This window comes from Lissotriton helveticus, chromosome 7, assembly GCF_964261635.1.
Source record: "Lissotriton helveticus chromosome 7, aLisHel1.1, whole genome shotgun sequence".
Taxonomy (NCBI): domain Eukaryota; kingdom Metazoa; phylum Chordata; class Amphibia; order Caudata; family Salamandridae; genus Lissotriton; species Lissotriton helveticus.
Window position 1 is genome coordinate 419,331,696 of NC_136068.1, and position 1,153,433 is coordinate 420,485,128.

The 1,153,433-nt window shown below is 46.4% G+C and overlaps 1 protein-coding gene and 4 pseudogenes across 7 annotated transcripts; all 5 read right to left on the bottom strand.

Moving 5' to 3' along the window:
• Nucleotides 1-16,222: 16,222 nt before the first annotated feature.
• Nucleotides 16,223-963,338, bottom strand: TCTN3 (tectonic family member 3). 7 transcript variants are annotated; one of them, XR_013598563.1, is made up of 15 exons: nucleotides 962,678-963,336; nucleotides 904,325-904,454; nucleotides 877,378-877,493; nucleotides 872,520-872,650; nucleotides 867,741-867,846; nucleotides 867,169-867,287; nucleotides 795,266-795,301; nucleotides 783,472-783,546; nucleotides 631,954-632,079; nucleotides 579,126-579,227; nucleotides 571,887-571,984; nucleotides 571,246-571,402; nucleotides 417,900-418,040; nucleotides 105,114-105,216; nucleotides 16,223-16,297 (listed from the first exon to the last, which is right to left on the bottom strand). XR_013598563.1 is itself a non-coding variant. In XM_078652315.1 (14 exons), exons 1-14 carry the CDS (start codon nucleotides 963,114-963,116, stop codon nucleotides 105,214-105,216), a joined length of 1,779 nt encoding a protein of 592 aa, XP_078508441.1. In that variant the 5' UTR covers nucleotides 963,117-963,336; the 3' UTR covers nucleotides 105,063-105,213. The 7 variants fall into 7 exon arrangements, 4 of the variants coding, with proteins under 4 accessions (XP_078508441.1, XP_078508444.1, XP_078508440.1 ...); XR_013598565.1 differs by lacking the exons at nucleotides 16,223-16,297; nucleotides 417,900-418,040 and adding an exon at nucleotides 523,538-523,628 and having other exon boundaries at nucleotides 105,063-105,216; XM_078652315.1 differs by lacking the exon at nucleotides 16,223-16,297 and having other exon boundaries at nucleotides 105,063-105,216.
• On the bottom strand, nucleotides 144,266-145,303 carry LOC144771074 (28S ribosomal RNA; annotated as a pseudogene).
• On the bottom strand, nucleotides 156,074-160,964 carry LOC144771075 (28S ribosomal RNA; annotated as a pseudogene).
• Nucleotides 161,413-161,543, bottom strand: LOC144771171 (5.8S ribosomal RNA; annotated as a pseudogene).
• LOC144771337 (18S ribosomal RNA) lies at nucleotides 162,358-164,137 on the bottom strand (annotated as a pseudogene).
• Nucleotides 963,339-1,153,433: the final 190,095 nt, after the last annotated feature.

Sequence of the window (1,153,433 nt, forward strand, 5' to 3'; positions counted from 1 at the left end):
AACCTTAAAAACCCTCCCGGCCCTGAAATTCCGGTCATCCATTAACCTCAAAATCACTCGACACCCATACATGAAACCTAAAAACACCTCCAACACCTTAACACCACTCACTCATAAGCCCTAAAACCCCTCACCACCCCTGCACTCTACCCATCTCTGACCCCTAAAAACTCCAATTTTATGCCCCAACGCCAATAATTCCTGACCTCTAAGATGCCCCTCATCACCCTAAACATGATCCATTCCTGAGCCCACAAACTCCACAGTAATCCTAGACTCCACTCAAGTTTAATGTAATTTGGGATTTTATTTTCCTTTAAAATGATTGCTTTCAATGTAAAAAAAATGTCAATCCTTAATATTGTCTCTCCTTAAAATTGGTTTCCAATGATTTGTTTTCCTCCAATGTGGTTATGTTTAAGTTTTTCTATAAATTCACCCACCAACGTGCACATCAGCACATTCTGCTCTTTCAGTCATGATGTAGAATTGTCTGCCCAGTCACAGATGAGTCAGTGAGGTGGCAATGTCAATAGCGTACAGCAAGGTTCTGGCTCTGACTTCTTCATGCATCTTCTTGGAGACACGCAAGACTGCTATCCATGGGAACTCTGCAAATGCACTAGGAGAGGCGACCTGCAGTCTCGAAGGTGATGTTGCATCCTTCATCTCCAAGGGGGGGACAAAGGTCCACCACACAAAGATACGGGGAACAACCTTTACAACGCAACTTTTACAACGCACTACCATTACCACAAAACTTTTACAACGCAACATCCATTACAAAGCATGCAATTACAACGCAACCATTACAACGCATGACACTACAACGCACACCACTACAACACATGTCATTACACCTCAGTCATTACAACGCATACCATTAAAACGCATAACATTACCATCCAACACTTACCCTACTGTTGCACCCCCTGGAGTTAGAATAGTAATTTTACCCCATCACCATCCAACACTTACCCTACTGTTGCACCCCCTGGAGTTAGAATAGTAATTTTTACCCCTACACTATCCAACACTTACCCTACTGTTGCACCCCCTGGAGTTAGAATAGTAATTTTACCCCTACACTATCCAATACTTACCAAAACATGCAATGTAATGTTATGCGTTGTAATGGTATGCGTTGTAAAGGTATTATGCGTTGTAATGGAATGCGTTGTAAATGTAGTTTTTTAAATTTCGTTGTAATGGCATGCGTTGTAATGGAATGCGTTGTAATGGATGGTGCGTTGTAAAAAATGCGTTGTAAAGGTATGCGTTGTAAACGTGTGCGTTGTAACGTCATACATCCCAAAGATACAGTTGGCGAGGAGTGCAATCTATTGGACCAAGATCCAGATAAGAAACAAACAAACTCATCATGGCAGAATGCACCACAGATGGGCCCACTTCAACTTGCTGCAAAAAGAGTATTGTTAGAACCGGGAGTCTCTGGTTGGCAAAGGTAAGTACCTTGGCCCAAGTAGGGACCCCTAGTTCCGGTCAGGGCGACGGAATAACCCTCTGAGATAACCCCTGCTCACCCTCTAGGTAGCATGGCGCGAGCAGTCTAGGCTAAACTCGGAGGCAATGTGGATAACATTTGCACTTAACACAGCAACAATCCCCAATCCACCACAAACTGAGACCACACAGGTAAGTATATATAAAATATAACTTTATCTAGTTTCAGCAGGTAAATGAAGCAGTTGAATGATAATCACTTCTTTAGAACACATAGCATTTTAGCTTAAAGGTTGCACTTAATTTCTAGGATGGTACTTGTAAATAGGCAGTTCTGGTCATTCAAAACAATAGTCTCAGGTTCCAAACCAAAAATAGTCTCTAGTCTCTTAAATCAGGCCTAAAAATATGCCCCTGATTTCTATTCCCACCGCTCTCAAGACGCGCAGTAAACACAAGGCCCCCGTGTACTTATAACTATGGGCTTCAAGCGCTGATTCCACTCCCTCGCGAGGCCCAGGGACTCTTTCTCGTCCCCGGGGCAGCCTCGCGTCTTCCTGGGACTCAGGCGCACCAAGGCGCACCAGCCGTGCAGATTGCACGCGTCCCCGCCCCGGCCGGTCCCCTTTCCTCTCCCGCCCGCTCTCGACAATCCAACGAGCGGCGGGGGAGGCGGTGAGGCTCACCTGATGGGGGGACGGCTGGCCAGGGGTGCGGGACGCTTCCAAGTCCCTCGGCGGGGTCAGAGCTCTTCCCCGGTCCCAGCGGTGATTACGGCAATTCTTCGGCACCTCCCGCAGCTTCAGCGGAGGCAGCCTATCCTGTCGCGGCCCTCTAGTCGAGCCCCTCTGAGCGCGAGGCCGCCAACCAATGGCAGCGCGGCCTCGCCGATGACGCTCCGCAGGCTCAGCCAATCACGGCACACCACAGCTGATGACGCTGCGCCGCGCGGGCCAATCCCGTCGCGGCGTTAGTGAGGGGCTCGGCTCCCTCAGCCAATGGGGTCGCGGCGGCTTCGTTCTTCGCCGCGGCAGCTCCTGGAGCTCGGAGCAGATTGCGGGGGGGTTTCCTGGCCCCGGGCCGCGGTGGTGATTTGCCGGCAAAGGGTTTCCAAGGGCGCTGGTCTCGACTAGACCCCCCTCTCGACCTTGCCACCACCTGGGAGCAGATTTCATGAGGGGAGGCTCCACAAGCCTCCGACCCTCACGGTTAATGTGCCGATGAGCACACCGATCCCTTCCTCAGGCTCCGCAGTCCAGCACCACGCGTCTCGGGTCCCAACAGCACGATTTTTCAGCCGTTTTCTGGGATAGCTTTAGGAACCTTTAGTCCTGGGTTCCCAACAGGAGGCCAGCTCTTCTCAGGCCCTTGGAGATTCAGTTGTAGACACAGCACACAGCAGAGTCTTGGCAGTTTCAAGTAGGCAGGGTCACAGCACACAGCAAAGCCCCTTTTCTTCTCCTCAGCTTCCAGGTAGACAGTAGAACAGGTCAGCCCTTAGAGCACACAGCAAGGCAGTCTTCCTTTAGTTCCCTAGCTGTCCTCCTTCCAGCAGAGGTTCCTTCTTGGTTGCAGAATTTCAGAATCTAATCTTCTGTAGTCAGGGGTCCTTCCCTTATACCCCTCAATGTCTTTGAAGTCTTTGTGCATGGAGGCCCTTGGTCCAGTCTAAACCAGTTCTGGGGGTTGCGGAGCACTGACTTGTCTCTGGTTTTCTTCTTCCTGTCAGCTTCAGGGCCAGGGGTGTCAGTTGACCACCAGGAGAGAGCTAACGTGGGGGAGGTAGGCAGGCGCAGCTCAGCACTTATCAGGCATTCCTTCCTCCCTCCTCCCAGGCAGGCAGATGTGCCCTTTCATCCCCGGGATGGCTCCGACCCTCTCCTCTGGGGCTCTGCAGCCCCTCCCTGTCACATCCAGACCAGGCAGGCATTCCACAAACCCAGGCACACAGAAAGGTTTAGACAAGAGAACAGCCACTTTCTAAAAGTGCTATTCTCCAACACAGGATTTAAAAACACCCTTCACTAAAAGATGTGTCATTAAATTCTGAGTCCAGGGATATCTTTCACTTATGTCCCATCTTGTTCCTAGGGGAAGATAGGCTGGTATCACATGGGCCCAGCCCCCTCCATGTTACTCTATGGAGCAAGATAGCCTTACAGCAGTGAGCACACAAAATGGCTGCAGCCCACTACCAGAGCATATTACCTGCACTAGCACATGCTCTACCTTATCCATACACTGCACCCTGCCCAGGGGGGTACCTTGAGCCTTCCATAGGGGTGACTGATGTGCACAGACAGGGAAGGGTTAGGCCTAGCCAGTGGGGACACTGGCTAGGCTGACATGGCAGTCACTGACTGCACACAGGCCCTGCGCTGGCAGGCCTGAGTCGCCCTTTTAAAGCTACTCATGTGGGTGGCGCAACCTGCGCTGCAGGCCCACTAGTAGCATTTGTCATCACCAGCCCTGGCACACACAGTGCCCTCTACTAGGGACTTCGTGGTGATACAAATATGCCAATTAGGTATACTCAATCAATATCACAATTTACAGAAGGAGCACTTACACTCTGACACTGATCAGCAGTGGCAGAGTGTCCAAAGCATCTAAATCAGCAAAAACGAAATCCAGCACAGCATCAAAACACATGAGTCAGAGGCAAAATATGGGGGAAGAATCACGCCAAAAGGTGTCAGGTCTAACACGTGTCCCCTCCAGCTGAAAGTGGGGAGAACTACCCAACCTCTTGGGAGTCCTCATCACTAAGGCGGAAGAATCTGGACAGACCGTCAGCATTGGCGTGTTCTGTACCAGGGCGGTGCTCCACCGTAAAATCCATCCCCTGTAGGGAAATGGACCACCTCAACAATTTTGGATTCTCACCCCTCATCTGCATTAACCATCTGAGGGGCCTGTGGTCGGTCTGAACACGGAAGTGAGTCCCAAACAGGTAGGGCCTCAGCTTCTTCAGAGCCCAGACCACAGCGAAAGCTTCTCTTTCAATGGCACTCCATTTTTGTTCCCTGGGGATTAGCCTCCGGCTAATGAAAGCCACAGGTTGGTCTCCTCCCTCATCATTGATCTGTGAGAGTACTGCTCCCACGCCTTGCTCTGAAGCGTCAGTTTGCACAATGAACTCACTGGAAAAGTCAGGTGCCTTAAGCACCGGTGCTGTGCACATGGCAGTTTTGAGGGTGTCAAAAGCAGTTTGACAGGCCTCAGTCCAATTCACTTTCCTGGGCTGATTCCTAGATGTCAGCTCTGTCAAAGGGGCCACAATGGTGCCATAGCCTTTGACAAACCGTCTGTAATACCCAGTGAGACCGAGAAAGGCTCTCACCTCAGTCTGAGTCTTGGGGGGTTCCCAAGCCAGAATGGTATCAATTTTTGCCTGTAGGGGCGCCACCTTGCCGCTCCCCACCTGGTGTCCCAAGTACACCACAGATCCCTGCCCTATCTGGCATTTACTGGCCTTGATAGTGAGGCCTGCCTTCTGCAGAGCCTTCAACACTTCAGTGAGGTGTTGCAGGTGTTCCTCCCAAGTGGAGCTGAACACCGCAATGTCATCCAGGTAGGCTGCGCTGAATTGCTCCAGCCCTGCCAGTACCTGGTTGACCAATCTCTGAAATGTGGCGGGAGCATTTTTCAACCCAAAGGGCATGACACGAAACTGGAAGTGTCCTTCTGGCGTTGAAAATGCTGACCTCTCCTTTGCCCCGTCAGTTAAGGCAATCTGCCAGTACCCTGAAGTCAAATCAAAAGTACTCAGGTACTGGGCAGCTCCCAACCGATCCACCAGCTCATCCGCTCTGGGGATGGGGTGCGCGTCAGTCTTCGTGACCGCATTGAGCCCACGGTAGTCCACGCAGAACCGAAGTTCTGGGGTGCCACCGGGGGTAGCAGCTTTCTTAGGCACTAAGACCACTGGGCTAGCCCAGGGGCTGCTGGAGGGCTCAATAACCCCAAGCGCCAACATCTTGGAAACTTCTTCCTTGATGCTAGCTCTGACCTTGTCAGCCACCCTGTAAAACTTCTGTTTCACAGGCATGCTGTCTCCAGTGTCCACGTCGTGGACGCACCACTTGGTGACACCTGGGGTCAGGGAGAACAGTGGGGCGAACTGACCCAAGACTTGGCGACAGTCCTCCTGCTGTTCTGGGGTCAGGGTGGGGGAGAGGACCACACCATCCACTGACCCATCTTGCTCCTTGACTGCCAGGAGGTCAGGGAGAGGATCACTATCCTCCTCCCCTCCAACATCTGTAGCCATGAGCATAGTTACTTCAGTCCTCTCAAAGTGGGGTTTGAGGCGGTTCACATGTAGCACTCTCAGGGGCTGCCTGGGAGTCTTCAGGTTAACCAAATAGGTAACCTCGCTCTTGCGCTCCACCACCTCATATGGGCCAGACCACTTGTCACGGAGCGCACAAGGCTCCACTGGCGCCATCACCCACACCTTCTGACCAGGTTGGAACTCAACCAGAGAAGTGTTCTGGTCATACCACCTCTTCATTTCCTCCTGGCTAGCCTCCAGTTTCTCTTGAGCGAGCTTCCTGAAGCGCTTGGTCTGGTTGCGGATGGCCAGCACATAGCTGAACACATCCTGAGGGGTTTTCCCACGGGATTTCTCCCACCCCTCTTTCACCAGCGCCAGAGGCCCTCTGACAGGGTGGCCATACAGCAACTCAAAGGGACTGAACCCTAAGGATTTCTGAGGCACCTCCCTGTAGGCAAACAACAGGCATGGCAACAAGACATCCCATTTCCGCCTCATGGGCTCCTCCAGGCCCATGATCATGCCCTTCAATGTGCGGTTGAATCTCTCAACCAAACCATTTCCTTGAGGGTGGTAAGGAGTGGTGAATTTGTATGTCACCCCACACTCACTCCACAGGGACTTCATATATTTAGAAATGAAGTTTGTCCCGCGGTCCGAAACGACCTCCTTCGGAAATCCCACCCGGGAAAAGATCCCCATCAGGGCACGGCCCACCACTGGGGCGGTGACTGTCCTGAGCGGAAGGGCTTCCGGGTACCGAGTGGCATGGTCCACCAAGACCAGGATAAACCTGTTGCCTAGGGCCGTCTTGGGATCCAGGGACCCCACGATGTCAATGCCCACCCGCTCAAAAGGGGTGCTCACCACGGGAAAGGGTTGGAGGGGGGCCACGCGCCTCCCTCCACTCTTGCCACTGGCCTGACAAGTCTGGCAAGACTTGCAAAAGGCAGAGACATGCGTCTTCATCTGGGGCCAGTAGAAATGGGTGACAAGCCTGTGATAGGTCTTGTCTTGCCCCGGATGTCCTGCGAGAGGCACGTCATGAGCCAGACCCAGTAGGAAGTTCCTGAAGCGCTCCGGTACCACCAGCACACGGGCTGCGCCGGGCTCAGCGAACTTAGGCTCACTATAAAGTAAGTCATCCTCCCAATAGATCAAATGCTCCTTGGACCCCAGGCCTGCGGCCTGGTCGGCAGCCTGCTGCCGCACACCAATGAGAGAAGGGCACTCCTTCTGAGCCTGGCAGAATTCCTCCCTGGAGGGACCACCCTCTTGCTGCCACTGGGACAGCTCAGGCAATTCCCCTAGTTCGGCCACCTGCTCCCCTGTAGGTTCCAGGGCATCCCCCTCTGGGTCTGCCTCCTCCTGGACCGTGGGAACAGTGGGGGCCGGTTTCCCGCGCCCTCTACCCCTTCCTCTCTTGGCAGGTCCCTGGGCCACTGTTCCAGGCTCCAGTTTTGCTAGACCGCCCTCTCTGGCTGTCATTGCACGGGTGGACACACAGATCCACGCAGGCAAACTCAACATCTCCAAGTGAGTCCTGTGCTCCACCTCCTTCCATGGGGAGCTCTCCAGGTCATTACCTAATAGACAATCTACAGGCAAGGCATCACTTACAACAATCTCCAAAATACCGGAGACTCCTCCCCATTCAAATGGAACTTTCGCCAGCTTTCAGTAGCACACTGAACTGTCAGCTGCCACCACAGGCCGGAGTACCTGGGGAACAATTTGCTCTTCAGACACCCACTGACACCTAACAGATGTCACGCTGGCCCCTGTGTCTCTCAGAGCCTCCACCACCTGTCCATTGATGGTCACCTTCTGCCCGTATTTCTTAGTATTTTGGGGCAGCAAGGTTTCCTGGACCATCTCTTGGTCTCCTAGAGAGACAAGGGTCATCAATGCTAACCCCTCCTCCCCACTAGAAATCAAATCCCCTCCCAAAGCTACACTGGCCAACGCCGGAGCTGGAGCACCCGTGGGTGCTGATTTCTTCTTTGGACAGCTTGGAGCAAGGTGCCCCACCTCCCTGCATGAATAGCAAGTAAGGGTCTTTTTGTCCTGCGGGCCCTTATGGGGCCAGGACTTCTTAGGCTTGGGGGGTTGAGACACCTTCTCTTGGGAACTACTTTGGGGCCCTTTAGAAGACTCCTTTTGATTACCCGTGTCCCCCCCACTCTTCTGCTGGGGACCCTGTCCACCTTTGGCTGGGGTACTTACCACCCCCTTGTGGACCCTGGTGCTAGTCCACCGGTCCGCCTCTTTAGCAAGCTCACTGGGATCAGTTAACTTACTATCCAAAAGATGCTGGCGCAGCTCTGGGACACACAAACTACTTAAGTGCTCCCTACTAATCAAGTGACACAACCCCACATAATCAGTAACTTTGCTGCCCTTCATCCAACCTTCCAGTGCACGCGTGTACATACTCACACACTCCACCCAAGTACTTGAATCAAGCTTCTTGAAGTTCCTAAACTTCTGGCGGTACTGTTCAGCAGTGAGCCCATACCTGAGGCACAAAGCCTCCTTCATGGCGGAGTAGGACAAAGCATCCTTTGCGTCTAAGGGTGCCAAAACATCCCTCCCAGAGGCCTCAAAATGCTTCCACAATCCTGCTCCCCAATTCTTCTTAGGCACCTCATTCATCTATAAGGCAAGTTCATACGCTCTGAACCACGCATAAATATCCTCACCCCTCTGATAATTCTGTACCAGATCCTTTGGTATGTATACCTTACCCGCCTGTACTGGTTGTGCGCTGCCACCATTAGAACTGGACCCCCTCTCTTTATATTTGAAGTCCAAATCCTTCATGCTCCTCTCATGAGCCAATTGGAGCTTCTTTTCCTCCAAAGCGAGAGCATGCCTTCTCTCCTGTGCCGCTCTCTCCTGCGCCTCTTTCTCAACTTCTAGGCGCAGTCTCTTCTCGTCGGCTTCCGCTTTGAGCTTCAAAAGCTCAATCTCATGGGCCCTAGCTCTCTGATTCTCCTCCACCTCCTCTGGAGAAATAATCCTACTGGAGTGGGTGCTGCCGGCCCTAGACGCTGGCTTCGCCACTGGCAAATCACTAGGCAGAAAAACAATCTCCTGTGCGCCACCCTCTCCAATAGTAGCTTCTAGTTCACCATGTTTGGCCTCCCACCAGGCCCTCAGAGCTGTCCGTAGCTCTTCCTTGTTTGCGCCGCCCCTTACTGGGCATTCAAGCTGTCTGCAGACTTTTCTCAGTTGCTCCTTGTTATAGGTGAGCAACTCGTGGATGTCGAATTCCACTTCCACTTCTACATTCATGCTTTGCGCGTTCTGAGACATGGTACCTCCTACCCTTTTTCAACTAAAAAGGTTTCACCAAAAAGAAAAAATCTTGCGCAACCTGTTCCGCTAAACTAGACTAGTGATGTACAAGAAATCACTGCAGGTCAAGTGCAATTATTAGTTCAAAATCCGCACCGCGAGCCACCAATGTTAGAACCGGGAGTCTCTGGTTGGCAAAGGTAAGTACCTTGGCCCAAGTAGGGACCCCTAGTTCCGGTCAGGGCGACGGAATAACCCTCTGAGATAACCCCTGCTCACCCTCTAGGTAGCATGGCGCGAGCAGTCTAGGCTAAACTCGGAGGCAATGTGGATAACATTTGCACTTAACACAGCAACAATCCCCAATCCACCACAAACTGAGACCACACAGGTAAGTATATATAAAATATAACTTTATCTAGTTTCAGCAGGTAAATGAAGCAGTTGAATGATAATCACTTCTTTAGAACACATAGCATTTTAGCTTAAAGGTTGCACTTAATTTCTAGGATGGTACTTGTAAATAGGCAGTTCTGGTCATTCAAAACAATAGTCTCAGGTTCCAAACCAAAAATAGTCTCTAGTCTCTTAAATCAGGCCTAAAAATATGGCCCTGATTTCTATTCCCACCGCTCTCAAGACGCGCAGTAAACACAAGGCCCCCGTGTACTTATAACTATGGGCTTCAAGCGCTGATTCCACTCCCTCGCGAGGCCCAGGGACTCTTTCTCGTCCCCGGGGCAGCCTCGCGTCTTCCTGGGACTCAGGCGCACCAAGGCGCACCAGCCGTGCAGATTGCACGCGTCCCCGCCCCGGCCGGTCCCCTTTCCTCTCCCGCCCGCTCTCGACAATCCAACGAGCGGCGGGGGAGGCGGTGAGGCTCACCTGATGGGGGGACGGCTGGCCAGGGGTGCGGGACGCTTCCAAGTCCCTCGGCGGGGTCAGAGCTCTTCCCCGGTCCCGGCGGTGATTACGGCAATTCTTCGGCACCTCCCGCAGCTTCAGCGGAGGCAGCCTATCCTGTCGCGGCCCTCTAGTCGAGCCCCTCTGAGCGCGAGGCCGCCAACCAATGGCAGCGCGGCCTCGCCGATGACGCTCCGCAGGCTCAGCCAATCACGGCACACCACAGCTGATGACGCTGCGCCGCGCGGGCCAATCCCGTCGCGGCGTTAGTGAGGGGGCTCGGCTCCCTCAGCCAATGGGGTCGCGGCGGCTTCGTTCTTCGCTGCGGCAGCTCCTGGACCTCGGAGCAGATTGCGGGGGGGTTTCCTGGCCCCGGGCCGCGGTGGTGATTTGGCGGCAAAGGGTTTCCAAGGGCGCTGGTCTCGACTAGACCCCCCTCTCGACCTTGCCACCACCTGGGAGCAGATTTCACGAGGGGAGGCTCCACAAGCCTCCGACCCTCACGGTTAATGTGCCGATGAGCACACCGATCCCTTCCTCAGGCTCCGCAGTCCAGCACCACGCGTCTCGGGTCCCAACAGCACGATTTTTCAGCCGTTTTCTGGGATAGCTTTAGGAACCTTTAGTCCTGGGTTCCCAACAGGAGGCCAGCTCTTCTCAGGCCCTTGGAGATTCAGTTGTAGACACAGCACACAGCAGAGTCTTGGCAGTTTCAAGTAGGCAGGGTCACAGCACACAGCAAAGCCCCTTTTCTTCTCCTCAGCTTCCAGGTAGACAGTAGAACAGGTCAGCCCTTAGAGCACACAGCAAGGCAGTCTTCCTTTAGTTCCCTAGCTGTCCTCCTTCCAGCAGAGGTTCCTTCTTGGTTGCAGAATTTCAGAATCTAATCTTCTGTAGTCAGGGGTCCTTCCCTTATACCCCTCAATGTCTTTGAAGTCTTTGTGCATGGAGGCCCTTGGTCCAGTCTAAACCAGTTCTGGGGGTTGCGGAGCACTGACTTGTCTCTGGTTTTCTTCTTCCTGTCAGCTTCAGGGCCAGGGGTGTCAGTTGATCACCAGGAGAGAGCTAATGTGGGGGGGGGGGTAGGCAGGCGCAGCTCAGCACTTATCAGGCATTCCTTCCTCCCTCCTCCCAGGCAGGCAGATGTGCCCTTTCATCCCCGGGATGGCTCCGACCCTCTCCTCTGGGGCTCTGCAGCCCCTCCATGTCACATCCAGACCAGGCAGGCATTCCACAAACCCAGGCACACAGACAGGTTTAGACAAGAGAACAGCCACTTTCTAAAAGTGCTATTCTCCAACACAGGATTTAAAAACACCCTTCACTAAAAGATGTGTCATTAAATTCTGAGTCCAGGGATATCTTTCACTTATGTCCCATCTTGTTCCTAGGGGAAGATAGGCTGGTATCACATGGGCCCAGCCCCCTCCATGTTACTCTATGGAGCAAGATAGCCTTACAGCAGTGAGCACACAAAATGGCTGCAGCCCACTACCAGAGCATATTACCTGCACTAGCACATGCTCTACCTTATCCATACACTGCACCCTGCCCAGGGGGGTACCTTGAGCCTTCCATAGGGGTGACTGATGTGCACAGACAGGGAAGGGTTAGGCCTAGCCAGTGGGGACACTGGCCAGGCTGACATGGCAGTCACTGACTGCACACAGGCCCTGCGCTGGCAGGCCTGAGTCCCCCTTTTAAAGCTACTCATGTGGGTGGCGCAATCTGCGCTGCAGGCCCACTAGTAGCATTTGTCATCACCAGCCCTGGCACACACAGTGCCCTCTACTAGGGACTTCGTGGTGATACAAATATGCCAATTAGGTATACTCAATCAATATCACAATTTACAGAAGGAGCACTTACACTCTGACACTGATCAGCAGTGGCAGAGTGTCCAAAGCATCTAAATCAGCAAAAACGAAATCCAGCACAGCATCAAAACACATGAGTCAGAGGCAAAATATGGGGGAAGAATCACGCCAAAAGGTGTCAGGTCTAACAACTATCTTTATAAATAAAACAAGCATTGGCATTGCCAATAGGTCTCGCTTTTGGGACCTTATAAGTATTTAGTTAGGCAGCACAATATCCTTGGTGCAACAACATCAACCGTTACGTGGCTAAACACTTATAAGGTCCCAAAGGCGAGTTAAAATTACAGGCCAGACTGTTAAAAAAACACAGTCAGGTGGAAACCCTACTTCTGCAGCAGTTTTTTAACAAGTAAAGCTGAAGGACCTGAGTACCCTTTTATCAATGTCACTTCTCGCAGGCACCAACACCCAAATTCTCTTACCATTAAAGGTGGTGGCCATTTTCTTTAGATGGCATATATTTACTGGACGTTAAAGAGAACAAGCAAAGGAAATGAAAGGATGGCAATGGACTGTGCAACAAAGGGCAAAAGACAGAAAACCAGCTACTCCATTTGAGTACTTGGTACAAGGAGTGATGATGAAAGAAGTTTTTTAACACTACCGGGACTACTAAAATTAAGAATTCTCTAGGCAGAACAGTGTTCTCAGTAGCAGGTCCCATTTTATGGAACTGCTTCTCTTACATCTCAGAGTTCTTCCCGCCCTCTCCAGCTTTAAGACAGTCCTAAAAACCTACATGTCTATACTCTTGTAACAGATCCTAAGAGATTTTTGTAGGTGGTAAGCACCTTATAAGTGACAATATTTATTTGCTTATGTATGATGGTATTGCTACAAAGGGATGTGTTCCATAAATGAACGCAGAAAGTAGCAGCCTTCATTTTTTTAAAGTATGAACACATCATTTTGTGCAAGGCCTACTTCATGAAAATGCAGGATAATGGAATGGAGTAGCAGTCGCCCCTAGCAAAAACAATGTAAAAACTTGATCTGGACATTCCAACAAGAAATTATAGAAAGCTAGACTGATACTTCTAACAGTCCTTAAAAGTACTTTTAACTCTTCCAGTTATCTCATGTTTTCTTTTCTTTTTGGAAACATGCACTGTGCAAGACTGCAGTAACACTGTACCATATACTGTTCCTAGGTGTCCCAAAAGTGATTGTAAGAATCCTGCAGTACAAAGGTTGGTATTGTGTGTCCTGAGGGTATGTATCAGAAGCCTGTAGTGTAGCTTAGTCATAACATATACAGTGTAATATACCACATAGCACCCTATCCCAAACTCTAAATGTTGAGAAAATTGAAATTTCTAATAAGAATTAATGCCTATCTCAAAATATAAGGGTACATTTGCAAAGGATTGGCCATGAGTAGGTTATTTGTATACCCACATTCCATTGCAATCTACTATATTCACACGAAATTGAGTAGCATGTGCACTTATGAGTAACTCTTAAGAAACACAGAGAAGATTGCCCCTTTTCAAATTGGTTTGCTTCACCATTGATAAACGGAGGCTAAAAGATTAAAGATTAGCATGTCGAAGCTAAGCAAGCAAATGAATATTCAGCCTGCTAACATGCCTCTATTAAGATCATGTCTATTGATGATCTGATCACATAAGGCACATAAGCTATCAAGAAAAACATACAACATAATAATAAACGCTTATTGAACTTCATAAGTTGGTAAATGCAATATATTTTATGGAGTTGTTTTACAAGGTATATTTTTTTTTATGTAGATTTTTTAGCACTCAAAACTTCAATAAAAATAACAACTGAAAAATGTTTCATTGCATTTATACACCCAGCTACACTGTATTTCAAGCAAGTTTTTAGTTATAATGTAGAATTTGTAGTTGTTCGTGGTGAAGACTTTTTTAGGTCGAGCATCAGCGCGCATGAGCGGTCTGCAAGACCTGCTGTCGTGAATAAAACCACGGTATTCCCACCTCCTGCTTACTGTTGGCTCATTCCACCATCATTCTTCTTTGCAGACTCCTGTTTCGTTCTGGCAGCCCATGCCTCACTTCCTTTCAGCTGAGGATCACCGATAAAGTAGGTCGTACATACGCATGCCTTCTTGATGCCGTTTGGGCGAATTTTTTGTTTGATTGAGTCTTTGTTGCTTCTTGTTTCATTTTAGTTTGTCTATCCCTACCCCTACCCCTACCACTCCCAGATCGCTGCTTTTTTTTTTATTTAAATTTGGATATTCTGTGCTTTGTGTATTTAAATTAGTAGACTAAGGGATTTGCTAAGAATCAGAAAGTTGTACTAACAACGAGCCTCGAACTCTGGTCTCCAACTCTTGAGTCTGCAACTCTGACCCATGAGCCATATCCTTTCACTCTAGGGGCGGCACAATGTTTTATATATTTGCTCGTTATGCCAAAAAGTTCTGTTAGGAACTACACGGGCAAATTACATTGAAGAAATGTTAATAACCAAAGCTAGAGAAGACCTAAAGGCATTCTTGCATTGGCTATTAACATTTCTCCATTGTAATTTGCCCATGTGTCGTTTCTAATGGAATATGTTTGTCTAGAAAAGAAATAATTTTCACCAAGGAAAGGGCGCAGTACCACAGGCTGTTACTAGGTGTCCCTGGGACACCTAGTAAAAAAATTCCTTTAATGAAGGAAAAGGTGCAGTACCACTGGCTGTTACTAGGTGTCCCTACAATTTCTTTTATAGGTGTCCCAGGGACACCTAGTAACAGCCTGTGGTACTGTACCTTTTCATTACTGAAAGAAATGTATTTGCTTATGCTGAACATCAGGGGAGAGGTGTGGCGCCGCGGCCAGGGCGACTGACGCTGGAATCTGGGGATCACGGTTCGATCCCCGGCTCCGGCGGCAGATTAGCCCAGCACCATGTGACTCTGGGCAATAGCTCGCTTAATCTTCCCGACGGCCCCCAGCGCCTAGAGACCCTTACGGGTGATTGTGCGCTTTACAAATGTGGACTTTACTTTACTGGCATAATTTGAAACAGAAAAAAAAAACTATTAGCTTCTGCAACACCAATAGCTCACACTTAGATTAATGTGAGACCTATTGCATTACAAATGCTTGTATAATTTGTCAGTCCGGAGGGTCTGGTCCACTTAGTGGTGGGAACAGATTGAAGGTTACATGTTCTCTCACTGACGAGTTTTCAATGGCTGAGGTTCCGACCTATTGAGGGTACGAATGTTGCGTTTTAGAATCTTACCAATTTCCAGATCAAGATTATATCATTGTGTTGTAACCTACAATTTCAGTTTCCTGCCTTTTAGAGTTGAGGGCACATAAAATAAAGAAAGGCAAGAACCCTCGACTGTGCTGCCACAGAGAATGTATTTCACCAGATTTTACTACCAGCTGGGGAGCCAGTAAGTCATTGATGTGTTCATACAGTAACGTAATTTACAGACCGCGAAGTCCGTTGTTTACAAGCTGTATTCCATTCATGCTGTCAATTTTTGTCTGCTGTATGTTGGAGTTTGCTTATGTGGCTGGCCTAGTTCTTTCAGGTCAAATCATATTTGGGGTGTGTTTGACATATTCTTCCTGCTAATTAGTTGTGAGGCAGTCACTATGCTCTGTCCAGACTCTGCAGCCGAGTTTGATGGAATAAGAGTTCTCCTTCTACCAACAGGCTTCCCGACAGCACAATTTTATATATAGTTGCTAGTTATGCAAACATGTTCCGTTATGAATTACACACAGGCAAATTACAATGAAGAAATGTTAATAACCAAAGCCATTAAAAAGCATGAAGGTATTCTTGCATTGGTTATTATCATTTCTCCATTGTTATTTGCCCCTGTGTAGTTTGTATTGGAACGTGGTTGCCTAGAAAAGAAATTCCTTTCACAAAGTAAAGGGCGCAGTACCACAGGGTGTTACTAGGTGTCCCTGGGAAACCTGGTAAAGTAATTCCTTTAATGAAGGAAAGGGTGCAGTACCACAGGCTGTTACTAGGTGTCCCTAGTAACAGCCTGTGGTTCTGCGCCCTTGCCTTTGTGAAATAAATTCCTTAGCTTATTCTGCAGCTGGCATAATTTGAAATGGAAAATACTATTAGCATCTGCTACATCAATAGCTCACATTTAGATTAATTTGAGACCTATTGCATTGCAAATGCTTGTTTCAAGATGGCTTCCGTGTTCACCAAAAGGTCCGTGCTATCCAATGAAAGAAAATGAACTGTGCATTGTATTTAAAGCACCCGCTAAAAGGTGGACAATTTACCAAACGCATGAGGCAAAATATAATTATGGTTCAGAGGCTGGCTCTTTCTGTACGCATATTTTTATAGTGACAAAAGCTATGGCAGACAGTTGCACTGTTCAGCAAAATGTACATATGTGAAACCTTTCATAGAGCATTTTCTTGGTCCGCATATCATAACCATTCATGAGTTTAGAAATCCTCTGGTTCATCAAGTCTTGAGGATATGAACACATTAGAAATAACTGTGAAATAAAATAAAGCAACTAGATTAAGTGAGTGAGCGGAGAAAAAAAATGAAAAGTAAAATAATAAAATTTAACAATACTGCTAAGAACGAAGAAAGAAAGGAAAATGAGGTGAAAGTATACAAAGAGGACAAATGAAGAAATGGAAAGATAATAGAGAGAAAGAAATTCAAAAGGAAGGAGTGAAAAGGAGAAGGGATAAAGGAATAGAACATTAGGAGGAACAATGGGTGGTAAAGAAAGAAAGAGAGAGTTTCTTGTAGGAAGAAAGGAATGAAAAAGAAAGAAGGAAGCAGAAAAAGAGAACGAGACAGAAAGAAATAAACAGAGAAAGATAGGTTGAAAAGAAGCTCCCACTGCCCCCTCATCCCTCCCTCGTTGCTTCAACATAGAAGTGTTTTAATCTTGTGTGCATTATGTTTTTTGACTGGGCCTCTTGGAATAATCATTTTTCTTTACCTGTCCTCGCTGTTAGACATTGCCTAAGGCTTATTTATATTTGAAAGCTGAAGGTTAGTGCTACCTGCTGGGTCAAATTAGCCTTTCTCTTTACGTTCCTCCCAATGCTGTCTTATTAAATGTACATATTTGTTTACCTCCTTTCATGCCAACCTGCTTCATATTAAAATTGTAAATCGCCTTTTCCGTGTTTTTTTCTCCTCAGCCTGTGTTTGACGGACGCCCTCTCGAACCCCCTCAGGTTTTCAAATTGCAGTGTTAACTGTCTAATCCCAGCAGGAAGGGTAACATTCCAGGGCCCATGCTCGCTGTTGAGGAATGAAAAACCAAAGGTGGGGATGGACGGAGCGTTGACAATACAAACACTCACCCCCAGTCGACTGATCTGGGTTTAATCCATCACCGTTCTTTAGCTCACTCCGCCACCCCAGTTCAGACATGGCCATATGCAAATCAGTCTGACCCTGTGCCTCATGGGAACAGTCCAGTCCGAACTGCCAAGCCATGTCTTCCCTGGACCGGAATCAAGCTTCCCAGAACTGGTTTCTGGCATTACAGCCGTCTTCAGCCGGGCTTGCTTGACTCCAGTGGCAAAGTGAGCAAGGGACTCACGTCTGAGCATACCCTGCCAACTTAGGGCGAACAAAGAAAAACCAAAGGTGGGGATGGACGGAGCGTTGACAATACAAACACTCACCCCCAGTCAACTGATCTGGGTTTAATCCATCACCGTTCTTTAGCTCACTCCGCCCCCCCAGTTCAGACATGGCCATATGCAAATCAGTCCCTTGCTCACTTTGCAACTGGATTCAAGCAAGCCGGGCTGAAGACGGCTGGAATGCCAGAAACCGGTCCTCGGAAGCTTGTTTCCGGTCCAGGGAAGACTTGGCTTGGCAGTTCGGGCTGGACTGTCCCCATGAGGCACAGGGTCAGACTTATTTGCATATAGCCATGTCTGAACTGGGGTGGCAGAGTGGGCTAAAGAACGGTGATGGATTAAACCCAGATCTTTTGACTGGGTGTGAGTGTTTGATTGATTCAGATGCTCCGTCCATCACCACCCCCTTTTGTACCGCTGTTGAGGAATGGCTGCTACAAAGGACTAGTGTAGCACTTACTGGTGTTCAACGGTTCACAAATGGGTGGGGTGTAGTAGTGAGGGATATTAGGGTTCAGGGATTTTGGATTTTTGGGGTAGAAAGGGCTTTTAGGCTTCAGGGATGGGTGTTGTTTAGGTGGGGTGCATTTACACATAATAAATAAGCATTCACATGCCAATTTCAGCCATAAAGACTGATAGTGAATTGGTTCTATGAAAAGGTAAATGGCATTCATTCTGAAAATTTCCATTAAACAGTTGAAATTAAATAGTTTCTCGGTAATTCCATGAAACAGTTTTCTATGAAGTCAGATACAACCAATGTGCACACCAGTAACTAAGGTAAGCACAGCTTTAAAGCTAACAGAACTTTGAGTTGCTCATGCGGACCAGGCACTACAAATATAGAACATCAATTTCTTACTGTCCTTGCTTGTTAGAGCTATACTTTGTCCCGCCGCAGACCCAGAGGAGACAAACAGGTAGCGAGAAACTTTCCATGTTCTACCCTTAAAGTTGGTATTCTTGACCACGATATTCTTGCTGTCAATATTTCTGTATCACAATATTTCCAACTCGATATTTGTGTATGTCGATATTTAAAACTCAATATTCTGTCTGTGCACCATTTAAATTCTTCTCTGGCTGTCTTCTCCAGAAGTTGTTTTTAGTCCAATTTGCACCCTGGAAATTTCACTTGCTTAGAGATGCACATTTCTGAAACTTTGTTGCCTACAGCCAAGTACGAAGCAGGAAAACATAGCTAAGATGTATCCGTGTGTATTTGCACGTTCTCTCTCTCTCTCTCTCTCTCTCTCTCTCTCTCTCTCTCACTCTCTCCCTCTTTCACAAAATAGCACTCATACACACAGACTACAACAAACAGATTGCATATTAAACTACAATGTGGTGCGATTACTGGAGCTGTAGAAGTTGAGTCAACTCCCCATTAGACAGGAAGAAAGATTGAAATGATCAGGAACAGGGTAGAAAAGAGAGTCTTTTCAAACAAACATAGACAAAACAATAGGATTGGCCTTTCAGGACAATTGCCTTTGCCACCGCTTGCTGGCAATATTGAACAGCTTCGGTAAAAGAACATGCTTTTTGACAATGCTGTTTAGCATCAGTAAAAAAGAACAAAAAAGCACCAGGCACAACCACTGTTTACAGTCACACCATTCTGTAGACGTGTGCATGTGTCACCATGCATACCCACTCCTACAGAATGACGCTAGTACCATTTTCTTCTTACCAATCTAACCAAACCAGTGCAGGAGACAAGGATCATTGATCCAGTCTCATGCTGGGAGTGCTCTGTGAACTCTGGACCCAGAGACTTCACTTTCCGGCACTCCCACTCTCTTTAAAACTCAAGACAGCGATCATGAGCTACTCACTTGAACCCTGGCAGGCGGTGAGGTGTAGAATCACCCGGTCATAGAAAGCCAACGTTTGCTACAGACTCTCTGAACTACTCTGCTGCTGTATTTCCATATAATCTGTTTGGAGGTGGAGGGAATGTTTTCCCCGTGTTCTTACGTTCTTTAGTTGTTTTATTGTGATAATCAGAAATTGTGGTCAGGTAGCTGGATCCTTCCATTGGGTAACTGGGTGTCTAGGATGAATCTTGAGACACCCCACCAGCTTCGTTTTGTTTGAATGTTATTCAACAGATGCTTCAGGGTTGGAATTATGGTGTGGGGGCTGTTGGGTGGGATGGGTTAATGTTCTGTTTTGCTTTATTGTTCTGACTTTCTTTTTGCAGGCACCTACAGGAAACCTCATCCACTGCGTGCACTCGCACATTATATGCTCTACGGCTCTACTGAGTCTATCCCCCTAGGGACTGGGAGGCTATTTGTAAGAATAGGGGCCAGTTCACCACTGTCCAGACCCTCCCCATATGTTTAAGGTAAGTTCCTGGAATGTAAATGGTCTCCTTGACCATAAAAAAAGATAGGTAATACTGTTCTATATAAGGCAATTTTGCCCCCCTGATGTGGTCGTGCTCCAAGAAACACACCTTTTAGGCTCTCACTGTCCCTTCCTGGGCCGGTTTGGCTATAACCGAGTTTTTCATGCCGGCTTCTGAAAAGGTTCACGAGGCATCACGTTCTGCTGCACAATGACTTCCAGATGGTAGTGTCCTCCTCATACAGGGACCCATAGGGAAGATACGTAGGGATTGAGGGCCATCTAGAGGCTAGATACTAAAACTTCATATGGTTCTACGTCCTTTGACCTATATGGCACTCCCCACTTCAGGACCTCGTGGTGACCCTTCTCAGAGGGACTACCCTGATAGGAGGGATTTTAACGCTGCCTCAGATCATGGAACCCCTCACAACGTCTGTAAACATCAGCAGCGCATAAAACTTGGTCCAGAATCGATCTGATTCATGAAGCTCCCAGCTAGTGTCCTCCATATATTACAAAACCGACTGATCCTGCCCGAAGCACCTCTGATCTCGCACCCCTCATCTTGGAAAGGGGACCCCTTCGGGGCTCCATACGACCTAGTAGGCCCATTAACACCTGGCATCTGGTAGACTAAGACTGCGCTGACTTTGTAGAGGAGGACTTCCACTTCTTCGTTAAGCCCAACTGTAATACTGTGCCCTTCACTGGAACCCCTATGGGTGTCCAGTAAAGCCACCCTGAGGGGTCTGATCTAGGGATATGTAAGGTAAAAGGAGACACGCCAACCGGCACCGGTGTCTATCTAGAAGCCCAGATCCTCTCACTAGAATGCCAGACTCAGTCACATTGAGCACCAGCTGGCACTAGCGAGGTCCACCCTGAAAAAGATATTCCTAGATTTAGCTAGGCAGTGCTAGAGAGGGTCGACCCAGCTGGTCTACGAACATGGAGATAAATTTAGCAAGCTTTTATATTGGCGGGCAAGCCGCCTCAAGTTGGACTGTACCGGCCATTCGCAATTCTTATGAAACCATTAGTTAAAGTACACCAGAGGCTGCTTATGTCTTCACCTCCAATGCCCTAGGTACCATTTGCTAGTGACTTACAGGGGGCCTGAAGGGCCAATTGGGAAACGGTTTTAGGGAAAAAACACTGGCTCAGGGGATTTGTTTGCCAGTGACCATGTGCACTACAATCAAAATCACATTATTTTCCAGTGGAGGGGCTAACCATGTTAAAAGAGGCACTTTCTCACATTGCCCATACAAGTTATAACCTGTAACTGAAAGTTGCCGGAATCCTTCCTCATAGTTGAGGTGGAGGAGGGGGGTGGACTGGTGTGCCCGTCATGAGAAACTGGTTTATAAGCCACGGGGGTGCCACGAAAGCATGATAAGATATGGAGCAGGTAGTGGACACATCATGGGTTGAATGAGTAAGGATATTGATAATAATGTATTTACTATGTCTATATCTCTAATGCATACTTATGTAGTCCTTTACAATTTTGTTCTGGAAAATGCAGAAATCTGAGAAAACAAATAAAATTTGGGTATCAAAAAAAGAATATGCTGCTTTAAAGTTCCACAACTACCTGTATAAAGACAAAATGTGTCCTGGTGCCTGCAGTGCTAAGGTTAAGGCAACTTCCACCCACGGGCTCTTCACCACAAGGTTTGATCTCTCCCACATCACTGAAGAATCTGCAGTGGCTGGTGCTAGCAAGGAATAGTAGCCAATTTGCAACCATCTCAGGACTTGATCTTCACGCTGCTCCTCAGAGTTTACAGTAAATTTGGTTCGGTTCTGAAGCAGATTTTGGGTGCATCAGTCTTTACAAAGTTGATGTAGTAGTTGCACTTACTCGACCCACTCCTTGCATATCTGAGTTTGCTTTCACACACTCGAGGAGATATTTGGATTCTGGTCACACCACTGCCCAGTGTAACAAACCGGTCTTCTTCAGCACCATTGTACCAAAATTATTGCCCCTGAATCCAAGCAGGCGCATCCTGGCGTACATGGGTGGTATTATTCATCTAAGGAGGCAGCCCGCTTGGGGTCACAGTAACAGCCCGTTTATTTCCACATCGTTGCACAAGGGCGACTGTCCTTAAGTTCCCGTTGCTCACTCTTGTCATGCAGTGGTTGTCTCACACTTAAAGGCAGCCCGACATGCTGTGAGGCATTGTTATAAGGCGAAGGCCCTTAAGTTCCAGTGCCCCCTTTCTCTAACACAGGGGTCATGTCTCTCAAATGTGGACAGGTAGTTAAATCCGTACAGTGCTGCAGATGCACCTTAATCTCACACTCTGCCTCTCACATTTTTGCATCAGGGCTTTTAGAACTTGCTTGCTCCTATCTCCTGTACCGCAGAGCCCACTGACCTTGAATTAGGCAGAATATTGTGTGCCAGGTGAGAATTCTTGATCCTCTTGGATAATGTTTACTCAGCAAGCATGGGAGACTGGGCAACCCTTGGGTCACCACCCTGGTTGCAACAGGCTGAACTCTTGTTTAATTCTTCCATGCTGATAATTAGCTTGATTTGACAGTGTTATCACAACCCCCTGTGTGTAGTCCATCAATGGTAGAAGTCAGAACAACCAGAGCTAGATATGGGTGCGTATTGTACTCTTGAAAGCGTCCCCACAAATGGCATGCGCAGGCTTAAATGGTCGCACGTCATGACCAATGAAAGGGTCATGGTCAATATCAGCAAGGCGGTTGATAAAGCTATACTGGACCTTGAGCAAATAAATAAATACAATGAAGAACTGGGTGATGTAACTAAATTGCACGATAGTCTCTTTGGGGGCATCAGGGACCACTTTCTTAAACCAGTCAAAAACAACAAGGCAACCATCCCCAAACCGCTTAAGTGGTATAACAGTGACTGTAGGCGTGCTAGAATTGTATTAGGCACTGCTATTAGGGGGCGGGATTGGGACGCTGTTCGTCTAGCCAGACAAAAGTACAAAAGGTGCATATGTAATGCCAAGAAGTTGTGGGATGAACTGCACTGGCAGGAATTAAAGGAGGCAAGCGATAGTAAGGATTGTAGACTATTTTGGAACATTGTCAAGTGGGGGAGGGGTGGCCAGTCTGCCCCACCGGTAAATCATGTTTCGCAGGAAGGTTGGGTAAATTACTTTAGACCACAATATGCACGTAACCATTTGGATAATATGATGGATGATTTTAGGCCTGTTTTTTACAAGCATGAATTTTTTTAATGGCAATGATGTTTTAGTGGCTCTTAACACAGTGGCCAGCGGTAGAGCATCAGGACCAGATGGGGTCCCAGAGGATGTCTTTATTTATGATAAAGAACGCTGGGGCAAGTACATCATGCTATTGGCTAATGCCATGGCCCAGGGTGCACCGGTCCTGGTATCATGGAAAGGAGCAATAATAATACCGGTATATAAGAAAGGTGACAAAGCCCAGCCAGCAAATTACAGGCCTATTAGCTTGATAGATACTGTCCAAAAGGTGATTGGGAGGATGATTTTGAACTAGGTACTCGATTGGGCTGAGGAAAATAGAATATTGTCTTCTTTTCAAGCGGGGTTCCGTAAACTCACAAGTACGGTTGACCAGGTATTCCACTTTACCCTATTACAATGGAAGACTGTGGTATTAGGCAAAGGCAGCCTTTATGCTGCCTTTGTTGACCTACGTGCAGCCTTTGATTTAGTCCCCCCGTTCACAATTATGGGCAGTTTAAAAAAAATTAGGCCTATCTGAGGAAATTCTAACATTATTGATGAGGCTGCATGAGGCAAACTCCTCAAAGATACAGTGGGGAGGACAGGGCAGAGTTACCTCTGAATTCCTGGTGGAGCGTGGTATGCGCCAAGGCTGCTCAATGGCCCCCACACTTTTTACATTGTACATTCATGGAGTAGTTGCCCGTATGTCATCAGTAAATATAGATGCTCCTACTCTAGCTGGCGTGAAGATACCGATTTTAATGTTTGCGGATGACACGCTGATTTTATCCAAAACTCCGAGTGGCTTACAGCGCGCCTTAGTAATTTTTGAGGAGTTTTGTTTGGACCATGGGTTGGAAGTTAATGTGGCAAAAACTATGCCAGGGTTTTTAATCTGCACCATAGTTTTAGAGGAAACTTTTTATGAATCGACAACCGCTGGAAATGGTCAAGCCTTTATTCATATTTAGGGATTCATTTGTCGAAAGATGTTAAATGGGACCAACATATAGATATAGCAGCACTCAGGCATCGGCAGCACGCAGGGGCTTTAAACTTGGAGAAAAAGAAATCATTAACAAAACCGATAAAGTCTGTACTCCAAGTTTATGAAGTCAAAGCCCTCAGTTCCGAGATTTATGGTGCGGAGCTATGGGGGTTTGAGAAACTGAGACCACTGACACTTTCAGAAAACCAGTTTTTCAGCAGTATCATCGAACTTCTCCAGAGTACCCCACTACAGCCACTTAGATATGATCTTGGAAGGAAGGCAATTGCGGACGTAGCAAGGTTCCGACCTATCTTATATTGGCGTAGGCTTTGGACTACACCGGAGCTTTCGCATTACGCTGAAGGATTCATGGATGTCATAAAATCTGACGTCTTCCACAAGATCAGTTGGTTAAAGGAACATAGAAATACTCTAGTGGGCCTGGGCATGCAGATGCTGTGGGAAAATCCGGCGACAGCTACTTTCCCATCTAAAAATAGTCTAAAGGAGATCTATTGGGAGCAGGTCGCGCACCGAATCTGGAGTGGCACTGGTTCCTCAACCATGACTGGGGGTTTTTTAGAGGCAAAGCTTATCCCCAGGTTAGAGCAATATTGGGATGTCATCACCAAGCCTGGGAATAGGAAGCTCTATTTCCAGCTCAGAGCAGGATCTCTGCCCCTCGGGTCTTTAACCGGTAGGTGGGCTAGTGCAAGCAGTAATATCTGTCCTGCTTGTGGGGACGATAAGGAATCCATTGCTCATTTCCTCTTTGTTTGTCCTGTATACGTAATCCCAAGGCGCGTTTGGTTAATTCCAATGTGCAAGTCTTTAGGTACGAGCAGCAGTGCCGAAGCACTAAGACTTATACGCACCAGCACTTTACCGTTCATTTCAATATCAACTGCTAAATATCTAGATGGGCGTGTGCGCTGAGGCAGAAATTTTAGGCTTTGGCTATTGACTGTGTGTCCATTGTGTTTCTTTTTAAGGTAAATTTGCCCAGCCAGACCGTGCAAGAAGTTTTTTATTGTAATTAGTCGTAATTGACTCTTTGTATATAGCAATCGAGATGAATTTTATTATATTATTGTCTTAGGATTGTTTTTATCCATATGTATGTGATTTGTAGATTCCTATTAATCAAATACTTGTATAAATTATGGAATGTTCTTTTATGCTTTTACGAGTACATCTCGAATAAAGCTAATTTGACAGTGTTTGTCACATGCCTCCTCTTTCATAATCATTTTCCATGTACGCTGTTTAATTTAGTGTATTTGCTATTAATATTCATGTAACGGGGGCCTACTTGGAAATGTCCACATCTTAGGACACTTACTGTAGGGCGTCATCTATCACTGAAGAACACTCTCTAAATTTGAGCCCCCCCCCCCAACACAGGCCACCTTTAAGTTCTCATTAGTATTATGTGGTTTAAGAGGTTACCCGTGACATTGGCTTCACTCTTTATGGTTCCTTTATCAGTCCCATCATCTGCTGACAGATGTTATCAGGCCTCCTTTGACCAGTGATTCCTTCGGAATTTAAGGGCTACCTTTTAAAATGCAGGGCAGACCCTTTCTCTCCCTTCCCCCACTCTTTTCCCTTCCAGTTTGAGAAAATGAAATCCACATAATTTTTTGAAGATTTATGATTGACTGCTAAATTAAACTTAGGCCCTGATTATGAAATCTGGTGGACTCCGTACTGGTCTGGAAACTGCCCAACCTTAGGTCAGTGGTTCCAAGCCTGGTATTAGGGTTGCAAGCATGCATTTTACAATTGAAGCTTGTGCAGCTTGTGGAATAGGCCTGCAGCACAAGCTTACATTGTAAAATGCATGTTTGGAAACATCCTTGCACCATGTGGCACGTACCTCGCGGAGCCTGCCACTCAGTACAGGGATGTTTAGAGGGGCACCCTAGGTGCCCCCAGCGCCCAATGTGGAGGGCCAGGTGGCAAGATGGCCCTCCTAGGCATTCTTGGTTTCGCTTTCAGATAGCCTTTCTATGTCGGAAAGGCCGGCATGGAATGGCTGTTGGAAACCGACATCAGTATGCCGATGGCAGAGCCGAGCCTGGCTTCGCCATCATAAGGGGGTTTATGGTGTGCTTGAGCGGGCTCCTCGAGGCTCCGTAAATTGCAGGGCAGTCCCTCTATATGCTGCCTCCGACTGCATGCCTTATATGGCATCGGTCAGACCGCAGCAGGAGATGGCGGTCAGACCGCAATCACGAGTCGTAAGTTGCGGTTTGACCACCATTGTAATAGACTAGAGCTTTGGTTTGTGGGTGATATGGGGTGGTAAACTTGTATGTCATGCAACACTCAACCCACATGGCTTTTAGGTAGCCAGATATGAAGTTATTGCCTGTTTGACACCAACTCCTTAGGAAAGCCCGCTCTAGTAAAGTACTGATGAGGGCCCTGGCAACTTCATGAGCAGTGACAGTCTAAAGAGGAATTGCTTCCGGATACCTGGTGGTATTATCCACTACCACCAGTATAAATCTGTTTCCTGATGTTGTTGTAGGGGCAAGGGCACCAACTGTAAATTCCTACCCTTTCAAAGAGAACCCCAACCATTGGAAGTAGAATTAAGGAGTACTTTGGGTGGTTACCTCTTTTGCCACTGGCTTGACGGTTAACACAGGAGTTGCAAAACTCCTTCACCTTCTGGAAAATGTTTGGCCAGTAGAAGTGGGCAACTAGCCTACTCCAAATATTTACCTTGCCAAGATGTCCAGTTAAGGGGATGTCATGAGCCAACAAGAGCAAGAACGTTCTATATTACAGAGGCATTTCCACTCCCAGTGGCACCAAGTTTGTGATCTCTGGCCTCAGAACACAGGAACCTCTCCTCCCAATAGGTTGTGTGGGGACCACTGATCTCTCACTTATCAGGTGCAGCAGCTTGCTGTCTCAGGCTCTCTAGTCCTTGGCACAGCTCTTCTCTAGAGGGTCCCCCTGGGCCTAGGAGCTCTGCTGTGTAAGGCCCAAGTTCCCGGGGCTCAGTTCTCTTTAGGGCTGACAGGTCTTCTCCCTGAAGAGAGGGGACCTGAGCTTGTGGCTGCTCAAAAGTTGGTTTCCCAGCCTTCTTACCTTTTTCTCTTGGAGGGTTGGGACATTATTCCAGGTCCAACTCCTCTTTTGTGCCCTGGGCTCTTGTTTTTACACACACCTACTCTGGTATTCCTAGCATGGCTGCATGGGATCTTAGCTCTACCTCAGCCTATGCTGCGGACTCCAGATCATTCCCTAGCAGACACTGTACTGGGATGGCAGAAGCCACAAACACCTTCTTGTGGCCAATAACCCCTCCCCACTCTACGGACACCATAGCCATTGGATTCACTTTAATATGGTTATCAGATATGGAGACTGGTTAAGTTTGTCCAGCCAAAATACTGCTCTGGGATGCCAGTTTTTTGAGTGGCCATGGTGACGTGCACCTATTTCCCTCAGTGCTTCCATTCTTACCACAGTTGTATGTGGCTGTTGTCTACATTTCTCCAGGTTACCGAATCAGACATCCAGGGCAGTTAAACCCACCCCACCCTCTGTGGTTAAGGTAGCTTCAGCGTTCTCTCTGACCTGGTCAGGGCACATCGAGGATCCAATCTGGAGCACTAGTGGAAGCCTTTTTGAGACAAGAAGCATCCCTAGTTAGGTCTCCACTGGCCTTACAATTGAAACATCAAGACTTTTTGGAATCCCAGTCCTTGTCCTTTTACCCACCCTTGGATTGTGAAGTGTCTCTGGGCCCACCCTCCTGCACAGATTTTTGAGGGCCTTTAGAAGGCTATTTACCTTTTTTCTATAGACTTTTCCACATCTTTTGGGTGGAGGGGCATGTGCAAACCCTTCGTTTTGCTCACCCCCAACATGAAACTTTTGGGACACCCTAAACTTGATTCAATGGCCAGCCTTCTTCCCCAACTCCTGAGGAGAGGCTACACCTATATCGAGCAACTATTGATGCAATTTTTCAAATGTACAGTCACCTACACACCACCCTAAACTTTCACTCCCTCACTTGCATTCATCAATATGGCTAAGATCAAAAGATCTCTGATAAAATGCACCCACTGAACTGCCTCTTCGGGCATTGCAGATGTGTTCAGTCCTTCTTTTACCAGTGATTCCTTCCAATTAAAGGGCTACCTTTTGAAATGCAGGGCCCGAAATGGAACAGCCCAATAATGAAGCATGACGCCCTTCTGGGTGTGTGGGGGCATTCGGATCTGATCACTCTTATCCCCACTGGGATCCCTCTGGTCTACTCGCCATTTCGTTTTGACATCCTTATAATCCCCCCATGAGAAACTGCATCCTCCTTTTTTGCTAGATTGTCCATTTAGAAGCTCAGGTGCTGGACCTATTGTATCTTCTCCTTGTCCCTCCTTTGCTTTATAATGAATCAAAAGCAAGTAGGAGGAGGGGAACAGGTGATCCCTGCTTTAGGCACCCGCTGTAAGGATGTCAGAGGAGAGATGTGAGGTAGTGGAAGGGCCTTCCAAAGAGGATTGGGATATCTGAAATAAGAAAGTAGGAGGTGAAGAGTGGTGGTTGGGGGTTACAGGAGCAAATGTACATGCTGCAGAGGCAGGATGGGTTGGGACTATGCCACAGACATCGCTGAACTTGCAGGAATGTCTGGAAAGGGTGCTGCAAGGTCTTCAGGTACAATGGCCAGTGTAGGTGACTTGGCGGCGGGGAGATGCTGCAGGGAAAGGGAGCAGAGGTAGATCAAGGGGCCTGAAGCAATACCCTGGCCTGTTGCCCAACCGCATGGGCAATGCTGGACCAAGTGGTGGCAAGGTTGAAGTGGAGCAAGGATGAAGGCCAAGAGGAAATAGAAAATTAAGCATGGGCAGCTACTAGTCTAGGGCAGCAGGAAGGAGAAAGAAATGGACCCAAAGGGGAATACTCTCACCGGGGGCATATGGGGGGGGCAGATAGGACAGCACATAGGCGTTGCGAGGGCATTAGAGAGTTTAGCATTTCAGCATCCACAGTCTGCTTCTAGCAAGCTGGTAGGCATCAGGGTGCTGGGTCTAGGGCTCTGGGGTAGGATAGCAGGAGTATGAAAGTCAAGGGAGAGACAGAATGGACAGGGAGGAACTTAGGGCAGCAAGGGTTATGCACACAGACCTATCCTCTTTCTTACATGTTTTGGGACATCTGCGGGCAGACATTGCAATGTTAACCTATCGAGGAAAACAATAATACTGTCACAGGTAAGTAACCAACTTACAAATCCAGTCTTTGGGTTGCTGAGTCAGCAGAGGGCAAGGTTCATGAAAGGACAAACACTGCTCCACCAGCGGCACAGGGGAGGCTGAGTGCGTGGGTCAAAGTTGAAGATCAGGCCCAATGTTACCCAATGGAGATTGGAGGTGCTTGAAGATACACTGCTTGCAGGTAAGTAAAGCTGCTTGAGGGCTCAAGCTTTGGAGTTTTTAGGCACACACGGGAGCTACAAAGCAGCACCAATCACACACCAGCGGGAAAGGGATGCCCAGATGCAGGGTGAAACCTCCGTGTCAGGTGCCCAAAGCAATTCAATATAGAAGCTCGGTTTGGAAAACAGGCTGCAGTTGACAAGCTGGATGCTGCATGAAGGAAACCAGTGACAGGAGATGTAAGTTGGGATGCTGTAGGTCATAGGGGCACTGTTGGTCTAGCTCTTCAAGGCCTAGGGGCTTTGGGTGCAGGGGTATCCTTTGACGTTTTGTTTCTCTTACCAGAGGGCTAGCATTTGAATTCACACTGCAGGTGATATTGTGGTGTCCAGGAGGGGGGTCAGCCATCACTGGACTTGGACTCAGGATCGCTGGGGTACCTTTTCTGGATCGATGGGCGCCCTGAACAGAGGCCAGAGGAATCGGATGCAGCGTGGTCAGGGATTCCAGATCCTGAGGGCACAAGAGTTCTATGTTGCTTTCTTGTGGACAGACTCGATCTCCTCTGGAGTTCTGACCTTCTTCAAAGGCAGGCAGTCCTCCCAGGGGCTGTGGAGGTTGCTGCCTGCAGGACAGGCATCATTTCTTCACAGGATCTTCGAGGGCTGCAGACAGGCCGGTAGGGCTGGGGCCAAGTCAGTGTGTGTCAACAGTTTTTTATGCACTCTGTCTTCTTCATTGTCCTACTTAGGTCAGTAGAAACTAGTTTCAGGGTCTGGGGGAGCCACCTAAATGCTAGATTTAGGGGCATTTTAAGGGAGTGATAGGTAGAGCCAATATGCACCTTACCTGGGCTGTCTACACCATTAATTATGCCACCCTCCTGTGGTAGGGGGCATAGACCTAGCCTTGATTGTAGGAGGCCCCCATCTTAAAGATGGTACAAAAGGGGGTGGTGATGGACGGAGCATCTGAACCAATCAAACACTCACACTCAGTCAACAGACATATGCAAATCAGTCTGACCCTGTGCCTCATGGGAACAGTCCAGCCCGAACTGCCAAGCCATGCCTTCCCTGGAACGGAAACAAACTTCCGAGGACCGGTTTCTGGCATTTCAGCCGTCTTCAGCCGGCTTGCTTGAATCTAGTGGCAAAGTGAGCAAGGGACTCACGTCTGAGCATACCCTGCCAACTTATGGCGAACAAAGTGGAACAAAAGGGGGTGGTGATGGACGGAGCATCTGAACCAATCAAACACTCACTCCCAGTCAACAGATCTGGGTATAATCCATCACCGTTCTTTAGCCCACTCTGCCACCCCAGTTCAGACATGTCCATATGCAAATTAGTCTGACCCTGTGCCTCATGAGAACAGTCCAGCCCGAACTGCCAAGCCATGCCTTCCCTGGACCGGAAACAAGCTTCCGAGGACCGGTTTCTGGCATTTCAGCCGTCTTCAACCCGGCTTGTTGAATCCAGTGGCAAAGTGAGCAAGGGACTCACGTCTGAGCATGCCCTGCCAACTTATGGCGAACAAAGTGGTACAAAAGGGGGTGGTGATGGACAGAGCATCTGATCCAATCAAACACTCACACCCAGTCAACAGATCTGGGCTTAATCCATCACCGTTCTTCAAGCAAGCCCGGCTGAAGACGGCTGTAATGCCAGAAACCGGTCCTGGGAAGCTTGATTCCGGTCCAGGGAAGACATGGCTTGGCAGTTCGGGCTGGACTGTTCCCATGAGGCACAGGGTCAGACTGATTTGCATATGGCCATGTCTGAACTGGGGTGGCGGAGTGAGCTAAAGAACGGTGATGGATTAAAACCAGATCAGTTGACTGGGGGTGAAGTGTTTGAATTGTCAACGCTCCGTCCATCATCCCCTTTGGTTTTTCTTTTTTCGCCCATCTTAAAAATGGCAGAGAATGAAAAATATGATTCATCTCACTTTTTTCACCTTAGGGGTGGAGTTGGCAGAGATGGGCACGCCTGCGATTCTTCTAGTTTTTCCCACCAGTTTTCTAGCCCAAAAAGGGGGTGTAAACCGGGAGCAGCTATCTGCTGCTAGAAGCAGAGGCTGGTGGTTTCATTACAATGGCAGCAGTGTTTTGAAGCTTCCCTCTAGAGCACTGTGCCTATCCTGGGGGAGGACGTGTGAACCTTCGCCCAGGATGTGCTTTGTTTCCGGTCCCAGAGAGAGGGGGCTCCAGACCTAGGGGTCCAGAACCATGTTTGGTGGTAGCAGGCTGCCTAAAACCAGCCTATGACCACACAGGGGTTGGTATGTTTTCAGTGAGAAACTCTGAGGTGCCCTATGAGTACATTTTTCTATAAATTTCACACTTTCATCCTTGTGTGTTTGTTAAGAGGAGTCGTTTCAGGACCGGTTCTAGGATGTTTGGGCCCCTGGGCAAAAGGGAATGCACAAGGCTCTAAAAATTTCACAAGTTACACCTTCTGGGCTTGGGAAACTGCTTTGTGCAGACTCTACCTGGGCTGCAGCTCCTCTCAGCCACCCTCAAGCACCTCTTTTACAGTCCATTTCAGACTGAAGGTGTGAAAATTGCATGGGGGCTGAGAGTTAAACCTGTGTGGGCTAAAGTGCTGACAATGGGCATCCTGTGGAGTCTCAGAATGGGCAACCGAGAGGTTTCCCACTCCCCTAGGCCTCCACATACCATCCCTTCGAGGCCCAGGGAGAGGGCCCCCCTCCCATGGGCCCAATTGTAAAGAGGATTTGATCGGCAGGGGTACATGAGGACTGATGGGGTGTTGATATTGTGCGGGCCCATGCAGGTAGCCAGAGTGCGAGGCCCTGGGCAGCTACCCATGCCTCGCGCCAGCCCTGAGTAGTTTGGTACAAACTTGGTTCAGAGAAGTCATCAGGGTGCTGGGGAACTTGAGTTGTCGAATTTCCAGCCCATGTACTCTCCAGGGCTTCCCTGGCACTTACAAAATCTATGAATAAACTGTAATATTATAGGGGCATATCGGCTCATGCAGATATGCCCACACCTGTGAAATAATGCACCCAGCCTTAGGGTTTAAGGCTTGCCAGAGAGGTGACTTACCTATACCTTAGGCAGTGCTAGATGGCATAGCACAAAGGCAGTGTGCCATGTCGACTATCTTATTTTTGTCTGCACCGGTCCATAAATGCTGCAGTGGCAGTCTGCATGGCCTAGGTGAGGGGTCCCTAGGGGACCCTCTTCAGTCCCAATACCCTAGGCACCAGTTACTAGCGACTTACAGGAGGCAAGAAGAGCCAATTGTGGAAAAGTTTTAGGGAAGGAGCACTGGCACAGGGGGACCTGGTTGGCAGGGACCCTGTGTATTATAATTGAAACCACATCCTTTCAAGGCAAAAAGTTGGGTGCTAACCGTGTGAAAAGAGGCACTTTCTCACAGATGTCCTACACAAGCAAAGCTCATATATGGGGGTTTGTGCCTGGACACAGTAGGACAAAGAATTCAGGCTGCCTATGATTTTGGATTTGGCGGCCAAACTGGGGAGAGATCCACACCAATATCTTGCAACACACGATGGATCTGGCAAAATCTGGAAAAGCAATTTTCACAGCAAGTGGTTTGCCCATAGTCCTTTGTCCCGGAGCTATTATTACACACACAACGAACCAGCGGATGGCCTACGTCGCCCTGGAGATCTGAAAGCAATAACCTGAAGGAACCCATGCATAACGTTACACAAAAAAGTGTGCATGCTTTTAATCAAAGAACTAGGTCACTTATAAAAGCCTCCATACCTGAAGAAAGCATGGTCCACTGTGCAAAGGTACTGGGATCTTCCTAACAGTTGCAAAAGGCAAAGGGATAACACCATTATGCTCTTGGTACAGTGAATAGTTTAACAATAGATAGGAGCTATTATCATAATGATAGAAATATTTGTGGCATTCACAGTTCTGGTTTCATTAGTAACATATTTGTCTAACAATTGCAGCACACTAAGGGGCTCATTCCGATATCGGGCGGAAACCCTTCGCCCAATACTGACTCTGAATTGGGAAAGACCGACTTACAATTGGCCGTTCCGATCGTTTGATTACAATGCAACCGAACACTGTTTGGTCAGAGTCCCATTGTTCCATATGGGAGCTCATGTTCCGGCCATAACACAGGCTCCTATGGGGAAAAAGGGTGTTTGCGGAAAACCCTGCAACCCTATCCCAGGCACCCCACAGTGCATTCCACACAGTGCAGGGTTATACAGGGGGTCCCTTAGGTACCCCCTCGGCAATCAACGGTGGGATATTGGGCCAAGGGGGCCCTGCCATGGGCCCTCAAAGTCACATTCCGATTCAGTGTCTGGCAGGCTGATGCGGAAAGGCTGTTGGAAATAAACATCATAATCCCAAGGGCTTAAAAAATGTCCATAGAGGTATACTGTGCAGTACGACCGACACGAATACTCTGCGAGTCACTTGGAACCATTTCGGAAGGGCAACGTGGTTTAAAATCGTACTTAGTTCCGCAAGGTGGGTTAGCCTTTACTTTGTGACACTATTGACGGTGTTGTTAATTCTCCTGCCACTTGTGTGTATTACGTCACAGGTTTCTTTATATTTTGAGACCATGTTGCCTTTCCCTTGTTGTTTGTTATTCTCCTTTCCTCCAGGTTTCTCCAGAAGGCAGAGATTTTCTGCACTCCCCTTTCCTCTTTCCTCTTTCTGGATTACTGTTGAATCCATGTCACAGGGACGGTACTCCTTAGGACACCCTTCTGTCTGTCCTTGACATTTAGAGTAGATTAGGTTTTTGTTTCCCCCATTCGTGATGAAACGTCGCTCATCCGATGGGAGACTTAAGGCGTGAAACATGTCGACCTTTTAAATCACCTTCACCTTGATGGAGCAAGGATTTGCACGTACAGCCACTTGCTTGAACTCATGAACCTCAAATAACCCTAATAGTATTAATCAACTTGTTTGTCTTATTAATTTTCCCTTTATTCTTGTAGTGTAGCTCCTATTTTCCCAATAGGCTCTGCGCATTGGAATAGTACCTACAGCAGTAAAGGCCTAGGCCAGACGTTAACTAGGTCTACTACTGTCGATACTAGACTTAATTTTTGGGTTTGCCAGCTAAGCTCAGAGTTCGCTAGAAACTTTCTCGAATGTTCAAGGAAGGAATTAACTCCCCTGATTAGACAAGAAGGGATTTAGTTTCTGGCAACCATAGAACATGACAACTTTGCTCTCCCCTAATCAAGAGTCAATCTCGAGAGTCGTGTGAGCACAAGGCAATTATTTTACTCAGTCAGTACGTGCATTCTTAGTCTCATCAGAATGTAGAGAAAAGGAAGAGACGGGCGTGTTCAATAAAAAGGTGTTATTTATTGATCAGTCTCTTTTCTCATACATGAGAAATGGATCGATATTATTGCAATACTTATAGTTAAGTAAAGTGCATACATTAAAAGCAATAGTATAAAATAATACTGTAAAAACATTGATATGGTTTCTGAGCCATATGATGTTTTAAATGATTAAAATATATTTACATACACATATACATTTGACTAAACGTACTCAACTGGTGTTTCTAAATACGCCTACCCCGTGTACCTGACCTAAGTCTAATGCGTGGGCGGGAATAGAAAGTTACAGTTTAAGTTAAGTTTGTTTTTGCCAAGTGAATAACTAAAGAATACTCTGTGAGGGGTTATTCAGTTCTGTACCTGGAAGTTAGGATGAATGAGGAATGGTATCTCTTTCTCTGCTCTCGATATTCCAGGCTGCCTGCGAGGGCTGCCCGAAAGCGCCGGTGCTGGGTCTCTCGGCTTGAGATAGCAGCGCGTCTCTCAGCGCGTCAGGAAGGCGGGGCTGCTGCCAGCGGGGTCTGCTTCTGCTCTCGGCTTCGGCAAGTGTGGCTGCTCCGTCTTGTCACCACGCGTGTGTTTGCATAGGGCAAGGTCGGCAATATTTATACCTTAAAGGTGCCGAGATTGACGTAAGGATGGACATAGGTACGTCAATAAAGATGTCATACGACTTGCTCGTTAGCACATTCTTTTGCAAAAGTTCTCTGTGAAATCAAAACAATGGCCGCACGGATTATCCAGGTTGTCATAGGTTTGATTTGTTATGAGAACGTCGTATGCCTTATCAGGGGCTGGAGGAATGTCGCTTGTCTAATTAGATCTCAAGCGTTATGACCTAATCAGATAACACGTTCCTGTGCCGTAGTGTGACTGCGTCAGATAACGGTATCTGCATCATGGGGGCTGTTCTTGCCTCATGGGCTGACTGTTAGTTAACTAGCTAGTTAGTTTAACCACAATAGGGTCAGGAATAGGGGGATCGATTCAGGACCTATAGAAATACACGACACCCACTCCACGCTAACTATGGTCATATTTACTAATCTATGCATAGTATAACATAGTACAACATACTATAGAGTATAGTGTATACCTTACCACCCCAAAATACATAAATGCATTTTGAAATTTTCAAATATACTGAAAAATTGCAGTCATATATATTGTATGCACTTAAGCTATGAATTAAATGCAAAAGTAAACACGCATTTTTATGCATTATTGCTTATTGGTATATGAGAAATACACATGAAATGGCTCTTAATATGGCTATACAGAAAGGAAGTCCGAGACCATTTCATCACATAATAAAATATTTGTGAACATACCAGCGGGCAGCTAAAGTCTATAAAGTATCTAAAAATAGAAATTTTAGTTCTCTAGGAATAGTTCCTTACTTTAAGCAGAAGATCAGTGTCCCGGAAAAAAAATATATAGAAAAATATTTTAGGGGCTTGCTGAAAAAATTGCTGTCCGTGAGCTGGAGTGAAATTGTTCATGCGACTTTATTTTTAAAGTTGAAGGCCGAATTCAGGGAACGCCGTGTGCGAGTTTACTCAAAAGTCTCTATTTCTGTTCTGGAGAGAACATCATATCATTCAGGCTTTCGAAAAAACTGTCAACAGCTTCATGGGAAAGTTCCACTAAGTCGGAAATAGGGGTAACCATGCATTCGTGCGCATGATTGTCTCCATTGACATTCTGATTTGCATTGCTGACAGAAGGTCGTACCTGTTCGATGCTGCTTTCATCTTGAACTTCACTACTCTTCAATCGCAGTGGTGAAGATTCCAGGAATGCCGTCATCAGGATTGGCAGCCTTTGAGGGCAGCACAAAGCGTGAACCTTGGTAGGAACCAACAGTGTATCTGCATCCACTGGCGCATCCGATTGTAGCGTCAGACAGGTGTCTAACACGCATTCTTCTCCGCATAGCAGACACCTTAGTACAGGTAAAACACACCTTTGCCACATTGGTCGAAATGATAGAAACCAAGTCATGTTTAGGTCTCTAAGCCGGGAGAGTCCCAGGATTTTTGATATCCGGTCCCGGTATCCAATGGCTAGGATCGTATCTTCCATTGTCGCGAGAATTTGATCTGTGACATGGGTTGCCATACGAAAAATAAGGACTAGGAATAGGATTCCTGCAATTAGTCCCAGGATCAGGGGAAGTCCGCCAAAAATCGAATGGACGAAATCTGGAAAAATACCCAGTATGGCTTTGAATGGTGTTAATGCCATCGAAAATACTGTCTTAAATACCTTTGAGACCCCAGTGGTATCAGAAATATTTAAGATTTCGCTTAGGATTTCCGCGAAATGTACGGGGGAATTAGTTGATAATAATGTATGTATCTCTGCAGTCGTCCTTGCGACTTGTAGATCATATGTTTCTTTAGATGACGTGAGCCTTGTAGGCGTCTGAAGAAGCACTGTTTTCATTCTGCTTAAAGTGTCTATTCGAATAGAAGTAATTTTCAAACTGGGCCATGCCCTTGCCTCCCTGTCTGGAAAGGAGCTGGGGAATAAAGAACGTCCACAGCACTTGACCTTCGCCGTTGTGGTTACTAGATAAGGAGTCCCGGGCATAAGACTGCAACATCTGCGGTCTACAATAAGAATGTAACTCCCATTATAGAGTCTTTGAAAGAATGGTTCTATTTCAGTTGCAGGTGCGCCTTGCTGGTGACATGAAAGGTTGTATGAATTCCCTTCACAGGCTCCGTGCAAACTAATACCGTTACACAGAAGCGTGCCGCTTAGTGACATAGCACAATTGTTGCCACTAAGAAACACTTTCTGTCCTTTATTACTGACACATGCATGTGAATAGGGCAGGTTCCAAGTTGTTTTAAGGTACCCCTTTCCCAATTTCTTGTACATGCCAGCCTGTATATATTTTTGGCAGTATTGAAACCTGAAGGTTGAGATTGGAATATTTATGATTCCGTGGATTATCCATTCACTGACAGGTCGTTCTGACATTGTCAACGGTAATCTTTCTAGTTTTTCAATGCTCAAGATTGTATAATCAGCACCCTTTTGGGCCATACCGATTTATCTATCAGTAAGGTTAAAGATTTGGAATAGTGACGTTGTGTTGATTAAAAGCCAAGGCACATAGCCTGAACGCAGATTTTGTAACGTCCAGCCAAGCTGTACAATAGAACGCAATTGTGACTGACCATGTTGTAATAACAGTAAGTCTTGTGATAATATATCGATTGCTGAAGACACAATGCTGTCCAATGAAAAAATTCTGGAGGACAGAGTCATTAACCCATTGTCCACTACAGAAAGTGATTTTTCCAAATTAATACGATCAATTTCACGTATTCTCTCTGCTGTTTCAATTTGAGTAACCTTCCAGGCCTCATTGTATGCTGCATATACAGAGGCTGCTATGAAACGCTTTTGACGCTGTTTGCGTGGTCCCATTATGAAATCACGCAAGTCAGCACCATCAGTAAGTAAAGTTAGGTGTTGCTTAATTTCAGGCAGTGTGGAAGTCTGTAGCCATTGAAGGCATAATTTGCCCACACTGTAGGTTGTAATTATCCCTGGGTGATGTCTTTGGGGATATCTAGGGTCTGGCCTGGTCATTTTGAAACCCTGTGTTTTATTCAGGAATCTATCTTGACAGTAATTTGTATCTGTGGGCCAGATCAACCATTGTTTCCAATCAGGATGTGTTCTGTTTTGGTTTAATATATGGTTTACGTCTATCTCTTCATCTGTATTAGAGCTATTGCTAAACATTGTTGGCTTTGGAATAGACGGATTATTTAAATCTTTGATTTTGGCTAAGCCAAGACAGGTGGTTTGTTGAACAGTGTCATTTAAAAATATCATTTGTTCTGGGATCATGCAGGCTCTAAACAAAGCTTCTATACCCTGTACTTGCCATTCTTTTGTACCCCAAACACTTTTTAAATCAACATTTTTGTCCCAATAATCAAATCCAAAAGTATTCATTTTTTCAAAGAATGAATCTGAATATATCAATTTTGTGTTGGTTATCATGGTTTTCATCCCTGTCTTGTTTGACAATTTAAAATAAAATGTTTCAGCATTACTTATGTTAAAACTTGAAAAATATGAATATTTGTCATACACGGTTCTAGAGCTTCCTTTTGGAGGTGTAGCACAATGTTCCCATTGATTATAACTTAAAACATTTCTAGGTTGTGCAGATTTATGTAAAAAATGGTTACCATAATGGTTATAGCAATACATACTATCATAATTTGTAGAACCTTGCAAATAATCATGTTTTGTAAACTTAGCAGACATTACTAAGTCAGACATCATGTTGTTAATACTTTCGAAGTCCCAATCATCAGCAAATGAGTTTGGTTTTGCAAAGTCACTCAAGGAGATCTTGATTTGGTGTGGATATTTCAGGATCTCGACCGGACCATAAATTTCATAGTCAGTGTTGTCCCAGGCTACCCCACCAGGTATCGGATTGGCTGTGAAGTTGGCTGAAGAAAGTTCTGGAGAGAGTTCTCTTTTCTCGACGTGTGAAGATGTGTGTGGTCTGAGGACCAAGTTGATGTTCTGACTTGCTGTGTCCATTTTAGCATATTTTCCCTCAATGAAGCGTCCCAAAGTAAATACCATGATGAGCCAAAGTATGAGGATAAATGCACCAAAACCCACCCAAAATTCAATCCATGGAGAAACCAGATATGTTTCTTTCAGTTGTTTCAAAAGTTCCTTCGCTTTGTCTTTAAAGGATTTTGATGATGGCTGTGTCTTTGATTCACTGAAGCCGTCAGAGGAATCATCGAAGTTGATGAAGTAACCGGATGCAGTTCTGTCAATTGTTCCAATTGGTTCAGGATTTTTGTTTTTTGCATTTTCACTTGGTACTTCAGTATAGATTGGTGTGTCTCTGCTAAATGTCTTTATTTGGGTTTTCAGAGGTCTGAGTTCTATTGCATTGTTGCATAGTCCTTCTTGTTCTTCTGCAGGCGTTTCGAATGTGATGAGCCTTTTTGATAGGACCTCTGTACTGGTAGCAAACCTTGGTGTTCTGCTACTTATTGGGAGTCCACTTGGCCTACTGTTTGTTATCGGCCACATGTTGTGGTTTTACCAGGTCGATGGATACAACTCGGTTCTCCTTTTTTCCAGCAAGTGGCGGTAGTACAACTGATCTTGTCCCGTTGACAGACAAGACAGGAACTGCTTTTCTGTAAGAAGGCCCAAATTCCTTCTTTACCGCGATCTTTTCCCTGACTAGATCCCCGACTTTTGGAATCCAGACAGGTCTTGCTGGGACAGGTGGTGATTCTTCAGTGGTTGTTGGCTGTTGTTTCAACTGTATGTTGCTCAGGTCTTTTCTTGTTTTGTTTAAGTCCTGCAAAATAGCCAAACGGTCTTTGACATCAAAGGTTTTTTCTATTACCACTGAAGTCTGACTATCAAGGTCAGAGATCAACATCCTAGTTCCGAATAATAATTCGTACGGACTGAATCCCTTCAGAGAATTTCTTGGCAAGTTATTTAGACTACGTTGGACACTTATTAGATGTTTGACCCACCCAGCTCCCGAACCTAATATCCTTTCTATTATAGATTGCTTTCTGCCTTGGTTTTTTCTTTACACCATCCCGTACCCTCAGGAAGGAAGTGAGAAGATTCCCGCTGGGCTGTGCTCATTTGGCCATGTTTCCCCCCCAGGCTGGATTGCCTGAGTGAAAACAATGGTCGAACGTAGCATGCTCTTAGCGTATATGCCATTTAGACTCGCAAATCTTGTATAATAGTCCGGACGTCAGCCGAGTGCTGGTGATCTACATTATAAGTGGAAACTAGCCTGTATATGTTAATCGCAAGCCATTCTTTGTGCTGGTAATATTATCTGCCTTGATACGACGAGGTATTAAACTGCTTCTCTCCCCACTGCGATCTCTGTTGCAGTTTGGGCAGTTTTTTACAAACATGGTGTAGTGCAGGCTCATGCCTGGCCACCAGTACCGTGATTGTAATTCTTCCAGAGAATCTTTTAATTTAAGGTGTCTGAGACCCTCGCCCATGTGTGCGTCTGCGATTAACAAGTTTCTCCTGTCCATGTTTGGAATCACTCTATCCCCCACTCCAGGGATTCGAGCAAAAGGGACGGAGTTTGCATCGATTATGTATGTATAATTGAGTGGATAGTTGATCGGTAACGCTGAACAGTCGCCTTTTGATGACGTTTTCACCGCCAGCATTGTTTCACCGTCAATGTATTTTAATGTACGCTTTTTTCGATCTACGGGAGCCGGTTTAGTGGCTGCCGCTGCGGCTGCTTCAGCCAATGAATTCCCCACAACGTGAACGCCATCACGCTGATGACTCAGTGAGTGTGTCACGTGAGTCTTTGGTAGTTCTTTTTTCAAAAGAGCTACTTGTTCCCAGAGCAGTTTCTGCTTTATTGGTGCATCTGTGTCATCTTTGTAACCGTTCTGAATCCATGTCTGCAAATCCTTGTTATATGCTTTGACGCAGTAATATGAATCTGACACTATAAGTGTCGGGAATTCGCGATCCGCATTATCCAGCGCCATTTTTAATGCTATTATTTCAGTTTGTAGTTCTGAATTAGTTTCTACTGAGTGTGATTTTGTTAATAGAGGTCTTAGTTTACCTCCGCGCCACACTTCTTTTGTAATCTCACATGTGGGATTGTATGCATGTTCTCCCCAAACGGAGGGTTGAGCATGTCCGTCTGTATAGATTACACAGGCGTAATGTCGTAGAGGAAGAATGTCGATTGGCAGAGGATACGTCTTTTCATATTTTAGATTTTTTAATTCTTCTAGTTCTGGATCAAAGTAGTAGTATACTTTGTCCGTTGTGATTGAATTCACCCATTGTATCCATTCCGGATTCAATGTTGTTGTTGGTAAATTACACGGTGTTGTTAGTGCCTCAAAGGCTGATTCTGCTGTTCTGACTGTGATATGTCTGCCGTCAGCTATCTCTTTTTCTCTAGCTATTGCGGTTTGAACTGCACGAATGATTTTTTCTGTATTACTGAATTTCTGTTCAGCTTCTGTGTACAAGTGTGATTTGAATGCAATTGGTACCATTTCTCCCTCATTAGAGGTCAGGTATGTGAATCCGCATCTCCCTGGGATGACTCGGATCACAAGGTTGCGTGTGTTATCACGTGTTTCTAATTTTGTTTTAATTAGCATGTCTGTTTGTAAGGATCTCAAAATTTCTGTGTGTGTTTGAGTCCAATTGGATCTTTTAAAGTCTGGTTTAATTAGATCATAAAGGGGTTTGACCCTTTCTGCGTAATTTGCAATGTATGTTCTTCCGAAATTTAGGAAGCCTAGAATTGACTGTAGGTTTTTTAGTGTTTTAGGAGCTTGGATTACGGCACATTTTTCTAGGAAATTGTCTGCCAGGCTTTTGCCTTCACTTGATAACTCATATCCTAAGAATAGGACCGTCAGATGGGCAATTCTGGACTTTTTGAAGTTGAATTTGTAACCCTCCGCAGCGAACCCAAGTATTATGGTGTTCATCCTTTTCAAGTGAGTCTCCAAGTCATCATCTGTTAAGTAAATGTCATCGACATAAGATAATGCTTCATCATCATGTAGTTGTAGTAATTCTGTTACTCTCGCTGAGAATACCCCCGGGCTGTTCTTGTACCCCTGGGCTAACCGACAGAATTGTTTTTGAGTGCCATTTACTGAGAATGCAGTTAAATATCTGCTCTCTGGTGCTATGTTTTGACAAAAGAATCCATTGGAGATGTCCAAGGTTGTTTTGTATTTTTTGCGCACTATGTTATTCATTAGTGCAGCACTGTGTGAGTTTTGCACTGCAAAGGTTTTGCAACATGTGTTAAGGTGTCGGTAATCCAAAACTAGACGATATGAATTGTCTGGTTTAGAGACCGGAAACAAAGGATTGTTCATTTGTGAGGTGCAAGTTTCAATCACCCCCTGGTATTCTAGCTGATCTAGTATTTCATTTACTTGTTTTTTAGCTTCTTGCTTAATTGGGTACTGCCTTTGTGCAGTAGGTTGTGATTTTAACTGGATTTTGTGAGGAGGGGAGTCCTCATCCCATCCTACATGATTTTTATATAAAGCAGGTGCTAAGGCCACTGCCCACTTTCTAGCAAGTGTATATTTTTTATGAATCGGGATTTGATTCGAGAAGGCAGGCATAATTACTTCTTCGCCATGAGGGCACTCCCTGACAAACTCTGGTGGCCAGTCTTTTTCAGCTAGAAGGATGTCATAGCCTTTGGAGAGGTTATCCCAAAATAGTCCCCTAATTTTCCTAGTCTTATCTCCCTCTATACGTAATGTTATCTCGTATATCTTGTGGGGCTTGCTAACTCTGGTGTCTGCAGTTTCCACTTGAAGGTATTCATTCGTGTCCACTGTCTCCAGATGATTCATAAGGACTTTGCGAGCTATGCTCACCTCTGCTGCGCTGTCTAGCATTGTCTGAGCCCATTCTCCGTTTTTCAGTTGTGTCCTCAGTATTCTCGGCATTTTTAACTACCTTGATACTGGCTACCTTCTTTTTTGGAAATTGTAATTTCTTTTTTAGCTGAGCAGGTTCCTTGTCTTTGGACTTGGCGTGCTCTTCTGATCGTCCTCTTCTTTCCGATTTCTGCGAGGAAGTCTGAAAAGATTGAGAGGGACGTGTATCAATGTCTTGATATCTATCAGGTTTTTTAATATTATCCCTATTTCTAAGGTTATATCTATTCCCAGAGGGGTCACTCTGCGGTGACCTTTGTCTTTGGTTTGGAGATTTCTCTCTTCGCCTAGGAGACCTCCCTCGGGACTGGAATTTCTTTTCTTTAGGATTGGATTGTTTGTTTCCATCCCAGTTCTTTTTTGGTGAATTATTATTATTAAAAAATATTTTTTCTGGACTTGTAGTCAGTTGCGGTTTTACTGGTATTCCACCTAGACTATCTCTGCCTAGTTCTTCATAGGATTTTTCTATGATTCTGGCAATTTCAGCTGGTTGGTCTGCTATATCTGTCTCTTTTAACCTCTGGCGGATCGCCACGTTTGCTGCTTCACCTTTTATGTTGGCTAGTAATATAGCCGAGACCTGCTTGAAGTCTTTTAGTAATTTCATACCAAGAGTTAAAGCAGGTTCTGGACCGTATTCATCTTGAATTTGTTTTAGCACATCTGGTATTACCGAAATGGATGGAACACCGTGCGTTTTTGTGTAGATGGAAGCAAAGACTGTACCCCAAGTGTCACAGTCCTCAATGTGTGGTGCGATTCCCATTGGGAGACATATAGTCAGAATCCTGTGTTTTTCTAATGGGGTGGTGTCAGGAAACACCGCCTCTATTTGGGTGATTTTCTGTGCCAACCAGAATGGTATCTGTTCCCGTTTAGCTGGAACTTTACCTAGGCAGGATTGGATGTTCTGTGGTGTAATTTTATTTGTGTTCCCCTGGTGAGGGGTCAGCTGTGGAAGTTTAATCGCTGGCTGAATTGTTGAAGTCCGCATTACATACTGAAGTAATTGTCTATGAATTTTTAGTAGTTGTTTTAGCTGTATTAACAGCTCTGCTGCAGGCATTCTATCGATGTCTGGATGTGGTGTGTATCCGGCTAAGACCGGCCACGTTGCTCCTGGTCTTCCTAAAGGACCGAGCCTTGTAATGTGATTGTTATGTATTAGGGCGCCATCAAATAAGAGCAAATGCTCTTGGAATTTGAGTGGTACTTCCACCTCCTCGAAAGGAGTGTATGTTTCAGGAGGTTCCTCTACTTTGTAATAGTGGAAGTACTTTGTTACAGCATTTGCTGCTGGAAAATGTATCCATGAATAGTATACCTCTGTCTGCCGATATTCGTGTGCCTCAATTACGAATATGACTGTGCCACCTCTAGGTGTCAGTCCATTTTCTATAAGTTTTAAAGTTATAGATCTCCTTTTAATGACCGGAATGAGTGTTATATTCGGGTCTGCTGCTTGCATGGTAGCATCAGCATCTGCGAGTTCAGTTGCTAATCTAACTGCCTCTCTTTCATCATCACTCTCTGCCATTTTACAGACAGGATGGTATTATGTTTGTTTGCAGATCAGGTTTCTTTATGGAACAAAGATTAGATGCACAATATTTTGGAACTGTTTATCCTTCAACGTTGACTTGACCAAGAACCATACATAGGAGTTCCCTCCTGCGAGGTTTTGGAGGATATAACCTTTCACCCACTCCAGACGTCTTTGGAGTATTTGGGAAAAGGGGTCTGAGTGAGAAAGCACGACTGAGTTACTCTAAATGTCTTACGTTAGTTTTATCGCCCTTTCCAAACGCGTTGGGCGCCATGTAGTGTAGCTCCTATTTTCCCAATAGGCTCTGCGCATTGGAATAGTACCTACAGCAGTAAAGGCCTAGGCCAGACGTTAACTAGGTCTACTACTGTCGATACTAGACTTAATTTTTGGGTTTGCCAGCTAAGCTCAGAGTTCGCTAGAAACTTTCTCGAATGTTCAAGGAAGGAATTAACTCCCCTGATTAGACAAGAAGGGATTTAGTTTCTGACAACCATAGAACATGACAACTTTGCTCTCCCCTAATCAAGAGTCAATCTCGAGAGTCGTGTGAGCACAAGGCAATTATTTTACTCAGTCAGTACGTGCATTCTTAGTCTCATCAGAATGTAGAGAAAAGGAAGAGACGGGCGTGTTCAATAAAAAGGTGTTATTTATTGATCAGTCTCTTTTCTCATACATGAGAAATGGATCGATATTATTGCAATACTTATAGTTAAGTAAAGTGCATACATTAAAAGCAATAGTATAAAATAATACTGTAAAAACATTGATATGGTTTCTGAGCCATATGATGTTTTAAATGATTAAAATATATTTACATACACATATACATTTGACTAAACGTACTCAACTGGTGTTTCTAAATACGCCTACCCCGTGTACCTGACCTAAGTCTAATGCGTGGGCGGGAATAGAAAGTTACAGTTTAAGTTAAGTTTGTTTTTGCCAAGTGAATAACTAAAGAATTCTCTGTGAGGGGTTATTCAGTTCTGTACCTGGAAGTTAGGATGAATGAGGAATGGTATCTCTTTCTCTGCTCTCGATATTCCAGGCTGCCTGCGAGGGCTGCCCGAAAGCGCCGGTGCTGGGTCTCTCGGCTTGAGATAGCAGCGCGTCTCTCAGCGCGTCAGGAAGGCGGGGCTGCTGCCAGCGGGGTCTGCTTCTGCTCTCGGCTTCGGCAAGTGTGGCTGCTCCGTCTTGTCACCACGCGTGTGTTTGCATAGGGCAAGGTCGGCAATATTTATACCTTAAAGGTGCCGAGATTGACGTAAGGATGGACATAGGTACGTCAATAAAGATGTCATACGACTTGCTCGTTAGCACATTCTTTTGCAAAAGTTCTCTGTGAAATCAAAACAATGGCCGCACGGATTATCCAGGTTGTCATAGGTTTGATTTGTTATGAGAACGTCGTATGCCTTATCAGGGGCTGGAGGAATGTCGCTTGTCTAATTAGATCTCAAGCGTTATGACCTAATCAGATAACACGTTCCTGTGCCGTAGTGTGACTGCGTCAGATAACGGTATCTGCATCATGGGGGCTGTTCTTGCCTCATGGGCTGACTGTTAGTTAACTAGCTAGTTAGTTTAACCACAATAGGGTCAGGAATAGGGGGATCGATTCAGGACCTATAGAAATACACGACACCCACTCCACGCTAACTATGGTCATATTTACTAATCTATGCATAGTATAACATAGTACAACATACTATAGAGTATAGTGTATACATTACCACCCCAAAATACATAAATGCATTTTGAAATTTTCAAATATACTGAAAAATTGCAGTCATATATATTGTATGCACTTAAGCTATGAATTAAATGCAAAAGTAAACACGCATTTTTATGCATTATTGCTTATTGGTATATGAGAAATACACATGAAATGGCTCTTAATATGGCTATACAGAAAGGAAGTCCGAGACCATTTCATCACATAATAAAATATTTGTGAACATACCAGCGGGCAGCTAAAGTCTATAAAGTATCTAAAAATAGAAATTTTAGTTCTCTAGGAATAGTTCCTTACTTTAAGCAGAAGATCAGTGTCCCGGAAAAAAAATATATCGAAAAATATTTTAGGGGCTTGCTGAAAAAATTGCTGTCCGTGAGCTGGAGTGAAATTGTTCATGCGACTTTATTTTTAAAGTTGAAGGCCGAATTCAGGGAACGCCGTGTGCGAGTTTACTCAAAAGTCTCTATTTCTGTTCTGGAGAGAACATCATATCATTCAGGCTTTCGAAAAAACTGTCAACAGCTTCATGGGAAAGTTCCACTAAGTCGGAAATAGGGGTAACCATGCATTCGTGCGCATGATTGTCTCCATTGACATTCTGATTTGCATTGCTGACAGAAGGTCGTACCTGTTCGATGCTGCTTTCATCTTGAACTTCACTACTCTTCAATCGCAGTGGTGAAGATTCCAGGAATGCCGTCATCAGGATTGGCAGCCTTTGAGGGCAGCACAAAGCGTGAACCTTGGTAGGAACCAACAGGGTATCTGCATCCACTGGCGCATCCGATTGTAGCGTCAGACAGGTGTCTAACACGCATTCTTCTCCGCATAGCAGACACCTTAGTACAGGTAAAACACACCTTTGCCACATTGGTCGAAATGATAGAAACCAAGTCATGTTTAGGTCTCTAAGCCGGGAGAGTCCCAGGATTTTTGATATCCGGTCCCGGTATCCAATGGCTAGGATCGTATCTTCCATTGTCGCGAGAATTTGATCTGTGACATGGGTTGCCATAACGAAAAATAAGGACTAGGAATAGGATTCCTGCAATTAGTCCCAGGATCAGGGGAAGTCCGCCAAAAATCGAATGGACGAAACGCCTTGCTGGTGACATGAAAGGTTGTATGAATTCCCTTCACAGGCTCCGTGCAAACTAATACCGTTACACAGAAGCGTGCCGCTTAGTGACATAGCACAATTGTTGCCACTAAGAAACACTTTCTGTCCTTTATTACTGACACATGCATGTGAATAGGGCAGGTTCCAAGTTGTTTTAAGGTACCCCTTTCCCAATTTCTTGTACATGCCAGCCTGTATATATTTTTGGCAGTATTGAAACCTGAAGGTTGAGATTGGAATATTTATGATTCCGTGGATTATCCATTCACTGACAGGTCGTTCTGACATTGTCAACGGTAATCTTTCTAGTTTTTCAATGCTCAAGATTGTATAATCAGCACCCTTTTGCGCCATACCGATTTGTCTATCAGTAAGGTTAAAGATTTGGAATAGTGACGTTGTGTTGATTAAACGCCAAGGCACATAGCCTGAACGCAGATTTTGTAACGTCCAGCCAAGCTGTACAATAGAACGCAATTGTGACTGACCATGTTGTAATAACAGTAAGTCTTGTGATAATATATTGATTGCTGAAGACACAATGCTGTCCAATGAAAAAATTCTGGAGGACAGAGTCATTAACCCATTGTCCACTACAGAAAGTGATTTTTCCAAATTAATACGATCAATTTCACGTATTCTCTCTGCTGTTTCAATTTGAGTAACCTTCCAGGCCTCATTGTATGCTGCATATACAGAGGCTGCTATGAAACGTTTTTGACGCTGTTTGCGTGGTCCCATTATGAAATCACGCAAGTCAGCACCATCAGTAAGTAAAGTTAGGTGTTGCTTAATTTCAGGCAGTGTGGAAGTCTGTAGCCATTGAAGGCATAATTTGCCCACACTGTAGGTTGTAATTATCCCTGGGTGATGTCTTTGGGGATATCTAGGGTCTGGCCTGGTCATTTTGAAACCCTGTGTTTTATTCAGGAATCTATCTTGACAGTAATTTGTATCTGTGGGCCAGATCAACCATTGTTTCCAATCAGGATGTGTTCTGTTTTGGTTTAATATATGGTTTACGTCTATCTCTTCATCTGTATTAGAGCTATTGCTAAACATTGTTGGCTTTGGAATAGACGGATTATTTAAATCTTTGATTTTGGCTAAGCCAAGACAGGTGGTTTGTTGAACAGTGTCATTTAAAAATATCATTTGTTCTGGGATCATGCAGGCTCTAAACAAAGCTTCTATACCCTGTACTTGCCATTCTTTTGTACCCCAAACACTTTTTAAATCAACATTTTTGTCCCAATAATCAAATCCAAAAGTATTCATTTTTTCAAAGAATGAATCTGAATATATCAATTTTGTGTTGGTTATCATGGTTTTCATCCCTGTCTTGTTTGACAATTTAAAATAAAATGTTTCAGCATTACTTATGTTAAAACTTGAAAAATATGAATATTTGTCATACACGGTTCTAGAGCTTCCTTTTGGAGGTGTAGCACAATGTTCCCATTGATTATAACTTAAAACATTTCTAGGTTGTGCAGATTTATGTAAAAAATGGTTACCATAATGGTTATAGCAATACATACTATCATAATTTGTAGAACCTTGCAAATAATCATGTTTTGTAAATTTAGCAGACATTACTAAGTCAGACATCATGTTGTTAATACTTTCGAAGTCCCAATCATCAGCAAATGAGTTTGGTTTTGCAAAGTCACTCAAGGAGATCTTGATTTGGTGTGGATATTTCAGGATCTCGACCGGACCATAAATTTCATAGTCAGTGTTGTCCCAGGCTACCCCACCAGGTATCGGATTGGCTGTGAAGTTGGCTGAAGAAAGTTCTGGAGAGAGTTCTCTTTTCTCGACGTGTGAAGATGTGTGTGGTCTGAGGACCAAGTTGATGTTCTGACTTGCTGTGTCCATTTTAGCATATTTTCCCTCAATGAAGCGTCCCAAAGTAAATACCATGATGAGCCAAAGTATGAGGATAAATGCACCAAAACCCACCCAAAATTCAATCCATGGAGAAACCAGATATGTTTCTTTCAGTTGTTTCAAAAGTTCCTTCGCTTTGTCTTTAAAGGATTTTGATGATGGCTGTGCCTTTGATTCACTGAAGCCGTCAGAGGAATCATCGAAGTTGATGAAGTAACCGGATGCAGTTCTGTCAATTGTTCCAATTGGTTCAGGATTTTTGTTTTTTGCATTTTCACTTGGTACTTCAGTATAGATTGGTGTGTCTCTGCTAAATGTCTTTATTTGGGTTTTCAGAGGTCTGAGTTCTATTGCATTGTTGCATAGTCCTTCTTGTTCTTCTGCAGGCGTTTCGAATGTGATGAGCCTTTTTGATAGGACCTCTGTACTGGTAGCAAACCTTGGTGTTCTGCTACTTATTGGGAGTCCACTTGGCCTACTGTTTGTTATCGGCCACATGTTGTGGTTTTACCAGGTCGATGGATACAACTCGGTTCTCCTTTTTTCCAGCAAGTGGCGGTAGTACAACTGATCTTGTCCCGTTGACAGACAAGACAGGAACTGCTTTTCTGTAAGAAGGCCCAAATTCCTTCTTTACCGCGATCTTTTCCCTGACTAGATCCCCGACTTTTGGAATCCAGACAGGTCTTGCTGGGACAGGTGGTGATTCTTCAGTGGTTGTTGGCTGTTGTTTCAACTGTATGTTGCTCAGGTCTTTTCTTGTTTTGTTTAAGTCCTGCAAAATAGCCAAACGGTCTTTGACATCAAAGGTTTTTTCTATTACCACTGAAGTCTGACTATCAAGGTCAGAGATCAACATCCTAGTTCCGAATAATAATTCGTACGGACTGAATCCCTTCAGAGAATTTCTTGGCAAGTTATTTAGACTACGTTGGACACTTATTAGATGTTTGACCCACCCAGCTCCCGAACCTAATATCCTTTCTATTATAGATTGCTTTCTGCCTTGGTTTTTTCTTTACACCATCCCGTACCCTCAGGAAGGAAGTGAGAAGATTCCCGCTGGGCTGTGCTCATTTGGCCATGTTTCCCCCCCAGGCTGGATTGCCTGAGTGAAAACAATGGTCGAACGTAGCATGCTCTTAGCGTATATGCCATTTAGACTCGCAAATCTTGTATAATAGTCCGGACGTCAGCCGAGTGCTGGTGATCTACATTATAAGTGGAAACTAGCCTGTATATGTTAATCGCAAGCCATTCTTTTTGCTGGTAATATTATCTGCCTTGATACGACGAGGTATTAAACTGCTTCTCTCCCCACTGCGATCTCTGTTGCAGTTTGGGCAGTTTTTTACAAACATGGTGTAGTGCAGGCTCATGCCTGGCCACCAGTACCGTGATTGTAATTCTTCCAGAGAATCTTTTAATTTAAGGTGTCTGAGACCCTCGCCCATGTGTGCGTCTGCGATTAACAAGTTTCTCCTGTCCATGTTTGGAATCACTCTATCCCCCACTCCAGGGATTCGAGCAAAAGGGACGGAGTTTGCATCGATTATGTATGTATAATTGAGTGGATAGTTGATCGGTAACGCTGAACAGTCGCCTTTTGATGACGTTTTCACCGCCAGCATTGTTTCACCGTCAATGTATTTTAATGTACGCTTTTTTCGATCTACGGGAGCCGGTTTAGTGGCTGCCGCTGCGGCTGCTTCAGCCAATGAATTCCCCACAACGTGAACGCCATCACGCTGATGACTCAGTGAGTGTGTCACGTGAGTCTTTGGTAGTTCTTTTTTCAAAAGAGCTACTTGTTCCCAGAGCAGTTTCTGCTTTATTGGTGCATCTGTGTCATCTTTGTAACCGTTCTGAATCCATGTCTGCAAATCCTTGTTATATGCTTTGACGCAGTAATATGAATCTGACACTATAAGTGTCGGGAATTCGCGATCCGCATTATCCAGCGCCATTTTTAATGCTATTATTTCAGTTTGTAGTTCTGAATTAGTTTCTACTGAGTGTGATTTTGTTAATAGAGGTCTTAGTTTACCTCCGCGCCACACTTCTTTTGTAATCTCACATGTGGGATTGTATGCATGTTCTCCCCAAACGGAGGGTTGAGCATGTCCGTCTGTATAGATTACACAGGCGTAATGTCGTAGAGGAAGAATGTCGATTGGCAGAGGATACGTCTTTTCATATTTTAGATTTTTTAATTCTTCTAGTTCTGGATCAAAGTAGTAGTATACTTTGTCCGTTGTGATTGAATTCACCCATTGTATCCATTCCGGATTCAATGTTGTTGTTGGTAAATTACACGGTGTTGTTAGTGCCTCAAAGGCTGATTCTGCTGTTCTGACTGTGATATGTCTGCCGTCAGCTATCTCTTTTTCTCTAGCTATTGCGGTTTGAACTGCACGAATGATTTTTTCTGTATTACTGAATTTCTGTTCAGCTTCTGTGTACAAGTGTGATTTGAATGCAATTGGTACCATTTCTCCCTCATTAGAGGTCAGGTATGTGAATCCGCATCTCCCTGGGATGACTCGGATCACAAGGTTGCGTGTGTTATCACGTGTTTCTAATTTTGTTTTAATTAGCATGTCTGTTTGTAAGGATCTCAAAATTTCTGTGTGTGTTTGAGTCCAATTGGATCTTTTAAAGTCTGGTTTAATTAGATCATAAAGGGGTTTGACCCTTTCTGCGTAATTTGCAATGTATGTTCTTCCGAAATTTAGGAAGCCTAGAATTGACTGTAGGTTTTTTAGTGTTTTAGGAGCTTGGATTACGGCACATTTCTCTAGGAAATTGTCTGCCAGGCTTTTGCCTTCACTTGATAACTCATATCCTAAGAATAGGACCGTCAGATGGGCAATTCTGGACTTTTTGAAGTTGAATTTGTAACCCTCCGCAGCGAACCCAAGTATTATGGTGTTCATCCTTTTCAAGTGAGTCTCCAAGTCATCATCTGTTAAGTAAATGTCATCGACATAAGATAATGCTTCATCATCATGTAGTTGTAGTAATTCTGTTACTCTCGCTGAGAATACCCCCGGGCTGTTCTTGTACCCCTGGGCTAACCGACAGAATTGTTTTTGAGTGCCATTTACTGAGAATGCAGTTAAATATCTGCTCTCTGGTGCTATGTTTTGACAAAAGAATCCATTGGAGATGTCCAAGGTTGTTTTGTATTTTTTGCGCACTATGTTATTCATTAGTGCAGCACTGTGTGAGTTTTGCACTGCAAAGGTTTTGCAACATGTGTTAAGGTGTCGGTAATCCAAAACTAGACGATATGAATTGTCTGGTTTAGAGACCGGAAACAAAGGATTGTTCATTTGTGAGGTGCAAGTTTCAATCACCCCCTGGTATTCTAGCTGATCTAGTATTTCATTTACTTGTTTTTTAGCTTCTTGCTTAATTGGGTACTGCCTTTGTGCAGTAGGTTGTGATTTTAACTGGATTTTGTGAGGAGGGGAGTCCTCATCCCATCCTACATGATTTTTATATAAAGCAGGTGCTAAGGCCACTGCCCACTTTCTAGCAAGTGTATATTTTTTATGAATCGGGATTTGATTCGAGAAGGCAGGCATAATTACTTCTTCGCCATGAGGGCACTCCCTGACAAACTCTGGTGGCCAGTCTTTTTCAGCTAGAAGGATGTCATAGCCTTTGGAGAGGTTATCCCAAAATAGTCCCCTAATTTTCCTAGTCTTATCTCCCTCTATACGTAATGTTATCGCGTATATCTTGTGGGGCTTGCTAACTCTGGTGTCTGCAGTTTCCACTTGAAGGTATTCATTCGTGTCCACTGTCTCCAGATGATTCATAAGGACTTTGCGAGCTATGCTCACCTCTGCTGCGCTGTCTAGCATTGTCTGAGCCCATTCTCCGTTTTTCAGTTGTGTCCTCAGTATTCTCGGCATTTTTAACTACCTTGATACTGGCTACCTTCTTTTTTGGAAATTGTAATTTCTTTTTTAGCTGAGCAGGTTCCTTGTCTTTGGACTTGGCGTGCTCTTCTGATCGTCCTCTTCTTTCCGATTTCTGCGAGGAAGTCTGAAAAGATTGAGAGGGACGTGTATCAATGTCTTGATATCTATCAGGTTTTTTAATATTATCCCTATTTCTAAGGTTATATCTATTCCCAGAGGGGTCACTCTGCGGTGACCTTTGTCTTTGGTTTGGAGATTTCTCTCTTCGCCTAGGAGACCTCCCTCGGGACTGGAATTTCTTTTCTTTAGGATTGGATTGTTTGTTTCCATCCCAGTTCTTTTTTGGTGAATTATTATTATTAAAAAATATTTTTTCTGGACTTGTAGTCAGTTGCGGTTTTACTGGTATTCCACCTAGACTATCTCTGCCTAGTTCTTCATAGGATTTTTCTATGATTCTGGCAATTTCAGCTGGTTGGTCTGCTATATCTGTCTCTTTTAACCTCTGGCGGATCGCCACGTTTGCTGCTTCACCTTTTATGTTGGCTAGTAATATAGCCGAGACCTGCTTGAAGTCTTTTAGTAATTTCATACCAAGAGTTAAAGCAGGTTCTGGACCGTATTCATCTTGAATTTGTTTTAGCACATCTGGTATTACCGAAATGGATGGAACACCGTGCGTTTTTGTGTAGATGGAAGCAAAGACTGTACCCCAAGTGTCACAGTCCTCAATGTGTGGTGCGATTCCCATTGGGAGACATATAGTCAGAATCCTGTGTTTTTCTAATGGGGTGGTGTCAGGAAACACCGCCTCTATTTGGGTGATTTTCTGTGCCAACCAGAATGGTATCTGTTCCCGTTTAGCTGGAACTTTACCTAGGCAGGATTGGATGTTCTGTGGTGTAATTTTATTTGTGTTCCCCTGGTGAGGGGTCAGCTGTGGAAGTTTAATCGCTGGCTGAATTGTTGAAGTCCGCATTACATACTGAAGTAATTGTCTATGAATTTTTAGTAGTTGTTTTAGCTGTATTAACAGCTCTGCTGCAGGCATTCTATCGATGTCTGGATGTGGTGTGTATCCGGCTAAGACCGGCCACGTTGCTCCTGGTCTTCCTAAAGGACCGAGCCTTGTAATGTGATTGTTATGTATTAGGGCGCCATCAAATAAGAGCAAATGCTCTTGGAATTTGAGTGGTACTTCCACCTCCTCGAAAGGAGTGTATGTTTCAGGAGGTTTCTCTACTTTGTAATAGTGGAAGTACTTTGTTACAGCATTTGCTGCTGGAAAATGTATCCATGAATAGTATACCTCTGTCTGCCGATATTCGTGTGCCTCAATTACGAATATGACTGTGCCACCTCTAGGTGTCAGTCCATTTTCTATAAGTTTTAAAGTTATAGATCTCCTTTTAATGACCGGAATGAGTGTTATATTCGGGTCTGCTGCTTGCATGGTAGCATCAGCATCTGCGAGTTCAGTTGCTAATCTAACTGCCTCTCTTTCATCATCACTCTCTGCCATTTTACAGACAGGATGGTATTATGTTTGTTTGCAGATCAGGTTTCTTTATGGAACAAAGATTAGATGCACAATATTTTGGAACTGTTTATCCTTCAACGTTGACTTGACCAAGAACCATACATAGGAGTTCCCTCCTGCGAGGTTTTGGAGGATATAACCTTTCACCCACTCCAGACGTCTTTGGAGTATTTGGGAAAAGGGGTCTGAGTGAGAAAGCACGACTGAGTTACTCTAAATGTCTTACGTTAGTTTTATCGCCCTTTCCAAACGCGTTGGGCGCCATGTAGTGTAGCTCCTATTTTCCCAATAGGCTCTGCGCATTGGAATAGTACCTACAGCAGTAAAGGCCTAGGCCAGACGTTAACTAGGTCTACTACTGTCGATACTAGACTTAATTTTTGGGTTTGCCAGCTAAGCTCAGAGTTCGCTAGAAACTTTCTCGAATGTTCAAGGAAGGAATTAACTCCCCTGATTAGACAAGAAGGGATTTAGTTTCTGACAACCATAGAACATGACAACTTTGCTCTCCCCTAATCAAGAGTCAATCTCGAGAGTCGTGTGAGCACAAGGCAATTATTTTACTCAGTCAGTACGTGCATTCTTAGTCTCATCAGAATGTAGAGAAAAGGAAGAGACGGGCGTGTTCAATAAAAAGGTGTTATTTATTGATCAGTCTCTTTTCTCATACATGAGAAATGGATCGATATTATTGCAATACTTATAGTTAAGTAAAGTGCATACATTAAAAGCAATAGTATAAAATAATACTGTAAAAACATTGATATGGTTTCTGAGCCATATGATGTTTTAAATGATTAAAATATATTTACATACACATATACATTTGACTAAACGTACTCAACTGGTGTTTCTAAATACGCCTACCCCGTGTACCTGACCTAAGTCTAATGCGTGGGCGGAAATAGAAAGTTACAGTTTAAGTTAAGTTTGTTTTTGCCAAGTGAATAACTAAAGAATTCTCTGTGAGGGGTTATTCAGTTCTGTACCTGGAAGTTAGGATGAATGAGGAATGGTATCTCTTTCTCTGCTCTCGATATTCCAGGCTGCCTGCGAGGGCTGCCCGAAAGCGCCGGTGCTGGGTCTCTCGGCTTGAGATAGCAGCGCGTCTCTCAGCGCGTCAGGAAGGCGGGGCTGCTGCCAGCGGGGTCTGCTTCTGCTCTCGGCTTCGGCAAGTGTGGCTGCTCCGTCTTGTCACCACGCGTGTGTTTGCATAGGGCAAGGTCGGCAATATTTATACCTTAAAGGTGCCGAGATTGACGTAAGGATGGACATAGGTACGTCAATAAAGATGTCATACGACTTGCTCGTTAGCACATTCTTTTGCAAAAGTTCTCTGTGAAATCAAAACAATGGCCGCACGGATTATCCAGGTTGTCATAGGTTTGATTTGTTATGAGAACGTCGTATGCCTTATCAGGGGCTGGAGGAATGTCGCTTGTCTAATTAGATCTCAAGCGTTATGACCTAATCAGATAACACGTTCCTGTGCCGTAGTGTGACTGCGTCAGATAACGGTATCTGCATCATGGGGGCTGTTCTTGCCTCATGGGCTGACTGTTAGTTAACTAGCTAGTTAGTTTAACCACAATAGGGTCAGGAATAGGGGGATCGATTCAGGACCTATAGAAATACACGACATTCTGACACCGGGGTGTCCCAGTGAAGCTTGCCTATGTGTTTACTAATAGTAATACGCTTGCAGATTAAAATGGCTGCTGCTAGGCGGGAATTTCTACTGCGCATGCGTCGGTCATACCCATGTGACGACACGTACTCGCAGTTCTGGTGGGAAACCTTTTGCACTTGCGCATTAGAGCTAAAATGACTGCTTTGTGTTCTCACATGTCTGAAGCTTGCAGCGATACTTTTGCTATGCTGTTCGTTCTGCATTAATTCTAACGCTATAGTTATTATAAAGTAATGGGAGTAGTATGGTGACTCATGGTATACAGTGCATTTATTTTTTCCATGTTCTAAAACTGTTCTTTTCCATTTCATGGTACATTACGATATATGGCCTGATGTCCCCTGCTGTACTCCATTTTGCTTGAAACTGAGTCTGCGAGAGATCTGCGAGTCTCCACAGCAATGACCTTTGGAACTCTACCAAGTGGCAGTCCCAGCCAAGATGCGCCTGGGAAGAGGCACCTTCACCTAGTAGAAGACGCTGATTTGTACTAAATGTATTACAATGTATAAATTGTTAAATTCACCATTGTTATGTGTAAGGAACATGTCATGGGAACCCGAAATTCAAGGGACGGTGTTGAAAAATGCAAATTATGGGCTAGAGAAAGTCAAATCCTAGGTGATGTGATGACCTGTCCTCTCTTTTGCCCAATCGTAATTGGAGATCCTTACACTTGCAACATTTGGGGCGTGGAACACTGACCCGAAAACAGTATAACTAGCCTAGTTTAGCTAGAGAAATTGTCCGAATGGCTGACCTGTCACTGACCCAACGCACTCAATAGCTGATCGAGAAACAGAGGTGCTGCGGAGCACTCTGTCAGACAGACTCACCGACCCATTTGGGGTTTTGGGAACCTTAAGTGCTGGCGAAGCACTTTGCTGGGGAATTCGAGAACCCGATCGGGGTTTTGACTGATAGCTGCAGAGAGGGTGTAGCGCAGGCGTTGCAACTGAACTGCGGGTGCTGGTCTCAACTTTGGTGGTCCTGTCCTGATCCTAATCTGGTTTTTCTGTCCTGGGTTTCCATTCTGCACCTGCTGGCCTACTGGCGACTGCATTCCTTGGGGTTTCTCCTGTCCTTAACTAACCCGTGGCCAGGGTTGGTCTCCACACCGTTCTAGGTAAATATAAATCTGTGAGGGAACCCATTTGCGTCCTTTATTTTCCTTGTTTTAATAGTTAAGATCGTACTTGTACATTGTTCCTTTTCTTACCCTCCCTGTGCTGACCAATAATAAAGTTTTACACTTTTGCTGTTTTATTAGCATGTTCCATTTTCTTCCCATCCTTTAAGGCAATTGTGAAATACTGCTCATGAACTATAGATGTTCACTTTCTTTACCCTCCTTTTAGACGAATTAAAGTGATTGGTCTGAATCATTAGCGTGTTCCATTTTTCCTTCCCTATAGCTACATGGTATCTTCGAATTCCTTTAGTACAAATTAAAGTTCTTTTGCCTTACCCACCTTCGAGGGGTACTCAAACTGTGACATTCTAGCAGGTTCCTTGTCTTTCCCGTCCTTTAGACACACCACTCCAAGTCTAAATTTCTGAAAATTTCATACTAGCATGTTCCCTGTTCTTACCTTCCCTTTACATCTCTAAATGGTTGGCCTAATCTATTTTCTGTATGGTTACACAATTTTCATGATTTTGGTCATTGATAGTTTACTCACTGTGAATTTCATGCTTTCTACTTTTGATGAAGACTAGATAAAGGTTTTCAAAACTTCCTGAGTCTGTGGTTATTATAAAGAGTGCAAATATTATAAATGTTATTGTATTTTGGTGACTGCTTATCTTTTTCAGCTAGCTCCCTGATCCATTGTGATCATAGGTACCCGTGACAAGGATTGGTAAGTCGGGTACAATTGGAAATAAATAGGAAGAACTGGGTTACTGGTAGTAGTGTGTAGGTTACCCAATTATATTTAGTATGGTGTATTAAAAATGTATGGGCCCAAATGTGCATATGGTGACCTGCGCGCTCTATCAGTAATTTTCTGGTAGCAGAGCTATGGTTAGGGACTAGTTAAAGGTAGGTAGGACTAGTTAAGATAGGTAGATAGGTAATAAACTGCTGCTAAACTGTGAACATTTTATTGCTGCTAAAAGTATTGATCGATCAAATGTTAAATTGTTTTGCCTTGAAACGTTATGAAATGTTTTTTTAAAAAAATTCTTTGAAATGCTGCTATACTGATTTAATGTTCTAACCAAACTCGTTAGTGATTGTTATATGTTTGTCTGGAATCCCCGGGGGCAGAATAGCGAGTGGTAGAATAGAAGCCACATCGCAGTGAGGTCAGTTGCTCGAGGAAAATTGGTGCGGGTTGGGCAAAACTGGAAGCACTAATTAGGGTTTTTCTGTATAAATATATGAATAAATGATAGCAAAGAGTTCGCTGGCAAAACTTCTATTGTAAAATAACCTAGTAAGGGTCCCACGGAAGGAGTAGCAGGTTCGTCTGCGCTTGATTGTTAGCAAAGGGGTTCGCTGGTGAAACTTTTGGCTTAGTATGTATCCCAAAGTGGATGAGTCGAAGGAGTAGCAGGCTCTCTAATGCTTGTGTGAAGAGTAGGCAGAAGGGATCTACTCGCAGTGTATGAAAAGTAAATGGAAGAGATTTACTTGCAGTGAAACAAATCTTTTCTTTCTAGACACTCGAGTACAGTGGCGAATGTTTTTGCGTTGTAAAATAAATAGAGAACTTGCACTTTAAAGGGTAGAAATCGAAGTTTTCCTTACCTTGTGAAGAAGGGAGTCAGTTGCGGAGCTGCGCTGACGTCACTCAGTGCCGTGCTGGTACTGGTCGAGACAGCGGGTGTGTAGCTGAGATAGAATTGTAAAGGAGGGGTGAGCACAGGAGCGTGAGAACTCGTTTCACGAGAAACGCAGCGCACCCATTGGTTGAAATTGTTTGAAATCGCGCATTTGATTGGTTGCATAAAAATAAAAGACGCATTTGTATTGGAAGTGATTTTGTAAACAAAAGTAATTTGCGAAAAGTATATGTGGTATTCAACTAACCCAGAGACTAGACCTGATCCAAGATATCTAGGGTTTGCGAGAGAGCAGTGGAAAGGCCCTAGATATAACATTATGTACGGAAACAGGAGAAAAATGACATTTGTAGACAAAGTAAAGAATTATTTCAAGAAAGGCAAGCCTATCAAAACTAGAGAAGGAATTATCATTCCACCACCTAATACTCCCGCATCATTTATGTTATTCGACAGAGGCTACCATGCTTGCGTGTGGTTGGAGAATTGGGTGGAATATACTAAAGATGACGGAATTTGGGCATTTCCGTTAGAAGGTACATTTAATGGCAGGATTCTGTTCAATTTGAGAACCTGAATGAATGATTTGCATCTCAGACCTAGACTAACGCAATATGAGGCCTTAGAGGAGTTGGAAATAGAGGCTTTTGAGCGAGACAGACCCAGAATTGACAAAGGGTTAGCAAAATTTTATCCAAAGGTACAGAAAGAAACACAAGAAAAAAGAATGAAAGAATGGAGACAGAATATGATGGTAGGAGGACTATACCCTGTAATAACAGTAGAGGAGCCCATGGGAGGGAAAAGGACAGAGAAAACAAAACATTTAATGACCAGTGGTGATTCAGATGATGATTATCTGGAGGATTTATTAATGAAAAATCCACCACCTTATAATGATGAACCTAGATCCCTAAGTACGAGAAACCCATTCCTGAAACCTAATTATGGCGAGGGACCGAGTATGACAAATCCAAGTGCCCCGAATTATAATCCTACCTTAATTCCGCAGATAGTATATGAAGCCTTCATGGAAAAGGTACTGCAGGATAGAGAACGAGAGGCTTTAATTAAACAAAGAACAGAATTAATTCAGAAAATCTCCCAACTGAATACCAGTCCTGAAGCTTTGACAATCCCAGTAACTATTGGACCAGTTGTTCCTTTGTACGGGGATAAGCAAGGTAGTCCAAAAACTCCAATAATAACCCCATCTGTAGTACAGCCGAGAAAGGAGCCTTTGATAGTAGATGATCAGGCAAGTGAATGTGAATCTGTGATTTCCTTGATGGATTTACCGATAAGGGAACCAGAAGGGAGTTCACAAAGAAAGAACACTCCTTTTACTTCGAGAGAAGTTCAGATTGAGTCATCTTCTGGTACTAGAGGTGCTACGGTAGTGACTCCTGAAGAAATAGACAGATGGACCCGGGAATTAGAGAAACCAAATCCTCAGTCAAAACCATTAGATATATACAAACTGAGAATAGAATTGGAGGAACTGATGGCTGGGAATGTGGGGTTGGGCAGACTAAACACCCTTAGTGAAGAAGAATTGTTATTCATTTGTAAAAGTCTTACCCGAAATACCAGAGTGTATCATGAGAAATTAATGGACACTGCAGCTAGTATGGGAATAGACATTAGCCAATCTAAAGTTTTGCAAAAACCTTACAGAGCAGAATTCTCAGACAAAGATTTGGAGAACATGAATGTGTCCGGAAAAAAGGTACAAATCAGAGAATTGTTAAACCTGTTACAAAAATGGGGAGATTTAGAAAAATGGAAAGCCCGGTGGGCCAAGAAAAAGGAAGATAGTAGATCAAAGAAAATGACATCTGAATATGTTTTAAAAGAAGCAGAAAAGGTAGAAAAATTATATCCAATCAAAGTCAAATGGTCTTTATTCGGATATAAAATCATCCATAAAAGTACAAGTTATCACAGCAATAGGACATAAGTATATAATCACATAAAAACACCAAATAAAAAGTAGGTTGGAAAGTGGCAGTAAAATCAGTGTGCAAGGAGAATAAGATGCTAATGATTTGTCTAGCATGCAAAAGCAATAATCTGACACTCGCACTGTTCAATAAAAAGCATGAGACTTTACAATGTAATCAAGCAATGAGCATATTCAGCATATAACTTACATTCCAGGAAACGTTAGACGGAATAGCAAGCTCCTGTTCCATCTCCCAAGGTTTTTTCTGAGGTATGCCTGTGGCATGTTGTAAATCATACCAGGACGCGCCATAAGAGGGGTATATCTAATGAATGCCGATTTATGGAGCTCCAACTTTTCTCTTTATTTCCGGTAAAGGCTATACAGTGCCCCTCTAACGGACTTGTGTTTTATTTCTTCGCTAGTTAGAGGGGAGAAGAATGTATGCTCCAGTTCCACACTTGCTAGGCTTTTCTTTACTGCCCCAAGCCAAGGTATATAGTTAGCCCTATCACACTTTAAACAGTCTGTAATTATTTCTTGTGTTAGGGAGGCTGCGGGGTTCCGCCATATCTTTAACCAAAACAGTGCCGGTCGTGACCTAATAAAATCCTCCACATAAGGAAGGTTCAATTCCTTATGACATATATAGGTAGCTGCCGAAATAAATGCCCCTAGTACCTTTCTGCAGAATCTATTTTCTTCAATTTGTATACTACTGCAGTTAGTGTACCCCCACACCTCTGCACCATATGCTGCCGTTGGTAGGCATTGGGTTCTATAGATCTGTAGTAACAGTATTACGACCTCAGCACGTTTGGGCTGTCGGAGGCTAATTATAGAATTTATCGCCTTACAGAGTTTATTTTTCCCATGGGCTACGTGAGGCTGCCACGATCCTGTGTCTGAGTAAATCAGGCCCAGGTAAGGAAAAGTGCTAGTGCGTTTTAAGAGCACAATTTGATGAATACAATGCTTTTTAGGCCCACAGGACATTATATATGATTTATTAAAATTGGTGCACAAATCAAGGTCAGCTTTAAAAGAAACAAAACCCGTTATTAAAGTGCGGAGTGCTTTTGGCGTGCGGCCCATAAGGACCGCGTCATCCCCATATAAAAGTGCGGGGAGTAATTTGCCGTTAATGCTAGGGACGTCACTGGTTAATTTAGACAGGGAATTGCTCAAATCATTTATGTATAAGATAAAAAGTAGGGGAGCTAAGACACAACCTTGTCTAACCCCCCTACCGATTAAAATATCCCCGGAGACCTCACCTTCATTATTTATCCTGACCCGTGCTTTTAAATCTCTGTGCAAGTGGGCCAAAAAATGTACAAGTGCCTTGTCCAACCCATATTTTAAAAGAATTTCCCATAATCGTGAGTGTGAGAAGTTGGCCTGGTATATGATGCTCACTAGTTCTAGTGATCACCTTGTACCATGCCAAGCAACCCTTCTGGTGCAGGTTGTAAAGTCAACCTTATAGACAAGCTATCCTAGGGGTAGCATGGACTAAGCAGTCTTAGGCTAAACTCTGTAAAGGCATGTGAAGCAAGCTGTTTTACCATACACAATCCCTTGAATACCAAATGAAAGGACACCACACAGATATATATTGAAAATATATATAGATTTATTTCTACAAATAACTCTGATACTCTTTATGAGCACAGAAGCAAATGCGTTAAAACAAAACACAGTTTAAATACACAAAAGTTGCACAATATGGATGAGCCCTAGGGGCCACCTAAACCATATACTAAAATAGTGGTATAAGAACCACTATGGGGAAAGTGAAGAGGCCTAGGGCCTGGGGAATCGCTGGAGCTGTTCGGGACTAGCAGTGAAGAAGTCGGGAAAGGCCCGCGGGACTCGGGTGCAGTGCGGAAAGTGCACGCTTTACCAATGCAATGTCAATGGTGCGTAAAAGTTACAAAGTTAGTTAAAAAGGAACCTTCCGAGTGACCTAGAAGGATGAAACTTTAGACACAGACACTAGAGGTGTGTACCAGTGTGGGAACACCGGCGGAGCTGAGTTACCTCACCCACAGGAAGCGGGTGCATAGGGTCGAAGTAGTGTCGGGTTTCGTCACGCAGGTCGATGGTGCTTGGAGCTGAAGATGCTGCAGGCGACTCGATGTGAAGAGTTCCGGTGGATCCAAGGATGGATCTGAAGAGGTGAAGACCTGAAAGCAGAGGGGACAATGTTCAAAGTCACTAGCCAGTGACTACCGTGGAACCAGATTGGAACCAGGCGATGTCGGGTGCAAACAGGTGATGTCGTGTAGTTTCTCTCTGCAGCCACGTGGACACGAGGGATCGAAGGCATCCAGGAGTCGGTCACGAGCTGTCCCACGCAGGCTTCTCGCTGTTGGCGGTGTCGGCAACTTGATTGGAGCAAACAGGCCTTGGCTAATGCAAGCCACGCAGGAATCGAAAAAGGCTTGTTACTCGGACCAGCAAGGTCAGAGCAGGTGCTCCTTTTTACAGGAGCGAGGGCAAGTCTGGAGCAACCAGACCCGCAGTGTAAGTTGAAGGTTTCGTCACCAAGATGGCCGCTAGCCACGTGGCAAGTGGACGGGATGGCGCGTCGAGTGGCACAATGCAAAAGGGCCCCACGCAGATCGTGGAGATGCTGGGGGGCTGATCTTTGGTGCAAGGGCTGCTCGAGGTTGGGGCTTCTCAGACCCCAAAGCACAGCGTCGAGGGTGCCTCTGATCCTGCGCAGTCAGCGTTTCGGGGGTCTTCCAAGAGGTCCGGTCCCACGTCTCTCGGTGCCTCCACGGGTCCCTTCTTTGCAGGGACTGTGGATCGGGCGGTGAGAAGTCTGGGAGTCTGGGTCTTGTCAGGCTCTGGGCTCAGGCTCCGGCGGGAGGCGGCGGCAAAGCAGACGTCGAGTTGCTGGTTGGTGCCTGTGTTCACAGGGTGGTCACTCCTTGGCCACAAGGGAGATTCTCTTCCGTCTTCTGTGCAGCAGAATGTCGAAGTCCAGTCTTCTTCTGTATTTCAAGTTGATTCAGGATGATCTGAAGTCTCAGGACACAGCTCCCACTCTTATTCGAATCTGGGGGGCCAGATCACCTACTAGGTCCCTCCTCTGGGTGGAACCAGGAAGGGGGGTGGTTACACCCCCTTTCCTTTGTCCAGTTTCGCGCCAGGACTGGGGCTGGAAAGCCCCAGCACCGGTTTGAACTGGCCTATGCACAGGGACACCTTGTGTGCCCCAGGCATGTCTGATTCTATTCAGCCCTGTCCTACCCAATACACAAAATCCTGTCTGGAGTGGTGCTAGCACCTCCCCAGGCAGGAAACCCTTTGTCCAAGCTGCCCTCGCTGGAAGGACTCCCAGCAGCAGGAGGTCAGACTTGTGTCTGTGGTGGCAGCATCCATTTTGGGATGCTAAGGCTCTGTTTAACTGTAACCGGGGTTCAGGCTAGGTACATGTCGTGTCCCTCTAGAAGGGTGGAATGCTACCCCCGTCGCCAGAACTGGCGAGGGGGTAGTATTCCAATTCGTATGACACCTTACTCGACATGTTTTGATAAAGCCAAACCCAAGATAGCATTTAACCGCGAGGTTCATAATGCACTTAAGAGTATATGGTATGGCAATATCATGAAACAGCTAAAGGACATGGTTCCGAAAGCTGCAGACAGGCTCAGCTCATGCCAGAGCACCATCTCACATATTTCCAAGCACTCTGCCTCCAGGATTGATGAGGCCTTCCATAGGAGTGACTGATAGGAACATATGTGTCCATTTTAGGTTAGGTATAGGCATACTACACCTAAGTAAGGGGTGGTTCCACCGACTTACCCCAGCTGAGTGATCAGCCAGTTGTGTCAAATATGGAGGCTAGGCCAGGGGTGGCACAATACATGCTGCAGCCCCTGGTAGGCCTTGGAAGCACCTATGCCCTGGGTACCTGGGTACACTGTTACAGGGGCCAATAAGGTGAACCAGTTCCAATTTCGTTATGCACCTAAAGTACATGGGTAACAATTTAGAGAGAGAACAGCAGGCTGTGGGTCTGATTAGCAGGCCCACAGCCACATTAAGTCAGAAACCAGTGAAGCAAAAAGCAAACATTTGGGGTGACCATAGGATAGCAGACCCTACTCTCCTACACAAACCCCCCCCCCCCAAACGCAGGGACATTAGACTAACCTTGACCAGTTGTGTCTCCATGTTCTAAGTGGAAGTACCTGGAGAGACCATCTGCATTACCATGGTCAGTCCCTGGGCGGTGCTCCACTGTAAAGTCCATCCCCTGTAGGGAAATGGACCACCTGAGCAGTTTGGGGTTTTCACCCTTCATCTGATTAAGCCATAAGAGGGGCTTATGGTCGGTCTGAATCTTGAAGTGAGTGCCAAACAAGTATGGTCTCAACTTCTTCAGGGCCCACACCACAGCAAAGGCCTCCCTCTCAATGGCTGACCAACGTTTCTCTCTGGGGGTCAGCCTTCTGCTAATGAAAGCAATGGGCTGGTCTTGACCATCTACATTAAGTTGTGAAAGCACAGCTCCCACTCCCAACTCAGAAGCATCTGTTTGGACAATAAACTCTCTTGAGTAGTCAGGACTCTTCAGGACAGGTGCAGAGCACATGGCCTTCTTCAGGTCATCAAATGCCTTTTGACAGTATTCTGTCCACTGAACCTTTTTGGGCATCTTCTTGGATGTCAGATCATTAAGAGGAGTCACAATGGACCCATAGTTCTTAACAAACTTCCTGTAGTACCCAGTCAGGCCCAAGAAAGCTCTGACCTGAGTCTGGGTAGTTGGAGGAGTCCAGTCCTTTATAGTCTGAATCTTACTCTCCAGTGGTTGAACTTGGCCTCCACCCACAAGGTGGCCCAAGTACACAACCTTACTCTGCCCTATCTGGCACTTGGTTGCCTTGATAGTGAGGCCTGCCTTTTGCAGGGCCTCTAGCACTTCCTTCAGGTGGACCAGGTGATCCTCCCAGGTGGAGCTAAAGACAGCAATATCATCCAGATATGCTGCACAAAAGTCATCCAACCCAGTAAGGACTTGATTCACCAACCTTTGGAAGGTGGCAGGTGCATTTTTCAAACCAAAGGGCATCACCACAAACTGGTAATGCCCACTGGGGGTAGAAAATGCTGTCTTGGCTTTAGACTCCTCAGCTAACCTGATTTGCCAGTAGCCAGCTGTCAAGTCAAATGTGCTCAAATACTTGGCAGAAGCCAATTTGTCTATGAGCTCATCTGCTCTTGGAATTGGGTGTGCATCTGTCCTGGTGACAGCATTGAGTCCTCTGTAGTCCACACAGAACCTCATCTCTCTCTTTCCATCTTTGGTGTGAGGTTTGGGGACCAGAACCACTGGGCTAGCCCAGGGGCTCTCTGAAGGCTCAATGACACCTAACTCCAGCATCTTTTGCACCTCAGCCTTGATACAGTCTCTGACATGGTCAGGCTGCCTGTAAATTTTGTTCTTTACAGGAAGACTATCACCAGTGTCCACCACATAGGTACACCAGTTAGTCTGACTGGGTGTCAGGGAGAACATATGTCGATATGACTGTAGAACCTGTCTACAGTCATGTTGCTGATGTTCAGTGAGGCTGCCATCTAAGGCCACACCATCAACTGAGCCATCCTCAGGATTCTGAGTCAGCAGGTCTGGGAGAGGGTCACTCTCTTCCTCCTGCCCCTCATCTGTAGCCATGAGCAAGCCCATGTCTCTCCTGTCAACATATGCTTTCAGCCTGTTAACATGGAGCACCCTGTGGGGGCTCCTGGGAGTTCCAAGGTCCACCAAGTAGGTAACCTCTCCCTTTTTCTCAATGATTGTATGGGGTCCAGACCATCTGTCTTGGAGTGCTGCTGGGGCCACTGGCTCCAACACCCATACCTTCTGTCCAGGCTGGTACTCAGTCAGGACAGCCTTTTGGTCATGCCAGGCTTTCTGTAAGGCCTGACTAGCCTCAAGGTTTTTGGATGCCTTCTCCATATACTCAGCCATCCTGGAGCGGAGACCAAGTACATAGTCCACTATGTCTTGCTTGGGCTTTTTGAGAGGTAACTCCCATCCTTCCCTCACCAGACATAGGGGTCCTCTTACAGGATGTCCAAACAACAATTCAAAGGGGCTGAAGCCAACTCCTTTTTGTGGGACCTCTCTGTAAGCAAACAGAAGGCAGGGCAGAAGGATATCCCATCTTCGCCTGAGCTTCTCAGGTAATCCTTTGATCATGCCCTTTAGGGTCTTGTTGAATCTCTCAACAAGCCCATTGCATTGTGGATGATAGGGAGTGGTGAACTTATAGTTAACACCACATTCCTTCCACATAGCTGTCAAGTATCCTGACATGAAGTTTGCACCTCTATCAGATACTACCTCCTTAGGAAACCCCACTCTGGAGAAAACTCCAAGTAAGGCCCTGGCCACAACAGGAGCTGTTGTGGTCCTAAGTGGGATTGCCTCTGGGTACCTGGTGGCATGGTCCACCACCACCAGTATGAATCTGTGCCCAGATGCTGTAGGGGGATCCATTGGTCCAACAATGTCAACCCCACCCTTTCAAAGGGCACCCCCACCACAGGTAATGGTATTAGGGGGGCCTTTGTGGTACCACCTGCTTTGCCACTTGCTTGGCAGGTTACACAGGAGCGACAAAACTCCTTTGTATCTTCTGACATGTGAGGCCAGTGAAAGTGACAGACAAGTCTGTCCCATGTTTTGTTCTGGCCTAGGTGTCCTGCTAAGGGAATATCGTGTGCCAAGGTAAGAAGGAAGCCCCTAAATTGCAGAGGTATGACCAACCTCCTGGTTGTACCAGGCTTGGGGTCTCTACCCTCTGAATAAAGGAGCCCATCATCCCAATAAACCTTATGGGTACCTTGAGCATTCCCAGCAGCCTCAGCAGCAGCCTGCTGTCTGAGGGGTTCAAGAGAAGGACAGGATAACTGAGCCTGCCCCAAGTCTGCCCTAGAAGGTCCCCCTGTCCCCAGAAACTCAACCTGATCAGGTTCAAGCTCTGTAGGGACAGTTCCTTCAGGGGTCTCAGAATCATCTTCCTGTGAAGGCTGATCCTCACTTGTAGGCATTTGGGAAGGCACAGCCTTTGCCCTCCTGTTCCTTGTCTTGGGAGGTACTTGGTCCATTGTTCCAGGATCCAAGACCTGAGGTTCAGAGAGGCACCTTTTGGCCTGTGACCTGGTCACAGCAAGGACATGTGATGATATCCCTAACATCTCTGCATGAGTCCTGTACTCAACTTCTGACCATAGAGAGCTCTCCAGGTCATTGCCCAACAAACATTCTACTGGGAGATCAGCACTAACCACAACTCTTTTTAGGCCAGTTACCCCTCCCCAGGAAAAGTTAACAATTGCCACACTATGTGTAGTAGTGACATTGCTGGCATTGGTCACCAGGTAATTATCACCTGGTATGTACTGTCCAGGGTCCACAAAGCTAGGCGTCACCATAGTGACACTGGCACATGTGTCCCTGTATGCTTGAGCCACTTTTTCATTAATTAAAGGTGTCTGTCTGTACTTGCCCAAATTATTGGGACTGACAGTAGGGGAAAAATCAATCTCCCCATCACAAATCAGAACAGCCTGTGTGGGGACTCTGACTAGGTCAGAATCTCCATCAGTTCCCAAGGTGATACCCACTACCCCCTTAGTCTGTGGTCCAACACTGCCAACTGTACTAGTGGGTGCAGGTGCCTTAGGGGCTGCAGTGTTGGTGGCTCCACCCTTTTTACAATCACTTGTCCAGTGAGTGGTGTTTTTACAAAAGCTACACCAGGGTTTTCTTTGACCTTCTTTCTTCTTCTTCTTGGAAGTTTGGGACCCACCCTCAGTATTCATTTGGGGCCCTGTTGAAGACTTCTGGTCTTTAGCTTTCTGCTCCCCACCCTTCTGGTCTGTTTTCTTTTGGTCACCACCCTGGTTCTGGTTCTGGTTCTTTTGCTTAACTCTGGTTCTAACCCATTTGTCTGCCCTCTTTCCCAATTCTTGGGGAGAGGTTAGATCTGAGTCAACCAAATGTTGATGCAACTGCTGGTTCTGACAGTTATTTAAAATCTGTTCTCTCATAAGCAAATTGTACAATCCTTCATAGTCTGTAACCTTACTTCCCAGCAACCAGCCCTCCAGAGCCTTAGTGGCACATTCAACAAATTCAGACCAGTCCTGAGTCTGTGTCTTCTGGGTGTCTCTGAACATTAACCTGTACTGTTCAGTGGTTAAGCCTAACCCATCAATCAGAGCACTCTTCAGGACCAGGTAGTTTCTAGACTCCCCATCACTAACTGTGAGGAGTCTGTCTCTGCCTCTACCTTCAAAGGAGAGCCACAAGATTGCTGCCCTCTGCTCCTGCGGGACCTGGTGTACTTTGCAAGCTCTCTCAAGTGCAGTCATCCACTTGTGGATATCATCCCCAACTTTGTAGGGGGGCACAATCTTACTCAGGTTTCTATTGTCATAGGACCTGTCTTTATCCTTAGGGATAGTGCTGCCACCAGTGGAATCTAATCCACTCTCTCTAGGCTGCCTTGCTCTAGCAAGTTTCTCTTTGGCCAGGGCAACTTCTAATTCTTGTCTCTGGATCCTAAGTTCAGCCTCTCTTATTTTGGCCTCATGTTCCCTTCTCTGAGGGCTAGTGAACTCCCTTCTGGAGTTACCATGAGAACCTTTAGAAACATGGGAAGTATTGGACTCACCTGAGTGATTCCTCCTCCTCCTATGCTCCTGGTTAAGTCCATTTGGGGGCCTGAATGGGTTGGACCCACCTTCAGTCCCAAATAAGCTTAGGTTAGCCTGGTTAAGCCTGCTGACTAACACCTGGCTATCTCTATCATCATCAGAATCACTTTCTTCTACCTCCTCCCCTTCTTCCTCAGGCTGAGAATTCCCAGGGGTCTGGTCTTCCTCATCTATCTGGATGACAGGGGCAGGGGCATCAGGGTTATCATCTTCAGAAGGAGAGACTTCCTCACCAGTCCCTGAGGTGCCTGGCTTTGAGTTCTTTAGAGCTTCAGACTGGTCTAACAGCTCTCTGAGGTGTCCTGCTGTAGGAGTAGGACCTGTTTTGATTCCTCTCATGGAACACAGTTGCCTCAGTTCCTTAAATGGAAAGATAGCAAATTTGGATGGTGCCCTTGGAGGGTCACTCTCAACAGAGGTGGTTCCAGTGGATCCCTCTGCTCCAGACATTGCTCTAGTGTGGTGGATGTGTTGCAATCTACCTACACTTGTGTTTTCCTACAAAACCTATCTAGTAGTTGTAGTCAGGGTGTGCTACTCCCTATCCTCTACAACAACTAAGTACAGTAGAACTTAAGTATATCTAGTCTTGTTTTAGTGTACCTTTCAGGTACCTGTATGATCTTTCAAATGATATTTTCAAAGATTGTAATGGTAAAACAACAGCAAGCTCAAATCCCAATCCGCTGCTCACCAATGTGAGAAGTTGGCCTGGTATATGATGCTCACTAGTTCTAGTGATCACCTTGTACCATGCCAAGCAACCCTTCTGGTGCAGGTTGTAAAGTCAACCTTATAGACAAGCTATCCTAGGGGTAGCATGGACTAAGCAGTCTTAAGCTAAACTCTGTAAAGGCATGTGAAGCAAGCTGTTTTACCATACACAATCCCTTAAATACCAAATGAAAGGACACCACACAGATATATATTGAAAATATATATAGATTTATTTCTACAAATAACCCTGATACTCTTTATGAGCACAGAAGCAAATGCGTTAAAAAAAAACACAGTTTAAATACACAAAAGTTGCACAATATGGATGAGCCCTAGGGGCCACCTAAACCATATACTAAAATAGTGGTATAAGAACCACTATGGGGAAAGTGAAGAGGCCTAGGGCCTGGGGATTCGCTGGAGCTGTTCGGGACTAGCAGTGAAGAAGTCGGGAAAGGCCCGCGGGACTCGGGTGCAGTGCGGAAAGTGCACGCTTTACCAATGCAATGTCAATGGTGCGTAAAAGTTACACAGTTAGTTAAAAAGGAACCTTCCGAGTGACCTAGAAGGATGAAACTTTAGACACAGACACTAGAGGTGTGTACCAGTGTGGGAACACCGGCGGAGCTGAGTTACCTCACCCACAGGAAGCGGGTGCATAGGGTCGAAGTAGTGTCGGGTTTCGTCACGCAGGTCGATGGTGCTTGGAGCTGAAGATGCTGCAGGCGACTCGATGTGAAGTGTTCCGGTGGATCCAAGGATGGATCTGAAGAGGTGAAGACCTGAAAGCAGAGGGGACAATGTTCAAAGTCACTAGCCAGTGACTACCGTGGAACCAGATTGGAACCAAGCGATGTCGGGTGCAAACAGGTGATGTCGTGTAGCTTCTCTCTGCAGCCACGTGGACACGAGGGGTCAAAGACGTCCAGGAGTCGGTCACGAGCTGTCCCACGCAGGCTTCTCGCTGTTGGCGGTGTCGGCAACTTGATTGGAGTAAACAGGCCTTGGCTAATGCAAGCCACGCAGGAATCGAAAAAGGCTTGTTACTCGGACCAGCAAGGTCAGAGCAGGTGCTCCTTTTTACAGGAGCGAGGGCAAGTCTGGAGCAACCAGACCCGCAGTGTAAGTTGAAGGTTTCGTCGCCAAGATGGCCGCTAGCCACGTGGCAAGTGAACGGGATGGCGCGTCGAGTGGCACAATGCAAAAGGGCCCCACGCAGATCGTGGAGATGCTGCGGGGCTGATCTTCGGTGCAAGGGCTGCTCGAGGTTGGGGCTTCTCAGACCCCAAAGCACAGCGTCGAGGGTGCCTCTGATGCTGCGCAGTCAGCGTTTCGGGGGTCTTCCAAGAGGTCCGGTCCCACGTCTCTCGGTGCCTCCACGGGTCCCTTCTTTGCAGGGACTGTGGATCGGGCGGTGAGAAGTCTGGGAGTCTGGGTCTTGTCAGGCTCTGGGCTCGGGCTCCGGCGGGAGGCGGCGGCAAAGCAGACGTCGAGTTGCTGGTTGGTGCCTGTGTTCACAGGGTGGTCACTCCTTGGCCACAAGGGAGATTCTCTTCCGTCTTCTGTGCAGCAGAATGTCGAAGTCCAGTCTTCTTCTGTATTTCAAGTTAATTCAGGATGATCTGAAGTCTCAGGACACAGCTCCCACTCTTATTCGAATCTGGGGGGCCGGATCACCTACTAGGTCCCTCCTCTGGGTGGAACCAGGAAGGGGGGTGGTTACACCCCCTTTCCTTTGTCCAGTTTCGCGCCAGGACTGGGGCTGGAAAGCCCCAGCACCGGTTTGAACTGGCCTATGCACAGGGACACCTTGTGTGCCCCAGGCATGTCTGATTCTATTCAGCCCTGTCCTACCCAATACACAAAATCCTGTCTGGAGTGGTGCTAGCACCTCCCCGGGCAGGAAACCCTTTGTCCAAGCTGCCCTCGCTGGAAGGACTCCCAGCAGCAGGAGGTCAGACTTGTGTCTGTGGTGGCAGCATCCATTTTGGGATGCTAAGGCTCTGTTTAACTTTAACCGGGGTTCAGGCTAGGTACATGTCGTGTCCCTCTAGAAGGGTGGAATGCTACCCCCATCGCCAGAACTGGCGAGGGGGTAGTATTCCAATTCGTATGACACCTTACTCTACATGTTTTGATAAAGCCAAACCCAAGATAGCATTTAACCGCGAGGTTCATAATGCACTTAAGAGTATATGGTATGGCAATATCATGAAACAGCTAAAGGACATGGTTCCGAAAGCTGCAGACAGGCTCAGCTCATGCCAGAGCACCATCTCACATATTTCCAAGCACTCTGCCTCCAGGATTGATGAGGCCTTCCATAGGAGTGACTGATAGGAACATATGTGTCCATTTTAGGTTAGGTATAGGCATACTACACCTAAGTAAGGGGTGGTTACACCGACTTACCCCAGCTGAGTGATCAGCCAGTTGTGTCAAATATGGAGGCTAGACCAGGGGTGGCACAAAACATGCTGCAGCCCCTGGTAGGCCTTGGAAGCACCTATGCCCTGGGTACCTGGGTACACTGTTACAGGGGCCAATAAGGTGAACCAGTTCCAATTTCGTTATGCACCTAAAGTACATGGGTAACAATTTAGAGAGAGAACAGCAGGCTGTGGGTCTGATTAGCAGGCCCACAGCCACATTAAGTCATAAACCAGTGAAGCAAAAAGCAAAAATTTGGGGTGACCATAGGATAGCAGACCCTACTCTCCTACAGTGAGCGGTTAACAAAATCAAAAGCCGAGCTCAAGTCCATAAAGCCCACGAGGCTTTTTTGGCGATGGTATATTTGCCCAATATGAGATTGAGGTTCAGACACTGTTCCACAGTTCCCACATTGCTCCTGAATCCCAGCTGACCAGGGTGCACGATCTGGTTATCCTCTGCCCAAACCTTGATCTTATTAAAAATCACTCTTACTAAAATCTTCAGAGTATTATCGATTAAAGATATAGGGCGATAGCAACTAGGATTAAGCCTATCGCCCTTCTTAAAAATAGGAACAATGATGCTATTTGACCAGGTTTTTGGGATGGTGGTAACGGACAAATTGTTAAAAACATTACATAATAATGAAGACCAGAAATCAGGCTCTGATTTAATTTGATCAATAGATAATCCATCAGGGCCTGGTGCTTTGTTGCCTACAAATGTGGACTTTACAAATGTGGACTTTACACTCTGATTTATAGCATCTTCCACTTCATTTATGGAGATATTAACCACCATAGCTGAACAAGTGATGTCAGCGGTCATTTCTGGTGCTGCATATATGTTTGAAAAGTGATCTTCCCACATTTTAGCAATTCCCACATTTTAGCAACTATGTTACAATTAATTGGGGTGATATTTGAGCCCAACGACCTCATGGATTTAACCTCGCCCCAAAACCCGGTAACATCTTTGAGTGCGGCAGAGCAGGCAAGAGAATCCCACCGCTCCTTTAGTAACTCCTCTACACGTGTTTTTGTGGCATGCTTGTAACGTGTTCTCAAGATTCTGACCAGGGACGAGTCCCGTGGTTCTGCTACAAGGGCTTCCCGTAGTTCACAATTTGCTCGTGAACATATGCCATTAAACCACTTGGGGGTTTTATTTGAGTGACTGACGGGTTTGGAGATCTCTTTTTTAATGCCCTCACATAACCCTGAAAAGGCCTGAATGATTTCTGGGCCTGGGCAATCGCTAGACAAGCACGTTTCCACAAGTGAGGGGTACATATTCGTGATACGTGCTAAGAGAGCCTTATTATAAATGCCCTTCCAAATTACTCTGAGTTTGTCTGTTGATACGATCAGGTTTCTTGCCCCTATTTCCTTCCGCTTTTTCAGTATTTTAGCAGATTTAATAATAGTCAGGATTGGGTTGTGGTCACTGTGGACAGTGCTTAGGACATCAGCCTTTACTAAACAGTTAACAAGGGGGGAAGATATTAAAACATAATCAATTGTGGAGGAACAACCGCGCCCTCTGTAAGTAGGAAGTGGACCTTTGGCCGACAAACAGCCAGCTTTCTCCATAACATTAACTAAATCCCGAGTGGCTAAATGGTTGAGTAGTTCTTCCCCTCTTTTACAGGGTAATACCCGACCAGATACTGCCACTGGGTTTACACTTCCCTTGCGCAAGTGCGCATTGAAATCGCCTCCCAGGCAGATTCCATCCAGTTTGCCATATGTATATCTGTCCACAATTTTACCAATAAAATCAAACAGTTTTATAAAATTCATATTGGGTTGAGAAATAAAATCGTTATTATAAAAATATTATTAAGCATAACTTTATCCTATTGGAATAGATTATAGCCTGGAAGTTGATATTGTTAGTCTCCAGGTGTTTAATTTTACAGCCTGCTGTGATCTTTACCCATATAGATAGACCACCGCTAGGTCGGCCTGCTGCAGGGCTTGGTACCGTGCTGTTATGGCAAACGAAGCCCTCAAAAAGCAGGCCACTAGTGCACCATGTTTCCTGAAACATTAGGATGTCAAAATTGCTAATCCAATCGGTCCAATCTGCCGATTCCAGTTTTGCCTTTAAACCAGCAATGTTCCAACTGAGTATGTTCAAACTATGGTCAGAGGAAACAAGATCATTTGTGTTGGAACCGAATTTGGAAAGGGTATTTCTGGGTCTGGATTTAATCATGCCCTGGAGATCCTTTTTAATATTCTGGTGACTTTCTACAATATCCGGGAGACCTTTTAATGGTCAACCCTGACTCTCCAGATCAGATAAGGCGCTGAATCGGTTACATAATGGGTACGTTGGTGTGGCTAGGTTAAATGATCTCTGGGGCGGTCTATAGAAAAATCCTAGAGGTAACAAGGCTATGGCCGTTGAAGGGCTGAAATGAGTGTTGTTGCTTCTTAATACATGTTTCACAAGGGATGGGTGCCTAAAATTCATAACTATGCAGTCTCCATAGATGTTTTTAACCGAGGGGCCAACCCATCCCACCCGTCGTACCATTAGAATTTCTAGAGATCTCCAACCCCATCCTTGTGTGCCTAAATAGCCAATCAATACACTTATTTCTCAACTGGACCCAGGACTCGCTTTGCTCCTCTTTCAAGGAGGGTACTCCTGCTAAGATTAAAACATATGGGCAGGCTTCGGGGGGCAAATGAAGGATGGCTTCAGACTGTTTATTTGACTGTGTAACAACAGTTGGCCTACTATCTGTGTCCGCATTAACAGGTTTTACAGTAGCCGGTGGGGGTTTCCCAGATGGGTCACCCACCGACAGACTGGAGAGACCAGAAGGCCTGTCTCCCACAAGCAACATGGTCCGGGGTGATGTGCCCACAGCAGAACCTGATGTAACGCCAGGCATAGGCTGATTTTTTCCTATACCACTATTTGCACTTGCGTTCTTGGAGCCCAGTGTGCTACAGTTGTCCCTTCCCCCAACAGTGACCTTGTTAGCAGCCTCCAAATCTTTCAGAAACCGATCTCCTCTTATCTGATCAATAGTGATAGCACCTTTCCTTTTGGCATCTTCTTTTTTTACCAGGCTTTCTAACCTATCAAGACGTTTAAAAATAAGATTAAACTGTTTATCCATTAGACTTTTCAAATGTTTAAAAGTTGAATCCACTATAGTATCAATTAGATTCCCATTTGTCTTATCTTGCATACTGTTTTCAACAGTTGACTCAGTCTGTGTACAGATGGCGTGTGACCCTGCTCCTATCGTGATTGGGTCTGAAATGCTGTCGTCTAGTTGTACAGTCTCACTGTCCAGTGTCCCACTTGAAGCAGTTTTTCCTCGGGACCACATACTCTGAGGAGTTGGTTGGCCTTTGTTACGAGGGGGTTGTTTCCTCTTATTGATGGACGATTTTAGAGGGCCTCTCTTCCTTTTCTCAACGACAGTCTTGGTATTGTGGTCTGGGGTGGAAATATCAGTAATAACTTTTGGGTCTTGCTGAGAGTCAGTAATTATGATTGTATTACTATCCGCGATCAAGGCAGTAGGTGATTTAACTGGCTGGGCAGTTTTTAAGATTGTAACAACAGGTGAAAGCGGCACAATGTTTGTGTGATTGCTGTTTTCACAGATGGACTGGGAGTCTAAATACGATCTAGAGAGACCCGTTGACATCCTTCTCTCTGTGTTAGCTATTTCGGTTGTAACTATATTAAAAGCATTCTCCAGCATGCTTTCAAGTGAGGGAGGGATGGTAAAAGGAGTCCTGGGGGCCTGTGTAGTGGTGTTAACAATACGTTTCCCCATTATAGATTGTTCGCTCACCTTGTTAACAGCTTAGAGGGGTGGCCCGCCCGACCACTGTCGACCACGGACGGCCACAGACGGCCCGCCCTTTGCCCGGGCTTCGCCCGGCGCGTCCCGCGCACGTCCTCGCGGGACGAGGGACCTGACGCGGCTTTATGCGCCTCCTGGCGTGCTTGGTGATGGCGTGGGCGTTTGCCCCAAGGGATCCTGGGGGTTGTGGTCATTTGTTGTACCGGCGGAGCAAAGCCCGGCCGGTCGTTCCGGTAGCAAGGGGGCGGAGCCAAGCCCGGCCACGAGGGAACAAGGAGCGGGCACAGCAGCATCAGCAAATCTCCCCCAAAGTAAGCAGCAGCGTCTGAGGGCACCAGAGGACTCGGCCCCTGACGCGGCTTTATGCGCCTCCTGGCGCGCTTGGTGATGGCGTGGGCGTTTGCCCCAAGGGATCCTGGGGGTTGTGGTCACTCGTTGGACCGGCGGAGCAAAGCCCGGTTGGTCGTTCCGGTAGCAAGGGGGCGGAGCCAAGCCCGGCCGCGAGGGAACAAGGAGCGGGCACAGCAGCATCAGCAAATCTCCCCCAAAGTAAGCAGCAGCGTCTGAGGGCAATTATATCCAATGCGAGAAGTACCAGGTGGAGGATATGTACATGTTCCATGGTCCCGACAGGATATTGTGTCTTTTACAAATGACTTCCCAAAATTGCGAGAAAAACCTGTAGACTGGTACAGACAGGTCGAGAGATTTGTGAAAGTTCAGAAATGTCTCCTGAAAGATCTAGATGGTTTCTTTGACATTGTAGTTCCTGTAGATTTATGGACAGACTGTAAAATTGCTGTTGATTGGCCTAGTGAGGAAATCCAGAGGGACCCGAAGACAGGGCGCCCCTTCAGGGGACGTGGTGCGGAAGTACAATCAGGTAATGTTGTATCTCAAAGAAAAGGTGCCTGCAAAAGAAACTGATTGGACCCGAATAGAAAGAACTACCCAGAATCGAGATGAAACTGTGCATTCTTACTCTGAACGACTGTTACAGGTGTTCAAGACATACAGTGGTCTGGACAACATTGAGATGAAGGACATGACTCACTTCATTTATCGATTTGTGCTAGGGTTAAGGCCTGAGATCTCACAGGGGATCAAAGACAATAAAATCTGCTGGCAGGCAAAACCAATTGATGAAGTCCTGAAGTATGCTAAATACTGCGAATATGAGCTGGCAGATAAACGGAAAGAGTTAAAGGAAAAGGTCATGTGGGTAAAGGTAAAGTTAGCAGAACACCAGGAACAGCAGTTAATTAAAATGACTAATAATCAGAGTCAAGGCCCCGGGGGTGGGGGAAAGCCCAGAGTAATAATGAGCAGAGAAGAGGCAAGGAAGAAATTCCCTTGTCACGGGTGCGGAAAAATAGGTCACTGGAGAGACGAGTGTATGGCTGTGCAGAATGGTAATGTGCAAATTAATGATTTAAATCCACAGACGCAGAATTAAACTCCACGGAAGACCCAGCAGCAGGTAAAACAAAATCAGTTGCCTCGTGCACCTAGGCCAAATTACAGGAGCAAAGCACAACAGAGTGAAGACACTGAAGGTTGGGAAGGAAGGGAGGATAGAAATGCAGCAACTTCACAATTTCTGTTAAATGACACATTTCTCTGTGATGACGCCTTCTGATGGTGCCTGAGGGGGGAGGACGAGGAGTGCACGCTTGGCGCCTCCTTGCCGGTGTGAGGTTCTGTGAAAATCGTTACGACGTTTTGGGCATCGCCGAATATGGACGAGTGTGGTATCTATGAACCGTAAATGACGAGTTTAGTAAGTGTACGCGGTATCGCCATGCTACTCAGAAGAGTTCGTCTCATTTACAGGTTTTTCCAATGAACCCTCGGGTTCCATTTTAGATACGGCATCCATTTTGTTTCTTGCCCTCACGTAGTCAGCGAACAGGCAACTGTCCGCATCGTGACCTTTTGTTCCCAAGCTTCACGGAAGAAGCATATGCCTTTTCATGCGTCTTTTATGAGTAGGGGGAGGACACTGCTAAAGCAGTTGCCTCCGCTCGAAGGTGATTCTGCCGTGCCGGTCTATTGTTTCAGCCTCGCACGTGCTGGGATCAAGCCCTTTTAAGCTACGATTACGCATCCAATATGATCCTCACACCCTCTCCTCCCTGTTGTCTGACTTCCCTGCAGCTGTTCTTGTCTCTTTCTCTTGCTTATTTACAACTCAAGTGGAATGTACCTAATGGTGGGAAGATGTGCTTTTACAGTTGGAACTGGTGATGTTAATGTAATTATGTTCCGGGGTTCTGAATACATGAAAGCGATCCTTTTGAATTTTACTGTGGGAACTGAGCTGTAACCTTTTGCTTACATATTGTGCAATGACAAGATCTTGTATAAAAGAGAGCGATCCACAAATGCAATTTGAAGCAGACTCTTGGAACCTACACTCTGTTGTACTTCTCATGACTTTTGCATCCCTGCAGTAATAAACGCTGATCTTTGACGCCGAAGGAAGTCTCCCGTGTCTCTGTCTTTAGTGCGCCAGAACAGGTATCCCACGAAGGTTTAGGTGTTGTTCCCTGGCACCGCTGGGCCTTAAATAGTCCAGTCCTTCAGGTGGACCAGTCAGGGCCATACATTGAAGGAAAGATAGAAGGAAATGACGTCACCTTTCTGTTGGACACTGGTGCTACCCGTTCTACTGTGAGAACAGCAGATGTTCCAAACCTACCCCTCTCGGGAGAAGCCATCCAAGTAGTGGGCGTTTCTAGTCAGCTAATTACTACCCCAGTTACAGAACCTATGGAGATTAAAATTGCGAATTTTAAAGAAATACATAGATTTGTTGTTTGTGATTCCAGTCCTGTAAACCTGCTAGGACGAGATTTGCTGTGCAAAATGAACTGCACTATCTTTTGCACTCCAAATGGCGTTGAAATTCAGACCCCAGATGAAAATGGAATTTACAAATTAATGTTAGCAAGACCCGACTCAGAAATTAAAAGACTGACAGTACAGAATTTACCTGAAGAACTTCAAGAGACAGTGAAACCAGAGGTATGGGATTTTACTGGAAAAGATGTAGGATTAATGGCAAATGTTGACCCAATTAAAATAGCCATAAAAGAAGATGCAGTCTACCCAAATACCAAACAGTACAAAATGAGTGCAGAAGTCAAAGCAGGAGTTGCTATTGAAATAAACCGATTGCTAGAAGCAGGAATATTGCAAGAAGTGTTGAGCAGTCCTTGCTTGTAACTCACCGATAATTGGCATAAAGAAACCTAGTTTTAAGTACAGGGTCGTACAGGACCTGCGCAAGGTTAACAAAATTGTGGTTCCTTGCTGTCCTGTTGTGCCAAACCCTGCAGGGATTCTATACCAAATACCGTGGAATGCTGGATGGTTTACCGTCATTGACTTATGTCATGCATTCTTTTCAATTCCATTGCATCCTGACAGCAAATTTATTTTCTCATTTGAATTCGACAGTCATGTGTACGTCTGGAATCGTGTTCCTCAAGGGTACACAGAAAGCCCTTCGATCTTTAATCAAATTCTGAAAAAGTGTCTTGAAACCCTAGTATTGCCCGGAAAATCAGTCCTGGTGCAATATATAGACGACCTCTTGGTGGCGTCTAAGAGCAGAAAAGACTGTGTGACTGACACCATTGCCTTACTGAACCATTTAGGTGAAGGAGGACATAAAGTGTCGCCAGAAAAACTGCAGTTTTGTACCTCATCAGTAAAATATCTGGGGCACCAGATAGAGAGAGGTATCAGGAAAGTTACCACAGAAAGAATTAGAATAATTCGAAACATGGAATTGCCCAATACCCAGAAAGAAATCAGAATGTTTCTAGAAGTTGTAGGATACCTTAGGCAGTGGATTGTGGGATTTGCAGTCCTAGCAAGACCATTGATAAAAATGACAAAGAAAGGAGCGAAAGATCCTGTGGAATGGTATGACGAAAGCATGACTGCTTTTGTAAAATTAAGAGAATGTCTGCGTACAGCTCCTGCTTTAGGAATGGCTGACTATTCAAAAGATTTTGCACTTTTCTGTGATACACGAGATAATTGTGCACTTTCAGTCCTGACCAAAATTCATGGTTTGACTCGACGTCCAGTGGCATATTTTTCTTCCACATTGGACCCAGTCGCAGCTGGATTACCTGGATGCTTGAAAGCTGTAGCTGCAACATGCACGAGTCTTGAACAGAGTGAGTCCATTGTGATGGGACATCCCGTAACTGTGTATGTTCCACATTCTGTTGTGATTTTGCTGACAAGAACTAAAACTCAGTATCTCACACCTAGTCGGCTGACTAAGTATGAGAGAATCCTTGTCGGTGCAGGAAATGTAACCATTGCTAGATGTAATATTCTGAACCCAGCTACCTTACTGCCTAGTTCATTCGCAGCAGAAGTGAGGGAGGAAACTGAACATGATTGCATTGATTTGACCGAGTTTAGTACAAAACCACGCCCAGATATAAAAGAAAATCCTTTAATTAATGAAGATTATGAGCTGTTTGTAGACGGCTCATGCATGAGACATGAGGAAGGTGGCCTAAGTGCTGCCTACTCAGTGTGCACTCTAGGAGGTCCAGTGGAAGCATCCTATTTACATGGAGTCAAGTCTGCACAAGTAGCTTAATTGGTTGCATTAACAAAAGCTTGCAAATTTGGGAGGAACTCGAAGATAACCATATATACTGATAGCCAATATCGTTATGGGGTTGTGCATGACTTTGGCCAGTTATGGATGCAAAGGGAGATCCTGACTTCTTCAGGCACCCCTATCAGAAATGGAAATTATGTGCAGAATTTACTGGAAGCAATCCAGTTACCAAAAGAATTGGCTGTGGTCAAGTGTGCTGCTCACAAATCTGGTGATGACAAAGTGACAGCAGGTAATCGATATGCTGACCAGTTAGCCCAACATTGTGCAAGATACCGAATAGCAATCAATATAAAGGTTGAGGGAAACGGAAACAGCTGTCAACTTTTGATGCTGGAGGGAGTGAGTACATGGGAGGAAGTGAGAGACTTACAGGACACGGCAGAGCCACAGGAAAAACAAAGGTGGAGAAATTTTGGTTGTCAGAGAAGGGTGGAAGACGGTGTCATTGTTTACTTGGATGGTATGCCTGTGTTGCCAGACTGTCTGCTTGCTTCTATGGCTAGGTTGGTACATGGAGACACCCATTTCGGAAGAGATGCGATAATTCGCATGTTCCGCCAGACATGGTTCAATTCGAAATTTAGAAACATAGCAGAGGCACTCTGCCAGAGGTGTCTGGTTTGTCAGCAATTTAACCCCGGAAAGAAAACTGTGGTGTTACCAGGAAAAATTGGAAAGGCAGAAGGCCCCTTTATTCGACTACAACTAGACTTTATTCCGTTACCCTCTTGTCGAGGAATGAAATACTTACTTGTCATTGTCTGCCTATTTTCAAAGTGGGTGGAAGCTTACCCTGCACGTAGAAATGACAGCATTACAGTAGCCAAATTATTACTTAGGGAACTCATACCTAGGTATGGTTTTCCAGTCACAGTTGAATCAGACAGAGGAAGTCATTTCCAAAATGAAATAATAAAGCAGATTTGTGAAGCATTCAAAATCACGCAAAAACTGCACTGTGCATATCGCCCAGAGGCTTCTGGAGTAGTAGAACAACTGAATGGCACAATTAAAGCAAGATTGGGAAAAATGTGTGAATACACTCAATTGGAATGGCCTGATGCTTTGCCACTTGTGTTGATGGGACTCAGAAGTATTCCAGACCGGAACACTGGCTTGAGCCCCCATGAGATACTAATGGGAAGAGCAATGTGGCAAGCATGGCTGCCAGGATACAAACTGATAAGCATATCTGATGATTTGGTACTAGAATACTGTAAAGAGCTGGCTGACCAAGTGGGTTCTATCTCTCACCAGGTTGGGGGAGACGCTGTCGCCAGGCCAAGACTCCAGCACATGACCTGAATCCAGGTGACTGGGTTGTAATAAAGAAACATACTCGGAAAAGTTGCCTTGCACCAAGGTTGGAAAAGCCACGACAGGTGATCCTAGTAACCACCACAGCTGTGAAGTGTGCAGGAGTACCTCGCTGGATCCATGCCAGCCATACGAAGAAAGTGACTGAACCTGAAGAAACTGAGGCTGAAGGTTATGCAGCTGAGGGGTCCCAAGATATCGGTCCTGAAGTAGCTGAAGAGGAACAACCGAGCTCCAGTCAAGATGATTGGGTCCCCATAATCGACCTGACTATCGACCCTATACGAACCAGAAGACAAATCTATTTAGATAGACAGTGGGATAGTGAGGACGAGACAGGTATAGAATAAGGTACTCAGATCATCGAAATCCAAATCAAATCTGATTCTGAGGAGGACCAGATAGGGAAAGAACAGGTAATTGACACTCCACCAAGAACTCCTGAGCTAGGAGAGGGACAGATAGAAATTAGGGCGGAAGTTCAAGCGGAAGAAAATCAAGAGTTCGAAGAGCTTGAACAGGATCAGATAGGATTAGACAATTGTGTTCAGGAAGAAGAAATCGAAACAGATCAAAGCCACAATCAGCATATACCTGAACAAGGCCAGTTTAGGGACCAGGCAGAAGAAACTGATGAAAGACCTGGACCTAGCCAGTTACGGGAAAATACAGAAGACGAACTTGAACCAAATGTGCCACAACTGAACGACAACAAAAGAACGTTTGAAGAAGGCCAAGACACAGTGCCAGTTAAAAGACTCAGAAAAGGTGACTCAGTACCTAGATTTGTGAAAAGACTGAGATTGCGACTAAAAACAATAAACGAAGAGCCTGAACAGATAAATGAAGTCTCGACTCAAACTGATCCAGCTGTCATAAAACCGAAGCGGAGAAGTGCTCGTATAAAGAAACTGAATAACAAGTACCAGAGTCCTGAGTGGACTTACTTTGAATTGGAAGAATTTGAAAATTTGGAAATAAGTGACGAAAGTGATGAAGAATTGATTACTGACCAGGCCAAAGAAGAAGCGAAACCAACCTGAAAAGTTGCTCGAGTAAGCAAGCTGTGTAGAGTTACAAAGAAGGATTGAAGCTTCTTTGAAGCCAAAATGTCTGATTCTTCTGTGAATGGGAGACCGAGACGAGGTTGTTTAAAAACATGCTGCCAAGTATGTTTATATAGTGTAGCAATAGTACTGATACTTTGGATAGGACTAACAATAGCTATTCCTTCTATGATGAGTAAAGACCCGAGTCTGTACCCAAATAATCACTTACCAGAGGATACTGTAGAATCACACACTAGAAATACACCACAAAAAGTAGATGCACCAGAGAAGCCTCTTAGCCTAAAGCAAACAAAATTAGATTTAGAAGCACCAGACGAGGAAGGATTACATTATACTAAAATCATCAACAAAACTCATTTAAATGTTTTCGCAAACCTGTTAGTACATTATGTAGAAGCTATGGAAATAGACGACTGTTATGTCTGCATGAAGCTACCCACTTCAGTAGCTGAAGGTGTGACATATCGCCACTTGCCCTTAACCTATGGAATTTCCTGTAGTATACTAACTAGTTTATTTTATAGACGAGGACCTTTACAGTATTATTACTCAAACTCTGATGTGACATTTTCTGAACTTCCTGTACGAAGAAACCTAAACCCTGTACATACAACTAGAGATGTAGCTAAATACATGAGTGACTATTTTCTAACTGTGGGTAAAATAAATATAGATGACGCACACAAGGATAACTTGACCTGTTCATTACACGAAAAAGAGAAAATGTTTCTGAATATGGTAGAGAAAAGAAGCGAAAGTTTCCAAAAGAAAGCCAAAGACAAGAATCAGAAAATTCCTAAATGGGCTGAAAGCATAGGGAGCACCTCAAATGGTGGGGCTAATTCTGCTATGTTATTGGATTTCGAAAAGAGAGGGAAACGTTGTCTTCAAATAGAAAGAACCAGTTATTATAACATTATATTCATTGGTTCCAGTGAATGCGAACACAATTACAAGGTAATTGGGGGTTGGGGGTTTCAAAGATGGGTCAGAGCCTGTGTTTCCTGGAATTTATTATATATGTGGGAACAAGGCTTATTTCAAATTGCCCGACGATTGGTACGGAAGCTGTTATTTTGGTATTGTCTCCCAAAGATATACCATGTGGGGAAAATCACTGGAAGCACTGAAAGGACTAATGAATTAGTACGTACTAAAAGAGAAAGTGTTGGTGAAATAGTAGATGATATTTTTAGTGCAATGATACCTACAGTGGGAGTGGCTCTGAACACACGCAGAATTTGCAAACTGTCAACAGTAGTGGATCGGTTATCAACTGACACTGCTGGAGGTTTCCTGATGGTCAATACCGAAATGGTTGCGATCAGATCAATGGTTTTACAAAACAGACTTGCTCTTGATACGTTATTGGCAAAAGAGGGCGGAGTCTGCAGAATTCTGAAAGCGCAACATTGTTGCACTTACGAACCTGACAAAAGTGTGGAAATCAAAGGGTATGTAAGGAACATTACAAATTTGGAAAACGAGCTCAAACCACTTGAGGTTGACAGTGCCAGGAAGAGACTTACTGATGGTCTCTCTGCTGTAGGTCATTGGTTTTCTAACCTAGGTAAAAGTCTTTTAAGTAAAATACTGATGCCAATTGCGGGAATAGGTCTAGTAGTGTTCATTATAACAATCTGCTGCAAATTTCGAAAACACCAAAAGAAATACACTGTGAACAAGAGAGGGGTGAAACGAAATGTTGATGAGCTTGAATTAGAAGAATTAAAGAATCAGATTTATAAAAGGGTGAACAATTCTCACCCTAATAAAGAGACTGAGAAAAAGCTGAACAGAATGTTTGAGGGGATTGAACTGGATGAAATGTGAAAAGTTGGCATCTGGTTCTATTAATTAGTGATGATGTAAACTATCATCAAAGAGGGGATTGATGGAGCAAGGATTCGCACGTACAGCGACTTGCTTGACCTCATGAACCTCAAATAACCCTAATAGTATTAATCAACTTGTTTGTCTTATTAATTTTCCCTTTATTCTGACACCGGGGTGTCCCAGTGAAGCTTGCCTATGTGTTCACTAATAGTAATACGCTTGCAGATTAAAATGGCTGCTGCTACGCGGGAATTTCTACTGCGCATGCGTTGGTCATACCCATGTGACGTGACGTACTCGCAGTTCTGGTGGGAAACCTTTTGCACTTGCGCATTAGAGCTAAAATAGCTGCTTTGTGTTCTCACATGTCTGAAGCTTGCAGCGATGCTTTTGCTATGCTGTTCATTCTGCATTAATTCTAACGCTATTGTTATTATAAATTAATGGGAGTAGTATAGTGACTCATGGTATACAGTGCATTTATTTTTTCCATGTTCTAAAACTGTTCTTTTCCATTTCATGGTACATTACGAAATATGGCCTGATGTCCCCTGCTGTACTCCATTTTGCTTGAAACTGAGTCTGCGCGAGATCTGCGAGTCTCCACAGCAATGACCTTTGGAACTCTCCCAAGTGGCAGTCCCAGCCAAGATGCGCCTGTGAAGAGGCACCTTCACCTAGTAGAAGACGCTGATTTGTACTAAATGTATTACAATGTATAAATGGTTAAATTCACCATTGTTATGTGTAAGGAACATGTCATGGGAACCCGAAATTCAAGGGGCGGTCTTCAAAAATGCAAATTATGGGCTAGAGAAAGTCAAATCCTAGGTGATGTGATGACCTGTCCTCTCTTTTGCCCAATCGAAATTGGGGATCCTTACACTTGCAACATTTGGGGGGTGGAACATTGACACGAAATCAGAATAACTAGCCTAGTTTAGCTAGAGAATTTGTCCGACTAGTCCGAATAGCTGACCTGTCACTGACCCAACGCACTCAATAGCTGATCGAGAATAAGGTGCTGCGGAGCACTCTGTCAGACAGACTCACAGACTCATTTGGGGTTTTGGGAACCTTAAGTGCTGGCGAAGCACTTTGCTGGGGAATTCGAGAACCCGATCGGGGTTTTGACTGATAGCTGCAGAGAGGGTGTAGCGCAGGCGTTGCAACTGAACTGCGGGTGCTGGTCTCAACTTTGGTGGTCCTGTCCTGATCCTAATCTGGTATTCCTGTCCTGGGTTTCCATTCTGCACCTGCTGGCCTACTGGCGACTGCATTCCTTGGGGTTTCTCCTGTCCTTAACTAACCCGTGGCCAGGGTTGGTCTCCACACCGTTCTAGGTAAATCTAAATCTGTGAGGGAACCCATTTGCGTCCTTTATTTTCTTTGCTTTAATAGTTAAGATCGTACTTGTACATTGTTCCTTTTCTTACCCTCCCTGTGCTGACCAATAATAAAGTTTTACACTTTTGCTGTTTTATTAGCATGTTCCATTTTATTCCCATTCTTTAAGGCAATTGTGAAATACTGCTCATGAACTATAGATGTTCCCTTTCTTTACCCTCCTTTTAGACGAATTAAAGTGATTGCTCTGAATCATTAGCGTGTTCCATTTTTCCTTCCCTATAGCTACATGGTATCTTAGAATTCCTTTAGTACAAATTAAAGTTCTTTTGCCTTACCCACCTTCGAGGGGTATTCAAACTGTGACATTCTAGCATGTTCCTTGTCTTTCCCGTCCTTTAGACACACCACTCCAAGTCTAAATTTCTGAAAATGTCATACTAGCATGTTCCCTGTTCTTACCTTCCCTTTACATCTCTAAATGGTTGGCCTAATCTATTTTCTGTGTGGTTACACGGTTTTCATGATTTTCGTCATTGATAGTTTATTCACTGTGAATTTCATGCTTTCTACTTTTGATGAAGACTAGATAAAGGTTTTCAAAACTGCCTGAGCCTGTGGTTATTATAAAGAGTGCAAATATTATAAATGTTATTGTATTTTGGTGACTGCTTATCTTTTTCAGCTAGCTCCCTGATCCATTGTGATCATAGGTACCCGTGACGAGGATTGGTAAGTCAGGTACAATTGGAAATAAATAGGATGAACTGGGTTACTGGTAGTAGTGTGTAGGTTACCCGATTATATTTAGTATGGTGTAATAAAAATGTATGGGCCCAAATGTGCATATGGTAAAATTATTAGTCGGGTGACCTGCGCGCTCTATCAACCTCACACATTGGGTTGCAACAGGTTTAATTTTCCTTGCCATGCCTCTTGTAGTCTGTTTTTAGCCATAGCATCATTGCCCAGCGATTAACGGTTCTTAGAACACTCATAGCTATTTTTTACGCACTCACAGTGCCCACTCTACTCCCTACACGCTTGCCCCACCACCTCATCACATAGGGCCACCTGGCTTACAACATAGAAGATCTCTGCAAAGAGCCCCCCTGCAAGGCCCATTGAGCATTGCAGCACCGGCCCAACGAGGAGCTGCCCTATGATGACTCGTGACACCTCTGGGGTGTGTGAGGCCCTTGCTCATTATTGGCGCTCTCCCTTCCCTTTCTTCCTTCTCTTACCTGATTTTTTGTTCACTTTTGACCGTCCCAATCACCTCCTTAGGAACTGCATACCTTTTGATTTACTTCTACATATATGGGCATATTTACTGGACTTACACCTTAAAATCTCGTGTCCCTCTTTTTGTGTATATTTCTAGCACGGTCCGTCAATCGTGGGTCCAGTTGATAGGAGTAGCCAAGAGAGCACCCACCTGTCTACAGAACAACCCTCTGAGATCAACCTGATCTATAGGAAATCGTTCTGAGATCAATCCTCCCCTCTCCCAGCCCCCTTCTTATCAATCCCTGTACCCCCCACATACTACCGAGCTCCAGGTGGTCCTCTTCCTCCCGCCCCCTCCCTTTCTCCTCCCTGATGCCCCTACCATGGACTGCTCTCAGGGACTCTCCTTTGAGGACAATATGGTATCCGAAATACTGAGAGCACCACCATTACTGGGGGCAGAAGAATCTACAACAGGCAACACCCAGACTGAGGACTGGAGGACACTAACCTCCATGAAAGACTCTATGTCAAAATCACACTTTACGGCCTACTTATGACTGAATACCTGCTTGCCAATATTGCCCCAGGCGGGCTCATCCTGAGGAACATGCCATGCATCTTTATTGAGGACATGGTCTTCAGAAGAGAATGGTCCCTGGTGGCATGGAAATGCACCAGGGATTGGCTCATCCTAATTATTAACACGGCCTAATGTTTGGCGACCTCCTCATCAAGATTACTATGGCAGAGAACACCCTAAAACCCACAAATCAAATTACCGCATACAAAAACAAACTGGTGGAAATCAACGCTGAAATTAATGAGAATTGAGACCACGTGCTTAAACAGAAAATTAACAAACTACAAAAGGATATCAAAAAATTTGAGAGGAAACAGGTGTACCCCTTCTTAAAAGAGGATTATACAGGCACTAATGACACATCCTCTGACGAGAACAACACATCGAGGTCACGTTATTCTTCGTCCAGCAGCAATTCCAGCTCTGGGAGCAGGGGATATGATGACACACGTAGGTATCCATGACCACCACCACCACACCAGTTAATGGACTACGGTGGAACACCTTATCAAGGACCTCCTTATGGACGGCACACCTACCAGATGTACCCCCAGGATCACCACGCGACTTTCCTCAACCCTACTTCACCCCTCCTTTTTTTAGGCAGAGGCTGGGGCAGAGCGAGAGGAAGAAGATGTAGAGGCGCACAACAGAAGCAGGTGCAGAGGCAGATGCAAGAAGCGGTGACCTCCAGACAAACCAGGAGCCAGACGTTAGGCAAGAAAAAGTAATTGTCAACTTATCCACAAGGATTCTCACGGACAGCAAAACTGCAGTCCTTAGCAAGGGTCTGGAATACGTCCCCACCCCTAAGGAAGACAACTTCAGGACGACGCAGTAACCACACTGGTTCTTTAGAAAAATCTGCCTCCATGCCTCCTTCCAGGACAAACCCCCACAGGAACAGACCGACTCAGGCCTGCACGCTCCTTCTATCTTCACTCCTACTTCAGGGATGGTACTGCCTGAAGTCTCTACTTCTGAATTACAGGTGGTAAAAACAACAGATACACCTATCATCAACCTGTCTTCACATGAACTCAACGAGGATGAACTCAGGGTGCTGAGTAAGGGCCTGTCCTTTGTCCCTACAACTCCACCAAATTGTTTCAATACATTAATGGAACTTTCCAAATTCTTTCGGAAAATAAGACTGGGATTCTTCTTCAAAAACAGACCACCACCAAGGAACACTTCGGTAACTGGATTCAGGGTACCATCCACATTTGTACCCCAGTCCAACGCAATGAGCCACCGAATACTGGCGTATGAGAGTATCATCACTGACGAGGTCAAGGAAATTCTGAGAAAGAAAACTTACGTGAAATATAACTTCAGGAAGACCGAAAGAGCAGCATTGGACACTCTTAAATCTAATCCCGATGTTGTTGTGAAGCCAGCCGACAAGGGCGGGGCTATCATCATTCAAGATGTATCGAAGTACAAAGAAGAGATCCTGCACCAATTAAATGATGGTGTAAGTTACAGAAGATTAACATCTGATCCTACGCGAGGCCTGGCTACCGAAATCCAACGGGTAACCCAGGAAGGTGTCCAACAAGGTTTCCTTACGGATCAGGAAACCATTATCTTAATCAGAGCCATCCACGCATACCAACGATATACACCTTGCCCAAGGTGCACAAAGATCTACACAATCCCCCGGGGCGACCCATCGTCTCCGGGTGCGGATCCATTCTCGAGCCTCCCTGCCGTTATGTAGACTTCTTTTTAAAACCACTAGCTGAAGCTACCTCCACCTATTTGAGAGACACCACACAGACCATCACTCTGGTAGATGGGAAAGCTTTTAATCCTGATGAAGAACTACTGGTAACGTGCGACATAGTGTCGCTGTACACAAGCATCCCACAGGAGGAAGCCCTAATGGTGGCCACTGAAGCCCTTGACAGTCGTGAAGCCCCGGTACAAGTACCAACCTCATTCATAATCCTCCTACTGAAGATTGCAATGATGAGAAATTTTTTCATATTTCAAAATGTGTTTTACCTACAAACGAAGGGCGTGGCAATGGGGGCAGCCTTTGCCCCGGACCTGGCCATTTTGTTCATGGCCTTCTATGAAAAGACTTTTGTCATTTGTGACCAAAATCCCTTTCAACACCATATACAACTTTGGGTGCGGTACATTGATGATGTGCTGTTAATCTGGAAGGGCAATAACAATGAACTTGAACTTTTTCATTCATGGCTAAATCTACGGTCTCCAGACATTCAATTTACGATACAAGCCAGTAATAAGAAGATTGATTTTCTAGACATTACGCTAGTGGCAGAGGGAGGCACACTACACACCACTTTGTTTAGAAAACCTGCAGAAAGGAATTCATTGTTGCAGTATTCTAGCCACCATCCTAGGAGCCTTCGAGACAATTTGCCCTATGGACAGTTCTTGCGTGTCCGAAGGAACTGCAGCAAAAAAGAAGACTATATGCTACAATCGGAGATTTTGATGGAACGTTTAATAGAGAGAGGCTACCCTAAACGGCTCATCAAACGCTCTAGAAAAAGAGCTTGGTTTTGCCACCGTGAAACACTCCTTGAACCATCAGCACGCAACAGTCAATCAGAAGAACGCATGATTTGCGTCACTACCTTCTCGACGAAGAGCCATTCAATTAAGAAGGTCATAAATAAACACTGGAGCCTTATTGCCAAGGATCTGGATATTACAAACGTACCGATGCATGCGTTCAAAAAGGCCAGGAATGTTAAAGACTATGTAGTTTCATCGTTTTTAGAGTGCCCACCTGAACCTACCATAGCCTCATGCTGGCAACAACCACGGATAGTTGGACACTATAGATGTGGTAAATGTAAGGCTTGCCCCTCGACTATTCAATCTAAAGACTTTGTTTTCAAAAACCATCGACACACGCACAAACATCACACGAACTGTAACACCAAAAATGTGATCTATGGAATAATCTGTCCATGTGATCTCATATATGTAGGTCAGACTCAGCAGCGCGTAAAAGCACGGTTCCTTTCACATTGCAGTAGAATCAGATGCAAGGTACCTGGGGCACCTCTAGTTGAACATTGTACAAAACACAACCATTTGCCTGAATCACTGAAATGGGTAATTTTGGAACACGTCACACTAGGCCCAAGGGGTGGAGATCTATCCAATATTCTGAATATCAGAGAGCTTAAGTGGATCCATATTTTTAACTCTGTAGCCGAGGGTCTCAATGAATCCGAAAATAGCTTTGCACAATTAGCGAATCTTTAGGGTAACATGTTGAGCCTTTTTCAAGTCATACAATTGAGAGTTGAAATTTTCTCTTTCTTTTTCAGTAATACCATGCGTAAACTGTTTGAGTTTTCACTATCCTATGAGATAAGTGCACTCTGTTTTCCACACTAGCAGCTACTTAAATGTACAATAACACGAGAATACGTAACATAACGTTGGTAAAATCTTTTTTCATATGTATGTGAACCTGTAAATAATTTATCTTCATGAATTACTGTATCCATGAGTATACACTATCCTGTGAGATAAGTGCACTCAATATATGTATAAATGGATTGAATGACAAATCCCAATGTTAAGATGCATTACAATGAACGCCGTGATTGGCTAAGAATGTAGGAAATAAGTTTGACTTTTTGACAAGTCTGGGAATTTATTTTATTCAAACAACATTAGAGATAAGATTTAATAGCGCCACGATAAATTTATAGAAGGATAATCCAATTGGAATTCAAAATTGTAGTTCTACAACTCGAGGGTAATCTGGACCATGAGTTTTCAAACGGGTAGAGTCTTTTTTCTACCCTTATGACACGAGGCCCCGCCCTCTCCAAACCAACCAGGTAGTGTTGGTTTTGAGGCGGCAGCTTTGAGAGAGAGCAACCGGAGTCTTAGACGGGACGGGAATGACAGTCTGGCGGTTGGGAAACTGAACATTGAGCATCCCCTGATTGAATATCGGGCGGTCTCGCGGACGTCCTAAGGTAATTACTGTCAGCCCCTCGCTCATTAGAAATCGCGGTGAAATCACGAAAAATTTTCTGAACCCTTGGGTGTTTGTTTTATTCTCCGATAGGAGGCTGTGAACACTACGTAGGATCCAGTCTTCCCTCAATAATAGCCATCATTTATTGGAGGTAAATGAAAAAATTTAAAAGGTTCCCCTTATTTTATGGTTACAAACTTTAGCGTAACAATTATTGAAATGGACTGTTTCTTTTCCTTTAACTTCCAGGCATAATCCACTACTTTTCAACCTGATAGATGCTTCCATTTTTCAACAAGAAGCGGTAACTTTCACAATTAGGATCATTCATAGCCAGGCTTTTTTCAGTGATTACGCATGCAATGAACAGAAATGAATAATCCGTTTTTCCATTTATAATTAGGGTTTCGCCTACTCATTTCAAGACAACCTTTTTGGAACATGACATACTGGAATAATTAACTCTATGCAGAATCCATTTCGACTGCCAAACTTAACTGTATACTAGTGGTAAGCCGTATAGGATGTCTTCTTGGAGCCCTTTTTTGTTAATGACACTTTTAACAGAGTGAATCTATACCCTCTTCCCAAATAACACCATGTCTATATTTCATATTTGTTTCCTTTTCCACATTCAGGCTTCTTTCTAAAAATTTGTAGTTTATCTACATGAAATAGTGTGAAATATTAAAGCATCGACTTAGGGTACCAGTTACGCAGGATCTTTTCTATCCACCACAAACTAGATGATAGTGGTAAGCCCTCTGAGGGTGAACTTTTTAGAAAATGTGTGGTTATAGTAATGATGCCTATACAATTTTTTGATAATAAATAACTTCTCTCGTTTTGTAGGCTGAAAACCAAACCTACCGATAGTAAACTTTGTCAGAACCTGCTAAGACTCGAACCTTTAGAGGCCAATAGGTAAACTACAATGTGGCATTTTTCCAATTGTGCCCATATGTTTCTATTAGCCTAGATGTTTTCACAAACTAAGAAAAGGGATGACCCAACAATCTCATTTTACTGTTTATTTCTCGTTTGTATTAGCTGACATCAAATAGAGCTGTAGAAACATCCTGGTTATCTACAGTTACAAATCTCTACTCCGGACCAAGAGAATCCATCCTTTAGTTGGTCAAACCCCTCTCGCCCCCGGCGATAGGTGAGAACTAGTCTCTTGTTTAATGTTTAACTTAACAATGTGGGATTCAGACACAGATAGACAACACGGTTTTTAACTGTTTATTATGCTCCACCCTCCTTTGAATTCATAACTGGATGGGTGTGTTTCTAATTAGTTTTTTAATTGTCCCCTAGGAGGTTGCCCACCCACAACTTCTTTGTCCTGATGAAGACCCTTTCATAAGGAAAAGATTCCTACTGTTCATTTGGGTCGAAACGTAGACGACTACACAACCATCGACCAACTCCGGTCCCAATCTAGACACTCACCGCTCTAACGGAGTTAGGCCTGTTTTGCCAGTTATATTTTGGACTCTTTATGAGCCTCATGATGTGGCCTTTACTCTAAGGGACCACTTGTACATATTTTTCAGATTAAGAATAAGACTTGTCACTGAATGATTCAGATCACGTCTATCCTATCCCCGACACTTCCCTCACTTCACCCCTCCCCGTTGTGAATGTGGGCACATACATGCACAAAAACTTGTTGAATGTAATATGAGTTCTAATCCATTGAATAGGATGTATATGCGATTTTGAATTAAACTCTTTTTGCATTCAATAGCTTTGCTTTTTTGAATTAATTTAATACAATGGAATGAATTTGTAAATTTCTTTGTTCTAAGTCTGAGGACCCCTTCCTTTCATTTCTACTTCTGAATAGGCAGTTCTAAAAGACGTGGCTTGCTGCCCGCCAAGGCATACCTTCTCCAACATGTCAATGGCTGAAACAGAAGCAATGCTCTCCCTTGGAAAAGATACAGCGATAACTATAAAACCAGCAGACAAGGGGCGCCATTGTCATCCGCAATACCACGCATTACAACCAGGAATGTGAGCGATAGCTATCCAATTGGGTATACCATACGCCCATCAAAGAAGATCCCACCGGCCGTCTGACAAAAAACATCACCTTCATTGTTTTCGTGCCAGAGACCCAGGGTTGGATTAGCAAAAAAGAAGCTGTGTTTCTAGCCAACAAGAATCCAAAGACACCCTACTTCTACACACTCCCTAAGATCCACAAAGTCACCAGACCACCACCAGGGAGACCGATAGTGTCGGGTACTGGGTCAACCATAGAACTCCTGTCACAGTTTTGTGACTTCTTCCTCCAACTTCTGGTTACCAAAACCCTGTCCTTCCTTAAGGACACAACCGCACTGCTGAACCTCCTTAAGAATGTTGGTGAAGACACCCATGTGGACATTGTTGGAATCATTTTTTTTTAGCTGTGCTGTTTATGTATTGTACGACTTAAGTTAGCATTCGCTGCACCATTTTATGTTTAACCGCCGTTTTGAGCTATGATCGAAACTAATTCTCTCTGCCTCTGCTAAAAGCAGCTGTGGTAACTTTTCTGTTTCTTCAAGGTTGGGCCTTGCTGTACTAATGAATACACTGTTCTTATTAGCGCATACCATTCCCATTAGATAGAGGCCTGCCCCACCATTAGAGCGGCGGGCACAGGCAAAACGACCTTGACAGTAAGATAACGTGTGCCCATTCTCAGGATCAAAACTCATTATTCTGTACCTTCTTTGTCTAGCTGCCTCCCACTGGAAATTTCGAGTCTGGGCTTGTCTTTATTGGTTTTGGATTGTACATAATGTATCACCATGCTTGCTGAAGTCAGTCCCTCTGCAGCAATCCCAGGAGGCTGGTCAGACTGGACTCCGCTCGAGTGTACCTGAATTAATATACGTGGTTTGTATTCTGTAGTGTCTGACCAACTCTTCATTTGTGTGGAGGGCTGAGAGGTGGTCGCAAGTGACATGGGTGGCCCTAATCAGGTGACCTCCTTCAGTTGGCGCAAGAACAACTTCCTGAAGAGTTTAAGGATGTACTACCAACACTGTGGGCAACGGGTGACACAGATGTGGGTTTGTTGCAGATATCGCCTGTTTCGATACTTGTCATGGAAGGTGCTATTTTACCCCGTATTCCCCAATATAAAATACCGCAGGCAGGTGAGCAAGGTTTGATGCAAATTGTGCAGGATTTGATTGAGAAAGGAGTGGTTGAGGAGACGACTGCTAATGTTTGTAATAGCCCTATTCTTCCCATTCTCAAAAGGACACCTTCGGGTTCCTCTGATGAACATATGTGTTGGTGGTTGTTTATGTATTTAGTAAATGGGTTGAAGCTTACCCTACTGAAGAGAATACAGCCATTTCAACTGTAAGGGTACTCCTGAAGGAGTTCTTTCCTTGATTTGGCTTGACCCTTTTGATCTGGAGTGATAACGGAAGTCATTTCAATGCCAAGATTATCGACTTAGTTTGCGATGGTTTGCATATAAAACATAAGTTTCATGCTGCAAATCACCCCCAGTCGGCAGGTCTTGTTGAGAAGTACAATGGTACTCTCAAACTGAAATTGGCGAAGGTTCAGGAAACTATAGGGTTACAGGGGCCAGATGCTTCACCATTAGCTCTTTTGTCAATGAGAACAGCAGCACATTCTAGAACAGGATTGTCACCCTACGAGGTCGTGTTTGGATGCCCAGCAAATGTCTGGGGAGTCCCACGTAGGTGCTCAGAAATTGAGTACCCCTCATTGACTGACTACCTGTGCAAGTTAACTAAAAGTATGCATTCTATTAACCACCAGATTCAAGAGTCTCTTTCACCAGTACCAGAGGGGCCTGGCCACAACATCCAGCCTGGGGAATGGGTGCTGCTGCGTAATTTCCAGCAGAAAAAGAGCTTGGAGCCCCGGTGGAAGGGGCCCGAGCAAGTCCTCCTCACTACCCGGACCGCTGTGAAGGTCACCGGTTGAAAGAACTGGATTCATTCTAGCCACTGTTGCAGGATACCCCTACCCTTACCCTACGACCAGTGGGTTAGTGACGGCCTCTGGGACACTGAGACTGGGAAGGTGCCTCCGTTTGTCCCTTTTAGTGACGCAAAACTTACATGGACCCAAACGGATGCAAAAAATGATGAGGTTCTAAATGGAGCGACACCCCCAGAAATTCAAGCCCTTGAAGAGCCACTGTTTACCGACCCTCTGTGCCTGGAGTTACCAGGTATAATTTATGCCTTCGACTGAGGAATAGTGCACCAAAGGAGAAGTCAGATTAGTTAGGGGTAGGCTGTGTAAGTCAGGGTGTGCTTTGCTATAGTACCAACGGTGTTAGTTTTGGGTGAGGTGAGATTTTTGTACGGTTCTGACATTGGACAGGATAGATTGAATGTGCTCCCTGGGGAGGGTACATTATCCTGAACGACGTGGGATTTATTGAGAGCTAGGACTGAGCAAGCTCCACACCCGGTGCTCAAGAGCACCAACGTTGATGAACAATAGGAGTCTACTAGGTAGGCTCTGGCGGACACTGGGAACACTTGCCCTTGCTATCAGTTTCATTGCATTCCCTTTTCTTGTTTCAAAAGGCAACCGTTTGGTCACCCTACTGAGGAGGAGGAACAGCAATTTACATCACCGTGACTAGTGCAGGACTGGTCCACAAAGAGTAAACTAGTTTTCGTATTGATAGTTGTGATTGCATTCATAACTGTATTTGGATTAGCTTGGATCCTGGAGGAAAAGTACCCTCTACATTCCTTTGTTGGTACAACGCCCACTTCCCCTGAGTATATGTTTGTTACTTTGACCCCTCAAAAAGGGGAGCATAGAAAGATTTACACAGATAATGTATTCATACAAATGTTGCATCAAGCCCATGATGTGCCCAAAATAACAAATTGTTGGGTTTGTGGATTGCTTCCCTCAGTTACTCACACAAGCTGTAATTTGTTGTCCATGCTACTGTCATATATTGGCAGCTGAGAAGGTTGGTTTGAATTGCTTGTTATGGTACACTACCATTTCTGAACAAAGGGTATGTTACGCGTACTACATCAAAGTTCAGAAAAGTCTTGCTCTAATTATTCTCCTTACGATGTGCTCACTGGGTAACGTTCTCCGGTCAACTAAAAACTCGTAGTGAATTACACACTCACAAAACTAAACCCACACAGAACCGCATGGTGATAGTGTCTAAATTCTCCGCTATGAGTGGTCCATTCAAAAGAATTATCAACCGACACTGACCGATCCTAGGATTGGAACCTGACTTCAAGACATTGTTCTTTGAAAATCCTATTTTCGCATACAAGAGAGGCAAAAACCTAGGTACATTTTTGACAAGCTCCTCTGAGCATCCTCAACAAACCAAACCCAAAGGAATTCTTCCATGCCATAATACAATAATTGTCACAATACAATACAAGCGTCTACGATTTCTCGCCCCAGAAATGGGACAAAAATTGGTTTGAAGGTCACAGCCACATGCAACACCATGAATGTTATTTACTTATTAAAATGCCCATGTGGCAAAATATATGTGGGCAAAACCGAAAGAAAAATCAAGGTTAGAGTCAACAAATATAAAAGTAATATTAGAACAAGGAACATGAAATCAGTTGTAACTTGTTATTTCTTAGAACAGAACCACAACATCAGCCAACTGAAATGTCTGATTCTTGAAGTCCTTGATAAACAGGAGAGTAGAGACAACCATAATTATTTGTTGAAATGAGAGAATTTTTGGATTAGGCATCTAGTTGCACTGAAACCACATGGAATGACCGAAAGGATGGAATTCCAGTGTTATCTATAAACTGTACTTCCGTTAACTGATTGATTGATCTGTACCATTAGATTTCTGTTAACTAACTAATTGACTTAATAATTATAATCATTATGTTTCATTATTTATATATTGTGAGGTACTCCTTTCTCCCCTTAATCACAAGCTGCAACCGGTGGTGGTGTATAAATGATGGTTTTATTTATTTAACAATGTTCTCAGAGCTAAAGGCGCCGAGCGTCTAACAATGACCGCTCCGGTCGCCAACTGCCGCTTTTCCCCGTTCGCGCCTTTCCCCTCGCTGTCTGTGCGCATGCGTGCGCTTCCTCTCTAGTCTATGGCGTGACGCGTCATCGCGCACACGCTCATAGACTAGAGCGCATACCACATATCTCCCCCCTTTTATATAAACAACAAAACAATTATACTCATTAAGTTAAGAGTCCCAAAGCATGCGTAAGAGTCTATGGTGGGACACCTGGGAAGGTGGCTCCACACGCTAATGTCCATCCATCACAAAGTCTCTATAGCGAGAGGGCACAGTGACTGCCCTTCCGCTGCGGGTGTGTCTTACCGGCATGTTCTCTCTCTCTTCTGTCTCTCCTTGGGACCTCTCATGTCCTCTCTCATCAGCCCGCTGCTCTGCATTCACCTGTGCGCCATCTCCATCGGTAGGCCTTGCTCCCAGGCCATCCATCTCAATGTCCTCGCCTACACCTTCCCCACCGTCTCCGGTGCTGTGCCCCCCTAGGGGTCTTTCTTCCTGTGAGTCCATCCGTCTCTCGTCTTCTTCAGACTTGGGCCAAACTACTATTTTATTGACTCTGGCCATGCGGTCTTGTGACCAGACCTTGCCGTCACTGAGAAGAGCCGCTCTTCCTCGTACCTCCTGAACTCGTAGGGGCCGGCTGAACTTGCTTTCTCCTTTCTTTTGTAGGGTAGGGAGTTTAACCCTGACCCATTCCCCTTCTTCCAGCACTGTTTCCTTTGTGTTGCGTCGCTTGTCATAGTGTGCTGCGTAGATCTTCTGGGCCTTCTCCAAATTGTGCTGCACCACCGCTGGGGACCACTTGCTGGTGATGGTCTTCTCCCTCCATGCCACGTTGTCCCGGGTGAAGGGATGCCGTCCCCTCAGCACTTGGAACGGACTGTACCCCACCACAGAGGGCGTGATCCTGTAGGCCCATAGCATGCTCATTACTTCCGCTTCCCAGTCCTTTCCTTGGGATATTGCTGCCTGAATGGAGCCCATGATCACCCTATTGAACCTTTCTACCTGGCCGTTGCTTGCTGGGTGATAAACGGCCGTGTGTTTCACCTCAATTCCATTCCTTTTCATATATCGTCCCCACTTGTCTGACACAAATTGAGGGCCATTGTCACTGAGAATGGACTTGGGTATGCCCTCACGAAGGAACACTGATGTCAGGAATCGCAAAATAGTGTCCGTGTCCATTGACTCCTGTATATCCACTTCAGGCCATTTGGAATACTTGTCCATTATCACACAAATGTATTTGTTCACCCCTCTGCTGTCTAGGACAGGTCCCAGGATGTCTATAGCCACATCCTCTCAGGGGCCTTGCGGGGTGTCAAACTTCCCCAACGCAGGTCTGAGCGGGCGGAGCACTTTGTCCGCTCCTTGACACTGTCCACACTCCCACACTTGTCTCTCTATGTGGGCATCCATTCCTGGCCACCAATACATCTGCTTGACCAACGCCTTGGTTTTCACTATGCCCAAATGTCCCTCATGCATCAGCTTCAACAGCCTGGGTATCAGTGTCACTGGAGGCACAACACGTTCTCCTCTGTACAAGAAAATTCCCGAATCACTCAGCGACAATTCCTCTCTCATCTCATAGAATCGTCGCACACCCTCCTTGAGCTTCTTTTTGTCCGGCCAGCCCGACGTGAGGTGTCTCCTAACTTCCACCTTCTCCTCATCAAGCTCGTAGGCCGCCTCCCATTCCTGCGCGCTAATCGACATCTCATGATCCTCCATGCTGGCCACCATCTCTTCCCTGTCCGGGGCCTCCTCCGGCGCCTCTTCCATCGCGGCAGCCCGGCTGAGAAAATCAGCCACCTTGTTCTGCGTGCCTGGGAGATATTCTACGTCGTAGGTGTAGTCCAGAAGTTTCAACGTCATTTTGGCGATTCTTGGGGTCGCGGTGTCATGGCCCGAGGATGTTAACACCTTGATGAGTGGCTTGTGATCCGTTTGCAGTTTGAATCTCGTGCCCCATATGAACTGCCGAAACCTGTGGAGGGCCCACGTGACCGCCAGCATCTCTTTCTCGATTACGCTGTACCGTTGTTCCGTCGGGGAAAGTGCACGGGACGCGAAGCTGATCGTTTCCTTGGATCCATCTTCTCTTTCCTGCGCCAACACCGCCCCTAATCCCTTGTCGCTCGCATCTGTCGTCACTATGGTCTTTCCGGTGGGGACATACCCCTGCAGAGGGATTGCTTGGCTGATGCAGTCCTTCACTGTCTCAAATTCGGATTGAGCCTCCGTGTCCCATTCGAATTTCGCATTGTTTCTGATCAGTTGTCTCATCCTGTAGGTCCGAGTAGCAAAGTGTCTGACAAACTTGCTGTAATACTCGGCCATTCCGAGGAATGACCGCACTTCCTCCTTGGTTGCTGGGGCCTTCGCGTCCCTTATCGCCTTCACATTCTGTTCTTTCGGTGAGATGCCGTGTGTACCAATTTCATGTCCTAAGTAGGTCACTGAGTGAGTCCCAATTCTACATTTGCTCCATTCTGCTGTTAAGCCTTTTCCTTGCAACACTCCCAGGACTCGGTGCAGTTTCTTGTCGTGCTCTCCCTTGTCGGAGCCCATCACCAAAATGTCATCTTGGAAATACTGCACCCCTGAGATGTCCTTAAACAGTCTGTGCATTAGTTTCTGAAAAACGGCCGCGGCGGACGCCAAGCCAAAGGGCATTCTCCTGAATTGGTAGCAGCCAAAAGGTGTTATAAAAGACGTGTACTTCCTACTTGAAGGATGCAGTTCTATTTGGTAATATGCTGACGTGAGGTCTATTGTGGAGAAGTGTGTTATGCCTTTTGTCTTCGCCAGCATCTCCTCGATCCTCGGGAGCGGGAATCTCTCCACAATAAGGTTTTTGTTGAGCTCTCTGAGGTCCACACAGAGCCGGACCTTACCATTTGGCTTCTTGACCACCACCAAAGGCGATAGCCATTCTGCGCTGTCCACTGGCTCGATGATGCCTTGCTCTTCCAATCTCAGCAATTCCTGTTGCACCGCTTCACTCGTGGATATGGGTATGTTTCGGACCTTATGGACAACTGGTACTGCCCCCTCCTTAAGGACTATTTTATGTACAAATTTGTCCAATTTGCCGACCGTGCCCTCAAAGACTTTGGGGTATGCTGCTTTCCAGTCCTCCTCCTTCGAGAGGGGCCATTCATCTGTCAACAGTATCTGCTCCTTCCCTCCTGGATTGAGTATGATGCCCAGGTCTCCTGCATCTCTCCATCCCAACACCGATGGACCCTTCTCCGCCACATATAGGGTGCAGGTGGCCGACCTCCCTCTGAACTCAAACACGAAGTCCCGGCACCCCACCAGGGGGATGGAGTTTTCTGTGTACGATATGGGTCTGATGTCCGGCGGCATTAAGTCGGGCCCCACCACCGGTGCGAAGTCCTCTTCCCATATCGATCTTTGCACGATAGTCCAGGGGGACCCTGAATCGACGGCCACGTGTACCTTCACACCCCCAATGAGCATGTCCGTGCGAGGTTTATCTCTTCGCTTCCCTGCTACATCCAGTACCTGATCCTCTATGCACAGAACCAGATCATCATCTTCTGGGTCTTCTTCCTCACTCACGTTTACTGTGGCGGAGTCGATGCACTTGACGGTGGATTTCGACCCCTTCTTCCGGCACACCTTTTCAAAATGGCCGGTCAGTCCGCAGAATGAGCACCGGGCGCGGAACGCGGGGCAACGTCTGTCCTGCGCCGTGTGCGCTGCACTGCCGCATCTGTAGCAAGCAAATTTGTTACCAGGACTGGAGCGGGCCGCCTGTTTTCCCATTCCTCTCGTGTCTTTCCTTTGGTCTCCGTAATTGCCTTTAGGCTTGCTGGACTGTGGCGCCTCATCAATCTTGTTGATCATCTGCCTCGGTCCACCTTCCCTTTTTGCCGCGTCGGCACCTCTTTTAGACATTTCTGCCTTCTTGACCATCGCCACCACTTCCTTAAGGGACGTCTCGTCCATCGCCCATAACTTGTCCTGGACCGCTCTGCTGGTGGTATGCATCACGATTTGATCTTTGATGTATTCGTCCTGCAGGGCCCCATACCGGCATGTGATAGCTAGGCGTCGGAGTGCCGCCACATAGTCATCGATAGATTCTCCCGCCTCCTGTTTTCTTTGTTGAAAATTATAGCGGTCTATGGAGACACAAACCGCCGGGCGGTAGTGGCTGTCCAAGTCGTCCAGTGCATTCTTAAAGACATCTGTCTCCGCTGCACCTCTCTCTTTGGGTACTAGATTCTTGAACACCCTTACCCCTTCTGGGCCTAAGTTGAGGAGCAACAGTCTCTTTTTCCTTTCTGGTGTATATTCCCCTTCATTCTCATCTCCGAGGGCCTCTATGTAGTTGAGAAAATATTCTTTCCAGTCCTCCCATTTTAGTTGGGGTTCTCCTGGTCTGGGTAGGAAAGGGACGGGTGCCATCAGAGCAGAAGCTTGATTCGCCATTCTGACGTCCTCTCTAGGGTCTCCCTCCTGGGCCCTTCGTTGGGTATGCTCACCGGATGCCCCTTCACTCTCTGCCGTGTCGCCTCGGCCCCTTGGGCTACCTGGGGTATTGTCCCTCGCACTTTTCGCGGTTTGCTCGGTCTCCCCCCCGTCCTCTAGCTTGGGGGTGTCTCCCTTAGTTGCCAGGGTGCTAGCTGGGGGCCCCTGGTATGTTGGGCAGAACTGACCTGACTTTTGAGTTGGAATTTGGGTCTGTATCCTGTTGTTGCGCTGCTGCCACGCCTTTAGCTCTTCCTGAAGGTATCCTGCCTTGCTGGCTCGTGTGGGGGTTTGCAGGGGGGTCTGGTTATCTTCTCCTGCACCTGGTGGTGTTCAGATGCCAGCCTCGTCGCCACTGTGAGGTACTCCTTTCTCCCCTTAATCACAAGCTGCAACCGGTGGTGGTGTATAAATGATGGTTTTATTTATTTAACAATGTTCTCAGAGCTAAAGGCGCCGAGCGTCTAACAATGACCGCTCCGGTCGCCAACTGCCGCTTTTCCCCGTTCGCGCCTTTCCCCTCGCTGTCTGTGCGCATGCGTGCGCTTCCTCTCTAGTCTATGGCGTGACGCGTCATCGCGCACACGCTCATAGACTAGAGCGCATACCACATATATCATACTGTGGCAGTCTTTAGAGCACTTGCATTCATTTTTACAATATGTTTGACTATAACTCTGTTATATGTTTGTTACCATGCAACTAGGTGGCTGGATCTTACACTTTTCCATGTATGCACTGTTTTTTTTTTACCACACTCCAAGATGGCCGCCACTGGTGATTCTAATTCCCACATGTTTCACTGTTAGTCCTTCATCTATGTTTTTACTTTATTAACTGTCGAGCACACGAACACCGCGTTGTGCTGCAATCGACATAAGCTGCATTTTATCACGCAATACCGAATGTGTTCAATTCGCAAATGCACAGTGAGTACAGACTTTGAAACTCCAGGTGTTCATCCTTGGAACCTGCTGATGTTTATTTAATCTTATTTGTGGACTTGTTTATTTTGGCGTTTTCATCATCTGGTAAGCACAGTGATTCTCTTTTTCAGTTATTCATACAGACGTGCATACTATTTTTTACGGCACTTGACACTACTTGTTTTCAATAAAGGGCACACGATTTTCTTCACCTTCATAACCTAGTGGATAGAAGATTTTTTTTAATCATGTTATAGGCTATTTTTTATTTTCGTCACACCCACAATGAAGCATACATTATTTACACTCTGCTCTTTATTTCCATGGTAAATCACAGACTTCTATACATGACCTTTCCTTCTTGCATGGTTAGTGGACACGCCACTTAACAGATTATTTTCTGCTGTTACCTTATTGTTTTAGACACCATCCTGGATTATTTTGAATTGCACAATTCAGTTAGTCCGTCAGTCAGAAGCCTTTATTCGATTCCAGATGAATCATAAAAGTTCACTAGGAAGACATACAATCATAAAATAAGACAATATTTACAAAAAAAACATAAATAATATCTTTCGCAGACAATAAAACACCCAATTACGTACTTTTACAAGGCATATCGTTTCCTTATTGTAAAAACAATTTTTTATAAAACTAAGCACAGAGCCACAAATGAAAGCATTTGCTGAGGAATGTAAATAATTAAAACCCTCTCTATGGGATCGAAAAACAATTTTTGTTTAAAATTGGTTTAAGAAAACGCACCCTAGGGTCTTTATATAATGTGCAAAATAACATAAGGTGCATAGTATTTTGTTGGGCTGTGTTGTCACAAGGACGGGGGTAGCCTCTCACACCACCCCACCTGTTTTGGAAAAGCAACAAGAAAGTGCAGTGTGCCTAAACGAAATCTAGTCATTAAAAAACGTGCATTTCCCTGTAAGCTAAAATACAAATAAAATGTTTGCTGTTTTACAAAAGGGGGGTCAGATCTATCTGTGGACCTAGAAGATATACTCAGCTCAGATCCAAAAACTTCTTTTATGGACATTTTCATGTTTGGCGGTATACACTCAGGTTTATCATCTTCTAACCCTATTTTATAAAAAGTTTGTTTAACATAGCGTAACCAGGGTACCGCCATTGAATTGTCTAGATTCATGCAATCTTTTAAGACAGGTCGGGAGAAATTAAGTTCCTCTGAAGACCAGATTGTCCCCCATAAAAACAGGGGTGCCATGTGTATTCTATCTATAATATACCCCATGCCCACCTCCGACTGACAAAATGAGGTAGGCGATCTAGACGGGATAAATAAGAGTCTCTTCAAAAATTTGTTCTCAATTATTTGGATCTGTGTACTCTTTTGATATCCCCACACTCCTGCACCATAAGTTGCTCCTGACAGACATTTTGATTTGTATAGGGTTATCAGCTCTGCAACAGGCTTATGACCAAGTTTGGCCGCAAATCGAAACAGCCCCTCAATAACTCTTGAAGCTTGTTGCACCCGAGATACTAAAAGTTGGTCCCAATTTAGGTTAGAATTAAACACATTCCCCAGATAACTAAAGTTTTTTACCTTCTCAATAGCTATCCCATTCACTGTGTGTTTTTGTGTTTTCATTGATTTGGGCCCGCATACCATGACAAAGGATTTCTTATAATTCACCTTCAAATCTAGTGACGTCATATATTCGGTGAAAGCATCCAAACATCCCTGGAGGCTGTTGGCAGTCAAGGGCATCAGGACCGTATCGTCAGCATACGACAATAAAGGTATTTGGGCACCTGCTATTCTCGGGAAGTCCAAATGTTTGTTTAACAGAAACTGCTCCAGCCCAAAAAAAAAAACGGGGCTAGGATGCAGCCTTGCCGGACCCCTCTGTCGACACAATGGGCTTTGTCTTCTCTCCCACTGGGCCATACCGGATGACTACAGAAGTGGAAGCATGTAGTCTGCGGAGGAGGGTGACAAGTGGTTCGTCAAAGCCCATATCTTCCATCAGTGCCCACAACTTGCTCCTGCACACCGTGTCGAAGGCACTGGACAAGTCCATGAAAGCCAGGTGGATCGACGCTCCCCTAGCCTTCCTGTACTTGCCCATGATCATCGACTAGTTGAGGCACTGTTCAACAGTTCCCATTCCTTTCCTAAACCCATATTGAGTATGTGTTATTAGTTCAGCATTATGAGCCCATAACTCCAAGCGTGCCAGAATCACCCTCCCCATCACCTTACATGTGGCATCTATAAGGGAAATTGGCCTGTAACAGGTTGGATCGTTTCTATTTCCCTTTTTAGGTCGAGTTATACTCGAACCTATTACTACTGAACCAGTCTCTTAAACCGGCCGGATTTCGAACAGTGCATGTTAATTGTTCATCCGTGACTTCTCGAGCGCGTGCTTGGCCCGTTCCCTCCCACTCACTGGCATCCCATCCCCCCACCAGGCTCACGCTTCTCCAGCACGCCGAGAGTTTCACTTCAAAGGGATCCGCTCTCCCGCCCCCTGCTTCACACTTCAAAGGAATGCGCACCCCGCTCCCGCAATGCCAAGAGCATTTCCCGCCCGCTTTTCACCTTTAGTTTCAGAGCTTTTAAATGCATCGCCAAGAAAACGCCACCGGCCGCATTACAGAAACGTTATACTGCGGCAGAAATTAAGGAAAACTCTACTTGTACCATTTTTGCTGCTTGCGTAATTAGAATTGAGCAAAATATATTTGCACCATAAACTTATCAAACCAATTCACACGATTTTTGCCCTGTTTTCATACAACCACGTGGCGAAAATGCCATTCCCAACTTTTCAAATGTGCTAGACAGGTTTTTGTTTGAGACAAAATCATTTAGAAGACGTCACTTGCAGCACCTGCTAGAGCTGGCTTTGTGTTTATTGTACCTGCTCTCCAATCCTTCAGTGCTTGTTTCTGTGTGAATCATAGAGCCAGCTGCGCAATGCTTATGGGATACACAATACTCCAGGATAGCTATAATCATTTTTTCATGCGGGAGGGAGCTTGTCCATCAGACGTTTTGGACACATCTATAATTACTTTGTCATAATTAACACCAAATAAGTAGGTATGAGCATGCACAGAGCTATTCTGACACTGTTCCACACTACCTTCTGCTTAAGTACTGTGATGCCAGCACTCCATGTTTAGAGCACCACTCAGCACCACCACAGCACCACTCAGCACCACCACAGCACCAGTTAGCATCACTACAACATCACTCAGCACCACCACAGCATCACTCAGCACCACTCAGCACCACCACAGCACCACTCAACACCACCACAGCACCACAGCACCACTCAACACCACCACAGCACCACTCAGCACCACCACAGCACCACCACATTATCACTCAGTACCACTCAGCACCACAACAGCACCACTCAGCATCACCACAGCACCACTCAGCACCACCACAGCACCACTCAGCACCACAACAGCACCACTCAGCACCACTCAGCACCACCACAGCATCACTCAGCACCACCACAGCACCACTCAGCACCACCACAGCATCACTCAGCACCACCACAGCACCACTCAAAACCACCACAGCACCACTCAGCACCACCGCAGCACCACTCTGCACCACCGCAGCAGCACTCAGCACCACCACAGCACCACCACAGCATCACTCAGCACCACCACAGCACCACTCAGCACCACCACAGCATCACTCAGCACCACCATGTTATCACTCAGCACCACTCATCACCACCACAGCATCACTCAGCACCACTCAGCACCACCACAGCACCACTCAGAAGCACCACTCAGCACCACCACAGCACCACTCAGCACCACCACAGCATCACTCAGCATCACCACAGCACCACTCAGCACCACCACAGCATCACTCAGCACCACCACAGCATCACTCAGCACCACCACAGCACCACCCAGCACCACCACAGCACCACTCAGCACCACTCAGCACCACCGCAGCACCACTCAGCACCACCGCAGCACCACTCAGCACCACCACAGCAGCACTCAGCACCACCACAGCACCACTCAGCACCACCACAGCATCACTCAGCACCACTCAGCACCACCACAGCATCATTCAGCACCACCACAGCACCACTCAGCACCGCCACTCAGCACCACCACAGCACCACTCAGCACCACCACAGCACCACTCAGCACCACTCAGCACCACCACAGCACCACTCAACACCACCACAGCACCACTCAGCACCACCACAGCACCACTCAGCACCACCACGTTATCACTCAGCACCACCACAGCATCACTCAGCACCACCACAGCATCACTCAGCACCACCACAGCATCACTCAGCACCACCACAGCACCACTCAGCACCACCACAGCATCATTCAGCACCACCACAGCACCACTCAGCACCACCACACCGCCACTCAGCACCACCACAGCACCACTCAGCACCACCACACCGCCACTCAGCACCACCACAGCACCACTCAGCACCACCACAGCACCACTCAGCACCACTCAGCACCACCACAGCACCACTCAACACCACCACAGCACCACTCAACACCACCACAGCACCACTCAGCACCACCACAGCACCACTCAGCACCACCACGTTATCACTCAGCACCACCACAGCATCACTCAGCACCACCACAGCATCACTCAGCACCACCACAGCATCACTCAGCACCACCACAGCACTGTGGGATGCCTGGCTTTCACCTTGCGGATACCCTGCCGGGGTTATCTCACAGGGGAATACCAGGACGGGTTCCCTAAGCAAGCGCTTAGAAACCGCTCGGTGATTTGCGCTATATAAATTCCTGTACATTTACATTTACTGACCAGCACCACCACAGCACCACTCAGCACCACTCAGCACCACCACAGCATCACTCAGCACCACCACAGCATCACTCAGCACCACCACAGCACCACTCAGCACCACCTCAGCATTACCACAGCATCACCACAGCATCACTCAGCACCACCACAGCACCACTCAGCACCACCACAGCATCACTCAGCATCACCACAGCATCACTCAGCACCACTACAGCACCACTCAGCCCCACTCAGCACCACCACAGCATCACTCAGCATCACCACATCATCACTCAGCACCACCACAGCACCACTCAGCACCACTCAGCACCACCACAGCATCACTCAGCACCACCTCAGCACCACCTCAGCACCACCACAGCATCACTCAGCACCACCACAGCACCACTCAGCACCACCACAGCACCACTCAGCACCACCACAGCACCACTCAGCACCACCACAGCACCACTCAGCACCACCACAGCACCACCCCAGCATCACTCAGCACCACCCCAGCATCACTCAGCACCACCCCAGCATCACTCAGCACCACCCCAGCATCACTCAGCACCACCCCAGCATCACTCAGCACCACCACAGCAGCACTCAGCACCACCACAGCAGCACTCAGCACCACCACAGCAGCACTCAGCACCACCACAGCAGCACTCAGCACCACCACAGCATCACTCAGCACCACCACAGCATCACTCAGCACCACCACTCACCACCACTTAGCACCAACACAGCACCACTCAGCATCACTCAGCACCACCACATTATCACTCAGCACCACCACAGCACCACTCAACACCACCACAGCACCACTCAACACCACCACAGCACCACTCAGCACCACCACAGCACCACTCAGCACCACCACAGCACCACTCAGCACCACCACAGCACCACTCAGCACCCCCACAGCATCTCTCAGCACCACCACAGCATCTCTCAGCACCACCACAGCATCACTCAGCACCACCACTCAGCACCACCACAGCACCACTCAGCACCACCACAGCACCACTCAGCACCACCACAGCATCACTCAGCACCACCCACTCAGCACCACCACAGCACCACTCAGCACCACCACAGCACCACTCAGCACCACCACAGCAGCACTCGGCACCACCACAGCAGCACTCAGCACTACCACAGCAGCACTCAGCACCACCACAGCAGCACTCAGCACCACCACAGCACCACTCAGCACCACCACAGCATCACTCAGCACCACCACAGCATCACTCAGCACCACCACAGCATCACTCATCACCACCACTCAGCACCAACACAGCACCACTCAGCACCACCACAGCACCACTCAGCATCACTCAGCACCACCACATTATCACTCAGCACCACCACAGCACCACTCAGCACCACCACAGCACCACTCAACAGCACCACTCAGCACCACCACAGCACCACTCAGCACCACTCAGCACCACTCAGCACCACCACAGCATCACTCAGCACCACCTCAGCACCACCACAGCATCACTCAGCACCACCACAGCACCACTCAGCACCACCACAGCACCACTCAGCACCACCACAGCACCACCACAGCACCACCCCAGCATCACTCAGCACCACCCCAGCATCACTCAGCACCACCCCAGCAGCACTCAGCACCACCACAGCAGCACTCAGCACCACCACAGCAGCACTCAGCACCACCACAGCAGCACTCAGCACCACCACAGCATCACTCAGCACCACCACAGCATCACTCAGCACCACCACTCACCACCACTTAGCACCAACACAGCACCACTCAGCATCACTCAGCACCACCACATTATCACTCAGCACCACCACAGCACCACTCAACACCACCACAGCACCACTCAACACCACCACAGCACCACTCAGCACCACCACAGCACCACTCAGCACCACCACAGCACCACTCAGCACCACCACAGCATCACTCAGCACCACCACTCACCACCACTTAGCACCAACACAGCACCACTCAGCATCACTCAGCACCACCACATTATCACTCAGCACCACCACAGCACCACTCAACACCACCACAGCACCACTCAACACCACCACAGCACCACTCAGCACCACCACAGCACCACTCAGCACCACCACAGCACCACCACAGCACCACTCAGCACCCCCACAGCATCTCTCAGCACCACCACAGCATCCCTCAGCACCACCACAGCATCCCTCAGCACCACCACAGCATCACTCAGCACCACCACAGCATCACTCAGCACCACCACTCAGCACCAACACAGCACCACTCAGCACCACCACAGCACCACTTAGCATCACTCAGCACCACCACATTATCACTCAGCACCACCACAGCACCACTCACCGCCACAGCACCACTCACTGCCACAGCACCACTCACCGCCACAGCACCACTCACCACCACAGCACCACCACAGCACCACTCAGCACCACCTCAGCACCACCACAGCACCACCCAGCACCACCACAGCATCACTCAGCACCACCCACTCAGCACCACCACAGCACCACTCAGCACCACCACAGCACCACTCAGCACCACCACAGCAGCACTCGGCACCACCACAGCAGCACTCGGCACCACCACAGCAGCACTCAGCACCACCACAGCAGCACTCAGCACCACCACAGCAGCACTCAGCACCACCACAGCACCACTCAGCACCACCACAGCATCACTCAGCACCACCACAGCATCACTCAGCACCACCACAGCATCACTCATCACCACCACTCAGCACCAACACAGCACCACTCAGCAGCACCACTCAGCATCACTCAGCACCACCACATTATCACTCAGCACCACCACAGCACCACTCAGCACCACCACAGCACCACTCAACAGCACCACTCAGCACCACCACAGCACCACTCAGCACCACCACAGCACCACTCAGCACCCCCACAGCACCTCTCAGCACCCCCACAGCACCTCTCAGCACCCCCACAGCATCACTCAGCACCACCACAGCATCACTCAGCATCACCACAGCATCACTCAGCACCACCACAGCATCACTCAGCACCACCACAGCATCACTCAGCAACACCACAGCATCACTCAGCACCACCACTCAGCACCACCACAGCACCACTCAGCACCACCACAGCACCACTCAGCACCACCACAGCACCACTCAGCACCACCACAGCACCACCACAGCACCACTCAACACCAGCACAGCACCACTCAACACCACCACAGCACCACTCAGCACCACCACGTTATCACTCAGCACCACAACAGCACCACTCATCACCACCACAGCACCACTCAGCACCACCACAGCATCACTCAGCACCACCACAGCACCACTCAGAACATCACTCAGCACCACCACAGCACCACTCAGAACCACCACAGCACCACTCAGCACCACCACAGCATCACTCAGCATCACCACAGCATCACTCAGCACCACCACAGCACCACCACAGCACCACTCAGCACCACTCAGCACCACCACAGCATCACTCAGCATCACCACAGCATCACTCAGCACCACCACAGCACCACTCAGCACCACTCAGCACCACCACAGCATCACTCAGCACCACCACAGCATCACCACAGCATCACTCAGCATCACCACAGCATCACTCAGCACCACCACAGCACCACTCAGCACCACCACAGCATCACTCAGCACCACTCAGCACCACCTCAGCACCACTCAGCACCACCTCAGCACCACCACAGCATCACTCAGCACCACCACAGCTCCACTCAGCACCACCACAGCACCACTCAGCACCACTCAGCACCACCACAGCACCACTCAGCACCACCACAGCACCACCCCAGCATCACTCAGCACCACCACAGCAGCACTCAGCACCACCACAGCAGCACTCAGCACCACCACAGCAGCACTCAGCACCACCACAGCAGCACTCAGCACCACCACAGCAGCACTCAGCATCACCACAGCAGCACTCAGCACCACCACAGCAGCACTCAGCACCACCACAGCATCACTCAGCATCACTCAGCACCACCACATTATCACTCAGCACCACCACAGCACCACTCAACACCACCACAGCACCACTCAACACCACCACAGCACCACTCAGCACCACCACAGCACCACTCAGCACCACCACAGCACCACTCAGCACCCCCACAGCATCTCTCAGCACCACCACAGCATCACTCAGCACCACCACAGCATCACTCAGCACCACCACAGCATCACTCAGCACCACCACAGCATCACTCAGCACCACCACTCAGCACCAACACAGCACCACTCAGCACCACCACAGCACCACTTAGCATCACTCAGCACCACAACATTATCACTCAGCACCACCACAGCACCACTCACCGCCACAGCACCACTCACCGCCACAGCACCACTCACCGCCACAGCACCACCACATTATCACTCAGCACCACCACAGCACCACTCAGCACCACCACAGCACCACTCAACAGCACCACCACAGCACCACTCAACAGCACCACTCAGCACCACCACAGCACCACTCAGCACCACCACAGCACCACTCAGCACCCCCAGCAACTCTCAGCACCCCCACAGCACCTCTCAGCACCCCCACAGCATCACTCAGCACCACCACAGCATCACTCAGCACCACCACAGCATCACTCAGCACCACCACAGCATCACTCAGCACCACCACTCAGCACCACCACAGCACCACTCAGCACCACCACAGCACCACTCAGCATCACTCAGCACCACCACATTATCACTCAGCACCACCACAGCACCACTCACCACCACAGCACCACTCACCACCACAGCACCACTCACCACCACAGCACCATTCAACAGCACCACTCAGCACCACCACAGCACCACTCAGCACCACCACATTATCACTCAGCACCACCACAGCATCACTCAGCACCACCACAGCATCACTCAGCACCACCACAGCATCACTCAGCACCACCACACCACCACTCAGCACCACCACAGCACCACTCAGCACCACCACAGCACCACTCAGCACCACCACAGCACCACTCAGCACCACCACAGCACCACTCAGCACCACCACAGCACCACTCAACACCACCACAGCACCACTCAACACCACCACAGCACCACCACAGCACCACCACGTTATCACTCAGCACCACAACAGCACCACTCATCACCACCACAGCACCACTCAGCACCACCACAGCATCACTCAGCACCACCACAGCACCACTCAGAACATCACTCAGCACCACCACAGCACCACTCAGAACCACCACAGCACCACTCAGCACCACCACAGCACCACTCAGCATCACTCAGCATCACCACAGCACCACTCAGCACCACCACAGCATCACTCAGCACCACCACAGCATCACTCAGCACCACCACAGCATCACTCAGCACCACCACAGCATCACTCAGCACCACCACAGCACCACTCAGCACCACCGCAGCACCACTCAGCTGCAGTGTAGGAGTATGTACTTGCCCCAAGTCAGAAGGGTTGTGGGCGGTGAGGATGTAGATCAGACAGATACCAACCTGGCAACAGTTTGACGATCCTGCAAGGGATCTTTTACCCTTCTGGAGCCCCATGGCTAATAGTCTTCAGGTTTGTCGGTTAACAAGGAGGGGTATTTAATACAACAGCTGGGATATTGACAAAATCACTGCTGAGCTCTAGGCTACGAGATTAGTTAACTTACAGAACAGGATGGTCTTAGACGTCCTCCTTGCTGATCAGGGAGAGGCCTGTCACATCATTGGCTGCAGCTGTTGCATTTACATACCTGACCACACCCTCAGTGTGTATACAGCTTTACAAAAATCGCATAGACTTTCGTCAGACATACACCAAGAGAAATGTACTTTGACACTATCGAGATGGTCCTGGAGTAAGCTAACAAAATGGGGTTGGAAGATCCTTATCTTTTTGGTTGTGGTTGCCAGTATCATTTTTACATGTTGCCTTTGCATATACTGCCTTCCGGCTTGTTGCACCTATTGTGCAAGTGCTCTCAAACCTAAACAAAAATATGCATTCATGATACTAATGCCACAATCATGTTGCAGAAACACATTGATGAAATCATGCAGATCGACGAGAGTATCTTTGAATACGGATTATGTGTGCATCCGCTTATAGTGATGGTTCTTATTCTTGCCATATGGTATTAGTGTCTAGATAGTATCATAAAATAGTTAGCAAAGGCTAAAAGGAGGGTATGTTGAAATTAAAATGTTTTAGCTGTATTGTACAACTTAGGTTAGCATTTGCTCCACCATTTTATGCTTAACCGCCATTTTGAGTCATGATCTTAACCTTGATCCTTGATCACTTTTACTGTTGATCTTTTTCATCTTGTTAAGAGCTTTTCTGTATACCAGACATAGTTGTAACTCTTGCCCAGGCCCTGAGGAAAGTGACCAAAGGTGCTCAAGTGAAAATTGTGAGTGTGGACATCTCACAAAAAGTGTAGGACTGGCATCACACACCACCTGGTGTCATGCGTCATCATCTGCAGTCCTCGCCCTCTAAAAACTCGGCTTGATAGAGTGCTGGCATTCACCTGACAACAGGGATGCACTTCTAAACTAAGTGGGGGCCCGTGAAAAGTGAATTAATTTTAAAAACCATTACAGTTGCTAGATTCAATTTTGAATAGGGTAGCTGTATGATACTAAAACCGTGCATGGTGCTGAAGCATGACACCAGGTGGTGTGTGAGGCCAGTCCTACAGTTTTTGTGAGATGTCCACACTCACAATTTCCCCTTGAGCACCTTTGGTCACTTTCCTCTGGGAGCGGCCCCATTTGTGTTTGACAATTTGTGTTGGAGGTTGGCCTGCTCCTAGCACCCTGTGCCTCTAGTTCCCTCCTCCAGTTAATCCCTGGGGTTAGTGTGGTTACACACTCTTGCCCAGGCACCATTTCCTGTTGGAGTTCTTATTGTCTTTGCCAAGGAATATTATGTTTATCTTTCTCAGGTTGGCCTATAATAATTTATTGTTCTAGATTTCAAGTGAATTTAAAGCCCTTTGCAGGCCTATCGGATCCAGGATCGATGATCTACAGAATGTGGTATTTAAATATGTTGATTGTCAAATTTTGGGGTGAATACTCCTACCTTAATTAATACCAATGTCAACTTTATGGAGGCAGAATAGACAGCAGCCTTGCTTTCAACATCTGTTAGTAGGCCCATGGTTAGAAAACTGCTTTATCTATTTCTCAATATTTCAATACCCCTCACTTTGCAATTTTTTAAAGGGTTACACTCCAACATGATTACATTACTATGGGCCGGTCGGCAACCGCCCATCGCCTATGAAACCTTGATGCTGCCTTTGGTGTGTGGCGGAATGGGGGTCCAAATCTTACACTGTATGCGCACTGCGCTCAGGCTACTTTCCTCCACTTTTGGCTGTACCCAACGACCTTCCAACCACATGCTGCGGTCAAAGCAGACCTCGCCTCCCCCTGGCCACTTCAGAAGGCACTGTTTCTGTCACACACGGCTCCTAGATGTGAAATTAACACTGTTGACTGTGTGCGCTGGGTGTGGGAGGGCATTTGTAGGCATGATCCCTCTTTCCCTCCACTGCAGACTAGCGGGATGGTGCACTGGGCTGCTTCACTTGATATACGCACTAATGCCGACCTGTACCCTAATCAGCAGTTCATGTCTCTTCCCCAGGCACCACCACGCCATTTACACCGTTCAATAGCCTGCTATATTATCAAATCCAAGCGACCTGCAGAAGCATCAACGATACATTTCCAGATTCCCCATTGCCAAAAGCAGCACTCTAATATATCCACACCACTCCCTCTCCTCGCAAGTTTGTCACCAGGCTGCATGCACTTACACTTGTGGCCTCCCCGACGGACACTAAGCGCTTCTCATTTGGCGGTGGACCTAGCGTTAGGACCATCACCAGAACATTGGCAATACTGCTGCAAACAGACCGAAAGGCTCTCCCCCAATTATCGACTTTGCCTGATACATTTTAAATTTCTCCATTAACTGTATCGCACCAGAATAGCACTTCACAAAATCGGCCTGGTTGCGGATGCGAGATGATCGTGGTGCATGGCCCCGGATGCAACATTCACACATTTGGCATGGACATGCTTGCAGATTGCCAATTACTGGCTTGAAGTGTGTGAAATTATTAGTACTAACACATCTGAAACCATCATACCAGACCCCCCATGTGCCTACTGGGATATGTTAGGAAGTCCTGGATGCCAGTCGCAGACTGGTCCCAATGCTACTGGTGCTGGCCAGACACAGGGTGGCGATCCATTCTGGCCGCAGGCCGGCGCCACTGGCAAAAACCTGGCTAGCGGACACAGCACACTGCCAGACAACCCTGAGCGAATACTGGAATCTGATGCCCCTCACTAGTAGGCCGCATGACATCTGGGCCCCCCGGTAACATACCTCCACCACTCAGATGACACCAACGAGCACCCAAACACCCATGGGACAGAACCCCAGTCCCTGTGACCCTGTTCTCCTGCACAACCCTCCAAAGCACCAGACTAGTGAGTCTAGGACTGCAGGATTCTATGAATCTTGTTTATGTATGCCTTGTGATTGTCCACATGCCTGGTAAATTGATAAGTTGCCACATATTTCTCTTCCCCCAATGCCATATATGTGCTGTATCATGTCAAATGTCAAAACTTTTCATTGAATATCTACACTGTAACGTGCTTTATTTTCAATAAAGTTTTTTAAAAAATGATGACCCAAATGGTGTTGAGTAAGGAAATTATTTCTCTGAGAAACTGTGTGTGAATTCCTCAATCTTTCAAATTATCCATAAAATCCTTCTATCTACAACCCAAAAACGCTGCAATATAGTAAATAAAACCTGCATATAACAGTGTGCATTGCTTGTCAATACAGTGATGGGAAAAAAGGATACGTACTATGGTATTATCTTCATTGCAGCAATTTTGTAAAAACCAGTTTAGATGGAAAGAGATATTCTGTTTCTCCTCATCACAGTTTTTCAAGATCAGTGAGCAGCTTGAATTCAATCCATCAACACTACTGAATAAATGTGGATAAACATATCTTTGCTATCTGGGTAGTTCAGGGTGGATTCCTACCACTGATGACATTAATCAGGGACTAAAAACCTTTTGATCATATTTAATATGAAAAACGTTGGTATTTTTAATATTTGCCTAATAAGCAACATATGGGATTTCACATTACATTTTGCAAGAATATGGAAGTGGTCAATCTTGTTAATCTGAACCACAATAAATTGAGAACAGAAATAATATAGTGAACATGAACTCAATATATAATCTTGTATGGTCCATTTACAAGGGTGAACAATTAAATGAGGGGCTGCATTTAAAGGAAAGAGATGTGAAAGGTATGAAAGAGACCTACACTTTCAGGGCCCTCCTTTTGTCTTTGAATTTTCAATGGGGAATCCCCCATTTAATCATAAGTAGTAGCCCGATTGTCAGCATTATAAATGATCCCTTATTTTCAAATGCATCTAAACTAAAACCCTGCTCTAATCACTGTCTTCAATCTGTCAATATTACTAAAAACAAAAATTGAAATAAAATGTTGTGGCCGCTTCCATGCATAGTTAGCTTGACAATTCTTGTAACAAATGTGAGACCTTTTTCATAATTTTCAACATTTACACAAAACTGCTCTGAAGTCAATTCAAAATTGTGTTATTGTGTAATAGTAGTATAAATAGCTGTAGATATGAAAATTGAAAAACTGCTTGGTGAGGGACCACATTTACATGTCTTTGTAGATGGGTAGTTAATTTTATGATAGCTCTTTACGGCCTGAGATTTTTGCCACAAGTCTAATGCAAGCATAAAATATACCAGTTTGATAAGAAGGAAACTGCAGTTGGTTGTGGAGAAAATCTCCTTAGGGCTGATGCGTTGCAGGAGATTAAGGAATATGATAGTTGACTAGGTACATCTAATAACTGATACACGTTAGTAGGGGTGTTGTTTGAGCTGATCCCCAAAAATGTTCAGGAGCTACAGTCGACTGTTATCAAAGCCTATGGAAATTAGTATTGAATATCTGTGGTATGGGAAAAGGTTTGAGTCTCCTATTGTTGTAATCGATGCTGCAGGGGGCAAAATTAAAGAACTTGGTCTGTGTACAATATTCATAAGACATTATGGATACTTTTCCACATTCTTTATATAGCACATCTCTGCCATAATTATGACCATTTGTCTTTAATGATAACTGTTTCTTATTATGTTTGCACTGGCATAATAATGTTACATACTGCTTATGTCAGGCATCCTTAAACTAATTGTTGTATAATGGCAGCTTTAATTGCCACATTGTTAGTAATCATGGTATACTTGTGGCCATATGTCACATCATTCTGGCTGTTCTTGAAATAATAACGGCTATGATTGACATGTTGTGGAGGTCCTTAGTATTATGGTAGGCATCTATTGATCAGTTGTGTCCCTGACAAAATGGTGGGCTTCCTTACATAAAGTAGGCATCTTTAGCAATATGGTAGGCAAATCAGGCATGTGATAATGAAACCTAGTCAGGCGGAGCATAATATTTCAATGAGATGCATTTCAATTAGGGGAATCACAGGCTGGCATATAGGGGTAATGCTTGAAAAAGGTTTTTGAAGCAAAAATGGAGTTTCCTTTTGAGACAAAACAAGATTCACTTTGAGTGTGTTTACTCAGTATAAATAGTTCATATTTAATAAAACGGCATGTATTTTGATGAAAATGGCTAAAACTATGGGTTGACATGTAGCCTTCTCCTGTGATTAAGTGACCAGATTGAAAGTGTGGATATGTGGTGCAAGAAAATGTGGTTGTATGCTTGCAGAGGGTATCGGGAAGATTTGCATAAAAATCAATTGCCATGAATTAGTAAGCCCTGCTCTTTACAACACCTACCTCATTATCTGGCATTATTCTGAAAACTGTCAATTATGCATTACATATTACCAAAATAAATGTTAAACTAAAGCGTATATCTATCATTGCATTAAAAAATGTAAATTAAGGTGGGCTAGTTAAAAGTGCACTCACATAAACTACAAAATGTAGTGTTTTATTCATCAGTGAAAAACTGTAAAACATTGAAAGTTGAATTAACCAGGCATTTTCCAAGCACAACACAATAGGCAAATAGCCTATTCTGCTGGTAAAGTGTCCCTCATCGAACGCAAGAATGCATGGGCAGTAATCAACTCTTATCAGTTGGCCTCTCTTCCATCATACCTGCCCTGCACATACTCTCTGTCTCTAAAACTGCGGTTTATGGCTGTCAGATTGGGGGAATGGCACTTCCTGAAACATTTACCACTTAGTGTATATTTAAATTGGGAAAATCTGACAACAGTTAATATGTTCACAAATGTATGTAGCGATAAATATTAAAATGAGGAAAGACAACAAATAATAAGCACAGATCCAACTAGAACTGGGCCTCCCAAACTATGACATGCTAAGTAGGCCTGGGCGGTGAACTTCGCTCCGTTCACGGAGTTTGCAGAGTTTTCTGCACTCAGCACTGTATGGAGCTTGCGGAGTGCAGAAAACTCCGCTTCGCGATGTGCAGCAGAGTTTTTTCTCTGCTCACGATCGCGACCAGTAAGTTCACGATAGTGAATGGTAAGTTCGGGAGCACAAGCTGCCGCTCGGGTAGAATTTCTACCCGAGCAGCAGGAATAACAGCACAAACTGCAGTTCGCACAGCATTCTGCCATCGTGGAACTTAGCATATTTTTTTTGTAACTGCACGGAGTTCCGCGTAGCGAAACTCTATGAACTATGCCCAGGCCTATGCTAAGTGCAGGTGCTTATTTAAAAATGTGCCACAAGCTGAGGCAGGCTGGCGCTGGTTCCCTCGAGTCATTGTTATGGACAGACATTAGCAATAGCAATCCTGGTTGGTCATATAGTAATTTTTTTCACGATTGTGTACAGCAATTATCAGCAAGCGATCTCTGGAACCTCAATCCAAGCAATACAGTTTTTAAAACAAGTATCAAGAAGCGCATTTGTATGCACTCCTATTCTGCTGATAAAGTGTCCCTCGTCGAACGCAAGTATGCATGGGCAGTAATCAACTCTTATCAGTTGGCCTCTCTTCCATCATACCTACCCTGCACATACCCTCTGTATCTAAAACTGTGGTTTATGGCACTCAGATTGGGGGAATGGCACTTCCTGAAATATTTACCACTTAGGCATCACCCATCTTATGAGCTCCTGATTGGGGTCTGGTCTTGTAGGCAAGCTATCATTGCGGCTTTGAATCCGGAGAACACTGCTCTAAATATAAGCTTGCACGTATCAAGAGAGAGATAGAGGACTAGAAAGCTAGTCCGAGTCCCCGTAGTTTATATGTGTTATCAAAAGAGACTAGCTTAAATATGACCAATATTGTTAGGACTCCGATTAGATTTGTCATGGGCACCTCATTGGTGAGTTCATGAAGCCCTCACCCACCAACCTGGTTGGTGGTATGCTTCATCATCGGGCCCACCCAGTGACACCTAATGTGTCCCGGGTGTGCTGCGACGCCCGATTGCAGCGGAGCTGGTATTTTACTGAGAGTGCAGTGTGAGGTGTAAATGAAGTGTGAGTTAAAACGGCTTAGCGAGGGTCCCAGTACCCGAGGGTAAATTAAATTTTAATAACTGGGCACCCGTCAGCGGTTAAAATAAGGTTTGGGGATGTTTAAGGGAGGCGAGTTACTACCTCCTACATCCATGAGTTGGTCGACATGTTTCAGCCAGTGCCTTAAACTAAATCTGGCTTTCCTCAGGACCTTTTTAAAATAGAGTGTAGTGCAGGTTAAAAAGGAGTGTAATCCAGGCTATGTGTTACACTCACTAAGGTGTTTCTCTAAGTGTGAGGGGGGGATTCCCTTTTCATATATGCCTGTACCGACAACATTGAAGACATAGACAAAACATGTAAGAAGAGGAGAGTCAAATAGGCGTCTTTGCCACATAGTCATATACATAGAATGCCGAATCTACAGTGTTCAGTGGGTAGACTACAGTCGGCAAAAGTGTAATGGCACTGGTGGTACCATTATTGTGATTATCGCAAATAATTGGAGGTGGTGTCACTAAAACACGGGTATCACACATATGCATGAGATACAAAGTGTGATGGGGCGTAAGTAAACACTCTTACGCTTAGATTTTGCAGCCAATGCTTCCAGGAGTGAAGCGGTAAGGGGTTGACCCTGTAGGGAAATAATGTTGGCCACTGGGAGTTAGAGACCTGTAAGGAGGGAAAAGCGCTTACCCAGAGATTGTTGCTTGGAGGTTGTCATACTCACAGCTTTTCTGGTCAGAGCCTGCCTTGTACCTGTTGCACCGTCCTCGTACTCCGGTAGAAAGAGCTGGAGTTTCTTGTTCGTTTTTATATGCTTGCTAATTAGATTAACTATCTGCACCTGTAGCTGGGAGTAAGAGTAGAAAGACTACCCCGGGTGTGTTCCTAGCTGTCTGCTCATGGGCGGTGGAAAGACACTAGTCTCTAGCACATGTGCGGTGCTGCTTATGTCTATTGCGCATGAGCGGGAGTGAGACACTAGTTGGTGGAAATAAATATATAAATATAAGCTTTACACTTTTTGTCCACCTTGCATTCCACAAGCGTAACCAGTAAATTACAGGCCCTGTCTCAAAATCAAGGAACGAGCATAGGTGGCTAAAACAACGGTACATCCTTGAAGCAGCTCACTAGTAAAACCAGTGTATTCTGCCCCAGCCACAATACGGAACTCAAACTTAAAGACCTGTTATTGACTACTGACTGCTGTCACTCTGTATATTAACTTTGGGAATGCTCTTTTATAAGTTGGTGTTTTATCTGCAGCTTTTAAAAGTAACTTCTATTAATCGTTTTTAATTGATACTTTGCTGTTACGTGGTTTTACTTAAGTGATTGTCACCTTGTACTAGAAGAATTTTTATATTAACAATTTTATCGCTTTATTTTTTATTGGGAATGACGGGTGGGCCTAGTGAAAAAGTCCTTTTAATGTTTTTCTAAGTTTAGATTTTTTCTTCTTTTTTATATATGTGGATTGTAATGATTTAATTAATCAAACAATAAAATATAATAATAATTACATATTACCAAAATAAATTTTAAACTAAAGCGTATATCTATCATTGCATTAAAAAATAGAAATTAAAATGGACTAGTTGAAAGTGCACTCACATAAACCTCAAACTATGTCGTGCTTTACTCATCAGTGAAAGACTAAAACATTGAAAGTTGAATTATACAGGCCTTTTCCAAGCACAACCAAATTAGGCAAACTGCTATTAGCGTATATTTAAATTGGGAAAATCTGACAACCGTTAATATGTTCACAAATGTAGGTAGTAAGGGTAATGATAAATATTAAAATGAGGAAAGACAACAAATGATAAGCAATATTCACAATCTTAAATTGTTGTACATTGATCTGGGTGTTGTCGTATAATATGAAATAAAAATGTTTGCATGGAAAGAATAGAAAGGAAGCAGCTTATCATTTTGGAAAATGTTAATGTGAAAACTTCATTTGTGAATCAAACTTTTTAAAATATCAAATGAGTGTACACACTTTACACCTTACAGTATAGCCAACTTATAAATGTACAATACTGAAATATAAATATTTCAAAATCAAATGACAGAGGACTGTAATTCTTGTAAGAAATGTTTAATGGCATGTATACTTCCCATGTTAGCTTAAAAGCTAAAAGTAAAAGTATGGAGATTTGAACATTCTTAATTTTCTTTAAGCAAATAAGAATCAACATTCTCCAAAAACGGGAAGAGTTAAATATGTATGGAGCAGAACTTGTACTGATAAGAGGATACTTCCTAGACTCTGATGAGGATGAACAAGATGAAATGCAAGCATTTAAAAAGGTGAAAATAGAGGCTCTGAAATAAGATTTATGAAAGATTGTCTTCTTTAGTACATTGACAAATTACTTGATATGTTTATGTCAACTATTGTATAGTATTACATGTGATTTTAGTAAAAGAATTGTTCAGATAAATATTTATTGGCTAAAATATAATATGTATAAATGTTTGCTGTTGTTTAAAAATAAAAGCAAAAAAAATGGAGGTATTTATTGAGAAAACATACAATGAAGATATTCTTTTCCATGCTTTTTTGATTATGCTTCACTTCAATATAGCATATTATAAACAATTTAAAAAAATCTTCTTATTAAAAATCAGAATAATATTGTTCATCATTTATTGGTTTGAGGAACATAAAAATCAGAATGACTACCATATAGTGCAATTTAAAAAGTAGGATTTCACATCAACTATCAATTTATGGAGTTACTAGTTGAAACTGGTATTAAAATAGAATGCACTTCATTTCTGTGCAGATGTTTGCAAAAAGGTAGAAACAATTAATCACGTCGGTCACAATTCAAAAGGCCCACAATGTTAGTGGACATTCTGGGATGAAACAGTTCAGGAAAAAGAAAATGAATAGAATATTTTCTACAAGTAAAATTGAGTATGTTGGTAAAAAATTAAATCTGTGATTTTTTTCTGCTGGCTGTAGAACTCTGTATATGTTACACCTGCTACCCAATGGTGAAGTGCCTGTGCTCCTCCTTTCAAACTGATGAAATTGGTATACTCTAAATTGACACATTTAATCTTACTTCTAAGCCCCTAGTATGTGGTACAAAGTATACCCAAGACCTGCAAGTTAAATGTCGCTATTGGACTGTAGTACTGAGTGTACCATCCATTAAACTGATGGTGTAAAACATGGCTTCAGGCCTACCTGTAAGAAAGTGGAATTTTATATATAGTGGCTGGGGAGCCTTACCATGTAATATCCTATTCATTCATACCCCGCAGATGGTCCCAGGATTCACAGTAATACATCATTAGCTTAGTTTTGGTAAGAAGAGTGGCAAAAAGCAATCAGGCTTTACTAGAGGAACATGTGTTAATCATTTCTGGGTACCAACATGGACAATAAGTAATTGACACAACTTGAGAGAGATCCAACCCCAATATATACAAATTGATTCCAATTTTATCTCAATTCAGAAACCAAAAGGAATGGAACAGCACACATATAACTGGAGTTATAGATTTTTGAAGCAATATTAAATCAGGGCAGAAAAATACATAGACAAAATGACATTGCAGTCAATGACAAAATCCACTAGTGACAATCGGTCACTTACAGGTTGAGTCAGCTGTGCCTCCTCCACTAAGGCGGAAGAGTGCCACACCACTGCTGTTTGAGCAGGGCAAAAAAGAAAAAGAAAATGATAGTAACACAATGTTATTATCATTTTATTTTTCATCTGGGCTCGGAGTCAGGTTAGGGTGGGGTAGGGCCGGGCTGTCTGTCAGAGCAGGGGGAGGAGAAAATATGTGTACCATAAGTACACATGTCAGTTTGTTCGGCCAGCCAGGTGAAGAACTGTCCTATGCTCACAGCCAAACAGGAAGCTCAGACTAATCACAATGCTGCTGTCATGCTGGTGACAGCAGAGTTGTGATTGGCTTAGGGGAGTCTGGGAGCCTGTGTGCTTCTGTTCCGTGCTGCCAGGAAGAGAAGAGGATGGAGGAGAGGCAGTGGCCATTCACACGTAAGTGTTTATTTTTTTTATCCCCCACCCTACCACCCCTGTTTCACAGCAGCCACCACTGTGTTTATGGTCATGTGGGCCCCAGGACCAGGCTACAGCAGTCAGATCAATTTTACGTAGCCTCTGAAGTACGGGTGCAGAGTTGTCGTGGCTCTTCCTTGGTGTTGAACGGGATTCTTGGTTTTACTACTGATTTTACCACTTACACGGAGTGGCAAGAAACAAAATGCAAAAGGACAACAGGGACACATCTGCCGATGTTGGATGGTGGTTGTACAGTGTTCTCTGTAGATAGTGTCAATTGTGGGTATTGGTTTCCGGATTGGTGACTAACAATTCTTGGCAGCAGTAAGCACAACAAAAGGTTTCAGGAAATTCACTAGGTCAGGGCAGTAACATAGTGGCCTGAAACTTTGGGGCAGGTGAGACTACAACTCCTACAATGCACTAGACCACTTGGATTTGGTCGATCCCTCAGAGGGCTAATTGGCAAATCATTTTTGGGAGCCAGTGTTTTTATCTATAGTTTGCAGGGGACTAATACTACTATTCAATGGTCCCCATTTTCACGAGTGTTGAGTTTTAGCCGAGGGTGGGGGTCATTCCATTAATTTTCAATACTGTTGCCTTTTGCTTGTGGGCAAAGTCCTGTTATCGGTGACGCAAGTCCTTTTCTTTTTTTAAAAGAAAGTTGTTCATATCCAAGACTCTGGTGTCAGGGGGGGTCCCTGAAATCCTAGATATAGGAAAGTTAGGGATGTGGGAGCTAGTAGGGAATGGGCAACTAGTCCATGCAGCCAGTCTGCTGTGGTTCTGAAAATCTGGATTCATATAATTATACTGGACTCGAGAAATAAAACTTTGTCGAAATATGACGAATTTGGTATCAAAAGACCGAGAATGACGAGTACATCATGTACATGTATTTTCGGCGTGTTCGAGTGACGATTTCACCTCGAAATCGTCATTTACATTCTGAACCCTTGGCTCCCATTTATATGTTGTCCTTTACATAGGCCTTAATCCAGTTGAATTTGATTCCACAAGGACACATACTCCTTAATCGACTTTTCCCTGACCTCAGTACAAGTTAGAATCATTGCCCCAGGCCGAACTCGTTAGGTCAGTTCCCTCCCAGTGGCCGAGCAAGATAGCATCTAGGCTCAACCAGCCATAAAACCATTTCAGCGCACACACCTGCCATATCTCGCTCACATCTTTTTCCACTCCTTTGCTTCACTTACTTTATGGTGGGGAGGTGCCCGTTTTTATTAGGGGTCCAGTGATATCTGATGAAATGTTGGGCCTTGCCAAATGATTTGTCGTCGGCAGCACGAAGTGAAATATGGACATGTCATCATGACTCTGCCTTTTCTTTGAACCAGAATATGTTAACTATTTACTTTACAACCAAGAATGTTTTGCCCAAGGCCCAAAACTGTGTATAAGAAGAGAAGCCTGACTTCATGAAAGTGTGCAGTCTCCTGAGAACATACCCGTATTGTACTTCTAGGACACCTGTTACCTTGGTTGCAGCCAATAAACTAATCTTTGACTTCACCTAGAAGACTCTGAAGTTTCTGTAGGTCTGGATCAGGAGAACCCGAGGTCTCTGGGTGTTGATTCCCTGGCACCGCTGGGTTACCGGTTCTGTGCCGGTTCTTAAAAACCCAGTACCTCAGTTGGCGCCCAACGTTTGGGGCGATTCCAGTGGTACCAGTCAGCCTGAAGATCGTGAGGAGCTTCATGTGAAAATTCCGGAGGACGGCCAACCACCTCATCGACCCATGCATGTCGACGTGGTCCGAAGGTCTTTGCTGCGAGGTTCCCCGCTTCCCGACGGCTACAAGGACTGCTGCCCTGGCTATCGCCCTGATTTGGACCCTTGAAGTTTTTGGTAGAGCGAAACACTGAGACGAGTCTTCTGGTGACGTCATCGAGATATTTTCAGTTAAGTATAAGTGGAGCGTCTCCCAGTCCTTAGTTGGACTTACTTTGTGGTATCTTTGGGATACAAAAGGTTTTGTATTGGTACTTGCAAGCACCATAACCGAAGGACTCGTGTATTCACGAGAAATATCGTAATCGATAATCCTTTGAAGTTTGGAACTAGACTAGAGAGCGAGGATGCCTAGTCTTAGACTTGGGAATTTAATTTGTCTTGGTAATAATAGGGACTCCCGATTGGAGGACTCATGTCCGGTTCCTCCAGTTGGAACTCCGACTTACGAACTGTATGTAAAACATGGGGTAGGCCCCATCACCTACAACGAAGTATGGATTAAATACACCAGGAAAGATGGTGTTTTAAAATGGCCCCAATATGGTAGTTTTGATTCTGAAATCTTAGACAACCTTGAAGTTAAACTCTTCAAAAAGAAAGCCCGGCCGGCAATGTTTGACTCTTTCCGCTTATGGCGTAAAGAAGCCAAACAAAAAGAAATTAAATTAGCTAAGAAAAATAAGAGAGAAGGGGGACTTTAAGTAATGCAAGCTGCTGTGCAGTTTAAAGATAATGAGGAAGAGCAGATGAATGAGCAGTTGCACAGGCAATGTAAACTGGCAATAGATAAGTGTTATCCAGTTTTGCCGTCTCTTCAGCAAGAGGCAGCAAAAGAGCGTGAAAAAGACCCATTAATGTCACATTTGCTAAATTCACCACCCCCCTATGCGCAGAATGCCACAGCACCCCCGCAACCTTTAGTTGCACAAGCTGCGCCTCCTGCTCCTCAACAGCACCCACCAGCTGTTCTTCAGCTGGCTCCTACTTCTTCGGTGCAGCCTCCTCCAGGCCCACCGACCACTTCTGTTTCACCTGTGTTTTCTACGATTTTGCCTACTGTACTTTTTACATCTCCTAATGCTCCCTCTACGATTCAGCCTAGTACCACATCTATTTTTCCTGATACCTCTTCTGCTATCTCTACCCCCGCCTTATCTCACCCCGTTTTTCCATCTGTTTGTCCTTCAGTTTCACCTTCCATTCGGCAGAAAGTGGCCAGCACTGTTACTATTCTTCTTTTACCTCTTTTCGGGTCGACTGCTACGACCCCTAACATAGGAAGAAGGCAGTTGCGAAGTCAACTGCCTGATTATCAAGAGAGAGATTCCCTGAATAGTTTAGCTCGGAAATGGGTTATGGACACTGCAAAATATGATGTACAGTCTGTCATGGAAGTCTTCCATCAATGGGAAGCAGCGACACAGAGATATGTTTTCGAACAAATGTGTGTCTTTCTTGGCGAGGATTTAGAAGATAATGATCAAGACTGCATCCCACAAGAGATGTGTCGTGTAAGGTTTAAGTTTGGAGAGGGTATGATTGTAGGTCCAGATGTGGAAAAAACAGTTGAAATGTTATTATCATATCGGAGTAAGGGAAACAGTTCAGGGTCACCATCTGAATCTAATACAATCAGTAGGAATAAGGCACGACAATACCCTATGAGAGAAGTTCCCCCACAGTGGAGAGAGGGTAACGCGACTGCTGTCCCACCTATTCTGCCACACTTCCAGCGCGTATGGGTACATGTCCCATGGAAGCGAGCTGAAGTTTTAGCACTCAAACAAACATTACCAGATCCGCGTAAAAATCCTGCAGGGTACTATAAAGAATTGTCACAAACTGCTGGGTCATGTATAATGAATTTAGCCGATATCGATATGCTATTTGGGAATGTTGTTCCACAGCCTTTATGGGGTAAAATTCGTCATGTAGATCATGACCAGGAATTAGGTGACACATGGGCTAATATTACTGCTGCAGATGCCCGCCAAGTTGGTGGTGCCAAGCCTGAGCCTTTGATAGCAGAACTCCCTGGTAGAATAGTAGATTACATGAAAACGATGATGCCTGCAATACGCGTAAATTGGGATAAGTTGTCTGCATGCAAGCAAAAGAAAGAAGAAACCGTTTCAGATTTCTTCACCAGATTTGAAGAAACATTCGTTGACCACAGCGGTCAAGATATGACCACAGAAGGTGGTCAGAGATTGTTTGTCGATAAATTCGTGCACAATCTGCTTCCAGAATTGTGTAAAAAATTAAAAGATTCAGAAAGTTCTTGGGCAGTCTCATCTTCAGCGCAGATATTAGCTACTGCACAATATTACGAAAATAGAGACAAAGATGAGAAAGATAAAGTAGAAAAGAAAACTAGAGAACTCAAAACGAAGGTTTTGCTACAGCAAGCCTATCCGCCACGTGGTGGTGGTAATCAACATAATAATGGCCAGAATCACTACCAAAATACTTTTCAGCAGCCTCAACAGTATCAGAGAAACTCGCAAAGATTTGATTACACTCAACCCTGTGTAGGTCCCAACCAGTGTTTATATTGCAAACAAGAGGGTCACTACAAGTATAATTGTCCTGCCCTATCACAGCGTGCAAATGGAGTTTCTGGTGTTAGAGGTCGTGGCAGTCAGCAAGCGCCTAGAGGTAGAGGGCGTGGAAACGCCCCTCAGGACACACGTCCCCTTCCACCACAAAACTCTATGAACAGGTTTGATCAGCAAAATAACGTATCTGACAGGACCGCTCAATACTATGTTGAAGATTATTACACAGAAAATGAGCAGTGGGAGAATGATGATTGCTTGGACAGCCATAGACAAAGAGAGGGAGTTGTTTCAGTTCCAGTAGATCAGAGTGGACCTTACGTTGAGGTGATTACATCAGGTGTGTCAGAACCTTTTCTGTTGGATACTGGTGCTACAAAGAGTTCTATTATGCACTCCAAACTCCCTGGCGCACCTTTGTCTGGCGAAATTAACGTTTCTGTAGGTTTTTCTGGCGCCCCAGTTAGAAATCCGATTTCTGACCCTTTGTCTCTTTCTGTTGGTCCCTGCGAATTCGAAGCACCCCTCATACTGACAACAGGTTGTGGTGAAAATTTGCTAGGATTGGATTTGTTAAAAAGATTGTATGCGACTTTGTACTGTTCTCCTTCAGGAGTACAACTCACTTTAGGTAAGAAAGTGGTTTCTCCCATGTATTTGTCGAGAGATGCACTTCCAGCAGAATTGGCACTTCTCCCAGATATTGTTTGGGCTACTGGTCCTAATGATGTAGGTCTTTTAGAAATTCCACCATATGTTGTAACATTGAAGTCGAATGTCAAAATGCCACGAATTCCCCAATACAGAATATCTAATGAGGGTGAAAAAGCTTTGCTAGCGATTGTTTACGAATTGATTGAAAAGGATGTGATTGAGGAAACACGAGGCAATGATTGCAATAGTCCTGTTCTGCCTGTTTTAAAACGAACTGACCCTTCTCAACCACCTGTGTACAGATTTGTGATTGATCTTCGAGAAGTAAACAAAATAGTCGTGCCACAATTCCCAGTTGTGCCCGACATTACCACATTATTGACTATGATTCCAGCTTCTGCTTCATGGTTTTCAGTGATTGACCTAAAGAATGCTTTCTTCAGCATCCCGATTGCTGAGGAGAGCAGGGATATTTTTTCCTTCAGTTTAGGAGGTCGAAGCTTCCGCTTTAAACACGCTCCTCAAGGCTACTGTGAAAGCCCCTCAATATACAGTCAAGCTCTGAAAACACAGCTTGACACGATTGTTTTGCCAAAAGGTGCCACTCTTGTACAGTATGTGGACGATTTGCTCATTGCTGCAGATAATGAGAAAATTTGTAAACAGGCCACATTGACATTATTGTGTCATCTGTGTGATCTGCATCACAAGGTGTCACTTTCCAAGCTTCAATATTGCAGACAAGAAGTGACCTACTTAGGTCACCTCTTATCGAAGGAGGGAAGGAAACTGACCCCAGAAAGAATTCAGGCAATAGCGAAATTGAATGTGCCAAGAACACAGAGAGAAGTGCGTGCTTTCTTGGGCATTACATCGTACTGTAGACAGTGGATTCCAAATTTTTCGTTATTGGCCAAACCCTTGGTGGCATTAACGTGTAAAAATACACCCAATCCCATTCCTTGGTCTGAAGAGTGTCAGAAAAGTTTTCTCGAATTACGCACAGCATTATGTTCGGCTCCTGTGTTAGGTACCCCCAACTACAGTAAGCCTTTCACATTGTATGTCCACGAGAAGGAAGGCCGTGCATTGTCTGTGCTGACTCAGTTATTCGGAGATAGACAGCGGCCATGCGCCTATTTTTCATCCACTTTGGATCCGGTAGCACGAGCATTGCCGAGTTGTTTAAGGGCCACAGCAGCAGCAGCTGTTTCTATTCGACAGTCTGCAGGTCTAGTAATGAATAACACACTAATCGTGATGGTCCCGCATGCAGTAGACACTTTGTTAAATAGGACCAAGACACAGCACTTAACTAGTGCTCGACTGTCCAGTTACGAATTAACGCTGCTAGCGAGCCATGTGCATATAAAAAGGTGCAGTACCCTGAATCTAGCCACGTTGTTACCAATTGCAGAGGAATCAGATGCTTTAGAAGCGCACAATTGTTTCCTCACAACAGAGGAAGAGACAAAAGGGAGAGTGGATTTATTTGACACTCCTCTCGCTAAATGTGATGGTACGTTATGGGTAGATGGTTCATGCTTTAAGCTCCCAAATGGGAATGTGACTACAGCATATGCTGTCACAACTTTGCACACAGTCGTTGAAACTGCGCGAATACCACATGGTTCAGCTCAAGCCGCAGAACTAGTCACACTTACGAGAGCATGTGTGTTGTCTAGAGGAATGAGAGTGACTGTCTACACTGATAGTCAGTATGCGTTTGGAGTGGCTCACAGTTTTGGACGATTGTGGAGAGAACGTGGATTCCTGACTTCGCATGGAACTAAGATTCAGCATGGTCAGTTGGTGAATGAGCTTCTTGAATCACTGACCTTGCCCCTGCAAATAGCGATTGTGAAATGTAGTGCTCACAAGAAGGTGACTGATGATGTTGGTCGTGGAAATGCATTCGCTGATGAGACCGCTAAAGAAACGGCAAAGAATGTGATGAGCCGAATGTATGTTGCAGGCCCTGAAAGATGGACTGGTAAGGTTGGAATATGTGAGGACACGATAGAAAGTGTGAAGTCCATCCAAGCTGAGGCCACAGAGAAAGAGTTAAGCACGTGGAGAGAGAGTACAGGAAGAATGGATGCAAATGGTTGTTGGGTTGAATTGACAGAGCATCAGAGATGGTTGTTACCCGATGCATATGTGCTTGTAGTGGTTACAATGGCTCATGGAATGGCTCATATCAGCGCGAAAGGGATTTGCGAGTTGTTGGCCCCAGTGTGGAAGAATTCAGGGATTCCCAAGTGTGCAGAGAATGTTGTCAAGAATTGCATGGTACGTCTGAAGCACAAGCCTGGTAGGGGAACCCCAACTCCAGCTGGTCATTTTGCACCTCCTACGTATCCGTTCGAGGTTTTGCAGCTAGATTTCATACATATGGAGAGGTGCAACAACTTAAAATACGTGCTCGTTGTTGTTTGTGCCTTCTCAAGATGGGTAGAAGCCTATCCCCTAAAAGACAATACTGCCTTGTCCACAGCCAAAGCCCTTGTAAAAGAGTACTTCCCCAGGTTCGGAATGCCTAGAATCGTCTGGTCTGACAACGGAAGTGAATTTGTGGGTCGTGTGATGAAAAGAGTGTGTGAAGGGCTAGGCATTAGGCAGAAGTTCCACGCTGCAAATCACCCCCAATCAGCTGGATTAGTAGAATGTTACAATGGCACGCTTAAACTTAAATTGGCAAAAATCCAATCGAGCACAGGTCTTAAATGGCCTGACGCTCTACCCTTAGCACTCCTATCCACCAGAATGACTGTGCATTCGCGAGTGAAACTCAGCCCCTACGAAATCGTCTTTGGCCGGCCAGCCAACATATGGGGAGTGCCTAGGCCCACGAAGTTCAGCGAGCTGCAACACCCTATTTTGCTTGATTACTTGTATGACGGCTAAATTGCGTGTTTTACATCAACAGGTCCACAACACCTTGCCTCCGGTCTCTGAAACTCCGGGTCACTCCATTGACCCCGGTTCCTGGGTTCTCGTCCGCAACTTTCAAAGAACAAGAAACGACCAGCCCAGGTGGACCGGGCCTCACCTCGTCCTTCTGTCTACAAGGTCAGCCGTTCGGGTGGAGGGGAAGGCCAACTGGGTCCACGGGATCCATTGTAAAAAAGTACCCTTCCCTCTGCCCTATGACCAATGGGTCCAGAAAGGTGGCACTGACTCAGAGCTCTCAACTGATGACCGTGTAAAAGAAACTAACCCTGAAAGTGAAAGCGAAAACATTTTTCAAGAAACTGTGCCAGCACCAGAACAATTGAACTCTTTGGAACCTGAACTCCTGTTTCAAGACCAGACAGTACCGGGAAAAAGACGCTACAATTTGCGACCGAGAAAAACGAACAAACAAAAGTGATTCCTTTTTATGATTTTGAGACCAAGACCTATGGACTAATAAATTCTTTTTTCCCCCCAAATACTTTTGTGCAGCTCTCCCATTTAGGAAACTTGCTTATTTTTGTTTTTCGAACCGCCATCCGGGTTCCGCTGCTAGGGCCGCGATTGGTTAAAGTCTTCGGAAGTGCAGCCAACGACGTTAGGTCGGTGGTTCTGGTCGGTCCAAGGGAGTTGCCCTAGACTGACAGAAGCACTCCTTAGCAGAAACAACCTGCTCGTCGCGGGCAGCACCTTAGAGAGGATGGAGTTTCCTGATGTGGAGAGACCTGCCAAACAAATGAACTTTAAGCAGAGACTATGTAAAACGATGACAAAGAAAAGTTTTATAATATTGTGTATTTTCATGCTATCAAGCGTAATGATCTTTTTGATAAATTATGTTTTATTTTATTTCCATGTAACATTTGCGCCCACTGCATCACCCATACCTCCTCCTACTGTTTCCTCTCATTCTTTCCACCCTCTGCCTGACCACGAATCCAATAGAAGGTTAGAATTCATTAATAACTCCTTCGTTCAGTTATTACACCAACACCAACTTGTAATGAACACAACTAACTGTTGGGTGTGTGGTCTCATGCCTCACACAACGGATAAAGGTATCCCCTATTTGGTCCTGCCATTTAGTCACAATGGTTCAGTATGGGCATATAGGACAATGTTCATATATGCACGAGAAATCCAACCCCTACGTTCTGTAAAAGACAACCTCAAGACTAGCGCCCTAGTCAAAGGTATAGTTGACATGATCAAGGAAGTAACTTCTTATGAAGATACTCCGGATGATGAGATACTTGCATATGTAGGTTGGAACGTGACCGGATATGGCACTACATTACGTGAGAAACAGCAAGCCAAAAGATCGTCCCCTATCTGGATCGTACCCCATCAAGGTCACCTGTGTCTGCAAGGTATTGGCAAGAATCCCAGAGCTCAGCTAGGGAAGAGTATCTGTACAGAAACGTATGTTTTTGGATCTCAGACTTCCCCTGCGTTTTTAGCCGCTAAGGGTACTTATTTCATCTGCCATGATAGAGCCTATACATGGTTGCCCCCTGACTTCTCGGGCTCATGTTTTGTTTCATTCCTGTTACCTCCCACCTACACAGCAGCGGCGGATTACCATCGGACAAGGGTGTTAGAGGTGTTTTGAGTAAAGAAGACACTGCAGGTCAAGAATTTGGGGACTTTGCAAAGGGTTTTCTGCCGTTCTGGGGATCCATGGCTAACAGCAGAAACATAAGGCAATTAACAAAGGTAGTTGAATCCACCGTGATTGAAACTGCTTGTGCCCTTAGTAACCTGACTGCTGAGCTCCAGTCGGATCGACTTATGACCAATGTTCCCTCTAATTTTTTTCCTCTGTGTGCGGCAGTGTAGAGTCTCTGTGCACTGCAGCCATGGCTATGTGCGCCAGGAACCAGACCGAACGTGTGTGAAGCGCCAAATATCCCTCCAAACTATTGTTTAAAAAACTGAAAAGACAGTGCATTTCCACACAAACAGCGCCACATTAAGGGTCTTATGGCAGATTTGCAATTTGGATACATAGAAGCTTATGTTTGTTTAAATCTGCTGAGTGAAGGTAACCATGGTTATGGAATGAGGCTGTGCCATCTAGAATGCCTAGGGGTTTGGATACTGGCATCTGGCCAGCAGCTGATGGGAACAGCCCCTGTACTTCAGATGCAACGGTCTACCTTGTTTCACCCTTCTAACTTTATAGGTGGGTTGATCAATGCAAGATTGCTGATAAAACACTCCCTGGAAAGCATTATGATGTTAGAAACTAATGATTGGGATGCACTATTTTCAGCAGAAACATGGGCCTCGCGAGACTCGGCTATAGATTTTGGTTGGGATTTTCCTCCGGGCTATAAAGTTCTACATAGATGACAGGAGGCCAGCAAAGGGGGGTGAGTGGCAGTAATTTTCAAAGAAAGTTGAAATATTGCCATGTTATACCTAGATGGACTGGTATGGCCACAATTAATTGCCTTTATGTTAAAAGAAGGATCAAGTTGTATATTCTCTTGAATCTTATGTTACCAACCACCAGGTTTGGTGGGCTCTTAGCTACAATCATAGAGCTTGTTTCACACATGGCCCTTCAAACTTCCTTCATTCTGGGGGACTTTAATATGTATGTGGAAGTGACTTGTCACAATCTTTTAGAGAATTGCAAGGATCTTGTGAGATATTCGGGCTGTAACAACGAGTTCAAGGGCTAACACATCAGGGAGGACATACATTAGATCTTATTTTCGCACCAGGAGATCTAATTTTGGTTGAGGCTATTACTCTCTTGTGTTTCACTGACCATGCATTGGTGGCTTTTCATATAAAGGGGAAATAACTCCAAACCCAGAATGGGGACATTGCCAAGGCGAGGAGAAGCAGAGCTTGGCAGAAAGTATACCAAAACAAGGGAATGTTTTCAACCTGGTAATATGTTTTGACACCTTGAAGACAGTAGATGAGAACTATGACTCCATATACAGTAAGATCTTAGAGACACTAGATAAGGAAATACCCATAAAAATAGCAAAACCCATCAAAGGCCTCCAGCACCTTTGAACTGTTGAAGGTTTTTTTTTTTTTTAAAACATGCAAATGTTAGAAAGGAAATGGTGAAATTCTACCTAGAAGACGATAAACAATTATTAAAGAACGCCATAAATGAATACAAAAAAGCTGTACACAAGGCAAAAGCGAAGTACTATAGTACAGCAATTCTAGAAGCAACAAATGTTAAAAAAAGACATTTGAATTCCTGCATGGACTGACAAATACAGAGTGTATTAGGCAAATGTTTAAACCTTCTCAAGAACTTTGTAAGATCCAGCTGTGTTCTATGAGGACAAGATTACAAAGATACTAGGGGACATTAATAATTCTCTCCCAATAATAGATCACGGTTTTAAAGAAGGCCTACTGAAAGCTATAAATGGTATTCCAACTTTGGATTAGTCAGTGCTGAATGGTCTCAGTGCGGCTGATATTTCATTTAGTCACCCCAACAAGCTAGAATCTTTTGACAGAATGACAGAAGAAACTTTAGAGCAATTACAATGTCTACCTCATTAGGCTCTCAGGTAGATCCATTACCACCTAGAATATGGAAGAACGTGGCTTAGGAGCTAATGTATGTATAAGAATGTCAGGTGGGAAGAAAATGCAAGAAAAATGGTCAGAAAATGGTTCAAACCTTGATTACTGTTGTGTAGCCTGTCTTCAGTGTGCATGCGTGAATGACCTCAACTCGCTGCCTGATCTGAACAGCACAACAAGGTCTTAAAAATACATAAAGGAAATAGAGAAAAATGGACCGCAGACCACAAATTGCTTTACACACACCAAAAACTCCAACGGAAACAAGCATATTAGGGGCTCCGGGAATTATTAGCAGTGTATATGTAATTTACTAGCTCTGTGCCCCAAATGAATGGGGAATCTCATTTGCTGACATGTTGCAGAATCGTCAGAAAAGTGCGTTGAGTGCTTTATGGAGAAGTAAAAAGGAAATAAGCATTGGCAAATCTAATAGGTCTGGCTTTAATGCTCTAATGCACGTAAACTGCATTGCCTCATTCATCATGTGTTTGAGTAGTTTAATATATTAAAGCCAGGTAGATTGGCTTTGCCAGTGCTTGTTGGTTCTGCACATCATTAGAGTAACCGATAATGTGAACTTTGTTGCTATTCCCTCCTTTTAATGTACATTGGATTCTTGGCTTCTGACAATTAAGTATGCACATTTGACAAATTACTTATAGTTTGTATGGTTTTGTTGCTGTGTTAAAACAAGAAAAACTGCTCCATTGTGTCTTTTGCTCGTCTGCTAAACAAGTACTGGTGTTTGCAACTAGTTCTTTAAAATGTAGATAGAGAGGATTTGGCTTTGTGAGAAGAGCATTCTGTCTCACCTCACGCCATTGGCTGTTTCGTGCACCATTCGCCCTCCTAGGAAGCACTACCATTGGAATCCGTGAGGGATGTCACATTAAATTTGTTATCGCCTATATCCATTCTATACAGAAAGCAATGCTCCCTTGTTACTCCCCCCACACACACACTGCCAATAGGCCTGGCTCTAATGTAATAAACACCATTTTTGCATGCAACACGTGAATATTTGTTCTTACATGTGTTGGCACATTAAAGCCTGTCCCTTTGACTTTACCAATGCTTGCTTTCTCTGAGGCTTTGTGTTTCTAAATGCAGTACTTCATCGTACTGACACTTGGAAAACGCATTGGCATAGCCAATAGGTCTCGCCTTTGGGGCCTTATACTTATTAGCCATTGCAGCACATCAACCCCCACTGGCCACATTTCTGTAATGGAATTTGCGCTCATGTAAAGCGCTTTGATATCTTCATTCGCGCTATATAAAAATGCAACAAATAAACAAAAAGGAATGAAAGGAGACGTTCTTTCAGGTTCTGGAGGTGGGAGGAGTGAAACGATGCACTCTGTAGAGTGATTGAATAAAGCATGTTTGGATGCGAGGGAGATCTGGCTGGGGTTGATTGGGAGGGGGGGGGGGGGGGCGACGCAGTTGCGTGTGAGGGAAAGCCTGGAGAGTTTGCAAACACTGAACATTGAAAATCGAGATCTTCGAAAAACGGGCTCTGGGGGTGGGGGTGTTTAAAACCTCGCCCCTTCCGAAGTAGCAGGTTCATAAACGTGAAGCGGGAGTTCAGTGGCGCGTGCCCGCTTGTTATATAACTCATACAGTTTATCTCAAGACCAAGTAACTTTTGGGTGGGGGAACAAAAACCCAGTGTTGTGAAAAGCCTGCAAATAAATGGTATATCAGTATGTAAATATCTTGTTCGTTCCTCCCCAGCAGAATTATAAAGTTTATAAATAAAACTGATTTCTACTATCTTATGTGGTAGCTTATTTATTACACATCATCTTTCTCTCACCCAAAAGGCAAAAGAAATTCCTCATTAGTAGTGACATCTCCCTGCTCAATGACATTAAATAGCCACGCCCACCCACATGACCCAGCCTACCCCTCAAGCATCATGATCCAACCTTGTGCTGACCTGAGTCGAGTAAGCAGACACTAATAGGTTTAGTGGCTGCACCCTGGTGATGTGTGTTCTAATTCCAGTTGGCTAAGGTTGTTTGAGGAAATGTGGGGTTTCTTTTCAGTCGTTAGCTGGGGATATTTGCTGATGATGTGCCTTCTATTTGGAGTTTCTGGTTGGGGTTGTTGGAGGTGCAAAGTGCTCTTTGGTATTTGATGGATTTGTTGATGTTCTGTGTGTTCGTGTCAATAGCCAGTTTGGAGTATTTAATGTGGTGTGTGCTCCTGGGTCTTTGGGGGATGTTTTAACTGCTGTTTACCACTGGTTGGTTTTAGTTCTTTGTCGTGGTGTGCTCTTTTACATTTGTTGGTTATGGTTGTCCAAGGTACTCTGCGGACTTTGTCGGCTAGAGATGCGTACACACTGCCAGTGCTCTTTGTCGGTAGTAGTTTGTGGCTATAAGAGGTGCTGCTTCTTGTTTTCCATTTTTTCTTTTTTTTTGCGGTCTTAGGGTACTTTGCGCGCTCTGTCAGTTATTGGTTGGGGATGCTTAAAGCGCAGTGTGCTCTTTGCCTCTGGGCTAGCATCTGTAACAGGTGCTCCGAGCTCTGCGGCTCTGAAAGGCTCTCCTCAGAGTGGGGGATTAGCCTCCGAGGGCGCAGAGCTTTGATGATATTTGGCACTTTTTTGTGCTTTGAGAATCTGTTAGAAAAGGGCCTCTCTAGGTAGTTTCCTTCAGTGGGTATTTGAGCAGCAGCGCGTGGAACACACGTCCCATCACCCCCCGACTTCCCTGATGCCGGATTGGAGAGCAAGGAGCACAGGTGATGATCGCCTGGCTCAGTTTCACACACTTGGTCTGCATGCTTTGTCCATCAGAAGCAGCCCTGACTGTACTTTTATGTTCTCGTAATCACGTATGCCTTAATTGCTTCTGACTGTGCCGCCCATCCGTGTGTTTGTCGTGCTTCAGCAGAGCTACAGCCATGCCACCTTACTGTCTACGTCAGCTGGGATCTTATCTTCCTGTCTGCCCTTACATCTAAACACATGTATCCATCTATGTATCCTTCTGCATTTACCTTTTGCTATCTGCCTTCCTCTATACTTTTGTCTAGACATATGTCAGTCAGCGCCTTTGTCTGTTTCAGTTTGCCTGTAGCACTCCTTTTCAGGGCTTCCATGCTGTCTCCACAGGCTAATAGAGCAATCGAGGTGAGACTGCTGCATGGCAGTGCCCATGTGGCCAGCGGCACACTCGATGTGCCCTCTCTGGAGGGGTGGGTGTAATCTCCTCCATGAAGCCTTCTACAACTACACGCTACAAAGCACTATATTTTCAGTTGTTAATTAAACAACGCTTTGAAGCAGCACTTCCCGCTCACTTGCACCTGAAGCCGGGGTGTAACTAGTCTCTGGCGATATAAACTGGAAGCAGACAGTAATATGCCTTCTGTTGCGGGTCACTCGGCACCTGATCGAAGCATGGGAGAGCTCTGGTAACACTCACTCACACTAGGATTGATTCACCCTCAGGGGAGCGGGCACGTGTACCCAGAAGAAGATAGGGGACGTTCTTGCATCATTACTCACATGGACATGAGGTCCGTTCACTCCGACCAGTTAAGTCTCAGCCTGTGGCCCCTGTCACACACTTGCAGGTGGATGTAATAACAGTAATATCACTCCAGCCGACTCTATGCTCCCTTGGGACAGATCTAAGGATATCCATAGCACGGAGGCACCATCAGACCACCACACCTGCATCAATTGTCTCCCATCTGACCCCTCCCTCTACCCGTGGCTTAATGACTAGAGCGGCCCACTTTTAAGCTGCTCAAACATCCTATGTCAAACACGGCGTGTGCTAATGCACACGTCGTGTTTGAGACTCTGTTTTACTTTTTTTAACAGTGCACAGCTGGGGACTGATTATGGGCCATTCAGTTAGTATTCGAGTTAATTGCAGCGCACACGGGCTGCAATTAACATGAATTCAAACATAATGGCCCACAATAGCCCCGCAACGGCGCACTGTAAGGAAAGGAATTTGCTCGTGAACGCAAGCCCCCAAAAGCCAGAGACATATGGGAGACACTTAACTGCCACTCCCTAGTGTTCTTGTCGTCTCCCGGAACCAGGAAAGGACTGTTTTTCGCGCCGCTCGCGTTTTAAAAGCGGCGGTGCAAACAGTCTCAGGATGTGCGCGCTTAATAATGCACACTGCGCGCTTGGGGTGACTTTGCTGCGCGCGCGCACATGCGCGCTGGTTCTTGGGAACAGTGCTTATGACCCTTCAGAACCGGGTCGCTTTGGATGTAATACTTGCGGACCGAGGTGGAGTATGCAAATTGATCCAGTCTAGTTGTTGCATTTTCATCCCAGATAATGCTCCAACAGTGTACAGGGCCATCTCCAAACTGCATAAGATTTCCGAATCTATTCATGTGGATAAAGGAGATTGGTCGTTAATGGGATGGTTCTGGGAACTGATATCTGCCTGGGGATGGAAAATTCTGATAGTCATTGGGATGGTCTTAGCCATTCTTTTTCTGTTCTGTCTATGCATACAGTGTGCTCCTGCAATATGTGGCCTCTGTGTTACATCATGTGTAAGGAAGCCTGTGTCAAGAGATGGACTAAGTACTAGAATGATGTTACAGCAACATCTCAATGACTTTAGGAATATAGATCTGGACTCAGACTAACATGAGGATAGATTAATTGCCTATGTAAGGGCAAAAGGAGGGTTTGTGGTTCTGAAAATCTGGATTCATATAATTATACTGGACTCGAGAAATAAAACTTCGTCGAAATATGACGAATTTGGTATCAAAAGACCGAGAATGACGAGTACATCATGTACATGTATTTTCGGCGTGTTCGAGTGACGATTTCACCTCGAAATCGTCATTTACATTCTGAACCCTTGGCTCCCATTTATATGTTGCCCTTTACATAGGCCTTAATCCAGTTGAATTTGATTCCACAAGGACACATACTCCTTAATCGACTTTTCCCTGACCTCAGTACAAGTTAGAATCATTGCCCCAGGCCGAACTCGTTAGGTCAGTTCCCTCCCAGTGGCCGAGCAAGATAGCATCTAGGCTCAACCAGCCATAAAACCATTTCAGCGCACACACCTGCCATATCTCGCTCACATCTTTTTCCACTCCTTTGCTTCACTTACTTTATGGTGGGGAGGTGCCCGTTTTTATTAGGGGTCCAGTGATATCTGATGAAATGTTGGGCCTTGCCAAATGATTTGTTGTCGGCAGCACGAAGTGAAATATGGACATGTCATCATGACTCTGCCTTTTCTTTGAACCAGAATATGTTAACTATTTACTTTACAACCAAGAATGTTTTGCCCAAGGCCCAAAACTGTGTATAAGAAGAGAAGCCTGACTTCATGAAAGTGTGCAGTCTCCTGAGAACATACCCGTATTGTACTTCTAGGACACCTGTTACCTTGGTTGCAGCCAATAAACTAATCTTTGACTTCACCTAGAAGACTCTGAAGTTTCTGTAGGTCTGGATCAGGAGAACCCGAGGTCTCTGGGTGTTGATTCCCTGGCACCGCTGGGTTACCGGTTCTGTGCCGGTTCTTAAAAACCCAGTACCTCACTGCCCTTGAAGTGACCACATCTGGCGGTGGTCACCTTTTCTACCCAGAAACCACTATTTCTGTCCTCCAAAGATGAAAAATGTAATTGTCGGTGTACAGACCAGCCTGCTCACACTAGAAGTGTGGCCAGCGTTCTTGGAGGTGATCACTTCCTGAATAGCTAATTTACCACCTTGCCTGGTTGTAAGTGCACCTGGGGCAAGCAGAGGGCTTGTTCCTCCTCAGGGGGACAGCCCAGATGCATTTCAGAGGAGGTGCAGCCTTTGAAGCTCACAGCTTTGATGTGCCAATTCACTAGCCTGCTGGGGAGGATGGAGGTGTCACCTCCTTCCCGCCTACTCTTTGTTTCTCCTGAGAGTGAACTAGGGGTGGGCAGAAAACTCTGCTCTGCTCCGCGGCCAGCCACCCCCGCTCCCTGGTCCGGTACCTGCTTCTGAAAGCAGCCAGGCAGGGGAGAGCCTCCCCAGGCCCCGGTGGACCACCGTCCCCAGCGACCTGACCCTCGGCTGGCTTGCAAGACGGGGGATCCCGCACCCTGGGACACTGGGATGGAGCACAAGCCCCGGGCCCAAGCCCAGCTTCTGAACCCTAGCCAGGCTGGGGAGAGCCTTCCCGGGAACCAGTGGACCCCCGTCACCAGCGCCCAGACCCTCGGCTGGCTTGCAGGATGAGGGGCTCCCACACCCTAGCACACTGGGACGGAGCACAAGTCCCGGGCCCAGCTTCCGAACCCTAGCCAGGCTGGGGAGAGCCTCCCTGGGACCCGGTGGACCCCCGTCCCCAGCGCCTGGACCCTCCGCTGGAACCAAGGAGAGTTAAGCCCAGGACACATCCTCAATCCGACGGCCTGCCCAGGGAGCCCATTTTTTTCAGCAATTAAGCCCCCACGTAGGGGGAGGCCCCCATGCTGGAGGGCACGTGTTGGAGGCAGCATCCCGCAAACCCGCGTTACCCCCTCTGCGTGCCTCCCGCTGGCCTGGCGGCAGAGGGACCCACCCCTGGGTGTGATGGAGGAGGGCGTCTGCGGGCACCCACGCACGGAGAGACAAAAGCTTGGCTCAGAGGATGACTTTTATTAGATCGCAGCGAGGTAGCTGCTCCGCTACTTACGAAACCCTGACCCAGAATCAAGTCATCTACGAATGATTTAGCACCGGGTGCCCCACGAACTTGCGGTGCACTAAGGGCGATGGAGGCGGCGCCCTTCCGTCCGCGCTCCGATCCCCAAGCGAGTGCACTATGCACCGCCCCCCTGAGAGAGGCTGGCTATGCCAGGTCAACCGAGGCTCCACGGCACTGCAGTATCATTACGGTTTAGGGGGTTTATGACTTAGAGGCATTCAGTCATAATCCCACAGATGGTAGCTTTGCCTCATTGGCTCCTCAGCCAAGCACATAAACCAAATGTCTGAACCTGCGGTTCCTCCCGTACTGAGCAGGATTACTATTGCAACAACACATCAACAGTAGGGTAAAACTAACCTGTCTCACGACGGTCTAAACAGAGCTCATGTTCCCTATTAGTGGGTGAACAATCCAATGTTTGGTGAATTCTGCTTCACAATGATAGGAAGAGCCGACATTGAAGGATCAAAAAGAGACGTCGCTCTGAACGCTTGGCTGCCACAAGCTAGTTGTCCCTGTGGTAACTTTTCTGACACCTCCTGATTGAAGCCCAAAAAGTCAGAAGGATCGCGAGGAACCGCTTTCACGGTCTGCATTCATACTGAAAATTGAGATCAAGAGAGCTTTTGCCCTTCTGCTCCGTGGGAGTTTCTGTCCTCCCTGAGCTCACCTTAGGACACCTGCGTTATCGTTTGACAGGTGTACCTCCCCAGTCAAACTCCCCACCTGCCGCTGTACCCGGAGTGAGTCACGCCTGGCGGGCGCCGGTCGCTTGGAGCGGGCGCCGGGCACTTGGAGCCAGAAGTGAGAGCCCCACCTCACCGGGTAGTGTAAAAATGATGAGTAGTGGTATTTCACTGGCGGCCCGAGGGCCTCCCACTTATCCTACACCTCTCATGTCTCTTCACAGTGCCAGACTAGAGTCAAGATCAACTAGGGATTCTTTCCCCACTGATTCTGCCAAGCCTGTTCCCTTGGCTGTGGTTTCGCTAGATAGTAGGTAGGGACAGTGCGAATCTCGTTCATCCATTCAAGCGAATCACTAATTAGATGACAAGGCATTTGGCTATCTATACCACCTCGCGGTGGCTCATTCTGGGTTATTATGCTGCCCATCAGCGTCAATTCGGTTTTGCTTCCAACAATACAACATTCTTTCACTCTGGAGTACAGCCACACTGAGCGCTGTCCTCACTGGAACTGGGATCAAGTATAGGCCAGAGATAGTAAACCCTGCAGTACTATTCCAACAATTTTAAGATTGTCTACGAACAGTCCTGAGAAGTTAAAATATGATTAGCAGGACATCAATAATGAATGTGTGATAATTATGTGAATGCGAATATTTGAGACCTATTTATCATTCAAGACAGTTCAATAAGTATGATGTACACAACTATATCTAAATTGTTATAAGCACACATACATAAAAAAGAATACACATCTACAAATTGCACATCTAATTAGAAAAAAGCACATCTAAAAAAATGCACATCTATAAAATTCACATCTATACTAAATCTTGTGTCAACTATAAACCTATATGTTAAAACATTATGCTTTATAAGGGTGACATGTGTGCTGCAAGAAAGTGTACATCTCAGTGTAAGCTTGATACTCAATTGTCCATGAATACTTGGAACATTTTAAGAGTGCCCATTAAGGTAGTCAGGCAAACATTTTTCTTAAATGGAAATGACATTTGCAGACCTAAATCAGCCAGAACAACATCATTACATTGAGGCCAAATACCACGACATCCAACGATAAAGCTATGACATTTTTCAGTGTTGCATTTTGTGAGATTTTTGATTTGCTGTGACAGATCCTGATAGTATTTCACTTTACTCTCAAACGCGAATTCAAGGGAATTCTGAGAATTTTCATAACAAATTGAAACATCAATCACTACAGCTGTACCATTTTTGGTAAACACTACATCTGGTTTTCTTAGTTCTCCTTGATCATTCTTAATATGAGGTTCCCTATATACCTTCCAACCACACCTTTTTGCTCTATCAATGAGCAATTCCAGATTTTTGTTATGTCTTTTTATCCTAATGTCCTTAGTTTTAGGACATGTGCCTGAAATATGAGAAATTGTTTCACAAACATCATTCATTACAATACATACATGTAGCAAATGCACTATTTCGTCCCCCAGTGATGGTTTCTCTGGTATATAAAACATTTGCTCTTAACATCAGCGCAGCTATGTACTGGTTTTCCTTCATTTTGTTATGCTTGCTGATCCAGAAGTTTGAGGTTGGATTACTTGCTAAGAATGTTACACCATCACCTTGGACAGGAAGATTTGCCCCTTTCTCAAACTCTTCTTTTCTCCAATCATATGTTGCTAACAAATTCAAATCATAGCTCAGAAACCAAATGTTGAGTTTGTGTGTTTTGATGATGTTATAAATTTTTTCATTCATATCTTCTCCTGCATACATGAATGAATGAGCTATGTACAGGTCTGGAGCTGCCCTGAGATACAATGAACTATTGACCTTATTGAGATCAATTTGTGTACATAGTTTTGATATACTGAGGCCCTCAAATGATCTTTTTGAATATAGGAGACCATCACATGTGCATGCAGGAAGGTGTAGAAAGTGTTTGACATACTTTTTTATTGTTTGATCCAGAACATTTAAAGTTTTTACTTCTGTTCCTGTCATTTCCAATTTGAATGATAGTTTAGGTACCAATTACTGACACAAAATTTCTATTTTCTGCGTGGGCTTAAGTGGTAGATTATCAAGTTTTTGAGGCCAATTGGCAAGAACCTCATTAATTTTGTTGTTGCTTGTATGACCAGTGTGTGGATCAAAGTTCAATCCAAGGTATCTCTCACTTTCTCCTGGATGAATATTTTCAATATTTTCTTTTTCAAATTGCCATGGTTTACAGTTGTTAATCAGGATTTTATCTTTATGGTGACTGATATATAATCCGTGTGTCTTTTTCTAAGTTTTAATCCTGTAGTTTTACTGAACTTTTCAATGATTTTCAGATTTGTACTCATTCCTCATTCCTGCTGAGTACTGCGATGTCATTGGCAAAGGCGAGAGCAGTGATTTGCTCAATAAGACCATCTGATCCAAATGTGAAGACCTTACCATTTTTCTGAAGATCACAGATCAGAGGATCCATGGCAATATTAAATAGTAGTGGGGATAAAAAGTCACCTTGTTTGACCCCAGATTTCATTGTTATTTCAGGAGTTGCTTCGTTGTTCTTTCCCTTGAAAGATGTTGTTGAGTCAGTGTATAAGTCTTTTATTATGGCTCTGATGTATGATGGAACTCTTTGCCTTGCGAGACTCTGTATAATGTGACCATGGCTGACAGAGTCGAAGGCTTTTGATATATTAATGAACACAACTGCTAATGAGTGACTGTTTTTTCGTGCCCCTTTTATGATGTTTTGCAGGAGAGTCAGATTCTCGAGACAACCTCTCACCTTCATGAAACCTTTTTGTCCCCTATTCAATTCAACAAAAAATGAGTCTTTTAGTTAGTATTTTTGTGAATAACTTCATGAATGCAGTACCGATGGTAATTGGACACCAGTTACTGATTTTTTTAAGTTCACTAATCGGTACATTCTTGGGTATCAAAATAAATCGGTTCTTTTTGATAATTTTTGGTACTCTTCTCATCAACAACCAAGACGATCGAATTCTGGGCAGCAGTCTTGGTTGCCTGCTGTGCACTTTATACAAGTCATTCAGACCAATTTTATCGGGCCCTACTGCTTTCTTTAGATTGGAGTTCTCTAAGTTATTCTGAGCAGTGTTATTTCTTTACAAAGATTTCTAATTTCGTAATCCTCTGGTATCCGACCAATCGGCATGAAATTAGGATTTTTCTTATTTTCTTTCTCAATTATGCTTTTGTAGTGTTGAAAGATTTCATCAGCACTGATTTGGCAAGTGGCATCTTCTGCCCCCTCAGTGACAATCCTGGCAATTTTCTTTTTGTCTTTTTTAAACATTGCCTGGTATTCTTTATAGCTTCCCTTTGCTTTGGCATAATTTTTCTTGTGCGTCCGATTAAGCCTTCCATTTTTCTTGTCATTTTTTGTTATCCTGATCCCTACTGAGGCATTCTGGTGCTCATTTTGAGCAGAGTTCATAGGCTCATTATTGAGTTCACTTGTTGGTTCATTTGTTGGCACACTTGCTGGTGTAGGACTTATATCAGTGGTGTTTTCTGCGATATAAGTCACTACCTCATCCATCAGATCCATAGCAGCATCGTGTTGCTCTACGTTTTGGTTGTATGTAACCGGGTGGGTCAGCCCTCTGTCCAGGACGTGGACACAAGGAACTCTTGTTATCACCCACCTCTTTGTTCCCCGTTTCAGAACGACCTCACCTCCGCCGACATCGGATCCAGGACGGCGAGGAACCAGAGGATCACTGGCCCTTTAACTGGACCTTGCAGGAGGAGTGGGCGGAGCTACAGCCGGACGTAGCAGAGACAAAAGCGGAAGCCGGAAGTGCTAGGGTGTGCTTGTTCACCCGGAGAGTGGAGTCGGAGGAGAGAGTAGGAGAGCGGAGAGCGGAGGAGAAGGAGGAACGAAGAGACAAACTGAAGGAAAGACCGGAGGCGGAAGAGAGAAGAGGAGAACCCGTACCTGCAATGGAGAGAAAGCCAGGAGGCCACCGTCCCCACGCGTCGCCCAGCAACACGCCCGGGGGAGGTGTGTGGCTATCTCAGGTACGGAGAAAAGTGGCAGCGTGGATTGGGAGAAAGGGTAGCACAACCGAGTGAATTGGGAGTCCCCCCCCATCCCGGTGTACCCTTACCCATTGCACTTAACCCCTCACAGAAAGGCTGTTCTGTGTGTGTTGCACTTTGGAGATATCCTCACTCCCTTTCCCTTCACTAGCTTATATTCCTGACACCGTCCTGACCCTTTTTTCTTTTTCTGGGTTACATCGGAGAGGCACCACGGACGTGGATCCAACCCCGCGGAGGAGAAGCATGGAGGGGCTAAGGAGGACCGAAGCGCCTAGACCTAGAAGGAGGAGCCACAGCAGATCCCCAAGGTGGGTCGTACCCCCTCGCAAGACCTGTACAGACTTCCTATATGCTGCAATAAAACCCTCTTTAACCCGAACACGTCTCCTGCCCATCTCTCCTCCCCCCAGCGAAGCGGTCCCCGTAACAGTGGTGGAGAATGCGGGCACTGCACCCATCTGTATAGAAGAGATGGAGACCTTGGTGCAGCAACTGATTAAAGGACAGGAAAGGTTGGAGTGGGTCGCCGAGCAGCAGCTCAACTCGGCACAGGCAGACCGAGAAATATTAAAGCAAGCACTGACAGCCCGGGATACCGACCCCCCAAAAACATGGACAGAAGCCCCGGGGCGTGGCAGCAGTGAGGAGAGAATCATCCCTCATGGATCAGGGGGGGTCTCTTTGCAAAAATATCAACCAGGGGAAGATCCGGATTCTTTTATCCTCAATTTCGAGAGGTGGCCCGGGCCTGCGGCTGGCCTGTCAGCAAATGGCCGTTCTTTCTAGCCCCACTCCTGGTCGGCGAAGCCCAGGCAGCCTACCAGGTTGCCAACCCGACTGTTGATACGCCATATTCTGAAGTGAAGCGGGTGATTTTGGACCATCTAGGACTGGATGCAGAGGCATACCACTTGAAATTCCGCAAAGAAAGAGGCGCCCCTGGATAAAATCCTAAAACCCTATTTGTAAGGTTAAAAATGACAGATGATAAATGGCTTACCCCTAGTACTAGCTCCAATGAACAAATAATGGACCATATCTACCTGGAGCAGTACTTAGAAGCACTTCCCTACGCCACACAGCGGTGGCTCCGACAACACCACAACTTAACTACGACCCAGGCTATTGAGATGGCCTCATCTTTCTCCCGGGCTCAACCCAAAGCATCAGCCGGGGACACTGATAGGTTTTCTAGGCCAGTCCCTAAATCCGAGAAACAGCCTCTGAGAGTACCAGAACCTCCTCTGCCTGGTAACTGGAAACCAGAACCCCCAGGCCCCTCAGAATCCCAATGTTTTGACTGTGGCCAGTGGGGCCATATAGCTAGACTCTGCCCCCGCCGAAAACCACAAGAAGAACCCATGGAGGTGGGGTATCTACCCCAGGCAGTACTCTATTCAGCTGAAATGGGGAATACATTTCGTGTGAATGTGAAGGTAAACGGGTCCACTATCCGGGCCCTCCTCTATTCCGGTTGTCGGCAGTCGGTAATACAATCCCAGCATGTAGTCCCCTCACAGTTTGTGTCTCATGAGATTGTGAATATACGCTGCGTAAACGGAGACGTTAGACCATATCCCGTAGCGAGGGTTCCAATACATCCAGCCCAGGGCGAGCCCCATGTAGTCAGAGTAGGAGTCCTGTCCTCTCTCCCCGAGGACTTGATAAAAGGCACAGATAACCCTGACTTTTTGCACCTGTTCCAAAAAAGCCTAGACCAAGAACCCGTTTCCCCTTCCCGTTCAACCCCTCCCTGCGACTCTCTCCCTGCATTGGTCTCCCCAGAACCGTGGGTGTTAGATAGGAGCTTTTGGTTTTCCCAGACTAATGACCCCATCCTCTTCAATGCCTGGGAGCAAGCCCATCAGAATCATGGAAACCCCCCCAGCTGCCTATCCCCGGTTCTTCATACAGAATGATCTGTTGTATAGACAAGGCCAGAAAGATGACCCCTCACAACTCCTGGTGCCAATGTCGTTCCAGAAACAAGTGCTATTTTTCTCACATAGCCACCTGATGGCTGGTTATAGGGGTACAGAGAAGACCATACAGAACATTTTACGACAATTCTATTGGCCCGGGATTTATAAAGATGCTTCAGTATATTGTCGGGAGTGCGAAATTTGTCAACGTAAGAACATGATGAAATCCCCAGCGGTCCCCCTGCAACCCTTACCGATCATAGGGAAACCTTTCGAAAGGGTCGGAATGGACCTTATTGGGCCCTTACCTAAGACGAAAAAGGGGTACCAGAACGTCCTGGTCTTGGTGGACTACGCTACCAGGTTTCCGGAGGCTTTCCCTCTAAGAACGACCACGTCAAAGCAAGTCGCTGGCAAAATGATTGAGCTGTTCAGCCGGGTTGGATTCCCAAAAGAGATCCTGACGGATCAAGGCACTCCATTCGTGTCGCGTCTTATGAAGGAAGTTTGTAACTACCTGGGGATCCAACAGATCCGTACATCGGTGTATCACCCGCAAACGGATGGCCTGGTGGAACGGTACAATAGAACGTTGAAAACCACCCTTAGAAAGATGTTGGAGGTCAGTGGATCAGACTGGGATCAATTGTTGCCCCTAGCTCTTTATGTAATAAGGGGACAGACGCAGAACAGCTTGGGCCTCTCTTCTTTTGAGCTACTGTACGGACGACAGCCCCGTTCCCTCTTGGAGATGACACGAGACGCCTGGGAGAGAGAGATACCAGAAGAGACAGCGAAAACACTGGAATACGCCCAAAACCTAAAGACGAAACTGGGAAAGCTGCGGGACCTAGCATTTACCAACCTGGAAAAAAGCCAAGCCCGACAGAAAAACGGCTACGACAGAGGAAAAAAATGGAGACAACTGAAAGAAGGCGACTGGGCCCTAGTACTACTCCCGTCATCTACCCAGAAATTTAGAGCAGAATGGGTAGGACCCTACCAGGTACTCACCTTTATCGGCCGGACCAGTTACAGGCTACGAATCAGCTCGAGTACGACACAGATATATCATATCAATCTGTTAAAGAAGTGGCTGGGTCCCCCTCCCTCGGGAGTGAATCTGGCATCGCAGCCCCAAACTACGAACATCCATTCCACCCTAGACCAACTGGTGATCAACGACGACCTCGAAGACATAAAGAAGCAAGAGTTACAGACAACGCTAGAACAGTACGAGTCTTTGTTTTCAAATATACCTGGCAGAACCTCCATGGCCGAACATTGTATCGAAACACCGCCCGGCCAGATCATCAAAATAAGACCCTACCGCGTGCCAGAGGCACGAAGAAAAGACATACGAACTGAAGTACAGGACATGTTAGACCTCGGAGTCATACGCCCCTCCCGGAGCAACTGGTCTAGTCCCATAGTGATGATCCCTAAACCAGATGGGACTAGACGATTCTGTATGGACTTTCGGGCATTAAATGTGATATCCTCATTTGATGCATATCCCATACCACGCGTGGATGAGCTCATTGAGAAACTGAGGGAAGCCAAATATATAACCACCCTGGATTTGACGAAAGGCTATTGGCAGGTGCCCCTAAGGGAGGAAGACAGGAAGAAGACCGCCTTTTCCACCGACGATGGTTATTACGAATTTACCATCCTCCCTTTTAGCCTTCACGGGGCACCTGCCACATTTCAGCGGTTGATGAACACCGTGCTTAAAGACCTGACCGCATTTGCCTCCGCCTACCTAGACGACATCGTCATATACAGCCCTGACTGGAGTTCACACCTAACCCACCTAAAAGCAGTATTTTCGGCTCTGGAAAAAGCCGGCCTAAGGATCAATTCCAAGAAATCTCGTATGGCCTACCAAAAGGTGAAATACCTCGGTTACGTGTTGGGGCATGGTCTTATAGAGCCACAAATCGAGAAAATCCGGGCTACCGCAGACAACCCCTTCCCTAGTACTAGATGAGAAATTAGAGCATTTCTCGGCCTTGTGGGGTACTACAGGTGATTTATACCACAATTCTCTCATCTGGCTGCCCCCCTCACGGACTCTCTTCGTAGCTCAGGGAAATCTTCGACACCCATCAACCCCACAGAAACAATGCAGAATGCTTTCCACACCCTAAAACACATAATCACAGCCACCCCTGTTTAGTCCTCGCCCGACTTCACCAGACCATTCTCGCTACATACCGATGCTTCGGACTATGGGATAGGGGTGGTCCTATCACAGGTTATGAAAGACGGGTTGGACCACCCAATCCTATACATCAGCCGCAAACTGTTCCCTAGGGAATTAAAATATCCAACCATAGAGAAGGAGTGTTTGGCAATCAAATGGGCGGTGGAGAAACTGGCTTATTATCTGGAGGGGCACCCGTTTACACTTTACACAGATCACGCCCCCTTGTTGTGGATGGCCCGGGCTAAATCCAACAATGCCCGGGTAATGCGATGGTTCCTGGCACTTCAGCCATACAAGTTTACGGTGCTGCATAAAAAGGGGTCTGAGAACGTGGGGGCTGATTACCTCTCACGCCATCCTCTCCCCGATTGGGAGTGTCCAGGGGGGGAGGTGTGTAACCGGGTGGGTCAGCCCTCTGTCCAGGACGTGGACACAAGGAACTCTTGTTATCACCCACCTCTTTGTTCCCCGTTTCAGAACGACCTCCCCTCTGCCGACATCGGATGCAGGACGTCCGAGGAACCAGAGGATCACTGGCCCTTTAACTGGACCTTGCAGGAGGAGTGGGCGGAGCTACCGCCGGACGTAGCAGAGACAAAAGCGGAAGCTGGAAGTGCTAGGGTGTGCTTGTTCACCCGGAGAGTGGAGTCGGAGGAGAGAGTAGGATAGCGGAGAGCGGAGGAGAAGGAGGAACGAAGAGACTAACTGAAGGAAAGACCGGAGGAGAGGAGAACCCATACCTGCAACGGAGAGAAAGCCAGGAGGCCACCGTCTCCACGCGTCGCCCAGCCACACGCCCGGGGGAGGTGTGTGTCTATCTCAGGTACGGAGAAAAGTGGCAGCGTGGATTGGGAGAAAGGGTAGCACAACCGAGTGAATTGGGAGTCGTCCCCCCGTCCCGGTGTACCCTTACCCATTGCACTTAACCCCTCACAGAAAGGCTGTTCTGTCTGTGTTGCACTTTGTTGATATCCTCACTCCCTTTCCCTTCACTAGCTTATATTCCGGACACCGCCCTGACCCTTTCTTTCTTTTTCTGGGTTACATCGGAGAGGCACCACGGACGTGGATCCAACCCCGCGGAGGAGAGCACGGAGGGGCTAAGGAGGACCGAAGCGCCTAGACCTAGAAGGAGGAGCCGCAGCAGATCCCCAAGGCGGGTCGTACCCCCTCGCAAGACCTGTACAGACTTCCTATATGCTGCAATAAAACCCTCTTTAACCCGAACACGTCTCCTGCCCATCTCTCCTCCCCCCAGCGAAGCGGTCCCCTTAACAGTGTACTTCTCAATTTCTGTGATTTTGTCTTCCAGCTCATCAAAGTTCTTGATTTTTTGCGCACGTTTTCGATTGATAACGTCTCTGCGCTTTTCTGTTGTTACTTCCACTGTACATCTTTTGCAGATTTTTTGCTTTTATCTCTTCTATCTATTCTTTTTTCTGCAATTTGTTTTCTATTTTTATTGTCAAAATGTGGAACCATCAGCGCATTAATATTCCTCTTATTTTCATATACCTTTTCCAATTCTGCTAGTAGCAGTATTTCTTCCTCTGACCATAATTTTGACGGTTTGCTGCTTGCTAGAGCTGCTAGTCTAGCCTCATTTTGCGCTTCTGGATGCGCATTGCCAAGCATGTTGAGAAACACCAATTTATGTTCCAAATCTGAGGTCACAGAAGCTGCACAGGATGGCAGTTCTCCTTTCTGAGGTTTTCCTCTACATTTGGCATAATGGCATGCGATATTGTGGTATTCGGCTTCTTTGTCACATTTTGAGCAGTCCGTTTTGAGATAGAAGCCTTTGTGCTTGTTGGAGACCTGTTTCTTCAGTACTTAAAAAGTTCCCAATATGTCTCCCGACAAGAAACATTTATATTTTTTGTTTGGGTACTTCCAATAAGTGACTTTTTTGTGTAATCACTTTTCTTTGTTATTACGTCTTTACTGATCTCGTACACATCGGGAAGATTTTCAAAGTTTGCTGTACCAATGTTATTCTTGGCTGAGATGGCCACAAACTCGATGGATTTGCTGAGGTCTACTGTTGTGTCTTCTTCTGCTATAGAGGGTGAACTAAAGCCTATATCATGATCTGAATCGTTGTTGCTTGTTGCATTGTTTGAAGCGAGTGCTGGTTTGTCAAATACGGTGAAGAGGTTAATGATTTCTGGGAAAGACAGCACCTCCTTACGCCATCTTAACAGGGTTTTTATTCTCCAGGAACTACCCCATCTGGAATTGTGTTCGTTTGCTTCGCCACTTCTCACTATCACGCTCGCTGCCATGATAGAACCTTGTTTGGCCTGTCTCTATATGCTTCTCTACGCAGAGTCTAGCACTACAGAGGCAGTTACCGGTGGGACCTCTGGGAGGTAAAGGCCACTATAACCGAGAATAGGTTAAGTGAATCATAGTTACTCCCGCTGTTTACCCAGGCTTCATTGAATTTCTTTACTTTGACATTCAGAGCACTGGGCAGAAATCACAGCGCGTCAACACCCACCTTGGGCCTTCACAATGCTTTGTTTTAATTAAACAGTCAGATTCTACTGGTCCGCACCAGTGCTAAGTCAGCTGCTAGGCCCCGGCAGAGACAGAATGCAGGCCAGTGCCCCCGGGGAGGGGCAGGGGGAGAGGCGACCACCGCAGCTGTGGCGATCCACAGGAAGAACCCGGCTCGCGTCCAGAGTCGCTGCCGCCCTGGAGGGAGGTGCCTCATCCAGCCGTGGCGCACACCCAGCCCTGCTTCTTGCCCCAGCCCGACCGTCCCAGCCCATAGAGCCAATCCTTATCCGGAAGTTACGGATCTGACCTGCAGACTTTCCTTATCTACATTGTTCTAACATGCCAGAGGCTGTTCACCTTGGAGATCTGCTGCGGATATGGGTACGGCTCGACGCGAGATTTACGCCATCTCCCCAAGATTTTCAAGGACCAGCGAGAGCTCACCGGCCACCGCCGGAACCGCAACGCTTACCAAGGCTCGGGCCCCTCTCGGGACAAACCCGTTCCAGGGCACCCTGCCCTTCACAAAGAAAAGAGAACCCGCCAGCTTCTCCGGGATCATTTGCGTTACAGCACTGGACACCGCGAGGGTGCCAGTCTCCGCCACTCCGGGTTCAGGGATCTGAACCCGACTCCCTTTCAATCGGCTAAGGGCAACGGAGGCCATCGCCCGCCCCCTCCGAACGGCACTCACCCATCTCTTAGGACCGACCCACACATGTTCAACTGCTGTTCACATGGAACCCTTCTCCATTTCGGCCTTCAAAGTTCTCATTTGAATATTTGCTCCTACCACCAAGATCTGCACCTGCGGCGGCTCCATCCGGGCCCTCACCCCGGGCTTCCGTGCGCACCGCAGCGGCCCTCCTACTCATCGCGGCTTAGCCCCCGCGGCTCTCAGCACCGGTAACGACTGGGTATGGGCTAGTTGATTCGGCAGGTGAGTTGTTACATACTCCTTAACAGATTCCAACTTCCATGGCCACCGCCCTGCTGTCTATATCAACCAACACCTTTTCTGGGATCTGATGAGCGTCGGCATCGAGCGCCATAACCCGGCATTCGGTTCATCCCGCAGCACCAGTTCTGCTTACCGAAGTGGCCCACTAGGCACTCACATTCCATGCCGAGCGTCGGCATCGAGCGCCATATCCCGGCATTCGGTTCATCCCGCAGCACCAGTTCTGCTTACCGAAGTGGCCCACTAGGCACTCACATTCCATGCCGGACTCCACGCCAGTGAGCTGGGCTTCTTACCCATTTAAAGTTTGAGAATAGGTTGAGATCGTTTCGGCACCAAGACCACTAATCATTCCCTTTACCAGATAAAACTGGGGGCACCGAGCGCCAGCTATCCTGAGGGACACTTCAGAGCGAACTAGCTACTAGATGGTGTAGGAGAGTAGGGTCTGCTATCCTATGGTCACCCCAATTTTTGCTTTTTGCTTCACTGGTTTTCGACTTAATGTGGCTGTGGGCCTGCTAATCAGACCCACAGTCTGCTGTTCTCTCTCTAAATTCACAGACATGTACTATAGGTACATAACCAATTTGGTACTGGACACCTTATCAGCCCCTGTACAGTGCAATATAGGTGCCCAGGGAATAGATGCATCCAAGGCCTACCAGGGGCTGCAGCATATATTTTGCCACCCCTGGCTGGTACTTAAATCGACACAACTGGCTGTTCACACAGCTGGGGCAAGGTTGTGTAATCACCCCTTGCTTAGATATAGTATACCTATGTCTAACCCTATATCTGGACACATATGCACCTATAAGTCACTCCTATGGAAGGCCTTTACAATCCTGGAGGCAGAGTGCTTGGTTTTATGTGAGATGGTGCTCTAGCATGAGCTGAGCCTGTCTGCAGTGTTCGGAACCATTTCCTTACTGCTGTTCCAGTGATACTGCCATACCATATACTCTTAAGTGCATTATAATCCTTGCGGTTAATGCTAACTTTGGTTTGGCTTTATCAAAACATGTCGTGTTTGGTGTCATACACTTTGGAATACTACCCCCTCGCCAGTTCTGGCGACGGGGGTAGCATTCCACCCTTCTAGAGGGAGAAGACATGTTACTTTACTTAAAACGCGGTTAATCCTAACCAGAGCCTCAGCATCACAAAATGGATGCTGCTGCCCCGACACAAGTCTGACCTCCTGCTGCTGACCGAAACTTGGCAGGGGAGGCCTGGACAAAGGGTTTCCTGTCACAGGGAGGTGCTACACCTACCCAGACAGGAGATAGTGGATTGGAGCAGGGTGGGTTGAAAGAAACTAGACACTGCCTAGGGCACACAAGGTGTCCCATGCAAAATTCAGTCAAACCGGTTCTGGGGCACTCCAGCCCCAGTCCTGGCGCGAAACTGGATAAAGGGAAAGGGGTGTAACCACCCCCTTCCTGGGTCCCAACCATAGGAGGGACCTAGCAGGTAATCCAGCCCCTTGATTTGGAATAAAAGTAGGAGCTGTGCAGATGCACATCAGATTATCCTGACTGAAACTTATGAAATGAAACTCTGGACCCTTCGACATCCCACTCGACGTGGAAGACTGAAGAATCTCCCTTGTGGTCAAGGAGTGACCACCCTGTGCAAACAGGCACCATCCAGCACCTCGACGTTTGCTTTGTTGCAGTTCCCGGCGGAACTCGAGCGACAGAGATCGACAAGACCCAGCGTGCCTGCCTTCTAACAGCCCGATCCACAGTCCCTGCAAAGCTGAGACCCGTGGAGGCGACCTGAAGCGTGGGGCCGGCCATCTTGGAAAAACTACGAAGCACTGACCGTGCAGTATCCGAGGTTCCCTTGAAGCTGTGCATTGGAGTTTGAGAAGCTCCAGCCCTGAGCAGCTTTTGCACCGAAGCTCACCCCTCCACACTCATCGAGTGCTGCGCGGGGCCCTTTTGCATTTTTCTGCTTGACACGTTGGTCCGGTTGCTTTCCCGTTGGCTAGTGGCCCCAGTACCAACGAACCTTTGAATTTGCTCTGCTAGTCTGGTTGCTCCAGACTGGCCCTCGCTCCCCTGAAAAGGAGCAACCGCTCAGACCTTGCTGGTCCGAGTAAGAAGCAATCTTCGAATCCTGCATGGGTTGCATTTGCCAAGGCCTGTTGACTCCGATCTTGAAGCCGACAGTGAGAGCCTTCGTGGGTCAGCTCGTGATTCACTCCAGGACATCCTCGGTGCCCCAGAGACCACGTGGCAGTGGAGACAAGCTTCACGAAAACCACCTGATTGCGCCCAACATTGCCTGGTTCCTTCGTGGTTTCTCCCTGGTCACTGGCTAGTGACCCAGACTCTGTCCCCTCTGCTTTCAGGTACTCTACATCGTCGATCCATCCTTGGATCACACCGGATACTTCTCTTCTGGACGCCTGCAGCATCTTCATCTCCAGGCACCATAGATCTTCGTGACGAAACCCGACACATCTTTGCACCTGTGCACCCGCTTCCTGTGGGTGAGGTAACTCCTCTAGTGTCTAAGTCTAAAGTTTTGTCCTTCTAGTCCAGTCGGAAGACCCTTAAAACTGTAACTCGATAACTTTTACGCACGATTGACTTTGCATTGGTGCATGCGTGTGCTTTTAGCGCTGCACCCGAATCCCGCGGGCTACTCCCGTCCTAACTGCTGTTAGTCCAGTGTAGTCCCAGCGATTCCCAAGGCCCTAGGCCTTACCACTGATCGAATAGTGATACTTATACCACTTTTTTGATATATTGTTTTAGTGGCCACCGGCCTCATCCATAATTGTGCAACTTTCATTTGTTATACTGTGCTTTTGTTTAAACGCTTGTGCTTCTATACTCATAAAGAGTACAGGGGATTATTCTGAGAATAAATACATATATTTTTATAATATATAACTTGTGTGGTGTCATTTCATTTGATATTACAGGATTGCATATGGTAAAACAGCTGGCTTCACATGTCCTCTTGAGTTAAGCCTTTAGGCTGCTTAGTCCATGCTACCTCTAGGATAGCTTGTCTTTAAGGTTGACTTACAACCACCACCATAAGGGATTGTTTGGACTGATATAAGGTGCCCCCAGAATTGGAGACGACATACATCAGGCCAACTTCTCACAGATGGTTTGATTAGTCTTTCGCCCCTATACCCAGGTCGGACGACCGATTTGCACGTAAGGACCGCTATGGACCTCCACCAGAGTTTCCTCTGGCTTCGCCCTACCCAAGCACAGTTCAACATCTTTCGGGTCCTATCATGCACACTCATGGTCCACCTCCCCGATGGAGCGGGCGAGACGGGCCGGTGGTGCACCTGCCACTGGAAGCGCGGCGGGATCCTACCTCAGCCGGCGCTCGCCGGCCCTCACCTTCATTGTACCACAGGGTTTTGCTCAGCCCTCCGACTCACGCACATGTTAGACTCCTTGGTCTGTGTTTCAAGATGGGTCGGGTGGGTAACTGACATCGCCGCAGACCCCTGGCACCCAGCGTGGCCCTCCCCGCCTGGCGGCACAACGCGGTCGGGGCGCACTGACAACAGTCCGCCCCAGTTGACAGTTGCTCCGGGAGCAGGGAGCCCGTCCCCCCTTCAACCGCCCCAGCATGCCCCGAAGGGCGGCCAGGAACGGGTGCCCGGGGGAGTGCACGGAGGCGGTCGAATCTCCCTCGGTCCCGCGGACACGGCAAAGCTGCTGCGGCTGTAACACCCTCCGGAGCGGAGGGCCACCTGCCACCCTGAAGCTTTCCGAGCCAACCCGAACCCGGTCGCGGCGCTCTGCCATGGAGGAAATGCACCTTGAGGGTGCCGGATAGGGCCTGGGGGCTGTTCCCGGGGAGCGGATCCAGAACTTCCGGGCCACCGACCTTCCCGCTGTGTTAAATCCTACGGGCGGACTGCATGAACCCCACCCAACTTTCCCTTACGGTACTTGTTGGCTATCGGTCTCCCGCCCGTATTTAGCATTAGATGGAGTTTACCACCGGATTTGGGCTGCATTCCAAAGCAACCCGACTCCGAGAAGACCCGATCCTGGCGTGCCGGGGGCCACTACCGGTCTAACACCGCAGGGTGAGCCGAATCAGAAGCACTTGGACCCTCTGAGCGACGCCGGGGAGTCGGCTTCTGTACGCCACATTTCCTGCGCCCACCGCCAGGTGGGGATTCGGCGCTGGGCTGCTCCCTCTTCACTCACTGTTACTGGGGGCATCCTGGTTAGTTTTTTTTCCTCCGCTTAGTAATATGCTTAAATTCAGCAGGTCGCCACGTCTGATCTGAGGTCAGAGTTGAGAGAAAACGCCGGAGCATTAAGGGAGAGCCGGGGAAGGATACCCCCCTGCCGGAGCAGGGGCCTGGTGTCCAGGCAGTGCTCTTTCCCCGGATCGCATCTGGGAGGGTTTTGCACTCACTGGGAAGCCGGCCACGGAGTTGGGTGCACAAGACGTGTGGGCAACCGGTGGAACACCACAGATAGCCAAGCATGGCATGCAGCCAGCTGCCTAGGGACGGGCCGAGAGCGGACCGGTCGCCAGACCCCTTTTCGGGGCCAGGCGTGCTGGTGGCATACCTCGCGCCAGGACGCAGTGAGGGACCCTGCCACGGGCGATTAGGGGGTCTGAACTTGTGGGGGGATGAAGGGGAAGCTCAGATAACCCTGCGATGGCCTAAGCCGCGTCCCGGGGAAGCCCCGGGGCGCTTGATGATCGAGCGACCCTCAGACAGGCGTAGCAAGGTGGGTTCAAAGTGTCGATGATCAATGTGTACGCAATTCACACTAATTCTCGCAGCTAGCTACATTCTTCATCGACACGTGAGCCAAGTGATCTACCGCCAAGAGTCACAGGCAACTTTTCAAAAGCATTCGCCCACCCAGGCAAGACGGCAGGGGCGTCCAGTTCAAGGTTTTCCCTCTGGGAGTCAGACTGCACCGTTGGGAGAACATTTTTTTTACCAGGTGCTCTGCTCGGGAGTCCATATGGGGGTGAGGGAGGGGGCTCCAGAGCGGCGGGAGCAGATAGCTCCACAGCCGCTGGTCACTCTCGGGGTAACCAGGGAGGGACCACACAAGTCTTCAAACCCCTTAGCCTGGCTGCACAAGACCAGGTAGAACGGGGTACCTGGCAATGAGAGAGGGTCACCCCACCTGCACCTCAGTTGTCCGTTGCCGGGTGGTACCGAGCGTGCTGGCGGGCTGGCGATCAGCCCACCACCACTCTCACCCGGGTCAGAGGTGCCAGAAGGGAAGAGCCAGGCAGCTCCCCATCTTGCACGCCTCCCACCAAGAGGAGCCAGGGTCCCCTCGCAGGCCCCCGGCTTTTCAAGGGAAGGGTGGTACCAGCCCAGGGTGCACTGCCATTCGATTCTCCCCCACCACTGGGGGGTTGTGCTGGGTGAGCTTGGGTTCCGTCTTACAGAGGGACAGGGGATGGCGGCCGCCCCCCATCCCCGGTCCCTCAAGTGTCGGTCAGGCCCTCCCCGGGGGAAGAGGCTGGCTCATGTCCCGGTCCTTACCTGGGCACCCATGCGGCCACAGACTGCTCTGCTGGCCAGGGCACTCCAAGGCAGGGTGGGGCCCTTTGCCTACGGTATGTGCTTGCAGGGGACGGCCGAGGGCTTCGTGATGGTGCCGTCGGTCGCTCAGGCCGCTCGCCGTTAATCATCCTTCCGCAGGGTCACCTACGGAAACCTTATTACGACTTTTACTTCCTCTAGATAGTCAAGTTTGATCGTCTTCACGGCGCTCCGCCAGGGCCACTGCCGATCCGAGGACCTCACTAAACCATCCAATCGGTAGTAGCAACGGGCGGTGTGTACAAGGGGCAAGGACTTAATCAACACAAGCTTATGACCCGCACTTACTGGGAATTCCTTGTTCATGGGAAATAATTGCAATCCCCAACCCCTATCACGAATGGGGTTCAGCGGGTCACCCGCACCTGTCGGCGAAGGGTAGACACACGCTGATCCGTTAAGTGTAGCACGCATGCAGCCCAGGACATCTAAGAGCATCACAGACCTGTTATTGCTCTATCTCGTGTGGCTGAATGCCACTTGTTCCTCTAAGAAGTTGGACGCCGACCGCTGGGGGTCGCATAACTAGTTAGCATGGAGGAGTCTCGTTCATTATCGGAACCAGTCAAACTGCTCCACCATCTAAGAACGGCCATGCACCACCACCCACAGAATCGAGAAAGAGCTATCAATCTGTCAATCCTTTAGGTTTCCTGTGTTTAGTCAAATTAAGCCACAAGCTCTACTCCTGGTGGTGCCCGTCTGTCAATTCCTTTAAGTTTCAGCTTTGCAACCATACTCCCCCCGGAACCCAAAGACTTTGGTTTCCCGGAAGCTGCTCGGTGGGTCATGGGAATTATGCCACCGGATCGCTAGTCGGCATAGGTTATGGTTGGAACTACGACGGTATCTGATTGTCTTTGAACCTCCGACTTTCGTTCTTGATTAATGAAAACATTCTTGGCAAATGCTTTCACTTTGATTTGTCTTTCGCCGGTCCAAGAATTTCACCTCTAGCGGCACAATACAAATGCCCCCGGCCATCCCTCTTATCATGGCCCCAGTTCGGAAAACCAACAAAATAGAACCATAGTCCTATTCCATTATTCCTAGCTGAAGTGTTCAGGCGACCAGCCTGCTTGGAACACTCATTTTTTTCAAGGTAAACACTTCGGACCCCCAGGACACTCAGTCAAGACCATCAAGGGGGTGCCGAGAGGCAGTGGCTGGGACAGGCGGTAGCTCGCCTCACGGCGGACCGCCACCTCGATCCCAAGATCCAACTACGAGCTTTTTAACTGCAGCAACTTTAATATACGCTATTGGAGCTGGAATTACCGCGACTGCTGGCACCAGACTTTCCCTCCAATGGATCCTCGTTAAAGGATTTAACGTGTACTCATTCCAATTACAGGGCCTCGAAAGAGTTCTGTATTGTTATTTTTCATCACTACCTCCCCGAGTCGGGAGTGGGTAATTTGCGCGCCTGCTGCCTTCCTTGGATGTGGTAGCCGTTTCTCATGCTCCCTCTACGGAATCGAACCCTGATTCCCCGTTACCCGTGGTCACCATGGTAGGCACAGAAAGTACCATCGACAGTTGATAGGGCAGACATCCGAATGTATCATCGCCGTCACGGAGACATGCGATCGGCCCGAGGTTATCTAGAGTCAACAAAACGGCCAGGCGAGCCCGGATTGGTCTTGGTCTGATAAATGCATGCATCCCGGAAGGTCAGCGCTCGTCAGCATGTATTAGCTCTAGAATTACCACAGTTATCCAAGTAACAGATGGAGCGATCAAAGGAACCATAACTGATTTAATGAGCCATTCTTAGTTTCAGTGTACCGGCCGTGTGTACTTACACGTGCATGGCTTACTCTTTGAAACAAGCATATGCTACTGACAGGATCAACCAGGTAGCCGCACCTGCTGATGGTGTGGGGCCGCATGCACATCTCCCCAACCTGCAACCTTCACGCAACCCTCCCTCTCAGGAGCCTGTCAGGGGAAGGAACCTACCCCCCTTGGCGGGAGGGCTCACTGGAGGGGTGTGGAGAGGTGCGGTTGCAAGGGCACCGGCAGGCCCAGCCGTCTCCCCCGGCAGGCCTAGGTGCCGCCAGAGTGAGGCAGAGGTGCCGGAGCCTGGTGGCGGCGGTACCCCTCGGAACGGTCGTTCCGAGCTGCTGTGGAAATGTGCTGGGTAGAGAGGGGTGACAGCGTGGCGCAGGGCCTTCGGACCTGCTGGGCAGCAGCATCCAAGGGCCTGGCACCACCGACCCCTTCCGCTCGGGTCAGACCACTGGGGGGTACAAGCTTCTGGGGCCGCTCGGACTTCGCTCTGCTGGGTAGGGTGAAGTGCCTCCCACCAGGCGGCAGGCCCTTGAGTGTGAAGGTCCATGCGGGGTGGAAGCGCTTTGCTTGAAACAACAGCCGAGGCAGGCCAAGCAGTCCATCCCTAAACGGACAGAGTACAGCTGGGGCATCCCCTGGCTGGCCACCCTGCGCAGGGGGGGTATGCTGGCTTAGCATCCCTGTCTGCTACCGGGGCAAGCAGACACGGAGAAAAAGGACTATTGGGAAGGGGCTGAGAGGCAGGGGCATACCCGGGCCCCTGGGGGCCACAGCTGGTGGGCCCGGAGGCTGCCTTCCCCTGTCTCAGCATTGCTGGACTGTGGACACCTTCACAAGCAGGGGAGGCCTGCATGGGACCGACGGACCCCTGTCCTGGGCCCTTGGTGGAGCAGCAGGCCAGGGAACAGGGCCCAGGGCCGGAGCACCGGACCCAGGGCCCGGCGGGGTCCCTGGTCCCAGCCGGGGCTCTCAGGCTCAGAGGCGCAGGGGACCTTTCCCCGGGCCCTTCGGACCCTGTCCGGGGCACCCTGCCATGCGGCAGGACCGAGGACAGAGCCCAGGGTGGGGATGCTGTCCACACCGGGGCCCTCTGGGGTCCTGGCCGGAGATCCTGAACCCAGCCAAGCAAGGGGAGGCTCCTTGGGCACAACTGGGCCTTTGGCACTGCGCCAGGCTGGGGGACAGGGCCCAGGGCCAGAGCAACAGGCCCAGAAGTGCAGGAGAAGCCTACCCAGGCCCACCAAACACCATCACAGGTATCCTGCCATGCAGCAGGACCAAGGACAGAGCCTGGGATGGGGAAGCCACCCACCCCGGGCCCTCAGGGGCTCGCCCTGAGATCCTGAACCCAGCCAAGCAAGGGGAGGCTCCCCAGGCACAACAAAACCCCGTCCCAGGCCTTTGACAGAGCGGCAGGCTGGGGGACGGGACCCAGGGCCGGAGCACCCGACCCGGCGGGTGGCTGGCCCCTGGACCCAGACAGGGCTCCCAGTCCCAGAGGTGCAGGAGAAGCCTCCCTGGGTCTGCCAGACCCCGTCCTGGGTACCCTGCCACATGGGAGGACCGAGGACAGAGCCCAGGGTGGGGAGGCCGCCATCCCCGGGGTCCCTGGGAGCCACTGAACCCAGCCTAGCAGGGAGAGGCTACCAGGACACAACAGAACCCAGTTCCAGGCCTTTGGTGCCGGCAGGCTGGGGGATGGGGTTCAGGGCCAGAGCACCCAACCCGGGGCCCGGCGTGCCCCTGGACCCAGCCGGAGCTCTCAGGCTCAGAGGCACAGGGGAAGCCTCCCCAGGCCTGCCGGACACCATCCCAGGCACCCTGCCACGTGGCAGGACTGAGGACAGAGCCCAGGGTAGGGAGGCCACCTTACCTGGGGCCGCAGAGAGCACCTGAACCCAGCTGAGCAAGAGGAGGCTCCCTGGGCACAATGGAACCCCGTCCCAGGCTTGTGGTGGGGCAGCGGGCCAGGGGATGGGGCCCAAGCCTGGAGTACCCGAGCCAGGGCCCCTGGTCTAGCCCGGGTTCCCGGGCCCAGAGGCGAAGGGGGACCTCGTTTGGGCACACAGCAGGACTGAGGACGGAGCCTGGGGTGGGGCGGCCACCCTCCCCGGGCCTGGACCCAGCCAATCAGGGGGAGGCTCCCCAGGCCCACCGGACCCAATCCAGGGCAGCCTGCCACGCGGCAGGCCCAGGGACAGACCCGGGGCTGGTGCACCACCCTGGCCCATCCAGCTACCGGCTGAGGACCGCTAGGCTGAAAGGGGTCCCAGAGACCTTTTCCATAGTAATCCGGAGGAAGGCTACCCCTCTTTCTGTGAACCTGTGTGCACCAAGAGACTCTGGGGACCCTAGACTCGGATGCGCCCGACCTTCTGGAGCCCTGGCTGAGATCCGGGAGGCAAATGAGCCCTCATCGGGACTTCCAGGGCAGCCCGGCCATCTCGACACCCAATTGGAAAGCATTGCATGCGACCAGATGGTCAGGACAGAAAGGACTCCCATCTGCCCACCCCGAGCCTTCGCGGTAGGGCTCCCGCCTGCCCACTCAGGGCTTGGGGGCTCTGCTTCCCAGGGGCTCGGGGACCCCGACTGGGCCTCAGGCACGGGAAGGACCACTGGTGCTCTCGGACCTGGATGCCCGGGGAAGGACTGCCTGGGACCCATGGAGCCTATCCCGGGCTCTTTGCCACGCCGTGGGCCGGAGGAGGGAACCCCCGGACGGAGGGGAGGTATTGTCTGGGCATAGCCCATCTGGTCCCCGGCAAAGAACCGCCAGCCCAGGGGGTAGTGTTCTGACATACCCTGCCACTACTAATCCGGAGGAAAGCTACCCCTCTTTCTGGAAACCTGTGCGCACCGAAAGACTCAGGGGACCCTAGGCCCGGATGCACCCAACCTCCTGGAGCCCTGGCTGGGATCAGACTGAAAGGACTTTCATCTGCCACCCAAATCTTTGTGGTAGGGCTTCCACCTGCCCACACAGGGCTCGTGGGCTCCGCGTCCAGGAGGGCTCGGGCACCCTGGCTGGGCCTCAGGCACGGGGAGGACCACTGGAGCTCTCGGGCCAGGACGCCAAGGGGAGGACTGCCCGGGACCCATGGAGCCTGTCCAGGGCACTTTGCCACGTCGTGGGCCGGAGGAGGGAGCCCCCCGATGGAGGGGATGTGTTGTCTGGGCATAGCCCATCTGGTACCCGGCAAAGACCCGCCAGCCCAGGGGGTGGTGTTCTGACATACCCTGCCCCTACTAATCCAGAGGAAAGTTACCCCTCTTTCTGGAAACCCGTGCGTACAGAGAGACTCAAGGTACACTAGGCCCAGATGCACCCAACTTCCTGGAGCCCTGGTTGGGATCGGACCGAAAGGACTTTGATATGCCCACCCGAGACTTCGTGGTAGGGCTCCCACCTGCCCGCACAGGGCTCATGGGCTCCGCGTCCAGGACGCCCAGTGGAGGACTGCCCGGGACCCATGGAGCCTGTCCAGGGTAGTTTGCCACGCCGTGGGCCGGAGGAGGGAGCCCCCCGGATGGAGGAGACGTGTTGTCTGGGTATATGGGACCGGAAGAACTCCCATCTGCCCGCCCCAAACCTTCGCAGTAGGACTCGTGCCTGCCCATGCAGGGCTCGGGGGCTCCGCGTCCAGGGGGGCTCGGGGACCCCGGCTGGGCCTCAGGCACGGGGAGGACCACCGGAGCTCTCGGGCCCGGACGAGGACAGCCCAGGACCCTTGGAGCCCGTCCTGGGCACTTTGCCAAGCCGGGGGCCGGAGGAGGGAGCCCCCGGATGGAGGGGATGTGCTGTCCAGGCATAAACCATCTGGTCCCTGGCAAAGAACCTCCAGCCAGGGGGTTGGTGTTCTGGCATACCCTGCCCCTACTAATCCAGAGGAGAGAAACCCCTCTTTTTTTGGGAACCCGTGCACACTGAGAGACTCGGGGGACCCTAGGCCCGGATGCACCCGACCTCCTGCCGCCCTGGCTGGGATCGGGGAGGCAAATGAGCTCTCATCAGGACTTCCAGGCCAGCCCGGGCATCTGGTCGCCCCATTGGAAAGCATTGCGTGCAACCAGATGGCTGGGACCGAAAGGTCTTTCATCAGCCCGCCCGAACCTTCGCGGTAGGGCTCCCGCCTGCCCACGCAGGGCTCAGGGGTTCCGCATCCAGGAGGGCTGGGGGACCCCGGCTGGGCCTCAGGCATGGGGAGGGCCACCGGAGCTCTCGGGCCTGGACGCCCAGGGGAGGACTGCCTGGGGCCCATGGAGCCCGTCTCGGGCACTTTGCCTGTGCCGTGGGCCAGAGGAGGGAGCCCCCGGACAGAGGGGAGTTGTTGTCCGTGCATAGACCATCTGGTCCCCAGCAAAGAACCGCCAACCCGGGTGTTGGTGTTCCAGCATACCCTGCCCCTACTAATCCGGAGGAAAGCCACCCCTCTTTCTGGGAACCCATGCGCACTGAGAGACTCAGGGGACCCTAGGCCTGAACGCGCTCGACCTCCTGGAGCCCTGGCTGGGATCGGGGAGGCAAATTAACCCTCATCGGGACTTCAAGGGCAGCCCGGCCATCTGGTCCCCCTTTAGAAAGCATTGCAGGCGACCAGATGGCCATGGGGAAAGGTGAGACCAGATGGTCGGTACTGAAAGGACTCCCATCTGCTTGCCCCGAGCCATAGCGGTAGGGTCCCGCCAGCCTTGCAGGGCTCCGGGGCTCTGCACCAGGGACCCTTGTCCCGGGCAGATGGACACTTGGCAGTCCGCAGGTCGGGCGCTCCCACACCCCAGGCCCTGATTGAAACACAGGCCCCGGGGCCGGTCCCTGCTTCTCAACCCAGCCCGGCCGGGGAGATCGGGGAGCCTGCCCGGGCACGAGTGACCCCTGTCCCAGGCACACGGACACTCAGGTCGTGCGCTCGTTTTCCACACATTTTTTCCATAACTCCGCGTAGTGGTGTAATGAAATTTCCACCCAGCCCTAGAGTGAACACACTACCTGGCAGGAGGTCAGAATCCTGTTTTGGCTGCTGCAGGTACTCAAAAGCGTGGGATGGTCAGCTAGAGCACAGTAAAGATGTGGGTAATCTCTAAGGTGCCACCTGGATGCATACCACATCACCCAGGGCACAAGAATCTTGGCACGGTGAGATGCCATGTTATTCGATGCCAAACTGGACTTATTCTAGTGGTACCAAAACGGAGCGGCCAATCTCGAGAGTGTCCGGGTGGCAGCCCATGTTATCCTATTGACCGAAATCACATATATACTATTTTCCAATGGGGAATGCTACTATAGGAACAGATAGGCTTGCACATATTTGTCCACACCTTAAATATAATGCATACCTGGGCTGAGGTGTCCTACCTTAAGGAGTGTCTTAGATACAGTAAAGGCAGTGTAACTGTACCACACATGGTGAGGGAACAGTAGAGCTAGTGCAGTTTGCACTGCTTCTGCAATGGCAAGTTTGCCTAGGCCAACCAGGGTGGCAAAAAAATGTGCCGAAGGCCTGTGCACTCCTTTACCACCAATGCTCTGGGTACCCCTGGCGCCATGTCCTAGAAACTTATATGGTTGTAAAATGTTTGCCAATTTGGGAGTACCAAGTGGAAAATAGCAGTTTTAGGAGAGAAGAAATGCACTGGGGTGTGGGCAGCAGACTCTGTGCATAATCGGAGTCATAACCATCAACAATTGGAGCAATGAGGTGGGGTGACCATACAGAAAGGGGCACTACCATTATAGCCTGAGTGTGGCAGTTTAAATATTACAATCTTTTCACCGGTCAGAACTTTCTTTTTTAAATATTAACATGTTACAACGATGTAGGCCTTTCTGCACATAAAGCAGGATGCATTGTTTTTAAAAGTAGGTCATTTCAAAATGTATTGGCAGATTTTCTAAAAGTGCACACAATATACAGCAGCAAGACAAGTTGCTGTGCTACAAGAATGGAAAAAAGCAGAACAGTGCCACATTACACACATGTGCCGCGTTTCAGCTCTCTATCAACGCTGGTGTACTTGCGTCAACACAGGCAGCCTTGCACCAGGATGCAAGAGTGCATATATTATGGGCAGTAATCGTTTTTCTGCAGAAAGGCATGCCTTCCAGCAAAACAAAACAATACTTAGAGGCCTATTCCTATTCATAAATGTGCTGCAGAATAAGGCACAACTGGAAAGAGGAAGTAACAAAGCCAAATTAAGCTATTTCTCCCTGGTACTCCTCTCTCAGGTAGGTGAACAGTTTTTGCCTAAAATCAGGTTTTTCTACCTTCAGTAAATCATTAATGCGTTAAAATACAAGGGTGGATGTATGGGAATGTTCATGGTCCATAACCTACCTACCTCGAGCCCACAGGGCTAGACCGCTACGCTCCGTAGCTATATATTGTAGCTAATTGTCTGTTCCTGGCTCAATGCATTTCGGGCCAAAAATGCATTGAGCCAGCAACAGACAACTGAAGAAGACAACTGCAATGTTACATTGTTTGTTTAAACGTATTTGAGTTTATTGGAATATTATGTTTTGATGTGCATATGTATTTTACTTTCTCTAAGAATTATCGCAAAGTAAAAATGAATATCGATGTTAAGATATTTGTGTGTGTCAAACTTTAAATCAGTCCAGCAAGGACGGAGAATTAATTTGAGTATAAAGTATAGAGTTCCAACAAATAATTTGAGTTGGGTATTTACCATAGCTACAGAGCATAGTGGTCGAGCCCTGTGGGCTCGAGGTAGGTAGGTTTCAGTGAAGGCACGGTTCAGACAAACGTGCTACCACAACAGCTCGCTAGTATTAAATAGAAGTTCAGTTTGGTTGAAAAAAGAGTTTAAACTATAAAACAAACTAAAAAAACAGGTTCAAATAGGTGAGCTTCTCTACCAATCATAATTCAGTTAATTTGTCTCTTAAGAGAAAGCACCCGACTATGGCGTTCGATGCAATCACAGGTCTTACAGAAAATAGGGCTAATATATTAGCCTACACAGCAGAACAAGCCACAGACATTTATGCACTTATTCATGAAGTGAGGACATCAAATGTACAAGGAAACACAGTGATTCAGCAAGTCAAGCAACTTGAATTCTTGGTTGAGCGAGAATAAAGCTAAAAATTGCACGCCTCCACGCTGATACAGTATCGCAGAGCAAAACGAATTCCGCGTGCTCTAAGAATGTCAATAAAGCCCATGTTATACAGGTTAATGGCCTGAAATGCATTTAGCCAGCAACAGACAACTGAAGAAGACCATTGCAATGATACATTGTTTGTTTAAACTTATTTGAGTTTATTGGAATATTATGTTTTGATGTGCATATGTATTTTACTTTCTCTAAGAATTATTGCAAAGTAAAAATGAATATCGATGTAAAGATATTTGTGTGTGTCGAACTTTAAATCAGTCCAGCAAGGAAGGAGAATTAATTTGAGTATAAAGTATAGAGTTCCAACAAATAATTTGAGTTGGGTATTTACCATAGCTACAGAGCTTAGTGGTCGAGCCCTGTGGGCTCGAGGTAGGTAGGTTTAAGTGAAGGCACGGTTCAGACAAACGTGCTACCACGACAGCTCACTAGGATTGAATAGAAGTTCAGTTTGGTTGAAAAAAGAGTTTAAACTATAAAACAAACTCAAAAAACAGGTTCAAATAAGTGTGCTTCTCTACCAATCATAATGCTCATGGTCCACCCATCGGGAGAGGTGTGGCGCCGCGGCCAGGGCGACTGACGCTGGACGCTGGGGATCACGGTTCGATCCCAGGCTCCGGTGGGAGAGGTCTACCCAGCACCATGCGACTCAGGGCAATAGCTTGCTTAATCTTCCCAACAGCCCCCAACGTTGAGATACCCCTTTGGGGGTGATTTGTGCACTATACAAGTACTGGATTTACGTTTACATATACCATCCAACCAACACAGCGTAACACAACGTGATTCCCTATTTGTTTTTTTACAGAGCCACGCAAGGTGACACAAATTGGTCCTTGAGTGGCTTTCTAAATCTCAAATAGCATTTTGAATTGTGGCTGCTCCAAAAAGTGGCACAACCACAATGCAAAATGTTATTAAGTCTCTGCCTTAACTCCTAAGTGCTGTCCTTGAGGTTGTGGATCACTTGGTAGTGTCTAACTGGACTTCTGCTGCAATCTCTGAAAAGTTGGAACATAAAGTGATTTTGATCTTCCAGTCATAGGAGAACCAAGACCAACCATCTGAGCCAATCCCACAAGACTGCGGCTTAACTGGGCTGAAGAAAAAGGTTTCTCGTGCAAGGAGCTTCTCTGCAACAGCAAATCTGTTTCAGTTTGTCCTCTATGAGAAGGTATCCAGGCATGTTGAACTCATCATCAGATAAAACCTTTGGCCTTGTCAGAAGGAGGATTCTGCCTCTGAGAAAAGAAACTTAGGGTTTTATTATGAGTTTGGCCGTGTGATAGACTGTCAAACACACAGTGGTGGTGCGGTAACTGCCACACCAGTGGTCCGACAGTCAGACAGCCATAGGACCGCCACAACCACCAGAGATCCGCGATTCCTGGAAGTGGTGCGGTGGTCTCAGGGCCACAATCAGCTGGCAGTGCCCTGCAACACCACCAAGCATATTGATAGTTTCCTCACATCTAACCATTTCATGACGGTGAGACCCCCATAAAAAGGATGGCAGTGAGGAAACATAGGGGGCTTTACAGGGCACCCTGTTCCTTCAGGGCCATGGGATGCATGCAGGGGGGCACATAGTGTTCCCCATGTCTGCATGCACCTCTTTACAGTCCATGCCATGCAGGAATGGGCTTTGGACACCTTTTTTTTTTCTTTTCATTGTTTTATATAGCACGAAGAAGACCTGAAGGTATCAGAGCTCTTTACATGAGCACCAGTTGCGTTACGGACACACACATTCATTTTTGTTGTGCACGGGGAGATTAAGTGATTTGCCCAGAATCACAGGATGTTGAGCGTACCTGCCGAGACTCAACCCTGGTTCCCCAGCTCGTAGGTCGACAGCCCTAGCTGTTAGGCAGTTTCTCGTGAATAAATAATATCTCAGGTTCCCCTTATTCGTTTTTCGTTGTTTTGAAGTCAATCTGTTTATTACATTTTAATCTATTTTTACAGATTGAAGTTGGATTATTATTGTGTTGTGTTTTAAACGTTTAAGTGTTTTTTTGGATTTTTAAAATCTTTACACATTTTCTTTAATTTAACACTGTTTGCTCTGTGCTATATCTACCAGGAAAACACACAAGATGATGAACGGAATGTTGCAAATTGGCAAAACATTCACCCCCAGTCACAGATCTGGGTTAAATCCATCGTTATTTTGCTCACCACGCCACCCCAGTTTAGACATGGCCATATGCAAATCAGTCTTGACCCTGTGCCTCATGAGAACAGTCCAGCTTGAACTGCCAAGCCATGTCTTCCCTGGACCGGATTCAAGCATCCTAGGACTGGTTTCTGGCTATCAGCCGTCATCAGCCAGGATAGCTTGACTCCAGTGGCATAGTGAGCACGGGGCCCACGTCTGGGTATACCCTTCCCACATAGGGCAAACAGCAAAACACACAAGATGATGAATGGAATGTTGCACATTGGCAAAACATTTACCCCCAGTCACAGATCTGGGTTCAAACCATCGTTATATTGCTCACCGGGGGCTCAGTTTAGGTTTAAATGACTGAAACCTTAGCTTAGACCAAAAATGTTTTTGATTGTATTACTTTGCTGATCGCTACCCACTCAAAAGTAATAATTCATTTTCTTACAGGTACTCTATGTGGTTCTTCACTACACTACATTCTCTCACCCTGATATGCAGCTGCTGGATTGTGAGAGATGACAACAATCTGAATTGTGTCAGTTTAACCCCTACTGCGCTGCGTGTATTTTCACGCTGTGGGGAGTTTTATTAAGTGGGTGGGATTCGGACTGCCACTGGTCGTCCGAAGCACACAAGGGGTGAATATAGGCTATTTTAAATACAGCCTACACACACCAGTGCATAACAACTTTAAACACGAAAGCAAAACAACGAAGAAGAAAGAAGCTCTAATGCCTAAAGCCAAAGCACATTACAAGCTCAGAGTTCAGGTTTCACACCTAGAATAAAGTATTAGTCTGTGAGCAGAGAGATTATTGGTTGTGTCCAGTCTAAAAAGGTTATGTTGTATCCATTTGATGGCTGTGTCTTTCAGTACAGAACAAATGTACCTAAAATGCGACATGATGTCAGAACAGGACAAGTGTAAGATCTCTGACCTTTAAGTGCCCAATAGTTGATAGGGGGTAGTCTGTCAGTCAGCATGGTTGAATAAATTACATATGCCACTATGATGGACTACAGCACACCAGTTTTAGAGACAGCCTCCAGCCCAGCAAAGATCTCTGCACCGTCTGTGGAACAGCTGTCACAATGGGTCCTATGAAGGTACAAAAAGCTTTGTGAACAGTGGACATCGTGTTTGACGGCCACCCACCAAACGTCGAAAAGATTTAGTGTCATGGCTATGAAGTTGTTGACCCTCAGCCCATATGCTAGTAAATACAGTGAAACAAACAAACAGGTTACATCATGGAACTTGCTCCAGGCTTATGTACCCAGACCCTGTTATTAGCAGTGTCACCTAACTGCTGATGCTTGTGATGGACATGGGTGGTATGAAGGTAGCTAAGTTCTGTGTTCAGCATAACACTATAATGGCAAAGATCTAATACGTGATACATTATGGCCAAGGTTAACCCATCAATTCAGAGCCTTTGCTTATTTTTCTAATTCTTGTATTACCCATGTGAAAGGGATGCCCTTGGAAATCACCAACTGGCTCAATGTGAGAGGTTTATTACATGATTAGATACAAGAAAGCATGTAGGTAAATATTACATGTACTTGATTAGTGGGAACGAGAATGCTTTATTACTGGTTAGTTCTCTCCTCTTTGAAGACTAAAAACCTTGAGAATTTGTGGCATGTAGGAAAAAATCAGCATAGTAGTAGAAGTAGAAATCATGAAATATGGTCTGTGTAGGATCTTCCCGGCCCAGTTACTCACCAATGACTATGCCACATAGGGAGACTTTGGAGCATATTATCAAGATGTGCGTTAAAAAACGCACATCGCACATTTCCCTATCGCCGGATTTTATCGCCGTGATAGCGCGTTATCAACGCGCAACACGTAGGCGATATTAAATCCGGCGATAGTCGGCAATAGGGAACATTAGCGCGTGAAAACAAGCGTTGTTGTCACGTGCTAATGTGTGCCTTGATAATATGGGGGGGTGGATTCAGCTTTATGATCCACACCCCCATGTTATCAATGCCTAACACCTGATCAAAGCAGGCATTGGAAGACCTGCGATAAATGAGTTTATCGCAGGTCTCCTTCTCCCAATGCCTGCCTTGATAATAGGGTGCTACCACCTCCAACCACATTCTACATGTGGTTGGACGTGGGAACGCCCACCCTGCATCCCATTAGCGTTATCTATCGCCCCCAGCGCGAGGGCGATAGATGAAGTCAAGAATACATCTCTAAATCCGGTTACAGACGTATTGAGAATAGTGCGATAAGAAAATATGCGTTAGCGACTTTAAAAAGTCGCAAACGCCTTTTTCGCAGGCTTAATAATATGCCCCTCTATTTGTGTACCTGCAACTGCAACTCCCCATACAGAAACAACGCTCAATGCATTATGCTCTAATACTTCATCGGAGACTGGCAGCAGCCAATAGGGTTCCGTCATTATTAACTCACAAGATAATAGTCTGTTCAGGTACATTTTGCCTGAATGTATGCATTATAAAAATGCTAGATTCATGTAAAATCCAATTTATAATGAAGCTTTTTGACCATCCGAGGGAGTTCTGAGTTTTGTTTTGTCCTTCTTGTGTAATTTTCCCATGTTTCTCTCTCCCTATTTTATCAAAGGGGCCCTCTGTTTGCCGTTATGCTTTTTGACTAGGGTCCTAGCCTCTCATCTATTTTTTAAATTCTTAATTACTTTCCCTATGTGAAAGTGAATGTCTTTGTAAATACTCCCAAGCATTGTCAAAGAAAGTTGTGGCCTATTAAGTCATTCCAATCCATTTTAAAAAAGTGTGACATGCTGTGTGGGATGTGGAAGGGGGCAAGGTTTGCTATGAAACAAAAATCCCTTAATTTGTGGAATCAGACTTTGTGAATGATTGTGGCAGAAAATGAAATACATGGGGCAAGTGCCAGAGTGACAGAAAGGAATGACTATTGTTTATAAAGCATGAAATCCAGTGTGGATTTGTGGCATGTACAAGCAAAATGGCATGAAAGTGGAAGAGGGACCAGCACACTCTTTCCATGACAAAAAGGCTTTGGGCCACAAACCCCTCCCAGTAAAACAGATGGTATAGTGGTACCTAACACAGGCTATATTGTTTCTTGACAAGGGTTCAAACCCCAGCTGGGGAAATTCTATTTTTATATTCTTTTCCATTTTTTCTTTTTTACCCAAATGAAAGGTGCCCTTTTGTAAATCATCCAGTATTTATTTATTTATTTACACGTTTTTATATAGCGCAGACTTTACCCGAAGGTGTCAGAGCGCTTCACAATAAGAACGTTAAGGATACATGAGGAGAAAATTACAAGTGAACAAATTACAAAGGGAAACTTTAGGTTACATGAGGTAAAAGTGACAATTGTGAGCACACAACATATAAGAGGTAGCAAACGGTATATTACAGGAGGAGAAAAAAGTGACGTGTGCAAGTTACATAGGCGTACAAAGTATAAGTAGAGGTATAGTACTGCAATAAATGGCAGACACTCCAGCACAAGAACAAACATTACGTAGGCAATAGTGGCACTTGTGCAAGTATCTAAAGCTAACAAAATGTAGGAGGTAGCAAACAGTGTGTTACAAGAGAAAAGTGGCGTGTGCATGTTACAAAAGAGTACCAAACACAGGTAGAAGGATAATACTTCAATAAATGGCAGATCACTCAACACCACTCAAACCACAAGAACACACTGGGAAGGCACTTCTATAGTCATGGAGAATAGAATTTCCTATAATGGAAGGTCCTCCTTCAGAACCGGGGGAGGAGAAAGTGAGGAGGAGAGGAGGAGGAATTCAGTTTTGGAGGGATTCAGAATCAGTTGATGAGTTGACATCCAGTTTTGAATGGAGTCGAGAGTAGAGCTTAGGATAGAGAGATCGTGAGTGGAGGCAACCTTGAGGTAGATTTGAGTGTCGTCTGCATAGAGATGATAGTGGATCCCGGATTTACTTAGGAGATTTCCCAGTGGTTCTAAGAAGAGGTTGAACAATGTGGGTGCCAGTATGGAGCCTTGAGGAACACCTTGACCTATTGCCAAAGGAGATGAAAGACTGTTCGCTATATTGATCATTTGGAATCTATCAGAGAGGAAGGAAGCAAACCAATTAAGCACAGTGCCCTCCATGCCCATTGTCTGTTGAAGAGTGTTGAGGAGAGTGTTGTGATTGACAGTGTCAAAGTCTGCAGAAAGGTCGAGGAGGATTAGAAGACAAGACCCCCCCCCGAGTCGAGTATCCACAGCGCGTCATCAATCACTTGCAGCAAGGCTATTTCAGTGCTGCAGTTTTGGATGAAGCCAGACTGAAAATTGTCAAGAAGATTATTATCCTTGATATGACGAGAGAGTTGTTTCGCTACACATCTTTCTGTGATCTTCGCAAGAAAGGGTAGGTCAGTGATTGGGCGGAAATTGTTGACGTCATTCGCATCAGCAGTGGGTTTTTTAAGCAGAGGGGTGACCTGCCCAGTTTTGAAGGAGGTAGGAAGGGAGCCTTGACAGAGGAGAGGTTGACCAGAGTGGTCCAATAGGAAAGGGAATGGGTATAGAAGTCAATGGCAATGGCACTAGGGATGGGGTCAAGGGAATGGTTGGAGGGCTTTGTTTCGCGGATGCACTTGAGGAGGGCATCTTCAGAGATGGGGTCAAAGTTCTGCCAAATGGCTAAGGATTTGCGCTCCTCTGGAGGGGTAGGATGAGCGACCTGATCCACAAGTGATTTCACTTTTCGTCAAAGAATATAGCGAAATCTGCTGCTTTCTTCGTAGAATCCTCCAACTTGGAGGTTGGGGGAGAGCAGTTGGGAATCTTGATGAGATCAAATGGTTTTTTGGGTCTATTTTTGGCTGAGTCAAGGAGGGTTCTGAAGTGTGATGCTTTCCCAAGGAAGATGTGCTTGTGGTACTTGGATCTTGCTGAACGAAGCGTGGCCAAATAATCGGTGGAGGGCGCTTGCCTCCTTTGTTCCTCCAGAAATCTTAGGTGCTTCCTTTCTTCATAGAGGGATTTGTTGAACCAAGGGGATGAGAGAGTGGGCCTTTTCTTTTTGCTTTGTAGAGGAGCAAAGTAATTGATTTCGACCGCAAGGACTGTGAGGCATTGGGAGGTGAGCTTGTCAACATCTAGGATCGGGTCTATCCTCGGTAATGATAGCAAAGCTGATTCACAGAGGGAACCGACGCCAATATTTTTAGTGTCACGGAACCAGGATGTAGCCCTCTTAGGTTGGCCAAGAGTTATAGAGTGTGATAGGTGAAGAACAAAAGGGATGAGGAGGTGGTCCGACCAGTCTACATGAATAGGGGTAGCGATGGAAAGCATGTCTGCTTTAGAGATAACAAGGTCCAGGATTGAGCCCTTGGAGTGTGTTGATTCTGTGCAATGTTGGATAAGATTGTTTGCAGAGAGGAAGCTGGCCAGCAGATTCGCAGAAGCATCTTGCGTTACGCCCCAGTGGTGATTGAAGTCACCCACAAAGGTCTGATTGTCACTTTGGGAGTATTGGTCGCTGATGAAGTCAGTGAGTTCCTCCATAAACAAAGGTCCACTGCACGGCGGGTGGTGAATGGCATGGAATCTGAGCGGTGAGCGGTGGTGTAATTGAAGCTCAAGAGATAGGCATTCAAAAGTGCGGAATGAGCTGATAGGAAAAGCCTTAACTTAAGAAGGGAGTTTCTAAAGATGACTGCAATGCCTCCCCCGACTTTTTCAATTCTATCATTCCTAAGTAAAGAATAGCCTGTGGGTAGTTGGAGATCAAACATAGAATGAGAGGTATCGTTGAACCAGGTCTCTGTAAGGAAGAGCATGTCTATGTTGTGATGGGTGATGGTGTTGGAGATTTCAAGTTTGTGTTTGATTGCAGATCTGCAGTTGTGGAGCAGACAGCGCAGCTCTGTCAAGACTGTTTTGGTGACGGGGGAACTTCGGCTATGAAGGGTGATGGGGATATTGTTCTTATACGGGGATGCTCGGGGGGTTTAGGTGGATGCTTGGTTCTGACAGAGGAGATGGTCGGAATAGTGTAGATAGTAGGGTTACTAGGAGATGCAGGTTGGAGAGGGGTGGCATTCAGGGGCTTCTGTGAGTTGACGATGTTTGCAGATGATAGGTTATGCTTGGCTATTATGGGGTGTGAGGTGCATCTCGTGGGAAGGTGAGAGTTTTCCAAAGGAGTTGAGGTGCATGGAAAAGTGGAAATCTTGAAGCTTAACAGTGAAATGGAAGCTACAAGCTAGGAGATGGAGGTGATAAGAGAGCCTAGCTTATTTTCCAGCGAGAGTAGGGCAGAGCACGGACGGTTGGGTGGCTCGATGGAAACAGGAGGAGGTGGAATTGGTGTTGGAAGGCAGGGAGAGGTGGGGGGACAGGAGGAGAGTTGGGGGTATATGGTTCATAGGTAGGGAAAGGTGGAGGTTGAGAGCGGGAGTTGGTGTATCAGAGGTGAGGGGGGAGTTATCTTTGTTGGCGTTGGGAGAAGGAAAGGAATTCAGGACAAAATTAGGGGGAGATGGGTGTGGATCGAGGCGGTGATGCAGAAGGAGAGGGGAGGACTGAGTGGAGTCATAGGAATGAAGGAGGTTTGTGAGGAAAAAAGGGGAGGTGATTAGAGAGGTCCTGTCAGCTTGGAGAAGTGGCTGTGAGGGAACGGGCATCCAACAGAGTGAGGGGGGTTGGGAGAAAGGGAAGTTGAAGAAAGGAAATGGTTCTGCTGGGCCCGAGGGAGGGAAATGGAAAGGGTTACCAAGGGGGGAAAGGGGGTAGCACAGCAATGCTGAAGGAGTAGGGGGAAGGAGAGAGATGGAATGGGGTTGTGGAGAAGTCGGGGTAAATAGCGAGGGGCAAAGGGGGTAGAGAAGAGGGGGAGAGGGAGGAATGAGGGGAGCATAGGGAAAGTTAACTGGGGGTGAGGGTTGGAGGAGAGGTGGACTAAAAAGGGGGGTGGCAGGTAGGAAAATGAGGAAGGAGATGAGATTGGAGTACTGGAACGGTGCAGATTGGACGAGGAGCGTATCAGCTAGAGGTAAGGCTGACGTGAAGAAGGGGGGGCATACTGTGAGGGGGAGGAATGGGAGAGGAGGGCATGGGGGAGGGAGGGAAGAGGGGCGACCTGTGCTTCTCGAGAGTTCAGTCTATTGGAGTGTAGGGGGGTCAGGGGAGGAGAAAGGGAGTAGTGGGTGGAGCTAGGTGAAGAGTCAGGGGAGAACCTGGACGCAGAGGAAGGGAGTAGGGAGGGGAAGAGGTGGTCAAAGAGAAAGAGACAGATGTCTTTGCCTTAGATCATGACCGTACCATTACTATAGAGTGAGATAGTGAGGTAGCCGTTGAAATACGCGGAGGGGGAACATTTTTGTTGTTTCACATGTGGGATAGAGGAGGAGGAGGTGACGTTAAGGGAATTATATAAGCTGGTGGACCAAGAGGGAGTGTCGTGATTGAAGAAAATGAAATCGTATTTGAGCCTCCCAAAACGACAATTGTAAAATTGATCAACAAATAGGGAATCAGGGAAACATTCAATAGTGTTATGCTTCAATCGTTTTACTGAGGCTTTAGTCTGGCCGGGAGGATAGACGATTTTGTAGCAGTTAATTCCAGCCTTAACACGAGTGGTGGCCATGTTGGGAGAAAGAGGAGGAGGAGGAGGGTAGAGGGGATATGAGAAGGGTGTCACAAAAATGGGGCACATATTCCAGACGTCGGGTGAAGATAGCTGAACTAATGTGATTAGGAACAGGTTGTTACGTCAGAGCAGAAGAAGATGGGGGGCTTGGAAGGCCCTGTGATTCCCCTGGCACTAGATAGTATTTACAAGGGATTTGTTTACATGTGACAGGGCAAGCTGGACCACTGTCAGAGCCATCACAAAGCAAATTTAGTAAAAGTAAAACAGATCATAGACGAACACACAGTGATCATTGGTGATCACTGTGCTTGGCATCAGCCTGTAACAAAAACCATGTTTGGCCCCAACCGCATTGTACACCCATAATCTCAACAGACTAATAAAGGACCCTAGCCTCCTGAGAATACTAACATTAGGGGCATAAGGCATAGGGTGGGGACAAAATCTCACTAGCATAACCAGAAAATGCAAGACAACCTCATCATCATAGACCACCTTAAGAGGTACTCAGAGCCGGGTGCCTAAATCACACTACATGAAAAATATTACCTAGCAGCACATAATCGTAATCGTAATAGGGCCTGGCCCCACCAAACCTCCCAGTCTCCCTGGCCAAATGGCCATCGCAGAGGGGGGATCAAATGCCCTGTCTCCAGAATGGCTGGTCTGCTGCCAATGCAGCAAAAGTCAAAGGATGCGCACTTGTGTAAACCTAAGCGTTGCAGCTGGCACTAAGTGATGTGCAGCTGTGAGGGAATGGGGCGAAGGAGTGCATTTCACTCTTAACTCAATCAGACCTGACCCCACGGATTAAGTGGCCTAAACGGTGCAGCTGGCACTACTTGCTGCACAGCTGTAAAAGGCCTAAACGGTGCAACTGGCACTACTTGCTGCGCAGCTGTAAAAGGCCTAAACAGTGCAGCTGGCACTACTTGCTATACAGTTGTAAAAGGCCTAAACGGTGCAGCTGGCACTACTTGCTGCGCATCTGTAGAAGGCCTAAACGGTGCAGCTGGCACTACTTGCTGCGCAGCTGTAGAAGGCCTAAAAGGTGCAGCTGGCACTACTTGCTGCGCAGCTGTAGAAGGCCTAAACGGTGCAGCTGGCACTAGTTGCTGCGCAGCTGTAAGTGTGCCCTTTAAATAGAAAGGTAGAAATGTTGCAGCTGCCCGCATTTGCAACATGCTGTGCGGCATGTGCAAGGCGGGCAAGGTTTGCTATAAAAGAAATCACTTAATTTTGTAAAGGAGACTTTGAGGAGGATTCTGTGAGGAAAAGAAATGGATAGGACAAGTGCCAGAGTGAAAGAAAAGAAGGTCTATTTGTTTACAAAGCATGAATATCAAGTGTGGGTTTGTGGTATATAACAGCAAAACAGCATGGAAATAGAAGAAGGACCAGCCCACTGTTTCTATGACAAAAAAACTCTGGGCAAAACGTTTTTCTAGCAAACCTGATGGTGCAGTGGTATCTAACAGGGACTGCAAGTGCATTTTGAAAAGAGTTCAAACCTCAGCTGGGGAAATTCGATTTTTATATTCTTTTCCATATTTTGTCTATTTTATCCAATTTAAAGATGCCCTTTTGTAAATCACCCCCTAGCAGTGTCTGGGAGATTTGTGGCCTCTTTTCCAAGCCGGTTCATGGCAGACATTTGTAACATGCTCTGTGGCATGTGGAAGGGGCAATGTTTGCTATGAAAGAAATCCCTTAATTTGTGGAATGAGAATTTGAGGATGATTGTGTAAGAGAAACAAATGCATGGAGCAAGTGCCAGAGTGAAAGAAAAGAAGGGGTATTTGTTTATAAACCATAAAAATCAAGTGTGGATTTGTGACCGGTAAAAGCAAAATAGCATGGAAATAAATTAAGGACAGCATACTGGCTCCCTGACACAAAAGCTTCGGGCCCAAAATCATTTCAGAAAAACAGATGGTACAGTGGAAGCTAACATGGCTCTGCATGTTTTTCTACAAGGGCCAAACCTCACATTTGGAAAGTTTTGTTTTATATTGTTTTGCTTTTTTTAAATTTTATTATTTTAGCCAAGTGAAAAATAGTCCTTTGGAAATCACAAACTGGCATTATCTGCAGTTAATCATTAAAGAGCATGTCAGAAATCTATGACATGCTGTGGCACATGTCACATGAGCTGTGGCATATGCCAAATGACAGAGTGACACGTGTCACATGCCAGGAATGGGCTCCAACCCTTACTGTACCTTGACCTTAGTACTGGAGTAGTGCTCACAGCGAGGCATTAGGGGAGTGCCCTCTTCTGACACAGTGGCTTCCCTCTTCTCCTGTTGCGATGGATAGCATCTAGCTCGGGCAGCTTCAGAGCTCCTTAGCATGTTGAACATTTCCTGGCACGATCCTGTTGGTACCTGGAAGGGTCTGGGCACTTGCTTGATGGAGCTATACACCGGATGATAGCTATTCTGGTGAGGAGACTGGGGCGAAGCTGTCTCTTTCCTCTCCCCTTTTCACAACACAGAGAGGGTTTCCCACATCTTGGGGCGACTTGACCTCTTCTTCAAGGTGGGGAGCAGCCGCTGTATGTATGGTGCTATATCCCTACCTCCTTCATGGCAGATGGCTACTGGCAGCATGGCGTGGGTTTTCTGCATCACTCGTCGCCAAGGTAAAGTAGTGGGGCTCTAGGCCCACATACCTTGTAAACGAGTATCACACAGACACTTAGGTATAATGCTTAGGAATGGGCCTGAGCACATGCACTCTTGCTCTTTTATTGGCAGGATCACCTGACTGGTGATGCCTGTGTTGGATGGGTGTGAGGCTGGTGTATAGGCCAGCCCCGTGGAAGAGGCTGGTGAAACACTAGACTGTTTCCAGCAGGACACAACAACCCCAAGTTAAAACACTTTAAACAATTGTGGTTGCTGTTAAAAGGGCTGGCTGTATCGCCGGTGGGCCTAGTCGACAACATTTGTTGGTGCCCCCCCCCAAATGACCACCTCTGCCATGGATTCTCTTGCTACCACCCTTTAACAGTGCCTTTGATTAGTTTTATTTTGCCACTAATATCAGTGTAGGATGTCAAAGCACTTTACATAACACACACGACACAGAGACAGCCAATCATAGGTATGCAAATCAGTGTATAGGATATATTACATAAGACAGAGGACTACAGGGTGTAGGAGTCACATGTCATCCATACTGGTAGACGGTATAGTTTAATTGTGTTAGGTCTGGAGAAGTACAAACTCATAATTTAAAACATAGAACCATGGTGGGGATTCTCCTTAATAATCATATTTGATTTCTATCCAAATGAACCCTTTGTCCAACATTATGATAATAAAAAATTGGGGGGAAAATCCTAATGCTCTAATCTATACCTTGCAGTTTGCATGTAGGTTTTTGATGAGAGTTAATAGCTCACAGTTCTATGTTATGATTTTAACTTATACATGTGGAGTAGTATACTCTTGATCCCATCTCAGATATTGTAGGAGTGCATAACATTCATGCTTAGTCAACACTCAGATATATTCTGTGTAATTAACGATACTGAAGTGAGTGGAGGATCACATATATAAAAGTATTCCACAAAAGTTACTTTTGCATAGACATTGATTAGTAAAGGTTTATGTGACATTACATGATAATGTAATTGGATAAGTTAACATAAAGGTGTGATATTGTGAGGTTAATTCATTTGGGACATGTATAAGCTATTGTTTAAACATCTATATGAGTAACAAGAATTAATTTCATGCAGGTGCATTTAAAATTACATCCTCATAATTCTTTAAAATGTATACATGTATTAAGAAGTGGCACTTATTGTGTGTGAAGAAATGGGCACATATTATGTTACCCTGTGCACCACTAGTTTGACCAAAGTAGGCCGGCCTCGTGAAACCAGTCCAATCCAGACTCGCGTTTAGAGTTTAACATTTAATTTGTACTTAACCTTCAACGTAGAATGTTGTTTACTTGTATTCCGCTGCAGGTATGAAAAGAGAAAGCCTCATTAGTTAGAATAGGGGGGTTTTGATTTCCTTAGATAGCAAGGTATGCAAGGAGGGGAGTTCTCATGGGAGAGGAGGGCAATGATCAAAGATGATAATTTGCAGCTCAACGATGTGGGAAGGGTGATAAAAGTATCCAGTTCTGCCAGAGCTATGGAAATTCACCAACAAACATCACATGGATTGTCTACTCTGCAATTGATATTTTATGCTGAACGAACTGAGGGACAGGGAAGTCATCTTAGGTTTTCATCAAGAGCAGACCTATGCTTTTGCTTGTGTGGCTTTATGCTACTTGACCAATTGTTGGAGTGCTCTCTACTGAAGACTCATACAGCTGACACCTTTCTGAATTCAACTTTACAAAATGCTTTAGCTTAGGTTTGCCCTTTTTAAGGTAGTGTGGGGAAAAATAGCTTGCTAGTGCTCATTAAAGAGAATTATCTGGTGCAATTTAATACTCGATTCTTTTCTTGATCGTCTGCAGCATCATCATAGTTAGTCATCTGTTTTGTATTATATACGGTAAATCGCTTTAGGAGATTTGAACTTATCTTGGTCTTTCTATACTTATACATGGTCATGTTGAGATTGATTCACATTGATTTATTTCTGAACTGATAATTACACCCTACTAAACTCCGATTAAGTTGCTGAGTGGACTATTGTGTAGCCACATTGGTTTCATGGTATTGAGATGTTAACCAGTGATACTTGTTTTCTTCCTTTACCTCTCATGCTTCTAGAAAGGTCAATTCTTTGAAGATAAATGTTAGAATGGGCCCAAGCTCCAACAAACACAAGTAACAAAAGGATCCCTCAGACAAAAGCAGTAACTCACTGATCTATTTACATTATATGCACTTTGTGATCTGCATTGTACATGTTCCTTGCAGCAGGCATATTAATCCTCTGTGCTACCTTACCATGAGTCAAAATTTCCACTAGACAAACCTCTGATCTCTCTCTAGGAATAACATTAATTACTGGAGTTGTGGTGACATTTTTTGCTGTTCATACAAATGCTGACAATGAAACCCTATACTGGCTCGCACCTAACCATCTCTCCCCTATATATCACTTTAGAGCAAAGGGGAATGTACCCGAAAATGTGTGCACTCAAATCAAGCACCCACTGTCAAGGTGCGGTCCTACTGGACCCAAAATGTTCCACATAAAGAGCAATTGGTGCACCAACACATTAATACATTGACGATTATACAATTTGTATCCAGAATTTGTTCTTCAAGTCATCTTTTATTGACCAGGAGTATCAAACAACATATAGGGTAGACCAGCCAATATGTTTTCCAAAGAGATGGACTTCTTCAGGGCAGAGGCGATATCACTCAAAGCGATGGGCCAATATATATGTGGCCGGAGTGGATGACTGGAAATCGAACAACTCAATCACTTCAATAGTAATTTAAATAGTTGAAACAACTATATCCAAAGATCAGTTGCTGGGTGGATACAATGCATCCAGAGGGGTTACAACAGCCTTAATCAAAGTGTAGTTGGCACAATTTAAAAGTTGATATATCAATCTATTCCTATGGTCAACACTGTTCAGCACCATATGAAGCACCGGCACCAAGTATACAGTATTGTCTATAACCTTCCGGAGTATAAAGCCCAAAATTATGGGTAGACCAGCAACAAGTAGAGCACCATATATGAAATCAGCAAAAAGTGTTCAGAAATATCAATTAGTTGTGCACCATGTTAAGCGCCTACATCAAGGGTAGTCTGATCACCGTTCTACCGTTGTATATCTCCATGGGGCTCCCTCATGCTTTCGCTAGAAACCATTTTATTTGCTAAAGAAACAAATTAGTCTCCTGCAGGAACAAGAAGATTGGGCATTATAAGTATGCTTGCTTGCTTTTGACTGTATGATTGAGTGTATCCTAGGAAAGTAGGGATTCTGATTCTGCGGAATGCCACGGACCCCGTTACGGGGCCACCGGCAGAACAATGCTCACACACCAGATGCAAGATTAATACCACGCCCCTTCATCCCCTATGTTTTTAATCGTATCTCTGTGTTTCTATGAATAAAGGAATTTCCCTGAAAAGGCATCTGTCATTTATAGCTATACATTTTGGATTCCATTCCCCACCCTTCATCCATAATTACTCCCTTCCGATACGGATGTTTCTTTTGCGAGCGAGGATGGTCAGTGGCAAAGCATGACACTCAGGGTGGTGTGTAAGGCCATTCCTTACAAATGTTTGTAATTCCATGATCCTTTTTATGTTTCAAGACGTTTAGGGACTCTGGGATCCCCATCACATGGGTAATTCTTAAGGCTTGAACAATGTCTCAACTCCTGTCTCCCGTTCAATCTATCCTGTCTCAAAAAGGAGATCACAGGTTATAGGTGTGACAGTGATACCAAGCCTCCAAGAAATTTCCAGAAAAGTCTCTGACAGCATTTCAGTACTGTAGAACACTTGTGGCAACGCCCAGCCGAAAACACAATTATGAGTGGTTTATTCCCCAATATCTATTAAATGCTAAACATGTTACAGATATTACTGTAATAATATTACTTGTTTTTCCATGCTAGTTTGGGGCATCTTCTATTTTGAGGAATTAATCACACTGTTATCTGCAGTTTCTCAAAATAAATATACTTTATCAGAAGGACAAGCTCACATAAACATTGATATCGACCCTTCTTTCTTATAACTTCCATAAAATATTTTTCCCCCAAACAGGATTTAGTAAAAAAGATGCATCACAGCAGACCTGCATCCGGTTGTAAAAATATCCGCTTACTGATAGTCAACTCAACCAGTCTTCAAGGATCACTTTAATGCATTCTTATTAGTAGTAGTATTTGCTTCTTTAAAGTCTACAAGGTGGACCTTGTATTGTGATACATGAAAGGATGAAAATTAGTGTAATTAAATGAAAACGAGGAACTGATAACCAATGAACTAGAAATTGTATATGGTCTGAAAATAAATGTGATAGCCTATGGGCTGATGAGTGCATGATCACATATTCATGGCCTAGTTTTACATCTCTTTTTAACTAAACTGTTTTTCTTTCTCCGTAGACGAATCTTTCCTACAACATTGTTGCACATGTCACAACTGTAGTTCAGTATTCACACGGGTAAACTTAGACCAAAAGTCGAATTTTACAACTTCTGATATTCACTAAGGGCATTTACGAGTAGTATCTTTACGTCTGCACTTGGAGTAAAATCTTCACACTCGGGCGGAATCTCTGCTCTCTGGGAGAAGTGTTTTCGCATCCTGACACACCTGTGTCAGTGCCTACCATCCGCCCAACCAGCTCCAGGTGAAACTCCTTAACCCAACAGCCAATCCCAGTCCCGCTGCAAACATAAAAGCAAAGCTCCCACGAACAAAACCATTCAGACCTTTCATCAGGTCACTGAATGTGTTGACTGGTTTGCACTTTGCCATGGGATGATTTGAGGAGAAGGATAAGGAGGAGGAGAGTACAGAGGATTTTCAGACAAAGGATAATTTGGGATGTCCAGCAAAAATGGCAGCGCCAGATATAGTTTTCCCTCTGATGTAATCATGGAGATGGTTTGTGAGTGGGAGCAGAATCTAAACCACGTGACCACCTGCTCCAAAGCCATCCCAGCCTATGCCAAGATTCTACCAGCTCTCCATTTTATTGCTATGTGGGTTATTCCAGAGGGTCTCTGTTGACTTGGGGGGCATCTCTTAGACAAGCCAGTCCTGATACTTGCATCAGGTACTGAGCTACATCAATAGTGCAGCCGATCTCAACATACAAATTTCCCATACACTGGACACATCTTCTGCAACAGACACTGCTGGCACTCTATTTAAGTGCAGGGTGTCTGTGATGCCAGTGGTAGCTTTACTGATGTGCATTCAGTGTTCCCAGGCAGTACCTATGACCGCTTCATATTCCGGAGGTCAGCTCCTGCCTGGCGGATGGCAGCGGGAGAGTTAGGCAACATGTTGCTTTTGGGTAAGTAACAAGCACCATGCATTTCTGATATGTATGTTTGTTTTGTGATATATACAACCATCATACATCACTATTCCTCATGCCACATACATGCCCCCAGCAGACACAGCATGTACCATTCCATGCATCATATACTGTACAGCTGCAAGAGTGACATGTAAAAATGTTCCCTCATTTTCCTCCTAAGGTGATGCTGCATTTGTACTTTCCCCTCATCTCATCACACCATACAGAAGTCCAACCACTGTACCTCAGCCGAGGTACAATAGGTCACACATATATACACAAACCATCATAGAGCGCACTTTTGGTCTCCTGAAGACGCGATTCAGATGTCTTGGCCAGACGGGTGGTGCTGTTGTACTCCCCTGAAATTGTGTGCAAAATTATAGCAGCCTGTTGCGTCTTGCACAACATAGCATTAAGTCATGACTTACACATACCTCTGGACCCTCAGCTAGTCTGAATCCAGGCAACTGGGCTGTTGTACTAAACAGAGGGCAGTGTACGCAGGTGCATGACCAGCTGGTTGACACTTTTTTCTCCTATGTGACCTTTTGTGTTACTGCCTTCATGTGCTCTATAGTCTGTTGTCAATGATGTTAGTTGGCCATTCATCACTTTGTCCATAAATTCCTTCCTGAGACTACTTTGTAAACCATACTTTATGTCTGTAAACAACGGCCATTGACAAGAGTCAAAAGATAGGCCATGCAAGTACGTTATGTGCAAATGTCAGTGAGTAGTGTGGACAACGTCTCTAAGGACTCCATTGCCTCAGGGGATTAAATGTCAGTGCATTTGTGAGACCTCCCTGGACAGTTTGACAGTAGGGGCCTGACTCACAACGGGCGCCTGTCCTCGGTGGAAGTGACACAGTTGTTGGCAAGTATCCATACTTAGGGCAGAATAGCTGCCATGAGATTTCTCAGTACCGAGATCCCGACCCAAGTGCAACGACTCCCCCTCAACTGGGTGGCCTCTACCACGTGGGCAGAGGCCCTTTGTGAATCAGGCCCCTTGTATGTGTGTGTGCTGCAACTGATGTGGCAGTGTGCCCATATGTCTGTCATATGTACACCATGGTTTGAGCGGGCCTGTGTAATGACATGTATATTCCTTGCTCATAGCTGCCATATTTGGCAGCTCCATGTGTGATGTGCCACTCCAGGTGTGTTGGTCATTTTTGTTGAAACTAGGACTTGTTTTCTTGGTTCACTATGAAATGGAAGAGACTACAAGTAGCAGAATTCAATGTGATCATCTGGTCTGAATCAACCCATAACAAATGGTCCTGGGGAACTTGGCAGAGCACTGTGATTATAAACTGTCTCCCTCATGAATCCAACTAACACCTACTTGCCCCATTAAATAATGCTAGCCAATTTTGTATTGTGTGCAATGTAGAATACATGACGCACACAGGTCTAATGTACCCCAATGATGATATATCACTGTCTCATGTTAACATAACAGGCACTTTGGGAGATATATCACATGGAGTGGCTGCCACCTTCTGAGCTGGTAATTTTGTACTAGCACACACACCCTGCTCTAATGGCACACCTAGGCCTATCGCAGGTACAAAGACACACTACTTGGCTGGACGCATGGAATTGACTCTAGATCTTACTGTGCGCTGCAACGCTCATCAGTTCTTAGGGCCTCACATAATGTAGAAGGTACCTATTAAGCACCCCCTCAGTTAGCATGATCATATCAGTATCACAGAATGTTTCGATGTATTGTCCTCAGCCATGTTGGGGAGGTTAGTTAAATAGTGCAGCAAGATGGCATAGGATCTTGCTTGGAGGTGAGGATAAGTCAGAATGACCATAACATCGCTGCCTTATTGAAGTGGGTGGGAAGTGCTGCTCTCTACTGATGCACATTTATGGGCATGATTCACAAGGGCCTCGAAATTCTCATTGTGGAGAATCTGCCCATGAAGCAAAGACTCCCCTATCTCTGAGGGGCCTCCACCACAAGTACAGAGGTCCTTTGTGAATCGGTCCCTATGTGTCTAGGGGTAAACAGCACTACCTACCTCAACTTTGGTGAAATACTACAGTCAACTTTGATATAAGTACAAAATGTGGACTGCATGTACCGTCATGCAAAGGGTCAGATTGTGCTTGGATATGATGTAGATTGTACACAAATTCTTTTCCCTTCCTGGATTAAAGTTGCTGCCATTCTTACTGTTTTCTCTCATTCTGGGGAGGGGGGACATTGTCTTTCGGCCCCTTTTCGGAGTCTACCAGCCCCAGGGCAGAAAGTCCGCTCCAGGTGCGGAAACTGCAGAAGCTCCACAATCGGGACGGAGACTCCGAAAATGGGCCAGGAAACAATGTTTCAATAAAGGAAATAACAAACAGGAAATCCAAGACAGGAAGTTCATCATAGGTAGTTTCAGGCAGCCATTTTATGATCATTCTGAGTTGTACTCACCTTCAAATTGGAACCTCTGCCATCCTGTTGCTCTGTTCACCCAAACTGTCTCCAACATGACTGAGGGACTTGATGAGAAGTCACCCCCTTTCAGTGAGAGAGAATTGGGCATATTAGCTGAGGGGGTGCTTGATAAGTACTCTAAGATTTATGGGTGTCCAGAGGGCCAGCTGAGCCATTCAGCGTGCACAAGACTCTTTTCCGACATTGCTATGCGCTACAGTACAGCGGGCCCGATTATGCCACAAGCGCTGGCAGGACCTGAAACGCTGGTCCAGCTTAAAAGTCCAGGAAATAGTAGGCCAGTTCTCCCAGCCCCACATGCACAGGCCCCACCTTTCACCACTGTACAGGAGGGTCCTGAGGGCTGACCGGCCGACCCTCCATGCTCAGCTGTAGGAGTATTAGCAGCGGAGACGTAGTGGGTACATGAACTGCTTTATGTGTGTGGTAGTATGATCTGAATAGTGACAGAGCTATACCAACTTGTGTTTTATGTCAACATTCATGAAATCAGAGTGATAGCTGCAGTAGTTATAAGGCCAATGCCTCACTGGAACACAATGAATGCACTGGCCATTGTGCGTTCTGCGACTTGTAGTGTTCTGAACACAAATAGGAAAATTACCCTCATATGTTACACTTGAATGAATAAATGCACTGTTAACACATTGATGGGTAAACCAAGGGCCCTATGACCGCTGTATGGAATGTGGTAGCAATGGGCCAGGTAATGTCCACTGTGAGTACGTGAGGCCTTTGGGTACTGGATGCTAAATCATGCATGTTTTTTCTGTGTCTTATGCCTCCTTTCACGTAATCTGAGCGATCGCTACAGTGGTTGTATGTCCAATGCCTTATTGGAGAACAATGTTTGCACTGACCGTAGTGCATTCTGAGACTTGCTGTGTTCTGAACACAACTGGGGAAATGACTCTCACGTGTTGTATTTTAATTAATAAATGCACTGACAACACCTTGACTGGTGAATCAAGGGCCTTATGACTGCTGTGCGTAATGGGGTAGGAATGGGACAGACGATGTCTAGCTTGGGGACGAGAGGCCTTTGGGTGTCGGATGCTGTATCATGCATGTCTTTTGAGTGTGTTTTTTCAGATAAAAACATATTATTATGTGCCATGAAGTAAAGGCAGGCTTTGTGATACTTGTCTCACTCAAAATGATGCCAACATTTCCAAGGGGGCCAAAATACACACATCTTCTCCACAGCAGCTTGTTTTTCATGTGTAATGTCTAGGTAGCTGTACTGACTATGCACATGTGCTAACCAGTGTTCGGCAACAACAAAGCTGTAATGACATGCTACAAGTGGCACTTGCCATATAGCGTGACTGATGTTGTCAAGGGATAATCAAATACATAGATTCACATCTTCGGAAAAGGTTATAGCCAAGACCTTCTTTGTATATGTACACACAAACAAGCCTTTGTGTTAGACAATGCTGCACAACGGATGACATTTAATAGTAGGTGTAAGACTGTTGAAACTGCACATTAAGGGATAATCATTGATCCTTGCTTAGGTGTTGATATAGCCATCTAGACTGTGTCCCATCTCCGCTTGTAGACTGACATTTGAAGATGACTATTTTGCAATGTCAGGAAACACTGATTGCAATAATGCTGAAGGTGAGTGTTGGTCGGCACAGAAGTGTATACATCCCAAAAATAGGAAAGATGTCAATGTCTGACTGGATTCAGGACATCTCAACGATGGAACACATAAATTTGGCTGAAGAAGGAGATCAACGTCTGTATTTGCTTCATGGAGTTATGTGCTTTGAAATGACTTGCACACCAACTACATAATGCTTTGCCTTCAGCGGCCATGACTTCTTTCCTCCAGTGAAGAGGATGAGAAGGAGGGACCTGATTCATCTGTAGGCATGGGTAGTGTGCCCACTTGGAAAGAGCATCCAACAACTGCAACAGACCGGGTGGAGGCTGAATACACTGTAGGGGAGACCCTGATCTGGACACCTCCAGTGAAGGGTGAGGAATGTGACTCTCTCCCTGCTATACAAGAACTTGGCATAGCTGAGGTGTTCCCAGAGCAGGCCCTATCACCACCTGGGCCTTCTACGACCCCTACTTAGCTCTTGAGGCCCCCATTCCATCAGGGGCCTCCAGCTGCAACCCCTGTCACTAGTCTCCCTCCAAGTGGCTGCCCAGGTGAACCGAAGAAATGCTATGCCCCCTGCACCCCACACTCCTCATGTGCAACCAAACCCCTCCATGTATTGTCACTCCTGTGGCTGCATACGAAGAAGAGATGGTGGCATCTGATGGGGAGCCAGGTAAGTCCTCTCAAATCCTACTGTGGTTCTGTGATGAACTATGTAGGTTCCAGAGGAACAGGCAAGAGCAATGGCCACCCTCAATTCCACCATTGCTTCCTGGGGTGCAGCCATGCTGGCTGCCTTAGTCAAGCGTCCCCCTGAAACCACCCCTCCATGTGTCTCACTGTTTCCCCTTGTGTACCTTGTACCCCCATGTTTCCCAATCCTGTAGGGTGGTAGGTCCTGCACCACCCAGCCAGGAGGAGGCCACAGAGGCCGAGGATCACTACATCATGAAAAATGTGGATGACCAGTAACTGGACCACGTTTTGACTGTGAACATTTTGTTTTCCCCCTGTACTTAGACTTGTTCCCCTGATGCTTCCTGATGTGTTTTATTTATTTTGTCCATTATTTGATTTCCTTTCTCCCTCTCCAATGGACTGTTATTTAATTGCATTTATTTGACCTAAATAATTAACTTAAGTATTTATTTTAACATCATCTCTTTGTTGTGTAGTTTATGATATATATGCTGGATTCAAGGTATACAAGTGTACTTTGGGAGTAGCTTAGCTTCCACACAATACCTTGTCACACAGAGAGTCCTGCAAATCTACATGTCTCACTCACACACAATTATCGTCACATCTATAGCTTACCACCAGGATTACCGATTGACCATCAACACATAATACGCAACACAGTATTGATTGTGAGGAACATATTTTTATTAACATATATTGTGGGTAACATTTTATGATGATTCATGGGGGATCTTGCTTGTGACTTCGCAATTGTGGTGGTGAAGATTGCTGTAAGTGCATTTACTGTGTTGGAGTGGTGCTGGTGTGTGTTGTACATCTGTACAGGTGGGAAAAGTACCTGGATAGGGGATGAGGGTGCCCGCACAGGTGGGAGAGGTGCCTGGACAGGGTGGGTGGCTGCTTACACGGCGTGATGCCTGAATAGGGGGTGATGGTGGCCATACAGGTGGGGTGGTACCTGGACTGGGGATGATGGTGGCTGTACATGTGAGGGATGTGGCTGGGTAGGAGGGGGACATGAATGTGCAGTGGGGGCATGTGAAAGGGGGGTACCTGTAAAGTTTGGGGGAGTACCTGTGCAGGTGTGGTACAGGTGACTGGGTGTGATGTGGGCAGGTAGATATGTTGGCTCCCTTCCATGCGTTGACCGTGAAGGAAGACTTTGGAACAGTTTCGGGATGCCCTTCATTATCTTCATGGCCAAGGCATGGTATCTTGCACTCTCTTCCCTATGGATGGATATGATATCATTTATCTTCTTTTACATGTCTTGCCAAAATGTATACATCCTGTCTAAAACCTGGGTCATTCTGTCCACCATATGTGGGATCTGGCACATGTCCTGTAGTGATTCTAACATGCCAGACAGAGTAGCCCCTATGGCACAAATGTCCTACCTCATATCTGCCTGCTGTTGGAAAAGCTCATCCTCCCACTGGCCACCACAACTATCTGCCAATCCCCTCCGCATGGGATGGCCTTGGATACAACTGTCAGGTCCACTAGTGGTAGATTTAGGTGGGAATCCGTGGGCTGGAGATTGGTGCTTAGGGGATATCTGATCCTCACAAGGGCTGGTAGGTCTCTCAGCTAGTGGAAAGAAGGCATGGCACACACTATCATGGGATGAGTGTGTAGAGTAACCAACACATCTAACCTAGATGTGAGGGGTTGATGGTTTTGTTGGGATAGGTGAATGCTGTGGCTGGTTGGCTGACTACTTGGAACAGGCAATCCTGGTGGGTGGAGTGGGAGGCCCTAAGTTGCCCTGCGCAGGTATGGGCTGCCAACAATGGCAGCACAGGAAATCAGTCTCCTCATCTTTTGCAAGCAGTGCCAGATCATCTTCATCCTTCTCTGCTTTTTCTTTTGCAGTTTTATATAGCGAGCTTGACCCTAAGGTATTGTAGCACTTTACATGAGCACCAGTTGTAAAGACAGAACAGGGTGGGTGCAAGCACACAACTCTGCTTAACTCCTCTGTTTATTGGAATAGGTGGGGTGAGTGCCACATGCTTCCCATAATTAATTTGGGCATAGTTGCCTTCATGCAATCTTCTAAACATGTTCAAGAGATAGCGGGGGATTCCAAGGTCGCGCAATACCACCAGAGGGCATCTCTTGGGACCAGATGGAAGGCACTTTTGAGATCCAGAAAAGACCAAATAAAGACTACCACCTTCCAAACACACTGTTTTCCACTAAAGGAGTTGGAGCCTAAAAATGTGGTCGATGGTAGATGTTTTTTCACTGAAGCCAGCTTGTAAGGGGCTCATAAACTTGCGTTCCTCCACCCAGGTCTGTAGACAATCCAGTAGGATCCTGGCAAAAACGGTTTGCGATACATGGATTAAACTGATCGATCTTTAATTGATGTGTAATAAGGGGGACCCTTCTTTGCATACTGGAAGAATCTCGGCTCCAGCCCAGGCTGCGGGAAGTGCCATCCCTTGTAGAATAGCAATAAAAAGCACCCACAAATAGGGAGTGCAGATACTAGGCTCGGTACAGAAAAGGTCCCCTGCCCAAAACTGGGGCTTTGCCAAGCGCTATTCTTGTTACAGCTCTAGTAACTTCTACCAAGGTTAACTCAGGCGTCGCTACGTAAGAGTTTGGTATTGGCTGAGTTGCTACGGTCCGGGTGCTGGCCTCAGCCTCCAGTGGAGCATAAAGGGCCTGAAAGTGCTCTTTACAGCTATCAGCCGCTATGTTAGGCTCCAAAGCCGCCTTGCCATTGCTGCTACCAGTGGTTACGATGTTCCTGAAGACTTTCATGTCCTTGACGGCTAAGGCCTGTTTTAGGATTGTCTATTTGTCTGTTTCTGTGGATTATTTTTACAAGGTTAATGGCATCTTTATAGAAGGCCCTCACCTTTTTTTCTTGGATTCTACTCTTGGATTTTATAGCCACTATCAGGGCCCTCTTTGCCTCCGGGCAGCTACAGTTGAACCAGGACAGCTTTTCCTTGGTCTCCCCCCCCTTGGTGCCTTGGTGCCCACTGGCCATCGGGAAGGCATTCTTGGTCTCCACAAATTTCTCATAGCGCCTCAGTGGGACACCATATTACTGAAGCTCCGAGAATTGGTCACTAACACAGGCTGCCCACACATACTAGCTGAGGCTGATATCCGTGGCTCATCCTCCACCCATACGGGCACTGAGTAGTACCGACTTCCAAGACACCCTGACCTTTTGGTTATAAAACATCATTATTGTTGGGTCATGATGGATCTAGCCGCCCTTCGTGTGCACTAGATGTGGCGGCAGGTCTCCAGCATGTTGTCCTCCTTTTGTTGCACCCTATGTTCACAGCTGATGCAATTTGTACCATGTCTGACTTATCTACACATCAAGCCCTGTTGAGAACTTGATTCTGTGCTCCTGCCAAACATGTATTGACAATAAACGGGCATTGCTCGGATTGTATACCTAAAAATGTGCAAAATGCTAACAAAAAAAGATTTAAACAGAGGGGTACAGAAAGAGATAAGAGGGGTGCAGAAAGAGGCAAGAAAGGTACAGAAATATACAAGAGATTTGCAGAAAGACGCAAGAGCAGCGCATAAAGAACCAACAGAGGTGCAGAATGAGGTAAAATGGGTGCAGAAAGAGGCAAGAGAAGTGCAGAAAGAAGCTACAGAGTTGCAGAAACAGGCTAGAGAACTGCACAAAGAGAAAAAGAGGTGCAGAAATAGGCAATAGAAGTGCAGCAAGAAGCAACAGAAATGCAGAAAGAGGCAAGAGAAGTATAGAAAGAGGCAAGAGAGGTGCAGAAAGAGGCAACAGAGGTGTGGAAAGAGGGAAGAGCGGTGCAGAAACAGGCAATAGAAGTGCAGCAAGAAGCAACAGAAATGCAGAAAGAGGCAAGAGAAGTGCAGAAAGAGGCAAAAGAAGTGCATAAAGAGGCAAGAGAGGACCAGAAACGGGCAACAGAGGTGCAGAAAGAAGGAAGAGGGGTGAAGAAGGAAGAGAGGAGCAGAAAGAAGCAAGAAAGGTGCAGAAAGAAGCAGGAGAAGTGCAGAAATAAGTAACAGAGGGCATAAAGAGGCAAAAGGTGTGCAGAAAAAAAGAAAGAGAAGTTCAAAAAGAAGCAAAGGAGGTGCAGAGAGAGGCAAGAGACTTGCAGAACCAGGCACAAGAGCTGCAGAAAAGGGGAAGAAGGCTGCAGAAATAGTCGACAGGTGCAGAAAGAGAGAAGATGGTTACAGAAATAAGCAAGAGGGGGCCGAAATTTACAAGAGAGGTGCAGAAAGAAGCAAGAGCAGTGCAGAAAGAAACAACAGCGATGCAAAAAGAGGCAAGAGGGATGTAGAAAGTGGCTAGAGAACTGCAGAAAGAGGCAGGAGAGTGCAGAAAAAGAGAAGAAGGATTCAGAAACAGGCAAGAAAGATACAGAAAGAGGTAAGAAGGGTACAGAAAGAGGCAAGAGGGTGCAGAAATGTTAAGAGTTTTGCAGAAAGAAGCAGGAGCAGTGCAGAAAGAAACAACAGAGGTGCAGAAAGAGGCAAGAGAGGTACAGACAGAGGCAAGAGAAGTGCAGAAAGAAGCTAAGGAATTGCACAAACAGGCTAGAGAACTGCAGAAAGAGGCAAAAGAGGTGCAGAAAGACAGGAGAGGTGCAGAAAGAGGGAAGAGGAGTGCAGAAAGAGGCAAAAGAAGTACAGAAAGAGATGAGAGAGGAGCAGAAACAGACAACAGAGGTACATAAAGAGGGAAGAGGGGTGAAGAAAGAAGGAAGATAGGGACAGAACGAACCAAGAGAGGTGAAGAAAGAGGCGAAAGGGGTGCAGAAAGACGCAAGAGAGGTGCAGAAAGAAGCAATGGAAGTACAGAAAGAAGCAGGTGAGGTGGGGAAAGAGGAAGGGAACTGCAGAAATAGGGAAGAGTTGCAGAAACAGGCAAAAGAGGTGCAGAAAAAGGTAAGAGGGGTGCAGAAAGAGCCAAGTGAGGAGCAGAAAGAGGCATGAGAACTGCATAAAGAGGCAAGAGACTTGCAGAACCAGGCACAAGAGGTACAGAAAAGGGGAAGAGGGGTGCAGAAATTGGCGAAAGGTGCAGAAAGAGAGGAGGGATACAGAAAGAAGCAAAAGGGGTGCTGAAATTTACAAGAGAGGTGCAAAAAGAAGCAAGATCAGTGCAGAAAGAAACAACAGCAGTACAGAAAGAGGCAAGACGGATGCAGAAAGTGGCTAGAGAACTGTAGAAAGAGGCAAGAGAGTACAGAAAAAGAGAAGGATTCAGAAACAGGCAAGAGAGATACAGAAGAAGGAAAGAGGGGTACAGAAAGAGGCAAGAGGGTGCAGAAATGTTTAAGAGGTTTGCAGAAAGAAGCAGGAGTAGTGCAGAAAGAAACAACAGAAGTGCAGAAAGGCAAGAGAGGTGCAGACAGAGACAAGAGAAGTGCAGAATGAAGCTAAGGAATTGCACAAACAGGCTAGACAACTGCAGAAAGATGCAACAGGGGTACAGTAAGAGGGACGAGAATTACAGAAAGAGGGAAGAAGAGTGCAGAAAGAGGGAAGAGAAGTGCATAAAGAGGGAAGAGGAGCGCAGAGAGAGGCCAGAGGGGTGCAAAAAGAATAGCATAAATGCAGAAAGAGGCAAGAGAAGTTCAGAAAGAGGCAAAAGAAGTGCAGAAAGAGATAAGAGAGGTGCAGAAACAGACAACAGAGATGCAGAAAGAGGGAAGGAGGGTAAAGAAAGAAGGAAGATGGGTACAAAAAGGACCAAGAGAGGCAAAGAAAGAAGCAAGAGAAGTGCAGATAGAAGCAAGAGAGGTGCAGAAAGAGGTGAAAGGGATGCAGAAAGAAGTAAGAGGTGCAGAAAGAAGCTAGGGAAATGCAGAAAGAAGCAGGTGAGGTGCAGAAAGAAACAAGGGAACTGCAGTAATAGGGAAGAGAGTTGCAGAAACAGGTAAAAGAAGTGCAGAAAAAGGTAAGAGGGGTACTGAAAGAGGCAAGGGAGGTGTAGAAAGAGGCAAGAAAACTGCAGGAAGAGAGTTGCAGAAATAGGCGTGAGGTACAGAAACAGGCAAGCCGGGTGCAGAAAGAGGCAGAAGACGTGCAATGAGAAGGAACTGAGCTGCAGAAGGAGGCAGGAGAACTGCAACAAGAGGCAAGAGAGTTGCAAAAACAGGCAATAGAGGTCCAGAAAAAGGAAAGAGGGGTACAGAAAGAGGCAAGAGAAGTGCAGAACGAGGCAAGAGAACTGCAGAAAGAGGCAAGAGAGGTGCTGAAAGAGGCAAGAGAGGTAGACATGGAGGAATGCAGAAAGGGGCAAGATGGATGCAAAAAGAAGCAACAGAGTTGCAGATAGAAGCAATAGAGGTGCAGAAGAAGTAAGTAAAGTGCAGAAAGAAGCAACAGATGCAGAAAGAGGCAAGAGAAGTACAGAAATATGCAAACGAGGTGCACAAATGTGGAAGAGAAGGGCAAACAGAGGCCACAGAGGTGCAGAAAGAGGCAGAGGAGGTGCAGAAAGAAGGAACAGCAGTGCAGAAAGAGGCAACAGAGTTACAGTAAGAGGGGTGCAGAAAGAGGCCAGAGGGGTGCGGAAAGAAGCAAGTGACGTACAGAAAGGCAAGAGAGCTGCAGAAAGGGACAAGAGAAGTACAGAAAGAAGCAAGTGAGGTATAGAAAGAGGCAAGAGAAATGCAGAAAGAGGCAAGAGAGTTGCAGAAATAGGCAAGTGAATTACAGAAACAGGCAAGAGGGGTGCAGAAAGAGGCAAGCGAAGTGCAGAAAGAAGCAACAGAGATGCAGAAGGAGGCACAGTAACTGCAAAAAGAATCAGAGTTGCAAAAACAGGCAAGAGAGGTCCGGAAAGAGGGGTGCAGAAAGAGGCAAAATGGATACAGAAAGAAGCCAGAAAGATGCATAAAGAGGCAAGAGAACTGCAGAAACGGGCAAGAGAGCTTAAGAAACAGGCAAGAGAGGTTCAGAAAGAGGAAAGAAGGGTACAGAAAGAAGCAAGAAGGGTACAAAAAGAAGAAATAGAGATGCAGAAAAATGCATGAGAAGTGCAGAGAGAACCAATGGAGCTGCAGAAGGATGGATGACAGCTAACTGTCTTCAGATCAATGCCAAGAAAACGGAGGTCCTGATCGTGGGCAAGCAAAGCAACCTCTGGGGCGATAATTGGTGGCCCCCAGCGTTAGGTTTCACTCCTACCCCGGTCTCGGAGGTTAAAAACCTACGTGTCTGGCTAGACCCGGCCCTTACTTTCTGTGGCCATACAAAAAAAGTAGCAGCGACCTGCTTTGGTATTCTACGAGGTTTGAGGCCCGTATTAAAAAATTTTGATGCCCCTACTAGGCAGTTGATTATTCAGGCAACCATCTTATCCCGACTTGACTACGCCAGCTCACTCCTGTTAGGGGCCAATCAAGCGGAAATTGCCCGTTTACAGCGTGCACAGAATGCTGCGGCTAGGGCAGTGGTAGGTCCACCGAGGTTCTGCTCTGTAAAAGGAACTATTTGTTCACTCCATTGGCTACCGATGGCGCAAAGGATTGACTTTAAGACCTTATGTCTCTCCTTTAAGATTCCCAAATTATCTTCCCCTCGGATACTTGAGAATCTTCTTACTCCCTACGTCCCCTCTCGATCTCTGAGGTCTTTTGGCCAAAATCTGGTTGTTGTCCCACGGTTTAAGCTCTGCAGAGCAGGTGGACGATCCTTTCGTGTTTTAGCTGCTAAACTTTGGAATGCACTTCCATTTCATATTCGTGCTCTTGATGACTTGCTTGAGTTCAGGAGGGCTATTAAAACTTTTTTGTTCCCTCCCGCACCTTAGTATTCTGTCCTTTCTGGTTTTTCTGTTGTTCTCTGTAGTGTTGTGTTTCTTCTGCCTATCCTAGCGCCGGGACGCCCCTTTGCTGGGGCAGCTGTGCGCTATAGAAGTCTTTTTAACATAACATAAAATAACAAGGAGGCACAAGGGGTATAGAAAGAGGCAAGAGAAATACAGAAAGAAGCAACAGAAGTGTAGAAAGAGGCAAGAGAAGTACAGAGGTGAGAGAAGTGCTGAAAGAAGCAACAGAGGTATAGAAATAAGGAGAGGTGATGAAAGAGACAAGAGAGGTGCAGAGAGAAACAAGAGAGGTGCAGAGAGAAACAAGAGAGGTGCAGAAAAAGCAAGAGAAGTGCAGAAAGAGGCAAGTGAAGGGCATAAAAAGACAAGAGAAGTGCATAAAGAGACGAGAAATACAGGAAGTGGCAAGTGAGGTACAGAAATAGGCAGGAGGGGTGCAGAACGAGGCAAGAGAAATGCAGAAAGAAACAGAAGGACAGAAAGAGACAAGAGAACTGCAGAAAAGGCAAGAGAGTAGCAGAGACAGGCAAGAGAGATGCAAAAAGAAGAAGGTAGTGTGCAAAAAGAGGCAAGAGGAATAACAAAAAAAAACAAGAGAGGTGCCAAGAAAAGCAAGAGAAGTGCAAGAAGAACCAACTGAGGTGCAGAACGAGGCAAGAAGCATGCAGAACGAGGCAAGAGAATTTCAGAAAGAGGCGAGAGAGTTGCAGGAACAGGCAGAAGAGTTGTAGAAAGAGGGAACAGAGGTGCACATTGAGGGAAGAGGGGTACAGAAGGAGGAAAGAGGTGTGCAGAAAGAGGGACAAGAAGTGTATAAAGAAGCAAAAGATATACAGAAAGAGGCAATCGAACTGCAGAAAGAGGCAAGAGAGGTGCACAAAGGCAAGAGAGGTGCACAAAGAGGGAGAAGGGTACAGGAAGAGACAATAGGCGTGTGGAAAGAAGCAAGAGAGGTACATAAAGAAGTAACAAAGGTTCAGAAAGAGCCAAAAGGGCTACAGAAAGAGGCAAGAGAAGTAGAAAAATAAGCAACAGAGGTGCAGAAAGAAGCAAGAGAAGGGCAGAAAAATGCAAGTGAGGTTCAGAAAGAGGCAAGAGAGTTGCAGAAATAAGCAAAAGAGATCCAGAAACAGGCAAGAGGGGTTCAGAAAGAGGCAAGAAAAGTGCAGAAAGAAGCAACAAGGGTGCAGAAAGAGGCAACAGAGGTACAGTAAGAGGGGTGCAGAAAGAGGCAAGAGGGGTGCGGAAAGAAGCAAGTGACGTACAGAAAGGCAAGAGAGCTGCAGAAAGGGACAAGAGAAGTACAGAAAGAAGCAAGTGAGGTATAGAAAGAGGCAAGAGAAATGCAGAAAGAGGCAAGAGAGTTGCAGGAATAGGCAAGTGAATGACAGAAACAGGCAAGAGGGGTGCAGAAAGAGGCAAGCGAAGTGCAGAAAGAAGCAACAGAGATGCAGAAGGAGGCACAGTAACTGCAAAAAGAATCAGGAGAGTTGCAAAAACAGGCAAGAGAGGTCCGGAAAGAGGGGTGCAGAAAGAGGCAAAATGGATACAGAAAGAAGCCAGAAAGATGCAGAAAGAGGCAAGAGAACTGCAGAAACGGGCAAGAGAGCTTAAGAAACAGGCAAGAGAGGTTCAGAAAGAGGAAAGAAGGGTACAGAAAGAAGCAAGAAGGGTACAAAAAGAAGAAATAGAGATGCAGAAAAATGCATGAGAAGTGCAGAGAGAACCAATGAAGCTGCAGAAGGATGGATGACAGCTAACTGTCTTCAGCTCAATGCCAAGAAAACGGAGGTCCTGATCGTGGGCAAGTAAAGCAACCTCTGGGGCAATAATTGGTGGCCCCCAGAGTTAGGTGTCACTCCTACCCCGGTCTCGGAGGTTAAAAACCTAGGTGTCTGGCTAGACCCGGCCCTTACTTTCTGTGGCCATACAAAAAAAGTAGCAGTGACCTGCTTTGGGATTCTACGTGGTTTGAGGCCCGTATTAAATTTTTTTGATGCCCCTACTAGGCAGTTGATTATTCAGGCAACCATCTTATCCCGACTTGACTACGCCAGCTCACTCCTGTTAGGGGCCAATCAAGCGGAAATTGCCCGGTTACAGCGTGCACAGAATGCTGCGGCTAGGGCCGTGGTAGGTCTACCGAGGTTCTGCTCTGTAAAAGGAACTATTCGTTCACTCCATTGGCTATTGATGGCGCAAAGGATTGACTTTAAGACCTTATGTCTCTCCTTTAAGATTCTCAAATTGTCTTTCCCTCGGATTCTTGAGAATCTTCTTACTCCCTACGTCCCCTCTCGATCTCTAAGGTCTTTTGGCCAAAATCTGGTTGTTGTCCCACGGTTTAAGCTCTGCAGAGCAGGTGGACGATCCTTTCGTGTTTTAGCTGCTAAACTTTGGAATGCACTTCCATTTCATATTCGTGCTCTTGATGAGTTCAGGAGGGCTATTAAAACTTTTTTGTTCCCTCCCGCACCTTAGTATTCTGTCCTTTCTGGTTTTTCTGTTGTTCTCTGTAGTGTTGTGTTTCTTCTGCCTATCCTAGCGCCTGGACGCCCCTTTGCTGGGGCAGCTGTGCGCTATAGAAGTCTTTTTAACATAACATAACAAGGAGGCACAAGGGGTATAGAAAGAGGCAAGAGCAATACAGAAAGAAGCAACAGAAGTGTAGAAAGAGGCAAGAGAAGTACAGAGGCGAGAGAAGTGCTGAAAGAAGCAACAGAGGTATAGAAATAAGAAGGAGAGGTGATGAAAGAGACAAGAGAGTTGCAGAGAGAAACAAGAGAGGTGCAGAAAAAGCAAGAGAAGGGCAGAAAAATACAAAAGACGTGCATAAAGAGACAAGAGAAATACAGGAAGAGGCAAGTGAGGTACAGGAAGAGGCAAGTGAGGTACAGAAATAGGCAGGAGGGGTACAGAAAGAGGCAAGAGAAATGCAGAAAGAAACAACAGAAGTACAGAAAGAGGCAAGAGAACTGCAGAAAAGGCAAGAGAGTAGCAGAGACAGGCAAGAGAGATGAAAAAGAAGAAGGTAGTGTGCAAAAAGAGGCAAGAGGGATAACAAAAAAAATAAGAGAGGTGCCAAGAAAAGCAAGAGAAGTGCAAGAAGAACCAACTGAGGTGCAGAACGAGGCAAGAAGCATGCAGAACGAGGCAAGAGAATTTCAGAAAGAGGCGAGAGAGTTGCAGGAACAGGCAGAAGAGTTGTAGAAAGAGGGAACAGGGGTGCACATTGAGGGAAGAGGGGTACAGAAGGAGGAAAGAGGTGTGCAGAAAGAGGGACAAGAAGTGTATAAAGAAGCAAAAGATATACAGGAAAAGGCAATCAAACTGCAGAAAGAGGCAAGAGAGGTGCACAAAGGCAAGAGAAGTGCACAAAGAGGGAGAAGGGTACAGGAAGAGACAATAGGTGTGTGGAAAGAAGCAAGAGAGGTACATAAAGAAGTAACAAAGGTTCAGAAAGAGCCAAAAGGGCTACAGAAAGAGGCAAGAGAAGTAGAGAAATAAGCAACAGAGGTGCAGAAAGAAGCAAGAGAAGGGCAGAAAGATGCAAGTGAGGTTCAGAAAGAGGCAAGAGAACTGCAGAAAGAGGCAAGAGAGTTGCAGAAACAGGCAAGAGAGGTCCAGAAAGAGGAAAGAAGGATACAGAAAGAGGGGTGCAGAAGGAAGCAAGAGAGATGCAGACAAAAAGCAAGAGAAGTGCAGAAAGAAGCGGCAGAAGTGCAGAAAGAGGCAAGAGAACTGCAGAAAGAGGTAAGGGAGGTGGAGAAAGAAAGAAGAGGGAGCAGAAAGAGGAGTGCAAAAAGAAGCAATAGAGATGCAGAAAGAAGCAAGAGAGGTGTAGAAAGAAGTAAGAGAAGTGCAGAAACAAGCAACAGAGGTGCAGAGAGAGGTAAGAGGGGTGCAGAAAGAAGCAATAGAATTGCAGAATGAGGGAAGAGGGGTGACAGAAGAAGGAAGAGAGGTACAGAAAGAAGCAAGAGAGGCGTAGAAAGAAGCAAGAGAAGTACAAAAAGTAGCAATAGAGGTACAGAAAGAGGCAATAGAATTGCAGAAAGGCAAGAGATTTGCAGGAACAGGCAAAAGAGGTGCAGAAAGAGGGAACAGGGGTGCAGATTGAGGAAAGAGGTACAGAAAGAGGGGTACAGAAAGAGGCAAGATGTGTGCAGAAAGAGGCACAAGAAGGGTAGAAAGAAGAAAAAGATGTACAGAAAGAGGCAATAGAACAGCAGAAAGAGGCAAGAGAGGTGCTGCAGAAAGAGACAAGAGAGGTGAACAAAGAGGGAGAAGGGTGCAGAAAGATGCAAAAGGGTGCAGAAAAAAGCAAGAGATGAAGAACATAGAAACCTTCTCAGGGACATCACTGATACACCTTGGCCTTTTTAAACCAACAAAGAAGAAATTGGCACAGAAGCTGAAATATAAAATACATGTTTATTAACCTCAGATGAGGGAGACTACGTCACACAGAACCCTTAGCAACTGTATGAGGCAGCCTAAGGAGTACAGAAAACAGGGGCCTTATATATGCTTAGGGTTACATAGTCAGCATAAGACCAATGGGAGGTCCTGGCACATGTAAGCATGCAAAATGCTTACTATGGGCATGCAAGATCTGCTTGCTCAACAAAGTGGGAGGAGAGTTACTTCTCCATACAGCAGCAAAATAGCCTGACAGTTATACAAGAGGAGCAGGTGCATTCTACTGGCTAGGCCCTTCTGAGCATGTGCAAGGCTCTGAAGAGGGAAACAGCACATGGCGAGCACATGGCTTCCTAAAATGGCTGCCAAATACAAAATGGCTTTCAGCTCATGCTAACAAATCCCTGCAATCTTTAACAGATAGTCCTTTTAGCATGAGCTAAAGACATTCCTATGATCCAGGAGGAACATAGAAGCTTTTTGCACATTCATTTTCATAAATTTATCAATATCCTAATTCATTGCTAGGTGGGCACTTTCCATTCTAAACATTTCATTAAGCGGGTATATATAAGGTATAAGCAGGAACACAAAGGGAACAAAGCATCAGGTCATAATTAACATACAGATAGCAGGAGAGAGTAATGACTATTATCACAAACAGAATTATCAGTTCTCCTAGTCCTAAGCAAATCCTAGAACCATCTAGTAAAAACATTTTCAGGGCTCCTATGCATTTCAGTGACCATCCATTTCAATTTCAGAATAGCCAACAGCACATATCTAATAAAAACATGTTCACTAGACTTTTACAGTGTTCCCTTTATGAGGGCTAAAACATCAATTTAATACATTCAAGGAAAGGGCAAAGTCACATTTTCAATTGCTCAGAAAAATGTTTTTCATGCAGAATAAATATAACTAATGCAAATATTAAAGCAACTAAACAGATTATTACAAAAACAATCCTGGCTCCAAGGGACCAGGAGGACCGCACAGGGCCATAGGAATTAGGACGAAGAGCTGCAAAGGGCTGTTCCTCCTCGAAAACGGGATGACTAAAGGGGTACATTATTAACAAGAAAAAGAAGAAGTCTTTGGGGGAATTGAAGCCGCTGTACAACCAAGCAGAGGGAAGTCTTCTCCCTGTGTCCGTTTGAGCCTCACAGACAGGCTCTTGTTGTTTCCACGGTGGAGCTGCACAACTCGCAACTCAAGAATCACAGCCCAGTTTCAAGGAAAAATTCTCTTCTTTCAGGATAGGGCAGTCACCCACAGGGCAAATGCTCTCAACGATCCTGTCCAATCTCTCAGGCAGTGCACCCGTTTTCTTTACTTCAATCTAACAGGCACCAGAGACATAGCACCTGTACCATAAACTCAAGTCCTTCCCTAACTCCGGTATTGCTCTGCTGGCGCACTGCTCATTCGTTGGAGCCACACATTTGCATCCAGTGTGCTCAGGTATCTCTTGACCAACAAACAAATGAGCAAACTTGCATTCACTTTGGGACCAGGATTCAGAGGCCTGATGCTGGGATCTCTGAAGCAACCCTTGTTTCAAAAGGGGTCACCTCAAGAAAAGCCTCCTCACCAATCTGGTTGGTCTGTGACTCTCAGCTTGGCATCAACAACTTGATCCATGATTTCCCCTTTCAGGTTTGTGACCCCGTCTTTCGCCCAAGACAGTGGCAGGGGTAAACACTTTATCCCAGGGCTTCCGCCTTCACTGAGGTCCTAGTTGCCAGCAATGCCTGTGCTGGTTACCTTCACTTTGGCTTCAAGCTGGACTGGTGCTGACACTGACTCCCCAGGCTGAATCTGATGTCCGGGACCCTCTGGCAATGGTTGTAAGGCAGCAAATATCTATTGGTGGACAGAACAAAAGGTCTTTAGACAAGGCACAGAAACAGTCTATCAACAGAGAGGAAAGTCTCAGAATACTTCCTAGTCTTGGGACGCCTCATATATTAGCAAGGCACCCAAAAACCACTTCATTTATCTATGTGAGAGTAAAAAAAAAAAACCAGCCTAGACCTATTGGTAAGTATAACAGGAACTCTTTAGTGAACTGACAAGAGTAATACATCACCCAATCCCAAGCAGCCAAGGAAGTCTGTGTTCATTTACTAAATTCTTAGGAAAGGAGAAAAACAACACAGACATACCCTAAATCCTTACATTGGTGTATTCCGGTGTACTAATCTGAAAACCCTAAAAAAAAGAAATGTTCTACCCTTTTACCTATAGATTTTAAACTACTTGTACAGGACTGCAGACACTTCTAAAATGATTCTTCTTAATAAAAGCACATACATTGTACACTTAGGACCATGCTCTCATGTCATAGGAGCAACAGGAAAATCTAAAACTGCTAATTTAACAGGGTTTCTTATCTATAAAACAACATTTCCTTCAAAACATTTGTTTGCTAAGGATCACATGGGAATCTTCCCTGCATTCTACTTTTCATGATCCAAACTATGCAACATCATCTCTAATAAGGACTGTCAGTTTATTTACACAGACTAGATAATAAAAACTAGCAATGCCCCTGCAAAACTATGTAGCATGAGAATAGCATACAATAATGGTATTAACAACTTAAGACTTGTAGAACAAAAACTACCCACATCTAGTTCCCCTTAAGGATCAAATAAGGGAACAACAATCTAGACTACTGATCCTGGCATAATTTCATCAAACAGGATGGGCAGTAACATAACATATATACTTATTCATTGTATTAATGCTAACAATGTTTAAAACAGTATTACTGAATAGCCAATTAAATGTCTCATTGCTACTTCGCAGACAGATTAGACAGGCTAAAAGAAAAATTGAAAAAAACATACATTTTGCCTTCCCTTAATTTGTAGAGGAGCCAGCCTCCTTCCCCCATTTTGACAGTAGGAAACCTGAAACAGGTTTCACTTCTGTCAACACTATCAACCCCTATTTGTAGAACGGGGCATACACAAAGTTATAGGAGATACATAGTACATTTGAGAGAACTAAAAAACACAAATACCCAACCGCCAAACCTTTTAACAAATGTACAAGTGTAACATGAGGGCACATGAAGTCAAACTAAATTTCATTGCCTCAGCTTTTGTACAGTAATCCTCAGACTAAAAGCATTAGTACTGTTATATATATGGCAAAACTTTCTGTTAATCAAAGTTCACATATACCATTATATACTTTTCTATCATATGAGTGCATAAAGTGTTTGCTGTTGCCAAAAAAAGTAAAACTTCTCCTTTTCTCCCCTGTCGTCTTTCAAAAAGTTTCTGAGGTCAAAATGTCAACGCAAACCTTCTCTGGGAGCCCTACTAGGCTTCTAAATATAGAACTGACTGTTAACTCTTCCCAGCTGTCCTATTCTGTGTGTTTCGATACATATTTTCACTTGTAAGCAGTGTGCAGTAGACCTTTCTAGCAATATAGGTCATCTGTTTGTGTTATACCTAAATGTATGCATTTACTGAAGCCTAAGGCAGTTTAAAAGCTGCTCTAAGTGATAGAATTGTTTTCAAATTAGTGAATTTTACCCAATTTCGACTTTGATATTTGGAGCACTTAAAAATGAATATCCTATACTTGTTTTGCATAATAGTCATGCTCAGAATGTTCTCTACACATTCCAAAAATGGGACATTAGAAATATCTCATGTATACCCTTATAAAAATGAGTTTATTATGCCTGCGCAGAGTGATATTTCATATGCAAGTTTCCTCATTATGCGGTACAACACAACTTAAATTTAATTTTGATGCTAGGAGGTCACAGTATGAGTACTAAGCTTTATAAATATTAAAAAACGAATTTAAAAGCACTTATTTTTTAATATTTTTTTTCATATTTTTTTTTTTAAATAAACACAATCATTTTGATAATTCCATATAGGAAAAGCAAGCTTCATTCCTTGCCTAAAATATTTAGACACATTCATTCATAAGCCTAAGCACAGAAGCCTAACTTGAAAAATGAAACATTTTGCGCCTCTTTTAAAAGGACAATCATTATTTAACATCCAAACCACGGATATGCTTATGTAAAAAGGCTTTAAGAAAGGAAATCCTCACTTTAAATGTGTTCCTGTTATCCAAAATAATGAACCTGATGTTTGTAACTTTTTAAAACAGCAGTCTGAAATGCAGGGTTTTACACCATGTTTGCACTGACAAAATTCTAGCTGAGTCAGCATTCCTTTCTCTCCGTGGCCTACAATCAAAACAACAGCTGCTGCTTAATGACAGTTGACACAGCTGTTGGGAAGCCTTTTTTTAGTGTTGAAATGTAAGCACGGTGCCAGTCTATTTAAAACTGAATCATTTCAAGTTCTATAATGTGTGTTTAGTTCAGCGACATCCAATATACTCAGATGATGTGTTTGCCTATTAATATCTAATACAATGTAGCTAAGGAAAATGTTGTAACATTTTATAATTGCTTATTTATTGCAAAACACACAATTTCGTTTTTGAGGCCTATTTTATTCCTATTCAATATGAATTCTAATTTCATCTTTTTAGTATTGTGGCCGTTTGTACATGTGCATAACTACTTACTCTATCAATTTAATAGTAACATGTATTTATTTAGCATATCATATGGTTCATTTCTGGATTTTTATTTAATATTAATTAAATGACATTTTGCATAACAGACTGATGACAGCAAAAAAACACAAACAAACACATTGAGCTCATTCCAGACATATACAGAAGGGGTCATACACTCAGAACACGCAATACAGCACGCTTAAGGCTAGCCATTCTTTCACAAGGAGCGCAATCACTATTTACTCACAGAAGTACCACTAATGTGAAACCATGAACCACATAGACATTTAAACACACATTTAACCCACAGATCAACACTTAGGACAGAAACAAAGGACAGCCCACAGACTGTACTTAAACCAAACCATTTGTAAATACTAGTTGTAAGTCATATTTACAAGAAGAGCTTCTCAATAGTATTCCAAAAGACTGCAAAAAACAGCCCAACAGACTGTTTTATTTTCAAGAAGCCAAAATACACTCAATTCACTAGCTTTGGCTGGCAGAACACCAAAAAATCGCTCTGCATATCTCCATTTATAAAAGTGCACAGAAAAGGATCCTTGTTTGTTTTATGTTCATATTTTATTTTCATGGGGCTAAGTCACCAAGGAAGAAATATGTTTTTATACCTAAACCTATTTAGGTGTTCCCTCTAGGGGATCCGGCTAATTTACTTCACATCTCACTATGGTACCTCCAAAAAGCAACACATTGTTTGATGTGTGCTTGAAACAGGCATGCCAAAAATATTGCAACATATGCAAATATTATACGCAAAGTAGCACTTAAAGTACGCTTGTATGTTGTGCCGTTCAAAACTTATATAAAGTAGAGAAAAGTCTCCTCATTACCTGCCTACACAAATTGCAATTCATATATTAATCACTTACAAATCCCAAATTGGCCAACACAAATTCCAAAGCCACAGCAAGTGTCGCAAAATGACCTTACCAATCCCAGGCATCAAACCAACAGCAAGTGTTGCATCAAAACAACCCTTACCAATCACTTGGTGTCCAAATTCTAACTGCCAAGTTATAAATGACCTAATAGTCATTTTTAGAATACTCACGCCAAAAAGGTTCTCAGTCAGGAGTGTTAAACATCAGGTGGAGGATCAAAATCAGGAAGACCAGAAATATACTGGGCTGCAGAGACAGAGAATCCCCAGACTCTCTGTGCACAGAATACCTCCTTAGTAGAGTCCTGTCCTGTCCTCCTCAGTAGATTCCGGTCTCCTGTCAAGATCACTCCCTTAGATAGCCACTTCTCTGATGAGGTCCACATTGGAGCGCCATTTGAACAACATAGAAACCTTCTCAGGGGTCTCACTGATACACCTTGGTCCTTTTAAACCAACAAAGAAGAAATTGGCACAGAAGCTGAAATATAAAATACATATTTATTTACCTCAGATGAGGGAGACTACGTCACACAGAACCCTTAGCAACTGTATGAGGCAGTCTAAGGAGTACAGAAAACAGGGGCCTTATATATGCTTAGGGTTACATAGTCAGTAATGTATGTGGGGAACGCGTAGCTACGCGCTCCACTTCCAGGTGCACTGCACGTAGGGATTCCAGATCCCGCTTCATTTTAAACCATTCAAACTCTTCTCCATTTTTTACTGCGTTTTTCACACTTATTTTTCATGCTTTTGTCGTTTCACACGTCAAATCCACAAGTTCATCGTCCTGTATTTCAGAAACTTCTCATATTTCCTTGTGCCCTTCCGGGCTTCTTTGAAAATAAGATCTTCATACACATAATAGTTCAGAGCAGCACTCTTTTATTTCATTTTCTTTCCGACCCAATGCATTTCGGGCTACATTTTAGCCCTTCGTCAGGGGTAGCTGTAAATGGATAGTTTTAAACAATACATTATTCATACATAAAATCAAGATCTTATTTAAAGTCATTTTAAAAGGACACTTTTATATACTAGCAATAACATTCCAAATCAATCAATGCTATTAGATATACAACCAAGAAAGCATTGCTGCTCTACGCTATACTATACTTGCTAAAACCATGAATCTTGACTTGACCCCTAACCTAATCGTGCACCTCTTGGGAGGTCCTTTTACTGGGCATTAAAAAAGCTTATTCGACACTCCATTTCTTGTATCATTATAGCAGTTGCGGTTACATTCAGGGAGTTGTCTTTCTAATCGTATGCATTTCACCTATTTTAACATCGAGTGCAACGCTCTTAAATAATCCTTTATGATGTTTCTCTATGACCGTGCCACACATACCTACTTATTTTTCGTCATCTCTCTCAGCCTGCTGTGCACGCTGCAAATAATTTCTACTTCCACCTGTGTCAGTCTAACGTTTAAATAAGCACAACCCACTACGCCCAACTCCTCCCCACTTGAACTAATTGCCCAATTAAAAACCTAAACTACATATCCCACAATGCATCCTTATATACATGCCAAGCTACGATTCTAACACAAAATAATATAACAACACAACTCATGCTTGTAAACAGTGTCCATTTTTTTCAATGTATTTGTAATGCTTCCATATACGTCTATAGTGAACATCAATAAAGATTGCGGCTCCCAACTTGTTGTTCTGCTTCTTGTGGAGTTGCGGCTCATCATCAAACATCTTATGAATTTTGCTTTACTGCAGTAAATGGACACTGTTTACAAGCATGAGTTGTGTTGTTATATTATTTTGTGTTAGAATCGTAGCTTGGCATGTATATAAGGATGCATTGTGGGATATGTAGTTTAGGTTTTTAATTGGGCAATTAGTTCAAGTGGGGAGGAGTTGGGCGTAGTGGGTTGTGCTTATTTAAACGTTAGACTGACACAGGTGGAAGTAGAAATTATTTGCAGCGTGCACAGCGGGCTGAGAGAGATGACGAAAAATAAGTAGGTATGTGTGGCACGGTCATAGAGAAACATCATAAAGGATTATTTAAGAGCGTTGCACTCGATGTTAAAATAGGTGAAATGCATACGATTAGAAAGACAACTCCCTGAATGTAACCGCAACTGCTATAATGATACAAGAAATGGAGTGTCGAATAAGCTTTTTTAATGCCCAGTAAAAGGACCTCCCAAGAGGTGCACGATTAGGTTAGGGGTCAAGTCAAGATTCATGGTTTTAGCAAGTATAGTATAGCGTAGAGCAGCAATGCTTTCTTGGTTGTATATCTAATAGCATTGATTGATTTGGAATGTTATTGCTAGTATATAAAAGTGTCCTTTTAAAATGACTTTAAATAAGATCTTGATTTTATGTATGAATAATGTATTGTTTAAAACTATCCATTTACAGCTACCCCTGACGAAGGGCTAAAATGTAGCCCGAAATGCATTGGGTCGGAAAGAAAATGAAATAAAAGAGTGCTGCTCTGAACTATTATGTGTATGAAGATCTTATTTTCAAAGAAGCCCGGAAGGGCACAAGGAAATATGAGAAGTTTCTGAAATACAGGACGATGAACTTGTGGATTTGATGTGTGAAACGACAAAAGCATGAAAAATAAGTGTGAAAAACGCAGTAAAAAACGGAGAAGAGTTTGAATGGTTTAAAATGAAGCGGGATCTGGAATCCCTACGTGCAGTGCACCTGGAAGTGGAGCGCGTAGCTACGCGTTCCCCACATACATTACTGAACTTGAGTGTATTTGGGCTTGCACAATCCTGGGTAGCACGCAATTGGTCAAAAGTTTTCGGTTGAAGTAAAAATTGGATATAATGGAAGAAAATGGTGTGCAGACCACCTACATGCATTGTAGGGGGATGTATGACGTTCCATCGCGCACAATTACATCGCGCGCTGTTTCCCCGCATCTATTTGATCGCCGAGTCCATTACATCGTCTGTTTTCACCTCGCAATCTATTGCAGCGCTATTCCATAGCTTTCTATTGGGCCGTACATTACCCCGCAGTACAGCATGTCGCATGGCAAAACAACGCGGTCTTTGGAATTGCCTGCGAGAACCCGCCTCCAAGCCCTGGCCCCCATCTTCCCGCCCCCCCCCCCCACCTCAACGCCAAATCTTCGCTTTCTATCGGATGTTTGCACAAGTTGCATTATTTTGTGGGGTTGTGTTAATTGAAATATACACTTAAAAAGTATTACGGGTATATAGTAGAATCTTCCCCGCAGTGTATAAAAAGTAAGTTATTTTTGGAAGGTTGGCCACCAAAAAAAACATGTACATTGTTTTTGTTTTATTGTCGACGTGACAAGAGTTTCGAACATTAGTCCCTGGGACCAAAGTTGGGCGCGTTGCCCTCAGACCACATCGTTATCCGTTATGTGGCCGTAAATCATTTTTGGTATTTGGGCCCCTCGGCCAGATATTAAATATACCGAATTAACGTAAGTTCAAGTAGCAGAAATCTTTTTATATAAGCAGATCTTAACTGCTGTTCTTCAAAGAGAATTCTGCTTGTGGAGTGTAAGTATAAATTAGATCAGGTGAAGATTAGCAACATTGCAAGGACCGCTACCTAGCATGCACCACTTCCCAGTCCAAACGAAGATACAGATACCATCGAACATTCACAGAATGTTTTGTATGAATAAAAAGGGTTGTATATTTATGCGCATTTGCTGCTTGAGGCCTGAATGTCCATTTTTGCAGCAAAAAAAGGCAGCTTGAAAGTATGAACTGACATAGAAGGGTTCAAATCTGTAGTTCATCCAGTAACTGCCACTATAAAACATAGTATGACTCTTGTCCTTTTATCATGGCAAAGATCATGTTTTAATAAGGAATCCAGGGCCAAAATGCGAAAATGTGCGAAAATCGTAATTGTATATCAGATAATATCCTAAGTTTATATGTGTTGGAAACGCGACTGGAGGTTCGAACATTAGTCCCCTGCACCAAAGTTGGCCGCGTTGCCCTTGCCCTCAGACCATCGTTGTGCTCGTAAACTTTTTCCATTTTTTGGCTTGTAATCATTTGTGCTCGAAGTCACAATTGTATCATATACTAAGTGGTCGTAAATCCTTTCTATTATTTGCTTTCGTTTAACTTAGGTGGGTCATATTCCGTTATATTTATGCTTTCCTGGGTATATTTCTTATTTGGTGTACATTTCCCGTACTAACTTTGGTGTACATATTCCGTAATAACTTAGGTGGGTCATATTCCGTAATAACTTAGGTGGGTATATTTCTTAATTTCCGTAATAACTTTGGTGTACATTTTGCCACGTTGCCCTTGCCCTCAGACCATCGCTGTGCTCGTAAATCTTTGCCACGTTGCCCTTGCCCTCAGACCATGTGGTCGTTTATGCTTTTCTGCTCGCTTATGCTTTACTGCGTATATTTCTTATTTGGTGTACATTTCCCGTAATAACTTTATTGTACATATTCCGTAATAACTTAGGTGGGTCATATTCCGTAATAACTTAGGTGGGTCATATTCCGTAATAACTTAGGTGTGTATTTTGCCACGTTGCCGTATTGTTGTACATATTCCGTAATAACTTAGGTGGGTCATATTCCGTAATAACTTAGGTGGGTATAACTTGGGTGGGTCATATTCCGTAATAACTTAGGTGGGTATTTTGCCACGTTGCCGTATTGTTGTACATATTCCGTAATAACTTAGGTGGGTCATATTCCGTAATAATTTAGGTGGGTCATATTCCGTAATAAATTAGGTGGGTCGTATTCCGTAATAACTTAGGTGGGTATTTTGCCACGTTGCCCGCCCTCAGACCATCGCTGACCACCTTTATGCTTTCCTGGGTATATTTCTTTTTTTTTTCGTAATAACTGGTGTACATTTCATTTTTCGTAATACCTTCGGTGTTTTCCTATTATTAGCTTTCGTTTATGCTTTTCGGGTCGTTTATGCTTTCCTAGGTATATTTCTTATTTGGTGTACGTTTTCCGTTTTGTGGCGATGTCATGGCTTTTGCCCTGTAATGCGATGTAATGCCTAGCGCTCTAAAAGTCATTGCGGCGTCTTAGCATGCGGCGCGGTAGCATGCGGTGTAATGCCATCTGCGATGTAATAGTCGCGATGCGATAGCAACGCGATGCAGTGCTTCCGCTGTAATGGGTGTTTCCCATTGTAGGGTTACATAGTCAGCATAAGACCAAGGGGAGGTCCTGGCACATGTAAGCATGCAAAATGCTTAATGTGGGCATGCAAGATCTGCTTTCTCAACAAAGTGGGAGGCGAATTACTTCTCCACACAGCAGCAAAAATAGCCTGACAGTTATACAAGGGGAGCAGGTGCATTCTACTGGCTAGGCCCTTCTGAGCATGTGCAAGGCTCTGAAGAGGGAAACAGAACATGGCGAGCACATGGCTACCTAAAATGGCTGCCAAATACTAAATGGCTTTCAGCTCATGCTAACAAATCCCTGCAATCTTTAACAGAGAGGTGCAGAAAGAAGCAAGAGAAGGGCAGAAAGGAGCAACCGAGGTTCAGAAAGAGGCAAGAGGGGTACAGAAAGAGGCAAGAGAAGTGAAGAAAGAAGAAGCTAAGGGCCTGAGGAAATCAAGAGAAGTGCAGGAAGACTCAAGTGAGATGCAGAAAGAGGCAAGAGAACTGCAGAAAGAGTAAAGAGAAGTGAAGAAAGAGGCAAATGAAGTGCAGAAAGAGGCAATAGAGGTTGTAGAAACAGGCAAGAGAGGTACAGAAAGAGGGAAGAGGAGTGACGAAAGATGGAAGAGAGGCGCAGAAAGAAACAGGAGAGGTGAAGAAAGAAGGAAGATAAGTGCCAAAAGAAGCAACAGAGGGCATAAATAGGCAAAAGGGGTGCAGAAAGAAGAAAAAGAGGTACAAAAAAAGCAAAGGAAGTGTAGAAAGAAGCAAGTGAGGTACAGAAAGAGGCAAGAGAACTGCAAAATGAGGCAGGAGACTTGCAGAAAGAGGCAGAAGAGGTGCAGAAAAGATGAAGAGGGGTTGCAGAAATAGGCGAGAGGTATAGAAAGTGGGAAAAGGGGTGCAGAAATAGGCTAGAGGGGTGCCAGAATTTACAAGGGATGTGCAGAAAAAAGCAAGAGAAGTGCAGAAATAAGCAACAGAGGGCATAAAGAGGCAAAAGGGGTGCAGAAAAAAGAAAGAGAAGTTAAAAAAGAAGCAAAGGAAGTGTAGAAAGAAGTGGGGTGCAGAAAGAGGCATGAGAACTGAAAAATGAGGCAAGAGACTTGCAGAAACAGGCAGAAGAGGTGCAGAAAAAAGGAAGAGGGGTATAAAAATAGGCGAGAGGTGCAGAAAGAGGGAAAAGGGGTGCAGAAATATGCTGGAAGCATGCTAGAATTTACAAGAGAAGTACAGAAAAAAGTAAGAGCAGTACAGAAAGAACCAACAGAGGTGCAGAAAGAGCCAAAAGGGTTGCAGAAACGGCCAGAGAGAGTAGAAAGAGGGAAGAGGGGTGCAGAAATAGGCAAGAGAGGTACAGAAAGAGCTAAGAGGTTTATAGAAAGAGGCAGGAGGGGTGCAGAAATTTACAAGAGATGTGAAGAAAGAAGCAAGAGCAGTGCAGATAAAACCAACTGAGGGGTGCAGAAAGAGGCAAGAGAAGTGCAAAAAGAAGCTGCAGAGTTGCAGAAACAAGCTAGAGAACTGCAGAAAGAGGCAAAAGAGGTTTAGAAAGAAGAAGGAGAGGTGTACAAAGAGGAAAGAGCGTAGAAAGAGGCAAGGAAGTGTAGAAAGAAGCAAGTGAGGTATAGAAAGAGGCACGAGAACTGCAAAATGAGGCAAGAGGCTTGCAGAAAGAGGCAGAAGAGGTGCAGAAAAGGTAAAGAGGGGTGCAGAAATAGGCGAGAGGTATAGAAAGAAGGAAAAGGGGTGCAGAAATAGGCTAGATGGGTGCCAGATTTTACAAGGAATGTGCAGAAAAAAGCAAAAGCAGTGCAGAAAGAGAACCAACAGAGGTGCAGAAAGAGGCAAGAAGGGTGCAGAAAGAGGCCAGAGAACTGCAGAAAGAGCCAAAGGGGTTGCAGAAACAGGCCAGAGAGTGCAGCAAAAAGGGAAGAGGGATGCGGAAATAGGCACGTGAGGTACAGAATGAGGTAGGAGGGGTGTAGAAATGTACAGGAGATGTGCAGAAAGAAGCAAGAGCAGTGCAGAAAGAACCAACAGATATGCAGAAAGAGGGAAGAGAGGTGCAGAAAGAGGCAAGAGAACTACAGATAGAGAAATAGGGAAGAGGGATGCGGAAAGGGGCAAGAGGAGCGCAAAAAGAAGCAATAGAGATGCAGAAAGAAGCAATAGAGGTACTGAAAGAAGTAAGAGAAGTGCAGAAAGAAGCAACAGAGGTGCAGGGAGAGGCAAGAGGGATGCAGAAATAGGCAATAGAAGTGCAGCAAGAAGCAACAGAAATGTAGAAAGAGGCAAGAGAGATGCAGATGTGGGACAATAAAATGCACTTGATCAGGTCAGGGGAAGAAGCGGACGTCCTTATTGCTAAGATAAGGGTCAGTAAAGGGGGGTCAGGAGGGGAAATAAAATAAAGACAGCGGGTCTTCTACTAAATATGATGTGGGATCAGCAGGAAAAAGTGTACGGTAAAATTTCAAATTGTTACGGTTGCTCCATGGGGGGGGGAAGGAAGGCTAAATAGGCTTTTGCCTATTAGTAGGGAGGGTTCCTCGGGGGCAGAGGGGCACAGGGTAGAGGGGAGGGACAGGGTAGGTAGGGCGGCAAGTGGTGGGGGAGCAGTGGGAAAAAAGAAAAAAAAATCATCCTCATCTAAACCTTCGTATAGCCATAGTAATTTTTTGTGTCAAACCCAGACAATATCATTTAGTAGGAATAGAGGAATATGGCTGGTATGACATTAAGGAATAAAGGGATTACATTTGTCTCTTGGAATGTCAATGGGTTGAGGTGCCCTCGGAGACAGAGGTTAATTCTTAAGCATCTAGAATTGTCAACCGCACAAGTATGTTTGCTACAAGAGACGCATCTGAGTTGGGAAGAGAGCACCGCAGTCTTCTCCAAGGTTAAATGGGTAAAGTCTTTCAGTGCCTCAAGACAGACAGCACAAAACAGAGGGGTTGCAATACTAATTAAACAAGGAACTCCCTGTACTATAGGAAAAGAACAATCAGACACCTCTGGTAGATGGTTGACTGTTTGTTTGGCATTTGAAAACTCTGAGATGGTCTGTGCCTCTTTTTATGGCCCAAACACGGATGATCCGTCATATATTCACAAACTACAATCTGTGTTGATGTTGGAACCTCCACCATACGTGATAGGAGGAGATTTTAATGTGTTGATGGATCCTCTTAAGGACAGATCCAATTTAAGTCACTATAAAGGAGCTGTGAAGGTGCGTCGGGCATTAGTCAATATGATGCACGATATGGATTTAGTTGGTTTGTGGAGGGAGATAAAGGGAGACCAGAAGGGCTTTACGTTTCATAGCAAGAAGTACTGTCATTCTTCCAGGATCGACTATATCTTTATGGGTAGAGGATCTATAGGCAATCTAGGGGCGATCCTAGTCCTCCCGAGTCACTTGTCCGATCATGCGCCTTTACAAGTGGTATATCAGATTAAGGAGGCACAACGGCAAGCATCTAGGTGGACGCTTAACAGGGCGAAGTTGTCAGACCCCGACTTGATTGCCGCGGTGCAGGCCCCTTCTTTGGAGTTCTTTGCATTGAACTCAGGCTCCACAACACCTGATGTAGTATGGGACGCCTATAAGGCCTGGCTCAGGGGGAAACTCCACGGAATTATTTGGTATAAGAACAAGTCTGAAGCAGAGGAATTAAAGAACATCGAGGGGAAGATAAGTGGCTTGGAGAGAGAAAGGGATGAAGTTAGTAATGGGGACCAAGAGCAACTCATTCGGATCTCGGGCAAGCTTGAAGAGGCAAGATCAGAATATAGAAGGAAATTGGAGGCTAAGTGCAGGGCACAGTGGGTCGCGAGAGGGATGCAGAACTTTGAGTATGGGGAGAAGGCGGGTGCTCTACTGGCCTGGAAAGCCAGGTCTGACCGAGTCAGAAATTATATTAAGGAACTTAACATCAATGATAGCGGGGAAGTCTCTAATAAGATCGAGGACATACAGACCTGCCTTCTATCCATGTTCTCAGAGCTGTATAGAGAGGATCTGGCCCCCCAGTTGAGTTCGATACTGACATTCCTTAGAAGTAAACAACTACCAGTACTCTCAGAAGAAAGTAAAAACATCTTAGATGCCCCTTTTACGTTGGAGGAGATAGCTGCTCAGATCACGAAATCAAAGAACAAAAAAGCTGCGGGTTCAGATGCACTCCAGAGTGAAATATATAAACATCTTAAGAGTTGTTAGAAGCGGCGGGGGACACTTTTAATTCAATTTACAGTTTAACAGGGAAGGTCCCTAATACATGGAAGGAGGCTATAATAGTCCTGATTTTAAAACCTGGTAAGGACCCAAAAAAGGCTGACTCCTACCGCCCAATCTCCCTGCTAAATGCAGATTATAAGATCTTTATGGGTATTTTAGCTGGGAGATTGGCTAAATTAACACCAAAGTTAATACACCCGGACCAGAAAGGGTTCGTTGTAGGGAGATATATCCAGGAACAAACGCAGCTCCTGATCGACAACATAGACCTGGCCATTCAGAGGACAGAGCCCTTGGCCGTGGTCGCTGTCGACGCAGCCAAGGCTTTTGACAGAGTCTGCTGGGCATATTTATGGGAGGTCCTGAGAGCCATGGGGTTTGGTCCAGTCTTTATACAAACTCTGCAGAATTGCTACCAAGGTGCCACTGCTCGAATACTTCTAAATGGGGCCATGACGGAGAGTTTTAATATTCAGAGGGGAACTAGGCAGGGGTGTCCGATATCGCCCCTCCTGTCCAATTTATATGTGGAACCATTAGCCCAGATGCTCAGATTGGATGACTCAATAGTTCCATTTAGATCAGAACAATACAGCTCAAAAATAGCCCTATACGCTGATGATCTGATATTGTATACAGGGGACCCCGAGACAGCTATCCCGAGGGCGGAAGAGTGTATGTGTGAGTTCGGATTGCTCTCAGGGTTTCTTGTCAACAAAACAAAGACAGAGGTGATGTGTTGGAATGCGTAGTGGTCAGGAAGAGTGAGTGTTGAGATGAGATACTTGGGGATCTATATCGTAAAAGATCTCGAAAAGATACCCGAGCTTAATCTTAAGACGGTGGTGAGAGAAATGGATAGTCTCTTTAACAGATGGAGTAATCTTCCCCTGACTATTTATGGAAAAACCAACCTGGTAAAGATGACAATATTACCCAAGTTGTCTTATCTTTTTTCTTCAATTCCATTAACATTCGCGAGTAATAGCTTAATGAAAATACAGAGCAAAATCGGGAGTTTTATTTGGGGCAATAAAGGGGTCCGTTTGGCATGGAAAAAACTAAGACGCAGAGTAAAAAAAGGTGGGTTAGCCCTTCCGGATGTAAGGCTATATGCGGCAGCTTTCCACTTTAAAAGCATTCGGATGCTGCTGGTGAAACCGGGGGAATCAGCCTGGGGGAGGCTATTGGGTGAAATGGTGCGGGTGGAAGGAGGTGGAGAAGGTGTGGCGTTTTTGTACAAGTTTGGGTCACCGAGGTTTTTCAAGAGGGTGCGGTTGAAGGTTTTGAGGGCAGCCCTGGAGTTATGGTATAGGCTCAGGTGCAGTTGGGGCATTGGGTACCATTCTGAAAATGCCCCAGTATGGGATGCACCAGGTACACCGGACTGTTTGAAGGACAGTTTGGTGTTGCCAATTAGAAGGGCAGGTATTACAAATTGGTCTGAACTGCTGGATTCCAGGGGGATTCATTCATGGGAGTACCTAAGGGTAAAGATCGGGCCAGGACTCTTAAGATTCAAATATATGCAGTTAACATCATGGTATGAGGCAGAAAAGGGGGAGACCGGCGGGAACAGAGATATTGAAGACCTGCTGAGTTCTAACCGTCCACTTAATAAAGAAATATCTATATGGTACAACAGCTTGTTGGATGTTGAAGACCAAGCGGTACCCCCTTCTCTGCAGTTTGGATAGATACCCCACTTGGGCCGCACACAGACTCCTTATATGAACCATCTCTAAAGACCATGTACAGATATGTCAAGCCTGCTTGTTTAAAAAAAATATTTTTTTTGTTATTAGTAGACTTTACTATACCCCCGCAAAAATTGAAAAGTTCGCCCCACACCCCGCCCCCAAATGCCCAAGGTGTGCGACACCTCTTGCAGATGATATACACATTTTCTATGAATGTCCAGCACTTGTAAAATTTTGGGCTGAGGTGGGAGATAACATACGAGACATTTTCAAAACCATTATAGAAATTAACATGTCTTTGGTGTTTTTCGGAGATGATGGACGCCTCAGCCAGACCCTTTCTCAGAAAGATAGGGGTTTATTATTGTATTTGATATTGCTGGCTAGAAGGGAGGTGTGCAAGAGGTGGAAGGACCCCATACCACCCCAAAGCTGCATTCACCATGTCACGGTTAGAGTATGAGGGCGTGAAGGACAAGGTAACGAATATATGGCACCCGCTCGTGGGCTGGGGTAAGACTTTAAGATTACTGTAAACATCATTGGTCTTATGATTCGACCAGGGCCTCTTACAAAAAGAAGAGGCAGGTCGGATGACCCAAGCGCGTGCGGTAAGCCGTGGGGGCGACAGATTGAGAAGGCGGCTTCATAAGCAGAGGCTTGAAAGGTGAGATGAGGATCAAAGAAAAATAAATAAATAAATAAGGGAGATGCAGAAAGAGGCAAAATAAGTGCAGAAAGGGGCAAGAGAGGTATAGAAAGAGGGAACAGGGGTGAATAAAGAAGGAAGAGAGGTACAGAAAGAAACATTAAAGGTGCAGAAAGAAGTAAGGAAGTGCAGAAAGAAGCAATAGAGGGCATCAAGAAGCAAAAGGGGTACAGAAAAAAGAAAGAGAGGGTCAAAAAGAAGCAAAGAAGTGTAGAAAGAAGCAAGTGAGTGCAGGACTGGCAAAGAGGTACAGAAAGATGGAAAAGGGGTGCAGATTGAGGAAAGAGTGGTACAGAAAAAGGGAAGAGGGGTACAGAAACTGGCAAGAGGTATGCAGAATGAGGCACGGGAAGTGTAGAAAGAAGCAAAAGATGTGCAGAAAGAGTCAAGACAACTGCAGAAAGAAGCTGCAGTGTTTCAGAAACAGGATAGAGAACTGCATAAAGAAAGAGGCAAAAGAGGTACAGAAAGAGGAAAGAGAGGTATAAAAATAGGGAAGAAGAGTGCAGAAAGAGGCAAGAGATCTGCAGAAAGAGGTAAGAGAGGTGTAGAAAGAGGCAATAAAAGTGCAGTAAGAGGAAAAAGGAGTGCAGAAAGTGGGAAGAGGAGTGTAGAAAGAGGCAAGAAGGGGTGCAAACAGAAGCCACATAAATGCAGAAAGAGGCAAGAGAAGTGAAGAAAGGGGCAAATAAAGTACAAGAAAAGATACGAGAGGTACAGATACAGGCAACAGAGGTACAGAAAGAAGAAAGAGAGGGTCGAAAAGAAGCAAAGGAAGTGTAGAAAGAAGCAAGTGAGGTGGAGAAAGAGGCAAGACACCTGCAGAAAGAAAAGTCTTGCAAAAAACATCATACGAGGTACAGAAAGGGGAAGAGGGATGCAGAAATAGGCGAGAGGTACAGAAAGAGGGTAGAGGGGTACAGAAATAGGCAAGAGGGGTATAAAAATTTGCAAGAGTGATGCAGAAAGAAACAAGAGCAGTACAGAAAGAACCAACAGAGGTGCAGCAAAAGGCAAGAAAACCGCAGAAAGAAGCAAGAGGGTTTCAGAAACAGGCAAAAGAGTGCAGAAAAGGGGAAGAGGGGTCAGGAAGAGGCAAGTGTGGTATAAAATGAGGCAAGAAGACTGAAAAAGGAACAAGAGAGTTGCAGAAATAGGGAAGTGAGGTACAAAAACAGGCAAGAGGACTGCAGAAAGAGGCAAGATATGCAGAAAGAACCAGCAGAGCTGCAGAAAGAGTGAGGAGAACTGCAACAAGAGGCAAGAGAGCTACAGAAACAGACAAGAGAGATCCAGAAAAAGGAAAGATGGGTGCAGAAAGAGGCAATAGTGGTGGAGAAAGAAGTAAGAGGGGTGCAGAAAGAGGCAAGAGAAGTACAGAAAGCAGCAAAAGAAGTGCAACAAGAGGCAAGGGAACTGCAGAAAGAGGCAAAAGAGGTGCAGAAAGTGGCAAGAAAGGTTGAGAAAGATAGAAGAGGGGTGCAGAAAGGGACAAGAGGTATGCAAAAACAAGCAACAGAGATGCAGAAAGAAGCAATAGAAGTACAGAAAAAAGGAAGAGAGGTGCAGAAAAAAGCCACAGTGATGCAGAAAGAAGTTAGATAAGTACAGAAAGACGCAACAGAGGTGCAGAAAGAGGGTAGAGATGTGAAGGAAGACAAAAGAGAGGTGCAGAAAGAAGCTAGAGAGGTGCAGAAAGAAGAAAGAGAGGTACAGAAAGAGGCCTCTTTGTGAGAGGGAGCGCTGCAGAAACCCTGGTCCTGCTGCAAGGAGATTAACGCTGGTGCATCTCACTGGGAAAAACGTTGGTGCTATTAAACCCACTTCTCACGGCCCCCGCTCCGCAGGAGCCGCTCGCCGCCATCATCACTGTGGGGGAGAGCTGAGAACTGCGGATCCTACTGTCCAGCGGAGCACTTTGATCTTTTAACACCGATGCCCAGGCACACAGTGGGACTGCGAGGACCAGCAGGCAGTGCGGCTTGATCTGCTGCAGCTGGTCCTCTTCCCGCCTCCACCTTCACTGTTTTGTATTTAGCCCTGCTCTTGCACGCACGCGGGACGCACGCGGGACGGACACGGGGCGAAGCCCGGGCAAAGGGCGGGCCGTTTGAGGCCGTTCGAGAACGGTCGAGACAGGGACTGGGCCATCCCCCCTGATCTGCTTTCTCCTCATATCCTTCTCCTGTAAACATTGGATTTAACTGTGTGCGATGATGACCACGAGGGAAACAAGGAGCAAAAGCACGCTGGCAGCAGCAGGAGCTGCCAAAGGTACATTGGATAATTACTTTGTTAAAGCAGGGTCACTATTGATCGATGAAATTACGGTCTTGGAGAGGCGCATTTCACAAGAAATAGACTGGGTGAGGAGATCTTCAATGGGTCCCTTGGCACAGGCTAAGACCCCTGACAACAGACCCGAGTATATTGAGCATATTGAGTCTAACAATGGGGTAACTGGTGCTAGCGAGTCTTCTGTGAACTTAGATATAATAAACTCCACCTCACACAGCAGTGCGAAGGACCTTAGCGAATATGTCGACCTGAGCATGCTAAATTTGCCACCGGTTCAACCCCACCCTATCCCATTCCCCACTCCTGACCACGCTCCCAATGCTGATAACCCCAATGATAGAGATAGTAATCCACTGCAGGGGGTAAGGGAAGGAGCTATCACCAAAAGGAAAAGAGGGGTTCAAAACAAAGGGGGAAGGAAGGCAAAAACTCTAAAGCTCAACCCTACTAAGGAGGTCAATAGCCCAGATCTAAGCACAACGGGGAACTTGCCTACCGATAGAACTGAGGTTATATCTACCAAGATCCCGCATACAGAGACAACAGAACACACTAATACGAACCCCTTTGAGACCTCCGGCGAGGAAATTACGCTTGCCGATATAGGCGTTCTTTTGAGGTCCTTATTAAGTCCCCTAGAAGCTCGGCTAATTAAGATGGAAGCCAGGCTAGTGACCATAGAGAAATCGACGGTGCAACTAGCCGACAGCTTAAAAGCAGATAGCAAGGGCGGTAGAGGGGGTGTAGAGATAAAGAATAAGAGGGGTGTCCCAGCTACCACCAAGATGGACAACAGTGCAGCACCCTTAGTCCGACAGGCTAAACCAACCCCCTCCCAAAGTACGACCACGCAATCCAAGGTTAATGCTGCTATTCCCAATCCACCCACAGTTTGACATGCACAACCACCCCCTTCTCAAACCATGTCTAAGCAGCCCAAGGATAATGCTTTCGTTCCTAACCAGCCTCAGAAATTAGCAGTACCAACAGATGAGGCATTAGGCAATACTAACAAGTTCAGAGCAGTGAACTTGCCGTCGGAGGCGAGTCCGTACACAGTAATTCTAGTAGGGGTTCCAGAGCTAAAAACCACTTTTAAAGAATCTACCGCTTCTTTAAAGAATGAGGTGGTCAGTTGGCTATCTATGTACAGACCTCTCCCGCAAGGCATAACGAGCGATGTCCTTATGGTAAGAAGGGTCCCATGGGTGGGCAGTTCAAGAAAATCCATTAATGGAGATTGTGTCCTGATCAGTTTTAGAGATCCTAGGACCGTCTCCCATATTTGTGGATGGTTCCCCGATGATCAGGGGAGCAATATTAAGTCCCTACCCCTCTCTTTCTTTTACCCCCCGCTGACTTATGCATGTGAGGAGGAGAGATGGGGCAGCCTCCCGGAGAGGGTGGGTGGGTGGGATGCCAGTGGGAGAGGTGATTTCCATCATCCCAGAAGTCAATGCCAAGCGTACTTTACAACAAATACTGAGGAGGAGGGCTTGGAAATTTGTCACGGAAGGGGAGGCGTTTGGGGGGGAAGAGAGAGAGGAGACTACCGGAGCCCCAGAGTCCACCAGCCTATATATTTTCCAACATTTAATAGGTATAACCACTTAGACATGGTGGATTGACAGTTTACGCGCAATGGTAAGGAGCATTACTGTTGTTCTAGAGAGGGCATGGAGGCAAACATCACATCCCCTAGATTTATAACTGATCCAATGGTAGAGATTGGGCAGCCTGATGTTCCATCGTATAGCAGGGAGGTCAACCAAACCATTGTTGAGCCGCCTCGTAGTATCAGGGAACTAGGGGAAGCACTAGGAGATTTGGCCACAAGAATGACGCCCCTGGGTAGCCCAAATGATAACGTTCCCTCCCTTACCCCAGCCTCGAACCTAAGGCCACCATCTTTGAAGATAATATCATGGAACGTGGCTGGCCTGGGTAACAAGCTGGATCAACAGGAATGGACTTCTTTCATTGACTCCAAAGATATATGCCTGTTTCAAGAAACCTGGGCGAGGGATGAGTATTCTCCCTAATGTTTTGCGGCATTTTCCACTCCTGCGAAATGGGGGGGCAGGGGCCGCCCGTCGGGAGGCCTCTCAACATGGGTGGCAACCCACCTGGGATGTCAGGCCACACGTCTCCCCTGGGTTTCAGAGGACATATTAGTTGTGTTGCTGGAAAGGTCAAACTCCCGCATACTTGCCGTGATAAATGTATACTCAAGACCAGTAAACATATCACGGGAATCGCCTACCATTGAGGAACTGTCAGCTTTCCTCAGCGAAATTCCCAAGGGGATCCCATTTGTGGTGGGTGGGGACCTTAACTCACACTTCGAGCCCCTTGCAGGCCTCTTGGATGGGTCCTCCCTAGAGGAGGACGCAAGGTGGTCAGTACCCCCCACGGTGGCTCCTCCGCCCAGAGCTTGGACCCCACTCGCACTACAGATTACTGCCCTAACCCTCAAACATGGTGTCAGGGCGTGTAACGGGCATACCAAATCCGACATTCCCAGTAAACACACCTTTAATAGAGTGGGCAGGGAGTCAAGACTGGATTATGTCCTAGTCCTATTGTCCTCGTGGTCGCATATCATCGATTTTATGGTGTTAGATAGAGCAGATAGCGACCATAACGCCCTAGAATTGGACTACGCTCTCCCAGGCCAGGAGGGTAGGGACCATGTTACGGTGGTGGCAAATTCAGGGCTTCTCCTTGAAAACAACAGAAGGAGAGTAAGGTGGGAAAAATTAGTCACTAGTAGAGAGAAGCTCCCCAGGCTTTATACCAGACTCATTCCAATATTAGAAAAAGTGGGTATCCTAAGTGAGGAACCCAGCACACAGGAAACTCACAAATTACTGTGGCTGGCACATGAGGAACTCATTAGGACCTTGGCGGCAGACCTCTTCTCTAAGGGACACAGCAGAGGTGGCGGCTCTCACCGCAACACATGGTATAATGCCGCATGTCGCAAGGCGAAGGGAGATCTCTTGTCCTGCATCAAGGAGGGCAAAAGCAGACTGGAGATACAGGCCAGAAGATGGGAATACAAGAAATTGGTCACCTACGCCAAGATGGAATGGGATCAAGACAAATGGGAGGAACTCTCTAGTTCTCTAGCCACCAGGGATTCCCGTATGTTCTGGCGAATTGTTAACACGGGATCCGAGGATTTAGCATCGGCAATAGAACCAAATATCGCACCAAGGGTATGGCAAGAGCACTTTCAGTCCCTCTATACAGTGGAAGTTGGGGCCACATGCTACTTACCCCCAACCACAACTAGTCATGTAGAGGGGGACCCCTTTACAGAAAAGGAGGTGCGAGCTGCCATTGCGGGCCTGTCATCAGGCAAAGCGCCTGGGCTGGATGGCCTCCCAGGCGACCTCTTTAAACAAGAGCCTGATGTATGGGCCCCCTATTTATTGGCAATATTTAATGCTGTCTTGAAGGGCATGGAGGTGCCCTGTACTTGGCTGGGCGCAGAGGTTGTTCCTATATTTAAGAAGGGTTCGCCTCTGCTCCCAGCCAATTAGAGGCCCATCAACCTTATAGATGTGTCCCAGAAGCTTTTTGGGAGGCTTATATTAGATCGGCTCCAGAACTGGCTCGAGGAAACTGCTATTCTGAGCCCATACCAGGCGGGATTTAGAAGGGGGGTGTCTACAACTGACCAGATATTCCGCCTAAACCTCATTTATTGGAGGACCGCACTAATCGAGGGGGGCAGCTTGTACACGGTGTTCGTGGACTTGCGAGCCGCCTTCGATTTGGTGCCAAGATCCAAATTATGGAGTGTGCTTGCTGACTTAGGTGTCCCGGTAGACATTTTTTCCATTCTGATGAAATTACATCAGAATAATTGTGCGCGTGTCAGGTGTGGCAGGAATGGGAACCTAACGGAAAGATTCCCCGTTGACAGAGGGGTGAGACAGGGCTGTGTGCTGGCACCGACCCTGTTCTGCCTCTTTATGAACGGGGTAATCGCCCACCTGACCGGGATCGGTGACATTGATGCTCCCAAATTGTATGGCAGCAGGGGGCCCGCTATCATGTTTGCGGATGACACCCTGCTGCTGTCGAAATCCCCCATGGGAATACAACGGGTACTGGATGGGTTTTTAAAATTTTGCACGGAGAGGGGCCTTGAGATCAACGCCTCCAAAACAAAATACATGATCCTAAACCCCACTTCCTCAACACGCCCTAATCCCTTGCTTGGCACAGTGCGATTAGAGAGGGTCTCTACATTTGAGTACCTAGGGGTAACCCTAAATGAGAAAATGACATGGGGGACACACCAGACTAAGGCTAATATGAAACTGGTGCAGATAGTGGGTGGTATCTCCAGGATGGTGAACAATTCAACATATCGTCCACTTGGCCCTGTCATTCAAATCTACAAATCTCAGCCACGGGGGGCAGTTACCTATGGGGCGAATTGTGGGGCCACACTTCTGCCCAAAACCTGATGATTACGGAAAACAAATTCATCAGGCAGCTGGTAGTTCTCCCATCAAGCACGCCGTTACTCCCTCTGAGATTGGACTTGGGTATTAGGCCAATTGCAGAAGAATTGGGTCTCAAACCATTAACTTTCTGACGACGATTATGGAGCAGTAAAGAACTCATCAACTATAGGACTGAGCTCCAGGAGTTTCTAACCGTACCAAATGCCACCCACATTCCATGGCTAAGCTACATAAAAAGGTCATGCGAGAGCCTAGGTCTATCAGAACTTTGGACTGACCCGGCAAACGCAAGTAGCAGGATTACACGCAAAGCATTGTCAAAAGCTTACTATGACCTAAAGCTCACTATTGCCTTGGATAGTACGCATGTGGGTTCCCTAACGAACCTATTTATTCAATGCAAAGACTTTTACTCCCTGGAATGTGTTTTGGATGGCATGACCCCTGTGCTAACCAGGAAGTTATTTCTGCAGTGGAGATATGGCACACTACCCCTCAGGTCATTCACCAGCTCTTGGTCTTTGCCTCCGACCACAGAGCACTGCCTGGCATGCGCGCATTTCCAAGAAAATGACTTACATGTGGTACTCTTCTGTAAAGCCTACCAAAAAATCAGGAAACACTGGCTTGTCCCCCGTCTCAAAAATCTGGGCTTCAGACAGTTCCTCCCTGCGTACAGAATCCTAAAGACTGATGTGTCACCCCAATAGTGTTCGCAGTGGCAAAGTATTTAACAGCAATGTGGCACGCACGCACCCGCCTTTTGAAGGCGGAGGTGGACTTTTAATAATTTCAGTTTATTAATGGTTTTAAGCACTTTTGGGGATGAATTGACTCAAATGTTGTATTCCAACTTTTTAACTAGTGTTTTATTGATTTGTTTAAATTATAATGACTTTGATTGTCTATACATCTTTTATGATCTAATTGGTCAAAATAAAGATTGGATTGGAGAAAGAGGCAATAGGGGTGCAGAAAGAGGCAAGAGAAGTGCAGCAAGAAGCAACAGAAATGAAGAAAGAGGCAATAGAGGTACAGAAAGAGGAAAGAAGGTAGAACAAAGATGAAAGAGGGGTGCAGAAAGAAGCAAAAGAAGTGCAGAAAGAAGCAACACCAATGCAGAAAGAGGCAAGAGAAGTGCAGAAAGAGGCAAATGACGTGCAGAAAGAGGGATAAAGGAATAAGGAAGAGAGGTGCGGAAAGAAGCAAGAGAGGTGCAGAAAGAAGCAAGAGAAGTGCAAAAAGAAGAAACAGAGGTGCAGAAAGAGGCAAGAGAATTGTAGAAAGTGGCAAGAGTTGCAGGACTGGCAAAGAGGTATAGAAAGATGGAGCAGGGGTGCAAACTGAGGAAAGAGTGGTACAGAAAGAGGGAAGAGGGGTACAGAAAGTGGCAAGAGGTATGCAGAAAGAGGCACGAGAAGTGTAGAAAGAAGCAAAAGATGTGCAGAAAGAGTCAAGACAACTGCAGAAAGAAGCTGCAGTGTTTCAGAAACAGGCTAGAGAACTGCATAACGAAAGAGGCAAAAGAGGTACAGAAAGAAGAAAGAGAGGTGTAAAAAGAGGGAAGAAGAGTGCAGAAAGAGGCAAGAGATCTGCAGAAAGAGGTAAGAGAGGTGTAGAAAGAGGCAATAAAAATGCAGTAAGAGGAAAAAGGAGTGCAGAAAGAGGGAAGAGGAGTGTAGAAAGAGGCAAGAAGGGGTTCAAAAAGAAGCAACATAAATGCAGAAAGAGGCAAGAGAAGTGTAGAAAGAGGCAAACAAAGTACAAGAAAAGATAAGAGAGGTACAGAAACAGGCAACAGAGGTACAGAAAGAAGAAAGAGAGGGTCAAAAAGAAGCAAGGGAAGTGTAGAAAGAAGCAAGTGAGGTGGAGAAAGAGGCAAGACACCTGCAGAAAGAAAAGTCTTGCAAAAAACATCATACGAGGTACAGAAAGGGGAAGAGGGATGCAGAAATAGGCGAGAGGTACAGAAAGAGGGTAGAGGGGTACAAAAATAGGCAAGAGGGGTATAACAATTTGCAAGAGTGATGCAGAAAGAAACAAGAGCAGTACAGAAAGAACCAACAGAGGTGCAGCAAAAGGCAAGAAAACCGCAGAAAGAAGCAAGAGGGTTTCAGAAACAGGCAAAAGAGTACAGAAAAGGGGAAGAGGGGTCAGGAAGAGGCAAGTGTGGTATAAAATGAGGCAAGAAGACTGAAAAAGGAACAAGAGAGTTGCAGAAATAGGGAAGTGAGGTACAAAAACAGGCAAGAGGACTGCAGAAAGAGGCAAGATATGCAGAAAGAACCAGCAGAGCTGCAGAAAGAGTGAGGAGAACTGCAACAAGAGGCAAGAGAGTTGCAGAAACAGACAAGAGAGATCCAGAAAAAGGAAAGATGGGTGCAGAAAGAGGCAATAGTGGTGGAGAAAGAAGTAAGAGGGGTGCAGAAAGAGGCAAGAGAAGTACAGAAAGCAGCAAAAGAAGTGCAACAAGAGGCAAGGGAACTGCAGAAAGAGGCAAAAGAGGTGCAGAAAGTGGCAAGAAAGGTTGAGAAAGATAGAAGAGGGGTGCAGAAAGGGACAAGAGGTATGCAAAAACAAGCAACAGAGATGCAGAAAGAAGCAATAGAAGTACAGAAAAAAGGAAGAGAGGTGCAGAAAAAAGCCACAGTGATGCAGAAAGAAGTTAGATAAGTACAGAAAGACGCAACAGAGGTGCAGAAAGAGGGTAGAGATGTGAAGGAAGACAAAAGAGAGGTGCAGAAAGACGCTAGAGAGGTGCAGAAAGAAGAAAGAGAGGTACAGAAAGAGGCCTCTTTGTGAGAGGGAGCGCTGCAGAAACCCTGGTCCTGCTGCAAGGAGATTAATGCTGGTGCATCTCACTGGGAAAAACGTTGGTGCTATTAAACCCACTTCTCACGGCCCCCACTCCGCAGGAGCCGCTCGCCGCCATCATCACTGTGGGGGAGAACTGAGAACTGCGGATCCTACTGTCCAGCGGAGCACTTTGCTCTTTTAACACCGATGCCCAGGCACACAGCGGGACTGCGAGGACCAGCAGGCAGTACGGCTTGATCTGCTGCAGCTGGTCCTCTTCCCGCCTCCACCTTCACTGTTTTGTATTTAGCCCTGCTCTTGCACGCACGCGGGACGCACGCGGGACGGACACGGGGCGAAGCCCGGGCAAAGGGCGGGCCGTTTGAGGCCGTTCGAGAACGGTCGAGACAGGGACTGGGCCATCCCCCCTGATCTGCTTTCTCCTCATATCCTTCTCCTGTAAACATTGGATTTAACTGTGTGCGATGATGACCACGAGGGAAACAAGGAGCAAAAGCCCGCTGGCAGCAGCAGGAGCTGCCAAAGGTACATTGGATAATTACTTTGTTAAAGCAGGGTCACTATTGATCGATGAAATTACGGTCTTGGAGAGGCGCATTTCACAAGAAATAGACTGGGTGAGGAGATCTTCAATGGGTCCCTTGGCACAGGCTAAGACCCCTGACAACAGACCCGAGTATATTGAGTCTAACAATGGGGTAACTGGTGCTAGCGAGTCTTCTGTGAACTTAGATATAATAAACTCCACCTCACACAGCAGTGCGAAGGACCATAGCGAATATGTCGACCTGAGCATGCTAAATTTGCCACCGGTTCAACCCCACCCTATCCCATTCCCCACTCCTGACCACGCTCCCGATGCTGATAACCCCAATGATAGAGATAGTAATCCACTGCAGGGGGTAAGGGAAGGAGCTATCCCCAAAAGGAAAAGAGGGGTTCAAAACAAAGGGGGAAGGAAGGCAAAAACTCTAAAGCTCAACCCTACTAAGGAGGTCAATAGCCCAGATCTAAGCACAACGGGGAACTTGCCTACCGATAGAACTGAGGTTATATCTACCAAGATCCCGCATACAGAGACAACAGAACACACTAATACGAACCCCTTTGAGTCCTCCGGCGAGGATATTACGCTTGCCGATATAGGCGTTATTTTGAGGTCCTTATTAAGTACCCTAGAAGCTCGGCTAATTTTTTTTTTTTTTTTTTTAAACCTTTATTGTACAGAAGGCGCGCACAGATACGGGCCTACAACCCACCGGGCCGGCCACCACAATAAAGAAACATACGAGGCAATACAGGAGAGACAACAGGATTTCTAAATAGCTCATATGAAATGCAAAGGCAACAAGTCTTTGAGTGCCAACACGGACAGGATAAAAGTAGGTTAATTTTATAATAGAAAAAAGGGTGTCACAGGATAATGTCAATCTGTAAAGTCCAGAGGGCCGTGGTGGGCCGTGAGCAAGCCGAAGTCTCGAATACAGGAAAAGACCAACAGAACAACACATTTTGGCAAAGGCAGAACGTGAGTCCCACATCAAGAACAATCACAATCGCTGCTCAGCACCCATCCACCACTATCAGGGCACATAATAATAAAACAGCGAAAAATACGTTTACAAAACTAAAAGCCCTCCGTTACAACAACCCAAGGGAAGAAAAGAAAATGGGGTGGGGAAAAGGAAAAAAGGGGAGGAAGAGGACATCAGAAAAAGGGGAGGGGGAAAGTGAGGGCGCAGCGTCAGTGCACGCCCCCCACGGCTAACAAAGCACCCAATACTAATTCGGTACATGGAACTAGTGGCAACAGGAGAAATGAATCCGTAGTAAACCGTGACAGCAGACATACCAAAAGGGCCATGCCAGCACAAACACCCCGGGGGGCTACGTGCCGACACCGCGCCACGAAATTAGGGGATACATAAGAGCCATAGAACCAAAAAGAGGAACAGGGAAAGATACAATAAACAGACCCCCCCACCACCCCGCACAGCCCACCCTGCACCCCTGCAGAAGGCTATGGCCTACCCCCCAGCAGCGTGCCTGTCGCCCTAATTAGAACCCGAAATATAGAGAAATATAAGAAAGAAAGAATCACTTAGATTAAAAAAGGGGGGGAAGGGGAAACAGGGAAAAAACAGCGGGAGAGGAGCCTCATAATCAAAACCCCTTCAGCTCCCACCCCCCCGCCCGAAAATACTCAGAGCCCACGGGAAGATAATGAACACACGGATAAGCTCCAGGAACGTAAAGACGTATAAAACATAATCATACAATTATGAACGGATCACCCAACCATACCACAAAATAACAGTCCACAGAGGCAAGATCAGCTCAACCCTGTCCTCGTTTTTCGCAAGCTGTAATCGTCCAGCGCACCGGGAACCAGACCACATAAAACAGGAGGTGAATAACAGGGAGTCGAATCAAAAATACACTCAAGTTGTAGCGATCGTGACCCGGATGATCCAGAAAGTACAATAACCACTTCAGGCAAAGCAGGCAAAGTTCCGATGAGAATACGGAGAAAGCCGGTCCAGCGGCATCGTCACAGGATCTTCGTACGGCCATGTGAGGCAAAAGAGGAAAAGGAGACCCATCGAGGTCGGTCCAGACGGGATCCAGCCGGAGAACCTCCGGAGCAGAAGGAGGCACAGGACAAAGAAGGGCAGCGGACCCCCGCACAGCCACACCATCAGCAGCCTCCAGGTCCACGACCCCAAGGAAAGTTCCAGCAGCACACAACAGAGATGAAGCCGCACAAACCGAGGGGGGTCCGGCAGGCCCAGCAAAGGGACCCCCCTCCAGGATAGCGGTCGGTGCGGTCATGGGTGCCCCCCAGGAGCGCAGGGCGGCGAGGATGTCGCAGAGCGTAGGCTCACCTTTACAGTATTCAGCAAACGTGCCACGCGGCGGATTCGCATCGCCGGTCCCCGCAAGGCCGAGAATCATGGGGCCGGCCGCCATCTTAGAAGCCCGGCGGGGCACTGCAAACACCGACCCCCGCCCGGATATCAGCGGGGCAAAACAGGACACCGGCAACCACCAGCGGAAGTGCCACCAGGGTAGGAAGGGGAGCCACCAGAAGAAGGCGATGCGCCGGCACCCCACACGCCGCCGGCACCGTTCTCCGAGTCCGGGCGGAGGAACTCAAAATGGCCGGGCCGGAGAACAAAGGGGAGACGAACCAGATGTACGGTTAACCCCGTCCATGGAAGTCAGCTCCCCAACACCAGGCCGCAGGATCGCCGGACCAGGCCCGGGAGGCCGCAATCGGTCTATTAGCACATCGGCCCTTCCGACCGACTCCACACCACCACCAAGGGTCGGCCACCGCGCCTCGTCCAGCCCGGGCGCCGCCAAGGAGCGCCAGGCCCGGCCGCTCCGGAGGCCCCGAAGCAGACAGGGGCGTAACTCAGGATCCGTGACACCCAGGAATCACCGGAGCAAACGGTAAGTGCCTGTGAGTTATCGTCGTTCCACTGCACATCGTGGAATACTTCCCGGGGCAGGATAAAGTACAGGATATTTGTTGCAGACAGGAGAGTGATCGGAGCCGAGCTAAAACGCGGCCATCTCGGACGCGAGCTTGGCTCCTCCCCTAGAAGCTCGGCTAATTAAGATGGAAGCCAGGCTAGTGACCATAGAGAAATCGACGGTGCAACTAGCCGACAGCTTAAAAGCAGATAGCAAGAGCGGTAGAGGGGGTGTAGAGATAAAGAATAAGAGGGGTGTCCCAGCTACCACCAAGATGGACAACAGTGCAGCACCCTTAGTCTGACAGGCTAAACCAACCCCCTCCCAAAGTACGACCACGCAATCCAAGGTTAATGCTGCTATTCCCAATCCACCCACAGTTCGACATGCACAACCACCCCCTTCTCAAACCATGTCTAAGCAGCCCAAGGATAATGCTTTCGTTCCTAACCAGCCTCAGAAATTAGCAGTACCAACAGATGAGGCATTAGGCAATACTAACAAGTTCAGAGCAGTGAACTTGCCGTCGGAGGCGAGTCCGTACACAGTAATTCTAGTAGGGGTTCCAGAGCTAAAAACCACTTTTAAAGAATCTACCGCTTCTTTAAAGAATAAGGTGGTCAGTTGGCTATCTATGTACAGACCTCTCCCGCAAGGCATAACGAGCGATGTCCTTATGGTAAGAAGGGTCCCATGGGTGGGCAGTTCAAGAAAATCCATTAATGGAGATTGTGTCCTGATCAGTTTTAGAGATCCTAGGACCGTCTCCCATATTTGTGGATGGTTCCCCGATGATCAGGGGAGCAATATTAAGTCCCTACCCCTCTCTTTCTTTTACCCCCCGCTGACTTATGCATGTGAGGAGGAGAGATGGGGCAGCCTCCCGGAGAGGGTGGGTGAGTGGGATGCCAGTGGGAGAGGTGATTTCCATCATCCCAGAAGTCAATGCCAAGCGTACTTTACAACAAATACTGAGGAGGAGGGCTTGGAAATTTGTCACGGAAGGGGAGGCATTTGGGGGGGAAGAGAGAGAGGAGACTACCGGAGCCCCAGAGTCCACCAGCCTATATATTTTCCAACATTTAATAGGTATAACCACTTAGACATGGTGGATTGACAGTTTACGCGCAATGGTAAGGAGCATTACTGTTGTTCTAGAGAGGGCATGGAGGCAAACATCACATCCCCTAGATTTATAACTGATCCAATGGTAGAGATTGGGCAGCCTGATGTTCCATCGTATAGCAGGGAGGTCAACCAAACCATTGTTGAGCCGCCTCGTAGTATCAGGGAACTAGGGGAAGCACTAGGAGATTTGGCCACAAGAATGATGCCCCTGGGTAGCCCAAATGATAACGTTCCCTCCCTTACCCCAGCCTCGAACCTAAGGACACCATCTTTGAAGATAATATCATGGAACGTGGCTGGCCTGGGTAACAAGCTGGATCAACAGGAATGGACTTCTTTCATTGACTCCAAAGATATATGCCTGTTTCAAGAAACCTGGGCGAGGGATGAGTATTCTCCCCAATGTTTTGCGGCATTTTCCACTCCTGCGAAATGGGGGGGCAGGGGCCGCCCGTCGGGAGGCCTCTCAACATGGGTGGCAACCCACCTGGGATGTCAGGCTACACGTCTCCCCTGGGTTTCAGAGGACATATTAGTTGTGTTGCTGGAAAGGTCAAACTCCCGCAGACTTGCCGTGATAAATGTATACTCAAGACCAGTAAACATATCACGGGAATCGCCTACCATTGAGGAACTGTCAGCTTTCCTCAGCGAAATTCCCAAGGGATCCCATTTGTGGTGGGTGGGGACCTGAACTCACACTTTGAGCCCCTTGCAGGCCTCTTGGATGGGTCCTCCCTAGAGGAGGACGCAAGGTGGTCAGTACCCCCCACGGTGGCTCCTCCGCCCAGAGCTTGGACCCCACTCGCACTACAGATTACTGCCCTAACCCTCAAACATGGTGTTAGGGCGTGTAACGGGCATACCAAATCCGACATTCCCAGTAAACACACCTTTAATAGAGTTGGCAGGGAGTCAAGACTGGATTATGTCCTAGTCCTATTGTCCTCGTGGTCGCATATCATCGATTTTAGGGTGTTAGATAGAGCAGATAGCGACCATAACGCCCTAGAATTGGACTAAGCTCTCCCAGGCCAGGAGGGTAGGGACCATGTTACGGTGGTGGCAAATTCAGGGCTTCTCCTTGAAAACAACAGAAGGAGAGTAAGGTGGAAAAAATTAGTCACTAGTAGAGAGAAGCTCCCCAGGCTTTATACCAGACTCATTCCAATATTAGAAAAAGTGGGTATCCTAAGTGAGGAACCCAGCACACAGGAAACTCACAAATTACTGTGGCTGGCACATGAGGAACTCATTAGGACCTTGGCGGCAGACCTCTTCTCTAAGGGACACAGCAGAGGTGGCGGCTCTCACCGCAACACAAGGTATAATGTCGCATGTCGCAAGGCGAAGGGAGATCTCTTGTCCTGCATCAAGGAGGGCAAAAGCAGACTGGAGATACAGGCCAGAAGATGGGAATACAAGAAATTGGTCACCTACGCCAAGATGGAATGGGATCAAGACAAATGGGAGGAACTCTCTAGTTCTCTAGCCACCAGGGATTCCCGTAAGTTCTGGCGAATTGTTAACACAGGATCCGAGGATTTAGCATCGGCAATAGAACCAAATATCGCACCAAGGGTATGGCAAGAGCACTTTCAATCCCTCTATACAGTGGAAGTTGGGGCCACATGCTACTTACCCCCAACCACAACTAGTCATGTAGAGGGGGACCCCTTTACAGAAAAGGAGGTGCGAGCTGCCATTGCGGGCCTGTCATGAGGCAAAGCGCCTGGGCTGGATGGCCTCCCAGGCGACCTCTTTAAACAAGAGCCTGATGTATGGGCCCCCTATTTATTGGCAATATTTAATGCTGTCTTGAAGGGCATGGAGGTGCCCTGTACTTGGCTGGGCGCAGAGGTTGTTCCTATATTTAAGAAGGCTTCGCCTCTACTCCCAGCCAATTAGAGGCCCATCAACCTTATAGATGTGTCCCAGAAGCTTTTTGGGAGGCTTATATTAGATCGGCTCCAGAACTGGCTTGAGGAAACTGCTATTCTGAGCCCATACCAGGCGGGATTTAGAAGGGGGGTGTCTACAACTGACCAGATATTCCGCCTAAACCTCATTTATTGGAGGACCGCACTAATCGAGGGGGGCAGCTTGTACACGGTGTTCGTGGACTTGCGAGCCGCCTTCGATTTGGTGCCAAGATCCAAATTATGGAGTGTGCTTGCTGACTTAGGTGTCCCGGTAGACATTTTTTCCATTCTGATGAAATTACATCAGAATAATTGTGCGCGTGTCAGGTGTGGCAGGAATGGGAACCTAACGGAAAGATTCCCCGTTGACAGAGGGGTGAGACAGGGCTGTGTGCTGGCACCGACCCTGTTCTGCCTCTTTATGAACGGGGTAATCGCCCACCTGACCGGTATCGGTGACATTGATGCTCCCAAATTGTATGGCAGCAGGGTGCCCGCTATCATGTTTGCGGATGACACCCTGCTGCTGTCGAAATCCCCCATGGGAATACAACGGGTACTGGATGGGTTTTTTAAATTTTGCACGGAGAGGGGCCTTGAGATCAACGCCTCCAAAACAAAATACATGATCCTAAACCCCACTTCCTCAACACGCCCTAATCCCTTGCTTGGCACAGTGCGATTAGAGAGGGTCTCTACATTTGAGTACCTAGGGGTAACCCTAAATGAGAAAATGACATGGGGGACACACCAGACTAAGGCTAATATGAAACTGGTGCAGATAGTGGGTGGTATCTCCAGGATGGTGAACAATTCAACATATCGTCCACTTGGCCCTGTCATTCAAATCTACAAATCTCAGCCACGGGGGGCAGTTACCTATGGGGCAAATTGTGGGGCCACACTTCTGCCCAAAACCTGATGATTACGGAAAACAAATTCATCAGGCAGCTGGTAGTTCTCCCATCAAGCACGCCGTTACTCCCTCTGAGATTGGACTTGGGTATTAGGCCAATTGCAGAAGAATTGGGTCTCAAACCATTAACTTTCTGACGACGATTATGGAGCAGTAAAGAACTCATCAACTATAGGACTGAGCTCCAGGAGTTTCTAACCGTACCAAATGCCACCCACATTCCATGGCTAAGCTACATAAAAAGGTCATGCGAGAGCCTAGGTCTATCAGAACTTTGGACTGACCCGGCAAACGCAAGTAGCAGGATTACACGCAAAGCATTGTCAAAAGCTTACTATGACCTAAAGCTCACTATTGCCTTGGATAGTACGCATGTGGGTTCCCTAACGAACCTATTTATTCAATGCAAAGACTTTTACTCCCTGGAATGTGTTTTGGATGGCATGACCCCTGTGCTAACCAGGAAGTTATTTCTGCAGTGGAGATATGGCACACTACCCCTCAGGTCATTCACCAGCTCTTGGTCTTTGCCTCCGACCACAGAGCACTGCCTGGCATGCGCGCATTTCCAAGAAAATGACTTACATGTGGTACTCTTCTGTAAAGCCTACCAAAAAATCAGTAAAACACTGGCTTGTCCCCGTCTCAAAAATCTGGGCTTCAGACAGTTCCTCCCTGCGTACAGAATCCTAAAGACTGATGTGTCACCCCAATAGTGTTCGCAGTGGCAAAGTATTTAACAGCAATGTGGCACGCACGCACCCGCCTTTTGAAGGCGGAGGTGGACTTTTAATAATTTCAGTTTATTAATGGTTTTAAGCACTTTTGGGGATGAATTGACTCAAATTTTGTAGTCCAACTTTTTAACTAGTGTTTTATTGATTTGTTTAAATTATAATGACTTTGATTGTCTATACATCTTTTATGATCTAATTGGTCAAAATAAAGATTGGATTGGAGAAAGAGGCAATAGGGGTGCAGAAAGAGGCAAGAGAAGTGCAGCAAGAAGCAACAGAAATGAAGAAAGAGGCAATAGAGGTACAGAAAGAGGAAAGAAGGTGGAACAAAGATGAAAGAGGGGTGCAGAAAGAAGCAAAAGAAGTGCAGAAAGAAGCAACACCAATGCAGAAAGAGGCAAGAGAAGTGCAGAAAGAGGCAAATGACGTGCAGAAAGAGGGATAAAGGAATAAGAAAGAGAGGTGCGGAAAGAAGCAAGAGAGGTGCAGAAAGAAGCAAGAGAAGTGCAAAAAGAAGAAACAGAGGTGCAGAAAGAAGCAAGAGAATTGTAGAAAGTGGCAAGAGTTGCAGGACTGCCAAAGAGGTATAGAAAGATGGAGCAGGGGTGCAAACTGAGGAAAGAGTGGTACAGAAAGAGGGAAGAGGGGTACAGAAAGTGGCAAGAGGTATGCAGAAAGAGGCATGAGAAGTGTAGAAAGAAGCAAAAGATGTGCAGAAAGAGTCAAGACAACTGCAGAAAGAAGCTGCAGTGTTTCAGAAACAGGCTAGAGAACTGCATAAAGAAAGAGGCAAAAGAGGTACAGAAAAAGGAAAGAGAGGTGTAAAAAGAGGGAAGAAGAGTGCAGAAAGAGGCAAGAGATCTGCAGAAAGAGGTAAGAGGTGTAGAAAGAGGCAATAGAAGTGCAGTAAGAGGAAAAAAGAGTGCAGAAAGAGGGAAGAGGAATGTAGAAAGAGGCAAGAAGGGGTGCAAAAAGAAGCAACATGAATGCAGAAAGAGGCAAGAGAAGTGTAGAAAGAGGCAAACAAAGTACAGGAAAAGATAAGAGAGGTACAGAAACAGGCCACAGAGGTACATTAAGAGGGCAAAGGGGTGAAGAAAGGAACAAGAGAGATGCAGAGAAAAAGCGAGAGTAGTACAGAAAGAAGCAGCAGGCGTGCGGAAAGAGTCAAGAGAGTCGCAGAAAGAGGCAAGGGAGGTGGAGAAAAAGGGAAGAGGGTGCAGAAAGGGGCAAAAGGAGTGCAAAAAGAAGCAATAGAGGTGCAGAGAGAGGCAAAGGGGTGCAGAAAGAAGTAAGAGCAGTGCAGAAAGAAGCAACAGAGGTGCAGAGAGAGGAAAGAGAAGTGAAGAAATAGGCAAAAGTGGTGCAGAAAGAGGCAATAGAAGTGTAGAAACAGGCAAGAGAGGTACAGAAAGAGGGAAGAGGGGTGAAGAAAGAAGGAAGAGATGTGCAGAAAGAAACAAGAGAGGTGCAGAAAGAAGCAAGACAAGTGCAGAAAGAAGCAACAGAGGGCATAAAGAGGCAAAGGGGTGTAGAAAGAGAGGTGCAAAAAAGGAGCAAAGGAAGTGTAGAAAGAAGCAAGTGAGGTGCAGAAAGAGGCAAAAGAACTGCAAAATGAGGCAAGAGGCTTGCAGAAACAGGCAGAAGAATTGCAGAAAAAGGATGGAGGGGTGCAGAAAGAGGCAATAGAGGTGCAGAAAAAGCAAGAGGGGTGAAGAAAGAAACAAGAGAGGTGCAGACAAAAAGCGAGAGAAGTACAGAAAGAAGCAACAGACGTGCAGAAAGAGAGCAAGAGAATTGCAGAAAGAGGTAAGGGAGGTGGAGAAAAAGGGAAGAGGGTGAAGAAAGGGGCAAGAGGAGTGTAAAAAGAAGCAAAAGAAATGCAGAAAGAAGCAATAGAGGTGCAGAAAGAAGTAAGAGCAGTGCAGAAAGAAGCAACAGAAATGCAGAAAGAGGAAAGAGAAGTGAAGAAAGAGGCAAAAGAAGTGCAGAAAGAGGCAATAGCGGTGTAGAAACAGGCAAGAGAGGTACAGACAGAGGGAAGAGGGATGAAGAAAGAAGAAAGAGAGGTGCAGAAAGAAACAAGAGGGGTGCAAAAAGAAGCAAGACAAGTGCAGAAAGAAGCAACAGAGGGCATAAAGAGGCAAAAGGGGTGCAGAAAGAGGAAAGTGAGGTGCAAAAAGAAGCAAAGGAAGTGTAGAAAGAAAGAAGCAAGTGAGGTGGAGAAAGAGGCAAGAGAACTGCAAAATGAGGCAAGGGACTTGTAGAAACAGGCAGAAGAGGCAGAGAAAAGGTAAAGAGGGGTGCAGAAATAGGTGAGAGGTACAGAAAGAGGGAAAGGGGTGCATAAATAGGCTAGAGGGGTGCCAGAATTTACAAGGGATGTGCAGAAAAAAGCAAGAGCAGTGCAGAAAGAACCAACAGAGGTGCAGAAATAGCCAAGAAGGGTGCAGAAAGAGACTAGAGAACTGCAGAAAGAGCCAAAAGGGTAGTAGAAACAGGCCGGAGAGTACCGAAAAAGGGAAGAGGGGTGCAGAAATAGGCAAGAGAGGTACAGAAAGAGGTAAGAGGGGTGTAGAAGTGGGGATGAGGGGTGCAGAAATGTACAGGAGATGTGCAGAAAGACGGAAGAGTAGTGCAGAACTAACAGATATGCAGAAAGAATGAAGAGGGGTACAGAAAGAGGCAAGAGAACTGCAGAAAGCGGCAAAAGAGGAGGAGAAATAGGGAAGAGGGGCAAGAAGAGTGCAAAAAGAAGCAACAGAGATGCAGAAAGAAGCAATAGAGGTACAGAAAGGAGTAAGAGAAGTGCAGAAATAGGCAAGAAGGGTACAGAAAGAGGGAAGATGGGTGAAGAAAGAAGGAAGAGAGGTGCAGAAAGAAGCAAGAAAGGTGCAGAAAGAAGCAACAGAGGGCATCGAGAGGCAAAAGGGGTATAGTAAGAAGAAAGAGATGTTCAAAAAGAAGCAAAGGAAGTGTAGAAAGAAGCAAGAGAGATGCAGAAGAAGGCAAGAGAACTACAGAAACAGGCAAAAGAGTTGCAGAAACAGGCAAGAGAGGTCCAGAAAGAGGAAAGGAGGGTGCAGAAAGAGGCAAGAGGAGTGCATAAAGAAGCAAGAGAGATGCAGAAGGCAAGAGAACTACAGAAACAGGCAAGAGAGTTGCAGAAACAGGCAAGAGAGGTCCAGAAAAAGGAAAGAAGGATGCCGAAAGAGAGGTGCAAAAAAAGCAAGAGAGGTGCAGAAAAAAGCATAATTAGTGCAGAAAGAACCAATTGAACTGCAGAAAGAGGCACTGAGGGTACAGAAAGAGGCAAGAGAAGTGCAAAAAGAAGCAAAACAAGTGCAGGAAGAGGCAAGAGGGGCGAAGAAAGAGGGAAGAGGGGTGCAGAAAGGGGCAGGAGGGGTGAAAAAAAAAGCAAGTGAGGTGCAGGGAGAGGCAAGAGAGGTGCAGAAAGAGGCAAGAGAAATGCAGAAAAAGGCAAGAGGGGTGCTGAAAGAAGCAACAGAGGTATACAAAGAAGCTAGAGAAATGAAGAAAGAGACAAGAGAGTTACAGAAATAGGCATGTGAGATACAGAAACAGGAAAGAGCGGTGCAGAAAGAGGCAAGAGAAGTGCAGAAAGAAGCAACTGAGATGCAGAGGGAGGCATGGGAACTGCAAAAAGACTCAAGAGAGTTGCAGAAACAGGCAAGAGAGGTCCAGAAAGATGAAAGAAGGGTGCAGAAAGAGGCACGAAGGTGCAGAAAGAGGCAAGAGGGGTGCAGAAAGATGCAAGAGAGATGCAGAAGGGGGCAAGAGAACTGCAGAAAAAGGCAAGAGAGTTGCATAAACAGGCAATAGAAGTCCAGAAAAAGGAAAGAGAACTACAGAAAGAAGCAAGAGAGATATAGAAAGAGGCAAGAGAAGTGGAGAGAGAGAGAAGAGTGGTGCAGATAGAGGCCAATTAGATGCAACAAGAAGCACCAGAGATGCAGAAAGAAGCAATAGAGGTGCAGAAAGAAGTAAGAGAAATGCAGAAATAAGCAGCAGAGATGCAGGAAGAGGCAAGAGAAGTATAGAAAGAAGCAAAGAGGTGCACAAAGAGGGAAGAGAAGGGTAGAAAGAGGCCAGAGAGGTGCAGAAAGAGGCAAGAGAAATGCAGAAAAAGGCAAGAGGAGTGCTGAAAGAAGCAACAGAGGTGTAAAAAGAAGCAAGCGAAATGAAGGGAGGCACATGAAATGCAAAAAGACTCAAGAGAGTTGCAGAAACAGGCAAGAGAGGTGCAGAAAGAGGCAAGAGTAGTGTAGAAAGAAGCAAGAGAGATGCAGAAGAAGGCAAGAGAACTGCAGAAACAGGCAAGAGAGGTCCAGAAAGAGGAATGAAGGGTGCAGAAAGAGGAATGAAGGGTGCAGAAAGAGGCAAGAGGAGTGCAGAAAGAAGCAAGAGCGATGCAGAAGGCAAGAGAACTGCAGATACAGGTAAGAGAGTTGCAGAAACAGGCAAGAGAGGTCCAGAAAGAGGAAAGAAGGATGCTGAAAGAGGGGTGCAAAAAAAGCCTGATTAGTGCAGAAAGAACCAATGGAACTGCAGAGAGAGTCACTGGGGGTACAGAAAGAGGCAGAAGAAGTGCAAAAAGAAGCTAAACAAGTGCAGAAAGAGGCAAGAGAAGTGCAGAAAAAGGCAAGAGGGGTGCTGAAAGAAGCAACAGAGGTATACAAAGAATCTAGAGAAATGAAGAGACAAGAGAGTTGCAGAAATAGGCAAGTGAGATACAGAAACAGGAAAGAGCGCTGCAGAAAGAGCCAAGAGAAGTGCAGAAAGAAGCAACAGAGATGCAGAGGGAGGCATGGGAACTGCAAAAAGACTCAAGAGAGTTGCAGAAACAGGCAAGAGAGGTCCAAAAAGAGGAAAGAAGGGTGCAGAAAGAGGCAAGAAGGTGCAGAAAGAGGCAATAGAGGTCCAGAAAGATGCAAGAGAGATGCAGAAGGAGGCAAGAGAACTGCAGAAACAGGCAAGAGAGTTGCATAAACAGGCAATAGAGGTCCAGAAAAAGGAAAGAGACCTACAGAAAGAAGCAAGAGAGGTATAGAAAGAGGCAAGAGAAGTGGAGAGAAGAGTGGTGCAGATAGAGGCAAATTGGATGCAAAAAGAAGCAACAGAGATGCAGAAATAAGCAATAGAGGTGCTGAAAAAAGTAAGAGAAATGCAGAAAGAGGCAGCAGAGATGCAGGAAGAGGCAAGAGAAGTACAGAAAGAAGCAACAGAGGTGCACAAAGAGGGAAGAGAAGAGCAGAAAGAGACCAGAGAGGTGAAGAAAGAGGCAAGAGGGATGCAGAAAGACCAACAGAGGTGCAGAAAGAGGCAAGAGAACTGCAGAAAGAGGCAAGAAGGTTGCAGAAACAGCCAAGAGAGTGCAGTAAAAGGAAAGATGGGTGCGAAATAGGCAATAGAGGTGCAGAGAGAAGCAAGAGGGATGCAGAAAGAGGCAAGAGAAGTGCCGAAAGAAGCAATGAAGTGCAGAAATAGGTAAGTGAACTGCAGAAAGAGGCAAGAGAGGTGCAGAAAGAGGCAAGAAAGGTGCAGAAAGATGGAAGAGGGGTACAGAAAGGGGCAAGAGGGAAGCAAAAATTAGCAACATAGATGCAGAAAGAAGCAACAGAGATACAGAAAGAGGCAAGAGAAAAACAGAAAGGTTTGTTTTCCCAAACACGGTTAGGGGGAGGAAGGACCAAGCTTTCAATAGTGCCATAGACTCACGAAAAACCCGGTCTAAATTGGTCTGAGGTAGGGTACCGATGTCATGGGTAATTTTAACTCCCAGGTAACAAATTGAGGGGATCACTGGAAGATGTATGTTGTCAATATTCCAAGTCATGAGCTCCATTTTCCCCGCATTAATTTCGTACCCGGAGACCCACCCAAATTCCTCCGCCCTCTCTACAACCAAAGGGCAAGCCTGAGCCGGGTCTGTGGTATAGATGAGAATGTCATCGGCGTAGAGTCCAACTGTGTTTGGGAAAACAAACCTGGTGAAAATGTCTATCCTCCCCAAATGTACGTTTATTTTCAATTCCATCCCACTAGCGTTTGACCCCAAACAGCTCCATAAATGTCAGCAAGAAATACATTCTTTTATCTGGAGCTACAAAACAGTAAGGCTGGCATGGAAAAAATTAAGGAGGAGGAGGGAAAAGGGAGGGCTTTCATTGCCAGACCTAGAGTACTACGCCTGTGCATTTCAGCTGTCCCACTCCAGGATGTTGCTGAAGACCCCAGCAGACACCGCAAACGGGAAAATGTATAAGGCTATGTTAATCGGGGCTAACCTTCCACTTGACAGATTTTTATTTAAGTTTGGACATCAGAGGTTCTTTAAAAAGGTAAGGCTAAATATTTTACAATCATTGGCGAAAGATTGGGTTCAAATAAAAGCTGTGGTTCTGAAGATTCTGGGTTCATGTAATCGTTCTGGACTCGAGAATTAAAACTTCGTCGAAACATGACGATTTTGGTATCAAAAGACCGAGAATGATGAGCACACCATGTACATATATTTTCAGCGTATTCGAGTAACGATTTCTCCTCGAAATCGTCATTATCGTCCAGAACCCTTGGCTTCCATTTTATATACTACAGCCATCTTGTGTGTTGCCCTTTACATAGGCCTTAATCCAGCCAAATTCATTACAGCAAGGACACATACTCCTTAATCGACTTTCCTATGGCCTGTGCAAGTTGGAACCATTGCCCCAGGCCGAACTTGTTAGGTCAGTTCCCCTCCCAGTGGCCGAGCAAGATAGCATCTAGGCTCAACAAGCCATAAAACCATTTCAGCGCGCACACCTGCCGTATCTTGCTCACATCTGTCTCTACTCTTTTGCTTCACTTACTTTATGATGGGGAGGTGCCTGTTTTATTGGGGGTCCACCGATATCTGATGAAATGTTGGGCCTTGCCAGGTGATTTGTTATGGGCAGCACAACGTGAAATATGTACATGTCATCATGACTCTGCTTTTCTTTTGTAAACCAATAACTGTAAATGACAAACTACAAATTTGAAGAATGTTTGCCTGAAGCTGAATATTCTGTATAAAGAGAGAAGCCTGACTTTGTAAATGCGAGCAGTCTCCTGAGAATATACTTCCCCGTGTTGTACTTCTAGGACACTTGTTACATTGGTTGCAGCCAATAAACAAATCTTTGACTTCACCCAGAAGACTCTGAGTTTCTGTGGTCTGGATCAGGAAGAACCCGAGGTCTCTGGGTGTACCCTGACACCGCTGGGTTACCGGTGTCTGTGCCGGTTCTGAAAAACCCAGTACCTCAAAGCTAGAGTTGGGTTGGCATATTTTTCCAATCTCGCCCCAATCTGGGACTCTCCGGGGCTCCCCCCTGTCTAAAAGATAGCCTCGCAGTCCCCCTACTAGAGGCAGGGATCCTAAGATGGGGAGAGCTGATGGCAGGAGGTTCTCTGGTAGATTGGGAGGTGCTCTTTGAGAGGGTCGGCCCAGCCCTATCAAGATTCAAATATTTACAATTGGTCAGTTGGTCCCGGGAGCAGTTAAGCAAAAACTATCAGGTTGGGAGGTGCAGCTTTCTGGAAAAACATCTGGTAGAATGGCAAACGGGGGTAAGGAAGTAGCCTTCTGGTATTGGTCCATTATGGAGGAGGCAGACGGTAAATTTAATCTCCCAATGGAGTTGTGGGGAAGTGACATGGGGGCACAGGGTGAGGACCTATGGTCTAGATCTTGTAGTCTCCTCTACAAAACTGTTAAGCCAGCATGGCTAAGGCGTAACCACCTGTTTACTGTGTATCGAGCATATCTTTCCCCCAAAGGCTATCTAAATTCCAGCCAGGAACAAGTGCAACCTCCCAGCAGCCTCTGATATTCATATGCTTTGGGACTGCCCCAGTATCATCGCATTTTGGGAAGAAGTTAAGGTTACCTTGGAGTCAATTCTCAAAATATCGATATCTCTCAGCTTGCCATTAATTATATTTGGTCTGGATGACAACATAACTGGGCTGGCAAGGACCTTTCTGTTCTACGCAATCCTCCTGGCGATACGGCAGATATGTAAACATTGGGTTGACTCCAAAGCACCAACCCACGCAGGCTGGCTGTCATCTCTCTATAAAACATCAAGGGTGGGCACAGCTAGATCTGGCAGTTTTCGGAACCTTGCCTTTTGGAATCTGTTAGTTAAGTAGAGATGAATAACTACTCGGGCTTCCGGGGTTTCCCCCCCCCCCCGGGTCCGATGATTATGCCCCAACACTCCATGGTCCAGATGGGGGTCCCGCCTGAATAAGACAACAAACCTGGTCCAACAGGCTGATATATGCCTAGATGGAGTAAGATCTTCCTTAAAGTACCTCCCGCCAATTCGGTACGTCTGTCCAGGTGCAGGATGGGATCATTTTCTGGTCTCTTTCCTAAGGACAAGTAAGGTGGTTGGCTATTTCTTGGAACGAGGGTCGGGCAAATGGGGACAAAAAAAAAGAGAAGTACAGAAAGAAGCAACAGAAGTGCACAAAGAGGGTACAGAGGGGCAGAAAGAGGCAAAAGAAGTGCAGAAAGAGGGAAGATGGGTTACAGAAGAAAAAAGAGGTGCAGAAAGAAGCAACAGAGGTGCAGAAAGAATTAGGAGTAGTGTAGAAAGAAGCAAGAGAGATGCAGAAAGAAGCAAGAGATGCAGACAAAAAGTAACAGAAATACAGAAAAAGAAGTGCAGAAAGAGGCAAAAGAAGTACAGAAAGATGGAAGAGAGGTGAAGAAAGAAGGAAGAGAGGTGTAGAAAGAAGTAAGAGAGGTACAGAAAGAGGCAAGAGGGTTGCAGAAAGAGGCAATAGACGTGCAGCAAGAACCAACAGAAATGCAGAAAGAGGCAAGAGGCAAGAGAGGTCTAGAAAGAAACAAAAGAAGTGCTGGACGAAGCAACAGAAATGCAGATAGAGGCAAAAAAAGTGCAGAAAGAAGGGTGAAGGATTAAGGAAGAGAGATTCAGAAAGAAGCAATAGAGGTGCAGAAAGAAATCAGAGAAATACAGAAAAAAGCAACAGAGATGCAGAAAGAGGAGAGAGAAGTATAGAAAGAAGCAACAGAGGTGCACAAAGAGGGAGGAGAAGTGCAGAAAGAGGGAAAAGGGATGCAGAAAGGAGCAAGTGAGGTACAGAAAGAGGGAAGAGAGGTACAGAAAGAGGCAAGAGGTGTGCAGAAAGATACAAGAGAAATGCATAAAAAGGCAAGAGGAGTGCTGAAAGAAGCAACAGAGCTGTAAAAAGAAGCAAGAGAAATGAAGAAAGAGACTACAGAGTTGACATGAGAGTTGCGTAAACAGGCAAGAGAGGTACAGAAACAGGAAAGAGTGGTACAGAAAGAGGCAAGAGAAGTGGAGAAAGAAGCAACAGAGACACAGAGGAAGGCACAGAAACTGCGAAAAGACTCAAGAGAGTTGCAGAAACAGGCAAGGGAGGTCCAGAAAGAGGAAAGAAGGGTACAGAAAGAGGCAAGAGGAGTGCAGAAAGAAGCAAGAGAGATGGAGAAGGAGGTGAGAGAATTACAGAAAGAGGCAAGGAAAGAGGGGTGCGGAGAGAGGCAATAGGGGTGCAGAAAGAAGCAAGAGAGATGCAGAAAAAGAAAAGGAAGTGCAAAAAGAGGCAAGAGGGGTGCAAAAAGAGGTGAGAGGTGCAGAAAGAAGCAACAGAAGTGCAGAAAGAGGCAAGAGGCAAGAGAACTGCAGAAAGAGGGAAAAGAGGTGCAAAAAAGAGGCAAGAGGGGTGGAGAGAGAGGGAAGATGGGTGCAGATAGGGGCAATTTAGATGCAAAAAAAGCAACAGATATGCAGAAAGAAGCAATAGAGGTGCAGAAAGAAGTAAGGAAAATACAGAAAGGTGCAACATAGATGCAGAAAGAGGCAAGAGAAGTAGAGAAGGAAGCAACAGAGGTGCACAAAGAGGGAAGAGAAGTGCAGACAGAGGCCAGAAAGGTGCAGAAAGAGGCAAGAGAAATGCAGAAAAAGGCAAGAGGAGTGCTGAAAGAAGCAACAGAGGTGTAAAAGAAGCAATAGGAATGAAGGAGGCACGGGAAATGAAAAAAGACTCAAGAGAGTTGCAGAAACAGGCAAGAGAGGTACAGAAAGAGGCAAGAGGAGTGCAGAAAGAAGCAAGAGAGATGCAGAAGAAGGCAAGAGAACTGCAGAAACAGGCAAAAGAGTTGCAGAAACAGGCAAGAGAAGTCCATAAAGAGGGAAGAAGGGTGCAGAAAGAGGCAAGAGGAGTGCAGAAGAAGCAAGAGAGATGCAGAAAAAGACAAGAGAACTGCGGAAACAGGCAAGAGAGGTGCAGAAACAGGCAAGAGAGGTCCTTAAAGAGAGAAGAAGGGTGCAGAAAGAGGCAAGAGGAGTGCAAAATGAAGCAAGATAGGTCCAGAAAGAGGAAAGAAGGATGCCGAAAGAGGGGTACAAAAAAAAGCAAGAGAGATGCAGAAAAAAGCATGATTAGTGCAGAAAGAACCAATGGAACTGAAGAAAGAGGCACTGGGGGTACAGAAAGAGGCAAGAGAAGTGCAAAAAGATGCTAAACAAGTGCAGAAAGAGGCTTTTGGCTAAACGAAGGGTGGCCTGTAGATGGGGGAGGGGGCGAGCACCTACGTTTAAGACATGGATGGAAGATCCTATTACCTGTCAGGAAAGACTCGCTACGTATGCAGAGCTACTACCAGTGGCTTCTAGACCAAATGATATTTGGGCCCCACTAACGTTTTATTTGCTTAATAATGCGAAAGTTGTTTGCTGTAACTGAAACTCTGCCACATTTCATACGTAAACGGGGACGTTAGATATTATGTAGGAGGATGTAAAGGGTGGTGCGCTCTCCATGTCAGGATATAAGGGAATACTGTGGTAATGCAGAGGGAATATGTTTTGGATCTGCCTGTGCACACTGTTAGATTTGGGTAGGCCCCAATCGGAGTCGAACAAGACGGTTGGGATGTATCGGCCATGTAGAACGATTGCGGGGGGACTGACCTCCTCAGATGCACTACCACTGATGCTTGATGTGATATTGAAATGCGTATGTACCACACTGTTCTTATGATGTAGGAAAATGTATTGCATAATTGGACCCACAAGATACTGTATTATGCTGATAGAATGTAGTATGACTGTTTGTTACTTGAAAACAGTAAACAGATTAAAAAAACACAAAAAAAGTGCAAGAAAGAGGCAAGAGGGGTGGAGAAACAGGGAAGAGGGGTGCACAAAGGGGCAGGAGGGGTGACAAATAAAGCAAGTGAGGTACAGAAAGAGGCAAGAGAGGTACAGAAAGAGGCAAGAGAAATGCATAAAAAGGCAAGAGGAGTGCTGAAAGAAGCAACAGAGGCGTAATAAGAAGCAAGAGAAATGAAGAAAGAGACAAGAGAGTTGCACAAATAGGCAAGTGAGATTCAGAAACAGGAAAGAGCGGTGCAGAAAGAGCCAAGAGAAGTGCAGAAAGAAGCAACAGAGATGCAGAGGGAGGCATGGGAACTGCAAAAAGACTCAAGAGAGTTGCAGAAACAGGCAAGAGAGGTCCAGAAAGAGGAAAGAAGGGTGCAGAAAGAGGCAAGAAGGTGCAGAAAGACGCAAAATGGGTGCAGAAAGATGCAAGAGAGATGCAGAAGGAGGCAAGAGAACTGCAGAAACAGGCAAGAGAGTTGCATAAACAGGCAATAGAGGTCCAGAAAAAGGAAAGAGACCTACAGAAAGAAGCAAGAGAAGTATAGAAAGAGGCAAGAGAAGTGGAGAGAGAGAGAAGAGTGGTGCAGATAGAGGCAAATTAGATGCAAAAAGAAGCAACAGAGATACAGAAAGAAACAATAGAGGTGCAGAAAGAAGTAAGAGAAATGCAGAAAGAGGCAGGAGAGATGCAGGAAGAGGCAAGAGAAGTACAGAAAGAAGCAACAGAGGTGCACACAGAGGGAAGAAAAGTGCAGAAAGAGACCAGAGAGGTGAAGAAAGAGGCAAGAGGGATGCAGAAAGACCAACAGAGGTGCAGAAAGAGGCAAGAGAACTGCAGAAAGAGGCAAGAGGGTTGTAGAAACAGCCAAGAGAGTGCAGTAAAAGGAAAGATGGGTGCGAAATAGGCAATAGAGGTGCAGAGAGAAGCAAGAGGGATGCAGAAAGAGGCAAGAGAAGTGCCGAAAGAAGCAATGAAGTGCAGAAATAGGTAAGTGAACTGCAGAAAGAGGCAAGAGAGGTGCAGAAAGAGGCAAGAAAGGTGCAGAAAGATGGAAGAGGGGTGCAGAAAGGGGCAAGAGGGAAGCAAAAATAAGCAACATAGATGCAGAAAGAAGCAACAGAGATGCAGAAAGAGGCAAGAGAAGCACAGAAAGGTTTGTTTTCCCCAAACACGGTTAGGGGGAGGAAGGACCAAGCTTTCAATAGTGCCTTAGATTCACGAAAGACCCGGTCTAAATTGGTCTGAGCTAGGGTACCGATGTCATGGGTAATTTTAACTCCCAGGTAACAAATTGAGGGGATCACTGGAAGATGTATGTTGTCAATATTCCAAGTCATGAGCTCCGTTTTCCCCGCATTAATTTCGTACCCGGAGACCCACCCAAATTCCTCCGCCCTCTCTACAACCAAAGGGAAAGCCTGAGCCGGGTCTGTGGTATAGATGAGAATGTCATTGGCGTAGAGTCCAACTGTGTTTGGGAAAACAAACCTGGTGAAAATGCCTATCCTCCCCAAATTTACGTTTATTTTCAATTCCATCCCACTAGTGTTTGACCCCAAACAGCTCCATAAATGTCAGCAAGAAATAAATTCTTTTATCAGGAGCTACAAAACAGTAAGGCTGGCATGGAAAAAATTAAGGAGGAGGAGGGAAAAGGGAGGGCTTGCATTGCCAGACCTAGAGTACTACGCCTGTGAATTTCAGATGTCCCACTCCAGGATGTTGCTGAAGACCCCAGCAGACACCGCAAACAGGAAAATGTATAAGGCCATGTTAATCGGGGCTAACCTTCCACTTGATGGATTTTTATTTAAGTTTGGACATCAGAGGTTCTTTAAAAAGGTAAGGCTAAATATTTTACAATCATTGGCGAAAGTTTGGGTTCAAATAAAAGCTAGAGTTGGGTTGGGATATTTTTCCAATCTCGCCCCAATCTGGGACTCTCGGGGGCTTCCCCCCTGTCTAAAAGATAGCCTCGCAGTCCCCCTACTAGAGGCAGGGATCCTAAGATGAGGAGAGCTGATGGCAGGAGGTTCTCTGGTAGATTGGGAGGTGCTCTTTGAGAGGGTCGGCCCAGCCCTATCAAGATTCAAATATTTACAATTGGTCAGTTGGTCCCGTGAGCAGTTAAGCAAAAACGATAAGGTTGGGAGGTGCAGCTTTCTGGAAAAACATCTGGTAGAATGGCAAACGGGGGTAAGGAAGTAGCCTTCTGGTATTGGTCCATTATGGAGGAGGCAGACGGTAAATTTAATCTCCCAATGGAGTTGTGGGGAAGTGACATGGGGCACAGGGTGAGGACCTATGGTCTAGATCTTGTAGTCTCCTCTACAAAACTGTTAAGCCAGCATGGCTAAGGCGTAACCACCTGTTTACTGTGCATCGAGCATATCTTTCCCCCCAAAGGCTATCTAAATTCCAGCCAGGAAAGTGCTGTAACAAGTGCAACCTCCCAGCAGCCTCCGATATTCATATGTTTTGGGACTGCCCCAGTATCATCGCATTTTGGGAAGAAGTTAAGGTTACCTTGGAGTCAATTCTCAAAATATCGATATCTCTCAGCTTGCCATTAATTATATTTGGTCTGGATGACAACATAACTGGGCTGGCAAGGACCTTTCTGTTCTACGCAATCCTCCTGGCGAGACGGCAGATATGTAAACATTGGGTTGACTCCAAAGCACCAACCCACGCACGCTGGCTGTCATCTCTCTATAAAACATCAAGGGTGGACACAGCTAGATCTGGCAGTTTTCGGAACCTTGCCTTTTGGAATCTGTTAGTTAAGTGGAGATGAATAACTACTCGGGCTTCCGGGTTTTTTTTTTTCCCCCCCGGGTCCGATGATTATGCCCCAACACTCCATGGTCCAGATGGGGGTCCCGCCTGAATAAGACAACGAACCTGGTCCAACAGGCTGAATTAGGCCTAGATGGAGTAAGATCTTCCTGAAAGTACCTCCCGCCAATTCGGTACGTCTGTCCGGGTGCAGGATGGGATCATTTTCTCATCTCTTTCCTAAGGACAAGTAAGGTGGTTGGCTATTTCTTGGAACGAGGGTCGGGCAAATGGGGACAAAAAAAAAGAGAAGTACAGAAAGAAGCAACAGAAGTGCACAAAGAGGGTACAGAGGGGCAGAAAGAGGCAAAAGAAGTGCAGAAAGAGGGAAGATGGGTTACAGAAGAAAAAAGAGGTGCAGAAAGAAGCAACAGAGGTGCAGAAAGAATTAGGAGTAGTGTAGAAAGAAGCAAGAGAGATGCAGAAAGAAGCAAGAGATGCAGACAAAAAGTAACAGAAATACAGAAAAAGAAGTGCAGAAAGAGGGAAAAGAAGTACAGAAAGATGGAAGAGAGGTGTAGAAAGAAGTAAGAGAGGTACAGAAAGAGGCAAGAGGGTTGCAGAAAGAGGCAATAGACGTGCAGCAAGAACCAACAGAAATGCAGAAAGAGGCAAGAGGCAAGAGAGGTCTAGAAAGAAACAAAGAAAGTGCAGGACGAAGCAACAGAAATGCAGATAGAGGCAAAAAAAGTGCAGAAAGAAGGGTGAAGGGTTAAGGAAGAGAGATTCAGAAAGAAGCAATAGAGGTGCAGAAAGAAGTCAGAGAAATACAGAAAAAAGCAACAGAGATGCAGAAAGAGGAGAGAGAAGTATAGAAAGAAGCAACAGAGGTGCACAAAGAGGGAGGAGAAGTGCAGAAAGAGGGAAAAGGGATGCAGAAAGAAGCAAGTGAGGTACAGAAAGAGGGAAGAGAGGTACAGAAAGAGGCAAGAGGTGTGCAGAAAGATACAAGTGAAATGCATAAAAAGGCAAGAGGAGTGCTGAAAGAAGCAACATAGCTGTAAAAAGAAGCAAGAGAAATGAAGAAAGAGACAAGAGAGTTGACATGAGAGTTGCGTAAACAGGCAAGAGAGGTACAGAAACAGGAAAGAGTGGTGCAGAAAGAGGCAAGAGGAGTGGAGAAAGAAGCAACAGGGACACAGAGGGAGGCACAGAAACTGCCAAAAGACTCAAGAGAGTTGCAGAAACAGGCAAGAGAGGTCCAGAAAGAGGAAAGAAGGGTGCAGAAAGAGGCAAGAGGAGTGCGGAAAGAATCAAGAGAGATGGAGAAGGAGGTGAGAGAATTTCAGAAAGAGGCAAGTAAAGAGGGGTGCGGAGAGAGGCAATAGGGGTGCAGAAAGAAGCAAGAGAGATGCAGAAAAAGAAAAAGAAGTGCAAAAAGAGGCAAGAGGGGTGCAAAAAGAGGTGAGAGGTGCAGAAAGAAGCAACAGAAGTGCAGAAAGAGGCATGAGGCAAGAAAACTGCAGAAAGAGGGAAAAGAGGTGCAAAAAGAGGCAAGAGGGGTGGAGAGAGAGGGAAGATGGGTGCAGATAGGGGCAATTTAGATGCAAAAAAAGCAACAGAGATGCAGAAAGAAGCAATAGAGGTGCAGAAAGAAGTAAGGGAAATACAGAAAGAAGCAACAGAGATGCAGGAAGAGGCAAGAGAAGTATAGAAAGAAGCAAAGAGGTGCACAAAGAGGGAAGAGAAGGGTAGAAAGAGGCCAGAGAGGTGCAGAAAGAGGCAAGAGAAATGCAGAAAAAGGCAAGAGGAGTGCTGAAAGAAGCAACAGAGGTGTAAAAAGAAGCAAGCGAAATGAAGGGAGGCACATGAAATGCAAATAGACTCAAGAGAGTTGCAGAAACAGGCAAGAGAGGTGCAGAAAGAGGCAAGAGGAGTGTAGAAAGAAGCAAGAGAGATGCAGAAGAAGGCAAGAGAACTGCAGAAACAGGCAAGAGAGGTCCAGAAAGAGGAATGAAGGATGCAGAAAGAGGCAAGAGGAGTGCAGAAAGAAGCAAGAGCGATGCAGAAGGCAAGAGAACTGCAGATACAGGTAAGAGAGTTGCAGAAACAGGCAAGAGAGGTCCAGAAAGAGGAAAGAAGGATGCTGAAAGAGGGGTGCAAAAAAAGCCTGATTAGTGCAGAAAGAACCAATGGAACTGCAGAGAGAGTCACTGGGGGTACAGAAAGAGGCAGAAGAAGTGCAAAAAGAAGCTAAACAAGTGCAGAAAGAGGCAAGAGAAGTGCAGAAAAAGGCAAGAGGGGTGCTGAAAGAAGCAACAGAGGTATACAAAGAATCTAGAGAAATGAAGAGACAAGAGAGTTGCAGAAATAGGCAAGTGAGATACAGAAACAGGAAAGAGCGCTGCAGAAAGAGCCAAGAGAAGTGCAGAAAGAAGCAACAGAGATGCAGAGGGAGGCATGGGAACTGCAAAAAGACTCAAGAGAGTTGCAGAAACAGGCAAGAGAGGTCCAAAAAGAGGAAAGAAGGGTGCAGAAAGAGGCAAGAAGGTGCAGAAAGAGGCAAGAGAGGTGCAGAAAGATGCAAGAGAGATGCAGAAGGAGGCAAGAGAACTGCATAAACAGGCAAGAGAGTTGCATAAACAGGCAATAGAGGTCCAGAAAAAGGAAAGAGGCCTACAGAAAGAAGCAAGAGAGGTATAGAAAGAGGCAAGAGAAGTGGAGAGAAGAGTGGTGCAGATAGAGGCAAATTGGATGCAAAAAGAAGCAACAGAGATGCAGAAATAAGCAATAGAGGTGCTGAAAAAAGTAAGAGAAATGCAGAAAGAGGCAGCAGAGATGCAGGAAGAGGCAAGAGAAGTACAGAAAGAAGCAACAGAGGTGCACAAAGAGGGAAGAGAAGAGCAGAAAGAGACCAGAGAGGTGAAGAAAGAGGCAAGAGGGATGCAGAAAGACCAACAGAGGTGCAGAAAGAGGCAAGAGAACTGCAGAAAGAGGCAAGAAGGTTGCAGAAACAGCCAAGAGAGTGCAGTAAAAGGAAAGATGGGTGCGAAATAGGCAATAGAGGTGCAGAGAGAAGCAAGAGGGATGCAGAAAGAGGCAAGAGAAGTGCCGAAAGAAGCAATGAAGTGCAGAAATAGGTAAGTGAACTGCAGAAAGAGGCAAGAGAGGTGCAGAAAGAGGCAAGAAAGGTGCAGAAAGATGGAAGAGGGGTACAGAAAGGGGCAAGAGGGAAGCAAAAATTAGCAACATAGATGCAGAAAGAAGCAACAGAGATGCAGAAAGAGGCAAGAGAAAAACAGAAAGGTTTGTTTTCCCAAACACGGTTAGGGGGAGGAAGGACCAAGCTTTCAATAGTGCCATAGACTCACGAAAGACCCGGTCTAAATTGGTCTGAGCTAGGGTACCGATGTCATGGGTAATTTTAACTCCCAGGTAACAAATTGAGGGGATCACTGGAAGATGTATGTTGTCAATATTCCAAGTCATGAGCTCCATTTTCCCCGCATTAATTTCGTACTCGGAGACCCACCCAAATTCCTCCGCCCTCTCTACAACCAAAGGGCAAGCCTGAGCCGGGTCTGTGGTATAGATGAGAATGTCATCGGCGTAGAGTCCAACTGTGTTTGGGAAAACAAACCTGGTGAAAATGTCTATCCTCCCCAAATGTACGTTTATTTTCAATTCCATCCCACTAGCGTTTGACCCCAAACAGCTCCATAAATGTCAGCAAGAAATACATTCTTTTATCTGGAGCTACAAAACAGTAAGGCTGGCATGGAAAAAATTAAGGAGGAGGAGGGAAAAGGGAGGGCTTTCATTGCCAGACCTAGAGTACTACGCCTGTGCATTTCAGCTGTCCCACTCCAGGATGTTGCTGAAGACCCCAGCAGACACCGCAAACGGGAAAATGTATAAGGCTATGTTAATCGGGGCTAACCTTCCACTTGACAGATTTTTATTTAAGTTTGGACATCAGAGGTTCTTTAAAAAGGTAAGGCTAAATATTTTACAATCATTGGCGAAAGATTGGGTTCAAATAAAAGCTGTGGTTCTGAAGATTCTGGGTTCATGTAATCGTTCTGGACTCGAGAATTAAAACTTCGTCGAAACATGACGATTTTGGTATCAAAAGACCGAGAATGATGAGCACACCATGTACATATATTTTCAGCGTATTCGAGTAACGATTTCTCCTCGAAATCGTCATTATCGTCCAGAACCCTTGGCTTCCATTTTATATACTACAGCCATCTTGTGTGTTGCCCTTTACATAGGCCTTAATCCAGCCAAATTCATTACAGCAAGGACACGTACTCCTTAATCGACTTTCCTATGGCCTGTGCAAGTTGGAACCATTGCCCCAGGCCGAACTTGTTAGGTCAGTTCCCCTCCCAGTGGCCGAGCAAGATAGCATCTAGGCTCAACAAGCCATAAAACCATTTCAGCGCGCACACCTGCCGTATCTTGCTCACATCTGTCTCTACTCTTTTGCTTCACTTACTTTATGATGGGGAGGTGCCTGTTTTATTGGGGGTCCACCGATATCTGATGAAATGTTGGGCCTTGCCAGGTGATTTGTTATGGGCAGCACAACGTGAAATATGTACATGTCATCATGACTCTGCTTTTCTTTTGTAAACCAATAACTGTAAATGACAAACTACAAATTTGAAGAATGTTTGCCTGAAGCTGAATATTCTGTATAAAGAGAGAAGCCTGACTTTGTAAATGCGAGCAGTCTCCTGAGAATATACTTCCCCGTGTTGTACTTCTAGGACACTTGTTACATTGGTTGCAGCCAATAAACAAATCTTTGACTTCACCCAGAAGACTCTGAGTTTCTGTGGTCTGGATCAGGAAGAACCCGAGGTCTCTGGGTGTACCCTGACACCGCTGGGTTACCGGTGTCTGTGCCGGTTCTGAAAAACCCAGTACCTCAAAGCTAGAGTTGGGTTGGCATATTTTTCCAATCTCGCCCCAATCTGGGACTCTCCGGGGCTCCCCCTGTCTAAAAGATAGCCTCGCAGTCCCCCTACTAGAGGCAGGGATCCTAAGATGGGGAGAGCTGATGGCAGGAGGTTCTCTGGTAGATTGGGAGGTGCTCTTTGAGAGGGTCGGCCCAGCCCTATCAAGATTCAAATATTTACAATTGGTCAGTTGGTCCCGGGAGCAGTTAAGCAAAAACTATCAGGTTGGGAGGTGCAGCTTTCTGGAAAAACATCTGGTAGAATGGCAAACGGGGGTAAGGAAGTAGCCTTCTGGTATTGGTCCATTATGGAGGAGGCAGACGGTAAATTTAATCTCCCAATGGAGTTGTGGTGAAGTGACATGGGGGCACAGGGTGAGGACCTATGGTCTAGATCTTGTAGTCTCCTCTACAAAACTGTTAAGCCAGCATGGCTAAGGCGTAACCACCTGTTTACTGTGTATCGAGCATATCTTTCCCCCAAAGGCTATCTAAATTCCAGCCAGGAACAAGTGCAACCTCCCAGCAGCCTCTGATATTCATATGCTTTGGGACTGCCCCAGTATCATCGCATTTTGGGAAGAAGTTAAGGTTACCTTGGAGTCAATTCTCAAAATATCGATATCTCTCAGCTTGCCATTAATTATATTTGGTCTGGATGACAACATAACTGGGCTGGCAAGGATCTTTCTGTTCTACGCAATCCTCCTGGCGATACGGCAGATATGTAAACATTGGGTTGACTCCAAAGCACCAACCCACGCAGGCTGGCTGTCATCTCTCTATAAAACATCAAGGGTGGGCACAGCTAGATCTGGCAGTTTTCGGAACCTTGCCTTTTGGAATCTGTTAGTTAAGTGGAGATGAATAACTACTCGGGCTTCCGGGGTTTCCCCCCCCCCGGGTCCGATGATTATGCCCCAACACTCCATGGTCCAGATGGGGGTCCCGCCTGAATAAGACAACAAACCTGGTCCAACAGGCTGATATATGCCTAGATGGAGTAAGATCTTCCTTAAAGTACCTCCCGCCAATTCGGTACGTCTGTCCAGGTGCAGGATGGGATCATTTTCTGGTCTCTTTCCTAAGGACAAGTAAGGTGGTTGGCTATTTCTTGGAACGAGGGTCGAGCAAATGGGGAAAAAAAAAAGAGAAGTACAGAAAGAAGCAACAGAAGTGCACAAAGAGGGTACAGAGGGGCAGAAAGAGGCAAAAGAAGTGCAGAAAGAGGGAAGATGGGTTACAGAAGAAAAAAGAGGTGCAGAAAGAAGCAACAGAGGTGCAGAAAGAATTAGGAGTAGTGTAGAAAGAAGCAAGAGAGATGCAGAAAGAAGCAAGAGATGCAGACAAAAAGTAACAGAAATACAGAAAAAGAAGTGCAGAAAGAGGCAAAAGAAGTACAGAAAGATGGAAGAGAGGTGAAGAAAGAAGGAAGAGAGGTGTAGAAAGAAGTAAGAGAGGTACAGAAAGAGGCAAGAGGGTTGCAGAAAGAGGCAATAGACGTGCAGCAAGAACCAACAGAAATGCAGAAAGAGGCAAGAGGCAAGAGAGGTCTAGAAAGAAACAAAAGAAGTGCAGGACGAAGCAACAGAAATGCAGATAGAGGCAAAAAAAGTGCAGAAAGAAGGGTGAAGGATTAAGGAAGAGAGATTCAGAAAGAAGCAATAGAGGTGCAGAAAGAAATCAGAGAAATACAGAAAAAAGCAACAGAGATGCAGAAAGAGGAGAGAGAAGTATAGAAAGAAGCAACAGAGGTGCACAAAGAGGGAGGAGAAGTGCAGAAAGAGGGAAAAGGGATGCAGAAAGGAGCAAGTGAGGTACAGAAAGAGGGAAGAGAGGTACAGAAAGAGGCAAGAGGTGTGCAGAAAGATACAAGAGAAATGCATAAAAAGGCAAGAGGAGTGCTGAAAGAAGCAACAGAGCTGTAAAAAGAAGCAAGAGAAATGAAGAAAGAGACTACAGAGTTGACATGAGAGTTGCGTAAACAGGCAAGAGAGGTACAGAAACAGGAAAGAGTGGTACAGAAAGAGGCAAGAGAAGTGGAGAAAGAAGCAACAGAGACACAGAGGAAGGCACAGAAACTGCGAAAAGACTCAAGAGAGTTGCAGAAACAGGCAAGAGAGGTCCAGAAAGAGGAAAGAAGGGTACAGAAAGAGGCAAGAGGAGTGCAGAAAGAAGCAAGAGAGATGGAGAAGGAGGTGAGAGAATTACAGAAAGAGGCAAGGAAAGAGGGGTGCGGAGAGAGGCAATAGGGGTGCAGAAAGAAGCAAGAGAGATGCAGAAAAAGAAAAGGAAGTGCAAAAAGAGGCAAGAGGGGTGCAAAAAGAGGTGAGAGGTGCAGAAAGAAGCAACAGAAGTGCAGAAAGAGGCAAGAGGCAAGAGAACTGCAGAAAGAGGGAAAAGAGGTGCAAAAAAGAGGCAAGAGGGGTGGAGAGAGAGGGAAGATGGGTGCAGATAGGGGCAATTTAGATGCAAAAAAAGCAACAGATATGCAGAAAGAAGCAATAGAGGTGCAGAAAGAAGTAAGGGAAATACAGAAAGGTGCAACATAGATGCAGGAAGAGGCAAGAGAAGTAGAGAAGGAAGCAACAGAGGTGCACAAAGAGGGAAGAGAAGTGCAGACAGAGGCCAGAAAGGTGCAGAAAGAGGCAAGAGAAATGCAGAAAAAGGCAAGAGGAGTGCTGAAAGAAGCAACAGAGGTGTAAAAGAAGCAATAGGAATGAAGGAGGCACGGGAAATGAAAAAAGACTCAAGAGAGTTGCAGACACAGGCAAGAGAGGTACAGAAAGAGGCAAGAGGAGTGCAGAAAGAAGCAAGAGAGATGCAGAAGAAGGCAAGAGAACTGCAAAAACAGGCAAAAGAGTTGCAGAAACAGGCAAGAGAAGTCCATAAAGAGGGAATAAGGGTGCAGAAAGAGGCAAGAGGAGTGCACAAGAAGCAAGAGAGATGCAGAAAAAGACAAGAGAACTGCGGAAACAGGCAAGAGAGGTGCAGAAACAGGCAAGAGAGGTCCTTAAAGAGAGAAGAAGGGTGCAGAAAGAGGCAAGAGGAGTGTAAAATGAAGCAAGATAGGTCCAGAAAGAGGAAAGAAGGATGCAGAAAGAGGGGTACAAAAAAAGCAAGAGAGATGCAGAAAAAAGCATGATTAGTGCAGAAAGAACCAATGGAACTGAAGAAAGAGGCACTGGGGGTACAGAAAGAGGCAAGAGAAGTGCAAAAAGATGCTAAACAAGTGCAGAAAGAGGCTTTTGGCTAAACGAAGGGTGGCCTGTAGATGGGGGAGGGGGCGAGCACCTAAGTTTAAGACATGGATGGAAGATCCTATTACCTGTCAGGAAAGACTCGCTACGTATGCAGAGCTACTACCAGTGGCTTCTAGACCAAATGATATTTGGGCCCCACTAACGTTTTATTTGCTTAATAATGCGAAAGTTGTTTGCTGTAACCGAAACTCTGCCACATTTCATACGTAAACGGGGACGTTAGATATTATGTAGGAGGATGTAAAGGGTGGTGCGCTCTCCATGTCAGGATATAAGGGAATACTGTGGTAATGCAGAGGGAATATGTTTTTGGATCTGCCTGTGCACACTGTTAGATTTGGGTAGGCCCCAATCGGAGTCGAACAAGACGGTTGGGATGTATCGGCCATGTAGAACGATTGCGGGGGGACTGACCTCCTCAGATGCACTACCACTGATGCTTGATGTGATATTGAAATGCGAATGTACCACACTGTTCTTATGATGTAGGAAAATGTATTGCATAATTGGACCCACAAGATACTGTATTATGCTGATAGAATGTAGTATGACTGTTTGTTACTTGAAAACAGTAAACAGATTAAAAAAACACAAAAAAAGTGCAAGAAAGAGGCAAGAGGGGTGGAGAAACAGGGAAGAGGGGTGCACAAAGGGGCAGGAGGGGTGACAAATAAAGCAAGTGAGGTACAGAAAGAGGCAAGAGAGGTACAGAAAGAGGCAAGAGAAATGCATAAAAAGGCAAGAGGAGTGCTGAAAGAAGCAACAGAGGCGTAATAAGAAGCAAGAGAAATGAAGAAAGAGACAAGAGAGTTGCACAAATAGGCAAGTGAGATACAGAAACAGGAAAGAGCGGTGCAGAAAGAGCCAAGAGAAGTGCAGAAAGAAGCAACAGAGATGCAGAGGGAGGCATGGGAACTGCAAAAAGACTCAAGAGAGTTGCAGAAACAGGCAAGAGAGGTCCAGAAAGAGGAAAGAAGGGTGCAGAAAGAGGCAAGAAGGTGCAGAAAGACGCAAAATGGGTGCAGAAAGATGCAAGAGAGATGCAGAAGGAGGCAAGAGAACTGCAGAAACAGGCAAGAGAGTTGCATAAACAGGCAATAGAGGTCCAGAAAAAGGAAAGAGACCTACAGAAAGAAGCAAGAGAGGTATAGAAAGAGGCAAGAGAAGTGGAGAGAGAGAGAAGAGTGGTGCAGATAGAGGCAAATTAGATGCAAAAAGAAGCAACAGAGATACAGAAAGAAGCAATAGAGGTGCAGAAAGAAGTAAGAGAAATGCAGAAAGAGGCAGGAGAGATGCAGGAAGAGGCAAGAGAAGTACAGAAAGAAGCAACAGAGGTGCACACAGAGGGAAGAAAAGTGCAAAAAGAGACCAGAGAGGTGAAGAAAGAGGCAAGAGGGATGCAGAAAGACCAACAGAGGTGCAGAAAGAGGCAAGAGAACTGCAGAAAGAGGCAAGAGGGTTGTAGAAACAGCCAAGAGAGTGCAGTAAAAGGAAAGATGGGTGCGAAATAGGCAATAGAGGTGCAGAGAGAAGCAAGAGGGATGCAGAAAGAGGCAAGAGAAGTGCCGAAAGAAGCAATGAAGTGCAGAAATAGGTAAGTGAACTGCAGAAAGAGGCAAGAGAGGTGCAGAAAGAGGCAAGAAAGGTGCAGAAAGATGGAAGAGGGGTGCAGAAAGGGGCAAGAGGGAAGCAAAAATAAGCAACATAGATGCAGAAAGAAGCAACAGAGATGCAGAAAGAGGCAAGAGAAGCACAGAAAGGTTTGTTTTCCCCAAACACGGTTAGGGGGAGGAGGACCAAGCTTTCAATAGTGCCTTAGATTCACGAAAGACCCGGTCTAAATTGGTCTGAGCTAGGGTACCGATGTCATGGGTAATTTTAACTCCCAGGTAACAAATTGAGGGGATCACTGGAAGATGTATGTTGTCAATATTCCAAGTCATGAGCTCCGTTTTCCCCGCATTAATTTCGTACCCGGAGACCCACCCAAATTCCTCCGCCCTCTCTACAACCAAAGGGAAAGCCTGAGCCGGGTCTGTGGTTTAGATGAGAATGTCATCGGCGTAGAGTCCAACTGTGTTTGGGAAAACAAACCTGGTGAAAATGCCTATCCTCCCCAAATTTACGTTTATTTTCAATTCCATCCCACTAGTGTTTGACCCCAAACAGCTCCATAAATGTCAGCAAGAAATAAATTCTTTTATCAGGAGCTACAAAACAGTAAGGCTGGCATGGAAAAAATTAAGGAGGAGGAGGGAAAAGGGAGGGCTTGCATTGCCAGACCTAGAGTACTACGCCTGTGAATTTCAGATGTCCCACTCCAGGATGTTGCTGAAGACCCCAGCAGACACCGCAAACAGGAAAATGTATAAGGCCATGTTAATCGGGGCTAACCTTCCACTTGATGGATTTTTATTTAAGTTTGGACATCAGAGGTTCTTTAAAAAGGTAAGGCTAAATATTTTACAATCATTGGCGAAAGTTTGGGTTCAAATAAAAGCTAGAGTTGGGTTGGGATATTTTTCCAATCTCGCCCCAATCTGGGACTCTCCGGGGCTTCCCCACAGTCTATAAGATAGCCTCGCAGTCCCCCTACTAGAGGCAGGGATCCTAAGATGGGGAGAGCTGATGGCAGGAGGTTCTCTGGTAGATTGGGAGGTGCTCTTTGAGAGGGTCGGCCCAGCCCTATCAAGATTCAAATATTTACAATTGGTCAGTTGGTCCCGTGAGCAGTTAAGCAAAAACTATAAGGTTGGGAGGTGCAGCTTTCTGGAAAAACATCTGGTAGAATGGCAAACGGGGGTAAGGAAGTAGCCTTCTGGTATTGGTCCATTATGGAGGAGGCAGACGGTAAATTTAATCTCCCAATGGAGTTGTGGGGAAGTGACATGGGGCACAGGGTGAGGATCTATGGTCTAGATCTTGTAGTCTCCTCTACAAAACTGTTAAGCCAGCATGGCTAAGGCGTAACCACCTGTTTACTGTGCATCGAGCATATCTTTCCCCCCAAAGGCTATCTAAATTCCAGCCAGGAAAGTGCTGTAACAAGTGCAACCTCCCAGCAGCCTCCGATATTCATATGTTTTGGGACTGCCCCAGTATCATCGCATTTTGGGAAGAAGTTAAGGTTACCTTGGAGTCAATTCTCAAAATATCGATATCTCTCAGCTTGCCATTAATTATATTTGGTCTGGATGACAACATAACTGGGCTGGCAAGGACCTTTCTGTTCTACGCAATCCTCCTGGCGAGACGGCAGATATGTAAACATTGGGTTGACTCCAAAGCACCAACCCACGCACGCTGGCTGTCATCTCTCTATAAAACATCAAGGGTGGACACAGCTAGATCTGGCAGTTTTCGGAACCTTGCCTTTTGGAATCTGTTAGTTAAGTGGAGATGAATAACTACTCGGGCTTCCGGGTTTTTTTTTTTCCCCCCCGGGTCCGATGATTATGCCCCAACACTCCATGGTCCAGATGGGGGTCCCGCCTGAATAAGACAACGAACCTGGTCCAACAGGCTGAATTAGGCCTAGATGGAGTAAGATCTTCCTGAAAGTACCTCCCGCCAATTCGGTACGTCTGTCCGGGTGCAGGATGGGATCATTTTCTCATCTCTTTCCTAAGGACAAGTAAGGTGGTTGGCTATTTCTTGGAACGAGGGTCGGGCAAATGGGGACAAAAAAAAAAGAGAAGTACAGAAAGAAGCAACAGAAGTGCACAAAGAGGGTACAGAGGGGCAGAAAGAGGCAAAAGAAGTGCAGAAAGAGGGAAGATGGGTTACAGAAGAAAAAAGAGGTGCAGAAAGAAGCAACAGAGGTGCAGAAAGAATTAGGAGTAGTGTAGAAAGAAGCAAGAGAGATGCAGAAAGAAGCAAGAGATGCAGACAAAAAGTAACAGAAATACAGAAAAAGAAGTGCAGAAAGAGGGAAATGAAGTACAGAAAGATGGAAGAGAGGTGTAGAAAGAAGTAAGAGAGGTACAGAAAGAGGCAAGAGGGTTGCAGAAAGAGGCAATAGACGTGCAGCAAGAACCAACAGAAATGCAGAAAGAGGCAAGAGGCAAGAGAGGTCTAGAAAGAAACAAAGAAAGTGCAGGACGAAGCAACAGAAATGCAGATAGAGGCAAAAAAAGTGCAGAAAGAAGGGTGAAGGGTTAAGGAAGAGAGATTCAGAAAGAAGCAATAGAGGTGCAGAAAGAAGTCAGAGAAATACAGAAAAAAGCAACAGAGATGCAGAAAGAGGAGAGAGAAGTATAGAAAGAAGCAACAGAGGTGCACAAAGAGGGAGGAGAAGTGCAGAAAGAGGGAAAAGGGATGCAGAAAGAAGCAAGTGAGGTACAGAAAGAGGGAAGAGAGGTACAGAAAGAGGCAAGAGGTGTGCAGAAAGATACAAGTGAAATGCATAAAAAGGCAAGAGGAGTGCTGAAAGAAGCAACAGAGCTGTAAAAAGAAACAAGAGAAATGAAGAAAGAGACAAGAGAGTTGACATGAGAGTTGCGTAAACAGGCAAGAGAGGTACAGAAACAGGAAAGAGTGGTGCAGAAAGAGGCAAGAGGAGTCGAGAAAGAAGCAACAGGGACACAGAGGGAGGCACAGAAACTGCCAAAAGACTCAAGAGAGTTGCAGAAACAGGCAAGAGAGGTCCAGAAAGAGGAAAGAAGGGTGCAGAAAGAGGCAAGAGGAGTGCGGAAAGAATCAAGAGAGATGGAGAAGGAGGTGAGAGAATTTCAGAAAGAGGCAAGTAAAGAGGGGTGCGGAGAGAGGCAATAGGGGTGCAGAAAGAAGCAAGAGAGATGCAGAAAAAGAAAAAGAAGTGCAAAAAGAGGCAAGAGGGGTGCAAAAAGAGGTGAGAGGTGCAGAAAGAAGCAACAGAAGTGCAGAAAGAGGCATGAGGCAAGAAAACTGCAGAAAGAGGGAAAAGAGGTGCAAAAAGAGGCAAGAGGGGTGGAGAGAGAGGGAAGATGGGTGCAGATAGGGGCAATTTAGATGCAAAAAAAGCAACAGAGATGCAGAAAGAAGCAATAGAGGTGCAGAAAGAAGTAAGGGAAATACAGAAAGAAGCAACAGAGAAGCAGAAAGAGGCAAGAGAAGTACAGAAAGAAGCAACAGAGGTGCACAAAGAGGGAAGAGAAGTGCAGACAGAGGCCAGAAAGGTGCAGAAAGAGGCAAGAGAAATGCAGAAAAAGGCAAGAGGAGTGCTGAAAGAAGCAACAGAGGTGTAAAAAGAAGCAATAGGAATGAAGGGAGGCACGGGAAATGCAAAAAGACTCAAGAGAGTTGCAGAAACAGGCAAGAGAGGTACAGAAAGAGGCAAGAGGAGTGCAGAAAGAAGCAAGAGAGATGCAGAAGAAGGCAAGAGAACTGCAGAAACAGGCAAAAGAGTTGCAGAAACAGGCAAGATAAATCCATAAAGAGGGAAGAAGGGTGCAGAAAGAGGCAAGAGGAGTGCAGAAGAAGCAAGAGAGATGCAGAAAAAGACAAGAGAACTGCGGAAACATGCAAGAGAGGTCCTGAAACATGCAAGAGAGGTCCTTAAAGAGAGAAGAAGGGTGCAGAAAGAGGCAAGAGGAGTGCAAAATGAAGCAAGATAGGTCCAGAAAGAGGAAAGAAGGATGCCGAAAGAGGGGTACAAAAAAAAGCAAGAGAGATGCAGAAAAAAGCATGATTAGTGCAGAAAGAACCAATGGAACTGCAGAAAGAGGCACTGGGGGTACAGAAAGAGGCAAGAGAAGTGCAAAAAGATGCTAAACAAGTGCAGAAAGAGGCTTTTGGCTAAACGAAGGGTGGCCTGTAGATGGGGAGGGGGCGAGCACCTAAGTTTAAGACATGGATGGAAGATCCTATTACCTGTCAGGAAAGACTCGCTACGTATGCAGAGCTACTGCCAGTGGCTTCTAGACCAAATGATATTTGGGCCCCACTAACGTTTTATTTGTTTAATAATGCGAAAGTTGTTTGCTGTAACCAAAACTCTGCCACATTTCATATGTAAACGGGGACGTTAGATATTATGTAGGAGGATGTAAAGGGTGGTGCGCTCTCCATGTCAGGACATAAGGGAATACTGTGGTAATGCAGAGGGAATATGTTTTGGATCTGCCTGTGCACACTGTTAGATTTGGGTAGGACCCAATCGGAGTCGAACAAGACGGTTGGGATGTATCGGCCATGTAGAACGATTGCGGGGGGACTGACCTCCTCAGATGCACTACCACTGATGCTTGATGTGATATTGAAATGCGTATGTACCATACTGTTCTTATGATATAGGAAAATGTATTGCATAATTGGACCCACAAGATACTGTATTATGCTGATAGAATGTAGTATGACTGTTTGTTACTTGAAAACAGTAAACCGATTAAAAAAACAAAAAAAAGTGCAGAAAGAGGCAAGAGGGGTGGAGAAACAGGGAAGAGGGGTGCACAAAGGGGCAGGAGGGGTGACAAATAAAGCAAGTGAGGTACAGAAAGAGGCAAGAGAGGTGCAGAAAGAGGCAAGAGAAATGCATAAAAAGGCAAGAGGAGTGCTGAAAGAAGCAACAGAGGTGTAATAAGAAGCACGAGAAATGAAGAAAGAGACAAGAGAGTTGCAGAAATAGGCAAGTGAGATACAGAAACAGGAAAGACCAGTGCAGAATGAGGCAAGAGAAGTGCAGAAAGAAGCAACAGAGATGTAGAGGGAGGCACGGGTACTGCAGAAAGACTCAAGAGAGTTGCAGAAACAGGCAAGAGAGGTCCAGAAAGAGGAAAGAAGGGTGAAGAAAGGGGCAAGAGGGGTGCAGAAAGAAGCAAGAGAGATGCAGAAGGAGGCAAGAGAACTGCATAAACAGGCAAGAGAGTTGCAGAAACAAGCAACAGAGGTCCAGAAAAAGGAAAGAGAACTGCAGAAAGAAGCAAGAGAGGTGCAGAAACAGGCAGGAGAATTGGAGAGAGAGGGAAGAGGGGTGCAGATAGGGGCAAATTGGATGCAAAATGAAGCAACAGAGATGCAGAAAGAAGCAATAGAGGTACAGAAAGAAGTAAGAGAAATGCGGAAAGAAGCAGCAGAGATGCAGAAAGAGGCAAAAGAAGTACAGAAAGAAGCAACAGAGGTGCACAAAGAGGGAAGAGTAGTGCACAAAGAGGCCAGAGAGGTGCAGAAAGTGATAAGAGGGGTGCGGAAAGAAGCAAGTGAGGTGCATAATGAGGCAAGAGAAATGCAGAAAAAGGCAAGAGAAGTGCTGAAAGAAGCAACAGAGGTGTAAAGAAAGAGGGAGGAGAGGTGCTGAAAGAAGCAAGGGGGTGCAGAAAGAAGCAAGTGGGGTGCAGAAAGAAGCAACAGAGGCCTTCTTCCAGAAAGAGGCCTTCTTCGAATGTACCTTTCCGCAGATTCATACAAAGTAGTCCAATCACTAATCCTTCTCCTAAGATGTCTTATACATCACTTTTCTCTTGAAGGTTCACTATTTATCGACGGCTCAGAATGTTAGGCCTACCAAATGCAAACCAGTAATCTTAACAATATTACTATTGTAAGTCTGATTAAGTTTGTGAAGGGATGCATGTGTGTCTCTGCTTTTACCTAGTGACATGTTACATACAAATAAACATACAAATACTTGAATACCTGTGTTTCAAACAGCATACTCTGTAAATGTGTGTATAAAAAGGTATGTGTATTTCTTCCTGATGATAATACAGGGCACATGGGTATTCAAAAGTATATTTGAGGGGCTCTGTAACACCTATATGTAGAATTGGGGCAAGAGAGGCGCAGAAAGAAGCAAGAGAGATGCACAAAGAGGGAAAAAGGGTGCAGAAAGAGGCAAGAGGGGTGCAAAAAGAGGTGCAGAAAGAGGTAAGAGACCTGCACAAAGAGGCAAGAGAGGTGCAGAAAGAGGCAAGCGAGGTGGAGATAGAGGGAAGATTGGTGCAGATATGGGCAATTTGGATGCAAGAAAAAGCAACAGAGATACAGAAAGAAGCAATAGAGGTGCAGAAAGAAGTAAGAGAAATACAGAAATAAGCAACAGAGGTGCAGAAAGAGGCATGAGAAGTACAGAAAGAAGCAACAGAGGTGCACAAAGAGGGAAGAGAAGTGCAGAAAGAGGCCATAGAGGTGCAGAAGGAGGCAAGAGAAATGCAGAACAAGGCAAGAGGAGTGCTGAAAGAAGCAACAGAGGTGTAAAAAGAGGCAAGAAGAATGAAGGGAGGCACTGGAACTGCAAAAAGACTCAAGAGAGTTGCAGAAACAGGCAAGAGAGGTCCAGAAATAGGAAAGAAGGGTTCAGAAATAGGCAAGAGGGGTGCAGAAACAAGCAGGAGAGATGCAGATGGAGGCAAGCGAACTGCTTAAACATTCAAGAGAGTTACAGAAACAGGCAATAGAGGTCCAGAAAAAGGAAAGAGAACTACAGAAAGAAGCAAGAGAGGTGCAGAAAGAGGCAAGAGAAATGGAGAGAGAGGGAAGAGGGGTGCAGATAGAGGCAACTTGGATGCAAAAATAAGCAGCAGAGATGCAGAAAGAAGCAATAGAGGTGCAGAAAGAAGTAAGAGAAATGCAAAAAAAGCAGCAGAGATGCAGAAAGAGGCAAGAGAAGCACAGAAACAAGCAACAGAGGTACAGAAAGAGGGAAGAGAAGTGCAGAAAGAGGCAAGAGAGGTGCAGAAAGAGGCAAGAGGTGTAGGAGGATGGATATCTGACTATGGTTAACCCCAACATTTTGCCTAGTGTTTAGCTGGTTTTCGACTTAGTTGGCCTGGGATCCTGCTAATCAGAGCCCCAGGCTATCTGCTCTCACTATAAAATGGACTCCATGTACTTTAGGTACATCTTGAATTGGATATTGGGTCACCTTGTAAGCCCCTGTATAGTGTACCATAGGTACCCAGGGCATAGGTGCATCCAAGGCCTACCAGGGGCTGCAGCATGAATTATGCCACCCCTGGCTGGCCATCCAAATTGAAACAACTGGCTGATCACTCAGCTGGGGCAAGGTCCTGTAATCACCCCTTGCTTAGGTATAGTATTTCTATATCTAACCTTATATATAGACACATATGCACCTATAAGTCACTCCTATGGCAGGCCTTAACAATCCTGAAGGCAGAGTGCTTGGTTTTATGTGAGATGAGGCTCTAGCATGAGCTGAGTCTGTCTGCAGCTTTCGGAACCATCTCCTTATTGCTGTTCTATGATATAGCCATACCATATACTCCGAAGTGCATTATAACCCTCGCGGTTATTGCTAACTTTGGTTTGGCTTTATCAAAACATGTTGTGTAAGGTGTCATACGCTTTGGAATACTACCCCCTCGCCAGTTCTGGCGACGGGGGTAGCATTCCACCCTTCTAGAGGGAGAAGACATGTTGTTCCTGTTAATCCCGGTTACAGTTAACCAGAGCCTCAGCATCACAAAATGGATGCTGCTGCCACAGACACAAGTCTGACCTCCTGCTGCTGGGAGTCCTTCCAGTGAGGGAGGCTTGGACAATAGATTTCCAGCCTTGGGATGTGCTAGAACCACCCCATACAGGCCTTAGTGTATTGGGGCAGGGAGGGCTGAATGAAATGAGACACTGCCTAGGGCACACAAGGTGCTCCATGCATAGTCCGGTTGAAACCAGTTGCTGGGGCACTGCAACCCCAGCTCTGGCGTGAAACTGGACAAAGGGAAAGGGGTGTAACCACCCCCTTCCCTGGTCCCACCCATAGGAGGGAGCTAGCAGGTAATCCAGCCCCTTTGATTAGTATAAAGGTAGGAGCTGAGTCAAGAGACTTTAGATTTATCCTGAACTGAAACGTGAAACAACATACTACTGCAACTAGAAGACTGAAGAATCTCCCTTGTGGTCAAGGAGTGACCACCCTGTGCAAATAGGCACCATCAAGCAATCTATGGTTTGCTTTGTCGATACTCCCGCTGGAGCCCGAGCACAGAGCCTGACAAGAGCCAGACTTCCAGACTTCTTTGACCCCGATCCACAGCCACAGCAGAGCTGAGACCCGTGGAGGCGACGAGAGGCATGGAACCAGACATCTTGAAAAACCTGCTCATTACTATTTGTGCAGCTTCCGAGGCACCCTCGAAGTTGTGCTTTGGAGATTGGGAAGCTCCAGCCCAAAGCACTTTTTGCACCGATGCACAGCCTCCCACACTCAACGAGTGCCGCATGGGGTCTACTAGTACTTTTGTGCTTGACACATCTGTCTGGTCACTTGCCCTTTGGCTAGTAGCCTCTGTGACGACGAACCTTTGAATTTGCACTGCTTGCCTGGTTGCTCCAGGCTTGCTCCTGCTTCACTGAAAAGGAGAAGCCCCCCAGGCCTTTCTGGCGTGAACAGAAGCCCATCTTTGATTCCTGCATGGGTTGCATTTGCCAAAGCCTGTTGACTCCAATCTGGAAGCCGACACTGCCGACAGTGAGATCCTTTGTTGGACAGTCCATATCTAGCACCTGGTTGTTGTTGACACCTCCTGGTCTACGTGGCTGCAGAGACAAGCTTCAAAACATCACCTGATTGCTTCGCAACATCGCCTGGTTCCTTCCTGGTCACTGGCTAGTGACCCAGACTCTGTCCCCTCTGCTTTCAGGTACTCTTCATCCTCGATCCACCCTTGGATCCAACTGGACGCTTCTCTCCTGGTCGCCTGCAGCATCTTTTAGCAGGTCTCTATAGGATTCAGCGACGAAACCCGACACAACTTGATACCTATGCACCCGGCTCCTGTGGGTGAGGTAACACGAGTACTCCGGTGCTCCTGGGGTATTGACTATCCAAGTGTCCTAGTTTTAAGTAGCTTTCTCCTAGTCCATCCGGAAGTGTCCTAAATCAACTAGTTTCTAACTCTTATGTTCCCATTGTATCCCTATATTAACTCGCATGTGTGTCTAGACACTACACACGCATCCCGTGGGCCTCCTGCTTCCTAACCTTTGGTAGTACAGCATAGCCCCAGCGATTCCCTAGGCCATAGGCCTACTCCCTGTTTGTGATGTGGTCCTTATACCACTATTTTAGTATATGGTTTGCAATGCCCCTAGGGCTCGACTGTATTTTGTGCAACTTATTGTATGATAATTGAGTAACTTGTTATGTGCTTTGGCCTCTGACCTCATAAAGAGTTCAGAGGGGTTGTCTTATTAATAAATACATATATAGTTTATATATAACCTGTTTAGTGTTCTTTCATTTGGTATTCAAGGGGTTACATATGGTAAAACAGCTGGCTTCATATGCTCTCTGAAGTTTTAGGCTAAGACTGCTTTGTCCATGCTGCCACTAGGATAGCTGGTCTATGAGGTTGACTTTACAACCATCACCATGCGGGTTGTTTGGACTGATACAGGGTGCCCACTAGAATAGTGGATATCACATATCAGGCCAACTTCTCACAAGAGGGGTACAAACAGAAGCAAGTGAGGTACAGAAAGAGGCAAGAGAGATGCAGAATGAGGCAGGAGAAATCAGAAAAAGGCAAGAGAAGTGCTGAAAGAAGCAACAGAGGTGTAGAGAAAGAGGGGAGAGAGGTGCTGAAAGAAGCAACAGGGGGCAGAAAGAAGAAACAGAGGTGTAGAAAGAGGCCTTTTTCTACTCTACCTTTCCACAGATTCATACAAAGTAGTCCAATTACTAATCCGTCTCCCAAGATGTCTTAAACCTCACATTTTCTCTTGAAGGTTCACTATTCATCGACGGCTCAGAATGTTAGGCCTACCAAATGCAAAGCAGTAATCCTAACAATATTACTGTTGTAAGTCTGATCAAGTTTGTGATGGGATGCATGTGTGTCTCTGCTTTTACCTAGTGACATTTTATTTTTTTATTTTTTTTAACTTATAGGGCGCAAACAGCTACCCAGAAAGGGTTTCCCGGCGCCTAAGAGCACAGGACAAAGGATGCCTTACGTTCAGCAGAGGTCGTTCAAGATTACTGATCGAACAACCAGGTCTTTATTTCTTTTCTGAACCTGGAATGACTCCCCTCCTTTCGTATATGAGGTGGTAGTGAGTTCCAGATAAAAGGACCCAGGTGGGAAAAAGATCTCCCTCCCATCCTGGAGAGCTTGAATCTAGGCACACAGAATTTTGCAGCTGATTGAGACCGTAGGTTTCTTTTTGGGATGTAGGGATGAACTAAAGCCTGAAGGTATTTGGGTGCGGTACCTGCTTTGATTTTAAACATATAGTTTAGGGTCTTAAATCTGATGCGGTTTTCCACTCTCAACCAGTGAAGTTCACGCAAGTAGGGGGACACGCAGGTGTTTTTAGGTATATAACAAAGGAGTCGGGCAGCCGCATTTTGTACAAGCTGCAGTCTTTTTATAACTGCTTTGTTTGCTCCTAAGTACAGGATGTTCCCGTAGTCAAGCCGAGATGTGCCTAAGGCATTGACTACTGTTTTCTGCGTGGAGATAGGCAGCATCCAAAGGATCTTTTTGAGCCATTTTATGATGGTAAAGCAGAGGCCCACTACTTTGCTAACCTGTTGCTTCATGGACAAAGAATTGTCCAGGATTACCCCCAAGTTCCTTGCATGGGTCACTGGTTTGGGAAGATTACCCATCTGGGCAGGCCAGTGTGACGTACTCCAAAGATCTGGCTGCTTACCCAGAAGGTTTGATAATGGTTGATTGCTTTATTTCGATATGCATATATCATAAAAGCATTACAAAAGATAAAACAGCATGTCGAGAAAGGGAGACTGTACATTTAGATTTAAAAAGAATAAGATCACAGTTAAGTAGAATAAATTATCTAAAACAGAATTAAATTGATACGGCCAGTCTTTTAAGTCGAATCAACCAAGCCCATTTTAAAAATTTAGAGACAGCACAAACAATGTTGGGGGCTGTATTAGTTAAAAGTATCCGAAGGGCGACTGTGTACTGGCGGGTGCCCAATTCTCTGCAAATTGGTTTGAGCCATCGTGATCTAGGGCGCCCATAATCCGGACATTCAAATAGAAGATGTGGCACAGTCTCTGGTTTGTCAGGGCATAGGGCACAGTAACGTGATGCAGGCTCTGACTTGTTCCACCTGGAGCAGAGGTCGGCGAGGGGTAGAGTTCCTAATCGGAATTTAATGTACAAGGACCGGTCCATGGCGATGGTGATTAGGTCCATGTAAGGCTCAAGCGCAGCAACATCTTTTATGAGCAGAAAGGCTGCAGTGGCTTTGAAGTGCTGCTGGTTACTGGTGCGCTTCGCGGAGACCCATTCCCAATACAGTTTTTTTAGAGAGTCCTTTGGGGGGGCTGAGCGGGTAAGCCAGCAGGATTCCAAGCCTAGGTCCCTTAAAAGTTGGTTGGTAGCCCTGAGCCATTTGATCTTCCGCCAACCAGTGGAGCGCATCACCTCTGCTAACCCGTCAGCGTAGGGTTTTAGATCCGGAACCCTCCACAGGCGGGCCCAAAGCAGGAGAGGACGAAGTCGTGCCTGATCCCCAATTGCTTTGCAGCCTACATCCATTAGCACCGGAACTGTTGGAGTGCTCGACGGGATAGCAAGGAGGTCTTTGATAAATTTGTTCTCGGCCTTGCTCAGGGAGTCCAGTTTGCCTTGACCCCACAGTTCAGCTCCGTAGAGTGACGCGGAGACAACTCGTGCTTTATAGATGTCGATCAGTGGGGCAACGCAGTGTTTGGTAGAACTGCTGTACTCCTTGAGTAGGGCCCCTCCAACCCTTTTGTGGCCAATTATCATTTTGTTGATGTGTGCGGTCCAGTTCATTGAATCACTTAGACGGATTCCCAGGTAGTCAAATTCAGCCACTCTTTCAAGGGGGGTTGAGTTCAGGACAGGGGGACGGCCCAGTTTGCGGGGGGGGGGTGCATGACTAAATACTTAGTCTTGTCCACGTTAATGACAAGGCCTCTGGTGGTGCAAAAGTGCTGGAAGCGATCCAAGAGTTTCTGAAGGCCTTGGGGCGTCTTTTAGATGAGGAGGGTGTCGTCCGCGAACAGTAGTGTTGGAATTTTTACGCCTCCCAGAGTGGGAGCGTCTGCTGGTTCGCCTAGCAGGTGCTCTACCACCCCATTAATATAAAGGGAAAATAGGGTGGGAGCCAACACACAGCCCTGCCGCACTCCCCTCTCGACCCTGATCTTATCGGTCATTTCCCCGTGTAGGCCCCATCTAACCTGGGCAAAGGTGGCATTATGCAATTTGATAAGCAGGTTAAGTATGTACGGGGACATCCCTAAGCCGTGCAACACCCTCCAGAGTTCCTCCCTCGGAACCAGGTCAAAGGCAGTCTTTAGGTCTATAAAGGCCAGGTAAAGACTGCCTTTGCCTAGCTCCACCACCTTCCAATACAATACCATAAGCCTAAACACTTGTTCTATAGTTCCGGTACCTGACCGAAAACCGGCTTGCATATCGGACAAGATGTGGTTGTCATCCACCCATTCTAAAATTCTCCCCAAGATAGCTTTCCCCGCCAGTTTCTGACTCGAGTCTATTAGGCTTATGGGCCTATAGTTCCCAGGAAGGTCCCTGCACCCCTTTTTAAAAATTGGTACTACCACGGCCCCTTTCCAGGAGTCTGGGACAGCACCTCCCTTAATAATTGCATTGAGAAGGTCCGAAATCAGTACCCCCCATTCATCTGCATAGGCTCGAAGGATATCTCCTGGGAGGCCATCCGGGCCAGCAGCTTTTAGTGGCACCAGGGTTTTAATCTGGTTAGTAACATCCCGTACAGAGAACAAGGCCAGGTCTCTGTCTAGGGTGTATGGCGGGAGAATGAAGGGATCATTGAGCTGGCCTTCGATGGCTGAATAGAGTGCTTGAAAATGGGTGAGCCAGGTCTGGGGATTAATGCTACAGGTCCTGAGTGTATCATCAGGACGACTCCTATTTCCCACCAAGTCCCAGAAGCCTTTGGCGTCTCTCCTTTTACTGGCTGCCAAAAGGTCCTGCCAGTAATTGTCCTCCCACTCCTTCTTTGCATTTTTTTGGCAAAGGGAATAGTGTCTTCTGGCCACCCTGGTCCTGATGGGCTTTTTGGATTTAACTGCTTCGATAAGAAGCGACTTCGCCTCCCTACACTTATCGTTAAACCAGCCCTGTCTAGCCCTTAAACGGGGATTCCTCCTTTTTTTTTTTTTGTTGAAATTTATTTTATTGTTGCATCAAGGTATATAGGTACAGTGTAATTGATCTGCTGACGTGGCCTCAACATTCAGCCACGAACAGTCAGGCGTGCAACGTTTTTTAGTATCTACATAACTGGCGCCGACATACATTTCCTTGAATGATCAATGTAGATCGTGCAAACATGTCCGCAGGTCGGGAAACAGTGAATCTATATCGCCAATGGGGCGGTGGATAATAGCGGGTATATAGGATCCCACCTTGAGAGCGTTGGATCAAGGTCTGCACTGTCCATACAGTGGTGGCACCTGATAACGAGGGGGACAAAAACCGTGGGTGGGAAGCTTATAGGCGCTAGCAGGGTCTAGGCAAGGGGATACTGGCGACGGGCGTCAGGGGGGGGGCCTCGGAGCTAGTTGGTCTACGCACCATGAGAGGGGGAGGGAGGGGAACAAGAGGGGTGAGCAGGGGGTGAGTACCCTCGGGGATGTGGGCAACAAGGTGGGTGGCGAGGCATACGAGAGTTTGATCAGGATGTAGAGGGTGCCGGGAGACGGTCCTGGGACGGTTGGTACCATGTAGAGGCTATTGATTCTCTTGGGTAGGGGGGGGGGGAGGAGTAGGCTGGCCTTCTGCATATGTGGACTGTCGGAAGCTGTGGAGGAGCATGGCCCAGTCCATGGACAAGGGAACCTTACGCGCACCCCTGGCTTCTTCCTCTCTAAGGGCATCCTCTTCCGCCGCCGCCCATTTACCGACCGCGCCCCTCCATGCCGCTACAGGGGGACCTTCCGGGGAGCGCCAGCGCATGGTTATACATCTGTTTGCCAACAGGAGTGCTAGTGATACGAAACGTCTGCGCACTGGGTCTCTCTTGGGAACATGAAAGATGCCTAGTGCACTGGACTCCCAGGTAGCTAGTGTAGTGAGACCCGTGAGGTCCGCCAGAGTGTCATGTACCGCCCGCCAAAAGGGGTGAAGGTTGGGGCAACTCCAGAACATGTGTCGAAAGTCCGCCGTAGGAGAGCAGCATCTGGGGCATAGGAATGTAGTGGAGGGATAGAACTTCTGCAGGCGCGCTGGGGTGAGGTATGCCCTGTGTAGGATGTAGTATTGGATGTTCTTGAAGCGGGCGTTTCTAGAGACTCGTTTAGGGGCCTCCAGTGCTTTAGTCCATTCAGAATCGTGTAGTGCGCGACCTATGTCCTCCTCCCATGTGGCTCTCAAAGTGGTAAGGGGAGTATGTGAGAGTTCCCGGATGGACTTATATAACCAGGTGATTAAGTGGCGTCCCACCCCCATTTGTAGGATTGTGTGTATTACTGGATGCGTGTCTGGCTCGCCGGTGCAGAGATTGAAATGGGGCCGGTATCCGTCGAGCAGCTGTCTATATCTGAGGAATTGGCCTGAGGGGAGTCCGTATTCAGCGGTCAGGCGGTCCAGCGATTTTAGCTGGCCTTCCTCGTAGAGTGATTCCAAATCCGTGATGCCACAGAGAGACCACTCGGTGAGCAGTGGAGCGGTGAAGTAAGAGTCCTGTCTGGGGCCGCCTATCAGTGGCAGTAGCGGGGAGTACGGAGGTCTATTAGGGGACAGCCGGTGGATTCGCATCATGCACCGACGCGCCATCGCCACTTGAAGGGGATATGTGCGCCGGGGCCTGGTGCCCGGAAGGAGGAGGCGGGTGAGTTCTGGGGTTGTGATTCTGCCGGCCGAAGTGACAGTCTCCTGAGGGTAACGGTCCGCCGTCCAGTAAGACAGCCATTGGAGTTGTGCCGCGAGGAAATACGCCTCGAAGGATGGAGCTCCGAGTCCACCCTGCGTCGTGGGAAGTTGGAGGGTTTTCAGGGCAACTCGGTGACGGCCCCCGCCCCAAATGAGGGTTCCCAAGAGGGAATCGACAGCGCGGAAGAAGGACCTGGGTGGTATAACCGGTAGGTTCGTGAAGTGGTAGAGGAGTCGGGGAAGCATCACCATTTTAGCTAGGGCTATCCGTCCTATCGGGGCCAGGGGGAGTCTATTCCAAAAGGCGACAGTCGGGCGCAGACTAGCTAGCACTGCGTGGTGATTACCCGTCAGCATGGCCGCCGGAGAATGGTATAAGCGGACACCGAGGTAACGGGGGGCCTCCGCGGACCATGAGAGTGTATGTGAACCGAGTTCGACCTCCCGGGGGGGGTAGGCTCGGGTGTAGGGGGTAGACTGTGGACTTGTCCCAGTTCACCTGTAGGCCTGAGGCGTCTGCAAAATCCACCAGTGTCGCTCCTATGGGGGCCAGGTCCGTTTCGATGTCCCGGACATATATGAGGAGATCGTCCGCGTACATGGACACGCAATGCATGTCGTCCGCGAGGGGAATGCCCCAGTTTACACCCTCCAGGCGCAGCCGAACCGCCAGCGGCTCGACCGCTAACGCAAATAAGAGCGGCGACAGGGGGCACCCCTGTCTTGTGCCCCGCCGAACTCCGAATGCTGGTGATATATGTTTCCCGATCCGTACTCGGGCGGTGAGATCGGTATACAGGAGGCGTGTGTACGCCATGAGTGTCGGACCGATATTAAGGCGCCGCAGGACAGAGAAGAGATAGGGCCAAGTGAGGGTGTCAAATGCCTTTTCTAGGTCCATAATGAGACAGGCGGCGCGAGGAAATCGGTCACGCACCTGATCCTGGACATGGAAGACACGACGGAGATTCTGGGAGGTGTTTCTTCCCGGCACGAAGCCGCATTGGTCGGGGTGGACCAGTGGGCGAATGACCTGCGCATATCGGTCCGCCAGAATTTTCCCCAGGACTTTACAGTCGGCAGACAGGAGCGTGATGGGGCGATACGACCCCAAGTGGAGAGGGTCTCTGTGGGGCTTGGGAAAGGTGACGATCACGGACTCTCGCAGTGACTGCGGCAGCCTGCCTAGACGAAGAGACTCCCCAAACATCCGCGACAGACGAGGGACCACCAGGGGGGAAAACGTCGAGTAGTATTCCAGTGGGAAGCCGTCCAACCCCGGCGCTTTGTTACGAGACATGGCCCGTATCGCCTGGGTGATGTCAGATGGGGCAATCTTGGCGTCGAGGGAGCGTTTGTCGGCGTCCGATATTGTGGATAGAGTCAGAGGGTCTAGAAAATTGTCTACAGAAGATAGGGAGTACTGGGTCGGGGTCCCGTACACTCGTGTATAATGACGCTGGAACGCCAGGAGAATCTCGGCCTGTGAGCGCACCAACGCACCGTCCGGGTTGATAATATCTGTGATTGGCTTAAGTTCGGTGTCCTGCTTCGCCATCCAAGCCAACAGCGCCCCCGTTTTGTCCCTATCCTTATGCATCCTAGTGGCGTAAGCCCTGAAATTATACTTCCGAAGATCGGCGCAGGCGGTCTGATATTCCGTCTTAGCCTCGGCCGTGAGCACAGCGTGCTCTTCCGAGTCGTCGAGTCGTTTAGTGAGGGTGGCTAATGTCTGCTCCGAGGTCAGGAGCGTCCGTTCTAGGGTGCGGCGAACCCCCACCACCTGTTTGATGCATTCTCCCCTAGCCACCACCTTAAACGCGTCCCATTCCACTAGTACCGACGACGCCGTGTTCGCGTTATGTGCGAAGTAGTCCCGTATGCAAGTTTTATGCGTGTCTCTGAATACTGGGTCGGTCAGGCAATCCCGAGGAAGGCGCCAGGTGGGGACCGGTGGGTGGGGGGGGCGCCAAGTTAGTCGCACAATGTGAGCGTCGTGATCCAAGAGGATCCGGCCCAGATAGTCCGTGGACGTGATCTTAGGGAGAATTGGTGCAGAACAGAGGAAGCGGTCTAGGCGGACCCGGAGGTTGTGTGGGATCGAGTGGAAGGAGTAAATGCGAGCCAGTGGGTGGAGGTGTCGCCATGCGTCAGTGAGCGCCCAGTGTGTGACCCAGGTCCTAAAGAGTTCCGCCTGTCGGGGGGCCGGGGAATGTGCGGGAGGAGGATGTGAGCGGTCCAGGGTGGTGTCCAGTGTACAGTTAAAGTCGCCCCCTAGTATCCATGGGACTGTGGTGAACTGGGCCAAAATGCCCGTGAGGTGATCCCAGAATTTATCCTGGTCCGTATTAGGGGCGTAAATGCTGCCAAGGAGTATTCCCTGCCCGTCAAGTATTCCCTCCAGAAGCGCATACCTCCCCTCTTTGTCCACCACCCGTCGGAGCACCCGGAAGGGAGTACCCGGTCTGACCCAGATCAATGCTCCGCGTGCAAACGCTGAGTATTGCGTGGCACAGAGGGTCCCACGCCATTTAGATTGCAGGCGAGTGAGTTCGGTAGCATTTATGTGTGTCTCCTGAAGGAGTGCGATATTGGCTGACATGCGTCTAATGTAAGCGTACACAGAGTATCGTTTGCTAGGTGTGTGCAGGCCTCGTACATTCAAAGTAAGGATGTTAATGTCTGATCGTGGGACTGCCATACCTGGGGTGTCGTGGTAGGGATGAGGGTCCCCCTATAATACCCAGAAAGCGCCTGTGTATATGGGTCACGTGTGTTCCTGCGCGCCAAGCTTCCACAATCGTAGGGGAGGGACTAAGGGGAGTAACAACTAGTATAACCTTGGGTGGGTAACAGTCCCAATACTGGGGATATAGCACCGAGGGTGGCATATCCAAACTAGTATCCCACTAGGGGAGAAATACAACAGTTAACTGCGGGGGTTGCGGCATGTGTCGCTGCTGGGCCTGTGCGCGGGTCGGGCTCCTGTAGGAGAAGAGTCCATCGCTCGGATGCACATGCTATAATCAGGTGAGACAGTCTAGGCACCTAGACATCGCGCAATATAACAGGTGATCATTAGAAGGATACAGGAATCAACAGTTCACTGTTCATGAGGAGGCGTTAGGTTGGTCGGCCAGGGTAGCGTTCAATGTAGGTGCCGCCATGAGTGGGGAAGAGATCGGGCCAAATCCCGACATCGTTCCGTCGCTGTCGCGGTCCTTCTCTGGGGTGAACAGGTGTGGGTGACTCTCTGGGTCCGATGCCTGGGGCGACGTGTGAAGCTCGACCACCGCTCGTAGGACATCTCGTCGCTCTTGCATGATTTGCGCAAGGTCGGGCGACCCCGTGGGGGAGGACGCCTGGCTCCTGGGGCGGCCAGACTGGGTACGGTTCGTGCCCCGCCGTCGAGATCGTCTGGGGTCGTTGTTGCGGGTCCTCTGGGGTCCGGGCTTAGGGATCAGCGGGCAGTGAAGGTCAGCCCAATCCTGTGCTTCCGTCGCCGTGGTGAAGAAGAGGGCTTTCCCATTGTACAGTACTTTGAGGCGGGCTGGGAACAGCAAGGAGTACTGTAGGTCGTTAGCGCGGAGGCGTCTCTTGACTTCCAGAAAGGTGGATCGCCGCTGTTGGACCTCCCGGGCGTAGTCCGGAAACACCATAACATGTTGATCCTCCACCTGCAGGGGGCCCACTGTCCGGGCCGCTCGGAGCACCGCGTCTCGGTCTCGAAAATGTAGGAATTTAGCTAGCATGGGTCGTGGAGGGAGGCCAGGTTTGGGTGCCCGGGCCGGGACTCTGTGGGCCCGTTCGATGGAGAAGTACGGTGATCTCTCACTCTCCGGAGTGAACGATCTGGTCCAGGATTCCATATAGGTCAGAGGATCCGAATTTTCAATCCCCTCCGGCAGGCCCAGGACGCGGATGTTACATCTTCTCGAGCGTCCTTCCAAGTCCACTGTGCGCTCTTCTAAGGCCTCCACACGACGAAGTACCTCTCTCATGTCTTCCTCCTGCATCCTCACCACGGGTCGTAACTCGGTCACGGTTCGTTCGCCCTCCTTTACCCTGTCCGCCAGTTTACGGTGTTCGTCTCGGATCAAGCTAATGTCCGTCGTCAGGGCACCTAACCTCTCCTCCATTGACAGGCGAGACATTTCAATCGCCGCCAACACCTGGTCCAATTTCGCCGACAGTGCAGGGTCTGTTTGTGGTGTATTGGCTTGCGTCCACGTCCTGGTGTGTGGCATCTTTTCAACGGCCGTTTCAGGGACAGCCGTCACCTGCGGGGCCCTTGGCTTCCCCATAGGTGCTGTCGGATGGGCCACCGGGTCACAGCCACAGGTAACGTCTCGAGGTCCTCCACTCCTCTCGGTGGCAGATCGGAGGGTGATCAGGCTCTCAGTGTGTGATCAGGGTCGGTACCTCGGAGCCCCGGCGTAGTGGCCGTCACTTAGTGCGCTCGGGCACTGGAGTGAGAGAGGGGGCGGTGAGGGAGAAGGCCGGTATGTGGGCCACCTGGCCGCCGTGCACTCTGGGTACAGCAGGCCGACGTAGCTGGGCCACGGGCAAGTTCAATGGCAGCCGGTCACTCCTGTCTCCCCAGGCTCCGGGACGGCCCCTCCTCGCCTCAGGGAGCGCCTTCCGGTTCAGGGCGTCAGAGGCGGTCCGAGGCCATCGGAGCCGGTGGTTCCGGTGTCAAAAAGACCCCGTGGGTCCCCCCTGGTGTGTGGCGCAGTGTCCGTGGCGGCCGGGGGGGCCAGAGGTCAGGTGGTGGGAGTTCAGAGGGGCTCCGGTGCAATGGGCGGCCGCCGGTGGAGTCTCGAGTCTGGGAGGGGCCACCCCTGCTCCCGTGGTGAGGCTCGCGCTGCTCCTGGAGTCTAGGACGCTGTGGGCGCCATCTTAGGGTCAGGCACTTAGATCCGGCGATCGGTGCGGGGTAGTGGAGGCGCTCTGGATCCTCTGGTCAGCCAGCGGCGTGTGCCTCGTCGCCTCACGGAGCCCCCGAGGCTGTAGGGGGGGGGGGGGCCACAGGCGCCGAGAACTCCGAGGGAGGGGGGGAGGGACGGGCACTCACCGCCCTCGCTCGTGCGTTGTTGGTCACTGGATGGCACACCACCACGTCCACAACGCGTCCGTCGTCCCTCCGCGCCTGGCGGGTCGGCCGATGCCAGGGGGATGATCAGGCTCTCGGTGAGGCCACAGTGCCGATGTAGTGGAGCCCCGGTCCGGCGGCCGCCATCTTGCGCGCCGGGACCTCGGATCGCGGGAAGGCGCCGTCCGGCGCGTACTCCGGGGGGGCCGGTCTCGTTGTTGCTCCGGGGCCCCTCGTAGGTGTCCGTCAGCTCTGTCTCTTGGGGCCTCTGATCACTGGGTCAGCTCCCGGCGGCGTGAGTGCCCGCCGGACAGGGTCGCGCCCGCCATCTTGGACCGAGGCGCTCGGCTCCGGATTTGTGAAAATCGGTCCGTGTTGTTCGTCCGCCGTCGCCGGAGGTCGTCCAAGCGGCGCCCCAGCGCACGGGGGGTCCCAGGTGCCTTATCAGTGGGCTGAGGCTCCCGGCGATCTCGGGTACTGGGCTGGATGCTAGCCCGATCGCGGAGCCTCAGCAGGACACAGCCGCCATCGTGGCTTGCTAAGCCACGCCCCAAACGGGGATTCCTCCTATTGGTATTAGCCGGGACTATAAAGAGGTCACTGATAGCCTGCGTTAGGGCACAGAACCTAGTAGTCACATTCGACAAACATCCGGCCTCGCAAGGCACAGGGTTGTCTAAAGCTGTGGTGAGAAGTTGCCTTATGGCATTAGTCTTCTCCTCTGAGAGGGACAGTTTTGCCCATTTGAGTCGTCGACCGCAATTGGAAACTGCTGTCGAGTCCGGGATGGAATTACAGAGAGTTCTACTCTCAGTGCCAGGTAGCCATCTATCAGACAAAGTGAGTGAGAGGAGATTGTGATCACTCTCTACGGAGGGTGAAATCACCATGTCTTTAACCATGCTCCACAGGTTAAGGTCAAGAAGAAAGTAATCAATTCTAGACGAGTGTCCAGGCCTGTTGTATGTATGGGCTCCTGCTTTATCTGATCCTGTCCTGCCATTAGCGGCCCTTAGTCCAAACTCCATGGTTATGGAGTTTAACTGGAGGGCCACCTCTGTCCACTTTTTAATGGGGCTGAGTTCTAAGGGCGGTATCCCCCACCTATTGTCATATGCCTCTTGGTCTTCCGAAATTTCGAGGCCTAGGGGCTCAAACGTACAGTTAAAATCGCCTGCCACCAGAGTGCAATGCTTATAAGGGGACGAACGCAGCAGGGCTTCCAGGCAAGCTATAACTGGGGATTCTCTGCCCCCCTTTGTACCTCGGGCATAGATATTGAAAATATTTAAAATGACTCGACCCTGAGGGTTTTTCAGGGAAATATTAAGCAAGTCCGGGCATTTGGTGTCCCGCACCACCACCCTGCAATTAAGTTCAGAGGCCACCCAGATGAGGAGCCCGCCAGAGGGGCGCCCCCTACCAGATGCCGAGAGGACAGCTGGTGAGTAGTGGGTAGAATATCCTGCCTTGTGTAGAGGCTCCTTGCTCCATGTTTCCTGGAACAGGCATATGGAGTGTTGCTCCACAAGCGAGTCCCAGTTGGGCAGTGCCAACTTTCTCTCAAGGCCTGCTACGTTCCAACTGAGGACCCTAATAAGTGGGTCCGTCACAGCCGCAATGCCGCAGGTCTCGACAGGAGCTGGTGATCCTATGGCACCCTCGAGTGATAACCCGACTAAGAGGTCGGATGGCACCCTCACCTCCCCAGATTCCCCTAAAGTTTCGTCATCAACCTGGTCTCCTAATACTGACAAGGGGCTATGAATTTTAGTAGAAACAGGGGGAGCGACTCCGGCCCTCCTATTCGCAAAAAACTCGTGGGCAGCGTCACGAAGTCAACAACCCCCGCGCCCCAAAACGGTGGGAGGGGGCGTGTGCACGCCTGCGTTACAGTATTACCAAAGAAGAATTGGCCCTGAATAGTGCTATTATGGGGGAGTTGTCCAGAATGGGTGGAAAGAGTGGTCGGGACAGTCCGTGGGTAGAAGAATGTTAAGTCGACTGCGTCAACACCCGTTCCAGCCACGGATGCGGAGGATGCGGTCCAGCGTCCAGACGAGGCGGTGGAGGAACGCGGCGAGTCCCGACCAGAGCCCAAGCCGAGAGTCCAAGGTCCGAGGTATCCGGAGGCCCACCTGTAACTGAAGTCCGAAGTTCGTCCGTCCGTCGTCGTAGCAGTCCAGTCCAGTCCGAGGCCTTCCGTTCTTGCTGCCCGGTGAGTACCGTTGCTGGGGTAGTATCTAGACAGGGTCAATTAATTTGTCTCTGGTCCGTGGGTTTGGGTACACAGATCCATCACTTAGGTGGATGCGGGTCCTGACGTGTCTCTTTATGAGACCGGTAAGTTTCGTACTGTTTTAGCAGTGCATCTAGTCTGTTCTAGTAAGTTCTGTTCTCGAGAAATTCATGTGTTCTGTTCTCAGTATTTCAGGTAGTATTCTGTCCGAACGGTTATTTTAAATGTTATTTCATGTGTTTTCAATGTCGTGGTATGAGTGATTTGTTTTCTTAAAGTTATTATTGTGTTTATCGTGTATTGTACTGTGTCCAGACTCTAGCCTAGTTATGCCTCTGTTCTCAAAGTTACGTCAGTTAAAAACTAGAAAAGGTCTGCTCGAGGAAGCAGTTCCTGTCCCGCCTAGGGACAGTCCAGGTCATTTTATGTATCATAAGCATGGCATAAGTGCCATATTATATCTAGATTTATGGGTAGAGTACACCAAGGAATTAGAAGAAAAGTATAGATGGCCCGTATCAGGTACATGGGATGCCGAGTGCATCATGCGAGTAGAAGAAGCATTATGGAAAAAGAAATCTAGACAGTCCCAGAAAGATGCCATCGAGTTATGGCGCAAAGAATCTCACAAAAGAACCGAAAAAGAAATCAGAAAGTCTGAGTTAAGTAGAGAATCCTCAGAAAGAGCCCAAGAAAGGGAATTAATCGAAATAGGTGAACGAGTTAAAACCGAACAGTCAGACAGACAGAGAAATGCCCTTATTAAGGGTATGTATCCTCTTCTTGCCAAGGGCTTGCCGAAAGCAACCCCGGAAGCACCATGTAATTTTCCGCCGCCATTAGTTCCGATTAAGCTACGTCACAAACCGACCGCAGCTGATATTTTTCTCTCGTCCTATTTGGACGACACAGTCCCAGAATATGCAAATCCTGCTCCGCCAGCTCCTGTAAATAATGTAATTCCTGTTCTTCCAGCCACCGGGGCACCTGTTACAGCACCTGTTACGGTACCCCCGGTCCAGCCCATAGTACAAGTACCCGCTACATCAGTCACTCTGCCAGCACGAAGAGTATCAGTCGACGATTCCAGTTTAGGGGCCGCGGGGGGAGGTCCTCCTGGTACCCCGCCGCCACACAAACGTGTAACGTTAGTCGAGTTACATGAACGTGCGTTACAGCGTACGCCCTAATATCAGTCCGTTGCAGATATCAGACGAGCTCTTACCGAATGCCGTTATGACCCAGTCCCAGGCGATGATAATATGGTTATATATTCATTGCGCGTAAGACGGGTGACCGAGTATTTGGACACCCTACCGAATATGAAAGAAGATCTAGACAGAATATATCGTTTCATCCGTACAGGAGACGATCCAGAAAGTATTGGCGAAATCATGTCTCTAAGGAAAGCTGAGACCCAGCTCATGCTATTAAAATTTCTAATTAATTGTTTAGTAAGGGAACAAGATTATCCGACTAAAGATCCGACCGAAATGAAAGTCCTGACAAGGTGGAGTGATAATATAGCCGAGGGTAGACACAAGACACTCAGTAGTATAGAAAGTATGTACAAGAAAATTCGTAAGGAAATAATAAGGTTACACGACAATCGTAAAGCAGCACAAGTAAGCGAGAAAGAAGACAACACTGATACTGAAGAGGTAGACGACGAGAATCCTACCAGAATAGCGTATGTAGGTAGATCTAGACTTCCCTACCGACATTCACGCCTAGAACATAAGAAAGTTTTCCCTCCTCCAGCACCAGAACAAGGTTCTCTTGAGCAAGTATTTCAAGCTACCGATCACATTCTGAAATCACGTATCGGTTATAGTGAACTTAGTACCATGCATGAACAAGAATTAGCCCGATCAGCAGTTCGATGGACTACTGATTCTACCACTTTTCCAGACGAAATAGTGGCACAAATGTTTCTGAAACTGCCCCCAGCCGAGCAGCGACTGGGGGGTATGTATATGATCCAGCACCTCATTACACTGTATGAGGGTCAGCATTCTGATCCAGGTCCGTTACATGATGTCCTGAACGAGTTACTCCAGTATAAATGGAAAGGTTTAGGTACTGATTTAATTAGCGTCATTCTAGAACAGCGCCATAAATATAGAACGTTTCTGAATCCGCATTTTGTTCATGTCACACCTCCAGAAAGTAAACCATTTTACATAGATAGACAGCATCCGTTACGAGAAGTACATCCAGTCAGGACACCGGGTGGTGAAATGCAACGAGTATTTGTTTACACTCCTATCACAAAGATGGAACTCATAGAGATGAAGAAATTAATTCCCTGTCACGACAAAGATCCAGCAGGGTTCCATCGAGAATTAAAAGACATGCTCCGTATGGGAGAGTACACGTATCCAGATATCATTAAAATGCTAAAGGTCCTGTTGCCCGCAGGGGTATATGAAAAAACTCAAGGAAAAAGAATGGGAGGTGGGAGAGAAAAAGATTGATTGGACAGCTCTAGAAGCTGAAGATAAAATACGAGTACCAGGTACCGGTCTTGGGGACAAAGGTAAAGAATTGCCAGAGTTATTGATTCAGGTTTTGCCAAGATTATTAGACACGAAAATGAAAGTACTAGTTGCACAATCTGTTCCACAAGACAGTCAGAAGAGGGGTCCGAATCAAGCCAGTCATCCTACAGCTCCCGTTAAAAGGACATGCAATTATTGTAAACAGCCAGGTCATTTTATAAACGAGTGTGCAGTTCTGAAACACAACATAGCCACTGGTAAGACTAAAGAAAGACCACGTCCGCCTAGACAAGAACAAGTTTCGCAGACTTCTCAGCCACCACAGAATGCACAACAGACAGCTCCAGCACCGCAGCCTATCGCTGCAACACAGCATGTTACACAGCAGATGTACCAGTATGCCCAGACAGAGTATCCAGAGTATCAACCGTATTCATGAAACAGCCTAGAGAGGGAGGTAGGCTTGCCTCTCATCGAGATTCCTGTAGATCAAGAGGGTCCCTATGTACATAGTCAAGTATTAGGGAAAGACAGAAAGTTTCTGATTGATACAGGGGCAAGTAGGACTACTATCAGTCATGACGAGGTTCCAGGGGCTCCGCTCTCAGGCTCTAGAAATGTTTCCCTTGGATTTTCAGGAAAGCCTATTGTAAACGAGATTTCAAAGCCAGTTACTCTAGAAGTTGGTCCATTGTCCCGAACTACTGATTTGTTACTTACGAAATCATGTCCAGAAAATTTGTTAGGCATCAAGACGTTAAAAGAATTAGGTGCAGTAATTTGCTGTTCCCCAGAAGGAATACGCTTGTTTTTAAGGGATTTTAAAGGTCACTATGTATTACGTGATTTTGATCCAAGATTGTCAAATGTACCGCAGCATTTATGGGCGCAAGGTCCAACTGATGTAGGTTTTATGCAAATCACACCCCATCGTGTGACTCTCAAGCAAGGTATAGTCTTGCCACGAATCAGACAGTACAGATTGCCACCTGAGGCTGTAGCAGCCTTATCCAAAATTATTGACGAGCTCATTGCTCAAGGAGTGGTTGTAGAAACTGACTCCAATGTATGTAATTCTCCTATCATTCCAGTCATGAAACGTACTGATCCAAATGCACCTCCAGTATATCGATTAGTGATTGACCTTCGAGAACTTAATAAATGTATCATACCCCAGTATCCAGTAGTCCCAGATATTTCTTCCTTATTGACAGCTATTGATTCTGAAGCTACATTTTTTACTGTAATCGACCTCAAGAATGCATTTTTCAGTGTTCCCATTCATCCAGACAGCCAGTACCTTTTCGTTTTTTGTTTAAATGGAAGGAGCTATAAATTCACACGAGCTCCTCAAGGTTTCACAGAAAGTCTTAGTATTTACAGTCAAGCACTTAAGAGACAACTAGACAATATTCACATGCCAGCTGACACTGCCCTGCTCCAGTATGTCGATGATCTACTGATCACAGCCCGTTCTGAACGTGACTGCGAGCGTGCGTCACTTACAGTCCTGTATTTCCTAGCCGAGATGGGGCACAAGGTGTCCCCTTCGAAGCTTCAATTCTGTGTCCAGCAAGTGATCTACTTAGGCCACTTATTGTCCAAGTGGGGTAGGCAGTTGACACCAGACCGTATCCAGTTGATAGCGAGTCTTCCACAGCCCAAGACACAGAAGGAGGTACGTGCTTTTATTGGCCTCACTTCTTACTGCAGACAAGGGATTCCTCAGTATGCATTTCTAGCAAAGCCACTGATACAGTTAACGACACAGGAGGCAGCCGTATCGACTGTTCTCCCTTGGACATCTGAACATACACTTAGTTTTAATGAATTAAAGAAAGCCTTATGCCAAGCACCTGTTCTATCTACACCGAACTACAGTAAGCCTTTTACACTTTTTGTCACAGAACGTAATGGTACTGCATTATCTGTTCTCACACAAGATCAAGCCGGACAATACAAGCCTTGTGCTTATTTTTCGAGCACATTAGATCCAGTAGCCCAGGCTCTGCCTGCGTGCCTCAAGTCAGTCGCAGCTACAGCTCTAGCTATCAGACAAAGTGATTCCATAGTATTAGGACACTCCCTGACAGTACAAGTTCCACATTTCGTGGAAGTTCTTTTAAACCGAACACAGACTCAGCACTTGACCATTGCACGTTTAACAGGTTATGAACTGACACTGTTCCAGCCACACATAGAAATCAGACGCTGCAACGTTTTAAATCCTGCTACACTGTTACCGTCAGTTACTTCAAATCCTGCCACACATGACTGTGTGGAAGTCATTAACACTATGACTAAGCCAAGACAAGACCTGACAGACATTGCATTACCTGATCCCGACCTGACACTTTATGTGGATGGTTCATGTATGAGAACAATTACAGGAGAACTAGTAGCCGCGTATGCAGTGACTACTGAAACTGAAGTTATTGAAACACACCGTATTGACACCCTGTCTGCTCAAGCAGCAGAGCTAGTTGCTCTGACCCAAGCCTGCATACGTGCCAAGAACCTGAAAGTAAACATATATACAGATTCACGTTACGCATTCGGAGTTGTACACGACTTTGGAGTGCTCTGGCAGGAGAGAGGTTTCATGACTTCTCATGGAACCAAGATTCAGCATGGTCTCCTCATTCAAGCTCTGTTAGATGCAATACATTTACCGACAGCTATCGCTATCATGAAGTGCAAGGCACATACGAAAGTTACTGACATCATTTCCCAAGGTAACGATCTAGCAGATCGAACAGCCAAGCTTACAGCTCAGACTCCAGACATTCCAGTTAACACGACACAGACACTCACTCCAGATCCGACTACTTGTATGACAGTTAAGGACCCTACACAAGATGTCATAGACATACAGTTACATGCTACTCCTGAAGAAATCAAGAAATGGTCCGAACAAGGAGGGGTCCAGACAGATCAGGGATGGGTGACGAAGGGAAAAGCCACATGGTTTCTCCCCGACTCTATGGTTCAAGTCATTATTAATACCGCACATAGTCCAGCACATCTAGGAGAAAAAGCCATGTTAGACAGTATACAGAACCTTTGGTTCAACAAGCATTTACGAGCTGCAGCCAAGCAGAAAGTCCGTACCTGTATGATATGTTGCCAGTTCAATCCAGGTAAAAGTGTCCCGGTGGAACAAGGTGGATTCCAACCTCCTGACCACCCTTTTGAAGTCCTCCAGATGGATTATATTCAGATGGAACGATGTCGAGGTTTCAAGTATGTCCTCGTAGTTGTATGCGCTTTGTCCAGGTGGACAGAAGCATATCCAGTTCCAGATTACACAGCAGCGACCACTGCCAAGCAGTTGGTTCGTGAATTCTTCCCCCGTTATGGACTCCCTAGGGTCATGTATTCTGATAACGGCCAGCCATTCTCATCTGAGCTAATGAAGCATGTTTCCCTTTTGTTAGGGTACCAGTGGAAGTTCCATTGTGTGCGCCATCCAGAAGCAGCCGGTCTCGTAGAGAGACATAATCAGACCCTGAAAATACGTATTGCCAAGATATGTCAAGAGAAAGGTGTAGACTGGCTAGTTGCCCTGCCAGTTGCTCTATTCTTTATGCGCATGGTCGCACACTCCAGATCAGGTCTGTCCCCTTATGAGGTCGTATTCGGCCGCCCCCCAAATATGTGGGGTACACCTAGACCCCGCAGTATTACAGATGTTTCCAGTAATATGTTGACAGATTACCTAGCTTCCTTGATGTCTGCCCTACACTCTTGTCGTTCACAGGTTGCCGCCGCATTTCCAGACAATACCGAAGTGAAACCGCATGAGGTCATTCCAGGAGACCTCGTGCTAGTAAGGAACTTTGATCGTTCAAGTCCACTGGAGCCTCGCTGGAAGGAGCCGAGACTAGTCCTTCTGACCACCCGTACGGCCGTGAAGTTGGAGGGCCGCAAGGGTTGGGTCCATCTGTCGCATGTCAAGAAATTTCATGAACTCCGTGATAAAACTTTTGCCAAGAACATTTCCAAGGACTGTTCCATCATTAAAGACTGCCTGAATCCAGACTCTAAATCAGACATTAACACAAATCCAGAACTGAAAGTTCCTCTGTTTGAGAAAACTCCGCAGCAGGAGTATAAGTTAAAGCTCCGGTCTAGTAAAATAAGTCAGCCAGTTTAATTGTCTAAGTCCCCCTCGGGTGAAACGGTTAGACAGGTATCTGACATGTATGAGATAGACCCCCATAGCGAGAGAGTTAGTCAAAACTCTATCAGATGTATCGTTTTTCTAAGTTTTCTATTGTTTCTAAGTTTGATGGTTACCTGCACAAGTTATGCATTGCATTTATGTTTTCCAATCTCTCATGTAAATAAGTTTGCTAATGCTACAGTAGAGCACACATTTAGTGATCTGCCTCCTCACGAGCTATCCTATCGTCTTGCTATGAGAAATAACACATTCATCAGAATGTTACACTATTCACACCAGACCAGCAATGCTACTAATTGTTGGGTGTGTGGTCGACTCCCCCCTTTCCAGACACCGAAGGGAGTTCTGCCACTCTTTCCTTATCCGTTCTCACATAATGGTTCGTGTGGAGCATGGTCCACGTTAACGTCATCTTCTAATGATATGTCCCTTCTGAATAGAACATGTTTTCCAGACAAGCAAGGTCTCTCCCATAGAACAGGGTTAGATCTAGAAAATGAAGTATATGATTTAGGTAATTATTCTTCGAATTTTATGGTCCTGAATGTTCAGTCTGATACTACTCCAGACTTACCTGCTATTTCAGTACTACCAGTCAAAGGCGAATTATGTGTCAGAAACAATGGTTCCGCACATGTAGGACATAGTGATTGTACTACTACTGTCGAGTATAGTGACAGTGGGAAATCTATTTTCAAAGCTTCACGTCATTCTTATTTTGTTTGTGGTCAGACCGCATATGTTCGTCTGCCCCTCGATTGGGATGGAACATGTTACATTGCCTTCCTACTGCCACCAGTTTTTCTAGCCCCATCTGATTATCATAGAAACACGCATCTAGTACACGTCAGACCTAGAAGGGAGATCGAGTCCCCAATTGTCGATCAAACTGAAACTACTCTAGAACAATATCAAGACTTCAATAAAGGTTTCTTCTTTTTTATAGGCCCTGTCCAGAATAGTAAGTTAATACGTAGACTAACCAGAACCCTTGAAGCAGTAGTGAATGAGACTACTTCTGCTCTAGGTAACTTAACCGAAGAGCAATCTGCTATGAGATTTGTCGTGCTCCAAAATCGTCTCGTTCTTGACGTCATACTGGCCGATAGAGGAGCATGTAGAGTCATCGGATCTAGTTGCTGCATTTTCATTCCTAATAACGCGCCGTCTGTTTATTCAGCTATAACCAGACTTCATAAAATTGCCCATCAGTTACACCAGAATCCAGGCACCTGTACATGGTCCGGTTGGCTCTGGAGTATCATATCTGCTTGGGGATGGAAAGTATTGTCATTCCTAGGTATTGCAGTAATGATCATTTTCAGTTGCTGCCTCTGTATACAATGTGGCCCTGCGATTTGCGGCATTTGTGCTACCTCTTGTATTCCTAGTCCTAAATCCCGTCCCAAGACAATTCGAGACGAGCAAATGATGCTATATGAAATGATAGATGGTATCATGAATATAGATGTTTCCTGATGGAAACGTAGGGCACAAGGAGGGAATGTGGAAAAGTAAATTTTGCCATGTTATATGTGCCTACGTGTTCCCCATGTTATGTTATATGTGCATGATCGATATGCATGTATTCCCCTCTGATCGATTAAAGATGCAATTACAGTTGTGTCCATCTCTAGTATGTCAGTTTCCAGTCCTCGTGAAAGCTACGAATATTAGGCCTATGTAAAGCTACGTTGCCACGTTTCACAGTGTGCACGTTAATTCATTGAATTGTCCCCGTTTCTAGGCCTCAAAAGGGCCCGGACTCAGATTCAGCTCCTGTTTCCTGAACCCTCTCCGAGGAGCGATACAGCCCCCACCAGTATCCCTGACCCTTCACTTACTTCATGCCACGCAGCGCCCGGCTCGGCCTGGCTCTGCCTCCAGTCTGCCAAGAGTATGTTATGATTCTAGTTATCAGTCCAGCCCTCCTTCTCTGCATTCCTAAGCTACTGAATCGCATCAATAGTTCCGTCATGGTCTAGCCTTTATGTCTCCATGTAAGAGAAATACTGTATTAATATTCATAGAATATTCCTCACACACGCACTATATGTAGAATTATGCATGCATCAGTCTTAGTGTCTGTTAGCCTTTGCCCTGATAACTTTTGGATTCTATCAACATGTTCTCTAAACACCAGATACTAGATAGGCTTAGGTACATGTCGCTCTGACACTCCAGACTTTCGTCTCCTCTTCTAGCACAGAAGTCATAGCCCCCCAGTTCTCCCTAGTAACACGTCATTGTCAGTTTGCGCGCACCACTAGGTTAGAGGTCCCAGCTGCTCAGGTAGCCCCCTCCATGTTTCCGCCCCGTTTATGACATATTCTGTTACGTTTGTATCACATGTCTATGTATACGCCCTGTACACACCTCTTGTTACACCCACTTTATGCCTTATCTTTCGCGACTGCTACAAACTCCGCCTACTGCTACGCCTACTGTATTGAATACAATGTATTTGTTTAACTATAAATATTGTGCACTGTTATTAAAGTTTGCTAGCCATTCCCAGATCCTGCCCCGGCAGCTGCCGGGCCTTGCCATCCCATTCTCGTACAGGCTGTCCTGTTCCAGTCCTTTTATGCCTGATTAAAGCCTGTACACTCTAGCTACCTCGTATCTTGACTCTTATTTATTGAGCTAACCGTTTATTGTATCCAGTCAAAAATAGAACCGGTAATTAATTATTTATTTACCACACTACAACCACAATACAAGGACTGGCTGGGTGAGGAGCTAATAACAGACTTTCTACCCCGTCTGTTCCAACCTCTAATGAAGCAATATGCGACTCCCCGGGTAGGTCCCCAAGCAAGGGTGCAGGGGAGATGGAGATCAATGTGGACGTCGCATGTGCTGAAGAGGAACATTTGGAAGGGGGGAAGTCTAGTGAGAGGCGCCGTTCCGATATGGCGATCTCCTTGTCGATAACAGCCGCCACCCTGGTGAGGAATTTGTCCATGGAGCCAAACATTGCACCCCCTGGGGCACTTTCTCCGCCGCCCCTCAAGGCCTTACCAGAGCGAGTTGACATACTGGAATCAGGGCCCACAGAGAAGCTCCAAGAATTTGGACCCGTTGCAGTGGGTGTAAGGGGGGAGGCCCAGCCCTGCCTCCTCCTGCCCCGGACGGCCACAGACGGCCCGCCCTTTGCCCGGGCTTCGCTCGGCGTCCCGCGAGACGGTAGGCGGCCTGTTGAAATAAGGGGCGTTGCAGGCTGGGGGCGTGGCTATCAGGGGGCGCGTCCACGATCTTCCTGGGTGTGCAGGGACTCCTGGGAGACGGAGTCTCTGCCGCGCACCACCGCTGAGCCAACTGCCACACTCCGAGTCTCCCACACAATCCGCAGCACAGTCCTGCCGCCTGAGCCCACAGCCCTGAGCGCGAAGCGGCACCCGCGAAGCGGCACCCGCGAAGCGGGTGCGGCAAGCTGCAGCGCTGTTAGCAGGAATCCACAGGAGGGTCCAAGAACTGCTGCCCAGCCCAACACAACACACAGCAAGATGGTAGGTGTCTCTCTATTTGTTTATCCTTATCCTTATTTTCAAAAAGATTTTTTTTTTTTTAGTTAATGTAAGCTCCTGTTCACAATTCCACTTTCCTAACGTTCAGAGTACTTTCAGGAGCCATGTGAAAGTTAAGCACATTGGATGTTGCAGTCCGAACCCCAGAGGGGAGGGGGGGGTGCCTTTGCTTGGGATCTGGTTCACAGCTCGCAGTTCGAAGTGCCTGACAATCTTACAACAGATGAGCGTCAATGTTTTTTAAAAAACATGCAGGTTTTCTCTGCCGCTTTTCTTTACCGCGCAAGCCTTGTTTTGATTACGTTTACAGTGCTAAATACACAGACCGGACAAGGACTCAGGCGCAGGAAACTCAGAGAGGTAAAGATTATTACCGGAGTTCATCCAACCGGGAACTGGGCAAGGAGCAGGTGCAAAGGGTGCGAAGGGCCAGAGGTCCGCGAATCCCAGGGAGCCCCAGGGGCTCGGGTTGGAGGGGATAGCTTGGCTATACTTCGCCAACTCGAATCTTATCCCACAGCACTTCAACCATTGCACTTCGAGCTCGAGACAGTTCCACTGCCAATCCCCCGAGCTCACCACCAGTAGAAGGGACTCACCCACCGCTGCTGTCACTGCTGCGAAGAAATACAACTGAAGCAGAAAAGCAGAGAAATGGTCTGTCTGTCGGAAGAGAACAGGTCTGCGAGTCCGCCAGTCCGCGGGGTTCGGAGCCCAAGCCAGGAGGGGGGTCAGCTCAGCCTTGGAAAAACCACGCTGTACTTCACTTTTCAGTCTCCGCCAGAAAACATCGCCGCCATTCGGAAAGGCTCAAAAAAGCGCCGAGAACACACCGAATTTAGCGTAGGAGCTGGGAGCTGCAAGAACGCCAGCTACATGCCGCCATCAACCTCGTGGGGGGGAGGAGCAAGGCGTCTGGGAATCTCCGTCTTGTCTCCATTTAGTTTCAACTGGTTTGTTGTCATCCAGTTGAAGATGTTCAGGAGACCTTGTTTGAGAAGGGACGAAGATGATGATTGGGATTCAGACAGCGAAAAGACAATTTGTGAATCGTCTGCGTACGTCATAAGGGTAAGTCCAGATTTTTCCACTAGGTCCGCCAGGGGTCTAAGATAGAGGTTGAAAAAAAGCGGGCTGAGGATAGAGCCCTGCGGTACTCCATGAGGGGAGCTGAAATGTCCAGAGCACGCAGCGGATGATGCTATTTGGAATGTACGTTGTTCCAAAAAGGATCTAATCCATTGCAAGGCGGCTCCACAGATTTAGTTTTTCCAGCGTGGTGAGTAGCCTTTTATGCGACACAGTGTCAAAGGCTGCGCTTAAGTCGAGTAGAATAAGCACAACCGTATGACCGTCGTCAAGGAGTTTCCTAATAGTTTCGGAGACTCCCAATAAAGCAGTTTCCGTAGAGAAACGTGCTCGGAATCCTGACTGAGTTCGGTGGAGAAGGGCGTTTTCTTCCGAAAATAAAGTTAGGGCAGAATGCACATGTCTTTCCACACATTTGGAAAAAGCTGGGAGGAGCGAGATGGGCCGATAATTGGCTAATTTTTCCGGATCTGCTGTAGGTTTTTTTAAAAGTGGGGTCACTATGGCATGTTTCCATAGGGTGGGTACTGTGGCAAGCTCCAGAGACAAGTTTAGTGTGTCGGCAATGATTTCAAGGAAGGGGGTATCCAATAATTTTATTATATTGATAGGAATGGGATCCTGCGGGGAGCCAGATTTGATTGTCTTCATGATGGAGTTAAGAATATCAATTGTAATGGGCGGCCATTGTTGTATGGTCTGATTTACAGTAGGGATATACTCCCACTCTTCCTTAGAAGCAGTATCCGTACTATTGCTGTCTATTTCAGTAATTAATTTGTCGATTTTATCGGAGAAGAATTGAGCTAAATCCTGACATTGCCTCTCATTTAACGGGTGCCATGGGGCTGTAGTTTGAGCCCCAGCTAGATCTTTAACCGTGTTAAACAATGTTTTAGCTTTGTTTGCAGCTCCCGTGATAGTATTGGCTACATGCACGGCACGTGCTTTCTTGCATGCGGTATGGTAGAGGTTTCTTGCTGTTTGGTACCTTATTTTTTTGTCAGGAGCGAAATCTTTCCGCCACAATCTTTCGAGTGCCTTACATTTAGTTTTTTCATCTTTAAGTGCGTCATTAAACCAAGGGGCAGGGGGACGATGTCTATTACCCTTGGTGTTAATAGTGGGTAGGCAGGACTCAGCCGCATTGCTGAGCCATTGTTGAGTGGCAGTTGCAGTACTTTCCATACCTTGATTCTTATTTGGTGGGTTTTTGCTGAGTGCTATGTTAAGTTTAGAACTATCTAGGGACTTCCAGTTTTTCCTAAATGAGGCCGGTAATATAGGTTTGTCAGAGGAAATAACAGGTGGTTTAAAATTTAATTTAATTAAATAATGGTCTGACCAGCATACAGGGATGGAGTCCTGCCAGGTAAGGTGCGGAAGGTTAGAAAATAAAGGCAGCAAATGTCCTGCCCTATGGGTGGGTCCTGAATTAAGGAGATTGATATTTAATGCCGTAAGATCTTCTAGCAAATTTGCACAAGTCGTGTTTGAATTGTCCTCTAAATGTAGGTTTAAGTCTCCAATAAGAGAGAAGTTTTTTGAGGCCAAGAAAAAAGGGGTGATACGATTGGCTAATTCAGAAGCCCATTTAGTACCGTTCCCGGGGGGCCGGTACATTAGGATGCCAGACAATGTAAAGTTGGGATTCAAGCAGATTTTAAAAAATGCGGCTTCACACTCAGGGATATCTAGTGGCTCAAACGTGCAGTTAAGTTTTTTGTTATAAATAATAGCAATTCCACCCCCAGTTTTAAGGATTCTATCCTTCCTGGCAATCGCATAATTAGGGGGAAGGGCCGTAGCCACATCCGGACCAGAGCCTTCATGTAACCAGGTTTCTGTGAGGAATATTGCGCTAGGTTTATCATCTAATAACAAATTAAAAATGTCCAGCTTGTGTTTGGGTAAGGAGCGGCAGTTGATGTTATAGAACAAAAAGTTCTCGCCAATAGGACGGGGCTGATTGAGACGCTTTCTATGTCTGGATCTACGAGGGGGATAGGGTTGGAAGGACAAAATTGTAAAACTGCAATAAGGGCAGGTAGCTTTCCCCGTGAGTGGGATTTCAAGTAAAGTGCAGTTGTCATGTGCAATGGGTCGCAGTGCTTTAAGCTGGTCGGGTGATAATACCTGTATAAGCCGTGCCTGGGAGACAGAGTCCTCGGCCCCGTGCCCCGTCCTGGCCCGGACGAGCACAGACGGGCTAGTCTTAGGCGTGTCTTTGGCGGGGGGACGGCGTGGATGCTGCGCCGCGCGGACGCTGCGCGGCTGCGACATGTTACATAAAAATAAACATACAAATACTTGAATACCTGTGTTTCAAACAGCATGCTCTGTAAATGTGTGTATAAAAAGGTATGTGTATTTCTTTCTGATGATAATATAGGGCACATGGGTATTCAAAAGTATATTTGAGGGGCTCTGTAACACCTATATGCAAAATTGGGCCAAGAGAGGCGCAGAAAGAAGCAAGAGAGATGCACAAAGAGGGAAGAAGGGTGCAGAAAGAGGCAAGAAGGGTGCAAAAAAAGGTGAGAGGTGCAGAATGAAGCAAGGGAAGTGCAGAAAGAGGCAAGAGAACTGCAGAAAGAGGCCAGAGAGGTGCAGAAAGAGGCAAGAAAGGTGGGGATAGAGGGAAGATGGGTGCAGATATGGGCAATTTAGATGCAAGAAAAAGCAACAGAGATGTAGAAAGAAGCAATAGAGGTGCAGAAAGAAGTAAGAGGAATACAGAAAGAAGCAACAGAGTTGCAGAAAGAGGCATGAGAAGTACATAAAGAAGCAACAGAGGTGCACAAAGAGGGACGAGAAGTGCAGAAAGAGGCCAGAGAGGTGCAGAAGGAGGCAAGAGAAATGCAGAACAAGGCAAGAGGAGTGCTGAAAGAAGCAACAGAGGTGTAAAAAGAAGCAAGAGCATGAAGGGAGGCACAGGAACTGCAAAAATACTCAAGAGAATTGCAGAAACAGGCGGGAGAGGTCCAGAAAGAGGAAAGATGGGTACAGAAAGAAGCAAGAGAGATGCAGAAACAGGCAAGAGAGTTGCAGAAACAGGCAAGAGAGGTCCAGAAAGAGGAAAGAAGGATACAGAAAGAGGCAAGAGGAGTGCAGAAAGAAGTAACAGAGGTGTAAAGAAAGAGGGAAGAGGGGTGTTGAAAGAAGCAACGGGGTGCAGAAAGAAGCAAGTGGGGTGCATAAAAAAGCAACAGAGGTACAGAAAGAGGCCTTCTTCGACTGTACCTTTCCACAGATTCATACAAAGTAGACTAATCACTAATCCTTCTCCCAAGATGTCTGAAACCTCACTTTTCTCTTGAAGGTTCGCTATTCATCGACGGCTCAGAATGTTAAGCCTACCAAATGCAAAGCAGTAATCCTAACAATATTACTGTTGTAAGTCTGATCAAGTTTGTGAAGGGATGCATGTGCGTCTCTGCTTTTACCTAGTGACATGTTACATAAAATAAACATACAAATACTTGAATACCTGTGTTTCAAACAGCATACTCTGTAAATGTGTGTATAAAAAGGTATGTGTATTTCTTTCTGATGATAATACAGGGCCCATGGGCATTCAAAAGTATATTTGAGGGGCTCTGTAACACCTATATGCAGAATGGGGCCAAGAGAGGCGCAGAAAGAAGCAAGAGAGATGCACAAAGAGGGAAGAAGGGTACAGAAAGAGGCAAGAGGGGTGCAAAAAGAGGTGAGAGGTGCAGAAAGAAGCAACAGAAGTGCAGAAAGCGGCAAGAGAACTGCAGAAAGAGGCAAGAAAGGTGCAGAAAGATACAAGAGAGGTAGAGATAGAGGGAAGATGGGTGCAGATATGGGCAATTTGGATGCAAAAAAAGCAACAGAGATGCAGAAAGAAGCAATAGAGATGCAGAAAGAAGTAAGAGAAATACAGAAAGAAGCAACAGAGATTCAGAAACAGGCAAGATAATTACAGAAAGAAGCAACAGAGGTGCACAAAGAGGGAAGAGAAGTATAGAAAGAGGCCAGAGAGGTGCAGAAAGAGGCAAGAGAAATGCAGAGAAAGGCAAGAGGAGTGCTGAAAGAAGCAACAGAGGTGTAAAAAGAAGCAAGCGGAATGAAGGGAGGCACAGGAAATGCAAAAATACTCAAGAGAGTTGCAGAAACAGGCAGGAGAGGTGCAGAAAGAGGCAAGAGGAGTATAGAAAGAAGCAAGAGAGATGCAGAAGAAGGCAAGAGAACTGCAGAAACAGGCAAGAGAGTTACAGAAACAGGCAAGAGAGGTCCAGAAAGAGGAAAGAAGGATGCCGAAAGAGGGGTGCAAAAAAAGCAAGAGAGATGCAGAAAAAAGCCTGATTAGTGCAGAAAGAACCAATGGAACTACAGATAGAGGCACTGGGGGTACAGAAAGAGACAGAAGAAGTGCAAAAAGAAGCTAAACAAGTGCAGAAAGACACAAGAGGGGTGGAGAAAGAGGGAAGAAGGTGCAGAAAGGGGTGAAAAAAGAAGCAAGTGAGGCGCAGAAAGAGGTAAGAGAGGTGCAGAAAGAGGTAAAAGAAATGCACAAAAAGGCAAAAGGAGTACTGAAAAAAGCAACAAAGGTGTAAAAAGAAGCAAGAGAAATGAAGAAAGAGGCAAGAGAGTTGCAGAAAAAGGCAAGTGAGATACAGAAACAGGAAAGAGCAATACAGAAAGAGGCAAGAGAAGTGCAGAAAGAAGCAACAGAGATACAGAGGGAGGCACGGGAACTGCAAAAAGACTCAAGAGAGTTGTAAAAACAGGCAAGAGAGGTCCAGAAAGAGGGAATAAGGGTGCAGAAAGAGGCAAGAAGGGTGCAGAAAGAGGCAAGAAGGGTGCAGAAAGAGGCAAGAGTGGTGCAGAAAGAAGCAAGAGAGATGCAGAAGGAGGCAGGAGAACTGCAGAATGAGTCAAGAGATTTGCAGAAATTGGCAAGAGAAGTCCAGAAAGAGGAAAGAAGGGTGCAGAAAGAGGCAAGAGGGGTGCATAAAAAGCATCAGAAGTGGAGAAAGCACCAATAAAGCTACAGAAATAGGCACGAGGGGTACTGAAAGAGACAAAAGAATTACAGAAAAAAGCAACAGAAGTGCAGATGATGCAGGAGAACTGTAGAAAGAGGCAAGAGAGGTGCAGAAAGAGGCAAAAGAGGTGGAGAAAGAGGGAAGAGGGGTGCAGAAAGGGGCAAGGGGTTGAAAAAAGAAGCAATAGAGATGCAGAAAGAAGCAATATAGGTGCAGAAAGAAGTAAGAAAGGTTCAGAAAGAAGCAACAGAGGTGCAGAAGAGGCAAGTGTGGTACAGAAAGAGGCAAGAGAAGTGCAGAAAGAAGCAACAGAAATGCCAAAAGAGGCAAGAGAAGTGCAGAAAGAGGCAAAAGAAGTGTAGAAAGAGGCATGAGGTGCAGAAACAGGCAAAAGAGGAGTAGAAAGAGATAAGAGCGATGAAGAAAGAGGGAAGAGATGAGCAGTAAAAGCATGAGAATAGCAGAAAGAAGCAAGAGAAGTGCTGAAAGAAGCAACAAAGGCGCAGAAACGGGAAAAGGGTGCATAAAGAAGCAGGAGAGGAAAAGAAAAAAGTAAGAGAAGTGCAGAAAGAATCAAGTGAGGTGCAGAAAGATGCAAGAGAACTGCAGAAAAGGCAAGAGAGTTGCAGAAACAGGCAATAGAGATGCAGAAAAGTGAAGAGAGGTGCAGAAATAGATAAGAGAGGTACAGAAAGAGATAAGAGTGGTGCCCAAAGAGGCAAGAGGAGTGCATACATTTGCAAGAGAGGTGCTGAAAGAAGCAAGAGCAGTGCAGACAGAATCAACAGAAGTGCAGAAAGTGGCAAGAAAGATGCATAAATTTGCAAGAGACGTATAGAAAGAAGCAACAGAAGTGTAGAATGATGCAAGAGAACTGTAGAAAGAGGCAAGGGAGGAGCAGAAAGAGGCAAGAAAAGTGGAGAAAGAGGGAAGAGGGGTGTAGGAAGGGGCAAGGAGTGAAAAAAAAAGCAATTGAGATGCAAAAAGAAGCAACAGAGGTGCTGAAAGAGGCAAGAGAGGTGCTGAAAGAGGCAAGAGAGGTGCTAAAAGAGGCAAGAGAAGTGCAGAAAGAGTCCAGAGAGGTGCAGAAAGAGGCAGGAGAGGTGCAGAAAGAGGTCAGAGGGGTGCAGAGAGGAGCAAGAGGGATGTAAAAATTTGCAAGAGAGGGGCAGAAAGAACAAGAGCAGTGCAGACAGAATCAACAGAGGTGCAAAAAGCAGCAAGATGGATGCAGAAATTTACAAGAGAGTTACAGAAAGAAGCAACAGAAGTGTAGAATGATGCAAGAGAACTGTAGAAAGAGGCAAGGGAGGAGCAGAAAGAGGCAAGAGAGGTGGAGAAAGAGGGAAGAGGGGTGTAAAAAGGGGTAAGGGTTGAAAAAAGAAGCAATAGAGATGCATAAAGAAGCAATAGAGGTAAAGAAAGAAGTAAGAAAAGTACAGAAAGAAGCAACAGAGGTACAGAAAGAGGTAAGAGTGGTGCAGAAAGAGGCAAGAGAAGTGCAGAAAGAAGCAACAGAAATGCTGAAAGAGACACGAGAAGTACAGAAAAAAGGCAAACGAGGTGCAGAAAGAGGAGTAGAAGGAGATAAAATAGGGGAAGAGAGATGCAGTTAAAGCAAAAGAGGAGCAGAAAGAAGCAACAGAGGAGCAGAAATGGGCAAAAGGGTGCAGAAAGAAGCAGGAGAGGAGGAGAAAGAAGTAAGAGAAGTGCTGAAAGAATCAAGTGAGGTGCAGAAAAGATGCAAGAGACCTGCAGAAAAGGAAAGAGAGTTGCAGAAACAGGCAAAAAAAAGATGCAGAAAAGGGAAGAGGGATGCAGAAATAGATAAGATAGGTGCAGAAAGAGATAAGAGGGGTACACAAAGAGGCAAGAGGGCTGCATACATTTGCAAGAGAGGTGCTGAAAGAAGAAAGAGTAGTATAGAAAGAAGCAAGAGAGGTGCAGAAAGAGGTAAGATTGGTACAGAAAGAGGTAAGAGTGGTGCAGAAAGAGGCAAGAGAAGTGAGGAAAGAAGCAACAGAAATGCTGAAAGAGGCAAGAGATGTGCAGAAAGAGGTGTGATATTTGCAGAAACAGGCGAAAGAGGAGAAGAAAGTAATAAAAGAGTCGAAGAAAGAGGGAAGAAAGGTGCAGTTAAAGCAAGAGAGAAGCAGAAAGAAGCAAGAGAAGTGCAGAAAGAAGCACTAAAGGAGCAGAAACAGGCACAAATGGTGCAGAAAGAAGTAGGAGAGGAGAAAGAAAGAAGCAAGAGCAATGCAGACAGAATCAACAGAGGCGCAGAAAGCGGCAAGACGGATGCAGACATTTGCAAGAGAGGTACAGAAAAAGCAACAAAAGTGCAGAATGATGCAAGAGAACTTTAGAAAGAGGCAAGAAAAGTGCAGAAAGAGGCAAGAGAGGTGGAGAAAGAGGGGTATAGAAAGGGGCTAGGGGTAAAAAAGAAGCAATAGAGGTGCAGAAAGAAGCAATAGAGGTGCAGAAAGAAGTAATAAAAGTGCAGAAAGAAGCAACAGAGGTGCAGAAATTGGCAAGAGAACTGCTGAAAGAAGCAAGAGAGTTGAAGAAACAGGCAAAAGAGGTGTAGAAAATGGGGAGAGGGATGCAGAAATAGGAAAGAGAGATGCAGAAAGAGGTAGGAGGTGTGCAGAAAGAGGCAAGAGAGATGTAGAAATTTGCAAGAGAGGGACAGAAAGAAGCAATAGCTGTGCAGACAGAATTAACAGAGGTGCAGAAAGGGGCAAAACGGATGCAGAAATGTGCAAGAGAGGTACAGAAAGAAGCAACAGAAGTACAAAATGATGCAAGAGAACTGTAGAAAGAGGCAAGAGAGGTGGAGAAAGAGGGAAGAGGGTGTAGAAAGGGGCAAGCGGTGAAAAAAGATGTAATAGAGATGCATAAAGAAGCAATAGAGGTGAAGAAAGAAACAACAGAAATTCTGAATGAGGGAAGAGAAGTGCAGAAAGAGGCAAAAATTTGCTGAAAGAGGCATGAAATGTGCAGAAACAGGCGAAAGAGGAGTAAAGCGAGATAAATGAGGCGAAGAAAGAAGGAAGAGAGGTGCAGTTAAAGCAAGAGAGGCGCAGAAAGAAGTAAGAGAAGTGCAGAAAAAAGCAACAGAGGAGCAGAAATGGGCAAACAGGGTGCAGAAACAAGCAGGAGAGGAGGAGAAAGAAGCAAGGGAAGTGCAGAAAGAATCGGGTGAGGTGCAGAAAGATGCAAGAGAACTGCAGAAAAGGAAATAGAGTTGCAGAAACAGGCAAAAAAGATGCAGAAAAGGGCAGAGGGGTGCAGAAATAGGTAGGAGAGGTGCAGAAAGAGATAAGAGGGGTGCACAAAGAGGCAAGAGGGGAGCATACATTTTGCAAGAGAGGTACAGAAACAAGAAAGAATAGTGTTTAAAGAATAAACAGAGGTGCAGAAAGAGGCCAGAGGGTACAGAAAGAGGAACAAGCAGTGCAGAGAAAAGCAACAGCAGTGCAGAAAGAGGCAGGAGGGTTGCAGAAAGAGTCCAGAGAGGTGCAGAAAGAGGCAGGAGAGGTGCAGAAAGAGGTCAGAGGGGTGCAGAGAGGAGCAAGAGGGATGTAAAAATTTGCAAGAGAGGGGCAGAAAGAACAAGAGCAGTGCAGACAGAATCAACAGAGGTGCAAAAAGCAGCAAGATGGATGCAGAAATTTACAAGAGAGTTACAGAAAGAAGCAACAGAAGTGTAGAATGATGCAAGAGAACTGTAGAAAGAGGCAAGGGAGGAGCAGAAAGAGGCAAGAGAGGTGGAGAAAGAGGGAAGAGGGGTGTAGAAAGGGGTAAGGGTTGAAAAAAGAAGCAATAGAGATGCATAAAGAAGCAATAGAGGTAAAGAAAGAAGTAAGAAAAGTACAGAAAGAAGCAACAGAGGTACAGAAAGAGGTAAGAGTGGTGCAGAAAGAGGCAAGAGAAGTGCAGAAAGAAGCAACAGAAATGCTGAAAGAGACACGAGAAGTACAGAAAAAAGGCAAACGAGGTGCAGAAAGAGGAGTAGAAGGAGATAAAATAGGGGAAGAGAGATGCAGTTAAAGCAAAAGAGGAGCAGAAAGAAGCAACAGAGGAGCAGAAATGGGCAAAAGGGTGCAGAAAGAAGCAGGAGAGGAGGAGAAAGAAGTAAGAGAAGTGCTGAAAGAATCAAGTGAGGTGCAGAAAAGATGCAAGAGACCTGCAGAAAAGGAAAGAGAGTTGCAGAAACAGGCAAATAAAAGATGCAGAAAAGGGAAGAGGGATGCAGAAATAGATAAGATAGGTGCAGAAAGAGATAAGAGGGGTACACAAAGAGGCAAGCGGGCTGCATACATTTGCAAGAGAGGTGCTGAAAGAAGAAAGAGTAGTATAGAAAGAAGCAAGAGAGGTGCAGAAAGAGGTAAGATTGGTACAGAAAGAGGTAAGAGTGGTGCAGAAAGAGGCAAGAGAAGTGAGGAAAGAAGCAACAGAAATGCTGAAAGAGGCAAGAGATGTGCAGAACTAGGTGTGATATTTGCAGAAACAGGCGAAAGAGGAGAAGAAAGTAATAAAAGAGTCGAAGAAAGAGGGAAGAAAGGTGCAGTAAAAGCAAGAGAGAAGCAGAAAGAAGCAAGAGAAGTGCAGAAAGAAGCACTAAAGGAGCAGAAACAGGCACACATGGTGCAGAAAGAAGTAGGAGAGGAGAAAGAAAGAAGCAAGAGCAATGCTGACAGAATCAACAGAGGCGCAGAAAGCGGCAAGACGGATGCAGACATTTGCAAGAGAGGTACAGAAAAAGCAACAAAAGTGCAGAATGATGCAAGAGAACTTTAGAAAGAGGCAAGAAAAGTGCAGAAAGAGGCAAGAGAGGTGGAGAAAGAGGGGTATAGAAAGGGGCTAGGGGTAAAAAAAAGAAGCAATAGAAGTGCAGAAAGAAGCAATAGAGGTGCAGAAAGAAGTAATAAAAGTGCAGAAAGAAGCAACAGAGGTGCAGAAATTGGCAAGAGAACTGCTGAAAGAAGCAAGAGAGTTGAAGAAACAGGCAAAAGAGGTGTAGAAAATGGGGAGAGGGATGCAGAAATAGGAAAGAGAGATGCAGAAAGAGGTAGGAGGTGTGCAGAAAGAGGCAAGAGAGATGTAGAAATTTGCAAGAGAGGGACAGAAAGAAGCAATAGCTGTGCAGACAGAATTAACAGAGATGCAGAAAGGGGCAAAACGGATGCAGAAATGTGCAAGAGAGGTACAGAAAGAAGCAACAGAAGTACAAAATGATGCAAGAGAACTGTAGAAAGAGGCAAGAGAGGTGGAGAAAGAGGGAAGAGGGTGTAGAAAGGGGCAAGCGGTGAAAAAAGATGTAATAGAGATGCATAAAGAAGCAATAGAGGTGAAGAAAGAAACAACAGAAATTCTGAATGAGGGAAGAGAAGTGCAGAAAGAGGCAAAAATTTGCTGAAAGAGGCATGAAATGTGCAGAAACAGGCGAAAGAGGAGTAAAGCGAGATAAATGAGGCGAAGAAAGAAGGAAGAGAAGTGCAGTTAAAGCAAGAGAGGCGCAGAAAGAAGTAAGAGAAGTGCAGAAAAAAGCAACAGAGGAGCAGAAATAGGCAAACAGGGTGCAGAAACAAGCAGGAGAGGAGGAGAAAGAAGCAAGGGAAGTGCAGAAAGAATCGGGTGAGGTGCAGAAAGATGCAAGAGAACTGCAGAAAAGGAAATAGAGTTGCAGAAACAGGCAAAAAAGATGCAGAAAAGGGCAGAGGGGTGCAGAAATAGGTAGGAGAGGTGCAGAAAGAGATAAGAGGGGTGCACAAAGAGGCAAGAGGGGAGCATACATTTTGCAAGAGAGGTACAGAAACAAGAAAGAATAGTGTTTAAAGAATAAACAGAGGTGCAGAAAGAGGCCAGAGGGTACAGAAAGAGGAACAAGCAGTGCAGAGAAAAGCAACAGTGGTGCAGAAAGAGGCAGGAGGGTTGCAGAAAGAGGAACGTGAAGTGCAGAAAGAAGCAAAAGATGTGCAGAAAATGAGCAAAAGAACTACAGAAAAAGGAAAGAGATGCAGAAATGGGCAAGAGAGATGTAGGAAGAGGTAAGAGGGATGCAGAAAGAGGCTAGAAGGATGCAGACATTTCTAAGAGAGAGAGCGAAAGAGGCAAGAGAAGTGAAAAAAGAAGCAAAAGAGGTGCAGAAAGAAGCAAGAGAAGTGCAGAAAGAAGCAACAGCGGTGCAGAAAGAGGCATGAGGCATATAGAATGAGGCAAGAGAAGTGCAGAAAAACCAACAGAGGTACAGATAGAGGCAAGAGAAGGGCAGAAAGAAGCCAGAGAGGTGCACAAAGGGGCAGGAGAGGTGCAGAAAGAAGAAACAGCAAGCAAAAAGAGGCAACAGAGGTTCAGAAAGAGGGAAGAGGGGTGCAGAAAGAGGCAAGAGGGATGCAGAAAGAACCACATGAGATTCAGAAAGAGGCAAGAGATGATGCAGAAAGAGGCAAGAGTGGTGTAGAAACATGCAAGAGAAGTGCAGGAAATGGCAAAAGATGTGCTGAAAGAAGCAACTGAGGTTTAAAAAGCAGCAAGAGAAGTTATGAAAGAGTCAAGGGAGTTGCAGAAAGAAACTGGAGAGGTGCAGAAAAAAGCAAGAGAAGTGCAGAAAGGGCATGTGAAGTGCAGAGAGAGGCAAGAAAAACGCAGAAAGATGCAAGAGAGTTGTACAAATACCCATGTGAGATACTGTAAGAGGCAAGAAGGGTGCAGAAAGAGGCAAGAGGGGTGCAGAAAAAAGCAACATAGATGCAGAAGGAGACAAGAGAACTGCAGAAAGATGCAAGAGAGTTGCAGAAACAGGTAAAAGAGGTCCAGAAAGATGAAAGAAGGGTGAAGAAACAGGCAAGAGGGGTGCAGAAAGAGGCAACAGAAGTGCAGAAAGAAGCAAGAGGGAAGGAGAAAGAAGCAGGGGAAGTGGGGAAAGAAGCAAGTGAGGTGCAGAAAGAGGCAAGGGTACTGCAGAAAAAGGCAAGAGAGTTGCAGAAATAGGCAAAGGAGGTGCAGAAATAGGGAAGAGGGGTGCAGAAATAGGTTAGAGGGGTGAACAAAGAGGCAAGAGGGGTTCAGAAAGTTGCAAGAGATGTGCAGAAAGAAGCAAAGGCAGTGTAGAAAGAATCAACAGAGGTGCAGAAAGAAGTAAGAGGGGTGCAGAAAGAGGGAAGAGCAGTGCAGAAATGTTAGACGTGGCACCTTGGCGTGAGTCTCCCTTCCACTTTTTGTTGCTGTGCCTCAGGTGTTTTGCTGGTGTTAGCTGCTCAGAGCACTGTGCCACTGCCAATCAGTACCACAGTGCAAGTGCTCCCTGTAGAAAATGTATATATGATTGGATTCCACAATTGGCTTATTTGGGTTACTGTCAGTCCCTAGTGCAGTGCACCAGGAGTGCCCAGCGCTTGTAAACTCCAAATCCTGCTAGTGGGCTTGCATCACTGGTGATGCCACCCACAGAAGCAGCCTTGTAAAATGTGTCTAAGGTCTGCCATTGCAGAACCTGTGTGCAGTCTGGTACTGTCCTGCTGACTAGGCAAGTGCACCCACTTGCCAGTCCCTAAACCTTCCCTTTTCTTCATATCAGTCACACCTATGGTAGGCCCAAGGGCAGGGTGCATTGTAAGTATAAGGTAGGACAAGCCCTGATGTGTGTGGCATGTCCTAATAGTGAATTACAGCCATTTTCGTTTTTCACTACTGCAAGGCTACCTGTTCTCATAGGCCAGAATGGGCTGGTGGAATTATTAAATTCTATAATCCTGACAGACTCCGGGAACATAGTAGAAATTCGAATTTAGTATGCCTGAACTCAGAATAAGAAAATACATCTTTTAGTAAAGTTGATTTTAATATTCTGTGTTTGCAAATACCACTTCTATTTGCTTGCCTAACCCTTGCAGCGTGCCTCTGCTAGGATGTGTATCTACTGTCTGGTTTCTGTGAGTGACAGGGCTGGTGAATTCCAGGAGTCACCAGGTGGTGAATAGAGAGATTTACATCCAGATGGGTGGGAGGAGTGCACCTGGACTCTGAATAGGGCTGTGCCTTTCCACCACAATGCTGGCTCCACCTCCTGTGGAACGTCTGATGTCTCTGCCCTACACCCTGAAAAGAAAAGCCAGAGTCATGTAAACAAAGTACTCCAGAACTGGGCTACACTAGGCAAGGGTCCCCTGGCCTGAAAGAACAAAAGAATTGTGGTATAAGTATTGGGACACTGAGCCCAAGAAATCAAATCCTGCTTAACAAGAAGAAACCTCTTCCCGATGAGAAGGAACTGGAGAAGCTGTAAGGAGGAGTACTGTCCCTGACCTGGGGGATTGGCCTGCAGTGGTTGCCCTGCTGCTGAAGGAGAGGAGAAAATGACTACAAAAAGACTTTGCTTCAACTTGTGCTGAAAGATCTCCAAGGGCTTGTGTGTGAGCTTGCCCCTTGAACGAAGTCCCAGGACCAGTGGACTTCAACAACCTTGAGAAGGGCTGCTGAGAATGCCGTTTCCCCGTAGCGCTAAAGCAGGGAGCCGTGTGCGCCTCGTGAAGATCACCGCGTACATTGGGGAGCCCCGTGCTAGGCTGTCCGCCCCGAACAACGCGACTTTGTGGCCCCCACGAGCCGTAGCTCGCAACGTGAAGGAAGGACCCGTCCGGCCCAAACAACGCGACTTTGTGGCCCCCACGAGCCGTAGCTCGCAACATAAAGGAAGGACCCCGTACCGTACCTCGCTTTTCCCCCCTACGAACCGCATTGTTCAGCGCGCACCCTGCCGCTGATGTTGAAAGGTTACAGCACGTAGAGAGGCTGGGTACGTCTCGCACAACCGCAGCGTACTGTCCGCCTCGCACGGCGCTTAAAGTATTACAAAGGCGCCCGGTCTCAAGGTACGGAGTGTACGCAACAATGAACAGCAACCGAGGCACCCTCCCCTCAAGTAACGTGACTCTGGGCCCCTCAACGAGCCGTAGCTTGCACCACGAAAGGAGGACATCTCCGCGTGTAACACTTTGGCTTTCACCGCATCGTCCGTGACAAACTTTCCCATTTAAGGCACTGTGTACGACTCGCACTCTGTGTTTGAGCGCATCGGACAGAAGCGTCCGCTGCACTTGTTAGACTCTGTTGGTTCATTTCATCACCGTAGGGTCGAGCTGAGGGATACGAATCGCACAGACTGTTTAAAATACGCATTTTAACAAGAACTCTTTTTGCTAATAAGTATTGTGGACTGTTTCTGACGTTATTTGGTCTTGTGCTAAGCCTTTATATAAAAGATAATAATTTTTTATACAAACCTAGTGTGGTGCCCATTTGTGGTGTTGTCACTGAGTTACTGTATGTGGTCACAAATGCTTAATCTATAACGCCTCTGAAAATAAGTCTTGTCTGCTCGCTCCACACATTTCCCTAGAGGATGAGCAGGGGTTATTTTGAGAGGGTAATCTCCTTATCCTGACAGGAGGAGAGGGTCCCTGCTTGTCACAAGTACCTACCTGTGCCAACCAGAGACCCCCAAATCTAACATTAGTGGCAGCGGTGGGATTCCGAATTTGCATTTGTGATTCATGTACAGTGATTGGTGAACACTACTTAGTGAGTTCAGACCATAACGCAGCCACATACTTTCTTTAATTCTTGTTTTGCTAAGAGATCTCCATTTTTAAAAGTCATGCCTGGTTCAGTCATTGTGGAGAAACCAGCATCTATAGTCTCTGATGGAGGTGAAATTGACTGGGAAGAAGAGAGACTAGAGAGCTACACTGTAAACCAGCTGAAGGGCTTCTGCAGGAAGTTCAAAGTTTCCCATGCTGGATTCAAAGTCAAGTCAGACTACCAAAAGGCGCTGAGGGCCTTGATTGAGTCAAGGAGAACTCCTGAGGATGTGGTGGAAATTGAGCAGGCAGAAGGTATCAATGGTTTTGGCAGAGTCCTGTCGCCAGAGGAGTTGGCAGACAGGAAGGAAACCCGAGCACATGAAATGGAGATGGCAAAACTTAAATTGAATGGGCAACTGGAGCTGGAAAGCAAAAAGCTGGCTCTGGAAGAGAGAAGAATTCAAATGGAGCATGAAATGAAATTGAGGGAGATGGAACTGAAGGCTAAAAGTTTGGAGCTTACCCCCTCAGGTGGCAGCACACCACCAGTGCAGGTAGAATCAAGGGTGTACATACCAAAAGAGGTGGTGAAATAATTTTTTTTAAATGATGACATAGGGCAGTGATTCAAGGCCTACAAGGTAGCCATGTCTTCCCACCGGGTCCCTGAGAGAGATTGGGGAGCGGGGTTGTGGGGACAGTTCCTGAGTGAGGGGTGGGACACACTGCTAAATTTGCCCTCAGAGGTTCATAATTCTTACCCACACATGAAGGATGCTTTGATGACCAGGTATTGGTTAACTCCTGAGTTGTTGTAGTGGCAGGATAATTTGTACCATTTGGACTGGTGGTGACCATTGTCCACCGCCATCTCAGTATATGATGATTGGTCCTTCATTTCTGACTTTATTTTACCTATTTGCACGGTTTGCCTATTGGCTTTGACATGATTCTATGTCACTTTTGCCTGTTTTCAGGCCTGGAGGCCTATACAAGAGAGACTCCATTTTGTTTCCGCCCATACTCTCTGAGGCGCTTGTAGGTCAGGGGTGTTGTTTTAGTTATAACTTGTTGTTCGCTCTTTGCAAGCTGGAAGGAACCGGCTCTTATCGCAGGAATGTACTTATTTTCTGTGTTTTAGACGCAACACCAGCTGGCCACTGGGGGTGCGTAGGGAGCACGGAGCTTGGTGCAGGAATCTGCTGGGAGGCGGGCTGATGGCTGGAAATTTCCACGAGGAGAGAGAAGAGGTGTCAGTTGGTCTTCGGAGTTGGTGAAGTCAGTAGGTCTTCGGAGTTGGTGAAGTCAGTTGGTCTTAATGATGGCAGAGAGTCCTGATTCAATCAGAGCGGGACAGAGACTTGGACCCTTCTTAATAGGGTGAGGTGGCTTAAGAATGTTTTCATTATATCTGTTCATAATTAATTAATCACTTTTCTTTCAGCTATCTATTTGTATGCCATAATTAATCACTTTTCTTTCAGCTCCTCATATGTGTGCATGTGTTGGTGATTGCTATTCTAGTAATAAAGATTCCTTCTTGTCATTCTATCATTGTGTAATAAAGAGACCCCAGTGTGCATTAGTTCCATGTGTATGTTGTTTCTAAGAAGGAGCCCCACTGTCTTTTTAGCAAGGTGCTGTCGTATAGAAGGATGGGCGATTCCCTTCTTACAGGTAACTGATGATAGAAAGGTGCATGACTCATGATTAGAGATATTTGCAGATGGGAGTGATTTGGCTTAATAGTTCTTGCTTGAAAAGGTCAGGACCCTTTTCAATGTGGAAGGGAAATCAACTCTCATCAGGAAAACCCAAATTGTAGGGACAGTCGGGAGACTATAAAGAAACAGTCGGGAGACTATAAAGAGACAGTCGGGAGAAAATAAAGAAGTCGTAAGACTATAAATGTGACAGTCGGAAGACTATAAATGTGACAGTCGGGAGACTATAAATCAGTGCAGTGAGGTCACTATAAGATATAATGTGGATTTCCCCAGATTCTAGTAGTATTTCTAACTTTATAAGCTTGTCTATTGTCATTTTCCCCATTCTCAGGTAGGTATTTTAGGTGTTGTGTTCTATAGGGCCTGAGAAGGGTGGTGGTACGTGGCGGCTGGGTGTGCTCTAATTGGTAAGCTGATAACTTGGTCCAAAAATCCGGTCATTACATTTGGCGTCACGAACAGTTTCGGGTGGAGAAGTTGCGGAGGGTGGAGTGTAAGGAGATTGCATTACATCTTGGCACCTGACTTATGGAGTGTAAGGAGATTGTATTACTTCTTGGCACCTGACTCACAGGATTGAAGGGTGGAAGTGTGTAAGGAAACCAATTACATCTTGGTGTTGTGACAGTTGTAAAGTTGAAAAAGTGGACTGTATTTTAGTTACTGGTGTTGTAAAAAGTGTTATGTATAAAGAGGCTTGTACATAGCTTGCTGCACTGTTGACAGACAGAGAGATAACATCTTGGACAGAGAGAGCAGTGTTCATTTAAATATGCTGCTTAATATGCATCCACAATTGTGTGAGGATATACCTTTGAAAACAGGATTAAATGTGTATAATTCAGAGGTCGGATATGTTACAAATAACCCAGTTAGGCTGCAAGGTACACGTGTGGTTTTGTGTGGTTTTAAATAAGCATTCAGTGGAGGAGTTTCAAGTGGCACGGAATGTGCAGAGAAATAAATCAAACCCAACATTGCATGAAGAACTGTGATTTAAAAGAAAAACGCAATTATATGATTTTGAAAGTGTACAGCAGTGGGTTGTGTATGACTGGTTCCAAGATTCAAAAATATTCTGTGATTTTACCCAGAAGCAAGCTGCCCCTTTTTGCTTAAATTTGAATGCTAGACAAGTGCCCATGACTCTGTATTTTTGCGCTCATATAAGGCAGAACAGCATGAGAGAAAATGTGACCTGCTTATGGGAAATTGCATTAGTCATACAGTGGCCTACTTAGACAGGGAAAGTTGTCTGCGCAGAACAGGGTAGAACTGAACAGAAATAGATTTGGTAAATTCAATCACAAGAATAAAATGTTTGCGCAAATGTGAAAATTCCTGGTTCATGACAATTGAAGGCTGTGAAAGTAAAAATATATCTTTTTCCCTTTTTAAATTGATGCTGTCCTAAATATTGTTACAAGAAGTATCATGTGATTTTATATGTGATTTTTAATGTTGCTAAATGCTTTGCCTTTTTGGCTGTTAATAATGCTAGAGTATTTAGCCTGTTTTAAATTAGTTTTTCATAAGGCTGTAGACAAATGATAGCTTAGAATTTGCTTAAATTAGTTAGACATAACTGTGGAGTGTTTAAACATGAAATGCAGGGATTGGCTGGAGGTCAAAAGAGGTTAGGTCTGTTTCTTGTCTAAGACGACAAAATACAAAAGCTGCATGGGGTTCCATTTAAGAACGGAAAACTTCACAGCAGTGAACAGTTAGAAGCGAACTTGTTTTTTAACCATGAAGAGATAACTCAGACTGGCTCAGAGCATTTTGTGAAGGGAGGGCCCCAGAGCGAGTACAGAAGCAGAGACATCTCTGCTTGTTACGTTTGGCGACCATCCAATTTTCGTCCGTGGAAGATTTGTGTAAGGGAGGGGTGGTTTTACTCCTCAGGCTAGAGAGCTTTCTCAGTTAGAAGTTTGGGAGGCTTGCAGATGAGCAGGCTACCTCTTCCCCTCAGATAGGAGCAGACGAAAATTGGCAGGCACTTCGCCCTTGGAGTGAGATAAGCACAGTAGGTCCAGCCAGCTTCCTTGATTAGAAGTATGGGAGGCTTGCACATGAGCGGGCTCCCTCTCCATTCCCCCTCCCTTCATCTGAGGAGGCTAGAGCAGTGTAAACAAAAAATTGGCAGGCTCCTTGCCCCTGGAATGAGATCAGCATTGGAAGCGGAACAATTTCAGACCGCGGAAAGCTGCCGTGAGGGAGGTGTCAGCTGGCTAGGAGTGAGAAGAGAATGCAGTAGGTTGTCCCAGCCCCTCTGGCTGTGAAAGAAAAAATCTGATTTTGTCCAAATAAACTTATAGAATATAATGCAGGTAGTTTTCTTGAACTATTCCCCAGACTTAGAGTAGGACTTTATAAACCACAAGGTTTTAAGACGGGGATAAAAAAAAATTGTGTTTTTTTAATGAAAACTTTTTTTTGTAAAATGAATGATACTTGTTTATCGTTTCAGGTCGATGCGGTGTTGGGTTATGGGTGTCGCCCTTCCTGAGTGCATGGGCCCCCACCCCTCCTCCTTTTTTATTTTATTTTATTATTTTAGTTTGTTATTTTTTGGAGTGTGGACCCCCCCCAAGCCTGGAGCCAGACCGGACGGGAGAAGGCGGTGTCTTATGGCTGATGGCAGACGGGAGCTGATGATCTATGGATGACCGGATCGGATGGAGTCCTTCCTTGTCGAGGGAATACAGAAGAAGATGGATGTTTGGAGGGTCGTGACCTACACAGATGAACTGCTTCTTTCTAAGTGAAGAGGGAATCAACAGACTGTACTACGATTGGAACTGTCTCTTTCACGTGAGGCTAACTGAGCGGTGTGTTTCTCACACAGGAGAACTGCTTGTGTAGAAGTGAAGATGAAAGGGACTGTGTACTGTTCACCTTGAGAAGGCTTGGTTTTGTTTTATTTTTTCTCCTTTTTTCACAGAAGAGGACTTTCTTTTTAATAGAGACACTTTGTTGCAATTAGAGTAAAATCTTTTTAGGCTAGAGACTGAATTTTACAATCCATATTAGAGACTACAGTTGGCTGCCTTGGCAGTTGAATTTATAGTTTCATCATTAGAGCTTCAATGCTGCAAATATCCGGATTCTTAATACAGTCTTTATTATTATTATTATTAATTAATTCTTATTGAGCGCATGGCTACCCTCAGGCATCCCAGCGCTATCCTACGGTAGACAAGACCGGACATAGGGGATCTAGACACTGTTCTGGAATAGCCATGTTTTTAGTTGTTTCCTGAACATAAGGTGGCTGTGGTTGGATCTGAGATTGGTCGGGAGGGAGTTCCAGAGTATAGCTGCATTATAGGAGAACATACATCTTCCGGCTCTAGCTCTCTTTGTTTTTGGTATCTTAGATTGGAAGAGGCTGGCAGATATAAGATGACGTGAGGGACGGTGGAAGGTGAGGAGGGTATTGTTTATTTTTGGACTTGTATTCCATAGCGTTTTGTGAGCAATGCATAGTGCTTTGAATTTGATACGATCTGCAATAGGCAACCAGTGCAAAGCAATTAATGCTGGTTTCGCTGATTGTCTGCTTGGTATATTGTGAAGTAGTCTGGCTGCTGCGTTTTGAACTATCTGTAATTTCCTGATCATGGTTTTTATCGTTCCAAGATAGAGTGAATTGCAGTAGTCTAGCCGAGGTAGAATCAGAGATTGTACCAAGGTTCTACGTACAATGTCAGGAAGAAGAGGGAGAATCTTTCTGACTTGTTTTAGGATGCCAAAGCAGGTGGCCGCTGCTGTGACTGCCTGATGGCTGAGTTTGAGTTCCCTGTCTAGCCAGATTCCCAAGCTTTTGATCTTATCTTTAGGTTGGAGGTTGGGGCTGAGACGACTGGGCCAGTTTATTTTTGTGTGCGTTTTGGCTTTGTTTCCCAGGATCATTAGCTCCGTGTTATCTCCATTGAGTTTGAGGAACGATTGTTCCATCCAAGTGGCTACTTGTTCCAAGCATGATTTAAAGTCAATGGGGTTTGCCTTAGCGTGTTCCAGAGCTACCACTAGTTGGGTATCATCTGCGTATGTGACTATTGTTACACCATACGGCTGTACTATCTCTGCTAGTGGTTTTAGGTATACGTTAAAAAGAGTGGGGCTGAGAGAGGAGCCTTGCGGGACTCCGCATGTGAGAGGAATCTCTCTTGATTTGTGTCTGTCTTCAAATACCTGGAAGGTCCTGTCAGATAAGAAGGACTTCACCCATTCTAAGGCCTTTCCTCCGATTCCTATCTCTCCTAGCCTATCTAGTAAGATACTGTGGTTAACCGTATCAAATGCGGTCGTAAGATCCAGTAGGATCACTGCCACTGTTCCTCCCTTGTCCAGTACTTTTCTCGCTTCCTCCATTACCATTAGGAGAGCTGTTTTAGTCCCATGGTTGGGGCGAAAACCTGTCTGTGATCTGTGGAGGATGTCTCTTGCTTCTATATAGTTGGAGAGTGTCGTATTCACATGTTTTTCTATGATTTTACTGACGAATGGTAAGAGTGAAACTGGTCTATAGTTCCCCCATTTATCTGGATTAAGGGTTGGCTTTCTTATGAGAGCCCTCACCATCGCCTTTTTCCATGTTACTGGTACTGTTGCTGTGGTCAGGGATAGATTGAGCATTTCTTGGAGAACCGGGAGAATACTATCTTTAACTTTTTTTAAACATGTGTAAAGGGGCTGGGTCGCTAGGTGACCCAGATTTGATTTTCCCAAAAATGTTATCTAGGGTGGTAAGATCCATGATCGGTATGTCTTCCATACCCCCTAGATTATCTGTTCCGTTAGGAGTGTTTGGTCCATTACTTGCAATGGGGCACACTGAGTCCTCCTTATCCTGGGGGGGTTGAAACAGATTGTATATGTTGAGTATTTTGTCGTTAAATAATTCCGCAATTTCCTTGCATCTCTGGGGGATTCCTTCTTTGAACCCTTCCGGCTGTGGGTCTGAGGATAGTGTTTTCACTATTCTTGCTATTTCTCGAGGGGCGTTAGTTGCTCCCTTGATCCTTTCCTCATAATAAAGGGCTTGTGCCTTTCTTATTTCTGCTTGATACATTTTTATCGCCTCTTTGTTTTTTTGTTTTTTTTCTAGGCAAAAGTTCCTTCTCCATGCCCTCTCTAGTTTTTTACATTTTTGTTTGAGTTCCCGGATATTTGGGGTGTACCATGGTGATTTTTTGTAAGTGGGTCTTTTTGCCCTCCATTTATGTGGGATGGTTGCATCAAGGGAAGCAGTGATCCACTCATTGTACTTCTCATCTGCGCTAGTGGGTTCTGTGGCACTACTCGGGTATGTAGATGTTAGTTGTTCTGTCCATGTTTCTGGGGTGATTTTTGCCCATGCTCGGTCCCATTCTTTCAACGGTTGGTCATCTCGTGGGGGGTGCGGTATTTTCCATCTTATGGGGACTAAAAAATGGTCCGACCACGGAATGGGGACGGGTTCATACGCCTCTAGATGGTTCATGTTCGAGAATACTGGGCCTAGTAAGTGTCCTTTATTGTGGGTAGGGCTGGTTACTTGTTGTCGTATTTGAAGTGCTAGAAGGTCTTGGGTCAGGTTGCATGCTTCTGCATTCTTGGGGTCTTCAAAATGCAGATTAAGATCTCCCATGATGATGAAATTTGTGGTTTGGTTTGTCCTGACTGCTGTTAGCTCGATGAGTGATTCAATGAACCCTGCGCAGGGGCCAGGGGGTGTATATATAATTATCCCGGATATCAAACAGGTGTGTGTGAAGGATAGTGTGAAACCCATGCTCTCGCAGTCTAATGCGATGTCTGGTTCTATGCGGCCTTTTATGTGGTTTTTCATAATTATGGCCGTTCCTCCTCCCTTCCCTGTTTTCCTGTCGTTCCTTAGTATATGGTATCCTGGGGGGAGTGTTTGCGCCACATCTGGGCCTGAGTGATTGTGTAGCCATGTTTCAGTAAGAAAAAGGGCCTCCGGCTCCTCTTCTCTTATTAAAATATTTATTTCTGTTTGGTGTTTTGGCATTGATCTGCAGTTAACTAGGAGTAGTTTAAAATCTATGTTTTTAACTTCATTTAAAGGCGCGGGTTTTGTTTTAGTGATTAGGCCTTTACAATTGGGACATAGGTGGGTGCTAAATGCGGGGTTGATGCAGTGACCACATCGGTCTATTTCTGGTGTCCTTATTGCCAAAAGCTGATGTCTTGAGTATTTGATGTTGGTCCCTTTTGGTCCAGGGGGACGGGGCCCTGGGCACTGTCGTGCGCGGATGGGCGCAGACGGGCGCAGACGGGCTTGCCTTGGGCGCGCCTTAGGCACCACATCGGCGCGTCCGCTGCGCGGGACGCTCGTCATCCGTTATTTACCCTGTCTGTTAGTCAGCTGCTCACAGCTGATTGGGTGTGACTACTCGGAAGTAGTAATCACTTCCGGTGGCACGCTTCGTTCCCTCCACAACAAACCGAAGAATCGGCGGTGGACCGGGGACCTGGTGTTATTGTGTGTGGCAAAAGCGGTAAGACGCTGACAGTATTTTTAAACCCTAAAAATACAGTATCGTTAAAAACACATTAAGTCACAAGTTAAAAACGAACAATTGTGCAAAATGGTGCAGAACTAGTACCTGGGTAAAAAATATTAGTGGTTATATTAATCACAGCAAGAAGAGCGGAGCCCTTTCCCGGCGCTCCTGGGTCTATACCTCTGCCTCTGTCTTGTTACTCGTAGTCTTGACTTACTTTATAGTGTTCATCATATTTTGTGCTATATTCCCTAATCATGCAGTGAAGATCTAAAAGGAACCATCAATAAGTTATGATAATGTTTGCTATGTAGCCATTTCATCACACAGGTAGTCTGCAATATGAATTTCCCCTTATTGATATGATTCTCATTATGGCCTGCAACCTTGTGCCCAATATTCCCATGATTTTGCCTTCAAACAAATGCTTCATTGACATTTGGACTCTATTCAGATGCTAATTATTTTATTTTGATACCACTCTTGCAGTCAACAGATACAGGGCTCCAATGATAGTTTTCTTTCCTTTTTCAGCCCTGTTGTTTGATTATGATTCCAATGTCACAAGTTAAAAGATGCAGTGCCTCATTAATAGTTGAGCCTTTAGTTCAATGATTTTCTCTTTTTTGATATATGTGAATGATAATGTTGGAGGGTCATGGGGTACAATGTCGTTAGTGAGCTGCTTTAGTGATCTGGTGCCCTGTGATAACCCTCAATTACCATAATGATGTCCTGATGCTATGCTATCTTAGCATTAATGTAGATTAGCTTTGCATTTATCTTTTCCTCATCTGTTCTATGCTTTTGTTGTTTCTTCAGTAGAACAAGTTTTGCCAACGACTTGAAGTCATGGGATGTTGAGGCGCAGTATTGTGAGTGATGGTGCACACATGTGCTCCATAGTGGATACTAAGGGATTAGGTGCATACTGTTCTTTGGGTAAGGTGAATTATGACTGCTGCCTATTACCTTTGGTGTGGTCTACTATCACTCTGTTTTCTAAGTCTGAGTCTATTAGTTTAGCTGTTTCAGTTGTAGGGATTTCTGGACTGACAATTTATAATGTTAGACTATTACTACACTGGTTTATCTTCTGGATAGATATGTTAACCACACCTAGATAGTTTTCTCTGATTTCCTGCTTGATATGCATAGTGCTACACCAGCTATTTTGTAGACATGGGGTTGTTCTTATTTTCCTACTATTAAACTGTTGCTTTGGTCAATGGACCCTTGATAAGGACAGTGGGATTAGCTCCTCGGGTGGTTACCTGATGCTTTGATTTATCTTGGGTGGTGTATTTCTTAGTTATGGTGTTGTTCTATCTTTATGTATGTCTGGTCTTTTGGATATGTTGTGTCCCTGTCAGATCATTTTGAGTCCATTCAGTCCCATATTGATCAGTTGCATGAGTTGACCCGGGAAGTCAAGCAAAATTTTGATCAAGGGTGGTTTAATTGGCTTTTTGGGTGGTTGCCTGATTTATATTTCCCCCCCCGAATTCTGGGTGGTGTCCTATTGATGTTTTGTTTTTTGATTGTTATTTGTTGTTGTACTCAGTGTGTTCCATCCTTTTTGCATATGTTTCGCCCATTAGTTGTGTTGAGGCCCATTAGTTTTGTTTGTGTGACTTTTTCCTACTTTCAATGTTAGTGGACAAAGGTCGAGGGTGGAATGTAGTGACAGGATAATTTGTACCATTTGGACTGGTGGTGACCATTGTCCACCGCCATCTCAGTATATGATGATTGGTCCTACATTTCTGACTTTATTTTACCTATTTGCAAGGTTTGCCTATTGACTTTGACATGATTCTATGTCTCTTTTGCCTCTTTTCAGGCCTAGAGGCCTATACAAGAGAGACTCCATTTTGTTTCTGCCCTGACTCTCTGAGGCGCTTGTAGGTCGGGGGTGTTGTTTGAGTTATAACTTGTTGTACGCTCTTTGCAAGCTGGAAGGAACTGGCTCTTATCGGAGGAATGTACTTATTTTCTGTGTTCTAGACGCAACACCAGCTGGCCACTGGGGGTGCGTAGGGAGCATGGAGCTTGGTGCAGGAATCTGCTGGGAGGCGGGCTGATGGCTGGAAATTTCCATGAGGAGAGAGCCTCCCATATTATCAAAGAGCAGTGGAGCAGAGGTGTCAGTTGGTCTTCGGAGTTGGTGAAGTCAGTTGGTCTTCGGAGTTGATGAAATCTGTTGGTCTTGATGATGGAAGAGAGTCCTGATTAAACCCGAGAGGGACAGAGAGTTGGACCCTTCTTAATAGGGTGAGGTGGCTTAAGAATGTTTTCATTATATCTGTTCATAATTAATCACTTTTCTTTCAGCTATCTATTTGTATGCCATAATTAATCACTTTTCTTTCAGCTCCTCATATGTGTGCATGTGTTGGTGATTGCTATTCTAGTAATAAAGATTCCTTCTTGTCATTCTATCATTGTGTAATAAAGAGAACTCAGTATGCATTGGTTCCATGTGTATGTTGTTTCTAAGAAGGAGCCCCAGTGTCTTTTTAGCCAGGTGCTGACGTATAGAAGGATGGGCGATTCCCTTCTTACAGGTAACTGATGATAGAAAGGTGCATGACTCATGATTAGAGATATTTGCAGATGGGAGTGATTCGGCTTAATAGTTCTTGCTTGAGAAGGTCAGGACCCTTTTCAATGCGGAAGGGAAATCGGCTCTCATCAGGAAAACCCAAATTGTAGGGACAGTCGGGAGACTATAAAGAGACAGTCGGGAGACTATAAAGAGACAGTCGGGAGACTATAAAGAGACAGACGGGAGACTATAAAGAAGTCGTAAGACTATAAATGTGACAGTCAGAAGACTATTAATGTGACAGTCGGGAGACTATAAATCAGTGCAGTGAGGTCACTATAAGATATAATGTGGATTTCCCCAGATCCTAGTAGTATTTCTAACTATATAAGCTTGTCTATTGTCATTTTCCCCATTCTCAGGTAGGTATTTTAGGTGTTGTGTTCTATAGGGCCTGAGAAGGGTGGTGGACGTGGCGGCTGGGTGTGCTCTAATTGGTAAGCTAATAACTTGGTCCAAAAATCCGGTCGTTACAGTTGTATAGACAAGGTTCAGGGCTTGCACAAAGATTCCTGGTAGTACGTATGTTGAGTATGTAACTTTATTTGCAGAGCACTGGATGGTTGGGTAAAGGGTAGCAAAGTTGATGATTTTCAAGGGCTTCTTGATTTAATGGCACTGGAGCACTTGTCCAGTAATTGTTTTCCTGAGCTACGCCAGCACCAGATTGATAGCAAGCTGTCTAACCCTAGGAAGCTTGCTGAGGAGGTGGACCGCTGGATCAGTACCAGGGTCCACAAGGGTCAAGTGGGAGACTCCGCCAAGGGTGGGCAGGGTCCCCAGCAGAAGAGTGGGGGGGACAAGGGAAAACAGAGGGTGTTTCAAAGAAGGCCCCTTTGAGTGGGGGGGGGTCTCTGGTACTCTTCAAGTAGCTGTGAGAGCTGCCATGCCTGTAGACTGTTTTTGGGGAACGATTTGGAGAGCTCACCTTGGGAGAAGGTGGAGAAGAGTACTCACCTGCAGATGGTGGGTCTGCCTGACTGGGCATGCGTGACCACCCGGTCAATGGCAGCCAGTAGGGGTGCTCAAGAGGTGCTGGAGCCTGAGGGAGAGGCCCAGGGACCGGCCTTAAAGAGAAGACACAGGAGGCACAGAAAAGCGGCCCCTGTAGTTCCCACGGTCCAGGAGGTAGCCGACCTTGAGGGGGATGCCCTGGAACCTACAGGGGAACAGATAGCTGAACTGGGGGACCTGCCTGAGCTGACCCATTGGCAGGATGAAGGAGGCCCCTCCAGGGAGGAATTCTGCAGGGTGCAGAAAGAATGTCCTTCTCTCGAGGGTCTGCGGCAGCAGGCTGCAGCCCAGGACAACGGTGATCAGTCTGGAACACATTTCATTGATTGGGAGAATGACCTCCTGTATTCAGAGCCTAAAGTTGCTGAGCCTGGGTCAGCCCATGTGCTGGTGGTACCCCAGAGCTTCAGAGCCTTCCTACTAGGGCTGGCTCACGATGTGCCATTGGCAGAACATTTGGGGCAGGACAAGACCTTTGAAAGGCTTGTCACCCACTTTTATTTGCCCCTTATGCGCAAGGCAAGTGGAAAGAGTGGGAGGAAGCAGAAGGCTCCTCTCCAGCCGTTCCCTGTGATCAGTACCCCATTCCAGTGAGTGGGGATTGACATTGTGGGGCCACTGGACCCCAGGACAGCCATGGGCAACAGGTTTATCCTGGTACTGGTGGACCATGCCACCCGGTACCCGGAAGCCATCCCTCTGAGGACAGTGACGGCCCCCGTGGTGGGACGAGCCCTGATGGGAATTCTCTCTAGAATGGGATTCCCTCTAGAGGTGGGGTCTGACCAGGGTACCAATTTCATATCCAAGTATATGAAATCCCTCTGGCAAGAGTGTGGTGTAACCTACAAGTTTATCAAAAAATCCACTGCAAAAATGAAACCCATAAAACTAGAAGCAGACAACTTGGTCCTAAATAGTTCTCAAAGACCTCTTAATAAAATTCAAGTTGAAACACTGCAGAGAGGCACATCATATGTCCCCACAACACATACCGATATATTGGAACTCAATATCAGCCTGTTTAGATTAACCAGGAAATTAAGACTCAGTAATTTCTTTGATAATATAGTTACCGATAGGAGACAAAAAGAAGAGGACCAGTTAAAAGGATTGAAAACACGCAGTACCTACATAGCTCCGGTGAGCCACAAAGCGAGATAGATCTGTTTGAAGTATTGTGCAAGGAGGAAGGGGTCCCAGTGTGAACGTAAAATAATGTATACAAATCACTAAATTATTCTCCAAAACACTGAATGGATCCACACTGTTTAATTCACAATGGGATAAAGTATATTGAATATAAAAAACAATTTATCAAACGATGTTGGCGGTTGTACAGTGCCCCAAGGAAGGCGAAGGGAGGGAAGTGGTGATAAAGTGAGGATGTGATGATGAAAGGTATTAGTGACAGTAAAATCAGTCAATTAGAAAAACTATATAGACAATTTTATACAAAACAAAATGACCAAAAATTCGGCGTTTAAATCAAGACGGCATACTTCACAAAATACAATCAATCAATGTTATAATGTTGGCGTGAAGTTGACACAAGAAAGGTGGTTGTCGACGTTTCGACCCTCTAATCAACGCAGGGATTAGTCGTTCCCTTGCTGTGGGGTCTTCTTCAGGACCAGAGAGGAAGGGGCAGGCAACCTAATTAAAATGTGTAAATGGAAATATTATTGTTCAAAGGGGTATTATTCTTCCCTAGATAGGACCAATATAGTTACACAATGGTTAATTAGAGGATGTCTATATATCAATTAATCCACAGGCGTGGACGTGTGGTGCCATAATAAAACATGGTTAGTGTGGCACATTAGTACAAATTAAGTGAAAAAAATCGATATACATCCAAGTGGCGAGCTTGAAATAGTGACCGGAGCGTTATGATCAGAAAACTGGCACGTGGGGAGGTGGGGGTCACCTTCAAGACCAAGACATAGAGTAGTGAGTTATTCAAGGATACCTGAATTTTAGACTGGTAAAGGGACAGGCGATGTCATCACGCAGAGTTTTAGTGCGTGTCTGTAACGAAACATGAAAAATAAAAATACGAATTACATGGGCCGTGTGCGATGTGGAAGTCACATCGGCAATTGGTGAAACAGGCTTACCTGCTATGTGAATTTTCAAAGACGCTAGTTGACAAGGATGTAAAGGGGCCGGTCGAACAATCGCGCCTAAAAATAAACCAGGCGTACTAATTACTGTGGGTTATAACGGATATTGTGCAAGCAAGACATTCATCAATTGAATTTCACAAAAAAGAAAAAACAAGAAAACATGACTATCAAGGAACTTAGCATTATCAAATCCATTAGCCAAGATGAGAAAATAGTATGCCAGAAGGCAGACAAAGAGGGAGTTCTAGTAATACTAGATCGCACTTACTATGAAGCACAAGTCAAGAAACATCTGGAGGATGGAGATCTATACATGAAACTTCAGTTTAACCCCACCCAAGAAATACAAAACACACTACAACAAATTTTAAAAAATGTCACTGAAAGGGGAGTGATACAAGAGAAGGTCAGAAAGTATCTGACCCAAGAACACCCCGTAAGCCCAACTTTGTACATGGTGCCCAAAGTGCATAAAGATCCGAAACGACCCCCATGTAGACCGATCGCCTCGACCAGAAACAGCATTCATGAGACAGTAGGCAAATTTCTGGATAAATACTTGCAACCACACGCTACGCTAGCGAAATCGTACATCAAAGACACCACAGACTTTCTCAATAAATTATCAATAAATAAATTATCCACCATTGAATTCACTAAAGAGCAACAGGTTATCATGGCTACCATCGATGTAAAAGCACTGTACACTTCAATGCCTCACCATTTAGGCATAGAAGCAACAGAAAAAGCATTATTGGAGAGCGAGTACAACCAAGACATGCAAGTATTCCTGATGGAACTCCTGGAGTTCACCCTAATGCACAGCTATTTTACATACCAAGACGAATGGTACTTGCAAAAAAGTGGTACATCGATGGGTAATTGCGCGGCTCCAACCTACGCAAACATATTTATGAGAGAATTCGAAGAAACGAACATTCTACAGAAAGCAGAATGGTCCAAACACATTCGCTTATATGTTAGATTTATCGACGACATCTTTAGAGCATGGGAAGGATCGAAAGAATCACTAACAACAGAACTCACTAAATTGAACTCCATCAACGAAAGGATTCAATTCCCATGGGACATCAAAGATGACATGATACATTTTTTGGATGTGGAAATAACTAAACAGAGCACAAGATTCACCACAAACCTATTTAGGAAAGCTACAGACCGAAATAATCTACTACGGTATGACAGCTACCATCCTCCATCTTTAAAGAGATATTTACCTTACTCACAACTTATGAGGGTGAAAAGAGTAGTCTCGGAACCACAACAAGCGGAAACACAAATAAATTCAATGATCACAAGATTTACCAAAAGAGGGTATCCTCAAACAGTTATACAACAAGCTGTACAGAGAATCAAAAATGTAACCAGGGAAGATCTCCTAAAAACTAAAACCAAGAGCTCAGAATCAAGGATCACTTGCGTCAGTAAGTATTCAACAGCTAGTTATCAATTCAAGAAAATTATAAAGAAACATGGGTCAATATTGAAAGCAGAGCCAGATTTCAAAGGAGCATTCGCCAAAGAACCGATATTTGCTCACACAAGGTCAAAAAACGTACGACAACTTCTTAAACCAATCAAAACTACCAAATTACAAGTGAGATACAAAGGAACGCAACCATGCCAAAATTGTCATAACTGTGCCAGCATCACAAAAGGGAACAGCATCCCTCACCCAATCACAGGCAAACAGATTAACCTCAAAGTCAATGGAACATGCGATACGACCAATATTATATATCTATTGAGTTGTCCATGCGGAAAAGGATATGTCGGTCAAACAGAAAGGAAATTGAAAATAAGACTCAATGAGCATAAGAGCAATATACGCACCAAAATGATGAAATCGACTATAGCCACACATTTCGTGGAAGCTCAACATCGCATCGACCAGCTGAAGGCATGCATTGTAGAGGTCATGGATAAAAGAGATGGATCTGGCCTTCACTTAACCAAGTCAGATTAAAATTATGGGAGGTCCTTTTATCTTTAGGTCTGGACCATGATCTGGTGTCTTTTTTAACGAGCCCTGCATTTTGATCTTAGTGCCGCCGAAATATGTGGGCCAAATAGCGAGTACACCAAGAGGATTTCCCTGGTTCAGGCAGGGCTGCGTTCTTGCCCCTATACTTTTTCTTTTGTACATCAATGGCTTGGACGAGGCTCTGGTGGATGGGGATAGAGACATGCTGACCATGAGAGGACGGCATGCCCCAATTCTTTTATAAGCAGATGATGCAATCTTGATATCGCTTACACAAAATGGTCTTCAGTCACTGTTAGACTCTTTCGTTAATTTCATGGTTGGTCTAGGTCTTCAAACGAATCTTGCCAAGACTTTCATCATGTACTGTGGCCCTAGGAATCCAAAACTGTGCTGTTTTGCTCTTCAAGGATTGCCCTTTGGTAGAATTTGTTTCCCCTACTTGGGGGTTACTTTTGATTCCTGAGGTACTTGGGGCCAATGTCTAGAGAAGATATGTTCTAGGTTCTGTATTCCAAAGAGTTTTTTGTTCAGCCTGGCCTCACAACTTGGCTTCAAGCCTGTAGTGGCTCTTGCTGAGATTTAGAAAAGGAAGTGTGTAGCAGTTCTCACCTATAGCTCTAGTCTATGGGTTTACAAGGCTGTAGAGCAACTGCAGGATGAGGTAAATACAGTGTGCAGATGTAATCTTGGGGTGTCGCCAGGGTTGTCTACTTATTCCGTTCATGAGGAACTAGGTTTATCATATGTTGCTGATACCATCAACCCAGCCCCTGTGATGTTATGGTGTTCCATCTGGCATAACTCAGAGGCTTCCCTGAACAAAGAAATAATAAAGGACTGTCTTGCTTGTGACAGCAGCCTTCATAATCCCCAGCTCATTAAAATTAAAGTTACGTCTAACTCCTTTAAACTTTCAGAGATATTTTAACGCCCATTGACATCACTCCAAGGGATAACAGCTGTCTTAAACTCCAGTTTGTTGACCTTAGGGGTAGGAAAGAGAGCTCTGAGACCTGAGGAAACCCGCTGTTAGAGATTACCTACTGGTACAAACATCACCTGGGCCTGAACCCTACCTGGCCATGGCCCAAAAAGATAGAGACAGGGTCATTTTAACAAGATTCAGTATGGGACAGATAAGATGCCAGCTTTCTTTTCCACTGGTTCCATTTGATCGGAAAGGAATTTTAGCTTGTCCCTGCGATGAAGGTTCATTGCAGACTCTGGCACACTTTGTGGTTTCTTTTGGGATTTTATGTTAACTATACCAGGGGGTTCTTAATTCCATTTTTAAGGGAAACCATTCTCGTTATATTTCTGCTTTTTATTTTTGCCATCGCTTCCCTCACCCGAGGTTTGTACAGGTGTGGTCACTTTCTTCAAGCATGCATTATGGTTTAGGCACATTGTTTTAAATGCTGTATGTTTTGTCCCTTATTACCACTGGATGTGTTCTGGAATGCATATGAACTTTACTAACTGACGAGGGTTTTGTGTGCTTTGTATAGTATATGTAGTCCTGGTTTTATTCTTTGTAACGTTTACTGTCTGATGACTTTTAATGTTATTGCATTGTTTAAATGACATGACTTATTCTGTTTATGTTGTTTTTAACTTACTATATGTTTGTGCTTTTATGGTTTTCATAAACCGAAAAAAGCTCATAATTGATCATTGAAGAAAGGGTACAGATAAGACCTGAAATGTTCTTACTAGATATCACTTTTAGACCCCATGGTGAAGGTTGTAGTGTTTATCTTACTTAGCTATATTGGAAACGTGCGCAGTGGAGATTGTCTTGTCAGAATTACAATATGGTTTTAGGAAAGGGCTAGGCACAGTTGAAGAATCCTTCATCTTGTCACCTTTAACTAGCAATTATACTCTGGTCGAACATGGATCACTGCACCTAGACTTTAAGGATTAGACTAGCACTTTTGATTGCATCTTGCATACTAAGCTCTGGGCAACCATCATAAATTGAGGGGTGGAAGAGGGTATAGTCATTTTAATGAGCCCATTGTATTGTAATGCCTTGGTGAATGTGAGATTCGGCCGTAATGGTGAATGTTCCATGTTATTCAGGATAGAAAGGAGTGTCAGACAGTGGTGTGTATCAGCACCTTTCCTATTCAATTTGCATATCAATGGTTAAGAAAGCTATTTAGTCCAAAAAGGTCAAGACATGTCCCAAGTGGGTAATTGTCCACCCCAATCCTACTTTATACAGATGATACAATGCTTATCTCTAAGATTGCCAATAGTCTGCAAATTTCATTAGATGATTTGACAAGCTTCACTTAAAGATCAATTTGGGTAAAACCTTTTTCATGATATTTGTTCCCAGGAATAAAAACATTCTGCTCCATGCAGTACTCAGTACTACAATCAGGAAACGTTGTTCCTTCTCTTACTTGGTATTCAGTTTCACTCAGATGGGAATTAGGTTCAGCAGAGAGCCATTAGGTAAGAATGGTTATGGAGCAGGGACTAGGCCGGCCAACCAAGGGAACCATCAAAAGTCAGTAAATCTTTTTTTTGAAGAGCACTCTGGATGTACCACCAAGTTGCCTCAAATGATATGTACCCCAGGGAAATGGCTTTGGGTTATTTGGAAGACTTTATTAGCTTCTATCCCCTCTTGCTGTGGTATGCTGTTTGGACAAAGCTAAAAGAACAAATTACTTACCTTCAGTAATGCTTTATCTGGTAGAGACATGATCTAGCCGCAGATTCCTTACCTGTGAACTTTCGCGCCGATCTTTTCATGATGTTGTAAGCGTCGGGTTTATCGTCATCGTGATATCTGCATCGTCTATATAGAGGCCACCCGGCAAGCTCATGTTGGTACTTTTCACAAATTGCACGTCAGAAGCGCGGAGCCATGAAGTGACTGACTACGGTGTGTTAAAAACAACTAAGGTCCTCAAGGGAAACAGCCCTGACACTAAAAACTGATCCACAGTGCGGGGAGAATAGATGGGTCGGTAAGGAATCTGCGACTAGATCAAGTCTCTCTCTACCAGATACGGAGTTACCGAAGGTAAGTAACTTGTCCATCTGATAAAGACATCTAGCAGTAGATTTGTTACCTGTAAAAAGATACCCAAGCAATACTATCCACGGAGGGGGGACTGCAGGAAAGTTTCAAACCAAAAAGTTCTGCAGGACAGAATGGCCAAAAAGGCCCTCCCTGCAAACCCGATTGTCCAGGCAGTAATGCTTGACGAACGTGTGCAGGGATGTGCATGTGGCTTCCGGGGAGATGTCAAGAACCAAAACACCATGCAGAAGAGCCGTGGTGGCTGCCTTAGCCCTGTTTGATTAAGCTCTAAGGCCTTCAGGAGGCTATTTCTTTGCCAAAGCATAATAGATCCTAATGCAGACGATGACCCAATGTAAAATGGTTCTCTTCTGCACAGCATGTCTCTTCCTTGTTCCAAGTACCCTACAAAGAGTTGGTCATCCACCCGGAACTCTTTAGTGCTATCGAGGTAGAATGAAAATGCTCTTTTTGGGTCCAGACGGTGGAGACGCTCTTCATCCTCAGAAGGATGCGGAGGGGCATATAAGGAGGGCAGGGTGACCGATTGCCCTAGGCAAAAAGGTGTCACCACATTAGGCAAAAAAGAAACCCTAGTACAGACCACTACTTTGTCCGGAAAGATGGTCAGGTAAGGAGGCTGAGATGATAGAGCCTGCAAACAGATCTAACCAAGGCTCTCACTACTGTTGAAAGAGACCTTGCGCCACCTCCGGATAGAGACATAATTCGTGATCCGCTAGGCACCAATGGCTGAGATCGTCCACTCAGGCATTTAGGGAACCAGCCAGGTGTTGCACCAACAGGGACATGCGCCCTTGTTCCAGCCAAGTCCAGAGACACAGGGCCTCTTGACAGAGTGTCCATGACACCACCCAGCCCTGTTTGTTGCAGTACCACTTGGCGGAGTGCTGTCTGTGAACACTTGAACCAGCCTCTCCTCAGGGACAGTAAGAAGGCTTTCAGTTCCGAGTTGAAGTGGAGTCCTGCTTCCACTGGAGAACAGACTCCTCTAATCTCCACCTCTCCCAAATGGCCTCCCATCCCCAGAAGGGGCACATAATTCACCACTGTGAGATCTGGGTGGTGAAGAGAGAGGGGTTTGCCTCTGACCCAATCACGGTTTGTCAGCCACCACTGCAGCTTGTTCTTAGTGCCCTCCGATATCTGAAAGAGGCAGGTGAGATTTCCCTGATGCTGCACCCACTGGAACTTAAGGTCCTACTGCAGAGCACGCTATTGCCAACTGGCATGATCCACTAGCCGGATGCAGGAGGCAATGAGGCCCAGAAGTCTCAGAGTCATTCTCACCGAAATCCAGGATAGAGACTGAAACATCGGTATCATAGCCTGAATATCCTGGACTCACCCCTTGGGAGTATAAGCTCGAAAATACACTGTGTCCAGAACTGCTCTGATGAAAGGTAACGTCAGGTGTGACTTTGGCACATTGTTAGTGAACCCCAGCGAATGCAGGAGGTTCACTGTAGTCTGGAGGTAGGAGATGACTAATTGGGATGAGCCTGCAGTCAACAACCAGTCATAGAGATAGGGGAAGACTGGAACCCCTGATCTCTGTAGATGCGCTGCGAACACAGCCGTCACCTTGCTGAACACCCTAGGGGCACTGGTGAGATGAAGAGGAGCACGGTAAACTGAAAGTGCTTGCGGCCCACTGTAAACCGCAGGTAGCGGTGATGTGTAGGCTGTGGTAGGGCTGGTACGGTTGGAAGCCCCTTCCGAAGCCACGAAAGGAGCGAAAGGCGGATGCAGGGTTGGATGACATTGAGAGGCCCAAGGACTCATTAAAGAGCTCTAGCACTGCGTTCCCCCTATCTCCGAAGAGATGAGAGCCATCAAGGGGAATGTCCTTATCGTTGGCTTGGACATCACCTGAAAAGCCAGACATTCTCAGCTAGGCGTGGTGCCTAACGGTCACCGCCGAGGAAATCACTCAGCCCATTGAGTCTGTTGTGTCTAGGCCACAGCTTATGCCAAACTTTGCTTCATCTCTTCCATCAGCCACAGCCTGGGAAAGGACAGCCCAGGTCTCCACTGGGACTTGTGGCAGCACTTGTGCAACCGTTTCCCATAGCAAATAGGAATAATGGCCCAAGAGGCATGCAGTGTTTACCAACCGCAATGCTAGGCTGGTGGAAGAGATCTTCTTACCAAAGCTGTCCAACCTTTTAGATTCCCTATCCGCAGGTGCGGATGAAAATGTGCCACAGGAAGTACAGACTTGGACATCAAGCTCTCCGGGGTGGGGTGTTTGGAGAAGAAAGCTGTGTCGCCCGGTGCAAGGTGATGGCAGTGGGTAATAGTTCTGTTCACAGGAGCCCCTGTGCTGGGCTTGGACCAGGTGCCCAGTAGAACATCTGTCAAGGCCTCGTTAAATGGCAGCAGGGGTTTTGGGGTAGAGACAACAGGCTGCAGGACCTTCGTCAAGACATTGGTCTTCACCGCCACTGTAGGAAGCTTCAGGTCAGAGACCTCCACAACCCTATGCACCAACATTGGAGAGGAAGCTCCCTCCTCCGTACCCATGGTAAAGAAGAGATCGCATGCCGTGTTCTGGGGGAGGTGTCCAACCCACTGGCATCACCCAGGTCCTTGTACCAGTCCATTTCTTTGTTGTAAAGCAGGATTGCTAAGGGATCCTGCTGCCCCTCCCAATTTTTGTCCAGTCTTAGCCTTTCAGAATAAGGAACAGGCCACGTCATGAGGCCCAACAGGCCCATTAAGCCGGTGGAGGCCCAGCCGGCTCAGTGTCATCCAGAATGATGATGGGGGAAACGCCGCTGGTGGGGGGCAGTGACCTAGTGACCTTGAGGGTTTTGGTGTTGGATGCGGCACCAGGGAAGGTTGAAGTGGACCTTCCTCTAGGCCGCGACCATGAGCGAGATATCCGGGGAGATATTTGTGGTGCTGAACGCCGGGCTGCAAGCAGCTCTAGAGGCCGCTATAGGATTTGCTCCCTCAATGCTTTCGGCGCCATGGCCCAGCAGTCGGAGCATGACTTTGGGTCATGGTCGCGCTCTAGGCACCAAAGACATACAAGTTGGGGGTCCGTGACCGACATGGCGCCACACGGTTTGAACCCCGCTATACAGCAATAAATGCAACAAAAAGTTTTTTTTAAAAGCCTGTCAAAACATGAGAGTGGGTAGCTCTCTTTGACGGATCTGAGCTGGCTGGCATGGAAAGAAAGGAACTGACATCAGCGCACCGGGGTGGCACCTATATAGACGATGAGGAAGTCACGATGACGACGAACTTGACACCTAAGACCACGCAGAGCTTACCGATGCCACCTATTGGCACGCAGGGCTACTGCTATCAAAATTCTTCAGGATCCAGCCTGACACCTGGAAGTTCAAAGGAAGGTATCTGCGGCTAGATGTCTCTATCAGATACTTCTTTCAGTAGGCTAGTACTCTGGGAATTTCTATCTCTAGACCAAGCCCACCATATCACCTTTTTTGACTATTTAGCAAACGTGTAAACGGGTAGGCAATTTTGAAATTGTTAACAATACTGGCTCACTCTGTTCTATGTACAAAAATTATATTAAGCTTTCTTCTTGGATTCATGCCGAGCTAAGCGTACTCAGTGGGAAGCAAGTAAAGCTATCAACATTTCCCATTCTTTACTTCTAACCTCCAAGGTTCTGCAATTTTATTTGTCTGCTCTTGCCAACTTCAAACACAGGTATATGCTGAATCACTTCCAGCTAAACAAAGTACATGTCATGGTTGGTTTTCCAGGAATGGGGGCATGGTTGAGAGATCACCATATCGGTCTGTTGATGAAACCTCACTGCAAAGCACTCAACATTGTGTGTTATTTTCTAGATTTTATAAAGAGGCTAGATCCTGCTTTCTCAGACATTTTTTATCACATTTAGTTTAATATAACATAGACCTGTCTTTATGTTTCTGCAGCAATTACAATCTATTGAAATATGTTCCAAAGAGATAACAGGTTGCAGCCATGTTTTAATTTGCTGAATTTAATTACCTGAACTTTTTATATTATTGATAGATTATCTTTTATGGTGGATTCCCCAAATAAACATTGAATGATTACGTCCTGGTACCAATTAATAAAACAACCACAAGACAAGGATTCAAGACAAATCCATAAAAGTTTATTCAAAAGTAGAATCCTTACAGGAAACAAAAAGTAATTAGTTAGTCAATATTAATTAGCTCAAATAAAAATAGTCAAAGTCACAATGAGCTTGTGAACATAACCTAGTAAATGATTGCTTATGTTCCATTGGAAGGAAACTAGCAACACTTTATTTTAAACAAATACACACACAGATAATGATGTGCCTCTGAAGTAAAATGATTTTCTGAAAGAAAACAAACACTTACACATGCTCAGCCTGTGTACAGGAAACAAGGAAAAATCCCGCTGGTGTATGAGTAGTGTGCGACCCCACCCCCAATTGTAAAGGAAAAATACTATTACATCTGTATAATGAAATATAATGAAGGTCAGTTAATTCTAGTCACTGACTACTCTCAAAGGTTTATGCAGGGGCCTCGAATGATAAAATGACAAAAACATCCTGGAAATGGCTCCCTCTAGAAGGCAAATTAGTGCAATTGTATTTTATTATCAAACAGACATAGTGGAAAGAGCTTCTATTTTTCTAAAATGGAAAAGCACATGGAACACTGAGTGGAGATGCTCAGCTTGACTACCTAATACCTTTTGTAAGAAGGTGGTTCGGACCATCTGAGCGGCCCGGATGTTTCACTGTTTTAACACCTAATTTTCGCACTTTTACTGTGGGAGAGCCTCATAAGCTTAGAGTCACCCACAGTGAACTCATGATGAAACAGACTGCATGTGGATTGCATCGTTGAACACCTTGTGAGAGAAGGCCGCTGCGCTGCAGCCGGGGTAACATGTAGAAATGTGTGAACACACATGTGCACCCGTGGAAGGGCTGCTGGGGGAGATTCCTGTTGTGCGCAGCCCAGGAGCAGGTACAGATAGAATGGTGTGGCAGGAATTATGCAGAGTTGGGTGGTGAAATGGAATAGGCTTTATAGTATAAGAAGACACATGTAAGGTAAAGTCAGTGTGCTTTATTGTTTACACTATAGGAACACTCCATTACTCTCCTATGAAGATGGTGACCACATGGGGTAGTTTCACTTTCCTATGGCCTACAAATTCCAGACATGCACCAAAGTACACTGTAAGCTGTGTACCCACATGGGGTAGTTTCACTTCCCTAGGGCATACAAATTCCAAGCATGCACCGAAGTACACTGTAAGTTGTGTAAAAAGAAGTATCCTGCTGAGTCTAAAGCCATATCTGTACTGCTTATGGGTCATCCAGGACTGTCATATTCCTCTGACTCAGCTCATAACCAGAGCCTGGCTAGGTGCGACCCTGCTAGGATGGATTAACAACCTTGCTTTGCTGCCGAATCCCTACCTGCTGCAAGCTTCCATTAGGGGCTCTTCAGGGCTGCCATCAGGACAGGAGGAGCACCGACTCGCCGCCACCGTGACATCTTTGCCGCTTAGGGGCCTGGGAACTTCATTCCCCAGCATGCCCTTGGGTCGCACACAGAAACGCGTCACAGAAAGCGCCCGGAGGCGCTTAAAACATCGCGGCACCTCCCGCGGCTCGGGACAACCTTGCTTTGCTGCCGAATCCCTACCTGCTGCAAGCTGCCATTGGGGGCTCTTCAGGGCTGCCATCAGGACCGGAGGAGCACCGACTCGCCGCCACCGCGACATCTTTGCTGCTTAGGGGCCTGGGAACTTCATTCCCCAGTGTGCCCCTGGGTCGCACACAGAAACGCGTCACAGAAAGCGCCCGGAAGCGCTTAAAACATCGCAGCACCTCCCGCGGCGCGTGACAACCTTGCTTTGCTGCCGAATCCCTACCTGCTGCAAGCTGCCATTGGGGGCTCTTCAGGGCTGCCATCAGGACCGGAGGAGCACCGACTCGCCACCACCACGACATCTTTGCCGCTTAGGGGTCTGGGAACTTCATTCCCCAGCGTGCCCCTGGGTCGCACACAGAAATGCGTCACAGAGGGCGCCCGGAGGCGCTTAAAACATCGCGGCACCTCCCGCGGCGCCCGTCAGAGACCAAGGAGGCCGGGCTGGGCCACCCCCTTTATACCTACGAAGAGGACATTAGAGTAAGACTTTTTTCCTTCTTACTAATAGTAAGCCCACCCTCTTGACTCTTATAAGCTTGGATTTTATACTGTTATTAGTATATGCCACAGGATTTTGTAATTGGATAAACATCTTGGAATATATAGATAGGGGAAATGAATTCACGTTCAGGGAAAGGTAGGAAAGCAACAGTGGGCGGGAGAATCACGGGGATGCTAGATCAGTTTATAATCAGGGCTGCCTCATTCTTAGAACGTGAGATAGAGATAACTGAATGCCGCCTGTCATTAGACCCCCTCTATAACAAACGTTCCTCTTTGGGACTTATACAGTCAGCCCTTACTCCAATGAAATATGGTATAGATGAATGTTAGCAAGGCAACTAGTAATCACCCACAGTCGCAAACATTGGTAGCACCTCCAGAACTAATTAGGGAGACGACTCGAGGTGACTCAAGCACTGAATCGGTCCTAGAGGTTACTTCCGAAGAGTCCATTCCATGTGTCCCACAGAAGCCCACTAGCAAAAGTAATATGCAAAATCAAGGCCAAGGGAAAAGCTCCGTACTAAAAAGAAAATGTTGGGGGGGTGGGGTAGTAGTCATAAGGGCAGGTGTGCAAAAACAGCAACAACAACTAAAACACTTAGAACAGCAAAAGATCCTTTGATACAATCTCAGCCAGATCTAGCAAATAATTCTGCATTGAACCATACCAGCCCCTTAAAAGAACCCCTAGGAGATATAGAAGAAAGACTGCTAGAGCCCCAATACTCCCCGCCCCAATTTACTCAAGAGCTAATGGAGAATATCGAACACCTAGTTTAGTCCCTGTTAGTGCCACTTGTGGAAAGAGTAAAACTAATTGGGGAGAAACTGGGAACTATAGAGCAAGTAATAACAGCAAATACCGAACTATTAAAGAAATTGTCAGACAACACACAAACACAGAATATAAGTACTAGGAGAGTTCTATCGAATGAATCCAATAATGTGATTATCCCACTACCTGTGAATACAACGGCCCTCCTGAAAATTGGAAATGGCACTCGAGCAGCTGGCGAGCCAGGAGTTGTAGGACGGGCCAATAAATTGGGACATACAGCTGGGGAACGAGCAGATGACTTAAAACCAACGAGAATTTTACAACGCATCGACTTGCCACCAGAGGCAGCTCCTTACGTTGTTGTCCAATCTGGTGTCCCTGAGCTGAATGATGAGAAAGTAGAAGGGTACCAGGAATTGAAGAACAAAGTAACATACTGGTTAAATAAGAACAGACCACTTCCCGCCAAATATAGATGGTGAAATCCTGCATGTACGGAGAGTAAGTTGGGTGGGGCACAGAGTAAAAGACTCACGGGGGGACTTAATCATTGTAAATTTTAGGGACAGTAGAGTAATTAGCTATATTCAAGATTGGAAGTATCAAAGAGGAGATGGTGGTATATATACATGTGATTTAAGCCTTTTCTACCCCCATCTACTTTTATACCAGCAAATAGGCATCAACCTAGAAGCTCAAATGGGAATAGCGTAGCTGGCCTCAGATTCAGTATACCTACTTCTAACCGATTTAACACATTCTCAGGTTTAGAGGGGGTGGACTGACTCATCACAGAGGCACCTACGGATCAACATATACCAAACCTGCCTGAAAGAGTACATGATCGGGCAACTAGTCTAGCGAAGGTTTCCAGAGAGGGTCTAGTTGAATATAATCTTGATGAACAAGACACCCCCATGAGAAATGTTATAGGAGGGAAGAGATCCAGTGAAACTATGGAGTATACTATATCTGTCTACCCCACGGAGGGGACAGTCAAATGTAATCTTGTAGAATTGGACGTCCCTAAGAGACATCCTATAGTAAAGAACCCACAAAGGGAATTGTTAATGATGAAAGGTCTGGCTAACTCCAATGATCCACCAGTTAATGAGGGAGGATGGCGAATAATGTTTTGGAATGTTGCGGGCCTAAAAACAAAACTGACAGACAGCTTATGGATTCATACCATAAATAACTACAATATTTTAAGTCTCCAAGAAACATGGGTAACAGAGGCCTGCCATCTATGTGGATTTAAAACATTACTTACACCAGCAATAAATTCAACACATGGTAGGGCAAAGGGGGGCCTGTGCACATTTATATCAAATCAGCTCAAATGTGAGAGAATTGATCTAGTGTTGAACAATAGATATTATCACATGGTTAAGATTCAAATTAATAAATCACTGTGTCTGATAATTGTCAACTTCTATAATAATATCCCTGTGGGTAGGATTGAAGGAATAGTGAAAACGCTGGGTGCTGACATAAAATATGTGATGGAAATAAGTACCAAAGAAGCAATTGTCATATGGGGAGGGGATTTTAATTGTTCCATCTGTAAAAGAGGACAACAGGGTGCCTGTGGAACTATGCTAGATCAGGATACCAGCCTAACCCATTTTGAGCACACTACTTGCGGGGAACTTTTAAATGAAATTGTCCTCTCATGCGACTTGGGTTTCGCCAATGAAATTTGTCAAATGGAGTCCTCCTTTGTCCCGACATTTAATGGCAGGGGTGCCGCCACAATAATTGATTTTATTTTATTTCCTGTTAGATATGGATGGCAGATTAAAACCTGTAATACCCTTAACATAGCACTCAGTGATCATCACCCGCTAACCATGGCGATATTCAATCAATCAATCAATCAATCAATCAATAAAACAATTTATATAGCGCGCTACTCACCCGGAAGGGTCTCAAGGCGCTGGGAGGGAGGGGTCCGTTACTGCTCGAAAAGCCAGGTCTTGAGTTGCTTCCTGAAGGAGAGATGGTCGTGGGTCAGCCGTAGGTGGATGGGGAGGGAGTTCCATGTCTTGGCCGCCAGGTATGTGGTATATAAATAAATAATACCGGATCTAGGTTTGACTGGACATAGCAATAACAGATAGCTCAATAAATAAGAGTCAAGATTCGAGGTAGTAGGAGTTTGCAGGTTTAATACAGCATAAAGGACAGGAACAGGACAACCTGCATAGGAATAGGATGGCAGCTGCCTGGGGGTAGGATCTGGAATGAGCGCGCTAACTTTAATAACAATACACAAGCATATATACTAAAACAGTTGCAATTACAATACATACAATAGGCGGAGCAGTGGGTGTGGTCAATAGCAGTCGCGAAAGATAAGGGTGAAAGTGGGTGTAACAGGAGGCGTATACATAGACATGTGATGTAAACGTAACAGAATATGTCATAAATGGGGCGGAAACATGGAGGGGGCTACCCAAGGAGCCGGGACCTCTAACCTAATGGTGCGCACAAACTGACAATGACGTGTTACTAGGAGAAGCTGGGGGCTATGACTTCTGTACTAGGAGCAGAGACTGAAGTCTGGAGAGTCAGGGCGACATGTGCCTAAACACTATCTAGTATCTGATGTTTAGAGAACATGTTGATAGAATCCAAAAGTTATCGGGGTAAAGGCTAACAGACTCTAGGACTGGTGCATACATTATTCTACATGTAGTGCGTGTTGAAGAATATTAAATGACCATTAATACAGTATTTCTCTTACATGGAGACGTAAAGGCTAGACGATGAAGGAAACTATTGATGCGATTCAGTAGCTTAGGAATGCAGAGAAGGAGGGCTGGACTGATAACTAGAATCATAACATACTCTTGGCAGACTAGTAGGCAGAGCCAGGCCGAGCCGGGCACTGTGAGGCAGGAAGTAAGTGAAGGGTCAGGAACACAGGTGGGGGCTGTATCGCTCCTCAGCGAGGGTTCAGGAGACAGGAGCTGAATCTGGTGTCCGGGCCCTTTTGAGGCCTAGAAACGGGGACTTTTCAATGAAATAACGTGCACACTGGGAAACGTGGCAACGTAACTTTACATAGGCCTGGTATTCATAGTATTCACGAGAACTGGAAACTGACATACTAGAGATGGACACAACTGTAATTGCGTCTTTAATTGATCATGGGGAAATACATATGCATATTAATCATGCACACATAACATAGGATGGGGAACACGTAGGGACACAGAACATGGCAAAATTTACTTTTCCACATTCCCTCCTTGTCACTACGTTTCCATCAGGAAACATCAATATTCATGATACCATCTATCATTTCATACAGTATCATTTGCTCGTCTCGAATTTTCTTGGAACTGGATTTAGAACGGGACTTGGGACTAGGAATACAAGAGGTAGCACAAATGCACAAATCGCAGGGCCACATTGTATACAGAGGCAGCAACTGAATATGATCGCTACTGCAATACCTAGAAAGGACAAGACTTTCCATCCCCAAGCGGAAATTATATTCCAGAACCAAACGGACCATGTCCAGGTGCCCGGATCTTGGTGTAACATATGGGCAATTTTATGGAGTCTGGTTATAGCTGAATAAACAGACGGCGCGTTATTTGGAATGAAAATGCAGCAACTAGATCCGATGACTCTACAAGCCCCGCCCCTATCGGCCAGTATGACGTCAAGGACGAGACGATTCTGGAGCACGACAATTCTCATAAAGGATTGCTCTTCGGTTAAGTTACCTAGAGCAGAAGTAGTCTCAATCACTACTGCTTCAAGGGTTCTGGTTAATCTACGTATCAGTTTACTATTCACGACAGTACCTAAATAGGGGAAGACACCTTTATTGATATCTATGTATTGTTCTAGAGCAGTTTCAGTATAATCGACAATCGGGAGGTCTCTCTTGTGTCTAGTATGTACTAGGTGGGGATTCCTATGATAGTCAGGTCGGGCTAGAAAAACTGGTGGCAGTAGGAAGGCAATGTAACAGGTTCCCTCCCAATCGAGGGGCAGACGAACATATGCGGTCTGACCACAAACAAAATAAGAATGACGTGAAGCTTTAAAAATAGATTTCCTACTGTCACTATACTTGACAATAGTAGTACAATCACTATGGCCTACATGTACGGAACCATTCTTTCGGACACATAATTCGCCTTTAACTGGTAGTACTGACATAGCAGGTAAGTCTGGAGTAGTATCAGACTGAACATTCAGGACCATGAAATTCGAAGAATAATTACCTAAATTATAAACTTCATTTTCTAGATCTAACCCTGTTCTGTGGGGAAGACCTTGCTTGTCTGGAAAACAGGTACTGTTAAGAAAAGACATATCTGTTGAGGATGACGTTAACGTGGACCATGCTCCACACGAACCATTATGTGAAAATGGATAAGGAAAGAGTGGCAGAACTCCCTTCGGTGTCTGGAAAGGGGGGAGTCGACCACACACCCAACAATTAGTGGCATTGCTGGTCTGGTGTGAATAATGTAACATGCGGATAAAGGAATTATTACGCATAGCAAGACGATAAGATAGTTCATGAGGAGGTAGATCACTAAACGTGTGCTCTATTGTAACATTGAAAGACTTATTTACATGAGAAACTGGAAAACACAAATAAAAAGCATAACTTGTGCAGGTAAACATAAGGCTGAAAAACAATATGAAACTTAGAAAAACGATACATCGGATTGAGTTTTGACTAACTCTCTCACTATGGGGGTCTATTTTATATATGTCAGAAACCGGTCTAACCGTTTCACCTAGGGGAGGACTTAGACAATCAAACTGGCTGACTTATTTTACTAGACCTTAATTTTAGCTTATACTCCTGTTGCGGAGTTTTCTCTAACAGGGAGGGTTTAGTATCATTGTCTTTTGCGGGACAGTCCTTAAGAACAGTACTTTCGCAGTCTTTCAAATCCTCGGAAATGTTCTTAGAAACAGTCTTTAATCCGTAAAACTTTTTCACATGAGACAAATGGACCCAGCCCTTCCTGCCTTCCAGCTTGACGGCAGTACGGGTGGCCAGGAGGACCTGTTTTGGCTCCTTCCAGCGAGGCTCCAGTGGACTAGAACGATCAAAGTTCCTCACAAGGACCAAACATCCAGGAACGATGTCATGCGGTGCCACCTCGGTATTGTCTGGAAATGCGGCGGCAACCTGTGAACGACAAGAGTGTAGGGCAGACATCAAGGAAGCTAGGTAATCTGTCAGCATATTACTTGAAACATCGGTAATACTTCGGGGTCTAGGTGTACCCCACATGTTAGGGGGGCGGCCGAAAACGACCTTATAGGGGGACAGACCTGATCTGGAATGTGCGACCATGCGCATATAAAACAGAGCGACTGGCAGAGCTACTAGCCAGTCTACACCTTTCTCTTTGCATATTTTAGCAATGCGGATTTTCAGGGTCTGGTTATGTCTCTCTACGAGACCGGCTGCTTCAGGATGGCGTACACAATGGAACTTCCACTGGTACCCTAACAAAAGGGAAACATGTTTCATAAGCTCAGATGAGAATGGCTGGCCGTTATCAGAATATACGACTCTAGGGAGTCCATAACGGGGGAAGAATTCACGAACCAACTGCTTGGCAGTGGTCGCGGCTGTGTAATCCGGGACTGGATATGCTTCTGTCCACCTGGACAAAGCGCATACAACTACAAGGACATACTTGAAACCTCGACATCGCTCCATCTGAATATAATCCATCTGGAGGACTTCAAAAGGGTGGTCAGGGGGCTGGAATCCACCTTGTTCCACCGGGACACTTTTACCTGGATTAAACTGGCAACATATCATACAGGTACGGACTTTCTGCTTGGCTGCAGCTCGTAAATGCTTGTTGAACCAAATGTTCTGGATACTGTCTAACATAGCTTTTTCTCCTAAATGTGCTGGACTATGTGCGGTATTGATAATGACTTGAACCATTGAGTCGGGGAGAAACCATGTGGCTTTTCCCTTCGTTACCCATCCCTGATCTGTCTGGACCCCTCCTTGTTCGGACCATTTCTTAATTTCATCGGGAGTAGCATGTAACTGGATATCTATGACATCTTGAGTAGGGTCCTTAACTGTCATGCATGTAGTCGGATCTGGAGTATGGGTCTGTATTGGATTAACTGAAATGTCTGGAGTCTGTGCTGTAAGCTTGGCTGTGCGATCTGCTAGATCATTACCTTGAGAAATAATATCAGTAACTTTCGTATGTGCTTTGCACTTCATGATAGCAATAGATGTCGGTAAATGTATGGCATCTAACAGAGCTTGAATAAGGAGACCATGCTGAATCTTGGTTCCATGAGAAGTCATGAAACCTCTCTCCTGCCAGAGCACTCCGAAGTCGTGTACAACTCCAAATGCGTAACGTGAATCTGTGTAAACATTAACTTTCAGGTTCTTAGCGTGTATGCAGGCTTGTGTCAGAGCAACCAGCTCTGCTGCTTGAGCAGACAGGGTGTCAATACGGTGTGTTTCTATAACTTCGGTGTCAGTAGTCACTGCATACGCGGCTACTAGTTCTCCTGTACTTGTTCTCATACATGAACCATCCACATAAAGTGTCAGGTCGGGATCTGATAATGGAATATCTGTCAGATCTTGTCTTGGCTTAGTCATAGTGTTAACTACTTCCACACAGTCGTGTGTGGCAGGATTCGAATTAACTGACGGTAACAGTGTAGCAGGATTTAGAACGTTGCAGCGTCTGATTTCTATGTGTGGCTGGAACAATGTCAATTCATAACCTGTTAAACGTGCAATTGTCAAGTGCTGAGTTTGTGTTCGGTTTAAAAGAACTTCCACGGAGTGTGGAACTTGTACTGTCAGGGAATGTCCTAATACTATGGAATCACTTTGTCTGATAGCTAGTGCTGTGGCTGCAACTGACTTGAGGCACGCAGGCAGAGCCTGGGCTACTGGATCTAATGTGCTCGAGAAATAAGCACAAGGCTTGTATTGTCCTGCTTGATCTTGTGTGAGAACAGATAATGCTGTACCATCACGTTCTGTGACAAAAAGTGTAAAAGGCTTACTGTAGTTCGGTGTAGCTAGAACTGGAGCTTGGCATAAAGCTTTCTTTAGCTCATTGAAACTAAGTGTATGTTCAGATGTCCAAGGGAGGACAGTCGATACGGCTGCCTCCTGTGTCGTTAACTGTATCAGTGGCTTAGCTAGAAATGCATACTGAGGAATCCATTGTCTACAATAAGAAGTAAGGCCGATAAAAGCACGTACCTCCTTCTGTGTCTTGGGCTGAGGAAGACTCGCTATTAACTGGATACGGTCTGGTGTCAACTGCCTACCCCACTTGGACAGTAAGTGGCCTAAGTAGATCACTTGCTGTACACAAAATTGAAGCTTCGAAGGGGACACCTTGTGCCCCATCTCGGCAAGGAAATACAAGACTGTGAGTGATGCTCGCTCGCAAGCACGTTCAGAACGGGCTGTGATCAGTAGATCATCGACATACTGGAGCAGGGCGGTGTCAGTTGGCATGTGAATGTTGTCTAGTTGTCTCTTAAGTGCTTGACTGTAAATACTAGGACTTTCTGTGAAACCTTGAGGAGCTCGTGTGAACATATAGCTCCTTCCATTTAAACAAAATCCGAAAAGAAACTGGCTGTCTGGATGAATGGGGACACTGAAAAACGCGTTCTTGAGGTCTATGACTGTGAAAAATGTTGCCTCAGAATCAATGGCTGTCAATAGAGAAGAGATGTCTGGAACGACTGGATACTGGGGAATAATACATTTATTGAGTTCTCGAAGGTCAATCACTAATCGATATACTGGGGGTGCATTTGGATCAGTACGTTTCATGACTGGAATGATCGGAGAATTACATACATTGGAGTCAGTTTCTACAACTACTCCTTGAGCCATGAGCTCGTCAATAATTTTGGATAAGGCTGCTACAGCCTCAGGTGGCAATCTGTACTGTCTGATTCGTGGCAGGACTACACCTGGTTTGAGAGTCACACGATGGGGTGTGATTTGCATGAAACCTACATCAGTTGGACTTTGCGCCCATAGATGCGGCGGGACTTTAGACAATCTCGGATCAAAATCTCGTAATACATAGTGACCCTTGAAGTCACGTAAAAACAATCGTATTCCCTCTGGGGAACAGCAAATAACTGCACCTAATTCTTTCAGTGTCTTAATGCCTAACAAATTTTCTGGACATGACTTCGTAAGTAACAGATCAGTAGTGCGGGACAATGGACCTACTTCTAGAGTAACTGGCTTTGAAATCTCATTTACAATGGGCTTTCCTGAAAATCCAAGGGAAACATTTCTAGAGCCTGAGAGCGGAGCCCCTGGAACTTCGGCGTGACTGATGGTCGTCCTACTTGCCCCTGTATCAATCAGAAACTTTCTGTCTTTCCCTAGTACCTGACTATGAACATAGGGACCTTCTTGATCTACAGGAATCTCGATGAGAGGCAAGCCTACCTCCCTCTCTAGGCTGTTTCATGAGTACTGTTGGTACTCTGGATACTCAGACTGTGCATACTGGTACATCTGCTGTGTAACATGCTGTGTTGCAGCAATAGGCTGTGGTGCTGGAACTATCTGTTGTGCATTCTGTGGCTGAGAAGTCTGTGAAACTTGTTCTTGTCTAGGCGGACGTGGTCTTTCTTTAGTCTTACCAGTAGCTATATTGTGTTTCAGAACTGCACACTCGTTTATAAAATGACCTGGCTGTTTACAATAATTGCATGTCCCTTTAACGGGAGCTGCAGGATGACTGGCTTGAATCGGACCCCTCTTCTGACTGTCTTGTGGAACAGATTGTGCAACTAGTACTTTCATTTTCGTGTCTTTCATACGTTTTCTCTCGTGTTCTTGCTCTTCTCTGATTCTATTCTGGTGGTACTGGACCATCTGTAACATCTGGGACGGGGTACTTGCTTGCCATGTACTTTCAACTTTCAGAACTCGATTCTTAACTTGTGGACTTGAATTCTCGACTAATTTAGTAACAAAAAGATGAGGGTATGACTCGCTACTCGTCTTCAAGCCACTGTTTATAATAAAGCATTTCTCGAATCTAGAATAAAAATCACTAGTGTCTTCATCTTGTTTCTGTTTACAGGCTGAGATTGCATCCCAGTCTTCCTTTTTAGTGGCTAATAATCTGGGCAAAACTTGTATTAACAGTTCTGGTAATTCTTTACATTTATCTCCAAGACCGGTACCTGGTACTCGTATCTTATCTTCAGCTTCTAGAACTGCCCAATCGATCTTTTTCTCTCCCACCTCCCAATCTTTTTCCTTGAGTTTCTCGTATACCCCTGCGGGCAACAGGACCTTTAACATTTTAATAATATCTGGATACGTGTATTCTCCCATACGGAGCATGTCTTTTAATTCTCGGTGGAACCCTGCTGGATCTTTGTCATGACAGGGAATTAATTTCTTCATCTCTAAGAGTTCCATCTTTGTAATCGGGGTGTAAACAAATACTCTTTGCATTTCACCACCTGCTGTCCTGACTGGGTGTACTTCTCGTAACGGGTTCTGTCTATCTATGTAAAATGGTTTACTTTCTGGAGGTGAGACATGAACAAAATGCGGGTTCAAAAACGTTCTATATTTGTGACGCTGTTCTAGAATGACACTAATTAAATCGGTCCCTAAACCTTTCCATCTATACTGGAGTAACTCGTTCAGGACATCGTGTAACGGACCTGGATCAGAATGTTGACCCTCATACAATGTGATGAGGTGCTGGATCATATACATACCCACCAGTCGCTGCTCGGCTGGGGGTAATTTCAGAAACATTTGTGCCACTATTTCGTCTGGAAAAGTGGTAGAATCAGTAATCCATCGGACTGCTGATCGGACTAGTTCTTGTTCATGCATAGTACTTAACTCACTATAACCGATTCGTGATTTCAGAATGTGATCGGTAGCTTGAAATACTTGTTCTAGAGAACCTTGTTCTGGTGCTGGATTATGAAAAACTGACTTGCGTTCTAGGCGTAAATGGCGGTCTGGAAATCTAGATTTACCTACATACGCTATTCTGGCGGGATTCTCGTCGTCTACCTCTTCCGTAGGAGAGTCATTCTCTTTCTCGCTTACTTGTGCTGCTTTACGTTGTTCGTGTAACCTTATTATTTCCTTACGAATTTTCTTGTACATACTCTCTATACTACTGATAGTTCTGTGTTTGCCCTCGGCTATATTATCACTCCACCTTGTCAGGATTCTCATTTCGCTCGGATCTTTGGTCGGATAATCTTGTTCTCTTATTAAACAATTAATCAGAAACTTTAATATCATGAGCTGGATCTCAGCTTTCCTTTGAGACATGGCTTCACCAATGCTTTCTGGATCATCCCCTGTACGGATGAAACGATATATTCTGTCTAGATCTTTTTTCATATCTGGTAGGGTGTCCAAATATCCGGTCACCCGTCTTACACGTATGGAATATATAACCGTACTATCATCACCTGCGACTGGATCATAGCGGCATTCAGTAAGAGCTCGTCGGATATCTGCAACGGACTTATATTTGGGCGTACGCTGTAACGCACATTCATGTAACTCGACTAACGTTAAACGTTGGTGTGGTGGCGGGGTACCAGGAGGACCTCCTCCTGCGGCCCCTATACTGGAATCGTCGACTGATACTCTTCGTACTGGCGCGGCGGGAAGTTGTAATGTAGGCTGGACCGTGGGTACCGTAGCAGGTACTCCGGTGTCTGGAGGAGCAGGAATGGCATGATTTACAGGGACTGGCGGAACAGGATTTGCATATTCTGGGACTGTGTCGTCCAAATAGGACGAAATAAAAATATCAGCTGCGGTCGGTTTGTGACGTAGCTTGATCGGAACTAATGGTGGCGGAAAATTACTGGATGCCTCCGGGGTCGCTTTTGGCAAGCCCTCGGCAAGAAGAGGATACATACCCTTAATAAGGGCATGCCTCTGTCTGTCTGACTGTTCGGTTTTGACTCGTTCACCTATCTCGATTAATTCCCTTTCTTGGGCTCGTTCTATGGATTCTCTACTTAATTCTGACCTTCTGATTTCTTTTTCGGTTCTTTTATGAGATTCTTTGCGCCATAACTCGATGGCATCTTTCTGTGACTGTCTGGCTTTCTTTTTCCATAATGCTTCTTCTACTCGCATAATGCACTCGGCATCCCATGTACCCGATACGGGCCATCTATACTTTTCTTCTAACTGTTTGGTGTACTCCACCCATAAATCTAGATATAATATGGCACTTATGCCATGCTTCTGATACATAAAATGACCTGGACTGTCCCTAGGCGGGACAGGAACTGCTTCTTCTAACAGACCTTTTCTAGTTCTTAACTGACGTAGTCTGGAAAATAACGGCATGACTGAACTGTAATCTGGACACAATTACAGTACACAATGAACACGATAATACAATAACGATAATTACACCACTTTCATACCACGAGATTAAAATACATGAAGAACATTAAAAATAACAGTTCGAACAGAATACTACCTGAAATACGGAAAACAGAATACATGAATCTCTCGAGAACAGAACTGACTAGAACAGAGACTAGATGCACTGCTGAAACAGTACGAAACTTACCGGTCTCATAATGAGACACGTCAGGACCCGCATCCACCGAAGTGGGCACTTCGTTTTGGGATCTGTGTACCACCAAACCCCACGGACCAGAGACAATTAGATTGACCCTGTCTAGATACTCCCCAGCAACGGTACTCACCGGGCAGCAAGAACGGAAGGCCTTGGACTGGACTGGACTGCTTCGACGCCGGACGGACGAACTTCGGACTTCTGTTACGGGTGGGCCTCCGGATACCTCGGACCTTGGACTCTCGGCTTGGGCTCTGGTCGGGACTTGCCGCGTTCCTCCACCGCCTCGTCTGGATGCTGGACCGCAACCTCCGTCTCCTCCGTGGGCCTGAGGGATACTTGAAGCAGAAATATCTGCCGGTGCGCAGAAGAGTTCCGTCACGGCTGCAGAGGGTCAGGGGGCATACGTGGCTTCACCGGCGCGTGGGGAAAGGGCAAGTCCCTATTCGGGCGCCATTATGTGGTATATAAATAAATAATACCGGATCTAGCTTTGACTGGACATAGCAATAACAGATAGCTCAATAAATAAGAGTCAAGATTCGAGGTAGTAGGAGTTTGCAGGTTTAATACAGCATAAAGGACAGGAACAGGACAACCTGCATAGGAATAGGATGGCAGCTGCCTGGGGGTAGGATCTGGAATGAGCGCGCTAACTTTAATAACAATACACAAGCATATATACTAAAACAGTTGCAATTACAATACATACAATAGGCGGAGCAGTGGGTGTGGTCAATAGCAGTCGCGAAAGATAAGGGTGAAAGTGGGTGTAACAGGAGGCGTATACATAGACATGTGATGTAAACGTAACAGAATATGTCATAAATGGGGCGGAAACATGGAGGGGGCTACCCAAGGAGCCGGGACCTCTAACCTAATGGTGCGCACAAACTGACAATGACGTGTTACTAGGAGAAGCTGGGGGCTATGACTTCTGTACTAGGAGCAGAGACTGAAGTCTGGAGAGTCAGGGCGACATGTGCCTAAACACTATCTAGTATCTGATGTTTAGAGAACATGTTGATAGAATCCAAAAGTTATCGGGGTAAAGGCTAACAGACTCTAGGACTGGTGCATACATTATTCTACATGTAGTGCGTGTTGAAGAATATTAAATGACCATTAATACAGTATTTCTCTTACATGGAGACGTAAAGGCTAGACGATGACGGAAACTATTGATGCGATTCAGTAGCTTAGGAATGCAGAGAAGGAGGGCTGGACTGATAACTAGAATCATAACATACTCTTGGCAGACTAGTAGGCAGAGCCAGGCCGAGCCGGGCACTGTGAGGCAGGAAGTAAGTGAAGGGTCAGGAACACAGGTGGGGGCTGTATCGCTCCTCAGCGAGGGTTCAGGAGACAGGAGCTGAATCTGGTGTCCGGGCCCTTTTGAGGCCTAGAAACGGGGACTTTTCAATGAAATAACGTGCACACTGGGAAACGTGGCAACGTAACTTTACATAGGCCTGGTATTCATAGTATTCACGAGAACTGGAAACTGACATACTAGAGATGGACACAACTGTAATTGCGTCTTTAATTGATCATGGGGAAATACATATGCATATTAATCATGCACACATAACATAGGATGGGGAACACGTAGGGACACAGAACATGGCAAAATTTACTTTTCCACAGGTAGGAGAAGGATCTTCCTCCGGCGGTGGCTCTGCGGATGCGTGGTACTGTGGCGAGGGCGAGGCTGGTCGATCACAGCTGGCGGGTGGGCATGTAGAAAGTGAGGCGGTTGTTGAGGTACTTGGGTCCCAGGTCGTGGAGAGCCTTGTGTGCGTGGGTGAGGAGTCTGAACGTGATCCTCTTGCTGACGGGGAGCCAGTGCAGGTCTCTCAGGTGGCGGAGATGTGGTTGTGGCGGGGGATGTCCAGGATGAGTCGTGCGGAGTATTCTGTATGCGCTGGAGTCTTTTCTGTAGTTTGGCAGCGGTTCCCACGTAGAGGGTGTTCCCGTAGTCCAGACGGCTGGTGACGAGTGCCTGGGTGACCGCCTTCCTGGTTTCGGTGGGGATCCATCGGAAGATCTTACGGAGCATGCGCAAGGCGTTGAAGCAGGATGACGAGACGGCGTTGACTTGTCTGGTCATCGAGAGGGAGGAGACCAGGATGAAGCCCAGGTTTCGTGCGTTGTCTGTTGGCTTGGGGGTGGTGCCCAGGGCAGGGGGCCACCAGGAGTCATCCCAGGCGGAGGGGGATGATCTCAGGATAAGGACTTCCGTCTTGTCTGAGTTCAGTTTCAGGTGGCTGTTCTTCATCCACTCGGCGACGTCTTTCATTCCTTCGTGTAGGCTGGCTCTGGCGGTGGCGGGGTCGTTGGTGAGGGGGAGAATCAGCTGGGTGTCGTCGGCGTAGGAGATGATGTTAAGGTTGTGTTGGCGTGCGATGGCTGCGAGGGGGCTCATGTAGACGTTGAAGAGGGTGGGGCTGAGTGAGGATCCTTCTGGTACGCCGCAGATGACTTTGGTGGCCTCGGATCTGAACGGGGGGAGGCGGACTCTCTGGGTTCTTCCGGCAAAGTATGAGATGATCCACTCCAGTGCCTTCTCTTGGATTCTGATGTTGCTGAGGCGCTGTGATAGGGTGCGGTGGCAGACAGTGTCGATCGCTGCAGAGAGATCCAGGAGGATGAGGGCAGCTGTTTCCCCGTTGTCGAGCAGGGATCTGATGTCGTCGGTGGCTGCAATGAGGGCGGTCTCTGTGCTGTGGTTGGCTTGGAAACCGGACTGTGAGGGGTCGAGGGATTCGTTCGTCTCGAGGAAGGCGGCGAGCTGTTTGTTGACGGTCTTCTCGATGACTTTGGCAGGAAAAGGGAGGAGCGAGATGGGGCGGAACTTCTTGAGGTTGGTGGGGTCCGCTGTCGGTTTCTTCAGGAGGGCGCTGAGCTCGGCATGCTTCCAGCTCTCCGGGAAGGTGGCGGTGTTGAAGGAGATGTTGATGATGTCCCGTAGTTGGGGTGCGATGATGGAGTCGGCCTTGTTGAAGATGTGGTGGGGGCAGGGGTCGGTTGGGGATCCGGAGTGGATGGTGTTCATCGTGCGGGTGGTGTCTTTGGTGCTGACCGGGGTCCAGGAGCACAGGGTGGTGGTGGGGGGCGTTGGTATGGTGGTGGGGTGCGTGGTTGGTGCACCGAAGCTGTTGTGTATGTCGGCAATCTTGCGGTGGAAGAAGGAGGCGAGTGAGTCGCAGAGGTCTTGCGAGGGGGTGATGTTGTTGTTTCCGGCGCTGGGGTTGGAGAGCTCTTTGACGATGCTGAAGAGCTCCTTGCTGTTGTGGGTGTTGTTGTCCAGTTGTTCTTTGAATGTTGTCCTTTTGGTGGTGCGGATCAGCTGGTGGTGTGTGCGGGTGGCGTTCCTGAGGGCAGTCATGTTTTCTGTTGTCTTGTCGAGGCGCCAGGCTTTTTCAAGGGTGCGGCAGTTTTTCTTGGATGTTTTGAGTTCGTCGGTGAACCACGGGGCTTTCTTGCTGCCGGGTCTGCTGGGGGGGTTCTTCAGTGGTGCGAGGTCGTCGGCGCAGTTGGTGAGCCACTGAGTGAAGATGTGGGCTGCGTCGTTGGGGTCCGTTGTGCTGGCGGGAGGGTTCTGGCTGAGGGAGGTGGTGAGCTGGTCGGCGGTGATCTTGCTCCAGCTCCTGCGGGGAACTTGTTGCGGGTGGTGGTGGGTCGTGGTTCTCCTGAAGCTGAATTGGACGCAGCTGTGATCAGTCCAGTGTAGTCCGGTGGAGTGGCTGAAGGAGATGTGCTTGCTGGAGGAGAAGATGGGGTCGAGTGTGGCCGGCGTAGTGGGTGGGGGTGTTCACCAGTTGCTTGAGTCCGAGGTTGGTGAGGTTGTCCAGCAAGGTGGTGTTGTTGTTGTCCTTGTTGTTCTCCAGGTGGAAGTTGAGGTCCTCTAGAAGGATGTAGTCAGAGGAGGTGAGGGCGTACGGGCTGATGAAGTCTACGATGGCTTCGCTGAATTGTGTGCGTGGTCCCGGGGGTCTGTAGATGAGAGTGCCTCTGAGGGTGGTCTTGGGGTCGGTGTGTATCTGGAAGTGGTGGTGTTCGGCGGCGGTGAAGGTGTCGTTTGAGCTGGTTGTGATGCGGATGGTGTTCCTGTGGACGATGGCGATGCCTCCTCCGGTCTGGTTGACGCGATCCCTCCGGGTGATCTTGTATCCGTCCGGGATGGCTATGGCGATGTCGGGCGCTGAGGAGGCGTTCATCCAGGTTTCCGTGAGGAAGGCGACGACCGGTGATGTTGTGTCGAGGAGGTTCCAGAGTTCGACGGCGTGTTTGTGGACGGAGCGGGTGTTGAGCAGGATGCACTTGAGGTGGTTGTTGTTGGTGCCTGGCCTTTCGGGTGCGGTGCAGGTCCGGAGGCAGGTGAACTTGCAGGCTTGGCAGGTGAAGGGTCCGTGGGACCGTTTCGGGGTGGCTCGGTAGCAGGCGGGATTCCGGTCGGGTTTGAGTGCATGGAGGGTGGCGGCATCGTAGGTCCATCGTGTGGGTTGGCATCGACGGGGGCCAGGGGTCCTGGCACTGGGCGCGGTCCAGGCACAGACGGGTGCAGACGGGCTTGCCTTAGACGTGCCTTCGGTGCGCAATCGGCGCGCCCATTGCGCGTGGTCCCTGCGCGTACGCGCGTGGTCGCTGCGCGTATGCGCGGGTCCCGCCATAAATGGCGAAGTGGGAGGGAGGAGCAGCTGGGAGGCGGGAGCGGGCGGCGAATGGGAAGGCGGGAGCGGGTACAGAAAGGATAAGGGGCGGGGCCGCAGGGGAGCAGCGGCAGGGAGCGTGAGAAATGGAGGCGAGGGGGCGAGAAAAAAAACACAGCAACAAGTGGCAGAATACAGTAGAGTCACGGGCAGAAATACAATCACACAATGACAAAGGGCAGAACAGGCAAGTCACGGGCAGAAACGAAGGGCAGATGCAGGCAAGTCACGGGCAGAAATGCAAGCACAACAAGCAATATAATCACACAATGACAAAGGGCAGATACAGGCAAGTCACGGACAGAAATACAAGCACAAAGAGCAGCAAAGACCGGCGATACTTAGCAGCAGGAGCTCGCGGTGGTGGCGGTGGGGACCTGGATACACTCACGGGCCGCAGGGGAGCAGTGGCGGGGGTATTAGATACACACTTTGATTCTGGGGGAGATAATACGATCAGGCAGACCGTCCCGGACGTAATTATGAGCAGACAAAGCGGATATTCTTTAAAATAGAGTAAGGTAATCCCGGAATATTTTATATGCAAGTTGGTCACAAAATGCCTAACCAGCATTATGGCTTGCCTAGATGAAAATTCAGATAGCCAGTGTATTATTACATTTTTTTTTATTGATTGCCAAATACATCAAGGATAGCTTATGGGTTGAACTGAGAAACCGGAAGGAAAAAACTGTGAGTTGGTTCGATACAGCATGTACGAAGGCCCACTCTAAACTTAAGCGTGCCTTGAATGCTGTCCCGCGTGATCCTATACTTATCAGGGAGTTGCGGAAATTATATAATATAACGCTGAAAAAAAGGAAAGCAGATATTAAAATGGATGCCTGGGATGCACTTTGTGAGGCTTCACAGAGTAAGGATATAACCGCCTTTTGGAAAGCGGTGAATGCCCCATTTTTTAACTATAACACCAAGGCACGAATTGAAATAGCAATTCCTGAGGATGATTGGGTAAATCATTATGCCAAATTGTATAGTGTATTACCTGGGTCGCACCAAATACACTCTATAATGATTGCGGTAGAGAGGGCGGAGGGTTTGACCAGGAAATCCAATTTGGATATAACTGTGGAAGAGGTGATTTCAAGCATAAAAGCAAGCCAGGGAGGGAAAGCGGCTGGCCCAGATGGAGTACCAGCTGATCTGTTTAAAAATAATACAGATCTGTGGGGCCCTATCTTAACACAACTATTTAATGCTACCTCTGAGAGGAGCTTAAGTCCATCATGGTTTAAATCCATTATCATTCCCATTTTTAAGAAGGGAGATAGGCAAGCCTGTGCATGCTATCACCCGATCTCACTATTGGATTCATCCATAAAAATCTTTGGGAGAGTAATTTTAAGCAGATTACAAAGCTAAGCGGACGAAAATTCAACCATTAGTGATCTTCAGTATGGGTTTCGAAAAGGTTTAAGTACTGTAGATCAGGGGCTTAACCTATTCATCCTACAAGAAAAATATACCAAGGCCGAGAGTGAACGCATCTTTTTTACTTTTGTTGATCTAACGTCAGCGTTTGAATGTGTCACACACATCAAATTGTGGTTGATATTAGAAAATTTGGGGGTGGATGGAAAAATAATTTATTTTCTCAGGGACCTCTATTCTGGGGCCACGGCAACAGTCCGTTATGGGAAAAATGGGGAGTGCACTAGATCATTTGGCATAGGGAGGGGGGTGCGGCGAGGGTGCGTCCTTGCTCCCTTCTTATTTTTAATTTACATTAATGACCTGGAAAATACCTTACTTCAGAAGTGCAGAGACATGCCTATGGTAGCAAAAAGATCAATCCCTGCACTCCTGTACGCGGATGACGCGGTCATAATGCCCAGGACCCCCCTCGCTCTGCAAAAAATTATAACATCCGTTAACACTTATATGACAAACCTGGATCTAAAAATTAACTGCATCAAGACGTTCTGTATGAATTGTGGCCCTGGAGCAAATAAACAGAAAAAAACTATGTATATTAATTGAAGTCCCTTGGACTTCATCCCACCTTCCAATACTTAGGCATATTGTTTGAAGAATCTGGACTGTGGTCAAATGCAATAAAATCAAGAAGATTGATGTTCTGTAAAGCCATAATGGCTTTAAAAAATCTTTCTAAAAAGATGGGCACAAAGCCAACTAGGGAGCTCTAAAAATTTATAGCGCAACGTGTGTATCAAGCTGTCTATGGTGCAGGCATATGGGGATATGCCAACGTGAAGTATATCCCATTGGCAGAAAATATGTTTCTGAGATATCTCCTAGGTGTACCAGAGAGTGTTTCAACATATATCTGCCATATGGAGCTTGGTCTATCATATATTGAAGATATCATCAAGGTCCAGCTGATATTTTTGTGGCACAGGGTTTGGACCACCGAGGAGTGTGCCCTGAATCGCACTATCCTAAAGGATGCGATAAGTTTAGAATATGCGAGCAGGATAGGATGGCTTTCAAATGTAATTTTTTTTTTTTTAAATTGGGCTGTCTAGAGTACTATGACGATCCGCTCTCAATATGTCACATCCCTAGAAAAGAGCTTAAACACCACATCCCTAGAAAAGAGCTTAAACACCAAGGTAGAAGTATTTGGAAGAGATCAGATCCAATGATGAATTGAAAAAAAAGACAGTAATTGCTCATCAACTAATAATGACCCCTAGCAATCCTCAACCATACACAACTTTATATATGAGTGATCGCGAAAGGTTCTTATTAACAGGCTTAAGGTTAAACATCATTTTAGAATCTTCAGCTTCCCTGATATGAACAATTGGACACGACACCTGGGTAAATGCCCCTGTGACGACCTTTCAGAACAATCAGATATACATATTTTATTCTTTTGTAAGTTTTATACACTGCCACGGAAGAGATTGATTGTGCCCATACTGAAGTCTATGGAAGTAAATCGGTGCCGCCCCGCATTTTTAGAAATGCAGAAATTAGATACTATTTTAACAATTGCATCTGTTTCTGACTTTTTTAAACATGTTTTTAGACTGCGGAAATCAATTTGTATATGAAAATCTTCGCTTATTTTCTTTTTAGCAATGACTAATATTTTTTAATGCTGCAATTTTGAATTTACTTTTATGGTTGCTTTTATTAACAATAACCAAATAAAGTTTATAATGAATGAATGAACTACCTTCCTCCCCAAGCTGTGGCATCAGACGCCTAGCCCTTCACTGTAAGCATTCCAAGGGCAAAGGTCTTGTCTCCAAGAGGGAGACATGGGGGTGGAGTTGCAGGTTATCCATCAGCAGCTGTCGGGGGCGTGGCTACCCACCTAAGATGGCGGACGTGTCCTGGTGAGGCTCCGGACCCTTGGGTGGGGGGCGGGGAGGAATCCTGTTAATCGCCCAAAAATAGACCTGTACTCACCATAGACACCAGCGTGTACCTGAAAGATGACCTGGCGCAGACTACAGCCAAGTCCAGTCCGCAGATATACCACGACAAGGAAGATCGGCAGACTGCTGGCGATTGCGGCCTACCTCTGGCGCGCTACGGAGGCTGGGAGGTTGATTTTCCTGCAGGCCGTCCGTGGCACGGTGCCCTGAACACTACAGGACAGATCGGAAGCTCTGCAGATTGGCTGCCATGTGAAGCCTCCAGGGCACTGCAGAGGCGGGAATAACCCTTGCTGTGCCCGCGAAGAATCCGAGGTGGAACCACGCTGTACCGTGATACAGGCAGGCGGTGAGTGCGGTGGACTGGGCAGGGGCCAGAATCTGTCGTAGGCCTGTCTCCTCACCCCTGCGCTGTAGTGGTGAAGCACGCACGACAAACACCAGCCCCACACCTTGTGGGGAGTGGGGGCTGATACTCCGAGACTTTATCGCTGAAGCGGTCTGTGGGACCTTGTTTGGCTGCTCCCCTGATGACCCCCCACTTGTGGAGACCACGTTACTGCATCTACGGGCAAGGTTGGGACACAGATTGCTGGGACCTGCCCGGTATAGGCCCCTATGCTTGTCATCTCTAATAATGGCCCGCTGCTGCCGCAGTAAGCCACACATCACAGCCTAGCCTGACCGGGATCGAGGGCCTGTCAGGCGACATGTTGGATCGTCGATCCGGGGCCCTGAGAGTTAAAACATGGTGCCCACCTCCCCAGCACAACTCAAACATTGGTAAGGCCTACAAGTCTACCGTGGTTCATACTGGGCCCTAAAGTTGAGTGCTGCGGTACCGGCCGTGATCAGTAGCTCATGTAGAGTGTCAGCTGTACCCCCCCCAGCAACACAAGCACACAGTCCAGGAAAATAGAGCGTGCTCCTGCTGGCAGCACATTATCACTCCTACGTCAGCCAAGGATAGCCCCGCACACTGGACTGTAAGCGGGAGGACCAGGAGCTTACACACCTCTCAGGGCTCAACCCGGGCCTGAGGCCCCACGAAGGTGACGCATCGGGGTGCGGATCAAGGAGAGCACGACGTGCGAGCGGGGGTGGCCCCCCTTTTTTTCTATGCTTAGTTGCGAGTAAGCACCATCCTTCCTCATAAATGGTGTTCAACATGGGCAGAATTATGGGGAAAGTACTGGACAGAAACCCAAGCATGGGTGGCCACACTAATGCGCCCAAGACCTCAAGTAGGCCCCCATCACCTGGGGCCTTATCTTCTGAGACTGCAGAGAGTAAGCCTAACAAACTAGAGTTGATTCTGAAAGAAGTCCGTGAATCTATGTCAGTAATTAAGGACATATCAGAACTCTCACATCTAGCCTTACACTGCTCAGAGTGGACCATGGAAAGCTGGCTGGGACGGTCCAGGAGCACAATCGAACCCTAAAAGATTTTTAACCCAAATCAATGCAAACACTACACAAATAAAACACCTCCAACAACAGGTCACCAGCCTTCAAGACAGGGTGGAGGACGTCAAAATTTTAAATTACAGGGACCGTGACATCCTCTTACAAAAAGCCAGGGAAAAAACACAGATCCAATACGAAAATCACAGTATCTCGTTGTACCCGGACTACACAATTTTAGTACAACAACAAAGATCCTCTTATCAAGCCGTCAAGAAAAAACTGCGGGCTGCCCAACTCAAATATGCACTACTATTCCCAGCCAGATTAAAGATCATCCATGACAGAAAAACCTACTTCTTCGACAGCCCAAATGACGCAGAGGAATGGCTGGAAGTGATGAACCTTGACTCAAGCCAGAGTCGGATTGGATAATTCAGGGCCCCAGCAAGCCGCAGAGACACGGGCTCTGCCATACGCAGAAGAGCACTCATGATAAAGATAGCACCGGCCCGACCCGGGAACAGCAAAGTATGGATAGGGCGGCGGCCCTGGCCATAGCTGGATCGTTCAGGGATGGCAGCACCAGGATCCCCACGGACTCGGAGGACAGCACCCTGCACTCGGACTCCGATCATAGCATCACCCTGTTCCCCTCTGTCACACCTCAGACCGTAGACGAATTAGTAGATAACTGAAGCTATGCACCTGTATACAATGGTCACACTGACATGAAGGATCCGGAGTGTAAAGAAAACCCACGATGTGTGACATATAACTGAAATATCAAACACAACTGTATCCTTTTTACCACACTAGGGGCCAGATGTAGGTAATTTTATTTTACCACCTCTTAAATACCGAATCATACCGAATCGGTATTTAAGAAGTGGTAAAATAGAGGGGGGAGATGTAGGTATTTCCAGATGTGGAAATACCGAATCGTTAAGATTCGGTATTTACCGAATCTGGAAATACCGAATCGGTATTTCCTATTGATTCCTATGGGCTGTGAAGCCCATAGGAATCAATGGGCAATACCGATTCTGTAATTACAGAATCGGTAAATACCGATTTTAGCAAGGGTGCAGGGGGTGTCACTTTGACACCCTCTGGCACCCCAAAAATTGGCATGTGCGCCATGTGGCACACAGACATGCCCTAAGGGCATGTATGTCTGTTTTTCACATGGCTAGGTGTGCATGCACACATGTGCATGCACACCTGAATTCGGTACTTTAACACCCAATTGGATTGGGTGTTAAAATACCGAATTTGTAGGGCCTTTGGGACTCTGAAGAGTCCCACCTACATATGGATTTACAGAATCGGTATATTTACCGATTCGGTAAAATACCGAAGTGGTAAATTTACCGAATTGGTAAATATACCGATTCTGTAAATTCACAACCACCTACATCTCAAAAGCCAAATACCGGTCGGTAACGGCCGAATTCGGCCGTTACCGACCGGTATTTGGCTACCTACTTCGGGCCCTGAGTTCGCAGTTGTCAAGGTAGTCGGAACTGTAAAGATGTGTTCTTAGCTTATTATACCCACATAGGGCATACATCCTGTTTGATTATATGATTTTGTATACATACCAGATGTTAAACATGACTTATTTTGTGCAAGCCAAATATGCATACATGTGGTGATAGTACAGTAGTAGCTATGAAATGTTCATACCCCCCCGGGCTCTGTCGAGCCGCCAGGACTCCGCGTTCGCACCAGTCGCAGTATGGACGGTGGCAGCAACCCCCCACTAAGCGTATGCACCGTTATGTGTAATTTGTATGTTGAAATTTGTTGTTGAGCCCAGTGTAGTTTGTGGTCTGAGCCGAGTATTGTTCGTTTTAAGGGAAAGGGATACTCCTGGCCTGTGATAGTTAACGGGCTCCACAATATAGGGAGCTCCATCTACTGTAATGTCTTATGCCTAGAGATGGCACCACTGTAGGTTCCTACAACCGGCTGATCTGGAATGTTCGGGGGCTGGGGGCAGTACAGAAAAGGCAACGGGTCCATGCCTACTTCATTAGGTGCAAAGCCCACATAGTCTTCCTCCAAGTGTCACACCTTACTGACTCAGAGGCCCAGAAAACCTGTAAGAAATGGAGAGGCCATATTTACTCCACTAACTACTCAGCATTCGCTAGACGGGGGGCCATCTGGATCCAGCATGGGGTCCCATTCACGGAACTAGATTGTTGCATAGATGACTAAGTGAGATACATCCTGTTGAAGGGCACCTTTGATGGCGCAGCTGTGGCCCTGGGGAGTATAGATGCCCCAAACATTGACCAGGACAAATTCTTCCACCGATTGGGTACAGCATTAGCCAGGTTGGGATACAATTCCCTGGATCTTGCGGGGGGGTCTGTAATGCAGTGCTGGATATGGATTTAGACAGGGCACTAGTGTCTGCAAGCTAGCTGATCTCCTGAACACCTGGGTGGAGGGATGGGCTCTATTACATGTGTGGAGCCGGATGCACCCTACCCATGAGGAATATTAATTTTATACACCGGTCCATCACCTCCACACCAGGATAGACAGATTCATATGCTCCAACACCATCGTCACACATGTCCATCAATCCACCTACCTAGCCAAAACTATCAAATCACAACCCCTTAGAGCTCACACTTACCTGGGATAAAGTACCGACCCCAGTGCTTACCTGGAAACTGGGGCCCCAATTGCTGGAGGATGCCCCATTCCGTGCCGCTCTTTCCACTACCATCAATCTCTATCTGTCTGAAAACTGGAATACAGCTTCCTCCAACCTAATAGAGTGGGATGCACTCAAGGTGGTTGTGAGGGGTCCGCAATCGGACAGGTGGTGGGGGCCAGACAGGAAGCAAATCCGTGTTTAATGACCACCTTAGAACAAGAGGCAGTGGCAGATCCAGACAAAAGGGACACCTTACGGAGTGCCCGCATTAGCCACGCTGAAACACTTGAGACGCTACGGGTAATAGATTATAGAGCCTTCATGGAACGGAAACATACAGAGGCAGATAAGGCTGGGACACTACTAGCCCGCATAGTACGGGACAGACCTGAACCACCAATTATCACTCACATTACTATACCAAACGGGGGATCAGTCCACACACAACACAAGATAAACAAAGCCTTCTGCACATACCTCAGTGATCTCCATGCAGCCCCAGCACACAACACTGATAAGTCAATAGATGACTTTCTACAGGGTCTAACAATCCCCTCCTTATCGGCGGATATACAGGAAGAACTAGCAGGCTCCATAACCAAACAAGAAATCCGAGCCGCGATTAAAGGCCTAAATCGTAATAAAGCACCTGGCCTGAACGGTCTGCCCATAGAATTCTACCAAACCTATTCGGACGCCTCGACCCCCAAATTAGAGGAAGTATATAAGGCAGCCCTGGATTCTGGCCACTTACCAAAGTCCACCATGCAAGCATTGGTTACTTCATTACTCAAGCCGGGTCGTGATAGCATGGATATTTCCAATTATAGGCCTCTATCCCTACGCAAATCGCATACAGCCATATCTAAACACCTTCATACATAGTGATCAATGCGGGTTTCTACCAAATCGTAGTACGTCCCTAAACACTAGACGGTTACCTTATATTATGAAGGCTACCCCGGCAGACTACCAGGCTTCGGGATGTCTGGTGCTGGACTTACGTCAGGCCTTTGACTCGTTAACCTGGGACTACATGTTTGCTACTCTACAACGCTTTGGCTTCCCATACGCCATCTTAAATGGGTGCATCTACTCTACACCTCCCCCACGGCTAGAGCTCGCACTGGCCAACATATCTCCCACGAGTACACAATACACAGGGGTACACGGCATGGATGCCCTGTGCCCCCCTTGCTGTATGTGCTCGCACTAGAACTCTTAGAAATAGCCCTGAGACAGTCCGCTGAGCAACTAGGCATACCCGTTGATGGCACTGTCCACCTCATCTCCATATATGCAGATGATATCCTCCTTTATCTTCGTGATTTGTCTGCCGAAGCCGCACCTCTGCATACAATTTTTTCCACTTTTGGAAAGATCTCAGGCCTTGTTATCAATCCGAGGAAATCGCATGCTTTTTACTTTCAATATGGACCCCACACAGATGAGTTACAATTTGGCACCTATACTCTACCTGTAGCCCACACCACATTTAAATACCTAGGAATACAGGTATGTAGGTCAGAGGTGGACCAACTGGAAGGCAACTTACTGAAGGCCATCACTGCCTTACGCTCGAGTTTGGCCTTTTGGATATCCCTACCCCTATCAGTGATGGGGTGGATTGCCATCTCTAAGATGGTGGTGCTCCCTCGGCTATTACATTTTTTCGTGAACCTGTCCATAGTGGTCACGCATTCAATATTCTGCACCCTGAACACTATCCTAGTGAAACTCATTTGGGGTACGGGCCACAGGAGAGTGAGCCTCCAGAAACTACAATTAGAATCCCACAAGGGACTCCTGGGGGTCCCCGACTTCAGGGCATACTACTATGCTTGTCAACTCCAGTGGCTGTCCTGCTGGACAGCGGGGAGGAATCTACAAGAAATTGGATATAAACCAAGGGATAATGACCGGGGCACACTACATTCCCTGCTCCTGCCTAAAGCCAAAATCCCCCCCGGAGGGACCCCCACTGCTGAAGACCATTTTACAATGTTGGAGGAAAGCTCTGCTGTATACCTCAGGAGCAACCCCTTATTTGACCAATATCCCATTACTAGGTACTTCCACCCCTGGGGGCAGGCTTACTAAGGTTAGAATACACGCTGGACAGAGGCAGGTGTGGAGGATGTTGGAGCTTTCTTTGGCGATGGTAACCTCCTTGACCACGACACCTTCGTGCAGATCACTGGAGCACCTGAACGTTTATAACTAGACCATGCAGTAGTATCACATTATATCAGGAAAACATGGGCGCCACAATGCACGGAACCTCCACAACATGTCTTGGTCCATCTACTATACTACATGGGGAAAGGAGGCCATCTAGTCAAATGGTTATACACTGGCATCAGGGCACATGCTGCAATTACACTCACAACTCTTAGAACAAAGTGGGCGGAAGACGCAGACACAGAACTCACCGACAAAGCTTGGGCGAGCATGCTTGAACATCCCAAGAGGGTATCCCGTAATGTTAAACTGAAATGTATTCAAACAATGATCCTACATAGATCCTACTTTAACCCCAAAGAGAGTACACTGTATGCTCCCGGAGGCCCAACACTGCTGCCCCCGATGCAAGGGAGAGGAGGCAGATTTTATTCATATGCTGTGGACCTGCCCATGTATACAAGATTACTGGTATGGTATTCGACATTCCCTGGGAGAGGCTACACACATAACAGTTCAGGACAGTATCTTAGAGTGCCTCATGGGTCTCCGTAGACACACTAAAGCCCAGAACGTACAACAGCGATTCCTGGACCTTGCTCTTATACTAGCAGTTAGGGCCATCACTATGAGATGGAAATCCCTTAGAAGTCCGTGATTGTCTATTTGGCAGGAAAACATGGTACAATGGGGCAGTGCTGAAAGTGCGGTACTTAGAAGGGAAGAGGCAAGAGGGTCTATGGAGTGAGACATCATGTTAGAAGACTTTAAACAGCTAGATCTAGCGTGGCAATCCCACGCAATAATCAAATGTCACACCTTACGAATTTATGGCTAGACCCTTAGACGTCAGACTACATACCAACGAATAAAAGCAGAGTAAGACCAGTATTGATATATTAATAACCCTAAAAGGCAACTGTATGTATCTGAAACGGCAGACCAGGAGGGTGGGGGTGGACAGGGAGAAGTTATCAATGTTAAAGTTAGGCTAAATATAAACTTGCTTAGTATTGCCGAACTCGGTGCCATATTGTTTCACATGTATACAAACTATCCCTTCCTGTCCGCAAAAGCTGACATCAGACAAACTACATCTGTAACTGAAATTTATAACATGACAGAAAATGTATTATGCATGAGTTGGAAAATCAACAAAAGATAAAATGCCAGATGCATCAATAATGTCACTATATTATGCAGCCATTGTTCTCAATAAAATATGTTTTTTTTTTTTAAATCCATCATCAGCTGTCACCTGCTGCCAGGCACCACGTCTGCTCCCAGGCACCACGTCTGCTCCAGGCCAGGAAGGCAGCAAGGGGGAAAGGGAGTTTTTCAGAGACCATGTGGCACAAGACCCCTGGATGATGCCATTTTGAACTATCCCCAAGGCCTATGCTGGAAGGAAGGAGCAGGGGCAGAGAGGTGATAGAGGATAGGGCAGAAGAGCCTCTGCCAGCCCCCTCCAAATTCTTTTAAAAGGTCTTGCACAGGAAGAGGAGCTCTCTCTGGGGTGTGGTCTTGCTGAGGTAGACTTGTGCTGGAGCCTGGTACCATGGGCAGTTGGGAGGAGGAACCCCCTGACTGTCCCAGGATCCTGGACTGTGCTGTGTTTAGGGGGGAGTCTAGGACCAGTGAGGATAAGCCTGGGCTTCTGAAAAAGGAGAAGAGAGGCCCAGGAGGAGAGCCAGATGAAAGGCTGGTGCAGGGAGCCAGTGAAGACAGCTCCCTGCTGAGCTCACCCTCTTGGAGGCGAGGAGGGTGGCGAAAAATTATTCGGATGGCTAGGGCTGCCCATCAGAAGTGAGAAGTCAAAATGGTGCAGATTGGTCCCCCGTGGGGCTGAGATATGCCCCCAGAAGGTAGGTGACCTTTGACCTCTAATGGGACCAATGATGAAGTGCGTGTGGTGGCTCCACCGCTGGTCTTACATGTGCCCCCGGGTTGGGTCAGGTCCCGGGGGCTGCTCCCCAAAAATAAAGTTGAGGAGCGCAGTCGTGCTCCCTGTGAAATTGCCCAAGAGGGGTGCCAGGAGTCCACCTTGGCCCCGATGACACTGGAGGATGGGAAGTGCCATTGCGCCCCTGCGAAGAGGTCTCTGGGGCCCAGGATTCCCAACTCCGGGCCCGGGTGTCTGCAGCAGGGGAGGGTACCATCACACTTGCGGGAGAAGACAAGCCAGGGAACTCCATTGCGCGCCACGCCAAACATTTAACAGGGGCCCGGGACCCCAACTCCAGGCCTCAAAGCCAAGGCAGAAGCCGGGGAGTGCCATTGCGCTCCCCGTGAAGGTTTGCCAGGAGGTGCCCGGGATCCCCAACTCCGGGCCCCAGTGTGCTGATGGAGGAGTGGGAAGTGCCACTGCACTCCCTCCACAGCAGCAGGAAGGCACCCGAGGACCCGCCAGTCCACCAGCAGCCTCCGTGTCTGCCCGCAGAAGCGGGCAGAGCAGGGGAGACCAGAATGGAAGGCCGGCTCCCTCGGCAGCACGCGAGGGTGCTGGGCCATCAGGCAGCCGGCGCGGGCAGCCAGGGATGGGCTCAACGTACCCTAAAGGAAGGGGTCCGGGTAGGACCGGACCACCAACGAAGGTCAGAAGCGGCGTAAGGCCGCCAATGAGGGCATCGCGGCTCGCCCTGAGCAGCGGGGGAGCCGCTGCTATGTTATGCACCAAAAGAGGAAAAGCGCCCTATAATGCCTAGCGGGGGAGGTGGAAACCTGCAGGAAAACCTACGTTTTCGGCGCGTGATGGCCCCAGGATGATGGGGCCACCGCTGTTGGTGTATAAAGGTGCAGGGGGAGCTGCAGTAGCAAAGCAGACTCCCCCAGCACAAAAGATGAAAGTTTCTCCTTAAGTCTCAGGGGGACTTGTAGGAAACAAACCCTCCAGGATTCAGCCATCCTTCAAAGACAACCTTTGGCTGGAACTTTCGTTCTACAGGAGAGTGTAAGTGTGTGAGACTGCACGAAGGTGTGAAGGGCTGAACTGGGGATGTCTTGAGAAAAGAATCCCCTAGAGGTGAAGAGGTGCAATAGCACAAGAGGTGCATTTTCATGAAGTTGTTTCTTGTGAGGGACTGCATGTCACGTGTATTGTGAAACCATAAGCAAAGTAGGGTTATGTTGCTTGACATTCCTGCTAGGGTGTCTGGCTCTACATGCTTAATCCTGTGATTATAATAGTGATGCCTTTTGGGGGCTTTAATTGCAATGCATTATACCGGTTATCAGAAATTATATGTACCTGCCATTCTAAAGGGACGCTTAGACAGGTATTCTTTCTACCGCATTAAGCGATAAACAACCCAGATTGTTAGCAACTGTGATTCAGTGGTGTATACTTTATGGTCAGTATGAGATGCTCAGTCAGGGTTATGTGTCACTAGGGCCGGTGTTCCCTTTATAAATGCTTGTTGAGATAATGGGGTGGGTCGCCACTGGAATGGTGCTAGTGGACAGGGCCCTCACTCCAGGTTATGGTCAACCTACTGCATTAGGGGGCAAGATGATGTGCGGACACAGGAGTGGTGGTACTTGATCCCACCACCCCGGGGGAGGGTTGGGAATGTTATGCAATGTCATGAAGTAATTCCAGCAGCTTATGTATATTTGTAAATTGTTGCATGGTATTGAGTAGTGTGTGTGTTTAATAAATGTACTTTTCCTGTTATGAAGCAAAGTACAGACTGAACAATCAGTTATTGAGTGTTATTTCTGCGTACCTGCAAATGGCGATTACTAGCCCACACCACCTCCCTTGAGTAAGCCTTAGACTGTTCTGCAACACTACCCTCTGAGAGTCAAGCCCTACAATGGGGTGTTTGGTTCCCAGTGAAGGACAAATGTAGACATGTTATTTGCGCAGGCCTCACATATACTGCCACGTTTTCCAACACCTTACCATCTAGATAATGTAATGTATCCATGGGTAATTAGGGCTTTTACACTTTCCTTCATTCTAACTTAACACTGTACTGTATTATTTTTAACGTGCTTCTTTCACTTTGTTATTTTTGTGTGTAGCACTGTGATATCGGTTTCCAAATGGTCAGCACAATTAATAGGAGATGGAATCAAACTCAGACTAGTTGACTTTCCATGCTTGAACTGTGGATAAACATAGATCAGACGTACAAGAATTCATCTTGTACTAGGGTTGAAGGCAATGCAGATGCGCTGAGACTCATCTCCATCCTGTGGTCCAGAATTTAAGGAATATGTTAACTTAAAAAACATAGAGATTCCATGTTGGTGAAATGCAGTTTCTTTACATCTTACGAACCTTAACGAAAAAGTTACTTACCTTCAGTATCAATGTATCTGTAAGAGACATATATAGTTATAGATTCCTTACCTTATAATTACCCCCAGGCGTCAGACTGGATCCAGAGAAGGTTTTTGTAGCAGTACCCCTGGGCTTCTGTAGGTGGCATCGGTCGACTCTGCATTCGTCGGCGTAGTGTTCACCCGGAAGATGTTGCGGTGTCTCCTTAGATGCCGCCCCTGTGAGCCGATGTCAGTTCTGACACGAGTTTCCACGCCAGAAGCGCAGAGCCATGCAAGACACTGACCACTGGTGCACACAACTAGGGCCCTGGAAGGGAGTCCCTATCTCTAGGAGTCAGTTCGCAGAACGGGAAGGATGGGTGGGGCGGTAAGGAATCTATAACTACATATGTCTTTTTTTTCCTCATTTACCGCTAATCTTGCCCTGAATGCACACTTAAGCAGTCCATACCCACACTCAGCACGCTGAGAGGCATAGGCGGCTAAGGGGTGAACTCGCCCACCTACCGGCATTTAGACTTGCTAGTGTGTACACCAAGGCACCCACTGAGATAATTCCATTTTTGCGAGCCTCTAGAGCTGGGTGGCCTTTGTCTTAGAACCTCCCACCCCATGCTAGGGGTTCCCGACCTGGCCCGTGGTGAGTTCAGGCAGTATAATCATAGGACCCGAGAGAGGAAAGAAACAAAAAAAAAACAAAAAAAAACTACACACTCAACTCCGGGTCCCATCTTGTTTTCAGTATATTCCAGAATGTCCTCTTCTTCTTGCTGCCTGATCTCGATAAATCCAACTTGGAAATCGCCAGAACAGAAGATTGCCAGTCAAAAAAGGAGGGAGGGGTAGGATCTGTCCATTTTATGCATATTTGTCTCCTAGCCAGAGATCTTGCAGGGCCTCTAACATTATCTTGTAAGCCAAAAAAGACCAAGGATAAGCCGATAATGACAGGGGTCCAACACTGTCCCAGAAGGGGATCAGAGCTGGAAACTCTTTAAACATATGGGTATCAGAAGCCGAGGCCAGTCCACATTTCTTACAGCATCCAGGCAGCTCTTTATTGATTTTAGAAAGCTTCAGTGGAGTAAAATAAGCCCAGTGGATGATGAACAGGTGGTTCCTTTTTAAGCACGCCGGCTTTACTATATCATATAGAAGTTTACAAGAGGATTGCCACAAAGTGTCACATTCTTGAGCTGGTAGGACACTTCCCCATAGTTCCTCAGCGAGATTAAACTCTCCATCCAATGCCTCCAGAACTGCCTGATACCAGAAAGAAACTTCTTTCTTCCCTCGGGGTCCTGTCACAAGATTGTACTCTAAGTCGTTGCCCCTCCCTAATAAGCTCCCCTGGGTTGTTTGTAACTGAGCCTGAACCCAACTAGCCAACTGGAGATATTTAAATCTAAAGAGACCAGGCCCAACCCTCTCACTAAGTTGTTCCCATGTTATCAGAGTGCCATCTGGGATCAGGTCCCCCCAAACCACCAGGCCGGATTCCCTTAAAGGGGCTGCAAAACTGTCCCTCAGACACCCTGGACCTCCGGGTGAATCCCATAAGGGAGCCATACTAGAGAAGTAACCGAGAGTGACCGACCGCCTCAAATCTGCCCATGTTTTGCCCAGACCCTGCAAAACCTTAAGCCTAACTTTTTCGAAAAACGTAACATCCCCAAATTTAAACAAAAAACCCTCCACCGGTAAATGTGTGCCCTGCAGCATTGCTAAAAACATCCCTCCTGCTCCAATACTGACCGGCATTTTGAATAGCATACGAGCGTGGGAGAGTTAGAAGGCCCAAGCATAAAGCTGAATATCAGGCAGGGCAAGGCCCCTCTTCTCCCTTCGCCGTCTCAGCTTTTTCCAAGCTAACCTCGAGAATTTATAACCCCAGACGAAAGAATTAATATCCCTCTGATTTTGTCGATTTGTGGTTTTTCAAAATGGAGAGGGATACAGTTAAAAAGGAAGGTAATTTTTGGGAGTATCGACATTTTAGCCAAGTTTACTCTACCGATGATAGAGAGGGGGAGCGAGGCCCAGGTCTTCATTAGCTTCACGTACTCTCTCGGCACCGCAGTCAGATTGAACTCAGCAATCTTGGCTATATCTTGCACTATATTAACCCCCAGGTATCTCATTCTGGGGCTTATTTGGTGCTCATACTGGTTTACCGGCTGGTTCCAGGTCATTACCTCCGTTTTAGCAGCATTAATTTCGTACCCCAAAACTAGTCCAAACTCCTGGGCTTGATTGATGACAGCTGGAAATGCTTTATCGAGTTCGGCAGTAAAGATCAAAATATCATCAGAGTACAGGGCTACCTTCCTCTCCCACTCCCCATATCTGAAAGGCTGAATGTTAGAGTCCTCTCTAAGCCATTGAGAAAATGGCTCAATGTGTAAATCGAAGAGGAGAGGGGAGAGTGGGCAGCCCTGTCTAGTACCCCTAGATATATTAAAGGGTACCGTTGTACTGCCATTTACCAGAAGTCTAGCCGATGGGCTCCTATAGATAGATTGTACTGCATGACAAAACTTCTCAACAAGATTGATTTTTTCCAAGACCTCCAACAGGTATATCTAATTCACCCTGTCGAAGGCCTTGGTGGTATCCAAAGTCATAGCTGCCAAAGGGATGGAGTATGTAGAAGCAAGATCTATTGCCCCGATTAGATCACACGTTAGGTGCGATATCTGGTGACCTTTCACAAAGCCCATCTGGTCTGAATGTAAGATATCCCCAGCCACTGTACCCAGTCCTGCTGCTAATATAGAGGTAAAGAATTTATAATCGGCATTTCTATAACGAAATGGGTCTATGAGACCCACAATTGAATGCCGCTTTCCCTGGTTTCAGGATCAGTACTATAGTGGCATCGTTCCATGAGTCTGGCGGAAGCAGGCCTTCTTGCAGGATCTGATTAAAAAGTTTGGTCATAAAAGGAATAACCATATCCCCTATTACTCTGTAGATCTCAGAAGGTAAGCCATCTGGCCCTGCGGCCTTGCCGTTCTTACTATTGAAGATAACCTCCCTTACTTCCTCACAAGAGAAATCCCTGTCCAAATATAGCTGTTGTTCTAAGCTAAGTGAGGGAAGCAAGATATCTTCCAGCCACCTCTGGGCACTTTGGCTATCCACATTGCCATCCTCCTGATAAATGGATTGAAAAAAGGCCTGAAAGGCGTCCTGGATTTCCTCATCGGTAACTAGAGTACTCCTCTCATTTCTGATCTTCTTAATATAGCTCCTTGCGCTGTCTGATTTACTCTTCCACGCAAGGAGTTTGCCCGCTCCTTCTCCATATTTGAAATGGGAGGTCTTACTGGCTTTCCACCTTCGAATGAGCCTAGTATTCAGAATATTTCCGAGCTGGGCTTTTAGTCCAGTAACCTTATCCTGCTTTTCCTGCAAGATTTCAGGGGATACTGGAACTGAGAGGTCTACCTCTGCGTCCTTCAACCTGGCTTCAATATCTGTGATCTCTTCCTTCTAGTTTTTGTTCTCATAACAGGACCTGTTAGTAATTTGACCACGTAAGAAAGCTTTCAAAGAGTCCCAAACTGAGTTTATTGTGGCTGTCCCTACATTCACCTCCAGAAACCATTCCGCTTCTTGTGAGAGAAAGAGGGCTTCTTCCTCCTCCAAAAGTATGGCTCGGTTAAAGGACCAAGTCCTACTTGGACTGGGTACTTGGCACTTCAGAATCAGAAGGACCCCAGAATGATCCGAGAGATGGGGTGCCAAATATGCTATGTTCTTAACCAGCCTCCTTAATGAATAGCTGACTAAAACAACACCCATAGCTGCGCCCTGCTCTGACCCTCCAAATGTCCGATAGAGTAAACTGTCTCATGGCCCGAGCAGATACTACAGAGATCTGGAAAAGACCACAGCCCTACTAGTTGGAGTTTTATCCAATGCAGGGTTCAAAACAATATTGAAATCCCCTGCCAGGACCATTGGCTCTGGGAAGTCCAGTAAGTGTGAAAAAAGAGACTTCAAGCTGGTAGGGTCATCGTGGTTGGGACCATAATATCCAATTAAAGTTAACGGGGTATCCATTATTGAAGCTTTAACAATGACCCATCTACCATTTGGATCTTTTATATTACAACAAATATGGGCCCTAGCTGATTTCTTAAAGATAATTGATACCCCTCTGATATTTGCTGACTGGTTTATGATGACATGAGAGCCCACCCAACTTTGAGACCTTAACAAAGAGATCATTTCATCTTCCAATAGGTGTTTCCTGGAGGACAATGACCTGCGCAGAAGAGTCCCCAAGTACTGCAAGATTTTGTCTCTCCTTGGTCTAGTGCGCAGGCCATTGACATTCCAGGAAAGAATCTGAAAAGAACTCATGGCGGCTCCCAATTCCCAACTCTATCGGAATATAGGATATCAGCTTTCAACACCATCAATGCCTGTGCACAGGTCTTCCCTTTGCTTACGCCCTTGAGCTTAGTTCTAAAAACGGACATATCAAACGTGGCGAAAATGAGGATTTAAAAAATATTTTTCTCCCCCTCTCCCCCCTCCCCTCATACTCATCCTCCCCCCATCCATGGAGAACCCTGACCCCAATCATTCGGACAAATGAAGTCCAGATATTTGCATCCTGAAGTTTCCCACCCGCATCCTCCCCAAAGAAAACACACCCAGAAGTCCTGAAGAAGAAAATAAAACAATAAAAAACAACCTGACTATATCTGAGCCAGCCTATTACAAAGCGATAGATATGAGTCTAAAATGTTGAGAGCAAGGGGAGGAAAAAGAACAAGTAAGAGAAACCTTATCTGAACCCTTCATAATCTCTTTTGTCCTTCTCCTTGTCCCTCTCCTTTTTCCCTCTTCCCGATCGTAAAAACCTTATCTATTCCCCCCCAGGCTTTCTGCATAGAAGAGTACTTATATTACATTTTTCGGCACTATATTTAGAAAAATAAGCTATCCGTGTGGCAGGCGGAACCAAAGGAGAAACTAGGAACGAAGGCTAGAAGATAAGATATACCTAACCCGACTGTAGATTTACAAGCAAATCTTCAGCCTCCTGTACCGATCTCACGTTGTACATTTTATTTTTAAACATGATCTTCAAAGAGGCAGGAAATTTGAGTTGGGCCACTGCCCTCAACTTTATTAAATCCTTCAACTTCCTGCCCAATTCCCACTGCCTATCTAACGTGACTCTGGCCAAATCTGATTTGATCTGGAAGGGGAATCCTTACCCTTCAGTGATTTATAATTGAGGGATAGATTAAGGATCTTCTCTTTCACTTAGTAGGTGTGAAAATTAATAAGGATTTTCCTCGGCTTAGCATGATTCGGATTTCTTCCGAAGGGGTCCCGATGGATTCTCTGAATGTCCCGGTCCAGTTCCTCATCTGAGATCTCTAGATCGAGTGATTCTTTTAAAAGCTTGACCATGAGGGCCTAAGAATGACGCCCTCGCTCCCCTCTGGAACATTCAATATTCGCAAATTATTCCTACGGGAATTATTTTCTAATGTTTTCAACCTGTCCCGTAGGGCTCCCTCTTCTTTTTTCAGGGCTACAAGATTGACTTTCATAATGTCAAGCTGCTCTGTTAATGCCCCTACGTTCGATTCTAGTGTTTCCGTCCTCCTATTTAGGAGGTTTTCTTTTTTAACCAATGATTTGCAAAAGCTCCCAATCTCTCCTTAATTTGCGGCAGAAACCTCAAAATCCTTTTTTATATGTACCGATAGTGAGGCCATAAGAAGCTCCAGGGAAGAAATCGAATGTGCCTCTGGAGCTAGAGTCGCTAAATTTGGATCTATTGCTCCTCCATCCCAGCATCCTTCCACAGAGAAGACCGGACTTTTGCCCTTAAATGGACACTTAAGGTTTTCTGGAGAGACAACATGGGGTGTCTGGTCCACAACCTCTTTCCCTTCTTTCACTACCTCCATCCTGTTGTCTCTCTCCGCCAACACAGAGCTTACCATATCAGTTGGGACAGAATCCTTGACAAGCATGTGACCTCCCGGCTCAGACTTCACTAATTTTAGGGCAGGATTAGCAGATCCGTCCAATCCGGGTTCTAGCTCTATTATGGCCTTTCTCCCCAACCTTCCAGCCTTTCCCTCTCTCGCAAGACACAAAACTTCCGGCAGGACCTTGAGGTACGGCCTTAGGGAAGGAGTAATCTTGGCCTTAGTGTCTGGGAAAAGACCCTTAACCTTGGTTACTTTGGAATTCTTTTTTTTGACTTCCCCAGATAAGAAGGTAGACGTACTTTTCTTATCAGTCTTCCTGTCCTTTCCAGACTTTAACTTCCTCTTAGTGCTACTATTACTGCTATTGCCGTGATCTTCACCGGTACTGCTATTTAAGATGTCGCCAGTAATTACTGCGCTAGTGACCAAACTGCCCTCGAAGCCGCTCAGCTGCAACTGCTCAATAACTTTCCTGGCAAACTTAGCCCTTCCGAACCCTCCTCCTCCCCTATACCTTTTGTCCTTCCTGGAACCCTTGCTATTACCCAGGGGGGAGGCAGGAGTGAAAGCAGAAGCAGGAACCAAGACGGGGGGAGTCCATATCAACTGAAATACATCCTACCTGGATATGGGACACCCCATCGACCCCCAGACCTCCACAGACCTGAGGTAGAGCCTCCGAGTGCATCTGAAAAAATGCGCCAGCCGACTCTGCTTCACAAGCTCTACCTTCGTAGCCTTCCTATCTGCTCCAGGTTGAACGCTACTCCCCTGGTGCTACCTCGCAGGAGTCTGCGGGCCGCGACTCTCCGGGTCCTCCTTAGCTCCAGCGCCGCCGCCCCCCAACGCGTCAGGCCGGGAGAGGCAGAAGGAGCGAAGGGAGCAGAAGCCTGCACCGCCGCCGACACATATCCGTCAAGGGCTGGCTGCCGGCACGGTCTGAAATGGAGCCCGTTCCAGAGTCTGAACAAAAAACCCTGACAGCCACTCAAAAAGCAACACAAATGCCTCCACACAAAGACACCCCAACAATGCGGAGGCCCGGGGGAAAAGGAGAAAAACACCACGCGCCGAAAACTGTCCGCCGGTGCAATCAGGAGCCAAACCTTGGACGAGTCAATCACCGCCACAGCCGCTGTCCATGCACGCAGAGCCGCCTTGATGAAACAAAACCCATAGAAAGGTCCAGGAAAAGGTAGGAAGCCCTCGCTTCACTTTAACCCCGTTGAGTCCTCAGCACTTCATGCACGACTTCACATGGCATGGGGGAGCGGGTGGAGCCTTCAGGTGCAGCGGCAGCTGCTCAGCATGCTGCCACCACGTTCTCCCGAGCTCCCTGGGGGCTTTAATTGCAATGCATTATACCGGTTATCAGAAATTACATGTACCTGCCATTCTAAAGGGATGCTTAGACATGTATTCTTTCTACTGCATTAAGCGATGAACAACCCAGATTGTTAGCCACTGTGATTCAGGGGTGTATACTTTATGGTCAGTATGAGATGCTCAGTCAGGTTTATGTGTCATTAGGGCCGGTATTCCCTTTATAAATGCTTTTGAGATAACGGGGTGGGTCGTCACTGGTATGGTGCTAGTGGCAGGGCCCTCACTCCAAGTTATGGTCAACCTACTGCATTAGGGGGCAAGATGTGCGGACATGGGAGTGGTGGTACTAGACCCCCCCCCCGGTGGAGGGGTGGGAATGTTATGCAATGTCATGAAGTAATTCCAACAGCTTATGTATATCTGTAATTTGTTGTATGGGATTGAGTAGTGTGTGTGTTTAATAAATGTACTCTTCCTTTTATAAAGCAAAGTACAGACTGGACAATCAGTTATTGAGTGTTATTTCTGCGTGCCTGCAAATGGCGATTACTAGCCCACACCACTTCCCTTGAGTAAGCCTTATTCTGCTCTTCAACATTACCCTCTGAGAGTCAAGCCCTACAATGGGGTGTTTGGTTCCCAGTGAAGGACAAATGTAGACATGTTATTTGCGCAGGCCTCACATATACTGCCTCGTTTTCAAACACCTTACCATCTAGATAATGTACTGTATCCATGGGTAATTAGGGCTTTTACACTTTCTTTGATTCTAACTTAATACTGCACTGTATTGTTTTTAGCTTGCTTCTTTCACATTGTTCTTTTTGTGTGTAGCACTGTGACATCGGTTTCCAAATGGTCAGCACAATTGTTCTTTTTGTGTGTAGCACTGTGACATCGGTTTCCAAATGGTCAGCACAATTAATAGGTGATGGAATCAAACTCAGACCAGTTGACTTTTCATGCTTGAACTGTGGATAAACATAGATCGGACGTCCAAGACTTCATCTTGTACTACGGTTGAAGGCAAGGCAGTTGCGCTGAGACTCATCTCCATCCTGTGGTCCAGAATTTAAGGAATATGTTAACTTAAAAAACATAGAGATTCCATGTTGGTGAAATGCAGTTTCTCTACATCTTACGAACCTTAACGAAAAAGTTACTTACCTTCAGTATCAATGTATCTGTAAGAGACATATATAGTTATAGATTCCTTACCTTAGAATTACCTCCGGGCGTCAGACTGGATCCAGAGAAGGTTTTTGTAGCAGTACCCCTGCGCTTCTGTAGGTGGCATCGGTCCACTCTGCGTTCGTCGGCATCGTGGTCACCCAGAAGATGTTGCGGTGTCTACTTAGATGCCGCCCCTGCGCCGCTGTCAGTTCTGACACGAGTTTCCACGCCAGAAGCGCAGAGCCATGCAAGACACTGATCACTGGTGCACACAACTAGGGCCCTGGAAGGGAGTCCCTATCCTTTGAAGTCAGTTCGCAGAACGGAAAGGATGGGTGGGGTGGTAAGGAATCTATAACTACATATGTATCTTACAGATATATTGTTAATGAAGGTAACTTGTTCATCTGAAAGAAACTGTAGTTTTAGATTCCTTACTTTTTTTAAAATTGTTTTTATTAAGGTTTATACAAATTTCAAATACAAACAATAGGAACAGCATGTCGCTACATTAATATACAAGGATTCATAATACAAGACATTAGAGTTACACATATGGAAAGATACATTAAGCAAGCAGCACGCGCAGGTCAGGTAGCAATATGTCCATACACAATCACAATTTTTAGTGTTATCCATTTTATATTTGAAAAACGCATAAAAAATCGGGGTGAACAGATAGGATAATACAGCCACACGTATCAGTCCAAAGTCATGCATGGTGGGGATTTTACAAACACAGTGCAAACTAATCTAGTGTATAGAGGCAACACAGCACTAGGTAGCCGCACCAGGACTGGGTGCAGGGGGCTCAGTTCTAGCGCGTGCCCAACTCGGGAATTGCTCCCATATGTCACGCGGTCTCGAAGTCGGAAGCATCAGTTCCCAGAATGTGCCAAGCTGTGTGTAGCCATACGTCACATCGGACAGCCAGTTCTTGAGCCTAGGTACCCTCTTTCTCCCCCTACGAATAGCAACCTGTCGTCTTGCATACAATAAAAGAATTGCCTGTAATTTGCGCTGTTTTGATGGCGTGTCGTTCACATAACCCAGGAGGCCCAACGTTGGGGAGGGGGCATCCGCTCTGCTAACAATCTGGTTTACCGAAGTAAAGACCTCCTGCCAAAACTCATTGATTTGCGGGCAGTCCCAGGCAATATGCAAAAAGGATGCCGAGGCATACCCACAGCGCCAACATCTGTCATCCTCCCTGAGCTTCATGGGGTATAGGCTTATTGGTGACCTGTAATATCTATGCAAAATTTTTAAATGTATTAGGCGAAGTCTATAATTTGTGGAAAGCTCAGTGAGCTGCCTGCAGCCGAATTACCACTGTTCTTCTGTCAATTGAGGGTCAAGTTCACTGTTCCACTGATGTAGGGACTTTGGCCGGACTACCGGAGCAGTATTTTGCATGCTGGTATATAAGCGTGTGACCAGTTTGCGTGGGGAAGGTAATTTCAGGATGAGCTCCAAAGCTGGCAGTATTGGGGGAGCTTCGGGAAAAACTGCCCAAAGTGCACAGCATGCGGTTTTCAATTTGTGATATAAAAACAGCTCTGCAAATGACACAGCGCAATGTTCAGTCCTGGCAGGGGGAGGGGGCTAAACTCACCATTCGGATATAGGTCAGCAAAAGTGTACAGGGGCATGTCTTTAACCACTTACTTACCCCACCTTCAATGTAGGGTAACATGGGGTTTTGCGCTAGTGGTATAGATGGCGCATACAGAACAGGGATGCTAGCTCTCTTCCGGAGTGCACTCCACACCCAGCGCAGGGTGCCTGCTGTGTCCACATCTCCCCTAGGACGCTGTGACTTCTAGTACAGCGCCACCCCAAGTGGCACTGGGGTCACCACGTCAACTTCCACCGCTACATGAGGCTGATATGGTGTCTGGTGCACCCAAAAATGGAGGAATTGAGCATGGGCGCATAGAGCATAGAGCTGCATGTCAGGGGCGCCCAAGCCACCCTGTCTCAATGGAAGCGTCAATAGGTCCCATGAGACCCTGGCCTGCCCTCCCGCCCAAACCAGGAATAGCAACTGCGATCTTAAGCATGAGAAAAAGTGTTGCGTGAGGGGGACACGTTGACAAACAAGTATAGAAACTTCAGTAAAATAATAATTCTTGTCAGCGCTACCTTCCCAGCAATGGATAAGGGCAATTTAGACCAGAGCGCAACTTTACCCTCCAACCACGTGTATGTCCTGCCGAAGTTCAAGTTCCAGATCTCCTCTAGGTTACGGCTCAGCCATACCCCTAAATATTTGACTGCCTCAGCCTCCCATCTCAGTGGGAATTCTGATGTCACCATTGGAGTACCATCTGTCAGTGGAAAAATTACTGATTTTGCCCAGTTAATAGAGACACCTGCTGGCCCCCCAAATCTGATGAATTCCCTGAGGACCAGATCAAGATTTTCTTCGGGGTTGAGAATGTACAGGGTCACATCATCCACATATAGCGAAATCAGGAGGCTACATGTACTGAAACCGATTCCCGGTGCGGTATGATGTTGCCGGATTCTGGCAGCCAGGAGCTCAATGGCAATGGCAAATAGTAGGGGCGAATGGGGGAAACCCTGTCTCATGCCCCGCGATATATGGAATGGGTGAGATATTAAACCATTGACCCTGATCCGGGCAGGCGGCTTTGTATAGAACAACCTGATCTGATTTATAAACTGAGGGCTCAATCCCATGCATGTTAATATTGTAAACATATATGGCCACTCAAGCGTGTCAAACACTTTTGTTGTGTGTAAAAAAATGGCAGGGGCGTGGACACTCGGGTGAAGATAATGCAACACCGAAAACAATGTATGCAAGTTGTGTGACGCCGACCGTCCAGGGATAAACCCCGATTGGTCCAGGAGTGCAATTATCGGAAGGAGAGGTTGCAATCTATTTGCTAGCAGATTAGCATAGATCTTACATCTACTTTAATCAAGGATAGTGACCTGTAGGAGTCAACCTCCGTTTCTGCCTTCTCAGGCTTTAACAGCGTTATGATTATTGCTTCCCTCATTGACGGTGGAAGAGGGCCCACCTTCAATGCCTCCTCATACACTGCGAGCAATCTAGGGGCCAGTTCCTCTGCATATGTTTTGTAGAAAGCAGTAGTCAGGCCATCTGGCCCGGGGGCTTTATTAAGCGGCAAACTTTTTATGACCTGTGCTACGTCCTCCACCGTAATGGGGAGGTTCATATAAACTCTGTGTGTATTGTTAAACCATATCAGGGCAATAGAGTCTAAAAAAAACCTGCAGGTCTTCTGGGCTGGATACCTGGGTGGCAGTATACAGGGAAGAGTAAAAGTTGAAGAACTTGTTAAGAATCTCTTATTGGCCCGGGAAAAATTGTTTACAACGCGGTATTTATACCGCAAGACCTTTACCACGCAGTCATTAAAACGCAAGTCATTACTACGACTTGCACTGGATGGCGCTCTTGGTTAAGGAATAGTTTGATTTTCTATTCCAACACCTTCCCTACTGTTAGGTGGGCTGGAGTTGGAATAGAAAATTAAATTAACCCTCAATCCAGCGCCCCTCAACGCAAGTCGTTGTAATGACTTGCGTTTTGAAAACCGCGTTGTAAAGTACTGCGATCAAAATGATCGCGTTGTACTGACGTACATCCAATTGGCCCCTAATAGTGTCTCCACTAGCAGTGTTTATCTCATGTACGAAGGTAGTGGACATGGAAGAACGAATCATACCCGCCAGCGTGCTGCCCGGTCTGTCGCCTTCACCATATCCTCTTGCCTCGGCATATTTACCCAAAAATTTGACCTCTTGCTGCGATTCCTCAGCAAACTCCAATAATTTTGCCTTTAGAAGTGCAGCAGTAGCGGAGTCATTCATAGAATACAATTGTCTCTCAAGTTCCCTTATCTGTCCCTCTATGGCAGCTATTGTGCCCCTGATGGCTTTAAGCACTCCAGCCTGCCTTGCAATACATTGTCCCCTTATCACTATCTTAAAGGCCTCCCATAGCTCCAGTGTCCACCGACCCAGTATGAAGAGTAAAATATTCAGAAATGTCAGATCGGTGTTCCTATTTGAAGGCCTCGTCTAAGAGTACATGGGGGGGGGTAATCGCCAAGTGATAGCACGTGGGGGCACATCTGGCAAGCACAGTTTAAGCATACATGGGGCATGGTCTGATAGCGAGCACGCCAGGTGGACCACTTCAAGTGTCCAGGTGGCAACATCCCACGATACCAACTAATAGTCCAAACGGGACCAGGCGTTATGGCGACTAGAAATACATGTCCCCTCCCTAAGCCCCGGATGACAGACCCACCAATTATCTAGCAAATCACCGTCAGACATAATATCCCGTAGTGCCGCACTAGCCTGAGGATGTAAGGTACGAGCCAAGCCCTTTCTATCTATATAATCATTCAGTATGGTATTAAAGTCTCCACCCCAAATTATCGTATGGCAGCCCATTGCTCTAATCCGTGACCAAAGGTCGCGGAAAAATTCCGAGGAGTCAACATTTGGACCATACACATTCGCTAGTATTATGGACACACCGCCCAGCCTCCCATTTAGAATCACACACCTCCCTTTGGGGTCAATATATGCAGCCTCTTCACGCCAGTTCACCCCTTTCCGAATCAGTACCGCCACTCCCCGTGCATAGTTGGAATAAATAGCGGAGTGTGTTTCTCCCCATCTGCTATGACGCAACCGATTGCAAGGATCCACGAGTTGTTTCTGCAGGAGTGTCACAAACCGCTGACAAGCCCAACCCTTCCCCCTACACCTCTTATGTCTATCAAACACTAGAACGCAACGGTAATCTGGAGGGAAAGGAGGGAACAAAACAAGGAAAGCAAAAGGGAAGAAAGTACTCCATGGACAGTTCTCCCAAATGGTTGGAAACAGGAACTAAAAGAAAGAAAAGGGTCAATATACAGCATTAACCACATACATTAATATCTTGGCCTATCTATATGTATGGTTACCGATTGAAGCTTCTGGAATCCCCGAACCATATCAATGACAATAAGGTATGTACAGGAATTGAGTAGCCTCTTCCTCAGAATGTTTCTATTGATGTGCCTATGTAAGGAAGATATATGTAAGTCACCCTTTATCTACATGACAAGCAAGGTGCATATGGAAATGAGAAGTCAGGTCTTACCCTATCAGGTTCTAGGGAACTTCAATGAAGTACGTAGGTCTATGAGCTGGATTCTCCAGATAATAGCATCTGTATACATAAGAACACCTACATTACTCTAAATCTTTATCTGATTAACTGTAAGAGACAGGAAGTAAAGGAGCGCAAAAAGCGCGTTAAAGTAATCTTCTTTTCCCAGACCGTGACAGATGCCACTTTCCAATATCAGCAGATGTCCGCAAATATATATATAAGGGGAAAACAAATAGGGATGGCTTAAAAGAGGGGCCACTGGGCGGACCACAACTACCACAATGCTTCAGGAAAGAACAAACACTTGCCCTACCCTGGTCCGGCAGACCGACGGAACAACAAGTCCGGCCGGCGGGTGGAACCGGGAGTAGCAGGTTGGCCTCCCAAGAAGCAAAGGGCAGAGGATAGCCGGCACCAGGAGAGTAAGCAGTAAACTCCGAGTCCGTTTAAACCCTTGAACAGGAGACGGAGCGGGAGGGGCAAAGCCTCTCCAACACGAGCTATGAAACTCGCTCAGGGAACAGAAGTACCTCGGAGAAGTAGAACGAGGTTCCCGCACCTCGTTACTCCTAAGGCACCAGATCAGGCAGCAGGAAAAGTAACAAACAGGTCCCCGCACAAACACCGGGGATATCGGCCAAACAGAAGTGACGCGACGCAAGGATCACGGTGCACTAGAACGCGAAGCACTAGTGTGAGGGGGAAGTCAGGCTTTCAGCTCCTGCCTGACCCCCTCGCACATGCGCGTTGTCAGGCGTCCATCTTTGTTTACTTGTGCGAAACGATCTGAAAACTGGCAGCCGTGACACCGATGTGATGGCTTTACATTAAGGTGCATTTCCTGCATAAGCATATGTCAATGTTGTTATTGACACAAACTTGGCGATAAGGGGGTCACCCAGTTGGCCGCACTTCACGAGCAATTTTAAACAATTTAAGTATTGTTACGCTCAACCCCCCCACGGAGGCACCGCCCAACCTCCCTATAAATAAACAATTGATCCAATCAGGAAGGAGCGTACTAGTAATACAATGTACATAAAATAACTTCAATTCACAATAACTCTTTTCCACAGAGACGTCTTCTGTCAGGCTTTTAGCTCCTGCCTGACCCCCTCGCACATGCGCGTTGTCAGGCGTCCATCTTTTTTTACTTGTGCGAAACGATCCGAAAACTGGCAGGCGTGACACCGATGTGATGGCTTTACATTAAGGTGCATTTCCTACATAAGCATATGTCAATGTTGTGCCTTGCTAGATAAGCATGTGCCATCGTTCAACCCCCTAATGTTCCACGTAAGGACATTCAATGTGTTAGTGTGCAGTCCCTCAAGAAGCGCTTGCATCCAACCCTCGTACCTGAACCCCGCAGCTGACTACTGCTCCAGTGCAGCACTCCAAAGTATCCTGCATCGGCATGCTGGCATAAAACCAAATAACCAAACCCCTTCCTCCACCCTCCACCCACTCCAACCCCCAATCAGGTTGTAGTATACCCTTCCCAATTCCAACGTTGGAAAACTGCAAACATAATATAGGGAGACTCCCCATGAGGGCGAGGTAAAGCCGGCGAACTTCCCTGTCAGCACAGGGTGGCCTGGAGTAATGCGGACAGGCATTCAGTGGTAATTAATAAACATGAAGGATCAGTTATATATGCGCCCCGGGGCCGCCAGGGTCTAACGCCCCGCAGTACGGAGCTAAGCAACCGCAGATCACCACAAAGAATCAACCGAGCTCGGCGAACTAAAATATCTGCACAGCATATTAAAACTTCAACAACTAAGCTAAGCAGAGATCAAGTAATAAATCAATCATCGTCACTAAGCCGGCCTCCTGAATGTCCTTCCATAGCTCCGGTATCCTTAGATTTCTTACTGCCAACATGTTTGGCAAATTTCAGAGCAGAAGTGCCATCGTGCGAGACCTTTAGTTTAGCTGGGTAAAGCAGGGAGTAAGGGATCTGCGCCTGCATGAGGATGTGCTTGGCTGGGAGAAATTCTCTGCGTGCCGCCTGGACCGCCGGGGTAAGGAGGTTTCGGGCCCAGGGATCTGTGAGCCCTTTCAATCACGAATACTGGGGACAAGTGAGGGTCAAACAGCTCGTGCAGGGGATCTGAAACGAAGACCACCATTTTGGAAATAACGGTGGTCTCCGGAATTCCAGTAATTCGGAGGTTATTCCTTCTAGACCGCGCCTCCAAATCATCATTCTTGGCCCTAATAACACACAAAAATGTATCCATATGTAGCAATTGTTCCATGGTTTCGTCCTGAAACTCATGGAATTCAGTGTGTCTGTTCTCCAGACTGTCCAATGTGTGGTCACCTGGTTCTTCACAGAGTCTAACTGCGTGGTCAAGTTATCCAGCTTTTTGTGTTGATGTTTCGCAAGCTGAAGCGCATTTCCAGCATTAATGTCTGCAAATCTTCCCTCTGATCCTCCGCCTGTGAGCCCTGGTTTAAGTCAAGCTGTGTGTCAGTGTCAGGGTCGGTGTGCCTAGTAGAGCGTTTATTCTCGAAGGTCAGCTTGGGCTGCTTTGCATCGGTCTTGCCCATGTCGCCGGTAACCAGCAGTCCGCACAGTGCTCGCACCACCACCTCTGCAACACCACCCACCACACAGGTGGCCGCAAGTCCGCAGGACAAACTCAGCCTCCAAGGACAGGGCACCTCCACTGCAGCTTCGCACTCCGCAGCGCCTGGCCACACCCCACTGATGAACAGGTCGCAGCAGATCAGCTGGCGAGAGCACCCCAGGATGGGCCTCACCTCAAGCAGCACCAGTGTCCGATGCGCTATATATCCTCGTTAGCGTGGGCAAAGGGGTGAGCCATGTGCGGACTAATTCGTGGCTCCTATCCAATGCTTACTCTGAGTCGCCTGGGCACCACGTCCTTAACAATCAGGGGCGCCCAATAACGTCTCAGACTCCCTCTCCTCCACACCTCTGGTCATTACCAAGCACAGCAACTGAGTCTCCCGCACTTAGTCCCGGACTAGTGCACCCCTCCTCCTATGTAGTATGAGGAAGCACCCTGTCATACAGGATTGATGCCGGCAGTGTGGCCCTAGTCATCATGGTACCTCTATGAATGGCACACATCCCCCAGTCCATTCTCATCTGACCTGTGCTGTGTGGTCCTTGCACGATAGCCGCCGCCTCAGGATTCCTTTCCACCGGGCTCAAGCTCCAGTCCACAAAGATGGCAGCCGCTGCCCCCCAATGAACGCCCCTCCATGACTCCTCAATTAGCCGCTGCCTCCCAATGTCGCCACCGGGCTCTCCGTACCTGCAGGGAATGGTGTGTAGACTGCCGCTGCTCACGGTCACCAGCTCTGCTTTCCGCCGTCCCTCAGAGTGCTTCAGACACAGCGGGTCCCCGCGGCCGCCGGTCCAAGCCGCCGAATACCCCGGTCTCAGGTCAGGCCGCAATGAGTCGGCCGCCGCACAGCACGACCCCCGCATCTGTCACAGACAATGCGCTTCGTTCATAAAAGTGGCCGCACCACAGGATTTAATTACTCCACTTCTCTGGGAGGGCATTTAGTTTTATTTACTGTGCGGCCCTTTGATTGCAGCTGCCGCCTCGGTGTACCGCCTCGCCGGGCACTAGATCCGATCCCTAAAATGGCACCAGCAGCCTTCCGCCTCGCACTCCTCAGTGGCACCCCTGTGAGCTGCCAACTCTTGATGGCGCCTCTAATCCTCTCGCACCTGCAAGGATCTTCATGCAGGCGGCTGCCACCCATGGCACCCAGCTCCGCCCCAGGCAAGGTAGGCACCTGCAGCCGCGGGCTCAATTTTCAGGACTGCCGGGCTCTCGCTCAGATCCAGCCACGATGCATCAGCCGCCGCACAGCTCAATCGCCCGTAGCTTTGGCACTCCAAGTGCTACGCTTACGGAAACAGCCCCACCGCAGAAACCGGTGTCCTCTCAGCCCGAGGGGATATTTTTGTACCGCTACAGCCCCTCCATGTGCAGGATTATATTAGGATTGTTTCCCGGCCGGCGAAGCTCGCTTACAAAGCGGCCATTTCGCGGCTCGGCTAGCCACGCCCCCATATATTCCTTACTTTAGAATAGATACCTCAGCAATACAAACCATGGAGGTGGGTCTGTGAACTAAGTTCACACCAGAAAGTCCAGGATAACAGATCTGCCATAAAAGCTGTCTCTCTGGGCTTGGCTTTCGAGGCAGTAATGCTTTGTGAATGTGTGCAGGGATGCCCAAGTGGCCGCCTGGCAAATGTCAACCAACAGAACTCCACGTCCCAAGGCAGTAGTGGCTGCCGTTGCCCTGGTAGAGTGGGCGCGTAGTGCTACTGTAGGTTCCTTTTTTGCCCAAGAATAGCAGATCTTAATGCATAAGACAACTGCTCGTGAGATGGTACGTGTGTTGCCTGCCCAACATTTCTTGATGCCCTCATAACCCACGAAGAGTTGATCGTCTAACCAAAAGTCTTTAGTGAGGATAAGGTAGAAGGACAGAACACGTTTTGGGTCCAGACGGTGGAGTCTCTCCTCCTCTTTGGAAGGGTGCGGAGGCAGGAAGAAGGTGGGCAATGTGATGGTCTGACATATATGGAAAAAGATAAACACTTTGGGCAGAAAAGAAGGCTTAGTACGGAGGACCACTATGTCTGGATGGACAGCAAGAAAGGGATATTTGGAAGAAAGAGCCTGAAGCTCACTCATCCTGCAAGCACATGGAAAGCAGTCTTTTGAGTTAGGAGACGAGAGGACAATTATGTAGTGGCTCGAAGGGAACATATATAATATAATTGAGGATATGATTCAAGTCCCACTGAGGCATTACGAAAGGAGAAGGAAGAAAGAGATGAGTAATGTCCCTCAGAAATCTATTAACAACAGGGGACTTGAAAAGAGACGGCTGATCAGGAAGGCAAAGAAAGGCCGAAATGGCCGAAAGATAGCATTTATGAGTGCCCAGAGCAGAGCCCTGCTGGGCCAAGGAGAGAATGAAAAGGAAAACCTCTGAAAGAGGGACAGAAAGGGGATCCACAGCCTTTGTTGTGTACCATGCCACAAATTTGTTCCATCTACAGGAGTATACTGTTTTAATAGAGGGACGCCTGGCTGCCAAGATGACGTTACAGACTTTGGGAGGAAGATCGAAAGCTGTGAACTGTCGCCACTCAATCTCCAAGCAAGGAGGTAGAAACTAACCAGGTTCAGGTGGAGGACCCTCCCCTGCTGCTGCGACAGAAGATCTTCCTGAAGAGGCAGTCTGATTGGAGATGGCCATGCTCAAGAGCTCCTGGTACCAGCCACAAGAATTACTTGGGTCCGGTCACGCATGATCTTCTTCTGTACTCTGGGTAGAAGTGGTACAAGCAGAAAGGTGCACAGGAGGCCTCAATTCCACTTGCGATTAAAGGCATCTATAAGCGAGTGCTGCCTTGGAAACTCTAACGTGCAGAACTACTGATGTTGCACGTTCTCTTCAGTGGCAAATAGATCTAACCAAGGCTCTCCCCACTGCTGAAAGAGACCTTGCACCACCTCAGAGTGAAGATGCCATTCATGATACATCATACACCAGCGACTGAGTTCGTCCACCCTCGCGTTCAGGGAACCAGCCAGGTGTTGAACCACCAGGGATTTGCCCTTATGTTCCAGCCATGTCCAAAGGCAAAGAGCCTCTTGACATAGGGTCCATGACCCCACCCGCCCTGTTTGTTGCAGTACCACATGGCGGTGGGGATGTCCGTGAACACATGCACTACTCTTCCTCTGACAGAAGGAAGGAAAGCCTTCAGTGCAAGACGGATTGCCCAAAGCTCCAGAAAGTTGATGTGTGGCCCGGACTCCACTGGAGACCAGAGACCCTGATCTCTGCCTCTTCCAGGAGTGACCCATCTGTCACCACTGTGAACTCTGGTTGGGAAAGGAAGAGGGATCTGCCACTGACCTAATCTTGGTTCGGAAGCCACCCCTGCAACTGACTCGCAGTACCCTCTGAGATCTGGACAACATCGGAAAAATTGACCTGATGCTGCGCTCACTGGAACTTCAGGTCCCACCGCAGTGCCCGCATAAGCCATCCGGTATGATCTACCAGCAGGATGCAGAAGACCACAAGGTCCAGCAGCCTCAGAGTCATTCTCACCAAAATCAGGGATAGAGGCTGAAACATCTGTATCATAGTCCGAATATCCCGGACTAGCTGCTCGGGAGGATAAGCCCGAAAACTGCGCTGTATCCAGAACTGCTCCGTTGAAAAGGTGCTTCTGAGAGGGAATCAGGTGCGACTTCCGCATGTTGATTGTAAACCCCAGAAAATGCAGGAGGTCAGACATAGCATGGAGGTGGGCAAGGACAGCTTGGGAAGAGCCTGCCTTCAACAGCTAGTCATCGAGATAGGGGGAAGACTGGAACCCATGATTTAAGCAAATGAGCTGTAAGGCCTGCCATCACTTTCGTGAACACCCAAGGGGCGCTGGTAAGGCCAAAGGGAGCACAGTAAATTGAAAATGGTTGTGGCCTACCTTGAACCGTAGGTAATGCCGGTGGGCAGGAAAGACGGGGATGTGAAAATAAGCGTCCTGCAAGTCCGACGCTACCATCCAGTCTTAAGGGTCGAGGACAGACAGGACCTGAGCCAAGGTCAACATTTTGAACTTCTCCTTTCGGAGGAAATGGTTGACGTCCCTGAGATCTAAGATAGGACGCGACGCCTTTGTCCTTCTTTGGTACCAGGAAGTAGTAGGAGTAACAACCACAACCTACTTCTGGCACAGGGACTCGTTAGATAGCTCCCTTGGCCAAAAGAGTTGTACCTTCCTGACAGAGAAGGGCAAAGTGATCCTCCGACATGCGATGGAGTGTAGGGAGGGGTAGTCTCAAAGGGGAGGGAGTAGCACCTTCGGATTATCTGCAAAACCCACCTGTCTGATGTGATGCTGTGCCAGTGGTCGGAGGCGATGGCGGATCCTGATGCCCACTGGCAACTGGTGGCCCTGAAAAGTCGGGCTAGGAAGGTTTGCTGCAGGGGAGGCATTGGTGGACTGGCCCACCAGCTGGCCCCCAGACCCGCGACACTGGGTCCCAGGTCTCCAGCCACACATAGGCTGGGTAGCTTGTGCAGCTCTGAGGTTCTGGGTGGAACGTGGTAGGGCGCCCCTTCCGTAGCCATGAAAGGGGCGAAAGGCAGTCTGCATGGGGCGAGAAGTTGCTGCAAGGCCCAAGGATATGGCAGTGGCCCCAGAGTCCTTGAAGTGCCTGAAAGCGTTGCCAGACTTGTCCCCAAACAGGCGATGGCCATCAAAAAGCATGTCCAAAAGTGTAGATTGGACATCCCGAGAGAAGCCAGATGTTCTCAGCCAGGCATAGCGCTTCAGGGCTACCGACATGGAAACATTTCTACCCAGCGAGTCCGCAGTATCCAGCCCATGCAGGATGGTGAACTTAGCTGCATCTCGACCCTTAGCAACAGTGTGGTCTCCTCTAAGCACTGTGGCAACATTTGCGCGACTGCATCCTACATCTGTGTATAACGGCCCAAGAGACATGCAGTGTTCACCGACTGCAATACTAAGCTGGGGGAAGACAATATCTTCTTCCCAAGATGGTCCAGCTTCTTGGATTCCCAATATGGGTGAGCAGTAGGGAATGTGCCTTTCGAGGATGAGGCTTGTACCACCAAGCTCTCAGGGGTAGGGTGTTGGGAGAGGAAAAGTGGGTCACCCGGGGCTGGGAGGTGGAGTCCGGCAATCATATTGCCCACAGGATCCCCTGTGCTGGGCTTAGACCAAGTGCCCAGAACGATGTCAGTTAGAGCCTCATTAAAAGGCAGCAAGGGCTAAGAAGAGGCTGCCGCTGGCTGAAGGACCTCTGTCAGAAGGTTAGTCCTGACAGCCACTGTAGGAAGCTCGAGCCCAAGGCCTCAGCTGCCCTATGCAACACCACAGCGTAGGAGGCTCCCTCCTCTGTAGCTACAGTAGGGGGAGAAAGCATTCAAAGGTCTGGGGAGGTATCCAGATGACTGGCATCCCCCAACTCCTCTCACCAGTCCGGCTCCTCAAGTTGGTCTGATAGAGGGTCAACAGCCCCTCCCAGCCCTCCTCACCCTCCTCTGGCTACCACTCAGTGTGGTAGGGAACGCCAGGTATGAACAGCGGGATAAAAGTATCCTTCGGCGCCCGTACCGACTTTGGTCCGGTGCCGTGACCAAATCGGGGGTGAGGCTGGTGTCGATGCCGGTTGGGGCACAAGTGACGTAGTGGGCGTCGTCACTGGAATCGGCACCAGGGAAGGTACTGTGAGGTCGACCGGTGCAGATTCAGATCCTGGCCTGAATCCTTGGGGACCCTGTGGCGCCAAGGCCGGAGCTGTCGGCATCGAAGGCCTAGGGCCCCCAGCCAAGTCTGTGAGGCCCGAAGGCATGCCTGCGGAGTCGGGCTGCCCAAAGATGCTGTGCAGCGCTTCGTAAAATGCACGGGTCTGGGCAGGGGAGGCTCCAGGGAAAGGAGGGAAGCACGGAGCAGTCCCAGCAGGCTCAGAGTAAGGAGCCAGAGAGTGACAACACTACAGGTCCCATGTCACGTCAGCCGACAGACGGGGAGAAGGCAAAGAGCGACAATGCTTCTTGACTAACACAAGGAGTGCAGACTTTGAAGACAAATGGTGGTGACTCCGCGACCAGTCCCATGACCTTACCCTCGACCGGGACCTTGAAAGGCATGGAGCGGAGGGCCAGACCTTCAGCTCTAGGGACCACTCCAGCAAAGACTTTGGGTCCAGGGCCCGGTAGTTGGAGCACAAATTCGGGTCGTGGTCGCGCTCCAGGCACCAGAGACACACAAGGTGCAGATCGGTGACCAACATCAACTTGAGCCAGGAGTCACAGGGCTTGAAACCGTACTGACGGCTGGACATTCCTCGTGCACCAGGAGTCGAAGACTCAAAAAGATGTGGACAAAAGTAAAAAAAGTTAGTCAAAAAGTGACTAAGGGGCAAGCTCTCTCTGGATCTGAGTTGGCTGGTGCGGAAAAAGAAAGAACTGGTGTCAGCACGCAGGGGCAGAATATAAGTAGACACCGTGACATCATCATGGTGAACGCAGTCGACCAACGCCACCTACCGACTCGCAGGAGTACTGCTACAAAATAAATTCTCTGGATCCAGTCTGACACCTGGGCTTAATTCCAAGGTAAGGAATCTATAACTACAGTCTCTTTCATATTATGCTTTATGTGTGTATAAAAATACCCAATTTTTATAGGTCAAAGCAGTGGGCACTGACAATTCAAAAGTCTGTACCTGTGTTATTGACAATTTTCTCAAATGTGCATTTTCCTTAGGTGTGGACTCATGTAGCCCTCTAATCCCTCTAATGAAATAGGTATTATAAAATTGTCTCTGGATCCAAAATATTTACAATGTTTAAGAACACGTCTGTCCTTTTAATTGATATCTTGTGTACAGGCTGAATAAAAAACAGAGTAGCAGCAACGCCTTTTCAAACTTTTCTGACCAAAATGTAAACCATTATATTGAAAAAAGGAGAATACTCCATTAGAAAGCACAATCATTTTTATTGGAAACATATTATTAAATATAAAAAATACAAAAATATATTCTCTTTCTTTCACCATTTTTTAGGCTACATTCGTAGAACATCTGATTAGGAAAAAACAATATTTCATGAGTTTAAGGGTTTTTTCAATGGTACTACATTACGTTTTAATAGAACCATAGTACATTTCAAATAACAAAGGGCCAGATGTACTAAACGTTTCTCTGGTTACAAACAGTTTTCTTCACCGTTTGCAACCGCCAACACGTTTTTTAGAAAGTACTTAAGCCATTTTATAAGTCTGTAAACTTTTACCAACTCCTAAAACGGTTTAGCAAATGGGTAAAAATGTACAATTTGGAAGGGGAATGTTGTAGCAATGTTTGCCGAACACAAAATATTGAAAAATAAAAGGTTACTTAGGGCTTATTTACAAGCCCCTTGCACCTCCTACACGTCCCTTTTCCCCATGTTAAAAGTGACAGCGGCAAAAAGGGCTTGAAAATAAACTCCCTTTCTTGTAGCCCTAATTATCCATCAAGGGTGACTTCATTGAAGGCCTAAGCGCTAGAATAATTCCTTGATGCATATGTGGACCCAAGAAGACATAAATTTAACGTAATTGCCCAAAGATTTCTCTTATGGGGTGTGTAGGTCCATTTGATGGACAGCCCTCCTTGGAAACCTACTTGAGGCCTTATGTTTCTAAAATTTAGACTTTTAGAACCCAGTGTGCCTATTTCAAGATTCTATTGCAGAATCCCAAATCATTAATGGCTTAAAAACATTTAACATTAAAAGGGAAAATGCAGCCTAATAGGTTTGAAGTGAAAAACGCAAGAAAAGTGGCATGTTTCTAAGATCTCAGGAATCGTCGATCCATGGTGCCTTGTACTGAAAGTTGCTTCCCACAGTCATATATTGTTTTTATGGTGGAATAAATATTAGATGTTGTTTATACAACTCTAACTTATCCAGCCAGGTCATTTGTCTCATCAATGAATATTTCTACACTCCAAAACTAGGACTGCAAGTAACCTTTTCTTCAGCATAGAAAGATCTTAACTAAGTCAAATATGTTTCAATAGAGTAGCAATCTGAACGTTTTCATCTGTAGCAGCAACAGGACTGCAGAAACTAACTATGGTAATACATTAAAACTTTAATAGCAGAGCATGTTTGGTTAATTGAAGAGATTTCAGTGTCTCTTGGCGGACAGCAGCCTCAGTTTGAGAGTTTGAATCTAGATAATAATGTTGGGAATTAAATGTTGTCCATGCAGCTGCATCACAGATTTCCTTTACAAGATTTCTATTTGCTGTGGTTGCCTCACCCTTTGTTGAGTGCATTCCTGGTTTTCCTGGGAGAGGTTGATTTGCTAATTGGTAATAACATGAAATGCAAGCCACAATTTTTCTTGAAATAACCTGTTTAGTTGAGACTAGGCCTTGCTGAAGAGGACCATAACTAGCAAAAAGTTGCTTTGATTTTCTTGGGTCTTTTGTCTTGCATAGATAGAAGTCCAGAACTCGTCTGACATCTAAGGAATGAAGTGAATGCTCTACTGAAGAGGGTGGATTGGAAGCAAACATAAGATAACAAGTTTGATCGTTCGATTTATATGAAAATCTGAAACTACTTTGGGTAAAAAGTATAAAATATTGAGCACCCATTTGTCTTTCTTGCTAGGACTCCATTCTTCCTAAAGACATACTGCTCCCTCTACTGGTGTGGTCGACAAAAGGGAGAAGGATGAGGGGATCAAAGACTGTCAATGTCTATTGCCTGATGAATGTCTACCTCTGGAGGTGGATGTCTGCAGTTGTGTGGGCTTTGTCTTGGTGTTCTCCCGTTGATATGGTTATTTCTGTCCTCCTACTATTGGTTCTGCAGCTCGTAAGGCTGGAAGTATCTCTTGCCTTTATGCTGGTGCTGCAGTCTGTATATGGTTCTGTGCTACTCTAGGCCCAAGCCTTAAAGGTCTTATCCTCACTGATTTTCAGCATTTCTTCTACAGTATGCTGACTGAATAAGGCGGATCTCGTGAAGGGAAAGTTCAAGATCTTTGGCTGGGCCTATGGCTGGAGGATGGTTGAGCAAAGCCATGATGACCACCTCAAAGATACTCCATGGTAGTATACAGTTGCCGATAGCTCTGCTGAGATACAGCAGCACTTACCTGGTTGGACATCAGGGAGCCCTCGTTTACCATCTCCAAGAAACCCTGCAGCTGATATTTGATTGGATGATTGGTGAAAGATGTCATACCTTCCCATATTTCCATCTGATATCTGCCTTGGAGGGTTGTTGTGTTGGCCTTTTTAAGGTGAGTGGCAGCAGATTTTTCTACCAGCTGCCTCCAATGTTTCGCTCTTTTGCTCTGGAGAAGCTATTTACAGGTGCTGATGCATGTCTGCGCTGTACAGATGTAAAATTAACAAGATCAGCTTTTGGGTTTGTTTCCTGGAATTTAGCATCCTGCTGACAGGGCCCCCTTCTTTTTTAAGAGGAGTGGTGGTGCCATCTTCACTTTCTCTTCAGCTCTATATAACATTCAAAGCACTAATGGCAAAAGTGACTTTGGAGATTATCTAAGTTGCAAAGTTTCAAAGAGGACGGACACCACAGGTTGAGGAGTATACTTGAATATTTAGTTTTGACGCTGTCCTTGCAAGGACTCCTGAAACATAATATCGCCAACAAGTGATACCTGGGATGGTGAGGCAACTGGAGAGGTAGGTGTCTATGAGGGAATTTCATCAGAGTCTGTATAGGAGATCTTTATCTTGAATGTGATCTTTGCCTTTTCCTTTTTTCAGGCATGGTCTAGGCCTCCTTAAATTTAATATAGAAGTAGGCCTGGGTACCACCCTTTTAGGGGATAAGCAGAGGTCTTAACAACATCTGCATTGTATTTACAAGAGAAATGGTTGGTCTTGTGGGTCGAAGAGGAAGTGGTGCTGGATCTGGAGAGAAAACTGGCCTTGGTGTACTTTCCTCTTGTGCAGCTCTCTGTCTCTTACAAGGCTAAGGCAGTACTGAAGACGAAAATAACCTCAGTATGACTTTAGATGAGGCCAGACAGCGTGGGGATACCATTCTGAGTAAGTGAACTGTAGATGTTAAGGGCACAGAATGGACTGGAGCATAAAGATAAGACCATTAACTTCAATGGGGAGTGCTTCGATGTCATACATGAAGTTTGTCTTGACATCGATGAGGACTGTGAGTATGCTAACATTGGGTAAAGTCTTTTCTTTAACGGCAATGGATCATGCTGGATAAAATGCCGGGCGTAATCGCTGCATTCAAGTGCAGCTTCTTACATTAGGGGCGGTTCCGAAGAAGAGACGCTGGTTCTAATGCACCAGTATCTCCATTATATATTTGTGGGTATTATATCACATTAATCTGCTGATTTTGGCATGATCTTCGGTGCTTGGGATTTCATTTGATCCCCATTATGGCTCTACTCCTTGAAATACAAATTGAGATTACTGTCTTTGTCTGTTACGAGATTGGCTGATTAGCCTAATTCCATTTGGACTGTTTCATCTGGTGGACTCATATTGAAGAATGCCCTGAAGAAGTCCTGCGTTACAGGACGAAAAGTGTTGGCAGTTTTGCATTATAAAGAAAGAAATAATAAAGAAGAAATTATTTCAAGTTGCACATGATTGAACTATAACTTTTTGTATGGACTTGTGTTTTCTGAAGTGGTGCAACTCTGATCTAGTTCTTTTGGGCAATGGGATGTATGCTGATGCTGTGAGACCCTTCTTTGTCTTCGACAACGAAGGTGGATTTTGAGTGTGCATGCATCGAACACCTGGAGTGTCCCCTATGACATTGATGTATCGCCATTTTGGTACCAGTGGCAACTTCATAGCTTTTGATTTTAAACTCTAATTATGTCAAGAGTAGTTTTGTCTGTGGTGTTACTTTCCACTAGTTATTCTTTCCCTGGATCTCTCTCTCTGGAATTTTTTGTTAGCGGAGGCTGCTTTTCACAGGCCATTTTAGAAGCCGATCTTCCGGGTTCTTTCTTTTTTTGTCTTTCTTTTATTGCCCTCATGTCTTGCAGGATTAAACTCAGTCTTATTCTTTTCCAGTCCTCCAAAGTTCTCTTAGACATTTTATTGACAAATGTCACAGTCTTTTACAGAGTGGAAGATGGTTTCTTTCTGCCACCGGATGGACATTTAGAGAATAGAGAAGGCATTACTTACAGAAAAAGTGTACTAAGAAACAGTAAAACTGGTGCATTAGAACCAGTGTCATTGGTAGATCCTGTGCAAAGGCAGTCACTGGTTTTCCTGTGCTGGAGAACCCTCACATCCCTATGCACAGAGCCTTTCAGGGACAGCTGGGTAGAACTGGACACCATTCACAATGAAGGTGTTGGATCTGCAGGGAGTCCTAGGTAAGGCTGTATCTCACCATTACCGAGAGAGCTACACCTTCAAGCAACTCCTTGACCAGGTACATGTGCTTTATTGTTCCCCAACACTGGTCGGTAAAAGTCACTAGATCGAAGGAAGTACAGTGCGAGAGACGTCAATGTACCAGACGTCCCTGCAGCCCCTTTGGTGCGGGGGGGCACACCCTTCAGGGGGCTCTCATTGAACCTAAAGATTCTAAATATCTGTAATTTATGGAGACTCAGGAGCCCATCACCACTCTTTTCAAGGAGGCCCTATCATCTTGTGGTATGCCACTGGACCACCATATTACACGCCAGTTCCTGAAACAATTACTGATGTGTAGCTTGGACTCTTCTTCATTGATTTCTTGCATAGCTTTTCAAGCTGTGTCCTGGGACTAATTATGAGCAACAGTTCAAAAATCTGTAGTATTCATTTATAGGTCTTATACCTTTCTTTGTTCTGCACTGATAGCATGCCTCCTTCATGCTAAATAAAATGAGTGGAGTGCAGGTCAGGAGACATTCGTCTCTGAGATGTTACCTATACAACATGCCCACTCAATCAATTAATTCAGCTACAAAAGTATCCATAAAAGTACATTTAAAAAATACAGTGAACAATGTAAAAACATTTAAAACAGGCATTTCATAAAAATCAATATAAAATTCAGAGAGTGACATCCACAGCCTGTTATCAGTCAGGAACAAAATTATAAAACAGTTCTAGTAGGAGTTCCTTGTAAAACGAGCGTGGACAGCAATTTTCAGAAACGTGCCTACATAAAAGATATACTCATCATTAAGTTTTAGCAGTTTGCTATATGCTTTTCTAAAATCGATAAGGCTGAGCCTCTTAATTAGGGGGTAACAAAATGCTCTGTGTGTATATGGCGTAAAAACCGCAGAAAAGTAGAAATTTAACATGGATTGGCCTGAGCTCCCATCACACGTGCAGGGAGACGTATCTAGATTTGCCTGAAAGCCTAAAGAAAAACATAAATATCTAACAGTGCCCGCCCTATAACGTAACAATAGACTACGCTCCCAGTACCCAAAGGTTTTGTGAAATATCTTGCGATTGATCTATTTGCTCCAATGTTCATACTCGACTTTGAGTTCTCGATCACCAATCTTTCAGACTGAGGGATTTTAACAAAACTGCCTGCAGCTGTTTTTTGCTAATAGTATGTTCCTACTCATAGAGCCCTCACACATCAATTATCAAAATAAATATGACCGTAGCAAAGCTGAAGAGGGAGGTGCATGACACATCTCTTCCATGCATTGATACCCCATTCACAGCCACTTTGAATGGGAAAAAGAAGTCAAACGGCAATTTCCAAAACGTTGCAGGCTGGCCACGTGGATACTGGGGATACACTGTAGTGTCAATAAAAGAGATTATAGTCTCCAACATAACTGGACTCTGGCACTGTAGAAATAGATACAAAAAAATGATAAGTCAACCACTTAACCATCCGTAAACATAATGCAATGATAATTACAGACTCAGTAAACCTCTCACTGCTTTGTTTACAGGTAGTTCTGATTCGATTAATTCTGCATGCATCTTCCCAATGTGCTTCTTCTGGCATAACACACCTAATGGAGGCCTCCTATCTCCCGCCTGTCCAAACTCATGGTGAACTGAGTGTGTAGAACCATTCCCTCTCCTTCACAACTGAATAAAAGCTTTGCAGAAGGCACATTTGGACATATTAATTCAGTTCAGCAAGAAGCACTGCCAAATCTCCAATAATTCCTGGACTGCTGCAACTGAGTAAAGACACTTACATCCAGAGCCCCCTCTCTCTAGAGCTCAGCCTAGAAGACGAACTAAGGGCCAGATGTAGGTAGAATAGATTTACCGATTCTTAATTACCGAATTTTACCGATTCGGTAATTAAGAATCGGTAAATCTGAGGGGTGGATATGTAGGTATTCCAGAGGTGCTGGAATACCGAATTGGAACAATTCGGTATTTACCGATTCGGTAAATACCGAATCGGTAATGCCCATTCATTCCTATGGGCTTTGAAGCCCATAGGAATGAATGGGCATTACCGATTCGGTATTTACCAAATCGGTAAATACCGATTTTCACAAGGGTGCAGGGGGTGTCACTTTGACACCCTCTGGCCCCCCCAAAACAGGCTCGGGTGCCATGTGGCAGGCATACATGCCCTAAGGGCAGGTCTGCCTGTCATATGGCATAGGTGTGCATGCACACATGTGCATGCACACCGGAATCGGTATTTTACCATCAAATTGGATTTGATGGTAAAATACCGATTCGGTAAGGCTTTTGGGACTCAGAAGAGTCCCACCTACATCTCAGATTTACCGAATCGGTAAAAATACCGATTCGGTATTTTACAGATTCGGTAAATTTACCGAATCGGTAAATTTACCGATTCTGTAAAAAATTGCCCCTACATACCGAAAACCCATTTACCGGTCGGTAACGGCCGATTTAGTCGGTGAATGGCCTGAAACGGCCACCTACATCTGGCCCTAAGTGTTTAATGAGCTCCTATCACCAAACTGTCTGATTTACAAGTACAGGGGTCAGAATTACCCCCTGGCAAAACTGGGGAAAGTGGCCGGAAAATACTGCACATGTGGAATTCGACACGGTAAGCAGTGGAGTTTACACGTTATTCCCCATTTTCTAACTGAAAAATCTCAACAAGAGGTTTTTACCGCAACTGGTATATACCTCACCCTGCAATATCGAAATTTGTCAATATGGTAAATACCTCGTCCCCCATCGATCCTATTCGGTATCAGGGCCAGAGTCATGTTAAATGTGAGAGGGCCCTCTTTAGTATAAAAAAATATCTTTACGATGTGATTCTATGTTCCAGTTCCCAACTATCAACAAACCTGTTACACTGTGTTAATATAGGACACATTTACTAGTCCACAGCCTGAAGGCTTAGGTGGCTACTTAGGTTAATAGTGCATCCACTGCTAGTGGTCACTTCACCTACAGTAGTGTAGGTATTTCCTAGGCGAAGATGGGGTATGCAATTGAATAGTCTAAGCCTCTTCCTTTTCGTAAGATGAAGGTAAATCTGTATTTCGATAGTTTGAAACTGGCTTTGTCCTACTGGACAGTGATTCTCCTGGAATACTGAATGCATTTCCATTGCTTTCATGAATTTTAAAATAACGAATCAGGGAAAACATTTCCCCAAATTGCAGAGAACCCAGAAAAAAACAGACTTACGTCTATGGAAGCAGGTGCAAGAGGTTGCAGACTGAATCCATCATATCTTCTCAACACTCAATACTTTCTGAGACCTGGCTGTCCTGTTGCAATACTTTCTGGTGCTTCTCTTCCAACCAGAGACTTCATGGAACATGCAAAACTTTATAATGCATGCCTCTCCACATCATCAGAACTCCGAAATAAGCCTCTCCCACTGTGAAACGTGCCAATGCACACCTCAGATGCAGCTCTCTACTAATGCAAAACTTCATGGCCCATGACCCTCACTACAAGCTTTCATGATAAACTCCTTCCCACTGAAGGCCTTCCTGAAGCTTGCCTCTCCCACTGCATGACAACTGCCCCAGCTATTGTGAGATTTCATGATGTGCTTCTTCCCAACGAAGGACTTTGTGAACCTTACCTCTATCATTGCAAGACTTTCCATTGCAAGTCTCTCACACTATAAGACTGTACAAAGCATGCACCTTTCCCACCCCTCTCCCGCCTTGTTACTTACTAATACATGCATCACACTGTGGAGTGCGGCACACCTTTCTGAGAACCAGACAATCTAACACTGCAAGACTTCGTGACTCCCGACCTTGCCACATTGAAACTTTGAGATGCACTCCTTCCCCTTAGAAGGTCTTCCTGAAAGTCATCTATCCCACTGCTACAGTCCAGTGCGTTTCCCCTTCCCATCGAAGGACTTCCTGAAAGTAATATCTGAAAGAGACACGTTAGTATTAGATTCCTTACCTTAGAATATCCCCAGGCGTCAGACTGGATCCGGAAATTTTTGCGTAGCAGTACCCTTGCGCGTCGGTAGGCGTCGTCTGCGGCTTTGCGTCCGTCGTCGGCGTCGTGGGCGCCGTGATGACGTCGTCGGAGTACTTAGACGCCGCCTCCGTGTGCCTACGTCAGTTCTTCTTTTTTCCGCGCCAGCAAGCGCAGATCTGGAAAAAGCAGTAACCCTAGTCTTTTTTGACTAACCCTTTTTGATCATTTTTGATCCTTTTTCGAGTCTTCGTCTCCAACGGTGCCGTAGGGATGCCCGGGTTTAAGCACTGCGAGGATTGCGACCTGCCTGATGTCGGTCACGGATCCTCACCGCGTGTGTTTATCTTGTCTCGGCGTCGACCACGACGACAAGGCCTGCTCCGACTGCCGGACCCTCTCTTCGAAAGCCAGACGGGAGCGGTCCCGCAGGCGGCTCGAACTACGGCAGTCGGTCCCGCGCCGCGAGAGGTCCCGATCCCATGGGAGGTCGAGGGACAGGTCGCGGGCTCGGAGCCACCACAGTTCCGAGAGTAGGCCGCACTCCTCCGGGTCGAAGTCGTCGTCAGGTAAGCGGCACAAGAAGTCCAAGCGGCGTCATCGCTCTTCGGACTCCCCCCGGCGCTCGCGCGCTGCGGCCGGGGGTTCGGGTGACACCACCCACGCGGCTCCGTTGGAGCCGCGGGCGCCGCGTTCAGCCCCATACCCTACGGTCCCTCGGCTCAACGCGACGCCGGAGGAGGTCGAGCGCTTCCTCATGGCCATGAGGAAACTCTCTCCTCCGACGGGCTCCGCGGCGCCTTCGGGCCCAGCGGACCCGTCTGGGACCCCTAGCGGGTCGGAGGGATCTGCCCCGACGCCGTCGGGTGCTTCGGCCCCGGCGCCGCCGACGCCTTTGGGCCCGGCGCCGCAGGTTCCCGTTATCCCGACGCCGCCGGCGCCTCCGGGCCCGGTGCCGCGGGGTTCAGTTGTTCCGGAGCCGCCGGCGCCTTCGGGCCCGGCGCCGCAGGACGCCGCTGGACCTCCTTCGGGATCGGGTTCGTCGCCGGTGGACCTTACGACCTCCCCGGCGTCGGACCCTCAGGTGTCGCCTCCGGCGCCGTCCTCGGGCGGCGCCGTCCTCGGGCGGCGCCGTCCCCGGTTCCACCTCCGTTACTGTTCCGGCGCCGGGACGGCCCCGTTGGGCGCCGCTCCAGACGTCGTTTGGAGAGTTTCACTTCTATGAACAGGCCCCATTAGTTGAGAACCCTGAGTTTCAGGAGATGGGTGATGAAGAGGACTGGGAGGGGTCTGAGGACCCTCTGACTAGGGAGTGTCAGTCTCATGAGGACTGGACAGGAGACCTTGGGGAGGCCAGTGGTCTGGACACCTCGCCAGACACTGGTTTTGTCTCCCCTCCTACCGTGGCTTCGGAGGAGGGGGCAACATATAGTGTGGTGCTGATGAGGGCTGCCAAGGCCTTGGGTCTTGAGCTCCCCGTCGCGGCCGTGAGGACTAACCTCCTCACTGAGGTCCTTAAACCGCAGTCAAGCTCCGCCGAGCCTCTGCTGCCCTTTAATGAGGCCTTGACCGACGTTCTTCTGGGCACTTGGTCCAAGCCCGCTACGGGTTCGCCCGTAGATAGGAACGTGGCCAGACGCCACCGCCCAGCCCCGGGCGACCCTTGTTTCCTGTCCTCCCACCCTACCCCCGGGAGCCTGGTCATCCAGGCCTCCAATTCCCAGACCGCATTCCCGTCGGCCCCGACGGACAGGGAATCCAAGAGGTATGACCAGTATGGGAAGAAGATCTTCTCCTCCCTTAGTCTGGGCCTGCGGTCTTCCAACACCGCCTGCCTCTTGGGACGTTACATCCACTCTGTGTGGGATAAGGTCGCGGAGGTGCTGCCAGAGTGTCCGTTGGAGGTACGGGCCAAACTCGGCCAAGCCCTTGTGGAGGGCCGGGATGCAGCCAAGTATTCCATCAGGTGCGGGCTGGATACCACCGACTCGCTAGGTAGAGCGATGGCAACGACGGTGGCGGTCAGACGCCACGCCTGGCTGAGGTCCGCCAATTTCTCGGCAGATGTCCAGAACACACTCATGGACATGCCGTTCGATGGCAGTCGCCTCTTTGGCGACAAGGCAGACCATGCGCTTGAGCGCTTTAAGGACTCCAGGGCTACGGCCAAGTCATTGGGCCTCTCGGGCCAGCGCCAGCAATCGGCTGCCTTTCACTCCTTTCGTGGCCACGGAAGGGGTGCGCCCACACGCGCCGCCAGCCACGCTCCGCAGGGCAATACCCAACGCGGTGGCGGCCGTGGGAACCGCCGTCCAGGCGGTCGGGGGCAGCGGCGAGGTCAGTCCACACCTTCCCCCGCAGCATCCACCTCAAAACCCTCCTAGTCCGTGCTTTCAGGCCCATGTGACGCCGGTGGGGGGCAGGGTTCGCCATCACCACCTCCACTGGCGCACTGTCACATCGGACAGGTGGGTGCTGCAAATCGTCCGAAGGGGCTACTCCCTGCCCTACGAGGCGACTCCTCCAGCCATGCCACTGCAGAACCACCGTGTATCGGGGGATCATTTGCGACTTCTGCAGGAGGAAGTTACGGCCCTCTTGGCCAAGGGGGCCATCGAGCGCGTTCCTGGGCAGAAGTAGGGTGTGGTTGCTACTCCCACTACTTTCTGGTACCCAAGAAGGGCAAAGGGGGCCTACGCCCTATCTTGGACCTACGGAACGTCAACGGCTTCCTCCGGAAGGAGAAGTTCAAGATGCTGACACTGGCTCAGGTCTTGGCTGCCCTGGACCCAGGAGACTGGATGGTAGCGTTGGACTTGCAGGACGCTTACTTTCATATCCCCGTCCTGCCTGCCCACCAGCGCTACCTGCGGTTCATGGTGGGCCACGAGCACTTTCAATTTACCGTGCTCCCCTTCGGCCTTACCAGCGCCCCACGGGTGTTCACAAAGGTGTTGGCGGTGGTCGCAGCTCATCTGCGCAGGTTAGGGGTTTCAGTCTTCCCCTACCTCGACGACTGGTTGTTGAAGGCAGGCTCGCCCCAGACAGTCGTCAGCCACCTCCAGAAGACGGCGGACCTCCTGCACCAGCTGGGGTTCTCCATCAATGTGCCGAAGTCACACCTGTGCCCCTCTCAGAAGCTCCTCTTCATCGGAGCGGTTCTGGACTCGGCGCGGTTCCGGGTTTACCCGCCCGAACAGCGGGTCCGGAATATTCAGGCTCTGATTCCCATCTTTCAGCCGTTATCCCGGGGTTCGGTCAGGTTGACGCTGCGGCTTCTGGGGCTGATGGCCTCCTGCATCCTACTGGTGCATCACGCCAGGTGGCGGATGCGGGCTCTGCAGTGGGACCTGAAGTTTCAGTGGGCCCAGCATCAGGGCAACCTATCCGACCACGTCCTGATCTCGGAGGGCACTGCGAGACAGCTGCAGTGGTGGCTTACGGACCGCGATTGGGTCAGCGGCAGATCCTTCTCCCTTCCCCAACCGGAGCACGTAGTTGTGATGGACGCGTCCCTCCAGGGCTGGGGAGGCCACTTGGGAGAGGCGGAGATCAGAGGCCTCTGGTCTCCCGCGGAGACCCGGCTCCACATCAACCTGTTGGAGCTCCGGGCGATTAGTCTGGCACTGAAGGCATTCCTCCCCTCTGTCTGGGGGAGTGTAGTGCAGGTATTCACGGACAACACCACCGCCATGTGGGTACTGCAACAAACAAGGCGGGGTGGGGTCGTGGATCCTTTGTCAAGAGGCTCTTCGCCTTTGGCAATGGCTGGAACGCCAGGGCGTGACCATGGTGGCTCAACACCTGGCAGGTTCTCTGAACGCCAGGGCGGACGAGCTCAGTCGTCGGTGCATGATGGATCACGAATGGCGTCTGAACTCGGACGTGGCGCAAGGCCTCTTTCAGCGATGGGGAGAGCCTTGGTTAGATCTATTCGCCACCGAAGAGAATGCGCAATGTCATCAGTTCTGCGTGTTGGAATTTCCAAGGCGGCACTCGATCGGAGACGCTTTTCATCGCGAGTGGAGTTGCGGTCTGTTGTACGCCTTTCCGCCTATACCACTTCTGCCCAGAGTGCTGAAGAAGATCAAGCGCGACCGGGCCCAAGTCATCCTTGTGGCTCCGGACTGGGCGAGAAGGTACTGGTATCCAGAGCTACTCAGTCTGTCAGTCGATCCGCCGGTTCGTCTGCCTCTTCAGGAGGACCTTCTGTCGCAGCAGCAGGGGACGGTCCTCCACCCAAACCTGTCCAGTCTCCACCTCCATGCTTGGAGATTGAGCGGCGACAGTTGAGGCCATTTGACGTGCCTTCTGAAGTTTGTAACATCATTCTGGCAGCCAGGCGTCCCTCCACAAAGTCGGTATACGCCTGCAGGTGGAACATATTTGTGGCATGGTGCACAGCAAAGGCTGTGGATCCCCTCAATGCCCCTCTTTCTGAAGTCCTTCGCTTCCTTCTTTCTCTTGCCCAGCAGGGCTCTGCTCTGGGCACTATCAAGGGCTACCTTTCTGCCCTTTCAGCCTTTCTCAGGTGCCTGTAGGAGAGTAGGGTCTGCAATCCTATGATCACCCAGATTTTTGCTTTTTGCTGCACTGGTTTACGACTTTCCCTGGCTGTGGGCCTGCTAATCAGACCCACAGCCTAGCTGTTCTCTCTATCCAAATTGTACTCAGGTACTGAATTGGCACTGGGCCCTCTCTAAGACCCTGTACCCAGGGCTGAGGTACCCAGAAGTCTCCCAGGGGCTGAAGCATGTATTGTGCCACCCCTGGGCTGACTAACTAAACTGACACAACTGGCTGCACGACAGCTGGGGCAAGGTGGTGTAATCACCCTTTGCTGTAGATATAGTATACCTATATCTAACCCTAAAATGGACACACAGATCTCCTATCAGTCACTCCTATGGCAGGCCTTAACAATCCTGAAGGCAGAGTGCTTGGAATCGTGTGAGATGGTGCTCTGGCATGAGCTGAGCCTGTCTGCGGCTTTCGGGATCCATCCCTTAGCCGTTTCCATGATATCGCATACCATATACTCTTAAGTGCATTATAATCCTCGCGGTTATATGCCAACTCTGGTATCGCTTTATCAAAACATGTCGAGTAAGGTGTCATACGAATTGGAATACTAACCCCTCGCCAATTCTGGCGACGGGGTTAGCATTCCACCCTTCTAGAGGGACACGACATGTATGTAACCCCTAACCCCGGTTAAAGTCAGACAGAGCCTTAGCATCCACAAAATGGATGCTGCCACCGAGACACAAGTCTGCCCTCCTGCTGCTGGGAGTCCTCCCAGAGCAGGAGATAAGGACAAAGGGTTTCCTGCCAGGGGCGGTGCCAGCACCGTCCCAGACAGGGTTGTGTGTATTGTAGGTAGGCAGGGCTTCAGAGGAAGGTGACTGCACGTGGCACCCCGGTGCTCACTGTGCATAGGCTGGCTTGAACCAGTTCCAGGGTCACTCCAGACCCTGTGCTGGGGAAAAGCCCGCCAAGGAAGTGGGTGTAACCACCCCCCTCCTAGTCCCACCCCTAGGGCAGGACTTAGTCGCGTGCCAGCCCCTTTTTACAGGATAAAGGTAGGAACTGGCCCCCTTCCAAATCAGATCATCTTTGAATCCTGAAACTACTTTCTACGAAAGGAACTCAAGACTTCTTCCTAAGATTTCTCCCTTGTGACTAAGGAGTAGTCACCCTGCATCCGCAGGCACCATCTTAAGAACACTGCGGTCTGCTGCAAGTCCTTCCTCCGGAATCCGACTGCCCAGCTCGACGAGAACCGGCTTCCCTGGCACCTCTGACCTCTACCCACCTCTACAGCCCAGCTGAGAACCGTGGGTGCGACGAGACCTCGAGGGACCGGCCATCTGCAAGACTGCACGACTTCTGCACAGCAAGCCCGCCGAGTAATTTCCTGGTGAGTGCTTTGGGGTCCGAGAAGCCCCGACCCTGAGCAGCTCCAGCACCGAAGTGCAGCCTCCCAGCATCTCCACGATCTGCGCGGGGCCCTTCTGCTTTTTGCTGCTCACCGCGTTGTTTGGCTACTAGCCCGCTGGCTGGTGGCCTTCTGAACGACGCCCGACGACATCACTGCTGCTGGTCTGGTTGCTCCAGGCTGGCCCTGGCTCCCTTCCCGAAGAGGAGCACCCCGGACCCTCCTGGTCCACTCAAGACGCCATTTTAGGTCCACCGCGTGGGCCTTGCATTTGCCAAGACTTGTTGCCCAATCCTGGGTCCAGCGACGTCGAGAGCATCATCCATCGTGGGACAGCTCGCACCTCCATCCTGGTCGCCGACAACGCCTCCTGGTCCGAGAGACTGCAGAGCCCAGCAGCGCCCACTCACCTGACTGCGGTGACTTCGCCCGGTGCCATCCTGGTGCCCACTTAATCACTGGCTAGTGATTCAGAACTTGGTCCCCTCTGCTTTCAGGTCTTCTTCTTCCCTGATCCAGGCTTGGATCACTCCGAACTTTCTTCACTGGCCGCCTGCCAGCAACTCTTTCTTCAGGCTCCTGGTTCATCAACGAAGACATCCGACGACACTTGAACCCTATGCAGCCGCAGCCCCTGGGCTAGGTAAACCGAGTACTCCGGTGCTCCAGCGTAGGCCCACTCTCTAAGTGTCTACATCCACTTTCGTTTTTGTCCTACCTAGTCGGGTTCGCCCGAAAACACTAACTTTGCATTTACTAGGATCCATAGACTTTGTTCCGCATTACGCGTGAGAGTTCCCACTCTGCACACGACGTCCCTAGGTCTCCTGCTAGTAATCTAAAGGTTCAGTAGTCCAGTCCTAGCGATCCCAAAGCCTATGAGAGTAGTACTTACCTGCTAGTAATTTCGCATTCCACTTTTGTAGTATATGGTTTTTCGTGCCCCTCGGGCATTTGTGTAAATTGTGCGACTTAAAGTATTTTCGTAAGAGTTTTGTTGTGTGCTTAGCTCCCTGTCTCATAAAGAGCCAGGGTAGTCTTGTTATAAATAAATACACTGTTTATTTTCATAACAACTTGTGTGGTGTCCTTTCACTGGGTGTTCAAGGGGTAATGTGATGGTAAAACAGCTGGCTTAACACGCCCTCTAGAGTCTTAGCCTTAGACTGCTCGTATCCATGCTACTAGGATAGCTGGTCTATAAGGTTGACTTACAACCAATCATCAATAAGGGTTGTTTGGACTGATATATAGTGATCACTAGAATAGTGAGCACTGCACATCAGGCCAACTTCTCACATTGGTGAGCAGCGGTTGGGATTTGAGCTTGCTGTTGTTTTACCACACATGCCCTAATAATATCGTGTGAAAGATCACATAAGTACTAAAGGTACATATAACGTAGCTTAGAATACTCTGAGTTCTACTGAACCAGCTGTTGTAGCTCCTAGGGCCTAGCACACCCTAAACTACAACTCTAGCAAGGGATCAGTAGGCAAACATATAGTGTAGGTAAGTGCACCACTTACACCTCACTAGAAAAGCATGTCTACCCATGGAGAGTCTACAGAGACTCCCCTTGTGGTTATTGACCCTCCACAGGTCACTTCAAGATATGCAGCTCTCAGTTTTCAGGAGATGAGACAAGTGTGTACCTCCAGGAAACTGAAACAGGGGTCTAACCCCACCATTCCCTTTCTAATAGGCCTCTTAGAGACCTATGATGCGAGAAAGCTTTCTCAGCTAGATGGGAATATGCCAGCCTTAGAGGGTACCACTGGGGATCCAGACCTCCACAACACTGTAAATACAGTTGGGGAGGAGGATCAAGAGGAACTCTCTGGGGATGAGGTAGACAAAGGTCTTGAGGTAGTCAGAAGGCTAACCAAGGCCAACTTAGACTTACTTGGGCTAGGATCTGGGGGCCCCCCAGTACTAACCCGAAGTGGGCCTAACCTTGGAGGTAGAAGAGATAGATCTCTTTCTAGGGACTCCAATAGATCTCTGCACTCTAATGCCTCTTCCCAGAGGAGGAGAAACTCTCCACAGAGGAGAGTGACTTCCCCTCAGAGAATAGAGCATGAAGCTAGGATGAAACAGGCTGCTCTGAGGATTGAAAGGGAAGAACTTGCCCTGGCCAAAGAAAAGCTTGCCTTTGCTAGAGAGCAGCAGATGAGTGGGCTAGCTCCCACTGGTGGCAGCAATCTCCCAAGAGATAGAGAGAAGGGTTTAGATACTAAACACCTGACTAAAATAGTGCCCCCCTTTAAGCAAGGGGATGATATCCAGAAATGGATGGCTGCTCTGGAGAGGGCCTGCACTGTGCAGTGCATTCCCCAGAGTCAGTGGGCAGCTATACTGTGGCTCTCCTTTGATGGTAAAGGTAGAGATAAGCTCCTCACTACAAGAGTGGAGGATGCTAACAATTACCAGGTCCTGAAGAATACACTGGTTGATGGGTTTGGTTTAACCACTGAGCAGTACAGGTTGCTGTTCAGAGACACCCAGAAAACACAGTCTCAGGACTGGTCTGACTTTGTGGATTGTGCCACTAAGGCTTTGGAGGGCTGGTTGCTGGGTAGCAAGGTTACAGATTACACAGGATTGTATAATCTAATGATGAGAGAACAAATTTTAAACAATTGTCAGAACCAGTTGTTGCACCAGCACCTTGTTGATTCAGATCTGACCTCTCCCCAAGAATTGGGAAAGAAGGCAGACAAATGGGTCAGGACAAGGATCAAGCAGAACCAGAACCAGAACCAGGGTGGTCAGAGGAAAGCAGACCAGAAGGGTAATGCAAAGAGTGAACAAAATGACCAGAAGTCTTCACCAGGTCCCCAACAAACCAAAGAGGGTGGGGGTCAGGCTTCCCAGAAGAAGAAGACTCAAGAAGGCCAGTCAAAAAGGTGGTGCCAGTACTGCAAAAGTAAATCTCACTGGTTTAGTGAGTGCACCAAAAGAGGAGGACAAACTCCTGCCACTACAGCCCCTAAGGCAACCGCACCCCCTAGTACAGTCAGTAGTGGTAGTGTACCTCCCAAGGCATTAGTTGGGTTAACCTTGGGTACTGAGGGGTCTGACAACTTAGTTGGCACACTCACTCAGGCTGTCCTTGTCTGTACAGGGGATATAGATATGTCCCCTGAAATAAGTCCCAATACTTTGGGCAAATACAGGCAGACACCTTTGATAAATGGCAAAATGGCTCAGGCCTATAGGGACACTTGTGCCAGTGTCACCATGGTGACACCTAACTTTGTGGACCCTGGACAGATCATGCCAGGTACTGATTTCCTGGTGACCAATGCCAGCAATGTCACTACTAATCATAGTGTGGCAATTGTGGCTTTCTCCTGGGGTGGAGTGAAGGGACAAAAGAAAGTTGTAGTCAGTTCAGACCTCCCAGTTGATTGTTTGTTGGGCAATGATTTGGAGTCATCACAATGGTCAGAAGTGGAGCAGAGGACTCACATGGAAATGTTAGGCTTGCCAGCACATGTGCTTGCTGTGACTAGGTCACAGGCCAGAAAATGCCCCACTGAACAGGTGCTGGATCCTGAAACTATGGACCAGACACCTTCCAAGAAGAAGAGCAGTAAGGGTAAGGCTTTGCCTTCCCCCTTGCCCCAGGTTGAGGATCAAGTCTCTGAGGAGGCTGATCTGAGAGAGCTGAGGGAAACTGAGCCTAAAGAGCTTGAACTTGATCAAGTTGAGTTTCTGGGCTCAGGGGGACCCTCCAGAGCAGACCTGGGGAAGGCACAGTTAGACTGCCCTTCCCTTGAACCCCTCAGACAGCAGGCTGCTGCTGAGGCTGCAGGGAATGCCACAGGTGCCCACAGGGTATACTGGGAAGATGGACTCCTGTACTCTGAGGCAAGAGACCCCAAGCCTGGTGCAACCAGGAGGCTGGTCATCCCCTTGTCTCTGAGAGGTTTCCTTCTCACCTTGGCCCATGAGATTCCCCTTGCAGGTCATTTAGGTCAGACAAAGACTTGGGACAGGCTTGTCTCACACTTTCACTGGCCCCATATGAATGAGAATACCAAGGAGTTTTGTCGCTCCTGTGTCACTTGCCAAGCCAGTGGTAAGTCAGGTGGCACAACAAAGGCCCCCCTCATACCACTACCTGTGGTGGGGGTTCCCTTTGAAAGAGTGGGGATTGACATTGTTGGTCCAATGGAACCCCAGACAGCATCAGGGCACAAGTTTATACTGGTGGTGGTGGATCATGCCACCAGGTATCCTGAAGCTATTCCACTTAGGACCACTACAGCACCTGTAGTGGCAAGAGCCCTAGTTGGAGTGTTCTCCAGAGTGGGTTTCCCTAAGGAGGTCGTTTCTGACAGAGGTACAAACTTCATGTCGGGATATCTGACTGCCATGTGGAAAGAGTGTGGTGTGAACTACAAGTTCACCATACCCTATCATCCACAATGCAATGGGCTTGTTGAGAGATTCAACAGGACCCTCAAAGGGATGATTCATGGACTACCTGAAACTCTTAGGAGAAGATGGGATGTCCTGATCCCCTGCCTCTTGTTTGCTTACAGAGAGGTCCCACAGAAGGGGGTTGGCTACAGCCCTTTTGAGCTTCTGTATGGGCATCCTGTAAGAGGACCCCTGTGTTTGGTGAAGGAAGGATGGGAGAGACCTCTCAAAAAGCCTGCAACCAACATAGTGGACTATGTACTTGGTCTCCGCTCCAGGATGGCTGAGTGTATGGAAAAGGCATCCAAAAACCTTGAGGCCAGCCAAGAACTTCAAAAAGCTTGGCATGACCAAAAGGCTGTTCTGACTGTGTACCAGCCAGGACAGAAGGTGTGGGTGCTGGAGCCAGTGGCCCCAGCAGCTCTGAAAGACAAATGGTCTGGGCCCCACACCATCATTGAGCAAAAGGGAGAGGTTACCTACTTGGTGGACCTTGGAACTCCCAGGAGCCCTCTCAGAGTGCTCCATGTTAACAGGCTCAAAGCATATGTTGACAGGAAGGACATGAGCTTGCTCATGGCCACAGATGAGGGACAGGAGGAAGAGAGTGACCCTCTCCCAGACCTGCTCACTCAGAATCCTGATGATGGATCAGTTGATGGTGTTGTCTTTTGTGGCAGCCTCACTGAACATCAGCAACAGGATTGCAGGCAAGTTCTGCAATCCTACAGACATATGTTCTCTCTGACACCCAGCCAAACTGATTGGTGTACCCATGATGTTGACACTGGGGACAGTCTGCCTGTCAAGAGTAAAATCTACAGACAGCCTGATCATGTTAGGGACTGCATCAAAACTGAAGTGCAGAAAATGTTGGAGCTGGGAGTCATTGAGCCCTCAGATAGCCCTTGGGCTAGCCCAGTAGTTCTAGTGCCAAAGCCTCACACCCAGGGTGGTAAGAGAGAGATGAGGTTTTGCGTAGACTACAGAGGCCTCAATGCAGTCACTAAGACTGATGCCCACCCAATTCCAAGAGCAGATGAACTTATAGATAAATTGGCTTCTGCCAAATTCTTAAGTACATTTGATCTGACAGCTGGGTATTGGCAAATCAGGTTAGCTGAGGAGGCCAAACCCAAGACAGCATTTTCTACCCCTGGTGGGCATTATCAATTTGTGGTAATGCCCTTTGGTTTGAAAAATGCACCTGCCACCTTCCAAAGGTTGGTGAATCAAGTCCTCACTGGGCTGGATGACTTCTGTGCAGCATATCTTGATGATATTGCTGTCTTTAGCTCCACCTGGGAGGATCACCTGGTCCACCTGAGGAAAGTGTTAGAGGCTCTGCAAAAGGCAGGCCTCACTATCAAGGCCACAAAGTGCCAGATAGGGCAGAGACAGGTTGTATACCTGGGCCACCTTGTAGGTGGAGGCCAGGTTCAGCCACTGGAGAGTAAGATACAGGCCATCAAGGACTGGACTCCTCCAATCACCCAGACCCAGGTTCGAGCTTTCTTGGGCCTGACTGGGTACTATAGGAAGTTTGTCAGAAATTATGGGTCCATAGTGACCCCTCTTAATGACCTGACAAGCAAAAAGATGCCAAAGAAAGTTCAGTGGACAGCAAGCTGTCAGAAAGCATTCAATGACCTAAAGCAGGCCATGTGCACAGCACCTATCCTAAAGAGTCCAGATTACTCCAAGCCATTCATTGTCCAAACAGATGCTTCTGAGTCGGGTGTGGGGGCTGTTCTGTCTCAACTGAATTTTGATGGTAATGATCAGCCTATTGCTTTCATTAGTAGGAGGTTGACACCCAGAGAGAAAAATTGGTCAGCTATTGAGAGGGAGGCCTTTGCTGTGGTCTGGGCCCTGAAGAAGCTGAGGGCCTACTTGTTTGGCACTCACTTCACCATTCAGACAGACCATAAGCCCCTCTTGTGGCTAAATCAGATGAAGGGTGAAAACCCCAAACTGCTTAGGTGGTCCATTTCCCTACAGGGGATGGATTTTACAGTGGAGCATAGACCTGGTACTGATCACAGCAATGCTGATGGGCTCTCCAGGTATTTCCACTTAGAGCAAGAAGACTCACCTGGTCAAGGTCAGTTTATTGTCCCAAAGTTTGGGGGGGGGGGGGGGTCATGTAGGAGAGTAGGGTCTGCAATCCTATGATCACCCAGATTTTTGCTTTTTGCTGCACTGGTTTACGACTTTCCCTGGCTGTGGGCCTGCTAATCAGACCCACAGCCTAGCTGTTCTCTCTATCCAAATTGTACTCAGGTACTGAATTGGCACTGGGCCCTCTCTAAGACCCTGTACCCAGGGCTGAGGTACCCAGAAGTCTCCCAGGGGCTGAAGCATGTATTGTGCCACCCCTGGGCTGACTAACTAAACTGACACAACTGGCTGCACGACAGCTGGGGCAAGGTGGTGTAATCACCCTTTGCTGTAGATATAGTATACCTATATCTAACCCTAAAATGGACACACAGATCTCCTATCAGTCACTCCTATGGCAGGCCTTAACAATCCTGAAGGCAGAGTGCTTGGAATCGTGTGAGATGGTGCTCTGGCATGAGCTGAGCCTGTCTGCGGCTTTCGGGATCCATCCCTTAGCCGTTTCCATGATATCGCATACCATATACTCTTAAGTGCATTATAATCCTCGCGGTTATATGCCAACTCTGGTATCGCTTTATCAAAACATGTCGAGTAAGGTGTCATACGAATTGGAATACTAACCCCTCGCCAATTCTGGCGACTGGGTTAGCATTCCACCCTTCTAGAGGGACACAACATGTATGTAACCCCTAACCCCGGTTAAAGTCAGACAGAGCCTTAGCATCCACAAAATGGATGCTGCCACCGAGACACAAGTCTGCCCTCCTGCTGCTGGGAGTCCTCCCAGAGCAGGAGATAAGGACAAAGGGTTTCCTGCCAGGGGCGGTGCCAGCACCGTCCCAGACAGGGTTTTGTGTATTGTAGGTAGGCAGGGCTTCAGAGGAAGGTGACTGCACGTGGCACCCCGGTGCTCACTGTGCATAGGCTGGCTTGAACCAGTTCCAGGGTCACTCCAGACCCTGTGCTGGGGAAAAGCCCGCCAAGGAAGTGGGTGTAACCACCCCCCTCCTAGTCCCACCCCTAGGGCAGGACTTAGTCGCGTGCCAGCCACTTTTTACAGGATAAAGGTAGGAACTGGCCCCCTTCCAAATCAGATCATCTTTGAATCCTGAAACTACTTTCTACGAAAGGAACTCAAGACTTCTTCCTAAGATTTCTCCCTTGTGACTAAGGAGTAGTCACCCTGCATCCGCAGGCACCATCTTAAGAACACTGCGGTCTGCTGCAAGTCCTTCCTCCGGAATCCGACTGCCCAGCTCGACGAGAACCGGCTTCCCTGGCACCTCTGACCTCTACCCACCTCTACAGCCCAGCTGAGAACCGTGGGTGCGACGAGACCTCGAGGGACCGGCCATCTGCAAGACTGCACGACTTCTGCACAGCAAGCCCGCCGAGTAATTTCCTGGTGAGTGCTTTGGGGTCCGAGAAGCCCCGACCCTGAGCAGCTCCAGCACCGAAGTGCAGCCTCCCAGCATCTCCACGATCTGCGCGGGGCCCTTCTGCTTTTTGCTGCTCACCGCGTTGTTTGGCTACTAGCCCGCTGGCTGGTGGCCTTCTGAACGACGCCCGACGACATCACTGCTGCTGGTCTGGTTGCTCCAGGCTGGCCCTGGCTCCCTTCCCGAAGAGGAGCACCCCGGACCCTCCTGGTCCACTCAAGACACCATTTTAGGTCCACCGCGTGGGCCTTGCATTTGCCAAGACTTGTTGCCCAATCCTGGGTCCAGCGACGTCGAGAGCATCATCCATCGTGGGACAGCTCGCACCTCCATCCTGGTCGCCGACAACGCCTCCTGGTCCGAGAGACTGCAGAGCCCAGCAGCGCCCACTCACCTGACTGCGGTGACTTCGCCCGGTGCCATCCTGGTGCCCACTTAATCACTGGCTAGTGATTCAGAACTTGGTCCCCTCTGCTTTCAGGTCTTCTTCTTCCCTGATCCAGGCTTGGATCACTCCGAACTTTCTTCACTGGCCGCCTGCCAGCAACTCTTTCTTCAGGCTCCTGGTTCATCAACGAAGACATCCGACGACACTTGAACCCTATGCAGCCGCAGCCCCTGGGCTAGGTAAACCGAGTACCCCGGTGCTCCAGCGTAGGCCCACTCTCTAAGTGTCTAGATCCACTTTCGTTTTTGTCCTACCTAGTCGGGTTCGCCCGAAAACACTAACTTTGCATTTACTAGGATCCATAGACTTTGTTCCGCATTACGCGTGAGAGTTCCCACTCTGCGCACGACGTCCCTAGGTCTCCTGCTAGTAATCTAAAGGTTCAGTAGTCCAGTCCTAGCGATCCCAAAGCCTATGAGAGTAGTACTTACCTGCTAGTAATTTCGCATTCCACTTTTGTAGTATATGGTTTTTCGTGCCCCTCGGGCATTTGTGTAAATTGTGCGACTTAAAGTATTTTCGTAAGAGTTTTGTTGTGTGCTTAGCTCCCTGTCTCATAAAGAGCCAGGGTAGTCTTGTTATAAATAAATACACTGTTTATTTTCATAACAACTTGTGTGGTGTCCTTTCACTGGGTGTTCAAGGGGTAATGTGATGGTAAAACAGCTGGCTTAACACGCCCTCTAGAGTCTTAGCCTTAGACTGCTCGTATCCATGCTACTAGGATAGCTGGTCTATAAGGTTGACTTACAACCAATCATCAATAAGGGTTGTTTGGACTGATATATAGTGATCACTAGAATAGTGAGCACTGCACATCAGGCCAACTTCTCACACTGCCTGATCAACCTTCTTTGTTCAAGTCCCCTGTTGTTAATAGATTTCTTAAGGGCCTCACACACATGTTTCCTCCTGTTCCGTTTGTGATGCCTCAGTGGGACTTGAACCTGGTTCTTACATTTCTGATGTGCGCTCCCTTTGAGCCACTTCACAACTGTCCTCTTCGCCTTCTGACTTTGAAGACTGCTTTCCTGGTTGCCATCACCTCTGCCAGGAGAGTGAGTGAGCTCCAGGCCCTTTCTTGTACTCCGCCTTTCCTTTCTGTCCATACGGACAAAGTGGTGCTGCGTACCAAACCTTCTTTCCTGCCCAAGGTTGTCACGGCCTTCCACATCGGGCAGTCTATCACCTTGCCAACCTTCTTCCCGCCACCGCATCCCTCTAAAGAGGAAGAGCGGCTCCACCGTCTGGACCCAAAACGTGCGCTCTCATTCTACTTGAATCGCACACGCCAGTTCCGGGTGGATGACCAACTCTTTGTTGGTTAAGTGGGCGCGAAGAAGGGGAAAGCGGTGCACAAGAGGACCATCTCCCGGTGGATCATCCTGTGTATCCAGGCATGCTACTCCTTGGCTAGGAAGGAGCCTCCTGCTGGATTGCGGGCTCATTCTACCCGAGCCACGGCGACTACCACTGCCCTGGGCGAGGGAGTGCCCTTACAAGACATCTGTCAGGCAGCTACGTGGGCTTCGCTGCACACGTTTGCAAGACACTACTGCCTGGACAGCCAAGTCCGGAGGGATGGCTTCTTTGGCCGTTCTGTCCTCCGGGACTTTCTGGTGTGATTTGGTTCGCAGACCTACCACCGGGGTTGGTATTGCTGGGGTATCTATTCTAAGGTAAGGAATCTAATACTAACGTGTCTCTTTCAGATGCACAAGTTACTACTTGTGTAACGATATATCTGTAAGAGACTTTAGTTAGTATTAGATTCCTTACCGACCCACCCATCCTCCCTGTTCTGCGAACCAATATCTAGGGTTAGGGTTGTCCCCTTTCAGGGCCCTAGTTTCAATGGCACCAGTGTTGGTTTTTAACATGGCTCTGCGTTTCTGGCGCGGAAAAGCTGTGTCTAAGAACTGACGTCAGCACGTGGAGGCGGCGTCTAAGTACTCCGACGATGTCATCACGGCGCCCACGACGCCGACGACGGACGCGGAGCCGCAGACGACGCCTACCGACGCGCAAGGGTACTGCTACACAAAAATTTCCGGATCCAGTCTGACGCCTGGGGATATTCTAAGGTAAGGAATCTAATACTAACTAAAGTCTCTTACAGATATATCGTTACACAAGTAGTAAATTGTGCATCTCCCACTGCAACAGTCCAGTGCATTTCCCCATCTACCCCTCTCCCTCAGCATTATTTTATGGAGAATGTCTTTCACAGGGCGTGTTCAAATGCATGTCTCCTCCGTCCTTTGCTTACCGTCAGCAGTGAGCAGTGACTTTTGACCCGAGCCCCAAGCACCTGGGCCTGTGGGTTGGACCTCAGCCCCACTTCTGCCCATAGCACCTGTATTTCCAATGACACAGGAACGATGCAACCAGTGGAGCAGTCACCATGAGTCTAGAGAAAAAGAGAGCATAAAAGTAATTTCAATTAGAGAGCGGGAGACAGCACCACTTTCAATTCCCCCTTCCCAACAGAAAGTTCCTCTCACTGTTTTTTTTCTCCAAATGTAACATTATTAGACAGGACATGCCAAAAAAGCTATAGATTAGTTCACCGATGAAGATCAATTTAGCAAACGCCACCTAAAGTGTCCTTTGTAAGTCAGCCACGAGCCTACCTTCAAGTTTGCACGGTATTGGTCGCAGGTGGCTAGCTTATATTTGACTGCATTGTCAGCTTGCGGTATCTCATAACAACACCAAAATGCAGAATACGAAAAATGATTCCCTCACACCTTAGAAACAAGAGACCATTGTCTGCATCTTTGGGAGCCAATTACTTCTAAGCCTTCCTCTCTCAGGTGTGGCTCAGTAAAAACATAGTTTGTAGATGTGCTGGTGGAAAGGCCAGAGACACGGGGGACATATATTGGCCAAGTACTGAGATGAAAGCAGCTAGAATTCCCAGATATCTTCTGGTAGGGGGCTATTTATCTCAATTTTTTCTGGGATGGGATTATAAATTACATTTATATCTGGCGGAAACTTCTACAATATTCAGTTGTTCTCTGTTGGGTAAAAGTGTGATGTGCATTTTCTACTTATATATCAAAAAGAGAGGGAGGAAGAGGATAAAGAACCAGGCTCGCCCTCCTCAAATTATAATTAAACAAAAAACCCACCGTGCACCACACATTGTCCACAAATAAAAATGCTCCTACGTATTTCGCAAGTCGCAGCACGCCCCAGTCCGTAGAGGGCTGGGATGGCCCTAATGATGAAGCATGTCACCGTGGGGAAACCCTGGTGAGTGAGGGAATACTAGAAAGAAAAAGCATTTTCTTTCTCCACCTTATCTAAGCTACTCCAACCCCATTGAGTGTTGTGAGTACTATTCACTGACAAACCAGGCTCTTGGTCCCAAGGGTTTTTTGTTTAGTGCATTTTCTACTGTCATTTTCATTTTGATAATGCGTTTGTGATAGTGTTGTACCTTCCATGGTATAATTCTACTGATGGATTAAGTAAAGGGGCATAATCTCTGGCACAATAATTCTATTATCATATTTCAAGTGGCATCTTAATTCTAATGGTATGGTTTCTTGAACACTATAATTCTGATAACCTACTCATGCTCATGGCAACTCTGCATTATCTGCTGTATAATAACTTATTGAAATATGTATACTTGCACACTGCCCTTTATGGCATCATTTCTCATGCCACTTAACTCTTTTCAGAATTTCGCATGCAGAAGTTGCAAAATGACTTATTGCAAAATATATGAAATATTGTTTTTCCACTCGGCACTGAAATGCTTATCGAACAAGAATAGAGATACCTTTATGGTGACTCTAAGGATATAGACTCTTTTCCCATTATGACCTGCGGGTGCCTTTCTACCTACAGGCAGGATCACAACCACTGCTTCTATGGCTACTTTATTAGAGAACCTTCTGTTGTCATAGGCGGACACCCCACTCTTGTGGAATGCCCTCCGCAGTGTGCTTCAATTTGAAAAAGTTACTGTTTTCTGTTGGGGGGACTTTTGAAATATAGACATCAGGGAGCTAGGACTTGGATGGATCCCCCACATTTGCTGCTCAGAATGCCTTCTAAACCTAAAACTATGGCTAGAGAAACACAGTCTCCTTACCTTTACTTGATGTTAGAGATTATAGTTCCTAGAGAACATCATGTGTCCTGCGTTGCCAACATTTCCACAATAGAAACTTTACCCATACCTTATAAGTGGATGCGCATATTGAATAGGAGGGGAATGGGCCAAAACCGGAACTATGTCACTGCCCTTGCAATATGTACTATACAGGGGAATAGCTTGATATTCTCTCACGCAATGTGTGCATCCACATATGTACCTATGTTTTCTTTTTGGTTTTCCCCCTATTCTTTTCTCATAGTATTATTTTTTTAGATCTCTCCTAGCGTTGCAGCGCGCATGTGCTTCTCGCTCTGCGAGACATATTGTGGATGAGGAGGTTTGAGAGGGGGACTTGAAGCCCCGCCCCTCTTTTTCATTAGCTGGCATCACCGTTTATGTAAAACGGTGGCCACCAAGTGAAACGGAAGCTTTTTAGTTGCCGCCCTTTCCCCTTTTCGTCTGGCCTATCCGGACCGGATCGTCTGCTTCACGGCTGTCGTGAAGCAATTTGTTATCTTAATAGGGGCCATGTGTTTCTAATTAGTTAATCGCTTGCTTCATTCCGCAGAGCGAGCTTTAGGGGGGTCATCTGTTTTTAATTACACCTCATAATGCGACCTTCCAAACGCGCCGCATTTACATAAATGCGACTCATGGTATCGCCTCGGCTGCCACTTTGCCCAGGTCAGTTGTAAACACCGCAAATTAGTATGTTTTTTTTTGCCTCCTGTTTTATCCTGCCTCTGGAAGGTGAAGCGTGTCTAGCAGGGTGCCCTGTCCCGGGGCCTCAAAAAAAAAGGGAACGGAGGCGTTTGAAGTTACATCTAGCTGGACAGCTGCCTCGCTCTCCACAGAACCAAACCAGCGCCGGCTGTGTCACTGCCATTAAACCGCTTCCCACAGACCGAGAGGAAGCCGAGCAGCCCCGCTGCACTTCTCGAGGGAGAAGGGCGAGCCCCGCGCAGCACAGGAGTAGCACGTCTCCGGAGGCACCCACCGCCACGGCCTCTCTTCATGGAACTGTTGTGCTGCAAGGCGCTGGCGGTGAGGTGAGCCCTAGCGGACCCGGCAAGTGCTGCTCAACCTCCTGCGGGTCGAGAACTACCTGCCGTGGTGCTCCTACTTCAAGTGTGTACAGAAGGACATGCAGCCCTACATGCGCAGGATGCTCGCCACATGGATGCTGGAGTTTTGTTTCCTAAAGACCACACGCAGTTCATGCTGAGGGACCCCCCATACCTCACCGTGTGCCCCCAACCACACAAGGAACATCTCCCCACTGCTTGCATTTATTTTTGCACTTTTTGCCCTTCTCTACCCTCCATTCCGGGCTGGTGGCTGCTGCTCTTCTAATACTTAAGAAATGTTTCAGAAAGTCCCCTCAGGGAGGGCTGCATTAACTTTTACCTCTAAGGGGGATAATAGCATAAAATGTTAACATTATTGACACACAATCTGCTGTTTCTTCCTGTTAAAGTTGGTGTCTATGTATACAAGAGGTGCCATGTTTTGCGCCGTTGATTTGAGCTGTAGGGTGGAGGTGTTGATTCCAGAAGGTTTTTGTAGGGTGCCATGAGTGTCTCACGAGTGGGAAGGATTGCAACCCCTGGCTCACACCCGGTAAGATACCTCGGGGTGCCCATCCTCGTGGAGTTCGGCTGTACCCTGAGATGACAAAAACACCCCACCCCTCCTTTAGAGGCTCTGTATGACCCCTCTTCACCTCTCAACCGCCCAGAAAAGACGTCCCTTGGTAGCCCATATCCCCAGCTTTATTTTCATGTATCGGGCTTCTCTGTCCAACTTTCCTTTGATTTTTAATGGTTTTTTAAACTAAGCGCCGGCTTGAGCATGCATGTTTTTTGCTTCTCTGTTGGTGTTTCTCTGCCCCCCACACGTGCCCGGTCTCTCTCCCCATCTCTCCCTTCTATCTCACTCTGTACCTTTCTGTCTTTCTGCCCCGTCCCTCTCTTTCGTTTCCGTTCTCCTTCATCTTTAGCTCCTTTCATGTGGTTCTCTTATGTCACACACTTTCTCGCTTTCCTTTTTCATTCTTTCTTCTTTCCCATCGCCCGCTCTAATCTCTCACAAGTTTGCTGTCTCCCGCTCTTTCCCACTGATTCGTTAGGTAGTTTCTCTCTCCTTTCTCGTTCATTCTCTCCCTCCAGCTCACCTGCTATTGATTCTTTCTTCTCCACTCTAACTCTACATTCCTCTATCTATTTTTCTCTTCTCTTTCATTCTCTCTCACTCTTCGCTACTTAGTAAGCGTTATATAAATGCAAATACTTACTTCTTCACCCTTTCTCTGGCTTTCTTCGCCCTCGTTTCGCCTTCCATTATACCATTTGCCAGCACTCTACTGACACCTAGAACTCTTGCAGACTTTCGCTCGTTCCTTCTCACCACCCCTCTACCATCTCTACCTTTCAGTTCCTCGTCCCCTTCTCGCTTTCATTTATGTTTTACACTATTTCTCGCGACCCTTTTTCCTTCACTTTTTTCTTCCAGTCGCCCTTTTCGGGCGCTGCGGCACTGCGGCCTTCAGCAGCCCTCCATGGCGGCGCCCAATCCTGATGGGCACGGCACAGGTCTCCCGGGGACCCCGCGCAGCACCTGGCTGTGAGCAGTAGGCAGGGTAAGCTCGGTCAGTGAGATTTATTCCTTTCTATGTCTGTGGACGAGCGGCGGCACAGCTCATCTCGATGTTTGTATATAGACATGGCTGGTGTTATTCTTACATAGTATAAACTAATGCCGATCTGTGGCAATCTTTTTAGGTCTTCTTCCCTTTCTGCCCCCCAACACACACTTTTTTCTAATGTAACTTTAATAAGCGCGGCACCGTCTTCATGGACACCGCGCTATGCAATGCAATAGGTGTTGCTTTTGATATTGTAAATAATAATGCCTTTTAATTTTTTTTAAGTCATCCCGATTTACAATGTCAATAGCTCAAAATAATGTCATTGCGAGACCTATTGCTATGTAAATGCTTTTCATTGTTTATTGGGAAGCATGATGTTCACTTTGGTAATTAAGACACTGAAATCAACATTTAGGGGACTAATGTGGCTATCTTTGAGACAAATGTCTTGGTCCTCATTAACAATGGTGAGAGAGGGAAGAATGCTCGGACGACTGGATAGATGTCAGCTGAAGTGTAGGGTTTGAAGAGAGAAATGTTAAAACCTAGAGACACGGGTAAGTAAACAATGTGAAATACGTCCGTAGGATGGAGACTTCTGTTAATAGGATGAAGACATAAAAAGACAGATATCTTATTACAAAAACAATAAATAATAATCAGTGTTAGTATGTTGATTGGTGGAAAACTGTCATTTAAAGGAGAGCTTGCTTGATGTCAAGTGGAAAAGGTGAGGTGGTGCAGTTGATTTAACAGGCATAATAGAAAAATATGGTTACTCTGATGTCTAGCACTTGGAAGTCTTAAAAATGCTAGGAAAAAGCTTCAAATGACCCTACATTTGCGGCGTTTAGGATCTGGAGATTGGCGGCCATACACACGTTTCTTTGTTGTATTTACAATATTGTCCGCAAAAAATTTGGCTTACTTTCTGTGACATACAGATGACTCTCACTCAGACTGAAAACACACTACCTCACGGTTCTTTCCTATGTAATCCTGTACGAGAATGTCTGCCAAATTATACAGATTTGCAAATCATGGCAGTGCAATTTTCGAAAGGCTTAACCTTTCAGATGATTTTTTTGGCTGGAGGATCGCAAGAGGTTTTTCTTTGCTATTTCGTTTGTGTGTAAAAAGAAGAAATGGCACATCCTTTAATACGACTTTCCAGAAACTAACCCTGGAGGACAGTTTAAGGATTTCTTATTTTTTTGCCCTGTCTTCAAAAAAGTTCTGTTGAAATTCTCACTTGAGGTGAGCAATCCTAAAATGATACCCACTGGCAGGGCTATACAGCTACATTCATGAAAGGGCCGTTTTGCGAGTCTTTAATAGCGATTCATAAGGAATCGCTATTAAGGACTTGCAAAACGGGATTCATGTAGGAATTGCTAAATAAATTGCGATTCCTACACATTCCTTATTTGCGATTAGCAAATTGCTAATCGATTAGCAATTTGCTAATCGCAAATAGGGATGCGATTTCAAGGGTGCCAGGGGTGTCCAAAGGACACCCTGTAGCACCCCTGAAATGCAACATTACACAGGTGTTGCGCACACACATGTCCAAAGGACATGTGTGTGTGTAACATGCAAAAGAAAAAAATGCACTAAAGTGCTTTAATCTATTTTTTCGCTATTTACCACGAAGTCAGACTTCGTGGTAAATAGCGGCCAAATATAGCGAATTCGCAATTTAAAATTGGTTGATGAATTGCATTTAAGGAATCTCTAATAGAGATTCCTTAAATGCAATTCCTCGAACAATAGCGAATTCTATAATAGCGATTATTGCATTTGGGATGATGAATCCCAAATGCAATAATTGCGCTCGCAAAGGGCCAGATTCTCAGAATCTGGCCCTTTGCGAGCCGATTTTCGGTTCATGAATCTGGCCGATAGTCCCTTCTGGGGAAGAGAGACATGAGCGAAAACATGATCTACTGAACAAAGAATATAGCACTATGATAGGGGACAGAAAATAAAGCATACATTTGCTTGGATTTCTGTTAGGAATCCAGTGTGACGAGGAGACCATTTAAATAACCCTGGGGATATATGCTGAGGAACTTTTACTTTTTTTCACAAAACAACCATCAGTCTAAGGGAGGGGAACATTCCCAGGCATGGTTGAGAATGTGACAGACATAAAATGTTCACCAGACGACCTAGGCAAAGATATTCTTCAAATGGCCTTATCAGCCTGTGCATTAGCCTGGGAGCAAATGTCCAAAGTCCAGTATTTGCACAATGCCCCCTAGTAATATGATTGCGGTTACACACATCGAGCATCGTTTCAGCATTTTTATAGAGCTGTATCCCGACATTCGGCTGTACCTCGGGATCAACTGCACTAGGTTTTCTAACTTTGAACGCAGTAGGGGCAAGATGCGAATGTACCAAGTGGTAGTCTAAGAAATTATAGATTTGGCATCATAAGAGAAGAAAGGCGGAAGACAGATGAAATAAAGAAGAAGAGACTAGCACAGGGACTGTGTATTGTCACAGTTGCAGCATGATGGCCTTTGAGAGCAAATTTTAGGTATAGTTCATAAGAGGAGTGTAGTATGCCAATATCCCGTTTACCGTGGAGCTGTTTAAGGGATGGTTTGCACACCTCTGATGTACCTTCGATATTCCCACCAGTGTAGGTGGAAACCTTGCTTAGTACTTTCCAGATGGTAGGAATCGTTCTGAGGGTCAAGGTGAATATTAGGTCTAACATTCATGCACTTGGTTTGTTTATTTTAGGTGATGAATTCCATGTTGAGCGAACTAATATCGTGTAAAGGAGGCTTTCTGGAGGTTGAAAATCAAAAATGGCGTACATGCATGCAAGTATTTTGTCCCAAACTTCTTTTAATTGCGAGCACCCAAACATGAGATGTAGTTTTCGACTGAAAACTACAGCATTTGTTATCATAGTTGATACCCGGTTTATGTAGTAGCATGCTTGGTGTCCAATAGGCTCTATGGAGGGTGAAGAATTTCGAATGTGATAGTTATGGGGTAATTGTTTTGGTGAACGAAAGACGCCAATTTTTTCTGTGAACTGACTTGTGTTGGACTATGCGGGGTGGGTAGAGGACCATTCAATTAGCTATTTCTGATGAGTCACATGTATTATTTGGAACTCGAAGGCTTAAGTAGAGAGAAGATTTTTGACATTATACGTTCATTTAAAAAAAAATAAAAAAATTAGCAATTGAAGACAGGAGAGATGGACCTTCTTGATTGGTAGAATTACAAGTTCTTGTGATCGAAGCTCCGAGTTTAAAAAAAAAAGTTGTAAAATTCTGTATTATTCTGTTCATAAATGCTTTGTATTGCAGCAAAGGAATGAGTTTTTGTTTTTAGCTCACATCTTCGATAAAGGATTGCTTTCTGACACAATTCCTCCCACACGATGGGCATTCCATTTATCTTGAATTTGTAATTGAGCCATAGAGAACCTCTATCAGAGTCCTTGACTTTGATAGTTGGATTTTTTAAAATCACTTCTTAGAATCACTTCTTTAGTATTTTTTAATATAATCTTGGAGCGAGTAAGATTAATTTGGGGGATAGAAAGAAACAAGACTAAGGATAGGTGTCCAATAGGGCTTCCTCTAGAGATATTCAATGGGGTGATGATTACTCTTAGTAATCAACCTATGTACTCATTGTCTTAATAGAAAGGCTGAGTGATAATTCTTAACCCCATCGATGCTAAGCCTCCCCTCCATGCTAAGTCTTTTTTGGCTATTTGGGGCAGTTCGTGCTTAGGCCTCTGTAACTTTTTGACCACATAAGGAATCCACACCAAATTTGCGTCCTTTTCTTCCAACATCATGGGGTTTTAAAGGTATGCAGCGTTTGTTGATTCCGCTGGAGGGGACCCAGAAATTAGCCAAAATACAGCTACATTTTTTTGGGGGGGTGGAATGGGGAAAAAAGTGCTGCAGTAGAATGTGTCTGTTTTTCCCTGCACATGGTATCAGGAATTGACAGACTTGTGTCACAAAACCAACATTTTTTACACATTTTTGGCATTTTACTGGGACATAACATATCTTTGCTATGTTTTGTACTTCCAACCTCCTTCCAGTTAATGGTAGAAATGGGTATGAAAGCAATATTGGATCCTGGAAAGCTATTCATTTCAGAAAAGTAGACACATTTCTGAATTCAGCAAGGGGTCATTTGTGTAGATCCTTCAATGTTCTTTTTAATCAAAACTAACAGCTGAAAAAAAGAAAAAATTGAAAATGAGTTGAAAAAAGAGCCATGTATGCCAACGTTTTCACCTGTAACTTCTTCCCAAGTAAGACAGATATTTAAAAGCAATATACCGCTACATCATCTGGACTCCTCTGGTTGTGGGAATATATAGGACTTGTAGGTTCACCAAGAACCAGAGGAATCCAGAGCCAATAACTGAACAGTGTCTTGCTATGTTTTTTTTTATTGTGTACCGGGTATATAGCAATTCATTCGAAAAAATAAAAACAGTGAAAAAAGCGGTATGAAAGATACCTATGTATTTCCCAAATGGGATCAAAATATAGAGTTTAGAAACAGTAGCTATTTGCACATCTACAAAATTGTGGCTACCCATACTAGCATGTGAATTATAGGAAATGTTTTCTTTTTTCAAACTGACTTCTTTTTTACATATTGTCTTACATTTGGAAGTCAGAAATGCATAGAAAGTCAATAGGTAATAACAGTTGCTCTATTTATTTATTTTAGAAACTTATAAAGTGCACAGCTACCCCCAACAGGGGTGTCCCGGTGCTAAGATAGGCGGCAGATGCAAGTATCAGTAGGGGGCTAAGGGCTGGAAAACAGCCAGGTCTTCAGCACACGTTGGAAAATTGTTTCAGACCCGGGCAAACACAGGGAGAGTTGAAGGCTGTTCCAGGTTTTGGCAGTAAGCACTGCAAAAGCTCTGCCACCCATTCTGGACCAGAGGAAACGGGGAGTCGCCAAAAGGCGAAGATGATTCGCTCTAAGGGCGCAGTTAGACTGAGAGTGATTGAGTCGAGCTCTAAGATAAGCTGGACCACGACCCTGAATCGCTCTAAAATCCAGGACAAGAAACTTGAACTGGATACGTTTGATCACTGGAAGCCAGTGAAGCTTCTTCAAGTGGTGTGAAATCGAATGGTGATATGGGATGTTGCAAATCAGCCCCGCGGCCACGTTTTGACCTATCTGCAGGCGTATGATCAAATAATCAATCAATCAATCAATCAGAGCATTTGTATCGCGCACTACTCACCCGGAGGGTCTCAAGGCGCTGGGGGGGGGGGGGGGGGGTCCGCTACTGCTTGAACAGCCAGGTCTTGAGCTGCTTCCTGAAGGCGAGGTGGTCCTGGGTCAGGCGGAGGTGGGTCGGAAGGGAGTTCCAAGTCTTGGCGGCCAGGTAGGAGAAGGACCTTCCTCTTGTGGTGGCTCTTCGGATGCGGGGGACGGCGGCGAGGGCGTGGCTGGTTGATCGAAGCTGGCGCGTGGGAGCGTAGAAGTTGAGGCGGCTGTTGAGGTATCCTGGACCTTGGTTGTGTAGGGCTTTGTGTGCGTGGGTGAGGAGCCGGAAGGTGATTCTCTTGTTGACCGGGAGCCAGTGCAGGTCTCTCAGGTGTCCGGAGATGTGACTGCGGCGGGGGATGTCCAGGATGAGTCGTGCTGAGGTGTTCTGGATCCGCTGGAGTCTCTTCTGGAGTTTGGCGGTGGGTCCGGCGTAGAGGGAGTTGCCGTAGTCCAGACGGCTGGTGACGAGGGCCTGGGTGACCGTCTTCCTGGTCTCGGTGGGGATCCATCGGAAGATTTTGCGTAGCATTCTCAGGATGTGGAAGCACGACGAGGAGACGGCGTTGACTTGTCTGGTCATGGAGAGGGAGGAGTCCAGGATGAAGCCCAGGTTGCGTGCGTGGTCAGTTGGTTTGGGTGCGCTGCCCAGGGCGGGGGGCCACCAGGAGTCGTCCCAGGCGGAGGGTGAGGATCCCAGGATGAGGACTTCCGTCTTGTCTGAGTTCACACTGGTGCCCCTACATAAAAATTATTTGCATAGTCGAGATGTGAGGTGATCAGGGCATAAATAATGGTCCGACGAGAATCCAGAGGGAGAAAGTGAATGATTTTGTGGCGCATGTACAGTTTACCAAAACAGGCAGAGGAGACCTGGTAGATTTGGGATTTGTAAGATAGCTCATTTTCAAACCGGAACACAAGATTCCTAGCTAAGTCCACAGGTTTCGGGGGGGGGGGGGATTCTGTGTTGCCCTAAGTCTCCTGATAAAAATGCTACCTCACTTGTGTGGGTAGGCCCAGTGCCCGGGACAGGAAATGGCCCAAAACGCAATGTGTACACTCCACACTTTTACTGTGAAAACAGACCCTTTTTTTGCAAAGTGCCTAGCTGTGGATTTTGAATCCTAGCTCAGCCGGCACCTAGAGAAACCTAGCAAACCTATACATTTTTGAAAACTAGACATCCAGATGAATCTTGTATGGGGTGACTTGAGTGGCTCTCACCAGTTTCTGTTTCTCAGGATCCTTTGCAAACCTCAAATTTTGTACATAACCCCCCCACATTTTCTTCACATTTCTGTGATGGAAAGTTCTGGAATCTGCGGGAATCCACAAAATTCCACCGACGCCTCATTCCTCAAAGTCTTCAGATACAAATGGTACCTCACTTGTGTGGGTAGGCCAAGTGCACGCATCAGGACATGGCACAAAACGCAAAGTGGCCACACCACACTTTAACAGTGAAAACTGACCCTCTTTTTGCAAACTGCCTAGCTGTAGATTTTGAACCCTAGCTCTGCCGGCACCTAGGGAAACCTAGCAAACTTGTATATTTTTTTAAAACTAGACACTCAGGAGAATCCAGGTTCTGTTACTCAAAATCCCTTGTAAACCTCAAACTTTGTGTAAAAAAAACAAATTTTCCTCACAATTCTGTGATGGAAAGTTCTGGAATGTGCTCAGATCCACAAATTTCCACCCACCCTGCATTCTCCAAAGTCTCCCGATAAAAATGGTACCTCACTTGTGTGGATGGATCAAGTCCCACGACAGGCAAGGGCCCAAAACATATTGTGGAGGCATCAACATTATCACAAAACAACCTGGTTTTGCAAGGGGGGCACCTGGGTTTTTGGCCCTGGGCTCAGCAGCCATTAAAGGAAACCTACCAAACCCACACATTTCTGAAAACTAGACATCCTGGGGAGTCCAGTGAGGTATGGCTTGTGTGGATCCCCCAAGGTTTCCCTACCCAGAATCCCCTGCAAACCTCAAATTTAGCTGAAAAATAAATCAAAATTTCCTCACTTTTCTGTATGGGAAAGTTGTGGGATCACAGGACTGACACAAATGTCCTATCACCTAGCGTTCCCCCCAGATCTCCTGATAAAAATGGTACCTCACTTGTGTGCGAAGGCATACTGGCTGCAAAAGGAAATGGCCCAAATCGTACTGTGGAGACTTCAAAATTACCTATCACAAAACTATCTGGTTTTGCAGGGGGCACCTGCTTTTCTGGCCCTGGGCTCGTGGGCATCTAGGGAAACTCACCAAACCCACACATTTCTGAAAATGACACCCTGGAGAGTCCAGTGAGGTATGGCTTGCATGGAACCCCCATTGTTTTCCTACCCAGAATCCCCTGCAAACCTCAAAATTAGCTGAAAAAAACACTTTTCCCACACATTTTTGTGTGGATCACTGTGCCAGCACAAATGTCCTACCACCTAGCGTTCCCCTTGGTCTCCTGAGTAAAATGATACCTCAATTGTGTGGGTGGGCCAAAGGCCTGTGACTGGGAAGCGCCAAAAACATGATGGCTACTGCCCCCAATCTACACCCCTGAAGTAAAAAAAAATATCCCTGATGCCGTGTGGACTTTCTGCCCCCCTCTGGGGGCAGATTTGGGGGTGGGGGAATTGGCATGCCCATTCTGAGCAGCCCCCACCTCTACATATAAAAAAATCCCTGGTGCCAAGTGGGCTTTCTTCGCCTCCCCCACCGGGGGGCAGATCAGGGGCTACTGCCCCATCTGCCTCCTTGGGGGAAAAAACTGTCAATTTTTTGGGGGGGGGATGCCCTTTCTGGACATCCGCCTATGTATATACAAAAAAATCCCTGGTGCATAGTGGGCTTCCTGCCCCCCCTAGGCAGATCAGGGGCTACAGCCCCTTCTGCCTTCTGGGCAGCCCCCACCATTAACTTTGGAAAACGAAAAATCCCCGGTACCTAGTGGGCTTTTAGCCCCCCGGGGGGGCTGCATCTGCCACCCGGGCGGGTAGGGGGGGGTAGAAAGACTGCAGCATTTTTTTGGGGGTGGTGCATTGGCATGCCCATTCTGGGCAGCCCCCAACCCTACCTATATATATAAGAAAAATTCCTGGTGCTTAGGGGGCTTTCTGCCCCTTGGTGGGGCAGATATGGGGCTATTGCCCCCATTGGCCTCCTGGGGGGGGGGGAGCAAAAAGTCTTTTGCCTTCTTTGGGGATAGGGTGGGGACATTGGCATGCCCATTCTGGGCAGCCCCTACCCCTGGCCTATAAAAAAGAATCCCTGGCATCTTGGGTTTTTTCTGACCCCCGGGGGTGGCAGAAAGACTGTCTGTGTCAAACGTCTATGGGGGAGCCGAGGCCCTTGCCCATGGGGCCACTCCCCCTCCCTTGTGGCTAGTGGGTGGATTCCTGCTTGGGGATCGCCCTCTTGGGGCGATCATCAAGCAGGGATACATTAGGGAAGGGTACTATTGGAAAGGGGACATTCTTCACTTTCCAACAATACCTCCCCCAAGTGTCTCAGTGCTCAGGGGGCAGAGAGAGCCCCATGAGCACCGAAACATTGAAACTGTTTTCAAGGCAATAATGTCAGCGCACCATGCGCGCGGTTGTCATTGCACTGAAAATTTTAAAAACGGCCTTGGGAGGTTGGGGAAGCTCTTCCCCACCTCCCGAGGCCAACACAAAAAAAAAAAGGAAATCCTTCTGCTGTCTGCAGCAGAGGGATTTAGTGCCCCTGTACTCATGACGGAATTGTTCCGTCATGAGCACAGGAGCACTGGTGCTCATGACGGAACCATTCTGTCTTGAGCACCAAAAGGGTTAAAAGAACAAGCTACTTACCTTCGGTAACGCTGTTTCTGGTGGATACAGTATCTGCCTGTGTATTCCTCACCTTTTGAATACTCCCTGCGCCAGCAATCCACAGAAATTCTTTTCTAGCTCTCCCACGTCGATGAGGACGTCATAATGGAAAGGCTCCGCTCGCGACTCCGTAGGACGTCATCGGAGCCATAAGAAGACCTTGTCGGTGTGCTGATGTCAGTTACATTTTTTCCTTACCACTGAGGCAAACGGGCAGACCGACACATTTTCCCATATATACACAGTATACTAAATATATATATACACATGCATAACCAATAAAAGCATGGAAAAAGGTAAACAGACCAAGCTTTTCCCACTATTAAAACAAGCATGATTAAGACATATTAAAATAATTCATGTCAAACACTTAGAGCATTTTTGGTAGAAACAGGTGGACAACGGGGAGGCGAGTGGGACAGTGAGGAATCCACAGGCAGATAATGTATCCACCAGAAAAAGCGTTACCGAAGGTAAGTAACTTGTTCTTCTGATGGATACTTTTGCCTGTGGATTCCTCACCTTTTGAATAGAATCCCAAAGCCGTACCTCTCCTGGAGAAGGGTGTCCAACCTGACTAGACCATCAAATCTTGCAAAAGAGAACGAGCAAAATGTCCATCCCCCCTAATCTCCGAATCCAAGAAGTAATGCTTTGCAAAAGTATGGAGGGAGACCCAAATTGCTCCCTTACAAATATCAATAACAGGAACAGCTCTAGCCAAATCAGAAGAAGATGACTTAGCTCTGGTGGAATGAGCTCTGATACCTTCAGGAGGGTCCTTCTTTGCCAAGGCATAGCAAATCTTGATGCACAAGATGATCCACCTGGAGAGAGACCGCTTGTGCACAGCCTTACCTTTCGTTCTCCCAACGTATCCCACAAAGAACTGATTATCTCTTGTTCTGTCCAAATAAAACCTGACTGCTCTCTTAGGGTCCAAACGAAGTCCCTACTCCTCCTTGGAAGGGTGAGGGGGGAGGATAGAAGGAAGGTAAGGTAAAGGACTGTCCCAAATGGAAAGGAGTAACCACCTTAGGAAGGAAAGCAGCCCTGGTCCTTAGAACTAACTTATCTGCATGATTGGTCAAGAATGGAGGTTTAGAGCTAAGAGCCTGAAGCTCACTTACCCTCCTAGCCGAGGTAATGGCAATCAAGAAAACCATTTTAAAAGAGAGAAGCCTCAACGGGCAACTATAAAGAGGCTCCAATGGAGAACCCATTAAAAAGGTAAGAATAAGATTGAAATCCCACTGAGGCATAATGAAAGGAGTGGGAGGAAACCTATTAGTAAGTCCCTGAATGAACCTCATAACAATGGGGAACTTAAATAAAATTGACTGGTCCGGCAAACATAGAAAAGCCGACAAATAGCCCTTAACAGTGGCCACAGCACAACCCTGCTGGGCCAAGAAAAGTGAAAACTGAAGAACATCTGACAAGTGGGCCTTCAAAGGATCAATGGACCTCTCTCTACACCATTTGACAAATCTAGACCATCTGGAGGAATAAATAGACTTAGTGGAGTGTCGCCTGGACGATAAAATAACATCCACCACATCCGGCAGGAGAGAGAAGGAACTCAGGTTGCCCCGTTCAATCTCCAAGCATGAAGGTGCAGGCTCTGGAGGTGGAGGTGTAGAACCTGCCCCTGTGACTGTGAGAGGAGGTCTGCCCTGAGAGGGAGATGGAGGGTACGATGAGAGGTGAAGAAAATCTGTGTACCACACCCTTCTTGGCCAATCCTGGGTGATCAATATGACTTGGGCCGGGTCTTGGCGAATCTTCCTCAGAACCTGAGGATTCAAGGGTATCATTGCATTGCATTGCATTGCATCGGGTATGGGAGGAAACGCGTAAAGGAGTTGCGAGCTCCAATTCAATTGAAACGCGTCCCCCAGCGCTCCCTGAATCAGATACTGGAGACTGCAGAACAACGGGCAGTGCGTGTTCTCGTGAGTGGCAAATAGGTCCAACCGAGGAAAACCCCACATCTCGAAGATGCAATGGACCACCTCCGGATTAAGCCGCCACTCGTGATCGGCCGAGAAATGCCGACTGAGACTGTCCGCACGAACATTCAGCACACCGGCTAGATGATTTGCAAACACACAAATCTGATGGCCCTGAGCCAAGGACCAGAGTCGCAGAGCATATCGACAGAGGCAATACAACACTACACCTCCCTGTTTGTTTATGTACCACATTGTGGTAGTGTTGTCCGACAGGACCTGAACTGACTGACCACGAAAGGGAGGAAGGAAGGAAAGCTTTCAGTGCTAAACGTATCACCGCAATCCAGAAGGTTGATGCGAAGCATCCTTTCCTCTGAAGACCACAGACCTTTGACCTCCAGATCCCCCAGATGAGCGCCCTACCCTAGAGTGGAGGCATCTGTGATCACTGTGGCCACCGGCTGAGGAGGCTGAAAAGGCTTTCCCTGAGAAAGGTTGCCCTGCACACCCCACAAAGTCAGCTCCGCTGCAGCGTCTCTGGAGATTCTGATCTTCTCCCCGAGATCTCCATAGTGTTGATACCACTGCCTGCGAATGCACCACTGGAGTGTCCTCATGTGCCAGCGTGCATGACTGACCAACAGAATGCAGAAAGCGAACAGACCAAGCAGACGAAGAACCTTCAGGACTGGAACAACCGCTCTATCGTGAATAAAATGAATCATCTCCTGTATGTCGAGAATCCTCTGCGGAGGCGGGAATGCCCGACACACAGTAGAGTCCATTATTGCTCCTATGAACAGGCTGCACTGAGAAGGCACCAGGTGAGATTTGGGTACATTTATCGAGAAACCCAAGATGAACAACAGTTGCATTGTCGCTTGCAAGTGTCGTAACACCAACTCCGGAGACTTCGCTTTAAACAGCCAGTTGTCCAGATAGGGGAAAACAGGAACCCCTGACCTTTTGAGATGTGCCGCTACCACCGCCATCACCTTTGTAAAGACCCGAGGTGCGGAAGTCAGACCAAACGGAAGGACCACAAACTGGGATTCCACCGTGAACCGGAGATATTTCCGATGCAAATTCAGGATGGGAAGATGAAAATACGCACCTTGCAGATCGATGGACACCATCCAGTCTTCCTGTTGCAGCGCAAGAAGAACCTGAGCCAAGGTCAACATTTTGAACTATTCCTGCCTGAGGTAAAGATTCAAAATCCTGAGGTCCAAGATCAGCCTCAATCGACCCTTTTTTTTGGGATCAGGAAATACCGGGAGTAGTACCCCTGACCCCTTTCCTGCTCTGGAACCACTTCTAGTGTACCTTTATGTAACAAGGTAAGAACCTCCTGCTGGAAAAGCAACAAGTGGTCCTCTGAACACCAACCCTTGCGAGGAGGGTAAGAGGAGGAAACTCAAAAATAGGGAGGGTGTATCCATTCTCTACAAGATTTAAAACCCAATGGTCTAAAGTAATTGATTTCCAATCTTGTAGAAAGTGGGACACCCGACCCCCTACAGGACCAACATGTTCTAAGATGGGGGATCTAGAACTGCTTTCATGAGGCGCCAAGGGTAGGCGGAGGAGAAGAGGAGGAGGAGGACCGTTGTCGAGCAGCTCCTCTAAGACGGCCCCAATTTTTTCCCCTGTACGATTTGTACAAAGGATTCTGCTGCTGGCTCTGTTGAGGTTGCTGGCAGCCATGAAAGGAAGCAGCCCTTAGAAATCCATGATACTGCTTGTAGCCATATCCTCTAGACTGTGTTTGAAGGCGCAGAGATCTTGCAGGCACTCTGCTATCCTTAAAGTGTTGTAAGGCAGAGTCAGCTTTAGTGCCAAACAGTCTCGAACCATCAAAGGGCAAATCCAACAGGGTTGCCTGAACATCAGGAGAAAATCCAGATGACCTCAGCCAAGCTTGTCTTCTTGTTGCTACAGAAGACCCCTGTTAGCTTTGGGGGCCTCTAGTTGGCACAGGTAGGTACTGGTGACAAATAGGGACCCTTGCCTCTAGTCAGGATAAGGGGGTACACTACTAAAATAACCCCTGCTCACTCCCTTGGTAGCTTGGCACGAGCAGACAGGCTTATCTCAGAGGTAGTGTGTAAAGCATTTGTGACCACATACAGTAATCCAGTGACAACACTACAGATGGACATCACACAGGTTTTGTATCAAAAATAAGTATTCTTTATATAGGTTTAACACGAGACCACAAATGACACAAATCCACAATACTGTACTTAAAATGGTAGTTTTAGCTTAGTTCTCTTTAGTTCTTAAAATGCGACACTTTGAGTCAATGTACCTTTAGATGGGACACGCAGGGCAACAAAAGTGTTGCAACGATGGAAATGCGGCATAGATCCAGTGCAAAGAAATAAAGATGGTGCTTTTTCCTTGATGCGACATGCTTCCCGTTGATGCGGAGGCGTCTGCTGTGACGTCGATCCTCTCCCCCGGCGATGTGAGATGATTGACACGATGTGAGCCGCGACAGGCCCTGCAACACACTTCCCAGTGATGCGGCGACATCTGCTGCGATGTTGATCCTCTCTCCTGGTGATGTGACTTGCTTCAACAACGATGCGAGCCGTGACAGGCCCTGCGACACTCTTCCCGGTGATGCGGCAGCGTCTGCTACGACGTCGATCCTCTGCTCCGGTGATGAGCTGCGACAGGCCCTGAGACACGCTTCTCGGAGATGCGGCGGTGTCTGATGCAACGTTGATCCTCTACTCCTGCGACACGCTTCCCGGTGATGCGGCGGTGTCTGCTGCGGCGTCGATCCTCTCCTCCGGCGATGTGAGGTGCTTCATGTTGTGAAGCGGCAGCAGCAGTTCTGCAACACGCTTCTTGATCTTGAGTCACGCTTCCAGCTCCTTGCGACACGCAAGTCCCTCAAAAAGTCCAACACAACTGCAGCCACTTCAGGAGAACTCTTGAGGAGCTGGTGGGTGAAGCCTGTTGTCCCTGAGACTTCAGGAGGAGGCAAGCTCTTTTCCAAGCCCTCGGAGATCCTTACACAAGTTGATGAAAGTATACACAAAGTTCCTCTCTCCTTTCTTTGGCAATCAGGCAACCACTGCAGGCCAATACCCCAAGCAGCACTTCAGCTTAGGGATAGTCTTTCCTCAGTTTCTTCAGGTTGCTCTCCGCAGCAAAGGTTTCTTCTTGTTTGTACAAAAGTGATCTAAATTCTTGGGATCAGGGTCCCAATACTTATACCCCAAAGTCCTTGAGCACTCTGTTTACATGACTCCTTATTTCCTTTCACAGTGCAGAGCAGAAACATCGGAAGCCCCACAGGAGGTGGAGTCAGCATTGTGGAGGGAAGGCACAGCCCTATTCAGGTCCTAGGTGCAACTCCTCCCTCTCATCTAGATGCAGATCTCTCTATTCACCACTGGGCTGACTCATCCTGTCTCCTGGAATCCTCCAGCCCTGTCACTCAAACTCCAGACAAGGAATACACAACCTAACAGAGACAGGCTTGGATAGTTAGACAAGAAAATCCCTACTTTCTAAAAGTGATATTTTCAAACACAGAATGTTAAAATCAACTTCACTTAAAGATGTATCTTATCATTCTGAGTTCAGGCATACTAAACTTGAATTTCTACCATGTTCCCTGAGTCAGTTAGGATTATAAGATGCAATAATCTAACTGCCCATTCTGGCCTATGGAGAACAGGTAGCCTTGCAATAGTGAAAAATGAAAATGGCTGTAATTCACTATTAGGACATGCCACACACATCAGGGCTTGTCCTACCTTATACTTACAATGCACCCTGCCCTTGGGCCTACCCTAGGAGTGTCTGATATGCAGAAAAGGGAAGGTTTAGGGGCTGGCAAGTGGGTGCACGTGCTCAATCAACATGGCAGTACCAGACTGCACACAGGCTCTACAATGGCAAGCCTTAGACATACTTTTACAGGCTGCTTCTGTGGGTGGCACGACCAGTGCTGCAAGCCCACCAGCAGCATTTGATTTACAAGCCCTGGGCACTCCTGGTGCACTGTACTAGGGTCTGACAGGTAAACCAAACCAGCCAATTATGGAATCACTAATCCATACATCAAATTAAAATAGGGGGAGCATATGCACTTTAGCACTGATCAGCAGTGATAAACTGTCCAGAATCATAAAACCAACAAAAACAGGTCAGACAAAGTAAAGGAGGAAGGCAAAAAAGCTCAGGGATGACCCCTCAAAAAGGGCCCCGTCCAACACATGTCTTCTTGTTGCTACAGAAGACCCCATTACACGGGCCACCGAATCAGCTTTGTATTATTCTTTCACATACTGTATGACTTGAAGGGCCGCAGCCTGAGAGTCAGAAAGAGCCTCCAGGAAATTATTCCGATCGTCCTCAGGCAGCTTTGCAGCTAGCTGTTTGACAGAGCCCATAAGAGCATGGATAAATCTCCCAAGTAAACGGGTAGCATTAGTTAATTTTAATGCCATACTCGCAGAAGAAAATACTTTCTTTACCGCCTGCTCCATTTTTTTAGAATCCCTATCCCCTGGAATTATAAGGAAGGAACTAGAAGATTGTTTTCAGCAAGAAGCCTGGACCACCAAGCTTTCAGGTGACAGATGTGATGAAAGAAACGCAGGATCCCCAGGACCTTCTCGCAATAGACCTGGAAACTGCTGGAACAATCAAAGGTTTTTGCCAGACTTCTAAAATTGGTTCTGTCAAGGCCTCATTAAATGGGAGAAGAGGCTCAGAAACTGCAGAAGATGTATTTAAAACCTCAGTTAGAATATTAGATTTTATCTCAGCCGAAGGTAACTGCAAATCAAGTAACTCAGCTGCTTTCCTTATTACAACATGATAAGAAGCAGCATCCTGCAATACCCTAGCCTTTGGAGAGGAGGGTTCATACTCAGGGGAAGTATTCAATCCACTGGCCTCCTGTAAACCTCCAAACCCGTCCATTAACTCAACAATTTCTCCTTCCTCCTGTTCCTGTCTATATTCCTCCTCTTCAAGCAGCCTCTGCGCATCCCTTCTAGAGTGCTGCTTCAGAATCGGCGTCGCCTGATGCGGCGCCGGTGACGACGGCATCTACGTTAATGGAGGACCTTCAGTTTCAAACCTCGGCGTCCATCGAATCCGAGGCGGCGCTGACTCGACAGCCAAAGGAGTCCAAGGAACCAGAATGGAAAACCTCGTCACCGGAAAATGCCAAGCCGGAGTCGTCGACAAGAATGGCACGAAGGGCGCCTGGGTATACTGGATGAGGTACACCTAAATTAAAGGCCAATGGGCCCACGGGGCACGAAGGCGCACCAGTTTGATTGGAGGCCCTGGCAAACATACCAAACATCGCATTTAAAAAATGCATAGGGTCCGTTCAGGACCAGGAAATGGAGGGTATGGATTCGTGCCTTCCTGAACAGGTATCACCTGAGGTTGATCTGGAACTTGCGGAGCTGGTGAAGACGGCGCCTGTAGAGGTGATGCCACACAAACTGAAGATGACTCACTGGGCGTCGGAGACTTACTGGGAGCCGGAGAACCTTTAGGCGTCGAAGAGCCCCTGGACGCCGGTGACATTGAAGCTGGAGATTGAATCGCCGTCGCCCGTGGAGAAGGAGTAGGAGATGAAGACACAAAGTCTTTCCTTCAAAGCCGCTTAGCTGGAGAAGGCGACCTCACAGTCTTTTTCTTTGTCGAACGGGACCGAGAACCATGCCTCTTCTTCGACTTCTTGTGTTTTCTTGACCTTGGAGTGTGAGAAGACGACAATTTCACATGCTTTCGACCCCACTTCTCCTTTTTGCCTTTGGCCATAAAGAGTTTAGCCTCACGTTCTTTTAGGGCTTTCAGATTCATCTTCCTGCAGCTTTGACACCCTTCCACATCGTGATCGGAAGATAAGCACCAAAGGTAATCATCATGGGGATCAGTGATCAACATGTTACCGCCACACTCCCTGCAGGGCTTGAATCCGGACTGCTTAGAAGTAGCCATCTGAAATCTTCAAGGTAACAAAGTAATCACCAAGAAAATGGAGAGTCCCTAGATAAACCGTTACACGTCGACGGCGCGGAAAAAGGAACTGACGTCAGCATGCCGATGAGGTCTTCTTATGGCTACGATGACGACATATGGGGTCGCGAGTGGAGACGAGCTACTATGACGTCCGCGTCAACTTGGGAGAGCTAGGAAAGAATTTCCGCTGAATGCTGGTGCAGGGGGTATTGAAAAGGTGAGGAATCCACAGGCAGAAGTATTCACCAGAATTGGCTATGTTTACACCACCTACCTCTTTTGGCAACATCAGTTTTTTTAAAGAAATAAGTGGGTTTTTACCACGTCAAAGAAACTTTTTCTAAAACATGTCCACCTTTTATTTATTTTTTAATGTTTTTTATTTTAAGAGTTTTATATAGCGCTGGCTAGACCCGGAGGTATCAGAGCGCTTTACATGAGGTTCCACAAAAATTACATTACAAGATTACATCAGTTCCAATTTACATCAGTTGCTAGACAAACAATTACAAGAGCATAGAAGACGAGATGACCGAAGTGTAGAGGGGAGGGGGATAAGGGTAATGGGGTAGGAGGGAGATACGGCAGAAAGACGAAAGGAAAGTCTGCCCAAAGTCCGGCTGGGTAGGTGACGGTCGAGGGAAGTCCCAAAACCCATCTCCTCTATAGCTATCAGGTAGCTCCAACGGGCTTTGGCCAAATAGCTAGGTCTCAATGGGAAAACATTTAAAGAAACATGGAGGGCAAAATAAGTGTAGCGTAGAGGGGAGGGAGCAGGGAAGGTGAGAAAGGGAGGATAGGGGAAGAGACAACAAGGAGAGACGAAATGAAGTCTGTCTAAAGGCCGACTGGGTAGGTGACGACCAAGGAGGGAGTCCACCGCCCAACTCCCCTATAGCTAAACCAGGTAGCTCCATCGGGCATTCGACAAAATAGTTCAGTCTCAATACATTGAGAGAGGAGAGAAGGAGAGACATAAATAGAGGGAGGATGTGGGAAGAGACGACAGGGGAGACGAAAGGAAGTCTGGCTAAAGACCGACTGGGTAGGTGACGTCCAAGGAGGGAATCCCTGACCTGTCTCCCCTATAGCTAAACCAGGTAGCTCCATCGGACATCAGACAAAATAGCTAGATCTCAAATGACAAGGGAAAATTCACAGATAAACAGGGTGGGGACTAAGGGCCAGGACAGGTGAGTGCAGAGGTCAGTAGCAGGAAAGTGGAGAGGAGTAGAGCGGGGAGGGGTAGGGGGTAGGTAGTTCGGTAAAAAGTTCCTATGGATCAGGTGGGCTATAGTTGCCAGCTTCTGGTCGGGTGTCTGAATTAGGTGGCCATTTCGGGGTCAGGCAGTTAGGGTTCCATGTCTGCAGCACCCCGGGGCCTTAACTCAGATTCAGGGCACCCACTTTGGTGTTGTAGGTCATAGCTGATGCAGCGATTGCAGGTTCATGGGGGGTTCACTGTAATTCGTTGAGGGTGAATTTTCTGGTCAGCTTAGGTCGGGCGTCTGAAATTGGCGGCCATTCCAGAGTCAGGCAGCCGGGGCTCCATGCGTGTTGCACCCCAGGGCCCCCTCTCCGATTCAGGGCACCCACTTTGGCGTAGTATGTCAAAGCTGACCTGTTGCAGCGGTTGCAGGTTCATGGGGGGTTCACTGTAGTTCATTGGGGGTGAATTTTCTTGTCAGCTTAGGTTGGGCGTCTGAGGTTGGTGGCCATTCCAGGGTCAGGCAGCCAGGGCTCCATGCGTGTTGCACCCCAGGGCCCCCATTCTGAGTCAAGGCCCCAGCTCAATGAGGTAGGTCACAGACGACCCACCGTCGAGGCTGCAGGGTCTTGGGGGGGCCAAATCTAGTCGGTCGGAGTGCTTCAAGTGGAGCGTCCTCGGGCGGCGGCCATTACAGGATCAGGCAGCCTGGGCTCCAGGAGCGGCGCGGCTCTGCTTCTTCTACGAGACGCCTCTGTGGCTCGTGCTCTCCCCGCGGGTTTTGGGTTTCCCCCATCTTCTAACCCGGTGCCGGGTCCTGCGGGTCACTGTGGCTCCATTCCGTACATCGCGACTCTCTCTTGGTCAGTTTCGGTTTCCATGGTCGCCATCTAGTTCCGGTCCCTTCTTGGCGAGCCTCGCTCCTTAAAGCACTTTTTCCTTATTAGTGAGTGCATCTGGCATCTCGGGATGACAGCGTTGCACAGCGCTGGTGTTCCGATACCCGATTCTTCCTTTCATCTGGTTAAGTCTTTGATTTTTGACAGAGTATTTCGTCTTCGCCTTCTCCGTTACGGCGCCACTATTAATGTAATGAGCACCATACTGATCAGGTATTGGACCATAGGGGTAATAATAATTTTTATGTATTATAATTTCCCCTATCATGTTACAAACGTGGAAGACCGACCATTTAAAATTTCAGAGATTTTAGTGATAGTTATCTTTTCGTTAAGTTTTATAGATTCTATTAATTCATGATTAAATCCTAATCCTAAGTATTTTAGGAGTTTGGTTGCCAGCTTAGTCCTGAGACACTTAATTTGCTCTTATTACATTAGGCATTTAGCGGACAAACTTCTAATTTTTCTCTATTAAGAGAGTAACCTACGACACAATCATATTTAACAACGACCACTATCAGGGCTTGTGTACACGATTTAGCATTTTCTGTGAATAGAAGTATATTTTATATATATGCTGCTGATTTAAATGTTAGGTCCTGGAAATAAGCACCTGTAATGATTTTGTTTGTGTTAATAGGTGTGGTTTAATTAAGAGAAGGTACAGGGATGGGAGAGCGCGCAGCTCTGCCTCATTCCTCATTTGAGTGGGAAAGGATTAGAGATAATTCTAGCAGCCGTGGCCCTGGCAGATGGGTTAAGAGTATAATTCAGACCAAGGGCTTGATTTTGACTTTGGGAGATGGGATATTCCATCACAAAAGACCAAGTTACTTTCCGTAGGTTACGTCTTATCTGATAGAGGCTTTATCTACCCGCAGATTCCTTACTTTTGAATATCCCGAGATGTCAGACTGGATCTGTAAGATTTTTGAGCAGTACCCCTGCATGTCAGTAGGTGGCATCGTTCGTTCCATGTCCTCCACGCCAGAAGTGATGTGCCCTCTATTTATATAGGCCTCACCTCGGCATGCTGATGTCAGTTACTTTCGCGACTTTCCACGCCCGGAGAGGAGAGGCGCGATGAGAACTGCCCACTGGTGTAGAAAATACTAAGGCTCTGAAAGGGGTGCCCCTTATACTGACTCACAGAGCAGGGTGGATAGGAGGGCTGGTAAGGTATCGGCATCTAGTTAGAGTCTCTACTAGATAAGGCGTTACCAAAGGTAAGTAACTTGCTCATCTGATAGAGACTTCTAGCCACATATTCTTTACCTTTGAATAGATACCATTGCAATGCTTCCCTGGAGGTGGGGCTGAGAATCTGATTAAATCAAAAAATCCTGCAGGACCGAAAGGGCAAGGTGACCATTAAGATGGACATGACTGTCTAGACAGTAATGTTTTGTGAACTTGTGCAAGTTGCTGCCTGACAGATATCCAGGAGAGGAACGCTACATGCTAAAGCAGTGGTCGCAGATTTGGTTCTAGTAAAATGAGTCTGCAAGCCCTTAGGGTGCTGTTCTTGGCAATTGCCTAGCAAATCTTAATGCACAGGACAATCCATCGTGAGATGGCTCTTTTCTGTACAGCTTTCCCTTGCTTTGCTCCCACATAGAAAGAGCTGATTGCCCAACTGGAACTCTCTTGTGTAGTCAAGGTAGAAAGACAACGCTCTTTTGGCGTCCAGGTGGCAGTGTCTCTCCTCTTCTTTGAAGGAATGAGGCAGAGCAAAGAAGATAGGCAGGGTGATGTTCTGGCCTACATGGAAAGGAGTGACAACCTTTGGAAGGAAGTAGGCATGTGTCCGGAGTACCAGTTTGTCTGGATAAAAGGCGGTATAAGGAGGGTGCGCCAAGAGCACTTGCAGTTCGCTGACCCTCCTGGCCAATGGTATGGACACTAAAAAAGCAGTTTTGATGGTCAACAGTCCAAGAGGACAATTGTATAGAGGCTCAAATGGTGCTCATATGAGAAATGTAAAGACCAGGTTGAGGTCCCACTGAGGCATGATAAAAAGCTTAGGTAGAAATATATGTTACAGTCTGTCAGAAACTGGGTTGTAGGTTGACTGGGGTACGAGCCCTAGCCAAGCAGCAACTACAACCTTAGTCAGGATTAGAAGCAGGCAAACCCTAAACCTGCGCTCACTCTCTGGTAGCTTGGCACAGAGCAGTCAGGCTTAACTTAGAAGGCAATGTGAAAAGTGTTTGCACACTTCAAACAGTAAAACGGTGAAAATACCACACAAAAAGATTCCACATCAGGTTAGCAAAATAGAACTTAGTTTAATAAATAAAACAGGACTAAAAAACAACAAAAATCCAATAAGAAGAACTTGAGATGTTAATTTTGAAAGAATAAACTGTAAAAAAAGTGCTTAGAAGCAAATAGCTCTTAATTGCGATATCTGGTTGCGCTGGATGGGACAAGGTCAAGAGTTCAGGCTGCCGCGATGGAGCGTGGGCCGGATGCAGGAATCTAGTGAGGCCCGCTGAACAACAATACCTTAATCCTGGTTGCGTCAACGAAAATGCAGGGTGTAGCTGAGCTATGCATCTGTGTTCCCTACGCAGTAGGGGTGATGCATGGATTTTCTCCATGCAACAGAGAAGGCAATTTGCCGGTTCCCAGATGCAGTGGTTCCAAAGGTAATACACTGGGTTTCTCAATGCAGCAGAAGTGATCCATCGATCTTCTCCACGCAGTGGCGGTGATGCATTGGTTCTAAAGCGTTGGTTCTGGAGGAAATGCGCTGGTTCTGATGGTGATGAGCCAGTCCTGTTCCCGCCAAAGCTCAATGTGTCGATTCTGCTGTCGCAGCAGAGGATGCATTGGTTCAGCTGGAGCATACAACTTACGCCTACTTCCAAGGGCCTAGGAATGGGGTGGCACCACTTGGCAGGGTAGACTTACAGATTGCAGAGTCCTGGTGTAGGAGCAGGATAGCTGGAAGTCTTTTATGTCCCTGAGATCAGGAGGCAACTCAGCTAGTCCTTGGAGTCACTCAAGGTTTAAGTGATGTAGGTTCAGTCCTTCTCACCCAGGCAGAGAGAGCAGCAGGTAGCAGTTCAACACAAAAAGGCAGGAGTCCAGCAAACAACAGTCCAGTAGAGTGGCAGTCCTTTAGCAAGACAACAGTTCTTCAAGGTCACAGGTCCAGAAGTGTAATGAAGTCATGGTGTCAAAGGTCCAATACTTATAAACAGCTGTACTTTTGATATGGAGGAGACTTCAAAGACAGGTCTTTGAAGTACACAGAGGTCCTCCTTTCCTGCCCTGGCTCCAGACTCACAGGGGGAGGCAGCCCTTTGTGTGGGGACAGGGCATGGTCTATTGAAGTTTTAAGTGGGGCTGGGTCCAGCTCTTCCCTCCCATCCTCCTAACATGGCCCATCAAGTCACACCTAAGCTCCTATTGGGTGCGGCTGTCTAGGGGAATACACAAAGCCCAGCTGTCACCCACCCCAGACTGATCAGAGACAGGCAGCAGGCATCAAATGGCTAAAGTAAGAAAATGCCAACTTTCTAAAAGTGGTATTCCCTGATCTGTAATTTAAAATCAGACTTCACCATAAGTTAGTATTTAAACTTAGGATTCCAGAGACACCAGACTTGGGGTCCTTATCTCTTCCCAATTGGAAAAGGCAGGTATAAAATGTAATAAGGTAGCTCCAATTGTATCCTATGGGAGAGAAAGGCCTTGCAGTAGTGAAAAACAACTTTGGGAGTTTTTCACTACCATGACATGTAAAACGTAAAAGTACATGTCCTATCTTTTAAATACGTTGCACCCTGCCCTCTGGCTGTCCACGGCCTACCTTAGGGGTGACATATGTATAATAAGGGAAGGGTTGGGCATGACAAAAGGTTTACTTTGCCAGGTCGACATGGCAGTGTAAGATTGCCCATGAAGGCTCTGCAGTGGAAGGCCTGAGACATGGTTAAAGGTCTGCTTCATTAGGGGGCACAATCAGTGCGACTAGTACCATTTAATTTACAGTCCCTGGGTAGAGGGGGGTATCACTTTACTAGGGACCTATAAGTAAATTAAATATGCCAGGTGGAGATAACCCATTGTTACCATGTTTAGGGGATAGATCACAAGCATGTTAGCACTAATTTGCAGTGGTAAAGTGCAGAGTCCTAAAACCAGCAAGTAGGAGGCCAGAGAAGTAGAGGAGGTAGGCAAAACGTTAGGCGGAAGACCACCCTAGGCTGTCAGGTCTGACACAGACCTTTAGGGAGCCTAGTCACAACAGGTGACTTAAAAAGAGATGGTTGGCCGACAACAACAAAAATGCTGAGATGGCAGACAGGTAACCGTTAATTGTGCCCTTAAAGCAGAATCCTGTTGGGCCAAAGAGCGTGAAAACAAAATAACTCCTGAGGAGGTGCAGATGGGTAGGGAGGGGAGGCGGGGGTAACATTGTGCAAGACACACCATGGGACAATTATTTCCCAACTGCAGGCTCATACCGTCTTAGGGGAGAGACGCCTGCCTGGCAGAACAACAAAACAGATTCTGGGAGGAAGGTTAAAAGCTGTCAACTCTCATGGCTCAATCTCCATGCATGAAGGTGGAGGGTGAGTAAGTTCAGGTGCTGAACACTGCCCTGTTGCTGTGACAGAAGATCCTCTCGAAGAGGCAGCCTGACTGAAAGACTCGTGGTCATGCTAAACAGCTTGGGATACTAGACTCTCCTAGCCCTACCCGGAGCCACAAGAATGTCTTTAGCCAGGTTGTTTCTGATCTTCTTGAGAACTCCGGGTAGGAGTGGTATTGGTGGAAAGCAGTACGGGAGGCCAGAGCTCCACTCGCTTAGAAAAGAATCTTCAAGCGAGAGCCACCATGGAAACTTCAGGGTGCAGAACTGATGACATTGCACGTTCTAGGCAGTGGCGAACAGATCTATCCAAGGCTCCCCCACTGGTGAAAGAGACCTTGGACCACCTCCGGGTGGAGACACCATTCGGGATCTGCTGAGCAAACACAAGGAGATGATGGACGGAGTGCTGAAACTTTTCACACACTCATCCCCAGTCACAGATCTGGGTTGAATCCATCCTCATTCTTTAGCTAACTTCGTCAACTCATTTCAGACCTAGCTATATGCAAATCACTCTTGACCCTGCTAGGCATCTTTGACTGAGTTTATCTTCCTAAGCGTTCAGAGACCCTATCAGGTGTTGAAACACAAGGGAACTACCCTGATGTTCCAGCCATGTCCAGAGACGCAGAATCTCTTCGCATAGGGTCTACAACCACACCCTGCTCTGTTCGAGGCAGTACCACATGGCGATGGTGTTGTCCGTGAACATGTGCACCATCCTTCCGTTGATCGAAGGAAGAAAGGCTTTTAATGTCAGGATTTCCTGAAGCTCCAACATGTTTATGTGAAGCTTCGACTCTGATCTCCACCTCCCCCTGATGGCCTCCCCAGAACTGACGGATTACCACAGTTAACTATGGCTGGGGAGGGGAGAGGGGTCTACCACTGACCCAATTGCGGTTTGTTAGCCACCACTGCAGGTCCTTTGCAGTTCCCTCCAAGATCTGGACCATGTTGGAGAGATTCCCCTGATGCTGTGCACACTGAGCCTTCAGGTCCCACTGCAGGGCCTGCATATCTTTATGCCTGCCTCTGTGGACGGGCTTGAGACGCTCTTTTTCAACAGTTAACTTGTCAAAACTCAATCTTTTAATGGCCTTCTGGTCTATTTCCCCCGAGACCTAGCGAGGCCTTCTCATGCAAAATTAGCTTGCTTCTGGAATCATCTAGTTCTAAATCAGAATTCATAGTGATATGCGATTTTAATTTCCATCTGGAAAATAAATTGGACTCAGAGCTCCTAATTGATCATTTGTCCTGCTTTGGACTTCCTCATATTGCTGGCAAACCCACTCATCGAGCTGGGCACACACTTGATGGAATATTGACAAATAACTCCTGTATTTCTCGTCCCCACCTCCTTCCACTGACCTGGTCTGACCACTGTGTGGTGTTATGTGAGATAAGGCTTAAAAAAAAACAACTAGGAATTTTCTGACAAGAAAGCATTGGTTGTTCAGGTTTGGCATAAGGTACAAGCTTCTGAACTTAATTCTTTGTTAGTTGATTTCCTGCCTGAAATATCACAATGTAGCCCAGATGTCCATGGATTATTCAGCCTGGTTAGATGCTGTGAATAATTCTATTGCTCCTGTTGTAATTATGTCCTACAAGAGCAGGACAACCTTGTTTATGGCCAAAATGGTGGAGAAAGCTATGAATGCACAATTAGTTGCCTTTATAGACAACAATCATCTGTTGGATGACACTCATTTTGGTTTTAGACAAGGTCAAAGCACAGAATCAGCGCTAATAGCAGCCACTGAAGAAATCAGATTGGTTTTAGATAAGGGTGAAAATGCAGCGCTTATCTTATTAGATGTGTCAACAACATTTGTGTTGGTCAGCCATGATCTTCTGGTTGACCGTATACAAAGTCTTGGTATGAAGGGCCAGCATTGGCTTTGTTGTGTTAATTTCTGTCAGGACGGGTTCAATCGATATCCTTTGATGGGATTACTTCTGAGCCCTATTCCCTGCTTTGCGGGGTACCTCCGGGCTCATCGTTAAGCCCTACGCTCTTCCACCTTTCAGTTACACCATTGGCCACTTTGATAAAATCGCTTGGTCTATAATTAGTGTCTTATGCCGATGACATGTGGATCGTGCTATCACTCTCGAAGATTAGTGACAATTTGAGTTATTTATTCAGGAACTGCATGAGTGCACGCAGCAAGTGGTTAGACCGCAATTGTCTAAAATTGAGCTCATCCAAGACAGTCTATTCTCTTTTGTAACACCTCTTTCAAGTCTCCTGTATGGTGGCCTGTTGAGTTGGGCACTCTTTCAACACCTGCAAGGAAGGTCAGAAATCTTGGTATGTTGATGGATGAAAAACTTAACTTTAAGAAGCAAGTTCGTGAGGTCACTTCATCCTCCTTCCATGCCCTAATGGTTATTAAGAAATTGCTAACTTCATACCCTTGATCTTTTAAAGACTGTGGTCATTGCACAGATGCCGGCCAGATTAGATTACTGCAGTGGCCTTTTCCAAAACCTACTGAAGGGTTCCTTGAATAGACTTCAAACTCTACACAACACTGTGTGTCTTCTTTTGAAAGTTCCAAAATTCTAATCTGCTTAATCTGCGGTTAGCAGGCTACATTGGTTGCCTGTGAAGCAGCGTATTAATTTCAAAGCCTTATGCGTTGCTTATATGACTCTTCACGGGCAGGGCCTTCTTATCTGAAGAAGAATTTGAGATGGTATGTGGCGGGCAAGAGCCTCTGTTTCAACTCATCCATGCATCTAGTGGTGCCACCCTTTAAATGGTTCACCTGGGGTGGCAGGAGTTTCATTAGGTGCATGGCTCTTAACTGGAATCATCTTTAGCGGAGACTGATGGCTGCTACTCGTTGTTAGCTTTTAGGAAGTCATTGGAAACATGGCATTTTCCCCAGTATATGTTAGGTGGGGTTTCACTGTTCCTGGTCACTCACAGTGCCAATATGCTTCCGGATGATCACTATGCTTAAGAAGTTTTCACCCTTTATTCATATGCCAGAGGGCATATGTCACTGGCAGGATGCAGGAGGTCATGTGACCCAACAGACTCAGTCTCAGGGAAATCCAGGATAGAAGCTGAAACATCAGTATCATAGCCTGAATATCCTGGGCTTGCCGCTTTGGAGGATAGAGCCAAAACTGCACTGTGTCCAGAACACCTCTGAGGAAAGGGAGTGTCTGAAAGGGAGCCAGGAGTGACTTTGGCATGTTGATAGTGATCCCCAGTGAGTGCTGGAGGGCTCCCGTAGTCTGAATGTGGGAGATAACTGCCTGGGACGAGCCCGCCTTCAACAACCAGTCATCAAGGTTGGGGAAGACTGAAATCCCTGACCTCTGCAGATGAGCTGTGAGCACCACCATCACCTTGGTGAACACCCAAGGGGCACTAGTAAGACCGAAGGAGAGCACAGCAAACTGACATTGCTCGTGGCCCACTGTGAACTGCAGAAAGCTTCTGTGGGCCAGCAGGACGGGGATGTGGAAATAATCATTTTTTAAGTCCTACACTACCATCCAGTAGCAGGGCAGACAAAACTTGAACAAGCATGAGCATTTTTATTTTCTCCTTTAAGCATAGATTGAGAAGGTATGATCAAAGATAGGACGAAGTCCACCGTCCGTCTTTTGCACCAGAAAGTAGTGGGAATAGCAATCATGATCTAGTTCTGATGCTGTTACCGAAAAGGGTATACCCAATTAGTGTCGCTGGGACCTGGGTGTACCACTAGTTCTGATGCTGGCACCCTCTCTATGACTCTCTTAGCCAAGAGAGCCTGCACTAATGGAAGGAGCAAGGAGAGATTCTCTTCTATCAGCTGATCGTATGTGGGTGGAGAGGTTGTCACATAGAGAAGGGAGTAGCCCCTTTAGACTATCTGTAGTACCAAATGGTCTGATGTTACTGACCACTGATGGGGAAGGTGATGCTGTATCCTGCCTCCCACTGAGTGCCCAGTGATGGTCTGAGGATGGATTAAAGAGGCTGGGAGGCAGAGGCTGCCGGTAGGGGTGATAGACTGACCTAACTGGTGTCCCATCTGTCCAACATGGCCTGAGGGACCTGCGTCATCAGCCACAAGAAGCTGGAAAACCTGTTGCCTGTGGTGGCTGAGAGGGTACAGGTGTGACTGGAAACTCCTTCTGTAGCCACAACAGGACAACAATTTCTGACTCTATGATGTCAGTGCTCGTTTCTGCGCAGGAGCAGTGAGTTGCGGAAGCCGCTGAGAGCCGCAGGAAAGCGTGAAGCTGCTGGAGACCGTAGGAGCCGTGGGAGATTGGGGAACCCAGGAAGCCGCGCCGAGAAGGAGAGAAGGAAGAACCGTGCAGCCGGGGGCACGAGAAGCCGCCAGAGCGAAGAGCGAGTGAAGCGCGAGTAGCGGGAGCGGGAGAGGAGCAAGAGCAGGAGAGGAGCCGTGCATCAGTAGTAGGAAGCGAAGGTGAGTCACTGCTAACCCGGTCACTGTTAACCTACTAAGCAAGGCAATCTGCCAGCTGTCCAGCTGCCAGCTGTCTGCTCACTGTCACCGCTCGCCCTGCTACTCTTACCAGTCAGCTCCCTCTTCTTCTGTTAAGCCCTCCATAAGGACTATAGCCTCTTCATCAGGACCTCCTCGCACGCCTCGTCTGTGGCATCCATAAGGGGGTGTAGCAGCCTGCACAGAAACCTAGAGAAAACCCTAAGCAACCCCCTGACCCCTAGATTGAGCCCCTTGTGTTCTTAACAACAACAACAGCATCACCGATTGGGTGGCCCAGTGGGGGGGCAAGCTAGAAAACTGGCGGTGACTAGTGGAGACTGGAGGAGGAGTAGGAGAAGGAGAAGGAGGGGACAGAAAGTTCTGGGGGGCAGGATCACAGCCGGGAGCCAGGAGAAGGATAACAACAGGAAAACCGCTAGAAGACTTAGATAAAAGACAAAGATACCCTGTGTAGAATTCGAGTAACCACTGGGGTAACACAGGGGAAACACAACTCACAGAAATAGAGATAAAACAGCAATGCTGTCAATCATCCCACCCACAGCGGAGAAGGAAAGAACATTCGGAACTAGTCTGGAATTGGATAGGATGGGAGCTTGACATTTCCACAGGAGGAAAAAGACAAGGACAAGGATTCCACACGAAAAACCAACTGAAATGTGCAAGGAAAGCACACATTAAAGATCCCCACTTTTACACAGAACACTTGTGAAAAGAGAGACAGCAGAAAAGAAGTTTGAGACCCATGTTCTCAAACAAGCTCATCGAACAAGCTTACCAACGAAACAAATCAATAAAGCAATAGTAGAAGGGACGGACAACAGCTATCACACAAATACTCACTAAAAACTAAAACGAAAATACGCAAGGAAAAAAACGTAATCAATTAAAAGCTAGAACAAAAAAAACTCAAAGGGGATAAAATCTGCCCGTAACTGGTCAACTTGTAAAAAAATGTTTACCTTGACACCGATACCAGCTACCAGCTACCTGTCCACCTGGTTAGTCATGAGGTCGGGTAGAGTAAGAAGGTCCATTATAAAGCCAATACCAAAACATAAAAGGGAGGCTGTATTAAAAGATGGTGGTACCAGGGCAGCCTCAAACAAAGACTTCAGTAAAACAACCAACATCAAGGAAGATGAGGATATTAAAGATACTAACATCAACAAAAATATTTGTAAAGACATGAGCTCCTGTCAGACCGTTGGCATGGAGGCCAGCAAAGACAATAGCCTAGCAATCACAAAAGGACTAAAAAACGCAAACCGATCAAACAACACACTTAAGAGGGAGAAAAGAGACAGAACGGAAGAGCTCATAACCATAGAAAAATCTCAAACTCCTACCAGCCAAAAATGTACACCAAATTTGCATTTCTAAAAGACCCTGGAACAGCAATTTACACAGAAAACTTACCAACCCCATTGGAGCCCGGGAAGACAGAATATCAATCACTCCAAACACAAAGAACATCAAAAACTGGAAAGGTCACAGTTGCAGACATACACGTGGATAACAGTCACACGGTACACACCAAAAGTTGGCAAGAAAGCCAAGTGGGGGAAGAAGGCACAGGAGGAAAATCGACAGAACGGGCTGTGGAGGCCAGTAGCCCAACAGACAACCAACCAAAAAGCCCACAAGGCAAGGAAACATCACCCAGCATGATTTCAAAAAGAGAAAGTGCAATAGAACCTGCAAGCACAGAATACCAGGGATCTAATGACTGGGGTGACCAGTCAACACCTCCCCCAGAACAAAAAACACAGAATGAACTAAACGGAAGGACTATAACACCTCAGTCAAAAAGCAGTCCCTCACGATGCTAAAGAATGCACAATCTGGCATCCTAACAGCCGCAAAAGAGCAGAGGGAAATCAGCCAACCCAATTTAACCCTGAATCAGCAACAGGAGGATTCGCACACCACTGATAGCTATATGACCTTTCTCCCATCACAAGAGTGGGAAGATTTAGTGACCTCATACAATTTAAAACCCACCAAAAATCTTAAGATAGATGAATTCACCAGCATGCACGGAGAAGAGAGCAAAAGTCCGTCAGATACATTTTGGGCAACCTTATTAAACACGATTCAATAATCAGCAACAGCACTGCAATACCAATCTGATAAATTAGATATGCAGTTAACAGTACTTCAAACACTAGCAGAATTCACCTCTGGGATAGAGAGGAAACTAGGAGATATAAATGGCCTCATTTAAAGGGGACAAGAAGCAGCACAACTCTCTGAAATAGTAAGAACAGAAAGCATCTGTGCTCCAATAATAGACAAGTTATCAACGTTACCGACAATGTTAGGGAACTTCCTGGCAAACTTGAAACCAAATACAACACCATATTTAACAACTAAAGTCAATGTGGGAAATACAGCCCAGAACGAACAAGCAAAAGAAATTGAAGACAAGCAGATTGGACTGCAAAAAGAGGAGAACTACCCTCTCAACCCGAGACAAACCCCAGAAAACTCCATCTTAATTAACTCAAACTATGAACGAGACAGTGCAGAGGCACTTATGAACGCACAAATTCGCCGGAAACAAAAAAGGAAGGGCAGGAACAGGAAAATGACAACCGCAATCAACAAAGAGGAGAACTAGCCAGCGGAAACCCAAGGAAAAGAAGAACAAGAAAAGAAAATGTCAACTTCCACCCAGGTTTAGCAGACTCCGCCCTTGGATAAGAAACTGAAAACCACAAGGATTTCAAATAAATTGGAAATCCCAACGCCAAAAGAATTATTAGAGACGACAAGAGAACGGCCCGGGCAAAAGGAGAGCAGAATGGCAACATGCACGCAACAATGGGAAAGAGCTGAGTCAGAAAGTGACTTACGCAGCAGAGAAAGGAGACAGATAGTCTGTCAAGGGAAAGAATACAAAGCGGGAAGAAGCTGGCTCTAGAGCAGGCACCGGAAGAATCCAACGGAGCCGGAATTGCCACATCAAACAGCAAAAATAACAACCAACTCTCTGACAGGGCCAAACATTATGAGGCATCCTCAAACCAAGAAATCAGGGCCATCATATCAAAGGAGACAGAAATTATACTATTTGTCCCAGAATACAAATCCAGAGGAAGAGTGGACACCTTAAACAGAGGAAACATATTAAAAATCATCCACTCAATTGAGGGACTGGAAGACATCAACTTAACAGATTTGCTTACAATCGAATTCCAATCTACATGTGGCCCACATAATCCAAAAACAACAAAGACAACATGGAAATCAAATGAGGTGGTTGATCGAATCCTAGGAGAAATCAACAAATTCTCTCAGGGGGGAATTAAACTGGAACTAGGAAATGACTAACCTATCCAACACCCTTTTTAGAGGAAAGCAAAAAAGAACATTTTCATACAGTAACATCAATTCTAAAAGGAGCTCTTAGCCAGTCACCAGGGCCTCACGGAAAGCTCTTATACACTAAAACCATAATAACACAATCACCTGTCCCCACCCTGTCCTACATACAGCGAACAATAACAAACGGGGCGGGCAATGACAAGGGTTACCCGCCCAGACTTCACCACACACTGTTCTGACTAACCTTAGAATATGTATCTGGAATACCAACGGTCTGATGAACAAGCTGGAGGATCCAGAAACATTAAATTACTTAAGGTCATTCGACCTGCTATTAATTCAAGAAACCTGGGAAGAGCAAGAGATAGCCATAGAAAGATACACATCACAAACAGTCCCAGCCACTAGGACCCCAACCTTTGGTCATTGCTCAGGCGGTCTGATGATATTTGCCTCAATTCTTACTATAGGAACAACACAGAAGAGATAAAGATTAAAATCACAGCTCCAAGCGCTATACAGGCAATAGCCATGACAATCAAAATTAAAAAGGTGGATCAGCCACTTATTATAATCAACTCATATATACACCTGAAGCACAGACTCAAAGGGGGAAAAGAACTGGTCAAGGAAACAGCAAGAATCATAGAAGAGAGGGATGTGGAGAATTTGATCCTGGCAGGTGATTTCAATCTTTTCCTCTTCGGAACTGCACTGGAAGACGAACTAGGACAGGAACTCAACATAGCCTGGGGAATTCCAAACCAAGCCCAAGCACTTCCAAATAAACAAACAAGGTGCTCAATTCAATTACTAAAGGATTTAGAACAACTAAACCTAAGGGTGTTGAACGGCCGGTTCAAAGAGGACACCCCACCAGCATCAACTTATCACTCCACAACCATCTCTTCTTACCTAGATTACACCCTTGCAACTCTCCCTTTGTTTGACATCATCAAATCATTTAGATTGGGTGATAATGACCAAAGTGACCAGCTACCGCAAGAAATTATGCTAAGCGTAACCAGAGGGAGCCACATGGAAACAAGGATAAGCACTGTGACTGAATACACCTCGAATTTTACACGAATAAGGTACAAACCAGACAAGATCGAAGAACTATCCACAAGTGCGAAGGAACTAATTCATCAAGACAACTTGGCTACAAACCCAATTGAAGCCTGGGAGGAGTATACGAAGGCCCTTGGGACTAAACACGCCACAAAACCAAAGACCTTTAAAGGTAACTCTCAGGACCCCACATCAGGAAAGATAAGCTCGCCCCCCAGACAAAAAGGCTCAAACGAAAAATTTAACTTTAAGACGACTTCGAGCACAACCACAAAATGAAGCTCTGCAAGGGGAGTTAGGCAATTTAAAAGCCACGTAAAATAGGTGATTTGGGATAAGAAAAGATAGATGAATGTTGAATTCTGGGCAAAAATAATGTACGATTCGAAATTGAAAAACAGCGCCAGGTTCTGGAGGACAATTCATAGTCTCCAACGGCCAGGTCACCATGGAATAAGCTCATATATAGCAGAGGCAGATTGGGCAAACTACCTGTACAATCACTTTAACGACAAAAACCAAGAGGGAAACTCAACTGAAGAGAAACCATGGAAAACGGAGTTGAAACAAGGTAGGAAAGACCAAACAAGGGACTAGCAAAGACATCAAACGAGATGAGAAATGGCATAAACAAAAGGACGAAGATGGGGTAGGAAATAGAAGCCCAAAATGAATAGCAAATATCAAAGAAAATAATACTAATATATCAGCGGCTCGGATATAATCACAAATACTGAAGGGCAAGTCGGAAGGAGCACCAGGTCCAAATGGAATACCTCCAATAATGTACAAGCATGACATTAAATTTTGGAGCAACATACTGGTACCAGTTTTCAAGGGCATTCAAGAGCTAGAAATCAGCCCGGCATCCTGGAAAGGCTCGATCATAAATCCAATCTACAAGCAGGGCGACAGGAGTAACCCTTGCAATTACCGGCTTATCGCCCTAATTGACATAGAGGCAAAGTACTACGCAGGCCTATTACTGGAGGAATTGACATCTTGGGCATCGTTAAAACATATAATCCCGGCAAATCAAACAGGATTCTGTAGAGGACAGGGCACCACCATTAACATCATGGCGTTCACCCTGTTGGCAGACGCGGCAAAAGCAGCAAAGAACTCGCTATTTTAATGTTTTATAGATTACAGTGCAGCGTTTGACCACGTGGATCGGGCCAAACTATGGCAAAAGTTGGAAAAATGGGGGATACCAAGACCTCTCATGAAACATCCGATCTTACTGCATACCAACACCTGGGTCAAGATCAAGCTGGGAGATAGGACTCATCTCTCAAGGCGGATTAACACCTCCAAAGGCTTAAAACAAGGGAGCGTCCCAGCCCCCATGCTGTTTAATCTCTTCTTAGCAGACCTTCCAGGGGAATTGGACAACACTAAATCACATGCCCCACGACTGGGAGAAATCTTGCTGGCCAATCTCCTATACACGGATGACCTAGTCCTAATAAACCAGACTCCAATTGGCCTCCAACACCTCCTGGACACTACCAGTAAATTCTCGCAACGCAACGGATTAAGCATCAACTTAACAAAAAGAAAAACCATGACCGTGAACTACGATAAGACCAGGAAAAACACTTGGTATTTGGAAGGGCGAAACTGGAACAGGTAACAAGCTATAAGTACCTTGGGGTACTACTGGACAGCAGAGGCTCGTTTAAACCTCAATTAGAGACCCTGCATCGAAAGGGCACCATGAGCTATCTCGCGATGAAGCCCCTGAAGAAAGTCCTACCAGACTGTACACTTAACCCATCCTACAAGTAATCAGAGCAAGATTACAGCCCATGCTCACATATGGGAGCAAACCAACACATGGAAAAGACGCATTTGTTCTAGACAAAGTGATTAGCAGTACATATATAGCAATTTTTCAGCTACCCAACTATGTATCACCTGCCCAAATACACCTGAAATTTGGCCTTCAGAAGCAGACAGTGGAAAGAAGGGGCACCCACATAAAATGTTGGCATAAGATTCGAGACGCAGAGCAAGGAACTCTAAATGCCCACCTTTGGACCGAGTTGTTACAATGAGAGCAATCACCAGTCAGAGAGTACCTGTTGGAATCATTAGAGAGACTTGAACTGACCGATCGCAGCCGTGGACTTTAGTTGGGGACAGATACGAGGACTCGGAGGACCAGGAGCCCTTGGAAACACTCACCTGTGCCTGATTGCCCCTCCTACAAGCGCCGTAAGACGGCTCGCGGCCCCCGCGGACTTTCGTTGGGGACAGATACGAGGACTCTGAGGACCAGGAGTCCTTGGGAAACACTCACCTGTGCCTGCTTACCCCGCCTACAAGTGCCATAAGACGGCTCGCGGATCCCGCATCGCGGGATGCGCCCGGGCGCACACCGGACGAAGCCCGGGCCAAGGGTGGGCCCGTTTAAGCCCGTTGTAGCCCAGAGGAGACCGGACCGGGCCCACCCTCTAACGCCTTTTTAACTGAGACGTAAGTACCTTATAAAAACTTACTTGATTTGGACAATGGCTAGGCGCGAAGGTAGGGGAAAGAAAGTGACGACGGGAGGGTATGTAGCAGGAACATTAGACCAATTTATTACGAGGGCAGCGTCCGTTTTGGAAAAGGAAATAGCAATAACAGAGTGCCGTCTCTCGCAGGACCTGGTATTTACTAAAAGATCTACGTTGGGGCCCCTGGCAAATGCCCACACACCGGAGCATCTACAGGAAAGGGTTGTTGAAGTTGGGCTCTCCAGTGGGCTTAATACCCAGACTAGTGAACCGCTAAACCTGGCAATATCGACTGATAATGTATCGAAAAATCATGATACAAACATAGTAGTATCTAGCTCAGTAGAGCCTTCCACTGTCTCCCAGGCACACGGGCATATTGAGGGGGCTATTCCCAAAAGGAAGCGGACGGAAGCACCTATTCGGGGCAGCAAGTCCAAGCAGCTAAATCTCAATAGTAATAATAATTCTAAGGAAACTGTTACTGTTGAGCCAACAGCGATAGAGCCTCCACCTGTGATAACTATCCCTGATGTGGTGAACAGTACTCTCATATCTTCCCCAACTGAAGAATCACTGTTGATGAAACTGAGTGCTGTTATATTGTCTTCACTACAGCCCTTAGAGGGAAGATTGCTACAAATTGAACAAAGCTAACTAAAATTGAGGAATTAGCTAGGACGAATTTGGACTATATGAAGGACAATTTGGTGAATTCTGCCCAAACCAGAGCAAAGATTGTTTCAGATGGGCCTCCACTCACCAATCCTAAGCACCCTAGTAACTGCCTTTTTAATCCCCGACTATTGCCATTCAACAAACTACTATCGATCTCCTAGATGACAACTTGAATATGGCTGGCAACAACAAAACTAAAGCGCCACTACACTCTGGAGAGGCAAAGTTGAAAATTCCAAGCAGAAACCTACCCAACCAACTTAATGTTGATCAACCTAAGCCTGATTTACCATATATTGACTTACCACCTGAAAGCGCATCTTGCGTAGTTGTCCTAGTTGGGGTCCCTAAACTGGACATTAATAGAACTGAATCATCTATTGAATTAAAAAACAAATCAATTCACTGGCTGAATAACAATAGACCTCTACCAAGGAATGTGCTATGTCAAATTCTGTTTGCCAGAAGAGTGGGATGGGTGGGAGGTAGTCCCAAAGATGTGAAGGGGGATTGTATTGTTATCAACTTTAAGGACAGTAGGGTGGTTGAACATGTTTGTATGGGCTCTTCTAAAAACTTTCAATCGACAATCCAACCTCTGGACTTAGGTTATTTTTATCCGCCCCCTATCTAAAGTCCAAAACAAGCTCACTTTGGACATAATAGGGGATGGCAAATCCAACATGCGGTACCTGTGTCCAACCGATTCCAAGCACTTAGCACCCTCGATGTAAACGATTGACAGGTCTTGGACCGCCCTATAACTGATATGGCAGTTAATTCTAGGTCTGTTGTCACAGAAGGGGAAAATTTAGAAGGTCAAGGAACCATGCCTGCGGATACACTACGGCATGGCATAGATCTAGGAGGTGGAAGTAATATTAATTTAGGTGAGGGGGTCCCCCATGAAGGAAACATCACCCCAGAGCCAGAAGTTATATGTAATATTAAAGGGATATCTATAGCTAGCTGGAATATAGCCGGGCTGACCTCAAAAGTGGTATAGCTGGGTTGGAAGGACTTCCTTAGTTCTCATGATATTATTTGTCTTCAACAGACTTGGTGTACGGAACTGGTTAGTTATGATGGGTTTGTTTCGTATAATTTACAAGCACAGGGTTAGGTGGCTGGTAGAGCAAAGGGGGGCTTTTTAACTCTTGTTTTAACGAGTCTGCCACTAAAAGTGAAAAGGCACTTGAATATCGGGAAACATGCGCAGATCCTCTGGCTTTATCAAAAACATGCCCGGGATGTCCTCTTAATTAATTTTTATAATAATATTTTCGATAATACATGGTCTAAAGTCATCAAGGATTTAGAGACTGCCATTGAGAAGCTGAGTACAGAGGAAAATGTTATTTTTGATTTCATTTGGGTGGGTGATTTTAATATTCCAATATGTCCTATGTCCACATCAAGGGCCTGTGGGGTGCGGAGTGATACAGGAGACGATGACCTCCACTTCCCCCACAATACATATGGCGAGTCATTAAACAAAATTATGGCAGATCATGACATGGAACTCCTGCAATATGCAAGAGATGGTTGTGGTAAAGTGATCCCTACTTTTACCGGTAGGAATTCAAACTCAATTATTGACCATGTCGTGGTATCCTCAAATATCACCCCTTTATGTATGGTCCCCAGGATTGAAGAGACCTTACTCAGTGACCACAATTGTATTATTTTACCAACTGTAATCTGGGAATCTAGGGCTGTTATCACTACATGTAATGCGGTTAATATTGAACTGCATAGACCAAACGGCACTAGAATAAAGTGGAAAGGGGTGTATACGGATAAAGTGTTAAAAACCATTGTAACGGACTGTATTGTGGAGATAAATGACATCCTGAATATTAATAGTGAGTCAGAACTGATTTGAATTTTATTAAAATCAATAATTCTGGGGGCGTGGCCAAGATGGCGTCGGAGTAGGACGCTCTTTCTGTGCCTCTCCGGCGCCGATCCTTCTTAGCGGCTTATAGCTGCTGTCATCAGCCCGGTTCGGCCACCGGACGGCTGGTCGAGGTCAGCGGAGTGGTGCGCCGTCTTCCGGTACCACCGGCGGAGCGCTGTGTCACTCGCGGAGGCGAAGAGGGCGGAGAGAGTGTGCGGCCTTGCAGTCCCCGGCCTCGCGTATACTGGTGGCCGGCCGGAAGTTCAGGACTGTTGCGCCGGTGGAGGAGGCCCGCGACCACCACCCGAGCTCTCCACGGGTGCCAGCGGCTGAGCGCGAGCCACGCGGGTGGCGGAGGGTGAGGTTCCCTGCCGGAGACCACTGGAGGCTCCCGGTCTTGCGAGTGGAGGGGCCGGCCTTGTGAGCAGCGTGGGGCCCGGAGGCGCCGATTTGGAGGTGTAGTGGAGGCCCCGGGTACTTCCCGCCGGCAGCGCCCCTCTGGGACGCACAGCAGGGGACAGCATCGATTTGTGGAGCTGTGCGCCGGCCGGGTGAGGAGGAGCACTTTCGCCCGGCGATCCAGGCGGACGACGCAGGGGGGCAGCTCGGCCTCCTGTGGTGCAGAGGAGTCCTGGGAATTGCGCCTTGCGCCGGTCTGCTTGGCATACGGGCCCCCGGAATTGCCGCCGCCTTGCTGTGCCCGATCATCGGGTGGACCAAGGGACTTTACCTGTGCAGGCCCCCCTCATGGGCTGTGGGATTGGGAGTGCGGCTCGGAATGACGCCTGGTGTCCTGGAGGGGGTCAGGTTTGAAGACGTGCTGCCGCCATTTTGCTTGCCGCATCGGGCCATCTAGGTGCATCACCCCCGCGCCTACCTTCCTGGTGCTTGGGTAGCCCGCCGCACCCTTCCTCGGGGGCTTTTTCAGCTGTCCCCTGGGACTGCGGCACACAAGGACCCTCAGGGTACCGCCGGCCGGGAGCAGAGTGGTTGGTATCGAGTCGTGTGGCCCGGCTGGGCCTGAGAGGTGTCTGAGGCCTCGTCCGCCCTGGTGTGGGGTACCTAGCAGTATGGCTAACCAGGCCCGCAAGGGACGCGTGTTGAAGGACGGAGCATCTAAATCTTCGCAACAGCCGGCTTCCCCGGGGGCGAGTGGGTCACCAAGAATGTCCGATGACAAGGCCCCGGCCACCAAGGCGTTCATGACCGAACTTTTTGCTTCTATTAAGGAGGACATCTCCGAGCTGCGGGCACAGCTGGCCTCTGATCTCCGTGAAGTGCGGAGAGATGTTGATGGGATTGGGGAACGAGTGGCGACCCTGGAAGACCATGATTTGAACACGGCCAATGATGTCCACTTACTACAACAGGATGTCCTTCGTCTTACAGAACAGAACTTGGACCTACAGGCGCACACGGAGGACCTTGAGAACCGTTCCCGTCGGAATAACATTCGCATTAAAGCGGTGCCTTGGGACGGCGAGGCAGGGGACCTACGTGGCTATGTGACGGAACTGTTTCTACAGATCTTGGCCAAAGACGATACGAAGGAAATCCAGATGGATAGGGTTCATCGCGTTGGCTTGCCCAGGCGAGGGGGGGGGGCGACCCCCCGACATCCTGGTCTGTGTTCATGACTTTCAGGTGAAAGAGCGCATCCTCCGTAAAGCCAGAGCCATCACTTCGCTGCAGTTTCGGGATCACCGCCCTCAGCTCTTTCAAGACTTGGCGGCCTCTACACTCCAAAAACGGAGGGATTTCAGGCCGGTGACCGCTTTTCTGCGGGAGCGCAACATCGCGTATTCTTGGGGGCATTCCCTTCAGGATCATCTTCAGGTGGCAGAACAGATTAGTGCAGATACGCTCCCTCCAGGAAGCAAAGGACCTCTTGGGCTTGGAGGATACTACGCCGTCCCAGAGATCGAATGCGTCCCCATCCCGGCGGCGTCGACGGTCCTCCTCATGGCACAGAGTGGGGTCTTCTCCGGTTCGGGGGCGCCCGGACCGCAGTTCCAGCCAACAGGAGAGGTGGAGCGCGGTAGCTTCCGTGGCCTCTGCAACGATGCCGGCGTCTCAGGCCAGCTCTGGAGCAGCGTGAGATGACCTACTTCGCGTGGATCGGCGCTGGAGGGGGCACGGACCCCCCCGGTCTGGGTGAATGGATGTACTTTTGGAGAAGACTCCCCAGACCGTGACCTTGGGAGGAACCGGAGAGGTCTCCCTGTCCTGTCCCAGGAGTGGCCGGAGCTCCGCGAACTATGGACCAATGGGACTGATGAGTATTGTTTTCAGTTTGTTAATGTTTTGGGTGGTTGGGGATTTGAGGGGTGGAAGAGGGGTGGGGGTTGGGGGGGGGGTGCTGGGAAGGGGGTGGCGACCGGGTGCTGTGTATGCGAGATATGGTCTGCGTTTAGTGTGTCCTCCTCTAAGGCTCATTGCACGGGGCTGCTTTCTGGAGTGTTCTTTGCCTCATATGGGCCTATTGGCCCCCTAATTGATTTTGGATACGTGCGGATGGGAATGCTGCGCCTCTTAGACGGGTGGGTCCTGGTACCTCTGGGTAGGGCACTAGCCTGGCTATTGGTGGCGAGGTGCCTCGATGTTTGGCACCTGGATTGTTTGTTCGGAGGGCCGCCTGGTGTGCTTCGTTCTGGGGGACCTGCTTGTGCTGCTCTGCTGGGGGGGACGTGGGGATGACTGGAGGGGGATGCTTGGAGTTTGGCCTGGTTCGGATGAGTGTGGAATGGCGATGTCCCTGGTGGGGGTAGGGGCGGGGTCCTTGCTGCCACACTCCCAGAGCGATACCTCCCGACTTTGTCATGCCTATTGCTGTAGGGACCTGGAATGTTAAAGGTCTCAACTCCCCGCAAAAGCGTCAAAAGCTCTGGAAGTACCTGTTGGATCATCATCTGGATGTGGTGGCCCTCCAGGAAACCCACCTTGCTAGGAGGGACGAACTTCGGCTTCGTCACCGACAATTTCCCCTCATTTACAGGGCATCTGCGTCCACTAAGCATAGAGGTGTGGCCCTAATGTTCAAGGCATCCCTCCATTTTCAGCCTCTGGGTGTGAGTAGCGATAAGGAGGGCCGTTGGCTCACGGTGAAGGGGTCCCTGTATGGTCGACAATGTACCTTTGTAGTTGTGTATGTCCCTAATGCTGGCCAAAACGGGTTCTTGCAGGAGCTGTTGGAGAGGGTGGGGAATTTTGTGGAAGGGCACCTATTCCTCCTGGGAGATTTTAATATGGTCTGGGACAAGAGCATGGACAGTTCAGGTGCGCGGCGGGCGGAGTCAGGGGTTTTTTCAGTAGAGACGCAGCGACAAATAGGGGCTTTGGGTCTCGTGGACAGCTGGCGCTTCCTACATCCACAGACTAAGGACTATACGTTCTTTTCCTCAGTACATCAGTCTTACTCCCGTATTGATCACATTTTTATTAGCCAGGCGCTTAGGGGAGATGCCCAATTCTCTGATAACTTTTTGATCTCCCTCTCTGATCATGGCTTGGTGACTCTTGGCTTGCAATGGCGTATGGGTGGGGACGGCTGGCGGAAATGGTACTTTCCGACGGCACTCACTCGAGATGAGGAATCTTGTAAAGCACTTCGGAAGGCACTTGGAGATTTCATGGCGCTTAACCCGCCCTCAGATACCTCGGTTTATGTGACCTGGGATGCGTGCAAGGCTTCCTTGCGGGGCACCTGCCTCGCTCTCAACGCACACCTCAACAAACTTAGGAGGACGGAGAGGGAGGCCCTGGAAGTGGAGCTTGCCCTTTTATAACAGGCGCACAAGTCCAATCCCTCCAGGGTGACTCTCCGGCCACTGATGGCGGTGAGAGGGAAATTGAAGGCCCACTATAATAATAGGGCTGAATTCACTCTCCTCCGCCTCCGCCGCATCTCCTACTCCCAGGGGAATAAGGTTGGGCGGCACTTGGCGCGGCAGCTCCACGATAAGCGCGAAAAGGACTACATTGGGGGAATCCGCGACCAGGCAGGCTCTGTACACCATGGTGATGCAGACAAAGCTGGCATCTTTGGCCGTTTCTACGCCACTCTTTATGCAGGTGACGCCCCCGACTCGGAGGCTCAATCTGCATTCCTGAGGGGTCTCCCTTTGCCACAGGTCTCCGCGGAGTGGAACGACATGTTGAGTTCCCCGATTACCAGAGAGGAGGTTCTGACCGCCATTAAGGCGTTGAAACTCCACAAGGCCCCGGGCCCGGACGGCTACACCGCTCTGTTCTATAAGACATTTGCGTCTGAGCTCTGCGACTTCCTGGTCTCCCTCTTTAATTCCATGGCATCGGAGGGCAGGACTTCTGACACGATGGCCGAAGCGTTGATCACGGTTCTCCCCAAACCCGGGAAGGACCGTGCTGAGTGCGCCTCCTACCGGCCGATAGCGCTCCTCAACCTAGACGCTAAACTGTACTCTTCTATTCTTGCGGGGAGGTTGCGGGACTTGATGCCGGCTTTGGTGCAGCCGGACCAGTCCGGCTTCATCAAAGGGCGACAAACCCACGACAACTTGCGGCGTGTGGTCCACCTGATCGAAAAGGCTACTAGATTCCGTATTCCGGCGGCCTTAATAGGTCTTGACGCGGAGAAAGCCTTCGATCGCGTCGACTGGGGCTTCCTGCGTCATACTCTCGCGGCCTTTGGGTTTGACCCTCGCTTCCTTCGGATGCTTGAGGCCAATTTTAGCAACCCTATGTCGAGGGTGTTGGTGAATGGCCACAGGTCTGGCAGTTTCCGTCACTCACGGGGTACGCGTCAGGGATGTTCTCTCTCACCACTCCTCTTCGCTTTAAGTATTGAGCCCTTGGCGCTCGCGATCCGGGAACACGAAGGCATCTTGGGCATCCCCTTCGCCGGGGAACAGCATAAGATCTCGCTGTTTGCTGACGACGTGCTGCTCTCCCTTAAAGATCCGGAACTGTCATTGCCCCATGTTCATACTGTGCTTTCTGTCTTTGAGAAGGTCGCAGGCTTTAAAGTTAATCTTACCAAATCATATATATTGAACTTGACTCTCTCACCCGCAGGGGTGCAACGTTTGCGGGCACTTACACCCTTGTCCTGGTCGACTTCCTCGCTGATGTATCTAGGAGTGCATTTGACGTCTACTATAGGTGCCTTATTTTCGGCCAATTTTACACCCATGTTGAATGTGCTTCGCACTGAACTCGAGAGGTGGAAGCCCAAGTTCATTTCATGGCTGGGTAGGGTTCATGCCCTCAAGATGGTCCTCCTACCTAAACTTCTTTACCTCTTCCAGGCTTTACCTATTCCGGTGGATTCAGACTATTTTCGTCGACTAAAATCTATAATGCTGAAATATGTGTGGCAGGGTGGCAGGGCGCGACTCTCCTATGCTGTGCTCCGCCGTCCATGTTCGGAGGGGGGGGTGGGGTTCCCGGATATGGTCCTGTATTATAAGGCGGCGCAGTTGAGGGTCCTTGTTGAATGGTCGCAGCGGCTCTTGGAAAAGCATTGGCTCCATATGGACCGGTGTGTGGCTGGCAGATCCATCTGGGACCTGGCATGGAAACCCAAGACTGACCGCCCCAGGAATGCGTACATTAGCACACCTACCAGCACGGTGTTGAAGGTCTGGGATACACTTAGCGGAGACGACCGGTGGACCACCTTCCCTTCTCCCTTTACTCCTATTCATTTTAATCCGGCCTTCCCCCCGGCATTGTCGGGCGGACCGTTTGAGGTTTGGAGGGAGGGCGGCTGCCGAGCTCTTACTCACCTGTTTCACGGGACAGCGCCACTCACTTTTCATAACTGTATGCGAGATTACGGGGTGCCGCCCACGGAACGCTTTCGTCATCTTCAACTTTTGCACTGGGCGACTTCGACTACAGTTGGGGACGCCGCTGTAAGACCACTGACGAAATTTGAAGCTTTCATCCTCCGCACGTCTGAGATGAAGGGGACGATTTCCTTCTTATATAGGATGTTACTTGATACTGCAGATTCCCCCCGTCCTCGCTACATGGACCACTGGGAGGCTACCCTGGGTAGGGATATTTCTGACACCGAGTGGAGGAATCTCTGGCGGGATGTGACGAAGCATAACCACTCCACGAACCTCCGCGAGGCTCATTTTAAACTAATGTTTGACTGGTATCTATATCCAGCTAGGCTGCATCGGATCTTTCCGACTACTTCAGATAGGTGTTGGCGGGGCTGTGGTGGCTTAGGGGACTTTCGCCACATTTGGTGGGATTGCCCCAGCATTCGTCCCTTCTGGTCCGAGATCCTGTCCCATATTAAAGACATATTAGGCTATCCAATTCCGAATTCCATGGATTATGTCCTGCTGGGGCTAAGAGATCCCTTACTGGAACACCAAACGAGGGCTGATAAACGCATGGTATGGCTGTGTTTGGGGGCGGCCAAATTGACACTAGCGACCGCCTGGAAGAGCCCATCTGCTCCGGCTATTTCATTGTGGCATGCGCGACTGTGGCGTCTTTTGAGTATGGAGAGATTGTCTGATATATTTATGGGGAACTTCAAGAACTTCGTATTTACCTGGGGTCCCTTGGTGAGGTTCCTCTCTCGGGGTCTCCCTTCTGCAGTTTGTCCCCCGGCACTTCGTGCACTACACCTATTTCAAGTTTAACCGTTCAGTGTGGGTGGTTGTGATGTATGGATGTTGGTCGCCACCTCCAGGGGAAGGGGGTGGGTGGGGTGGGGGGACTGGGGGGACGTTGGGGGGTTGCAGTTACTCTTGTTGCGACATGCCTCCATGTGGGAGTGTCCAAGCGGCGCTCCTACTTGACACCAGCTTGCCTTGGGACGCCTCCTCGAGCCCGATGAACAATCGTTATGGACTTGCCGCGCTCGTTGATTTAGTGACCACGAACATTGATATGTGAGGCAACATATCTTATTTGTATGGGGGGCGCTATGGCGGGGTTCCTGGCATCCCCTGTGCGGGAAATGTGGCGTTATGTCGCCTGTTATATGGTTCATCTCTTTCTTTCTCCCCTTTACTTTTCTACCTTTTCTTTCACTCTTGAGCAAATACCAAAATAAAAATTTTACAACAAAAAAAATCAATAATTCTATAGATACCATTTTTACAAGGTCTGGTAACGGTTCCCGTTGATGTTTATAAAGCCGTGCCATCGTTATGGGGCCCCTTACTAACAACTGTTTTTAATGCCACTGTAAGTAGCACATTGGGAGAATCTATTATTATTCCTATTTATAAGAAGGAAGATAAATCGGATGCTAAAAACTACAGTCCAATTTCCTTACTAGATTCCTCCGTTAAAATTATGAGTAGGATTCTGTTAGAAGAGGGCTAGAAGAGTGGGCGGAGGCAAATGGGATTTTAGCCAATACTCAGTATGGTTTTAGGAAAGAGCGAGGAACGCTTGAACAGCGCATAAACTTAGATTTATTAATTGGGAAATATACTCATGCCAAACAAGGTTCTCTTTATCTCTGCTTTGCGGACTTAAGTAGTGCGTTTGACCTATTGGATCATTCAATCCTATGGCGAACGCTACTAGAGCTTGGGGCCCCAGAGGGAATAATTTGTTTTTTAGCCCGGCTGTACGAAAGACTACAAACCTCTGTCCGGTACGGGGCGAGAGGGGAGTTTACGCCTACATTTATTGTTAGACGTGGCATCAGACAAGGCTGCTTCCTCGCTCCTCTGCTGTTTACCCTTTTTAGGTCGAGCAGACGTACTCTCAATGCGTGAGCATTGAGAGAGTCTGCTTCAGACCTAATGTTGCCCGTTATTGGGAGAGTGGACAGCTACCAGACGCGCGCTTTGACGAGGTCGGATTTCACCTCGGGAGCGAGCGTCTGGTAGCTGCGCATGCGCAGTGCAAATCCCTTGCTCACACACAGACACAGGCAGCCCCCACCCCTCTGCATGCACGCACGCACGCACACAGGCGCGCGCATGCACACGCAGGCATACGGCACACATACAGGCACACATACAGGCACACTATCCCCTACCTCGCATTCTCTCTCAATCACACACAGTCACGCATGCGCACACACATTCCCTTGCGCGCACACACGCACGCACATACACTCCCCCCCCCACCCCCAGGCATACACACAGGCACGCACGCACTTCACATCAGCCCTGGGCCCCACTCACCGACTGCGCTCTTCCGGCGGGGCTCCTCTCGTGCTCCGCGTCTCGTCTCCTCTCCTCTCCTCTTCTGAATCGGGGCTCCCTCAGGTCAGAGGAGCCCCACAACAGGCGCCACACTCCTCCTTCTCCCTGGCCCCCTCCTGGGGACCCGGGCTACCCCGGACCGGCAGGGCGCTCCATGCGCCGGCATGCCTGTTCACGGACCTCGGGAGGCGGGACTTCCGGTCGGCCGCGAGCGGATTGGCCGGGCCTGCCCTCAGAAGTGATTGCCGTGTACTGGCTGTGACTGCGCAGGAAGAGGGGGGATCCCGGATATCGTGACCTCATGTCCTGGAACAGCCAGGAAGGAAGTGAGGTCGGTCAGAAACGGCGGGGTATTTGACTGGAGTTGTGGTGTCCGCATCTATCTTATCATCCGCGCCATAAACTCTGAGCGTGCCCCTGGCCTCCAACCTACGCATATTACCCGGGGTTGCATGCCAGACTGCAGCTCTCTTTGTCAGTCATGGCCGCGCATGAGAGAGGCCTCGGGGAGAGCTACCTGCAGTGCTGTAGGGTCGCAGCGAGTGTTCAACTCTTGTTTACAGAAAGTATGAGACACTACTAGTGCCAGCTGCCTGTTAGACTACACAGAGCAAGTAAGTACATTGGCCAGGCTGCCTACTGCCACTGACTTCAGTAGTGTTGTTGTTCATGTAATTTACTATTTAAAATCTGCCCTGAGAAGGATGCGCGAAGAGGAGCAAAGAGAAGGGAATTAGGACTTGAGCTGATGTGTGATTGTCTAATTCAAAGCTCGTAGGAGTCTATAGTCACTGGAGCAGATTCCTGCACTTCCTCTTCAGTCCCTCTGATTTGAACTCATGGTACACTTAATTGCCGCAGTCTGCTTCTTTTTTGTGATATCGTCGTGCTGATGCCGCTCGTACTTAGCTGGCCGCGGTGCAGTGCACAGTGACTACAATAAAAATATTGACTCAGACTGACAGACATAACTACCATTGTTGAGTTAACCACGATTATAACACACCACTTAATAATTTTAGCAGCCCGGGCGTCTACCTGGTAGAAGGCTGCTTACAGTGTCTCGAGCCTTCATCGGGCTCTTGCCACGGTTTTGGTGCTGGGCTCAGCTGGCTGCATTAGCAGCTGAGACCCCACGATTGTCTCAACTCTCTGTCACGTGGCTGATGCCTGCAGAACTAACTTCTGTGCCCGGTCCCTGTGCAGGTCATTTACATCCGTCGCACAAACTGCCTGAACCCGTGCCTTGCTCGTCAACACTGTTATCTTTAAATAGACAGTCAGTGCCTCGTGTGTATCCAGGGGGACTGCGCTTTGCCTTTTCACATCTTCTGCCAAGTTGCGCCTCTCACTGTACTCATGCAGTGGTTGACTTCCGAGGCAAACACAACAGTGGGCGCCTGCTTAAAGTTTTGTTTTTCCACGCGCCCAACACTCCTGCTAGTGCTAGCGTCAAGTGTTGCCTGGCCTCCGTCGGAGTTAGGGGATCGAGTGTGTCATTCTGGGACCGTTCGATGCACCATGATTCTTTACTACTGGTTCCGGTACACAATCTACAGTGTAGGGCTGCAAGTCCTTCATATAACATGTAGACAAAACATGCAGCAAAGAATTACGTTTCATTTTATGACATCATGCTACTTATGATGTCTCCTAAAACCCCAGCACACACACCCTGTTTCCGTATGGTACAACACCACTATAAACTAACCTGTGTCTGGTACTTGTAGTGCTTTTGCTTCAGCTACGGTTGTTTCCTTTCCACCAACAAAATACTGGCCAGTTGTTGTTTTAAAAGTCTGAAAGTCCCGTGTATCATATGAAATATGATTTTAAACAAAATCATATACATTTATTTATAACATCACTTTTTTGCCTTTGTTGCCTACAATTATTAACCAGGTCTCGTTAAAGTAGCCCAAGCACACATTTAAAAGTGCTTTATATTTATTGTTTGAAGTATGTACAGATAATGTATACAAATACTGCTTTCGTGATTTTGCTTATTGTTGTGCCAGCCTGTACAGCAAAATAAATACCAGTGGTGCTGGTAGAACACTGGCCAGGTCCCAACACAAGCCTCAGCAGTCCCTCCTCCCGGAGCATTTCACCCTCAACTGGCACCGGGCCTGCAGGCACTGAACCCGTCCCTTGCCCTCCCAGGTGTGTTGTGAGAGCAGGGTTGGGGCTGCAGGGCCTCGTGTCCCTCCGAGAGAAGTGAAGCAGCCTGTCAAGGTAATGACATGACCCAGCCTGCTGTGAAAATGAGTGACAGTATATCTCCTTGTTGCACTCGCTATGCTGTAAGATTTGTTTTTTAGGCTAGCGTGCGGTTATGAAGGATCCAATCAATGAGACAATCTCAGCAGCTGCAGCGCCTGCCTTCCCTCTGTCACTGAGAACTGCAGTCCCTCAGTCCGTCTTCAGTCATTGTCCTTCCATTTCTGGTGCTTTGCAGGAGTTTTAAGAATTTCTTAGTTTTTTGTTGCTCAAATGGGTGTAATTTGCGATATTTGTATTTTTCCCTCGTCTTCATTGCTTGGTTTTGCTTGTGAGAAAGTGTCACTCATAGTCCTTGAAATGTCACTCATAATTACACTGAAATTATGAAAATGTCACACATAGCAATCTGAAACCTTGGCAGCTATGCAGACTGTGTATTTATTATTCCTGGCCTCCCGTGAGGACTCAAACCCCCTTCAGTGCATTGGACCCTCCAGACCATCAAACATAGAATGTCAACAGCTCCGTGCGTCAGCCCTGGGACCCGGAGATAAACAAATTCACATTCCAGACCCTGGCTCACCTGAGAGGGTTCTGGAAGGGGGAGGGGCTTCTTGTTCCCCAGATAGCAGCGGTAGGCCAGCTCAGCGGAGGAAGATGTGCCCCTCTGCACGCGCTGACTCCGAGAGCAGTCTCGAGCGCAGCTGCGGGTGCTTCCTACCGTGTCCTAATTCCCCAATTATCAGCTTATTGTTTTACAGTAGCTGAGAAAAACCTTTTAATATTGCCAAAGGACACGGTGCAGCAGAGAGTCCGCAACAGAGGTTTATACATTTCATTCGAAAACAGTGCTGGGCCGACAGGATAAGCGCCAGGGTGGACAAACTCTTGGTTTATTAAGGATTTCGCTCCTCCTAACCTCTCGCTGCTCTCCAGAGGCGACGGGACCTCGGGACGTCCCCTCGGATTAGCAAACTCCCACTGCGCGCCAAAACTTTGAAAGTAGCAAAAATAACCAGGTTTCGTGTTCCTTGTTAGCTGGCTGACAGGCAGCTGAGGGTGCTAATTCTGAAGGGGCTAACAACCGCGCTAGGGTCCTATCTGGCACGTGCCCTACAGGGCAGTTATATGTGGCACTGCTGAGAGCCGAGCCACAGAGATGCTTATCTGCGGATGACACTGATGAGGAGTACCTCGGAGGAAATGAAGAACTGACTCTCCCACCCACTCACTGACTCTCCCACCCACTCACTGACTCTCCCACCCACTCACTGACTCTCCCACCGGCTCACTGACTCTCCCACCGGCTCACTGACTCTCTCACCAGCTCACTGACTCTCCCACCCACGCACTGACACTCCCACCCACGCACTGACTCTCCCACCCACGCACTGACTCTCCCACCCACTCACTGACTCTCCCTCCCATTCACTGACTCTCCCTCCCACTCACTCTACCTCACACTCACTCTCCCTCCCACTCACTATCCCTCCCACCCACCCACTCACTCTCCCACCCACCGACTCTCCCACCCACTCACTGACTCTCCCACCCACTCACTGACTCTCCCACCCACTCACTGACTCTCCCACCCACTCAATAACTCTCCCACCCACTCACTAACTCTCCCACCCACTCACTGACTCTTCCACCCACCCACTCACTGACTCTCCCACCCACCCACTCCACCCACCCACTCACTCACTGACTCTCCCACCCACCCACTCACTGACTCTCCCACTGTCACGCTCTCCCACTCTCAACAATACATATATTGCATTACAAATGCAATAGGTGTCACATTTGCGAAAGTATAAGCTATTGGCATTGTAAATAACAATGCTATTAATTTATCCATTTTCAAAACCAACACATAAAAAAATATTGTCATTTACAATGTCAATAGCTCAAACTTTCCTAATGCGAGACCTATTGCATTGCAAATGCTTGTTATTAATGAGGTGGATACAGCACTAAAATTAGTAAAATCAGACACCCCCAGGCAAGAGGGATAGATATACCGGTACTGCTTTATGCAGACGATGCCGTGTTATTTTCCAGGACCCCAATAGGCCTCCAGCGGCTAATAGATAGGTTCGCCGATTTTATAACTAATAGGAAATTGCAGATTAACAAGAATAAAACCTACACTATGGTTTGTGGCGGCAGTCGTAACAAATCATATTCCTTTTTTATAGATAGACAGAAAGTCCAACAAGTGGATACATTTTGTTATCTAGGGATCACCTTTGCCAGAGATAGAACGTGGTCGCACGAAATAATAAACGTTCGGGCAAAAATGGCTAAAAGTGCCCATGGAGTATTCAGATTTGCAGCTAAGTTAGGCGATAGATGCATTAGGGACAAGACGCAGATCTATCAGTCTAGATGCGTTTCGATCGCACTATATGGGGCTGGGGTATGGGGATATTACTCCGATAGCAGTTTACAAATTGAGGAAAATAATTTCCTCAAAAAACTGCTCTGTCTACCAACTTCAGCCCCAACAGAACTAATCCATAGAGAAGTTGGTATTAACTATCTGTCAGATCTGATATCCTTAAGGCCTCTAATGATCTGGCGATCCATTTGGCAAAAAGAGGAGACTGCTTTTAATAGACTAATAATTAAGGACTGCCTTGATCTGGACAACTATCTCAGGATACCATGGCTAAAATATATTGTACATAGTTTTCAAGAAATTTACGATTTAAATATTCTGGTTGATCCTTACGCTGTAGCAGAGATGCCCAAAACAGTGATGAAAAAAATGTTCATGTCGTATAGAGCAAAGAGGCGGTCGAACTACAGCGGGCAATTAACCACGGGTATGTTTTATAATAGATATCTAGACTGTGAAGGCTTTACCGCATTGTTTACCTAAAACCTATGTTTTTAAAATATGGTATTTTTACTGTGGATGCAGCGATGAAGCTGCTTTTTAAAATGTAAGATCCTGATATCTGCTTTTTTACTGCTACTTTTTTATTTAAATCTATTAATGCCAGAAAAAGTATGACATTCTAACTGTGGTTATAATAGTTGATTATCTCTGTACTATGCTGTTCGACATTGTATAATGATGTATTATGTCTTATGTGCTTTTATGGTCGTTTTTATATGAACCGAATAAAGCTTTATGAAACTAAATGAAACGAAACTGACCGATCTTTGGGAATTACCAGCAGATCATAAGAGCTTTAAAAAGATTGTAACCAAAGTAACTAAAATGATATCCTTAACAGAAGACAAGGAAACTCTGGCAAGCAAAGAGGGCACACGGCTGGACAGTGTTGAAGGACTACAAAGCACTTAAGCCACAAGCTTACTTGAAAAGGGGAATTAAACAGAAGATAAAAGAAAAGTTTTTAAAGCTGCGGTTTGGTATCTTACCAATTCTCCCTCACCTGGCACCTTGGAAAAGGAGACAAGAAGAGCAGACCTGCCATCTCTGTAGAATAGGATCCGAGGATCTATTACACATAATCTGTATTTGCCCAAGCTTAATGGACAAAAGGCGATCTTTATAATGAGGTAAATGGAACCAAAAGGGCATCAGGGCTTGCAGGCAGGCAGTCAAACTGTGTTTTAACCCGCAGGAGACCCAGCTAAAACTACCGTCCCTCAACATACTTTGATTCAGTGGCTGGAAGACTAAAGCATCAGCAAAACGCGGAAGCAGACTAGCAGGCAGCTAGCACACCTTATCGAGTAAGCCAACAGCCAAACCAAAGCATGATTGTTTGCCTATGGTTTTTTGCACCTTGAAGCACACGCACTTTATTATGTCTTGAATTGCCTGAATGCCTGAACAGGCATCCCAAAAACAAATAAAAATAGGGATTGAGACTCTGGCACTCAGAATAACACCAATAAACTAAACTGAAAGCATGAATTTTAATTACTAATGCATAACGTGAGACAACCCTGATTTATGTATTTTAAAGTTTGAACGTTTTTTTCTTTTTAAATTGTGAGTTTTAAATTGTGAGTTTTAATTAATTGTACAATAAAGATTACTTACTTAATTCTGTAGCAACAAAAGGGGCCAAAGGAGGATTTGGGTTGGTGAGGAGCCACAGACAAGCCTGAGGACCTGGACGTAGCTCTGCTGTCCTTGAAGCACTCAAGTGTTGAATTCACCTTGTCTCCACATAGGTGACAGCCATCAAAGGAAAGTCTGGACATCCCCTGAGAAACCAGATGTTCTTCACCAGGCTTGGTGCCACAAGGCCACCAACAATGAAATTGCTTTACCTAGCGAGTCAGTCGTGTCAAGCCCACATCTGATGGAAAACTCTGCTGCATCTCTACTGTCCGCAACTGCCCGAGTCTCCTCTGGGACTGTAGGCAGCACTTGTGCAACCAAATCTCATAGTATATAGGAATAAAGACTGAATAGGCTCATGGTGTTCACAGACTGCAGTGCCGCACTGGAGGACATTCTCTTACCAAAGGTGTCCAGCCTCTTGGATTCCCTATCGGGCACACAAAATGATGAATGCTGGTTGAGGAGATTTGGGGCACCAAGCTCTCCTGGATGGGGTGCTGGGTAACAAAACTGGGATTCATCAGGAGTGGGTGATGATGGCGGGCAATTACCCTTTTCACAGGAGCTCCTGTTCATGGCTTAGTCCAGGCTTCAAATAGGACATCCAGAAGGGCTTCATTAAAAGGGAGTAAGGGTTATGAGTGGTTAACTCCCAGCTAAAGCATCTCTGTCAATGAAAGTATTGAGTTTATGAGAAGGAAAGAATTGAGGTTAAGGAGAAAAACAAGACTGAAAAAAGATAAACTAAGTAAGAAGTGAGCCGAGCACTCCCCAACCACATAATACACTCAAGAATCCTCCTGCTGCCTACCGCCTCTGTCATGGAACTGCATGAAAGTGAAGTGAAAGATGAAAACATAACCCTTCACAGCAGAGAATTCCATTAAGATGATAAAGTGTACCGCTCGCCTTGAGGTTTTCATCACAAACCCTTGCCTGACGCTACAGGAGTAGCTTGTGATCCCTCCAGTGTTCCAGCCCTTGTGCCCTTTGAGCAGCGGAGGAAAACCACCGGCGAGGCCGCAGAGGAGACGAGAGGCGCGGCCCCGAGACTGCGAGGCTCAGCGTTCAATTCCATCAGCTGTTGCCTCTTCCCGCGTGAGCCGCGCCCCCTCCCAGTGCCACGCCCCCTCTCACTCTACAGGAATTTAACCAAGGGCAATAACGCGCATCGCGGGATGCGTGCGGGTCGCAGCCCGGGGCGAAGCCCGGGCAAAGGGCGGGCCCGTTGTTGCCCGTTAGTGCCCGATAGAGACCGGACCGGGCCACCCCCTTTGGTTTTCAACTTTCAACTGTTATTACTGGTATCACTCAGAGCATAGGCCTTCACAAATGTCTACCATGCACGGTAGAACTAGAAGTAACACTAAAAAAGCAATGGCTGTAGCACAGGTCATTGGGCCTATAGACCAATTTATCTCCCGGGTTAATGAGACAATTGACCATAGCATTATTTTATTGGAAAAAAGGGTATCTCTCGACCTTATGAATGCCAAACGCTCGTCCCTGGGCCATCTAGCAATTGCAAGTTCACCTGCCCAGCAACCCCTAACTAATTGTTCCCTCCCCTTACCTTCGCCTGCTGCTGGCACACATACAGTCCCTAACGCAGTCGATCTATCGGTAACTCATTCAGACTCTGACCCGTCATACGTTGATCTTGAGGCCACTCCAGACCTAGAAGCCTGCCAATCATTCGAAAAGTCAGAGCTAATTGCAGATAAACATCCCCAAGTATCAAGGGTAGGAGCTATTCCTGCATCATCAGAATTAGGGAACTCAGGTTCTGTTAAAAACGTGTTTAAGATTAAGGAAAAGCCTAAAACTAAAATTAGGAATCACAACCTTGTTTCACCTACCCCTAACTCTGCATCAGGCATACCTTGCTGGGTCGAAAATATGGTAATAGATCTGAAATCGGACCTTGAAGCTACGATAGCGGCTCAAATTACGCCCTTAATATCCAAAATTGATAGACTGACGTCGTTAATCAATTCAAAATGGGCTAATATGGTAAGTGGGAATGTGCCTACACAGACGCACGGGAACACAAAAGATGTGCCTCTGGCAAATACATCTGGTAGCAAGCCTTCGAGAGATTCTTCCACTAAGGCCAAAATCTCATCAGATTACCTAGGAACAGTAACACAGCATTCGATTCAAACAGGGGGCAAATCTGATGTATCTCCCCCAACCCTTAGTGTGACTGGTCCCACCCCGGAGATGCAGACATCCTCTGGCTCAAAAAAAGTGAGCAATCAGCCAGCAAAGGGACCTAATGGTTTGGATGCTAACCCAACATCAACTTCTCCCTCAAATAAGACTCAGGAACCAAGGACAAGGCCGGCTCGTTTTAAAACAATCAACTTACCACCGGAAGTTTCCCCCTTTGTGGTTGTTTTGACGGGTGTACCTCCACTGAAGGAGGGTAGAAGAGAAACCTTCATTGAATTGAGAAACAAATGTGCCCAGTGGCTTCAGTTGCACAAACCTCTACCCATCCATATGAGTGGTGAAATTCTTACGGTGCGTAGAGGCGAGTGGGTGGGTAGGAATACTAAGACTATAGCAGGGGATGTTATTACTGTCAAATTCAGGGACATAGGGGCAGCGAATTATATATGTAATACACCCTCTAGTGGACCTGCTACTCAAATTAATCCACTTCCCCTGTCTTATTTTTTACCTATGCCTCCAAGACAAAATCCCCCTAGATTCAGCTTCCCAATTAATAGAGGGTACACGCATGCTCCACATCATATTACTCATCAGTGGCAGCAACCATGGCATGGTCTACCTCCTCCATTTGACCCCTTCGTTTCCCAGTTTGCCCACTGGAATAGATTCTGCGCACTGGATGAGGTTGATTGACTCAATTCTGACGAAGCTTCCTCCACACATCTTGATATCAATAGGGGTGAGGAGGAGGCTTCTTCGGTCACATCTCACCCCTTATGCCCTAATCCCCCAATTGTGGTAGTTACCAGCCTGACCAAGCCAACGCCTTTTGCTTTAGATAGAGTCAGTATAGATCCCCATAACCCTAGAGATACTAATGGTATTAGAGGAGAAACCATCAAGGACAAAATAAAAATTCTCAGTTGGAATCTCGCGGGGATTCACAGGAAATTAGGTCTGCCTGAGTGGAGCGACTTGGTTGAAGCACACAAGATATGTGTGTTTCAGGAGACCTGGAGCACTGAGCCACTCCACCGAGTTGGGTTTGTTACCTATTTTGTTCCAGCAGAAAAACCCAGGCAAGGGAAGGGGCGTCCCTCGGAGGGGCTCATTATTTGGGTAAGCATCTCCCTTAACTGCCGGATAACCTCTAAGCAGACAAATAACCCAGACATTTTGGGTATTTCTCTGTCCAACCACCGTAGAGGTTTGACTTTAGATCTTTACAACGTCTATGCTAGAGGCACTAAAAATGGGTGCACCTCGTCTGTAATATCTGATCTTGAGGTGCAACTTAGGGACTATAAAGAAGCTGACCACACCCTAGTAGCAGGCGATTTTAACTGCACATATGAGCCACTTCCCCTGGATGGAATCCCTGACCTAGGTGAGGAAGATAGCAGATGGGGTATTCCCACACTCTCCATCCCTCCGATTAAACGTTGGACCCGTAGTGCAGTGCAGTTAAATGCACTGACCTTGGAGTTTGGGTTAAGAGCCACTAATGGCCGTACATCTTCTGACCGGATGGGCGCCCCAACATTCAACAGGGTTGGTCATACTTCGAGGATTGACTATATTCTGCTGGACTTGGGGCTCTGGAGTTCGGTTGAAGATATGGTAATTACACCGACTGTGGAGAGCGACCATAATTCGCTCTCCTTAACCATCACGAATCCCTGGTTCAATGGAGCATTGTTAGCACCACCCAAATGCAAACATAGGGTCACTGTCTCCTCCTGTGGAAGACGCCTAAAGTGGAACAAAGTTGCCAGCAATGCTGACAAACTTTCTACCATAGAAGAGGTTCTCATAGCCTCACAAGCAGAGATCAATACCATTGATTTAGCCACGGCAGCAGATAGGGCAACACCCATTTTTGAGGCAGCTGTTAAGGCTATAGGAGAAGTTTTTTGGGTAAAGGGTACTACGGGGAAGAATATGTCCCAGAACAAATCTAAAGGGACACATGATTGGTACACTGTAGCATGCAGGAAAGCTAAGACTAGACTAATTGAGGCCGTCAAGGGCAAGTCCCAACCCCTAATACAGATAGCCAGGAAAGAACATAAGAGAACACTGGGGCTAGCAAAAAAGGAGTGGGAAGAGGCCTATTGGTCTACCCTCAAAGAAGCTAGCTCTAAGAAAGATTCTAAATGGTTTTGGGATACTATAAGAGCTCGTAATAGGCCAGATAGTGACCTGATAACTTGCAACATCCCAAGTCAGGCGTGGGTCCAACACTTCTCAAAGCTATATACCCGTCAAGATGATCATATTATTCCTACTGTTTCTTGTGATCCTGATGGAGGGCTGGAGGCTCCACTATTGTCCACCCCAATTTGGGTCATTCAGCCTAATGACTTTGATTTTACAACTAAGGAAGTGGACTATGCAATAAGCACTATCATTCCCCAAAAAGCGGCTGGTCCGGACGGTATCCCCGGCGACCTCTTGAAATCCGATATCATGAAATGGGGGAAACTGATCCACTCCCTACTTGTTGCCATCTGTAGGGGCGCCCCTATCCCCTCCTCATGGAAAGGGGCTAAGGTGGTCCCTATTTATAAAAAAGGCCCAGAGACGACCCATCTAATTATAGGCCCATTAGCCTGTTAGATATTAGTCAAAAAGTAGTCGGCAAGGTTTTGTTGGTCAGAATTTTAAACTGGATAGAGGAAAACAAAATCCTTTCTGACTATCAGGCGGGCTTTAGAGTGGGCACCGGGACAGTTGAACAAGCTTTCAGACTTATGATGGTGTATTGGAAAGTTGTGGTCATAGGCAAGGGCAGTCTTTATCTCGCGTTCATCGATTTAAAGACTGCCTTTGACCTTGTACCCAGGGAGACCCTTTGGACCGTACTGGCTGATATGGGGTTGCCCCACTACTTGTTATCCCTACTCGTTAGGTTGCATCAAGATAACTTTGCTCAGGTTAGGTGGGGCCCTGGGGGGGAAAAAACAAATAGTATCCCGGTTGAGAGAGGTGTCCGCCAGGGATGTGTGTTAGCTCCCACCCTTTTCTCCCTTTACATCAATGGGGTGGTTGAGCATCTTCGGCAACATCCCTCAGATGAACCATCCCTGGCTGGCGAACGCATACCAACCCTCCTCTTCGCGGACGATACGCTTTTAATTTCTAAAACCCCCATAGGACTCCAAAGGCTCCTAGACAACTTCCAATCCTTTTGCACCAAACGAGGCCTGGTAATCAACACAAGCAAAACTAAATACCTTGTGCTGAACCCTCCCAAAAAACAAGCCCGCCCTCCTACCCTGAACGCTGAACTCTTGGAGAGGGTAGAAGTCTTTGATTATCTTGGGATACGCCTTTCTCACAAAATGGAATGGACCCCTCACCTGGACAAAATGCTGCTATCTCATAAAAGGATCACAGGAGCTCTTCTGAAAGAACAACGCTCCTGTATAATAAGACCAATAGCTACTGTCCTTGAGATCTATTCGGCCAAAGGGGTTAGTTCTGCCCTCTATGGGGCCGAACTTTGGGGGTCATCCATTACTGACGCTTTGCCAGGATCAGAGAGGAAATTTTGTAGAGCGATTATGTCTCTCCCGCAAGGCACTCCCACAGTTCCGCTAATGTTGGATCTAGGTTGCCGCCCAATTGATGACCTCGCAAAATTTCGTCCACTACTGCTATGGGCACGCCTGTGGCGTGTGGAGGAACTCAGCAGATATGCGCAAGGCCTAGCAGAAATTATGTCACTACCAGGGTGGCACAAAATTAAATGGTTAAGGGACATGAAGATGCTGCTAGTAAATTTGGGCCTGAATGAAGCATGGGCAAATAGAACCTCACCCCCGAAGCTAGCTCTTAAGAAACTCTATTGGGACTGGATCCTTTCTCAGAGGAACACTAGTACCACCACGGGCAGACTCACGGAGGACTTCCTGAAGTTTAAAGATCAACCTAAACGGGAAGTGTACCTTGACATCATTGAAAAACCTTTTGATAGGGCTTTGTATTTCAGATTCAGAATAGGAACTCTTCCCCTCTATTCTTTTACTTCACGCTGGAAATCTCGTGCACAAATTACAGAGCTTTGCCCTGCATGCCTAGACAAACCAGAGTCATTGGCACATCTTATGTTTGAGTGCAGAGAGTATACAATACCCAGGAGGGTTTGTCTCAAAAACTTATGTCGGCAGCTGGGTACTAGGAGCCACGCGGCTGCAATCAGGATATTAATGTCCGACAGCCGTGCAACCTACGTTTGTGCTATAGCCAAATTTTTATCATGGGCTTGGTCCATTCGAGCTAAAAGGCTAAAATTGACTGTTTAATCTTATTTTTAATCCACCGTTTGAATGAACTCTCTTATGAACTGCTTTGCAAATTGGAAAAACTAAAAACCAAATGAACTAAAAGGTTAATATTGATTGTTTAAATTTTCCTTCATATTGATTACCTATTGTACTGTTTTGACAACTTTTTAAATAGGTTACATTTTTAATCGAATGTTCATGTTTGCTTTTAATTGCTGCACTGTGATTTTTGTGTTGCTTTTATGATAACCTTTTATCGAAATAAAGCCTTTTTGATTTTAACTTTGACTTTGATAAAGTGTACAATACTGGGAAAAAAGTAAAAATCCATACATATCTTAAAGAAAATGAACACAAAACACATCCATAGTGAACAAACAGGTATACAATTATGGCCTAAAGCATCACTGTCCTATAGGAAACTCTGCAAGAAGTGATTTGACAACATTTTGTACTTATAAACTATTCAAGAGTTTACCAATATACGTTTTATAACCAACCCTCATCTGGTACTTGGAAATGTTGGGTAAGGTTCCAGCTCATAAACTAGCTAGTCAAATTATGAACAAACTGTTTGAGATAGTAGTAGTAGTAGGGATAGGTTAATATTAGTTGAATAACTGGAGTGGAATCAGGGACTACTGGAAAAGCCAAGGAAGGCACTCAATGGCATACTACCCAGAGACACAAATGTTTATAAATACATTTAAGGTAATTCAGTCGTAAGATCAAGAATTAAGCTCATTAATTGGTTAATAGGATTAGTGCTGACAGATGTTAGGTTGTGATAAAGTTAGAGCCAAGTGTGGGGTGTTCGATTTTGAAATTAGCTTGTGTGAGTTGTTGAATAAGATGACGAGTTTGTTGTTAGTCTGAAGCAATGCACAAACTAGTATTCATTCTGCGCTCTGTGTCCGCCATTTGTTTGTGATGAGTGATCGTCTATTTCGCACAATGTGTTATGTTGTGGGCCAGCAAATGGTAGGTTGATATGATATGTGTCAATTGCAGATGTTAACAACTATTGCTTTATTGGTGGTGGATGACTTATGTTTCTGCATTATTCATTCATCAAACTGACTTTATAGCTCAATCAATCAAACAGCATTTGTAAAGCACAGCACTGTCACCCCATGGGTTATCTGGGTGCTGTGTTTCCGTCGAAGAGCCGGGTCTTGAGTCTCTTTCTGAAGTCTACCAGCGAGGAGGGTGTGTGGAGCTGGAGGGGCAGGTTGTTACAGGTCTTGGCAGCAAAGAAGGAGCGGCCACTGCTATGATGGATACAGGGTGTGCAAGGGTGAGTAAAGAAGAGAGCAGGTGTCTGGAAGGCTGCCGAAAGTTCATTTGATTGATGTAGGCAGGTCCAAGGTTTTGGAGGGATTTGTAGGCATGAGAATCGATTGCTGAGAGAGGCGATGAGGTTGAGGATGGCATCAGACAGGGAGTGGGAGCTGGGCATTTTATCCACCCAGGCTGTAATGCAGCCTGGGTGGAGAACATGCTAAGTACGCATGACTGTTTGGCTGGCCCGAGAGGGCTGGTCAAAGCATCAGGCCCACTTCAGTGTGCCCACCACTCCTCTCCTGCCCTGTCAGCAGAACAGACCCGTCTTCCCAGCCAAGATGCCAAACCAGGACAAAATAAAATCATAACAGCAAACTATCATTTTACTTTTCCTTTCTTTCACTGCTTCAAAGCAGTGGGGCAATGCTCCTCCACCTTAGCGAAGGAGCTGCCACTGCTTACAAATAATGTTTCCACTATTGCTAGTCTCATTCTTAAAGGTGAGGTCAGCTGATTTTAGTATCTGGATATTACAGAAATAAGTTCTATCCCCCTCATATTTACAAATTACTAGCTGCCTATTCTTTTCAGTCAGTGTTACTCGGAGTGTGTGGTTGTAACTCCACGTTTGCTTACCTTACTGCACTGTGTTAAATCCTGGAGGGACCTCTCCATAATATTACAGAATAAATAATAAATCTCCATAGAATCTCCCTGATAAGTATAAACAAGCGTAGACGTAGCAAGAGAGTGAGAGAGAGGACTAGAAAGCTAGTCCGTGTCCCCGTGGGTTTATATGTGTTATCAAAGAAGACTAGCTCAATATGACTTTTATTTTAGGACTCTGATTCGTTTTGTCAGTAGACACCTTGTTGGTGTGTTCATGAAGCCCTCACCCACCAACCTAGTTGGGGGCATGCTTCATCATCGGGCCCACCCAGTAACACCTAATGTGTTCCGGGTGTGCTTCAACGCCTGATTACAGCGGAGCTGGTATTTTACTGAGAGTGCAGTGTGGGGTGTTAGTGAAGTGACAGTTAAAACGGCTTGGCGAGGGTCCCAGTACCCGAGGGTAAATTAAATTTTAATAACTGGGCCGCCGTCAGCGGTTAAAATAAGGCTAGGGGATGTTATGGTGGTGAGTTACAACCTCCTACATCCAAGTGTTGGTCGACATGTTTCAGCCAGTGCGTTAAGATTAATCTGGCTTTCCTCAGGACCTATTTAAAATATTGCTGGTGCAGGCTAAAAAAGGTGGGTTTGTGTAATACAGACTATGTGTTACACTCGCTGGGGTGTTTTTCTAGGTGTGAGAGGGGGATTCCCTTCTCAAGCATATGCTGGGTATTAGCAGTCAATGCTTCCAGGAGTGAAGCGGCAAGGGGATGACCAGCCTTTCTGGACAAAGCCTGCCGGGTACCTGTAACGCCGTCTTCCAAGTATAAACAAGCGTCTTTCCCACCTACTCTAAAAACAAAATGGTGGTTTCACATGTAGAGTCAATAGTAAAAATATTGGAAGAAATTCATGCCATTCATTATAATAGAGACTCAGAGGAACATGGCAGGGCTCACTATGAAGATATCGGATAATGCCATCAAAATTACAGATAATAAGGCTGTAATTGACCAATTAACACCTCAAGTCAACCTTAAAAACACATATGAAGAATCAGCTTTTAGACCTCGAAAATAGAAATTGTCAATATAATTTGTGCATTTTCAATCTTCAAGAGAATACCGAAGGACGGAACTGCAGATCATTTCTGGAAAACCTTATACCTTCACTACTAAGAATAAGATTTCCTGAAAAATTTGAAGTCCACAAGGCTCAGCGTGCCCCTTTTTTTATTGCAAACCACATCAATGTAAGCCGAGACAAGTGATTTTCAAAGTATTACGCCACCATCTTCTTCTACTTATCTATAAGGCTATTCAAGAAATTCCAACACTAATGCAGGAAGGCAAAAAAGTCTATATTCATCAAGACTTTGCAAAAGACAGTCAGCATGTGCAAACAATTCTCAGAACTGCGCCCCAGATTTAAAGAAGCTGGATACAAATATTGACCCAGCAGTTATGCGCATCTGCAAAAAACAATGGCACCATATCTTTCACTTCACTAGCAGATCTACTTGCATATCTTGACCTTTATGCTTCAATGGCAATGGACTCACAATCCTCTATAAATAAAACTTGATGAGTGATGCTGCACAACTTAGATTGTTTCTATCTTCCTTTAGCAGGTAACCTGGTGTTCAATCAAATTCCTGGTTTGTACCTTCACAGCTTCACTGTTTCCTTTAATGTGTTCCGCTTCTAGAAGTTATATATGTTTTCTTTGTACTGTTTGTTTGCTTAGTTTTATATACAAGCTACTGTCTGGTTCTATTTTCTCTAGTTTTTCATGTCCTCTCTTTTTTCCTTATTCTATTGTAGTTTATCTGTCCACTATAATTTATTATGGCAAATAGTTATAAGTTAAACATAGCTCCACTAAATGTTAAACGGTTATTTCATCCAGTAAAAAAGGTGGAAATTCCTAGATTACTTGCATAAATGTAATACTGACATTTGGTTTTTACAAAAAACTCATATCGATGACAAACATTTGGCTTCAATGACCAAATCATGGGTGGGAAACTGTAATGCAGACTCGGATGGTCTTTATATTTAAATTCACTTCCAAATTGATAAATATTCTCTTCACTTAGTTAATATGTATGCTCCTACACAAGTTGATACCCAATTTTGCAAATCAGTCATCCAAAATCCTTCCTATATGCACTGCCCCTTTTATCATGTGACTTTAATATGATTTCAATTTGATTCCTGGCTCACTTTTCGATAGAACTTCCACAGTTAAATTTTGCCCTACAAAATCGTATGTTCTATTAAAAGCATTTATATCCAATACTAAATTAGTGGACTATTTGAGACTTAACCACCCTAATGGTAAAGATTTGACCTTTTTCTCCAATGTGCACTCTACATACTCACGTATAAACTATCGATTCCTGAATTTAATTTGAGTTCTAAATCTAGAATAGAATCTATCACTATATCAGACCATTCTTTAATTTCCTTTTCTTTAACTTTAGCTGACATTTTTCAACCTACATACAGATGGAAAATGAGCATTAATATTGCACTATCTGACTTAAATCAACAAAAGTTATCGGCTGTCAACGGCCATTTCCGTAACAATAAACAGAGGATACCTCCAAATTTTTTCACAGGGATGCTTTTAAAGCATATACAACATGCACCGCTATTTCTATATTGGCACATAGAATACCACATTCCAACACCAAATCACTAACATTAGAACAACACATTGCCATTGCAATTTGTAACATACTAACATTTTATAACTTCATTAGATATACAATTTAAAACAAAATTTCAAAACCTTAGTTATTAATACAACACCCTGCTTAGTAGGTGAGCGGGTCTTTCTATCTGTAAACAAAGAGTTAATTTTCAAAGTAATGCTAATAAAGCTGGTTGTATATATGCTAACTATTTACGAATTTTAAAAAAAACAAGCCAAATTCATGCCACCTGTAACTCCACTGGACAACTACTATTATCTACCACAGTGATAACTAAATAATTTCGAAGGTTCTATTCAAATCTCTATAGCAAACCACATGATGCTCAAGACACAATAATTGATCAGTTCCTTCATCATCGCAATTTACCACCGCTATCCCAAACTGATAGAACTACTCTAATTTACTGGGACCTGATGGGTCCTTTAAATTTGCAACCAAAATTGTTCTCCGCAATCCAGATAAAGACCACAAATTACTTCCAAACTACCGTTCCATTTAACTTATTAACCAAGATTGTAACATATATGCCAAGATGCTTGCAACTAGATTATCTCCTATATTAAATCATATTATACAATCTAACAAACTGGTTTTATGAAGGGAAGGGTGTCAGAGCACAAAACCAGACTTTTCTGTCATACTATTGTTTCCTTACACAACATTAAATATCCTACTGGTCTGCAAGTATTAGATGCTGAGAAAGCATTTGGCAAAGTAAACTGGAAATTTTTAATCAAAACTTTGTAGATGTTTTGTTACTACATTTATATCAATTGTTACAGCATTATATTCCTCTCTTAGGGCAACTACATATTTTAATTGTATTATCTCTACATATTTTACCTACTTAGAGGCACAAGAAAAGGTTGCCCTTTCTCTCCCATATTGTTGTTAATGAGCATTTGCTGTGTCCACCTTGTAACTCAGCAGAAAATAAAGCTGTTACTATTTATAACACAACTATTAACATTTCTGCTTAGGCAAACTATATCCTACTATATAGTAGTGATCGATTCAAAACTATACCTGTTATACTTACACTTATTGAAGATTATGCTTTAGTATCCAGTTATACATTGAACATTAATAAGAATTAATTCTTCTCAATAAATGTTTATTATGCAGCGAACATGTTAAGTGACACTTATGTCATCTGGAGCTCATCTGGGCTCAAGTATTTAGGCATTTATTTTCAAAATTCGATAAAGGGCACTGCTGTTATGAATTGTAAAAAACAATTATCTCCACCATTTCGGAGAAATTAAACAAAAGGTAATCTTTACAATTGCTTGCTAACTACAAATATGTTTACTATGTAATATGGTTACCCAATATTACATTAGTAGCCCTACACATGGTCTTACAAGTTTTGTTTTGTTTTACGTTTTTTACTGTTTCAGTTTATCTTTTGCCATATAGTTATATATGATCCATAAGATATTGTTGGTCAACACATTTTACTGATGTTTTTTTGTCAACTTCAATGCTCATGTACTTTATAATACTCAATAAAATCTTCAGTGCTAAATGCTGAGGCCCCAAGTGCTTGTGCCACAAATCGAGGAATTACACTGAGAGAACAGGTCTTTATTAGTGGAAAATATCTCAAAGTTCCCAAGGTAGGAACTTTAACTCTGACTGGGATACTACGAACATTCTGTTTGAGTGCCTCTTGCCGAATTTGAGAGCTACTTTGTAAAGAAGAGAAAAGGAAGAAAAAGAGAAACAAAAAATGTGATGGGTGGAACTTTTGACTCAACCTAAGTCGATGGAAATTACTGAGGCCACGTTTCAGTCCGTTGTTTTTTATCTCCTTGGTCCTGCTACTATATGAACAGTGCAGACTGAACTCTTTGGGGGGTAATCTGACCTTTGTGCTTCTATTCCTTATAATAAAGAAAGAAGTGAGTAACATTTACCGTTCTGTTTGTAAGGATGTCTCCCTAAAGATAAGGGACCATCTACATTGGAAAACATCCTGTTTACTTGTCTGTTATAGTCTAGAGGGAGCTTCCAACGAGTATGTTGGTTTTATATCCTTTGTGCCTGAGACGTGGCTAATATGAATCTCTGCTTTTCTCAAATGCTGTAGATACTAAAAGAACTATGTTGGAAGGCGACAGAAAACAGAAATCCTCATCTGCAGCTGCTTATTAATGTCAAATTCATATTATCTGTGACTTTGAGAGAGAATTAAAAATGTCCTAGTAATCATGACGGAAAGTTTCAATTCTGTTAAGGATGTGGAGGCGAGCATTATGCTGTAACTTTCATTTATTACTACAGCCAGCAGTATTCAACTTTAATACTTCAACAAAAAAACTAGCACTCCCGTGGTGCTTTGGGCAGTTTAGACAGTCCATCACAGCCACCAATCGGCAACCTCCGTCAACCTAGAGGGCGTGTATATCGTGTGGCAACTCCTCTTTTGAGACTGCAGCCAGAACCAACCCGCATTCCATCAGTCATTTTTGGCACCTGCAGAACCTGAAAGAAATGAACCAGAAGGCCCATGACTCTATTCTTCACAACAGAGACAGTCAAGCTCATAACACAATCACTGAGATATGATCAGAGGATGGCCAGAGAAAACATACATTTCCATAACAAAATCAATTGATGTAAGATAAAATATATATACTTATACCAAATGGGGCCTCGCCAACCAGACGAAAAACCAACTCTGTCACAAAGGGTGGGAACAGGAGTTCGACAGAGCCCTGGGAGGGAATAATCCTTGCCTCCACGTCCTTAATAGAATTGAAACTTTCCTTTATGATTACGAGGACATTTTTCATTCTATGTCAGGACTGGAGGCGAGGATTATGCTCGTTCAAAGCTTATTCACCACCAGCGAAGCCATGTCAATGACTGGTTTGAAACAGAACCTTTTGAACATTGAGTCCGATGACCAGTCTGCCGCGTTCAGAATGTCTTCCAGCCTGGCTCCCAGGGAGAAAGCTTTTGACGCCATGTCACCTCGCACAGAATGGGCGCCGAAATGAGACGTTTATGTCTGCTTTTTGCATCACCCATCTGACCCAGTGTGCAATAGTAGGTGGTGAAACTGCCTTGAAGGGCTTCCGTGAGGAATCAACAATTGACGCTCGCACGGAGGATGAGCCTCTTCCGTCATGTTCTCATATTCCTTGAGGCATCTGACCACACACAGCTTTGGAAAGCGGTCAATAGCCAGGTATGAGATTACCCTAGAGTCTGACTTAGTCCTGCGTGCAATATGGAAGGTGACTCCATGTTGGGTGTAGACTCGACCCGAGGTATCCAAGGCCCGGACGTCAGACACCCTGCGGCAGGAAACAAGGCACAAGAGCATTGCCAGCTTCGCCGAAAGTTCCTTAAGGGACAAATACCTGCTGGCTTGCCAAGATTTGAACAGATGGAGAACCCTGTTAACATCCCAAAGAGAAGAATATCTAGGTTCCGGGGGAAGCGTTAAGCGGATGCCCCGCAAAAGTTTGCAAACTATTGGGTGCTCCCCAACAGGATGGCCCTGTATCAGCAGATGATCCGCTGAGATTGCTGAGCGATAAGTATTGATCATCTGATAGGCTAAACCCTGAGAAGCTAGAGACGCCCAAAAATTCCGGACCGCAACCACTTCTCACTCTATGGGATCGGGATCATTCCGAACAGACCAACCAACCCATCGAGACCAAGTCGACTTATATCTCTTGTTGTTGTTGTCCGCCCACACCACACCAGGCAATCGCTGAGCCTCTTGCGATAGTCCTTCGACTCTCCTGCGATGCCGGATATCCGCCATGCCAATAGAAGCAGGTAGGAGGAGAGGGTGAGGGAGGCCTTGGAGATCTCTAAGGAGAAAGGGATCTTGGGGTAGAAGGATTGGAGACTCCTAAGAAAGTTCCAGAAGAACTGAAAACCATACTTGTGACCTCCAATAAGAAATAATGAGGACCACCCCCACCTGCTGTCTGGGCAAATGAGTCGTAAGCCTCATGATCATCTCGAAGGGGGAAAGGCATAACCGGTGTCCCCGGCCCAGTCCTGAAGGAAAGCGTCCGTTGCTGTTGCTAACGGATCTGGCTTCCAACTGTAACATTTCGGAAGCGGATGATCCAACCTGGATGCGATAAGGTCCACTGAGAACCAACCCCACATGTCGTTCAGCCTCTGGAAGATCCGCGGTTGAAGCTGCCACAAGCTCATGTCCGTCCAGCTCCTTGAGCACCTGTCCGCCACTACATTGGACACTCCCGGGAGGTATTCCGCTGTCAGCGAGATGTTGTGGGAAAGACAAAAGGGCCACAAGTCCTTGGCTAGATCCGCCAAGGCTTTGGACTTTTTACCCACAAGATGGTAGATATAACGCACTGCCAAGATGTTGTGCATCTTCAGAAGGACGTTGCAAGGAACGCCATCCTTGGTCCAGCACCAAATTGCGAAGGAACCTGCCATCAAATCCAGACAATTGATGTGCAGTTGACCCTCTGCGGCAGACCACTTTCCTCCGGTAGAGAAGAGCCCGCAGCGGGTCCCCCAGCCCGATTTGCTGGCGTCCGACTTGATCACCCGATCCGGATCCAAAAATGGCTCTGCCGTTCCATATGGTCGAGCCACCACCTCATCTCCATGCAAACTTCCTCCATGAGAGGAACCTGATCTGCGTATTGCAGGTCCCTGCGGAGATGGGAGGCCTTGAGACGCTTAAGCGCCCTGTAATGGAGCGGATCAGGAAAGATCGCCTGTATCGACGAGGACAGGAGACCCACCAGGCGTGCTATCTTCCTGAGCGAAGAAGAGGTCCGGGCTAGAGTGCGTCTCAGCTCGCTGCGAATCCTGACAATCTTTCTAGGAGGAAGACTTCGGGTGAGGGCCACTGAGTCAATGGTGAACCCCAGGATGGTCACCTTTCTGGAAGGAGTCAGAAGAGATTTCTTCTCGTTCATGACAAACCCCCGGTTCTGCAAAAGATCCGTTGTCTCCTTGAGCCAGAGACCAAATGCAAGGGACATTGTTCCAAAAGCAGAATATTGTCCAGATAGACGAGCCACAGCCCTTTCCCTCAAAGAGTCTCTACGGCTGGCTTCAGAATCTTCGTAAAACACCACAGGCCAATGAAAGGGCGAACGGGAGGGTCGTGAACTTGTAGACCACTCCTTTCCAAAGAAACTATAGGAATCTCCTGTGAGGAGTGTAGACTGGTACCATGAGGTACGCATCCTTTAAATCCAGACACACCGTCCAATCGTTGGGTTGGAGGAGATTGCGCAGCAGATGAATGCCCTTCATCTTGAAGTGGCGGTAAACCAACCACTGATTGAATTCTTTGAGGTTTATGACTGGATGTTGACCGCCGTCCGTCTAATCTACGTCGAAGATGTTTCTGAGAAAACCTCTCGATGTAGGGAGGAAGGGACAATGGCTCCTTTCCGCAAAAGATCGGCCACCTCTTTGTCTATGAGTGTGGCCTTGTCCTGTGCAAAAAACAGTGGCCTGGGGCGAGTATCCTGGACGGGAGTTCCGTAGAACTCTATTTGGAAACCTTTGACTGTTTGTAACACCCAGGAGTACGATGTAATATCTCTCCAATTGTTTTCGAAAAGAGACAACCTGCCCCCCACCTTGAGATGACTTAAAGGTAAAAGGCTCACCTGCTGTGGACAGAGGTTGGCCCTGACCTCTGCCTCCTCAGACTCTGTATCCACGGCGGGACTGGAAGAATTCCTGTCTGCCAGGGTTCGTGGTTTTCTTGACTCCTCGCTGGGAGCCTTGGGTGTAGAGCTTGCTGGCTGATCGCCCTCTGCCAAGACCGGCACAGACAAAAAACACGAGGGTGGAATACTCGTTTAATGGAAGTTTGCGCCTTGTCCAATGAAGTAAAAGTCTAAGCAAATTTGGTGAGCTCCTTTATGAAGGGGTCCCCGAAGACACCACCCTGGGCCACTGCGCCTCCCTCCGAAGAGGCCAGTTCGCCTAGCTTGGGATCAACCTTCAATAGGAAGGAGCACCGCCTTTCCGTAGAAAGGGCGCAATTAGCATTTCCCAGGAAAACTATGGCCCTCTGTGCCCAGTTGGAAGTGCACTCAGGGGATAAGGAAGAACATGACGCCTTCGCCTCCTCTGCCAGCTCCAGAATCTTAGTGAGCGGCCCGGTCAGGTCCAGGAGCTTCTCCTGATAGTTCTTCCATGACCGATCAATGCCCTTTTTAGGGTCCCTTACATACTTCTGCAAGAAGGTTGCCATCTTAGGGTCAACCTCGGGTGTGGTCGCAACCTTACCCGGAAGGGCTGGACGAGGACACTCTGCCCTAAGGCAGGCTCTAACCTCCTTCTCCAGGCAGGCGTCCAGCTACGAATACTGAGACCTTCGGGTAAGGCGCCCAGGCTGAAGATTGTGGAAGTACGAGGTCCTTGGGGACCAGCATATCAGTGGGTTCTTCGTCGTGTTTGGATGGCTCTGAAGGAGGTGCGCTAGAGCCCCAGGAAGTGGATGGGCCTGCATCGTCATGAGAGTCTCCTCTAGAGTCGTTGTCTTCCTCATGACCAAACTTGGGGATTTCCAGGGTATCCCGTGCTATGTCTTTGGCAGGAGGGGGGGGTCTGGCCAGGAAAGCTCTTTTAAGGCGTTCGAACACCCCCAGATCTGGTGCTGAGGTGCTCTTACGCTTTCTGCGCGTTGGGGGTTCTCTGCCTGTATGGCATATGCATACAGCATTATTCAGCGCTCAAATGGACCCATTGCTGCCTCCACTGCCTGGTGGATAGACGCATCCACAGCGTCACAAAACTCGCCATCCAAAGGGAGGAATTGGAGGGATTCCTCCTCGGAATACTCTATGTCCATTGCAAGGTGATGACCAAGGACTGCAACTACATGGATGGCAGACTGCATGCTCAAGCATGGACAGGCGAGCCTGTGTTGTAATGGCAGAAGAAAAAATATATATAGTGCGAAGCACTTTTCTTTTGTGTCGCAAGCGGCAGGCAGGCAGGCAAAAGAACTGCCCAGGGGCGACTCACCCTAATAATCTGTGGGTATCAATAAGGCCTGGGCCCAACCCCCACCACAGCCAGAAGCGATTAAGCCGCTTAATTCCACTGTCTCATGACATAATCTGACCTTTACAAAGTGAAGGTGTCACGCTGTGGCTACAAATGCAGAAAAACAAAGCTCAACTCGCCTTAGCAGGTGTCAGGGTTCCCAGACCTGAAAGGCGAGAGTTAATCTTGCCGGAGACCAGAATTGTATTGCGCGTTTTGGCTCACTTTGAACTCCCCACTCCTAACGTCAGGAGCGTCTCTGTACCAGTAAGTTCAAGGCGCACCCCCTGCCTGTCTGGAATGCACTGCGACTAAGCATGTCACTGAGGGGCTGTGAGCGGAGCTTTTCCGAACGCTCCCGCGGCACTAACAAAGGATCACTGATGCGTGAAGGAAAGTAAACAGAACGTGAATGGCAACTAACCCCTTTGATGCAGCGGCAATTCCGCCGCAGCGCTAGGGGGAGGGGGCCGCGCGGCGCTCCCATGCTCGTGACGGAACCGCTCCGTCACGAGCCTCGGGCGCGCTGTGCTGATGACGCAGTGGTTCTGTCACGGCCCGCCGGCTCAACAGAACGTCCAGCGCAGGCGCGGAATCAGCGCCGCGCAGGCGCGACGAGCGGGCCGTGACGGAACCGCTCCGTCATCAGCACAGCGCGTCCGAGGCTGGTGACGGAGCAGTTCCGTCACCAGCATGGGAGGGGTTAAAATCAATTACCGGGGCGTGGCCAAGATGGCGTCGGAGTAGGACGCTTTCTCGAGCCTCTCCGACGCCGATCCTGCATAGCGACTTACTGCGGGGTCCCAAGGCGTCTTGCCTGTGCTGCTCGATCGGCGGAGGCTACCGAATACTAGCGGTGTGCCCCGGTGTCGTCGCCTCGGCGGAGAGTGGCCGGCAGGAGCCGTTTGTGGGGAACCGAGCTGCGGCCTGTGAGGCGGCGGCCTCGCGTGACTTGGAGGCCAGAGGAGGCGGAGCGGACCCAAGCTCTGGCACAGCACCGGCGCTGGCTGTATCGCGCTGAGCGGGTGAGGCAAGGAACTGCACTCACCGGCGGAGGAGCGCTTGCTGACCGGCGCTGAGAGGGGAGCTCGGCGGGCCGCGCCGGTGGCTGGACGCCGCCAGGGGCTGCCAGAAGAGCCGGACACCAAGTCGGGAGGCGGCCCCTAGACCACGGAGCAGACCTGGGCGCTGCAGAACGGGCCCGGCGGGGGAAGAGCAGGTAGATCCCCCTTCTCGGAGGGCAGCAGACTGGTGTATCTACCGACGGGGGAGGAAAGGAAGGGCTGCGAGGTAGCGGGGCCAAATATCTGCCCAGGACCACGCGCCACGCCGGGGCCTTCCGGACTCGGACCTGGAGGGTGACAGTGCCTGGAGAGCCGACGCGTGGTCTTGCCCACGCCTGCATAACGCAAGGAGGGTCGTACCACTCTGGCGGCCGGCTCGCGGTAGTGGCGGGACTTTGGATACCATCGGGGACAATTAGCTCTGCTGGTGGACACTGTGGAGTGGCCTGACATTGTGCTTGTGGTGTACTTTTCCAAAAGAGGCTCCGCCGGCGTGGCTGCGCCCTACAGCTGTGCATTGGCACCAGGGAGGAGCGGTGGACTTGCAACTTGCTGGCACTGATCTTGGTAAGCGGAGCACCAGGGCTGCCGCCCATCTGGGTGGTGGGTCCCTCTAGCGACTGAGCGCTTGGCACCACTTTGGAGGGGCTCTGACGGTGGCGGACCGGACCGGCTTCTCCCGGGTCTTGACCGTTGGCGGGGACACGTGCTGTACTGGGATCCCACGGGCCCCGTGTCTGGTCGCCAGCTTTGGGGTGTGAGCCTTCTCGCCCGCTTTCTGCCCCTGGGGCTGGAAAGACCCTTGCACGCTAGGAGCATCGATGAGTAGTGGTGGCATGGTGGGGGAGAGACCACACTATCGACGGAGTATCCCTGCATGACCTCTGGAGAGAGCGAATAGCGCCGTCAACGGGCCGTCCTGATACGGTGGGTCATCGACCCGAGTCTCGCCTCCCAGCGGCGGCTATCCAGAGCCTGAGTGGAAGTGCGTGGACGCGCCTCACAGCCATGTCCAACTCGCAACGCAGAGGGGGGAAGGCGGGGAAGGACGTAATCCCCAAATCATCGCAGCAACCGGCGTCGCCGGGAACCAGCGGCTCCTCCAGACAATCGGATGATGAGGCGCCAGCAACTAAAGCCTTCATGAAGGAGCTCTTCGCGACTATCAAGGACGACATTTCCGAACTCCGTACACAGTTGGCCTCGGACCTCCGGGAGGTACGGAGGGACGTAGATGGGATTGGCGAAAGGGTAGCGACACTGGAGGACCATGACCTCAGCATGGCGACTGATGTGCACCATCTCCAACAGGACATCATACGCCTTACGGAGCAAAATCTGGATTTGCAAACCCACGCAGAGGATTTGGAGAACCGCTCCAGAAGAAATAACATTCGTATTAAAGCAGTGCCCTGGGACGGGGAGGCGGGGGACCTGCGTGGATACGTCCCGGCCTTGTTTCTCCAGATCTTGGAGGATGAAGAGGTGCGTGACATCCAGATGGATAGAGTGCATAGAGTGGGGCTGCCCAGGAGGGGCGGGGGGCCGCCTCCAGATATCCTCGTTTGCGTGAATGACTTTCAGATGAAGGAAAGGATCTTGAGGAAAGCGAGAACCACTGCCTCACTGCAATTCAGGGGCCATCACCCCCAGCTTTACCAGGACCTGGCGGCAACGACCTTGCAGAAACGAAGGGACTTCCGGCCTGTGACCGCCTTTCTCCGGGGGCGCGGGATATCCTACTCCTGGGGCCATCCCTTTCGGATCATCTTTCGATGGGAGAACCGGCTGCGACAGATCAATTCCCTACGGGAAGCGATGGATCTTCTGGGTATTGAAGCAACGGAACCATCACAGGAGGCGCGTGGCTCTTCATTCCGGAGGCGGCGTCGCTCTTCCTCATGGCACAGGGTGGGCCCGTCCCCGGAGCGGCGGCGGCCGGACTCGGCGACTAGTGTGCAGGAGAGAGGGGCCGCAGTGGCTTCGGTGGCCTCCGCCACCATGACGGATACCCAGGCGAGCTCTGGAGCAGCGTGACCCCGAACTTATGGAGTGGCGTCGGAGGGGCTCTTGGCCTGAGGTCCTCGGGGTACAAAGGTACTTTTGGAGAAGACACCCCGAACTGTGGCCCTGGGGGTCCCCAGGTGGACACCCCTGCCCCGACCCCAGTCCAGTGGGGGACTTTTGAACCGTGACCTGCTGGAACTGAAGACTGCGGGGTTCAGGTTCAGTGCCTTGAATTACACTTTGTTATTCTTTGTTCTTGGGGGGGTGGCGGGTGGGTTGGTTGGCGCTCTGACTCTAGATGTCATGACAGAGCGATTTGGGTGGGGGATGGGAGTTCCGGGGGTGGCGGCGGCATTGTGTGTTGAGTATGTGTTGCGAGGGCCTTTATTGACATTGTCTTCTATATTTTGTATATTGTTTCGAGTTATGCCTTCTTTGACCCCTACGTGCCTTAGGAACATGGATATTGTGCGGGACTTGCGGAGTGATCGGGTGGGCCTCCTGGGGTGGTGGTGGCTGGGATCCTTTCCCAGAGTCCCTGTGTCTGTTTCTTTTGCCTGGGCTTGGTTCGTGGTGCATGTGCGGGACCGGTGCGGGCACCGGGGCAGTCTGGCTGTGAACATGGCGTGGAATCTGTGTTGCCTCTTATGCCTGTCAGCATAGGAACTTGGAATGTTAAGGGACTTAACTCCCCGCAGAAGCGGCAGAAACTATGGAAGTACATCATAGATCACCATTTGGATGTGGTGGCCCTCCAGGAGACCCACCTGGCTAGGAAGGATGAATTGAGGCTTCGTCATAGGCAGTTCCCCCTTATCTACAGGGCCTCTGCGGCCACGAAGCATAGAGGGGTGGCCCTACTCTTCCGAGCTTCCCTGCATTTTCAACCCATGGGTGTGAGGGTGGATAGGGAAGACCGTTGGCTACTGGTGAAGGGACTGTTGCGTGGTCGCCTATGTACTTTTGCTGTATTGTATGCCCCTAATGCAGGACAGAATGGCTTTTTGCAGGATCTGCTGGACAAGATGGGGGACTTTGTGGAGGGTCACTTACTCTTACTAGGCGACTTCAATATGATATGGGACAGGGGTCTGGATAGCTCTGGGGGCCGCAGGGCAGACACTGGCGTTTTCTCGGACGGAACTAAACGGCAGTTAGGGGACATGGGGCTGTTTGACAGTTGGCGCTTCCTCCACACGCAGGCCAGGGATTACACCTTTTTTTCCAACGTACATCAATCGTACTCCCGCATTGATTATATCTTGATTAGTCAGGCCCTGCGGGGGGACGTACAGTTAGCTAGTATTTTTCCGCTCTCATTATCGGATCATAGCCTTGTGGTTCTGGGACTGCACTGGGCCACCGGGGGGGATGGCTGGCGCAAGTGGTATTTCCCGGCAGCTCTGGTGCGAGATGAGGAGTCGTGTAAGGCCCTACGCAAGGCGATTGGTGATTTTTTCCTCCTCAACCCGCCCACGGACACGTCGGTGTATACCACGTGGGACGCGTGCAAAGCCTCTCTACGGGGCACATGCCTCGCCCTCAACGCGAACCTGAATAAGCTAAGGCGCGAGGAGAGGGAGGCTTTGGAAGTGGAACTGGCTGCCTTGGAACAGGCCCACAAGGCGAACCCCTCCAGGGTGACCCTACGCCCCCTAACGGTGGTGCGAGGGAAACTGAAGGCCCATTATAATAACAGGGCGGAATTTACTCTTCTGCGACTTAGGCGTACCTCCTATTCCCAGGGCAACAAGATCGGGCGCCATCTTGCCCGGCAACTCCGGGACAAACGCGAGAAGGATTATATTGGGGGAATTCGCGATCAGGCGGGCTCTGTTCAGCATAGAGATGCGGACAAGGCGACCATATTCGGGCGCTTTTATGCAGCACTCTACTCGAGCGACGCCCTTGATCCCGGCGCACAATCCAAATTCCTGGAGGGCCTGTCTCTCCCAAAAGTCTCTAAGGAATGGAACGAATCACTATCCTCCCCCATCACCCGGGAGGAGGTCTTGGATGCCATTAAAGGCCTGAAGCTGCACAAGGCCCCCGGGCCTGACGGCTACACGGCCCTCTTCTACAAAACGTTTGCTTCTGAAGTATGCGACTACTTAGTCTCCCTCTTCAACGCAATGGCGATTGATGGCAGAACCACGGACTCTATGGCTGAGGCACTGATCAGTATTATTCCCAAGCCGGGGAAGGATCCTACCCTTTGTACGTCCTACCGCCCGATCGCACTTCTCAACCTGGACGCCAAATTGTATTCCTCTATTCTGGCGGGTAGACTGCAGGACCTGATGCCTGCCCTGATCCATCCTGATCAATCGGGGTTTATCAAAGGCAGACAGACCCATGATAACCTGCGCCGCGTCATACACCTCATAGAAAAGGCGGAGCGATTTCGCATACCCGCGGTACTAGTTGGGCTCGACGCTGAGAAGGCTTTCGACCGCGTCGACTGGGGGTTTTTACACCAGACACTAGTAGCCTTCGGTTTCTCGCCTTCTTTCGTGAGGATGATCGAGGCTAACTACAGTGGCCCTACATCTCGAGTGTTGGTCAACGGCCATAGATCCACGAGCTTTCGTCACTCCCGAGGGACGCGCCAGGGATGTCCCCTCTCACCCCTTCTCTTTGCTCTTAGTATTGAGCCATTGGCGTTGGCGGTGCGAGACAATGAGAGGATTTTAGGGCTTCCCTTTACAGGCGAGCAGCACAAAATCTCGCTCTTTGCGGACGATGTCCTGTTGTCTATCAGGGAGCCGGCGACGTCGCTACCGCATGTCCACTCGGTACTCTCTGCCTACGAGGAGGTGGCGGGTTTCAAGGTTAATTTCGATAAATCCTACGTACTAAACCTGACCCTCTCGGCGGGGGAGGTGCAACTGACCAGGCTGCTCACCCCGCTCGCTTGGGCGTCGGAGTCCTTGCTCTACCTGGGCGTGCGGTTGACTTCCACCGTGAACGCCCTGTTCCACGCTAACTTCCCTCCGATGTTATCTTCCGTTCAAATTGAGCTGGAACGATGGAAGCCTAAATTCATCTCGTGGTTGGGCAGGATACACGCCCTTAAAATGGTGCTCCTTCCCAAACTGCTGTATTTATTTCAGGCTTTGCCTATTCCGATAGGGCTAGACTACTTCCGCCGATTGAAGACCGTGATGCTGAGATATGTCTGGCAGGGTGGCCGGGCAGGGCTTCCATTTTCAGTTCTGCGGCGCCCACGCTTGGAGGGGGGGGTTGGCTTTCCGGACATGCATTTGTACTACAAAGCCGCCCAACTGAGGGTCATTGTGGAGTGGTCCCAACAGAAGTCGGAAAAGCACTGGCTCCACATGGATCGGAGCATTGCGGGCCGCTCCATCTGGGATCTGGCCTGGAAGCCTAAGGCGGATCGTCCCAAGAATTCTTACGTTAGCACCCCCACGAGCACGGTGCTGAAGGTATGGGACACGGTAAGCGGTGATGACCGTTGGACCACATTCCCGTCCCCATTCACCCCGATTCACTTCAACCCGGCCTTTCTCCCGGCCCTGACGGAAGGTCCCTTTGACGCTTGGAGGGAGGGTGGCTGTAGGGCCCTCACCCACTTGTTCCATGGCATCGAACCCCTCACTTTCCACAACTGTATGAGGGACTATGGTGTCCTCCCAACGGAACGCTTTCGACATCTCCAGCTCCTGCATTGGGCGACGTCGCCTACCGTGGTGGACGCGGCTACCAGACCCTTGTCGAAATTTGAATCCTTCCTTCTTCACACTTCTACCATGAGGGGTACGATCTCTTTCCTGTACAAACTGTTATTAGACTCTGCCGTTTCACCGCGACCGCGATACCAGGACCATTGGGAATCCACACTGGGGAGGGATATTTCTGCTACCGAATGGCAGGCCTTGTGGAGAGATGTGACTGCGCACAATCACTCTACTGACCTCAGAGAGGCGCATATGAAACTCATCTTTGATTGGTACCTATATCCCTCCAAATTACACCGCATATTTCCAGCTACTTCTGACAGGTGTTGGCGGGGCTGTGGGATGTTGGGAGACTTTACTCATATATGGTGGGACTGCCCCACCATCAAGCCGTTCTGGGCTGAGATTCTATCTCACATAAAGGACATTTTGGGTTACCCGATTCCGAACTCCATGGCCTTTGTACTATTAGGGCTTAGGGACTCGCTGCTTGAACACCAGACTAGGGCGGATAAGCGTGTTATGTGGTTGTGTTTGGGTGCGGCCAAGATGACTCTAGCGGCAGCATGGAAGTCCCCATCTACCCCGGCTATTTCCTTGTGGCATGCCCGACTGTGGCGTCTGTTGAGCATGGAACGCCTCTCTGACATCTTCCAGGGGAATTTTAAGAACTTTATGTACAATTGGGGTTCGCTTGTGAGGTTTCTGTCCCGAGGTTTACCTTCGGCTGTATGCCCCTCAACGCTGCGATCTCTCCATCTCTTCCAAATTTGATCTCGAGACTGTCTGTACTGCTTTGTGTGCTTGCTGGTCGCCGCCACTGGGGGGAGGGTGGTGTTGGGGAGGGACGAGGGTGGGGGATAGTTGGGGTAATTGTCTTGTGTTCTTCTTCCTTTTCTCTCTCTCGTTGCGACTAGCTATGCCTAGGGAGGGCTACTGGGCTATGAGCGGAGTTTGGGCGGTTCTTTCGAACTAAAGGTGCCTGTTCTGGACTAGAATCTGCAGTGGGTGGAAGTTCCCCCGTTGCCTGTCGAACTATTGTCGACTGCCTGTGGACTATGGAGCACTATCGCCCTTCTTCTGTGGATGAGCCCCTACCTATGTTTTGCGCCCCCTGTGTGGGGTTTTGTGGCGGTATGTCGCCTGTCTTTTTTTTTTTTTTTTTTCCTTTCTGATTCCCCTCTTGCTGTTTCCCACCCCTTTTCTATTTTCAACTGGTATACTGCAAAATAAAACTTTAAAAAAAAAAAAAATCAATTACCGGGAGTCAGGGAACTGCCGAGCGCTTCGATAAAAGGATCAGTGGAGAGTGAAGAGAAAAACCCACTGAAGCGTGAAGAGAGCAATTAACTCAAGTACCAGTGCAAACACTCACCTGACACACAGCGCTGCTACTTAACAAAGAGCACATCAACAGTAAATCGACAATAAGGATCAAAATTCACATTAATACCACAAGCAATGTCAAACTCAATGAAGAGAGAAAAAATGCAACTTATCTGCTGGCTAGCAGGAAAGAAAGAGGAGTTGCCACAGGATGTACACGTCCTCGAGGTTGACGGAGGATGCCGATTGGTGGCTGTGATGGACTGTCTAAACTGCCCAAAGCACCATGGGAGTGCTAGTTTTTTTGTTGTAGTATTAAAGTTGAACACTACTGGCTGTAGGAATAAATGAAAGTTACAGCATAATCCTCACCTCCGGTCCAGACGTCGAATCTCTGTTTTTCCATGCGACATGTCAAAAAAACTAGGCCTTTATATAGGGAGCATAGAAGAAATAACATTTTGCTATTAGGTCTGTTCTTGTACAAATGTATGGACTTTTTCATTCGTCACAAATCCATTTTCAAACTATGGATTGGAAAACTCTTATTGTAGAGAAGGCTCAATTCTGACTTTTTTCACCAGTACGTGTTTTCTCTGGTTCTTTATTTGATTTAGGTGGATTATTAGGAGTTACTGGAGGCGCAGTCAATGGAACTAGTAGTGGAGCCTCTGACTTTGTATAAGTATCAATTTAGGGCTTTCCAGAGGTCTGTTGGGGAAAATGATTTAGCAAAATGTAATTTATTAAAATTAGAAGTCAGTTATGGCTCTTGTAGGAGTATACCATTTTCCAAATCCCCCTGCTTGTACATGTTGATCACAAAGTGACAAAGAAGGAATAGTTCAGGCATAGGGGAATTTCCATTATAGGTACGAGCACTGAATAGTCCCACCCATGTGTAGGGACCCTGGAGCACTTTTTCAAAATATATCTTCTTAAGTGTAGATGTTTGGCTTTCTTCAGGAAGGCCTGCAGAGTCACTTAAGGAAGATAAATATTATGCAGCATATTGGACGAGGCTACAATGGACCAATTCTTCATCTTGTACTTAAAAAAGGGGCCAGGAGAATTATATATGTGCATAATTTCATGAAGTTTTTATATAACACAATACATCTCTTTCACCAACCCTTATTTGATAGAGCATAAAGATGAAGGAAAGCAGGAAAGAGTAGCCCCTTATGCTGTCATTATATGAGTTAGAAATATAAGCTGTGCCTTTAAGAACCCAGGGACCACGAGTATCCCATCATGCTGAGCAGGTGGCGGTTGCTCCAGTTCTTTTTGAGGCGATGCATGATGATATTTAGGTTCCATGGTTACCTCTGTACACTCCACCGGGGAGGAGGGAGGGTTGCTTATGACTATAATAGAAATAAAACTGGATTTACAGGTAAGAAACTATTCCTTCTCTCGTAGGGGGATTTCCATCTATAGTCATGAGAACTGAATAGAGCAGGAAGCCTATCCCTACTAAGAGGGGAAAAGAAGACGGAGAATGAACTAAGGTAGCCATTTAAGCAACTAGAGTCCTGAGGGAGGCCTGCTCTAGCATCAGAGTCTAGGAAATAATGTTTGGTAAATGTATAGACAGATCTCCACGTGGCTGCTTAGCAAATATCCAGAATAGGGATATTCCTCTATAAAGCAGCAGTAGCCGCTTTATCTCTAGTGGAGTGTTCTTTTGGTTTAGCTGATAGTGTCTTGTTAGCTTTTTGGTAGCATAAAAGGATGCAGGAAACTATCCATTGGGAGATAAATTGCTTGAAAGTGGCTATACCGTTTGGACTGGACCATAGTCAAAAAAACAATTGGTCTAATCTGCGGATGTCCCTTGTCTTATCGAGATAGAATTTCAAAACTCTTCACATCCATAGAATGAAGATATCTTTCAGCTGGAGAAGAGGGATTCCTGCAAGAATGTTGGTAAGGAGATGTTTGATTACATGAATGTCTGAAATAACTTTGGGGCGGAATTTCGTATAAGTTCTCAAACCACTTCGCTAGAGTGGAAGACTATATATGATTCTTAAGAACAAAGCGCTTGGATCTCGCGAACCCTGCGATCCAATGTTATTGCCACAAGGAAAGCTGTCTTCCAAAAAAAGGTGCTGCAGGAAGGCTTTGTGGATAGGCTTAAAGGGGTCCTGCATAAAACATGAAGGTACAATGTTAATCTCCCAGGGAGCAGAAGGACGCCTACTAGAAGGGAAAACCTTTGTTAACCCTTATAGAAAATTCTTCATTACGGGGATTTTGAAAACCGAGGTTTATGAAGGACATTTTCTGTAGGCAGTAAGAGCTGCCATGCAGAAGAGAACTGAAAGCCAGATTTTGCCAAATGGAGTAAGTATGGAACAATGACAGCTTCCTGGCAAGACGTAAGGTCCACAATCTTAGAGGAACATTGTAGGAAGCTGGCTCTGTATACATTATACCAAAGTAAGGTATAGTGTGCACAGAGTCCAGTGGATTCCCAAAGGCTTAGAGCTAAAAGTAGATAATACCTTACTCTCTATTTGTTGTAGTTTGGGCGAGCAGTAAGGCTGTATCAGAGGGTAGAGTCAAGCATTTCTTGAACTCCCTCAGGCAAGGAATGATGTCACACACTCAAAGACTAAACTCAGGGGGCATGTCCAAGATGGTGCCCGGGCAGTAGCCTTTCTGCAAAAGCTCTGCTGCGCCGATCCTGTAACTAGCGGACCCAGGCGATCAGGTCGCTCTGAGACACCGGACATTGCTGCAGCATGCATCCTGTAGCTAGGTGGTCTCGTTGGAGGGAGCAATAACAGCTTAATGGCGGTTTAAATGCTGATTGTGAGCTTGCCATCTGACACTAGGATGGCGGCGAGCGGCACCTCCAGCAAAAGGAGGCCGAAGCAGCAACACCCAGAATGCAGCGCACTTCAACTGCGGCAGTGAGTAGGTGCTGCTGGGAGACCCAGATTCTTGCCCTTCGTGCCTCCCGCACAACCAGGCAAGCAAGTGCCTAGAGGCGGTGTGGAATCGAGGACGTATCCCTAGAAGTCGGGCACTGTGCAGAGCTCTGCGGCTGGGGGTGGAGCGGTCGCATGAGGAGCAAACCACCGCGATGCAGCGTATGGCCTAGCTGCAGCCTGGACATAAAGAGAAGTGAGCGGGGGCATGAGACGCTTCACGTCCGCTAGCAGCCCGGGAGACCTGTGGGGCCATTCCTATACCACAGCCACCAGCTGACTTGTTGCACCCCGATCCCCCAGATGAACCAGTGAGTGTGGGACACCAATTGCAGCAACAGGATGGGCGTTGAATATTTCTTACACTGTTACTGGCTCTGAGTTTCCCCCCTCCTTTACATTCTCGCTAAGGGTCTAATATCTCTGCTCTGGGGTGACCTGGGGAGAACATAGGGGCAAGCGGATGGGCCTTTCCCCACCCACTTCCTCACACTTGTTAAGTGCCACATAAGTCCAGCAGACTGTGGATAGAGACCGTCTGAACAGACAGGGGAACCCACATGACGACATAGCCCTCACAGAGTAAACACCCCTACATTAGAGCAGCAGTAGAGCCCAGACCTAAACAGAACTCCCAGGGAAGCAAGCTGTACTGCAGCCAGGCACGTACTAAGTCAAGTGGTGTGACGGCTGGGAAGAGTGCGCTGAGGATAGTTGGCACTATACAAACTGCGGACTTGTTGCCTTGAACTGCCTTTCCCCCCCCACAAAATAACTGCGTGTAACCTGACTTAGTCCAGTGCTGGTTCGTAGGTGGGGTACACAATGACGTCCCCTAGGCCCAAAAAGGAGACCACAATTAAAGACATCTTTACTAAACCCACGACTAAGAAAACAGAGGTGAACTCTGGTGCTTTGTCCCCTGGCCCGGTCAACCAAATGGCGAGACCTGATGAACACGATTAGGCTCCCATTACCCGTGGATTCATGGAGACCCTCTTTGGCTCCCTACGGGACGATATAGCTGCCCTGCGCACAGAAGTCTTGAAAGAAGCAAAAGACCTGCACCACGACATGAACAAACTGGAGCAAAAAGTGGACTTAGTCGAACGGTCAGGAGATGCCTGAGAAGAACTCAAAGAATACCGCAAGAAAATTTTGGAACTCAAAGACTGCAATGCACACCTCAATTACCATCTAGAGGATTTGGAAAACAGATGCCGCAGATCTAATATACGCATCAAGAGTGTTCCATTGCAGTCCTATGCTGGCCACTTGGCAGACTACGTGCTGCACCTATTTCGCCATGTCGCCCCAGAACTAAATGATAAAGAGATACCACTGGACCGCACTCACAGAGCTGGTAAATCTACCCAACACCTGACACTCCTCAGGATACCCTTACATGTCTTCATAACTACAAACAAAAGGAGCTCATAATGTCTGCACCATGTGACCAACCCCCATGTATCCTTTGAAAGAAATAAAATTCAGCTTTTTCAAGATCTCTTCCTTATCACTTTACAGCGCAGACGTGCCATGAGGCCCATAACAAACTTCCTGAGGAATAAGGGTGTGTGATACAAATGGGGATACCCCTTTAGATTAGTCTTTCCCTGGAAAGGGCAGACATACACGGTACGCACACAACTGGAAACGGCAGAGATCCTGGGACTTGAATGGAAGCAGGGGGCTTTGTCACAGTGGGCTGATTCCCGGGCAGCATCGGTGGGTTCGCGCAGGCAGCGTGGCCCAGGAAGCAAGTCACCACAACAAATAAGTATACCTACCAAGACTGAAAGTGTCAAGTAACACTCTTGCAGCACCCTACAGTGAAGAAGCAGTCACCAGATCACACAAACAAATGAAGATCATGGGCATTAGATTGTGGTGAAGGAACACCAGCTACAACCAGAGGACCTATGTGGACCTGGAATCTTTGCAAATTGAAAGGATGCCAACTGATGGTGCCACTGGGTTGATGCGGTAATGGATATCTCCCTGGGTCACCATTTACATGGCTGAGAAGCTGGTGGCGCCGGAAGCTTCCGGGTCCTCGGTACTAGTTAGACATTGGCACAGATGGCCGACGACATGGACCCCATCACAAAATCACTAACCCTGGGTGTAGTCCACATAGTAGCGCTACGCGTAGCTACGCGAAGTGCACTTCGCACTACGTGAACTGCGTAGTGTGGTAGGGAAAATGCTGTTCGCACTGATTACACAGTGCCGGATGCTTGTCCGCACTTTGCAGTCATTGCAAAGGGCATCTTGCACAGTGCAAGCGGTCGTTTTCTGCCTCTCAAGTAGATTTGTGCTCAAGCGGCAGCTTTCTCAACGTGGACTGGTAGTTTCTCATCGCAAACGGTCGTGAGCATACGCGACCACTCGCAATGAAGAACCTGATCTCCCCGCGTTGAGAATCTCGCCGGGAGGTTTATTTTCCACGCTCGTGATCCGCAACTTGATGTTGCTGATCGCGAACGAGGAAAAAGTCTCGCCGGGATGGTGTTTTGCTCGCTCGCGGTCACCAACTTGACGTTGAGACCGCGAGCGAGCAAAAAATGCTCGCTACGCTACGTGTTTTTGCACTGTGCTACGTGCAATTCGCGTAGCGCATAGTTGCGCAAACTACGCACACTCTGAAAGCGTAGCGTAGTTTTCCGCCCAGGCCTAAAAATCACAAGTTGTGCACCATTTGGTGCTTGTTGTTTATTCTGTTTCACTGTTAATACAATTTTTTCATGTCTCTTGCACTGTACTTTGTCAACTGTCATGTTTTGCCACATCACTCTGGTATACAATCACAAGCCACCATTTTGGAGACTCAAATGGTGACTTTCACCATTGATTGGGTATGGTGCAAACATTTAGTTCAAATGTGAGGGGTTTAAACTCTCCTACTAATAGAATAGCACTATTGTCCCAGTTAAGATCTGTGCACTGCGATATATGCCTCCTGCAAGAAACACACCTTATTAAGAGATATTGGGGCAGGGTGCCATCTAAATGGTTTGATCGACAATATTGTTCGGCAGGTCCAGGAAAAAAGTGGGAATCATTATACAGCTTGTTACGTACTTCCAAGGCCAGGTCCTGCACGCTCATCAGGGCCGAACTGGCCTGTGGCGGGCACCAAGCGTTTCCCGGTGCCCGCTAAGGTGGGGGCAGGGGTCAGGATGGAGGCTGGTTTTAAGCCCCTGGGAGTCCGTTTTTGTTACTGGGGCCGGCAATATCAGCCCCCTGAAACAAATTCAACCAAAACCGGCCCTGGAAAACAGCTCGGCCGCACCCCCACCCTCTGCACGGGGGGCCGGCCGGGCAGTTTGACAGGGCCGGTTTCGGTTCCCAGTCCGGCCCTGATGCTCATTCCGAAATTGCGGGTCATATGCTCTCACTACGCCTTTCCCTTCAATCACACACGTTCACACTAACATGTCTCTATGTCCCCACTGATCCTCAGAAACATTTCTTGAAACAAGCACTCGTCACCATACTGACGATACCTGACCCTAAGATAGTGATAGGGGGCGACTTCAAGCTCGTCTCTGACTCCTCATTAGATAGATCAACACAAAGGAAGGGATCTACTGGAGCTTTTTCCCCGCAGAGTATTAGATGGAAAGCAAATACCAGGCTGGTAGATGCTTGGAGGAAAGTGCACCCCATCACACAGCCATATTCCTTCTTCTCAGCTGCCCACCAATCCTATGCTTAAATTGACTACTTTTTAGTGTCCGCTGCATTGCTTTTAATGGTGACACAGTCCGAGATTGATGTAGCCTTGATTTCAGATCATGCGGCCATTCATCGTACACTTAGTTTTCCCTTGCACGACCCATGAGGCAAAAACTGGCGTCTCAATTCCAAATTAATATCTTATGAGCCGACAATCAAAGAGGTAGAGAAAACCATTACATGATATTTAATGACAAACAACGACACACACATAAAATGAGAGACACAATGGGATGCACTTAAGGCACTGGTGCAGAGGACATATTTTGCTTAGCTGCGTGGCTTAATGAAGGAACGCATGATGAAAAGAGCGAAATTGGAGGATAGCCTGCAAACAACTTAAGGCCCTGCATATGCATGCTACAAATGGGGGTGGGGTCGCACACTACTCGCACACCGGCGGTGTCGCCCCTAAGGACTCTGGTCAATGTAGTAAAGTGTTTGCGATGCATCATCTTTCGATCTTCTGCTATCTTCGCTGTCTTTGCCATCCCTGGACACGTGTTTCGGGGGATCACCCCTCGTCAGCAGGGATAGGCCGTGTACTGGGGTTGCCGATGGCTGCCAATATCTGCCAGGTATAGTACCACTCAGGCGCGTAGGTGCGGGATCCCAGGCTTGTCAGCCCACTGCTCACGGGAGCTTTAAAGTTACAAATGGGGGTGGGGTCGCCCACTACTCACACCCCGGCGTTGTCACCCCTAAGGACTCTGGTCAATGTAGTAAAGTGTTCGCGATGCATCATCTTTCGATCTTCTGCTATCTTTGCTGTCTTCGCCATCCCTGGACACGTGTTTCGGGGTATCACCCCTCGTCAGCAGGGATAGGCCGTGTACTGGGGTTGCCGATGGCTGCCAATATCTGCCAGGTATAGTACCACTCAGGCGCGTAGGTGCGGGATCCCAGGCTCGTCAGCCCACTGCTCATGGGAGCTTTAAAGTTACAAATGGGGGTGGGGTCGCACACTACTCACACACCGGCGGTGTCGCCCCTAAGGACTCTGGTCAATGTAGTAAAGTGTTCGAGATGCATCATCTTTCGATCTTCTGCTATCTTCGCTGTCTTCGCCATCCCTGGACACGTGTTTCGGGGTATCACCCCTCGTCAGCAGGGATAGGCCGTGTACTGGGGTTGCCGATGGCTGCCAATATCTGCCAGGTATAGTACCACTCAGGCGCGTAGGTGCGGGATCCCAGGCTCGTCAGCCCACTGCTCACGGGAGCTTTAAAGTTACAAATGGGGGTGGGGTCGCACACTACTCACACACCGGCGGTGTCGCCCCTAAGGACTCTGGTCAATGTAGTAAAGTGTTCGCGATGCATCATCTTTCGATCTTCTGCTATCTTCGCTGTCTTCGCCATCCCTGGACACGTGTTTCGGGGTATCACCCCTCGTCAGCAGGGATAGGCCGTGTACTGGGTTTGCTGATGGCTGCCAATATCTGCCAGGTATAGTACCACTCCAGGGATGGCGAAGACAGCGAAGATAGCAGAAGATCGAAAGATGATGCATCGCGAACACTTTACTACATTGACCAGAGTCCTTAGGGGCGACACCGCCGGTGTGTGAGTAGTGTGCGACCCCACCCCCATTTGTAACTTTAAAGCTCCCGTGAGCAGTGGGCTGACGAGCCTGGGATCCCGCACCTACGCGCCTGAGTGGTACTATACCTGGCAGATATTGGCAGCCATCGGCAACCCCAGTGCACGGCCTATCCCTGCTGACGAGGGGTGATACCCCGAAACACGTGTCCAGGGATGGCGAAGACAGCGAAGATAGCAGAAGATCGAAAGATGATGCATCGCGAACACTTTACTACATTGACCAGAGTCCTTAGGGGCGACACCGCCGGTGTGTGAGTAGTGTGCGACCCCACCCCCATTTGTAACTTTAAAGCTCCAGTGAGCAGTGGGCTGACGAGCCTGGGATCCCGCACGTACGCGCCTGAGTGGTACTATACCTGGCAGATATTGGCAGCCATCGGCAACCCCAGTACACGGCCTATCCCTGCTGACGAGGGGTGATACCCCGAAACACGTGTCCAGGGATGGCGAAGACAGCGAAGATAGCAGAAGATCGAAAGATGATGCATCGCGAGCACTTTACTACATTGACCAGAGTCCTTAGGGGCGACACCGCCGGTGTGTGAGTAGTGTGCAACCCCACCCCCATTTGTAACTTTAAAGCTCCCGTGAGCAGTGGGCTGACGAGCCTGGGATCCCGCACCTACGCGCCTGAGTGGTACTATACCTGGCAGATATTGGCAGCCATCGGCAACCCCAGTACACGGCCTATCCCTGCTGACGAGAGGTGATACCCCGAAACACGTGTCCAGGGATGGCGAAGACAGCAAAGATAGCAGAAGATCGAAAGATGATGCATCGCGAACTCTTTACTACATTGACCAGAGTCCTTAGGGGCGACACCGCCGGTGTGTGAGTAGTGTGCAACCCCACCCCCATTTGTAACTTTAAAGCTCCCGTGAGCAGTGGGCTGACGAGCCTGGGATCCTGCACCTACGCGCCTGAGTGGTACTAGACCTGGCAGATATTGGCAGCCATCGGCAACCCCAGTACACGGCCTATCCCTGCTGACGAGTGGTGATACCCCGAAACACGTGTCCAGGGATGGCGAAGACAGCGAAGATAGCAGAAGATCGAAAGATGATGCATCGCGAACACTTTACTATATTGACCAGAGTCCTTAGGGGCGACACCGCCGGTGTGTGAGTAGTGTGCGACCCCACCCCCATTTGCATATGCATGCTGCCAAGCACGCTTTGTTCCGTACGCAGAAGTACTGCGCACGGGGAAACAAAGCGGGGGAATTGTTAGTTCACAGGCTGCGTGCCCAAACTCAAACCCGTCACATCCACAATTTAATGGGATGAGACCAGGCGCTGATAACTCGGGACGAGGACATAGCTGCGGAATTTGGCCATTTCTATTCTCATTTATATGGGAGGGATGAATCACTCACCAAAGATGGCGCCACATACGTGGTGCATTGCCCATTGACCACCCTTGCAGACAATATAGCAGCCTCGCTGGAAACAGACATATCGGAAAGTGAAGTCCTTGATGCCATTGGGAGGTTGAAGTTGGACACGGCTCCAGGACAAGATGGATACATAGCGGCATTTTATAAGCAATATGCGTCCATATTGCCTCCCATATTGACCTGTTTATATCATTCTCTTAGCACCTCTGGAGCACTCCCAGAGTCTATGCGTACCGCAATTATTACAGTTATACTAAAGCTGGGGAAGGATACTCAGTCCTGTGCGTTGTATCATCCTTTTTCGCTGCTTAATGTAAATGCAGAAATCTTTACTGGGATTTTGGTGCACAGACTAGGACAGTATCTTCCAGGTCTTTTGGACCTGGCACAATCGGGATTTGTGCCAGGCCATACATGTGGGGACAACAGGAAACGCCTCTTCCATCTCGTAGATAAAATGCATAGAGTCCAGAGTCAAACGCTCCTCCTGTCAACAGAGACCGAAAAGGCTTCAATTGAGTACACTGGCCATTCCTTAAGACGATACTGGAGGCATACGGCCTGGGGCCTCGCATCCAGAGCTGGATATGGGCCACCTCTGAGAGGCCAACAGCATTGGCGCGTGTTAACAATTCACTATTCCCCCTTTCCGGTTTCCAGGGGCATGCGTTATATATGGAGCCATTTGCAGAGCATATCCGTAGACACCCCCCTTATAGAGGGAGTGCGGATGGGAGGTCAGTCACATTAAATAGCGTTGTATGCCTAAGACGTTTTATTAACCGTTACCAAACCCAGACAGTCACTACCCCCGCTCTTAGAGGAGCTTGCCTCTTTTGGAGCAGTATCCGGATTTAAAGTTATTAATACTAAATTAAATGTTACTTTCCCCCTTAAAGAACAGGCACAACTTGCTTTGGAGTTTACTTTTATGTGGGCCAGTAGAGGAATTCTTTACTTGGGTAGAACTATAATGTCAACAGTAGATAAATCAATATCACACAATTATTCCGAGCTCCTGGGAAAGTGCGCTCGCTCATTCAGTCTTGGCATGGAGGACCTGTATCCTGGCTGGGGCGTATAGATGCTCTAAAAATGTCTCTTTTGCCCAAAATTTTATATCTCACACAGGTACTGCCATTATAACCACCCATATGTGTGATTAACAAGCTATAATCAATCACTGAAACCTTCATTTGGGGGGGCAAGCGGGATAGAATGGCCAGAGAAAGAACCTATCTCTGCTTACCAAAGGAGGGCTGGGCATACCCCATCAATGATGTTATTATCAAGCAGTACAGTTACGTTTTATGGTGGAGTGGCAACGTCCACTCACAGAGAAGCGTGGGGCTTATTGAATCAAGCAGTGGCAGGGATACACATAGGGTAATTCCCATGGCTCCCACGCCAATCGCGTACCATGGGGGTGTAGATCTCCCCAGTTGTTCGTGCTATGGTGGCAACCTGGGACAAGACCTGCGCTTCTAAACAACTCTACTACGATCTCTCCACTGACCCCGATCCTCGGAAATCCAGACTTCCCGCAGGCTTTAAATGAATGAGCATACGCCCAATGGCAGGAAGCCAATTGCAAACGAATTGGTAACCTGTTCGGTGTACATGGCCTATTAGATTTTGAAGAAATGCAAAGGAGTTTAGGGCTCCCAAATTCGGAGAGCGCTGGCGTTATATTGCAATGTCACACAGGGTCACATCGCAATCTGTCCAACAACATGCGTGCAGGAAACCTACCTTATTTGAGTGCTGGTTACTGTCTAGGAGGGATGACCACCGATTACTATTGGACATATATGCATTCCTCAACAATACCACCAATCCATCACACACACCGACTGGAAGGTGAGAGACAGAATGTGAACGTACTTTCACTGAAAAGGAGTTGGTGGACATCTTACACCGAGTACGCACGTCAGCCACCAGCGCTTCTGGCAAGGAAACATTATTAAAACTAGTCCACTACTGGTATTATACCCCAGGCCTGCCTGACTCAATGGCAGAAGGGGAAAGACGGCCAATGTTGGCGTCATTGCAACCAATCTAGCACGCTTTTCCACCTGCTATAGCACTGCCCCAAACTCTACCGCTATTGGACAGATGTCTTAACGGATATCAATCAAATGTTTTGCACTGAGATACTACGCTTCCCTAGTTATGTTTTGCTAGGCCTCCCCAACATCTAGACATATCCACTACACTCTAACAGGAGGAAAGCCATTACTTTAGCACTTTATCCAGCAAAACAAATGTTACTGTCCTGGGGCATATGTATGAAACAATTTCGCGTTCGCTGCGAATCGAAAAAAACCCAGCGTTTGTGAATGCGAAATAGAGAAACGAGATGTATCACACATTTTTGCATTGCAAATTAAGAAAACGCAATCCCGATGCTTCTCATCTGTGTACAATTGATCTACTTAATGAAGTAGTCCTACTTTCACCTACTGTGGTCGACAATTTTTTTGCCAGCTTAGAAGTTTTAATGTTTTCTCCCGGCAATGAGAATAACTTTTGAAATTAGCACACAGTGTTCTATGTACTCTGAATTCGACCTTCGCTTTTTCAAAACAATACTTCTAACTTTGGAACTCTATTTTTCTACGATTTGATTTAACTTTTTCCAAAATTTTACATTTTTGGCAATAGGTAATCTGCTTAAAGTAGAACTATTCTTAGAGAACAAGAATTCTTTGAATACTTCCAAGAGATAATAGTTGGCCTTGTCCACAACCAAAACAGTTTATATACTCTGTTATGAAATGGTCTCTACCTTTTCTTCTGTATTTAAGAGCCATTTTCATAAAATGTCATTTAATGATTTATTCAGTTAGCATAGCCAATTTCAAACTATATGCTTTGAATGTAACCATTGCCTTTACAAATGCGTGCAGCACAAATGGTAATTTTCCGTGTACAACCATTTCAAGTGCATTTTATGTATTTTGGGTGGGATTGTAAACACATGTTTTTGATATGTTTTAAATGCTTATAATTTAGTAATGTCGAACATGATAAAGTGGAGTGGGTGTTATATAGCATTTTAGGACCCTAGTGTAATTTTCCCGATTCATGCCCATATATAGGTATAAATCACCTCGTCCTTACAAAGGCATAGATATCATAACCATATTTAGACTTAGCCCATGCAGTCCAAATACGACATGGCTACTTCCACTAGTTCCGAAAATCCACAACGATTTCTTGGAAAAACTCGCCTTCAGCAGTCAGGGACTTCCCCTTGCTTGAATATTGATTTATCCAAGAACTCATGGAGTTTTCAAAGAACTGCGAGTCTTTGATGACTTTATTATGTCCAACCTTACGTCAAACTCGACACCTTCAAGGTATAAATATGCCCACACTTGCCCTAGCAAACACACAGTGGTTTGGAGCAGTTCGACTATCTACCTACTCAACACAGCTGTCGCAGCAAGTGCCGAAGGAAGCCGACCCTCCAGCAGACGCACTGAGAGAGACGCTGTCTTTTCTCTTGCCGAGAAATCCAGCTCCAGTGTTTCCAAACTCCCCTTGCGGGGTGTTGGGAAATAGAGTCCTGAAGACAGAGAGATACCAGACCTCCTTCATTATAAACCAAGGTAAGGAGATGATTAGACCCTAAGAGAAATCTTGGATAGATTCTTGGCAAAGAATAACTAAACCTATGCTACACCTCACTTACTTCTTCCCTCGTACTAGACCTAGGTTAGGTACATCTGGGTAGGAGTATTTTAGAAGCACCAGTTGAGTATTTTTAGTCACTGTTATTTATGTATGTATTCTATGGCTTAGAAACCATACCATGCTTTTACAGTATTATTTCATAATACTCTTCTTGCTGTACGCATTATACTTTACAGCCAGTATTACGATTGTAGCAGTTCATTTGTTCTGCATGAGAAAGAAGACTGTTGAATAAATACCTTTTATTGAAAACGCCCGTCTCTCTTTTTCTCTGCACCTCTGGTGAAACGAATCCTGCACGATTGACTGAGTGAAATATCGATCTATTGTTTCCACGACTCTAAAGATACGTTTTATCTTGGGGAAACAACGTTGTCATGTTTATGCGGTTGTCAGAAACTAATCCCTTCTTGTTTATTCGAGAAAGTTTCTAGTGACCTCTGAGCTAGCTGGCACTCACAATTAAGTCTAATATATTCGATAGAGACCTAGTTGACCTAAGTCCTACGTCAATTCTATAGTATATATTATTCCAATGCGCAGAGCCTATTGGTAATATAGGAACTACACTACAAACAGATGGGGGCTAGTTGATGGGAGCAGCAAATGGTTGGGTCAGCTCACAATGCCGCCAGCCTTTAAAGCTTCTCCTTCATGGACCCTGCTCTTCTTCTGGGAGGAGGATTGTCACCTCTACCCAGGATGTACTTTGTTTCAAGACCCCGAGAGCGGCAGGCTTTCGACCTAGGGGTCCAGAAACATGTCTTGGGTGGCAGCTGGCGAGCAGCCAGTAAACCAGGACACAAGAGTTAGGTCAATTTTCAGGGAGCATCTCTAAGATGCCCTCGGAGTGCATTTGGCATTAAATCCTACACTGGCATCAGTTCGGGTTTAATGTACGAAGAAGTTTAATACCAAACTTCTCAGAATTCAGTAAAGCCAATATGGTGCTGTGGAGTTCGTAACAACAAACTCCCAGACCATATACTCTTTATGGCTTTACTGCACTTACATTGTCTAAGAATGGACTTAGACACTGTACAGGGCTCATCACCTGTACCCTCACCAGTGGTATAGTGCACCCAGCTAGAGGGGTGTCTTACCTATACCATAGGCAGTGGATTGTAAGCACAGCACACAGGCATGTGTTCCATGTCAACTGTTCACTTTCTCTGCACCAAAACACGCAGCCTGTAATAACAGTGTGTGTGTGTAAGGTATAGGGTCTCTAAGGATGTCACAATTGGTGCTGCCGTCCTTAGAGGCCTTCCCTGGTCACAGTGCCCTTGGTACCCATGGTACTTTTTACAAGGGACTTACATGTGGGCAGAGAGGTGCCAATCGGGGTTGCAAAGGTACAGTTTTGTAGTGGGGGGCAACCATGCAAAAAGGGGCACTTTCCTACAAACATCATATGCAAAATCTATTCCAGTTGAAGGCATATGCGGAACATGTTGAACCCCGCTTAGCCTCTTTCAGGATATCCATACAGTCTTGGGGCAGAATCAAGGCTCTGTACTGCACTAGCTCAAGAGCCATGCCGCCAAATTCATAGAAGAGATATTAGGCTGTACCATATGGCCTCTGAACTTCGTTAGCAGGTGTGGTCTGCGTGGCGGATTGCGATGTGGATGGCCGGACCGGTGAAAGAGGGCAGTGAACGGCCATTTATGTGGCCACTCCGGAGCTAAGAGGATCATCTTGGTTCTCAATAGGGACAACTTGATGAGGACTGTTGGGATCAGGAGTACTGGCAGAAAAGCGTAGAGAAATCTGCCAGATGATTTGATCCATAGGGCATTCCCCAGCGACCTTGGCTTAAAGTACCTCGAAGCGAAGCTTTGCCATTTTTTGTTTTCTGCGGTGGCAAACAAGTCAATGGCCGGAGTTCCCCTGTTGAAGATATTTTGAACAGCATGGTCATTTAAGATCCACTCATGGTTTTCTTGCAGGAGTCTGCTGAGGGATCAGCTTGAGCATTCTGGACCTGGAAGGTGAGTTGATATGATTATACTACCCATGGCTAGAAACCATTTCCGGATCGTCTGGGGCTCGTGTGACAAGGGACTGGACCTCGTCCCTCCCTGCTTGTTGAGGTAGTACATGGTTGTTGTACTGTCTGTCTGAACAAGCAGGGAGTGGCATCTGCACGATGGATTAAACGGCTTCAGTGCTAGATGGACTGCATGCTGCTCGATGGGAATGATATAGTGTGTATATTCTCTCTGTGACAACTTTCCCTGGATTTGGAGGTGATCCATGTGGGCTGCCCATCCCATGAGGCATCCATGACTGTGGTTTGAGGACGAATTTTCTGATTAAATGGCGTACCTCAAAAATTGGTTAGAAAGCACTACCATTTCAGCACAGCTTCGCATGAAGGGATAGTTGTATCCTGTCGTCCCAATTGCCTGCCAGTTGGTCCCACTGGTCCTTAAGACATTCCTGTAGAGGGCGGATTTGGAGATGGACATTTGGTATGAGAAAGACGCAGGAGGCCAAGGAGGGAAAATACTGTTCTCACCATTGGATGAGAGGCTTTCATAAAAGCATGACACTTCATTAAGTGTCTGTGGGGATTCAATCATTGAGACTCTAAAAAGTGCGTTCAGAAGACTTTTATTCAATCTTCTCGGTAATATTTTAAAATCAAAATGAATCAGTCCAAACAAAATAAGTTCGGTTTAGCTATGATATGTCCTAAATCCTAGGCATCTGTGCTTTGGCAATCTCCGTCGTTCCTTTCCGGTAGGTCACGGTTGGAACTCCGAACACACAAAAAAAAACCAAAGAAGAAAAAAAACAAGGTTACTCAGGACTCTTTTTTGTCTTTGCTTGTGCGAGGGGCTAGGGAGTGAGGGAAGAACACCACAAACCGTCACCAGCGCCGTACGTAAGGTGGTGCATGAAAGCAAAAGTCAAACCAACTAAAATGATACGGGTCCCCGGTGTTTAAGACTGAGGGTTTCCTTCCTCCCCTAGGTTACGGGTATTTGCTGATGTCCCCCTTTTGAACCAGCCTTTCACCCGGGAACGTACCTCTGGGAGCCACGCTCCTCCGTGGGCGTGGCTGGCTGCTTCGTTGTACCGGATCGGGTCCAGCTCCCGCTCTTGGCTCCTTGAAGATGGACGACTCTGCACTTCCGACGTGTCCGGTCCTTCAGAATGCGGTGAGGCTTGACTGGCTTCTACGTTGGAATCCGCAACTCCTCTTCGGTTTCCTCAGAGTTCCTAACTTCCGTGGTCCCAGTGAGTGACGGCCTCCTCTCTTTCTTCAATGGTTAAAAGGACAACCTCCTCCTCCTCCAGGTTCCTGATAGGTGCATGTGATCCAGTCGTCAGCGAAGACCACACCTCCCGGAAGGGAAAGGCCGAGGAGTTAAAGGTAGCGCTATAACTCGTGCTGGAGGTGTCCCACGGTGACTGCAAGAAAAGTACAGGAGATACATAAGGAGGCAGGGGGTCATCCTCCCCCTCTTGTGAGACCCCCCGAGGTAGTGTTGTCTGACAGTGTCTCTAATCCGAAAGACAAACTTTTGCCCGTATTGTGTCGATGGAAGCTCCCAGATAATGTAAGGTTTGAACTGAGTCAGAGGTCGACTTGTGGTTGACCTGAAGGCCTAACCTTTGTAGGAGATTGCACGCCCAATTGTAATAAAGCTGAGCTTCCTGAGACGTGGACGTCCTAATTAACCAACCTTCTAAGTATGGGTAGAAGAATATTTTGTGTCTCCTGAGGTGGGCATCCACTACTGCCATGCATTTGGAGAATGTCCTAGGTGCTGACTTCAGGCCAAATGTAAGTACTTGTTACTGATAAAGGTCATGCCCCACTACAAGCCTCAAGAGCTTACTATGCTTTCTGGAAAATGGTGTATGAAAGTATGCCTCTTGAAGATGGATGGAACAGAGCCAATCCCCCTGGTGTAATTGGGTATACATTTGGTATAATAATGAGCAAATAGAAAGGTGGCAGTGGTTTCTGGAAGGACAGCCAGCACCTCTGTTGTGTTTGCAAAGTTATCAGCAATTTATGTTTTTATGGCGTGCTCAATGCAGATATCATGCCACACAAGATCATTCAATGCGCGACAATAAAATTCCACGCATATAACATATACAAAATTTCAATAGCAGAGCACTGCACGTCTAAAAGTTCAGACTGACTGTTATACAGTCAGTTAAGAAATTTGTATTTTCCAAAGAAACTTCCAACTCTCAACCTGTAAGTAAATCTTAAGATTTACTTGCAGGCTGAGAGTTGGACATTTCTCTGATTTTGAAGGAAGATTATCATTCTTCCAGAGGGCTTGACACTTTGGGCCCTACTCAGTAAACGGGTCTGAGTTTCTCTCGGCTTATCGTTATTTTTAAGTGACTAGCCATGCAATCTCTATCGCCATGATCACAGAAAGGATGGAGTAGTTTGTAGTCATTTGTTATTGTTCAAATTCAACCGTGGGGATCAAGTGGAGTTATAAATCCCATTGACGTCTGTTTAAGAGCCTTGAGAAAGTTGCATCAAGCGACGAAACACGTGTCGGCTGTTCGGCTGTATCATCTACGTGTCAACAATTTGTTAAAACGATCTACTTATGATAAAGACTATGTTATATGGACTATTCAACGTTTGGAAAATAAAAATTTCTTAACTGACAGTATAACAGTCAGTCTGAACTTTTAGATGTGCAGTGCTCTGCTATTGGAATTTTGTACATTTGGTATAATGCCAGCATCTGGAACTTTTCCCACCGAACCCACTTGCATGCTGTTTTGAGGTCAAGAATGGATCTGAATTAGTTCTGGTCTTTCGTCTTGATGAGAAAGTACCTGGATTAAATGTCTGTATCTCGTTGTTGGTGAGGAACAGGCTCCACCGCCTGCTTTAGTAAGAGGATGTTGACCTCCGGTCGTAACAGACGGAATTGGAAACTGAATGGTTTCAGAGGTATGGACTGTGGAGGACGGGTGAATCTCAGACAATATCCATTATGAACAATATTCAGAACCCAGGCCTCTTGTGTTATGTTTTGCCACTGTGCCAAACATTGGAGGCTTCCCCCCTACCGGAGTGGGTAACAGAAAAAGGGGAAGTAATGATGATAGGGACGTTGGTGCTGTTGTTGTGCAATGCTTTGCTGGCGCCCATGATACCAGTGAGGGGTTTGAGCCCTCCGGGAATAGAAGAGGCGTTTGTAGGGTTGGAATGATATTCTGTGTTCCCTGGGTCTCTCTAAGGTGACTGCCTTTAGATTTTCCATTTCTGCCTTCAACCTTGCCATCTCATTGTCAGTATGGCTTCCAAATAGAGTGCTACCAGAGAATTGCAGATTTATTATTCTCTGCTGCGATTCTGGCTGGAGAGATGTAAGGCGGAGCCAAGAGTGCCTTCTAAGATCGACACTGTGGCAGCACTTATGAACTGCTAATAGAGACAAGTCTGCAGCATCACTAATAACTTGATTGCAAACCAGTAATCCATCTTTTAGGATTTGCATGAATTCTTGTCTCTAGAGAGATGTTCCGCAAACTGGTTCATGGATTCCCACAGTGCCCTGATGTCTTGACCGAGATCTTCGTGGTGAATGATGATGATGGCGGGAGCACCTGGAAGAGGTAGAAGTGTGCCTTGGGCTCAGTTAATGGAGCCTAGAATGATGGTGCGACCTAGACCAAGATCTGTTTCTTGGACTTGTGATGGTGAAGTTGGAGGCAGTGGTGGAGGAGATGGAGTTGGAAGCCATGGTGGAGAAGGCAGAGAAGATGGTGCTGTTGGCGGATAACATGACTGGACACCTGAAGAAGGCGAATATGTTCTAGAGTACTCTGAATCTGGGGAAAAGTAGATACATATTGTCTTCTTTTTTGCCTCCTGTAGCCTTGACAACTTCAAGAGTTCTCGATGTCGACCAACTTTGATGCCTCGCCGTTGACTTGCTTGTCGGCAGTGATCGCCGACGGCATCCTCACATCGGAGTGTGCCTCGACATCGAACTTAGAGGTCACCTCAACAGTGATCTTCTTCATGGCTGCGTAGTTGATGGGCTCCTCGATGTTGAACGAGACCTATAGGTCGACAGTGTAGTTATCAAGGTCTATACTCCCGGCCTCAATGCTGATCTGTGGCTCTTCCTCGACGTTGAACCATGGATAGACATGATCAGGTCGGCGCCATACCTCTCCTTGATGTCGATTAGACACAAGGCGGTTTTCTGCCATTTTCTTCCTCGCACTCACTCCAGGGACAGATGACAGAGCCCTGGTAGAGGTCTAACCCTTTCCTTGCCCTGAGGTAACACCGTCGGACAGCGCCTGTTGTCTTTTTATTTTATTTATTTATACCACTAGTAAAGAGTATTTGCCACCAACTGGTGTCCTGGCACTAAAGTGAGTGAATAGCTACCGCTGCTGGTGTGAAATCATCCAGGGGAAGATACATATGCAGGAAGGCTGTTGCAGATCTAAGAGATGGTGACAATTTATTCCAAAGTTGGGCCACTTCAACTGCGAAAGCCCGGCCCCCTGTTTTGTCTTCGGAAACTTATTGACACAGACCAGGTGTGCGGTGCTGGAGAGGAGGTATTGCCCTGGGGTATACCCCTTCAATATCCTTTGTAGGGATACCGCACCAACACACTTTAGAACCTTGAACACAATGCACATAGCCTTGAAAAAAATCCTCTGCTTTAAAGGTAGCCAGGCAGTTCCTTCAAGACATCAGTGGCTGATGATCAGTGAAATCTGTTTAAGGCAAGATTTGCTGCAGCCATTTGGACTCTACAGAGTCTGTTCAGCAGATAATCAAGCGTCCCGAGTAACATGGTATTAAAGTAGTCCAGCCTACTGAGTATAACGCTACATACTACAAGTGCATTGGCTTGATGGGATAACAATGGTAGCACTTTTCTGAGGCTTTTTAATAGTGCAATGCATGTGCCTGCTACTTTTGTACCATAGTTCTCTATAGATAGCTTATTATTGAAAGTGATCCCCAAGTTACAGAACATGTCGGCTTGTACTAACTCATCAACAGGTGGGATGGGCCAAAGGTTGGGGGGGGGGGGAAGTCATGGGGTTCTTGTTAGCCGAACAACACAGAAATTCTGTTTTGTTCCCATAATTTTAATGAGTTCGCATTCAACTAGCTCACTATTTACAATTCTTGGAAAGCTGTTAGCATCTCCTCTTGGTTAGTATAGAAGGATAAGATCAGCTGAGTGTCATTCACGTAATTAACCACATTAATGCTCTGTTTCTTTATCAAATGGACAAGTGACCTCAAATAGATATCAAACAATATCGGGATGAGTCTTGCAGTACTCCATGTCATAGCATTTTAAATGCAGAGAAGTAGGGGGCAGAGAGACCACCTGACACCTGTCTGGTAGGTAGGAATCTAGCCACTTTAGTGCTGATCCTCCTACTCCAATTAAAATTTACCTGGACAGCAAGACTTTGTGATCTACAGTGTCAAAGGCAGCTGACAAGTGAAGCATGATCAAAACTGTTGACTGTCTAAGTGCATTCATAGATCATCTAAAGGAATAAGTAAGGCTGATTCTGTACCATGTTGTACCATGTTCTGGTCGAAAGCCAAATTGCCCATCCTCATGGAGGAACTGCGGTTTTGCGGTACCATGAAGGGAAATCTTCTCTTGGTCTCTCGGGTGCCTCTTGAAAAGTTCCTGCAGTGATGACAAGACTCAAGAACATGATCTTCTGGGATGCAGAGTATGAGGGTCTGTCTTGGCCTTTTTTCTCCCACAGGATAGGCTTTTTGTAAAAAAATACATGGCATTTTTCTGTTAAACAGCCTCTAATTTCTGTCAGAAAAAGCCAATAAAAGCCAGGGAGAGACCAAAGACGCTGAATGAAAAGATTGTCACCAAAATTCAGTTGCGAATTTTGAAGAGAAAAGCCAAAATTTGGCTGAGCTCAATGCTCCAGGGTTCTGTCAGCAGGAGCAGGAAAAAGAAACTGAAGCAACTGTCACCAGCTCAGCATGATGGAATACTGGCAGTCCCTCGGTTCTTAAAGGTGCAGCCTCTATTTTTTACTTGTAGAACGACGCCTAGAGGGCTACTCTGTCCTGCTTTCCTTTATCTTTATGTTCTATCAAAAATGGGTTGGCGAAAGAGATTTATGTTGTTATATTAAAACATCATTGAATTATGCACATAGATAATTCTCCTAGCCCCTTTTTTAAGTACACTATGAAGAATTGGGCCTTTGTAGCCTAGTCCTATAGGCCGCATAATATTCTTCTTTCTTAAGTGACTCTGCAACCCTTCCTGAAGAAAGGTGAACATCCACACTTAAGAAGATATACAGTGAAAAAGTGCTCTGTGGTCCCCCATGTGGGTGGGACTGTTCAGTGCTTATGACTCTAAATGGCAATCCCTCTCGAGAGAAGTAATGCTTGCGTCTGTTGTGAGCGCTCTGCTACATCTGAGATGCAATACTGCATCCTAGTGTCAGGACAGTATGGCTGCTGAATAATTTATTGAAGAATCGCTGGCACAATTCAAAGTTTACAGTAATACTCATGACCACATAATACACACCAGCTTTTCTCACAGCCTCTTAGCCAGCAAAGCATAAATGCTTCAATGATACAGGGTCTCTGAAAATTCACAAGACAGTCGTAGAGGCCAAACTGAATTTACTTCGAATGAGTACAGAGGTTGATGCCTACAATGGCTCCAAGTAGCCTCTGGCAGACAGGGCTGCTACCTACAGTTTGAAGTGCAGAGCCTTTTGTAGACAGTAAAGGTACCTAGCAAGGGTCTGGCTTTTTTCTAATCTCAGAATTATTTTGGGCCACATTTTAGTTTATTGACCTCTTACCAGCCACACACTGTAAGCTATTAGTAATTTGTGCCTTTCTTTAAGCTAGAGCTTTGAGAACACACATTGTGAAAAGAAATCTTTGAGACCAGAGGCAAAAAGGCTTGGTCACTCATATTCCTTTTATCTTTTGTTTCCAAACATTAGAAACATTTCGTTCTTAAAGATCTCTGACATTGATAAAATTGAACACAATTAATTTGTCTCGAATGACACTGTAAGGTGATCTTTGACTACCAGATTGAGTTCCTTAACCACAAGAGGCATAAAGAAAGAGTTGAGGAGATGAGACAATTGGAGTATTTCAAATTGTTCAAGACAACTTGCAAGTCCTAAAAAAAGGAAGGCAAGAAAGGGGTAGAAATAGAAGTAGAAGCAACGTCTAGCAAATAATAAAGCATTCCAGCTAAATATATTAATCTAAAAGTAAAGCAACCCTTAAAAAAGGTATTAACTTACATTTGTATACTGGTCAGCAAAACCAAAAATGTTAGCACATTTTCCAGGGAACCAAACAGGGGCAAGAATAGCGCTGTTACAACGAATCATCCTATAAAAGGGAGGCCAAACACTTTAACGATGAGGTAACCACAAATATTCAATTTGAACACTCAAATCATATACAATTGTAATAAGTCGAGATAACTGATAAAACAAAGGGAACACTTGGGAGAGTGACTTCATTGTGCAGAGTTAAAAGCATGAAGAGAACAAGCATTGTCATAGCCAATAGGTCTCGCCTTTGGGACCTTATAAGTATTTAGTTATGCAGCAGGTCCCAAAGGCGAGACCTATTGGCTATGTTAATGATTGTTTGTTTTGAGAATCTGGTCACCCTATGCAGAGGGCTGACACAAACCTTTTCAATGTATGTGCAGACATCTGAGCTGATTGGTTGACAGTGTTGCTGGTGTTGAAGATTCACTCTATATAAAGTATATAGGAACAACTCTCAACCTAAGGTCTGGGAACTACCTGGGCTAACCTGCGCGCACATATGCTGGAGCCTATCTGTGTGTGTTTGTGTTTAATTTCAAGTGGTCCTTCTGAAATACATATACTTAAAGAGCCAGTCAATTAACACCACCTATATCGATTGGTCAACAGAGTTTGATAGGGTTCATGGACCCAGAATGTCCACTTTATAGATGTTTGAGGGGCTACTGACACCCCTGATTGCACTCCATACTGAAGCAAGGATACTTTTGAACACCCTTGCTAATTCCAAATTATATGATTTCCCCAAAAATTGCGTCATTTCCATCTACTGTATTTGTTGACCTACTCAGAAAATCGTAAGCAATCTTAAAATAAACTTGCCCAAGCAAATGGTGGGAGTGTCCTGATCAATAAACTGGGATTGGATGAAGCTGTGGTTGCTGTGCACTTCTTCAGTAAAGGGGATTGGCTGAATAAGTGGTGACCTTACACTGGCGTGACTTGCTCCTCCATTATATGGCATGGCAAATGCGTGAGATGTCGGCGCTCCATACAGGCCCATGCTGGGTGCTGAAGAGCAGAAGCGGGAAGGGAGCAGCACACGCCGTGACGCAGGTCTGCATGATGTGAGTCACTCAGTCACCCACCCTCAGCCAGATGAGCAGAGTCACTGACCAGCAATGCAGGACTCACTATGACTATGCTGGGCCCACTAGGAGCAGATGAATGCGGGCTCGGACCCCTGGCCTCGGCGAGACCACAGGCCTCGGCATCCTCGATCAGAGCCCAGGGAACCCTCCGGCTCCAGCCCTCCAAACTCGGGCTGGGCACCATAAGAGCGAGTGTGGAAATACTGCAGGCGGTGGTGGTGGGAGAGAGTGACAGGAAGGAAGAGATAGGGCAGGGACTGAGGCAACATCAGACGGTGCACTGGAGAGGGAGAGGATAATAAAAGACGAGTGAGGAAGGAAAGGGTTGTCTGTGTGTAACAGATGAAAGACAGGAGAGAAGTTGAAACAATATGTAAGGTAATGAATATGAAAGTTAAACATGGATCAAAGTGGATATGAGAGAGGGAGAGAGTGGCATGAGCTTGAAACAAGACCGGGAGCGAGCAGCAGACGCGACAGAAGTGTCATGTGACACAGCATGGCATGATGGAGTGGGAGGGGAGGAGTGCAGTCCTAGGGAGCTCGGGAGCGAGCAGCAGCCAGATAGCAGCCTGTGCGCCCCTGCTTGCTCCTGAGAACCATAGGCTATGGAAGGGAACATTTAAAAAGAAGGCGGGACATACCCGAGCCTTTGGCCAGTTGCGTGCTTTCTTTCGTGGAAGCCTTACGCAAATGGCAATCAAATGCGTGGCCGGAAAAAAACCCACAAGGAAAAGCTGTGCCAGATGGAAGTCCTTACTAGAAGCCTCGCAGAGCAGCGCATGCGCGCTGCCTCAGGTGAGACCTAAAAAGAGTCTTCGCCAGTGAAGGAGTTTATAAAGTACTCCAAGTCAAGAGTAAAGGAACCCGGGTAATAAAGGTATGAAACCTGAATAGTATGGAAGATACAAGAACAGGAAACAATAGTTACTGAGAGAAGCCTACAACAGTGTACTGGCAGATTGAAGAATAGGAGACAAAATGTAGGGGAAAGCATTAGGATTTTGTAACATTCTTTGTTATGCATCCTTAACTATTAAGTTGCACCAGAGAAAGAGGATGCAATATAGAGAACATCATTGTAGACAAGTTAATACACTAGCACTCAGAGACAAAGATTGTAAGCAGAAGATGGTTAGAGTTTTGGGAATGAATAAGAGGGGTGAACTCCTTGTTCAGGTAAAGTATAAAAATGTGTGTTTTTATTTTTTTTACATATGGAACGTAGATCTTCATTGCAATTGATGTCTTCAGGCAACCATTTCCAGATTAAGAGAAAGATGATTAGCAGTCTAGTGAAGTGAGAACTTCTTCATTCCTAGTCAAAATATGAATTTGCTTCTCTATTATCTCTTAATCCACCAGACATATATAAAGGGTTATGTAGGTAATATACCTGCTTTTCTGAGTGGTTTGTGAATTATACAAGCCGCTTTAAATGTAATTCTCACCTTCAAGGGTACTCCGTGAGTTTAGTTTAATAAAGGGGCTGTATGTTCAAATGTCTTTATGCCTTAGGTCATTTCGGCTACAGAGTGAAAAAATATCTTACCATTATGGTAAATCCTTTCTGGCGGGTACAGAAAGCTAACTGAAGTGAAGGAGAAACGCTTAGAATTACCTTATCAGTGTGTTACTCTCCCAACGCAAAGCCCCACCTGAGGACTATTGCCTCTTGCGCTTTCAGGTCTCGTGTGTTCAAAGCCCTCCTCCAACCGCAGGCACCTCCATGCGCTTCGTCCCTGGTGGTCCAGTGGTGAGTCTCTCTGCTTTCCTGTTTCTCTCGTGTTTCTGCTGTTGTTGCCTTTTGCTTTAATGCTCTTTTCCTACTTTTTGCTATTTTCACTTTTCTAATTCCTCTATTTCTCCTCTCTGTGCCTTTTCTGTCCTTCTCGCCCTTGGAGCAGCTCGTCTCCCGTGGCCCATCCCCACTCCAGAACCACTTCTCGCCTTCAGATGTCTGGCTCTCCCACTCCCCAACACTATTTAATGGCGGCTGTTGTTGGCCATGCCAAAGGCAAGCCCGTCTGCCCCGGTCGGCGCCTGGACCATGCCTGGCGCCACAGACCCTCGTTCCTGGTCTGCCACCAATATGTCGCCAGCACCCTCTACCACCTGCCACATTGCGCAGCCGAATGACACCAGGGCCCATTCACCAGCCGCAATTGCAACCTCACCTTTGCCTGCCTCTGCACCAGACCCACTAACTGCACGACCTACAAGAACCTACCCCGACCACCTCAGCTACCTCTGCCTCAACACCCGCTCCCTCAATAGACACGCTGTGGAGCTCTGGGACCTGCTCAACTCCATCTCTCCCGAAGTCGCCTTCTTCACAGAAACATGGATGAACCCCACCTCAGACCTGGACATCGGAACCGCCATCTCAGAAGGTTACAAAATCATCCACAAGGACCGCACCAACTGACCAGGAGGAGGCATCGCCTTCATAAACAAAAACACCCTCCGCCTCACAACCAGCTCCGATGACCACTCACCCAACATGGAACAACTCCACTTCCAGATCCAGACCAACCCAAAGACAACCCTCCCAGGCACCCTTGTCTACAGACTTTCTGGACCCCACCCCTTCAGAGAAGCCATAGCCGACTTCATCGCACACCACGCTCTTGCCTCAACAGACTACATGTTCCTCGGCAACCTCAATTTCTACCTGGATAACCATGACGACCACAATGCTGCATCCCTACTGGAGAACCTCACCATCATCGGATTCAAACAACTGGTCACCTCTCCAACCCACTCAGCAGTGTAGGAAAGTAGGATCTGATTCTTATGGTTACCCACACTTTTTTCTGGAGGTTACACTGTTTTTGACTAGTCTGACTGGGATTCTGCGGATGTATGACGTTACATCGCGAACATTTACAACGCACACCGTTACAACGCAATTTTTACAACGCAGATACATTTACAACGAATACTTTTACAACGCATGCCATTACATAGCAGATGCTATTACAACGCATGCCATTACAACGTAAGTATATGTAAGTATATTATTTTTAAAAAAAATGTAATTTATTAAAATTTATTTAATTTAATAAATTAAATTATTTTTTAATAATTAATTTGTAAATATATATACTTTAAAAAATAGTTTATTTAAAAAAAAAACTATTATTATTAAAGAACTAATATTAAAAAATAATAAAAATATTAAAATTAATTATTTAAATTATTTAAAATTATTTATTTAAAAAATGAACCCTAAAAATACCCGTTACCCTGAACCCTTAAAATACCCATGTACCCCATAACCCATACCTATCCTTGAAACCTAAAAATATCCCTGTACCCCAAAACCCATACTTAGCCCTGAAACCTAAAAATACCCCTGTACCCCAAAACCCAAACCTAACCCTGAAACCTAAAAATACCCCTGTACCCCAAAACCCAAACCTAGTCCTGAAATCTAAAAATACCCCTGTACCCCAAAACTCAAACCTAGCCCTGAAACCTAAAAATACCCTTGTACCCCAAAACCCAAACCTAGCCCTGAAACCTAAAAATACCCCTGTACCCCAAAACCCAAACCTAACCCTGAAACCTAAAAATACCCCTGTATCCCAAAACCCAAACCTAGCCCTGAAACCTAAAAATACCCCTGTACCCCAAAATCCAAACCTAACCCTGAAACCTAAAAATACCCCTGTACCCCAAAACCCAAACCTAGCCCTGAAACCTAAAAATACCCCTGTACCCCAAAACCCAAACCTAGCCCTGAAACCTAAAAATACCCCTGTACCCCAAAACCCAAACCTAACCCTGAAACCTAAAAATACCCCTGTACCCCAAAACCCAAACCTAGCCCTGAAACCTAAAAATACCCCTGTACCCCAAAACCCAAACCTAGCCCTGAAACCTAAAAATACCCCTGTACCCCAAAACCCAAACCTAACCCTGAAACCTAAAAATACCCCTGTACCCCAAAACCCAAACCTAGCCCTGAAACCTAAAAATACCCCAGTACCCCAAAACCCAAACCTAACCCTGAAACCTAAAAATACCCCTGTACCCCAACACCCAAACCTAGCCCTGAAACCTAAAAATACCCCTGTACCCCAAAACCCAAACCTAACCCTGAAACCTAAAAATACCCCTGTACCCCAAAACCCATACCTAGCCCTGAAACCTAAAAATACCCCTGTACCCCATAACCCAAAACTAAATTTACATTTAAAAAAAAAATGATTTTAAAAAATAACATACTTACCAATACTTACGTTGTAATGGCATGCGTTGTAATAGCATCTGCTATGTAATGTCATGCGTTGTAAAGGCATGCGTTGTAACGGATCCTGCGTTGTAATGGTGTGCGTTGTAACGGTGTGCGTTGTGATAGTTGCGTTGTAAGTGTTGTTTCCCGGATTCTGCTAATCACGACCCCAGTCTATCTGCTTTCTCCTTTAAAACTGTTAGACGTGTACTTTGGTACACTCCAGATTGGATACTGAGGTACCCTTATGAGCCCCTAGTATATGGTACCATGTACCCAGGGCATAGGTACCCCAGAGGCATTCCATGGGCTGAAACATGTATTATGTCACCCCTGAGAGGCCATGCAAAATGAAACTACTGGTCTGATATTGCACCCTGGGTAAGTTGGTGCTTGCACCACTTACTTTAGATATAGGTACAATATATCTATAGGTCACTACACTTAAAACTTATATGTCACCCCTACACCAAGATTATTTCGCCTGGACCAAATGGCGGCCAAAGAACGACCTTTGCAGATATGATCCCGACAGGTGTCCTCAGAACATCTTTCCACCAAAAACATCTCCTTGCCTTGTACATACGGGACAAATCTAACTACTCTACGTTGATAACCGTACTTCAGTGTTCCTAACATGCATCCAATGCACAGTCATTCAGTCCATACTGTTGCCTCTACAAGAGTGGTTCAATTTTGGTCTCCTTCCCCACTTTGGTCACTGATTATAGAGGTGATCCCAAATAGTCGTCATGAATCAACACCTTGTGTGACCCTGTCCCCCGATCACAGTACTGAGGGTCAAATATTGCATCCTGATGCTGCAGTAATTGTTTGGATGGACCAGTTACTTTTGCCTGCTAACCCTGATGCCTCTTTACTTCACAGTAATTGTAAAATTCACTTCATCCCCAGAATATGTGCCTTCTCCTTCTAGCACTTCTATTCACTACCCTAATGTCACTCATTCTCCAACTATGGCAACCAAGCTAGCTAAGTCTGGAGTTAACTGCTTCAAGATCATTTATTCCCCCTAATTTGTCCAAAACTTCAGCTAAACGGTTCAAACATAACGCCCTTGAAAAATTTCCAGATTCCCTCTTTGTTGACCAATTTCTTAGTGGTTGTTATGGGAGGCTCAAAGCTCATTTCATTTTCTTAACTCAAGACATCCCTTCCTGATCCACCAGCTTCTATAACTCCTTCAACGTCACCTCCTCCTCCTCTATCCAACATGGGCAACAGCTAAAAATCTTCCCCTCTTCTTGTTTTAATGGCTCACTCATTATCTCTATAACAATGTTACTGTCTTGATTCAAGCAAAAGACACCTGTCTCTCTCTTTTTGACCACCTCTTCCCTTCCCCCCACCCCTGCGACCTCGATCTCCCTTGATTCTTCATCTAACTCATCCCTTCACTTTCAATCTCTTCCCCTGACCCACTTGAACTCCAATAGGCCGCCCTAACGGGAGGCCTCCCCCTTAGCTGACCCTTTGCCCCCTTCTCTACTGCCCCCTCTTCTCTCAATCTTCCCCCTTCCAAATTGGACGTTACCCTCAACACATCAGCCCTACCTATGGCTAACACTCTCCCTTTCCCCTCTGCACCATCCTGGAATGCCATAGTAGCCTCCTCCCACTTATCCCAACCCACCACCCCCTTTTAAATCTATCTTTCCAACAGCTTGATTTCCCAGTCTACTCTGCATACCTTCCCCCTTTTCCCCTGCACAAACCTCTTTCTTCTCTCTTCAGCCTCCCTTCTCTCCATTATTGCTGCTCAACCATGTATCCCCCCTGGCAATCTCTTCCTTTTCTCTCCCCATGGCCTAGTAGAACCATACTCTCCCTTCAGCTACCCTCTACGTCAATCCCACTGTTCTATCTGGTGCCAGCCCCCTTCCATTCACCTCTTCTAGCACACGGGACCTCTCCAGCCCCTTCCCATTTCTTTCCCCCTAACCTCCTGCCATGCCATGACTCCCCACCTTCCCCTCCCGCATTCTGCCCTCCTTCTATTTTCCACACCCATTTCCTCCTAAATTTGAACTAAATTATTCTCCTCTGTTGAACAGCTGCAATGATAATTCTCTTTCCACCTCAGATGCACCGACAACTTTCTTCAACCACAATCTATCTCCACCTTTCTCTCATGTCTCCCCTCTTTCCCCTCCCCACATTCTGCCCTTCCTCCATTTCCCACACCCATCTCCTCCTAACTTTGAACTCAACTCTTCTCCTCTGTTCAACAGCTGAAAAGAAAACTCTCTTTCCACCTCAGTTGCACCAACAACTTCCTTCAGCCACCATCTACCTCCACCTTTCACTCCGGCACCCCATTACTCCTTCCTCACCCCCACCTCTCACCACCCACCCTCGCCAATTACACTTCCCCTGGAACCCATCGATCCTCACAACGTTCTGTGCTCAGACCTACCCTCTTTAGAAAAAAAATACACTAGCGGCCAATACTCTCAAAGTGACAGACAGATTTTCTAGGAGACTTTAATCCCCACTGGGGCTCCTTGGAAGACTCAGCTGCCAATAGGCTTGCCACTATTCTCTTAGCTAATGATCTCAACCAACACTGCACGGAACCACACACTCGAAGGGCTTAATTCTTGACTTTGTTATATCCATTTTTTTTTTTTACAAAAACACAAGGGGACCCAATGGGTAAACTAAGACCATGGGTAATCACATACTATAAAGAACAAGGGTCCTAGTAGTAAGGGAGCACAATATCATACTAGAGTCAGTGCTATAAATTAAATCTGTATGCCCAGTCGGGCAACGGATATTTATTTTGTGATGTAGTAATAAGAACCACAGTTGACATACAAACATGTGATAGGGCACAGTCCTGTACCTATCATTCAAAGCAACCAATTAAAAATAGAAAAAGAATGGAGTGAAAGTAAAGGAAAGAAATAACAGGCAAAAAGCGAGGGAGCCAATTTTTGTGGCTTGCAAACGATTACATGACATAGCAAGCTCGCAATTACAGTTACTACAATTGATTTAACGCAATGGTCACATATGTAGCACTGTATTTAAAAAGTCGACGTTTCGATCCCCTGGCTCCTAATAAACCGGGATCATCATCAGGACTATTGTAATTAATTGACTGGTTTGGTTCCAACCTGTTGAATAAAGGGGAAGAAATAAGGAGAAGTGCAAAGAGACAGTCAGGATGGTATCCTTGAACAAAAATAATAATAATAAAGTTGGGCAGCATGTCAATACGCCTACTCCACACACCCATGTCAAACTTTAAATAAAAAGAGCTCTATGAGAGCGTGTTCAGCCAGACTCATGCGAAAAAAGTGGTTGATCCAGGTGTCATGAAAATTACGGCGCAGTGGGAATTTGTAATACGGCGCAGTGAGAAGACTCTTGTGGTGATATACAACGGTTTTGAGACTCAGCGTTGGAATTGTGAATCAGGATTATGGCGCAGTGACCTGTATAGTTTGGTGACATTATTCTTGAGAGAAAGTCTGAGGTACGAGTGCGGAATGGGAGCATTAACTGCGTTTGTGCTATATTAACGATTGGAAGGATGTGACAGAACGGGCTGATTAAACAGGCAAGCATGCATAGTCATGCTTAGAAATACTAACCACGTTGGATTGGAATGAGGCTGCTGGCGTTGGGAGCCACACAGCTTGGAAAGGGTTTCGAGGTTTGGCGGTTGCGAGGTACAGGAGAATTCCTAATGAAAAGGGGTGTATACAGTGATTAGTGCGGTGAGTGGTATTGGCTGAGGCGGCGAGTACGCTCAGAGTTCAACGTACCTGAGTGATGTTGGATACAAGTACGGCCGTACTTGTTCCTGGCTGGCTCTGGGAGAGCCCAATGTTCTTAAGGAGCCGCGGTCCGGTTCTAGAGTTATTACGAGCGCGAGGGGACTCCGATGTGCGTGCTCTGTGTTCAACGGGCGTCCCTCAGTGGGGAGATGCCCTAAGGAAGAAGGGGGATTTGGTGAGGGAAATGGCCCCTGAAAGGGTGGAATCTCGTGCTGGAGCCCTTGACTGCGTCAGGGGTAGCGCTTACCTGCAGTGATTCAGGATATGCGGCAAGGTGATGGCGCGATGGTCTCACCTTCTTGCAGCTATGCTGGATAACGACTGTGTGGACTGGGGCGAGTGCCTGTAATAGGGTGCCCTAGTAACAGAGGGGGACTCCACGAGTTCATGGCAATGGCGGCCATTTTGGGCATTGGGACGAGGTCCCGCCATCTTGGAGTGGTGGTGAGAAAGTGCAGTGAGTGATTATTACCGCAGTGAATGTGCTGTTAAGTGACATATATTGGACTACTCAGTGACATGGTAACAAATTTACATTTCTGCATTTTGGTTACTCCATTTCGGTCATTGTTTTTCCATACTTGTATGTATTATTAAAAAAGTAAATAAAGCATTTGTGTCTGGTACTCATGAAGATGGGTTTGGTTACTACATTTCTGTCATTGTTTTTCCATACTTATATGCATTAATAAAACAGTTAATAAAGCATTTGTGTCTGGTACTTATGAAGATGTTATTAAACTTCCGAGTTGCTGCGACAACACAGGTGAGGGGGGAGTATCTAGTCAAGATACATCCATCTGCCATAGTTTGAACAGTCAAAGCAGAGTAGTCCAGTCTTCAGCTCTGTTAAGGCCGTTCTGCATTGAGTCAAACAAAATGATATATTTGAGTTCCTCCTTGTTCAACAAGGTAGTCATGTTGCCACCTCTTTGTGGTAGAGTCAATGCTTTCAAAACTGTCCATCTGATGTCATCTTCATTGTGGTTAGCATTAGTGAAGTGGTCCACCAATGGGACATTGGGAGTCCTGCATCTGATTCGGCTTCTGTGTTGGCTGATGCGTGTTTTGATTTTCTGCGTTGTTTGGCCGATATAAACTTTATTGCACGGACAATGAATTAAATAAATGACATTGTATGTATTGCAATTGGAAAAATAATTACAATCAGATGTGATGTTATTGAATGTCACAGATTTGCCCTCAATTGTGAATTCACATACAATGCAACCCCCACACTTAAAGTGCCCAATGATGGGGGACAGCCCCCATGCAGATTCAAGAGTACTAGATTGTTTTATGGTGGGCAAGGCTGCTCTAACTAGGTGGTCTTTTAGATTTTTACTTTTTTTGAAAGCAAACAAGGGTTTGTCTATGCTCAAGACCCCGGCATTGATGATGGGCCAATGGTGCAATATCATTTTGCGCAATTTGTTGGACAAGGGGGAGAATGTGGTTACACATGGTATCCGTTCAAGTTCCTTTTTTGCTTTGGGGACTATCAGTGTTTCCCTCGGACAGTACCAAGCCCTTTTTAATGCATTCTTCACAATTCTGCGAGGGTAGCCCCGATATTTTAGCTTGGATGATAAAACAGCACCTTCCCTGAAATAGTCTTCCTTACAGGAACAATTCCTCCTAATTCTAAGGAATTGGGAGTATGGAAGGGAGTCACGAAGGGCCCTGGGATGGTTGCCAGTGTATGCCAGGAGTGTGTTTCTCTCGGTTGGTTTCCTAAAAAGGTGTGTGAGTAGCTCCCCGTCCTGGTGGAATATGGTCAAATCCAAAAAGTCAATGGAGGCTTTATCAAAAGTAATTGTAAATCTCAAACCAGAACAATTGTTATTCATCCAGTGGAGAAAGTAGCGCAGTACATTGACGTCGAGTCTCCATAAAATGAAGACGTCATCAATGTATCTGCGCCAAAATCCAATCCCCTGGAAGAATGGATTAGAAGGTGTAAGAATCACTCTCATTTCGATTTCATCCATGAAGAGTATGGCCAAATTTGGGGCAAAAATAGCGCCCATGGACGTACCCTTTATTTGTTGATAGAAGATGTTGTTGAATAGGAAGAAATTCCTAGTCAAACAGATCTCAAGCAACTGTAAGATGAAAGTGCTGGGTATAGCATGGGGACGTGGTCGGGTGTCGAGGACTCTTTTAATCACAAGTAGTGCAGCCGTCTGGGGAATGTTTGTGTATAAGGACTCAACGTCCATTGTACACAGGGTGTCAGTGGCAGGATCAAAAGGGTGATTAGGTTGATCATCGCCATCAAGTCACTAACAAAACATTTGGTAGGGGGAACAAATTCCTTGATGAAATAGTCTACAAAAGCTCCCAGAGGTTCCAGAATCGATCCACAAGCTGAAACAATGGGACGGCCAGGAGGGTTAGTTGCATTTTTGTGGATCTTAGGTAACGTGTCAATTACTGGTGTTCGTGTACATTTTACGTTTAGAAAATTGAATTCTTTCTTTGTGAGGAAGCCTTCATTGAGGGCATCAGAGGTGATCTTTAGAATAAGGCTCTGAATTTCCTTTGTGGGATTATCTGCTAATCTAGTGTAGTGGTCCCTATTATCCAGTTGTCTTTGGATTTCAGTGGTTTATGCATCCTTTTCCTGTAAAACTATTCCTCCACCTTTGTCTGCTCTTTTTATTACTAGACTCTCGTTGCATTTTAGTGTACTGATAGCTAACTTTTCTTTGAGTGAGATGTTGTATGGTATGAATCTTTTTTGGTTTTGTAGAGCCGATAGGTCTTTAAGGACCATTTTTTCGAAAGTTAGTACTTCAGGGGGTATCATTCCTGCAGATGGCAAGAACGTCGATGGTGGGTGGAAGGGAGTGTGGGCTGTGGGCTCTGGTGTCGGATGTATTTGGAAAAAGGCTTTCAGGCGGATGCGTCTGAAAAACCTGAGCAATTCAGTCTGCAACTCCATAAAATTGGGGCGGATGGTAGGGACAAAGGATAGTCCCTTTTTCAAAAGAGAAAGTTCGTCATGTTCTAGTAAGTAGTTGGATAAGTTAAAAATAGGGATAGGTTCGACCAGTGGAGCAGTTAGTTCTACCACTGGTAGAAGTTGTTCCTGGTCCTGCGCTCTCCCGGGGGGTTGTGCTATCGTTGGGGTTTCTTGACCCTGCCTCGTTGTGGGGTGCCTCGATGGCCCCTCTGTAAAAAAGCACTAGTGTTTTGGTGTGCCCCCCTCCTCTATTTGCGCTGATACCTTCCCCTGCGTCCGAACTGTCTGAAGATTCGGCAGATGTATCGGAGAGCCCGACCAAGTTCTGGCGTCTGTTAAATCTCCCCCAAGTTCTGTTATATTGGGTATTAGAGTAAGCCCTATTGGTGTAATAGTCTTTTTGTAAGTAGGGGTAGGTGGTTTCTATGTTATATGACTTTATATCTTTCTTAATTTTGTTTGCCTTTTTGTTTTGTTCAATACGATGGAAATCAGCGATCGTCTTTTCTACTTGATCTAAGAGTTTTTTATTGTCTGCGGGGGATTTGAATCCTGAATGTGTTTCAAGATATCGGCAATTTCTATCTCAAGTTCTTTTAAGGTCTCAGTAGCTATGTCGATCCCTAACACTAGCCAGTGTCTAGAACATGTTGTCCCTATATAACTGAAATTTGAAGTATATTTGGGGTTATCTGTAAAGATGCCTGGGATGTTGCGGACCTGTAAGCCTAAAGGAATGACTTCTGCCTTAAGGTAGTCCGTTAACAAAAGGACCATTAATTGCAGACAGACTTGTTTTTTACGTAATTTTTCAAGTTGGTCTGGGATTGACGTGTTAGCTTGGTTAGGGACTTCAGGAGTGTCAGACAGAAGTGAAGGGCCAGAACAGAGGTGTTTAATGTAATCGTCAGTGTACAAAGAAGCAAATTTTGACATGCTGCGCTGCTGAGGTTAGGTTAGGAAGGGTTTTTGAAAAAGTGGAGTCGTAGGAGGGTGCGAGGGATTTAGAAGGAGGTACTAGGAGGGCCCAAACCCAGTGGTTGGGAGAGGGTAAAAACCCTTGCAATCCGGCGATTGCGCTAAAGTCTTTTTACAAAACACAAGGGGGCCCAATGGGTAAACTAGGACCATGGGTAATCACGTTCTATAAAGAACAAGGGTCCTAGTAGTAAGGGAGCACAATATCATACAATACATTTATAGACTAGAGTCAGTGCTATAAATTAAATCTGTATGCCCAGCCTGGCAACGGATATTTATTTTGTAATGGATGCAGTAATAAGAACCACAGTTGACATACAAACAAGTGATAGGGCACAGTCCTGTACCTATCATTCAAAGCAACAAATTAAAAATAGAAAAAGAATGGAGTGAAAGTAAAGGAAAGAAATAACAGGCAAAAAGCGAGGGAGCCAATTGTTGTGGCTTGCAAACGATTACATGACATAGCAAGCTCGCAATTACAGTTACTACAATTGATTTAACGCAATGGTCACATATGTAGCACTGTATTTAAAAAGTCGACGTTTCGATCCCCTGGCTCCTAATAAACCGGGATCATCATCAGGACTATTGTAATTAATTGACTGGTTTGGTTCCAACCTGTTGAATAAAGGGGGAAGAAATAAGGAGAAGTGCAAAGAGACAGTCAGGATGGTATCCTTGAACAAAAATAATAATAATAAAGTTGGGCAACATGTCAATACGCCTAGTCCACACATCCATGTCAAACTTTAAATAAAAAGAGCTCTATGAGAGCGTGTTCAGCCAGACTCATGAGAAAAAAGTGGTTGATCCAGGTGTCATGAAAATTACGGCGCAGTGCGAATTTGTAATACGGCACAGTGAGAAGACTCTTGTGGTGATATACAACGGTTTTGAGACTCAGCGTTGGAATTGTGAATCAGGATTATGGCGCCGTGACCTGTATATTTGGTGACATTATTCTTTTTTTTAAAAAATGTATTTCTATTGTTGCATCTGTAAGGATAAACAGCAAGTTATTTCAGCAGTCGGCAGGGCGTCAACATTCCGCCACTGTCCGCTGTGTGCACAACTTTTGATTCGGTCAGTCACAGTAGTCTACATATATCCCCAGGCTGGTGACATTATTCTTGAGAGAAAGTCTGAGGTACGAGTGCGGAATGGGAGCATTAACGGCGTTTGTGCTATATTAACGATTGGAAGGATGTGACAGAACAGGTTGATTAAACAGGCAAGCATGCATAGTCATGCTTAGAAATAGTAACCACGTTGGATTGGAATGAGGCTGCTGGCGTTGGGAGCCACAAAGCTTGGAAAGGGTTTCGAGGTTTGGCGGTTGCGAGGTACAGGAGAATTCCTAATGAAAAGGGGTGTATACAGTGATTAGTGCAGTGAGTGGTATTGGCTGGGGCGGCGAGTACACTCAGAGTTCAACGTACTTGAGTGATGTTGGATACAAGTACGGCCGTACTTGTTCCTGGCTGGCTCTGGGAGAGCCCAATGTTCTTAAGGAGCCGCGGGCCAGTTCCAGAGTTATTACGAGCCGCGAGGGGACTCCGATGTGCGTGCTCTGTGTTCAACGGGCGTCCCTCAGTGGGGAGATGCCCTAAGGAAGAAGGGGGATTTGGTGAGGGAAATGGGCCCTGAAAGGGTGGTATCTCGTGCTGGAGCCCTTGACTGCGTCAGGGGTAGCGCTTACCTGCAGTGATTCAGGATATGCAGCAAGGTGATGGCGCGATGGTCTCACCTTCTTGCAGCTATGCTGGATAACGACTGTGTGGACTGGGGCAAGTGCCTGTAATAGGGTGCCCTGAAAACAGAGGGCGGACTCCACGAGTTCATGGCAATGGCGGCCATTTTGGGCATTGGGACGGGGTCCCGCCATCTTGGAGTGGTGGTGAGAAAGTGCAGTGAGTGATTATTACCGCAGTGAATGTGCTGTTAAGTGACATATATTGGACTACTCAGTGACATGGTAACAAATTTACATTTCTGCATTTTGGTTACTCCATTTCTGTCATTGTTTTTCCATACTTGTATGCATTAATAAAAAAGTAAATAAAGCATTTGTGTCTGGTACTCATGAAGATGGGTTTGATTACTACATTTCTGTCATTGTTTTTCCATACTTATATGCATTAATAAAACAGTTAATAAAGCATTTGTGTCTGGAACTTATGAAGATGTTATTAAACTTCCGAGTTGCTGCGACAACACAGGGGAGGGGGGGTATCTAGTCAAGATACATCCATCTGCCATAGTTTGAACAGTCAAAGCAAAGTAGTCCAGTCTTCAGCTCTGTTCTCTGTACTTGTATCCAACATCACTCAGGTATGTTGAACTCTGAGTGTACTCGCCGCCCCAGCCAACACCACTCACCGCACTAATCACTGTATACACCCCTTTTCATTAGGAATTCTCCTGTACCTCGCAACCGCCAAACCTCGAAATCCTTTCCAAGCTGTGTGGCTCCCAACGCCAGCAGCCTCATTCCAATCCAACGTGGTTAGTATTTCTAAGCATGACTATGCATGCTTGCCTGTTTAATCAGCCCGTTCTGTCACATCCTTCCAATCGTTAATATAGCACAAACGCCGTTAATGCTCCCATTCCGCACTCGTACCTCAGACTTTCTCTCAAGAATAATGTCACCAAACTATACAGGTCACTGTGCCATAATCCTGATTCACAATTCCAACGCTGAGTCTCAAAACCGTTGTATATCACCACAAGAGTCTTCTCACTGCGCCGTATTACAAATTCGCACTGCGCCGTCATTTTCATGACACCTGGATCAAGCACTTTTTTCGCATGAGTCTGGCTGAACACGCTCTCATAGAGCTCTTTTTATTTAAAGTTTGACATGGATGTGTGGACTAGGCGTATTGACATGCTGCCCAACTTTATTATTATTATTTTTGTTCAAGAAAACCATCCTGACTGCCTCTTTGCACTTCTCCTTATTTCTTCCCCCTTTATTCAACAGGTTGGAACCAAACCAGGCAATTAATTACAATAGTCCTGATGATGATCCCGGTTTATTAGCAGCCAGGGGATCGAAACGTCGACTTTTTAAATACAGTGCTACATATGTGACCATTGCGTTAAATCAATTGTAGTAACTGTAATTGCGAGCTTGCCATGTCATGTAATCGTTTGCAAGCCACAAAAATTGCCTCCCTCGCTTTTTGCCTGTTATTTCTTTCCTTTACTTTCACTCCATTCTTTTTCTATTTTTAATTTGTTGCTTTGAATGATAGGTACAGGACTGTGCCCTATCACTTGTTTGTATGTCAACTGTGGTTTTTATTACTACATCCATTACAAAATAAATATCCGTTGCCCGGCTGGGCACACAGATTTAATTTATAGCACTGACTCTAGTCTATAAATTTATTGTATGATATTTTGCTCTCTTACTACTAGGACCCTTGTTCTCTGTTATATCCAAAGCAGATATGCTAACTATTGTTGTCCCTATTCCAGTACACTGGTCCGACCACTTCCTCATCCCCTTCTCTCTTCACCTTTTTCACTCTGTAACTCTTGGCCAACTTAAAAGGACTACTACTTGGTTTCGTAACACCAAAAAAATTGATCTGGACATTCTTTGCGATTCTGCTATGTTATCACTTCCAACATTAGGCCCTAATTCGGATGTCAACCATCTTACCTCCCAATGCCTCTCCAGCCTTGCAGTAAAAATTGATAATGTTGCTCTACTTCAAAGCAAAAAGAAAAGGCCTATTTCTTCTGCTCAATGGTTCAATAAATCTCTTTATGCAGAAAGGAAGAACCTGATACTCCTGGAGAAACAATGGAGACAATCACCATCCACCACTAATGTCTCTATTCTGCGCTCAGCAAGATGAAAATACCACAAACACATCTGCCAGAAAAAAGTGCCACACTTCAAAAACCTACTCGACTCAACCAAAAACAGACCCAAAAAACTATTTGACCTCATCAAAAATACAAACGTCTCTTCCTCAACCTTCAAGCCTGACGATCCTCCACAGAAAGCAGCAGAATTCACTATCAGGCAGATGCATCAAAGAAAATACCGGGAGCAAACGGGCAGATTCTCAGAACCTGGCCGTTTGCTCCCGGTATTTTTGCATTTGGGATGCATCATCCCAAATGCAGAAATCGCAATTTAAGGAATCTCTAAATAGCGATTCCTTAAATTGCTCTTGCATTTAAGGAATCCCAAAATGAGATTCCTTAAATGCAATGCATGAAACCCAAAAAAATAGCGAATTCGCTAATAGGGGGAGCAAATTACCATGAAGTTGAACTTCGTGGTAATTTGCTAAAACTTTGAAAAATGCACTTTTGTGCATTTTTCAAAGTAACATGTTGCGCACACACATGCCCTTAGGGCATGTGTGTGTGTAACATTTGTGCACAGGTCCATTTCAGGGGTGCAACAGGGTGTCCTTTGGACACCCTGGAACCCTTGAAATAGCGGAACATTAGCGATTCGGTAATAGCTAATCGCTAATAAGGAATGGCTTTCCCATTCATTCCTATGGGCCTTTAGGCCCATAGGAATGAATGGGAATGCCATTCCTTATTAGCGATTAGCTATTACCGAATCGCTAATAAGGAATTTTTAGGAATCGCTAATAACATTGCGATTCCTACATGCATCCCGTTTTGCGAGTCTTTAATAGCAATTCCTTAAAATTCGCTATTAAGGACTCGCAAAACATAACTTTGATGCATCTGCCAGTATATTATTTGATGAAAAAGGGAAATCACTGGTGGATCAGGTCAATTACCCTACCCCCTAAAGGAGCGCAAATCCTTAGTCACTTGGCAGCACTTTGACGTCATCTCTAAAAATGATGCCCTCCTCAAATGCATTCTTGAAACGAAACCCTCTAACCATTCTTCCGACCCCATCCCGAGTAATATCGCCATTGACTTCAACACCCACACTCTTTCCTATTGGACCACTCCGATTAACCTCTTCCTCAGCCAAGGCTCCCTTCCTGTTGCCCTTAAAACAGGACAGGTTACCCTACTTCTAAAAAAGAAAAAACCTCCGCTGATGCAAACGACCTCAAAAACTTCCGCCCAATCACCAACCTCCCTTTTCTTGCGAAAATAACAGAAAGATGTGTAGGGAAACAACTTTCCCTACATATTAAGGACAACAACCTTCTCAACAAATTCCAATCTGGTTTCATGCAATACTGCAGCACTGAAACAGCACTGCTGCAAGTGATCGACAATGCCCTGCATGTACTGGACTCAGGGGAGTTCTGTCTTATGATTCTTCTTGACCTTTCTGCAGCCTTTGACATTGTTAATCACAACTATCTCCTAAACTATAGGCTGATATCTCTCCGTCCCGTGCTGCTCAAATATAATGGAAATACTAATAAATCTGCATCTTTCCTGCTATTTGGAACAAAATAATTGATTGGACTCATCCCAGTCCGGCTTCCGTGCTTCTTATAGCACTAAGGCTGCATTGCTGGAGATTAGTGATACCATAAGGCTGTCACTGGACAGGTGGACCCTAGTGATGCTAGTCCTCCTTGATTTGTTGGCAGCCTTTGACAACATCTCTCATAAGATCCTGTTGGATAGGCTGCAAGGGATCAGTGTCAGAGGCATGTCCTTCAAATGGATACAAAGCTATCTATCCGACAGAACACAATGCGTTCAGTTGGATTCCTTCGTGTCACAGACCACACTGGTGTATAGGGAAGTCCCACAGGGATCCATTCTAAGTCCCACCTTGTTTAATGTATATGTGGCTCCTTTTGCCAAAACCATCAGAGGCTGTGGGTTTGAGACCCTATCGTATGCTAACGACACGCAGGTGATTGTCCCCATAGAGGAGGACATTGCAGCAACTAAATCAAAGTTTAAAACTGCATGTAAAATATTGCAATATGGATAAGGAAGAATTTCCTACAGCTTAAATCCATTAAAACGGAGATACTGCTGTTTGGGAAGGCTGAGGAATTATGGACCCCTGACTGGTGGCCTTCAGAGCTAGGAGAAGCACCTTCCACAAAATACTGGGCGAAGAATCTAGGCATCAGGATGGATAATACGCTATCAATGGAGGAACAGGTGAAAATGCTGTCTGGCACCTGTTTCGGAACAATGTGGATGCCTAAAAAAATCTTCCCTTCGATCCCACTTTTGGCAAGAAAAACCCTCATTCAGTCGCTCCTGGTCAGTCGACTGGATTATGGCAACTCTTTGCTGGTTGGAATAAGGGAAGACCTATTATCAAAATTACAGGTGGTGCAAAATACAGAAGTGCGCCTCGCTCTCAACAAACCAGCGCGCACCCCTTCTTTACCTCTCCTACGCCAACTACATTGGCTTCCTATTCGGAAACGAGCCAGTTTCAAAATGCTATGTATGATCTTCAAGTCTCTACAGGGGAATGGGCCAGCCTATTTTAAAAAGAAACTGGTCCTGTATCAACACGTGCGTCAGCTAAGATCCAGTAATCGCAATCTGCTCTGCACGTGGAGAATAAACAAGGCTAAAATGGGTGGTCAAGCTTTTTCCCATCTAGCCCCCAGCCACTGGAACAGTCTTCCAGAGGAGATGCGGGCCTGTGCAGATCTGTCTCGATTTAAGAAAATGCTCAAGACCTGGCTGTTTTAGGATTATTCTGCTCATTGGTATTCTCTTCTCTGGTGCCGAGAGATCCCCTGGGGATGATTTTCTGCCCCTAACAAATGAGTATAATAATAATAATAAACACTTTAAAACAGAGAATGGGCTTGGAAGGCGCAGTGCTTAAATGGTTTGCTTCATTCCTCTCAGACAGATCGCAAGTGATTAAAATAGCGAACCGCCGTTCGTTTTCAATGACGGTAGGTCAAGGCATCCCTCAAGGATCTATACTCGCACCCACTCTTTTCAATCTTTACTTGGAACCATTGGGTAATCTCTTAAGGAATTCTGGGATACTTTATCATCTATATGCTGATGACACTGAAATGTACCTTAAGGTGTCTTCGTCACACGACATCTCAATCCTCAAATCTACTCTCAACTGTTAATGTTAATGTTATATGCGCTCGGCTGCCCCAGTGAAGGGGCGTCCCGGCGCTCTCTGCATGTAGTAGTGGAATGATGGACGGAGGATAAGGTAAGGGAAGAAAGAAGGGAGAGTACTGTTTAACAGAAGAGGTGTGTTTTGATTGCTTTTCTGAAAGATAACAGATCTTGGATCCCTCGGATCTGGACTGGGAGGCCATTCCAAAGTTTGGCGGCTAGATATCTAAATGAACGGCCGCCCATTCTGGCTAGTTTGATGCGAGGTACGGATGCTAGATTCTGTCCTTCTGATCGTAGAGTACGTCGAGGGATGTAGGTTGACAGGAGTGGGCAGAGCATGGGGGAGAAGCCGTTTTTAGGATTTTGAATGCTAGGCATAGCGTTTTAAAGTGAATCCTTTTCTCCATAGGAAGCCAGTGGAGTTTGGTAAGGGCGCAAGCCACTGACATATGGCGGGGGAGTCCTACCCGAGCCCTGGCGGCGGCGTTCTGGACTCGCTGGAGTCTAGTTTTTTCTGCCACGTTAGTTCCTAGCAGGAGGGAGCTGGCGTAGTCCAGCCTTGAGAGAATTGCCGCTTGGACTACCATCTGACGGGTTTGGTGGTCAAAAAATCCTAGGATAGGCCTAAGATTCCGTAAAATGCCGAAGCAGGTGGCAGCCACTTTTTTTGTATGGTGGGTAAAACTTAGGGCAGAGTCTACCCAGACTCCTAGGTTTTTAACGCAGTCCTTAGGTTCAGGCGGCTGGCCGAGGGTTTCTGGCCACCAGTTGGTCCCCCAAGTGTCTGTCTTTTTTCCCACCAGCAACACCTCCGTTTTTCCGGCGTTGAGCTGAAGGTAGTTCGCCGTCATCCATTCTGTGATGTCAACGAGAGTTTGCTGGAATTTTTGGGCGCCGTGGCCGCTTTCATCATTTAGTGCCACCACCAGCTGTGTGTCGTCAGAGTAGGACACAAGAGACATTCCGTGCCTCCTGGCTACCTCAGCCAGGGGTTGGACATACACATTAAACAGGGTGGGGCTAAGAGCCCACCCCTGGGGCACACCCTGCTCAATGGGGCATTCTTTGGAGAGGTAAGGGGGGGTGGAAACTCGAAATGATCTGCCTGATAGAAAGTCTCTGAACCAGCCGAGGGCATGTCCTGATATCCTGACCTCCTTTAGCCTGGACAGCAGAACCTCGTGTGACACCGTATCGAAGGCAGCACTGAGGTCAAGTAAAATCAGTGCTGCCGTTCCGCCAGAGTCTAGAATGGTACGGAGATGTTCTGTCACACTTAGTAGGGCTGTCTCGGTGCTGTGTTCAGCCCGGGATCCATGTTGTGAATTAACTGACAGGTATTTGGTCAGGATGGTGTTTACATGGGTTTCTGCTATCTTGGCAGGCCATGGGAGGAGTGATATCGGTCTAAAGTTTACAGGTATGTTAGGGTCCAGCGTGGGTTTTTTGATAATAGGTGATATCCAGGCTTGTTTCCATTTAGAGGGGATTCTGGCTGTGGAGAAGGACTTGTTAATAATGTCTCTCATGGGGCCTAGAACTGTGTTGTCGGCTTCTCTGAAAGTTTCGGGTTTGAAAGGGTCTGCCGGTGAGCCAGATTTTATTTTATTACAGATCTTAGTAAAATCTTCCTGGCTAAGTGCCGGGATGTCGGAAAGGGTGGGTCTGTTGGGACTATGCGAGGAAATGAGGTGGGGAGTGGTGGGAAAGGTGCTGTAGATTTTCCGGATTTTCTCTAAAAAGAATGCGGCCATTTTATCGCATAGTGCGGGTGAGGTGTTAGGATTAGCCACTGCTTTTTTTAACACTAAGCTCTTTGAGAATTTTAAAGATGGTTTTAGAGGCATTGTGGCTGCTCTTAATCTCGGTGGTGTAGTAGGCTGCCCTGGTCCTATAGATACTACGGTGGTAGGTTTTTGCGATTGGATATACAAGATTTTGAGGGCAGGGTCGTAGTTTCTTCTCCAGCATCTTTCGGCTTTTTTGCACTCTTTTTTCAGAGCCGAGAGTTCATTGTTATACCAGGGGCTGGATTCGTGAGTGCGTGCTTTGATCCATTTGGTTGGGATCAGGGTGTCTAGGGCTCGATTGATCCATTCGCAAAATTGGTCGTATTCTTGGTTCGGATCTTCGCTAGGTGGAGGGGGGCTAGTAGTAAGGAGTGCATGGAAGTCCTCTATACGGAGCTTCCTCCAGGGTCTTTTCCGAACCTGCTGAGTAGGTTTATCAAACAGGATGTTGTTGCAGGGTATAGACATGACCACTAGACAGTGATCAGTCCAGGTCATGGGGATGGGCGTTTCGACCTGTGCGTTCGTTATGTTGGAGAAGATGGGGTCCAGAAGATGTCCACCACTGTGAGTGGGGCCCTTCACAAGTTGGTCTAGTTGAAGGGCAGCCAGATCGGCTAATAATGTGTTAATCTTCGCGTCTCCAGTACAGTCAAAGTGGATGTTCAAGTCCCCAATAATAGTGAAGTTGGCAGTGTCAGTGATCTGTGAACATAGGTTCTCAAGGAGTGAGTTAGTAAATTTAACGTCCGCTCCCGGGGGCCTGTAGATCAGGAGTCCGACCATGCTGAACTGGGGGTTGATTTTGATGCTATAGCGCGCACATTCGCTATCTTTAGTGTCTGCTTTAGTTAGCTGACACGTAAGGTGCGATTTAGTCATTATAGCAATCCCGCCACCTCTGGAGTTTCTGTTTAGGGTGTGGGTGGTGTATCCTGTAGGGGTGGCCATGTTTATGACAGTGTCCATGTCATCCTGGAGCCACGTCTCAGTTAAAAAAAGAATATCAAGGGAATGATTTAAAATTAGATCGTGGATTTTGGAATAGTGTTTCGGCATAGATCGTACGTTCAGCTGGCCAATTTTGATTGTTAAGGGTTTGGCAATTGGAGGGGAAGTTGGCTGAGCTGGAGTTAGAAGGGAGAAACCGCAAGGACATGAAAGGGGAGTAGTAGTGAGTGCAGGGTTAAGACTAGTGCATCCGCACTCAGGGCGGTGTAGCTCTAATAGCTCTAGTCTTGAATACACTATCTTACCGCACCGGATTTTGACAGTGTGTCTGGCGTCTGGCGCTTCCTTCGCGCTGACGGGCGCAGACGGGCGCAGACGGCCAGGACTCTGGCTCGACTCCGGCGCGATCCCGGCGCGCCCGCTGTACGCGTCCGCTGCGCGGAGCCACGTCCTTCCCTTTTATAGTGTCCACTGGGGTGCCCTGAGGCTATTCCCAAGCTAAGATGGCCGCCGCGTTTTAGGCGTGACGAGGTGCCTTGAGCTCCTAGTCAGCTGGCGCAACCTCGGTGAGTGCGGGGTGCGGGGGGGGCTTATTAGCTCAAGCCGATCGTTATCGTGCTGAGGGAAGCTTAAGGGTCGCAGTGTTTAGTTATCAAACACGCGCGCTACAGAGTAAAGCAGATTTACTTTGAAGTAGGCAGAGAGGCTGGGGGTGAATGCGAGTGCTGCTGCGCTTAGGGAGATGCTTTGGAGGACAGTGAATAGAATTCAATCACGCTCTCCAGAGTTTTAAAGTAGTTTTCAAAAACAAGTTATACACACAAAGAAAACAGTTAAAACCGCAACTACCTCCCGGCTATCCGCCTCAGGAGGGGTCCAACATACAATCTATTCAAAACTGGATGTTAGCTCATCAACTCTTTCTGAATCCTTACAAAACTGAATTCCTCCTCCTCTCTACCTCACTCTCTCCTTCTCCTGTTCAATCTTGGATGAATAAACTGAACTTACTGAACAACAAACCTATGGTTGTCGACAGCGCTAAATCCCTTGGTGTCATTCTTGACAAAAGGCTCAATCTACACTCCCACTTCAATTCCATTGCAAAGAATGCATGTTACCAACTGAGCCTTCTCTGGGGGATTCGACATTTCTTTCTGGAGCTAGACCTAAAAACCTTTGTCCAATCTCTGGTTCTCTCTAGATTGAACTATTGCAATTCTCTGCTTGCTGGCATCCCCAAATCTCACCTTTCCCCTCTCAAATCCATACTCCATTCAGCAGCTCATTTTGTCATTGGGGCCAAAAGAAGCGACCACATCACTCCCATACTTTGTTTTCTTCGATGGCTTCCACTTGAAGCATGATCAATCTACAAGCTTGCCTGTATTACTCACAAAGCCTTGCACAATTCTTCTCCTCGATACCTGGCAAATAAACTTAAAATCTCTGGAGGCTCTAGACCTTCACGTAATGCAGAAAAATAACTGCTTGAGGCCCCCACCTTCAAAAGGGAATGATCGAAGGCTAAATCCTTCTCAGGCAATGCGGTCAGAATCTGGAACTCGCATCCTCCACTACTCTGTACCACCACCTCTACCCGGACTTTCAAAGCTGACCTCAAATCTCTTCTCTTCCAAAGAAACTTCCAGAATTAATACATCCCTTTTCATACCCCTCAAGGAACTTCTTACAAAATTGTAAATATGTAATCTATGCCTGTACGATCCGAATCCTATTATGTTTTTGATGTTTGTGTGACTGCCATCTATTGTTTTAATTTACTTTTTCATCTATCTGGTTTGTATCTATAACGTCTAAGTATGTACATTTCCTCATGTAATGTTCTTGGTTCTATTGCGAAGCCCTCTGACACCTTTGGGTAAAGTAAATTGCATTAAATGAAATAAATCAAATTAATTAAATAGCCGGCCTTAACAATCCTGAAGGCAGGGTGCTGGGTTTTACGTGAGAGGGTGCCCCTGCATGAGCATGGCCCCTCTGCAGCCTTCAGAGACCATTCTCCCGGGTTGTCTGTGACTCAGCCAGACATATAGGTAGATGTGCATTATAACCTCGCTATTAACGCTACCTCGAAAGCGGGTGAAATAAAACATGTTGTGTTTGGTATAAAACACCTTGGATTCATACCTCCACACCAGTAACGGTGTGGGAGGTATGATTCCACCCTTCTGAGGTGAGCTTCGTGGGGTCACTGGTCTGTCCAGTTCCAGCCTTCTTGTCCTGGTAAGCAGAAAATGGATGCTGCCGACCAGAGACACATTTCTGCCCTCCTGCTGCTGAGCTAAGCTCGAGCAGAGTAAGGCAGCACAATAGGTATCCTGTCACAGGGAGGTGTGACCACCTTCCAGACAGGATTTAGTGTATTGAGACTGGGTGGGGCACTCTGAGAGAGCCTGAAAGTCTGCACCTGGGGCACATTTGGTGTCCCTGTGAATAGTCCAGCTCAAACGTGTTCTGGGAGCCGTTGGTTCCTGCTCTAGCGCAAAACTGGACATAGGACATAGGAGTAACCTCCACTCTGTCCTGACCCTCCCCTAGGAGGGTTCCCCGAATCTGTCCAACCCTCTCCCCTGGGTACAAAAGGGCTTACCTTATTGTAGCTATTTAGATTTTTTTGTGGACAAGATTCTACAAGAAGAAACCACTAACCTTCGACCGTCTGGACACTCATGACTTCGACTGGCCAGACTTCGTCTCCCTCTCCAACCAAATCTTTGTCTGTGGCTTTGCTCCATGCAGGCTCTATGCAGGACCTGTGGTGCATTAAGGACAACTGAAGAATCTCCCTTGGGGTGAAGGACTCCTACCCTGCATTTCCAGGCACCTCAATGTAACTGACCGCTCTGCTGCTTCCCAGCTCCTGAGGACTCTGAAGACTCCAGCAACACAGGAGGTGGGTTTCAAAGGTCCTGGAGGTTGATCTGCCCTCTCAGCAAGTTTAAACCTAGTATCTCTCTTGGGGACTGCATAGCCCGAACCCCTGTGCACCACGTCTATTTGCAAGTGCATTTGCTTGTAGGCTATTCCCAAGCTTGTGCATGGGAATCCGTGTAGTCCTGACCGTGAGCAGTATTTCCACCAAAGAACTCCGGCCTCCTCACATCGAGTGCTCCGTGGGCTGGTACTTTGTGATCTTGCTCGAGGTCTCCTCGCGACTCCTGGTCATTTGGCCGGTGAGTCTTCCTGAGGTTCATCTTGAATTTTGTTGGGCTTTCCTGGTTGCTCCAGACATGCCCTGACTCCCCATTGCTTGGTGAATCCACAGTGTGACCTGCTTGACCTTCCAGCGTGGGTTGCTTTTGCCAAGGCTTGTTGGTGCTCCAGCCAGACACTGGCCTCTCAGCACTCGACATCCTTTGTGGGACAGCTCACATCTGGCTCCGGGTCTTCTCCTGGTCTAAAGGCTGCAGAGTCAAGCATCCCTTTTTTGCACTTGAAGCACCCGACATCGGTGGGCATTCGTATCCCGAGCGCCTGGTCACTGAAGTGACCCAGACGCTGCCCCCTCTGCTTTCAGGTTCCTTTCTTCAAGAATCGATCCTTGAATTCCACTGGACCCTTTTCACCTTCACGCCAGCAGCACTTCATCAAAGCCTTCCATAGAGAGTCCGACAACTGTTTCTGACGCAAACTTAAACCCTATGCACCCCGCTCCTCTAGGATAGGTAACTCTGGTACTTCGGTATCCACGGGTGGGGTGGCTCTCCAAACTCTTAAGTTCAGAAGGGTTTCCTTGAAGTCCTCCTAGAAGGGCCCTTAAACTGTAAAATTATAACCGCGACTTCCCCATGGAATTGTACGGAGCCTGCGGTTGTGTTAGCACACTGAACCTGTCCTTCGTCGGGTCCCTATCTACTCACTTTAGATGGTTCCTTGGGGTTCTAACGATTCTACGTGCTCCAGACCTTGCCTTTACCCGAGTCATGGTTGTTATACCACTATTTTAGCATATGGTTTGGAGCCCACTGTGTACTGTGCTACTTACAACTGTTCGATTGATATCATAATGGCTGCTTTGTGTTCCATCCTCAGGTAGAGGATACTACAGAGTGTTATATTATTAAATGCATATTTTTATATAACTACTGGGCGGTTCTCCTTTCCTTTAATTAATTCAGGAAGTCATATTCTGGTAAAAGAAAGCTGCTTTACATTCCTTCAAGATTAAGCCTGAAGGCTGCTCTCCACAGCTACCAGTAGGATAGCTTTTAGAAGGTTATCTTTGACCTCATACATCATAAGGGTCGTTTGGACTAGTGCAAGGTGCCCACTTTAATTACTGGATAGGATATACAAGGCCAACTTCTCACATTGGTGTGCAGCTTTTGGAATTCAAGCCTGCATTGTTTTACCAGATAAATCTCTTTGTATTGATGAACTGAAAGTCACTAAAGTATTAAGCATATATAATACTTACGTTTAGAATATGTAAGTTCTACTGAACTTAGGGTTGGGTAAGTTAAGGGTCTAGCACACTCTTTCTCCAACCTAAAAGAGTTTAGTTGCCACTAGGTTAGGTAGGTGCATACAGCACACCACCTTAGTTATGTCTTCCAAATGAGAAGCAGGTGGCTCTCTGCCTTCTAGGTACAATTAATTTTCATTCCAGGAATTGAAAGCCATGTGTGTTTCTAGAAATCTGAAGACAGAGAGAAATGCCACAACCCAACGTCTCATTGATGTGTGACTTCTAGATGACCTTAGAAAGACCCCTGGGTTAGATAAGGGAGAAAGAGTGGATTGGGCAGGGAATGATAGGTCAGGAGGTGAAACTTTTTATGACCTAAACTCAAAGCCTGGCCAGGAGGATCAAGATGATTCTCATCTGGACAACTCAGATCTTCAGGACGAAGGTGGAGAAGGCCCCAATGGCCCTCTCTTCACTCCTGGAAGAGAGCAGAGTTTACCTAGGAGATCTAGATCTCCCTCTGCAGAATCTAACCAGTCAGGACAGTCTGCAGGGAACTCCATATCTCATAAGAGGGATAACGCTTATGATAGATAGTGCCAATTTCTGGAGCTTGAGAAAGCTAAGCTTGGGCTTAGGTAAGAGCAGTTGGCCTTAGATAAAGAGACCCTAGAAGTCCAGAAGGTTAGGAAAAGATTGGGACTAGAGTTCCATGGTGGCAGCAACAGTGTACCTAGAGTTAAGGAACATTCCTTTGACAATAGGAACCTGAGCAAGATAGTCCCTCCCTATCATGGTGGGGAGGACATCCACAAATGGATAACTATTTTGGAGGGGGCCTGTAAAGCCCAGAGGACCTCTCAAGTGCAGTGGGCAGCTATCTTGTGGCTCTCCTTTGCTGACAAAGGTAGAAGTAAACGCCTCACTGTAAAAGAAGAGGATGCTGACAACTATTCAGTCCTGAAGAGTGCTCTTAATAATGGGTTTGGCTTAACCACTGAACAGTACAGGATTAAGTTCAGAGACATCCAGAAGACACAGACTCAGGACTGGGTAGACTTTGTAGATTGTGCCACTAAGGCTCTGGAAGGCTGGGTTACTTGGCAGCAAAATGAATTACTTCAAGGGATTGTACAATTGGATTATGAGGGAGCAGGTCCTTAATATTTGCCAAAATCAGTTGTTGCATCAATACCTGGTTGCCTCTGATCTGACTTCTCCCCAAGAATTGGGAAATAAGGCAGATAGGTGGGTCAGAACCAGGATGAAGCAGAAAAAACAGAACCCTAATGGTGACTAAAAGAAGCAAGATGCTAAATCTTGAGATAAGGGTGTGGAGAAGACCAGAAGTCTTCCTCAGGGCCCCAAAAACCTGCATCTGGGGGGAACTCACAGTCTAACAAAGGTAAAGGCAAAAAGAAACCTTGGTACTTCCTGGGTAAGGAGAAAACCCATTGGACAAGAGATGTCAATTGTCCAAAGGCCAAGGATTAACTTCCTACCAGAACTGGCCCTAAGGCAATTGTTCCCCCTAGTTCATGTTCAAGTGGTGGTACAGGGAACAATGGAATAGTAGGGTTAACCTTGGGCTCTGAGATGGGTTCTGGCCTAACCAGAACTCCAGCTCGGCTGTACTTGTATGTGATGGAGGCATGGATATTGCCTCCTTATTTGTGAGCTCCAGAAACCTGGGCAAATACAGACAGCACCCTTTGATCAATGGTAAGGATTCCATGGCATATAGGGTCACTATGGTGACAAATGATTTTTTGGGCCCTGACCAGATCATGCTTAGTGACATGTACCAAGTGACCAATTTTTCCAGAATGGGTTTCCCTAAGGAGGTCTTGACTGACAGAGGTGCAAACTTCATGTCTAGTTACATTACTGCAATGTGGAAGGAGTGTGGAGTAAATTATAAATGTATCACACCCTATCACCCACAATGCAATGGGTTAGTTCAAAGGTTCAAACAAAACCCTAAAGGGCATGGTCATTGGCCTCCCAGAAAAGCTTAGGCGAAAATGTGATGTTTTGTTGCCCTGCCTTCTCTTTGCCTGCAGAGAGGTCCCACAGAAGGGGGTTGGCTACAGCCCTTTTGAACTTCTGTTTGGGCATCCAGTTAGTTGTCCCTTGTGTTTAGTGAAGAAAGGATGGCAGTCACCTCTCAAACCACCTAAACAAGACATAGTGGACTATGTAATTGGTCTCTGCTCCAGGATGGCTGAGCATATGAAGAAGGCAAGTACAAACCTTGAGGCTAGCCAAGAATTACAGAAAGCTTGGCATGACCAAAAGGCTGTACTGTGTATCAGCCAGGACAGAAAGTATGGGTGTAGGAGCCTGTGGCCCCAGCAGCTCTCCAGGACAAGTGGAGTGGACCCCATGCAATCCTTGAGCAGAAGAGAGAGGTCACCTAACTGGTGGACCTTGGAACTACCAGGAGCCCCCACAGGATGCTCCATTTGAACAGACTCAAGCCATATTTGGACAGGGCTGACATGGGCTTGCTCATGGCTACTGATGAGGGACCGGAGGAAGAGAGTGACCCACTCCCTCACCTCCTCTTACAGAACCCTGATGATGGTTCAGTAGATGGTGTAGCCTTGACAGGCAGCCTCACTGATTTGGGAGGTATGATGTGGGAAGTATGATTCTAAGGTGTTTGATACCAAACTCAATATGTTTCTATGCATCCTTTTTCCAGATAGCATTTACCGCGAGGTTATAATGCATCTCAACCAAAATGACCGGCTGAGGAACAGACAACCCGAGAGACTGGTCTTCGAAGGCTGCAGAGAGGCTCTGCTCATGGAGGGCCACCCTCTCACATAAAACCCAGCACCCTCCCTTCAGGATTGTCAAGTTCTGCAATAGGGGTCTTATAGGTTTTAAGTGTAGTGACAATTAGATATAGTGAACCTAGATCTAATGTAAGTGGTGCAAGCACCATCTTACACAGGCTGCAGTAGCAGACCTCGAGTTCCATTTTGCATGGCCTCTCATGGGTGGCATAATACATGCTTCAGCCATTCGACGCCTCTGGGGTACCTATTCCCTGGGGACATGTGTACCATAAACTAGGGACTGGTACGGGTACCCCAGTATCCAATCTGCAGTGTGCCAAATTACATACATGACAATTTAAGGGGGAAAGCAGATACACTGGGGGTCCTGATTAGCAGGGTCCCAGTCAGACGAGTCAAAAACAGTGAGACATCAAGCAAAAAGTGGGGGTAACCATAAGAAGCAGATACTACTTTCCTACACAACCCCCCCCCAACAAAAGGACACAAGACTAACCTAGACCAGTTGAGTCTTCATTTTCTAAGTGGAAATATTTGGAGAGTCCATCAGCATTGGCATGGTTACTCCCAGGTCTATGTTGCACTGTAGAGTCCATCCCCTGTAGGGAAATGGATCACCTCAAAAGTTATGGGTTTTTCACCCTTTATCCGTTTAAGCCATAAGAGGGGCTTATGGTCTGTCTGAACAATGAAGTGAGTACCAAACAAGTAGGACCTCAACTTTTTCAGAGCCCAAACCATACCAAATGCTTCACTCTCAATAGCTGACCAACGTTTCTCTCTGGGGATCAGCCTTCTGCTTATAAAAGCTACTGGCTGATCCTGACCCTCTTCATTCATTTGTGATAACACAGCCCATACCCCCAACTCAGATGCATCAGTTTGAACAATGAATTGTTTGGAATAGTCAGGACTTTGCAGAATGGGAGCAGTGCAAATGGCCTGCTTCAGGTCATCAAATGCCTTTTGACAGCTAAATGTCCAATGAACTTCCTTAGGCATTTTTTTTAGAGGCCAGGTCATTCTAGGGAGTCGCTATGGATCCATATCCCTTGCCAAACCTCCTGTAGTACCCAGTCAGGCCCAAGAAAGCTCTGACCTGAGTCTGGGTAGTTGAAGCAACCCATTCCATGATGGTCTGGATTTTGCTCTGCAATGGTTGAACCTGGCCTCCACCCACAAGGTGGCCGTGGTACACAACCTTATTCTGCCCTATCTGGCCCTTAGTAGCCTTGATAGTGGGGCCCGCCTTTTGTAGGGCCTCCAGAACATTTCTCAGGTGATCCTCCCAGGTGGAACTAAAGACAGCAATATCATCAAGATAAGCTGCACTATAGTCTTCCAGGCCTGTGAGAACTTTATTCACCAACCTTTGAATTGTGGCAGGTGCATTCTTCAACCAAAAGGCATTACAATAAATTGCTAATGCTCACTAGGAGTTGAAAATGCTGTTTTGGGCTTGGCATCCTCAACTAGTCTGATTTGCCAGTGGCCAGCAGTGAGATCAAATGTACTCAGAAATTTGGCTGAGGTGAAAGTATCTAAAGCTCATCTGCCCTGGGAATAGGATAAGCATCAGTGCTAGTGTCTACATTGAGCCCCCTGTAGTCTACACAGAACATAATTTCTTTCTTACCACCCTTGGTATGAGGTTTGGGTACCAGGACCACTGGACTAGCCCAAGAGCTATCTGAGGGTTCAATGAATCGCAATTCCAGCATCATCTTTTGGACCTCAGTCCTGATGCAGTCCCTGACATGGTCAGTGTTAGAACTGGGGGCCTCTAATTGGCAATGGTATACACCTTTGACCAAATAGGGACCCTTGCTTCTGAAAAGGGGATTACACTACCGGATAACCACTGCTCACCCCCTTGGTAGCTTGGCACGAGCAGACAGGCTTTTTTCACAGGCAGTGTGTTAAGCATTTGTGAACACACACAGTAATACATTGAAAACACTACAGATGGACACAACACAGGTTTTATAAAAATAAGTATTCTTTATATAGACTTAACACAAGACCACAAACGACAAAAATCCACAATACTTTACTTAAAATAGACTTAGATGGTAGAAGTCACTTAGTTCAAATTGATGATAAATGCGACACAGCTCTCACAAAAGTACCTGGATGCGTAAGGCAAAACAACAAAAGGTTTGCAGAGTTGGAGATGTGTTGGTTCCTTGCTTCGGAGGAGACGATGCGTCGCGCCTCAATGCTTCCGCAGAGTAGGGGATGCGTCTTGGTCCTTACCAGAGAGGAGGTGATGCGTAGATGCTCGTACTGCGGCCTGGTTACTATGCGGCAAAATGGCGCCTCAATGCGATGCGACAATCTGGTGCGATGCGATAAGATGGTGCCCTTGATGTGACGAGGTGAAGATGATGCGTGCACGCCCGGCGGTCGTGCGGTGAACTCTGTAACTTTGGAGCTGCGACAGGCCCTTCGACGCGCTTCTTCGGTGATGCGACGGCGACCTTTGTGATGGCGACACTCTTCTCCGGTGATGCGTCAGGTAATAGATTTCAAGAAGGCACACTTCTCTGGGGATGCGGCGGCGACCTCTGCGGTGGCGACAAGCTTTTCCGGCGATGCGATGGCAACTGCTGCGACTGCGACACGCTTCTTCTCGTTGAATCACGCTTTCAGCTCCCAGCGAAACGCAGGCTTCTGCAGATAGAATTCCCAGCAAGGAAATTCAGAGGGGAGCTGGGGGTGAAGTCTTTTGTCCCTGAGACTTCAGCAGGAGGCAAGTACAAGTTCAAGCCCTTGAAGTAATATTCTGCAAGATGATGGAAGTTCTTTGAAAGTTCCTTCTCCTCTCCTTGGAATTGAAGACACCACTGTAGGCCAACCCAGCAACACAGCACACTGGCAGGGGGGTAGTCCAACTCCTACAGCTTCCTTGGCGCTTCTCCTTGGCAGATTTTCGTCTTGTTGTTCCAGAAGTGATCTAAAGTCTTGGGGTCTGGGCCCCAATATTTATACTGCAAAATCCTTTGTCCTCTGAATATAGAGGGGTCTGTACCTAGTCCAAACCAGTTCTGTGCAGTCCTAGAGCACTTAGTTTACATGACTCCTTCTTTCCTTTGGCAGGGTGGGCCAGGGTCATCAGACACACCGCAGGAGGTGGAGCCAGCATTGTGGAAGGCAGGCACAGCCCTATTGAGACCCAGGTGCTACTCCTCCCACACATCTACATACAGATAGGTCTATTCAGCCCTGTGCTGACTCACCCTGTCTCCTGGAGACACTCCAGCCCCTGTCACTCAAAAACCAGACATTCAATACACAAGCTATCAGAGGCAAGCTGGATGGTTAGGCAAGAAAATACCTACTTTCTAGAAGTGGTATTTTCAAACACAGAATGTTAAAACCAACTTCACTAAAAAATGTATTTTATCATTCTGAGGTCAGGCATACTAAATTCGAATTTCTACCATGTTCCCTGGGTCAGTTAGGATTATCAGATGTTATAATCAAACTGCCCATCCTGGCCGATGGGGACAGGTAGCCTTGCAATAGTGAAAAACGAAAATTGCTGTAATTCACTATTAGGACATGCCACACACACCAGGGCATGTTCTAACTTATACCTACAATGCACCCTGGCCTTGGGCCTACCTTAGGGGTATCTGATATGAAGAAAAGGGAAGGTTTAGGGACTGGCAAAGGGGGTGCACTTACCAAGTCAACATGGCAGTACTGACTGCACACAGGCTCTGCAATGGTAGGCCTGAGATACACTTTACAAGCCGATTCTGTGGGTGGCACAACCAGTGCTGCAAGCCCACCAGCAGTATTTGATTTGTAAGCCCTGGGCACACATGGTGCACTGTACTAGGGTCTGACAAGTAAATCAAATAACCCAATCATGGAGACACTAATCAATACATCAATTTAACATAGGGAGCACTTGCACTGTGGCACTGAATAGCAGTGGCACAGTGCCCAAAGCATCTAAACCAGCAAAACAGATCAACAACAGAGGAGGCAATCGGTAAAAAATGGAAGTAAGACACTCCAATGACACCAGATCTTACAGTCAGGCTGACTGTAAATCTTATTTTTAACAGGCAGACTCACCTGTGTCCACTTCACGGGTACACCAAGTGGTCTGACATGGAGTCAGGGAAAACATATGTCTATGCTGATTGAGGGCTTTCCTGCAATCAGTGTGTTGCTGGTAAGTGAGTTTGCCTGCCAAGGCTACACCATCTACTGAACCATCATCCGGGTTCTGTGAGAGGAGGTCAGGAAGTGGGTCACTCTCTTCCTCCTGTCCCTCATCAGTAGCCATGAGCAAGCCCATGTCGGCCCTGTCAACATATGGCATGAGCCTGTTCACATAGAGCACCCTGTGGGGGGTCCTAGGAGTTAAAAGGTCCACCAATCAATCAATCAATCAATCAAAACATTTGTAAAGCGCACTATTTACCCGTGAGGGTCTCAAGGCGCTGGGAGGGGGGGGGGGGGGGAATTCTGCTACTGCTTGAAAAGCTAGGTCTTGAGGAGTCTTCTGAAGGTCAGCAGGTCTTGGGTCTGCCGTAGGGGGATGGGGAGAGTGTTCCAGGTCTTGGCGGCGAGGTGGGAGAACTATCTGCTGCTGGAGGTCGCTCTTCGGATGCGGGGGACTGTGGTGAGGGCGAGGTCAGCAGAGCGAAGCTGGTGGGAGTTGGTGTAGAAGCTGAGTCGTCTGTTGAGGTACGCTGGTCCGGTGTTGTGGAGTGCCTTGTGCACATGGGTGAGGAGCTTGAAGGTTATCCTCTTGTTGAGGGGGAGCCAGTGCAGGTCTCTCAGGTAGGGTGTGATGTGGCTGCGGTGAGGGATGTCGAGGATCAGATGTGCAGAGGCGTTCTGAATGCGTTGAAGTCCTTTCAGGAGTTTGGCCGAGGCTCCTGCATAGAGGGTGTTTCCGTAGTCCAGCCTTCTGCTGACGAGGGACTGGGTAACCATTCTTCTTATTTCTGTGGGGATCCACTTGTAGATCTTGCGGAGCATGTGGACGGTGTTGAAGCAGGAGGATGAGACGGCGTTGACCTGCTTTGTCATGGAGAGAGTGGAGTTGAGGATGAACCCTAGGTTGCGTACGTGGTCGGTGGGTGTTGGAGCTGTTCCCAGTGCGGTCGGCCACCAGGAGTCGTCCCAGGCCAAGGGGGTGGATCGGAGGATGAGGACTTCCATCTTGTCTGAGTTTAGCATTCCTTCATGGAGGTTGGTTTTGGCGGTGTGGGGTCCTTGGTGAGGGAGAGGATCAGCTGGGTGTCGTCGGCGTAGGCGAGCGGTGCCATGTAGATGTTAAACAGTGTTGGGTTGAGGATGAGCCCTGGGGTACACAGCAGATGATCTCGGTGGCTTTGAAGCGGAAAAGGGGAGGTGGACGCTCTGGGTTCTGGCAGAGAGGAAGGAGATGGTCTAGTCCAGGGCCTTCTCTAGGATCCCAGCATCGTGGAGGCGTGTGAGTAGGGTGCAGTGGCAAACCGTGTCAAAGGCGGCTGACAGGTCCAGGAGGATGAGGGCTGCGGTTTCTCCGTTGTCTAGCAGGGCCCTGGTGTCATCGATGGCGGCGATGAGGGCAGTTTCGGTGCTGTGGTTGCTGCGAAACCCGGACTAGGACGGGCCCAAGATGCTGTTCTCCTCGAGCTAGCGGGTTAGTTGTTTGTTGACTGTCTTCTCGATGACCTTCGCCGGGAACGGGAGCACGGAGATGGGCCGGAAGTTCTTGAGGTCCTTGGGGTCAGCCTTGGGTTTTTTGAGTAAGGCGCTGATCTCGGCGTGCTTCCAGCTCTCTGGGAAGGTTGCTGTCTCGAAGGAGATGTTGATGGCTTTCCGGAGATGGGGTGCAATGGTGGTGCTGGCTTTGTTGAAGATGTGGTGTTTGCATGGGTCTGACGGAGATCCGGAGTAGATGGTGTTCATGATTTTGATGGTGTCGTAGTCATTTAAGTTGGTTCAGGAGAGCAGGCGGTTGGTGCGGATGGTGGTCGTGGGGTCGGAGGTCTCAGTGGTCGTCAGGCGGTCGGAGCGTTGAAGCTGTCGTGGATGTCTGCAATCTTGCGATGGAAGAAGGTGGCCAGGGAGTCGTACAGGTCTTGCAAGGTGGGATGTTGTTGGTGTTGGAGCTGGGGTTGGAGAGTTCCTTCACAATATTGGAGAGCTCTTTGCTGTTGTGTGCGTTGTTGTCTAAGCGGTCTTTGAAGGAGGCCCTTTTGGCGGATCTGATGAGGTGATGGTGTCTGCTGGTGGAGTTCTTGTGGGCTGCGTAGCTATCTGGTGTTCGTTCACGGTGCCATTTCTTCTCTAGGTTTTCTTCACCAGGTAGGTAACCTCTCCCCTCTGCTCAAGAATGGTATAGGGTCCACTCCTTGTCCTGGAGAGCTGCTGGGGCCACAGGCTCCAACACCTATACCTCTGTCCTGGCTGGTATGCAGTCAAAACAGCCTTTTGGTAATGCCAAGCTTTCTGTAATTCTTGGCTAGCCTCAAGATTTTTGGATGCCATCTTCATGTACTCAGCCATCCTGGAGCGGAGACCAAGTACAAAGTCCACTATGTCTTGTTTAGGTGGTTTGAGAGGTAACTCCCATCCCTCCATCACTAGACACAAGGGACCCCTAAGTGGATGTCCAAACAGAAGTTCAAAAGGGCTAAAAACCAACCCCTTTCTGAGGAACCTCTCTGTATGCAAAGAGAAGGCAGGGCAACAGCAGTAGTAAAATTACTTTATTTGATTTGATTTAAATCATAAAAGAGCGGCTTAACCGCTAAAACACACAAACACATAGCACGAAAAATTAATGGGCTAAGTACAAATTGATTAATAAGTTTTTTTCCCTGTCTTGTTAAAAGAAAAAACACGCTGTCTTGTAATAGTGAGTCTAGCTGTGAGATATCCAAATCTTGTCCTGACGTCGGGCTAATTATCTGAACTTTTTACATTACTTGCTTTGCCAGTTCAAGATCTCTCTTTTCTAGTTCATTTGCAGCTAAACCTAAAAACTTTAATGCTTTACACGCCATGTGCACTGTTGACCATCCTAAACAATTTATTACAGCGGATCTACAAGTACTTATCTGTTCTTTTTCCATTAACGGCCGCAAAAGTTCTTTCTGTTTAGATGATAATGCGGGGCAAATACAGAGTAAGTGGAGCACTGATTCATCTCCTTGTCCGCAGAGGCGGCAGTCCGCTGCGGGCCAGGTGTGTTTCCATTTTAGAGTTAGATCTTTAGTTGGGTACACTCCCAGTCTCAGTAAGATCAGTTGTTGCTTCATTCGATTTGCAAAATGTTTCGAAAGGTATGGTTGAGGCTTTAACAGTTTGTATGTTGGCAACACAATCCATGCATTGATTTTCATCGTTAATGAAGCTTTGCCCTGTTCATGAGACATTTGATTGATTGTTTTGGTAACTATTTGTTTAAACTCCAAGTAGGATGGTGTTGTATAACAAGCTTCCTCTAACTGCAAGGCCTCAATCGATTGCTTTAAGAATGAATAAACTGAGTTACTCGGTTTGGATTGCTTTTCGACCTCCAGCCAACAATAATGTGCCAGGGAGTCTTCCTCAGCTGTCCGCATTCTCCAATAATATTTAACCAGCGCTCCTTGTCTTGACGTGATCTGGTTTTTTAACCCAAATTCTAGTCTGATCCGGGCTTGAGAAGTATGGCACGGGATTTTAAAGAGGTTTTTAAAGAGACTGGTTTGGGCGATGTTCAATGATGTTCCGTCCTTTGTGTTTAGGAGTTCTGAACCGTAAGTAATTAAAGGTAAAAATTTGGCTGCCACAACCTTTAGTAAGTGGGTCATTGAACAGACACTAAGTTTTTTTTGCAAGGTTTTAAATGCAAATATTAGCTGTTTGGCTTTTGTTTTCCGCTGTTCTTGGTGTTGCTTGTAGTTAAGGTGGTGATCCAAAATTAATCCCAGATATTTATATGTTCCCTCCTGGTCCGCACGATTGCTGTTGATCGTCCAAATGAATTTTTTTATTTTTTATACGGACCCGAAAAAACATATAACCTTTGTTTTTTAAAGTGTATTCTACTAGTTTGTTTATCAGACGTTGGAGGCCACGAGGTGTTTGGGATAGCAGCACAATATCATCGGCGTATGGCAAACTTGCTATTCTCACATTCCCCAGTTTTGGGGGGTCACCTAATGTCGAAAGTAAGTTGGTATCTAGATCGGCTGTATATATATTAAATAAACGGGGGGTTAGAACACACCCCTGTTTTAGGCCATTGGTGGTGGTGATTTTGTTTGTTAAGGTTCGACCACTTCCCAGTTTTATTTGCACCCATGTTTTTGAGTAGAGGTTAATTATTGCATTCAGTACGTTTGTGGGTACTCCCCAGGATTCCATTTTTGCCCACAAAGCTCATCTGGGGACCTTGTCGAAGGCTGCCTTGAGATCCACGAAGCACGCATATAGAACTTTTGAATTGGCAATGGATTGATTGGCCAAGAGTGTTACGGCGGATATCTTTGTTAGAGAGCCCATTCTGGCTCGGAAGTCTGTCTGTGTGTTGGGGATCAATTTGTTGTTGTCTACCCAATCCTCTAGGTCTTTCAGCAAGTTTGCAGCGTATGTTTTTGCTTCAACATCAATGAGGGCTATTAGCCTATAATTTGAGGGATTTGCACAAGCCCCTGATTTGAAAATTGGATGTAATATGCTTCCTTGCCAAGAGTCAGGGATCGTGTGAGACTCCAAAATATACGCGAACAGTGTTGCTAGATGGTTAGACCAAAATGTTACGTCTTTTTTAAATAGGGCATTGGGCAAACCATTTGGTCCTGGCGCCCCGTGGGATCTCCGTTTTTTATAGCGGTCTGTACTTGTTTTTGTGTGATCTGAATGTTGGCCATTGATTGATCTGACCCTGGTGTTTCAGGAGGGTGTTGCTGAGATTTGCCTTCTGTTTGTTTGAGTTTTGGATTACTGTTTTGTTTCAGATTCAGTTTACGTGTTGTGAGATCTAGGGCCTGTGAGGTTGATTTTGGTGTCTCAGCCGTCCTCTGCTCTCTGATTGATGTTTCACTAGAGGTACTGCCATTGAATCGTGTCGCCTTCCATGTTTAGTTTTCGGAGTTGACTCTGGAGGCTTTCTGAGGATTATATGTGGCTTCTATATGAGCTCTCCATGCGTGCTCAGTTATATCGGAGTTGTAGTGCTGTTTCTTTCCGTTTAATAAGACATTAATTTGGGCCCAGTACTCCTTGGAGTTTTGTCGTCGGCCTCCCGGGAGGGTTGTTGTCCGTAAGTTCGCATTTGTCTCAGAGCTTTGTTTAGTTGTTTTTTTTTATCCTTAAAGCGTAAGTGTACCATTCTGACCCGCTGATCCTGGCGGGTTTTTGGTTTTTAGAACTGTGTGAAAACCTTCTGTTCACAGTGTTGATTAGAGTCTCCCAGGCCTCTATCCCTAATGGTTTTGTGTCTGTGATGGCCAAGAAAGCTGTTTAAAAATACAATGGTCCCTAAACAGTATAGAATAGTGCGAGCCAATAAATATATAGCAAGAATCGGTTCTATATTGTCTGTCCAGCCGGACAGTGTTTAATAACAAGTACATTTGTATAGTCAAGAATCCATGTAGTATCAAGTGGAACACGGCCTGTGCCCAACTACCACATAAAGACAAGTGTGACATACAGAGGAGGTGTCGATTTAGACAAGAGGAAAAAGTCTGCATACAGGTCACATTTGGCAGACTGATATTTCATGAGTACACTATTGTGACTTTTTATATATTATAGTCTAGCAGCAGGACCGAAGACAGAGCCGGGGCGGGGAGCCTCCCTTGTCTGGGGCCGCAGCTCCTCAACCTAGCCAAGCAAGGGGAGGCTCCCCGGGCACAACGGAACCGCGTTCCGGGCCTTTGACAGTGTGGCAGGCTTTGGACGGGGCCCATGAGCCAGAGGACCCGACCTGGTCCAGGCGGGGCCCCTGGACCAAGCCGGGGCTCCAACGCCCATTGGCGCAGGGAAGGCTCCCCGGGCCCGCTGGACACCATCCCGGGCACCCTGCCACGCAGCAGGACCAAAGACAGAGCCCAGGGTGGGGAGGCAGCCCTCCCCGGGGCCCTCAGGGGCCCCGGTTGAAGCTCCTGAACCCAGCCAAGCATAGGGAGGCTCCCCGGGCACAACAGAACGCGGTCCCGGGCCTTTGTCAGAGCGACAGCCAGGGGCCCAGGGCTGGAGCACCCGACCCAGGGCCTGGCGGGGCCTCTGGACCCACCCAGGGTTCCCAGGCCCCGAGGCGCAGGGAAAGCCTCCCCGGGCCCACATGCAGCAGGACCGAGGACAGAGCCCGGGGTGGGGAGGCCACCCTCCCCGGTGCCTCTGAACCCTACAAAGCAGGGGGAGGTTCCCCGTGCCCACAGGACCCAATCCGCAGCAGCCTGCCACGCGGTAGGCTCGGGGACGGATCCCGGGTTGGGGCAGCGTCCTGGCCCATCCAGCTGCCGGCTGGGAACCACTTGGACGAAAGGAGTTCCGGAGTACCTTGTCCCTAAAAATCCGGAGGAAGGCTACCCCCCTTTCTAATAACCCGTGTGCACCACAAGACTCAGGGGACCCTAGGTGCAGACGCGCCCGACCTCCTGGAACCCTGGCTGGTATCGGGGAGCCAAATGAGCCCTCATAGGGACTTCCAGGGCTGCCCGGCCGTCTGGTCGCCCCATTAGAAAGCATTGCATGCGGTCAGATGGTCGAGGGGAAAGGTGCGCCCAGATGGCCGGGACTGAAAGGCTTCCCATCAGCCCGCCCGAACCTTCACGGTGGGGCTCCCGCCTGTCCTTGCAGGGCTCTGGGACACCGCTTCCCAGGGGGCTCGGAGACCCCGGCTGGGCCTCAGGCATGTGTGGACCGCCAGAGCTCTCGGGCCCGCTGCCCGGGGGAGAACTGCCTGGGACTGCTGGAGCACGTTCCGGGCACTTTGCCACGCTGCGGGCCGGAGGAGGGAGCCCCAGACGGAGGCGAGATGTTGTCCGGCCATAGCCCATCTGGTACCCAGCAGAGAACCGCCAGCCCGGGAGGTGTGTTCCGGCATACCCAGCCCCTAGTAATCCGGAGGAAGGCTACCCCTCTTTCTGGGAACCCGTGTGCACAGAGAGACTCAGGGGACCCTAGGCGAGGACCCGCCTGGCCTCCTGGAGCCCTTGCTGGGATTGGGGAGGCAAATGAGCCCCATCGGGACTTCCAGGCCAGCCCAGCCATCTGGTCGCCCCATTGGAAAGCATTGCGTGCGACCAGATGGCCTAAGGGATTGGTGCGACCAGATGGCTGGGGCAGAAAGGATGCCCATCTGCCCGCCCGAGCCATCGCAGTTGGGCTCCCGCCTGCCCTTGCAGGGCTTGGGGGCTCCACTTCCTGGGTGACTTGTGGACCCCGGCTGGGCTTCCGGCACGGGGAGGACCGCAAGAGCTCTCGGGCCCGGACGCCTGGGGGAGGATTGCCTAGGACCCATGGAGCCCGTCCCGGACACTTTGCCACGCCGTGGGCCGGAGGAGGGAGCCCCGGGACAGAGGAGAGATGTTGTCCGAACATAGCCCATCTGGTCACCGGCAAAGTACTGCCAGCCGGGAGGGGTGTTCCGGCATACCCTGCCCCTAGTAATCCGGAGGAAAGCTACCCCCTTGTCTGGTAACCCGTGCGCACCGAGTGACGGAAGGGACCATAGGCCCTGACGCGGCTAGCCTCCTGGAGCCCTGGCTGGGATCAGGGAGGCAAATGAGCCCCCATCGAAACTTCCAGGGCAGCCAGCCATCTGGTGGCCCCATTGAAAAGCATTGTGTGCGACCAGATGGCTGAGGGGAAAGTTGCGACCAGATGGCTGGGACCGAAAGGACGCCCATCTGTCAGAGCCGTGCCATAGCGGTAGAGCTACCGCCTGCCCTTGCAGGGCTCCGGGGCTCTGCACCAGGGACTCTTGTCCCGGGCAGATGGACCCTTGGCAGGTCGCAGGAACCCAGGCCCCGGAGCCGGTCCCTACTTCTCAACCCAGCCAGGCTGGGTAGATCGGGGAGCCTGCCCGGGCACAAGGGACCCCTGTCCCGGGAACACGCATCCTCAGGACGTACGCTTGTTTTCCACACATTTTTTCCATACCTCCGCGTAGTGGCGTTACGCCAATTCCGCCCAGTCCTACTGATGACGTGAGCAGAGGAAATGCTTGTGCAGATCGGACAGCTAAGGAAACAGCCCTAACAAAGATGAAAGGTATGTTTGTTGAAGGTCCAGCTACGTGGGTTACTGAAGTTGTCATGTTCGAGAATACCCTTGAAAGTGTAAAGGAGATACAAAGTGAAGCCACTGTGGAAGAATTAGTGAAATGGCAGGAGAGTACAGCACAGTTTAATGAGGAAGGATGTTGGATCCATAAATCAGGGAAACAGTGATGGTGGATTTTGCCAGATGCATATGTTCTTCCTGTGGTTACTATGGCACATGGTTCAGCTCATATTAGTGCCAAGGGCATTTGTAAGCTGTTAGCCCCTGTATGGCAGAATGACAATATCTCTAAGACAGCTGCGCATTTAGTGAAATATTGCACGGTCTGCTTGATGCATAATCCAGGGAAGGGTACCCTGACACCACCTGGTAATTTTGCAACACCCACTTTTCCTTTTGAAGTCCTTCAGATAGACTATTTAGAATTAGAGAGATGCAATAATCTTAAGTATGTTTTGGTGGTTGTATGTGCATTTACTAAATGGGTTTAAGCTTACCCCACTAAAGACAACACAGCCAATACGGCTGCAAAGGTACTCCTGAAGGAGCTTTTTCCTCGTTCCGGCTTGCCACAAGTTATCTGGAGTAACAACATAAGTCATTTTAATGCGAAAGTGATTCAATTGATTTGTGAGGGTATCCATGCAAAGCAAAAATTCCATGCTGCCAATCATCCACAGTCAGTGATTTGGTTAAGAAGTACAATGGTACTCTCAAACTGAAGTTGGCAAAAATTCAAAAGACCACAATGTTAAAGTGGCCAGATGCCTTACCATTAGCTCTTTTGTCAACAAGAACAACAGCACATTCTAGGACAGGAATGTCTCCTTACGAGGTCGTGTTTGTGCGCCCGGTATTGTCTGGGGCATCCCGGGTCCTCATAGGTTTTCTGGTATTGAGTACCCTGTATTGCTCGATTACCTTGGCCAGTGAACAGAAAGTTTACGTTCTATTTGCCAACAGGTGCAAGAGTCTCTACCTTCCACACCAGAAGGACCCGGCCAGGATATCCAGCCTGGTAACTTCATTGTGTTGCGCAACTTCCAATGGAAGAAAAGTTTGGAGCCAAGTGGGAAGGGTGCTGAGCAGGTTTTACTAGCGAAGCGGCCTGCTGTGAAGGTTGCTCGCCGTAAGAATTGGGTCCATGCGACCCACTGTCTGAGGATTTCCTTACCATTACCCTATGACTAGTGGGTCAAAGACGGAATTGGGGAAACGGAGTGCGAACAGATGTCCAGGTTTGTCCCTTTCAGCGATGCCCAGCTAACGTAGACACACACCGATAAAGAGAATGAGGATGTGTTGAAGAGGCTGCTCCTCCGGAAATTCGAGCTATCCAAGAGCCTTTGTTCACTGATCACATGGTGCCTAGGGCTACCCGGTACAATTTGAACCCTCTGTTGAGGGAAACTGCATCTAAGGAGAAAAGAGATAAGGGATTGACTGCGTAAAACAGGTTGTGCTGAGTTATAGTACCAACGGAATTAGTTGAGGTTAGTGAAGGATTTCCGCCTACTTTATTCTAGTTGTTTGAACATTAGATTGGGAAGACCGAAGTATACCCTGAAGGTATACCATCTTTATTGACGTGGGATAAGAGCTTAGGACAGAGCAAGTTTCACCGCCGGTGCTTAAGAGCGCCAACGTATCGATGGACCATAGGAGCCTGTACCAGTGAGGCTCTGACGGACACTGGGAACTTATATATTTTTCCTCGCATTTTGATCCCCTCTTTATCATCCGTTATGCATCCCTCTGGTAGACAGGCTGTGAAGTAAGAGTAGCTAGTGATTCTTGTGGAGTGGTGTGGCTCACTGGTTAGAGGCGGCAGACCCAGGAGCAGAAGTCGGCCGGGACCAGGGTTCAATTCCCGATGCGGCAGGGTCGTGGACTTGGGTCAGCGGACTAGATAATTCTCGCTTCGGTGCCTACTCTAATCAGGGGTCCCACTCGGCAACTCTGGGCATTAGCTTGCCTAATCTCCACAACGGCCCCACCAACGCCGGGGATGCCTGGCTTCACCTTGGGGACTCCCAGCAGGGACCATCCCACAGGGAAAGCCAGGACGGGTTCCCCAGCCTTACACAGCGCCAGGAAACCTACGGGTTGCAGTGCGCTTTACAAGCTCAAACATTAATTAATTAATTGTTGCTCAACATAATATGGTGTGGACATGCGAACAGAAAGTAACGTGTGTTGCTCTTGTGGTTTTGTTGCTAATAATATTGTGTGGGGTGTCATGGGTTTTGGAAAATGATCAGAATGTACCTTTACGTAGCAAGGGAAAGGTTATTCCTCCGACAAGAAAGAAGAGGACAGCCTGATTAATATATTTCTAGATACACACAAGAGATTCTTTGGAGAAGGGACAGATTGCTACCCCACTGAAACTGTCTCTAGTTTATGGACTGCATATCCATTGTCATGTGTAAATTATACATATACTCGTCCACCGCAATTTACAGAAGTGAAGGGAGTTTTTGGTTTTGGCTGTCCAGGACTTTGCTTATATTTTATAAAAACCATTGGGATTGGGCTATCCAGGTTGTGATAATAATACATATTGCAACAATTTTTATAGGAAAGCATAGAACGTCACTTTGGTGGGCTGGCATTACAAGGAATTGATAGTCACCCAGGAAGCTGGTTATTATTCTGCTTGTTGCCTTATCCTGAATACCACAGACACTTCGTTGTATATAACGGAAATAAAGGGAAATACGATCCCTTTAGTGAATGATCCGAGTACTTTCGGAATGACCACTAGATATGCTGCAGTAGATTATGAAGGACCGATTTATGCACACCTGAGGTTTTACTTTTTGTCTAATGGTATATATTCCAACATGGGTAATGGTCAAAGTCAAATGATCTTTATTCGGAGTTTGGTACATCCATAAAAGTACATACAGTTTAAAACACATTAAAAGCACATAAAAAACATGTATTTACAAATATAGATAAAAACGGGACTTTCCCGGTATGGTTTAAAGCAGCATATATATCATAAAGTGCATAATACATACTAAGAAGTATTTTTAATGTGCAGGTCATTTTAGTCATAGGGTTTCGATTTATCCTTTCCTAAAAAATAGTCAATTACATCCAAGCGAGCATACAGTAAAAACTGTGACCAGAATATATCATAAAAGTGCAATGTGCATTCAGTAACATGAATACCGTAGCCCATCAGGCATGTTCCATGCTTGCCCTTGATCTCACACAGGCCTTTAAAAAACAGCTTACAATACATATTACCTCGTCTGTTGACAAAGTTTGTAAGTTTCTCAATGCCACAATGAAATCCCTTTGGTTTTGTTTACGGAGAAGCGGCATTAAATATTGACAAGTGTACAATTTATAATGTCCACAGAAGAAAAAATAGTGTGACAAACTTTGTTTCCCACCTTCAGAGCAGGGACAGTCCAACTGTTCTAAATTTTTATTATAACCGAGGGGGAAACTTAGTAAGTTAACGATGCTTCCATCCCTGAATCGGAACAGTAGACTACATGGGTAATGGTACAGAAGATGTGGCTCTCGGGATGGTGTTGCCCTTAGGTGTGCCTTGTAAATATGCTAAGCCTAATGCCCACTGGGTTAAAAGGACTTTGACCAAGGAATTCTGTGAGGGAGTGACTGATATAGAGGTCAATAATTATTGTAATGGGATCACTTTTGGATACATCCTTTGTTCCATTTTCACTTTGGCTGGTACTTCAATGGCCAGGTGTGAAAAAGGTAGAGAATATTTTGGGTGCAAGTTGCAAATTTTATATTATACTACCGTAGCAGCTTTACACGACATCACCACTCAGTTAGAAAATATGGGAATACATTCAGAGCAGACTAAATACGCAGTTGATTTTATCTTAGCCAAGAATGGTGGTGTATGCACAGTCAGTAGTGGGAGAGCAGTGTGTGGTCAGGATCAATAATATGGAAAAGAATATTACCATGCATATTCTAGACATCCTCGAGAATGTCAAGGGAATGGGAAGTGGAAATTGGAGTTGGTCTCTTTTTGGTGGCTGGGGCTGGATTCTTGAAAAGGTAATGTACCTGGTTGTGATATTGCTGCTTTGCTGTGTTATTATTCAGTGCCTCTCCTTCTATTGCTCCTATTGTTCTCACCACTTAACGGAAAATATCGATTCATGATACCAATGTTGCAATTATGGTAAAGAAAAAAATAGTGAACCTCATGAATATAGAAAAGGGCATTTTCAAGACTTCTTCCCTCCTTACAGTCTCCTTTCCCGATACTGAAAACATGGAATGCTCATAAGGATCTATTGTTATTTTTGTTTGTGGTTTCCTGTTTTCCTTGTTGTTGTTAGAAAGTGTTCTAGCTCATGCTAAAAGGAGGGTCTGTTAAAATAGGATGTTCATGTTTGCGCATTGCCCAATGTAAGTTAGCATTCGCTGAGCCATTTTCTTAGTAGGCACCATGTTAGGCCGTTGGAAACTGATCTAGTTTAATTCAGAGAAATGCTCCACTATAAGTTTTGTTTTCTGCCATGTAGCCCTCTTCCAGTAATGAGTACATTGTTACAGTTGTTGCATACCTTTCTCACTAGCTAAAGGCCCTCTCCCACCAGTCTGATGGTGGGCCCGAATGGAACAACCTTGGACTTTGTGACTTTGTGTGAGATATGAGCGCTCAAACTGTTTTTTTCTGTATTCCACTGCTTAGCTGCACCTGCATGGAAAATCCCACTGTGGGCGTGTTTTAGCTCAGTTACGAAATGTACATAATGTATCTCTATGCTTGTTGATTTCAGTCCCTCTGCAGCACTCCTAGTGACCGGGCAAACTGGGCTCCGCTCAGAGTATATGAATAAACAGTTATTGGTTTGTATTCTCTACTGTCTGACCGACTCTTCATTTGGTATGGAAGGCTGAGAGGTGGTCATTAGTGACCCGGGTGACCCTAATCGGGCCACTTCCTTCATATTTCAGGGTTGAGGTCAGAGAGACTGAAATAACATACCTCCAAGTGAAACTGCATAATTTGTGCATATTACCTACCACAGAATTCTAGAACCCATGATCACTCATTCATATACACACACACACACAAGGTTTCAGTTGCAGGATACCCTCCCGGGTGATAATGCACTCTGCAATTTGTGTAACATAACACACACACATGCGTTTGTTGCTGTATAAATAGTGAAGCAAAAGCTTAGTTGTCCACAACTTTCAATAGTTCGCTAGAATGGCTTTTCAAGAGGGTATGGCCAGTATTCTAGTTCCATTTATCTACACCCTTGCTCTCCCCTTTCTCCTTCATCCATCGCATTTTAATATTACCTGGCTGCAGTTCTGATAAATGACCTGGGTGGTCCAATCAGTGGAATTGCTTGGATTTGCATCGCCAAACATGGCCAGATTTTGTGGCGGTTGTGTCCCCAGAAGGGTCTTCATTAGGTCCTCAGCAAAGCCTGTGCAGGAGTTTGATGCCACCTCGCTGAAAATAGATTGAAATAGGAAATGGATGAAGTCCCAGGAGTATGAGGAAAAGGCGAGGTTCCAAGAGGGTAGGTGTGATGATCTAAAAGGATAGGGGTCTGTTTCCAGTCTGGCAGGGGGAGATCCGGAAGGACCCACAAGAACAGAAATGGCCCCTGGGTGATAGAAACACAAAAGTAATTTGTTGACAGTGGTGATGTTTCAGGAGTGCAGAAATCTGGTTACAATGGGGAGGGGTTAAAGAATGGAAGATGGCAGTGGTGGGGGCCACGGGATAATGAGTATGGAACCTATGGGCAGAGCATAAATCTTAGGAGGACATAATACAAATGCCTGACAACATAGAATTGAGTCCATCTCCACCCCTAGGAAAAGCCCCAATCCTCCTCAGTTTTTCTGATTGTCCCTCATCTTATGCCACGATTTACACTTATTTTAGAGAGGCTTCATGCCCCTCAGCCCCAGAGGACTTATTGACTTACCTAAACCTGCAGCCTGTCCTCATGTTCACACCAAACAGAGCGGTGGACCGACTGTGAGCAGAGCAGGTCCCATCATTCTGGCTTTGCATGATTGTCACCTGGGTGTCTGATGTTAAGAAGACATCATGAATGTAGAGAGCCAGGAAGCAATGCATGGGGGTATAGCCTTTTAGAGGTGTGCCACCTTAGGATTTGCAGACTCCGAAATGCAGCTTAAGGGGAGCAAATCTAAGAACAAGGTACTAGGTTAAGTCTGTGGAGTGAATGGCCGGCCTGGTGGGAGCATCTTTAGTTGGCAAGGACTTGGAGGTACATGCCTGGAGGGTTTGTAGCTATAAGTATGGATAGGAGTTGAACGGGCAGTGGGATAAATGAATTCTGCACAACTGTGGTGGAAGAGGGTCACAGGCTACTTTGTAAAATTATTTATCTGAGAATGCATCTACATGGACATAAGTTATAACTCTCATTGGAGATCCAGAACTTAGCCAATTTGGGGTATTTTGCAGAAGTAAAAAACTAGTTACTTACCTGTACACTATGGTTCTCCAGTATTATCTTTCATAGATTCACATGCTTGTATCTTCCCCGTCGTCATGGTGGGAGTCTCACGGTAACAGAATGACTATAGCAGTATCATAGAGTAAAACACTGCATAGAAAGTCCCATAGAGGACCATAATATTTGGTTGCCAAACCTCCTCATTATTTGGACCAAAACTCAGCCAATCAGCTGCCAGCCCTGACATCACACTCCCCAGCAGAGCCATCATACCTCAGATTTCCAGCCCCGAGTAAGAGCCAAGGATGTATCCAGAGATAAGAAGTATACCTGAATAACGGGGAGGTGGGAGGGTCGCATGTGAATCTATGAAAGATAATACTGGAGAACCATAATGTACAGGTAAGTAACTAGTTTTTTCTCCTGTATTGAATCTTTCATAGATTCACATGCTTGTATCAGACTAGTGAGTAGTACTTATAGAAGATGCGTTGCTCAGGATAGAACCTCACTGACTGTGGGCTCAGCTCCTATTTTTGCATATAAATAAACAGAATCTTAGAGTAGTGCTTAAAATTGTACACAAAGTATGATGTCTGCTGAACAAACAGAATATCAAAAAATCAAAAGCATAACCTTGAAAGAAAGCAAATGCATACACATAGATATATAAATATATATATATAAATATATATATACATATAAATATAAAATCTTGAACAATACCTCAATGAAACAGATGGCGAAGAACTGCTTGTCCCACTGCTGCATCATGTCCCCGTGATGTATCTAGACAATAGTGTCTAGTAAAAGTGTGCACATTTTTCCACGTTGCTGCTCGGCAAATGTCTGGCAGTGACAGTCCTGCAAATAGGGTTGTAGAAGCTGCCATTTTTCTGGTGGAATGTGCATGTACTCTGGATTGGAGAGGATTACCGGCTTTGTCATGGCACAGAGAGAAAGCTGAAGAAATCCATTTAGAAATACTGGCTCTTGAGAGTGCCAACCCTTTTCTTGGACCAGAAAAAGCTACAAAAAGCTGGTTTATTTTTCTGAACGACTTCGTACTGTCAATGTAGAACTTTAGACATCTTTTGACGTCTAGAGAGTGTAGAGACTGCTCCGCAGGCGACGAAGGATCCTTAAAAAATGTAGGCAGTACCACAGGTTCGTTGAGATGAAATATGGATGGAACCTTAGGAATGAATTTAGGATTTGTCCTCAAGACAACCTTGTCAGGACGAAATTGGAGAAAAGGTTCAGAAATCGAGAAAGCCTAAATTTCACTTACTCTCCTCGCAGATGTGGGAGCTAAAAGCAAGGCCGTTTTCCATGTGAGAAATTGCAAATCCATTTTATGTATCGGTTCAAAAGGAGACTTCATGAGTTGTGCTAGAACCGTGTTCAGCTGCCATGAGACTGTTGGACGTTGGACTGGAGGAAATGTCCTGAAAAGTCCCTTGAGAAATTCCTTTACTACTCTCTGAGACCAGAGAGATGGACGGTCAGAATGTCTTCGATATCTTGAGATAGCTACCAAATGCACCTTTATAGAAGTATGAGAACATTTCTCTCTAGCCAGATGCAAAAGATATGGCAGGATTTGTTCTGAAGAAATATTAAAAGGATGAAGATTTCGAGAAGCGCACCATTGACAAAACCTCTTCCATTTTGCCGTATAGGTTTTGTTCGTAGAGATCGCCCGTGATTTGGAAAGTATCTCTCTGCATTCTTGAGAAATATTCAAAGATTGAAACTCATGTTCATGAGGTTCCATGCCGATAAATTGAGCGATTTCAAATTTGGATGAAGAATTTGGCCTCTGTTCATGGAAATCAGATTCTGAGAGAGTGGGAACCGAATCCTGGGTGCCACTGACAGCTTGAGGAGATCGGAGAACTACGCTTGTCTCGGCCTAGCTGGTGCTATGAGAATCAAGTGTCACGGCTCTGATTTCATTTTCCGGATCTCTTTTGAAATTAGAGGGAATGGGGGCAAGGCATAAGCGAACATTCCTGTCCAGCACATTTGGAGAGCATTGCCCCACGATCCTTTCTGATGGAATCAGCTTGCAAAGTGCTTGCATTTTGAGTTGTGAACCGTCGCGAAAAGGTCCAGTGATTGGGTTCCCCATAGGCAGAAGACTTGGAGACGGTAATCCTGATGTAATTCCCATTCGTGAGAGACACTTGGAGATCTACTGAGAGCATCTGCCCTCGAGTTGTTCACTCCCGGAATGTGCTGCACTTGCAGCGAGATGTTGTGGAGAAGTAACCATCTCCAAATCTCCTGCGCTTGTCTTGAGAGAAGTTCCGACCTTGTATCTCCTTATTTTAGCAGGTAAAACATGGTAGTCGTACTGTCGGTCCTGACTAGAACCATGGAACCTCTGATCCTGGGTAGAAAAGCTTGTAATCCCAAGAACACTGTCGTTAACTCTAGTAGGTTGATGTGAAGATGCGATTCTCTTTCTGACCAATGACCTTGAATTTCAAAGTCTTGTAGATAAGACACCCAACCTTGCAGAGATGCGTCTGTCATCATTACATAACTGTGATGCTGAGGCTCGAATATCAGACCTTTTGTTAAGTGTTTTCTGATTGTCCACCATGACAGGGTTCTTTTTATCTGAGAAGAGATGTACACTTGATCTTCGAAAGATCCTAGAGATTGGATCTACTGTTTGTCCAGAAGTTCTTGAAGAGGCCTCATATGTAGCCTGCAATCGGGAAGCAACGGGATACAAGAAGACATCATTCCCTACAATGACTTGTAGATTCTCACCGAAGTGAACTGCTTTTTTCGCAGAAGAGATGCCAGATTTAGTATCTTTTGAACCCATTCTTCTGAAGGGTAAGCTTTCGCTTCTTTTGTACGAAGCATAGCTCCTAGAAACTGAAGAGACTGAGACGGGAGAAGACATGACTTTTCCATGTTGACTTTCCAACCGAGATGACTGAAGAGATCCATGCAAAGCTGCAGAGATAGCTGAGTTTCCTGAAATGAAGCACCTTTTATGAGCCAGTCGTCCAGGTACGGGAAGACCTGAAGACCTTGAAGTCTTAAGTTAGCTGCTACTGGCGCCATACGCTTCGTGAAAACCCTTTGGGCTGACTTCAGATCGAATGGCAAGACTTTGAATTGATAGTGGCGCCCCGCCACCATAAAGCGAAGACATTTTCTGTGTTTTATGTGGATTGGAATATGACAATAAGAATCTAAGAGGTACAGAGATGCTAGATAGTCTCCTCGGCAAAGAAGTAGTAATATTTCTTGAAGGGATAACATGCTAAATGAAATCTTTTTGATGAATTTGTTCAAACTTCTTAGGTCCATTACATGTCTCCATTTCCCTGTAGCTTTTTCTTTATTAGAAAGAAATGCGAATAAAAGCCTTTCCCTTGTTAATGACGTGGCACTTCCTCTATTGCCTCCTTTTGTAGGAGAGATAAAATTTCCATTTTGAGAGCGGACAGGTGCCGCTGTTTTCGAAGGATAGGAGGTTGATGTGGAGGCTTTTGTATACATTCCAGGGTATGGCCCTGATGGATTATGTCCAAAACCCATTTGTCTGTTGTAATGGACTTCCATGTTTGGTAGAATACAGCTAGATAATGGTCGTTGAAGTTTGGACAGGTGGTGGGCGCACTGCTGAAATCACTGTCTTCTATTAGACTGTTGAGCCTTGCCTCTTGCCGATGGTTTTCCTCTTGTCTGTTGCTGATATGAGGAACCTGAGGAGCGACACTGCTGACCACTTGAGAACTGGCGATATCCCTGTTGATTGTAAGGCTGATATCTGCCAGATTGATATGCCGGTCTCAGGGTATATTGTCCTCTTGACCCTCTCCTACGAAAGGATTGAAACTTTCCTTGTTGCAGAGATCCTAGAGCCCATGCCGTATCAGTATCGGTCATGATGCCTTGAAGGGCTTCATCAATATGCTTACCAAACAAATTTTCTCTGTCAAACGGCATGTAAATTATTTTAGTTTGCACTTCAGGTCTGAACTAAGTAGCCTTAAGCCAACCCTGTTTTCGCAGCGCTAAAGCTGCTGCCATATGACGAAAGGAAAGCAACTACATATCCATGGCTATATCGATGGACTCAGAAGCTGCTTTGGAGCCATCCTGGATTATGGTGGCTGCCTCTTCTTTTTTATCTTCTGGCAAGTGAGACAATAAAGGAGCTATGTCTGACCACATCTGGCGATTGTATCTACTAAGAAGAGCTAAGGCATTTGCAGCCCTAATTGCTGTTGCCGCCAGCACAGCAAAGCGCTTCCCCCCTCCATCCATGCGTCTTCCTTCCTTGTCCGGAGGCGCTGCAGTCGTTGATACCGGATTTTTTGAGTTGCGTTGCACTGCCTGCATCACCACAGATTCTGGCCGTGGATGCCCAATTATACACGCCGGAGAAGATTCAGGTGCCCGATACTTTTTTTCTATCCTCGGCACCGAGGCTGCAACAGAGGCAGGGTTTTTCATCAATTTTAACCCTTCTTCCCAAATGAAGTCTATAAATGGGATTGATCAGACAGATTTACGTGATTCTTCCTTAAAGTCGTAAAGGAAACATTCTCCTTCCTTGACTGGAAGCGGGAGCTCAAATCACTTTGAGGCCTTCTCCATTATATCATGGAATCCTCCAATATCTTGAGGAGGAGAAGTGGCTGGCGAAGGCGATGGAGATGGCGTAGTAGGGATAACATAGTCATCCCATTCAGTTCCAACTGGGCTATCTTGAAGGAGTTCACCTTCCTCTGGTTGATCTCCGTCACTTTCTATCAGATCATCTCTGATTGTAACAAGGAAGGGAGCGTATTTTTTGAATGGAAGGCGTAGGTAGAGGTGGAGGCTGAGCCTTCTGAACCTGATCAGGACTTGTAACAGACTTTGAGGTGGAAGTGTTCACCTCTGGGAAACGGCGATAGTAGTCATTTATCATAGGGTGAAGGTCTGTTACTAGGGAAATTGGCATAGAGACAGTTTCCTCTCTCACTTCTTGTTGAACCTCCTCTTCTACTTCATAATCGTAAGACTGCTGAAAAGACTCATATCTCTTTTCTGTCACTGGACGATCTTGGAAAGAAAAGACCTCCTGTACCTCCTGGTACTCCTCATCATCAGTGTCTTGACTTTTTATCTGTAGCTGAGATGGACTATAAGCTACTCCAGATTCCTCTTCCTCTGACTGCATTTCCAACAGAGTTGAAGGTGTCAACGGTGAAACCTTGGTCCAACTGGCAAAGTCAGTAGATTTTTTCATCGTCGACGGGTGGAAGGACTTTAAAGTAATGGAGGATTTTGACTTTGGAGATTTGAAATGTGTTGTCGATGATTCTCCCATCGACGAAGTTCCCCCCGTCGTCGAAATTTGGATTATCGTCGACGAAGTCATCGACGTCAATGGTGTCGTCGTCGCAGATGGCGTCGACGAGGTTGTCATCGACGGCACGATTGTCGACGGTGTCAAAGCTGATCTTCCCATTGACGAGATCGACGTCAAACCTTTCGTCGACGGAGTTGTCTTCGTCGTCGACGAAGCTATCGTCGTCGACGGGGTCATCGTCGACGGTGTTGACGTCATTTTGACAGGAAGTACAGCTGGAGATACTCCTACCTTGGATGAGGGAGCAGATGAAACCTCCCTTGAAACAGAGGATCGGTTCAACGGTGTTTGAGGCAAAGAAGAAGAAGAAGACTCTTTTTCTTTGTTTTTTTGCTTTTTAGCAATCAATTTCTCCTCAGGAGCAGAAGACTTTCTTTTCTTGGGAGTCTGAGGATTAACGTCTTCTTCAGAGTCCGAATCTGTAGTGAACGACTTCTTTTGAAGCCACAATAATAAACGTGCCTCCCTGTCCCTCAAGGTTTTAGCCGAGAAGGTCCTACAATGCTTGCAGTCTTTAGGGACATGTTTAGGGTGGAGACAGTATAAGCAATCCTTATGTGGATCCTCAGAGTAAAGTCTTGGTTTTCCATAGGAGCTGCAGGGCCTGAAAAGCCTCTTTTTTGAGCTTTCAGCCATTTTAGTTAAAGGAAAAAACAGTACCTTAATCCAGAAGCAAGAAACACTTTGTTGAGCAAGGTGAAAAGTTCACAGGAAGAAAACTGAGCAGACCTCAGGGAGACTCCTCTTCACACGAAGGCGGTTGGAAATCTGAGGTATGATGGCTCTGCTGGGGAGTGTGATGTCAGGGCTGGCAGCTGATTGGCTGAGTTTGGGTCCAAATAATGAGGAGGTTTGGCAACCAAATATTATGGTCCCCTATGGGACTTTCTATGCAGTGCTTTACTCTATGATACTGCTATAGTCATTATGTTACCGTGAGACTCCCACCATGACGACGGGGAAGATACAAGCATGTGAATCTATGAAAGATTCAATACTGGAGAAATATACAATTCAATATAAAATCCAGTCAGTTTTGAGCTTGTGAAGACAGAGAATGTCTTCGCATCTCCTTTGATCTACGAAAGCCTAAGTGAATTCTCCTATGAAATCCCCATTCCTTTCCTCAAAACAAGGCTTAGTTCCCGCAACCACCTCTGCCCAGCAACTGGTTGTTCTTATAACATACCGTTCCTAGATGTACTAACATTTTTATTTCTTCTGCTCTGGAGCACCAATAGGAGTTTTTAAAGAGTAGAAATATGAGTGTTTAAAGAAGAGTATGCTATTCTTTGTGTCACAAAAGGATGTCTTCAAATGATTAATTTGCAGTGCCAGAAGGATACAGGCATTCTTGTGTAACCAACCGATGTCAAGAGAGCAGCCCCTACGATGTACCCCGGGTTTCCACTCCTCTGCACAGCTCCCTGGACAATCTGAAGTGAAGACTGGAAGGGAGAAAGAGGTAAAGCATAAGACCTACAGATATTAACAACCTTGAACTGGTTTACCCTGAGCTTAATAGGCGGAAATTACAGGAAACATCTCAGGATGAAGAACAGTGAATGCTTAACAGTTAAAGGCAACAGAGAATAAATAACCATTCAGTCACAGCACAGGTAAGGGGTGGCATCACCCAAGAAATTAGTCCCTCCATGTTTAGCACAGCAAAGGTACAACAACACTGGCTGAGTAAACGAAAGTTGCAGGTAAAATACGAAAATTTAATCACCGCTCAGTATGGAGCTCTTGCAGTTAAAAAACCTGAATTGCTGATTCATCTTACAAAGGACTAAAAAACAAAACACTAGATCAACCCCGTACAGAAGAATGAATGTTTATTATAGGGAAGAAACATACAAACGTGCAAGCACTGCATGAGTCAGTGCTTACAATAGGAATGTTGATGGGAATGCTACATGTTGGTCAAGTGGTGTTTGGTATGTGGAAGCTGCACCTATCAACACCCAAATAATGGATTCAACTGTTAAGTAAGGGGCGGGTATTGATTAGCAACACAAAGTAGATCACACCAAATTCTTCAAGGCTGCAATGGGTTTAAAACTTCCAAAAGAATTATAGCTTGTTCAGAATGGTAAGAGGGAGACTGATATCAGCTCCTAATAGTAAATTATTCCATTCACTACAACAGTGGTGGCTGGTGACATTTGTAAATGGTGAGGCATAAACATTGGCCATGGCTTTTATATAGCAAGCAATGTGAACAGGTTTAATGGACAAACCTGGGATCCAGGATGGGTCCCTCTCCCGAGAAAGAAATGGAAAAAAGATTGCCCAATGGTACATTTCAAAGCAAATGAATGTAGCAATAAAGCAAGGCTTATAAAGCAGTGTGAAAGTATAGTCTTGAAATATTAAAGACATTAAAGTCCCATAGCTTAGACATGCTGTTTATGACAGAGACCTGGACCACGGAAGGGCTGGAGATGGAGAGCTTGATCTGGCATGTCCAATAGGATACAGAGCCTTTCATAAACCCAGATCCAGGAGACGTGGAGGTGGTACTGGTATCATCTTTAAAGACAACCTTGACATCTCCCCATTAGATATTGATGATATCTCTGGCGCAGAACTCTTAGGTTTCTCCGTCAAAATGTTGCCAGGACCGCCCCTTACGGGTATGGTCTGTTATAGACCACCGGGGGCAATGAATGCGCAACAACAGCTTGAGCTGGTCAATCTAATCAATAACATGGCCCTTACACATGCCAGACTCTTGGTCCTGGGAGACTTTAATCTATGGGCCAATGGAAGCCTGGACACAGCTTTTAACAACTTGATCCAGTCCTGCGATAATCTGAGCCTGATACAATGGGTGTCCGAACCAACACACACAGAAGGGCACATCCTGGGCATGATTTTTGCAGAGGAAGGCCTGATTACCATGGGGAATACTCTGGTAGCGGGTTGGACTGACCACCATCCGGTCAATTTTGAGCTGCTTAGTCAGATGGGTCCTGCCAAGGGGCTTATAAGGACTTCCGAGGGAAAGATTGGAAAAATCTGCTGAAAAAGGCGAAAACTGGCCCCTTGTTCGATCTAGGATCCCTGGTTAACGCTGAAAAACAAGCCACAGAGAACTATAATGCTCTCTGCGAACAGCTTTCCAGGAGGATCGACCAACTCGCCCCTTTAGAAGATATTAAAAAGAGAGGGAATCCCTCAGCCCCCTGGTACTCGGAAAACCTTCGAAAACTGAAGCTGGCCTGTAAAATGGCCGAAAGACAGTGGAGGAAGATTTATGGAGCGAGAGAGAAAGCCAGCTGGAGGCTCGCTCTAATAAAATACAAAAATGAAATAGCTACGGCTAAGGCAGAGTATTTCGCCTCCATCATCCTCAAAAGTACAAATAAACCTAAAGATATCTTCAGGATTGTGAGAGATATGACTCACCCCGCCTCTATTAATAGTAAAATCAAACCCTCGCAGGAGCTATGTGATGGCTTGAATACCTTCTTCCAAGATAAAATCAGCATGATCTTGGAAGGGCTGAAAGTTTCGACCCCTCCTAGGCAGTCAGACCAGCTGAAGGGGGAAAGGTGTGACACGGGGATAAGGAAATCTGTGCAACAACTCCTAAGGTCACCTTAAATTGCTTCCTGATACCGTCGGAAGAGGAGTTCATCCGCACAGCTTTGGGAATTTCATCTGGATCTCCTCTGGATCCCAGCCCCCATAAAATACCGAAGGAGCTTGGAGCCGAGCTGTTTCCTGTTCTGCATCAAATATCTTGCCAATCGCTCAGTAATGGACTGGTTCCAACTGCTTGGAAGCAGGCTATCATTACACCAATGCTGAAGAAGCCCACTCTAGATCCAGGAGGCTATAAGAACTACAGGCCCATCTCCCTCCTGCCTTACCCGACCAAGATAGTAGAGTGTCTGGTCAGTAGGGCGTTGTCTCGTTTTCTAGAGGAAAACAACAAACTGGCGGAGGAGCAATTTGGCTTTAGACCAGGCCACGGAACAGAGACAGCTTTGGTGACCATCTTGGACAATATCCGAATGCGGGCGGACAGGGGACGATCGGCAACTTTGGTTTTGCTGGACCTGTCCGCCGCATTCGATACGGTCAGTCATGACATTCTTCTGACAAGACTGGAATCCCTAGGAGTGACAGAGGTGGCATTTGGGTGGATGCGCTCCTACCTATCGAACAGGTGGCAAGCAGTGGCCCCCTTCCCTTATCAATCTCAATTTATAAAAAACGAATATAGAGTCCCACAGGGGTCGTCCATCAGCCCAATACTATTTAACATGTATTTGCGACCGCTGCTGGGAATCATCAACATGTATAAAATCAGCGTGGTCAACTACGCCGACGATAACCAGCTTATTGTGTCCCTGGACGGCGATCAAGCAGACTCGCTGGAAAGCTTTCATGCCTGTCTGTCTGAAATGGCCAATTGGCTAAAAGACAACTCGCTCCAATTCAACGGGGAAAAGACAGAGATTCTTCATTGTAAAGATGGTAAGATCTCTCGAGGACTGCCAAATGATTTTTGGCCAGAAAATGGAAATGGCCCACTGGCACCAGTCACCACTGTACGCAACCTGGGGGTCAGCCTAAATGAAAAAGTGAGCTTGGAGACCCACGTTAATAAAGTAGTGGGAACTTGTTTCACCCTTATCCGAGGACTGCGTAAAATACTACCCTTGCTGCCGGTTCAGGCAAGAACGACAGTGGTCAGGAGCATTATTTTAAGCCGTCTTGACTACTGTAATGCTCTACTTCTGGAATCCCCGGGATACCTGATTGCCAGACTGCAGAGTGTTCAGACAACTGGAGCCAAGCTTGCACTGAGCCGCTCACGCAGCTTCTCGACAACACTGGCCTTGGCGGAGCTTCATTGGCTTCCGGTAGCGCAGAGGATTTTGTTTAAATCCTTGTGCGTTACTTTTAAGGCACTTCGTGGGCAAGGACCAAAGTCAGTCCAAGACAGATTTCACTGGTACGCACCTAATCGCAATCTGCGATCTACATCTGCCCATCTGGTCAGAATACCAAGGACGAAGAGGGCAACCATGGGAGGTAGAGCCTTTAGTGTGGCAGCTTGGACATTAGGAGCATGCGGAATTTGCTGCCGTTTCGCAAGAAAGTAAAAACCTGGCTCTTCCCCAAAGACCGTTCCCCGAGGCCTTAAATTGTGTACCAGCGATGCCCTGTCAGCTATCTGTCTAGCGTTCCGGTCCGGATGTTCTCTCAGCACCAGGATCCCCGTAGGGTTACAGCGCACTCTATAAATGGCAAAAATAAAATAAATAAATAGTCGTGCCGGAGTATAGTAAAGGCAGTGAAGGTATTTGAAATGTATTATCCGCAATCTACTGCTTGCCGAGTTTGCTGGCAGCAGAATTCCCATTGGTCTCGTGATAGGGGATTCCAGATCAGCCTACCATCTTGATCACAGTCCATGAGAAGCATGAGGGCTGTCTGCTTGTGAGGCTCAGTAGAGCATAGATACCCCATGTGTGTTGGGGGAGAGAGCTGTAGTAGCGCGTGTAGTGGGGCCAGTGTGGGTGGTTCGGCGGGAATATCAGGGGTAGCGGACTTAACATCATGCCAAAGCCGTAGGTACATAAATAGTTCCATGGTAGTGGGTTGGCAGTTTTTAAAGAAGTGTTCCCGTGACCAGAATGTTCCATTTTCATATATGCATCCCAGGTGTGAATGTCAAATTTGCGAAGCATTTGTCAGCACCCTCCCTCGCTCGTGACTGGAATGTCTAGCCTGCCTGGTAGCGGCAGTAACGGGGGGTATAATGTGTCTACGTTCAGGCGTTTGGCTATCGCCCTCCAAGCTGTTTGTGCATTCCACAGTGGTTGTGTCAGCATCTTTGGGATTGATAGGAGCGCTTATGTAAGCCGAATATGGGTTCGGCACCATGGGCCAATGTTCTACTGCAAGATGTGGCATGTATGGTGGTGGATGTATCCAAAAAGCAGCAAAGTGTGCCTGAGCGCACCAATAATATAGCTCCATGTCGGGTACTTCAAAACCTCCCTAATCGAAGGGTAGGGTATGGACCTACCACTTTAGCCGGGGTTGTTTGGCTGGCCACGTCAACCGAATGAGTTGCATTTTGAGGGCTTTGAAGAAGGCTTTACTGGGCGCATAGGGGATGTTAGTGAAGTAATAGAGCATCTTAGGAAGGGTAATCATTTTTATCGAAGCTATCCGGCCAGCCATTGAGAGAGGCATTGCTATCCATCTTGTGATGGACTCTGTTAATGTGTCCAGCGCGGTGCCATAGTTTGCCCTCATGAGGTGTTCCCTGTCCCTAGTGATTACTAATCCTAGGTATTTTATCTCAACATCACACTAGGTTAAGGGGAAGTTTGGGTTGTATTTTTTTACCGCGTCTGTGAGGGGGAAGATTTGTGACTTACTCCAATTAATGTTGATCCCAGAGAGCCTGCCGAACTACAGAAACGCCCTTGGTAAAGGGTTTAGACACCCCTCAGGATCACGTACGTATAAGGTAAGGTCGTCGGCATACAAGGATATGAGGATTTGTCTTTCGGGGTATATGAAGGCATGTTCCGGGAGCTTAGCTGCCAATGGCTCCTTGGCCAGGGCGAATAAACGGGGGTAGAGCGGGTACCCCGGCCTTGTCCCCTTCGTGATATGAAACCTGGATGAGCACACGCCATTGATGAGTATTTTGTTTTTAAAACAAATTTTTTATTGCGTCAAGTTGCACATGTATTGCAGTGCTCTGTACCCCAGAGGCAACTGCACAATCCAACAGTTTAATCATGTTGGCTTTGACTTTTTATACAGAATATCAAAACATATATCAACAACACCCCCCCCCCCCACCTCCCCTGATCGCACCACAACCATCTAGTCCTGTGCACCACATAGAGATACAGCAGAAAGAGTAGACCCCTCTGGGCCCTCCCATACCATGTCCCCATAGTCCGAAGATATGAATATGTATCAGTCCACTGGCTGATCCTCCGCCACTGGGGGTGGACTAACAACAGGCCTTGATAATCAGTCCACCGTTTCCATATCTTGTAATGTTTGCGTGGGCAACCTCTAGCTACAAAAATAGGCTGTTCTAACCCAATGCAAAAATCAAGGTCATTCTTCCATGAAGCTACCGATGGGGCCCTTAGCGCCTTCCATACCTTGGCAATATCTCCTTTCGCCAATGTAAAGCCCAGGTAAATAAGGTGTCTCTTGTAAATACTCCCACCTATTCCCTCCATGACATGAAGTAAGGCCAGTTGCGGTGTGCGGAGGAGCTCCCACACCCAGAACCTCTGAAAGTCAGGAATATACCCCCCTTCAAAAGCGCCAAAGGGACGGGCAGCACCAAACAGTGTGGATAAATGTACCCTCTTCACGACCACGATGAAGGCACACTCGGGAGACGATCAACCCTGCCCTCCACAGACGCCTCCGGGTAAAACAGAACCTGTGTAAGTATTTAAACTGGACCAGGCGAAGCCACATCGCTATGGCCACCCCTCGCGGGGCTGCCAAAGCCTCGGTCCAGTCTTCCTCCTCTAGCTTGCCCACATCCTTCTCCCAAGCCCTCCAAAGCTTCTGAAGCATAGGGGAGCAATGGGTGACCAGGGATTGATATATACCAGAGATTTTCAGGTCAGGGAGATCACCCATGAAGACCTTCGCTTCTAGCGGGCCGAATTCAGGAGTGCCTCCAAGCCTACCAGGTAGGGGGACAGGGCATGTTGAAATTGAAGATAGCGGTAGAATTGGGATCGTGGCATAAGGAATTCTGTCTGCAAGTCTTGAAATGATTTAAGTGTCCGACCCCTCATACATCCCCAAGCACCGAAATGCCTATCGCGTCCCATCCTCGGAAGCCCTGTAAAGCCGCCAGCTGAGGCAAACGCCCGTTGCCCCAGAGGGGGGTCTCCTGCGTCAAGGTGTTCCACCATCCCATTCGGCGCAAAGCCTGCCTCCAATTTAGAAACACCACCCGTGTGGCCGATGGCAACGACCTACGCAGCGGCGCCGAATATAATATAGTGTGGAGGGAATGACGTCCTATGAGCTGTCTCTCAACTACATAAGCCGGGTCTCCCCTGTCACCGTACCACCATTCGTTAAGCACCAGCAAATGTGAGGCTTGGTAGTATGAAAGAACATCCGAGGACGCCAGTCCCCCACAGTAGTTGGACAGGAAGCACGTGCGCAAAGCCACCTGCACCTTACCCCCCTCCCACAGGAACTGCCCCAGAGCTGCATTCACCTGTCTAAACCACTGGGGCGGGATCTGATACAGATGATTCTGTAGTTGGTAGAGGAGCCTGGGACACGCCACCATCTTAAAAATCGCTGATCTGCCGTACAAAGACAGAGGCCTACGGGACCAGGACTTCAGATCCTCACGGGTCCGTTCCCACACTGAAACCAGGTTGCGCTCCCAGGAGACTGCAGGGACATCCGCTAGGAATACCCCTAAATATTTCAGTCCCCCCGCCGCCAACTGAACCGAGGAAGCCCATGCTCCAACTCCCTCCCGATCGTAAAGAACCCATAATGTGGACTTACGGGGATTCATATCGAGTACTGATGTTTCCCCGAAAATTTGCATAATGCGCAACAGCCGCTGCCCCGTCCTGTCAATAGCTGTAAGAAGAAAAGAACATCATCCGCATATAATGCGATCCTATCAGACAGGCCCGGCGCCCACTCAAATCCCTGGATCTGTGCGTCTATGCACACCCAGCCAGGGTCTCCATGGCCAGAGCCAATAGATAGGGGGACAAAGGGCACTCCTGCCGCGTGCCCCGCCCGATGGAGAAGGACGGCGAAAGCGCCCCCCGCCACTCGCACCAACACCGTTAAATCCGTATATAGTAGCGTCGGGTAGGAGAGAAAACGCGGGCCGAGGTTGAGCCTTCGCAACAGGAAGAAGAGATACACCCAGATCAGGGAATCAAACACCCGATCCATATCGGCCAACAACAGTGCAGCTGGGTCCCCCAAGTGCCTGATGGCCGCCACTGCCACATGCGTTCGTCTAATATTATGTCTGGTCGCCCTCCGGGGCATGAACCCAGCCTGATCGGGGTGCACCAGGGTGGAGATGTGGGGCAGGAGGCGATTAGGCAATGTCTTGGCCACAACCTTCGCCTCAACATTCAAAAAAGAAATAGGCTGATATGAGGCATGTTGCTCCGGGGGCCTGCCCGGTTTGTGGAATACCACCACCACTGCATGCCGCCAGTCGGGAGGGAGCGAGCCTCGTTCCCGAGCCTCCTCCACCACCACTCGAAAGTGAGGGGCCAATTGTGTGAAGACTCGGCTAAAAAATTCACTGGGGAACCCATTGGGTCCCGCGCCTTTCCGGGATTAAGTTCTCCCAGAGCCGTGCCCAACTCCTCATCCGTCAGCGGTCGCTCTAACTGGTTCCGCACCTCATCTGACACCGCTTTGGGTGGCAGGTCTGCAATGAAGTGGTTCATGACGGCAGCTGCGAGGCATTCTTTCGGAGCATACAGATCCGCGTAGTTGGTGGGGAAGCGTTTCGCAATAGCCAGGGGGTCGAGAATCGGTTCCCCCGCCTGACCCAGAACTCCCGTTAGGGCCTCCGAGTAAAAGGTTCCCTGGCAAAGCCGGTGTAGCATCTTGCTGGACTTATCACCCCCTTGACACACCCTGCTACGTGTCACCAGCCAGACTTGGCGGGCCTCATCCATTAAGAGGGCCGCATAACTCTGCTGTGCCAACAACAATTGTCAATGTGGGTTTGAATGCCTCCCATAATATCTCGGCCCGAGAAACGGACCCCACGTTAGCTGTCAGGTAATGATCTATGGCTACACTCATGTGTTCCCTGTAATCGTGTTTCTGTAGGTGCCAAACAGACAGCCGCCACCTGAACAGTTGTCGCCCATGACCTATCTGGAGCCTAAGTGCCACTGGGGAGTGATCGGACAGGCATCGGGGCAGGATGTCGGCTGAAACTACTCTGCTCATTGCCGCTCTGGGCACAAAAAGATAATCGAGTCTGGAATAGGAATGATGAACTGCTGAGAGATTAGTGAATTCCCGTCCATCCCCGTGGAGGCGCCTCCATACATCCACCCAATCCAGCCCTGTCACTAGGGAATGCAATGTCGTGGAATGCCCACCCTCCAAATCACCCCCACCCGGCCATATATCCCGGCTCAACTCCATGACATCTTTCCAGTCCCCGCCAACCACTGTGGGTGCATCTGGCATGTCTGCCCAGAGGGTCATAATCCGCTCCACCAGATTCCATTGCAGGGGAGGCGGCGCATAAACACTACCCAGTATCAGAATGACCTCTTCAATTTTGCCCCGAAGGATTATATATCTCCCTGCATATCCGACCACAAATTATCATGTACATATGGGATCCTGCGGTGTATCAAAATCGCCACCTGCCGGGAACTCCTCGTGAAACCTGAGTGGAAGACCTCCTGATAGCAGCAAGCAAAAGAGGGTTGTACAGAGTTCCCCAGTGTGAGCTAGTGATGTCGCTCAGTCAATTTTCTCTCTCAGTTATGGTGGCGGGACAAGTGCAGGGTGTAGACCCTTTTCAGAATTTTAGGATACCTCACACAAGTCACCGACAGGCCAACAACTGTTGTCCCAATCGGTGTCCGTCCAGCGTCATCATTGGTATCCTGCTCCTACGGCAGGCTGGCGGTGCAATGCCCGTCGGGCAGCCCGATGGGCCGCACTTTGATGGAGATCTTTTATTCCGAGCCAGCGGGTGTATGTGTGTGAGGGGCCTAGGGAGTGCAATAGTGAGCAAGGGGGTGTGTGTGTAGAATTAAAAGAAGTCAGTCGAGTCCATTAAGAATAACTTTAATGATCAGGCTCGCTGCTTTGTTAAAATTAAGGGGTATTAAGGAGTGATAGATAATGAGACCAATCCTTATTCAACCCTTCATGTGGAAATGGTCGACATGTTTCTTGCCATAAGGGCAATTCGTCAGGACCTTAGTGCTCATATAATTGCTGGGTGTCTACTAGATTGAAAAGACCCCCATATACGACCTGAATAGTGTCGTACTGGAGTGGTTCCAGGCGGAAAACCTACTGGGAACCGCTAGTGTAAATCCGGGAGCCTCACGGGCTGTCCATGTGGGGCCAACAGCGAGTGAGGGGTTCCTCAAGCGTCGCTGAAGGCAGGCATCTCAGCACCTACCCGTCCCACGGTCGCAAGTAGCAGGGACAGCCTCCTGATACCCATATCTCTGAAACCACAGGGCCTTCGTGCCCAATCAATGAGTTTCTTGTAGTAGGAGTACATCGGCCCGGCCCGTTTGGCCTGTTGAAGTATGGCCCCACGTTTGACCTTGTCTAAGGCCCCGCGAACATTCCAGCTACCTATGCGGAGAGTACCAGGGGTCACCGGTACCCTATTCGATGCGTTGGCCATCGGGTTATGTTATGTTATGTTATATTAATTTATTATGCGCGCAGATACTCCAGCCAAGGAGCGGTCAAGCTACTGGTGCCATAACCTACATGAGGACGTACCAGTGTGTGTGTGGGACGGTGTGGACCTACAGCAAGTGCGCGATCAGAAAACATGAACAATCCCCCCCAACAAACCCTCCACCCTATACCTCAAAAACACTGAAGTATCTGTCGCGGCTGGGTGAGGTCCCAATCCCCAACAGGGGGACGGGAGCTGCTCTGACCCATGGATCCCCAACTCGCAGTCCATACCCCTCGGGCACGTACCCAGCCAGCAAGGGCCTGGTGGAGAGACCAGCCCATAACCTCGTCTCTCTGATAATCAAACAGCAGTCTGGAGCCTCCGCAGCACCCCGCCGACCCAAGGATCAATCCGCTGATGCCTGCTGCCCAGAGGCGGAGGCCCCCGAGAAGAGGTGCTGCGGGACAGGGAGGGGGGTCTAGATCGTGACAGTCTGGTGCCCTGCTATTGGCCCCGCGGGCCTCGCCGGGCCATCTCGTTCGACAATGAGTAAGAGTCTCTACCAAGCGAAGTATGGGCTCTCACTCGCACCCTCTCATCAGTCCATTTGAAGACTTCTTCCGGGGTGTCAAAGAAGTGTGTACGGGAGCGGTACACCACTCACAGGCGGGCGGGAAACAAGAGAGCACAGGAGAGTTTGAGGTCTCTCAGGTGGGCTTTCGCCGCCATGAACGACTGTTGCTGCTGCTGCACTATCCTTATATAGTCAGGGAAAATGAGAATACGTGCAGTCATAAATAAGGGGTTCCTTGGCTCGGGCCTGCTTCAAGATGGCGTCGCGATCAAGGTAGTTCAGGAGTTTCGCTATAACTGGCCGCGGGTGAGCCCCCGGCTGCGGCTTCTGCATAAGCGCCCTGTGGGTTCGTTCCACAACCCTGAGGAAAGAAAGTTCCTATAGCATACATGGCACAGTCATTGTTAGACTTGGCATCCTTTGGTGTGTTTCCCCTGAGTTTTTGCTTTCTGAACTCCCGGTTTTGACTCTTTAGGTGCTGGCTTAGTGTTTCTGCACACTTTTCTCACTGCTGATCAAGTGCAAGTGCTCCTGTGGTAAAATGTGTTATGGGTTGGTGTTTCCATGATTGACCTATTTAATTTATGTGTCAGTCCCTAGTAAAGTGCACTGAGTGTGCCAGGGGCCTGAAAATCAACTGCAGTTAGTGAGCCAGTCCTCTAGCCACTGCGTCAGAAAGCGCTCCATGTTGTCTCCCTCGAAATCCTCCAGAAATTCTCCAGAAACCCAACAAAGCTGAGGTTGTTTCGCTAGGCCTGCCCTTCTGCATCTTCCACTCGCATCGCCAGCCCCTTCTGGACCGACTCCATGGCAGCTACTTTTTTCTTCAATGAGGTGGCGTTGTCTTCCACCCCCGATATATGAGTTTCAGCCTCCGCAATGCACAACACTGCGTTGCTCAGGTCTTGTCTCAGCAGCATGACAGCTGAGCCGACCGCTCCAATTTTTGCATCGAGCATGTCCCTAGATTGGGCGATGGCTGCCATAAGTGCCGCATTGTCTGGCACCCCTCCCTGTTGTCCTCCTGGTGTCCCACCAGCCGCCCGATACCTGTATATTTATCGATGTGGCCTTGCTTGGTCTGGCCGCCACCACCCTTGTCTCGCATCTTGGCCGCTGTCGAGGATACACTCCGTGGACACCCGCGGTCCGGTCCGACCGCCGAACGAAGGCCCTCCGGAAACAGCTACTGGGTTCGCTCCCAAGAAATATCTCCCCCCCTTGCGGCCCGACACGGCCGCCGGATCTCCAACTGGCACTGGTTCCAATGTGGGGGGGGAGAGAGCTGGTGGGCAGATAGTCCCCCACCGACACTGCGGCAATCCCGGACCCCCAGGCGGCTCACAGACCAAGCAAACAGGCCCCTGGTGTCCAAAAGTCTAGCAACAGGTGGCGTGCTACAGTGGGGGGGGTCGTACCACTGTGTTGCAGCGCATGCTGGGGGGAAGTTGCGGAGAGCACGGTCTATCGGCTCTCGGTTCCCGTCTCGGTCCTTGCGCAAATAACAAACTACAATCCCCAAGATTCCTTGCGCGCTGACGTTCATGACTTCAGCGCGCTCCTGCCGGAAGCGTACATGAAGGCTTCCTGTTCGCCAGTCGGGTGCCGCTTATTCCGTGATTTGGATTCAGAAGACGCTGCGGACCTCTGTGTTTCGATTCCAGGAGAGGAGCAGCGTTACCGAATACACAGAGACTTCCAATCAGCCCGGCCCCGTTTCCAGGAAAGCGGTTCCTACTCGCCACTCGAGCGGATCCGCCTGTGTGTGCATATTTTCCTCGTGTCCTCGTTCTTAGCCACGTTGGACGCTCTGCATAGGGCATTGCGGGGCGAGATCCAGAGCCACATTTCGTAGATCTTTTGCTGCTGTTTTCGGCTCAGGTTAATACCTGCGCCGCTGTGGGAGTGCTCATTGCGAGTTGGAGGCTCAGATTGTGGGCATTGCGGGGGTGTAATATTAATAGAGGCACTGTGGATCCAACAGTGTTATTGGATTGTTTTGGCGTGAGGCCACGCCTCGAACAGCGAGGAGCTGTTTCATGACTCAGTCTGAGGTTTAAGGCTGAGTTGTTTGGATATTGAAAGACGTTAACCCAAGAAGTATTGGGGACCGTATTTATATGCATACTAGTACACCTCAGTGCAACTAATTCAGAGACTGCACTAATCTTTTCTATGCTGCACGTGATATGTTTATTTATGCCTATCTAACAGGGGCGGAAAGTGGAATGCTGGACTAGCCCCTTCCCCCCCCTTCCAAGAGCTTCTTCTGGGCGCAGTGGTACGTATAGTCTTGCTTCTAGTCACTAGGTGGGGGTGCTAAGAAAGGTAACAGAATTGGATGCTAAATCCTGTGTTTATTACTTAGAGAAACTGCCGCCGCATCTAAAGACTCCCAACAGGTTTCAAGTGAAGCATGTTCTTTTCTTTTACAGGTAAATCAGTATATCTTGTTTGTTGCATGGTGTACAAAGTAACAGGCCAGTGTATGATACCCGTCTATCCTGCTGTCATTCCAGATCTCCCTGCCTGCAGTTCCCTTCCTTTCCTCCCTCACCTTATCGCCCTTCTGTATCTGTTGCTTGAACCAGACCAGGGGGCTATCTGGAGGTGGAACCCCATATAGCATCGTACGACCCCGAGGACATCTGGACCACGACACCACTGCAGGTCCCAATCTCGGCAGTATCCCCCACTGTCCTCGGGATCCACCGTGGGGCCCTCGCGTGGTGGTCACACCGGGTCCCCTCCGTCTCTCCCCGCAGTCCGACACGACCGCCGAAGCCCCAGCACCTGCAGTCACTGCCAGACAGAAGGGGGGAGACAATAGTGCATTGCAGTAATGGAAATGGCCCCCAAAGTCCAATGTGGCAGCCTCAGAGGGAGGCTCAACGCCCTAAAATGTCTTCCGGCCAGCTGCACCACTCACTCCCGCTGCCGCCTAACTCCGTAGCCTGAAAAGGCCACCGAGCCGTGCAGGGCCTCCGCCGGTCCCGGCCGAATCTGGGGACACTAGCCATCCACGGGCCCTCGTCCAGGTCCGCGAGAGACCAATGGCCGGTCCGCCGCTCGCACTACTGCTGCGACGGCTCCTCAGCCCAGTCGGAAACCAGGCAACTCCCCGGCTTTCCTTTGGGCACGCCCCCCACAGGCCGCAGCTTCCCTCAGCGGCCGCAGCTCCGTCTGCGAGCCTCCCGCAGCGGGAAAACCAGTCTGAGTGCAAGCCGCCGTGTTCTGATTGCCGCTGAGCCACTTGGGACCCGAAGTAGGGTCAGGGAGACAGGATAATTGTGCAGGATAACTTAGGGCTGGACGGAGTGCGCTCAGAACGCGACCACCATCACAGCTTGCTAAGCCACGGCCCCATTGATGAGTATGTTAGCCTCTGGTTTGGTGTACAATGACTGGATCCACGCTAAGAAGGGGGTGGGGAGCCCATTTTTATCAGTACAAAAGCCAGATAGTCCCATTCAAGGAGTCAAAGGCTTTGGTGGTGTCCATAAAGATGCCACCGCAGCCTGGTCTGGGTCGATGTCCTGCATGAGGGTAAAGAGGGTGAGTAAGTTGTGCGACGTTGCCCTGCTAGGTATAAACCTAGATTGATCTGGGAGGACCAGCGCTGTCATCAGAGGGCTTATTTTGTTAGTGAGCAGTTTCGCCAAAATGTTGGCATCGCAGTTTATCAATGAAAGTGGCCTATAGGAGTCGCATTCATCCCCTGGTTTCCCTGGCTTCAGTAGAGAGATAATGAGTGCTTCGCGCATTGTCAGCGGGAGCATGCCCGTTTCCCTTGCCTCTTCATATACATGTCTTAAAATAGAAATGAGGGCCTTACTATATGTTTTGTAAAATTCCGCAGGCAGGCTTTCTGGGCCAGGGGCCCAGCCAAACTGCAGCTGCATGATTGCTGTGAGTATCTCCTCGTCTTCAAAGTCTGCAAGTAGAAATTCCCTGAGTGTACCCTAACCACCCCAGCGCTACATCAGCAAAGTATGGCTCAAAGTCAATCGGTTGCACCTGGTGAGTTTTGTAAAAAGTGTTGTAGAAATCAAGGAATGTGTCCAAGATATCTGTAGTATCCCTGTGCACTCTGTCCCTTTGGTCCGTGATTTCCAAATTAGTGCCTGAAAAATGAGGTTTCCGGGCTAACTCTGCCAGAGCCTTTCCGGGGCGCTCCCCTTCCCCCTATTGGTGGACGCTGTGGTACTTCCCTCTAAATTTGCCTTCCCGTTCTGCAGTTCCTTGGTAATCTGTCAGCTTATAGCTAATCTGTTCCTATAAGGCAGTACTGGGAGTAGAGCTCAGTTGATCCTCCAGTTCTTTTAGGCCTGTTTCTAATGTACGAAGCGTGTCCTGGATGTCTTTGAATATGCCTCCCCCTTTTGCGATACAGATCCCTCTAATAGTCACTTTAAACGCTTCCCAGACAGTGGAGATCTGAGGCACAGTGTCTATGTTGCGTGGAAAGAAGTCTGTGATCTCTTGCTCTGATTCTGAGCGAAATAGGGGATCGAGCAGAGCATGCACAGGTAATCTCCAAGATTGGTATGGTGACACTAGACAGGGTGGGGTAAGGGTTATCAGCACGGCAGAATGGTCGAAGTAGGTGCGCGGGAGGGGTCTCGCTATTGTGATCCATGATTTTAAACCTCTGGTTAATACCCAGCCATCTATGAGCGACCATGTGGAGTGTGTTGAAGAGTGACATGTGCCCTCTCTAACCGTGGGGGGTAGAAACCTCAATGCGTCTATCAGCCCGTGAGTGGTAACTATCTCTGAAAGCTGGCGTTGGGCCCCTGTGTAGTGATATTGTGTTAGACTTGGCATCATTGGCATGGGTCTCCCTTCCATTTTTTTGCTGTTGCCTCTTACGTTTTTGCTGGTTTTAGATGCTTTTGGGCACTGTGCCACTGCTGTTCAGTGCCACAGTGCAGGTGCTCCTTATGGTAAATTGATGTATGGATTAGTGACTCCATTATTGGCTTGTTTGGTTTACTTGTCAGACCCTAGTTCAGTGCACTGCGTGTGCCCAGCGCTTGTAAATCAAATGCTGCTGGTGGGCTTGCAGCACTGATTGTGCCACCCACCAGAGCAGCTTGTAAAGTGTGTCTCAGGTCTGCCATTGCAGAGCCTGTGTGCAGTCTGGTACTGCCATGTTGACTGGGCAAGTGCACCCGCCTACCAGTGCCTAAAACCTTCCCTTTTACACATATTAGTCACCCCTAAGGTAGGCCCAAGGGCAGGGTGCGTTGTAGGTAAAAGGTAGGACATGCCCTGATGTGTGTGGCATGTCCTGATAGTGAATTACAGCCATTTTCGTTTTCCACTATTGCAAGGCTACCTGTTCCACATAGGCCAGTATGGGCAGTTTGATAATAACATCTTATAATCCTAACTGACTCAGGGAACTAGGTAGAAATTCGAATTTAGTATGCCTGAACTCAGAATGATTTTGTTTATTTGTTTGTTTTATTATTTTATAGAGCGCGAACTAGACCCGTAGGGTATCAGAGCGCTTTACAGGGGAACATAGCAGTGTACAATAGGCAAGGAATCACAATAGTTTAGCGGACACGTATGAAACAGTTTACCTATAATTAACTCCAGATAAGGCCCCCGATTTCTTGAAGAGGTAGGTCGGTATTCCGAAGGGAGGCGCTAGTCCATATTTGGTCAAGGTCTGTATATTGGTCAAGGACTATGAATTGGCAGGAGGCAGCATTTAGGAGAGGAATTTCCCCAAAAAGAAGGTTTTGGCCTCCTTTTTTAAGTGTGCCAGAGAAGGGATTCTTCTGATGGCGGCGGGAGAGATTTCCATATTCTTTGAGCTGATCCAGAGAAAGCCCGGTTATGTGTTTTTTTTTCTGGAACCGCGCAGGTTGGAGTAAAAGGTCTCTGGCGATACGGCAGTTTCTGCTTCGGCCGGATACCACAAGTTTCTGTACAAGGTAGGCAGGGGAGTTAGAATATAAAGCTTTGTGTATGATGCAAGCCAGTTTGAGTTGGATTCTGGCCTTGAGCAGGAGCCAGTTCAAAGCTTTCAGGTTTGGAGAGATATGGTCAAATTCTTTTTGAGCTTGTAAGAAGTCTGGCGGCGGCATTAAGGCAGGCTTTTAGGGGTACCAGGGAGATCTTGGGTAAGCCTGAGAGAGTGGAACAGCTGTATTCCAGTCTCGAGATTACTAGCGCTTGGACTGCACTTTTTAGGTCGGTAGTGTCAAGGAAGGGTTTCAGTTTCCAGAGGTAGCTCAGGTGGAATCTGGCTGATTTGGCCAACGAGTTGATGTGGTCTTGCGTGTTCAAATTGCAGTCCAGGGTTATTCCCAAAGATTTTGCTGAGTCCACAATGGTCGGTGGGCAATCTAAGGCTGTGATAGCCTTGACCCATAACTGCATCTCGGGATTCGTTTTTGGAGGGGAAATTAGGGGAAATTCTGTCTTCTTGGCGTTAAGTTTAAGTTGATTGGAGGTGAGCCACTGGACGGTTGATTTCACGGCCTCGTTCAGGGAGAGAATATCCTCAAGACAGGAGGCTTTGATATAGAGCTGAGTGTCGTCAGCATACATATGGTAGGAGATATCTGCGGTGCGTAGTACTTCGGTAAGTGGTTCAAGATAAAGGTTGAAGAGGGTAGGGGACAGGGTTGATCCTTGAGGGACTCCGACCTTGACCGGAGAGAGAGCAGATAGTTTGCCGTTAAATAGGAATCGCTGCGATCGGTTTTGGAGGAAGGATTTAAACCATTCTAGAACAGAGCCGTCCAAACCCATCCTCAGTTTGAGGCGTTCGATTAGTTTTTTGTGGTTGACTGTGTCGAAGGCCGAGGATAGATCTAGAAGGATTAAAAGGCATGTTTTCCCTTGGTCCAGGGCTTGGAGGGCATCGTCAACGATGTGGAGCATGGTCGTTTCAGTGCTGTGCCCATGTCGGAAACCGGATTGAAAATCATCGAGAAGGTGGAAGTTGTTGATGTGCTGACTTAGTTGCTGTTGTACACTCTTCTCCAACACTTTGTCTATGAGGGGGATGTTGGAGATAGGTCTGAAATTTTCAGGGATGGCTGGATCCAGCGATGGTTTTTTCAAAGTGGGGAGGACTTGGCCGGCTTTCAGGGAGTCAGGAATGGAACGCTGCTGGAGCGAGGCGTTAATTATTGCGGTCCAGCTAGGAATAATGGATTGGGCGACAGCCGTTAGGCAGTTGGAGGGGAGCGGGTCGTTGAAATGGTTATTCGGGTTTAGGGACGATAAGATTTTAGAAACAGAGTCTTCCTCATAGAGGTTGAAGTCAGTCCAGAGTGCTTGATTTTTTGGTAAAGATTGTGGGGGCATCGTAGGAAGAGGGGGCGGCAGGCCAGGAAAGAATAGAGAGTATTTGGCGGCACTAAGTTCATCTTCTAAGGCTGCGACTTTATCCGCGAAGGAGGAGAATTCCTCAGATGAAATTAAAGCATTGGGTCTTCTTTCGTGGTTTTGACCCGTCTATTGAATTGGTTTTTGACCAGATCAAAGAGCTTACGAGGTCTGTTCTTGGAGTTCTCACGTTCGGATCTGAAAAATTCTTTCTTTGATTTCAGGACGTTCTTGTTGTAGGCATTTCTGGAATGGCGGAGAAGTTTTAGATGAGCGGCGGAGGGGTCCTGTCTCCAGATTCTTTCGGATTGCCAGAGGCATCTCCTCTCATTGTTGAGAGGTCCAGTGAACCAAGGGTTCCTATCTTTAGTTTGGGTTCTTTTTAGCTTTAGTGGGGCTAGGTCATCCATAATGTTCGAGATAGTTGCGGAGTAGTGGTTATTAAGGTCATGACCGTTGAGCAATGTGAAGGGGGGGGGGTCAGATTTGCAGCGAGCCTCCAGTTCATTGTTTTCCAGGTTTCTAGTATCTCTAATCCAGCGTTTGGGAATCACTGGTTGAGGGGCCCTTATCTTGTGGGTGCCAGGTAGCAGGAATGCGATGGCGTGGTGGTCAGAGCAGTCGCACGGGTCTATGAAGAAAAGCTTGACTGTTGATTCCTTGGAAATGATCCAGTCAAGGATGGCTCCTTTTGAGTGTGTTGGGAGAGAGCAGGCTTGGGTCAGGGCTTGATCGGACAGGAGGTCTTTGATGGAGTTGACATGAGGGTCCTTGGGGTCATTCCAATGCAGGTTGAAATCGCCCAGGAAGATATCTTTGGAATTGGAGGAGAACTTAGCAGTAATAAGTTCCATGAGGTGGTCAGTGAAGGAGTCGTTCGTGACAGAGGGGTGATAGATGATGTGTAGGTTGCACAATAGGGTGGAGTTTTTACAAATGGAGAGTGAGAGGTATTCTCAAGAATCAGAGGAATCAACCAGACGTTCAGAGACGCTGAGGTTAGAGCGGTAGATGCAGGCAATGCCTCCTCCTTCCTTGCTAGATTGTCTGTCCAGCCTGGCGATGTTATAGCCAGGAGGGACTAAGAGGTCCAGGCAAGGAGATGAGGAATCATTGAACCATGATTCTGTTAGAATAGCTAGGTTGAAGTTTTTGTTTAGGATGAGTGAGGCAATGTCAACGGAATGCTTAAACGCCGATCAGCAGTTAATTAAAAGGCCAGACAGAGAGGAATCTGCAGGAGTGTCGGGAGTCAAGGTGGATAAGTTTACAAGCGCAAGGTTACTCTTGACCACACTTCTGTTGCGGAAAGTAGCCTATCTGTTGGTGTTGATAGAGACTGTGCGGATGGCATGTTCGGCTCTCATGCCTAGCGGGCAGAGGGTGGTTGGGTCAGGGTTGTAGTTGCTAAGCATGGCAAGGATTTCCTCTTCAGTAAGGTCAAGCGAACTAGGGGTGTGCTTGCGAGGTCGAAGGTGTCTCAAGGGTAGTGGTGGAGGGTGCTTGGGTAACCCTGTGGTGTGAGGGGGTGGAGTTCCACTGGGTTTTGATGTTGGTGAGGGAGAGTTCAGCGAGGTGAAGGAGGTTCATAAGATCTGGTATGGAGGTATGGATACTCTGAGTTAGTTTGGCCGCTCTGGAGTGCAGGGTTTCGAAATCCCTATAGGAAGGAGACGTTAGCAGGCATGGTGGCAGTGGCTCTGGGATGGGACTATTGGACTCACTGTAAAGGGGGGGCATTAGGGGGCGGGAAGGTGGTAGATCTAGAGTCTTAGTATTGGGTGTGACATGGGTTTCCGGCGACTGACCTGCCTCATGGTCAGCGTGTTTAGCTGGCGGGGAGTAAACCAAAGGTCTGGAGAGAAGTCTATTGGCGAGGCTAGGAGATGAGTTAGCGTAGTTGGGAGGAGATGTGGTAGAGACTCTTTGAGAGGTGGTTTGTGGGCGGGGTGGGCAGGTTCGATCTATGTCGCAGGTGGATGGAGGTGTATTAGGCTCACAGTTAGAGTGGAGAGCTGAAGGTGAGGAGATCAGAGGTGCAGGGATGATGGTTCTCCTGGTACGGTCAGGAGCAGTGCTAGGGGGGATGGGATGGTCTGTGTTGGGAGCCCAAGGGTGACTGGATGGCGGGTATCTAAGGGCGCTAGTCGGGCTGGTCAGAGGGTCGTCAGGTGCAGGGATGATGATTCTCCTGGTACGGTCAGGAGCCGTTCGAGGGGGGATGGGATGATCTGTGTTGGGAGCCCAAGGGTGACTGGTTGGAGGGTGTCTAGGGGCGCTAGTCGGGCTGGTCAGAGGGTCGTCGGGGTAAGTGGTAGATACTCTTTTAGACTTGCTCACATGGTTGCTGAAGTTTGAGAAAAAGCTTGCAAATTTGTTAAGGTTCCTGGTGGACGCTTGGATCAGGACAATGCGAGTGATTGTGAGGTCATCACGCAGGTTTGAGGAGGGTGCTATTGTAAGCTTAGTACCATGTGGGATGTTCCTTGTTGCACGTACGTTGAGGAGGTGCACAAAGGTATTGCGCCAGTAGGGGGTTCTTCTGGAGTAGAAGATTAGGTCATTGATGACTGTGCAATTGTCTGTGCTGTAACGTAGGTCCGAGACTAATGTCTCGGGTGACTCTTCAGGGTGGAGTGCTTGAAGGTCTTTGCGGCAGCTTTGAAGAGTTTGGGAGGGTAGACCAGAGTAAGAGGGAAATACCCAGCATCATTTAGGCTGGGCGCAGCCATGTTGGCTGGTGTGGGTACTATAGGAGCGACACCGGTCAGTTAGGCAGTTGCGCCGCTGCCTGATTGTAAGGGTAAATGTCCACACGTGCTAACGGTGATCAGAAGAGGCCATGTGTGGGGTAGGGCTGCAGTGGAGAGCTGAGTGGTTAGTCCAGTCACGGGCCTTGGTCCCGAGTGATGATAATGCGGATGGGGGGGGTAGTAGGCGTCGGAGCTCACCGGACCACAGGGGGTGATGGGATCCTGTTCCAGAGCAGTGCAGCATAGGCAATGGGGAGGCATGTTTATGGGGCTTGGGGATCAGGTTATGGTTTCAGAAATTGGCGGGGCTTGGTAAGCTGTTGGTGCTTTGGCAGTGTGTGGATTTACTACGCCTCCATTTTAAGGTGCAGATGAAGACATGGCTTGGCAGTTCGGGCTGGACTGTTCCCATGAGGCACAGGGTCAAGGCTGATTTGCATATGGCCATGTCTTAACTGGGGTGGTGTGGAGTGCAAAAAATCGATGGATTTAGGCCCAGATCTCTGTACTGGGGTGAATGTATGACATTGTTCTGCATTCTGTCCATCAACTGTTGTTTTGCATTTGTCACCCCGAGTGGGATGGGTATGCTCAGACATGAGTCCCATGCTCTCCACACCACTGGAGTCAAGCTATCCTGGCTGAAGACGGCTGATAGCCAGAAACCAATCCTAGAATGCTTGATTCCGGTCCAGGAAAGACATGGCTTGGCAGTTCCGGCTGGACTGTTCCCATGAGGCACAGGGTCAAGGCTGATTTGCATATGGCCATGTCTTAACTGGGGTGGTGTGGAGTGCAAAGAAACGATGGATTTAGGCCCAGATCTCTGTACTGGAGTGAATGTATGACATTGTTCTGTGTTCTGTCCATCAACTGTTGTTTTGCATTTTAAGGTCAGGCATAGGGAGGCCATTGCAATAAAATACATCTTTTAATGAAGTTGGTTTTAACATTCTGTGTTTGAAAATACCACTTTTAGAAAGTAGGTATTTTCTTGCCTAACTATCCAAGCCTGCCTCTGCTAGGTTGTGTATTCCTTGTCTGGAGTTTGAGTGACAGGGGCTGGGGGATTCCAGGTGACAGGGTGAGTCAGCACAGGGCTGAATAGACCCATCTGCATGTAGAGTAGTGGGAGGGGAACACCTGGGACCTGAATAGGGCTGTGCCTACCTTCCACAATGCTGGCTTCACCGCCTGTGGTGCGTCTGATGTCCCTGGCCCACACTGTCAAAGGAAAGAAGGAGTCTTGTCAACAAAGTGCTCCAGGACTGCACAGAACTGGTTTGGACTAGGTACAGACACTCTCGGCCTTCAGAGACAAAGGATTTTGGTGTATAAAAGAAAAGACCCCAGAATTTTAGATCACTTCTGGGAATCGAAACAAACCTTTGCTGAGGATAAGAACCGGGAAACTGAAGGAGGAGACTACCCCCATGCTGCGTGTTGTTGGGGTTGGCCTGCAGTGGTTGCTTCATTGCCAAAAAAAGGAGAAAAAGGGACTGAGTGTGCTTTCATCATCTTAAGAAAGATCTCCAAGGCCTTGAACTTGAGCTTGCCTCCTGCCTGAAGTCTCAGGGATACAATACTTCAACCCTTCTGCTTACCTGTAACTAGAACTGGAGTTTTAGCTGCTGTAGAAGGAACTTGCAACACCGACGCCGGTAAGCACCGCCGTTTCCTGCACCGAAGCCATGACCGCTGCTCCGACTTGCACCGTTGACCTGACGCCGGCCACCGTGCCACATCGACGCCAGCGAGCAACGCCGTAACCTTCCCTAAGCCGTGAGCGCTGCTCCGACTTGTGCCATGAGCGCTGCTCCGACTTGTGCCTTGGTCCAAACGCCTGCTGCTGGGCCGCATCGACTCCGAAGCTGACATCAACATCGCGGAGCCGATCCTCGACGTGGGTGACCGAGAATCCATCGACAGCACCACATCGTAAGGAACCGTTGGTTCGGTGCCATCGTGACGTCACCTCCCCGACGCAGTAAGGAACCGTCGTCTCACCTCCCCTGAGCTGCAGTAAGGAACTGAGTCTACACCTCCCCTGGGGTCGTAAGGAACCAACGCCGCGCAGCGCCAACAAAGCCGCACCTCCCCGACGCCGTGAGCTGTCTTTGTTTTTCATCGCTTTTCCAAGGTACTGTTCTTTGGGGGTTTGTTTGACTCTGGGGCTGACGCAGCGCACCTCGTGGTCGGCGCCGTACTTTTTGATTTCTACTGTTACGACGTCGTGATAACTCACGTTGGAGTTATCTGTTGGTAGAGATTGATTTTAAGTGAACAACCTATTTTGAAGCATATCTTGAGTACAGTATTGTGGATTTTTGTTGTTTGGTATTGTGTTAAGTCTATATAAAAATACTTATTTTTATAATACAACCTGTGTGGTGTCCATCAAGAGGGTGATTAGGGGAATTTTAGGAGTGTAGCCCCTTACCCTGACTAGACGCACGGGTCCCTAATTGGTCAAAGGTACCTACATCTGCCAACTAGAGACCCCCAAATCTAACATATGGTAATGGACGTTGTCTATCAATTGCCGGATCTAGAGGGACATTAAAGTCTCTGCCCCAAGTCACATGAGTGAAGCCTGTATCTAGGAGTTTACCGCAGAGGACGTTGAAAAACTCTGGATCGTCATGATTGGGTCCATAGCAGCACCCAATAGTTATGGACAGATGCCAACAGATGTATTACGGTACAACGCGTAGTATTACCACGTGTACCGTTACAACCCAGGTTTTTCAACACAAGTCGTTACAACGACTTGCGTTGGTGGGTGCTGGATAGTGAATAGTTTAATTTACTATTCCAACTCCAGTCCCCATGGATAGTAGGGAAGGTGTTGGATAGTAAATTAAACTATTCCCTATGCTAGAGCGCCCTCCAGCGAAAGTCGTTGGAACGTCTTTCTTTCTAAAACCTGCGTTGTAATGGTACCGCGTTGTTAGAGTGTCGTTGAAAAGGATGTTCCCCATGCCAACCGTCCCCATGTAAGGTAATAACGACCCAGGGGGTCAGCGAATGGTCCAATAGGTACGTATGGAATGTTTTTTTTTCATTAGGATTACCGTACCACGGACATAGGTGGAGTACATCGAGAAGCATCTACATGAGGCCTACCGGGCAGCGAAAGTGGTCGGGTGTGTTGGGGCCGATATGAGTCCCGTAGAGCATGGTGCAGTGTATGTTGTGTCTATACAGGTAAGCTAAGACGTGTCGCAGTTTCCTGGGGTTCCCCAGGCCCCTCAAGTTCCAAGTGAGGAAGTTGTAGCTAGGCGGGCTTGGTAGAGTAATTTACAGAATAAGGGAATTGCATTGCATAATGAGTCAACTGAAAAAGCTCTACCTGAGCAGAACGGTAGTCTGTGATTGTGTCTGTGCATAAAGTGTTGTTGAACATTTTCAACAGTCCCTCCCCACTCCCACCTCCCTGATCGGCTGCCCAATCCTGCCTCCCTCCCACATCAGCAGCCCAATCCTGCTGTGCTGTATAGTCCCTCCCTTCCCAACCCAATCAATATAACAGGAAAAATCAACCCTTACAAAATAGGGCAAAATGAAAAAGAAAGGGGGAAAACCGTAAAATGTTAACTTTCTGGGGGTGACCCTTTAGGAATAAGCAGCTGAGGGCACAGCAGTCTCTCCTCGCCGCCACAAGGGTGCCCAGGCTCTAGCTCAGTGCCACTTACGCCTGTCATGTGTGGGGAATACAGTTTTAATGTCCGATGGTATCTATGGCAGACTAGGTCGTCTACCAGGCGATGTCTTGATGCCAGCTTTCCGTGCACAGTTGAGCCCCATGTGACTCTGCCGCCTGCTTCGTACATCAGTTCACCATGTCAGGGGACGAGTCAAAAGAGCGAGCTCTTGGGGAAAGCATCTCAATCCTGACAGTGTCACTCTATGTCAGACAGGACTGTGCTTGAGTGGGTCGGGCTCAGCGACTAATCGTTTCGGGGTGATCTCCGGAAAGTGGTTTTCAGGAAATCGGTGACATGTTGCAGGTTGGTGAAGTAGTGCTGCTTGCCCTGGTGTGTTACCCTGCGTTTCGCTGGGAATAGCTTGGCGTAGGTTATGTTGGCCTGCTGTAGTTTCTTTATAACTGGCAGGATCTTTTTCCAGGCTTCCAGGACTGCCAATGTTAAATCCGGGAAGATAGCTATTTCGGAACCCTCAAAGGAAATTGTTTTGCGTTCTTGTGCTAGTCTCAGGGCTGTGTCCCAATCCCGATAATTGAGCATTCAAATGATGATCAGTCTTGAAGGAGCCCCAAGCGGTAGACGAGCAGCCAGGGAGCGGTGGGCTCTTTCCACTACGAACATCGTGGAGAATGCACTTGTTTCATAGATCGTCGCAAGTAGGTGTTCCATGAATTCCTCCATCCACCCTGTGTTGGTAGATTCCAGAATGCCAAGAATTCTGATGTTGTTGCAGAGCAATCTCGACTCCAAATCGCCGATATAACTTTCAGCAAGCGCTCCATGCTGTGTAGTTGGTCCGTCCAGCCTACAGATGTGTCCGCCAACTGGGAAATGCATTTTTCAGTCTCTTTGATGAGCCTGTCATGTTGGTTAAGCTTATGGGTGATGTTGTCTGTGCGTGTAGTCATTGCGTCACCCTTGGCTTCAATTGATGGGAGACTATGTCACATTGTGAGGAGTAGTTCCTTAAGATCATCTGTAGAAGTTTGGGAGCCGGAACCAGGGCCCTCCACCATTACGTGCTGCGGATGGCTCGAAGCTCTGGTAGATTTGCATGCCTCAAATGGTAACTTAGACTGTGTACCGTCCATTTTACCCATAGCTTACTCTCTGTCCGGGCGTCCTCTGCGTCCCTATTAATTGTTGTCTATGCCCAGTAGTGGCAATCAGCAGCCCTGCCTTCTCTCACCGGAGCATGGACCAGGATTAAGTCAAGATACCCCACAAAACGTTTAGAAAGGCACCGGTTCCTTCGTGTGTGGCACAGTACCTCCTCCCATTGAGCCTCAGCTGAGCTGGGTCCGCCAGACAGAGCCAGCCTGTGGATCGTGTTACGCCATTTCCATTCCTCCCTGCCGCTCACACAGTCTCCACGGACTGTTGTCTCTTTATTATTTATCGGCAGCAGTGTGATCAGCGCAGGTCCCTGTCACAGCAGCCCCTTATTGCCGTCGCGTAGCAGAACACTCAGGAGAGCCAGGCCAATTCTGTGTACGTGCAGCCTTTCCACTCTCTTTTGCTTTGCTCTCGCAGTTTACTCACGGTCATTGGCAGGTACAGGGCCTCGCAGTCCTACCCTTGTTTCCTGTCACTGTTAGTGGCGTCCCACTCAGCAGTGGCGTGTATTGTTATGCATTGTTTACTGCATCAGCAGCTGGGGGTCCCCCAAAGCAGTCCCGTTGCAGGGAGTGTCCGGGAGGTCGGATAGCAAACAGTCCCTGTCTGGAGTCACCAGCAGCCCCGCCGCTGGGAGGCTCTCTGTTATGGCAGTAAATAGGTCGCCATTTTCTGCGCCGTGGCTGGAGCCAGCAGTTCACTCAGTGTGCACAGCAGTTTTAGTGTCTCTCAAAGCTTTTTAATGAACAGCAAAGCTGCAGCAGGGATTCAATGGGCTGTTCTCACACTATAGCATTCCTGGAACAGATGTTAGGGCAGGATGAAAATGGATTTTGTGCCTAGGCAGCAAGGAGCCTGACGCAAGTACGGCCATCTTGCATATGCGCCCTCTAGCGCTTCCATTCCTTGGCAGTTGTTAATTCCAACTGGGGAGGGGTAACTGGCCCTAAGAAGGTTGTGGTTAGCTCAGACCTCCCTGAGGAATGCTTGTTGGGGTATGATTTTGATACTTCAGTCTGGGCTGAAGTAGAACGCATGACACAAACAGCAATGTTGGGCATCTCTGCAGATGTGTTTGCTGTGACTAGGTCACAGGCCAAACTGTCTTCAACTGAACAGGCCGTGGATGCTGAAAAGATGGACTAGGAGCCTTCCAAGAGAAGGAGCAGGAGGAATAAGGCGGTGTCTTTTCCCCAGACCCAGAGTGAAGATCAGTCCCCTGAGGGGGATGATCCCAGTGTGAGTGAAAGAGCTGTCTCAGAGGGACTTGAACCTGATCAGGTTGAGTTCGTGGGGACAGGGGGCCTTCTTCCAGGGCAGAACTGAGTTACGAGCAGCTAACCTGCCCCTCCCTGAACCCCTCAGACAGCAAGCTGCTGCTGAGGCTGCTGGGAGTGCCAGTGTGTGCACAGGATCTACTGGGATGAGGGACTCCTTTACCCAGAGGGTAGAGATCCCAAGCCTGGTGCCACCAGGAGGTTGGTCATACCTCTGAAGTTTAGGGGCTTCCTACTGACACTGGCACATGATATCCCTTTAGCAGGACATCTGTCGGGGTTTCTTGTCCCAGGCCAGATTAACTAATATCCACGGGAGCGAAGAAAATGCCTTTTCACTCTTGTAGGGTATAGTCACCTCTAGCCACCTAGGCACACCGAAAGTAGTCTGATACCCCCAGGGAGTGAAGAGACCAGAAAGGACCACCAGGACTTCTTTCAATAAGGAGGAAGGAGGAGCAGTAGGTCAGGATTTCCTGCATGAGACAGATAAACAGAAGAGGCAAAAGGTTATAGAAAGGACAAATAACCTGGATGTGTAACTATTCAAATTATATGCTTCCCCATACTCACTTGCCCAGTGCCAGCATGAAGAGTTAAACAGGTCTTTCCAAAATAAAAAGGTCAAAAGCAGATATGAAAGCAAGTCCTTCTTTACACACACTCTTTCAAAGATGGTATGCAAATTACTTCTTTAGATGTTAAGCCAAAAGCAATCAGTCCATAAGTCCACGAGGAAGTAATGAATCCAACCAACATCCAGTGGATTGAAATAGGAAAGTCCCCAACAGTCTGAGTGGTTAGCTGGATGACTATAGCTGACAGAATTCTGAGAAGTTGAAAATAAAATACAAAAAATTTCGTTAGGAACAGCAATGCGTCTCGCGCTGTACTCAGAATGAAATTGACTTCAGGTAATAAGGCTGGCAGTGAATTCGTAGCTAACGCGCTCGATAGCGCGTATTAAAAAAACAAAGGGAAAACAAGATGTAACACGATCTCGCGCTCTAGTAGGTATCGAAGAGTGAAAAGCCACGAGTCCGGGCGGAGGCTGAAAGCAAAAAGGGGAGGCAGATTCCAGCGCGTCCTGGCGCTAAATTAAAGGATGAAAGTCAGCATGTCCTGGCTTAAAGTAAATAGCAGGAAATTTCCTATGGCGTGAAAAATGCACAACACACAGCAGCTCAGAGCCGGAGGGAAAGTATACCAACACACGAGCAGGTAGGAAAAGAGTGTGGTCCTAGCAAGGAAGAAAGGCAAGCACCTGATAACAAGAGCTGGCTGCCTATATGCTGTGAAAGGCCACCTGACCTATACTAGTGCAGCATGGGAAAGCATACGATATGATAGCCATTGCAGTGCATCCTGGGAATAGCAGTTCCTTGATAATTATTAAGCAGGGAAAGGGTACAAGAAGCCTGACGGGTACCAACACCTAGGCAAAAGCAAGACTTGGGACAGGCTTGTCCCTCACTTTCACTGGCTTCATATGTCATAGGACTGTAATCCGGCGTCCTCACCTACCTCTCTGAATCGGCGCCCTGACGAGCGGTGCCCTTCCTCGAACAGGGACCAGGAAGCGTCCCTAACACCCAGAACTCCACCCCTCTGTCCTTTCTTCCAAAACCAATCCCTGCCAAAGACCCACCGGAAGAACATCCGGTTGACCCCGGAAGTCCCTTCCTAATCCCGGATCCCGAAGCCGGAAAAGACGGACGCGGAGAGAGGAGCGTCGTCGGAGAAGCGAACTTGTGGCAGGAGGCTCGGACCGAAGCGGAACCAGAGACAGTGACCAGAGAAGAGGAAGACGTGTGGAGTGAGCACTGGTGGAGTCCACAGGAGTTGTCTGGGGAGCGGCCACAACTCACTGGAGAGTTGCGGCGGAGCCTGTGAGTATTCAAAACCCCGAGAATAGCCATTCAAAGCACATTAAGTGCGTTGTACATAACTTCGTGTCACCGGGGGTTCTAGTTAAGCACTATAAAGTACTGTATAGCACTTTTTGGGTTTCCACTACCCGTGTTCTGTACTGTTGTGTATATCCTCCCCCCCTTCCTATCACGAAAACCCTCACAAACACCCTCCTGACGCTTACTCTCTCTTCATCCCATACCGGTCTCCCATACCCTACCTTCCTCATGCTTGCTTTCAAGTCCCTCACCTCCGGGGTTGCGGTAACGGTAATCCGTGCTCATAATCCGGTCGGACTAACGGCTCCTTTCTTGTTTCCCTTTTCCCTACGACCTCCGACGACAACGCCAGGATAACCCCACGGAGATACGAGGTCCCCGACATTGCACACTTCATACAGCCTCCACGCTTGTTATTCCGGCCCGCTATACCCACAAGATCACAATGACACAAAGGAGTTTTGTCACCCCTGTACCACCTATCAAGCCAGTGGTAAGTCAGGTAGTACCACAAAGGCCCCCCTAATACCATCACCTGTGGTGGAGTTTCCATTTGAGAGGGTTGACATTGACATAATTGGACCCATGGATCCTCCAACTGCTTCTGGGCACAGATATATTCTATTGGTGGAGGACCGTGCCACTAGGTACCAGAAGAAATACCCCATAGAACCACCACAGCTCCTACGGTGGCCAGGGCCCTCCTGGGATTTTTTTTCCAGAGTGAGATTCCCTAAGGAGGTCTTAACTGACAGAGGTGCAAACTTCATATCTAATTACATCACTGGATTGTGGAAGGAGTGTGGAGTAAATTACAAATTTACTATATCCCATCACCCACGATGCAATGGGTTAGTTGAAAGGTTCAACAAAAACCTTAAGGTCATGATCATGGGCCTCCCAGAAAAGCTGAGGCGAAATGGGATGTCCTTTTGCCCTGCCTTCTCTTTGCCTACAGCAAGTTCCCTCAGAAGGGGGTTGCTTACAGCCCTTTTGAACTTCTGTTTGGGCATCCAGTTAGGTATCCCTTGTGTTTAGTGAAGGAGAGATGGGAGTTACCTTTCAAACCACCTAAACAAGACATAGTGGACTTGGTCTCCGCTCCAGGATGGAAGAGTATATGAAGAAGGCAAGTAAAAACCTTGAGGCTAGCCAAGAATTACAGAAAGCTTGACATGAGCAAAAGGCTGCACTGACTGTCTACCAGCCAGGACAGTAGGTATGGGTGTTGGAGCCTGTGGCCCAGCAGCTCTTCAGGACAAATGAAGTGGACCCCATATCATTCTTGAGCAAAGGGAGAGGTCACCTACCTAGTGGACCTTGGAACTCCCAGGAGCCCCCACAGGGTGCTCCGTATGAACAGGCTCAAGCCATATGTTGACAGGGCAGACATGGGCTTGCTCATGGGTCAGGACAGGAGGAAGAGAGTGACCTACTCCCTGAACTCCTTTCACAGAACCCTGATGATGGCTCAGTTGATTGTGTAGCCATGGCAGGCAGCCTCACTGAGCAGCAACAAACAGATTGCAGGAAGGTCGTCAATCAGTACAGACACATGTTTTCCCTGTCCACTAGTCAGACGACTTAGGGTACACATGAGATGGACACAGGTTAGAGTCTGCCTGTTAAAACTAAGATTTACAGGCAACCTGATCATGACAGGGACTGCATCAGGACTGAGGTCCAAAAGATGCTGGAATTGAGAGTGATTGAACCCTCAGATAGCCCTTGGGGCTGCCCCGTGATCCTGGAACCCAAACCTCATACCCAGAGGGGTATGAGGTTTTGTGTAGACTACAGGGGGCTCAATGCCGTCACTAGGACTGATGCTCACCCTATTCCTAGCAAAGTACACAAGATGATGGACGGAATGTTGCACAATGGCAAAACATTCACCCCCAGTCACAGATCTGGGTTTAATCCATCGTTATTTTGCTCACCAAGCCACCCCAGTTCAGACATGGCCATATGCAAATCAGTCATGACCCTGTGCCTCATGGGAACAGTCCAGCCCGAACTGCCAAGCCATGTCTTCCCTGGACCGGAATCAAGCATCCTAGGAACGGTTTCTGGCTATCAGCCGTCTTCCGCCAGGATAGCTTGAATCCAGTGGTGTAGTGAGCATGGGACCCACGTCTGGTATACCCTTTCCACATAGGGTGAACAGCAAAACACACAAGATGATGGACGGAATGTTGCACAATGGCAAAATATTCAACCCCAGTCACTGATCTGGGTTTAATCCATTGTTATTTTGCTCACCAAGCCACCCCAGTTCAGACATGGCCATATGCAAATCAGTCTTGACCCTGTGCCTCATGGGAACAGTCCAGCCCGAACTGCCAAGCCATGTCTTCCCTGGACCGGAATCAAGCATCCTAAGACCGGTTTCTGGCTATCAGCCGTCTTCAGCCAGGATAGCTTGACTCCAGTGGGGTAGTGAGCACGGGACCCACGTCAGGGTGTACCCTTCCAACATAGGGTGAACAGCAAAACACACAAGATGATGGAGGGAATATTGCACAATGGCAAAACATTCACCCCCAGTCACAGATCTGGGTCTAATCCATCGTTATTTTGCTCACCAAGCCACCCCAGTTCAGAAATGGCCATATGCAAATCAGTCTTGACCCTGTGCCTCATGGGAACAGTCCAGCCCGAACTGCCAAGCCATGTCATCCCTGGACCGGAATCAAGCATCTTAGGACCGGTTTCTGCCTATCAGCCGTCTTCAGCCAAGATAGCTTGACTCCAGTGGCGTAGTGAGCACATGACCCACGTCTGGGTATACCCTTCCCACATAGGGTGAAGAGCAAGACGTGGCCGTTCGGGAGATTGCAACATTCCTGCAGCAGTGACGTGGCCCAGAGATGAGCGAGGCCTGGAGGCGGTGAACGCTTGCAGAGTACGGGTGGTCCTGGGGAGTCATTCCATATGGTGAGCTGATACAGTGAGGCTGGGAAAGACAGGCCTTGATAGAACAGTAAATTGGACCTGACGCCTGACCTTACGTTGGCGCCCAATCAGGGGAGGCTCTCTGAGGTGGCTATACGGACCTTGGCAGTCATATGAACACTGCCTGATGGGGCAATTCTGGCAGAGCCACACTTTCGCTGCGTGCACCCTGGCAATAGAAGCTAAGACCCTGACATCCCGGGCTGGCTGACATAGCAACACTCCAGATGCCTGATCCTAAGATGGCTCCCACAGAGTGATCCTTATAACAGGCCAGGCTTCATTTCGGCACATAACACGCGTGCAACGACAGCACCCAAGAAGTTACTATCCTGAGGGGCGACCCGCGGCCTGGCTGAAGTAGGCCCATCTCACTGCCCTTATGCCACCAAAAAAAGCGGCATACAAGGTCTCCTGCTACTTTGCACCAACAGGGAAGGGCCAATCTCACGTTGAAGGGGAGCAGACACACAAGATGGCACTCACCAGAGAAGACCTAGTGGCTTCCCTTCGGGACTTTAAAGCAAAACTTTGCCTGGAAATTAAGTAGGACCTATGGTCTTCCATAGACCACCTGAAGGCCGATATTACTGAGCGTATGACAACACTACAGCAAGAAGTTGATGCCGTAGGGTCCAGGGTATTGGAAGTGGAAGAACAGGCAAAGGAATTGGACACTCGTTCCTCTAAGTTACAGGATACGCAGCAGGCTCTCCAGGCGCAACTCCATCAAGTACTCCTGAAGGCAGAGAACTTGGAAAATAGGTCCCGAAGGGAGAACTTTCAGTTACGAGACCTGGCGGAAGGAGCGGAGGGGCCTGCTCTGGAGGCCTTGGTGGCGGGCCTCTTTGCCAAGATCCTGAGCCCCTGTCAGATGAAGCTCAAGATAGCAAGAGTCCATCATGTAGAGACCCCACAGGCAGGTAAGCACAGACGTACCCGAGATGTGCTCGTCAAGATGCATTTCTTCAAAACAAAAGAAGCAACCTTGAGCGCGCAAGAAAAAAAGAAGAGACCTCTTTCCAAGGTTACAAGGGTTCCCTCGTTAGTACCTGGCACCTTCTACACTGACACACAGGCAGATGCTGCGTCCAATTACCACTAAACTGCGAGAGGAAAATGTGCGCTACCAATGGACTTTCCCCTTTGGACTCGTTTTCGAACATTATAATAAATCCCATCATATCTCTGATTTGACAGAGGGCCTTCGCATACTGGGTCTCCCGATACCCGAGGACGTAAGTGGCCCAGACCCTCAGCAAGGAACAGGTGCGACACAGGGACCTGTCCGGCCCTGGCGCATATTTTTGAAAGGCAAGGCAAGCACTACTCTGGGACACTCGCTACAAGGGACACATAGTAGCCGAGAGGGCTTGTTCCCACTCCTGGGTAACGACTTGATACACCAGACTATTACTACTCTTGATGATTTCCAAGGGTTCTCTATACACACAGCATGTGGCAGTCAGGGGTCCGGACCCTGTCCGTACCGCCCGGTATCCTACAACTCTTCTTTAAGACGAGCGGCGCTGGGAGCCCGTTGGCTCTACAGCGAAGAGTTTCAAATGGGTTTTGGGGTTATTATTTTAAGAGGGAGCGAAGGGAGCTGCAGGCATTCTTTTTGGACCCGCTCAGGACACAGGAGTACCCAGAGGGGGAGGCTCAAGAGGATGGGCGAAGATCAGGGTGGGGGGCAAGAACAGATGGGGAGGTTAGTCATTTTTCCCAATGGTTTCCATAGCATCATGGAATGTTAAAGGTCTAAACTCGCCCCTCAAGTGGCAAAAAATCTGAAAATACCTTAATGATCACCAATTTGAGGTAGTAGCATTGCAGGAAACGCACCTCAAAAAGACCAAAAAGCTATGACTCCGTCACAAAAGTTATCCCTTAATTTACAGATCATCTGTCAACACCAAGCAAAAGGGAGTTGCTCTCCTCTTCCGCAGTTCGGCAGAGTTCCAACCCGAAGCCAATTGAGGGGCAGACTCTGCACTCTTATCTCTATCTACGCCCCCAACTCTGGGCTAGCGTTGTTCATGAACTCCCTGGTGGACTTGATTAGCGAGTTCGCAGAAGGTCCCGTAGTACTTCCCGGAGATTTTAACCTGAGCTGGCAGGCCGAACTAGACAGTTCCCACTTTCATAGGGCGGCTATCAATAATTTCACTAAAGGGATTAAACAGAAAATACAGACCCTGGGCCTACGTGATGCATGGAGCACGTTACATCCCACCACCAAAGATTACACCTTCTTTTAACATGTACATCAGTCGTATTCCAGGATAATTACATTTTCATAAGTCAATCTCGGCTAGGTCCACTACAGGCGGCTCGGATACTCCCAATTTCTATTTCAGATAATAGCCTAGAGACCATTAATCTAGCATGGGGTAGCACAAAGTCTGATACGCCCAGATGGTACTTTCCGATCTCGAACACCAGGGACAAAACCCTTCAAGATGAACTAAGGGACTCCATTTCTGAATACTTTGAACAAAATCACCCACAGGCCACTTCCCTCCAGAATACCTGACGTGTTTAAATCAGTCCTACGTGGTAATGCATCCAACTTAATGCTGCTCTGAACAAACAGAGGACTAAAGAAAGAGTAGAGCTCGAGGGGGAACTAGAGAAAGTGGAGAAAGCCCACAAGGCAGCGCCATCTCGAGTACTGCAGCGACAGCTTAGCGCATTGAAGGGTAAACTTAAATCTATTTACAATAATAGGGCCAAATATACCCTATTGAAACTTCTGCAGATATCATATGCCCATTGAGACAAAGTGGAGTCCCAATTAGCGAGACGGCTGCAGGAAAAAAAGGAGCGTGAATACATAGGAGGTATTCAAGATGGGGATGGCCACATAACCCATTCAGATGAGACAAAAGCCAGTATCTTTCGTGGATTTTATGGAGATCTTCACACAGGCACACCTCCAGATACAGCCCTGCAGCAACACTATTTAGACTCTCTGGATCTTCCCTGTATCCCATTGGAAAATGACCGATTAAATGCGCCAATCACTGCCAAAGAAGTCGGGCAGGCTATCGCCAAACTCAAACTTCACAAAGCTCCAGGGCCCGATGGCCTGACAGCGCACTTTTATAAGATTTACGCGTCAGAGCTTATCCCCCACCTCACCGGGCTGTTCAACACGATAGCTGAGAAGTCCACTGTTTCGACCTCTATGGCTGAGGCATTGATCACCGTTATCCCTAAACCAGGTAAAAATCCCCAAAGTTGTGCCTCTTATAGGCATATTGCGCTGCTGAATTTAGATGCAAAAATCTATTCTGCAATCTTGACCGCTGGGATAGAAGACCTAATGCCCACACTAATCCACCATGATCAATCAGGCTTCATAAAGGGAAGGCAAATGCATGATAATATTAGAAGAACTATACACCTGATTGAGAAAGTTTCTAAATGTAAACTTCTGGCAATCCTGGTGGCACATGACGCAGAGAAAGCCTTCGACAGGGTGGATTGGTTGTTTCTCTTCCTTACCATGCAGAAGTTCGGCTTTGGGGATAGATTCCTTAACATGGTCAAGGCCAATTATAAACACCCACACTCCCGAGTACAGGTTAACGGACACCCGTCACTTTCATTTGCCCTTAGCAGCGGCACGCGACCGGGATGGCCGCTCTCCCCTCTACTATTTGACCTTAGTATCTTACCCCTGGCTGTTCAATTTAGAGCCAACGCAGAGATTAAGGGAATACACTTTGGGGGTACAGAGCATAAGGCATCATTCTTAACTGATGAAATATTGCGAACGTTCTTGAATCCAGGCTCCCCGCTACAGGCACTACAGGTAGAACTAGGGAAAATTGAAGCAGTGGCAGGATTTAAAGTTAACCTATCAAAATCCTCCATACTAAATCTCACATTCCCTGAGGGCGAAGCGACGAGACTGCGAGGCCAGACCTCTCTACAATGGGCTAAACGTTCTCTTCTATACCTAGGCATCCAACTCACCCCGAGAATCGAAGAACTGTACAAGGCCAATTACCCCTCATTGGTGTTGCAACTCCAACAAGACCTTGAGCGGTGGAGGCCCCTATACATCTCCTGGCTTGGATGGATAAACGTCGTCAAAATGACGGTATTACCAAAATTCCTCTACCTATTTCAAGCACTCCCATGAGTCCTAGACTGTGATCTATTACCTAGATGACGCTCTCTCATTACTAAATTTATTTGGCAGGGTGGAAGAGCATGACTTCTGTTAGACCTGGCACCATTGGCATGGGTCTCAATTCCATTTTTTACGCATACATGGATCTACATTGGGAGGAGATGAACTGGGGTGCATTTTGAGTGCCGCAGAGCCGCAGTAGAGATCATTGGGTCCCGTAGCCTACTGGGTTTCATTGTACTGAATTTCGGTTGGACATAATTGTTCTGATTACACCGCAGCATACTGTGCAGGACTGGCGTGCCGGATCTTCCTGTGGAGGCCTTGCCTGCAGTCGCTGTCCACCCCCGCAGGCTTGCAACAAGGGGCGCACCGAAGCCAAACAAACCAAGATTCCATTCGAAACATGAAAAACACCCAGGTCGCAATCTGCGGAACAAGCGGAATCTGACACCGCGGACACACCGGAAGAGGATTGGAAGGCGATACACCTTGGAATGAAGCAAAGTCTTACCTCTATAGACGCCAAAATGGACACGATGAACCTGAGAATGGAGGCGGTATTCAATAAACTAGATCAACACAAATCGCGGACTAAAGAAGTGGAGACCAGGGTGTCTGATCTGGAAGATGGTGCAACTACTAACAAGGGTCACTTCACACAAATGGATAGGCTGCTCAGGATTATCGCTGAGAAAAACGAGGATATGGAGGCACGCTCCCGAAGAACAACGTGCACATACTAGGCCTTGCGGATCCATCAACGTGGGCCGGATGGAGGATTTTATTGAAAAGCTGGTGATAGATCTGTTTGGCAGGGACTCCTTCTCCATGCATCTCACGGTGGAAAGAGCGCATAGGTCCCTGGCGGCACGCCCTCCTCCGGGGGTGCGGCCGCAGCCGGTGATAGCCCGCTTTTTAAACTATCGAGACAGGGTTGCAGTGCTGCGCAGAGCCCGTGAAATGAAGCAGGTTACCTATGAGAACAAGACGCTGGCGTTCTTCCCAGATTTTACCCAGTCGGTTCAGGAGGCCAGATGAAAATTCTCAGCAGTCAAGAAAAAGCTCCAAACGCAGGAAATACCCTACGCCATGTTATACCCGGCGAAGTTGAAGATTACTCATTATGGGAAACAACACTACTTCCAGAACCCGCAACAGGTTGATGACTATCTTAAAAAACACCGCAAGGCTGGGAGCAAGGGGTCAGAAGCACGAGAACGCTCCAGATCTCACTCCCCATTATTGGACCCAGACTGAAACATTTCACTCCGACAGGAACCTGCTTCGGATTTCATTGGCCTTCTGTTTTTCACAGGCTGATCTATAATGGTGATGTATAACTTTACGCTCTGTATTGCCATATGATATGCTCGGCAACTTACCTCCATCCCGCCGAAACTGCCCACTCTGTGGCGCAGTAATGGGTGGGTGCAAGTAAGGAGGTTAAGGGGCGGGTCCTGTACCCCTGGTATATTCCCTACAAGGGCATATCCCCAATAGTTTTGTTGAGGAGAGGCGGAGTAATGGTTGACGTATGATGGTTTTTTGGGTGGGAAGGTATTACGTACCTGGCAAGTTGGGGATGCCGGTGTGGGAGGGGGGAGACCATACCTCGAGTGTTAGCTTGCTGACTATTCAACAGCTATTGACTGATGATGTAAGGCTGAGCATAATGTATCGATAGTATAAAGATGACAGAAAACACTTGTGCTGCAAATAATGTCAAGGTGATGTCGTGGACTAAATAATCAGAGGAAAAAAAGGCAGTTGCTGGGTTACCTAGATAGACACCACATCACGGTTGCGCTATTGCAGGAAACACACTTGGACCCTGGGTCCGCACCACGGTTTGCCTCCAGATGGGCTTCACACCGCTGCTTAGCATCATACTCAACCTATTCCCGCGGAGTCGCTATTTTGGTTAAGAAGGGGTTGGCATTTGTGCCCGGCGCAATGGAGACAGATGCGAGGGGGAGGTTCTGCCTACTCTGGGGGAGACTCCACTCTTATGATGTAACATTTGCAAACTATTATGATCCAAACACTGATGACCCTCAGGCTCTCCACCGATTATGGAACAAGATTCAAGAGATAGGTACTACCTATGTGGTGTGGGGGGGGGGGGTTTAATACAGCATTGCAGCCCCGAATGGACAGGTCCTGTGCGTTACCAGCACACTACACCACTTGACGTCAGGCACTTCAGGATCTCATTGCTGACAATTACCTGTTCGACTCTTGGTGACACAAGCACCCTACATCGATGGAGGGCACACACTACTCGGCAGTCCACACATCCTGGGCTAGACTCGACTACTTGTTCTTGTCAGTGGGAATGGTGGGCTGGCTGGGGACTGTGACACATCTCGCCCGCACATATTCAGACCATTCCCCTGTTGTGGCAGAGCTTCGTATTCCGCTTAAACCGTCCCCGTATAACTGGCGCCTTAACCCTCTTCACTTGCAGGACGCAGTATTTAAGGCGGAAATGGAGCAGGATATACAGGAATTTTTTTAACGCAACGTGGAATCTGTCCCTAGCATTACAGTGGTATGGGAGGCGTTCAAAGTTACAGTGCGAGGATCGTGCATTTCCAAAGGGGGGGCATCCTTAAAACGCTGCACACGGACCTTGCTGCATTAGAAAAGAAAGTTAAAACACTAGAATGCGAACTCAGCGCTAACCCTGACGATCACGCACTTCGAGCATGTAAGCATACTACACTGACGGAATACGAGGAACTGGCTGATAGGGAGTGTAAACTACGGGGTAAACCACATATGGCGAGAATATATGGGGAAGGAGACTGGCCGGGTAAAGCTCTTGCAATCGCGACACGACCTCTTAGATTTTTTAATTATGTGACAGAAATACAAGATTTGCAGGGTTCCATGCACAGAAACCTCCCTGAACAACTAGCAGCGTTTAGAGATTTATATAGCGACCTGTACTCTTCCAAGAGGGGCTCCCCACTTGACCTTATAGTCTATTTGGGGGACACTGCATTGGTTTTGTTAGGAGATCCCCAACGGAAATTCCTTAGTCTTGATTTAGAATTAGACGAGATCACCGATGCTATCATGCAGATGAAATCCGGACGGGCTCCTGGGTCTGATGGACTGCCGACAGAGTTTTACAAAACATACGCCTCAATTCTAGCCCCTATTCTGAAGGAAGTATTTTATTCGGCGCTAGAAGAGGGATGCTTACCCGTTACCATGCGGGAAGCTTTAATCACCTCCTTACTAAAAACAGGAAAACCCCCAATGTATTGTGGCTCGTATCGGCCCCTGTCACTACTAAATTGTGATACTAAGATACTTGCTAAGGTTCTAGCGACCAGATTAAACTTGTTGATGCAACAACTCGTACTGCCTGATCAGGCGGGATTTATCCAGAAGCGGGCCACGGCACACAATCTTAGAACCTTGGCAGCGGTCCTGCAGGATATTGACCCCAATTGTTCTGCAGTAGCAGTGTTCCTAGACGCTACTCCCCAGAATAGGACTACCTGCTGGGAGTTTTGAATCGCATGGGAGTGCCCATTGCCTACCTCCGATGGATACAATTATTATACACCCGACCGGTAGCATCGGTGCTCCTAAATGGTACAAGATCCCCCCCATTTCCTGTGTCCAGGGGCAAAAGTGCACTCCACACCAGAATACCTTAACAAAAGCTTTATGATTGCAGGAGCAACGATTGGACATTCATGTCAAGAATCATTTTCTGCGCCTTACGCGTTTCAAGCCTCCTGGCTCTTGATCACAGGCATCCTTGGCAAACAGGAATACACAAAATCTCGGCATTTTATTCCCTCCAGTGGGATCTCGTTAGTGAGCTTAATTTGTGCCGAGCACTCTGGGATTTGTAGTGCTTCTAATTCATTTATCCTCAGTGGGTTTATTCCGTGAGTCCAATTTAAAGATTAATATTTCAGCCCTCCAGTGGGCATTCATTATATGCAGACGACATGACACTTTATGTCAAAAAAACGCAGGACAATCTCAACCCGGTACTGCGGGAAATCACTAAATTTGGTGCCAGATCAGGAATACAAATAAACTGGTCCAAGTCTGCAGTTTTCCCACTCACAGATAAAACCCAGCCACATCAGTTAGATTTCCCGCTAGTTTGGAAATTGGAAGAGATCAAGTACCTAGGCATACATATTACCAGAGATAGGACGCGTTAATGAGACTTAATTATGGTACCACTATAGACAAGATTACGGACTCCATTACGAAAGTAGTTGCTTTTACTTACTGATATTGGACAATTGTTGTGTTCTTCTAATTGTTGTTCTCTGACCACTAGCACTATATAGTATGTTGTGACATATTAACCACTGAGCTTTAGGGATTTCTTTGTTTTTCATGTAGGTACTTTCCCTGTCCCTGATCAGGATTTTAAGGGTACCTCCCTTGTTTTTCCTTTAATTTGGCGACCCCATACAGAGCCACATGGAACAGTAGTGTACCATTGGAGAACAATTTATAAGCTAGCACTACCTTTCCTCTAGGACACATCTGACGGCTCGACAGTTGATTTCAGAGGTACCACCACCACCGGGGAAGGGGAGGGCTAGGGGGGGTTTGTTTACTGTTATAGTTTGGAGGGATGCCCCTACAGTTTGATTAAAAAAAACAGGCATGCTTTGTAACATGGAGGGGGGACGATGGGGCATCTCAACGTTAAAAACTGGACTCATACTAGCAGCATGTATATGTACGAGGTCCTGAGCACTCTCCTGTGTAATCTGTGCTATTCGATTGACATGCTGAATAAAAAGAACTTTGACAAAAAAAAGTATAAGTCACCCCTCTAGCAGGTCTTATCAATCCTGAAGGCAGGGTGCGGGGTTTTTAGCGAGAGGGTGCCCCTGCATGAGCAGAGCCTCTGTGCAGCCTTCGGAGACCATTTTCCCGGGTTGTCTGTGACTCAGCCGGACATATAGGTAGAGGTGCATTATAACCTTGCGGTAAATGCAATCTAGAAAATGGCTGTATAGAAACATATTGTGTTTGGTATCAAACACCTTAGAATCATACCTCCACACTGGTAACCTGTGTGAGTATGATTCCACCCTTCTGAAGTGAGCTTCGTGGGGTCACTGGTATACCTGGTGCCAGCCTTCTAGACCCGGTCTGCACAAAATGGATGCTGCAGGCCAGAGACACATTTCTCTCCTCCTGCTGCTGAGCCAAGCTTGAGAAGAGGAAGGCAGCACAATAGGCATCCTGTCACAAGGAGGTGTGACTACCTACAAGACAGGATTTAGTGTATTGGGGCTGGGTGGGTGCACTCTGAGAGCCCCTGAAAGTCTGCACTTGGGGCACATTTGGTGTCCCTGTGCATAGTCCAGCTCAAACCAGTTCTGGGAGCTGTTGGCTCCTGCTCTGGCGTGACATGGGTGTAACCACCCCTCTGTCCTGATCCTCCCCTAGGAGGGTCTCCCGAATCTGGACAACCCTCTCTAGTGGGTACAAAAAGGCTAACCTGGCTGTAAGACTTTAGATTTTACGTGGACTAGATTATACAAGAAGAAACCACTGACCTTTGACTGTCTGGACGCTCTGGACTTTGCTGGACTTTGACTGGGCCCAACGTCGTCTCCCTCTCTGTCCAAGACTTTGTCTGTGTCTTTGCTCCATACAGACTCCGTGGAGGACCTGTGGTGCACTAAGGACAACTTAAGAATCTCCCATGGAGTAAAGGAGTCACTCCCCCTGCACTTGCAGGCACCTCAACGCAACTGACTGGTCCGCTGCTTCCAAGCTCCTGCGGACTCCAAAGATCTCAGCAACACAGGAGGTAGGTTTTCGAAGGTCCCTGAGGTCGATCTGACCTCAACAAGTTTAAGGCCAGTATCCATCGTGGGGACTGCATAACCCGAACCATGTGCACCGTGTCCACTTGCCGTTGCATATGCTTGTTGACAATTCCGAGCTTGTGCATTGGACTCTGTGTAGTCCTGACTCGAAGCAGTATTTGCACCAAAGAGATCCAGCCTCCTCACACCGAGTGCTCCGTGGGCTGGTAATTTGTAATCTTGCTCGAGGTCCCCTAACGACTCCTGGTCATTCAGCCTATGGGTCCTCCTGAGGGTCATCTTGATTTCTGTTGGGCTTCCCTGGTTGCTCCAGACGTGCCCTGACTCCCCATTGCTTGGTGAGTCCCCTGTCCCTTGCTGGTCCACACCGTTCCTGCTTGACCTTCCTGCGTGGGTTGCTTTTGCCAGGGCTTGTTGGTGCTCCAGCCGGACACCGACCTCTCGGCACTCGACATCCTTCGTGGGACAGCTCTCATCTGGTCCTCGTGGCTGCAGAGTCAAGCCTCCATTCTTCGCACCTGAAGCACCCGACATCGGTGGGCATTCGTCTCCGGAGCACCTGATCACTCTGAAGTGACCCTGACACTGTCCCCTCTGCTTTCAGGTTCCTTCCTTCCCAAATCCATCCTTGGATTCCACCGGACCCTTTTCACCTTCACGGCAGCAGTACTTCTTCGCAGCCCTCCATTGAGAACGACAGCGGTTTCCGACACCACTCCAGACCTATGCACCCGGCTCCTCTGGGTTAGGTAACTTGAGTACTACGGTATCCACAGGTGGGGTAGCTCTCCCACCTCTTAGGTTTCAAAGGGTTTCCTCAAAGTCCTCCTAGAAGGGTCCTTAAACTGTGAAATTGCAACAGCGACTTCCCCATAGAAATGTGCGGAGCCCGCAGTCGTGTTAGCACAGTGCAACCATCCTCCGTGGGATCCCCATCTACTCCCTGGGGTCCCAGCGATTCTAAGTGCTCTAGACCTTGTGTTGACCTGAACCATGGTTGTTAATACACTATTTTAGTATATGGTTTGGTCTCCCCCTGGAGCCCACTGTGTATTGTGCTACTTACAACTGTTCTATTGATCTCGTATTGTGTGCTTTGTGTTCTATTCTTGTGTAGAGGATACTAGAGAGTGTTATAATAATAAATACATATTTTTATATAACTACTGTGTGGTTCTCCTTTCAAATCAAATCAAATTTAGCTTTATTTGTTTTTCGTTTTTAGGTCACAAAACCATAAAAGCACAATTTCACAGTGTACATTTCAATTAATCCAAAACAACCACCTAAAATCTTTTAAAAATCAGAATAAATTTATCGTGTTCAGGCTATACGTTAGCCATTATAAACATCATTTCACCACATGTATCACAATTATTTAAAACATCCATGGTTCTCCTTTCATTTAGTCAATATAGGAGGTGATGCTCTGGTAAAACAAGCTGCTTTACATTCCTTCAAGATTAAGCCTGAAGGCTGCTCTCCACAACTACAACTAGGATAGCTTTCTAAAGGTTATCTTTGACCTCATACATCGTAAGAGTCATTTGGACTGGTGCAAGGTGCCCACTTTAATTAGTGGACAGCATATATGAGGACAATTTCTCACACACGCATAAACCACACTACCCCAAATTTAAGCACTTTCTTTTCTCTTACTTTTGCCTTGAAAATATTTTGACATCTGTGTACCCTTTTGCACACAAACATCCACAGAATTTCAGTTGCTAATTGAATATATAAACATTGTTCTATGAGCTCTGCAGAGAGGCCAACTGTTAGAAGGGGCAATCTCCGAGGGCCAGGTTGTGCTCACCCAGACACCCCAAGATCCACCTCTCCCACAGAACTTGCCGAGTCTTGATTGTGAGGTCCTCACCGGGGAGGACTTTGGGTCTGGGATCGTACACACTGAGCTCACACCACACTACGAACAGACACTACACCGTTGGATTTTAGGAACAAGTTCTTTATATGAGCAAATAACGAAGGAAGCACTCTTATCTACACAGTGGCCAAAGGACCACAAAGTCTTGGAGGATTCGGGAAGGGGGAAGCGGGACAGTCTTTTAGTCCCTGGGTCAGTACGAGGCGTACCCCACGCACAGCTCTCAATCCTAGAGCCGGGGGGTACGGGATGGTGGTCGTACTGGCTGCCTCACCTTCGTCGAGTCGGCTCGGTCGTGATGGTGGTCTCGATGGTCCAGCCGGACCAGAGTACTCCTCGAGCCGCGACGAGGTCAGCAGGGCTCGATCGGGAGAGGTTCGTGAGAGCCGCGACAGCGTCAGCAGGGCTCAGATGGTTGCAAGTTCAGCTCGAGCCGCGACAGCGTCAGCAGGGCTCCGATGGTCTTAGAGGTCGAGCCGCGACAGCGTCAGCAGGGCTCCGATGGTCTTAGAGATCGAGCCGCGACAGCGTCAGCAGGGCTCAGGTGGTTCAGTTCCTTAAGGCGAAGAAGGAGCCGCGACAGCGTCAGCAGGGCTCAGAGGTTCCAGATGAGTCTTCTTAGGGTCAGCCGCGATCAGATCAGCAGGCTTCCGGTCCAAGATACAACTGCCCGCTAGTTGTCAGGTGGGCCCAGTTATAGTCCTTCTCCTCTTTGATCTCCGGACCCTCGCAGGCAGAGGTCTCCGGCCCTGGGGGCTGGTCGTTGGCGAGCTCCGGCGGTTGGCTCTTTGATCCCTTTGAAAGATGGGTCCGGGAATTCCCAGACGCCCAGCGGGTCTGGAGCCAGCCCTCGGGGAGGCCAGAGGGGTGATCGAAACTGGGCCACAGGGGAGGCCCAAAGGTGTGACAGATACCAGTCTCTCAGGGGAGGCCGGAGGTGCCATCGAAACTCCCTGGCTTATCTCACTCGGGGAGCCCTTTACCCCCTGGCTGGGACTGGCGCGCCTTTGGAGTCTGGGTTTCGCTGGGGCCAGGGTCACGCTTGGCCCAAGGAGACAGGGAGGTCGGGAAGGGAAGATGGCGTCCGGGCCTTGTGGGGCATGTCAGGTCTAGGCGCTCGGAGCCGTGAGCGGGACGGGGACATGGGGCCTGGTCGTGGGTTTACGGGGGTTCGGGCTCATCGGGGGTGAGACGACCAGGCTGCTGGGTGCAGGCTATTCTTACGGGGACGCTGCGCAGGGGCTCAGGGAGCAGGCCTACGCTCGCAGAGTTCTGAGGGACAGAGACGGGCCACGCCACGAGGCCGGGTCCAACACGCGTCCCCACCAGCTGAAGGTGGGGAGAACTACCCATCCTCTTGGGGGTTCTCTTCGCTGAGGCGGAAGAATCGGGACAGGCCGTCTGCGTTGGCGTGGTCAACACCAGGCCGGTGCTCAACAGTGAAGTCCATCCCCTGGAGTGAGATGGACCAGCGCAGCAATTTGGGATTCTCCCCTCTCATCTGCATTAGCCACCGGAGGGGTCGGTGGTCGGTCTGGACCCGGACGTGAGTACCGAACAGGTAGGGCCTCAGCTTCTTCAGGGCCCAAACCACCGCGAAGGCCTCCCGCTCGATGGTGCTCCACCTTTGTTCGCGAGGGAGTAGCCTCCGGCTAATAAATGCCACTGGTTGGTCTAGGCCGTTCTCGTTCACCTGGGACAGGACCGCTCCGATGCCATGCTCGGATGCGTCCGTCTGGACTACAAACTCTCGTGAGTAGTCGGGGGCCTGCAGGATGGGGGCGGTGCACATCGCGTCTTTCAACGTCTCGAACGCCTCTTGGCAGGCGGAGGTCCAGCTGACTTTCCTCGGCTGGTTTTTGGAGGTTAACTCCGTGAGGGGGGCTACGATGCTGCCGTAATTTGTGATGAACCGGCGATAGTACCCCGTGAGTCCTAGAAACGCCCGCACTTCCGTCTGGGTCGTGGGGGCCTCCCAGGCCACGATGGCATCGATCTTGGGCTGGAGGGGGGCTACGAGGCCGCTGCCGACCTGGTGCCCGAGGTAGATTACGGACCCTTGTCCGATATGGCACTTGCTTGTCTTAATGGTGAGACCAGCCCTTCTCAGGGCGGTCAGCACCGCCCAGAGGTGCTGGAGGTGCTCGGGCCAGTGGGAACTGTACACTGCGATATCGTCCAGATACGCAGCGCTGAACTCTTCCAACCCAGCCAGTACCTGGTTAACCAGCCTCTGGAAGGTGGCGGGGGCGTTCTTCATCCCGAAGGGCATCACCCGGAAATGGTAGTGACCATCCGGGGTGGAAAAAGCAGATCTTTCCTTAGCTCCCTCGGTGAGGGCGATCTGCTAATATACACTGGTCAGGTCGAACGTGCTTAGGAAGCGAGCAGCCCCGAGGCGATCGATAAGCTCGTCGGCTCGGGGGATGGGGTGAGCATCGGTTCTGGTGACTGCGTTGAGCCCGCGGTAGTCAACGCAGAACCTCAGCTCGGAAACAGCACCGGGGGCGGCTGCCTTCGGAACCAGGACCACGGGGCTAGCCCATGGGCTGTCAGAGGCTTCGACCACCCCGAGGGCTAACATCTTCGATACCTCGGCCTTGATACAGGCCCGGACTCGGTCAGGGACGCGGTAGGCTCTGTGCCGTACCGGAGGGCTGTCCCCGGTGTCCACGTCGTGGACGCACCAGCTGGTGACGCCGGGGGTGAGGGAGAAGAGGTCCGAGAACTGTCCCAACAACTGGCGACAGTCCTCGCGCTGCTCGGAAGAGAGGGAGGAGGGGAGACTCACCCCCTCTACGGAGCCATCTTTTTCTTTCGTGGACAGGAGATCGGGGAGGGGCTCCGTTTCTTCTTCTTCCCCATCGTCCGTGGCGAGGAGCAAACTCAACTCGGACCGGGCGAAGTGGGGCTTGAGGCGGTTCACGTGAAGGACCCGCAAGGGGTTCCTGGGGGACTCTACGTCGATGAGGTAGGTCACCTGACTTTTGCGTTCGACCACCTTGAAGGGCCCTGTCCACTTGTCTTGCAGGGCACAGGGCTCCACAGGGGCCATCACCCAGACCCGCTGACCGGGCTGGAACTCGACCAGAGTGGCATTCTGGTCATACCACCGTTTCATTTCTTCTTGACTGGCCTCGAGGTTCGCCTCGGCCAGTTCTCTGAACTTCCTCGTCTGGTTCCGGAGGGCCAGAATGTAACGAAACACATCTGGAGGGGGTTCAGGGGCCGCCGTCTCCCACCCTTCCTTGACCAGACTGAGGGGTCCTCGGACGGGGTGCCCGTAGAGCAGCTCGAAGGGGCTGAACCCCAGGGACTTCTGGGGGACTTCGCGGTACGCGAAGAGGAGACAGGGAAGGAGGACGTCCCACTTACGCCTCAGGGGCTCTTCGAGACCCATGATCATCCCTTTGAGGGTCCGGTTGAAGCGTTCCACCAGACCGTTCCCCTGGGGGTGATATGGGGTGGTGAACTTGTAGGTCACCCCACATTGCTGCCAGAGGGACTTCATGTATTTCGAAATGAAGTTCGTCCCTCGGTCGCTGACGACTTCTCGGGGGAATCCCACCCGGGAGAAGATGGCCATGAGGGCCCGCCCCACTACAGGGGCGGTCACCGTCCGGAGGGGAATGGCTTCGGGGTAGCGGGTGGCATGGTCCACCAGTACTAGGATAAAGCGGTGCCCCAAGGAGGTCTGGGGGTCGAGGGGGCCCACGATGTCGATTCCCACCCTCTCAAAGGGGGTACTGACCACGGGGAAGGGCTGGAGGGGGGCCTTGCGCCTCCCGCCGCTCTTCCCGCTGGACTGACACGTGGGGCAGGACTTACAGTGAGCCTCCACATCGGAGCGCATGCCCGGCCAGTAGAAGTGGGTGACCAGGCGATGGTACATTTTGTCTTGTCCCAAGTGTCCCGCCAGGGGCACGTCATGGGCCAGGTTCAGGAGAAAGCCGCGGAAGCGTAGGGGGACCACCAGCACTCGGCCGGACCCTAGCTCGGCGGACTTTTGCTCGCTGTATAGGAGGCCGTTTTCCCAATATACCAAGTGGGGGCCGGACTGGTCCCCGGCGGCCTGGGCGGCGGCCTGCTGCCGCGGCCCAACCAAGGATGGACAGGAGGTCTGCTCTAGGCAGAATTCTTCACGGGACGGTCCTCCTTCCTGGCGCCACTGAGCCAGCTCAGGAAGGTCGTCCAGGCTCGGGGTCGAATCGACGCTAGGGCCGAGGGGACCTGCGTTGGGGGGGAAGCTCTCCCCGGGGAACAGTTCAGGGGCTTCGGAGGGTTCAGGGACCTCGGGGTCCTCAGGGGTCATTGGTGCCGCCTCTAAGGTCGCTCCTTCGGGGGTGACCCTTCGGGCGGTCATCGACCGGGTACTCACACAGGCCCATTCGGGCAGGCCCACCATCTCCAGGTGGGTCCTTTTCTCAACCCGCTGCCATGGGGAGCTCTCTAGATCGTTGCCGAGCAGGCAGTCCACGGGCATGTCGGAGCGGACTGCCACTCGTAACTCCCCAGAGACGCCCCCCCACTCGAACGGGACTTGAGCTATCCGGCAGGTGCGGACGGAGTTATCGGCTGCGATCACCCTGCAGGAGATGTGGGGAACAATCTGGGCTTCGGTTACTAGATGCCGTTTGACGGCGGTGATACTGGCCCCCGTGTCTCGGAGCGCCCCTATGTGATGGCCATTGACAGTCACCTGCTGTCGGTACTTCTCGGTATTGTCGGGTAGGGGGGCTCCTGGGACCATCTCTCTATCACCCAGGGAGACTAACATCATGGCTGCGGGGTCAGCTCCCTCGAACTCCTCTTCTCCCTCCTCTTCTTCTAGGGCTACTGAGGTGATGTGGCGCGCTGGGGGCCCTGCAGCGGCAGGCTTCTTGAACAACGGGCAGCGGGGGTCATTGGCATAGTGCCCTGGTTGCTGGCAATGGTAGCAGGCTTGGCTGACTCGGGGCCCTGGTTTGGCTGGGGGAAACCCTGCGCGCGCTGTGGGAGGCGAGGTGCTGGGCTGGTTTCTGGGGGGACTGTGCGGGGACCCTCCCTGGGATCCCCTCTGTCTATTCTGGTTCCCCCCTCCTCTCTGGCGGGAAGACCCCTGTTCATTTCGGCCGGAATCTCCCCCGGGCCCCCGGGGGACTCGGGTGCTCACCCAGCGATCGGCCTCGACGGCCAGTTTCCGGGGGTCAGCCAACTTGCTGTCCAGGAGGTGCTGTCGGAGTTCCACAAAGCAATTCAGGGACAAATGTTCATACGCAATCAGGTCAATGAGCCCCTCGAAGGTGGACACCTTGCTGCCCTTGATCCATCCCTCGAGGGCCCGGCTATAGAAATTGACATATTCCACCCAGGTGGTGCCGGGGATCTTCTTGCATTCTCGGAAGCGTTGGCGGTACATTTCTGGGGTGAGCCCGTACCTTGTGAGGAGGGCCTCTTTCATGTGGCTGTAGGAGGTCTGTTCGGCAGATGGTAGGTCGAGTAGTGTGTCTCTCCCCTCACTCAGGAATCGACCCCACAGCCCGGCTCCCCAATCTTTCTGCGGAACTCTGTGAGAGGTCATGGCGACCTCGTAGGCCTTGAACCATTGCTGTATGTCGTCATTTTTATAATATTCTTTGACCACATCCTTGGGGATGTGGACCTTGGGTTCCACCGGGGGAACGGGCTCTCGGGTCGCTGCTGTTTTATTACCTTCGTTCCGGGCCTTTAGTTCGATTTCCAATAGGCTGCGCTCGTGCTCCAGCTGGAGCTTCTTTCCGTCATGTTCTCGCTGGAGCTTCTTCTCCTCCAGTTCTCCTTGCAGCCGCAGCTGCTCGATGGCTAGCTTCTTCTCGGCCAGCTTGAGTTCTCCTTCCATTTTCAAATGGGCTAGTTCTAGCTCGTGGTTTCGGTTGCGTTCTCGGTCGGTCATCTCTTCTCGAGACAGACCTCTCTCGGGGCTGTAGGTCCGCGTCGGGGACTCTGCTCTTTCTTGCTCTGGGGCGTGGGTTTCGATCAGGGGTGCTCCCCCTCCATCGGCTTCCGTCGGTGCTGGAGGTTGGGCTCCGGTCTCCACCCAGGCTGTTAGAGCTTGTTGGAAGTCCTCTTTGGTGTTTAATCCCGTTGACGGGATATGGAGATCTTTGCAGAATTGCTTGAGCTCACGGTGTGAATAGTCTCCCAGAAGCTCCATCTGGAAGGTGGTCTTGTCGGTCGTGACGCTCATGGCTGCTCTTTGTTCGGGTAGTGTGTCAGTACTGTACGATCCCTAGACGTAGGTTCTTATCGCGACGCTGCCACCAATGTTAGAAGGGGCAATCTCCGAGGGCCAGGTTGTGCTCACCCAGACACCCCAAGATCCACCTCTCCCACAGAACTTGCCGAGTCTTGATTGTGAGGTCCTCACCGGGGAGGACTTTGGGTCTGGGATCGTACACACTGAGCTCACACCACACTACGAACAGACACTACACCGTTGGATTTTAGGAACAAGTTCTTTATATAAGCAAATAACGAAGGAAGCACTCTTATCTACACAGTGGCCAAAGGACCACAAAGTCTTGGAGGATTCGGGAAGGGGGAAGCGGGACAGTCTTTTAGTCCCTGGGTCAGTACGAGGCGTACCCCACGCACAGCTCTCAATCCTAGAGCCGGGGGGTACGGGATGGTGGTCGTACTGGCTGCCTCACCTTCGTCGAGTCGGCTCGGTCATGATGGTGGTCTCGATGGTCGAGCCGGACCAGAGTACTCCTCGAGCCGCGACGAGGTCAGCAGGGCTCGATCGGGAGAGGTTCGTGAGAGCCGCGACAGCGTCAGCAGGGCTCGGATGGTTGCAAGTTCAGCTCGCACCGCGACAGCGTCAGCAGGGCTCCGATGGTCTTAGAGGTCGAGCCGCGACAGCGTCAGCAGGGCTCCGATGGTCTTAGAGATCGAGCCGCGACAGCGTCAGCAGGGATCAGGTGGTTCAGTTCCTTAAGGCGAAGAAGGAGCCGCGACAGCGTCAGCAGGGCTCAGAGGTTCCAGATGAGTCTTCTTAGGGTCAGCCGCGATCAGATCAGCAGGCTTCCGGTCCAAGATACAACTGCCCGCTAGTTGTCAGGCGGGCCCAGTTATAGTCCTTCTCCTCTTTGATCTCCGGACCCTCGCAGGCAGAGGTCTCCGGCCCTGGGGGCTGGTCGTTGGCGAGCTCCGGCGGTTGGCTCTTTGATCCCTTTGAAAGATGGGTCCGGGAATTCCCAGACGCCCAGCGGGTCTGGAGCCAGCCCTCGGGGAGGCCAGAGGGGTGATCGAAACTGGGCCACAGGGGAGGCCCAAAGGTGTGACAGATACCAGTCTCTCAGGGGAGGCCGGAGGTGCCATCGAAACTCCCTGGCTTATCTCACTCGGGGAGCCCTTTACCCCCCGGCTGGGACTGGCGCGCCTTTGGAGTCTGGGTTTCGCTGGGGCCAGGGTCACGCTAGGCCCAAGGAGACAGGGAGGTCGGGAAGGGAAGATGGCGTCCGGGCCTTGTGGGGCATGTCAGGTCTAGGCGCTCGGAGCCGTGAGCGGGACGGGGACATGGGGCCTGGTCGTGGGTCTACGGGGGTTCGGGCTCATCGGGGGTGAGACGAACAGGCTGCTGGGTGCAGGCTATTCTTACGGGGACGCTGCGCAGGGGCTCAGGGTGCAGGCCTACGCTCGCAGAGTTCTGAGGGACAGAGACGGGCCACGCCACGAGGCCGGGTCCAACACCAACCCACTGGAAAGCACTTTGTTTGGCTTTAGGCTTAGCACCTGCACGCTCAATCAAAGCCCCTCATAAACAACTGGCATGGCTCAAGCCTCAAAGTATGCACAGAAAGAAATATAGATAAACAACAACATTATAAAATAGCTAACTCTTGGGGACTGCAAGATTAAGTAAAGTATGAGAAATAAAAGAGGAACTAAATCACTGAAATGTATTGCATCAACGTTTTTAACATTCATTGTTTAAAAGTCAACCCATGTTTTTGGCATCAGTATTAACTTAGGGGCATGAAGCCACTGGCAGTTTTAATGTGACAGATCAGAGAACTGTCCACTGTAAGCACATGTTCATCAGTGAGCACAATTTGTTCACCTTGTTTGACTCAGATATTTGGATCAACTTCGAGAGGGAACAAGAACGAACTCTGCTTGTTATTTGCATCTATTTTGCACTGGAACAAGTGCTGCAGCTCAACTTATAATGGGGCCAGCACCGTGAAGCCAGAGCCTGGGGTGTCACAGTGGGGGCGTTAGCTTGATGAGGGGTCTCAAAACAATATATATAAACCAAATTTAGCTTGCAAACACTTACCATTACCCAGAACAAGGCACCGGATCTGACGTGCTTGCATCTACTCTCAAGTATGACGAAAGGGTGGGATCTATGCCTTTGAATGACAGACGCCTGAAGTCACAAATGGATGAAGTCTCCCACGCCTGATACCATGACGCTAATTGCATCACTGGCCTACAGAGTGCATGCAATCATAGACTCCATGGTAATGGAGGGCTTTAAAACAGAAAGCCCTGCGCCCTGCATCACAGTTCCGAAAGTTGATTTACTGCCTGGCTTACATCTCCTGCTTCAGAGCGAGGCAGGACAGGCAGCCTGAAACACAGAGCCCAGACTTAAATACATTGATTAACTCGAGATGCATTCGTATCTCTAAATAAATCGATCTCTTTATTAAGTTGTTATGTAAATGTGCAGGAATTTCAGAGGGGCGCAACCCCACAGTCCTTATGGAGCAACCACCCGTGCCCCACAAAAAAGATACAATACATCAACCTCAAAATGTGATTCGGGAAAGGTGTGGCGCTGAGGCCAGGGAGACCGACGCTGGAATCTGGGGATCACTGTTCGATCCCCGGTACTGGCGACAGATTAGCCCAGCACCATGTGACTCTGGGCAATAGCTTGCTTAATCTTCCTGACGGCCCCCAGCGCCTGGAGACCATTACGGGTGATTGTTCGCGCTTTACAAATGTGGATTATTATTATCATTATTATTATTCAGAGCATGCTTTCTTTATTTTAACAAAACATCCAAAACATGAATCAATCCATATCCACGAAAGGTGGAAATACCAAATTTGGAAATAACTAAATTAATCATCTAGTGCTTAACTACGGTGGGATGTCTTCTATCATCAATCATGCAGTCCTTTAACTAAGCCAAAAACAGATTTTAAGACACAAAACATATGTGAAAAGCCATTAACTCAACTTTTTGAAATAAATTAGTTTTCTCACCCGGAAGAACAAACTGAACCTTTGAAGAAATGTAGCCCCCGGGTCAGCTGACAGGTTGGTCAAAGCGAAGAAAACAGACACATTCTGGATTCCTTGGGTTCCATTGTAATCTATCACATAGCTCACCTGTAAAGTCAAGTATAGGAGTCTTAAGAGCCATGAGCAAACGTGAGATCTAAGCATAAACAGGTATTCAAGGAATGAGGTACATCCAACACAGCAAATCTTTGCATGATGCACCTTCCAAGCACATTGCAACGCAAAATTCATGTGAGAATTTTTTATTACAACAAAAACAAATATTAAAAGCAAAATGGCCATGACACACTCCAACTCCAACTAATCATTTAAATTATTTCAATCTACTTCTAAGAGACAATTGAAAAAAAAATCTCAATTTCCCCATGACATCAGAAAGAGACTTTAACATTATTAGGTCATTCATAAAGCTGCTGAAATGTGGGAACAAAGGTTTCACCAACTTTTTTTCGTCTGAGATATAGACATGCCAGACAAATTATGTCACACATTCATTTAAAAGATGCACTTTTCTTGCTCAGTTTTCGTTTGTTGCATTGGATCCTTTATCACCCAAGCAGGCCTTAGCCAACAACTTAATAAGCACTTTCTAAAAGATGGTTACGTCAAATATTACCCAACATAAGCTCAAACATGAGGGTTAATTTTCAAGAGGAATCAATATCCAACGTCTGCAAATCTTCACTCAATAGTCAGAGAATGGGGCGTGGCCTGGTAAGATGACAGGGTAGACATTTCTACAGACGCACCCGTCGACACAGGCTGAATCTGGTCATTATCCTGCAGTACTCAGGCAACAATTCCCCATCGATGGCCTAGGGTGATGACGCTTTTGCCCTGGGGCCCACTCTACTCGCCCAGAGCGAATGGTGTGCTTTGGCAGGAAGGCGGCCTTTTGAACAACCAGCGCCATTTCCCCTGCTCCGTGTAAGACTGGGTGGAGCGATGTCTAAAAGCTGGAGACGGGACAAGAGCTTGAAAAACAGAAGGGCAGATGCACTAATGGACCCCGCCGAAACAGATGATCCAGTGAGGAGTGACATCCCGGCTGCCTAGTTGTGATTCCCGCTTGCATGGAGGGGAGCCGGCTCCCGCGTGGAATCACAACTCCGGGGCAGCTAGCCTGGGACAGTGAGGTCTACATCGGGGGTGGAGGTGAGCTGAATGCCCTGCGTTCACAGCAGAGACTGGCCCTAGAAGGTGCGGGAATCCTGCTGAGAGCTTAACCGGATGTCCATCGGAGTGATGAACCCTTCATCCGGCAAGCTTCTGAAGTGAGGGGGTGGTCTCAGGCACGTGAGACCGCAGTCGGAGGACCCCTGCGGTTGCCCGTGGTGACACTGCCTTTGAACTGGGTCACCTTGGGGGGCAGCAACCTGCTGTCTGGAATGGAGGATCCTAGCTGGGGTGACTGTAGATTGCGAGGCGGCCGGGGCCACACACACTGCGGGGCTGGTAAGGGCAGCATCTTGTGGTGAAGATGTGGTGCACAGCAGGGGAAGGGAGAGGGGCAATCAGCGGGCCTGAGGTAGAGACGACCCAATGAAGGCTGCCTGGCGGCCGGCTGGCTACCACCAAGAGACTCCTGCTGACCTGGAGAGCGACAATCTCACGCGGGGGGCCACTGTTCTTGGTGACTGGCCATGATGACCAGGGCTTGCAGTGACAGCAGAAGGTGTGCCTGGGTCCATATGCGTGGGATTAATGCGAAAACCGAAGTGTATTGAGACGTCAGTTGGTGGCTGTCCGGGCGCCCGGTGGAGTGAGAGCACCTCTACTTACTGTACTCAGAGCTGAGAAAGGAAGGCATGGGTTGCACCAAGTCAGATCCCTGCAGATGTAGAGACTCTATGCAAGGTAGTGGTGTGGCTGAGGTGGGTGGTTGGCTTTCTCACCGGCATGAAGAAACACATGCAGTGACAGATGCGGGCTACCTAGTGGACCCGGTGAGGTGGACCCGGCGAGAGTCGGGACACATGGTGTTGAGGAAATCCCGAGTCCCATATACAGCCAGGATGGTGGGGCTGTGGCGTTGCCCCTGCATGTGGTGGCTCGCTGGGCAATTGGGAGTCCCGGCCCTGGCCGTTGCTGATTCCCTAAAGTAGGGTTGAGGCCCCCCGTTACCTGCGCTGTCTTGACCCTGCTCCAGGGAGACCTCGTAAGGACTAAGAGAAGGGGTTGTTGCCCACTAACGTGATCTCCCTGAGATTTGGGGCCCAGCCTGTGAGGTGCGACATCCCGGGAGTGACGATTAGGACGTGTATGCTCCAAAATTATACAGAGGTGCATCTGGTGTGTTTCCTCAGATAACCTGCTCCTCGGTGAGTGGCAACAATGGTGAAGGAGAAGGGAAACCGGACGGCCCAGACCAACAGAATCCTGTACTATGTACAGCCCATAACGCTGGGTCCCGGGGCACAGGAGATGACTCTGACTGACCAGGTTGATGGGATGCAGCAGACTGTGGAGACGACCCCCCTCCCACGCAGATGGGCTTGCTGCAATCCAAACTACACGTGACAAGATGGTCTATAAGATAGACTCTGTTGCCATTGATGTCAAATTGCTGCAGTGTGATGTACGCAAAGTATCGGTCTCGGTGAATACTACCGAACATAATGTAGACACCCTACAACCAGAGGTCCGTACACTCCGTGACACTGTCCTTGACCTCCAGAAGCTAGTTATGCACTAAGATGACCGGGCGGAGGACTCTGAAGGGAGGTCACATAGAAACAATCTGTGTTTTGTAGGATTCCTCAAGAAAGCGGAGGGGCACTCTGCCAAAATATTAATGGAAGATTACAACTGTCCTGGTCCCCAAGAAGCTTTCAAAAATGTTCACCACTGAGTGAGCACACAGAGCACTTGTTCCTCCGCCTAAGCCTGGTGCGCTGCCAAGAGCTATTATAGCCCGGCTATTCATTTTCAGGGACTGGGACACCATCTTACAGACTATCTACACCAGAGGGCCGTTGCTGTTCGAGGGGCACCCTAGTTCAATCAACCTAGAAAACACGCAGCAAATACAGGACTAGCGGAAAACTCTTCTTGATCTAAAAAGACATCTTCAGGATCTTAAACTCAATTACAGTCTCCTCTTTTCTGCCAAACTGTGAGTCGAAAGCCATGTGAAAGCCTTGTTTTTTTTCTCGCCCCGGAGGCAAGTGACTGGCTTGACTCCCGGGAACATCCATGTGCCTGTCTGGTACCCTCGACAGAGTCGTCATGATCGTCAGCATCAGGCAGATCTGCCTGAGATTGAAAGTGACTGAATCAGTGGAGGTCCCGTGATAAGACTGGGAGCCCTGGATGGATCTGAGTTTGCCCTGATGGGATGTAACGTGCCATCAGAGCACATTCAGAAGGGCACCCACAGAGACTGTTCCTGATTCAGATGAGACATCTCAAGACTAACTGGTAGACCAGAGCCCGAATGAGGACACTGCCATTTAAGGCTTGGGGTGAACCAAGCAAAGAATTGAAAAAAATATTTGAGCCAGCTAAGTGGAATGATATGTATCTGCGGTGATGTGGGGGAGCTCTGGAACTGATATGTGGGGGATGTTTGCATGGAGTAGTGCGTAAGGGGCACTCCAGAGAATATCTGAGCGGTGTTGGCGAGGGTCCTAACCCCTCAGAGGTTGGCACCTGGTTGGTGGGCTGGAGGGTCTTGCCTTGCACCCCACCAGATGACCAACCACTAGCGCAGCCCAAATGTTTGTGAAAAGCAAAGAAACAAAAAAAGGAAAACAGAATGAGGAATAAGAGCTTGCTGTTACTTGTTCTTTTTTGTTCTTATTGTTCTATAGTTGGGCTGTGGGGTGACACTCGCAAATTCTTATCCTGTCTGATCTTAGACCAGGTTTGATGGTGGTACTGCCATAGGGGAGGGGGGAATTTGGGTTGGAATATGATTTACCTGTTGCAGTATAGTTGGGGTTCTTGACCCTGCTTCCATTTCCGAGAAATATGTTTGCAATGCAAGGAGAAGTAGGGTCCCTGTGGCTGAACCGGTTATGCAGGGCTGCCCCGCTGGTGATGGGCAATGTGAGAGTAATATGTGACCCATGCTGCCTCCCTAATAAAAGTAGATTACCTGGAATGTCCGTGGTATCACTGCCTTTGAGAAACACAGTTGCGTGTTTGCTTATTTGAAATGGTACGGGGTGGCAATGACATGCATGCAAGAGATGCATATTTGGGCGGACTCCCTACCATGCCTGAGGAAAGGATGCAGAGGGCAGCTTTATACTACCTCATATTCAGGCTTTGCACGGGGGTCCTTATTCAGGTGGCTCCAGGGGTTCCCTTTCAATATTTGCACCATGTGGCGGATCCCAAGGGGAGTTATGTTATTTCACATGGGAAGTTGGAGGAGAGGGAGATATGTATCATTAACATGTATGCCCCTAATTTTGACTTCAATGATTTCTTCCCTGCTTTGATGGCAGCAGCGACTCCCTATTTGGGTGCTGCGATAATATTGGCAGGAGACGTTAATTGTGTTCTTGGTGGATCGCACGCCCCTTCGTGCCCACACTAAACGCTGCTTGACTGGGACACTTAGGAACATTCTGGATGGCATGCAGTTATGTGACATCTGGACAGACTGTCACCCTGCAATGAGATTGTTCTTTTGTCATTCCCCGGCGTCTGGGACTTTTAGCCGCTTGGACTACTGTTTCTTCTCAGCTGAACTCACACTCAAAGTTGACATTACCTACCTACCCAGAAACCTCTTGGATCACTCACCATTTACCATTTGATAACTTTATTTCGGTCACCAGACCATAAAAGTGCAGATAAAATACATACAAAAGGCACAAATAATTAAAACAATAAATAAATGGTCAGTCAAATATTAGACTTAAAAGTTGATTAAACTGAATAGTTATCAAAAGACATAGCAATGTAGAGTTCATAATTTAACAGAGATGTTATAAAAAGCTTTTCCTTCTGCGCCACATACCATCTAAGAACCGCGATACAGCAAACACAATAGGGGGGAGGGTATCATATCTCAAGACCCTACTGGCTTCGATTTAGTGTCTAAATCCTAGGTTCCTGCATAGTGGGATCAGCCAACATTTTCTTATTGCTTGATAGGCAGGGCAAAAAAATAAAACGTGGCATACATCTTCTTGCTTGTAGTTACATGCTGGGCAAGCGTTATTTTCTGATTGGGCCCATTTGCAGGTAAGTACCCTAAGTGGTCAACTGCCATGTCTTAGCTGTGTATATAGTTTCCTCGCAAGAGGTGGGTGGATAACGTCTAAGAATTCCTCCATTCGTGATGAAAATTTTATTTGGAGGAACTCTACAGTCAGTCTTCCCAAAGTTGTTAGTCTCTGGAAAGCTAACAAGTTTTGGTGCCTCAGCTGACAGAGGAGTTCTGATTTAGTTATCCCAGGGCAACCCACCTCGGGATTTTCCCAGAGCTCGGGTAAGCCAATCCGAGAAGTGAGAGCCCTGATTTGATGTAGCCACGGGATATTTTTACTTTTTAAGAGAGCCCAAACCTCTATAAATTCCTCTCTATAGGAAGCCAGTTTAGGCAATGACCAGAGTCTCTTCCAGTAGAGCATAGGTCGTAATGCTGCTAGATCCTCTATTGATTCCAGCCCCATATCCAATCGCAGGGGGATGAGCGGTGTACTTGCTGGTAAGCCCAAAAGGCTCCTCATGAAGCCATGCTCCACCCTCAAGAGATTAGAAGTACTTTGGTGGCCCCATAGTTCGGCACCATACATTGATGCCGTTCTAGCCTGTAGTCTAAAAATGTCAAGGACCGGGGCTGCTGGTTTGAAATCCGAGATTCTATGGATTTTATTAATAACCCCCACTACTTGGGATAACCTAAGAGCTGATTTAGAAACTTGGAAGCCCCAATCAAAATATTCCGTGAGGGTGATACAGAGATAATCAAATGTCTTGACTCTTTCCAAAAGGTTGCTGTTCAGAAGGGGGTTAGGGCGGGTATGCCTCGGGGGATTAAAAATCATATATCATCAATTGGTGGAGAGAGAGAGAGTAGAGATCCTTTCAATCTCCTTTCAGTAAATATAAATCAATGTGGAAAGGATCACTGGTCCTGCATAACCAAGGTCTGCAGGTGGATCGGTAGGTGTCTCCCAAATAAAAGACCCTCATACACGTGTTTTTTCAAAGTCGTGTAGAGGTATATGATGTGTCCCCGCTTCTTGTAACACGTGTCCGTGCGTAATCCTTGGGTCAGTTTTTGTTTGCACCCTCCGCCAGGAGGTTGTACCATTGGTTAAAACAGTAGTGATGGTGAATAAGTGAAATAGTGCTATAAAGGTGTTCTAAAATACCCGGACAGCCAGAGGTTCAACTTTAATATTTCTGGATTCGGGTAGAAGGTTAAGGCGTGTCGCTATGGAATTATTTAGGAATTCTAGCGTACTAAACTTGTGAGGTTAAAAGTGGTCGACATGTTTCAGCCTTATCTGCCTGTTGGTCAGTCGGCTTTCCTCAGGACCATAAAGTGATTAAGTGAAAAAAGGAAAAGGTAAATTTGTAACCTGATTCGTTTTGTGGTAGTAGGTCATATTGTACCTCTACATTATGTAAGACTTGTCTCCTCGGGAACCATGGCAGTTAGGGGGAGGCTTCACTCTAGCCTTCAAACACCCATCTAGCAGCTTGTGCTGTCTCTGCCCTTGGTAACCCGGATTACCAAGGGCAGAGACAGCACAAGCTGCTAGATGGGTGTTTGAAGGCTAGAGTGAAGCCTCCCCCTAACTGCCATGGTTCCCGAGGAGACAAGTCTTACATAATGTAGAGGTACAATGTGACCTACTACCACAAAACGAATCAGGTTACAAATTTACCTTTTCCTTTTTTTCCACTTAATCACTTTATGGTCCTGAGGAAAGCCGACTGACCAACAGGCAGATAAGGTTGAAACATGTCGACCACTTTTAACCTCACAAGTTTAGTACGCTAGAATTCCTAAATAATTCCATAGCGACACGCCTTAACCTTCTACCCGAATCCAGAAATATTAAAGTTGAACCTCTGGCTGTCCAGGTATTTTAGAACACCTTTATAGCACTATTTCACTTATTCACCATCACTACTGTTTTAACCAATGGTACAACCTCCTGGCGGAGGGTGCAAACAAAAACTGACCCAAGGATTACGCACGGACACGTGTTACAAGAAGCGGGGACACATCATATCATATACCGCTACACGACTTTGAAAAAACACGTGTATGAGGGTCTTTTATTTGGGAGACACCTACCGATCCACCTGCAGACCTTGGTTATGCAGGACCAGTGATCCTTTCCACATTGATTTATGATTAAAAATCATAAACTTGGTCTGGTCCAAGTTTATCCCAAGTCCACGTGAGGCACAGAATGCTGCAAATCCATCCAGGGTACGCTGGATGCCCGTTGATGTTTTAGACAACAACAAAGTGTCGTCAGCAAACATCAGAGCGGGCACCCGCCCGGTAGCCAGTCTTGGGGCGTCATTGTCTTTTACATCAATTAAATTATCTACCAAACCATTGATGGAAAGACAAAATAACGTTGGAGCCAGGACGCACCCCTGGCGTACCCCCTTAGATACAGGAATGCGGGCCGACAGATCACCATGCCTCCCGCACCTGACTTGGGCATAGTTGTTGGTGTGGAGTCTGATTAAGATGTTCAATAAGTAAATTGGTAGACCCAGCTCTGCTAAAACTCTCCACAACTTCTCCCTGGGTACTAGGTCAAAAGCGGCCCGCAGGTCGAAAAAAATGAGGTAGAGGCTGCCACCCTCTACCCTCACAGTTTTCCAAAATAATACCTGCAACCGAAATATTTGGTCTAGGGTTGAAATACCCGTCCTAAATCCAGCCTGAAATATAGTCAAGATCTCGTTTCCCTCAGCCCACCCCTGAATTCTATCTAGAATGATCCTGCCCATTAGTTTTTGAGTAGTGTCTATAAGACTGATGGGCCTGTAATTTGATGGGATTAACGGACAACCTTTCTTGTAAATGGGGACGATCTCAGCTCCAAGCCAAGTGCCTGGCGGGTCAGACCCCTTAAGTATTGCATTGAATAAATCAACCAGGTACGATTTTGGGTTGGGACCGAAATAGATCCCCAGGCAACTAGTCTAATCCAGAGGCCTTGTTAGGTAACAGTTTAGCTATTGCGGACTCAACCTCAGTGAGGGTGATGGCCTCAAGCCCGTCTTGGTGATACTCATACTCATGAGCCGCAGGTTCTGAATCTGTTCAGCATCCGAGGGCCCAGCCAGTCGATACTCATGGCGGGGTCCTGGGATAGCCGGCAGAAGAATCTCCACGGCTTCCCCCAAATCCAAATCCCTCATCCCCACCAATCTATACTCATGGAGTGGTTCGGGACCTAAGAGGGATATGAGCTCTTCACCAGAGCTTGCATAGAGTGCTCCAAAATGGGTTTCCCAGGCTATAGACGCTATATTCGGGAGAGGGGCTGGACCACCCCCACTCGCACCAGAGCTGACAATAGCCCAAAACGCCTTGGAGTCCTTGCGTAAGAGTGCAACTCTAAGTTCTTTCCATCTGCTCTCCTCCTAGTCCTTTTTTCCCCTAGTAATGGCCCTTTTGTACTCAAGGCGACAATTCTTTATACTAACTCTGTCTTTTGCTTTTATTGCAGTCAGCAGATCTTTTTTTGCTTTCCTGCAAGATACATCATACCAGGGGTGCGTTTTTTTTCCAGGGGATCTTTTCTACTGCCCACAGGGCAGAACACCTCAGCAAGCCTGATAACCAACTGCTTATGGATCTCCTGGGCTCTAACCTGGGAATCTGGATCTAGATTCGTATTGCCTATTTCTCCCATATCCGTGAGCTGCGGTAAAACCAGCTGATATATTTCAGCGAGTTTGGTAGGAGAGCCCTGAACATAAGACCATTTAATCCTCCGCCTATTATTGGATATCAAAAGGGGCGGCAGCACAGTATTGGGCTCAGAGGCCGGACTTGACAGCCCAAAACTCCCAGGTTTAAGTGTTAGGACAAGGGTGTTGTGGTCACTGTCATGCCTTGGGTAGACCCTAAAATCCAGCACCCTGTCCCAATGTCTGGCTTCCATCATTATATAATCGATAATAGAAGTTTGCCTTGTTCTGTTAAAAGTAACTAACCCTGGTCTATCCGATCCCACCCTCCCATTACACGCCTGCAGAGACGTTGTAAGGCAGAGTGATTTAATCTGAAGGACCAGCGGAGTCCATGCTCTGAAAGGGGGGATCAAGGCGTCGGGATGTGCCAAAACTAGATAATAGAAGTTTGCCTTGTTCTGTTAAAAGTAACTAACCCTGGTCTATCCGATCCCACCCTCCCATTACACGCCTGCAGAGACGTTGTAAGGCAGAGTGATTTAATCTGAAGGACCAGCGGAGTCCATGCTCTGAAAGGGGGGATCAAGGCGTCGGGATGTGCCAAAACTGGTCCTCATCGTCTAGTTCTCCCATATCTGAGCTCACAAGTGGCTCGAACTGGCAGTTAAATTCGCCTCTGACTATTAGGGCAACTGAGGAGTCAAGTGACAGTATAAACTGCCTTAGTGCTTCAATAGTGCCAGATTCTTGTCCACTTTGTAGTGTCCTTGAATAGATATTTAATATGGCCACCTGGGTCATGTCTTGGAGCGTTAAAAGTACACATTGGACATCAGAAGAGTTGGTTGGCATCTGGACTGCCTGGACACCCAAATGCGTGCCCACCCAAATTGACAAAGCACCCGAGGGTCTCCCTCTACCTCTAAATATTGCGAGGGTATCAAACGTGGCAAAGCCGAGCCATACACTCTCCTCCAACGCCCATGTTTCCTACATCAGACAGATGTTGTGCTTTCCCATAAAGAGGCCCCACTCAGGTAAAGATAACTTGTTTTTCATCCCAGCCAAGTTCCAGTACAGGATTTTTATGCTACCATCAGTTGGCCCAGTACTAGATGAGTGTTTACCTTTACTTAGTTTAAGCGCACTATAAGACATTGGGGTCTCCTTCTCTGACGTCTTGTCTTTTGCCTCGTCACTAGACGTCTCCACCATGGAGACATAGGCCCCCACCTGGCCCCTAATTTCCCCCACTTCCACCCTAGCCCCTATACTCTCTTGTTGGGATGTATTTTGGTTTTCAGCGGTATTAAAGGCACCATCACCCTTAACTATTGCTATTTGTAGGCCTGGACTGCTAGCTATTTGAGGTGTCGATCTCTGTCTCTCAGGGCGTCAATCCACCTGTTCCAAAGCACCAAACCTATTACTTTGAGGAAAAAATGAGAGTAAGGGGGTGTATGGGAAAAAGCCCTCCCGAGTTAAAGTCCCCTGTTGGATTCTATGGAGGTAGCATGTTCTGTCCCCCTTGGGGCTGAACACCTCTATTTCGGCTGGGTCCTAGCTGAGGGGTGGGGTAAAAGTACGATAGATGTAAGGGAAAAATTTGTGTTTTAGACCAGGTGGACGCCCTGCTGCAGATGTATTCTACAGCACGGGTGTGCCTAAAGTTAATTACGACACAGTTTCCTACAATGGTTTTTGGTCCCCACCGAGCCAGTCGACTCGTCTAACACACAGAATTTCCCCAGAAACATTTGGGGCAGAGGCCTGTTAGAACTGAGCCAATGTATGCATTTTTTTTTTAGTTCCGTATGATCCTCCTTTTTCCCCTGGCTTAGCGCTGGCACCCCAGCAAGCACCACCACTTATGGTAGAGACTCAGGTGGAAGATCAATGCAGGGCAGAGCTATTGGAGGTCCGCCTTCAACGATTTTTCTGCCAACTTTAAATTGTTGGTCCAAGTCCACTATACCCCCTTCCAATGTCCCCCTCGTGGTTAAAGTGTTACTGCTTTCTGCATTTCTATCCCCTAGTAGTGGTAGAATAGCATCAGGCATAGAATTATGAGCTACCCGGAGAGGAGCAACTGGGCTATTATTGCTGGTTGCCAAGGTTTTGTGATTACATGAAGTCTCAATTGGACTAGGAATTGGTCTAGCGGCCAAGTTCCCCGTTGGACTAGCTGGCTGCACTCTTCCTGGGCCTTTATTGCTTATCATTGACACTAATCTGTCAATCCTAGAAGACAGGGATTTGAAATGAGAGCCAATGAGCTGTTCCATGTGGGCCTGCAACCCAGATATTAAGTGAGTAGCCCAGAGTGGAGGTCCTGGGGGGAACACAGGAGGACCAGGGACACAGTGTGGAGAGCCGGGTATAGGCGCTATTTTTTTTATTAGTTTCTTTGAAGGTTTCGGTTTCCTACTTCTAGTACGGGGTTTAGGGGCCTTTCTACCTACTGGATGTGGTGGGGACGGGGCAGCCTCAGGAGTGATATTCACGTAGGACGCCACCTGAGCGCAGGGCAGCTCAGCTAAAGAGGACATGAGAAATTAGGCTAACTCGGGAGGATTGACTGTAACTGCTGAGGAATCCACTACAGCCTGGGGAGGGGGAATAGCAGGGGTAAGTGAGAGCCGCCTCTCTGTATTTTCGATAGCTGTTGCTACTACCCTTATCGTTTTCTGGAGCATCTTATCGATGGCGGTGAGGCTCGGGAGTGGTTGTGTCGTGGCTACTTGATGCCTAGTCATAGGACGTGAGGTAGTGGGCTTGCTATATTTCCCCATATTACTCATCATAAGAGGTGGGGTGAGCAAATCTCCACTGTGCACAGAATGTTTTCCCTAAAGAAGTTAAAGTATGGCTATACAGTATAGACTTTTAGATGGTGAATCAGACGTCCAAGCTCTTCTAATGTAGAGGTTGTGCTAGAAGCAAAAATACCCACATTTTAGATGTTTGAACAGTACCTTTAGTTCCTTTTGTCCAGAGCAGGTGGTGGAAATGTCAGGGGGGATGCCCAGCCCAGCCTCTTTCAGGCTATGATGGGCGTGGGACGCCGGGGCAGCACACGGGACACGCAGCCTCCTTTGTCCGGCGAGAATGGGAGCGGGAGCCGGGTCACACAGCCACACAGATTCCTCCAGCACAACAGCAATAAGTTCCGAGGCACCAGGTAGGGCGAAAGCACGTCCAGAGAAACCCGCACCACAGGAGGCGCAGAGTTGTTTTAAGCGCCTCCAGGCGCTTCACGATGACGACGGTGGAGTGCGCCCCTCAGGGGACTCTGGGAGATGTAGTCCCGGAGCAGCACACGGGAAACGCTGCCTCCTTTATCTGGCGAGAATGGGAGCGGGAGCCGGGTCACACAGCCACACAGATTCCCCCAGCACAACAGCAATAAGTTCCGAGGCACCAGGCAGGGCGAAATCACGTCCAGAGAAACCCCGTCACTCACCTGTTCTGTTGCATCTTGGGGGAGTCCACAACCGCCCAGCATTAACCCTGTGTCACCTTAGAGCGGAAGCACCAACAGATCCTCCTTTTGTATCTATGGTCTTGGATGCCCATACAAATTACTTGGAGGAAAATTGGTGTTTGCTTCGAGTTGGGCATTTGATTGGTGGGTCATGAAGGTCGTCTTTAGAGGGGTGTGTATCAAGACATCATATGGGGTTTGGCGTCAGTTGGAACGGGACATAAAAACTCAGGAAGCAAAACTGCTTAGATTAGAGGTGGCACTTCCCACGGCCCCTAACTCTATGTTGGAAAGGTGTGCCACACGGGAAACCTTGCTGGAGGATTGGCGCAGGTTAGAGAAATACACACATACAGCATACTGCCAATGGCTACACATGGTGGGAGATAAAACAGGAGCTTTGCTAGCCTGGCTGGTTAAATGGGAGTCATCTATGGCACCTATATTACAGCTCTGCAGTAGGAACAGAGAGTTAGTGTAGACACAAAGCGCAATCAATGAAGTCCTGGCTGTACATCTTGGTAACATCTATGTGAAACAAATATCCCCCTCATGGGAGGATGTTCTGGACTTTTTGGTACCTGTTGTGTGCCCCAGGTAAGATGCGAAGGTAGCTGAAATGCTGAATAATCCGATTACTAGACAAGAGATACTCATGGTAATTAGGCATCTCAAGCCAGCCAAAAGCCCTGGGAGCGATGGACTACAGGCAGAGTTTTACCATAGGTTTGCTCCTCTGTTGGCTGACCGCCTTTTGGAGGTCTACAATGAGGCACTCGAGGTTTATTGTTTGCCGGCCTCCATGCGTGTGGCCTTGGTGGCTATGATTCCAAAATCTGTCAGGGTTCCTTTGTTAACTAGCTCCTACAGGCCAATCTCGCTCTTGAATCTGGATGTGAAGTTCCTTAGTGGGATTCTAGCGGCCTGTTACATACAGATCAAGTAGGGTGTATCACGAAGCATAGTACCACCATTAATTGGCGGTGCCTAGTGTATGTGTGGCATGCCCCGTGCACCATGGTTGTAAAGCACTCTGATGTCCGATATCTTCGGGTCGAGTTCGCGCTATATAAGACTCTAAAAATAAAAAGTACTTTTTTTAGCGCTGTCTGGGCACCCGTCGGGGCTGCCCTTTATCGCCACGCTTATTTGCAGTTGCTAAGGAGCCTCTTGCTACTGCCCTGCATGATAGGATGGGTTTATGAGGGATAGCTCTGAGGGAAAAAGAGCATGTGTTCTCCTTTTATGTTGATAACATGTTGGTGTATCTTCGACAGCCGGCATATTTAGTGCATATCCTCCTTAAGGTGTTGCAGAGGTTTGGGGATATCTCTGGTCTACGTATTAATTGGGGAAAATCTAAATTGATCCCCATGGGAAGGCTGGCAGGAAGACCTGAAGGTGAGCTACCTCAGGTGGGGTTTCCATGGGTGACTGAGTGAGCTAGATACTTGGGGATCTCTATACGGAATTTCAATACATGGCTTCCCAACTACTGCATGCGGTTCATTGGTTGGATAGTGACGATAACTGGGAGAAGCAACACCTAGCAAGCACATGTGGTGGTCACCCTCTACGGATCTCCAGATGCTCAGTTCCAGGGTTCCTGCATCATTTCCCTATATTGCACAACATATGGCTATCACCTGAGATACAGTTGTTAGGAGGATGGTGCGACACGCCCCTTATGCCGATATGCCTCTGTGGGCAGTACAACCTTTCTCATGTATTGCTGAATCCATGTCTGTGCGGTGCTGGAAAGAGGGAGGATGCCAGCTGTTGGGGTATCTCTATGTTAATGGGCAATTTAAAACCTGAGAGGAGGCAGTGACATCCTCCAATCAGGGAGCTGGACAGTTTCTGCAGTACGAAAAGATAGTGAGTGTTGATGGTGCCAGATTGGAAGCCTCAACCTCAACACACAGATGCACATTTTCGGACATAGTTAACAATGGCCATTCTATGCCTAATGCACACAATCAAATTCCTGGAGTTGAGAACATCCAACATGCATCAATCTAAAGGACAATGTATGCGATGCACAGGTACACTTTTCAAGGGGTGACAGCTAATATATGCCTGTCTATACCCAGAGCAGACAAAGTGACTGACACTCAACGTAAGGCAATCCTTGTCAATGCACAGGCAGACACACAAGAAGCAGTGACCTGCAATATCAAAACATCAAAGTCCATTCATGAGTGTACGACATGCTTCATGGCTCAATCTTTAATGCACTTGTTGCTGAATGTGCACAGTTGAGAAGTGGAAGTTTTTTTGGGGGGCAGGCAATGTTTAAAGGCCATTACTCTGAGCGGGCAAATACATTTACTCATGGTGTACCAGGGCCAAACTACTAATGCACTCCAAACCAGATGGGCAAGGGGCTCCCTTAAGGGACAAGAGCGTCAGGATAGGGAGGGAGAGCAGTCTCTGCCTACCTGAGAAGGTGCATGGACTAACAGGCTGGAAGTCATAAAGACACAGTAGATAACACTGAAAGACTTAAATGTTCAGTCAGTAATTTACAATTATATTTATTTATTTATGGTTGTTTTATTTATTTATGGTTTTTGTAGAGCGCTACATTCATCCCGAGGGATATCACGGCGCTTATACCAAGTGAACACTACTGAAGACTGAGGCAATAGGACCTAACAGTGAATAGGAAAGAGGTGGGTCTTCAGCTTTTTCCGAAACAAGAGATAATTTGTGGTGTGTCTGAGGTCATCCGGGAGCTCATTCCACCTCCTAGCTGCCAGATAAGAGAAGCAGCGGCCACCTGTTCTAGATTTATAAATGCGTTTCATCCTGGCTAATGCTGATTGAGCTGATCGTAGGTTCCTAGTGGGGACGTAAAATTCAATCTTCCCTGAGAGAATGGTAGGGCCCGTCCTATGCAGGACCCTCTGGGCATGGCAAAGTAGTTTGAAAGCAGCCCTCTGACGCACTGGAAGCCAATGAAGTGTATTCAGACATTCCGATGCCGAGTCTAGCCTGCCCTTGTCGCAAATAAGTCTCGCAGCCGAGTTCTGCCGTACCTGTAGTCGAGAGAATAGATGTTCATTCATCCCCACAAATAGCGCATTGCCGTAGTCCAGGCGGCTAACCAATAGGGCCTGTGTTACTGAACGTCTACAGTCCGGTGGTATCCAGGGAAAAAGCCTGGCTAACAGTTTGAAAGTGGCGAAGCCCTTGCGACAAAGGGATCGCACATGATCTTTCATGGATAACTCATCATCCATGATAATCCCCAAGTTCCTAGCATGTTGTTTAGGAATAGGGGCTGAACCCAACGAGGGCGGCCACCATGAGATGTCCCACACTCGCTTGGCACCACCGAATAAAAGGATATCGGACTTTCCCGCATTCAGTTTTAAACAGTGGGCATGCATCCATTGGGCCATTTCTGAAAGACAGCCATGAAGTTTGGTTTTGATAATATCCGGCTTCTCATTCAGGGCCACCGTCAACTGCGTGTCATCCGCATATGAGCAAATGCCGATGCCCCACTTCCTTCCAATGTCGGCTAAAGATGACATATATACATTGAAAAGAGTGGGGCTCAGCGAGGCGCCCTGGGGTACTCCGTAGTCGATGGGAGTAGGCCTAGATTGGAACTGACCCATATGGACCTCCTGGGTGTGATTACTCAAAAAAAGAGTAAAGCCATTTCAAGGCGTTGGATTGGACTCCTTTCTGCCGAAGTATATTCAGCAGACAGTGGTGGGACACCGTGTCAAATGCCGCTGACAGGTCAAGCAGTATCAGTGCCACCGCTCCTCCTTGATCAGTGGAGGATCTGATACTGTCCGACACTGCCAGCAACGTTGCCTCAGTGCTATTGTTGGCTCTAAAGCCCGTCTGGGAGGGATCCAAGAGAAGATTATCTTCCAGGTATTTTGTCAGCTGGACATTGACCAATTTCTCCAGGACCTTAGAGAGATAAGGGAGCTGAGAAATGGGTCTGTAGTTCTCTGGATTGAGGATATCGGATCCCGCTTTCTTCAGGAGGGGGATTACAGCAGCATGCTTCCAAGCGTCGGGGAAGGTGGCAGTACTGAGCGATTTGTTAAAAAGTTGTGTAATTAAAGGGCAGATTGTAGATGCAATCTTAGATAACACGAAATGAGGGCAAGGGTCCAAAGGGGAACCAGATTTAACTGATAACATGGCTGTTCGAACATCTTCAGCTGAGAGTAGTTCAAAGTCAGCTAGACGGGGTACAATACCCTCGGCAGACATAACTGCTGAGGTTTCCGTGTCTAGCAGACTATCAGAGGGTTTGTCAGGATAACTATTAACAGGCTGAGGAGAAAAGGTTGAATAGATTTTCTTAATTTTCTCCGAAAAGAAGGTGCTGATGCGATTGCAAGCCTCAGTCGTGGGGGTAAGTGTTTGTGAAATACTGGTGGGTTTGCTCAGTTCCTTCACTATCTTAAACAGTTCTTTCGCAGAATTACTATTCTCTTGGATACGTTGGGTAAAATGATCTTTCTTAGCATGTTTGATGGCCAGGGTGTATTGTTTTCGGTTCTGGACATAGTTTAATTTAGCAACATGGTCCTTAGACTGTCTCCAAAGGTGTTCAAGCCTTTGGCATTCTCTTTTAAGATTTTTTAAATGAGGAGTGTTGGACTTGGGCCTTCTGGCAGGGTCACCCCTGAACTTTTTGCCTTGAAATTATAGTGATTTCTGGTCTTTGCGCACTTTGACACTGTGGCGCAGTGTAAAGTGCGTGCTCTCCCTGAGTGCGTGTGTGAGATTGGCCTGCCCTCCCATAGGAATGCATGGGGAATGTCTGTGTCCCTGGTAGTTCCTGGTGCGTGAGGTGTGCATGGTCAAGTTTGGTATGTGTGAACTCGGGGGAGTGAATGCTGCGAGATGGTGTATGCCGCATTTATGTGTCTAGTAGGGAAGCGCCATTTCTAGACATGGCTGTACGTGTGCTGTGAGGGTGCTGGCGTGTGATTGGCTGGAGCTGGCTGGGATGCCAGGCTCCAGGAAGTCTGTGTGGGTCTGCCCCGGTGGTGAGTGTGAGATTAGCATGAGTGATGTGTGGGAGGAGTGTACCTGTGTCCTGGATGGGCTGGGTTTTCCCCACACAATGCTGGCTCCGCCCCCCTGTGGTGTGTCTGATGACCCAAGCCCTGCCAGTGAATAGAATGGGTGGTTGGGCCATCAAGAGTGCTCCAGAACCAGCTGCGACTGGTTCTGCCCCCACCCTGCACCTAAAGACAAAGGGAAAAGGTGTATAAAAGAGGGGCTGTGACCCCATGAAAATGTTCTTGTTTGCTGCTTGAATCTGCCAGGGGCGTGCTGCTGCTTGGGCTCAGGGATGGCTTGCCTCCCTGAGCCCTGCCCAGCCCCTGGCTTGCTGATGGACCCCTGATGGACTTTTGTTGCTCTTTGTGCCTTCCTAGCGCCTGGGAGCGCTGTAGTTCTTTCCTAGCGCCTGGGAGCGCTGTATTCCTTTTAAAGCGCCTGGGAGCGCTGTTCTTTGCCTCTGCCATAGCGCTTGGAAAGCGCTTTTATTTCCCCTCTAGCGCTAGGAGCGCTGTAATTGCTTTTCATAGCGCTGTGGTCACCCTTCTAGCGCTGGGAGCGCTTTATTTGCGGCTAGCGCCTGGGGGCGCTTTCTGTTCGTGGCCGGTGCCCACCCGGCATTTGCCCCGTGGATTTGCCAACTTGGGCGCGGCTGCCCACGCCGCCTACGTGCCTTTTTGTTATTTAAAAAGGAAAGCCGGTGCCCACCCGGCATTTGCTGCTGTTCTACGGCCGGGCCGCCGCTCTGCCTTTGACGACCCGGAAGCGGTTGGGCAGCCGGCCAATCCCGGCGCGGCCCCAACCGGAAGTCCCGCCTGCCGCCACCGGCAGGAGAAAGAAGTCGAGTGATGGCCGCCCGGGACTCCCGTGAGCTCGGGAGAGCCCCGGGCCCGCCAGGAAGCAGCCGCCGGATGTTGAGGGGCTCCCAGGACCAGGAGGGAGCCCCGGTGGAGGAGGAGAGCCGCCACCGAGCATCAGAGACCCGGTGAGTGTGTGCGGAAGGGAGGGGGCGTCGGGGCATGTTGCCGGTGCCCGCCCCTCCCCTCCATAGCGAGACCCTGTGTGTCCAGAGGCCCGTGAGGCCTCCAGCAATGCCGAGTCCCCCGAGAGGGACTCCGCCTACCCCCCCACCTTGCTAGTGAGCCCCGAGAGGCTCTGAGATGCTGAGCCCTGCGAGGCTCCCCCGCTGTTGCCCGGAGCCCCGAGAGGCTCCCAGATGCTGAGCCCCAAGAGGCTCCTTTGTTCTCTTGAGCCCGAGAGGCTCCCCAGTTGTCCTCGAGTCCCCAGAGAGGGACTCCAACGTGGAAGGGGCTGCATTGCTTCATTGTGAGCCCGGAAAGGCTCAAAGGGGCATTCCTTTGTTCTCTGAGTCCCCAGGAGGGGGACCCCAACGATGCCCGCAATTGTGCCTACAGCCTAGAGAGGCTCAGGGCACCCCCAGTGTTCCCGGGTCCCCTGGGAGGGACCCCACCGCCCAGTGAGGCTACATCTTTTTGTTGAGAGACCGGAGAGGCTCCAAAAAGGGGACAGTCACTTCCTCAGAGCCTGTGAGGCTCCCACATCATGTTTTCCCCATCATCCCCAGCTGCCCAGCACTTTGTGGGCAGCTGCTACGTTTAGGTCTTGGCGCAGTGGCGCAACCTGGACTTTGTGAGTTCTACGCTAAAGGTTTAGATGCTGTTATGATCTATGTCCTATTGCTTTTGGGTGTTAGGAAATGTACAATGTGTGGTATGTTTTGCGCACCCTGTGTTCTGCACCTCTGAATGTGTTGTTGATACATTATGTGCCCTGTTCCTTACACCGCTGAACGTGTGTTGATGCGTCATGTGTTCCTTACACCGCTGAATGTAGGTTCTGCATCATGTGTTTTGTCCCCAGGTCTATGCCCCTACTTGTATTGTGATACTGAGGTGGTTGTTCTTGCTAGTGCAGGTGGTGCTAGTAAGGTCCTGGTTCCCTGCGTGACCTGTTCCTAGGGTGGTTAGGATTGCGTAGGGGGGACTTACCAGTTACCAGTGGGTACTGGTTTTGTGCTTTATGTCCTATTTTGTGTTACAGTGATCCTCTGTTATAAGTGATCCCAAGGGCTTGATACTAAGCTTGCCCCCTGACCAGAGTCCCAGGACCAGTGGACTCTATGGTGCCTTCCCTGCCAAATTGATGGGACTTGTCTGATCTCCCTGGGCCCCTGGGGCCTCGCTGAAGTGTGCCTCGCTCGTTCCCCTCGGCAGCTCGTGCCGGCAGCCCGTCCAAGCCTCGAGCAGCGCCGCTCTCCCCTGAGCCGCGCCGCTTCGCTGGGTCGCCCGCATCCTGCCTCCCCCTCCTCTTCTGAGCCGCACACATTGGTCGCCCCAGAGAAACGCTTGTACCATGCCGGCAGCCCGTCCAAGCCTCGAGCAGCGCCGCTCTCCCCTGAGCCGCGCCGCTTCGCTGGGTCGCCCGCTCAAGCTTACTAAGGAGGTCACTCGCATTATCCCGTGCAACCAGGACGGAAGGTACTGTCTGATAGGCTATGTTCTAAGTTCTAGGCCTACAAGTATTGTATTGTTACTTCTAAAAGTGCTGATTCCTGACAGTGGTCCAGGTGGCCCTGTCTTGTACATAATCCCTTGTAAATTCTGCCCGTGCCTCTGGCACATTGTAAAGTGTGTTTTATCTAATGTGTTTTGGTGTAATACAAAGGCTATTTTTATATAAACCTTGTGTGGAGTTTCCTTTGTGGTGGGCCTTTGGGTGTTGTTGCTGGGGTGCGTGCGCAAATACTTAACTTACATCGCCTCCAAGTTTAGCCTTGCTGCTCGCGCCACGTTACCTAGAGGGTGAGTAGGGGTTATCTTGGCGTGTAACTCCCTTGCCCTGACTTGGGTGTGGTGGTCTCTGACTGACTTTGGCGAAAGCCTTGGCCAGCCAGAGATCCCATTTCCAACAAGGAGTATACCATTTCTCCGTTGGAGCCTTTTTCCTGGATACCCACATTGGGGCTAACTTATCTAGGGTTTTCAGAATGCCTGCATTTAAAGATGCGACATCTGTACAGACGGAAGAGTCCGGCAAGAATTCAGGTTTGGCCTCCTGGAAGTGTATGGCAAAGTTAGATTCCTCAATTAGTCTCCATACTCGTTTAGATGTTCTATGAGTGATACTTAGTTTCTTAATTTTATGAGGGAGGTCAAATGAGAAAGAGATAAGAAAATGATCCGACCACGACAAGGGCTGGACCTCAGATATACGAGTTGACTCTATGTTGATAAAAAGTAGGTCCAGTGTGTGACCCGCTATATGAGTAGGGCCTAGTACCCACTGTCTGAGATTTAATGTCTCCATGTCGTCTTTTAATTGGGAGGTAGCCAGAGTGTTTATTTTCTCAAAATGGATATTAAAATCGCCAAGAATGAGGTAGTTCTTAAATTTTAGGCAGAGAGGTAGCAGCTGATTGAGTAGTTTAGCACCAAAATTGGTTTGTAGTCCAGGGGGGTTGTAAACTACGTCTCCTGCTAGTATGGTAGAGCCCTCATGGCATACTCTGAAGGCTAGGGTCTGATGTTCACTGTAAGAGACTATTGGTTCCACGTGACATGTCAAGTGCTCCCTGAATATCACAGCTACACCCCCTCCATTTTTAACAAATCTGTCTTGTGTAATGATCTTGTAGTTACAGGGGAGGGCGTTTGCTAGGTCGGGGGTGTTATCAGATAGCCAGGTTTCGGTAATGAAAACCAGGTCTGGGGATTTAGAGGTAAGTAAATCCCAAACGTCCAGAGCATGTCTGGGTAGGGATCTAGCATTAAGGTATAGGCAGCTGAGATTCGCATTATTAGAAATATATGTTGAGTGAAGGCCGGATGGGAGAGAACCCATACTACACCAATGACACGCGCGGCAGGAAAAGGGGCCATAGGATAGCCCAGGTTCTGCGTGAAAGCAAGCCCTGCCAACATTATCTGCATTGCTTGCATAGGCCAGTAACTCGCCTCGGGTATAGTGAATAGAGGGGGAAGCACACTGGTTGAAACCGGCAGGGGGTGTGGGTCCGGGGCCGGACGCGGACGGGCGCAGAGGGGCTTACCTTAGGCGCAACTTCGGCGCGCCCGCTGCGCCCGTCCGCTGCGCCTCGGCCAACACATCTGATTAAATAGGGGGAGGGAAGCGCGGGCTCCTGCCTCCGCCCTCCGGTTCTCAGGGGCTGACCCCTGATTGGTCTGCCTAACTGCAGATTGTCAGCCGGTGTTTGTTTGGGGAAAGAGGAGCAGCCTAGCTCGCTGTCGTCCTCGAAGGAGAAAGTAAGTGTCTAAAAACAAAGAACAGCGTACAATGCTGTTATAATACAATTCTGGTCACGGTTTTAAAAATGGCTAAAAACGAGAAGCAGCCTACATCGCTGTCGTCCTCTCCAAGCAGGCAAAACACTAATTAAAATGCAGCCAGTGCAATACACGGGGATCGGGGCGGGGATAATTTTAAAAAATGCGGTCACAACAGTGCAAAGTACAAATTTGAGAACAACACACGCAGCGCGGCAGCACCAGTAGCGGAATCGTAATGGTATGCTGCGTGACTGCTGAGGCTGGTGTTTAAGTAGAGGGAAGCGCGGGCTCCTGCCTCCCCCCTCCGGCTCTCAGGGGCTGACCCCTGATTGGTCTGCCGGTCTGCCAAACTCCAGATTGGCAGCCGGTGTTTGTTTGGGGAAAGAGGAGCAGCCTAGCTCGCGGTCGTCCTCGAAGGAGAAAGTAAGTGTCTAAAAACAAATAACTGTCTACAATGCTGTTATAATACAATTCTGGTCACAGTTTTAAAAATGGCTAAAAACGAGAAGCAGCCTACATCGCTGTCGTCCTCTCCAATCAGGCAAAACACTAATTAAAATGCGGCCAGTGCAATACACGGGGATCGGGGCGGGGATAATTTAAAAAAATGCGGTTACAACAGTGCAAAGGACAAATTTGAGAACAACACACGCAGCGCTGCAGCACCAGTAGCGGAATCGTAATGGTATTTAAAATAAGCAAATAAAACCATAGAGTACCTGCTAGGCCAAAGGTTACAACCACAAACATTCATATAGCTATAAAGATGTTAAAGATTGTCCCATTGAGCGTTATGACCAAATATATCCAATGGGTGATCGATCCTTTGCTTAGGCTCAGATCTTTTTGAAAGTGTCAGGTCTCACTAAAAAAAGTGAGAGATAGAAGGGATACAGGTAATAATACCAATATTCAGCCCACACTTTCATGTAGCCGCTCTCCTGACCAACAATGACTTTGAATAAAAGTTAGCCCTCATAAAAAATAGCTAAAGACCTGGATTAAAATAAAGGACACCTACAAATAAAAGTTGCCAACCCAAAGCCGTATCCAAAAATCAACGAGTAAGGAAAATTCTTGGGTGCAGTCAGTGATGTTGTTGGTGACCCAGTGTATCGCTGAAGGATAAAGCCCAGTTACTGGAGCATATCCCTCTGGCTAGTGAAAGGGATCATTAGAAAATAGTCGGCCACCTCCCACTGTATGGTACAAGATGGCCTTATTCTCTGAGTGCTTGTATATCAGTTGCATTAGACATTTTCTGTTGGCCTTGCACATAAAAGACAAAGTGGCAGCACTAGTCACTAACTAGCAATGAAGAAAAGAAGTTGTGGCTTTGAATAGCAATGTTTCCAGAAACATATGGTTCAGAACAATGCTGCAAACTGTTAGAGATTCTGTATTATCTCCTCCAGTCCGCAATATTTTACCTCACACAGAACATGTCTACTTCTAGCTAACTGTTAGGCTGAGAAAAGGTTGGATAGGCAACCTACAGACATAGGGCATTGTGGGGGGATTATGCATAGGGACCCTTCTTGATGATGGAGGCAATGTAACAGGTCCTCGACCCATGATACGCTTTCTTCTTCTTGAGCAGCTGAGTTGGGTGACCCCATGGCCCGTGGGCAGACTCAGTTTCTCAAGCTGTCCTTACAAGGGCCCTTTCAATCAGCAGAGTCTTGTGTTAACTTTCTGGAGATCTGTTCACTCTTCCTGTAAGGCCAGGTTGAACAGCTCTAGCAGACAAAAAGGTCTTCCTTATTTACTTAAGTCCTGCAGCAAGGACACTATGCAGGCTTTCCCAGACTTCGGCTAGCCTGGAGGGAAAGTAGCAACTATTAGTCCATTGCCTTTTCATCCTGCACTTTTGCATAGACCTCCTCAATGACAGGACAGAATGAACAAACCAATTAATGGCTTTGGGTGTGGGGATTTATTTGTACTCCTCTAGTGGTGCAGTTAGGCCGCTAGAACCAGAGGATCTGCTACATATAAGAGCCTATGGGATCCTCCAATCCTGGTAGAACATACCACAGCCATGTTTGGTGCAGTCCTTACCAAGTGTCTACACAAAGAATAGTTTGAACAGCCTCAGGTGCTATGTGTATTGGCTTCCGCTGAATGCACCACTGTCAGGGAAGAAGACCACAACATAGGGAATGGGTAAAAGACAGAATACCCACTCCTAGGACAAAATAAGTGGACTGAGATCTCTTACCCAAAAATAAATATAGCATTTCATCTGGCAATCCTTGTTTATGTTAATGGAATTAAACAATACCGGGGTGATTGAGGGTGTGGAAGAAGGCTCCGAAGCACATGTTTGAAATCATTTTTGCTGGTCACGGCCCACAGCTGCTGGTGGAACAATAAAGAACCACTGTGAATTGACATTCTGATTTTGTTTGTTACGGGTCACTAGATAATAGGGCTAAAATGACTGACAGTTGTCTTGAAGGGTAGGTTAGTCACTGGGAGGTGGCAGCTGGATGGGGAAATTGTGAAGGTTAGGTTTCAGTGGCGGCATGGTGGCATTTGAAAGTGATGCGTAAACATTGGGCATGACTTTGATATAGCGAGCGATTGGGACAAGGTTAATGGACAAACCGGGGATCCAGGGTGGGTCCCTCTCAAGAGAAAGAAATGAAAAAAGATTGCCAAATGGTACATCTCAAAGTAAATGAATATAGAGATAAAGCAAGGCTTATAAAACAGTGTGAAAGTATAGTCTTTAAAATGTATGCTTGCCTACTGTCTTGCACTGCATGCAGCATTAACGTTGGAAACAAATGCTCTAACCACCTGGCTTCGGGAAGCACCCACAGCTGCTGGCTGCAACCTGTCATATAGAAATATGTGCTGACTGTGTAGGAGAGGAAGATCTGCTTCTTATAGTTACCCCCACTTTTTGCTGATGTTTCACTGTTTTCGACGTAGTCTGGCTGGGATTCTGCTATCCAGGACCCCAGCCTAGCTGCTTTCTCCTATAAATTGATTGTACTTTAGGTACACACCAGATTGGATTCTGGGGTACCCTTATAAGTCCCTAGTATATGGTATACTATATACCCAAGGCATAGGTACCGCAGAGGTCCCTCAGGGGCTGCAGCATGTATTGTGCCACCCCTGGGAGACAATTCAAAATGACACAACAGGTCTGCTACAGCGGCCTTTGTAAGGTGGTGTTGCACCCCTTACTTAGATATAGGTTCCCTATATCTACCTTATATCACTGCACATATAAACCTATCAGTCACTCCTATGACAGGCCTTATCAATCCTGAAGGCAGGGTGCTGAGTTTTGTGTGAGAGGGTGCCCATGCATGAGCAGGGCCCCTCTGCAGCCTTCGGAATATATTCTCCGGGGTTGTTCTGTGATGCAGCCAACCATATACTCTTAAATGCATTATAACCTCGCAGTAAATGCTAACTCGGAAATGACTGCAAGGGAACATGTTGTGTTTAGTGACAAACACCTTGCAATCATACCGCCCACAAGTACTAGCGAGGGAGGTATGAATCCACCATCCTAAAGGGAGAAATAGGATAGCACCGGTACACCGGGTACCAGTTTTCTCGACCCTGGTATAACAAGATGGATGCTCATACATATTAGGAGGCGTTTCTTCCCTCAATCCATCATGTAGATCATTACTGAACGCTATGTTTTTCAGGTTCCAAACCTTACCATCACTAAGTCTGACCGCATTTCTCAGCACTTCAATCACCTGTTTCTGTGGTTCAAAACGACTTTCACCCTTAGGTACCTTATAAGGTTTTTTCACACGCACCCATTCACCAACTTTAATCTCCACCTCCTTCGTACCATGGTGACTGTCATAAAACTTTTTACTTTTGGAATGCAGTAATTCCAGATCTTTCCTCACCTCCTTAGGTGACCATTGTGTGACTTTCCCATCAATCAACCAACCAGGATTGATCTTACTTCTCGGTAGTCTCCCCCTCATCATAATGAAAGGGGACAACCCAGTACCAGTTTGTACCGTAGTTCTGTAAAACCATATTGCTTTTTGCACTTGGACCTTCCAATCTAAATTCTTACTAACAGCTGCCTGGATGACACCTTTGATCACTCTGTTGAACCTTTCAACGGTGCCATTCCCACTAGGGTTGTATAAAGCGGTTGTCTTATGTTTCACTCCACATTTCTCAAAATAAGTGCTAGCCATGTGTGATAAAAACTGTACACCATTATCCGTGAGCACACACACCGGCAAACCTTCCAATATAAAGATTTTATCCAAAAATGTTAAAACATTAGATGTGTCTGCTTTGTCCACAAATCTTACAATAGGCCACTTAGTGAATAAGTCAATAGCCACTAAACCAAATTCTCTGGACTCCCCAATGGGCCCAATGATGTCAACCGCAATAGTTTCCCACGGAAGTCCCGGAATTAATCCCTCACTCATACAAGGTTTTAAAGTCCTGAGAGTTTTATCCGCAGAACTACACACACTACAATTCCTTACAAAAATCTCAGTGTCCTTATCCACACCAGGCCACCAGAACATACCCTTCACCAAGACTTTGTTCCTCCCAATACCAAAATGTCCCTCATGACATAGTTCTAGAACTTTTTTCCTTAAAGAAACAGGTGGAACAACCCTGTCTCCTCTGAACAGTATATCTTTTTCCAAAGACAACTCCATTCTAACTTCCCAAAATGCCCTAAAATCTCCTTCCAAAGAACACTGTCTAGGCCAACCATTACAGATGTATTCCTTAATCTTCTTGAGCACCACATCTTTGTCTTGTTCTTCCATCCACTCTTTATTGCTAATTGCAGAGGCTCTCGAGTCATGAATCAAGGCAATGCTAACATTCCCCCATGGGTCATGCGCACACTCCTCTAACGGAGACGGCAGTCTAGACAAGCAATCAGCAATTACATTGTCTCTTCCAGGTAAATAAATCATTTTGTAAATAAACTCACACATGCGCATAGATAACCTTGCCATTCTAGCTGAAGCCCCCGAAATGCCCTCAGATGACAGGATCTTCACCAAAGGACGATGATCTGTTCTGATAGTTACAGGTTTCCCCCACACAAAAGCCCTAAAGTGTTCAAGAGCCCATGCGCAAGCTAATGCCTCTCTTTCAATGATGGGGTACCTGACCTCTGCCGGGGAAAGTGCTCTAGACGCAAACAGAATTATTACCTCTTTCCCTTTCTCGTTTACTTGAGATAATACAGCACCAATACCCTTATCACTCGCATCAGTAGTTAGTAGACATTCAGCATTAGGATCAAAACTTGCCAAAGCACTGACACCCTGTAATTCAACTTTAATCCTATCAAATTCCTCTTGGCACTCTTTAGTCCAAATAAATTTCACGTTTTTCTTGAGCAAACTACGAATGTTAAATACTTTAGACGCAAAGTCTTTTACAAACTTAGCGCAATACTCCGCCATTCCAAGAAAAGCTCTTATCTCCTCTTTGGTACTAGGTGCACTTGAATTCACAATGTTTTCAATCAATTCTGGCTTGGGTTTTACACCTTCCTCACTAATGATGTGCCCCAAGTATGATACACTCCTTTTACCAAATTTACATTTTGACAACTCCACTGTAAGTCCTGCCTCTTCCAAAACTTTCAAAACCTGTCTTAACTTATCATCATGTTCCACTTTGTCCTTTGCAGCCACTAAAATATCATCCTGAAAGAATGCAATCATGTCCAAATTTACTAGTAGCTTATACATCAACTTCTGAAATACAGCCGCGGCTGACGCCAATCCAAAAGGCATTCGTCTAAATTGGTAACACCCAAAAGGTGTGATAAAAGCAGTCAGGTGTTTTGACTTACTCTCCAATTCAACCTGGTGATACGCAGCAGACAAATCTATAGTTGAGAACCAAGTAGCATCCTTAAATGAGGCTACCATTTCGTTGATTTTAGGTAAGGGGAATTTCTCTACAATGATGTTGTTATTGAGATGGCGTAGGTCGATGCACAAACGGATTTTACCGTTGGATTTTCGTGCCACAACAATAGGACTGATCCACTCTGAGGCCTCCACTTCCTCAATTATCCCTTTAGCCAGTAGTCCCTGTAATTCCCTCTTTACCTCATCTCTAATCAACATTGGGACGGGTCTAACTTTGTGCACTTTTGGTTCCGCTTTTGCCTTAAGTAAAATTCTATGTTCAAACCCCTTTAATTTCCCCAAAACTGTACCAAACACTCCTGGAAATTCCTTACTCAAAACATCACTCAACTTGCTTTCCTCATCCACAACCAACACTTTTTCTTCACTATTAGGATCCAAAATTATACTTAAGCTTTTCTGATCCCACCATCCCAAAACCGATGGTCCTATTTTAGACACGTACAATTTTCCCCTCGTACTCCTTCCTTTAAACCAAAATGTGAGCCATCTGTAACCCAACATCTCGATTCTTTTCCCTGTAAATCCTACTGGACAAATATCTGAACTTCTCAACTGTTCGCCAATTTTTCCCACGAAATGTTTCTTCCACACTTCCTCATTTACAATCGTGTAAGGTGATCCAGAATCCGCATAAACTTCCACCATTACACCCCCCAAGGACACTTTACATAAAGGTTTCCCCTCTAATGCCTCATCAGATATATTGATGACGTAATTACCCCTCACATTCTTTACCCATTCCAAACTCTCCTCCTCTTCTTCAACAACCACTCCTTCCTCGTCCCAAACATATTTTACATTGCTCCGTTTGCGACACATTTTTGAAAAATGCCCTAACATTCCACAAATTCCACATTTCTTATTTATAGCAGGGCATGTCCTACTAAACGCTAAGTGTTCTTTGCTATCGCACCGATAGCATCTTCTCTCTTCTCCTTTAGTGTCTTTTTTTAAAAATCTTTTGGGTTGAGCGTTCCACCTTCCCTGTGTATTTGGTTGAAATCTTGTAGGAATTTTGTTATATGGCATTACTTTACAAACAGCACCTGATGTCTTCTCGAGTTCAGTCTCTTTTACTACCGTGGAACACCTTCCTGACATTTCAGCTTTCCTCATAATGGCTAACACCTCCTCCAATGGCGCATCGCCATTCACCCATAGTCTATCCTGAAGAGTGGTGTTATTGTTATGCATCACAAGCTGATCCCGTATTAATTCATCGTTTACAGCTCCAAATTTACAGTCAATTGCTAGCTTCTTTAGTTCATCCACCCATTCATCCACTGTTTCTGTTTTGTTTTGTTTCCTTTGAAAGAATTTGTGCCTAGTTACACCCATACACACTTTTGGTGCAAAATATTTATCCATGTTTTTTACGCAATTTTCAAAAGCATCAACACTTGTATCTTCAACCTTATTCATTCTGGAGTATGTTTTAAGACCAATAGCTCCTAAGCAATGTAAAAGAATCCTCTTTTTCTGTTCTGGTTTCATTTTCTTTTCCTCATCAATTGCCTCAATGTAGTTGATAAAATACTCCTTCACTCAATCCATTTAATTTCTGGCTGAGTTCCTGTAGCCCAAAATGGTTGTGGAGTATTTATGGTAAAATTCTGTTGTGCCATACTGTATTCAATAACTACAGTATCTTCACCAATTACGTTCTCCACCGAATCTCCACTCTCCATAAACTATTTAATATAACGTAATTTAAAATATATTTTTCCTCCTTAATGTGCTCCCCGACCGTCTCACCTGTATTCTTCTTTATGCCCAGTAACTTTTTAATTGTCCTCACACATTGCAGTTCATCGCGTACTGACAAACGCGATATCAGCGTTAACTTCAAAGTCTAAATTGCGCTTTACTAAAATGGCCGTCGCGCAAGGTTTCGCTGCGTGACCCAGCGCCTGTACGTCACTTCCCCACACGCCGGCTGCTGCTTCACGCGCTAGATGCTCGCGCCCTCAAGCAGATCGTTGCTCCTCTCGCGCTGCTGCTTGGAACCTTGCCGTATTTTGTAAGATGCACTCCAGGAATCTAGCAGGTAAGGCGTTGCGTGGTAATTATAAAAATACACTAGGTATGCCGCCGCCACTCTCACACGCTTACCGCTTTAAAGCTCCAGAAGTCATTTTTTTTTTTTTTTTTTCACCGAGTAAGGTCACAACCACCATGAATCTTCTCCGGAGTGGTATTAGGATGTGAGTCAGTCTCCAAAAAGGGTTCTTCTGTCGGTCCAATCGTCGCCAATTGTAAAGATGGGCCAGACGTAGATTGATATAAATGCTTTATTACAAGCAATTGGATAAATATAGGTGAGCGCCAGGGAGCGTCCGCTGCCTTACACCAAAGCTCCTTAACTGCCCCCACAATCACGAACACATATACATTCTAGATGTCATCACGACATTCTAGTCTTACCCACACGAGCCTTAAAGGAAAAGTACAACACAACAATCGATTTACTTAGAGATACAATTGTATCTCTAAATAAATTGATCTATTTATTATGTTGTTATGTAAATGTGTAGGAATTTCAGAGGGGTGCAGCCCCACAGCCCTTTTGGAGAAACCGCCCCTGTTCGGTTTATTTGGTAAATATTGGAGTTGTGACTGGAACTTTGTGTGGTCGTATAAGAGATGTCTGGAACAGGAAGGTAAATGCTGGATCCTCCTGCATCTTTCTCTTCAGGCTGCTCTGTGAAGCTTACTCTCCCACTTCTCTGTACCCAAAACGGGTGATGGCTACAACACTGTCCCCTAATTCCGCTCCACTGGCCAAGGTAGGCCTCCTGAAGGGTCCAATGTTTGCCTGGGTCAGTGGCCAGTCACTGACTTACGCTGTGCCTGTTTATTTTGCATCATTCTTGAATGTAACTCACTGAAACTCCTTTCAGCAGCACTGTGACCAGGTCCCCAGTTGGAAGGACATAGCTGCCCGGTGGTCCCTTCTCATTTTAGAAGAGGGATAGGTTAGAGAACTGGCATATGCACTGCGGTAGTGGTGCTCTTCTTTTATTGTGTGCTCATAATCTGCTTGTTATGTTTGGGTAGAATACACAAACATCAATCATATAATACACTATGCAAGGCTCACATGGACCTCAGTATGGTAGTAAAGGCACAGACATTGAGCATGGCAATAATCAAGAGGCCATCATAGAGGGAAACAGGGTAAACAAACAATAAGGATACAGAACAACCAGTTAGCAGCATTAGATCAGGAGCCGCATAGGGTGTCATCTAAGAGCCTTCAATAACCTTGCAAAACTATATAGCTTTTTGGGCAAAGCAATTTCAATTCCTCCCAACAATATCAAGGCAACCCGAGGAGTTCTGAGAGTGTCTTGGGATTCCTACTGGGATGTCCACAAGACAGGCCCTGAATATCAGCTGAGTGAGTGCTGTGCAGGAAGGAACCCCTGGCTGGTATTCTCCTGAAGTAGTGAAAAAGGACAAGGGGCCCAACGGTGGAAAAAAAGGAATAAGGAAATGGTCCATCCACACAAAGTAAAGGAAAAGGAGGGCGTGGGACAGCAAGGCGAGAGGGAAAAAGGAGGGACAAAGTTGGGGACCACTAGATGCAACCAGGGGCATCCCATGTAATTAAGAGAGCTAGACAAAGCAAGAGCCAGAACCACTGTACAGGAATGTCAGTCAAACAGGTGGAGGGCACGCAGTTTAGGCAGCTGAAAGCAGAGTTGTTTCACTCCTGAACATATAGTCAAGAAGGGGCTGCCATAAGAGTGTGAATCTCTTGTCTGTGAGGGAAAGCTTATGTGATAAATGTTCCATAGCTAGGATTTGCCATAGCTGAGTGAATAAGGATGAGATGGGAGGGGGAGCTGGAGCCTTTCAAGCCAAAGCTATGAGCCGTTTGGCCATGCCCGTTATGTGGCGGATTAAATACCAATCCACGTGCCTCAAGGCTTTGAGCGTGGTAAGACGAATGCCTAAAAAAATCGTGCAGTAGTCCACTAGAATCAGAAACCCCATAGTGTTCCTAATGTGTCCCAGCACATCCTCCTAGAAGAGGGTGAGATGAGGGTATGGCCACCAAAAATGCTGAAAATCCCCCTCTTGTGCCCATTATCTCCAACAAGCTGTTGAAGCTGTGGGGAACATGGTGTGCAACGAAACAGGTGTATAGTATCATTGAAACATCAGCCTGTAAGCTGATTCCTGCTGTAAGATGCTCCTATATGTTTCAGGAATCTCACGTCACAGGAGTTCCCACTGTTTCTATGTGATGCTTGCCTCACTATCTGATGATTCCCATTTCATCTAGTACAGGGAGTGTAGGAGGAGGTGGACTGTTGGAGGACATTGTAAGTCTTAGAAAACAGACTTCTCGAACCTTCAAAGCTACGAACTGATGTCTCAAAGGGCATAAGTGGCTGAGTCGCTCTAAATGTGTTGGGGGGTGGGGTGGGGGGATTAAGAGCACCCAATGGCACAGCTGGAAATACTGGTGTCTGAGTTTGTCTGGGACACTAAAAATCAGACTTGCATTGCTCAAATGATTTGATCTGCAGTCCTTGAAAGAGGTGCTACATTCGTCCCTTTCCCACTCAAAAGGAAAGACCCCAAGAAAAAAGCGTGAACTCAAGATTGCAAGCTATGGGGGTATTCGGGGAAGGGAATGAGGTCAAGCCAAACTTGATTGCTACCCTATCACATATCTCAAACACTGTCTAAGTACTGGTTGCCAGGTAGGCACTACGTGGGCGATGGGACTTTGAAAGCTAAGCCAAGTCCCAGAGTTGTCTGCAGAACAGAGTGTGGTCCATATGGAACCCCAATTTTTTTCTCTCCAGAACCACCTATTCATTAAAAAAGCAGAGGTGAGCTGCTCAAAAGTAGTCGAGAAGATTGGGTCAGGCCAGACTGTCATGAATTCTGGGAAGCACGAGCAGTGTTGGTATGTTTTGTAATGTAAAAAGAACAATTGATGGACAGAATGCATAACAATGTCATACATTCACCCCAGTACAGAGATCTGAGCCTAAATCCATTGTTTTTTTTGCTTACCATGCCATAACAGGTTGGACCCAGCCATATGCAAATCAGTCTTGAGACTGTGCCCAATAGGAACAGTCCAGCCGGAACTGCCAGGCCAGGTCCTCCCTGGACTGGAAACAAGCATCCTAGGACCGGTTTCGGGCTTTCAGCCCTCATCAGCCAGGATAGCTTGACTCTGGTGGCATGGAGAGCACGGGACTCACGTCTGAGCATACTGTCCCACTCGGGGTGACAAATGCAAAAAGAACAATTGATGGACAGAATGCAAAACAATGCCATACATTCACCCCAGTACAGAGATCTGGGCCTAAATCCATTGTTCTTTTTGCTAACCATGCCATTCCAGTTTGGACACAGCCATATGCAAATCAGTCTTGACCCTGCGCCCAATGGTAACAGTCCAGCCCAAACTGCCAGGCCAGGTCATCCCTGGACTGGAAACAAGCATCCTAGGACCAGTTTCGGGCTTTCAGCTCTCATCAGCAAGGATAGCTTGACTCAAGTGGCATGGAGAGCACAGGACTCACGTCTGAGCATACCCGTCCCACTCGGGGTGGCAAATGCTCACTTTGCCACTGGATTCAAGCTAGTCTAGCTGATGAAGGGCGTTACCCAGAAACCGGTCCTAGGATGCTTGTTTCTGTTCAGGGAAGATCTGGCTTGGCAGTTCGGGATGGGCTGTTCCCATGAGGCACAGGGTCAAGGCTGATTTGCATATAGCTGGGTCTGAACTGAGGTGGCGAAGTGAGTTAAAGAATGATGATGGATTCAACCCAGGTCTGTGACTGGGGGCGAGTGTCTGAAAAGTTTCAGCGCTCCGTCCATCATCTCCTTGTGTTTGCTTTGCTCACCTTAAGTTGGCAGGGTATGCCCAGACATGGTTCCCTTGTTCACTCTGCCACTGGATTCAACCTAGCCTGGCTGATGAAGGGTGTTGCCCAGAAACCAGCCCCAGGATGCTTGGTTCAGGGAAGGCCTGGCTAGGCAGTTTGGGCTGGACTGTTCCCATGAGGCACAGGGTCAAGACTGATTTGCATATAGCTAAGTCTGAACTGAGGTGGCGAAGTGAGCTACAGAATGATGATGGATTCAATCCAGACTTGTGACTGGGGGTGAGTGTCTGAAAAGTTTCAGCGCTCCGTCCATCATCTCCTTGTGTTTGCTATGTTTTGTAATGTACCCACATATAGGCTAGGGCAGTCACCTAATCTTCCACCTACATTTTTCCTGCAATTGTACTATATAACTTTTTTTGGTATTGACCTTTTACCTAGTTAGGTGTTGCATACATGTGGGGAACATCCTTTTCAACGAAACTCTAACAACGCGGTACCATTACAACGCAGGTTTTAGAACGAAAGTCGTTACAACGACTTTCGCTGGAGGGCGCTCTAGGATAGGGAATAGTTTAATTTACTATCCAACACCTTCCCTACTATCCACGGGGACTGGAGTTGGAATAGTAAATTAAACTATTCACTATACAGCGCCCTCCAACGCAAGTCGTTGTAACGACTTGCGTTGAAATACCTGCGTTGTAACGGTACGCGTGGTAATACCACGCGTTGTACTGTCATACATCCATACATGTTGTGTGGTTTCCCAGAAAACTAGCTTCATTTATTATGCACGAGGATTCTCAGAATCACAGCAGGATTACCATCTTCTGCATAATAACTATGTATAAGGTTTATCTCCTTCGTCATCCTCAGATTACTCCGGGCTCCGGAGCAATCCAATCCCTTGGATCAAAAACTAAGTGCCGAAGCGTTTGCCAGTATGCTCCGAGCCACTTGAAAGGTGGGGCCACTGTTGTTGCGTCTCTGGCCAACGCAAATTATATGTTACCAAACTACTCCACAGAAAGAAGAGCAGCGGCCACACGGGGGAATCCTTTGGAAGCAACTTTATTGAGATTTTGATGGCGAATGCATTTCGACGATTTATGCCTTCCTGAGCGCCCAAGATGTGTTGCACGCACTTCCAATTATCGCTGAATGTTCAATCGATATATACATACATATATATATATATATATATATATATATATATATCCAAAGCAAATATCCACTCCTCTCTGATGTACCCCCGGCCGGCGGCACTCCAAAGGATGGAAACGGACTCCAAATTGTGTGGTAAAAAGCAGGTCTTTATTTCTTTTCAGATGTCAGATAACGTCAGACGCGTTTCGAATAACTCCGTATTCTTTCTCAATTGACTGCACACAGTCCGCTTTTTGTTTTTATACATGTTTTTTTCAAAGTGATGCTTTCACCCCCTCAATGTGATACATAAACATGAAAGAAATACTTTCAGGCATGAATGCTGGGAGTTGTAGTGACTTACAATTTGGTGTCATAAATATTGGTTACACGATCTATTTTGAACCAATAAAGACTCCTTGTTGTCTGTTTTGAGGCACGCACCTCTAATAATGCAATTAATTATACAGCTTAAATGCTTTAGCAATTTGTGGTTTGGAAGCTTCACAATGGACCGTTTGTAATATACAGTCTATCCTAGACTGTTATGTTGTTGTATACATATGCATAATTCCATAAATATAAATAAATAAATATGAATAAATATATGTATGGATTATATGGCAAATCCAAAAATATATATATGTATATATATACATCTCTGAATAAATAGATATATACAAAACTATTTTCTTAAAATCTATACACATTATTTTACATTACATACCATTGTTCGATATGCAAGTTTTAGTGCACATTTTTGTTTCCATTCTAACGGAATAAATTCCTAAAACAAGTTAATAATCCAGCTAGATGGCAATCAATATAAACAACAATCTTATGGTCTGTGCAAAACCTCAATGTGCAAATATGTGCGTGTACTCATTTTAAGCTCGATAGTAGCTGCCTATTTCTATTTGTAAATAAAGTGCATACGGTGATATATTAACAAATCCTCAGTGCATGGTGGGAATCCTAAAGACTTCTAAATAATATGTTAAAAAATACATACAAAAATACTATGGATGTATTGTGAAAAGCTAAAAACAGGTATTTTCGTTGTTTCTGGGGAAACGTGAATAGATTGCATATTTTGTAAAAGGGTTTTCATGGTGGCAACCTTAAAAAAGATTTGTGGAATACAGCGCAGGAATATAGCACTTTTACAAAGCTATAGGGATTATAAAAAGCTTTAGGGATTATAAAAAGTTATGTAAATCCTCTGTGTTGTTAAGTCCATTTGGGTGTCTGCTGTCTAACTCAAGAATGTATTTGCATTCGAACTGTCGTAGACTTTTTTGGCGATTGCCGCCCGAGGTGTTTCGGGGATGGCCGCGATTACAAAATATGCCAAGTTTTTTAATTCATTTTTATGAATGGCTTTAAAGTGTCTAGCGACAGGTTATGCGCTGTCATTGTTGACAATGGCCCGTAGGTGTTGCAGTATCCTGACATGAACCTGTAGCTTGGTGCTGCCCACATATCTGAGGCCACAGGTGCATGTCAGGACATATACGGCATACTCGGTCTTACAGCTAAAACATCCTTTAATTTTGGACTCTATCGGGTTAAATGGCGTGTTATATTTGGTGGTTGTAACACCAAACTTGCACGCCCTGCACGATGAATATTTATAAAAACCTTCTTTTTGTTTTAGCCAAATAGTCTTGTTACTGTTTGTAATTTCAGGGATGCTACCGGCTATTTGTGCTTTCATGGAGATACCCCTACGATATGTTATAGTTGGTTTATTGGGTACCTCGGGTGCCATGACTGCATCTGTCTGAATGATTGGCCAATTCTGATTGATAATAGACCGTATCTGACGATATTGACTATTGAAGGTTAGGATCAGTCTGGGGGTATTGTTGGTTCCCTCACCTTCGTTATTATTATTATTATTATTATTATATTTAAATTTATAAAGCGCACAGCTACCCGGAGGTTTCCCGGCGCTAGGGACCTAATGAGGAAGTGTACCAGCAAAGAGACTCAAGAAGAGAGCAGATTATAGGTTAAATAACCAAGTTTTAACCTCCCTGCGAAACTTAAGATAGCAGCGTTCAGTTCGCAGGGCAAGAGGGAGGGAGTTCCATAGGGAGGGGGCCAAGCAGGAGAAGGAGCGGCCACCCATTCTGACTCTTTTGATCCTATGGACCTGGAATCTTTGCTGGTTGGATGAACGAAGGGTGCGGGGCGGGCGGTACTGGTGAACTAATGATCTAAGATAGAGTGGAGCCCTGCCAGCATTGATTCTGTGCATAAAGCAGAGGGCCTTAAATTTGGAGCAGCTTTCTATACGGAGCCACTGCAGGCTTCGTAGAGAAGTGGAAGTGGGAGATTTGTTGGGAAGTTTGCAGAGCAGCCGGACCGCCATATTCTGGACTGTCTGTAATTTACGGGTCACTTCCTTGCATGCCCCCAGGAAGAGAACGTTGCCGTAGTCCAGTCTGGAAGTAATTAAGGCCTGGACCACGGTTTTCTGAGTCTCCTGAGGAAGCATCCAGATTATCTTTCTAAGCCACTTGATGATAGTGATGCATGTAGAGGAAGTTTTGACCACGTGTTTCTTCATGGACAGCTGATCGTCAAAAATGATGTCAAGATTTCGTGCTGTTCTAGAGGGGACGGGGAGTGAGCCCATTTGCGCCGGCCAGTGGTGGGGACCCCATAAGGTAGTATTGTGGCCAAACAAAAGAAGCTCTGTTTTCCCCCCCCTGTTCAATTTTAATTTGTTTTCATGCATCCATGTGGCGATGTTGCTGAAGGATGTATGACGTTACAACGCATACTTTTACAACGACTACCTTTACCACGCATTTTTTACAACGCAGGATCCATTACAACGAAGTACCATTACAACGCATGTATTTACAACGCAGATACCTTTACAACGCATACCATTACAACGTAAGTATTAGTAAGTATATAATATTTTTTGAAATATAAATTAATTAAAATTAATTTAATTTAATTTAATTTAATTAATTTATTTTAATTAATTTAATGTAATTTAATGTAATTTAATGTAATTTATTTAATTTAAATAATTTAATTTAATTAATTTAATTTAATTTAATGTAATTTAATATAATTATTTAATTTAATTTAATTAATTTAATGTAATTTAATTAATTTAATGTAATTTAATGTAATTTAATTAAATTAATTAATTTAATTTAATTTATTTTATTTTATTTTATTTAATTAATTTAATTTATTCTAATTTAATTTAATTATTTAATATAATTAATTTTAATTTAATTTAATTATTTTATTTAATTTAATTAATTTTTTTATTTAATTTAATTTAATTATTTTATTTAATTTATCCTGTACCCCTTTACCCAAAAAACCCAAAACTGACCCTGAACCCTAAAAATACCCCTTTACCCAAAAACCCAAAACTGACCCTGAACCCTAAAAATACCCCTTTACCCAAAAACCCAAAACTGACCCTGAACCCTAAAAATACCCCTTTACCCAAAAACCTAAAACTAACCCTGAACCCTAAAAATACCCCTTTACCCAAAAACCCAAAACTGATCCTGAACCCTAAAAATACCCTTTTACCCCAAAACTGAAAACTGACCCTGAACCCTAAAAATACCCCTTTACCCAAAAACTGAAAACTGACCCTGAATTCTAAAAATACCCCTTTACCCAAAAACTGAAAACTGACCCTGAACCCTAAAAATACCTTTACTCAAAAACTAAAAACTGACCCTGAACCCTAAAAATACCCCTTTACCCAAAAACTGAAAACTGACCCTCAACCCTAAAAATACCCCTTTACCCAAAAACCCAAAACTGACCCTGAACCCTAAAAATACCCCTTTACCCAAAAACCCAAAACTAACCCTAAACCCTAAAAATACCCCTTTACCCAAAAACCCAACCTTATAATATTTTTGATAAAATTATATACTTACTAATACTTACGTTGTAGTGGTATGCGTGGTAAAAGTATCTACGTTGTAAATACATGCGTTGTAATGGTACTTCGTTGTAATGGATCCTGCGTTGTAAAAATTGCGTGGTAAAGGTAGGTCGTTGTAAAAGTTGCGTGGTAAAGGTTGTATACCGTTGCTGAATCCTACGCAAAGGGATGATGGAGAGGAGTGATGCCCCGTAGAAAGAGAGTAGATGATCTGAGTGTCATCGGCATATGAGTAAATGGAGAGCCCAGCTTGCTCTGCAATGGTGGCCAGTGGTCTAACATATAAGTTAAAAAGTAGGGGGCTCAGTATGGAGCCCTGAGGGACGCCATAAGCAGATTCATGAATTTGAGAAGCTGATGAAGAAGAAAATACTTGGAAGGTACGGTCTGAGAGAAAGCTAGCAAGCCAGTTGAGGGCTGAGCCATTGATGCCAGATGACTTAAGAGCTTTCAAAAGGATGGGATGGGAAACCGTGTCAAACGCGGCACTTAAGTCTAGCAGTATAAGTGCCACGGTTTCCCCTTTGTCCACTCGGCATCGAATGGTCTCAGAGACCCCAACAGAGTTGATTCAGTCGAGAAGCCAGACCGGAAGCCAGACTGGGAATGGTGAAGAAAGTTGCTAGATTCCACATGATGAATAAGCTGTATGCTAATGTGTTTCTCCCAAATTTTTTAGAAGACCGGAAGGAGTAAAATGGGGCGGAAGTTGGATGGGTTATTGGGGTCAGCATTCGCCTTTTTTAACAGGGGCACTATCATCGCATGTTTCCATGCAGAGGGCACTTTGGCTTCACTGAGAGAGGTATTGAGTAACTCCAGGATGAGGTTGAAAGAGGAAGTGTCCAAAGATTGTAGAATTTGTGGGGGGAAAGGATCCAGTGGGGAGCCAGATTTGATAGTACCAATAATGTCAAGAAGTCTAATGCTGGTAAGGGGGTCCCAGGTACAGATCTGCTGTGAGGGGTGTATGTCCTCTGGTGCCTCAGATGCAGAGGAGATTGCAGGATCAGGCGACTCGAAGGAAGGGTGGAGAGGGATCGGGCCTCCAAACTCAGTGTAAATAGTGTCAATTTTGGAAATGAAAAATTCTGCCAAGGAGTTGCATTGTGTTTTGTCAAGGCATGGAGCTTTGGGCTGACATGATGCACCCGAAAGTTCCTGTACAACCTTAAAAAGCGCTTTTGGGCGATTTTGTGCCTTGAGTATAGTTAGGTTGACATATTCGGCTTTGGCTGTATAGCAGAGTGAGTGATATTTGGCTACGGCAGTTTTATAAATCTGCTTGGAATCTGCGTCGTAATGTATACGCCACTTGCGCTCAAGGTTTTTGCAGGTGGTTTTCTCCTTTTTCAACAAGTCTGTGAACCATGGAGCAGGTGGGTGGTGCAGATTGTACTTGTGCTTGCGCTGGGGTAGACACGCGTTAGCAGCAGAAGTAAGCCAATCATGAATGACAGCCTCCCCCTTGATACTGGTGACATTTGTGAGGGGCCTGGTGTCCTCGAGACAGGAGTTAAATTTATTAAAGTCCAGATGTTTCCAGTTTCTGGATGTTTTTAGTTCAGTGGGGATTACTGGGTTTTTAGAAAATCGATCAATAGTAACGGAAAAATCTACCATGTAGTGGTCTGACCATGAGATGGGTAAGGGCGGCCTGCATGTTATCGTGTCTAAGTTGGAGAATATAGGGTCCAGTAGGTTCCCGGCCTTATGAGTAGGGCCAGAGTTGTGTAGAGTGATGTTCAATGCCGCTAAGTCCTGCATAAGATTGGTACTTATGGGGCAGGATGTATCGTTCAAATGTATGTTCAAATCCCCAACGATCAGGAAGTTGGTGGCATTCAGGAGTATAGGTGCTACGTGCTCAGGGAAGGCGGTGGCCCAGGAGCAGGCTGGGACAGGTGGGCGGTAGATGAGAACTCCAGAGAGGGTGAAGTTAGGAGATATCAAGAGTTTGAACAAGCCAGCTTCACTGTTTTGAATGTCCAGATCCTCCCATTTGCAAGAGTATATTCTGTTAAAGACTATAGCTATCCCACCACCCTCTTTTCCCACTCGATTTTTACCTATATAGGTATAGTTATCGGGGAGGGCAGATGCTATGTCGGGGCCGGAGCTGTCATTTAGCCAAGTCTCTGTAAGAAATAGAGCAGCTGGTTGGGAGGAAGTGAGTAGGTCAAAGATGTCTCTCTTGTGTTTGGGTAATGACCTACAGTTTAAACTGATAAAAGTAAGTTCTTGGGGGGGGTCTAAATGTTTAGACATTAACTGATGCTGCGGAAAGTTACATGTGGCTGTGTTGATTTGAGAGGGAAGAGATGAGAGGGAAAGATTGCAGTCTGGGCAAGTTGTTGGAGCCTGATGACAACACAGGCGGCGGTCTGGAAACTAGACCGCTCCCCCCTTCCGCCAGAAGTGAGCAAAGAGAGCAAAGTGATAGGAAGAACTCCCTCCACACAACGAGCTCGGCTCGGGGTGGAACGGGGAGTGGGAGGTACACAAGCAAATCCGGTGACTTATAGGTGAACTGAAGTTCGGGCAAGTGAGGTTTTTTTAAAATAAGCGCAGTGCAGGCACCTGAGATCGTGCCTACTGCTCTCTCACAGCAGCAGCGCCAGAGACAGGAACATGTATTGCACAAGGGAACAGTTAAAAGTTTAGCCGCAGTGCGAGCACCTAACTCATGCCCCCTGCAAATGACAAACTAACTAATTTTAAAATACAATACAATTTCACCGCAGAGCGAGTACCTAAAACGTGCCCCCTGCAAAGATGAGCTGGCGCAGTGATGGCTATGGTCTCAATAGTGCAAGCACAAGTACCCTCACTCAGTAGGATTAGATTCTTTTTCATCGTTGTTAAAAGGAGAATTGAGCAATGATTCCCTTGATCTACTTTTAGCTTTGTTAAGTGCTTTATTTAAAGTGCGTGTTGTGTATCCTCTTCTACAGAACCTCTCAATGGCTTCCCGCATACAGATTTCTTGTTGCTCTGTGCTGCTACATATTCGTTTGATTCTTAGCAGCTCTCCATAGGGAATACTTTCTACTAGATGCTTAGGGCGGGCGCTAGTTGAATGCAATATCGAGTTGCCTGCTGTTGACTTTCTATGTAGAGTGGTTTTAATCATTTTGTCTTCTACATATACTTTAACATCTAGGAATTCCATTTCGGTAGCACTAATGTGAGACGTAAATTTAAGGTTGATCTGGTTGTTGTTGAGTTCAGAGATGAAGTCCTTGGCACTTTCATCACTAACTTGCCTTAAAATAAAGACGTCATCTATGAATCTCAACCACAACTTCACATGCGTGGTGTATTGCACTAGATGCTCCTTCTTTAGGGTCTGCTCCTCCCACCAGCCTACCATATATATATATATAATTTGAATGCATCATGGTATATATGGCTGTAACACAGTTAAATCACAGAATATTAGACACATGACTATATAACGTGGAGTGTGACAATATTCTGTACATATTCACAGAAACTAACAAATACACAGACATATCAAGACAAAGCATAATTTTGGGAGAATCCATCCTATTACAATGTATATAGTTCAACTTCCACCCTGCCTTAACCTTGACAATGATTTATAAGGTGAATTGACAGCAGTACGTGGATAGATTAAGCGTTGACGTTTCGACATAGGATATGTGTGTTAATGTGTGAACATCACGGGGGGTCTTTCACAGGACTGGTATGCAACCTGCAGACAGCCATGGTGAATGAATTCACAAAGAAGTACTCCGTCCTGGTCCGGATGGAGTAAGGGAAAAGCAAGAGTAAATCACATTCACAATCAGAGGCGTATGTACAGATTCTTGAATATTGTATCCTCTGTGTCCAATTCAAAGCTAGTAAAATTGTAAAGCAGTACGCCTCCTGGTCCGTAATAAGTGCACAAACAAGATTAAGATAGGTCCTTGGTTCGAATTGGGGGAATTAAATGATTGTGAAATTTTCTGTATCCATATCCATGGATGAAGGTATACAATTACGCTGACGACATGCAGCTGATCTTTCCAATTGACGAAACGGAGGAATCTAAGGATTTCTTCCAACGTACTATGCTTTTCATTAAAGACTGGATGAGTCATAACTATCTCAAATTAAACTTGGATACAACTGAGATAGTTATTTCTAACAATAGACTCGATCTGTAGATGCCAGCACACTGGCCAGCTGCACTGTGCCTTCCACCTACCCCTAAAAATTCAGTTAAAAGTTTAGGAATTAAAATTGATGCTAAACTATCTATGCATGAACAGATCAACCTGGTTACCTCCTCTTGCATTTACTATCTGAGGACTTTTAAGAAATTAGGAAAGTCTTTACCAGGGAAGCAAGTACGGCAGTCATGCTTGCCTTGATCATGTCCAGGCTAGATTATGTTAACGCCTTCTACTTAGGGCTCCCTGCAAATCAGACCCATAGGCTGCAGGTAATACAAAACCAAGCAGCCAGGCTGGTCCTTCAGCAACCAGAGACACTGCCACATTAAACCACTTCTGAAGCAATTACATTGGCTTCCGGTGACTCAGCGGTCCATGTTTAAGACAGGCTGCATGATCTTTAATGCCCCCTGTGAGAAGGGCCCTAAATTAGTTTCTGCTAAGATACCTAGGTATCGACCCAAACGGAATCTCAGATCGGCCTCGATGTCTAAGCTGATGATTCCTAGATTCAAGAGAATGAGTGGCTCCCGTTTCTCTGTCCTTGGCCCCACGCTATGGAATTCTCTGCCAATAGACATCAGACTTACTACTGAGTACACCAACTCCAGGAAAAAACTGAAAACATGACTGTTCACTCTAGCTTATTGCTTGTAGCTCTCAGGAAGTTTCTCCCTCCCCTTCAGCGCCAAGAGACCTTTCGGCATACGTGGGCTTACCAAATCTCCCAAACATAAACATAAACATGCTGTGAATTCAATCAAGAAAGGGGAGGGGGGGCTCATTAAATCAGCCTCGATGTAACCCTCATGACGACTTGCAGTAAATGTGAATCACGAACCGGGAGACTCGCTGAAGCAGAATGGGTGCAGTAACTTGGCCCTTCACTAGTGTCTATCGGCGCGATGTATAAAGCCATGATTTTGCTAACCCTGAAAGGACCAACCCCTATCTTGATGAGGACTGTCCGAAAAAAGACCCAACTGACCGATATCAGTGTCTAACAACAGGAGAAGGGCAGGGATATTGTGCATATGGGCTTTTCTTACCAAGTGAATGAGATGTCTGGTGTTGTCTGGGCCCTGCTGGTGCTGTATAAAGCCCACTTGATCTTGTTCAAGCAAGCCGTAGGAGAGGCTCTAAGCAATACGCCAGTAATTTAGTATAGACCTTGGCGTCAGTGTTTAACAGGGTCATGGGCCCGTAGGAAGTGCAGTGGGTGGGATCTGTTAGAAGGGATTCCTGGTTGGCTGGTGTATGAACCCAGGCCAGGCAAGAACCACCACTAGTCAGGGTAAGCTAGATACACACTACAAGATAACCTGTAGTCACCCTCTGGTAGCTTGGCACAGAGCAGTCAGGCTTATCTAGAAAAGGCAATGTGTAAAGTATGTGTGCAACATACACACACAGTAACACAATGAATACATCACAATAAGACTCCACACAGTTTAGAAAAATAGAGATTATCCATCTGAGTAAAACAAGAGCAAAACGACAAACATCCAATCACTAGAAGTCAACATAAGTATTTTTATAGATTAAATGCAAAAACAGTGCTTAGAAGCAGCTAGCGGTCAGAAGGTTTTTTTTTTAAATTCATTTATTTATTGGCATTTCAGAAAAATAAACAAGCACAGAAGACATTGGCATCAAATCACAACATTGGGTATCGCATACAGTGTTTGAAAATCAAGACAGTCAGCAGAAAACATTCAATACCTGTACATAATAAAATTGTATTCCTGCATGGCTTGTCCGTCAGAGACCCACCCAGGTAAAAGTGCCGCGGTTAATTGTCCCCATCCCAGGCTCGTACAGTCAGTCTTTATATCAGTAGTCAGTCTGCATGGCGTACAAAACGCTAGGAGTGGCCGCTTCGCTTAAAAAGAAAGTGGAGATCTTGCATCGTCCCCCGTCTAAGTCTCCGCTCGTGTGTGTGTGCTTTCGCCTTCCTCATCTGAAGCAGCCTGTGTGTGTCTCTTGTCAAGAAACAATGACCAAACATTTTTTGCTTTATTACGTGGGGGCAACATTTCACTATATAGCTCAGTTTGTGTGCTGCAATATAACATCTCGTTGGTCCATTGAGTTATCGTCGGTACCGGGCCTCTCATCCAGGAGAGCTCCACGCATCTCCTGGCAAGGAGAAAGGCCATGTCCACCAGCCGTCTAAGTTCCTTCCGTAGGGGTTTAGAGTAACCCAGAATGGCTAACAAGGGATCCGGAGTCAGATTTAGCTCTATAACTCTGTTCATTTCATCATATACCTTGCTCCAAAATGACAAAATCCCCGGGCAAAACCATGCTATATGCAAAAAGTCAGCCACTTGCGCACTGCACCTCTCACATTGAGGGCTTTCCCGTAGAACGTATCTATGGAGCCTTTCTGGAGTGTAGTAAACCCTGTTTAGGAACTTACAATGCAACAGCCTATGAAGGCCGTTGAGTGATATCCTCTTTGTGCTAGAGCAGCAGTATTGCCACTTCTCGTCCGGTAGATCAATAGCCAGATCTGCCTGCCATGCCAGACGGGGTTAGTATAGTCAGTAGTCTTTTCTGAGAGGGCAATGCGATATAGATTAGTTATCAATTTGGCGGGGGACTTGGCCTCAGCGATGTAAGCAAATGCCGTGACCACCGGGGGCTCTGACATATCCTCCCCTAGAATTCCTTAAGCGCGTGCCTCACCCTGTGAAACTGAAAGCGCGGTAAAAGTGGAAAAGGAACGTTCCCCGTTTCGAGCTCTTCCCATGTGCGTGCAGTGCCTTCAGCAAACAGGTCTCCCATAATATGTATGTTCAGTAAGCCCATCGCAGCCAGCACCCCCCCTCTCCCTGCCTGGGGCCATGAGCACCAGGCAAGAGGGGCCTTCGGGGCATACAACAAGCTGCAAACCTGCACGTCCATCATATGGTGCCAGGCATGAGTAACCGAGTTCAATGAATCCAGAATACCCGTCTGGCGATCTCGCGTGCGGGCCAGCAATGCAGGTACGGGGACAGGGGCCGCAACTACGGTTTCTATACTAATATTCGGAATATCCACTGGGCCATGAATCCAGTGGTATGCGTGTGCGCTTTGTGCAGCCCGATAATAAAGTTCTAGGTCTGGTGCGTTCAGGCCGCCCGCCACATATGGACGAGTAAGGATTTTCCACGGCACTCTCGGTTGTTTGCCAGCCCATGCCAAACGTATCATTAACGAGTGCAGGCATTGAAAAAATGTGATGGACAGCACCATAGGGATATTAGTAAGCAGGAACAGAAAGCGAGGTAACACTATCATTTTCATGAGACTCGCCCCATCAATGACAGTGGCAAAGCAATCCATTTTTCAATGTCTTCCTCCAATTTGGAGATGTCCACTCCATAATTCTCTCTAAGGACTACCTCCGAGTCCATGTGCAGGCGTATCCCTAGGTATCGCACCGCCTCAGTAGTCCACTGAAGGGGAAATTCTGGCTCAACCCTCCTTGTAGCCGGTGTCAGTGGGAACATGAGAGATTTGGTCCAGTTCAAGTGGATACCCGAAAGAGAGCTGAACAAAACCACCTCCCTTAGCACCGTCGACAGGTGTACCTCCGGCTCCCAGACATATAAGAGGGTGTCGTCCGCATATGTGGATACGATCAGATTGTACGAGGGGAACCGTATGCCCCTATGCCCGTGATATTCACATAGGGCGCACGCGAGGGGCTCAGCCGTGAGCGCATATAGGATTGGGGAGAGGGGGCATCCTTGCCTCGTGCCTCGGCTTATTTGTATGGGGTCCGTGGTTAGCGAACCAATTCGTATACGGGCCGTTGGGGAGGAATACAGTGTTGCCAATAGCTGAAGGAACAGTTCTCCCACACCCATTTGACTCAAGACCTGCCTCAGGAAAGGCCATTCAACAGAGTCGAAGGCCTTTTCCATTTCTAAAAAACCGCCACTGCGCGTACTTCCGAACGCGTATGTTGAAACGCCGCGAACACCGTCCTGAGATTATAAGTGAGGTTGCGACGGGGCACGAAGCCCGCCTGCTCAGGGGCAAGCAGTGTGAAGACCATGGGGCTGAGGCGGTTAGCAATCAACTTGGCGAATATCTTCGCATCTACGTTCAACAACGATAGTGGTCGGTACGAGGCGCAATCTACCGGAGGCTCCCCCGGCTTAAGAATAGCAACCAATATTGCTTCCCACATAGTGGGCGGCATTGTTCCAGAATCCGCGATATCTTCGAATAGCATGAGTAACCGGGGTTTCAAAAGATCATCAAATACCTTATAAAAGGCCACAGTGAGTCCATCACTACCCGGTGCACTCCCCGCCCTCATTGCAGACAGCGCCAATACGATTTCTTCTCGCTCAATCGGGCGCACCAGAAATTCACGGTGTATATTAGGCAACCATGGTATTTCAATATGGGAAAGATAGTCCAATATACGCTCCTCCGTGGGCAGGCCCACGGGAGGCATACAGGGCAGCGTAATACTCACTGAACTTTTCCGCAACCTGCTCTTCAGAGAGCGGTTCGTCTGCCTGAGTGGGCCTCATGTCCAGAATCTCTACCCTGTTCCTGCGTTGTTTGGCTATTTGCGCCAGGACCGATCCTGGACGCTACCCCTCGCCATAGGATCTTGCCGTAGCGTATTTTCCCAGGTGTTTAACTTCACAGTCTGCCTCTTCATGGTACTCTCGCAGTGTTTGGGCGAGTTCCTGCCTAAGGGCATCACTGCAGTCTAGTAAGCGTCGGGCCTCCAGCTCCTTAAGCTTTTTCTGCAGAGTGTCCAGACGGGCCCGGATCGATTTGAGCACCCCCGCATGTTTAGAAATGGCTATCCGCGTGATATACGCCTTAAAGGCCTCCCATACTGTCTGCAACGAGTCCACTGTACCCATATTAATATAAAAAAACGTCTCTATAGACGTGGCCAGTTCCCCCTTAAATGATTCGTCCAGTAAGGAATAAGGAGGGAAGCGCCAAGCGAAAGGTGGGATGCGCTTTGTAGGTGTAGGAATTGTCAGCAGCAGAGGTGAATGGTCAGAATATATGCGCGGTAGAATCGTGCACGTCTGCACTTTACGGGTTAGGTGAGTGGAAGCTAGCCAATAGTCAAGCCTTGTGTGTATATTATGTGGTGCAGAGTAGTGAGTATAGCCTCCCTGGGTCGGGTGTCGATGTCTCCACACATCACTTAAATCCAGTCGTGTCATAGCCGACTCTAGCGCCCTAGCAGATGCCGAGGGGCGATGCTCAGGGCCGTCCGACCTATCTATGTTGGGTTGTCGTGTCATATTAAAATCTCCCCCCCAAAGAATATTGCTCCCCGAGCGTCCCAGGATCCTATCAGTCAAAGCCGAATAGAAAGCAGGGTGATCGTAATTAGGACCATAGGTATTCACTATACAAATCTCCATATCTTTCCCACAGCATTTCGTAATTGTGTATCGTCCCTCCCTGTCCGTCTCAAGTGGGGTCCACTTTAGTGGTGTCTTAGGGTTGATCCACGTAAGAACCCCCCTAGCATGTGACGTAAATCCCGCCGCATGCATATTACCCACTAAGCCCCTAGATCGCAGTATATTCCCGTCTGAATGAAGGTGCGTCTCTTGTAAGAGCGCGATGCCCACCCTATGTCTAGAGAGATATTGTAGGGCCTTCCTCACCTTACGGTGATCATTGAGGCCCCGTACATTCCAGGTCATCAATGTCAGTGTGTCAAAAGGCGCCCCCTGGTAGTGTCATCGCAAAGTTAACAAACGGTGTATGGGTCCCAGCATCATGACCTAAGCGTGTGCTATCTCACCATGCCATGTCATTCCTGTGCTATTCAACCAACTAAAGCCGCCAAAAAACAGCAAAATAACACCCCCCCGCCGGGGTGGCACCAAACAGTATCGCCACTCCCCCTCCCATGCCTGCCCTGCCCCAACTAGGCTGCGTATACCCCCATCCCTTCAAAACCCCAGAAACCCCCTGCCCCATCCCCCAAAACCTCAATCCCAGAAACAAACAACGAGCCCCCCCCCTTTTATGGGAAAGTGGAGCTCACATGGGGACGTAGGTAGCCAGCCGAAATATCACAGTTTAGTGCTATGTCACGTGACCACCCACCCCTCCCCGTCCCATATCAAGAATATTTAGCGTGTAACCACATCCTGCATACATGTCCCCCGAAAATATAACAGCACAGAGATCACACAGTCTGCATCGTCAGCCGTATCTTCAACAACAGGGCCCCTTCGCGCCCAAATGCCCATAAGTAATGAACTTGTACGTGTTTATTCATACTGTACCACTGGGTGTCCTCGTATGCGGCTTCTGGAAATACTGTACCATGGCCAGGCATGTAGCAAATCAAGTTGAATCTCACCACTACCGCCCTCCGCCCCACCATTTCCATTGGGGCCATGACCTTTCATCCACTCTTTGTAACCTCTACCGTGGTACTCCCAGCAAGCAGCGTCCGCACTCCACAGCCCTCCGCTGGGTATCCAAGTTGGCCTGTTCCTCTAGGGGTCCCCCCGCTGCACCATCCTGTCTTTCTCTTTGCAGGGAGGACCGCGTGTCCTTGCGCCATTCTTTGAGAGCTCTCTGGAGTGCCTTGGGATCCGTGAAAATCATAGACTTTCCTTGTCTAATGACCCGCAGCTTCGCGTGGTACAGCATCGCATAGTCAGTGCCCATCTCGCGTAGCTGTCTTTTCATCGGCACAAACTGTCTCCTCGCGTCCTGAATTTTAGCTTTAAAATCCGGGAATAATGAGAGCATCGACCCCTCGTATTGTAGCGGCTGTTTCTCTCTGGCGAGCTTCAACGCTACGCTACATCGCAATCCCTGTAATTTAGCAATTTAGCGATTATAGGCCTCAGAGGCACCCCAGGCTTCGGCCGGGGGCCTAGGGATCGGTGTGCCCTCTCAACCACAAACATTCCAGAGAAGGCTGTGTCCCCCAGGAGTTTCTTCAGTAGGTTTTCCACAAACGCCTCCATATTTCCAGTTTGCGTGGTTTCCGGGAGGCCTGTAATACGGAGGTTGCATCTCCGAGAACGTGCCTCCAGGTCCTCTGTCTTGTCCTGCAACACCTGTATCATTCTGCCCAGCTGCTTGTGTTCCGAGTCTAGGGATGTTTGAGCCTCCTCAACTTCCGTTATGCGGCGTTCTGACATGTCTATCCGATCCGCCTGCTTGTCAAGCCTCTCTGCCATGCGGTCCATCCGATAGGTAAGGGCATCCATCTTGGATCCTAAGGAAGCAATCCCCCCACGCAGACCTTTCTCCATGGCGAGCAAAAGGCTACGGATATCTTGTTGCATAGGTTCTTCGGCAGGCTCCGGCTCTCCCGTACCTCCTCCCAATGCGGACTCGCCAGTCTTGGGTCTCTTCGGGTCAAATGTCAGCTTGGGTTGGTTCCTGTCCGTACTCCCCAGCACGAAGACTCTGTAGTTGCCCTTATCTCTGAAGGCGCGGGCAGGATCTTCGTAGCCAAGCGCCGGGGTTTTTACCACTCACTTCTCTTGGCTAGGGTTCCTGCAGGACCGTGGCTAGACTTATCAGCAATGGTACCGACGTTACGTGCCCCGTCTCTCTGGAGGGTTCATAGCCACGTGGGTCCCCCGGGTAGCGCCCAGATCCGCCACTCTTACCAAGTGGCCTCAGTCAGATGGCCTGTTCAGGCCCCTTAACAGTCTTCGCAAGTGTGTTCCGGGTTACGCAAGTCTCTGGGCACCACAACGCACTTAGGCCGTGGCCTTCCGTCCCTCCGTACCTCAAAACAGCAGCTGCTGCTCTTCCGCGCTCCACAACCTAGCTGGCTGCCCTGTCTATCCTTCAATTGTGTGTCTGGAGGGGCTAGGTATAGTCCAATAGGGTGTCTCAGTGCCTCTATGCCACCCTAACCGCGTCGGCAGTCTCTTCAGCCCTCACCAACGGCCTCAACTCTTTGCCGCCAGGCTCCCTCTCTCACTGCTGCCGCCGCCGCTCTCAGGTGCCCCACCAGGGGAGTTATTCTCTGTATCTGCCTCAGGGCTTCTCACACCGTGGAGGGAAGGGCCTCCTCACCTCACTGACCATTCCCCGCGGCGTGTAATCTGCTCCTGCGGCTCCCCGCCGCGTCCCGAGCCCGGAGTCATCCCCAGGTCTGCCGATGCGCGCTCACCCTCACTCCGCGGCTCGCTGTCCCTCGCTCCGGTATGCGGCCTCCTTTCCAGCTCTTGGTCTGTGGCTGTATGGGGGGGAGGGGGCAGGGGGGCTCGGTCAAACGCCCCCACCACCTGTTGAAGCGACAGGCTTTCACCTCAGGACCAGGCCCGCTGCAGCCGCAGCAGAAGCACTCCCGGCCCACGCTCTCTGTACCTCCGTAGGCCGCAGTACTAATGCCGGCGGCGCTCACCTACCTCTCCACGCAGCGCCGCCGTCCTCCGCCGTTCTTCCCAGGCTGTTCTCAGCTCTCACAGGTGGGGGGGGAAGCGTCTTCCCCTGGCCCCGCCGGCTGCGGGGGCAATCTCCAAGCCAGCTACGCCTCCGGGGCCTCTGCCGCTCTTCCGCTCCGGCAACGCTGCCCCCCGGCCTGCTAGGCCCACACCACTCGTTCCTCCGGGAGAGGGGGGAGATAGAATCCGGGCTCACGTCTTCTGCGCCCTCAAATGTTCCCAGTGACTGGGCCGTCATCTCCGGGCAGCAGTATGCGGCAAATCACGCAGGATAAATTACGGATAGTTTACAGGACGGGGGGCTCTCGGCTCAAGCAGCCATCATGGTTGTGAGCTACCTCCGCCCCCCATAGCGGTCAGAAGGTTACTTGAGGTCTCGAGGGACAGGTGCAAATCCAAAGTTCAGGCTTACCGTGATGGGGGGCAGGCTGGCTACAGCACCCACGTAGGGCCTGCTAAGAAAATACCTTGGCTGGAGCAAAGCATTGATGCGGAGTGCACGATGTGTCGATCTTTTCAATGCAGTCGGGTGCTGAGTTGTCGTCAAGATTCACTGAGATGAAGGCAATATGTCATCTTAAAACCACGCAGAGCGTCATCGTCGAGCCGCGCAAAGTGTCATTGTCGAGCTGCGCAGAGTGTTTCACGCAGGCTGAAGAACTGCTGTTGTTGAAAAGCCATTGGGTTGAAGGATGATGCGCCGGTTCTGTTCGGCGTAAAATTGATGATGCGTCAGTATTGGAGGAAAACAGCCGCGGAACCCATTTCTGAGGCCCAGAACTTGGCGAGTGGAGGGTAGGACGCACATAAGGCAGAGTCCAGCAGCACCAACAGAATTGCAGAAAGTCTTTTGTGCCAGAAAACAGGAATCAAGCCAGAGATCTCCAGGAGGAAAGGCAGAGCCCCGCTCTTCTTCAGATGAGGCCGGGAGCAGCAGAGCAACAAGCAGGAAAGCACTCCTTACAGAAAAGCAGTCCAGCTGAGTCCTTTAAGCAGCACAGAAGTCCTTCTGACGGAGGTTTAGTTCAAGATCCAGTAGTGTCTGATTGTAGGCGGTCAGAGACCCAGTACTTACACCAAAAAGTGGCTTAGATGTGGGTGGTGACTTCAAAGCAGCTCTCTGTGGTGCGCAAGTATCTCTTTTAACTCAGTCCACTCAGTCAGGCTATCTGTGGGGGGTGGGGTAGATCAGTGCTTTGTGTGTGGACAGGACACTACCTATTGAAGTGTAAGAGTCAGCTCCTCCCATTCCTCACTGCCCAAGAAGACCTACCAGAATGCAGGTGAATGCTCGGAATGCAGATGAGCCTCAGTTTCCTGTGTATGTGGCTGTCTAGAGGGAATGCACTAAGTGAAGCTGTCACCAACCCGATGTGTATTAGATAAAAGCTGTCAGGGATGTCCCTTAGTGCACAGCCGTCTGGCCTGAAAAGGCATACAATGTTCAAATCCAATCATTGTATCAATCCAAAAAAGATGTAGTTTAAAAAAACTTTAATAAAGTATGTTTTTCTTGATTTGTTACTTTTTCTCCAATCTGATAAATAATCTCAGATGTTATTTCTTTTCACAAACGTTTTTTATCATTCAACATAAAACATTCCCGATGCATTTTGGGCAACTAAGTGCCTTTCTTCAGGGGACCCATCTGTAAATGAAACCAAATAATATGCGCTATTCATCAACTCATGTTTCAACATGTTCATAAAGTGTTAAGTTTCAATGCGTTCTGATGATATTCACATCTTCAGTAAGTGCACATGCATTTGTAGTTGCTAAGGAAGTTAGTGATGATGATAGTCTCTGCAACGTCGATGATTATGGATAACGTACCAAGGGGGTAATCTACATAAGAAGTGCGAGCTGTTGTAAACACCTTCAACAACTACGATAATAAACCAGTGACTAATAAAAAGAAGTGACCCCTTGTGAGAATAATATGGACCGTGCAGTGTAAAAATGCCATGTTTAAAACGAGTGAAACGTGTGAAGGCACAGTGACTGTACTTATCAGCAAGATCATGCTCAATGTAAACACAGAGTAACTTACGACGCTGGTGTCATGACGATGAACGTCTGTAATACGAAAAAACATATAACCAAGTGCTCACGTTGACAAAGTGGAAACCAGTGAAACCCATGATGCATATAGATCAACTTACGTGGTGATGCGAAAAAAACGCCTCTCCAGAAGATGTCTGATAGCAAATTACAAATTGCGAGCAAATCGCGGGCCGTTACCAATGCGTGGCATCTGTAAAAAGAATAGACCATCACGAGTCTACCGAGATTATGAAGCAATATTTGCTGTCAGTACAAAGTACGATGGCTGTACTTGCATAGAACAATGGACACGATATCCAGACGGTACCGGTCCGAGCGCGGTGAGAAAACAGCTGTAAGAATGAAGAGTTCGCGGGGAAAGTTTAAGGCAGGCGAGAGAGGAAATCGTCATATGGTCTCGTGACCGCGTATACAACGGCGGCCATCTTATAATGGTGAACGAGCAAAGTGTTTTAAACGGGTGAAATAAAGTAAAAAACTACATGAAGACCATGTGTCTGGGAGTGTAATCACACGGGAAAACAGCAAATACCGAAACCGGTGCAATCAAATGTTAGAAAACAATAAACCAAAAATAGAAACGAACATCGTTAAAAAGGTCCTAAATGACTAAACACCTAATGTGTATATTGGGGTATAAGTAAAGTATCCTACATGAAACAACTGTAATAATGCATATGTTTCTATACCACTCATCTTTCTTCCTGTCAATTGAAGAAAGTATCCTAAGAATATCAGTGAACATTTCTCAATAATCAAGTTCTCATTTATCATATAGATCTATCATATGTACAAGATTCAACTCATCATACTATAAACAAAAAAGCTTTAGTCAATTACTGTATGAAAGTTATAGGTAACATAAAAATTCTATCTATCGTTCAGTCCATTAGGATGCATCGTGTTCAGAAAACGGATCGAAAAGTTCTCTCTGTGTAAGAGGCTGTTGTTATTATCCACTCCTTCTTTCATTTCCACAGTTTCTAGCACTAAAAACTTGAGTTGTGCAATGTTATGTCCTTTATCCACGAAGTGAGCTGCTAGTGCTGATTTAGAATTTCTCATTCAAATATTGTTCTTGTGCTCCAATATTCGGATTCTAATTTTCCTGGTGGTTTTCCTAACATAACATAGGCCACATGGGCACTTGATCATGTATATGACATTCATTGTGTTACAAGTGGCATTCACTCGAAGTTTAATTATGGTGCCTTTCATGGGATGATTCATGTTTGATCCACGGATCACATTGTTACAATTACTGCAGTGCTGACATTGTTGCAAGCCTTTAAAAGTGATGCCCTTTTGTTCCGTGTCCAGGTTTGTTCGTAATTCTTTTATATTTGGACCTCTTGTATATGCAAATATTGGTGGTTGTAGATAAATGCCATTGAAGTATGGTTCAGCTGTCAGTATAGACCAATGTTTCAATATGATCTTCTTGTATTGTTGGTTCATAGTGGAGTAATTTGAAATGATTACCATTCGATTCTGTGGTTCTTTGGTTAGAGTTTTCAAAAAGTCTTCACGATTTTTACTATCACTTCTTTCCAAAGCTCGTTGTAGTATTTGAGTAGGGTACCCACGCTTTTTAAATCTTTCTATCATGACTTGTGATTGTATGATGTTTTCTGTGGGATCTGAAACGATTCTCTTGACCAGTAACAATTGTGAATATGGTAAATTACATTTAAGGTTAGGTCTATGAAAGCTGTTGAAATGCAAAATGCTGTTTCTATCTGTGGCCTTGCGGAAAATGGTGGTGTGAAGGTGGTCTCCCTTACGTTGGATCTGTACATCCAAAGAATGAAAGAATTTTTGTTGGATTTCAGAGGTAAACTGGATACGTTCATCAATATTGTTAAGTTGTTCTAATGATACTAGCAATTCATCTCTGGCTCCAGACCATATAATAAATAAATTGTCAGTGTAGCTTAGAAAAATTCTCTTGTGTGTAATCCATGGTTCTTTATTCAGTATGTGACTCTCTTCAAAATTGTGCATGAAGATATTGGCATATACTGGGGCAGCACAATTCCCCATTGATCTACCGGAGAGTTGTAAAAACCATTTGTTGTGCCATTTAAAATAACTTTGATACAAAGTGAACTGCAGAAGTTCCATAATGAAAACTTGTAATTCTTTGTCTATGTTTGATCTTAGTAACACATATTCAATGGCTTCAATGCCCAAGTCATGGGGTATCGATGTATAAAGCGACTTTACATCTGCTGTGAATATCCATATTTCCTCTTCTGGATGAAACTTCAAGTGGCGGATTTTGTCAATGAAATCTGTGGTGTCCTGTATGGATTGCCTTGTTCACCGACCTGCCATTTGACTGAACTAGCTGACCGCGGACCACAGCACTTCAGCGGGGGTTTCCAGTGCCTGCTGCTGCCGCCGCTACATCTCGCCGGACCCGCTACGCGGGTCCCGCTTCGCGGTCAGCAGCGGCTAGTCAAGTCCTGTGTGGGGCGTTACTGTTGCCCTAAGAACTTTACCGGCAGGGCTGCGAGCTCGTGGCGGGGGACTCCAAGGACCAGGAGCCCCCGCGTGCCCGTCACCACCTGGGCTGCTCTCCCTGCCGGCCCCACCCCCACCTGAACAGCTTAAAGAAGCACCGCGCTTTTCCTCAGTGGATTGCCTTGTTCACCGACCTGCCATTTGACTGAACTAGCTGACCGCGGACCACAGCACTTCAGCGGGGGTTTCCAGTGCCTGCTGCTGCCGCCGCTACATCTCGCCGGACCCGCTACGCGGGTCCCGCTTCGCGGTCAGCAGCGGCTAGTCAAGTCCTGTGTGGGGCGTTACTGTTGCCCTAAGAACTTTACCGGCAGGGCTGCGAGCTCGTGGCGGGGGACTCCAAGGACCAGGAGCCCCCGCGTGCCCGTCACCACCTGGGCTGCTCTCCCTGCCGGCTCCACCCCCTCAGTCACCAATCATATACCTATTAAGGGAAGCTTACATCCCCGCTGCGCGGGAGCGCGCGGGAGGGCGCCGGGAGAAGCCCGGGACAAGGGCGGGACCGTCCGTGGCCGTCCGGGGCCGTAGGAGGCCGGGCAGGGCCCACTCCCTAACATTCTATATCCTACATCCTACGTCACGGTACAGCCAAGGTTCTGTTATTTATGAAAAGACATAATTTTTAAGGCTTTTTTCTGTGCCCCTGAACACTGTTGCCTGGTCCACCATCTGTGGTGTTCCTCCATCCCTCTCCTTGTTGCCAGACGGGGGTCAGTGGGGTCTTTTACGAGCACTTACTGTTTTACCCAGGTATAAGGTTTAGCAGGGGGGTAAACGTTACAGACGATAAGGCCAAATTTAGAATACACGGTTTTTACTAATTTTAGAGCATTTATTTGTGCATTTTTGTGATCTTTGACCTGACAATAATGTCTAAAAAAACGGCCACAGTTACCCCTGCAGCACTTAAAACCCTTGACTCCTTTCTTGTACACGTGGTTAAAAAAATTAATAATGATAGAAGGGAATCCTTGGGCCTAAGTCAATCGCCAATTTTGCCCCCATTGAGCCCTGACCGAAGTACACATATCTCTGATACCCCATTGCCTGACCCTTCTACCGTTATTTCTGATGTTAATTTAATCAACCTGGAAGTAGATGATGGAAACTCTGATTTATTAGCTGATCAGTCAATAAATATCGTGCCCGAGTCAGAGCAGCAGCAAAACACTGTCGCGGAGATCCCCTCATCTTCTTCCCCTGTTACACGCCCTGTGAGAAATTGTAGAAAAGCTCAGGCCAAAAGGGGGGGAAAACAGTCAGGAAAGAAGAGGGTTAACTTACCCCCTGGACAGAAAGGGATAAATGTGGAGTGTGATGACGTTGATGAGCGTAGACAAATTATTGATGATGACCTATTTAATAGATTTGCAGATATGATAGATATAAAAATCAAAACCATCATCAAACCACTTATTGGGAAGATCGATAAACTAACCTCTGAAATAAAAAAGATGGGAGGGCTGCAAAGTAAGTTGGCGGACGATTTAGAGAACTTTGTCAATGAAATTTGTAAACCCATAGTAGCCATAGAGGAAGATCTGGGTGCCGCCTCAGGCACTATGGATTTACAACAACAGCCCATCTTGGATGGCCAATCGTTACCACCTGTGCCTACCAATGATGTAATAAGTGAGGCTCCTATGTCTCAATCTACGGCACCTGTCCCTTTGCACTTAGGGGATGATTCACCACAATTCATTTTGGAAGCCTCCCCATTAGTCCTGGTTTTGGCGAATGTGCCCGTTTTATCTCAGGAGCAAAGGGAATCCGCCCAAGGCCTTAAGGACAAAGCTTTATATTGGCTTTCTAGCAATATGCGTATGGCAGAACAGGGGGCTGATCAGCTAGCCGGTGATATTGTTATGGCAAGGAGGGTATCATGGATTGGGAGCAAGATTAAGAAATTTAATGGGGACTGCGTTATATTAAATTTTGCTAGCGCTGATGTACTCCCTAACATTCTTGCTAATATCCTCCCACCGCAACGCAGAACTGGATCCATAATTCCCCTTACCCTGAAATTCTTCTACACTGAGACCCAGATGGTGACCTCCTCTAATATTTCCAGGCCTAGAAGAAATGATAGAATTGCTCACTGGGGCGGGGAAACTAGGCCCAGATTTAATAACAACCACTCTCGCCCCCTGAGTAGCCGTGGGTTAGGGCAAAACAACTTTTTGCAAGGGCCAATGGCCAGAACACCAGGGCCACTTTGGCCCAATTTAAATAGGTGGGGCCCGCATACCCCAGGTTATGTTAACAGACGCCAGGACATTGGGTTTATGTCTAGGCAAGGGAATGATCATCTGTCAGTACGACCCAATACCCCTCAGCCTACGTGGAATCCAGCAGCAAATGGATGGGGTCACTGGTGCCCACTCCTTTTGACTGGGGATTGGCAATGGGAAATAGATATGGGGTTTTGTCAGGTCTAAACGACTGTGATTGACATACAGAGGTTACAAATCAGGGCATAGGTGATACAGCTCAACAATTGGATGCGGCACCAGCTCCAGGCCTAGTATCTGAGATTCCTAGGGATTCCTGTAGGCTAGTGAGTTGGAATATTGCGGGGTTAAATGGCAAACGTGAGGATAAATCCTGGTCAAGTTTTGTCTTAGGCCATCATATTATAGCCCTCCAAGAAACGTGGGACACTTCTGATAATCTGTGGTGGGATGGGTTTATCAGTTTTACCAAAGCCGCTGTCCATAGTCGTATGGGGAGGGCCAAGGGAGGCCTCTTATTTTTGTTTTCATTAGACTTAAAGGGTAGTTGGAGGCAGATCGACACCGATTCTCCTAATATCCTGCTGGTCGAAAGAGTGATCAAAAGCACTAGTAGGACTATTTTTATAAATTTTTATAACTCAGGTAACAGTGAGCACAGAGGCCGTAATATTATGGATTTGGATAGGATTTTAAACATGGTCAGTCAGAATAAAACGCTTGACACAGATTACATTTTATTAGGTGATTTTAACATCCATCCGTGCAACTTAAATTGCAGGAGAAGCAGCCCTGATGGGGACGATGGGCCCGAGGAACCCCATTTTGAACATTCTATCGAGGGAGAGGAATTAGAGGATTTTCTTGCCAATTTTGACCTGTATGAACCAGATGGTGGCATTAGACAGCCAACCTTCACTGGTATCCCGCATGGTACCATTATAGACTACATATTTGTATCCCTAAGCACTCTTACACGGGTCAACGCTTATTGTACCACACAATCACATCTCAGTGACCATAACCCTGTAGAGTTAGAAGTGGCTTGGGGTGGCAATTTTGGACCATCCCCACTGGAAATTACGTCCCATCCATTAAGGACAACCAGACAAGGTAGACGACTGAAATGGGCTAAGGTGGTTCCAGAAAAATTTTATGCTGAAAATTTCCCAAAGATTAAGGGAAAGGTTGAGGTCTGCAAAAATCCTTGCGCACAGGGCCAAGAAATTGTAGAGGCCTTTGAGGCCATATGTGTGCAGGTGTCACAGGATCTCTTGGTAAAGACCAAAAACGTAATTCCAGGCAATAAGCGCTGGTTCGACTCAGCCTGCTCAAAAGCACATAGATTATTAATGATAGCTTTAAAAAGTATCCCCAGGGCAAATGATGAGGTTACTAGACTCAGGAAAATCTATAAATTAGCATTAAAAAAACGAAAGGACATCATTAAACATGAAGCTTGGGAAGATCTCCTTTCGGCGGCAGTCCTGAAGAATAGTAAAAAGTTCTGGGAGATTATTAAACAGCCTTTTTTCTCGGACGACGATAATGATATCATGGATTGCGTTATTCCTGATGAAAAATGGTTATCCCATTTTAAAAATGTTTATGGGGACACTGCTGATGTAACTACAGACGCTCTGTCGATAAGATCAGCCACCTGCTCCATTATTTTTAATCAAGACGAGGTGGAGAAAGCCATCATGTCCACCACAAAGCATAAGGCACCTGGCCCTGATGGCGTGCCCGCTGATTTTTTCAGGTATTCCCCAAAATTGTGGGCTGAGGTCTTGACAAATGTGTTTAATGCAGTGAATGTAAATCTTGTACCTGCATCATGGAACATTTCCACCATTGTCCCCATTTTTAAAAAAGGCCAACGAGATAACCCAGGCTGTTATAGGCCTATATCCCTCTTAGCTTCATCGGTAAAAATCTTAGGCAGAGTCCTCCTATCTAGGTTAAGGGAGAATGTCGAGGGCTGTGGTGGATTGTCCGAAATCCAATATGGATTCAGGGAAAAAAAGGGTACCATCGAACAGTGCATTAATTTACACCTGCTCATTTCTAAATACACCATAGCCAAGGAGGGGTCATTGTATCTTGCATTCATGGACCTCTCCTCGGCTTTTGACTTGGTCAATAGGACTAAGTTGTGGTCCATCTTGTTGGAGATTGGCATAGATGAAGCTTTGGTCACCTTTATGTCCTCCCTGCACCAAGAACTTTTCTCGAGTGTACGAGTGACCAATGAGGGCAGGTGCACTGCTCTCTTCAGATCCTTAAGGGGTGTGAGGCAGGGCTGCATTTTGGCCCCCTTACTGTTTACCATCTACATTAATGGCTTGGGGGCCCATCTGGAGGGGCAGGAAGCCGACGTCCCGCGTGTAGGAGCTGCCAAGATCCCGGCACTCCTATACGCGGATGACGCAGTGCTGATCGCGCGTACGGGAGTTGGTCTCCAGCGCCTATTAAATGCTTTTGGCACGTTTATGGACCAACTAGACCTTAAAACAAATGTAACCAAGTCACACACTATGGTGGTGGGTTCAGAGTGTCGCAGGAAGAGAACTAAAACATTCACTTGTAGGGGGGACCTGGTCACCAGGGTATCTACATTTCCCTATTTAGGCATTTTGTTTGACCAGAAAGGGACCTGGGGACCACAGGTTAGAGCTAAGAGGTTGGCCGTCACCCGATCATCTTCAGCAATTCTGAGCTTTGCCGCTAGGCTAGGAGCTAGGCCTATGGAAGCCATAATAAAAATCTACAATAGTAAATCCGTGGCTATTGCACTATATGGCTCCGCATTGTGGGGGTACGTAAACGTAGAGCCAATACAGAGAGCAGAGAATGGATTCATTAGAGCCCTGCTCTCTGTACCTCAGTCTACCCCGACGTACTCTATACATAAAGAAGTTGGCCTTCAGTTCCTCTCGGATAAATTGCGTATGGCCCCTCTGATTCTATGGTTAAAATTATGGATGAATGAAGAACTTCCATTAAATCATAAGATCCTGACCGATGTCCTGTCCCTTGATAGATCTAATAAAATTCCCTGGCTGGCCTATCTTGCAAAAGCTTTTGCCGACATAGGTCGCCCGGAGCTTTTCACCTCTCCGGAGTCCATTAGGATTCAAGATCTTGATTCGGTTAAAAAGTCTTTTTTAGGAAGGATGGAGATGTGCCGTGAAGAGAGTGAACTAGCAAAGCCGGCAGTGAGGGATCATTGTTTGTTGCTTACTACACCCTCACTTGAACCTTATCTTGGCTATGTCACACGTCCTTTTCACAGGTTTCTTTTAACAAAATTTAGATTTAATTTGTTGCATTATTATTTAGGTTCTTTTCAAAATTGGCAGAAACCAGAATCAGCCCCGCCCTGCAGCTGTGACCAACTCTCAGTGCAGGACACAATGCATTTTGTCATGTTTTGCGGTTTATATATAGAGTCTAGGAAGAAATTCCTGATACCAATCCTCAAGGAGGCCGGCTTCACACAGGTGAGGCCGGCTTTACTCTATTTACAGCTATTACCTAACCCTCACATTACTTATTGCGTTGCTAAATTTTTGGTAGCTGCCTCAGGGGCAAAAGCCGCCTGCCAAGATTAATTATAAAAGCTAAAGTATATTTTTCTTTTTAAAACTGTTTACTACAAATTTTAAATTGTCGTTAGATATCTGTATCATGTATTTTATGATAAATCTTGTATGAAATGTATCTTACCGTTTACCTCTTTGTATGGTTTTTAAAAAAAAGCCGAATAAAGATAATTTGACTGACTGACTGTGTCCTGTATGTAGGTGCTGATGTTCATCACAAAAGGTTGCAGGTGTCTATCTAAAGATTTGCCAATTGGCTCATGTATACTTCCACGGGTAGAAATTATGGGTCTAAAATGTGGTTGATGCAAATTCTTATGTACTTTGGGTAACATGTACAATGTCGGCGATCTGGGATTGGTTTGAATCAAAATAAATGTTTGCTCTTTCAGCGATGACTCCATTTTCTACTGCTCTTGAAATTATCTTTTTAAGTTCCCCTTCAAATTGGTTTGTAGGATTATATTCTAATACCATGCAAGTATAAGTATCATTTACATGTTTGTCAACTTGTTCTTTGTAGAAATGACTATCCATTATCACAAGGACTCCACCCTTATCTGCTTTTTGACAGACGATTTTTGGATTGTTGGCCAAGTTGCGTAAGATGGCCTTCTCTTTAACAGACATGTTGCAGTGTTTAGATCTGTGTTGAAATTTCAAGGTGGATAAGTCTTGTTTCACCAAGTTTTCGAAAAGATCTAAGCTTTTGTGACTTACTGGAGGTAAAAAAGGACTCTTTGGTCTTAATACTTTCAGTAGGGTGCCTTCTTCCGACTGCGTAATGGTTACCACGTTTTCAAAGTAATTCCTCAATCTCAAGTTCCTCATGCACTTGAAAAAGCTAATTTCAAGTTCCAAAGTATTAGAAAAAGTCGTAGGTACAAATGATAGTCCCTTTTGTAGAGTACGTACTTTACAAGATGATAAATGGTGGGATGAAATATTTATCACTAAGTTGTCATAATCCATTATTTCTTGCTGTAGTCACCGGATTCTTATCGGTCAATGTGTCTTTTTCTGAACTTTTGGCTCCTCCTGGGTCGCTTGCGTCTTTTGTTCCCTCGTCTAAAAAATGCACCGCAGAGGTGGAAGGTGCTTGGGTGCTCTCTGTTGAACTCCCAGTTGTATCATTAGGACGTAGTACTCGAGAACGAGTTTCTCCTTCTGATGAGGATGTCTCCGTTTTCGAATTAGGATTGTATGGTTTATTCTGACGTCGGCGGGCATACACTTCCGCCCACGTGTACACTTCCCCTAGCTTATAGTCAATGGTATCTCGTTTATATTTCCTGATTTTACGAGCCTGTATCTCCAATGTGTATTTATTCAATTGGCTGTTGATATCATCCAAAATTTTGGTTAATTCGTCTTCCTCCAATATGTCGTTTCATTCTGTTTTGATTTGATTAATTTCGGTGTTTAGTTCCTCCAATACATTCGATAATTTCTCTATGATTAGCAATATTAAATCGAGGGAGCACTTATTGAGTATGGCATACCATTTGTCTACAAATTTTGAATTATTTTTGCACAATAGTGGTTTTAGAGGTATCCTTAGACCGCGTGGGATCCGTTGTACACGATGGTACCTAATGAGTGCACTGGCATGCAGCCTTTGATTTGTTTCCTTTTTCATCAATTACAGTAATTGTTTTGTGTTGCTTTCTTTGTTTTTGTTAGATGTTATGGGTGTTATATCTTCTTGTATTAACGCATATATTTTGGTAGCATCAATATCCGTAAATGCAAAAGTCTCGGCTCTATGTTCCGTTAGGTTTGAAATATTATCGTAAGACATGGTTATCTCAGGTTTTCAAGATGTTTCTGGCCTGCTGTGTGCAGTGGATGGGATACAGTGAAAAACAAAAATCAATGGTGCCACGCACAGCCTATACGTTTTCACTTCTTTTTTATTAGTCACTGGTTTATTATCACAGTTATTGGAAGGTGTTTACAACAGCTCGCACTTCTCTTCTAGATTACCCCCTTGGTACGTTATCCATCATCATCAACGTTGCAGAGACTATCATCATCACTAACTTCCTAGCAACTACAAATGCATGTGCACTTACTGAAGATGTGAATATCATCAGAACCCATTGAAACTTAACACTTTATGAACATGTTGAAACATGAGTTGATGAATAGCGCATATTATTTGGTTTCATTTACAGATGGGTCCCCTGAAGAAGGGCACTTAGTTGCCCGAAATGCATCGGGAATGTTTTATGTTGAATGATAAAAAACGTTTGTGAAAAGAAATAACATCTGAGATTATTTAGCAGATTGGAGAAAAAGTAACAAAGCAAGAAAAAGATACTTTATTAAAGTTTCTTCAAACTACATCCTGTTTGGGTTGATACAATCATTGGATTTGAACATTGTATGCCTTTTCATGCCAGACGGCTGTGCACTAAGGGACATTCCCTAGTCAGGAGATGCTTATCGAGTTTATTTCGCACAACACTCCAAGAGTGATACCTTAGGAGCACGCGACAACTTGTTTACTCTGAATACTTATAGGCTGTGCGTGGCGCCATTGATTTTTGTTTTTCACTTTATAAAAGTGCCATTTCTAAAACAGTAATGTTAAATTCAACTTCAACAGTAGGAAGGAATCATCATTACCATCCCAAAGATATGAAACATTACAAAACTACTCTTTTCTGATCAGGAATTAAAGCTTAAAAAGTGTATTAAGGAATTCCCAATGCCGACCGATGGGAGGGGTAGGCCTCACAGTAGTGAAAAAAAAGTAGGCTGTTTGTCTCTACCAGGACATGCTAAACATAAAAATACATGTCCTACCTTTTCCTTACACCAGACTCTGCCCTTAGGGTTAGTTATGGCCTACCTTAGGGGTGACTTATATGTGATAAAAGGGGAGTTTAAGGCCTGACAAGTAATTTTAAATGGCGAGTTGAAGAGGCAGTAAACTGCACACACAGGCACTGCAGTGGCAGGCCTGAAACAGGTTAGAAAGGCCAATTCTGTGGGTGGCACAAGTGCTGCAGTCAACTAGTAGCATTTATGGTACAGGCCCTGGGTAAATGGTATACCACTTAACAAGGGGCTCACCAGTAATCTAAATATAGCAAGGGTGTATACACCAATGTCATCATATTTAGGGGAGAAGCGCATTAACTTTACCACTGGTTAGCAGTGGTATAGTGCTCAGAATCCTAACAAAAAGAATCAGCAAAACTTGGGAGGCAAAAAGTTTAGGGGAAGACCACCCTAAGGAAGCCAAGCCTAACTCAATCCTTTCCCAGTTTAGGGATGAGCGAGATTTCTGCAGCCAACATTGTGGGTGGAGGCCCGTACTATGGATGAGGGAGTTAATTAACCCAAGCATGTGATACTTCAAATAAAGGTAAAAGATCTTAAAGGTGACTGACAGGCCCCCCTCCCACTCCCAAGCGCCATTTTAAGTTCTGCAGCCGAAAAGGACACTTCCATGTCCTGGGTGAGCGTTGGTTCAATTGGCACCCCAGGGCAGTCCTGAAGGTAAGAGTGGATAGCCATCTGATCTTCCCCCTGCAAGTGTAGAGGGCCTGGTAGTAGGCCCTAAAAATCTCCTTCTTGTCGGATATTCTGACCGCATAGCCCAAGGCCTCAGTGTGTATTTCAGCAATGTGGGAGTGAGCATTCTGGTGGCGAAACCTATGGGTCAGCAATGTGCCTAGTTTGTCTCCCCATTACAGTAGTTTTTGCTTAAGTGCCAAGAAGGAAAGTATCGCTTGTTGACCCAATGTGCATGTAACTGACCTTGAAGCAGTGCATGTTGCTGCTTATTACGCACCAAAGGATTACACTCGTCAATTCCCTCTAGAGTAGGAATCTCTTCAGTGAGTTTAGTTTCGAATAAGCATGCTTCACGCGATCTGGGTATCACAATAGAGAAAATGACGCCTCTTATGGTCGCATTGAAGCCCAAAGCATATGAGGAGGGGTGTCAGGCAGAGCAATAAGTTCAAAATACTCCTGAATTGAATCCTGGATTGCAGTCCTATCTACAGGGTCATGCAGCAGCTGAGGGGGTTGCCAGTGAGGGGGAGCGCACGGAGAGCCCGCCTGGAGGGACCAGGTCATTTCTGTATGTGCATGGTCAGAGATGGAGATGTCAGATGTTCGTGCCAATTCTATGCCACTCAGGAGACAAAGTGTTAGAAACATGTAATTGATGCTGTAATAGGAATGCTACTGTTTAAAGGGAGTTTCTAGACCACTGCATACCACAAAAGGGATAATTTCTTATATTTATCTTGGTTATATGGACATTATTTCTTTGTTCTACCTAAGACTATGTGCATCTGCAAGTTTCGGCTACACGAATGTCACACATGAATGTTACAAAAATTAGCACAATGAAAACAGGGAAATGTCACACGCAAGCAAACCGAAAACGTGCTAGCAAAGCATATTCTGCGAACAGCCATGGGAGACATGAAGACTGTAAAGAAAAAGATAGCCTGCATTAACATTTCTAGTTACCATACCCAACTTTTTGGACTAACAGGTACGGCATACCCGGCAAGGGGGGTTGCATAGCACCCCACCAATGTCTCCATTCATTCCCATTGTGTCCCAGCTACAGGCCCAGTTTCTTTGTACAGGTATCTCCCGTAGTGTCAAGATCTCCAACGCGACCGGTTCAATACTCCTCAGTCCACATGAATGACATCATTCACCCAGGTTTCCAGGCAAGGGGTTCAGGGCGACTTCCAAGCCATGGCTACACACCGTCTGGCCAAGACCAGAGCTAACTTTATAAATCTATTCCTTGCCTGCTAGGAGTCCAGGCTGTGGAAGGAGGCCCAGGAGGCAGATCAAAGGTGTATTATCAAGTGATCTATTCCTATTGAGTCCTGCTATACAACCTCGCCCCAGAAGCCCGTGAGTTTGGGGCATCCCCAGGTCATGTGGTCAAAAGTCTGAGTCCAGCGCTCCACAGCAAGTACATCTCCTAGGGTCCCCACCATTTATAATCATAATCCTATGAGGGGTAAGGTAAGACTTATGGGTATAGATGTACTGTAAATTTTAAGGCATAAGTTGGAAGAAACCTTTTGAGGATAAGCAAGTACCCTTTTCCATTCAGCGTCCAACACGTCCCAACCCAGTGCAATCATCCAGCAGGCCAGGAAGGCATCTAGTGGTTTCAAGACTAGTCAATTGGGTGCTCTGTAAAATCATGTGACCAGGAAGGTGCCCGCTCCCAATGTCAAGAAAAGCCAAAGGACCGCATTTGTGGGTTGCTCCACTTTCGCAGTGCCCGATCGGTCTCGTAAAGCACGAACAAGTGCTTCGTAAGTAAGAAATTGACCTGGAGCCTGCTCCACCAGCTCTCCGAACAGGCTAGAGCATTCACCTGGAAGCAGTCTCCCAGGGTCACCAGGCACACATCTGTCCATGAATCCAATTGCCCTGCAGTTAAGAAGCTCACCATGGGGGAGCCCATCAACGGGAGCTCAGGGGCGTTAAAAGTTACCACCCCAGTGCGTCGCAGCCCTCATTTTCAGGGCAGAACACAGCAGGAAACCCATGCGGGAGCTCAAATTGCCAAGCTTCACAGCAACAGCTCTTGGTTACGCTCAATGTCTATCTGGCCAATTTTTGAGAGGCCTGGGCCATCGAGCCACCTCATGATCCATGGAGTTGGACTACAAGGAAGTACAACTCAAAATATGGTACCACCCCAATCATCCCTCCAGTGTGGAAGGCGTGGAGGGTAGCCAATGCGACTCTCTCCATTTCAAATCAACTCCCGGAGAAGTGCGTTGAGTCCCCGAAGCCAAGTCACACAGTTCCTCACCAGGAGGTTTACGTAGAAATAAAGAAGTCTTGGGAGCATGACCATTTTAGAAAGCGCTATTCAGGCCTTGGTGGGCAACCTGAGGGAGCACCAGAAAGTTACAATGTCAACTTAAGGGCTATTAAACTACTTGGGTTTATGTGAAGTAATTTAGAAACCTAATTATAGGGTGCAGAGGAGGACCGTTCCACACTGGGGTTTGTGGTTAATTATTTAGAAAACCAATTAGTGGAGGTGCTCAGGAGGACCACTCGACCTCCTTTTCAATTACCTTTCTGTGAAGAAGCAGCGGGTACAATATAAATATTGTATAATTCTTAAGCTCAAAATAATGGACGGGGCATTCTTCTTACAATCTATGATCCAATGACGTCGATAGCATGAAATAATGCGATTTGTTTTTATGAAACAAGTAATACCAACAATATTTAATCTATTGCCAAAAAACAATCATTAGTTGAATCTATTTGTAACCGTTTATTCTGCAATTATATGGAGAGCGACCGCAACCCATGCAAGGAATTGGGGCCCTCCGTGGGAGATAAAAGGGTGTCTCCATTCGACACTGTAATTGTAGCAGCGGAGCTCCTGTCTTCTGAAATTATAACATTATGTGTAGGTTCCCTGGTTGCCTTGCCGCTCCTGTTTTACCGCCCACTTGACCGGCCCGGCCCTGAACAGTCGGTGGGGGACTGCGCCGCATTTTTCCTGCATCGGGTGCCGGAGGACTCCATTCCCCAGAGTCCCCCTGTGGCGCCCAGTACCAGCGTCATCAGGCAGCGCCAGGAGGTGCTTTAAAATCCTTGCAGGGCTCCCGCAGCGCGGGTTCCCTGATTGCCATGCCGCTCCTGTTTTACCGCCCACTTGACCGGACAGGCCCTGAACAGTCGGTGGGGGACTGCGCCGCATCTTTCCTGCATCGGGTGCCGGGGGACTCCATTCCCCAGAGTCCTTCTGTGGCGCCCAGTACCAGCGTCATCGTGCAGCGCCAGGAGGCGCTTTAAAATCCTTGCAGGGCTCCCGCAGCGCAAAGCCCGACCAAGGGCGGGCCTGTCCGCGCCCGTCATAGGCAGGAGGAGGCTGTGCTGGGACACCTCTCTGGGCAGTTGCTATCAGCGTGTGCAAGGTGAAGAAAAAGAGCGGGTAAGCTTTCTACCTCGCCCACACAGACTTGGAGGGATAGACTCAGTGACAGTAACTATCGGGCCCTGAGGCAGTGCTATATGGCTAAGATGCCTTAAGACTATATTAGCTCTGTCGCACTTGAATTCTGTCCACAAAACAAAACGTTGGACTGCGGGGTGTCCCGTTAAAAACTGTGGACTGCTGTATCGCGGGTAGCAGGGGAAAAAAATGGCATAAGTTATTCTGGGTAGTGCATTTCTTCTATTTACCTCCGGGGTAAACTGGATTTATGAATCAAGAGTTGAGGAGTGGAAAAATGGGTAAAAGGGTGGGCCGAAGCAGAAACAAAACTGGTCCTGTTCCTCCATTGCCACAAACATCAATAGATAAAATGCTACAGAGGGCTATCGGGGTGGTTAATACAGAAATCGAACTAACAGAGCAGAGGCTGTCACTCACTCCGGATATATTCATACATACACCGGATCCACCTACACCAGTAGTTATGCCCCAACTATCAGAGGTTATACAAATCAAGACGCCCACACAGGATATTCCCTAAAAAAAGTCTTGTGCAAGGGTAGATCAGGTACAACTGCCCCTAAGAATGGCAAACGCAAGTCAACCGTTGAGGCTGGCCCCAGGAAAAAAAAACCCTGTGGGGAGAATGTGGTCATGGAGTTTAATAGTATAGGGCTTGATCCTGAAGAGGTTACACACCAACCCGCCAGTGGAGATACTCTCTATCCACCATGGGCACGCACCTCATGGCCGCTTTACATGACAAAGTGAGGAACACACTTAGGACTGAACTAGCCCCTCTAATCACTAGATTAGATAAGCTTGAGAAAGTGGTGGCAAAGGGGGGTGTGGGAATTGCCGCACAGCCTAACCCTACCATAAAGAATACAAGGGGAGGGATGGAAAGTGACGGTGATGGGGCCACTCTAACATCAATGCATGCAGTAGGGGGAGAACGTACTATGGAGGGTCCATCTACTATATCCGATGGTGAGGCAGGAAGAAGTAGGCATGCGAAGAACAATGGCAACCCCAGTGAGGTCTTGAGAATAGAGCGTAGCCCCCCCGTCGCAAGATGCAGGAACCGTCCTAATCTCCCAACATTGAGCACTGATAACAACAAGAGGGGGCAGGTAGAGTACGCCCACCAAGTTGCTGGGAGTACCCCTGGTGAATCCAACTTACCACACATAAATCTCCCCCGGCATGTGCCCCATATGTTGTCATATTAACAGGAACTCCACCAATTGCACCCGTGAGAGAGACCCCACTCGAACTTAGAAATAAATGCCTGTTCTGGCTTGCAATATATAAACGCTTTGACCATGCCAGAGCAGGGGAAATAATTATGGTGCGAAGAGTAGGGTGGGTGGGAACACGCAGGAAATTAGAACCAGGGGAGTGTATCATCATTAACTTTAAAAGCCCTAATTCTGTTAGAAATTTACTCCACACTCCAACCAACCAGCAGAATGCCCCAACAGGAATTAGTCTCCGATCCCTAGATTTCTTCTATCCTCAGCAACACAAAATACTAACAGATAGTGTAGCACCGATATTACAAAAAACCGGCCCTGAGATAGTAAAGGAGAGAAGATGGGATCTGTATAGTAGGTACCCACAATTCAACATCAGGGTGAACAACAGGTATGAAGGTCTGGAGGAGGTGAACTGACTGGGAGGGGAGTACCAGGATAGGGAAAACCCCATAATCCTGCGGCAGACACAGAGGGTAGCAGTGGACTTCTGTGGGCCCTTTTTAGCTGGGGGGAGTTGTGTAGATTGTGCTCCATCCTCTGGTTTACCAACTATGACTACACAGGAAGGGGGAGGCCTGGACGCATCATCTTTAGTAGTCCTGACGGATTCTACTGGAGAACTGGCTGGGGTAGATGGCAATCCTTGCGGATTGCGTCCCGATGATTTGCTGGCCCTGTGTGATAGGCGTATTGAGGTACAGCGGAGAGCCAGAGTACAGGGCGATAGTATCCAAATTCTGTCCTGGAACCTGGCTGGAATTAAGAATAAATTACCCTGTCCAGACTGGGGATGTTTTGTAGACAATTATGATGTCTGCTTATTCCAGGAGACGTGGGCCCTGGAAGAATATCAGAAAGCAGGTTTTGCTTCCTTTAACATCTTGGCTACCACGAAGGGGAGGGGGAGACCGTCAGGTGGTCTAACTATCTGGGTGGGCACACATCTTGGTGTTAAAGCCGAGCAGATTCCATCTAATACCGACGATGTGCAATGTGTTCACTTAACACTTGCCTCAAAGGCACAAATAGCCCTAATTAACGTTTATTCCAGACCTGTGCATAGCGGGCAAGAATCAGGTGTTATAGAGGATTTGGGGCATTTCATACGAACTTTGGATCCAGCAGTTCTATTGATTATAGGGGGCGATTTTAATTGCCAGTTCGAGCCTCCTATTGATCCAACTCTAGATGGGCCCACTGAGGAGGACCAGTATTGCTCGATATCCGATCCACAGATTCCACCAGTCAAAGCTTGGACGCCACTGGTCTTGCAACTCAACTCCCTTACCCTGGCACTCTCATTGAGGGCATGTAATGGGAAGACCAAATCTGATAGACCGGGCCAGTTTACATTTAATAGAGAGGGGCAGAACTCGTGGCTTGATTACATCATGGTTGAAACTAGAACTTGGGATAGGGTCCTTGACTTCCATGTCCACCAGAGGCAAGATAGTGACCATAATGCTCTAGTAATGACATTAAAAGCAGGGAGTATGGGTTTGTCTAACCCTCTACCAGTGTCTAGTAGAGAGCAAAATGCAATAATATTATCTAACAATAGGCGGAGAGTGAGATGGTGCCATATTCAGAAATCTCTACCCAAACTGGCCAATATATATCAGCAGGCATTACCATTACTAATCGAAATGGGGGAGGTAGGAGGAGGCAACTCCCAAACAGGGATACAGGACAGGCCCTTAAAAATCCAAGAGCAGCTAACGGCAAAGTTGCTCGATGCATTCTACCCGGTGGGAAAACCAAGGGAAAATAATGACCCCAAGTATCCTTGGTTTAATGCAAGTTGCCGCAAAGCTAAACTGGACCTGTTAAATGCAGTGAAGGCAAAGGATAGGCTAGCAATGAAGCAGTGTAGGGCATGGTATAAGTGGACCACCAAAACAGAAAAGAAAAACTGGGAAGCGGAGAAGTGGGAAGCTCTTAGGATTGCCCTGAATGATAACGATTTGAAAACATTTTGGGCAATAATAAGTTCTGGGGACAGGGGAGGGCAGCCTGCCCTAGAACTCAATATAGCGCCTGAAGTTTGGGAAGCACGCTTTGGGGCACTATATGCTGATCAGAGTGAAGTGGGTGCTTCTATTGCCTCTCCGAAGCCCTTCCATGAGTATCCATTGGAAGGTGCATGGGAGATTACGCTGGGTGAAGTAGAATCTGCTATCGTTAAATTGCAACCCAATAAAGCACCTGGCCTAGATAAGTTACCTGGGGATCTCTTTCGGACGAAACCGAAAATTTGGGCCCGTACTTGTGTGCCTTGTTTAATGCCATCTTGAAGGCATGGATCCCCCGGACACCTGGCGTGGGGCTGAGATAGTCCCCATACACAAAAAAGGTTGCCTTCTCCTACCCTCAAACTTTAGGCCCATCAGCCTAATAGATACTACCCAAAAACGTATGGGACAGGTTATTTTGGATAGAATACAGGGTTGGATAGAGGAGATGGAGATACTAAGTCCTTATCAGGCAGGCTTCAGGTCGGGTACATCAACCGTCAACCAGATATTTAGACTCCAGCTGCTTTACTGGAAGACGGTGAGTATAGAGGGTGGCAGCCTCTATCTCATATTCGTCGACCTGAAGTCTGCCTTTGACTTAGTTCCCAGGGAAAAACTATGGAAAGTATTATGCGACCTTGGGATCCCACCTTACCTCCTTGATGTGTTAGTGAGGCTACACACAGGGACCTATGCCCAAGTTAGATGTGGAAAGTATGGGGAACTCTCTGAACGCTTCCCTGTCAAAAAGGGGGTACGACAGGGGTGCGTGCTTGCCCCTACCCTATTCTGCCTTTACATCAACAGGCTCATCCAACATCTAATTAGTATCAAAGATAGCAATGCACCAAGGCTAGTTTCGGGGAGGGTGCCTGCGTTGATGTTCGTGGACGACACTCTGTTGCTGTCCAAAACATCAACGGGCATACAATGCACTTTGGATGGTTTTGCAGAATTTTGCAATCTAAGGGGCTTGGAGATCAATCGAACTAAGACCAAATTTATGATCTTCAATCCCCCCAAAACCACCCGTCCAAATCCATCCCTAGAGGGCACACCACTTGAGAGAGTGAGGACAATAGACTACCTGGGTATTATATTAACAGAACATCTCGAGTGGGAAACCCAACTGGCCAAGGCAAGTCTGAAGCTAAAACAGACAGTGGGGGGATTCTGAAAATGCATAGAACAGCTACGTTCAAGCCAGCTGCCCCAGTCATTTAAATATATAAAGTTCAGGCCAGGGGGCTACCTTATATGGGGCTGAACTGTGGGGGCACTGTAGGCCCTCTAACCTCATGAAAACAGAACACAATTTCATGAGGCAATTAGTGGGCCTCCCTCGTAGCACCCCCCTAGTCCCCCTCCTAATGGATTTGGGTTTGCAACCCATTGATGAAGAGATCGCCATAAGGCCTATTACATTCTGGCGTAGGCTTTGAGCGACACCAGAGTTGTCTTGCTTCAGAGCTGAACTTAGGGAGGTCCAATCTAGCCTAACTAACAAGAAAATACTGTGGTTTAACCACATAAGGGATCTCTGTACTAAGATAGGTAGGCAGGACCTCTGGAAAATGCCAGAGTTAGCGTGCCCACTAATAGCCAGGTTAGATCTTGTGCGGCTCTTTGGCACCATAATCTGATATCTCTTTAAGAAAGGGCCACTGGTGGTCGGCTGACACTAGAGTTTCTTCAAGTAAATCCCTCTCTGGCTAGGAAACTTTACATCCAATTTAGAATGGGGACCCTTCCACTAATGACGTTCACCGGTATATGGGACATAGAAAACAAGGAGGAAAGCCTGGCGTGCAAATATAGGGTAGATTCTGAAATTCATGTGTTTTTTTTCTCTGCCCTGCATATTCTGTATCACGCAAACGATGGTTATCCCCAATATGCAGAAACCTAGGGTTCAGGCACTGTCAAGAGGCCTATAGGATATTAAAACACGATACCCACCCCCCTATTGTTTTTGCTGTTTCGCGCTTCCTGAATGGTATGTGGCATAAGCACAGGGGCTTTTTGAAGTGACTGTGTGGAGAGTCCTATGTATGCCCCTTTTTAACAAATTTATCTAGGTCTACTTAATGGAGACATTTGCATTACTTCACAATTTTTCATTTTATCCCAATAATTACCAGCCCTAAATGAATTTTATAATCGCTTTTAACTTGATTTTAGGATAATGGTTAGCCAATATTTTTATACTGTAACAAATGTAGATATATGATTGTACTGTTTACCGTTATCTAATTTTTACTTTTTCCCTTTGTTGTTTTATGATTGTAATAATGTACTTTTATGGTCCGAGTTGGCCGAAATAAAGTTATTAACTGAACTGAACTGAACTGTATAAGTTTTTTGCGGGCACTCACAATTTCGTTTTCCTTACAAACAATACTACTTTTCCCAACCACTCGTCCTGTAAGGCAGAAAGTAGGCCTTTTTTTAATTTATTAATGAGCTATCCACTCCATTTAATGCTTAGTTCATCTGTGTATTACGATAGCAAAGTTAATAACTGCAGGTGAAGAAAAGGAAGCAACTGCTTATTCAACATCTAAATTCCCTTCGGACATCCAAATACATAAAACAATCCCTATGCTGCACTAAAGATCAAGCTGGATAATGTAACCATCGAAGAAGTCAGTGTTTATAAATATTTAGGTTTTAATTTTGATAAAAATGTTAACTTTCATGCATACCAACAGTATATGGTTAGGAAAATAAATGCTCTAAAACATTCATTCAGTTTACTTGCCAAAAAAACTTGATGGCCCCTCTTATCAACCATGGCTCTCTGTTATCAAAGGAAAACTGCTCCCATCTCTAACTTACGCAAGTACGGTGATGCATGGAAAGGACTCCAAAATGTTAGATAGATTACAAGTCAAAACATACAAATGGGTCTTTTATCTGCCCTGTAATGCGTCTCCCTTTCAAATTCGTTTAGAATTCGGATTGACACAGAAAAACATAGCAAGAAGATATCACTTCATCAAATCCATGCATAAAATACGAAACAATTAGCCCAGCCCTTTAATCAGTGCTCTACGGGAATCGGTGAATAATTATGTGAATTCATCTCTACAACTAACCAGTGCGGGTGACTTATGGGGCCTGACTTTATCGCATCATACTTTCTGCCAAGCCATGAACAAAACTGCAAAAATGTATTCTCTAGTTGAGGACAAAAGCATATATCCGCTCGGCGATCCCATGCCTGGATGACAATTCAAACCTATGTCACATTGCAACCCGCAACGTATCTACACCTAACTTATCCGATGTATTTCAAGAAAAAACTATTGGCTATGCGCTTAGGTGTTCTGCCGTCTTTGTCAGACAAACCAGCATGGCGATATAAAGGACCAAAAACGTGCAGACTATGTGATGCTCCAAACGAGGATTTTGTGCACTTGGTCACCATATGTCCCAGATGAAAAGTCTGGCCCGTTCAGATCCTCAGCTGAACTGCAATCTTCTGAAGTTTTTACAATTTCACGATAAAGCATTCAAACAGAATTGTAAGCTGCATACTATAGCATGAGGAATTTGCCTCGCATTATGAGTACAATACATTTATATGCTGTTAAAACAGTGGTAGGATGTTGACATTTGGAGTTGTGGAATTTTATACTGATGTATACGCCACTTTATAGCAACGGTGAAGAGTATCCACATTAATGGCTGAATTCATTTGACAATGTTAATGTTTTAAATGATACAAAAGGGGGTGGTGATGGACGGAGCATCTGAACCAATCAAACACTCACACCCAGTCAACAGATCTGGGTTTAATCCATCACCGTTCTTTAGCCCACTCTGCCACCCCAGTTCAGACATGGCCATATGCAAATCAGTCTGACCCTGTGCCTCATGAGAACAGTCCAGCCCGAACTGCCAAGCCATGCCTTCCCTGGACCGGAAACAAGCTTCCGAGGACCGGTTTCTGGCATTTCAGCCGTCTTCAGCCCGGCTTGCTTGAATCCAGTGGCAAAGTGAGCAAGGGACTCACGTCTGATCATACCCTGCCAACCTATGGCGAACAAAGTGGTACAAAAGGGGGTGTAGATGGACGGAGCATCTGAACCAATCAAACACTCACACCCAGTCAACAGATCTGGGTTTAATCCATCACCGTTCTTTAGCCCACTCTGCCACCCCAGTTCAGACATGGCCATATGCAAATCAGTCTGACCCTGTGCCTCAAGGGAACAGTCCAGCCCGAACTGCCAAGCCATGCCTTCCCTGGACCGGAAACAAGTTTCCGAGGACCGGTTTCTGGCATTTCAGCCATCTTCAGCCCGGCTTGCTTGAATCCAGTGGCAAAGTGAGCAAGGGTCTCACGTCTGAGCATACCCTGCCAACTTATGGCGAACAAAGTGGTACAAAAGGAGGTGGTGATGGACGGAGCATCTGAACCAATCAAACACTCACACCCAGTCAACAGATCTGGGTTTAATCCATCACCGTTCTTTAGCCCACTCTGCCACCCCAGTTCAGACATGGCCATATGCAAATCAGTCTGACCCTGTGCCTCAAGGGAACAGTCCAGCCCGAACTGCCAAGCCATGCCTTCCCTGGACCGGAAACCGGTTTCTGGCATTTCAGCCATCTTCAGCCCGGCTTGCTTGAATCCAGTGGCAAAGTGAGCAAGGGACTCACGTCTGAGCATACCCTGCCAACGTGAGTCCCTTGCTCACTTTGCCACTGGATTCAAGCAAGCCTGGCTGAAGACGGCTGAAGACGACTGAAATGCCAGAAACCGGTCCTAGGAAGCTTGTTTCCGGTCCAGGGAAGGCATGGCTTGGCAGTTCGGGCTGGACTGTTCCCATGAGGCACAGGGTCAGACTGATTTGCATATGGCCATGTCTGAACTGGGGTGGCAGAGTGGGCTAAAGAACGGTGATGGATTAAACCCAGATCTGTTGACTGGGTGTGAGTGTTTGATTGTTCAGATGCTCTGTTCATCACCACCCCTTTTTGTACGGCTTTGTTCACCATAAGTTGGCAGGGTATGCTCAGACGTGAGTCCCTTGCTCACTTTGCCACTGGATTCAAGCAAGCCTGGCTGAAGACGGCTGAAATGCCAGAAACCGGTCCTAGGAAGCTTGTTTACGGTCAGGGAAGGCATGGCTTGGCAGTTCGGGCTGGACTGTTCCCATGAGGCACAGGGTCAGACTGATTTGCATATGGCCATGTCTGAACTGGGGTGGCAGAGTGGGCTAAAGAACGGTGATGGATTAAACCCAGATCTGTTGACTGGGTGTGAGTGTTTGATTGGTTCAGATGCTCCGTCCATCACCACCTCCTTTTGTACCGCAATGTTTTAAATGAGACAACGAGATTTTCCTGAGTCGTAGCAATATTCATGTTTTTAAGGTAAGTGATTATTTTAAAAAAGGATTTCTTTTATATGTAGATTGTGATGTTTTTTTTATTAACTAATAACAATAAACTCTCGTTTCATTTAATTTAATTTCATAAAACAAGCCTGAGGTCACTGGTAGATGATACTCTTAAATGCAATACAGAGCGTGGTCTACTCATGTGTGAATGGTTTACTGGAAAGCAATGCTGGATATTAAGAAACAGAACAGTGAAACAAAATCACAAAATTAGAAAAACAGGTTATTAGGGATCTATACTCAGGTTATGCTATCCAATACTGTCCTTGTAACATAGCTCTTAACGTTGTTTGATTACACTGTGCCTTGGGATAGAATGACTATTTCATAGAGGGAACCAGTGGCATGTTCATGATACCTATGCTTGGGTAGCTTCATGCTTAAGCATTGTTCTAAGACCTTAACAACCTCTTGGTCGACATTTTCTGGGGGTCAGGGCAGATGTAGAGTTTTACTCCAAAAACAATGTTTACCTCTGCCAAATGGTGGACCTTTTCACCTGACTTTGAGGCTTATTATCTTGTAGCCCAGCTTCGTGGACACCAGACCACAGTGACTGCAAACTGTGGGTGAGGTAGCAGGGGATGTACAAGGTTCCTTGGTGGGGCCATGATTACAGAGGCCTTAAATGCCTATTGTAAACTGGACACCGAAAGCCCTATCTCGAGGAAGGTATACAAGTACTGCTGGGGCAAGTATTCATAGATTAGCCCATATGTGCCATATGCACCCGAGCTGCCTCTCTGGTGTCTCCTCAGACTCTCAGAAATGTCTATAACAATGCACCTAAAGATTAAGTTAGGTGCGTCCATAATGCATGTGTGTGGATTATATCACCCAAGATTGCTGACAGATTGTGTGCGACTCAGAGAAAAATCAGATCTGTTGATGGGTTAATGTCCAGAGAATTAAACTTGCATGGGGAACAAGAAATATGACTCCTAAAACTGATGGTGGGCTTTGCTGACTCTCAAAAACGAGTTACAGAACTGTATCAACCTCTTAGAACTGTATTTAAATGTGTACTGAGTAACCTGAGAACGAGATGGTGAACGGATCCTGTAGGAGAATGTACAGATAACGAATAATCCTCAACACTGAGTTTCCCAGCAAAGGTTTTGAGAAATAGAAGGTTCAAACTACTTCAATTTATACCTAGGTGTTTACCCAACATTTATTTATCCTGGTGATCTTCATTCCTGTCCTCGATGTGAGTTCTCGCCTTTTCCAGCAGTAATTATGGCTTACTTTAGTGGAAAGGTCAAGGCTCACACAGTAAAAAATTTCACATTTGAGGCCAGGGTATCAGTGGCGGCTGGTGGAATTTAAAACTGGTGAAGCATATGCAGAACAAATCAACGTATGTGAGCGAGCGCAGAACTGCCGCTGCTGAGCACCGTCAGGACCCGGTGAACTTAAAGCCCTGGTTATGTCTATACGTCTGTAGCTCGTTTCAAATAGTTTGGACGTTTCCTTGGAGGACACTGAACTTCCCACACTCCTTTGGAGGGTAAGACTTGGACACTATTAAAATACTGGGATATTACAATTGCGGCTCCAGGTAATGCAAAGACCGCATCTGCACTTTCTAACATATATTACACAATTTAAATTTGGGACCTCGGTTGGCTACGACTTCTAATTGACTAACTTGCCACAGACAACCCATTCCATCGGCCCATCACTGCCTTCTGTTAGGGTCTTCATTATCCTGGACCACTCTTCGGGCTCCTTAAATTGCAGGCAGAGATCCACTACCAACACCAGAGCTGCCCAAAAGGACATTTAACAGCGTTGCGTTACTAAAATGTCTGTACTTGAAAGCATGTAGGTCAACGCACTGTGAAACAACATACACGTTTTAAGAAAGCATTGAGCAACCAGACAGAGGTGAAAAAGGGTATGCCGTTTAGGCTAATATCTCGGGCCCAAGGCTGAGAGGCCTGCCTACAAATGTATCGATTTGGCTTTGCTATCGGTCAAACGCTCGACATCCATTGTTTAACATCTTCTAGTGCTGCAAGCACGACGACATGGAAGTTTGAACCCTGTAAATGGGAGACCTCGGACAACAAATCATACCTTTCCTGTAGGAGACTGGGGACAGACGATATACATAGACTGGGATACCTTTTTATTCAAACTCTTCAAGAAATCTTTCACCATAATTACCCTGGAATACCTTTTGTCCCCCCTTTCTCGACATGCGATAAGTAAAGGCACCTGCTAACTGATTTACCACAAATGTGTCCATTCACTCTATATAATCAAAACCATTCTCCTTTGTAGGGCATGGTAGCTTGCTCCTCTTCACCTTCTGCTTGTGTACACGCTCCCTAAAAGTAACTTTTGCATATTACTATTGACTCAGTCTGTTCTGTTAATTGATTGTTTTAATTGGAACCCATAATGAAACAGACACCCTGTAAGAAGTATCAGCATCAAGTATTTCCACAAATTGAGTGCATTAAAAAAATCAAATGGTTTGATATAGATCTTTAACCCCCAACTCTAGAAGAGAACTCTACACATTTTTTCCATGTAAAATCCATTCTGCTCCTATAACTGCCTGACTTGTGCTAAACAAGACAGAAGTTACCTACACAGGGGTTGAAGCCTGCCTAGCTATATTTGTACGTAGAGTTGCATTGGGGGGTGCAGCAAAGCTAAAGTACTCCCACTTCTATATTTCCATTCAAAACACTCCTGGAAACATCCGTGTGACATTCTCCCTGCTGAATAACTCTGTGTCCTACCGAAAATCTGCATTTAACATGCTCCAGTTCCCTGGACAACATTATTAAATCACGAAGCAGCATCCCATGTACGAGCCGGAGAAAGATTTGTTTGGTTGCGTCCCCATTTCTAGTTTGAGAGGTGAGTCTGTGGTGCAGGAGGACCATAGCAGGAGCACTGAATCTATGTCAGAATACAGTATTCCTAAATATTGTGGCATACATGTTGTTTGCAAAAACATTATTACCTCCAATGTTATGAATTACATCTAGAACACAAGTCTTATGTCAAACGATATATTGAAAATGATATTCTATTACCAGAGATGGACACTATTTGGTGCAAATTTTGCTCCAAACACCTAGTAATTAAGAGAACTTGCAGAAAGTCAGACAGATAAAGATATGTGTTACAAGACGGAGCTGACACCTTCATTCATTGTATGTATATTTGTATGTGTGCTTTCCGTAGTGCAAACCAAGCCAAAAGGTAGTAGGGAGCTGTACAGGGTCAAAAACAAGCATAATATCAATGACTGATAGAAGACGTGTTCTGGTTTGTGGGCTACTAATGTGTTGTCATGGAGTGTTCTTTAAAGAGAGGCAGCTTCTACTATTCATAAATTGGTCACAAAGGGTGGGTGGGAGGACTCTGCCTTGCATACCTGCCCACAATTGACCCAGATGCACTGTGCTAAATGCAGAACATGATAACATTCACTTTAGTTTAAAGTGCATAGTACTCATCTTTGTTGGTGCAGGCAGTGCTGGGTATCTTTAGACAAGCGTTTTAGGATATTTGTAATTCTCCTGTAGAGTAACACCTTAAATTTGAGGGTACTGGCAATGCTGCACCCAGTCTTCTCAGGTTTCTGTACCACTCACAGAGCTTAGGGTTTTCCTAAATTGGAGAAGCGTTGAGGTGGTCCTGGAGGATTTGGGAATGTTGTTTTAGATCCCAGTTGTGTAGATAGAAAGAAAACCTGCTGTCTTGTTTATTTTCTTCTTTTTTTACGCTTCTTGATCTTCAGTCTCATGGTGTAGTGTTCTGGCTGTGGGAGCCAGGGATGGTGATATTCCTTGCAAGATAAGCGGATGTGCTGGATGTGTAGCTGGTTATGAAGATTGGGCATGCCGGCAAGGGTAGTCAATAGAGTTCCGCCAGGATGGGAATGATGTGATCATATTTCTTTAGACCTTGGATGAGACTTGGTGAGGCATGTAGGAGGCCCTTAAGGAGTGACAGTGTCGAGTCTGGGGAAGTGATGTATCAGGGTGTTACCATCATCCAAATGCAAGAGTACGAGGGCTTGAAAGTGGTTTCAGGAATAAACTGTTTCACTTTCTTTAGTGGCACTAGGCCCTCTTCCTTTTTGGTAATATGTTTCATGAGGGCGAGGCAGGGGACCGGGGTGCATTTAAGTGACTTGGCATTCAGTATGAGTTGTGGGTCAAAGCCTTTAAAGTTCATGTTGTTAAGGCAGGTTTGTAATGTTTCTGGATTGTTGCTCCTGGCAAGTCTGTTGCTCTTGACACATTACAGGAATTCTGTCTTGGTTTGGCTGAGCTTCAGACAGGTACTGGACATCCTGGTCTGATGTTGTGGACATGGTTTTGGGCATTGCATGTCTAAACTAGTGGAGACTTTCAGGCAGAATTGCAGCTCATCGGCATTTTGACCAAACCTGAATCTGCTATCTGTGAGTATAGCACTAAGTGGCTTCACGTAAAGGCTTAAGACGAAAGAAGACTGTATGAAACCATGTGGAGCACCTAAGGGGCATGGATCTTTTGGGACCTAGAGGTGTCATATGTCCCATACAGGCCCATTGTTATTAGCCTGGGCACATGGTAAGCTGCTCTCTGCTTTGCACACATTATTAAATAAATGTAGCTTGCTTCGTGCCATGCTGCACTTTCACACAGAACCTGCTGTTTGTGTTCTGTTCTTGTCTGGGATTTAATTTGAACACTGTAGACAAGGTCAAACAACAATGCCCCTTGTGTAGGAAAGTGGCTCTGTATGTACTGGACCAAAGTAAGGTACAGTGTGTACAGAGTCCACAGTCACCAGAGGTTTGGCAGAGGCTAACGTTAGATATAACCTTACACTCTAAAGTGGTAGCTTGTTGCGCAGTATGGCAGTATCAGAGGGCAGTGTAAAGCATTTGTTGTACACACTCAGTCAGCAAATGGTCTCCCACACTCAAGAACTGAACTCTAGGCCAATTGTTTTGTATCAAAATATATAGTTGTTTTATTTTTAGAACCAACAAGGTATCAACATATACTTTCTCAGAATGAGTTACTTTAGTTAAATACTTTTCAAATAGACAACAGACATTTTGATTACAATAGTTACAGTTGTTGCAATAGGCAACACAATTTTAAAGACAATGCAACATTGAGCTCAATGGGAATTTCTCGATAAATGCAATTAGTTACTTTATAGATTACTTTTCGAACCACAGCACTGGATCCTAGATTCAGTCCTGGGACATCTCCTGTAAACAGTTAAGTAAAAGCGTTTTGGTTGCAGTCGTGATTTTTAAGGAATATTATTGTATTTTAAAAGTTGACACTTTGAAACTTTTTCACATAGAATCACCATTGTTATCCTATGGGAGGAAATTCACTTAGCAGGTAAGTAGTGTTATCGTTACTTTTTCTTACTCAGGGTTGGATCCTGGATCCAGCCCAGGTGCATCTCCTGTAAACAATTGAAAGAATGCATTTAAGTCATACAGGCGATTTATAAGGAATATTTGTAGTTTTTGAAATTCGACACTTCTAAACTTTTCTGGTGAAAACCATACAATGTATTCCTATGGAAGGAAACTCAAGTTACTGGTAAGTACGGTTAAAATTACTTTTCAGGGTCAGTGCTGGGCTAACAGATGCAGCACTGGGTTCTCTCCTGATAACAGGTGAGTAAATTCGAATTCGTTGTTTGGCTGATTTTAGATGAATATTTTAAAGTTTCAAAACTCCACACTTAGAAGAATTTCCAAGTGAAACCAGTCAATGGTACCCTATGAAAGAAAAGTGAGTTATCGGCTTTTGGGTAAGTAGTCGACTGGCAGAGTTAAGGTTCTGGACACAGACTCAGGTGTCTCCCAGGGTCAGGTAGGTACAGTTGGTACACCCTCAGTGGCACAGGGGTAGCCGGGTGCAGAGGTAGTTAGGCCCAACATTATCCAATGAGAGGCAGGGGGCTTTCGGTTGGTGGCTGCTGGCAAGCAGGCCACACTGCTGTGGGAGCTGGGCTCCTGCTCACTTGCGCAAGGCAAATGGGGAAGTAGGTTAGGACAAAGGTTGCACTGCCAGGGGCACTGGGCGGCTGGGTGCAAGGTGCTTTTGAGCCGTCGGGCACTCAATGTTATTCAATGGAGATCTTGGGCGATGAACAAAGGATGCAGGCTCGGGGACGGAGATTCTTCAGGAGCGACCAACACTTCGAGAGGTAAGTTGGTATCTTGGAGGATAGGTAGGCACCCAGGAGTTGGGCAGATGGGGCTGTGGGGCGTCGGGTGCAGGGGTGTCTTTTGATGTCGGGAAATCTTACCCTCTGCTGGTCGCGGTTGGGGGGGGTCCCTTGCTGAGAGGCTGCAGGTGTCGTCTGGGTCGTCGAGGAGGGTCTTTGGGCACGGGATTCCAGGTCACAATCGCTGACGGGACGTCCTCAGGGTCTTTGTCCACTCAGGCACAGGCCGGGCTCGGCGGGTGCAGAGTGAGCTGGATTCGCGGTTCCTGACTGGCACCAGGGGTATTGCTGTTTGAGCAGAACCACTGCTCATGGGAGTCCCAGTCTTTAAGAGGTTCAAGGTAGGGAGGTCCTCTGGGGTTTTCTAGGTTGCTGTCTGTAGGAGACGCCGGTATTTAGCAGGAGCAGGTTCAAGGATCAACAGGCCTGTAGGGCTGGGGCCAAGTCAGTTGGTGTTTTCATTTTGTTAGCAGCTGCATGGCAGGTCTTTTTCTTGATCTTCTTTCTTGTTTTCAATCAGGATCTGAGGAAGGAAGGTTCAGGGTGCCCCTAAATACCAAATTTAGGGCCATTACAGGTAGGGCAAGGGCAGGGACCAATAGGTCCCTGCCCTGGGGTGAGTACACACCCCATCCTGCTCCTCTCCTGTGGGAGGGGGGGCAGGGGCCTAGCTCTGATTGGGTAGGGCTCTCCATCCTCAAGATGGTGGGAGCCCGGAGTTGTGCTTCACCTACCCTCCCCCACCTGAAGGGTGGGGTTGGCAGAGGTTGGCACACCCCCTTCCCTTCCTTTGTTTTTCCCGCCTGTCTTCCCGTCAGAGTGGGGGTCAGAACCGGTGGGGGCCAGTTGCTGAGTATAGCAAGAGGCCTGGAGAAGCTCATAAAAGCGGCATGCCTTTCAAGCTCCCCCTGCCCATCCTGGGGGAGGAGACCTAGCACCGCGTCCCAGGATGTGCATTGTTGCAGGCCCAGGAGAGCGGATGGCTCTCTACCCAGGGTTCCAGAAACATGTCTGCTGTGCAGCAGCCTAGGCAGCCTGTAGTGCTTTTTTCATTAAATCCCACACTGTCAACAGAGTGGGTTTAATGTGCTGAGAAGTTTGATACCAAACTTCTCAGTCTCAGTGCAGCCATTATTGTGCTGTGGAGTTCGTAATGACAACCTCCCAGCACCATAAACTCTTAATGGCATCACTGCACTTACAGTGCCCAGGAATGGCCCTAGGTACTGTAGGGGCACAGGGCTCATGCACTTGTGCCCACACCACTGCCATGGTTTAGTTCTGTACCAAGACACTCAGCCTGCCAAGGCAGTGTATGTGTGTCAGGGTACAGGGCACCTAAGGGTGGCACAATAAGTGCTGCAGCCCTTAGGGGTCTTCTCTGGTCACAGTGCCCTGGGTACCTAGGGTACCATTTACCAGGGGCTTACCTGTGGCCAGAGATGCCAATTAGGTTTAGGCTTTAGTGCAGTTTTTAGGGAGGGAACACAGGCCCTGGGTACCTGATTGGTAGGGTCCCGGAGCACACCAAGGAAAAGTGCATCAGGATCAGGCAAAAAGCGGGGGGGGGTTACTGCAACAGAAACCCACTTCCCTACACCTTGTTATTCTGTCCTGGTCACACTTTAGCATCTAGACACAACACACAAGTGAAGTTGCTGTTTGGGAACACATACTCTTTGTCATATAGGTATGCACACACATGAAGGGACATAGATGAGCTTGTGACCGCACCTGAGATGTAGAACCTTCATCTGTGTATGATAAGGTATGGGGTCCGCTGCAAACACGGATATATAACCACTTTGCTTCTATAGAGGGGGAGGGGGTTAGTCCACCCTGTCTAATATCATGACAGCTTATTTTATGATGATTTATGGATTTTCTATGGACCCAGTTGCTCAAACCTTTCTAAAGTCATATTCTTAATACTTGTATGTTGGATTTTTGTTGTATTGGTTATTGTTGGATTTAGATAAAGATACGTCCATTTGTGGTGTTCTCACTGTATTACTGTGTGTTTTGTTTCAGTTTCAGACGTCTTTATTTCGATATATTTCATCATAAAAGAAATCATAAAAGGTATCCATAAAAATGCTCAATACATGATGTACAGAATTTCCCAACATGAAAAACTGTTCCATATGTAGATAAAACCTTATATACAAAAGATAATTCTTCACAAACAGATAATCACAATATAATAATTTAGACAGATCTAACAAATTCATAAAAAAGGATTACATTTATAGTTAAAGACGTACAAGATTTATTAATACTAAAATCTATCATTAGTTCGGTAAATCAACTAACTTGAGGGTGTCTAGCTCTGAGGATCCAAGCCCATCCCAGAAATGTTGCTATTGCTTTTCGACACAATCTGAGATGTATTGGTTCTTAAAAGCCATAGCGCCTCTGCACTCACGCGTGTTCTCATCTTGACAAAGACTGGTTTTAGCCATTTTCTCCGAGGGGCTATATAAGTAGGGCAGACAAAGAAGATATGTTCTATAGACTCCTTCTGGTCAGTGCACCAGGGGCACTTATCAGATATTTGACCACGCCACTTATTAGTAAAGAGCCTCACAGGGAGCGTTCCGACTATAAACTGATGATAGAGCTTTCTATCATTACTTCTAGTAATAGTATCCCAATAGTCCTCTAGTTGGGGATCTAGCTTGTGTACCAAAAACCGACCAGTCAAAGTAGTGGACTCTGTTGACACTGCAGAATGATGTCTTACGGACGCCCAGTAAAGAGATTTGAATTCTTCTTTAGATGGAAAGACATTATTTCCAGGGTCCGACCACTGTGTTAAGCCCATATTACCCAGTGTAGACTTCACAGCTCTTAGCCACGGAAGATTCCCAGATCCTAAGATTGATCTAAGATCCGAAACCTCATTGGCAAAGAGGGACAATTCCGGTGTTGACCATATTCTCCTCCACAGTGCTACCATCCTATACCTTGCTACATCTTTAATGGAGTGACAACCCAGGTCGAGCAAAGGGGGTTTCATTGGGGTTGATTGAGGAAGACCAACTAAGTTGCGTAAAGATTTGTTTTGGATTCTAACCAATGGGGATAAATCCATGAAGCCCCATAAGTCCGCACCGTACAGGATAGCTGAACTTATTTTCGCATCATAGATTTTTAGTGCTGGCATTATCCTTTTAGTTAGTGATAGTCTTTGTTCCTTTAATAGGCAACCTGTTAACCTGGCAGACTTAAGACAGAGTGCGTCAATCTGTGAATTCCATCTCAACCTATAGTCTAAAATTACCCCAAGATAGGTCATGACTTCCACCTGCTCAAGTTCGATACCATTCAGACTAACATGGCTCTTCAGCAGCCTATTTTTCGTTACAACCATGAATTTGGTTTTGCTTACGTTCACCTGTAACTCATTAAGTTTGCAAAAATCCTCGAACTTGTTTATCGCTAGTTGGAGGCCCTTTTGTGTTTTAGAGAGGATAAGGGTGAAGTGAAATGAAGTGAAGTGAAGGGGTTTTGTAAAGCGCAGCTGCTGCCCGAGGGCGTCCAAGCGCTAAGTAAAAGTAACAGAGCTCTGAGGGAGGAGACGAGAAAACAGGAGGGGAACTAATTTCTGAAAAGGTATGTTTTTAACTCTTTGCGGAAGGATGAAAGGGTAGGGATGGACCTAAGTGAGAAGGGGAGGGAGTTCCATAGCTTAGCCGCGTTGAGCGTGAAGGACCTGCCTTCTGCTCTGGCTCTTTTGACCCTGGGAACTGCAGCAAGAAATGAGTTCTCTGAGCGAAGTGATTTGCCGGGACAGTAGGGAGTGAGAAGTGTGTGGTTAATCTCAGTACTAGCTCTGTGGATATGCACAGGGTCTTGAATTTTATTCTGTCCTTAACCGGGAGCCAATGGAGTGACCTAATCCCTGGCTTAGCGGATTCTCTGCGTGGCATTTGGAGTAGCGTGCGAGCTGCACAATTTTGTGTGCGCTGAAGTTTCTGCAGCACGTAGTCAGGGGCTCCTAAGTAGAGGGCGTTGTTGAAGTCGAGCCGAGATTGGATGAGGCCCTGAATAACGACCTGTCTAGCTTCCATGGGCAGAATAGGCAGGATTTTTCTCAACATTCGGATAATCCCGAAGCAGGTTGCTGCTGTTTTGGTTGCCTGAGTGTTAAAGGTGAGGGTTTTCTCCAGCCATACTCCCAGGCTTTTAATGTCCTCCTTCGGGGATGGAGGAGGACCCAGACTGGGGGGCCATAGCTGGTCCAGGGGAGTGAGAGTGGGGGGGCCCAAGGAGCATTATCTCGGTCTTATCGCCATTAAGTTTGAATGAGGATGCTGTCATCCATCTCCTGACGTCCTCCAGACAAGCTGCTAGGTTGGACTGGGGAAGCTTGCTGTTCTTCTGTGCCAGGGAGACCACCAGCTGAGTGTCGTCCGCGTACGAGATGATCTTGATACCGTGTTGTCGGACGGCCTCAGCCAGTGGTCTCATGTACACATTGAACAGCGTGGGGCTTAGGGAGGAGCCTTGGGGTACCCGCAGTTTAGGGGTCTGCTAGTGGAGCAGGAGTCGCCATCAAAGACCTGGAAGGTCCTTCCGCTCAAAAAGGAACCCAACCTGTCAAGAGCGTTTCCTGAGACCCCCAGATCAGCTAGACGAGACATCAGGGTTTTGTGGCACACCTTATCAAACGCGGTGCTTAGATCAAGGAGGATCACTGCCACTGACCCTCCTTGATCCAAGATCCTCCTGGATTCCTCCGTCACGGCCAGAAGGGCAGTTTCTGTGCCGTGTTTTGGACGGAATCCTGTTTGGGTAGAATCCAGTAGGGAGTTCTCTTCAAGAAAGTTGGTAAGGTGGAGATTAATGTGTTTCTCCAGAATTTTACTTGTCCAAGGCAACAGGGATATTGGACGGTAGTTGTTAGGGTCCGTAGGGTTGAGGTTGGGCTTTTTAAGCAGTGCTCTCACCATTGCTTGTTTCCAGGAGGGAGGAACCACTCCTGTTTGCATGGAGCTATTAAGTAGGTCCATGAAGGTGGGGAAAATGACATGGCTAGCCATGATCATCTTCTGAGGGGGCACTGGGTCGAGGGGGGAACCTGATTTTTCTTGAAGTGCAAGGGATTTAAGTGATTTCAGATCTAAGGGTGAGAATTTATTTAGGGAAACTCGCGGAGGGTGTTCTGGATCACTGGGAGATGGTAGTAAGATAGTAAAAGTCTCTGAGATGGGTGCTGCGAAGGATGAGTATATTTTGTCAATTTTTTGGAAGAAGAATTCAGCCAACTCGTTACATCGGGCTGTAGGGTTGTCGGATGAAGTCATGGGGGGGGAAATTTTAGCGAGACTTTTGACTGCTTGATATATTTCTTTTGGCTTGGATCGAGCTGCCATAATTTTGTCTTTATAGTAGTTGGTTTGGGCTAAGTTTATTTGGCATTTGTATGCCCTAATGGCTTCCCTATACCTTTCTTTTCTGGTGGTAACGTACCCTAAGCGCCACTTTCTGTCGTTATAGCTCCCTGAGCTTCTCCGAATACCAGGGGGCAGTTTCTCGTGCTCTTTTAAGCCTGGTTTCCCTGGACGGGAGGATGGTGTCGATGGAGTCCTCGATCCACTTGTTAAATATTCTGCTGTCAGGTGCAGGGCCCTTGGAAAGAGCAGGTTTGGAGGAGGAGAGGAGGCTCGACCACTGCTCTAGCGGGAGTTTTGACCAGTTTCTCATCTTTCTTGGGATTGGTGGAGGGGGAGTGACTTTACAAGTGAACCAGTTAAGGGGAATGAGAACGTGACCAGTCCATGGGAGGTGGGTGCTAGGACCAACCGTGAGGTTGGGGCAGTTACTAAAGACTGGGTCGAGCAGGTGACCTTTGTTATGGGTAGGGAACCTGATTAGTTGCTCGAGTTGAATAGCGGCTAAGCTGGAGACTAACTCGTTAGCGGTGCTGTCCGCACTGTTATCGAAGTGGATGTTAAAGTCTCCCAGCAGCGTGAAGTTGGAGGAGGACATAGCAGCTTCAGCCGCTAGCGAGGGTAGTGAAGAGTGGAAGTGGTTCAATGGGCCTAGGGGGTGGTATACCAGTGCCCCTGTGAGACTGTCGTTGGGGGTAAGTTTAAGGCAGAAAGACATGCTTTCGCAGTCTGGGATTGGATCTTGGGTACAATGGCATTGGTATATAGATTTGTGGATCATAGCCAGGCCTCCGCCTTTTCCGCGTGAGCGGTCCCTGCGAACAATTTGATATCCTGGTGGCAAGGCTTGAATCACATCCGGGTCGCAGTCTGGGGTTAGCCAAGTTTCGGTTAGAAAAATGGCGTCGGGAGACCGGTCGTCTAAGAGCAAGAAGATTTCTGTGCTATGTTTTGGTAGAGACCTGCCGTTTAGGAGCAGTAAAGTGTAGTTTTGCAGGGCCGCCCTGAAACGAGCGTGTCGGAGGTTAGTGTTGCAGTGTGAGCAGTAAGTGGGGAGGTTCAGAGGATGGTGTTGGTGAAGGCAACTCTCTTCCATGGGGGGTTTCAATGTCAGAAGGGCCGCAGCACTGTATTGGATCTTAGGTGGGAGACCAGGGGAATTGGCCCCTGTCCCCGGCCGGACGCGGACGGGCGCAGACGGGCTTGCCTTTGGCGCGCCCGTCGCGCTCGTCCGGCCCTGGCACATTTTATGGAGGGGGAAGAGAAGGGGTGTGGCCTCTGGCCGGTGGGCGTGGCCTCGCGGCCCTCGCTGATGGCGGCAAGAAGTTAGTTCAAACCCCGCGGCAGCGTTCAGATCGGCTGCGCGGTGGTGTCGGCAATTATGAAGGAGGGGGAAGTGCTCAGGGCTGAGTGAGGCAGTAGGTGAAAATCACAATTATTCAAGGTAAAAACAATTTTTTAAAAAATATTTAAAAGCGCTAACCTCCCGGCTTCCGCCTCAGGAGCTTCTGTCTAGATTACTGCGTGCTTTTGGGCTCAGCGCGGCTTATGTAGTGGGCGGGGTCGTGGCCTCTGGCCGGTGGGCGTGGCCTCGCGGCCCTCACTGATGGCGGCAAGAAGTTAGTTCAAACCCCGCGGCAGCGTTCAGATCGGCTGCGCGGTGGTGTCGGCAATTATGAAGGAGGGGGAAGTGCTCAGGGCTGAGTGAGGCAGTAGGTGAAAATCACAATTATTCAAGGTAAAAACAATTTTTAAAACAATATTTAAAAGCGCTAACCTCCCGGCTTCCGCCTCAGGAGCTTCTGTCTAGATTACTACGTGCTTTTGGGCTCAGCGCGGCTTATGTAGTGGGCGGGGGCGTGGCCTCTGGCCGGTGGGCGTGGCCTCGCTGCCCTCGCTGATGGCGGCAAGAAGTTAGTTCAAACCCCGCGGCAGCGTTCAGATCGGCTGCGCGGTGGTGTCGGCAATTATGAAGGAGGGGGAAGTGCTCAGGGCTGAGTGAGGCAGTAGGTGAAAATCACAATTATTCAAGGTAAAAACTATTTTTAAAACAATATTTAAAAGCGCTAACCTCCCGGCTTCCGCCTCAGGAGCTTCTGTCTAGATTACTGCGTGCTTTTGGGCTCAGCGCGGCTTATGTAGTGGGCGGGGGCGTGGCCTCTGGCCGGTGGGCGTGGCCTCGCTGCCCTCGCTGATGGCGGCAAGAAGTTAGTTCAAACCCCGCGGCAGCGTTCAGATCGGCTGCGCGGTGGTGTCGGCAATTATGAAGGAGGGGGAAGTGCTCAGGGCTGAGTGAGGCAGTAGGTGAAAATCACAATTATTCAAGGTAAAAACAATTTTTAAAACAATATTTAAAAGCGCTAACCTCCCGGCTTCCGCCTCAGGAGCTTCTGTCTAGATTACTGCGTGCTTTTGGGCTCAGCGCGGCTTATGTAGTGGGCGGGGGGCGGGGCCTCTGGCCGGTGGGCGTGGCCTCGCTGCCCTCGCTGATGGCGGCAAGAAGTTAGTTCAAACCCCGCGGCAGCGTTCAGATCGGCTGCGCAGTGGTGTCGGCAATTATGAAGGAGGGGGAAGTGCTCAGGGCTGAGTGAGGCAGTAGGTGAAAATCACAATTATTCAAGGTAAAAACAATTTTTAAAACAATATTTAAAAGCGCTAACCTCCCGGCTTCCGCCTCAGGAGGGTGTCGTCTGCAAAGATTAGTAATGGAAACTTTGTACCGCCCAATGCAGGAACATCTGTGGGTGTGTCTGCAAGAAACTGCACAACTTGGTTGATGAATAACAAAAATAAACTTAGTGCAAGGACACACCCCTGTCGGACGCCTCGTGTCACAGGGAATCGCTCTGTCACCTGCCCCTGTCTACCCCATCTAACCCTTGCAAAATTATCCTCGTGTAGTCTAATTACAATGTCCAGAAGTTCTCGAGGCATTACCATGTTTCCTAGGGCAACCCATAACTTATCTCTTGGGACAAGATCAAATGCGGATTTAAGGTCCACGAATGCTGCATACATGGTTCCTCCACCCAGGATTACCACCTTCCAGTATATCAAAATAAACCTGAATACCTGGTCAATTGTGCTGATATTAGATCTAAAACCAGCTTGCATCGGGGATAGGATTTTCTCATTATCCATCCAGACCAGTATTTTAGCCAGCACCATCCTTGCTATGATTTTCTGTAGTGCATCTATTAGGCTAATCGGGCGATAGTTCCCAGGGGACGAACGGTCCCCCTTTTTATAAATGGGTAGGATTTTGGCCCCTTTCCATGAATCTGGGATCCGACCCCCGTTTGCAATAGCGTTGGCTAACGTCATGATGTAAGGGACCCAATTCAACAAATCAAACTTGAATAGGTCGGCCGGGATACAGTCCATGCCTGGGGCTTTGCCGCCTTGGACCAAACTCAGTGCAAGTTCTATGTCTTTGCTCGTAAATACTAAAGACGTGCTCAACATTAAAGGCTCAGAGGAAGGGCTGGCCAATATATAAGGATGTTCCAACTCAGAGCCCCTAAACTGTGATGCATAGTGCTCGACCCAGTCCTCAGCAGGAACATGATTCGCCGGAATTTGAGAGTCCATGTTCCCGCCCCATTTTACAACCTGCCAGAACTTAATCTGGTTAGAGGACCTGCATGCTTAATATAAATCCTGCCAGCAATTATCGTCCCATGTTCTCTTAGCCACCCTTTGGGCTTTCTTATACGCTGATCTAGCCGTTCTAATGTCAGCAACCGCTCGGGATTTTATGGCTTTAATCAATGAACAATGAGCCTGTCGGCAAGTTTTGTCATACCATTTATTCCCTGCCATTACAGAGACTGTTCCAGGTTTAGCAGGTTTAGTAAAAATTGCTTTCAGAGTATCAAACAGCTGCTCATGGAATTCACTTATGTGCACTAAGAACCCTGGGGTATTATACAGTGCTTGAATAGCGCTCCGAAAGGATGAATTATCATGCGAGACCCTATCTAAGATGGCTGGGTCTTCTAATACACGGCTCCATCGGACCCTACGTCTATCATTAGTCAGGATAGCCTCTGTTGTGGTGCAGTTTATAGCCGTAGAGCGCCCGGGGCTATCCTCCAGTTTCAGACTAAGATCAACGGGTTGTGGTCACTCTCAGAAACTAACATATCATCTAGGAGTGACCAGTACTCAATTTTAATTAAAATATAATCGATTCTGCTTGTACTGGTACCATTATCGAAGTTTGCCCGACCATTTTTATCGGAGAGTGTGCGGCCATTTGCTGCTCTCAGCCCCCAGTCCAGGCACATTCCCAACCAGTGAAGAGCTGCCTCAGTTCCCCTTTTTATTGGGTTTATAAGAAGATGTGGGACGTTCCATAACTCATCTTCTTCGGCATAAATGACCTCACTCTCACAAAGAAGAGGTTCAAAGGTGAAGTTTAGGTCCCCAGCCACGATTAAGAACTTATCTCTTCCAATTGAATCTAGGAACGAGTCTAGCTCTTAAATGATTGTCGGACACCTCCCTCCAGGTAAGCCCCGTGCATAGATGTTAATAATAAAGATGTCCTGGTGATTTACTTTACTAAGCTTAATCCCGAGAATATCTGGATTTTGCACTATCATCTCTGTCGGCCTATAGCTGAGGGACTGACGAACCCAAATGGTTAGGCTGCCAGACGCTCTCCCTTTATTTCCCCGTATGGCAGGTTTATAAAAATTTAGAAACCCCACACGAAAAATTGCGTCAGTAGCCCAACTTTCTTGGAAGATTATTATATCGTACTCATCTACAAAGTCTGTCCATTCACTTAAGTCCAATTTCCCCTTAAGCCCTGAGATGTTCCACAAAACTATTTTGAGCAGAGGATCCTGTGTAGACTGTTGGCTATCTTCGCGGGCCCTCATTGATTTATCTATAAATTCATTACTGGAGGAACCCCAGGGAGGTCTTTCTGCTCCGTAGCCTATGGCCTGTCCCACCCTTCCCACCTCTGTAGACCTGCCATGAACAGGATCACTGCTATCCACCGCCCCAACCTCTAAAATGCTATAACCCACTGGTTCCATTACCTAGCTTCCGGGTCGAATTTTACAATCAGGCTTAGACGAAAGTCAGTCTACACCCTCCAAGCCTGAAAGGGGTTCATAGCGATTAAACAAATAAGGATAATGTGGGGTATGTATTGCTCGATCAAAGGGGAACCTTCCAACTAGATTTTTCCATTGGAGCTTGGGTGTGTGGAAATAGGGGCCACAGAGACCTTTGGGATAAAAGTTCTGTAGACCTAAAGATTGTACATCGCCCACCCTACCAAATCTTGGATCTCTGCGAACGAAGTCAACCACCCAAGGGTCCCTAAAGTTAATTATTACACAGTCTCCCTCTAAATCCTTTGGACAATGTCCCACCCAGCTAACTCTTCTAACATTTAAAATCTCTGATTTGGAGGAGGGGGGAAGAGTCCTGTTCTTGTTTAACCCAAATGAGACTTTGTTTTCCAGATCCCTGTATGATTCCGTTTTATCCCTCCGTATGGCTTGAACTCCCGTCAATATGATGGTATAGGGAGCAGACTCAGGGGGTAGATTAACACATGGGAGGCACTTTTTGTTAGCCTCTTTCCCCAGTTGGTTTTTCTCTTTTGACCGATTGCTAATATCTTGTGCACTTGGCACAGGCTGCTTGCTAGGCGCCACGCCCTCCTTATTATCCCTACCCCTGGGCTTTACCATAGGATTATTTCGGTTGGGCTGATGCTCCAAACATAGTTGACCCAGCTGGATATTCGATTGTGCGGTTGGGACTGGAATAGCCGCCTTGGCTACATCACTAGTCCCTTTTACCAGGGGGTCACTAGAATCAACTATGGGGCTTTCCAATGCTTTTACTAATTTATCCAAAATGTTCGTGTTAGCTGTAACTATAATCTCCAGCTGGTCAAGTTTGGAATTGATCAGCCTCGTTCGTTCCAAAAGGGGCAGCATCAGGGATTTAACAAGAACTTCCATCTTACTCAAAAGCCCCTCCTCTGTACTGTGAATGGGATGTTGGTCAACACAATTCGAGGGGGCTATTGTAGTATTGGTGGGGCTAGTTAAATCATGAGAGGGCTGTGTTCTACTGTTTTTTTTATTGAAATTTTAACAGCACCGCCTTTCTGGTGACCACCCCCTCTTTTTCTTTTACTTGGATTTAAATTATTTGATTCTACCATATTTTGAACTGTACGTACAGGGCTATATAGCAAGGAGCACTCGGCATCTCTATGGGTAGGACTACTCGAGGGCGTACTGATGATAGATGTATTTAGTGTGAAACAGTCCACCTCATTAAGAGGTGCTGCCGACATAGGGTCCGGCTCTGAATCTTGGTTAGTTAAAGGGGCTCAGTGGCATGTTGTAACGGGGGATACCGCTGACCCAATGGCACCTAAGGACGAGCGTTTACCCTTTAAGAGATCCACGGATAGGCGCTTCTCAGCGAAGGCAATTTCCTTTTCTAGGATACCGGTTGCCCGTTTAAAAAAATTATCTAATGTTCCCGTTACCACCCCGCTCTTAGTTGCAACTTGTACTGTTCTCTTTCCCAGAGCGTAAAGCCATACTAACCCAAATCTTTCGTACAGACAACGCCAGATGACAAGTATAAATGACTTTGCTATTACAGCTTAGGACAAAAAAAAAATAATAATAAATAAATAAATAAAACAAACCAAAGGTTAGGGGGGTGGCCCAGCCCGGCCTCAAATGACCTCGGATGGCCACAGACGGCCCGCCCTTTGCCCAGGCTTCGCCCGGCGCCAACCCGCGAGCGTCCCGCGTCGCAGGAAAATATGGTCAATTTTAACCTTCCTGGCGAGGGGCGTGTACACCGGGGAAGAGGCACCAGCTGTGAGGGAGTGTAGCCTGCTGGTCCTCGCAGTCCCCCGGTGATTCCCTCCAATCAGCGGCGGTCAGCAGTCTCCCAGGCGTCACCCGTGGAGCGGGGGCCGAGAATGCAGGCAAAGTTTAAAGCAAAGTTCAGGGCAATGAAAACACCACGAGTCTCAAATCACCTCCAAACGGATACGGGACCTCAGGCAGGAAAGAACGCTGTGAGCGGCTCCCGCGGAGCGGGGGCCGCAAAAAGTTAATGAAGTCACCTGGCAGGGGGCGTGTACACCGGGGGAAGAGGCACCAGCTGTGAGGAAGTGTAGCCTGCTGGTCCACGCAGCCCCCGGTGATTCCCTCCAATCAGCGGCAGTCAGCAGTCTTCCAGGCGTCACCCGTGGAGCGGGGGCCGAGAATGCAGGCAAAGTTTAAAGCAGAGTTCAGGGCAATGAAAACACCACGAGTCCCAAATCGCCTCCAAACGGACACGAGATCTCAGGCAGGAAAGAACGCTGTAAGGGGCACCCGCGGAGCGGGGGCCGCGAAAAGTTAATGAAGTCACCTGGCAGGGGGAGTGCACACCGGGGGAAGAGGCACCAGCTGTGAGGGAGTGTAGCCTGCTGGTCCTCGCAGTCCCCCGGTGATTCCCTCCAATCAGCGGCAGTCAGCAGTCTCCCAGGCGTCACCCGTGGAGCGGGGGCCGAGAATGCAGGCAAAGTTTAAAGCAGAGTTCAGGGCAATGAAAACACCAAATCGCCTCCAAACGGACACGGGACCTCAGGCAGGAAAGAACGCTGTGAGCGGCACCCCATGTGTGTTTTGAATACAGATACTTTACACATTGCCTTTGGGATAGGCCTGCCTGCTCGTGCCAAGGTACCCGGGGGATGAGCAGGGGTTATCTAAAGTGTGTATCCCCATACCCTGACTAGAAGCAAGGGTCCCTATTGGACAAATGTACCTACCTCTGCCATTTCTAAGACCAATATCAATATCGTAAGAAAAAAATTCAAGACAACGCAGGATATTTCCAAAGTTTTTTTCAGTCATAACCTGGCTCCGGAGAGCCGTGACTGGCCTGCATTTACTACCCTTGGTTCCCAGCGACGAAATGCACGTTTACCAATGGGGTATAAGAACAGCCCCAGTGTTTTTGCGGCGCGTATTGATTCCCTTTTACATGACATTGATCCTGAAGCATTGTCATATGCCGATGACATATACATACTGATGATTTACTAAATCCTCATTTCCCGAGAGTGAATCACATTATTGGGCAAATTCCCTGAACAAGGTTACAAGCTACATTTTGCCAAATCCCACATTGCGTTTCTTGCGGTACTATATCTTGGTTATGAATTGAGCAAGGAAGGTAGGGGTTTAACCGCTAATTTTTTGGAAACTTGCATAATTGCAACCCCCTTCTTCCATTAAAAAACTTCAATCTCTGCTTGCTTTTTTTAATTAAGGTAGAACATAAAATCCCGATTAAGCTCAATGAATTGAACCTCTCACTTTCTCTGCTTCTTCCTGGCTTCCCGAACATACTGCGGCCTTACGTGATTTGCAGGCAGATCTGCTAGCAACGCAGTTCTTACAGACCAGACTTAATATCACAAATTTGGTGATCCGGATTTTGCTGGGTGAGATTGCTTTCACTTATGTAACATTCAATGATGGTGCCACAGTCCCCATTGCTTATAAATCACATTTGTATACTCCTGCTGAAAGGCGTTTTTCTTCTACTGAGAAAATTCTGACTGGGGTGCAAATGGCCATCCTTAAAGAACCGTCACATGTTCAAGGTAAACACATTTTAGTTGTTTCCCCTGTGTCTGCCTTAAAGGTGGTCATAAAGGCTAGTGTTCCTAATTTAAACGACCATCACCCCCAATGGATTCAATGGGCTACGTCCTTAACATCTGTTGAGGTTTCCTTTCTTTTTGACCCCCCCATGCAAAGACAGGAGTTTCTTCAATATGAACATGTTATCTCTGCCTTCTTTTCTTCTTCCTCCGACAGTATAAATGTATCATTTCAAAGCAGACTTATTCTGCAGCTTTTGCTATTGTTGTAGGTAATATGAGCAGTGGGGTTTTTAACTACAGTTTGATTCATACGCTTTCTCTAGGAGACTGTAAGGCACAAGCGGCCGAGCTGAAAGTGCTGCTTACCCGGAAGCGGTCGCATTGATTGTTAGAGGACGCTTGAAGTAAACAAAGACAATGAGAAGGTTTGCATGAGATTGATTCTCGCGCCCACCAACAAGAAACGGCTGAAACTTATAAGCCTTTTACCACATTTTACAGTGTCCACATGCAAATGCCATCAAAACTAATTACCAAGGATACCTACCATCCACACCATACCACAGCACTGCAGACACAATAATTCACAGCCCTGAAACATAAATCCATAGGACAAACACAAGACCTACTTTTTGGCAGAGATTGGCTAATCTTACACAAAGCTCTTTTGAGTTCCAGGACTGAGGAGAACCCAACCTAACCTTTTTTGGGGGGTTTGTAACGCGTTGACCACATCAAGACTAAACAAGTGGTTAAAACATACTATCAGGCTTCTTTTCTTCTTCCTCCGACAGTATAAATGTATCATTTCTAAGCAGACTTATTCTGCAGCTTTTGCTATTGTTGTAGGTAATATGAGCAGTGGGGTTTTTAACTACAGTTTGATTCATACGCTTTCTCTAGGAGACTGTAAGGCACAAGTGGCCGAGCTGAAAGTGCTGCTTACCCGGAAGCGGTCGCATTGATTGTTAGAGGACGCTTGAAGTAAACAAAGACAATGAGAAGGTTTGCATGAGATTGATTCTCGCGCCCACCAACAAGAAACGGCTGAAACTTATAAGCCTTTTACCACATTTTACAGTGTCCACATGCAAATGCCATCAAAACTAATTACCAAGGATACCTACCATCCACACCATACCACAGCACTGCAGACACAATAATTCACAGCCCTGAAACATAAATCCATAGGACAAACACAAGACCTACTTTTTGGCAGAGATTGGCTAATCTTACACAAAGCTCTTTTGAGTTCCAGGCCTGAGGAGAACCCAACCTAACCTTTTTTGGGGGGTTTGTAACGCGTTGACCACATCATGACTAAACAAGTGGTTAAAACATACTATCAGACTTACTCTCTTTTGCGTTTTGTAAATTTTTTTCTTTTTTTTTTAAAGAATTATTAATTTGCTTGGGTACCCTGAATAATGCACTGTTTGGTCACTGCCCAGACCAGGGTTGTTTTGTTTCAAATAATTTGCAACTGATTTGGGCTTCTTTTCCCCTTTTTTCCTTTTCACTGTTTTTTTCACACCTTCAACATTTTGGAACTTGAGCTTGTTTATTCGTTCTTTGAATTGTATAATTTTTTGTCCACGTCATGTGTAGTGTAGTCCAATATATATGATGAATAGTATATGTAATATATGTAATGTATGTGCTTTAATATATGTGGTCTATGAAACAATTGGTTAATGTACTTTTGTGTTAACCTTTGAGATTTTAAAAAGATTTACTTTGTAATTTTTATCGAAACAAAAGAATAAAAAAAGAAATGTTTTTTCAGTCACAAGGAGTGTCACATGTGATCTGATGGAATAAATGTTGAATAAATATCAGTATTGGCATGTGTGTTGTTTTGAGCTTTTAGCTCTTGAGCATTCTGATCCCAATTCACTCACAGTTATAGTGTGGGATTCCTTTCACTGTGTATAGTCTTTTGATGAAAATTTACATTTCTGGAAACAAAATGATCTTCAGGATTCTAAAGGTAGCACAATAAAGCATAAAATGCTTTGGGTCAAGGTGGCTCATCTTAAAGTTCGCCTACCTCTTAGAAATGTAGTACACACATTGGGCCATCAACATATAGGAACGCATGCTGTTGGGAATTCAATGGCTGACGAAGCAGCCAAATCTGCAGTTGCCACAACTAAAGTAGCAATGGCTATGTGTTCTATGACTACAAGTGATGATGCCATTCTAACTGCCATCGATGCATCTCAGGATGGTACGGCTTTTCCAAAGGGATATCCTTCTAAATACACATATCAGTTAAATGCTGAGAAAGTTCTCTTTGTAACCATTCCTGGGGTAGGAGATTGCTTGATACCCAACTTGGAAATCAGACACTCCTTGATAGTGGCCACTCATCAGGGTGTAGCCTCTGCAAATGCAGGGATTGCTGCAACGGTTTCACTTTTACAGCAGTTATTGGTCGCGAGGCTTACACCAGCAAGCTCATTGTTATGTCCTGTGTTGTGACATTTGCCAGCAAATTAAATGTTCAACTGTGTCCCGTCCACCTCAGACACATCTCTATACATGAAATCTGTATTTTTGCTATATTTATCTTGATCATTGCAGTCCCCTTATTTCAGATAATGCATTCAATTATATTTTAGTTGCAGTTGATTCATGCTCCAGATTCCTTCGGGTCTAGCCACAGTGCTCGGCCGACACTTAAATTGTTATTAAGGATTTGCAGGTCTTTGTCGAACTTATGCCTGTGGTGCTTTCCAATTCGGGCCAGGGTCCGGCATTTGCCTCTAAGGTGTACCGTGATCCAATGGCGTCAATGGAGGTGCATGTGCGTTTCTCGTCTCCGTATAGGCCCAAGGGTAATTCTGCTGTGGAGCGGATAAACCGAGACTAAACGCAATTTTTAACAGCAAGGGTATAAGGTATGGGTTGTGGCTGGTTACCTCATCTGTAAGAGGTTCAGCCGGCACTTCATAACCTTCCTAAAAGATCTCTGGGTAGGGGACCCTGTAAGAAATGCTCTGTGACATCATGATGTATGTTCCGGACCTTGATGGTTTAGATGTTGTGGAGGCAGCCGCAACCTTTGACGTAGATAACCACTGTCCTTTTTTACAGGATCTACAAAACTTTGTAATGCTCTGGCTAACACCCAATTGCCTTTGTCTCTTCCATTGATGCTGCTGTTCAGACTCCTGTTTCTGGCTGGCCTATAGTTGGTGATCTAGTTTGTGAAAGGGTGGCGATCAAGAAAGAATTTGGTCCCTCCTACTGTGCTCCTGTTCCAGTGCTTGGTCTTCAGGGTACCCGAAGTGTGATTTTACCTCCAGTTCCAGGATACAAAGAAAATAGCTTCCTTTCTATTGGACATGCCAAGCTACAACCTATAGCCAATCCTAAACAGTATGCCATCAAGTTGTTCAAATACAGAATGTCACTCTAAAACCTGTGAGCACCATCCTTCCTGACTATCCCCGGCTGCAGGAGGGGGTTGTCGAATCTTCTATTGACCTGGTACTTGTTACACCTTCTTCGCACTCCGTTATGGATATTATTTATTCTAATTCTCCAGTTGAGGCCCCTACTGCAATACAAGACTCAAGTCTATATGTAGAAACGCAGCTTCCATTATTCCAGCTGAATTATTCTGGTTACTATATCGATCTAAATAACTTTTCTTCAGACAGTTCTTCGTTGTCTTCAGTTTTGCACACACAACCAGCCCAAATTGGTGTTTTCATCTCCTGCTTAAAGCCAACTCATCTAATCCCACCCTGGATATATATCTGGATTGTGTTTTCAATGGTATGTTTGTTTATGTGGATTGAATTTGTGACAGTTTTTTTTCCTTTTAATCAATGGCCATTACCTCCGAGAACATTATGCTGCAGAACTGGTCGAAGGGGTGTTGTCCCCACATTCTTCCTCACATAAAATTAAAAGAGACCAGGCCCTACTTAATATTTCAGCAGACCCAGTCACGGACGGAATTGTATGGGATAAAGTACCATTTGCTGTATTCGGTCCTACAGAGACCTTGCAGATACCATAGGTGTTTGGAGTTTCCATGGGTGATGTTATAGTACCTGGGTTACATTTGGATGCTTGGGATGTTGATACTGTGAATTTCATGTTTTCTGAATGGCAATGCAACACTGTCTATGAATTTCAAGATTTATATTTGAATTCTGCCAACTATGCTGATTTGTTCTGTTATCAATATTGTTTGCATCATTATTTGCATAGAAGAGATATACAGCGTCCCCAATATAATTATGCTCGATGGTAGCATTGCCATACTCCACATTTGGGTGGGTCAAAAACACAAAGGATGAAATATACATATTTTACCAGTTATGTTTCGGACCCAAAATCATAATATTTTAAATTGGTACCTTTTCACTCAAAGAAACATATGCTTACTCAAACCAAGCTAAACTATGCAGCATACTTCATTGAGGAACTAGACCTGAAAGGCTATGATTATAGGAAAGACAGTATCAATTTCAAATTAATTTGGACGGGCGTGGCCAAGCAACATGGCCGACAAGACGTAGGCTACACCGGCTCCTGGCGGGCCGATACTACGATCCTGCATTAAAGATCCTTTTCGGGCTCACCGTTTGCCCCAAAGCAGGGTGAAAGAGCGCAGGGAACTGTGCCCACATTCTGGTGGAATTTTGGGGCGAACCGCCGGAGGGGAAGCGCGGAGATGGGCTCAGACGCTGCGGTGGCCGAATCAGACGCTGTGGAGGTGGGGCTGAATTCACGCGTGGCCGGAGACTGGGCCTGTATTCGCGTGAAGGCAGTGGAGCTTGCCCGAGACACCGGCGGTCACTAGAGCCCCCGGACCAGAGGGGGCGGTGGTGGAGGCGAGGGATGTGACCGCCTGGGGCCTGGACTGCTGGTGATCGTGGGAGGGCAAATCCTGTCGGGAGTCCTCGAAGCACCCAAGGGGACCACTGGGCCACTGGCGCTGGGGGAAAGTGAAGCAGCTCGACCGGATCGGTCGATTGGAGCTACCCTGCTGGTGGGAGAATCGTCCGGGAGGGTGACCTCTGTCATCGGGGCCCTCCCGTTCGGCCCGAGCCATGCTCCGGAAATCCTGGCCTGGTGAGCGACTGCTGTGTGGGCTCGGGGAGGATCCTGATTGCCGGTGGTGCGTGGTCTGGTCCCGTTGGACCGAGAAGAGCGGACCCCAGGAGCCCATGGTCATCCGACCCTGGAGGGGTGAGGAGAGAATCGGCGGCGACGTGACCCGCTGCTGGCTGGAGCCCCCCCTGTGCTGGGGACAGTAGGAGGAGCTGCTGGGCCTCCTGTTGGGCCTGCAGGGATTGCAGCATACCGGCACCGGGGGTGGGGTGAGACCCGCGCCGCCCAGGACCCGTGGAGCCGTCTTGTTGGTGGGGGTATTCACAGTGGAGGTGCCTGACGTTGCTTGGACTCGAGCCCCACTTTGTAAAGGCGGCCAGGTGAGTGACAGGGGTGCGGAACAGCGCGGCCTGAGGGTGGAGTGTCCTGGGCGCTGGCGGCCCGAGGCCTGGTCCCGTAGGACGGAGCAGAGCAAATCCCGGGAGCCCACTGCTATCGGGCCCAGGGGAGGGGGCAGTGTTTCGGCGGAGACACGGCCTACGGCCGGCTGGAGCCCCTCGGGGTGGGAAACATGAGGTGCTGCTGTGTCTGTCGTAGGGCCGCCAGAGTCTGAAACACATCAGCGCCGGCGGGTGGGTGCGACCGAGCTGCACAGGACCTGCCCCCCCCCCCACCAAGAACAATCCGGGGGTGCCCGCTGCCATTGGGGCCTCCTGTGAGGACTGCATCTGGGGATAGCATTGTGGCCAAGCGGCGGACAGGAAGCCGGACCAGGGGGGAGCTGAGTGGTCCCAGTATCCTTGGGAGTCTTGGTCGGTGGCACAGAAGACGGCATGTAGAGGGGCCGGCTCGCGGTACCTCTGTTGACTGGGGCACGATGCTGAGGGACATTCCACCCTCGTGGGGGCCAGGAGGCCAGAAAGAGCATTGAGGGCCTAACCTGGAGGAGATCCTGCCTGCTGCCGGAGGGGTCCGTCACGGATGAGTCACCCTGCGAGACCCGGAATACGGAGGATTGGCTGGCATCCTGTAGCCGGTCTGACGCCTGGAGGCGCAGTTTCCCACTGAGGTTGGTGTGGTTGTTGGTCGGAGACACTGTGGGGGCATAGATCTCGGCCCTCCGGTGCGGGAGCTGCGGCCTGCTGGTGGGACAGAGGGAGGAGCACATGGGATGCTGAGAGTGTTGCGAAGACCTGTTATGGGTCAAGTTAGCGGAGCGCCTCACCCGGGCTTGAGATCGGAGGCCGGCTTGGTGGAGACCGGGCAATATACATCGTGAACCCCACTGCCCTCAGAGGGCCGAGGAAAACACAAGGGGTACCTGCAATGCGTAAAGACAAGATGTATCGTTCCTTGCAGCCGAACACAATAACGCAATATACCACCCAGCGGCTACCCTCGCAGCGGATAACGCGCCAGTCAGGCCAGGATGAGGGGGCGGAAGTTAGCGGGGAGCCCTCCCGGGCCCAGCTGCTGAACGCGATCCAGGCTTCACACTCTGCATTGGAATGGCAAATAGAAACAGTGTCTATAGATGTTAATTTGCTGCGGACAGATCTCCGTAAGGTGGCAGATAAAGTCTCGAATGCAGGGGGGAACATAGTACAGTTGCAGGGGGAAGTGGCGTCCCTCAAAAAGACAGTCTCACAACTTACGGCCACGGCGGGAGCCTTGGAACGGAGAGCAGAGGATGCGGAAGGGCGAGTGAGCCGCAGTAACATCAGGGTCCTTGGTGTCCCGGAACGGCCGGAGGCGGGGAACGCGGAGCGCTTCCTGGAGAACTTGATTCGTACAGAACTATGCCCGAGGGGTCTTCGTGATTGAGCGGGCTCATAGGGCGCTGGTCCCGCCGCCGAGACCTGGAGCCCCTCCGCGCGCCCTCATTGCCAAAATCCTCAATTACCAGGACAGAGACTGCATCCTGAGGGTGGCGAGGGAGACGGCGAACCTCACCTTCGAGAATAACAGGGTCTTCATTTATCCGGATTACACCCAGCAGGTACAGGAGCAATGGAAGTCCTTCTTGGGAGTCAAACAGAAACTCCGGGAGATGCATCTACAGTATATGCTGCTTTATCCGGCCAAACTTAAGGTACTGTCACAGGGGAAGGCGCATTTATTTGATTCCCCGGAAGAAGTCTGGGAGTGGTTGGAGATCAGGGAAGATGCCCTGCCACCGGGAGAACGGGGGGGGGGCCCCGCGGGACTTGGGGAACCCGCCCACTGAGGAGATGCGCCAGCAGACAGAGACGCCGCTCCGATACAGCTGAGAGTGAGGAGAGACGCAGAGTTACAGTGGGGGACGATGGGGCCCTCCGCCTGGAACATCCCGAGACTGGGGACTTGTGAACGACGGCGAAGCCTCCCGTGCCAGTTGAAATATTGGTCCCGGATACACTGCAGGCCACGGTGGAAGATGTATCGCCTACCGCCTCTGCGGTCCCTGAGACAGCGGGGGACAAGACTTCTGGGTCGGCGGATCCATCTTGGAGAGTCTGAGCGGTTGCGTGTATTTGTCTGTAGGATGTATGATATGCTTCCCGGCCTCGATGGGCCTTCCCCGGTGGGGAGTATGAGTGCTACGTAATACATAGGGGAGACATCTTCTCTCCGTGCAGAATGCGGAGGAGGGAGATGGAGGGAGAGAGGTTGGGGGCTGGAGGGGGTCTAGACTTGGGAAGAACGGTTTGAGCCCTGTATTAGTGCTGTGATGGTGGGCCTTGCTGGGAGTCGGGGTGGGGGGGTGATTTTCTTTTTCTTGTGCGGTTTGGCCTTGTTGGGCAAATGGGGTGGCTGTGCACATCCTGGCACCAGTGGGGAAAGGGCATATTGGCATGTTTTGTTGTTGCTGCTATATTGCTCGTGGGTGCGGGGAGAGGGGTGTGTTGGAAGGGGATGTTGAATGGGAATGTTTTAGGCATAATTTGTATTACATTTCGGGCACTGGAGGGGTACTACACTGGAACCAGAGCGCTATGGCGAGATAGATTGCATCGGAAATCATGGGATATAAGTTTATGAGTTGGAACGTGAGGGGGCTAGGTACGTGCACTAAGAGGTATAGAGTCCTATCCTTCCTTCGAAGACACAGACTCTCAATTGCATGTCTCCAGGAGACCCCCCTTGTAGATGAAGGAGCACAGAAGTTGGGGAAAAAGTGGCGAGGTCAGACATTCCATGCATCCTTCTCTACATATGCCAGAGGGGTTCTGATTTGGGTGGCACCTGGGGTACCGTTCGCTATTCAGTACGTAGAGGCGGTCATTCATGGTAGATACCTGCTTCTCAGGGCTAAGCTGGATGGTAGGGAAATTGTCATATTGAACTCTTATGCACCTAATACTGATGACCCGACCTTCTTTCAGGCCTTGCAGGACGTCCTGATCCACGACCTGGGGGCTCCGGTCCTTTGGTTTGGGGACTTTAATTGTGTTATCGACCCAGTCCTAGATAGATCTCCGCCCCGTGAGGGCACAAAACCTCGTATGACAGTACAGCTCAGAGAGGTCATGGAAGACATAGGGGCGGTGGATATTTGGCGCCTGAAGAATCCGGCACAAAAAGTGTATACCTGCTTCTCCCCCACCCACAACACTTACAGTTGTCTAGATAGAGTCTTAGTGGCGAAGCTGAGCTTAACATGTCCATGGATATTACCCACCAAGCTAGTTTTTTATCAGACCATTCCCCAGTGACCTGCGTGGTCCAGTGGGGGGCCCCGGTTATCCGTCATCAGACATGGAGGCTTCCGGTGGATATCCTCCGAGACCAGGTGGGGAAAGCGCATGTGGAGACGGCCCCTGGGGACTATGTGGACCTCAATTGGGGAGAGGGTGGCATCTCCTCGGCCACCAAGTGGGAGGCCCTGAAGGCGGTAGTGAGGGGCGCTTGTATGGGACTCACCTACGGAGTCCGGAAACAGCTCCTTCAGGATCTCCGGACGGCAGAGGATACTCTCCTGCATGTTCAAAACTTGGCGGACCCTAGTGCTTCGCAGAGGGTGGAGGAACAGACTGCCCGGGCTCGGCTACATGATATCCTTGATAGGCTCGACAAATACACCCTAGTCCAATATAGGCAACGCCTCCACAGGGAGGGCGATAAGTCGGGGCGGCACCTGGCTTGGATCCTTCGAAGGGATCAGACCCCTGGGCGTATCGTAGCCCTGCGGGACCTGAACGGGGACATGGTTTATTCGGAGCAGGCCATCCTCGGGGTTCTCCAATCCCACCTACAGCTGGTATACACTGCAGACCCAGATATTTCTGAGGTCTTTTATCTCCCTTATTTACAGGGGTTGCCTCTACCGACCCTTTCGGATTCGGACCGGGAGGAATTGGATGCGGGCCGGACGTTGGCCAAGGTCCATATGGCTCTGGCTCGCCTGCCCCGTGCCAAGTCGCCGGGGAGCGACGGGTTCCCACCAGAATTTTACCATGAATTCCGGGACACACTGGCGCCGCTCCTATTGCAAATATTTCTCGAGGCGTTCGAGAGCTGGGGTCTCCCACAGAGCATGGCTCGGGGGGAAATCTGTATGATCCTTAAACCGGGGGGGTGACAAATATGACCCTTCATCGTATCGTCCGATTACCATGATAAATACGGACGCCAAATATTGACTAAACTATTGCCCACCCGGCTAGCACCCCACATGGAGCATTTGGTACACCTAGACCAGTGCGGATTCATTCCTGGGCGGAAAACAGCCATGAACCTGAGACGCTTGAATCACATCCAGCACGAGGTACGGGGTGGGGCAGAACAGACGGTCTTGATCTTGCCAAGGTGTTTGACACGGTCGATTGGGGCTACTGGCAGGAGGTCCTCCGGGCGATGGGCTTGGGACACAATTTCTGACGTTGGATTTGTATCTTATATAGTTTCCCTTGCGCCAGGGTGCGTTTGGGAGCAGCGAGATCGGAGGAGTGGCAGCTAGGATGAGGCACGAGACAGGGGTGCCCCCTCTCGCCACTACTTTTTGCCCTAGTGATAGAGCCATTTGCCGTAAGGATGCGGTCTGAGATGAGGCCATGGGGCATCCAGGTGGGAGACACGTGCAATGTTCTGTCGCTATATGCGGATGACGCCTTGTTTTATTTGAAAGCCCCGAGGGAGGCGCTCCCGCTGTTGCTGCACCACCTGGACCGCTTTGGCGAGGCGTCGGGCTTGAGGCTTAATCGGAGTAAGCCCCTGATCTTCCCGCTATCGGGTCTTGACTCGGTGTCCCTTGAGGACTTGCCAGAGCTCGGGCTGCGCTGGGAACGGGACAGTTTTCGATATTTAGGCATTAATGTGGCTTCTACAGAGGCGCAATCACTGGCCCGCAATATAGACCGGGTGATCAAGTCTATACAGCAATCTGTGTCTTTTTGGAACACCCTACCACTATCTCTAATGGGGCGACTGGCCCTCGCCAAGATGGTGATGTCGCCAAGGACACTGTATGTTCTTCATAACACGTTGTGCCCTCTTCCGCCTAAGATTTTTCGGACCCTTAACACACTGCTTACATCCCTGCTGTGGGCGGGTCAGCGCAGCAGGGTGGTTCTCCACACCGTCGTGCGATCCTTTGAGGAAGGGGGATTAGAAGCCCCGCGCTTCGACCTATATTACTACGCAGCGCAGCTATTACCAGCTGCCAGGTGGTTTGCGGACGCGGATATCTGGGAAACGCGATTATTGGCAGGGAGAGCGACAGTGCAGGAGCTTCGGATGGCGTTAATGCACGGGAGGGGGGCCGAAGCCGCATTACCCTACGTGGTGAGGCACACAGCCGGTGTATGGCAACGGTTCATAGAAAGAGTTCTACGTTCGGCGCCCTTTCATAGAGATTTACCGATCTGGATACTGGCACCTATGGTAGAAATAGAACGCCATATGTCCTTCTGTGAGTGGAGAGAAGGGGGCTGTGAGTTCCTGGCTGATCTGTACCCCTCGGAGAGCTTCCTGACGTACGAGCAGGCGGAGGAGACCTTTGGCCTTAGTGGGGGACAGTATTTACATTACCAGGGATTGCGTGTCATAGTGCGCTCGGTCTGGCCTCAGTGTCCGGAGATGCCGCCAATGACTCACACCTCCATATCCTCCTATCCTGCGGCAGGGGACGCAGGCTGATATCCTTGCTGTACGAAGCTATGAGGCAGGATTCCACGCCAACGGTGCCGCCGACATGGGTGGCCTGGGAGGCGGATCTGAGATCGCCACTGGACCAGGGGCAGCGGAAGTGCATTGGGACCTTGACACGGCGGGTGTCCTGTAATGCGAGCTTCAAGCTCATCCATTTTAACTTCCTCCACCGCACCTACCTCACTCCGAAGGTGTTAAACCGTTACTCGGAGGATAGAAGGGACAACTGCCCCAGATGTAGCGCGGAGGGGGCGGGATTCCTGCATCTGGCCTGGGAGTGCCCGTTAGTGGGAGGCTTCTGGGCAGGGGTTGTGGGTCATATAACTGCCACCACTGGCCTTCGGATCCAGCTAACACCCTTATATTGTCTGCTGGCATTAGTCCTTAAGCCGAGGAAACGGAAACTTTCATATAAATTATTACACCTGATGTTAGTGCTGGGTAGGCGCAGGGTCGCTATCACATGGATGGGACAGAGGGCCCCAGAGATAGGCACATGGCTTAAAGATGTGAGGGAATGGACCCTCGCGGAGGAAACACACATGCAGAACACCAGGAGCGATGACAAATTGCAAGAGGACTTGCTAGCATGGCGAACCATGTGTATGACAGGGCCGGCTACGGATGGGCAATTATCACACAGCGACTCCGAGGGGACCAGCGGCGAATTATTTTCAGCGCAAGAATAAGGGTCTGAGAGGTTGCTCATACAGTGCACGGAGCTGGTCCTGGTCTGTCTCCTCCCGATGACACTTGTCATTTCCTTGTTATTTTACTGTCCCTCATGAACTTATGTATCTCAAGATGTAGACCTTGTCCGAGATGTGCCATAATGAGTCTGACGATCTGTATACAAATGTTTTAATGATGCCTTTGGGGGGGGGGGGGGGGTTCTTTCTTTTTGTACATTATAAAATTGAAAATAAAGATTAAAAAAAAATAATAATAATTTGGACGACTAGATCCTGGAAAGTCCAAGGTACAGAGTCCCTGTTTGGTGCATTTATCATACCTACACAAATATTTTTTCTAAATGACACAATCCAACAGGCTACTTAATGGGATTGGCAACAATTAAAGACTTGAATACTCCTACTGTTCCCTCCTTTGCCCCTTTTGATGATTGGCAATCTTATACAAATTATACTAAAGACCAATTAAATAGTATGATACAAAACAGTACATTTAATTCTTCATTTATGGTTCCGGGTGGGTGGTTACACTAATTTTTGTCACACTCGTTTTTTAAACTCCACATCAGGATTCAAATCAAATTGACCTGATCCTTGATATTTACAATCCACCCACCCTAACACTGTTACCGCTTACTCCGTGGGTAAACTATGTCAACAATGGTTAGAACATTCCACATTGTCTGTCGTAAAACAACATATTTCTCTCCTGTCCGAAGAAATGAAATTGCCTGATTTCCTTTTGGGTCCAAAATCCCCCCGTTCTAATGTATTTTAGAAATGGTCACAAATGGAAGCTGCCAAGCGTTTAAGCCAATTCGATCAAGATAATTTGGATAAAGTAACTGCTGTAGTAGACAGCAGTATTAATACCATGTCAACTCACATTTATACCTTAGATAATATAGTATTGTCTGTTATTGATATTCTGCACAATGATATGTTTATGTTATATCATGCGTATATCAAGAGAGAGAGGGAGGACTAGATAGCTAGTCCAGATCCCCAGGGGTTTATATATACTATCAACAAGGACTAGCCAAGGGTGACCTAAGTAGGACTCTAGGCTGTATGTTATCAGCAGGCACCTAGTAGGTATTCATGAAGCCCTCCCCCACCAACCTAGTTGGTGGCATGCTTCATCATCGGGCCCACCCAGTGACACCTAGCATGTCCCGGGTGTGCTATGACGCCTGATTACAGCGGAGCAGGTATGTTACTGAGAGTGCAGTGTGGTGAGTGAAGTAGTGAAGATTAAAACGGCTTCATGGTGATCCCAGTACCCGAGGGTAAATTACATTTTAATAACTGGGTCTCCGTGAGCGGTTAAAAACAAGGCAGTTGGATGGTGTGGTGGTGAAATTAAGACCACCTGCATCCGGTGTAGGTCGACATGTTTCAGCCAGTGCCTTTTGTTATGCTTGCTTTCCTCAGGACCATAAAGAGTGTGAGTGCAATTTAAAAAGGCACAGGATCAGACTGATTTGCATATAGCCATGTCTGAAATGGGGTGGCTGAGTGGGCTAAAGAATGGTGATGGATTAAACCCAGATCAGTTGACTGGGGGTGAGTGTTTGATTTTCTCAAACGCTCCATCCATCATCCCCTTTTGTATCGCTTTGTTCGCCCTAAGTGTGGCAGGGTATGCTCAGACGTGAGTCCCTTGCTCACTTGGCCACTGGATTCAAGATAGCCTGGCTGATGAGGATTATGAATCCGAAACCGGTCCCAGGATGCTTTTTTCCGGTCCATGGAAGACATGGCTTGGCAGTTCGGGCTGGACTGTTCCCATGAGACACAGGGTCAGACTGATTTGCATATAGCCATGTCTGAAATGGGGTGGCTGAGTGGGCTAAAGAATGGTGATGGATTAAACCCAGATCAGTTGACTGGGGGTGAGTGTTTGATTTGCTCAAACGCTCCGTCCATCATCCCCTTTTGTATCGCTTTGCTGATAACATACAGCCTAGAGTTCTACTTAGGTCACCCTTGGCTAGTCCTTGTTGGTAATATATATGTTATATCATAGCCAGAATCAACTTAGATCCATCACGCAATTTAGTTGGTCTCTCCAAACACTTAAGATTGGCCATGTTCCCTGGCATTACCTCAATTCCACTGCTTTTTTCTTACTAATAAATTTGACAAGCAAACATCAATCAATGGCTATGAAAGAGGCTTGTTATACCATGTTACACATAGAAAAAACCTGAACAGCCACCATTTACAATAGCAGAAACACCATCCGCAGTCTGGTTAATGCACGGGTTTATTTCATTGCCTATCTCACTGCCTGTAAGAAACGGCTGTATGACGATACATTGCGATCATTTAGATCGCGGTACATTACATCGCTGTTTTTACAACGCAAGTCGCTACAACGACTTGCGCTGGAGGGCGCTAGACTTGGGAATAGTATGATTTACTACTCCAACTCCAGCCTACGCAACAGTAAGGAAGTTGTTGGAATAGTAAATCACACTATTCCTTAGTCTAGAGCGCCATCCAGCGCAAGTCGGTGTAAAGACTTGCGTTGTAAAAACAGCGCTGTAAATGTATTGTGTTGTTTTGACTGCATTGTAAAGGTCGTTTTCCGTATGAAACAATTCTGGGTAGGTAGATATGAACCTCCTGGGAGCAGTTACATACATGAATTGTGGCCCTGCCATTTACATATCGTTGTCAAAGGGTTGAGAGAGAAGTTTTTCTTAAAGGGGAGAAATGCAACTCCACTGCGCCTATTCCCTCGTTTGTCAACATGTAAAGATACATGGCATGTGTAATGTGTCTGCCCCATATCTGGCTTGTTGCTTAAAAGGAAATCCAGTTCCTGCTATTATTCCCACTCTTACATTGTTTTTGAATGGAAGCTATCTTGTTGTTAATAATCAGGTCTGCTGCAGTCTGCTTGCAGGAATCCCGCATGTGGTGTCAGTTTCCCAGTTAGTCACTTGCTGCAACAACGTCCTGTTTCTCCCTCCACACGGGAAAGTTGATAGTTCATTATGACCTTCCATTCCAACTCAGAAAACAGATTTCAATAAACTAAGCAGACTCAAAGTGTTATTGTTTCAACAAGAAGTGGCTCTCGCTGAAGCTCGTGAAACCTTCGAATTGCAGGTGGACTAGAACCTCTAGTGAATTGTCAGACACAAAACCCCCCCTACATTTACATTACAAATATTTAATGTGTCTTATACCATGGGCTTGACCCACTTTTTTAAAGTTGTGGGATCCGGCCTCATGACATCCTTTCAAACTATTTTTAGAGTAACACCAGCATTTATACATTCAGTTGTTTCCAGCGTGTTCTCGCTGCTGCTCATCTTGAATCTGGGTGTTATAGTGCTGTTCCTACTATTCCGTAATGGATGCTGCCTTTGTGGTCCTTCCCGGGCAGGCATCGCTGCAGCTGTACAGGGCATGCATGCTCTGGCTCTTTTGAGTTATGGCCCTGGACGCTCTGGATGGCGAGTTTTGTTTAAACTTCCGCTATGCTTGCTTCACCCTTGTGCAAACTTTCAATGGCAAATGCTGCTCTCGATTTCGAACTGCTGATGAGTGCCTTAGTGGACCATTACCAGGACTGTTCCTTGGGCATCCGGCTCTTTTATAACTTGGCATTATGGCCATTGGCCAGCATTGGGCCCTGTGCAACGGCACAGCATCTTTTGGATCTCCGTTTTAACGGAAAAAAAACCAAGGTGCTCTTATCGACAACCAGTACTGAGGAATATGCGTGTTCCTTAGCCTTGCTCAACTGGATGGTGAATATCTGTAACTCAGAAGGTTCAGATCTTGTATTGGAATCGCTGATTTATCAGTTGGCATCCTACATTTTGGGTACCGACGATACATTTTAATTGACTGTTACGATTTGACAATTTTTTTTACTCAGATTTGAACAACATATGTTTCTTTTTGTCCACGTCCTCACATTATTACATGACTGAACTGCTGTTCAAACATTTTGGTTCTACTTATTACATGGATTCTATCATCATCTTGGTGCTACCATCCTGACCAAGGAGAGGATGTCATATGTCCCGTACAGGCCTATTGTCGTTTTCCCTTACATTAGCCTGGGGACCTACTAGGCTGCTTTCTATTTTGCACACGTTACTATACAAACATATCTTGTTTTGTGCCACGCTGTACTTTCAAACAAAACCTGCTGCTCTTGGGATCCTGTTCTTTCTGGGGTTTAGTCTGAACACCGTAGACAAGGTAAAAAAAACATGCCCCTTGTTATTCCGCCCTAGTCAGGCTTTAACACCTAGACAAAACACAAAAGTGCATCTGTTGTTTGGGAACATGTACTCTTTGTCATATAGGTATGCACAAACATGAAGGGACACAGATGAGATCCAGATTGCATTGGAGATGTAGAACCTTGAACTGTGTATGCTGAGGTATGGGGTGAGCTGCAAACACCAAGAGATCTTCTGATTTATAATCACTTTGCTTCATTAGAAGGGGAGAGAGGTTATTCTACCCTGTCTAACATCATGAAAGCTCCTTTTATGTTTTATGGATTACTTATTATGCTGACCATATTTGTGACATCTTCTTACTTGTTGTGGAATGTATACTGCATACTAGAGCACAATAGTTAAAATAAATATTTTAAATGTTTCTTGTATCTCTGTCTGATCTTATTGTGGACAAGTAGGAGTGTGAGAGCGAAAGGGTGTGTTCTGTCACTGTGATTCCTGAGAGAGTCTGAAGTATTGCGTTCTGGGGTGTCTAATCACTTGTTCCTTTGTGAGTGAGTAGACGGGCAAGTGAGACACTTTAGCTAGTCGATCCCCGGCTCATGGGTACTAAGGTGGTAGGATAACTTAATCCCTACCTACTAAGGTTCTATGGTCCCATGCATAGTTCTGTGATTATACAGAATCCCTGCAACAGAGGTGCCCACCTGAACAAAAGGTCTTGGTTGGAGAGGTAGGGCTGTGCTTTTGTTTTGTGCATGACTACAAGTCACATACCCCGGAGATTCACCAAAGATATCTGAATCCTCCGTCACAGCTAAAGGATAACATTGGTCACAGGTTGAAACATAAATGCAAAACAATAAAACGGCATATTACCTTTACAACATATAGAACTGACTCAGAATTCTGTGAAATATCATATCATACTTCAGACCTATACCACCTTTTTGAGTACCTTTTGCATACTCCATTATACTACCCCTTCAACAGTCCAGTTTACAAAGGGGGTCATGGCCAAATGGAGTACGAAAATGCAAAAGTCCCTGGGACATTAGCTGTAAGCAAAAGTGCCCACCAAGATTAATAACCAGTAAATACTAGGGGCCCGATGTAGGTCGCCAAATACCAGTCGGTAACGGCCGAAAAACTGTAATTTCGCCCGTTACCGACCGATATTAGAAAAATGAGATGTAGGTGTGAAAAATTCACCGAATCGGCAAATATGAAGCGGTAAAAATTCGAATCGGTAGTTACCGATTCCTTATTTTTCGAATCGGTAATTACCGACTCCTTATTTACCGAGTTCTTATTTTCCGAATCGGTAAATAAGAAATTGGAAAAAATGCCCATCGAGATGTAGGAAAGGCCAAAAATACCGAATTCCATGAAATTCGGTATTTAAGAGTCGTTATTTACCATGGACTGAAAGCAGGTGGTAACCAGGTGCAGGCTATAAAAAAGGGCCCAAAATGCAACAGTGTTGCAAGAATGGCGGCATTCTATGTGATTGCGAGGCGGCAAAGGCTACAGGCAGCAGGAGAGAGGGTATGGAGAAGGGAGGAGCAGGTGTACAGGCAGAGGATCACCCTGTTCCAACTGACTGAGCCTGAGATACTGCAGAGGTACCGGCTACACCCCAGAACCATTCTGGACTTAATTAGGGACCTCCACCCATACCTGGATCACCCAACACCCAGGGCCCACGCCATCCCACCCCATGTGCAGGTGCTGTGTAGCCTACACCTGCTTGTCTCTAGGAGTTACCAGAGTGTGATTGCTGCAGTGGGTGGTGTGTCCCAGAGCTGCCTGTCCCGTTTTTTCAGGAAGTTCCTGGATGCCATGACGCAGAGAATGGAACATTACATACGGTTCCCTGACACACCTGCGGAACTTGCAAAAACGACAAGCACTGGCGTTGCCAATAGGTCTCGCAGTAGGAAAGTTGGAGCTATTGGTTTTGTAAATGACAAAGCCCTTTATGTTTTTAAAATGAAAACAAAAATAAAAGGCATTGTTATTTGCAATTGTAATAGCTCAAACTCTCGTGAATGTGAGACCTATTGCATTGCAAATGCTTGTCTGTATGGGGATTGCTGAGAAATGTACACCGTACGCTGGTTTAGATGTAAAAGAACACACGTGCACCTCCACAGTGGAGCATCTGTCCCCAAAACCAAGATGTATTGTTATGAACGACCTGGCACTTAAACTGTATAAATCTACAAAAGGTGCTTTAAAAAACACCTAAAGAAATATTAGTGCCTCCTTCGTTCATGCACCAAACAGAGGCCTTGAACTAAAGAAGGGTCACCAATACAATGAGGCAGCTGAGCGGCGTGTACAGCCCAGAGTAACTAGACACCCCCAGAGGCGGCGGTGATCGGTTGGGGCACTCAAAGGCATTCTCCTTGGGGAAGTCCTTACAGCGTCAATCACCCGGCTGTGAAGACAGCGCAGCTCGGGTAGAATGAGGGAATAAATGCGCGCGTCTCGGCTCAGAGTGTGACCGGCTGAGGTTCAGGGAGTGTGTGGTGCGTGAGTCACCGGCAGGTCAGGTCGTGCACGCGGGAGGAGGCAGAAGGCTCACGAGGGTACTGTGGGGACCTCATTTTACCGTGGTGTTTTAGCATCCACGGCCCCTGGTGTGCACATTTGGTGCTGGCAGATAGCACCCACATGACCGCCCACTTACTTCAAGGAACTCAACTCCTGGGAGAGATATTAGTCAGTGAACGAGGGTGGCGATAGAACTGAAACCTAGATGGCGGAGATAGGACTTCTAGATCAGCATGAGGGGAGAATTTAGTCTGACGTGAACGGAATGCGAGTAAAGGTGAAGACATGGGAAATTTCGGCGAGATAGAAGGGGATTAAACATAACGGAAGAATTGGGTTTAGATGAGTAACCGGGGGTGGGATGGAAGTGGACAAAGAAAAGGATAGAAAAGCACAAGGGAGAGCAAACGATGTGAAAAGAGACGAGGGGGAGCCACGGCAGATGGAAGTGAAGGGACTACAGGAAGAGGAATGGAAGTAAACAGATGGTTGGAGACGGGCTACGGGGGATGAATTGAGATCGGCAAAAAGACAACAAAAACGTAAAATAGACTCTGAGGATGGGGAAAAACTGGAGGCAGAGATTCTGACTGAAAGGACACCTATGTGGAAAGACGCCATGGAGTCATAACAGTGACAATAGAAAGAACACGATGGAGGCCTGACAAGACGGTGTTGGGGGAAAAGAGGCTTTTAAGCGCTGGAACTGGAAGTCTAAGAGGCAGGAAAGCGATGAATCAGCGAATACCCATCGTGGGTCTAATGCGTTACAGCAGAGATATGAGCAGGAGCCGGGAGGTGTCAAGAGGTGCAGCCAAGCGGGGTGAGAAATGGAGGCGCCAGGACAAATGGAGGAGGAAGGAAGAGGGCAAAGGGCAAGACAGACTCAAACAAGAAGGACTGGGCGAGAAGGGAGGGGGGATGCCAGCAGGGAGAGAGGAGGAAAGGTGGGAGGGAACACGGCCTGGGGGAAGCTGGCTGGGGAGGGGGAGGAGAAATGCAAGTAAGGCTGTCCGCGGGGAGAGAGAGGGGAGGTGCTGGAGCTGGGGAACAGATGGCCGTGAAAGTTTATGGCCCAAAAGCGCGTGCCTGTATAAATATAGTCAATAGGTCTCGCTTTTTGGACCCTATAAGTATTTAGTTATGCAGCAGAATATCCTTGGTGCAACAACACCAACTGTTGCATGGCTAAACACTTATAAGGTCCCAAATGCTTGACCTATTGGCTATGCCAATGCTTGTTAATCTTGTTAACTATCCACTCCCAAGCTGCGTGGCACCACATCCAGGTTTGAATCTTTCAGTCTCTTTGCTCTGTTGCGTTTGTACACAATCTAGCGAGTTCTAAGTAGCCACCTCCCTCTCCTCTTTAAAACTTCACTCATAGTGCACCTCACTTTAATCAAATGGGTGGAATGCTGCTTATTGAGGGCGACCCGTACACAAAGAGAGCCCTGGCACAAAACAAGGAAAAAATACATTGTAAAAGTGTGCTACACAAAAGAAGGGAAGGGAGGGAACGGAAGAAGGTAGATAGATGTGATAGGAAGAAATAGAGAAGAAGGAAGAAAGAAATAGGGGACGAAGAGAAAGAAACACAAGCCAAAGAAATAGGAGTAGGAAACAAAAAAGAATGAAATAAACAGAAAAATAAAGAAACAGATGGAGGGGGAAAAAGGAAGAAGAAAAAAAGGAGAGGTGAAAAGGGAGGGAAAGGTGAAAAGGCAAGAAGATGGAAGTGTGAGAAATAGAGAGAACGCTGATGTCGTACAAGTTCTTGAGACACCCTCTCCTCAGCACCTTTCTGGTAAACTCTGTCGGAGGAATGACGAAGCGAGCGGCGTGCTGAGTGCTGCACTCGAAGCATGCAGGGTAACAGTGTGAGGAGCAGAACTGCGGAGAGACAGACAGGCAGGCACAAATGAGAGACAGACAGGCACAGAAGAGAGACAGGCACAGAGGAGCGGCTGCACGGAGAGAGGAGAAACGATAGGGGGGGACAGCAGTGGAGAGGAGACACAGGGGCCGAGGATAGACAGACAGGAGTGACAGATACAGTGGGGGAGAGATGGGGCAGAACGAGAAGCACACATGAGAAAGAGGCACAGAGGAGAATAGATAAGGGGGTGAGCCACAGAAGAGGGCAGCAGAGAGGTAGCCGAAGCCGAGAGTAACATGGAGAACAGACGGACACGAGGAGAAACGATAGGGGGGGACAGCAGTGGAGAGGAGACACAGGGGCCGAGGATAGACAGACAGGAGTGACAGATACAGTGGGGGAGAGATGGGGCTGAACGAGAAGCACACATGAGAAAGAGGCACAGAGGAGAATAGATAAGGGGGTGACCCACAGAAGAGGGCAGCAGAGAGGCAGCCGAAGCCGAGAGTAACATGGAGAACAGACGGACACGAAAAGGAATAAATAACAAGCATAGCTAGAGAGCAGCGGAGTGATCGAGGATCGACAGCCACAGAAGAGGGCAGCAGAGAGGCATCCGAAGCCGAGAGTAACATGGAGAACAGACGGACACGAAAAGGAATAAATAACAAGCATAGCTAGAGAGCAGCGGAGTGATCGAGGATAGACAGACAGGAGTGACAGATACAGTAGGGGAGAGATGGGGCAGAACAAGAAGCACACATGAGAAAGAGGCACAGAGGAGAATAGATAAGGGGGTGAGCAACAGAAGAGGGCAGCAGAGAGGCAGCCGAAGCCGAGAGTAACATGGAGAACAGACGGACACGAGGAGAAACGATAGGGGGGGCAGCAGTGGAGAGGAGACACAGGGGCCGAGGATAGACAGACAGGAGTGACAGATACAGTGGGGGAGAGATGGGTCAGAACGAGAACCACACATGAGAAAGAGGCACAGAGGAGAATAAATAAGGGGGTGAGCCACAGAAGAGGGCAGCAGAGAGGCAGCCGAAGCCGAGAGTAACATGGAGAACAGACGGACACGAAAAGGAATAAATAACAAGCATAGCTAGAGAGCAGCGGAGTGATCGAGGATAGACAGCCACAGAAGAGGGCAGCAGAGAGGCATCCGAAGCCGAGAGTAACATGGAGAACAGACGGACACGAAAAGGAATAAATAACAAGCATAGCTAGAGAGCAGCGGAGTGATCGAGGATAGACAGACAGGAGTGACAGATACAGTGGGGGAGAGATGGGGCAGAACGAGAAGCACACATGAGAAAGAGGCACAGAGGGGAATAGATAAGGGGGTGAGCCACAGAAGAGGGCAGCAGAGAGGCAGCCGAAGCCGAGAGTAACATGGAGAACAGACGGACACGAGGAGAAACGATAGGGGGGGACAGCAGTGGAGAGGAGACACAGGGGCCGAGGATAGACAGACAGGAATGACAGATACAGTGGGGGAGAGATGGGGCTGAACGAGAAGCACACATGAGAAAGAGGCACAGAGGAGAATAGATAAGGGGGTGACCCACAGAAGAGGGCAGCAGAGAGGCAGCCGAAGCCGAGAGTAACATGGAGAACAGACGGACACGAAAAGGAATAAATAACAAGCATAGCTAGAGAGCAGCGGAGTGATCGAGGATAGACAGCCACAGAAGAGGGCAGCAGAAAGGCATCCGAAGCCGAGAGTAACATAGAGAACAGACGGACACGAAAAGGAATAAATAACAAGCATAGCTAGAGAGCAGCGGAGTGATCGAGGATAGACAGACAGGAGTGACAGATACAGTGGGGGAGAGATGGGGCAGAACGAGAAGCACACATGAGAAAGAGGCACAGAGGAGAATAGATAAGGGGGTGAGCCACAAAAAGGGCAGCAGAGAGGCAGCCGAAGCCGAGAGTAACATGGAGAACAGACGGACACGAAAAGGAATAAATAACAAGCATAGCTAGAGAGCATCGGAGTGATCGAGGATAGACAGCGAGATAGGCAAAAAGCTTTCAATAAAGAGCGGCCGGGAAACTGAAAGTACGGCCGGCCAGCCATGAATAATTAGGGGAGGAGAAGCCGCAGAGCACACGCTGGGAGAAGCCCTTTGATGTGGTGGCGGCCGTGAACAAAATGCAATTAGGAGGGAGGGAGGGAGGCTGATGCGCGTGCTTGTTTGGTCACGTGATTCACGTGAACTCAAAGAAAACCGCACCAAAAAGCCCTTGGTTTCACAAGGATTTTAAGCACTTGAATTCTCTCCATTTCCCATTTCTTCGGAATTGAAAAGGCGAGACCTAAAAACTGACTTCTATGATCTGGCACACTTCCCGCATGTGATACGCTGCATAGATAGCACCCACATTCCACTATGCCCACCTGCAGCCACTGAACACATCTACAGAAATCGAAAGTCAACGCACTCCATCAATGTGCAGGTGATATGCAATGCTGGCAACATCATCACAGACATAGTGGCCAAATTTCCTGGGAGCAAGCACGACTCCTACATTTTCCAGAACAGCGGAATATACACATGGCTTGTTGCTGGAGATTTTGGTGATGGATATCTGCTAGGTAAATAAGTCTAACACACCCTGATATGAATGCCAGATGTATGTGTCATGTGTATGTAACTCATGAACCTCTCATTCCTTCCTAGGCGATAGTGCATATGCCCTACGTTCCTTTGTGCTCACACCGTACCTCAATCCAAGTAACAGAGCCGAAAGGCGTTACAATGTGGCACACAGGTCAACTCGCAACGTAGTGGAGTGCACCTTTGGACTCCTCAAGAGCAGGTTCCGCTGCCTCCACAAGAGTGGAGGTGCACGACAGTACACCCCCATCCTGTGTTGCAAGATAATTGTGACCTGTGCCATGTTGCACAATCTTGCCACCAAAGAAGGCACAGAGGTGGAGGTGATACATCACGAGGATATTGATGATGACCAACAACATGCAGACACCCAAGCAACAGGACCAACAGCAACAGATGGAATATTGAGAAGGACAGAGATTACACGTCGATATTTCTAGGTAATGTATGACACACAGACAGGTATAGTGTTTGACGAGTGTAGTTTAATATTCACTACATCATCATTACATATGAAAAGCCATTGTCCATCAATGTCCATGTCCATGACTGCTTGTGCTCAGTTGCCGTCACTGTGTGCAGTCCTGTGGATTTTAGGCAATATTCAATGCTTACGCCCACGCACTGCATTGCGGGATTGATGTGCCTGGGTTTCCATATCTCGGCTGGGGCCTGACTCAGCGTGGCTGCGTCTGACGCTCCTGCGCACCTCTGGTACAGGTGTGCTGGAGCCACTCCTGCTGGTGGACCCCTCTGTCTCCTCCAAACCCGTGTCACCAGCATTGCCTGTGTGAGTGGTGAGCATCTGCTCCATCGCAGAGGTCACTCTTCCCATGCCCCGTGTCAAGTCTGTGCAGCAGTGCACAATTGCATCCTGCATGGATATTGAGCGGCAGCACAGTAGGGATGTAGATGTTGCAAATCTGTTCAGTGCCTTGGACTGCTGCCGCATATACTACCGCTCCCTGAGACGCTCTAGTTGATCCCTGTCCAACTTATCAGACAGTACACCCATGTAGGTAGAGATGTCTGACATCCCCTTGGAAATTGCCTCCAAACTACATGCAATCTGGCCTATTCCCTTGTCCAGGTTTGTCATTTTATTGTTCATGCTGCGCACCTGCCTATGCACGGACATCAGTACCTTGGCCTGCATGCGCTGTACTTTGACCATTGTGGCCTCCAGCCCACAGAATACGCTCCCATCTTCCTGCCCATCGCCAGCCTCACGTGCCCTCCTGCCACGGACACTTGTGCGCGCACCGCCTGCTGAAATCTGTGGTCTGGCCTTGTCAGCCACAGGTGCAATTGTTTGATTTGCAACATCCTCATCCTCCTCATCAGAGGTTTGCAGGATGCTCTTAGGGGGTACATCAGGCCTACTTGCCCTTCCCTGCATGGACGACCTGGAAGTTGGTTTGGGTGTAAGCGGTGTGCTTTCCACTTCAGGAGATCCAAACAATAGAGGTGATAGCGGGACAGGTGTTGAGGCTCGCTCTGGTGTCGAGGCTTCCTGGGTTGTGTTGTTGCCTCCTTCTACAGCGCTATGACCTGTGCTTTGTTTCTCTTTTTCACTTCTCTTAGTTGCTGGTGCCCTCTCCTCCCTTGCTGGTGCTGTACTGCGTGAGGACTCTCCTGTGGAATGAAATTGACATAGGGTCAATGTTGTTGTTCACCTGTGTGTAGTTCTTAAATAAATAGTTTAGACACCTTTGCCCAGTGTACATTGTATGTTTGGAGATGTGTGTGGCATGCCTTGCTGAGTCTTGTGGTGTATGCATTGCATGTATGTACTCATGACTACGTCTACCATGATGCATTGCTGGCCCCAAGTATGAGCTGTTCTGCAGTGTAATGATTCTACACAGTGGGGTACGGGTTCAGGGTAATGGTTGTGGATTAGGGTACATGCATCTTACCTTGTTTCTTTGAAGATCTTGCTGTACTGTCCAGGTCTCCAATCCCATGGATGCATTCTGGCTCCAGGGTTGTTTCAACAAGCTCCTCCATCTCAGACAGTTTTGGTGCTTTGCTCCTGCCACCTCCTGTCACACCAGCATCCTTTTTTTTGGGCAGCAATCTTCTTTTTGGTTATGATGCGCAGGTCGTACCATCGCTTTTTAATGTCCTCGATCTCCCGGTGCATCACACCAATGGCATTTACTTTGCCCTGTATGCCAAGCCATATGTTCCACTTCACAGACTCTGCAACATGCAGAGACTGTCTTCCAAATATTTGGTTGTAGTGACTTACAATTTCTTCTACAGCCACCTGCAGTTCTGCTGGGCTGAACTTTATCTTTCTTTTGCGGTCCCCACCATCCTTTTGCCCTTCCTGAGACTCCATTCAGTAACACTGCTTGGCTCTGAATGCTCAGCTCCTCTCACCTCAGCTCAATTGTTTGTTCAGTTGCTGTGCACCTGCATGGGTGTGGCCACTCCCAGGTACTGGGGAGGGGTGCTTCATTCTGATTGGTTGGATTCTCTGGGCCTTGGTTGTGGGGTGTGTAGGGTGTCCCTGATTGGTTGGCAGGCTCACATGTCGAATTTCAAACTGCCGATTCCGTATTTACCGAATCGGTATTTTCCGAATCGGTATTTTCCGAATCGGTAAATTCCGATTCGGTAAAACCCATTCATTCCTATGGGCCAGGAGGCCCATAGGAATTAATGGGTTTTACGGAATCGGTATTTACCGATTCGGAATTTATCGATTCGGAAAATACCGAAATCAGATACCGAGTCATTCCGAATCGGTAAAGTTTACCGATTTTTTACCTACATACCATTTTCCGATTCCGAGTCGGTATTTAAGAATCGGTAAATGAAAATTACCTGCATCCGGCCCTAGATGTTTAAGTTACTTGGGAACATGCTTCACAGCATTTTCATGTGGTCTAGAGGGAGGCAGTCCTTCGACTGGGACTTGGAAAATGTAAATAGGTCAATGAGTTGGTATTGGGGTTGACTGTTCTAGTGGATCTTCATATGTTCTTTCTCAACCCCTCCAAATGTGGTTCTGACGAGGAACAACAGGAGGGAGCGGTCTAGCGCTCCTCACGCCCTGTGGGATATCTACTTAAAGCTCTCTTTTCCCGCGCAGTGGAATCGCGCAGCGGGCGTGCCCTCGCTGTGCCGAAGTCTTGCCAGAGTCCTGCCCGTCTGCGCCCGTCAGCGTCCCGGAGGCGGCCGGGGCGAGTCGGCAGGACCTGGCTCGCCGTTACTGCTGTCACAGCAAGCATGCTCTCCTACTCCTCGGTGGATCTTCTCTCCTTACGGGGCTGTCGAGGCTCCTGTCACTACATCTTCCCCGGGAGGCGGGCTCTCAGGAAGGGATGCACGGAGTGCGGCTGGCGTCCACCAGCTTTGCGGGACTCCTTGTCGACTTTTCCTTTGTGCCACTACCACTGTCTCCTTCTCAACACCAGATCATTAAGCTGTCACTCCCTCAACATCTGGAATCTCCTGAAGGAAACGAATACATCTTGTTTATTCCTTACCGAGACCTGGTTGGGGGAAGGCTCTGCCCCGGATTTGGCTAATGCCTTACCTCCTAATTATAATATCTTTAGGAGGGACAGAGCCACTGGCCGAGGAGGAGGTGTGGCTTTGATTGTGGACAATCACTTTCTCTGTACGACCTTTCCTGTAAATAATATTCAGGGCTGTGAATCCTTAGGTTTTACCCTTCACCTCTCCCCCTCTAAAGCCTGTACCGGGATCCTCCTTTATAGAACGCCGGGACCCCTCGGATCCTTCTTTGATGACCTGCAAGCGGCACTGTCTGTGCCATGTCTTAGATAAGAGCAGTGTATTCTGCTTGGTGATCTCAACCTGCATATGGACAACAATCTAGACCCTGAGGTCCTAAAGCTTGTCGATATTACGGCTTCCTTGGGGTTGGCACCTTTTGTTCTGGGGCCGACTCACAATAAAGGTCACACTCTGGATCAGGTCTTTTCTACAAGACCAATAAATATGTCTCCCCCGCAGCCTGTCCTCTGGTCTGATCATTTTTTAATTAAATTTGCGCTGCTCTCCACTGCCATATCCCGGACGAGGCCTCCAATAAACATCGTGAGGACCTCGCGGCCTTTCCACTTGATTTCTGCCGACATGTTATCTGAAGCCCTCCTCAGTTCCCCTTGCCAACTTTCTGGCAATTTGGAGGAGGATCTTGTTCTCTTCCAAAATTGGTTTTTGGCCAGATTGGAGGTGTTGGCTCCTGAGAAGAGGACTAAATCCACTGAGAGACGTAGCTCTGCTCCTTGGTTTACTCCTCATCTAAAAGCCCTACGTCAGGAGTGCAAGAAGGCGGAAAGGGCCTGGCGGCGAGGCTACGATCCAGCCGAGAAACTGCGGTATAGAGTGGCGACAAGATCATACCACAGGCAAATCTGGGTGGGGAAAAAGGTGTTTTTGGAGCGAAGAATAGACGAGGCCGACAACGCGAGTAGAGAGATTTTCCGAATTGTCAAGGATTTTACTTCTCCCTCTTTATACTCTCCCTCTCACACGCACTCAGAAGCTTGGATTAAGGAACTTGCCGAGTTTTTTGTGGATAAAATTAAATCCATTCAGAACTCCCTCCGTCCTGCCTGCTCTTCGTTGGCTGCTAGCTGTCGGTCGTCCCTGCCTTCTTTGGATGGCGATGGGCCTTCTATGTCTGAATTTCCTCCTATGACCCTTATCAATTCTTTAGATCTTTTGTCCTGTTTGAAATCGGGCTCGCCGCTAGACCCCTGTCCGGCGAAGTGTCTGGGGAGAGTGGCGTCAGCTGTTAACACCTTACTGAACCCACTTCTTAACTCTTCTCTGTCCACTGGCGTGGTCCCTCAGGCCTGGAAACGTGCCTTCATCCTACCGTTGATCAAAAAGCCAAACCTAGACCCTCTCATTCATGCCAACTACAGGCCGATCTCTCTCCTCCCGGCGCTGGCGAAAGTAACCGAGAAGCATGTACATCGGTCGATCTCCAATTTCATCGAGGAGAACGACCTTCTTCATATGTCTCAATCTGGTTTCCGTGCGAATTTCAGCACGGAGACTGCCCTTCTCGAGGTTACTGACGCCATTAGGGAGGTGTTAGACTCTGGTGGTAAGGCCATGTTGGTCATGCTTGATTTGTCGGCGGCGTTCGACACCGTCCCCCATGAAGGCCTCCTGACAAGACTCTGGGAAATCGGCCTACGGGGGACGGTGCTGAGCTGGTTTAAATCTTTTCTGACCGGCCGCCGGCAAATGATCTGGGCGCCTCCTTTTTCCGCTGATATGCCGCCGCTAGAGGTGGGGGTACCTCAGGGTTCCATTCTTAGCCCCATGCTGTTTAACATCTTCTTGGCCCCTCTGGCGGCGGTTGCGGAGTCTTTCGGCGCCCAGATCATATCCTAAGCTGACGATACCCAGCTTCTGTTCACATGTGACAGAGGTGGGATTTTCGACGGCATACGGATTAGGGACTGTCTCGAGGCTGTTTTCGAGTGGTTCCGTTGTCAGGGTCTTAAATGCAACTCCGACAAATCGGAGTTGCTTTTCTTTGGCTGCACTCCTGATTCCAGCTGGAAGGCCTTGTGGCCACAGGATATGTTTCCCCCGGACACTGCCTTTGTGAAGGCAAAAAACCTTGGAATTCTGATCGATTGTGACCTATCCTTCCGGCCCCATGTCATCGGGCTTTCAGGGAAATGCTTTGGCATTCTCAGGATGCTTAGGAAATTTCTTCCTTTGCTGTCACTTCACCACAAAAAAACCATTGTGCAAGCGCTAATAGGGTCGCGTTTAGACTATGCGAACGCCCTCTATCTGGGTCTACCCAAATATCTTTTGACCCGCCTGCAAGTGGTGCAGAATTCTGCGGCTCGAGCCATCTTCGGACATCCGAGACGAGCCAATGCTGCTGAGTTACTAAAAGCTTTGCATTGGCTGCCCATCCCGAAGAGGATCCTTTTTAAAAGCCTAACTTTGGTTTTTAAAGCCCTTCATGGTATCGGTCCCAAGTACATCGGGAAACGCTTTTCCTTTTACCTGCCTAGCAGGGCTTTACGATCTGCTTCACTGGCCAAAGTGGCTGTGCCTATCATTAAGCGTTCCAGAACTGGAGGCCGGGCTATTCGCTACCTGGCTTCGCGAGGCTGGAATGAGCTCCCTTTGGCTTTACGAAGGGCAAGTAATCTTCTTGTTTTCAGGAAGGAATTAAAGACCTGGCTCTTTTCTGTATAGGGTTTCTTCTGGCTTCTTTTTCTTTCAGCTTTTAGCTGTTATGTTTGTTACTCTGCATAAGTTCTCTTCGCCAAAGCGCCGGGATGCTCCTTGGAGTAGCCGTGCGCTATAGAAGAAAATAAGTAACATAACATAACATAACGAGATGGACTTCATGACAGAATAAATTCTCTTTTTGCCAGATCTTGTTCCAAATTACCTGGTACATCCTTTTATTTGAGAAGCTACTGAGTTCTTAGAATACAGTTCAAGCACTGAGGAGAAGGAGGGCAGTGAAGGGCCTCCACTGTGATAAATGAAATATGTCTTTCTTGTCATCGTTATCATAATCAGGCTGTTTAATTAGTGAAATAAAAACCTCTTATTGTATCCTATGCTGCTATTGTTCCTGACTAGAAGTAACCTCTTTTGAAGATTAGGACTGAGTTGGGAAAACTGTGCAGAAAATGAATGCACACCTGCATGGGAACCGTTTAAGTTGGAGGGTTTGAAAGTAGTTTACCACTGTATTGTAGAGCCATACCTCTATAGCACTTTGAGCATGGCCTTCAGATAATGAGATGCATAACCATATACAGTTTTCTGGGTCAAAGTTAATTGCTTTAAATTATATTGGAGTAACTAATGTGGCTGTTTGAGCACAGGCATAGTGTTCAGTTCAGTTCAAAAAGTCTTTATTTCGATTATTCATCATAAAAGACAGGAAGTTTATAAACAATAGCATACAAATATAAAAACTCATCTTAAGACCGTCAATTAAAACTGTTAAAATATAAATAACAGGGTACTTTAAAACCACAGTAAGAATCGATTAAACCAAGTATAATCACAAGACTTTTTATAAGAACTAAGAAAAACAATCATATATGAAATATTCGATCAATCAAGCCAATTGGTACAATGATTCATTTAGCTCAAGGAACCCACTCTTATTTCTCGAATAGCCCAGGCCCAGCTCAAGAATTTAGATACCCCGATAACAGTAGTCTCATAACAACCTGATTTTAATAGCCTTTTGGCGGCCAGTGCAGAACAGGTACCCAAAGATCTACATAAGGGTTTGAGCCACGTTTTTCGGGGGAGCTGGTAGGCTGGTCAAACATAAAGAAGGTGGTTAATATCTTCAATGTGCTCGGGGCAAAACGGACACGCCGCACTCGCCCGGGGGACCATTTACTGGTAAATTTCCTTGTAGGGAGAGACTAGACTCAGAACTGATGGTAAAACTTGCGATCTCTAGGTTTAGTTATAAGATCCCAATAGCTTTCCATCGAGGATTCATCTTTGAAGTCACAATAAGCTTTAGTCAGAGATGAACCGGTCAGAGTCAAGAACCGCTCGGTTTTGATAAGGTTCCAATATGCAGCTTTAAAGACAGGTTTGGGTGGAAATGACACAGTTTCGGGGCTGTCCCATAAATCACTCATCCCCATCCTGGTAAGCAGAGACTTAATACTGCATAACCATACAATTTTGTTAGCCTTGTCCAACCCCCTAACTTCCATTAGACCCTTGGCAAATAGGGAGAGTTCGGGAGTGGTCCATAGCCTCCTCCAAAACGCCAACACCCTAAATCGGGCAGTATCCTCAATAGGCTGGCAACCCAGATCTAGCAACAGAGGACTCCGAGGGGATGATTTAGGGAGGCCTACAATCGATCTCAGAAATTTATTCTGGGCCTGTGCTAGCTGGGACAGGTTACACGCACCCCATATCTCAGCTCCATACAGGATGGCAGGGACAATTTTAGTTGTATAAATTTTGACAGCTGGGGCAATAGGTTTGGTGATTGATAACCTATGTTCCTTTAGCAGAGCCCCAGCTAATTGGGAATGCTTCAACACCAATAGTTTGAGCTGGGGACACCAGGACAGTTTCTCGCCAATGGTAACTCCCAGGTAGGTGAAGACGTTAGTTTGCTCCAGGAGTTTCCCACTCATGAAAACTCTCGAGGATATTGGCCTGGCCCCGTGGAGGACCATAAACTTTGTCTTCTCGATATTTACTACCAATTCATGGTCGCGGCAGAACTCCTCAAAACGAGCCAGTGCACGTTGAAGGCCCTGTCTCGTCTTGGATAAGATTAGCGTATCGTCCGCGAACATGAGAAGGGGGACTCTTTGGCCAACTAGTTTGGGTGCGTCCGTTGGTTGGTTGTCGACGTACCGCCCCACTCCATTGATAAAAAGGGAAAACAATGTAGGGGCCAGGACGCAGCCTTGTCTGATGCCCTTACCCATTGTGAACTTGTCAGTAACCTCCCCTTGCTTTCCCCATCGGACTTGGGCGTAGTTGGACCTATGAAGCCTGATCACCAGAGCGACCAGTTCTTTGGGCATTCCCAGTTTCAACAAAACATCCCAGAGTTTAGTTCGAGGGGACCAGGTCAAACGCAGATTTTAAATCTACGAATGCAGCAAAGATCATGCCCTTTCCTATCTGGACCTCCTTCCAGTAAAGCGTAGCAAATCTAAATGCTTGATCCAGTGTCCCCATATGGGGTCGGAACCCAGCTTGTAGCGGCGAAAGTATACATTCTTCATCCATCCAAAGCTGAATCCTACCCAAAATTACTCTTGCTACAACCTTTTGGAGGGCGTCGATAAGACTTATGGGCCTATAATTGGCCGGGGCAGAGCGGTCACCCTTCTTATGAATAGGGATGATTTCCGCCCCGCACCAAGAGGCTGGAATCGGCGCACCCCCAGCTATCCCATTAATAAGGTTGGTAATATAGGAGATCCACAGGTCAGGGTCTTGTTTGAACAGGTCCGCAGGGATACAGTCGGGCCCCGGAGCCTTACCACTAGGAATGGCCTTCAAAACTACCTCAATCTCTTTAGTGCTAAGGAGCAGAGACGACTCTGGGAATATGAGTACGGGATCGAGAGCCTCAGTATGGTTACTATTCTTAAATTGGGCTTCAAAGAACTCAACCCAACAGTGGGGCTCTACATTATTGATTGGATTTGTAGAAAGTTTTCCCGTTACCCCATTTAACCAGTTCCCAGAAGCGGGTCATATTTCTGCCTTTACATGCTGTCAGGAGGTCCTGCCAGCGCCTCTCGTTCTAATCCCTTTTGGCCTTTTTCAAGGAAGATTTATAAGCTAGGCGGGATAGTTTAATGGTACTATGATTCCTTGCCTTAATTGCTACCACCAACTCTTTGTGGGCGGCTTTGCACGACGCATTGTACCATGAGTTGGGTTTCAAGGTAAAAGGCTTTTTAATTGGCTTGGTGTTAGTAAAATAATTTTTTAAGGGATAAAAAAGGTCATTATGGACCATTTGTAAGTGGGCATTATAGTCCTCCTGGTTTGTAAGTCTATTGTGTTTCTTTAACGCCCCCGCAACAAGGGCCCTGATCTCACACACTTTCTTTTCGTCAAGAGCTACCTTAGCCCAACGTACCCTCCTCATGTCATTGGCCACTATTACTTGGTTCTGGCCTATTTCAGCTATGGGTTCACAAGGGGTAGAAAAGCTTGGATCCTTCAGAGAAAGGACCAGAGGATTGTGGTCACTCTCGGGGTGGCTTTGGACGACCATATCTTTAACTAAGTGCCAGGACTCGACTTTCATTAAGATACAGTCAATTCTGCTTTTGGATCGGCCATTGTCGAAGATCACCTCTCCCTCAGCGTCAGAGCCTGTTCTACCATTTGTTGCCCTTAAACCCCATTCCAAACATAATCCTTTTAATTGGAGGGCTGCTTCTGACCATTTTTTAATGGGGGGGAGATTCAGTTGGGGGAGGCCCCAAGTTTCGTCAACCTCAGTGCTGAGTCTACTATCTTCACTATCCAAAGGCTCAAAGCAAGTATTAAAATCTCCCACAATAAGAAGATTGGCAATTGGGGGCCCTTCGGCGAGGAGTGTTTCTAAGGTGGAAAAAACCTGTGAAGATCTCCCTCCTGGGAGGCCTCTAGCATATACGTTGTACAGGAGTAAGTCAAGACCTTTGACGGATTTGACTCTGATGGCTTGTATATCTGGGCTGTCCAGTACTAACTCCTCTACAGTAATCCCCTCATGTTGCCTAACCCAACACGTAAGGCCCCCCCAGTGGCCTCCCTCTGTGCCCTCTTATTGCTGGTTTTGAAAAGTTTAAATAACCATCATGGTACACAGGGGTGGTAGACCACGTTTCTTGGAAGGCCCAGATGTCCACTCCCGTGACAAACGAACCCCAATCGTCAGAGGCCAGCCTTGACTCCAGGCCTGCTATATTCCAGGAGGCAAGGACCAAGTCCAACCCCCTGCCATGGGGGTTGGTCAGACCAGTGGCTGATGTTTCCTCCACTTGGTGTTCCTCAGGGGCTGTGTACACATGACCTGTGGAGCCGGAAAGTACATTTACAAGTTGGAAAGTCGGGCTAGTAGGCCACACTATAGGGGCCTCGCCTCCCAAGTCAGCCCCCTCTACCAAATATGCCTGCGGATGTGGATCCAGTCAGTCAATTGCTTCAAGCGAGTGTTGAAAATTAGTACGTTTTGGTGGACATTATCTGCGCCATCTTGCCTCTTCCCCTGATGCCACACTTTTGTCGTGCGCGCCCGCCATTTTTTTAAGATGCCCCGAGCAGAACGAACCCATTTGCATGCCGCTGGCCCCTGACATAGCCCTTCGCCTTCACTAAGCCTGCACGCTGACCACCCCCTGCTTGCACCTGCCTTGAGTCATAAACCCCTCTTCGGCGCTGCTCTGCCCCAGGCCCTCATCCTGTTCCCAGCGCGACACCTCCCTGCTTCCCTTTCATGATCTCCGGCCCTTAGATGCAAACCCCCTTTTTCCCCGTGTGCCCGTTTTGTCTTCCCCGTTCCCAGGCTGACACCCAGCTCTGCCGATACCATTCCTTGCCCCTCCCCGTACAATAGAAAGCTTCCCCCATCAAAGGATCCCCGGGTTGATCAAAGCCCCCACTCCATGAGATCCGATCAAACCCCCCACATTCCGTGAATCGGCGGAATATCCGGCTGCGTGATACTCATCACCTGTTGTGACTAGGGTGGGGACTTCAACTGTAAATGTGTGTGGGAACGGGCCCAAAGGGGAGTTCCGGGAATGTCTTTTCCATACATCAAAGCTTTAACATGAATGTGTAATCTACAATAAAGTCATAAAACAGTGTATAAGAGGCCAGGCCTCAGAAATGTATCTAGAGCACCTCAGAACGATACCTTCTGTCCGTTTCGTTGTGTTCTCCTCCGGAGAGAATAAAAACCTTGTTTCCTGCTTTCCAGTCTCCAGCGCCTGCCTCTTCATTGATTAAATAACTAGAGGGTCACAGAGGCAATACCGCCGGGCAAATATCGATTGTCCCCGACCCGACTCAGGTTTTAACAATTGGCGCCCAACGTGGGGCCCATCAGCGACTCGTGGATCCAGTGGGAGAGGTCCCGACGACAGAGTGAACGACTGCAACGATCGGGAGAGCTCTTGCCCAATAGACCCTCGTCTGGCAGCCGATCATCCGAACTTCACTAGTTCCGAACAGACCTCTCTCGAGTGATCTACGGTCCTGACTGGGGACCATCAGGAGTGCCGTGAGAAATACGAGAAAAAGAGGACGATCGGGCGCTGGATTCGGAAGACAAGAAACTGTCCGCATGGTCCGGGTAAGGTCGTGTAATCACGACAAGTTGCGAAATGATTGCTTGATTGTTTGATTGTTTAAAAATACTAGTATTGCTCTTTATTTATTTGGAGATTCACTGTCTACAAACGGAGAAACAACGGGCTCTCTCTTTGCAACCAGTGGAGGATAGGTAGGGCAGCAGCCGTGCTTATTTTTTCTCCCCCACTCAATAATTACTTGAAACTGAACTGTTGTTCGCAAAACTATTGTTTCCTGGAGATTCCCTGTCTGCAAACAGGGAAGAGACCACCCTTTTTGCAGATAGTGAAAAGGGTAGGTAACGCAGATCTTTGCGGACCTACTCATTCTCCCCATTGTTATTTATTGGTCTTTTTGTTATTTTTTGATCCATGAGGTATTCACTGCCTGCAAACAACGTTGAATAGAAATATTCTGTCCAGTCTTTGCACCTAGTGATAAGATAGGCAGTGCTGACTTTTTAGTCCCTCGTTACGAGCCGTCATGTCTGTCTTCTCCCCACTGATTAATAGCCTGTTTAGCCCGGACCGTGTATTAGAGGTGGACCATATAGCTCCACTAGAAGGCACCCCTAATAAGGACATGTTCATAAACTATGGATTAGTCACCATAGCCTATAATAAATTGTGGCACAGGTATACCGAAGAGAGTCAAGACAAACAGTGGCCACTGGCAGGATCCTTTGACCTTGATAAAATAGAAACGTTAGAAATAGCCCTTCGAAATAATAAGACAACGCCAATTATGCTCGACAGTCTCGGTATGTGGCGCAGAGAGGCTATGCAACGACAGAGAAAAGACGAGGACAAACCAAGTAGAGAAATATACCGACAGGACAACCCCAGGACACCGCTACCCACAACTTATCCCCCGACACTATGCAAAAGACGACCAGACTTAGGGCCAGACCAATGCGCTTTTTGTAGGTATGTCGGACACTGGAAAGCCCAATGCCCGACTCTACTGAGCGTGAGTAAAGGCAAAGGGCCGACAGGAACGACAGACCGGCAGTACGAGAAAAAGCGCGAGACAAAGAAGAACCCGACTTACATAGACAGACTAGACAGAACCACCACGTTTGATTATGCCCGATGGCACAGATTTCGCCAGGACAATTTCAGCGGCATGCTCAAGTTCTCCTAGGTCGGGCAACGTCAAGACGGGAACCCAGCCTCGTTTCAAATTCACAGACGGAAAGAGATAATTATGACCAATAACTGTTTTATATTCGTCTTGGGTCTTTGTATGTCGTACTTGTACTGTCCCCCGTCTGAGTTTGTGTGTATGTAATGTACAAATCTGCGTCATCCCTCTACACGTGTTTCCGTATTACTCAACCTCTGTTAGCAGAAACTTAGCATAAAAGCAACCTGGAAAGAAAGAAATGGTAAAACAAAATCCGTAGACCATTAATGAACTTGAACTTTTAATTTAGCACAACAAACAAGGAATAATAACGGTAAACTGTAGAAAATGAAGGTCAAACAGAACATTCGCCCCCCCCATTCTGGAACCTTCCAAAGTAGGGCAGGGTTACGGCTACGCCCAACCAACGGCAACCCATATAAGGCGGGCCCGACCGCCAACTCTTGGTCAGGAAATCTTAACGTATGGGGGAGCCGGAGGAGAGGCAGGAGCCAGCAGCCCGGGCAGTTGTAGGTAGTCCCGCCACATGTCTCCTCGGCCAGCCGCAACGGGCCTGGATAGACTTAAGTAGTCCCGCCACATGTCCAGAGAAGAACGAGGCACCTCTTCCTTTTCCCTTCCGTAACAGCCGCAGCAGCTCTGGACGGCGGGATGTCCTGCACGTACCTCCACAACAATTTGTCCAAATTGGGCTGGGAGGGAGAGGCGACGCGGACGAGCCTCTCCCACCTCCACCGATAGGAGGTCTCCCAGCCCCCGGCCCGACGCCGAACACCCCCAGTCAGGCGATGGTGCCAATACTTCCACAGCACCGAACACACCATGGTGGCACCCCAGTACTTGCGCAGCACCGAACGTGCAATGGTGGCCATATTTTCGGAACACCGAACCTGCAATGACTGCACTGATACTCGTGCCGCGCCGAATGCGCGCCACAGGTGGCCATACTCCCACAGCACTGAGCACAGGACTTGGGGAACACCGGATGTAGAGAGACCTTCATGCGGGGCGATGAAAAGGAGCGGCATGGAGTGCACCGGGAGAAGGAGACGATGCGGACGAGTCTCCCTCGCCCCCCCCCCCCCCCCCAGGTGGGGGCATCACAGCTGCACCCCAGCTGAACGTCCCGCTTTCACACAACAGGGACCTCTTCCTTTCACTCCGAAGGATCTCTCCCACTCTTGCAAACTCGACGAGAGTGGCCCCTGTAGGGCCTCAAAATGGCGTCTGGGTCCGCTGGAAGGCGGGCCCCGGCCACTAGAGTAACTTTGACCAGCAATATAACTCGAACATTTGCCCCCTGGAGCACGAGCCCCCATCTCCGACAGCATCTCCGCAGCCTTGAAGATCCTACAAAGGTCCCCGGCGGAACCTTCGGCCTTTGCAGGCTTCCGGTAAGGGACGGCTGCCTTGACCGCCAACGAAACAAACATGACATTGCCACTCCTTCTGTTAGCATGAATTCTAGAACTGCCGAAAAGGACTCTGGTCCAAACTGCCAGTAATGGGAAACATTTCCCCCTGATGCTGCTTCCGGACTGAGCCGGCCCCGCCCAAAATGGCGCTGGTGTCAATCAGAACTTACGAACACCTCGTGGTGTTCCTTCGCACTAATATAAACTTGATGTTCTGAGATTTTATATGATCCTTTGTACACTTGGCTAGAAAAGACAAGGAGAACTCACTCGACGAACAGTACGAAAGGATCCCCGTTACAAATGTTGATTACAAATGTACAATGTATTATATTTTTATAACTGATGTAAACCTCATTTACGACGCACACGTACGGTATGCATATAGGAAATCTGATTACAACTATTATGATTATGCTTCTAAATTATGAAAATAAATGCCCCCGAACCCCCAGCCAATTAATAGACGTTTTAGTTTCTTGCAAATGAATGAGTAAAACTTTCCGATGTTTTTTATTGCTGCAAAACGACACCCCCCACTGTACGCACTTTAGCCATTGCCACGACCGGCCAAATACGACCGCCCCCTCATAATCCACATGCTGAAATGATTTTGCAAAATAAAGTTTTTGAAACTATGGACGGGTATTGCATGCTTTATTTTAAAAATGTGGGATCGGTGGGAAAGTTCTTTTCTGTGCACCCTACTCTGCTCTCTCTTTAAGGTTAAAAGAAGATGGTTGCCCAGCCCTGGAGGACGGATCGGATCGACAACACGACACTCCGCCTTCAAAGTACGCGACTGACCCATGAACTCTCGCGTAGAGGAAGACCTTGACTTCCAAGGATGGGTAAAACGAACGGTGTAAATGAGGGAATGTAAAAGGAGGGTGAAATGAAATAATGTAAATGTTATAAAGTACAACGTTCCAAAGTATCAGGGAACGGAGCTGACCCAAGAACCGAAGAACCTTAGAACGCCACAGCGTTGAAAGAGGTTTAAGGATCCCGATAGTGAGATACATCCTTTGACTAGATACCTCGCACTAAGCACCTCTGGTTTCCTTTTTACGTTTCCCCGCACACGACCTATATGGACACACTACCCCCCTCGACTCCAGAAACCATATCCCCGGGGACCCTGCCCCGAGGAGGAAAGACGAGTAAGAGGTAAGTAAAGGACTTATGAATCCATGTATTTGAATATGCGCGAATGCTGTCTCCCCCACCCCCTTTTTTCCTCCCTCTGCAGGTTACATCAGAGATTACAGCCGAGGTGTGGCGAAGATCTGAAGCCTTGCCATGTCTAATACACGAAGCGGACTAGCGCTGCAAGGTGGTGTCTAAGCACGCCTGCAAACTACTCACGTATCGAATAAACCCGAAAAATTAGCACAACCTGATAAAAAGTGATCACCCTTAAACCAGACCGGACGAATGAACCCATGTCACGTATGATGCGAAACTATGAGGGAATGTGTGTGTGTGACTGAGGCGTTGACCCAACTGGTCGAAGGACCGAGAATGCGAGAAAGTGCGACAAAATGGTACCTCCTTTCTTCTTTCCTTTTTCTCAAGGCACGTCCCCTCTACCCTGTCTAATGCTCAAACTGCATGATTACAAGATTCTAACGCAGACCCGTGAATACCCTTTACTGTGTAATGCACTAAATAGCCTTTCTTGAATACACTGCCACCCTCTCTGTTGCACGTGTACTATTTAGCCTGCCGTTGCGCTCTCTCTCTCTCCCTCCCTCTCTCCCTCTCTCTCTCTCTCTCTCTCTCTCTCTCTCTCTCTCTCTCTCTCTCTCTCTCTCTCTCTCTCTCTCTCTCTCTCTCTCCCTCTATTTTTGCACTCCCACTCTTCCGAGTGATTAGCCCCGAAATTGGCAGACTGCCACCCCTAGCACACCACCTAATTGGCTTCAAATACCGTCAGTATTTGCACAAAAACTTGTCTTTAATACAATCACCCTGAGGCCGCGTCATTACCTCTCCTTTTCCGCTAGAAGTCAATGAACCGAGGTTGGGCCGTAAGGGAAAGGACAGGTAAGACGACAGAGGTTCCCTAATCTGACCCGAAATAAGGGAACTACATGTCAACGGCTCCTATGGTATAAAACAAGGACCTCAGAATACGCGACCCTCCCCTCCCCGAATTGTCGCAATACCCAAACCGGAAAAATGATCACCCCTGTTACCTCCCCTGTATCAGCCGCCCAAAAACTGGAATTATGAAACTACCCCTCATTTCCGGTTGTGAGAGATGGGTCGATTTATGCCCTTACCACAAGTTTCCTATGTCCCTGGTTGTTTCCCATAAAACCCCTGTCCTTCCTAATTAAGTAATCGGGCTGTAAAAGGTTACGTAGGATCCAGAATGATGTTTTACAAGGTTAACAGACTAGTCCAAGGTAAAGAAATCATCGAAATGAACCCCGTAGTAGTTGAAAAACAGGTAGCCATGTTCGTCTCTCAGCAAAATACCTGTGTAGTACCATGTTGACGACTCACAGTACCCTTTGTAAATGTAAAACTCTAGAGAACGGCATATCTTTGCCAGGTTCGTCTCACGAAGGTGGGTCACCATCAGATGAACTGTCGTGACTGTAATAAATAATTGTAAAGGAAAGTCATAGTAAATCCAACAGGCCCGTCACCGGTCATTCATATGCCAGTTGTGAACACTAATATAACGGGCATTTTCATTCTTTGCCTGGAGCTGGGAGAGAAATAGACTTTTTGATTATCTTCATCTACAAATTCTCTAAAGACTGTCTTTTCAAACTTGTTTAAGGGTACTGCTGTTGGAGGAGAGAAGGACCGGATGTGGGAGCACGAGGCCTGACTGCAGACTAAGGAACACCTGCGACATTAGCCAAGGCGAGACCACGACAGAAAAGAGCTGCAGGACGAGGCACTGTTTTCGACAACATGAGACGAAAGGGTCGACCTGATGCCCCTGCTCGATGTCCAGTGTTGGTCGACAAGTCCCCGCTCTCTGAATTCGGTCACACGCCCGCCTATTTGAAGTCTCTCGTTTCCCTAGTTTGTTCCTAATTTGGCCTTGCTCCATCCCCCTTTTCCTCTGACCTACCCTATGGACTGTTTTGTACGCTCTTCTTCCATCTGAACTTTCTGACAATCACCTCAAAGGACACAGGGCGATAAGGACCTTTCCGACCAGAAACGCGAGGAAAGGGTCGTGCCCTGCAACGCAGAACTTAGAACAGAGCTGGACTTGTAGCTCCACCGCCGGTGCTCAACAGCGCCAACGAAAGGCAACAAAGAATGATGAGAACTCGTTAAACTTCGAACATTTGACATCCCCAATCGCCGTTTCTGCTAGACCTCATTTCTCTCCCAGCCGCCATTGTATTGATCATGCTCCAATCCGAACCTGATATATATGTAATAACCTGCCAGTATGAAATATGCTTGCTGCTCTCGCTACAGAATCGTTTTTGTATTGCATTCCTATGACTTTCCTGCTAAACAAATTGATCAAAGTTTATCAAATAGGCCCACCTCCTAAAAACTAGAAATGTTAAAATGTATTGTTTACAACTCTTTTCCTCTAGGGTTCCTACCGTTTTCTTTCTCATGCCCACCACAATAGAACCGAGTAGAAAAGGAACCAGCAAGATGTCTTGAATATGTTAAAGGGAGGACTGTTGAAAATTAGTACGTTTTGGTGAACATTATCTGCGCCATCTTGCCTCTTCCCCTGATGCCACACTTTTGTCGTGCGCGCCCGCCATTTTTTTAAGATGCCCCGAGCAGAACGAACCCATTTGCATGCCGCTGGCCCCTGACATAGCCCTTCGCCTTCACTAAGCCTGCACGCTGACCACCCCCTGCTTGCACCTGCCTTGAGTCATAAACCCCTCTTCGGCGCTGCTCTGCCCCAGGCCCTCATCCTGTTCCCAGCGCGACACCTCCCTGCTTCCCTTTCATGATCTCCGGCCCTTAGATGCAAACCCCCTTTTTCCCCGTGTGCCCGTTTTGTCTTCCCCGTTCCCAGGCCGACACCCAGCTCTGCCGATACCATTCCTTGCCCCTCCCCGTACAATAGAAAGCTTCCCCCATCAAAGGATCCCCGGGTTGATCAAAGCCCCCACTCCATGAGATCCGATCAAACCCCCCACATTCCGTGAATCGGCGGAATATCCGGCTGCGTGATACTCATCACCTGTTGTGACTAGGGTGGGGACTTCAACTGTAAATGTGTGTGGGAACGGGCCCAAAGGGGAGTTCCGGGAATGTCTTTTCCATACATCAAAGCTTTAACATGAATGTGTAATCTACAATAAAGTCATAAAACAGTGTATAAGAGGCCAGGCCTCAGAAATGTATCTAGAGCACCTCAGAACGATACCTTCTGTCCGTTTCGTTGTGTTCTCCTCCGGAGAGAATAAAAACCTTGTTTCCTGCTTTCCAGTCTCCAGCGCCTGCCTCTTCATTGATTAAATAACTAGAGGGTCACAGAGGCAATACCGCCGGGCAAATATCGATTGTCCCCGACCCGACTCAGGTTTTAACACGAGGATAGGGCCTCATAACGATTACCAAGCTGGAGCTTGAGGTCAGGTCTTAAGCTGCCGTGCTGAGCACTGTCTCCTCCCCTTTGTCTAGGATAATTGTTCGGATAGGATGAGGGGAGTTTGAAGCGATTCCTTGGGAGCAAAGGTATCCCTGTGGTAGAACGTGGATAAAAATAACTCAAATGGAGCGTTTTAATCTTACCCTCCCTACTTTGATCCCAACTATCGCAGATAAACCGCACAGCTCTGGGGTCTCTAAAATTGACTATTATACAGTCCCCTGCCTAATCCTTGCGTCCGGTACCCAGCCAGCTCACCCTCCTTACAAGTAGAATTTCTCCATTAACATGGGGGGGGGAGGGGTCTATAGTTACTAAGCCAACAAGTAGAATTTCTCCATTAACATGGGGGGGAGGGGTCTAAAGTTACTAAGCCAGAAGATTACTTTATTCTTCAGCTCGCTGTGGCTTTCCAATTTATCATGTGGAATCTCGGGTACCCCTGTCAATACCACAGTGTAATAAGCTGATTCAGGGGGAGATCAATACTAGGGTGTTTCTTCATCCCCCTATCCCCTGCACCTAAAACCTCCCTCTCATTGGCGAAGTCCTCTTACAGCACTTTAGGTCTTTCTGCTACCTTCTTGTATTTCCCCCCTAATACTTCACCTCTATTAGCAGGTGGTAAGTTAGGCTTACCAGGCTCAATATTACCATAGCTATCAGTTTGGGGAGTCAGCAAGGGGACAGTTGGGAGCTTTGGATTTGGCCTAACTACAGGGGTTTCACCTGGGATTATCCCTCGCCCACCCTGAGCTGAATTGTTAGGGGCTAACCCACCGTCCAAACTTTTTTGTATATTAGCGGAGTTAACCTCAACAATATGTTCTAGTTTCCCCAGTTTTTCTAGGACTAGTTTGATTCTTTCAAACAGGGAAAGCATTAAGGATTTCATTAAATTCTCAATTTGCCCAAGTACGTTTTCAGGGAGCTTAGCCATTAACGGCAACTCCTGGGTCACCTTTGAGGGCTGGTTCTTTCGGGCTTCACTAGAGTTAAGCATGCCAGGTGTAGTGGGTTGGGCAGATATAACGTCTGCATTACTAGGATTACGGGTTTTAATTACTTTTGGAGGCCTGCCCCTTTGCGCTCCCCTCTTCCTTTTCCCTCGCTCGCTGGGGGCGGTGTGGATTTTCCTGGTACTAGCCTCAAGTACAGGACTCATAGTTGGGGTAGCCACTGTGGAGCAATCATCAGAAAGGTCTATGTCCTCCACTGATCTACTGGAGTCCATCCTGTTTTCAACCAGTAGAGTATTAGGGCGTGGCTGTTCGGGTGTGACTACATCCCTGATGGTACCGAGCGAGGAGCGCTTGAAGAAGGAAGGATCGGACGACAATCTCTTTTCAGTATACGCTATCTCGCGTTCCAACACATTAGCAGCCCTAATTATAAATTCATAGTGTTCAGTTTTCGATGAATTGATGATTGCCTGAGGGTTGCAGTTTTATAACAAACATGCCAATTTCTTGTTAGGCAACTTTGCATTCTGATCACTGAGGTAATTCAATAATCCTTAATGCCACTATAGACTTTACAATTGTAGGCATATGGAAATCAGACTGGAATGTTAATTTGATCGTTACAGCTTATTTTAATGAATAGAAGTAGTCCCTATTCAATTAACCAGTTATTCATTGACATGGTAAAGTAAAAAAAATACTCTCACAAGGCTAAATGCCAATCCCTGTGCTAACAGAAGTTTGCATGGCAATTGGAAGTATGAGTTCTGTGACAATTATCATGCTCTCACAGTTTCTCACAGACATCTATAGCACCCTGCTAGTGATCAACCCTGCCAATCATTTCTCTGATCCCCTACCCCCATCTGTATTCAAAATAATAAAGACCTCTATTCTACCCCTAAGGCCAAAAATTGTTAACGCCTCTCTGAGGCAAGGCTCCATACCTGACTGCCTTAAAATAGGGCAAGTCACACCTATACTAAAGAAAGCCAATTTCCTCTCCACAGACCTCAACAACTATCGCCTTATATCCAACATTCCCACTCTGGCGAAACTATTGGAAAAATGTGTACAAATTCAACTCTGCAACCACATCGAGAACTTCAACCTCCTAGATAAACACCAATCCGGCTTCCATCAATGCCACAGTACCGAATCAGCACTCACCCACATAATGGATGACATTTAAAAAATGTTAGCTCATAACGAATCGTGCCTATTGATACTTCTTGACCTATCTTCCGCTTTCGACACGGTTAAACACGACAATCTACTGTCCCTACTTGACCGAAGGATGGGCCTAACCGGTCCAGTGTTACAATGGTTCATCTCCTTTCTAAGCAACAGAACCCAAAGAATCAAGATGAAGCAATCATTCTCTCAAAAATCCATGGTCACCCTAGGAGTTCCACAGGGATCAGCACTATCACCCATCCTTTTGAATCTACTCATGGAACCCCTTGCTAATGCGCTGAATTCTGCAAATATTCTATATCACCTATACGTGGATGACACACAACTATATATGGAATTCTCCTCACCAGATGACTTCATCTCCCTCAATGCCATTCTTCATAATACCCAAAGTTGGCTCAATGGCAACCACCTCATGCTCAACACCAAAAAAACTGAATTCCTCCTCATTTCCCCTCCCAATCACACACCCAAGATAGACATATGGCTGAAGCATCTAGCTTCCTTTGATTGGGTCCCACACATCATTGACTCCGCAAAATCCCTGGGAGTCACCCTGGACAAACGTTTAAATATGCAGGCGCAAATCTACAATGCAACCAAGGGAGACAATTATCAGTTGAGTAGCCTAAGGAAACTTAAACCCTTCCTCCTACAGACTGATCTAAAAATGGTGGTACAAGCTCTAGTACTACCAAAACTGGACTATGGAAGCACCACTCTATGCGGTCTTCAAAAATACAAGCTAGCACCGCTCAGAGCATCGCTTAACGCTGCGGCCAAGCTGGTCACTGAAATAAAAAGAAATAACCACATCACCCTGGCTTTGAGGGCTCTGAACTGGCTACCCTACGAGGCGAGAATACACCTAAAGATCGCCTGCATGACAGATAAAGCCATGACACCCCCAGCTATTTAGCACAAAAGCTAGAGCAGGAGGGAGGATGAAGACATTCGCGAAGTTTGAGCTCAATAATACTAAAACCTCAATCCTTCCACAAAAAGAGAACGGGGTGCAGAGCTTTCTCAGGTATCGCACCGAAGATTTGGAACTCCCTTCCCCCAGATGTACGCAGAATCTTCTCCTTTACCGCCTTCAAAAAAGAACCGAAAACTTTTCTAATGGGAGGAGCTTCGCGCCGGTCAAAGATGGCCGCGTGAAAGCCCAGCTCCGCCGGACCTGTCCCCCTACCCTAACATCCTGTAATTGATCCTGGTCGTGGACCCCACCACTAGTCAGCAGAGGGTGAGGGGTGCGCTTTCCAGTGACTCTGACCCCGCTGGGACATCGGGGGCCAGAGCTACGCCTCTTGTCATTCAAGGCCTGTCAGCTGGCTGGAGCCGGGGGCTGGAGTTGGGGAGGGAGTCGGCCGCCAGTGCAACAACAGCAGGGCCGCAGACCGGAAGTCGTCGGTCGGGCTCCGGTATGGACTAGCTGCTGCCTGTGGTCGGAGCGGAGCTGCAGCGGCGCAGTGAGCTGCGGACAGCCCCCCGCCCAAAGAAGTGTGAGCAGAGCAGAGCAGAGCGCTGGGGGCTGCGGATGGCCCCCCGCCCAGGGAACAAGGGTGGCTTGGGTAACGGAGGAGCAGAGGTGGCGAAGGTAGCACGATCGACGGCCAGGGAGCAGCGCGGGGGAGGATATTTGGTGCCCCTGGCATGTGTGGACTGTTGCGGGCGCCCGTTTTGACTGCCCTGGCCGGGAGATCATCGGTGGTGAGACGCTCCCCCCCACCGGCCTAACAGGGGAGCCCTCCGGTTTAGGGGCGATCCAGGTGGCAGTGCAGTGGAGTACCAGACCTCAGAGAGGGTGATGTTGCCTGAGGGACCCGCCCTGATTGTGTACAGGCTGTTGACGGCCGGAGCCCCTGCGGGTGGGACCGGTACCTATCTCTGGTCACTGACCCGGCTGGGCACCCTTACTCCTGGGTCCCTGAGTGGGCAAACGTCAGCGTAAGAGGTGGAGGTGGTGCAGTGGATTCATCTGGGTACTAGCTGAGTGGAGGAGTGCCCCCCCTTATTGGACAACTTCTTTTGAGCATCTGGATCACAGAGCTTTCCCCTCCAGAGGGTGAGACATTGGGGGGGCCCCTGAACATCCTTGCTTGGGCGCCGCGGTTGGCTCGCTCATATTGGCCCTTGACGCAGCTAACCGGTGTGAGTGTGGCTGCGCCTTTCTGGCCCTGGGTTCCCCTGTGGCCGAGGATCTGAACTCCAGAGGTCCAGCAGATTTTTGGTGACTGCAGCCTCGCGACTGAGCCTGTCTGGTGACCTGTTCTGGGGCCCAGGCCGGTTGGAGGCGACATTCGGTTGCCAGTTGCTACCCTGACTGAGTAATTTTTGAGCCATTGCTGTGCCTGGGCGGAGTGGAGTAGCCGGGGGTTCATTGAGGAGGTATTTAAGATGGCATCTAAACCCGAAGTTGACAGGCAGCAGTCAAGAACCTCCAAGGGGTCACGGCAGGTCCGGACTAATAAGCTTGACCGCTACACGATGCCTCGGGGGTCACCGCCGGATTCTAAACGGATTCAATCGATCGGAGGAGACTCTTCTGGCCCGCCGGCTGAGCCGATGCTGCTTGACATGATGGCGGCGATAGACCGTATCAAGTCTTAACCGGGACAAAAGATGGAGGCGCTGGACAACAAGCTCAACACTGTTACCATCGAGGTCAATCTCATACGGGCGGATCTCACTAAGGCGAGTGAAAAAGTAAAGTCTCTAGATTTTCAGACCGCCAGTTTAACAGATGACGTGGCTCAGCTCCAACAGGAAGTGCGAGACCTCAAGGCCTCCAGCACCCTGACCAATCGGAAGCTGGACGACTATGAGGGAAGAGGTCAACGTAACAATGTCCGTATTATTGGTGTTCCCGAGAAGGCCGAGGGCCCGGCCCTGGACCTGTTCGTCGAGGACATAATCCTCAACCATCTTAAGCCCAAGGGGCTGGGCAACTTCTTTACGACTGAACGAGCACACAGAATGCCGGGGGGGAGACCCAGGCCTGGGGCCCCCCCTCGCCCAATGATTACGAGGGTGTTAAACTTTAGGGACAGAGACCCTATCTTGCAGGCTTCCTGGTCAGGAGGCCCCCTTAGATATGAAAACTCACTCTTTCCTGGATTTCACACAAACTGTCCAGAAACAGCGCCAAAGTTTCCTCGGAGTAAAGAAGAAGCTCAGAGACGGAGGACTGAAGTATGCAATGATGTTCCCGGCCTGGTTGAGAGTGGAAGCCGAAGGGGGGTCTTGTTTTTTGACAACCCAGAGGTGGCTTCAGATTGGTTGGAAAGTCGTCCCTGAGCGGATCAGAGAGGCAAGACCGTGATGGAGGTGGCGGACTGGAAGAGCAGGAATGACGGCGACCGCAGACTATGGTCTGACCCACTTGTACTTTGTTTTTCTTGCTCCCAGAACGACGTGCTGTCAAGGACACGGAGTGGGGTAGTTCTTCAAAGAGGTGGGGGGAGACGGGGTCCTGATTTCCTCGTCCTTTCTACTTTTAGTTAGTCAGTAGTTTAGTCTATGGGGCGACAGGCACACTGCCAGTTGGGGTTGGGCGGAAGCCATGAACAGGGGTGCAGGGAGGGAGGGTAGGGGTTGAGAGACCTTGCGATTTTGATGTCCAAGGGATTGTTTGTGATTTGTTTGGTTTTGTTAACGTCAGGTGACAAGGATGTGAGTGTATTGTTTCCATACCAGCATTATGGCGAATGTCAGACAGGGATAGGGGATAAATGTGCTTAGTTGGAATGTAAATGGCCTGGGGGATAAGATTAAGAGATGAATGGTTAGCCAATTTATTCGAAGGCACTCCCCGGATGTTGTGCTGCTACAAGAGACACATCTCATAGGGAATTGTTGCATGGCCTTGCACAAAGGAGGATATAAGTTATTGGCACACGCGGGGTTTACTTTGGGGTCGAGGGGGGTCGGTGTTTCAGTGAAAAATTCCTTTCCCCTGGCTGTTCAGGCAACTTGGATTGACAAGCGCGGTAGGTACATTGGAGTATCAGGTCAATGGGAGGGGAGGACGGTCACCTTCGTTTCCATTTACGTCCCACCTGGATGTTCAATCTGACACATTCCGTGATCTGGGCTCTATCTTCCTAACTTTGCCCCTGGGCCTCCTAGTGCTGGGAGGTGACTTTAATGCGGTAATGGACGGTGAGGTAGATCGACAGCCCGCTCGGGCGATGCGACCGGCACAGCAGTGGCTCCCCGACTTTTTACAAATGATGGGGCTCGTGGACGGTTGGAGGGTACGCAATCCGTATGGGGTGCACTACACGCACGTTGTTGCCACACACCATAGCCTGTCTTGGATAGATTATGTCCTGGTGCCAGCGGCTCAGGCTTACACTGTCCGGGACGTGCGGTACCTAGGAAGAGGCATCTCGGACCACTCGCCAGTTTGGCTCCGGTTCGAGATTGACTATTTTAATAAAGGCAGAGTTGCCCCTATTAGCGCTTGGCATCTGAAAGACTCTAGGTCTGAAAATCTAGAGACTTTACTTTTTCACTAAGAAGGAAATGATTAAGGTCAGGGACAGGTACTTTCAGGAAAACAAGGGAACGGTGGAGTCGGCCCAGACTCTGTGGGAGGCATATAAAAAGGTGGTCCGGGGGGGAGGCCTTGTCCCTGATCGCCAAGAAGAAGAAAGAACGACTGGTGGAGTTGGAAAAGGCGGAGGAGGAAGTATTGAGATTGGAAAGGGAGGTTGCTCAGGCGGCTACGCCGGAGGGACTGCTCCGGCTAACACTGCGACAGAATGAGTTTAGGGGCCTCGCTAGGGACAAGGCTAAAGCGCAGAATGAAGAGACACAGAGTAGAGTGTATGAACACGGAGATAAGGCTGGGAAGCTGATAGCCTGGCTTGAAAAGGGAGAGTGGGCATCGCGGTTGATGCCGGAGTTGCAGGGGGAGGACTCCTGTAAAATTACAGACCCACAGGTGGTGGCAGATAGTTTTGTGGAGTACTATAGTGGGATATATACCTGGGAGGAGATGTATACAGAGACTGAAAATAGTGCAATGATCAGGGACATCCAATTGCCTGCACTATCGGAAGATAACCGGAAATATCTGGACTCGCCGCTCACGGGTGACGAAGTGGCGCAGGCTATAAGGGGAGTACACTTAGGGTAGGCTACGGGTCTGAACGGAATTCCCATAGAACTGTATAGGTTGAGCGCCAACCGGCTCGCTCCGCTCCTCCGCTCCATGTATGAGGAGAGCAGAGAGAAGGGACAGCTTCCGTATGACCAGCGAGTGGCCAACATTGTGGTAATTCATAAGGCGGGCAAACCTAAGACATGTTGTTCCTCCTACAGACCTATCTCTTTACTGAATGCAGAGCCTAAGGTTCTGGCGTAGCTGTTGGCGACATGACTGGTCAAAGGTATCACCTCCCTGATACATGCGGATCAGTCCGGTTTTATGCCGCGTCGAAATACAGTCCTCAAACTGCATAGGCTTCATGGGGTGCTGGGCAGGACCCCTACGATTCAGGAGCCGGCAGTGTTGGTGTCCTTGGACGCCACTATGGCTTTTGATAGGGTCGAATAGCCTTACCTATTTGCGGTGTTGGGGAAGATGGGTTTTGGTCTTGAGTTTATTACCTGGGTGCGTCTCCTATATGCGACCCCTCTGGCCAGAGTTGTCGTAAACAATCGGAAATCCTCCGACTTTCCCCTCGGCAGGGGTACGAGACAGGGTTGTCCCTTGTCCCCGCTCCTATTTGCCTTGGCCCTGGAGCCGCTTGCGGCTTGGGTTTCTTTGGGAACGGTCGATTCGTGGCTTGTGCTGGATGCTGGAATGGGAGGACAACATCTCATTATATGCGGATGATATCTTGCTTTATCTTACTAATCCGAGGGGATCCCTGATATGTTTCCTAGATCTGCTTGCTATTTTTGGGAGATACTCAGGCTACGCAATCAATTGGTCAAAATCTGTTCTTTTCGTTCTCAGAGGGGACCCGCTGGTAGTTCCGCGTACTTGCCCGGTACAAATTGAACTGGTAGGGTTTAAGTACCTCAGCATTTATGTTACGCTTGACCCAAAACTACGATTTGCTAACAATCTGGGCCCCCCTCTGACTTGACTTAGGGGAGACGTGTTTTTTAAAATGATGGCCCTTCCCCGGTTTTGGAACGCACTTCAAAATGCGATGGACCCAGTCCCGGCTTCCTACTTCAAAGACATAGAGACCTTACAGAGGCAGCTGCTGTAGGACGGTAAGCACCGCATTGCGTTCGCTAAACTCACTCTTCCTTGGTACGATGGGGGGATAGGACTACCGGATCTACGAAAATATTACTGGGCTTCTCAGTTAGCCGCGGTGAATCACGCTATTTAGGGTCCCCCCGAGGACACGGGATACGCTATGGACCGCTGGCAGGTGCCAGGGGGCCATTTTACTAGAGCGCTCTATGCCAGGCCTCGTCGGTTCCCCCTAGCGGGACCCACGGCACATGCCGTTCAGGTGTGGCATGCGGCTAACAGGCATCTTAAGTGGGAGGAGAAGCTCACACTCGCCACCCCGTTGTGGAGTTTGGAGAAGCTGGGAAGTCTTTGGAAGACTAAAGGTTTTGACAAATGGGACCTCATTGGGATCACACAAATTAAGGATGTGGCTATCTAGCCATGCATTGCTCACACATATCCCCAAAGACACGCTACTTCCCGACGCTTCCTCCCTTGAAGACCGGTTGTTGGACGGTCACCTCTTTTTAATATACAGGAAACTCATAAATAATATGGAGGAACCATTGGTACTTATAAAATCGGACTGGAATGATGATGGGCTGGAGCTTGATGATGACGACTGGCGAGAGGCGGTTTTTTCTCTGCGGGTGGTAGCAATACAGATGCGGCTCAGGCCGGTACAATTAAAGATTTTGCACAGGTCATGCGTCTCGGGCCGGTTCTGATCTGAGGGGATTCGGGGAACTTGGAACGTTCATACATATTTTATGGCACTGTACGGTGGTGCAGACGTATTGGGGAAGGTCCACGATAAGTTACGGGAGGTCTTGGGGTGGAGATAATGCCGGAGGCCTGTAGGTGTATCCTGAATGTTTGGGAGCCCACAGATCTGAATGCACATAGGAAGCAGTGGGTGACATTGGCATGCATGATAGCGAAGCGTAATATAGCTCAGTTGTGGGGAGCAAGCCAGGCGTCCCGGAAAGAGAAATGGGTGGATGATTTGGATTGGTGCATGTTTAGAGAACGCTCAGTGTATGCGGCTAGGGGGTGTCCTGAGAAATGGAGGAAGGTTTGGGAGGCATGGAATCATTACCGTGGGGATGTCTGTGAGCCCCCGATACGTTCAGAGGATATGGAGGTGCACAAGTCCCCTTGATCCATTTTCACTATTCTGTATCATTTCTTTTTTATGTCTGGAATGTAATGATGAAATCTTGCTAAAAGTTTCAACTGTCACCTGATGTTTTCTTTTTTATTGTTTCTTCAATAAAAAGATTTTTTTTTAAAAACAAAAATGTTTCTAATGAACAAATTAACATCCTAAAACTTTAATTTTCTGATGACTATTTGCCACTGATTATATCCAAGCACCAATGCCTACCTCTTTTGTATTGTATGCGATTTCCGATTGTATGTATAAATGTGTGATAACAATGTACTGTAAAGCGCTCTGATACCCCTGTGTGTCATGTTCGCACTATATAAAACTTTATAAATCAATAAATAAGTTTACTTCTAATAAGGCAATCCCAACTAGAATACTATCCTTAGGAAAAGGCCGGAAAAAGTAAAATCATATGGAATAAGAAGTGTTAAAAATTGTGTTTTTTATGTTATGCATCATTTTCAAGTTCAAAACTTGGAATAGGAAGCAGTTACCCCATCCAGTAAATATCTCACCCTGGGGTAATCGTATTTAAGTTGTGTGGTAAATGTCCCACCCTATTCCATGTAACCTGGCAATAGCGCCCAAGAGTCTTAATTTTTTCTACGGGAACAAAAGTGATATCCATTAGTGATACTTGAAGATTTTTACATTTTTCCATGTTATTCAACACAAATTAAACACTCTGCCCAAGAGTAGGGACTAACCTAAGTTATCGGACATAAACTGATGGAATGGATTGTCAATCATCAGTACATTGTTGGCAAACAACTCTTCAGGAGTGACGGAGTACACCTGATAAACTGAACGCCATTTCTGAACCTCATATAATAAACTGAACCGAAATCAACAAAAACATGTTGACAAACAACAACTGTACCAGAGAAGACCTATCTGAAATATTCAGTACCTAACAAAACCTTAGGAAATGGATTGTAGGCTTGTAGGCTTGTATTTCACCTTTTCTCTTCTCCTCTTTCATGTGTTTCTTGTCCTTACATTTAGGAGGAACTGTCCAAAGCAAACTACTAGTTGGTTGCCATTTATTAGCATCTTACTCTCCACCTCCTTTTGATGTACCTTGAGTGGATAGGGTGGAGTAAGGGCATACTTTTTTTCTGATGCAGCCACTGTAGACTTCACTTTAGAAGATTGGATGAAACGGAAAAATACAATGTCCTTTCAGGATGGAAAAACGCCGAAAGAGTACAGCAAGATCCAAAGAAGGTAAGAAAAAGTCTGCATCTTGCCCTATAGGCATGAAAAAAATAGTAACTGGGTCGGGATTCATGCATTCGGGTTGCCTATGGTTCAAGATGACTCTTGCACTGTAGATTCCAGCTATAACTTTTAAATAACAGATATAAATGACAGTTGTTACACTATAACCTTTGTGGGATCTGTAACAGCACAAACAATCAATTGTAGAATCTCTTTCTTTACGAAAGTGCATTCATTTTTACTGTGCAGGTGGACCAAAGAGAATTATAACCAAAAGGGGAGATAGGTTTAAATACAAACGCAACCCACATATCAGAACGTGTGATTAACAGACATCTGTGATAATGCAGCACTGATAAATCAAATATAAAACTGTTGCTATAGAAAGTACAAATGTTTTTCCTGAAATGGATAAAGAAATGTACTAATGTACAAAAAAAGGTTAATTTTAGTTTTTTGAACCATCAAGCCAATTTCTATCAAAAATTGATAAGAGAACATGGCTTTCTTTCAAACGTGATGCACCAAATCAAGCGAGAGATTCAAAATTTTTGATATGGTGAAATCACTTCAAAATTCACATGGCCTAAAATCAGTGGTGTTATTAATACATAATTGAAACCGTGCCTAAAAGCTGTCATTTGTACACATTTTGTGATATACCTCTCATAAATAGTCATCCACTCCAAACAGTAAAATTCATTTGAAAGATCATTTTTTATCAATTTTTCATTGTCTGTATTACTTTGGAAATCAGGAAAATGATAGGGCCACCAAAACAATTCAGATGTTATGCTTGATGTAACTTTCCAACTAAAATAGAACCATGACCGTTATTGATCTGCACAGTAGAGTAAGGCCATTGCCTTCACTTATGGCTATTCGCCTCCCCCTGAGCACTAACTACATGGGATTCCCTTCATTTTTTGGGGATTATACTGCATAGATTAACAATCTCAGCAGAAAAGTACACTGGTCAATGGTGTTGGCAGTTAGAAACTTTTGTTTTAAAATAAAAGCTGCTGGTCTTCTACCTTGGACACTATATTGATGCAGCTACTGCCAAGCAGGGATGGACTTGCAGGGGTCGAAGCAAGAGTGATTGGCACCTGAAAGTGGGTAGAATAAAAACATGGAGTTAGACAGTGGGCATTTAACATCGCATAAACAGTTTTAGACACAAAACACTGATTTTAATTAAGGTAAAATGGCTTAATCCATAAATGAGTTCCCTGTGATATGCAAGGAATGATGATTATTCTAATTATACAAAAGAACAAATGATGTATGGAATGCTGAACAAATCAAACATTCGCCCCCAGTCACAGATCTGGGGTGAATCCATTGTTTTGTTTTTGTTCGCCATGCCATTCCAGTTTGGATCCAGCCATATGCAAATCAGTTTTGATACTTCTCCCCATGGAGCTCTTCCCATGAGGAGTAGGGTCAAGACTGATTTGCACATGGCTGGGTCCAAATTGGGGTGGCATGGTGAGTAAAAGAACGATGGATTTAACCCAGATCTCTTGAGTGGGGTGAGTGTTTGAAATGTTTCAGCAATCCATCCATCCTCTTGCTGTGTTTGTAATTATTCTACTCATGACAAGAGAATGTAGAATTTATTACAGACATAGAGGCTAACTTTAGGCATGCATTACTCCTTTAAAGCTCACTCCTCACAGCCTCACAGCCACTTCAAAGTGCAACCACTAACATTAGCTTGTAGAATATATTCATTGCCCTGATCTTACTTTTCCCTAAACTATCTCTATAAATGCTTTAAAATGAGTTTACCAACACTGTCCATTAAATTCCTATGCCATACGTTCCATTCACCATTTATCAGTGTATTTGTATGCCCGTATCAAGATGGGAAATCTAGTAACTACTTAAAATAAACTATTTCTGGATGGATATCAGCTTGCATTTTGTTGTGCTACTGGAAAACAAATAGGTCGCTTGAGACAGCTTAACCCATGTGCCAGTGGTAGAGATATGTAGACCTGCTACCCTGAGATGATTTCATATGCTTGCAAAGCACTGTTATCTAGATTCTAACTACAGAATGGAAGCGCAAGTTGGCCAAACCTCTTTGCATGACTTGTTTGTCTAGCACACTCCTTCAGTGTCTTGGCTGTTTCCTATATTACATTCTTTAGATTCCACTTATCGAAGGGAGTTTACCATTCTAATCAGCATTCATGAGTATCAGCAAAGCTCCTACTAGTTCTTCATCATAGGAATCTTTACTGAATTCATGAACAACTTTCCTTCTGCCCCAGAAATCAAGAGAGGTCAGGCCTACAATTTTATTCTACCTCTTTATTGTCTGCATAAATTCAAGAAGAACTGAATGCAAACTGCCTGGAACATTGACTCATGGGATTCCAGGCCAGAGAAAAACACATAATGCAGTTATTTCTTCATAAAACTCTCCTACATATTTTTCCCTTTATTTTTAGCTCTCGCCTAGGCAGGGACGCCTTTAGGAATCGGTCTTCACTTTTCAGGCACTCGTGCTTGAGGCGGCATCCACCTTGCGGGAGCGAGCAGCAGCTCGGCCACGTTAATTACGAACAGATGGCCCCTGCACACCGCTGTTCGCTCCTGCAAGGTGGATGGTGCCACAAGCACTAGCGCTTGAAAAGTGCAGACCGCTTGTCTATAGTTCCCAAAGGATTTGCCGCTCACAGTTTATCGCCGGGTTCTCTGGCTGGCCGGTGCTTTTGAGAGGCAAGGAGCTATAAATCTAGTCTTGCCGGGCAGTTTCCATCCTGGATCAGATTAAATAACTTCTGCCATCGTATTGCCCTATTACGGTTCGGATCTCTCTGCCCTTAAATATTTACAAATTTAAAGGCTTTTTGTTTGTAAGGGAAGTTTTTGGCTGTGCCTGAAAAAAACGAGGCGGTGTTGCCGGTTTGCTCTGGAGAATGCTGCTGCCCCGTCGGTGGGGGCGGCGGGGAGGGAGCATGGGGCATGGCATGTTCATTTGGTGAAATGGGAAACCAAGCGGCTCATTTTGGTTCTCTGCTGGCCTACCCGAGTCATACTGGTTGGTGTTAACAGCACAATGCGCATGCGCCCCACGGCTCGCCTGTACCTAGATGTGGGTCTCATTTTAAACCCAAGTGTTGGTCTCGAGCAGAAGAGGAAAACGCCTAGAAGGAGAATGTCTGCATAAACCAAGTGATGTCACCATGGCATGTGTGACGTACGTGTACAGTTTTTTTTTTCAACAGCACTTTCAAATGAAGTCCATCTGGCGTCAGTATTGTACATTACAAGCAGAGGCACTGGTTTTATGCAGCAGGGGAGGACTAAATTATGCGGCAGAGAAAGGCAAAAAATGCAGCACACTTTGTGATTGTATTACTTCCTTATTTTGTGTTTTTTGCACGGGTTAACACTGTCTTGGCAAAGGTTTCACATTATTAGTGTCAGTTTAAGACCCAAATGTAACAAAAAGTTACAGAAAAGGGCCTTGCATTGCAAGGCAGCACCTGTTGTCGCTTTTTTAGTAACTTTTGATCCATTTCCTTCAACACTTTTTTTTTATGTTGAAATCTTCAGCTTATGCTGAAGATGATAGGTTATGTGGCCCTCGTTATAGTAATGGCCACAGCAAATGTGTGACACACAAGGATCAAATTATATGAGCAACGTCGAGTAAAGTATTCAGCATGAAAACACAAATTAATTATAATGTGATGCAGCCCTTTGTGTGGCATTATTACTTCAATTTGTCTTTTAATCCATACTAATACTGTGTAGAAAAGGTTTCACCATATTAGGTCCAATGTAACACCTGAATACAGCAATCTGAAACTGATAGGTGACCAGTTAGAAATAGTCTGTCACTGTGAGACACCACCCTCCTATTGCTTTAGCAACCTTTGATCAGCTTGAGCAAGACAAAGTTTTTGATGGACTCTGCAAAACTATGTGTAAAGTGCTGTAAATCCATAATAATGCAGAAAACGCTGATGAGTTGGATTTCCATAATTCCACTAGCCCTTTTTATAAAATCTGCCCATTAATTGCAAAGAATATTTGATTAGAAATCTAGTACTGACCAAAGGTGTTCGTCACAAGACGGCACTTGGCAGCTAATCCTTTGGAGAGAAGACTTTCTAAGGTTATAAGGTCCTAATTATGGCTGTAGGTGGCATTCATTGCACATGATAAATAACAAAACCATGGGGAACGTTATTTATCAGGTGTGATAAATACCACCTATTGCACGTTGTTGGTGCACAACATGCACATTTTGGTGTTTAATGCACCAAAATTCACATGATACAGTAAATACTTTATGTTTTTCCCCCGTTAAAGTTCGGTGTGACCTGCAGAACATTTGACAAATGCTGAGTTATTTAACACATTCAATAATTATCAGAAGCGTTAAACACCTAACAACTCAAAATTCCAAATGGTGTGTAAAAAGGGGTTTACGCACCGTCCATGAGAGGGCTATACATATAATGAAAGCACCTCACAAAACCATTTAATTTCACACAGATTTGACTGGACAGCATTTCGATTTCCTCTGGCGTAGTTCTATTTCCGCTCTTTTGGCTTTCTTTAAACATAATTCCCTAATTCTCCAGCAGGATAGCACAAGAAGTGTTAAATTACGGTATTGATAAATATCCCAGTTGCTGTAGCGATGTGCCTCCCATGTGGGTGGCATGAGGGCTGGCCTCTCCACACGAGTGAGCTGCGGAATTTCCTGCACAGTAACCTCTGAATTGGCCTCTTGCTCTGACCTGTTGTTCATTATGCGCAGTGAGTGGATGCCAGGCCCTGAGGGGGTTCGGCTTTATTGAAATGTTAGAGACCTGTAACCCATGACTACTGTGTGTAATAGTTAGCATTCTAATGGCCGCTTAGATTGCCCACCACATCCGCAGGCCAGGCGTGGCCTGCGGGGAACGAATAGAAGGAGCGGCCGGCCTCTCGGGGTCGTCACTTCCGACTCGGAGCGGCGTGTGGCATCCATTCTTGCCGTGCTCCTGCCCCCGCGCAAGCGTTGCTGTGCCCCTGTTTGCCTCCAGGCTACCCCACAACACTGACGACGAGCGGAGGGAGTCCAAACCTCGCTCACTGCACACCACGGCCAGCAACGAGGCCGCATCGGAATTTGTGTAATGCAGCTGTGAGCCGTGCGTCAGTTAAGCGGACGAGCGCCTGGGGAGAGAATGCGCGCCCAACCCAGCCCCCCCCCCCCCACCTTGGAGACAGCCGCGCACAGGAGCAAAGGTCCGACCAGAGGTCAGTGCATCGAGCCCCAACGCCTAGGCCTAGCAGTGCGCGCAAGCCACGCCCCCGCTGAAGGCCTCTGCCACAGATACAGCCTGAGTGAGAGGTTGCCAAAGGCCCCGTCTGGGGAAAAGAAAAGGGACAGGCACACATGGGCAATGGGGAAGGGAAAACCAGCAAAGAGAATGCCCCAGAGCTGGATAGCTAGGGACAGGCACACGTGGGCAATTGGGAAGCCTCAGCAGCATACACAGCCTGAGAGGAGGACCACCCAAGACCCCTGCCTGCAAAAAGGAAGACCCCAGTGCCAGGGAGCAGAGGAAAGAACATCGCAGCACACCCATCACTGCCAGCTAGGGGCGCCATGGGGGACAATGATCAAGCAGCAGCACCAGCCCACACACCATTCCAACACGCCGCATTCGGCATCTTGCCCCTGTTCAGCGAACTGGAGGACCCGGCGATGGCCTCTCCAAGGTGGAAGATCTGGATTGAACGCCTCAACAACTACTTCGTCACTACCCGGTAAACAGATGAAGCGGTAAAAAGGTCCCTGCTATTACACTACGTTGGAGACGAGATATTCAAGCTAATGAAACACCTGCCCAACACCGGAGTGGCCCCAGACACAATGCAGCAGTGGCCGCGCTAGACGCCCATTTCGATCCACAATTGAACCCCGATTACGAAAGGTTCAAGCTACGCCAAGCACGCCAGAGAGAAGGAGAGTCGATGGACACGTTCTACGCCCACCTCCGTGAACTCGCCAGCACATGCACTGAGGATGACCAACCGAAGGAGATCAGAGCGCAGCTGATCCAAGGGTGCTGCGACAAGACATTAAGAGGCCTCATCCTGCGCCAGCCAAAGAGCACCTCGAAGACATGCTAATTTTAGCGAGGTCACACGACCTGTCCACAGCCAGGGCGAACGAGATGGACCAAGCACTAATCAAGCCACAAGGACGGTTGGACGCCATCAAGACAGAATGGGCCGACGCTCCCCGAGCCAAGCCGAGAAGAGATGCGTTCAGAAAGCCAAGGCCGGACGCTTCCAAATCAAGATGTGGATACTGTGGACATGAACCACACGCCGCCAAAGACTGCCCTGCCCAAGAAAAGACTTGCTCCAACTGCAGAATACCCAATCACTTTGCCTCCGTGTGTCGGAGATGCACCAGAGGCCGGGACTTCCGAAATTTGAGGCCCCCCACGCCACCCGAAGACACACCGAGAAAGAGCAAGAGACACCTACCATTGATAGAAGATGAAGAGGAGGAGGTATACCTAGTATCATTTGCGAGAGAACTCAAACAACGCTGCCGGCCGCAGCCAACATGCATGGTTCACGTTGCGGGAACAGAAATAAAGGTGGTCATCGACACAGGAGCCACAGTGAATGTCATGGGCCTTCAACAATACCGCCGCTACGCCCTCGCCCTCCTGTAGTGCAGTCCAAAACCAGGATTTATGCGTATGGGGCAGACACGCCCCTACCGCTGAAAGGGAAAATCTTGCTACCCATCAAGGCAGACGATCTCGAAGTAATGGCAACCATCCATGTCATTGACATGGAAGCGGATACCCTCCTGAGTAGTCACACCGCAGTGGACCTCAGGCTCATCTCCTTCACCAGGAGGATCAAGGCGTACCAAGTAGATCTCCTCGGACAGTTCCCCGAGCTATTCCAAGGTCTCGGATGCATCAAGTGTGACCCAATCAAACTGCACATCGACAAGTCAGTCGCCCCGGTCGCTTTGCGGCATAGGAGAGTTCCCTTCTACCTGCGGCCTCTCGTAGAGAAGGAGCTGGAGGCCCTAGAGAAGCAATGAGTCATCGAAAAAGTATCCGGGCCAACGCCCTGGGTATCCCCAATGGTCATTGCTGAGAAGCCGAAACAGCCAGGAGCCATACGCCTATGCATCAACATGAGACTACCCAATAAAGCAATTAGGAGGGAACGCCACATAACGCCAACAATGGATGACATCATCGCAGATGTCGTTGGATCCAAGTGGTTTTAAAAAATTTACTTGAACGCAAGGTATCACCAGCTGCCCCTATCCAAAGAGAGCTGGTACATCACCACGTTCAGCACCCACCTGGGCTCAGTAGATACAAACGGCTGAATTTTGGAATATCCTCGGCGGCCGAAGTATTCTAAAACACGATACGGGAGCTGTTATCGGGACTACCTGGGGTGCTAAACATGAGTGACGACATTCTCATCCAATCAGCAACAGCCGCTGATCACCACAAACACCTCCGCGTCACCCTGAAGCGCCTCAGCGAACATGGAGCCACATTGCACAAGGACAAGTGTCAATTCTTGCAACCATCCCTTGAGTTCTTCAGGTATGTGTTCAACCAAGAAGGCATCCAAGTTGACCCAAGGAAGTCACAGGCCATTAAGGATGCCCCGGAGCCAACATTGACGGAGGTACGGAGCTTCCTGGGCATGGCCACGTACTGCGGGAGATTTATCCCCGGCCTGGCCACCCGAGCTGAACTGCTGCAGGACCTCACAAAAGCAGATGCCACGTGGCAGTGGGGCCCAAAGGAAGAGGAAGCCTTCCAAGGTATCAAAGACGCCCTCCTCGGGGAGGCAACACTGGCCTACTTTGACCTCGCAAGAAAAACAGAGGTACTGGTCGATGCAAGCCCGGTGGGGCTAGGAGCAGTAATGGCTCAAGAACACTAACCAGGCCGCTGGGCTGCCCTAGCATTTGCTAGCAAGTCGCTCACACCCACAGAGATGAGGCACGCTCAGATTGAGCGGGAAGCTCTAGCCATCAAGTGGGCATGCAGTCACTTTTATTTGTAACTCAAAGGACAACCGTTCACCATGGTCACAGACAACCAACGTCTTGTTCCCCTCTTCAAGGGGGACGGCACCTCACCCACCTCCACGCATTGAACGCTGGGCGGTCCAGCGGCAACCCGACGAGATGGAGGTAGTGTACCGGCCCGGAGCCAAGAACCCGGCCGACATTCCTATCGAGGCACCCCATTCCTTCGGAAACGCCGGAGGACACCGACGACATCGAGCAATACGCCTGCCTGATATCACAGGCAGCATGCCCCCAGAGCATGAGTCTAGCCGACGTGAAAGACACCGCCGCCACCGATGCGGTATACACCCGGACCCTGCGAGCTGTCCAAGACGGATCCTGAACGGACTACCTCCGCCAGGCCAACTCCTGGAGTCCAGAGGAGCGTGACAACCTCACGAAGATGTGGCGAGTGCGACATGAACTCAGTGCCACCAGTGATGAAGTCCTGCTGAGAGGGTCCCAATTGGTGATACCGCAAGGACTCAAACACCGGGCAGTCCAGCTAGCCCATGGGGGACATCAAGGGATGACCAAAATGAAAGCTCGCATGGGAGAAAAAGTCTGGTTCCCTGAGCTAGAGAGCATGGTCGAAGACTACGTCCGCCGCTCCCCGCCATGCCAGTTGACAAGTGCCCCAGAGAAACCGATCCCAGTGATTACGGAGGACACCTGCACCATCCCCTGGTCTAAAGTGAGCCTGGATTTTGGGAGTTTTCCCGGGACACCGCAGCAGGACAACAGGTCTACGAAGCACGAAGACCGACAATTTCGGTCTTTCCTCCCTGCCAGGTGACCCAAGGAGGCTTTAACAGCAAAGAGCTAGTTAAAGTAGAGGGAATCCCCCTCTTACACGTAAGGCACCTTAGCGAGTGCGACACTTTTTAATCATTTCACAATTCACTTAAATTTATTTATTATCACTCACACATACTTATTGGTCCTGAGGAAAGCCAGTTTTAATCAAAAGGTCTGGCTGAAACATGTAGACCACACAGGACGAAGGAGGTCATAATTTACTCCAATTCGTCCGTTTGCCTTTTTAGCTGCTAACAGGGGCCCAGTAATTAAAGTCTATCCATATACCCTAGGGTACTGGGACCCCTGTATAGCTTTTAACTTTTCACTTCCTTTTCACCTATACTGCACACTCAGTGAGTATACCAGCTCCTCAGTAATCTGGAGTCGCAGCACACCCGGGACACATTCTGTGTCACTGTGGTGGGCCCGATGATGAAGCATGCCACCAACTAGGTTGGTGGGTGAGGGCTTCATGACCAAACCAGTTGGTTTGCCAACAGATGTACCCATTGAGTCCTATCACACAACCTAGCTAGTCCTTCTTGATAAATCAGTAATAATTCATAATCAGAAATGTAACAATGATAATTAAGTCAATGTTTCAACAAAATAGCAGCATTACATACAGACAACATATTGGGCCTTACGGCAAACCTGCATCCCATAAACCCTTAAAAATAGAAATGTCGTTCATTAAAAGCCAAGTGGAAAAGGGTCACTTCCCAACCACATTTCATAAATGGACAGCTGTGGAAATGTATCTAGACCATTAAACAAGTATATTTATCATTTGAAAGCTGAAAGTGATATAGGGCTGGCCGACGCTTCCTAATATTTAAATTTTTTAAAAGGGGGGTGATAAAATCCCACCTCGGCTTGGAATAAAGTTGACAGAAAAACAGGAAATGCAGCATATTCTGTGTAGATTTGGAGTCACAAGGGCAAGTTCCAGTTTAACATCACAGTAAGCTTTGCGAGGATAGGAGACCAGAAGGTACGCAATGCCAAACCTGAATCTGATAAAACATTTTGACATGACAAAAATAAAAAGAGAGATAAGGCTCAACGCTTGAAGAGCGTACTAGAAGCAAGTGTTCAGAGACTCTTTTTTCCCCCATCTCCAAGTGCTCACTGAACTACATTAGACAGGATAAAAAGTACTTTTTTAGCTGGATTTCTGGGATTTTTACAACGCGCTCTGGGTTGTGAAAACAGTCCACCAGCCCCAATGTCTCCAACAGTTTTTTTAATGTAGCTAAACCATGGTATCTTCAACATGTGATCAACAGTCTAAAATGATTGCGCGATTAAGGGCCGGCTCATCTTTTGCCCAAATTGAAAGCCATAATGGAATTGGTGTAGTTTGTATGCAATGGGTTAAAGGAGTCAAACCAAGTTCATTATGACAAAGGGTAGCAGGGAGACTACCTGGAACTGTTAATAAACGTCTTAGGAAATTTTTCTCAGATGCTTGGAGGCAAGCAGGATTGCAAGATCCCCACACTCCAGCCCCATACAAAATTACAGAACATGAGCAGGCCTTATAAATATTAATTATTTGGTTAATCGGTCTGGAGCCTAATTTCTTTGTAAACCTAAATAGTGCCTCCAGGTTTGGTTTAAAACGTCTAACTCTTGTTTCAACTAGATGGTGCCAAGTGCTTTTCTGTTCAAAATGGATTCCCAAGTACGAAAAAGTTGGGACATAAGACAACCTTTTATTATTAATAAAACATGATTCTAAAAGAAGGGGGGAGAATTACCTGCCACCATGGTGTATGACTTAGCCCTGTTAGTCTTTAGGGCCAGTTCGGTCATAAAATCATTGAATCTAGTAACAAACTTCTGCAGGCCCAGGCTGGTTCTGGACATTAACACACAGTCGTCTGCATAGAGTAATGCTGTGAGATTTCTAGTGCCTATCTTGGGGACATCAACATGCCATTGATTAATATAACTTTCTAAGTCATCAATGTAAAGACAAAGAGGGGTGTCATTAACACAGTTCAGCAAGCAGCTGATGCAGTTATTAATAGATAAGATAAGGAATGTTGGCAGGAGAACACAACCTTGGCGCACACCTTGTTCAAGTGGGAAGGCCTCGGTCATATCCTCACTCATGCCATATTGAACTTTAACAAAGTTGCCCTTGTGGAGTAGCATAATTATGTGCAATAGATTAGGGAGGATCCCATCCCTTGAAGCAACTCCCACAGTTCCCCCTAGGCACCAGCGGCATGAAGATCGATGAATGTCACAAAAAGTTCACTCTTAGCCAGGTCTACCATCCTCCACATTGCAACAAGGAAACTGAAGAAGGCCTGATCAATGGCACTAGTCTTGTGCCTAAAGCCTTCCTGCAGGTTTGAGAGGATATGGTTCTCCTCACACCAAACTAGAAGCAGCTCCAAGACCTATGTACAAAAAACTTATTTTATTATCCATGATGCTGATTGGGTAAACACCTGGATTACCCCTTTTTAAAAATTGGCAAAATCTCAGCAGCCCAACAGGATATAGGGATGAACCCCTCTACGATGATTGCATTTGAGATGGCGTTTATGTAGGGCGCCCAAACAGCATTGTCAGACTTGAAGAGATCTGCAGGGATCTTATGAAGCCCCAGTACTTTCCATTGTCTAAATAAGGCCACAGCCCAAGCACTTTCCTCCAAGGAGAAATCTACTGGATGTGATTCAGAGGACAGCTAGCATCCCTGGGGGAGAACAGCTCTCGCTATTTCGTGAGATGGTTAATATAATTTTCTAAAATGGGCAATCCTTTCACCGGGTAAGATTGTAGACTTGGCTGGCTTACCCAATTTCTTGCCACCTAGATTGACGAAAGACCAGAATTTCCTCTAGTTATTGGTTGTTGCTGCATCCAAAACATTCAGGCATATACCATTTTCACATTTTGCTTTGGCTTCCTTTAAGTTAGCTCGGTAGGCAGCCCTGTTTTCCCTGATATCCCAAATGACTCCCTTTTTTATAGCTCCCAGAAACTTCCTCTTAGCAATTTTCCAGTCTCTATTAAACTAGCCCTTAGAGGCAGTTAATTTTGGTCTCCCCAAAGCTTCCTTGGTGAAAAGATCCCTTAACTTTAAAAACACTACATTGTGCTAAACTAAAATTGATGCATTGTTCCCCAAGATAACTAACATTCATTCCATGTGGGTGGCAAGAATTAAATATAGATCCATACCTACATTGGGTGAATAACTCACTGCCTCCCACTTGCCATCCCTCCTACTGTTTGTTACTTCTAGATAGCCCTAGTGGATAATTGCTCCTGTGTTCCAATTTTCCTGACTTCCCACTACCAATTTTCAGCAGTAAGCTTGCGATTCTAGTCTTGTGTCCATTAGTAAACGTGGTGCAATGCAGAAGAAAATGTTATTTACTAGTTCTCAGTTGTCGGTCTACACAAACAACACTCATGCCTCCCTTCTAAAGCCAGGAGAATGAAAATGGAAATTGGGACTAAGATCCTTTCACCATCCCAGCTGTCAGAATGAAACAAGGGCCAACTTCATTAAATGGTTTATTTTGGGGGGTCAAATGACTATCAGGCTGCTGCCAATCTGTTCCTGTTTTTAGAGGTCTTGCAGAGCTCAGTTGTTGTTAGACCCTATGAGCAAATCTAAATGATATAAAAAAAACATTATTTGCCCAGAGAAGCATTTAAGAAAATATCTCACTTTACAAGAAACATTCCAGTGTCAGAATATAGGAGGTAAAAGGCTTGCCACTTACGAATTTAAAGAACAAACCAAAATAAAAAATGATGATCACAAATAAGTATTTTCCTTCTGCTTTCAGGTATAATAAACAACTGGATAGTGACTGTAACCTTTAAAATATGTTTAACCACTTCAGTAATCTTCATAGCGATAAAGTACAGAAAATATGTTTATGTAGTCGCACCCACTTTACCTGTTGTGATATAGAGCCATTCACTGCATTAGGGACCTACAAGAATAGAAAATAGTTTCTGTTTATTAATGGGTCATCCTTGCATGCAAAATGTAGGACAGAAGAAATATCTATCAATCTGAAGGCTCCCTGTTCACTCTTTGTATGTTTTATCACCTCCCCTCCCTTCTCTACACAATGCCCCTCTCTCCACATTTTTTTAAAAACATGTGCTGGGTGCATTCAAGCTCGGTTCTCTGCTAACAACTTTGGCCCATCTTGCACTATTGCTCTGGTACCAGTAACAGTTAAAAAAACAAAACTATTTCAATTTTGATGCCAGATGTCTTAATTGTTTTGCCACAATGGCGCATTGAATTTACCAATACTGTACACAATAATGATCTTCAGCACTGGGATCAGCTGCGGTCCTGGCCCCTTCAGATGAGACTGGGCTTATGGTTGCTTCCCCATCCTAACCACTCAGCCTGCTGCCACATGAAAAAAAGAGGCTTTAGGGGCAGGGTCTCCCACAAGAAGGTACATGCGCCAAAACGTTTGCCCGAAGGTTAGAACCCCTCCCCCAACATCATCAGAACTGGAAGAAAATATCCACACCTATGGCCAGCAGTTTGAATGAGATCCTAGAACGTTTAACTGCTATGGAAAAGTCTATTAATTCTAATTTTTCTTAACCGCTTGGGCATTATATCCACAGTTAGGCATATATTTCTTCACCCACACTGAGGCATGCGTTTGGGTCTTCCTTATTGGTTCCAGTCACTTCCCAGCTTAGGCTAGCATACCATTTTAACCCTGCATCAGCGCACTCTGCCCCTAGTCCATCCCAGCTCCTATTGGGATCCCTGTATTCATAAAGACCCCATTCTAAAACTGTACTTGCTACATCTAAGCCACCTAGGAGGTCGAATGGTCTCCCAGGTTGCACCTCATCACTCCTAAGGTCTACTACAGGTCAAGTCCTCCCATAATCTACCCCCAGAGGCCAGTCCTTAGGTGGTGGTTGGAGCAAATGTTCCGGTGTTGACAAAGAAGCGTACTGAATCCTCGGTACGACTTAAGAACAAAGTCTGTCTCTTGCTCTTACGTCATACCAACTTTAACCTAGCTGATTATAATAATATTCTGTTCACAAGCAGATAGCCTAGGTAGGTGCATCACCTAGGAGGTTCAGATGGGACTGGGTTTTGATCACCTGTAAACAGCCAGCACTGGCTAGATGCCTGTTACAACAGGGCCACTGTGGGCTCAGTGGGCTCAATAGCATCCGGATTCTACAGCTGAGCTCTTTTTATGGTCATTAGATGCCCTCCAGACGTAAGCCCTGCAACAACTGTGCAGTCAGCCTCCTTGCCCCCTGTTGCCTCCCTTCCCGCCTATAACCAACCATTTTCAGGAGTTGGCCAACCCAGCTAAGATTGACTGACCAGCTGTTTCTGAGGGTCAGCAGGTTAGCAGAAAACCAGGTAGAGCCCACTTTAGGTGATAATGCCAGGGCAGTGCCAGCTGTGAGCACCCCCTGAAGAACATCCATCTCATGCTATTACATTTTGTTAGATGGAATATTTCAGGGCTAGCCACAAAGACTGGAGTAGAAAATGTGTTACATGTTATAAATATATTTTATCATCCCGTAGGAGACCCACACCAAGGATATGATTTTTTTAGATGGCTACTGCAGTATTATCCTGTTGGCCCCTCCATCTTCTTCTGGCAGAGCAAGGGACAGTCTATTGACCTTTTTAAGGTTTCCAAGATTGCTAGGGTGATATCCATTCAATTTCTCACATCACATAAAATGACGTAGGTGCATGTTCTAAATTAGGTAGCTTTAATTTCCTAAACGCATGTTCTTAACATTCTTAGGAGAGGATGTACCACCCTCAACTTGCCTTTTAACATTATCTTGGAGGGGATACATATGTATTTTTTATAAATAGATTTTATTGAGTTTAGGGCAGAAGAAAATAATAACAGAGGACACACAATGAGCACGTTTGAGTTAATTACAATGCAACTGCTCAGGCCACTGGCATTCATTTGATACAGTAGGGTATTACAAACCACCAGCAACATCAGCACTCCTGGCTAAGTCAAAACCACTAACTTATTGGCCCAACCATTTCCCCCACACGTGCACTTATTATCAAGGGGACACCCCATTGCCTTAAAGACCGCTTTTTCTTGCTGGGCACACCAGTCCACCCCTTGGCGCCAGTGTAAAAGAGAGGTAAAGAGGACTTCCAGCCGGTGGGAATGTCCTAGTTGGCGATCATTAGGGCCAAGAAGGATTGATCAGCCCTCGTGCCTCCAGAGTCCTCAAGGAATGCCAACAAAAATTTTTAAAAAAAGGGGTGAGGGGGACCTCCCATTCAAGTACCTCAGTTCCCCCACTACCGCAGCCCAGAAGTTTTGCATCACAGGCCACAACCAAATCATGTGATGGAAATCGGCAGAAGCGCCACCACAGCCGGGACAGACAGACTCAGAAGGGAGTCTCGCTCAGTGGCGCAGAGCAGGGAGAGATAAGCAGTAATGAGGTAATATGTTTGAATAAACCGCACGTGGCACCAGTCATCATCGTAGAGGTATACCAACCAACCCTCCCATCGGGTTCTGAGATGGTCTAGGGTGCCTGGGGAATTAAACAAGATCCGATCGATTTGGAAAATTCTTCCTTTGCCCCAATCGTCCATGAAAAGCTTGGACTTCAATGTTCTAAACTCAGGCATAGAGTCAGTGTGTGGGAGTTGAGATTGAAGGGCCTGGCGCAATTCAAGGCACTTATAGACCAAAGTACGGGCTAGCGTATAGGTCGCATGTGTGTCCCCAAATTGTGAAATCCCAATAAGGTCTCAGCAAAGTTGTGTAGTGACGCCACCTCCCTCAACCATGTACTCTGCTGGAGGGCATGGCCAAACAACATGGCCAACAGGACGCTAGCCTCGGAGCACCCGGCTAACCCAATGCACAATCCTTCATACATCCTGTAGCTCCCTAGGCGATAAGTGCTACATTCTAGTGTCATATGGGCGATAGGGTCATTGACGACATCGCTAAGTTAGCACGAGCTCTGCTGCCATAATGATGCTTTTACGCACGTTATTACATGACTTTATTTTTGCAAGACTCAGTTTATGCCTTTCACATGAGAACCACATGAGAACCATCTGCTTTGTGCGTTCTCTGTCTGTTCCTGGAGTTTAGTCTGAACACGGTGAGCAAGGTCGATAAACAATGGCCCTTGTTATTCTGTTCTGGTCAGTCCCTAGCACCTAGACAAAACAGGCTAAGACAGCTGTGGCTGCTGAAGACTCCTGCTTTGATATTATGAGAATGCATGTTTTGTTGGGACACACTTGCAGCGGGACCTTTCCAGGGAAAAGAGACATGCTGTTCCAATGATGTAGATATACAATCTAGGCACTAAGGTATGGGTCTGCTGACACAGCCTGGAGATCTTCTATTATATAGTAATACATATTCTTACCAAGGGGAGGATGGGTAGGCCTTTTAGTCCTTAATCCACTGTCTTTATAAGATGACATCTCCCTTTATGATATATGGACTTGTTACAATGCTTACTGTTTTAGGTTTATACGTTTTGCTTCTGGTAGTGGCTCGTATACTGCGTTATAGAGCACGATAGTTAAAATACACATTTTAAACTATACCAGTGACTCTGAGTGAGCGAAAGGGAACGGGTTGTTACTGCAATTCCTGAGAGAGTTAGGAGTGTTGTGTTCTGGGGTGTCTAATCATTTGCTTTTTCGTGATTGTTAAGGGGAGCGAGTGAGACACTATAGCTAGTCGGTCCTGGGATTGTGGTTACTCAGGCGGTAGGAAGGCTTAGCCCCTACACACAGAGGTCCTGTATTCCTATGCATAGTTCTGTGTATGTGCAGAATCCCTGCAAAATGGCACCACCAACGTTTAGTCTGGTACTTACTTGCGAGACTCCTGAGTACTGCTTGTGCTTGTCCACAATCCCCTCACTTCTGTTTCCGGAGACAGATGTGACAGTGTAGCCTCATATTGTCAAAATAATATAGGTTTTTCCTGCTTGAATTTTAAAAGGTCTCTCTCTTTCTCTGCCCAGTGTTGCGCTGCTGCTCGTAGGTTGTTATACTACACGTTTCAATATGGCGGTTGCCATAACGGCTCAACACTGCGCTCCAGTCACAGCTTATTTGACTCAACATGAAGTCCCTAATGTTGGTGCTGCTCTTATTTTTGTTGTTACAGTGGATGCAGCTCACCTCTTCGAGGTATTCTATTCTTGGGTCACCTTTCCGGCGGGGGATGGTAATGAATTTCTTTCACAAATATATTGCCAGTGCACCTCAGCAGAATTATCGACATTATAGATCTCTTGAAATCCCGTTAACGACTTGGCAACATACCATTTGGTTTAATGGCACCCTACCTCACCTTTTGACATCGGTCAGTTTAGGCCCCTTATCAATTGACGGGGCCACATGACCTGTTTTGGCTGAGTATACCCCACATCCAAATTACCTTAATGTTACTGTAGCAGAGCTACGTATATTGTATACATCGTTGATGCGTGTTCATAGGGCTGTAATACAGCTGTTGTCGCACAATATACAGGTGGCAAACTCACCTGCCTCCGAGCATGCACACCGCCCGCTGGACCTAACATCAACAACAACCACCTCAAGTGCATCCTCCTCAACACCCGCTCCGTCCACAAGCACCCCATCGAACTCTGGGACCTCCTCGACACAACAGCACCGGACTTCGCCTTCCTCACGGAAACCTGGGTGAACGCCTCCTCGGCCCCCGACATCGCCATAGCCATCCCGGACGGCTACAAGATCACCCGGAAGGATCACGTCAACCAAACCGGAGGAGGAATCGCCATCCTCTACAGAAACACCATCAGCGTCACGACCAACGCCGACGACACACTCTCCGCCGCCGAACACCTACACTTCCAGATCCACACCGACCCCAAAACCACATTCAGGGGAACCCTCATCTACAGACCCCCGGGCCCACGCACACAATTCAGCGAAACCGTCGCCGACTTCGTCAGCCCGCACGCACTAAACTCACCAGAATACATCCTCCTAGGGGACCTGAACTTCCACCTGGAGAATAACAACGACAACAACACCACCACCACTCTGCTCGACAACCTCGCCAACCTCGGACTCAAGTAACTGGTGAACACCCCCACCCACTACACCGGCCACACGCTGGACCCCATCTTCTCCGCCAGCAACCACATCCCCTTCAGCCACTCCACAGGACTACACTGGACTGACCACAGCTACATCCACTTCACCTTCACGAAGACTACATCCCACCACCGCACGCCACAGATCCCCATCTCTAAGCCAGAACCCACCAGCCGACACCTCTGACACCAACGACGCAGCCCACAATCTCGCACAGTGGATCACCAACTGCGCCGACAACCTTGCTCCACTAAAGAACCCCCAGGCAAGACCAGCAACAGGAAAACCACATGGTTCACCGACGCCCTCAAAGAGTCAAAGAAATCCTGCCGTACTCTCGAAAAAACCTGGCGCCACAAAAGGACGACAGAAACCATGACAGGCCTCAAGAACGCCACTCGCGAACACCACCAGCTGGTCCGCACCACCAAAAGGACATCGTTCAAAGAGCGGCTGGACAACAACACCCACAACAACAAGGAACTCTTCAACATCGTAAAAGAGCTCTCCAACCCCAGCGCCAGCAGCAATGACATTACACCGTCACAAGACCTCTGCAACTCCCTCTCCACGTTCGACTACCGGAAGATCGCAGATATACACGACAGCTTTAACGCCCAGAATCTGCCTCCAGTCACCAAACCTACGACCCCCACCACCACCCTCAGCGCCTGGACCCCTATCAGCACAGAAGACACCACCCACGTCATGAACACCATCCACTCTGGCTCTCCCTCTGACCCTTGCCCCCATCACATCTACAACAAAGCCGTCACCATCATCGCACACCACCTCTGGAGCGTCATAAACAACTCCTTCGCGTCGGCCACCTTCCCAGAGAGCTGGAAGCACGCAGAGATCAATGCCCTTCTGAAAAAACCCACAGCAGACCCCAAAGACCTCAAGAACGTCCGCCCCATCTCTCTTCTTCCCTTCCCGGCAAATGTAATCGAGAAGACCGTCAATAAACAGCTGACTGCATTCCTCGAGGAAAACAACTCGCTCGACCAATCCTAGTCCGGATTTCGAGCCAACCACAGCACCGAGACCGCCCTCATCGCAGCCACCGACAACATCAGGACCGTGATGGACAAGGGGGAAACAACCGCCCTCATCCTCCTAGACCTCTTAGCCGCCTTTGATACCGTATGCCACCGCATCCTAATAACCCGCCTCTACAACACTGGGATCCAAGGAAAAGCCCTGGACTGGATCACCTCGTTCCTCTCCAACAGAACCCAGAGAGTCCGCCTCCCGCCGTTCCGCTCCGCGGCCACAAAGATCATCTGCGGCGTACCCCAAGGCTCCTCGCTCAGCCCAACCCTCTTCAATATCTACATGAGCCCCCTCGCCGCCATCGCACGCAAACACAACCTCAACATCATCTCCTACGCTGACGACAACCAGCTGATACTCTCCCTCACCAAAGACCCAGCAACCGCCAAAACCAACCTCCAGGAAGGAATGAAAGACGTCGCAGAATGGATGAAGCTCAGTCGACTGAAACTGAACTCAGACAAGACGGAGGTCCTCATCCTCAGACAAACCCCATCTGCCTGGGACGACTCCTGGTGGCCCACAGCGCTGGGCACCGCACCGACACCCACGGACCATGCACGCAACCTGGGATTCATCCTGGACTCCTCCCTCACGATGACCAAACAAGTCAATGCCATATCATGCCATCTCATCCTAATGCTTCAACACCCTGTGCCTGCTCCAAAAGATCTTCCGGTGGATCCCCACCGAAACCAGAAAGACGGTCACCCAGGCCCTCGTCACCAGCTGCCTGGACTACAGGCACGCCCTTTACGCAGGAACCACAGCCAAACTTCAGAAACGACTTCAGCACATACACAACGCCTCCGCATGACTCATCCTCGACATCCCTCGCCACAGCCACATATCTGCCCACCTGAGAGACCTGCACTGGCTCCCCGTCAGCAAGAGGATCACGTTCAGGCACCTCACCCACACACACAAAGCACTCCATGACATGGGCCCCGAATCCCTCAACAACCGCCTCTCCTTCTACACTCCTACCCGCCAGCTCCGCTCCGCCAGCCTCGCCCTCGCCACCGTCCCACAGATTCGCAGAACCACCACGGGAGGAAGATCATTCTCCTACCTGGCCGCCAAGACATGGAACTCCCTCCCTGAACCCCTACGGCTGACCCAGGACCATCTCACCTTCAGGAAACACCTCAAGACCTAGCTATTCGAGCAGTAGCGCCCCCCCCCCCCCCCCTTCAGCGCCTTGAGACCCTCGCGGGTGAGTAGAGCGCTTTACAAATGTATTGATTGATTGGCACCACCTGCCAGGACACAATGGTTTGGTTATAAGTCCCTTCATGATTAATTCAGTGATGGACAAACGTCCACAAAATAAGGATGAATTTCCTTATTGGCTTGCTGAAAAATTAGGGCAACTCGAAGCTGTTTTTCCAAACACCACTCCTGTTGAGAAGCACAGGATTTTGGATATGAGCTTACCTAAAGGCCTTGTTGGCGAGTTAGCTGATTGTAACCCTTAGGGTAGAGTGTTTGCAGCGGTATATTCGATGTGTTTTGGCACCCCCTCAATTACTTTTCTCCCTTCCGTGATAAAGCGTGTTCAGGATGAACACGGAGCTGAAGCTTTTGTGAAGAGTTGTGAATGAGGGTGGTGGGAGTGTTCAACATTGTTTGCGATATGATCCTTGCTAATGTGAAGGGGAAGCTGTAAGCTTACAAGTGGCTCAGCGTTTGGAGGCTGTTGCTGACGCAGACAAACAGTGCAAATTGCCAATGATTATTGCTAAACCTTATAAAACCTTAGGGCGCAATAATGTGGGAATTAAGCCTTTTACTCAAACTCCACCTCAACAAAAAGCCCATACTGAGAAGGATGGGCGCCCATTCTTTCCTAAAAAGAACTGGAGTAAAAAACAGAGGCAGCAAAACCAGAAGCAAGGTTTGCGTACTGGTTCACCGACACCTGCTTCTTCTGAGCGTATTTACGATTTGCACGTCTACGCAGAGCTTAAGACTCCAGACAGATTTCAAGTCCCTGATCAGCGCTCTCCTCGTGCTTTACAGGAAACATTTATTTATTTTATTTACGTTATTTATAAAGCGCCTGAATCACCCCGAATGGGGTATCTCCACGCTAAGGACAGCAGATGGGATGGGTAACAAAATTAGAAGAGTATCGTTTTGAGCTTCTTTCTGAAGTCTAAGTAATTAGTGGTGAGACGAATCTCAAGAGGCAATTGATTCCACAGTTTAGGGGCGAGGTAGGAGAAAGATTTTCCTCCCAACCTGGTTTGCCTTATGCGCGGGACCGTGAGCAGGCTCTTCCCTTCAGAACGAAGGGAGCAAGGCTGTAAATATTTCACTAGCTTATCTGCGAGACAGGCAGGGCCCATCTGGTTTATGCCTTTAAAAACGATACAACAGATTTTAAAATGTATTCTTTGCGAACCGGCAGCCAGTGAAGCTTACGCAACAGGGGAAGTGAAGGGGCACGGTTGGAGGCGCCAGTTACCAGGCGAGCAGCAGTATTCTGGACCACCTGAAGACCTTGCAATGCTGATTCCTTAGCGGCAATCAGCAAAGTATTGCTGAAGTCCAGACAGCTGAGTACCAGAGTGTGAACAAGGGTTTTACGTGTGGATACGGGTAAAAAATAAAAAACCTTACGAGGAGGCTAAGTGTATAGAAACAAGCTTTTTTATTGCAGCTATGTTTTCATCCATGTTAAGATCTGTGTCCATTAACACCCCTAAGTTTTTGACAACTTTCTTTGGCCGAGGCAATGGTCCCAAGTCATCAGGCCACCAACTAGGGGACCAACTGGTGTTCGCGTCTTTAAAGAGTATGACTTCAGTCTTTCCTGCATTAAGCTGCAGGAAGTTGCTGCTCATCCAAGAAGTTATGGCTCTCATCCCTTCTCTGAACATGTTTTGGATGTCAGGAGTATCTTTCTTGTAAGATAGGATGAGTTGAGTGTCATCCGCGTAGGAGATTAGAATAAACCCGATTTCCTAAGCAGAGCTGAGAGAGGAGCAATATATACATTAAACAGGGATGGGCTCAGGCAGGACCCCTGCGGTACCCCTTTGGTGACTTGGTTAGTCTTAGAAAAAAAGGTCCAAGTTAGACTGTTTGCGTCCTGTTACTAAGAAAGTCCTGATGCCAGGCCAAAGCAGAATTCTGGATGCCTATAGAGCTCAATCTGTCCAGCAGGTTTTGATAAAAAATAGTATCAAAAGCGGCGGACAGGTGAAGCAGTATAAGAATCACTGCTTGACCATCGTCCGCCAGCATACGAATATCGTCAGTTAGGTTCACCAATGCTAGTTCAGTGCTGTGCAAGGGACGAAAACCTGACTGAGAATGATCAAGGCAGTTGGACGCTTCTATAAAAGTAGAGATATGGACGTTAATATGATTTTCCAATAGTTTGCTATACAGAGGAAGTAAAGAGATAGGGCGGTAGTTGGACACCTCACTAGGAGATTATTTCAGATTTTTCCTAATGGGCATAATCTGCGCGTCCTTCCATTCTTTAGGGAGACGGCCCTGTTTAATGGAGCAATTGAGGATGGAGCAGATAGGCTCAGCTAATTCGGCTGCAAGTTTTTTTGCTTCTTAGGTGGGTAATAAATCTTTGGGAGAGCCCGATTTGGCAGATTTTAGTAATGACTCTGTATCCTGAATAGTGAGCAAGGGAAATTCTTTTAAAGTAAGCTGATTTTTAAGAGCCAGGTCGTGGCCAGTTGGAGAAACGTAGTTAGTGTTAGTAGTGGAAGCTAATATCTTATTGTAAATGTTCTCTATTTTTTTAGAGAAATTATTAGCTATATTATCGCCCAGTTATTGAGTAACTTCCTCTTTTGAATTGCAAGCTTTAGGATTAATGAGAGAGTTGAGGATGTGGAAGAGGGTTTTGGAGGTGTTGCCTGCTTGCTCTAGCTGGCTGGCTATCAGATTTTTCCGCGCGAGTTTTACATTTTTGTGGTAGATGTCTAGAGCCACTTTATGAGATCAACCTTGCCAGTTTGACATAAAAGCCAAACAGGAGGGACTGCCTCGTTTTCGACCCCCTTATCAAAAGAAGAAAGTTGCCGCTTTAACAGCGAAGTATGCCTCAGACGGTGAGAACGCTACCCCTAGATTGAACATGCGCAGTGACACTCCTCGACACCGCGGCGGAAGTTACCATAGTGCAGGAGGCACTGCATCCCTGTCTGGAGGCGAGAGCAACTGATACATTTATTACAGTGGAGACAGCAGATACACGAGTTGCACCCCTGATCGATCATACAAAATAGTCCTCCATATTGAAGGTCAGATACAGCATACAATTATTATGGTTTTCTGTGAAAATCTCACCTCCTCGTATGACCATTTTTTGGCAGAGGCGGATTGGCCTCCACCATTTGTTCTGGCTTCTTCTTGTGAGGAATAAGTGATACTTCCGAGTTTTTCGCGTTACGTCCATGAGGAAGCGAAACAGGCTTACGCATCGGAGTGGGCATTGGCTCTGGCGGTGTATCGTAATCAAGTGGGCTGGAATAGAGATTCACCGGCACATGAGATTCCGTTGCGATATACGCCGCAGCCCCAACCACAATATCCAATCAGACGAAAGGCTAAAGCTATTATCTGTGACATTATGTCCCAATTGGAATATCAAGGTGTATTTGAACCCTATGTATCACCCATGAATAATCCTCTTTTTCTGATATCGAAACCGGATGGTTCATATCGCATTGTGTTAGATTATCGAAATTTAAATAGTCATGCTTGTACATTTGCAGTACAGAACACACAGAACTTAGCCTTAGTACATAACATTTTTCGCATAAAATAAAAAATGACGTTGGATATTTCCAATGGTTTTTATGGTCACAATTTAGCTCAAGAGAGCAGAGATTTGACCGTATTTAGAGCGGTCTGCAACCAAAAAAGATGTACGCATTTGCCTACGGACTATAAGAACAGCCCTGGGACATTTTCTGCACGTGTGGAGTCTTTGTTACACAGCATTGACCTTGATGCATTCTCATATGTCGATGACATTTATCTGATTGATGACGAACTGATTCCGCACCTAATCCCCATGGATCGGATGATCCTGTCATTTGCCGACTTTGGTTATACCTTTAACTTAGCTAAATCACACATCGCTTGTTTAGCGGTGCTTTTCTTGGGTAACAAGCTCAATAATGAAGGTAGGGGGTTGGCCCCCCCACTTTCTGGAGAAATGTGCACAATTGTAGCCTCCATCTACTCTGAAAAACTTAAATCTTTACTGGGATTTTTGAATTTAGGGAGGACATACATTCCTGATTATGCCCAGCGTATCGAACAGCTTTATGCATGGATACAACCTTCGTATTCTTCTGCCAGCTGGCTTCCGGAACATGCCTCTATTCTTCAGTCTTTGCAGTTTGATCTGCTTGCGACAAACTTCTTATTAAGATTTGATAATGCTACAAACCTGGTCATATGCATTGTGGCGGGGACGGTAGGTTTCACTTACTTTAATGAGGGAGACACAGTACCAATTGCATACGAATCCCATTTGTACACATCAGCGGAAATGCGGTTTTCCAAGATTGAAATTTTTTGACTGCGGTCCACATGGCGATTCGAAGGAACGATCACTGGTGCAGGGAAAACACAGTCTTATGGTCTTGCCTATACCTACTTTGGAAGCAATGACTAAGGCGAGTGTGCCGAATTCTAAAGCTTTACAACCCAGATGGATACAATGGGCTACTTCTTTGACATCAGCTGATGTCACCTTTATCTCTGATCCCACTCTGTAGACACAGGCGTTTTTACAGTATGAACATGTTCATCCTCCTCCGTTGTCGTTACTTCCTTTGGATCAGTACAAATGCATCATTTATACTGACTGCTCGGTTCAACCTTCCATTGAGTCCAAACATGCTTATTCAGCAGCTTGCGAGATTGTGGCTGGTCCAATTGTAAATTTTAGCTCTAGAGTTCGCTGATCCTAATGTGAACACTCTTATTGTGTGCAAATCTTACTACTGTGTCCAATCTTTTAATGACAACTTATTCTTTTGGTCTCAGAATGATTATTGAGACTCTAAAGGCAGCGCAATAAAGCATAAAACGCTTTGGGTCCGAGTGGGGGAACTTAAAGAACATCTGCCACTCGCACAGGTTATACATACGCCTATCAGCATGTCCGAACACATGCTGTTGGTAATTCTTTGGCTGACGAGACAGCCAAATCTGCAGTAGCCACGTGTTCAGTTGCAGCAGTTACAAGGTCCAAAACTAACATTGATAATGAAATACTGACAGCTATAGCTGCTACAAAATTAAAAAAAGGGGTGAGGGGGACCTCCCATTCAAGTACCTCAGTTCCCCCACTACCGCAGCCCAGAAGTTTTGCATCACAGGCCACAACCAAATCATGTGATGAAAATCGGCAGAAGCGCCACCACAGCCGGGACAGACAGACTCAGAAGGGAGTCTCGCTCAGTGGCGCAGAGCAGGGAGAGATAAGCAGTAATGAGGTAATATGTTTGAATAAACCGCACGTGGCACCAGTCATCATCGTAGAGGTATACCAACCAACCCTCCCATCGGGTTCTGAGATGGTCTAGGGTGCCTGGGGAATTAACAAACAAGATCCGATCGATTTGGAAAATTCTTCCTTTGCCCTAATCGTCCATGAAAAGCTTGGACTTCAATGTTCTAAACTCAGGCATAGAGTCAGTGTGTGGGAGTTGAGATTGAAGGGCCTGGCGCAATTCAAGGCACTTATAGACCAAAGTACGGGCTAGCGTATAGGTCGCATGTGTGTCCCCAAATTGTGAAATCCCAATAAGGTCTCAGCAAAGTTGTGTAGTGGCGCCACCTCCCTCAACCATGTACTCTGCTGGAGGGCATGGCCAAACAACATGGCCAACAGGACGCTAGCCTCGGAGCACCCGGCTAACCCAATGCACAATCCTTCATACATCCTGTAGCTCCCCAGGCGATAAGTGCTACATTCTAGTGTCATATGGGCGATAGGGTCATTGACGACATCGCTAAGTTAGCACGAGCTCTGCTGCCATAATGATGCTTTTACGCACGTTATTACATGACTTTATTCTTGCAAGACTCAGTTTATGCCTTTCACATGAGAACCACATGAGAACCATCTGCTTTGTGCGTTCTCTGTCTGTTCCTGGAGTTTAGTCTGAACACGGTGAGCAAGGTCGATAAACAATGTCCCTTGTTATTCTGTTCTGGTCAGTCCCTAGCACCTAGACAAAACAGGCTAAGACAGCTGTGGCTGCTGAAGACTCCTGCTTTGATATTATGAGAATGCATGTTTTGTTGGGACACACTTGCAGCGGGACCTTTCCAGGGAAAAGAGACATGCTGTTCCAATGATGTAGATATACAATCTAGGCACTAAGGTATGGGTCTGCTGACACAGCCTGGAGATCTTCTATTATATAGTAATACATATTCTTACCAAGGGGAGGGTGGGTAGGCCTTTTAGTCCTTAATCCACTGTCTTTATAAGATGACATCTCCCTTTATGATATATGGACTTGTTACAATGCTTACTGTTTTAGGTTTATACGTTTTGCTTCTGGTAGTGGCTCGTATACTGCGTTATAGAGCACGATAGTTAAAATACACATTTTAAACTATACCAGTGACTCTGAGTGAGCGAAAGGGAACGGGTTGTTACTGCAATTCCTGAGAGAGTTAGGAGTGTTGTGTTCTGGGGTGTCTAATCATTTGCTTTTTCGTGATTGTTAAGGGGAGCGAGTGAGACACTATAGCTAGTCGGTCCTGGGATTGTGGTTACTGAGGCGGTAGGAAGGCTTAGCCCCTACACACAGAGGTCCTGTATTCCTATGCATAGTTCTGTGTATGTGCAGAATCCCTGCAAAATGGCACCACCAACGTTTAGTCTGGTACTTACTTGCGAGACTCCTGAGTACTGCTTGTGCTTGTCCACAATCCCCTCACTTCTGTTTCCGGAGACAGATGTGACAGTGTAGCCTCATATTGTCAAAATAATATAGGTTTTTCCTGGTTGAATTTTAAAAGGTCTCTCTCTTTCTCTGCCCAGTGTTGCGCTGCTGCTCGTAGGTTGTTATACTACACGTTTCAATATGGCGGTTGCCATAACGGCTCAACACTGCGCTCCAGTCACAGCTTATTTGACTCAACATGAAGTCCCTAATGTTGGTGCTGCTCTTATTTTTGTTGTTACATTGGATGCAGCTCACCTCTTCGAGGTATTCTATTCTTGGGTCACCTTTCCGGTGGGGGATGGTAATGAATTTCTTTCACAAATATATTGCCAGTGCACCTCAGCAGAATTATCGACATTATAGATCTCTTGAAATCCCGTTAACGACTTGGCAACATACCATTTGGTTTAATGGCACCCTACCTCACCTTTTGACATCGGTCAGTTTAGGCCCCTTATCAATTGACCGGGCCACATGACCTGTTTTGGCTGAGTATACCCCACATCCAAATTACCTTAATGTTACTGTAGCAGAGCTACGTATATTGTATACATCGTTGATACGTGTTCATAGGGCTGTAATACAGCTGTTGTCACACAATATACAGGTGGCAAACTCACCTGCCTCCGAGCATGCACACCGCCCGCTGGACCTAACATCAACAACAACCACCTCAAGTGCATCCTCCTCAACACCCGCTCCGTCCACAAGCACCCCATCGAACTCTGGGACCTCCTCGACACAACAGCACCGGACTTCGCCTTCCTCACGGAAACCTGGGTGAACGCCTCCTCGGCCCCCGACATCGCCATAGCCATCCCGGACGGCTACAAGATCACCCGGAAGGATCACGTCAACCAAACCGGAGGAGGAATCGCCATCATCTACAGAAACACCATCAGCGTCACGACCAACGCCGAAGACACACTCTCCGCCGCCGAACACCTACACTTCCAGATCCACACCGACCCCAAAACCACATTCAGGGGAACCCTCATCTACAGACCCCCGGGCCCACGCACACAATTCAGCGAAACCGTCGCCGACTTCGTCAGCCCGCACGCACTAAACTCACCAGAATACATCCTCCTAGGGGACCTGAACTTCCACCTGGAGAATAACAACGACAACAACACCACCACCACTCTGCTCGACAACCTCGCCAACCTCGGACTCAAGCAACTGGTGAACACCCCCACCCACTACACCGGCCACACGCTGGACCCCATCTTCTCCGCCAGCAACCACATCCCCTTCAGCCACTCCACAGGACTACACTGGACTGACCACAGCTACATCCACTTAACCTTCACGAAGACTACATCCCACCACCGCACGCCACAGATCCCCCGCAGAAACTGGAGCAAAGTCACCACAGACCACCTAACCACATCTCTAAGCCAGAACCCACCAGCCGACACCTCTGACACCAACGACGCAGCCCACAATCTCGCACAGTGGATCACCAACTGCGCCGACAACCTTGCTCCACTAAAGAACCCCCAGGCAAGACCAGCAACAGGAAAACCACATGGTTCACCGACGCCCTCAAAGAGTCAAAGAAATCCTGCCGTACTCTCGAAAAAACCTGGCGCCACAAAAGGACGACAGAAAACATGACAGGCCTCAAGAACGCCACTCGCGAACACCACCAGCTGGTCCGCACCACCAAAAGGACATCGTTCAAAGAGCGGCTGGACAACAACACCCACAACAACAAGGAACTCTTCAACATCGCAAAAGAGCTCTCCAACCCCAGCGCCAGCAGCAATGACATTACACCGTCACAAGACCTCTGCAACTCCCTCTCCACGTTCGACTACCGGAAGATCGCAGATATACACGACAGCTTTAACGCCCAGAATCTGCCTCCAGTCACCAAACCTACGACCCCCACCACCACCCTCAGCGCCTGGACCCCTATCAGCACAGAAGACACCACCCACGTCATGAACACCATCCACTCTGGCTCTCCCTCTGACCCTTGCCCCCATCACATCTACAACAAAGCCGTCACCATCATCGCACACCACCTCTGGAGCGTCATAAACAACTCCTTCGCGTCGGCCACCTTCCCAGAGAGCTGGAAGCACGCAGAGATCAATGCCCTTCTGAAAAAACCCACAGCAGACCCCAAAGACCTCAAGAACTTCCGCCCCATCTCTCTTCTTCCCTTCCCGGCAAAAGTAATCGAGAAGACCGTCAATAAACAGCTGACTGCATTCCTCGAGGCAAACAACTCGCTCGACCAATCCTAGTCCGGATTTCGAGCCAACCACAGCACCGAGACCGCCCTCATCGCAGCCACCGACAACATCAGGACCGTGATGGACAAGGGGGAAACAACCGCCCTCATCCTCCTAGACCTCTTAGCCGCCTTTGATACCGTATGCCACCGCATCCTAATAACCCGCCTCTACAACACTGGGATCCAAGGAAAAGCCCTGGACTGGATCACCTCGTTCCTCTCCAACAGAACCCAGAGAGTCCGCCTCCCGCCGTTCCGCTCCGCGGCCACAAAGATCATCTGCGGCGTACCCCAAGGCTCCTCGCTCAGCCCAACCCTCTTCAATATCTACATGAGCCCCCTCGCCGCCATCACACCCAAACACAACCTCAACATCATCTCCTACGCTGACGACAACCAGCTGATACTCTCCCTCACCAAAGACCCAGCAACCGCCAAAACCAACCTCCAGGAAGGAATGAAAGACGTCGCAGAATGGATGAAGCTCAGTCGACTGAAACTGAACTCAGACAAGACGGAGGTCCTCATCCTCAGACAAACCCCATCTGCCTGGGACGACTCCTGGTGGCCCACAGCGCTGGGCACCGCACCGACACCCACGGACCATGCACGCAACCTGGGATTCATCCTGGACTCCTCCCTCACGATGACCAAACAAGTCAATGCCATATCATGCCATCTCATCCTCATGCTTCAACACCCTGTGCCTGCTCCAAAAGATCTTCCGGTGGATCCCCACCGAAACCAGAAAGACGGTCACCCAGGCCCTCGTCACCAGCTGCCTGGACTACAGGCACGCCCTTTACGCAGGAACCACAGCCAACCTTCAGAAACGACTTCAGCACATACACAACGCCTCCGCATGACTCATCCTCGACATCCCTCGCCACAGCCACATATCTGCCCACCTGAGAGACCTGCACTGGCTCCCCGTCAGCAAGAGGATCACGTTCAGGCACCTCACCCACACACACAAAGCACTCCATGACATGGGCCCCGAATCCCTCAACAACCGCCTCTCCTTCTACACTCCTACCCGCCAGCTCCGCTCCGCCAGCCTCGCTCTCGCCACCGTCCCACAGATTCGCAGAACCACCACGGGAGGAAGATCATTCTCTTACCTGGCCGCCAAGACATGGAACTCCCTCCATGAACACCTACGGCTGACCCAGGACCATCTCACCTTCAGGAAACACCTCAAGACCTAGCTATTCGAGCAGTAGCGCCCCCCCCCCCTTCAGCGCCTTGAGACCCTCGCGGGTGAGTAGAGCGCTTTACAAATGTATTGATTGATTGGCACCACCTGCCAGGACACAATGGTTTGGTTATAAGTCCCTTCATGATTAATTCAGTGATGGACAAACGTCCACAAAATAAGGATGAATTTCCTTATTGGCTTGCTGAAAAATTAGGGCAACTCGAAGCTGTTTTTCCAAACACCACTCCTGTTGAGAAGCACAGGATTTTTGATATGAGCTTACCTAAAGGCCTTGTTGGCGAGTTAGCTGATTGTAACCCTTAGGGTAGAGTGTTTGCAGCGGTATATTCGATGTGTTTTGGCACCCCCTCAATTACTTTTCTCCCTTCCGTGATAAAGCGTGTTCAGGATGAACACGGAGCTGAAGCTTTTGTGAAGAGTTGTGAATGAGGGTGGTGGGAGTGTTCAACATTGTTTGCGATATGATCCTTGCTAATGTGAAGGGGAAGCTGTAAGCTTACAAGTGGCTCAGCGTTTGGAGGCTGTTGCTGACGCAGACAAACAGTGCAAATTGCCAATGATTATTGCTAAACCTTATAAAACCTTAGGGCGCAATAATGTGGGAATTAAGCCTTTTACTCAAACTCCACCTCAACAAAAAGCCCATACTGAGAAGGATGGGCGCCCATTCTTTCCTAAAAAGAACTGGAGTAAAAAACAGAGGCAGCAAAACCAGAAGCAAGGTTTGCGTACTGGTTCACCGACACCTGCTTCTTCTGAGCATATTTACGATTTGCACGTCTACGCAGAGCTTAAGACTCCAGACAGATTTCAAGTCCCTGATCAGCGCTCTCCTCGTGCTTTACAGGAAACATTTATTTATTTATTTTATTTACGTTATTTATAAAGCGCCTGAATCACCCCGAATGGGGTATCTCCGCGCTAAGGACAGCAGATGGGATGGGTAACAAAATTAGAAGAGTATCGTTTTGAGCTTCTTTCTGAAGTCTAAGTAATTAGTGGTGAGACGAATCTCAAGAGGCAATTGATTCCACAGTTTAGGGGCGAGGTAGGAGAAAGATTTTCCTCCCAACCTGGTTTGCCTTATGCGCGGGACCGTGAGCAGGCTCTTCCCTTCAGAACGAAGGGAGCAAGGCTGTAAATATTTCACTAGCTTATCTGCGAGACAGGCAGGGCCCATCTGGTTTATGCCTTTAAAAACGATACAACAGATTTTAAAATGTATTCTTTGCGAACCGGCAGCCAGTGAAGCTTACGCAACAGGGGAAGTGAAGGGGCACGGTTGGAGGCGCCAGTTACCAGGCGAGCAGCAGTATTCTGGACCACCTGAAGACCTTGCAATGCTGATTCCTTAGCGGCAATCAGCAAAGTATTGCTGAAGTCCAGACAGCTGAGTACCAGAGTGTGAACAAGGGTTTTAAGTGTGGATACGGGTAAAAAATAAAAAACCTTACGAGGAGGCTAAGTGTATAGAAACAAGCTTTTTTATTGCAGCTATGTTTTCATCCATGTTAAGATCTGTGTCCATTAACACCCCTAAGTTTTTGACAACTTTCTTTGGCCGAGGCAATGGTCCCAAGTCATCAGGCCACCAACTAGGGGACCAACTGGTGTTCGCGTCTTTAAAGAGTATGACTTCAGTCTTTCCTGCATTAAGCTGCAGGAAGTTGCTGCTCATCCAAGAAGTTATGGCTCTCATCCCTTCTCTGAACATGTTTTGGATGTCAGGAGTATCTTTCTTGTAAGATAGGATGAGTTGAGTGTCATCCGCGTAGGAGATTAGAATAAACCCGATTTCCTAAGCAGAGCTGAGAGAGGAGCAATATATACATTAAACAGGGATGGGCTCAGGCAGGACCCCTGCGGTACCCTTTTGGTGACTTGGTTAGTCTTAGAAAAAAAGGTCCAAGTTAGACTGTTTGCGTCCTGTTACTAAGAAAGTCCTGATGCCAGGCCAAAGCAGAATTCTGGATGCCTATAGAGCTCAATCTGTCCAGCAGGTTTTGATAAAAAATAGTATCAAAAGCGGCGGACAGGTGAAGCAGTATAAGAATCACTGCTTGACCATCGTCCGCCAGCATACGAATATCGTCAGTTAGGTTCACCAATGCTAGTTCAGTGCTGTGCAAGGGACGAAAACCTGACTGAGAATGATCAAGGCAGTTGGACGCTTCTATAAAAGTAGAGATATGGACGTTAATATGATTTTCCAATAGTTTGCTATACAGAGGAAGTAAAGAGATAGGGCGGTAGTTGGACACCTCACTAGGAGATTATTTCAGATTTTTCCTAATGGGCATAATCTGCGCGTCCTTCCATTCTTTAGGGAGACGGCCCTGTTTAATGGAGCAATTGAGGATGGAGCAGATAGGCTCAGCTAATTCGGCTGCAAGTTTTTTTGCTTCTTAGGTGGGTAATAAATCTTTGGGAGAGCCCGATTTGGCAGATTTTAGTAATGACTCTGTATCCTGAATAGTGAGCAAGGGAAATTCTTTTAAAGTAAGCTGATTTTTAAGAGCCAGGTCGTGGCCAGTTGGAGAAACGTAGTTAGTGTTAGTAGTGGAAGCTAATATCTTATTGTAAATGTTCTCTATTTTTTTAGAGAAATTATTAGCTATATTATCGCCCAGTTATTGAGTAACTTCCTCTTTTGAATTGCAAGCTTTAGGATTAATGAGAGAGTTGAGGATGTGGAAGAGGGTTTTGGAGGTGTTGCCTGCTTGCTCTAGCTGGCTGGCTATCAGATTTTTCCGCGCGAGTTTTACATTTTTGTGGTAGATGTCTAGAGCCACTTTATGAGATCAACCTTGCCAGTTTGACATAAAAGCCAAACAGGAGGGACTGCCTCGTTTTCGACCCCCTTATCAAAAGAAGAAAGTTGCCGCTTTAACAGCGAAGTATGCCTCAGACGGTGAGAACGCTACCCCTAGATTGGACATGCGCAGTGACACTCCTCGACACCGCGGCGGAAGTTACCATAGTGCAGGAGGCACTGCATCCCTGTCTGGAGGCGAGAGCAACTGATACATTTATTACAGTGGAGACAGCAGATACACGAGTTGCACCCCTGATCGATCATACAAAATAGTCCTCCATATTGAAGGTCAGATACAGCGTACAATTATTATGGTTTTCTGTGAAAATCTCACCTCCTCGTATGACCATTTTTTGGCAGAGGCGGATTGGCCTCCACCATTTGTTCTGGCTTCTTCTTGTGAGGAATAAGTGATACTTCCGAGTTTTTCGCGTTACGTCCATGAGGAAGCGAAACAGGCTTACGCATCGGAGTGGGCATTGGCTCTGGCGGTGTATCGTAATCAAGTGGGCTGGAATAGAGATTCACCGGCACATGAGATTCCGTTGCGATCTACGCCGCAGCCCCAACCACAATATCCAATCAGACGAAAGGCTAAAGCTATTATCTGTGACATTATGTCCCAATTGGAATATCAAGGTGTATTTGAACCCTATGTATCACCCATGAATAATCCTCTTTTTCTGATATCGAAACCGGATGGTTCATATCGCATTGTGTTAGATTATCGAAATTTAAATAGTCATGCTTGTACATTTGCAGTACAGAACACACAGAACTTAGCCTTAGTACATAACATTTTTCGCATAAAATAAAAAATGACGTTGGATATTTCCAATGGTTTTTATGGTCACAATTTAGCTCAAGAGAGCAGAGATTTGACCGTATTTAGAGCGGTCTGCAACCAAAAAAGATGTACGCATTTGCCTACGGACTATAAGAACAGCCCTGGGACATTTTCTGCACGTGTGGAGTCTTTGTTACACAGCATTGACCTTGATGCATTCTCATATGTCGATGACATTTATCTGATTGATGACGAACTGATTCCGCACCTAATCCCCATGGATCGGATGATCCTGTCATTTGCCGACTTTGGTTATACCTTTAACTTAGCTAAATCACACATCGCTTGTTTAGCGGTGCTTTTCTTGGGTAACAAGCTCAATAATGAAGGTAGGGGGTTGGCCCCCCCACTTTCTGGAGAAATGTGCACAATTGAAGCCTCCATCTACTCTGAAAAACTTAAATCTTTACTGGGATTTTTGAATTTAGGGAGGACATACATTCCTGATTATGCCCAGCGTATCGAACAGCTTTATGCATGGATACAACCTTCGTATTCTTCTGCCAGCTGGCTTCCGGAACATGCCTCTATTCTTCAGTCTTTGCAGTTTGATCTGCTTGCGACAAACTTCTTATTAAGATTTGATAATGCTACGAACCTGGTCATATGCATTGTGGCGGGGACGGTAGGTTTCACTTACTTTAATGAGGGAGACACAGTACCAATTGCATACGAATCCCATTTGTACACATCAGCGGAAATGCGGTTTTCCAAGATTGAAATTTTTTGACTGCGGTCCACATGGCGATTCGAAGGAACGATCACTGGTGCAGGGAAAACACAGTCTTATGGTCTTGCCTATACCTACTTTGGAAGCAATGACTAAGGCGAGTGTGCCGAATTCTAAAGCTTTACAACCCAGATGGATACAATGGGCTACTTCTTTGACATCAGCTGATGTCACCTTTATCTCTGATCCCACTCTGTAGACACAGGCGTTTTTACAGTATGAACATGTTCATCCTCCTCCGTTGTCGTTACTTCCTTTGGATCAGTACAAATGCATCATTTATACTGACTGCTCGGTTCAACCTTCCATTGAGTCCAAACATGCTTATTCAGCAGCTTGCGAGATTGTGGCTGGTCCAATTGTAAATTTTAGCTCTAGAGTTCGCTGATCCTAATGTGAACACTCTTATTGTGTGCAAATCTTACTACTGTGTCCAATCTTTTAATGACAACTTATTCTTTTGGTCTCAGAATGATTATTGAGAATCTAAAGGCAGCGCAATAAAGCATAAAACGCTTTGGGTCCGAGTGGGGGAACTTAAAGAACATCTGCCACTCGCACAGGTTATACATACGCCTATCAGCATGTCCGAACACATGCTGTTGGTAATTCTTTGGCTGACGAGACAGCCAAATCTGCAGTAGCCACGTGTTCAGGTGCAGCAGTTACAAGGTCCAAAACTAACATTGATAATGAAATACTGACAGCTATAGCTGCTACGAAGGATGGAACAGGTTACCTGCAGGGCTTCCCTTCTAAGTATTCTTATTCATTGTCACCTGAACAAGTACCTTATGCTACAATACCATCAGTTGGGGATCAGCTGATTCCCAACATGGACCACAGGCTTCCTCTGATCATAGCCGCACACCAGGGCATGGCTTCTGCACATGACAGGGTTTCTGCGACTGTTTTTATTTTACAGCAACGTTATTGGTGGTGTGGTTTATATAGACAATCCAGTAATTATGTGCTTTCTTGTGACATTTGTCAACAAATCAAATCATCTACAGTTTAACGTCCACCACAAACACAGCTATGTATATCCAATCGGCCCTCTGGCTATGTATATCTTGATCACTGTGGTCCATTGACTTCTGATACTGCATATAAATATTTTTTTGTTGCAGTTGATCTGTGCACTAGTTTCCTATGGGTTTGGCTCGAAATGCCATTCTAGAATTGCATGTCTTTGTCAGGGCGTTTGCCTGTGGCACCTTCCATTCTGACCAAGGGCCAGCATTGGCCTCTAAGGTGTACAAGGATGCCATTAGTTCTTTGGGGGTGCTGGTGCGATTTTCATATCCATACAGGCCTGAGGGCAATTCTTTAGTGGAGCACATGAACAGTGACTTAATGTAATCTTTGACAGCTAGAGTCTTAGGTACTGGCAAGAACTGGCTGGCCCATTTGTATGGAGTTCAACGTGCACTTAATAATCTCCCGAAAAGATCTCTGGGGGGCGGACCACATTCAAAATGCTCTTTGGCATTAAGATGTTTGTGCCAGACCTTGATGGTCTAGACGTTGTGGGGGCTGCCGCAACATTTAACGTAGATAACCATTCAACTATGTTACAGGACCTATAAAAGACCCGTGACAGCTTCGCTACAGAACATTTACCCTCTTCCGATGAAACGGCAGTGCTGATCCCGGTCGCCGACTGGCTTCCTAACGTTGGAGATCTGGTACGAGAAAAGTTGTAAAAGCAAAAAGAATTTGATCCCTCTTATCATGCACCAGTCCCAGTTCTTGGATTAAAGGGTACTTGTACGGTGATACTACCACCTTTGCCTTGTTGCAAGGATAACAGATATATTTCAATTGACAATGTCAAACTAAACCATCTTGCCGATTCTGAACAGTGTGACTCCCAGTGTTTCATGCAACGCTATTTCCAGGAATCTGATGGTTTCGACATCTTCGACTAATGCCCAAGTCGTTGAGGGTGATATGGAGACTTCTATTGACTTTCTGCTTGTTGTGCCTTCATTGTCCTCCAACGCTGACACTGAGTATGCTTATCCTGTGGATGATGGTCATATTGAGGTACCGGACAGTCCTTTACATCAAGCTGATGCTGCATTGCCTCCGTTAATGAATGTGGGAGCAACCGGTTATTTTGGGGACCGTACGAGCTTCGCTTATGACTCTTCCTCTTTGTCATCAACTGTGACAATTTCACCGACGCAAACCAGTATTTTCATCTACTGGTTAAAAAAGACTTACCTGGTCCCACCTTGGACCTACATCTGGCCGATGCTTATACTGATTTTCCTCTTCATGTCGATTGATTTTGTGACAGTGTTCTTCTTGCTAATCATTGGTCATTACTTGCCAGAACACTCTGCTGTGAAGTTGGTTGATGGAATTCTGGCTCCACATACATCGTCCCATGTCATGAAATGCGAGCAAGCCCTTGTGAACATTTCCGCCTTCCCTGTAGCTGATGGCATCGTTTGGGATAAAGTTGCATTTGAAATCCATGGTCCGACGCAAGTCCTCAACATGCCATACGTGTTTTGCGTTTACTTAGGAGATGTGGAAACACAGGACATACATTCTGATGATTTGGATGAATACACGGTACATTCGCTATTTTCCGATTTAAAGTATTATGCTGCTTTTGATGCTGAAGATTTGCATTTAAATTCTGTCAATCATGTTGATTTATATTGTTATCAACATTATGGTAATCATTTTTTGCATAAAACCAACATGTTAAGACCTGTTTTTAATCTTACGCAATGGGAACATTGTCCAACTCCCCTACAGGGAAGTTCCAAAACACTCGCAAATAAGTTCACCTATTTTACGGATTACAACACGTCCAATCCAGAGTCCAATTTCTTTACATTGAAATTGCTGACACAATCTAAATTTATGTTGACACACACAAAGTTGATTTATTCGAATTCATTTAGAGATGAATTGGCTTTACAGGTTTATGAACACTGGAAAGAATCCATTGATTTGAAATCGATTTGGTGTACCAAAGCTTGGCAAGTCCAGGGAACCGTAGCTTTGCATCGTGCGTGTCTCATCCCAAACCAAATATTATTTTTAAATGACACGGTGTACCAAACTATTTGCTTTGGTTTGGCTACAACAAAAAATTTGAATATTCCCTCCGTTCCCTCATTGGCTGAGTACGGTGATTGGCGTAAACACACCAATCATACAATTGATGAATTGCAACTGCTGTTTCGAAATGGCAGTTTGAATATCTCTGATGTTCACCCCTCAGGATGGTTGTTATGGCACGCCAATGCCGGTCAACTGCATTTTCATAATGCAACGACCGGTTTTACGCAAACTAGAACTGATCCACATTTTCCGCGTTCACATTCAGTCACCACATACTCAGTGGGGAAATTGTGTCAGCAATGGTTGAAACACTCAACACTGTCGTCAGCGAAACAGCATCTATCTCTCTTGGCGAGCGACATTAATTTGGCAGATTTTATCTTGAGTCCAAAATCACCAAAATCTAAAATATTTATTTGTGAGGCCTATAATGAATTATGGAAACTATCACAGATGAAAGTGCATTACGTCTGTGCCAAATTGACAAAGCACATTTGGAGAAAGTTCTTGCAACTGTCGGTAATAGCATCAATACATTGTCTTCCCGTATTTACACCTTAGATAACATTGTTTCCTCTGTCACTGATATTGTTCAAACTGATGTATCTGTGTTATACCGTGGTCAAAATCAATTAAGATCTGTGATGCAATTTGCATGGACATTGCAAACTCTCAAAATGGGAAAAGTACCATGGGATTCTTTGAACGCTTCTGCATTGTTTATGCCGTTTAACTTAACTGATAAACAAAGGTTCATGTCCATGAAAGATGCTACATACACATTGTTGCACATTGAACAATTAGAACATTTACCCTTTTCCGTAGCAGAGACTGATTCAGCTGTATGGTGAATTCATGGTGTAATTCCTCTGCCATTCTCGCTATTTCAGTTTAAATCGTACATGAAACACTTCCAGATAGGCCGCTTGGAACCCCTGGGTAGTGTCATCATCATCAAAAAGCTTTATTCGATTTTTTACAATCATAAAAGCATATACAAACAGCAGTGCATCAGAATTACACTTTAAAACACATGTCTGGCATAAATTCAAATAAAACCCAATAAAAAAACAATATTTAAGATCGATAAAACCAGAAGTTAAAAAGAATAAAACATTGGATTTATCGACAATATATATGTGCAGTATAAAAATAGTTAAATCAAGTCAAGGACAATATGCAATTTGACGCGCCCTCAAGATCCATGCCCAGCCTAGGAATTTCGCCATAGCCAGTGCAATCGGTAGCGATGTATCTGTGGGCAAAATTCGATCAGCCTCCGCCGCTACCCTGGTGCCCAGAAGCTTACAGATAGGTAACAGCCAGGCAATAATGTGGGAATTAAGCCTTTTACTCAAACTCCACCTCAACAAAAAGCCCATACTGAGAAGGATGGGCACCCATTCTTTCCTAAAAAGAACTGGAGAGAACTGGAGTAAAAAACAGAGGCAGCAAAACCAGAAGCAAGGTTTGCGTACTGGTTCACCGACACCTGCTTCTTCTGAGCGTATTTACGATTTGCACGTCTACGCAGAACTTAAGACTCCAGACAGATTTCAAGTCCCTGATCAGCGCTCTCCTCGTGCTTTACAGGACACATTTATTTATTTATTTTATTTACGTCATTTATAAAGCGCCTGAATCACCCCGAATGGGGTATCTCCGCGCTAAGGACAGCTGATGGGATGGGTAACAAAATTAGAAGAGTATCGTTTTGAGCTTCTTTCTGAAGTCTAAGTAATTAGTGGTGAGACAAATCTCAAGAGGCAGTTGATTCCACAGTTTAGGGGCGAGGTAGGAGAAAGATTTTCCTCCCAACCTGGTTTGCCTTATGCGCGGGACCGTGAGCAGGCTCTTCCCTTCAGAACGAAGGGAGCAAGGCTGTAAATATTTCACTAGCTTATCTGCGAGATAGGCAGGGCCCATCTGGTTTATGCCTTTAAAAACGATACAACAGATTTTAAAATGTATTCTTTGCGAACCGGCAGCCAGTGAAGCTTACGCAACAGGGGAAGTGAAGGGGCACGGTTCGGGGCGCCAGTTACCAGGCGAGCAGCAGTATTCTGGACCACCTGAAGACCTTGCAATGCTGATTCCTTAGCGGCAATCAGCAAAGCACTGCTGAAGTCCAGACAGCTGAGTACCAGAGTGTGAACAAGGGTTTTACGTGTGGATACGGGTAAAAAATAAAAAACCTTACGGAGGAGGCTAAGTGTATAGAAACAAGCTTTTTTATTGCAGCTATGTGTTCATCCATGTTAAGATCTGTGTCCATTAACACCCCTAAGTTTTTGACAACTTTCTTTGGCCGAGGCAATGGTCCCAAGTCATCAGGCCACCAACTAGGGGACCAACTGGTGTTCGCGTCTTTAAAGAGTATGACTTCAGTCTTTCCTGCATTAGGCTGCAGGAAGTTGCTGCTCATCCAAGAAGTTATGGCTCTCATCCCTTCTCTGAACATGTTTTGGATGACAGGAGTATCTTTCTTGTAAGATAGGATGAGTTGAGTGTCATCCGCGTAGGAGATTAGAATAAACCCGATCTTCCTAAGCAGAGCTGAGAGAGGAGCAATATATACATTAAACAGGGATGGGCTCAGGCAGGACCCCTGCGGTACCCCTTTGGTGACTTGGGTAGTCTTAGAAAAAAAAGGTCCAAGTTAGACTGTTTGCGTCCTGTTACTAAGAAAGTCCTGAAGCCAGGCCAAAGCAGAATTCTGGATGCCTATAGAGCTCAATCTGTCCAGCAGGATTTGATGAGAAATAGTATCAAAAGCGGCGGACAGGTGAAGCAGTATAAGAATCACTGCTTGACCATCGTCCGCCAGCATACGAATATCGTCAGTTAGGTTCACCAATGCTAGTTCAGTGCTGTGCAAGGGACGAAAACCTGACTGAGAATGATCAAGGCAGTTGGACGCTTCTATAAAAGTAGAGATATGGACGTTAATATGATTTTCCAATAGTTTGCTATACAGAGGAAGTAAAGAGATAGGGCGGTAGTTGGATACCTCACTAGGAGATTGTTTCAGATTTTTCCTAATGGGCATAATCTGCGCATCCTTCCATTCTTTAGGGAGACGGCCCTGTTTAATGGAGCAATTGAGGATGGAGCAGATAGGCTCAGCTAATTCGGCTGCAAGATTTTTTGCTTCTTAGGTGTGTAATAAATCTTTGGGAGAGCCCGACTTGGCAGATTTTAGTAATGATTCTGTATCCTGAATAGTGAGCAAGGGAAATTCTTTTAAAGTAAGCTGATTTTTAACAGCCAGGTCGTGGCCAGTTGGAGAAACGTAGTTAGTGTTAGTAGGGGAAGCTAATATCTTATTGTAAATGTTCTCTATTTTTTTTAGAGAAATTATTAGCTATATTATCGCACAGTTATTGAGTTGCTTCCTCTTTTGAATTGCAAGCTTTAGGATTAATGAGAGAGTTGAGGATGTGGAAGAGGGTTTTGCAGGTGTTGCCTGCTTGCTCTAGCTGGCTGGCTATCAGATTTTCCCGCGCGAGTTTTATATTTTTGTGGTAGATGTCTAGAGCCACTTTATGAGATCAACCTTGCCAGTTTGACATAAAAGCCAAACAGGAGGGACTGTCTCGTTTTCGACCCCCTTATCAAAAGAAGAAAGTTGCCGCTTTAACAGCGAAGTATGCCTCAGAGGGTGAGAACGCTACTCCTAGATTGGATATGCGCAGTGACACTCCTCGACACCGCGGCGGTAGTTACCATAGTGCAGGAGGCACTACATCCCTGTCTGGAGGCGAGAGCAACTGATACATTTATTACAGTGGAGACAGCAGATACACGAGTTGCACCCCTGATCGATCATACAAAATAGTCCTCCATATTGAAGGTCAGATACAGCGTACAATTATTATGGTTTTCTGTGAACATCTCACCTCCTCGTATGACCATTTTTTGGCAGAGGCGGATTGGCCTCCACCATTTGTTCTGGCTTCTTCTTGTGAGGAATAAGTGATACTTCCGAGTTTTTCGCGTTACGTCCATGAGGAAGCGAAATAGGCTTACGCATCGGAGTGGGCATTGGCTCTGGCGGTGTATCGTAATCAAGTGGGCTGGAATAGAGATTCACCGGCACATGAGATTCCGTTGCGATCTACGCCGCAGCCCCAACCACAATATCCAATCAGACGAAAGGCTAAAGCTATTATCTGTGACATTATGTCCCAATTGGAATATCAAGGTGTATTTGAACCCTATGTATCACCCATGAATAATCCTCTTTTTCCGATATCGAAACCGGATGGTTCATATCGCATTGTGTTAGATTATCGAAATTCAAATAGTCATGCTTGTACATTTGCAGTACAGAACACACAGAACTTAGCCTTAGTACATAACATTTTTCGCATAAAATAAAAAATGACGTTGGATATTTCCAATGGTTTTTATGGTCACAATTTGGCTCAAGAGAGCAGAGATTTGACCGTATTTAGAGCGGTCTGCAACCAAAAAAGATGTACGCATTTGCCTACGGACTATAAGAACAGCCCTGGGACATTTTCTGCACGTGTGGAGTCTTTGTTACACAGCATTGACCTTGATGCATTCTCATATGTCGATGACATTTATCTGATTGATGACGAACTGATTCCGCACCTAATCCCCATGGATCGGATGATCCTGTCATTTGCCGACTTTGGTTATAACTTTAACTTAGCTAAATCACACATCGCTTGTTTAGCGGTGCTTTTCTTGGGTAACAAGCTCAATAATGAAGGTAGGGGGTTGGCCCCCCACTTTCTGGAGAAATGTGCACAATTGTAGCCTCCATCTACTCTGAAAAACTTAAATCTTTACTGGGATTTTTGAATTTAGGGAGGACATACATTCCTGATTATGCCCAGCGAATCGAACCGCTTTATGCATGGATACAACCTTCGTATTCTTCTGCCAGCTGGCTTCCGGAACATGCCTCTATTCTTCAGTCTTTGCAGTTTGATCTGCTTGTGACAAACTTCTTATTAAGATTTGATAATGCTACGAACCTGGTCATATGCATTGTGGCGGGGACGGTAGGTTTCACTTACTTTAATGAGGGAGACACAGTACCAATTGCATACGAATCCCATTTGTACACATCTGCGGAAATGCGGTTTTCCAAGATTGAAATTTTTTGACTGCGGTCCACATGGCGATTCGAAGGAACAATCACTGGTGCAGGGAAAACACATTCTTATGGTCTTGCCTATACCTACTTTGGAAGCAATGACTAAGGCGAGTGTGCCGAATTCTAAAGCTTTACAACCCAGATGGATACAATGGGCTACTTCTTTGACATCAGCTGAAGTCACCTTTATCTCTGATCCCACTCTGTAGACACAGGCGTTTTTACAGTATGAACATGTTCATCCTCCCCTGTTGTCGTTACTTCCTTTGGATCAGTACAAATGCATCATTTATACTGACTGCTCGGTTCAACCTTCCATTGAGTCCAAACATGCTTATTCAGCAGCTTGCGCGATTGTGGCTGGTCCAATTGTAAATTTTAGCTCTAGAGTCCGCTGATCCTAATGTGAACACTCTTATTGTGTGCAAATCTTACTACTGTGTCCAATCTTTTAATGACAACTTATTCTTTTGGTCTCAGAATGATTATTGAGACTCTAAAGGCAGCGCAATAAAGCATAAAACGCTTTTGGTCCGAGTGGGGGAACTTAAAGAACATCTGCCACTCGCACAGGTTATACATACGCCTATCAGCGTGTCCGAACACATGCTGTTGGTAATTCTTTGGCTGACGAGAGAGCCAAATCTGCAGTAGCCATGTGTTCAGTTGCAGCAGTTACAAGGTCCAAAACTAACATTGATAATGAAATACTGACAGCTATAGCTGCTACGAAGGATGGAACAGGTTACCTGCAGGGCTTCCCTTCTAAGTATTCTTATTAATTGTCACCTGAACAAGTACCTTATGCTACAATACCATCAGTTGGGGATCAGCTGATTCCCAACATGGACCACAGGCTTCCTCTGATCATAGCTGCACACCAGGGCATGGCTTCTGCACATGACAGGGTGTCTGCAACTGTTTTTATTTTACAGCAACGTTATTGGTGGTGTGGTTTATATAGACAATCCCGTAATTATGTGCTTTCTTGTGACATTTGTCAACAAATCAAATCATCTACAGTTTAACGTCCACCACAAACACAGCTATGTATATCCAATCGGCCCTCTGGCTATGTATATCTTGATCACTGTGGTCCATTGACTTCTGATACTGCATATAAATATTTTTTTGTTGCAGTTGATTTGTGCACTAGTTTCCTATGGGTTTGGCTCGAAATGCCATTCCAGAATTGCATGTCTTTGTCAGGGCGTTTGCCTGTGGCACCTTCCATTCTGACCAAGGGCCAGCATTCGCCTCTAAGGTGTACAAGGATGCCATTAGTTCTTTGGGGGTGCTGGTGCGATTTTCATATCCATACAGGCCTGAGGGCAATTCTTTAGTGGAGCACATGAACAGTGACTTAATGTAATCTTTGACAGCTAGAGTCTTAGGTACTGGCAAGAACTGGCTGGCCCATTTGTATGGAGTTCAACGTGCACTTAATAATCTCCCGAAAAGATCTCTGGGGGGCAGACCACATTCAAAATGCTCTTTGGCATTAAGATGTTTGTGCCAGACCTTGATGGTCTAGACGTTGTGGCGGCTGCCGCAACATTTAACGTAGATAACCATTCAACTATGTTACAGGACCTATAAAAGACCCGTGACAGCTTCGCTACAGAACATTTACCCTCTTCCGATGAAACGGCAGTGCTGATCCCGGTCGCCGACTGGCTTCCTAACATTGGAGATCTGGTACGAGAAAAGTTGTAAAAGCAAAAAGAATTTGATCCCTCTTATCATGCACCAGTCCCAGTTCTTGGATTAAAGGGTACTTGAACGGTGATACTACCACCTTTGCCTTGTTGCAAGGATAACAGATATATTTCAATTGACAATGTCAAAGTAAACCATCTTGCCGATTTTGAACAGTGTGACTCCCAGTGTTTCATGCAACGCTATTTCCAGGAATCTGATGGTTTCGACATCTTCGACTAATGCTCAAGTCGTTGAGGGTGATATGGAGACTTCTATTGACTTTCTGCTTGTTGTGCCTTTATTGTCCTCCAACGCTGACGTTGAGTATGCTTATCCTGCGGTTGATGGTCATATTGAGGTACCGGACAGTCCTTTACATCAAGCTGATGCTGCATTGCCTCCGTCAATGAATGTGGGAGCAACCGGTTACTTTGGGGACCGTACGAGCTTCGCTTATGACTCTTCCTCTTTGTCATCAACTGTGACAATTTCACCGACGCAAACCAGTATTTTCATCTACTGGTTAAAAAAGACTTACCTGGTCCCACCTTGGACCTACATCTGGCCGATGCTTATACTGATTTTCCTCTTCATGTCGATTGATTTTGTGACAGTGTTCTTCTTGCTAATCATTGGTCATTACTTGCCAGAACGCCCTGCTGTGAAGTTGGTTGATGGAATTCTGGCTCCACATACATCGTCCCATGTCATGAAATGCGAGCAAGCCCTTGTGAACATTTCCGCCTTCCCTGTAGCTGATGGCATCGTTTGGGATAAAGTTGCATTTGAAATCCATGGTCCGACGCAAGTCCTCAACATGCCATACGTGTTTTGCGTTTACTTAGGAGATGTGGAAACACAGGACATACATTCTGATGATTTGGATGAACACGCGGTACATTCGCTATTTTCCGATTTAAAGTATTATGCTGCTTTTGATGCTGAAGATTTGCATTTAAATTCTGTCAATCATGTTGATTTATATTGTTATCAACATTATGGTAATCATTTTTTGCATAAAACCAACATGTTAAGACCTGTTTTTAATCTTACGCAATGGGAACATTGTCCAACTCCCCTACAGGGAAGTTCCAAAACACTTCCAAATAAGTTCACCTATTTTACTGATTACAACACGTCCAATCCAGAGTCCAATTTCTTTAAATTGAAATTGCTGACACAATCTAAATTTATGTTGACACACACAAAGTTGATTTATTCGAATTCTTTTAGAGATGAATTGGCTTTACAGGTTTATGAACACTGGAAAGAATCCATTGATTTGAAATGGTACCAAAGCTTGGCAAGTCCAGGGAACCGTAGCTTTGCATCGTGCGTGTCTCATCCCAAACCAAATATTATTTTTAAATGACACGGTGTACCAAACTATTTGCTTTGGTTTGGCTACAACAAAAAATTTGAATATTCCCTCCGTTCCCTCATTGGCTGAGTACGGTGATTGGCGTAAACACACCAATCATACAATTGATGAATTGCAACTGCTGTTTCGAAATGGCAGTTTGAATATCTCTGATGTTCACCCCTCAGGATGGTTGTTATGGCACGCCAATGCCGGTCAACTGCATTTTCATAATGCAACGACCGGTTTTACGCAAACTAGACCTGATCCACATTTTCCGCGTTCACATTCAGTCACCACATACTCAGTGGGGAAATTGTGTCAGCAATGGTTGAAACACTCAACACTGTCGTCAGCGAAACAGCATCTATCTCTCTTGGCGAGCGACATTAATTTGGCAGATTTTATCTTGAGTCCAAAATCACCAAAATCTAAAATATTTATTTGTGAGGCCTATAATGAATTATGGAAACTATCACAGATGAAAGTGCATTACGTCTGTGCCAAATTGACAAAGCACATTTGGAGAAAGTTCTTGCAACTGTCGGTAATAGCATCAATACATTGTCTTCCCGTATTTACACCTTAGATAACATTGTTTCCTCTGTCACTGATATTGTTCAAACTCATGTATCTGTGTTATACCGTGGTCAAAATCAATTAAGATCTGTGATGCAATTTGCATGGACATTGCAAACTCTCAAAATGGGAAAAGTACCATGGGATTCTTTGAACGCTTCTGCATTGTTTATGCCGTTTAACTTAACTGATAAACAAAGGTTCATGTCCATGAAAGATGCTACATACACATTGTTGCACATTGAACAATTAGAACATTTACCCTTTTCCGTAACAGAGACTGATTCAGCTGTATGGTGAATTCATGGTGTAATTCCACTGCCATTCTCGCTATTTCAGTTTAAATCGTACATGAAACACTTCCAGATAGGCCGCTTGGAACCCCTGGGTAGTGTCATCATCATCAAAAAGCTTTATTCGATTTTTTACAATCATAAAAGCATATACAAACAGCAGTACATCAGAATTACACTTTAAAACACATGTCTGGCATAAATTCATATAAAAAAACAAGATTTAAGATCGATAAAACCAGAAGTTAAAAAGAATAAAACATTGGATTTATCGACAATATATATATGTGCAGTATAAAAATAGTTAAATCAAGTCAAGGACAATATGCAATTTGACGCGCCCTCAAGATCCATGCCCAGCCTAGGAATTTCGCCATAGCCAGTGCAATCGGTAGCGATGTATCTGTGCGCAAAATTCGATCAGCCTCCGCCGCTACCCTGGTGCCCAGAAGCTTACAGATAGGTAACAGCCAGGCCCGCCTTGGGGCAGCATAGGTATCACAAACCCAGAGGATATGTGCCGTTGTCTCATTATTGGCAGTACATCCTGGGCACCCATCTGACGTATGTGATGACCATTTCAGGGTGAAGGATCTTACAGGGAGAGACCCAACTCTGAACTGAAAATACAATTTACGATCCATGGGTTTCGTAATTGCATCCCAGTATAATTCCATCCTAGGGACCAATTTATGGTCCATAAAGCGGCTTCTAAGGGAAGAAGACACTTGTTGTCTTGCATTATTCAATGAAAACAGTTCCCAGTACTTAGCATTTAACAAAGATTTAGTTGAAAAATGGAGTTTGCAGGATCGGTCCACAGCACTAGCAGTCCTAACTCTCCTAAAAGATTTCGGACTGATCTGAGCCATTTAATTGGATGTAATGTGTCTGACTTAATAGTACCTAGGAAACCCTGGGCATAGCCAATAAATTCCGGAGTGGTCCACAATCTCCTCCAATAGAGGAGGGGGCGCAGTGTGGCTATAGCTGCAATGGGTTTCTTACCTAGATCTAACGGCAATGGACACATAGGAGAGCTCTGGGGAAGTCCGGTTATATTTCTTAGAAACCTATTCTCTGCTGAGGTAAGAGCGACAAGGTTCTCACAGCCCCACACCTCTGAACCATACAAAGCTGAATTAACAGCCTTCAGATAATAGATTTCAAGGACGGGACTGATAGGCTTAGATAGGGTGCGATTGTACTCCTGACAAAGCGCCCCAAATATCTGTCTGAGTTTAAGTGAGGCTATGTCGGTTTGCCGGCCCCCCTTCATACTACCTTGGAAGTTAACTCCCAGATAGGTGAACTCGTTAACTATTTCAAGAGGGCCCTCATTCATTGCAAATCCTCTTGTGTTTGCCTTGCGTGCATTAAACGTCAATAACTTTGTTTTAGACACGTTGACCTCCAATCCCCTCTCACAGCAGAAATCTTCACAAATTTGAAGAGCTTTCTTTAGTCCGCTCGGGGTCTTGGAGAGAATCAACGTGTCGTCGGCAAACATCAGGATGGGTACCTTTTCACCAGCTAGTATGGGGGCATCAGTCGAAATTCTGCTCATGCAATCAGCTATTCCATTAATATAAAGCGTGAACAGCGTGGGGGTCATCACACAGCCCTGCCTAACACCACGTTCCACTGGAAATGATTCAGTGACTTCCCCCTGTCCCCCCCCTCTAATTTGGGCCTTATTATCTTCATGTAGTCTGCTGATCAGGGATAGAAGATCCAGTGGTAGGCCTAGTTCTTTGAGGACAAGCCATAATTTCCAGCGGGGGACTAAATCAAATGCCGCCCTAAGATCTACAAAGGCGGCATAAAGGCTGCCTTTGCCCTATGTAACTAGCTTCCAGTAAATTAGAGTAAATCGAAACACTTGGTCGATGGTGCTTGTGGCTGCTCTGAATCCGGCTTGTAAAGGTGACAGGATTCCGAACTCCTTGATCCACTCCTGGAGTCTATTGAGCACCATCCTTCCAACTAGTTTCTGGGAGCATTCAATAAGGCTAATTGGCCTATAGTTCCCCGGGTGGTCTTTGTCCCTTTTTTTGAAGACGGGGATGATTTCTGCATTTTCCAGGAAGTAGGGATTGACGCCCCTTGTGCAATTGCATTGGAAAGCAGAAAGATATATCGGCACCACCTTGGTTTATCATGTAACAAGGTGTCGCCCGGTATGCCATCAGGCCCCGGCGCTTTCCCAGGTAAGATAGAGCTCAGAGCTGTCTCGACTTCCCTCAAGGTGAAGGTTTCCCTCGGGTACATCACATTCATAACTTCGACTTCCTCCTCTGAGGGGGTAGCGGAGTATTGGGGTTTAAAGTGATTAACCCAGGCTGTAAGGTAGTGAGTTTCTTCATGAATTATGGTCCTTGCCTTTCACATACAGATGTCAACACGTAGATAAGGAAGTTTTCCTAACAGGGTAGGAGTGCTATTCCACAGTAAGACATTTCCTAGCTTGCAAACAAGCTAAATTGTATGGCGATAGAAACATGTCCACTGTTAATCTAGCTTGTTTTTTTAAAGGAACTCCTGTCCCGGCAATAATTTCCACACTCACATTGCTTTCGAATGGTAGTTATCTTATTTTTAATAACCACAACTGCAGTGGCTTACGGGCAGGCATCCTGTATATAGTAACAGTTTCCCAACGTGTTACTTGTTGTAGCAATGTGCTTTTTCCACCCCCACATGGGATTGTATATTGTTCTATTTGGCCTTCTAATCCGATTTTGAAAACACAGTTGAATAAACTAAGTAGGCTCAAAGCGCTATTGTTTCAACAGGAAGTTGCTCTCACTTCAGCTCGAGAGACCTTTGAATTGCAGGTGGTGAGAACATCTAGTGAGATTCAGTCACCCCTAAATACGAATCTCCCACTCCATTTTGGGGAACTGCTACATCAAATATTTACTGCGCCTGACACAGAAGGCCTTGCTAATTTTTTTTTAACTTGTGGGATCCGGCATTGTAATGTCTTTTCAGACGATTTTTGGAGTGATACCAACCTTTATCCATTCAATTTTTTCCTGCCCCTTCGGAGGTTTTCCCTCAATTCTAGTGCTAGCGGCTGGCGTGCTGGTACTTCTGCTGCTGTTACACAATGGCTGACCATCTTGTGGTACGGCACAGACCCGGCCAATTGCAACTGTACTGTGAACGAATGCAACAATGTTTTGGATGCTTGCCATTAGCGACGCTTGGTATAAGTTATGGACTAATTTTTCGCTTTGCATACTTCACTTGCGTGCAACCTGTGTTCTACTGCCGGTGGTGCCCTTTCCATTGGGCCTTGGATCTGTGCCTCTCCAATATGTCATGCGTGGACCCGGATTATGATCTCTTGCTGGGTCCATTACTGGTCCATGACCAGGCCTGTTCTGGGGAAGGCCATTTGATGCATGCTGCTGCACTTGGATTGTTGGCTGAGTGGAATAAGTGTGTGGCTGCCCAGCGCCTCTTACAACGGAGTTTAATTGAATATCATGCAAGTTGCCCGGATATGCTCTTGGAAGCATCGGATTATGAGGAACACATGTGTTCCTTCGAACTGCTTAACTGGGTGGTATCCCTTTTTGCTACGAACAACAGGGATGACCTTTGGAACAAATTGAATTCTTAAGTTCACTGGATATGATGGATTATCCACATCTGCAATAATCAAGTTTTCAACTAAACATAATTCTTTTTTTCTCTTCTCTGTATTTTTCCAATTTGGCCATTATTTCAGCGTTTCTAGACTCTGCTTATCTATGAACTCTGTTTGGCTCTGTTATCTATATGCTACGACCTGACCAAGGGCAAAGTGTCAAATGGCCGATAGGGACATTGTCGACATTGCTAAGTAAGCATGAGTTCTGCTGGCATAATGCCATTTTTACACACCTTACTACATGTCTTTATTTTTGGAAGGCTCAGTTTATGCCCTTCACATGAGAACCATCTGCTTTGTGCATTCTCAGTTGGTTCCTGGAATTTAGTCTGAACACGGTGAGCAAGGTCGATAAAAAATGCCCCATGTAATCCTGTTCTGGTCAGTCCCTAGCATCTAGACAAAACAAGTTAACACAGCTGCGGCTGCTAAAGACTCCTGCTTTCATATTATGAGAATGCATGTTTTGTTGGGACACACTTGGAGGAGGACCTTTCCAGGGAGAAGAGACATGCTGTTCCTATGATGTAGAATATACCATCTAGGCACTAAGGTATGGGGTCTCCTGACAAAGCCCGGAGATCTTCTATTATATAATAATACATCTTCTTACCAAGGGGAGGGTGGTTAGGCTTTACAATCCTTTATCCACTGTCTTAATAAGAAGACATCTCCCTTTATAATATATTGACTTGCTACAATGCTGTTTTAGGTTTATGCGTTTTGCTGCTGGTAGTGGCTCGTATACTGCGTTATAGAGCACAATAGTTCAAATAAACGTTTTAAACTATATCAGTGAGTCTATCAATTATTGTTGACAAGTACGAGTGAGGCAGCGAAAGGGAACGTCTTGTTACCGCGATTCCTGAAAGTCGGGAGTGTTGTATTCTGGGGTGTCTAATCATTTGCATCTTTGTGATTTTTTAGGAGAGCGAGTGAGACACTATAGCTAGTCGGTCCTGGGATTATGGGTACTGAGACGGTAGGAAGGCTCCTATACACCGAGGTCCCATATTCCTGCAAATAGTTCTGTGTATGTGCAGAATCCTTGCAACACTAGCAGCCGACGCGGAACCGGCGACTGCGGCCTTGGACGGGTCAGCTCCCAGACAACAGAGGGAATTGTCTAATGGACGGCTCAGAAGTGCAGACTCAGCCTGATACCGCTGCTATCTGTTCCAGCAGCAATGGGCGGTGCCTCAACCTACTGGTGCCAGTAGACCATGGCACCAAGGCCGGACTGGGATCCAAAACTGGCCTTGGCAAAGAGCTCGGCCAGCCCCGTTTGGAAGCGGCGGAGCTGTTTTCCAGGGCCGGTTTCGGACGATTTGGTAACAGATGCCGATTTTGCAGCTATGCTGCAAAAACGGCCCTGTAACAAAAACGGCCCCAAGGGGCCTAAAATCAACCCCTACCTTAGCAGCTCACCGGGGAAATACCCGGTGTCCGCTACGGCCAGTCCGGCCCTGCATGGCACCTAGTGCAGTGGTGGACATAATTCCTGCTGGGGGAGAGTCGACCCGGCAAGCAGCCTGCCTGTGCCTCTCGGGGAAATGTAAGACTGTAGCGCAGCCACTCAATGGATGTTCAGGTTGTCTGCAGGAGCAATGAACTGACCTCTCTCCTCCTAGAACACCTCTCGGCACTACTAAACTCGCTACAGTTGTCCCGGCAGCTGTCCCAGAAGGGAAGGGGAATGGGACGAGGAAAAGACAGAGAACACTGCTACTCCACACAGCCTGGTCAGCCCGGCACCCTTGAGGGGATCTGTTTGCAGAGTGGGGTCGCTTTTTTGAGGACTTGCGTTTCTCTATAAAAAAGAAATGCAACAGATGAGTACATATGACACTTCTGGGTAACTCAGGCACACTCAACATAGAACATTTATAATAAGCAAGTTACGTTAAATCGCCTGGTTCTCAAGAGGAGCTGAGATACCCTCTTAGTATTTGTCTGTAGGTTGCAGGATAATACAATCCAAATAATAATTCTCTAAGAACAATGTTGTCAAAAAGAAGTCACTGGCTATTATTATGTGTCATCTACAGCAAGGGAAACGAATGGCATCTAGACACGTTGTTTTATTTGCACAAAACACCCATAAACAAAAATTCACATCTAGGAACATTCCCAAAGGGCTACATAAGCTGGTGTCCAAACAATATGATGATCAGAAGGGTAACAGGATACTTTCATGCGCACTGCGCGGTATCAAGTTCACAATATTCGTCTTAATATCAAAGTTCTTTGCAAAGAGTGTAGAAAAAAAACGCTCAGAAGTCGGTAATGAGTTTAAATTTCAAATTTCAAATCTTTATTTCAATCATTTGATCCTTAAAGATGTACAACAATTCATCATCGTTAAGAGTTTAAAAAGGATTTAAAACAAGAATTACAGTATATAAAAGCAACGATTTATCAATGCTCATCTGCCATCTTTGTATGTCGGGTTCTGGCATACCACATTGCTGTTAAAAATTTAGCCAGGGCAAACACCGTTGACGGGGACAGGTCTGTTTTTAAAACTCTGAATGCAGGAAAGAGTGTCCTGAAACCCAGGTTTCTAAGTAATGGAATCAACCAATAACGCCTACCTTTACGGTATACAGGGCAGAAGAAGATGACATGAACTTCGCGCTCTCTAGATTTAGCACAAGAAGGACACAACTCATTCGACAAATGTCCTGTCCATGCTTTAGTGAAGGTCTTTAGGGGAAGGGTCCCATACCTCCACTGCAAATAGAGTTTCCTTGTAAGAGCAGGAGCCATACCGTCCAACACGCTTTCAAAGTTGTATGAATCCTTGATTAGCATAAAGGCGTGCGTCAGGGAACACTCCCGGGCAGTTGCCAGGACTCGGGTGAGCCTATTTTCATAGTATACTCCGGAGAGTGTTTTTCTTGAAATCCTGGTACTTGTCCTTTGAGGATCTAGCCACAGCTCTGTTAAACCGAGGGTCTCGCATGTTGTCTTTATGTAATTTATCCAGGGTATCTTAGCAGCGTTGGGTAGGGTTAAAAATTCCTGCAGCTCAGATCGATATGAAGCGAGGTCCTGACTGCTCCATATACGGCGCCAAAATGTTAGGGGCTTGAGCCCTAGTTCTTCTGTAATGGGCCTCAGAGCCAGGTCCAGTCTCAGGGGCATGAGTGGGGCACTTGTTGGTAGAGTTGTAAGTTGTCTTATAAATTTATTTTCCGTCACCTGTAGATTAGAAGGTGACGTATGACCCCATATCTCTCTCCCGTAGGTAGCACCACCCCGAGCCTGCATTTTACATATTTGAATAGCCGGGGACAGAGGGCGAAAAGTTGATTTGGACGCGATTCTCATAATTCCCCCCCGCCCTCTGAGCTAGCCTCATATTGGCTTTTGTCCGGTGGGCCCCCCATGTTAGGTTTTCGTTTAGGGTTAGCCCCAAATACTCAATAATGTGTACCCTTTCCAGCCGCACAGATCCGAGTAAAGGGTTTGGGCGCTTTTGGGACTTAGGATTCATAATCATGAATTTAGTTTTTTGGGGGTTTATTTCAAGGCCCCTTTCAGTGCAAAAGTCCTGGAAGCCGTCAATTACCCTCTGGATGCCCATAGGGGTTTTAGATAGCAGCAGGGTGTCATCCGCGAACATTATGGCGGGCACCCTGCTGCCAGTCAATTTTGGGGCGTCGGTGTTAGCTATCCCGGTCAGATGTGAGATTACTCCGTTCACAAAGAGGCAGAACAGGGTTGGTGCGAGCACACATCCCTGCCTCACCCCTCTGCGAACGGGGAATCTTTCAGTCAGCGTCCCACTTCTCCCACATCTGACCCTTGCAAAGTTGTTATGATGTAATTTGAGCAAAATCGCGAGAATGTCTTTTGGGACGCCCAGTTCTATCATTACCTCCCATAATTTTGCTCTAATGAGTTTAAACATAAAATGACCCCAAGCGCTAAGCTGAAAACAAATATGAAATGAGTTCAAACATGAAATGACTCCAAGCACTAAGTGTAATACAAATATGTAAATGCCATAGTCTTGAATCAAAAGTCACTTAGTGCCAAATACCAGATGGCCAATTCACATCGCAAATATGCAAGGATATGCCTTCCCAAACCAACAGAAAATGTCAAAGTCACACTTCACGTACAGCCGGAAAGAGCGCTGCACTCAGCTGTCCGATGGTTGTTGCAGGTCAGGACCGGAACGGACCTCTGTCGGATGGTGAAGGAGGAAATCCTAAAGCTGTTACAGAAGCAGTCTCCAGCTGAAATAGTTGCTAGAAGATTAAGCCAAGCACTGATAGGTGTGAGACTTGGGCTTTTATAGCCTATTCAGTGGTAGTTAACCACACATGGCTAGCCATGCCCATAAGCATGCCTGGTGACTTAGCCATGCCCTTAGGCATGCCAGGTACTTCGCAACATGTTACAGCAAACAAATGATGGATGGAATGCTGACAATGCAAACATTCTCCCCCAGTCAAAAGATCTGGGTTAAATCCATCATTATTTTGCCCACTATGCCACCCCAGTTTGGACCCAGCCATATGCAAATCAGTCCTGACCCTGTGTCCCATGGGAACAGTCCAGAACGAACTGCCAGGCCAGGTCCTCCCTGGAGCGGAAACAAGCATCCTGGGACCGGTTTCAGGGTATGTCACCCTTCCTCAGCCAGGCTAGCTTCAATCCAGTGGAACAGTGCGCAAGGGACCCACGTCTGGGCTTCCCATCCCACGTAGGGCTTCATTACTCTGGATCCTCGCCGTAGAATTGAAATATAGAGCCTTAACCATTCCACTGAAGTAAAGTCTGACACTGGCCCATGCCAGCACCAGCTGAAGGTAGCCCCAGCCCACTCAAAGCATTTTTAAAATCAATGAAAAGCAGGGCTAAGTCAGGAGGTAATAGATGATGCTGGACTAAGGCCACATGAAGCCGTCTAAGACAGTGTCTTGTGCAACCGGTCGGCATGAAGCCACACTGATCAGGATGTATTCATGTGGATAGAACCTGTTTGAGTTGGGTGGCCAGGAAGGTCTCAAAGATCTTAACTTCCCCATTGATAAGGGATATTGGACAACTATCGGCACATGCTGGGGATGAAGGCAGTGTTTTGAGGATCACCACTATCGTGGCAATGTCTATCGCTGCAGGAAAAGACCAAAACTTATAGAGAGCTAGATGTTGCAGCCCTTATAGAGGGCTATCCCTATAGCCCTATAGAGTTCTAGCCTTTATAGAGGGCTAGAGGTTGCAGGCTAAAGACATCACGAAACACCCTGTAGTATTCCGCAGGAAATCAATCAGGACAGGGTATCTTCCCAGGAGCCATCTCCAAGGCTGCCCCAATCTCCTCTGCCAAAAAGGGCTTGTTTAATACTCTGGCCTCGTCGGAGACAGGCGGGGGAGGAGAACATCTTTATGGAGCTGAGCATCATAGGCCGCGTCCCTCCCAGAGGGAGTTGTGTATAATTGATGATAATAGCAGGTAGGCGCCTATGTAATCTCAGGGAGGAGTTACTGTGTTTGTCGATGATTTCCGGCACACCCCTCTTTACTTGCTGGTGGGAGGCTAGCCAGTGTAGCAGCTTCCCATTCTGGTCTCCCCACACGTAAATGCTGGCTGTCATGGTACGTTAAAGATGTTTAGCAGCTTCGGTGGATTGGAGGCAACTTTCATCACGTAGAAGATGCAGTTGTGGGAAGATATCACCACCGGGATCACTGCGAGATTTCTCTCTAGCCGAAGGGCACGTGCCTGCAACTGAGTGATGTGAAGGAAGCGGGTGCGCTCTGGTACACAGATATGTCCTCCCCAAGCTAACCCATGTATAGTGGCCTTACTGGCGGCCCAGAGGGTGCCAACAGCTCCAACCGAGCCCTTATTAATGTGGAAATATGTTTGTAGTACTTCATTTAAGGTTTGGACGTAAGTGTGGTCTTGGAGATAACAGGCATTAAGGCGCCACATGGGTTGTGGACCACCTTTTGGGGAACCAAGAGGGAGGAGAGTAGGAGCATGATCAGATATGCCGAGAGAGAGACTCTGGGCAAGGGAAATGGAACGACAATCGAGGGCAGGCATGAAAACTAGGTCTATTTGCGAATCGGAGCGATGTGCAGCCGGTGTGTCTGTGTATTGTCGGTGCCTCAGGTTCCGTATCCTCCATATGTCGCAGAGACCCAATGTAGTTGCCCAGTTAGGGAGAAAAGGGTTCTGGAACGCCTGGAAGTCAAGGGAGGTCCCATGGCATTATCCTCTGGGCAGGGACCGCGTTGAAGTCCCCACGATCATTGCCAGCCCTGTGGAAGATTCAGGAGGATCTTGGACAGGTCGCAGAAAAAGGTGCCCAGGGCCGCAGTCAAAGCATACATACTCACCAGATTGATGGTCTAGCCTTCGAGCATTCGAATAGGGATAAGAAGGCGGTCCTGTGGGTCACAGACTTCGTGGGAACCAGAGAGGGGGAAAGAAAAGCACAGTGGAATGGCCACTCCACAGGATCCACGAGTAAAGCCTGCATGAAAGACCTTATTGTATCCCTTACGTGACAGAACAGGGCAGCGGTCACCCCTAATGTGGGTTTCTTGGAGCAGTAGAGCCTCTGGAGGTGTTGGTGAGCAAAGGTAAGGACTGTGGTGTGCTTTGCCCAGTCCAAGAGGCAATTAGCATTCCAGGACAAGATGCAAAAGGATGCCATAACGGGGGTAATAAGTGTCTTGCGTAGCAAGGAGGAAAGGAAGACACCCTGACCGCTATGCGGACAGAAGAGCTCGCCCGCAGTGTAGTAGTGGAAGCCGGGCCTTGGCAAGTGCTGCATGGAATATAACCCGTGTGTGTGTCGGTAAGGAAAGGAAACATAAGCAGGCAATAAAACAAGCTAATACTAACAGAAACAACAGTAACCTTGTACTGAATCCCCACCCCATACTTCTACCCCAGAAGCATCTGTAACCCTAAAAAGGGAAATTAGAAAGGAAATCAACATATACAGAGGGGGAATAGAAATTTGCCTAGCCTACAAGGTGGTAAGTTTCAATTCTATTAAGGACGCGGAGGCGAGGATTATGCTCATTCTTTCTTCGCCTTTATTAACAATTTTTAAACCGCAGCTCATCACCATTATGCAACAAAACTACATTTCCCATATCACTAGAGAAAGAAAACAGTCTGTGATGAAGTCCTTTTACAGTGTTCATGCCTGCCAGCCCATAAATCATTCTGTTACTTCCTGCACTTCCTCTTTCTTCGCTTGAGGATCTCTCCCATGGTTAAGCATTCTGTTTGGCATTTTCATTCCCTGAGAGAGAACACACCAATCAACCACAGTATTATCAACCCAAAAGTCAAGACAACCAAAGGCCAAATTAATTACGAAACATTGCTGCAAATACCATAGCAAGGGTAAATTTACATCTACGCACCATCAGCATACATCAAGAATTCTGAAATTGAAAAAATGATTACTTACATCCATACGGCGTGGGACAGCAACCAACGCGCTTGCTGGGTGGGATAATCCTCGCCTCCGCGTCCTTAATAGAATTGAAACTTACCTTCTCGTAGGCTAGGCAAATTTCTATTCTATGTCTGGACCGAAGGCGAGGATTATGCTCCTTCAAAGCTTGTCTACCACCACTTGCGCCACTTTCAGCAGTGGTTTAAAATAGAACCTCTTGAAGGTAGTCAGATGACCAATCCGCCGCATTCATAAGGTCCTCCAAATGCACACCGAGACTAAACGCCTTTGAGGCCATCGCCCCTCGCGCCGAGTGCGCACCAAAAGCTCTTGTATTAATGCCCGCCACCTGCATGATCCACCGCACCCAATGGGCTATGGTGAGAGAGGAAAGCGCTTTAAACGGCTTTTTGAGGGCTATCAGGAGTTGTCGCTCGCCCGGAGGCCAAACTTCCTCCGTTGCTTCCTCATAAGCTTTTAAGCATTGCACTACACAGACCTTAGGAGTCTCTACAAAAGCCGGATAGGACACCGTGCGAGTTTTGGACTTGGTACGTCTACTCACCGTGAAGGTAACTCCCTCCGGGGAAAAAACTCTGGCCATAATGTCCAAAGCCCGGACATCTGAGACTCTCCTGCAGGACACCAAGCACAACAACATGGCCAATTTAGCTGATAACTCCTACCTCGAGATAATTGATTCGGCTGCCAGGATAACATGAAATTCAAAACCTGGTTCACGTCCCAAAGGACAGAATAACGTGGTTCTGGGGTTAAAAATAATCGAATACCTCAGAGAAGCTTGCACACAAACGGGTTCTCCCCTAAGGGCGCTCCATCCAAAGGAGCATGGCCCGCCGAAATCGCCAAACGGACCGTGTTCACCGATCTATATGCCAAACCCTTCTGAGCCAACTCCGCTAGGTAATTAAAAATGTGAGTTATGTCTGCGATCCACTTCCCGTCGCATACACCAACATACCCATCGGGTCCAGGCCGACTTGTATTGTTTGGACGTACTGTCCACCCACGCCCTGAACAACAGGAGCTCAGCGTGGCCCGAAAGGCTCGGCAGTCTCCAACGTTGCCTGTAATCTGCCAAGCCATAAGCTGGAGTGAGCCTTCCTCCTCCAACGGGTGGGGACTCCCCTCCGGACTCAACAGGAGACAGGGAGTTGGGAGGAGTCGGATTGGAGAATCCCAAGAAAGTTCCAGTGGAACCGGAAACCAAACTTGCAACCTCCAAAACGGCGTTATCAGAACCATGGATGCTCCCTGCCTGTGAACCTGGGCCGCAGCCCGAGTGATCATGGAGAAGGGGGGAAACGCATATCCGCTCTACCGACTCCAGTCCAGGCTGAGCTCATCTGATGCTACCGCCATAGGATCTGGTCTCCAACTGAAGAAGTTGACGGTCGAGCCAGGACGCAAAGAGGTCGATGGAGAAAGGACCCCATCGTTCCTGCAAGTAGCCAAAAATCTCCGGATCCAGCTTCCTCACGCTGGCGTCTCGGAGATAGCAGGAGTGCCAATCCACCACTAAATTCTCCCTCCCCGGAAGATATTCCGCCGTAGCTGATATCTGATGAGAGAGGCAGAATTCCCAAAACTGCTTTACCATGTTCGCCAACGCCTTGGATCGCTTGCCGTCCAGGTGGTTGATATGCCTGACCTCCGACAAGTTGTCCATTTTTAGTAGGACTGAAGCTTGTACTCGGTCCTTGGTCCAACACTAGACTGCGAAGGAGCCCGCCAGAAGCTCCAGACAATTTATGTGAAGCATTTGTTCTTGAGGAGACCACTTTCCGCCGGTGGAAAACTCCCCACACCGAGCCCCCCAGCCTAACCGTCTGGCATCCGACTCTATCACCAGATCGGGGGCGGAACCGAATATTGCCCTTCCGTTCCAAGCCTCCATGAGGGATAGCCACCATTCCAACTCCTCGCGAACCTCTTCCGTCAGCGGAATCACCTGTGAATACGTGAGGCCCTTCCGGAGGTGGTGCGCTTTTAAACGCTGAAGAGCCGGGTTCTGCAATGGGCCCGGAAAGATTGCCTGAATGGAAGCCGAGAAAAGGTCCACCAGGCGAGCAATCTGCAGCAAAGACGTTCCTTGTTTGGCCAAAGTCTGCCGGATTTTGTGGCGGATCTTTGCCACCTTCCTGGAGGGCAAACTGAGTGTGGCGGAGATGGAGTCTATCACAAACCCTCCCCAGAACCAGGAGGGATTTCTGGTCATTGATCACGAACCCTAAAGACTTAAGGAGAGACACTGCCAACTGTCGATGATCCCGCAGCTGCACCGGGCACTGGTTCAGGAGAAGCATATCGTCCTAGTAGACGATCAAGCAACCTCATGCGCTCTCAGGTACTCCACCGCCGGCTTGAGGACCTTGGTGAAACATCACGGGCCGAGGAAAGTCCGAATGGAAGGCAGCGAAACGCGTACGCCTGACCCCGCCAAAGAAACTTGAGGAATCGCCTGTGCGGCGGGAAGATCGGTACCACCAGGTACACGTCCTTTAGATCCAGCCTCACCATCCAATAGAGTGGCAGGAGAACATCCCTGAGCAGGTGAATACCCTCCATCTTGAAGTGCCTGTACACCAGCCACTCGTTGAATTCCTGGAGATTGATGACCTGTCTCTGACCTCCGTTGGCCTTGTCCACCAGAAAGATATTGCTGAGGAAATCCGTGGGGTGAACCTCTGTCCGACACACCGCCCCTTTGCGGAGCAACTCGGCCACCTCCTTGTCTACCATAGCCACATCTGTCGCGCAGAAAACTATCGGATGGGGACGACAGCTTTGTCGGGGGGGGGCGTAAAACTCTTATCTGGAACCCCCTGGCCGTCTGGAGTACCCAAGCGTCCCCAGTCAGTGCCTCCCAAGCGGGGAAAAACTGCGCCAGCCTGCCCCCAACTCGCACTTGGGCAGCGGGCAAAACACTTACCGTTGGCATTTCCGTCGTTGCCTCAGTAGCCGTGGAAGCGTTGTCCCCTGATCGGGTAAAAGTTGTTGAACCTTTGGTCCGTCTGATATTGTCCGCACCCGGAGCCTTGCCCCCTGCCCTGGGCACGGCCGGGCGGGCGGCTCCTGCCCCGACCGGCCCCTCAGAAAACCTGAGGGCTGAAAACCCTCTTAATATTAGCCTGTGCCTTATCCAACGAAGTGAACGGGCGACGAACTTTCCAAGTTCCTTGATAAATGGCTCACCAAACAACCCCCCTTGCGCTGATGCCCCCGCCTCTGAACATGCCAGGTCCCCAAGCTTGGGGTCCACCTTGATCAAAAGTGCCCTACGTCTCTCAGTCGAGAGTGCGCAATTAGCATGCCCATAAAGCAAATTGCGCCCTGCGCCCACACAGATAGAACTTCGGGAACAATTAAGGAGCCTGAACTACGGGCCTCCTCCGCCATGTCCAATATCTTAGTCATTGGACGAATGGCGTCTAACAGGTTGTCTTGGCATGCGTGCCACCAACGATCTATCCCTTTCCTAGGGTCTTTAATAAACTTGGCCAAAAAGGTAGACATCTTACCCTCGATTTCGGGGGTGAGTGACACTTTCCCATGCAGGGTTCCCATCCAGGGTAGGCCAGGGGCATTCAGCTCGCAATCTACTCCGAGCCTCATTCTCCAAGGGCTTTCTGAGGCAAGAAGCCATGTACAACGCAGCCTTCTCTGCGGGGACCCATTCCGCCAACCTAAGGTGAACATTTTCATCTGGGTCCAACATGTCTGAGATGCCGGCCTTCGGAGGGTCAGTAGACCCCGACGGCCGCCACGATCTCGAAGAGCCCGCTTCATCATCAGAAGCGTCCGGGGTGTCTCCTTGCTGCGTTTCAGGAGAGGCCGGCTGCGGATCTTCGCCCAAAGGCGGCGGGCCCTGAGGCAGAACTATTGGAGCCGTGTGTTCTAAAAAGGCCAGCTTAAGGTGCTCAAAAGTGTCAGCGTCAACCGTCTTGTCGCACCTTTTCTTGGGGGGAGGGGGTCCCTGTCCGTCTGGCTGCGCCTGCTCAGAGTCACCTGAGGATACCGGGGCCGCAGGGGGGGCTGCCCCACCTTTGCACACAACTGCTCAATCTTATCGGCCAGCCGCTGCTCCATCGAGGTCATGAGTTCCGTGACCGCCTTGTAAATGGAGTTGTCTACCTTATTATAGAAATCATCGTCCCATTGTAAATAGGCCAAGGAGTCCTCCTCCTCATAGTATTTGTTCTCCATTTTCCAGAATAATTAGCACCCTCACAAGCGTCTGGGACCAGGCACTGGGCAAATCCCAGGACTCGCACTCACACTTAGCGTGGAATATTTAAAGCTGAGGATCTCTCAAAGTATTTGTGAGTCCAGAGGCACAGGCTTTAATGGGCATACAGTCCTGTGACACCACAAACTCCCCAAACAATCCACTGGGACAGCTCCCTTTAAGTGGTGTCTGTGTGGGGCTAGGGCAAGGCTCCCCCCACACACAGGTACCTACCTGCCAAAATCGGGTGTGAGGAGCACAAGCTCAGCAGGTGCACCGCACCAACTACCTACCCGCCGAGCAGGCGATTTAAATCAATATGGGGCAGAATACAAACCCAGAAAACACTGGGCGATTACAGGCAGCACGGGTGCGGACTTCAGGGTGAACGGAGCACGTTCTGACACTTTCTGACTGAAAAAGCACTCCAGAGACCCGAGTTGCCCCCACAGCGCCCTCTGGTGGGCGGAGGACCGCACCGCAGTTCCCGTCGGAAGGGAACAAGCCGCGTAAGGAGCGCACGAGCGTTCCCGCGGCAGAGAAAGGGAATCTGCGAGAAAAAACAATCAACCCACAATCCCCCCAAGAGTCAACAGGCAATTACCACAAGCATTGCACACATAAAGGAAAAGCACTTAACTCTAGCTGCCGAGCAGTGAAGAAAGAGGAATTGCAGGAAGTAACAGAAGGATTTATGGACTGACAGGCATTGACACTGTAAAAGGACTTCATCACAGACTGTTTTCATTCCCTAGTGTTATGGGAAATGTAGTTTTGTTGCATAATGATGATGAGCTGCTGTTTAAAAATTGTTAATAAAGGCGAAGAAAGAATGAGCATAATCCTCTCCTCCGGTCCGGACATAACTTCTGAGGGGTCCAGTACTCATGATTCTGACAGATATTGTACTGGGAGCGAGTACAATATCTGTGCAGGTTGGGTGTCAGTATGTTCCCAGCAGGTCTAGTGGATCTAGATCCTCGCAGCAAGGTTTTGCGTGAACTCAAAGGGGTTGCTCTTCTAGGAGCTACAAACATGCCGATTCTGGAGTTTCAAAGAAGTGGGATTTGTTGGTGGAGCCTGGCAGGGAACAGGAGACAGTCTTTTAGGCCCATGGCCCTACATTTCTGCTTGACCTCGATATAAGAGTGTAGTTAGGGAAGAGGAGAACCTTAGCGTCTCAACAACAAATTTCCAGTCAGGAGCAGGCTTCCCTCACAATCGCATCTCTGTCCCTGAAATTTAAGATATGTATGCTCATTGGTCTCGTGGAGGATCCTGGAGGAGTTTTGGGGGTCAAAGACCAGTGGGTCCTTTCTATGCTGAACCAGGAGGGCAATTGGTCTGCGGACATCCTCGATTTAATTCACGTCTCCTGAAAGTCCCCAAACTGGTGAGGTTTATTGCCTACTGGGATGCCGATCAAGTGCACATTATTGCGCCTGGAGCGGTTCTCAGAGTCTTCAGTGTAGCTGTGCAGGTCCGATGTATGCGTGAGAAAACTGGTGACCTGGGTCTTAAAGCTCGTAATTTTATAATCTACTGTGGAGATCCAGGACTCAGCTTCAGTGATCGGACCTATGGTATGTCTGAGGTCTTGGCGGAGTAGCTCCATATCCATGCGTACCTGTCTAATTTTAGATTCCACAGCCACTTGTGAAGTTTGGATGGTTTGAAGAATCATGGCAATATCACTGGCAGATGAAGAGCTGTTGTCCCTTCTCCCAGCGCCTCCATAATGGCCATTCGCAAGTCCAGCTGTATATTGCTCTATTCGGTCTGTGAGGTGGCTGGGACGGTAGGCTTGTCTTAAACCATGTCGGTGGTGCAGGAGCTCTACACAGCACTTCTCACGGTAGAGACACAGCCCCCTTGCCACGACTCAGCTGCAGCACGAGCAGCCACTCTTGTAATGATAGGGAGTCTCCTCCACGATTTGGAGAAAGGGAAAGAGGTGGCTAGGTGAGGGCTTGTTGGGCATCATTGAAGGCAGTGAGGAACACGCCAACAAGTATTTCCCCCACAGTGGAGCTGAAGTGGAGCAGAGAAGGCCCCAGCATGTGTGGTGGGAGGTTCAGGCCGAAGTATAGGCTTTCCAGAGTATGTCAGGAGAGGCAGGTCAGTATGAGGCATCGCAGAGGTAGTCTGATAATGATCACCACCACCCACCACTGCTGACGGCCAAGGGGAGCGTGGATTTCTGCTATCACCCCCACGCGTAAATTGCAGATAGCTGAAGGAGGCGGGGGTCGCATGTACAGGCAGAGCTCGCAGTTTGTGGATTAGGAGGCACAGCAAGCCCAGGTGCCGGAGGGGGAGCAGTTGTGCCCTCCCTAAAACCTGACCCAGTCCTCTTACTGCCCGGCACTCACTCAGGCCGCTCCGGGGACCAACTAAATTCTCTGGGGCCACACGTTCCTACCCATAGTCTAATTACAGGCTCAACTAGCACGCCTCAACGCCACATAGCTGGCGGCCACCAGTGAAAAACAGGTCCTCCAATCTCAGTTCCAGGTCCCTGGGTTGCCCTAGCAGTTGGCTTCATCCAGCAGGGACATTTGAAGATTCTGACCCCTTGAGTTGCAGGCAGTTGTGAACAGGGATGCAGAGCCCCGGACTCACACTTTCAGTGCGCTCGGCCAGGTCACATTCTCTCAGGGCTCCAGTGCCCCCGGCGGTCACGGTGACACCTCCTCCTTGCCAGGCTCCCCATCAGGACCTAATCAGGTAACCCTTAACTGATCTTCACGCCCTGTTGGGTCTACCAGTACTCGGGGACAGAGTACAGGCAGCAGGGGGGTGTCAGAGGAGGGTTTTCAGCATCAATCACTGGGCCCTCATCTCACGCTTTGAGTAGCCAGCGTCAGCAGGGGTGGGCAGGTCACCCACAGGGCCTCTTCACGGTGTGAGGTGGTCGAAGGAGGCAAACCATGCCTTCGGAACCTCACTTTCTTTTAGCACGGCCACCTCTGCTCCAGAAGGCCCAAGCCAAGGAGCGGCCTCTCCCCCTGACAAATGTGGCCCGACAGCACAGCAGACACCAAATTGGCACCTCAGGGTGCTCTGCGTCTCTTATCGCCTCTGCAGCTTTGTCCTGCAGTGTAAGGCACAGAGACTGTAGATTGACTTCCGATGGCAGGTTTGTTGTTGGATAGTCGCAGGATTATAAAGGGTCTATGGACAGCTCCGCTAACGAGCGTCCGCCATATTGGCTTCAGAAGCCACACCCCATTGGGGGTATATTTTAGTGCAAAGATTGGCAATACTATCACCTTTATTGAGCGTTCTTTGATTAAGTACTCTGGTTTTCCCCACAGCAAAAATGATGCCAGGGGCGGAGTCCCATATGAGTAACTCCTGACTCTCAACCTATGCAATCGTATGGAAATTGTAGATGAAGCAGGTAATTGCCTAGCCACCTGTATAGGGGCATGCCAAGGGTTCTGTAATCGAGAACATATTTGTTCCAATGACAGTTAATTATCTCGGGTCCGGGGGAGGATTGAGGAATTCATGCAACTGCCTTTAGTAACTGTAATCCCTACGTGGTCACTGTAGATATTCCTAGCTATAGTATTGCATCATATTCAAAGCGTGCAGTCTGTTTCACTAAGGGATGAGAAGTTAAGTTATAATTAAAAAACATTGTTTACTAGAAGGGAGTGGCTTAGGCGGAACACATTCCGATGCTTTTTTTACCTTGGGATGTGGCATTAGGTATCTTCTTTTATCTACAAGCCCGAACTGAGGACGTTCAGCCCAGTTGGTTCGATATTTCCTGTAGGGCAGCAAATAAGTTACCTACACTCTGCTCTGAATGTGTACCCTAGGAGTAAGGAGGTTATAGCTAGAAGTAGGATGGTATATAAAAATACACACAAAATTAGGAAACATGCCCTTAGAGAGGAAACATGGGCTACTCTCGTTTACTTCCTGGAGAACCTTGATCCTAGAACTTTTTGGGATATCGTTAAAAAGACCACTCCTATAAGAGCAAATTGCCAGGTCTTGTTAATCCTATAAAGGTGGAACAATGGGTTGCGCATTTTTGTTTAATACATGCATCTGATTCAACTTTTTCATTCAATGTGCACCCGCTAATGTCAAAGGTGGGGGAGAGGAGATGGCCCAACGTCTAGGGCGGTCGACTTTGAATCTGGGGAACTGGGTTCGAGTATTGGCAATGATGCTGAACATCCTGTGATTCTGGGCAAATCCCTTAATCTCCTGTGCCTAACCAAAATGAATGTGTGTCCTCATGTAACAGAATTGGTGCTATGTAAAGCGCTGTGATGCCCGATTCGGATCAAGTTTGCGCTATACAAAACTCTGCACAAAAAAAAGTGAATGTTCCACTGGAGATTTAGTTTGAGTTTTGGGAGGTTGCCCTTGCTATTGCCCAGGGACCAAGCGGAAAGACCTGCAGTCCTGATGGGGTACTCCTGGATCTCTACAAGGACAATATGGAGTTCTGGGCCCCTCTTATAACAAATGTTTTAAACTCTGCTAGTAGATGCATACTTCCATCTTCTTTGCACTCCGCCATAATTATACCTGCTTTCATGAAGGGAGATAGCCAGAACCTCCTATCTTATAGGCCCATATCCCTTCTTGATTCTATTGTAAAAGTTATTGGGAGAGCTATGCTAAATAGAATCCAGTCATAGTGTGATGAGGCTAATATCTTGTCAAAATTACAATATGGTTTTAGATCAGGGCTTGGTACGAGTGAACAGTGCCTCAACCTCCACATGCTGATGAGCAAGCACACAGGAGCTAAAAAAGGGTCTTTATATTGTCCTTCATGGACACAAGTTTGACTTTTGCCTGGGTTAAAAAAGCCAAATAATTGATCAGCTTTTTGACTTGGGCATTGATCCATCTTCCGTTGATTTTCGCAACATATTTCATTTGGACAAGTCTGTTTCAAAGAGATTTTGTGAGAGTGGAGAAAGTAAGAGCCCTTTTTCCATAAATAGAGAAGATAGACAAGGGTGCATGATGGCTCCTGTTCTATTTTTACTTTACATCAACAGCCTTTGTCCCTTTTTAAAAATCAGATGGACAAGATATGTGTAGGAAAGTAGGATCTGCTTCTTATGGTTACCCCTACTTTTTGCTTATGATACACTGTTTTTGACTAGTCTGACTGGGATCCTGCTAATCAAGACCCCAGTCTATCAGCTTTCTCCCTAGAAATGTTATGTCATGTACTTAGGTAGACTCCAAATTGGATACTGGGGAACTCTTATCAGTCCCTAGTATATGGTACACATGTACCCAGGGCATAGGTACCCCAGAGGCCTCCCATAGGCTGAAGAATGTATTATGCCACCCATGAAAGGCTATGCCTCTCATGGCAGTTTCCAGAAAAAGTGGGTAGGACAGGGAATGAGGGCAGGTCAGGAGGTGACACCTTTTATGACCTATACTCAAACCCTGGCCTGGAGGAACATGATGGTTTCCACCTGGACAAATCAGAGCTTCAGGGAGATATTGAAGAAGAAGGCCAAGATGGTCCTCTCTTCACCCCTCCTGGAAGAGTGAAGAGTTTACCAAGGCGATCTAGATCTCCCTCTGCAAAGTCACATCACTCAGGACAGTCTGTAGGGACATCTGTATCTAGCAGGAGGGACCACTCTTTTGATAGGGAATACCAATTTCTTGAACTTAATAAAGCAGGCTTAGACTTCAGCTCAGGCAAGAGTAATTGGCCATTGATAAAGAGTCCCTAGAAGTCCACAGAGCTAAAAAAAAAACAAAAAAAGCCCGGACTAGAGTCCTATGGTGGCAGCAACAGTGTCCCTCGAGTTCAGGAACATTCTTGTGACAATAGGAACCTGAGCAAGATTGTTGCTCCCTACCAAGTTGGGCATGACTTCCATAAATGGATTACTGCTATGGAGAGGGCCTGCAAAGCTCAGAGGGTCCCTCAAGAGCAATGGGCAGCTATCTTGTGGCTCTCCTTTGCTGGCAAAGGTAGAGATAAACTCCTCACTGTTACAGAAGAGGATGCTAACAATTACTCAGTATTGAAGAGTGCTCTCATTGATGAGTTTGGCTAAACCACTGAACAATATAGAATTATGTTCAGAGACACCCAGAAGGCACAGAATCAAGACTGGGTAGACTTTGTGGATAGTGCCATTAAGGCTCTGGAAGGCTGGTTGCTTGACAGCAAAGTGAATGATTTCAAGGGATTCTACAATTTGATTATGAGGGAGCAGATCCTTAATAATTGCCAAAATCAGTTGTTGCATCAATACCTGGTTGACTCTGATTTGACTTCTCCCCAAGAATTGAGAAAGAAGTCGGATAGGTGGGTCAGAACCAGGGTGAAGCAGAGAAACCAGAATCATGGTGATGACCAAACGAAGCCAGATGCTAAAACCTCAGATAAGGGTGGGGACAAGGGTAAAGATGACAAGTATTCATCAGGGCCCACAAACCTGCATCTGGGGGGGGTTTCAAGCCAACAAAGGAAATGACAAAAAGAAACCTTGGTGTTATTTATGTAAAGAAAAGACCCATAGGACAAATGTCAATTGTCCAAAGGCCAAGGATTCAACTCCAACCACCACTGCCCCAAAGGCAACTGCTCCCACTAGTACAGTTTCAAGTGGTGGTCCAGGGAATAAGGGAATAGTAGGGTTAACCTTGGGATCTGAGATGGGTTCTGGCTTAGTCAGCACTCCAGCTCAGGCTGTATTTGTCTGGGATGGTAGCATGGATATTGCCACCTAAATTGTCAGTCCCAGTAACCTGGGGGGCAAATACAGACAGCAGCCTTTGATTAATGGTAAGGAGGCCATGTCAGACAGAGACACAAGTGCAACTACCACTATGGTGAAAAAAGATCTTGTGGATCCTGAACAGATCATACTTGGTGAGATGTACCAAGTAACAATGCTAACAATGTCAGGACTGATCATTCCTTGGCAGTTGTTAATTTCAGCTGGGGAGGGGTAACAGACCCAAAGAAAGTTGTGGTTAGCTCAGACCTTCCAGTGGAATGCTAATCGGGCAATGATTTGGAAACTTCAGCCTGGGCTGAAGAGGACCTAAGGAGTCATGCAGCAATGCTGGGCATCTCTGCAGATGTGTTTGCTGTGACCAGTCACAGGCCAAACTAATGTCTACTGAACAGGCACTGGATTCTGAAAAAATGGACCAGGTGCCTTCCAACATAAGGAGTAGGAGGGGTAAGGCTGTGTCTTCCCCCACACTCGGAGAGAGGATCAATCTCTTGAGGGAGATGATCTCAGTCCTTGTGAAGGTACTGTCTCACAGGAACTTGAACCTGATCAGGTTGAGTTCTTGGGGACAGGGGGCCCTTCCAGAGCAGAGCTGAGTCAGGAGTAGCAAACCTGCCCCTCGCTTGAACCTCTCAGACAGCAGCTGCTGCTGAGGCTGCTGGGAGTGTCAGTGGATTCCACAGGATCTATTGGGATGAGAGACTCCTTTACTCAGAGGGGAGAAACCCCAAGCCTGGTGCCACCAGGAGGCTGGTCATTCCTCTGAAGTTTATGGGCTTCCTACTCATCTTAGCACATGACATTCCCTTAGCAGGACACCTAGGCCAAAGTAAGACTTATAGACAGGCATGTCCCTCACTTTCACTGGCCTCATATGTCAGAGGACACCAATGAGTTGTGTCGCTCCTGTACCACCTGTCAAGCCAGTGGTAAGTCAGATGGTACCACAAAGGCCCCCCTTATATCACTACCTGTGGTGGGGGTTGTGAGAAGTTGGCCTGGTATATGATGTTCACTATTCTAGTGAGCACCTTGCACCAGTCCAAACAACCCTTATGGTGATGGTTGTAAAGTCAACCTTATAGACCAGCTATCCTAGTGGTAGCATGGACAAAAGCAGTCTTAGGCTAAACTCAAGATGGCATGTGAAGCCAGCTGTTTACCATATGCAAACCTTTTAATACCAAATGAAAGGACACCACACAGGTTATATATTGAAAATATATGTATTTATTTCTAAATGAATCCCCTTAACTCTTTATGAGCACAGGAGCACAAGCGTATAACAAATAACTCAATATAGCATACAAAAGTTGCACAAATATGGATAGGCCCTGGTGGCCCCTAAAACCATATACTAAAATAGTGGTATAAGAACCACGTCACGAACAATGGTAAGGCCTAGGGCCTTGGGAATCGCTGGGGCTACACTGGACTAACAGCAGTTAGGAAACAGGAGGCCCACAGGATGCGGGTGCAGTGTCTAAATGGTCAATGGGAGCGTAAAGTTAGAAAGTTGCAGATTTGGAAGTCTTCCGACTGGACTAGAACTTAACCACTAAAAACTAGGACACTAGGGGTGTAAACCTCTACAGGAGCACCGGGGTACTCGCGTTACCTCACCCACAGGAAGGGGGTGCATAGGTGTCAAAGTGTGTCAGGTTTCGTCGTGGAGTTCTATGGAGCCTTGGAAAAAAGATGCTGCAGGCGACCAAGAGAGAAGAGTCAGGTTGGATCAAAGATGTAGAGTACCTGAAAGCAGAGGGGACAGAGTCTGGGTCACTAGCCAGTGACCAGGAAGGAACCAGGAAGGAACCACGCGATGTCGGGTTGCGATCAGGTGATGTCGTGAAGCTTGTCTCCGCTGCCACATGGACCAGGAAGTGTCGATGACGACCAGGTGGTGGACACGGACTGTCCCACGAAGGCTCTCACTGTCGGCGGTGTCGGTTCTCGATTCGGAGTCAACAGGCCTTGGCAAATGCAACCCACGCAGGAATCGAAGATGGCTTCTGGATCAGACCAGCAAGGTCTGATGGGCTGCTCCTTTTCAGGGGAGAAATGGCCAGTCTGAAGCAACCAGACCAGCGTTGAAAATTCGAAGGTTCGTCGTCACAGAGGACACTAGCCAACGGGCAAGTGACCGGACAGACGCGTCGAGCAGGAAAATGCAAAAGGGCCCCACGCAGCACTCGGTGAGTGTGGAGAGGTGATCTTCGGTGCAAAAGCTGCTCGGGCTGGGGCTTCTCAATCCCCAATGCACAGCTTCGAGGGTGCCTCGAGAGCTGCACAGGAAGCACTTCGCTGGCTTTCCAAGATGGCCGGTCCCACGTCTCATGTCGCCTCCACAGGTCTCAGCTTTGCTGTGGCTGTGGATCGGGCTGTTGGATGTCTGGAAGACCGGTTCTTGTCAGGCTCTGTCGTTCGAGCTCCGGCGGGAGCAACGTTAAAGCAAACCGTTGAGCGCTTGATGGTGCCTGCTTGCACAGGGTGGTCACTCCTTGACCACAAGGGAGATTCTTGAGTCTTCTACATCGAGTAGGATGTCGAAGGGTCCAGAGTTCCATTTCAAAGTTTCAGTCAGGATTATGTAAAGTCTATGGACACAGCTCCTACCTTTATTACAAATCAAGGGGCTGGATTACCTGCTAGGTCCCTCCTATGGGTGGGACCCAGGAAGGGGGTGGTTACACCCCTTTCCCTTTGTCCAGTTACGCGCCAGAGCTCGGGCTGGAGTGTCCCATGCATAGGCCAGTTCAAACCGGTGCTGGGGCACTCCAGCCCGAGCTCTGGCGCGTACTGGACAAAGGGAAAGGGGTGTAACCACCCCCTTCCTGGGTCCCACCCATAGGAGGGACCTTGTGTGCCCCAGGCAGTGTCTAGTTTCATTCAGCCCTCCCTGCCCCAATCCACTATCTCCCGTCTGGGGTGGTGCTATCACCTCCCTGTGACAGGAAACCTATTGTCCAGGCTTCCCCTGCTGGAGTTTTGTCCAGCAGCAGGAGGCCAGACTTGTGTCTGTGGCAGCAGCATCCATTTTGTGATGCTGAGGCACTGGTTAACTTTAACCGGGATTAAGGTTAGTAACATGTCTTCCCCCTCTAGAAGGGTGGAATGCTACCCCGGTCGCCACAATTGGCGAGGGGGTAGTATACCAAAGCGTATGACACCTTACACGACATTTTTTGATAAAGCCAAACCAAAGATAGCATCTAACCGCGAGGATTATAATGCACTTAAGAGTATATGGTATGGCAATATCCCAGAACAGCTATAAGGACATGGTTCCGAAAGCTGCAGACAGGCTCAGCTCATGCTAGAGCACCATCGCACAGAAAACCAAGCACTCTGCCTTCAGGATAGTTAAGGCCTGCCATAGGAGTGACTTATAGGTGTATATGTGTCCAGATATAAGGTTATACATAGGTATACTATATCTAAGCAAGGGGTGATTACACGACCTTGCCCCAGCTGAGTGATCAGCTAGTTGTGTCAGTTTGGATGGCCAGCCAGGGGTGGCAAAAGATATGCTGCAGCCCCTGGTAGGCCTTGGATGCACCTATGCCCTGGGTACCTATAGTACACTGTACAGGGGCTCATAAGGTGACCCAATATCCAATTAGGTATGTACCTAAGGTACATGGAGTCCATTTTATAGAGAGAGCAGATAGCCTGGGGCCCTAATTAGCAGGATCCCAGGCCAACTAAGTCGAAAACCAGCTAAACACAAGGCAAAAAAATTGGGGTAACGATAGTCAGGTATCCACCTTCCTACAGGGGTTCCCTTGGTGAGGGTTGGGAATTACATAATTAGTCCCATGAACCCTCCAACTGCATCTGGGCACAGTTATATTCTAGTGGTGGTGGACCATGCCACGAGGTCTCCAGAGGCTATAACCCTTAGAACCACCACAGCTCCTGTGGTGGCCAGGGCCCTCTTAGGAACTTTCCCTAAGGAGGTCTTGACAGACAGAGGTACAAACTTCATGTCTAGTTATATCACTGCAATGTGGAAGGAGTGTGGAGTGAACTACAAGTTCACCACGCCCTATCACCCACAATGCAATGTGTTGGTTGAAAGGTTCAACAAAACCCTGACGGGCATGATCATGGGCCTCCCAGAAAAGCTTAGGAGAAAATGGGATGTCCTGTTGCCCTGCCTTCTCTTTGTCTACAGAGAGGTCCCACAAAAGTGGGTTGGCTACAGCCCCTTTGAACTTTTGTTTGGGCATCCAGTTAGGGGTCCCTTGTGTTTGGTGAATGACGGATGGGAATTACCTCTCAAACCTCCCAAGCAAGACATAGTAGACTATGAACTTGGTTTCCGCTCCAGGATGGCCGAGTACATGAAGAAGGCCAGCAAAAATCTTGAAGCAAGTCAAGAATTGCAAAAAGCTTGGCATGACCAAAAGGCTGTACTGAGTGTTTATCTGCCAGTACAGAGAGTATGGGTGTTGGAGCCTGTGGCCCTAGCAGCTCTCTAAGACAAGTGGAGTGGAGCCCAAACTCTCCTTGAGCCAAAGGGAGAGGTCATCTACTTGATGGATCATGGAACTCCCGGGAGCTCCCACAGGGTGCTCAATGTAAACCTGCTCAAACCCTATGTGGACAGGACAGACATGGGTTTGCATATGGCTACTGCAGAGGGACAGGAGGAAGAGAGTGACCCACTCCTTGACCTCCTCTCACAGAACCCTGGTGATGGCACAGTTGATGGAGTAGACTTGGCAGGCAGCCTCACTGAGCAACAGCAGATTGATTGCAGGAAGGTCCTCAATCAATACAGGCACATGTTTTCTTTAACTCCTAGTCAGACCACTTGGTGTAACCATGAAGGGGACACAGGTGAGAGTCTCCCTGTTAAAAATAAGATTTACAGGCAGCCTGACCATGTCAGAGATTGTGTCAGGACTGAGGTCCAAAGGATGCTGGATTTGGGGGTAATTGAACCCACAGATAGCCCTTGGGCTAGTCCAGTGGTCATGGTACCCAAACCTCCTACCCAGGGTGGTAAAAGAGAAATTAGGTTTTGTGAGGACTACAGGGGGTTCAATGCAGTCACTAGGACTGATGCTCACCCTATTCCTAGGGCAGATGAACTCATTGACACTTTGGCCTCAGCCAAGATCTTGAGCACATTTGACCTCACTGCTGGATATTGGCAAATCAGACTACCTGAGCATGGCAAACCAAAAACAGCATTTTCAACCCCTAATGGGCATTATCAATTTATTGTGATGCCCTTTGATTTGAAGAATCCACCTGCCACATTCCAAAGGTTATTGAACAAATTCCTTACAGGCCTGGCAGTCTATAGTGATGATAACGCTGTATTTAGCTCCACCTGGAAGGATCACCTGGTCCACCTAAAGAATGTTTTGGAGGCTCTGCAGTGCCATAAAGGGCAGAGTAAGGTTGTGTACCTGGACCACCTTGTGGGTGGAGGCTAGGTTCAACCACTGCAGAGTAAAATCCAGATCATCATGGACTGGGTTGCTCCCCCTACCCAGACTCACGTCAGAGCTTTCTTGGACCTGACTGGGTACTACAGAAGATTTGTGAAATAATATGGGTCTATAGTGGCTCCTTTGAGTGATCTTATATAAAAAGGATGCACAAGAAAGTTCAGTGGACAGTTAGCTGTCAGAAGGCATTTGATGATCTCAAGCAGGCCATATGCACTGCTCCCATTCTGCAAATTCATGACTATTCCAAACAATTAATTGTCCAGACAGATGCATCCGAGTTGGGGGTAGTGGATGTGTTGTCACAACTTAATGCAGAGGGTCAGGATCAACCAGTAGCTTTTATTAGCAGAGGGTTGACCCCCAGAGAAAAACGTTGGTCAGCCATTGAGAGGGAAGCATTTGCTGTAATTTGGGCTCTGAAGAAGCTGAGGGCATACTGGTTTGGCACTCACTTTATTGTTCAGACAGACCATGAGCTCCTCTTATGGCTAAAACAGATGAAGGATGAAAACCCAGACTTTTGAGGTGGTCCATTTCCCTACAGGGGATGGACTATACTGTGGAACATAGACCTGGGAGTAACCATGCCAAAGCAGATGCACTCTCCAGATATTTCCACTTAGAAGACTCAACTTGGCATGGTTAGTCTCATCTCCTTATGTTGGGGTGGATGTAGGAAAGTAGGATATGCTTCTAATGGTTACCTCCACTTTTGCTTGATGTTACACTGTTTTCGACTTGTCTGACTGGGATCCTGCTAATCAGGACCCCAGTCTATCTGCTTTCTCCCTAAAATGTTATGTCATGTACTTAGGTACACTCCAGATCGGATCTCGGGGCGGTTACAGACTCTATGTCCGAGGCGGCGATTACCGTCATCCTTAAGCCTAATAAGGACCCAGGGCTCTGTAGCTCCTACCGCCCGATCTCGCCACTTAACATTGATGCGAAGCTCTTCACGGGCATTCTAGCGTCTTGGTTGAACCCCCTAATGGCGGGCCTAATCGATCCGGATCAGGCAGGATTCATTCTCACCCGCCAGGTAGCGACAATACCAAACACCTTATGCACCTCATGGACAGTGTCCATCGCTCCCAAGTAGGTGCTGTGCTCTTTTCCGTTGATGCCGAAAAGGCGTTTGACAGAGTATACTGGAAATATCTCTTCGACGTCTTGCGTGGCTTCGGGTTTGGCCCCCGCTTCGTCCAATGGGTGCAGTGTATTTACCATGCCCCTCGGGCATTTGTTAGAGTCAATGGAGTATCCTCGTCACCTTTTGAGATAGCTAGGGGCATGAGACAAGGGTGTCCACTCTCGCCCCTTTTAGTCGCCCTTTACATGGAACCCCTCGCGCAGAAAATTTGTGATCACCCGGGCAGCCAGGGTCTCCGGTTCGGAGGCGACACTCACAAAATAAGCCTCTTTGCGGATGATGTAATCCGCGCAACCTCTAACCTCTCTCCCCACGTTGGTTGAAGAACTTGAGTCCTTTGGATGATTCTGTGGCTTTAAAGTCAATCTTGGCAAGTCCCAGGTGCTCAACTTGTCCTTACCAAAAGCACAGGTGGAGGCCTCTCGCAAGCCCCTGCCTTTGCATTGGTCTAGCGACCCTGTGCCCTATTTGGGCATCCTCCTGACCCCCTCTCGTCCACGTAGGTCAGAGCTGAACTACTATACGCGGGTGGCCCAGACTCAGAAAGCGCTGGACGGGTGGACTAAACTCAATTTGTCGTAGTTCGGGCGCATCGCCGCTGTGAAAATGATGGTCCTGCCGCGAATACTCTACCTGTTCCAGACCCTGCCTTTGGTACCGCCACCTAAAGCCCTGCGAGCTCTGCAGCTTGCCATGAACAAATTCTTCTAGGGCAATAGCAAGGCACGCCTTTCTGTGGCACAACTGTTGCGTCCCAAAAGTGATGAGGGGTGAACCTGCCATTACGCCACAGTTATTTACAGGCTGCGCACCTTCGATATGTGCTGGAGTGGAACCGCCCACTGTCTAAGAAGCACTGGACATTCATGCACCAGGCAGTAGCCGGTGGGGTCTTTACTCCTCCCCAGTCACAGCAGTGACAATGAAGGTGTGGGATGCGGTAGCACTCTCCAAAGGCCTCACAACTTTCCCTCCCCGGTGATACCGATGGTTGACAACCCAGATTTCCCCCTGGGATATAAGTCTGCGTTTGCCCAGCAATGGAGAGAAGCAGGCTGTAAGCGCTTGGGCCACTTATTCGACCTCAATGGTATCATTCCTTAAGACCGGGTTCGCCAAGAGCTTGACCTTCCCCGAACTGACGAGTTCCATTACCAACAGCTTCGGCACTGGGCTACCTCTTGGGCCTATCTACCATATGTTTTTCGTAAGCGGACTCCTTGTGAGAAGTGGATAGAGAATAAGAAAGATGACAAGCATGTCATAGCGGAACTTTATGTCCTCCTTGCCCCGCACAAGATAGGGAAGAACTCACAAGGTCAACTCTGATGGGAGGCGAATTGGGACGGGCCCTTATGGACAAGGAATGGGACAACATCCATTACAGAGCCCATCACACGGCTTACAACACTGCTGGGACTGAATCTGCATTCAAGGTCGCATCCTATTGGTATCTTACGCCTGCTCGGATATACCAATGGGACAAAAATCACACTGAGGAGTGTTGCCCGGGTTGCGTCCTGACAGGCTTCCTTGCACATCTTCTCTGGCACTGCCCGAGGCTAGAGAGATTTTGGGAGCAAGTGCTCAATGATATTGACATAGCATTTGACACTGAGATTCCTCGCTTCCGCTACATACACCTTGCTGGGACTCTCGAACCCACTCACTTTCCCATTGTCGTCATTGCGAGGCAGACAGATGGCGTTAGCATTGCTCGTGGCGCGGCAAGCGATATTGGTTCATTGGGGTACTACCACTGTTCCGGACCACACTGCTTGGCTCCATAGGCTCTGGATGACCCTTGCCATGGAACGACTCTTGCTGGTTCAAGAGCAGAAGAGCTATAAATATGCAGAACTTTGGGCTCCTTTCATAACGTTACTATCGAAAGACTTCCGTGGGGTCACCTGCCCCAAACTCCTGCAAGTTCTCCAACTAATACCTCCAGCTCCGGAATAGGGAGTTCCCCACCTGGGCTGGCAAGGGAAGTGGGTTCAGGCCTGGTAGGTGGAACGGGTCGCTATACAACTGTTGAAGACCTTGGTATGGGTACCCCTATGTTTTTCCCTTTTCTTCTGGGGGGTGGTTGGGAGGAGGGGGGGTTTGCTCCCTTTTTTCTGTGGGTTCTCGTTTTGTACCTGCACTGTTCTTTGCCGGTTTAGGCTGTTCTTATGCCTTCGGCTTGATTTTGAGCTTTGCCAGCCTCTGGGATGTCGGCATTAAAGCTGTGGGTTTATATACACGCTCTCTGCATTAGCTTTAAACCGACGGCCCCTGTGGTTGTAGGCAATTGGCTGTGTACAAGTGTTGAGATACCTACCAAATAAATGTTCCATAAAACCTATAAGTCACCCCTATAGCAGGCCTTGACAATCCTGAAGGTATGGTGCAGGGTTTTACGTGAGAGGGTGCCCCTGCACGAGCAGATCACCCCTGCAGCCTTCGGTGACCATTCTCCCGGGCTGTCTGTGACACAGCCAGACATATATGTGGAGGTGCATTATATGCTCGCGTAAAATGCTATCTCGAAAACTGCTGCAACAAACCATGCTGTGTTTGGTATCAAACACCTTGGAATCATACCTCCACACCGTTAAACTGTGTGGAAGGTATGCTTCCACCCTCAGAAACAAGCTTCGTGGAGTTCCTGGTCTTCCCGGTACCAGCCTTCTTGACTCGAACAGCACAAAATGGTTGCTGCCAACAGAGATACATTTCTGCCGTCCTGCTGCTGAGCCAAGCTCGAGCAGGAGAAGGCAGCACAATAGACATCCGTTCATAGGGAGGTGTGACCACCTCCCAGACAGGATTTAGTGTATTGGAGCTGGGTGGGTGCACTTCCAAAGTGCCTAAAAGTCTGCACGGGGGGCACATTAAGGTGTCCCAGTGCATAGTCCAGTTCAAACCAGTCCTGGGAGCAGTTGGCTCCTGCTCAGGCACGAAACTGGAAAAAAGACATGGGACTAACCTCCCCTGGGAGGGTCCCCTGAAACTATACAAACCTCTCCTGCAGGTACAAAAGGGCCTACCTGGCTGTAGGACCCTAGATTAGACATAGACATGATTCTGATCAAGAAACCACTGACCTTCAACCGTCTGGACACTCTGGACTTTGCTGGACTTTGACTAGGCCCAACTTCGACACCCTCTTCGGCCAAAGCATTGTCTGTGCCCATGAACCATACAGGCTCCGCGCAGGACCTGTGGAGCACCAAGGACAACTGAAGCATCTCTTTTGGGGTGAAGGAGTCACTCCCCTCTGTTTTCAGGCACCGTAACACAACTGAACGGTCTGCTGATCCAGTGCTACTGCGGATTCCAAAGGCTCCAGCAACACAGGCGGTGGGTTCCTACTTTACCGGAGGTCGAGCTGCCTTCTCACCAAGTTTGAGGCCAGTATCCCTTCTGAGGACTGCATAACCCAAACCCCTGTGCACCGCGTACATTTGCAAGTGCATATACTTGTTGGTGTTCCCCAACCAAGTGCATTGGGCTATCGATAGCCCCAACCTCTGCGCACATTTCATACAAAGGACTTCGGTTGTTTTGTGAAACTGCTAGAGATCCCCTCGTATCTCATGTGCCTTCGGCTTGTGGGTCCATTTGAGGAACAACACTGATTTTCTTGGGCTCACCCGGTTGCTCCATGCCTGCCCTGTCTCCCCCTGCTGTGGCGAGTCTCCTGGTCCTTGCTGGGCCAGACCGTGACCTTCCTCGACCTTCTTTGTGGGTTGCCGCTGCCAAGGCTTGTTGGTGGCTCCCGCCGAACCTCAACCCCTCAGCACTCGACATCCTCCGTGGGACAGTTTGTATCTGGTTCCTGGTCGTACTTGACGTCTCCTGGGCCCTGCAGCTGTAGAGTCAAGATCTCCATCTTCACACCTGAAGCACCAGACATCGGTAGGCATTCGTCTACCGAGCCCCTGGTCACTCCTAAGTGACCCAGACTCTATCCCCTCTGCTTTCAGGTTCCTTCATTCAAGAATCCACCTGTGGGTTCCACCGGACACTTTTCTTCTTACCAGCAGTGGCATTTCTTTGAAGACTCCCATTGAGAACGACTGTGGTTTCCGACACCAGTTCATCGCTATGCACCCGGTTTCCGTGGGATAGGTAACTCTGGTACTTCGGTATGCACAGGTGGGGTGGCTCTTTAACCTTCCATGTTCCAAAGGGTTTCCTCGTAATCCACTTGGAAGGGTCCTTAAACTTTTAAACTGCAACCGCGACTCTCCCATTGAACTGCACACAGCATGTGGTTTTGTTCACACACTGCACCCGTCCTCCATGGGGTCCCTACTTATTCATCTTGGGAGGTTCCTTGGGGTCCCAGCAATTCTACATCCTCTAGACTGTCTTGACTCGAGTCGTGGTTCTTATACTACTATTTTAGTATGTGGTTTGGTGTACCCCTGGAGCTCACTGTGTATTAGTGCTACTTACAATTGTTTCTGTGCTACAGTATTGTGTGCTTTGTGTTTATCTTTGTGTAGCAGATACTGTGAGGTATTTAAGGGGTGTTAAAATAATAAATATATATTCTTATAACTACTGTGTTGTTCTCCTTTCATTTAACCTATACAATAAGATTGCATTCTGGTAAAACAATCTGCTTAACATTCCTTCAAGACTAAACCTGAAGGCTGATCTCCACAGCTACCACTTGGATAGCTTTCTAAGGTTATCTTTGACCTCTTAAATCACAATACGGGTTGTTTGGACTGGTGCAAGTGCCCCACTTTAACTAGTGGACATCATATACCAGGCCAACTTCTCACAATATGCCAAAGGTTAAATCAACTTTTCTATCCACCTTGTTATATCCTGATGACGTGGTATTACTATCCCGGAAACTCAATGGCCTGAAGCTCCTTATTGATAAATTCATGGAGTTCATGGATAGGCTCGAACTTGATACAAAAACATCTAAAACATTGTATATGGTTTGCTACCATAAACACAGCCTTTAGTGTTAAGGGGAAAAGGTTTGAGAGGATCTTAACACTTTTCTAACCTGGTAGTCATTTTTGATTCCCTATTCGATACAGGACACATCTACTAATTGCCTAAAGTTTACGTAATCGATAAGCTTGCTGATCAACTTTAAAAAAAATACAGAAAACAAGCATGTGAAGCCCATTTTGGAGGTGTACAAAGGTAGGTGTTAGCCCATCCTAGCCTTTGTCACAGGATTGTGGTGCTACTACAAAACCAAATATATACAATGGGAAGAGATCTGCTTCTGCAGGAGTTTGCTGGGGGACCCTAACAGCAGCCCTACCTTTTGCATCCATGAGGAATTAGGTTTAGATATATCTTTCAGATCTTATTGCCTTGGCATCCTTGCTGCTCTAGCTGCCAGTTTGGTCGAAGCCCTATACGTCCCTCAATCTGAAGATCATTCTAGATTGTCTTTGATGTGACCATGGGCAGTCTATTCCTTGGTTCAAACATATTAAGTGTATTGCTGATTTATTGCGGCGAAAGGACCAATATTCTAATCTCTCAGCTGTCAAGAAGAGTAAACTACATAGAGAAAAAACTATTTAGGGATATATTCACCACCCACTGATAGAGAGGGAGTACAGCTTATCAAACCATCTATAGGGGACCACATTATAATACAGACCACCTGGGATATTGAACCCTATTTCTTATGGGTCCCCAACCTATGGGAGATATCCCTTTTAATAAGATTTTGACTTGGATCAGTTCACTGCCTGCTCAGTTTTCCTTTGTGGCAATTTGACTCTAATACTGTCATGGCCTACCCTCCTGACGGGGTTTCTCCCCAATCACTTTTAAATTTTGTGGTCTTTTGCAAATGTTACTAACATCTTTCATGTCGAATTTTAGTGCTCGCACTTAAATCATATCATTTAAGTCAGTCAGTCAGTAAGTCAAAGATACTTTATTCGGCCACTAAAAGCCATAAAAGCAAACATATAAAATATTTCAGGATTAGTTTGACTAGGGCTATATATACAAAAAGATAAAGAAAAAACTCATCATTAAAATCAGATAATGAAGGCAGCTCTAAAAATAAAATACAACAGATAAAGTGCAAAAGTAGTAAGGCATTAGCTTGGTAAAGGGACTGCATAATCACACCATGTCGATGGACAAAAGTGGACACATATATTTCCCCAAAAGCATTAGACGAGTACAGCCTAGCTACTGTATAACCATCCTGTTCCTGTGTCTTAGGGCCCCTGTAAAAAAACTTGCAACCCCAAAACGAGCCATGTGGGAGGAAAGCATTTGTAGGTATAATAATACAGGCCTTTTTTGAACAAATTGGCCGGATCTAAGCAGCGGGAGAATACATTTATTACGCAGGGGGTCATAAAATTTGCACAAAATGTGAAATGTAAAGTATCTTGTTCGGAGAAATTGTCACAAGGACATTGCTTTAGGGCACCAGGCTTTGTGTAGCCTTTAGGAAAGGATAATAGCCACTATACCAGATTCAGTCTGAATCTGGTTAACAAGAAGCAATGATGTGTGTTAGTGACCAGTGACAAATAAGGCTGCATCTCTGGGCTCAGACTCAGTGTAACATACTTTGTCACTGTGGGTTTAACTAATTCCTAGCCCTCTCTTATCCCCCTGCTGCTTAGCCAAAAACAGATGTTTGATATTCCTAATGGCTGATGGGCCTAAAGGCCTGGGGTTGGTATATAGGTCAGGGCAACCTAGCCACCTCATTTGCTCCATAATGTACTTTAACCAGGGGATACGTGGGGCCCCCTCAAGTGCAGTACAGTCCGCTACGACAAGTTGGTTTAAAGTGGTGGCTGGGCTAGACCAAATTCTCAGCCAGTGCATTAGGGGCACTACAGCAATATGTTCAGCGATTTACCCCATGCCAAGCTCCTCATGCAAGATAAAAGCTGGAGTGCTGGGGGGGGGGGGGGGGGGGGGGGGGGACAGCAAGAAGCCTATGCATACATTTGTTTTCGGCCCCTGGATGTCCCTCACGTCTTTATACCACCATACATCACATCCATTACATCACATCCATACCTGCCCATATTATTTTAGTCAATGTAAACCTGCTTTTATTTCTTACACACCCGATGTAATCCGTTAGTATGCTTTGCAGTTGGAAGTTTTCTAAAAGGTGTAGTCTCACACCAGACATCTCTGCTGTTTTAACATTTAGGTATTATATATATGTAATTGTATATCTATGAAGTCGGATTCATATCGCTTTTTTTAAATTATTTTCACTAACGTAATAATAAAGTTGATGATGAGGAGTACACAACAGTGATAAAAATAACAGATTGCTATTTCATATACTTTCTCATGGCACCTTTCTGCCATTCATACGCATGGCAAATAATAGACTTTACCGAATTTAACAGCAATTGATTTGAAGACTCTGAAAGAAGGAAGGCCGATTTAGCCTTGACCAGATTTGACCTTGTGAGTGGTAATTCACGAAAGATTTTGGTGGCAAACGTTTAAAATAGTCAATAGCTACATTTGAGAGTTTTTACACTCAAAATGCCATGGTGTACCATTTGGCACAGTGCCTTTATTATGTGGAACAATGCAGGGAATGCTCGCTCATCTGAACAATGGAGGAAGGAATACTTCGAAATTTTTGTAAGCTTCGGATTTACTTTACAAGTTGAGACAGACATGGCACTGCTTCCCAGCAACAATCATTCACCTTGCGCATAGGGGAATAATGTATAAGTGGCACTGCTAGCATCTAACATTGCATTATTCACCGGATGGGATGAAGGAGGTAGTACTGTTTGGATGTTTTCATACTTGTTTAGTATAGCTGGGATATGGGCAGTATAATGGGAAATAATGCTACACTCCTAGTGAAATGTAAAAGGTGGCACTGCTGGCATGACAAAGTGTAAAGCAGTCTAGAATATTATCACATCTCCCAAATCACGAGATGCTTAGGGGGAACTACTTTGCTATCATTGAACAGGGTTAGCATGGGGAGGGTTACTGCATGGACTGCTGAGATAGAGTTATGCATGGTTTCCATGTCGAGAAGTAAGGCACGCCTGGGTATACAATCATGCAGTTTAATTTGGTAATTATTAAAGTATCCATTGTAGGGATATAATAATGTGTTGCTTATGGAAACAATGTGTGGCATGGGTAGATAGAAAACCCTGTTTAGATTAAGGAGGTGTGCCTCTTGCAATGTTTTGATATAATCATGCATGTTGAGTATGGTGCGATGTTCGGATAACACTGCTGGATTCTTATCATAAATAATCAGCACTAAGATAGTTAATTCAATATGCCACTGAGATACATTACACTGTTTTACCACTGGGGGATGTGTAGGAATTACATCTCTGATACAACATGAAATATATCAGACTTGTTCAGCACTGTCGGATTTACGAAAGGGTAGTACAGGGATATAATCAGAGCTGCTGGAATATTGTGATTCTGCGGTTCCAGCATTTCCCCCATAAAGTTCTGGATTTATAATTTTCAGATGTTTAACAAAAAAAAGTTGTGTCCACCTCCAACTGATTAAAGATTTAATAAATAAAGCACAACAAATGGTTATTTATGCACAGTGGCAGACACCGCAAAAGTTATCTGCCCATCTTTCAATTGCTGAATTCACATGTTATTCTGTAACTCAGACTTTATTAAAGTGTGTTAACATGACGAAATAGTGAAAAAATATTGCAACATAACGATCCATATAATTTGCTTTTGCCACATAATTAGGTCAGCCATATTGTATAATTTGATCTTCAATTGTTGCATAAAAGCAGGTGCCTTGAATATAATCAAATACTTTGGTATATTCATACATATCTGGCATAGGAAGCACCACTAGGATGCAATATCACTTTTAAGCTGATGAATCACAGCAGATGGCACCTTTGGATTTGGCCATGCATGTTTAGAATCAAACAGTGTTAAACAGTACTGATGAAATATAATTACACACCTTTAGCACCGTGAAAAATCTATAATAGAAGTCTGCGCCTAGTTGTGCATCACGTGTGCAGCTGCGATTCAGATTGGTGACGGTCCGTATACAACTGCTATTATAATTCTCCAGGAATCCTAAAATTCAGAAAACACAAACAAAAACAAAAAGTTAAGCATCAAAGTCCAAACACGACGAGCGTAAGGCAAGATTTTCTAAGTTAGCTGAGTACTACCTGGACTAGGTAAGGGTGTGTAAAAACCTTGAGAACTAGGTGTGTATAAATGCCCTTGAGACCTACTAGGGAAAACACGTAAACACCCAAAAGCAAATACACCGAGTTCTAGAAGAAGAGGTATTCATACTCTGACCGAGGTCCTGGATCAGCAAGTGTAGTTCAGTTTGTCATACAGAAATGATCCAACTCTGAATCCTAGAAAACAGACGTCTCAAACGGCAGTGTGCTGTACCTACAATTTTGATATGTTTATTTATTCCCGCTCCAGCTACACCAGACCCTTCCACCACCGCTTCATCTAGAAGTGCCAGTGGTGCCACACAAGTCAAATATTTGAAATGGGCGAGGTTACCTGCAGGGTTTGTATCTGCACAACGTCCTCCTGGTCCCTGTGCCACCAGCTGGTGAAGCACACCGAGAGTTGATGAGTTACTAAGAGTAAGAATTGGGTCTCCAACCTACACAGAGAAGTGAAAAGCATATCAAAGCAGGTGGGAAACAACACCGATGTACTGTCTCTAATCTGTCAAAAATATCAGGCACAATATATTCTACTTTCTGCTCATTATTAGAAAACATTTCCACAAGGTGGTCATGCACTTTCTAGAACAAAGATCTGCACTAGTGCTCCGTCCATCATTTCCATTTTTGTAAAATATATTGTCCGTCATGGGATCCTGATTAACGTTCATGAACATTAAATATCCCAGGTAGTGTGCGACATCCCAGACAAACCTATTTCAAAGAGCTTTCAAAAACAAATAATTTCACAATGTCTCTTTAAAGGCAATGTTTCCGTCATTAGAAAAGGTGATTATTAACCAGATGAAAAAACACCCTTTTGAACTTCTAGAAGTAATACAAATGCAGGAACTGTGGCTGAAGCCTCATACTAGAGCAATGTTGGTATTGTCACGAGGCAGCAGGCTCCTTCTGCAGCATCCCACAATGTAGCATGGTGACACTCAATGTCCGCCCGGGGTACCGACAGACAGAGCGGGGCCCCCTTCCCTGAGTAATTACCAGGTTGAGGTGAGGGCGATACCCAATCACTATGGGTAACCGATAATTTCCTCTACTACTACTTAGATTGGACATTACCGGTGGAGTATAAGAATTGTTACTTCTGACAATTTTCACTGTATTATAATTTTTTCACAATTCTTGTTAGTGGCAGCAGCTCTTTAAATGTTGTGCCTTTCTGGTCCTGAGGAATGCCTCGATACGTTTGGATCCCTGTGTGGGCAGAAACATGTCGACCATTAATACTGTTTAACATTTAACAGTTTCGAATGTTAATAGACTGCTTTTTGAACATGACAAGGGCCCTCTAAGAATAACATGGAAATTGAGTCCCCTTAGTCATTTTTAACACACTTTTGTCTGTATAATTTAGCGCTGCACATTTTTGACCCTCTTCACACAGCATGAATCTGTGCCGATGGGCTTTATGGTAGACTCTGTTGAGTCAACAGCCATCCTCTAGTCCTTCCACCAGCTTAAGATATTTCAGTCAATCACCAAGATTGAATGTCTGAGCAAGAGGAGGTCAGACCCAAATGATGATATCTTACAATGTGTGAATGATGGGTACTGACAAGAGTCTTTCTCCTCTCTAACTGAGGTGGCTGGTACCTTTACCTGTTGACATATTTTCATCCTCTTCCATCACTCATGTTTCACCTAGCTGTCTAGACCCAAGGTGCTTTGTGTTATTCAACACTTGGAGGCAGCCATCGAAATGACAAGAGATCCCTAGCTCAAACAAATTATAAGCCTCAAAGGGACGACATTTGAGCCAGAACACAGCGAGTATCGATTCCAATATAAAGTAATTATCAAATGCGAGAGGTCCCGATAGTCGGAGTACCCAAGGGCAGGACAGATTTAGCTTAGGAAGAAGCAGCACCAAAGATAATTCCAGCGGTAGAGAAGACAATGTCTATGGCTTTGAATAAAGGGTTTCCAACAAAGGTACCTAGGGGCAAGATACATGTCAGTTTTAAAGGATAACTGCTTAAGATAAACTGAAAATCAGTAACATAAATGAAACATATTTACTGTGCTCATTAGAAGGTTCAATTAATGTATATTGCATAGCAGTCACAAACTGCCCAGCCCTACCTATATAAAATACTAAGAGCTGGAATCTTACTAAAGTTCAAAACACAAATATGATATTTCACTATTTCTATCTGATTTGGGATAATTGCTTCCCATCCCCATAGCACAGTACAAGGACTGAGCTTACTTACCTGTATTCCAGTCCCCCCTTTTGGGCCATCTTTAAAGTCTTAAACTAGGCACTTTTCTTCCAGGTACATTAAGCAGAAGGTGATAGGAAATAATTTATAGTTCGGTTAATACTCTCACATGTTGCACCAGCTCTCCCGGAATTCTGTTATATTCAATTTATATTCAAACTAGTCATTTTGCAATTCAGTCAACTCACATTCCACCTATTTCAGCAAAGTACTTGGTAGGTTCCTACAGTAAATATCCTTGCACGCATTTTATTGTTTTTGCTATTCATCTGAGAAGAGTATTATTTCCATCTAGATCTGCTTACATGCTGCTTACAGATTACTGTAGTGAATTAGCAAAAGAAGTATAGGGCCTGCCACCAGTTCAGAGAGCCGAACAATTTTACTCTTCCTAAAAAGGAGCCCTATTTAACACTTCTAAGGAGTGGTCTGGACTCATACACGTTGCACCAACCTTCCCACAATGCATGATGGTAGATGAAGTTCAATGGACTATTCGAGTCAGTGTATATCCTTCAAAATGAAGTGACTTTTTCACTGCATTACATTTTGGGATAATGGAAAAACCTGTTGCCTCTAAGGCAGGCTCTGATTACTTGTATTTTATCATTTTAGGGAGAAGAAAATTACAAAAAGAAAAGTTTTTAATTCAGGCTTAACTTTATATTTCTAAGCACCAGTTTTCCTTTCTTTATGAGGTACAATGCCTTTTTCTGTGATGTGCTGTATTCATGGCAGTAAATGTTGTTTATTATTGCTAAGTTCCTACAGAAATATTGTTCTCCAAATGTATGGCCACGTTACTGCCTTTAGCCCCGGACTCTTCACAAGTACTGCAGACAAGGTTTGCTCTAGAAAGTGTGTAGTAACCTGTGTTGTATATGTCTGGTTACTTACTCCCTAGCTGCTCAGCCAGTGTGAATGTGATGCATGGAAAGTTGGTGTGAGAGTCTTGAATGAAATGTTTGGGTGCCTGGATGCTTGAGTTTGTCAGTTGGAGTATGGGCTGAGCAACAGGCAGTCTGCTCCTGGTGGGGCTGCATCTCTACAACTCAACTACCTGTAACTAAAGTTAATAAATCTACTTAAAACTACATCCTGGCTACGAACCTCATCACTACAAAGTGGTAATCAGATAAAAACTCAGATCCAGTATTACACCCTAAATAACAAAATGCTTCAGAGCAATTCATTTAAAATCCATAAATATACAGACAAAATAAACAGAGGTGCTACACCTTCTGACACAGATATACCATTGCACATACAATAGTGTGCCAGGACCGGAGGCGGGGATTATGCTTTATTCTCTCTTTGCTTTTTATTAACAACAGCCCTCATAAAGGCCAAACTGGGACATCGGTCATTCAAGTCCAGAAAGAAATATAGGTTGTCATAGGGCAGTTAAAAAAAAAACCTTGGTGTACAGTTAATGGAACTTCCAGGAACTTCTTAGTTGGAAGGATTGAGGCTGAGGTGCAAGTCCAAATACTAGAGGAGTCAGTTAATCGAAGGGCGGGGACACAAGTGAAGGGCTCAACTTCAAACAATGACTTGACGCAATATGGAACTCCCAACTTCAATGAGGTCTCTTAGGGGGCCTAAAGTTCTGTTGCCTATATCTTGGGCAGCTATGGTCAAATATTCAGTCATTGATGCACCCACGTGAGCAGCGGCATATACAGGCTTAAGAAGCAGGAACTGACATTTTTTATGTTACAATACTGCCCCTATTAAATTCCTCTAACCCTGCATAACGTACCACTACACAAACCAGGTACTTTTTATATGCATTTTGTCATTACATCGACCACCACTACATTAACCATACCCCAACCTATGTTTACATTGCATATTTGTAATAACTATTTTCTTATTTGTAGTTGTAACTCATTTCTCTAATGCACGTAACTCATTTCTCTAATGCACATTTTTTTAAATCTAACTGTGAGGCCCAATTATATTTAATTCACATGTATTTATAAATAACATCTAAATAGATGCAACTAATTTAAATATATTTATTAATATATCCATGATCCTTTTTGTTAATGTTTAATCAATTTGTGAAATTGTTCATTAATTCGCATATATCACCTAACCTTTACTCCTTTATTAACATGTTTTTTTCATTTTTATATTTAATATATTTATTTGAAATGAATCCTCATCGGGGGAGGTGTACCTCCTCCCGAAGAACTTTTATTCAATTCCCTTTTTATATTATAACTATAGTATTAATTAGATTTTAATTTAATTTTAATTTGAAAAAAGTAAGCCTCTAAAATATTTTATTTAAATTCAATTTGTTTAAATTGTTTAAAACCAAACTTTATTGGGGATTTCACCAAATGGTGGCAATATGCGGTTTACTGCAAGTAAGATTCCCATGATGCAGAAGTATGTTTCAAGGTAAGTAACTTTCCTCGCAAGGTGGTCAATGTGAAAGTAAATTCACTAGAGAGTCTCCTTCTCCTCACCCCTGTTCTACAAACATAGTTCAGAGATGTACATGACTAAAACTGCATGATAACCTCGGCCACTGTGCACATTTTTGGAATCAATGGTTCTGTGAGATGGAGGATGGGGGTGTGGGAGAAGAACCTGAACACCTCTCTTCCGAAAGGGAACCACAAGGTGACACCACCATACAAGTCAAGAGAGCAATACTCTGCACTTCTCCCAATGTGCATCTTATGAAACGAGTGTTAACTGTACTTTTGTAGCAATTATCACCAGTTTCAAATTGCTGTAACAAACTCCCCTTATCATACAGTTCAAATGAAGACAATCTACCAATCTGAGAGACAACCAGAGAGAAATACAAGGATTTGTGTTAAAATCACCAGTATTCCTCGGTCACTTGCCTTGTAGAAAGAAGGGTTTGAGGGATCAGGCTCATTAGGCTGGATAAACGATGGCCCCCCGTACTCCGCTACGATCCCTGGAAAGCCAGATTCTGTAACGTTCCGCTGATTTGAGAAAAAGTTTAAACTTGCTGAAAGAAAAGAAAATAATTAACACATTTACATTTAAAAATGCACAACTTGTTTTTATGGCAATGTGCTTTTCTCTTTATGTATACACGATGTCAAAATGCAATGTTGTTTTTCACATATAAGGTGTGTTAGGCCAATCAGCCGTATACAGGTTTCTCTTTTTTCTAGCACAGATTCACATTTAAGTCTTCTCAACACGTGAGTATCACAAGGATCTTTCCAGCAAAATACTCTGCATATAGGGAGAGTGCTGTGTCTCTGGTTCAATCAATCAATCAGGGGATAATAAGCACGCTACTCACCTGTCAGGGTCTCAAGGCGCTGGGGTGGGGGTGCAGCTCTGGGTTGGCCGAAAAGCCAGGTCTTGAGGCTCTTCCTGAAGGTGTGCAGAGTGGGGGAGCGTCTGATGTTGACTGGGAGTTCGTTCCAGGCTTTGGCTGTGACGTGGTAGAAGGCTCTACCCCCGGCACTGGTTCTGCGGATGCTTGGGGTGCGTGAAAGGAGATTCTTTTGTTGAGGTATTTGGGTCCGATGTTGTGGAGGGGTTTGTAGGTGTGGGTGAGCAGCTTGAAGGTTACTCTCTTTCTGACATGGAGCCAGTGGAGGTCTTGCAGGTGTTGGGTCATGTGCTCCTGTCGTGGGGTGCCGAGGACGAGTCTGGCAGTGGTGTTTTAGATGGTCTGGAGTTTCTGTAACAGGGATTTGTTGATTCCCGCTTAGAGGGTGTTTTCGTAGACCAGTCTGCTGGTGATGAGGGCGTGGGTGACGGTCTTTCTGGCTTTGGGTGGGATCCACTCGAAGGTCTGGCGGAGGGAGTTGAAACAGATGGAGGTGACGGCGTTAACCTGGCGGGTCATGGTGAGGGAGAAGTCTAGAATGATGCTGAGGTTTTGGGTGTTGTTTGTCAGGGTGAGTGGGTTTACAAGGGTAGAGGGCCACCATGAGCTGTCCCACACGGAGGGGGAGGGTCCAAGGATGAGGACCTGCGTCTTCTCAGAGTTCAGTTTGAGGCAGCTGTCGCTCATCCAGGCAGCGACGTCCTTCATTACTCCTTGGAAGCAGAGTTTGGTGCCTTCAGGGTTCTTCGTGAGGGAGAGGATGAGCTGGATGTCGTCAGCGTAAAATACTATGCTGAGCCCATGCTGTCTGATGATGGGGGTGAGGGGGGCTATGTAGATGTTGAAGAGAGTGGGGCTGAGCGAGGATCCCTGGGGTACTCCGCAGCTGATCTCTGTGGGTTCGGAGAGGAAGGGTGTTAGTCTGATCTGTTGGGGTCTGCCAGTGAGGAAAGAGCAGATCCAGTCGAGGGCGAGTCCTTGTATGCTGGCGTCGTGGAGTCTGGTTGCAGGAGTGCAGTGAGAGATGGTGTTGAAAGCCGTGGAATGGTCTAGCAGGATGAGGGTCACGGTGTGTCCCTGGTCGAGTAGCATGTGGATGTCATCGTTGGCGGCAAGGAGGGTGGTTCTAGGTGCTGTGGTTGCTGCGGAATCCGGATTGGGAGGAGTCAAGTATGGTGTTCTCTTCGATAAAGGTGGTTAGTTGTGTGTTGAAGAATGTTTCAGAGACTTCGGCTGTGAGGGGAAGGAGAGAAATGGGCTGGTAGTTTTTCAGGTCTGTTGGGTCGGGCAGGGGTTTCTTGAGGAGGGGCTAGACCTCAGTCCGCTTCCAGTCATCGCAGAAGATGCCGGCTTCGAAGGTGGCGTTGGTGGTGCGGCGGAGTTCGGGTGTAATGGCAGTGGTTGCTCTGTGGAAAATGTGAGACGGGTAGGGGTCTGTGGGAGCTCCTGAGTGGGTGCTTTTCATGGTTGTGGTGGTGTCTTCGGTGGTGACTGGTGTCCAGGTGGTGATAGTGGGCTGGCTGTCACTGCTGGAGGGGACGGTGATTTCAAAAGTCTTATTGTTGAAGTTGTCGTAGAGGGCCTTGATCTTTCTGTGAAAGTAGGAGCTGAATTTGTTGCAGAAGTCTTGGGACGGTGTGATGTTCGTGGCTTCGCTGGGAGGTTTGGTGAACTGCTGACTGATGTTGAAGAGTTTTTTGGGGTTGCTGGTGTTGGTGAGTATTTTGTTCCTGATGAAGGTCCTTTTAGTGGTTCTTTTGAGATGGTCTTGCTTTTTCTCCATAGTTTCTCGAGCCGTTGGCATGAACATCTAGCTTCTTGGAGATCGCTGGAGAACCAAGCAGCCTTCAGAGAGCATTGTCTGTCGGGGCGGCGGAGGGGAGCAAGCTTGTCGGCGCAGTTTGAGATCCAGTGGTGTAGTTCTGTGGCTGGGGAGTTGGTGTCGGTCGTGGCGGGGGTGTGAAGGACGAGAGTAGAGTGGAGCTGCTCTTCTGTGACCTTGTTCCAGTCCCTTGGCGGCTGGCGTGGGGTGGGCTTGCGCACGGTAGTGGTGCTGAAGGAGAAGTGTACACAATAGTGGTCTGTCCAGAGGGGCTGCGAGGTGTGGCTGAAGTGAATGTTGGTCCCTCCTGCGAAGATGGGGTCAGGGTGTGCCCGGCCTTGTGGGTGGGGGTGGTGATGAGCTGCTTCAGTTTGAGGTTGTCAAGGTTGTCCAGGAGGGTGGCAGAGTTGGGGTCGCTGCGGTTGTCGAGGTTGGAGTTGAGGTCTTCAATGAGTATGTAGTCCATGGAAGCGATGGCGTGCGATGAGGTCGGCAATGGTGGTGGGGCAATGGTGGTGGTGAAGTGAGCACCATCCGGGGAGGTCTGTAGGCAAGGGTGCCTAGGAGCGTGGTTTTAGTGCTGGCCTGAATCTGGAAGTGAAGGTGTTCGGTGTTGGAGAGGGTGTCGCTTGTGCTGAATTCGGAGAGTTGGAGGGAGCTCTTGTGTACGATGGCGAGTCCTCCTCCTGGGCGGTGGGGGCGGTATTTCCTCTGCATCTTGTAGCCATCGGGGATTGCGGTGGCGATGTCGGGGGCTAGGTGGCGTTTGTTCAGGTTTCCGTGAGGAAGGTGACGTCTGGCGCGAGGGCGTCGAGGAGGTCCCAGATTTCTATGGTGTGTCGGTGCAGGGAGAGGATGCACTTCAGGGCTTCCTTGATGCGAGCGTCTGGCGTGGGTGCGGCGGTTGGAGGGGGGCTGTGGATGGTGAAGGAATGTTGGAAGTGTCGGTAGGAGAATTGGCTGTGGGTGGTGTTTGGCGACGACCGCCGGCAGTTGCTATTCCTCCCATGGATGAGTGCGAGGAGGGCAGCAGAGTTGTAACGGTGGAAGGTCGCAGATCTAGAGTTCCTGGCGCTGGTCGTGTCGCGGACGGGTGCAGACAGGCTTGGCTTTGGTGCGCCTTTGGCGTGCCAGCGGCGCGGCCGGTAGTGAAGGGGGGAGGGAATCGTAGCTGGGAGGCGGGAACGGGGAATCGGCAGGGGGAGGGGCAGCGGAGGCAGCAGTGGTGGGAAGAGAGAAGCGGGCAGGAAAAAAATAACAAGCCAGAAAAATGGGACAAGAACAAGACAAAACAGGCAACAGCACAATAAGGCAAAACACGAATTACAAGAAGCACTTACACTGGAAGCAGAAGCAAGGAAAAAAAAAAGACGGGCAGAGTGGAGGAGGAGGAGGGTCTCGAACCCCTCGCAATGCAGAGCACGGCACAGCACGGGCAGCGGCACTCACCAACGGAGCTGCAGGGGGAGAGGGCAGGTCCATGACCAGGAGGTCAGAAGTCTTCAGGGGATCCATTTGCTTAAGGGAGAAATATCTCTCCAAGGACATATGGCAAACGTAGTTTAGAACACATTATGGATATTGCTTCGCCTTGCATATGTTATGCTGCTTCTCTTTCAAGCTCTGGCAATGACAAACGTTCTAGTTAGCAATGCTTAAGGGTTTTTGTAGGAAGAGTTGTTAAGTTTCTTCATTTTGTCCACCTTACTTTTTTCCTCTAGTCACCGATATTGTGATATTTGACACTATTCTGTTGCACATATTCTATACTAGGTTGGCTTATAATAAGAGCTTCTAAGAGTCCAAATGTCTTCTGTATATGCTGCTTTGGGTGAGAGGAACTCATCTACAATTTGTCAGTTTGTAGCAGAACTGAATGCTATCCCAAATATGGATCATTCTTTAAAAACACTATGGTGGACAGTTTATGTGACATCTGGCTGTTTTCTCTACTCCACATGGTAAGCGGTATATTAACTACTTGAGGCCCAAGAGAAGACTACTGAGTGTGACCAAAACTCACCGGCATGCATCAGGGAAGAGTATGGCTTCTGCTAATTTATCTCTGGGACTGCCTGTGACATATTCCAATTATCCAGGACAAGTCGGTCTGCTGGCATCCTCTCCGAATCATGGGTCAATTACTGTACCCGGTAGCACGTTGAAAGAATGCACGCTTCATTATTTTAGTAAAAACAATATTTTATTAAACAACGCAGGCTAAAAGAGATTGTAAATACTGAGAAGCAGAAGTGCATATAAAAACGGTTAAAATATGTGTGAAAATAGTAGGGGGTTCATGGCTATCCTTAAGGACAACTCTGAGTTCCATCCAGAATGCAGGACACATGGTAAAGTGGCAGCTTTACTCAATGGATTTGTGTTAGTCCATCAGTTGTAAAGGGGCTGCTCTAGTCGGTGTTTCTGGTGCTTCTAATGCTTCTAGCTAGTGAGACCTGTGGGGTAACTATGCGTATGCTCACCAACCTTGCTAATACAAAGGGAATAAGAGAGAACTGTAGTTTCTGACCCTTTGCCTCGCATTATTATAATTAAAGTCACTTACAGTCATTGACCTGGATGCAGAACTGATTGGGTGTCGCAGTGTCATTGTTGGTGTTTGTTAGTGGGGTGTTGTATCTGAAGATCAGCGTGCTATCCACACATCTTTGGTTAACTGCCCTAGAAAAATGGAGAGACACAAATAAGCATTGCGACGAAAGGCTAAATACAACGTCCTCTGGAGCTACTATTAATCCCACCAAAAAAAGTTGCAACCCTCAAAAATCCCGCCAACCTCCAGGCCACCTGGGAAATCAATCACATCTAAACAAAAACAGCTACATTTATCTGGGAGTATCTGAAAAACAATCTTATCGCCCCGTATGATAAACCCCCGCTAACACAGAAAACCAGTTTCACCTAACCTGGAACCTATTTTGCATCTGAAAACCGGTCTCTAACATGAAAGGTAATCATATCGTACACAACCTGTGTTTCCACTCAGAAATATGGGAATCTAAAATCACCCATCCACAGAAACAACTGCAGGAACTATTTTACACCTACCTTAAGAAACCAATTTCATCCCATGTTAATCAGTCCCTCTGCCCCCAAAACCATTCTCTACATCTCAAGAAAAATACTGCGCCTCCCTAGATGGAAATCTATCATACACCCACAAACTAGTCCCACCCTGCCAGAAGGAATCAGCCTTATCTCCTGGAAATCGGTCTTATTCCTAAAAACTAATTGTGTCTCAGGAAACCAGTCCCCAAACCCAAGCTGCCTTACTTTAATCAGTATTGAAATTAGCAAACAGGATGTCTGGGGGGGGTATTTTGATTAGAGTTGTGATAAACCTTAGACCATTAATTCCAAAGTTTTCAAGCTTTATTTCGCTTATTTTTGATATATCAGCAAAGACATTAATAAATCAATAGAGCATGTCTTTTCAAAGAAACACCACATTAGTAAATCACACAATTCAAAAACGTTTGAAATAGAACTATATACAACATTTACCTAGTGCAGAAAAAATAATAATATATGGAACGTTTTTGCAAACAAATAATAACAACAAAACCATAATCACAAGAAAAACATCAATAACTCTTGTGTGCCAGCCTGAATGAAACCAGTCCTACATTCATATTAACAGCTTCGCTGCGGCGGCAGTTCCGCAGCAGCGCTAGGGGGAGGGGGGCGCCGCGCGGCGCTTCCGTGCTCGTGACGGAGCGGTTCCATCACGGCCCCGCCAGCTCAATAGAATGCGCCGCGCAGGCGTGGCGGCTGTGACGGAACCGCTCCGTCACCAGCACAGCGCGACCGAGGCTGGTGACGGAGCAGTTCCGTCACCAGCATGGAAGGTGTTAACACCAGTGGGACAGTTACTCATTTTCACAACCCATGTTTCCTGTCCTGCCTGTGAGAGGATGGGGATACCTAACCTACTTGTGGGTGTTGCCAGAAGCTGCTGAGGGAAATATTATTTAACATTCCTCATGGACCACCCCATCAACAGTCCCCCATACTCAAACCTGACGCATTTCGAATACCTAACAAATCCGGGATTCTCTTCAGGACTTGGAATTGGTATTTAGGCTCTTAATTGTGGTGTGGAGTTTTTCACAGGAATTGATGTCCAGAAACATTGCTTCAAATCTTATATTGTGATCGAAGCTTCAAATGTATGTGATGTGTAGGACAACTCAGTGGTGTGAGTCCATTATCTTAAAATCGAAAAAAAGCCATAATTGATGCGGACGCTTTTAAAAAGCAGCTGCACACAAATTGTGTCTGTAATTCTTTCTCTATACTACCGGAAATATCAAGCCAACATGCTACTCTGCTTCCAAACCGGCAGCAATGCTTACATTAATCAGTCTCATCAATGGAAACTAGTCTTTGCACTGTGCTTCGATTAAACAAAACACTGCAGACGGAGTCCTAACATTAAGACTTCTTGTGTATGTTCTTCCAATGTATCCTCTAAATCAGTGAATTCTCCTTAGTCCGGCGGGGTATATATTGTGGGTTACATCAGTAGGCGTATGGTGCAGCCAAGATTGTTCATACGTCTTCAAGACCTATCACACTACCCTCAGAATCTGAAGAGGAATGACAGATTACTAATAATGCTATTAACAGGTGAATGGATAAAGATGGCGGCAGCAGCAGACGCTTGCTGAGGTACTCTGTGCCAAGCCCCATCAATGTCCTAATTAATATGCGGAGTTGGCCTTCTGATGTGGCAATTACCACCTGCTGAGTGTCCAGTACACACCAGGGTGTGCTGTGACTGCCCCGGGCTAACTCCGGGCCTTTAGATGTCAAGAACTGGTGGGTCCTGGTCTTGGAGGCCTGCGTCACGCTCATGCTCCAGGCCTGCTAGACGGTGCTGGGGCATTTTGAAGGGCCGGCGAAGGAGAGGCTACAGGCAGCTGGGGTCTCATTCTGCCATCTGGCTGAATGGACCAACCCCCACTGTTAGCTCTGCCACTCAAGAGGGGTCTGGACGTCTCCGTAGGGGCATCCCCGCATTTTGGACCGCGCCCTGGATCCCAGGCACTGCATGGAGAGCGGCCCGATCCTGCTATAGGAGTGTGGCCAGCACTTTTCCTAAACCTCTGGGGTCTGAGCAGAGGCGCAACTAGAGCCAAATTTCGGGGGGGGGAGGCTAGGAAAAAAAATTCGGAGGGGGGTAATTCTTTCAGCAACAGGCAGAGTGGAGATGCAGGGGCTCAAAGAAGGAGTGCATAAGAGTGCGAGCTCGGCACAAACCAAGATGGCCGCCTGACGGAGAGCTCCGTTCCGCAACGGGAGACGCTGCAGTGATTTATGCACTTCCGGCCCCTTTCTGCACTTGAAAAGGTGCTCTGCTGTCATCGGAAGACTCCCTGACTAATTTATAGGTTTTTCTTCTCCTGCCTGGAGATATTCTGAAACTACTCATCTCCTCAGTTTTGGCTGCCATTTTGTTTATCCTGCAATGGTGTTTCTTTTTTACCTCAACCTTATTATATTTGAAGGAAACTCCAACATAATTCTCCTTACTATGTATTTTCTTGCATAGTCATGGTTTATTTGTTTTTATCTGTCATTTTTGACCAGCGGACTTCTATAGTTGTTTAATTTGGATGTTTTTGCGCAAGTTGAATTTTAATCCTTGTGTGCTGCTTTTTTGCTTTTTAAACACAGATAACAATAGTTTTCTCTGCATTGAAGAGTTCTTCTCCTGGCTTCCTGCATCCTTCTGGATTATTACTCTGCTCTTTGCTTATGGGAAGGAGTAAGAAATTACTTTTTATCAATAAAAAGTCTACTATTGATGCTCCTGGGACTTGCTCATCTCATACTAATTTATCTTTACAAACCACTGGCAAGATGGTGCAATCTAACTCTTCTAGGTCATTGGCTTCGCCAATTTCTTCAATCAAATTGTAAACGCCATCCTCTGCCACCAAGCGTCTTAAACAGGATCCTCCTTCTCCGCCAAAGTTTGTGTCTCTGGTATCCTTGGACACTGTATTGGATGAAATATGTGCCTTACATCCATTTATTGAGGAAATTAACTCTCGTCTGCAAGCCTTGGACACTAAATTGTCGTCTATGGAATCTCGTATTTCTACGGTGGAACAACAAGTTGGAGTGTTACATGACATGTCTGTCAAGGTTGTTAACTTAGAGAAGGAGGTCCTCCTGTTGAAGAAATCTGCTGAAAATCTTGAGAATAGACACAGGCGCAATAATCTTCGATTATATGGACTTCAGGAGGGCCGGGAGGGCGATGACCCTGTTCATTCCTTCACCACCTGTTGTCCAAAGCTTCAGGATCTTCCTCCATCTACAAACCTAAGTATTCAACGGCCTCGTTTGATTCTATATCAACTCCTTCGAAACCACGGGGTGTCATTTTTCTGCTTTTGAAATTTCCTGACCTCTTACAAGTTTTGAACGCCGCTAAAGCTAAAAAACATCTTACTTGGTCTGGTTCCAAGTTATTCATTTCACAGGATGTTTCTTCAACAAATGCTAAACGTCGAAAGGGTTTTCTTGACCGTCGTCCTGCTCTACGCACATTGGGCGCAAAATATTGGTTATTTCATCCATGCTTATTTAAGGTCACTTTTCAAAACAAAACCTCTACCTTTGAAGACCCGGCAGACTTGAGGAAATTCATCCAATCTCATTCCACAATGCGGATGGAAGTCGCTGGTCCTTCTTCTGCAACTTCGATACCTTGACTTATCTCTTTGTAACATGGTTAATGTATGTAACCTCATTTGATATTTTCCCTTGCAGGTTGTTTGTGGATATCTGTTTGTTGTATCTTTTTTCCAACATGGTACTCTTCTTTTTTATCTTCTGTTTTTATCTTCTCACAGAATGTATCTTTGGTATATCCTTATGTATCCGTTTCCTGCTTGTTTTATATACCTCCCTGTTGTGGTTTGTTCCTCCTGATTGGATGTGCCGTCTTCACTTGTGTGTCTCCACCCCTTGTAATTTTCTTCTAGTTCCCCCTTAAATGTACGTATTACAGTCGTCAATCCCTTTTTCTTTACCTGCATTGTAACTATATATTTCCTGCTCTTCAATGGTTGACATGTACGGACTTCTCTTATTGTCTTTTCTATTTTTCCCTTTTCTCTTCTCTTTTTCTTCTTTCCTATCCTCTCTCCATATTTCCGTCCCTGTTCTTTCAATCTTCCATTTCTCTGACTTCATTACTGTTGACCGTATTGTTTTATATATGGTTCAATTGATCTTCTTTCAGGGTTATATCCTGGAATGTGAAAGCTTTTATTAACTCTATTAAAAGGCAGAGAATTATTTCTCATTTACCCTCCTATGATCCGGACGTAGTCCTTTTACAAGAGACTCACTTAACAGAAGTAGAGGCTTTGAAACTTAAACTGAGTTGGGTGGGTTTAGTTCTTGCTTTGCCTACCTCTAATAAGAACAATGGTGTAATTATCCTTTGTCACAAATGGTTAAAGTGTTCTGTTGTCTCTCAGGAGAAAGATTCGGAAGGTAGATGGTTATTAGTTAAGCTACTTATTAACAATATTTTGTTGACTGTTTTTAATGTTTATGGTCCGACTCAACCAGACTATTCCTTTTGGCCTAACATTACAAAAAAATGTATACAGTGTAAAGATGGACCTTTTGTTTTAGGAGGTGATTGCAACCAAATTGTAGATCCGTTTATACACCGTAAATCCCAGGATTGTATTAATCCCCATAAAACTCACAAACAATTCCACAACACCATTTCTCAATCACACCTTATTGATGCTTGGAGTCTATGTAACTCAGAAGTAACAGAATTCTCCTTTTTCTCCCCCCATCATGGCTCACTTGCACGGTTAGACTACATTTTTCTTTCTAAATAGTTATCTCAAAATCTGATTTCCTCTTCAATAGAACGCATTGTGATTTCTGATCACGCCCCGGTGGTTGCAAATTTTGATTTGCTCCAACCACAGCCCAGATCTTCTTGATTCAGATTTAATAACTTTCTCTCACAAGACCCAGTTTTTTTTCTTCCTTGAATTCTTTTGCTGAAGATTTTTTTTTCTTTAATCACGATACCAATTAATCTCCTACATTGATATGGGACGCGTTTAAAGCTGCAGCTCGGGGTTTTATTATCAATTTTGTCTTCAAGAAAAAGAAAAAAATCCCTTGCTCAACATAAATCCCTACTAGCTAATATTAAACGATTAGAAAATCAATTCTATTCTTCCGCATCTGATCCTAACTTACAAGAACATATTTGTTCAAATTAGATTTTAACAAAATAACCACTGACGATGCTGCATCTATTCTCTCACGTAGCAGTGCCCGCTATTATGGCGGACAAAATGAAAATGCTAAGCATTTAGCTAATTACCTTAAAATCCTAAAGGAACGTATGTCAATGGATTCTATTCAAACTCCAGAAGTGAAACACCTTTATAAAGAAAAGGATATATTGGGAGGGTTTGTGAAATTTTATAAGGCCTTATACATGCCGGAATCCATTGCTTCTCCTTCTTTGATTGATAATTATCTTGCCCAAGTTACCCCTTCTCCTCGTGGAAATCTCGATTTCGATGCTCTTGAATCTGACTTTTTGACTATAGAAATAGTTAAATCCCTTAATTCACCTAAAAAACAGAAGACTCCTGGTCCAGATGTATTTATGGTAGAATTTTATTTACGCTTCTCAAATGTATTACTACCAAACTGCTTCACCTCTTCCAGCACTTTTACAATACTGGCAAAGCAGAGGGTACGTTTTTAGAGGCTAATATTTGTTTAATTCATAAGGAAGGTCGTGATCCAATGTTTTATAAGAATTACTGCCCAATTTCCCTTGTAAACGTAGGTTATAAAATTTTCGCTAAATTGCTTGCCTTACATCTAAAACTCCTTTACATACCCTTATCAATCCAGAACAATGTGTCTTTGTGAAAGGCAGATAACCTCCGATAATTCTCGAATATTTTTTAATGTCCTGAATCAATTATCCACACTCTCTTATTCGCTTGCCGCAATTACTGTCGACACGGGGAAGGCTTTCGATCGAGTTGTTTGTTCTTCTTTATTTAAAATCTGTCCTGGCATGGTTTTGGCCCCAAGTGTATTCCCCTTATTTCTTTTACTCATCTCCTACTGCCTCTGTTTTAGTCAATGGCCTTATCTCATATTTTTTTCCATTGCAACAGGGTGTTCACCAAGGTTGTCCCCTAGCCCCTCTTTTTATTCTATCTATTGAACCCTTCTTGTCTCGTATTCGTCAAAATTCCTCTATTTCAGGTTTTGCTTATGGAGATTCCCACTTGAAATTGTCAACTTACGCAGATGATATTTTGCTTTTTATTTCTAACCCTGAAACCTCTATTCCCTCTCTTTTGCAAGAGTTTTCAGATTTTTCTTTGGTTTTTGGTAATAAAATCAACCCCGAGAAGACAAAAATCATGCCCATAACCAAATTCTGTCTTAAACATCATTTGATTTGACTGGTTTTCGTTGGAACAACTCTAAATATAAATACTTAAGAATTTGTTTTAACAACTCCATCAAATTCGGTTAAACTCAATACGAAGGAAACCTTTAACCGTGTGTCTAGCCTTCTTTCATCCTAGAATCCTCTTTTTCTCTCATGGTGGGGCAGTCAAAATGATCGTATATAACTTTATTCGATATACAATATCATAAAAGTATAAAAACATTTTAAAAGGGTGAATGGGAAAACCTCCGCCCATTAAGATGCATAGCACAATATTTACAAGAGTAGAATGTATAACAAAATCCATCCATGATGTGTAATACATACATACATTGAAATACAGATTGGTCATATAAAAATTAGCAAGTAGAAAACAATTTGTCATAAAAAATAAAAAAAAGAATGCAGATCAATTACAGGGTGGCGATCTACAATTTTACAGCCTGTGCTTCGTACATCCTGGAAAGGTGATCACCCCTATTTTATTATATGTGCTCTCAATGATTCCCGCCCATATCCCTTCTACATACTTCAAAAAACTTGACTCTTTTTTATCAAACTTTTTCTGGCATAATAAGAAATCTAGAATTGCCTTGAAAGCCCTCAAGAAATAAAAAGCGGATGGTGGTGTGAAGTTTCCTGACTTTCAACTTTATCATACAGCTTTTTGTTTGAAACATGCCTCCAAAATGGCTTCTTACAGTCGACACACCTTATACTCCTTTGTGGGTTAAAATGGAAAAAATATTGCTTGCTCCTTTGAGACATGTTTAATGGTTTGACTCATTGTTCCTTTCCTCAATTTCAAATTTCCTTTAATTGTACACGCTCCTTCTGGCAGAAGTTCTCAACTCTCATGGGAATCATTCTAGACATCTTCTATTCTCTCCCCTCCGAAGGTTCCCAGCACTTAACTGATCCTTTTTTTAAATTATTGTTGCTGTTTAGAAAGGCTTCTTTGATCTATAAATATCTTTCCTCTCCGGACCCTTCTTCTTCTAAAACAAATTTGGAGCTTGCTTGGGAAACTGATTTGGGCTGTACTTGGAGCATTGATTTCTGGAATAAGATTTGGGCAAGATCATTAAAAATTTCTAGGTCTGCTTCTACTACTCAATCTATGCTTTTTCTTCATCATCGACTGTATTTCACTCCTGTCTCAATAGCTACATTTTCTCCTACAAATAATGACTCTTGCTGGACATGCAACTCCCCTTCTACTGACTTGTTTAATCTTTTATTCTTATGTCTCACTGTAGCCTCCTTCTGGGTGGATATTGGCTCTCTTATTTCTAAAACGTTTAACTTATACCTACCCCTGACTAATGTTATCCTTTTAGCAGGTAGTTTAATAGAGTCTTTGGCTCTATCTTCATAGGAAAAAAGATTACTTGATCTTATGTTAGCTTTGGCCATTCAGCAAATCACATTACACAGGAAATCTTTAACTAAACTCTCAGTTAAGGCATGGTGGAATAACCTTTGCCATTTATCATAGATTAGATAGTGCTTTTGCTTCTTCTCATAATCTACTTATTAATAGAGATTTATATTGCTTGCCATTAACCACTTATTTAAATAAAGTTGTAGAAAAAAGAAGTTCTGAAAATTTTAGACCTCCGTAAGATGCTATTTCTCTACCTTTTACTGTATATTAGTTTTTATTATTACTTATTGGTGCATTAATTACTTCTTCATTGATTATTAATATGCATTGTAACTCGATCTTCAGTTATTGACTTATGTTATACCCTTTCCCCCTTTTCCTCCCTTTCATATTGTAAAAAATTTAAACAGCTTTTTATTCAGTTTAGTTTGCCCTTCATATTTGTTTGTTACCTATTCCAGGATATTTTATGGTTTAAATCTTTTACTGAATTTACAACATACAATACGTTCAGTTTTGCAAGAGCTGAATCGCAGCCATTTTCTCATTTAATACAGTCATAGCTGGGTGACCGTAGCAGACGAAGGGCATAATAGAATTAGATGAAACATGACATAAAATGTAAAAGAAACCTATTGTAAACCCTCTCCCACCCCCACCCCGTCCCTTGTCCACCAAGAAAATGAATATATTCAGTGCTTGAGTCTCGTAGTTGGAACATGGTCCTTACTTCCCGGCCCTTTGAGGATCAGAGAGCCTCAGGAGGCGGAGGTACCTTGGACAGGTGATTTCCCTGAACCCGGAGGAAAGAAGGGACAAAAAGGGTTGCCAAAGCTCATCAAACATGGAACCCGTCCCTGCAATTGTCAACATCAGCTTCTCCATCCCCAGGACATGCCATAAACGGTGCACCCAGCCTGTGAAAGTAGGGGTTGTGAGGTGCGCCAATGTGTTAGTATGTTTTGTACTGCCGAACCCAGCGCTATTGCCATCAGCCGGCCTCGTCGGGATTTGAGTGGATAAGTCAAGGGGTTTGGGAGGCCCAGAAGGACATAAGCTGGGAGGCATGGTATTTGCGTGTCTAGGTGTTTGTCTACCTCATCCAGTACCTGATTCCAGTATGCCTGGATGTGTGTACATATTTACAACAAGGGGTGGTGAGGGACAGAGTCTCTGAATTAAGCAGAATACTCTCACCCAGTCAAGAGATCAGGGCTAGATCCAACACCGTTTTTTAGCTCATTGCACCATCCCAGTTTCAGAACCTGGCTGTATGCAAATGAGTCTGTCCCTGGCCCAGTGCATCATGGGAACAGGGCAGACCAGACTACAAAAGCCAATTCTTACACTGGGAAGGAAACAAGCTTCCGGGGACCGGTTTCTGGCATTACAGCCGTCTTCGGCCCGGCTTGCTTGAATCCTGATGGTGCAATGAGCAAGGGACTCATGTCTGAGTATAACCTTCCACGCTTAGGGTGGACAAAAATATTTACAACAAGGGGTGGTGAGGGACAGAGTCTCTGAATTAAGCAGAATACTCTCACCCAGTCAAGAGATCAGGGCTAGATCCAACACCGTTTTTTAGCTCATTGCACCATCCCAGTTTCAGAACCTGGCTGTATGCAAATTAGTCTGTCCCTGGCCCAGTGCATCATGGGAACAGGGCAGACCAGACTACAAAAGCCAATTCTTACACTGGGAAGGAAACAAGCTTCCGGGGACCGGTTTCTGGCATTACAGCCGTCTTCGGCCCGGCTTGCTTGAATCCTGATGGTGCAATGAGCAAGGGACTCATGTCTGAGTATAACCTTCCACGCTTAGGGTGGACAAAAATATTTACAACAAGGGGTGGTGAGGGACAGAGTCTCTGAATTAAGCAGAATACTCTCACCCAGTCAAGAGATCAGGGCTAGATCCAACACCGTTTTTTAGCTCATTGCACCGTCCCAGTTTCAGAACCTGGCTGTATGCAAATTAGTCTGTCCCTGGCCCAGTGCATCATGGGAACAGGGCAGACCAGACTACAAAAGCCAATTCTTACACTGGGAAGGAAACAAGCTTCAGGGGACCGGTTTCTGGCATTACAGCCGTCTTCGGCCCGGCTTGCTTGAATCCTGATGGTGCAATGAGCAAGGGACTCATGTCTGAGTATAACCTTCCACGCTTAGGCTGGAGGGAGCTAAAAAACGGTGATGGATCAAGCCCTGGTCTTTTGACTGGGTAGGAGTGTTCTGCTTAATTCAGATACTCTGTCCATCACCACCCCCTTTATGAATCGTTTTGGCCACCACAAGTGTGGAAGGGTATGCTCAGATGTGAGTCCCTTGCTCACTGCACCATCAGGATTCAAGCAAGCCGGGCCGAAGACGGCTGTAATGCCAGAAACCGGTCCCCGGAAGCTTGTTTCCTTTCCAGTAAAGAATTGGCTTGGTAGTTTGGTCTGCCCTGTTCCCATGATGCACTGGGCCAGGGTCAGACTAATTTGCATGTAGCCAGGTTCTGAGCTGGGATGGTGCAGGGAGCTAAAAAACGGTGATGGATCAAGCCCTGATCTTTTGACTGGGTAGGAGTGTTCTGCTTAATTCAGATACTCTGTCCATCACCACCCCCTTTATGAATCGTTTTGGCCACCACAAGTGTGGAAGGGTATGCTCAGATGGGAGTCCCTTGCTCACTGCACCATCAGGATTCAAGCAATCCGGGCCGAAGACGGCTGTAATGCCAGAAACCGGTCCCCGGAAGCTTGTTTCCTTTCCAGTAAAGAATTGGCTTGGTAGTTTGGTCTGCCCTGTTCCCATGATGCACTGGGCCAGGGTCAGACTAATTTGCATGTAGCCAGGTTCTGAGCTGGGATGGTGCAGGGAGCTAAAAAACGGTGATGGATCAAGCCCTGATCTTTTGACTGGGTAGGAGTGTTCTGCTTAATTCAGATACTCTGACCATCACCACCCCCTTTATGAATCGTTTTGGCCACCACAAGTGTGGAAGGGTATGCTCAGATGTGAGTCCCTTGCTCACTGCACCATCAGGATTCAAGCAAGCCGGGCCGAAGACGGCTGTAATGCCAGAAACCGGTCCCCGGAAGCTTGTTTCCTTTCCAGTAAAGAATTGGCTTGGTAGTTTGGTCTGCCCTGTTCCCATGATGCACTGGGCCAGGGTCAGACTAATTTGCATGTAGCCAGGTTCTGAGCTGGGATGGTGCAGGGAGCTAAAAAACGGTGATGGATCAAGCCCTGATCTTTTGACTGGGTAGGAGTGTTCTGCTTAATTCAGATACTCTGTCCATCACCACCCCCTTTATGAATCGTTTTGGCAACCACAAGTGTGGAAGGGTATGCTCAGATGTGAGTCCCTTGCTCACTGCACCATCAGGATTCAAGCAAGCCGGGCCGAAGACGGCTGTAATGCCAGAAACCGGTCCCCGGAAGCTTGTTTACTTTCCAGTAAAGAATTGGCTTGGTAGTTTGGTCTGCCCTGTTCCCATGATGCACTGGGCCAGGGTCAGACTAATTTGCATGTAGCCAGGTTCTGAGCTGGGATGGTGCAGGGAGCTAAAAAACGGTGATGGATCAAGCCCTGATCTTTTGACTGGGTAGGAGTGTTCTGCTTAATTCAGATACTCTGTCCATCACCACCCCCTTTATGAATCGTTTTGGCCACCACAAGTGTGGAAGGGTATGCTCAGATGTGAGTCCCTTGCTCACTGCACCATCAGGATTCAAGCAAGCCGGGCCGAAGACGGCTGTAATGCCAGAAACCGGTCCCCGGAAGCTTGTTTCCTTTCCAGTAAAGAATTGGCTTGGTAGTTTGGTCTGCCCTGTTCCCATGATGCACTGGGCCAGGGTCAGACTAATTTGCATGTAGCCAGGTTCTGAGCTGGGATGGTGCAGGGAGCTAAAAAACGGTGATGGATCAAGCCCTGATCTTTTGACTGGGTAGGAGTGTTCTGCTTAATTCAGATACTCTGTCCATCATCACCCCCATTATGAATCGTTTTGGCCACCACAAGTGTGGAAGGGTATGCTCAGATGTGAGTCCCTTGCTCACTGCACCATCAGGATTCAAGCAAGCCGGGCCGAAGACGGCTGTAATGCCAGAAACCGGTCCCCGGAAGCTTGTTTCCTTTCCAGTAAAGAATTGGCTTGGTAGTTTGGTCTGCCCTGTTCCCATGATGCACTGGGCCAGGGTCAGACTAATTTGCATGTAGCCAGGTTCTGAGCTGGGATGGTGCAGGGAGCTAAAAAACGGTGATGGATCAAGCCCTGATCTTTTGACTGGGTAGGAGTGTTCTGCTTAATTCAGATACTCTGTCCATCACCACCCCCTTTATGAATCGTTTTGGCCACCACAAGTGTGGAAGGGTATGCTCAGATGTGAGTCCCTTGCTCACTGCACCATCAGGATTCAAGCAAGCCGGGCCGAAGACGGCTGTAATGCCAGAAACCGGTCCCCGGAAGCTTGTTTCCTTTCCAGTAAAGAATTGGCTTGGTAGTTTGGTCTGCCCTGTTCCCATGATGCACTGGGCCAGGGTCAGACTAATTTGCATGTAGCCAGGTTCTGAGCTGGGATGGTGCAGGGAGCTAAAAAACGGTGATGGATCAAGCCCTGATCTTTTGACTGGGTAGGAGTGTTCTGCTTAATTCAGATACTCTGTCCATCACCACCCCCTTTATGAATCGTTTTGGCCACCACAAGTGTGGAAGGGTATGCTCAGATGTGAGTCCCTTGCTCACTGCACCATCAGGATTCAAGCAAGCCGGGCCGAAGACGGCTGTAATGCCAGAAACCGGTCCCCGGAAGCTTGTTTCCTTTCCAGTAAAGAATTGGCTTGGTAGTTTGGTCTGCCCTGTTCCCATGATGCACTGGGCCAGGGTCAGACTAATTTGCATGTAGCCAGGTTCTGAGCTGGGATGGTGCAGGGAGCTAAAAAACGGTGATGGATCAAGCCCTGATCTTTTGACTGGGTAGGAGTGTTCTGCTTAATTCAGATACTCTGTCCATCACCACCCCCTTTATGAATCGTTTTGGCCACCACAAGTGTGGAAGGGTATGCTCAGATGTGAGTCCCTTGCTCACTGCACCATCAGGATTCAAGCAAGCCGGGCCGAAGACGGCTGTAATGCCAGAAACCGGTCCCCGGAAGCTTGTTTCCTTTCCAGTAAAGAATTGGCTTGCTAGTTTGGTCTGCCCTGTTCCCATGATGCACTGGGCCAGGGTCAGACTAATTTGCATGTAGCCAGGTTCTGAGCTGGGATGGTGCAGGGAGCTAAAAAACGGTGATGGATCAAGCCCTGATCTTTTGACTGGGTAGGAGTGTTCTGCTTAATTCAGATACTCTGTCCATCACCACCCCCTTATGAATCGTTTTGGCCACCACAAGTGTGGAAGGGTATGCTCAGATGCGAGTCCCTTGCTCACTGCACCATCAGGATTCAAGCAAGCCGGGCCGAAGAGGGCTGTAATGCCAGAAACCGGTCCCCGGAAGCTTGTTTCCTTTCCAGTAAAGAATTGGCTTGGTAGTTTGGTCTCCCTGTTCCCATGATGCACTGGGCCAGGGTCAGACTAATTTGCATGTAGCCAGGTTCTGAGCTGGGATGGTGCAGGGAGCTAAAAAACGGTGATGGATCAAGCCCTGATCTTTTGACTGGGTAGGAGTGTTCTGCTTAATTCAGATACTCTGTCCATCACCACCCCCTTTATGAATCGTTTTGGCCACCACAAGTGTGGAAGGGTATGCTCAGATTTGAGTCCCTTGCTCACTGCACCATCAGGATTCAAGCAAGCCGGGCCGAAGACGGCTGTAATGCCAGAAACCGGTCCCCGGAAGCTTGTTTCCTTTCCAGTAAAGAATTGGCTTGGTAGTTTGGTCTGCCCTGTTCCCATGATGCACTGGGCCAGGGTCAGACTAATTTGCATGTAGCCAGGTTCTGAGCTGGGATGGTGCAGGGAGCTAAAAAACGGTGATGGATCAAGCCCTGATCTTTTGACTGGGTAGGAGTGTTCTGCTTAATTCAGATACTCTGTCCATCACCACCCCCTTTATGAATGGATGTGTGTACAGTCCCATAGCAGGTGTACTACTGTGCCCAGCTTCCCGCAACCCCGCCAGCAGGTAGCTTCCTGAGTGGGATCTGTGGAGTGAAGCCGTTCCGGGGTATAATACCATTAGGTAACTAATCTGGTAAGGGCTTCGGTCAGCCCCATGTGATACGCCGAGTGGCGGGCACTGTAATATACCCCCTCCCATTCCTTGTATTCGACCAGGTCCCTTTTCCACCTTGCGCGGCTAGCGCTGTACAAGTGCGTATTTCGGGCTAATAGCATTATGTATAGGTCCAAGGTGAGTTTTTGTCAGAGGTGCGGGTGATAAGCCACTTCTCGTAAGTGGACAGGAGCCTACTGGCGAATGGCTTCACCTGGGTGTGAAGGACCCAGTGTCGAATTGGACCATATCGGAGCCTTTCAGTTTCAGGGAGCCCATAGTCCAATTTGAGCAGGTGGAACGGTATAATTCCGTCCACATTGAATAGGTGGCCCAACGAGCGACATTCTGAGGATCTCCACCGAGAAAGGCTGCTGCGTCCATGCCGGCTGGAAGTCAGGGTTCTCAAACAATGGGGTAAGTGTCGAGGGAAAGGTGGTGAAATTGTGTTTAGTGTTAGTATGGTCCGACGTTTGAAGAATGACCCGGGTAATATGGGACGCATATAGGTTGGGTGGTCTATGTGTTCTCTGGAGGAAGGGGATTCTCTGTAGGGGTCTGGCAGCCACTGCCTGTTCCTGAAATAATCAGTGCTTCTCCGACTCCAGCCATCTCCACTCAACAAGGTGGCGCAGCTGACACGCTTGGAAGTAAAGAAGGAGATCGGGGATACCAAGACCCCCTCTCTCCGGGGGGAGCATCATCAGTGCCTGCTTCATCCTATGTTTGCGGCCATTCCAAATACATTGTGCAAGTTCGAATTGTGTCTGTTATATCCACCCCGATGGGGGTCGAAGAGGTAAGGTGTGGAACAGGTAAAAAATCTGAGGGAGGATGGTCATCTTAACTGCTGCTATTTTACAGAGCCAGGAGAGCGGATAGTGCTTCCATTGGGTCAGTTCCTTACGGATTTTCTGCCGCAGCTATGCTTAATTGATGGCAACCGTATCTGATATGGAGGGAGCTAGCTGAATCCCCAGGTATAGAATTGCGTCGACTGCCCATTGAATGGAATGGCGGTCCTGGAGATGCGCGCGAGTAGAGGGCGCAAGGGAGAGGTCAAGTGTAACCGATTTACCATGTTCACCTTAAACCCGGATGCCAGCAAGAAGACTTCTAGTTCTGCAAGGCATGCTCGTAATGCTAGGAGTGGGTTCAATAATGAGATCAGGACGTCGACAGCATACAGGCTGACCGTGTGCGTGTAGCCGCCGAAATTGATCCCTGTGATCTCTGGGTGAGTACGGAGGCGGTGGGCCAGCGGCTCCATATAAAATGCAAAGAGGAGTGGTGACAGGGGGCGGCCCTGTCGCGTGCTTCTCTCTAAAGGGAATCAAGATAACGTGTGGTCATTGACCCGAACTGTAGCTATTGGAACTTATAGCAGTTGAGGTTGTAAGTCCGAAACTTCTCCCCCAAACCCAACCAAGCAAGGACCTGTTCTAAGTATGGCCAATGGACCTGCTCGAAGGCCTTCTCGGCATCGATAGTGAGCATCATGTACTCCCCTTGTGTCCGGGAGGCCTTCACAATAAGGTGAAGGACCCATTTTATATTGTCACTTGTCTGACGCTGGGGAATAAAGCCTGCCTGGTCAATCAGCCCTGGCATGTACGGTGAGAGGCGAGCAGTCAATATCCCAGTGTATAACTTGAGATCAATGTTGAGGAGGGATATGGGCGATAGGCTCCACAGGTGGTCTTGTCCTTTCATGATTTCGGGATGACCACTATGGAAGCTCCAAGCATTTCTGCCGGGATCGCTCCGGGTTCAGCAAACGAGTTAAAAAGCTTAGTTAACACTAGTGCCAACAGGGTACAGAACGTTCTATAAAATATGGTGGAAAAGCCGTCGGGCCCAGGGGCCTTGGCGGGTTTGAGCAGCGAAATAGCTGCAATGATCTCTTCTATCCTGATGTCGCTGTCCAGGTGATCTGCGTGGGACATCGTCAGGGTGGGAAAGCCGTCGGACGCGAGAAAGGTGGCACCATCCGCGAAAGACAGAGGGGAGCTGGCATAAAGGCGGGCGTAAAAGTCCCGAACGCCTCAGCGATCTCAGAATCTTCGGACACTCGCCGCCCGTCTCCCCGTTGAATCTCCCGGACTCCCTGCTTTTGCCGGGTCTCTCGTAGTTTATGGGCGAGGAGGAGACCACACCTTTCTCCTCCTGTGTAGTATGCGTGTCGCAGTCGGAGGGCTGTGAACTCTACTCTTTCCTGATCTAGCGTGGCGAGCTGTTGCGGCATAGCTTTTAGTTGGCGCCAGACCCGAGGTGCCCTGGTTCGCTGATGTATCTGTTCTAGTTCTTTCATTTTCTGGGTAAGGTCATCCCTCTTACACCTGCACTCTACATTATCTGCAGCTGAGACGGCGACTAGTTTCCTGCGTATAACCGATTTAAGTGCTGCCCATTGTGTGGAGAGGGAGGTGTCATTATTTGCGTTATGAGAAAGGTAGTCTTTTATGGAGCGCTCTACCTGTTCTACTACTGCGGTGCGGTGTAGGAGGGTGTTGCGGAGGTGCCATAACCGAGAGGGTCGCTGCATGGGGGAGAGTAAAGGTTGCAATGACTGGTGCATGGTCAGATAAGGAGGCTATGACTATCTCCACGTGGATGCCATCAGATAATCTAATCTAGCATATGTTTTATGCGCGTTACAATAATAAGAATATTCATGGCTATGGGGGTGGAAGCACCGCCACATGTCGATGAGGCCTAAGTTGTGCAGTCGGGTCAGACCTGCTGTGGATAATGCGCCTGTCTGGGTAGTGCGTTGACATGATCTGTCTGCGTTGTTATCGAAGACAACGTTCAAGTCACCCCCAGAAGGATCCTACGTTCTGTTGTGGCCATCGCCTCAGTGAGCACTGTGTGTAAACACTTTTTCTGCCCTTCGTTAGGACCATAAACTAAGCCAATGGTAAACGTGAAGCCCCCTAGAGCAAAACAATAGGTGAGGAGCCGTCCTTTGATTTCAGCTTCCTTATGAAGAATTTCCCGCTGGAACCGCTGGGCGACCAGAATGGCCACACCAGCTGATATGGTGGGGCCCGAGGAAAATAGCAGGGTCGGGAACCTATGGGATTTGAGGCGATGGCAATCTTTCGATAATAAATGCGTTTCTTGGAGTGAGCATATGTCCGCCTCTGTATTTTCTAAACAGGACAGGACAGCTTTACGTTTGACGGGATTGTTAAGTCCCCGCACATTCAGGGTGAGTATTCTAAGTGTGGTGGGAACTTGTAGCCAGGTGAGAATGGACGGCCATGGATGGGATCTGGAATCTATTGCCCTGTGAGTATAGGGCGGATGTGGTACAGAGAAGCACTTTCTGCGCAGATCTATGCTACAAGTTAAAAAGGGTGGACAAGGAACCCCAAAACCCCTAATAAATAACAGCCCCAACCAAATGTCTATTTGAAATCCTTCTGGCATGGAGCAGAACAAAAAAATGAAAATAAGAAAAATCTAATCGAAGTCCATCATCCACCGATGATCGGAAAAGACTTACCATGGGGGAAATGTTGTGGCCAAGGGTAACCCTCCCCCCGCCAACAGGCCACTACAAAAGAGGAACACATCAAAAAGAGAATTAGGCCCAGTGGGTATCAGCCAGGCTGTGTCTTCACTAGTTCTGTGTGCCGGGTCTCGAGGGCTGCTTTCTGTCCTTGTGATATTTCAGCAGGATGTGGTCGTTTTGGGCAGCGCCACCGACCCTGCTGTCGCCAACGAGGTTTTGCGTCTTCTGTGCCTTGAGTAGGGCCATCATCGTCGCTTTCTTCCGCAGGGAGGTCCACTCCGAGCAGGCAGCAGGCCTCCGAGAGAGAGCGCAGCTGATAAAATTTGCCATCCATGCGAAACACCAGGGGGAATGGGTGACCCCAGCTGTAGGAGATGTTGCGTTGTCGGATGTGCGCTAAGATGGGTTTGAAAATTCTCCTGTTTTGTAAAGTGAGTACTGCCAGGTCCTGGTATAGGACATGGGTCTGACCACGAAAAGTTAGGGGGTGCATCTGTCGGGCCTTCTGTAAGATTTCTTCTTTGGTTTTAAAGTCCTGAACACAGACCAGATGGCGGGGCTGTCGCCGGGCGCGGCAGGCCCACTCTGTCTGCCCTGTCCAGTCGAAGGTCGGTGTCTGGCGCCCTGCCCAGAATGTGATTGAAGAGCTCTCTGGTGTACTTAAAGATATCGCCTGCCTCCTCATCGGTCTTCACCCCCCGAATCCTGATTTTATGGCGACAAGAGCGATTCTCCAGGTTTTCGAGATGCAACTGTGGGTCTACTTGTTGATCGTGGATTTTAATAACCTCTTGCTGGAGTGTCGCCAGTTCCGTGTCTCTCCCTTCGCCCTTCTCCTCCAATTCAGCTACCCTCTCTCCGATGCTGTCCATCTCTCTGCGGACATCTTTGATTTCTGCTGTAAGGTGCTGTTAGAGGGTTTGCAGGTCCTCCCGTAGTGCGACAAACCAGGATTCCAGGAAGGTTTTCGTAATCGGCTCACCACCTTCGCCACCCGTTAGTGTGGACTGCTCAGAGCCCGCTACTGTGTCACCCATTTGGTGACCGCCCTGGGCTTTCGTGAATAGGTCTTTGAGGGTTTTCTCTCTTCGCCCTCGGGAGGAGGACATGCTGTGTCCCAGCCAGAGTCCGGCACAGGCGCTGGCGGGCCTCATGCAAGCCCACCAGTGGTGAGATGCAGCAAGGAAGGGCCCCCGTTGTGGTGCCGGTACCCGCCCAGATGCACCGCTGACTGAATACTCCTTGGTCGGGGACCTGCGGTGGGCTTTGCCTGACAGGTGCTAGAGTTTCACTGGCCTCCCTGGCCGAACCGGTGAGCCCCACTCCCTCGTTGGCGTGCTATGTGTCCTTTGGCATGTGTGGCCCCAGGGTCCCTCGCCAGCTCCGGTACTATGTTGCTCGGGGGATTCCTGGGGGTTACAACGTCTCCACCCCAGGTGGCCCACAATGGCAGCTCCTGTAGTGATGGCCCTAATGCCTCCTCTCCAGACTGCCCCACAGTGCTAGGCCTCACGCCGGATGTCGAGGGCTGGCGGGTTGTAGTGACTTCCTAGGCCTATCCCAAGTGTCCAAGGGCCCAAGGGTGCCAAGTCCTCCTCCGCTGAACCCCGGGTGGCAGGTGACCGTCTGCACCTCAGCATCTTATTGCCCCAGTGGCGAACCCAGCTGTGAGTTGCCTTGTTGCCGCCTGCTGCGCGGGTGCCTCCAAATCACCGTTAGGCTGCGTCGCAAGATGGCGGGCCCCCGCCTTGCTGCTATAGGCTCAGCCTCTGTGGGAGTCTGTAAGTCTCTCTGGGGGCGCCAGGCGTGCGCAAAGTCCGTCGCCCCTTAGGCGCTGCGCATGGGCCGACCACCCAGCCCCGGGCCTCCCGTTGCGGATCTCCGCCCATCTCCCCGCAGTTAGCACCCACTGCAGCGCTCCTCCCCAGGGAGGTCACTTGCCTGTCAGATTGTACGGCGGGACGGTCCCGGCAGGACCGGGGGACTCTCAACTGGTCCCAGAATTGCCATCCCTCTACTGTGCTGGCTCAAAATGGCGGGCCGGCGCTGCACCTCTTCGGGGTCCGCCGCGCATGGAGTTCGCCCGCGGTCTCTGCTACGTGAGGGTGGGCAAACCCCCTACGCTCTCTAGATTGTGAGGGGTGGCGGCTCAACCCGCCTCTTTAGCCTTCCTCCCGGGTGCTCGCGGTGCTTCCTGCCGACCCGGGTCTCTGCTTTCGCCCGCCGCTGCTCCAGGCCTGCGCCTCCTCGTGACCAGGCCGCGCCCCTGCAGGCCCACTCCCTGCAACGTGGAATCAAGCGCAGGGAGCCGAATGTGTGCCGAAATGCAGCTCTCATGGCGGCCGCCACGACGACCGGCACCTGTAGGCACAGGTCTGCGGTTGTCCGACAAGTAAGTACGGTCAAACACCGGTGCTATGCTGGGCCTTCGACGGGAGAGACAGAACAGCACGTCTGTTTAAACCGCCATCTTGGCCACGCCCCCACCCAGGATATTTTATAAGGCTTACTGTTTTGTAATTGATTATTTTGCTCTAAATAAAGCTTTTTAAACTTAAAAAAAAAAAAAGGAGCGAATAAACAACAAAGACTCATTAACAAGTAAGTGGTCTTTTAACCCCTTCGGTGCTGATGACGGCTCCCGGTCGTCATCAGTTACGGTGGGCGTGTGCTGATGACGGCCGGGAGCCGTCATGACCATGCCCGCGATCGGAATGTGCCGTACAGGGGCCTAATTCCGGCCGCGGCGGAGGGGTTAAAGACCTGTGAAGTACTCGGGTGCGGCTGTGTGTGTGCCCGGGAAGCTGTCTCAGTCTGGATTGACACACACGACGGGGGCGGGTTGAAGCCCTTTGAGCCAAAGGGCGTTGTGCACCAGGGTCTGAGATGTAAGACTTTGATGCAGGACTTTGGAATAACAATAGAACGGTGGCACCAACGAACACAACCAATATCATTGGGTTTTCAACTTGAAGATTTTTAATGAGCGGAACATTCTCAATCCCTCATTCTTAAGCATATTGCTTTGTCAAAAAGCCTAATGAAACTGAATACTAGAAACGTCCTAATTTTTTGAAAACTGGCCTGAAGAAGGTGTACAAATAACTAATCATCGAAACGCAGCGTCAACTATTCTGTCTTCTTGTGAAATTGTAATTGTATTTTCATATGAAATATTTTTAACCTTGATTGTGTAATTTCTTTGAAATACATTTTATACGTTTCATTTTAGTTTATTAGTTTTCTGTGTTGCACTGACTTACTAGTATTGAATATTATATGATTGTATGGATTTGTGATTTCACTCTTAGCACCAGCACTGTCTAAAGCAAATTAATTTTGAGTAGGGACCCTTTGTGTTTCTTGTATGTACTTACCCTGTCCCTGATCTGATTTTAAGGGTATCTCCCCTGTTTTTCTTTCCTTTGCCACTATGCCACAACCCGCCAAGACACCCATGCGGACTGTTGTTATTGTGTTCTTAACCTTATTTTGTTTCTTGGATGTTATGGGCAGGTCCTTTTAGGGTTACTGACCTGGAGGGGGAGGGGTGGGGGGTGGGGATTGGCTGGTTAATGTTTCTGTTTACAAGTTTTGATCGGAGTCTGCTTCCCACAGAACCTGTTGGTTTTGTACACTCTTCGTATGGGTGTCTGTAAATGTCAGGGAAGGTTTGCATGGGTGGGTTCTGGCCCTGCTGGTGGGGGCGAGGTGTCTTTCTACATAACTAGTACTTTTTAGCATTTCTATGACTCTTGCTTGGCCTGACACCCAATTGCCACATCCCGCAGTATCAATTTCTCACATGGAATGTGCATGGAATGGCTACTCCAGCCAAGCGTTACTGTGTTTATGCGTACCTCAGACTCCGGCATACCCACATCGCCATGCTTGAAGCAGGGTCCAGTTTTATCATATAGTGCCCCAGGCCCATTCTGTCTACATCTGTAGCATAAGTCTCATATGTCTCTGCCGGCCCATTGACAGGGTTGTGCTAACTAGTCCACACTGCCATGAGTGTCTACAGAGGCAGTAGGCCTCATGCCCTTCTGTAATCTCAGATATATATCTCCTGTGAAGGTCAATAACCTCAGATCACAGCCTCTCTGATAAGCAAGTCCCCAAGCCCATCCTCTGCATGCACATCTTACTGTACATTGAAATAATGAAGAGATAAACAGGATGCATCTGTCATGTAGAAGAAGATGGGCTAAGAGTAGAGGTGGGGGACTAACTGCAACTTCAAACCTGATGTTTTGCTAGCTTTGGAAACTAAGATACCGACATGGCTCAAAATAATTTGTGACCTTTTGTACCTTTTTTTGTTACTTCTGCTTTCTTAATTTTCCAAGACGTGACACAAATGGCTTTCAATAAAATGTCCAGCTTTTGTTATGTTCTGTGGTCAAGCACCTGCTAATGTTTTGATTCTGCAGTCACAAGTTGCTCATTTCAATTGTATAAAAGGTCTGCCCACTGACCAACTCATTGATCACCTTATACATGTCTTTCACGAAGAGATGTTCCCAGCTAGCTGATTGATTTATTATTAGATAAGGTTATACTGTCTCATTGCATTTTGCTATTCAATTTTTCCCTCTCTCTCTCTTTGAACTGTTGTGATTTCTTATTTGCTAGATTGCGTGTTTTTATTCTTGATTAATGATGCCTCTTTGACCCTTGTTACTTATGTGTTTGAATAAAGTGCCACTCCTAACTCGATTCCTGCTTCTCAAAGTGTATCTATGTTATTACAGATAACACAGTAAATGTCGGCTCCTGTTTGGTAAAGAACCACACTCTAGCATGCTTCAAGAAACTAACCTCACTATGCCCGAACTCCTCAAGGTGCATGCTAAATGGACCCGCTTAGTCCCAGAATCTGGGAGGCGACTTTAATTGTATGCCTAATTTAAAACTGGATTGTTCCACTCCCCCCCTACGCACAGCTGCTAGCGCTCGCATCACACATTAAAGTACAATTGCAGCAAATACATCATGATGGTAAAAAGCATAAAAACAATGTTAAAAGGGAGAAGAAGAAAAATACATTAAAACATTCTAATAACATTAAATTAATAGGATGGGCATGATGGTAAACCTCAGGGAAAACAATTACCACTATCAACATAAACCCCCATATTGGCCTTATTTTATGCCAATATGTGGTCCGCCTTGTTGAATGGCTCAGTCTACACGATCTGGTTTAATCAACAAAAATATTATCTCGTTTCATACTAGTCAATAGCAGCAGCTATCCTATTCTAGGGTAAAGGTATTAAAAAGGTTGTAAAAAATACCTTGCAGTAAAATCAACTTGAAAATAATTCATGGGACAGATTTTGGCTTATCATGCTGTGTTCAAGAGACCATAGATTTTATTTACATAGCAGCAATAATATTTACAAGTTTGCAGATATTTAACTTTTCATACGTATTGTCCAGCCCCCCCCCAAGAAAAGCGAGCAACCGCAAATACTAAAGGCTCATTCGTGTCACTTTTCAGTATACGCATTGCCTCCCAATAGTGCCTTTCACCCTTAAGTTTGCACCATGCTAAAATCAATTTTTTTTCGTAGGATGGAATATCTAGGGCAGAATAGCAAGAAATGAACCTCGGTTTCCTTTAGTAGCGAGCAGAAAGGGTAACTCTCCAGAACACCATCAGTTTTACACCAACTAGATGTGAAGCTTCTTAGGGGTAGGAAACAGAGTCGGAACTATATATACACTAGTTTTACCCCTGTTGAATATATCCTGTCCATGTAGGGCTTGAAGCTAGGTGAGCATTTGTGAAGTAGAAATTTCCTGTAGTTAAGCTCTCTCTAATGTTCCCAGCTTATAACCTTTGATAACTTCTTCCGGTTTAACCCACAAATCTGCTAAAATAAGTGAATCAAGGTGCTTCTTAACATGTTTTAACCAGGGGGTGCAAATAGTCGTGTCACAGTTCATCAGATCCCTAAGTGCCTCTCTATATAGATGGTTAATTCTGGGGTGGTCCATATCCTCACCCAATATAGCAGTGGTTTTAAAGAGGATACCAGTAGGATGGGATTGAGGGCTAGATCAGATCTTAGCAGCACCAGTGGAGCGCTTTTCGGAAGATTGAGGACGCCTTTAATACATATATTTCCCTCAATGGTTAATCTAGATGCATCTTTGTATCCCCAAATCTCGGCTCCATACAGGGCAGCCGATGCTGCTGTGGCTTAAATAGATTTTTATGGCCGGTGACACAGCCCCACCTGCAGTTGACTTGTGTTTCCTACTGGTTAAAAGGGCACGCTGATGGGGACCTCCCTTGCTTTTCTCAATTTTCTCCCCCCATTTTAGAGAGTCTGACAGTCTAATGCCCAGATAATCAAATTGAGTTGTCTCAATGCAAAACCAAAGGAAATGATGGACGGAGCGTTGACAATACAAGCACTCACCCCCAGTCTATTCTATCAATGCACCTTCTATTCTCATATTGCCTCTGAAGGTTCCATAGGGGTTAATTCCCATAAATTTATATTTATATGGGTTTATTTCTAGGCCTCGATTTTTACAGAAGGCTGCAAATGGGTCCAGTTTCTTCTAAAGGCCCATCAGGGTTCTGGAGATGAGTAAGGTGTCATCTGCCAACATTAAAATCGGAACCGGTGTGGCAGTGAGATATGGGGCAGTATGTTCAAATGCAGAGACCCAGTTCACAGCACCACTGATGAACAAACTAAATAGGGTTGGGGCAAGCACACAGCCCTGTTTTACGCCTCTTTCCGTGGGAATTTTATCTATGAGATCGCCGATGTTGCTTCACCTTACTTGTGCATAAATATTAGGTGGGCTTATTACTTCCAAGCTGGCCATTATTACCGCCTTCTGAGGTTTCTACCAGGGGATGTACTCGGGGCCTGATACACAGACCCAGAATTGTGTATCTGGGTTCTTTCATGGGATTTTCCCACCTCGGGAGAACCCCCTACAGTATGACGCACTCGAGGAGGCCAGCAGCTGGAGGAGATTCAAGTGGCTCTTAGCCAGGCTGCCCGGAACAAGACCTACGGACTGTAGGAAAATAGTATCTGTCACTTATGGTTACCCCCACTTTTTTGCTGATGTCACACTGTTTTTGGCCTAGTCTGACTGGGATCCTGCTATCCAGGACTCCACTCTATCTGCTTTCTCCCTTAAATTGCAATGCATGTACTTTAGATACACTCCATATTGGATTCTGGGGGACCCTCATCAGTCCCTAGTATATGGTACACCATGTACCCAGGGTATAGGTACCCCAGAGCCCTCCCATGGGATGAAGCATGTATTATGCCACCCCTGAGACGCCATTAAAATTGACACAACCAGCCTGCTACAGCAGACAATAAGCTGTTGCTTGCTATGTGTGACCGGGCAGGGGAGTGGGATGTCCAAAAGCTGGGCATCCATCCCATCATATAGCTAAACATGGACAACGCTTTAGTTTTCCTTCAGAATGCGGAGGTCACCCTCCCTGACTTTATGAGATTGCTCAATGATTTTGATGATGTATTGGGCCTGTGGGTGAACTGGCCCATATCCCATTTGCTCCCCGTTAGCTCCCCGCCCGTCATCGCAAGGGGCAGTCATGCGAGGGTGTGTGTGTGCTAGATAGAATGCAGTGCTACCACAGCCTCTGCCAGACAAGGGATGTACTCTGGCACTTCAGCTAACCAAAGAGGTATCCTGTAACCCTAGGTTTCGCTTTACTCAATCAGTCATACCTTGCTCCTCAGCACATTCAACGCATGTTTTTAACGCTCTCCCTTGCTTGTCCCCACTGCATGTTGCAGACAGTGGGGTTTTACCACATGGTGTGGGATTGCTTGGTTTGGCAAATTGCCTGGCATAAGGTGACTGCTGAGGTGGCAGAGATGGCAGCACATGATCTCATTCCTACGCCTACTTGCATGCTGAGACTGCGCCCCCATGTAAAGAGGGACAGAAACCTACATAGGTTTATTGATTCAGCTTTTGTTTGGCTCAAGCAGCGGGTACCCATCACGCTTGATCTACAGCGCTGGCACCATGACCTGTTGACATAGACTCGGGCAGAGGCTCATACCCTCCGCTGGCTCCACGAGGAGCGGTCCTGCACCGGTAGTGAAAGTTGGGAAACCTTTATGACTGAAGCTAAAAATGACGTGTGTCCTTCTTGAGCCCACACCAACGAGCAATACACTTATGTCAGTGCATGCACACATATGGCACAGTGAATGTTCTCAAACACAGAGTGGGTACTGCTGGCACCCGCAGTTGCACAATTAGCGTCCCATACACTTATTTGTGCATGCAATTGTTTTTTCGACCCCACTAGGCTTCCATTGAGTGTTCCCTCAGGGGTTCTATGTTCCCACGTGACCCCCCCTCATCCCTCCCACCTGCCTACAAGTGTCATGCTTTCATACCTATGGACATGGCTTGGCAGTTCGGGCTAGACTGTTCCCATGAGGCACAGGGTCAGACTGATTTGCATATGGCCATGTCTGAACTGGGGTGGCGGAGTGAGCTAAAGAACGGTGATGGATTAAACCCAGATCAGATGACTGGGGGTGAGTGTTTGCATTGTCAAAGCTCCGTCCATCATCACCTTTGGTTTTTCTTCATACCTATGGGGCAAACCCATGGGCTTGTTTGCTTTGTTTTTATGTTCTGTTTTTTTATATTTGTGTTTACTATTGCCACTCTCGCCATGGGCATGCTTGTGCCAACAAATACACTGTTCAGAAAGTTCATATGGTATATTCCGCATGCTACTGCATTATTATGTATTAGGATATGACTGTAGAGGTTGTCTAACTTTATTTTTTTTTAAACAAATAAACACATAAAAAACAGGTGAAACGATAAAGTAAGGTGATGATGATTCAGGGCACCATACACTCACTCTGTGCTGCCTGGGAGGCAGTAAGAGAAGACCACTAGAGGGTCGGACAAATTGCAGTCGGGATCACAGCAGCAGTTAGTGTCACAGGTGCCAGGTGAGAGATCACAGGTACAATACGGCAGAGTTGTTACTAAGAGAAAAAAAAAGCAGTGTTAGACAACAATCATTAAAAATGTCTGCTTCTCATTGTAGATTAAAACAACACCGGTCTCTCCTTTGAAATCCACAGCATTTGTGCAACCTCTGAAGAATATCTATATTTGCTTGAGACACATGCACTAGTCTCTCCACCCCTGGACTCTGCATATTTCCACAAATTGCATGCAGTGCAATGTGCATACTTGTGCACTCACCAGATGGAAAAGTGAATGTAACTAGGTAGTGTGGTGATGGGTATTACAGGAGTGTTAGGGGGAGTGCAGTGAACTCCTCTGCATTTTAAACCTATTTATGGGTTTTAAGGGTTCTATGGAGATGGGGTTGAGAGTGACACACAGGATGGTTTTTAAATGTGCCAGCTTATGGGCTCTTATGTTTACTCAACATATTCTGCATTGAAGGCCTTCAGGTAGCAGCACAAAGAACATCGTTCTCAATTAAAATTGTGTGATGGACAAGAAGTTCGGGGCTTTGGCCAAGTTGTTGGTCACTGCCAAGGACAAACGTCGAGACAGGGATAAAGGACGGAAGTAGAAAGTCCAGGGTACACTTTTCACAATAACAGTAACAGAGTGATGTGGTGCACATTTTGTATTGTTGCAAGTCCACAGTACCCCAATGAGAAATATATTCAAGGAGGCCTACCCCTAACATGACAATGTACTCTTGATCTTCCCCCAGTAACTGTATCTTTCTAGGGCCTATGTCCCCTTTTCAGTGAACTGTTGCTCTTGAAGTAGGTTTCCGCCCTGGAAATGCCAAAACAAATATACATCATGATCCCCCTCACTTCACAGATAGGCAGGGGTTTGCACTAAGTCTAAATAAATTGATCAATTTTCTTTGACAGTGCAAACTGAAAACAAACCTGTAGACACTCTTAAAATACTTACAGACTGTAGAACAAAGCAAAGGGAGAAAGGATTTTCAAACTAGGGAGGCAGAGATTGAAATTTATAGAGCCTGGGGTTGAATTATATAATTGCACCGGTAAATTATACAGTCTTCAACATATCTCCAAATAATCACTAGTGCCTACCCAGCGGTTTTAACATTCCATATCCCAGTTACAGATCTTTTGGAAAATTACAGAATGATTACTAGAAAGGGTCAATTTGTAATTTTTCAACTCCAACCACTTGCATTCAATATTTAAATTCCATCTCCACCAGGCTGTGGCCATAGAATTTATTATACTGCTCGCAACCATGGAGATTGGGTAAGGAACGCTTGCCTGACCGTAACAGACTCAATCCCAAAGCTATTAATAAAACCTGCATGAGAAGATTCGAAAGTTAATAGCCTCGTGGTTTTAGTCAAAGAAAGCAAAAGATTAATAAATCATAAGAATTAGCATAATTATAAGTATCTAAATAAAGAGGCAAAATATACTGACATTGAAATATACTGATATTGAGTTCTGATCCCAAGAAAGCCAAACAGATCACTGGTTCTGCTCCAAAATAACACGCCTTTTATGTTTTTGGGACAGAAGACACACATGTTCATCGCCTAACATTACATTGAAGGGTTGGATTAAAAAATGTTTCGTTCATGACAACCAATCAATCTATTAGTTGGTACAATACTCTTAGTAACTCCTACTCACTGAAGCATCCTATTGGCTGAAATGTGCATATCTAGTTAAGTAGATTAAATCGTAGATTATAAAACATAGGAATAAAATAACTTGCTCAACTACGGCGGAACTCAGCTAAGTAACCTTGAACTTGTAACAGAAACACACCCTTCCCTCCAGAGAGAACAAATTATTATACATTTGTAGTAGGACAGATCACTGCAGAGGCTATATTTTCATTGATTCTCTGAAATAATGAAACATGCACGTGGAACGCTCATACACATAAAATAAACATGCACTTTTGTGCAGAATTTTATGAATGATTGTCAATGTGGCCTGGTATGGCCTAGTTATGATATCTAAAGCATGCCTACATTAATAATTACTTTTTATCAAGTTAAAACGCTGCTCCAACATAATTTATATGCTTTGGCACATCACACAGACGCTAGCACAAGCGCTGAGACAACCCATAGGCTTATCTCCTACGTTAATGCTCCTAGGAATCCTCGAGGAGCATGCTTGGTACAGAGAGGAGAAGGCTTCAGTGAGCATGGCCGAGAGGGATAGACCGGTGCTCACGTAGAACCTAAATACAAAGTTTGTGGCTGCTCCCACAAGCACCAGAAAGTGTTGGGCCTATAGTGGAATCATTTACAAATGAAGTGGGTATTAATAAGACAGGTTGTAAGATTAAAAATTCGGTACCAGTTACGTTACTGTATGACACGTCTATCTTTGTACCATATCATGCAAGACAGATGCAAGTATGTTATGTATTGGTTTTGAAAAATTAATAAAAGAGTTTACTAAACCCTAATAGTTACATTCTATAAAACACAAGGCCAATCTAGAGTAGCTAAATTTCAAAGTCTCCATATTTCAGCAGTAAATGGTAATTGACATAATACAAAATGTTTCTATTGAGGATCTATGTATTGTTTACCTATAAAGGATAATTTTCCACCATTACAACTCTTGCATTTCTGAAGGAACTTTGATTGCACACAAGACAGAGATTCAATAAAGAGAGAAATGCAAGAACAGGAACACATAAACTACTGCAATCTCATACAAATAGGACCTAATCCTTCAGGTGCCCAGACACTCACTTTAGTATGGTTAAGAACCAACTGCTGCAACTAGGCAATGCAGAATCATACTCACCCGCTACAAATAAGCATCAAACCAGCAGTGACAACATCTTACAGCACTCTAAAATGTGTGCTGCACTTTTGCAGATCATATAGCCATGTCTGAACTGGGGTGGCAGAGTGGACTAAAGAACGGTGATGGATTAAACCCAGATCTTTTGACTGGGTGTGAGTGTTTGATTGGTTCAGATGCTCTGTCCATCACCACCTCCTTTTGTACCGCTTTTGGCCGCCATAAGTGTGGCAGGGTATGTTCAGACGTGAGTCCCTTGCTCACTTTGCCACTGGAGTCAAGCAAGCCGGGCTGAAGACAGCTGTAATGCCAGAAACCGGTCCTCAGAAGCTTGTTTGCGGTCCAGGGAAGGCATGGCTTGGCAGTTCGGGCTGGACTGTTCCCATGAGGCACAGGGTCAGACTGATTTGCATATAGCCATGTCTGAACTGGGGTGGCAGAGTGGGCTACAGAACGGTGATGGATTAAACCCAGATCTTTTGACTGGGTGTGAGTGTTTGATTGGTTCAGATGCTCCGTCCATCACCACCCCCTTTTGTACCGCTTTTGGCCGCCATAAGTGTGGCAGGGTATGCTCAGACGTGAGTCCCTTGCTCACTTTGCCACTGGATTCAAGCAAGCCGGGCTGAAGACGGCTGTAATGCCAGAAACCGGTCCTCGGAAGCTTGTTTCCGGTCCAGGGAAGGCATGGCTTGGTAGTTCTGGCTGGACTGTTCCCATGAGGCACAGGGTCAGACTGATTTGCATATAGCCATGTCTGAACTGGGGTGGCAGAGGGGCTAAAGAACGGTAATGGATTAAACCCAGATCTTTTGACTGGGTGTGAGTGTTTGTTTGGTTCAGATGCTCCGTCCATCACCACCCCCTTTTGTACCGCTTTTGGCCGCCATAAGTGTGGCAGGGTATGCTCAGACGTGAGTCCCTTGCTCACTTTGCCACTGGATTCAAGCAAGCCGGGCTGAAGACGGCTGTAATGCCAGAAACCGGTCCTCGGAAGCTTGTTTGCGGTCCAGGGAAGGCAAGGCATGTCAGTTCGGGTTGGACTGTTCCCATGAGGCACAGGGTCAGACTGATTTGCATATAGCCAAGTCTGAAATGGGGTGGCAGAGTGGGCTAAAGAACGGTGATGGATTAAACCCAGATCTTTTGACTGGGTGTGAGTGTTTGATTGGTTCAGATGCTCCGTCCATCACCACCCCCTTTTGTTCCGGCGCAGAAACACTTCCTAAAAGTGGCTCACTAAAATCTACAAGATTTCACTTTGTCACTTTTGCGCTCATGCGGTGTCAAAACCCTACACTACCTTGAAGCAGGTGTAAGGATTGACACAGCAGTCTGAGCATAGGGCCCCCAGACCATTGCTGGAGATACGTTGCACTACCAACATAACTCAAACAATGCACCACCTTTACAGCACAGATACATCACATATATGTGCCATTTTTGTCCCATGGTACACCGCATTGTAAATACAGCGCATCCATGGTGGTAGTGTCACGGAGCACAATAACTGACATATTCCTGGGGATATGCCAGTTATTGTATATGTACCCATTAGTGTTTTAATGTAATGATAGGATTACTACATACCGATGAATGAGTCACTACAAAACTAAAACAACAGTGACAGAGTGTTTGCTGGAAGTGTAACGATACAAACTAGTAAATTGAACGTATAAAACACAAATTTGCAAGTACATAGAAGACTGCATACATCGTCTATAAGGGTTTTGAAGCAGTCTATGCCCTAAGGCCTATTTTAAAGCATGAGTACTTAGGTAGTGAGTGGATGATTACAAGACTGCAACGAAAGAACCCGATTGAATTTATAACAGCCTCAGTTGTACCACAGTATACAGATAAACACATACTGCTGAATGGCTCACTACAATATTGAAACAGTAGTGTGAGAATGTTTGCTGGAAGAATTAGGATACACATTGTGGAATTGAACGTATAAAACATAAGTTTGCTGGTGCATAGAACAGTGCATCCACAGTCCATAGAGGTTTGAAACAGCCTATGCACTAAGTCCTCTTTTAATCCATGACTATCTAGATACTGACTGGATCATTACACTTCTGCAAAAAAGTTCCTCACAAAATTTATTACAGCTTCAGTTTTACCACCGTACAATCAAAAAGAACATACTGCTGAGTGGCTCACTATCACACTAAAACAGCAGTGTCAGGGTGTATGGTGGAAGTCTAACGATACAGACTTGGGAATTGAAGGCATAGAACACAACTTTGCACCTGCATACAAGACTGCATGTATACCCACTTTGCATATTTTAAATCAATACAAACATTTAACCTCTTCGAGGCTCATGACGAGCTGAGCTCGTCATGAGCCACGGCGCTCCGGTGCTCATGACGAGCTTAGCTCGTCATGAGCCGTGGAACGCTCAGGTGCGGGGAGAATTCCCCTCCTGTGCTGAGCGTTCCACGGGAGGTAATACACCTGTGAGGAGCTGAGCTCGTCATGAGCACCGGAGCGCCGTAGCTCATGACGAGCTCAGCTCGCCATGAGCATGGGGGCACTGTGCGCGCCCCCCTCCCCCCCAGCACAGCGGGGGAATAAACCCCGCAGCGAAGGGGTTAAAGAATATATAACTGAATCTATAACTGCTTCACTTTTAGTACAATACATTAGTAGATAGTGCTCAAACCTTTATTATTTTTCAACAATAAATGTATTCTTGTAACATCTCATAATTTAACAGATATTCCAATACATCTTCATCACATATGTCATACAGATCAATTTCCTCGTCAGTAGGTTCTGATTTAATGTGTTCTAAAATTTCAACATAATTTAAAACTTCAACGAAATCTGCATCAAAGCTTTTGTCTTCAAAATCACAATTCATGTCTGCAGCACTAATTTCCCCTTCTTCACTCTCATTGCATGTGACAGATATGATTAGTTCTTGAATTATACTCAAAGTAATATCCAAAATCTCCTGAGTATGAGACTGTTCTCCTTCCATAATTTATCCTTTATGTTCTTGCTCCTTGTATAAAAATATAAACAGTTAATTTTATCACTTTTCTTAATATATAATACAAAACTACCATTTTCACCTATTTTGGCCTACAAAAAATACTATATAAATACCATTATCTAATAACATTCCATTAGTAGACTTTTAGTCCTTTGCAAAATTATACAACTATAATTACTTATATGGATATCCTGTTCTTAGCTTTTCTTAAATTTTGAAAGCAGTCACTCCTTAGGACTATAAGAAAAGACTCAGGCTGTTATAGTAAAATACACTACTAAAAAATGTAGAATATGTCTATTCACTTTACCCTTTCCAAAATAGTAAATGTGTTTTACTATAATGGAAAAGATACTATTCATTGTCCTGAACAACACTGTGTATCTGTGTATTTTTAGACATCATTATCACACTACTTTTTGAATACTTCATGTGTTTACTCCATCTCTATTCCTCATCTATAACATAGTCTAACCCTACTAATTACCTACCCCTTCCAATTTCGAACTAGCCTCTCCTCTAGTATTTGCCTGCAACCTAGTAGCTTACGGTTCTTTATTTTTCTCACTGCTTTTAACCTATAATTACCTAACATTCATTAACCCAGGACTCTCAGTTTATTGTCTACTTTTTATATTATTAATTTCCTTCTGTTCTTCTACTAACTTTTCTTTATGCAGTTGCTTGTTATCTATTCTGTCAATCCTTCAATATCTTGTGTTTTTCATTAATGTTCCTTCTTAATTCAAAAGTCTTTCTACTATTCCTAACTCAATGTGTTCTTTTCCCTTAAGACCTTGCTTAACACAAATGTTATCGTTTCTCCTTTTAAGTTAGACAAAATACATCGACTGAGTACATTCAATATTGACTATAATGTCAGGTAAGTTTACTTACTCACTAACTTGTCAACCAACGTCCTTTAACTCTCACAGAAATATTTCCACTTTCTCTTCATGAATGTCTAAAGATCAACTGAAAACGGGTCTGAACTCTGAAACGTCTTCGGTGAAGTGCGCACTCGTTAGTGAGCGCGCGCCTCACCAAGGATTACGCACAACTCTGTGGTGAATGACTAGATCGCAACCGCGTATCAGCCGCAGCCCGTGCAGGTACTTGCGATGGGGCAGGCAGGGCGGGCGTGGAAGGGGCAGGGTGAGGGGTGATCAACAACGGAATCTGCATGATTGCAGGTAACTAAACAATTACATTAATAAAACGAATTTCGGGCCATATTATCAACAAAACGCGATATCAACAAGAGGCGACACATTATCCCCGCTTTTATCAGCAGGAAAGTGCCGATAAAGCGGCAATAATCCATCTCGTTTTGTTGATAATATGACCCGAAATGCATGCTAATGGCTTCGTGGTGACGATCACGCGTGGTTAGGGGGTCGTACATGCATGTTTAAGCTCTATTTTTTCTTTTTTTTAAAGAAAAATCGCAGCGTACGCGTACAGAAATATGTACAATTACGAGCAGGAGCTGCTTGCTGATTGGCTGTCAATACTCCAAACCAGGAAGTGTTGCAAGCCATCTTATTTGTCACGGCAGCCGAGTCACAAGGAAACAATAAAACAAAGTTGACAAATAAGGAAAGGGGGCACGATAGAAACATTCTGACCCTATAGTGTTGCTCACGGGGTGGTAGATTTATTGTACGCGTACCAACCACGTATGGACGACGTACAGCAGTAATGTTGGAAGTCGTCACATCAGCGTACGTAAGCAAGAAAACTAAAAATAATTTTAGATATTTATGAAGTGTATTTGTTTATGTGTTGTGTGGCTCTAAAAAGAGCCGTTGTTGTGGGCGTGGCCAAGATGGCAGACTGAACGGACGTCTACCCGAGTGGCTCCCCGTTTTAGCCCCCTTTAGCGTCCCTTTTACAGCTGAATATACCCCCCAGCCACCTTGAGCCCTGGCGGCTTTCATGGGGCTTCTCACGGCCGTTCCGGTGTGACCGGACGCTTCACTGCAGCCGCTCCCGGGCCTCCCCGGGCTGAGAGTGCAGCGCCTGGACTGCGGAGAGAGTAATGGCGGCCGAGCCCGCTAGGTGACTGCAGCCGGGCCTCTCTCTGGTAGCGGCTCGGGACCCACCACAGACCGGAGCCGCCCAGGATCCCTACTCGCGGGCCTGGCAGTGGAGACGGGAGCAGGCGGTTGGAGACGGGAGCAGGCGGTTGGCGACGGCCGCTGCCGGCTGTGCGGCACCAGCGGCGGAGGGAGGCGGAGCCAGCCGGGAGTAGCAGTAATTGAGGACCCGGCTCCTGGCCTGCACGGGAGCTAGCTGGCGTGTCCCCGAGGACAGAGGGACGCAGAGACGGTGCTCCGGGAGCGCAGAAGGAGTGCCAGCCGATCTACGGCCTGGGGCCCCCCCAAAGGTGAGGAGAGCCGCGTGGGACAGGTGGAGGCCGAGGGCTCGGGGGGCACAATCGAGTCCCCGGCGTTGGGCCTGGCGGGGCCGTGCCCGCGCAGAGCAGTGGCGCGGAAGACCGGGAGCGACACGGAGCGGGGGAGGTCCGAGAGCCAAAGCACCGGAGCCCACGCACCCCACCACTGGGGCCACAACGCAGCACGCCCGGTGGCAGCGGGCTGAGCGGCCTTGGTGGAGTGGCTAGCAAGTACCCGCCGTGGCTGGGCGGGGGACAGGCCCCTGGATGCCATTTTGAGGGATCTGCCTGCAGAGCGGTGGCCCCGGGTGGGCGTTCGACGGCACATAGACACCACCACAGCAGGGGCCCGGGGGCCGGGCTCCTGTCAGAGCTCTCGGAGGAGAAGCGATCTCCCCGTGGAACGCCCATCGTCTGGACCAGTTGTGGCCGGGCCGAGAGGTACCCCTTCCCCGGCTAAGAGATTGACCTAGGGGTGAGGCGGAGATAAGCGGTGCCCCAGGACAAAAGACATCACGCGACGGGACCGTCCTTCTGTGGCCACTGGGAGCATCTGTACAGGCGCGGGACGCCAGAGCAGCACCGCGGAGCACCGCGTACCCGGAGAGGAACGCGCCGGGGCTGACGCCGGCACCCACAGGAGCACCAGGGGCCCTCGAACATCCCACACGCAGAACAGGAGGCGGCGCAGTGGACATCGTGGCAGGTCTCCGAAAGAAAGGGGACCGCACGCTCCCGGAGATGCTCGTGAAGAACCAGACTAAGACTGAAAAAGGGCCGCCTTCCCCCGAGGTCCCGAAATCACACCTGGCCCCCTCTGTAGACAATGTGCCTATCACCAAATCCTTTTTGGAGTCGTTATTTAACTCCCTCAGGTATGATTTAAAATCACTGAAACAGGACGTAGCCGGTGAGATCAGGGAGATCAGGTGGGACGTAGAAGGCCTTGGGCAGCGCGTGGTTGCTATTGAAGACGCTGATCGGGCCCGGAGTGAGGAGGTCGAGCAGTTACAACAAGAAGCCTGCAGCTCAAACACCAACACCTGGACCTACAGGCCCACATGGAGGACTTAGAAAACCGGTCCCGTCGAAACAACATTCGGGTCCGGGGGGGTCCCTCTTCAAACAGAGGGGGCGGACATCACCGGCTAACTACAAGACCTTTTTAGGGACATACTGGGAGAATCTGCGGGTTTTGGCATCAGGATAGACAGAGCCCACAGGGTGGGGCCCCCCCGGCGTTCATCTGGCCCGCCTCCGGACATTCTGGCCTTCCTCCCTGACTTCCCACTCAAGGAAACAATCCTCCGCGAAGCCCGGCGGAAGCAACCACTTCAGTTCCGCGGCCATCCCATTGCTATTTATCGGGACCTTTCGGCAATCACTTTGCAGAAACAGAAGACATTCAAGATAGCCACGGACTTTCTTTGTCAACACGAGATCCCGTATTCCTGGGGCCACCCATTCCGACTCATTTTCAAATGGAATGGAGCCCTGCAACAACTGCGCTCGCTCAAGGACACTTGCAAGTTGCTGGGCAAAGAGATGGAGGAGGAGTCCTCCCCACCGAGGCCGGCACGGAGACAACCCAGAGATGGCTGGCACACGGTTGGCCGCAGACGTTCCCCCGAAGCCGCGCTTGAAGCATGTAGCCCACATCATCTCGCAGGAGAGAGCAATGGCCATCCTAGAGGTGGCCAAAGAAACAGCAACTTCTGAGTGATTCTGTCCCAAGGGGGGAGACTTCTTCGCATGTTTGTATTCGCAGAGGGGGCCACAGAGGCCGCCACTGGACAGTGCTTCTACAGGTGACACTACCACAGTCCTGTGTTGTTCTGACAGGACTGGGACTCTGGACAGTTGGGGAGTTGGGGAACGGGTGGGGGCGGCGGGGACGGGGTTTTGAGGTCTAGGGGTGGGATTGGGGAGGGGGGAGGTGGGGCACTGTTCCCGGGGGGGGGGGCGGGGGGGTAGGGCAGTTGACATGGGGGGGTTGTTTTTGGGGGGGGTCCCCCTTGTCCACCTATTTTTGTGTTCCCTTTTCCGTTCCCGCGCCTTGCTCAGAGCCATGCAGGTCCTGCTGATTACACATGATGTACCTCCAACTGAAGATCCTCTCTCTTGAGGAGGACTTAACAACCCAATCAAACGTCAGGCGATACTCTCCCTCTTGGAGCACTCCACAGCAGATATCTGCCTCCTACAGGAGACGCATTTGCTACCGAAAGATCACCATCGACTTAAGTCCCGAGCCTTCCCCTTGCAGTTTTTCTCGTCCTCATCGAAGAAGGTGGCGGGAGTAGCGATTCTAGTGTCCAAATCCCTTAGCGGTCAAGTTTTGTAGAGGGAGGTAGAGATCAAGGGCAGGTTGCTGGTACATCGCTTTCTGATCGCCGGACAGACAATTTTAGTGGGCTCCATATACGCACCTAACGAGGGTCAGAAGAAATTCCTACACACGGCCTTGGTGGCAGCCACAGCCAACACCCACCCACATTTACTATTAGGGGGTGACCTCAACTTGGTTTTCCATAACACTGCGTACCGCTCCTGCCAACACTCGGGGCAGGTGGGATCCCTTTCCAGGGCGGGACATGCACACCTCACAGACTTAGGCCTCGCCGACCTGTGGCGGCACTTCCACCCACATTCCACGGCATACACCTACTTCTCCGCGGCTCACAAATCCTACGCTAGGCTTGATTACCTTCTGTGCTCTTCACAACTGGTGCTCCGAGTGAAGGATGTTGACATCCTCCTGGCCTCCCTGTCGGACCACTCCCCGGTACTGGCTACCTTCCTCTTTCCAGCCCCCCCTGCCCCACCTCGCTATTGGCGCCTTCGGGATGACTTGCTCCAGGCCCCTACCATAGTAGAGCAGATTAAAACTGCCATCGCCCAGTTCTTAACCTACAATGCCAACGCCGACACCTCTAAGGCCACACAGTGGGCTGCGCTCAAAGCTGTCCTGCGCGGAGAATTCATCTCCATCGCTACGGCCAACAACAAAGAACGCGCTCAGAAGAGAGCTGAAATAGCCCAACGCGTAGCGGAGCTGGATCAAAGGCACCAACGCACAGGGGCGGCTCGGGCATGGCGCCAACTCTGCACGGAGCGAAAGATGTTGGCCGCCCTAGATCAGGACACTGCGGAATATGCAGCCCTCCGCCTCCGGCATGCGTATTATAGTGGGGGTGACCATTGTGGGAAACTATTGGCGAGCAAATTGAGAGAACAGCGTCAAAGGCAGGGCATACGATCCATACAGACCCGACGGGGAGACCTCGTGGTCGACGGCGCTGACATAGCCACAGCATTTGGGGAATTTTACGAAACTCTATATACAGGTGACCCGCTCGATCTGCAGGCTGGACCCGCATACCTAGGAGGCTCGCACCTTCTGTCCCTGAATAAGGCTCAGGCAGAGCTCCTCGACCGGCCCATCGGCCTGGAGGAGGTGATTTCGGCGATATCTCGCCTCAACTAGGGAAATCCCCTGGCCCGGATGGCTATTCGGCGGCCTTTTACAAAACGTTTTGTCATCAGGTGGCTCCCCTGTTACGAGACCTCTTTAACACCTTTGACCAGCCTGGCACGATCCCTGCGGACCTCCTGGAGGCGGCGATAACGGTCATACTGAAACCCGGCTGGGACCCCACACGCTGTAGTTCCTATAAGCCGGTATCCCTCTTAAACCTGGACCTCAAACTGTACACGGGCATCCTCGCTAGCAGGTTGGCACCATATATGCAACAACTGGTGGAACCTGACCAAGCGGGTTACATACCCCAACGGCAAACCAGTGACAACACTAGACGGGTCCTCCACCTCATTGAGGCCGGGTCGCGGACAAGACCGGATTGCATGCTACTTACCATCGACGCTGAAAAGGCCTTTGATAGGGTGCACTGGCCCTACCTGGAACAGGTGTTACAACCTTTTGGTGTGGGAAAAGTTCCCCGCAATCGTATATTGAATTGCTATGGCCGACCCAACGCCACGGTCCGTGTCAACGGGCACACTTCGCCACACTTTCAGATTGGCAGGGGGACCAGGCAGAGGTGCCCCCTCTCTCCTATCCTTTTTGCTCTATATATGGAGCCCTTAGCGCAACGGGTCAGGCAACATAACCTTATCAATGGCATCCCCTTTGGCGGAGACGTGCACAAGATCAGCCTCTATGCGGATTATATATTACTCTCCCTCACTGAGCCGATGCAATCGCTTCAAGCACTTTTTATCGAACTGCATACCTTTGCGTTGGCTTCTGGGTTCAAGATTAACGTTGAGAAATCGGAGGCCCTTAATATCTCCCTATCGCCGGAGACACTCATCGAGGTACAAGGCGAATTTGATATGCAGTGGTCAAGCACCACGATCCCCTATTTGGGAGTTCTGCTGGGCCCAACCATCCCGGCCACTGCGGTAGCGAACTATACCAGGCTCCGCTCACGCCTCAGCGACGAACTCCGGAGATGGAAGTGCCATTCTCTCTCCTGGCTGGGGAGGATAGCAGCTACCAAGATGACCCTGCTACTCCAAATCCTTTATGTGTTCCAGACTCTTCCGCTGAGCTCACCAGAAGGTTGGCTTCAACGGACACAGTCCGACCTGGCGCGCTTTATCTGGAATGGTCGCCGTCCACGCTTCAAGCATGCGATTGCGGTACTCCCGCCCGCTCACGGTGGAGTTGGGGTCCCCGAACTCCTTTTATACTATCAAGCGACACAACTTCGCACCCTGGTGGAATGGCACCAGCTGGAATCGGGCAAGTACTGGCTTTTTCAGGATCAAGCAGTTGGGGGCTTGCCCCTTCAGGGGGTTCCCTTTCTCCCCAGGCGCCACCGCCCCCCCAACCTCTACGCCTCGCAGATTACGAGCACCGTCTTGGAAGTGTGGGACCGAGTTGCTGTCCGCCACGAGCTTACGTCCTTTTCCTCCCCGATGACCCCGCTCTTCGCTAACCCCGACTTTTCCCCGGGTTTGGACTCTAGAGCATTTGCAGCCTGGAGACGTTCTCCCTGCAGATACCTGGGGCATTTGTTCAACCCAAACGGTATCCTCTCCTTCCAACAAGTGAGGGAGGACTATGGCATACCAGAGTCCGATCGCCTACCCTATTTGCAGGTCCGCCACTGGGCACTACAGCCGGAGATCAGACCAGGCGCACAGCGTTTCCTCACTCCGTATGAAAAGTGGCTGGTAACCCGCACCTCCGATAAGAAACTGATCTCTGACCTGTACCAACATCTCCTCCTCACAACCACCTATACATACAACGCGGGTAGGAATAGATGGGAGCGGGACCTGGGGAGGCCACTCACACACAAAGAATGGGGCGCCATATATCATAGGGTCAGGCACTCTGCTTATCACACGGGCCTCACGGAAACTTTGACCAAAGTGGCCACCTACTGGTACCATACACCTGAACGCCTACATCACTGGGACCCCCGCATTAGTGATCGATGCTGGAGAGGGTGTGAGGGGATGGGCACACTGGAGCACTTACTCTGGAGCTGTGACCGTTTGCAACACTATTGGAGCACGATTTTGGATGACAGACTCCCATCTTGATACCCAACTTCCTAGATTTCCCGCTTACATTCTGCTAGTGCTCCCTAATTCTTTAATGTACCTCTTGAAATCTAGGAGGGGAAGGCTCATAGCGATTGCTCTGGGGGCAGCCATGCAGAACATCCTGGCACATTGGAGGACCACGCAACCTCCCCCGCACATAGGTTGGCTCCATAGGCTATGGATGATACTGGGTATGGAGAAGTTGTCCTTGGTGAGGGCGGGGAGGGGAGAGGAGTTTGCAGAACTTTGGCGGCCCTTTTTACCTTTGCTCACGGGGGAGTTCAGGGAACTAAGCTGCCCACGCTACCTGCGCCTGCTGCGCCTAGCAGATACCCCGATCGAGGAACAGAAGGCTCCGACGCGCAAGTGCAAGGTGCAGAGCTGAGGATCGGCTTCCGACCTCTTTTTCATTGGCTTGATGGATCCCTTTTCCCTTTTCTTTTGCTTTGTGTACAAGGGGGGGGGGGGGGGTTGGACAACGTTTCCCCTTCACAAGGGCGCTACAAATCTTGCATTGTCGTTATTCTCACTATCGTACGCTTTCGTTTGTGCTATACAGCAAGAATGCGGCATTGTTTCATCTGATGGGGAAGCGGGGTCTGTCGTTTTTTCCTGTTTTGACAACTCAATAAACGATTTAAACCATAAAAAGAGCTGTTGTGTTTATTACGAGATTTTAGTACCTACAAGTAAGTACTGATGCAGAGTCTTAAGTTTATAAGGAACACTCTGTTCCCCTCATCTGTAAAATGTACACCATCTCTCCTATAGATGCCATGCATATTGAAACGCAGATTATTGTTGTAAATGGACCCCATTTGGTAGTCTTGGAGAAAGGCAGAAACAGATTTATTCACATGTTTCCTAGCTTTTTCAAACTGTGGACAATAATGGTTGGACCGCTTCCATCTCGGCCTTTTGGCATATATTAGAATATACAAAGACAGTTTTGGGGAACAGTGTCATCAATTGGGCAAAGGTGTCCTTCATGAGCATTTCCAGAGCTACCCCAGTCAAAGTGCCTAGGTCATTGCCACCACAGTGCACAATTATGAGGTCAGGGTGTTTGAGATGCATAAAGCATTTCACCAATGGCATCAATTGGTACAACTTTAATCCTCTCTGTCCAATCCATTTAATGTCTACATTTGGTAAACCTAGGTCCTTTTGAATTCTTTTCTGTGGTGCGTACCTTTGACTCCAGAAAATATAGCTGTGTCCCACAATCCACACTATAAACATTTTGAAGAGAGGTCTGGATGCACTCTGATGGCGTCTGTAATTGAAATGCTAGTTTCTAAAGTACGATTTTTCTAAAATTGTGGACAACATGCAGTTTTCAAAAACAGAAAAGAAATGATTGGTTGTTTGACAACATTTTACAGAAAACTAGGTTCCATGTTTCTGTTTATTAAAAGCCTTATTTTTATTAGTTAAGAAAAAGTGATAAAAAAAAAGAACGTTACATAAGATAAGCTGGGTATGTAACGTTTACAACAACATTTTTACAACGCACTACCATTACAACGCAGGCATTACCACGCATACCATTACAACGCATTGCGCTGGGGGGCGCTCTAGGATAGGGAATACGTTTAATTTTCTATCCAACACCTTCCCTAGTGTCGACGGGGACTGGAGTTGGAATAGAAAATTATACTTACCACTATCCAGCACCTCTGAGCGCTATGCGTTGTAATGGTATGTGTGGTAAAAACCGCGTTGTAAAGGTATGCGTGGTAAAAGTATGCGTTGTAACGTCATACATCCGATAAGCTGGTATATTCTCCATACAAGCACACTTGCTGTTTTAATTTGCAACAATGTATGATGAACTATTCACCTGTGTGCTGAGTTAGGTGTTCCCTGAAGTGTTTCTATGGTAACTGGCAGATTCTGGAACGGGAGAAGGGTTGAAAGTTCTATTAGTTCGAAAGCTTTGGAATGTTAATGTGTGTTTTCTTTTGAATTAATATGAACAGGATTTTAATTGGTTATTTATATGTATGTATGCGTAAAATGAGAGGGAAAATGTTCAATTTGACGGTTGTGCTGCAAACACTAAACTCCAGAGATTTTGTAGAAGAATATCCACTGTGTGAGTGGTATTCTTGATAACCTAGAATTAAATTTGAAAGGTGAGTTGAAAAGTTTTAAGGGAGTGCATGTGTGCGGTGTATCTTTGTACATTAACGAATTATGGGGTATATTATCAAGACTCGGCGATACAATTATCGCCACTTTATCGGCAAGAAACGGCTGATAAAGTGTTGATAATGTTATCGCCTGTATTGATAATATGCTCCCATATTCATCCGTTGTTAAAAGTTTTATAGTAGCAAATGTGTTTTGCTACAATGCATGCGGTTATTTTTTTTCTTTAATATCAATTTGTGCCTCTGTACATTAAGGGGTTATTGTTGTTTTTATCAGCAGGAAAATGCCAATAAAGCGACGATAATGAGCATGATAATATGCTCTTGAGAATTCCCATACCAGCCCAGTTTAACACTAGAACTTGGGCTTCTATAGCAATTTACAAGAATCTATTATCAAGCCCATTTTCGCCGTTCTATCTGCAGTTTCCTGTCCATAAAACGTCGATAATTTTAACACTGGTCCTTAATAATATGCCAGTCTGTGCCATATTATCAGTAAAGGGCGATACATTATCACCGCTTTTACCGGCAGAAAACTGCCACTAAAGCGGCGATAATGGTCTCGATAATATATCCTTGTGAATTTCCATAGAAGCCCAGGTTAACACCATAACCTGGGTTTCTATGGTAATTCACAAGGATATATTATCGAGAGCATTATCACTGTTTTACCTGCAGTTTCCTATCGATAAAAGCGGCGATAATGTATCGTCCTTTATTGATAATATGGCCCACAATCTATCGCCTTTTGTTGATAATATGTCCCGAAATTCATTTTATTAATTTAATTGTTTACTTACCTGCAATGATCCAGGGGGCATATGACCAAGGGGGGCGATAGGCAATTATCACCGATTTAGCGTCCGTTTTTGGCCGCTAAGCGGCAATAATTCTATCGCCCTATTAGCAACCTGTCGCTAACTGATGTTAGCAACAGCTTTTAGTCAATAGCGAGCAGTTTGGGGCCCGCTTTGCATGTCAGCGATGTCTATCGCTAATGACGTGCAAACTGGGCGTACCCAACCAGTTAGCGACTGAAAGCAGTCGCTAACGTCGCTATCGCCTATTAGCAAGGCAGGCGTACCATTGGAAATATTTGCGCTAACCGCGAATATCTCCAAATACTAACACCTGCCCAGACCAGTTCTTAGCCAGGTTATCCAATGGCAGGTGGAAAACATGGCTAAGACCATTTCGTCTCTAATGAGTGAATATCGCTGTATTCTCAACGATATTCACGCATTTCGCCGCTATCGCTGGATATTTTAGCACAATATACAAAAACGATGCTAATAGCATGTTTTCTCCGCTAACATATCCAGCGATAAAAAAATTGTCGCTAACCCTATTTAGCGTTAAATATCACTACTTGTTGGTAATATGCCCCCAGATTCCGTTGTTTATCACTCCTCACCCTGATCCTCCTCCGCCTCACCTGCCTGCCCCATCGCAACTCACTCCACGGGCCGCGGCTGTGTCTATATTCCGTTATATTGTACTGTCTATTTATACTCTCATTTGTTATTACATTTTCCTTGCTTCATACTCCTTGTTCTTTTATTGTAAGTCCGCCTATTTTTATGCTCCGAGGTTTGTCCTCATACTCCTCCCTCTGTTCTTGTAAGTAATATAATAGAATATTTGATTTTTTTTTTTTTGTAATGTATTATATATATTTTTTTATTATAGGTTGTGTTTATTGATACTAAAAATACTGCATCATGCCAACCAAGTACCAAAAGAGAAAGCAACGAAAGAAAAGTGTGTATTTGAAGAGAACTCACCAAGAAGATTTACATGAAGAGAGATGTCTTAACAAACAGAAAGAAAGTCCTGGGAAGAGCAGGAGCACTTTTTTGAGGAAAATACTAAAGACTAAGAGTAATGTTCAGAAACAGAAAAATGTCTTTAGTGTATCAGCAACGAAAAAAAAACCTAATAATAAAGAAAAGAATAATGGAATATCAAGTACAGACAAAACTGTGTATAGTACAAGGAGGAAAAAGCAATTCATGGAAATTAGGAAACAAATGTTTTATAATAGATTGGTATCAAATGTAATGAAAGACATTAAGGTATATAAGAAAAAAACAGTATTTTATAAGAAAAAGAAAGCTACAGAAAATGTACTTGATAAAGCTTTGGAATTGAAAAGAAAACTGTTTATTTTAGTAATCAATAGAATTAGATCACTAGATAAACCAATCCATTTAATGAAGGGCAAAAGTAGGTGGAAAAGACTAATTAACAGTAATTTTGTGAGTTTTTTTGGGTGAATGGAAACATAGTTCAAGTTCTGAGCCTTTTTTTAATGAAGAAAGTTATCTTCAGAGTAATGATTTGTTGCATGCAGTTGACACTACTGGTCGTGCTTATGAGGTTAGAAGTGGTTGTCCTATTGAGAAAGAGAAAATTGTTCCTAGAAATACAGAAGAGGTGTTAGCTGGTGAAGTTTTAGGGAGACATCCTAAAGCGCCAGTGTACACTTGGAATTGTAGTAGTATTTGCAGTGTGCGGCAAGAATCTATAGATTTTTTATGCAATTTCTTACGTAATTAAACTAAGAAAAGTGTTAAACAAAAGATTAAGATGTTACAAGGACTAGACCCTTGCAGAGTGAGAGAAAATACTGGTTTGCAAGGTTATTCTCTGCCTTGTGTTTCTAAAAAAGTATGTCGAAGTGTTTTCCACTATTTCAGGATGTTAGCAGTTCATCATACTCAGATGAGGAAATTAGTCAGAACATTGTATTAAGCGAAAAGTCCAGCACTAATGTTAAAAAAGTTGAACAGTGCTCTTTTGCATGGATCTGTATCAGATGTAACAAATGTTTGTGATGAAATTGAAATTACTTACTTTGGTCCACAGGAAGACAGTGCAGAAAGTGAGAGATTAATAGAAGAAAATATGGAAGAGAATGTAGGACAGTGCAGTGTAGAAAATTTTGAGCAAGAAATTATACAGTTTAAGGTGATTTCAGGTGAAAGGCCAAATTATTCTTGTATCTGTTGTCGACGAATTCATTATAAAAATCAGACCAGGACTGTTGATCTGTATTTAAAAAGTGAAAAGCAAAATAATAATGAGTGGAAGGATTTTGCAACTTATTTGTTGGTAGAGAATTGTTTTGATTTGGGTTCTGATCAGCGTATTTGTAAATATTGTTATAACAAATTAGAAGAGAACAAAATGCCTGCTAGAGCTCTGCATAATAATCTTGAGTTGGTAAATACTCCTTCTGAACTGATGGATTTAAATACCTATGAGTCTATTCTTACTCAATGTGTGCATCCATTTCAGGCTATTGTTCCTATGGAGCCTAAGACAGGAAAATTGCCTCCTTCTGATTTACAAAGAGGATTAAAGGGAAAAGTTGTATATTTGCCTCTAGATTTAAAGAAAAATATTGAAACTATTGGTGTAGAAAATGTAGAGGATGAACCTTTAGTTATTCTTGTTAATGGCGTTCCTACTAAGAGTAAGAAAATCTGGCAAGAATTAGTGGATGTTAAGAAAGTGAAAAAGGCAACGTTGTATCTGGTAAAAAATAATCAATATTACAAAAATGTCTATGTGGGAGTCGAAGAAATAAATGTACAAGAAGATACTGACTTGCCATCTGGACAAATTGAAAAAGTGGATGTGTCCAGAACTTAAGAAATCTACGAACATTACAGTGTTCATCCATTGCATTCCAAAGAAATGATGGGGAATGCTATAGAGTTATTTCAAATGAAAGAAGCAAAAGGAAGTCCCATTAGTGTATGGGAAAAAAGCTTGGAAGCTTGTTGTTTCCCTCAGTTGTTTCCTACAGGAAAAGGAGGACGATATGATGAACGACCTGTGCAGATTCCTGCATCTGAATACCGGACATCAAGATTATATGCAAAAGATGCAAGATTTCGACAATGTATTCCATATTTGTTTAATCTTTTGTTTGAGAGTTATTTGTCTGGACTTTCTTATGCAGTAAACCACATATTGAAAACAAGTGTACATCTGCAAAATGTTTCGGCAAAGGAATTTATGGATAAAGTACAGCAAAAAGATAATGTTTTGGAAACTCAGCTGATTAACCTGATGGCATGTCAGCGTGGTACCAATGAGTACTGGTACCGTCGTCATGGAGAACTTAAATGTATGCTAAGGAACTTAGGAACTTCTACATGGTTCGTTACTCTAAGCTGTGCTGAATATGCTTGGGATGATTTACTTCAATTTCTTCGAGAGGCAAATCTAAATATACCAAATATCGAATACAAGACACCTGGAGAATTGTGCTCTTTGGATCTTGTTAATGTATGCAGGGATTTAAATCATAGATTCGAAGCTATGATGTCTTTTATCACCAATAAAAAAAATCCTCCTCTTGGAGAGGTTCTGGATTTCTTTTGGAGAAAGGAGTATCAAGCGAGAGGTGCTCCTCACATACATATGCTATTATTGATCAAAGATGCTCCCAAATTTGGAACAGACTCAGATGATACCGTGTTGTCTTTTATTGAAGAATATGCTACATGTGAAGTACCCAAAAGTACACAAGATACGGACTTAAGACAAGTCTTACGATTCCAAAGCCATCGTTGTGGCAAATACTGTCATCGAAAGTACAAATTTAAGGACAAATTCTACAGCAAATGCGGTTTTGCATTTCCTCGACCTGTATTATCGAAAGGAAGAGAGAACAGTTTTAGGTCATCTTTGCGACATAATATCACAAGAAAGTCTCCAAAAAATACCTACAACTTAAGAAGAAATGAACAGTCAAAATACATAAATGACTATAACTCAGTCATTTTGTCTATGTGGATTGCTAATATGGATATTCAATATGTTGCAGACAATTCCATTGCTGTTGCTCGATATGTGACATCGTACATAACAAAGTCAGAAAAGACAGAATTGAAGGAAATGTGGGAAGAGATTTCCCATGAGAAGAGTCTAAGTAAGAAATTATACAATTACAGTTTGAAGATGTTATCTCATCGAGAAACTGGAGAGTATGAATGCTCGGATCGCTTGTCATCTGTAAGTCTATACTCCAAATCTAGAAGAATAATTTGGGTGAGTCTAGGTCTTGCTGCAACACGAAACCGAGTTCTTAAATCTGTACAAGAAATTGAATATTTAGCTGAAAAAGAGCCAGAAAGTACTGATATTGTGAAAACAAATATGTTGGATACATATTATCCAAATAGAAGTCATCATCTTGAGAACATTTGTCTCTATGAAGTGCTGCAAAACTATATTTTTAAACGGAATATTACCGAACACATTAATAATGGTATATATGCCGTTATTGGTTCTGAAGGATGTCTGGTGAAACAAAGAAAAGGACATTTGATTATTCACCGTAAACTGAGTTGCGAAACACCTGACAAAGGGGAATTTTACTATTTAGCTCTTTTGCAACTTTTCAAGCCATGGCGTTCAGAATTGGACTTACTTGGAAATTTTGAGAGCTATGAAGATTCCTTCAATGCAACTAAAGATACTATAGAATGTCCTGTTTTTGTTAATTATATCAAAATGTTGAATGACGAAATTGAGCAAGAAGCTACAATTGCAGCCGAGATTGCTCGAGACATTTCTCAAGACAGTGAAACTTCTGCTCCGTTGAGTCAGGAACCAATGGGAGAACCAATTGTTCTAAATGAAGCAGCAACTGCAATGGAAGAGGTGGAAACAGTAATGTATCAAGGTCAAGAACATCTAACAAACTTAGGAAACTTGAAAGAACTAAATCTTGAGCAGAAAGAAATATATGAGCAAGTGAGAGAACAGATTGACCATGGATTTCTTCATGAGAAGAAAGACTGCTCTTGCTCATCATTTGAAACTATCCGTATGTATGTGAGTGGAAAAGCTGGAACAGGAAAAAGTTTTTTTAATTAAAGTAATCACAAGTTTTCTACAGAAAAGAACTGACTCGCATTTGTCTCGTGTTGTCACTGCTCCAACTGGGTTGGCGGCACACAATATTAAAGAAATTACTTTACATCATTTATTAATGCTACCAGTAGAGCATGACAACAAATTACAATACCACAAGCTATCTGGAGAAGCTTCTTATGAAGTTTCAAGAGTGTTGAAGAAAATGAAGCTTCTCATTATTGATGAGGTAAGCATGGTCTCAAACTTAATGCTTACATTTGTGCATTTAAGAATGCAGCTAATTCTTAACACAGAGTATTTATTTAAGGTTCTTGTAGAGCGCAAGGAATTCAATCTCCGGGGAGATATCTCCGCGCTTCGTTGTTCCGAAGGTAGGCAGAAACAGAGAATCTGTGTGACATAACTAAGATTGCTGGGTAGGAAACAAATACGTCTTCAGACATTTTCTAAAGGTGAAGAGATTGGGGTTTAATCTAAGAAATGGGGGTAGTGAGTTCCAGAGAGTAGGGCCTCTGAATGAAAGGGCTCGACCTCCTTGTCTTTCTCTTTTGATCCTAGGGATCTGTAGTAGAGCTTGGTTTTCAGATCTTAGAGTTCTTCCAGGTTGGTAGGGTTGAAAGATTTCAGTCAGATACTTAGGACCAATTCCATACAAGCATTTGTGAATGGTGCAAAATATCTTAAATTGTACTCTCTGGCGTATGGGGAGCCAGTGTAGCTTGTTGACTAGGTGATGGGAGGGGGATCTAGCAGGGGCATTGAGGATCAGCCTGGCGGCTGTGTTATGAACAACCTGTAGCCTCCTCAACTGTTCCGCATTGGCAGATATAAGCAATCCATTGCAGTAGTCAAGCCTGCTAATTACTAGAGTCTGCACTAGTGTTCTCCGGTGATGATCTGCTAAATAGGGAAAAACCCTTCTAAGTAGGCCAATCACTCTCATACAGGTTCCCGTGACCTGAGTGGCATGGTCTTTTAACACCAGTGGTTGGTCCAACGTGACACCCACATTTTTCACACTTTCCTTTGGGCATGAAACCGTGCCTAGTTCTGAAGGCCACCATTCAGGTGACCAAAGGAGTGGAGCATTTCCAAAGAGCATGACCTCCGTCTTACCCACATTGCATTGTAGGCAATTGGAGGTCATCCATCCAGCTATTGCTCTCATTCCAGCAGCAAAGGAATTCTTTACCGCAGAAGTCATATTTTGGAATGGGAACAGCAGCTGGGTGTCGTCTGCATAGGATATTGGTGTGAACCCATATTTCCTTGCAACATTCGCCAAGGGGGCCACATACACATTAAATAATGTGGGGCTTAAACACGAGCCCTGTGGAACCCCCTTAGTGAGCTCCCTAGAGGTGGAATAGTGGGAGCCCAAGCGAACATTTTGGGATCGGTTGGAGATGAAGCTTTTCAACCATGATAGAGCAGTTCCCTCCACTCCTATTCCCTCTAGACGACTGATCAAGGTGTCATGAGATACCGTGTCGAAGGCAGCGGATAAATCTAATAGCACCAGAATCATAGAGCCTCCTCTATCCTGTGCCATTCGGATGGTATTGGTCACGGAGAGGAGAGCTGATTCCGTGCTATGATTTGGCCTGTAGCCAGATTGAGAAGGGTCCAGACCATCCGCTGCCTCGATAAATTTAGAGAGATGAGAATTGACATGTCTCTCCGTCATCTTACTGAGGTGGGGTAGGAGGGATATAGGACGTAGATTATTAAGGTCCGACCATGGTAGCGCGGTGTTTTTGCGAATTGGGTTCACTACTGCCTTTTTCCAATCTTTGGAAATCTTTCCTTCTTTGAGGGAAAGATTAATCAATGCTTTAAAGCTCGGTGCCAAAATGCTACCCAGGGGAGCAATCATCTTGGCAGGTAATAGATCAGTCGGTGAGCCTGATTTAATTAAGTGAAGTAGCATATATACTTCAGTGAGACTAATCTCTGGGATCGAAGTCAGAGTAGGTCTGTTTGTTCCACCAATGGTAGACTCAAAGCTGGGACTATTGATGATATCTCTATTATTTGGTGTCTTGGTAATGTTTTCGTAGATTAAATCTATTTTTTTCTCGAAGAACATAGAGACCTCATCACATAGATTTTGATTAAAATCGTCTGGGCTTTCACAGGCTGTGGGCTTAACAAAGGATTGTAGGACTTTAAAAAGTTCCCTAGTGGAATTTCCAGCCTCTGAAATTTGTGAGACAAGTTTATGTCTCCGAGCTTTTTTTATGTTTTTGAAATAATTGGACTGAGCTTCTAGATAAAGAGTTTTGCTAATTGGAGTATGAATTTTTCTCCATTTTTTCTCCAAACTCCTGCATTTTTGTTTTTCAACTCTTAATTCTTCTGTGTACCATGTTTCTGTTTTTGATTTAGCACATTGTTTATGCAGTTCTAATGGCGCAAGTAAATCAATGGCCTCTAAGAGTGCTTTATTAAACTTGGCTAAGCCTACTTCGATGTTATCTTCTTCGGAGAAAACAGGTTCTTTCCATATTTGCTGTAGTGTTTCTGGGGTTATTTTATGCCATTTTCGTTTCCATATGGCTGGGAGAGGTTTTTGGGATCGTGAATAAGGGCCAAGTAATTGAAAGGATAGTATGTAATGGTCTGACCAATTAATGAGAGTAGGAGGGCAGCATATTATTTTGGGACAGTTGGTTAAAACTAAATCCAATGTATGGCCACCCATATGTGTTGGGCCATTATTCTGGATTTTAAGCCCTAAACTGGATAGATCACCAAGTAAAGATATAGTATCAGGATTGTTTGATACATCTATATGAATGTTAAAATCTCCAAGGAGAATGAAGTCTTCATTGGCTCTAAAATACGGGGCTAGTAGTTCCATAAGAGTTAATGAGAAGTCCGAGCATAAACCGGGGGACGATATAGTAATGCCCCTTTCCACTGTGATTTAGGGGAATAGGAAAATCTGAAAATCATTATTTCCATCTGGGCATTGCTACACTGGTCAAGTACTGAAACATTTAAAATCTCTTTATAGACAACAGCCACACCACCTCCAATTTTAACCAAACGATCTAGGTGTAGGATCTTGTATCCAGCAGGGATCCCTAGCATAATTGCAGGGATAGTGTGGGGTTTTATCCATGTTTCTGTGAGAAAACAGATGTCTGGCATGTCTGAATTAATGAGATCCCACAATTGTTGGTAGTGTTTGGGTAGCGAGCGTATATTCAATAAAAAACACTTAAATCCTGGGGGTCCTTTCCTGGCAGCATGGTTAATATTGTGCGCGCTAACAGTTCCTGTTAAGGAAGGAGTCCGATCAGGAAGTATCGTCTCGGCTATAGTGTCCACGTCAGTGAGGAAATCCCTAGTTAGGCATGTGTTCGTAGCCTGAAAGCGGCAGTTAGCACAGGAGAAAGGGCCTTCAAAATTGGGCCAAGAATCTCGTATGCATGTCGCGCTTGAGGTCGAATTCAAACAGAGGAGCTTTTCTCTAGAGTAGCATATATTGGAGCTAACCCGTGTCTTCGATGTTCCAGAGACCAACGCCATGTCCCTTGTCCCGTCCTGTCACGGACGGGCACAGACGGGCTTTTCTTCGGTGCTTCTTAGGCGCTTCTTAGGCGCTTCTTAGGCGCGCTCGAGGGCGCCCCCTGCGCGCAACCGCTGCGCGCTTGTTGGGGGGGCGTAGCTAAATAGCCATGCAGACGGTGACGGCTAGAGCGCTGACCTCCGCTCTAGCGGAAGTGAGAGTTGGTATGCCTGGCTCTTACCTGTCCGCCCTCCGCTCTATGGCAATAATTGCCGAGTCGGACCGGGGCGGGCAGGCTTCAATATCGAGCTAGACAATGCGGGGAGAGTATTTTAGGAATTTAAGGCAATTATAGTTCTGGTTTGTAGATTATTAAAATCAATCCTAACAAATATTAAAATTCAATGGTAAACAGTAAAAATGCCTAAAGTTTCGTTATCCTTCCTAGCTCCTCGCAGCCCTCGCAGTCAGGACAAACAAGCAGTCTAGAGACTTTACCTCCGTATCAACAGCGGGTCAGGAGACGCTGCCACTGCCTCCCTACCGCAGCCACTCAGTAGTCTGACCAATCTAAATAGCCCAGCAGACGGTGACGGCTAGAGCGCTGACCTCCGCTCTAGCGGAAGTGAGAGTTGGTATGCCTGGCTCTTACCTGTCCGCCCTCCGCTCTACGGCAATAATTGCCGAGTCGGACCGGGGCGGGCAGGCTTCAATATCGAGCTAGACAATGCGGGGGAGAGTATTTTAGGAATTTAAGGCAATTATAGTTCTGGTTTGTAGATTATTAAAATCAATCCTAACAAATATTAAAATTCAATGGTAAACAGTAAAAATGCCTAAAGTTTCGTTATCCTTCCTAGCTCCTCGCAGCCCTCGCAGTCAGGACAAACAAGCAGTCTAGAGACTTTACCTCCGTATCAACAGCGGGTCAGGAGACGCTGCCACTGCCTCCCTACCGCAGCCACTCAGTAGTCTGACCAATCTAAATAGCCCTGCAGACGGTGACGGCTAGAGCGCTGACCTCCGCTCTAGCGGAAGTGAGAGTTGGTATGCCTGGCTCTTACCTGTCCGCCCTCCGCTCTACGGCAATAATTGCCGAGTCGGACCGGGGCGGGCAGGCTTCAATATCGAGCTAGACAATGCGGGGGAGAGTATTTTAGGAATTTAAGGCAATTATAGTTCTGGTTTGTAGATTATTAAAATCAATCCTAACAAATATTAAAATTCAATGGTAAACAGTAAAAATGCCTAAAGTTTCGTTATCCTTCCTAGCTCCTCACAGCCCTCGCAGTCAGGACAAACAAGCAGTCTAGAGACTTTACCTCCGTATCAACAGCGGGTCAGGAGACACTGCCACCGCCTCCCTACCAGTATGACATATTATTCGGAGGAAAACACATCATAGTTTTTGGAGATCTTCTACAACTTACTCCTGTAAAAGGACAGCCAGTGTTTACAACACTGGTGCATGAAGATACTAGAAAGTCTTTGGGGAGTTTTGGCAATGTAAACATTTGGTCATATTTTCAGTATAAGGAACTTACTACAAATATGCAACAAGCAAATTATGTTGATTATGGAACTATTCTTCAAGATATAAGAATTGGAAAATTGACCGAACATGGCAAACAAGCTTTACAGACACGATTACTTTCCAATTTGTTTCCAAATGCAAATATTGTCCCAGAGAAAATATACACGAGAATTGCAGAAAACAAATCTGTAATCTGCTTAATGCCAACACTGCGTGAATGTTCTATATTCAATGAAGAAATGTTAAAGTTGGAAAATGAAGAAATTATAAAATTGGAAGCCATTGATAAAATAGAACATGAAGGAATCAGTATTATTTTGAGTGAAAACTTGAAGAGGAAATTGGATTGTTTAGAGAAATCGATAAGTAAAACTGCTGGTTTAGAAAAGAATTTGTATGCATGTGTAAATTGTAGGGTAATTTTGCGACGTAATTTGAATGTGCAAAAATGTTTAGTAAATGGAGCAATGGATAAAATTGTTGATTTTGTTAATTATGTAAACAGAGCTGGCATTGAATTTTTGAAAATCAAAGTTGATGAAATTGCTGAAGTACAACAAGTTAGTCATTGTGCAGCTCGTTTTTTGCTTGTAAAAGATTTGTATGTCTGCAGAAAACAGTTTCCTGTTTGTTTGGCATATGCGGTGACCATTCATAAATCTCAAGGTTTAAGTGTAGATTGTGCTTTAGCAAATATTGGAAGTACCGTGTTTAAAGAAGGGATGGCATATGTTGCTTTGTCTCGAGTCAGAATTTTATCTGGATTGTACTTGATTGATTTTGATGAGACAAAGGTTTCTGCAGAGGCAAACTGTGTGAAAGAGTATAATAGGCTAAGAAGAGAATCTGCACCCAATTTAGGTCAATATCCAGTGATTGAAAAGCATGTGGTAGGTAGAAAAAGAAGATTTGAGAATATCTGTTCTGAAACTGTAGAGAAAGAAAAAAAACAAGATGAAGTTGCGCCTCCAAGCAAAAAGACAAAGGATAGTGTTGAAGAGAATGTTGGTTATCGATTTGAAAATAGTTCTGGTGTCAACTGCTATGCTAATGTAGTTAATGTTGTTTTTTTTCTTCAAAGTTTCCAACAGCAAATTGTAGAGAATCGGGACAAAAGATTGTGTTCATTGTTGAATTCTGTTTATGAGAAATGTACTAGTGATAAAAGTAAAATACAAAGTGTTTCTGATATTCAAAATGTTTTGGACATTTGTTCTGGTTCTAGTCAATTTACACAGAATATTCAGCAAGATTGTCAGGAATTTTTAATGTTTATGCTTGGTGTACTGGAAGATGAAGGTATAGATGTTGAAAACCTTTTTGGCCTTTCTTATAAATGGCATCATGACTGTCGAAATTGTTTGTTTACATGTAGCACTGACATAGACACTGAGAGATTCATATATTTGACTTTACCTGACTGTGAATCAGTGCCTTTTAACAATCTAATGAGTGGAGCAAGTCAAAACATGGAGTGGAGCCAATGTAAATCAGAAATGTCATCAACATTATTTATACAAAGATATGGACAGTATGTTATTTTAATGCTGCATCGTTGTAGAACTGATGGAACAAAATTGAAAACTTTAATTAAACATTTTGTAGCTGGTCAATGTTCAATATCAGGAAAAACTTTTATAGCTGTTGCTATTATTTTTCATGATGGAACTTCTACCACATCTGGACATTACATTGTTTATTTAAAATGTCTGAAAGGTTGGATAGAGTGTAATGATACTCAATTAGTTTTTAAGCAACGTTTGCCCAAAGAGTTAACAAATTCTTAACTAGTATTTTTAAAGACAAAATTGTAAGATCAAAATTTCCCCTTTAGGATTACTGCTGTTAAGGTACATTAGTCTGGTGTTGTAGAGTATTTTGTAAGTGAGGGAGAGGAGCCTGAAGGTGATCCTTTTGTTGATATTGAGGCAGTGTAGGTGTATCAGGTGTTGGGTGATGTGGGTGCAAGCGGGGACATTGATGATCAGTCACGTAGAGGTCTTTTGAATTTGTTGTAGTTGTTGTAGGTGTTTGGCTAGAATTCATTATTATTTATTATTATTATTTAAGGTTTTGTAAAGCGCGTAGTAACCCGTAAGCATCCCAGCACTAAGATCCGGACACTGAAGAGGATAATGTGAGGGAGGAGATCAGGGGAAAAGGTGGGTTTTCAGAGATTTTCTGAATCGGAGGTAATCTGGCTCCATCCTAAGTGTGGGGGGTAGGGCATTCCACAAGCGGGCCGTGTTCACCGAAAAACGCCGTCCGCCAGTGCGTGCCCTCTTCACTCTGAAAGTAGTAATAAGGTGTTTGTGGTCAGAGCGAAGGGATCTTGCGGCTTTGTAGGGCTTGATGAATTTCTTGAGGATGGGGGGGACCTTTGTCCTGCAGGAGTTTATGGGACAGGCAGAGAGCCTTGAATTCGACTCGCTCTCTCACTGGGAGCCAGTGGAGATACTTCAGAGCTGGTCTGGCCGATGATCTGGCCGGAGTGTTGGTAAGGATCCGTGCCGCAGCGTTCTGGATCCTTTGCAATTTATTGAAGGTTGCTTCGGGGGCCCCCAGATATATGGCATTGCTATAGTCCAGCCTTGAGAGGATGAGGCCATGGATGAGCAGTTTCTGGGAGGCGGGAGGGAGCAGGTGCAAGATTTTCCTGATAGATTTAAGCAGCCCGAAGAAAATCCCAGTTGTTTTCTTGGCCTGGGTCTTGAAGGACAGATCATTTTCTAACCAGATACCCAGGCTTTTGATCTCAGCTTTAGGGGCTGGAGGTTCACCCAGACAGGGGGGCCAGATGTTAGGGGGGGAGGGAGGTCCCCTTTTGGCCAAGGATTAGGATATCTGTTTTTGATCCGTTAAGTTTCAGTGACGAACAGTTCATCCATCCCTGGGTTTCTGAGAGACAGCTGTAGAGGTTGGATGGTTCCTGATTGGATGAGACAGAGACACCACTAATTGCGTGTCATCCGCGTAGCTGATGATTTTGACACCGAACGGGATGACCACCTCCTCCAGTGTGGACATGTAGACATTAAACAATGTCGGGCTAAGCGACGAGCCCTGGGGCACTCCACACTGGAGGGGGGTTGCGGGGGAGCGGGAGTCGTTCTCCCAAACCTGGAAGGAGCGGTGGTCTAGAAATGATGCAAACCATGCCAGGGCAGTACCAACCACACCGATGTTTTTAAGTCGCTGGATTAAGACCCGGTGGTTAACGGTGTCGAAGGCCGCACTGAGGTCTAGGAGGATCACTGCCACTGATCCTCCTGCGTCCAGGATGATTCTGGCCTCCTCCACTGCTGCGAGCAGGGCGATGTCTGTGCCCTGACCTGGGCGGAATCCGGTTTGCGAGTCCCTGAGCGAGTTGTTGGACTCGAGGAACTGCAATAGCTTTTTGTTAACTAGCTTTTCAGTAATTTTACTGATTCCAGGTAGGAGGGAGATTGGCATATAATTGGCCAAGTCAAGGGGGTCAAGTGAAGGTTTTTTGAGGAGCGCCTTGACAACAGCCGCTTTCCAGCTGGGGGGGGGACTATTCCCTGGAGCAGTGATGAATTGATAAGGTCCGTGAGGGGTGGGGCGATCGTAGAGGCCACTTCTTTTAGAATACGGAGGGGCACCGGGTCACTGGGGGAGCCGCTTTTGATAGTAGCTAACGTCGTTGTAACCTCTTCGATAGTTACTGGGCCAAGGGAATTTAGGTGGGGGATGCCTGGGTCCTGATTGGCATAGCTCTCATTGTTGAGACTGAGGTCGACAGGAGGTATGGAGGTGAGAATTTTTTGAATTTTCTCATCGAAGAATTTGGCTAAATTGAGGCATTTTTCTTCCGAGGTTTGTGGATCTGGAAGTTTCTCAAGTCGTGGCTCTGGGGCTTTGAGTAATTCCTTTAAAATGATGAAGGTTTCCCTGGCAGAACAGGAGGAGTTTTTTATCCTTTCATCATAAAAAGTGCTTTTGGCCTTGCGAAGGGCGAGTTTGTAATTTTGTAGGGAGGTGCGAAAAGCAGCTTTTTTACTTGTGGATTTATCCCTTCTCCATAAGCGTTCTGTTCTTTTGCACTCCTTACGTAAAAGGTTGAGATCGGGAGTGTACCAGGGGGCCGGGTTCACTCTTTTGACTCGTTTTAAACTGGTGGTTTTAGGGAGGAGATCGTCCAGTGAATGAGTAAGCCAAGTGTTGAACTGACTATCCGCGGTGACTGGGTCGGAGGCCGGGGGGGGGGGGGGAGAGAGGCCCTGAGAGTGGTGGTCCACTCTTCTGGCGAAAGTTTGTGCCAACGCCGATCGGTGACCCGGGTTTTTGGCGGAAGAATGGGTGGGACTGGGACATACCAATGAATGGGTATAAAGAAATGGTCGGTCCATGGAAGGGGAAGGGGAGTGTGGGTTTTGAGGTCAAGGATGTTGGTGAAGATGGGGTCAAAGAGATGCCTTTTTTCATGGGTGGGTTCTGAGTTCACTAGCCGGATGTCATAGGACATGAGGTCGAGGAGAATATCAGAGGCAGTTATATCCTTGGGGTCAAGTAGGTGGAGGTTCAGGTCCCCCAGGATTAAAAAATTGGAAGTAGTGGTTGCCATCTGGATGACTGTGTCAGCAAGAGCGCTGGGGAATTTGGCTGGGGTTCCGGCGGGCGGTATATCAGTAAACCAGAGAGGGAGGATACAGGGGATATCTGTAAGGTAAAGTGGCAGCTTTCACAGTGATCTATATTACCCTCGTTGGTTCTGCAAGAGAATTGATCTTTATAGATTATTGCCAGGCCACCTCCTCTGCCGAGGGGTCTATTCTGGGTATGCATTTGGTAGCCAGGCGGAAGAGCGTTGACAATGTCGGAGTCAGAGCATGGGGTGATCCACGTTTCCGTAAGGAACAGTATATCGATGGCATGGTCATAAATCAAAAGATTGATTTCGTGAGAGTGCTTAGGGAGGGACCTGCAGTTGAGAAGGCCGAGCTGTAGGCCCTGGCATTCGATGACGGTAGTCGCCGGATTGCAGAGGTCACAATTGAAAAAGAGTTTTTCTCCTGTATGGGTGTAGTTACACTTAGGGTTTTTCAGTGGGTTAAGTGCAAGGAGCCTGTCTCTAGGGTAGGAGAGGCGACCAGCAGGAGAATTGGGCATAGTAACTGAGTCTGAGGCCAGCTGGGCCCGGACGGGCCCAGACGGGCTTGCCTTAGGCGCGCCCGCTGCGCCCGTCCGCTGCGCGTACGTGGAAAGCACATCACTTATAGGCGGTGTTAGGGGCGTGGCCTAATGTACCTGGGCGTGGCCTGCGATCAGGCTGGGTGGTGGCGCCAGAGGTAATTGACGTTCTCCCGCGGCAGCGTTTTACTCGGCTGCGCGGGGGTTAAAGGGGGAGAGGAGAGCTCCGGAGAGCACTTGAACAGGTAGGCAGATTAGTCAAATTTTAAAATCATAAAGTGACACAAATGTTTAAGAACAGCTTCAATAACCAAATACAAACTCCCGGCTGAGCCTCAGGAGTGCCGCGATCTACAGGCGGGCTTGTAGTCAGTCCGCTTTATGTAGTCGGGGTGGGCGTGGCCTAATGTACCTGGGCGTGGCCTGCGATCAGGCTGGGTGGTGGCGCCATAGGTAATTGACGTTCTCCCGCGGCAGCGTTTTACTCTGCTGCGCGGGGGTCAAAGGGGGAGAGGAGAGCTCCGGAGAGCACTTGAACAGGTAGGCAGATTAGTCAAATTTTAAAATCCTAAAGTGACACAAATGTTTAAAAACAGCTTCAATAACCAAAAACAAACTCCCGGCTGAGCCTCAGGAGTGCCGCGATCTACAGGCGTGTAGAGTGTTTTACCACAGTGTAGTCTGCTGCTGATGAGGGCCTGTGTCACTGTTCTTCTTCTTTTGGTTAGGATCCACTTGTAAATGTGGCGGAGCATGTGGAGAGTGTTGTAGCAGTACGAGGACACGGTGTATACTTGCTTACACATGGAGAGGGAGCAGTTGAGGTTGAATCCTATGTTGTGCACATGGTTGGTAGGTGTTGGTACTCTTCACACTGTAGTCAGGTAGCAGGAGTTGTCTGAGGCTGATGGAGTGGGCCTGAGGAGGAGTACCTTCATCTTCTGCCAGTTTGTGACGTCCTTCATTGTGTCGTGGAGGTTACTTTTGGTATTATGTGGCTTCTTGGTGAGAAAGAGGATGAGCTGGGTGTTCTGTGTGTAGGAGATGTTGTTGAAGTTGTGATGGTGGGCTACTTGTGTTAGGATGGCCATGTAGATGTTGAACAGCGTCGGACTGATGGATGAGTCCTGGGAGACCCGTACATGATGTTGGTGGTTTTGGATCAGAAGGCTGGGAGGCGGACGTTCAGGATTACTATTGAACAACTTCCAAACAAAGGACTTGATGCATACTATTTGGCCGTAAGGAAAAGTGTGCAAAACCATTAGGGACTTTTTGCTGTGTATTTTGTCAGCATCTATTTGTAAGTAACATTATTTACAGTGTAAGAAAATTAACCAGAATGCATTGTTATTTTATGATTGTTTGAAATATGTTATATTTACGTAAGAAATTGCTCTTCGAAAAAACATTTAAGATATGTTTTATGGCTATTTTTTATATTGTTATTGAGAATGTAGACTGTTTTTTTTTTAAGATATCCTTATGGATTGTCTTTTTTTTGCGCGCTGTTATGTGATGAGTACTATTGAACTCACTGTTTATAGTGAAATTCAATATATTCTGAGAACAGCAAAATAGGCAAATGAGATGTTTTACAAATTATGTTGTGTTGTAAAATATATCTAGTAACTGTGTTTTTTTTCTATCTTCCACAGGTGACAATTTTATAATATATATTTTTTTATTATTTATTATGCTTCAGGTAAGTACAAGTAACTGACTCGGCCGCGGCCCGTGGAGGGAGTTGTGGTGAGGTAGGCAAGTGGGGAAGGGGAAGGGCAGGATGGGGGGGTTATAAACAGCGGAATGTGGATGATTGCAGGTAAGTAAACAATTAAATTAATAAAATGAATTTCGAATCCTGTGCCCTGCATCGCAAAATACGATGCAGGACACGAAACGAAGTGGCATATTATCAGCAAAAGGCGATACATTATCGCCGCTTTTATCGGCAGGAAAAATTCCGATAAAACGGCGATAATGGGCTTGATAATAGGGCCTTGGAAATTCCTATAGCAGCCCAGGTTCTAATGTTAACTTGGGCTGTTATGGGAATTCACAAGGGCCTATTATCAAGCCCTTATCGACGCTTTATCGGCAGTTTTCCTGCCGATAAAGCGGCAATAATCATAATAATGTCTTTGTGTTGACGAACACGCGTTGTAATGGCTGTGACTTACGTCCTTCAAATTAGTTTTTAGGTATACGTGTGACCAAGTCTGATACCATCAGAGTTTAAGGACAAACACCGTGGTGTCTGTGCCTCGAAATCTCGATCACAAAGAAAATAGGAGGACGATAAAATGAAAGTAACAGATATAATAAAAACAACGGTGAAAAACTACTAAAATGGCGGGGGATGGAGTACCTCATCAACTTTTGGCGCCTCGACACTACGTTCCAAATAAATGTAGATAAAATACGATTATTAATACATTACAAAAGTACAACAGCGGATGACACACACGACCCGGGAAAACAAAGCGCCAAATTTAATACCTGAAATAAAGAAAGCTTTGTTTGTTGAACTTGAAGAAAAAGAAAAAAACGTTGACTTCGAAACGAGGCTGCGCATGCGTAGAGAGTACAACTGCTACACAAAAAAAGGAATGTTTTACATACTATCATAGAAATGAAGGGGCATATTATCAACAAAAGGCGATACATTACCGCCGCTTTGATCGCCAGTAAATGCCGATAAAGCGGCGATAATGGGCTTCATAATAGGCCCTTGTAAATTCCCATAGCAGCCCAAGTTATGATGTTAACCTGGGTTGCTATGGTTATTCACAAGGGCATATTATCAAGCCCATTATCGTTTCTTGCCAATAAAAGCGACGATAATGTATCGCCTTTTGTTGATAATATTGCTCTTTTTTTGACCAGTAAACTTAGGTGCATATTATCAAGGACCGGTGTTAAAATTATCATCGTTTTATTGGCAGGAAACTGCCGATAAAACGGCGATAATTATCTTGATAATACGGCCTTGTTATTTCCCATAGAAGCCCATGTTAACACCAGAACATAGGCTTCTATGGGAATTTACAAGGACGTATTATCAAGCCCACCCTCCAAACAGTAATAAAAAACTCCACACAATGCAGGTACCCCGAGCTGGAAGGTAATTTTACATATCACTGCCCCAGAAATGTGGCCTTCCCCGCGACGTGAACGGGGAGAGAGAGAGAGAGAGTGAGAGCTCAAAACATTTTTTTTTTTTTTTTTTTTTAAAAGACCCAAGGGGTGCCGCTCACCGAGACTGCGGGGAGTAGGACCGTAACCCCCCCGCAAACTTCAAAATAAAACCAGAGGAGTGCCATTCCCCAGTGTTCGGGGCATCTTAGAAGCCCCCATTATGCAGAAAAATTGCCCCCGTAATTTGCCCCCCGGGACCTAATGAATAAAACAAACTTCTACTTTTTTTTCACCTTTTCCACCGCGTACAAGTACTGCACAAGTACCCCGCCATTTTTTATTTAAAAAAAAAAAAATTGAGCCTAAAGATCCATGTACCACCCCCTGACCAACACTATAGGGTCAGAATGTTTCTACCCTGCCCCCTTTCCTTATCTCTCAACTTTCTTTTACTGTTTTCTTGTGACTCTGCTCTCCCGACAAACAAGATGGCTGCCAACATTTTCTGGTTTGGAGTATTGACAGCCAATCAGCATACAGGTCCTGCGCGTAATTGTACGTATTTCCATATGCGTACGCCGCGATTTTCTTTCAATAATAAAAAATAGAGCCTAAACATCGATATACGACCCCCTGAGCAAGCCTAGGGGTCAGAATGTCTCTAGCCTACCCCCTTCCCTTATTTCTCAACTTTGTTTTGGTTTGAATTTGGTTTATAATGAGTAATACTAGTTCCAAATATTAGTTTGCCAAACCCTGATTACATAAATAAAGATCGCACCGCCACAAAAGTATATGAGAGGATGATAATTTAATTGGAAATTAGTAAGTTTGGTACTTCACTCACCCAGCGAGAAGGGGCGTATTGGGTAATGAATTGGGCCCAGGTAATGGAATTTTGTTAGTCCTGGATCGCTGGATCAGTTTCATGTTGCAGGGAAGTAATTATGTAAATCAGTCCATAGGCCTGGTGATCTTTTTATGCCAGCCCCTTCAGGAGCAGCCTGCCTGCTGCTCAGCCCATGTTCCTACTGTCACCACTCATCCACAAATTCACCCAAGCAGTTCAAGCATCACAGTCACACCAACAATCAACTGTCAACACTCACACTGGCTGAGCAGCTAGGAGAAAGGTAAACTGGAATACATATGATTACATAAGCAGGATATAACATATCCCCCTCCTTTTAAATGAAATAAAACTCTAGTACATGGGAGAAACTATACACAAGAATGTACAAACGCAGAGAAAAGTCCAAGACTCAGGAAAGCAAATTGAAATACAACTTCACAAGTGAGTCTGAACACTAAGTAACCAGAAAAGAAGGGTAAATATATTGACATGGAACAATAGAAAAATTGACAAGCAGTAAAACCCATCCTCCCCAATAAACAATTTTCAAAAATACATAAAAATGTAGCTAAGGGTGGACCACACCCCTAGACAATGATCCCAACAACAAGGGAACGAAATGTGTAAACAAGATTCCTAAAGTCAGGAACATGAAATACACTCAGAGACTGGGACTAAGAAACCCATTGTAAACACACCCTGTGTCGGAGCTTAAAAAAAAGTGTAAATGGGGCTAACACCCATAACCTGCCCCTGAAACATGATTGACTAATAGCACGCTAGCGCTTGGGTGTGTATCGATTTCATTGCTACAAGGACACTTTTAAATCTGCTTTGTTTTTAAAAACTGTAAAACTGTGTAATTACAATTGTTGGTACCTTGCCTGTTATTGCGCTGACTCCCCGGTCCACCGCAGCAATTCTATGCTGATTGAGTGGAGGGAGGAAGAGCGCTTTTACTTCCTGCTTGTCCCTCGGCGGGCAGCCATCTTCAGAGGGTGACGTTCTAGTCTTCCCTCCCTCCCTGACTATTTAGGGCTCATGTCACTCGCGCTCGTGCAGATTGACTAATAGCGCGCTAGCGCTTGGGTGTATATCGATTTCATTGCTACAAGGACACTTAAATCTGCTTTGTTTTTAAAAACTGTAAAACTGTGTAATTACAATTGTTGGTACCTTGCCTGTTATTGCGCTGACTCCCCGGTCCACCGCAGCAATTCTATGCTGATTGAGTGGAGGGAGGAAGAGCGCTTTTACTTCCTGCTTGTCCCTCGGCGGGCGGCCATCTTCAGAGGGTGACGTTCTAGTCTTCCCTCACCTCCCAATCTACAATTATTCCCTCTCCTCGCGCAGCGGTGACGCGCAGCGGGAGCGCCATTGATGCGCCTAAGAGGCGCCAAAGAGAAGCCAGTCCGCGTCCAGACGCTTCCAGCCTACAGCAATAGGCCATCTCTGACACCATGGTAGGAAATCGCCTTACTTACAGCTCCTCAGGTCTTCGCTTGTTACGTCCTCCTACCAACCCTCTGTGCCTTCATTCGATCCTTCCCATTACTACAAGGTCCCACTGCAAATCATGTGCCTGGAGCCCATTTCCCGTTTATACCAAAAAAAAACAATCCTCACACAAATGGAGAATGTTTCTCCTTAATTGTTGTTCACTATCTAAACATCATACTGAACTTTCTATGTTGATAGAGGAGCTTACTCCAGAGGCTCTCTTCTTGACAGAGACTTGGCTTCAGCTAGAAAGTGATCCAACTATTGTGTCTGCGATTCCCCAGGGCTACACTCTCAAACGATTAGATCGTCAATCAGGGAGAGGTGGCGGTCTGGCTATTGTTTATAGAGACACGTATAAATGCCGCATTACCCCTTCCACTATACCAGGTTGTGAGATCCTACATTTTATTTTAGAATTTTCTCCTACTACCACTTTTACTGGCATGTTAGCCTATCGTCCTCCTGGCGCCCTTAGCAACTTTGTCTCTAACTTGATAGATACTGTCGCCAATGTTTTACTCGCCTCGGCAAATTTTACTCTGCTGGGCGATTTCAACATACACTTGGACGACCTTTGTGACGCACCAGCCATCAACCTCCGATCTAACCTTCAGGCCATTGACTTATGTCAAAAGGGCTTTCTTGCAACACACAACAAGGGGCATCTTTTGGACCATATCTATAGCAACTTAGATAATTTAAAGGTTGAGACCCCTATTTTATTACCTTGGACCGACCATCTCTTAATACCTTTCTCTTGGTCCACAAGTCCCCTCCTAAATCCTGACAATCTCAATAAACATAAAGGAAGGAAATGGCCCTCACTTTCGCTCCCTGATTGGGAAAGGGCCCTCATTAAACACCCTCCCCAGAGGTCTACCAATCCCCACATTGCCTCGACCAATTTTGATAATTGGATCTGTTGCACACTTGATCAAGTCCTTCCTGTGATTCCCCTGAAATCTATAATAAGATCCAAAGTCGCTCCATGGTATACACCTGACCTCAGAACTATGAAGTTAACATGCCGCAAACTGGAGAGAGCTTGGAGGCAGAATTGCTCACAGCAGAGGAAGACGGATTACAGAGCTGCTATAAAGCTCTATAAAAATGAAATAAAGATTACACAATCCCATTTCTATGAGTCTAAAATCAATTTGGCCGCTAATGCCCCTAAGGAAATCTTCAAAATAGCGAAGTCCCTAATTTCTTCCCCTTCCGAGCGTCCATCACCAGACGGTGCACAGACCCGTTGCAATGATCTAGCCACTTTCTTTTCTCAGAAAATTCAGGCCATTTACTCTTTATTTACCATCGGTAGCAATATTACAGAACCCATCTTCCCCACTGTTGCCAACCATTCTTGTCGGCTTAACAAAATTCCACTCCTTGACCTCTCTACATTAGATAGGTTGATCCCTAAGATCACCTCGGGATCCCCTAGCGATCAAGCACCCCCTCAGACTCTTATTAAGGTCATGAACGTCATCCGTCCAGTCATTCTGGATGTCCTTAATGCCTCTATCACCTCCAGAACTGTCCCTCCCCCCTGGAAGTGTGCGATGGTTAGAGCTTTACTGAAAAAGCCTACATTGGATCAGAACAACTTGGCCAACTATCGCCCCATCTCCCTACTTCCCTGGATGAGCAAACTGCTTGAGAGGCACGTCAATAACATCTTAGTGGATTATTTAGAAACCAATAATCTGCTTCGTGCCTCTCAGACAGGGTTCCGTCCTCAGCACGGAACTGAAACTGCTATCTTGGCGGTGACTGAAGAGGCCAGAGCCGTTCTGGACCAGGGAGGAAAGGCCGCCATCATACTACTCGACCTCAGCGCCGCATTCGACACGGTCAACCATGCCATATTACTACAACGCTTGAGTGGTTTGGGCGTGTCGGGTGCGGCCCTGGAATGGCTTACCTCCTTCCTGGATGACAGAGTCTTTCAGGTGTTTGAGGGCGAGATGGTTTCCCCTAAGCACCCGCTTAGTTGTGGGGTGCCTCAGGGTTCTTCCCTGAGTCCCACCCTTTTTAATGCCTACATGGAACCTCTAGAAAGGATAGTCCATCCCTTTGGTGTGCGTATTGTCACCTACGCAGACGACACCCAATTGGTGGTCTCTCTTGACCACCCCGAGGGGTCGTCTTCCACCTTAGGTCCCTGCCTAGAGGCGGTCGCCAGTTGGATGCAATCTTCCTGTCTTAAGTTAAACGGGGAGAAAACAGATATTATGCTGCTGGGTAATTCTTCTCCATCTGCCCTTGTATCCATCTGGCCCACATGTCTTGGCTTGCCCCCTCCCCTTAAATCTCAGATTAAGAGCCTGGGAATCTGGCTGGACAAGGCGCTGGATTTCTCAGCCCAAGCTATCAAAACTGCCTCTACCTGCATTGGGTTGGTGAAAATGCTCCGTAAGGTGCTCCCTCTTCTCCCATTCCAAGCTAGGAGAGTCATGGTCCAGGCCCTGATTCTCTCTCGCCTGGACTATGGGAACGCGCTTTACATAGGAGCTCCGGTAGCAGTTATCCACAGGCTTCAAGTCATACAAAACTGTGCTGCTCGGCTATTGTATAACATCCCCCGCTGGCAGTCAGCTAAGAAAGCTCTGAAAGAGCTTCACTGGCTCCCAGTGGCTGCCAGAGTACAGTTTAAGGCCATGTGCATAATGCATGAATCATTCCACAGCACTGGCCCGGCAATTCTTCACCCTGTGGCTACGCCCTACGTACAATCCAGAGCCTTGCGCTCTAGCTCACTTCAGCTTGTAACCACAACAAAAATTAACAAGGCCCGCTGGGGCGGCCGTTATTTCTCCCATGCTGCGGCTAAACTTTGGAACTCCCTCCCCCTCTCCCTCCGAGGAAACAATAATTTGTTGTCCTTCCGAAAGGTTTTAAAAACGCACTTGTACGCAAAAACATGTTGATCTACCCGGTGCCCGCCACAAAATCAGTCTCAAGCGCTGCGAGGCCTCCGGGTAGTTATGCGCTATATAAGTGCAATTTTCATTTCATTCATTCATTTCACAGAAGGGTGAAACCAAATGAAAATGGTACAAGACCCATCAGACCTACCCTGTATGAGGGAGAAACCAAAGTATAAGTGTAGCACTTGGTGACTTACACACCTTATGTACAGGACACCAAACAGACAACACGTGTAGCGCATGGCAACTTACACACTATTAACAGAACAGAATATGTAACGTAGTGTAACTACAACCCATAGAAGTGGGAAACCACCCACATAGAGACTAGAACCACCCTCATGTAAGATAGAGAAAAATACAAATGGAACCAAACTCAATACCTGTCCCTCATGTAAGGGAGTGTAATGTGACCACCACCCACTAAAAGACAAGAACCTCCCTTGCGTAAGGGTACAAATGCTACCAAAATAAATGGGCAAATAAACCCAATACGTGATCAAACAATCTGCAAGTGATAAACATTACTACATTGTGAACTTTAAATCATGCAAAATCTTTTCCCTTGACTCTGGAGTGTCTTTTTTTTAAACTGTAACCCATCGCTGGTGAGCGGCCTTTCACACGAGAAGTATTACTCTGGGCACCTCTACTTGTGTACCCCAGATACAGAGTCAATCTCTCAAAATAATTGACCCAAATCTAAAATTGACCTATTCAAATTTATTAGGAATCTGAAACTGCGGAAGAATTTTGCAAACTCCACTGACATGACCAAAAAAACTATCAGTATCTACAATACCAACGCACCCAGTTTTCAAACAATCAACGACATAAAAGCCACACACCTACTGCTATCTATAACGGATAGCGATGACCACCCCAGGAGCATGGACAACCTTTTACAGGACTTAAACATTGACCCCGGTGCCACAATCCCTAGTGGCTTCAAATCTAAATCTACTTGGACCCCTACCTTGTCAGGTGGAAACTTTATCGACATCTTCCACAACTTGGTACTTAATGACCTGGACCAATATGAGTCAAAAGCCCAAACCAAAGCCAGACATACCAAAGATAATCTCACCAGAGGAGAAAGGCGAGCGCTCAATCTTCTCAGCAAAGATGAAAACATCATTATCAAAGAGGCAGATAAAGGGGGGAATGTCATTATCATGAACCGGACGGACTACCATGATGAAATCATGAGACAACTTAATGAGGTCTTCTGCTATGAACATGTGAGAAGGAACCCTATGAGTTGCTTGACCATCCTCATCAATAAGAATCTCCAAAACTGGCAAACCGAAGGACTATTGGATGAGGATCAAACACTGTACATGAAGGTTGTGAGACCCACCTACCCCTGCATATACATACTTCCAAAAGTACACAAGCAGGCACCCTTCGCCCCAGGAAGATCTATCATCTCAGGGATAGGGGGACCCACCGAAAGACTGTCCCAATACATCGACCTATTCTTGAATCCCATGGTCAGAAACCTGCCCTCCTATATCCAGGATACCAAGCATATATTGGGCATCTTATCAGACATTCAATGACAACCGAACACCATCATGGCCACGCTCGACGTTGTGTCATTATATACATCCATCAACCCTGACCTGGGCCTCCGAACCATGACAAAACTTCTACAACACAGACCAGCCAACTATTGGGCTCATACTGACATGCTTATTTCTATGATGGATATCATACTCAATAACAATTTCTTCATTTACAACCAGAAATGGTATAGACAGACCAAAGGGGTTGCCATGGGCTCAAAATGTTCACCTTCCTTCGCAAACCTTTACATGGCTGCCTTAGAAACTGAATGGCTATGGGGTACCAAAGGCGCAGAATGGACGGAATACATAATATACTGGGGCAGGTACATTGAAGACTGCCTTCTACTATGGTCTGGATCCCAAAACCAACTAGATGCCTTCTGTATATATCTTAACACAAATAACATGGAGATGCAATTCACCTGCCATTCCAGCCCCTCACACATCTCCTTTTTGGACATCGAACTATATGTCGCTGACAACATCCTAACACAGAGCAAGTAATAGAGGGGTTGCTGAACTGTTCCTATGGAGAGATAGGGAAGTTATTAGCTGGCGTGACCAAAGGCGTTCGTATGACACCCTAGGGCATCCATTATGTTGGATGTATTTGCCTCACACACCCAGAAGGGTGTCATGCTTCATCATCGGCGTTTGCTCCTCGTCGGGGAGGCGGTGCAACCCCCAACGGGCTCACCTCAAAGAGGGGCTCTTTGGCGGAGATCTTTTTATCCAACAGCCTTATGATGAGGTGGGGGTGTGTGGGCAGGGTGGTGTGTTATTGTGATGGGGAAATTAAGATGTAGCAAGGGGTACCGGAATTCGCTTTATTCTGGGGGTCCCCTGGCTGCAATTAAAATGTGGGGCTAGCTCGCTAGGTGTCAACAGGTTAACTCAAGTGATCCTAGAGGAGACTAGAAGTGAAAGTGGTCGACATGTTTCTCGCAAAGGGTAAAGTCACCCGCGATTCATCAGGACCTTTACGAAAGTGAGGAAAAGGAAAAACATGCTAGTGTCATGTATGTGGTGTATGTTACCTCTGTGGATTCTCCTATGCCTATACATAGAGAAAAGATAAGGAAACAATGGTTAAAACGTATTTTCATTAAACCAGAACAAGTCACGTTATTGCCAGGGCATGTAAAAGTAGTGGCATGCTGGCGGTGTTGTGAACTATTGTGCACAACCACTGCATGCCTGGAAAAGTGGAGCGTGCAACGTGCATAGTTGGGTGCACACACAACCACTGAATATGTGAGAAGAACTGTGGTGTGAAGGAGTGAAGTTTAAAAACAAGGGTTTTAAAATGCAGCATTCTAGGAGCGAAGTATTGCCCATCCATTATCTTTTTTAATGAGCAGTTCTTGTGGTAAGGACACCAATTAAAACAAACTGTGGCTAAGCAACAAACAGACAACCAACTCACTCACACAGTGTGAGTGAGTTGGTTGTCTGTTTGTTGCTTAGCCACAGTTTGTTTTAATTGGTGCCCTTACCACAAGAACTGCTCATAGTTGGGTGCACACACAACCACTGAATATGTGAGAAGAACTGTGGTGTGAAGGAGTGAAGTTTAAAAACAAGGGTTTTAAAATGCAGCATTCTAGGAGCGATGTATTGCCCATCCATTATCTTTTTTAATGAGCAGTTCTTGTGGTAAGGGCACCAATTAAAACAAACTGTGGCTAAGCAACAAACAGACAACCAACTCACTCACACAGTGTGAGTGAGTTGGTTGTCTGTTTGTTGCTTAGCCACAGTTTGTTTAAATTGGTGCCCTTACCACAAGAACTGCTCATTAAAAAAGATAAGGGATGGGCAATACATCGCTCCTAGAATGCTGCATTTTAAAACCCTTGTTTTTAAACTTCACTCCTTCACACCACAGTTCTTCTCACATATTCAGTGGTTGTGTGTGCACCCAACTATGCACGTTGCACGCTCCACTTTTCCAGGCATGCAGTGGTTGTGCACAATAGTTCACAACACCGCCAGCATGCCACTACTTTTACATGCCCTGGCAATAACGTGACTTGTTCTGGTTTAATGAAAATACGTTTTAACCATTGTTTCCTTATCTTTTCTCTATGTATAGGCATAGGAGAATCCACAGAGGTAACATAAACCACATACATGACACTAGCATGTTTTTCCTTTTCCTCACTTTCGTAAAGGTCCTGATGAATCGCGGGTGACTTTACCCTTTGCGAGAAACATGTCGACCACTTTCACTTCTAGTCTCCTCTAGGATCACTTGAGTTAACCTGTTGACACCTAGCGAGCTAGCCCCACATTTTAATTGCAGCCAGGGGACCCCCAGAATAAAGCGAATTCCGGTACCCCTTGCTACATCTTAATTTCCCCATCACAATAACACACCACCCTGCCCACACACCCCCACCTCATCATAAGGCTGTTGGATAAAAAGATCTCCGCCAAAGAGCTCCTCTTTGAGGTGAGCCCGTCGGGGGTGGCACCGCCTCCCCGACGAGGAGCAAACGCCGATGATGAAGCATGACACCCTTCTGGGTGTGTGAGGCAAATACATCCAACATAATGGATGCCCTAGGGTGTCATACGAACGCCTTTGGTCACGCCAGCTAATAACTTCCCTATCTCTCCATAGGAACAGTTCAGCAACCCCTCTATTACTTGCTCTGTACTAGATACGGACACAAGCTGTTACTGGACCTTCCACCCTTCTGAGTGGTAAACAGTGTCCGTTGATCAATTGATCACTTGTCCTACCTCCCCCTTTTTTGATAAAAGCTGACAACATCCTAAACAGCAGACTTTTTCGTAAGGAAACATCGTGCAATGCACTTCTACATGCGGACAGCTCACATCCTATACATCAAATACAGACAATTCCATTTGGTGAATTTACACGGGCAAGACGCAATTGAAGTGAGAACACTGAATTCAGTAACTGCCTTGAAGACATGAAAAAAAGATTCACCAAACGAGGCTACAAGCAGGCCACAATAGAGAAAGCGGCAGCAAGAATTGGAACCGTCAAAAGGGAGAATACACTTGTTGCCAGAACCAGGGCGCCGCCAACTAAGCAATCAGTAAGGGTCATCACTGAATACAATGACGCCAGTATGGTCATGAGACAAAGCTGCAATAAACACTGGAAAATACTACTCAACGACACCGCACTTAAAGATCATATCCCAACTAGACCTCAATTCACGTTCAGACGGGGCACGACACTGAAAAACAGACTGAGTCCCACTGTTCCAACTGCCACCGTCACTCCTTCCTGGCTTAACACTTACTCCATTGGCTTCCACAAGAGTGGCTGCTGTGGAGCATGCAAATGGGCACGTAATGGAACAAAAGAATTCACGGATTGGAAGAACCGCAGGTTTTAAATCACCAGAAATATCAATTGTAACACCCGATATATTGTCTACCTCATTGAATGCACCTGTAAAAAATATTATGTGGGCAGCACTATCAGAGCTTTGAAAGAACGCATCATGGAACATGTGAGGGCGATGCACAATGGAGATGCCAGATACCCCATGGCCTCACACTAACAACTGTATCACACAAGGACCAAACAAAAGTCTCAGTTACTACGGTATCAATGTCATGGGTGCCAGAGGTGGAAACCGTGAATTAAAACTGAGGAGACTGGAAGCCACCTGGATTATGCACCTCCAGGCAGTTAAGCACGGGCTTAACTTGGACCATGAGCTACAATACTTCCTGGGTTCCTGAACATTACCACAGTATTTAGTCTGTATTCTGTATAACCCCTGAATGTCTATTTGCTCGCATAATTTGTACTGAAAATGTTTTCTACTTTGGACGCTATTCCGCTTGATAAGATTTTTTCAATATCTTGATTGTTTATAATTGTCTCATTACCTTGGACTTCATTACTACTTTTTCTAACTTTCTATATTTTTTCCATTTTTTTCCTCTTATTGAACTCTTTCTATACTCACAATTAGAGATAATTTAAAGAACAACAGTATATTGCCCGATTTGTCTGAGGCCCACAACCCTCTTCTAAATCATATAGAATTAAACACCTCTAGCATCGAAATTATGGGGGTTATAAATGCAGAACAATCTAACCTGATGCCAGACCTAACCATCAGAGAAGCTGTTCTAGAAATAGCGCCAGGTGACTGTAACGTGAGTTTAGTCTCCTGGAACATAGCAGGTTTGGCTGACAAAATAGGTGATTGTGCCTGGTTAGCATTTGTCAAGAAACACACAGTTATATGCCTCCAAGAAACATGGTTGGAAGATAAAAACGCCTTCATTGTGGGCTATCAAAGCTTTGTTATACCTGCAGCTCCTTCCACTAGGGGAAGAGCAAAGGGGGGCCTGGCTATTTTTATTAATCTGGGACTTTGTTGTAAAATAAGTATTTGTTACAACGCTAATCGGAACATTCAAATGCTTGAATTGAAGAGAGGTAAACATGTTCTGACCCTGATTAATTTTTATAATGCTATCAACAGCAATGGTGAATGTAACATCTTGACCTTAAATGAGATAATGAGAAAGGGGGCAAGTACATTGCCACGGAAGGTGATGATCGTAGGTGATTTTAATGTACATCCATGCGGTAACCCAGGTGTCACCTCTATGGGATCCTTGGGGTGTAATAGTGTGGAAGGATTTCATTTTGTCCACTCTAGGCGTGGAGTTAATCTAAATGACATGGTGAATGAAAATAATCTAACTGTAGCCATGTCTATGGTTTCTGAGACTAAGGTTTTTGATGTCCCCACATTTAAAGGTTTAGGTCAGGGGTCCTTTATAGACCACATATTATTATCTGCAGACCTTGTAAACTGGGCTTCGCGATTTACCATTCATACGAGCATTTACAGTGATCACAACCCGATAACTATTAGTTTGGGTGGGGTTTTATTTGAGCAGCGAATGACCCGCGAAGACCGGGGAACGTTACGCTGCATAAATGGCAAACGCAGATTGAAGTGGTCAATGGTAAATCAAGTAGATTTGTACACTGAAATAAATAAGTTATGTGGAGCGGAATTAGCAGTATGTACGTCATCACTTACACCTCCCGAGAAAATCTTGGCAGATTTTGAGGCCTTAGCGTCAATAGTAGGCTCTATGTTAACAGCACCGGTGAGGGGTCAATTTAGAAATACTCCTAAATGGTTTGACCATAAGTGTTCTAAGGCAAGCAGAGACCTGAAAAAGGCATTAAAAATCAAACCTAGAGATCAAGGTCAAATCAAAAATATGCGCCTGATTTATAAGAAATCACTAGCTACCCGGAAAAAAGAAATTAAAGTTAGTACCATGGAGTCTCTCCTTGACCAATCAGTGTTGGGGAATAGTAATAAATTCTGGCAAATTATCAACAAACCTTTGTTTGATAATTCTAGTGACATAGCTCTTGGCACTAACATCTCAGCGGAGGATTGGGTCACTCACTTTAGTACAATTTTTAAGAGTAACGAGCAACGGGCAGAAAATGCCTTTTTTATTCCAACTGAGAATTCCCTGTGCTTTTCAGTAAGTGAGGTAGAAAGGGGTATCCAAGGACTAACTAGTAATAAGGCTCCAGGCCCGGACGGCTTGCCACCGGACCTTTTTAAATCTAGTATCTCCTTTTGGGCCCCTGTTCTTACTGCTGTAGTAAATGCAGCTGTGATCTCGGGGTGCCCAAGGTCGTGAGGGTTATCGACTATAGTCCCTGTATTTAAAAAGGGTGATCGCAGCAGCCCGTTATGCTACAGGCCAATATCTTTAATTAATTCTGTAGCTAAAGTGGTAGGTGGTATAATCTTGAACAGGTTAACCACATGGGCAATTGACAAAAATATCATATCCCCTATTCAATATGGTTTCAGACCTGGTCATTCGACAATTACACAATGTCTGAACCTATATTTGATTTTAAGTAAATATACCCTGGCCAAGCAAGGAACTGTCTATATGGCCTTTATGGACTTATCGTCCGCCTTCGATTGTGTGGACAGAGGAAAACTATGGGTTACCCTGCTAAAGATGGGTGTAGAAAAGAACTTAATTAATCTTTTGGTTGACCTGCACACCAACACAAGAGCCAATGATCGCTACACCCAAGATCTGAAAGTAACGGAGGAATTTAGAATAAATCGGGGTGTTCGACAGGGGTGTATCCTGGCTCCATTCCTCTTCAACTTGTACATCAACGAGCTGGAGGGGTACTTGATAAAAACAGGAGCCGACTACCCTTTTGTAGGCCGCAAGGGGGTCCCTGTGCTGCTTTACGCAGATGATGCTGTCCTTATTTCTAGGACAGCAAATGGTCTCCAGAAACTTTTAAATTCTTTCTTTGACTTTATGGAGTCAAGAGGCCTAAGCATTAATAACTCTAAGTCCTATGTTTTGAAAACAGGCCAGGGTTCTCGAAAATCCAATCTTTTTTGTATAAACGGGGAAAAAATTCCTACCACTAATACTTTTTCATACCTTGGGGTCCACCTTGATCACAAGCTATCCTGGGGCCCTGCCGTCTGCAAAAAGAAGGGTGAGGTAACACGTGTAAATGCGGCCATACTTGGATTTGCGAAAAAAATTGGCAATAGTCCGGTGGCCGCTTTACTTAAACTATATCAGGCAAAAAGTGTCGCCGTCGCTTGTTATGGAAGTGAGCTTTGGGGTTATAGCAAGATGAAGGACCTGGAGGTCACAGAAAATAACTTCCTGAAGAAAATACTGAGGCTGCCAAGGGGAACTGGAAATTTTTCGGTACATGAGGAGCTGGGTGTACCTTATTTAAGTGATAGAATAGCAGTGAACCCCGTACTGTGCTGGCTGAATTGCTGGCTCAATAATGATATACCCCTCACTCATGAAATATTAAAAGACGCCTTAACACTGGATGGAAGGTTTAAAGTCCCGTGGCTGAAGTATATTAATGATTGCCTGATTGCAATTGGCCGGCCAGATTTGTTTTTAACCCCAAACCTTATCACCAAATCCGATGTTATTTTTGTAAAAAATGCCATGATGACAACCAGGTATACTGCCAGGGAGGAGGTTGAGTTGCAGAAGGACAGTGTTAGGAAACACGTTCTACTTAAAACCTGTCTACAAACGGAACCATATCTATCATGGCCTATGACTGGCTATGAACGTTATCTGTTAACAAGGTTCCGTTTTGACCTGTTTCATCTCCTACTGGCGGTACCAAGTGGGGCCCATCGGGGTGAGGTGTTGCCAGCTTGCGGCTGCGACGGAAAGTCTCCGCAAGACCTGGCACACTTTTTATTTTTTTGTCCTTATTATACAACACCCGGGAGGCTATATTTAAAGCCATGCCTTAAAAAACTGAATTTTGCACAGATAAAACCAGCACTTTATTACCTTCAATTATTGAAATGCGATTGCACTTTATTTGTTTGTAATTTCCTGAAACTAGCAATCACCTTCAGGAAAAGTATGGAGGGATAATTATGCTGCTAATGCCCTTGGCATTTTTAATCTTTTATTGTATAGAAATTATTTATATATTTTTAAACTGTTTACGCTGCCCGTTGCTTCTGTCTTTTACATTGTCTAAAGAAACTTGTGTTTTATAAATGAATTATCCGGACTGTTTTTAACTGTTTGTCGATGAACTGTGCTTTTATGATTGTAATGTTTGCAATCGAATAAAGATATTTGAAATTGAAATACTCACCTGTACTTACCTCGCCTCCACCCCTCTCTCTCCTTTTGACTCTAACCTTCTACTCTCCATATCATCCTCCTTTTCATACCCTTTATCTGTCATCTTTGCGGTACCCACCAATCTCCAATTTTGCTTTTCTTTGCCTCCAATTTAATCTATCCACGCATTGGACTACTTAAGCATTGCGGGTTTATCATGTACTTAACATTACGGAGCATTTACTTTTGTACGTTGGATTCCGTTTTTTACTCTCGGGCTTCTTTGCCTTTGTCCCTTTTTTTTTTTTTTTTTTTTACTGTAGGCATCGACTTTCGCCTTGCACATACGGCCTACCATGCACACTAGATACCCCCCTTACACCAGTGGCTGCACCCATCAACCTTTTAGGGCCAGCATCATTCACTTGCCAGATGCAGTCACTTCCGGTTATGCATCCCGACTTGTCACTTATTTTTCATAAAACCACACTTCCGGTGGTTTTTTCAACTTTCCGTTAGTTTGCCTGAAGAGGGTTAGCTCTCTAGTTCTGCTCATGTTTTGATTAGGTATGGGCCCCGCCCACCACGCCACGAATCGCTCTGGCGGTTAGTATTTCTTCTAATGCATCAGTACCTGCGTTGGCTCTGAGAGAGCGCCATTTACAGTGAAATTTGTAGGGGTGCATCATATGTACAAGTAGTCAGCACCCGTATATATAGAGGACTTTTAATCATGTTTAGATGCAATGTGGGATGGAGAACTAGAGTAATTGGTATTAGAAATCCGAAGAGCCACGGTTATGAATTACATCCACACTTGCTGTATAACCTAGAAATGTCGTTAAAATGAAATCTTTCACTTATAAGAAGTGCGTTTAAACGAGCACTATTGTGCATTTATATCTGCTTATTAAATTTAACTGTGCCTTTATATTTGAACAGCTAGCTTAAAGTAGAAAATGCATTTGCTGTTAAGGTTGGAGGCCTAGTGAAACAAGGGATTGCTAATGTAAAATGTTGGGCCTTTAAGTCAAGCTGAGGCCTAGTTCATAGAATTGATGCAGGCCTGTTAGAAAGTTTTGCTTAGCATTTAGATGTGGAAATATTTTTATAAAAGATGCCTTTAGAAAACTTTGCAACATTTAATGAATGTGAGCCGAAATATGTATTCCTTTGCAGGGGCACCATCAAGCCGATAGTAGAGTAGAAGGGCCCATTGTGTATGAGAGTTAGAAATGCTAGACTCAGACATGGAGGAGTAGACCAGGAATTTGAAGATACAACTTGAAGCGACAGAGAGTCTGAGACCCAAGGACGTTTAACGGACAAAGATGGAAGAATGCCATAGCGGAAAACTTCGTGTAACCGACACCTTCGAGAGGGCGTACCTGAAGGCGTGTCGTTCACATTTTGGGGTTTCGTATTAGGGACAGCACCCCGAGGGTGGAGGAAGAGCAGATGGGCTGAGGAGCTAGAGAGAGCAGTCGGATGGCAAGGAGCTTAGCTAGGATTGAGAATTACACCTGATTTCAGAGGACGTGGGTGAACTTCTTTGGAAGTCACCACGGCTGACACCTTTTGCTAGGATGGACTGTTGTTAAGTAGGGATGTCACCTAGTATAGAGTAGGGACAGACTAATTTGAACTTATGTCTATTATCCCAATGAGTACTAGAACCCAGGTTATAGCGATTTTGTTCAGTCTGATGATTCTGGAATTGATTCTCGTATTATTCATCAGTCGCTTGAGACTTTTCCGTAGAATTATGTTTGTATTAGTCCCAGTGTATCTTTTGAACCTCTTGCTGAGGTGCTTGTATCTTCAGTTGTTTTTGGTTATGTAATAAACCTTCAAACTTAGGGGTCGATTAGGATCGCGGACGGACTTGAGTCCGTCCGCGACCCCTGAGGAGGAGGGAACGTCCGCATGGGCTGCGGCGTTCCCTCCGATCTGATTAGGATGTGACCGCCAGGGTGGCGGTCACATCCTCTATCTCTAACATTGCGGCGGGTGCAGCTTCAAGCTGCACCCGCCCCAATGTAAAAAATGCATGCACAGCATTTGCGTGCACAAAGCGGCAGGCACCGCGCGGTGCCTGCTGCATTGTGCACGCAAATGCAGGGGGGTACCATAGGTACCCCCCATGTGCACCCACCACCACCCCTTCACCCAGGGGGCCCGCAACGGGCCCCCGAAGTGAAGGTCCGTATGCTTTTCCATGGCGGCAATGCCGCCGTGGAAAAGCATATTTACACACACATCATGATATGGCGGACGGTGTCTCATAGACACCGCCTGCCATGTTATAGCTTTTCCGCCCCGGTCGGAAGCCGACCGCGGCGGAAAAGCGGCGGACGGAATTCCAGACCCACCAGCCATCCTAATTTGGCGGTGGGTCTTTGGAGTCTCCGCCGCGGTTTTTCCGCATCCTCCAGGCCGGCGGACACTTCCGCCGGCCCGGAGGATGCGGAAAAACCGCCATCCTAATCGGCCCCTTAGTTTTGGGTCAGTGGTTCTTGGGGGAAGCTATTGGGATTTCTAAAATTGTTGTTGAATCTATAGACAGGATTGCCTAATTCACTCTATGACAGGTAAAAAGGTCTAGTCGACCTGTGACGGGATTCTGGAGAATGGTAAGCAGACTCTAGAGGTAAAATCCCGCCTTTCCAGCTCCACTACCTGGACTCAGAACGTTTCCCACCCGCACTGACCAGTGCGCTTTTTCCTTTCCTCAGGTAAGCCTGGCTCTGTCCCCTCGCACCAGGACACCACCTGTGTCAGCGAGAGCATTTGTTTAAATACTGCATCCCCTTGTCCCACACAAGTCCCTGTCTGAATCTGGGACGCACCCGTCCTGATTCACCGATCCCGTAACGACGAGCAGGGCACACATTGATCCATCCCTTTCAATGTTCACACATGGCCGGCAGTATAGTTTGAACCGCCACCATGGTAAGGTTTACTTTCCTTTAAGCCATGTTACTTTCGCCCATATTTTTTTACCATTTTACCCTTTAGCCTTGCCTTACTTATACCGTCCCCCTTTCCTTTTGTTAATTCTTTTTAGCCTTTGACTACTTTCAAGCATTAACAGGTACTTTTGCGTTTTTTTGACGTCCTGCTTTGGATTTTGTGTCTCTGTTTCCTCATTTCCTATCTCCCTCACCTACTTTCAGGCCCCTTTTTCTTTCACTGTCTTCCTGTGCGTGCCGTTTCGGGCGTCATCTTGATCTTTTAACTTCTAAGTTTGTCACACGCATCTCATTTAGGATTACGAATCCAACTGTTGCAACCTAACCTTGTGTGTGACCATACATGATTATTTCGACCTTTTCAACCATTAGACTGTCACACGCAATGTTCCCATTTCATGTTTTTCTTACTGATGTAAATAATTCTCGTGTAGTAATTCACATATCTTCTTGAAACACTCGTTCGCACATTCTGGTGTATTTGCCTTGTACCTTTCTCAGAACTTTCTCAGACCTAACTCAGGATTAATTCTTCTAATTGTGTGAACCTGCCTACATGTCCCAAAGCATTGTTTTTTTTGTTCATTTTCTTTTTCTCATACCTAACTCAGGATTAATTCCTCTAATTGTGTGATACTGCCTATATGTCCTAAAGCATTGCTTTGCTTTTTCAATTTATTTTTTTATTTGTTACGACATTCTAGTTTATCGAGTTATTATTTCCGGCAGAATGTTTCTCCTTAATTTCTTTTGCCCTAATGTTTTCAAGTAGATCTGTTTTTCGACATCCTCAACGCAGATATCATCATTTTAATAGTGTTCTTGATATTCATTTGACATGCTAGGATATTTCCGTTTCCTTTTTACTTCCAGTCGAGATCCATTGTCCTCCGATGTTTCACCATTTTGAACCAATAGTACAGATTACTTTGCATAAGGTCTTCACGTACAGTACGTCACGATCACAAATGCACCTCACTTTTTGTCACGCATTCTGTTATGCTTATGCATTTTGTCTTCTTTTAGGAAGAACCGTGACACTCTGCTGTTACTTCCTGCCTTCCCATTCATATGTCATACAAGCTCGGAATTTTATCACACAACTTCATGCACCACACTTTATATTTTTTGGTTTGTATGTTTTTGATTGCACTACACTCTGTCTTTACGCACCATAGGGTCTCCACATCCACCTAGAAACTCTCCCACTTTTTTACTAAGTCACCCACCTAATGTTGATGAAACGTTTTAATTCGCCCATTTCCTAATTTTCATTTATTATTTATTCTTTGCTTTTCGTTTATGTCCTTCTTAGGCCTGATGAGTCACATCTCCTTCACGGTGTGACGAAACACGTGTCGGCTGGCTATGATCACATATACTGAGTTTTTTCAAGTTTTTCAAGTTTCAAGTTTTTATTGATATGTTTTTCGGCTCTCAAACGAGGGCCACATATAACAATCATATAATAAAACACCAACATCTTCAATATAAGTATACAGTAATGAACAAAAAAGAATCATATAAGAGAACATCACATGAACACAAACCGGGGAATCCAGAGATTATCACTACAAATTTGATTAATAAATATCTAAAAAACTCCTAAAGAAATTAAAAATTTTGAAACAAAACTTTTCATTAGGTGGACAATAGAGGGCATGAAAAAAAGTATTTACATTAAGAATTCCCAATTGTAGGCAAATAGATCTCAACCATTTAGAACGAGATGGGCGTAATATAGGGCAAATAAACAAAACATGATTTCGGTCTTGAACTGCCTTATTACAAAAATTGCATATGGGAGATGTTCCATACCACTTTGCTAAGAGAGAGTTTAAAGGAAGTAAATCATGTCGCAGGAGGAACCATAGCCTTCGTACTCGATGTGGGATATTCCAAGAGACATACTGCTGTGCCTGCTTCATTGCATACGAATTTAGAAGAACTTCACCACCCTTCTTTCCATTTTGTGCAATCATATCCAATTTAAAGCAGAGTTCCCACGATGCATATTTCAGCTTAGATTTTAATTCAGAAGGAGACAGTAAAAACAGAGTATTTTCCTCCAGCTCTAGCAATTTTACAGCTATTCTGAAATTTTTTACTAATAATGAGAACTCGTTTAGACTACCCAGTAGTTCCTTTTTTATATATGCCCGTAAAGTACCCACATCACCTCTGGCCAAACAGGCCACCCATCTTACTAGGGCAATCAGCCCCTGTACCCAACAGCTCCGGAGGCCAAATTCCAGCCTACATGTGGACACGGAGCAAGCTGTACTAAAAGAGGAAATTCTTCTCAAAACCTTTCCCTCCATTGACTGCAAAAAACCCCAATTTTTTACTTCCACCAATTCTAATCCATAAAGCAGTGTGGCAGGGATTTTTGCATTATACACTTCCAAAAAACGAGAGAAGTGTCTTTTCCCTGTAGCAGAATATAACGAACATAACCCCATACTATGTGATAGTGCCTTACGAGAGTTGTGTTCAATATGAGGTCTTTCACTTAGGTTTGCCGAGATTATTTTACCTAAAAAGGGGTAGTTTTTAACCACCTCTAGTCTCTGACCACCAATAGTCCATCGAAAATCTGCTGATCTACATTTTTTCCTTCCAGTGATACACATGATTTTGCTTTTAGAAACATTAATCTTCATGAAATGTTCCTCTGCAAATAAGTGTAAAGCTTGTAGGCGATTAGATAAGCCCTTGGGAGTTAGATCTAAAATGAGGATATCATCCGCATACATAAGAACAGAAATGGATAATCCTCCAACCACCGGGGCTACACCAACGCCTGCCGCAATAGAAACTGGAAGGTCCGCAGTATACAGAGAAAACAACATGGGGGCCAATAGGCATCCCTGTTTTAACCCATTTAAGGATGGAATGGACTGAGAAAGACCCCTTTCTCCACCTTGCAGCACCTTACACCAGGTATTCGAATGAAGGGATCTTACAAGTTCCAGTAGATGGGGCGGCATACCCATTACAGCGAGCTTTCTCCATAGCGTTGGGCGGTCCACCTTGTCAAACGCCGTGGAGAAGTCTATAAATGCTGCATATACCCCACCTCCCCGGATTCGTACGTATTTGTCCGTAATCACTTGAAGGGCAGTCAAATTATCAAGTGTACCATGTTTTTTTCGAAACCCAGTCTGTTCCAAAGGTAAAATGTTATTTGCCTCCACCCAATCTTCAATTAGTAGTATATACTGACTAAATTGACTTATAAATCTTCTTCACATACGAATACTTGGTGTCTGACCTACATTTCAACCTCAAGAAATTTTTGCTCCGATTTGTCGTGTCCTGACTTGAGGACCACCTATCTCATAAGCGTGTGCACAGGATTTGTTTCTTTACAGCTCTGCCATAGCCTGAGAAGAAGATGATCGGCGTGGTCTCATAAGGGCAAGTTTTGCTGCGGCCGCCTGGATTCTCTGGAGTCTCTTCAGCAGATATTTTGGGAACTCCAGTAGCAAGGCATTGCAGTAGTCCAGGCGGCTCATGATGACACTCCTGACCACTGATGCTCTGGCCTGAGTGGGAAGTACTTGTAGCACCTTCTGCAACTCTCTAATAAGATTGTAGCATTTTCCCACCAGCTTGTTGACGTAAGATTCTAGGTTCAGCTTATCATTAAAGCTGACCCTCAGGTCTCGCACAGTCCCCATGGGTATCAAAGGCACCTCCTTGGGAAAAGGCCAGAAGTTGGTAGGAAGTGCGGGCGGCACTCTACCCACTCCACAGTGCAGAATCTCAGTCTTTTCATTATTGAATTGCAGGGAGCTGTCTCATAACCAGTTTACCATTTCCCGTATGCAGGACTGAAAATTCTCCAGGGCACCATCATGGTCCCCTTCCAATGACCGAATCAGCTGGGTGTCATCAGTGTAGTTCACTAACCTAATGTTAAATGACTTGATAATGCCTATCAGCGGCTGCCTTCCCATTCATATGTCATACAAGCTTGTAATTTTAACACACAACTTCATGCATCACACTTTATGTTTTTTGGTTTGTATATTTTTGATTGCATTACACTCTATGTCTTTACGCACCATAGGGTCTCCACATCCACCTAGAAACTCTCCCACTATTTTACTAAGTCACCCACCTAATGTTGATGAAACGTTTTAATTCGCCCATTTCCTAATTTTCATTTATTATTTATTCTTTGCTTTTCGTTTATTTCCTTCTGAGCCCTGATGAGTCACATCTCCTTCACAGTGTGACGAAACCCGTGTCGGCTGGCTATGATCACATGTACTGACTAAATTGACTTATAAATCTTCTTCACATACGAATACTAGGTGTCTGACCTTCATTTTATTTCAACCTCAAGTAATTTTTGCTCCTATTTGTCGAGTCCTGACTTCAGGACCACCTATCTCAAAAGCGTGTGCACATGATTTGTTTCTTTTCTGTTTGGTATAGGCCTTCCTACACCAGTGCAGGGGTTGTTTGCCGTCTGGGTTTGTTTTCCCCTGCCCTGTTTTGCACCGTGTGTTTGTTACACCTACAGACATACTAAGTGATCACACAGCCTTGAGCGCCACATCTTCCTTTCCTCTCAATTCAAACCCAATTTCCTTATTCAAACTATGGCAGCTCTGTACTGGCTCCCGGTGGCTCAAAGGGTACAGTTCAAATCACTCTGTGTAGTGTTCAAGGTTCTACATGGACTTGGAATCAAACCTATTCAGATGCTGTTCGGATGGTATGCCCCTATACGTAACCTCCGCTCCTCCTCAGCTAATCTGGTGATCATTCCCAAAACAAAGAGGGTAACAATGGGGGGGGGGGCGTTTGGAGTGGCAGCTGCCCACCTCTGGAATAGCCTCCCCCCTGAATGGAGACAGATACAGGATCTAATGCTGTTCCGAAAAAAAATCAAGACCTGGCTCTTCCCCAGAGTATAATCTCCTCAGTTTGAGGCACAGCACCCCTAGTCAGTAACACAGTGCCAGGATGCCGGTAGGGTTACAGCGCGCTTTAGAAATGCTCATACATTACATATGCATTTTACTTAAACCATGACTAGCTAGAATTTAAGTGTTTTAAAAATCTTAATACTTTCTAATTTCGGTTGTATTAATTTATATTTTTACACATTGTAGTGATCTTATGTGGGTATGTATACTTATATGGTTGTATTTTTAAGCCGAATAGTTATTTTTTCATTCCTACCTCTTTCTTGTTTACTATCCCATAATGTAGTTCTTTATAAGAATCAAGGCCGAAATTAAGATACATATGGCAACTGACAATCCTCGTAGTTTACTAGCATTCATCCTTATCTGGGCGGGAATATGGATGTTCCTCAGTTCACATCTAAAAACTTCCACTTTCAATGAACACTATTCAAATAAGTGAAAAGCTTTGTGTGTTAAAGAAATACGCTGTCGTGAACTTTGAAGTAACATTATCATACCTAACACGTTGTTTGATGCCTGCTATGCCTGCTTTACGTGCCTAATATTTTTGGGCTTGGCTCGTGTCGTGCATGGGTTCTAAGATCCAAGCCAGGTCTTTGGCGCGGCACTTCCAGCTCGCTTGCTGGCTCGACCCATCTAGTACTCACCACTGGCGGCCCTTGCTTGCCCTTGGCTCCTGCCTGGTACGGCTGTCGCAAGGCCTTTGAGGTAGCTTGTCGGGCCGGTTTCTTCATTGCCTGCCACAGGTGACGACTTTGGGTTCTCGGTCGCTGCTGATGCTGTCACCTGGACGATGTCCCTTATGTCTTCGATGTCCCTTAAATTCCAATTTACAGCACCCCCAACCTCTTTTTCAGCACGAACCCTGGAAGCCTCATGCGCGGGGTCCACCTCCAAAAAGGCCACTTCTGCAGTGCTCTCGACTCCGGGTGGCCCCTGATTCCCTGACGTGGGATGCCCAAGGGTTTTCGCATAAGTCGTGACACCGGGAGCTACCCGGTACCCAGATACGGCTGCCTCTGTACAATGCATTACAGGCAAAACAGCAGATATCCACAGCGCCAACAGGACCCACATCAGCTCCATTACTAAATAGGCAGCTTCGACCGTTGCTACGGACTCTCGTTGCTGGCAACGAGCCCGTCCGTCTTCTATGTCGGAGTTGGACTGAGGAAGCTACCATTTGTGTCCGTCTTCTCTGTCAAGAGGAACCCAGTGCACGTAAAATAATTTTCTGTGGCGTAATTACCGGTCTGCATCTTCAGTCGTTGAGTTACAGCGTACTTAAGGCTGGAGAGACAGAAAATCACAAAAGTAAAGAGATCTATGTTTGAATGGTAATGAAAGCGAGATTATCGTGCAGTGGTCGAAGTGTATTTAAAAAAAAGGTATGGGAACTGTGATGCTCTACGCAATGGGGGCGGGGTGAGTAAACATGGGGGCGTGGCCAAAGGCTGACTGAAAAAACTAAACAAGTATTTGCAATGCAATAGGTCTGGTATTTGCGAGAATTTATGCTATTGGCATTGTAAATGAAAATGCCTTTTATTTATCTGTTTTGATAATTAACATGTAAATTAAAGTAATTGTCATTTACAATGCCAATAACTCAAACTCTTGTAAATGGGAGACCTATTTCATTTAAAAGAAACAGACGCCATTGTCCCCGGGCTGTTTGGAAAGTGCGAACACTCACGGCCATGGTCGGATTGGGATTGAAAATCGGCCCGGGCACACACAAAAAAATCGCCCCCCATTTGCATAAACCCTTTCCTCAAATCACTGCTTCAGCGTAATTGCATTAAAAAGGAGGAGGGGGGCTTAAAAAAATGCACACATTAGTTTACACTAGTGAAACACACCTGAAAACAAGTGAGGCCACTTCTACTGAGGCCCCCTGCCCCGCTCAGTATGTTCATACATTAATGGGCCGGCCAGCGAGACAAAGGGAGTGGTACCTCTGCCTGTTGCTAAACCGGGGGTGGGGGACCAGAGTGTTGGTGGGGGGGGGGAATGAGCGCCCATCTGCCTTCAGAAAGGCCAATCAGCCACCCACGAGGCCGCTCGCTGTATTTAGAAAATAGAGACACCGCCCAAATTGGCCCCAGACTGCTCAAAATAGCAGCCCACAGCAGGAACTCAGACACCAGCCCCTTGGGCATTGCCCGAGTGCCCGTGTTACCAAGGCTGCTCATGGCGCACTGAATGGTACAGGAAAGTATACTGATGGCGCGCGGGACTACCAGCTCAATTTATCATACTGTGGTAAATCAGATGCGGAGGCAATGAGGTATCCAATAACAGGATTTAATGCACAGGTTAAACTCCACCCGGCAGCGGAGCGTCTGATCAGCGGTAAGCCCAGTATACAAAGCTAACCGTAGATCTACCAACGTCCCTACACGGGTGTACATATATTCATATCTAAACATGTTGTGAGCACGAGAACTGATCCAATCGTTATACGTCGCGTGGCACCCTCCATGCACGAGATGTTCCACGCGGCGTATAACGCTGCATCAGAATATACATTACATTACACCACCTTCCCCCTTATAACAATAAACAAAATTAAAACAGTAGATGCCTAAAATTTCACAAATTCATTATATCTTTCTGGCATTTTGATACATCTACCAAAAGAAGAAAATTTTTGACTTTCAATAGGGTTTTGAGCCTCTACACTTTGTTCTCTAGAAAGAGGTTCATCAAAATGACGTGGAACTACTAACTCATGTCTGACTGAACGTGTTTCATCTGGTCTATTAGAATTTATTAATAATTGGGGTTCTTTAATCCAAAAAGACCAGTCTAAGTTTTCAGATGTGTTGGTGTTCCTTTTACTTTTGATAATTTCAGCTTGGCGTTCTGTAATCTTTACTAATTGTCGCTTATTCCACCAACCTCTTTTATTAAGAAAAGCAGACCCTTTACTAACTTTTAATACTTGAACAGGTGTACCAAATTTTGAACGTCCTTTCGTTACTTTCCCAGGACTTTTAATTAAGACCCAATCTCCCACTTTAACATCAGTAAAATTACTGTTTAAACCTTTGTCAAAATTTGATTTCATTTGATTTTGTTTTAAGTGAACCATATTTTTGATTGTATGAGATTCAATTGGTTTCTTTACAGAATCTTTGTGTAACCATGATGGAAATAAAACAGAACGATTTTCTCTTCCTCTTAATAGGGTAAAAGGGGATACACCTGTTACACAGTGAGGGGAAGTGTTGTAATGCCACACTTTTCGAGTAACAAATTCTTCCACTTTATAATTACAAGAGACTGCAGTCTGAATACCTTCTTTAATTACTCTATTTCCCCTCTCCACCAGACCATTTGAAGATGGTGAATATAAAGCTACTTTGAGTTGTTTGATATCTAAACCCTCTAAAAATGTATGTATTTTATCAGATACAAAATGGGTACCATTATCTGTAACTATGTACTTCGGGGTTCCTTCCAACTCAAAAACTTTCTTTAGAAAAACAATGGTGGAATTCGAGTCTGGAGTTTTGACAAAATCAAAGTATAACCATTTGGAAAAATAATCAACTAAAAGTATCACATATTTATTCTCTTGTTGAAGAATAGAATATGGTCCTGAAAAATCAACAGCAACTTTCTCCCAAGGGGTATCTGGAAATTCTGTGGGGTGTAATGGCATTTTCATTGTACGCCAATGCTTATCAGACAATAAGCACTCAGGACAAGAATCAATCAAATTCTTGACCTGAGTATCCAGAGATGGCCACCAATAGTTTTGCTTAATTCGCATAGCTGTCTTTGTTACCCCTAAATGTCCCTGGTGTGCTAAATTAATGATTGATTCTCTTAACTTAAAAGGAGGAACACATTTCTCACCTTTACGAACAATATTGTTCTCCACAACCAGTTGATCTGCCACTTGAGCAAAACTTCGTAACTCTCCACTCAAATTCCTTGGTTCAGGCCATTGTTGAGTTGAAAATTCCATAACTTTCAACAAAACATTATCTTCTTTAGTACTATTTTTCCAGTCTTCTTCTGAAATGACGGTACTAATTTCATTGACAGCATCTATCAAAGTAACACATTCTACATCTTCCTCAATAGAATCTTCTTCATCATTATTGGATATAGCCATTCTGGATAAGCAATCAGCCCGGACATTTTTTCCACCTACTATATGTCTAATTGTGAAGTTGAACTCCTGTAATTTTGATACTAGTCTCATTAGTCGAGCTGATAAAGATGGGCTAGGTTTGGTAAAAATGTAGATTAAAGGTTTGTGATCGGTTACTAGCTCGAATTTCCTCCCCCAAATATACATTTTAAATTTATGAACAGCCCAAGAACAAGCTAATGCTTCTCTTTCTATCGTACTGTATCTTTGTTCAAACTCTTTTAATGCTCTTGAAGCAAATGCGACGGTCTGTTCTTGACCGTTCACTTTCTGGGTAAGAATTGCCCCTAAGCCAGATATACTGGCGTCCACTGTAATAGTGGATACAGCATCTTCTCTAAATGCATGAATGGCTTTTGCAGATATAATCATTTTCTTAACCTCACTAAAGACTTTATTTAATTCTTCAGTCCAAACGAAAGTCACTCCTTTTCTTAAAAGTTGTCTCAGTGGTTCTACTAACTGTGAATACGATTGCACAAACCTGGCGTAATATTCTGCTAGTCCAAGAAACGATCTTAGAGCGTCTTTGTCTGGGGGTGGTTTTGCTTCTTCAATAGCCTTAACCACAGAAACTTTGGGAGTGATACCTTTATCTGAGACAGTATGGCCCAAGTACTCAATCTCATTTACTGCAATTTTACACTTTTCTTTATTAACTGTCATATTTCTAGACATTAGAATTGATAAAACTTTTTTAATTATTTTGTTATGTTCATGTAAGGTTTCTGCAAAAATTAAAATGTCATCCAAGTAAGCTTGTACTCCCTTAATTCCTTGGAATAACTCATCCATCAACTTTTGGAACACACTACCTGCAGACGCCAATCCAAAAGGAAGGCGCATAAATTTGAACGCTCCGAAAGGAGTAATAAAAGAAGTAAGTTCTTGTGACTCTTTTGACAAAGCTACCTGGTGGTATGCTGACCTCAAATCTATCAATGAAAACCATTTTGCTTGACCAATGTTAGCTAGTAATTCGTGAATTCTCGGTAAAGGATGGCAGTCAATAATAATGTTCTTATTTAAAGAGCGTAAATCCGCACACATTCTAATTTTATTTGTCTTTTTTCGAATGACTACGATGGGTGCGACCCATTGTGAAGAATTAACAGGGGAAATAATACCTTGTTTACATAAATCATCTAACATTGCTTTTAATTCTGTTCTAACACTTAATGGAACAGCCCTGACTTTGTGTGTGACTGGTTGAGCTCCTGGGATTAACCTGATTTTATGTTCGAATCCTTTCACGCTTCCAATTTTTTCTTCAAACACAGGTTTAAATTCTGATATAATGTCCTGAATACTTACATTAGAACTCTCTATGTTTGCTACAGTTGTTTTCTCAGAATTTGTTTTAAATTTAGGTAAATCTCCTACTTTGATGGGATTTTCATCACCAGGAACTAAATAAAGACCCATTAATGCTAAATCTTTCCAACCTACTATGTTTTTACCTTTTTCTGCTACGTAAATTTTTGTAACTGTTTCCCTTCCTAAACATTGAACTAAACCTTCAAAATAACCTATCATATTAATATCCTTTTCTCCGAATGCTCTTGGATTAACATCAGATTCTATTAGTACAACTCTTTTGTCCCATTTTTCATAAAAGGTGGAATCTCTGAGAATGGTGTAAGGTGACCCTGAATCCGCCATCACCTGTAATTGGACATTATCGATAATGGCTGAACATAAAGGGCCCTTAATAGATTCTACATCACCATTAGCATCAAGAGTTACAATAATGTTTTTAAAAGAATTAGCACAATCATCCACCTCAATGTAATTAACATTAGAACTTTTCTTTGCAAATCTACAAACACCTTGAAAGTGTCCTATTTTTTTGCAAATTGAACAACGTTTTTTAACAGCCGGACAATTTTTAGCGTTTGCTAAATGTTCTCTTGAACCACACCTGTAACATATAGTGCTCTTTTTCGTTTGAAAATTCTTGTTAAAACTTTTGTTTTTAGGATTAATAATACAAACAGCGCCTTCCTGGTCTGAATCTGAATAGTCCAAAGCATTTATTCCTTGTTTAGGTGGATCTATTACTACTTTACTGGTTAAAGTAGAACGTTCAATGCTGAGAGCCAAGTCGATGACTTCATTCAAAGATGGGTTTTTACAACCCAGGATCCTTTGTTTAATTTTCCTGGAATTACAATTAAACACAAACTGATCCCTAATAAATTTATCCGGAGAAGGTTCAAAATCGCAAGTAATAGCTAGGACCCTGAGTGCGGCAATATATTCCTCCACTTTTTCTTCCTCTTTCTGTTTCCTAGAATAAAAATTGTGTCTCTCGAGCATAACGTTAGGTTCATCGCAAAATTATTTTTTTAGTCTGGCAATATCTTCAATATATACATTCCATATATTATCTCCACTTTCATCTTGAGAAACAGGAGGAGCGATGGGAACCACACTTTTAAATATTCGTTGACCAGCCTGGCCCAAGCAACCAAACAGTAATGCAAATTTTCGTTGTGCAGAGTAATTATTTGCGTCGATGGCTACTAAATGGTTCTCAAACAAGTCGAACCATTCTGACCAAATGATGTTAGGTGTGCCTGGTTTGCTTAGAAAAGGAGGTGGCTGTGTGATTTGATGCCATTGATTGTCAGCCATGTTGAAAGTGACTTTAAATCTTTAGTAATAACCAGATAATAAAAACTTTGTAAATATCAAGTCTAAATATACCTGTAATAAATATTATTATTTCTGAATAGGATAATATATCGACGTTTGTAGTCTTGGTTTTGAAATGCAGAGTATATATTACTTTATTTTAATGTCACGCAGTGTGACAGTACTGTCACGTAGTATGTGAGTTTCAGTGCTGTTCTGTAGAATGAGCGTGCGCTGTAGAATGAGCGTGCGTATCGCTGTAGGCATACGCTGATTCAAATGTTTACTTATGCGCGATGATAGAAAGTATTTATGCGCGCGTTGAAACAAGTGCACTGTTTGAATGATGTCGGTGCACAATAACGTATTAAATGTGTGTTTAAAGCGTGCGTATCGCTGAAAGGACACGCTTGTCAAGTTTAAGGTAAAGATGTTTTAAAACAAGGACTCACCAAATGAAATATAAACAGTACCTTGTTCTTGATAAAACGTCTACCTCTTAGCTTGTTTTGAAGATCGTTTGTCCAATTAAATGGCGTTTTTGCTGTTATCCAATGGGTGAGATTCACTTTTAAAGAAAATGACGGTGTAGCGAATCCGTGAGGTCGTTTGAATCTTAGCTTCCTTATTGGATAATCATGCTTGTTGAAAGCTTATCATGCTGAAGGTCTCCGACGTTTAATCAACGGGAAGCCGGTATTTCTGGATAATTTAATAAAATTTCCTCTTCGCGTGGGAAATAGGGTGGAGTTGAATTCCCAGCGTCGCCAAAATGTGGTAAATCAGATGCGGAGGCAATGAGGTATCCAATAACAGGATTTAATCCACAGGTTAAACTCCACCCGGCAGCGGAGCGTCTGATCAGCGGTAAGCCCAGTATACAAAGCTAACCGTAGATCTACCAACGTCCCTGCACGGGTGTACATATATTCATATCTAAACATGTTGTGAGCACGAGAACTGATCCAATCGTTATACGTCGCGTGGCACCCTCCATGCACGAGATGTTCCACGCGGCGTATAACGCTGCATCAGAATATACATTACATTACACATACTCACCTGGGCCCATCAACATTCACACTTTGAACTAGCAGCCCTGCTTTCTACTTCAAGCCTATCAGTACTTTAAGTTTTTTTAGGACTTATACCTGTAAACCATGACTTACCAATCCTTGTCACTTATGTTATAAGTCCTAAGGATCAAACAGGGAGTTAGAATAATGCGTAGTTAGTCTAATAATTTACCTTTCCTGTAATAACCACAGACTCAGGAGAAGTTTTAAACACTTTATCTATGCAAGTTTCGGTGAGTCTCTGTCCAAATTACAGTGACCATACATTTTACAAGTAAGAATATGATTAATAGGACATACAGTTTGAAAGAAATCACAGTAACACTTTTAGACATTGGTACCTGGGAAGGGTGAAAAAGGGAAATAGAGCAAGGACATACCACATGGATTATATTTACCTAGAATGGTGCAAGGACCAATCCTGGCCACAGGTTGGGGCAAAGACAGGGCTCCTGACTAATCAGGTGCCTACGGGACAGGACAGGTGCAGATCAGGACAGGTGACCTCAGCTAAGTGCAACGCCAGCGTCGCACCCCTCTCTCTAGGCCAATTCAAATACCCCAATTGGGTAATCAATAACTCTCCCTTAACAAATCTCGATTCTTCTGCCAGCACCTCTGCTCTCGATCTCCTATAGCATGCATTGGGTCAGTGACAGGTCAGCTACTCGGACAAGTCGGACAATTTCTCTAACTAAGCCTACCTTAGTTATACCATTTCCAGGGCAATGTACCACCCCTAAATGTTGCAAATCTATGTGTTCCCCTTCAGTGATTGGTCAGAAAAGACGAGGAGAGGTCATCACACCATACGAAGATGAGATAATATCAATTCAATATAGTTGATCAAAGTTTCCGCCCACAATTTATTTTCCCATGTCTTTATTCCGCCCACCAATATCATTTCATTTTAATACACAAAGTTTAATAAAGTTGCAAATCTTCTTCCTGTCCCAGGTTAAGGTTGAGGTTTTCCCAGGCGCATTAGCGGAAAGACAGTCCACTGGCATCAGTTCAATGCCACTGCTCAAGGTCTCTCAGAGTTCTAAACACATGCGTAGAGCGGTTTTCAATATGGCTGTTCATGTCACCCTCGGGCCCAATTACGAGCTATTAATAAAGTCAAAGAGAGACACATTAGAATACAAAAATAAATGAATGCACTGTATACCACTTATCTCTACTCTAACCCCATTACTTTATTTATACTATAGCATTAATAGTTAAGCAGAACGAACAAAGTTTAGTACAAGCAGCAGCATGTGCTTTAGTATGAGTAAGCATGAAGCGGCCATCTTGGCACTAGTGCGCAGAAGCAAGAAGTTCCCACCAAAGCACAGATACGTCACACCACATAGATGTGGCAGATGCATACACAGAAGAGTTCCCGCGTTTGCCGTGGCCATTTTAGGACACTTGGGTTACTGTTAGTAAAAGCACATATGCAAGCTTCCTCAGCTTACTAAATAATAATAATAATAATAACTGAATTTGTAAAGCGCCTGGTTACACCATACTTTTGTGTCCCCGCGCTGTAGAAGCCAGCGTAAAGCCCGAGCGCTTCACCTACAGTTGCTTACGTCTTCCTCACAATCCTACCTTACCCTACCTACTCCTTGCTTACTTCTTGGGAAATAAATGCGTTTTCAGCCCTTTCCGGAAAGCTGCCTCTGCCTTCTCCAACCGGAGATTCATCTGCAGTCCATTGTTGGGCTGCTAGAACGCGAAAGGAGTGTCCTCACATTCGCACTCTTTTAAAATTGGGAACTAGGACCTGTCCTGTTACTGGACCTGAGCTGTCGGGATGGATGGTACGGGGTAATCAGTTTGTGTAGATATGAGGGCTCTTTCCCTTGTAGAATCTGATGGCCAATACACAGGGCTTTGAACATTACCCTTTCCTTGATTGGAAGCCAGTGCAGTGTTCTCAGTGCTTTCTTCGAGGGTGCTCTCTAGGGCAGCGCCAAGACCAAGCGTGCCGCTGCATTCTGAATGCCTTGCAGCGTCTGAGTGCACTTGGCGCTGGCTCCCAAGTAGAGAACGTTCCCATAATCCAGCCTTGATGTAATCAAGGCCTGGACCATGGTTTTCCTAGCTGAGAGTGGCAATAGGTCCAGTGTTTTCCTAAGAACCCTCATTATGCTAACGCAGGTGCCTGCCACCCGTTTGGTATGGTGTTCCAATGAGATTTTGGTGTCTAGCCATACCGCCAAATTCTTCACCTGTTGGCTTGGAGTGGGAAGAGGACCCAGCACTGATGGCCACCATGCTGAGGTCCAGACCGATGGGGCCTTCCCCACAATCAGTACCTCGGTCTTGTTACCATTTAATTTGAGGCAGTGTTTGCCATCCATGCTGTTAGTGCCTTCAAGCAGGAGCCGAAGTTGGTGGCGGCCTGTCCCTCTGGCTGTGTTAAAGTCACAACCAGTTGGGTGTCGTCTGCGTAGGGCACAACTTCCACCCCAAACTTGTCCGTGATTTCTGCTACCGGTGCAACATACAGGTTAAAGAGGGTTGGGCTGAGACTGGACCCCTGAGGCACTCCCTGTTTCAGACAGATGTTTTTGGATCGAAATGGCCCCTGTGCCACTTGAAAACAGCGGTCCCTCAGGAAGGACTCCAGCCATGGCCATGCTTTACCCACCACTCCTCCCCTTTTCAGGCCCTGTTACAGCATATGATGGGCTACAGTGTGGAATGCGACACTGAGATCCAGCAGGATCAGTGCCGCGGTTTGTCCTTCATCCGCGTATTTCCTTAGGGTCTCAGTAGATAGCAGTAGCGGTGATTTGGTCGAATGGAGAGCGCGAAAGCCCGATTGGGAGGGGTGGAGCAGTTTGTTAGTCTCAATATGGGCAGTCACCTGACTGTTGATGGCCTTCTCCGCAATCTTGGCAAAGTATGGCAGGAGAGAGATGGGTCGAAGGTTCTCTAGTTGCTCCATACTCATATTGGGCTTTTTTTTTAGGGGGAGTACTACCGCCTCCTTCCAGGTTTTCGGCACCTTCCCTGTATTAAAGGAAAGCTCTAATAGATGTCTAATATAGGGCTCTAACGCCTACATGCTGTGTAATGCAAATATTAGTTGACAAAACATGTTGATTAATTAATTATGTGTTATTTCGAGAGGGCTGAGTCCAAGCAAGTTTCGGTATGAAACCTTGCTCCATCACATGGTGAGCCTGCTGTAGGATAAACTCTTTAAAGAAAATAGTGCTTACAGACAAAATAAGACATACTGTGCAACAACAGCAGTAAAAGGGCCAGTCCTCATGGGAGGATACAAATGAAGGCAAGGCGGTACTAAGGAGGGACTAACAAGCCTATTAATGAATCAGACGCCAGTATTTACAAAGAACAATGACACAAGCCAATAAAAAATATGGGTGGAGAGTGGGCGGAGCTTCAAGTCCATATTCGAATACGTCATGTCTCGCAGAGCAGTGCATGCCCAGGCTCAACCTAAAAAAACTTTTGTTTGTCAAAGAGGAGACCTGGCAACTACACAGAGGAGCGCTTGTTTCAAAGTGTACATAATGTATCGTTTTGCTCTGAGTGTACTTTTAATAAACAATTATTGATTTGTATTCTCTGCTGTCTCACCTACTCTTCATTTGGTATGGAAGGCTGAGAGGTGGTCGTGAGGGACCCGAGTGACCCTTATCGGGCCACTTCCTTCATTACCTTTTCCAGTAAAATGGCCTCTGCTCCCTTCCTTCAATAAGGTGCCAGAATTGCCTTCACTTCAGGGGACTATGTTTTCTGGAATACAGTGAAATATATTTGATAAATTCAGGTGATGTCACAAAATAGAAGAGATCATGTTATTTAAACGGTATACTAGTTGTGATCTAGCTATAATTCTGCTCAACTTACTACCGGGGGCCTAGAAAACGGTCCCTGCAGCTCCTGTCATAAAAGGGGTCCATTAACCCTTCAGGGGACGCCCAAACCTTCATGGGTCCCCCATTCAGCTCAATGCCTATGAATAGCAGTACTGCGAGATATGGGAGAGTCAGGATCCTTTCATCACATTATAGAGGGAGACAGCGTTTTTCATTACACCACTCACCGCCACATTTACTAACTTTGCAGAAATCCGCATAGGGCATTTCTTCTTAAGAAGGAGTTGGATTTGCTTTGTTCCTTTGGTGCCTTGAACAAAGCGTTGATATTTTATTTGTAAAACCAGGCATTAAGCAAAGGTGTTTTTGCTTTGTCATATATGCAGCCCCAGTTTACATGTAACGGATTGCTAAGGGGCATTCGAAGATGAAAAGATAGCATACAAGGTGAAGGTTTTAAGGTTTATCTTCAGAATAAATCTCGCTATTGGCTTTAAAAAACCTACCTAGTGCACAGCCCTTAGTGATCTGAATAAACCACAGGCTTGTATTATCTAAGCAGCATTCCAGTCGGTTTGCACAGATCTGTTGAAAAGAAAAGAAACTGCTTCAAGCAAACGAAAATATCTGCAGTACATCCAAACAAAAACATTTTCCTTGCAAACTGTAGACTATTTGTGATTCCGTTTGTGCCACAGCTGCATTGGCCTCTTGTATTATTCGTCGGTTACCCGAAGAACACTCCTGCTAACCAGCGGCCTTCCCACCTCTTGCTCGGCATCTGCGTTTAGATGCGCCATTGATCTAGTGAAGCACTCATACACGGCAATTAAGCAGCTGTCTGATTGGACATGAGGTAAATGGATTAGTCTCCTCCTGCAGGGCTGAGCAGCATTGATGGTGTCTTTTATCAGAAAGATTTCTCATGGAGCCAGACACCAAGAGGCCCAGTACTAAACTTAACGAGAACAAAGAGCCAAAATAGGAAATATACTTGCATATGCTTCTGATATTTCTTATTTTTTCCAGTGGCATGAATTACATTTTCTTCGTTGGTTTTCACACCTCATATCTGTCTTGGATCCACAATTCACGGAATACAAAAATCCAAACTGATTTTCAGTTTAACCTCAGTGACTCTGTAAGAGGTCACATGACAGCTGTTGAATGTAGAAATGTGCGGGACAACAAATTAACAGGGAGAGCCGAAATAAGTCTCGCATTGTAAATGCCAGACCTATTTCATTTCAAAGAAGCAGCCACCATTGTCCCTAGCTTCTTGGAAAGTGAAAGCGGGCATAGCGCGCTGTATGATGCAGAAAAGCATGTTGTGTCTGCAGTAGGAATAACTTATTAAAGAAAATAGTGCTTACAGACTAAATAAGACATACCATGTAACAACAGAAGTAAAAGGCCCTGTCCTCATGGGAGGTTTCAAATGAAGACAAGGCGGTACTAAGGAGGGACTAACAAGCCTATTAATGAATCAGAAGCCAGCATTTACAAAGGACAATGACACAAGACAATGAAAACTATTGGCCGAGCTTCAAGTCCATACTCAAATACAGCATGCTTCCTAGAGTAGTGCATGCGCTGCCCATGCTTGACCTAAAAATCTGTACTTTTTCGGTCTTTCACCTTAACTACATATACAATAATGAACAGCTTCAATGAAAATTAAATGGAAATTATGTTAATCAGTGGAAAATGCAGTATCGTACATTATAATACCTTTATTAGTTAATGCACTGCCTCAGAGAGCCAGAGAATTGAATCCTGGTTGGTGCAGTGGAGAATAGTGACCTGTGTACTTTTAGTGCTACAAGATCTGTGACAGAAAGCACTCTGAACATACAAGTCATTATTTTTAACTTGCATTACACACAGTTTAAGATAGGCTCCTACAAAATGTGCAAAAAGGATTAAGATTAAAAAAAGGGCTTTTAAAATATAGATTTTAGTAATTCCCAGACTGTACACAGTGCAGTTTTTAGGTCTCGCGACCTATCGATGCGCGCATGCGCATCGAGCGGAGCGAGAATTCAAGCGGCGAAAACATCATGAAACCACCAGCTTTTTGCTGGCGTTTTCATGGCGTTTTCATGCAGTTCATGTGAACCACGTGTTCAAACATGAACGCGCATCATCCAGCTCCTCCATTTGCCGCACAGCACATCAAAGGGCTTCGCCCAGCGTGCGCTCTGCGGCTTCTCCTCCCCTAATTAGTCATTTTCGCCCCTCCCCTGCCCGCCGTCTCGCATTTCTCCTCCCCCCTCCCCTTCTCTGCCTTCCTTTCCCGGCGCACGCATTTTCTTCCCCCAGGCCGTGTTCCCTCAGATATGCTATTGCATATCGTTTGCTACCTCTTGTATTTGTTGCTCTTGATACTTGCACAACTGTCACTATTGCCTCATGTAACGTAACGTTTGCTTTTGTAACATGCTCACTTGTAATTTTTGCTTCATGTATCACTACTGCCGCCATAGTACTATTTTCTTCCAATGGACTTTGACAAACGGCTAGTTCAACTAAATGATCTTCAACCTCACTGACAGACACAGCCTTTTACTTGTGAAAGTGCACTTCAACGCTATAACTGGGCAAACATCGTAAGGTAACATTTTAAACACACTATAATAGCTACAAAATGTACGTATTCAGTGCACCGATCAGTTTGTACATACAATGCACAAGAGTTCAGTGCTCCTCAGATGAATCTGCCAGCAGCATCAAAAAAACAAGCATTGGCATAGCCAATAGGTCTCGCTTGTAGGACCTTATAAGTATTTAGTTACAAGGATATTGTGCTGCAAAACAAAATACTTATAAGGTCCCACAAGCGAGACCTATTGGCTATGCCAATGCTTGTTTTAATAAACGGTCTTTTAAAAGCACTTACTTCACAGCTTAGCTGGTAGGTCCCATACAATACCTCTCAAAAAGAATGAATGTGTGTCATCAGGAAGCTTTAAGTGATTCCATTGATTAAAGCCAATACTGGCTTCCAATCACCTTTTACATGTGCAGGTTGACCATTTGCACACATTTAAATTTCTTTCAGGGACGCAGGACCCCTGGAAAGAAGTTTTGTTTAGCTGTAGGTGCCTGCCTCAGTATCACAGCAGAGGAGACTCCTTCCCTTCCACTTCAGCTGTAGCATTTCAATCGCTAAAATTAACTGTCCCAGGGCAGTTGTCTTTTCTCACAAAGTAGGGGAACTGTTTTTCTAAAATTAAAAATGTATGGGTACTTTGTGCCCTTCAGATTCCCCTACTTTGACCACTGATTACATGGGGTTCTGTAATCCTTATATAAAGGCACATCTCAAATTTCATTATAATTGGTGACTAGTGATGCACTGAGTTGCTGAATTTAAAGAAAAGACACCAGAACTCGCATATTATAAGTTATTACAGTCGAGTTTTGAAGTCAAAGTGCCTGCTGCCTGAGCCAGCGGCTGAGGTGAAAGGCAGGTCAGGTCATGGAGTATAATTGAAGCAGCTGTTAAAAGCAAGGAAAACGGAACATTGCTTTTCTTCTTTTTTTGAATAGCTTACAAGCGGAAAGAATATGTGTATTTTTTGCACTCCTTAGATAGAGAAAAGCTAGACTCTTTCTGCATGTTTCTACACATTCCAAGCTACTTCAGCTCTCCTTTAAAAAAAAAAAACTGACTTGTATTGAACTGTTTATCTGTTTGTTTTCAACAAATATCTAATCTTCCTGAGAGCCCCCAGTGCCGGGACAGCTCTTAGGAGGTAGCTGTGCGCTTTACAAATTCTGGTATTTCATTTCATTTAATCTAACAGGTTTTTGATGTGGTAAATTGTGCTCTACAGGCTTTATTTGTATTCTTCTTGTTTACAAACATACTCACTCTTTCATATGAAAGATCTATGCACCAAAGTTTTAAGTCGTTTGTGGGAAAGGTGATGGTACCTCCTGGTGTACATGGTAAGGCTACTGCAAGTCACTTCAGAGTTCCATAATCTTGTAAATAAACTCAACCTTTGGCCTCTTTCCGCTCTAATGTTATGGAACTCCTCAGTGACTTGCAACATCCTTATAATATTTGGCAGGGGGTACTTTATGAAAAGGTGAGAGTGGACTACACACACCGGATGATTAATAGTAGTAAATTTGTTGCGTGCTGTCAGGGGTATCACCCTCTGGTCAATAGATGTATATGAAATTAAAGAAAAGTGTCACCTCTGTAGGGGACGTCACCCTGAGCACAGCTATATCCCACAAGATTTTCCAACCGAGGTTATCCTCAATCAATCAATCAATCAGTGAACTTGTAAAGCGCACTACTTACCTGTGAGGGTCTCAAGGCGCTATGGGGGGGGGGGGGGGGGGGGGCTGCTGCTACTGCTCGAAGAGCCAGGTTTTGAGGAGCCTTCTGAAGTTGAGCAGGTCTTGGGTCTGCCGCAGATGGGTGGGGAGGGAGTTCCAGGACTTGGCGGCGAGGAAAGACAAGGATCTGCATTTTGAATCACGCCATGTCACACTGTGCTTTAAAAACCAGATCTGCAATATTGACTAAAACTTTAAAACCTCGTCAGAACCACATGGTAGTGGTATCAAAATTTTCCACCGTAAGTCAACGTTACAAGAATACCATAAAAAAAAATTGGCAAATTCTGGCTACTGAACCAGATTTCAAGGGCCTGTTCATCGACAAACCTATTTTTGCATATAATAGAGGAAAAAACCTAAAAGATCTTTTATAACAACCCAAAGAAGCCAGCCCGTCCAAAAAGTTTAGAGGAACTATACCTTGTCATAACTGCAGTAATTGCAACAATGTCATCAAAGGTGCGTGGACGACTCATCCCATGAAAGGGACTCGCATCAAACTGAAAGTGACAGCAACATGTAATGCTACCAATGTGGTGTACCTCTTGAAATGCCCACGTGGCCTTCCATATGTGGGTAAAACGGAGCGAAAAATCAAGACCAGATTGCATGAACACAAAAGCAGCATTAGAACAAAAAATCTGAAATCTACAGTTGCTGCCCACTTTGTTGACAATCACCACAACATAAGTCAATTGCAATTCCTAGTTTTAGAAATAGTGGGGAAAACTAAAGGCAGAAACAACAACAATTACCTCTTACAAAGAGAGAATCACTGGATTAAAGCCCTCAACTCCCTTAAACCTTTTTTTATTTATTTATTTTTTTAAATACAGTTATCAAGTAGTGTCAGGAGTGGTGCTGCGTGTTGTGGAGTTCTCCCTGGCGCGCGACCATTGTAAAAACGGGTCCCATATGTTTTTCGGTCTGGATGCTGGTGGCATAAGTTCCCAGTACACACCCAGTATCTCGGCCAGAGTAGGCACCTTCCTCCTACTCCACTTAAGAGCAATCTGTCGTCGAGCGTACACTACAGCATCAGAAGGGCATGTAGTTTGCGCCTCTGGGGCAAGGTATCCTTTACCAAGCCAAGAAGACCTAAGGATGGGGAGGCGACATCTGTCCTCTCTACAATCTGAATCACTGCAGTGAAGACGTCTTGCCAATATTCTGACAGCCTAGGGCAATCCCATGCCATATGTAAGAAGGATGCCGGTCCGAACCCACATATCCAACAGTTCGCGTCTTCTCTCAGCCTCATTTTGTGAAGACTGACTGGTGTGCGATAGTACCTATGTAATAATTTAAAGTGTATCAGGCGTAATTTATAGTTTGGGGATAAGTCTAGCATTTGTTTACAACAATAATTCCATTGGTCTTCTGTCAGTTGGGGGTCCAACTCACTGTTCCACATCTGCAAGGATCTGGGCTGTGTGACTGGAGCCTGACATTGCATAGTGGCGTATAGACGAGTTACCAATTTACGTGGGGATGATCTGGCCAGAATGTTTTCTAGCGCTTGAATTGTCGGTGGAGCCTCTGGGAACCCCTCCCAGAGCGCGCGGCATGCTGCTTTCAGTTTATAATATGTACATTTTTCTGCAATGGCAATTCCTGTCCTGTCCAGTAGGTTGGGGCCTAAAAGTGCCTTCAGGGTATAAATCAGCAAACGTCAGCAGCTGTGTGCCTCCCATTTCTATCGTCCCCCCTCCATGTTCCAAACATGGCAAAAGTGGGTTATCTCGTAGTGGCATGGACGGTGCGTAAAGTATTGGGAGATTAGCACGCCTCTGAAGTTCCAGCCATGTCCACCTGAGCATGTCGGCAGTGTCGACATCTTGTCGTGGACGCGGCACCTTGTTATATATCGCTACTTTTAGTGGAGCTGGCGCGACTGCGTCCATTTCAACCGCAACATGTGGCTGATATGGTGTCGGGTATATCCAGAAGTGTAGAAACTGGGCTTGCGCGCATAGCGCATAAAGTCTCATATCTGGGGCACCAAGTCCTCCCTGGCTTAGCGGTAGATTTAGAAGGTCCCAGGATACTCTCGCCTGTCCACCCCCCCATACCAGAGAGAGCAATTGGGAGTGGAGACACTTAAAGAAGTATTGCGTGAGGGGATTGGGGAAATTTGTGAATAAATACAGAAATTTCGGCAGAACGACCATTTTTGTCAATGCCACTTTTCCTGCATTGGATAATGGTAATTTAGACCAAATTGCCACTTTAGATTCCAGCCATATTACCGCCCTCCCAAGATTCAAATTCAGAGATCTTGTAAGCTGCGGCTGAGCCAAATGCCCAGGTATTTGACTTCCACTGCTGCCCATCGCAGCGTGTATTCCGACAGCACCTCAGGGGACTCATCCGTCAGTAGAAAAATAACAGACTTCCTCCAGTTTATGGTAACACCAGATAGCCCGCCAAATCTAATAAATTCCAGCAGCACTGGGTCTAGATTCTCTGTGGGATTTAGGATGTATAGCGTTACATCGTCAGCATATAGTGATATTAAAAGGCTCCTGCTGCTTATGCCTATCCCTCTAGCTTTGTGGTGTTGACGTATTCTGGCCGCTAGCGGTTCCATGGCAATGACAAATAATAGCGGTGAAAGGGGACAGCCCTACCTCGTGCCTCTGGTGTGACTTCAAAGCTGTCAGATATCAAGCCATTCACACGTACACGAGCTCGTGGCTTATTATAAAGCAATTGAATTCGACTTATAAAGAGGGGGCTGAAGCCCATACCCACAAAAATCCTAAATAGGTATGGCCATTCATGTGAGTCGAACGCTTTCGTTGCGTCTAGGAAGACAGCAGCTGCTCGTACACTGGGGCGGAGATAGTGTAAAGTTGCAAATAGTGTTCGAAGATTGTGCGATGTGGTGCGCCCTGGGATGCACCCTGACTGGTCTGGGAGGGCTACCATCGGGAGAAGCGGCTGCAGACGATTTGCCAGTAATTTAGCGTAGATTTTAACATCCACGTTTATTAAGGAGAGCGGACGATATGAGTCTAGTTCCCTTTCGTCTTTATCAGGTTTTAACAATGTCATTATTAAAGCTTCGCGCATGGAATCAGGAAGGGTCCCAACCTCCAAAGCTTCAGCGTATACTGCCAGTAGCTTCGGAGCTAGTTCGTCACTATACGTTTTGTAAAAAGTCGTTGTCAGGCCTTCAGGCCCAGGGGCCTTGTTAAGTGGTAGGCTTTTTATTACTTGCTTAATATCTTCTACCGATATGGGGAGATCCATATATCTCCTGTGTGTATCATTGAACCCGACCAGACTTACAGAATCTAAAAAGTCCTGCAAACCCTCCGATTGCGTCGATTGAGTCGCTGTGTACAAGGAAGAGTAAAAGGCAGCAAATTCCTGTAAGACTTCCCCCTGGCCTGTTACAGTAGAACCATCAGTTCGTGTTACTGTGTGTATGAATGTGGTGGAGTTAGGTTTACGGAGCATGCCTGCAAGTGTTCGGCCTGGCCTATCCCCCTCCCCATAACGCCTCGCCTCAGCATGCTTCCCCAAGAATTTAAGCTCCCTTTGTGCCTCTTCTGCAAATTCCAATAGTTTACTCTTCAGTTCTGCCGCTAGTTCTGGGCAATCTCCAGAGCAAAATCGCTGTTCTAGGTTTCTAATTTGACTTTCAATCTGTAGTATAGAGCCCCTAATTGCTTTCAAAACGCCCGCTTGCCTGGCAATACATTTCCCTCTTATTACCACCTTTAAGGCGTCCCAGAGAGTTGCCTCAGAGGACACCGAACCAGAGTTCAATTCAAAATACTCGACTATATAATTTCTAATCTCTTCCTTAAATGCTTTGTCCAGTAGAGCATGAGGGGGTAGTCTCCAGTTAAAGGCACGTGTTGGCGAATCTGGGAGAGATAGTTTAAGTAAGCAAGGGGCATGATCTGACAGGGAACGTGCAAGGTGCGTCACATCTAGGGTCCAGGTGGCCACATCCGCTGACACCAACCAATAATCTATCCTTGACCAAGCAGCGTGCTGACTCGAAATACATGTTCCCTCCTGCAACTGGGGATGCCTATCTCTCCAAATGTCGACCAGAGCGCCTTCAGACATAATGTCACGTAGCGCCAAACTAGCGTGAGGGTGCAACTGTCGTGTCGATCCTCGCCTATCCTGGGTATCATTAAGTACTGCATTGAAATCTCCTCCCCATATGATCGTATGACCTTGTGTGGAGGCTATCCGTATCCAGACATCGCGAAAGAAATCCAGGGAATCTGTATTTGGACCATACACGGCCGCCAACACCACCGGTTTACCTCCCAGTTGGCCCTGTAGAGCAACATATCTTCCCTCTGGGTCTGTGGATACTGCAGTTTCTTTCCAATCTAGCCCTCTTCGGATACGTATAGCCACCCCTCGAGGTTAATTGGAGTAGATTGCAGAGTATACCTCCGCCCATCTGTTATTCCTCAGTTTTGGCGATGGTGTGACATTTAGGTGCGTCTCTTGTATAAAGCATATGTCTACATTATGCCTCGATAAATAGGCATGGACTAGCCTAGCTTTCCTGCCATCATTAAGCCCTCTAATATTCCATGTAAGGATGTTAAATGTTACCTTTCGCGTTTCGAGCACTGTTATGAGCTAAAAGCACAGAAGTTCTACAAGCAGTTGTATAATATCTTCTAGTGTAACCTAAGAAAATGCAATGAGCATGCAGATCAGTATGTACCAAACAACTAACATTCCCTTCCCCACCCCCACCCGCTCCAACCCCCCAATCAGGTTGTGTGAAAGCCCCCCCCATTCCTACTTCGAAAACAACTTGTAGCAAACATAGGGAAACTTCCCGTGGGGGCATGGTGTCTCCGGCATACACCCCCGTGGGCACAGGGTGGCTGGGGAGTTACAGTATCGTGCTTGTGGGAGTACCCCCTTAAACAATAAAGAGGTAAGGATTTTCCGTCTGAACAAATTTACAAAAAGGTAGCACTGCCTCAAAATGCAAATATTATATCAAAGGAGCTGGCCTCAGACCATTTCAAAGTGGACAAATAACAGTTAGTGAGCATACATGAATATTAAACAACACAAATCGTAAATGGGCAAGCATTTGGACATACATTGTAAATATGGTGTTTCAGTCGTTATCACTGCTTCTCGTTCCATTTGTGATCACTGTTACTGAGACCGGTTTGGACTTGCACACATGTTTGGCAAGTTTAAGGGCCGACTTAGCATCTACAAAGAAATGAGCTGATCCATCATGCGAGACCTTAAGTTTCGCTGGGTACAAAAGAGAGTATGGGATTTCAGCCTGTCGTACAAGGCGCTTTGCCGGAAGGAACTCTCTTCGTGCAGCCTGTACTGCTGGAGTAAAGTCAGGGTAGAATGAAATGTTATTGCCTTTATGGGTAATCTGTCCCTTCTCTCTCGCCAGGCGCAATATCAGGTCTCTATCTTGATAGTTGAATAATTTGGCCAGGATGGGCCTTGGCGTGCCTCCTACCGGTGGTTTTGGGCCAAGGGCTCTATGCGCCCTCTCGACCACGAACACCTGTGACAAATGTGGATCAAAGAGCTTGTGCAGCAGGTCCGCTATGTAAGTCTCCATTTTCGGGATAGCTGTTGTTTCAGGAATTCCCGTGACTCGGAGGTTATTCCCTCTCGAGCGCGCCTCCAAGTCATCATTTTTGGCCCTTATGACAGAGAGTTGTTTATCCATATGTAGTAGTTGTTCTTTTGTTTCAGCTCTAAACTCATGAAATTCAGTTTGTCTGTTCTCTAAGCTGTCCAATCTCGTTTCATGAGTGGACACCTGGGTTTTAACCGAATCCAGTTGAGAGGTCAGTGTATCCAGCTTTGCATCAATGTTTTTCAAACAAGATCTCATCTCCAACATTAGGGATCTAAGGTCCTCGCCCTTGTCACCTATGGAGTCATCTTGGCCTATGGCGTCTGTAGCCTCTTGTTCCTGTTCAGCTTGCCTGGTGTTTCGTTTATTTTCAAATGTTATTTTAGGCTGTCGTGCATCTTCTTTACCCATCGTGTCCTCAGCCTGCTAGTACTGCAACTTTATAATGAAATATCCGCAGATGATCGTGCCTAAACTGTGCGTCCCCTTTCTGGGCTTTTGTTTAATCTGCAGTTGGATTAAGCCGTAAGTAGCCGCTTTCAGCAGTGTTCCTGCAGGAGCCACTTCAGAGGTGACGTCTCAGCTCCGAAGAAACTAGAACTAGAATGATCATTACCCCACAGCTCTGCACTTGTCAATAGAGCAGCTACTGGTCATGCAGTTGGGCGTATTAGTGCGATGCAGCTACGCAGCCAGGTGTATCAGTGTGCGTCAATGGCGGACAGTTTCCTCTCCCCAGGGAGCAATGGTCACTTTGCAGGAGCAGATCAGGGCATGCAGGGGGGATCGCTTCATCCGCACTGGCACTGCTTATACATCCAGAAGGTAATGCTGCTGCGTGATCTCAGCTCAAACAAAATGGAGGCGCGTCCCACCGGTTAGTCGTCAGCAAAAATGGTGGGTGGCAGCTTTATACATGGAGAGCTCCGACTTCTACTTTGGGGCTCCTGCTACGACATCTGCAATGTGCTCGTCGTTTCTCACGCAGGGGTTTAGCAGCAGGGTGCCAGGTTCCCTTGAGTAATCCCTCTGCGTCCCTACCAGGCGCGGAACCTGTCCCCTCGCGTCCCTTCACACTAGGCCACAGCTTGAGGTCTGCCGCAGTGGCCAAGCGCAATCCGGCGTTTTGTCACATAATCTTGCGGCAACCGTGAATTCAGTCCTGTGACCCCGGACTGATGGATAGTTGCGCAGCTCTGTCGGGTTTCCTGCTATCACCTTTTGCCTTCTTCCCCGCAGTCTCATGTATCGGTCCCATGCTCAGCCGACCCGTAGCCACATAGCCTACAGTACCTGAGGTGTCTGATTGCTGCTCTTCGCCTACATGCGTCTCTGGGTCGTTGTGCTCCCTCGGCTCTATGGACCTTCCACCGCCGTTGGGAAAAAATTCGGTTCAGCCTCCAGAGCGCAGTCCGCTCGGGCCGGGCCTCAGCAGCCCCGGGCTCGATTTTGGTGCTGCCCCGCGCTCAGGGTCACTTCCGGTGGGCTACGGCGTTGTGCGGGCTCGGTCTTCTTGTCGGCGATTACAGCGTGCCAGCCGCAGCCCTCTTTCCGACCTCTACCAGAGCGCTGCGATCTCTGTACCTTAATAATGCAGGGCAGCGCAGTTGGGTCTACTCGGCGACACTTTAGAGAGGATTAATTAAGGATTACTCTCCCCAGCCGGCGGAGCTCGCTAAAAAGCGGCCATCTCGCAGCTCGGTTGGCCACGTCCCCCCAACTCCCTTAAACCTTTTGGATTGAATGACAGAATGTAATTTTCTTGTTATCTGTAACTCCTTAGATTCACACCCGGGACTCAATGACTCTTTCATATGCCTGTGCATCAGCTGGTCTCTACCTGGTGTACCATTTTTTATTTTGCTGTTTCCTTTAATTGTTCACATCTTCGCACTTCTTCATGGCAACCTGTGACACGTTTTTCTCCATCATACCATTCACCTTCTGGGTTCATATCCTTTTCATCTATACCATTCACCTTTGTGATCATCTTATCTATTCTAACCTACACATATTCACATGGTAGCTGTAAGGCCCATCCTTTCATTCATTTGGCTCTGATACGCTTTTCACTTTTTTTTCCTTGACCTTCTCAATGCTACTTGACTATGTTTACAGATTCTTATACTTTACCTATTTTGTGGCACTTTTCTACCTCTCCACGTGTTTACTTTCCTTATTTATTCATTTATCATTGCTTATTGCTCTTTGTACATTGGTGTATTGAAGGTTTTGACAGCCTGCTACATTCAAGCCTTTTATTTATCTTCCTTTGAAATTTTAATCACTTTATACATTTATTTTCTCAGTAAACATATCATACTGATTGTTATTTTTCACCCACAGCTTCGCATATACGTTTTGTTGCATGTTCTAATATGGCCGCCACTTTCTCTGATAGAGATTTAGTCCTTTTTTACTGTTTAATCGCCATATACTAACCCCACAGAACTCCAGCTCCGATGTACACGCTAACTTTTTCTCCGCTCTTGACTATCGGGACACCTAAGTCCACATTGGTTTTAACAGTACTTCATTCTTGGTTCACAGGCACAGGTGATTCCATACACTTGTCTAGTTCTTTATTATATTTTTGGCATCTTCCCGGTCATTAGGTCTCGCTGAGCCAACACGCATGCGTTGCTCTGCGAGAGTTAAGTAAGGGGCTTTCAAAAGTGCTCCCAAAGGCTGCAGGCGGATGAGGTACAGTGCATGTGCGCCGGGCGCGCGCACCATTTGTCAGCCTGCGTGATCACTTTCGCAGCCGCTTTGATGTTCTCAGTGAGCCGCGCGGCCACTGAGAACATCAAAGCGGCCGCGAAAGTGATCACACACACCCTGTACTGCTTCCTTGGGAATATGTATACAAAGACGTTGAAGTAGTTTAGTTCCGAATGTATTTAACCATTTAATTTCACACGAACACCTGGATACCTGCAGAGTGTCAGTGCTAACATTAGCCGATCACACTACAATACAATGGCCTGGGATCATTAGCAATGCTGTGCAAGCTTATCTGTGCATCTACTTTAATTTCAACTTCATTAAATTACATCCTCGTTTAAATTCCCAAACCCACGAATCTGTACCACGAACATATTGTGCTGGCAGCATTGAGAGTCACTGTAGACAACAAGCAGTATTGTGTAATGGCGGCCGTTCATTGACATTAATCCTGGTGACCCCAGATTCATTTTTTTCCCTTCCCTTTCCTGCCCATGCGTGCCTCCAAGTTGTCTGTATCATTTCCTGCAGCCATTTCACTCTTTCTACCTCTGCCATTAATAGGGTCCTCGTCTTTCTTTCTCCAGTCACATCTCCTCTCTTGTTCCTACAACAGATTCTGTAGTGTAGTTCCCATATTCCCAATAGGCTCTGTGCATTGGAATAATATATCCTATAGATTTGACGTAGGACTTCGGTCTACTAGGTCTCTATCAAATATACTAGACTTAATTGTGAGTCACAGCTAGCTCAGAGATCACTAGAAACGTTCATGAATACACAAGAAGGGATTAGTTTCTGATAACCACATAAACATGACAACTTTGTTTCCCAAGAATAAGAAATGTATCTCTAGAGTCGCGGAAACAATAGATAGTTATTTCACTCTTTCAATCGTGCATGCTTCGTTTCACCAGAGGTGCAGAGAAATAGAGAGACAGGCGTTTTCAATAAAAGGGTATTTATTGAACAGTCTTCTTTCTCATGCAGAGGAAATGAACTGCTACAATCGTAATACTGGTTGCAAAGTACAATGTGTACAGTACGAAGAGTATTATAAAATAATATTGTAAAAGCATGATATGGTTTCTAAGCCATAAAATACATAGAATCCATGCATTAATAAATAAAGACTAAAAAGTACTCAACTGGTGCTTCTAAAATACGCCTACCCCGGTGTACCTAACCTAGGTCTAGTACAAGGGAAGAAGTAAGTGAGGTGTAGTTTAGTTTCAGTATTCTTTTGCCTTCGGCTGTAGCAGGGCGTCGGGCAAGTAGATAGTCGAACTGCTCCAAACCACCGTGTGTTTGCCTGGGCAAATGTGGGTATATTTATACCTTGAAGGTACCTTGTTTGACGTAAGGTTGGACATAATAACTTCATCAAAGACTCAGTTCTTTGAAAACTCCATGAGTTCTTGGATAAATCAATGTTCAAGCAAGGGGAAGTCCCTGACTGCTGAAGGTGGGTTTTTCCAAGAAATCGTTGTGGATTTTTGGAACTAGTGGAAGTAGCATGCCGTATTTGGACTGCATAGGCTAAGTCTAAATATGGTTATGATTTCTATGCCTATATAAGGATAGGGTGATTTATACCTATATATGGGCATGAATCGGGAAAATTACACTAGGGTCCTAAATTCATATACAACACCCACTCCACTTTATTATGTTTAACATTACTAAATTATAAGCACTAAAACATATCTAAAGCATGTGTTTACAATCCCACCCAAAATACAAAAAATGCATTTGATAAGGTTGCACACGAAACATGAGCATTTTTATAGTACCCATTTAAAACCAATAGGCGTTATTTAAAACATGAAGTATAATGTTGGCAAAGCTAACTGAATGAATCATGTAATGACTTTTAAAAAAATGGCTCTAAGTTACAGAATAAAAAGTCGAGACCATTCCATAGCAGAATATATATAACATGTTATTATTTTTAGTATTAAATCTTTTTTATTAAGCAGCAAAGGAAAACATTGCATCGAGTACAGCAACCGGGGCCTGCAGAGGCACACGGCGGTTGAGAACAATTCAATAGCGTAAACACGGCTAAAGGATGCTCCAACTGTGAGCCGGGCCGGCCGCGTCTTAAAGGCTAAAGAGCAGGTGCATGCTGTACTGGTTATGAAACATAAAGAAAAGGGAAAAAAAGAAAGGTGGAAAAACAAACCCCTGCCCACCACCCTCCTCCCACTGCCACCCCCTCCTTGTCCACAGAGCAAAGAAATAGACTATAAGGCGTCACCTCTCTAAACGGTTCCATAGGTTGCAGATCCGCCCGGGGTCTTGCGCTTGCGTGGCTGCTCTTTGGGTTCCGTAAGCGGGGTGTCTGCGAGGTGGAGCAATCGCAGGTATCGGGGGCAACTCAGTTCCCGGAATTCTCCTGTCAGCAAGGCAAAGACCGGCCGCCAAAGTGCTGCAAATTCTTCTCCCTTCCCTGCCTTTTCCAGTGATAATTTCTCCATCCCCAAGATCGCCCATAGCCTATGCAGCCAGCCTAAGTGTAGGGGGGGTTGGACGGCTCTCCAATGCGCTACAATATTTTGCACAGCCGCCCCTAGTGCAATCGCAATAAGCCTCCCCCTCCTGGATTTCAAGGGGTACATCAAGGCGTTAGAAAGGCCAAGCAGGACATAAGCAGGGAACCTGGGGAGTTGAGTATCTAGGTGTGCGTCTATCAAGTCTAGGATTGAGGTCCAATAAGGCTGTAGGCGGTCGCAGCTCCAAAGTAAGTGCTCCAATGTTCCGGGCTCCCCACACCCCCTCCAACAGCGGTCACTAACTCGGGGATCCCAGCGATGTAGGCGTTCAGGTGTGTGGTACCAGTAGGTGGCCACCTTGGTCATAGTTTCGGTAAGGCCCGTTGATAGGCAGAATGTCTGGCCCTGTAGTAAACCCCCTCCCATTCCTTGCGTGTGAGTTGTCTCCCCAGGTCCCTCTCCCACCTGGCCCTCCCTGCGTTGTAAGTGTATATGTTGGTGAGGAGTAGGTGTTGGTACAGATCTGAAATCAGTTTTTTATCGGAGGTGCGTGTCAGTAGCCATTTCTCGTACGGGGTGAGTAAGCGCTGTGCTCCGGGTCTGACCGATGGCTGTAAAGCCCAGTGGCGGACCTGCAGATAGGGCGAGCGATCTGTTTCCGGTATGCCATAGTCCTCTCTCGCCTTCTGAAAGGAAATGATGCCTTTAAGATCAAACATATGTCCCAAATCTCTGCATGGTGTAGCCCTCCACTTCACAAACTCCCGGGGGTCAAGGCCGGGGGAGAAGTCAGGGTTGTCAAAGAGCGGCGTCATCGGGGAGGGGAAGGAAGTGAGCTCCCTCTTAACAGCCACCTTGTCCCATACGTCCAGAACGGTGCTCGTGATTAGCGGGGCGTAGAGGTTGGGAGGTCTATGGCAGCGTGGTAAGAACGGGACACCCTGGAGCGTCCGGCCCGCCACCGCCTGGTCCTGAAAAAGCCAGTGTTTGCTAGATTCCAGTTTGTGCCACTCCACTAGAATGCGAAGCTGGGTCGCCTGAAAGTATAAAGTGAGGTCAGGCACTCCTACACCGCCATGCTCGGGGGGAGTATAGCGATCGTATGCTTAAACCGTGGGCGGCGACCGTTCCAGACAAAGCGCGCTAGGTCCGATTGTGTCTTCTGGAGCCATCCCGCCGGAGGGCGTAGAGGGAGGGTCTGAAACACATAAAGGATCTGTGGCAGCAAAGTCATCTTGGCGGCCGCTATGCGACCCAGCCAGGATAGTGTGAGGTGTTTCCATCTCCTGAGGTCGTCGCGAAGGCGGGAGCTGAGTCTGGCATAGTTGGCATCCGCGGTGGCCCGCACCGTCTGGGCCAACAAGACCCCCAGCTAGGGAATGGTAGACGTCGACCACTGCAGGTCAAATTCAGCTTTGGCGTCTGCCCGCACTTCTGGCGACAGCGATACGTTCAGTGCCTCTGATTTCTCCACGTTTATCTTAAAACCTGATGCCAGCGCAAAGGTGTGTAGCTTAATAAAGAGCGCTAGGAGGGACTGCAGCGGGTTGGCCAGGGAAAGTAAGATGTCGTCTGCGTATAGACTGATTGTGTGCGTGTCCCCGCCGAACGGGATGCCTGTGATGAGGTCATGTTGCCTAATACGTTGTGCCAGCGGTTCCATATAGAGCGCAAACAGGAGGGGAGAGAGCGGGCACCCCTGCCTGGTTCCCCTGCCGATTGGGAACCGTGGGGAGGTGTGACCGCTAACCCGGACAGCTGCGTTTGGTTGGTGGTAACAATTAAATATACGGTTGCGGAGAGTTTCTCCTACCCCGAACCGCTGTAGCACCAGATCCAGATAGGGCCAATGCACCCTATCGAATGCCTTTTCTGCATCGATAGTGAGGAGCATGCAGTCCGGCCTCGTCCGTGACCCGGCCTCAATAAGATGGAGGACTCGCCTGGTGTTGTCGCTGGTCTGTCGTTGCGGGATGAAGCCCGCTTGATCGGGCTCCACCAGTTGCTGCATGTATGGCGCCAGTCTACCCGCAAGAATGCCTGTGTAAAGCTTCAGGTCGATGTTTAATAGGGATATTGGCCTATAGGAGCTACATCGGGTGGGGTCTCGTCCGGGATTGGGAATCACCGAGATTGCCGCTTCTAGCAGATCTGGGGGGATGGCGCCAGGCTGATCGAAGGTGTTAAAAAGGTCCCTCAGCAGCGGGGCCACTTGTGGGCAGAAGGTTTTATAAAAGGCCGCTGTGTAGCCGTCCGAGCCTGGCGACTTCCCCAACTTGAGGCGGGAAATCGCCGAGATTACCTCCTCAAGGCCAAATGGCCGGTCGAGGAACGTCGTCTGGGCCTCATTCAGGGATGGTAGGGCGGCTCCCCGCAGGTAATCATGGCCATTCTGCAGATCGAGGCGGTCCGCCGTGTATAGTTTAGCGTAATAGTCTCCAAAGGCCGCGGCGATGGCCGCGTCCTCCGTGATGTGGGTACCGTGGCTAGACTGGAGGGTTCGGATATGTTGCCTCTGACGTTGCTCCTGTAATCTGCTTGCTAACAATTTCCCACGGCGGTCTCCTCCTGTATAGTATGCGTGTCTCAGGCGCATGGCGGCGTATTCCGCCACGTCCTGGTCCAGAGCCGCCAACATTTTCTGCTCCGTACACAGCTGACGCCACGCTCGAGCCGCCCCTGTGCATTGGTGCATCCGTTCCAGTGCCGCCACTCGTTGAGTGAGTTCGGCTCTCTTTTGTGCGCGCTCTCTATTATTAGCCGTGGCTATGGAGATAAATTCACCTCTGAGGACCGCTTTGAGAGCCGCCCATTGGGTGGCTTTAGTGGTATCATCATTAGCGTTATGAGTGAGGAATTGGGCGAGCGCTGTTTTAATCCGTTCCACTGTGGTCGGATTCTGCAGAAGGCCATCCCGCAGTCGCCAGTGCCGTTGCGGGCCGGTGTGGCCGGGATAAGAAAGGACGCCATCACTGGTGAGTGATCGGACAGAGAGGCCGGGAGGATCTCTACGTCATGTGCCCGAAGCACCAGCTGGGAGGAGCACAGGAGGTAATCAATTCGTGCATACGTTTTGTGGGCTGCGGAGTAATAAGTGTATGCTGTGGCCTGAGGGTGTGAGTGCCTCCACAGGTCGGTCAGATCCAGGTCTGAGAGGTGAGTGTGTCCCGCCGCTGATAGTGCCCCCACCTGACCAGACCGCTGGCTAGAGCGGTCCGCAATGTTGTGAAATACTAGGTTTAGGTCACCCCCGAGCAGTAAGTGTGGATGCGTGGAGGCAGTGGCAGCTTTCAGGGCAGTAACATTTCTCCTGGCCTTCGTTGGGGGCATATATGGTACCCACTAATAATGTCTGTCCCGCCACTAGGAAATGATGGACTAACAACCTACCCTTGATCTCAGCCTCACTCTGTTGGACCCGCCCCCCAAAAGATTTGGCCACCAGAATCGCCACCCTGGCCACCTTTTTGTTTGCGGACGAGAAGAACTGCCAGGGAAAGGCTCGGGACTTGAGTCTGTGCTGATCTTTGGGCAACAGGTGCGTTTCCTGCAAGAGGCAGATGTCCACCTTCGAGTGTTCCAGAAGAGATAGGACCGCCTTGCGCTTGATAGGGTTATTGAGCCCTCTCACATTAAGTGAGAGAACAGTCAAAGGGCGTGTCATTCTAATCGGTCAGTTGGGCTGGCTGCGCGCCGAGTCTGATATGCAGTAGTGAGGTGTGCCGCCGTGTCAGTGTCACGCCTTGTTCTGTGCGCGTTGGCCGAAGCAACCCAAAATCAAACTCAAAATCCTGTGGACAAGCAGAACCCCCCCCCCCCCTCCCCCCCTTTACCCCCCAAACTCCAACTCCCCCTCAACTCCCATTGTCCCCTCCCTCCTCCCCCTCCCCATCCCTACCCCAACTGCAAGCAACCAACTAGTGAACATTGTCCCAGGTCTAGTCATCAGTCCGGCTAGGCCTGTGGTAAAGTATGAACAAAACACTATTCTCATAGTCTCGGGCCTATCAGGACAGAGTCCAGGTCCGTAGAGTGTCCAAGTGGAGGAGACCATGGCGGCGGCCGACTCAGCGGCCCCCCAGCCCTTCCCCCCGGACGAAGCTGTAACATGAGGGCAAACCCCTTGACAAAAACACCTTACTGTTTGGCCTTTGTGTTGTCAGCTACCTCCTGCACAGCTGCCTCTCGTTCCTGAGCAGCCACGAGGGGGTCCGGCCTAGGGAGAGGCCTAGAGGATCGCCGTCGCTGCACATTCTGCCAGCCGTCTCTGTCGCGTCTCGTGGGCCTGTCCGGCGATCGATGCGGGGAGATCCCCCTCGAACCAGCCTCCTCCGGGAGGTCAATGTCTAGCACCGCAAAAGTGTCCAGGAGCGATCGGAGCTGATGTAGTGTCCCCTTCCATTTGAAGATTAGGCGGAATGGATGGCCCCAGGTGTATGGCACTCCCTTGTCCCTCAGGAAGTCCGTAGCTACCTTGAAGGCCCTTCGCTTCTGCAGGGTGATGGCAGAGAGATCCTGGAAGAGGGCCACAGGGTCCCCCGGAAGGTGATCGGCTGTTTCGAGCGGACCTCCCTCAAGATGCGCTCCTTCAGTGGGAAGTCGGGGAGAAAAGCCAGTATGTCCGGAGGGGGGGCCTGTGTGCGGCGCGCCGGTCCGACCCTGTGCGCGCGGTCAATATGAATGTCGAATTCACCGGACTCCCCAAGAATCTCCCGGACCAGCTCCTGCAGGTAGGTGACGATACTGCTCCCCTCCGATTTCAGCGGAACTCCCCGGACCCGTATGTTGTTCCTCTGGGAACGGTTCTCAAGATCCTCCGAGTGTGCCTGAAGATCCACTTGTTGATCCTGAAGGCGAAGGATTTCCTGCTGCAGCCGTTCCACCTCCATGCTGCGGGGCTGGTCCGCCTCCTCCACCGCTGCCACACATTCCCCCAGACCATCTATGTCACGGCGCAGCTCCCGCTGTTCTGCCAGTTCCTGCTTTAGGGTCTGGAAGTCGTCCCTCAAAGTGTTGACGAGGGAGGCAAGGAAGGCCCTCGTGATGGGAGCCGACTCGTCATCTCGGCTTGAGGCGTCGACTGGCGTCTTAGGGGGTGACGGCACCGGGGCTTTCTCCCCTTTTGTGGTATTTTTGTGAAGCATGTCCACGATGTTCCGGTTTCCTTTGCGTCCCGTGGCCATGATGTCAGAGCTCTAGAGCCGATGAGGGGCCAGGGGGGCCGTCCACGAGGCCGCAGGGAGCACCGCCGCTGAACCGGGGACAAGAACTGGTAGGCTTGTGAGCTCGGTTGGGGGTCCGGGGGCAGCGCGGCAAGGCCGCCAGAACGTCCGCCCGTGCTATCACCGGCTCGCTAGGGCCCTGGGTCGGTCAACGCAGGTCCAGCTTCGCCGTGTTCCTGATGTATGAGCCAGAGACCTCGTAGTCCCGTCCAATCGGTGTGGTATTGCAATGGTTCCGCTCCTTCTTAGACGACCGCTCCTTCTGTGTTGCCATCCCTCCCTTCAAGTCCAGTTACCATCCACTGGCCATGGGGGTTCCGCAAGGGTCCTCGCTGAGTCCCACGTTGTTCAATCTTTACGTGAGACCGCTGGCTGATGTCGCCAGGCAGTGGGGCCTCACCCTGGTCTCGTATGCCGACGACACTCAGCTGGCGGTTACGCTCAGCGGGGATGCGGAAACTGAGGCCCCCAGGTTTCAGTCCGGACTGAAGGCGGTGGCTAGTTGGCTGACAGGCAACTGCCTTCAGCTAAACGCCACTAAAACAGAGGTATTGGTCGTCGGGAAGGGAGTGGAGCTGTGGGGTGACCGCTGGTGGCCTCCAGAGTTGGGTCCCACTCCGATCCCGGTATCGGAAGTGAAAAATCTGGGGATATGGCTGGACGCGGGCCTTTCCTTCATAGGCCATACGAAAAGAACTGCGGCCTGCTGTTTCGGTCTTCTGAGGGGCTTGAGACCTGTTCTCAAGTTCTTTGACGCCCCAACCAGGCAGCTGGTGATCCAGGCCACTATCATCTCTCGCCTGGATTATGCCAGCTCTCTCCTGGCTGGGGCCAACCAGGCTGAACTAACCCGATTGCAACGGGTTCAGAATGCTGCGGCGAGGGCGATTGTCGGCCTACCAAGATTTTGCTCAGTGACAGGTGTCCTTCGCTCCCTACACTGGCTTCCGGTTAGGAAGCGTATTCTTTTCAAAGTCCTGTGCCTCGCTTTTAAAATCCTGAGAGGTACAGGCCCGGAAATCCTGTCGAATTGTCTGTCTTTTTATGTTCCTGCCCGTTGCCTTCGCTCCCAAGGTCTGGCCCTTGCGGTGGTCCCCAGATTCAGGCTTAGCCGCATGGGAGGCCGCTCGTTTAGGGTATTGGCTGCGTCAGCATGGAACTCCTTGCCTGCTGAAATCCGCCTGCTGGAGGACCTTCTGACTTTCCGGAAGGCGATAAAAACCTTCCTGTTTTAGCTGTTTTTTGTCCTTGTTCCTGTTTTAGCTGTTATTTGCCTCTTTTTACATTCCGTTGTGTTACGAGCTACCTTGTCTTTGCGCCGGGACGCTCCTTGGCTGGAGTCGCTGTGCGCACAATAAATAGACGTAACATAACATAACATAACATAACAATCGAGGGGGCAGGGTGGCGGGAGCTACCCCAGTCGGCTAGCAGTATGCTCCTAGTAGGGGACTCACTTTAATTGCCTTTTGGGACGTGCAGAGGGTCCGGGGAGTGGACCACGGGCACACCATGTGCACAGGGGGCCTCGTGTGCAGCAGAAGAGCATTCAGGGACCAGCCGCGGTAGAAGTCCAGTGGGGCCGGCCGCAGTCACCCCGGTGCAGAAATGGCAATGTTCTCCCTTCTCCTATGGGGCAACCGGAGCGCACCCCTGTACGTCCGACCCTCGGATCCGGGGCCCAGCGCCTGGCGCAAGCAGTCCCGCTATCAGGGAGGGTGCGCTCCTCACCTGCTGGTCCCAGGGGTGCCCTCCAGCCGATCAGGCGCCGGGCCACAGCCACCCCGCCGATCCCGGGCCTCCGGCGGGCCCCCGGTGCCCCTCACAGCCTGGGCCCTGGTCCCCTGACTCCTCCGCCGTCCCCGCACTGGCGGGTTCACCAGGCATCGGGGGCTCGTCGTCTCACACCAGGCCTGGATTCTCGACCCCCGGCAGACGAGCTCGCTCCGTCACCAGGCCCAGAAGCTGGAGTCCGGTCACTGCCCCCTCGCGGACCAGGCCCAAAGCCGGGGGCTCGACTGCTGCAGCAGCCCGCCCGGCCGCCGCCAGACGCCGCCACGGCCCGCTCAGACCGCGTCCCGGTCGTCAGAAGTTCTGGCCACCCAGCCGCTGTCCCAGGGGCTGCCGCAGGCGGTCCACCGCTCTCGACCTCCGCAGGCGACCAGCCGCTCTGGTCGCGCAGGGCCCAGGGGCACCGAAATCACCCCAAGCGCCAGTTCTCTGCAGCCGCCATTACGCCGCTTCCCGTCGGCGAGGGTCCCCGACAAATGCCTACTGCTTCTGCAGGCGGTGCCGCGTAGCTCGGCGATCGGGGAGCACCGGGTTGAGTACTGCACCTCCGGTCGTGATTTCGGTGAATTTAGGGGATATTGCACGCTATTAAAGGGGCGATACGGGGTTCAGGGTCGGGGAGCCTCGCAGGACACGTCCGTTCAGGCCGCCATCTTAGCCACGCCCCCCATGTTATTATTTTTGAGGACAAGTCGAATATCGTCTCTTTAGGGAGTATTTAAAGAATTTCTTGTTCTTTAAGAATAGTTCTACTTTAAGCAGATTACTTTGTGCCAAAAAAAAAAAATCTTTTAAGTTCTTTTGGGAGAAAGTAAAAATTAGCCGTAGAAAAAATAGAGTTTCAAAGGTTTTCGGAAGGATTGTTATTGAAAATGAAGGCCAGATTCAGAGTTCATGGAACGCTGTGTGCAGATTTCAAAAGTTATTCTCGCTGTCAGGAAAAACATTAAATCGTCTAGCCTGGCAAAGAAATTGTCTACCACAGTAGGTGAAAGTGGAACTACTTCATTAAGTAGATCAATTGTGCACAGATGTGAAGCATCGCCGTCAGCGTCAGTTGCCACGTTAGCAATGTTCATAGCAGATGGTACCTGTGTGCCTGTTGATCCGCGTATCTCACCTCCTATTGGATTTGCCGGTGAGATCTCAATGAATGCCGTCATCAGGATAGGTAGCTGTTGGGGGCAACACAACACGTGAGCCGTTACCGGACCCAGTAATGCGTCTGCATCCGTTGGCGCAACCGATGGTAGTGTTAGACAAACATCCAACACGCATTCTTCTCCACAAAACAGGCATCGTAGAACAGGTAAGATGCAATCTTGGCAGATTGGTCTGAACGAAAGGAACCATGTGGTATTCAGATCTCTCAAACGAGCCAAGCCAAGGACCTGTGTTATTCTGTCATGGTACCTCATCGCCTATAGCGCATGTTCCATGCCGGCTTGGGTATCGTTGGTTGCCGGATTTGCCATAACGGAGCAGTAGGAATAAAAATAAGATCCCTGCTACGAGTCCCAAAAGGAGAGGCAGGCCACCGAACACAGAGTGGACAAAGTTAGGAAAGATGCCCAGGACTGCTTCAAAGGGTGCTAACAGTCCCGAAAAAATCGTCTTAAATACATGTGCAATACCGCTGGTATCAGACATGTTTAAGATCTGACCTAACATTTCCGCGAAATGTACTGGGCAGTTTGTTGATAATAATGCATGTATCTCTGAAGAAGTCCTTGCAACTTGCAGATCATACGTTTCTCTAGATGAGGTCAGTGGCACAGTTTTTTGCAAAAGAATGGCTTTCATTCTGCTTAAAGTATCAATTTGTATAGAAGAGATATTCAGTGAAGGCCATAACGCCAATTCCCTGTCTGTCTTGCTTTTTGGATACAATACTTGCATACAACAAGTGACCCTGGCTGACACACTAACTAGATGCGCTTTTCCTGGCAACATGCTACAACAGCTGTGATCATTGAGCGTAACGTAGCTACCATTGCAAAACTGCCTAAAAATTGGTTCTAACACTGCTGCTGGTAAACCATGCAGGTGGCAAGAGAGGTTATTTGAAGAACCCTCACAGGCTCCGTGTAAATTAATACCCTGACACAAAAGTGTTCCGCTTAGTGAGTTCTTACAATTTTTTCCACTAAGAAACACTTATTTTCCCCCACTCCAACATTTGTGTGTGTATGGTAAATTCCAGGTTGACTTAATGTATCCTTTACCCAACCTTTCATACAGGCCTGCTGGTATATGTTGTGAGCAATACTGAAATTGGAAAATCGTCACTGGTATCGTGATGGTGCCATGTATTATCCATTCCAAGACAGGTTTCTCAGAAACGGTTAAGGGTAATCTTTCCAGTTTTTCGATGCTCAGCACCGTATAGTCTGCTCCTCTTTGTGCCAAAGAGATTTGTTTATCTGTAAGGTTAAAGACAGTAAACAATGACGTGGTGTTGATTAGACGCCATGGCACGTTGCCTGAACGCAGATTTTGTAATGTCCGGCCTAGCTGCAATATAGAACGTAATTGAGACTGGCCATGTTGTAACATTAGCAAGTCCTGCTCTATTATGTCAATGGCAGATGATACAATGCTGTCCAAAGACAGAGTCGTTAACCCATTGTCCACTACAGAAAGAGCTTTCTCTAAATGAATACGATCAATTTCTCGTATCTTTTCTGCAGTTTCCATTTGCGTGACTTTCCATGCTTCATTGTAAGCAGAGTATATACCGGCGTATATGAAACGTTTTTGACGCGGTTTACGAGGTCCAAGTAAGAAGTCTCGTAAATCAACGCCTTCTAAGTTAAGTGCTGTTTTATTTCTGGAAGTGTGAATTTCTGTAGCCACTCAATGCATAGTTTTCCTACACTGTATGTTGTAACTATCCCTGGATGTTGTCTCTGGGAATATCTTGGATCTGGCCTAGTTACTGTGAACCCTTGTGTTTTGTTCAGGAATCTATCTTGACAGTTATTCGTGTCTTTGGGCCAGATTAACCATTTTTTCCAATTAGGATTAGTTCTGTTCTGTTGTAAAATCTGTTTTACGTCTACCTCCTCATCTGCAGTGCTATTACTGTCAGGTGTGGCTTTAGGTATGGACAGTTTGTTTAAATCCTTTATCTTAGCTAAGCCAAGACATGATGTCTGTTGAACAGTGTCATTTAAAAACATTATTTGTTCTGGGATAATGCAGGCTCTAAATAAGGCTTCTAAACCTTGTACCTGCCAGTCTTTTGTGCCCCAAACAGTTTTTGTCTCAATGTTGTCTTTCCAAAAGTTAAAACCTAATGTAGACAGCTGAGCATAAAAGTTCACAGAATAAATTTATTTAGTATTGGTAAGCATGTTTTTCATTCCTGTCTCATTCACATTTTTTAAATAAAACGTTTCTGGATTTGTGACATTAAAACCTGAGAAGTATGGAAACTTTTCATAAAATGTTGTGAGCTGCCCTTTGGCGGCGTTGGGCAATGTTCCCATTGATTATAAGTAAAAACATGTCTAGGGTTTGCAGATTTGTGCAAGTAATGGTGACCATAATGATTAAAACAATACATTTGTTAATAATATGATGAACCTTCTAAGTATTCATGTTTAGTGAATTTAGCTGACATTTCCAAATCTGTCATCATATTATTAACAGTTTCAAAGTCCCAATCATCAGAAAATGTTCTGGGTGAGGCAAAGTCACTCAAAGAAACCTTAAACTGGTGTGGAATCGTCAACAGTTCCACTGGGCCATAAATGTCATAATCAGTTGTGTCCCATGCTATACCACCAGGTATAGGAACGGCTGTGACGTTCACTGATGACAGGTCTCTTCATTCACGATGAGATGATTTGTGAGGTTTCAGGAGCAAGTTGATGTTCTTACTTGCTGTGTCCATTGTACTGTATTTTCCATCTATCATCTTTCCCAAACTTAATACAAGAATGAGCCAGAGCAGGAGAAAAAGTACACCTAACACAATCCAAAATTCAACCCATTGTGAAAACAGGTATATATTTTCAAGTTGATGAAAGAGTTCTGTTATTTTTTCTTTGAAAGTTTTATTTGCTGGCGTCGTTTCAGGTTCACTGGGATCCTCAGAAAATGTATCAAAGTTGATGAAAGAGCCAGAGGCAGTTCTGTCAGTTGTTGGGATTGCATCCGGATTTTTCAGAATCGCTGGGGCTGTTTCTTCCTTTGTCATATTAGTATAGTCAGAGGCTATATCATTGTAGACAGGTGTTTCTTGACAAACTGTTATTTGGGTCTCAAGAGGTACAAGTTCCATGGCTTTGTTGCATAGTCCTTCTTTTCTTACTGCAGGTTTATCAAAGGTGATGAGTCTTTCAGTTTGAACCTCTTGTATTGTAGCAAGATGTGGTCGTCTGCTACATCTTGGGAGTCTTCTGGTCCTACTACTTATTATCGGCCACATGATGTGGTTTGAACAGGTCGATGGACACGATTCTGTTCTCCCTTTTTCCAGCAAGGGACTGTAGTAACACTGATCTTGTTCCGTGGATTGCTAAGACACGTACTGCTGTTCTGTAAGAAGGCCCAATTTCCTTCTTCACCGCGATCCTTTCCCTGACTAGATCCCCAATCTTTGGAATCCAGACAGGTCTTGCTGGAACAGGTGGCTTTTCTTCAGTGGTCGTTGGCTTTTGTGTTGTGTTACTCAGACTTCTTCTTGTTCCATTTAAGTCCTGTAAAACAGCCAAACGGTCTTTAAAGGGTTTTTGTTCACTGAAGTTTGACAATCAAGATCCTGGATGAGCATTCTAGTACCAAATAGTAATTCATATGGAGGGATTCCCCCCAGAGAATGTCTTGGTAGATTATTAAGACTATGTTGGTCATTTATTAGATGTTTGACCCACCCTTCACCCGAACCTAATACCCTGGCTCTTATAGATTGCTTTATGTCTCTGTTTTTTCTTTCCACTGCCGCATTTCCCTCAGGATGGAATGGACTTGAGTACCGCAATGCAACGCCCAAGCTAGCCATGGCCTCCTTGTAAGCCTTGGAGCTAAATGCAGGACCCTGGTCAGAATGTATATGCCGATAAAGACTCACACATCTTTTATAACAGTTCGGGTGTCAGTTAAGCGCTGAGGCCACATCCAAATGAATTTTGTGAAGGAATCCACTGCGACCATGATATAGTTATAGTTACTGTCCCTTTGTAAGGGACCACAGTGGTCCAGATAAACACATCCTAATGGTTTATCTGAAATTTGAAGGGGCGTCTATTTTTTGACAGATTTCACATTCCAGAACATAGTTTCTAGTTTGTTTCCTCATGCGCGGCTTCCAATATCTCAGTTTCAATAATGATACTGTGGGGGAAACCCCTGCGTGTGCAGATGCGAGCCCTTCATGTGCTGCTAAGATCAGTCCTAACCTATGTTCCATGTTTGGAATTTCCCTATCCCCCACTCCAGGGATTCGAGCAAAAGGAACATTATTTGCATCAGTTATATATGAGTACTTTACTGGAAAGCCTTTTGGGAGTGTTTTACCACTGTCTTTTACTGAAGCGGTGACAGCTTGTTTGTGATTGCAGCTACGGAAGCCGTTTGCACAGCTGCCTTCACGGCCTCATCAGCCAATGAATTCCCTGCAACGTGAACGCCATCACGCTGATGACTCAGTGTATGAATCACGTGAGTCTTTTGTAGTTCTTTCAGTAATAGAACTACTTGTTCCTAAAGCATTTTATGCTTAATTGTGCCTCCTTTTGCATCTTTGAAACCGTTTTGAACCCAGTTCTGCAGATATTCATTGCAAGAGTGGACGCAGTAATACGAATCGCACACTATGAGTGTGGGGAATTCGTGATCAGTATTTTCAAGCACCATCTTGAAAGCCTGTAGTTCAGCTTGCTGAGCTGTGCAGTCTCGGAGTGATTGAGTTTTTGAGACTATAGGTCAAAATTTACCTTCGCGCCAGCGACCTTTAACAATCACGCATGCAGCACTATAGGCTTCTTTACCCCCAATTGCGGGCTGTGCTGATCCGTCTGTATAGATTATACATCCGTAATGTTCCAGAGGCAGAATTTCAGTCAGCAGAGGACATTCTTGTTCTTACTGGAGAAATACTTGTGTCTTCAAGTATGGGTCAAAAACGTATTCAACGTCTGTTGCAGCAAGAGAGTTAACCCATTCTATCCATCTTGGATGTAAAGCCTTAGCATTTGGAATGCTCGCTTTTGTCACAGCCTCTAAGGCAGGTACAGGTGTAACAATCATTATGCGTTTACCCTGTGCGAGAGCTCTCTCTTTTGCTACTGCAGTTTGAACCGCTGTCAGAATCTTCTCTGTAGAAGTGAATTTCATTTCAGCTTGTGTGTACAAGTGTGATTTGTATGCTATTGGTACCTTTTCACCTTCATTGAAGGTTAGGTATGTGAATCCGCATCTCCCTGGGATGATTCGGATTACAAGATTGCGCACGTTGTCACGTGTTTGTAACTGTGTTTTTGTTAACATGTCAGTTTGTACTGAACGCAAAATTTCTGTGTGTTCCTGAGTCCAATTAGTTGATTTGAAATCAGGTATGATTAGTTCGTAGAGAGGTCTAACCCTTTCTGCGTAATTTAGAACATAAATTCTACCAAAATTCAGGAAACCTAGAATTGACTGTAAGTTTTTCAGCGTTTTTGGAGGTTGAAGCAGCGCACATTTCTCTAGAAAGTTGGCTGCCAGGCTTTTGCCTTCACTTAATAATTTGTATCCTAAGAATAGGATGTTGAGGTGGGCAATTCGTGAGTTCTTAAAATTGAATTTGTACCCCTCAAAAGCGAACCCAAGTATTATGGTGTTCACTCTTTTCAAGTGCACGTCCAAATCATCGTCTGTAAGATAGATGTCATCGACATAAGATAATGCCTGATCATCATACGTCTGTAATAACTCTGGACTATTCTTGAATCCTTGGGGGAGAAGGCAAAATTGTCGCTGTGTCCCCATGATTGAGAGAGCGGTCAAGTACCTACTTTCTAGTGCAATGTTTTGACAGAAGAAACCGTTAGAAATATCTAATGTAGTTTATATTTTTTACCCACAATATTATTCATCAGTGCTGCACTGTGCATTTTGTACTGCAAAAGTTTTGCAACAAGAGTTTAAGTGTCTGTAGTCCAAAACTAGACGATATGTATTGTCTGGCTTGGGGACAGGAAACAAAGGATTGTTCATAGGTGAGGTGCATGTTTCAATCACCCCTTGGTATTCAAGTTGATCTAAGATCTCCCTGACTTGTTTTTTAGCTTCTTGCTTAACTGGATACTGCCTTTGTGCAGTAGGTTGATTTTTTAACTGGATTTTATGATGAGGAGAGTCCTCATCCCATCCTACGTGATTTTTGTATAATGCTGGAGCCTGGGCTACAGCCCATTTTCTGGCATAGGTGTATTTTTTATGAATTGGAATGTGATTTGAGAAGCCGAGCCACGCACAGATAAACGCCTAGTGCTGTCGACTGTTGATGTAACGGTTACTTATCACAGAGCACATCGTCATTGATACAGTGTGCCTGCTGGAGCCCCGACTGGCCCTTACTATAAATTTGTATTTTCTTTAGGCACAACCACTAATTAAATGATGCGCCATCCGATAGTTGCACAATTACGGCAATTATGAGTTCTGATTGAGATGCACAGTGAGCAAGCAGACACGTGAGAATCAGCACGGCACGACGTTACAGGCTTGTAACATGCATATTCGTGACCCCTATGCTTTTTTCCTCCACAGGTCTTTTGCTTTTTTCTCACCACCATTGAGTGTGAGAGTGCGACTGTGACTGGATTTTCTGTCTACAGTCTTTAGGAATTTAGGGCTGGCAGGTCGTTAGTGTGTCCTGACCACCCATCTTCCTCTTTTTGGTCCTGATGAAAACCCGGAATTTTCCCTTTATGGGTTGAAACATGTAGACCTGACCTACACATAGTGATACACCTGGTCATAACTAACCTCACTGTATCCACACACATTATTTTAATATTGTCCAGTAACTTGCTAATAAAAGTTTTTTCACACAAGGATACCAGGACAATTTTTAACATATTTTTGTTCACTTCACACACAAAATACCCGCTCCACTGTAATTCAGGTGTCGCAGCACACCCTGATGGCACTCGGCCATTAGGGTGGACCCCGATGATGAAGCATGTCACCAACCAGGTTGGTGAGTGAGGGGTTTTTAAACAAAAGAAGGACTCTCTTCATTTGATAGTCATCTCACTCAGTCCGCATTATTTTGTTGCTTTCTGACGGTACTCCTCTTTATGTTTATGTAAAACTTTGGACCTAGGGGACCAGGAGTACACTCCGTTCGCTTGCTGCGAATTAATCCCTTACTCTCTCTTTGTTTAACTATAATTATCTCTTCGCCATGTGGGCACTCCCTGACAAATTCAGGTGGCCAGTCTTGTTCAGCTAGAAGAATGTCATAACCCTTAGATAGCTTCTCCCAAAAGAGTGCTTTTATTTTCCTAGTTATGTCCCCCTCCATCCGGAGTGTTACTTCATATAACTTATGGGGCACACTAACCCTGGTGTCTGCAGTTTCAACTTGAATGCATTCATTCAAGTCCACTGTCTCCAGATGATCCTTCAGGATCTTGCGAGCTATGGTGACCTCTGCTGCGCTGTCTAGCATTGTCTGGGCCCACTCCCCATTCTTGAGTTGTGTCCTCAAGATCCTTGGCATGTCTGATCTTTAGACTTGCTACCTTCTTCTTGTTGAATTGAGTTTTCTTATTTTTTGGAACGTGCTGTTCGTCTTTGGACTTCACGCGTTCTTCTTTTTGTTCTGATCGCCCTCTTCTTTCGGATTTCTGCGAGGAAGTGTGAAAGGTACGAGAAGAACGTGTATCAATATCTTGATATCTATCAGGTTTTCTCAAATTATCCCTATTTCTTAGGTTATATCTCTTTTCAGAGGGCTCCTGTTGAGGAGACCTTCCTCTGGACTGGGAACGCTTCTCTTTAGGAAGTGTCTGTTTGGTGTTTTCCCAATCTTCTTCTTAGAAGTAGTGAGATTATTTTTAATAAAAACTTTTTCAGGATTTTCAGTTAGTTAGGGTTTTACTGGTTTCCCACCCAAACTATCTCTACCTAGTTCTTCATAGGATTTTTCAATAATTCTGGCAAGCTCATATGGTTGCTCAGTAATATCTGTTTCTTTTAGCTTTTGGTGGATTGCCACAGATGCTGCTTCGCCTTTAATGTTGGCTAATAATATAGCCGAGACCTGTTTGAAATCTTTCAGTAGCTTCATACCAAGATTTAAGGCAGGTTCTGGTCCGTATTCATTTTGAATCTGTCTTAGTACGTCTGGTATTACTGCCATAGACAGAACACCATGTGTTTTTGTGTAGATTGAAGCAAAGACTGTACCCCAAGTGTCACAGTCCTCTACATGTGGTGCAATCTCCATTGGTAACCAGATTGTCAGAATCCTGTGTTTCTCATGAGGTGTACTATCAGGGAATACTGCCTCTATTTGCGTAATTTTTTGGGCTAACCAGAACGGAATTTGTTCTTGTTTTGCTGGTAATTTACCGATTACTGACTGTATAGTCTTTGGTGTAATTTTGTTTGTGTTCCCCTGACGAGGGGTGTGCTGTGAAATCCTTAGAGTAGGTTGGACTGTTAGAGTCCGCATGACATATTGAACCAATTGTCTATGTATTTTAATTAGCTGTTTTAGCTGAGCTAATAATTCTGGGAAACACCCGTTACAGCGGAAGCACTGCATCGCGTTGCTATCGCATCGCGACAATTACATCGCAGATGCCTGCACACCGCATGCTACTGCGACGCATGCCAAGACGCCGCGATGACTTTGAGAGCGCTAGCCATTACATCGCATTACAGGGCAAAGCCATGACATCGCCACAAAGCCTAAAACGGGAAAAACTAATTTAGTAACCGTTTTTATTTCCGATTTTACATAACGTTATTACAAGTTATTACTTGAAATGTACACAAGAGAAATGTACACCAATGTTATTAACAAAGCAAATTATGCAAAAGAATGATTTACGACGACGGGGAATAAGCGTAACGTTCACCACTAATTTAGTAACCGTTTTTATTTCCGATTTTACATAACGTTATTACAAGTTATTACTTGAAATGTACACAAGAGAAATGTACACCAATGTTATTAACAAAGCAAATTATGCAAAAGAATGATTTACGACGACGGGGAATAAGCGTATCGTTCACCACTAATTTAGTAACCGTTTTTATTTCCGATTTTACATAACGTTATTACAAGTTATTACTTGAAATGTACACAAGAGAAATGTACACCAATGTTATTAACAAAGCAAATTATGCAAAAGAATGATTTACGACGACGGGGAATAAGCGTAACGTTCACCAAAGTTATTACGGGAAATAACAAATAGACAACTTCCGGAATTTACATAACGAGAATAAATATAGCGGGGAATAAATGTACACCAAAGTTATTACGGAGAATAACAAATATACACAGATGGAAATAATGCAAACAAATGATTTACGACAAGTTCCGAATTTACATAACGAGAATAAATATACCAAGCTAAGTTATTACTGGAAATGTACACAAGAGAAATGTACACCAATGTTATTAACAAAGCAAATTATGCAAACGAATGATTTCCGACGGGGAATAAACGTACACCAAAGTTATTACGGAGAATAAAGAATAACAAATATACACAGATGCAAATAATGCAAAAGAATGATTTACGACGACTTCCGAATTTACATAACGACAATAAATATACCAAGCTAAGTTATTACTGGAAATGTACACCAGAGAAATGTACACCAAGGTCATTAACAAAAAAAATACATATACCCAGAAAAGCATAAAAAAGGATTACGACCACTTATTCTTTGATACAATTAATGGAAAAGAATAATTTACGAATTGGTCTGAGGGCAAGGCCAACGTTAATTCTGTTTATTTCATATGCGCCCAAATACCAGTAATGATTTAAGGCCACATAACGGGTAACGATCTGGTCTGAGGGCAACGCGCACAACTTTGGTCCCGGGGACTAATGTTCGAACCTCCTGTCACGTCGACAATAAAAAATACACACACAATGGACATTCAACATTCACAAAATAAATTATTTTTGACATTCAACATTCACAAAATAAATTATTTTTTTATACACTGCGTGTCAGATTCAACAATATACCCGTAATACATTTTAAGTGTTTTTGTTACTTGCAAACATATATATTTCCTTTATATGGCTGCGTGGACGGGCTGGATGGGTTGGGTGTTGGATGCGTGGGTGGGTCGGTGGATGCATGGGTGGGTGGATGCATGGATGAGTGGGTGGATGCGTGGATGGGTGGGTGGATGGATGCGTGGGTGGATGCGTGCATTGATGCATGCGTGGGTGGATGGGTGGGTGGATGGATGCGTGTGTTGGATGCGTGTGTTGGCTGCGTCGGTGGGGTGGATGGGTGTGTGGATGGATGCGTGGGTGGGTGGGTGGCTGGATGCATGGGTGGGTGGATGCATGGATGAGTGGGTGGATGCATGGATGGGTGTGTGGATGGATGCGTGGGTGGATGCGTGCATTGATGCGTGCGTGGGTGGATGCGTGGATGAGTGGGTGGGTGGGTGGATGGATGCATCGATGAGTGGGTGGGTGGATGCGTGGGTGGGTGGGTGTGCTGAAGCGTGGGTTGGATGCATGCGTGGGTTGGATGCGTGGATGGGTGGGTGGGTGTGTGGATGGATGCGTGTGTTGGATGCGTGGGTGGGTGGATGCATGGGTGGGTGGATGCACGGATGAGTGGGTGGGTGGATGCGTGGATGGGTGGGTGGATCGATGCGTGGGTGTGTGGATGTGGATGGGTGGGTGTATGGGTGGATGGGTGGAATGTGAAAAGTTGGGATTCAGGCTAAACTCAAGAGGGCATGTGCAGACATCTGTTTTACCATATGCAATCCTGTAATATCAAATAAAAAAGAAAGTATTTATTACAAGAAAAATCCCCTGTACTCTTTATGAGTATCGAAGCACAAGCGTTGAAAGGTAAACACACATTACAACGCATTTTTTACAACGCACTACCATTACAACGGAACTTTTACAACGCAAATACCATTACAACGCATTTATTTACAACGCATGTTTTTACAACGCATGTACTTTTACAACGCATACCATTACAACGTAAGTATTGGTAAGTATATAATTATATTTAAAATGTTATATGTTAGGTTTTTTTTAAAGGGGTATTTTTAGGGTTTAGGGTCAGTTTTGGGTTTTTGGGTAAAGGGGTATTTTTAGGGTTTAGGGTCAGTTTTGGGTTTTTGGGTAAAGGGGTATTTTTAGGGTTCAGGGTCAGTTTTAGGTTTTTGGGTAAAGGGGTATTTTTAGGGTTCAGGGTCAGTTATGGGTTTTTGGGTAATGGGGTATTTTTAGGGTTCAGGGTCAGTTTTGGGTTTTTGGGTAAAGGGGTATTTTTAGGGTTCAGGGTCAGTTTTCAGTTTTTGGGTAAAGGGGTATTTTTAGGGTTCAGGGTCAGTTTTCAGTTTTTGGGTAAAGGGGTATTTTTAGGGTTCAGGGTCAGTTTTCAGTTTTTTGGTAAAGGGGTATTTTTAGGGTTCAGGGTAAGTTTTGGGTTTTTGGGTAAAGGGTTATTTTTAGGGTTCAGGGTCAGTTTTCAGTTTTTGGGTAAAGGGGTATTTTTAGGGTTCAGGGTCAGTTTTCAGTTTTTGGGTAAAGGGGTATTTTTAGGGTTCAGGGTCAGTTTTCAGTTTTTGGGTAAAGGGGTATTTTTAGGGTTTAGGGTCAGTTTTCAGTTTTTGGGTAAAGGGGTATTTTTAGGGTTCAGGGTCAGTTTTGGGTTTTTGGGTAAAGGGGTATTTTTAGGGTTCAGGGTCAGTTTTGGGTTTTTGGGTAAAGGGGTACAGGGTAAAAATAAAATAAAATTAAATTTAAATTAAATTAATTAAATGAAATTAAATTAAATTAAATTAAATACAATTACATTACATTATATTAATTTTAAATAATATACAATAAAAAAAAATATATATACTTACCAATACTTACGTTGTAATGGTATGCGTTGTAAAGGTACCTGCGTTGTAAAAAAATGCGTTGTAAATACATGCGTGGTAATAGTATTGGCGTTGTAAAAGTCCAGTTGTAACGGTATGCGTTGTAAAAACATGCGTTTTAACGTCATATATCCGCGTTGAAAGTAAAGCACAGTTTTACATAGTAAAGTTGCATGTTTATGGAATTACATTGGATTGGGATCACAGAAATTGATAGAATGTAATAACAACACACAAGGTTAACGGGGAAAACTTCTACATTTTTTTAGGGGAAACTGTCTATATTTTTTTGCATTACGTTCAATTTATATCACAGAGATAGATACTTCCGATGTAGGACATGACTAACATTATTGAACTTGAATTTACACTGGGGAAAATTACGCTCTCATGTCACATATTTCATTCTTGTTGGATGTAAAACAGAAATTTGAATAGAAACGTTTTCATCTAACATTGACAGTATTTGTTATTCATGGAATTTGGTGTCATAGGCAGCAAGGTACACACATTGTTAGTGAAAGGAATTCAGTATATGTGCCAACGAAGCAAGGTAGTCACTAACCACAGACAAGGGGAAAAGTTTTAGTGCTGCCAATAGTCGAGTCGACATTTCCTTTGTGCGCTGTGAAAGCCGTGGGTTTAAAGTACATGCTAAAGATTGTGACATGCGCATTTCTTGGTAGCTTTGCTCCTTTCGCAAAATCTCTACAAAATGGTAAAAATTAGGGTGCGGTTTACCAATACTCATGTTCAAAGAGTTGTGCCAACCCTCTATGGCATTGTTTGTCTTTGCTCCTCCCTCTAAGCAGGTCGAGTAGCAGTTCCACCAGTCCACAAGAAAACGTGGTTTCCTCCGGCGACCTGACCTGCTTAGATGGCCAATCCATGTGACTTCGAAATAATTTAAAATTGGGGCCAATTTGTCTTCGTTTGCTATAAAGTACTCAGACTCAGTAATCGATGTGTAGTACTCGTCTACACTGTGAGGAGGAACAAAGCAAAGGGCAGTTAGTTTTTTAAGCTCAAACTGGAGTTTGCTGTCAGACGCATAATCCTCAATGAGGGATGTTTTTTGGATTTTACGCCAAAACGCCTGAGAAAAGTGGAAAAAACATCCTTGAATTTGGGTATCCATGTACAATTTGGTTACAGTATTGATCATTGGTAATTCAAAGTCCATGATGACTTTTCTCGGACTTTTGTTTGCCATTTTTGCTTTTAAGACTGACAAAAATTCAGTATATGTTGAGGATTGTTTGTCTGGCAGCAAACTGTACACTAAAGGAACTACTGTGCTGTTAACATAGCCGTGAATAGTGTATATTTGGGTGAAAGGGGTGGGCGTACTTTTAAAGGTACCATCCATCATCCAAAGATCACTGTTCTCCAACCTACTTAGATTACGGGGGGTACTAAATATTAAAACACGCTTTAGAGCATTTTCATTGTCATATATTAGAAACGGTTCATTCGCAACTGTAACAGAAAGTTCACGAGGGATTGTTATGTCAGAAAAGGTTTGTGGTGTAATGCGCTTAGGATTAGTAGCCTGTTTCTTACGTTGGATTATTCGACGCAAGTTTGGAATAGCGGGCATGCTACTAGCAACATGTTCAGGAATGGTTAGGGATACCTCCCTTAAAATAGCAGCGCACGGGTCATTGGAGTTGCCTGCAATCTCTTTCATCTCATTTATTGATTCTCTCACTTCAATTGCAGTTGCAGAGGCAGAGTGGTTATGGTCGGTGGTTCTTAAAACAGAGTCACCCACAGTAACCGCTCGGCCTCTGCATTGCTTGGCGTAATATTGGACACACTTCCAATGACCCCGTGGCTCCGAATGTCTCTCCTTACAGTATATATAACCAGTGTGCTTTAGTAGCCGGTTTCCTCTGCTGGAAGTTATGTATTTGGCCATCTTCGGATCCGACATTCCCTGGAAAAGGAAAAATAAGGGGAATCATTGACAATACACAAACAGGAGCTTTAATTGAGGTTGAAAGTCGTAAAAGATGTACGCTATGAATAGAGTCAAAAGGAAAAAGTAAGGGAATCATTTACAAGACAGAAACAGGCTGTGTCATTTAAGTTGGGAGTCGTACAAGGTGTACACTGTGAGTATGCTCTGTACACTGGACTCATCGCTTTGGGCACTATCTTGTTCCATCCACCCACCCATGCATTAGGCTACCAAAAACATTGCTCCACTCACACATTACGAACGTTAGCTCTTTTACCTTTTTGGACACTGTGCTCTGGCTCTTTGCGCTCACACCCACAAAAATGTAGCTTGTCTTTCAACTCGGTGGCCTTTGGGACTCTGCAACCGAAAGAAAAATAAAGAGTTTACAATTGAATTATTGGTTGTGTGTTTACATGACACACATCTACCCACCAATCCCATCCACGCACCCACCCATCCAGGCACGCATCCATCCACCCACCCATCCACCCATCCACGCACTCACCCACCCACCCACTAATCCATGCATCCATCCACCCACCCATGCATTAGGCTACCAAAAACATTGCTCCACTCACACATTACGAACGTTAGCTCTTTTACCTTTTTGGACACTGTGCTCTGGCTCTTTGCGCTCACACCCACAAAAATGTAGCTTGTCTTTCAACTCGGTGGCCTTTGGGACTCTGCAACCGAAAGAAAAATAAAGAGTTTACAAGTGAATTATTGGTTGCGTGTTTACATGACACACATCTACCCACCAATCCCATCCACGCACCCACCCATCCATGCACGCATCCATCCACCCACCCATCCACCCATCCACGCACTCACCCACCCACCCACTAATCCATGCATCCATCCACCCACCCATGCATTAGTCTAGCAAAAACATTGCTCCACTCACACATTACGAACGTTAGCTCTTTTACCTTTTTGGACACTGTGCTCTGGCTCTTTGCGCTCACACCCACAAAAATGTAGCTTGTCTTTCAACTCGGTGGCCTTTGGGACTCTGCAACCGAAAGAAAAATAAAGAGTTTACAATTGAATTATTGGTTGCGTGTTTACATGACACACATCTACCCACCAATCCCATCCACGCACCCACCCATCCAGGCACGCATCCATCCACCCACCCATCCACCCATCCACGCACTCACCCACCCACCCACCCACTAATCCATGCATCCATCCACCCACCCATGCATTAGGCTACCAAAAACATTGCTCCACTCACACATTACGAACGTTAGCTCTTTTACCTTTTTGGACACTGTGCTCTGGCTCTTTGCGCTCACACCCACAAAAATGTAGCTTGTCTTTCAACTCGGTGGCCTTTGGGACTCTCCAACCGAAAGAAAAATAAAGAGTTTACAATTGAATTATTGGTTGCGTGTTTACATGACACACATCTACCCACCAATCCCATCCACGCACCCACCCATCCAGGCACGCATCCATCCACCCACCCATCCACCCATCCACGCACTCACCCACCCACCCACTAATCCATGCATCCATCCACCCACCCATGCATTAGGCTACCAAAAACATTGCTCCACTCACACATTACGAACGTTAGCTCTTTTACCTTTTTGGACACTGTGCTCTGGCTCTTTGTGCTCACACCCACAAAAATGTAGCTTGTCTTTCAACTCGGTGGCCTTTGGGACTCTGCAACCGAAAGAAAAATAAAGAGTTTACAATTGAATTATTGGTTGCGTGTTTACATGACACACATCTACCCACCCACGCATCCACCCACCTATCCATCCACCCACCCACGCATCCATCCACCCACCCATCCACCCACCCACTCATCCATGCACCCACCCAGCCATCCACGCACCCACCCACCCACGCATCCACCCACCTATCCATCCACCCACCCACGCATCCATCCACCCACCCATCCACCCACCCACCCACCCACTCATCCATGCATCCATCCACCCACCCACGCATCCATCCACCCACCCATCCATGCACCCACCCACTCATCCATGCATCCATCCACCCACCCACGCATCCATCCACCCACCCATCCATGCACCCACCCACTCATCCATGCATCCATCCACCCACCCACCCATCCACCCACCCACCCACCCACTCATCCATGCATCCATCCACCCACCCACGCATCCATCCACCCACCCATCCATGCACCCACCCACTCATCCATGCATCCATCCACCCACCCACCTATCCATCCACCCACCCACGCAGCCATCCACCCACCCATCCACGCACCCACCCACCCACGCATCCACCCACCCACCCACCCACCCACTCATCCATGCATCCATCCACCCACCCATCCACCCACCCACGCATCCATCCACCCACCCATCCATGCACCCACCCACTCATCCATGCATCCATCCACCCACCCACGCAGCCATCCACCCACCCATCCACGCACCCACCCACGCATACACCCACCCACCCACTCATCCATGCACCCACCCATCCACGCACCCACCCACCCACGCATCCACCCACCCACCCACCCACTCATCCATGCATCCATCCACCCACCCATGCATCCATCCACCCACCCATCCATGCACCCACCCACTCATCCATGCATCCATCCACCCACCCACGCATCCACCCACTTATCCATCCACCCACCCACGCAGCCATCCACCCACCCATCCACGCACCCACCCACCCACGCATCCACCCACCCACCCACCCACCCACTCATCCATGCACCCACCCATCCACGCACCCACCCACCCACGCATCCACCCACCCACCCACCCACCCACTCATCCATGCATCCATCCACCCATCCACGCATCCATCCACCCACCCATCCATGCACCCACCGACCCATCCACGCACCCACCCACCCACGCATCCACCCACCCACTCATCCATGCATCCATCCACCCACCCACGCATCCATCCACCCACCCATCCATGCACCCACCCACTCATCCATGCATCCATCCACCCACCCACGCATCCACCCACCTATCCATCCACCCACCCACCCACCCACTCATCCATGCATCCATCCACCCACGCATCCACCCATCCACGCACTCACCCACTCATCCATGCATCCATCCACCCACCCACGCATCCATCCACCCACCCATCCATGCACCCACCGACCCATCCACGCACCCACCCACCCACGCATCCACCCACCCACCCACTCATCCATGCATCCATCCACCCACCCACGCATCCATCCACCCACCCATCCATGCACCCACCCACTCATCCATGCATCCATCCACCCACCCACGCATCCACCCACCTATCCATCCACCCACCCACCCACCCACCCACTCATCCATGCATCCATCCACCCACGCATCCACCCATCCACGCACTCACCCACCCACCCACTCATCCATGCATCCATCCACCCACCCACGCATCCACCCACCTATCCATCCACCCACCCACGCATCCATACACCCATCCACGCAAACATCCAAACACGGTGTTTTGTACATGTGTTTGGCCTCGGAGTGCAGGAAGAAACACTTGCCACAAACACAGGCCGCGCTAATTTCCGTGCCAATGTAAGCATGGCAAGCAAACATATTGTACATTAACACAACGAACCTTTCTTGCCACGTTATACGTTTCTTTCATTTTCACATTCACACATCTCTTCTGACATGCCCTGCCCTTCTAAAACCTCTGCTGCAGGTACTTCATGTGAGAGGAATATTACTCAGAAACACATTCAAGTGCATCGTATCCTGATGTCTTTCATGACTCACACCCCAAAAAAACTGGACCCACGTTCGTAGCTAAACACACAATAGGTGCTGCAATTGCGTTGGTAGTAAATACTAAAGGGCAAATCAAGTGCGCGATACAAGGGGACTGGCATGGGGGGCCGACTGGCATCGATGCAAATGCGGGACGGTGAGTGTTAAAAAAACAGGACAAAGGTTACACATCATAACAAAAAATAACAAGATTCGGGGCAAAAGGTACATCATATCCCATATAGACACAGCAGAGCGCAAAGAGCTGGTTTCACGCTCAAAAATATTTTCGTGTCACTTACTTGCAATGGCGGAGGTCGGGCTGCTGGGACGTTGCACTCACGTCTGGCTAGCTGGACGAACAACTGCAAAATGGATGGAGGCATGGGGGGCGAGTCCTTTTATACCACCCCAATATGTGTTCACAATATATAAGGGGAAGCACTTTAAAAAGCCTGCTATTTCTTAATGTATAATTAAAAATGTCATGAACACAACCCCACAAAAAAATTAAACATTTGCAAACATACGATAGAAATCGAAGAGTTGGCGTTGAGGTGAGGGGGGGAGGGGGGGAGATGGGGGCCAGGGCTTAGAGGCGGGTTCTCGCAGGCGATTACAAAAACCGCGGTTTTTTGCCATGCGACATGCTGTACTGCGGGGTAAAGTACGGCCCCATAGAAACCAATGGAATCGCGCTGCAATAGATTGCGCGGTGAAAACAGACGATGTAATGGACTCGGTGATCAAATAGATGCGGGGAAAAAGCGCGCGATGTGATTGTGCGCGATGGAACGTCATACATCCATAATTCTGGACCTGTCATTTTTTCAATGTCAGGATGAGGTGTATAGCTGGCTAATACCGGCCATGTTGCTCCTGGTCTACCTAGTGGACCGAGCCTGGTAATGTGATTTTGATGTTGTAGGGCGCCTTTAATCCAGAGCTGATGCTCTTGGTAAGTTAGTGGAATTTCAACGTCCTCGAAAGGAACGTATTCCGCTGGATGTTCCTCTACTTTGTAGTAGTTGAACTTGTGTGTTACTGCATTTGCTGCAGGAAACAGGATCCATGAATAGAATACCTCTGTCTGCCGATATTCATGTGCCTCTATAACAAATATTACTTTACCACCTCTCGATGATACTCCATTTTCTATAAGTGTTATAGTGATTGTTTTCCTTATATTTGCCGGGATGAGTATAGCATCCGCGTCATATTGTTGGAGATTTGTGTAGTCTAAAACTGCCTGAGCTGCTAGTGCAGCTCTCTCCCTTTCGTCGTCACACTCCGTCATTTTGTTGACCGAATGTTTGCAGAGCAAGTTTCAAGGAAACAAAGATTAGGTGCACAATATTTTGGAACACTGTATCCTTCAACCTTGAACAAACCAAAAACTAATACATAGGATTTTCATTCTACGCCTCAGTTTTGGTGGATATCATATCCTTTAACCCACTCCAGATGTCTTTTGGAGTATTTTACGAGAAAAAAGGGTCTGTGTGAAAAGCACGACTGAGTTACTCTAGTATCTAGCGTTAAATTATCGCCTTACCAAACGTTGGGCGCCATGTAGTGTAGTTCCTATATTCCCAATAGGCTCTGCGCATTGGAATAATATATCCTATAGATTTGACGTAGGACTTATGTCTACTAGGTCTCTATTGAATATACTAGACTTAATTGTGAGTGCCAGCTAGCTCAGAGATCACTAGAAACTTTCTCGAATACACAAGAAGGGATTAGTTTCTGATAACCGCATAAACATGACAACGTTGTTTCCCAAGAATAGGAAATGTATCTCTAGAGTCGCGGAAACAATAGATAGTTATTTCACTCAGTCAATCGTGCATGCTTAGTATCACCAGAGGTGCAGAGAAATAGAGAGACAGGCGTTTTCAATAAAAGGGTATTTATTGAACAGTCTTCTTTCTCATGCAGAGGAAATGAACTGCTAAAATCGTAATACTGGTTGCAAAGTACAATGCGTACAGTATGAAGAGTATTATAAAATAATACTGTAAAAGCATGATATGGTTTCTAAGCCATAAAATACATAGAATACATACGTTACTAAATAAAGACTAAAAAGTACTCAACTGGTGCTTCTAAAATACGGCTACTCCGGTGTACCTAACCTAGGTCTAGTACAAGGGAAGAAGTAAGTGAGGTGTAGCTTAGTTTCAGCATTCTTTTGCCAAGAATCTATCCAAGAATTCTCTGAGGGTCTAATCAGCTCCGTACCTTGGTTTTAGAATGAAGGAGGTCTGGTATCTTTTTCTCAGGACTCGATTTCCCAACAAACGGGCAAGGGTAGCTTGGAAACACTGGAACTGGATTTCTAGACAGGAGAAACGCAGCGTCTCTCTCAGTGTGTCTGCTGGAGGGTCCGCTTCCTTCGGTACTTGCTGAAGCAGGGCGTTGGGCAAGTAGATAGTCGAACTGCTCCAAACCACTGTGTGTTTGCCTGGGCAAGTGTGGGTATATTTATACCTTGAAGGTGCCTTGTTTGACGTAAGGTTGGACATAATAACGTCATCAAAGACTCAGTTCTTTGAAAACTCCATGAGTTCTTGGATAAATCAATGTTCAAGCAATGGGAAGTCCCTGACTGCTGAAGGCGGGTTTTTCCAAGAAATCGTTGTGGATTTTCGGAACTAGTGAAAGTAGCCATGCCGTATTTGGACTGCATAGGCTAAGTCTAAATATGGTTATGATTTCTATGCCTATATAAGGATAGGGTGATTTATACCTATATATGGGCATGAATCGGGAAAATTACACTAGGGTCCTAAATTTATATACTACAATTCCAGCTTGGAAACGTTTGGTAAATGGGCCGTTTTCTGAAATTTTGACTCAACTGGATTATTGCTTTTCACTCTTTACTCTTTAGACCCACTGCAAACTATTTTTAGTTATCTTACTTCTTCAATGCCCACTCTTCATTGTCTTCATTTCACTCCTGGCTTCTCCCTCAGTGTGTTTGTATTACCCCTGTGCACTGAGGACCGTGTAGCGTTTCCCCCGCCCCGTCTCCCTCCACAGTTCTGCTGCATTCGCTGGTTACTTACAGCCGCTTTCAATGCTTAATTTGTGACAAAAGAGGTGCCGGGGCTCTTATTAGGCGACAGCTTTTAAAAAATATTTTTTTGTGTTAGCCTGCCCAAGAAAGAGCACAGAAACTGTACAATTGGGGATTGCATGTTGTTTAAAGACAAACAGTTAGAAAATCAGCACTTGCATTTATATTATTTTTAAATAAAACTTAACACAAAATGTAAATGTGCCCAGCCAGCGTGTGATTTTTTTTTTTAAACAAAATCCAGAGATAATTTTGGAACACGTGTCTGTAGGCAACTTTGTAACACTGCACATGTTTGGTTTTTGTTTCTTGCGTGTATTTTTTTTGGTTGGCTTAGCTAGTGCCACTTTTACAGTGCGGTTTACAGCTGCTTATAGAGCTTAATTTGTGACAAGATAGGTGCCGGGGCTCTGATTATGTGGCAGCTTTTATTGAAATATGTTACTGTTAGCCTGCCTAAGAAACAGCACATAAATCATATTATTCAGGAGGACATGTTGTTTAAAGGGAAAAAGCGGAGACTTTTAGCACTCGTGTTTATTTTACTTTGCAAGGAGCTACAGACACTTTCACCATTACACCACACAAATGCTAATGGCTGTGCGTGATTAGGCAGCTGCGGCACCTCCCACTGTTAATTCCTCTCAGGTGACAGTCAGTTCCCAAGAAATATACCACCATTCAGTTTACAGACTAACAATAAAGGCGATTGGAGTTTGACCGTGAGTCGCCTATAATAGTACATCCTCTTTTTTTCGCTACTTCGTACCACATATCTATATTTTCTGTGAGCCTCAATTCTGCCTCCTGAGTGAGTATGGAGGGTAGGCCTGCTGACCCGGTGATGCTTGCTAGCAGCCTTCACTCACTGAGACATTTTACCATGCAGAAACCGGATCTCCCTAGAATACAGATCCTGATTTACAAAATGTTCTGATACTGGATTGACTTACACCTGTAAACAGGAGTAATTTATGTTTGGCTCCGTAAGACTGTTTGAGAAATCTCATACATGGGGGGCGTGGCTAGGCGCCCGCCGAGTATGGCGGCGCTGGAGTGAGCGCTCCGTCCACACCGGTGAGAACTCCCGGTTTGCGTCTCCCTTTCATTCCGGAGATGTCGCATTCCTCATTCGGAAAGCCATAGCATGCCGTATGTGCCTTTTGGAGACTTTCTACAGCCATAGACCCTTCCTTTGCCAACGATGGGTCCGGTCGCTGCTCTCTGACGTCCGCGGCCGCCATTTTGTTTTTTCGGAAGCGCACCTCACACGCAGCGTTTCCTGACGACGACTGGCCCCGGCTCTGATTTATTCTTCGAGAATGCCCTCCAGTATGATTCTCTTGCACCAGGTGGGCCAATTTTGGCAATTGGCTGTTGCCTTTCAATGACTTGTGGCTCTTTATTTTTTTTTTCTGGGGTTACCTCCCCTCATGATAGGCAGCCATTTTCTGATCTTCCCTGACTGTGATGTTTCTTCCTCCTTGGAGCTTGACTTTTTGCTTTCACTACCTGAGTCTTTACTAATACTTCACTATAAGCTGCCTGCTTAGCTTTTGTGACATTTTTGGCATTGAACAAGGTGTTCCTGTCTATCGAACCTGGTACATTGAGGACTTCATCTCTTACTAATATCCTTCTGCTGATTCTAATAAATCACAGGGTCTAACAGCGTTTCTAACTGCACCACTATTTCGACGCTCTCCTCTGTGCTTATTCATACCATATGGGCAGAAACACAACTAATTCCATTGCCAAGAACTCAAAGAAAAGTCTCATTAAAAACTCTAAAGTATTTTCTGAGTTTGCTGAGCTTGATGCCTCTCAATCGCCTCCCACCAGCAGCACGCAGTTCATGATGGAACCGCCTGTCACAACATCGGGGAAGACTACCACTAAACGACTAAAGAAAGACCCTCCTTCGCCACCTAAATCCATATCGCCCATCTCTATGGAGCTTTTGTTGGAAGAAATAAGGGCCCTTCGCCCCTTTATGGAGGAAACGAATGCTAAATTACAAGTCTTGACTGATAATTGGTCGCAAATGGACGCAAGAGTCATGTCAGTGGAACGGAGTGTTTCTTCTCTTCAAGAATCATCTACCAAAGGCTCCCATTTACATTCACAGGTCTCCTCTCTTCAAAAGCAAGTGGAAGATCTCGAAAACCGCAACAGACGCAATAATCTGCGTATCTACGGCCTTGTGGAAGGATGCGAGGGGAATGACTCTATTGCCTTCTTTAAATCCTTCCTCCCTAGACTTCTCCATCTGCCAGAGGACACTGCGCTCATCATCCAATGTGCACACAGACTTGGTCGAGTTCCTTCCTCATTTTCAAACGCGACGAGACCAAGAGGTGTCATTATGTATTTCTTAGATTATACAGATCTCTTGAAAGTTTTGTCAGCGGCCAGAGCATCTCCTTGCCTCACTTGGTCAGGATCTTCTTTGTTCTTCGCGCAGGATTATGCTAAAGCCACGGCGAACCGACGCAAAGCATTTCTTGATATGCGAGCTGACCTTCGATCCATCGAAGCCAGATACGGACTTTTTCACCCATGTCTTTTCAAGGTCACCTACAATAACAAAACTACAACGTTTGAAGATCCTGTACGCCTTCAAAGCTGCCTGAATTCCTGCGGACCATCCGACATGGACCTTTCTGGTCCTTCCTCTACTTTCCCTACCTGATTCTTCTGGTTTATGTGTTGCCTTCCCTAATTTTATTCTTTAACTGCGCTATTCTAGTTTTAGAATTGTTTACTATGTTTGTATACGATACATGCATTTCTGATGTCATTATGTTCTAGTTCTCGTTTCTCTTGTTTCTTTTCTTTTGATCCAATGCATTTGATTAAAGATGACTTTCTCTTTACTCTTTCTTATTTTCTTCTCTCTCTTTTTTATGTGGCTTTCTGCACTCATGATCTCCTTATATTTTTCATAGATTGTGAACCTCATTCCGTGATGTTGTCCCGGTTGGACGCCTTGCTGACCCTGGATGTTCCGCCTTCTCCATGTGGTTCCACCCCTCCCTCCCTTCACCTTTGGTTTTGTTCCTGACTGTTCCCTCGTCCTTCTCCTTTGTAGGTATGTTTACCCTTCAATTGTTCTGTACATTTGTTGTAGCATCTGTCTTCTATCTTCTTTCCCTTCATTTTTCTCTTCTCTTTTCAATAGGTGTCATTTTTTCTTCATTCTTCTCTTTATCTCTGTTTTTTTCTCTCTCGCTTTCTTCTTCTAACTATCTGCTCTCCAGGTTTTTATTTTTTAATATTTACTTCTTTCCTCTTATTTCTCTCTCCTCTTCTTCTCTTCATTTCCTTGCTCTTTTTTTCTATTGAATTGTGTTTTAGTGAACTGCTCTTTTTTCTCCACTTTTTTCTCTTTCACAATTTTTCATCTGTTATTTGTCTTCTTTTTACGGGTTTCTCTTTTGAATTCGTTTGATTTGTTCATCATTGTTTGTATTATATTGTATGTCGTTAAAAGTAGTTACATGGAATGTTAAGGGTGTTAACTCTCCTATTAAGAGACAAAGAATTTTATCTCTTCTAGCTAAGTTGAATGTTGATTTTGCCTTTTTGCGAGAAACTCATCTTTCAGAAGTAGAATCAGCCAAACTCAAAAGGGGCTGGGTGGGTGAAGTCTATTACTCTCCTGGTGATGGTAAACGAAATGGGGTTGCACTTTTGTGTCGCAAGTCCCTTTCTTTTACTGTACTAACCCAAGAATCTGATACCGAAGGTAGATGGACTCATGTCAAACTGTCTTTAAGAGGTGTTCCATCTCTCTTCTTAATATATATGCCCCTACTGGGGGTGACCCTACCTTCTGGCACACGTTGTCCACCCATATTACCAAATTTGTGGATGACAATTTTATATTAGCAGGAGTCTGCAATCTGCCCCTTGACCCCTTTCTTGATAGAAATTCCAAAGTTTCATTCATTCCAAATAGATCTCTCAAACTTTTTGTTCAGGCTATCTTGCAACATAAACTCATTGATGCTTGGCGCCTCTGCAATCCGATGACAAAACAAATTACTTTTTACTCACCCTCCCATCACTCCCAATCGAGGATTGATTAAATTTTTGTTTCCCATAACATTGCCCAGACTCTTACTAATGCTTAAATTGCCCCCATTTTATTGTCAGACCATGCTCCTGTTTTTATTCATATTGATATTCTCCCTAAATTTGCTGGGCCTAGGAGATGGCGTTTTAACAACGCTCTTTTATTAGATCCTAAGTTCACCACCTCTTTCACTGACTTTTTTACCGAATTTTTTGAGACTAATGATACTCCTTCCATACCCAAGCATACCATCTGGGATGCTTTCAAAGCCTCAGCAAGAGACTTTGTAATTGGATATGTTGCCACAAAACGGAAGATTGCCCGAAAGTTCACGGGCGATCTTCTTCAGAAGATCAAGAGATTGAAACACACTTATTATACGTCGCACTCTCAAGACAGTTTGACAGCCCTTATTGACGCTAAGGTGCAATTTAACAAAAAATCTACGGAAGATGCCTCCCTATATCTACTGAAGTCAAGTGCAAAATTTTATGGGGGCAGGAATAAAGCTGGGAAGATCTTAGCTAATTATTTGAAAGTTAAGAATAATAAGTTGAATATTGAATCTATTTATGACACTAATTCTAATCTTAAACACAAAGATGTTGACATTTTAACTGAATTCTCCCTTTTTTATAATAATCTTTATTCCTCTGACACTCAGCCTTCACCCTAATCCTTATCCCATTTCTTTTCCAGCATTCACAAACCCCAACATTTTCCCCTTGATCTCACCTCTCTAGAATCAGACGTATCCCAACAAGAGTTACTTGCCGCACTTCAACATCTCAAAAAAGATAAGGCCCCTGGACCAGACGGTTTCACAGTTGAATTCTATTTACACTTCTCAAAACTTTGATACCAAAACTGCACTTCCTATTAGGCACATTTCTCACTCTGGGTAGATCTTCTGGTTCCTTTTCTGACGCTCACATATGTCTTATTCCTAAGGAGGGGAAGGATGCTAAACATTGCAAAAATTACAGGCCCATTTCTCTAGTTATCATCGATTATAAGATTTTTGCCAAGTCACATGCAGCGAGACTAGACCTTCTGTTACCTGACTTGTTGGGTGCAGAACAGTCCGGTTTTGTTAAAGGACGCTTTATTACTGACAACACCAGACTTTTGTTCAATGTCCTATCGAAGTCCTCGCGCTTACAACACTCTCTTGCAGCAATTGCATTGGATGCAGAGAAAGCTTTTGATAGGGTCAAATGGACCTACCTCTTTGCGGCCCTCGAATGGTTTGGTTTTGGCCCTAAATTTATCTCCAATGGCTTAGTGTCCTCCTTTTTTGACCTAGGAAGGGGTGTCCGCCAGGGGTGTCCTTTGTCCCCGTTCCTTTTTAACTTAGCTTTGGAGCCTTTCCTTTCCAAACTTCGTCAGCATCCTAACATCCATGGTTTTCAAACCTCGCAGTCACATATCAAACTGGCTGCTTATTCTGACGATATTTTGCTTTTTATGTCAAATCCTTCTGAATCTATATCTGCTTTTCTCAATGTAGTACGTGAATACTCCATAATCTCCGGTTATAAACTTAATAATGACAAGTATGACATTTTGCCCTTGACAAAGTTTACTTTCAAACCTGATTTTAGTGCCTCCAACTTTACTTGGAGTTCTTCACACATTAAATACTTAGGATTACATGTTACCCCCTCAATTCCAGACACAGTTTCTTTATGCCTGAACAAATGCATCCAGAAAATATCGGATTTAACGTCCAGATGGCATCCTCTTTATCTGTCCTGGTGGGGTCACCTCGACACCATCAAGATGATACTGTCCCCTATAATTCTCTACACGATTTCCAACATCCCAGTGCCCATTCCCTCAAAAATTTTAAAGAAAATTAACTCAATCCTATCCTCCTTTCTTTGGAATGGTAAGAAGTCTCGGATGTCTCTCAGTAGACTAATACGACCAAAACTGGAAGGCGGAGTTAATTTTCCGGATTTTCCGGCCTACCAGAAAGCATTTATTTTGCGACAAGCTTCTTTCTGGTTACAGGACTCTGTTGATCCTTGCCCTCTTTGGGTCACGGTTGAACGTCTTTCACTTTCCCCATTTTCTTTTGCTGAATATTTATCTTTCTCCCGCAAACCGTCTTCATTATCTTCTCCCTTGCACAAATTCACCACCAAATTGCTTTTATTCCCACCCCTCCCCCCATTACCACAGTGGCTGACTTTCTTAGTTCCACCATTTGGCATAATCTACACATTTTAATCAACAATAAATCCTTTTACTGGAAGTCATGGAGGCAAAAGGGGTTAATATGGGTATCTCAATTATTCTCTAACTCTACATTCATACCTTTCTCAGCGCTTTGCCAATCTTTTGATTTGCCTGCCTCCTTTGCTAGAAAATACCTTTTACTTAAAGAGGCAGTATTGTCCACTTACACTCGACTCTCGCAATCTTGTGCTCCCCCACACTTCCTACCTCCGCTTCACAACTTCATTCTTTCTTGCGAACCACATCTACAGCTTCTGCCATCTACAAGTACCTTCATCCCACAGAATCCACTAGGTCTAAGACTAAGGTGGAAGAACAACGGGAATGTGACTTTGCCATGTCTTGGTCGACGTCTTTATGGACTAAGATTTGGACCAAAATTCGTAAATCATCCAGAGCAGCAACCCTGGCACAATCCCTCTTTTTCATTTAAAATAGGCTTCTCCTCACACTATCTGACCTTAGTAAGAGATTTTCCACAACCCCGGACCTGTGCTGGACTTGCTCTTTCCCACACGCTACTCTATTTCATATGTTATTCTCCTGTAAAATTGTTCATAATTTCTGGGTACAGGTCTGGTCCCAAATTAATGACATTTTTCATACTCACATTTCTTTCTCTTATACTCACATTTTCCTGGGTAGTCTTTCCTCTTGCTGGGAGGAAATATCACTTAATGTTCGAATTATTGATTTGGTGTTGGCTGTTGCGTTTCAGCAGATTACAGCCAATTGGAAAGATTTTTGAAATATCTCCTTTAAAGCATGGTGGTACAACGTTTGTCATAATCATAGATTGGATACTGATTTTGTTTTCCCTATTCACATGGCGACAAAGCGTATGGACTTATGGCTCCCAATCGTGCTTTACCTTGATGTTTGTGCTAAGCGCTCCTTTCATTTGCATCCTGCCAAACAAGAAGTCCCCAAACCCCCTTAATCACCCTAGATGTTCCTTATTTCTTCATTACTCTATTTTATCTCCCTATTATTGCATTCTTTTATATTTACAACCATTGTGTACTCTTTGTTTAGCTTTAAAACCCGTTTTTAGTTTTGCTTACTTTTTTATTGCTTTTGACATATGATTTCACTTGATTGTTAATGTTTTATTCTTGACCTGTTTTTGTACTCAGTATTGACACCCTGCTTTTCCTTAAAGAAATGTTCTTGAACTGAAAAAAAAAAAATCATATACATGAATGACATACATCCACCCTGGACTAAGTTACGGCTTGAAGGTCCAGATGCAGCTGGTGCAGAAACTATGAGGAGTACCCACCACCCCAGGTCTCACAGGGGTGAGGGGAAAGAAGGGCACGCTGGATAACATATTTTTTTTGAGTGACAAAAGATAGCATTTCTGCGCTTCATTTGAAAATCTGGACATTTCTTAAACAGCATATGTCTTACATTTCTACAAAATAAGCAAGCAAACACAGTGCTATGAAAAAAAGCCATAGGCGTCTTTTTTGTAGTACATTCCTTATATGTAGAATTGTGTCTTAAGGCAGTCACATGTAAAAATTAACAAGCATTGGCATTGCCAATAGGTCTCGCTTTTGGGACCTTATAAGTATTTAGTTATGCAGCACAATATCCTTGGTGCAACAACATCAACTCTTGCATGTCTAAACACTTATAAGGTACAAGGTTTAGCCATGAAACAGGTGATGTTGTTGCACCAAGGATATTGTGCTACAAAACTAAATACTTATAAGGTCCCAACAGCGAGACCTATTTTTGTGTAACATCTCTTCTCTCCTTTTTAGCTCTGCCTTACTCATATTAATTTCAGTCTCTCCTAAATCAGCTTGGGATGATAACTGGCTGCTAACAATATTTCTTTTTATGTTTTTGCAACGGTGTGTGATGCCAATAATTGTCTTGTTTAGATGTTGTCTTCCCGTATTATATACACAACACAAGCAGAAATGTTTTGTTGAAGTGGTGCTGCGGATTGGCAACAGAGATGGTGGTATCTTGATGGGCTGAGCTGGCGTGGTGCTGAGCCGAGGGTCTATGCTGCGCAGAGTGAATTTGTGTGACCCGATATTTCTTGGAGATAGCGCTTTATTTTCAAATTGTACAGCTTGGAAATAGCGAGCAAAGGTTTGTCTCGTTTTCCTTCAGAGCTGTGGTGTGTGAAAATATAGTTCTAACTCTGAGAAATATTGTGTAAAGGAAGGCCCATAAAAGAATGACTGCTTCCCTTTTAATTTGGAAACTGCTCTTATTTTTCATAATCTCATAATGGTAATTTGTGTTTGTAACAGACTTTCTCCACAAAGAGGCACTGGCGTAACAAAAAGTGAGGGGGCCTCCCTTCACGGTACTTAGAGGGGCCCCTCCTTTTCTCAATCAGGAGCTCTTCGGCCAGAGTGCAGTGCCGAGGGGGCCCCTTTGAGCTAGAGGCCCCCCGCACCACAGGGGCTGCGGGGGCCTGTGTTACGCCCCTGCAAAGCGGGGCAAAATATGCGCTGGCACGCATCAGAACCATATCTCCACCACTCTCTCTCCCATTGTGTGTTCCAGCCAGGGCCGAGACAGCTTCCCGGGCTGGCGACCGTCTGATTGCAGCCGCACCCGAGTACTTCAAAGGTCGGTGAAAGACCATTAACTTGTTAACGAGGATTCGCAGTGTTGTCAGCCCTTTTTTTTTCACAACAAATTTTTTATTGATTGATCAGGTAAAAGCAGACATACAGTCCTCCACAATCAGGAGGTCACTGTAAATTATCAACATATAGATATCAGTGTATCCCAATCAAGAAAATAACATTTCACCCTACCCCCCCCACCTCCCACAGCCACCCAGTAGCCCCACTACCCACCCCTTATCCCTCCCTAGCCCCGTACACGCGATCATGTCAAGCCTCCTGTGCATGCCATCTGTATGCCCAGCACCATGCGTCACCCTAGGCCCGGCGTTCATCACCCACATCCAGATCGTCGTCAGGTTCTGCTGGGGGATCCAGAGTCAAACCCCTGTAAACCGCCCACCGTTTCCAGATTTTATAATGCTTCCGGGGGCAACCTCTGGCCTCGAACACTGGACGCTCCAACCCCATAAAATAATCCAGTCCAGCCTTCCACGCACTCAGGGGGTGGCTCGCTCATTCTTCATCGCCCGTGCCAAGTCCCGCTTGGCCACCACTAGACCCAATAGCATGAGATGACGTTTGTAAATATTACCACCTACCCCCTCTAACACATGAAGGAGACCCAGGCGATGGGTGCGGGGGAGATCCCAGCCCAGCACTTCCGACAAACAGCTCCAAACACCATTCCAGAATCTAGTCAAACCAGCACACGACCACACAGTATGAATCAGGGTACCTATCTCAGCTCTACAACGCAGGCACTCCGGGGACCCAATCAGGCCCGCTTTCCACAGTCTCTCCCGTGTATAGTAGGCCCTGTGCAAATATTTGAATTGGATCAGTCGGAGTCATACCGCGATAGCCGTCCCACGTGGGGACTCCAGCGCCTCCCTCCAGTCATCTTCATCCAAAGGCCCTACGTCCTTTTCCCAGGCGTCCTTCAGTGAGAGCAGGGAGGAGGAACAGTGGGTGACCAGCGTCTGATATATGCGGGACACCTTTTTATCCCCAAGATCACCCATGAAAACCTTCGCCTCCATGGGGCTGAACTCCGGGAGTGACTCCAACCCAATCAGGCTAGGTGCCAATGCGTGGTTGTCACCCCTTTTTTGAGCCCCTGCATCTCTGTTCTGAGGGAGGCGGGGAGCAGCGTTTGAGTCTCAGCCCCTGGGGCCAACATTCTCGGGGCTCTCGTCAGCAAGAAAAAAATGCATTTAGGACTTCCTGCAGCCAAATACTGAAACATGATAATCGGGTCTCGGTTATTAATACAATAGCCCTTTCCACCAAAATCGAATACAAATGTCACTCGAGAACCCTTAATGAGCAACAGGACGCTGCCAGCGCCTTCACTCAACTTTCACTTTCCTTAAAGTTCTTTCCCCTTTATCCTTTAGTAAGTCCAATTATTTTTAAATCTGACCTATGCAATGCTTAATTTGTGTAAATTCACTGGAAGTCTGCCTGCCCAGAGGAAGTTGTAAAAGTCACATACTACCCTATTCGTCGCTTCGCTCTGCCCCCTGCGTCACCCCGCCCTCCCAATCTGAAAGGAAGCGGACATTTGTTTAGAGCTTGTAAATTCCGAACCAATTGGCCTGCGTCCCTGAATGTGTAAGGAGCTCGATAAGATCTATTGTAGGCCTTTGTCTGGAGTGTGCTGCGTTTTAACACCTCAATACAGTTCAGGGAGCCTCTTCTACTGCAAGCTGTCCTGGTGGCTCAGATTAAACCCGAGATAGCTAGATCAGAAGGATTTTAAAACAAAACAACAACAAAAACTTAGAAGGGCTCTCAACGGCTCAATGGCCAGGTCTGGTGAGATGCCACCCTAATTACAGCAGATAAAGTGCAAGGGCAGCAGATGATGTCTTTAGTAGTCAGATGACTGCATACCTTGTTTTATTTTTAGGTCTCGCTTGCGCATTGCTGGCGAGAGATATAGAGGGCCACCAGCAAATCCTACCAAGAGGTTTTGGAGTGCGGATTATGCCCAGTGCATGTGAGGCATTCAAGCGCGAAGCTTCGCCAGCGCGCGCTCTGCCTCACTTCCTGCTCCCCCTTTATTTTCGCTATCGCTCACACCCTATGCTCGTTCCCTCCCACCCTTCCGACTTCAAAGGAACGCTGCTCCCCTGCTCCCCCGCCCCCCGCCACGCAATGCCAAGAGCTTGTTAAGCTTTGAAGTCTGCCCCAGTTTCTCTTCCATCCTCACTTTATCCCGCTGTTGTCTATCTAGCATTCCGCTTCTCGCCCAGCCGGTTATCGCCCGACTTTGTCCTGCCCCCCCGCCTCTCTATTCTATTGTCCCGTCATTCCTAAATCTCTGCCCTCCTCTAAATCGTTCTCCGTGTCTCACCCCCCCTTGCTTTCTCAACAATTCTTTGTCCTTTGTCCAAGGACATTTGAGTTAATAGGATCAACATACAGAGGGACAGCCAGGTTATAGATAACTGCACTACCTAGGTCACTCACGTGGTATATTAGGTCTTTGTAATGCCCACCTCAAATGGTCAGCTGCCACATGACCACAAATAGACACAAAAAGATAGATGAGAGGCAATACACATGAGCAGTAAGTTACAACTTGCAAGTGTACATGTAGATAGAAAATCAATAGTCGTTTGTCGATGCCGCTGTATGTTTTTATTTCACACATGCTTGGTGTACATCTTTAGAAACAGCCAACTCGTTTCGCCCATAAAAGGGCTTCTTCAGGACTATATTAGCAGACAACATAAGTAGAGTTTATACATCTGTGGTGGAAAATCATAACTTCCTTATTAGAGATAGAGTAAACAAAAAAGTCAAGATTTAAGATTGGACAGTCTTAGTCCAAGTGAGAAAAGACCGCGCAACAATATTCTTATGAAAGGAAGGAATAGTTGTGGTGTGAGAGAGTAATGGTTCAAAGGAGAGAAAGGTTGTGATACTGTGAGAAGAGGAAGAAACAGGAATGTTTAGGCCAGCAGATCTCAGCAGCCATGGTGTAGTCCTATAGCCAAATCCAATACCCAAGTGCCAGTCCGTGATGAAAGTGCTTTAAAAAAAAAAGAGAAAAAGGTCCCTTAGTTGACCAGCTTACCAAAAATTATAATTGGCATAGTACGTGTGCCAAGGAGATTAATTCTGGTAATGCGTGGTTGGTATCGAGCGTTGAATATTAGGATGTAATGTTAAGGTTAGATCCCTGTGTGGAAGAAAAGGAGATGTAAGTGGTCTGTGTGCTCACTAGTGTGTAAATGAACATATAAAGGACGGGTCGCTAGGTATGATGGTGAAACATATCTTGGGCCAAAAGGAACCGCCTATGTATCCTTATTGGAGAGATCCCAGACTGAGTTAGAGGCCAATTGCTTTCGATGTTCTTCATAGGAGTATCTGTTTGAAGGGATAAGAGTGAAATTAGGCAAAAAGGATCAAGAGGGTCTGGTATGTCTGGCAGTAAAGTGCTACGGTGCTGCATGAGTTACGCTAGCGCAACAGGCATCCGCATCACGACCAACACCGACGACACCCTGACAACCGCCGAACACCTGCACTTCCAGATCCACACCGACCCCAAGACCACCCTCAGAGGCACCCTGATCTACCGTCCCCCGGGACCCCGCACACAATTCAGCGAAGACATCGCCGACTTCATCAGCCCGCACGCCCTCCCCTCCGCTGACTACATCCTCCTCGGGGACCTCAACTTCCACCTGGAGAACAACAATGACCGCAATACCACCACCCTGCTTGACAACCTCGCCAACCTCGGACTCAAGCAGCTGGTGACCACCCCCACCCACCTCGCCGGACACACACTCGATGCCGTCTTCTCATCCAGCAAAGACATCGCCTTCAGCCACGCCACCGGACTCCACTGGACGGACCACAGCTGCGTCCACTTCAGCTTCAGAAGGACCACGATCCACCACCACCAGCAACAGGTTGCACGAAGAAGCTGGAACAAGATCAGGGACGACCAGCTCACCGCAGCCCTGAACCAGCACCCTCCCGCCAGCTCCGCGAACCCCAGCCAGGCCGCCGACAACCTCACGAAGTGGATCAGCAACTGCGCAGACGACCTCGCCCCACTGAGGACCCCGCCCAGCAGACCCGGCAGCAAGAAAGCATCCTGGTTCACCGACGAACTCAAGAGCTCCAAGAAGAACTGCCGAGCTCTCGAGAAAGCATGGAGAAGAGACCCAACACCGGACAACATGACCACCCTCAAGCTCGCCACTCGAAAACACCATCAACTGATTCGCGCCACCAAGAAAACAGCATTCAAGGAAAGACTGGACAACAACGCACACACCAGCAAGGAACTCTTCAACATCGTGAAAGAGCTCTCCAACCCCAACGCCGGAATCAACGACATCACCCCATCACAAGACCTCTGCAACTCCCTCGCCTCCTACTTCCACAACAAGATCGCTGACATACACAACAGCTTCAGCACACAACCAACGCTCCCCACGACCGCACCAACTCCCCCCACCACCACCCTCAGCGTCTGGACCCCTATCAACACCGAAGACACCATCCGCACAATGAACTCCATCCACTCCGGATCTCCAACCGACCCCTGCCCTCACCACGTCTTCAACAAAGCCGATGCCGCCATCGCACCCCAGCTACGGGACATCATCAACGCCTCCTTCGACACCGCAACCTTCCCTGAGAGCTGGAAGCACGCCGAACTCAGCGCTCTACTAAAGAAACCAACACCGGCCCCCACCGAACTCAAGAACTACCGCCCCATCTCGCTCCTCCCGTTTCCAGCCAAAGTCATTGAGAAGACAGTCAACAAGCAGCTGGCCGCCTTCCTCGAGACGAATGGATCCCTCGACCCCTCACAGTCGGGCTTCAGGGCCAACCACAGCACCGAGACCGCCCTCATCGCTGCCACCGATGACATCCGTGCCCTACTTGACAACGGAGAAACAGCGGCCCTCATCCTCCTAGACCTCTCCGCGGCATTCGACACTGTCTGCCACCGCACCCTAGTGCAACGCCTCAGGAACAACGGAATCCAGGAGAAGGCACTGGAATGGATCATCTCCTTCCTCGCTGGAAGAACACAGAGAGTCCGCCTACCCCCGTTCAGGTCAGAGGCCACCGAAGTCATCTGCGGCGTTCCTCAAGGCTCCTCGCTCAGCCCCACCCTCTTCAATGTCTACATGAGCCCCCTTGCGGCCATCGCACGCCAACACAACCTCAACATCATCTCCTACGCCGACGACACACAGCTGATCCTCTCCCTGACCAACGACCCCGCCACCGCCAGAGCCGACCTACACGAAGGGATGAAACACGTAGCCGAATGGATGATGACTAGCCGCCTGAAACTGAACTCAGACAAGACGGAAGTTCTCATCCTGGGCTCCTCGCCCTCCGCCTGGGACGACTCCTGGTGGCCACCCGCCCTGGGCTCCGCACCCAAACCAACAGACCACGCATGCAACCTGGGCTTCATCCTGGACTCCTCCCTCTCCATGACCAGACAAGTCAATGCCGTCTCCTCGTCTTGTTTCAACATCCTGCGCATGCTACGTAAGATCTTCCGGTGGATCCCCACCGAGACCAGGAAGACGGTCACCCAGGCCCTCGTCACCAGCCGTCTGGACTACGGCAACGCCCTCTACGCCGGAACCACCGCCAAGCTCCAGAAGAGACTCCAGCGAATCCAGAACGCCTCAGCAAGACTCATCCTCGACATCCCCAGACGAAGCCACATCTCCAGACACCTGAGAGACCTGCACTGGCTCCCAGTCAACAAGAGAATCACCTTCCGCCTCCTCACCCACGCACACAAAGCCCTGCACAACCAAGGGCCGAGTTACCTCAACAGCCGCCTCAACTTCTATGCTCCCACACGCCACCTTCGATCGACCAGCCACGCCCTCGCCGCCTTCCCCCGCATCTGAAGAGCCACAACAGGAGGAAGATCCTTCTCCCACCTGGCCGCCAAGACTTGGAACTCCCTCCCGACCCACCTCCGCCTGACCCAAGACCACCTCGCCTTCAGGAAGCAGCTCAAGACCTGGCTGTTCGAGCAGTAGCGGACCCCCCCCTCCCCAAGCGCCTTGAGACCCTCCGGGTGAGTAGTGCGCTATACAAATGCTATGATTGATTGATTGATTGATTGAGGCAGGAAATCAATAGTTAGTGGACAGGTCAATGGGGTTGGTAACAAGTTAAAAGCTAAGATGATCGTGACGGTGTAGAATAAATTGAAGTAATACGCTGAAAAACTGTGTGAGTTCGACTTGCGCAAATATCATAGATGAGTCACATAAATTGGAATTTCTTGCAATACTGGTAATCAGAGGTTATATGTCATAACGTTTCTCAGATCAGATAAATCCAGCTAATATTAAAATGTTCGATTCCTCCCCACAGTAGTGAGTAAGGACCTACGAGGTAAGTCTTAGCTCTTGAAACGATGTGTTCCGATCAAGCAACGAAGAGTCTGCCCCCCGCATAATCGGTTGCAAGTTAATCTACGAGGTAGAATAAAACACTAAAATACCCCAAATGAGCCCTGTACCTTAGCACGTAAGTTGCAGTGCAGCGATTCTTGATCTGCGTCCGGCTGGCATGAATAGCACGGAGATATGTACAGTATCTATAGCTCTACCAGGGTGTCCCGCCCAGTGGCGTCACTAGGGTTGGTGTCACCCGGTGCGGGTAACTCACGGTGTCACCCCCTCACGACTTACCGCATGGACCTCCTCCGCTCTGAGTCCGCCAGTGGACACAGTTGGCAAATAACGGGACCATACAGAATCCTTAGTAGCGTTTGTAAATTTAGGTCCTATATTTACAAACTGGTATATGTGTTCAATGTTCAATTTACTGTTTAAGACCAGGAGGGCCCTCATATGTACCTTTAAGCAATACCCTGGCATCCACTGACAAAAAAAACTGTGCAACACCCGAAAACTCGACCAGTGCAACCGTTTCTACCATTCCAATTCTGGCCACAGCTAAGAGCTGTTAGGTCAACTATGAATGAAAACTGGTCTTCAAACAATCAGATGCACCCAGAGTCTTACATTTGGATAAACAATGGAACTAGAGTATCGCTTAAGAGGAATACAACACCACTTTTCGAGGCTGACTGAGATACAAAGACTTTCCCACCTTTTATTATAAAGGGCAAAGGTTTTGCAGATAATAGAAAGGCGAATGAGAGCAGGATGAAAGGAGAGGCGCTCAGAGGTGCCTAGAGGCTAGCTATCAGTTGTTTTGTTGCTACTTGCACCTGACCTGTTTGCTAACGAGGCTGAGATTTGTTTGGAAAGCCAGAGAAAGAGAAAAGGTGGCGTTGGGTGGCAAACTGTCCAGTGCTTTCAGCAGATACTGTTTTGTTCCATATGGGAAATCAGTGCACCAGTAAAAATACGTGTTTCTGGAATTTTGCCGATAGGAAAGAGGGCACCAATCCACGGTCCATGTCTGACTGGGAATAAATGTAGCCCTTGCAAATGTGTTAATGCCAGCCCCTTACTTCACTGGACGAGGGCAGTAAAACAGTGAGGTGAGCCAGTCTGTTCCGTCCCTGTCATAACTTTTATTTTTTCAAAAGCGGAAGCAAAGTTTTTTATTTACTGCACACTTTCTGAAACATATTGGGGAAACATACATTCCAAAGGCAGCTCTGTAGGAGAAGGCTTTAATTTTCATGTACGTCGGATCTAGCGCAATAACCAGAATCATTAAGGGCCCTTATGAAAAAAAATGTTAATGCCTGAAATAAACTGGGTGCTGCTACCTCAGAGCCCCCCCCCAAACAACTGTTCTTTGCTCCATGCAACGTGTGTCCCTGCCTGCCCAGCCTCATTGAAATGGAGGCGAACACATTTAGCGACGTTGGGAGCAGATGGAGAAACCTCGGCGCGCACAGATGGGTACCACGGGTTCCCCTCGCCATCACTGCCAGGAATGATTGTCAGCCAGGAGCAGGCGATAACAGCAGAGTGACTTTACAGGCACTGCCTACATCGGCACTGGTAGGTCATGCGTCCAAGGATGGAAACAGAAGCAGTACAGAATTCTTGTTAGTAACCTACCACGTTTACTTTGAGACACGGTGAAGATTTTTAGATGCAGTGTGAGTGGCAATGGGGTGGTCCCCACGCAAAAAGAAAAACCTCCTACCTCTGGTTTTAGTAACAGTCCAGACAGCCATAAATGACGTGTAATAGGCCCCTCAACCCCTTCGCCACAGTACCTGCGGAGGACATGTGCAAAGACTCAAGCACAGCTGGGCCCCGAGACTCCGAGCGCAGGAACAGGGCCTCGTGGTGCTGAAAAGTTCGACCCCTTGCTGCCGTGACACTGAACGTCAATAGACGTGATGTCCAGACGGGCCGAGAGGGGTGACGCAGCGCAGGCGCACGTAAGCCTGCAGCACTTTTGTACTGATCGGATGTTATTTCAGGCCTGTTCCGAGGGCTGCCCCAGTAGGAATGAGTTGACAAATACCTGGTCGGCGTGCTCCCCCTGCACGTAAGGCCGTCCACCTTGATTGCTCCGGAGTCCTTGCAGTTTGCAGACACTAATCCTCCTGATTATAAAGAGCAGAGGTGAGGATGCAGAGCTGTGTTGCACAGCGTAACCAGATTGGTGGCACCCCATCTGATGGTGTCACCCGGTGCGGTCCGCACCCCCCGCACCCCCCTAGTGACGCCACTGGTCCCGCCACAAGAACGTAAGTTACATGCCCTATACTTCCTGGTATCTGGAAAACTAGATGGCTGACTGCTTCGCAAGTGCCAGTATGCATGTGATTTCCAGATTCAGTGAGAGGCAATAGCAAAGAAGTGTGCACGCCTCTAGTGATCTCAATTATATGAAAAAGCCGCGGCCCGTTATGCGGAAGGAAAGTAGTTGAGAGATGCTTTATTTATTGATTAAAGAGTTGTGCTGTCAGTTACGGAAGTAATTCAAATTAATGCAATTATGTATTGCTTCGATATAGCAAACATAAAAATGGTATCCAGCTTCGTAAGCAAGAAAAGAAAAAAGCTAACAAACCTCAATTGAACCATTATAGAAGACAACGTCAGATAATGAAAATGAAGCCCTATGTATTAATGGTGCATAGGAGTAATACCTCTATTGTTATTGCCGGTCAGGGGCAAAGAGAACGGTGTATTATAAAGGTCCCATAGGTGTTCTGTTTAGGGCGGGTGGAGACGGGGAGTTGAGTTGGGGATGGCTAGGGTAAAGGTTTCTGTCACACAAATGGGGTCACACTGTCGCTAGCAAAGTATAGCATAATAGATGTTAATGAGTGTTAGCAGTTAAGGTAACAAAAAGATACACGACAATGTGAGACTAGGCCATACGTCAAGGGAGAGGAGAGAAATGTCAAAAGTACCAAGAGACATGAAGGATTGTCTTAGCAACACAATCTCAGTGTAACAAAAGTGAACCACGATAAGAGAGTGACCTGTAAGTGTGTTATGTATTACGCAAAAAAATGTAGGGTGTCCTATTATTAAAGGATAAACGGAAAGCACAAGTAAAAGGTAAAAGGTAAAGAAGCTTTCACATCCTAGAATTCTTAAAAAACTTTATACTGCACCAACGCCGGAATTCGATCATAGTTTAGGAATATAGAAACAATTGACAGCTGTAATGTTTACATATCCCTATGCATTCCATCTAGGGCAATGGGGTTACAGTGTCCTCGGTGCATAAGTACTACCAGAGTCTTTTTTCGGGCAATAATGTTACAGTGCCACATGTCCAATGGGGTTACAGTGTTCCGGGTGCATGGGTACTACCATAGTATAATTAGGCGGGCAATCAGAAAACAGTGCCACAGGTCCAAGGTTAAGAAACATAGTTGGTTTAGTCAAGGTACAAAACAGGTGATTGCAGACAATTCCAGATTGATAACAGGGAAACACACAGTTAGAGGAGGTTTGTTATACAGGAAAGACTATTACAGAAAAAAAGTGCATCTACTTGTCAATGTTGAGACCACGCGTTGGGGTATGCAGAGTACATATCCATCTCGCTTCCAGCTGTCTGAGTGTCAGTTCTCTGTCACCACCTCTTATATTGCCCTGGGGAACAGCTATGCCATGGAAGCGGAACTTGGTTCTATCTACCCCACTCCTACACTCCTGAGAGACCAAGGCATATGCTGAGTCTCCATTGAGAACTGCTCTGAGGTGTTCATGAATGCATGTTTTGAGCTGTCTCGTGGTGTTCCCTACATAGATCTTGTCACATCCATAGATAAGTACATAGATTACAAAGCTGGTGAGACAGTTGATAAACTGTGTCCCTGTGTTGTAGCTGATGCTTGTAGTTTTGTTGCAACCTAAGTTACAGATGTTGCAAGTGCCACAAGTGTAAAAGCCCAAAGGTTTGTGAAGCCAACCTTGTCATTGTGGTGTCCTGCAAAGTGTATGGCTTGGACACAGAGCATCTCTGATTGTTTTGCTTCTCTTGAATGTCAGGGATGGTCTCGCTGAAATGATACTGTTAACCCCAGGGAAACCCCTGAGTAGTGCCCAGTGTTTGCCAAGTACTTTGAAGACTTCATGGTTTAGTGCGGAATTTGTTGTGATGAATGAGAGTATTTGCCTATGTCAGGGTCCTTCCTCTTGCTTACTAGTGTGTCTTTCCTTTTTATGGACCTGGCCCTGTTTACTGCAACATTAAGGACACGCTGGCCGTAGCCTCTCCATTTAAGTCTGTCTGTTGCTAGCTTGGCTTGTGTGTCAAAGTTGGCTTCCTTGCTGCTGTTTCTACGGATTTGCAGCAGCTCTCCATAAGGAATAGCTTTTTTGGTGGATGGTTGATGTAAGCTACTGTAGTGCAGTATACTGTTCACTGCGGTTTCCTTCCTGTGTAGTGTGCTTTCAATTCTGTTGTTCTGAATGTTGTTGTTAAGGAAATTGAAATATGCCCTAAGTTGTGGTCCATTGCATATCCATAAGATGATGATGTCATTAATATAATGACCCCAGATCTGGAAATGCCTAGTCCATTCCGAAGTCACTCTTGACCATGCATGTGTGTGTTTCACCCACCCCATGAAGAAGTTTGCATACGAAGGGGCAAATTTGGATCCCCATCACAGTTCCCTGTTGTTGCTTATACCATGTTTTATCAAAAGGAAAGAAGTTGTTATCAAGGATAATATCAATCATTTCGATCAGCATTAGAGTATGGTCAAAAAGGGTCGCCTGTCTCTTGGAAAAGAAGAAGTCTACCGCAATCTTTCCTAGATCCCTCCTGATGCAAGTGTAGAGCGATTCTACGTCTAGCGTTGCAAACCACATTCTCTCATCGCATTCTAGGTCCTTGAACTTGTTCAGTATGTCCGTACTGTCCCTGACATAGGAGGGCAGGTTGACCAACAATGGTTGTAAAAAAGTGCAAACAAATTTGGAAGGGGCTTCTGTCATAGAGCCAATGCCTGAGATAATCGGACGTCATGGCTGGAAAGGTTGTTTCTTGTGTATCTTTGGTAGAAGATAAATACAGGGAAATCTTGGATCTTTAATTGTCAGAAAGTTGTGTTCTGTGTCCGACAAGAGGCCCACTTTCTTCCAGTGTGAGAGCTGGGTGTTAATTTTGGTGGTGGCTAGCGTACAGAGGTTGTGAGTGAGTCTGGCACAGTGTGTTGGATTGCTGAGTAGTAGGAGTACCTCACCCTCATAGTCACACCTATTCATCACCACAACATTTCCCCCTTGTCTGCTTACCTGAGCACGAAGAAATCATTCATGCACAGAATTTGAATGGCTTTCCTCGCTTTGGATGTCAAATTGTCCTTCACATATCTTTTGTTCTTGTTTGAGAGTCTATCCTCTAAGATGTGTAAGTCTTCAGTCACTAAGTTGTAAAACACCTCAAGGCTATTGAGGTGTGAGCCCTGTGGCGTAAACTTGCTACGTGTTTGAAGGCCACTGTCACAGCTGTAGTCCTGTGTGATGTTCATGCTATCAAGTACATGTTCCATTGAGGACTCATTGTCATTGTCCAGAAATAGAAGTTTGGAAACATCCTTACTGTGTGACACTGTGACTTTAGTATGTGGTACAACATTTGTAATCGCAGTACGTTCTAAACTGTTAATGGCAAAATTACATTTGAGTTTGGCTTTCCTCACAAATTTGTATAGATCTACGTGCAGATCAGAAAACACATCCCAGGATACAGGACAATAACCAAGTCCTTTATTCAAGACTTTTTTTTCATGCACGGTTAGTGGATAGTCAGATAAGTTCACAACAAGATCATCAAAAATTATATCATCAGACAAGTGGCTCATATTAACATGCATATTTGGCTCTAGCACTTGTTCCGTTGTTTCTTCTGAAATCTTGTTCGCACCCTGTCCTTTTCTACGAATCTTTCTCCTCCCCCCTCTCCTGGTTTGTCTCTTTGTTTCTTGTTTCCAATCCTGAAACTGAGTACCTCCTCTAAAAAGGTCGAGGAGCATGCTCCCTGTACACCTCCGTCTAAGCCCCCTTCCCTATTGGGTTCATCTATTGAGGAGGCATCTGAGCTTGTGCTAATGCTAGAGATTCTCCCGGTGTTAGATGTATTTGGTAATGCCTTTTGGTACCTGATTATCGTCAAATCGTGTTGCAAACGTAAACGTCTGACCATTTTCGTAGTCACGATCATCTCTCATGTTCTTGTTAACTGTCCTTCTTTTAACTGTTGCTTGCTGGGCTGAAATTTGTTCTTTCAGGATTGGCGGTTGCTTCAACAAGGTTAAGTTGCCTGATTTCCTCCTCTAGAGCCTTTATCTCAATCTGAAGTTTGGTACACTTTCTATTAGCATGTGCAATGAGTATTTTCATCATTCTAAAGGAAGAGTTATGCCGATTACCCTCCCACTCAGAGAGTAGATCTGGGTCAAGGTCATCAAAGTTGGGAAATGTGGGGATCCTCAGTCCTCTGGGTACTTTTTTGTTTTATAAATAGCACTTAAGGGTGACACCGTCCCACCACTTGGACAACTCATTATTTTTGAGTCTCTCAAGCTACTGCCCTTCATTCTTGTTACAGACATTAGAGATCACCTATTTGATCTCACTGTTGGGTTTGAAGAGGTCCTTCGCTAGTTCCTCCCTATCATTGTCAAAGCTCATCATGGGTACTTGTGTTAATGTGTCCCTGGTGTGCAAGTAAACCCTTATAACAGGATCAGCATCCATAGGGGCATAGGAGTTACAGATAACTGCACTACTTAGTACAGTCACGTGGTATATTAGGTCTTTGTAATGCCCACCTCAAATGGTCAGCTGCCACATGACCACGAATAGACACATAAAAAAGAAAGATGAGAGGCAATACGCATGAGCCTGTAAGTTACAAACTGCAAGCGTACACGTAGATAGAAAATCAATAGTCGTTTGTCAATGTTGTTGTATGTCTTTATTTCAGGCACGCTTGGTATACATCTTTAGAAACAGCCAACGCGTTTCGCCCTAAAAAGGGCTTCTTCAGGGCTGTAATAGCTTTACCCTAGCCATCCCCAACTCAACTTCCCAAACAAATATGGGACCTTTATAATACACTGTACCCTTTGCCCCGTGCGTATTGGCATATAACCTCTGATTACCAGTATTGCCAGAAATTCCAATTTATGTGACTCATCTATGATATTTGCGCAAGCTGAACTCACGCAGTTCTTCAGTGTATTACTTAAATGTATTCGTCACCGTCACCATCATCTTGGTATTTAACTCGTTTCCCACCCCGTGGACCTGTCCACTAACTACGGATTTCCTGCCTATTGCGCTAGCGTAAATCATGCAGCACCGTAGCACTTTACTGTCAGACAAACCAGACCCTTGTGATCCTTTAGCCTAACTTCACTCTTAACCTGTTGTGTAGTCCCTATATCTTCCTATACAGAATCTCCGCATTCGGCTTACACAAACTGTGCGTTTGGTGGCAGACTGACACTGAGCACCCCCACCGGAAATGTTAGCCTGTTTGCATTAGCTAGCTCACAGTGCCACTAGTGTCTCCTCTTATTGGGGAGCAAATAGTTTCTGGCAACCTTAAAACATGACAACCCTGATTCCTCAGGATCATGGAATCAATGTACTACTTTTCGCTCAGTCACTCGTGCTTACTTATTCGGTTTCTGAGAGTTACACAGCAGAAATAGTTTCTGCGGGTGTTAGAAATGGGATTTACGGTTGGCTAGGGCTTGCGCCCAAGCCAGGCAGAAACCACCACTCTAGTCAGGGCAAGAGAGTTACATGCTGAAGATAACCCCTGCTCAACCCCTTGGCAGCTTGGCGCGAGCAGTCAGGCTTATCCCAGAGGCAATGTGTAAAGCATTTGCGTAACACACACATACAACAGCAACACACTAGGAACACTACAAAAGAAACTCCACACAAGGTTATATAAAATAATAGCATTTGTATTATCCAAAACACATTAGAATCATAATCACACAATATACACTGTGCCAACTGGCACCAGGCAATATTCACAGGGGATTATATACATGGCAGGGTCAATCGGGCCACTGCCAACACCATCACAAAGCACAAGTAGCAAATGTAAAACACAACCAGTAACTACTGGCAGAATACTGTACTCCGCATTAGCATGGGCAACATAAACACATTATGTCTGCATCACAATCAGGCATAAAACACATGGTGCATAAACCTCCTAAGCATAAACACATTGTGCAATAAAACACAGTATGCCACAATCATATTAGGCATTACCATCCAGCATGACCCCCAGGCCAACTGGCCTTCCACTGGGCTCAAATGTCCTCTGTCCAGAAAGTCAGGGCATAAATAGAGGATCTCCCACGGGCCCTCTCGCTGCCTCGGCAGCAAAAGCAATGTGCACCAAGCACAGGCACACTTGTTGCCAGGTGAGTCCACTCCGGGACCCTGAACACAAGATTGCCCTCTGGTGCAGCTGCCCGCAACTGTGGTACAGCTGGGAAATCAGGCACTGGCACTACCATGCCTGCTGAGCCCCGTTCACTGGGCTCTTTGGGTGCCTCCTCTGGCAGGAGGGGAGGCACCGACAACGTGCAAAGCGGAACCCCACTCACCGGGATCTCCTGACTGCCGGGGGGAAGGCACCGACAATGTGCCTTGACAGCCCCTGTTCTAGAAGCCAAATGGTCCCCCGTTGCAGCTGCCCGCCACTGCGGTGCAGCTGTGACCACAACTCGGCACCACTGTGCCTCTGCGAGCGCCAACACAGCTCCGCTCTGCCCCACTCCTTGGGGCTTCTCCTCAACGAAAAAGAAAGGCTCCAGCGCAGCCCCACTCACTCGGCTGTCTGGGGCTCCTCTGGACTCCGCTGGCTGGCGACAGGCACCGGCAATGTGCCTTGGTCACCTTGCTCCTAGGGCCTCTCCTCACTTGTCGGGCACCATGCAGGGCTCTGTTCACGGAGGGAGGGACTGCAGGAGTCAGCCAAGTGGAGCTCATGAGGCTCCGGTGATCCAGTGGTAAATCAGCCTCAGATACTCAAATACCATAAACTCACCTAGACCCATTAACACACGCACACACACAGGCCAGTTAAATCGCGCAGGGGTAAAAAAAAAATTTCTCTCTAAGATTAGTTACCTGTCATTTCTAACTAATGTTTCACTGATCAAAAAGTTATTTCCTCTGGTCAATGGACCATAAATAAAATAGTCTTTCTCTGCAATGAAATGACCACAGATTCGGGGAACATCTTTAAATGCTTTATCTAAATTAAATTCAAGTGAGCCAAACACATAGTACAGCACAGTCTCCGTCTCCCATAGAAGGCAAAGTTCAAATTAGCAAGACTTTATAATGACGATACTCAGAAAGAAGAGGATAGAGAGAGAGCAGTACAATTTAAAATCTTACAGAAATATAATTAGCTAGGATGGTGTGAAAACCTACCCCTTGGCCAAGGACCTGGGAAAGGGTGTCCCGGGAAAGGTCAGGAGACAAATGCTTCAGGATTCAGGACAGGATTTAGGAAATGATAAGATGACCTCTTTTATATCCGATGCCTGCATCACACCCCTCTCTGACACTTCCTTCCTCCTTGAGATTCTTCCGCAATATTCTTCTAATTATTTGGCTTACTTTGATAATTCTGCAATTTGGTTCTTCTTCAGCATTCGCTCATCACTCCGACAGCATCCCGAGCTCTGCAGCATCTCAGTCTCAATGATAGCTCTAACTAACTAAACTACTTAAATTATATCTTTCTAATGCCATGTACCTCCCATTAATGTTTCGATTTCATACATTTTCAAACCCTGATTGCCAGACAAAGGGGATGATCATTACAAAATACAACATTTTCAATATAGTCTTTTAGTTTATTGTTAAATGATCCCGCCCCTTAATTTTTATTCATAAATCTTTATTCCCACCCACATTCACATCTTTATCAAAGACAAAGTATACACTTCATATATTTTTCTTCCTTTTCACATGACATCGTGCTGGTTCCCAGTGTATGTTACTGTTTCGTCCTTGGATTGCATTCCAGGATTACATCACAACTTGTGGCTCACTTGGAATGCACATGTGTAGAGGTCACGTGAGATATAGACTTCGGTTTCTTACAAAGGCCCGAATACGAACTAATATAAAAAGTCAAAAAGAAGTATATTAATTCAAAAATAAAATGATTTCAATGTATACCCCCTATCTTTACTCTTTTCCCATTTACTTTTAAATGCTCTTTCGCAGTAGCAATTAGTAAATTGCTTGGTTTAGTTTCAGCAAAGCAGATCATTAACATGTGAGCTTTTAGCAGCCATTTTATAAGCGTCTGCGCAGGTGCAGAAAATTCCCTCCAAGCAACAGCTTTTCATACTGCGTAGATGCGCATTACAGTTTCCCGCGTTAGCAGCCATTTTAGATTTCACTTGAGTTACTTGTTAATAAGACACGCAAGCAACATTCTTCTCTTTCTAATAATTGGAATGTAGTGCATATTAATTACACAATACACAGTTAATACGAGTTATGAGTTATTACGAGAGGATTGTTTTCAAGCAAGTCTCTTTTCTACGAGTCCTTGCTCCATCGACGGTCCCTTCATCCGGTGTTGGAGCAACCTGGGAAGCTCCATCCTCCTCTGGCTGGCGTGGGGGGGCTCTTCCCGGTGCCCGGGAGGTCCGCCCATGCTCAGGGACGAGACGTCTAACTTCCTATGGCACTTCCTATCCGCTGCAACTCCGCCCACAACCAGGCAGCTTTGCTTGACTTCCGGGTCATGTTGGCAGCGGCCCGGTGGCACCACAATGCGGTGTAGGCTCCCGCTTCCTTCTTGGAACGCCGCAGTGCGGGGGTGGGCTCCCGCTTTCTTCTTGTAACGCCGTAGTGCGGGGTGGGCTCCCGCTCCCTTTAAGGAACGTCGCAGTGCGGTGTGGGCTCCCGCTTTCTTCTTGACCGTGCAGGAGGATCCCCATGTCGGAATCTCCCCCAGAGACTTCTGCAGCTCAGTGCTGCAGAAATTCTCCTCTCGACCTGGAGCAGTGCAGCAGGGGCCAGAAAAGTGCAGCGCTCACGAGGCGCTAGACCCCCATGGTTCAGAGGGGAAAAGCTGGGCAAAGTAACAGCATGCCGGCCAGGACGCTGGGGTTCCTTGGAGGGCAGACCCCTCCCCTGCCAGGCAGGGCAGCAGGTCAATCCCCAGCAGTGTTTCCTCCTGGCAGGCTGACAGGCTGGCAGCCCGCCGGTCGCAAGTCAAAGCACAAGGAAGCACCCCTCATTGAGTCACAGCCCCAGTACTTATACTCCCAGTCCTTTGATCTCCTAGGCAGACAGTGTCTGTGCCCATCCAGAACCAGTTCTGCCTTCTCTGGCATGACATCCTAGCAGGAGGTGGAGATGGCAGGGTCAGAGGCAGATCAGGCCCTTTGAGGTGCAAGGAAATCTCCTCCCCCTTCCCCGATTGCAGCCCTGGCATATTTAGCCCTTTCCTGACCCCCCCTAGAGTATCTGGAGCCACTCCGGCTCCACAGCCTTCTGTCATCCAAACCCCAGACAGGCAATCCACATTCTAGCAGAGGCACACAGGATGACTGAGCAAGAAAATACCTACTTTCTAAAAGTGGTATTTTCAAACACAGAATGTAAAAATCACCTTCACGAAAAGATGCATCTTTAGATTCTGAGTTCAGGCATACTAAACTTTACCACGCTGCTCCTCTTATATCAGGAATTACCACTGAAACATCTATCAGGGAATCCCCAATGCATCCCTATGAGAGGGCAGCCTCATAGCAGTGAGAAACCAAAATGGCTGTTTTTCACTACCTGGACATGTCACACACTTAAGGTGCATGTCCTACCTTTTACCTACAATGCACCCTGCCCGTAAGGCTAGCTAGGGCGACCTTAGGGGTTGACCGACATGCAGTAAAAGGGAGGTCACAGATATGGCGCACACTTTAGGAGCCACGTCACAGCAGCAGTAACACTGTGCGCACAGGCCCTGCAATGGCAGAGGCCTGAGACAGGTTTAAAAGGCTACTTTGGTGGGTGGGCAATCATTGCTGCAAGCCCACCAGTAGCATTTAATTTACCGGCCCTGGGTATCTGAGATACCACTTTACCAGGGCCTGACAGGTAAATTAAATATGCCAAACAGGTGTAGACCAATCTTACCACATTTACCACAGAGAGCACACACTCTTCACACTGAACAGCAGTGCTAAAGTGTTCAGAGTCCTAAATCGACCAACACCATGTCAGAAAAAGGCCAGGAGGAAGGCAAAAAGTTCAGGGATGACCCTGCAAAAAGGGCCAAGTCCAACACAACCCCCTTCCAGACAAAATGCAGGGTAGACCAATCACTGCCTTGATGGGCTTCCTTGCTTTGGGCGATAGAACACGGACGTGGGTCAGCAACTGCAGGGGCACACTCCTGTTCTACGCCAATCTGACCCCATGTGGTTTCCTCAGCTAAAGCTCTCAGGACCAAATAAGCTACCCCACTGGTACTCCCTAGTTGTCCGCAGCCAGGACCAGGCCCTAGGCCACCCAGATGTCTCTGGTCCTTGCCATTCCACAGAGTGGGGAGCAGTAACCCCTGGCACATAGTAACCATTCTCCACTCTTCCTCTCATCAGTGGAGTTCTATACTGCCACTGATCCTCCAACCTATGGTCCCCACCTTCAGACTGACCAGCGGTCCAACCCCCCCTTACCTCTCCTTCTGGGGTCTGGCACTCTCTTCCCCGGAGACGCACCACCAGAACCAACAACTGTCAGAACGCTGGAACCAGACCTCCTACACCATTCTTCCACCAGTTCAGGGCCTTGACCCTGCAACTGATCAACCACCCTTGGATCTAAACCCTCAGGTTGAACCGGGGTAAGAGGTGAGGACTCCCTCCCTCTGCACCCCCTGTCAGAGTACTGCACACTTCCACTTGGAGTGGTACCCCTTAGAAGTGAAACCGGTCAGGACACTGCTTACAGTCGTCCATCCCTCCAGGTCAGGCAGGACCTGAACCTGGCTTCTCACCCAGGGACTAAACTCTGTGGCTGAGCACCTGCCCGGGGCAACAGGACTTCCTTGGGAGCACGCATGCCCCCTAGGGTAACACATGACTCATGTGTTGTGTGACCGTCTGCTTGATGCAGATCTCCCGCCTCCTGTCTATCTGACAGTGCGTGAACTCAAAATCCAACAGGTGTTGGCACAACCCCGGAAAACAATTACTGAACATATGCTCTCTGACAACCAGATTGAACAGCCCTTCAAAATAATTTGCTGTGCTACCCATCACCCAACCTTTCAGTGCATCACAACATTCATCCACAAACTCCCCCCAAGACTGGTGAGACAGTTTCCTACTGCTCCTGAACCTTAACCTGTACCCCTCTTCCTGGGAACCAGGCACCATACTCTGGATCTAGGAGTGGGACTTCCTGCACTGGACTCCGTATTGCTGCCACCACTGGACCCCACCTTCACTGGTGAATACAGACAACTGAAACTACTCTCAGGGGACAACCTTTCCCCAAGAACTAGTTTCTCCCTGGCGAAGGCCCTCTCTGCCTCCGCCATCCTCTCCTGTGCTAAGACCCTCTCATTCCCTAGATTTTTCTCTTCAAGGCCCAATGCCTTGAGTCTCAACTCCTGGACCAACAAGGGCTTTTTTCCTCCACACCCAGCTGCACTATCTCCTTGGCATGCTCTAACTTGAGCTTCTCCAAAGCCAGCTGATGCTCCCTTTCTTCCCTCCTATCTACCCACTCCTCTGGGGACAGGGAAAGGGATGGGGCACTGCCCCGGCACTGGACCCAGCAAGGGACTCCATATCTATGGGGACCTCACTCTCTACTGGCATCCCTGCCCTGTCATTTTCTTCCTCCTGCGCAGACTCTCCCGGCCCTCCTACAAAACCACCACTTAGGTATGCAGAGGGATAATCAGACAAGTCCCCCCAGGGCTCAAGGACTACTCCCCTGCAGATTGCTTCAAAGAGGAACAGTTTTCTGTGGATGTTACCTTCTATCGGTATCCCCCTTTCTCTACAGAAACCTGTTACCTCCTCAGTGTACTCCCATAGGTTATCCTCATTATAGACTAACCCCATCTTGGCAAGCTACACAACTCACAATGAAACACAAGAGACCTAGGTGCCTCAGCTGAAGCAGGAATATGCAATTCAAAAATGACACTTTTGGGAGGAAAAATAGTCAGAAAACATAATCCCCAAACCTGTGATTATCTAAATCAGTCTCCAGCGCAGCCCCACTCACCCCCATTCACCGGGCTGTCCGGGGCTCCTCTGTACTCCACTGGCTGGGGAAAGGCACCAGCAATGTGCCTCAGTTGACCCTGCTCCCGGGGCCTCTCCTCACTTGTTGGGCAGCATGTGGGGCTCTATTCACGGAGCGAGGGGCTGCAGGAGTCAGCCAAGTGGAGCTCGCGAGGTTCCGGTCCCTTCCTCCGGCGTCGGAGCAACCTGGGAAGCTCCGTCCTCCTCTGGCTTGTGTGTGTGGCTTTCCCCAGTGCCCGGGAGCCCTGCCCACACTCAGGGACGAGACACCTGACATCCTACCGGCACTTCCTCTCTGCCGCAACTCTGTCCACAACCAGGCAGCTTTGCCTGACTTCTGGTTCGCGTTGGCAGCGACCCGGCGACACCACAATGTGTCGTAGGCTCCTGCTTCCTTATTGGAACGCCGTAGTGCGGGGTGGGCTCCCGATTCCTTCATGGAATGATGCATTGCGGGTGGGCTCCCGCTTTCTTCTTGGCCGTGTGGGGGATCCCCACGTTGGGATCTCCCCCAGATACTTCTGCAGCTCAGCGCTGCAGAGCATAAACGCACCTCTCGACCTGGAGCAGGGCAGCAGGGGCCAGAAAAATGCAGCACCCACGAGTCCCTAGACCCCCAGAGTTCAGAGGGGCAAAGCACGGCAAATTAACAGCGGGCCGGCCAGCACGCTGGGGTTCCTTGGACAGCAGACACATCAGCTGCCAGGCAGGGCAGCAGGTCAATACCCAGCAGTGGTTCCTCCAAGCAGGCTGGCAGCCCGCCATCCGCAAGTCCTAGTAAGCACAAGGAAGCACCCTTCATGGGGTCACAGCCCCAGTACTTATACTCCCAAGTCTTTTGAACTCCTAGGCAGAGAGTGTCTGTGCCCAGCCAGAACCAGTTCTGCCTTCTCTGGTGTGACTTTCTGGCAGGAGGTGGAGATGGCAAGGTCAGAGGCAGACCAGGCCCTTTGAGGTGCAAGGAAATCTCCTCCCCCTTCCCCGATTGCAGCCCTGGCCTATTCATCCCTTTCCTGACCCCTAGACTATCTGGAGCCACTCCGGCTCCCCAGCCTTCTGTCATCCAAAACCCAGACAGGCAATCCACATTCTAGCAGAGGCACACGGGATGACTGAGCAAGAAAATACCTATTTTCTAAAAGTGGTACTTTCAAACAAAGAACGTAAAAATCACCTTCATGAAAAGATGCATCTTTACATTCTGAGTACAGGTATACTAAACTTTACCACGCTGCTCCTCTTATATCAGGAATTGCCACTGAAACACGTATCAGGGTATCCCCAATGCATCCCTATGAGAGGGCAGCCTCACAGCAGTGAGAAACCAAAATGGCTGTTTGTCACTACAAGGACATGTCATGCACTTAAGGTGCATGTCCTACCTTTTACCTACAATGCACCCTTCCCATAGATCTAGCTGGGGCCTACCTTACGGGTGATCAACATGCAGAAAAAGGGGGGTCACAGACATGGCGCACACTTTAAATGCCACATCACAGTGGCAGTAACACCGCATTCACAGGCTCTGCAATTGCAGAGGCCTGAGACAGGTTTGAAAGGCTACTTTGGTGGGTGGCGCAATCAGCACTGCAAGCCCACCAGTAGCATTTAATTTACCGAACCTGGGTATCTGCGATACCACTTTCCTAGGGACTGACAGGTAAATTAAATATGACAAACAGGTGTAAACCAATCTTACCATGTTTACAACAGAGGCCACACACACTTTACACTGAACAGGAATGCTTAAGTACCCAGTGTCCTAAATACACCAATACCATGTCAGAAAAAAGGCCGGGAGGAAGGCAAAAAGTTTAAGGATGACCCAGCAAAAGGGCCAAGTCCAACAGCAGGTTACAATAAATATTTATTGCACAGTTGTTCTTCTAGTGTAAAGTATATGTGCTGCGACAACCGTTAGACAGTAGGAGAGATATATGATCAACCGTACAGTAAATATAAATGGATAGTACAGTTCTACCATTTTGCAATATTCATAATTGCATATGTGAATATAAAATGCATGATAAAAGAAAGTGCATACTCCTATGATGCCTATTTAGATGTACCTAAGTATCCCTAGCATGTGAGTAGGTGTAAACTCAAGAATCCCTCTAGGATTTACTTAAACCCCATTACCTGAAGTGTGGGAATGTAGTAGCCCTTCTTGGTCTCGAGTTGGACACCCCGCGAGGGATGTTCAGATCACTGTCAGCTGGAGCGTCTGCATGCAGGAGATTCAGCGTCTCTGGTCAGTGTGTTGGCCTGGAAGTCTCAGTTCCCTCTGCCTAACACTAGCAAGATGTGCTGTATTTATGCAGAAAGTATCTAGGGTCCCTTGACTCATTTATTAGCCATTGTTGGATTTGAGGATGATGTTTGGAATGAACCGTGTACGTAGATATGGTGGGGAAGGTGGTGTAGCCCCTGCCTGGTTTCCAAGAATCCTTATGAATATTCCTTCATACTGTGTGAGTTTATTGATGGAGTTATAGGACTCTATTCTTTATGAGAAACCCTCCTTCTGCACCCAGGACTAGAACTAGGTAAAGGTTCAATCCTAAGAGGCTTGTTACAGTGTGGTGTAGGGGAGGTAATGTAGATGAAGGGGTATGATGTTACCCGGGCCTATATTAGAGTACCTATAAGAAACATAACACCCACTCCTCTTCTGAGTTGTCAACAATGATGAAATGCTAACGAACTACTATTTTTACTAGGTAGCAGCGCATAACATTATCAGTGAGCCATGTAAAAACATATTTTTAAAACATTAAAAACATTTAAAAAATAGTCTAAAGGGTGAAAGAAAAAAAAATTCTGAAAATTAGTTTTGGGAATGTTATTAAAGCCAAAGTCCTAGATGAGTTTGTTTATATAAGTAGAACCACTACAAGCTTTAAAAGGCCATGCTTTTCCAGCGAAAGTGTCATTCTTAGGACATTTTCCAAATTTAGTTGAGTTTTGAAAAAGGAAGAATAATCCAAATACTTTCACAGCACACGAAGGGCCAATTATAGATTAAATGTCCTGGCTGGGAGACGCAACATAGTCGTTGCCGCTGCAGGGGACGGCCCCTGTAACACCTTGTAAAGTACGTCAATGGAGCACAGATGATACTCAGACCTGCCACTAGCTGGTGCAGAGGCAGATGGAGCTGTAGTCGATACCTGGGTGCTAGTGGTGGAGCTGATGCTCAACCCACTTGTAAAAGGCACCTGCGGGTTCTCGAGGAATGCAGCCATCAGGATATGACTATGCTGGGGACATTGCCGAGCATGAGACCTCAAGGGTTCCAGCCTGGTATTCAAGTCCGCTGGCGTGTCCGTCACGAATGTCAGACAGAGATCCAACACGCATTCTTCACTGCAAAACAGGCATAGAAGAACAGGTAAGATGCTGTCCATCCAGACTGGTCTAAACAATAGGAACCAAGAGACCCTCAGTTCCCCTAGGCGAGGTATGCCCAGATGTTGTACCATGCTCTCACGGTATTTCCGCTCCAGAAGAGCTTTTGCCATCTCGTTGGTGATTGGGCCGTCCATTTCGTAGCACATAAATGACAATCAGGATTCCTGCTATTGATAGCAGGATGAGAGGTAGACCTCCAAAAATGCTTGCAAACATGGAGTGTATAAAGTTTGGAATAACGCTGAGGATTGTCTGAAAGGTGCTTAGAAATCCTGACCCTATCGTCGTAAATAGGTGTACAATACCACTCGTATCAGACATATTAAAGATACAACCCACCATTTCTGGGAAATAAAAGAGGCAGTTTGTACGTATAAGTGCCTGTATCTCAGTCGAGGTCCTTGCGATTTGAAGATCAAAGGGATTTAGAGCGGAGGTTAAGGGTACAGTTTGCTGTAAAAGTATGGCTCTCAGTCTGCTCAAAGTATCAAACTGTATAAAGAAAACATTCAAATAAGGCTATAATAGCGCCTCCCTGACTGTATTTGTTGGGGGAAACAATACTTGCATACAGCAAGTATCCCTGGAGTTCACATTGACCAGATAGGCAATGCCTGGAAGCATCCCACAGCAGCCTTGATTGTTCAGCATCAAGTAACTCCCATTCAAGAGCAGCTTGAATATCGGTGTAATCACTGCAGCTGGAGTCCCTTTCATGTGACAGGACAAGTTTGCTACCGACTCATTACAAGCCCCATGCAGGGAAATATCCTGGCACATGAGAGAACTGCTCAAAGCGTTCTTGCAGTTTGTACCACTTAGAAAAACTTCTCAATCCCCACTCCAGCATCGGAAAATGTATGGTAATTCCTAAGATTCTTTAATGTATTCCTTACCAACCTTTTCATATTTGCCCGCCTGCCTCTGCTCAAGACAATATTGAAACTGAAAAGTAGTGACTGGTAGAGTTATGTGGCCATGGATTAGCCATTCGGTAGATGGAGATTCTGCTACCGTAAACGGTAGTCCGTCCAGTTTTTCAATAAGCAGCATTATATATCTTGCTCCCCTTTGTGTCATTTCCATCTGTTCATCTGTTATATTGCATTCCGTAAACAGAGATTTACTGTTTATATTACGCCAAGGCACATAGCCTGCATGCAAAGATTGTAACGCCCAGCTTAGTAACATAATAGCACGTAACTGAGATTGCCCGTGTTGTAATATGGCTAAATCCTGTTCCAGTATGTCTCTCGCAGAAGATACAATGTTGCCTAAGGAATATATCCTGGAGGTCAAAATTGTTAACCCATTGTCTACCACTGCTAGAGATTTCTCTAAGTTAATATGGTCTAATTCCCGTATTCTCTCTGCGGCCTCTTGTAGTGATATTTTCCAAATTTCATTATAGGCAGCATAAATGCTGCATATATGAAAGGTTTCTGACTGGGTTTCCTGGGTCTTAGTAAAATATCCGTAAGATCCATGTCTTGTGAGAGTAAGGCTAAGTGTTGTTTCACATCTGTGAGTGTTGAGGTTTCTAGCCAATAAAAGCACAACTTCCCAACACTGTAGGATGTCACTACCACTGGGTGTTCTCTTTGTACATAACGTGGATCTGGCCTATGGATACCAAACCCTTCAGTGGTATCCCAGAATCTTCTCTGACATCTGTTTGTGTCTGAGGGCCAAACCAACTATTCTTTCCAATTAGTGTCTGATCTGTTGTACTGTAAAATGTCATCTATTATTGTCTTTCTTGTGAAGTTGAATTTTGCCATCCTCCATCTGTGATGGTGTTGGAAACCAAGGTGTGTTCAGGTCCTTACTCTTGGCTAGTCCAAGACAGAATGTCTGTTGCACAGTGTCATTTAGAAATATCATCTGCGATAGAATGAGGCATGCTCTAAATAGCGCTTCTGTTCCCTGGACTTGCCAGTCCCTAGAACCCCAGACTGATTTTAATTCTATTGTGTCCTTCCATAGGTCAAAACCCTGTTCAGACAATTGGGCAATAAAGGAAGCAGAGTAAATCTGTTTAGTGTTTGTCAACATAATTTTCAGTGCCTATGCCGGTGTAACCTTATAATAATATGAGGTCGGATCAGTGGTTTTCAACCCTGAAAAATATGAGAATTTCTGTGCAAATGCTTGCAAACTACTTTTAGGTGGTGTAGGGCAATGTTCCCACTGGTGGTACATAAAACATTATTAGGTGATATAGATTTGTGTAAGAAATGATGACCATTATGTTGGTAACAGTACAAAGAGCCATAGTCTGAAGTACCTTCTAACATTTCATTGTTTGGAAATGCAGCAGTGTTCTCTAAATCAGGCAACATGTTATTAACAGTTTCAGAGTCCCAATCATCAGAAAATGTACTGGAGGTACTGATATCACTCAATGAAATTTTAAATACATGAGACATTTTTAAAAGTTCAGTAGGACCGAATATTTCGAAATCAACCATGTCCCACATTATACCATTCGGTATAGGAACTGCTGTAATGTTCACTGATGACAAGTCTCTTTGTTCACGATGTGAGGACTGATGTGGCTTCAGAATTAAATTAACTTTTTGGGCCGTGGAGCTTTGTTGAAGGTATTGTCCATTAATAAGCATTCTACAAATTATCACTAAGTTTAGCCAGAAAAGAAAAAATAGTATCCCACTTTTCAGTTTTACGCAGTTCTAAACAAGGTGATACCAGGTAAGTCTTTTTCAGAAAGTTCAGAAAATCTTTAACTTGCTGCTTGTGTGATTTTTGGGCTGGCGTTATTTCTGGTTCACTTGGATCCAAGGAGAACGTATCAAAGTTTATGAAGTAGCCAGAAGCGGTTCTATCAATTGTAGGAATTGCATCAGGATTTGTTGAAATTGCATTTTGCTCTTGTCGAGGCATGTTGATGTAGACCTCAGTATTTGGTCTAATTGTAACTTGTGTGTTACTTTGAGTTTGATTTTGAAGTAGAATTTCTGGTTCAACGGAAACGAGTTCTATAGCATTGTTGTTTAGTCCTTCATTCCACATAGGAGGCTCTTCAAATATGATGAGTCTTTCTGTTTGAACTTCTTGGATTGTAGGTAGAGGAGGAAGGCTGCTACTGTGGAGTCTACAAGGCCTACTGTTCAGTATCGGCCACATAGTGTGGTTTGATTAAGTCGATTGAGACAAATCTTTTCTCCTTGATCCCGGCTAGAGGCGGCAAAAGCACAGTTGTTGTTCCTTGAACTGCTAGGACAGGTACAGGCTTTCTGTATGATGGTCCAAATTCTTTTTTGTCTGCTATTTTCTCCCTGACCAGACCCCTGACATTTGGGATCCAGACAGGTCTTGCCGTGACTGCCTTGACTTCCCCAGTGGCGGTCTGTTTTATGTGGACGTTACTTTGTTGTGTCCTGGATTCATTTAGATCCTGTAAAACAGCGAAACGATCATGGATATCAAAAGGTTTCTCATCCGCCATTACGCCTTCACAATCAAGATCAGGTACCCACATTCTTGTCCCAAATAGGACCTCATATGGAGTGACACCCCCTAGAGAACTTCTTGGCCGGCAATTGAAGGCTCTCTGTACCCCATATAAGTGATTGACCCAACTACCGCCCTTGCCTAATAACCTAGCTGTTAAAGACTGCTTTAAGTACCTGTTTTTCCTCTCCACCACCAAATTTCCCTCAGGATGGTACGGAGAGGAGTAAAGCAATGCTACACCCATACTTTCAATGGCCTCTTTGGAAGCGCGAGAGCTAAACGCCGGGCCACGGTCAGAATGTAACGGGCCTACTGTGTATGTCCCTATAAAGACTCACAAACCTTTGATAACAGTTCGAGCGTCAGCCGAGCAGTACGGCCATAATCATAGGAATCTTGAGCATGAATCCACTGCAACCATGATATACTTGTAAGCCCCATCAGATTGTAAGGGGCCGCAGTGGTCCAGACACATACAAGAGGTTTGTCTGATTTTAATAAAGGTGTCTGTGCCGGGCGTGTTATGGTGGAGCCTTTCATCTGCTGGCAGATGTCACATTTCAAGATATAGTCTTTAGTTTGCTTTGTTAGACCTTGCCACCAATAGCGCTATTTCAGTAACAAAATAGTCGCTGTAACGCCTGTATGTGCCGAGTCCAAACCCTCATGTGCAGCAATAATTAAACCTTTTCTACGATCGATATTTGGTATTACTCTATCCCCCACTCCAGGAATCTGAGCATATGGAATGTTGTTTGCATCCAACTTGTAGGAGCACTTGAGTGGAAATTTCTTTGGTACTGCTGAGCTGCCTTTGCGCGAAGCAATGACAGCGACCATAATCTCACCGTCTATTCTCGTTTTAGAACAAGTGATTTCAGCTAAGAAAGCTGTGCGAACAGCCCCCTTCATGCCTTTATCAGCCAATGAATTCCCTTCAACATGAACGCTATCAATCACGCTGATGACTCAGTGTGTGTATCACGTGAGCCTGTGGTAGTTCATTTTTCAATTCCACTACCTGTTCCCATAGCATTTTATGCTTAATTGGGTCTCCTTTTGCATCTTTGAACACGTTTTGTTCTCAATGATGTAAATATTAATTGTAAGACTGCACACAGTAAAAGGAATCACACACAATTAGTGTGGGGAATTTGTGATCCGTATTTACAAGTGCCAGTATCAGTGCTTTTAATTCTGCCAACTAAGCGGTGCAGTCTCCTAGAGATTGCGTTTTTGTGCAACTCGAATGGAATTTTCCGTCCCACATGCGTCCTTCAACGATAGTACATGCTGCGCTGTATTGTTGCTTACCCCCTATGGCCAGTTGAGCGGATCCGTCAGTGTAAATAATACATTCATACTGATCTAGGGGCAATATTTCATTTGGAAGAGGATATTCTTGTTCGTATTTCAGAAATGCTTGTGTTTTTAGACTTGAATCAAATCTGTATTCAACATCTGTTGCAGTAAGAGAATTAGCCCATTCTATCGATCTTGGATATAATGCTTTTGCATTTGGAATGCTAGCCTCTGTAACAGCTTCTAAAGCTGGTAGAGGGGTAACACCAATTATGCGTTTTCCCTGTCAGTATTTTTTTGTAGAAGTGAAACAGGTGTACAGGTGTGATTTGTAAGCGATTGGTACGGTTTCGCCTTCATTGAAGGTTAAATAAGTGTCCCCGCATTGACACGCTATTACACGGATCACCAAGTTGCGTACATTTATGCGTGTCTGTAAGTGTTTGGAAAATATCATATCAGGATGTTTGTGTGTTCCTGTGTCCAATGTCTAACTGAAAAGTCAGATCTTATTAAGTTGTAGAAAGGTTTTACTCTCTCTACATAATCCAAAATGTACGTTCTGCCGAAATTCGGAATCCTAATATTGATTGTAGATTTTTCAATGATCTTGGTGGTTGAAGCAACGCACACTTTCCTAAAAAGTTAGCTACCAGGCTTTTTCCTTCACTTGAGAGCTCATATCTTAAAACAGGACATTAAGGTGGGCTATTTTAGATTTCTTGAAATTTAATTTGTAGCCCTCAGAAGTGAATCCCATAATAATGGTGTTCACACTGGTCAAGAAGTCTTTGTCCGTCAGATAAATATCATCCACATTGGACAATGCTTCCTCATCAAAATTTTGGAGTAACTCAGTTACTCTTGCTGAGAAGGTCCCCGGGCTGTTCTTATACCCCCCGGGGTAGGTGGCAAAATTTTCATTGGGACCCCAATGCTGAGAATGCGTTCAAATACCTGCTTTCAGGTGCTATATTTTGCCAGAAAAATCCATTTGAGATATCAAGTGAGGTTTTGTATTTCTTCTGCACAATGTTATTCATTAATGCGACACTCTGTGCATTTTGGACAGCGAATTTCTTTGTGCATATGTTTACATGTCTGTAATCTAAAACTAGACAATATGAGTTGTCTGGTTTTGATACTGGAAACAAAGGATTGTTCATTGGTGAGGTGCATGTTTCAATGACCCCTTGATATTTAAGTTGATCTTAGATCTCCCTGTCCTATTTTTTAGCTTCTTGTTTTATTGGGTATTGCCTTTGTGCATTTGGTGAAACTTTTAACGAGATCATGTGGTGGGTTGAATCCCCATCCCACCCGGCATGATTTTTGTATAATGCTGGAGCTAGGGCAACTGCCCACTCCAGTGCATATGCATGTTTAAGATGTATGGGAACGAGGTCGGAAAAAGCTGGAAAAAAGATATCTTCCCCCCAGGGCACTCCATAACGAATGCTGGCGGCCAATCTTGTTCGGGTAATAGGATGATAGGTTCTTCCAAAAGAGACCTTTTAGTTTCCTGGGCTTGTCCACCTCCATTTGGAGTGTTATCTCATGTAATCATTCAAGTCTACTGTCACCAGAAATTCTATCAGGTTCTGGCGAGCTATTGTTACTACTGTCTAGCATCGGCGGAGCCCATTACCCCTTTCAGAAGCTGCGTCCTCGGAATTCTGGGCATGTCTGATCCCTAGGCATGCAACTTTCTTTTTCTTAAACTGAGGTTTTAATTTTGGCTTTTCTTCTTTTTTGGAAGTATAGTCTTGAGCGTGCTGCTTGTCTCTGGACTTAGTACGCTCCTCTTTGTGTTCTGACCGTCTTTCTCTGTCTGAGTTTTTCGTTGAGCCCTAAAAGGAACGAGAGGAACGTGTATCCTGTCAAGTTTCCTAATATTTTCCCGATTCCGGAGATTGTACCTCTTTTCAGAGGGCTCCTTTGGAGGAGATCTACCTCGGGAATGAGATCTTTTTTCTGTAAAGTTTTGTTGTATTTTTTAACTATCCCACTCCTTTTTAAAAGAAGCAGGTGTCTGCTTAGAAGTGTCCTTTTCAGGATTGCCCATCAGTTGAGGTTTTAAAGCTTTCCCACCCAAACTGTCTCTGCCTAATTCTGCATATGCAGTCTCAATTATTTTGGGCAGTTCGTGTTGTTGATCCAATTGACTGTACACCCTTAGGCGTTGGCGGATTGCCACTGAAGCTGCTTCCCCTTTAATTAGCTAGTATTATGGCTGATACCTAGTCATAGTTATTTAGTAACTTCATCCCTAAGTTCAAAGCAGGCTCTGCTCCGTACTCATTTTGTATTTGTCTTAATACATCTGGTATCACCGGTAATGAAGGAATACCATGTGTCCTGGTATATATGGCAGCAAAGACTGTACCCCAAGTGGTGCAGTCCTCTACTTGTGGTGTTATCCCCATGGGCAAGCAGATTGTTAGCATTCTGTGTTTTTCAGACGGGGTAGTATTCGGAAATACTGCCTCAAGCTGAGTTATCTTCGGAGCTACCCAGAATGGCATTTGTTCACGTTTCGTGGGCATTTTGCCCATTACCGCATGTACTGTTTGTGGAGTTATTTTAGTTGCTGTACCCTGAGATTGCGTTCCATTTGATGCAACTGTTGTCAGTTGGACTGTGAAAGTCCTCATGATGAATTGTCAGATTTCTGTAAATTTTTATTTAATCTAAGGTGTTATGCACAATTTTTAGGCACACTATGTCCTTCAAGCTTAATTAACCAACAGCCAATAAATAGGATATTTTGCATACTCAGCTGTGGCGGAGTTTTGTGCGCACCCACTCCAGACATCTCTGGCGTTTTGTGAGTATGTTTCTCTGAGAATAGCACAACTGAACTACTCAGATTCTACTGTTAAATAAGTACCCAACCAACGTTGGCAGCACCATGTCATGTAGTCCCTATATATTCCTATAAAGAATCTGCATGTTCGGATAACATGAACTGTGGGTTTAGTGGCAGACGGACTCTGAGCACCCCTACCAGAAATGTTAGCCTGTTTGCATTAGCTAGCTCACAGTGCAACTAGTGTCTCCTCTTATCGGGGAGAGTATCGTTTCTGGCAACCTTAGAACATGACAACCCTGATACCTCAGGATTGTGGAAACAATGTACTACTTTTTGCTCAGTCACTCGTGCTTACTTATTCGGTCTCAGAGAGTTGCACAGAAGAAACAGTCGGGCAGGTTACAATAAAGATTTATTTCACAGTTGTTCTTCTAGTGTAAAGTATATGTGCTGCGACAACCATTAGACAGTAGTAGAGATATAAGATCAGCAGTACAGTAAATATAAATGGATACTACAGTTCTACCTTTTTGCAATAATCATAAATGAATATGTGAATATAAAATGCATGATAAAAGAAAGCGCATACTCTTCTGATGCCTATCTGGATGTACCTAAGTAGCCCTAGCATGTGAGTAGGTTTAAAGCCAAGAATCCCTCTAGGATTTAGTAGAACCCTATTACCTGAAGTGTGAGAATGTAGAAGCCTTTCGTGGTCGCGAGTTGGACACCCCGTGAGGGATGTTCAGACCACTGTCAGCTGGAGCGTCTGAATGCAGGAGCCTCAGCGTCTCTGGTCAGTGTGTCAGGCTGGAAGTCTTGGTTCCCTCTGCCTAACACTAGCAAGATGTGCTGTATTTATGCAGAAAGTATCTAGGGCCCCTTTGTCCCTTGGCTCATGTATTAGCCATTGTTGGATTTGAGGATGACGTATGGAATGAACCGTGTATGTAGATATGGTAGGGAAGGCGGTGTAGCCTCCGCCTGGTTTCCAAGAACCCTTATGAATATTCATTCATACTGTGTGAGTCTATTGATGGAGTTATAGGACTCTATTGTTTATGAGAAACCCTCCTTCTGCACCCAGTACTAGAACTAGGTAAAGGTTCAATCCTAAAAGGCTTGTTACAGTGTAGTGTAGGGGAGGTAATGTAGGTGAAGTGGTATGGTGTTATCCGGGCCTATATCAGGGTACCTATATTGAGCATGACAAACCCTTCCAACAGATACTCCTATGAGACAATTGGAAGCATTTGGCCTCTTACTCACTAACTCAGTCGGGTATCTCTCCAATAAGGATACATAGGCGGTTCCTTATGGTCTAAGGTATGTTTCACCATCATATCTAGCAACCCACCCTTTATGTGCTCATTTACACACTAGTGAGCACACAGACCACTTACATCACCTTTTCTACCATACAGGCATCTAGCCTTGACATTATGTCCTAATATTAGACGCTCAATACCAACCACGCATTACCAGAATGAATCTCCTTGGCACAGGGACTATGCCTTTATTATTTGTGGTAAGCTGGCCAACTAAGGGACCTGTTTCCCTTTTTTTAAAAGCACTTTCATCACAGACTAACTCTTGGGTGTTGGATTTGACTGTTCCTGTTTTTTCCTCTTCTCACAGTATCATTACTCTCTCACACTACGGCTATTCCTTCCTTTCATAAAAATATTGAGGCGGGGTCCTATCTCACTTGGACTAAGACTGTCCAATCTTAAATCTTGACTTTTCTTTACTCTCTCTCTAATAAGGAAGTTATGATTTTCCACCACAGATGTATAAACTATGCTTATGTTGTATGCTATTAAAGACCTGAAGAAGCCCTTTTTAGGGCAAAACGCGTTGGCTGTTTCTAAAGATGTACACCAAGCGTGTGTGAAATAAAGACATACAACAACATCGACAAAAGACTATTGATTTTCTATCTACATGTACACTTGCAATTTGTAACTTACTGCTCATGTGTATTGCCTCTCATCTTTCTTTTTTTAGATTTGAGTTAATTTACAGAAAGCCTGTGTAAATTACAGATGGCTGGTCACCCTATATAAAGCATTCTGGCCTCACTGATCGCCAGTTGTTAGATCATGGTCCAAGCTACTCGAGATAGGCCTCTCAGTGATATGCACGGTGAGAAGAACCCCCTGTCAGCTGAACGAGCATCTCATGGGCCATCCCACTGTTCAACTTTCTCCCATCAATTATGGACTTCGTGGAGTTAGAACGGCCGTAGTTGATTCACATTATAAGCTGGTACACATGTTATCACGCTTGCATCAGTCATGAATATGTTCAGCTCCTTGCTTAACTTGCATCTTATGTAAAGTATATAGTTCTTAACTGGTCCAGAGTGTAATCTTTTCATTATTGCATATTAAAACTATAATTTGCATAATCTGCAATGCATCATCCTGTAAATCATAAAGACTCTTTTATGGGTGTCAGAAATCACTGTTTGACAGCTGCTGTGACAGCTCCCCTCTTGTCCTTTTCTCTTGTACTTTGGTACAGCGGGTCGCTGCTTCAAGCCTTCCCTTACTACATACTGTCTGGCATTCATGGCCCTGTGGCTATGCCTGGGCTGCAAGTGCCATGCCCACAACACACTAACTATTTTTTTACCCCTTTTGTCTGCCCTGAAGTGTCCCTGCCATGAGGTAGCCCAAGGACCTTGTTCGAGCAATTGTCCTTTAAGTCCCTTTTGTCTGCCCTCAAGTGCCCCTGCTTAGAGGCATCCTAAGGACCTTGTTCGGGCAATTGTCCGTTTATGTCCTTGTGTGAAGATTATTTATTATTAAACCTTGTAGCTACCCACCACACAGGAGGTGATTTACTGACCTCCAACAGCTTTCCCCAAGCCTAAGAGAAGCCCAGTAATTCCAATAGCCCCACGATGTTCAGGAGAAACATTTTGATCATTACGTTAGACAGGTGAACCTTGTTGTCTGCATAATAACCCAGCCCCCTTAGCTTGAAGAGGACATGCCTCACAGATTCCCAGCCCATGTCTTTCCACAACTTGTTCAGAAAAGACCGAAGTCCTCATCCTGGGCTGCTCCTCCTCCACCTGGGATGACTCTTGGTGGCCCGCAATGCTCGGAATCCCCCCACACCCATGCACGAAACGTTGGCCTCATTCTGGACTCCTCACTCTCAATTTACCACCAAATCAGTGCTGTTTCATCTTCCTGCTTCCACACACTCCGCCTCCTTCATAAGACCTTCTACGGGATCCCCACCGAGTGCAGGAAAACAGTAACCTATGCACTAGTTAGCAGCAGACTTTTTTTTTAAACATAAAAAACATTAAGGGGAGAAAAGGAAACAAAGACATACATGGAATGGAGCTTCGAGTCAGGAAAATCACAATGGCAGACAAATACAGTGGTGTACACTTCAATTCGCAAGCGTAGGCAACAATAACATTTCGTCATCTGAGTAGGTACATTGCATGGTAATGAGGCACATTATCAAAAGGTAAACATGCACATTGCGGGTTGAGCTAGAGATTCCCAGAGGGGGTGAAAGCGTACCGTGAGTAATCGCAAATGTAGTGCGGGCTGACAGCCAGTCTCAGTAGGGTGTGTTACCTGATGGGACATATATTAAGGCATGAGGCTGATGCACTATTGTAGATGAACCCTAGTGGGGCATCCATTGGTAGGCGATACCGGGCATTCTCTAGCATCAGTGGAAGTACAGGTGCCCCCCCCCCCTGGGCTGTACTCCACATCTGTCTGGGCTAGTAAATAGCTGACTAAAGGACCCCATATGTCCTTAGGTTGACTTGCAATCGGTAATAGTTCAGTGAAAGTTACCTGTTGTTCCTGACTATATGTCATGTCAGCTAGCCACTCCTTGAATTTAGGGGCTCTGCCACGCCCCCAGCGACACGCTATGCGCCGCTTTGCCAAGAGCAGTGCAATATCTAAAAATTTCCTGCAGGATTTAGGGATATGCGGCGTATAGCCAAGAAGCATAAGCAGTGGGTCAAGAGATATGGACACCCCTGTCATAGCCACCAGGGCGTCATGCACCTGTTGCCAATAGAGGCGAATAGGAGGGCACTCCCAAGCAAGATGCAGGAAGCCTGCGTGTTCTGCGCGGCAACGCTCGCATCTGTGATTATCGGTCAGTCGGAACTTATGTTTCTTAATCGGGGTGCAGTATAGCCGTTGTAGGTACTTATAATGTATTATCTTAAGTCTACTGCTGCCCGATATTTGAGCCGTGAGGGTACAGCAATATTGCCATTGTTCATCGCTGAGTTCAATCGCTAAGTCTGCGTCCCAGTGTAGCCGGGCCCTGGTTCCCGACGCTGGGACATTCGCCCTGAGATGTCGATACAACCCAGATACTAGGTGCGAACCGTCTTGTGAGCAGAGCATGTAGTGCAGTGGAGGTGTGTTTTCAGGTTCACTAGGGAATTCAGGTAGAATGTCCTTCATCCCTTGGCGTAAGCGCAGATAGTAGAATACATCAAGTGGAGTGCGGGCATGGGAGGAAAAGAATAGCTCAGCAGTCTTGAACATCCCGTTTGAAAAGAGGTCGCCCCAACAGGTGACCTTTACTCGGTCGCAAAGTAGCTGGAAGCCACGTTCCTGTAGGATTGAAAGGTTAGGATGATATGTCAGTGGCAACTGTGAGGAGTACAGTAGGCGGCAAGAGAGTCGCCTAGCTATGCGGCGCCAGGCATCCAGAGTGCATGAGACGGAGGTAAGCGGTGTCATAATAGATGATTCCGAGCAATGGAGTAGTCCATTGAGTGTGAGGGGATGAACAATCCAGTCCTCCACTGCCAATTGTGGCATGAAGGGGGTGGGAACCATCCAATGATAGGCGTAATGAGCTTGCGCGCTGAGGTAGTAGGCTTAAAAGTCAGGGACATGGAAGCCTCCTTTGTCATATGGCTGTGTCAGTATGGACCATTTAAGCCTCGGAGTCTTTCCCCCCCAGAACAAGCAACACAGCTCCGACTTTAATGTTTTTTAAAAAAAAAGGCACCTGGATAGTAAGGTATGTTGAGAAAGAGGTAAAGGAATCGAAGTAGGACAATCATTTTGATGAGGGACGCTCTGCCAGCCATGGAGAGCAATCCAGCGGTCCACCGACGAGGTAAGTTTCGTGATTGCCACGCCATAGTTGGAGCGTAGCGTTTCATCTTTGTCGCGCGAGATCTGTATCCCGAGATATCGTAATTCCGACCTGCACCACTCAAGGGGGTAATCGAGGGGAAAATCGGTAACTGCATCCGTGAGCGGATAAAATTGTGACTTGGCCCAGTTTATGTGCACTCCAGACATCCTACCGAACAGGACGAACTCTCTAAGTAAAGGATTGAGGTTCAAGCCTGGATGTTTGACAAAGAGTGTCATATCATCGGCGTATAAGGGCACATCAATCTGGCGCTGGAAACATCAGATCGCACCATCGCGATGCAGCTGTCGGAGCCTGCAGGCAAGAGGCTCCACAGCGATTGCGAATAGGAGTGGGGATAGTGGGCACCCCTGGCGGGTACCCCTGGTGATGGCAATGGAGTGCGAAAGGCGACCGTTGATGAGGACCTTCGCCGTAGGCTGCGTATAGAGCAACTGTACCCATGAAATAAACAACTTGGGAAATCCCATGCTCGCCAGGACAGTGAAGAGATAAGGCCATTCGACTGAGTCGAAGGCCTTGGTGGCATCGAGGAAAACCGCTGCCACTGGGAGGTCAGGGTGCACCGTGCGGAGTAAGGAAAACAAAGTACGTAGATTGTGAGAAGTGGAGCGGCCCGAGACAAATCCAGATTGATCAGGTAGGACAATTCTGGTCATTAAAAGGGATATGAAACAAAAACGATCGGGGGGTCCAAGGGCTAGTTTAACGACCTCCACAAGTACATGCCCCAATCAATAACTCATAACACCAACAGTACCTGGAAGTCAGAATCTATCTGTGTCACTCAACTGTTAGTCCGACACCAACACCCTACATGTGATAGTGGACACAAACAAAATGATATAGCTAGGTGAAAAAAAGGCTCAAGAGCAGAGAGAAATATTCCCATCAGAGGCCACACTGTACCGCCCTATTTAGCATCATTTGGGTGCCCCTGTGCTCAGGAGGCTACATCAGTGGTCACCGTAATGTCAATGTGACCAGAGGGAAAAAAATGCTTAGGGTACAGTAAAAGAGAATAGTAATACGTATGCCTACTGTAAAAGCAGTGTGAAGATATATAAGACGTGAAAAACTAAAATTGAATAAACTGAGTAGATGTCAGTAGTTTATTATTATCTCCCAGTTTCCCAAGTCTAAAAACGAAGTGAAAGGCACAGATTTAACATAATATCTGTGATTAGTAGTGGTCAACATGTTTCAGCATATCAGCGAAAGATTTTCTATGCATTCTTCAGGACCCGATGTTATTTAACTACTGCTTTTCAATGTGAGAATTAAAAGATATCACCTGCGAAGTTCAGGTTGTCCGCTTAACCACACACTACCACCGCACCATGTTGGAACGCCCACAGGAGTGACATAAGGAAACAGATAAATAACAAAACCAAAAAGACAATATTGCGTCATTTGTAAATCCAAGGTGTCTCTATTAACACATAAACATCCTTAGTATACTGGTGCAAACATTTCAGTTGTAACCACTCACCTATTAGTGATGGTTATTGCGCCTCACCCCACCTGGCTGCAGCTCAGGTTAAGGAGGAGCACCGCTCTGAATCAGAAAATAGAAAAAGAAAGGAAAACCATTGACGATGAGGAAGCACTCTATGAGCACGTTTCTTAAATTAAATGCAGTCTCCATGTCACTTTCAATACAACCTTACGATAACAGCAATTTGTCAAAAAACACTTATAAGATAACCATCTCATAGTGCGTAACCTACGCTGTATCAATCTTGTATGTACTTACTAAACATGTCAGCATTAAAATAAAATAAGCGAGTCTGACTTTATATTGTACAATGTGTGTTGACAGACACACAACCAGTTGTTTAAAAATGCGGACAGTGCCGCTTTTGGCCCTCCCAAAGCAGGACCACAGTATATCGTACCACTTAGCTGTCAATGATGTGTGAGCCAGTAGAAAATACGAGCGCTCTCGGTGTACTTACTAAACATGTCAGCATTAAAATAAAATAAACGAGTCTGACTTTATATTGTACAGTGTGTGTTGACAGACACACAACCAGTTGTTTAAAAATGCGGACAATGTCGCTTTTGGCCCTCCCAAAGCAGAACCACAGTATATCGCACCACTTAGCTGTCAATGATGTGTGAGCCAGTAGGATATTAGACACGCGAGCGCTCTCGGTGTCATTGCACAGTATAACGCGTACAGAGCCGCTTGTCAGAACCTGAGTATAACGCGTGCAAAGCTGCTTGCAGATTCGAAAAAAGAATGCATGCAGAGCCGCTTGCAGGTGCGAGAGCCATATCAAAGTGCTCTGCGCCACTAACTTGTCCGTCGGTGTCTCCTGGCAGTCATCTGAACTGTCTGGGGGGGCACCGATCGGTAATCGGACGCCATTCTTAACCCTAAGTCTTCGTTTGTCACATGATCAGGAAATCATGTGACAAGAAGCACATGGTTTCCGAGCATGCCGGGAGTTGTAGTGTTACATGCCCGTTTTCTGTATACTTTGTAATATCACTCGATCCCTCACAGAAGACCGCTATTTTTGTATAGATTAGTGTATTTACAGGTGTAGGTCATTCGAATATTAAAACAAGGAATGTGTAAGGGTATATTTCTGTTCCCAAACGAAAAAAAGAAAACAGACTTATTTTCTTGCATATACCATAAATACCCCGTCATTAAGATCACTTATTTTATGTATATACTACTACCTAAATAAGTAAATGGCATCTACATATACCTGTTGGCAAATGAATTCACTCACATGCTAGATCATGTAAAGATATACGGCATATATGTGTGCATGGGAGTGCTTCATAATTCACAATAAGAACTTACTATATTGTCAGTCATTAAGACCGCTTATTTAGGTATATAGCGTGTATATATACTAGTTGGCAAAAAGAACCTACTCATATGCTTGGTCATATGAAGGTATGCAGCGTATATATTTGTGTATATATGGAAGTGCTTCATAATTCGCAATGACAATGCTGGATCGTCCGTAGTGTTTCAGATACAATCAGAGAGACATCCATGGTATAGGTTCATTAAGCCCATCTTTATCGCTATTGAGCTTATAGATCCACTTCTGTTCGATTTTGAATAAGAAGCGTTCAAGAACAGTCCATTGAAGATCATTCGGACTGTGGCCAACCTCTAAAAAGTGGGCAGTCAAGCGAGTGGCCTGTTTGCGACAACGTATCGTGCTTTTGTGTTCCAGTATTCTTATCCGAACCTTCCTTGTTGTCATACCCACATAATGTTTATGACAAGGGCAAGTTATCAAATAAATGAGATTCTCACTATTGCAGTTCGTGAATCTGCGTTGTTCCCATGGTTTACTTGTCCCTATGTCCACAGATGTAGATTTGCAAGTGTGTGGGCACGCCGAGCACGCCCCACAGGGATAGTGGCCTTGTACCGGCGGCAGGTCCCATAATGTGCCCAACTGTCTGGGTGTTTTCTTCTTCGGGCATGTGTGGACTAATTGATCCTTCAAACTTTGGCCTCTCTTAAAAGCAAACAAAGGTAATGGGATTTCATCGCCCCCTGTGTTCAGAATCGACCAGTGTTTGCGGATGATTTTTTGAACTTTGTTCGATCTCGTGTTAAAAGTGTTCACAAAGGTAATGCGATTAGATTTCTCCTTCGGTGGATGTATTTCCAGGAGTGCCTCCCTGTTATTGTTCGATGCTCTCTTTCTTGAATGACGAATTATCTTCTTCGGATAATGCTTTTCACGTAGTCGATCTTCCAACTCTTTTGAATGGGCATTAAATGCCTCTTTGTTGGAGCAGTTCCTTTGGACCCTGAGGAACTGACCAAACGGTAAATTATTTCTCAGGGCCCTGGGGTGACAGCTATCATAGCTGAGTAAGGCATTTTTCGCCATTCGTTTCCGAAACAGCTCAGATTCAAGGCCACTTGCGGTCGCTGTGATCTTTAGGTATAGAAATGCTAGATCAGTCCTACTGTATTCTACAGTGAATTTCAGGAACGTATTCCGGGTATTCAACCATCGGTGGAATGACAGTAAATCCACCTCAGACCCACGCCAGATGACCAGAATATCATCTATGTACCGCTTCCAGATATGGAGCGACACTAGATAAGGATTCGTCGATGTTAGGACCTCTTGTTGCTCAAAGTTATGCACATATAGATTAGCCAGGCTCGGAGCGAAAACACTACCCATGCTTGTCCCTGATGTTTGTAGGTAGGTAGTGTCTTCAAACCGGAAGAAGTTATCCTTCATGGCGATTTCTGCCAACTCCATGATAAATGATACAGGCGTGATCGATTGAGCTGTATTTTGTTCCAAGAGTTGGCCCACCACCTCCTGTGTTTCTGTTTGAGGGATCGAAGTATACAGCGACTCCACATCGAAGGATACAAGAATATCGGTGTTCATATCATATTGTATTTCTGGTAAAAGACGTAAAAAGTCTTTAGTGTCTTGCAGGAACGTTGGCATGGCCTTAACCATCGGGCTCAGAAAATGATCCACAAAAGTGGATAATGGTTCCAAAATGGAACCAATTCCAGAAATGATAGGCCGTCCCGGTGGTGGTCGCTGGGGTTTATGGACCTTTGGAAGGCAATAAAAATATGGGACCGTTGGATGGGTGGTCCGAAGGTACTCTCCTTCTTGAGAAGTAATCCACCCCTCTGATGTGGCTTCTTCCACTAGATGTCCAATTTTAATCTTGAGTTTCTCTTAAAAGGGATAATCTGGTTGCCAGTATCTTCGCAAGTATTTTGACATCGCAGTTCAAGAGGGAAAGCGGGCGGTAGGAGTCGCAGGAGCTCGGGGTTTTGCCGGGTTTCAGGAGCGAGGTGATAACGACCTCTCGCATGGAACATGGGAGGACACCATCAGCCAGCGATTCCTCGAAGACCTCGCGTAGAACAGGGGCCATGATATCAATGTACGTTTTATAAAATTAGTCCGGGATCCCGTCCAGTCCGGGCGCCTTCCCATTTTTGAGGGACATAATGGCCTCACGGACCTCATTCAATTCAAAAGGAGCAGCTAGGAAGGCCCTGTCGCCGTCGCTAAGCCAGCAAAGCGCTACGACACCTAAGAAATCACTATAAGGCACATCGGCTGTGGTGTAAAGCATACTGTAATGAGTGACGAAGGCAGAGAGTATATCTTCCGCATCTCTAACAGTGTGTCCCTGGTCATCAGCGAGCTCTAAAATCGTTTTGTGATCATGCGGGGTGCGTGTCATCACAGCTAGTGCCCTACCAGGTCTGTCCCCCTCGCAATATTTCCTAGCCTGCCAGTGCTTCCCCCTGAATTTAGCTTCCCTATCTGCCTCTTCTTCATATTTTGTCAGCTTATCTCTGAATTCTGTGTGGATAGTGGCACTGTCATCCTCCATCATTCGGGTTTCTAAGGCCCTTAGCTCGCCATCGAGCGTGCTGATAGTGTGCTGAATGTCCCGAAGGACCCCAAAGCTTTTGGACAGGCAATATCCCCTGATCGTAACTTTAAATGCCTCCCATATACACTCGACCGAATCTACAGACCCCTTGTTTCTAGGGAAGAAAGCAGCTATTTCCTCTCCGAGTTCTGTGCGAAACACAGCATCCAGTAGGGCAGTAGGTTGTAACCGCCAGCGCGGCCTAGGGATGTCCCAACCTGGCACTTGTATGCGCATCAGGACAGGGCTGTGATCGGAATATGTCCTCAGTAAGTGTTGTATTTTATTCCACTCCTGTAGATAACTCCCTGGTCGTAAGGAAGTAATCGAGTCGTGCCCACGTGCCTGTCTGTGAGGTGAAATGTGTGCCCTCTCTCCGAGAGTGATGTAAAGACCTCCATATATCCACCAACCCGCCCTCCAGAATCACATCTCCCAGTGTTTCCCTTTATCTGGGCTTGTAGTGCATCACTCCATCCGCTCTATCTAGGTGCGGCTGCAGTACTAAGTTAAAGTCACCCCCCAGATAACGTGTCGGGACCCTACATCTACAATTTTACCCCAAAGTGTAGTGAAAAAGGAAGGCATATCAATGTTAGGTGCATAGCATTTAGCTAAAGTGACAGTATCGCGGCCCAGCCGCCCCCATAGCAGGGCGAAGCGCCCCTCCTTATCTATTAATTCGCCATACATTTGGAATGGTACAGTGCGTCTGATGAGGATTGCAGCCCCCCTCGCATAGGTAGAGTAGGAGGAAAATACACGGGTGCTAGCCCATTTACCGGTAAAGGCTACTCGCGTTTGCGGAGATAAATGGGTCTCCTGTAACATGACAATATGAACTTGATGGCGGTTTAACTAAGCAAGCACATTTCGATATTTTTTTAACATTATTGAGCCCTCTGATATTCCACGACATACAGTTCAATTGTGTATTGGTTCTCAGATCAGCCATAGTCTGTGACACAGCATACCCTTGATGTCCACCCCTACGAATGGAGCAACACTTTTCCGAAGCAAATGATACAGATTGTCATAACTCTCCGTCACTCTTCTGCCCGTTCCATGCATCAAACTTCCCTTCCCAACAGAACTCAACCCCCCTCCCACCACTGCATCTCAATCATGACAGCAGCCGCCCATCCCTCCCTCACCCCCCCCGCAACTTCCACAAGTTAGTGACATGAGTGGGGTATACCCGTGGGGGAAACAACATCGAGGGCTCACAGCCACTTCTCCCTCCGGTGGCCTCCAAAACTGTACCGCCCTCGGTGGAGGCAAGGACAGGAGTTGTGGTCCCTGGAATACGTTACCACTGAAGTGTTCAGGTTGTCCCATTCTGTATCATAGTGTCCGAGCCCTCTGAGATTGCGTAGTATGGGCAGAGCCCATCAGTTCAGGAGTATAGCAGACTGGGTAATACAGGCACCTACTGATTAGTGCTCATCGGCTGCCGCGGCTGGATTATCTTCGGGGTCCGCTTCAGCATCCCGGCCATTCCTCCGTGCCTTGTGGATCGTCTTTAAGAAGTCCTCTGCCTTTTGCGGATTCGCAAAAAAATGATGTTTTCCCTGGTGTGTCACCCGTAGCTTCGCCGGGTAGAGTAGGGCATATTCGAGCTGGGCTTCCCGTAGTTTCTTTTTTACCGCAATGAATTTGCGTCTCTCCTCCTGTACTATTGGAGTGAAGTCAGGATAAATGGAAAATGCAATTCCGTTATAGTGCAGATTCTGTTGTGTCCGAGCTGCTCTTAAGGCTACATCGCGGTCGTGATATTTCAACAATCGAGCGATGAACGGCCTAGGCGGCAGGCCGGGTTTGGGGACGGGGGCCAGAGATCTGTGCGCCCGCTCGATGATGAATTGTGGAGAGAATGCATCTTCACCCACCGACCCCTTGAGGAGCTTTTCCACATATAGGTCCATCTTGCCCGTGTCTGTGGACTCCGGAATTCCCGTGACGCGGATGTTGTTGCGTCGACTACGGGCTTCCAAGTCCTCGTTCTTGGCTGCTCTGATTCGTAGGAAGTTATCCATACGGGCAAGTTGTGAGGTATGAGAAGCGGTGAGGTCGTCATTGTCAGAGATCCGTTGTTCCGTTGTCGTGATCCGCTCCTCGTGTTGATCGACCTTGTGTACTAGTGCGTCCATCCTGGAGGACATCTTGTCAACTTTCTCCACCACCGTGGCGAAGCCCTGCCTCATTTCTTGAAACAGGTGATGTAGGTCCAGCTCCCTAGAGGGAGTAGCAGTAGAAGGAGGAGAAGCGGAACTGGGACCCGGCTCGGTAGGAGTTGTCCTCGTCCCTCTTTTTGCACTGTCAAAGTTGATTTTTGTCTGGCGGTTCTCAGGGCGCACCATCTTGCCACCGCGCCTTTCACCCCCCCTCACTACTAGGCCTGCCGAATCTAGTACGGGCACCTCCCGGCCAGGTAGGGCGTCACGTCGCAATTCGATCTACTGCACGCCGGACTCCTTTTACGTGTCACGCCGGGTGTCCCCTAACGGTGGGGAAGATCTTCACTATTTCAGGCAAATACACAGTGTAATACGTCCACCCCAGCAGTAAATAGCAAACTAATGGCAGCAAGCAGAGGTCACCTGCGAGGTATTGTCAAAAGTATGCAGCTTTCGTTGGCACCCGGAGTGGGCGATTCTCATATAGCTTACCGCCAGCAGCAACAAGCATAGGCAATACCTTAGAAGATACGTGGGACTGCAGAGGCAGGCAGCAACATGCAGGTTAGTCTGTGGTGGGCTCAGTCTCTACTTGAGGACAGGGATGCGGCCTATGGGATCGCAAGCCGCCAGCTCCAAGCTCAGGCAGCCAGGCAGAGGCAGAGCACCAGGGCGGAACAGCACCCCACGTCGTCTTCTCAGCTCTCCCGTCCGTCAGCAGTTATGCAGGCTAAGGATAGTGCACGCGCCCCAGAGGAGGCACCGCGGGCCGAAGGGTGACAGGCGCAACCCCGGCCTCCCCACCCGCCACTCGGCAAGGCACCAAGTCGCGGCCGTAGGGAAGGACGAGCGCCCCCCCCGCCACTCCTCCGCCATCTGTGGTACTGAAAATTTTGGACCTGTGTACGTCCTGGGAGTGACCAACAATAATGTACTTCAAAGAGAAAATGTGTGCCTAGGGCATAATAAATGGTATAAAAGGTCTGTGCTGAGACCATTCAGCAGACTGCCTCATTCAATTGCTAAGGCAGTTGGGTGACGTAGCCTCACTTAATTGTATTTAATAAAGATGTCTTTTTCATATTTCAGCTTCTGTGCCAAGTTCTTTGTTATATTAGTAAGTATTCCCTGAGAGCGAAAATTACCAAGTTCTTCAGTTGGCGCCCAACGTGGGGCTCATCAGAGAAGTGACTTTCTGTGGGAGTGATCATGCCAGGAGACTGAGATGAACTGAGGAGGACAGAGCAAGATTCTACTAAGAAGGTACTCTGTGCACGGGGATTCTGGAGATTCTTTGATTCTGCAGCCCAGTATATTTCTGATCTTTCTGATTTTTGATCCTCCACATGATGTCACTCCTGACTGATAACCTTTTTGGCGTGAGTATTCTTAAAAAGACCATTAGGTCATGTAGAACTTGACAGTTAGAATCTGGATAATATTTTGATTAGTAAAAGTAAGAGTTAAGTATAAGTGGGTCGCTCCCAGTCCTTTGTTCTTTGATTCTTTGATTTTGATTGGTTCTTAGTTTGATTTGTCCTTAGTTTTTATTTGAATATTGCAATTTTCGAAAACCGAGGGTCTTGTATATTTACGAGTGTATCGATAGAGATAGCCCCTTGAAGTTTGAAGCTAGATTAGTGAGCTATAAGATGCCTGATCTTAGCGAATTTGGAGATTTGTGTTGGCCAACTTTGTATACGTTTTTATTATCCGGCTTCCCCTAAAGGGGATATCTAAATAGGTTTAGATTTGAAAACATATTTCTTCCTTGGTGATTTTGTATCCCCAGGGAATTAAAATATGACATAATACAAAACAAGGATCCTTTGTTCTGCGCAATTTTATGAATGAGATATGCAGAACGATTTTTGGTGTTCTGCCAGCCAAAGTTAGTGAATTAAGTGTATTGTGGCTTCTTGCACATACAGCAGTCTGTTGGGCTATGTTTTTGCAGTCTTTTGGAACACTATTGAGACGTGTTTCTTGTAAATATGACTTAGCTAGTATTTACAAATGGCTTTATTTTCGTCCTGAGTGTCAATTTGTGGGTTCAATGTGTGTTTCAATGTCTATGTGGTTTTCTCATTGGTGTAACTTCAGTATGTGAATTGCGATGGCAATTTATGAAAACAATAGCTACAGCACTGTATTGTGTGTCCTGTTTGAATCCTTTTTCTTTATGTCTGCAATGAGCTCAATATGTGTTTGTGGGTGTCTTGATGTTTTCAGTCTGTTAAGTAAAATGTCAGATTAATTGATATTAAGTAGAAATTAAATAACACTCCAGCAATTTACTATGTCACATGCTAAAATCGCTATATGTTGCTATTTAATTTACAGACTAAGCAAAAACGCATATGTGCGAACTGTTAAATGCTTAAAATAGATAAGTAAAAATTCACATTCACTAGGAATATGAAGGGCCTCAAAAATAATTGTGTGTTTTGTAGCAAAAGGAATTTATAGCTTTTTTTTTACTTACATGCATTGTAGTACGTGTAAAAGGCAAACACCTCAGCTAAAGTAAAAAATTTTCTTGCTAGATTTAAATGCATCTTTTTGCACGTGCATTTTTAAAAGTTGAAATGTCTGTTTTCAGTAAAACTGAAAGCGTGCTCTGGTTTCAGCACTCTTTAAGGTTTCAGCCTTTCCTGCCTTAAGGCAGCAGATGTTGTTTTTCGAAGGCCATATAAATAGCATTGGAATGTTTATTTAGCCCAGGACTTAGCCGTTAGTTAATCACAGTTGGCCTTTTTCATTTCAGAATAGTGTTTTAGAGGGTTACAAAATTAAGGTTCATCACTTTGTATCACTGGAAGACATTCCAAATGCGATTTTCATCTCTGAAAGCATTTTTGAAGTATATTTTGGTTCTGTCGCTAAATACTGATTGTCCTTTAAAAATGGCGCGAAAAATGTCATGTTTTAAGTTAGGATTTTTGTGCGTAGGCGCATAAATGAATGCATCTAAAAATGATAGGCAAGGGATGCAGCTTACCTTTATATGGTGAGTTATCATAAAAACAGATAATTGGTTTAATTGAACGAAAACTTATTAATTATGGAAAAATTATTTTAGAAAAAAATAAGTGCTTTTTAAAATCGTTTTTTGATATTTATAAAGCTCAATACTCATACTATGACCTCATAGTATTAAAATTTGATTTAACTTATGTGTTACGGTGTAATTAGGTAATTTGCATGTTGGTTTTCACTTGGCGCAGGCGTAAAAAACTCATTTTTCCAAGGATTTACATGAGATATGACTAATGTCTAATATCTGTAACGTGTAAAGAACATCCTGAGGATGATTAATATGTAAAACAATTATAGTATATTTATTTTTAAGTGCCCCAAAGATAAAAGTCGAAATTGAGGTAAATGGGTTTTTAACACAAATTCTTGTCATTTAACATAGTGAAAAAGTGTCTCTGGCTTCAGTAAATGCATACATTTGGGTATAATACAAACTTGCGGGTTGTTATTGAGGTTGTTTTTCATAGCTCGGTGAGCCAATGTGCCTTGTGCAGAGGTTTGTGTTTAATATCAGAGTTGAAGGTTCTAACTTTAGCGGGGCCCATTTAGACGTTAGGTGGTTAAAATGAGTACCATTGTATAGGGTGGTAGCAAGCATTTGTTCTAAAAACTGGTATGTGTGAACCCTTCACAGTAAATGTAGTAGGCCTTCTGTCTCTGTCATGTTGGCATTGTGACCTTTTAAATTCGAGCCTCGTCTCTGTGAAATGCAGAATAACATTGCTAAACAGACTTCTGAAAGGTGGAATTTCTGGTTCAAAGTTAAAGACTTAATTCCAAAGGGAAATATAAAAGGTTTCTTGAAAGGTTTCTTTAAAAATCCCAACATCATGACATTTGTATTTCTGCTCTAAAAAAATAATGCCTGCTAGTACAGAAAACGAAGTGTTGCATTACGTCTTAGACAAAAAAAAATAAGATGCAGCCCTTTACTAAAATTTTGAAGCCTACATGAATAAGTAAGAACGATTTGCCAATTAAGAAGTTTTTTTTATAAAGGAGATTGTGGCACAAGGCTAATTCTAGGTGTCAGGGAAAGGATTTTACATCTAAAAGTTAAAAATGTTGCAAGGTGACTGACAAGATGGTAACAGTTAAGTAATGGAAATTTATTTTTGTGTTTGTTAATGTGTATCATGTTTTGTCTTCTGCTTAAATGTTACAATTGATGTCTGTTTTATTATAAGAAATGTCTCTCTTTTGTGTGCTGTGTATTTTTTCCTTTTTGCTTCTGCTCACAGATCATTCATGGATTGCTCTGGGGAATTTTATGCCAAGACACGTGAGTTTGGTTGGTTGAAATGAGATGGGTTTTTTTTCTACGCAACTCCTTTGAAAAGAAATGTCCATGCGTTTTTCATGTTTGTGTAGTTTGTTCTATCATGAATTGTTCTTACTGGTTCTGTGTGTCCGAAAGTTGTATTTGACAGCAGATACCCACTATTGGTGATCTACTGTCAAACAGGAGGGTATCCTTACACGGTATTATGCGTCACTGCTCATTTATATATGCTACGTTTTACAGCGAGTATATCTGATGGCTTGACGTCCGTTTTGTGCGTTTTTGCATGTTTTATGTTGTATGTTGCTGCTTAAGAAATTATTACAAATTCACCCGTGTTGTTGTGACATGTATGACGATACGTGTCGCTGTCAACAGTTGGGTAAAATTTTCGCTGATACTAAAATTCACAGATATGATTTTTCCTTTTTTCATATTGTGAACCAGACAGACAACACTTCACCAGTGTATGTCAAATTTGGCTATAAGTATTGAAGAAAAATAAACAGCAAATTGTGTCATTTGTAGTCACGATACTGCCCTTTCCTGTAAGGAACAGGCAGCCCTAAAATTATATATCCTGATTGGACGTAAGGATAACTTATAGATTTGTGACTCTTGTACATAGTGACCTAATTTCTATATCACATTAGTCAGTTTTATTCTGCTTCCTAAGTGGCCTTCCTATGGCTCTGGACCGTAAAAGAAACCAGGTTTCATTTTTCGTCACATGCCTGACTATCACCCAAGCACATCAGGCCTAGTTATTGGGGATTTTTAGCTGTGTCCTATTCTCTTTTCCGTATTCCTTTCACCAGTCAGCTTTTATTATTATCAGTGTATTGTTCAGGTTCGCACTTTCAGATTGCAGTAATGTACCATGGACCCCCATTTTATGTATAATTCCCTGTTGCATAACTAGACTGATTTCTAAGAATTTTCTTTAGGCCTATTCTGATGTTTTTCCAGTCTGACTGTTAGGACTGTATAACTGACTCAATACTATAGTAAGATAAGCTTTCCACCTCAATAGGAGACACATTACGTTTTTTTTAATATGACAAATTCAATGCCTATTCTAAAATTGGTTTTTAGTCTTTTTTTTACTGCTTTAATTTTTGATGGACCAGATGTATTATAAATAATGGAAATACCAGGACTCTCTAGTTCTTGTCTTTTGTTTCCACATCTTGATAATTAGCTTTTGTATTGCATAGTCCCACCTGATGCACAATTATTAGATAATATGTATGTGATCCCGCTTTTGAGATGTTCTAGATGAGGATTTTAGGAACACTTATATGTAATAATTGAGATAAAATGTGTTTACCCAATTAGACGATGCCACTATGTGTGAGGACATCCATTCAGATAGAATTCCCATGTCGCTATGATGATGAAAGATATGCTCTCACACGGAAACCCAATTGAAGAGCCTAGAGGCACTGTTTTGCCTATTGCCTTTGTTTTTGTATTGCCTTTAAGAATGACAGTGTATTTCAACGCAGAATTGTCCCATTGCGTGTGGCCACTCCTTTGAAGATCGCAGGCCAACTGTTTGCAGTCCCCTTGTTGTACAATGAACTGTTTAAAGCATCGCACTTGCTTCATCAGAAGGCGTTCAACATCAGAAAAGAAGAAGGAGCTAGTTTTGCCACAGTCCCTTGAGATTTCAGTGCAAAAGAGCGCCTGTTATGTGCTGGTTAACCTCTGACAGTGTGCAGTCCCTTGAGATTTCAGTGCAAAAGAGCGCCTGTTATGTGCTGGTTAACCTCTGACAGTGTGCAGTCCCTTGAGCCCCTTGGCCTGAGTTTTGGCCACGCACCCCTTTTTTTTCCCTTGCTTCAACGGAAGTGCAGTGCACCGGAGGATCCAAGAGTGGCAAAAGGCACTCCATTCTGGTGCCCATGAAAGAGCGGCCTGAGCGTCCTCTGACACTGAATGATGAGTGTTGGAGTCTGAGAATTGTCCGGGGTCTGCACGAGATGATCTGTGCCCATTGACCAATGAAGCGCACAATATCTGTAGTGTCTGCCGCAGAGGAGAGACACGGTGCACTGCCTTGAGACATTGAGACTTTGTGAATGAGCTATGAGTGTTTGCCAGGAGGGCACTCCAACAGATACTGAACATCAAGAGCATGGGAGGCCTGAATCCAAAGGCCCATGCAACAACGGGAGCAGACTTGATTGGACAATAGAAGTCTGCCAGAGAGGCTTTTTGAACAGACTCTGGGCATAGTTGGTTTCACAAGAGGTTTCCGTGTGATTGTATAGACTACGTGTTAGGAGAATGATTTTATTGTTCTGCTGGCATTATTTTAAAGTAGTATTCTGTTTAGTAAAAGCAGAATAAAGTCCATTTTCTGTGAAAGAGTATCCCCTTTTCCCCTCAGAGCATTAATGAGGGTCACCACTGTTTCACTTGAACATATAATGAATTACAGAAAGGCATGGGAAGACCTAAAATGTTACTAGATAATTTTAGGATTTACTTTTTGCTTAGGGTTGTGGAAAATTGTGATTCATTTGTAATAGCGGTCAATACTTTGTCTATATGTTCTTAATGACGTGTTTTCTAGTGATTTTTTAAACATGGCATTGTCTTTTATGGGTGGGATTGTTTTTGCTGCCCAATTCACATCTGTACCCACCTCCCAACCTATGTCTCTTCCTACTTCTACTTCTTTGCATTCTTTCCAGATTTTACCTGAACATGGACTAGTTAGAAGGTCAGAGTTTACTGATAATTCCTTTTGAATAGTTTCTGCATCGACACCAGTTAGTAGTGAACATCACTAATTGTTGGGTGTGTGGTCTTATACCACATACTACAGATAGAGGCATTCCCTATTTGGTCCTGCCACATATGGCCTTTGTGCTACTGCGTGTGTAAGGAGACCTGTCCAGAGAGAGTTGTTAAGTAATAGGATTATGCTTCAGCAACATCTTGATGATTTGATAAATATAGACCTGGACTCAGACTAGTGTGAGTATAGGTTATTGCCTATGTAAGGGCAAAAGGAGCTTCTGTGGTACTGAAAATTTTGGACCTGTGTCATAAACATCGTCGTATCATGATGATTTTGATATCAGCAGACCGAGAATGGCTAGTACACTATGCACAAGCATTTTCGTCATATTCAAATGACAGAATCACCCTGAAATCAGAGTTTTCGTCCTGAATCCTCAGGTTCCATTTTGTGAACGGCAGCCATTTTGTGGATTGCCCTTACAGTAGGCCCTCACTGTGTCAGAACAAGTATTTAAGGACATAACCTTAGCATGGGTTTGTGCTGACTCCTGCATGACCTGGCGAAAGCTGACTCCCTTGCCCGAGGCTGACCTCGTTGAGCCAGTTCCTTGTTAGGCAGCTGGTCAGATAGAGATCAAAGAGCAGGACATTGCAATGTTTATTGTACACGCACACACCCCTTTATCTTGCTCCTATCTGTTTCTGTTTCTTCTTTATGGTCTATTTATGATGTGGGCTGAGGGCCTTTTCATTATGGGTCTTGTCCAGCTTGTCTAAAGAAGAATGTTTATAATGGGTTTGTTTGATGATTAATTTTGGGCTGGACAAACTGAAAAGTGGGTTTGTCATCATACAGTGCTTTGTGTGCACGTCCTGGGAGTGACCAACAATAATGTACTTCAAAGAGAAAATGTGTGCCTAGGGCATAATAAATGGTATAAAAGGTCTGTGCTGAGACCATTCAGCAGACTGCCTCATTCAATTGCTAAGGCAGTTGGGTGACGTAGCCTCACTTAATTGTATTTAATAAAGATGTCTTTTTCATATTTCAGCTTCTGTGCCAAGTTCTTTGTTATATTAGTAAGTATTCCCTGAGAGCGAAAATTACCAAGTTCTTCACGGCAGCCGCGATAACACCAGGGGCACTGGCGGATGTCTGGTCCCACGCTGAGGCGTCGGGGGTCCGAGTAGTCGAGTCGGCCCCTCTCCCGGCGGCCGCAGCTCAACGCGCCCCACCCGGGGCTCAGCTGCAGTCTCCTCCTCTGGCCGTAGAAACTGCCCTAGCTGGTCGGTATGTGGAAAAGTAAATTTTGCCATGTTATATGTGCCTACGTGTTCCCCATGTTATGCCATATGTGCATGATCGATATGCATGTATTCCCTTCTGATTGATTAAAGACGCAATTACAGTTTTGTCCATCTCTAGTATGCCAGTTTCCAGTTTTCGTAAATATAACGAATATCAGGCCTATGTAAAACTACGTTGCCACGTTTTACAGTGTGCACGTTAATTCATTGAATTGTCCCCGTTTCTAGGCCTCAAAAGGGCCCGGACTCAGATTCAGCTCCTGTCTCCTGAACCCTCCTCGAGGAGCGATACAGCCCCCACCTGTATCCCTGACCCTTCACTTACTTTCATGCCTCGCAGTGCCCGGCTCGGCCTGGCTCTGCCTCCCAGTCGGCCAAGAGTATGTTATGTTTCTAGTTATCAGTCCAGCCCTCCTTCTCTGCATTCCTAAGCTACTGAATCGCATCAATAGTTTCCGTCATGGTCTAGCCTTTATGTCTCCATGTAAGAGAAATACTGTATTAATATTCATAGAATATTCCTCGCACACACACTACATGTAGAATAATGCATGCACCAGTCTTAATGTCTGTTAGCCTTTACCCTGATAACTTTTGGATTCTATCAACATGTTCTCTAAACACTAGATACTAGATAGGTTTTAGGTACATGTCGCTCTGACTCTCCAGACTTTAGTCTCCTCTTCTAGCGCAGAAGTCATAGCCCCCAGTTCTCCCTGGTAACACGTCATTGTCAGTTTGCGCGCACCACTAGGTTAGAGGTCCCAGCTGCTCAGGTAGCCCCCTCCATGTTTCCGCCCCGTTTATGACATATTCTGTTACGTTTGCATCACATGTCTATGTATACGCCCTGTACACACCTCTTGTTACACCCACTTTATGCCTTATCTTTCGCGATTGCTACAAACTCCGCCTACTGCTACGCCTACTGTATTCAATACAATGTATTTGTTTAACTATAAATATTGTGCACTGTTATTAAAGTTTGCTAGCCATTCCCAGATCCTGCCCCGGCAGCTGCCGGGCCCTGCCATCCTATTCCCGTACAGGCTGTCCTGTTCCTGTCCTTTTATGCTTAATTAAAGCCTGTCAACTCTAGCTACCTCGTATCTTGACTCTTATTTATTGAGCTAACCGTTTATTGTTTATTGTCAAAAATAGAACCGGTATTTAATTATTTATTTACCACAGGTAGCAGCAATTATGCAGCAGGCAGGAGAGTGGTATCAACGTTAGGGAGCCAGGTCCATTGGGCCGATAATTGGGCCTGGGGACGGTGTCACTCTGGGTGCCGTAATCGTGCGGCGCAGGAAAGGCCAGCCGCCTCGTGGCAAGCACCGGTCTCGCTTGCCAGCCCGCAGCCGGTCTCCTCACCTCGCGAGCTCCAAGGGCACCACCGGCCAAATTCTCAGGTCCGATCTCTCCGCACCAGGTGCCGGTAGAGTTCCGAGGTTCGGGTCGTTGGTAGAGGGTCTTCCCACGCTCCGATTAGGCTATGTTAGTGGGACACTACTCCTCAGTAGCACAGGATAATAGCAGGATTACTGTTCCAGGGAACGGGAGCCACGTAACTAGGCGGCCATTCCGTGTGCGCACCCTCTAGCGCCCCCTAGTTAGCAGCAGACTTGACTACGACAATGCACTCTATGCCGGCACAACCCAGAAACTCCAGAAAAAACTGCAGACCGTCCAAGAACGCTTCCATCAGACTCATACTGAAATCCCAAGCTGCAACCACGTCACCGGCCATGTGAGAGACCTTCACTAGCTACCTGTCAACAAGAGAATCACGTTCAAGCTTCTCACAAAATACATACAAAGCCCTGCATAGATTAACAACAGCCTCTCCTTCTACACTCCGACCAGACATCTCCGCTCCACCCAACTGGCCCTGGCCACCATCCTACAGATCTGCAAGACCACACTGCGAAGAACTGGAACCCCCTGCGAAGAACTGGAACCCCCTGCCTCTGCACCTCAGGCAAACACCATCGCTGCCGCAATTCAGGAAGGACCTCAAGACCTGGCTCTTTGACTGAACCACAGAACGCCCCCCCCACCCAGCGACTTGAGACCCTCACAGTTGAGTAGTTGCGCTTTACAAAATTACTGATTAGTTGTTATGTTCAACTTCTGTATAGATGTTTCCACCGTGCCGTGGCTCTCTGCCCCCCACCACTCGTATTGCACTATGATTTCTGACCATAATTTATTGTAGGCACAGGAAGATTAACTGATTTCCCTGGAATCACAGGATGCCGTCCGGATGTCGAGACCAAACCCAATTATCCAGTACAAAAGTTGCCACATCCTCACCACTTTATTTTCAGTTAGCTCCCCCATTTTGTTACAAAGCACCTGTTGCTATATACGAGATCACAATTTGGAGCCACATGCTTTGCCAACCAAAGAGATGGACCTTATATTTTGAGTAGTAGCCCTGTACTCTGAAGTGAATGAGCCATCGACTGACACCCTCCCATTCATGCCCTTGCACAGTGTACTAATTGCAATCGAGAGCTTCCTTCTGGGCGATCAGGTATCTTTTACATGTTCAAGGTGTGTTAACTACTCTTGCCTTGGCTTATCTACTGGGCCTCTTTTGCAGCATGTGGTTTTACCCATGGCTTAGTCCTTTCTCTCCTTTGCTCTTAGAACAAATTGTTCAACCGCCATCCCATGCGTCTTTGCCTGCTGGTTGTTACTTAGTTCCGAGCTTTAACTGCTACTACCAGACTTGCTCAGGTTTACTAACTGAAGAGCTGGATTTTCTTTTTAGTTAGGTTACAAAGATCTCCTGGAAAGGGAAGTGAGGGAGGAGGGTATGTGAAAAATCGGTGTTGTATCCCTGTGTCTCTATAGACTCTGGACTACTGGACAGTTAACCACCACTCCTGCAATCTTCTATTATTTGCTAATTTACCTGGTTAATGGATATTATATCCCAATTATATTCCTTAAGCCCATGTGCCCGTATGTGTGGCTATGGGCAAACAAATGGTGAGTTTCTTAAATTTGGTGATCTCAAAATGGCTTTGTACCGCCAAAGGGTCTTCAGTTTTATATATATATATATTTTGTAAACTTCTTTTTATTGGCATTTATTTTTCATTTACAATCATTCTTGTCTTTCAAAGTATCATGTAGGCAACAGATTCTGTATCTTCACAGCATAACTTAAGATACTTTTTGTTTTCTATCTGTCCTCTTACGTTATCTGTGTTTACCACTACTAGCATGCATTTATGTTCGTACATGGGTTGGTTCTCTTATACATCAAAATTATTGCAATCAGTAGGTGTGTATTTATGACATAGTCCAATACAGTGTAACATTCTCTAGTGGAATCACAGTTACATTAGTTGCATGAGGTATGCATTGGTATTATGCAGTTTCTTGCTTTCATGTTGCTTCAGGTATCATATATCTCAAAGCCTTTTTAAAAAAAAAGAAAACCCATAACAGAATAAACAAAGAGAGGAAAGGGGGCGGCAGCAGTTAAAATGGAGCAATGGAGCAACATTCCTAATTTTGTCAAGTATCGGTGGTGCTGAGGGACCTTATACCCTTATCCTGCAAAGCGTTATGTGTCAGGAGTAGTGTGCTGGCCACTGGGAGGTCTGGAGGACCAGGGGGCATCCTTCAGTACATTCATAACGGCTTCAGTCTTGTGTGGCCGCTTCTACCCCTTAGTTGATCTGTATATCACTTACGGGGTCTGTTGGCAACTCAATCCCTTCCTCATCCATGGAGTCTGTATCTATACCTGGTTCAGTTCTGTCGCCTTTTACTGGTTGTTCCCACATAGTCAGTATTTATGTCCACAAATCTGCTATTGCAAGGATTCTGCCCCCCTAGCTTATTCCCTCTTCAAAGCTCTTTTCCTGGCTTTCACTGATTGTGTTACATCTGTCTACCACATTTTTAAGCTAGGGCCTTCTACTTAGTTCCAGTTTAACGCTTTTCACCTTTTGGCCAATCCCAGCACCAGATCAAGAAATCTAGTGCCCACTTTCTTGGGAGCCGGCCTCGGGAACAGTCCCAGGATAGATGCTTCTAGAGTATGAGGGGGGTTCACCCTAGCGTAAGGTCTAGTGCAGACAGTATCTCTTGCCAGTAAGGTTGTAAGCTAGCACATTCCCACACCATATGCACGAAGTCTGTGTCTATATTTCGACATTGTGGGCATAGGTGACGCTTGCCACTCTAAGTAATCTGAAACCTGTGTGGTGTCATGTAGGTCATGTGTACATGGAAATCTTCTTGTGGTATGCTAGCACTTTTTGCCATTCTGAGTCTGTTAATTCTCGTTTAAGGGCTCGTTCCCATATTCTCCACAGCCCAGTTAGCGGACTGTGGGTCATCCTTCCTAGCGATCTATAAAACCAAGTCACTAAGTGTGTTGTGGCCCCATAGATATCACCATCTGCAAAACTTCATGCATCACTGGTTCAGTCTCCTCCCACCCCCACAGTCCCGTAAATGCTCGAGATTTTGCTTCATAAACGAAAAACTGACCTGGGGGTAGTTGGTAGCAGTCCATTAGGTCCTACATCGGAAATAGTGCACCCTCATGATAACAATCTCCAACCTTAATCAATCAATCCGGCCTCGGTCCAAGCAGATAATTGTCTGTTCCTAAAGTAAGTAAGGGGTTCACTGTACGGCAGCCCTGCTAAGGGTAATGCTGGTGCATACAAGGTCGTTCCTACAGTTTTCAGTACACATCTGTGCCAGCATTTTAGCGCCATCGACAACAGTATCCCGGGTTAAGGTATCACAATGGAGTTATTAAGCAATTTAGCTATCAACCGGTCAATTTGTGTCACCTGTCCCATCTGCCTTATCTCTTCCTGGTTGACCCCATCCAGCCACAATGTAATCCACTGAAGTTGGGACGCTAAAAATATTGTTCAAAATCTGGATCCCCGAGACCCCCTTCTTCAATGGGACATCTAAGCATTGCCAGCGACACCCTATGGCGGTTCCCATCCCAGATCTAATCTCTCAGAAAACAATCTAGTTGTTTAAACCAGGAAGCCGCTATACACACTGGCATGTTTGTAAAAAAATACAGGAGCCTCAGTAACATCACCGTCTTGAGACTGCTATCAGCCATAATGGGTAGTTTCAATGATCGCCAAAAGGGCACACATTATTTCAGTGATCGTAGTGCTCCCCCCAGATTACTGTCTCTTTAGTCTTCTGTTGAATAGAATATCTTTATTCCTAAGTACTTAAAGGAAATGAGGAACCAAGTCTGTTCTGCTGGCAGTTCTGGTGGTTTCTTTAGTCCCCAGAATAAGGGAAATAAGTGTGTTTTGGATTTATTAACGCATAGGCCAGATACTAGTTCAAAGTGTTGCAATTGCTCAATGGCTTTAGGGACATCCCCCATGTTGACCCTGAAATACAGGAGAATATTGTCGGCGTATTATGAAATATTGTGCTCTCGCCCTTCGACCAGCGGTCCCCAGCCATGTCCCACCTGCCTAAAATCTCTGCAAAGGGTTCAATTGATTCAGCAAACAATAGCGGGGAGAGGGAAAATCCCTGCCTTGTGCCCCTGTGGACCTGATACTGCGGCAACCATGTTGAACCTGTTCCAACTCTTGCAGTCAAATCTGTGTATAATAACCTGACCCACTTGATCCAATTGTCCCCCAGGCCCATTTGTTTCATCACTGCAAACAGAAAATCCCACCAAACTGTGTCGAAGGCCTTCTCAAGATCCACCGACATCAGCATCTTTTTTTGATCAACTTGTGTTACCGGGTGATATATTACATGATAAAGCCTCCTGAGGTTAAGGGAAGTATTGCGTGTAGGGTGAACCCATTTTGGTCTGCATGTACCAGCTCCTTCATATGTGGGAGAAGTCTGAGAGCCAATACCTTACTGAGGATTTTTAAGTCTAAATTTAGCTTGGACAGGGGATGAAATGCGGTGACTTTGGCTCCTTGCTCTTTACTTTTAGGTAGGGGTATAACTACTGCATCTCTGGTGGTTTCTGGGAGGGTTTCCAGATGCCAGGTCTCAGCATTTAGTTGTTCAAGTCGGGGGGGCCAGGGTCCCTAAGTATGCGGTTAAAAGACCGTCTGGGCCTGGTGTTTTTCCTGTGGCCAACCCTTTACCGCTATGTGGATGTCTTGGGTCGTGACAGGGGCTCCTAGTGCTTTACAGTGCTTATGCTTGCTGTTTCAAAGGGATTTCCTTCAAATATGCATTTAGCATCTCCTTCAGAAGAGAAGGGGGCTCTGTATATAAAGATATGTAATAGTTACAAAATTCCTGATTAATTAGTGTGGGGGAGTGTAGGGGCTGGCCTTCTCAAGTTTGTATCCTAGTGATAGATGCACCTCTGCACTCCGGTTTATAGTCATGGTTTCTTAATTTCTTTGTATTGTTTCCTTGTGTCTTGTGGTTCTGTTAGTGACCCTTGTTGCATATCAGCCATGTTATCTAATGGGCATAGTTTTTTCCAGAGTCTGTAACTCCTTGCTGAGCTCTGCTTGGATTCCTACTGTTTGGCCTATACATTGCCCTCTCATCACTACCTTAAAGGCTTCCCACTTGTGCATTCTTGTGGATGCCGATCCTTGATTATTGAGAAAGTAGTCAGAAACCACGCCGGCTTTTGAGTTTCAATAGCACACATCTTCTAGTGAGGCTGGGTTAAGCCACCACATCAGGGCAACTGGTCGCTCCCTTATGGGGCCAAATCGCAATATCAGTGTACTATGGTCCGAAATAGTTCTTACCAGGTATTCGGACTGCCTGATACTCTGGGTCAGTTTGTGGGAGCACAGAATGCGATCTATTCTAGTATGTAATTTGTGCCTGTGTGAAAATAGGAGAAAGCGCAGTCTCTGCTGCACCTGCCAAACATCTATTCAATTCCTAGTGCTCATTCCAGTCCCTCCCTTAATCCTCCAGCCAGTTTCCTCACCCAGTCCCTTTTAAAGGGGAAAGGACCGAATCAGATGCATGTCTAGTACACAATTAAAATCACCACCCAACAGAAAGATGTCTGGGATGCACTCGCCATGTATGGAGAGAGTGAATAAAGGAAAGTGAGTTGGTCTTGATTAGGGGTGTAAATACTCCCCAGAGTAATCTCTTTACCATATAGTCTGCCTCCTATTAAAACATATCTGCCCTCTTTGTCTATGGTGTAGTGGATTCATTCAAATAGAGACCCAGATTTAATCCATATTAAGGTCCCCCTGGCATACGCTGAGTAGGACGTAGCGAAAAGTTGGCTTTGCCATCTCCATCTCAGTCTTTCTATCTCAGACCCTGCCAAATGTGTTTCCTGGAGCATGGTGACCTGAACCCCTTTACCTTTGAGATAACTGAGGCTATTGTGTCTTTTAGGAGGGGATCCCATTCCCTTGACATTCCAGGACAAAAGAGTTGCTGTTAATGTTGAGTTAGATATGTGTGCCATGTTCGTGTTTCGGCCCTTCTACTCTCCCATGGCCTTTCTCCATTCTTCCCTCCACCTCCCAGATTAAGTTTGTGCTCCCCACATAAATTAAGGTGTGAGATAAGAAAGGGAAAAAGAAAAGAACAAAAGGGATAACCAAACCCCAACAACAACTCCCGGATCCCAGGGCAGTACAACAACGGCCTACCGTCCAAACCAAGTGTTACAACCATACAATTTAAGAATATCTCCTCTGGCCAGCCTATAAGGGCTTTGCCACAAGGGGTGTGGCAAGAGGGGTGCATTGACTAATCTGGTACTCCGTACCAGCCCAGTGTCTTAATGAAGATTTTTCAGTTGTCTCATTTCAAGTGTAATTCCCCATATATGAAGTGTATACAGATGTCCCTTCTTTAGACCACATCATTATCATATCAGAGCTCCCAGGAAGCCTGGCTTCTCTCAAGGTCTACCCCACCTTTCTTCCCAGCGTACGGAAAAAGGGAGATTATATAATGCCATCTGCAGTTTGGGGTATCACCCCTGGAACTCCAGTTTCTTCCCCCTATGAGGAAACAGAGTCCGATCTCTTTGATTTCTGGTCAGATGAGCAGTCTTGGTCCTTAGAGTTCTATTGGGCCAATCCTATCTCTGTTACCACCTGCAGCGCTGCCACCCTCTCCATTTCTGTCTGCTATGGTGAAGGTAGTGTTCTGCATCTTCTTGTGAAAGCGTCCTCGCCTCCCTCCCCTTTGGGGGAGTGCATTTTGGTGCAGGGTCTGTGGGCTCACCCATGCTTTGTAGGCTTCCAGACATGCCCATGCCAGATTAGGCGTGTCACATAAATACGTTAAGCCATCTGCAATGATTCTGAATTTTGACAGGAACATTAGGGAATATTGTATCCCCTGGTCTCAAAGTGCTTTCTTCACCTCCACATAGGAAGCTCTCTGGGCCTGCACCATCACTGTGCAGTCGGGATATATGGGCACTTTCTCGTTGGTCACAGTAAAGGGACCATTTGTGTGTGCTTTCTGTAGTATAGTGTTTCGGTCCCTATAATGCAGCAATCTGGCTACATCAGGTCTAGCTGGTCTGCCTGGGGCCAACGGTCGCAACGGGACTCTGTGTGCTCTTTCCAGGGCAAAGAAATGGGTCAAAGACCCCGGGGCCACTTCCGCCCACAGCTAGTTCTCTAAGAAGTCTACCATGTTACCTGATTCGGTTCCTTCTGGAAGGCCTGCTATCCTTATGTTGTTGCACCTGTTGCGGATTTCTGCATCTTCGGCACGCTTTTCTAACAAGTGGACCCTGTTTCTCGGGTCCAACATTTGTTTAGAGAGCGTTGTGCATTCTGGCTAGAAATCATTGAACTTGTTTTGTACTCCTTTGACACAGTCAGCTAATTTGTGGTGTTCTGTGCTCAGCACACCCAGTCCCACAGATACCGCTCCTATATCTTGTTAGAGAGCATTCCTGGTATCTGTGATGGCCACCAGTATCTTGTCCAGCTGCAGCTTTATTTTCTCCACGAGGGGGAGGCGCATTGTTCAGAATCAGCTAGCATGCATTGGGCCTGGTCGTGTGCCTCGTTTGGTGCTTCCCCAAATTTGGTTCTAGACTTCCCCATTGCCTCGTTGTCTGGGTGGCTTGTATTCTTCACATGTTACCTGTTCACAAGGGCCCTCAGTGCACGTGGGTTTTAGCAGGTGCTTCCTAATGCAGCTGTGGCCCATGTTGAGAGTACAGTTCCGGCACCACTGTAGGAAATCGTGTAGTGAGCATTTGTTTCAGGTGTGGCCCTGGAGTGTTCTTTTGCTAGTAGGCCTGTGCGCTGCCTCAGTTAAGGGTACCTACTTGTCCATCTGTGTACTTGCCTTGTGTACCCCAAGGCTCAACTTCTCAGAGCCCTCATTTTTCCCATTGCATGGCCGCTGTGAAGGGATGTGGTCTCAGCCTGTTCATTCTTAGCACACTTTGCTATGGTTTTCTTTTCCCAATAAGACTTCTTCCTTGTTGTGGGGGGGGGGGGTATTGGCAGCCCCTAGTGGCTTGTTTTTGCCCTTTCTTCTTCTGGTTATTCTGTAGGCTGTACAGCTTCCTAGGTTGGACTTTGCAGGGGGCATGCCGGCTTTTGTTTTTATTCCCCCCCCCACTTTGCTCTGTATTTGATGGTTGGGAGTGCCCTTATATTTGGGGTCTCAGAATGGCATCCTGATCGTATTTCCAGCCTCCTGGGGTTTTATCGACTGAGATAACTGACTGCCGTATGGGTCCATCCACTGCACTCCGCTCCACTCCCTACCATTGGTTTCCCATTCCCCCTGGGTAATAGGCCGTCTATTTGTGGTCTGCATCACTGCGTAGGCCTCTCAGCGAGTTCCCAGTGTATACCAGGCATCTAGATCCGGCCGTGGTGGCCTGTTCAGACCTTGGGGTTGCATGTCATGTGAGTTTGTCAGAGAGGGGTCTCACTTTGTGCAGCTTTCCCGCCTGGTATTAAGGGGGCCAGTGACAGGTCCACTGGCAGATTTCTTTAGTCGTTGTGCAGGCCCCCACTGTGTTCCCCTCCCCGGCAGTGGATGGATGCTCTGGTCCAATGGACCCGCTCCTGCGTTGTAGCATTTCTTGCCCCCTGCCCAGGATGGGCCCTTCCGCTGTGCTCCCCTCCACTCCTTACCACTGGGTTCTTGCTCCCTTGCTGTAATCAGCCGACTCCTTGCAGGCTGTCTCACTGTGCAGGCCTCCCAGCCACACTCCTCGCGACTACAGTTACCTGTTCAGGCCTTGGGATTCCGAGTCATGTTACTTTGGCGGGGAGGGGTCTCACTTTGTGCAGCTTTTATTCCTAGTGTTGAGGAGGCCGGTGGATTTCCTTTATCGCTGCACAGCCCCCCTCTTTGTTTCTCTCACCGGCAATGGGCGGGTGTCCGGTCATATGGGCCCGCTTCTGCGCCGTTGTGTTTCTTGCCCCATGCAGGGAGTACTCCGCATTTTGGAGACGGTGTGTTCATCTGGCTTCCGACACCTCACGGCGATGTTTCGGAGATGGAAGGTGGTGAGACACAGGATATTTGTCAGGCTCGGCGCCGAGCTCCTTTACAGAGCGTCCGATGTGGCCACCATCTTGCCCCCTCCCCCCAAGTTTTGTATTTTGTATGTGGAAACAAACACACCGAAGGCCATAATTTTTATGTTTTGACTTGTGAATGGAGTAGATTCTTGTTTTTTTGCATGAATCACGACTTCCCATACCCCGGGAATGAAAACAATGCAGCAGTAGTATGAAATTGACGGTGCAACTCGAATTGTGCAGCAAGAAAGTAACAATTAGCAGCAGAATGTGACGTGTTTTGTATCCATATTGCTTGATTAATCGCCATCTCACTAATATCAGAGCAGTAATGAAATGCCTCTATCATATACTGGAGGGTGATCAGTTGACACTTTAGCAATGCCCTGCCGATGTGAATCAACACTTTATTAATTATTAGCTAGAAAAAAGGTTCTGCAGTACATAGATTGTTTCAGGTGCTGTAAATCCATAACTATATGATAAAGAGCTCAGTTGACGAATCGCCTACCTCCAGTGGCCTTGATTATGGCGCATTCTGACAATACTGCTGATGCCCTCCCTGGGAATATTCTACTCTTCTTTTAACCAGAGAATGTGTTCTTGCGCACGGGTTGCTGCCAGCTAAAATACATCGTTTGCCTTAATTCTGACAAGGGGTTGTGTAATTTTTTTGGGGGACTCAGCTACAGCAAGATGGCTGCCAACACTTCCTGGTTGAAGTGTTAGCAGCCAATCATAACTCTGCAGTTCTCTGCATGAGCTTGGTATTCTTCACAAATTAGCCGAAATTTAAGATAGCCTACTTTGGATTTCCTAAATTTCTCAACAATTACTGAATGGATTTAAACCGAATAAGTGAAGCGTGATCTACATAACCAAATCTTCCTATCTGCCAAATATCTGTGTAATTCTGTCCACTAATTCGTGCTGTAGTCATGTTCAAAGCTCCTATGGGAAATAACATGTGTACTTTCCATGCGCAACAAGAATCATCGGGACACATTTGTGGGAACATTTGGTGAACGGTGCCAAAGATATAGGCATGGTATCAAAGGCTGCCTCTACGAAGCACTGGGACTTATGATTGCATGTTATAATGCAGGGGATGAATATGCATATGTGTGTATGCCCACTTGGGCATGATTGAACCACAATACTGTCACCAGCAGACTGGTTTGGCATATCCTTGGAGGTCTGCCACTTGGGCACCACTGGACTCCGACATGATCACTAATAGATTGGTTTAGCATGTCTGGATGTACAAGGTCTCCCACTCCATCCTTCTCCAACGGCTACGTGAGGCCGGTGTGGAGAATTTGGCATTGGAATGGTTCCGTTCTTTTTTATCAGAACGCACCTTCAAAGTTTCCACCCCTCCATTTGAATCTGCCCCACGTAACATTTCCCAAGGGGTCCCGCAAGGTTCGGCACTTAGCCCGACCCTTTTTAACCTGTACGTGCAACCGCTGGCTGCTGTCGCTAAGAGATGGGGTCTAACTATGGTGTCGTACGCGGACGACACCCAGCTAGCGGTTGCACTAAATGGGGACCCTGCGGTTGAGGCCCCTAAATTTCAGACGGCCCTCAAGGAGGTGGCTAGTTGGATGACGGGGAATTGCCTCCAACTTAACAGAGCAAAGACAGAGGTCCTAGTCCTGGGTAAACAGGTTCATCTTTGGGGTGACCACTGGTGGCCCCCGGAGCTGGGTCAAGCCCCTATTCCAGTGACTGAAGCTAAAAACCTTGGGGTCTGGCTCGATTCCAACTTGACCTTCATCCCTCACACTAAGAAAGTTGCCGGCACCTGCTTTGGGGTTCTTCAGAGCCTCAGACCAATTTTTAAATTCTTCGATGCCCCTACAAGGCAACTCATTGTCCAAGCCACGGTGCTCTCCCGATTGGACTACGCCAGCTCGCTTCTCCTGGGCGCTAACCAGGCTGAACTTACTCGCCTTCAGCGCGTGCAAAACGCAGCGGCCAGAATGCTGTTTGGCTTGCCCAAATTCTGCTCTGCTAGACGTACCATCCATGACCTACACTGGCTGCCCATTGGACAGAGGATAAAGTTCAAAGCTCTGTGCCTGGTTTTTAAGATTTTGAAGGTCTCTTCCCCCCCTATCCTTGCACAGGCAATCTCCTACTACACCCCTTCCAGAACTCTACGTTCAACGGGTCAATTCCTGGCATGTGTCCCTCGCTTCAGGAAAGCCAGAATTGGTGGTCGCTCTTTTGGCGTACTGGCAGCGAGTCTTTGGAACACTTTACCCGTAGACATCCGTGCCCTACCAGATCTCCTATCCTTTAGAAGAGCCATCAAGACCTTTCTGTTTCCACCTCTCTAAATCTGCTTCATGTTTCTTCTGGTTTTTCTTCTGGTTGTGTTATCTTTCATTATAGCGCCGGGACGCCACTTTGCTGTGGCAGCTGAGCGCTCTATAAATTTATAACATTTTATAACATAACATATACATGCGTATGCCACCACAGGTCACATTGAACCATGATATACTTACCAGCAGATGCTGGATTATGCTCTGCAAATGTTTTGATTATATATTTAATTTAATATATTTAATTTCCGGATATTTCCTGTCCTATGAAGAGGGGACAGGAGTGTTTTAAATGTGGTGAAATGGTTAATGAGAACAATATGGTTATTGAGAAAGGCATAATTGCTGAAACGCACCTGCCAAATTAAAGTGAAGACTGTGAACCACAGATTGCTCCTTGTTCCTTTTATGGGAATTTGGTGGTTAATGTTTCCGTGACTGCGCAGTCACAACGAAGGCACCCACCCACAAGTTGTTTAGCAGCGTTTGTGGCATTTGGTGGAAAGTTTAGTGGATGTCTGCCTGAAACACTGCTGACCACCAGTGTATTGTGTTCGTCGACCCGAGGTTGTCAATACTATAATGAAAAGAAGCAAGTTATTAAACAAAGCACCTACGGATACTTGCCAGTTGTTGGCCAGAGCACAGTATGGAGATGGACTAAGTCTTCAATGTGCCACATTGGTGAGTGAAATATCAGATTTGCATTTGGATATATTTGTGCCATGAACAACTTGTTTCTACTAAGTGACTATGAATGAACTATGCATGTCAAAATGGCAGACTAAGTGAATAGATAACCTTACGCATAATGCAGTCTGTTTTCTCTTACAACTCTTTTTCCTGTCCAATGAATAGGAGACAAGAGTGTTTTAAATGTGGTGAAATGGTAAATGGGAACACTATGGTTTGAAAAAGGCATAATTGCTGAAGTGTGCCAGCCAAATTAAAGTGAAAGACTGTGAACCGCAGAGTGCTCCATGATTTCCTGGTATGGGGATTTGGTGGTTAATGTGTATATATCTATATATCTATATATCTATATATATCTATATCTATATTACCTACTGGCGGTTGCCAGTAGGTAGTTATAGTTAGGACCTAGTTTCCATAGGAAATCCGCAACATTCTATTGGGAATAACTTTGGTGCCGGTGGATGAATCTTCGTGAATTTCTCAAAGAAGATGGTCCGCTCCTTCCCTGAAAGTTTTGTGGTGATTCGTCAAGTGGGGGCTGAGAAAAAAGGGGGGACCCAAAACGTGTTTTCCTCATGTTATTTTCCATAGGACGATTAGACATGGCTACAGCCCGAATGGCTGAACGGAATTACAAGAAATTTGGCAAAATGTTAGAGTCTGATTCGCAGATCGCCCTTTTGTTTAAATGGTGTAAATCCCTCCAGTAGTTGTTGAGAAAATCGAATTTGAAAAAATGTATATATCTATAAGCGCGCACCGTGCGCGCACCATTGTGCGTGAGCGGAATTCTGATTTGGTGTTAGACGTCTGTCAACATTCAAATCGGTGGAAACCAGGAAGTGTTGGCCACCATTTTGTCAGTGTGAGGCAGCAAAGAGGGCAAAATAAAGGTGAAGAACATGAAAAGGGGGCAGGGTAGAGAGTCCCTGACCCCCTAGGCTTTTTCAGGGGGTCCCTGTAGGACCCCGAAGGCCCCAAAAAGTTATAATTATTTTTTTTTAAATCTCGAGGTGCGCGCACGGTGCTCGCACCTCCCGAGGCGCGCGCACGGTGCTCGCACCTCCCGAGGCAAAACAGAGTGAAAATTAAAAGTGGAGAACATGAAAAGGGAGTAGGATAGAGTCTCCCTGACCCTCTAGGCCTTCTCAGGGGGTCCCTAAAGGACCACTAAGGGAAAAAAAACTATTCTTTAAAAAGAAAAATCGGGAGGTGCGCTCACGGTGCCATTTTGTGTAGTTTCAGAAGAGAGTGAAAAACGAAAGTGAAAAACGTGAAAAGGGGGCAGGGTAGAGTCTCCCTGACACCCTAGGCCTTCTCAGGGTGTCCCTGAAGGACCCCAAAGGGCAAAAAAAACTTGTTTTTAAAAAATTGCAAGGTGCGCGCACGGTGGAAAAAAACCAACAAAAAAAGACAGTTAAATAACAAGTTTGAGTATTTAGATGTTGATTGGCTCTAAAAAGAGCCGTTGAGTTCATTGAGTGTTTTTTGTACCTACAAGTAGGTACCGATGCAGAGTCTAAAGTTTAAAAGGAAGACTATGTTCCCCTCATCTGTGAAATGTACACCATCTCTCCTATAGATGCTTTGCATGTTGTAACGCAAGTTGTTGTGGTATATAGAACCCATACCATAGTCTCTGAGGAAAGCAGAAACAGACTTATTCACATGTTTCCTTGCTTTCTCAATCTGCGGACAATATTGGTTGGACCACTTCCATTTTTGCCTTTGGCATATATTAGAATATACAAAGGCAGTTTGTGGAAAAAGTGACATAAATTGCCCAAAGGTGTCCTTTAAAAGCATTTCCATACCTACCCCAGTCAAAGTGCACAGGTAATTTCCACCACAGTGCACAATTATGAGGTCAGGGTGTGGGAGATGCAAAAAGGATTTTACCTATGGCATCAATTGGTGACATCTTAATCCTCTCTGGCCAATCCACATTTGGTAAATCAAGGTTGAGAAAGCATCTATTTGCTGCATACCTTTCACTCCATGATATAAAACTGTGTCCTACAATCCACACTCTAAGCATCTTGAAGGCCGATCTGGTTGTACTCAGATGGTCTCTGGGAATGAAATGGCAGTTTGAAAACTTGGAGCTTAGAAAAAAATGTGGATGAGATTCAGTGCACTTGAAAAACAAAGAAATGATTGGTGGTTTCTGATAATCTAACATTGAAAACTAGGGTGCATACAACTGGTTTTTAAAAGGAATAAGACTATTGGTTTAGAAAAAGTCATTGAAAAGAACATTGCACAGGATAAGCTGGAATATTGAGAAGTCAAACACACTTGCTGCTTTGGTTTGCAACATTGAGAGATGAACTTTTCACCTTTTGAGTTGAGTTAGGTTTTCTGTGGAGAGTTACCATGGTAACAGGCAGAGAGAGCAGTGGGGGAAGGTTGATAGTGTTGAAATGTACAACCAATTAAAATGTTAGTTTGGTTTTAAATTTGTGTGGGAAGAAATGTAATTGGTTATGTTCAGGGATATGTGTTAATAATGAGAGGGAATCAGGGCCATTTTGTGGTTACAGTGTCTGAGGTACATTTCAGAGATTCTGCTTAAGAAAATCTGGTGTGTGATTGACACTGTTCTAAATCTTCAAAAGCATTTTTAAAGGTGAGTTATTAATTTGTAAGGGGATATATGTTGTGCATTGTAAGTTAATAATAAAAATGTGTTCTAATGTGGAAGTTACTCACTTTCCCTCTCTTTCTCTCTCTCTCACTGTCTTCCTTTCTCTCCACCACTGTTCTTTTTCCGTCCTCTCTTTTTCTATAAATCCTTCTGTTTCACTTACTCCTTTATCCTTTTTCTTAATATGCATTTTTTCTCTCACTCTCCTTTCCTTACTCTCATCTCTCTTTCCTCACTGTCATTATCCCTTTCCTTTACTCCTCTTTTGTAACTTCCTCTCTCCATCTGATTTACTACCTCTTTCTCTCTCCCTCACCCTTCCTCTCTTTATACAACTCTACTAGCAAGACCCCCCCCTCCCCTTCACTGTAGTAATCATTTGACTGAATTGCAAGGATTTTTGTTATGTGTCTAAGATCAAAGCGTGAATCAGTATTCATTTTAGAAGATTCTGGCATAATAATTTACTTTTTTCTTTCTGCCTGTTGCTTTTCACCCTCTTTCTGTACCATTTTCTCTCTGTATGTATTATCTCCCTCTCTGTGTGTTTCATCTCCCCTGTGCATGTAACATTTATTTTTCTGTTTGCAGCATTTCTTTCTTGCTGTACCATGTTATCCCTTTGTGTGCATTATCTCTGTGTCTGTGTGCACCATTTGTCTCTCTGTGTGAACCATATTACCCCGTCTCTGTTTTATCTGCCCTCTGCAACAACTCTCCTCTGCCTGCAGCCCTGCATCATGTATTGTTTTTGGTTGTAATGTATGGTTTTAAATGTTTGGTCCAGGATCACACTGAGTGTCTGTCTACATGAAAGAATTACATTTTGATCTTTTTCTACAATTTCCCCTGTCTGTCCTCACAGTCTACCTCTCTCTGCTTATACTGATCTTTGTTTTCTGAAATTTCCACTCTTTCCTTATTTTTTCTTGTTTTTGTTGAGAGTGCTATTTTTTTAACTGTTTCTTGTGTTCTCTCTGTTGTGGTTGTCTTTACTGTCCCCTAATGTTTCCCTTTCTTTTTGTACTCCCTCCTCTGGCTTTTAACCGAGTTTGTCAGCAAGTTAATAATGACTTGACATGGAAAACTAAAAACGGGACACAAGGGCAAAAGGTGGTTTGATTCCAACTGTTCCAGGGCCCATTCTGCACTCTTAAAGGCTCTAAAAGAGTCACCTAGAAATAAACCAAAAATAATACAACTCAGAATGGATGGTGTACAAACAGACTGTTTACATTAGGAAGAAGAACATCAAAGAACAGGCATGGAATGATCTTCAATCACCAGAAGTCCTTCAGGACAGTTCTAAATTTTGGGAAGTAATTAATCACCCCTATTTTTCAGGGGTAGAGAACCACGGTGGGGAGTGTGTTATACCTGACGACCAGTGGCTATCTCATTTTGGTAATATCTATAGCCAGCCCATATTTGATGAAACTCAGGATGTCCCTACCCAATCTAGCACTGAGTTAATTGAATCATTTAATCTTGAGGAAGTTGAAAAAGCTATAAACGATACATCCAAGAACAAGGCGCAGGGCCCTGATGGTGTCCCTGCGGACTTATACAAGGCAGCTCCTAAATTTTGGGCCAAGATCTTGGCAAATTTGTTTAACTCTATAAGGGGCGGCACGCTCCCAAGATCTTGGACAAGTTCCATTTTTATCCCGATCTTCAAAAAAGGCTTAAAGAGCGACCCTGCCTGCTACTACAGTGAAAAAAGGGCTCTGTATATGGCATTCATGGATCTCTCCTCAGCCTTTGACCTGGTTAACAGGTCAAAGCTGTGGGGAGTCCTGCTGGAAATGGGCATAGAAAGATCACTGGTGGGCTTCTTAGCTGATCTCCACCTAGGATTGGAGGCTTCGGTCAGAGTAACCAAAGATGGTAGATGTACTGAATCTTTTAACTCTCAGAGAGGAGTGAGGCAAGGTTGCATCCTTGCCCCTCTCCTCTTCTCTTTGTACATAAATGCACTTGAGCCAGCTCTTACCACCATGGGGACTGACGTCCCGCATGCAGGAGAGAATAACATCCCGGTCCTCCTGTATGCGGACGATGCAGTCCTCTTGGCACGAACAGGTGTGGCCCTCAATAAACTATTGGCTTCCTTTGGGGACTTTATGACCTCGCTAGATCTAAAAATAAACACACAAAAATCACACGTTATGATTATGGGGCTTAAAGGCAGGAAAAAGAAAAGCATAACTTTCATCTGCACAGGAAATGAAGTTCAAAGGGTCCCTTCCTTTACATACCTGGGTGTGTTATTTGACGACTAAGGTAATTGGGGGGCCCAACACGTGTCCAAATCAAACGCAGTTACTAGATATGCCGGAGCTATATTGAATTTTGCTAAAAAAATGGGGTCACGCCCAATGAATGCTATTCTTAAGGTCTACAATGCTAAGTGTTTGGCAATTGCCACCTGCGGGGCCTCAATATGAGGATACACAAACCCAGTCCCCATCCAAAGGGCGGAAAATAGGTTCTTTAGATCATTACTTTCCGTTCCCCAGTCTACACCCACTTTTACAATTCACTCAGAGTTGGGTACTGGGTACGTTACAGATATCATAAAATCTGCCCCTATTATTTCTTGGCTCAAAACTTGGCTCAATGAAGAAATCTCATTAAATCACATAATCCTCAAAGACTGTATGAGCATGGATGGAGCCTTAAAGATCCCATGGCTGATGTACGTAAAAACAATGCTAACCCAGGTGGGGCGTACTGATCTCTTTAACTCCCCAGATGGTATTCAAAAGGAGGATGTCAAGATGATAAAGACATCATTGATAAACCTCTTTACAGCAGAGCGGGAAGAAATAGAGCTCAAAACAACAATGGTTAGAAGAAACTTTGTGCTTAAGACTGTCACTGGCCTAGAACCCTACCTGGTATATGTTAATAAACCATTTCATCGCTTTCTTTTAATTAGATTTCGATTAAACCTGATACACTTTTGGTTGGGCACCTACTACAGATGGGATACACCTGATAACACCAAGCCATGTGATTGTGATGAGTTTTCATCTCAGGACACTTTACATTTTATTATGTTCTGCGACCATTATGCTCAAATCAGGAGGAAATATCTTGTTCCAATCCTGCGAGAGGCTGGCTTCCTTCAGGTCAGGCCAGCGCTCTTATTTCTGCAACTTTTGCATAATGAACGAATCACTTTCCATGTTGCAAACTTTCTAGTAGCAGGAGTCCGTATTAACAAAATGCGTAGTAAAGGAAATAGAGGATTAATTATAAACGAAATCTCTTAATGTATTTTTAATAGACGTTTTTGATCTTGTGATCTTTTAAATCTTTTTATATGAAAAAAAATTTCTACATTGTACTGTGACATTGAACTTGTATATACTATTTTAAAACTTTTATGTAAATTGAAGTTATGTAATTAATGATTTGTTGTATGATACATTGTGTAGATATATTATTTAATTACTATGTAGTTATTTTTTGTTTTGTGTATACCATGAACTGTATCTTGCTTCTTTTTATGATTGTCAAAAATCGAACAAAAGTGATTGACTGACTGACTGACTGACTACTCCCTCCTCTGCTTTCTTCATAATACTCTCTGTTTTATTAGACCTCCTCTTAGCAATGACTCACTTAATAGAGATAGAGTGCTGTATACACTCTTGGGCAGATTAACAAGCATATTGGGCCTCTTTCTTCTTGCATTTTGTCTCATGTTTGGATGTAATGCTGGCAAAAAACTAATGGTGCATATTGGAAATGTATTTTTGAAATGAGTCAGCTTTCTGCACTGTAATGTAGTGCTCATTTACATGGGCTGTGTTCTGTCTCTTAAACGATTTACTGTGGTATATGTGTTTTGGTAAAATGTATGGTTTTAACATTTTTGACTAGGATCACACTGAGTGTCTGTGTAAATTAAAGAATTATATTTGAACCTTTTTCTATAATGTCACCTGTGTCTCCTCACAGTTTGCATCTCTATGCTTATAGGGTACTCTTTATTTTGATATTGTGTCTCATGTTTTGATTAAATGCTGGTATAGAGATAGTGCTGTAATTTGGAAATGTATTTTCTGTCTGCACTATCCCTCTCCCTCTGTCTGCACCCTCTGCCTGCACCCTCTCATGTGCATCTGCAGAGGCCTATTATGATATGGCTACTGGTGTGTATTAGACAGGGGTACCATGTTAAATCTTTTCCTTCTCTGCCTGTAGTCTCGTACCTTCTGCGTGTACCATTATCTCTGTCTTTACTATCTCCCCCTCTGTGTGCTCTAATTTACCTCTGCATGTAGCATTTGTCTCACTTTTTCCAGCATTTCTTCTCTGTTGTACCATTTTATCCTCTGTGTGTACCATGTCTGTGTCTGCTTCCACTATCTGTGTTTCTGCTTGAACCATCTTACCCTCTGTCTGCACCATCTATACTCTGCCTGTACTAGTTTAGTCTCTGCCTGCATTATCTCATTTTCTGTCTGCACCATCCCTCTCCCTCTGCCTGTAACCTCTGCCTGCACCCTCTCATGTGCTTTCTTCATAATACTCTCTATTTTATTAGACCTCTTCTTAGCAATGATCCACTTAATATAGATAGAGTACTATATAAACTCTTGGGCAGATTTACAAGCATATTGGGCGTCTTTCTTTTTGCATTGTGTCTCATGTTTGGATGTACTGCTGTCAAAATACTGATGGTGCATATTGGAAATGTATTTTGGAAATGAGTCTGGTTTCTGCACTGTAATGTAGTGCCCATTTACATGGGCTGTGTTCTGTCTTTTAAACGATTTACTGTGGTATATGTGTTTTGGTAAAATGTATGGTTTTAACATTTTTGACTAGGATCACACTGAGTGTCTGTGTAAATTAAAGAATTATATTTGCACCTTTTTCTATAATGTCACTTGTATCTCCTCACAGTTTGTACCTCTCTGTTTATAGGGTACTCTTTATTTTGATATTGTGTCTCATGTTTTGATTAAATGCTGGTATAGAGATAGTGCTGTAATTTGGAAATGTATTTTCTGGCTGCACTATCCCTCTCCCTCTGCCTGCACCTTCTGCCTGCACCCTCTCATGTTGATCTGCAGAGGGCTATTGTGATATTGTTGCTGGTGTGTATTAGATAGCGCTATCATGTTAAATCTTTTCTTTCTGTGACTGTAGTTTTGCACCCTCTGCTTGTACCATTTTATCTTTGTTTTCACTCTCTCCCCCTCTGTGTACTCCAATTTGCCTCTGCATGTAGCATTTGTGTCACTGTTTCCAGTATTTCTTCTTTGTTGTACCGTTTTATCCTTTGTGTGTACCATGTCTATGTCTGCTTGCACTATCTGTGTTTCTGCTTGAACCATCTCACCCTCTGTCTGCATCATCTTTTCTTTAACTGCACCATCTGTCCATCTACCTGCAGCCCTGCACCATCTATCTTCTGCTTGTACCAGTTTAGTCTCTGCCTGCATTATCTCATTTTGTGTCTGCAACACCCCTTTCCCTCTGCCTGTACCCTCTGCCTGCAGTCTCTTATGTGCATCTGCAGAAGCCTATTATGATATGGCTGCTGGTGTGTATTACACAGCAGTAACATGTAAAATCTTTTCCTTCTCTGCCTGTAGTCTCGCACCCTCTGCGTGTACCATTTTATCTCTGTCTTAACTATCTCCCTCTCTGTGTGCTCCAATTTGCCTCTGCATGTAGCATTTGTCTCACTGTTTCCAGCATTTCTTCTGTGTTGTACCATTTTATCCTCTGTGTGTACCATGTCTGTTGCTGCTTGCACTATTTGTGTCTCTGCTTGAACCATCTCACTCTCTGTGTGCACCATCTTTTCTCTAAGTGCACCATCTGTCCCTCTGCCTGCAGCCCTGCACCATCTATCCTCTAACTCTACCAGTTTAGTCTCTGCCTGTATTATCTTATTTTGTGTCTATACCATCCCTCTCCCTCTGCCTGCACCCTCTACCTGCACCCTCTCATGTTTATCTGCAGAGACCTATTATGATATGGCTGCTGGTGTGTATTAGACAGTGCTATCATGTTAAATCTTTTCTTTCTCTGACTGTAGTTTCGCACCCTCTGCTTGTACTATTTTATCTCTGTCTTCACTATCTCCACCTTTGTGTACTCTAATTTGCTTCTGCATGTAGCATTTGTGTCACTGTTTTCAATATTTCTTCTCTGTTGTACCATTTTATCCTCTGAGAGTACCATGTCTGTGTTTGCTTGTACTATCTGTATCTCTGCTTGAACCATCTCACCGTCTCTCTGTATCATTTTTTCTCTGACTGCACCAACAGTTCCGTTGCCTGCAGCCTGCACATCTATCCTCTGCCTCTACCAGTTTAGTCTCTGCCTGCATTATCTCCTTTTCTGTCTATAACATCTCTCTCCCTCTGCCTGCACCCTTTCATGTACAATTGCAGAGGCCTATTATGATATGGCTGCTAGCCTTGCACCCTCTGCCTGTATCATTTTGTCTCTGTTTGTACTTTCTCTCCCTCTGTGTGCTAAATCACCTAAATTATGAAGTGAGTCATGAATTAGGAGATGTAGTTGTAGAAAGTCCTATGCAATATGTGTGTCAGGCCTCTTAATTCCCAAATTGTGTTTATGCTGTGCAATTTAGATACTGGTTGTGCTGTTGAAATGCAAAAGCAACTGTCTCTGTAGCATGTAGTAATCATTTCTTTTTTTTTTTAAATATCTTTATTGGGATTTTCTGGTGCATTATAAATACATAGCAAATAATTTAGCAAAAACATACAATAGACATGGCTTCCGCCCGGCATTAGAACTGTACAAAATATTGGCTAAAATGAGCAGTTTCAGTCCAAGAATAAATACACAATTGATGATAAAAGGCATTGATGATAAAATCCGGTTAGCGGGAACTAGCCAGGCTGGACATACAGAGGAGAGATGGCGTGCTACATCCTAAATCACAACCTTGCCTCCCTCCAATTTGTAATAGGTGCCCATAATCGTCTTCCCATCTCCTGGCTTTTTGCACCCTTCAATTCATATAGGCTAGTCTCTATGTTATGTATACCCAGTAATCTGGAGAGCCACATCTGGAAGGAGGGAGCAGTGGCGTCTTTCCAACCCGCCGATAATAAAATCCGTGAACCGCAACTGACATAAAAACCAAAGCTTCCTCATCCTTTCCCAGATTAAGCTTAGAATCAGTACCCAATAACATCAGGGTAGGGGATAGATCGATCTTATGACCTAGCAGACTCTCCCAAAATTTCTCTATCTCATCCCTGATCGGACCCAGCAGACTACAATGGAAAAACATATGCAGTAAATCTGCTTGACCGATATTGCATCTGGGGCACTTATCATCCTCCCTGACCCCCCAAGCAAATAGTTTTGCCGGCGTATGGTAAAGGTTAAACACCGTTTTATAGTGCTGGGCCCGCAAGTTAGAAGCCCGGAATATCTTTTTATTCAAACATATAGCAAGATACAGATCTACATCGGGGTTACCCAGTTTTGTAGCCCAGGTGCATTCAGTCTTCTCTATATCATCTTGGATCCTCATTACAAGAGAATTATATACTACTTTTATCTTCTTGCACCCTTTAACTAATAGCTCAACCAAGGGGAAATCCACCGGAGGCTGCAGCTTTGGTCTTAAAGCCTTAAGGGTTCGGGCAATTTGGCCATACAGCAGCCAAAGGTTTGAAGGGATACCGAACCTGCTTTGCAAAACATCAAACCCCACCAACCTCTCTCCCTCCATGATATCCCCTTGGGTCTTGACTCCCAGTCCCTTCCAAACCTGAAGATTCCCATCCGCTCCCAACTGCGAAAAAAGACTAGAGTTACACAAGTGTAATTATGAATTTATCTTTGGAGCGTTAAAAAACTTCAGGATAGATTTCCAGACCAACCATGCCCTGTAAAGAGTCTTGAGTCGAGCCTTCTTATAAAATCTCCGATCGACTTCGCACAACAGTAGGCCTATTGCCTTTTTCCCTAACAACAGCTCGAACATGGAGGGTGGGCTCTGCAGATCGATATTTTCGACCTCAGGGTCTTCCTCAGAGTGAAAAAGGACAGAAATTTGTATCAAAAGGCAGGACCAGTGATAGAGTCTTAGGTTTGGGAGTGCCAACCCACCCCTTTCCCTGGGAAGTGACATAAGGCTGGTAGAGCGCCTGACTTTGCCATACTGCCAAATGAATCTTATAAAAACAGAATCCAGGTTTTTCATTATTTTTCATCAATAAATAGGGGTATGGCCCGGAACATATTGACATTTTTAATACGTTTACCCTCCCTATCACTGAAAGATGCAACACATCTATTCTTTTTAGCTCAGCTTCTATAGCCTTAATAAGAGGGGGATAGTTTTCCTCAACAATTCTGTCAACTGAGGCATTAATTTTCACCCCTAAATAAATAGCAGAGTCCACGAATCTTGGGTCAGACTTAACAATACTTTTAGAACAGATTATCTGTGTTTTTGATTTGTTTAAAAGATATCCAGATCGACGACCGAAGACCTTTGCCATCTGGGTCAAAACTGGCAGCGCCTGCTGGGGATTGGAAGTGATAACTGCCAGGTCATCTGCATATGCCAACATTTTATTCACATGGCCATTACATACAACAGGGCGTATCCTAGGGCACCCCAATATTTCCTGAATGAGGGGGTCGATATAAAGAGAGAAGAGAATAGGGGAGCAGGGGCAACCTTGCCGCATCCCTCTCTTAATATTAATTTTGTCCGATATCTCGCCCATGACCACTACTCGCGCTACCGGGTCCAAATACATAGCCTTGAGAGCTCTAATGATTTTTTCACCAAAACCTCTCCCTGCAAGAATACCCCAAAGAAAGCTCCAAACAACGCGGTCAAAAGCTTTCTCCGCGTCGAGCAGGATCATGGCCATCTCCCCCCCTTGGCAGTCTGGGAGTCAAACAGGGCTATTGCTCTACTTGTATGATCTGTCGTATCACGACCAGGGACAAACCCATGCTGCCAAGGGGAGACGAGTCCGCCAATGATCCTGCCCAGCCTCTTAGCCCATATTTTTGAATAGAGCTTAGTATCCGCATTGATCAACGAAATCGGGCGGTAGGACCCTGGTTTCTCGCTCGGTTTCCCCTTCTTGTGAAAAATTATTATATTGGTTTCCCTCCATGACTCCGGGACCACCCCTGAACACAGCACCCCATTAAATAAATCCACAAACAACGGGATGATTATGGATTCAATAGACTTATATACCTCCAGGGGGATCCCGTCTGGGCATGCTGCCTTACCTGATGCTAATTACCGTAGTGCGGCTGTAACCTCACTCCCAGTGATATCCCTATCCAGTTCTTCTCTTGCTACATCATCCAGGCAGGGACCCTTATCCACACACTCCTCCCCCTGAATTCTATCGCGATCTTCCTCATCATAGAGCCTTTGATAGAAGTTCTCGAAAACCTTTAGTATATCCTTGGCCTCAGTGTATTCAAACCCATCCTCTTCTATACAGGAAATTATATTCTTGGCTTTTTCCTGTCTTAGTCATAGCGCTAGGGCTCTACCAGCTTGCTCCCCTATTTCATAGCGATTGGCCCTTGAGGTTTGAAATTCACCAATAGCCTTCTGAGTTATCTCCTGCATCGCAGCTTTGACCGTCAGCAGTGCATTTTGGCTATCGCTACTATCCCCCCCTGAGGCAATTCCTTGATGTGTTGTTCTTCTACGATAGCTAATTTCCCCATTAGTCTCTCTACCTCACACCTATCCTCTCTTCTCGGCCTGGCAGAGCAACTAATAGATTCCCCCCTTAAGGCCGCTTTAAATGCCTCCCAAACCCCATTGCGGGAGGTGCTGTATCTGTTAGCTGCAAAAAATTTACCCGACCATATATTGAGGTGCCCTACAAACCTAATATCCGCTAGTAATCTCCTTTCGAAGGTCCAGCTTGTGCTTTTCCTTTCTACCTTACTCAGCTCATACGATAATACCAGAGGATTGTGATCCGAGATTAATCTCTGGAGTTTTATAATACCTACCCTATTAATTTCGGAGGAAGAGATAAAAAAGTAATCCAGCTTGGTATACTTCTGATGGGGGTTTAATAAGTATGTAAAGCCAGAGTTTTGGGGCTCTTTAGCGCCCCACACATCCTTCAACCCTTGTGAGCTGATAAGAGCCTGTATTGCCCTAAAAACTCTAGGTTTTCGCCCAGCATACAGTGCTCCATTCAGCCAATCCGCTGAGATATTTAGATCTCCACATAATACTGTAGGGGTTGGCCAACTAACTAGTTTTAATTCTAGAAGATCAAAAATCTCAGGGTCATCCATGTTGGACCCATAAACTACACTTAGTGTAAAACCCATTTCCATCTCCGCTATTACCCATCTTCCATAACTATCCCCTTTGACCGGTCTAGCCCCTCCCAAAGATGTTCTTGCTAAGATCGCAACCCCCCTAATTACGGAAGATTGGGTTGAGGATGCCACCAGCTCAAACCCCTTGAGAAGCAACATTTTTCTCTTAGCCCACGGGAGATGGGTCTCTTGAAGGCAGAGAACGTCTATTCGATTGTATTTCACAAAATACGCCAACCTTTGCCTCTTCCTCCAATCATTCATACCTCCCACATTAATTGTACAGATTCTAATGTTCGCCATCCTGATGAACCAACCAGCCTACTATAAGAAACTGAGCCTTAATCGGCCTCTTCTTTGCTGAGCTAATGCCTTGACCAATAATGCACCATTTTTTCAATTTTCCAAATTTTCCCCCAAACCTGCCCTCACCCCCCTCTCCCACCCCTCTGTCCCCCCCACCCCACCCCTCCCACTCTCAGCCCAGACCCCCCTGAAACTCCCCCCACCCTACTCTGTGAAGCGCTCAGACGTAGTCTGTGCATATGATGGTCACGCGGTGATAGCTGTGAGGACTTAAGAAAATACCAAAGAAAAGAAAAAAAAAATCCCACATGAGCCCTAGTAGCCTTGAACAAAGTCCCAAAGTCCAAAAGTCCACAACCAGACAGGTTAACCCGCCCCATCTTTTGTGCGGCACCTGAAACCTTAAATCTTAAATCGTAAAGAATGATCGCCCCAGTCACTTACAGATATCCCCCTATTTGCCTAGAGAATCAAGGTACTCCTTCGCCTTAATCTCTAATGTCCTTCCTTCGTGGATAACTTTTAGCTGTGCCGGATTTATCAGGAAGACTTGCATCTTTTCATCCTGAAACGACTTAATCATTCCTCTTAATCGCCAGCGTCTCTCAACGTCGTGTGACAGAAGTCTGGCCTGACGAAGAATGAGACCCCCTCACTGCTTCTTCTAGCATCCGGCCTAGCCAGTTCCGAAATGGCCTGTCTCAGGATGAAATTGCCAAGAAAGATTAGGACTGCCCTGGGATTGTCGCTCTCCTTGGCATTCCTTCTAATTTTAAAGGGGGTACGATGTACTCTCTGGACCTCAGTAGGCCTGTCCCAGCTGGACAGTTCCGGAAATGCTTGTTCCAGGAGCATGATAATATACGCCCTAATATCGGACTCCTCAGCCCCCTCTGGGATTCCCAGGACCCTCAGGTTGTTCCGGCGAAGCCTGTTCTCCATTTCCTCGAGCTTCCACTGTATATCCACCACCTGGGAACAGTGTGCATTGACCTTAGTGACCGCCTCGGCAACCTCGGTCTCCGTTGATACCACCCTGTCTTCTAAATTTGAGACTCTGTCCCCGGTGTTGGCACAGACCTTGGAAAGCTTCCTGACCACGCCCTGCAAGTTCCTCATTGCAGCCTGAGACTTACGATTGTCCTGGCGTGTCTCCTCCCTATGAGCAATAATCTCTTTGTGGATTGTTTCCAAGAGCGACATTTGGGTAAGTTCCAGACATGGGCTACCCTGCAAAGGCATAGAAGAAGAATGATCCCAACTCAGCTCACATTGGGGGTGGGCCTGACCCTTTGCTGCAGCTACGGGCCTTAATGCTGTTGCAGGTTGATCAATCTCGGGGTCACTCTCAGACCACCCTCCTCAGACCACCCGACCCCATCCGAGGCCGAGAAAAAAGCTTCACTTGGAGCATTCTCTTTTCCATTCCCTACTCTACCGGCCGCCAGACCAGTCTCAATACAGTGAATATCCGTCTCAGCAGAGGCTCCCAATTCTGATGGCTCCACCATGTTGGTGTCTGTGGTAGCCTGTACCAGCGATTGAGGACCGGCCCCATTTAGACCCAAATCAAGAGGCACTAGTGGCCCATCATTTCCCACCAATAATGTGGCTACTTCTCCGGGGGTCACTACCTCTGGAGAGCCCTCCACTAAGTCCTGGGATTCTTCTCCCAACTTTACTGTTGCAGGAGGAGTCAAACTGGGGAGGGGGGGCCACTAGCATCAGTTATTGTCTCTTGGAGGACCCTCCACCTCTATAGGAATGCCGCCCCGACTCCTTGGTCGGCTCCTTGAGCTCCTTCTCCTTCTCCTTACCGGCCTTAAAGAATAGGTCCGCAATTGACGCTGTGGCCAAACGAGTTCGTGCTGCAGTCTGCTGCCTCTTCTTCTGTTGTTCCACCGGGGGCGTTTGAGCTTTCCAAGTGTCCTCGACTGCCTCCACTTCGGCTCCTTCACGCAAAGCCTTCTTTTTCCCCAGAGCTACTTTTGACACCGGATTTAGTTTGGGAGCCATTGCTTCCTTTCTCGCATGTAGTAATCATTTCAGTGAATTTTCATTAGTACATTCTCAGTCCCACCTTGGCTCTGTACACTGCTTGAACACCACTTCCTTGTCCGATATCCTGAAACTCCATCCCTAGAAAAATATTCTAAACTCTATCAAAACTACTGCAGTGCTGTAAACTCTCAAAAAATACTCCCAGCAAGACCCCCTTTTACTGTAGTAATCATTTACTGAATTTGAAGGGATAGTGTTATGTGTTTAAGATCACAGTGTCAGTCAGTTTTCATTTCAGAAGAATGTGGCAGAATAATTTGCTTAGTTGATGTGTTTAAAAATATGGGAATACATGTACTTATGAAGTTGATAAAGCTAGTTTTGTATTATATATTAGTGCAAATGATATAATTCAGTGTTTATATTTTGTTTGCAAGGTCCAGCAACATTAAACTTGATATAATGGATCAAAATCAGGAGAACATTCAAGTCAATTTTGAAATTTCCATTGATGTCATAGAAGACTTAAATGTACCTTTTGAGGATGACATTGATCAACAAGATAATGGAGAAGGAGATTTAAGCAGTGATTTTTTTGATTAAAGTTTGGACATTGAGTTGATGGAAGCAGTAGAAGAGATTGAATTTCAAGTTGCAAATTTTGAAGTTGAGGACAATGGAAACGAAATCTCAGATGAAATCATGTTGGATGTTTTGCTGCAGTATGAAATGTTTGAAGAATAAATTTATGATTTTGAATAAAAAATTATTCGAGAGAGTCATTTTATACAACTGCAATAATTTCCTTAGTTGATGTGTTCAAAAATATGGGAATACATATTCTGATGAAGTGAGTCAGGCTTTAGGATATGTAGTGCTAGAAACTGCTATGCAGTACATTTGTCAGGCTTCTTAATTCAGAAATAGTCTCCATGCTGTGTACTGAATATCCTGGCTGTGCTGTAGAAATGCCATACTTATTTTCTCTGTAACATGTAGTAATCATTTCAGTGAATTGCAAGGCATATTTCTATCTGTTTTCATTCACAATGCGAGTCAGTGTCTTTTTTTAAATATTGTGACAGAATCACTTGCTCGGTGTATCTGTTTTAAGACATGGGAATACATGTACTCATGGAATGAGTTAAGCTTTAGGACATCCAGTGGTTTTTACTTGTATCCCTTGTATGATACCATACACTGCCTATACACAACTTTATTCCTCTAAACTCAAAAATATCAATCTCACCACGAACTCTTACACTGTCTGAACAGCACTGCACTGTTCTGTACCCTGAAACACCATTCTCAGCAAATTACCCTGTAATGTTGAAACACCACTGCACTGCCATAAACTCTGAAACAGCACTCACTGCATGATTTCCTACTCTGCTCAGACACAGTTGCTGTGCCAAAAAACTTACTTATGAAGTAAACCAGTGTTTATATCATTTAGTGGTTGTAATTACAATGTAGTATGTTACTAGTGGTCTATAACATGTTCTTTTTTCTTCACAACAGATTGAAATTATCTACAGAAAGAAAAACCAACATGCCTACAAAGAACGCAAAAAGAAAAAAGTATAAACAGGCTTACTTTTCCAAGAAAACACAATTACAAGATTTATCTAAACAACAATGTACGGAGAAAAAGAAGAATGCTACTGGTAAGACAACAAAGGATTTCATAAGGAAATTAACCCAATGTAGAAAAAATGTGGATAATGTGCAAAAGAAAAAAATGTCATCTGTAACTACAAAGGAAAAGCAGACCCCCCAAAAAATGTTGGAAAAGTATGTGGCGATCATATTCTCTACAGTAATAGACGGAAAAAAACAGTTTGTTCAAATTCGCAAGAGAATGTTTTATAACAGAGTAGTTTTACATTTATTAAAAAATGTAAAAAATTGTAAAAGGAAAACAGCCTTTTATAAGAAAAAGAAAAATATTGAGAGGATAGTTGATCAGGCTTTTGAAATGAAAAAGAAGTTGTATATTTTAGTAATCAATAGAATTCGTACACTAGACAAGGCAATCAATGTTTTGAAAGCGAAAAGTAAGTGGAAAAGAATAATTAATAGAACTTATTTTTGTAATGTTTTTTCTGGAGAATGGAAGCATAGTTCAAGTTGTGAGCCATTTTTTAATGAAGAGACTTACTTTAAGACTAATGATTTGTTGCATGCAGTTGACACCAGTGGTCGAGCATATGAGGTGAAGGACGGTTGTCTGATTGAAAAAGAGAAAATTGTGCCTAGAAATGCAGAAGAGATGTTAGCTGATGACGTTTTAGGGAGACATCCTAAGGCTCCAGTGTACACTTGGAATTGTAGTAGTATTTGTAGTGTACTAAGAAAAGTCTTAAACAAAAGATTAAGATGTTGCAAGAATTAGATCCTTGCAGACTGAGAGAAAAAACGGGTTTGCAAGGGCATTCACTGGCTTGTCTTTCTAGAAAAGTATGTCAGAGTATTTTTCACCATTTTAGGATGTTAGCAGTGCATCATACTGACGTTAGGAAATTAGTGAGAAGGTTGTATTATGCAAAAAGTCCAGCACTTAAGATAAAACAGTTAAACAGTGCTCTTTTGCATGGATCTGTATTAGATGTAAAGAACATTTGTAAAGAAATTGAGGTTAGTTACTTTGGTGAAAAAGAGGACAGTGCAGAAACTGATACAGTAATTGGAGGAAATGTGGAAGAACATATACAGAATTTTAGTACAGAAAATTTTGACCAAGAAATTACAAAGTTTAAGGTCATTTCAGGTGAAAGGCCAAACTTTTCTTGTGTGTGTTGTCGACGAACTTATTGTAAGAATCAGACTAGGTTAGTTGATTTATATGTAAAAAGTGAAAAGGAAAATAATAATGAGTGGAATGATTTTGCGACTTATTTGTTGGTAGAGAATTGTTTTGATTTGGGTTCTGATCAACGTATTTGTAAATATTGTTATAATAAATTAAATGATAACAAAATGCCTGCTAGAGCTGTACATAATAATCTTGAGTTGGTAAATAGTCCTTCTGAATTGATGGATTTAAATACCTATGAGTCTATCCTGATTTAATGTGTGCATCCATTTCAGGCTCTTGTTCGCATGGAGCCTAAGACAGGGAAATTGCCTCCTTCAGATTTACAGAGAGGATTAAAGGGAAGAGTTGTCTATTTGCCTCTAGATTTAAAGAAAAATATTGAAACAATTGGTGTAGAAAAAGTGGAAGAGGAACCTCTAGTTATTCTAGTTAATGGCATTCCTACAAAGAGTAAGAAAAACTGGCAAGAATTAGTGGATGTTAGGAAAGTGAAAAAGGCAACGTTGTATTTGGTAAAAAACAACAAATACTACAAAAATGTATATGTAGGAGAAGAGGAAACAACTGTAGAAGAGGACAGTGATTTATCAGCTGGGCAAATTGAAAAAGTGGATGTGTCCAGAAGTGAACAAATTTATGAACATTATAGTGTTCATCCTCTGCATTCCAAAGAAGTAATGGGGAATGCTATCGAGTTATTCCAAATGAAAGAAGCAAAAGGAAGTCTCATTAGTGTATGGGAAGAAAGCTTGGAAGCTCGTTGTTTTCTTCAGTTATTTCCAACAGGTCAAGGTGGACGATATGATGACCGACCTGTGCAGATTTCTGCATCTGAATACCGGACATCAAGATTATATGCAGAAGATCCAAGGTTTCGCCAATGTATTCCATATTTGTTTCATCTTCTGCTTGAGAGTGACTTGTTTGGACTTTCTTATGCAGTGAACCATATACTAAAAAGTGGAGTACATCTGCAAAATGTTTCGGCAAGGGACTTTATGGATAAAGTCCAACAGAAAGACGCTGTTTTGGAATCTCAGCTAATTAATCTCATGGCATGTCAGCGTGGTACTAACGAGTATTGGTACCGTCGTCATGGGGAATTGAAATGTATGCTAAGAAACATAGGAACTCCTACATGGTTCCTTACTCCTAGCTGTGCTGAGTATGCTTGGGAAGACTTACTTCAATTTCTTCGAGAGGCAAATGCAAACATAGAAAATATAGAATACAAGACACCTGGAAAACTGTGCTCTTTGGATCCAGTTAATGTATGCAGGTATTTCAATCATAGATTTGAAGCTATGATGTCTTTTATCACAAACAAAGGATATCCTCCTCTTTGAGAGGTTCTGGATTTCTTTTGGAGAAAGGAGTATCAAGCAAGAGGTGCTCCTCACATACATATGCTGCTATATATCAAAGATGCCCCCAAATTTGGAACAGATTCGGATGACACAGTGATGAGTTTTATTGAACAGTATTCTACATGTGCTGTTCCGAAAATTACAGAACAAAACAATTTAAGACATCAAGACTTGACGAGTCTTGCTGTGGGTGCAGGACACTACAAAATGGCTGTCCTTGTTGTGCTACATATTGTTCTCCGGATCGTGGACGGCTAAAATGGCGGCGGATGAACTTTGACTGCGCAGTTACCTGGCACATTGCGAGGCTTCCTGTTCTTTTCTGAGCTGGCCTGCCCGTTCAGTGCGATATTCTGTTTGCCTTTTTCCGCTTCCTAATATTTGCGGCATACTTATGTTTGGGGCTACATGAGTCGTGTGCATCAATGACACTCTGTTCCTTTGTATCAGCATGGGGAGCTTTCCATCTTGCTCGGGTAGCTTGAGGGGATGGGCTGCAATTGTGATTCTGAACCTGTTGCTTCTTGACGCTTTATTATTCATTCTGATATCATTGTAATGATGTGTGGCGGCGGGGGGGGGGGGCCGGGGGCCTGTACTGGGGACCCTCCATGTCTTCATCTTTCCCTATCGTGGGGCTTTCTTGTTTTCTTTATCTTTGTGTGGAATATTGTCTCTTTTTCTTCTTGTTGTCTCTCTTCTCTATATTTCGGGTTTAGACACGGGGCGACAGGCACGCTGCTAGGGGGGTAGGCCGTAGCCGTATGCAGAGGTGCAGGGTGGGGGGATATTTCTGTTTTTCATTTTTCCCTTCTGTTCTATGGCCTTTAATTTTCCTTTTAATTTTTGCTTTCCTTTCTTTCCTCTTTTCTTTCTTGCGGGTCTGATTAGAGATGACTCTCCGTGCGTTTTCCTGGTTTAGATAAATGGTGTATGTTTTTTTTTTTTTTTTACTGCTTTATTACACGGCGGGCGGACACGGTCTAGGTGGGGACATGTAATGTTTATTGAATATCCTGTTTCTACGTCCTGACATTGATATCCTGCCTACGATGGTCCTGCTGTGAATATCCTATTTCATGTGTAATCCTGGCTTTGGAACGGTCTAATTGTGCGGTATCAGATCCTGCTCTTCTTTAACTTTAATTTACAAAACAAACCTTCCCTAATCCTGTGGCCATATTGGTACTGAGTTCTCCTGAGTTACAGCATAGATTTGTGAGGTGTACCTTTGCATTGCTCCTGTTTTACATTGTTTGCATATTCTACCTCTATACCTATGTTCAACCGTGGCGGTTGGTGGACTCTGAATGTAACTGCTTAATGCTAATAAAGGTTTAAAAAAACAAAAAAAAAAGACATCAAGGCTTACGGTTTCAAACCCATCGTTGTGGAAAATACTGTAGTCGAAAGTTCAAATCTAGGGACAAGTTTTACACCAAATGTCGTTTTGGATTGCCACGACCAGTAATATCAAAAGGAAGAGTGAACACTTTTATGTCATCTTTGCGACATACTGTCACAAGAAAATCACCGAAAAATACCTACAACTTAAGAAGAAATGAAGAGTCAAAATACATAAATGACTATAACCCAGTCATTTTGTCCATGTGGAATGCTAACATGGATATTCAATATGTTGCAGACAACTCCATTGCTGTGGCTCGATATGTAACATCTTACATTACAAAATCGGAAAAGACAGAACTAAAGGAAATGTGGGAGGAAATTTCTCATGAAAAGAGCCTAAGGAAGAAATTGTACAGCTACAGTTTGAAGATGTCTCATCGAGAAATTGGAGCATATGAATGTTCAAATCGCTTATCATCTGCGAGTCTATATTCCAAATCTAGAACAATAATTTGGGTGAGTCTAGGTCTTGCTGCAACACGAAACCGAGTTTTGAAATCTGTACAAGAAATTGAGTATTTAGCAGAGAGAGAACCAAACAGTACCGATATTTTGAAGACAAATATGTTGGATACATACTATCCAAACAGAAGTAATCATCTTGAGAACGTTTGTCTCTATGAAGTACTGCAAAGCTATACTTTTAAGAGGAATATTACAGAAGATATCAATAAAGGAGTATATACTGTGATTGGATCTGAAGGATGTCTGGTGAAACAAAGAAAAGGACATTTGATTAATTATTGAAAACTGAATTGCGAAACTCCTGACAAAAGGGAATTTTACTATTTAGCTATTTTGCAACTCTTTAAGCCATGGCGTACAGAAGAGGAACTACTTGGAGATTTTCTCAATTATGAAGATTCATTCAATGCAACCAAAAATACTATAGAATGTCCTGTTTTTACTAATTATCTGAAAATGAAATACAGCAAGAAGCTACAATTGCAGCAGAGATTGCTAGAGACAGTTCTCAAGATAGTCAAAGTTCTGCTTCGTTGAGTCAGGATGCACTAGGAGGACCAATTATCCAAAATGAAGCAGCCACTGCCATGGATGAGGTGGAAAGAGCAATGGAACAAGCTCAGGAGGATGTAATAAACTTAGAAGAATTGGAAAAACAACTAAATGTTGAGCAAAAACAAATATATGATGAAGTGACCGAGCAGATTGCGCATGGTTTATGTCATGAGAAAAAAGTGTGCTCATGTACGTCATTTAAACCTGTCCGACTGTACGTGAGTGGAGAAGCAGGAACTGGAAAAAGTTTTCTAATTAAAGGAATTGCAACTTATCTACAGAAAAGAACTGAGTTGTCACTCTCCTGTGTTGTTACCGCTACAACTGGGTTGGCAGCACATAACATTAAAGGGATTACTTTACATCGTTTATTGATGCTGCCAGTAGAGCATGAAAATAAATTAGAATACCACAAGCTATCTGGAGAAGCTTGTTGTGAAGTTTTCAGAGTCCTGAAAAAATGAAACTTCTCATTATTGATGAGGTAAGCATGGTATCAAATGTAATGCTTGATTTTGTGCATTTAAGAATGCAACAAATTCTTAAAACAGAGTATGATGTGTTATTTGGAGGTAAACACGTCATTGTTTTTGGAGATCTACTACAGCTAACTCCTGTGAAAGGACAACCAGTGTTTAAAACCCTTACACATGAAGATACCAGGAGGTGCCTGGGAAGCATTGGAAATGTTAATATATGGTTATATTACAAATATACAGAACTCATTTAAAATATGCGACAGGCAAAGGATGCTGATTATAAAAGAATTTTTCAAGATATACGAATTGGAAAAGTGAGTGAACATGGCAAAAAAGCTTTAAAGTGAGCCCCTGGAAACCAAGGGCTATGCTACGCACAGCTCTCAGGCAAATAAGCCTATCAAATTTGACTTCTTCTTTAAACCAAATTTATTCAAGTTGTTACTTGTGTATTCATTACGTACTAGAACATCATGATTTCAAAACCTAAAGATAACAGGGTTCATTCTCCTTAATGCACGAAATTCAAGTATAACATAACATTTCCTGTTGAAATAATGTTCAATGTATATCAGTTAAACGCAAAAAAAACCAATGCATTTCGGGTTCACACTGAACCCTTCTTCAGGGGTTATTGTAACTCTTGATTAAGTTGAAGTTCCTCGGGATAGTTCCGTTCACGTGTCTACAACAAAATGTACAGTATCCAATATTAGAAAAGCGTACATATTTAGAGTGTAATCACCTTCACCAATAGTCTCAGGGTTTGCATTCCTCACAATATCAGAAATTAATAATGGTGAGAGAGATCAAAAAGAATAAATGGTGAACTACAAGAGAGAAATACTGATGTTAGGTGCTCAGAAAACATAAACGACCTCCAGTGAATACCAAAGACCACTGTCCTTACGTGTAGGATTACTCCCGTAAATAGGTAAACAAAAACCTCCCCGTGAGTTAACAGTGACTAGCCATTATAGCGGTTGTAACATGTACCTCTATATTTCAGTAGGTCTATCTGGTCATGTGTGTTCAAAGATGTCAAGATTCATCAAATTCTGTTGATGCAACAAATTACGTTAGGCACTCACTACTAGCATAACTGACACCAAGTGTACATTGTAGTCAAAGAGAATAGACCTACCCTTCAAAAACACAAGAATGAAGAGAAAGTCCAAGCTGGTTCCAATGAAAATTACATCTATCATGAAAATCCACGGTCTGTCTGAAAATATAAATACTGAGTGTAAGTATTCCATGTGACCATACCCTGTCTGATGTACTGACTGCCATATGAAAACACTGGGACCAAGGTCTCCATCTTACCCAGTGGATTACGTTCTCCCCTTCCATACATTATATCGTGAAGAAAGTCTCCATAACATGTGTTTGAAAATCTTCCTGAAAGTAAATAGAATCGACTATAAGTTCAAGCGTGGTGTAATACCGACTGTGTAACCATAACGAAAAACATATGCCTCAATCCTACCTTAATATTGGGGAGTGCGCAGATACACACTCCACTCCGAGGTGCACAGCGTTATGCGGATTTCTAATCCATCTTAGTTTAAACCATTCAATTTTTATCTACGTGTTTCTTCAATGCTTGTCAATTATATTTGTCATTATTTCTTCCTTATTCATCAAGTACACACATTTTCATACTGTATTTAGGTAACTTCTCATATTTTTATGTGTCCATCCGGACTTCTTTTAAAAATAGGATCCCAATACTCCAAGTTGTTCAGAGCAGCATTAATTTATTCTGGACCCAATGCATTTCGGGCGGCCGTCCAGCCCTTCGTCAGGGGTAACTGTGAAAGGACAATTGTGGATGATACGTTACTTATCTACATAGACCATATCACATTTAACATTTCTTTTCAAAATTTCATTTGTTTACAAATTTACATGAATCCATATTCGACGTTACGCATCCGTAAATAAGCCTCCTACAGTGCATCACGTTTCACAAGCCCAAAATCCGTGTAATTTAAATTCAAATTAATCTAAGAGCTTCCCTTGAGGTTATCTTGCATGCCACCTCTTAAGAATTATGCCAGTCAAAAAACCGCTGCTGAAAACACATCACATCGTAGAATGCCTTAAACTTATTTTACAATGATTAACGTTTTGCGAACATAAATCTGCACTTCATCTACTAAGCCCTATCGAAGTTGTCTATCTATTGCCTGGTACTCACAACTTTTCATCGGTCGATTATCGGCTTAAAATCATTAGTGCGACCACGTTACCAACATACCTGCTCGCGTTTTTCATTTCTAACAGCTAACGCCGCGCGCTGCGCGCTGCACACAATTCAAACTCCCACGTTAAAGCGCCATGTTTAAACAGTTTATGCTCCACCCCCCATCTCTTACACCTGACGCATTAGTGACTGGCATGCCGAAACTTCCTCCCCCATAATGCACCAAACAGTCCACTTTTCCATTGCGTACTTGTCTTGAAAACTCATGCTTGATTCTAGAACAATGAATATTCTAAATCTTTCTATTGTTTTTATCTAAAAAAGCCCATGTTTCATCCATTCTTTTGTATAAAATGTCTTTACAGTCCTTCCTGATGATTGTAAGTATCAGCGTCTCAGATTGTTGCTCCGAACTCGATGTTACTCCATGTGTGCCTTCATCGATTGATACATTTTATCACAATTCTTTTCCATAGGTGCAATAACCAACGGGGGGCTAGTGTTACTAAATATGAATGAAGGTGGTCTGCACTCAATTATTCTCCATTTGTATTCCTTGCTTGTATTTCATTAAATTTCAGCCTGTTGCGTGCTACCCGGATTGTGTAAGCCCAATACACCATTTAGAACCTCAATATTGGGGAGTGCGCAGATACACACTCCACTCCGAGGTGCACAGCGTTATGCGGATTTCTAATCCATCTTAGTTTAAACCATTCAATTTTTATCTACGTGTTTGTTCAATGCTTGTCAATTATATTTGTCATTATTTCTTCCTTATTCATCAAGTACACACATTTTCATACTGTATTTAGGTAACTTCTCATATTTTTATGTGTCCATCCGGACTTCTTTTAAAAATAGGATCCCAATACTCCAAGTTGTTCAGAGCAGCATTCATTTATTCTGGACCCAATGCATTTCGGGCGGCCGTCCAGCCCTTCGTCAGGGGTAACTGTGAAAGGACAATTGTGGATGATACGTTACTTATCTACATAGATCATATCACATTTAACATTTCTTTTCAAAATTTCATTTGTTTACAAATTTACATAAATCCATATTCGACGTTACGCATCCGTAAATAAGCCTCCTACAGTGCATCACGTTTCACAAGCCCAAAGTCCGTGTAATTTAAGTTCAAATTAATCTAAGAGCTTCCCTTGAGGTTATCTTGCATGCCACCTCTTAAGAATTATGCCAGTCAAAAAACCGCTGCTGAAAACACATCACATCGTAGAATGCCTTAAACTTATTTTACAATGATTAACGTTTTGCGAACATAAATCTGCACTTCATCTACTAAGCCCTATCGAAGTTGTCTATCTATTGCCTAGTACTCACAACTTTTCATCGGTCGATTATCGGCTTAAAATCATTAGTGCGACCACGTTACCAACATACCTGCTCGCGTTTTTCATTTCTAACAGCTAACGCCGCGCGCTGCGCGCTGCACACAATTCAAACTCCCACGTTAAAGCGCCATGTTTAAACAGTTTATGCTCCACCCCCATCTCTTACACCTGACGCATTAGTGACTGGCATGCCGAAACTTCCTCCCCCCATAATGCACCAACAGTCCACTTTTCCATTGCGTACTTGTCTTGAAAACTCATGCTTGATTCTAGAACAATGAATATTCTAAATCTTTCTATTGTTTTTATCTAAAAAAGTCCATGTTTCATCCATTCTTTTGTATAAAATGTCTTTACAGTCCTTCCTGATGATTGTAAGTATCAGCGTCTCAGATTGTTGCTCCGAACTCGATGTTACTCCATGTGTGCCTTCATCGATTCACACATTTTATCACAATTCTTTTCCATAGGTGCAATAACCAACGGGGGGCTAGTGTTACTAAATATGAATGAAGGTGGTCTGCACTCAATTATTCTCCATTTGTATTCCTTGCTTGTATTTCATTAAATTTCAGCCTGTTGCGTGCTACCCGGATTGTGTAAGCCCAATACACCATTTAGAACCTCAATATTGGGGAGTGCGCAGATACACACTCCACTCCGAGGTGCACAGCGTTATGCGGATTTCTAATCCATCTTAGTTTAAACCATTCAATTTTTATCTACGTGTTTCTTCAATGCTTGTCAATTATATTTGTCATTATTTCTTCCTTATTTATCAAGTACACACATTTTCATACTGTATTTAGGTAACTTCTCATATTTTTATGTGTCCATCCGGACTTCTTTTAAAAATAAGATCCCAATACACCAAGTTGTTCAGAGCAGCATTCATTTATTCTGGACCCAATGCATTTCGGGCTGCCGTCCAGCCCTTCGTCAGGAGTAACTGTGAAAGGACAATTGTGGATGATACGTTACTTATCTACATAGACCATATCACATTTAACATTTCTTTTCAAAATTTAATTTGTTTACAAATTTACATAAATCCATATTCGACGTTACGCATCCGTAAATAAGCCTCCTACAGTGCATCACGTTTCACAAGCCCAAAGTCTGTGTAATTTAAATTCAAATTAATCTAAGAGCTTCCCTTGAGGTTATCTTGCATGCCACCTCTTAAGAATTATGCCAGTCAAAAAACCGCTGCTGAACACACATCACATCGTAGAATGCCTTAAACTTATTTTACAATGATTAACGTTTTGCGAACATAAATCTGCACTTCATCTACTAAGCCCTATCGAAGTAGTCTATCTATTGCCTGGTACTCACAACTTTTCATCGGTCGATTATCGGCTTAAAATCATTAGTGCGACCACGTTACCAACATACCTGCTCGCGTTTTTCATTTCTAACAGCTAACGCCGCGCGCTGCGCGCTGCACACAATTCAAACTCCCACATTAAAGCGCCATGTTTAAACAGTTTATGCTCCACCCCCCATCTCTTACACCTGACGCATTAGTGACTGGCATGCCGAAACTTCCTCCCCCATAATGCACCAAACAGTCCACTTTTCCATTGCGTACTTGTCTTGAAAACTCATGCTTGATTCTAGAACAATGAATATTCTAAATCTTTCTATTGTTTTTATCTAAAAAAGCCCATGTTTCATCCATTCTTTTGTATAAAATGTCTTTACAGTCCTTCCTGATGATTGTAAGTATCAGCGTCTCAGATTGTTGCTCCGAACTCGATGTTACTCCATGTGTGCCTTCATCGATTGATACATTTTATCACAATTCTTTTCCATAGGTGCAATAACCAACGGGGGGCTAGTGTTACTAAATATGAATGAAGGTGGTCTGCACTCAATTATTCTCCATTTGTATTCCTTGCTTGTATTTCATTAAATTTCAGCCTGTTGCGTGCTACCCGGATTGTGTAAGCCCAATACACCATTTAGAACCTCAATATTGGGGAGTGCGCAGATACACACTCCACTCCGAGGTGCACAGCGTTATGCGGATTTCTAATCCATCTTAGTTTAAACCATTCAATTTTTATCTACGTGTTTCATCAATGCTTGTCAATTATATTTGTCATTATTTCTTCCTTATTCATCAAGTACACACATTTTCATACTGTATTTAGGTAACTTCTCATATTTTTATGTGTCCATCCGGACTTCTTTTAAAAATAAGATCCCAATACACCAAGTTGTTCAGAGCAGCATTCATTTATTCTGGACCCAATGCATTTCGGGCTGCCGTCCAGCCCTTCGTCAGGGGTAACTGTGAAAGGACAATTGTGGATGATACGTTACTTATCTACATAGACCATATCACATTTAACATTTCTTTTCAAAATTTCATTTGTTTACAAATTTACATAAATCCATATTCGACGTTACGCATCCGTAACTAAGCCTCCTACAGTGCATCACGTTTCACAAGCCCAAAGTCCAATCCTACCTTAGCAATGAACATGTAACTGCTAAAACTCAACCGCTGTAAGCTGTGTGCTCCCTGGTTTACAATCCACCGAAGCACCACAATACTAAAGGTTTGCGCGCGTTGCGCTGTGCTAAACATAAAAAGAGGACTGTGTGAATAGTGTGGCCTGTTCCAAGATGGCGCCCATAACTGGAACGAACAATGTTAAAAAACCAGGGTTCGAGACTACAAAAATTCACGAAGAGAAAAAAGATAAATATAGATCTAAATATTGAGATAAGAAAAAAACTAAAGAACAAGAAAAGTAATAAGAGTGGGTCATTTATCCATGATTCAGTATTAAAAAGAATGCAAAAATCCCCTTCCATTCTAAAGACTCAGGTTGTTCATAGAAAGCACAATAATTCATAATGGTCATTAAGACCCCCGGGATTACAGTTCCAAGTTTTTTTATCCATTCTGTCTCTTTACGAGCTAATGTGGTGCTAATATCCATACCTGAGTGTGGTGTAACATGTTCTAGAAAAGTGAATCTTAGTTGTGGGATGGTGTGGACAGCATTAACCCAGTGTGCTGCCAATGAAGAATTCATGTTTTTGTTCCTGATGCGACTCTTATGTTCCACTATTCTGGTTTTTATTTTCCTGCTGGTCCTCCCCACGTAAACTAGTCCACATGGACATTTTATTGCATAAATGACATTTTCAGTTGTGCAATCTGAGGTGTGTTTCAAAGATATGGGTTTCCCAGTCTTAGGGTGTTGAAATTCTTTGCTGACAATGACATTGCCGCACTGTCCACAATTGTAGCACTTACGCATCCCCTTGAATTGTATCATTTGTGGTGTCCTGGTGGTCTCTTTTAATAGTTCCCGCAGGTTGTGAGCACAAGTATGCGCAAATAAAGGTGGTCGGGTAAAGATCTTATGGAAATCAGGTTCATTCTCTATTAATTCCCATCTTTTTCGAATGATGGCTTTAACTTTGGGAGCCTGTGCTGAGTGTTTTAACACATAGACCTCTCTTTTTTCTGTGGATTGCACTTGTTTCTTTAAGAGCTCCTCCCTGCTTTTTCTGGACACTGTCTTTTTTGCCTCACTTAGTGTGATGTGAGGATAACCTCTGTTCTTGTATTTGTTCACTTGTTCTTCAATCTGTCTCAGACATGTAGTCTCATCCGAAGTTATTCTCTTTATTCGCATTATTTGCGAGACCGGTAGATGTTGTTTCAACGTCAGTGGATGTGTGCTCGAGAAATGCAATGCACTGTTCACATCTGTTGGTTTGTGATAAACCTTAGTTTCTAATCCTCTGTCAGTTTTCAGAATTTCAATGTCCAAGAAATGTATCTTTTGCATGTCTATCTCCGATGTGAAGTGTATTCTACTGTTGAATGTATTCAATTCAGTTAAACACTCCTCCAATATCTGTCTGGGACCTTGCCAAATGACGAGAATATCGTCGATGTATCTCATAAAAAGTCTGGCCTGTTTTCGCCACTCGGGGTGATTCAATATATGTTGGCGTTCAAAATACGCCATGTACGTATTCGCACATGCAGGTGCCCCCGGAAAACCCATAGAGGTTCCCGTCCTCTGTACGTAGAAATCATCTTGCCAGCGAAAATAACTATGATAGAGGGCATAGTGTAAAAGCTCAAGTAGGAACACTGGTTAAAGAAGTTAGGGAGTTCGGTTCAGCAACCGGGTCTACAACAAACCAATTACGACAACTGGAATACCTTATGAAAAAGGAAACAAACCATCGTTTACACGCAACCACACTCATCGAATATCATAAGGTTAAGAGGATTCCCCGATGATTACGCATCGCCCTTCGCCCCATGCTATTCAAATGTGATAAAGCCTTCATGTCGTGCTGGTACACGATCTTAAATAAGTGTTCGCTGGATTTGATACCACTACTGATTGAGGAAATATCAAGTGTTTTGAGAGAAATTACTTTGGAAATTGATAAATTAAAAGATGAATTATCCAATAGAATTGAACAAGACGATTGGACCAAGATTTTAGAAAACATCAACAAAACTTTGGGCACACATGCTCGTGAAGTTCATGAACGCAAGACACGCAAGTTTAGGAGGGACGCTATAGATTATCAACTGGACGAAGTTTATACGTGGGCGGAGAACTATGCCCAAAAAAGAGCCTTTAAAAAACCAGGGGCTGCTTCTTCAGAAGAAAGTGTTGTAACGGATCAAGACCTGTCGATGCAAAGACCAAGTGCAGCATCCATGTCACAAACCACAGGGAGAACTAGAGAGGAGACACCCGCGAGTTCATCATCAGGACAGCCTTTTTTAGAGGCAGGCCAGGGAGAGAAACAACCGCCCGATAAAACAAACACAGGAAACGGAGGACCCGTAGGGGACAAAACAAAAAAAACTGCACCAGCAGATAGAGGCAGACCAAGAAGGGAAGTGAAGAACAAATAACTGAGGAAGAATCTCTAATTATCAACATTTCCCAGAAAACTTTGAACAACTTGGAGCTTCATATATTGAACAAAGGATCATCTTTTGTACCTACATATACCTGAAACGAATTGGAGACCGAGGTATCCCTGTTTAAGTTTATGAGAAAGCTGAGATTGCAGTGTTTTTTTTCAAATGAAGTGAGTGTTGATACAGATTCTCCCTCGGAAAGGCAATTCAAACCTAAGAGTAAATTCTTTTCACCAATATCCCATAAGACATTGGATAATTTTGAAGCACTTGTCAAAAAAGACCTGGAACAAATTACGTACACTAAATCTCCTCACTCTAATTTCTCGACACAAGAACGGAGGATCTTGAATAAATTGAGACAGGACGCATCCATCACCTTTCTGCCAGCAGACAAGGGAGGAGCTTTAGTAATTCTGGATACCGAATTCTACCATCACAGTGTCAATTCACATGTCCAAAATGAAGATACATACATCCATTTGACATATGACCCCACACAAGAATTTCAACAAATTCTCATAAAAATCTTGGATAAGGGAACAGAGATGGGAGTCATTGATACTAAAACCCGACAATTCTTGTTCAATCAACATCCCAAAATTCCCTCAATATACATGTTGCCTAAACTGCACAAAAATAGAGAGAATCCACCTTTCCGCCCCATTGTTGCTGGGTGCCGATCTATTCATGAAACTTTGGGTTATTACCTTGATCATCATATGCAGCCACTTGTTCAAGTGGGGGCGACTTATGTGAGGGACACCACAGATTGTTTACAGAAACTCGAAATGATAAAGGAAATATTTCATGAGGATATATTTCTATGTACCATTGATGTGGTGGCGTTATACACGTCTATAGCACATGGAGAAGGGCTAGAGGCAACTGAATGGAGACTACTACAATCAAATTTTGCGGAAGAAAAAAATGTGTTCCTACTTGAGCTTTTACACTATGCCCTCTATCATAGTTATTTTCGCTGGCAAGATGATTTCTACGTACAGAGGACGGGAACCTCTATGGGTTTTCTGGGGGTACCTGCATAAGCGAATACGTACATGGCGTATTTTGAACACCAACATATATTGAATCACCCCGAGTGGCGAAAACATGCCAGACTTTTTGTGAGATACATCGACGATATTCTCGTCATTTGGCAAGGTCCCAGACAGATATTGGAGGAGTGTTTAACTGAATTGAATACATTCAACAGTAGAATACAATTCACATCGGAGATAGACATGCAAAACATACATTACTTGGACATTGAAATTCTGAAAACTGACAAAGGATTAGAAACTAAGGTTTATCACAAACCAACAGATGTGAACAGTGCATTGCATTTCTCGAGCGCACATCCACTGACGTTGAAACAACATCTACCGGTCTCGCAAATGATGCGAATAAAGAGAATAACTTCGGATGAGACTACATGTGTGAGACAGATTGAAGAACAGGTGAACAAATACAAGAACAGAGGTTACCCTGACATCACACTAAGTGAGGCAAAAAAGACAGTGTGCAATAAAAGCAGGGAGGGGCTCTTAAAGAAACTAGTGAAATCCACAGAAAAAAGAGAGGTCTATGTGTTAAAACACTCAGCACAGGCTCCCAAAGTTAAAGCCATCATTCGAAAAAGATGGGAATTAATAGAGAATTAACCTGATTTCCATAAGATCTTTACCCGACCACCTTTATTTGCGCATACTCATGCTCACAACCTGCGGGAACTATTAAATGAGACCACCAGGACACCACAAATGATACAATTCAAGGGGATGCGTAAGTGCTACAATTGTGGACAGTGCGGCAATGTCATTGTCAGCAAAGAATTTCAACACCCTAAGACTGGGAAACCCATATCTTTGAAACACACCTCAGATTACACAACTGAAAATGTCATTTATGCAATAAAATGTCCATGTGGACTAGTTTACGTGGGGAGGACCAGCAGGAAAATAAAAACCAGAATAGTGGAACATAAGAGTCGCATCAGGAACAAAAACATGAATTCTTCATTGGCAGCACACTGGGTTAATGCTGTCCACATCATCCCACAACTAAGATTCACTATTCTAGAACATATTACACCACACTCAGGTATGGATATTAACACCACATTAGCTCGTAAAGAGACAGAATGGATAAAAAAACTTGGAACTGTAATCCCGGGGGGGTCTTATTGACCATTATGAATTATTGTGCTTTCTATGAACAACCTGAGTCTTTAGAATGGAAGGGGATTTTTGCATTCTTTGTAATACTGAATCATTTATAAATGACCCACTCTTATTACTTTTCTTGTTCTTTAGTTTTTTTCTTATCTCAATATTTAGATCTATATTTATCTTTTTTCTCTTCGTGAATTTTTGTAGTCTCGAACCCTGGTTTTTTAACATTGTTCGTTCCCGTTACGGGCGCGATCTTGGAACTAGCCACACTATTCACACAGTCCTCTTTTTATGTTTAGCACAGCGCAACGCGCGCAAACCTTTAGTATCATGGTGCTTCGGTGGATTGTAAACCAGGCGAGCACACAGCTTACAGCGGTTGAGTTTTGGCGATTACACGTTCATTGCTAAGGTAGGATTGAGGCATATGTTTTTCGTTATGGTTACACAGTCGGTATTACACAACGCTTGTACTTATAGTCGATTCTATTTACTTTCAGGAAGATTTTCGAACACATGTTATGGAGACTTTCTTCACGATATAACATATGGGAGGGGAGAACGTAATCCACTTGGTAAGATGGAGACCTTGGTCCCAGTGTTTTCATACGGCAGTCAGTACATCAGACAGGGTATGGTCACATGGAGTACTTACACTCAGTATTTATATTTTCAGACAGACCGTGGATTTTCATGATAGATGTAATTTTCGTTGGAACCAGCTTGCACTTTCTCTTCATTCTTGTGTTTTTGAAGGGTAGGTCTATTCTCTTTGACTACAATGTATACTTGGTGTCAGTTATGCTAGTAGTGAGTGCCTAACACAATTTGTTGCATCAACAGAATTTGATGAATCTTGACATCTTTGAACACACATGACCAGATAGACCTCCTGAAATATAGAGGTACTTGTTACAACCGCTATAATGGCTAGTCACTGTTAACTCACGAGGAGGTTTTTGTTTACCTATTTACTGGTTTAATCCTACACGTAAGGACAGTGGTCTTTGGTATTCACTGGAGGTTGTTTATGTTTTCTGAGCACCTAACATCAGTCTTTTTCTCTACTAGTTCACCATTTATTCTTTTTGATCTCTCTCACCATTATTAATTTCTGATATTGTGAGGAATGCAAACCCTGAGACTATTGGTGAAGGTGATTACACTCTAAATATGTACGCTTTTCTAATATTGGATACTGTAAATTTTGTTGTAGACACGTGAACGGAACTATCCCGAGGAACTTCAACTTAATCAAGAGTTACAATAACCCCTGAAGAAGGGTTCAGTGTGAACCCGAAATGCATTGGTTTTTTTTGTGTTTAACTGATATACATTGAACATTATTTCAACAGGAAATGTTATGTTATACTTGAATTTTGTGCATTAAGGAGAATGAACCCTGTTATCTTTATGTTTTGAAATCATGATGTTCTAGTACGTAATGAATACACAAGTAACAACTTGAATAAATGTTGGTTTAAAGAAGAAGTAAAATTTGATAGGCTTATTTGCCTGAACGCTGTGCGTAGCATAGCCCTTGGTTTCCTGGGGCTCACTTGACATATTATACTTAGGGGGGGTGGTACCCCTTCCCATTGCTTCGCACGCACACACAGATAACATTCACTATTATAGTTTTCACCATCGAATAAATCCAGTTTACTACTGGTGTGCAGACCCACCCACATTTCACAAAGAAGCTTTACAGGCACGATTACTTTCAAATTTGTTTCCAAATGAAAATTTTGGTGCAGAGAATATATATAGAAAAATTGCAGAAAATAAATCAGTGATATGCTTGATGCCAACTCTGCAAGAATGTTCAATCTTCAATGAAAAAATGTTAGAAAATCAAGAAATTATAAAACTGGAAGCTATTGACAGAATAGAGCATAAAGGAGCTACTATTATTTTGTCAGAAAAGTTGAAGTCAAAAGTGGATTCTTTAGACAAATCAATATCTAAAACGGCTGGTTTAGAAAAGAATCTATATACATGTTTAAATTGTCGTATAATTTTACGACGTAATTTACATGTGGAAAGAGGTAAATGGAGCAATGGGTCATGTTGTTGATTTTGTGAATTACCCAAATAGAAATGACATTGAATTTTTGAAAATCAAATTTGATGAAATTGAAGAAGTACAACAATTGAGTCGTTGTTCAGCTCGATTTTTGCTTGTAAAAGATTTATATGTCTGCCGAAAACAGTTTCCTGTTTGTTTGGCATATGCGGTGACTATTCATAAATCTCAAGGTTTAAGTGTAGATAGTGCTTTGGTGAATATTGGAAGTACTGTGTTCAAGGAGGGTATGGCATATGTTGCTTTATCTCGAGTCAGAACTTTATCTGGATTATACTTGATTGATTTTGATGAGACAAAGATTAGTGCAGATCTAAATTGTGTAAAAGAATATAATAGGTTAAGAAGAGAATATGCTCCAAATTTACCTCAATATCCTTTATTTGAAAGGCTTGTGGTAGGTCGAAAAAGAAGATATGAGAAAAATTGTAGCGAGGTTGTAGAGAAAAGAAAAAAACTAGATGAACCAGTAATTGTAAGCAAAAAGAAAAAGGATAGTATTGAAGAGGTTGTTGGATTTCAGTTTGAAAACAGTTCTGGTGTCAACTGCTATGCTAATGTAGTGGTTAATGTTGTTTATTTCCTTCAAACTTTACAACAACAGATTGTTGAAAATCGGGATCAAAGATTTTGTTGTTTGTTGAATTCTATCTTTGAGAAATGTAGCAGTGATAAAACAAAAATAGAAAGTGTTTCTGATATTTGAAATGTTTTAGACATATGTTCTTGTCTAAATAAATTTTCACAGAATATTCAGCAAGATTGTCAGGAATTTCTAATGTATATGCTTGTTGTATTGCAAGATGAATGTATAGATATTTAAAATCTTTTTGGCCTTTCTTATAAATGGCAACATGAATGAGATAATTGTTCGTTTTCAAGTAGTACTGAAATAGACACTGAAAGATTTATATATTTGACGTTACCAGACTGCAAATCAGTGTCTTTTAATAATCTAGTTAGAGAAGCAATCAAAACATGGTCTGTACCCAATGTAACTCTCAAATGCTATCAACATTATTTATACAAAGATATGGACAGTATGTAATTTTAATGCTCCAACGATGTAGACCTGATGGAACAAAATTGACAACTTTAATTAAAAATGTTGTGGCTTCTCAATTATCAATTTCAGGAAGAACTTTTGTAACTGTAGCAATTATTTTCCATGATAGTCCTTCTACAACATCAGGACATTACACAGCTTATTTAAAATGTCAAAAAGGCTGGACTCATTGTAATGATACTCAAGTGACTTTTAAACAACGTTTGCCTTTTGACTTACCACATTCTTACCTAGTGTTTTTACAACCCAAATTTTAGGGAAAATAATTGACCTAGGAAGATTAGTGCTGTTAAAAAAGGTTAGTCTGCTGTTAAGAATTACTTTGTGAGTGAGAGTGATCAAGATTAAAACAAACTTGTACTTTTCATAGAGGTACTGTAAGTGTATCACATAGTGAGTGATATGAGTATTACAGGAAATGTTGATCATGAGTGAGGCAGAGGTGTTTTAGACTAGTTATAATTGTTGTAGATGTTGTTGACATTTTTGATTCTCTTAAAGAAGTTTATTTTAATGGTATACAGCTCCTTGCTAAGAAAAAGGATGAGCAGAGTGTCATCAGCATACCACATGACTTCCAAACAAAGGACTTTCCATATACTATTTGGCCATGTGGAAAAGTATATCACTCAAAAACGAGTATTTCGGGTAAATGTTGTTAATATATGTTTCTACATAAGTTTACTTTGAGAGTATAAAAAAGAAATAATAATGTTTTATTACTTTGTGATGGTTGATATTTACAGAAGAAATTGGTGTTTGGAAGAAAACATTTAAGATATGTTCTTTTCTAATTTTTACATTATTTATTGAAACGTTGTATGGGTTTTTTAAACACAATCTTTTTGATTGTGTTTTTTTTGCCCGCTGTCATATGATGAGTAGTATTGAACTCACTGTTTTTAGTGAAATTCAATATATTCTGAGAACAGCAAAATAAAACATATAACATATTGTACAAACTATTTTGTATTTTGTATTGTGAAATATATATTATAACTCAATTGTTTATTCTCTTCCACAGATATTATATTTATAAGGTAAGTACGACAAACAAAAAATACTTTTTCATCACTTTCTTACTTTTCTTTCTCTCTATCCTTTCTTCACTCTCTCTCTTACTCCTTTACCTTTCCTCATCTTACTCCTCTTCCCTCATTCTACTTACTCCCCTTCATTCACCTTTACACTCCTTCTCTCACCATCAGTACTCTTCCTTCACCCTCACTCATCTTGTCCAACTCCCTCTTTCCCCTGTCTGTTCCTCACTTGTCTTTTCTATCTTCCTCCATCACTACCCTTGTCTTGCTGTATCGATCAGCCTATTCTCACTGCCCCCTTACTCTCTTTCCTTCACATCGTCCCTCAGTGACCTTCACTCACTTCACTTCGTCACTCCCTTTCGCTCACTCCCCTTTCTTCCATCCGTCTCTAAGTCTGTTCCTCTGTGTCAGTCACTATAACTGATTTACTCCCTCACAGTCCGTCACTCTCCCTCTGTTTCTCTCTTTTACTGTCTCCCTCCACCAGTCTTCCTTTTCTTTTCTCTCTCTTTCCATAAATCCTTCTCTCTCACTTACTTCTTTTTCCTTTCTCCTAATATGCTTCTTTTTCCATCACTCCCCTTCCCTCACCTTTATATCCCTTCCCTCACTGTCACTGCCCTTCATTCAATATGAGTCCTCTTCCTCCACTTCATGTTCTCTTCTCTCTGCATCACTCTCATTCTATTTCTCCTGCACACATACCCTCACGCTCCCTCATACTCTTTCACTCACTCCATCCGTCGATCTCCTTTCCTTATTCCCGGTACCTCAATCCCTTTTGGTAACTCTCATTCCTTTAGTCTCTCACTCCTTTCACTCCATTTCTCTCTCCCTCTCTCTCACTCAGTCTAACCACTTCATTTCGTGTCAGTCACTTCCCCTCTCTCTCTCTTTCGCTCTCACTCTCTCCCTCTGTGTTTCTCCCTCACCCTTTCTTTCTTTCTACTTTCTTTTGTATTATGAAATATATATTGTAACTCAATTTTTTCTTGTCTTTCACAGATACTATATCTATATAAAAATATTCTATTAAGTTGTCATTATTTATAAGGTAAGTATGACCAACAGAAAATACTTTAACTTCATTCTCTTACTTCTCTTTCTCTCGTTCCCATTCTTTAATCTCTCTCTTACTCCCCTTTCTCTACTCATCTTAGTCTCCCTTTCTCATTCTCATTACAGCCCTTTATTCACTTTTACAGTCTTTCTGTCACTATCAGTACTCTCTCTTCACCCTCACTCACCTTGTCCAACTCCCTCTTTCCCCTGTCTGTCTCTAACTTCTCTTTCCTATCTTCCTCCATCACTACCCATGTGTTGCTGTATTGCTTAGTCTCTTCGCAGTCACCCCTTACTCTCTTTCCATAACATCATCCCTCATTCACCTTCACTCACTCCACTTCTCTGACTCCCTCACTCTTTCGCTCAGTTCCCTTCCTTTATTCCCTCCCTCACTCTGTTTTCCTCCATCTGTGTCTAAATATCTTCCTCTGTCTCAGTCACTATAACTGATTTATTCATTAACACTCACTCACTCTACTTCTGTTTGTCTCTTTCACTGTCTCCCTTTCTCTTCACTACTCTTCCTTTTATTTTCTCTCTTTCTATAAAGATGATTCTTTTTCAATCACTCCCTTTCCCTCAATCTTATATCCCTTCCCTCACTGTCACTGCCCTTCATTCAATCTGAGTCCTCTTCCCCCACTTCATGTTCTCCTCACTGTGCATCAGTCCTATTCCTTTTCTCTTGCTTCTATTCCCTCACTCTTTCACTTACTCCATCCGACAATACCCTTCCCTTATTTCCCTTTCACTCAGTCTAACCACTTCACTCCCTGTCAGTTACTCGTTCTCCCTCTCTTTCTCTCTCACTCTCCCCCTCTCTCTCTCTCCCTCACCCTTCCTTTCTTTCCCTTTCTGTTTCTTTCACTTCTACTTTCTTTTGTATTGTGAATTATATATTATAACTCAATTTTTTCTTGTCTTCCACAGATACTATATTTATAATAAAAAGTAATAATAACTTGTCATTATTTATAAGGTAAGTATGACAAACAAAAATACCTTTTCATCACTGTATTATTTATCTATCTCTCATTCCCTTTCTTCACTCTCTCTTTTACTCACCTTCCTTTTCTTCATCTTACTCTCCTTTCCTCATTTTCTTTACTCCTCTTCATTCACCTTTACACTCCTTTTCTCACTATCAGTACTCTTCCTTCATCCTCACTCACCTTGTCCAACTTTGTCTTTTCCCTCTCTGTCCCTCACTTCTCTTTCCTATCTTCCTCCATCACTACCCTTGTCTTGCTGTATTGCTCAGTCTCTTCTTACTTTCCCCTTACTCCTTTTCCTTCAAATCATCCCTCTCTCTTTCACTCACTCTACTTCTCTAACTCCCTTTCACTTTCTTTCCCTCACTCCATCCGTCAGTCCCTTTCCCTTACTCCTCTTTCCTCATTCACTTTTGCTAACTCCCATTCCTTTAGTCCCACACCCCCCTTCACTCTATTTCTCTCTCCCTCTCTCCCTCTATCTCACTCAGTCTAACCACCTTACTCCTTCTGTCACTTGCTCTCCCTCTCTTTCTCTCTCCCTCTCTTTCTCTCCCTCACCTTTCCTGTCTTTCTGTTTCTGTTTCTTTCACTCCTACTTTATCCCTCAGTCCCCTTTCCTCTCTCATAATCTTCTTCCTTCTCTCTTATTCCCTTCCCTCACCCTCATACACCTTCCCTAAGTGTCACTGCCCTTCACTCACCGTCACTACCCTTCCCCACTCCACTTTCTCCTGTCTGTATTTTTCACCCTTTCACTTTCCCTTTTCCTCACTCCCCCTCGCTCTCCTTCTCTCACTCCATTCTTTACCCCCCTTCTCTTACTCCCTTTTCTAAGTTCCTCCATCCCCTCACTCCACTTCTCTCTCCCTCACTTCCCATCTGTCACTTTCCATTACCCCCTTCCCTCACCCTCATACCCCTTCCCTCACTGTCAGTCCATCTCTCTTACCTTCACTCCATTCACTCTGCTCTAGTTCTTCCTTTTCATCTCTTACTCCCCTTCTCCGTCTCTGTTCCATGCTCCCCTTCCCTCACTCTGCTTTCCTAATTCCCTCCATCCCCTCACTCCACTTCTCTCTCCCTCACTCTCCACCTCTCACTTTTACTTACCCCCCTTTTCTCATCATTATACCCCTTCTCTCACCATCACTCCACTTCTCTTACCTTTACTCCCTTTACCCTGGTCTACTTCTCCCTCTCCGTCTCTTACTCCCCTTCCCTGTGTACATCCCCTGCTCCCCTTTTCTCACTCCCCCTCCCTCACTTTCCTTTCCTTACTGCCATTCCCTTACTCTTTCACTTACCTTCCTACACTCCCCTACCCTACGTCCCCTTGTTTTAGTCACTCTTTGACTCCCCTTTCCTCACTCATCATACTCCCCTTTCCTCACTCATTCCTCAGTCCCTTCCTCCCCTTCACTCAGTCATTTCAGTCATTCATTTACACACTACACATTCATTCAAAAAAAGACTGACACAGTGTATAAGAAATACAGCTCTTCAAAGAAAAGTGAAGTTAGTTCTGAAAATCACTTTTTTTTGTTTTGTTCTTTTATATATTTTTTCTTTTTTGAAAGTTTAATATTTTTTTGGTGTTTTTTGTTCAAGAACAGGAAACAGGAAATGAAAAACTGTTCAACGGGAACAAAGTAAATGGAAAAAAAATTATCTCCTCTGGGAGCATTGGTGCTGCACAATTTTAATTTCGATCAAGTTGAGGCTCTGCTCCCCGTAGCAGAGTATCTCATTGCACATATTACACCTCATGTGCACTGTGCTCAGGAACGGGCGTATATCCAATGCTGATGTAGATGGTGAGGCATAAGGTGCTCCCGTTGATGTGCAGGACACAGCAGGTGGTAGTTGAGATGCGAGGGGCTCTGGTTGAAGCCTGTGCGTACTCTGGAGGGTGCACATTCCTCACGTGCCTTATCATAGTATGAATGGAAAAGGAATACTTATTTTGAGGGTTTCCCCTCGAGAGGACACATCCACAAATGGTGCATGTCAGTGAATATATATATATATATATATATATATGTATATATATATATATATATATATATATATTCACTGAAAAAAACATAGGTTTGACAAATGTTATAGTTAGGAATTAGCATTTAAAAAACTTTAGAAATTCACTGAAAAAACCATAGGTTTTACACCAGTTATAGTTAGCTGGACATTTTACTCATACAAAACCATTGAAATTCCCCCGTTATAGTTAGTTGTACTCACTATAACTCGCGCGCCCGCAATCCACTGCTGATATATATATATGTATTTATATATATATATATATATATATATATATATATATATATATATATATATATATATTTATATATATATATATATTACCTACTGGCGGTTGCCAGTAGGTAGTTATAGTTAGGACCTAGTTTCCATAGGAAATCCACAACATTCTATTTGGAATAACTTTGGCGCCGGCGGACGAATCTTCGTGAATTTCTCCAAGACAGTGGCCTCTCCTTCCCTGAAAGTTTGGGGGTGATTCGTGAAGCAGGGGCCGAGAAAAAAGGGGGTCACAAAACGTGTTTTCCTCATGCAATTTTCCATAGGACCTTTAGCCAGGGCTACAGCCCGAACGGCTGAACAGAATTACACCTAATTTGGCAAAAAGGTAGAGTTTGGTTCACAGATCACGCTTTTTGTTAAATGGTGTAAATCCGTTCAGTAGTTTCTGAGAAAATCATAAGTAAAATCATAAGTATATCTATAGGCGCTTACCGTCCGCGTACCGTACGCGCGCGTAACTTTTTGAGCACGAGCTGCATGCTGATTGGCTGTCAACTGTCTGTCAACACTCCAAACCAGAAAGTGTTGGCAGCCATCTTGTGCCTCGGTAGACTGAGGTACAAGAAAGCAGAAAAACAAAAGTGTAGAACGCAAAAAGGGGGCAGGGTAGAAACACCCTGACCCCCTAGGCCTGCTCAGGGGGTCCCACAAGGACCCCCAAGGGCCAAAAACTTTTAATTTTTTTTACAAAAATCGCGGGGTACACGTACGTACGCGTACCTTTGCGAGCTCGAGCTGCATGCTCATTGGCTGTGAATACTCCAAACCAGGAAGTGTTGGCAGCCATCTTGTGCTCGGTAGACCGAGGCACAAGAAAGCAGAAAAACAAATGTGTAGAACGCAAAAAGGGGGCAGGGTAGAAACACCCTGACCCCCTAGGCCTGCTCAGGTGGTCCCACAAGGACCCCCAAGGCCCCAATTTTTTTTTTTAAAAACCCGGTATGCTTTTTTTCAAATTACCTCCCGGGGAGACCAAATCCCGGGGGCATAGTGAAAAAGAAGTGTGTGGGGGGCCCCAATCCCCCCATACTGCTCAGGGGACTGCCACCCCGAGGCAAAGCAACGCAGTCCCCTGGCGCATACTGGAGGCTCCTGGTGGGCTAGTTGGCCCCCATGGACCCCCAGTTTGCAAGGGGAATTAGTTCCCCCTCTGCAAACGCGCCAGGGGGCTGCATTGCAGAGAGGTGAAAAAAGGGGCGTGGCCTCATTACACCTCTCTGCAACGCAGCCCCCTGGCGCATACTGGAGGTTCCAGGTGGGCTAGTTGGCCCCCATGGACCCCCAGTTTGCAAGGGGAATTAGTTCCCCCTCTGCAAACGCGCCAGGGGGCTGTGTTGCAGTGAGGTGTAAAAAGGGGCGTGGCCTCATTACACCTCTCGGCAATGCAGCCCCCTGGCGCATACTGGAGGTTCCTGGTGGGCTAGTTGGCCCCCATGGACCCCCAGTATGCAAGGGGAATTAGTTCCCCCTCTGCAAACGCGCCCGGGGGCTGCATTGCAGAGAGGTGTAAAAAGGGGCGTGGCCTCATTACACCTCTCTGCAATCCAGCCCCCTGGCGCACACTGGAGATTCCTGTTGGGCTAGTTGGCCCCCAGGGACCACCAGTATGCAAGGGGAATTAGTTCCCCCTCTGCAAATGCGCCCGGCTCGAACAGGAGTTTGATGAATATTTCTTGAAATTGAACAACAATGAAATAGGTCTCTCATTCACATGTGCCAAAAATAGAAAAGAAATATAATTTCTGGACATTAAAATCTACATAGAAAATGATCAGATTCAGTCCACACTATTCCGGAAAACAACAGCTACAAATAGCATATTACATGGTACAAGTTTTCGTCCAAAGCCACTCCTGGAAAGCATCCCGTACGGAGAATTCATTTGAATGAAAAGGAACTGCTCAAAGAAAGAAGATGCAGAAGAATTAGTTCCCCCTCTACAAATGTGCCCGTGGGCTGCGTTGCAGAGAGGTGTAAAAAGGGGCGTGGCCTCATTACACCTCTCTGCAATGCAGCCCCCTGGCGCATACTGGAGGTTCCAGGTGGGCTAGTTGGCCCCCATGGACCACCAGTTTGCAAGGGGAATTAGTTCCCCCTTTGCAAACGCGCCAAGGGGCTGTGTTGCAGTGAGGTGTAAAAAGGGGTGTGGCCTCATTACACCTCTCTGCAATGCAGCCCCCTGGCGCATACTGGAGGTTCCTGGTGGGCTAGTTGGACCCCATGGACCCCCAGTATTCAAGGGGAATTAGTTCCCCCTCTGCAAACACGCCCGGCTTGAACAGGAGTTCGATGAATATTTCTTGAAATTGAACAACAATGAAATAGGTCTCTCATTCACATGTGCCAAAAATAGAAAAGAAATTGAATTTTCTAAAATCTACAGAGAAAATGATCAGATTCAGTCCACACTATTCTGGAAAACAACAGCTACAAATAGCATATTACATGGTACAAGTTTCCATCCAAAGCCACTCCTGGAAGGCATCCCGTACGGAGAATTCATTCGAATGAAAAGGAACTGCTCCTAGCTCGCGGCCGTAATGGTCGCCCTTTAGCTCGGCTCCCGCAGCCCTCCGTCCTGATTGCCTATCCTGTCTTCCATCCTGTCCGGGGACGACACATTTTTGGGGCATTGGAAACATAACGGCTTGTTTGTACTTACCATCCGACCCCGGGGTCTCGGTGTGCAGTGGCTCCGGAGTTGTGGCCTCTGAGAGATCGGGGCCTCTGCGAGACTTGGACCGGGACCTGGCCGGTGGGATCCGACGGCTCTCGGCCCCGGCCGAGAGCGAGAACCAGTGTTGGGAGCCGATGTGCGAAGATCCCGGCGATCCTGACCCGGGCCTGCCCTGGTGGCCGCGTGGCCGACGTGGGTGAGAGGGCCGGGGACCTGAGTCTGTGAGGGGGTCTCTCCCCGCCGCTGCTTTGTCCGGTGGCCCTGGTCCTCGGGGCCCGGACTCCGCTTGATTGGGGCACCGGTGCTGGTGCTGGCGGAGACCCGTCTCGGGCAGACATCCATTTGGCATCGAGGCCGCCCTTGCTGGGACCCCCGGAGCTTGTAAAGTCCTACATTTGAGAACTGTTCTTTCCGGGGGTCTTGGTGAGCGGCGATTGGGCTGATTCACGAAATGGCGGCCGACCCTCTGCAACGAGAATCACCCTGTGGCGGCGGGCCCGTGTTGCCTATTGGTGTGGGGAGCGGATCTGGTGGACGTGAGCCGACGGTCAGAGATATCCTGGAAGCCCTGAGATCCCTACACGCTTCCCTGGCCCTGGGCGTCTCGGTGGGTACGCCACGATCTGCCGCCATTTTGGGCGGCCATTTCTTCTTGTCGCCCTCTTGTTTCGAAGACTTCATTGCCTCGCCCCCCTCGATTGACTTGAGTGTCTCCGCCACTGATCGAAGATCGTCTAGTGTGTCGGTGACTTTGGGGCGCCCTGCTTTTCAAGGTTCGGACCCCGGGGATTTGGATGCTGTACTGCGACCCTGTTCGACATTGTTGCCTGAAACTATTGGTGGACTGCCGACTGTGCCTGCTTCGATGACTTTGCCTGTGTCTATACTTGGGGCCACCTCGCCTTTCCCAGTGGCGCAACTGAACTCCTGTTTTTCATTGCTCGTGCTGCGATATTTGATGCATCGATACTTTCTGTTTGGACTATTGCTTTCTTGTGGATCTATCTACCCCCCACGTAACTATGCTAGTCACCATTCCACTCGATTACATGCTGATTTAGTACTTAGTATGTGGTTTTACATTGCCATGTGGTGGGTGGGGTTTGTCGCTCGAAAGGGTTGGGGGTGAAATGTACGACTTCCGTTTGATTCCCGGTATACGATTTAGTAGCATAATTGTTTTTAATCGTGGAAAGATGGGAGGTCCCCTTCTCCTAATGTTTTGTGGCACGTGATGGGGTGTCGTCCTGGTCTGTTTTTGATTGTGCTTGTCTGGTTGGGCGGAGGGCTGCGGCCGCCCGTTCGGATTATGGTTATTCTGCTCCTCCCTCCTGTCTTCTTTTCTCTGCTTTTGTTGCCTTTTTGTCTCTTTTTTCTCTCTTACTTCTCGCTATATTTCGGGTTCTGGTTTAGGGCGACAGGCACGCTGTTTGAAGGGTGGGCCATAGCCTTCTACAGGGGTGCAGGGTGGGACGGGTGGGTTGGGCTCTATTTTTTGTTTGTCTTCTGGTTCTATGGCCCTTTTGTATCTCTTTTTCGTGAGGCCGCGTCTGTCCCGACCTCCTGTGGTGTGTTTCGGGTGGGGGGTGTGGCGTCGTTCATCCTCCTGCTATGTTTCGGCTGTCTTTCTCCCCGATCGCCATACCCCCACTTGGGCCGCTGCTCCTTTTGTCTCCTGTCTTCCCGCCACGGGGGGCCTGTGTCGGCGTGTCTTCTTCCTTTCGTTTTCTCATATTTTCTTATTTTCCTTTTATTGTTTTATTTTGTCTTCCCTCCATTTTCCTCTCCCTTCCTCTTCCCCTTCCCCACTTCGTTCCCCCCCCTTTTTTCCTTCCTGTGTCCCAGAGGTTATTATGACGGGCTGGTTTTGATGCATTGTTTTTCCGATCCCGCTGTTCTGGCTTGGTAGTGTCTTGGGTGGCGGGCATGTTACGATGAGAATGCTCAGGGGCTGATTGTGTCTCACGTATCCTGATTTTCTTGAATGCACTGTATTGTCCCCCCGATATTTTGCCCCCATGCCCCCTTATTAATGTTGAGGTTGGTTTGGGATATCGGATGCCTCCGTATTGAAAGTGAGCCTGTCATATGTCTTCTCCCCATATTATAAAATTAAGCATTATCTACTCCTGTGTTTTAGCCCTTGGGTTTCTGTAATTTTCCCCTTCTACGATTGTACGGCCTCTACTTTGTGTTGATTGATTATGTAATATTTGCCTGGTGACTCCTGATTATTTTGCACATTGCCGCCGGCCGGCTTGGTTGTAGGCCTCGACTTGTCTTTCCTTTGATGTCAATAAAGGTTTAAAAAAAAAAAAAAAAAAAAAAGAAAAGGAACTGCTCAAAGAAAGAAGATGCAGAAGAAAAGATTGATGAAACCATGAGAAGATTAAGAACAAGGGGATATCATGAAACAACACTGAAGAAATGTAAAAAACGGGCAGGAAAGAAGACAAGAGAAGATACGCTGATTCAAAAGGTGAAGGACAAAACGCAACAAGAGTAGGAAGCACCAAGATTCATTACAACATACAGTAAAGAGAGTAACATTATAACAAATAAAATCAAGAAGTACTGGCATTTGATCTCTGGGGATCGAGACATTGGCAAATTGTTAGGATTTCATCCTATTGTCACCTACAGAAAAGCAAAATTATATGCTAGTGCGAAGCCATTTTCAAGAGAAACCACCAACCAATTGGCTAATGGATCAACAGAAGGGATTCAGAATATGCAATGTATGCAATGTATGCAAGGCCTGTAAAATCGGAAGGAACATGAAAACAATACATGATCCCAATGGAAACATGATCACAATAGAACAAAACATCTCTTGCACATCACAGTTTGTTGTATATGTAATAGAGTGCAACTGTGGAATGAAGTACCTAGGTAGCACGACATGTATCGTGAAAAAATGTGTTCTTGAACACATTCGTGCTGTCAAAAATGGAAATATGGCATATGCCACGGTCAAACACCTATCACATTGCCAGAAGAGAAACTGGAGAGCAATGACTTACTATGGAATACATATGATCCCCCCAGGAGAACGAGGAGGGGACTGAATCAAGAAATTACGCCAGATAGAATCTAAGTACATTATAAGACTCAGAACAAAGTTCCCAAGAGGAATAAACATCGACGAGAAACTTTTTGTACACCTTGAATAAAAACAGAAATATATGAAGGAAAGAACAAACTGGCATTGAATCAAAAGGAATAACTGCTTCATGTATAATTAGAAGGGTACTATAACCAATACTATAAACTTACAAAAATTGTAACATCATAAGACCGCAGAGTAATGCACTGACACACAACGAGGAGTAGTACTAAACTCTTAATATCATGCAAATCGCTAGTATCAAATATTTAACACTATTTAAATGATGATGCGCCTGTTTTATAAAGGTATTGTACCAGTGAAAACAGAATAACAAACCTAGTTTAATGAAATCACCGTGAAACAACACCCTGTTCACACAAAATGTCCTTTTGTAAATATGTATAAAGTTATTTGAATCAAAAAAGTACTACAAATCCCATAATGCCTCATTGCGGCAGAAATGGGTATTTAATGTAAAATGGAAAAAGGACTCACTAACCGTGATTAAGGCCATCCAGGCTGAAAAGCGTTGGTTGAGTGGTTTGTGGTGAAAATAAATACCATTTAGTATCCTGCTCTGGAGTGCCGCGTCATTTGTTTTTGGGGTCAGGATCCAACCCGAATGCTGAGCACCTGCTGTTGAGCGCTTGAAGAAGAATCAAGGATCACATTGTGGCAAGGATATATACATATATATATATGTATATATATTTCCTCTCAAATACCCTGAGCTTTACAGAGGTCACACGATGCAGCTCCTACCATCCGGTCTAAAAGCGAGGCTGCTTGCAGTTTTTTGCATCCATTTCATTTTAAGGATTCCCTTTTCTGTTCCCTTAAGGATTCCCTTTTCTGTTCCCGACGCGTTTCGAGGCCAGCGCCTCTTCTTCATGGGCTGCTACACAGGGGAAATGACTGACTCACCAGTGTTGTCTCTTTGGTTGCTTTATTGAGAACACCACCCACTTTGGGCGTTACACACAAGAGTTGCACAATAGCATGCTGGTTCACGTAGTCTCTAAGGTAAGTCAAAAATTCATTGTCTCTGTAAAATAATTTGAAGCTTGTTTTAGTCCTTGAGTATTGTGCAACTCTTGTGTGTAACGCCCAACGACCGTGCCCTTCTAAAGGTAATAAGAGGGTTCAGTGGAATATCCTGGCCAATGGGCACGGTCGTTGAGGGACAATCTAGTCCATAGTCACTTAGATCCAGTGATAAAAAAGAAACAGGGGACTCTTCGGGATGCTAAAGGGTTTTTCCCGTGTGGGAGGTGCAAAGCCTGCTCTGCCAGCAAACGTACTCTGTCCTATGAGGTTAAGGGACTGGAACATGGCAAAAAGATCAACAAGTTCATGTCTTGTCAAACGACCTTTGCAGTCTATTGTTTGAAATGTCCCTGCGGGATGAGATATGTGGGTAGCACCATTAATTGTGTGAAATTAAGAGTCTTGGAGCACATGCGGGCTATCGCAAACAGGGACTTCACTTACCCAGTGGCTCGCCACTTTTTTATTAAGCACAAAAGTGACAGGAATCTGTTACAATATTTCTGTCTTGATTATGTACCAGAAAGTGCTAGAGGTGGGGATAGACTGCTTAAACTTCGTAGGCTTGAGTCAAGATATATTATTGATCTTCAGACCAAAAGTCCGGAAGGTCTGAATGCTGGAGAGGAGCTATCAGTACATTTGGGAATATAACATGGATGAGGAGGCAAATGATGATGAACTGTGAATATGTACTCTTGCAGAATTAGCATGACTTTTCAGTAAAGGTGTTGACCTTATAGCGGTGTTTAGCCTCACCGCAGCTGTATTGATTAAATGTGGGGTTATAATGTGATGCCATTTTGGCAGTTGATCGAATTTTGATGTCGTGGGTTGTTAGATAAGAATCTGTACAACAATGGAGGAAACGTTGATAGCAGGAACACTAGGCAACCGGAGGGTTGCCATTGCCGATCCACGGCAAGATTTCACAGACCAATATGGGTTCATGAGGATATGTTTTGAGCACGAGTATTAAGTGCATGACATTATAGTCATTAAGTTCATATTGTTTTGATACACAAAGACAATGTTTAAAGATCGCCCACAAGTTACAGGGTCGCATCAGTCCTGTTTCTGTTTCCATTATTGTAGTTACAAAGGACGCCCCGTTGTAATGCGCGGGTTGACACAGAAGAAGGGAATCACCGAAACGCGTCTGTTTTGCTGTTGAAATAAATATATACTGCTTACTGGAAGCATCCCGTGAGTGCTGTCGTTTGTGTCCCTGTAACGGGGAAAAACTTGAGCAAAAATATATATATATATATATATATATATATATATTCACTGAAAAAACCATAGGTTTCAGGCCTTATATAGTTAGGAATTAGCATTTAAAAAACCTTTGAAATTCACTGAAAAAAACATAGGTTTCAGACCTTATATAGTTAGGAATTAGCATTTAAAAAAACCTTTGAAATTCACTCAAAAAACCATAGGTTTCAGGCCTTATATAGTTAGGAATTAGCATTTAAAAAAAACTTTGAAATTCACTGAAAAAACCATAGGTTTCAGGAGTTATATAGTTAGGAATTAGCTTTTACAAAACCATCGAAATTCACTCAAAACTTAAATAACGAAGCAAACCACATTCACTGGATGATGTCATCAGTGATGTCATCAGTGATGTCATTTGAGATGTCATCAGTGATGTCACTGACCATGTCATGAATGATGTAATATGTGACATCATCAGCAGTGGATTGCGGGTGCGCGATATATACTTAGTACAACTAACTATATAGGAGCAATTTCAATGGTTTTGTATGAGTAAAATGTCCAGCTAACTATAACACCACTAAAACTTATAGTTTTTTGAGTGAATTTCAAAGGTTTTGTAAAAGCTAATTCCTAACTATATAACTCCTGAAACCTATGGTTTTTTCAGTGAATTTCAAAGTTTTTTTTAAATGCTAATTCCTAACTATATAAGGCCTGAAACCTACGGTTTTTTCAGTGAATTTCAAAGGTTTTTTTAAATGCTAATTCCTAACTATATAAGGTCTGAAACCTATGTTTTTTTCAGTGAATTTCAAAGGTTTTTTAAATGCTAATTCCTAACTATATAAGGCCTAAAACCTATGGTTTTTTCAGTGAATTTCAAAGGTTTGTTAAATGCTAATTCTATTAGCGGATAACGTTTAAATATATTAATATCCTAGTGGGACCACCTGAGCAGCCCTAGGGGGTCAGGGTGTTCCTACCCTGCCCCCTTTTTGTGTTCTACACGTTTGTTTTTCTGCTTTCTTGTGCCTAATTCCTAACTATATAAGGCCTGAAACCTATGTTTTTTTCAGTGAATTTGCAAGGTTTTTTAAATGCTAATTCCTAACTATATAAGGCCTGAAACCTATGGTTTTTTCATTGAATTTGCAAGGTTTTTTAAATGCTAATTCCTAACTATATAAGGCCTGATACCTATGGTTTTTTCAGTGAATTTGCAAGGTTTTTTAAATGCTAATTCCTAACTATATAAGGCCTGAAACCTATGGTTGTTTCAGTGAATTTCAAAGGTTTTTTAAATGCTAATTCCTAACTATATAAGGCCTGTAACCTATGGTTTTTTCAGTGAATTTCAAAGGTTTTTTAAATGCTAATTCCTAACTATATAAGGCCTGAAACCTATGTTTTTTTCAGTGAATTTCAAAGTTTTTTTTAATGTTAATTCCTAACTATATAAGACCTGAAAGCCCACCAGGAATCTCCAGTATGCACCAGGGGACTGCATTGCAGAGAGGTGTAATTAAGCCACCGCCCTTTTTACACCTCTCTGCAACGCAGTCCCCGTGCATGTTTGAAGAGGGGGAACTCATTCCCCCTGCATACTGGGGGCCCCTGGGGGCCAACTAGCCCACCTGGAACCTCCAGTATGCGCCAGGGGGCTGCATTGCAGAGGTGTAATGAGGCTATGCCCCTTGTTACACCTCTCTGCAACGCAGCCGCCTGGCGCGTTTGCAGAGGGGGAACTAATTCCCCTTGCATAATGGGGGTCCCTGGGGGCCAACTAGCCCACCAGGAGCCTCCAGTATGCGCCAGATGGCTGCATTGCATAGAGGTGTAATGAGGCCACACCCTTTTTTACACCTCTCTGCAACGCAGCCCCCGTGCATGTTTGAAGAGGGGGAACTAATTCCCCTTGCATACTGGGTGTCCCTGGCAGCCATCTTGTGCCTTGTTCGAACCAAGGCACAAGAAAGCAGTGAAACAAAGGTGTGAAACTCGCAAAGGGGCCAGAGTAGAAACACCCTGACCCCCTAGGCCTGCTCAGGGGGTCCCACAAGGACCCCCAAGGCAAAAAAATATATATTTTGTTGTTTTTTTAAAAGTCGTGGGGTACAAAAAAACTATAAATAAATATAAAACAACAATAAGAATAAAAAACAGTTCTTTTCAGAACTACCTCCAATTTATATAAAAATGCTACATTTTTCAAAAACTCTGTCTTTCTTTTTTTCTCCAGGCTACGCGTACCGGTACGTGTACCGATACGTGTACCGGGGCGCGCACCCCCCTCAAAAAAAGAAAAAATAATAATGTGTGTGTGAGTGGTGGGTGGGTGTGGGGGGGGTGGGTGTGGGGTGTGTGTGGGGGGGTATGTGTGTGGGGTGTGTGTGTGTGTAGGATGTGTGGGTGTGTGTGTGGGGTGTGTGTGTGTGGGGGTGTGTGTGGGTGTGTGTGGAGGTGAGGAATGTGTGTGTGGGTGTGGGTGTGTGAGGTGTGTGTGTGGGGTGTGTGTGTGTGGGGTGTGTGTCAGAGGTGTGTGTGTGTGGGGGGGTGAGGTGTGTGTGGGGGATGTGTGGGGTGTGTCTGTGAGGTGTGTGTGTGTGTGGGGGGAGTGAGGTGTGTGTGGGTGGGGGTGTGTGGGTGTAGGTGGGGGTGTGGGGGTGTATGGTGTGTGTGTGGGTGTGTGTGTGGGGGGTGTTTGGGTGTGGGTGGAGGTGTGGGTGTATGAGGTATGGTGGGGGTGTGTGTGGGGGTGTGTGTGTGGGGTGTGTGTGTGTCGGGGTATGTGTGTGGGGCACCCCCTCAAAAAAATAAAAAAATAATGAGTGTGTGTGTGTGGTGTGTGTGTGTGGGGGGGGGGTGGGTGTGGGGTGTGTGTGTGGGGGGTATGTGTGTGGGGTGTGTGTGTGTAGGATGTGTGTGTGTGTGTGGGGGGTGTGTATGTGGGTGTGTGTGTGGGGGGGTGTGTGGGTGGGTGTGTGAGAGGAGTGTGTGTGGGTGTGGGTGTGTGTGTGTGTGTGTGTGAGGTGTGTGTGGTGTGTGTGTGTGTGAGGTGTGTGTCAGAGGTGTGTGTGTGGGGGGAAGGGGTGAGGTGTGTGTGGGGGATGTGTGGGGTGTGTCTGTGAGGTGTTGTGTGTGTATGTGTGTCTGAGGGGGGATGAGGTGTATAGGTGTGTGTAGGTGTGTGGGGTTTGTATGTGTGGGTGGGGATGTGGATGTGTAAGGTGTGTGTGTGTGTGGGGGGTGTTTGGGTGTAGGTGGGGGCATGTGAGGTGTGTGTGGGGTGTGTGTGGGTGTGGGGGGTATGTGTGTAGGATGTGTGTGTATGTGTGGGATGTGTGGGTGTGTCTGTGAGGTGTGCGTGTGTGTGTGTGTGTGGGGGGGAGGTGTGGGATGTGTGAGGTGTGTCTGTGAGGTATCTGTGTGTGCGTGTGTGTGTGTTGGGGGGGTGAGGTGTGTGTGTGAGTGAGTGTGTGTGGGATGTGTGGGTGTGGGTGTGGATGTGTAAGGTGTCGGTGTAGGGGTGTGGGGTGTTTGGGTGTGGGTGGAGGTGTGCGTGTGTGAGGTGTGTGTGGGGAGTGTGTGGGTGTGGAGGTGTGGGGTTGTGTGCATGTGGGTGTGTGTGGGACGTACTTGTAGGTACCTAAAACAGCCACAGAACCAAAAGCTCTTTTCAGAGCTACCCTACCTGTAATCACTCAAAATGATTATTTTATTATTTATTATTATGATTATATAATTTTTTTCACTATTTTTCCCCATGGTACGCTCCCTGGTACGCTCCCCGGTGCGCGTACCGGGCGCTCCCCCCGCGAAAAACGAAAAAAAAAAAATTTTTTTGCCCCACGGGAGCCTTTAATGGCCCCCACATCAAACCTAGGGGGTCAGGGGGGTCTACCCTGCCCCCTTTTGGTCATTTCCCCCTTTGATTTTTGCCACCTCTTGTGTCTCAATCCTACCGAGACACAAGATGGCGGCCGCTGCAGACTGTTTCGAATGTTTACAGACACCCGAGAACCAATCATCTTCCCGTGCGCAAGTCGCGTGGCGCACCCGGAGCGCTCCCCGGTGCGCGTACCAGGGCGCGGGCCATAGATATATGCATTTTTTTTAACCTAAATTACTCAAAATCCTCTGGAGCACATATCTTGAGACATAGCAAAGGCACATCGGGCTACCAGTCCCTACAATCTTGCCAAGTTTGGTGAAAATCCATTCAGCCGTTCGAGCTAAAAGTGCGACAGACCGCCCTATGGAAATTAACATGGGGAAAACACGTTTTGGGACCCCCCTTTTATCTCGGCCCCCACTTGACGAATCCCCCTCAAACTTTCAGGGAAGGACCGGAGCGCCGCGAGGCAAAGTTCCTGAAAAATTCAGGCAGATTCCTCAACCGGCGCCAAAGTTATTCCCAATAGAATGTTGCGATATCCCTATGGAAATCAATCCTAACTATATATACCTACTGGCGACCGCCAGTAGGTAATATATATATATATATATATATATATATATATATATATATATATATATATATATTTATATATATATATATATATATATATATTCACTGAAAAAACCATAGGTTATAGACCATATATAGTTAGGAATTAGCATTTACAAAACCTTGAAAATTCACTGAAAAAACCATAGGTTATAGACCATATATAGTTAGGAATTAGCATTTAAAAAACCTTATTTTACTCACACAAAACCATTGAAATTCCATATATAGTTAGTTGCACTAACTATATATCGCGCACCTGCAATCCACTGCTGATGATGTCACATATTACATCATTCATGACATGGTCAGTGACATCACTGATGACATCACTGATGACATCTCAAATGACATCACTGATGACATCACTGATGACATCTCATTTGACATCATTCTTGTGCTAATACGATAAACCTCTTCAGACTCTAATATAACCTTAGATGCACTCAGTGTATACAGACACTCACACACTGTCACTCATCCATGGAGTTACTCACACACCTAGTCAGTCATGCAAAGAAACAATCTCACCTCCATTTCTTCAACTATACAGTTATACACACCTTACTTATTCAAACATATACTAACACATATTTACTCTCTTATACAATCCCTGATACAAGTTCACAATGATCCATACAACCACTCACACATTCAGTGGCTCTCATGCACAGTTATTTATATATGCCAACTCTCACATGTACTGTGTTTTACATATGTACTTACTATGACATGTAGCATTGAGATATCCATTCACTCATCAATACACTCATGCACACAGTCAACTGCCCATGTAGCTGTTTCCACATGCACTCTTGAACTCATACACCTAGTGAATCAACTGCTCACACATCTATGCACAGAGTCACACACCTCCCAGCCACCCCCACACAAACTCAATCTCCCATACAAATACTTGGGCAACCAATCAATAACACATATAGCCTCTCGTATAGCTAATGATCAACACATGCAGCAGTTTACATCACAACAGACATAATGATGCACAAATTAAGACAGTTTAGTCACTAACCCATGCATTCAGTGAGACACATTTAATCACTCACTCATACAGTCAGTCACGCACCTACTAAATCCTTCATCCAGACACTTATACATCCACTCATTCTTCAATATGTAAGACATATTTTAACTTTACAGAAACATACAGTCACTGGATGTTGTCATCAGTGATGTCATCAGTGATGTCATTTGAGATGTCATCAGTGATGTCATCAGTGATGTCACTGACCATGTCATGAATGATGTAATATGTGACATCATCAGCAGTGGATTGCAGGTGCGCGATATATAGTTAGTGCAACTAACTATATATGGAATTTCAATGGTTTTGTGTGAGTAAAATAAGGTTTTTTAAATGCTAATTCCTAACTATATATGGTCTATAACCTATGGTTTTTTCAGTGAATTTTCAAGGTTTTGTAAATGCTAATTCCTAACTATATATGGTCTATAACCTATGGTTTTTTCAGTGAATTTCAATGGTTTTTTAATAGCAAATATCATAAGCTGTCGAATGTCAAGTACGTGGTAAGTGAAAACATTTTCGTGTTTATGCACACTGATCTGCTTTGAATGGTGCCCCCCCCCCTCATTTCTATTAGGAGTACTCTCTCTTTGCAGATAGTGAAAGGTAGTTAACGCAGGTCTTTGCCCCCATTGTAATCCGTCGTGCCTGCTTCTCTCTCCATTTGATTCATTGTTATCCAAGTATTTACTGTTTTAGAATTAGTTCTCTTTGGTTCATTCTCTATTTACAAACAAACACAGAGTCGCAATACTCTGTTTAGTCTTTGCAGATAACGAAAAATCGTGTAAAAAAAAAGAAAAAGAATCGAGCAAAATCAGTAGGCCACTAATGGGATCTCTTTTTGACCTCGCAAAAATAGAAACATTAGGAACAACCCCTCATGACAAATACAAAACTAGTGAGATGAACTGAACTCCACACAATGATGGCTGCAAAACAGCTCGGCTCCGCCACCCACCCCGCCCAAAATAACGATAAAGAACGGCTGCCATGATTGGTTGCGGAATGACCACGACGGAGCTACGAAATGGTGCTGCTCTCATGCTAACCCCAGCTTCAGTCTGAAACATCCAGAAACACTGTAGACTACCAATTCGATCAGTTCCGGTAGCGCCCCAATGTAACCCGGTAGAGAAGAACTAGCCCTCCCCTCTTTGACTGATGGTTCTTGTTGCCTGTCCCTTCTGTTGTCATTTAACAGAACTATTTAGCCTGCTGAAAGGGGTTGTGTTCCGACCGCTGGTTGGTGGAGACATTTTGACTATATTCTGTACCTGCGTTGTCGCGTAATGCGTCATATGACGCGCCGCGTTAGCGCATCCGGAAGTCATCCGGGGCGCGCAGCGCGTAACGTAAGCATAACAAGTCATGTGACTTGTTAATAAAACTTTTCAATGGTTCATTTTACTTTTCTTATTGTAATGATGAAAGGCTTGATCATATGACCTAAAAATTACGCTTTTCATTACTTCCGAACATTATTTTTTCTTAAATATATGTTATAATGTTCCAGGCTAATGTACTTTCCCGGAAATTTTACAACTGTCCTGCAAGTAAAATATATTCTTTTTTCGAGAAAAAGAGCGTTTCTTCGTCCCATGACGGAGCCGTTGAGCAAAAGAGGGTCGACCTGCTGTCTTAGTCGCCGATACGCCTGAATATGAGATTCTTATCGATCACTTTATATTGCAGGAATAGAAAACACAACAGCCCTTGACCATTTATCTTTACTGCGTTCCTTCGTATTATACCTTTTACCCTTCATGTAATTGGTCTGCTTTATTTCACTTGCCTTTTAATGATTCTAAAACAGTGACTATTATTAAAAACTTTACCAATGTATATACTACTACCATGTTTTCTTTTAAAAACCTTTATTGTGAAAATTTCATTATACAAATACGAGCCTATAACCACGTGGGCCGGCCACGGAGCAAACTGTAATCGTATATGATGAATAGACATTTACACTGTAGAGGAACGTAACGGGCGGGCCATTAGGTTGCAAGAACTAAGGTGTCTAACAGTTACGGAATCGGTGGACGTACATTTTATAATTAAAATACGACAGGGCCAGTTACAATAAAATTATCTAGATATACATTTGCGGGCAAGTACCATGGGTGACGTTAATTCGAACTTTCAACAGTACAGTAATCAATAACACATCAGAACTTAATATCAATAGGGATGTCGAAATATTCAATCAATTCTCGTCCCCGCCCGCCATGTGCTTCAAAACTGCATACGTATCTCGTGATTTCAAGGTTCTGCAACCAGTACACAACAAGGAGTTACGAGTCCCATTTATTCTGGCGCCATTTTGGGCGAGGACGGGCAGGTCCAGGATATAGTCAAAATGTCTCTACCAACCATCGACTATGATGATGTTCATATGCTGTATTTATTAGAGTAACACTCAGATGTCCACATGAAATAAATTTGCCACAATCTAAACATGTCATTTTAATCTTTCCAAAGTTCTTCTAAATATTTGGGACCGTTTCCCTTGCCTCTGAAGCTCTCAGTGCCACTTCTTTGATGAATGTACTAGCAGGTCAGGGGTTCTCCTCCAAATCTCTCTTTTATGCAGCACTATAATTAATTGTTGCCACCTCTCCATATGACGATGCATGGTATAGTTACCACAACTATATTTTTTTTCGGTTCCTCTAGAGAGTTCATCGTGGCAGATGAAGCGTGTAACGTACCGGGCATTTACCTTTTTTTGCATGTACAGGAAAGGAAAAAAAAATCGAGCGTCCGAGTTCTAAGGTGTCCCAGGGCCATTTTAGTGGACCAGGCCCAAATCCAAAGAACAGGCCGCCATTTTGAGAGTCCTGTTGCAGCCGCCTGTCGCTGTAGCATCAAGAGCAGCCGAAACTCAGCTGAATGGCAACTGAAACGGTAAAGGGGCGCCCCACTACAGCAGACGAGCCAGGCCCAAATCCAAAGAACTGCTATCTCACAGGCTAATGGGGCGACCCACGCCGAGTTTCAGCATTGTAGGATGACCACACAAGTACAGCAACTTGCTAGACATCACCTCGGTGCCATCCGGATCTCGGCGCCCCACTGCAGATGAAGTGCCTCTCAACTATGAAACCACCACGGTGACATCCGGATCTTGGCGCGTTGTGCTGCCTTCGGCCTATTCGCACATCGGTCCGCTACTGACGCCATCTCACAGGCTAATGGGGTGACCCACGCCGAGTTTCAGCATTGTAGGATGACCACAGCAACTTGCTAGACATCACCTCAGTACCATCCGAATCTTGGCATCTCAACGCCTAGTGGTATCTTCCATACAAAAAATATTGTTACGCTGCCTTTGGCCCCATTCGCACACCAGTCCGCAACTTAGACATCACCTCGGTGCCATCCGGATCTTGGCATCTCAGCGCCTTGTGGTGTCAGTCAGAAAATATTGTTGTGCTGCCTTCGGCCTATTCGCAAATCCAAAGAACTGCTATCTCACAGGCTAATGGGGCGACCCACGCCGAGTTTCAGCATTGTAGGATGACCACACAAGTACAGCAACTTGCTAGACATCACCTCGGTGCCATCCGGATCTCGGCGCCCCACTGCAGATGAAGTGCCTCTCAACTATGAAACCACCACAGTGACATCCGGATCTTGGCGCGTTGTGCTGCCTTCGGCCTATTCGCACATCGGTCCGCTACTGACGCCATCTCACAGGCTAATGGGGTGACCCACGCCGAGTTTCAGCATTGTAGGATGACCACACCAACTTGCTAGACATCACCTCAGTGCCATCCGAATCTTGGCATCTCAACGCCTAGTGGTATCTTCCATACAAAAAATATTGTTACGCTGCCTTTGGCCCCATTCGCACACCAGTCCGCAACTTAGACATCACCTCGGTGCCATCCGGATCTTGGCATCTCAGCGCCTTGTGGTGTCAGTCAGAAAATATTGTTGTGCTGCCTTCGGCCTATTCGCAAATCCAAAGAACTGCTATCTCACAGGCTAATGGGGCGACCCACGCCGAGTTTCAGCATTGTAGGATGACCACACAAGTACAGCAACTTGCTAGACATCACCTCGGTGCCATCCGGATCTCGGCGCCCCACTGCAGATGAAGTGCCTCTCAACTATGAAACCACCACGGTGACATCCGGATCTTGGCGCGTTGTGCTGCCTTCGGCCTATTCGCACATCGGTCCGCTACTGACGCCATCTCACAGGCTAATGGGGTGACCCACGCCGAGTTTCAGCATTGTAGGATGACCACACCAACTTGCTAGACATCACCTCAGTGCCATCCGAATCTTGGCATCTCAACGCCTAGTGGTATCTTCCATACAAAAAATATTGTTACGCTGCCTTTGGCCCCATTCGCACACCAGTCCGCAACTTAGACATCACCTCGGTGCCATCCGGATCTTGGCATCTCAGCGCCTTGTGGTGTCAGTCAGAAAATATTGTTGTGCTGCCTTCGGCCTATTCGCACATCGGTCCGCTACTGACGCCATCTCACAGGCCAACGGGGCGCCCCACGCCGACTTTCAGCATTGTAGGATGGCCACACCAGTACCACAACTTGCAAGACACCACCTCGGTGCCATCCGGATCTTGGCATCTCAGCGCCTTGTGGTCTCTTCTACACCGGAAATATAGTAGAAAATATTGTTGCGCTGCCTTTAGCCCCATTCACACATCAGTCCGCTACTGACACCATCTCACAGGCCAACGGGGCGCCCCACGCCGACTTTCAACATTGTAGGATGGCCACAGAAGTGCGACAACTTACTAGACACCACCTCGGTGCCATCCGGATCTTGGCGCGTTGTGCTGCCTTCGGCCTATTCGCACATCGGTCCGCTACTGACGCAAACTCACAGGCCAACGGGGCGCCCCACGCCGACTTTCAGCATTGTAGGATGGCCACACCAGTGCGGCAACTTCCTACACACCACCTCGGTGCCATCCGGATCTTCGCGCGTAGTGAAGCT

Bases quoted from the DNA above. Each gene is read 5' to 3' on its own strand.
- TCTN3 (XM_078652314.1), bottom strand. From the start codon at position 963,116: ATGGAGCTGATGTGGGTCCTGTTGGCGCTGTGGATATCTGCTGTTTTG. The intron at 783,547-795,265 runs GTAAAGTGGGTG...ACCCACTTTCAG, and splicing joins ATGGCTCTATATCACAACAG to GTGCCAATCACTCTTGCTTC. The intron at 579,228-631,953 runs GTGAGAAAACTA...TCTCCCTTCCAG, and splicing joins GGTTCAGTTTGTTCTTCCGG to TCTTCACTTCAGATTGTCCA.